Here is a 1,153,433-nt window from a genome sequence, read left to right on the forward strand (position 1 = left end):
TGTAATCAACATTTTCAATGTTGCATCTAACGATCCCCTATCACCATATGCTCTAACCCTCCTAGTCTGGTCTCTCGGTGATCAAAAGGTTTAGGGTTCCTTTTAGTTGTTTTCGATTGCATTATTCTAACCCTAACAGGAGATTGGTGTGTTTGTAAAACTGTTAAAAAAAAAAAAAACATTGTTCGGGATATTCCATATTATGATGTATGTAAGAATATTTATATCATGCAATATGTGTAACAAAATATGTAGATTATTTATGATGTAATCTTGAAGATTTTATGATACACTTAAGAGCATGTAAGAGGGAGGTTGTTTGGTGGATTATGATATTTGAACAATTTATGATTCATAAAGATGATGCATCATAGAGCATCTTTTAGGTGAGATAATGTATCTAAAGAGTAGTTTGCATGCTTGGTGGAACAATATTCCTTATTTGTGGAAACAGAGTTACTTTGTATTCTTAGCATGTTAGCTATCATAAAAAATGTTTTTCTTAGCAAATTTCAAAATTTGTTCAATAACACTTCATAGACATGAAAAATGGCCCATAAGAAAATATGGCGAATTTTCCTACTCTGTAAACTACCAAACATGTACTACAAGAATGAATTGTAAAACTATCGTCTCATATATTATTTTTTTATTAAATCTTAAAAATAAATACCCTAATCATTGTTGTTAATTTGAGTGCTCGTTTTTAACTACATTTCACTACTATAATTTATATCAACTTATAACTACATTTTGTTTATTATATTCAATTTATTAATTATCATTTAATTTAAATTATTTGTATAAGAAATATTTATTTAACTTATATAGGAAAATTAGATAAAATGAAAGTCTATTGAAAACATATCTATCCAATAAATACAAATTTGATTGTATTTGTGAAGTCTCGATATTTTGTATCTAATTCATGCACATTTTAACCATGTTTATTAATTAATTCAAATTCTACAAAACATGATGTAGACACCTAAAACTTGCACAACTAATTAAATGAATTTTATTCATTTAATCATCATTTATTCGCCTATTAAGTAGACTAAGGCTTAATTAATATCCCTATTCTTCCAATCAGCCTATTAATCAAATTAAAGATTTGATTAAAATCCTTTTCTTCTAGCCTAACCTATTAATTAAACTAGGGTTTGATTAAACACCCTTTAGCCATTTAATTGAATAAATCTTATTTAATTAAAACCCCCTTTTCCCTTTTAATTGAATTTACATTTGATTAAAATCCCTTTGCATTTAAATAAATCATTATTTTTTTGTGAATAGTCCCCCCACTTGCAAAATCCTACAAATGCAAGTTGCACCCCTTTTGGCTAAAATAAATCTTTTATTTTATCTAAAAATACTTGTATGCCAAAAATGTGGTCTTCAACTTGCAAGAAAAAAAACACTTCAAACATACCAATGAAGCATCACATTAGAGTTAGAAATCATACACAAGTTAGTAGATTTAAAACTCCTAAAATCGCTTCATTGTCCTCTATCTCTAAAGATCTTTCAAGATTCAAGGTGGCCCTCACTTGGAAGAGCACTTAATCTCCTCGATGAGAACCTAGAGAATGAGATTTTGGTGAATGCGCTAAGATCAAAATTGATGCAACTAAGATATTAGGTAAGATGAGATGATGGATGAAGACAGGATGCAAGATTCAAGACTAGATGATTAAGATGTTAAATGTATTCAAAATTGATGATTAGATGATTCTAGATGAGTTAATTAAGCTAGATGAGTATAAAATACTATGAGATGCTATGCAATTAACTAGATGATATGCTAAAATGAAGCTAAAATGTTAATGCTAATGTTAAATGGCTTGGATTCTTGAAGATGGCTTGAATGCTTGAAGATGACAAGAAGAGCTCCTTAACTTGCAAAATGACTATAATTTAGATGCACAAGATTGAGATATGAATTGAAGGAGAAATGGGCTCTATTTATAGAAGAATTGGAGAATTGGATGGCCAAGATTGAATTGTCTTAAGGAGGGTCAAGATTGAAAGTTATCAATCCATGTGAGATTTTCAAACCAATCCCATGTTGACAAGTGTCATCATGAGATTGCTTGAGAGGAGAGGGAGGAGGAATTAAATGCTTTAGAAGACTTAATGGTTAATCCCATGTGGGCAAATTCATGGAATAAAGCTTTTATCCAATGAATAAAGACATTGTCCAATGGACAAAATCTTGTGCAAAGCTCAATGTGTTGAAAATGTGAAGTTTTGTAAGAGCATTAAAAGCTCTTTGGAGACCTTGGAGGTTATCTTGTTGGAAGTTAGATAACCTTCAAGACTTTTGTGAGAGTTCTACAAATTTGGAGAACTCAACAAAGTTAGCTTGTTGAAAAGATAAAACTTTAAATGCATTTAGAAGACTTTCTTCCAAAATTAGAAGTTACTTTCCCAAAATTTAGGGATGTGACCATGATAGAAGAATTAGACTAATTAAGTGGGTTTTGAGAGGTTCTATAAGAATGCTTAAGAAGTTAATGTAAAATGTATGAGAATGCAAGTGGGACAAATAGGAATTTTTAATTAAAATTAAAAGATTTATTTCAACTAAAATGAATGCAACTTGCATTTGGATAGATATTTAAATAAATATTAATTTATTTAAATGTGAATGTGAATTTTGGATTTTATTTAAATAAATCTTATTTTATTTAAATGAGAAAAAAGGGGGATAAAGCATTAAATGCTTGAAGACTTTGAGGAAAACCATTAAAGGTTTGAGAAGACTTAAGAAGACTTTAAGGGGAACCATTCAAGTCTTAAGAAGACTTTAAGGGAAACCATTAAAGGTTTGCGAAGACTCTAGAAGGAAGCCATTAAAGGCTTGAAGACTTTAAGGGAAGCCATTAAAGGTTTCAAGTGGGTGGGGATGAATAGGATTTCAAATAAATAATTAATTTATTTAAAATTATGGTGCAACTTGCCTTTGTAGGAAAATGCAAGTGGGTGGAGAAAAATAGGATTTTTTAGATAAAATAAAAGATTTATTTTAGCCAAAAGGAGATGAAACTTGCATATGTTGTAAAATGCAAGTGGGGTGAGGGAAAAAGGGATTTTTAATAAAATGTTGAATTTAATTAAAATGGAAAGGGGATTTTAATTAAATCTTGAATTTAAGTAAAATGGAAAGGAGATTTTAATTAAATGTTGAATTTGACTAAAATGGCTAGAAGGGGATATTTAATTAACAATTGAATTTAATTAAAATGACTAGAAGGGGATATTTAATTAAATGTTGAATTTAATTAAAATGGCTTAGATAGAAGAAAGGGGGAATTAGTTAAATCTTTAATTTGATTAATGGTTGATTAAAAGAAAAGGGATATTTTTTAAACCTTAGTTTAGTCAATAGGTAGATTATGGTAATTAAACAAATATAAATTCATTTAATTAGTTGTCCATGTTTTAGGTGTCTATATTTTGCCCCTATTTGAACTAACGTGTGACCACATGCTGATTCAAAGAAAAATGGTCAATTTGTCGTTAAAATTTTGATATGACGTCGCTTGTCCAAAATGTCGATACGATTCCCTAGATATGAAAAATTGTGTCAATATGAAATTTGATGATAGAACCAATGTTGATATGAAACTGATATGATGACGCCCCCTCGAGAGATCATTTGTGCCTTAAGGGCATGGAGGATCTCTTGAAATAAGAAGAATGTTATATGAAAGATAGAATAGTGAATAGATTGATGACATGCATGGGTTTGATTGGATTGATAGAATTGATAAGATTGAGATCAAGTCTGGTTTCAGGAATGACACCTCCTATATAAGACAAAGATGATCAAAATGCTTGGTTTCATGAATGATATATCCTGTATAAGACATGATCAAAACGTTTGGTTTTACGAAAGATACATCTTGTATAAGACATGATAAATGATAATTGGATAAATGATGAAGATATGAAGCTGAAGAAAGATTCCATGATGATGCAATAGATATGCATGTGATGGATGTAACTATGAAATATGATGATGCAACTAAATGCAATGATTAAAATGATATACTACTAAATGCAATCTAATATGCACATTAACATGATAATGAAGCTAATTCTTGATATGATATACAATGATAATGCAACTAATGCAAGATTAAAATGCATTCTCATTCCCAAATGTTGCCATCTATTTAGATCAAATTGCTAGTGCTTCCTTTGTTTTCATCATCGGGCCTTGATATGTTGAAAGTTGATACAAGCATCATGGTATAATTAAACCATAATTACTTGAGTATAACTTACATGGATTTTGATATTGCAAGATAGCACAAGCGTTGAGGTATAATTGAACCAAGACAACCTGAGTGCTGCTTGCTTAAACAAACAAGATCAAATAAGAGTTGACCTTAGGCCAATGCAAATCTAAAATGTCCCCAACGATATGCCACCTGATTGCTCCGTAGGACAAATTTGCATGGTAAAAGGATTCACTCACATACAGAAGACAAAGAAAACATCACATTCCTTCCTTTCTTCTTTAGTTGTGAGACATCCTAGAGGTGCTCAGGAGATATGATAAGCAAAAGATCAAAACCACAAGTAAACATGCATGCTATTTGAAATGTATTTTTATCACATAAAACATCTTGTAAATATGATCTTTGTTTACTTGTAATCAATTTAAAGAGCCTTTATGTTTTCCCTCTTGTGTTTTTGCACTTACGTTGATATAATCCTCATTGATTTTCATGATCCTTGTTTTTTTCTTAATGCATGTTTGATCTAATGCTAAAAATCAAAGGCGAGATGCCCCTAGCAAGGTTAGGACTTTTCCCCCACTTTAGATACTATTCGATATGGATATGGACAACTGATCACCAAGCCATAGTAGGATATGATGTGAATAACTGTTTAGATAAGCAAGGACAATGACTACACTAAGTATGTCTGAGATAGGTGCTGCGTGACAACTGATCACCAAGCCATAGTAGGATATGATGTGAATAACTGTTTAGATAAGCAAGGACAATGACTACACTAAGTATGTCTGAGATAGGTGCTGCGTGACAAAGTGTTCTTTGATGGCCATTGGCCTAGATCAAATGGTGCCAAGATATGTACAAGCACTTACAGATGGAGGAGCTGCTTATCACAAGTAGCGCCTGTTTCCAGGTTTTCACCACTTGTTTTTATTGCACTTTTTGATTTGATTTTCGATTTTTTTCTATTGTTCTTTATTTTTTAATTTTTTAATTTTTTTGTGTCACAAAGAACCTATTTGCCAGGTTTTCACCATAGTGATGATTTTGATAGATTTTTTATTTTTTTTTAATTTTTTGCTTGATCTGTGCATTGGATGACTCAGGTGCAGAACTTCTTCAGATGAATGCTATTGGTAGGCTCGTTGAGTATGTCCCCTTCTAATGTTGATAGTTGATAGGTCCTTGATCCATAGGTAGCTATGATGACAAATGGTCCCAACCCGTTGGGCTCAAACTTCTCCTTCTTCTCTCGGTCTTGTTGATTGTGGGGATTCTCCTTTAGGACAAGATCACCAACTTTAAAGGCCTTGGGAATAACCTTATGGTTGTAGCCTCTACACATTATTTGCTGATATGCCTTGAGATGGTGATAGGCACGTTGTCGTCTCTCATCAAGAAGGTCTAGTTCCTGCAGCATGTTCACCCGATATTCCTCATCTAGGATGAGGCCTTTCAAATATACTCAAAGAGATAGAATTTCTACTTTAAGAGGCATAATTGCTTCTAAACCATACACCAATGAATATGTGTAGCCCCTATAGGTGTTTGGATACTATTCCTATATGCCCAAAGTGCTGGATTGAGTTACACATGTCAATCTTTGCCAGCATAATTTACTGTTTTCTTGAGGATTTTCAAGATTGTTTTGTTTGATGCTTCTGCTTGGCCATTCCCTTAAGGATAGTATGGTGTGGAAAAGCGATGTTGGATATTGAACCACTTGCATAGCTCTTATACATCCTGATTCTTGAAAGGACATCCATTATCTGTGATGATGGAACTAGGGATGCCATATCTGCAAATGAGATAGTTAAGGATGAATGATGAGATCTGCTTTCCAGTCATGGTGGTCATTGGGACTGCTTCAATCCACTTGGTGAAGTACTCGGTGGTCGTGATGATGAACATGTGTCCATTTGAAGAGGAAGGATGAATATTTCCTACTAGATCAAGTCCCCATTGATAGAAAGGCCAAGATGTGGTGAATGGTTGCAGCTCCTATGCTAGTGCATGTATGAGGTTACCATGAATATACATGAATTTCGCATTTAGGAAATTTCCTTGCAAATTGATAGGACTCTCTTTCCATTGTCAGCCAATAATATCCCATTCTCAGAAGTTTCTTGGCAAGAGTAGGACCACTTGAATGCGTACCACAAATACCTTCATGAAGCTCTTGTAAGGCGAAGTCAGATTCATTACGATCGAGGCATTGAATAAGAGTACCATCTAGACCTCGACGGTAAAGTGTATTAGTGGTTAACATATAGTGGGTGGATTGTCGGATGAAGCTTCATTTTTGGTTATGAGATAGGTCGGGTGGGAGAGTATTATTTTTGAGATAATCATAGATCTTCCCATATAGAGAGTAATTTGAACCAGTCAGGGCATAGATAACTTGGGATGCGGAATTGTCATAGGCTGGGAAAAGTAATTGCTCCACCAGGAATTCGTAATGATTGTGTTTATCTAGAATTTGTAGAAGCAAGGTGATAGTGGCCATTGCATTGACAACTCTATTTTCCAATCTTGGAATCTGCTCAAAGGTGATGTGCACAAAGTACTTTTTGAAATCATCCACCATTCTCTTGTAAGGCATTAGCTTATCATCTTTTGTTTGATAGTCATCATTGAACTGATTGATAACTAATTGAGAATCCCCATAGACTCTCAATTATGTGATTCTCCATTCTACAACTACTTTGATTCCTTTTACAAGGGCTTTGTATTCAACAATATTGTTGGTGCATGGAAACATTAGTTGGTTGGTAAGATCTTGGAATTGTGTGACCTTTTGGAGTGACTAATAGGATGCCAACACCTGATCCATGTTGTGTATAGGATCCATCAAAGTATAGGGTCCATTGCTTGGGTGTGATAGTGAGCACATCCATATTTGGAAATTCCACCTATAGTGGGTGTTGGTCTGGTAGTGGTGCTTCTGCCAGTTGATATACAATTGCTTGTCCTTTGATAGCCTATCATTCTGTGTATTGAATGTCGAACTCACTTAGGATCATGACCCATTTAGCCAATCTTCTCATGAGATTAGCTTTGCTAAGTAGATATTTGAGGGGATTTATCTTTTCTACCAGCTTGATTGTGTGAGCAAGCATATAGTGGTGAAAATTTTGAGAAGCAAACACCAAATGCTAAGCAAGCCTTTTCGATGAATGTATAATTGAGTTCATATCCATTCAAAGTCTTGCTGATGTAATAGATAGCCCTTTCTTTGCCTGCTGGATCTTCTTGTACTAGTTGTGCCCCCAATGATACTTTTGTTGCTGATATATAGAGGATGAGTGACTTGCCTACTATTGGTGGTAGAAAAACTAGTGGATTCATCAGATATCGTTTGAGTTGGTGGGATGATTCTACACATTTGTCTTCCCACCTAAAAGGTATATTTTTATGAAGCAGATGATTGAATGGGAGAAATTTGTCAGCTAATTGAGAAATGAATCATCTGATGGATTGTAGCCGACCTTGCAGAGATCTGAGTTGGCTAATGTTCTTAGGAAGTGGCATCTCCATGATAGCCTATACCTTTGTTGGATCCACCTCGATTCCTTTTTTCTGATACAATGTAGCCCAACAGTTTGTTGGATGTGACCCCGAAGACACACTTATTAGGGTTTAATCTGACATTGAACTGCTCCAATCATTGAAAGATTTCATCTAGGATGTCCAGGTGTTCATCTCTTGTGAATGATTTAGCTAGAAAATCATATACATAATCCTCCATGAAAGTATGCATCATGTCATGGAAGATGGTTGTCATGGCTCTTTGATAAGTTGCAACAACATTTTTCAAGCCAAAAGGCATGATGTTTGAGCAATATGTTCCCCATGGGCATGTGAATGCATTTTTATCTTGATCCTTTGGAGCTATCTTGATTTGGTTATAGCTTGAAAAACTGTCCATGAGAGATAGCATTTTATGCCCTGCCATTAGATCCACAATGGTGTCGATGCTTGGCAAAGGAAATTCATCCTTCAGACATGCCTTATTGATGTCTCTGAAGTCTATACAAATCCTTATGCTTTTATCTAGTTTGGAAACTGGTACAATGTTTGATATCAATTTGGCATAGTCTATAGGTTGGATGAATCCGACATCTAATAACTTCTTCAATTCTTCTTTGACTAATAATGCCACATGTGGATTCATCTTTCTTAATTTATGTTTGACAAGTTTAGCTCTAGGAGCGATGGACAAGTGATGCATGATTAGATTCAGATCTACTCTTGGCATGTCAGCATAAGACCAAGCAAAATTTATTTGCTTCTCCTTGAAGAATTTGACAAAATTTAGTTTTTCTTTTTCTGTGAGTGATTCTGCTAGATCTATGGTTTTGACTGCTGCTTCGGTACCGATATTTATTGATTAAGTTGGCTCAATCAAGATTGGTTACCTCTCTTGGTAATATTCAGGAAGAGTGTCAAGTCTCCCATCTTTAGGTGCCTCAAAAAGGTTTTCACCTTCAGATACGTCCTTTATTTTTACTTTTTTGTTTTTGTGATCTAATACTGCCATTAGATGGTTTTCACCATTAGATCCATTTTTTTATTATACTTTTGTGACTGAGAGACTTGGCACTCCCCTGATTGTAGACATCGTTATGTAGACCATTGATGGAGCATGTTTTCGGGTTGACTGAGCATAGGTATTGGACAATTGATTCATAGTTTGGGATTATTGGTATATCATGATGTTCGAGTTCTTCCCAGTCTATGAGGTAAGGATATATGAGAGGTAAGGAGTCATTTCACGGGTTAAGATCAGTTGATGTAAGTGTCATGATGGATTCATCATCATAGTTGTTTGGGATATCAGTGAGGTTTATGATATTTTTGAGCTCTTTAATGGCATTCTCTTCAATATTACCTTGTTTGTATTGTCACTACTCGTTCTCACTAGCCAAATAGATATGTTGTGGTCCAAATTCAAACGGTCGAGATATTGAGCCTTGTCCCTTGTGAGAAATGGGTGTGTATGCATGAATTGTATCTACCTCAATATCTTCAATAATATTAGGAAAAACTATACCACTCATACTCATTGGAATCGGTTTCAAAATCACTGTCCTAGCTTACCTCGTTGAATTTGACATATATGTTGTATGGTGAGAAAAGATCATTGCTAATTGACACAAGTTTAGTGGCTTGTTCTGATTTGGGATCGCTGCTTGTTTGTACTCTTTGAATTTGTTCATACACCATTTCCTTTCTTTGAGTATAAATTTCCCTAGGTTGTAGCTCAGCCTTGGTTTGATCAGGTTCTTGTACATGATGTACTTTTTTATAAGAAGCTTCCTCCCTTTGAATAGCAAGTTCTTCTTGTCGTCTCTCATTTTCTTCATATTTTTGCTCCTTCCTTATCTTTTTAGGTGCTTGATGTAATGCTTCTTGCCATGAGTCTTCGTTATGTGTTATCTTTTCTCTCCTTTGAGGTTTTTGATGATGAGCTCTCTTTTGCAAAGGGGGAATATGCTGGCCATACCCAAGTCCTATTTTATCTCTTGCTAATTGGGAATGAAGTTGTATGGGTTATATGATGCCTTCTTGGTTCTTGCCAATAGGTCCTTTTCCTTTGTATCCTATTTTTTGCATGATCCAAAATCCATTTCCATACTGTTTTGTTGGTATGGCTACTTCTATGGTAGCAACTCTAATTTCTTCTTCATCCTTAAATAGCCAGCTAAGGATGTCTTTATCTTCTGATTCTTCAGCTAGTGTGCCTTTTTGGATAAGTTTACCATCAAACTTGGTGATGGGTTGTGTTTCCTGATGTCTTGATGTGGAAGGTATTCCATAAGACCTTGGTGAAGTTGGAAATTTAGATAGACACAAGGGTTCAAAAGAGTACTCCCCCATGCCTTGGTCCTCTATTTTCATCTTTTTCTTGAAGTTCATGGATAGAGACGAGTTTTTCTTGATGGTTGGATGTTGAGGAAGCTTGTGCCTCCTTGTTGTGTGGAACCAAGCTATATTGAGCTGCCCCCATAGCATTGCAATAGTGAAAAGGATTATTATCTGTAGACATTGAAATTTCCTGTCCATTGTAGGGGAACTTGATACATTGATGGTACGTGGAAGGCACCGCTTGCATTTTGTGGATCCATGGATGACCCAATAGTATATTGTATGTCAAGTCTATGTCCAAGACTTGGCACATGGTGTCTCTTTGTATAGGACCTACCTGAATGGGTAGTATTACAATTCCTTTAGATGATCTCTCTTCATCATCGTAAGCTTTGATAGTGATTTTCTTTTTAGGATAAATAGCTTGCTCAAAGAAGTCCAATGCACAGATAATATTTAGAGTACATATATTGAGACCAACTCCTCCATCTATTAATACTCTTTTTACCTAATGTTTATAGACTAAGACCTTGATATGTAGTGAGGTGTTATGCAGATGACTCAAGGAGACGTCACCATCTTCAGAAAAAGATATGTTATGTGGCACCATCATATGTGCCACCATGGCTTGGAACTGACTGATATCCAAATTGTTTGGAACCGTTGTTTCTACAAGAGCTTTCTCCAATATATCATTGTGTCTTGGTGAAAGTTTGAGCAATTCTAGTATGGATAGCTGAGCGGGTGTCCTTTGTAGTTGGCCAACCAAGTTATAATGAATTTTGGGGATAGCGGTTTTTTTCTATGTACTCCCCTTCAAGACATATTTCTGAGCCCACATTGTCAAATTTATCGACGCATGTTCTTGTTTGTCTTTGATTTTTATGACATTCACTTGATTGCCATATGTCGATAGGTGATTTATGACATTGTCGTATATGTAATTGATGTGGGCTCCTTTGTTGTTGTTTGATGTTGATGCTCCTCCCTTGTAATTAGGAAGAGGATTTTTGAAAGCCTCATGATCATCATTGGTTTTATGTCCATCGACTGTTAGGTCTCCCTTGTCTATCATATCTTGAACTATGTTTTTCAACCTCATGCAATCATTTGTTCTATGACCCTTGTTTCGATGATAATCACAATAATGTGAGTCATTCCACCATGGTGGTTTGACTTGGGGTTCAAAGTTGCTTGTGGCTGGCAATGTAATGATCTTATTTGCCAATAGTTCTCAAAATGTTGATTCCAAGGTTTGTCCTAATGGTGTATATGTTCTTCGATGTGGGGGAGGTGGTCATACACAAATGATCAATGTTGATGTTGATTTTGGATATGGATACTTCATTTTGGAAACTCAAGTTTACTTGTCAAGTAGAAGTTTAGTTTGATTCACTTCCACGACAAAGTGTGTTGAATGATATGAGTCAAGTTTCATGATGTAGAAACTTAATTTGACAACTTGAGAACCTAACTAGGTTTTGTTTTGATAGGATTTGTTGGATGGTGGAACCTTTGATCACTATTTTGATACTCAGGTCAATTTTGTTGGATGAAATCTGATTTCAAGATAGTTGAAAATTTGGTGCCTTTTTCTAAGGGTGCTTAGTTGGATTTGGAAATTCTCTTCTCACTAAGGTTTCTCTTTGTTTTGAACTTGATTTTTGTATTGATTGATTTGCAATATATTAATTTTTATGACAAGTAGACATAACACACATGAAAACAATGGTCATCCCTATGCTAAACATTGAGTGTATGTTTTGCGACGATTTTTTCAAATCCCTGATGTTATCACTGGTTTGATTTACAACAAAAGACACATAATATAGACTCTTTATTCAAAAGGTCATTGACAATATCATAGCCCACTATACACTGTCAGCTCAAACAGCCTTGTCACCCCCTAGAGGGCACCCATTTTTTTGTCTTTTGTCAGAAATTAACCCAAAGTGAATTGATTCATAGTTGAGTAGCTATCTTGGGAGATATATGGTGAGTGATATTGGGGGCGGATTCTTCCCCACCCTTGCACTATGATATTGTCAATGTATGGCAACTGAATCGGTTCAAAGCTTCTAATGCTAAGGTTTGTAGTAAGGATTTCGTTCGGTGTGGAAAATGATAAACTCAATTAAGGGGCTTCTCAACCTTTATAACAAAGGCTTTTCACATCACAAGGATACTAGGGGAAAGCTATCAAATACACACTTCCATTGGAGGGGATTTTCATCAACCTCCACATTTGATTATAGTGGGTTGGTAAACTTGGCGATAAAGCCATTCCCCACTTGGGTCATACCCTTCACACTAGCCCTTTCAAGGCTTCGGGAAGGCAGGACCTCTAAAGGTTTTAATGCTTTGAAAGTAAATAAAGCAATGAAAAAGTGGATTTGGCTTTTTGATCACCCAATTAAGAGGAGAGCATATACCTACCACTTTAAGACAAAGTAAACAAAGTTCTTTTTAACTTTCCAAAGAAATGATTTGTTAAGTCCTATTTTAGAGATGTTGCTCCAACAAGCATGGTGTTCTTTTTATCCCTTCATAGAAAAATGTGTGTTTGAAAACTTTGGAAAATAAACCTGGTCAACAAAATAAAATCATGTATTGGTCAACAAAATGAAAATCATGTAACCAATCGTCAATGAGGTTCTTTTTATTTTGTACCAAAGAAAATGAGGCTCTTTTTAGTTTGCACCAAAATGAAAGTGGGATCCTTTTTTACTTTGCAAAAAATAAAGGTTTGTTTATAGTTCTTTTCAACCTTTTGCAAAATAGAAAGTGAGGTCTTGTTTTAAACACCAAATAAATGATGAGGTTCATTTTAGTTTATACCAAATAAAAAAATGAGATCCTTTTGAACTTTGCAAAAATAAAGGTTTGTTTGTAGTTCTTTTTAACCTTTTGTAAAATAGAAAGTGAGGTCTTGTTTTAAACACCAAAGAAATGATGAGGTTCTTTTTAGGTCCTTGCAAAATAGAAGTCGGTTCTTTTTTTTAAATCCCTTTGTAAAAGAAAATTTTGATAAAAGAAATCAAAATCTACTTTAACTCCTTAGAACCTACAACAAAATATTAGACCTGCAAAAACCTCTGAAAAAGTTAGTTGGTGGGCTTTACAAGCCTAAAATTTCCTTATGTTACAAAAAAAGCTCTCTTCTTGTTACAAAAGTGCTACTCTAGAGCAGGCATGCGCTATTCTAATGATTCCATGTGCTAAGAGAAAGTAAGACATAATAGATTAGAAAGGTCCACATATGCACTAGAATATCTGGGCATGAACCAATGGAGAATTTGTTAGAAATTTGTGGGTGGCCCCACGGTGTGAGTCAATTAATGTATGCCAAAAATGTGGTCTTCAACTTTCAAGAAGAAAAACACTTCAAACACACCAATGAAGCATTGTATTAGAGTTAGAAATCATACACAAGTTAGTAGATTTAAAACTCCTAAAATCATCTCATTGTCCTCTATCTCTAAATATCTTTCAAGATTCAAGGTGGCCCTCACTTGGAAGAGCACTTGATCTATTAGATGACAACCTAGAGAACAAGATTTTAGTGATGTGCTAAGATCAAAATGGATGCCACTAAGATCTTAGCTAAGATGAGATGATGAATGAAGATAGGATGCAAGATGCAAGACTAGATGATTAAGATGTTAAATATATTCCAAATTGAAGATTAGATGATGCTAGATGAGTTAATTAAGCTAGATGAGTATAAAATACTATGAGATGATATGCAATTAACTAGATGATATGCTAAAATGAAGCTAAGACGCTAATGCTAATGCTAAATGCCTTGGATGCTTGAAGATGACTACAAATGCTTGAAGATGACAAGATGAGCTCCTTAGCCTACAAAATGACTATAATCTAGATGCACAAGATTGAGATATGAATTGAAGGAGAAATGGGCTCTATTTATAGAAGAATTGGAGAATTGGATGGCCAAGATTGAATTGGTTTAAGGAGGGTCAAGATTGAGATTTTCAACCCACGTGAGATTTTCAACCCAATCCCATGTTGACAAGTGCCACCATGAGATTTATTGAGAGGAGAGGGAGGAGACATTAAATGCTTTAGAAGACTTAATGGTTAATCCCATGTGGGAAAATTCATGGAATAAATCTTTTATCCAATGAATAAAGATATTGTCCAATGGACAAAATCTCATGCAAAGCTCAATGTGTTGAAAATGTGAAGTTTTGTAAGAGCATTAAAAGCTCTTTGGAGACCTTAGAGGTTATCTTGTTGAAAGTTAGATAACCTTCAATACTTTTTTGAGAGTCCTACAAATTTGGGGAACTCAACAAAGTTAGCTTGTTGAAAAGATAAAACTTTAAATGCATTTAGAAGACTTTCTTCCAAAATTAGAAGTGACTTCCCCAAAATTTAGGGATGTGACCATGATAGAAGAATTAGACTAATTAAGTGGGTTTTGATAGGTTCTAGAAGAATTCTTAAGAAGTTAATGGAAAATGTAGGAGAATGCAAGTGGGAGAAATAAGAATTTTTAATTAAAATAAAAAATATTTATTTCAACTAAAATGAATGAAACTTGCATTTGGATAGATATTTAAACAAACATTAATTTATTTAAATGGAATGTGAATTTTGGATTTTATTTAAATAAATCTTAATTTATTTACATGAGAAAAAAGGGGGATAAAGCATTAAAGGTTTGTGAAGACTCTAGAAGGAAGCCATTAAAGGCTTGAAGACTTTGAGGGAAACCATTAAAGGCTTAAGAAGACTTTAAGGGAAACCATTAAAGGTTTGCAAAGACTCTAGAAGGAAGCCATTAAAGGCTTGAAGACTTTAAGGGAAGCCATTAAAGGTTTCAAGTGGGTGGGGATGAATAGGATTTCAAATAAATAATTAATTTGTTTAAAATTATGGTGCAACTTGCCTTTGTAGGAAAATGCAGGTTAGGTTATCAAGGAGCTCAATTTGTCATCTTCAAGAACTTAGGTCATCTTAGTTGCATGATGGTTTAGCTTTCATCATGTTGATGGTATCATGCTAATCCCATTTTCATGCTAGCTTAGTTCATAACCACTATACGTCAATTTCATAGCAATCTACATGTTAGTTTAATTAGCACACTTAATCTTTCAATTTGGAATCAATCTTAGTCTCATATCTTGCATTCCATCTTTCATTTCATCTTTTCATATCATTTGATCATCTAGCTAGGATCTTAGTTGTATTCATTTTGATCTTGGCATATCCTTTAATCTCATTCTTTATAAGGATGACATCTAAAAGATCAAGTGCTCTTCGAAGTGAGAGCCACCTTGAATCTTGAAGATCCTTGGAGATAGGGGGAAATGAGACGTGCTTGGAGTCCTTGATTTTGAAGCTAACTTAGTTTAGTTTCTATTTTGATTACTAACTCTATCATAATATTTCATGTGTGTATTTGATGTTATTTGGTTTTATCTTGTAGATTGCATACTTTCTAGAACACATTTTTGGAACCCACTGTGGGGTTTCACCCCTAGATTTATAAAATTTCTAACATTTTTGTGCAGGTCCGGCCAAAAAATCTTTCATAATATTTTACGCATACGTTGTAAGTTGCAGCATATTTGGTCTTTGTTATAGCACATTTGATCTTTCTTATAGCACATATGCTCCTTGTTACAACACATTTGAAGTACGACACAACACATACATTCTCTATAATAGCGCATTTGCATCTTCTATTTTTTATGGGTCTGTATAGTTTAGCACATTTGCAGTGTTTTATAGTGCATTTTAAGTATGGCAGAATGCATTCACTCTTTGTTTTAGTGCATTTGCACTCTGTAATAGCGCATTTATTAGAAAGGCAAAATTTTGTAACTTGGTTTGGTGAATTAGGCTTGTCAAGCCCACCGAGTGATTGGGATTTTCACTAACTTCTTTTTTGCAGGTTGAAGGAGTTAAAATAGGATTTTTTGATTTCTTCTAGCTTTCTTTCAAGTTGGTTAAAAAGAATTCATATTTCTTTAATGGTAAAAAGAACCTCACAATTTTGTTTTGGTGCTCTAAAATAAATCAAAGTTGTCTTTTGGGCTCTAAAAAGAATATCACTTGCAAAGGTAAAAAGAACCACAAATATTTTGTGTTCTTCCAAGTTCGGAGAAAAAACACCTCAATTTTGGCTTAAAAAGAACAACAAATCTTTATTTTCTTGCAAAGGTAAAATTCACAATCAATATTTATTTGCAAGTTAAAAAAAACAATCAACTTGTCCCTTTTTGGTAAAATTGATTTACTTTATAGCAACATGCTTTCATTCTGTTAACCTATATTTCCTTTCCTAGTTAGAATATAATTGCTATGTGGGACTAAAATAAACACCATGTTTGATTGGAGCAACATCTCCAATTATGACTTAGATAATCATTGCTTTGAAAGGTAAATATAACATTGTATTCTTTGTCTTGAGTGGTAGGTATATGCTCTCCCCTTAATTGGGTGACCAAAAAGCCAAACCCATTCTTTTCATGCTTTATTAACTTTCAAGCTTTTAAAACCTTTAGAGGGCCTACCTTCTTGAAGCCTTGAGGTGGATAGTGAGAAGGGTATAACCCAAGTGGGAAATGGATAAAGCCAAGTTTACCAACCCACTATAATCAAATGTGGAGGTTGATGAAAATCCCCTCCAACAGTAGTGTGTATTTGATAACCTTCTACAAGTATCCTTGTGATGTGAAAAGCCTTTGTTATAAAGGTTGGGAAGCCTCTTAATTGAGTTTATCATTTTTCGTGTTGAACAAAACCTTTACTATGAACCATAGAAGTATAAACCTTGAGTTGAGTTAGTTGCCATACATTGGCAATATCATAGTGCAAGAGGGGGGGGGGAGGGGGGGGGGCGGGGGAAATCCGCCCCAAGATCACTCACCATACATCTCCCAAGATAACTACTCAATTGAGGAGCAATCATCTTTGGGTTAATTTCTGGAAAAAGGTAAAAAAATGGGTGCCCCCTAGGGCCTGACATGGTTGTTTTAGCTGAAGGAGTATCGAGTTGTGGGCTATGATATTGTCAGTGACCCTTGAAGAAAGAGTCTACTTGGTGTGTTTTATTTGTATCCAAACCAGTGAAAACATTAGGGATTTGAACACATCCTCAAAGAACATACACTAAATGTTTAGCATTAGGATGACCATTGTCTTCATGTGTGTTATGTATTCTCGTCACAAATGTTAAAACATCTTGCAAAAATATCAATCAATCAACTCAAAAATCAGTTCAAACAAAGAGAAATCATAAGTGGAGGAGATTTTCAAATCCAACAAAGCACCTTTTGAGGTGGTGATCAACTTGTCAACTATCTTTAGGCAAGACTTTCATCCAACAATATTAGATGAGTATCAAACTAAGTGATCACAATTTATCATCCATACCATCTCAACAACAATACCTAGCTAGGTATTCAAGTTTGTCAAAATTGGTTTCCATATCGGGAAACATGATCCATATCATTTGACCTACTTTGTCATAGGGGCATATCGAACAAACTCTCTATTTAGACTAGTAAGCTTGAGTATCAAAATAAAGTATCCATATCAACCAACAACATCAACATTTTGATCATTTGTATGACCACTCCACATACTTTGAGAAGAAGAAGTTTTCTTTAAAAGACTAAGTTGAAGAAGAGACAACCTAGTCCTAGGGAGCTTATCAAGAGGAGAAAGTTTCTCTACATTAACCATCAAATCTTTGTATCACATTGTATCTTCTTACATCACATGTGATTATATCTTCAAGGAAAAACCAACAAGTTTGACAAAGAGCCTTTGAGAAGTAGGGATTTTACTCAAAAGTCATCATTCAACCAATGTCTCAACAAAGGGGGAAAAATCAAACCCGCCTTCTTTCCAAACATTTGCATCACTTACAACAAAGCTCGACTCGAACCAAAAAATACAATAAGGGAGGAGTAAATATCAACCCCACTAAGATAAGAAGAACTCACTTATTGAGAAGCATATTAATGATCGTTGTCACTCGATCTCAGAAAAATAGAGAGTGGGACCCACAACTAGAATCAAGCATGAGTCGTAGGGATTCCAATCATTTTTATGAATACACACATATGGGGGAAGAGGAGATCACCAAGGATCTCATCCAATAATGCCAACAAAGTTCCACCTTCTGAAAACTCATGAAAAGGCTTATAGAATTAGACAAACAAAAAACCTCCTCATGATAAATAGTAAAGGAGTCAAGATTCTTGAGGATTTTGACATAGAGAATTCAAGGAATACCAATGAAAGAATCCCAAGAACAAGGGAAAGGACCTACACATTTAATACTTAGAATCAAGAGCACTTGGGAGGAGACGACATCCATGACCAAGACAACACCCACTACTGAGACGATACCCATAATCATGACAAAATTAATGAACAAGGGGATGCCAATCATCAAAGTTTAAACGAAGAAAATGTTCCCTTAGCCAACATCACACAACAACTCCAAGCACTCCAATGACAGATGCAGGATATGCAACAAGGGTCCACGACAAGGTACTCTTTGGAGGACATTTGCCCTTATCCTTTTGATAGAAGATTGAACATGGTGCCCTTTCCACCAAACTCAGATATAGAAAAGTATGACAAATACAATGGTAAGAGTGATCCGCATGATCACATTAGGGAATTTTTCACTATGAGCTTAGAGTTTTCTTATAATGACACCTAAATGATGAGGATATTCCCAGGTTGTTTGGGAGGACAAACAATGGAGTGGCTTTCAAAACTCACACCTCCTATCAGGTCATTTGATGAGTTAGTGAACAAATTCAGTTCACAATACTCTTATAATATCCAACACGAGGTCACCATGGTGGACATATGCAATACAAAACAAAAGAACAATGAAACTTTCATGGTGTTCTTACAAATATGGAGGTGCATGGTCTCAAGGTACCCACGTGATGTACCTGAAAAGGAGAAAATGGAAATTTTTATAGACAATTTGAAAGATGAAATGAGTTATCAACTCAAAATACAATGTCTACCTAGTTTCCAAAAGTTAATCAAGAATGTCATTCAAGTAGAAGAAGCTTCAATCAAAAAGGGAACCTTGAAATTCTCTAGGGAAGGTGCTAGTTCATCAAACAACAACACCTATAACAACCAATACAACAACAAAAACTCAGACAAGTCCAAGTTTTGGACTAGGAACAAGAATGTTGTTGATGGTGTGGTTGATGGAAACAACATAAAATCCAAGAAACCAGTGCTAAATTTATCAGGTGGTACACCACCCAACAACAATCAAAGAAATATCAATCAAGGCACTAACAACTATCAATACACTACCTATCAAGGAAACAACAACAATCGAGGGAACAACAACAATCAAGGGATCAATAATCAAGGAAGTAACACCAACATTCCACCTCCCCAATGTCGAAGAACATTTACACAATTGGACAAACCCTAGAATTCACGTTTTGAGAGCTCTTGGCAAACAAACTCATCACCTTGACAAACATAGGCAATTTCAAACCCCAAGTCAAACCACCATGGTGGAATGACTCACACTATTGCAACTATCATCGAAACAAGGGGCATCACACAAATGATTGCCTAAGGTTGAAGAACCTAGTTCAAGACATGATAGACAAGGGTGATATAACGGTTGATGGCTATAAGACCAATAGTGATCATGGGGCATTCAAAGATCCCCTTCCTAATTATGACAAGGGAGGAGCAACAACATCCAACAACCAAGAAGCATGCATAACCCACATCTACGATAATGTCATTAATCACATATTGACATATGACAACCAAGTAAATGTCATAAAAATCAAGAATAAACAAGAACACGCGTCAGTGAAAGTGACAACAAGGGCACAAAAATATGTCTTGAAGGGGAGCACATATAAAGCAACAATTCTTCCTAAGACTCAATACAACTTGGTAGACCAATTGCAAAAGACACTTGTCCAAATATCAATATTAGAGTTGCTCAAAATCTCACCAACACATAAGGACATTTTGGAAAAATCTCTCATAGATACTATAGTTCCAAACAACCTCGACATCAATTGATTACAAGCCATGGTGGCACATATGATGGTGCCTCACAACCTATCCTTTTTAGAGCATGATGACATCTCTTTGAATCATCCACACAACACCCCACTCCATATCGAACACCTAGTCTATAAACATCGAGTGAAAAGAGTACTAATAGATGGAGGAGTTGGCCTAAATATATGTACCTAAAAACTTATCCATGCATTGGGCTTCTTAGAGAAAGCTATTGATCCCCAAAAAAAATCACTATCAAGTCATATGATGATGAAGAAAGGTCATCAGAAGGAATAGTGGTGCTACCCATTCAGGTAGGACCTATGCAGAAGGACACAATTTGCCAAGTCTTAGACATAGACTTGACATATAACATACTCTTGGGTCATTCTTGGATCCATTAAATGCAAGCGGTACCTTCTACATATCATTAATGTCTCAAGTTCCCTTATAATGGATAGGAGATCTCAATATCAGTGAACACCAACCCCTTTAAGTATTGCAACACTATGAGAGTAGCTCAAAATGTTCTAGTAGCACATAACATGGAGGCCCAAGCTTCCTCATCATCCAATAATCAGGAAAAACTCAAGTCTTTGTCCATAGACTTTGAAAAGAAGATGAAGATAAAAGACCAAGGCATGGGTGAATACTCTTTTGATTCCCTATGGCTATCAAAGTTGCTGACTTCGCCAAGGTCTCACAGACAACCTTCAACATCAAGGCACAAAGAAGCACAACCCATTAAAAATTTTGATGGCAAATTCATCCAAGTAGGCACACTCTCAGAAGAATTAGAAGACAAGGATATCCTCAACTGGATATACAAATATGAGGAAGAAACAAGAGAAGCTTCTCTAGAAGTTACCATCCCCATATAACATTATGGTAATAGACTCATAAGCATCCAGAGAATGGGATACAAAGGAAAAGGACCTATTGGCAAGCATTAGGAAGGCATCACAGAACCAATTCAACCCCATTCATAGCTTACCAAAGATAAATTTGGACTTGGGTATGGCCAACATATTCAACCTGTACAAAAATAAGATCATCATAATCCTCGATGGAAAAGAAGTGTAACACATAATCAGGAATCATGGCAAGAAGTGATACACCAAGCAGCTAAAAAGATACACAAAGAACAAAAGGATGAAGAATATGAGAAACAACAAGAGGAACTCACTATTCAAAGAGAGGAGGCTTCCTATAAACAGATACATCATGTGCAAGAAATAACGGGACTTGATCAACCCAAATATGAACCACAACAAGAAGAACTTTCCATACAAAGGGAGGAGACTATTTATGAACAAATCTAAAGAGTACAAACAAGCACAAAACCTGAATCAACACAAGCAACAAAACTTGTATCAATTATCAGTGAACTCTTCTCGCTACAATATTCTTGTCAGATACAGTGGTGTAGCTTTAGAAAGTGATTCTGAGATAGACTCAAATGAATATGAATAGGATACTTTCTTTGATGTCACTGAAGACATTAAGGTAGATAAAATCCACACATACACACCCATACCCTATGATGGACAAGGTTCAAGGTCTAGATCATTTGAATTTGGACCACTACATATGTATGAGGCTAGTGAGAACGAGCAATATCAGTACGAAACATGCAACATCGAAGAGAGTACTATCGAAGACCTTGATACCGTCATAGACTTCGATACATATAATGACAACTATGATAACATATCCATCATGACTCTTACAGTGGTAGACCTTGACCCACCAAACAATCCCCTACCTCTCATATATCCTGAACTTATAGATTGGGAACAACCTAAACACATTGATATACCAACCTTTCAAAATGATGACACCATTGTCCAATACCTTTTCTCAGTCAACCCAGAAACATGCTCCACCAATGAACCCCATGATAATGTCTACAATCAGGGGAGTGCCAAGTCTCTTAGTCGCAAAATGAACAAAAGACAAAATCAATCTAATGGTGAAAACCATTTAATGACACTATTAGATAATAAAAAGGTAAAAACAAAGCACGTATCTGATGGTGAAAACCTCTTTGAGGCACTTGAGGATGAGAGACTTGACACTCTTCCTGAACATTATCAAGAAATATCACTAATTTTGATTGAACCAACTCAATCAATCAATATCGACACTAAAGCAACAACAAGAACCATATATCTGGCATAATCACTAATAGAACACGAAAGACCCGACTTCATCAAATTCTTCAGGAAAAGAAAATCAAATTTGCTTGGTCTTATACAGATATGCCGGGAGTTGATCTGGATCTCATTATGCATCACTTATCAATCACTCCAGGAGCTAAGCCCATTAAACAAAAACTCAGAAAGATGAATCCACATGTGGCATTGCTAGTCAAAGATAAACTAAGGAAACAACTAGATGTCGGTTTTATCCAACCTATAGACTATGCAAAATGGATTTCCAACATTGTAACAGTCTCCAAGTCAAACAAGAGCATCTGAATCTGTACCAACTTTAGGGACCTCAACATGGCTTGTCTGAAAGATGGATTTCATCTACCAAGCATCGATACAATTGTGGATCTCACGACAGGGAACACAATGCTATCACTCATGGATGGTTTTTCAGGTTACAACCAAATAGAAATAGTTGAAGAGGATTAGGATAAACCAGCATTCACATGTCCATGGGGTACATACTATTGGAATGTCATGCCTTTTGGTTTTAAAAATGTTGGTGTGACCTATCAAAGAGAAATGACAACAATCTTCCATGACATGATGCATAATTTTATGGAGGATTATGTAGATGACTTGCTAGAAAAATCATTCACAAGAGAGGGACACCTGGACATTCTTGATAAAATCTTTCGTAGACTAGAGCAATTCAATGTCAGATTAAACCCTAAAAAGTGTGTTTTCGGAGTCACATCCAAAAAAATCTTGGGATACATTGTATTAGAAAAGGGCATCGAGGTGGATCCCACAAAGGTTCGGGCTATCATGGAAATGCCACCTCCAAAGAACATTATTCAGCTACGATCTCTTCAAGGCAGGCTACAATCTATTAGAAGGTTCATTGCTCAAATGGTGGACAAATGTCTCCCATTCAACCATCTACTTCATAAAAATGTACCTTTCATATGGGAGGACAAGTGTGTAGAATCATTCCATCAGCTGAAGCAATATCTCATGAATCCACCTATTTTGGTACCACCAATAGCAGGGAAGCCACTCATTCTCTACATATCAGTAACAAAAGTATCACTGGGGGCATTACTAGCACAGGAAGACTCAACAGGAAAGGAAAGAGCCATTTATTACATTTGCAAGACACTGAATGGCTACAAACTTGATTACACCATCATCAAAAAATCTTGTTTAGCTGTGGTGTTCGCTTCCCAAAAGTTGCGACACTATATGTTAGCTCATACTATCAAGCTAGTGGTGAAGATTGACCCATTAAAATACTTACTCAACAAAGCCACTCTCATAGGGAGATTAGCTAAATGGGTCATGATCCTAAGCAAGTTCAACATTTAGTACACAAAATGAAGGGCTATCAAAGGACAAGCAATAGAAGACCAACTGGCAAAAGCACCACTACTAGACAAACACCCACTACATGTGGAATTTCCATATATAGATGTAATCATTGTTACACCAAAGCAATGGATCTTATAATTTGATGGGTCCTATACACAACATGGATCAGCTATGGGCATCTTGTTTGTCAGTCCAGAAGGACACACAATTCTAAGATCCTACAGGTTAATGTTCCCATGCACCAATAATATCGCTGAGTACAAAGCTCTAGTGACAGGTATCAAAGTGGTCGTGGAGTGGAAAATCATCGAATTAAAATTCTATTGGGAATCTCAATTATTTATCAATCATATCAATGATGACTATCAGATGAAGGATGATAAGTTGATGCCCTACAAATGCATGGTGAATGATTTTAAGAAATACTTGTTAGAATAACTGGTGGGCAACTGAGAGGGGGGCTGAATCAGTTGTCAACAAATTATATTAATCAAACCACTTTATAACCTTTAACTGAAGCACATAAACATTAAATACCAGAATAGTAGAAACAAATACTGGTAAGCAATAAAACTTAAGAATGAAAGAGAGAATCAACACAATGCAACCATACCACATAACCACATGATTTGTACGCGGAAAACTTAGTAAAGGGAAAAACATGGTGGGAAGCCTACCCACAGTCAGATAATACTTTTGTAGAAAGTATGTGATACAATAAGGGGCCTGCACATGCAGGAAGGCACACTGCCTAGAGCATATTGCTCATTACAAATGAGTCTCACTGACTACAGAGAGGTTATAACCACCTCAATATAATTGGACAACAATCCAAAAGAATGAACTGCCAATGATAGCATCTACCATGCCTGATTATAGTCTCGGTTAAGCTTAATACTAGAGGCCTTTGACCTCTTACATAAACCCAATTCAATCACCTATGATCGACCAAATCTCCTTTGCATATGATATTTCATTCCCTGACTACGACCATCATAACCAAGATCTACAATGAGATCTTACATCAATTTATACAAACCCTAAGGCCTAAACCAATTAGGTTGGCCACCTAAAAGATATTACAATAAGATCATTACATACATCCATATTACAATGATATACCATGTCATCTTTAGACCAAAACAACATTAAACAATCCCTAAATCATCCTAGTAATGTATAGAGAACACGTTACATGATATTGGTCCATAACCTGGACCCAAATAGATTCACCACACCAAAGCGATGTCTCCAATCAATCGAGGCATGAACAAAGATCACCTTTTGCATCCTGAATTCCATCTAGAAGCCACACCAACACCACTTATCCATCCTATCAAAGATTCTCAGTAAAAGCTCTGTCGGTAAAAACTTAAACCCTTACCGATATAGGCTTACTAGAGTGTATGATAGAATTCGATCATCAAGTCAATACCAACTGACCAAAATATACTCCAAAAAAATCAAACCAAACATATTCCATTGATCCAAACATGTCGGTAGTGTCCAATTGATAGTCGCTTCTGCCAGTAACACTAGTTCTTCTACTGGTAACCAAAATCTATCTATCGGTAACCAATCATAACAGCTAGTGTTGACATAAATGACAAAACATCAATGCAACACATAATCAATTCCTTCATATTGCCAACAATCTCCCCCTTTGGCATTGATGGCAACACTAGATGTGAAAAAGAAAACATCTAAGAATACCATAAGCCATATTATGTTGTTCCTTGCAAATACTGGAATATCCTCTTTACTGCACATTCATGATTTTCTTTAGGATTACTTTGATATCTTGAAACATTACTTACTGCATTCATAATATCTGGTCTAGTCTGAGTTAGATATAACAAGCCACCAATCATAGACTTATACCTTGTTGAATTTACCAGTGCAGATGTGTCTTTGATAGATAATTTCTCACTTGTCACCATAGGAGTACTTACTGGTTTGGAATTATCCATACCAAACTTCTTCAACAATTCCCTTAGATACTTAGTTTGACATATAAAAATGTCTTTGTCAGTTTGAGTAATTTGCAAACCTAAGAAAAATCTCATCTCACTAATCATAGACATTTCAAATTCATTCTTCATATTATTAGAGAATTACATGCACAATTTATCTTCACACCTCCAGAAATGATATCATCAACAAATACTTCAATAATCAGAATATCATCATCAGTGATCTTGTAATATAAATTACTATCAGCACTTCCCTTAGTAAAACCAAGCTTCAAAAGATATTTATCCAACCTTGCATACCAAGCTCTAGGAGCTTGTTTCAATCCATATAATGCTTTCCTTAACCTACAAACCATATCTTTGTCATCTATCAGTGAAAATCCATCAGGATGCTCAATGTATACTTCTTCCTCAAGTTCACCATTCAAAAATGCACATTTAACATCCATTTGATAGACCTTATAGTTCTTGTATGTTGCATAGGCAAGAAATAGTCTAACACCTTCAATTCTAGCTACTAGTGCAAATGTCTCACCATAATCAATTCCTTCCATTTGAGAATATCCTTTACTAACCAGTCTAGCCTTGTTTCTTACAACTTGACCATCCTCATTTAGTTTATTTCTAAAAACCCATTTAGTTCCAATAACATTCTTATTTTTAGGCCGGGGAACTAAAGTCCAAGTCTTATTCTTCTCTATTTGATCTAATTCATCTTCCATAGCCTTTAACCAATGTTTATCTTTACAAGCTTCAATAATAGATGTTGATTCAATTTGAGAAATAAGACATACCTCTTCATTTGCTAGTCTTCTTCTTGTCATTACTCCCTTGTTCTTGTCTCCAATAATTTGATCTTCAGAATTATTTAATCTTACATACCTTGGTGTCTGCTGAACTTTAGGTTCTCTATTATGATCATCAGTCACAGTTGAATTTTTTGATTGTACCAGTGTAACTATCTTAGTGTCTTGTACTGGTTGAGGCATTGTCGGATTAGTTATGATCACTTCCACTGCCAGTTCTCTATCATATGATATAAGATAGATCTTTGTATTGCTCATCCACTTTCCCATTTGCGCTCTCCACAATTTTGTGTAATCTTTTGTTATAACATCTATATACTTTTCTCTGAATTAAATATCCAAGAAATATCCCTTCATCGCATCTAGGATCAAACTTCCCAATTGAAGCATCCCTTTTGATATAACATTTACTTCCAAAAATTCTGAAATATTTAACAGTAGGTGTATGTCCAAACCATAATTCATAAGAGGTCTTACCGGTTTCACCTTTGATATGAACTTTGTTGAATGTGTACATTGCTTTACTTACTACTTCTCTCAGGTAGATGTGAGACAATTTGGCTTAAATCATCATGGTTCTTGTTGCATCCAAAATGGTTCTATTCTTTCTTTCCACTACTCCATTCTACTGAGGAGTCTAGGGTGCATATAACTCTCCTAATTCCATTTATCTCACAAAATTGTCAAATTCATGAGATGTGAACTCACCGCCTTGATCTGATCTCAAACATTTGATTTACAATCCAGTTTCTATTTCCACCTTTGTTTTAAAGATCTTGAATTTCTCAAAAGCTTCAGACTTCTCCCTTAGAAAGTCACCCACTTCATTCTAGAATAATCATCAATTATTAGCATGAAGTACCTATCACCTTGAAAGCTTCTGGTCCTTGTTGGACCACATAAGTCAGTATGATTCAAATCAAACACATCATTAGATTTATCATGTATGCTCTTAAAAGAAGTTCTAACTTTCTTTCCCAATTGACATTCCTTACATACCAGATTATGAGGCTTTATAATCTTAGGTATATCTCTAATTGCCTTTGTTGAACTGATCTTAACAATACAATCAACATTAACATGACACAACCTCTTATGCCATAACCAACTCTCATCAATATGAGCAATCAAACATGTCTTATCACTAGTGTTCAAGTGAAAGATATTACCTCTAGTCTGAGTACCGATTGCAATCTCCAAACCAGTTCTGTTGATGATTTTGCATTTTCCATCTTTGAACTGAAGTTGGAATCCCTTATCCACCAATTGACCAACACTTAAAAGATTATGCTTTAAACCTTCTACATAGTAGACATTATCAGTATTATGCTTGCCATCCAGAGAAATAATACCTCTACCTTTGATCATACATGCTTTGTCATCCCCAAATCTGACTTGACAGCCATTGTATTCTTGTAGGGACAAATTTTTTCTTTTATCTCCAATCATTTGATGTGAGAATCCACTATCAATTACCCATCCATCCTTGTCTTCAACTTTTGCTGCCAGGGCCTTTTTGTCATTCTTGATAATCGATTCTGGTTCATCTTCCTTTAAAGCATAGAGCACCCATTCCTTTGCACTATCGGATCCACTAGCAGAGTCTGCTATCAGTTCATCCCCTGAGTCATCACTTACTCCTTCCTCATCCGCTATGTAGCATAGTTTGTTTTTCTTGAATCTATATTTATTCTGATTAGGCTTAAATGATTTCTTAACTCTTTCATTAAATCTTACATTCCTTTTAGGACATCTAGATGCAAAATGACCAATCTTATTACATGCAAAACATTTAAAAGGTTCTTTTCCTTCATACTTACTTCTTGATGGTCCTTTAGGTACTCTTCTAGCAAATAAGGCTTCAAGTTACTCAAATTCTTCATCCTCTTTCCTCATATCTTCTGATTCTTTTGCATATAGGGCTTTCCATCACTTTTGCTGGTAGACAATGATGCATGAAAAATAGGTTCAGACTTTGCAGCTCCAGAGGGTCCAAATTCTTCAAACTCAAAAGCAGATAATTTTTGAATAAGAATGTCTTTGTTAACTGAAGTGTTTGCCATTGTTCTCAATTCATTAACTGTAGTAGCCTTCATCTTGTAAGCTGGAGGTAGGGCTCTCAAAAATTTAGAAACTATTTCATCTTCACTCAGAGATCCTCCACAACATTGAATTCCCATGACAATCTCACTTACTCTTTCCATAAATGTAGCAATTCTTTCATTAAATTTCATCTTCAAGTTCTCATATCTTACAAGTTTAGCAATTTTGATAGTAGGGTCAAATTCATTTAGAGTTTACAATTTATCCCACATAACCTTTTCAGATGATTTATTAGTCAATCCCATGATTTGCTGACCAGTGAGTGCACACAAGAGGGCTTCTCTAGCTCTGCAATCATTTTCAATATTCTTGTCCAAGTTTGCAGGAGCAGGATTGCCAGAAGCCAGATCATAAGGTGTATATCCTTTCTCAGTGATCTCCCAAATATCCTTTCCAAGACATCTAAGATGAGTCTCCATTTGGATTTTCCATATCCGATAGTTTGTTCCATCAAGCTTAGGGATCTCTCTTCTGAAAATAGCTGTCGGTGGATTTGAAGTATTAGCTATCATAGGATCTACCTCAAGTGATTAAGCTTCTACAAAAGAGTACCAAAGCTCAGATACCAATTGTTAGAATAATCGATAGACAACAAAGAGGGGGGGTGAATCAGTTGTCAACATATTATATTAAACAAACCACTTTATAACCTTTAACCGGAGCACATAAACATTAAATACTGGAATAGAAGAAACATATACAGGTAAGCAATAAAACTTAAGAATGAAACAAAGAATCAACACAATGCAACCATACCACATAACACCATGATTTGTATGTGGAAAACCCGGTAAAGTGAAAAATGACGGTGGGAAGCCTACCCATAGTTAGATAATACTTTTGCAGAAACTATGTGATACAATAAGGGGCCTACACATGCAGGAAGGCACACTTCCTAGAGTGTACTGCTCATTACAAAGGAGTCTCACTAACTACAGAGAGGTTATAACCACCTTAATATAATTGGACAACAATCCAGAAGAATGAACTACCAATGATAACATCTACCATGCCTAATTACAGTCCCAGTTAAGCTTAATACCAGAGGCCTTTGACCTCTTACATAAACCCAATTCGATCACCTATGATTGACCAAATCTCCTTCGCATATGATATTTCATTCCTTGACCATGACCATCATAACCACGATCTACAATGAGATCTTACATCAATTTATACAAATCGTAAGGCCTAAACCAATTAGGTCAACCACCAAAAAGATGTTACAATAAGATCATTACATACATCCATATTACAATGATATACCATGTAGGCTTTAGACCAAAACAACAATAACCAATCCAAAAATCATCCCAGTAACGTGTAGAGAACATGTTACATGATATCAATCCATAACCTAGACCCAAATAGATTCACCATGCCAAAGAAATATCTCCAATCAGTCAAGGCACGAACAAAGATCACCTTCTACATCCTGAATTCCATCTAGAAGCCACACCAACACCACTTATGCATCTTGTCAAAGATTCTTAGTAAAAGCTCTGCTAGTAAAACCTTAAACCCCTACCAATATAGGCTTACTAGAGTGTATGATAGCATCCGATCATCAAGTCAATACCAACTGACCAAAACATACTCCAAAAATATCAAACCAAACATATTCCATTGATCCAAACATGTCGATAGTGTCCAACTGATAGTCCTTTCTACTGGTAACACTAGTTCTTCTATCGGTAACCAAAATATATCTATCGATAACCAATCATAACAACTAGTGTTGATATCAATGACAAAACATCAATGCAACACATAATCAATTCCTTCATATTGCCAACAATACTTTGTACATATCAGATTTGAGCAGATTCCAAGGCTAGACAATAGAGTTGCTGATGCAATGGCCACCATTGCCTCGCTTCTACAAATTCCAGGCAAATAGAATTGTTATGAATTCCTGGTGGAGCAATTGTTTTCCCCCACCTATGACAATTTAGAATCCCAAGTCATCTGTACCCTAGACGGTTCTGATTCACCCCTGTATGAAAAGATCTACATCTACCTAAAAAATAATACCCTTCCACCAGACCTATCTCGTAACCAGAAACACAACTTCATTCATCAAGTAGCCAGCTATACCTCAACTGCTAACACGCTATATCATCGAGGTCTTTATGGTACACTTCTTCAGTATCTTGATCGTAACGAATTTGACTTCTCCTTACATGAACTCCACAAAGGTATTTGTGACACACATTCAAGTGGTCCTACTCTTGCCAAGAAACTTCTAAGGATGGGATATTATTGGCCAACAATGGAAAAATAATCATATTAGTTTGCTAGGAAGTCCCAGATCCATGACAATCTTATACATGCACCGACACATGAGCTGCAACCATTTACCACATCATGGCCTTTCTGCTAATGGGGACTTGACCTCATAGGAAAGATTCATCCTTCCTCATCAAATGGACACAATTTTATCATCACAACCACTAAGTACTTCACAAAGTGGATCGAGGTTGTCCCATTGACCACTGTTACTAGCAAGAAAATATCCTCTTTTATCCTAAATTATTTCATTTGTCGGTATGAAATTCCTAGTTCTATTATCACCGATAATGGATGACCTTTCAAGAATCAAGATGTGCAAGAACTATGTGAATGATTCCATATCCAACATTGTTTCTCCACACCATATTATCCATAAGGGAATGGCCAAGCAGAGGCCTCAAACAAAACAATCATGGAGATCCTCAAGAAGACACTGAATGATGCTGGTAAAGATTGGCATGTCCAGCTTAATCCTACACTTTGGGCATACAGAACAAGTATCTGCACACCCAAAGGAGCTAAATCATACTCATTGGTGTATGGATCAGAGGTAATTCTACCTATTGAGGTAGAAATTCCATCACTCAGGGTATCACTGAAAGGCCTCATTCCAGATGAAGAGTATTGAGTCAATAGACTGCAAGAGCTAGAACTGCTAGACGAACATCGACAATGTGTCTTTGATCATCTCAAGGCATATCAACAACAAATGTGTCAAAGTTACAATCACAAGGTCATACCAAGGGCATTCAAAATTGGTGATCTAGTCCTAAAAGAAAATCACTGAAATCAACAAGATCAGGAAAAGAAGGGGAAATTTGAACCTAACTGGTTGGGACCCTTTGTCATCATATCAGCTTATGGATCGGGGGCATATCAGTTATCAACTTTAGAAGGGGACGTGCTTGATGATCCAACCAACAACATCCATCTGAAAAAACTCTACACTTGAGTCGTCCGATGCATGGATCAAGAGAAAAAGCAATGAAAAATATCATAAAATTATCAAAAAATCATCACTAGGGTGAAAACCTGGTAAATAGGTGCCTTGTGGCATAAAAAAAAATCCAGAAAATACAAAAAAATGAAAAACAAATCAAAAAGTGCAATAAAAACAAGTGGTGAAAACCTGGCAACAGGTGCTATTTGTGATAGAGTAGCTCCTCTATCTATTAATGCTTGAATCATATCTTTGGCTTCATCTAATCTAAGCCCATAACCATCACATAACATTTATACACACAACATTGTCCCAGACATACTTAGTGTAGTCACCATCCTTGATTATCTACATAAGTTATTTGAATCATATCCCACCATGACTTGGTGATTAGTATACATATCCATATCGAAGTAGTATCGGCAGCAAGGGGCAAAATCCTAACCTCGCTGGGGGCATTTTGCCTTGTGGGTGTAGACACTAGACCAAACATGTAGTAAGACAACAAGGATCAGAACAACCAACACTGAACATAGCAACATGAGAGTGCAACCATCAAGGATAGACATCAAGGACTTGAACTGATTTCAACTGAACAAAAGATCTATTTGCAAGATGTTTTATTTGACAAGAATACACTTCAGATAGAATACATGCTTACTTATGGTTGTTGATTTTTTCTTATCATATCTCCTAAGCAACTCAAGGATGTCTCAAAGACAAGAGAAGCAAGGGAGGAATGTGATGTTTTCTTTGTCTGTTGTTTGGGAGTAAAGCCTTCTACTATGCAAATTTGTCTTATGACATGATCAGGCATCATATCATTGAGGATATTTTAGATTTGTATTGGACTAAGGTTAACTCTTGTTTGTTTTACGCAAAGAAACACTCAGGTTGCCTTGGTTCAATTATACCTCGACGCTTGTATCGTCTTGCAATATTAACATATATGTAAGTTATACTCAGGTCATTATGGTTCAATTATACCATGATGCTTGTATCAACTTTCAACAAATCAAGGCTCAATGATGAAAAAAAAGGGGAAGCACTGGCAACTTGATCAAACATATGGCAACATTGAGAACGAGAATGCATATTAAGATTGCATTAGATTGCACTATCATTATCATTATCATTTTCATATCATATTAAGATTACATTAAATTGCACTATCATTATCTTTTTCATATCATGTTAAAGTTGTATTAGATCGCATTGTCATTACATTCCCATAGCTCATTTCATATCATGTTCCAATCACATTTAGTTACATGTACATTTTCATATCATTTCACAAGTGCATTAATTAAAGCATTGCATTAGTTGCATTTTCACATCATTCTCATTTTCAAGATACATCTCATATCATTATCATTATCATTTTCATTTTACATCTCATTTTCAAGATACATCTCATATCATTATCATTTTCATTCACATTTTACATCTCATTTTCAAGATACATCTCATATCATTATCATTATCATTTTCATTTTACATCTCATTTTCAAGATACATTTCACATCATTATCATATCCTAATCAAATTGCATTAGATGCATCATCATTATCATCTCATATAAAAGTGCATTCACATACATGAACATTACCATATCAAATAAAAACATACAAAAAGAAAAAACACATGTTAAACACATTCTCATATTCATCCATGTACATTCATGGATTGCATTTCATAGCACAATAAAAGGCATACATCATCACATTTAAGCATATGACCTGCAAAACACATTCATTTGCATCATCATCAAAACATCTCAAGCGTATCACCTTCAAAACATATAGATCATAGCGTCATAAAATCACATCATCACACACATCACATAAGCAATCGTCTACATTATCAAAGCAAAAGTCATATAGATCATATAGCTCATCAAATAAAGGCATCCATAACATGTAGAAGCATATCTAGTATCATATCATCATGCACATGTGTGACCTATGTTTATCGAAAGGAAAATCAAAGATACAAGTCAGAATGAATCATCAATGAAACAATAAATGTCCAAAGTTCCTAGATATCACATCAATAAAAAAGTACATGAATCAAGAGACATCAACATCTATAAATCGATCAACGTGTATCATATCAAATCAATCAAAATAAAACAATGCACATATTGAGGAAATCATCAAAGATACAATGATGTGTGTATATAGTCAATAGAATACATAAAGGGTACATCATCATCATCATGAAGGAGGCTAAGAGTGGTCGCCTCCTGAATTTGACCGCATGGCCCCAAAGCTACCTGCACCTACATGACCACTAGGAGGATCTTTGCTCGGACCCATGAAACCCTCACTATCTCCTTGTCTCTTGGAGCCCCCGCACTAAGAACTACCAACATAGCTTGGGGCATGTCGATCTGGGGGCACAAATTGAAAGTAGAAAGTCCTATAATACACAGTTCGCTCTGTCTGATCGATGAGACTCCTAATGGTCTCCCCTGTGACACCCTATGCGGTCACCTACTGTAATGTCTGCACTATCTCCTCTGTGCAACCTTGTCACTCTATCTTTGTATCCCTCTCGGTTGTCAACTGTGCCACATGTGCCTACAACCGTGTGATTTATCTCTAAGCCTAGACAAGTTGAGTCTGGACTCCCTATAGCTGAGCTATCCGACCTTGTGCCTATACTAGATGAGTCTAAAGGCTTTGCACCAAGGACTATAACCCTACTATTTGTGCCTGCTACTGGTGTGAGGGCACTGTAATCTGAACTGAGGGAGACTGTGGCTGCTACAGGTCCTGTGCTGCTAGTACTTGTGAGGAACTTGCGTGTCCTCTGACCAATGGGGGCATCTCTATCCTCCTTTGTCATACCAAATGTTGGAAATCCTCCTCCTCCTCCTTTGCATCAAAGCCCATGCCACCCAATCCTACCCTCCCACCACCCAACTCCTCTAACTCCATCTCCTCATCAGATCCATCACCCTCAGAGCTCTCCTCCTCATCCCTACCTCTAATTGTTCCTATGGCCTTTATATGTATAGGTCCTCCTCGACCTAGCATCTATCGCCAACCATAACCCCTACCCCTCACCCCCTGGCCATTGGATCCTCCTCCTCCTCCCCTCCTATTTCCACCATCATCCCCACCACCATCCCCACCTTGGCCCAACTATCCTCTCCCTCAGCCTACTCCCCAATCTCCTCCTCGTCCTCTCCTCCCTCTCTCTACACTTTAGCATTGTTGGCCCCCTCTTCGTCCTCCACCACCACCACCACCACCACCACCACCACACCACCACCACCACCACCACCACCACCACCACCACCACCACCACCACCACCACCACCACCACCATCATCATCATCATCATCATCATCATCATCATCATCAACCTCCTCTAGCAGTGGTATCGGCTCTCTTGGACCTGTCAATCGAGGGAAACGATGGCTCGTCAAATATAGGGCATAATCCTGGTGCATGCCTGCATCAGTCACTATCGGCCTAGTATCCCAAACAAAAAAAGGAAGAGAGTGGAACTCTGCACAGGCTGTGGCATAATATAATGGTATCCCCCACTCTGCTCTCTCCTTGTACACTCTCACATACAAGGTTGTCCCCTGTGGCATCGGTTGTGGCTGACCAAACTGTCAACATACTCAGGACAAGAGGAATCTCTCTACTACATAGGGCGTCCGCCCAATCAGATATCTGCTCTGTAACAAAATTGGAACATCTATGGCATCCTCTAGCCATGGCTCACAATCCAAGTACGGGCGCCAGACCACTGCATCCATGTCATCTAGAACGCACCTCCAATGCTCTAGCTTCTTGAGCATAGGCTGAGAAGTTTCCTATTTGTACATGTAAAGATATTGGTACCCAACTAGTTGAGATCTCTAAACAATTGGGAGTGTAATAGCTATATGCTCCCAAGCCCAAATCTGAAGCAATGTGCACCTTGCTAGTAGACTAGACCCCCAATTCCTACCATATACTATTTGGTGTAGCTAATGATACAGGTGGACTAAAATGCATATCTCCCACACATAACAGATCCTCTCTTACACCATCCGCCAAAGCACATGGCCCCATCGAACTGATGACCCATGAGATCTCCTATCAGGCAGGAGGAAACCACCCACCAATCTAGCTACAACTGATGGAAGTGGGGCATATCTATCCACCATATCTTGCCAAAGCACCGAATATCCAACAATATAGGGATCACCAAAAATCTTCCACATTGCATCGGTCCCTCCAATCTCCTTAGCATCATAGACTACTAGCTAATCGGTGATCGAAATCCAGAGAATCTGATAAACATCCTCAAGAGTGACTATGATCTCTCTCGTTGGCAAGTGAAAGGTGTTATGCTCACTGTGCTATCGCTCAGCCAAGGCCGTCAATAGTGCCCTGTTCTTCCGGTAGGAAGGCATGAGTAACAAGTGTATCAATCTGCATACCTCAAGCACCACTCAATCATCATCTGTTAATCAACCTCGCATGGAGAGTGTCTTCGAGTATCACTCCTGAAGCTGGATAACCCCTAAGTCTGCCTATATCAACACATGAGTACCATATCAGTTTCACCTATTCTAAGCAATCAAGCATTAACTCTCAATCAAAAAGGGGCACCTATCAAAGTGACGTCAATCATGATATCACATAAAGAGTTCCAAATCAAACACCTAAGTGGGTTCAACTTAACCTATCTATCGCATCAAGTCTCATATCAAAATCAACCATCATATCGAAATTAAAGTCTCATATCGAAATCCAAGAATCATATCGAAATCAAAGTCTCATATCAAAATCCAAGAATCATATCAAAATAAAAGTCTCATATCGAAATCTAGAAACATATCAAAATCAAAGCATCATATCAAATCAAGTATCAGATAACAATTAGTTGAATCAATTAATCCAAGACGCATATCAAGCATCATATCAACAAGTTTAACCCATATCGACCAGTTTGACTCATATCGACAAGTTTGACCCATATCGACAAGTTTGACTCATATCGACAAAGTTTGACTCATATCAACTAGTTTGACTCATATCGACAAACTTTGACTCATATCGATAAAGTTTGACCCATATCAACAAGTTTGACCTATATCAACAAGTTTGACCCATATTGATGTAATCAGTTTGACTCATATCGATGCTTGACTCATATCGACAATCAGAATCCATACCAATGTGATCCATATCGAATGTGAACCACATCAACCCGATTCATATCGAATGACTCATACCAACCCTAGACTGACTTTTCGATATCTCGCATCTCAACAGACGCAATCGACGCATATCAACACATCGAAAAGGTGCAAAACAACATAATGAACCCAAAAATATGATTTGCACATTTTAAATTTTTTTAAAAATTCAACACTATCAGAAATGCACTAAAACACTAGACAAATGCGTTGTACGACTTGGCAAATGCATTGTACAACATAACAAATGCGCTAATTAAACAAACAAATGCGCTATAGAAAAAAATCAAATGCGCTATGCAATATGGAAAATATGCTTTGAAACCAAACAAATGTGCTAAAACATTTAAAAAATAAAAAAAGGAAAAAACCCCTTCTGTATGAGCAAAAAACTTGCAAAATCTAGCCTAAAAACATGAAAATCTAGCTAAAAATTCACAAAAGAGGGTTAGAAATTCGAACTTACTGGTGGGTCATACCCTACTGGTCATTGGTAGCATTGAACTTGCTCAAATCAATGCTTGTGATAGGGGGGGCATTTCTTCTCTCCTCTCCAAGCTCTACTCTCCAAATGCCAAGTGCACAAATGAGGTGGAAATAAGCCCTTGAGGGTTTATATAGCCCATGTTGACACAGGCGACTATGGTGCATCGGTAGATGTGTGGGGTATGTATGCGCTATGCGCACCTAGTCCCTTCATAATTTTAATCAATTCTTTTCAATAATATTTATCGATAGATAAATATAAAAAAAACTTAAAAAATTTAAGTCATCCAAAAATTTCAAAAATCATCGTGCATCGCGACACTGCACTGAAAAATCACAATTTTTCTCAATTTATCTCCCAAGCGGGCATATCAAAATCAATTCCATATCAACATTAGTTCTATCATTGAATCTCATATCGAATCAATTCTTCATATCCAGGGATAAATATCGACAATTTTGACGACGACGCCATATCAAGAATTTTGGTGACATATCGAACGTTTTTCTTTGAATCAACATGTGGTTAGACCTTGCTTCAAAGAGGGGCAAAATGTAGACACCTAAAACTTGAACAACTAATTAAATGAATTTTACTCATTTAATCATCATTTGTTCACCTATTAATTAGACTAAGGTTTAATTAATATCTCTATTCTTCCAATCAGTGTATTAATCAAATTAAAGATTTAATTAAAATCCTTTTCTTCTAGCCTAACCTATTAATTAAACTAAGGTTTGATTAAATACCCTTTAGCCATTTAATTGAATAAATCTTATTTAATTAAAACCCCCTTTTCCCTTTAAATTGAATTTGCATTTGATTAAAATCCCTTTGCATTTAAATAAATCATTTTTTATTTGTGAATAGTCCCCCCACTTGCAAAATCCTACAAATGCAAGTTGCACCCCTTTTGGCTAAAATAAATCTTTTATTTTATCTAAAAATACCTATTTCCATCCACTTGCATTCTCCTACATTTTCCATTAGCATGCTAATACTCTTATAGAACCCCTCTAATCCCTCATGAAGTAGCCTAATTCCTCTAATCATGTCACATCCCTAAATTTGGGGGAGTCACTTCTCCAAATTTGGGGAAAGTCTTCAAAATGTGCTGAAGCCTTTACCTTCTTCAACAAGTTAACTTGTTGATTCTTCCAAACTTGTAAGGTTATATAACTTGAATCAACAAGTTAACCTCCAAATTCTTCAAAGGCATTTAATGCCTCTTACAAAGACATCATCCTAGCCCATGATGGTTGTCCCTTTGGCCATCCCTCAACTTTGCACAAGAGTTTACCTCTTGGACAATAGAATGCTCTCTTGGATAATGGCATTATCCAATGATGTCATCTCTTGAGGTTATCCCTAATGCTCACTTAGCATCTAATGCTTTCTTAGCATCCTCTCAAGCCATCTCAAGGTGACATTTATCAACTTGGGATTGGATTTAATCCCCCTCATGGATTGATAACTTTCAATCTTAGCCCTTGTTGAGATTGCTCAATCTCAACCATCCATTTCTCTATTTTCTCTATAAATAGAGCTCATTTATTCAATCTAAGGATCCATCATCTTGTGCATCAAACTTATAGTCAATTTGCAGGTTATCAAGGAGCTCAATTTGTCATCTTCAAGCACTTAGATCATCTTAGTTGCATGCTAGTTTAGCTTTCATCATGTTGATAGTATCATGCTCATCCCATTTTCATGCTAGCTTAATTCATAGCCATTGTACATCAATTTCATAGCAATCTCCATGTTAGTTTAATTAGCACACCTAAGCTTTCAATTTGGAATCAATCTTAGTCTCATATCTTGCATTCCATCTTGCATTTCATCTTTTCATATCATTTGATCATCTAGCTAGGATCTTAGTTGTATTCATTTTGATCTTGGCATATCCTTCAATCTCGTTCTTTATGATGACATCTAAAAGATCAAGTGCTCTTCGAAGTGAGAGCCACCTTGAATCTTGAAGATCCTTGGAGATAGAGGAACATGAGACATGGTTGGGATCCTTGATTTTGAAGCTAACTTAGTTAAGTTTCTATTTTGATTTCTAACTCTAACATAATGTTTCATGTGTGTGTTTGATGTTATTTGGTTTTCTCTTGCATATTCCACACTTTCCAGCACACACATGATAACATAGAATTATTATTCTCCATATACAAAGCACCTCGGAAAAGTGAGTTTAAAAATTCAAAAGTCCATTGCCTGATGGAAAAGGACATTCACTTGAGATAGCACTCCATGCCATGAGTTTTTTTGTATTATGATGTATGTAAGAATATTTAATGGCATGTGTGATATATGTAAGAGAAATCTACGGATTGTAATGTAAAAATATTATACGATACACTTAAGAACATGCAAGAAGGAGGTTGCATAGTGGATTATGACATTTGATCAACTTATGATTCATATGATTGATGCATCATAGAGCATCTTTTAGGTGAGATAATGAGTCTAAAGACTAGTTCCCATGTTTGATGGAATGTTATGACATATTTTATGGAAAGGGAAATACTTATATTCTTAGCATGTTGGCTATCATGTGAAAATATTTTTTCTTAGCATGTTTCAAAAGTTGTTCAACAACACTCATCTAGGCAAGAAAATAACTCATAACAAACAAAGTATGATTAATATTCCTATTCGGTCAAACTACCAAACATGCAAAACAATAATAATCATTAATTAATGTGTAATATATTATTTTACATTAAATTTTAAGAATAAATACAATCCTCATCATTATTTTTAGTGCTTGTTCATAAATAGACTTCTCTAATATAATATCTCAATTCATGAATATGAAACAATTTGTTTATTACACTTAATTAACCAATTATAATTTAATCTAAATGAAAATGACCCATAACAAATTATGATGAATATTCATATTTGATAAAACTACCAAACATGCAAAACAATAATGAATCATAAATTATTGTCTCATATATTATTTTACATTAAATTTAAAAAATAAATACCCCAATCCTTTTCGTTAGTTTCATTGTTGATTCATAAATAGACTTCTCTAATATAATCTATCTCAATTCATGAATATAAAGCAATTTGTTTATTACACTCAATCAATTAATTATAATATAGTCTAAATTATTTGTATAAGAAATATTTATTTAACTTACACAAGATAAATAGATAAAATGAAAACTTATTGATGATGTTTATCCAATAAATACACATTTGAGTGTACTTGTAAAGTCTATTGATATCGTCTATCTAATAAATACACATTTGATCATATTTGTAAATTCTCTTCACACACCTATCTATTTAAATTATTTGTAGAAAAATACTTACTCAACTTACATTAGATAAAACGAAAGTCAATTGACAACTTCTATCCAATAAATATAAAGTCTATTGATACCGTCTATCTAATAAACTTTAATCTTATATATAAAATCTATTTACACAACTATCCAATAAATACGCATTTGACCAAATTTATTAATTAATATATAATATAAAAATAATTTTACATTAAATTATAATATATTAATTCAAATTCTACAAAACATGATCATTATTCTCCAAATACAAAGCACAGTTTTTCCGGAAAGTGATTTTAAAACGCCGAAAGTCTATTACCTCGCGTTGGCACGCACTGATGCAGTGACAAAAATCCTTTTCATTTACGCGCATGTACAAAATCTGTTTGAACTTACCCACAACAATTTTTAGTCTACAGAAAATGACTGCAATTCAACTCTTCTCTCTCAATCTGAAACCATCTTGCTTTGAAATTTCTATGGGCGTCCGGAAAAAACAGTCGAAACAAAACCACTGGCTGAACATTTACACATTTCGTTACAGAAAACATCAACAAATCATAACAAATCCTTCAATTTTGCCCTAAATCCAGTCAAGATCATCAAGAACAGCTACAGGGGATAGAAAATAACAGACCTTACTGAAAACAGAGGCGAAATCGAAAACACAGGTAACCCTTTCAAACAAATTTTAATGGCGGCGGCGGCGGCGGCTACTGGAATTCTAGAACCTTCTAGAAGTTTAATCCGAGTCTGGTTCGCGTCCAGAAGCAGTATCAGCAACAGAAAGATCATGTAATTTGGCCTTTTTCCTCCGCCTGCCATAACAGATCCAGATATAAATACAAACTGCTATAAGAGCCGCCACGCTGACATATAAAACTATGGCCTTGATCTGCCTCTTTGTAAAAGATGACGGCGCATAAGCTGGACTGGCTGCCTCCAATAAGCTGCGCATCATAGATTTTAATGATTTTCAGGGGACCCAAATAGGGAATTTATGGGATTTCAAGAATAAAAACCGGAACTTTAGTCTGAATCTTGTTGGTTCTGGAAATCCAGATCTTTTTCTCTACTTCTTCACTCTTTACAGCGTTTTCTTCTTACAGCATAGTGAAAGGGAACGACAACTTTAGACGAATGTTTGTGACAGGAATATAGCTATAATAATAGTAGAGCAGGCATGTGAAATTTAGAGAGGCTGCTCCGCTTGCTTAGTGATAAAGATTGAGATTCTAAATTTACAGATATGTTTGGCAAGAGTCAAAGTGATAACAACTGTGCCAGAAAGCATTGTGGGCTTTGTTTCTAAATATGAGAATCCAACACAGGAAGGATTCCTGAATTTGAGGCTAAGAAAAGAGGGAGCCTACAAATAGAAGCAATATCAATCGATAAAGTCGTCTGGTTATATAATGGAGTGGAAATTCTAAATGGGTCTTTTCCAAGGAGTAGATTTGGAGACCAGAACCAATATTGTTTCAAAACTTTTTGGGTGTGATTTTGATCTTTGTTCCTTCTGGTCAAGACTAAGAAGAATCCTGCCTTTTTGGGATGATCCAACATGATTCAAGCATTTTCTATTAGTTCAGGTGGTCCACAAATCATCATCATCTATATGGAAAGAATCTAAAGTCTTAAGTCAATCGGACTAAGAGTCAATCTTGTTTTAATTTGATAGGTATTTGTTGATAGTGGTATTAGGTAAAAATGTTTAGTAGAATGATAAGTAATTGTCCTAACATTACCAATAATATCTTAACAAATCATCTTGACATCATCAACATGTCATTCCTTATATATCATACATAAAAAAAAATTAAAGCTTATCTTCAACAATTATAATAAACCAATTAAATTATAATCTTTAAATAATAATATTTATATTATACATTACAATTGAATAAATATAAATATAAATATAAATTTAATAATTTTAAAGTGGTCCTCATTTATTTAAATATTAAATTATGAAAAATCAAATGTACATCCATGCTTCTTGCATGATCATTCGCCACATTCCATGCAAAGGTATAATGAAGCATATCATCATATCTCACCAACCATTGTATTAGGGAATAGTTTATCTATATAGATATATGTGAATTTATTAACCATATTTCATGTTCGTAGACAAAGAAGTATTTTTCATGCACCATTAGTCAAAGAATTTGTTTGGCTGAAAGTAATGAGAGATTTTAATTTTTTAATGTGAGAAAATAATTTAATTGTGTTTTTTAAAAATGTATTTGATTAATTTAATATTATTATAATAAAATTTATGTATTTATGTGAATTTTTATTTAGTTTTATATTTTTTATTGATGAAATGTTTTATTATAATTAGATATTAGTAAGTGGTTTGTTTTGATGGTAAGTTTGTTTAATAATTTAATGTTTTTTTTTTTTTTTAATATTTATTATATAGATATTATTTTTTTTCATTTTTATATAACAATTTTTTCATGAAATATTTACATGTTATTTATTAGTCTACATTCACTTTCATATCTACGTAGTCATTCAATATCTTGTAATTAACACTTTTCTACGAACCTAAATTATTTTGAAGCATCTTTAGATTGATTCCAAATTTTCAAATTTTAAATCCAAAATTTTGAATCCCAACCCTTTTCTTACTAGCCATTGTGAGTTGAATTAATACACGTGTATATAAATTATATCTATGTATTGATATTTAATGATATTCAATATGCAATTAAATAATAAGTTTCTACAAAAAAAAAATTTGGAGCATACTTTATTTTTCTAGGAACAAAGAACATTATGCAAATAAAAAATATATAGGCCATCTACACATATGTCCATAATATCTATATCTATTATAATTTATTCAAAATTGTAAAGATAGTTTGTCTATTAAGTTAATCTTGGAGAATTTGACCCTAATGGTCCAAAAATCTCCCCTAAGATACTTGTCAATATCATGATCCTTACAAGTAGGTCGAAGATTGAAGAATAAAAATGAACTATCTTTATGAACTAGATACATCTTATTAGATCATTTTTCTGGGTCATTGAACTTCATTTTTGTACATTATATCATACTTGAAAGCTTCCATTCAATTCTAAGGGACATATTCAATCAATAGAGATACGTGGAGTTTAAGACATTCATCACTCTAACATGACAATTATAGTTCTATGTATTCCAACAATATTCTACATAAATTATTAAAATTAATTCTTCATCATTATTCCCAAAGTTAAATAGTTTCATCAATTATATTTAACTTTAAGGAAAATAATATTTTATTTTACAAATTTAACTTATAATTAATTTTAAATTAATATTATTTAATTATAATTATTTAATTAATCTAAATATTTGTGAAAGACAATTTATTTTTTCCCCACCCTCATAGATATTTTTCATATAAAATAAATGATATTAAATTTGACATGTAAGTATTTGATGATACATAAGTTAATTTTCTTCAACATTATATTAAAAAAATATTAATATATTTTTTCTAAAACTTAATTATAATTAAGTGCAAATGAATAATAACAATAAATTAGCTAGGGCTCTATAATAATGTATAACATTATGTGAGCAAACTCCCGGAATCAATTGTGTGCAAGTTTTTGGATAACGTTTCAGATCACACTCTGTGACCCATCATCAGTGATCATCACAGAGTGTGCTCTGAAACGTTATCCAAAAACTTACACACAATTGATTTCAAAAGTTTTCTCACATAATTCTATGAATTGTGAAAATCTCATATCATCAATGTATAAGATAACATGTTTTTCAAAATTATAAAACTATTTAGCAATACATGTTGTAATGGAGTTTCTAATGGTACTATTATATCATATCTAGAATGATGAGCTTATATAGAAGGCACAATCATTGTTTGAATACTTCAATCTAATTTGATTCATGTAGAATTGGTATTTACATTTGTAATCCTAATTTGCAAAATGACTATAACAAAGAATTATAGAATTCTTGTGACCTTTAAAAGAACCCTTTACCTATATTATATTTAAACATTCAATCTAGCTATTTTGCTTTACTGAATTCATTGACATTGACCTAATTTAGTAGATTTAAATGTAATACCCATAAATTATCATGGAGAAAGCTAACTAAAAGTAAAGTAAATAATATTTTCTTAAACTGAAGTATCACACAATAATAACAATAATGTAAGATCCATAAAAAGTGTCATTACCACACATGACTTAGATGAATGTGATGGGATGATTGATGAATGAATTTCTATATGAAGAGGAATGGATCCATCATTGAGAATGGGTGTGGATAAGTGAATGGATTAACTAAGAAAAAAGGATCATAAGTAATATTTCAAGACACAAATTTCTAACTACAAAGAAAGGAACATAACTCACCATATTTAGGTCACATTAATCTGAGGGTCATACATTACCATATTTAAGTCAAATTAATCTTTTGTAATAAATGTTTCTATTTTATATATGTTTATTAACTGATAGGCTTCTATATGTTAGAACTTACGCCGGATATTATTGGCATTGTCGGGAATATTTTATCATCAACAGCAATCAAAGCTCCTCTGCATTTCGTATTTGCGTATTCAACAATAATTATGACAGACAATGGACGGTGAAGATGTTTTGGAATCCACCAAGGATTACAGCCTGTTGAGAGAAGATTTACATCGTGTTGGCATGTTTGAAGGCGGTCCTAGCTTGTAATGTGCAAAACGTTCTCGCAATGGCATGAAAAAATATTATAATTTTTTATGAAAAAATATAAGACGTATAAATTTGTAAACGCCTAATCGTTAGATATATGATAGAACAAAATCTTAAATAAACAATATATTCAATTACATCTGCATTTAGAAGGCTTAGAAAAAAAAATGGCTCCCTCCATGAGATATAAAATAAAAATAAATGTATAATCGAGGACCCTAAAATGGTAATAAAAACACATTGTAGCAAGGATCCCATTACTGCAATTTATTAGTTATTAAGACTAGTGTGAGCTCTTAAGAGGATAGAGCAAATACAATATCAATGAAAATTATATTAGATGGTGAAAAGTATAATACACGTAAGAGAATATCTATTATGTAATTCCCTTCATATCATATATACTCAAAATTAACTTGATATCGTTAAATGCATCTATGAAGAAAGATAAGCAAAAATATTTACTTAATTTAGCAATATCTAAGGTTTTGTAGGAAAATTCACATTCCGGTAATAGTAAGCTATAAATGTTAAGAACAAAGCAACCAAAGTTACCTAAATGTATTTTCTCTCGATTTGGTTTACATATATGGAGCTATCAAATGAAGAGAAACAGGGTGTATATGTCAAACTACAAGAATCTTCTTGAAAGTTAACTTAGTAATCAATTCCTATTAGAAATTTCATATATGATGGAAGATGGGGAAGGAATAGACTAAAGATGAATAAAAAGATATTAAAAGGTATCTTGTAGAGCACATGAATCTTAGATTGCATAATATGAAATAATTCAAGCATAGTCTCTATTAAATCCTATGTAGGGAGATATTTTTATTTTATATTTCTATTTGCATTCTTTTTATGTTTTTAGTTGGGTTGGGGCACCATAAATAGATCACGAATGTTTTTATTAAAAGAATACTAGATCACCAATAAGAAAAAAATAAAAGAAAAAGGAACACAACATAGAATAGAAATAGATACAACTCAAGAGGACTTTGTAAAAGGAAAAGCCCAACCTCTAATGTAATAATACAATATCAAGGCCTTTATGTTTCAATGATATTGCTGCTCTAAATATGGATGAATTTTAGCATCAATCATTTACATAAAACATGACATAATCTTCATCCCAAGCCATATACATAGGTCAAGGAGATGCAATAAACCATGAATGGTTTCTTGAAATAATGAACCAGCTCTAAGTCCAAGTGGTTCACATTCAAATCATGTGCCCCACCTCCAAGTGAAATTCCTCCAACTCCTCAACAAATAGAATGCAACTCCCCATTGGCTAGTTTGACTCCCAAGGCCAAGTGGCATAAAATTAATTCCTAAGCACTCCATATAGGTGTAATAATTCTCAGCAACAAAGGTCAAAATACAATACCAAGTCCTTTGTACTTCATTGTGATCCTCGCTCTAAATCTAGATGAAATTTGACAACGTAACTCTAATTAAAACATAAAATATATAGTCTTTATCCCAATCCTTATATAGGCCAAGGAGACCCAAGGAACCATGAATTATTGCCAAAAAATATGAGCCAAAACTAATTACAAGTGGTTCATATTGAAAACATGTACTTTACCTCCAAGTGCAACACCTTCATGAATAGAATGTAACTCCCAACTAATTAATTTGACTCCTAAGACCAAGTGGGGTCAAATTAACTCCTACACACTCCATGTACATTTAATCATTATCACTTACATCCTCTTACACATGCTATAAATAGTTGGTCAAAGATGCTATCATAGTCCATTTAGTAACTCCCATCAAATGACATTAAATAATCATAAGATCAAAGACATATGATAGAAATTGCTACTCATAGAATCTCAAGATTCCATCCAAGTGGGAGCCTTTTCCATGTGGACATATATAGTATTAGAGATTAAATAATTTATATAAACCTAGGAATTGCAAGATAGAGGATCATAAGGTACCATAAAGTGTGGATGTTAAGTGATAACATCTTCCCAAAGTTATGTGCACTCTCCAAGTCAAGATTTAGGGGCATTCAATATAAGACAAAATCTCATTTGTTGGGTTCCATTCAAGTGACATGTCCTAATAAGAGTTGAATAACATTCTCTAGGCTTAATATATTTCTTAGTGTGTGCGTTTTAAGGCTAGCTAATAATACTAAAAGACTCATTGAGTTTTAGTGTATTGGGAACATTTAACTTATTATTATATGTAAAACTAACACTTTATGTAAATTTTTGTTGTAAATATTCCACCAGCATTAGTCATTCCACACTACAAAAATGCAAAGAAAAGGAGAAAAGGAGAAAAGTGAAAGTGAATCATTAATATGCATGGCCTGGGCTTACATGTTTGAAAAATTGGAAGTCATTTTGTCAAGAAAGTCCAATTCAGTTTATTTTTCATTCATGATTAGGAGTTTTCATTTATAAAGATAGATGAAAAAACTTCAATTGATAAAAACAAAATGTAAAACGGATATCATTTTTGTTACTATCCTTTTTTATTGATATATAATAATATTTTATTAAAGATTTTTTTTTGTTTTAAAAAATAGAAAAATAGAAATTTTATTATGTTTTATATAAAGACAATGTTTTTATTTTAAAAATAGAAAAAATAAGAAATCTATGATCTATGCAACAAAACTCAGTTTTACACGACTCATACTCATTAACCATTAATAATTTCAAATAATGATTTAAAATCAAAATTATTTCTCATTTAATTTGATGTGTAATGCATGAAACAAAAATTCATTTTATTCTTTTTTTTAATTTAATTTATTTTTATTGATTTTTATATTGTGACAGTCTACTAAGTTATTGTTGCACTTTAATTAATGAAGTAATTATAATTTAGTTTTTATATTATGTGATTTTTTACCCTACAATATATTATTTAAAGTATATTTTACTATCGACGTAACCCTTGCACCTTGTTTTGGTGCAAGTGCTAGTTTATAAAATTTTAAACGAACATGTCATGATAAACTAATTTAATAAAGGTGATGCTTAAATGAATCTTATATATTTTAAAATAAACACTAAAAAGGTAATGGGTCCATTCGAAATTAATTAGTGAATTAATTAGCTTGTCCTAGCCCCGGAATTTTAATTATCAGCCCATATATTCTAAATATTTCTATTTCTTTTAAGATTGTTAAAAAAACAAAACATTTTTTAAGAATAATATAAGTTAATTAAACAAATGTATGCAATTAGATATAAAAGAACATAGATTAAATAACTGTCAATTGGGAATGATAAAAGTGTCAACACTTGTTAATCATATAATGTTCTAGATTCATTTTGGTGCTCCAAAATGAATTGTTCATAAAATGATGTTCTTTGATGAATAATTGATGATAATGAGTGCACGTTGAATGCCTTTAATACCAAAATATATAGAAAGTAATCATGTGAAATATACACCGAGTTGGCTCATGGAAGAAATAAATGGGGTGAGAGTCAAAATTTAATTTAAATTTAAATTTTTAAAATTTGAGAGTGAATTATGTTTCATGTGACATCATAGAATGAGATTGAATTAGGAAAATAATTATCAATATTATCTACCAAGCTACATGAGTCTAGGAAAGTCTCTTAAGATACCTAAGGGCAACAAAATACCAAACTTTGACAAAGTAGTTCTTAGAGTTCGTGGGGCCTAGGAATGTTTTTTTCTAGAATTAAAGGTGATGTGGAGTCCATCCAAAATAAAAATTGTTTTTTTTTAAAACTCAAAATAATTTGATCATGCAAACAATAAATACATCCTTACAAATTGTCATGGTGGTATTTATTATAATGTTATCAAGATATTTTATTTTCTTTGCATTGTGGGGCTAAAATAAATGAATGGACATGTAGGGGTGGGTGGGTGAATGATAGGGGAGACCTAATTTCATTTTCCATGTATATTTATCTATCTAGACTACATCGTTCTAACAAACTATTTTAGGATACCTTAAAGAAAAAAAATGTCTAACATTGATAGAGTAGTTCTCAAAGTTCATAGGGCCACCCCTCCATAATAACCCCTCTTAGTTTTTTTCAACTCAATTTTTTTTTACCATGCAAATAATGAATGTCTTTCACAATGCTCAACATAGGATTTTTAAGTGTCATTTTTTGTGTTCTTTACATCATGTGGATCAATTAGCTACACCAACATGTTCAAAAATGGGTGGATTAATTCTAGGGAGACTCAATTTAATTCCCTTTGGGTTGCGATCCCTCTAGGATCCACAATTCTACCCAAGTCTCTTAAGAAACCTAAGAGTTAAAAAATGTCAAACTTTAATTGAGTAGTTCTTAGAGCTCACATTTGGGTCCTAAAAAGTGGATGTTGGGTCCCTCCAAAATAATCTATCTTGGTTTTATTTGACTCACAATTATTTCATGGTGCCAAAAATTAGTGTATTCTTGCAAATTAGCTCAATGGTGTTTAATGTATTATTGCCAAGAATCATATTTAACATTCTCCACGTCATGGGGGTGAATTAAATATGCCAAAGTATTAGTGTGTATGAGTGAATAATAGGGGATTCCTCATCTCATTCCCTAAGTGTCTCCATTTGTTGAAGCTACATAGTTTTGGCCAAGTATCTTAAGAGACCTAAGAGAAATAAATTGCCAAAATTAGATGGCTTGTAATTCATAGAGTTCTTTCATAATCATTTTTTAAACTCAAAATAGTTTCACCATAACAACAATGAATGCATTACTACAAATTGCCAAGGTAGTGGTGTTTATTGTATTGTTGCCAAGAGCTATATTTTACGTTCTTTACATCGTGGGATCAAATCAACTATGTCAAAGCATTAGAGTGTGCAAGTGAATACTAGGAGAGGTCTCATTGCATTCCCTAGGTTTCTTGTTCCATCTAAGCTACACAATTTTGGCAAAGTCTCTCGAGTCATAGTCTCTCAAGAGACATAAGAGAAAAAATGTTAAACTTTGATGGAGTAGATCTTAGAGTGTGTGGAGCATAGGTTTGTCCATGTGGAGAATGTGGGATTCCTCCATACAAAATCCATATGAAAAAATGATATATATTTCATTATAAGGTCTTCATATAAAATCCTTGATCATGCACAAGATTGAATATCACTAACCAAGATGTATTGATAACAAGACTATATACATAGTCACATGAGTTTGATGCATAGTAGTCATGATGAATGCTTCATAAAAAAATGCATGTCCAAAACTCATATGATATTATGCTATATGTGATATCCAACCCTTATGCACACCATATGCATATGAGATATATAGTGATAAAGAGAGGGTACTAGAGGGTACAAGAAGAGAGATTAAATATGTACAACCCATTAAAACCATTTAAGCAATGAAAGAATACAAAATATCTATATATATTTTGATAAATCCGTGAAGGCATACATAATATCAGCAAAATATCACATGTAGTTCCATGAGGTTGACATTGTCTCCCAAACTATAAAATGGACCATCAATATATAGCCATACAAATTGTTATCAATGTATCATAAAAGCTTACAAAAATTTTGCATTCATGTAACAAAGACTATTAATGAAATATTCTAAATTGGTTGGTGTCTTGTATTGTGTAGATTCCATGCGCTCCTCACTATTTTGCAACTCAATGTATGTATATAATTAATTAAATTAGATGTGAATCCAAAATTTGTAAATAAAATCATAATTTTAAAATGACATCAAAATAATAAACACACTTGTAAAATAACTCACAATCTATCTATTCTTGCCTATGATGTTCAACATCATTAAGAGAGGTATGTCCTTGGATAGGATTGCCTATATATATATAGAATAACAAGAGCCATTTATCAATCATTTCTAAGTATTTACTTATAATTTCAATTGAGATACAATAATATTAATTAAATGCATACATTCATAGTCATAATTATGCTAGGCGGAGGTCATTGCATTTTTTTTTGTGGTTGCGTGTATAAGAGGAAAGGTACTATGCAAAGCATAAATTTGAATCAAATGCTAGGGGTTCCCATGACGATATGATTAATTATTTCTAAAGTTAAATCCTTAAGTTATTGGTTTCTTAGCATGGTTTCTTGGCTATATTATATTGGCCCATGTCCATGTTGCATTGTGACTATTGAACACCTAGCCTAAAACTATCGGCCATCATGACCCCTAAAATATTTCATAAATATGGCAAGAAGTCAAATTTGGTGAAATTATATAACGTAGGGTGAATATTCATAGGTTAAATCAAGTGCGAGCTCAAAGGTATGTGGGAGGTATCCACATCATTAAAGAAAGAAAGAAAGAAAGAAAGAAAGAAAGAAAGATTTTTTTATAGTCTATGATGTAGACAGTCTATGTATATGGATCTACATATGACTTATATTTATATGAGACAGACGTAACTATTCTAGTTCCAAAAATGAACTAACGGATCATGGAAAGTCAATAACATAAAAGTTAGTCACGCATTACACCCCGTTCATCGTGCAAGCTATGACTACGATTTTTCAAGCAGACAATAACACGATATACTACTGCCCTGTTTAGGAGTCGGTTTAGCTTCTGTCATATGAGACTACCGCGGAAGGCACCTAACTGTACTACTAACAAGACATGCATACCTTACTTGAGATTGACAAGTTCTCCACCACTAGACCAACTGATGCAATAGAAACATATAAGAAAAAAAAAACAGGGACTGCAGGCTTGTAGGATCACTCCACGTGGTGGGATCCCGCGTACTCAACTATGATTTATACCTTACGGCCACCGATAAACCTGTTCAATCTGAGCAGAGCAATGGTGTAGAATGGTCGTCATGATGTTTGTTTCACGTTGCAATGCCAATATCGAGAGAGCTTCGACTTTTGGTTTAAGTCCCGAGAAAGATTAAAGTTGAGGAAAGATAATTATTATAGGCATTCGAAGGCTCTAATCTGCGCTTGACTATCCAAACTTAAATAAGCAAGTTGAAAATGTATTTGACTAATTGAATAGTGCAGAGTGATAAGCTTTGTGTTGAACGAAGGATTAAGAATCCTTAGTGATGCATCGAATCGAGGCAGAATTTGTCATAAAATTTTGAGTTCTGCAGATTGGAAGTGAACTCGATTTGTGTGATCTTCCATGCTCATGTAATAGCAAAGGATAGTTTGTTTCTATAATGTACAAACGTGTTCTGAAGGACTGCCTGACTTCATGCCAATGATGAATGTCCAGTTTGATTGTGGAAGGTTATACGAACAACCGTGGTAGATATTTTGTAGACCTGTAACTATTCTCTACATAAAATGGTATTATGTAGAAGAATTCAAATCTGTATAATATAACATTTTTTATCTGATTTTTTTTGGTTTAACAGTAATGTGGAAGGATCATGAAGAGTGAGTGACTGAAAATTTTGTAAAAATTTGTTGTATTTTGCAAATTTTTAGAAACTATGAATTATCGTTTTATGTTGAGAATAAGCGCATCCTATAAAATCTCAAAGATGATGGCATTGAGTTCTACTGTATTCTTGCTACTTTGGTAAAGATAATATTATGATAGGCCAGAGATGGGTTTCCTAGATGAAAATTGATGATGGTGTGAGGAGATTAAAATGTACAAAAGTTTATTTTTATTTGTATTATATTCATCACATTTATTTTTATGTTTTTGACTTTATTTTATCTTTATTTACATAAATTTTCTATTGAGTATTTACATGTTATTTATTAGTCTACATCTACTTCCACATCTACATATTTATTCAATGCCTTAAAACTAGCACTTTTCTACCTTAGTTAATTTGAAGCATCCTGAGATTGACTCCAAATTTCAAATTTCAAATTCAATTTTTTTAACTCCAACTCTTTTCTTACTAGCCATTGCGAGTTGAATTAATACACGTGTGTATATAAATTGTATCTATGCCTTGATATGTAATGACATTCAATATGGAATTAAACAATAAGTTTCAACAAAAATAATTTTTTAGAACGTATTTTATTTTAGATAAGGAACAAAGAATATTTATCTACACATTACAAATATATAGGTCTGTAATGTCCCATTTTGGATTTACCCTATATTTTACCCACCAATGGAGAAGAATGCTACTGCCTACAATATATATTGATCTCTGATTTTGATCGTTGTAATGCATAGGTCTTCTCTTTATGAGCTTTGATGCTCTTGATTGCTTCCCTTGATGGTTCGATCTATCTCTTTATCGTTGGGGACTTTTTGATCCTTAAGAGGACCGTTGTTTCTTGATTGGATTCATTGTTCTCATCTTGATTCCCCTCTCTATTCTACTGCCATGAGTCATGAAGGGTACCACTTAGAGCCAAAAAGAGGGCCTGACCCCACCATTATTCTCCCATGAGCTAGGAAGGGGCCCTAAACCCACCTTGCTTGTCATAAGCCACTTAGAGCCAAAAAGAGGGTCTAACCCCACCATTATTCTCCCATGAGCTAGGAAGGGGCCCTAAACCCACCTTGCTTGTCATAAGCCATTTGGAGCTAGAAAGAGGGCTTGACCCCACTTTTATACTCCCATGAAGTAGGAAGGGGGCCTAATCCCACCTTGCTACGCATAAGCCACTTAGAGCCAGAAAGAGGGCATAACCCCACCTTTCTACTCCCATGACCCAAGAAGGGGGCCTAACCCCACCTTACTACTCATAAACCACTTAGAGCTAGATAGAGGGCCTAAACCCACCTTTCTGCTCTAGGAAGGTCCTCAATTCATTGCCCATTTGTTGATTCATGGTGTTGTTGGGTGTATGGTTGTTGGTGGATGCAAGTTTATTCAAATTTTTCTTTTCAAAGCCCTTTGACATCTTTGGCTAAGTTGCATCAACTATTCTTTGTCCCTCACGCTGGTAGGAACAATACTCTAATACCATTTTAATGTCCCCTTCTAGATTTACCCTATATTTAACCCACTTATGGATAAGAATGATATTTCCTATAGTATATATTGATCTCTTATTCTAATCATTGTAAGGCTTAGTTCCAATCTTTATGAGCACTAATGCTTTTGATTTCTTCCCTTGATGGTTTGATCTATCTCTTTGTTGTTGGAGATTGTCTCCTCCTTTTAGGGATTATTGTTTCTTGGTTGGTTTCGTTGCTCTCTTCCTAAATTGCCCCCTCTTTTCTACCTCCTCTCGAATTGAATTTGACCTCCCTCTTATATCTTCAAGTGATGAGGAGTCACACCTCTTCATCATGTCTACCCTTTGGCAATGGTCACAACCTCCATAATCATCACCTTTTGAAAGAGTCACAACTCTTCATAGCATGTCTCTTGACTTTTCATTAAACTTGATTAACTTGTAACTATAGTATATTATATTTTAATTTAATTATTATCATTTATTATTAAATCCTATTTCAGAAAAGGTATATTAGAAGGCCATCTACACATATGTCCATAACATCTATTATATAATTTACTCAAAATCATAAAGCTAGTTTTTTTATGAATTTGACCTAGGATAATTTGAACCTAATGGTAAAAAGTCTCCCCTAAGATACTTGTCAACATTACGATCCTTGCAAGTAGGTCAAAGATTGAAGAATAAAAAAGGAACTAGCTTACTGAACTATGCATCTTATTGGATCATTTTTGTGGGTTATTGTTCATTTTTGTACATTAGATCACACTTGAAAGATTGCATTCAATTCTCATAGACATATATCCAATCTATAGAGATTTTAGTTTCTACATGGAATTTAAGACATTCATCACTCTACCATGAGCATTAAAGTTCTATGTATTCACAATAGCTTTGTACATAGTATATATTTCAATTCTTCATCATTACGGACAAAATTAAATAGCCTCATCGATTTTATTTAATTTTTAAAACTAGTAACACATCTCACATTAATTTATATATAAGTTGAGAGATTTCAATCACATTTTATTATAGAAGACATCTTTTAATCCAACCATAATTCTAATTAACCAGCATTCAGATATAGTATATTATCCATGATGTATTCCCTTGCACATACTATCAAGGGTTCACAATGAACATGAAAGAGGCAACAGTTAACACGAATTATGGCCAAATATATCAAACATTCAAAATAGTGACCATGAGATTTAAAAAGAAAAACCCAAGTGGGAAAATCATAAAATTCAACACTAAATTATAGAAATGCATGCAATTTCAAAAATGAATAAAGGATGACAAGGGTCACAATATAGATATATAGAAGAGTTTGGTGACTAGTTTAGGCAGAAGAAGTTTAAAAACTCAATGCTAGCCCATACAACATGTGGAATAATTCATCAATAATCAAAATAAATCATCAAACATGAAATATATTCACATAACATAGTGAGTAGGATCAACCACATTTGAGGGAGTAAACACCTACACAACATCCCAAATGTGTTAAAAAATGTACCCAAGCATGCCACACAAATGAGTCACCTACAACTCCAATTCTATGCAACATTTATTCAACAAAACATACAAGTATACTTTCTACTCGCAAATGTTTAAATTTTTTAATGCAATGCAATCACTTCTTTATGCAAGGAAGCTTGTGTAGGGGAATAATAAACATATACATGAAATAGACAATGTATGGATTAGCTCACCTAGAGCACCACATTCATGAGGTAATTTACAACCACATGGATGTAATATACATGATTGCTTTAGCACATGCTCACAACACAAGTTCTATACAAGGTGCATTTTGATCCTATCATAGTGGTACTTTATACTTTCACTCAAGAAAGGATCACCTTACATACATGTTCACCAAAACAAGGCCAGCGAAAGATACATAATGATTACAACACAAGGGTACTTTGCACATAAACAGATACTGAGGCAACTAACATAAGCCACATAGAAACTATCCACACAAGGGAAATGCTTGAGCTCACATCACATGTATCACTATCATTGGTTATGATACAACATTATCCACATATTTAACAAGGACAAATAAACAAGGAACCTTGCCACATCAACACAATGTTATCATGATGTAGGGTTTAAATTAACAACATAAATTATGCAATGTACAATATAGAGTCAAAACAAGGCTATGTCCAAGAATACTGAATGTATACATGATGCATAATACTCTTTACAAAACTTTATGGTACACCATGAAAGGTAATAACAACATGAATCCATGGACCACAATAGCAAGTTATACTTGACAGGGATGAATTGAATAAACTTCTTCACAATGACATAAGGCAATAATCCACATATTTTCTCATAGGAACATGATGAACAATGAAAATTTAGGGAAATGATTCTTTGACCCAAATGATTCATTATGATGATTCACATAGTTTTCATTTATGAAATGTTCATTTCACATATGCAACGATGCATTATTAACAAAACTAATGCACAATTAATTTCAATGCAAGTACAATCATATCAATATTTCACTATCATGAATCAATTCAATCTCTTTTATATTTTCATGCAACACTCTCGCAATATAGTATGATATGCTTAATTAAGAGACAATTAAGAGTCATATAAGTCAAATCGGATAGAGTAATAAATTACACCATCCCAATAGGGGCACAAAAGAAATAGGGCCACTCAAGGATCACTATACATCTATGATAAGCAGCAATCAAACATTGAGGAGAACATCACACTAGAGGGAGCTCCTCAACACACATAAGGGTCCATATGACCCTTAAAACATATACTAAACAACAATATCATGCTAGCTTAAAAAAGAAAACATAACAACTATCAACAAAAACATCCAACACTCCAAGTTTTATGAAAATCCAACAAGAGCTCACACAAAAGGAGAAACACACTAGCAATTAGTCCTTATCCATCTCAAGAGGCTCTCATACAAGGGTATATGTCCTTCCTTCCTAGGTGTTGAAGGGTCTAGGGGGTACCTTCCCTCCACAACATGTAACTTGGGTTGGTTCAACCTAAACTCACAAAAATTCCACACAAGGCACCCAAGAAAAAACAAAACAAACGACTCACAACATTAACACTCGCACAACTATGTGCCAACAACAAGAACAACTTCATGGGTAATAACATAATAAGAGATGCCAATGTTGAAACATGGGCTATGATACTAGATTTAATACCAAACCAAGGAACCCCTAATAATTTGAGATAAATAGATATAAGAAAGCATGGAATATATATTTTTCAAAACATGAAAATTAGCATATGCATCTCATAGAAGAACAATAGCCCAAACCTCAAACTTATGAAATCTTTTCGACATGCAACAAGGCACAAGTAGAAGAATTAACACACTAAATACTTATCAAGAATAAGGAAAGGTCCCCAACTACCTGAGGCAAGGTCAACAAGGTGATTGGACACATACAAGACCTTCCAAGAAGTCACAAGAGTCAACTCAATAAACAAGACCATCTTCTAGATCTTAGGTGCCATAAATGGGCTCCAACAAGCATTAAATCACACATAAATGCCATTGAAACCACTCAAATTTACTCTTGAATATTTTTAAGACACATCAAAGGTTCCTTACACTCTACGAGCCCCAAAAAACATCTTTGACGAGGTCAAACTGATCCTCTGGACCTCTGAAAACCCTACTAGATTTAACCATCAAACAAGAATGCCAACTAGGTATCTTGGCATCCTTCTAGGACACTAGTGCACTTTGAGGACACTAGAGAAGTATGACCTATTCCTCCACATGTGCAAGTGTCCTAAAGTTGCACCAATGTCCACTTTATGCACTAGCCTCCTCTTTATTGATTGGTAACCGCACTGTCATCCTTTGGACATGCATTTATCCAAGAAAGTGAGAGAACCACTTAATAGTACAATCCTCCAGCAACCCAAAACATGTTAATGTGGTCCAAATACATAGAAGAAATCCTAGGACAAACAAATTGATGAAAAGGTGTAAAGATGGAGTGTCAAATACACCTCTAGTCACTAAATTACACCTACAAGCATAGACAAATATTGAGTTGACCCTAATCATATCCAATCCATCCTAAAATTATCTAAACCAAATCTAACACTCTCAAACAAACCTCAAGAACACATACACCTCTTTGCAAGGCTTTACAAGGATTTCTAGGTTGTCTCAAATAGACCTATATTGAATAAAAACCACATGAATCCACTCTAATTTCATCGAGGATAAATAACAATGCCAAGAGGGGACAACCACACCCTTCAAGACACAACTTGACACCACCAGTTTCATTTTAAGCGCCAAAAAAAAGTGTTCCTAAACACTTAGCCAAGATTATAAAATTGAGCACAAGAAAGTGTAAAGGGGAAAATTAGGTGACTTTGCAATTTGCAAGAGAAATCGCCAAATCACCTATTTTTATTGGAGTTGAGGAAAAATCAACTCTACAGCTCCCAAAGATCACCTACATGCAAACCTAACACAGAAGGAGAGAAGTAAAAAAGCTATGGAGGCCAGAATTCAGAGATCCAGAAAAGAGGAGTCATATTGATTGTTCAACTAGAATACAATTCAATAATTACAGTTGTTATGAGAATACAAAGAGAGAATCCTTATAAAAGGATACTCAAAACCCTAAAGAATTTTAAGATTCATAAGTTTAGCTTAAGCGTAGAGTATAATAGACTAATAATTAAATAAATAATTATTAGCTAATAAAAGATAACTCTAACACTCCCCCTCGAAGATGAACTTAGGGAGTAGCTAAAAAAAACTAAGGACTAAAAAAAATGTAAAAAATGCAGGAAAGCAACAATGGGTCCCGACAACTAGACCTGATGAGGTACCCAAGTACAATAAAATCTCTGTAAAGTGGAGAAAAAATGAGAAAACCCTATGGGAACAAAACTCCTCTTTGAGAAGAGATGAAAGCTCAAGTGGAGAACTAAGAAGCCTCCAAACAAGAGTATTCCAGAAGATAGGAACAAAAAGAAGAGAATGAAGAACACCACTGATGCATGAAATAGCTACAAACATTATCGAAGAGTAATTGTTGATCTGAAGAACCTCCACTAAAATAAAACATGACCAAGTAGAGAAGACTGTAATCTACATGAGTGCCCTCAAATGACACTACTCGAATCAGATGGCAAACAAGGGAAAACAACTGAACTCGAAGATACAGATGGCATGAAAAAACAAATCCTGAAAAGCTGATCAATCAAACCAAGGAAGCATTAGAACCAACAGGACAAACCTCCCCATAATGTTGAAAAAGGAGAGGGACAGGTACATTGAAAAGAACGGCCAACAAGAACTGCAGGACAAAGAACCAAAAACATCGAAGGTGTAGAAAAAGTACATAGTGTCATGGAAGGACCACTCACTTGACACACATCATGAGGCTAATGTCATTTAAGGAACACTCACGTGACAAAGGTAGATGGAAAACAAAGGCAAACATCAACCCCCCATGACACTTTATAAGTAGTGCATGTACAATAAGGCACAAGATGTGCAAGATCCCAAATATACAATGTATGATGGCACTTTATCTCAATGCGTTTGCATAAATAAAATGCTACAATGATAAGAAGAGACAGAAGACTGGAAACAGAAAGCCAAAGACGAGACATCCTACTAAAAGAAAGAGATCCCAAGACCTAAAACATCCAAGATATTCACCAGAGTGCTGAAAAGAAAAAAAATGAATAAAATATACCTGGAGCAGAATTTGGAAAGAAAAATTCATATGAATGGAAAGAAAACAGAACAAGCTTTCCAATGATATAAAGTTTTCAAAAAACGGTGTTTGGATGCTCAAGTTATGTCTCCCGGAGTGCAAAAAAGAACCTCTAGATTTGACAAAGAAAAAACACCATCAAAAAAGAAAAATCAAACATTCAAACCTCCAAATTTGGATAGAGCTCGGAAAGAGCTTTCCGACGATATAAGGTTTTGCAAAAAATGACTCTATTTGACCAAGTTACGACCAACCCTCTTTTAGGGCATTAAAAGGGTTTTTTTTTTTTGATGAAAATTTTCAGATGCATTTGCAGGTACAACCGTACGGATTTTTGTGCCTCAAAAAATGTGCCAATAAAAAACCATGCTCCAGATGCCCTTGTCACCAAAATAGGTCAAATTATATATCAAAATTTGTGGAATCAGCCTTCCTAATCTAACCTATGAGGTCCTTTTGGCACCAAAATGTACCAAAAATCAGCTACCCCCAGAAATGGAAAAAAAAAAAAGCAACTACACAAACCCCCAAATACATAGATCTAAAGAACAAGGCCCAAAATATCTCATGAAGAGAACAGGGGCATGCAGATCTGGAGATCTGATACCATATTGGAGTTGAGAAAAAATCAACTCTACAGCTCCCAAAGATCACCTGCATGCAAACTTGTCACAGAAGGAGAGAAGCAAAAAAGCTATGGAGGCCAGAATTCAGAGATCTAGAAAAGAAGAGTCATATTGATTGTGCAACAAGAATGCAATTCAATAATTACAGTTGTTATGAGAATACAAAGAGAGAATCCTTATAAAAGGATACTCGAAACCCTAAAGAATTATAAGATTCATAAGTTTAGCTTAAGCGTAGAGTATAATAGACTAATAATTAAATAAATAATTATTAGCTAATAAAAGATAACTCTAACAATTTTCTCTTGGATGGGGGATGCCTTTACATTCAAAAGAGGGGGGAAATCCACTAGATTCAGTCACTAACCAGATTAGGACTGAATATTAAGTAGATTGATTGAGATGGAATGTGTTTGACCCTCTTTTGTAAGTTGACTAGTTGAATTAAGACTAAGTGCAAGAAATGAAGACAAATCTGAGAAAAAAGTGAGTAGTAAATTCAGGAATTCACTATGCACCTGGATCTGAGAAGTATGAGATGATTCGGAGCTTCTCTGTGAAAATTGCCAAAAATAGCAGGGATTGTGTGTAGGGACCAGGACGCCCCTCTTGGTCCTCCTTCGAGATTTTTGATACCCTAAAAGGGTTTTTTCATCTATGTGTCTGAAGCTTATCCCAAGAGTTACAACTGCACACTTGTTTTTTTGCACACAAAAGGAAAGGGAAATGTGTTGGGGATAGGGGCTTGCTTTTAGGTCAAACCCCGATTTTGGAATTAACCAAGTGGTTGAAATAATGTAATTGAAATGACTAAAAGTAGAAATCCTCCTCTTTGAGGGGATGTTGAATTAACTAAAAATGAAATGCTTATACCTCCTTGTGGAGTTTTGCTTGCCTCCACATGGAATTAGGACTTCATGAATTAGGATGATGATCTCCTCTTCAATGCTTGAAATCTTGACTCTATTGTGGCTCCAAAGCTTGAAGGAAGACTGAAAATTCCCAATTGCTCTTGAATGCTTGAATGCTTAATCTCTTGGATGCTTAATGCTTTCTCATGAATGTCGTCTAATGATCAAATGAGAGGGGAAATCCTCTTATATACTTGCTCGAAGGGAAAATGTTTTAAATTTTTAACATGAGACGATATGGAGGGGTGTTTTCCCACTCAAACTTGAGATAGGACAGGGGGTCCAAAATAGGTCCCCATTAGGGAGGACCAGGGCGCCATGCCCTAGTCTTGCCCTATTTTGGGGTAGGATCAAGTTGGCATGTGAAGTGCACTTTGAGCTAGATGTTGTTTTTGACATGTATGAGCATAATAAGGTTCCAATCAGGCCAAGGGGTACAAACACTAAAGCGAAGACCCAAATACGGTCAAAAATTGCAAGGGGTGCAATTTTAGGACGCTACAGAAAAGAAGCATACACCATCGTGTCCAATACCAACACCAACACATGTAATCAACTCTAATCCATTACCAATATCTTAAGTTTACATCCAACTCCATAAGGAGTGATCAATTATACAATTGCATCAATAATTACAATTCTTTGAATCAATATGTGTGGTTTACAATTTCCATGAAATGAAGAGCAAGGGGGAGAGCTCTTGATGCCAATCCTCAAAGCCAAGTCCACATGTCCCCAATGGTTGTTTGCAATGCCAATTGACCATGTGAAACCTATAGATCCACTGCACCATGCTCATGGAGATGGTCACACATCCCAAACACTCAAGAAATGAAGATAAATGGGGATAAATAGGCTTACGCAAATGCCAAACATGGAGTAGACACATCATACATGAATAACACTCGCCATGAAGAATCACACATGCTATACATGTTCATGGAAAAATATAAAATATCAAGTTGTCCAACAACAATAAGTCATCGTCAAAGAGAGCCACCATTAAGGAAGAGAGAAATACGAAGAGCAACACTAAAATGAGAAAGAGGCACCATATTAAGGAGCAACACCAAATTCTATGAATCACAATATCAAAAGCAATAACAAATATGAGAGGAAAGAAATATTTCTTAGGTGCTACTCAACTACTAGGACTAAGATACTAGACTGCCAAGTGTAGGGAGTGCAATCATGTATGATAGAAGGGATGACACCACACTAAACCGAGTATTCTCTCATATGGATGATAATTTTTGATTAAGCAAGTCCCAACATTACATGTGTGGGCATACCAGTCTAAATAATATCTAGCGCCCATGTACATGCATGCCTTCCCAAGACATCCTTAGCCTCATACTAGCACTCAAGGAATGCTTTTGACACCAAATGTCTTATCCTACCCAAGTTTTAACTAAATTTCCACTTTATTAAAAGACTCCCCAAACATGATTGCCAATGTGCCACTTACAGGTCAAGAACATGTTGGGAGCCCCTCCCTAGACCCACTCTAATACATAATCCTAAGACTCATCCCATTCTACACAAACAAGGCAAAATATAAATGAACAACAATGAATGTCACATGAACTTCCAATTCCAAACTCAAGGCACAATTGACCAATATATCATCATCACTCACATCTAAGCTCATTTGCATTATTGGCCATATCCATATGCAAACGGATCCAAATCAATCCCCAAACGAATTCTCGTACATATTATCCATTATGCCACATAATAATATCACATAAAAAATATCAAATTCATCTTTTTCATTATGTTATAAAAATCCGCATAACTAGGTTTGAAGCAAAACCTCCATTAATGGACCTTCAAGAACACTCAAAAATCAAGTTGCAAAAATAAAAAATCGAAAGATACCCTTTTGAATCTCATGCACCCAACTACACAAATCCACAACCAATCTCACATTTCACTTATCTGATTGAAAATTGGGCAGCATAATATTTTATGAGACGTGGTTCTTAGATTTTGAGGAGACCTAATCGCGGAATCCATAAAAAGGTTTGATTTAAATTAGGAATTTGTTTTTAAATCATAATACCTATCAAATGCATCCATCTTGAAGCAATAAAATTTTAAAATGAGGGAGAAATCAACACCACACCTCAAACTTGAGCAAAAACTTCAAAACAAATCCATTTTGTGCACCCAAAATTGGAGGGAAAATCCTTTAAGCAAAAAATGAAATCCCTTAAGACAAATCCAATAAGCCTCTACCCATAAAAAATATTCCTCCTAAATTTTTCCCAATCAAAAATCCAAAATTGACGTGTAGGAGGATTTGGAGAGAGCAAAATTGTGAAAATGAAACTAAGTCTAAAATGACTCACTTTTCCCCAATATAAAACTCAATTACTATAGACCCCATTAAAAAAATTTCTCCTACGCCAAGAGATCAATTCTCCAACTAGAAAAGCCTCCCACCTTGCTGCCCCAGATCAATTCTCCCTATCATTCCACCCTAAATAATTACAATTAAATAACATTTATAATTCCCAAAAGCCCCAAAAGTCAAATTATGCAATTACCTCCATTTCGAATACATGTGACACTTTTTCCATTTAAATGCATTTATATATTAAAATCAACGATAAAATGCAACTTATGTCTATATGCACATACAAACTTTATGGGTCGACCACACAAGATGATTGGGCTTTTTAGACAATACCAACTATAGTAGTTGGGGATTAGACCAATAAATACATGGAAAACACACTTATTTAGGTATGATGGGTATGGTTTGGTAATATTTTGGTCATTGTACTATCTCTGGTTAACAACCATTAGGTAAGGGTACACTTATACCTATGGATCTAGGTGGGGTTGATACCTGGTACTTGTAACTACTAAACAAATGTCATGGGTACCTGTGCATATATACTTCATAGTTGAGGCACATATAAATATTCCCCAATCAGGGTCAACATCATAAACACCGTTAATACAATATGGTCTAATCATATCATCCTAAATATAATAAATCACCAAACCTAACATGTATATCCGGTTGCAACAATAAGCATCTAATATTTTGAACAAAATGTTATCTTAAAATATGACTGGCTAGATTTAACGACTAATCAACTTAACATTACATTTCATATAATCTACAAATATGATGATTCAAAATCACATTTTTAACCTATCTCAACACCCATTTAAATGTCCTACTCATAATTAATCCACATTTAGAAAATATACCAACATCAATAGATTTAACATCCAATCCTATGAAATGTCATACCATATCATTCTCAGAAATATATATCAACAACAGAACGTAAGGTTCTCACAACCAGGCTCAAGAAGGTATGCACAAATGTCTCAAATGCAATTAACCACAAGAATTAGGGATCCAAACACACCATGGATCATGAGTGTACAACATAGAATAGGCCTTCAAAGCCAATGCATACACACACAACTCAACATCTTGAAACAAGATGATGACATCATAGAGTATCCACATCGCCAGATTGGATAAGTTGCATCCATAGGTACAGTGCCAAATCAACATCGAGATACATGCAATATAAAGTTGCAAATGAGAGAGGCATTACATAGATAAAGATAATGAAGAAGTAATATATATTATTTTATATCATTGTGTTGGGACAAAATTAAATTGACATCCCCACCATAAATGGAGAAAATATTGAATATCAAACAAGGTTTGTCATTGTTCCTAGAACACATCCTAGAAGGTTCTCAATGAAGAAGTTTGATGTGTAGTTGTTTGAAGATATTGACACATATAGAAGAATTCTTTATTAATCTATCCTTGTTCCAAATGTTTAGTTAATCAAATATGACACTATATTGCTGAGTAAGAACCAGATTAAAGTTTGGGAGATTGAGTATGAATTTATACTTGGGATCTTTAAGTGTAGAGTGAATTTTTATGACCAGTGAATCGAATTGGTAGAACGACACCTACATTATATATTTTATAAATTTATTATCAATTTTTAAGCTTTGTGATTTGATTATATTTTTATTTTACTTTATTGATTTATTCTTACTAATATTATTACAATAGGTTGGTGGTAGCAAACAAGTTCCCACCTTCTCATGGTTGGTGTCATTAGTGTTAGAGTATTCGGGTATTTACTTGATTAATTAAACAATATTTGTTTAATTATTTAAGTTCCCTTTATCTCCTTTACACTTAAGCTAACTTTAGGTGCATAATAATTAATTCTTTTATTAATTATTATGTGCAAATCTAGGTTTTCCCTTTTAGGGTTTCTTGACCTATTAAAGGTTAAGTTCATTCTTTTCATTGTAAGAATGAGGTTTTTTACATTACACATTTTGTGAATATTGAGCTCTCTCTTTTTGAGCATATTTTCTATGTATTTCTTTCTTCTTTGATTTGCTTCCTTGCTTCTCCTTGTAACAGGTTTTTCAACTTGCAGAGATCATTTGGGCTCCTGTGGTGTTGTATTTTCTCAACTCCAATATGGTATCAGAGCTTTAGATCTGTAGCTACCTGTTCTTGTTTTGAGAATTTTTGCATTAGAAGCAAATCTGGGGTTTTAGAAATTTTTTTATGTACTTAGGGATTGGCCTTTTTTTTGAGCACTTTGGGCCTAAACGGACCTCACCATTGTGCTCAGAAGGCCTAGAAACCCTTATGGTCATATAAAATTTGACTTGGTTTGGTTCTCGAGCCTCTAGGAGTATTTTTTCTCCAGATCCAGGTCGTATGACCTTGGCACACAGTTCGAGAAAAAAAATTAAATTTTTTTTTTGCCTTTTTATGGCATGCAAGCCGAATTTTGATTTTTCAAAAAAATCTTCAAAAAAAAAAAAAAAGGCGAAAGGTTTTTTTTTTTCAAAAAAAATCAAAACAAAACAAATTTTTTTTGGGGGGGCTCCCACGGTACACAAGGTATTGTGGGACCCCTGCAGGTGTCAGTACGATCCCTGTCGGCCCGGCCCCACCAGTCCTCGGTCTCCGGCCCTCGCCAGCCCTTACGCTACCACCGACTCGACCTCGACCGACACTGGCCTCCATTGCTTCCCCGACCGCCACCACACAGCTGGCCCCTACTCTACCTCGGCGTCGCTGCTTCCCCGATCGCCATCGTTGCTTCCTCGGTCGTCGTTGCACTGCTGGCCCCTGCTCTACCTCACCGCCACCGCCGCAGCTCCCCGCTGCCTCCCTGCTGGAGCTCCTCGTTGCCATAGCTCCCCAGCCCGCAGTTCCCCAAACCCCGCCGCCCCCGACCCTGGCCCCTATCGCCTTCGCCCGGCCCCGCAACCATAGCCCGCTGGAACCCTCTGCCCAACTGTTGGTGCTCTCCATGCCGCTGCCGGAAACCATCGCCCGACTCATCAACCACCCTGGCTCCGCCACCTGGCCACCGGGAAACCACTTGGCCAGCGGAGCTCCACCAGCCCGCCATCGAAGCACCACCAACTAGCCACCTCCACCTGAACAGCCACCAGACTACCCCTTCCTCTTGTTTTGAAAGGGGGTTTGGTTTTTTGGTCATATCTTGGGCATATGGAGTCATTTTTTTTGAAAATGAATAGGCGTTGGAAAGCTGGTTCCGAGTCGGACCTCGTCATGTTGGTAATTTTTTCCAATTTTTCTATTTGACTATTTTTTTTTCCTGTCAAAGTGATGTCTCTTTTTTGCACTCCAAGGGACGTAGAATGAGCATCTGAACTCTGTTTTTTGAAAAGTTTATATTTTTGGAAAGCATGTGCTGTGGACTTTCCAGCCATATGAGTTTTATTTCTATATTCTGCTCCATGCATATTTTATTCAGTTTTTTGTGGTGGATATCTTGGTTGTTTCAAGTCCTGGGATCTCTTCTCTAAGTAGGGTGTCTCTATTTTTGGTTCTCCTTTCTATTTCTATTCTTCTTATCATTGTAGTATTGTAATTATGCAAACGCATTGAGATAAAGTGCCATCATGCATTGTTTACTTCGGATCTTGCACATCTTGTGCCTTGTTGTACATGCACTACTTATAAAGTGCCATGAGGGGGTTGATGTTTGCCTTGTTTGTCATCTTCCTTTATCAAGTGAGCGTTCCTTCCATGACATTAGCCTCATGTTGTGTGTCAAGTGAGTGTTCCTTCCATGACACCATGTACTTTTCTTAGCACCTTTGTTGTTTCTGGTTCTTCATCATGCAGTTCTTGTTGGCCATTCTTTTCAGTGTACCTGTCCCTCTCCCTCTTCAGCATTATGGGGAGGTTTGTCCTGTTGGTTCTAATGCTTCTGTGGTTTGATTGATCAGCTCTTCAGGCTTTGGTGTTTTTTATGCCATCTGTATCTTCAATTTCAGTTGTTTGCCTTGTTTGCCTTCTGATTCGAGTAGTGTCATTTGAGGGCACTCATACGATTATAGTCTTCTCTACCTGGTCATGTTCTATTTCAGTGGAGGTTCTTTAGCTCAGCAGTTATTCTTCAACAGAGTTTGCAGGTTCTTCATGCTTCAGTGGTATTATTTTCCATCTCTTTTTGGAGTAGAGTTTTGTTCCCACGTGGTTTTCTCTATTTCTCTAGTTCATAGAGATTTCATTATATTTGGGTACTTGATCAGGCCTTGTTGCTGGGACCCATCTTTCCTACTTTCAGTAGTTGTTCTAGGTTTTAACTTCTCCCTAAGTCTAGCTTAAGGGGGGGTGTTAGAGTATTCGGGTATTTACTTGATTAATTAAACAATATTTGTTTAATTATTTAAGTTCCCTTTATCTCTTTTACACTTAAGCTAACTTTAGGTGCATAACAATTAATGCTTTTATTAATTATTATGTGCAAACCTAGGTATTCCCTTTTAGGGTTTCTTGACCTATTAAAGGTTAAGTTCATTCTTTTCATTGTAAGAAGGGGGATTATTACATTTTACATTTTGTGAATATTGAGCTCTCTTTTTGAGCATATTTTATGTGTATTTCTTTCTTCTATGATTTGCTTCCTTGCTTCTCCTTGTAATAGGTTTTTCAGCTTGCAGAGATCATTTGGGCTCCTGTGATGTTGTATTTTCTCAACTCCAATAATTAGTAGAGAGTTTCATACTCTTGAAGCAAAGATAAGCTTTCATAATTAGTATAAATTTTGGCCTTTAGTGTTCAACATTTGAAATGTTTAACATTGAGATTTATGGCATGTGTCTAATGCTCATTATTTAGCATCAAGTTTAGTTATTATTCTATAAGGTTAAATACCAAGGTTCATTATTAAAGGTTTATAGTTTAAGGTTCACATGTTAAAGGTTTAACTATTTTAGGCTTATGATTTAGGTCCTAGATAAGAAGAGTAAGAGAGGAAAAAGAAGAAAGAGATCAAGAAGTAAGTTTTGAATTCAAATAAAAAAAAGTTGAACATGGTTTAGCATTAAAGTTCTATGTTTAGGGTTTATAATTTAAGGTTCACATGCTAAAGATTCAACTTCCAATATTCAAAGTTTAGTGTTTATGGTTCATGACTCAAATTTAAGATTCACATTTTGAAGGTTTAACTATCAATATTCAAGGTCTAGAGCTTATAATTCATAGTTCAAATTTAACATTTAAATTTTGTAACACCCCACATAAGATTCAATATGGAAGGTTTAGGTTACATGACTAGCATTTATATATATATATATATATTGAAAGAAGTTGAATAAAAAAAGTACATAAAGAATAGAAACCCACAACAGAAGTTGCAAAAAGGAATAAAAAGCAACTAAAAACTAAAGACAACAAGATCCACTAACAACTTGGTAGCCCAAAACATGACTGATGAAGTCTTATAAAAATAGGACCCAGACCAAGAACACAAATACATAAGATGAACCATTACATTCTAAACTTAAATAACATCTGAAGTTGTCTGGCACACAAAATATATTTATCGTGTAGCTACACAAACTGATACTTGATCACCTCCAATTGCCTGCGGTAATTGTCATCATCTTTCAACTGAGAACAAAGAGACACAGACTGTAGCAAAATGTCAGAGTAAAAATTTAGTATTTCAATCTCCTGGTGCAAAATATGATTAGAAAACATAGAAAAACATCTACTCTTCCAAATACTAAGAAATATAGTGTGTCTAATAGAATCAACAATAACATTATTAAACAATCCATGACCCAATAAAGCCATTTCCAGCCCAATCTATGGCCAAATATAGCAGGAAATTGAGAATAAATAACCTTCCATTTTTTCTTGGACACATAACAGTCCCAAAAAACATGTTTAAGGCTTTTCGTGTGATGACAAAAAGGGTATTTGGCAGGCGTTATCCTTAAACATTTCAATCTATCACCAACTGGAAGTTTCAAATGAAGAAGTTTCCAAGACAAAATTTGAGCACTAGCCTCTACTTTAGAGTTCCAAATTTGAGCACTTAGTTTTTGCCACTTTCTTTCTTGGAACTTACAATTCCATTTCAAATTAAGTGTTGGGTTAAGAGCCATATTAGGAAGGAGTTTCAGATATATTTTATTAAGAGGGAAACAATAGAATTGGTATTGATCCAACCACACCCAATCTTTAAAGAAGTTACACTTCAACATAGTACAAATTTTCATGAGGAGCTCTATAGGAACAAGGGCTTTAACAAAGGTCACAAATCCCTTATATCTATTGTTCAAACAAAAAATAATTTTAGTATTTTGCCTTGATCTTTCCAATCAAGAGAATTAAAATCCCAAATATCACCAATATGCTACAATCCTTTCATGAATAAACAGTGAGCTTGTTTAGGAAAGTTAATACCAAGCGACTTCCCATGATATTGCATGAGCCTATTCCACCATATGGAGGAGGTCCCAAAATTGAAACCATGTTGTAAAGAATCCTTTTTCCAACTTAAAAAATTGCAGCATTGTTGCCAAGCTTTCCAAATAGATTGTAAAGGAAATGAAGCTTTAACACGAAAGAAAGGAGTTATCAAGATCTTATCAAGCCATCCCACACCTTGCCATTTATTCTTCATAGAAGCATTCTCAATATGATGATGAATCAATATTTTTCATCTTTCGTCCCCTGAAACCACCCTCATAATCCATTTAGTAGCTAAACAAATTCCTTGTATCTTTGGATCTAGAAGACCCAACCCACCTTTGTTCTTAGGCTGAATACAATGTAACCAAGAGGTAGTTCTAAATTTTTTTTTACCTTCCTAGTTTGTCCATAAGAATTTACGGATAATTTTGTTTAAGTCCTCATAACCTCTTTTAGAGGCTTCCAACAAGATGAGTAGTAAACATGAGAAGCCAAAAAGATTTTGTTAACCACTTGTATTTTGCTTGCAAAAGAAAGAAATTTATTCCCCCAGGTAAACAGTTTATTTTTTAACTTAGTTAAAAACCAATTCCACATGTCATACAAACTGACTCCTAGGCCAAACAAAATGCCTAAGTATCGTGTTATATGTCCATGTTTAATGTGCTTCGATTCCTTAGGAATCCATTGAGGTGTTGGATCAAAACTGATCATAAAGAATTCAGTTTTATTATGGGATAATTTAGATCCCGAGACTGTTGGCAATATGCTGGATTTTCTTATGTGTTGTCATTGATGTCAACACAGTGCTCCAGTTGGATATGGTTTTGTCCCGGTTGGTTACTGCTATCTCGGTTACACCTGTACCAGTTGGACTTGGTTATCAGTGTTTCTGATCCGGTATGATTAGATTGGTTGTTTCATTTTTGGATGGTTATATGCTTGTCACATTCAGTTGGTTCATGATTTGATGCTTCGAAAGCTAGCGCTCATGTTCTAGATTATCGGTTGATATTTCTTGGTACCGGTTGGCGATATTCGATGATTTGGTTAAGTGATTTTGGTTTGGCTTATTGAAATAGTTCCTAACCTGTTGAAGGTGTTCTTGATTGTGTCCTAATTATTTGGTGGCTTCGCATTGGCTGGCATGATGATTTGGTGGTCCTATTTGGATCCGATTGGTTATTCTATGTTATTACACTGAGGGTTTCTACCGGTTGGTGAAACATGTTGATATAGGTCTTAAATGAATTTTCGACGGATATAATTATTTGGGAATTTGAATTAGGTCCATGCTTTGTAATGCAAATCATAATATTGGTCCGGTGGTATCGTGTGATGTAATTTTTGTAATTATAGTTTATGGGTTTAGGGTTTAGTCGACCTTGTTATCAAGGTTGATGATTTGTATTTATAGGCGATATATTCATGTAATTTGGAGATCGGTATGGTATCAATATAGACCAAAGGTGAAGTTTGCATTATCTGAGAGAGGTAATTGTGCGAACAAGGTTATATCATTCAGCAAAGGGATGTGAATGTTTTGGTATTGCAAGGCATACATTTGTGCTTAACCGAAACTATATCAAGCATTAGGAGATGCTATTTTCACAATTCATTTTCTCTGGATTGTAGTCTGATGTTTATGTAAGTCAGTGAGACTTCCCTTTTTGTGTTGAGCAGTGAGCTCTAGGCGGTTGGCTTGATTGCAAGTGCAATCCCCATTGTAATCATTTCACATACTGCTACAAAAGTATTATCTGACTGTGTTTAGGGTTTCCCACCATGGTTTTTCCCTTTACCGGGTTTTCCACGTCAAAATATTGGTGTTGTGTGTTCTATTTTTTCATGCTTTATCTTTCACTGTGTTGTTTATATTATGCTCTGAAAAAATGGTTTATAATCTACATTAAGTGTTTAATTTGTGGAAAACTGATTCACAACCCCCCCCCCCCCCCCCACTTAGTTTTCCTCCGGTATCTGAGATTCTAACAATACAACACAATATAAATTAAGGACCTCCAAAACATTGTTGATTTCAAATTCAAAATTTTGAATGAAGAGCATACTATCATCAACAAAGTGACAATTCAAGATTGTTGTATTATTTGGAATGGATATTCCTTTAATCAAATTCATCTGGTTATATTTTTATAGCATATATCCCAAGGCATCAACAACTAGGACATACAAAAATGGTGATAAGGGACAACCCTATCTGATTGATCGTTGTTGATAACAAGGAGCAGTCAAAGAGTTATCAATTACTAACCGAGCATTAGCATCCTTAAATAACATTTGGACATGTTTACACAATTTGGGACCAAAACCCAAACATTGCAGCATTTTAATGATAAAACTCCATCTCATTCTGTCATATGCTTTATCAAAATCTAACTTCACAAGCAAAGCATTCTGACCGGTTTGTTGTGCCCAATCACTGGTTTCCCATGCCAACATTAAATTATCTAGAATATATCTACCATCGAGAAATCCAATTTTCTCAGGCCTAACTATCCCTTTGGCCAAAGGCTTTAGCAATTATTTTGTATGAAGTGTTAAGAAAGGTAATACGATGCCAACCGGAGATAGAATTTAGATTTCTTCTTTTAGGTAGCCACTTGATTAAGCCCTTGTTTATATCAGCCCCTAATGATCCATGTTCCAAAACTTCAAGATAAACCATTTAAAAATCTTCCTTAACATGAGGCCACATGGTTTGGTAAAACTCCATTGACAACCCATCAAATCTCGGGATCTTGTTTGGAGCCATAGAAAAAACAACATGCTCTAAGTCTTCTACAGACAACTCCCTATCAATAAATCTTCTATAATCTTGATCCACATTCCTTGGTACAAACTCCTCAAATGTGTCTTTCAAAATTAATTGTATATCCTGCCAATGATGCTTCTCTTTAAATAACTTCTCATAGAAATTATGAAACAATGATTTAATAACTTATGGATCAATATGAACTTGTCCATCCTCATCTTTGATTGCATCAATAATTCCCCTCTTATGTTTATAATTCAAGTACTTAAAAACATATTTTGAACCTCTACGACCCTCTTTGATCCAATTTAATCTAGCTTTGATTTTTGCCCCTTGACCCTTATAAATATCAAGTTTACAAATCTGAGCTTCCAAAGAAGCTATAGAAGTTTGAATTGATAAATTAGTTAGGTTTGAAAGTAAAAGTTTTTTGTTTAGTTCTAGCTTCCCTTGAAGGGATTTCTCCTTCCTCTTACACTGCCATGCCATTTTTTTACCAAAGGATCTTAAAAACTCCACACATTTACATATAGCAGCTTGCCACCACTCCCTATAAGAACCCCCTTCACAAGGTTTGGGAATGGAATTACAAATGCTAATTAGAGCAGATGTACATGAAGGTATCTTAAGAAGAGAAGTATTCAACTTGAAGGGAAGTTGGCACTCGACATCCTTAACCTTATCTCTTGCAATAACACAAATGATAGGAAAATGATTTGAAAGTAGGGTAGAATAATCCACTTTAACACAAATTCCATTGGAGTCTTGTAATAATTGTAGATTGGGAGAGATATAGAACCTATCCAATCTACTAAGTTTTCTGTTAGCTCCCAATCTACAATTAGTCCAAGTAAACCAATTCTGAGAATGATTAGCTGATTTTTTATGGATAAGATCAATCACACCCAAAGCACTCCGACAAAACAACCATTTATCAAATTCTTCATTACTAAGTTTCACTTGATTATGCTAGTTGCGATCAGTGTGATGTTGTACCATATTAAAATCCCCACCAATCACCCAATCAACTTGAGGCAAATTCTTATGCATCCATTCCCACAACTCACATCTTCCTTTTGCAATTTTAGGAGCATATACAAAACAAAAACCAATAAGTTGCTCATTGATAAATAGAAGGACCCACATACAACTATGTGAGGGGTCCTCCCCTTTATCAATGATAAACTTAGTGGCCCAAGACGCTATACCAATAACAACACCCCCTCTTCCTTCGGAATGCAAAGTAAGAAAAAAAGAAGAATCTTTCCAAACACTGGATAGAGAAGAAAGAAGACGAGCACCACTAAGTTTCACCTCTTGTAAGAAGACAATATCACACTTCCATTTGATTAAAGCATCCTTGACCTCATATTTACGATGTGGAAGCGAGATCCCCTTAACATTCCAAGAAAATACTTTAAACTTCATGATCGAACAGAGTTGTTAGAATCATCCTCTTGTGGCAGAACATCAAATTCGTTAGCCAATGCAAGCTCTTGCGCCTGTTTGTGCTCTTTACCAGAAGGAATGGGAGATCGAGGTCTTTGCCTCACAACCATAGGAGATTGGGATCTGTGTCTCACAACTGAAGGAGAAGACCCCTGTCTCATGTTTGGAGAAGAAGATCTCAATCTCCCAGGAAAAGATTGAAAAACCACTTCACTAGTATTCACTTTTTGTTGAAACAAAGTAGTAGAATGACTATAAGGAAAAGTCTTCTTGTTACGAGAATCAAAGGATCTAGATGGTTCTTTTCTCTTTCTAACCATTCTCCAACCATCTATCATAATAGCATCCTTATAAGGCGTAGAGTTAACATTTTGAGTCTGGTTTTCCCTTTCTAGATTGCATTCATTTTGTTGACCCAACTGTGGCATTGTTGTAGGCATAACTTCATCCTGGGACTGAAAATTCACATGGTTAATACTAGGCGTAGCATTCATTTGAGAGGCACTATATCTGCTTTTCCAAATAGGACAATCTCTAGTTAAATGACCTTCTTGGCGACAAAAGAAGCAAGCATTAAGTTTATTCAAATAAACTATTGGCTGGGTAAACTCAAATCCGGGACCTAGAAGATTAATATTTTCTAGAAGTTGATTCTTGCACCATAAGACTCTTCCTAGCTGAGAGGCCATATCCTTAAGAAATGGTCTAAAGGCCAGAACATGACTAGCATTTAATTTTGTTTTTTAAAGGTTTAGCATTCAAAACATAATTAATCTAGTGTAAAGATAATTCCATACATAATTACTCAACCTTTCTATGTTTATCAATTTAATTAATACGCACAGTTACTCTAATTTTTGACAAAGGTAGACTGAAAATAATATACAGGTATGGGATCGTGGGTTTGCAGTTTCGTATTTCATTTTCTCCTGTTCTTGATGGTTTATGATCCATATTCTTAACATTTTGTGTCAAAACAGAAAGAACAAGCTGGCAAGACTGTGGAGGGAATCTTTGACTGGCAAACGTTTGCATTATCGCTACAGTTTTGATTTTCTGTCCATTTTCTGGAAGAAGCTCAGCATGTTGGATTATGCTCATCGTACTAGGATTATCAAGAAAAAGCCAGAGGTTTTCTGTTATTTCTTGATTCTGATAATTTTTTCAGAGGTATTTGCCTTCATTAATTTACTTCGGTTAGGGTTTATCCGTCTGCACAGGTTAACCAGAAAATGATGGAGTATGCTAGTATAAAGGATCTATATTATGATATTTTCAGGGTTAGATAGGGTCTGCTTCTGGAACATTAATAGTTTTAGACGGAGATTTTCAATATAAAGTCCACCAATAACTGGCTGATAACCCTACTGGATTTGCACTTACAAACAACTCGAAACCCTAAATGCTTCAACAGATACTAAAGACAATAGTCCGTTTAGTTCTGGCAAGGTTGAATTTCTCCATACTTTTAGGCGAAGTATTTTCATGTATGTTTTTATTCTCATTCATTGATGTGAAGTGTCGGTATATTGGTTTTGACAGTCTTGTACTTCCAGAAATGTGGAGGGGTGGGCAATCAGATTGACCTGCTGAAATAGAGACTTATCAATGATTGTTCATGAAAAAATTAAAGAGATTCGTGGAGAAAAAATTGAAATTCCCAAAGATTGAGAGACTTCACGATCACATGGTAAGTTTCGTTGGGCTTACCTACAAAAACTCGAGCATAATTACGCAGGGGCTGAATGCAGGCAGAGGGGTCAATATACTGTTAATTTATTCATTAAGATTTTGTGTTCTTTAAATATTTTGTTTTCCCCAAACTCTAGTTCCTCCATAATGCTTGCCATGATTCAAGGTTGTTGCTGGTTGTATGAATTCAGGAAAGCTTTTTCAATTGAACAAAACAACAACAACGATACAATCTTGCATGGTTTTGGTGTATGAAGCCAAATAGAAGCTTGATTTCACATTATAGTGTTAGCTCATCTTCAGGGGTACTACCTTAAGTTTATTGATGCATAGCCATGAATCATGATAGTTCTAACCCATGTTCAGTATTGAAACAAGTCAAAAACTGCTATATTATGCTTATAAAGCAAAGAATTTATGTTGGATTAACTCTCCTCTCTGTTATAAAATCTAGATTATAGAATTTGGTTTCCAACATGGTTGGTGCAATTAATTCTTTTACAAGCAGCTCATCACAAAGGGTTTCTATTTTCCTCCCCTGTTTTTATCTGTTGTGCTTTCTTACTACCGTGGCATTGAAAACTATTAAAAGACAATTTTTTATTTTAAGTATCAAGCATTCTTTTGAAACAATGATTCTGTCCCAGAGAACTTCATGGGAAGGAGTAGAGACAAGGAGCAGTAACGCACATCCAAATCTTTCTAATAAATTTAACATGCAACTTAAAATTATTTTTCGCTCCCAGATTATCTTTCTTCCCTGGTGACACCTGTTTCATGGCTGTGCTGGATGTTTCCTCGATGCTTTATTGTGCAGTTTGTGAATGGTTTAAGAATCAACTTCAATTGCAGAGGTGGGATTGCTCCATTCATGTGGCCTTGCCATATTCTTCATTCTACCATCTGCAACTACAAAGGATTACAAAGGATACTACTCCCTTTAACTATTGTGGAATCTTCTTCACCTTTTTCTCATTTCTTCTATTTATGCAAATTGATTTTTTATTAGTTCTTGAGCATGATATGTTCGTGTTTGGCATGGATTTGCTTTATGCTTATTTTCCCTAACTTTTAGTGCAGGTTTTTTCCTGCCAGAGGCTGCTTCACCTTTTTGGTTATAGTCATAGTAGGTACGCATATTTTGTATTGTTTTCTGCAAACAGATTCCTTATATTTTCCTATAAACAGGTTGTGGTTCTTTCAACTACCCATATGACTGATTCACTATATTTGGATTTCTACAAGGTTAATTATTCATGACATTAAAATTTAGGTTTAGAAATTCATATAATGTACTGAGTTCAATATTAAAATTAAGTTAAATTGAAGATTCAAAATGTAATAGACATGGCTAAATAATAGATTATGATTTAGATTTATAGTTTATATTACTAAAATCTCAGTTTTCAAAAACAAAGCTTTTTAACTAGGGATTTAGATCACCATTTGTAGTTTAAAACATGATAAATCATGGCTGTTGTGGCTTTGCCTGTACCTCTTTGGAGGTCTGCACTACATTATAGAATATTACTAGCTTTTGTAATATAAGTTTTAGTTGTCAGGAAAAACTATCTAATTAGGGATTTAGATAATCTTATGTTCGTTTTGCAGACACATATAAATCCTCTTCAAATTAACAGAGATAAAGACCCTCCTCAGATGAATAGGTACCATCAGGTTATTCTGTCTACTACATCTGTAGGAACTTCTTGTAAAGTTGTGGTTTGAAGCGAGGGCGTTCAAAGTGGGTTAGGATGGAAGTATTAATTTATGAAGTGTTTTGGTATTGTAACAAGTTTAGATTTGATTGTGTTTTATTGAAATTTTTTATTTAAATAAATTTGTGTTTTTTAAAAATAGATGAATTTTTTGATTTTTATCAGACAATTGGACGATCTATATTTTTAGGAGCTTATGCAGTAGGTAATAGAGCTGTCCAGCTCAAATTGATTTCCTCTAAGGCTGAGGTCTCATGGGGGCTTAAGCTTCTATTTTTTTGGAACAATCATTTAAATTTAGATTCTTGTATACAAGCTTAGGAATTTTATTTGTCACTTGTCAAACACTTAAATTTAGATTCATGTATACATTCCATCTGCACAGAGTATAGAGGACCAACACCAGAATTCATGAGACCACCAGTGTCCTTAAATTTTGGAGCTTAAACTTTTACGCTAAAGTGCACTACAATACAAAATTCATGGGACCAACAACTCTAAAATATTCTTAAAAAATTTCAGCAGCCCTCAACTCTATTTTTCATGAAGCCCCCTCCATGAGACCCAACCTAAGTAGTAAAAACAGGTGTTAATCAATCGGTGCTTTGGCTACCCTATAGCTGTAGGGGAGATCTGATTTCTTTTCCAAAAGAAAGGGACTTATTCTAATTCCCCTACCAACCATGGGTTTGGGATTAGGGGAATTCAATCTTGAGAGGGAGCCCTACTATTAGCCACGATAGTGGAGGGGCATGATAGTGGAGGGACATCTCAGATGTCTGTCTCTAGGCATCCTAGGGATGGCCAACATATCCTACAAAAGTTTCGTACGGTACTTTTTCATCTCATTGTTTGTTTTCCTATCATTGTAAGACATCATTGCAGATGGAGAGATCAGTTTAAAGGCGAGAGATAGTGTAAATGACATGTTCTAAGATGTTCATAAATTTGCGCTCCAAATTTGTATTTAGTATTATTTTTTATTAGAGTTATGAATCACTTATAATGGTTTTTGAATGGGGTGCTACATGAATTCAATATGAATTTAATGGAATATCATTTTCACAAATTTAATATTAAGACTTATCTGGGAGGCTTTGAATCTTGGTCTTCATCATGAGAACCAAGTGGTCCAAGCACTTGATTACACCCCATTTGACAATTATTATTTTAACTATACTTATTTTCTATAATTAAAAATTATTTTATATTAAATATACAATTATTGAAATCTAGAAAACAAATTAAATCTTGATATGCCAAATACAATTTCAAGATATAAAACTTGATATAAAAAATACTTCAATTATTATAATACACCAATAAAAACTATCAACATAAGACCATATATTTTATTACTTATACTATTTTATAAATCATCAATACATCTTTTATAGGGACTTAAGTTGAACCACAAGCCCTACATTATATACTCATATAGCTTTCTTGTATGAACCACCACTCCTCAGTATCACTTAATAGTTACCTCTATTTCTAAGTAATCTCACATAATTGTTAGCTGCTTGTTTGTTTTGATTTTCAATTTGTCTATTTATTTTTCCAAAAAAATGTTGTAAATGATTGATTCGCTAGAATGAACAAATAGTGAACAATGCTATGCTTATTTATTTTGTTGAAATGTTTTTCTCTCACCATCAGCTACTATAATTTATGCTTGTCTCATGAGAAATATGTGCTTCTAGCTTTCAAGAGTGAGTCATATGGACATGATTGGATTGGAGTCGTCAAAGGGGCTGTAACTATTATAAATGGCATGGTTTTCAATGCAAATAATATACTTTCCTTATCGTATTGAACTTTGGTTGATAGGCACCAAGTAAGACAAATCCATGCCATCCAACTCTATTTCAGTGGCTTTTTCTTTTGGGAATCCAATTATTCATTTAAAGTACTTGAAGGATTTGGAATTAAATTGACATGGTTTTAGTGGTATTTTATCCAAAGGTAATTTTAAACTTTAAAATTTTCTTTTTCTAATTTTAACTCTTACAAATGTGTAATTGTAAAGAAAAATATGGTTTATTCTTTGATATGCAAAACTTTTTTACTTCTAAAAATCAAGAAATTTGGGTCTTAGCTTTAACCTTTTCAAAGGCGAGACTCATGTGAATGTTAGCTTCTTGCACATCTTACCTTAAATTATTTTGGGAGTGATTCACATGTAGAATTCTGTCACAACTTAAAAATCTCTTAGCTTCATTTTTGAGATGTTTCTAATATGACAAACAAATTAGACATGAATTTTATAAGGTGGACAAAGAATCTATAAGAGTAAAATGTTTGTCTCTTGGAGAAGTGTTTTTGAATGTCATTAGTAAGGAATTGGAAGAAACCCATTCTTATGTCATAATCTCTATTACCTTGACCATACATGTTGCTTTATGTCAAGGCACATTTGCAACACTAACCATAACCCCACTTCCATCTCCCATCTTATTTTAGGTAAGAATGTCTTCAGTGCATTGCCTTTTTGTTACAAAAATATGTCTCATTTACAAGAGCATTGTTTGTCTTAAAACCCATCATTGAGTGGAGATATAAGTCAAATACGATGTAATGAATAGTTACAACTAAACATATTTGATATGTCGTATTCCAATGTAATAGAGAGTGTTTCACCCTATATTGGAAATATTACTTACCTTGTCTTTCTTGGTCTTAAGATCTATACCCCATTTTTTAATTTTATTGGTTACACATTTTCTCATCAAGAATTGTATTTTGACAAAACATGGAGTGAAAATAATTCACCCTCACTTGATTAGATGTCATATTCAATTGCTCTCAACCTCTTCAAAAATCACGTGCAAGGCCTCTTTGCTCTTGATGCTTTTCAAAGTAATAGGAAGCTTGTTTCACTCCATTTCTCTTAAAATTAATTTAGAATCTAGGTTACCCAAAATTGATATCTCGTTTTTCATAGATGATTTGTTCTTAGATTCTTATAATATTAAAGGTATCATTATTCCATTCCTTAAAAAACAATACATATAATATTATTTGGATCTCCTAGAATATATTTTTTGAAACATTTTACCTTAGCTATGGGATGAACCAAATTTAAGATATGTTATTATGTCACATATTAGCTTTACTATGGTCAACTTCTGTTTACCCTACTCTTAGATTCTTTCATCCAATTAGACTTACATGATATTTTATTGAATATTTTTTTTATGATTCCTTCATCTTCTACAAATTCATAATTATTAGATTTGTCACAAAATGGATTCACAGATGTTATCTTAGTGAAAATTGGCACTCTTCTACCTAGCATTATTTTCTTATCATTTTCAACAAATAATCTATGTAGTGGCATTCCTTATTCAATTGGTCTCTAGGTGCACTACATGTTTTAGATCTTTCAAACAAATTGTATCTTTTTACAAGATTGAACCCGGGAAAGAATAATTTGAATGGAGAGATTTTGGCCCAAAATAAAATATTAAGTAGTAATGTGAAACCACACCTTAATGTCAATATACTAAATTGATACTTGCCTTCAAGTTTTTTGAGTTTATCCAACTTGCAAATTATAGATGTGGATGAAAATTTATTAATAGGAAATATACCCCTCTGACTATCATAGTTGTTTGAGTTTACAATACTTGTTTTGAGGTCAATCAAACTTCAAGGACACATTCCTCATAAATTAACCAATCTTTCTAAGATCTATGTATGATATTTCCCATAGTAATTTAATTGGTGCAATCCCACAATAGTTGGAAATTGATATCTTTGATGAATTCACAAGTGAAAATCTCAAATACCAATACTCAAACCTTTAGTGGTTATTATAGAGAAGAGATCCAAATAATCAACAAGAAATTAGATAGTGTGTTTGTCAATTCATTTTTCTATATTAGCTTGTATTGATCTTTCTAAAAATCATCTATCACATCACCATTCCTTTAGAAATTGGAAATATTAAAGGTCCACACCTTGAATTTATTAGATAACAGTCTTATAAGAAACATTCCTTTCAATTATGAGGGGAAAACCTCCCGCTCTCCTGCTCTACAAGTTCAAAATTCAAACCTCCGTTATTCATGGTGGTGTCTGCTGGTGGGGATCTCCCCCCACCGCCCATGGACCCTGTTTTGGACCCTCTGATCCTGACTTTGCCTGTCACATCCTTGCTTGGTCCCACGACGGTTCCTCCTTCCGGTCTGGTGGTGCCTTAGATGGATGGTTCTTCTTCGGAGAGCTCTCTGGCCACACCCGTGGTTTTTTATTCTAATCCTATTCCCAACGTGTCGGTTGTTCTAACCACGGAGCCTCCAGTTGTTAATACGAATCTCAAAGGTTGGAAAAACGTGTTGGTTGGAAATATTGAGATTGTGGACCCCAACTTCATCCCTGTCTACTCGCAAACTAAGGAGGGAACATCTTTAGAGCTTACTGACGTTGTTTGGATTGCATTTTACAGAACATGGCCAATACTTTGGTGGGAAAGTTCTTCTCCATGCACCGCACAGTGGAGATGGTCAAAAATGGGTCAAGGACAAATGAAAACTGAAAGGGAGCGTTTATGTTAGTGTCATGCCTGGTGCCCTCTTCCTCTTCAAATTCACTGCTGAGGAGGATGTTGCCCTTGTCCTCTCTGGATGCTGGTCATATGGTCGAAACAACCTTTCCCTTTGTCGTTGGAAGGTTGGCTTTGACCCTGCGGTTGACTTGCAGAAAATTGCTCTGGTATGGGTTCGGCTCTCGGGGCTTCCCCTTGAATACTGGGATGAGTCCATCTTTAAATGGATTGGGAATTTCTTTGGTCATTTTGTAGGTGTTGATGATATCACCAGAACTAAATTGCGCCTGGTCTATGCTCGTTTCTGTGTTTAAGATACTATGAGCATGAATCTCCCCAACTTCATAACCCTCAAATCCAAGCTTGGTAGTTGGACTCAAGCCCTAGTTTATGAAAATGCCACCCTCTTCTACCAAAAATGTCGCAAATTTGGGCATGTTATTTCCCAATGCAAGGCTTTGGCCCCCCTGTCCCTCAATCTTAAGGGCCCGACCCTAGTGGAAGATTCAATGCCAAATGCTCCTATTATTCATCAAGACCTGGTTGTGGGGCCTATTATGAATCCTACTCCTGGCCCAGACCCGCCTCCCTTAGCAGTCGAGGACCCGGTTATGGAAGAATACCCCTTTGCTGAGAGTATCAACAACCTTCTCAAATATCCTACAAAGATTGTGGAGGAAGCCTCTAATTCGTCTTGGAAGGAACAATGCATCTCCCCGACGGTCAACTCGGTTTCACTGGTTGATCAACTAGAAGATGGTGAGATTGCGAGGGACCCCTCTCTCGCCCCAGAGACAGCTCGCTCCTCGTTGGTGTCTCCCACCTTGAACCAGGGTATCCTCTCACCTGGTGCTCTTGGTGCATCATCCAGTGGTTGCATGACTCCTGTTGATGAGGGCTAGATTAATCAAAGACGCAAGACCAGGAATGCAAAGCTTGATGTGGGGATGGATCTCAAAGTGGGTCGGCCATCGCAGACACTATCAAGACAAAAGGAAGCAACAAGGGATATTGTCAATGGCAAGTAACAGACCTTGGAGACGTCCATAAAAGGTAAGAAATGAAGGTCCTCTCATGGAACATGAGGGGCCTTAACAACCCCCAAAAGCAATATGATCTTAAGCAATGTATTTTTGAAAATAAAATTATGGTCCTTCTTCTCCAAGAAGTTAAGATATCTATGTCCTCCTTTTCTCTTGTTGCTGGGAAAATTTGGCCTAGTGCTAAGTTTGTTATTAGTGATGCTACTGGAGCCTCCGGTGGCTTGGTCACCATGTGGGACCCCTCCCATTGTTTTGACAGTCTACTCTCCTCCTCGGCCAACCTTTTGGGCTCTGAACTCTCTTCCTCAATAGACTCTTGCATTCTTATTAATGTTTATGCCCCCAATGTCAAATCTGATAGATTAAAACTTTGGAACGACATAACTGCTCTAATACAAAATAATGCCAATGCCCACTGGTTGATTGCAGGTGATTTCAACTCTCCTTTGATCCCCTCTGAGAAGTTGGGAGGTCTTCTAGAGTACTCTGATAGCATGACTGATCTTGTCGACTTCGTTGGTAGGAATGGGTTGATGGATGTGGAACTAACGGGGCAAAAATTCACTTGGTCCAATATTAGGAAGGGAAAGGATCTTATTCAGGCCAGACTTGACATATTTCTCATCTCGGGCAACTGGGGAATTGGTCCCACCTTCAAGCTCACTGCCCTCCCCAGAACGGTCTCTGACCACAACCCCCTTCTCCTTTGGAATACCACAAATGTTGCAAGGAAGAATCATCCTTTTTGATATGAAATTATGTGGAACTCTCATCTAGAGTTCAAGGATTGCATTAAAAGATGGTGGAGCACCAACATACATGGTACTCCTATGTTCAAGATCGCCCAGAAGCTCGACTTGGTCAAAAGAACCGTCTGGCGCTGGAACAAATACACCTTCGGGGATATCTTCAAAAAAAAAAGGAGCTCAACAGTAAACTAACTATTATCTGAGGGCGTATTGATCAAGGTGACTCCCTTGAAGCCACCCATATGGAGGAGGCTACCCTCTGAAGAAAATTGAAGGAAAATTCCCACAAAGAGGAACTCTACTGGAAACAGAAATCCAGGGTTCAATGGCTCAAAGAGGGTGATAAAAATACAACTTTCTTCCACATAACTGCTATTATCCATAGGCATAGAAACCACATCTCTTCCCTCATGGACGACAACAATCAGGTGGTCAATGATGTTGATAGTTTGAGCAGACTGACTACCAACTATTTTTCCACTTTATTTAGGGATGATGATGACTTGGGGGGGCCTGCTAGGGAGGACCTTCTTAACTGCCTCCCACCACCCCTCTCAGTGGAAGATGATAGTTCTGATACTTAATGTAAGTACAGATGCCAAGCTAACAAGATGAGAGGGGGGGGATGAATCATACTAACTTAATCTTTCATAAAAACAATAGATTCAACCTCGGTAACATATACTTCAGTAATATAACCAAAACTGCTAAACATGCAAACTCAAAAGCATATAAACATCATAATACTCATAACACCAAATTTAACGTGGAAACCCAAATATGGAAAAACCACTGTGGGATTTTGGACCCACTAAGAAATATACTCTTCTAGAGTATGCTCGGTTAAAAGCAAATCCTGTTAAAGATTACAAACACATTGCTAGATGTGACTCAGTTAAGGGATTTCCCTCAGATCTGTTAGGATCTTCACCTTGTTAGAAGTGACCTTGTTAAATGATTTCAAACACTCAATCAGAATGTCACCTTGCTAGAGGGTTTTACAAATAAGACTGTTAAGTCTACTCGATTAAGAGATTTTCTGTCACTTCACAAAATAACAGTAATAAAAATCTATCTACAACTTCACATCTAAAATGCTAAAGCAGATTCTTATTTGCTCAATACAATATAGACATAGAACTAATCTTGTCCATCTGTTGGGCTCTATACTCTGTTATTCAAACAGGCCTTCAAGCTTCAGTGCTCGGTAATCACCAGGTAGCATCTCTGTGCATACACTTGCCCACATCCATTGTTTATCAATAGTTCCTTATTTATAAACAATTTGCCAACCACTTAATCTCCTTGATCACATTTCCCATGATCAATCATAGCCATCAGATCTTCAAAATTTGACCAGGTTCAATGTATCCTTTGATCTGAAAATGTTTTACCTCGCCTTGGAACTTGTATACATTTCTTGGAACTTGTGCTAGGGTATTGTGGTTCAATCTGCGTTGTAGATCTTCCTGTCGATTTTCCTTTGCCATAGATTCTCTAACAAACTTCATTCACGTCATACCAATCATTTAATCATAAACAACTCATCAACTTCCTTCATTAAATAATGCTTTTATTCATTCAATGCATTCTGTTATTACTTGGTTGCAACTCGGTAAATACTAAACTTCACTCGGTAGACATTCTGCCTTCATTAACCGATAGCGATAACCTTAGGGTTTACCGACTAGGTTCTTTGCTCGGTAACATAGTATAGTATTAACCTTACAATAAATAACATATGTAGGATATCAAAACAATCTAAACATCATGATCTCATCATTGTCTAGCTCGGTAATAGTTGCCCATTGAGTAACTTACTCCTCCCCTTATTCATCACATTCTTTTTGTGTCTTTTACCGACATCTTTATACTCATCAAATCATACTTCTTAAGATATGGCAACATCATACTGAATTAGGAAATCAATTACTTGACATCAATGACAAAATAATAATATCAAGATAGTAAACATCCTTGATTAGTTATATCCATAATCATCAACAACCTTCTCAATATCCTTATTGAAATGCCAACAATCTCTCCTTGTCTATTATAATGCCAACAGAAGATAACAACCTTATTTTGGCCCCTATTTTTGAGGAGGAAGTCAAGTCTGTTGTTTTTGCTATGGGCCCCTTCAAAGCCCCGGGTCCTGATGGTTTCCCCCTGACTTTTTTTCAAGATTTATGGGATGTGATGGGCCCTAATGTTATTCTGGCTACTAGAGATTTTTTCAGACTGGGAAGACTCCTTAAAAAACTCAATCACACCTTCATTGCCTTTGTCCCTAAAACTTAGGAGGCATCTACTCTCAAGGACTTCTGCCCTATCAGTCTTTGCAACACTATTTATAAAATCTTCAGCAACGTTCTTGTCAATAGGCTCAAACCTTTCTTGGATCCTTTGATTAGCCCCTCCCAGAAGGGTTTTGTTCCAGGTAGACAGATTCTTGATGCGATCATCTCTACTCATGAGATTATCCACTCCATGGATAAGTGTCATCAGTCGGGGATGGTTCTCAAGCTTGACATATCCAAGGCTTATGACAGGGTCAACTGAAACTTCCTTTTCAAAGTTCTCAAAGCTATGGGGTTTGGAGACAAACTCATCAAACTTATTGGGGAATGTATATCTACTATCACCTACGCTATGCTGCTAAACGAGATCCCCCTTGAGAAGTTCAGGGCCTCCAGAGGGTTGCGACAAGGGGATCCTATATCCCCTTACCTCTTCATCATCCTTGCTGAAGTGTTGGCCTCTAACTTGAACTCTATGGTTCTCAAGGGCGCTCTTCTAGGCATCAAACCTGCCTTTATGGCACCCCCCAATGTTCTACAACAGTTTGTTGACGATACTATTTTTTTTGGTATCTCCTCTATTTGGGAAGCTAAGGCTTGGAAATCCTTTCTCAACGCCTATGCTCTAACATCTGGCCAACACATTAACTATGAAAAGAGCAACATTTACTTCTTTCACACTAATATCCAACTCCAAGATAAAGTCTACAGAATCCTTGTTTGTCAAAGGGCCTCCCTCCCTGGCACCTACCTAGGCCTCCCCTTGACTGTTAAAGATGTCTCTAATTCCTTCTAGATCTCTATCCTTGAAAGAATGCATAAGAAGTTGGCTGGTTGGAAAGGTAGTTTTCTGAGTAGTGCTGGGAAATTGCAGCTGCTCTTCTCCTCCCTCCAGGGAATCCCTATGTACTTTCTCTCCCTATTCAAGATATTTGTGGCTATGGCTACTAAGCTGGAAAACATTCAAAAGACTTTCCTCTGGACTGGATGGAAGAAAAGAAGAGGCTCGCCTTGGTGGGCTGGGACAAAGTTTGTCTTCCCAAGGTCATGGGCGGCTTGGGAACCCATAATATTTCAAGGTTGAATAAGGCCCTTATGACTAAAATTGCCTGGAAGCTTTTGAATAAGGATATGGATTGGAGTAGGATCATTATGGCTAAGTACCTAGGTAATGGAGACTTTTCCTCTGTTCTAAAAGAGGAGGGCCTTCCCAGGGATTCCAAAATTTGGAATAACATCTTGAGCTGCAGGGACCCTTTTTCTCATGGTTTGAGGTGGCTTATTGGAAATGGAAGGAACATTCTCTTCTGGGAAGATTGTTGGTTAGGAGAGAGACCCCTTTCTTCTTCCCCCTCCCTGAGACGGCTATAGGATGCCACCAAAGGCTTCCTTGGTGAAAGGGTCAATGATTACTTCAACAATTGCACTTGGATGGCCTTGGAGGACTATTGCATTGACCATCCCTTCCTCCTCCCTACTGCTAGAGAGCTCCAGAAGCTTTTGGCTAGTATATTCCTCCCCCTGTTTCCTAGGGAAGATAGATTTATTTGGAAGTGGGACCCCTCTGGAGACTTCTCTGTTAGAACTGCCTACACTAGCTTACTTAGGGAACTTGTTTACTCCTCTATCTGGAAAGAGGTCTGGAATCCCCAACTCCTCCCCAAGGTTAATTTCTTCCGGTGGACTACTCTCCTCAACAAAATTTTGACCCAAGACAACTTGGTCAAGCGAGGATTCCAATTCCCTAACAGATGCATCCTCTGCAAAAATGATGAAGAAAGTCCTGCCCATCTCTTCCTCCACCATGCCTTCACTCGGGAGCTATGGGGGATGGTTTACAGTAAACTTAATATCTGTTGGGTTATGAATGATAATTTGTTAAATCTGTCTCAAGAGTTTCGGGGCCCCTCTTCCAACCCCCTTATCCAACAACTGTGAAAGAAGATCCCCCCACGTGAGCTAGTGTATCTGGAAGGAAAGGAATGACAGGATATTCAGAGACAAAGAGGCCTCTGTGGAAACTGTGTTTGCTCGATTCCTTAAATTTATTCTTGATAATATCTCTATTTCTAAAACCCGGATGGCATCCAATCCCCCCTCTACCTGGGACTGGGAAATCGTTAGATGCTGGAACCTTCCCCCCTCGTTCTCTCTTGTTGACTTCTCTAAGAGACTTCTAAGACAAAGCACGGTCTAGTTCCCCTTGGCTACAAATTTTAAACTCAATTTTGATGGGGCTGGCAGGGGGGCGTGGCTGCTGGTGGAGGGGTTATTAGATCCCATCTATGGGCCCTTGTTGCTGGTTATGCGGGTAACCTGAATGGGCATTCCTCTTATCAGGCTGAAGCGATGGCCTTAGCCTGGGGAATCTGCATTGCCCACTCCATGGGAATCAAGATTATGGACATTGAGGGGGACTCCAAGCTTATCATTGATGTCATCAAAGGGCGGAATAAGCTTAATTGGACAATTGAGGGAACCATCAGGGACACCTTGAGGCTCATATTTGGGCTTGACTCGTTTAGAATTATGCATATCTACAGGGAAGGAGACCGTGTGGTGGACACCATGGCAGCCATTGGCCTAAACCTCTCAGGGTTTAGATGCTGGAGGAGTCACAACTCCCTCCCAAATCATGTTAACTTCCTTCTCCAGGAAGAGAAATCTAAAATCTTCACTAATGATTGAGCAGCTGCCAAGTGCTTCCCTTACCCTCTTCTCTTCCCTTGGGGCAGTCTGGAGGTGGTGGTTTCATAATTCAAATATTGGGAATATCCCTCTGATCCCTTCTGATGTGGTGGTGACTCGTTCGACCAAGTTGGCGATGACGCACGCGTTGTTGTGCTAGAAATTCACTTGGGCTTGTAGAGTCATGATGAGGTACGATTGGATTGGAAATGTGTTGGTTTCCGCCAGTATTTGTTGGCTCTTAATTCCTCGTAACCAAGAAATCGTTTCTAAAAGTGACTTCATTTTTTCCCATGCGCCCAACTTCATTTCTCATTTATTGACATTGGGCTCACACACTTCCCATTATCTCTTCTTGGCTTGCTTCTCGAAGGGTCTCTACAACTTTCTCTGTTTCATTACTAAAGAAGCTCTGTTGGCGAAGGACATGGGGGGCGACAGAGTTAGATATGAACTGGATAATCCGGATGATTTTAAAAATGACCCCCTAGTCTAGAACTTCTGTGTTGAAGGTGGGGTTGTCAATTTTCTGGATTGCCTGAAGGGCCATGATGAGCAGCTCTCGACTACTTTTGCCTCTTCGTAGTCTGGGAGGCAGGTCTTGGTTGGTGGCATTGCCTTTGATGTCTCTGAGGAGACTATTTCCCAAGCTACGAAGCTAACCCTTGATGACCGTCATTGGAAGCATACCAGTCATGTTGCAAACATTGAAGGTTTGAAACGGTTCTTCTGTAATCGCGAAGAACCCGTCAAGCTGCAAGGTGGGTTTGCTCGGGAGGAGCTCAAGCACCCGTGGAACATCATTTTCCTCATGATCATGAAGTACTTCACTCTCGAAGGCATGTATAAGGTATTCTACTACTACCATTTGCCCCTCCTCAATCACTTCCGGAACAATGATTTGCTTTGTCTGTCATTTTATTTACTGCACTCTATAGTGAACTTTATTAAAGACACCATGGACCCCAAGCATGGGGATAAGCCTCTCTACCTCCTCCACTAGAGCCTCATTTACAGGTTGTATAAATTCCATGAGGCTCTCTGCCCCCCCAGAATCTTTCTCTCTCTCAGCCCCCCATGCCGACTCCCCAGTAGCTCACGGCCTTGTCTATGGCTTTCCCTAGATTCTTCCAATATCTCCATGAGGGATTTTCTACGGCCATTATCTTCCTGCCTGCTTATGCCTTGGTTGTTTCCTTATCAGCGGTCTCCCCTAGTTTAACTCTATCTGCCTCTCCCAGTGCTTTCCGCTCCCTGTCCAAGAGCAAAGACAAAACCCCCGCTAAACGCAAATGCATTGTCTTTGATGACAGTTATTCCTCTGAGGATGCTGAGAACGACAATCCTTCCCCAGATTCTGAGGTTAAAAGGAGATCCTCCAAACTTGCTTCCAAAAATCGCAAAAAGAAGACCTCGGTGGTCAAGAATCTAGACTCTGAGGAGGACCCCATAGGGGACAAGGAGGAGGGCCCTAATTCCACTATGGGGGTCCCTGATGGGGATGTTGTCGATGTGAATGTGACTGGGGACCCCATGGTTTTGACCACCATTGGTGTTGCTGACATGAGTATCTCTGAAATGCAAACCCACGACCCCATTGATGTTAAGGATATAACCCCTATGAACACAGGCACCAAGGGTCTTATGGGCGTGGAAATCTCTGATAGCAAAGCCCTAGAATCTAGTAATTTGGACCCAGAATTAAAAATGACTGAACAGGTGATGCATTCTATCCCTCTGATGGGTCTGGTTAATGATAGTGATAACTCCCTTGCTGGTGGTGTGCCCAAAGAGACCAAAGAAACTACAGATGACATGGCTGTTGAGAACCCCTAAGAGGTCCCTACTCTCCAACAAATGGAAAAGTTGAGCACGGATGTGCTAGACATCACATAGAGAATTGAAAACCTCGGCCCTGTGCTTGATCTGCAGAATATCAAGGAGGATGTCAACTGGCTCAAGAACAAGATGGAGGCTTGGGAAGCCCAAATGGTGGGCCTTAACAAATTCCATGTGCAGTTTTTACATAGCTCCATGCTCACCCTCTCTCTACTAAGAGAGTGCTATGCGGACACTGAGGAGGACAAGTAGGAGGCTAGAGACCTCTACAAGTTCCTATGAAATGAATGGAATAGTGCTATGGATGCCACTGGGGTGCGCAAGGCACCCCTGTAGTTTGTTTTTTGTTTTTTGTTGTTGGTTCTAATTTCTAAAAACTTGGTTCCTTTTTGCTGATAGTTATTGTTAATTGTTGTTATAGTGTTGTTCTTGCGCTATGATTTTTAATAGTTTTTCTATGTAAAGGGTCAGTGCCCTTGTTCTCACTGCTTTATTAATAAAAAACATTCCTTTCAATTTCATAATGCTAGAGCAATTAGTGTCACTACATTTTTCAAATAAGAAATTGCATTGTAGGATTCAAGATGAAATACAAAATGTTTCCTACGCGACTTTTTCATGGAAAAATCCTTGTAGGTATTCAATATAGAACATTTGATTCAAATAATTTCTTCAAGAACCCTACCCTTCAAGGAGTTACAAATCATGTAAATGTGGAGAAAAGTCTCCAGTTTTGTTATTGATCCTTTTTTGGAAAAAGAATATGAGGAAGAAGGATAAATGGTATGTAGAATGGATGAAAAGTTTTACTCCTAGATTTAGGGGATTGTTTGCAACATTAATTGTAAAATATTATTAGAGAAAAAGACCCATTCAAGCATTAGATAAAACTGTCATTATATTGAGTGGTAAATTATGATAGGAAAAATTTGTAGGTTATTATAATGGTGAAATTTTCCCATTTAGTTTAACTTGAGACAATATCTTAATGTATTTATATAGCTACAAATGGTGTTATTTTGTTCATAATTGAGCATACATACCTGTATTTGTATGCAGCTATGATGTTTAGAATCAACTCAAGCATAATGTGAAATTAGTTAAACTCTAGGCAACACACAAAATATACCTTTACTAGAAGAACTTGCCTACTCACCCCTATTGTGGAAATGACCAATCAAAAGGGGTAGGATTGAGTGGTCTTAAATTACATTGCATGAAAGTAGAACATCATAGGTAGAAGTGAAGTTGTTATGCCCTGTCATGTTTTCAAGTTCGGGATTATTGGGATGTCAATTGACAATTGAAGTCTAGTTGCCATTATTTGAGCATAAAGGATAATGATGAGATTAAATAAGAAAATAAATTCCCTTAGAAAAATTTCTATGTTCACACACCTCAAATAATTTTTCTTGTGAATTAGTCTTAGAACTTTCATCTATTATTGGAGTTTCTTGGATTGGTAGACTCTCCTAGATCTCACTAAAAATATCTTTGATTTATTCTACCCTTACTCCATGACACATTAAGGGTGACAATTGAGTTTAGGAGGCAAGAAAATTGATAGAGAAGTGAAAGTATTTAAAATTGATCACATTATAATTTGTTTTGCATTTGTTGTTAGTTTTTTTTAGCATAAATTATGGAGCTATTGAGTGCTTCTATTCTTCTCTCTTTTCAATTTATTTTAATGCATTTATGATATTGCTAAAACACATGTAGAATTGAGCTTAACTATTTCTCTTAATGCTTTTCTTGAGAGTGAATTAGTCTGCTTGCAATTTCAAGATAAATTATACAAATTGATGCATTTTAAATATTTTAATGAATATGGGTATCTCTAATTTTTAAATATTCACTTGAATAAAGAATTATGAGAATACTTAGTGTTGGAATCAAGGGATTTTGCAAGAAACTTGATAAAGCTATTATTGTTTTATCCAAGAATGAAATTTACCTAATTCGAGAAAATAAAATTTACAACATGGGGTTGGACAAAGAAGACACAACATAGGGTTACTATACCAAAAAGGATAAAAATAGCTATATCCTTGAGGATAAAATCCAATGAGGCAATATCAAAAGCTTTAGTGAAGCTTCAAAATCATCACAAACTACAAAGACCCTATTTTTCTTACTTTCAAGTGTTTAGCTTGAATTAATAATTAGCAAATCCAGTAGTTCCTAAGGTACAATTAGGAACTCTTGATGAAAATGGTGATAATGGATAAATTGAGAAACTGGAGATTTCTTAGAAGATATAGGAAGCTTTTGAAGCTTCAATGCAAAAGAGGGAAAAGTCACACTTGTTCTTAAACGAGACTTAGAATGATGTGGGCGGAGGTTGTAATGCAACCATGGCTTGGTTCTCTAGAGGTGAATGATCAAATTTGTGTTGGAACCAAGGGAATAGGGAATGGGATCTCTTAGCAAGAATTGGCATAATCATAATGGATAATCAACCTCTCAGAGACCAGTAGCAACAGGGGGTATTTACAGGCTAGAAGTTTCTTACTTTGGGGAAAGAGATTGAAGAGATAAATAGAGAGCTAATCAAGAGAGGAATGAATAGATGATTGACAATCTAAGGGGGGTGATAATTAATTAGGGGGAGTGAAGGTTCAATCAAGACTAGAAAAGAATGTTAATTAGAATTAAAAAATTGTGTAAAATTGATAGGTTTCCCTTTTCAAATGTATAGGTCATCCAAGGGACCGAACAAGTTAAACCAAGTCACCCAAGAAAACCTAGGATCTCTTAGGTGAACCTATAGATAAATATTGAAATAAGGATTTTGTAGAGAAGAATGAATACTAGACTTAAATGGAGGTTGAAGGGGATAGGTTAGAGATCAAAAAGGAGTAAATTTATCACAAATTGATTTTTTTTGAGAGAAAATACTATCAACACTACATGAGTTGTGAGCTAGATCATCATATGACATTTTAACTACCATGTTAGTTCATGTGATTTTGGGCACTTCCATATTTTACTACATAGGTGTAGTAGTGTATATAGAAGGTAGGTATAATTCTTGAGGAATGGCATTGTGGGAACCACACATATGTATAGTTACCTTGATTCTTGTCCTACATCTAGACTTAGAAGATAAATTAATTAATCATACATGATATAGAAACCTAAAAAGTGAAAATGAAATACTATGAGATAACTTACCTTTAATGCTTGTTTATGAAATATATTACGTTTATGATGTTGCCACCATCACTTACTTATAACCTACAAACTAGGTATCAACAAATCAATTTCAATGTGTATGACTGTTAGGCTCAAAAGTAAGTGTGAAAGGAGGAAGAAAGTACATGCCATTGGTTATTTATTACTTTTTTTGTATTGCCCCTTTTTCATGTTCTACAAGAATGATGAAAGAAATAAAAAATGAGAACAAAAACTAAACTAAATAAATGAAAAGGAAAGAAAGACAAATCACTTTTATTTAAGACAATGAATAAGAGAGCAAAGAAGAAAAAGAGGGAAAGTGGTCAAATAGCGATGAAATTACACAAACAAATAGTCAATGGAAAGCTAGTGATGAGGAGAACTAGACCATGGCTACTTCTTAGTATTTTATGGATCCCTAGGTATAGAAAATGAGAAAAATACCCCTTTGAAATCCTTATCTTGGATTTTGATATTTTTCTTGAAAATGCCTAGGTTTTAAGATTAGAATACCTTTTTTCTTGCAAATTACTAGGTTTTAAGATTAGAATACATTTTTTCTTTCATTTCCTATTTTTTATTCAGCTTTTGCTATTTTTGGGATATGTGGTACCAATTTGGGTGTGCTCTTGGTTTCTTTTTACTAGGTTAGGTCACCTAACCACCCCTATTGCTAATGTTAGGACGAGCCTTTTTGTTAGGAAAAGTCACTTGAGTGCCCCGAGGGTCACCGTTTTTGGAAGGAATAATGATAACTATGACATACAATGTCATTTTTTCTAAATTGGAAACTTTTTCACTATTTTCCTTCATTTCATTTTTTTCAATGTTTCTATAGAATTTTTAGGTGTTTTCAACTTTGTGGTTTTTTATGCTTTTTAAATTTTTGTTTGTTTATGTTCTTCTAAGGCCTAACTATGCATTTTTTCCTTGTAGGACACCTACATATGGTGGAATGCCACTTGAGAGTAGACCTGGTTGCCATAAGGAGGCCTTATCTATTTGTGACTATGTCATCCTCTAGCGAGATAGGCTTGATAGAGTTGCACAAATTCCTATTGTTTGATCTTGGTCAAGAATATGTTGTGATATCCTTATATATTGGGATATAGACAAAAAAATCACCCAATATTCATTTATTTATAAAGAGTGGATCATCACTCTCAATAATAATGTATATATAGCATTCTAGGTGTTCTTATTAAAGAGGCGTCTCTTTGGCTTCTTGAGAGAGAGTTAAAGGAGGAGAGACTAACCTAAACTATTGTCATGGATGAGACTTGAAATGGTAACTTACATGGAATTAAACTTACATCCATACATAGAATTCTTGTTCCAACCCTTCAAAAGGTCTTGATTAGCTAGATTACTACCTACTATTTGGGAGCCAATAAGGTATCTATGCTTAGGTGGTGTTGGGAACCCATCATTTAGTGAACACGAGTAAGGTATAGTTATGCAGAAGGATTTTGTATTCATTCTTTGATTTATCGAGTCTTCTATTATATTTATTAATGAGAATCACTTTCCTTAAATCACCCTTCCCTGGTCATGTCATATATTTTTGAGAAAATTATTCTTTATTGGCAAGGCATGATCCCTTTGAACATAATTCTTCTAAGATCCATGAAATGGGGATGACCAGGTCACTTTGATTCATCTACATGAGTAGTGGATACTTTAATAGATGATAATTTATTGAATGTCCTTACACCAGGGAAAGTGCAAGAAGTTCAATCCAATTTTCATTGAAGTGTTGTAGGTTAAAAATTTACCTCAAGGCACACATACATGTTTTATAAAAAATGTGTACCCATTTAGGAATGAAACCCTAAACCTAGATGGATATACATTTAGAATAGGTAGTTGTTTAGGTTTGGGCCACACAAGAAGAGGTACTCCATCTCCTTGGCACATTGTCTCTTCGTGTTCCATTCTTATTCACCTCTCCCATTTCTTCCTTTTGCAACATGTGAAGTCTTCTAAAACATCACACCAAAAGAGAATATGCCCACACCTCCATTTTGATGAGGAATAAATTTCCAAAGGGAGAGTAGAGACACAAGTTTGATGAACAAGGAGGTAACACCAAAAGAGACTTTCCCACACCTTTATTTTTCTAGCTTACAAAGTTGATGATGTAGGAGATGGGGTCATGTGATTCCTCATGATAGCCTAGAGATCCTTCTAAGTATCGACCCACTTCCTTTTCTTTCATAGAGTCAGATCATTTAAGCTGCAATGATTGGACTTACACTCTTCCATTTCTCTTGTGGTATAGGAAAAATATTTTCATGGTGAGATCTAATTTCTATCTTGTTAGTAGAAACCTTCAATAACCTTGTTATGGGATTAGAAAGAGATGGACTCTTAGATGATGTTCATAGACCTACCATAGTATGATATCACACTAACATCTTTTCTCTTGTATATTATGTTAGATAGCACAAGGGACCCTAGTAGAGTAGGATTAGGGTATTAGAGGGTGGGAATGCCTATGAGAGATGGCTAACCTTGGGATTAGTTAATAGACACTTTGTCACTCACATTTGAGCATTCACGCACTAATATATTTTTAGGGAAATTCATGGAGGTCTCTTAGACATATAGAGATAATAGATAATAGGAAAAGACCATGGAGAAAGATTCTTGGAGGATCTATGGGTTATACTCTACCTTGAGGACTTTGAGATAGCCACCTTTATTGCTTTGATGTTTTTACCTGGGTTAGTGCACAAAAATGGGGGACCAAAAAGGGGTCTTAAGATGCCACTTTTTTTTCTTCTGAAATCAGAAAAGTCTGAACTTCGACGAGAAATTGAAGATAGGTACACTCAAAATTTGAAGATGCAAAAAGAACAAAAGTTGGAGTTATCTGAATCTACTTTCTAAACTACTTATTTGTTTTGAAAATGGTGGAGATTAAGGGTTTCAAAAAGGGAAACCATATTTATTGGTCCTATTTTTATCAAAAAAATATAACATAGCACCAAATGTGGTGCCCCTGAAATGTTAACTTTTTTTAGAATTTTGCAAATTGGTTTGGTGAGAAACTAGCTAACACACCAAAGTTTATGCCAGATTTTTCCACTATTTTTTTATGATTATATGATTTTTTACAAACTTTCGAAGTAGACATATCCTCAAAAGAATAAATTTGAGTGTGCTTCCCTAAAAATTTGTGAAAACTAATCAAAAATCACATTTTCTTTTTTTAAAAATTGTGTAGAATGGAGTCTAGTTTCTAAAAATGTAATTTGTTTCAAAATTTGATAGTGAGCAAAAATCTATGCCCAAAATACAACATATTGGTTTTTAACAAAAAAACACACACTAACAAAATAAATTAGAGATGAAGACCTTAATATAATGAAAATTTGAAAAGAATTATATGGATGGATAGCTAAGAGAGAGCTTAATGATCCTATGATGTTTAATTTTGTTTTCATTGAAACACGTACACACTTGACAGAGAGTACGAATAAAAAAGTTAGAAAAATTTCAATGTTTCCTGAAAAACATGTCTCAAGCTTGAGAAAGACGTCCAAGCCTTTGGGTTGGATGCCTAATACAAATCTAAGCCTAAGGCTTGGAGTTCTCCAAGACAAATGGTTTGGCGCACACTAAATTTGCCATGTGCCAAATACAAAAAATGCAAATTGTGCATTTGGCATGTGCCCTATTTGGTGCACATCAAATAGGGTGCACACCAAATGCATTCCATTAAAAAAAAATCAATCTCTCTCTCTCTCTCTCTCTCTCTCTCTCTCTCTCTCTATTTGACAGTGCAATATATACATAAAATATAACATTTAAGTATAAGATGTTGGATGTTTGATGAGATTGCTACAAATATGTGCTTATGAGATATCTTTGAGTGTTTGAGAGATGCATTGTCATTGATGTCAACACATTTTCTCTATCTAGTGCAATGATACAATGAAGTTCAGTTAGTTGGTTTATATTGTGTATTGATGATCAGTGTTTGCAGATTAAAGGGTTTGTAGAGTGATATCTCAAATTGATTCAATGCAAGTGTCAGGGGTCCGCATGAAGTATTGAGTGAGTTATGAGTATCTGTGTTGTGGCTAGTTTTTCTGTTGTTCATTATTGCCAGTGTTCAATATTTTGATCTGTATTGCTCCACATTGTAATATCTTGATTTGTGGATTTGCAATTATGTTTAGGATGTTGATATATGTCTTCAATTCAAGTGGTTCATGGTTTAGAGCTCTGCAAGTGATTTTTCTAGGTTGATAGCCAGTTTAGTTAATGTTCTTAAAGTTTTGTATGATGATAACAATGATTCTAGTAATTTGAGTTGGTGCGTATGTTGTTGTGGTAATTCATGATGCTTGCGGATGTTTCTAGATTGCAAAATATTCATGTTGGTGGTCTGCATTGATCGATGAGTGCATTATTGATGATTTTCCTTGATCTGGTGGTGTTCTTCATGTTCTTGGCCGACATGACGCTTCTAGCATGTTGCGGATGTTTGATGCATAATTCTTGGAGGTGTTCATATTTGAGGTGGTGATATAGGTCCATGCTATGTCTTAGCCGACATTGTTTTGATCCGCATGTGATATTGTAGCGTGTATGGTTATATTTTTATAATTAGGAGATATGTGTTGAGACGACCTTGATGATATTGATCCAAGGTTGATGTCATGTATAATTAAAAGTAACATCTTTGTAATTGAGGATGTCGTGGATGAGTGTATGTGCAAATAATGTATTGATCTTTCCGAGGTAGAGTAGAAGTGTGAGAAGAAGAAGTTGTATGTGCTTAATCGGAACTGTAACCAGGCATTGGGAGATGTTATTCTTTTAGTTCATGATCTTCCAAATGTAATCCGAATGTGTTTGTAAGATAGTGAGTCTTCCTAGGGTTGTCCTTTGTTGTTTTTGAGCAGAAAGCTCTAAGCAGTGTGCTTGAATGCATGTGCCTTCCCCATTGTAATATTTCATATACTTCTAACAGGGTATCATCATATTGTGGGTAGGTTCCCATCATGGTTTTTACCTTGACCTGGTTTTCCACATCAAAAATCTTGGTTTTATGTGTGTTCATGTTGTGTTGTTGATTTATGTTTTCACTATTAATTATCAGATCTGAGATTAAAGTAGGTTACTGCAAGTTTTGGTGACAAATGATTCACCCCTCCTCTCAGTTGTTTGCTCTATTTTCATCATAAGTCACATTTTAATATGTATTTTTTCCTTTATTATATGTAAATGTTATATTTTATGTATATATTGCAATGTTGAATAGAGAGAGAGAGAGAGAGAGAGAGAGAGAGAGAGAGAGAGAGAGAGAGAGAGAGAGATGGAAAAAGAGTAAGAGACCGGAGAGAACCCAAGTGAGAGAGAGGGAAGGAGGAAGGGAAAGGTTGAGAGATATCAAGAGGTTGATGGAAAGAGAGAAAGAGACCAGAGATAGATAGAACCCATGTGAGAGGGAGGGAGGGAGAAAGGAAGGTGTTGAGAGAGAGCCCAAGTGAGAGAAAGGGAGGAAGGGAGGGTTTGAGGGAGGGAGGGAGAGAGAGAGCCCAAGTGAGAGAGAGGGAGGGAGGAAGGTAGGGATCTCTCTCTCTTAATTATCTCCCTCTCTTTTCATCAATTAATGTCTTCCCCCCCTCTCTCTCTCACACTCTCTCCTCTCTCACGTAGGCTCTCTCCCTAGTATATCCCTCTCTTTCCATCAACTCCTCCCTTCCTCTCTCTCTCTCTCTCTCAACCCCTCCCTTCCTCCCTCTCTATCACTTGGGATCTCTCTCAATCCCTCCCTCCCTCTCTCTTATATGGGCTCTCTCTATGGTCTCTCCCTCTCTTTGCATCAACCTCTCTCTCTCTATCTGTTCTCTCCCTATTTTTCCATCAACCTCTATCTCTCTCTTAGGTCTCTCCCTCTCTTTCCCTCATATATCTCTCTCTTTCCTTCCCTCCCTTTCTCTCACCTAGGCACTCTCTCTCTCTCAACCCCTTCATAGAGAGAGGGAGATACATGAGAGAGAGAGAGAGTGCCCAAGATAGAGAGAGGGAGGGAGGAATACAGGGGTTGAGGAAAAGAGAGTGAGAGACCTGAGAGAGAGAGAGAGATGGAAAAAGAGTAAGAGACAAAAGAGAGATCCCAAGAGAGAGGGAGGGAGGAAGGTAAGATTTGAGAGAGAGAGGTTGATAGAGAGAGAGATCGGAGATAGAGAGAGCCCATGTGAGAGAGAGGGAGGAAGGGAGGGGTTGAGAGAGAGAGAGCCCAAGTGAGAGAGAGGGAGGGAGGAAGGTAGGGATCTCTCTCTCACTCTCTCTCCCCCTCTCTCACTTAGGCTCTTTCTATTAGTCTCTCTCCTTGGTATATCCCTTCCACCCTTAACCCCTACCTTCCTCCCCCCCTTGCTCTCTCTCTCTCTCTCTCTATTAGGTCTCTCCCTCTCTTTTCCTCAACCCAAGTACCTTCATCTCTCTCACTTGGGCTCTCTCTTTTCTTCAACCCCTCTCTCCCTCTCTCACTTAAGTTATCTCTCCCTTTGGTCTCTCCCTCTCTTTCCATCCCTTACTCCCTCTCTCTGGGCTATCTCACCCTGATATATCCCTTTCCATCAATCCCTCCCTCCCTCCATCCCTCCATCTCTCTCTCACTCTCTCACTCACTCTCTCTTAGGTCTCTCACTCTCTCTCTTTACCTAAACCCCTCCCTTCTCTCCCCCCATCTCTCTCGCAATTCTCTCCCTCTCTTTCCCTTCCTCTCTCTCACTTGGGATCTCTTTTTCTAGAGGTGAGAGACCTAGAGCCCAGGGAGAGAGGGGTGAGAAACCTAGGGAGAGAGAGATAGAGGGGGATAGAGATCAATAATGAGATAGGGAGGGAGAGGTATATATGAAGGGAGGGAGAGACATAGGTATGAAGAGAGAGAGAGAGAGGGAGAGGGAGGAGAGAGGAAGGGAGGCATGAATAGAGATGGGGGTAAGGAGGGAAGGCAAGGTAGAGAAGGAGAGATTGTGGAAGAGACCTAGAGAGGGGAGATGTAGAGAGGCGAGAGAGAGATGCTCACAAAGAGAAAGAGTAAGGACATAGGGAGAGAGATGGAGAGGGAGGTAAAGAACTAGAGAGTGAAGAGACCTAGAGCCTAGGGAGAGAGAGGGATGAGAGACCTAGGGGGAAGATAGAGGTGAGAGAGGTAGATGGGGAGAGAGGTGGGTAATGAGATAGGGATGGAGAGGTAGAGAGGTAAAGATAGATTGAAGGAGAGACCTAGGGATGTGAAGAGATAAAGGGTGGGAGGAAGAAGTAATGATTGAGATAATGGAGAGATAGGGGAGAGAAATAATAAGAGAGGGAGAGAGAAGAAGATAGAGCGAGGGAGTAAGGGATAGAGATGGGGACAAGGAATGAAGGTGAGGTACAAAGGGAGAGAAGGTGGGAGAGACCTAGAGAAATAAAGGTATTGGGGGGGAGGTATGTAAAGAGAGAAAAATATAGTAGAGAGTGAAGGGTATGAAAGAGAGGTAAAGAGGTTGTGTTAGATCTTAGGGTCGAGAGGAGAGAGGGAGATAGAGAGAGGTAGAAATGGGATAGAGGAAGAGTGATAGAGAGAGATCTATAGGTTTATATTATGGGGGAGATAAAGACAATAGTATAAAGAGAGTGAGAGAATGCTAATAGAAGCATGCTGATTACTGAAATTTGACTAAGTTTGGAATTTTAAATAATCGTCTAAAACCTAAAATCTACATTATAACTCCTAGAGATTTGAAGCCGCTCTCAAACATCCTGCCAATATATACGTGAAATATAAATTAAAATCTCAATATGTCTTTTTCCTTTCTTATACTTGTAGCTAGGAATTCTGGAACAACATTAAAGCAATAAACATTAGCTAATTACAAAGTTAAATTGCAATGAAAAATTTCCTAATACAATCAATAGAGCTATGAAGACAAGATAATCAAACCAAATTCAAACCATTACAAATGTGGATATCTCCTCCATAATTGTCCATTGGCTTTCTTTCTCCTTCAAATGGGACTTGTGTGGATATCACCTACAAGGTTGCAAGTGTGATGGAAGCAAGATTGCAAAGTGAAAACAACAACATAAGGATACTCGAAAAATGTGGTCAAAATTGAATGAGAAAAGAGTCCAATTTATAGAAAAATTGGGGATTGATTAGATGGCTAAGATTGAAAAGATTTTTTGTTAGATGGATGGACCAGATCGAGTGCGCAATAGAGTTGCCATTCAAGGAAGTATGATGATAGAAGAAAGCAAATGGGAAGATATTATGAGAATAAATAATAAAATCTTTAATTATCTTCTCATAAATACCAAATTAGCAAGTTGAAAATATCAGGAAGATTTAAATAATTAAAAATTATTAAATATCTTCATTCGAAAAGATAAATCGAAGAATTAAAAATAAATAAATTATCCTCTCACAAAAAGCAGATTTTTGAAGATGCATACCTCATTTTGGAATTTAAAATTAAGATTAATGAGATATTGCCAAAAAGATTGATATTTGAAAATCAAGGAAAGATATTAGTTTCCAAATTAAAAAATTAGGAGGATTTTAAGAGAAGATTTAATAATTAAAAATTATTAAATATCTCCATATAAGAGGATAAAACGAAAGAATAAAAAATTAAGAAAATAAGGAAATAAAGATGAATTAATAAATAAAATTTATTAATTATATTTATTTTGGAGGAAGATAAATATGAAAATTAATAAAAATGATTTATTAATATATTGATCATATTTATGAATTAGTTAATTAAATAAAATGAATTTATTTAATTAAAGGACAAAGGGGACAAATAAATAAATTATTAAATTTATTTATTTAGGACTTAAAAGAATTGTTAGTAAAAGGGGGTTTAATTAAAGACTATGCACATGAAATGTTAAAAATAGGAGACACGGGTGTTGACCATTTTTTAGTGTCTACAATACTTAAATGTTATATTTCATGCATATATTCTTGTTGGAAGAGAGAGAGTGAAAGAGACAAACAATTTGCCAATGCTATACATTTGGCTAGCACCAAATTTTGTTGGTGGATCTCCTTATACCTGGAAATTTAATTTGGCACTTATTATGATGGCTTAGATTAATTTTGATCTACACATTGTTGATGGTTGATAGCTTCTACTTTTTCTTTTCCTTGCACATAATGATAGTTTAATAATTTATTTATGCTCTTATTAATAGATGCTAGTGCTTATACATATGCGGTACTAGGATCAAAATGTGTTTTTTTTTTTTGTTATAAGATATGGATGCAAATATATACTTAGCTATGTATGGATGCAAATAAACATATATGAAAATATTATAGTATGTTGTTTTCTTATGGATGTCAATTTTCTATGCCATGCTATATTGATATTTTTATATAATATTCATATGAAACCAACACTTTGGTACAATTCTTTAGTGGGAGGTTTGACATTGGGGATTGTGGGTTAACTAGTATAAGGTGACTTACTAAGCTTCCAAGATAGGAATTTTTAGGCGAATCAAGTGAGAATGGAAAGGGATGGAATTTTTTTTTTAATCATAAGGAAAATAATTGATCATTGTTTAGATTAACAACTTATATTAGCCTTTGATGTAGACAAGTAACAAATTGTATTAGTACCCTCTAGACTTAGATCAAAAGAGATAAACAATAGGTTATACCTAGGCCAAAGGAATAGACTCTTGACTATTTCAACTAGTTTACGAGTGTGTGTTCTTTACTCAAGGCCATTTTTTTACTTAAAAATCTTGCCCTTATAGATTTGATTTTGGGTCTTCACTTAAGAGTATGTATATTGTGCAACAAATTTACATTTTGGGGGTTTTATTGATTTTTGTTTGACTTTTAATTTTAGTTCTGAAATATTAGAATTAAGACCCCTTAACATAACCCCATGCTATTAGTAAGAATTGAGTCTCACCATTGCAAATTAGGAAAGGTAAGTAAGGGAATAAGCATAACCAAAGTGACAAAACTGACTCCTAATACTTCTCCCATGTAGAGGAGAGTTGAGGAGATTTGTATGTTAGCTTCTATTAGGTATCATTGGTTTGTGCATTTTCTTTTCTTAGAACTTGACTAGATGATATATAAATTTTTTATCAATATAAAGCTTTAAGTTAAATTTTATTTGCAATTGTTGGGAATGTAAGGGAACAATGGTGATAATAATTTTGGGAATCTATGGTTTAGTAAGGAAAACTTATATTAGTATTTTTTTTAAACTTATTGTTCTATGATAAATATAACAAGATCAAACCACTACTTAATATGATGGTGGAAAAAGTGAAATTCAATAACTTTGCTCTTTTTAATTATTTTGTTGTTGTTTAATCATTTTGGCATTTTTTATATTTTCATACATAATATTTTTTGCAAATGGAAGGTATTCATAATTTTGCACTCCTCTTCTATTATGCACAAGAGATAGGATTCATTTTCAATACCTTTTTTCACTATATTGGGACCCTTCTAAGCTTTGAAACTTGTTGTCCTCTATTTCAGCACGACCAAAATCGTGAGGCAACCCTACGAAACTGGTCTATTTCATACCTTATGACTTTCAGGAAAGCTTGATTGACTCCGTCAGTTAGCTCATTTTTTTCTGTTTGTTTTTCTTTTTATTGTTTTCTAAGTGTTTAAGATTTGCAGTTTTTCCTGCAGGTCAGACTTTACAGTCTGACCTGCCAGGGTCCTTTTTCAAAGGAATTGCACATGAGACTTTAAAGTCTGATGTGAAGAGGTTTGGTTTTATCCCTGCAGATCGGATTTTAAAGTCCGACCTGCAGGTAATCCATCCCCTGCAGTTCAAACTTTAAAATCCGATCTGCAGGTCTTCCGGTTAAAAGTTGCATGTCGGACTTTAAAGTCTGACTTGCAAGGGTTTATTCCTGCATGTCGGATTTTACAGTCCGACATGCAATTGCGTGATTAGTAATTAATGTCGCATTAATTGCTAATTTTGGAGTTTATTTATTGAGTTTTGGGGTTTATTTCTTCATTTTTTGATTTGGTGATTTCTCCTCTGCACATGCCCTCCTGCTCCTCTCATCATGTTTTTGATCTTGATCACCTCGCCGGTTACCTGATTTTTCTTTGGCCACATGGATTGAGGTAGGGTTTTTATTGTTGTTTCCATCTTTCCTTCTCCGTCATTTTGGGTTTTCAATCGATTATGAGCACATCGGACATTTAAAATCCGATCGCTCCTACAATCTTCTTCTCAAGGTTTGAGGGCACATCGGACTTTAATGTCCGATGACCCTCAAACCCTTTTTGTTTTTTCCCCTTCCCTTGCCTGCACGTTGGGTTTTACAACCCGCCATGCAGGCTAATTTACGGAGATAACTCTTCGCATATCGAATTTTAAAGTCTGATGTGCAGGAGGATAACCCTCGCACATCAGACTTTAAAATCTGATATGCGAGGGAAGAGATTGTTCGATTGACATGTCAGGTTTTAAAACCTGACATGTCATCCGATTGCTTTTCCCCCAAATTGCACATCGGACTTTAAAGTCCGATGTGCTGGTCTTTTTTGTAAATGTTCTACATCTGCACATTCTACACCTGCACATGGGACTTTAAAGTCCGATGAGCTAATGATTTTTTTCCCAACTTGCACATCGGACTTTAAAGTTCGATGTGTTGATGGCTTTCCCCTATTTGCACATCAGTCTTTAAAGTATGATATACAAGTAAAGATGTTTTATCCTTGCACATCAGACTTTAAAGTCCGATGTGAAAATTTTGACTCCTAAGGTGCAGATCGGACTTTTTTTCTCGACCTGCTATTTTTGACAATTTTACTCCCAAGCCTATTCTGAGTCCGATTGATAAAAGTTGATGTTATTGATGATGATAACTATCAAAGAAGCTAATCCTTAGTGTTGAATGCAGTCATTTGTAAATGTCAAATCCCACTCATGACAAGTCAGAGCCTTCCTTGAGCCAGTTGGAATCTTCTTCGAGTAAAACATCAACAAAAAAGATGAAGTACAAGTATGATAAGTACTTGAATTTGTACCCAGAAAGTTTAGTAGACTCAAACATCAAGGAGATCAAAGATACATAAATTGGACATGTTAGTATGCATGAGTTTATTGACTGAGTTGAGAAAGCTCCTGCCCGCCTAACAAACCTGACAAATCATAATTGCATAAATATGCATCATTCCCTGTTGCAGCTCATGATCCAGAATTTGTACTTGCAGTAGTGGATCACTTCAATCTGAATACAAGACAGGTTAGTGATGCTGATCAAAATGCCATCATGACTCTAGATAGTGTTTTCTTCAACAATGTTTTCAAAGGTTCTCTAGTTGAAGAAGTAGCTGACATTTCTCAAGAAAGTGCTCAAGAGTACTATGAGAAAAATGAGACCAAATGCAAGAAAGTGATCAATACTGTGTACCTCTCTACTGCCAAAAAATCCATCAACTCGCGATGGCCCAAGTTTTTTCACAGGGGTGACTTCAATGAGGAGTACATTGACATGGTCACCATGCTATCAAGAGTGAAGGGTTTAAAGGACTCTCACTACTTTCAAAGCTGGATGTGATACTACATGAATATAATCAGGAAAGGGGCTGCTAGGATTGACTGGGGTAAGCTGATCAGTGATGCACTTTGCACACAGCTGAAAGAAGTCAAAGTAACATTGAAATTTTATATGACTTCCTACCTAGTTTATGCAACTGCTTCCATGAGGCAATATCTAGGTTTGTCTACTAAAGGTGACAGGAGATTAGTTTTTGTTTGGGAATACTATGATCAACTTACGATCAAGAATCAAGGTAGCTACTTTAGAAGATTTAATGATTCCTTCTTTGCTATGTGGAAGTGCATGTTTGATAAGATCCTACAGAAGAAAAGATTATTAGAGGTTGCATATAACAGGGTGTCTCACTTTGGATGCGTTTTCCTTCAGTTCCCAATATTCACTTACATCCGGATTAGATGTTTCTTAGGTGAACACTTTATTCTCCCAAGGTATCCTTTTGACAAGATCATTCTCATGGAGTTGTGTCGGTAGCTCATCTATGTGCATGAAAAGAAATCGTAAGCACATAAGACTGGTTTGAAGTTCCTAGAATCAATTGGCAGGTACTCAGTTCTAACCAACCCAAAAGACAAAAACATGGAGGAAGAAATGCAATGGAATACCATGAGAAGATTCAATGCACGAAATAATTTTGATTTTTATGGCATGGAGAACAAACTCAAGAGGAGTTACACCCATGTCTATAGGTTTGAAGATGTATGGGCAGACTATTAAAATGAAGAAGATATAAGAAAGATGGATTTCAGTCATCTTACCCTAGAACAGATTGAAAATTTGGATTTAGCAAAGATCCCAATGACCATGGAAGACACTGATGACATAATAGACCTGGTTTATAATGAAAAGAAGATTGCCGACTCTCCTCTCCCACTGGTGCCATGGTCAAAAAAGGAAATTAAATCCATCTTTCAAAGAAGCTCTCCCATTTTGGCAAACACTAATGCATGGTTGCTTAAAAATAATCTTAGAATGAAACAACAAACCTGCTAGTTTTGGAGATGACGATAATAGTGATGGCCCGGCTGGTAAGACAATTACAACTGAAATAAGAACCAAGGCCAAAGCAAATTCACAAGCATTATCCTTGGCTCTTGTAAAGCAATCCAAGGGAAAAGGACCCAAAATCAAGTTCACAATTAAAGGGTCTAAGAAAAATGAATCATCCTCAACAGCATAGGAGACGGTTATGAAAGAGCCAAAACAACAGACTGCTAGAGATATTGGAAAAGAGAGAGATGAAAGAAGGTGAAATTCCTCAACAAGAGGAAACACGGGTTGAAGAAACATCACATCTTGGTGAAGTTAATGTTCTAGCCACTTCAAAGGCACCAACTCATTCACAAGTAATTATCCATTCCATCGATTCTAATTCTAATCAAGAGGAAGAGGAATTCGATGATGAGGACCTGGGTATGGGCATGACTTAATCAGAGACTGCTGAACAATTCTTTGCACTATCCAACTTTTCTATCCTTGATGATAGTCCTTGAACCATTATTGAATCTTCAATATTGGAGTTTCCTGAAGCTATGGAGCAAGCATTCACAGAACAACAAATGATGACCTTGCCTTCTATAGTGGTCGTAACAGAGATTCCATCTCAGGTAAGCACTGAAGTTATTTCTACTACGATAGTTATAATAGAAATTCCACCTCTGGTTACTACTCAAGTTCTTTCAAATGCACCTTCCACTTTCTCCTCCATGGTCGTAACTGAAGAAGGGTCAGCATCAGCAGCTGCTGTTGCATTAACAGGCATATCACTAGATACTTCAGCATTGATATCAGTCATCGCTGCCAGTTCAAGCCAACATGCTCTTGAAATACCAAGTGACACTCAAAAAGAAGCTACTACTCCACTTGCTAACCCTAAATTACCACCTTGGATGGAGGTAGTAGCACCTAAGAGGAAGAAACAAGTGATTTCACCTGATGAGTTTGACTTTGAGCAATTAGTTCCTCCAAAGCCCAAGGGAACAAAGAAGCCAAAGACTGTTTCCCGGGTGCTAGTAGACCCGAAATCTAAAAGGAAGTATGCTGAAGTCATGGTGCCATCATCAGATAAGAATAAGGATGATGTACGACCTGAGGATTACATCATGCAAACTGTAGAGCTTGGGCAGGAGACACATGAAAGTGTTAAGTTGGATTCTTAGACAACTTTAAACTCTTTGATACAAAGACTTGACCAAGAGAGGGATGAGAAGAATGAATTAAAATAGAAATGTGAACAACTAACTAATGTTCTTCTAAAAGTTACCCAATCCTCTCAGGAATTTGAGACCATAGGATTCTCAAAAGACGTTGAAGCTCTCAATAAAATTGAACAGGTAGGAGCCAAGGGCCGAGTGGTGGACGAGTGGATAGCATGACTGAAGTAAGAAAGGTCTCATCTCCTAAGTTTAACAGTTGGGTTGTTGACAAATTTTGAAGTGATCCAAAGTTAGATGCAAAGTGTTAAAACTTCACTATCTTAGGAGATTGAAAATATTGAAAAAAGTACAATACTTTGGAGGAAAATGGAGGACTTCAGAATAGATGTCCTCATTGAAAATAAATTGGTTCCTTCAAGAGGAAAATATATCCAAATCTTGTCACTACTATCTTACAAGAAAAAGACAATAAAGTTGATGATAGCAGAGCTGGATCGAGAATAGAAGGAAGGTGATGATGAGATTGATCTCATTTCTGCCAAGATTGCTAACCTTCCTTGTTATCTGTATGATGACAATAAGAATCTCGTTACTAGCGATTCCATCACACAAGAATTTATGTCCTTAATAGATCACTACACTGGACAAGACTTTTCACTTAATGCATTTGATAAGTTGCTGGAAATTCAAGTCAGTTTTGAGGTCCTCACATGCATGCTAAAGGATGGAAAAAAGAAATTTGTAGAGGCTGAGGATACCATCTCCCATGTTCGTGTGATCACAGATTCTACCCAGATGTCGAACCAAGAAGAAATGGAGGCCATCCTGACTAGGTTTGAGGAATTCCACAAATCAGATGAGGAGGAGAAAAATGAATAAAGTGCCCCTTTTTGGCATTTTTCTTTCCATGTAGTTGCATTTTTAGATGCTGCAAGTTTTCTCATAGTTGCATATTTTCTTTCTACTGTAGTTGTAGTCAACTGGGACTGTGCAGTTGAATTAGTCAACTGTGCCCACATTTTTCTCCAATTTTCTTATATATAAGGGGGACCCTCATTTGTATATTTTTATCTTGGATTATGCTAAGCAAAACTTTGCTAAATTTTTACCTCAACTAAGACTTTGAGCTTTGTTGTGAGAATTTGATCAAGCAAATAAAGAAAGCAATTTATTTGATCCAAAACTTTGTGTTGTGTTTAAATAGAATTGCTTATATAAGTTAATGTTCTTAATTTCATGACTTATATATGTTCTTGAATTTATTGATATAGGAAGTATTGTTAAGCGGATTAAAGAGCTCTTAAATTATGAAAGTAGACTTTGTGCTCCTTGAGTATTTGAGAAATTTTCTATTGTTAAGTAATTAGTAGTAGGCTTTGTATTACTACTATTGCTTGTAGTTTTTAGGAATAAGGAATTATACTTGAAGACTTTGAGCTGCAAGTTGAATTCATTTTCATTGTGATAATTAGTTTAGTTGGTGTTGTATTCGAGAAAGACTTTGTGCTTCTTGTTTATAAAATCTTGATATAGTTTGTTGGATAAATTAGTTAGTTTCCTTAAGTATCAAAGTGATAGGGAAATTGTAACAAAGTGAAGGGAGAATACATTAACTCAGAAAAAAGAGAGTTTTATGCCCAACAGTAACCCACAGATTTGAATTTATTATTAATTAGAGAAGATATTTCAAAGGGAACCTCCCCTTGATGAGAGGAGAGATTAATTTCTCAATATAGCTATGAGTGAATCATATATTTTGTCATTGGTACGCTAGTGACAAAATATTCACCCAACAGTTTTTTGGCGACTCTACTGGGGAGCAACGTGCAAAGGAATTTTCCCTTTGGGTTGTTGTGCTCTTTTCATTGTAATATCTATTTTGCTGATTTTATCAAAAATCACAATCTGGCTGATCGAAGTTATACTCATGGGCAATGATTAGTGGGAGTTGTTGATCCTACTTTTGAGTTTTTGTAGCAACATAATTTTCCTTTTGTGACTCCTCCATAGACACATCCTCCTTTGTAACAGACATGAAGTTTTCCTCCTTTTGCATGATGATCTCCCATACCAAGTGAGGTGTCAAGTTTGCAAGTTTTATTTGTTCCACTTGCAAGTCATTTTGTAATACCACCCTATAATCCGTTAAGGATGGCTGCTGCTGGACCTTGGGGTACTACTTTTGGTCCCTTGAACTTGACCACACCTTTGTATGAACTCCCCAAAGGCACACAAAAGAATTTACCCAAATTTTTGGGGGATGGTTCTCAGCACCTGGACGAACACATTGTTGCCTTCTACATCGCATGTGGAGTCTTAGGTGTTGAGCATAAAGATGTTTCGGTGAGATTATTCATTGAGACTTTGCATGGAGCTGCTATTGATTGGTTCTATCATCTTAGGAATGCTTGTATCACAAATTGGGCAACTCTTAGAACACTGTTTGAAGCAAGGTTCAAGTCTGCCAAGACGATCACGCACTATTCACTCAGTTAACTCAAATGAAGAAAGAACCTCAGGAAGCTATGCGTGAATTTATAGCAAAGTTCAACAGATTGCACAATTGCATTCCAGTCACTTCATGACCAACCGTTGGAAACTTTAAATACTTCTTTATCAATGCTCAATTGCCAGAGGTGAGATTTCTTTTGTGAAGGAATAATCCTACAGATTTGGACACTACACAACATTTGGCTATATCAGTCGAAGATGATCTTATCCTCGCCGGTAAGATAAGGAGAGATCCTAACAAGGTTAGGAATAGTCAAATTGCTGATTACCTATTCCTTTAATGAATTATGTTGATCTTATGATACAAAAGTTAGCAAATGAGTTGTTGGCACTTAAGAAGCAAATTTCCTCACAAGGAAATACTTCTTATCGTGATGTTCCAAGAAGGACTTATCCAAATAGTGCTTCCAATTATGCCATGCGTAATCAAAATAAATTGTCTCCTTCTCTAAAGAGGCTTGTGTTGGAAGTACCAAATTCAGATTCAGGATATTATGAAGCTAAACAGACTGATCTTCCCCCTTTTGGTGAAGAAGATGCCAATTTGCATCAAGAAGATGATACACCATACAAGCGTGATGGGGATGTCTTTGTAGTATTCACCCATTCGCAAGCACAGGTAGCCCAACCACCTATCATTGTGAAGAGTGATGATCCTATTCAAATCAAGGATTCTCAACATTTGCCAATTTCTATTGCGAAGAGTGGGACTCTTATACCAAATCCTACAAAAGACAATGCTATCTCAATGGACGCCGTGAAGGATAAAAGTGTAAGTGATTCTTCGACTGCTATCAATTTTTCTACACCTGTCAATTCTTCTACACCTGCATCGAAGACTAGTGTACCTAATATTTTAAGTTCTCAAAATGAGAACTCAAATCAATCTTTCATGAATTCATTTCAGTCATTTGATATTTTAGACCATGCTAAGAAAACCAAAATACAAATGTCTGAGGTTGAATTTTTAAGATCTAACCCAGATCAATTTGACTATTTGGTCAAGTTTGTTAAAGAAAAAGATGTTACCCCTAGTAATCTTCCTAAGTCTAACTTACTTCAAAATAACTAAGTAACTTCCCCTTCTCTTGTAGAGAAGATAGAACCATTCTATATCTCTTTGTTGATAAATGGTTATAAGCTTAGTAACTGTGTAATCAATTTTGGGGCATCTGATAATGTTATGCCATCAAAAGTTGCCAATTCCCTTGGCTTAACTTTGACCAAAACATTTGGAAGATGTTTCTCTATGGATAACAAGCAAGTCCCCTTGATAGATCAGATCAAGGACGCACAATTTACTTTTGCTTCATTACCAGAAAAGAAGATTAAGATGACAGTACTGGTAGATGATGTGTTAGCTTCCTATGGTCTATTGTTGGGAAGAAATTTATGCAGAGATGTTGGGGGTGAGTTAAACATGGATATGACTAAGGCTCGTATTCCTGTTAAAGGAGTTATCCAAAAGTTGCTTCCAGAAAAAGAATCGAAATACACCGTTGTCAAGTTTGATGATCAGCGGGCACAGATTATTTTCGAATCGTCAGGTATGGGTAATTATTTCATGCATGCTGATGATGGTTTAGAGGTGGCTCCTGAGAGTGAAGATGCCATTCCACTCAATGATGTTCCAATTGATTGCGAAAGTAGTGTTACGGAATCATAAAGACCTTCAACTTCACAACAAGAAATTCTTGATTTTGATACCGTCAGTATTGGTAGTCCAGATGATGTTTGGATGCTAGAATTTGATGGTAGTTGTTCTTCTACTGGATCAGGAGTCGGTGTTGTGTTAGTTTCTCCTAATGGAAATTTTTTTCCCTTTCTCCTTCAAATTGCAGTTTGGTAACACAAATAACACTACCAAGTATGAATCTCTTCTTTTGGGGATGAATGTTGCCCAAAGGAAGGGGATTAAAAAATTACATGCTCAAGGAGATGCCGAGTTGATAGTTTGCCAAGCCAGGAACATATATCAGACAAGGAGCGAAAGGTTACGATACTATCGCAACCTTGTATGGGATCTAATAGAGGCATTTGATGCTTTTGATATATCTGTGGTTTCTCGTGAATTTAATGATAGGGTAGACTCGTTAGCAGTATCAACAACCTCTTTGGTTCCTCACAAATATTTTTTGGGATCAACATACATTGTTGAATTGGTCTTCCAACCAAGTGTCCCTGACAACTCTAATCATTGGAAACTATTTAATGGCGATCATCATGTAATTAATTTTTTGCAGATGACTGACAATTTTGATAATCTATACTTTGAAGGTAGTCACTTCCCTTCAAAGGATGCAATTGAAATTACTGATGTAGAAATAGGAGAAAAAATTATGCAATTAAAAGGGAACAAGATCCCCAAGGGTCTAGTTTCTCTAGAAAAGTTTTTTGAAAAACATGATCATTATGTTAAAAAGCAACAAAGGTTAGTTGCAAGATCAATGGAATATGAACAAGTAAACATTGGGACTGAAGGCAATCCAAAAATGATCAACATTGGAAAGTGTTGTTCACAAGAAGAAAGGCATAAATTTGTTGCATTATTGCAGAAATATGTTGATGTCTTGGCCTACTCCTATGAAGATAAAAAGTCTTTTCATCCCGAAGAGCTCCACCATGACATTCCATTGAAACCAAGTATTACGCCTTTCCATCAAAAGCAAAGGCAATACAACCCAAAGATTTCTGATACTATCTTTGTTGAAGTTCAAAAGATGTTGAAAGCAAGGATAATCTTCCCCATTCATCATTCTTCTTGGATAGCCAATATTGTACCTGTATGTAAGAAGAATGGTGAGATCTGGATATGTGTTAATTTCTGGAATTTAAATCAGGCATACTTAAAAGATAATTACCCTTTACCTGTCATGGATCATGTCCTACAAACTGTTACTGGATCAGAGATGATGTCCATGTTAGACGGGTTTTCGGGCTACAATCAAGTGGAGGTTCTTGAAAAAGATCAACATAAAACTGCATTTACCACAACTTGGGGCACTTTTGCATATCATAGATTGCCTTTTGGGTTGATAAACATAGGAGCAAATTTCCAATGCACAATGGACTTGGCCTTCTGAAGTTTCCTTTCTAAGTTCATTGTAGTCTATTTGGATGATTTGACTGTTTATTCTAAGAAATGTCAAGATCACTTCTATCACTTGTAACAAGTTTTGAGTAAGTGTCATCAGCATGGAATTTCCCTCAACCCAAGAAATTTGTTTTTGGGGTTGTTGAAGGTAAGTTACTTGGGCATATTGTTTCAAAAGAAGGTATTAAAATTGATGCTGAAAGAGTGAAAGCTAATCGTGATCTTTCCATGCCAACAAGTAAAACTGTTGTTCATTCTTTCTTCGGCAAAGTAAATTTCTTGCGAAGATTATTCCAAACTTTGCTGAACAAACTCATCATATAGTTAACATGATGAAAGGCAATTCTCTTTTCAAGTGGACTCCTGAAGGAAAGAAAGCTTTCCATCAAGTCAAGGAGGCCATGGTGAACGCCCTAGTCTTGGTATGCCCTTATTATACAAAAGTTTTATCATGTACAACTATGCATCAGATCATACCTACTCGGCCATTCTAATGCAGAAAAATCATGAAGGCATAGAATTACCTATTGCATTCATGAGTTATTTGCTAAAGCTCATGAGTTGAAATACTCAAAAATGGAGAAGCATGCTTTTGTTGTGGTGAAAGCAGTGAAACATTTCAGGTTTTATATTCTGAATTCACATGTCATCACTCTTGTTCCTGATGTTGTTGTCAAGTCAATTCTGACACAACAAGAGTTTGGAACTAAAAGGGGCAACTGGGTTGCCAAGATTCAAGAATATGATATGGAAATCAAGCCCACTAATTTGTTTCATGGAAAGGGTCTATGTCTATGTCAATTGATAGCTGAAAATAAATCAATTGATGAAGTGGTGCTGGAAAATGAAGGTATGAATCAAGATCTTCCCAAGGTTCTATTTGTCAGCACCACTGATGAGTGGTATTCCTACTTGGCATATCTCTTAACATATGGAGACTATCTTGCACACCTATCACGTAATGAAAGGCGAACCCTGAAGCTTAAAGAGGTAAATTTTGTCCTATGGGATAATGGTTTGTATAAGAAAGGTCTAGATGACAATTTCTTGCACTGCATGAACAAACAACAACAAGTAAGATTACTTCAAGCTTTCCATGATCTTGCTTGTGGTGGACATTTTTTTGCCCCTGTTACTGCACATAAAATTTTGTGTGCTAGATACTATTGGCCGACATTGTTTAAGGACACATACAGTTGGGTTTGCAAATGCAAGCAATGTCAACAATTTGTGGGTAAGCCTAAACTAGTTGCACTTCCTCTTAAACCAGTTATAATTGAAGAGCCCTTTCAACAGTGGGGATTGGATTTCATCGAACTTGTCAATCCAACATCTAGTGCAGGTCACATATACATTCTCACAACAACAAATTACTTCACCAAGTGGGTGGAGGCAATCCCAACCAAGCAATCTACCTCGACGGTGGTTTGTCAATTTTTGAAGGAAAACATCGTTTCAAGGTTTGGTGTTCCTCATAAGATAGTAGCTGATAATGCTTCATCTTTTTCATCTTATGAGATCATTGAATTTTTCTTTGATCATGATATTACTCTTTTACACTCATCTGACTATTATCCGCAAGGAAATGGTTAGGTTGAGTCAAGCAACAAGAATCTGGTTACTATTATGAGGAAGCTTGTTGATGAGAGACAATAGACTTGGCATAAAGCTATTTATGATGCGCTATGGGTGGATCTTATAACTCCAAAAAGAGAAATCGATATGTCAGGTTTTCAACTTCTATATGGGTTGAATGCCGAGATTCCAATCACTATGGAACTTCCAGCATTAAAGCTCACCAAGGCCATTGAAAATGAAACCTATCAAGATTCACTAGATAAGCCGATTATGTTTCTTTCTTAGTTGGAAGAAACTAGAGCAAAAGTGGTAGATAGGATTACCACACACCAAAGCTAAGTGAAGGTGTTGTTTGATAAGAAAACAACTTCCCATGAGTTCTCAATTGGTGATCAAGTCTTGTTATGGGACAAGAGGAGGGAACCAAAGGGTTTGCATGGAAAGTTTGACTCCTTATGGAGAGGTCCCTTCACTATTCATGAAATATGTGGCGAGCATAGCTATTTACTTGCATATGCAGATGGTACCTCATTCTCACTACCTCATAGTGGAAAATATTTGATGCTCTTTACTCAATAAAGAGCAATGTAAAGGGAGTTGCACTTATTGTAAAATTTGTATAATTTTTTTTTTCTTTTTAAGTCTTTTCGTTGCCTGACTCTATAGCTCAATGGATACAGGCAGTCGGAATTCTAGATTCTACAAGCTTCAAGTGGTGTAGCTTTTTCCCCAGTAAGAGCCAGTTGTTGTCCTCAATTTCAGTGCGGCCAAAATCGTGAGGCAACCCTACAAAACTGGTCCGTTTCGTACCTTATGACCTCTAGGAGAGCTTGATCAACTCGGTCAGATAGCTCGTTTTTGCTTTTTGTTTTTCATTTTATTGTTTTCTAAGTGTTTAAGGTTTGCATTTTTTCCTGCAGGAGTCCTTTTCCAAAGGAATTGCACATGTCCGATATGCAGAGGTTTCCTTTTTATCCCTGCAAATCGAATTTTAAAGTCCAACCTGCAAGCAATCCTTCCATTGCAGTTCGGACTTTAAAATCCTATCTGCAAGTCTTCCGATTAAAAGTTGCATGTCGAACTTTAAAGTCTGACTTGCAAGAGTTTATTCCTGCATGTCGGATTTTACAGTCCGACATGCAACTGCATGATTAGTAATTAATGTCGCATTAATTGCTAATTTTGGAGTTTATTTATTGAGTTTTGGGGTTTATTTCTTTATTTTCGATTCGGTGATTTCTCCTTTGCACGTGCCCTCCTGCTTCTCTCATCGCATTTTTGACCTTGATCACCTCGCTGGTTACTTGATTTTTCTTTGGTTGCCTGGATTGAGGTAGGGTTTTAATTGTTTTTTGTTGTTGTTTCCATCTTTCCTTCTCCGTCATTTTGGGTTTTCAGTCGATTATGAGCACATCGGACATTTAAAATCCGATCACTCCTACAATCTTCTTCTGAAGGTTTGAGGGCACATCGGACTTTAATGTCCGATGGCCCTCAAACCCTTTTTGTTTTTTCTCCTTCCCTCGCTTGCACATCATGTTTTACAACCCGATATGAAAAATGATATATGGAGATAGCTCTCCGCATATTGGATTTTAAAGTCTGATATGCAGGAGGATAACCCTCACACATCGGACTTTAAAATTCGATATGCGAGGGAAGAGATTGTTCGGTTGACATGTCGGGTTTTAAAACCCGACATGTCAACCGGTTGCTTTTCCCCCAAATAGTACATCGGACTTTAAAGTCCGATGTGCTGGTCTTTTTTGTAAATGTTCTACACCTGCACATCAGACTTTAAAGTCTGATGTGCTAATGATTTTTTTCCCAACTTGCACATTGGACTTTAAAGTTCGATGTGTCGATGACTTTCCCTTATTTGCACATTGGATGTTAAAGTTTGATATGCATGTAAAGATGTTTTATCCTTGCACATCAAACTTTAAATTCCAATGTGCAAATTTTGACTCCTAAGGTGTAGATTGGAATTTTTTTCTCGACCTGCTATTTTTGACAGTTTTACTCCCAAGCCTATTCTGAGTCTGATTTTTTGATCCAATTGATAAAAGTTGATTTTATTGATGATGATAACTATGAAAGAAGCTAATCCTAATTGTTGAATGCAATCATTTGTAAATGTCAAAGCCCTCTCATGACAAATCAGAGCCTTCCTCGAGCCAGTTGGAATCTTCTTCGGGTAAAACATCAACAAAAAAGATGAAGTACAAGTATGATAAGTACTTGAATTTATACCTGGAAGGTTCAGTAGACTCAAACATCAAGAAGATCAAAGATACAAAAATTGGAAATGTTAGTATGTAGGAGTTTATTGACCGAGTTGAGAAAGCTCTTGCTCGCCTAACAAACTTGAACAAATTAGAATTGCATAAATATGCATCCTTCCCAGTTGCAGCTCATGATCCGGAATTTGTACTTGCAGTAGCAGATCACTTTGATCTGAATACAAGACAGGTTAGGGATGTTGATCAAAATGTCATCATGACTCTGGATAGTGTTTTCTTCAACAATGTTTTTAAAGGTTCTCCAGTTGAAGAAGTAGATGACATTTCTCAAGAAAGTGCTCAAGAGTACTATGAGAAAATTGAGACCAAATGCAAGAAAGTGATCAATAATGTGTACCTCTTTGTTGCCAGAAATTCCACCACCTCGCAATGGCCCAAGTTTTTTCACAGGAGTGAATTCAATGAGGAGTACAATGAAATGGTCACCATGGTATCAAGAGTGAAGGGTTTAAAGGACTCTCACTACTTTCAAAGCTGGATGTGTTACTACATGAATATAATCAGGAAAGGGGCTACTAGGATTGACCGGGATGAGCAGATCAATGATGCACTCTACTCATAGTTGAAAGAAGTCAAAGTAACGTTGAAATTTTATATGATTTCCTACCTGGTTAATGCAGCCGCTTCCATGAGGCAATATCCAGGTTTGTCTACTAAAGGTGACATGATATTAGTTCCTGTCTGAGAATACTATGATCAACTTACGATCAAGAATCAAGGTGGCCGCTTTAGAAGAGTTAATGATGCCTTCTTTGTTGTGTGGAAGTGCATGTTTGATAAGAGTCTGCAAAATAAAATATTATCAAAGGCTCCATATAACAAGGTGTCTCATTTTGGATTCATTTTCCTTCAGTTCCCAACATTCACTTACATCGGGATTGGATGTTTCTCAAGTGAACCCTTTATTCTACCAAGGTATCCTTCTGACAAGATCGTTCTCATGGAGTTGTGTCGACAACTAATCTATGTGCATGAAAAGAAATCACAAGCACATAAGAATAATTTGAAGTTCCCATAATCAATTGGCAGGTAGTCAGTTCTAACCAACCCCAAAGCCAAAAACATGGAGGAAGAAATGCAATGGAATACCATGAGAAGATTCAAGGCATGAAACAAATTTTTATTTTCGTGGCATGAAGAACAAACTCAAGAGGAGTTACACCCATGTCTATAGGTTTGAAGATGTATGGACAGACTATCAAAATGATGAAGATATAAGAAGGATGGATTTCAGTTGTCTTACCATGGAACAAATTGAAAATTTGGATTTAGCAAAGATCCCAATGACCAACCATGGAAGACACTGATGACATAATAGACCAGGTCTATTATGAAAAGAAGATTGCCGACTCTCCTCTCCCATTGGTGCAATGGTAAAAAAAGGATAGTAAATCTATCTCTCAAAGAATCTCTCCTATTTTGGCAAACACCAATGCATGGTTGCTTAAAAAGAATCTTAGAATGAAACAACTTCCTGCTAGTTTTGGAGATGACAATAATAGTGATGGCCCGACTAGTAAGATAGTTACAGCTAAAACAAGAACCGAGGCCAAATCAGATTAACAAGCATTATCCTTAGCTCATGTAACGCAATCCAAGGGAAAAGGACCCAAAATCAAGTTCACAATTAAAGGGTCTAAGAAAGTTGAATCATCCTCAGCAGCACAGGAGATAGTTATGAAGGAGCCATAATAGCAGACTGTTGGAGATACTGGAAAAGAGAAAGAGATGGAAGAAGGTGAAATTACTCAACAAGAGGAAACACAGGTTGAAGAAACATCGCATCTTTGTGAAGTTAATGTTCCAGCCACTTCACAGGCACCAGCTCATTCATAAGTGATTATCCATTCCATCGATTCTGATTTTGATCAAGAGGAAGAGGAGTTCAATGATGAGGACCTGGGTATGGGCATGAATCAATCAAAGACTACTCAACAATTCTTTGCACTATCCAACTTTTCTAGCCTTGATGATATTCCTTCAACCACTATTGAATCTTCAATATTGTAGTTTCTTGAAGTGATGGAGCAAGCATTTACGGAACAACAAATGATGACCTTGCCTTCTACAGTGGTTGTAACAAAGATTCCATCTCAGGTAAGCACTGAAGTTACTTTTAATATGACAATTATAACAAAAATATCACCTCTAGTTACTACTCAAGTTCTTTCGACTGCACCTTCCACTTTCTCCTCTGTGGCCGTAACTGAAGAAGGGTCAGCATCAACAGTTGTTGTTGCATCAGCAGGTATATCACTAGATACTTCAATATTGATATCAGTCACCACTACCAGTTCAAGCTAGCATGCTCCTTAAATAGAAAGTGACACTCAACAAGAAGCTACTACCCCACTAGCTTATCTTGAATTACCACCTTGGATGGAGGTAGTAGCACCTAAGAGGAAGAAACAAGTGATTTCGCCTGATGAGTTTGACTTTGAGCAATTGGTTCCTCCAAAGCCCAAGGGAACAAAGAAGTCGAAGACTGTTTCTCGGGTGTTAGTAGACCCGACCTCTAAAAGGAAGTATGTTGAAGTCATGGTTCCATCATCAGATAAGAATAAGGATGATGTACGAGCTGAGGATTACATCATGCAAGCTATAGAGCTTGGGCAGGAGACACATGAAAGTGTTAAGTTGGATTCTTAGACAACTTTAAACTCTTTGATACAAAGACTTGACCAAGAGAGGGATGAGAAGAATGAATTAAAACAAATTTGTGAACAACTAACTAACATTCTTCTAAAAGCTACCCAATCCTCTCTGGAAGTTGAGCCCATAGGATCCTCAATAGACATTGAAGCTCTTAATAAAATTGAATCGGTAGGAGCCAAGGGTTCAGTGGTGCACGAGTGAATAGCATGGCTGAAGTCAAAAGGGTCTCATCTCCTAAGTTCAATAGTTGGGTTGTTGACAAAATTTTGAAGTGATCCAAAGTCAGATGCAAAGTGTTAAAACTTCACTACCTAAGGAGATTGAAAATATTGAAAAAAGTACAATACTTTTAAGCAAAATGGAGGACTTTAGAATAGACGTCCTCATTGAAAATAAAGTGGTTCCTTCAAAAGGAAAATATATCCAAATCTTGTCGCTACTGTCTTACAGCAAAGAGACAATCAAGTTGATGATAGTAGAGCTAGATCGAGAATGAAAGGAAGGTGATGATGAGATTGATCTCATTTCTGCCAAGATTGTTGACCTTCCTTGTTATTTGTATGATGACAATCAGAATCTTGTTACTAGCGATGCTATCACATAGGAATTTATGACCTTAATGGATCACTGCACTGGACATGACTTTTCACTTGATGCATTTGATAAGTTACTAGAAATTCAAGTTAGTTTTGAGGTCCTCACATCCATGCTAAAGGACGGAAAAAAGAAATTTGTAGAGGATGAGGATACCATCTCCCATGTTCATGTGATCATAGATTCTACCTAGATGCCGAACCAAGCAAAGATGGAGGCCATCCTAACTAGGTTCGAGGTATTCCACAAATCAAATGAGGAGGAGAAAAATGAATAAAGTGCCCCTTTTTGGCATTTTTCTTTCCATGTAGTTGCATTTTTAGATGCTGTAATTTTCCTCGTAGCTGCATATTTTCTTTCTGCTATAGTTGTAGTCAAGTGGGACTATGCAGTTGAATTAGTCAACTATGCCCACAATTTTCTCCAATTTTCTTATATATAAGGGGGACCCCCATTTGTATATTTTTATCTTGGATTATGCTAAGCAAAACTCTGCTGAATTTTTGCCTCAACTAAGACTTTGAGCTTTGTTGTGAGAATTTGATCAAGCAAATAAAGAAAGCAATTTTCTTGATCCCAAACTTTGTGTTGTGTTTAAACAGAAATGCTTATATGAGTTAATGTTCTTAAGTTCATGACTTAGATATGTTCTTGAATTTCTTGATAGAGGAAGTATTGTTAAGCGGATTAAAGAGCTCTTAAATTATGAAAGTAGACATTGTGCTCCTTGAGTATTTGAGAAATTTTATATTGTTAAGTAATTAGTAGTAGGCTTTGTATTGCTACTATTGCTTGTAGTTTTTAGGAATAAGGAATTATACTTGAAGACTTTGAGATGCAAGTTGAATTCCTTTTCATTATGATTGTATTCGAGAAAGACTTTGTGCTTCTTGTTTATAAAATCTTGATATAGTTTGTTGGATAAATTAGTTAATTTCCTTAAGTATCAAACTGATAGGGAAATTGTAACAAACTGAAGGGAGAATACATTAACTCTGAAAAAAGAGAGTTATATGCCCAACAGTAACCCACATATTTAAATTTCTTATTAATTAGAGAAGAGATTTCAAACAAAACCTCCCCTTGATGAGGATATATTAATTTCTCAATATAGCTATGAGTGAATCATATATTTTGTCATTGGTATGCTAGTGACAAAATATTCACCCAACAAAAGTTTTATTTATCCTTGTACCATTTTTTCTTTATACTCCCTTTTATGACTATTATTGCTCATATTTTGTATGGGCCTATTGGGATTCCTTCTTCCATATCTTTATTCATTCTTTCTTGGGAGGAATGAGCTTTCATGAGGTGAATTAAATATTGGAAATAAATTTGGTGGGATGCCTAGAGACCAATGCAATCCTCCCCTCCCATCTAATCATTGAAATAGTGTCACATTGGTAGGATCTAGGCCTATCATCATCAATAGGAACTAGCATATCTAAGAGATAATAAATCCCAACATGTTCATAGTTCCAACACTAAATGTTGACAAAAAGCAAAGAAGGAAAACTGAGAGGGTGGAGGGGGGGGGGGGGGTCAATTAGTTTTCACCAGATTAAATTAATTAAGCAGAATCTCAGATATGATCAACTACAGCAAAAAGAAAGATGACAACAAGAACAAAAACACACATAACACCAATATTTTTGACGTGGAAAACCTGGTTAAGGGAAAAACCATGGTGGGAACCTACCCACAATGAGATAATACTTTGCAGTAGTATGTGTAAATATTACAATGGGGAATGCGCATACTTTTGGGCACACTGCTTAGATCTCACTACTCAAATTACAATGACCCAGAAGGTCCCGACCCTCAAGGAAGGCTCACTACCTTACAAAAATATTCAAACTACAATCCAAAAAGAATGAACTACAAAAATAGCATATGCTAATGCTTGATGACAGTTCTAGTTAAGCTCAAATGTATGCCCTTCACCAATCTTTGTTCAACACACCACATCAAAAGATGAATTAACTTTATTGCACATACACCACTCTCTAATAATGCAGACTCAACAACAACTATCAAATTACATGAATATTATACCCATTTATACAAATCATCAACCTTGACTACAAGGTTGACCAAACTCACAACACCTAATTACAAAATTACATCACATGATACATAAACCAACCACTAGACCAATACAATGTCATAGACATTATAACATGGACCTAAATCAACTCCTCAAACATGCACCACCACCAAAAATCTCGCCAAGATCAACTGCAACACATTACACCACCAAAATACCACATAACACGAAGAATATTATCGAACCAAGAAGATTCTCAAGAACTCGCATGATAATCAATGTGGACCATCAAAACAAATAGGAAATGATTAGGAAACACCAACAAGTACATTAAAACCATCCACAATAGCTAAACCAACACCACTTATTCAAATCTTCATTGATCAATACACTAACACTCAAGAACACTTAACAATAGCAACTCGGACAAGAAAGATAGCTTCCATAGAATCAAATCATGAACTATCTGAAATGAAGATACACACAAACATCCCAAGAACTCTCCCAAATATGCAACACAATATATGATCATACCGGAGAACAATGGATCAAACACTGCAACACTGAAAATGAGTCTTCATACTAGAATCCTCAACTCGACCAAATCATCAAATGGAATCAATAAAGAATGAACTAGAGATGCTAGAGATACTTCATACTGAGCCACAAATAGATATCAACTCTCAACAATCAATGGATCACCAAAACATTTCTCTATAACACCAAAACATAGGAAAATGTTGACATCAATGACAACAACATATCCTAGTAGCAGCAATATCCAACAATCTCCTCATTTGGCATTGATGGCAACATATGAATGTGAAAAACAATCAATTCAAAGGAATAACTCAACACCAAAAAAACTCCCCCTTAGATCATGCACACAAAGCTCCAAAGATAAGACAGTTTTTCACATGCTTCTCTCCCCCTTTAACAACAATGCCAAAGTTGTAAATTGGTCAAGCTTCTCTCCCCTGATCGACATAATCTCTCCCTCTAGGATAAATTCACATCTCTAAACAATACACTAACTACTCTGACTGAGTAGCAACATCAATTCATCAACCCGGATAAGAATATAAGACTATGAAATCCATTGGATTGATGCATCTCAATGCACCTAGTTCTCACCAGGAGGGGCAGAGACCCCAAATTTGTCTCTCAAATACACAATGTATCTGCGAGCAAAGACTTAGTGAAAATATCTGCAATTTGATCTTTTGTAGATACATACTCTAGTTTTACTTCTTCATCACTAAATTTCTCCCTCAAGAAATGATACTTAATTGATATATGCTTTGTTTTAGAGTGTAGTACCATATTCTTGGAAATATTAATAGCACTTGAATTGTCATATTAAATAACAATAGGCTCATCATACACAACTCTAATGTCTTTCAGCATCCATTTCATTGAAACTACCTGAATACAGTTGTTAGCAGAAGCAATGTATTCAACTTCAGCAGTAGATAAAGATATAGAATCTTGTTTCTTACTTGCCCATGAAACCAACTTCTTTCCCCAAAAGAAAGCTTCACCAACAGTTCTCTTCTGGTCATCTACATCACCTTCCCAATCAACACCAGTATAGGCACATATCATGAATTCATCATTCTTTGAATACCACAACCCATAATTAGAATTTCCCTTCAAATATTTGAAAATCCTTTTAACACCAGTAACATGTCTCTTTAGGATCAACTTGAAATTTGGCACAAAGACAAACAACATCCATGATGTTTGGTCTAGTCTGAATCAGGTTCAATAGTCTACCAACCATAGATTTGTACAAGGTCAGATTAACTTTTTGAGATTCGTCATTCTTAGACAACTTGCATCTAGTCACCATAGGAGTTCCAATAGGTTTATAATTAGCTAACCAAAATTTCTTCAACACTTCCTTCACATACTTAGATTGAGAAATGAAAGTACCTTTACTAGTTTGAGTAATCTGCAATCCTAAGAAGAATTTCATTTCACCTATCATAGACATCTCGAATTTGTTTTGCATATCATCAACAAGCTTCATACTCAAATCATCATCTCCTCTAAAAATAATTTAATCCACAAATACTTCAACAATCAAAATGTTATCATTATCAACCTTAAAGTATAAGTTATTTTTAGTAGCACCTTTACAAAATCCCAACTTCATCAAATAATTATCTAATCTTGCATGCCAGGCTCTAGGGACTTGCTTTAGTCCATATAGTGCTTTCTTCAATATGCATACCATGTTTCCTTCATCTGATTAAGAAAATCCTTCTGGTTGCTCAATGTAGACTTCCTCCTCAACATCACCATTCAAAAAGGCTGACTTGACATCCATCTGATAAACCTTGAAATTCTTGTAAGCAACATATGCAAGCAACAATCTAACAACTTCCATTGTAGCTATAGGAGCAGAAGTTTCTTTATAATCAATACCTTCCATCTGAGAGAATCCCTTACATACCAATCTTTCTTTGTTTCTTACCACTTCACCGACTTCATTTAGTTTATTGTGGAACACCCATTTAGTACCAATCATATTATTGTCTTTAGGTCTCAGAACAAGCTCCCAAGTGTTATTATTTTCAATCCAATTCAACTCTTCCTCCATATCTTTTATCTAATTCTCATCCTTACATGCTTCAACAACATATTTAGGTTCAATTTTAGAAATCAAGCATATCCCTTCAGCAACAAGTCTTCTCCTAGTCATCACACCCTTGTTCTTATCACCAATAACCTAATTCTCAGAATGATTCAATTTCACATACAGTCTTTAGATTATTTTGATTCTTAGGCTCTTGAACTTCTTCACTAACAATAGAAATATCCATATTAACTCTCTGTATCGAATTATTCTGCTTCAAGATCTCAGTCTGTGCAGGCTTAGCAACAATATCCTGATCATCAATCTCATATTCACATGCTCTGATCTACTTCTCAAAACATTCATCAACCTTCACATTTACACTTTCCACTATCTTCTTCAACCTCTTATTGTAACACCGATAGGCCTTGCTCTTATTAAAATATCCGAAGAAGATTCCTTCATCACATTTTGCATCAAACTTTCCTATATGCTCATATCTTTTGATATAAATTTGCTTCCAAAAACTCTAAAATATCTAATTGTAGGAACATGACCAAACCATAGCTCATAAGGATTCTTATCTAAATCACCTTTTATATGCACCTAGTTGAATGTGTAAACAACAGTGCTAACAACTTATTTCCAAAAGTTTTGTGCAACATTTCCTTCAATCAACATCATTTTAGCAACATCCAAGATTGTTCTATTCTTCCTTTCAACAACTCCATTCTATTGAGGGGTTCTAGGAGTAGATTATTGTCTTCTAATTCCATTCCTCATAGAATGTATCAAATTCACTAAATGTGAATTCTCCTCTTATGTCAGATCTCAAACACTTCAGCTTCAACCCTGTCTCAGTTTCGACCTTTGTTTTGAATACCTTGAATTTATACAATGCTTCTAATTTCTCCCTTAGAAAAGCCACCCAGATCATTCTAGAGTAGTCATCAATTAGCAACATGAAATACCTTTCACCCTGCATGCTTCTCACTCTTGTAGGACCACAAAAGTTAGTATGCACAAGATCTAATAGTCCATTAGATGTATACACCTTTGTTTTAAATGATGGTCTTGTTTTCTTTCCCAACTGACATTCTTTACATACCAGATTAGAAGGCTTAACAATATTAGGCAAATCTTTAACAGCTTGAGTAGAACTTATCCTTATCATGTAGTCAAAATTAACATGACACATCTTCCTATGCCACAACCAACTTTCATCAATATGATAAATCAAGCAACTTTTCTCACCGGCATTCAAGTGAAATATATTACCTTTAGTTTTAGTCCCTGTTGCAATCTCTATACTAGAGGCATTCGAAATTTTGCATTTACCATTTTTATACTACAAATCATAGCCTTTTTCAACCATCTATCCAACACTCAAAATATTATGTTTCAAACCTTCAACATATAAGATATCATCGGTATTATTCTTACCATCAAAAAATATAGAACCTCTACCACAAATCACACAAGCTTTATCATCTCCAAATATTACTATACCACCATCATACCTTTCCATATTCAAAAATTTACTTTTATCACCTATCATATGATGTGAACAACCACCCCATTCATCTTTCTCTTCAATCTTATTAGCCAAAGCTTTCTCCTCAACAATGTAGCTTGTAGGATTCTCTGGTACCGGATTATCTTCCTTGATAGCAATAGATACAAATTCATCTCCTGAATTCCGATTGCTTGATTCCTCATTTGTTACACCTTCATCAACAACATAATAACATCTCTTCTAATTTTTGTACTTCTGGTAGGGCTTGTAGGGCTTATCATGCTTATCATGTTTCTCATATCTATCATGTCTTTCATGCTTATCATACGTACACATTCTTTCAGGACACCTAGAAGCAAAATGTCATATCTTATTACAAGAGAAACATTTCAGAGGTAAATTTACATCATACTTATCGGCTCCCTTAGGCAATCTTCAACCAATAAGTGCATCAAGCTCATCCAAATATTTATCCCGCTCTTCCATCTCTCTCATATCTTGAAACCCTAGATGAACTCTCTCCTAGATCATACAGTTGCTTCCTAGATTGCCAAAATATCATTAAGCCATAGGACAATAGGACAACAATCTATTATTTTCACATTTTCACATTCACATGGTCAACTACATTAGACAATTTGACAATCACATCTCTACCATTATTGTAGAAAACATGAATCCAGATATCATTGTCACAACCCATCATTCCAAAGTGACCTTGCAAGGAGCCACTTCAAGACTACAACCATCCACCCAATACAATATTTTTTATCACCTAGGAAAAACACCTGCTTAGATGTCCATTCTTGAGCTCTTGCATGTATCTTCTCAACATAAGGCAATCCTAGATAAAGCCCTTCAAGAGTCTTTGGTTCTCTTTGACATAAACATAGATCAATTTAGGCCATGATAGTACATCTCATCACTAAACACCATGTTATATTTATAGATTGAGACGTACCTTCACACAAACCACATCATAATGATCCCCTTTATCTTGAGGTATTTGTTTATAAACATAAAACTACATGAGTGTTGATATATGGAGAAGCAGGACTCAACATATGTACATTGAATCTGGTCAAAACTTTGGGATTATTCAAGGAATGTATAGATTCTCTACAAAAAATAGTGATCAAAGCCTATGATGACACATAATACTCTTCCAATGGAGTCATCACACTTCTTATCAAAATTGGGCCTGTCATGCAATATAATTTATGTGATATCTTGGACCTCAATATTAGATACAACCTTCTCCTCAACCAACCATGGATCTATGCCATAAAATCCATACCATCAACATACCACCAATGCATCAAATTCCCCTACAAAGGAACTAAGATCACTATACTAGGTGACTTAAGAGGAACCCTTGAATGTCAAGTACCCATTAAGGAAGTTGCTTTATCAACCATCCTTTCTTACATTGACCCTTCATCCCTCACCAAATCAAACACTTCATCCACCTCCAGTTCCAAGGTTGAGATCAAAATCCAAGACAAAGGTTGTAGTGAGTACAATATTAGTGGGGATTTTTGTATTGGAAATTTATCATTATCACTAAAACCTTATGGCAAGATACATCCCATCCTAAAAAAAGGTCATCATCTAGTACCAACCATTGACTACATTTACCAAATGGTGCAAACTTAACAAAGAAGACATACGAGAGGATGTCTCCACTTGACTTTACAAATAAGAGGAAGAATTAGAAAAGGTCAAATTACCCGTAGAGAAATACAACAAAGGCTTTCTTATTATGCAAAATAAATGATATGATGGTTATAGTGGCCTAGAGATGCAAAACAAGGAATCAAGAAACCCATTCAACCACCAAGATTGTTGAAGACTAAAGGACTTGGCTTTTAACCATTGAAATTGGGAAATCCTGGTACTAAGTTGCCTTTGACCACAAACATTGATTCTTTTGATTGTATTTGGACATCTAATGAGTATTATGAAACAAACTCCAATGAATATAAATGGATATGCCTCAAACATCCAATACCTTTTCCATAGATTGAATCCTTAGAGACCCTAATGATCCGCCTTCCCTAAATGGCCAAGCATAGATCCAAACCTTTTTGGATGCCAATGACACCTTAATTTTACCTTGAGCACTGCTCCCATAAAATTTGCAACTATCAATGATAACATCTCCTTAGCCTACCCTAAGCTTATCAACTAGGACCAACAAGGTCCACTAAGTGTGGACATCTTTGAGAATGATGAAGCTATTGTCGAATTCCTAGATCTTCAAGAGGGTATACCATTGGGTGAACATAAGGTTGGTTTCACCATGGATCTCAATGCTACAGCCTATTTTGGAGACACTATCTATCCTTCCAATCGCAAAAAATAAAGAAATCAAAAATCAAAATATGAGATTTTTAGGTGAAAATTGTAAGGCACCTTTTGACCATGAAAAACTAAAAGTAAAGGATGAATCTGAGGGTGAAAACCTCTCTAAGTTAACCAAATATGGAAGGTTGGAAATTCTCCCTATGAATCAAGAAAAGTCCTCACTCCTAGACAAACATTCAAAGCAACAAAATATTGGGACACCTAAAGGTCCTAAGATAGTCCACTATGTTGTGACATTGACAAAGATAGAGAGAATATACTTCTCTAAGTTTTTCACACAAAGGAAAATCAATTTTACCTTATCCTATTTGGACATTTTTGGGCTAGATCATGATCTAGTCCTCCACCATCTATCCTTACAACTAGGTGCCAAGCTAGTTAAGAACAAGCTCAAGAAAATGTACTCACAGATTGTCTTGCTTGTAAAAGTGGAATTGAAGAAACTCTTACATGTGGGCTTAATTTGATCCATTGACTATGCTGAATGGATATCCAATTGGTACCTATCACTAAACCCAATATAGATATCTGAATATGTACATACTTTAAGGAATAAATCTTGTCTAAAAGATGACTTCCCATTACCAAACATTGATAAAAAGCCAACCTCACAAAAGGCTATGGAATGCTATCATTGATAAATAAATTTTTTGATTATAATCAAATATGAATAGCACCTAAAGACTAGCATAAAATTGCTTTCACCTATCCATGGGGACCATATTGTTGAAATGTCATGCCCTTTGGCCTTGAAAATGTCAGAGCCAAGTATTAGAGAGCTATGACCACAATATTCCATGACATGATGCATAAATTAATAGAGGACTAATATGTGGATAATCTTTTAGAAAAAATGTTTCCAAAAGTAGACACTTGTGTCCTAGTAGTAATCTTTGATAGACTCGAATAGTACAAAGTGAGGCTTAACCCCAAGAAATATACCTTTGGAGTCAGATTAGGAAATCTCCTTGGTTTCATCATCTCTCAATGTGGAATAGAGGTTGATCCTACCAAAGTAAAAGAAATCGTTGATATGCCTCCACCTGTAAATCTAAAACAAATTTAAAGTCTCCAAGGAAAACTACAAGCTATCCATCAATTCATAGCTCAACTTGTAGAAAAGTGCCACCCATTTTAGTATCTCCTCTGCAAAGGCATACCATTCAAATAGACAAACCAATGCCAACAGAACTTTGAACAAATGAAGGAGTATTTTATTTCACCACCAATATGATGTCACCAGTTCAAGGAAGGCCTTTGATTTTGTATGTATCACCTATGAATGCAACATTAGGATCCCTCTTGGCACAACATGATGACAAAAGACGTGAAAGGGAAATTTATTATATCAGTCACACATTAGTAGGATACAAGCTTAACTGTGCACCTATTGAGAGAGTATGTCTAGCTATTGTGTTCACCATGTAGAAACTAAGACACTATATATTTATGTAGCTCTTTCATCCTAATGATGGATCATGGAGTGTGATCTGAAACGTTGATGCCAAAAAAGCTCACATAGTTGAATCTAGAAGCACAATATCTATAATTATGGATTATGGAAATCTAATGTCTCAAATAAGACATTATATGCTAAATTTGAAGACAAAGCTCATTGTAAAAATAGATCCTTTAAAATACTTTCTAAACAAGGCATCTCTCATAATATGGTTAGCTAAATGGGTCTTGAGTCTAAGTGACTTTTGCATTGAATACATTGATCACAAGGTTGTAAAAGGGAAAGTCATTGATAGGAAACTCAGATAGGCTCCCACTACAATAGAACATCCCTTGGGATCTAATTTTTCAAATGAGACAGTCTTTGCCTTAATGACATTGAAATCAATGGAAGCTATACATTGATGGATTCTACATAAAGTATAGTTTAGGAGTTATTTTTCTAACACTTTAAGGGGATGTGATCCCTAATGCCTACAAGTTGGTATTTCCCTACACTAATAATATTACAAAATATGAGGCCCTCATCATAGGCCTCAAAATAGTTGTGGCATGGAAAATAAAAAACTTGCATGTCTATGGTGATTCTCAACTAATCATTAAACAAGTCAATACTGATTATTTGACCTAAAATGAGAAGCTCATTTAATATAAGAGGATGGTGGATTATTTTAAGAATTACTTTGATGGCATTGTATTTGAGAAAATACCAAGGGTACAAAATAAAGCAGTAGATCCTATGGAAACAATAGGATCTCGTCTTGACATACCTGACAATGAGCCACATTGCAAATTCTTGGTGGAACAACTTATGACTCCTACTTTCAATGTTCCTATGTCTGAACTTGTGTACAAAATAGTTGATCCCAATCTCCCTGGTACCATGATATATTTGAATACCTTCATTAACAAATTATCCCTCTAACCTATCAAACAACCAATGCCAAATATTCATGTGTCGAGCCTCCCATTATATTATCATTAGTGAAACCCTATACTGATGACGTTTGGATAGTACACTTCTCAAATGTGTCGATGCTAATGAGGTATAAATGCCTTAATGTGAGGTACACGATGGTATATGTGGAGCCCATTCTAGTGGTCCAACCCTAGCCAAAACTCTCTTAAGAATGGGATATTATTAGCCTACCATGGAACAAGATGCATAAAAAGTTGTCAAAAAGTACCATCAATGTCAGATCAATGGTGATTTAATTCATGTACTAGCATAGGAGATCCAACCCCTCTCATCTTCTTGGCCCTTCTCCCAGTGGGGGCTCAAACTTATAGGTAAGATCCACCCAATGTTCACCACTGGCCACAATTTTATCCTTCTCACCTCTAAGTATTTCATGAAGTGAATTTAAGCCATTCCTCTTACATATATTACTAGTAAACAAATCATAATGTTCATTCTTAACTATATCATATGTTGGTATGACACTCCCCTCACCATTATCACATATAACGATCACCCCTTCAAAAATCAAGATGTTCGACAACTCTGTGATAAGTTCTAGATGCAACACCAATTTTCCATGCCATATTATCCTTAGTCCAATGGTAAAGCTAAGGTATCTAACAAGACTATCTTGAGAATCCTAAATAAGACTATCAATGACGATGGATGGGATTGGCACATCCTGCTCAACCCTGCCCTATGGGAATACCCAACCAATATCTAAAATCCCACCAGTGCTACCCCATATTCTCTTGTCTATGGAGTTGAAGCCATCTTGCCTATAGAGGTTGAGTTACCATTTTTATGATTGTCACTGCAGTGCTTCAAAGATGATGAGTAGTATCAAGTATCTAGGCTATGGGAGCTAGAGTTGTTGTCTATAAGAGACACCAAGTGACACTAAACCATTTACAAGTCTATTAGAATTATGTTCGTTAGAGATATAATAAAGAGGTCAAAGTTCGACACTTTGAGATTGGTGACTTATTCTTAAAATAAAATTAGAAGAACCTAGTTGATAGATAGAAGTCAAGAAAGTTTGAACAAAATTGGTTGGGTTCATACATTGTTACAGTCGTATATGATCCAATGCTTATCAATTGGGTACTTCAGAAGGTCAACCACTACTAGAGCCCATTAATAGCATTCACCTTCACAAGTTCTATACATAACTCTCAGGGAATTCCTTGAGAAATTTTTCAAAAAAACACAAAAAGATGTAAAAATGTAAAGAGAAATAGTCAGTCCTATGGTGAACAACTGGCAATCAGGCACTTTGGGTAAGTACCATGGTGAAAACCTAGCAAATAGGTGTCATGTGTGAGAGGTCTCTACTCTTCTATCTATCATCATTCTATTAGAATCACCACCATCGTCATAATACATTTTTGCACATTAAAAAAATCCACTTGATCCATTTTCATGGCTTGGAATTGGCTTATGCCTTGTACCTTTTGCCTTTCACACAATCTCCAATAGGTATAGTGTGAGAAAGTGATTCTACAAATAAGTGATCTTATACCTAATTGGGGCCAATAAGCTTACCTAGGTTTTCAAATCATAAAATGTCTTGAATTTTTTTTAAAAAAATCATAAAATGTTCTAAAACATCCAAAAAAATTATTAAATGTCCTTAAAAAATCTTTAAAAAATAATAAAATATCCAAAAACAAATTAAAAAATCATTAAATGTTCTGAAAAAATCTTAAAAAATCATAAAATGTCCTTAAAAAAATCCCAAAAAGTCATAAAAAGTGCTGAAAAAAAATCCCCAAAAAACATAAAATGTCTTTTAAAAATACAAAAAAAAATCATAAAATGTCTTGAGTAAATCCAAAAAGCATTGAAAAATGTTACGACCGAAGCTCCAAAAACATCATAAAACTCTGAAAAGACAAAAAAATTTAAATAATCCTAGAAGAACTTAGAAATTAGAAAATAATGAAAAACATAAAAACAATCCATCAATCACAATCCATAATAAATTATACCCATGCAACAACATATGTTTGAGTAGACACAAACATCAAATAGGCAAAATATTGAGCTTAACAAAATCATGCAATTATAGACAAACCTATCAATCTAGTCTACAATCAAACCAATCACATGTCTAATCAAACACACATCATTCCTCAACAACTATCATTTTTCTTATACAAAAGATGGTACACTTGAAAATAGATGGGCATATGTTATACATGGTATTCCATTTTTGGAACTAGACACCATGATCACAACAAAAACAATCAATATTGACAAAAGATTAGTATGGTTGTTGACTCATTTGGTCAAGTGAATCTTATCTTTTATTTATTTATCTTAGATCATGTTCCTATGCTACTTGAGGATATCCACAAGTTATTAGAGGAGCGAGGATGGTTCATGATATTATTTCCTTTTTTGTTTATGGTATATTTTCATGAAGTTCTGGGGCAAGAGTATTTTAGGTATATGTGTTGGCACACTTATTGAAGTAGAGATCTCATGCAAACCTAAATTCTTGGATCAATATGTGTGTGACTATCACACATACCTTGACCTTTAACACACAAGCCCTAGAATGGATGGAAACATTCCTTGTCTGCAATGTTCTTGTTAACTCAATGGGATAGCATCAACAACTTGGTTCCTTATACCTTGGTGCAAACACTTCAATTTTCCATATAATAAGGCTCAATGATGAAATTGGTGTACACTAGTGAAAGCACAATACAAGCTCAAGACTAAGGCATTATCTATCTTGAATTAATCAAAATCTCGATCAATTTATCCTTCCAACTACTAACTATTCTTCTTTTCTCACTAATTTGTTCCTTTGGCTTACATTTCTTATGTCAATTCTTGTAGTCATATCAATTTAGTACTCTGATACATAAAAAATAAGTGTATCCTACATTCACAAACATGTTAGAGCATCTCATAGCATATCATTATATTGCATTGTATTTTATAGAACCATCATATATATGCATCTCAAAAAACACAAAAATATAAGTCATGGCATTATGCATATAGAAACATGTTATAATCATGATATACCACATATGCATTAAGTTCCCAAACATGAGCATCATAATATTCATTCATAAGGAAAAACAATCATCTATGCATTAAGGAATTCATAATTAGATCATCATATTGCAATCCTCACAAGTAACATGTATTGTAACATCATAAAATAAAACATCATATTGCATATATTATAAGCATGAAACCATCAAAAATCCATCACATTGTAAGCATTCATGGAAATAAAAACGTGCATTTATATAATCATCATATTATGTGCATCTCATATGGAATCATCATCATAAGACCTACATAAATATCATAAAGCATCCCATTAGCATCAAAGTATAGCTATTAAATCATAAAACATCATATAGAAATGAAACATTCATTATATAGAATCATAAGCATCATATAACACCACAAAAAATGCACATCATATATATCTCAAAAATGGTGGCAGAGTAAAAATCATAACATTTGCAAATAAGTGAGGCTCGTACACTCAGTCAAAAATAAATGTCTATGCAAATATCGACTTGTACTACTCGTATCCTTTGAACTAGTGATCATATCATGTCTAGCCCTAGTGGAAGTTTCTGCCTCATCATGCGTTGTAGAAGCTTGCATAGGTGGCCTCGTCACCCCATTGCTAGTTGTTGTCCTAGAATATGATCAGTTGTGTGATTAACTACCTCTATAACTAGGTTCCCTCTGGTCTATTGGTGCAATACTCACATAGAGGTCTTGCCAAAATATGATCTCCTTCCTAGACTCTACTAGTTGGGAAGTCATCTCTCAACCACTAGCATCATGTATAAAATCAATAAATCACTGATAGGCCTCATTTACCCCTCATGTACTGACAATAGTAGTATCTTGAGCTGCAATCAAATTATCTTGATCAATCATCAATTCATCTTGTGTTGTTGTCCATGCTACTCTCCCAAATATCCTCTTGGGGCCTATAATAAATCAATTGTTACTTGTAGCTGAGAAATTTTCTCCCTTTGTTCTCACACCAAGGTCCTTAGTGTCCCTAGTTCAACTATGTCCTTAGCATCCTCATCAATCCCAACATCCTGTAATCTTTTCTTATCAAGAGTCTCATCATCGTCGTCACCATCATTTGAAATGTTATATGATCCCTCATCAAAACTAGAGGTAGAGCTTCTCTCTGACTTGAACTCATACTCTTCCTTAGAATCAATCTCCGTAATATTAAGAGGGTCAATGTCCTTTGCATGTACCCTCCTCTGACCTAGATCCTATACTTGAACTGGCACCTATGGATCCTGAACTAGTGGTGGAGTTGTCATTGGTGCTAATCTAAACTTGCCTCTATCTCTATCTTGATCACCTCTCCCCTGCCTACCTTTTTGAATTGATGCACTTCTCTTGCATAATTTCCTATCCCTCTAGATGGGAATATAGACGTCTATATCTATGAGCTGAATAGGGTGATGTGAACCAAACCATGTGTCATAATCGGGTGTTGTACCTGTGTCCTCTATATTAGCACCCACACCCCAAAGCTTTGATTGTAGGCAATCAAACTCAGGAAATGTAACCTATGGGACAATGAGAGGCCTCTAAAGTAGAACCTTTTGAGTCAAGTAAGAAATAATAGAATCTCCATTAGGAACTCCTTGTCTCTCCCCAAATTGATAGAGAGTAAGATCTGGTAACTATTGATAACTCTACACAATCCTCCCAATAAGATATCTTCTCTGGTGATAGTAGGGGAGGTTCTCTATATCATCATCCCATCTAAGATGTTGTCTCTAAGGTCTCCAAGGGAAATTAACCAACATGTCTAGTTAATATCTCCAATATCTAAGCTGGTTAACACTCTCATTCACCACACCCTACCTATAAACATATGGGAGATCTACATTTAACTGAATGTGTGTCATTGTATGACACATGACAATGTGCTTGTAGTCTCACACCTGTAGGAGTGTCACCACATAACCAATTGAACATGCTCCTCGATATACCACATCGTGTAGCTAGAAATGTTTTCACAAAAGTTTACACCCTTGATGACCCAAGAAACCTTGATCGTCAACCTCATAAAACATTGAATCAACCTCTCAAGTGTGGGACCTTGCTAAATGTGAGGTTGAATCTCCAAAGAAGGTCGACTTCCTCTTCAATCTAAGTGTAGGTGTTGGACACACCCAACATTGGTAAAAATCACCTATGCTCTAATAGGAAAAAGGGAGAGAAAGAGGAGGGTTGCATGAAAGAAGGAAAAAAAAGGTTTGCACCTAGACTGAAAGTTGATCTATCCCCACCTATAACTGCACAGAACATCAATAAAACTACTCGAAAGATACACTAATTCCAATCTAAGTCTAGCTTTCTAAGACTGAGTCAAGGTTGGAATTCTTAATAATGGCAGAGGAATGAACAATGTTCTCAGATGCCACTTTACGAGGACTCAACACTATCACAGACGCTAAGAAAAAAAAAGATGCATTCACACAAACAGGTAAGAGAAATACACAATTGTTCATAGACCCAAACTAGGTAAGGCAAGCAAAATCTTATTAATGCAGAGGCAAGGTAATTTTTACAATCGCCTTTATAGTTCAAGCATAACTCAGATTGGATGCAAGATAGAAACCCTAACCCTAAATATGATTAGGTTACAAAAAAGGTAGAGGGGAGAAGACAATCTGATCAAATGATCTAAGTTGTAGTGTGCAAAATCTCTTATGTGGGTGTCTAATCGTCTGGAAGGAAACAAACCTACCCTGCAGATGAAGTAACCCCAACACATAAGCATTATTGAGCACACTCCAGGAAAAAAGGTCTCTGATCCGCAATAAATGAGCATGGGTTTCGTTTGAAATCAGTTGCAGAGGCGTAGGAGGGACAATCATCTCCTGAAAATCAGGAGAAATCTGCATGGGGTGACGTCTAAGAAAAAAATCTTAGACCCAAAAGTCTTCATAATGCATTGAAGTGGCATGAGTGGTGTCCATAATCGACCTACAAGGTCACTTCTGGAGTAATGGCGATAATCCCTGGTGGTTGAATGAAAATCAGATCTGAGATTGGGTGTCGACTGAGCACAAAAAACATCTCGACTACCGAGTCGACAACCACCCACTTTGCAGAGCAATTGAATTTCAATAGTTGTTGCAAAATTGAAAGTCCATCGTTGATCAAGAGATCTCATGAGAGGATGGATGCGCGAGATCTTGCCATATGAGTAGTCAAAAGCCCAAATGAATATTAAAACATGGCCGTCGGATCAGGCTTATGAAAATCCAATGATCATAGATGACGGACATGGCCCCTGGGACCACGTCTCCACCCTGTTATGTGACGGCCTAGTTGCCTGATCGATCATGTGGAATAGTGAGGAACACCCTCTCTCATTGATCTCTTACCCTGCAAGCCACTTTGCCTCCCAATAAATCCCTCGTGGGATTTCGGGGAAGCCCTATTTATTTGTTTATTTACCTGGCAAGGTCCCCTTGTCTGTCATCTTCATCTTGCGGGGTGGCGGGACACTACCCGCAACCTTATACTCTCCTACCCCACAGGATCATCGTGATTGCATGGAAAGGTTTGCAGGATGGCGGGATGACTATCTGCCCCTTCACATTGTTATCCCATGAACCCTTCTGCTCCCTTGTTTTGCTTATGCAGGGAAATGATATCATAGGCCGAGATCACCATCTCGCTATCCCGCAACATAATTTGCTAGCTTTAGAAGAATTTGTAGGGTAGTGGGGCCAACAAACTTGAGGGGAAACCGCCAATGACTGGTAAGAGGAAAAGGGGGAAATCGGCCCACTAATGATCAAGAGCCCTCCAGTTGGTGAAAAATAAGTGAGTTGACTAACTGACCTGGTCAACTCAAAAATAAAAGAAATGCAGCTTGAAAGGAAAAGAGAACCACCGTTGTGGTCAAAACAATGTGCATAACACGTAGGTCATCTAGATGTGCATAACACGCAAGTTGTGCAAAACAATTAGAATTTGCTCAGATTGGATCTACAGCTTTGTTGCTAGAAAAAGGGGTCAACAGTTAGGCATAATCATGGGCATGAAGGTCACATAGTAGAGTTCAATAACATGTAATGTTACCCTCTCCCTCTCATCTAGTTGGTGTATCATTGACATGCATAGAGGCTGACTCTCTCGTATCCAAATTGAAGATAGATTGACCTATGGCCAACAAATTAAACTATATTTAAATCTAGGTCAACTAAACAAACTGATGGGGCAAGATAGGTTTTCGAAAATTGACCTAATTAGGGTACAACATTAAACCCTAAGTTGTTGGAGTGCACTAAATTTCAAATGCACTTCAATAGAGCACATGCATAACATTATCTAAAAATTGCATACATTTAGTCAAGTTTCCTATTGACACTAGCAATGTGTAAGAAAATACTTGATTTTTTATCATTAAATGCAAATATGTTCAAATATGCAGGTAGATGTGTTGCATTGGGTAGATGTGTCTTATTAGAGTCACTTGCAACTCATTATAGGTAGTTGTGTCACACTTAAAGTGCATATGCATTAAATTCAAAGGCAAAAATGAAAACTTAACCTAAACATGACATTTGTTGGTCTAAAAAGTACTCCCCTCATAAATGCATTAAATAAAATGAAAACACAAAACAAAATATATACTTACAAAGCACCCTGAGCTAGTTGGACGCTTGTAGTTTTGGACTTTATACCCTCTAGGATATGTGACTAGAATGTTCACCATCGCTTTCGCTCAAAATTCTTAAATCACCTAGAGCTCAAAACTTCAAATTACACAAATGAGGAGAAAGTGATCTTAAATGGCATATTTATAGGTGAATTTTGACCTGATGGGAGCCCTTTACCACTCTTGTTGCATTTAATGCAATGAAAACTACCTTTTCAACATAATAATTTGAACCTACCAACATAATAATTTGAACCTACCGACATAATGTTTGAACATAAACATGTTCATGGACTTGCAAGCACATAATTGACAAATTAGCCTCAATTTGCAAATTTTTCACCCAATTTTTGAGGGGCCACCACAACATTGAACTACCACTATGACACAATTTAAATGATATTTTCTTTGAAATAATGTTCAAAATCACATTGTCTCAAAGAGGGGCAAAATTTAGACACTTAAAATTGCCCTTACGCATGCAAATGCAACTTTTGCTAATTTCCCTCTTAATTAATTAAATAATTTTAATAATTTAATTAATCTAACTTCATTCCTCTATTTTGAATTCAAAAAATCAAAATTTCTCTCTCTTCTCATAATCAAATAATTTTTAATTATTTGATTATCTTATTTTCTTCTAATATTATTAAATCATTTGATTATTTAATTAATCCTTTCAAATCCCCTTTAATTAAATATTTTTTATTATTTAACTAAATATCTCTTTCTATCCATTTCTCACAATTAAATAAATTTTTTAATTGTCCACCTCTTTTAAAAATCAATTTCCTCTAAAAATAAATAAAATGTTTATTTTATTTATTTCTCCCAATGCACATGTTTAAATGATTTTTATTATTTAAATGGCTAATTTATTTCTCCTCTTAATTGTCACTCACTTCCACTTCAACTCACAATCAACTTTTTTAATAAAGTCATCGTGTCTCTTAACATATCAGTCAAGTCAGTTAAATCCTCAATCAATTCTATCTATCTCCATCATGCAACATGTTCAACCTCGTGATTATTTCAATAAACTCCTTTCAATCAATCTCAATTATTGATTATTTTGTTGATCTTTTAGGACCATTGATCGATACCACATTCATCAACAACTATAGTATTTGAAATTTTGTGCAATCATGATGTTGATGAAGTGCTACAATTAAAAGAGCCAAAGTCCATACAACACAAAAGTGAGAATAACAATAGAGGATACTTGCAAGGATGCAATTATGGTTTGAATTTCATAGTTATTTTATCTAATTGTATTCATTTGCAATCCTTTATTGATACGATTGAGAATTTTGTAATTGATTTTGAGTTTGTGGTTGGTCATCGGATCTATTACATGATATTTAATTTTTCCATGAATACACCTATCACATGATAAATCCATGTGTACATCATTAGATGATTTATGATTGGCAATTTCAAATAATGGTACTCACATTGCTAACATTATATAGGACATATTTTACCATGTTTATGATTTAATATCCTTTGATTTTTTCAAAGATTCCTTAGTTTTGGCTTGACCAAACAGAGCTCATCCCTCCATATTTAAATTATTACATTCAATTTATCATATACCTACTAGTAGACATGCTTATTTTAGTTTCAAAAATTGCATACTCTTGCAATTTCACACTACATTGTGTTGTCACTATAGCCACTTTATGTAATGTCCTGTTTTTAGCAGTCATGAGGCGATTGGTTATTAGCCCATCTTGCCATGGTCTCGGGGGCTAACCAGGGCTTTACAGGGATCGATGAAGGATGTGGCCTAGGCAATTTCAGTTTCAAGCCAATCAGAGGTGTTTTGACGAATTTTCTAGATACTTACTATTTATAGTAAGTCAATAATGGCTCAGTGACTGGTAATTTTTGAAGCAATTTCGGTTGTCGGTATTTTGGTGCATTTAATTTTTCACCTGAATTGCAAATTTAATGGGTCATCAATTAATTGAATAGTAAATTAAAAGTTCCTAAAATTAAATTTAAATATTTAACTTTAGTGATTTATTTAATGTTGAAACTAATGTTAAAGAGGAAAAATTAAAAGTACCCTTTCTTTGTGGAGACATAAAGAGATAATAATATTTTATTATATCATTTATTTATCCCACATTTGTGGTGTCTTGAGAAGTGTGCCCAAAAGAAGTCATAAATAAGAGCATTAAATGCAGATTTGTTCATCTTGGAAATTGTGAATCTTGGAGGTTGTGATTTCTGGAGTTTATCTTTGGAATTATTTCAAGCATTTGAGGATGCATACCCTCTTATGTAACATTTATAATGCCTGTGAAAGACCAGGTCTGGGAGATTTATTAACAAATTGCAATGGAGGAATAGAAAAGAGTGAATCGACTCTATACGGGTTGAAGACCAGTCGCAGTGCAAAGAATTGATTGGTATGACTGATTTTAGAGGTTGGAAGTGAATTTCATTTGCAGTTTGCATGGTGTACCATCAGCAGTAGGAAAGACGTAGGGTTTTTTGTGATTGGCGAACTCATATTTTAGCGCTTAATACAGTTCTAGTTGTATGCATTCATGGAGATGAACATTAATATCGCTCCTACCCACACACTGGAAAAATAAATTGCTGCAGTAGATTGAATGACTAAACCGCCAATGCCTATGGTGCCACATGATTTCCTATAGTCACAACACTTCAAGGGTCTGAAGTCGTGAAAGGGGGTGTTGTTGGGAGTGACACAAAGTGCAGACCTGTGCAACATTCAGTCGATTAAAATGGAGGTCGATTAGCAGCTTGGGCCAAGATTGGAGTCGTGAAAAATTTAGAAGGCCGCCAGCACTGGGACGTAGTGCAGCCAACACTTGCAGATTTGGAGTTGCAGACATTGCATCATAGAAATTACCGGGTTTTTGGAATAGGGTGCCCTTGTAAATTGAATAATAGTATAATGTATCTGCATTAAGTTTGTGAATTGGAATGCTAAGTAGCTATATTGAAATCTGAAAATATAGTTTGGGGTGGACCTTGAAGTTATCAAATTTTGTTCTTTTCATTGTTGCTATTTTTTGTTGATAAATGATTAAATGCAAGGCATACAAAACACATTAAATTCACCAGGGTCAGCAAAACATCGAAAACTATTAAGAAAAAAATTAGACCTCCTTGAACTTTCAAACAGGGAAGTCTATTACAGTGGTATCAAAGCTTTAAGACCTGCTAACCTATGAGGGTTAATGAGTGACAGAGAGAGAAGATATTATCAACGTGAACGAATAAAAGAGTGGCAACCACTATTAATTCTAGAAGGACAAACTATGTCAGGTATTTTGGGTATTGACCGAGATTCTTCTTCACAACGGAGAGATTCTATTCCTATTGTCACTTACCCCAATGATATACCTGTATCTGAGCACAAAGCTGCAGGTAAATAACATATTGAAAATATGAGTGAGAGAAGAGACCCAAGTGAGGAAAGGTTTATACAACTATTAGACACACTGGTAAAAGGGTAGTGGTTAGTAGAACAAAGAGCACAAAAACAAAATCAACAGTTGCACTTGTTGACATAGATGATAGCATGACAAATGGGTATTAATGTGAATAACTTAGGTGGTGGACATAATGCTAGTAACTATCAACAAGGGGGTAAAAATTGGAAAAATGGTGATAACAATAGGGCAAATAATGAAGGCAACAAAGGTGGACATAACAGAAATAGGGGAAATGGAGGACAGATGGGTGATAATTTTGGTCATGTAACATAACCCACTAGGACAACAAGTTCTAGGCCCCTCTTTTCCACCTTTCCACCTTTCCACCTAGAGTTACAACTCAACCAGTTGTTGAGCTACAGATTATTGATCTACATGATCAATTTAGGAGAGATTGGGAGAGTGGAGGACATGACTTTCAGGCAACTATATCTCTACATGACTACATTGATGTGAGGATTAGACATATGCCTCGTGCAAAAGACAGGAACCAAAACTACGACTTAAGGAAAAAAGTAGGGAAGTTGTCTCTACCATATTTTGACGCTTCTAGAAAAACTTCAGCATGAGCTTGGGTTCAAAAGGTGGACACTTATATTTAGCTTAATTATATTCCTGAAGAAAAAGCGATTAAATATGTTTCTATACACCTTGATGGAGTTGCACATGAGTGGTGGCACCATGGCATGGTGACTATGGGTCATAGACAAATTACTTCTTATCTTGAGTTTACAGAATGATTGATTAAGAGGTTTGAAACCAAGGACCTTGAGTTGCGTTTCAAGGAGCTAGCACAACTTAGATAGTGGGGATCAGTATGCATATATTGCAGATTTCCAGATGATTGCAGTGTTAGTGACTAATTCTTAGAGAGGAAGTTTGTTGTTTTATTCATGGATGGTCTTTCAGATACATTATGTGGTTGGGTCAAGGGACATGATCCTTTGACATTACATGAGGCCATTAAAAAGGCTAGAGACTTGGCACCATCATCCTATAAAAGTAAATTTTAATCTAAGGACTCTCATTTCAGGAAAGACAATGATAAGAAAACATTCCAAAAGGACACACATCAGCCACGTGAGGGTACTAAGAAATTGGACAATGATCAATTGAATGGACTTAGAAGGAAAAAACCATGTTTTCACTGTAGGGAGCCATGTGACCCTTCTCATAAATCTACTCTTAAGGCTAAGGCCAATAAAATTGAGTATTTTTCAACAGAGGATACAACCTTAGAATGTTTAGAAAATTCATCAGCTTCTAAGGATAGTGATGGTAAATCAACAGCTAGAGGGGATAGAAGTGATGACAAGGTGTTAGCACGATTGATAGGTACCTAGAAATCAATTACCTTTAAGGTGTGTGGTGTGATATAGGGGAAGAGAGTGATATCATTGATTGACACTGGTGCTACTCATAATTTCATTGATGCTCAGGTAGTGGAAAAATGGGGGTTACAGACAAAGGAGCATGAGGGATTCAAAGTTATGGTGGCTAGTGGACGCAAAATCCTATGTATGCAGAAAATTACTAACTTGCATGAGGATCTGTGATTATGAGTTGGTTAGTGATTTTTATGTAGTTGACATGGGATATTATAATGTCATACTAGTCATGACTTGGATGACTTCTCTAGTGGAGTTTATATTTAATTTGGAGAAGGTAGAAATGAGGTTTGAACATCAGGGCAGGAAAGTGGTACTCTGTGGTTTATCAGATGGATGATTTAGAGTGGTATCACTTGGAAAAATGGAGAGGTTGATTCATCATAACTAGGTGCATTGGGGTGTTGAGATTTTGGTGATGCCAGAGGTGACAAGATAATAGAAGAAGGAGTATCCTTCAAAGGTTTAGTCATTATTGACCAAACACTCCAAAGTGTTTGGTGATATTCCTCCAGGTAGACCTCTTGATAAGGGATTTGGGCATGTGATATAATTAGAGGAGGGAGCTAAACATGTTATTACTACACCCTACAGGCATCCAAAAAGGTATAAGGATGAGATCGAGAAGGCTATTAGAGATCTTCTTGAGATGGGGCACATCAGGCCTAGTAAGAGTTCATTTGCTTCTTCAGTTGTGTTGGTAAAGACGGACGAAACTTTTAGGATGTGTATTGATTATAGGGAGTTGAACAAGAAAATGATTAAGAACAAATATCTGATACCTCGTATTGATAAACTCATAGATGAATTACATGGCGCTTTTTATTTCTCCAAGATAGACTTGAGATCCGACTACCATCAGATTCAGGTCAGGGAGGATGATGTAGAGAAGACAACTTTCAGGTGTCATTATGGACACTTTGAGTTCTTAGTCATGCTCTTCGGCTTGACTAATGCACTCACTACCTTCCAATCTTGTATGAATAGGACATTCAGAGATCATTTGAGGATATTTGTGTTGATATTCTTTGATGACATGTTGATTTACAGTAAGACTTGGAAGAAGCATTTGAAACACATAAACGTTTTGTTAAGTATACTTGTGTGTGAATCCATGTATGCAAAGATGTCTAAATATTCTTTTGGGATGACAAAGTTGTTGTATTTGGGGCATATCATCAGTGTTGAGGGTGTTCGTGTGGATCTAGAGAAGATTAGGGCAATTATGGATTGGTCGTCATCGAAGAATATTTCTCAGCTGAAGGGATTCCTTGGTTTGTGTGAATTCTATTGCCACTTTGTGAGGGTTTTTTCTCAGAATATTGCTCCCCTTACATATTTGACTTGGAAAGATGCTTTTGAGTGGTCAAACAGAGATCAACAATGTTTTGAGAGATTTAAGGAGTTGATGAGCACATGCCCAGGTTTTGCCATTTCTGATTTCAATAGACCTTTCGAGTTGCATTGTGATGCTTTAGGCGAAGGCCTTGGTGCAATATTAATGTAGGATAGACACCCCATTGCATTTGAGAGAAGGAATTTGAGGGGTGTTGAGAGGACCTAGTATACATGACAAAGAGATATTGGCGATAATGGATTCCTTGGATAAATTCAGATAGTACTTTGTTGGCAGTAAGTTTACAATCAAGACGGATCATAATAGTTTGAAACATTTCCTTGGGAAAAAAGATTTGAATGATAGGTAGCAGAAGTGGGTCAACAAACTTTAGGCTTATGACTTTGACATAATTTTTGTCAAGGGAAAGAAAAACATAGTTGTTGATGCTTTATCTAGGAGACCTCACTTGTGTGCTTTGGGAGTGTTGGTAGATTATTGGAGGGAGTTGATTTCTATAGAGTATGCAAAGGACAAGTGGGCTATTGGAATTATTGATGGCATTATTCAGGATGACAGGTACATCGTATTAAATCACTTGATCATTTACAAGGAGAGGATATTCATAGTACCAGGATCTGCTATGAAGCAAAAGATCTTGACAGATTTTCATGACTCACCATTAGCAGGTCACCCAAGGTATTTCAAAATTAACATGAAGGTGAGAGAAGGCTTCACTTGGAAAGGGCTTGAGTCAAAGGTATTATGGTATGTGAGGGAGTGCCTCGTGTGTCAGCAGAATAAGCATGAACACTCTTTCCTAGGTGGATTATTGCAGATCCTACTCATTCCCAAGAGGAAGTGGGACAATGTGTCAATCGATTTCATTACGGGCCTACCCAAGGTCCAAGACAAGGATTGCATATATGTTGTGGTGGATCGGTTGACAAAGTTTGCATATTTATTTTCTATTTCATCCACCTATATAGTGTTTCAGACAATAGAGTTAATTTTAGAGAGGTATTCAGGTTGCATAGGTTGCCACTGATCATTGTCAGTGATAGGAACATTAGGTTCATGAGCAATTTTTGGCATGAGCTCTTCAAGTTGTGTGGGACGGAGCTTACACTGAGCATTATCTATCACCTGTAGATAGATGGGCAGTTTGAGATTGCGAACAAGTGGGTGGAAGGACACCTCTATAACTATATTGTAGGGTATCAGAATGCATGGGTGAAGTGGTTACCTTTAGGAGAGTACTGTTATTACACCACTTATCATATGTCTATCCAGATGTCACCTTTTATGACTCTCTATGGCTATGAGGCTTCGATCTTCTTGGATTTGTTGTTTGGTGATAGTTGGGTACCTAAGTCTAGGAATCTCTTATAGGAGAGCCAGGATATTATGAGGTCCTTGAAGGAAAACATGCAAAAGGCTCAGAACTAGCAGAAACAATATGCAGACCAACTTAGAGTGGAGAGATCTTTTGAGGCGGGGGACATGATTTATCTTATGCTGCAACCTTATCGTCAATCTAATCTCAAAAGGAGTGGTGCAGAGAAGTTGAAGCCACACTATTATGGGTCTTTCAAAGTTATCAAGAAGGTTGGTGAGGTGGCTTATGAGCTTGAGTTTCTGACAAATAGTAAGGTACATAATTTGTTTCATGTATCATGCCTTAAAAAGGCATTGGGTCATAATGTGGTACCTTTAGCAGAGTTAACTCCTCTTGATGATGAGGGGAATCTTATCTTGGTTCTTGAGGCAATTCTTGATACTAGGGATTATACTTTACGGAGACAAGTCATCAGGGAGTATTTGGTGAAATGGAAGAACTTGCCGATAGATGATGCTATTTGGGAGGGCGAGCATGTTTTGCAACATCCAAAGTTGAGATTGCTTGAGGACAAGCAATTTCAAGAGGGATGAATAGTAATATCCCCTTTTTAGTAGTCATGAGGAGATTTTTCATTAGCCCATCTTGCCATGGTCCTGAGGGCTAACCAGGACTTTACAAGGACCGATGAAGGATTTGGCCTAAGAAATTTCAGTTTCAGGCTAATCGGAGGTGTTTTGAAAGGTTTTCCAGCTACTTACTATTTATAGTAAGTTAGTTATGGCTCAGTGACTGGTAATTTTTGAAGCAATTTTGGTTGTCAGTATTTTGGTACATTTAATTCTTCACCTGGATTGAAAATTTAATTGACCATTAATTAATTGGGTAATAAATTAAAAGTTCCTAAAGTTCAATTTAAATATTTAACTTTAGTGATTTACTTAATGTTGTGACTAATGTTAAAGAGGAAAAATTAAAAGTACCCTTTCTTTGTGGAGACATAAGGGGATAATAATATTTTATTATATCATTCATTTATCCCAAATTTATGGTGCCTTGAGAAGTGTGCCCAAAATAAGTCATAAATAAGAGCATTAAATGCATATTTGTTCATACTGGAAATTGTGAATCTTGGAGGTTGTGATTTCTGGAGTTTATCTCTGGAATTATTTCAAGCATTTGAGGACGCATACCCTCTTATGTAACATTTTTCACACCTATGAAAGACCAGGTTTAGGAGATTTATTAACAAATTGTAGTGGAGGAATAGCAAACTGTGAATCCACTTTCTACAGGTTGAAGACTAGTCATAGTGCAAAGAATTGATTGGTAAGATTGATTTTAGAGGTTGTAAGTAAATTTCATTTGCATGTAGTTTGCATGGTGTATCATTAGCAGTAGGAAAGACATGGGTTTTTTGTGACCGACAAACTCAAATTTTAGCTCTTAATACAATGAAACGAAATTACAACATTCATAAAATAACATGCTACAACCACATGAGCTTTCTCATTACAATAATTTGCAAGCCAAAGCCACAATCTACACTATTGGAAAGGTCCTTTTGTCTCCTTGTCCAACTTCTTTATTTATAATATATAATTATCGTAGGATGTTTTAGAAAGTCAAATCCCCTATTTTTGGGTGCTTAAACCCTAACTGACCAATTTTTAACTTAAGAAATACTTTATTAAATTTTTAGTATGTTAAGCTCTAGGGGCCATAACTTTCAAATTGGTCTTCAAAACTTCAATCATCATACATTGTTGGAAATCTTGTGAGGAGACCTACAACAATGGAGTGTGCATCCTAGTCAACTTTTGAGCCCATCCAGAGCATCTAAAGCCCTGAAAACTGCATTTGAATTTTTATTGGAGATTTTTCTTTGAAAACTCTAATATATATTGAATGTTATTATATACTTGGATAATTCCTTCACCATTGACTTCATTTCAACATTTAGGAGGTCTGTGTAAGATTTTGTACAAAACTGACAATTTACTAAAAATAGTAACTCTACCATTATTAGCCCTTATTGACAAACTAAACAATATTTTTGGGTGAAGCAAGATTTCTCTTACACCCTGGATTCTCCTACATCAGACGCCTGGGGTAATTTGAGAAGTGACTTTGTCACATCTTAGGATTTCTAAGGAAAACCATTATGGTCAACCTTAGCCTTAGATAGCCATGATGAGTCTTCAATAGGTCTTCCTTTCCATTTAACTAGGTACTCTTCATATTGCATGTTCCTCGTGCTTCTACCCGCATGACTATCCAAGCCATTGTGTTCTTCTATTTCATCTTCAATACTTCCTTCATGATACTCTTTCAAATCTAAAATATTAAACATAGGAAGTCCACTTAGCAACTCTACCTCATATGCATTTCTTGAATCATGCTTCTTCAAGGTTTTGCATGGCCTAAATTTCTTCGTCTTCAACTTATTATATGTTTCCATTGGAAACCTCTCTTTTCTCAAATTAACTATGTCTTTGTCTCCAATCTTAAATTTTGTATATCTCCTTTTTTGATCTATCTTATCCTTGTACTGAATATTCATCTTGTTAATATGCTTTCTCACTTCTTCATGCAAATTCTTTAGGTTCTCTAAAAAGTCTTCATCTTCAACACTACTGTGTTCTCCTTTGTCCATCTTCCTTAACTCCGAAGCATTTGTAGGAATACTTCCATATACAATCTAGAATGGTGATTTACCAGTGATCCTATTGATAGAATTGTTGTATGAAAACTCTTACTATTGTAAAATTAAATCCCATTCCTTGGGTTTATCTTCTACCAAGCATCTCAATAGGATACCCAAACTCTGTTGCAAATGCGATGTTGATGGTTCTGATATGTTAGTCATGGTTGTTATTAATGGTTGTCATTGATGTCAACATGTAGTTTTCTGAGTTGGTGATCCAAAATATGTTTTTTAAACCATTTTGGTGCTCTCAAAGTTGTGTTCAGGATGATGTTCAGTGTTGACTGGTAATTGATTGTGTCGGTTGTGATCTGGATTTCTTCATCTTCTTGATATAGTGTTGATTGCTTGGATTCATGTTGATCTTGGTTCCATTATTTTGTTAAGTAAAGAAGTGTTATTTTGGGTTTGGTCTTATTCAGAATTGGAGACTGTGTAACAAAATTTATGTAGCGTTGTGTAACGTGTTGATCTGATTGTTGAAGTGTCAAGTGTGTTTTGGTGTGGTCCACTTCTCATTCCTTTCAACCATGGAAATTCTTAGTGCACACCTATTTTAAATTATGTTTGGCTAGCATGGAAGGTTATGTAGTCAGGAGGATAGTATAAGTAAAGGATGATCATAATGAATGATGTGATGGAAGATATGTGAGATTGAAAAGCTAAATTTGACCAATGATTGATGTGAGAAGTTGTGTGAAGATGTGTAATGTGTTGTTGGGCATCGAAGACTATTTTAGCATTGTTGTTTGTGGAAGTTGTATCACAGTGGTGGATTTTCTTTTCTTTCTTTCTCTTTCAGTAGTGATCCCTCTTGCAATGAGCATTCTAGTAGTGAGCCACCCTTGTAAAAATCATCTTAACTAGTGTTAGCCTAATAGGTGTTATATATTGAGAACTCACATTCTTTGTAGTTTTTCCCTTCTTGGGTTTCCACGTCATATCTCATATTCTATGTCTATGATTTCGTTGAGCATACGTGTGCTTTTATGTTTACAACTACTCAGGTTAAATAGTTAATAAGTTGGTTATTTTGGATGTGTGAAAGAATTAAAAGGTTTAATTGACAACTGATTCACCCCTCCTCTTAGTTGCCCAAACATTAAACAATTAGTATTGGATTTTTGGTTCCTTCGAAAAGAGCTTAACCACTTAAGGTAGATCCGATGGCACATAAACTAACTATTCCTATCTTTGAGGGATCTGACTATGGTTTCTAGAAAGTGAAGATGAGAGGTTATTTGATATCCTTGGGCTACAACACTTGGAAAGCGGTGGAGACTAAGTATGTAATATCGGCAAATGGTCTTACTACTCCAAATGAGATTCAAGCTTATGAAGAGAATGAAAATGAAAGGTGTGCTATCTTTAGTGATTTATTGAAAATTGAATTAACAAAGGTTATTTCATTAAAAACTACTTATGAAATTTGGGAAAAGTTAAGGGAAAACTATGAAGGAAATGATGGTTAGATTATCAAAGAAGTTGAGTGCTAAGTGCAGATATGAGAAATTGATAATGAAAGAAGGAGAGGATATAATAAGTTATTTTCAAAGGGTTGATAGTGCAGTAAATGAAATTAGAGAGCTTGGTGACACCTTAAATGATGAAGACATAATGGAAAATATCTTGATGACCCTACTGGAAAGATATATTGATAAGATCTCTACTATTGAAGAAGTCTATGATCCTAAGAAGCTCACTAGGGAACAAATGTTTGGCACTCTGACCATGTTTGAGATGAAGAAATTTGGAAAAGATAAAGCTAAATCTGAGATAGCCTTTAAAGCTACTGAGGAAGATCTGGGAGATGAAAGCTTGGATGAGATGGAAGCAAATTTTGTGAGGAAGTTGAAGAAAGGCACTGGCAAATATAAAGGTATGTTATTATCATGTGTGTGAAGTAGGATACCTGTGGCTACAACACAAACACTCAATAGATCATTACAAGCATGGTTAGCAAATTAAAAGCAAATGAAAGATAAACCTTGACAAAGTGACCTATCGCCTCCTAAGAGATGTGAGTGTGGATTTGCTCTCAGATCTAAATAAGCAATCCCATTGACTTGAATACACCTAGACAGAGGATTTTAAATGATAATGATATGCAAGCTAGATGAGATGTGGAAAGATTGTTCACATAGCTACTAGATGTCTACAAAAAGGAACAAGACAAAAATTTAGAGAAGGTAAATTAAAGTTTAATAAGAAATCCTATTATGTTAAAGATAATGTTGGTATTTTAGATGATGAATCAAACTATGAAGAAGGTGACTGATTGTTGTTGGAAAAAAAGGATGTACCTAAGATTGATGTTTCTAACATATTGTCCTCTGAGACTGTTAAAATTGTTGCTACTGCTTTGCATGCTAGAAGAGATAGAAATTAATGGTTGATTGATAGTGCATGTTCAAATCACATGACTAGTGATAAGAGTAAGTTTGTAAAACTTGAGAAATATGATGGAGGTTCTGTTAGGTTTGGAGATGATCAAACAAAACAAATTGTGGGAATTGATTCTATTACCTTTGATGGAAGACATAATACTGACAATGTTTACTATGTGAAGGGTTTGCATCATAATCTCTTGAGTGTTGGGAAAATATGCAAAAAATTGCTATAATGTTGGGTTTCAGGATGGTGGTTGTGAGATCCAAAAATTTAATTGCAGCAGGATAAAGGACTAATGGAAACATGTATCTACTATGAGCTACAAGACACTGCTTGTTATCTTAGTTCAATGATAGTTGGCTTTGGCACATAAGGATGTGTCACATCAACTTAAAAAATTTGGTGAAGATTAGTTCAACTAGTGCAATAAGAGATTTACCAAGGTTGACCAAACTGGATAACAATATTTGTAAAGAATGTCAAGAGGGAAAGCAAACAAAAGGAACATTTAGAGGAAACGAACAATCTTCTACCAGATTGTTGGACTTGGTGCACACACACTTATGTAATCTTACCAGAATAAGGAGTATACAATGTGAGAGATATTTCATGCTCTTAATTGATGATCATTCTAGAATGACATGGGTTGCATTTTTAAAATAGAAATCAAAGGCATTAGAAAAATTCAAGATATTCAAAGCAATAGTTGAGAATGAAGTTGATAGAAGAATCAAGTATTTGAGATCTGACAGAGGAGGAGAATTCATTTCTAATGAGTTTAACAATTTTTGTGAGAAACATGGAATTAGAAGACAGTTATCTACCTCAAGGACACCACAACAAAATGGTGTAGTGGAAAAAATGAATATAATTATACAAGAGGCAGTTAGAGCAATGATCAAAGGAGCAAGACTACCAGAATTTTATTGGAGAGAAGCTATAGACACAACAATATACACCCTCAATAGAATTCTATTTTGAAAGAGATATGGGAAGACATCATATGAACTATGGCATGGAAGGATTCTAACAGTGAAGTATTTCAAGGTATTTGGAAGTTGATGTTATATCTGAAGAGATGAGGATAAACTTGGAAAATTCGACAATAGAGCGGGTGAAGGGATATTCCTAGGATACTCTACATGGGGCAAGACATACTAATGTTACAAAAAAAGACTAAACAAAACTATTGAGAGTGCAATTGTGAAGGTTGATGAAGACATTTCTAAAGACTCTGATAAATTAGCAAGATATGAATCTAATGAGTTCACTGATAGAAGAAAAAAAGAAGAAAATAAAGAAGAAGAAGAAAAGAAAAATGAAACTCAAGATGCTCCGACAACTACATTAAATACCCTGAGGTATGTATAGAGGAATCACTTTGAGGATTCAAGAACAGGTGAATTGTTACAAGAAGTAAGGAAACTCAAGAACAAGTTTTGTTATGTTTTCTTTCTAAGACTGAACCAAAGTTAGTAGAAGAAGCTTTCAATGATCAAAATTGGATAAAGGCAATGAGAGAAGAACTAGACCAGATTGAGAAAAATCAGACATGGGAACTTGTACACAGGCTGATAGATAAAAACGTAATTGGAACAAAGTGGCTGTTTTGAAAAGGTCGTAAGAAACAAAGTAAGGTTGGTTTGCAAGGGTTACACTTAGGTTGAAGGTATTGACTTTGAGGAAACATTTTCTTCAGTTGCTCTGATGGAAGCTATTAGGATGTTGTTGGCTTTTGCAACTTTCAAGGATTTCAAAGTTTATCAGATGGATGTAAAATCAACAATTTTGAATGGAGAACTAAAAGAAGAAATTTATATTGAACAATCAGAAGGATTTAAGTTGATAGATGATCTAGATATTGTTTGGAGGTTGAAGAAAGCTTTGTATGGATTAAGAAAAACTCCTAGAGCTTGGTATGGAAGGTGAGACAAGTATTTGATTGGTCAAGCTTTTCAAAAGGGATCTATTGACAATAATCTTTATTTTAAATTTGATTCAGGTAAAATCTTAATTGTTGTAGTATATGTTGATGACATAATATTTGGAGGAAATGATGGTATGTGTAGAAGGTTTGCTGGTGAGATGTAGAATGAATTTGAGATGTTCAAGATCAGTGAATTGAATTTCTTTCTGGGATTGCAATTAAATTAGAATAGCAAAGGAATTTTTATTTCTTAGTCTAAATATGTCAACAAATTGTTGAAGAAAATTGGGTTGGAGAATTCTAAACCAATATGTACACCTATGACAACTGGACGCAAGTTAACAAAAGATGATAAATATCCTAAAGTTGATGCTAGTAAGTATAGATCAATGATTGGAGGACTATTATATCTAATTGCAACCAGATCAGATACCATGTATGTTGTTTGTTTAGCAACTAGATTTCAGCAAGAACCAAAAGAATCAAATGTTGTTGCAGTAAAAATAATTTTCAGATATTTAAAGGGAATAGAAGAATTTAGATTATGGTATCCCAAAGATTCAGATTTTACTTTGATAGCTTATACAGATGTAGATTGGGCAGGAAGTGTTGTTGACAGAAAAAGTACAAGTGGTGGAGTATTTTCCTTAGCTATCAGTTAGTTGCTTGGTCAAATAAAATCAAGATTCTGTGTCTCTATCCACTATTGAAGCTTAATATATTGCAGCATCTTCGTGTTGCATGCAAGTACTTTGGATGAAACAGACTTTGAAGGATATTAGTGTGTTGTTTGATGAACCCATCTCAATTATGTGTGATAACACTAGTGCAATAAACATTTCTAAGAATCCAGTACAAAATTTCAAAACAAAGCATATATCTATTTGGTATCACTTCTTGAGGGAAAAAGTGTTGGATAATGAAGTAATTCTTGAGTATGTACCTACAAAAGAGCATATTGTAGATATTTTCACCAAGGCATTATGTAAAGATACTTTTGAGTATCTCTCACAGAGGTTAGGGGTATTACCCCTCCTAGTTTGAACTAGCATGCATTTAGATGTGCATTAGTCCAGTAAATTGCATGATCACTCTTGTCTGGACTAATGCTTTGGGGCTTCTTCATAGGGGGAGTACAGTAAGTTTTTTTTTTTTGTGGGGGGGGGAATGATGTGCCCACCCTTTTCCTTGATGTCAAAGGGGGAGAGATGCAAAGGAGATGATGATGAAAATGATGATGCAAAGTTGCAGAGATACAGTATGCAAGTTTTTTTGTTTCTTGTTGATGGATGTTGTCATCAATGACAAAGGGGGAGATTGTTGCAAATTTGATATTGATGGTATTGATCTGTTTGTCATGGTTGTCATTAATGGTTTTCATTGATGTCAACATGTGGTTTTCTGAATTGACGATTTAGAATATGTATCTCAAACTGTTTTGGTGCTCTGAAAATTGTGTTTCAAATGATGTTCAGTGTTGACTGATAATTGATTGTGTTGATTATGATCCAAAATTTGTCATCTTCTAGATATGGTGTTTATTGCTTGGATTCATGTTTATCTTGGTTCCATTCTTTTGCTAAGTTAAGAAGTGTTATTTTGGGTCCAATCTGATCCAAAATTGGAGACTATGTAATGACATTTATGTAGCGTTGTGTAACGTGTTGATCTAACAATTGAAGTGTGTGTGGTGTGGTCCACTTCTCATTCCTTTCCACCACAGGAATGCTTAGTGCATATCTATTTCAAATTATGTTTGGCTGACTTGGAAGATTATGTAGTCATGAGGATGGTATAAGTAAAGGATGATCAAAATGAATGATGTGATGGAAGATATGCGAGATTGAAAAGATAAATTCGATCAATGATTGATGTGAGAAGTTGTGCGAAGGTGTGTAATGTGATGTTAGGCATCGAAGACTATTCCAACATTGTTGTTGTGACCATTGTATCATAGTGGTGGATTTTATTTTTGTTATTTCTCTTTCGGTAGTGACCCTTTCTGGGCAGTGAGCATTCTAGTAGTGAGCTACCTTTGTAAAAATCACCTTAATTGGTGTCACCCTAACAAGTTTTTTATATTGAGAACTAACATTCTCCATGGTTTTTCCCTTCTTGGGTTTTCCACATCATATTTGGTGTTCTGTGTGTATGATTTTGTTGAGTATATGTGTGTTTTTATGTTTACAATTGCTCAGGTTAAATAACTAATAAGTTGTTTATTTTGGATGTGTGAAAGAATTAAAAGGTTTAGTTGACAACTGATTCACCCCTCCCCCCCTCTCAATTGTCCAGGCATTCAACAAAATCCTATTCACCACTTCAGTTTTCCCATCAATTTGTAAATAGTGCATTGAATTGAACTTCAAATTTGTCTTGATATTTTTCCACAATGCCCTCCAAAAGTAACAAACAAACTTGGTATCTCAATCTGAAACTATGCACCTTGGTAAACCATGTAGTCTCACCACCTCTCTAAAAAATAACTTTGTCACATGAACAACATCACTAGTCTTCTTACAAGGAATACAATATGCCATCTTCAATAATCTATTCACCATCACAAAAATGGAATCATGTTCTCTCTAAGTCCTCTGTAAAGCAAGAACAAAATCCATACTAATATCTTGTCATGGCCTCTCTAATACAGGTAATGGTTTGTAAATCCTTGTTTTATACCTAGTTCCTTTTTCTATTTAACATACTCTACAGATTTGCATCAAATTCTTAATATCTTGTTGCAATTGTGACCAATAATAATTCTCACTTACAAGAGTAATTGTCTAATCTCAACCAAAGTGTCTAGCAAACCCTCCACTATGCTTATCCTTAATTAGGTTCTCTCGCATGGAACTGTTTGGAATGAACGAATGCCTTCCTCTGAATAACATCATATCTTGGCTTATAAAATCCAATCGCTTGTTCCTGTTTAAAGTAACATGTTCCACACAAGCCTCTCCAAAATCAGGATGTCTCAGATACAAATTCTTGAGTTCATGGAACCCAATAACTTTGATTTGCATCTTTGTTTATAAATTTTGCCTTCTACTCATGGAATTTGCAACTATATTAAATTTTTTACTCCTGTGCTTCAAAACAAAGGTGCAACTCTACAAAAACTCAACCCATTTTAAATTCCTCTGACTCAACCTTCCTTGACTATTCATATGTTGCAAAGATTAATGATTAGTAAATAAAACACTCCTTTGTAAAAAGATAATGTTTCCACTTCTTCAGTTCCTGAACTATAGCATAAAAATCTTAATCATAAATAGAATATTTTCTCTTCGCATCATTCAACTTTTCACTGAAATAAGAAATGGGTTTACCTTCTTGACTCTAAACAACTCCAATGACATTGTCACTAGCATCATAGTCTTCTTGAAATACCTTATTAAAATTTGGAAGTGTCAAAACAGGTTGCTTTGTAACTTTGGTCTTCAACAAATCAAAACTATTTGCTACTCCTATAATCCAATTAAATTCTTTTCTATCCCCTCTCATTGTTTTAGTTATGGGTGCACAAATACTATTGAAATTTTTGATAAAATTTTCATTAAGCTACCCAAACCATGAAAATCTCACTTCAAAAGCACTCCTTGGGGTAGGTCATTCAAGGATAGTCTTTACTTCTTCTAGGTCCATTTTAATAACATCAGTTGAGACAACAAATACTACCTGTATACTAACTCCTTCACAAAACTGCACTTCTCCACGTTAATCAATAACCTTTCTTCTCTTAACTTCTCAAAGACCCTCCAAATATACATTATATGATCCTTGAATGTTTTATGGAAAATCAAAAATATCATCTAAGTAAACAATAAAAAACTTACCCAAAAACACTTCTAATGCATCATCCATGAGTAGCATGAATGTGCTCAATCAATTGGTTAGCCCAAAAGACATGAATAGCCACTCATACAAGCCCTCCTTTGTTTTGAAGGTTGTTTTTAGTTCATCTCCTTCTCTAATCTAGATTCAAATGGTGATATCCACTCTTTAGATCTATCTTCGTGAAGTACTTAGCTCCACTCAAACAATCCATAATGTCATCCATCCTTGGAAAGGGAAATATGTACTTGATAGTAATCTTATTGATAGCTCGAGAGTCTATACACATCCTCCATTCTCCATTTTTATTTAGTTCTAGTAGTGTAGGTACCACTCATTGATTGAAACTCTCTCAAATCAACACTTTCTACAACTACTCTTTCTCTTGTCTATCCAACTCTCCAATCTCCACTAGAATCATTATATGGGTTGTCTTATTTGACAAACTAGCTCTAGGGATTACGTCCATTTGATGACTAATCTTTGTCACAAGTGGTAAGTCGTCAGGTACATTATTAGATACAATATCTTGAAACTCATCCAACAAATTTGCAACTTCCATAGGTATATATTTTGCTTCTTATTTGCTAGCTTTAGGAATTAAAACAAAATGCATATGCTCATTCTTCATGCCATCTAAAAATTTTCTTCCATAAACTAAACATATTCTTTCAAAAATGGACACCTTTTACTTTGTCTCCTTCAATGGCTTTGGCTTGTGTAGAACTTCATCCTTTATCGAATAATGGGATTTTGTATGCCCATCATGTATTACATGATAATTAAATTAGCATGGTCTCCTTAAAAACATATGACAAACATCCATAGGCATAATATCACATTATACGTCATCATGATGGTTTCCAATCTTAAAATTTTCCAGACATTGTTCATTGGCCAAAGACTTATGGTCTTTCTATTAGGAATTGCAGGTAGAAAATATCAATTATATGTAGATATATATTAACAAAGGAATGAAAAACACATAAATAATAACGACGAAGAGACAATATTTAACGTGGTTCACCCAATCTCATAGAGAGTCCAATATTATTATCCAGTAAATCAAAACCAATTACAACCAACAATCCCTTGCAACTCAATATTGCTGCAAAATGCTATAAAATTCTCTACAGAAAACCCCTAACCCTTAGCCTTCCTATCAAGACTTATGTCAGTTACAAAATTAGGGTTACAACATGTCATCCAATAGAAAAATAACACCTGACGCCTTTATAAAATAATAAGTCTTTTTGGCCTTGCGAGGCGCTACCCCTCGACCTCACCCTATATCGCAACAGGAAGCGCGCAAGGGGCGTTGCCCCCAACTCCCCATCAAAAAATATGGGGGAAAACCACGCCGATAGAAGTATGGAAAATTTAACCTCCAAGCCTAATTAGGCTCCATATAATAACACTTTCTACAACCAAGCAATCCAATAGGGATTTGAGTGCCTTCTTCTTTCTAACTTCAATTTACTACCCATTTCCTCTTAAACAAGGTTATCAGTACTACCACAATCTATAATAGCATCGCAAATGTTACCATTACAATTACATCTTGTGCGAAATAAATTCTTATTTTGGGTTGGTTCTTTCTCATCATTTAGCAAGGCTCTTCTAGTAACAAGAACCTCTCCTCTCTTTACATCTTCAAAATGTGAAGACTTGACATCTTAATCTACATGGGAAACTCATGCATTACTCTTTTAGGGCCTTTTAATTCCATTTGAGATTGGAATGTTAATTCACAACTTGGTGATGATTTTATTGATTGAGTAATCCATCATGGCTTAAAATACTTCAATTATTCTATCAACCAAGGGATGTGAAACTTGAAATGGTGCAGCATTATATGTGCACTACAAGTCTACCTATAGTTATTATCCTATAAAAATTCCAAGAAATAATAGTAAAATAAAATACTAGAAAAATAACAAGTAGAGAGTACTATAACATAAATGAATTTCCAAAGAATGAACCTTTGCAAGGAAATACTAAAAATTATACTACATAATCCAAATGTGTTGATAACATGAATTCAATCAACTGATGTTAAACTAAGATGTTGCAGGAAAGTAAACAATAACAAATGAACATAACCCGACTCAAAAACTTATTCTAAGAAATGAAATAGAATTTTATCTAACTATTTCTAACAACTACAAGAGTACTATACTTACTTACTTAGTCACGGATTCATATAATTAATTTTGACTCATAAATGCATCATTATTCATTGGTTATGTTCTTCATAAAAGGAAACTTAACTAAAAACATAAGGACAACAAAATAATTAACCTTCTCAGGTTAAAGGGTTGTCTTATTTATATAATTTACCCATGACTAAGTCTCCAACTAACTACATCTTGATCCTAATATCTAGGTAGAGATTTATTAATACAAATAAAATAGCATGGAATAGCTAAGAGTCGTATTAGGACTATAACTCCTAACCAACTGCATAAATATCCATGACATGTGATCCAATAACTCCTTAATGATACATGTTCAGGTAGTTGAAATCATAATGAAAGAGTTCCACATGTAAGTGCTTCTTCTAAACAGTCCAATCTTTTTGAACTATCATTTAACCAAATTAACACTTATTTTGTAACGACTGCAAGAACTGGAATAGTGAACAGTTGCAAGAACAATCAACTCAAGTCCAAAGGAGAGGATACAAAATTAGTTAGCGCATACAACATCAAATAATTATAGCAACTAACCATTTTCATCATATCATGCTCATATTTTATAAACACATATATTATATTAGAATTATCATCACCACATGTAAAAGAGTACTCAAACAAAGTCTTAACATAACCACAAACCAAACTATGATTGGCGTTTATGGAAATTAGCAGTAAAACTTAGTAAAAGTATTTATTGAACTAACTAAAAGATTGATTAAAACAAACATTATAGAGCCCTATCATTCTCCCCAACCTAAATTATTTATTGTCCCAAAGTAGGCCCCTTTTGCATATTTTGCACAAGAGCCATTTCCCTAAAATTAGAAGCACTAGTTACACCAATATTTTTGACTGAATGATTCCAACAAAATTTATTAGATTCTACTCTCTTTCCACTTGGGATCTTCAACATCTTCATCATACTATTGTATCCCTTTGCAATCTAGTGTTGGCCATAATAGGAGTGGAGGCTATAATTGAAGAGGCAACAACTTTATACCTTGTTCTTTGACCAGGTCTATATAACATCTGGCTATGTGTATTCTTTAATGATTGTTATAGAGGGAATGAGGTTCTCTATCTTGTATCTCATATGTGAGTTCCTTCCTTATATTAACAATATAGCCCAACATAACTCTACCTTGATTATGAAGCATCTTCTCATAAGTTGACTACTATTCTTCCCTAGATGTTAGTATATTCTCTCTCACATTGGTTTTATCAATTAGAGACACCCATTTATTTAGTATATAATTCAAAGTATCTGATTTAGCTCTAAGGAGCGTTGTTCGTTCTGCCTCTCTATATGCAACCATCTATGTACCCCTACTCTCCTCATTTTTGAAATAAGAACAAAAGGCTCATATTTGTATATCTGCAACATACAAGAGGGGATTCCACCTAGTATAATAAGGAATAGTGAGCTTATGCATATAAGAATCACACAGCAAATTTTGTATCTCTAGAGTGGAGGCCTGAAAAAAATAAAATAATTTTCTAGGAGTGAATTGAATTGGGTAAATCCAAATAAAGTTTCATGAATTGAAAGTTAAGTAGGAGCTCCCTTAAGAATCTAGTGTACAAACTCTAGATGGACGCCAATATTTAACTATCTGTGGAACCATGGAGTCCATGGTATCTATCTTACTTTTCAATTCCATAATTGTCTCCTCAGATTCCTACAATTTTTCTTGTATTTGACCCTTCTCTTTATCAACTCCTCTTCTCTCAAGTGCAAGTACTTAACTTTTTTCTAGAAATTGGGTGCCAAGGAGGGCCAAGAAGTTGATGATGGTGCAAGTGAGGATTGAGGTGATACTAGATTGTTTCCATCAATGGTTTTGCTGCTAAGATGGTTTCCTATTGCAATACAACTTTTATAATATCCCCAGTCTCCCTAGTAGCCGTTTCTGCTAATCTATTTAAATTAATATTATCCTCAAATGCGGGTTTATCTATCTCGGTATGAATGTTTTCATACTTTTTAGCAGGTGTTTCAACTTTTTCCTCCTCAATTTCCACTTGATTTCCTCCACTCTATTCTTCTGCTTCCTCAACAACATTCCCTTATGAGGTTTGTGACATCTCTATTGACATTGGATTTTCTTCTTCCCTTGGGAAAGTCTGAGGACTTCCTTGTGATTCTAGATCTTGTTAAAAAAAGATTTTATTTTCCTCAGTTTGGGTTTGTCTTTCCTTTTCACCACTACTTTTAGAATCCAGATTCTGAAATGCACTTGTTTTTGCTTCTCCTCGGATAGTGCTTAATTTATTCTTTAATCTAGGAGACTGCCTTTGTTCACCTTCTTCTTTAAAGGCCTTACCCTTCTTCTTATTGTATTTTATAGTTGTCTTCAGTATTTTCCTAGTTGTATGGGGAACAATAAGGGATTCTTCTAAAATAGTAGTAGTGTGAGTACGCGACTCAGATGATGTAGCAGAGGGTCAGACTTTCTTGGGTTTCATATCAGAATGAATAGTTTTAGGCTTCCTTTTCTTTTTAACAAGGGTTTCTTCTCTCTTTTCTCTATTAGTTTCAACACTTTGCTCACCCTTACTTTCTTTCCTTTTGCATACTTGGAGCTCTCATCAACTCCCTTTCATTTCATAGGTGAAGTATCCTTTGTTTCTTTTGTAACAGGGATTTTACCCTGAGGATTTTTCTTCTTTTCTTTAATAGAAACCTTTGTTTTCTCTTTACCCTTCTTTTCCTTGATAGGTTTGTTAGGGTCTTCCATCCTGGGCTTCTTAGTAAAATTTTGGGTCATTTTTTGGCCTCTGGTTTTGGTTGTAGGAGGAGCTAACTGAGTCTCCCCTACTTCTTCCTCAGAAGCCCATGATCTAGAGCTCTATGAGATAGAAACATCTCTTTCTTGGGAAGATCTTATTTCTTTAGACTTTTTTGAACCTGGGGTTTACTACTTTCCCCTTTCTACAACCCACTAAATCTAATTTTCCTTCCAATTGGCCCAAGATTTATATGTGTAATATTTTTAACTTCTAGAAATTCCTCCCAACTCTTGTTTGGATAGTAAATATCTAGACTTCTTTTGACTAGGAGAGCAATTAAATATTGACATGATAAGGAAATGTCCTTACCTTTCTGGACTTCCACAAACATGTGATTGAGAAAATGAACAAGGTAATCAGGCACTTTTACTAATCTTCCATGGAATAAATGAATAAGAATCTTGAAATGATGTGATTATAACAAAGAAATTTGGCCTTCATGGGATAAATACCTGATTATTATCTTAGTCACCTTAGCCCATTTCTTTGGTAGGGAAATCCTTCTTGTTCATTGGTTTCATGTTTCCAAAGGCGGGTCCTTAGGTCTAGTGAACTTTGATTGACTGCTAACTACATCATCAGTATCAAAGTAATCTTCTCCATCTATGAAAATGCTAGTTGCTTTAGAAGCAACAATCATACTCGCATTGACTCTTAAACCCTTCACAATTGCCACATTATCTTTTAGGGTCCAAAAAAATTCCAATGTCACTTTTGTATTATAATCACCCAACTTGTAAAAATAGTTCATCCATCTTGAATTTACCAATTTTGCTTTGAAAAGGACTACATTATCAAGAATTGTATGAACTGAGGATTCTTTCTTGATAGGCTCTCCTCCCATTTTCTTGCTCTTAACACACCTGCAAAGCTCTATAAAAACACACTCTATCTTCTATGGATTCTTAGCTCTGCCTCTTTAATTCTATTTTTTCTATTTCTTCTTTTGAATTCTCTTTTCAATTTCTACGACTAAAAACAATAACAAAGAGATAATTTTTTTAGAAGATGAGTTCACATAGGGTAGTGTCATTAATGCATGGTGAAGAGATTCTTACATTTTTAGTAATCATATTAAAATATTAAAAATTTAGGATGCAAAGTGATGATTACAGAAATAAATTGTCATGACTACCATCCCCCCAACTTAAGACTTGCAAAGTGTCCACACGTGTGAGAGAGAGAGTATGAAGAGCTTATTCTAAAAGAGTACAAATAAAATGTGTGATGATAAATCATGATATAATAAATAAATTAATACATGAGATATGATGGGATTTAAATGGAAAGAGTACTAGATTAATTAGTGATGCATATGCGAACAAAATCACAAAATACCTGCAGTGAGTTGTGTTGGCGTGACGTGAAGTCCAAAGTTTGCATGCCTAAATGATATTGCAATAATAAGTTGGTAATAAATGTAAATTGGTATAGTTGGGGGAGTTGTGTCATTGATGTAGAATCAAATATGTTGGCTGTAGTTTTAGAACAAATAATCATGTGCTTGATGTGGCAAACTGAAATAGCTTCAACACATATAGGTCCTATGTCAGTGGTTGTAGGGAACAGGGCCCTTTTCTTATGTACCTAATGTATGATCAAAAAAATGGCATGGGTGATACTTTATTATGGCGATGGAGTGCTCTCAAATAAATGACAACTTTATTAATGTTGGTTTCACTTACTAGGAAGACACATCTACTGATCTTGAGTGTGGAACATCAAGAATAGAGCATGTTGCTGAGAAGTCGTACTTCTGGAAGAATTCTTCTTTGTTTCTTGTCTTGTGATATAACTTGAGTTAGTGACCATTTACCAACAAGGAGAATTGTATTGGGTCAATAGTTTTCAATTGTACTACTTCGTTGGGATAAACTTCTACAATATTATAAGGTCCCAACCATCTGGTCTGCGATTTATCTTGATGATATTTATAACGAGAGTCAAAAAGTAATGCTCATTTCCCTTGTTGAAATATGTTTATTTTGATGTATACATTATGCCATTTAACTCATTGAATTTGAAATATTTCCATGTAGTGCAATGCCTCTCCTAAATTCATCAAGGATGTTGAGTTGTTGAATTCTATCTCTTTGGGCCTATGTTAAATCTATGCCAATCTGGACAGTTGTTTTCAATTTCTTAAATTCAAATTCAATAGGCATAGTGGCCTTCACATTGACACGAATTCAAATGGTGAGAATCCTATAGTAGTCTTCTAGGTATTTCTATAAGCCCATACCACTTCTTGCAATCTAGAAGTCCAATCCTTTTTATGAATAGCAACTATTTTTATAAGAATCACTTCTAGCTCCCTATTTGTGACCTCCACTTTCCCATTAGTTTGAAGCTGGTATGGAGTACCTTTGTGATGTCTAAGTTTATATTCTTCCATCAATATTGCAATCAAGGTTAATGTGAATTGTGAACCTTGATTGGTGACAATCTCATGCGTCACCCCATATCTTGTAAAAAATTCCTCATATAGAAATTCGGCAACTTTGTTATCCTTTACATGCTTCATTGCTTTGACTTCTACCCATTTTGATAGATAATTTATGCACACTAAGATATACTCCTTATTATTAGGAGGATTGATGGGTCCTATAAAATCCAATCCCCATTTATCAAATGGTGCCAATACTAAATCTGGTTGTAGGGGTATTTCATCTGATTTTGTAGACCTCCCCATTCTTTGGCACCTATCATATTTCCTAGTGTATTTAATTGAATCTTTGTGGATAGAAGGCTAATGGTATCCTGTGTTGAGCACCTTAAGAGATATTGTTTTGACTATAAAATGTCCCCCACATTGTTCATCATGGCAGGCATGAAGAACATCATATATCTCATCTTCTTTGAGACACCACCTCATAACATTGTCTGGTCCAGTGTAAAAAAAGATACATCGCAATCCAAAAATAAGGAAAACTTCTTTCCACTAGCTATCATTTTTCCCTTTCAGAAAAGTAGGATGGTATGTTTCTAGAAGCCAAATGATTTGCAATGTTTGCATACAAAGGACCATAGGTTTTTACTACAAAAATATGTTCATTTGGGAATGAATCATCAATCAAATTTCTAGATTATTTAGTGGTAAGTCTAGACAAGAAGCCTGCAACTACATTTTCTCTTCCTGGATTATCAACTATTGTAATATCAAATTTATGCAGCAATAATAACCATCTTATTGGTCAGCCTATGACAACTAGTTTATTCATTAAATATATTACTATTTCATGGTCGGTATGAACAAATATTTGGTATCCTATGATATAATACTTGAACTTATTGATAGCATAAACTACTGCTAACATATATTTCTCTGTGATAGTATAGTTAAGTTTAGTAGCTTGTAGGTTCTTACTAACATAATAGATTGCATGTCCTGTTATTCTTTCTTTTTGGCCCAAAACTGCTCCTACTGCATTATCTGATGAATCAATATGTATGTGAAATGGAAGAGTCCAATTCGACCCTCTAAGAACAGGAACTTCTATCAATACATCTTTTAATTATTGAAATGCTTGTTGATATTATTGGGTCCAAATGAATTCATCATCTTTTGTCAAGAGAACAAAGAGTGGAGATGCAATTTTACTTAAATCTTTAATAAACCTTCTATAGTAGCCTACATGACCCAAGTAACTCTTACCATCCTTTTACTTTTTTGGTACTAGCAAATTTTTAATGACCTCTCTTTTCATTGGATGCATTTGTATACCCTTTTGGGAAACATGGTGACCTAGAACCACCCCTTCTTGCATTATCATACAATATTTCTTATCATTTAATGCAAGGTTATAGTCTTTGTATCTTTAGAGAACCTTGATTAGATTTTTGAATACCTCTTCAAAACTATCACCATGTGTGGTGAAGGCATCCATATACACTTCCAAATCATGTGTTAAATCTGAAAATATAATGACTGCACATTGGAATGTTACAGGTGCATTACAAATTCCAAAAGGGAGGACAAAATATGCATAAGTGCCCCATGAACAAGTAAATGTAGTTTTATCCAGATCTTCTGGTGCAATTTGTATTTGATTATAACCACTAAGCCCATCAAAAAATGAAAAATATTTCTTGCCAACTAAAGAATCTAAAATTTGATCAATAAATGGAAGGGGAAAGTGGTCTTTTCTCATTGTTGAATTGAGTTCTCTATAATCCACACAAACTCTCCACTTTCCTCCTTTACTTGGAACTATAACAAGTGGCAAGACCCATTGACTATCAAAAATAGGATAGATGAATCTTGCTTCCAATAATTTCTACAGCTCATTCTTGACTATTTCTTGAACTTCTGGATTCATTCATCTTTGAGGTTGTCTTATTGGCCTACAACCATCTTTGATATAAATCCTATGAGTGCAAAGGTTTGGGTCCAATCCTTTTATATCACTACAATCCCAAGAAAAAGCTTCTTAATTCTCTTTCAACATAGACACTAACTTCTTTAGGGTTTCTTCGAGTGCTACAAATGGGGGAAAGCGGTGTCATTTATCGGTACTTGTGGGTGGATCAGGAGCTAAGGTGTCTTCCTCATTGGATTCTCCTAGGGCTTCTTCAAGTGTGACTGATGGGGAACGATGTCGGATGTCGATTCCTATGGGTGGATCAGGAGCTAAGGTGTCTTCCCCATTGGCTTCTCCTTCCGCTTTGGTTGCTCATCTGTCGATGTTGACTCTTCCCTCTTCGGGTGTGGGTGTTGTGTCTGCTCCACCTCCAAGGGGTAATTGCTCCAAAGATAGGGCCGAGGAGAAGATTTCTCCTATGTTTGAACCTTTTTCTGTCTGCGGGTCCATTTCCATTTCTCTAGAGGAGGATACCGAGGCTGAGATTGATCATGCTACCTCTTTTTTTGCTGCTCATGGCATTATTTGTAGATTTAGGGGTTTTTGGCCCAACCTACCAAAACTTCATGTGTGGATATCCAAGCACTGGGAGCCCATCATTTTCGGTATAGTTCATATCTTCTCTTTGGCTAAAGGGTTATTCATAGCAAAATTTGAGAATGTTGAGGACAAAACTGTATTATGTGTGATCATTTCTTCAGCTGGGATGATCATTTTGTGTTAATGGTTAAGTCATGGCACAAAGATTTCAACCCCTCTTCTGAAACTTTCAACAAGATGCCTATCTGGGTTAGGCTCCCTAACCTCCAACTTCATCTTTGGGTGCATTCTCTTCTAGAGGAAGTTGGTGGGGGTCTTGGGGACTTTCTGATGATTGACGGTGATTCTTTTAATATTCACCATTCTACCTATGCTTGCATTTTGGTGGACATTGATGTGTCCAAGGGTTTTCCTGCAAAGATTAAGTGTATGTCTTCTAAGGGCCATTGGATTCAGTCTTTGGACTATGAAGGGATTCCCTTCAGGTGCAGAAAGTTTTATAAAATGGGTCATGTTGTTGCTAAATGTAATCTTGGTGTTACTAAGAAATGTTTTGTGTCTTTGTGGAATGGTGCCTCAGCCCAGCATTATGATATTGCGAAGAAATCCTCATAGAGAAGCTTCTCCCAGGTGGTTGCTTAGGATTGCTTGACTCCTACGACTCCTCTGGTGGATGGGAATGCTGCCTCTAAGGAGGGTGGCTTTGTTTCTTCATAGTTTATGGTGGCTGTTGGGGCTTGCGAGCAGTAGGCTGGTGTTTCTTCTGATATGGTTATCCTCTCTGATGCTAACAGGGAGGAAGTTGAGGTTGTTGGCTCTTTGGATGATGTTGGTCCTTTGGGCATGGCTGGTTCTTTCTCGGGTCCTTCGCACCTTTCTTGGATGGACTCCACAGTGAAGGTGGAAGAAGGGTGGATATTAGTGAAAAGGAAAAAATCTAAATCTATGAGTACTTTTGATGTGACCCTTTTCTCCCATAAAGCGAAGAAGTAATGTGTCGTTTGTACTCTTTTGGTTGAGGGAGCCAGCTAAAACCCTCATTGATCTTTGGGGATAGTTTCTCGCTATCCTGTTATCTGGTGTTGGTTTGGATTGCTAGTGTTTAATTCCTATCTATCTGGGTAGCCTTATCTATTGGGTTCTAGTCCTTGATTATCTTTTCGAAGGGGTTTTGGGTCCCCTCAAAACCTATTTTTGCCTTAATCTAAAACATAGACACTCACTGCTCTTGTTTTTCTGGCAATAGTGTACCATTCATATTTAGGATCCTTCTAGGTGTAACTTCTACTTGAGTGACAGATAGGTTCACTAAAATTATATTTAAATATGTTGTAATTGAATTTGTTGTATGTGGTAACAGTTGATGGAATAACCTTGAAGTAGAAAATATGTTTCACAAGAGGACTTGGGAAGCAAAGAGTTAATTGGATAGGATGTAAATGATAAGCATGAATGTTATTCCTCTTGTCTACCATAATCATGATGAATTATGTCATTGGGGATTCAATCCTCATCCTACCCCTGTATCATAGGGTCCGTTTCTATCATAGTTAGCATTTGTAAACTATCTTCCTCTACATCTCCTAGGTCTGACCAAATAGGATGTTCACTCTGCTAGTTGGGTTGAGTTGGAGGATAAAGAATTAATTTCTTTGTGACATTACTATTTGAAATTATCATCTCTCCTGATATACATCCTATAAAAGCATTTGATTTTTCAAGCCATGGTCTCCCTAGAATGATTGAATATCCACCAAAGTTAGCTTTGGGCTACAAGATGACAAAATTAGCTGGATATTCCCAAGAGTCTAGTGTTATGACCAAATCCTCTACCATCCCTTTTGGTTTAACTATAGAATTATCTATTGATTGTAGGACTGTAGGTATCGGCCTTAGGTATGATAATTTCAAAGTTTGCATAGTTTCTCTGGTCATTACATTAATGGAAGCTCCTAAATAAATCAGATTATTTGGTATTAATTTGCCATTAATAGTGACACTAACTACAAGTTTGTCTGGATCACTATACTTGGGAATAACAAGCCTACCCAACATAATATCTGGGAGTTTTACCACAACATGGATTGTAGCAGGGTCCTTTATTTTTTGTCATGGCTTCTTAATACACAATTCCTTAATCATCTTGTTATAGATGGGAACATCTTTTATGGCTTGAAATAGAGGAATATGAATGCTGACATTTCTTAATTGATCCATGAAATCATAGTCAGGTATAATTTCATCTTGTATTTTACTCAGCCTAATAGGAAATGGTGGAACTTGTTGTTTAGTAGATATATTTGCATTATTAGACCCTTTTAGTTTCTCCATAAGACCTTGCTCACTTGATGAGGGATGAAGAATAGTTGAATCATCTTCCTCTAGAATCTCCATTATAAGAGGGGATGTTGGAGCTGGTAAAGTTTTTCCATACCAAAGATGAACATTATTGATATCAAGGACATAGGCAGGGTATTGTTGTATATCACAAACATATTCTTACTATGGTGGTCAATTATTTAGGTTAGGTGCAGGATGGACAAGAAGCTGAGTGGATTTGGCAAGTGTAGTAGAGAGATTGATAGGATTAGGCATAATGGTTTGTTGCATGGGTGGTCCCTACAACTACCGTTGGTGTCCTAGGTTTTGATTTCCCTGGGATTGATTACCTCTCCATTATAGTGGTTGTTGCCAATTGCTCTATTGTGCTTGCCAATTTGGATATGGGTTATGTGTTTGAAAAGGCTACCATCCTCCAGTAGGAGGATCATTCCAGGCTACTGGCCTAAAGTTCATCCAGGTGGGAGGCAATTGGTTTTTCCATTGATTATAATTGCCATAATAAATATTATAAGAAAGGAGATCTTGGGGTATACTTGGCCATTGATTCTATGGCTTGCGTTGAGAAAGGTAGAACACTTGGCCATCCTCATCTTCTAGGGATTTGAAATTAGGCTTCTCTTCTATATTGGCAATACATTTGCATCTACGATATTTTTTCATATAACAACAATGTTGACAATATTCAGCCAATATAGCATTGACTTCTTCCCGCTTATTTTGGGATTACAATGCATCCATCTATGTGACCATATGATTGTTAATATCTTGTTTCATATCTGTCAATAGGTTACTAATATCCAAATTCAAAAAACTCCAGTAGTAGTGTTTGATGCTAGCCCTTTTAATTCTATTTGAGATTGGAATGTTAATTCACAACTCAAGGATGATTTTCTTGACTAAGTTATCATGGCTTAAAAGACTTCACTTATTATATCAACCAGAGAACATGAAACTTGAAATGGTGCAACATTGTATGTCTAGTACAATTATACCTATAATTATTTCCTATAGAAATTCCAAGAAATAATAGTAAAATAAAATACTGGAAAAATAACAATTAGAGGGTACTAAAACATAAATGAAATGCCAAACAATTAACCTTTGCAAGGAAATACTAAACATCATGCTACATAATGTGTTTGATAACATGAATTCAATCAACTGGTGTTCAACTAAGATGTTGCAGGAAAGTAAACAATAACAAATGAACTTAACCCAATTCAGAAAACTTATTCTAAGCAATGAAACAAAATTTAATATAACTATATTTAACAATTACAACATTGTTGTACCTCAAGTGCCCCCCCTTGGGTACGTACTCAATCATAGATTCACAGAATTAATTTTGACTCAGATTGCATCATTCTTCATTGATTATGTTTTTCATAGAAGGAAACACAACTAACAACATGAGGAAATCGAAATCATTAACCTTCTCGGGTTAAAGGGTTGTCTTATTTATATAATTGCCTAAGACTAAGTCTCCAATTAGCTACATCTTGATCCCAGTATCTAGGGAGAGATTTACTAATAGAAATAAAAGAGCATGAACTAACTAAGAGTCCTATTAGGACTATAAATCCTAACCAACTACATAAATATCCATTATATGTGATCCAACAAACTCCTTTGAATGATATATGTTCAAGTAGTTAAATTCATAATGAAAGAGTTTCGCGTGTAAGTTCTTCTTCTAAATAGTCCAATCTATTTAAACTACCATTTGACCAAATCAACACTAATTGTGTAATGGCTAAAGGAACTGGAAATATGGACAGCTACAAGAACAATCAACTCAAGTCCAAAGGAGAGACAACAAAATCAATTAGCACATACAACATCAAATAAGGATAGAAACTAACCATTTTCATCACATCATGCATGTATTTCATAAGCACATATATATCATATCAGAATTATCATGACCACACATAAAAGAGTACTCAAACAAAGTCTTAACATAACCACAAACCAAACTATGACTAACGTCTATGGAAATTAGCAACAAAACTTAGTAAAAGTTTGTACTGAACCTACTAAAAGACTGATCAAAACAAACATTCTAGATCCCTATCAACCCTCAAGTCTTCTATTGTCCTCCCTTGATGTTGGGGATAGTCATAGGCTCCATGTCCTTCTTTGCACTATAAACATGTTCCACCGATCTCCTCTTCCCACTCATTGTCCTCTTCCTCTTTCTCTTTGATCTCTATTATTTTGATTGTAGGGACAATAGGAATTATTTCCCTTTTGATTTTGACTACTACCAAATTCTTCATTCTTCTTCTGGTCTTGATGACTTCCCTCACAAACTCTACAAATCCTTTCAAGATACAATTGGGAATCACTTGCATAATGTATACTTTGAAGCCATGTAAACTGGGTCATTAATAAATTTAATCAACAAAGGTAATATCAAGTTCATACCTAAAACTGGCAACCCAAAGGATATAAAAAATTGGTGTCCTATTATTGTATTGAATGGCTCTTACAAAATCATTGCCAAAATGTTGGCTCTCAAGTTGTTCTAAATGTTGCCTCTTATTGTTAGATAGGAATAGATAGGCTTTACCAAGTACACATCTATCCTAGATAATATTGTAATAATTTGCAAAGCAATGGAATGGTCTAGCATCACTAGTAGCTATCATTTTTATCAAAAATGACTTTGTGAAGGCTTACGACTACATTGAATGACTTTTCATTTTTTCCATTCTCTAGGTGCTTATTTTGGTCCACAATACATCCAATTGTAAATTATTTTTACAAATACTTGTTCCCACTTTACCATTTTTAGTCACCAGTCTCCATACTTTGGACTCTTCCAATCCATTAGGAAAGGGTGTTCTCTCACCCTAGCTCTCTATGTTCTTTTGCATGAAAGGTTTTGGCTACCTCCTTGCTCAAGTTGTTTCCGAATCTGATGTCAAGGGCAATATTCTTCCTAATTCCAAGAAACGACATGTCAATGGTCATTTTGTTGACGATTCTTTTCTTACCATCTTTAACGTAAAAGAAAATATCAGTCAGGCCCTCAAGTGCCTTGATAGTTTTGCTCAAGCCTTTGGCTCCAACATACAATGACACAAGATCCTATGTTATAGAAATCCTTCTTGCCCAAGACTGATTGGTTGACCTCTTTTGAAATTAGAAATTAATTGATCATTGGGGAAATTTTTAGATATTTGGGCATTTCATTTGATTTCCATGTGGAAGCTTTGGCAAGTAGTGCTATCAAGAATTGAGAAGAAACTTCTATGATATACCAACAAGTCTCTCTTGTTGGTTAGGAATTTTTAAATTATTTCTAAGATATTGGCAGTCACACATATTTATTATTCCTATTGTTGGGTTCCCTCCAAGGCTTCATACCTAAAGTTTGAAAATCTCCTTAGAGAATATCCTTAGGCCTCTAGCGATGGACATCATGGACTTTATTGGGTAGCATGGGAATTTTGTTGTTTGCCACAAGAGGCTAGAGACCTTGGTTGGATCTCTATTCAATGATAAGGCACATTTTTTTGTCCTAAGTGGATAATTAGGGCATTCAATGAAAATAAAGCCTAATAAATTCTTGTTTGCAATTACATTGGCACTAGCATTCCTCATGGTTGCTAAGCCTAGAAGGGCCTAGATGATGAAACTCTTATCATGTTGATGGAACCAATTCATATTAAATGAACCTTTGCAATCAAAAGTATCTAGAAATATTGGGAAGCCCTCAAACCTTGGCTTCACTGTGTTGGAGATGATTTTCACAATGGTTTATCCATTAAATCAATACTTCATATGGTGGTCCCATCTATTCAGTTTTCGAGAGGGAGGTCATTGATCTCTTACCTTGGACTTGGGATCTAAAATGTTTGAAAAGAGGAGCCAAAACCCAACCACAAAGAATTTATTCCTTAGCTAGATTTCAAATTGAAGTATAGACTTTCAAACTAGGACCAAGAGACTTACCAAAAATTTATTGAAGCCATACCTCCATAGTATTTGCAAAAATTGTGTGTGTGATGTTTTAAACCTTGGTGGAGGGTAAAAGCACAATGTTGTGTCACACTTTTATAAAGGAACTGACCAACACAACTAAAACTGTTTAACTTCAACCACATAAAAGTGACGTTTCTAAATTGAATATTGAAATGATATAAACTGATCAAATGTAGAAATATGAATGAAATTTATGTTTGTTATTTTAAAAAAAAAATTGGAGAAAAATTGATATTTTTTTTATAAATTCAAAGATAGATTTTTCCTTCCTGAAAAATGTTGAAAATCAGGGGTTCTAGTCGGCACCACCAAAAAAAATGAAAACGGACTTTTTTTTTCTGATTTTTTTTTTCAAATAGAGAACATATATATGCAGTGTTAAAAAAAAAAACTAATTTTGATGTATATTTTTCTCGTTATAATATTTTGAAGTACAACATAGCTAAATTTGACAGTTTTCGTTTGGCGTCACCTTTTGACTGCTAAATTTATCATTAACCAAAAAAATAAATTACCCTTTTCGAGAAGATTCTCTCACCTAGTGAAAATTATTTTTTTAATATCATTTTATATTTTTGTAATTTCTAATCAGCGTCTTTTTGAACTTTAAAAAGCTACTTGCAATGTTTAATTAATAAAAAATATTAAAATTAATCAAATTACTAAAAAAATTATCTCTAGATTCGTGACTTCAAGCTCTACAAAAGGGTATTTTTTGATTTTTGTAAAAAAATATTTTGCTTGAAGAAAAATTGAGGAGAAGTGAAAAGTTTTAGAAATATAGAGTTTTTGACCCTTTTTGTGCCACATCACATGACACGTAGGTATAGACACCTAAAAATGGTCAACGCTTGCGGAGTCATGCTTTAACATTTGCGCATTGCCTCATTTTAGGTTTTTGCGTCGCATTAACATTTCTCCTATGATTTGCACTTGATCTTTATCATTTGCGAGCATCGAGTCATTCTTCTGTATTCTTCATTCATCTCGTATTCGAATTTGGTCTTGTCGACAACATTATCCAGTCATGATTTTGATCGATTTTATCCTGTTGCATCAATGAGCGTATTCATTTGTCATCATTTTGGACATCGTCAATCCTAATTAGGGTTTTGTCCTCTTTTCAATCTTATCATCAATCTTATCATTTTGGACATCGTCAATCCTAATTAGGGTTTTGTCCTCTTTTCAATCTTATCATCTGGCGGTCGATTTGTCATCGATCGTTGTCATGTTTGATTTTGTCATTTTGCGATCGATTTGTCATCGATCGTGGTTATTTTCAATCTTGTCGTCTTGCAATCTATTTTGTCATCGATCCTTGTCCTCTTGTCAATCTTGTCATTTTGCGATCATTTCGCTATCGATTGTTGTCTGTCTCAATTATGTCAATTTGGATCAATTTGTCATTGTTCCTCATCAATTGGCGCATCTATCAATCAAATAATTTATCACATTGGTCCTTTGTCAGTCAAAATCATGATCATAATCGAATCAACATCAATTATCTTCAATCAAGACCTAATTGTCATTCTCGCATTGCTAACTCATCTTCTAGGGTTTCGTGATTTAATCATTTAACCTTGTTTGTCATTTCTCCCTTTAGGATTAATAATTATTTATTTATCCTAGGTCTTCTCATTGCAATTAAATATTCATTTAATTGGCTAATTATTCCTCTTTGTGAATTAATTAATAAATGAAAGATTATTAATTAATTTACCTAATTTCTAATTCCTAATTTTCATCAATTTCAATTTTCTAATTTCTTAATTTATCCAATTTCAATTTCCTCCTATTTCTCTCCTAAATTCATGGAAATGACATGTCAATTTGTCATAAATTTGTCATAATTGACAATCAATCAATTTTGACATAGAAGTTGTCATAATTTGTCATAAATTATCAATCAACAAATTGTGCATAGAAAGTGCATAATTTGTCATAATTTGTCATAATTGACATAATTGATTTGCAATTTCCATTTGAATTGGATCATGCTAATCTTGTCATCTCTCCAATTCTTCTATAAATTGGATGATCTTCATCAATCAAAGCTAATTGGTAATCAGACTATCGAATTTCTAGTCAATCACATTTCTAGTACTCTTGATCAAAAATCTTGTCTACTTGCTTTCAATTATGTGTGTGCACTTGTAGGTGAGATCCACAACCAAACCATTTGAAGAGGAAAGAAGAACAATGGAGCCCCATGAAGGAGCATTCAAATCATATCTTTGGTTTGCTTAAATTCTAGTTTTGAATGCTTTTGTTTCATGTCTCTATTGAGTGTTGTTTAGGATAGATCATTGCAGTTGTGCTTTTGTGATTGAGCTAATGATTAATATTTTGACTTGCTTGTGATGATTTTCTATTTCCTAACCTACATTAATTGGTGAACCCGACGTGAACACTAACCTTCTAATCCCTTTACTGTGTTTTTGAGTGCTTTCAAGTTGATTTGCAGGCCAAAAAACCCAAAAATAGGGTCGTGCAGGGTTTTCTGGGGACTTCTGTGCCTGTGTGAAGCAACTTACGCCTGTGTTGAGCATTTTGCACTTGTGTAGAGGACATTCTATGCTTGTGTCATGGGTTCTGCGCCTATGTCATGAGTTTTGCGCCTGTGTAAAGTCCAGAACAGAGGTAAAAAATGCAGTGTTTACTTGAAATTTGTTGTGTTTTTGCATTCTGTTTTCTGTGCTTTGGATTTTGGTACTAATTATCTGTGCAGAATCTTGGCATACACATGGCAAAGACAATAAATCAAACTACTAACACGCTTTGTGCAGATTCAAAAGTCAAAGAATAAGCGTATCAAACTTCTAACTTGGGTTTTTGCAGGTTGCCTTGGAGAAACAATCGAACTTTGTGTTTGTATTTAATTTTTTAGGCACTGAGTGATTTCTAAATAGGTTGGAATGAACATTTGTTTGCTTTGATTGTTGAGTATGACATTGGAGTAGGAGAGTATGCTCTCATCCTTCTTAGGGTGATCAGAAATCCAGATCTTCGATACCATGCTTGTGTTGTTGATTGTGTGTCACATTTAGAGGGCCTGCCTTCCCGACCACTTTGCTTTTGCAGGCAAGTGATAATCATGAGAAGAGAACGACCCAAAGTGAGTACGGCTAGAATTCCTTGGCATTCTAACTCACTATAAAAAAATACCCGATGAGCGAAAGCTTTGAAGGAAGTGTTACGTGGGAATTGCAGTTACTTGGGAAGTGATGACCCTTGAACTCTTTCTCATATCAACATCTAAGTAGGGCCTCTTGGTCTAAATCGCGCTTGTGTGACTACATTTGTTTGGTATCTTGATGGGCTTAATGTCTCAATCACGCTTGCGTGACATCAAGGAGTAACACTTAACAGAAATCCTTACTAAACACCTTGTTTTTAGAGGCCAAAAACCCTTCTAGTTGCTTGAGAAGGACAAGTTCGGATACTTGGAAGACATACTAAGTTCACCATGGGGAGATTTCCATGGGGACTGATGCTTGGCTGCCTTGAGAAGTGAGTGTCGTGGAGGGGAGCCCATGGGGTCAAGCATCTATGTATTCTCCTTGAATCCCATAATGAGTCTACCTCTCAAGTACCTAATGTCCTTGCCTACCATAAGAAATGTGGGAATGAGCATGATTGTCTTGAGTCTATGTTGCAATATCTTGTATTCTTTGATTGTCAAAAGTTGAATTTTATCTCATTTCAAGAACAAGGCAAATTGATCCAACATAAGATTAAACACAAGAGACATTCATCCAACAAACGTTCAACAAGGTTCAAAACACACCTTCAACATGATGAGCAAACATTGTTCCAAATCTTGTCTTAACATTCATGTCACTTACATTTAGGTTCATCCTAGGTTGCATTTCGCAAAGTCATTGTCAAGTACCAAGGTTAGTTTTCACCGAAGTCATACTCCTTTGCATATCAATAAGAGTCATCCATTTGCATGTGTCCTTTTGCATTAAAGTCATACCGTTGTCATACATTTGCATTTGTATACCCTAAGTCTCTTCATTAAGCTTAAGTCATTATCATATCATAGCAATTGTTCCTTTGCATATAGTGTCAAAACTAGGTCTTGTCATACTTGAGTAATCCAAATCTTTGATAAACCTTAAGTCATTGTTAAGAAGTCTAGACCTTATCAAACCTTTTGTCCTTTTGTCATCAATATCATTTCGTCAAACCTAGCTTAGTATCCAAGCATATAGGGGAGACATTGTCATTTTGTCCTTTTGTCACTTGGTCCTTTTGTCCTTTGAGGTCTAGACATCATTTCAATTTCCTAAGGGTCTCTTTTTAGATTTGCATTCAAAAGTTTGTCAAAATCATGAAAAACAACCAAAAACATAGATTGCATTTTCATCTATTTAGTTTGCATTTAGTGGCATATCATATATTGCCCTTGAAAAATTCCAAAAAACATTGCATTTGCATAAGTGACATGCCTGTTGAGACAAGGTCAAAATCTAAGAAGATGGGAGAACCAACATATCAACCCATGGACAACATAGCAAATTTGCAGTTTCAAACTAGTCAAATAGTGCAAGTTGAAGGTTCATCAAACACATCATTACCACCATATGGAATGGTCCAACTGGGACCACCTCCATTATATGAACCAGTATTTGTACCCATGAAACCAGGACATGGGAGTGTTCCACCAACTCCAAGAGGAAGTGCACCTTTTAATTGGAATCAACCAAACATGCAACATGACATTCAAACTCAAACATTATATGAAGAACAAACTCTTTCGCAAGGATTTGGTTCAGACCAAGGCATTCAACAAGAAATGAATCCAAATGTCCAACCAGATTCTTCATCAGATTCTGATGCTTCTGATGATGTTGACATGTTCCTTCAAGATCCTAAGATAACAAAAAAGATGGATAAGTTCTTGAGCAAGGTCTTTAAAATGTTCCCACAAAAGTACCTTAACATGATGAGTAATGTGGCTTCCTCAAATGAGCAAATTAATATGCAAACACAACAAGGCAGTGAGCTGTTAAGTTTCTCTTCGCATCCAAATGAAGAAAATGTGCAACAAGAGCTACAACCTACCTTGATGAGTAAATGTGCTTCAAAGGCATTGACAGTGACTATTCCTCAAAAGTCACCATTTGAGACAATAAATAATCCATTGTTCAATACAACACCTGTAGCACAGGATCAAATGAAGACCATGCAAATATTGACAAATATCCCGCAACAAAAAGTTTCAACATCTAAGATGCAAGAAAATTTCATGACTGGAATGCCTCATATCACTAATGTCCAAAGCAATTCCACGATGCAACAAAGTTCTTATGTCCCGTTAAGTTCAATATCTTTGCCAAACACTATTGCGACAAATCCTTTGATAATGGCGACACAAAGAGCTACAGATAGTGGTTCGTACCAACAACAATTGTTGCAACGATTGAATAATATACAAAAACTGCAATCAAATGTACAAACAAGCAATGTACAACAACAAAAAGTTCGCATTCGACAACAAATTGCAGTGCCTTCAGCACCATTACAAGTTAATGCAAACTTGCAACCATCACAATGGATTGGACAAACAACACAACAAGTTAATGCAAGTGCCATACCCCATCCTAAGGAGACGCAATGAAAACCATCTAAACAAAGTTTTTTACAAATGATGGGATATACACCGTGACAACAATTGGCACAAAGTCAACAAATTCTGATTCGTCAGCACCAACAACATGTGCCTCAATATGTGCCAAGGCAAACAAGCTATCCTACTTCACAACCGCAATTGGCACCTGTGCAATATCAACCACATACTCAATTGCAATATCAACCACATACTCAATTGCAATATCAACCCAGGCTACAAGAAACACAACAAAAAGGTCGATATCAAGGCATAGTTCAACCACAACAACAAGAGATGTACCAAGAACTTTATATGCCGGAGACACCAAAAACAGCCATTTCAGAGTATCAACAACTGATCGAAAATGTGATGTATCGACAAAGAATACCTACGGGGATTAATGATGGACCTTCAAAATCGGATACAATTGCGCAACAACTTGAGAAGTTGCAACAAAAAGTTGACACATTAGAAACTAAAGGAACAAAGAAGTTGTATACAGATCAAGATCTATGTCCTAATCCGTTTGACAAGAGTGTATACATGCCTCCATTCCCTAAACATTTTGAGGCACCTAATTTTGAGAAATATAAAGGGAATGGCAATCCAAAAGATCACATTCGAGCATTTTTTGCCGCATGTACGGAAGTGAGCTATGAGGAGACATATTTAATGCGATTATTTGCACGAAGTCTCACGGGACAAGCCATGGATTGGTATTCACATCTGCTAGGAAATATAAAGACTTGGTCGGAGTTGGCTCAAAAGTTTTTATCTCATTTCGCGTTCAACATCGACAGTGACGTGACTATGTCAGATTTATGCAATACCAAGCAAAAGAAAGGTGAACCATTAGTGACCTTTTTGCAATGATGGCGAAGCTTGTATAGTCATTCTTCTCTTGATATACCTGAAGAACAACAAGTGAATCTATTTATCCAAAATTTGGTCCTAGAAATGATGTATGAGCTAAAATTGAAAAGTCCCAGTACTATAGAGAAACTCATTAAGAAAGGAATGAGCATTGAAATGGCTCTTGTAGCTAAAGGAATTATCAAGCTCAATAAAGATAGTGACAACTCAAATTATTCAGGGGACAGAAACAGATTTTGGTATAAGAACAAGAATGTCACTAATGATGGTGTTGTGGATGCAAGAGCGGTGAATGCAAATCAACCCCCATTCACAATCAAGAAATTGAGTGTTCCTAATCTGTCAACTATGGAACAAAATCAAGCACCAATGAGAAATGTCACTCAATAGCATGCTCCACAACAACATACTCAACAATATAATCAACAACAAGGCCAACAACAAAACCAACAACGCAAACCCTTCCGATCGCGAGATGGGCCTCCTCGACAATTTACGCCATTGGGAGAGCCTATTGAATCGGTAATGAGGCAATTGATACAAGCAAAATTTATTAAGCTACCAGATATCAAGGCAGAACCAGCGGTAAAACCGCATTGGTGGAATGATAATGCGTACTGTGAGTATCATCGGTCCAAAGGACATAAAACTGCATCATGTTTTCAATTAAAACATATGATCCAAGACTTGTTAGAGCAAGGAGTAATTGAGGTAGATCCACCCCATGCGACCTCTAATACTGATCATACTATTTTCAAAACTCCTTTGCTTGATCATGACAAGGGTAAAGCGTCTTCTTCCAATTCTGCTCAAACGGCCAATTATGCAAATACCGGTTATCACAATGTTATTAATTATTTTCATGCATCAAATGAGTATGTTTCCACCTTGAGAATAAAAGGACAAGATCCTTCTTGTGCGGTCACCACTCGTCGATCCAAAATAGTCTTGAAAGGAGCTCCTGCAGCTCCTCCCAAACCAACTCCTGCAAGTCAGTATAATCTTTTGGATCATCTAGGAAAAACACCTGCACAAATATCCATTCTTGAGTTGTTGAAAATGTCTCCCATGCATCATGCAGTCCTAGATAAAGCTTTGATTGAGTCCACTATCCCGACAGATATTGATGTTGACCAGTTTCAAGCCCGAATTGGACATTTAGCTGTTTCCCAAAATGTTGCATTTTCTGACAATGATATCTCACCTGATAAGCTCCCTCATAATGATCCTTTGCACCTTGAAGTCTTTGTCCATAATTGCAAAATCCGACGAGTCTTGATAGATGGCAGAGCGGGTCTTAATATCTGCACCTTGAGAGTGGTCATTGGCCTCGGATATACAGAAAATGACATTGATGCTTCCAAAAGAATAACAATCAAAGCCTATGATGACACTGAGTGCCCATCCAAAGGGATAATTACATTGCCTATCAGAGTCGGTCCAGTGACAGAACACACTTTCCTGCAGGTCCTAGACCTTGACCTCCCTTATAATATGATTCTTGGCCATCCATGGATCCATGCAATGAAAGAAGTTCCATCCACCTATCATCAATGTCTAAAATATCCCTACAATGGAACTGAGATAACAATTCCCAGAGATCCTAATCCATTTTAGTTCTGTGCTACCTTAAAGGATACTCCTCAGCAGCAAGTCCCAGTCAATAGAGAAGCCAAATCAGATAGTTATGTGGATCCTAATGCATTGTTAGATGCTGTCAAAGGAAAATTGAAGATACAGGATCAAGGATGCGGAGAATATTCAATGGATCAAACATTCCTCATCGGGAATTTACCAATATCTCCAAAATCATATGGCAAACCGCATTTATTGCAAAAGGAACCCAAGGTCATTATTCAATATCAGCCTCCCACTACATTTGCAAGATGGGGAGAACTTGACAAAGAAACCGTAGATGATGATGTCATAGATTGTCTTTAAAAAAGATCCAACTGAGACCCCACCTGTCAGGTTGCTAGTGGAACGCTACGGCAAAGGATTTACTATGCTGCAAAAGACAGGATATGATGGCTGTAGTGGCTTAGGCCTGAACAACAATGGAAGGCTAGAACCTATCATACCTAAGAGGCGACCTCCAACTTTAGGGTTAGGCTTTGTTCCATTGCGAATCGGACCCTCATCTTCCAAAGTGCCTACATGTAGAAAAGGGCATAACTCTGACGATGAAATAACACCTGAGGATACCCGACCCGAAACAAATTCCAATGAATGGGAGTGGAGTTCTTTTTCTTCTAGCTCCTATGCCCTTGATAATATTTTCCTTGACCCTGATAATTTGCCCATGGAAGACAAACATGAAATAACTCCTCTTCCTAAAACATGTCCTCATGCTTGGATAGAGTCATTCTGGGATCCAAGCTCCGAATCAGATACAAGAAGTTCGGATAGTGACACCACAGATGTTAACATTTTTACCATATCAGCCTTTTCCCTCCTTGCAACCGATGATGACATGCCCCTCATCTATCCCCAACTTATCCAATATGACCAACAAGAACCACTCACATTGGACTGTTTTCAAAATGATGAAGCAATTGCAGAATTCCTGGGACTATGGGAAGGCATACCACAAGGCGATCATAAGGCAGGCTTTGCTATCGACCTAGATTCCACAGCATATTTTGGGGAGTCAACTCCCTCTTCCAGTCATCAAAATGAAAAAGGAAAAGAAAAAGAAAAAAATCAAAAAAGAATAGATCTTTGAGTGAAAACCGTAAGGCACTCTCTGATCATACAAAAGTAAAAATAAAAGACGTACCTACGGGTAAAAACCTCTCTGAGGCACCCAAAGGTGGAAGAGTGGACGTACCCCTATCAATATAGGACAAATCAACATTGCTGGTGGAGATGACCGAGGAAATCAATTTGGGTACACCTGACAACCCTAAGGTCATTCATTTTGCTACTTCTCTATCAAAACAAGAAAAGATAGATTTTGTCAATTTCTTTCTAGAGAAGAAGATTAGCTTTGCATGGTCCTATGTAGATATGCCTGGCCTCGATCCAGAGTTAGTCCTTCATCATTTGCCATTGAAAGCAGATGCTAAGCCCATCAAACAAAAACTTCGAAAGATGCATCCCCAGGTGGCTCTTTTGGTCAAAGTGGAACTAAAAAAATTACTAGATGTGGGCTTCATCAGACCCATTGATTATGCAGACTGGATTTCAAATTTAGTACCAGTTAGCAAAGTAGCTGGGGGCATCAGAATCTGCACAGATTTTAGGGACCTCAATAAAGCATGCCCTAAAGATGATTTTCCATTGCCAAACCTAGACATCATAGTGGACATGACGGCTGGATATGAGATGCTTTCATTGATGGATGGTTTCTCTGGCTATAACCAAATTCGCATTGCTCCTGAAGATCAGCATAAGACAACATTCACCTGTGCTTTGGGTACCTACTGTTGGAATGTGATGCCCTTCGGCCTTAAAAATGTAGGCGCAACATATCAAAGAGCAATGATGACAATCTTTCATGATTTCATGCATACTTTGATGGAGGATTATGTTGATGACTTGTTATGCAAATCTGTCACCAGAGATAGTCATCTAGCCATCTTGGGCCCAATCTTTGATAGAATGGAGACCTACAAACTCAAGCTCAATCCAAAGAAGTGTGTCTTTGGTGTTACAGCTAGCAAATTACTCAGATACATTGTTTCTCACTGAGGCATTGAGGTCGACCCCGCCAAGGTCAAAGCAATAATGGATATGCCTCCACCTTCAAACCTCTGACAATTAAGAAGTCTGCAAGGAAAGCTCCAGTCAATTCGTCGCTTCATAGCTCAGTTGGCCGACAAATGTCATCCATTCCAACATCTACTGCACAAAGGTGTCGCTTTTAAATGGACTAAGCCATGTCAATCAACCTTTCAAGCTCTCAAAGACTATTTGCTGTCACCGCCTATTCTAATGCCTCCTATTGAAGGAAAGCCCTTTTTATTGTATATCTCTGCAACTGAAACAACATTAGGAGTTCTCTTGGCTCAACAAGATGAGAATGGCAAAGAAAGAGCTATTTATTATATCAGCCGAACACTGGTCGGTTATGAATTAAATTATTCAACTATTGAAAGGGCATGCTTAGTAGTGGTGTTTGCAACACAAAAGCTTCGACATTATATGTTAAGTAACCAAACATTGTTGGTTGCAAAAATTGATCCCTTAAAATACTTGCTTAGCCGAGCAGCTTTGACAGGTCGCCTAGCAAAGTGGGTCATGATTCTCATTGAATTTGACATTGAGTATATGGAGCGAAAGGCGATCAAAGGACAAGTCATAGCAGATCAACTTGCAGAGGCTCCTATTTATGATGATCATCCCATGTTGATAGATTTTCGAGATGAATCTGTCTTTGCTCTTACATCTTTTAATGAATGGAAGTTATATTTTGATGGGTCCCATACCAAGTTTGGGTCTGGAGCAGGCATTTTGTTTGTCACCCCTCAAGGTGACGCTATTCCCAAGTCTTACAGAATAACTTTCCATTATACCAATAACATTGCAGAGTATGAAGCACTGGTCACAGGACTCCGAGTAGTAGTCCACTGGAACATCACGCATTTGCAAGTCTATGGAGATTCTCAATTAGTCATCCGACAAGTGAATGATGACTATGAAACAAAAGATGAAAAGCTTATTCCCTATAAGCACATGGTAGATTTCTTCAAGACAAAATTCACAGCTATCCATTTCAATCAAGTGCCAAGAATGCAAAACAAGTCAGCAGATGCGATGGCTACGATTGCTTCCATGTTGAATATGCCCCACAATATGGACAAATGTGAATTTTTAGTTGAACAATTGCTAGTTCCCTCTTTTGACATTCCGACAGCAGATGTGATGTGTGTTCTTGTTGGTCCCAACTCCCCATGGTACAATGACGTATATCAATATTTGAAATCCCAGACCTTACCACCTAACCTTTCCGCGAACCAACACCGAGCTTTTATCCGACAGACAGCCAAATATGTCATCATCGCCGACACCCTTTACCGTCGTTCCTTTGACCATACCCTCCTCAGGTGTTTGGATTCTGACGAAGCACAAACGGCTTTACACGAGGTTCACGATGGTATATGCAGGGGCCATTTCAATGGTCTAAGCTTAGCCAAAAAGTTGATTCGTGCTAGGTATTATTGGCCCACTTTGGAAAAATATGTTCATGATTTTGTTAAAAAGTGCTACAAGTGCCAGATCCATGGAAATTATATTCATGCACCAGCCCAAGAGCTTCATTCTGTCATATCTCCATGGCCCTTTTCTCAGTGGGGATTGGATCTTATCGGCAAGATTCACCCAACATCTGCAAATGGACACAAGTTCATTATTACAGCTACAGAATATTTTACCAAATGGATCGAAGCTATCCCCATGACCTATATCACTGGTGTCCAAATTTCAAAATTCTTGCTGAATTATATCATATGCCGGTATGGGGTTCCCCTCGCCATAGTCACCGATAATGGTCGTCCCTTCAAGAATAAAGATGTCAAAGAACTTTGTGACAAGTTTCATATCCAACATCGTTTTTCCAGTCCATATTATCCACAGGGTAATGATCAAGCTGAAGCATCAAATAAAACCATTATCAAGATCCTGAAAAAGGTTTTCAATGACGCTGGTCGAGATTAGCATGTACAGTTGAATCCAGCACTATGGGCCTATCGCACTTCTATCCGCACACCTACTGGCGCAACACCTTATTCCTTGGTGTATGGTGTGGAAGCCATTTTACCTTTGGAAGTGGAGATTCCTTCTTTGCGGGTTTCCTTGCAACACCTGATTGACGATGAGACACACAGAGTCTCTCGACTGCATCAGCTTGAGATGTTAGATGAAAAGCGTTAGACAGCCCTGACACATTTGCAAGCATATCAAAACTGTCTCCGTCGCTCTTATAATAAGAAGGTCAAAGGGCGACACTTCGAAGTGGGAGACCTAGTTTTAAAGGCAAATCCCAAGAATGCACAGTCTACTGACATCATCAAGGGCAAGTTTGAACCTAATTGGGTTGGGCCTTTCATAGTAACTGCGGCCTATGGCTCGGGGGCATATCAGCTTGCTACTCCAGAAGGTGAACCTCTGTTTGATCCTATCAATAGCATGCATCTTCACAAGTACTGGGCGTAGTTTTCTCTTAGCACTTCTTCTAAAATGATCCTGAAAAAATACAAAAAAAATGAAAAAAAACAAAAAATACAAAAAAATCAAAAAAATGAAAAAAAAAAAAGCAAAAAGCAAAAGAGTAAAGAAAAAAAATGATTCGCCCTCTAGTGAAAACCTGGCAAACAGGCACTTTGGGCAAGTACCATGGTGAAAACCTGGCAATCAGGCGCCATGAGTAATGAAATCATTGCTCTGTCATCTATCATGACTTTTCGCTATACTTTCTCTCGGCCAGTTTATCATGCCTATCTTTGTCTTGACCCAATGTTCTGTTCCAGGCCTGTTATTGGTCAACATCATTGTCTTGCATACTCTGGTTTCTTGTACATATGTTTTGGTCCCGGTCTATGTGTCTTTCAGATGCGCATTGGGTGCGTTCCCCTTTGTCATGATCAATCATTCAAATAATGTCCTGAAAAAAGTCTTAAAAATCGAATAATGTCCTGAAAAAAGTCTTAAAAATCGAATAGTGTCCTGAAAAAAGTCTTAAAGATCGAATAATGTCCTGAAAAAAGTCAAAAAAATCAAATAACGTCCTGAAAAAAATGAATACAAAAAAAATTTGTAAGAACTCGAAAAACAAAACAAAAACAAAAACAAACATTTTGCAATAAAGTGATCCCTTTGTGCATAGACAGATTGCTGAGCATACATCCAACGACAATCAATTCAACACTGCGCTTTAATGGAATCATGCTTTAACAGATGAACTTTTTCGATCAAACCGAACTTTCAAACTGATCACAATTGTCACATCAATCGAACATCAACATCAAAATCATTTGTCCTTGTCACATTATCATGGGTCTTATACAGGGTGTGGTATACTCGAAACCAGACTATGTCCTGTCTTAGACGGGGTACCGCATGTCCTGAAACTAGACAGCATGATCGTCTCATCAGCACTTTCAACTTTTGACAATGAAGATCAAGATGTTTGTTTGACTTGGTTGAATTTGTGCATCTTATCTTTTTATTGATTTATCTTTGGCTTCGATCATGTTCCTATGTTGCTCGATGATGTCACTGAGTGATTTAGAGTGACCGGGATGGTTCATGGTCCTTTTCTTTTTTGTTGTGATTGCTATTTGTCTGCGATGTGTCTGTCTTTTGCAAAAAGGGTTGCATTTCAGCTCTGGCCTTCAATGCCATGATGCTACGCATCCATTTTGCTACATAAAAATAAAGGTTCTCACCTACAAAGTGCATTACTGAAAGCAAGTTTTTCGTCATCTCTAACTGTCCTCTATCTCATTTCTTACTACATTTCTTCTGTCAGTCTAGATAGTCAGTTCGGTCTAGTGCTCCGATATCCAAACACATATGCTGCATCCTACATTCATTGGTTAGTACATTTGCATTCCATCACATATTACATCAAGCATTTTATCCATTTCATTTCATAAATACATCAAAAATACATAAAAATACATCCATACATGTTCATAAACAAGTACATAAGTCATCCATACATAGAAAAATAACTACAAATCATAACACATTGCATCCCATCATATCGATGCATATCATATCACATATCATAATAATATCGGAGTACAAAATTGGACTGTCTGTCCTAAGTATGGCCCGCAGGCTGACTACAAAATGTCAAACTACATAATGTCCACTGTCTGTCATAAGGAGCACGTGCCTCTATCACTGGGTGCTCCCTCTATCCTCCTCATCCCTACCATGTCTCGCAGATGATGTCCCTCCTATCCCTGGTCCTGGCTGTGGTGGTCTCATAGGTCCACTCACCCCCATGCTGCTCAATGACCTCTGAGAGCGTGACCTGCTCTCTATCCTCGATCATGCCCGATATGAAGGTGCTCTCTGCTCTGGTGGAACTACACTCTCATATAGTGTCCTCCAATATAGTCTCTCCTCTCTGGTCTCTACCAGCATCTGTGCCATCTCCCGTGCGCTGGCATCCCTAATCCACCCAATGAACTCAGTGACTCTTTGTCCCTCTCGCTGTGCCTGAGCTATTGTTGTATCTTGTTATGTTCTCAAGATGGCATTCTGTCTCTCCAATGTCACAATATAATCCTGCTGACTCGCTATGGTAGCCCTGCACATTTCCATCTCCTCTGTCCTAGCTGTGTCTGGCTCTATGGGAATATCCTGTAATGTCTCATGATCAGCTGAGTCTGGCTCACCATCATCTCCATCCCCATCATCTTCGTCCTCTCCATCCCCCTCATCCTCATCATCCTCACAACCTCCTCGTCATCCTCATCTCCCTCCTCTCCAGCGAGTGGGAATTCCTCCTGTTGCCTCGGTACCGGAATGTCTGGATCTATCAATGGCACTGGTCATAGTTGTGCAAACCATCTCTCATACTTCTCTGTCATCCCCGCATCCACTACATCTGACCTCCAATCCCATTGTCTCTGTTGTAGCTGTGCAAAGTCGGCATATGCTATGTGTGGCTGAATCATACTCCCCCACTGACTTGTCTCTCTGTGAGATCAGGCAAAGCATGCAGTCCTCCTAGGTACATCCTGTCGCTCTCCAAACTATCGTCTGACCCTCTCTGGCGATTCACTGGTCATCCAATCAAGTACCTCTCCTGTCTGCAATATGATAGCTCCTCATGATCATCTGACCATCCAGGGCAATCACGATATGGCCTCCATGTGAACTCTCTCAGTCTGTCTAGCTCATGTCCCCAGTACAATATGTATCCAAACGGACCCTGTCTCAGTGCTCCCCCATAGCTATACACATATGGTCGGTGTGGTACAACCTGTCTCTCTGTAATCGGTCGACATACGGCTATGTGCTCAAATGCCCATACTTGAAGCAATGTGACTCCATAGCTCAGAGTCTGAACTCCCTGATACGCTATCTGATGCAGCTGAAAATAGAGCATAGCAAGTACACATGGTCCCCACGCATACACTGTCCCCTCTGTCGCCATCCTCTCTAGCACTCTTCCCCATCCAATAGGGAATCCATGTCCTCGTCTATCACCTGCTAGAAGACATGCTATCACAACTACTATCACCACATATCGTCAGTCATACTCGGAAGCCATGCTCTCCCAACCGATCTCCCTCTCGACAATGTCCAGATCATCTGCGTCGCACTCAAATAGCCTGCATAATGCATCTCTCCCTGTCACTGGGTCATACTCTATCATCTCCCCATGTATCAGAATGCGGAGGATGCGCCATACATCCTCTAATGTCACTGTCGCCTCTCCAGTCGCCAAATGGAATGAGGAGGTCTCTCAGTGCCAGCGCTCTGCCAATGCGGTAAGCAATCTTGTGTTTGCCCTAATCTCGGGCATGTATGTGATGTAGTATATCCCTAGTCCTACTAAGATATCTCTGTCCGTGCTCCTGAGTCTATGTCGTAGCATGAAGTAGTCAGGTCAGTTCTCCCGCGTGATCAACAGATACTGTCGACTCTGCATCACAATTGGGGCATATTTTTGTCAGTTTTAGGGTTTTCTCCTACGGGTTGCCTTTCCTCATTTTCATGGCCAAATTAGGGTGTACTTTATCTATTTTACCCTATCCTACCCTTATCCCCCCTTTTCAGGTCATTTGCATGCAGTTTTGAACCAAAATTAAGTCATATAGGCACACTTGCGCCTGTGTCAGAGAACTTGCACCTGTGTCAGGTAGCTTGCGCTTGTGTCTTCCTACACAAGCGCAGGATTCGCCCTGCACAAGCGCAGGAGTCCTTTTTGGCATCCCCTATGGGCCCCGCAATGTCCCGCAAGCATTAAAACTTCATGAAATTGAAAACATGGGTTTTTGAGACCATACCACTGCTCCTGCGTCGTTTGATCATCTCAATGTGCATACACGTTCTCCTAGGTGATCTGCCCTTGGAATGTTCACCATCTGTTTGCAAGTATCATTTTCTAGAGCAACAAATTCTCCTCTTTGGGTAGTACAAATGAGCAATTTTCACCCTCTTGGTCTCATTTATAGCTCTTTGTCATTGCATAGATGGACATGCGTCCTCTCCATCATATGTTGGTCGCGGTCTTGTGCACCTTAAATTGCTTATCCTTCTTGCATCCGATCTCTGATTATCAGTCCGTTCGATCCTATCATTTTTATCGATCAATTGGCCTCTTTTCCGCATGTTTCCGGCCAATTCCTCGAGGGGGCATGCATATGTCATTGTCAGTTGTCTGGGGCATTTTCGTTATTGTTCTTTGAAACAATGCTTAAAATCGCATTGTCTCAAAGAGGGGCAAAATGTAGACACCTAAAAATGGTCAACGCTTGCGGAGTCATGCTTTAACATTTGCGCATTGCCTCATTTTAGGTTTTTGCATCGCATTAACATTTCTCCTATGATTTGCACTTGATCTTTATCATTTGCGAGCATCGAGTCATTCTTCTGTATTCTTCATTCATCTCGTATTCGAATTTGGTCTTGTCGACAACATTATCCAGTCATGATTTTGATCGATTTTATCCTGTTGCATCAATGAGCGTATTCATTTGTCATCATTTTGGACATCGTCAATCCTAATTAGGGTTTTGTCCTCTTTTCAATCTTATCATCAATCTTATCATTTTGGACATCGTCAATCCTAATTAGGGTTTTTTCCTCTTTTCAATCTTATCATCAATCTTATCATTTTGGACATCGTCAATCCTAATTAGGGTTTTGTCCTCTTTTCAATCTTATCATCAATCTTATCATTTTGGACATCATCAATCCTAATTAGGGTTTTGTCCTCTTTTCAATCTTATCATCAATCTTATCATTTTGGACATCGTCAATCCTAATTAGGGTTTTGTCCTCTTTTCAATCTTATCATCTGGCGGTCGATTTGTCATCGATCGTTGTCATGTTTGATTTTGTCATTTTGCGATCGATTTGTCATCGATCGTGGTTATTTTCAATCTTGTCGTCTTGCAATCTATTTTGTCGTCGATCCTTGTCCTCTTGTCGATCTTGTCATTTTGCGATCATTTCGCTATCGATTGTTGTCTGTCTCAATTATGTCAATTTGGATCAATTTGTCATTGTTCCTCGTCAATTGGCGCATCTGTCAATCAAATAATTTATCACATTGGTCCTTTGTCAGTCAAAATCATGATCATAATCGAATCAACATCAATTATCTTCAATCAAGACCTAATTGTCATTCCCGCATTGCTAACTCATCTTCTAGGGTTTCGTGATTTAATCATTTAACCTTGTTTGTCATTTCTCCCTTTAGGATTAATAATTATTTATTTATCCTAGGTCTTCTCATTGCAATTAAATATTCATTTAATTGGCTAATTATTCCTCTTTGTGAATTAATTAATAAATGAAAGATTATTAATTAATTTACCTAATTTCTAATTCCTAATTTTCATCAATTTCAATTTTCTAATTTCTTAATTTATCCAATTTCAACTTCCTCCTATTTCTCTCCTAAATTCATGGAAATGACATGTCAATTTGTCATAAATTTGTCATAATTGACAATCAATCAATTTTGACATAGAAGTTGTCATAATTTGTCATAAATTATCAATCAACAAATTGTGCATAGAAAGTGCATAATTTGTCATAATTTGTCATAATTGACATAATTGATTTGCAATTTCCATTTGAATTGGATCATGCTAATCTTGTCATCTCTCCAATTCTTCTATAAATTGGATGATCTTCATCAATCAAAGCTAATTGGTAATCAGACTATCGAATTTCTAGTCAATCACATTTCTAGTACTCTTGATCAAAAATCTTGTCTACTTGCTTTCAATTATGTGTGTGCACTTGTAGGTGAGATCCACAACCAAACCATTTGAAGAGGAAAGAAGAACAATGGAGCCGCATGAAGGAGCATTCAAATCATATCTTTGGTTTGCTTAAATTCTAGTTTTGAATGCTTTTGTTTCATGTCTCTATTGAGTGTTGTTTAGGATAGATCATTGCAGTTGTGCTTTTGTGATTGAGCTAATGATTAATATTTTGACTTGCTTGTGATGATTTTCTATTTCCTAACCTACAGTAGGATATTTTGGTCGGACTCAATCCGACCGAACTTAGTTCAGCCAGACTACCCTTAGTTCTAACATTAAAAAAAAAATTGAATTTTTTTGGATGGCACAATTTGAACTAAGGGAGTCCGGTCAAACTGAGTTCGGTCGAACTCCCGATGCCATTTTGGTGCCATGTGGTGCCACGCGACCTAGGGGTAGTCCGATCGGACTCAATTCGGCCGGACTACCCTCCGTTGGCCCAAAGTGTGACACGGCTCCATGCTTTGGCCCTGGAAGGACTATAAATAGTTTCTAGATACTCCTTTTTCAGAGTTACAGGCCCTCCAAGGGGTATTCCTTGTTGTCTCTGCACCTACATATGGTTGATCAACTTAATTTCCACTGATAATTGCATTCTTGTTATGGGGTGTGGAAAAAGAGGTTTTAGGATGTTTGGGTTGTTGTTCTTGAGCCTAAGTTGACTCACTCCACTTGGTATTTACTATACCAAGGTATTTCTATGGGGACTTGTCTCACTTGAATATGGGCATTCAAATTCTGAATTATCCTTTATGTGGATAAATTGAGTTTCTCAAGAATCTCTTCTAGTTTTTTCCTTGGGATCAAGAAGCTTGGAATTAGATTCATGATTTTTTTAAGCCCTCTACGCCTACTCCTTTCTCATGGCACATGATTCTTCTTTGGGATTGGCCTTTCCTCCCTCACGATTTTAATCAGATATGACACACTTTTAAGGTGGACATTTTATTTAGTATTTGGAAAGATAGAAATACATTTTTTAATTGCAACACTACCGATAAATATTTTTCTTTGTATTCTAAAGATATGATTTTCTCTAATGTTCTTATGTAGATTTAGGTGCAAGATAGAAAAGTTTCCCTTGAAGTTACTCATCTCCATGAGCTTTTGGATCACTAGGGTAATGCCCTTTGCATTGTTGCCTAAGTTCCTCTCAAATCCACATCTCCTTGTAGGTGTTGACATGGATTAAGTCACTCTTATTGATAGGAGATTCATGTAGATAATGGGTCTCGCTCTCGTGGTCTTTTGCCTTAGAATCCTATAGACTCTACTAACCATGGAAGATGGCCTCAACCTTTGCAGTTTCCCTCTCCTCAATGAACTATTGGTAAGTCAGACACTAATTTTTTTTCTCATGTGTCGCTTGCCATCTCTTCAGTTTGCACTCACTCTCTTGAGGAGAATGCAAAAGACAATGCTTTCATTAATTGGGAGCCCATAAATGATTTTGCCCCCGATGATATTTAGAGGAAACCTAATGATAAAAATCCTCCTTCATCTACTATAGCCTAGTTGTTTGGCTATTTTCACGAGCTTGACCAATATGTTTTGTAATGCTTTTTCAAGACTTGACCGTTTTATTGGACTTGCGAACGTCTCTTTCTACCACCCTTTTTTTTGTATATATATATATATTCATGAGATCTAATAATTTCATTAAAAGATGATTACCATATCCGACCCAAAGGACCCATCTCAAAAATTATTGATGGCATGAACTTTCACCATAATCCATATATATATCAAAAGATGATCATCAAATCTGACCCAAAGAACCCATCTCATAAGTTATTGAGGGCACGAACCTTGACCATAATTCATTAATAGTCTAGTTGTAATTTTATATTCTTACTACTGATGTGTATATTTATATTCACGAGATCTAATAATTTCATCAAAAGATAATCATCAAATCTGACCCAAAAGAAGCATATCAAAAATCAATAAAGGCACAAACTTTCACCATAATTGATTAACAGTTTATTTGTAATTTTATTTTTTTACTACTCGTCAAGGCAAAAGTATTGATCAACTCAATTATCCTTCCTCATCAGTACAATCTGGGCTCCATTAAAATGTCTCTCTCACCTCACCCAACCCAAACAACCTGAAGCTAAAACTATCCTCCTTCAAGAAGAATTTTCAATGTACGAGGGACGTTCCCTCTTTATTTACTCATTTCCTCCTGTCAACGGCAATCACTTTCCATAGCCCTGTTGATTGTTGGTTGATATATCACTGTGTAACGTGCTCACCCATATCAAGAAACTTGGAAATTAGAGATAAATCTGGGTCACCCAGTGGAATGCATTCCAAGCTCTGTGGATAATATTTTAAAATGACGATAAACTTCTTTTTTTCTCGTAAAGTCTTTGTAGAGATCAGAGCAGTGCGTGGAAATGACTTTCCTCTTGATGTGCGTGGAATAAACCTGACAAATGTTATCTTGGATATTCATTCTTTATATTTACAGGATTCTAGAATTTACTCCTTGCTCTATGTCTTTTGAAGTCTACGCTGCTATGTGAGAGATCAAGATTTTAGGTTATGGAGTTATGAGTCATGATGGTAATATTATTGTTGAAATAAAGATTCAACAATAACATTTTTAGGTTAAGTGGAGAAGGTTTAAGTTATGGGTATGCTCTTCATGGTCTTGGGTTTGATTTCGTGTCGAGTTCATCTGGTGTACTCGTGTTGCGGGCGCGTGGGTGCATCCCTAGGGGGACTAGTTTCACCTTGCTCGTCTCAGGTACCCAAGATACACGTTGCTGGAAGCTGGGTGGGTAGCGGAGACACCCCGGTAATTTAAAAAAAAAATTTGAGTAGGTATTGAAATTTGATGGTAAGAACAACACTACAACTTAACCATCACACAATGTCAATAGCGATGATTTGTTGTCTTGTTTGTTATGATGTATGAATTTTATTTGATTGATATTTCAAAAAGTAAGACTTTTAGATATAGATTGAAGATTTATTTCTTTTTAAAAGAATGTAGACCCATAACACTCAGCGTACATTTTTGTGTTATAGAGAAGCAAATCAAATTTGTTATATTCAATCATGAACATGGTATGCATGTTTATAAAAAACCGTCTCTAGTAATGTTCACAATATGTTATGGAAGAACAAATCTTCAATCTAAGGATATGGTTTCCCTCTTAAATTCAACTTCTCTAAGACAATCATTTTTCCATAATGTTGATGATTAATGCATATTTCACTTAATGAAAGACTCTTCTCTTCTCTCAACAAAATGTTATTTCCATTGTCTTAATTTGAATGGGTTTAGTCATATAGAGTTTACCATGATGATTATACTAAAATCATTTTCCCATAGTTTTGATGATTGACGTATTTTTCACATAATGAAAGACTTTTTCCTATACAATTTTTCTTTTTTTTTCAATTTGAATTGTTTTTAAATATTTAAAGTTTATAATGTTTTCCTTCTTTCAAATTGGTCGATAATGTATTAGTGGATTGATTAATCATTTCATTTTTGTGGTGTTTTCCTAATTATTTATTATTTATAAATGTATATGATTTATATGTAGCAGTAAAATTATTATGTTTATGCCAATTTTATTTAATTTTATGTTTATTTTGACATATATCTGTACACGTGTATATATTAGCAAACAATACAATTTTGTGTGAAGATGAAATCATCCCCTTAACCTTTACCTATCACAATATATGGATATTCCCACATACTTAATACATTCATCTAAGTTTTGTGTTTGTTACATCTAACCTAATATAACAATTATCCACATAGGGTCATTTCTACAATTATAAATTTGACTCTCACTTCTTCAAAATTTAAACTCTACTTGACAATCCCCCACTATTTTTCTCCCACAAGCTGATAAAATACATGGTTTGTATATTTTAATTTTATGTGTTGATATTTAAAGGAATCCATCCTCATTCATTTTTCACATTTTCCTTAGGTACTTTCTCATTCTATATAGCATTAAGGGAGTAGTGAATTATGAAACATTTAGGTTTGATCAACAAAATAGAGTGACAAATTGGAATACATAATCCCACCCAATACTATAGTTGGCATATAATTATTATAAATAATTTATGTTTAGTGCTTGATTTAGAGAAGGGAAATTACATATATGACAGAGTCCTTATTGGTAGAGAGGAGATCACTTGTCTAATAAAATCCTTTTCTATTCCATGTCTTGGTTTTGGGTTCTATCTTCTCGATGGTTCCATTCTGGATCATTGGACTACTATCTAAATGATCTTTTACCCATACTTATAGCGGTTGACCTAGGAGAATGCATCTACATTCAACACAATGATAGCTTTTCCAATGTGTTTTAAAATAACTATTTAACTTATAAAAAAAGACATTGCAAACATAAACAAATTGGATGATAAAAAGAGTATAGGAACACATTGTGCAAGGTCAAATTTAGACTTAGAGAATGAATTTAATGACTATAGATTGGACCCAAACCTACAAACTTGATTCTAGATAGATCACATTTATAGTGAATCAAAAGGAATGTTTTTCTTGGTGTCAAAATGTTCAAGAAAAATAATTGTAAAGTAGAACTTATTCACCTTGAGTATATACTTAATTAGTGAAAAATGAAGTCTTTTGGACATCTATTCTAACACTAAGTGGTTAACACTAGCGCTAATACTAACAAAATGAAGTTAGATAAGAGACTTGGGAACAATAAATCACAAGCAAAAACAAAATACTTAAAAATGAAAGGGAAAAGAAAAATTAAAATCTTGGGAACAATAAATCACAAACATAAATAGAATACATAAACATGAAACGGAAATGAAAAAATTGAAATTTAGATGCAACTAAAGTTTGACTATAAAACTAGTAAAGATGGATTGGAGATTATTCTAAGAGATTGCAAGCCAAATTTCAAGCCAAACAAAGGTCAAGATGTTAGTGTTATACCCCAACCTTTGCTTCTAAGCATTAGTTCCAGGTTTTAAGACTTCATCATCTACTTAGAAATAAATTTATAAAATTATAGGACTTGTTACAACTCTATAGATTTTCAGGAAAAAACATAAACATTAGAGAAAAAGATAATATCCAAAGCTAGTGTACATGTGTGTGTGTGTGTGTGTGTGTGTGTGTGTGTGTGTGTGTGTGTGTGTGAGAGAGAGAGAGAGAGAGAGAGAGAGAGAGAGAGAGAGAGAGAGAGAGAGAGAGAGAGAGAGAGAGAGAGAATTATAGGACTTGTTACAACTCTATAGATTTTTAGGAAAAAACATAAACATTGGAGAAAAAGATAATATTCAAAGCTAGTGTACGAGAGAGAGAGAGAGAGAGAGAGAGAGAGAGAGAGAGAGAGAGAGAGAGAGAGAGAGAGAGTAGAGAAATTGAAAATCTTGATATGTGTGGAACCCACGAGTTACAAGCATATTGCTAGAAGCTTCAAGACCTTTCTCATGAGCTTGTGCATCCAAATTCACTAAAGGATAAAAGTTACCTACTAAAGGATGAAATAATAACTTCTAAAGCCCAAAAATGATAACTAACTTATTACACATCATTAAAGATACTTTCGTAAACCTCTTGAAATGTCATGGATTCATCTTAGACATCATAAGGAAGGTCCAAACTCTTGGTCTCGACTCCCTATGCTCATGGTCATAACTCCCACATCTTGCACTATCATAATGACATTAGATAGATTTAAAAATTCTTGCACATATCTTACAAAGACATGTACATGTAATTATGGTCAATTCATAAGTGAGATGCCCGTTTTATCAAATGAGAAGCAAATAATAAATAAAAATAATGGATAACTGCAAGAAGTCAGGTCCATTTTTTGGCCCAAAAATGGAAGTCATTTTCTCAAAACTCAAAGCTTGTCTTAGTTGGAGTAAAAATTTGAAGCACTTACACATAGAATACTATCATGGTGTAAAAATATAGATAAATGGTAAAAATTGATTTTTATAAGATGTGCAAAAGTGATGTTTTAATCATAGCTCCAACATAAAATATTGAATTCAAACACACATTTATCAAGGTCTTCCGTGATTAAACCATGGAAATTAGATAAAGTAAACAGTGGTACGTTTTTCAAGAAATTTGAAAATCTCTTGGTTGGTAATTGGAAACTCAAATGTCATTGGATCAACAAGATTTTCCACTTCTTCAACCATTAAGTAAATTGCTTATTCTATTCATGTTAATTCTCTCGAGGATGTTGATTGTTCTAAAGATGTTGGGTTTCTTGTTGTACCAATGTGTTCAAGTAGCTTCTCTTGATCTTGGGTTGATGGAAGGAATCTTTCTAAAGCATCCCTCTATTGTTACATGCAATAGGATTTTAAGATTAATAATCAACTTTTTGCACTCTATTAGTAAGTAGTTTGGGGATTATTTTGAAAATTTTACTAATCCTACTGCTAAAAATGAAATTTTGCAAATTATGAAAACAACATAAAACTCATAGGTCCTAAATCTTACCATTATACCTAACAATGACACCAAAAATGTATAACACCATCTAGGTGTAATAAATTGATGTAGAGAAGGAATGCATTCAACTCAATGGGCCAACAAATTCCCTATCAAGCAACTTATTAACCTAGATGTGTTTCATTTAATTATCACCAAGGGAATCATATCTTCTTGGATGATGTTGGAATTGTATGTGTAATTAAGGCCTCTAAGTTTTCCTATCAACTACATGTATAGGAAATTAAACTAAAGCAACAAACTTAACTGAAAACATAATTGTTTTGAAAGAAAAGCTATCGGTATAGATGTTGAATATGGGTAGTTATTTCAAATGAGTTCAACTATGTAGTAACTTAGCTACACACAACTTATTCCGAACAACGGTCAATAATAACATTAATAACAATATAAGCTATGATGAGTATTACAGTTACCTCAATTGGCCCTTGTTTGAGTAGTTGCAATCCCAAAATACCTAGAATCAACTTAACTAAAATCTATATTGATCAAATCCTTTCATATTGTAGTTCAAAGAGAGTACACAAAATTTGATAACAAACTATTCATTTAGTAATGATATTGATAACCAAATCTCCTAACTAACTTTCAAATCTGATAGGATTTAACATATATACATAGGAACTTAAGAGTCTAATTATTCTTGGACTCAAAACATCTTGTAAACAAATTTCAATTCCCCAATAAACATAGGGAGAAGACATATTCTATTATAAACAACAACGGGAACCTGATTATGTAGAGGTGTGATTAACACAATCCTCTTATAAATTTGCATCATAAAGAAATAAATTATAATAAAAAATGTGTAGGATCAGGACATAGTATTTAATGAACCATGATTTGATATTCCTTAATTATCTCCTTATTCCCATGATTGTATTTATTCCTAGTGACAATATCAGTAAAGATTGAAATATTCATAATTGAACATGTGTTGTAAATTGTAACCCTTTACAATTTCACATTCCTTTTTGGACCCTTTTTTTAGTGTGGCCCCTCATAGATCATTCTAATCCTATTTTTGGCCTTTTCACTACCAACTTGTCATCATATGCTTATTTGTTGACCAATTCCTATATCCTAGGACCTTCTACTCTACATCTACCTTTATTTCACCATTTTCTAGGTGGACTACATAGCACCTAGTGCCATAGTCGTAGTGAACTAGGGTGTCTAGTGCCAAAGTCCCTCCCAAAAGGGCCCAAAATCAAATGTGTTTGAGTGTTGGTTCCTACTATTTGTTATCCGATCCAATATTTTAATATGACTATTGGAAGCCAACCTAAAATAGGAAATACCTTGTAAATCCTATCTAAAGGCATCATTCTCTAATTCACTTTGACCCCATCCACATTCTTATCACTTCACTAGAGAAAGCATTATTGAGAAAGATTCTTCATATCTAAGCATATTGGACTAAAAAGCTACAACAACCTATTGTGAGTGTATTTTCCTAATTGATTCTTTTATACCTTGTCATGTCATGTTATTACATCAACAGTTGGAGGACTTGTGTCACCACCATTATCAATATTGAGGTATAATCTTATAAAAGCCCCTATGCAACACAAGTTACAAGTTTGACTATTGAAAGTTGCAAAGTGCAAACTGATACCCACAATTCTAAATTTTGAATAGGTAGAAACCCCTAGACTATGTCAATTCACTCACTTGTCTAACACTTTCTAACTGAATTTTGGAGACCGTGATCTGGAGAGCATTATAATCTAGGATTTGAAGTCTCAAGTTGTAGAAGATTTTCCAGGACTAAGGTGCCAAGCACACTTGTCCACCACTTTCAAGCCCAAATTTCAATGACAAGTTCTTTTTTGTGTCTTATTTCCATATGTATCCTTTTATGTTGAATTTTAGCTATGTATCTTTCTATTTGTACTAATTCTTGTCAATTTCTTAATATTTTTACCAAATTTAAACATCTAATCGCATAATCACACAACAAGAAGAGAAGAATAACTACACATATTATCAACCTTTCCTTAGGTTTGAAGTTGGATCTTGTTGATAACTCCTGCCTAGTAAAATAAGTGGAAATAGTGATGACATATGTTATTAGTTTACACTAGGACTCCTATTTCCACCATTTCCACATTCCTCAACCACCACCTCCACTAGCTAAGGAAGTCTAAATGCATTGTAAGTGATCATCCTTTGATTATGGATTAATAGTCATCATTTTTTGTAGGTTAGTTTTTTTCAAAAGCATCTCATCAAAATCAATCATCACAATTAGCATAAAACTTCATCACATTTCATAAACATTTACAAAATCCAACATTCATTTATCAATATAATATATACCATCCTTGATGCTTTAATACTTAAAATGGCTAGAAAAGTTTGGATAATATCTTAAGAGTATTAAGAATGTTACGGAAAATGTAAAGCTAAAAAAAAGGGAAATGAGGACTATTCTAGGACTCATCACATGTAACTCATATCAACTATATTTTATAGTATTTTATGTATCCCTAAAAAAGAGTACACTAGTGTAGACATGCAAAATTTGCCACTAGTTTCCTTCACACTATTTTTTTAAATTAATTAAACAATATATTGTTCACTTAATTATATATCATTCATTATTCTTAATTACCCTTCCTTCCTCAAAGGTTAATTGATTAAATCAATTAGCTCTAAAAAAATTAGTTCCCAACTAAATCAATTAATCAACACTTGTCTAATTAGCTGATTTAGACTAATTAAACCCTCTCAAATTCTAGCAACTTAACCAAATATTTAAGCTATGATTAATAATTAAGCTAATCAAGTCCTTCATTAAAAACAAATCTATTATAAAATTCCACACCATCATTAATTCTTAGCTTTTTAATCTTATCCACTAAATCCATTTACATGAATTAAAATCTTGCCATGTGTCCTCAATCATCCCATGCTTCCACGTGTCTTAAGCATGCTAATCCATCCCACTCCTCATTCACACATATGTGAGCATGCCATCTTGTAAGCATCTTTGACTCCCACCTCAGCGCGCTCCATGCTCCCACGTGCATGAACATTGCTAACTCATCCCACTCTTTGCCCACACATGCATGGGCATGCTAACTTAGAGGCATGCTAATCCTCCACCTCAAATGCTCACACATGTGTGAATATATCTCCCACTCATACCACCTTTCTCATGCATGTGTGAGAATGCTTATTCTTGTCCACCTAACTTCCTACATCTTGATCAAATCACATCATTTGATCTTTGATCTCTCTCCCTTGTGACACTTGTCATAATGCTAGGACTTCAATCCATTAGAACTTCAATGCTAGGACTTCAATCCATTAGAACTTCAATGCTAGGACTAATGTATACTCTCATTTTTTATGAGCTAAATTATCAATATGTTGGGTCATTGTAATTAAATCATGTGGGAATATTCATTCTTCTAAAGTTGTTGTGTAATATGCTTTTATCATACCCAATATAATTTGTTTGAAGGACAACCAATATAGCACTAGGGCCACCCCTCGTTACTGCTGAAGTCATTTGCAAATGTTAATTTCCCCCTCACTATTCAAGCTTTTTCATAGAAATGAATCGACAAGGTTTTATATTTTTTATTTTAATCGTTTTCTAATATATTTCTTCAATGTTTTCTCATAAATCTTAAAAATATAGCGTGGGGTTCGGATTTTGGATTTTTTTCTTTGTCTAGATAGACAAGGCTCCAATCCTACTCAGCATTTGAGGGAGCTTTCATAAAGTATTGGGAAATTGTATAGTGAAATCTTGCAATCTTTCAAGATTTTTTGTTTGCAATTTGAGTATAAACTCCCATTTAAGTTGTAGTAGATTATCTTGAGATTTTTTTTGGATTTAATTTTTGTTGTTAATATGATATAAAATGATAAACTTAAAATTGTTGAACTATTATCATGAAAATATTATACTAATATAATTTTCTTTATCTAATTATATGTTTAAAATATTCTTGTAGTTAAATGAAAATATTAGAGAAAATATAAAACATATATTTGACAACAAATGAAAAAATACGATAAGCTATGCAATATAATAATATGATAAACTATGTAGTTATAATAATTTCTATTATCAAAAAATATGGTTGTATTTTTCGAATTGAATGGAAGTGGTATAGTCAATTTGTGTTTTAGATTGAAAATATTTATCCATCCTAAATTTTCAACTTGTTTTATCTATGAAAATGATTTTTATTAGTTGAGAGTGGTTGCTTTGAAATTTGGGTGAATATTTAAATTTTATATTTGAAATATACGCTAGTATAGATATCTTAAATGCATCCATCTAAAAGATGTGTAAGAGACCCCTATTTATTCTCAATGACAATTTTAATATATTATGTAGTTGTAATATTATAATATTACTTGTTTTAAGTTTACACAAGAAGGACTCAGAGTAGTACCCAAAAATTTCGTCCAGCAGGTGATGCAACAAAGTTTATTTCAGTTGCAGCATCAAAAGAGGAATGGGAGAGTCCAACAGAGGTTGAAACTCAAGAGGAAGATGACGTTGACAGACTTTCAAGTCTGGCATATGTGGCAGAACAACTTGAGGAACCTGTTGAAGAAATTCCATGTCCTAAGGTAACAAATATTAGACCTCCATCATCTCTCAGCAGTTTATCTATTGCATTAACATTCTATAGGCAGTGGGAGATAGAGAGGGTTAGATTACAAGGAATTATTGATAAGCAACAAAGGGAAATAGAAAGAAGGGATGACAAAATTGAAGAATTAGAAGCCAAGATTGATACAATTACCAGTATGGTCCCTGAGTTAATGCAATGTAGGGCACCATCAAGAGTTTATGCTCTGCATTTAAAGGAGCGATATTTAAATTTTAAATTAAACCGCATTATTAGGGACCTTAGCCCTTCTTTAGACACCCCTAAGGAATTTTATGATGCCTATTAGACTTCTCTAGCAGCTGTGAAAATTTTATTGTGTGAACTCTACTTGCATAACTATGTTGTGACTTCTGACAGTGAGTGGAATCCCTTGCTATACATTGGTGATATCCACATAAAAGCCTTAATGTCATGGATTCAGAATGAGATCAGCATGGGAACATAGGCCAAAACACATAAGAGTATTGAATTTGATTGTCCATTACCACTTAGGAAAGAAGCAAAAGACCCAAGGGTTCTTTATTATGATTGACAAAAGCTATTGGCAAGGCCATATGTAAGGGGCCAAGTATTGCCAATGAGGGAAGAAATATTCCAAGCATATGAACACTTAATTCAGAATGAAGGTGTAACTGCAATTGATTGCTTGACTTAGCATTGGAACAATATGCCAAGGGAATTAAAATAGGGAGAACCTCATTCATTGCCAAATTTTCATGCAGCTATACAAAGAGACCCTAAATATATCCAACTGGGCAGGATGAAAAACCATAACTGGTTACCTTTGATCTTTCAACCCCCTATCCTCATGTGGCCATTGTTGGGATGTAGGATTATAGACAAACCCTATGAAGTAGATACAAAAGAGGGTAGATGGTCCAGGCTAGAAAAGATGAAGGGGTTTTATTGGAATTTAGCTTCAGGAGGAACAAGTCAAGGAATTGTTGGTGACTTAAGAGTTAGTGCTAGAATCAGGAATTTTCCTCTTGTTGGAGGATCAACAAGACCTTAAGTTGGGGGGCATGATGAGTTGAGACATCAGCATCTTTTTATTCCCAGAAATCATAAATTTTTCTCATATTTTGATTTGTATGATGTGATAGTGATGATGTATTAAAAGTTGACTATATGCATTTCAGATGTTAAGTTGAACCAATTAAATCATGTTTTGTCTTTGCCTGTTGTTCTTACAGCCATGTGATTCATTCCTATTTCCATGTGAATTGTCTTAGGCAATATCATGTGTGAAATTAATAGATGTTTTGATTAATTAAAATAGATGTGTATGTTCTTTCTTTTGAATTGCAGGAATAATTATGATGTTGTAGTGAAGATCTCATGTCACGTCAATTGCAATAAGAGATATTCAAGGTGACTGAAAGATCAAATCTGCGGAGAAGATGATATGCATAAGGAATGACAGAGGAGAAGTAGGCGCGCAATACTCATTGATGTCTGACTCAAGTGGGCATTAGTATTGTAAATATTGCCACACTATGTTATGGTTGTGGTTTGGTTTAGATCCACATTATCAGTGGCTTAACTCCGACTGTTTCCCTTCATGAATATTATCCGCCTCTTCTCATCAGTGTGATCTGTGTTGTAGGAAGTAGCCGTTTTCTTTTAAATAAGGATCTTTGTCTCTTTTCAGAGGTTAGAAAGAAAAGAGAAGAAAAAGAGAAGAAGATTTAGAAAGAAAGTGACAGAGTGTTTTGAGTTTCTTTTTATTCTGAATAATGTAATGACTTTTGAGGAACAATGAATAAAGATATGTTATTCTGAGCACTTAGATTTATTTTTGGAAGCCTGGAAGCACTCATCCAAGGGGGACCACTTGGTGAGTGTTCCTGTGCCTTTGTTAAAATTAGTTTTCTTCTTTATCTGCAATAGACGTTCTTGCATTAACTGTTCCTGCAGCCATTGGAAACAGATCCATTAATTGTTCCTGTAGCCAAAGCAAATAGAGTAATTCCTATTTGTCGGCTTTGGACTTAGTTAGTATTTCTTGAATGAAATTTATGTTAATGCAGTTTTTCCTGTAGCCATTCAGTTGTTTCAATTCTTGCTTACCTTTCTCGCATAGATGTTAGTTGTTGCAGTAATGTAGGGTAGCTATCGCAGGAACTTAGTGCATATATAGTGCAGACCCATTTCAACTATTACATCCCTGGGTTGACAATCAAATGAACACTAGCTATGGAAATAGTAACTTCATAGAGTGAATGTCCAAACTTCAGGTTGAGACTTTAACTATAGTTATTATTCTTATTGTTGGGTTGAACAATTGGATCAGCAAGGTTTTCCACTTCTTCTTCAACCATTATGTAAATTGATTATTCTATTGATGTTAATTCTCTTGAGGATGTTGATTGTTCTAAAGATGTTGGGTTTCTTGTTGTAGCAATGTGTTCAAGTAGCTCCTCTTGATCTTGGGTTGATGGAAGGAATCTTTCTAAAGCATCCCTCTATTGTTACATGCAATAGGATTTTAAGATTAATAATCAACTTTTTGCACTCTATTAGTAAGTAGTTTGGGGATTATTTTGAAAATTTTACTAATCCTACTACTAAAAATGAAATTTTGCAAATTATGAAAACAACATAAAACTCATAGGTCCTAAATCTTAGCATTATCCCTAACAATGACACCAAAAATGTATAACTTCATCTAGGTGTAATAAATTAATGTAGAGATGGAATGCATTCAACTCAATGGGCCAACAAATTCCCTATCAAGCAACTTATTAACTTAGATTTGTTCCATTTAATTATCACCAAGGGAATCATATCTTCTTGGATGATGTTGGCATTGTATGTGTAATTAAGGCCTCTAAGTTTTCCTATTGACTACATGTTGTTAGGATAACCGGTGAACAACTAAGAGGGGGGGTGAATCAGTTGTTAACAGTTATAACATTTAATCCACAATATAAACCTTAAACCGGAGCACATAAACATTCAAATACTGGTAAAGAAGAAACAGATGTCAGTAGACACAAATAACAGTAAACAATGTAACTCAACAATTAAACAGATAATCAAGCAAAGCAACCATACCACATAACACCATGATTTGTACGTGGAAAACCCATAAAGGGAAAAACCACGGTGGGAAGCCTACCCACAGTCAAATGATCTACTTCTGCAGAAAGTATATGATACAATGAGGGGCCTACACATGCAGGAAGGCACACTTCCTAGAGTGTAGTACTCATTACAAAAGAGTCTCACTGACTACAAAGGTTAAAACCACCTCAAGATAAATGGACAACAATCCAATAAAGCGAACTACCAAAGATAACATCTACCATGCCTGATTACAGTCCCAGTTAAGCTTGATACTAGAGGCCTTTTACCTCTTCCTTAATCCCAATTTGATCACCTATGATCAACTTGATCCTTTGCATATGATATTACAATTCATGACCATGATACACCTTTTTTTCACACAACACCACAATCTACAATGAGATCTTACATTCATTTATACCAACCCTAAGACCTAAACCAATTAGGTTGGCCACCTAAAAGATATTACAATAAGATCATTACATAATTCCATATTACAATGATATGCCATGTCAGCTTAAAACTAAAACAACAATAACAAATTCATAAATCTTCCTAAAACATCCCGATAACATGTAGAGTACACGTTAGTATGATATCGATCCATAACCTAGATAAGTACCAGACCTATTCTGGGTCCACCACGCCAAAGCAATGTCTCCAAGCAGTTAAAGCACGATCAAAGAACATCTTCAGCATCCTGAAATCCATCTAGAAGCCACACCAACACCACTTATGCATCTTATCATGATTCCTTAGTGAAAGCTCCGTCGGTAAGCCTTAAACCAATGTCGATAAGGGTTTACAAGAGTGTATGATAGTATACAATACCAAGCCAATACCAACTGACCAAAATATGCTCCGGAAGCACATATCACATGTAACCAATCACATTCCATAGATCCAAACATGTCAAAAGTGTCCAATAGATAATCTCTTCTGCCGATAACACTACATCTTCTATCAGTAACCAAAACCTGTCTGTCGGTAACCATTCATAATAGCTAGTGTTGACATCAATGACAAAACATCAATGCAACACATAATCAATTCATCCATAATGCCAGCAATCTCCCCCTTTGGCATTGATCACAACACTAGATGTGAAAAACATCTAAGTACCAAGAAGTGCCAAACAAGTCTCCCCCTGTGGAAGACAACCAACAATCTGTGTGAATAATATCTCTGTAAATTTCTGAATAAATCTCCCCCCCTGATGTATACAACTCCTTTTTCTTTATTTTCACATCAATATCTCTTCCCCTTTGACATCAATGCCAGAAATCTGACAAAAATATCAAAGCAATAATGTAAACCTCAAAGTTGACTACTCCCCCTGACTAGTAGCACCACTCATTAGTGTCAGAATGAATAATATTTTTGATAATGCATGTTAGACTAATGACAAAACTGCATCAATCAAGTCTCTGTCGGAGGGGCAGAAACCCCTAACCTGTCTCTCAAATACTCAAATGATTCCTTAGACAGTGATTTAGTGAATATGTCTGCAATCTGTTCTTTAGTGTTCACATAAACCAAATTGATTTCCTTTTCTTCTACCTTGTCCTTCAGAAAGTTGTACTTTATTGATATATGCTTAGTCTTAGAGTGAAATACCAAATTTTTACACATGTTAATAGTTGTAGAGTTATTACAGTAGATAACTAATGGTTCACTATAATTTACCCAGATATCCTTCAACATTTGCTTCATCCACAAGACTTGAGTGCAATTAGTTGCTGCTGCAACATACTCAGCTTCTATAGTAGATAAAGAAATACATGACTGTTTTTTGCTGATCCATGAAACTAGTTTCTTTCAAAGAAAGAAATCTCCACCAGAAGTTCTCTTCTTGTCATCAGTATCACTTGCCCAATCTGAGTCAATATATGCACATAAAGTGAAATCATCATTTTTGGAATACCATGGGCCATACTCGGTTATTCCTTGCAAATACTGGAATATTCTCTTTACTGAACATTCGTGATTTTTTTAGGATTACTTTGATATCTTGAAACATTACTTACTGCATTCATAATATTAGGTCTAGTCTAAGTTAGATATAACACACCACCAATCATAGACTTATACGTTGTCGGATTTACCGGTGTAGAAGTATCCTTGATAGATAATTTCTCACTTGTCACCATAGGAGTACTTATCGGTTTGGAATTATCCATACCAAAAATTTTCAACAATTCACTCAGATACTTAGTTTGACAAATAAAAATGCCTTTGTTAGTTTGAGCAATCTACAAACCTAAGAAAAATTTCATCTCACCAATCATGGACATTTCAAATTCATTCTTCATGTTGTTAGCAAATTCCATGCACAATTTATCTTCTCCTCCAAAAATGATATCATCAACAAATACTTCAAAATCAAAATATCATCATCAGTGATCTTATAATATAAATTACTATCAGCACTGCCTTTAGTAAAACCAAGCTTCAAGAGATATTTATCCAACCTTGCATACCAAGCTCTAGGAGCTTGTTTCAAACCATATAAAGCTTTCTTCAATCTATAAACCATATCTTTATCATCTGCCAATGAAAATACATCAAGCTATTCAATGTATACTTCTTCCTCAAGCTCACCATTCAAAAATGCACATTTAACATCCATTTGATAAACCTTATAGTTCGTATAAGCTGCATAGGCAAGAAATAGTCTAACAGCTTCAATTCTAGCTACAAGTGCAAATGTCTCACCATAATCAATTCCTTCCATTTGAGAATGTCCTTTACAAACCAATCTAGCCTTGTTTGTTATAACTTGACCATCCTCATTTAGTTTATTCCTAAAGACCCATTTAGTTCCAATAACATTCTAATTTTTAGGCCAGGGAACTAAGTCCAAATTTTATTCTTCTCTATCTGATCTAATTCATCTTCCATAGCCTTTAACCAATGTTTATCCTTACAAGATTCAATAATAGTTGCTGGTTCAATTTGAGAAATAAGACATACCTCTTCATTAGCCAATTTCCTTCTAGTCATAACTCCCTTGTTCTTATCTCCAATGATTTGATCTTCAGAATGATTCAATCTTACATACCTTGGTGTCTTTTGAAATTCAGCTTCATTGCACTGATCATCAGTCACCATTGAATTTTCTGATTGTGTCAGTGTAACTATCTTAGCTTCCTGTACCGGTTGAGGTATTGTCGGTTCAGTTATGACCATTTCTATTGTCGGTTCCCTATCGTATGATATAGAATGATTTCTGTACTGCTCATCCACTTTCACATTAGCACTCTCAAGAATTTTCTATAATATTTTATTATAACATATATATGCTTTTCTCTGAATTGAGTTTCCAAGAAATATCCCTTCATCACATCTAGGATCAAACTTTCCAATTGAATCATCTCTTTTGATATAGCATTTACTTCCAAAAATCATGAAATATTTAACAGTAGGTGTATGTCCAAACCATAGTTCATAAGGAGTCTTACCGGTTTCACCTTTTATGTGAACTTTGTTGAATGTGTAAGTTGTTGTACTCACAGCTTCTCTCCAGTAGATATGAGGCAATTTGGCTTCCATCATCATAGATCTTACTGCATCCAAAATGGTTATGTTCTTTCTTTCCACTAGTCCATTTTGCTGAGGAGTCCTAGGTGCAGATAGTTGTCTCCTAATTCCATTTGTCTCACAATAACTGTTAAATTCATGAGAAGTGAATTCACCTCCTTGATATGATCATAGACATTTGATTTTCAATCCAGTTTCAGTTTCAACCTTCACTTTAAAGATCTTGAATTTCTCAAAAGCTTCAGACTTCTCCCTTAGAAAAGTCACCCACATCATTCTAGAATAGTCATCAATAATCAACATGAAATACCTATCACCTTGAAAGCTTCTAGTCCTTACTAGACCACATAAGTCAATATGAATCAAATCAAGTACATCATTAGATTTATCATGTATGCTCTTTAAAGAACTTCTAACTTGCTTACCCAATTGCATTCCTTGCATACCAAATTATGAGGCTTCATAATCTTGGGTATATCTCTAACTGCCTTAGTTGAACTGACCTTAACAATACAATCAAAATTAACATGACACAACCTCTTATGCCATAACCAACTATCATCAATATGAGCAGTTAATCATGTCTTATTACCAATGTTCAAGTGGAAGATATTACTTCATGTCTGAATACCGATTGCAATCTCCAAACCAGTCTTGTTAATGATTTTGTATTTTCTATCTTTAAACTGAAGTTGGAAACCCTTATCAACCAATTGACCAACACTCAAAAGATTATGCTTTAAACCTTCTACATAATAGACATTATCAGTATTATGCTTGCCATCCAAAAAAATAATACCTCTACCTTTGATCATACATGCCTTGTTATCTCCAAATCTGACTTGACCACCATTGTATTCTTGCAGGGATAGAAATTTCCCTTTATCTCCAGTCATATGATTTGAGCATCCACTATCAATTACCCATTCATCCTTATCTTCAACTTTTCCTGCCAGGGCCTTTTCTTCATTCTTGATATCCATATCTGATTCATCTTCCTTCAAAGCATAGAACACCCATTCCTTTCCACTGCCGGATCCACTAGCAGAGTCTTCTGTCGATTCATCTCTAGAGTCATTAGTTACTCCTTCCTCATCTACTATGTAGCATTGTTTACTTTTCTTGAATCTATATCTGTTATGGTTAGGCTTAAATATTTTCTTAACTCTTTCTTCAAACCTTTCATTCCTTTCAAAACATCTAGATGCAAAATGACCAATCTTATTACATGCAAAACATTTAAAAGGTGATTTTCCTTCATACCTATTTCCAGTTGGTCCTTTAGGTACTCTTCTAGCAAATAAGGCTTCAAGTTGCTCAAGTTCTTCATCTTCTTTCCTCATGTCTTCCAATTCTTTTGCATAAAGGGCTTTCCAATCACTTTTGTCGGTAGATGATGATGATGATGATGCATGAAGAGCAGGTTCAGACTTTACAGCTCCACAAGATCCAAATTCTTCAATCTCAAAAGCAAATAATTTCCCAATTAGAATGTCTTTGTTAACTGAAATGTTTGCCATTATTCTTAACTCATTAATTTCAGTGGCCTTCATCTTGTAAGTCGGTGGAAGGGCTCTCAAGACTTTGAAAACTATTTCATCTTCACTTAGAAATCCTCCACAACATTGAATTCCCATAACAATCTCATTTACTCTTTCCATAAATACAACAATTCTCTCATTATCTTCCATTTTCAAGTTTTCATATCTTACCCGGTAACCATCAAGTTTAGCAATTTTGACAGTAGGGTCACCTTTATTCATAGTTTGCAAATTATCCCACATAACCTTTGCCAATGATTTATCAGTCAATCCCATGATCTGTTGATCAGTAAGTGCACACAAGAGGGCTTCTCTAGCTCTGCAATCATTTTCAATATTCTTATCCAAGTTCGCAAGAGCAGGATTGCCACATGCCAGATCATAAGGTGTGTATCCTTTCTCAGTGATCTCCCAAATATCCTTGCCAAGACATCTAAGATGAGTCTCCATTTGAATTTTCCATATCCCATAATTTGTTCCATCAAGCTTAGGGATTTCTCTTCTGAAAATAGTTGTCGGTGGATTAGAATTGTTAGTTGCCATAGGATCTACCTCAAGTGGTTAAGCTTCTACAAAATAGGACCAAAGCTCTGATACCAATTGTTAGGATAATCGGTGAACAAATGAGAGGGGGGGTGAATTAGTTGTTAACAATTATTACATTTAATCCACAATATAACCTTAAACCGGAGCACATAAAAATTCAAATGCTGGTAAAATAGAAATAGATGCCAGTAGACATAGATACCGGTAAATAATGTAACTCAAGAATTAAATAGATAATCAAGAAAAGAAACCATACGACATAACACCATGATTTGTACATGGAAAAACCGAAAAGGGAAAAACCACGGTGGGAAGCCTACCCACAATCAGATGATACTTCTGCAGAAAGTATGTGATACAATGAGGGGCCTGCACATGCAGGAAGGCACACTACCTAGAGCAACTGCTCATTACAAAAGAATCTCACTGACTACGGAGGTTAAAACAACCTAAAGATAAATGGACAACAATCCAATAAAGTGAACTTCCAGAGATAGCATATACCATGCATGATTACAGTCCCAGTTAAGCTCAATACTGAAGGCCTTTGACCTCTTCCTTAATCCCAATTTGATCACCTATGATCGACCTGATCCTTCGCATATTATATTACAATTCATGACCATGATACACCTTTTTTTCACACCACACCATGATCTACAATGAGATATTACATTCATTTATACCAGCCCTAAAACCTAAACCAATTAGGTCGGCCACCTAAAATATATTACAATAAGATCATTACATAATTTCATATTACAATGATATGCTATGTCGACTTAAGACCAAAACAACAATAACAAATTCATAAATCCTCCTGAAACATCCCGGTAGCATGTAGAGTACACGTTAGTATGATACTGGTCCATAACCTAGATACGTATCAGACCTATTCTGGGTCCACCACATCAAAGCAATATCTTCAAGCAGTTCAAGAATGATAAAAGAACATATTCAGCATCCCGAAATCCATCTAGAAGCTGCACCAACACCACTTATGCATCTTGTCACGATTCCTCAGTGAAAGCTCTGTCGGTAAAGCCTTAAACCAATGTTGGTAAGGGTTTACAAGAGTGTCTGATAGTATCCAATACCAAGACAATACCAACTGACCAAAACATGCTCTAGAAGCACATATCACAAGTAACCAATCACATTCCACAGATCCAAACATGTCAGAAGTGTCCAGCAGATAATCTCTTATGTCTATAACACTAGATCTTCTACCAGTAACCAAAACCTGTCTGTCGGTAACCATCTGTAACAGCTCTAGTGTTGACATCAATGACAAAACATCAATAAAACACATAATCAATTCATCCATAATGCCAACACATGTATAGGAAATTAAACTAAAACAACAAACTTAACTGAAAGCATAATTGTTTTGAAAGAAAATATATCAATATAGATGTTGAATATGGGTAGTTATTTCTAAAGAGTTCAAATATGTTGTAACTTAGCTACGCACAACTTATTTTGAACAACTATCAATAATAATTAAACAAATTAACCTAGAATCAACGAATATAAATTAACAATTTATTTTAATATTAATAACAATCTAATCTATGACGAGTATTACAGTTACCTCAATTGGCCATTGTTTGAGTAGTTGCAATTCCAAAATATCTGTAATCAACTTAACTAAAATCTTTATTGGTCAAATCCTTTCATATTGTAGTTCAAAGAGAGTAGACAAAAACTGATAACAAACTATTCATTTAGTAATGATATTGATAACCAAATCTCCTGACTAACTTTCAAATCTGACGGGATCTAACATATATACATAGGATCCTAAGAGTCTAATTATTCTTAGACTCAAAACATCTTGTAAACAAATGTCAATTGCCCAATAAACATAGGGAGAAGACATATTCTATTATAAACAACAATGGGAACCTGATTATGTAGAGGTGTGATTATCACAATCCTCTTATAAATTTGCATCATAAAGAAAGAAATTATGATCGAAAATGTGCAGGATCAGGACATAGTATTTAATGAACCATGATTCGATGTTCCTTAATTATCTCCTTATTCCCATGATTATATTTCTTCCTAGTGACAATATCAGTAAAGATTGAAAGATTCATAATTGAACATGTAGTGTTGTAAATTGTAACCCTTTACAATTTCACATTCCTTTTTGGGCCCTTTTTTAAGTGTGCCCCCTCGTAGATTATTCTAATCCTATTTTTGGCCTTGTCACTACCAACTTGTCATCATATTCTTATTTGTTAACCAATTCCTATATCCTAGGACCTTCTACTCTACATCTACCTTTATTTCACCATTTTCTAGGTGGACTACATGGCACCTAGTGCCATAGTCGTAGTGAACTAGGGTGTCTAGTGCCAAAGTCCCTCCCAAAAGGGCCCAAAATCAAACATGTTTGAGTGTTGGTTCCTACCATTTGTTATATGGTCCAATATTTTAATATGACTATTGGAAGTCAACCTGAAATAGGAAATACCTTGTAAACCCTATCTAAAGGCATCATTCTCTAATTCACTTTGACCCCATCCACATTCTTATCACTTCACTAGAAAAAGCATTATTGAGAAAGATTCTTCATATCTAAGCATATTGGACTAAAAAGCTACAACAACCTATTGTGAGTGTATTTTCCTAATTGATTCTTTTATACCTTGTCATGTCATGTTATTACATCAACAGTTGGAGGACTTGTGTCACCACCATTATGAATATTGAGGTATAATCTTATAAAAGCCCCTATGCAACACAAGTTACAGGTTTGACAACTGAAAGTTGCAAAGTGCAAACTGATACCTACAATTCCAAATTTTGAATAGGTAAAAACCCCTAGACTATGTCAATTCAATCACTTGTCTCACACTTTTCAACTGAATTTTGGAGACCGTGATCTAGAGAGCATTCTAATATGGGATTTGAAGTCTCAAGTTGTAGAAGATTTCAGGACTAAGGTGCCAAGCACACTTGTCCACCACTTTCAAGCCCATATTTCAATGACAAGTTCTTTTTTGTGTCTTATTTCCATATCTATCCTTCTATGTTGAGTTTTAGTTATGTATCTTTCTATTTATACTAATTCTTGTTAATTTCTTAACATTTTAACTAAATTTTAACATATAATCACATAATCACACAACAAGAAGAGAAGAATAACCAGACATAGTATCAAACTCTCCTTAGGTTTAAAGTTGGATCTTGTTGATAACTCATGCCTTGTAAAATAAGTGGAAATAGTGATGACATATGTTCTTAGTTTACACTAGGACTCCTATTGCCACCATTTCCACATTCCTAAACCACCTCCACCAACTAAGGAAGTCTAAATGCATTGTAAGTGATCATCCTTTGATTGTGGATTAATAGTCATCCTTTTCTGTAGGTTAGGTTTTCTTCAAAAGAATCTCATCTACATCAAACATCACAATTAGCCTAAAACTTCATCACATTTCATAAACATTTACAAAATCCAACATTCATTTATCAATATAATATATACCATCCTTGATGCTTTAATACTTAAAATGGCTAGAAAAGTTTGGATAATATCTTAAGAGTATTAAGAATGTTACGGAAAATGTAAAACTAAAAAAAAGGGAAATGAGGACTATTCTAGGACTCGTCACATCTAACTCACATCAACTATGTTTTATAGTATTTTATGTATCCCTAAAAAAGAGTACACTAGTGTAGACATCCAAAATTTACCACTAATTTCCTTCACACTATTTTTTTTAATTAATTAAACAATTTATTATTCACTTAATTATGTATCAATCATTATTCTTAATTACCCTTCCTTCCTCAAAGGTTAATTGATTAAATCAATTAGCTCTAAAAAATTTAGTTCCCAACTAAATCAATTAATCAACACTTGTCTAATTAGTTGGTTTAGGCTAATTAAACCCTCTCAAATTCTAGCAACTTAGCCAAATATTTAATCTATGATTAATAATTAAGCTAATTAAGTCCTTCATTAAAAAAATTCTATTATATAATTCCACACCATCATTAATTCTTAGCTTTTTAATCTTATCCACTAAATCCATTTACATGAATTAAAATCTTGATTGTTCTCCTCTTGCCATGTGTCCTCAATCATCCCCATGCTTCCACATGTCTTAATCATGCTAATCCATCCCACTCCTCATTCACACATATGTGAGCATGCCATCTTGTAAGCATCTTTGACTCCCACCTCAGCCCACTCCATGCTCCCACATGCATGAACATGCTAACTCATCCCACTCTTTGCCCACACATGTATGGGCATGCTAACTTAGAGGCATGCTAACCCTGCACCTCAAATGCTCACACATGTGTGAACATATCTCCTAGTCATACCACCTTTCTCATGCATGTGTGAGAATGCTTATTCTTTTCCACTTAACTTCCTACATCTTGATCAAATCACATCATTTGATTTTGATCTCTCTCACTTGTGACACTTGTCATAATGCTAGAACTTCAACCCTAACCTTCCATTCAAACTTTACATCTTGATCTTCAATATTCATCATAGCAAATCTATCATTAATCATACTAATATATACTATCATTTTTTATGAGCTAAACTATCAAGTATGTTGGGTCATTGTAATTAAATTAGATAGGAATATTCATTCTTCTAAAGCTATTGTGTAATATGCTTTTATCATACCCAATATAATTTGTTTGAAGGACAACCAATATAGCACTAGGGCCACCCCTCGTTAATGTTGAAGTCGTTTGCAAATGTTAAGATCCCCTTCACTATTCAAGCTTTTTCATAGCAATGAATCGACAAGGTTTTATATTTTTTATTTTAATCATTTTCTAGTATAAACTCCCATTTAAGTTGTAGTAGACCATGTTGAGATTTTTTTTGGATTTAATTTTTTGTTTGTTGTTAACATGATTTAAAATGATAAATTTAAAATTGTTGAATTATTATCATGAAAATATTATATTAATACAATTTTCTTAATCTAATTATATGTTTAAAATATTCTAGTAGTTAAATGAAAATATTAGAAAAAATGTAAAACATATATTTGACAACAAATGAAAAAATACGATAAACTAGGCAATATAATAATATGATAAACTATGTAATTATAATAATTTCTATTATCAAAGAAATATGGGTGTATTTTTCGAATTGAATGGAAGTAGTATATTCAATCTTTGTTTTAGATTATAAAAAAAAATTCATCCTAAATTTTCAACTTGTTTTATCTATGAAAATGAATTTTATTAGTTGAGAGTGGTTGCTTTGAAATTTGTGTGAATATTTAAATTTTATATTTGAAATATATACTACTATAGATATCTTAAATACATTCATCTAAAAGACGTCTAAGAGACCCCTATTTATTCTCAATGACAATTTTAATATGTTATGTATTTATAATATTATAATATTACTTAATTTAATAATCAAATAATCATTTCTAATTTTATAGTTTACTCATTCTATTTTTATAAAATTTCTATATTAAAAAAATGAATAGAAATTATTTGAGTCTAATTTCTCAACAAATTAAATAAATGCAACCCATTCTTTAAAAGAAAAATAAAAATTAAATTTTATTTATAAGTTATATTTTAGATTTTAGTTTTTTAATCTCAAAAATAATTTAAATATTATTTTAGAAATATTAAAATGATGTTCATAAATTAGATTTTACTTCTTTTTACCATGTTACATGTCTCTTAATTATTAATAGTTTTTGTGTCAATAATTTATGAATGGATTGGTGACCCTTACATCTTCTTTTTCAAGTACTTCAATATGTGGTAGCAGAGATCTCAAAAAATAACATTAATTGCATAAAACTTGGAAGGGAAGAAAACACTTATAAAAGTCAACATTTTTAAATATAATAAGTTGAGAACATATATTATTCACTAAAAAAAAATTGATTTGGTTTTGGATTATAAGTTCTATACTAATGAGTTTTTTAATTTATGCATTTAATATGAAATACCGAATATGATGTTGACAACCATGTTTTGTATATTTATAGAAAAAAGTTGCATACATACGTACAAATTCATATTTAATTCAATGTAATGACACACTAATATTTAATTTTAATAGCACAATATTTTAATATGTAATATTTATTTCAATGAGTTAGTTTCAGGCATATCCCATGTTAAGTTATAATTTGATCATTATTACTTTTACTTTTTATGAGATAATGAATAGTTGTCCCTACTTTTGTATTAATGACATATGTTAATGGTATTGACAAAAAATAGAATTAAAGAACCTAGACCCTATTTAACAAAACAAGATTAGATAGAGAGTTGAGTCTAACAAGATGTGAGACAAAGATGTATACAAAACAAGCATAAATATAAATAATTTTATAAATAAGTCATTAAAAACATATGGTTTTTGTTAGGATAAATTCTTTAAGTAAGCTATGAACCAAAATTGAGTTTTAAAAGGACCCAAAACCTTTTATGACAAGAAAATCAACAAGGATCATGGATCAATGCCCAATGCCAAACCAAAAATAAATAATTATATGGTAGTGACTATATATTTATTGACATTTTTTTTATATTTATATGGTAGTGATCATGTTAAGCCCCACTTAATCAAAAACATAGATCATAGATGAAGATCAATGTTAAATAAAAACAACTAATTATATAATAATCATCATATAGTTATCGATGTTTTTATGTTTAAACAATAATACTAATATGTTCTATTAATATATCATAATAGAACAAACACCCTTGCAATTATTGGAAGACTCAACTATTGGGTATTTTCCCTAATTGATCCCAATTCCAAAAAAAAAAAAAAACGTGAAAAATAATATATTATATATTTATTAATATTTTTATACTAAAGTTAATCCACATATTAATTGTCAAAGAGTAATCAAACTACAGATTGAGATTACTGTAGGAAATAGATCAGGTATAGGGGAAGCGTACTAGTAGTCATTATAGCTAACTTCATGCACCTAGAGATCCTGAACAGTACATCGGATTCCGCTGATTTTTTTTAGTTGTTTCCATATGCGACTTAATTGCTTATAGGTATTGTTCTGGCTTCTTATTGCTACTTTTGGTTGTCTCCATATGTGACTTGTCATCATTTTCCCTACAATGACAGATACTCTCACAACTCCTTGAATTCCTTTTGTAGCTGACCACAGTTCGAACCAAACATGTAATAAAATCAATGATATCAGATTTCCACAATCTATAAATTTAATCAGTGTTAAGTATCTGGATTAGATTGTTTGTTGATTTTTATATCAGCGTTGCAGATCACACTCCGTGATCCATCATCAGAATAATGGCAAACTAAAAGACATATTATTAATTTTATAAAACCCAAGTCAGAAAATTAAGGAAGCTGAACCTAGGGAAGGGAGAGGGGAAGTTGAAGTAAAGGTAAAAATGCGTTCCATACGGCTGAGTCCATGAGCATGCTTCACATGGCACAGTGAAGGCCAAAACCTTGTGCCCAATGCCTTCCATTAATGTCTTTACTACTTTTGTCCTCACCCAACAAACAGTTTTAAACCATATCTCCACCGCCTTTCATTTATGCGTCCTTTGTCCTCCACATTGAACTCTTCTCCTTGCTTTTGGCCCATTCATTACTTGTTGAAATGCTTTTGTTTTTATTGCTGGATTCAGCCTTGGAATTCATATTATATGGTGGAGCAAAATCCAATGAGAAAAGCAAATCATAAAGAAAGTAACAGAGTAGAGTGGAACCCACTTACTAAAAGGCTTTACTGATTTTATTTGTGACCTGCTCACAGGAAAATGAAAATGATAGAATACCATGATTTGATGTTGTCTTTTGTAGTTGTTACTTGTAAGAACCCACACGGCAAGTTATTGGACTTTCCCAAAGATAAAAACTACCTAGAGAGAATATAGATGAGTTATAACAGGGATGAAATTAATTTTATATAGGACTAAGCATAAAAACTAAGAGAATATACATCAGAAACAAGATGAATCTTAATTATTTACTGAATTAAACTAAAAGATTGCAGCAGGAACCAGCAGATCACCTGCAAAGTCAAACTATTTGAGAGTGTTAACATAGATGATAGAACATGAGCATTATAATATATTCATGCATTAATAGTATTTTCTGTTTCCAAGCTTGTATGTTCTATATTAATGGTTTTGGAGTGGATTGGGTATTCTTATTGGTTATATACTAATTTGTTTATTTAATTTATTTTAAATTATTAAGTCAATTGTTTGAAGATTTTTTCTAAGGAGGGTTGTTGTGGAGAAGGGGATGGAGACAAAAAGGAAACTTATATTAAAAAGAGTTTAAAATATATTTTAAGAGATAAATTTGTAAATAATAATAGTTATCAATAAGGTCAAAAAATGAAAAATTCAAGGGGGTTTTCTAATATTAAATCATCCCCAAGAATCAAAAGAGAGTGATTCAAACAAAATTCATATTTCTTGAAAGCAACATGCAACAATAGTTAAGCTTGATTACTGTGGAGAAGTTGCAAAGATTTATCTAAATGTAGAGACCTCTAATTAGTGACAATCCAATTGTGATCAACATTAGAGGTCCATTTAGCTAAGCAATATGAATAGCATTCCATTCTATAGGAATATAAACAAAGGAAATGGATTCTGAATTTGAGGTGAGATGGAGACTTTGCTCAACAAGAGAAGTCAACCTCCAAGAGGACTCATGTAGCTTCCCTTGGTTCAAAAGAGAAACTAGGATCATGGAATTCGTTTCATAAATAACCTTCTTCCAATCCAGTCCAGAGGATTTTTCAAGCACTAGAAAAATGACTTGGGCCTCTATTTGATTATAAGTGCACCACCCCATAAAAGAAGTGAAAAAGAAATGAATAGAACTGATGCTATTACATCCAACCCCACTAATCCCAATAGCACCGAAGTTGCCCCGTGATTTGAAAAAAAACAAAGAGGGAACGAAGACCATTTACCAATCGTGTTCACCTTCCTGGAATCCTTCAACCTAAAACCAAACCAAATCTAAGAAGAATATGAGGGGAAAAGCTCCAAGAGGCCTTATAAATGAGATTCAATAAGGGGAAGTGACTCTTAAAAAGAGCATTTCACCACAATAGTTTCGTTGATAAAATCCCTAATATTTTGCCAAACCTACATGATGAGACTCTAGTGCCCTTGGAAAAGGTGATGCTTCCATTCTAACTAAGTCTACTGAAGAATAAAAATAGAACCAAGATCCCAACCAACCACAAGGAACGGAGTTAATACAAGAGGATAACCAAAGCTTGCCCAAAAATTTGATAACGAAGTCACATGAATGATAGGTTTCCACCTCTTTCACCATTTCCTTTGAATGTCAAAGAAGAAAGAACACTAAAATAAAATGTGACCAAAATATTCTTCACTATTGCTGGAAAAAAAATTATTTCGAAGGACCTTTAAATCGTCACCCATTGATTTTTCCCAAGTGATACATTTGTTTTGACACAATAACCAAATAAAAAGAATTTAAACTTGGGGCAATTGATTTTTTTCTTAATTTTTTCCACTAGGGATTCAAGCCTCTACCATGTCTTTCTTATGCTCTAAAAATTGATAAGAAAGAGTAACAAAATAGGCTACTTTAGGATCATGACCCATTCAATAACATCCATTCCCTTGGATAGGGAACACTAAGGTTTGTTGACAAGAATGGAGGCAAGAGTGGCCTAGGATTCAAATATTCTCTCTTTAGGCCAACTATTGGGGTCTTTCCAACAATATATCTAGGAACTTCTTAGATGAAGAAAACTTATAAAATCAACAACTTTTAACCACCTTGTTGCATAAAAACTTCACTTGGGGACTAGAGAAGGGGAAGGGAGAAAGGATTAGAGAATGGTTATCCCAAGAATCCTTCCAAAAAAAGCTCTATCACCATTGTTGATAATGTATGAAAGATTTATCTTAAAAATTGAAGCCCCCATCTTAATTGTGTTCCAAACCATTAAACATTTCCTAAAAATATTCATCTAAGAAACATCCTCATTAAAAAATCATCCCAAATACTTGAAATTAATAATTCTATCCCATGGTTTCTTTGGGTGTTTGCACCATCTCTAGTATAATTTGGTAGCTAGAGCTTAGAAATTAAACCAAAACTACCTAATACCAAGGCTTCCATATATTTTAGGTCTATAGACCTAGTCCCAACTAACTAGAATCAATTTTTAAGACTCCAAATTCCTCGTCCATAAAAATTTCCTAGAGAGAATGTCAAATTCCTTGACAAATCTCTTAGGCACTAATGAAACTAAGAATCTTTAAATACAAAAAAATTATAAAATATATTTTAATCGTGTTACTAATCCAACCAACAATCATTAAAATTTATAATGACTAACCTTCATACAAAATCTATCCAAAATCCTCTTTCATATTCTCTTTTGAGGTTTCCAATAGATAAGAGAGCACACAAATAATTCAAAAGGGGATTCCTTATTTTAAAGTGAGTAATGTGCACAACTATTTATTGGATAGACACAAGTTTATCAAAATAAATGTTTGGTTTATCCTCATTAATTTTTTTATTAGATGTACACACAAATATACATCCAAAGATTTCTTAAAATTGATAGTCTCACTAATTTTTGTAACCTCCATGAAAGTTGTATTATCCAAACTAAATGTAGGACAGAAAACCTAGATATCAATCCAATGACATGTATAGATTTGTGTCACTACATTTTAAAGTAATTATATTATTGAAAAATTAAGGGAGAAGATATTGAAACTTAGCTATCTCATTCAGTTGGGTTGGTTTACACACTTTGATGTTTTCTATGTATTGGATTGAACATTGTGATGAAGTACAAATGGTAATAAAAGTAAGTGCCAAAATTAATGGGTGAATATGATAAGTCCAATCATGACGAGAATCCTAAAAAGATCTATAATGCATAAAAACATAATTTTGTGATAGAGTTCCCCAAATATTTCCTTTATTTTTTACTTATCATTTATCAACCATCCATATTTTTGTTTCAATTAAAAATTAAGTTCTATAACTTGAGTTATGAATTTGTTTATTTCAAGTGGCAAACATGTGCTCACCCTAGAGAATGTGTATTTGACCTAGTGAACTCATATACACTAGGACAAACTCATTATGCTTGTTTGGTCACATGTAATTAACTTTTTTTTTTAAAATGTTTTTATTAGTAGTACTAACAAAGAAAAAAACAGTTCACTACTTCTATTGCTTCAATAAGAAAATTAAAATTTCATGTTATATTTTATGTTAACTTAATTGTATCTAATTGTATTAAATAATAAAGAATCAATTTGATTATTTTAGTATGTGTGTTAACTATTTATTATTGAGTAATTAATTTGTTAATCTATTTTACAACAATATAAATGAAATAAAATTTTATTTAATAAATATATTGATTTGATTTAATTAATTTTAAGAAATCAAATTAAATCATGTTTAATTAGATTAATTTACTTCCTCATTTAAACATAAAAATATTTTAAAAATAAGATAAAATAAAGAAAAATCAAAGAAAAATTATTGTCGTGCTCATAATTTACTATGAACATAACACACAAACAACTAATATTAACATTTAGATTAATGTCTTAGGCTCTTTAATAATTAGTATTAGATTAATGGCTCTGGCTCTTTAACATTTAGATTAATTTCCCACTCTGCATCGTTTTGAATTTCCTATGAACATGGATCCCACTTCGGGGGGGGGGCACCTTGTCACTCCTTCTCATGTGCCTACTGTCAATCCCAATGATACTCTTGTGTCATGTATTGATGGTCCTACTGTTAGGGTTCCCACAGATACTGAGAGGGGGGGGTGAATCAGTATCTAACTGGTGATTAGAATTTCTTAACTTAAAACATGCAGAACATAATATAACAGTGTACCGGTATGTAAGAAATAATGCAATAAATAGAATCAAGAATATCCACATGAAAAACACACCATAACACAAGATTTTAACGAGGAAACCCAGTGTGGGAAAAACCTCGGTGGGATTTGTGACCCACAATATTCACTTACTGGCCAATAAAAGAATATTACTTACAATAGGGGCTTGCACATGCAGGAAGGCCAACTGCCTAGAGCTCACTGCTCAATGGGAAGTCTCACTGACTTACAATAAGGATTATACAAATCCAATATCTTGTACTGCTTTACAATAGCATCTTCAATGCCAGATTCAGTACCGGTTCCTGCTATGTTCTTTACATATACCCCTTAACCTATATTTTGCATAATAGGTCTACCTAATATTTTCCTTTATGCTTCTACCTTCATTACAAATGTCTACAATGATCTCTTTTATATATAAGAGTCATTTTACAATTTTCCAAGTCGGCTTACACATTTTTACAATAATAAACAAAATATGATATAACAAAATCTTGTCAGCCTCTGTGCCGGTATACTTCTTTTCTTCTGTGCTGGTGTAGAGTGTGATCTGCTGATGCCGGTATAATGTCTTTGTCGGTGCCATAAGATTGCAAGGTCGCCATCAATGACAAAACATTCAATCACATACAATGTCTCATTGGAGTGTGCATATGCCAACACCTACGAATGGGGCTTCGACGATACTTGTTGGGGGCTCGGTGGATTCCCCCACCATCCCCATGGTGTTTGGAAAGGAGGGACTTGCATGTGCCTCATAGTCTAACAATTAGTTCAAGAGCGAAAATGATGATTGTCCTATGAGGCAAGTGCACCAAGATGGTGAAAAGTGGTCACATACTCAAAAAAACCTAAAAATGCACATAACTTGATCAGGTTATTTGAAAAATCAAATAACCCGATCAAGTTACGGTTAGGAAAATCCAAACCATAACTCGATCAGGTTATTTTTTTTTAAAACCTGATCAAGTTCTTTTATTTTAAAAACCCGATTGGGATATTTAAGTTTCAAAAACCCGATCGGGTTATCTAATAATTTTTCTTTTTGGAAAAAGCTGATTGGACCATTTTAACCCATGGCCTCTACCAAAATCGCATAAACCCTAAGTTATAGTGCGCAAAACCCAATTGTGATTTTTCTACTATCAAGCAAATCAAGATGTCACAACATCGCAGAGGTAAGTTTATGGTTCGTTTGTGCATTTTTATTGTTTTTTATTTAAATTTTCACTGTATTTTTTTTATTTTTTGATTAATTTGATTTGATTTTTTAAATTTGATATCGGATGCTCAACAAAACAATCCCCCTCAACAAAATATGCCCCATAATCCTCCGGTAAACCCTTCCCAAACCACACAAGAGGATTTACTAGGTCGTTTGGCACAAAATAGAATTACCATTTGCAATATAGTATCTAGACTAAAGGCATTAGAACACCAACACCATGAAGACCTTTCCAAAACCCTAGAAACAATGGTGGAAAGTGTTGACAAAATTTCTAAACAAGTAACTAAATGGGATGCATATAGAGATTCATGTCACAACTTTTATGCACAAGGTCTCCCATATGATGTAGTGAAAAATAAAGAAATAAGAAAAGCACAAATATTTGCTCTTTTCACTAATCCCCGAGCCCGGGATACCCTGCCTCTTAATTCAAACAGGTTTACTATACATTGGTGCAATCATGTGGCCATCAAAACACATTTTTGGGATAGGTGGTGGATGGTCTTTGACCAACCTCCTTGCAATAATCTTGAGGTGCCTTTATATTTATTGAGAAAACCTTACTACAGGTTCATCCTTAATGAGATACCTAATTATTTTGATATGAGGGAGTTCCAAGGTAGAGGTAGAGGCTCTGCCCAAGATAGACCAGGGGCTCAGTGGGTACAAAACCCCCAAAATCAAGTTCCACTAGTTGTGAAACCCTATGTGCACATGACATTCCCTATAGCCTTGAAGGATTATATAGAGATGGAGACTCTTCAGGAAGCTACCACACTGACTGACACCATCATCCAGCATGGGACATGGTTATCCCAACCTCTTGGCCTAGACAATGGTGCAACAACACATGATGATGTTGCAGCTAGACCATCTACTTCTAGCATGCCTAGAGGTCACTAGTGCATCACCTACTATGGTGTGTGCTATGAGGTACATACTAGTGCACATGTAGATGGTTCAAGCTCCCATGAGTGCACATGTTGTGGGGCTAGCTGTCAAGTTGGCAGACCAGATGACATGGTGCTCACAAATGACCTAATGGAGGAGGTCTTTGCTACTCAAGTGTGTTGATTTGAATTTATAATACTTTTTTTATTAAATACTTTAAATTTCCAAATGTAAGTAAATTTTTAATTATAGGTCGAATTAAAATAATACAAACATTATGAATTTTAGGATATAGCGGCAAATTTTGGTACATCATCGACCATTCTTGCCACAACTCATGCACCTGTATCTTCACCAGAGATAAAAAATGTATAGTTCATGTCAAAATAGAATAATACCTTGAATCAAAATTAATGTTTTATAATGTATATTAACTTCCTAATGTATATTTGTGTGGGGTTTGATAGGTGTTGATTGCGGACCAGATTTCACAAATTCATGATGTCACCATTACAACCATTTCATTTGGCCTAGAAATCTATATGGTATTCTTCTTTGTATACGTCTTGTTTACATTTTGTATTAAATATGAATCTCATTTGAATTGTGATTAGTTAACTTATATGCTAACATTATATGCTGGTGTATATTAATTATGTTACTCTTTTAGGGTATGTCACATGTGGCTGATATTCCTCCTTTACAAAGGTCATTCTCAAGGACACCTAATCTGAAAAAGGTAATTGAGCACAATTTTAATCAAGATATAATAGTTTAAAGATCTTACACAAGTTATTGTAGCATGATTTAGATTTAATTTTTTCAAATGTATTATGATTATACACATACATCTAGATTGATCGATTCTAACATTTTTTGTCTTGTACATGTGTAATGATGACTAGGGTCATTTACAACAATGATGAATGCATTTGATGATGCATTGGAAGAAGAGATGCAAGAGGTATACATTTTTATAATTTTCTCAATTTCATGATTATATGCACATGTACATTCATTGCATTATAATCTTATCATTTTACATACAAGGAACATCGATACATGTTTCATCAATGATGATCCCTCCTAGGACAACAAGAGAACCATCAGAGCCTTTGGTACATGTTTATTCTATATTATAAATATTCGTTAAGACAAAAGTAGATATATTTATAGTTTATATTTATTTGTTAGATGTGTGTGTGTGTGTGTGTGTGTGTGTGTGTGTGTGTGTGTGTGTGTGTGTGTGTGTGTGTGTGTGTGTGTGTGTGTGTGTGTGTGTGTGTGTGTGTGTGTGTTAACTTGCATCAATTGTATTTTAATTGGTGTAGCCCCCTTTGCGATGCGAGCATAATATGAATCCTCTACCTCACCAATTTGGTAGGAATCCTGATCGTCAAAGGGGACCATCATTTTCATGTTGCATTTCAACAAAATAACCATGACATGAGGTAATGAACAATTCAATTGTAGAGAAATAATAGTACAATATAGTTATTTTAATGTTAATTTGACAACTGTAAATTATTATTGACATAAGTAATCTAATTTGTTGTTTGAATTGTTGTTTTGTAGGCATCTACAGATCCACTGAGTACTTCAAAGAAGCTCAATTTTGATGATCCACCACAGCTATAGGATTTGTTAGAGTAATATATTGTTAGTTGTGGCCACTATATATCAATCTTGAGATGGAATATGCCATAGTTTTGTAAAACTTGTATTGAGTTGGCACAGATGTCATTTTTGTACATTTTATTGAGTTGGCACATATGCCATTTTTGTAAATTTTATTGAGTTGGTACATATGCCACATTTTTGTAAAACTTTTATTCTACATTTAGATATTATAAATGGTAATATTCGATCTAATTTGTTCTTTGTGTGCATATCTTCATACTTTGAACAATTTATGAACATCTTAAGATGGTTATGTTTTGAACAACTTATGAACAATGTATATTTAATTATGAAGGGCTGAGTTATGAATAATTTGGCATGTTATGGATTAATGATGTTGAAATTCAATGAAACTTATGAATGGCAATTGGTATTATCTAAATTCCAAGTGTTAAATTTGGTTGTCTTGGTTGGGCAACTTCACCAAATTTTATGATCACTTTTATAGTGTTATTAAACATGATGAAAATTATAAATCCTTAGACATGATGGATGAAAATTATGATTACTTCATTTTTTTAAATACAGATGTTATTCTTTGTCTTTGGATTCATCATCATTTTTATTTGGAATCATTTATGATTTAGATTCATTAGGATTGACTTAGATTCGTTACAAATGACTTAAGTTCAAAAGTTGTCAAAAGTTGTCAATAGTCGTCAAAAGTTGCAAAATTTGTTAAAAGTTGTCAAAAGTTGTCAAAAGTTTGCAAAAGTTGCAAAAGTTGTCAATGGTTGTCAAAAGTTGCAAAAGTTGTCAAAAGTTGCAAAAGTTGCAAAAGTTGACAAAAGTTGACAAAAGTTGCAAAGTTGCAAGATAGGGTAAATTTAATTATGTTCATCCTAGACATGATCCATCAACACAAACATGTCCAGGTAGGCAGTTTTATGTTGCGCATGGTCCTAATTTGCTTCCCAAGTCGCCTGAACATTCAACGCCCTATCATAGTGATGTTGTCTCTTCTTTAAGTTCTCAAAAAATTGTCAAACTTTGACAAGTTGTTTCTTGAAATCCGACACACATATGACTGATCCATTTGAACTTAGGAGGGCATATGAAGCACCTCTACAATAACCTCAGTATTGATTTTCAAGACTCAAAGCCATTTTCTTAGGGTAGAAATTTTTCTGTTGATGCAAAAATCGTCAAATGCATGCAATGCAAAGTTGCAAGATACGGTAAATTTCATTATGTTCATCTAGGGTGGGATGTGTCAATGAGAACATGTCCAAATAGGTATGTTTATGCTAGACATAATCTTGGTTTGCTTCTAAAGTCGCCCGAACGTTCAACACCCTACCATAACAACACTATCTCTTAAGTTCACTAAGTTCAAAAAATTGTCAAACTTTGACAAGTTGTTTCTCGAAATTCAAGGCACATATGACCAATACATTTGAACCTATGGGGCCATGTGAGGCCCCTCTACAATAACCTCAATATTTATTTTCAAGACTCAAAGCTTTTTTTTAGGTTAACAATTTTTCTATTGATGCAAAAATTGTTAGATGCATGCAATGCAAAGTTACAAGATATGGTAAATTTTATTTTGTTCATCCTAGGCATTATCCATCAACACGAACATGTTTAGGTAGGTAGGTTTATGTTGGGAATCGTCCTAGTTTGATTCCCAGGTTTCCCAAATGTTCAATGCCCTACCATAGCAACATTATCTCTTAAGTTCCATAAGTTCAAAAAATTGTTAAACTCTGATAGGTTGTTTCTCAAAATCCGAGGCACATACAATTGATCTGTTTGAACCCATGGGACCATGTGAGGCCCCTCTACAATAACCTTAGCATTTATTTTCAAGACTTGAAGCTATTTTATTAGGGCAGCAATTTTTTTGTTGATGCAAAAATCGTCAGATGAATGCAATGCAAAGTTACAATATAGGGCAAATTTCATTATATTCATCCTAGGTAGGATCTATCACTGTGAACATGTCCAGGTAGGTAGGTTTAAGCTAGGAATGATCCTATTTTTCTTCCCAAGTCACTCGAATGTTCAGCGCCCTAACGTAGCAATGTTTTCTCTTAAGAACCATAATGTTCAATATTTTTTGTTAATGCAAATACCGTTAGAAGCATGCAAAATTTGTGGATATGTCATGAGTATTCTTTATGATAGCTAAAGGAAGGGAAGGCTTTGTGATCTATCATGAATGAGAGAAGTTGCACAGTGAGTAGCAAGGGTTAAGACTTTTCCACATTGAGTTGTCTTGTAAGGTCACATTGAGTTGCAAAGATCCTATTTTCAAAACTTCTAGATCAGATTATGTGTTTGCTCTGCATCAAGGGGGAGTATGTTAGTATTGATGCATCGCATGCACTTTGCATGACTGGAGATATTTTTGATAAACACATTAATAGAATAATAAAGCATGAATTACACATTGACAAAAGAATAATATATGAGTTACACATTGACAAAATTATAATGCATGAATTTCAAGTAGAATTATAGATACAAAATTTATCACAAAATTTCATTAATGCATTTATCATCATTTAGTCGTTACAAAATTTGGCCTCTAAATAGGTACAAATTAGCTCATGGTTGTCTATATACAAAATTGTGCATCTAAATAGGTACAAATAAACACATGGCCATCTACATACAAAATTTGGCCTCTAAATAGGTACAAATCAGCTCATGGCCATCTATATACAAAATTTGGCCTCTAAGTAGGTTCTAATCAGCTCATGGTAATCTCTATACAAAATTTAGCCTCTAATAGGTACAAATCAGCTCATGGCCATCTCTGTACAAAATTGTGCCAATGATATATACAAACTTTCCAAAATCATTCTACACTTTTGTAGAATCATTCGTGACCATAATTTTTCAACATATTGAATACTTGCAACTGGCTCATATTCAATCTAATGAACCTTGTGGATCAACTCTAACCCTTATTATGTCAAATATTGTTTTGTCATCAAATTCATTAACTTTCCAAAGAATCTTATTGAGAAATCTACCACGATATTTAATCAACTGAATATTTGTTGCAACAAGAAGGTTAGAGTAATGAAGAATATGTTTGTGCATGTTGAAGTCCTCAAACAACCAAACATCATATTTCTTGATAGCGTACCTTCAAAGCCATGTTTATGTTACAACAATAGACCCTATTGGGTACTTAATACCCTCGTCATTGATGATAGTGGTTGTCAATTTTTTTTGCCTCAATACAATGATACAAAAAGTAATCCATGTCTTCTTAATTGTTTTCATCAGCAATAACTACCTACACATGACCTAAATTTTATTAAATGATAAAATAGTACCAAAAATAATGTAAAATGAGATAAAATTTATTTCAAGTACAAGTCACAATACCTTGCTGCACTAGGTTAAATACATGGTCAAAATCCACAAAAACTTTGATCTCGTTCAATTGTAGTGCTTTAGGAATTTGATATGTATCAATGAGAACTAAAGGTCTACATGACCATTCATCAACTCACTCATGTGATTTGCACTCTTCCCACAAAAAATCCATACATTAAGAGCAAAAACATACAATCCCTCTAGTATAAATAATTGGTGAGCTTGCATTTGAACTTCTAAATGAGTGCAAATCACTCAATCATGTAACTGTACAACAATCAACATAGTCTACAACATCAAATTCATGTACCAACCAAAAATATATAGAAATAGTAGGATTAACATGATTACTTGGTCTCATTGTCAAGTTATACCATTGCACAATGGTCATTGCATCTATTAACTCAGCACCACCTTCATACTTTAGTTCTTCTCTAGAAAGGGCCCTTTTTACACATTCTCATGCACCATTGTGCTCTCCCTTTCCATGTCCAACCTCAATAAAATTTTAAAAAATTTGTACACTAGTCCTCACTTGCATCCTACTCAACCAATAGAACATCCTTGCATTCTTGAATTGTGAGGTACAATTATCCAACTATATGATGTGTTGGTTGTTTATGATATTCATTTCTCTTAAATTCTCATAGTAGAGTTGAATCATCCTTGCACAAACTATGTCAAAAGACTACGATCATCGCTTGTTTAGAAGTGATATTCTCTTACTATCTTTCTATCCTGCTTCATGCTATCATGTGCATGCCTAAATGTTATGTGTACAAAAATAGTAAATTGTTGAAAGCAGTAATATTGGGATTGCACTTCATTTTGAGGATGTAGTGCACAATTCTCTATAAAATCTACAATAGAGATGATGGTATTGAGAGGAAATTTATCCTTACATATATTGAATTTCTCATCCAACAATAAATCCCTATGTGTATGCATTATGTAGTCTTAAACTAGTTTCTGCTAAAAAATACTCATAAACTCTTCTATAGGTATATCTTGACTCACCAACTCACATCTATTCAACCCTTTTCCATCTTTAACCCCATGTGCATAAATATCATACAAATTAAGCAAACAAATTGATGCTCTACAAAAAGGATGTTAGAATGTGTTAGGAAGACAAACACAAACACACAAGAAACAATCCAAGTGTTAGTGTTAGAAATCACAAATCAAAGACTATCCTAAGCAAGCATATCAAGAGAGACATCAAACACAAAATAGAAAGCTTAACAAAACTAATAAATACAATACAACATCTCCAAATGCCCTCCACCATGTTTGTAGCTACTCCCTTGTTCCTCTCCTCTTCAAGTTTCAAATGAATGTAGCTCTCAGTAGCTTTTTGCACTATTCTGGATGTCTTATGGAGATTCAAGATTGAAATGATTAAACTATGCTAATGCAAGTGTAAAACAAACTAAATATGAGATGTTATGTAATTAACTAATGTTAATTTTAGCCAAAAGACAATATTGATTATGCTAGAATGCTCTCTATAATTCACTATAACTTAGATACACACAAGATTTCAGGATCTAGATTATGAAGAAATTGGCTCTATTTATAGGAAAAATGGAGCAATGGATGGTTGAGATTGAGTAACTCAACAAGGGTCAGGATTGAAGGGTTTGTGATCCATGTGAGGGCTTTCAATCCAATCCCAAGATGACAAATGTCAACATGATATGGGTTGAGGGGAGAGGGAAGAAGCATTTAATGCTTGACATGACCTGAAGGTTAACTTGGGAGGTCAAGTTAATGTTAAGTTGAATGAATAAATTCATTATCCAATGAATAATGCCTTTATCCAATGGATAAACTCTTGTGCAAGAGTTAGTGAGGATAACCATGGTCAAAGTAATAAATGTTTGAGGAGACATATGGGTTAAATGGGGGTTGAGTTAGAGGTAAAGTCTCTAACCATGTGGGTGAGTTGAGTTAACCATAAATGGTTTTGTAAGAGCCATTAATGGTCATGTAAGAGCCATTAGTGGTTTGGAAGACTTTAGAGGTTAGCTTGTTGAACACATAAAGCAATATTAAATGATTTTCAAAAGACTTTAGAGGATTTGAGAAGTGACTTCAAGTTGCTTAGGAATGTGACAATAATTAGGGGATGGGATTAGGTTAATTAAGAGGGGTTAGAAGAATTTAGAAAGTGGTTAGAAGAGTCTAGAAGGGGATTCAGGATTGCAAGTGGGTTTGGTGGGTGAGGGAAAATAGGATTTAAATTAAAATAAAATTAATTTATTTCAATTGTGGTTGTAACTTGCATTTATAGGAGAATGCAAGTAGCGGGGTAGTTTAGAGATTTAAATAAATATTTTATTTATTTATTTAAAGGAGGAACGGGGTTAAATCAAATAAATATGATTTATTTATTTATTTGATTTAGAGGTGTGGTTTTAATGAATTAATTTAAATAAATTGGATAATTTATTTAGTTAATAGGAGAAGAGATTGAGGATGAATTAATTAAATATTAATTTAATTAACTGATGGCTAGTGGATAAATAAATAAATAAATAGTAAATATTCATTTAATTAAATGGACATATTTATGTGACTACATTAGCCCCTCTTTGAGAAGGTGTGGTTTATCGCGTCGTTTCAAAGAAAGAAAAATAGGTGCGAAGAAATATGCCCCATAAATGTTAATTTAATGGGTGGTATGCTCCCTCGAGGGATGGGCATAAAATTTTTGAAAAATCGGGCGATCTCACGAAAAATAACGAGAATTGGCAAGGAGGTAGAAGAGAAGAAAATAGCAATAATAGTGAAAGAATGGAAAAAATTGGAGTTAAAATGGAGAAATGGGAGGCATTGGAAGTTCACAGGGACCACGGTGTTGAGCGGGGTGAATTAGGGTTAGGGCAGAGGGTATATATGGGGGTGAAGGGGTAAAAACAGGATCATTTGCATCCATCTCCGTAGCATTTCAGAATTTTGATAGTGACTTTTGGTGAAGGAGTGAGCAACGATCATCATGTCGGTATCTATAGCATATCATCGGCTAGAGTAGATCCGTTGATTCTAGCGGCCAGATGACTATGGACCAGCAGTATGCAAATTTGAATTTTTGGTTTTTATGTTTTTTTTTATGTTTTACAAGCGTCCAAGTTAAAGCAAGACAATAGCACTAAAATTGTGTTTTAGCACGCTTGTTAACTAAAATAGCTCTTTCATGCCACTATAGCGCTATTGTCTAGTGGTTTTAGCACTATCGGTTGTTGTAGCGCAGTCGTGTAGTAGTATTAGCGCTAATGTATTGTTAGCGCGATTGAGTCAATGTTCTAGCGCTTTTGTCATTGAATGGTGCTATTGTGTAGGTGAATTAGTGCTATTGTTGTTTTAGTGCTAGTGTGTAGTGGGTTTAGAACGATTGTTAGCAGAATAGCGCTATTGTCTGAAAAATAGATGCTCGGTGTTAGGGAAAAGGATCTCTGGATGTCGGTGTTGGGTGGATGGATGGATAAGTTGTTTTGAATCATAGTAGCCCCATTGAGACTAGGTCATTATGATAAATGTTTGTTGTAGTATAGGTTTGCCATGATCGCTTACCTGTTGAGACCCAAAGATACTTGATCAAAGTATCTATTGATAGTCTAGGTTTAAACTTAAGAAAGTTTGAAACAAAACAATTGACTGTATCTTGATGTGTGGATGTGTAGGAGGATCTTCTCTTCTTATAGATGTGAGAGCAGCATCTTTCCGTGCAGCAGCAGCGAGGGCAGTTGATAGAGGAAGAGATAGATTGTATTGTTGCGATAGGTTTATATGATATGTTATATCTTCCTATGATTCAAACGAATCGTGGACTGATGATAGCACTGGCCGAGCGCTGACATAGTGAGATGTGTACCTTCCATTTGGCGATAGGAGAGATGATAGTTACCCTAGAGGATGTGTGGAGGATACTGCACATCTTGATCCGAGGGGAGCTAGTGAGCTATGATCGAGCTTTGGGGACTGCAGTTGTGCGACGAATGTTTGCAGAGGATGTGTATATTCATGATGGCTCGATAGCATGGGAGGAGATAGTTGCCTTGTATAAGCCACTACATTTTGTTTCCTTAGGCATTGTCATAGTTTTATTGTGCCAAGATCGATGTTTGCATGGACTGGTCGTTGGTTGGGGCTAGGTGATAGAGCACATGGTGACGGATGGGACCCGCTATGCATGGGGACCATGCGTGCTTTCACATTTGTACTGGGAGCTACATGAGGTGGTATAGCGGGAGACGAGTTCTCTAGGAGTAGGGATTACATTGCTACATATCTGGGCTTGGGAGCACTTGCCAGTGACATGGCATGTCAGTTTGAGGTTTAGGGCAATAGATCAGCCCTATGTGTATATGTATGGAGGTGTGATGAGCCAGCCCCACTTGGGGAAGTTGGAGTGGTGGTGACAGGCATTGGATGATTTAGATATATTGATATGGACGCCATATATTGAGTGTGAGCCCTGGGAGGATGATGCAGAGGCCTTGACATATATATTTGTGACATGTTTTTTGATTGGTAGGACAACCTACAATGTAGAGAGATGGGTACCAGGTGGAGTGATGAGACAGTTTGGACAGAGGCAGGGATTGTCGAGGGGATCAGGAGAGTATGCACGGGTAGTGCGGGAGAGATTTTAGTGGGGGCCAGTGTTACCATATGATCAAGCCCTAGCAGAGTTCCACATGTTAAAGGCGAGACCATGGCATATGAGGCCTAAGATTGTAGATGTTGGGGTGACATAGGAGTATACACGGTATCGTACCGCGCATCCTATTCCACGTATTTCAGATCCAGCTGAGCCGATACCATCCTTTAAGGAGGAATGGAGACAGCGATGGAGGAAGAGAGGAGGCCAAGGAGTAGCAGTAGGAGATGGAGGTGCTAGTGGAGGAGGAGATGAAGGTGATGGAGGTGGGGGAGGTGGGGGTAGTGGATTTGGGGGTGGGGGTGGATTTGGAGGTGGAGGTGGTGGAGGAGGACGGTTGCAGAGGAGAGGGAGAGGCGGGCAGTTGTTGCGACTATCACAGGGTCTGTTGATATGGAGGGCAACCAGAGTAGGAGGCAGGGATATTGGGGAGGGAGATGCGCCTATGGAGATGGGAGAGGGAGCTACAGGTGGAGGAGAGGGGGAGACCTACGGGAGCATATTATAGCATTTTTGCAGACTCGTTTGACAGCGACCTAAGCAGAGGTGGAGGATATGGAGGCAGAGGTTGCAGCTAGGGATGTTCAGTTGTTTTCTCGTGAGTCAGAGTTGACTGTAGTGAGGCGTGAGCGGGATGATATGGTGGATAGGGTGATCCACCTACAGGATAGAGTTTGGGTTTTGGAGGGAGCATAGGCACAGGGTCCGACGGAGGCGGTATTGAGTGTGATGTAGTGGGCAGGAGGAGATATTGACTATTGGTGAGGTTTATATGAGCAGGTTGTGCAAGTTAGCCAGCAAGCTATGAGCTACTCTCAGATGTGGAGGGAAAGATCATAGCGGTCTCAGAGGATGCAGAGTAGTGGTGGTGTTATGGGTCCTCCACAGTGAGATAGTGCGGGTGGAGCAGGGGGTAGTGGTGGAGCAGGCAATGATGGGGGTGCAACATCTGGCCAGAGTGCCATTTGAGAGAGCTTATGTACTTGCTACATTGTTTATTTTGGATTGTGACTGATTCTTCCATATTACAAAGACTATTGCATGCAAATCAAAAGTAACTCTTTTTCAAAACAGTAAATAGAAATATATCTAGCTTTTTACAACACTAAAGATATTCCGTAACATTTACAGGATGTTTCTTTATTCAACTACAATAACAAATCTCATGTTTATATTTTAAATTTACAACTTGCCTCTCATTTGAACGAATGAGGGTGTATTTCTCCTATCAAAACTAATAACTGCAAATGAAAATTAGGTTTCTTCAACAATAATCTTTTGCAACTTTTCACTTGTCCTATTCTTTTCTCCCGACATTCCTGCATAATAAATCACAAATGTGACCATGGAGCGCTCACCTCCCAGCCTAGGCTAACTGGTAGCCACCCCCGAGCTCAGAGAACCAAGCCCTAGATAGGTAACAAACATGCAAACACATAGAAGGCAAGAAGCACACAAATTTCAAAGACACTCCCAACTTGGCTACACTGCACCACACTTTGGTGATGACCTTTTCAAGGGTGGTAGTGGACCAATACCCTGAGGAGAACTGCAAGTATGGAAAACAAGTAGCCACCTCATGGCACAACAAATACATCAAGAATTTCAACCCCTTATTCCTTATACCCCCCAAAGGCATTCTAGCCTTGTATCCCTCCTTATGACCCCCATTGCACAAACAGGCCATGCAACAAGGGTCACACAAAAATCCCTTGTGATCGCTCTCATAACGAGAGTCTCTCACTTGAGGGTTGTCACTGCTACCACCCACAAGATCCTCCTCTCTCCCAAGAGTAAGAGGTCTTGAAAAACTCCCAAAAACACAGACAAAACATAATGCAAAAATACCAAATGAAATTCAAAAGAAAAGACATACAAGAAGACAAAATTCTTACACCAACATACTTTCAAATACATGCAAAGAAAAGAAATCATTTTAAAGATTAATGAAACCAACCTTAATCTGCCCAAAGGTAGGATAATATTTGAGGAAGAGCTGCCCAATCCACGGATCTTCTTCTTATACCCTTAGCCAAATTTTCAATTCAAATCTATTCTATTCTTTTCAAAAATTCTCTTGTCTCCAAAAATGGAGAGTGGGTGATTACCCTCAAATTTTCAAATTCTTGCTTAAGAAGCTCATTCTCTCAGTTCTCACAAGTTTCTAAAAACTGAGGAAAGTAAGACAGAATGGGAAAGAGAACTCTCATTCGAATAGGAAAGTTTTCAACTAGGTTCAAACTTCTAATTTCAATTTTCGCACAACTTAGAAAAGCCAAATTTTAAAGTGTCTAAAAGGTCACTTAGGAGTAGAAACTTGCCTAAAATTACCCCTAACCCTTAGGTATACCTTATGGGCTTTAGGAAACACTATTAAACTGCCCCTAGGTGTTCATTTAACCCATTTTAAACCCCTCTGAAGTTTATTTTCGGATCAAACATATGTTGACCTCTCCAAAGATTCTTTTCCCAAGGTATTTATGACATCATGTTACATTAATTGAAAAGGCTATAGTTGAACACTTTCCCACCAAGAGACAAAAATAAAACATTTAAACTTAAATCCACACATGTGTCAAGTGACACAAATAAAACACTTTTACAATTTAAAACATGAAATCATCTCTTGTGGATTTTACACAATAACTTTAAATAACACTTAACACACATGTAGCATACACTGTTACGAATAAAATAAAACACAAATGGGGTGTTGTCTCTCCAAATAGACAACCCCTGGCTTACAAACATACATAAGTCTAGGTTTGGTTCTCCATAATTTTCCATGGTCACATGGTCAACTTCCTGCGCATCTCAATTTACACATTAGTACTTTCAAATATCCACATATAATATAATTTCAAAAGAATAACAACACACATCATTACTTGCATACAATTTACATCTACACAGATTAAATACATCTCTTATCAAGCAATATCACATAAGCAATTCCATCCTAATTCACATAAACTTAACCATACATCATAGTTCTATTATCATAGTAAAGTCCTGCAAATTCAATAACGACATCTATCGTCGCAATATCATCTTATCTAATAAACATGTAGTGTTCTATCTCATAAAGCATATAAGTAAATCATCAAAATATAGCAATGTTATCCAAATCCTAAAACCATATCAGTACTAAGTTTCAATATGCATCAAAATAAAGTATCCATGATAGTCAATATATAAAAATCACTGAAATGTCAGACTGAGTCGAGGTGAGGCCTCACACTATCCTAAACAGGCATATCAAGAGAGACACCAAACACAAAACAGAAAGCTTAACAAAACTAAGAAATGCAATAAAACATCTCCAAATGCCCTCCACCATGTTTGTAGCTACTCCTCCTTTGTTCCTCTCCTCTTCATGTTTCAAATGAGTGTAGCTCTTAGTAGCTTTTTGCACTATTCTGGATGTCTTATGGAGATTCAAGATTGAAATGATTAAACTATGCTAATGCAAGTGTAAAACAAACTAAATATGAGATGTTATGTGATTAAATAATGTTAATTTTAGCCAAAAGACAATATTGATTATGCTAGAATGCTCTCTAAAATTCACTATAACTTAGATACACACAAGATTTTAGGATCTGGATTATGAAGGAATGGGCTCTATTTATAGGAAAAATGGAGCAATGGATGGTTGAGATTGCGTAATCTTAACAAGGGTCAGGATTGAAGGGTTTGTGATTCATGTGAGGGCTTTCAATCCAATCCCAGGATGAAAAATGTCAACATGAGATGGGTTGAGGGGAGAGAGAAGAAGCATTTAATGCTTGACATGACCTAAAGGTTAACTTGGGAGGTCATGTTAATGTTAAGTTGAATGAATAAATTCATTATCCAATGAATAATGTCTTTATCCAATGGATAAACTCTTGTGCAAGAGTTAGTGAGGTTATCCATGGTCAAAGCAATAAATGCTTGAGGAGACATATGAGTTAAATGGGGGTTGAGTTAGACGTAAAGTCTCTAACCATATGGGTGAGTTGAGTTAACCATAAATGGTTATGTAAGAGTCATTAATGGTCATATAAGAGCCATTAGTGGTTTGGAAGACTTTAGAGGTTAGCTTGTTAAACACATAAAGCATTAAATGTTTTTCAAAAGGCTTTGGAGGCTTTGAGAAGTGACTTCAAGTTGCTTAGGAATGTGACAATAATTAGGGGATGGGATTAGGTTAATTAGGAGGAGTTAGAAGAATTTAGAAAGTGGTTAGAAGAGTCTAGAAGGGGATTTAGGATTCCAAGTGGGTTTGCTGGGTGAGGGAAAATAGGATTTAAATTAAAATAAAATTAATTTATTTCAATTGTGGTTGCAACTTGCATTTGTAGGAGAATTCAAGTGGGGGGGTAGTTTAGATATTTAAATAAATATTTAATTTATTTATTTAAAGGAGGAAAGGGGTTAAATCAAATAAATGTGATTTATTTATTTATTTGATTTAGAGGTGTGGTTTTAATGAATTAATTTAAATAAATTGGATAATTTATTTAGTTAATAGGAGAAGAGATTGAGGATGAATTAATTAAATATTAATTTAATTAACTGATGGCTAGTGGATAAATAATCAAATAAATAGTAAATACTCATTTAATTAAATGGACATATTTATGTGACTACACAAATCATTTCATAAAACTATGAAAATCATTGAATTTGATAATCAAAAGTATTAAAGAGACAAAAAAAATATTGAAAAATTAGACTAATTATGCATTTCAATCATTTGAAATCATATATTTAAAACAAAATAAATCTTACACTATCTGATAATTTCGTAGGTAAAGACAATTATAGTGGGTCCTTCGCCAACTATTATTATTTTTTGGCTATTATGAATCCACCTATAGTGACCAAAATCCAATCGAGGTTTTGACACTATAGACAAAGAGAGAGAGGGAGAGTGTTGCAACATCTATAGTGACCAAAACCCAATTAGGTTTTTATCATTAAAAAAATGATCGGGGTTTTGACACTAGAAACAAAGAGAGAGGGAGAGTGTTGCAACGTCTATAGTGACCAAAACCTAATCAAGGTTTTGAAACTATAGAGAGAGGGGGGGGCGGAGGGAGAGGAGGGAGAGAGAGGTTGAGTGAGAGATGGAGAGGGGGAAGGGAGAGAGAGGGAGAGGGGGGAGGGGGGTTGAGAGAGAAAGAATAGAGGGAGAGGGAGGGAAGGAGGGAGAGATAGAGGGAGGGAAGGAAGAGGAGAAAGTAAGGTTGAGAGCTTGAGAAAGAGAGAGGTTGAGAGAGATAGGGAGGGAGGGAGGGAGAGATGGGGAAATGGGAGTGAAAGAGATAGAGAGAAAGAGAGGGGTTCAGAGAGAAAGAGATAGAGTATAAGAGATGGAGAGACTAGGGAGTTGAGAGAGATAAAAAGATAGAGTGGGAGAGAGAGGTTGAGTGAGAGAGAGATAGGTTGAGAGAGAGGAGGGAGAGATAAATAAATAGATATACATATATGAATATATGTATGTCTACATATATGAATATAAATTAGCATACTTCAATTGGGTTTTTAACAAATAAAAAGACCAATCTTGTTTTTAAATAAATAAAAGCTTGATCTGGTTATTTTAAACAATAAAAGCCTAATCGGGTTTTTAAAATTATCACTGTGAATGCATTATGACTTGTAATTAGCCTTGGATGGTAGGGCTAAGGCTTGGGGGCTTCATTTACCTCCCTCTTATGTGTTTTATTCTTTAAATCTAATTTCTCAACTTCCTCATCATCAGGTTTACACGTTATCAACTGGGTATTTGTAAAATTGCCACCATAATTTCACACGTCTTATGAGCTTTCTAAGGATTTTTTTTTTTAAACTGGCAACATTAACATATTAATTTTTAATTTCTTTTACCAATGTCTCATGAGTTCTCAAAGACATACGTGTAGCATTTTTTTTTAAACTTTTGAACTACTTGTCCAAATTTGAAACAAATTATATAATATTGTTTTTTATTAAGATAAAAGCAGGTTTCGAAGGGGCCCCGAAACCCTTTACAAGCAGAACTTAAATAGAAAAAGCAACGAGATACAAAAAGGAACAGTCCATTAAAAAGCCAGCAGAAAACCAAAGAAAACCAGAAAAAGCCCCACAAAGCCAGCAGGCCATCCAGACTCTAGAAGAGAAACTAGTTGATTTTTTCCAAGGCATTTGCCAAGGTGTTGTTAATTTCATGCAGCTCTTTGATGTTATCCCTGAGATTAGGGAGATCCTTTGCAGAAGCAACCACATCTTTCTTGACACTAGCCCTGGTCCTTTTCGCAATGCCACCAACTGGAGTAGCTTCATCGCTACCAGTCTGGATAGTCTCTTCATCTAGGTCAATTTCCACAACTGGTTTTAGAGAGCTGGTATGATCAAAGACCTTAGCAATATCCTCCAAGTTTTTAGTGACAGCTGATAAGATACTCAAGATAATGCACATCAGATTTTTCATCGCCGCTCTCCCTTCTTCCAACAATTTAACCTTATCCTTCTTATGCTTCCATTTTATCTGCTCTTTGTTGTCATCCTCCCTCTTCTCATCCATGTTTTTCCCCTTTTTTTCATGTTCTTCAGGAGCTCATAGGTCCATCTGTCATAATCCATTCTCACCTTAGAGAGTTTCTTGAGGTTATCCAAGAGTAACCCTTTACCCGCACTTTCCTTATCCTCACTAACCCTGTCCTTAGTCAGGTCCTTCTCAGAGTCTTTGTTCATTTCTCTCTCAAAATTCACATCAGTTTCCTCATTATCCTTGAAATCCACTTCCTCCATCGGATGGTTGTTGTCCTTACCAGGGCTATCACTGAGGATAGGGCTTTCATTACTAGGCTCATTATCACCACTTTCTTCCTCATTACCCAGCTCGTCATCATTCCAACTGTCTTCACCATTGGAGTCATTCGTCTCCATTTCGTTGCTTTCCTTTTCAATTTCCTTTGTTTCCATCCCAGGGGCACTTTTTCTTTTTTTGCTAGAGGACGCCTTCTCCTTGCTGGAGTCTCCTCCTTCCATCTTTCTCTTACCCGGGAGAGGAGGAAATCCTCTTGTTTTCCAGCAGGGCAAGGGTTTTGCAATGCTCATCAAAGAGCAGCAAAAGCCCACAGTGGAGAATCGGGCTAGAAGGGTTTTTACTATGTTTATTGAGGGACCTGGAAAGGGACCTAAAAAGGTAGTAGGGCAGAGATACCTTTTTGTCGTGTCTGAAATGGTTTAAGAGAACAAAGTGGTAGGTGTGGGCCCTAGAGAATCGGCCTTCAACCGTGATGTATTCCATAATTGCATTCAGAACCCAACCCCAAAGTTTCTTGATATTAGCAACTTCGTAGTAGCCCCCAGTGGCTTTGCCGATTCTAACCCTCTCTTTCTCTTTCCGCGGGAATAGATTGACCGCATTGTTGGATACTTTAAGGTCTTGAAAAAAAATTAAGCCCGGTGTGGGGCATTCCAGTCACTATAGATATGAGCCCAGTGTCTAGCTTGAACTTAACTCCATAGATTTTAAAGGAGCCATTAGACTAGTTTTTAGAAATCTTGGAAACGGCTAGGTTTACCCTACCTTTATCATAGTCCACGAGCTTCTCCATGAAGCTTGTGAGAGAACCCTTTTCCAATTTTTCCCACACTTTTAGCATCACTTTCCAAGTTGATGTATTGTCTGGTTCCTCCCTCCTTAGGTCTTCTCCCATCTTCAGATTCAGACTATCTGCTTTGTTTCTCTGCAAACTAAGCCCTCATTTCCTGATGTTGCTTGAGATTTTGAACCGGGTTACCCACAAAGCGTGCGGCAAATTATTAAAGATTGTTGGGGGTCTGCCGCTTTGCCAAGTAATGATGACCTTTCCATCAAGGCATAAATTATTCATAATCCCTGTCATGATTGTGTTGTCCTTCTCTCCCCATATGACAGTCCTTTCTAAGGAGCTTTTTAATGTTTAAATTGAGATCTTCCTCGTGCCAAATCGATTAGGAGTCAGAATTAACCCCTATATTCACTAGACAATCCGCCACACTATTTTTCTCTTTGAAGGCATGTTGAATAATAATTTCTTTAAATCTTGCAATGATCTCCCTAGCTTTCATGATGACATTTTCAATTGACCAAGAAGGCTCTGATTCCCCCTTCAGACACTTAATAATATTAAGTGAATCTCCCTCGAGCCATAATTTATCATAATTAAGACTTTTGGCTATAATTAAGGTGTTTAGGGCAATTGAGGCTTCAGCAAAGTGGCTTATTTGATTCCCCAGAGGACCAGCCACCACCTTTAAACAACTTCTAGCAAAATTCCTGACAATGCCCCCATAACTAGCTTTACTCGGATTCCCCTTAGAGGCCCCATCAAAGTTAGCCTTAATCCACCCCTGAGGAGGAAAACACCAGACGAGACCTTCTCTTCCTTTCTCCTTGCTGGTAGTAGTGTTAGAGAGGTTCCACCTATCTTTCAAGTCATCTTTAGTAGCAAGTCCATAACCAGTGCCATAGAGGCATTCAAATATACTCCTGTAAATTTTATCTGCCACTACTTTAGGAATAGCCCTTTTATCCCTAAAAATCCTATTGTTACGCTCTTTCCAGATATTCCAGATAAAAATCGGCAAAGTAAGTCTCCAAGTCTCCACAATTTTAGGATTAGAATTAGGGCAGTGTCATTGCTGCCAGGAATCCCCTAGGGAGTTTGGGAAAACCCAGCTTAGGTTCCACCTACTTAAGATGATTTTCCAGATATCCTGACTAAAAGTGCACTGATTGAGAATATGGCAAGCCGTCTCTTCTTCCCTACAACAAAGAGAACACCTATTAGGAAAAACAAAACCTCTCTTATGAAGGTTATCCAAGGTTAAAACCTTATTTTGGATGAAAATCCAAAAGAAGATATTAACCTTTGGAACTAACTTCTTGTTCCAGACTTTAGCCCAGATGGGAATATCTTCCACCAGATCATTATGAATAGCCACAGTTGAGAAAACAAAATATTTCCCATCCAAGGTTTCCCTCCATATCAGTATGTCATCTTTGTTGTCTCTAGGGATTTTAGCAGAGAGAGCAATCTGAAGAAACTTGAGCCCCGGACACTGCTGGCTAAAATCAATTCAATTCCCATTTCTCCAGTAATCTTTGACCAGCTCACCAAACCTGCTTTTGAACTAGTCTTTCCAATCTTTAAGGATTTGAATTTCCTCCAGGGGTCTATCCAAAATCCATCTATCTTCCCAAAATCTTATTCTCCTCCCATCCCCAAGGTTCCAAGTTCTACCAGTAGAAGGCCAGCTTTTAGCATATTGAACAGCATTTCGTATAGTCGATCCTTCAACAATGAAACAATTATCAAGGAATTCTTCCTCAGAAGGTTGCTTATAGAGATATTTATTTTTCCAGATTGAGTTCCATTCTCTTTCCTCTCCTTTCAATCTCCATATTTGTTTGGCTAATAAAGCTTTGTTCATAGTACCAATATTCCTTAAGCCCAACCCACCTAAGGCCTTAGGGGAGCAAATTTTATTCTAGGCAATAAGGGGAATTCTATTTTTAACTTCCACCCCCGACCAAAGGAACTTTTTTTGGATTCTTTCAATGGATTCTACAAACTTTGTGGGGGTTTTGAACAAGCTGAGAGCATAAACAGGAAAATTTTGGAGAGTGCCTTTGAGCAGAGTAATTTTGCCCGCTTGACTAAGGATAGCCCCTTTCCAACTAGCAAGTTTCGAGTTAAGTCTGTCTATCAACTTATTCCAAAAGGAATCCTCAGGCTTGTGACATAGAGGAAGCCCCAGATAAGTAGAGGGAAGCTCAGAAATATTGTAGCCAAGAATTCTACCAATCCTTAGTTGCCTTTGGATTGGGGTATTGATGAAGAACAGAGAACTTTTATCCCAGTTGATTTTTTGACCAGAGGCAGATTCATAAGTATTTAGGATATTATTCATATTTTTAGCTTCCAAGATGGTGGCTTCCCCCATGGTGATAGAATCATCAACAAATTGTTCATGAGAATAAACTACATTGGAAGAAGAAGGTTTCAGACCCCTAAGATTGTCATCTTCTACATTTTTAAGAATAAATCTGCCTAGGCATTTGGCTAGAATACTAAACAAGATAGGGGATATGGGGTCCCCCTGTCTAAGACCTCTAGAAATTTTGAAGAAACTGGATGGGGAACCATTGACTATAACAGCAGAGGAGGAGGTTTCCATAAGTTGAGAACAGAGTTGGATAACTATATCACCAAAACCAAATGCTTTCATGATCCTAAGGAGAAACTGCCAATTCACTCTATCAAAAGCTTTATCCATGTCTAGCTTTAGGAAGAAACCCTGGTTATTCACCACTTTCAGGGAGTGGATATTTTCATGAATGGATATAATGGAATCCAGAATCTATCTACCAGGGACAAATCCATTCTGCTGGACAGAGATAATTCTTGGAAGAATTTCCAACAACCTAGAAGTCAGAACCTTGGATAAAATCTTGTACATAGAGTTACACAGGCTAATAGGTCTAAACTTGTTGAGAGAATCAACACCATGGGTCTTTGGGATAAGGACAATGAAGGTGGCATTCAGTTCCTTAAGGAGTCTTCTAGAGCCAAAGAATTCTTTAACACCATTGCAAATATCAGCCTCCATGATGTGCCAAAAGTTTTGGAAGAAAAACATTGGAAAACCGTTCGGTCTAGGGGATTTATCACCCTGAAAGGAGAACACCACCTTTTTTATTTCTAGATTAGAGGGAATACAGGATAAAAGGTTGTTATCAGCTTCAGTCAGGATAGAAGGAATAGCTTGTAAAAGGGTATTTTGATTGCTGATATCCAAGTTATCCACTTCTCCCAACAGGGTGCTAAAATGCTCAAGAGCTTCCTTGCTAATATCATTATCCTCTATTAGGATACCTTTATTGCAGGATAATATGGATATTCTATTAGCTGCCCTATGCTTAAGAGCAGTTAAGTGAAAAACCTGGGTATTTTTATCACCTTCCTTCAAGAACAAGGCTCTGGACCTTTGTCTCCAGAACGTCTCTTCATTAGAAATGATGGTGTGATATTTAGATAAAAGAGCATTTTCAGCCATCCTAAGATCTTCAAATAGCCCAGCCTCTTGGATTCTATCCTAAACATCCTTTATTTCAGTTTTGACTTCAATTTTGCTCTTGAATATGTCTCCAAAAATTTCTTTGTTCCAGATTTTAATTTTAGCCTTTAGGATATTGAGCTTTTTGGCTATTCTAAAAAGAGTCGTACCCTCCACTTCAGAACTCCACCATTCAGCAATACGAGCTTCCAAAGAAGGATGGGAAAGCCATGTTTTTTCAAATCTAAAAGGGAAGTTTCTCTTAGCCAAAAAAGAGTTGGCAATAAAGGAGATGGGGTAATGGTCTGACCCAATTTTGATAACAGAAGTAAGGGAGCAGCTATACTTGGTGAACCAATCAGGAGAAGTTAAAGTTCTATCTAACTTTACTTGAATCAGATTAGCTTTGATTCTTCTATTGGTCCAGGTGTAATTAATACCTTGGAGATCCACATCAATGAGAGCTTGATCATTTATGAAATCCATAAGGTCTTGTTTCCCATCAAGTTGTAAAGGGAGACCTCCCATCTTCTCTTCCTCTTTGAGCAATGTATTGAAATCTCCCATAATAATCCAGCTTTGATCAGCAAACTTGAGTCTGTCCTCTGCCAGGCTTCTCCAATATTTAACTCTCTCGGTTTTGGCGTTAGGTGCATAGACATTAGATAACACCCAGACAAAGTTGTCCTTAATATGCTCTAGTTGAACAAAGTTCCTATTAAAAGCAGAGATGATTTTCTTACCTTTTATAGTTTTTTGGTTCCAAAAAATCGTAGTTCCTCCAGAAGCTCCCTCCAAGCTAGATCCTATGACCCCATTTTCCTTGAAAACTCTAATCTTTTCAACTTTTTCCTTAGACATCTTTGTTTCCTGTATGAGGACCACATCCGGTTTATGATCTCTAATGATGTTTCATAACACATCTTGCTTATGAGGGGTGTTTAGCCCTCTGATATTCCAGGATATTATCTTCATTCTTTAACCGGGGATAGGGCTAACTCAACGGAACATTGTGTTCCATCAGCACGGTTCTTCCAACTTTCTTGTTCCCTTTGATGTTTTAGGGATGGCCTTCCCTACTTTTTGTTCTGACTTCCAACATTTGCATTTTTCTTATTCTTCCTTCTAGTTGAGATCCCTCCATTGAGTTCCTCCTTGTTCATTTTTCCTTCTCTCGAACCAAGAATCCAAAGATTCCCTTCTAGAATATCCATTTCCACACTTTGAGAAGGGGTTTTACAAAGATGAGGCTTTGGGCTTCCATTGGTTAAAAGCAGTAAGGACTCAATGTCAGAAGGGTCTTGAGCTTCATTAAAGTTTTCCTCTACTGATTTTGAGAATGAAGAGGCTGGAACAGTTTCTTCCTTCTCCTGACTGACAGATCCAACCTCCTGGTCCTCTGGGTTATTTTTATTGTTCAACTCAGTTCCTTGCTCTACTTCTTTAGAGCTCTCTAATTGGTTATTAAAGCAGACACAATCTTGTATTTCATTATTGCTATTCCCAATCCTCTTGACTTCATTAACTAATTTCATTACATCCTTATTTTGGTCACACTCAGTTGATGGGTCTCCTTTTTTATCAATTGTTTGCCAAATCTTTTTGTTCTTAATATTGCTATCAGTCTTGTTTTCCTTGCTCTTCTTGAGCAGACATGATTTAGCCCAATTCCCCAATTTTTTGCAATGGAAATAGGCAAACGGAAGAGATTCATATTCAATAGCTTGGGACCATTTTCCAGGTTTAGATATGATTTCTATGGATTGAGGCATATCCATCATTTGATTAACATTTATATAGATGCGAGCAAAGACTAACCTTGATTTAGCCACTGTCATCGGGTCAATCGTCATAAGTTCTCCAAAGGATTTCGTAATACCCTTGAAAACTTCCTCATCCCAGTATTCCGACGGGAGACCCGAAAGGCGAGTCCAAACTGGCACAGAAACAAAGAAGGACTCGTCAAGGGCAAGGTTCGGGGCCCATTTCTTAAGAGCCAAGGATGACTTGCCAAACATCCATGGGCCTTCCCAAAGAGCCTTATTCATGTCTTCTTCTGAGTTAAAAACGAAGGAAAACAACCCCCTAGGCAGCGCTGCCACGTCCACTTGACCTTTTACAAGCCATTTTCTCCTTATGAAATTCCTCACATCATTGATGTTAGGCCTAAAGCCAGAAAATCATCCCACTAAAGTCATGGATAAGCCTGCTACAGTCATATCAACCACTTTATCCAGAATAGAGATAGCGACCAGTCCAAAAGCTGGATCTGAGATATTTGTAACTTCTGGGAGCCCAGATTTAGCTAACGGCTTCACTCCAAAGAGCGAAGACCATTTTATACCTTTACCTCTGTTGTGTGGGTCCCGGGGTTTTGAATCTTTATCCTCCCCCGATTTTACTATTTCCTTGTCCTCTTCTAACCCTTGAGATGACTGTCCTCCTGCCTGTTTGCCAATTTCGATCCCAGAAAAACCGCAATCTCCAGGAAATCTGCCTTCCCCAAGAATTCCGCCATTCCCCAATTTGAAATTTGGAATTCCCACTCCTTTTTGCTCTGCACCCACATATTATTGTTGTTCACTTCATTATTTACGCTTTAAAATAATGATTTTTTTATTATTTTGGTGCAAGTTATGTGACGTGCACGAATAGGTATCTTATTTTTAGGATGTGTCCACTTCGAAAAATCATAAATAAAAAATACTCAACAAAAAATTACAAAAAATAAAATCCTAATCAGTTTTTTAAAATTATCACTATGAATGCATTACGACTTGTAATTAGCCTTGGATGGCAGGGCTAAGGCTTGGGGGCTTCATTTGCCTCCCTCTTACATGTTTTCTTCTTTAAATATAATTTCTCAAGTTCCTCATCATTAGGTTTACATGTTATCAAGTGGGTATTTGTAAAATTGCCACCATAATTTCACATGTCTTCTAAGCTTTCTAAGGATTTTATTTTTAAAAAATTGGAACAACATTAACATATTAATTTTTAATTTCTTTTACCAATGTCTCATGAGTTCTCAAAGACATACATGTAACATTTTTTTTAAACTTTTGAACTACTTGTCCAAATTTGAAACAAATTATATATTGTTGTTGTTCACTTCATTATTTACAATTTAAAAAACTGATTTTTTAATTATTTTGGTGCAAGTTATGTGATGTGCACGAACATGTACCTTATTTTTAGGATGCGTCCACTTCGAAAAATCATAAACAAAAAATACACAACTTTTAGTGCTCACTCTTATCTATCTTTCTACCAAAGGGGTTTTCAAAATACTAAATGCAACTATAATTTTTTGATGCGCACGTTAGATACTATGTTATGTTTTTCTGAAAAAATAAGAACACTTTTGTGTGCATCAAATATTTGACCTCCTTAATCTTATCCATTTTTTTAAGAAATAGTAGTTTGGAAACTAGATTCAAAGTACTACAATCTTTGTTCTTTGGGTATCTTCAAATTTTGAGTGGATTAGTCTCAAATTGCTCCTCCAAGTTCAATTTTAGATAATTTTGGAAAAAAAAAGTGGCCACTGATACCCCCCTTTTGTTCACTATCTTGACGCACTTACCTTGCAGTGACTAAGAATTTGGAACATGCACCTCCAAAGGGATACCCGAAACCCAATGGGTGGAAAAAATTTCTCTCAGAAGAGTCAATGTTTCATAATATTCCTAAAGTGACCCAAGGTTACTTACAAATAGAAGATGGAACAACTATTGTGTTGCTTGACTCTGTAGTGTACCGTATTGTCTCAACCATGAGCTTCACTTTGGTAAGAAAGTTTTTCTCCTTTCATCCTTCCATTGATATGGTTCGAAGCTAGGTAGTAGCTAAATGGAAGCTCATGGGGAGTGTGACTACCAGTCCCATGCTTGGGGGGCTCTTTCTATTCAAATTTACAACTAAAGAAGATCTCATTGAGGTTCTTACCAAAGGACCATGGTCTTATGAAAAACATCATTTGTTAATCTGCATATGGAAGCTAGGTTTTGACTTGATTGCATATCTAAATAAAATTGCACTTGTGTGTGTTTGCCTCTCAGGTCTCCCACTTGAGATCTGGGATGAACAAATATTTAAATGGATTGACAACACATTTGGTCACTATGTCCATCTATTGACAGGGTGACTAATTCTAAGACTAGGCTAGTATTTTCTTGCTTCTATTGGAATATGGACATTAACAAAACCCTCCCCAACTTCATTCCTTTGCAATCTAAGTTAGGAAGTTGGACTAAAGCTATTGTTTATGAAAATGTTATGATTTTTGCTAGAATTTTTCTAAGACTGGACATCTAATTTTTGAATGTAAATCCCATACCAAGAAGCCTCAAAAATTGAAGTAATGTCTCCATGATGGAGAACCTTCTCAGGATGCTTTGGTTTCTCCACAAGTGGATGAAACTTCTAAAATTCCTCCAAGGGAGGATGTTACCAATGACTATCCTTTCATTAAAGGGATTTTGAAAATTATGGAGACCCCAACTAAATCTATCAAACCCCAGGAGGGGGGTGTTATGTGCACTCCTACTAGTGAGGTTCATCTTGAAGAAGGTGAAATCCATGCACCTTCTAGCTCTAGTGTGATGGGGAATTGTATGCCCTCCCTGAAGCCTATATCTCTTAATCAAGCACTTTCCCCTAAGAGAACCTAAGTTCTATTGTTGCCAGCAAGGCTTGTTTTTCACCTAATGCCTCCTCAAGTCAAAAAATGTCACCAGCTAGCATCACAAGTACTCAACCTAAGGATGAGGATTGGACAACTCAAAAGAGGAAGACTATAAATAAGAAGATTGATGTAGGGGTGGATTCAAAATTTGGTTGACCATCTCAGAGATTAACAAGGCAAAAGGAAGTTACAAGGTAAATTGCTAATGAAAGGCAGTGAACCCTAGAATCTACATCCAAAATCCATAAATAAATTTTCTAACTTGGAATGTGAGAGACCTTAATAGCCCTAAAAAATAGTATGCCTTAATAAATTATCTTCTAGAGAAGAGAATTGACATTTTGCTGCTTTATGAAGTTAAAATGATCGTTGCTACCTTTCAAAAAGATACTGACTATATTTTGTTGGTCTCCTACTCTTTCATTGTGATACATTAGATCCTTTGACGGTCTTGTTGCTATTTGGGACCCTCATAGTATCAAGAGAAGTCTCCTATTCAACTCTACTAACAACTTGTCTATAAGGATTATTTATCCCCTTAACTCTTGGCATTTGATAAATATTTATGCTCCATACACCCATTCTAGTAGGAAAATTGTTTCAGAGGATATTTCTTCCCAAATTTTAGTTGCTCCAGATAACCACTAGTTGATTGCAGGAGACTTTAACACCCCTCTATTCCCTTTGGAGAAACTTGGAGGGCTAGTGGACTACTCTAATAATATGTTAGATCTTTTTTTATTCATCAGCTCAACGAGCCTCCTTGACATTGAGTTAAGGAGACAAATTTTTACTTGGTCCAACCACAAGAAAGGGGACAATCTCATTCAAGTGAAATTAGATATATTTTTTGCTTCCTCTAGTTGGGATTTAGGCTACAACTCCACCCTTATGTCCCTCTCTAGAACGGTTTTTTATCGCAACCCTCTTCTTCTAGAATGGGCAGATTAACCTGCAAGAAGACCCATCCCATTTTGTTATGAAATTATGTGGTCCACGCACTCAAACTTTAGAGAGTGTATTCAAAACTAGTGGAATACCCTTGTCCAAGGAACTTCTATGTACAAAGTGTCTCAAAGACTGAATATCTTAAACAACAAAGTCAAAGGATGGAACAAGTTCACATTTGGAGATATTTTTAAAAAGAAAAAGCAGATTGACACCAAACAAACAACAATGTAATTACAAATTGCTAATGGTGACCAATCTAAAATCACTTATTAACAGGAGGAAGTTATCAGAGGTGAATGGAAGGGAAATTTGAAGAGGGAAGAAATTTATAGGAAACAAAAGTCTTAGGTCCAATGGTTGATGGAGGGTGAAAGGAATTTTGCCTTCTTCCATAGACTGGCTCTTAAACATATAAAAAGGAATGTAATTTAGTTCTTGGTGGATGAGAGGAACAATACTTTCTTGGATGACATTTAGATGGGGGAGTTGGCTTCTAGTTACTTCTATAATGCATACAGAGAAGGGAAAATTGATCAAAATCCAGCCTTAGTGGATGTTATTACAATGTGTTCCTATGGATTTGATTCATGAGGACAATGGTCAAGTCATGGTACATGTTACTATGGAGGAAGTTAAGTATGATACTTTCTCTATGGTTTCTTATAAGGCACCTAGACTAGATGGTTTTCCCTCAACCTTCTTTCAGGATTATTAGGATATTGTGGGGTATGATTTAACTATAGATCGTAGGGACTTCTTTTGCACAAGTAAGATATTTAAAAAGTTGAATAACTCTTATATTTCTCTGATTCCTAAAGTCTCAAACCCCTCATATCTTTCTAACTTTAGACCTATCATTTTATGTAACATCCTTTCTAAAATCTCGGTCAATAGGATTAAACCAATGCTTGATAAAATGATTAATAGGAGTTAGAAGGGGTTTATTCTAGGTAGAAAAATCCTAGATGTTGCAATTTCAATGCATGGGATCATTCACTCAATGGATCTATGTTGCCTCCCTATAATGGTTCTTAAGTTTGACATTTTCAAGGCTTATGATAGGGTGAAGAGGGATTTTGTTTTCAAATTCACAAGGAAGATGAGGTTTTAACACAACCTTTTAGAGCTGATAAAGGAATGTATAACCATTATGAAATACTATGTTCTAGTTAATGGATTCCCAGGGGCTTCTTTGAAGTTGAAAAGGGGATAAGACTAGGAGATCCTCTTTCCCCTTACCTTTTCATAATGGTAGATGAAGTCTTGGGAAGAAACTTCCTGAATATGGTGGTAAATGACTTTTGCAAGGTGTTAAGGTAGCTTCAACTATCCCACCCTCAATCTTGTAGAAATTTGTGGATGATACCATCTTGTTTGGTACAACTTCGCTTGTGAAGACCAAAAGGGGGAAATTGTTTCTGAACTAGTATGCCAAAGCATCAGGACAACACATAAATTATGACAAGAGAAACATATATTTCTACCACATAGGAGATGGACTTTAGTGCAAGATTAGACATATTATTGGTAGTTAGAATGCGGTCCTCTTGGGGGTCTACTTGGGATTTCCCTTGACGGTCAAAGAGGTTAATAACTCATTTTGGAACTCAGTTCTAGAAAGACTTCAATGGAATCTTACAAGGTGGAAATGTAAGATGTTAAGAAGTGCAGGTAAATTGCAACTCCTGGTGGCTTCTCTTTAGGGGATTCTTGTTTGCTTACTCTCTCTCTCTTTAAATTCCCAGCATCCATTGCTGAGAAACTGGAGAGAATCCAAAAGAACTTCTTGTATATCAGGATGAAGGAAAAGAAGCGGATGACTCTGGTCAATTGGGATAGGGTTTTCTACCCCAAGAAGTTTGGAGGATTTGGATTAAGAAGAATCAACTTACTCAATAAGACTCTTTTATCCAAAGTGGGATCCAAAGTGGGGTAAAATATTTCATTGCATGAATCAAAATGGAGTATTTTTATGAGTGCTAAGTACCTCAACTTTGAAAATTTTTACAGAGCTTTTTCCACTTCAGGTCTCCCTACTAGGTCTAAAATTTCAAATAATATTATCAAACGTAAAAATTTGATCACTATGGGTACAAAGTGGAAAATAGACCTTATGGGAGGATGATTCACTTCTAGCTGGATAAATGGCTTGTGACATGCCATTGGTTACCCATCCCAATTTTAGAGACATAAAGGAGAGGGATCAAGCCCTTTTTGGTGCCTAAGTGATAGATTATATTTCACCACAAAAATCTTGGAAAGATTTAATGTAGAATTATCAGAATCAACCACATTTACTCCAATCATCTCTATACTTTAGTAGCTCTTCCAGCAACTCAGAATCCCCCTTTTCACAAGACAAGATAAGATTGTTTGGACCAAGAATCTGAAAAAGTGAATTTTTACTTAAATCAACTTACAATCAACTAATAAAGGAGGACACCTAGATGGAAGTTTGGAAGAAATTTTGGAACCCTATACTCATACTGAAGATCAACTCCTTTTGGTGGATGATTATACATAATAATATTCTTACCCTAGACAATCTTATTAAGAGGGTATTTCAACTCCCTAATAGATGCATCCTTTGCAAGAAAGAGGAAGAATCCATCCCCCATATTCTTTTACACAATCAATTTTCTCATGAGTTGTGAGGTGAAGTTTTGAAAAGATTGGATGTGAGCTAGTCCATGAATATGGCCCTCCCATCCCTCATTACAGATTGGATGTGCCCTTCTTAGCATCCTTTAGTGGGGGAACTATGGAGATAAATTTTGCCACATCTATGTAGGAGTATCTAGAAGGAAATAAATAATATGACTTTTAAAGAGGAGGAAAGATCTGTGGAAGAGGTGTTTATCATTTTGACAGACTCCTAAGAGAGAACATGTTTGTATATAGATAGAAGTGTCCTTTTTACACCCCCCCCCCCCCCCTCATAGTTTAATGATAAAATGGTCATGAATTGGAACTTGCCTAACTCCTATTCTAGATTTGACAACTCTAAAAAAATTAAGAGAATGAATACTCATTGGCACCCCCTCTAGTCACGATGGCACATGCTAAACTTTGATGGGGTAGCTAGGTAGGTCTTGGTTTTTGTGGGTGGTGTCATTCGATCTAGCATGGGTGCTTGGGTGGAAGCTTACATGGGTAGTCAAGAAGAGGATACTTGTAACTAGGTTGAGGGGATCTCTCTTCTTTGGAGGGTAAAAATTTCCCTCTCAATTGACATCTGATCTTTAAATATTGAGGGTGATTCAAATATTATTTTGAATTCTACCAAAGGTGATAACATGGCAGGTTGGAACATAGAAGAGATTATCTATGATTTTCGCAAACTACTCCTTGGGATTGATACTTTTGAGATAATGTTATGGAAGCTTTAGGTTTGGGGATTGGCAACCTTAGACATTGGAGATCAAGGGAGCGTCTTCTTGTACATGTTCAAAGACTCCTTATACGGGAGAGAAAATTCAATCAAAATGATTAAATTATGAAAAAATGGAAGGTTTGGATTCTTGGTGTCATTCTTTGTTCGCTCTCTCTAGCATAGAGGATGGGAAGTAAAAGTGAGAAATTAAAATTATTTGGGTGGGAAATTTTAAATTTCTCGAAGGTCAGATGTAATATTGGGGTTCCTAATAGGACTAGTGGTCTATTGAGGGATGTGGAGCTAAGATGGTCAAGTAACCTAGGGTGGACTAATAACAAGTGTGTGGTAGGGTCAAGCAAAAAAAAAAGGTGGCAACCTCATGGCAGTGGATAGGACTAGGGGGTGCAAACTTTTGGGCTGATGTGGATGCCCTCCAGTGGCCCACACAGAAGAAAAGGTATCATCTTGGGTGCAAGGAGTGAACTATCAAATTAATTATGTACATTGAGATGATGTGTGAACCCTATCCATGATACAACATACCAAGTTGGATTGTTGGGTGGGGAAACCCTAATAACAAAGAATTTATAATGTTGAGGTGGCCTTTCTATGCATGGGTCACTCATGTGGCCACCCCAAAGGATAGTCTTATGAATTGGAGATATCATCATTTCATGTGCCACCAAGCTGTTGAAATGGCTATTAGGAAAAACATAATGTTTCTTTAATGGTTGCTTTAAATATCACTATTTCCCATGATAGAAAATCCCACCATAATCTCCTTTTTGAATGGTTGGCATGTTTGGGGTTTACAACATGCACCATTTAAAAATTACATCATAATTGGTAGATTTTTATCCAAGGCCTTTAATGTTAAGGATATGAAATTTGTTTTATCATCTAATTTTAAACTATGGGGAAAAGAAAGGGCCAAGTGTCAAGATCTTTATGTTACAATGATGGCTTCCATGGATGGGGATAGGGGTAGGATCAATCTCATCAATCACGCTGAGTTTAAATGAAATAGCATTGTTTGGCATATTTGTAAAGAGGGTGGGGTATCTTTGTTTATTTAAAGCATAAATGGGTATATGATGTAAATCTATCGATTTAGTTTGCTAGGTCTTGGGTTGATAGAAGGTTTATTGTGGGGGAATCACATTTTAAATAAGTGAAGAGGTTATTGGGAAATAAATGTGACTCTCCATGAGGGGGAGAAAATGGAAGAAAAAAAGTAGGGTCATAGGTAGTGAAAGCCTAGCCCAATTATTCAAACAGGATGAGGAACCGATCAAGCATGATATTGTTGATGATAACACAATGCTCTTTGAAGAGGACCCATAAATTTTGATGCAATAATGCAACATGAAAAAATAATATTAATCAAGAAAAATCCCTTGTATGAAGATTGTTGCAACTTGCTACTCCAAAATGCTCAAATGTGAATAAATTTTCTCACAATATTTGCTCGTGGAGCTTATTGGAATGTATAGGTATTGTGGGGATGTCAATATAAATTAGGAAAGACACTCTTATATAGGGTTCCCAAGGTATTACATAAATTAGACCTACGTCCAATGGTCATAGAAAATTATCAGGATAGGAAATGAACTATTGGGAATCGGTACATTGACGTATTCAAATTTGGGCCCAATATGGGAGGAAAAAAGTTAGCATCAGTGTACACAGGCTCACAACAATGAATTGGATCACCATATCATCATATGACATCTATTTTACAATATAAAGCTAAAAATAGGCTTTGAAAGAGCTAGGACGAGACACACTAATGCAAGGGCCCAAAAAGGAGTGTGAAATTGTAATGGGTTACAATTTAAGACACTATAATACTTATGAATCAAGTGTCACTCCTTGTGACTATATATAGTTACACACTTAACAATGGAATTTGCATCACTAAATGTAGCACCATCTCTAATATTTACTTGGTATTTAACTAGAACTCTCTTCACACATGTACCCACTCTGTCATGCTCCCCTTTTTTATGCCTAGCTTAAAAAACCTCCAAATATTAGGTATACCCTTCTCTACATGCATTTTGCTCAGCTAATAGAACATACATGCATCCCTAAGTTGATCAAAGCAATTATCTAACCAAATGAGATGATAAACCATTATAATATATATTTCTTGCAAGAACTAAAAAAATATTAAAAATAATAGTGCACATATTGGGGCAAATGAGAGCACTCATGTAAAAATGGTACTCCTTGACTATCTTCCTAGCCTCCTTTATACTATTAGGGGTATTTCTATATGTGATGTGAATAAAATTAGAAATTTAGATAGAATTACAATACTGGTATTAGACTTCATTTTGTGGTTGAAACATGTAGTTTTCTACAAAATTGACTACAAAGACAATAGTTTAATCGAGGAAAAAAATTCACCCTGAATTGTTGATGATCTAACCATCGTGACTTATCTTTAATTTCTATTTCACTATCTTGTATCTATTTTTCTTAACCATTTTATTTCTAAAATCATCCGCATTGCTCTTAGAAATACATCATATAAAATTTGACAACCCACCATATTGTAGACACTTCCATATAAAAAATATATATAGAAAACGCAACCATCATCTCTAATACATAAAAATAAATCTAGCAAGTCCCTAGATGACTTTGATGTTGAATTGCACCACACTCTTATAAAATTTAATTAGTGTGAAAATTAGAACAAATATTACATAATAATAAATGATGCATAGAAGATTCTACATGGTATTTGCAAAAACATGTCTTGTGAATTTTAAGTGGCACACAAAAGAATGGCTCAAATTCCCTTTTGTAAGATTCTCAAACTTAAACACGTTTCACAAAATTGTTTGTATAAATTGTTTGGCTACATTTTGAGTAATTTTTATGATGTGGTGTGTTGTATTTGATCACCAATTCTTAATTTTAAAACATGTTTTATATTGGGTGATACTCTAGATTTAGAGTGTCAAAATCGTTCAATTTCATCCTTTGCACCATTAATTATAATCTTATCAACTTTTGGAAGCCTACCACTAAAATTCCAAGTATTATTTTAAAAAGGATTATCTAGTCGTGATCTTATTGCTAGTTCTTTTGACAATGTCTCATGGTTTGGCTTAAATCAACACAAGTTTGACTCATTAATTGAGTCTTTCTTAATTTTTTACATACTATTTTGGTTGGTGTTACTTCATGAGAAACTCTTTTATATTTCTCCTTACTACTATTTCTAATAGAATTATGTGTATTAAGAAGAATTTTGACAATAATTTTTTTTTATCAAACATTTTGTTCGCCTAAATCTTTAATTTGTTTAGTAAAGGTCACATTTTCTACATCTTTAGTAAATGTAAAACAAAGTTCACATTGCTTGATTAATATTTTTGATTAAGGATCAAACAAATTTTGAGGGGACCTGAAACCCCTTACAATAGGTTTTGAAGGGACCTAAAACCTTATGGACTTAGCGGGGATCTAGAACCTATAAACAGATCACTGCTAAAAGATACATCAAAAACAACCAACAACCTACCAACAACCAAACATCAACAACTAGGCACCGAAGATCTGGCTAAAACACCCACAAGGCCTAAGCCAACAAACAAGAGATGTTAGATACACAATAAAAAATGGTTTTGCAAGGCTCTATTAACCTTCATCTCCAATAACAAAAATATATTACTTAAAAAATAAACTGGAATGATGGGTTTTATAAAGGCTCTCATAATGCCTTCAGACATGTAGTGTCCCAATTAAAACACTTCATTGGTGAAGCAACCACCAAGGTTCAAACCCCTACTACCTGCCATTGTGCTTGTAGGTCGTGTGTCTTTGTTGGGCTGTTATGCTTATAGGTTTGAACAAGTGAAGTGTGGGGATAAGGTCTCCCATTTGTGGCATCACCAATTCATAGCTTTGGGTCAAAAGTGTTTCACGTGGAGTTGAAAGGCATGTCATGCCAACATCGTCAATCATGTTAAAAATTCTACTAGGTATTATTTAAAAATAAATAAAAATAAAGGCTCTCGTAACCTTCCAAGAAATAGAAAGTGCCTAAACCTCCCAAAAAGCAAGAGTCATGAAGAAGGGTAGTAAAAAGGGGTTTTTGCATGCTCCCCAAACCAACACCATTGGTTTTGGAATGGATCCCATAACCATCAAGATAAGAATAGCATTGGCCCCTTTACAATAGGTCCTCACATCTCTAGCATAGACTTGTGTATGGTTAAAATGGATAACAATAATAACAAAATTGAAAGGCTAAATGAATTCAACCACCAAACCCTAGCCTAACAACAACAAAGATCCACCATAACATATGAATATTACCTAAGACAATGCAAATCAAATTAAATCACAAAGATTATACCATCACATGTCCAATAGGGTTTTGATCTCCATTCTTCCTATCTCCATTGATCTTGCTTGATATATTTGCTCTCAGATTTTATGTGCACAAGAGCTCAACAAAGAACGAAATGTGGTTGCAAGTAGGATCGTAGTGTAGTCAAGTGATCATAAAATAGTTCATTAACTCATTAGGTCATTAGAATGATTGATTAGGTTTTGATAATGAAAGAAGCATCTCCTTAAATAGAAGACACAATATGAAATGGAGGGATAAGATTGAGAGGTGTAAAAAGGAGGTTGGCTAGGATTAGAGGGTAGGTAGAAGAAATAATAAAATAATGAAAGAGGTAGGTAGTGTAGGAATTAAGAGATGAATGACATGTGTCATGGGTAGAAAAGGCTAATGAATTAATTAAATAAATAAAGATTTATTTAATTAATAGAAGAAGTGGGATCAATTAAATAAATAAATATTTATTTAATTTAGGAAAAGGATAATTTAAATAAATAAATGTATTTATTTAAATGAGAAATAAGGCTAGAAGAGGATAAATGAATTAATTAAATAAATAAAGATTTATTTAATTAATAGAAGAATTAGGCTAAAGTAATTAAATAAATAAAATATTTATTTAATTAGACTAGACAATTTTAGGTGTCTACATTTTGCCCCTCTTTGAGACAATGCGGCTTGTCGCGTTGTTTCAAAGAAGATAAGATGAACTGATACAGAGTTGCCCCAAGATGGGAATGATATGCCCCCTCGAGAGATTGGATGAAAATATCTAAAAAGATTGCAGACAATCTCTCGATAAGAAAGACGGGATAGAATGGATTGACCGGATAAAGTGACAAAGTCACGGGATAAAGAAGACTGACTCGGGAAACGAGGGCGAGGGCTAAGGCAGGCTATAAGATAGACCACGGGAAAAAGACATCCTCATTGTCATCCACACATCCACGAGAACAGAGTGCAGAGCGAGAGAAGAGAAGGAGCAGTCAGCAGCGATGGCTTTCGTTCACAGATTCGATCGCGTTCGTCAATTCCAGAGGCCAGCAGAGGCAGGAGAGCCGGTAAGTACCACCAAACCTCCTCGTACTTTGACGCATTTAATTTTGTCATTAATGCATGCTAGGTAGGGCAATAAATGTGCATAGAAGTAGGGTTCAAAAATGTCAAAAATCATTTAAGCGCGTCTGCGTTGGTGCTAGGCGCGTTTGTGTCTGCCAGGCGCGTCTGTGTAGGTGCTAGCCGCGTCTATGTCTTAAACCGCGTTTATGTCAAATGCGGGCGCGTCTGTAGAATGTAAGGGTGTATGTGTCACCCAGGCGGGTATATGCACAGCATAGGCACGTCTGTGTCATACAGGTGCATCTGTGTTGTTTAGATGCATCTGTGCAGTCTGTAAGCGCGTTTATGTCAGAAAAAATGCAAGTTTTTGTCTTCTAAGTCAAATCGGCAGTTCTGTGATGAACATACGCTGTCGATTGGATAAGCTGTTGAGAGGATACACTCAAGCAGGTCCTCTAGGGAAGACTAGGATAGATCAAGGCACTTTGTGATGAACAGTGAGTACCAAGATAGAGTACTTTGTGATAAACAGGGAGTACCAAAAATATGAGAGCAGCACTTTGTGATGAACAGGGCGTGCAAATGTGAGGAGCACTTTGTGATGAACAGGGAGTGCCAAACACGTAGTACTTTGTGATGAACAGGGAGTACCACTAGGATAGAAGCAACACTTTGTGATGAACAGTGAGTGTCACTAGGATAGGAGCCATATGCATTTAGATAAAAAGTAGCATTTTGTGATGAACAGTGAATGCCACTATGACTGACATGATTGATTTGCTTGACTGCAGGAGTATTTTCTTATGCTGGAGTCACGGGAGAGATTCCCGTCGACTCAGAGATTGCGACCTGAGTTGACACTTGCGGACCGAGCTGCTATTGAGGAGATGGGTTTGAGACATGTACTATATGTGCCTGAGTTTCGGGCGAACATGGGTTTGCTGACTGCGCTGGCTGAGAGATGGCACTCTAAGACGTGCACATTCCATTTGCCAATGGGTGAGATGACAGTCACCCTTAAGGATGTCTACAGGATACTCAGGATACCGATTGACGGGGATCTGATTCCGTACGATCGAGACAGGGATAGGGAGGCACTAAGATGAGTGTTCCAGGACCCTGGAATGGAGATGAGGGCTGGGCATGTGGCTTGGGATACCATGACATGGATAGGATTAGCACTACCAACAGTGTTGGCAGTAGTTATCAGTGGGTTCCTCTATCCGGATAGGGCGACACGAGGGGTGGCTGCAGGGGACATAGGGGCCAGGAGAGATGATCTTGGGGCGGGTCCTTCTAGGGCTCAAACTCTGTCGAGGCCAGTCGGCTCTGAGGAAGGGAATTCATCATAGCCGTAGAGGGCTCCCTATGTATCAGTATTGTACCATTTTGTATGATGATGTAGACACCTGCAGGTGATTTTGTAGCCATATGTATTTTCACATCATTGTATCATGACACTTATGATTATATATATGAGATGATTCATATTTGCGGTAGCTATATGCATGCATACCTATGTGATGTATGTTTCTATGTGATGCTTATGATATGGATGCAAATATGTATATGATGCAATGTGATATTTTTTTGTTCTTTAATGTTTTATATGTGTATGCATGATGCAAATGTGAATGTATGTAATGCAGATGAATATGATAATGCAAATGTAAATTGTGCTAACAGGTGTTGTGTGCAGGATGTGATGTAGTTGTGATATCTATATGTATGTATGAAATGCTTAATATGTGGTAATGCAGGTGCAACTACATGAAATACAAATGTTTTTGGTGTGTCATTATACTCAGTCATGTGATAGCAAGCTATGTGGACTCAAGAAGGATGATGGAAGTCAATCAAGAAAGGGAATGCAAGATAGAAGATATGAACGTGAAAGAGCTTCTTGTGCGTTATCATCATTGAGCTTTATTATGGAAAAATAGGTTTTGACAATCGAGGCATATGTTCGACCCAGAAAGTCATTGTACCTGTTTGCATGGAGATAAGACAGTCACAAACAAGGAATGCCCCAGTTCACACTAGACTCATAGTGTCCTCATATCCTTGGACAAGTCATAGCATTACTAAGAGACAATCCACAGACAGCAAATACAAATAGGTGACGATACCCCATCCTCGCCTTTCTAGTCAAAGACATCCTGGAGATATAATCTCTAGTCAGAGACATCCTGGAAAAGCTAAAAGACATGTCACCAAAAGATAAAATCAAAAGAAAACCAAGACTCGACACCAACATCCATTGTAGTCCTCAAGTTTAGTGTCTCTTGTCACTTGTATAAGTCTTAATTGATTGTGGTCACAATGTTTACTTTCACAAAAAGGATAGATAGCACTGAACCATATGTTGTCTGAGTCTGCTGAAAGATTTGATTTGTCGAAGCCCATTGTTGCTGATGTGTCTCATCTAAAACTGACTGAATCCATGAAACTGATACTTTATTGTGGAGAAGATGAAACTTTATTGTGGATCTATGATGCAAATGTTGCTTTATTGTGAATTGTGCGTGGATAGACTAAAGGAAGCTGGAAGAAACTGTACTCCTCAAAACATGTGATGTTCTTAGTTCCACACCCATCACTAGACGTAGGATTTGCCTTAGCCACAGATAGGATTTGATTTATTATGGATGGAAAGAGAGGTTTATTATGAATGGCTAACCAATCTTGGGTAGATCAATAACAAGCCATGATGGGAATAGGTAAGTTTATTATGAACGAATAGGTTGTGAGTGTGTGCAAAGTGAAAGGATGAAAGTGAATCCCGAAGGAGGGAGGAGCAATGTCTTTACGCATGGCGTTGGTGACCGAGTTTTCACCATGGTACTTGCCCAGGGTGCCACCAAAGTGGTTTTCACCATTGGACGAAATTATTTCTCTTTACTTTTTTCAATTTTTCAATGTTTTTTTGTGTCACAAGGTGCCTGTTTGCCAGGTTTTCACCAAGTAACGATTTTTTTTGTTTTATAATTTTTTTTGTATTTTTGAATTTTTTGATTTTTTTGTATTTTTGAATTTAGGATATTCCGAAGAGCTATGTGTAGAACCTGCGAAGGTGCATGTTGTTGATAGGATCCTCCAAAGGTTCACCTTCTGTAGTTGAGAGCTGATATGCCCCGGATCCATATACTGCTGTAATGATGTAAGGACCAAGCCAATTTGGTTTGAACTTACCCTTCTTCTCTCTGTCTTGCTGATTCTTGGGGTTTTCTCTGAGAACCAAGTCACCTACCTCAAATGTACGAGACTTGACCTTGTGATTGTAGCTGTGACTCATTCGTTGTTGGTAAGCCTTGAAATGATTAAAAGCAGTTTGTCTCCGTTCATCCAGTAGTTCAAGTTCTTGTAAGCAAGAGACCCTATAATCTTCATCACTGATGATATTTTGCAAAGAGACTCGTAAAGAGGGTAACTTGACCTCAATAGGCAAGATGGCTTCGGTGCCATAGACAAGTGAATAAGGTGTAGCTCCTGTAGGCGTGCGAACACTTGTGCGATAGCCCCAAAGTGCAGGATTAAGTTGGATATGCCAGTTATGGCCAGCGTCGTCAACTGTCTTCTTGAGGATTTTAAGGATTGTTTTATTAGACGCCTCAGCTTGGCCATTACCTTGGGGGTAATATGGTGTGGAGAAATGATGGGAAATATGGAAGCGGTCACAGAGTTCACGAACATCCTGATTTTTGAATGGACGCCCGTTATTAGTGATAATGGAAACAGGAATACCGTATCGGCAAATGATATAGTTAAGGATAAATGTAGCAATTTGTTTTCCAGTAACTTGTGTGAGAGGCACAGCTTCAATCCATTTTGTGAAATACTCTGTGGCAGTGATAATGAATTTATGACCATTAGAAGAAGGAGGGTGAATCCTGCCTATGAGATCGAATCCCCACTGACAAAAGGGCCAAGGAGACACAATTGGTTGTAGTTCTTGTGCTGGCGCATGTATGAGATCTCCATGAATTTGACATTGCTTACATTTCTTGACAAACTGATATGAGTCTTTTTCCATATTGGGCCAGTAATATACAGTCCTAATGAGTTTCTTGGCCAAGGCAGGACCACTAGCATGTGGACCACATATCCCTTCATGTACTTCATGTAACGCAATCTGAGCTTCGTTGCTTTCTAAACATTTAAGAAGAGTGCCATCTAGACCTCGCCGATATAGGATATCAGCTAAAATGACATATCGAGAGGATTGGCGAATGAAGGTGCGACGTTGGTTATTTGATAGATCAGGAGGTAGGGTATTGTCGCGAAGGTATGTGAAGATGGAACCATATAACTGGGATTCAGGACCAACAACACATATCTTTTCAGTAGGAGTGATCTCATATGAAGGAACCAAAAGGTTGTCCACCAAGAACTCATAGCAGGTCTCATTTGGAGGTAGATTGATCAATGAAGCAATTGTAGCCATGGCATCTACGGCGCGATTCTGCTCTCTTGGTATTTGCTCAAAATCTATCTTTGTGAAGTGTTGTTTCAGATTATCCACCATTTGTTTGTAAGGCATTAATTTTTCATCTTTTGTTTGGTAATCATCAGTTGCTTGACGGATGACAAGTTGAGAATCCCCAAAAACATGAAGTTCCTGGATCTTCCACTGAACTGCAATTCGTAATCTCGTTGTTAATGCCTCATATTCTGCTATATTGTTAGTGCAAGGAAATGATAAGCGGTATGATTTTGGTATAGAATCTCCTTGAGGAGTTATAAAGAGGATGCCAGCTCCTGCCCCATGCTGTGTGTATGAGCCGTCAAAGTATAGTTGCCATGGTTTTGCATGTGATATTGCTAAAATAGATTCATCTGGAAATTCTGAACTTAGAGGAACATCATCAATCATGGGGGCATCTGCTAATTGATCTGCGATGGCTTGTCCTTTTATTGCTTTTCTGTCCACATACTCGATGTCAAATTCACTCAGGATCATTACCCACTTGGCTAGTCGCCCAGTAAGTGTTGCTTTATTGAGAAGGTATTTCAATGGATCTATCCTTGCAATCAACTTAATCTTATGAGTGAGCATGTAGTGTTGTAATTTTTGTGAAGCAAAGACCACAGCGAGACATGCACGCTCGATTGGTGTGTAGTTTAGTTCATATCCCACCAATGTGCGACTGATATAGTATACTGTCTTTTCCCTACCCTCAGCAATTTGTTGTGCTAAGAGTGCCCCCAGTGCTGTTGGAGTGGCTGATATGTATAGTAACAGAGGCTGATCTAGAACTAGTGGCATCAAAACTGGTGGATTCAAAAGATAATCTTTGAGCGTCTGAAAAGCATGTTGACAGTTATCATCCCATTTGAATTTGATGTTTTTATGTAGCAAGTGCTGAAAAGGATTACACTTATCTGCAAGTTGTGCTATGAATCTTCATATGGACTGGAGTCTGCCTTGTAAGGATCAAAGTTGACTGATATTTCTGGGTGGTGGCATTTCCAAGATGGCCTTGACTTTTGCTGGATCGGCTTCGATTCCTCTTTTGGACACAATGAATCCTAGGAGCTTCCCGGAGGTTACTCCAAAGACACATTTCTTGGGGTTTAATCTTACTTTGTATTTTTCCAACCGATCAAAGATGACTGAAAGTATGTCCAAATGTGTATCTCTGTCTACTGATTTACCCAAGAGATCGTCAACATAATCTTCCACCGTTACGTGCATGAGATCATGAAAGATAGTAGTCATGGCTCTTTGATATGTAGCACCTACATTTTTTAGCCCAAAGGGCATGACATTCCAGCAGAAAGTTCCCCATGGACAAGTGAATGATGTTTTGTGTTGATCCTCAGGTGCGATCCTTATTTGATTATAACCAGAAAATCCATCCATCAATGATAACATTTCATGACCTGCTGTGAGATCAACAATCAAGTCAATATTTGGTAATGGAAAGTCATCCTTTGGACAAGCTTTGTTGATGTCTCTAAAATCTGTACATATTCTGATGTTGTGATCTGGTTTACTGATAGGTACTAAATTGGAGATCCACTCAGGATAATCAATTGGGCGTATGAATCCGACATCCAATAACTTCTCTAGTTCTGCTTTGACTAGTAATGCCACTTGTGGATGCATTTTTCTTAATTTCTGTTTCACGAGCTTTGCCCCCGGTTTGACTGTCAAATGATGCATTACCAAATCCGAATCTAGTCTAGGCATATTAGTGTATGACCATGCAAAATTGATTTGTCGTTCTTTGAAGAAACTTACGAATTTGGATCTTTTGGACTCTGTCAAAGATTGAGCCAGGAATATGTTGTGTGGAACCTCTTCTGTACCAATGTTTGTCTTGATAGTCTCCTCTACCAACATGGATGACTTTTCCTCATATGATGCTAGGAAAATGTCGAGCCTTCCATCTTTGGGTGCCTCAGAGAGGTTTTCGCCCTCAGATACGTCCTTTCTTTTTACTTTTTTGGGATCAGACAGTGCCACAGTGTGGTTTTCGCCATAAGACCCTTGGTTTGTTCTTATTTTCACATTTTTGCGACTAGAAGGTCCAACACCCTCACCAAAATATGCCATGTTGTTGAGTTCTATAGTGTATCCTGCTTTATGGTCCCCAGGGGGAAGATCATCTCGTATGCCAAGATAGTCAATAATAGCTTCATCATTTTGGAATGTGTCAAATTGTGTTGGTCCTTCATGATCCCAGTCAATGAGTTGGTGGTGAACAAGGGGAAGGCCTTTAATGTCTTTGGAGTGAGCAGGGCTAAGAGTGAAGATGTGGTTATATTCGGGTATATCAAGGTAATCATCGAGGTCATCAATGGCACTCTCCTCGTCAGTTTCAATCACGAGCGAATCCAAATTGTCATCACTAGTAGCGCATTCCGAGACAGGTGTTCTCATCCTGTGTGATTTCAACCTAGAACCTTGAGACAAAGACTGTGTGAAATTCTCATGGGTTGTTTCTTGACCAACTCTAATTTTTTTATAAAATTCCTCTTCTTCTGTGGGTTCATCTGGTTCTTTGAATGTCTCGGTGAGTTCATAGTCGCTGGAGGATTTGTCTGAACCCCATTCCCATTCGTTGGAGTCAGTGGAATAGCGATCCTCTTATTGAATTTTGGCAGCTTTGATTTGTAATGCTTCTTCTGTGGTTTTAGTGTGGATCTTGGAAGTTAGAAAACCAAGTCCCTTCGAGCGTTCCCTTTTTACAGCCAATTCAGGTTGTAAAGGTTCCATGATGCCTTCCTTTCGTAACCCAAGAGGGCTTTTTCCATCATACCCAAATTTTTGTAGAATCTTGAAGCCTTTGCCATATTTCTCACAGGGTATATTGATGTGATCTTGCGTGTCATCTTCAATGTCTTTGTAAAGCATTTTGTATAAGTTTTCTTCTTCCAGCTCACCCCATCTTTGAAAGGTAGTAGGGTCCCATTCAAGTACCATGATGGTTATTTTCTTGTTAGGATGTGGTCTTCCATATTCTTTTGGAGAGCTCATGACTTGTCGTAAGTACATGGTCTGATTTAAAGCGTATTCTCCCATGCCTTTGTCTTGAAATTTGCCTTTAAGCTCACCTTGCTTTGAAGTCGAAGGTTTCAATGACTCAGGATCAATGTATGGCGAAGAAGGAACAGCTTCACGATTACTGGGAATGATGGTCTCAGTATGTGATCTTAGGTTATTACAATATATGAACGGATTAGGATCACCGTTAACTGTTACCTTGACTCCATTGTGAGGAAACTTAATGCATTGGTGATATGTTGACGGGACTGCCCTCATTTCATGAATCCAAGGACATCCTAGCAATATATTATAAGTGAGGTCTAGATCTAGGACTTGACAAACCACATCCTTTGTAACTGGCCCAATTCTTAGAGGTAGGGTGACCGTGCCTTTGGATGAGTGCTCTTCATCATCATATGCCTTGATGGTGATTTGATTTGTTGAATTCACAGCTTTATCAGAATATCCCAATTGTTTTATGGTGCTCAATGTACAAATGTTTAGACCAGCTCCTCCATCTATCAGGACTCGTTTGATTCTATGCTTGTGTGTGAAGGCTTCAATGTGTAACGGTGCATTATGTGGCTGACTTACGAAGGCGTCGTTGGCTTCTGTGAATGTAAGGGAGTGTGGAATGGAAAGGTATCCCACCATGGCTTGAAACTGTACCATGTTCAGATCAGTGGGAATGGCGGTTTCTCTCAAGATTTTTTCAAGAATAGCTTTATGTGCGGGGGATATGCGTAAGAGCTCAAGGATGGAGATGAGCGCGGGTGTCTTCCCTAACTGTTCTACAAGATCATACTCAGGTTTGGTTGATGAAGAAGCGGTATTTTTAGTGGAGGCACCTGGCAAAGTAATTTTACCTCGACGAGTTGTAACATGACATTCAGAAGTAGGTTCGGAAGAAGATCCAACACCTCTTAGGACAATCTTGGGTCGCTGGGGAGAACTCTCAGGAGTTTTGTCCTTGATGATAATAGTAGAAACATGATTTTCCATCGAGATATGATTGATAGTAGAATCATAGTTGTAAGGTGCTCTAGTATAGTTGGCTTGATCATCTGTGACTTTAGCTTTTCCCTTGTCATGCTTTGGGAATGGTTCTTTAAACATCTCATGTTCTTGATTGGATGAGTGTCCCTCAATCTCAATGTCACCTCTATCAATGAGATCTTGCACGATGTTCTTCAGTCGATGACAATTTCCTGTCTTATGACCCTTGCTCTTATGAAATTCACAATACTCATCATCATTCCACCAATTTGGTTTAACCTTTGGTTCATATGGAGGAAAATTTGGAACTGTGATTACCTTATTCGCCACTGGCTTTTTTAAGACTAACTCAAGTGGTTCTCCCAATGGAGTGTACTTCCTTCGTGATCTAGAAGTTGTTTGAGTATTCACTTGGTTGTTTGTAGAACTTGATCCCGAAAAGATGAATTTGGGTCGCACTGTATTGGCATCAACATCACCATCATTGACTGTGTTCTTGTTTTTATTCCAAAATCTTGGCTTGTCTTTTCCTTTAAAGTCATCTTTGTTCTCCTTGAATATCTTAATGACTCCTTGCTCAATTAGGACCTTTTCTGTTGCTAAGCCTTTTTCAATAACGTCCCTGAAGGTGGACAAACAAGCTTTCCTTAGATCATAGCCAATGTCTTTGTTAACATTTTGTGTGAACATCTCTACCATTTGTTTTTGTGGAATTTCACAAGAGCATCTGTTGGCTAGATTTCTCCATCTTTGTAAAAATGATGCAAAAGACTCTCCCTCTTTTTGCTTGGTGTTGCATAAAGTAGTGATTGATATGTCTGTCTCTATATTGTAGGAGAAATGTTGAATAAATGCCTCTGCTAAGTCACCCCATGACTTAATACCAGGTGGGAGTTTGGAGAACCATTCCATAGCTTGATCACCTAAGCTTTGTGGGAATAATCTCATCAAATATGTCTCTTCTGCTGCTACTTCAATGCAAGCTATGAAAAACTGTCTTATCTGTGCCTTAGGATCCCCTTTTCCTCTATACTTATCAAATTTAGGCGTCACAAAGTGTGTAGGAAATGGAGGCATTGGAATGCTCTTGTCAAATGGATAAGGACATATGTCTCTCATTGTCTATGTAGGCTTCAGTGTATTTATGTTCTCCATTTTCTTTTGTAAGTCCCTGATTTGTTGCTCCAAATTGCTCTTAGGTGGAGATCGACTTCTTGAAGCATACCCCATGTTTGAGGCACCAATTGGAGGAGGAGCTTGTTGCATATATGGATGATATTGATCATACACATGTTCATATGGAGGAGGTCTATAGTGATGCTGCGTATATGGACCACTTGGTATAGATTCATGTTGAGGAATACCATATCTATTTTGTGCATGTATACCATATTCTACAGGCATGTCATGTTCTAATGTGTTGCCCCCAAATTTGACACGGGGTTTCCTTGTGTCCAAATTTTGAGTATGCCTTTGAATGTCCAATTGCTTTGGTTGATCCGTAGCTTGAGTATGTGATTGAGCATATCTGTCTGCATAAGACTTCCATAATGGTCTGCGAAGGTGAGTATCATATGCTTGACCATGTGTGTGTGGGACCTCTGGTTTTTGAAGCAAAGATGATGGTGATTCAGGTACCATATATGGTCCTCTATGTCCTCCACTATTAGGTCTCCTTTGATCCATGTTGGAGTGAGTTTGTTGCAAAGGTCAATTTTCCATTATTTGAGACATGTCAAAATCATGAGGTATCTTGGCTCCACTTTGTGCCATCATTTGTAAGAAGTATTGTCTATCCCTCCTCATTATTTCCTCAACCAACCGATTGAAATGGGGATTCATAATGGATTCTTCCACATCTGCTGAATGTATTGAAAAGTTGTCCACATTGTCATTGTGTGTAGCATTGTTGTTTGTAGTGTCTGTGTTCTCAACATTTGGAATGTTTCTATAGACATCCATGTCAAGCAATGTCGTGTGATCAGTATTGAAAAATATATCGTTGTCATACTCATAAGAACTCATGTTTGCGGACTCTTGAGCCTCTTTAGTTTCTCTCCTAGATTTTTGAAGATGGGTTTCAACCATGAACTGGGTATTGACCAAGATGTGTAAGACTAGATGAAAATGAAAAAGAGTATGGAAGACCAAGAGTTGGATGGAGTGTAAATGAATCTGAGATGTACTTGCAATGTCCAAAGTGTAAGACCAAGTATGTATGTAGTAGAGTAGGTGTGACTTCCAAAGAGAGGATAGTTTCTCTTGATGAGGTAAGTTGACCTTGACTCTAAGTAAGACCAAATGAGACCCAAAGGTAAGAAACCTTGATGAGGGACCACTTAGCAAAGTAATGTTGTATGTAGTGTGTTGATAAAGTATAGTGAGGAGAAGCAAGTGACCTTTGACTCAAGTTTAGACAAGTGTGAATGTAAAATGAAATGTGAAGCAATGATGGACTGTGTGAGACCCAAAGACAGGTCGAATGCTACATGAAACCTAGAGAAACAACCTAGAACACTCAAGAATTCCGAAACTGACTATGTTTGTTTGCTGGACTGTAAAAATTTTTGCAATTCTGAACACAGATGCGGTTCCCCGACACAAATGTGTCTCTATTCAACACAGACGCTATTATATGCACAAATGTGATTATGCCCTTCATAGATGCACTTAGACAACACAGACGCGATTAAAACATACACAGGCGCGGTTCTATAAAATTTGTGCAATTTTTTTTTTTTCAATCTGTGAAGTCATTTTGTTGTGACCAAATCTAACAGTTTGACTGTTTTTCGTGACGAGAGGACACAATGTTGATGAGGACTCAATGTTTGCAAGTGTCTAGACTCAAAATGACTCCAAGAAAGTGTGTTGTTTGATGTAAAATTGTTTTGCATACACTTGAAGACACAAAAGACACAATGTTTTGTTGTTTGGTCTTGAATGTTTGAATGTTTAAAATAAGTCAAGCACAATTCTTATGGCTGGCCAAGACAATAGTTGTTGATCCCACATAGGGTTTTACCCCCGAGGCTACGCTATTCAGAGCAGATACTTAGATGCTTGACCTCACTGGCTCCACTCTCGGCACTCACTTCTCGGGTCAGCCAAGCATCAGTCCCCATGAAAACTCCCCGTGGCGAACTTTGTATCTCTACTAAGAACCATATGTGTGTGGGCCACTACCAGAGGTCCGACCTCCTACCCCAACAACTAGAAGGATTTGGGCTTCTAAAACAAAAAGGTGCTAGTAAGGGCATCCGCTCGTGTGGCCATACATGCGGCACTTTCAGCTCTGTAAATATAGAAGGCTCCCAGCCGATAGGGGTTATGCCCTACAACTGATCAAATAAATTTGATCAAACGGGTTTATGGGGAGACATAGTGTCGGTATGAACTAATCAGCACACGTTATTCATAGTTTTCACCATGAATACAGTTATTTATAGTGGTTTGGAAGAAGATGGCTTTTCTTTTGCTACCACTTGGGTCGTTCTCTTCTCACTAGTTATTTATCGTGGTTTGGAAGAAGATGGCTTTTCTTTTGCTACCACTTGGGTCGTTCTCTTCTCACTAGTAGTCCTAATGACCACACGGGAAGACAGGCCCTCTAAAGATTAAACAAAAAGAGCCTATTGCTCAAGACACAAAAGACAATGATTCAATTTTAGTGCACCAATAGAAGTGTTTGCTAGTCTATGAAAACAAGGCACACAATAAAAATCCAAAAAACCCTTGCCAAGGACCTGCAACAAAGGGTTGTTAGTAGTTTGGGTTGTTTCAAATAATCACCCCTTCCTGCAAGCACACAAGTTAGGTAAATTTTAAAACCCAAAAGACTTTGTGAAAATAGGGGCCTTCAACAAAACGTTTTGCTTTCAAGACAAGCTGCACCAATTTTGTTAGCTACATCTGAAATGTTAGCTCAAAATAAACCAGATCTGAAACCCTAAACGGAAAATCTGAAAATTGAATCAAATAAAAATCTCAAAATTTGAAACTGTACAACACAGACACAGTTACCCTTGATGCAGATGTGGTTCTGAGACACAAACGTGGTTTTGTGAGACACAGACGTGACTATAAGTCACAGACGCGGCTATAAAACACAGACGCGGCTCCAGCAATCACAGACGTGATTCAAGGGCATAAGCGCAAGTTCTGAAACCTGCAAAACAAAATGTTGCCTGTAACACAGACGTGATTTAAGTTGTCGCAGACGCGCCCGAAAATCAGAAACGTGATCCGAAAGCACGTAGACGCGGAAATACCAAAAAATGTTGTCGAAAACGTCCGATCTGCAACTTCAAAATACAAAATCTACAACAAGGAGGTTAAATGCAAAAGGGACAAGAGTCCCACCAGGCATGCCAAAATGTGTATGGTGAAAATGGATAACAATAATAACAAAATTGAAAGGCTAAATGAATTCAACCACCAAACCCTAGCCTAACAACAACAAAGATCCACCATAACATATGAAGATTACCTAAGACAATGCAAATCAAATGAAATCACAAAGATTATACCATCACATGTCCAATAGGGTTTTGATCTCCATTCTTCCTATCTCCATTGATCTTGCTTGATATATTTGCTCTCAGATTTTATGTGCACAAGAGCTCAACAAAGAACGGAATGTGGTTGCAAGTAGGATCGTAGTGTAGTCAAGTGATCATAAAATAGTTCATTAGCTCATTAGGTCATTAGAATGATTGATTAGGTTTTGATAATGAAAGAAGCATCTCCTTAAATAGAAGACACAATATGAAATGGGGGGATAAGATTGAGAGGTGTAAAAAGGAGGTCGGCTAGGATTAGAGGGTAGGTAGAAGAAATAATAAAATAATAAAAGAGGTAGGTAGTGTAGGAATTAAGAGATGAATGACATGTGTCATGGGTAGAAAAGGCTAATGAATTAATTAAATAAATAAAGATTTATTTAATTAATAGAAGAAGTGGGATCAATTAAATAAATAAATATTTATTTAATTTAGGAAAAAGATAATTTAAATAAATAAATGTATTTATTTAAATGAGAAATAAGGCTAGAAGAGGATAAATGAATTAATTAAATAAATAAAGATTTATTTAATTAATAGAAGAATTAGGCTAAAGTAATTAAATAAATAAAATATTTATTTAATTAGACTAGACAATTTTAGGTGTCTACAAGACTATCTCCACCTCCATAGAAAAAGCCCCCACCTTAATAGGGAAAGTAGAGGAAGAACCTAATAATAAGAAGAGCCAAAATCGATCCTCCTTAGCTCCCAAACAGCTACAGATCTAGAACTAGGTAGAAAAATCCTCCTAACAAGAGCTTTCATCCTCTCCCACATATCCAACCACCACATCAATAGGAGACTCCACTACCTCAAAAGGGTCAGGAAAAGATGAAGAAAGCAATCGAGACAACCAATCTCTGGTATTTCTCACCCGAAGACTCTCCACCTCAAAAGGAGAGTATTGCACCTCCATAGGAATAACAGAGAAAGACACGAAGGAAAGGATAGCACAACCCCATAACTAAAACCTAGAAACTAGAGACCATGGGGCTCCAATAAAGTTCACAAGGTCAAACAATGCCTCAAAAATTGAGAGAAGCCTCAACCAAAAACATAGCTTATCCACAAAAATGACTCCAAGAGATATGGAAGCCAACAAATCACAAAGAGGGTTGACAAAAATGTTGCCTCTAAAAGCAACAAAACAAGGGATAAAGAGAAAAGAACAAAGAGAGAACAAACCCCACACTAAACACCAAAAAATAACTCGAGAGGAGGTAGAAAGGGCCTCGACCCTACAAGATAGGAATAAAACCCTAGTGCCACCAAAAAGATTGATGAGCTAAGAGAAAAATCCATAGAAGCCATAGTTGGATTCACTAGAGAGACACCAACCACGTTGCCCTCCACAAAGCCATTGACCCCTCCAAGCAAAAAACTCCATCCTCTACAAACGCAACTCCAAAAAATGGCACCAACCAACCAAAAACCATAGGGAACAGAGGAATAAATCATGGCCACAACCTCCAACCAAAGAAAGGGGACTAGCCAAGCAAGAATAGTGATCCCAGAAGCCACCACAAAGTAGGTCCACTCAATGCAGAGTAGGTCAAGAATCCCCACCGCAAAGCACAAAAAAGATCTCACTTTGCCAAGGAAAAGCGACCTCAAGGAGACCAAAATAGAAACAAAGAGCCAACCACTAAAAATACATTCCATCCACCATCCCATAACTCCAACATCCCTACCACCATCATCCTCGTCATATGTATTGATTCCCTCCCTTAGGGTTTCAAATGAACTTGCTTTGCTCATTACTCGATTAATGTTTGATTTGCAAAGTATTAATTGAAAAGTTTTAAATTTCACAACCAAATGATTCGTGACAAACTCATGCCTTCAAGAATTTCCATTATGTTCACATCAGTTTCAAGTAATTTTTTGGTGTTCTTGGATGTATTACAATTTTATCAAGCTCATTAGAGAATAATGGATGTGGGATTTCATTTTATTCTTCACAAAATTCGTCTCTCTTTTTATAATTTGGAGATACATTAATTTTTATTATTTCATGTGTGCCAATTTTATCAATGTTATGAAAAATTAGATTATAGAGTGCATTTTAAATATCATGTGGTTCATATCAACAATATTTAAGAACATGCCTATATTTTCTTCTTATTTTTCTATGATGTTACTCTTATCAACATGTTTTTCATAACATTTTACAACATTTTAACTTTCATATTTAACCTTTTTCATTTTCAATATCATGGTCAGTTTTAATTTTATCAAACATTTTATTATATTAAATATTAGAAAATTCAACTTGAATGTCATTTAATGGTAAAGAAGAACCTTCACCTTCAAGAGTATCCACCATACATTTTCTTCCAATCCTCTTCCTTTCTCTATCTTTTTGTCTAATTGATTACATTTCCTCCACTTGAAGTTTCATCCTTTTTGCCTTACAATGAGTATTATTGCTCAGAATAATAATAAAAATTATTATCTAATGATTTATAGAATCAAATTTTGTATCCATGATTATCAAAAAGCATAATTTTGTTTGTAAAATACAAAAATACAGTTTTATTAAGAGTAGATACTTTGTGAGGGCTATTTTTTAGGCGCAATAAATTTTTTGATACATTATTTGTCTGAGTAAAATAAGAAAATAACCTAATTAATTTGGTCCCCTTTTACTTTATTACACTTAAGTTAAACTTGGTCAAGTTCTTTAATATTCTTAGGTCATGAGCGTTTTTATCTCAAAGCATATGATGAGGACACTTTTCATGAACTAATTTAATCTATGTCTGGGTTTTTATGTAGTGTTGCTTTTTTACTTCTATTTTTTATTTTACAAGGATTCAATATTCACCATTGTAATCATTCATCATAATCCATTCAATACAAACGATCAATTATGTTTCTTTTTTAGATCAATTCAATTCTCAAGGTTGTGTAGCATAGTATCTACTTTTTCTCTCCATGTGATAGGCATTTTGGTTGCAGGTAATTTTTAGGAGTTATGGGGTTCAACAATAAACTTCAACATAGATTTAGAGCACCAAATTTGTGACTTCCTATCCTTTTTTAGAGATTTTTGACCTTGATGAAAAAATTGATGCATCTTGAAGTAAACTTTAACAATAAACCTCAACATAGATTTAGAACACCAAATTTGTGACTTCCTATCCTTTTTTAGAGAGTTTGACTTTGATGAAAAATTGATGCATCTAGAAGTAAAATAAACCTCATCATTGCATCTAGAACATCCAAAAAGCCTAGCATATAATTTTTTGTATAGTCTACATATCTATACATTTTACTTAATCTTTATATATCGTACAATCTATACAAAGGATGTATGCAACTACCTTTACTACATTCAATGTGTAGGTGTGCAAAAATTTGCAGTGGTAGTGTTTTAAGAAAATCTAGTAGGCAAAAAAAAAGGAAGGTAGTTTTATATTTTTTGGTGGCCCATGCAGTGCTTTAAATTCATCAACACCCTTGTGAAGTTTCTTGTTGACTATTAAATTTTTTGATGAATAGTTTATGGTTTCCAATGTATACTAATTTTCTAGTTTGATTTAAAAAGACAATGTTTCTTGTTATTGATTGTACCACTAGATTAGATAACCTTATCACCACCTCAATAGGGAAACGATGCCCAAATGCCACTGAGTCACCTCATCACCAACCCTCCACCCAATAGCCTCCCATTTATAGCCCACTTAATACTTAGCTAGTGGCATCATTAGAAAACCACCTAGTCATCTTTATGACACCACCTACTCTCTTTTTGTACCATAAAGGAGATATTTCTTTTCTTTTTGACATTGTAGAATCATAAATTGTACTCACTTACAATTTTGTCCTCACCTAGGCCTCACTTTAGTGTCTTGGCTTTTGATGCTTGCTAGAAATGTTGTTTCTACTCACACACCCTATCAATCCTACATTTTCATCATTTCCTCTTCTTCCCCCTCATCTTGAGTTCTGAATTTTCATGACCAGGATACCCAATGTCCTGGTGCTCCAAATCAGGACCCCTTTTTAGGCCCTACTATAGTCCTTTTATTTGAGCAAGAAATTGGATCCTATGTCGGCCTACTCTATAAATTTAATGTTTTTTTGGGTAGTCAAGTATAAAAGGTCTACCCCTCTCATTTCAAATCTAATCAAAATCATGATCTAAATTACAATTTGGAAAAATTCAATTCAAATGAGAAAGCAATCAATCATTCATCAAGAATTGGAGTAGAAGTGAAATCAAGTTCAAGTATTGAAGATGGCACCAATGATCAATGTTTTATGAAGACATTCTACATGAAATCCTAAAACCTTTGTGTGAAGGTCAAATAGAGCTTCATCAAGGTATACATTGTTGATTCAAGCATTTTAGCATTTCCCTCAAAAGGAAAGTATTTTATTATAATCTTTCATTACATTTATCAATTTAATTTCATGGTTAATTCCAAAACCGAGGTTTGACCTAAGTAAAACCCCTATTCCCAACCCATTTGTTATCTTTTTGTGTGTAGGGAACAAGAGCAAGAGCTATACTCGAGATTTCTAGCAAAAAAAGTCAATGGTGACGAACAGGTTAAACTTTTGACGGCGGAAAATTTGGAGGACCATGGCAAATTTGTGCTACCTGGTCCTAAAAAATCTAGCCAAACTTCTAGGAATAGGTTCTAAACATCTTCTTTTTCTCAAAGCTTGGTTTGTGGCACCATGGGATATCTGTAGCAGTTTGTTTGCAACGATTTACTTTAATTATTCATTATTTTGCCCTAATTTCATAGCTACGTTCCAAATCAACTAAGAAAGAGGATAATAATTGCCAATAAAGGTGAATCCAATCATAATCTCACCCCTTTCCTTATTTGGATTGAGGCTAGTTCTATTGGGTTCAATTCTCTTTCAAAAAATTTTGGCTAATTTGGATTATTAGTGGTTTTATTATCTAAATTGACCCTAATCCCAAATTACACCATTATATTTTGGTGAGCCTAACATCTTTCATGCTTAATTCTGATTTCTTGTCTCAATTATGATTTCTTATGCTTTTTAAAATTTATATTTGCACTCATAGTTTTTATTTTCAATTGAATTACTTAAATTTAGAGGTTAAATTCACAAAAACACTAATTTATCATTCTAAATTTAACTTGTGGGTTGCATAATTTTTCAAGTGTATTTTTAGATTTGATTATTATGACATGTTATATTGTGACTTAAAAGCATTTATTGTTCAAATTCATAATTCAAATTGTTTAATTTCTCAATCAATCAATCATTTTTATAACAAATTTTATTTCTTAATCACAGTTTTCAATGTTGGCATTCAAATTTCCCTCCTTTGTGCATGATTTTTGTCACCATTAGTCCTACATACAATATTCTAGTGAGAAGTAGTTGTAGACTTAGGGTTTCCCAAAGTTTAAACACTAAGGATATGGAGTCTCTATTGGATAACTTGTTCCATGAGAATGTTGGTGTTTCCTCTAATCCAACAAATGACATCATCTATCCCCATTCTCCTCATACTTCTCATAATGTGGATGAATCACTAACTAGGGTTACTATTGACCTATTAGAGAAGATTGACAATGAATTTAAAATATTCAACAATGGATAAGTCAACAATACCTAGAAAGTGAGGCAATTCCTTTGCTTGAAGGATTAAAAAGAATGGTGCAAAGTGGCAAAATTGGTGTTGATATGTTGTTTGGCCTTTCTCATATTGTTTACACTAATATCATGCCAATCAAAATTTGTGTCGAAGTCCTCGATTACTCTCAACCCACTAATCAAGTTAGTCATTCTATTCTTATGCCTACATCCTTGCCTAGTGTGCCTATATTTACATATTCTATAATTACTACTTACACACAAAATGTTAATCCTACACATGTTAGTCATCAGAGAAATCCTATTAATCAATAATTTTACATACCTCCTTTCATGAGAGTTCAATTTCTATCACAACCATCTCCCATACCAACATACCACAATGTTCCACCTCCTTATTCTCAACCTCCCCCTACATATAATAATGTTACACTCCATCATAATCCAGCATGTCTAATTTCAATCCATCCACAAACGCAACCATCAATAACCTGGCCCAAATTGTTACATCTCTACAACATCAATTGGCTTCCATTACTCAATCCAAGTTCAATGTTTTTACATTTGATGTAGTGAACCCACTATCCAATGAAATTGTGTGTGTGGTTTCCCCTAAACATGTGGCAGTCCCTCAATTGGACTTGTATAATGGAAAAAGGTGACCCCTTGACTCATGTAAAGACATTTTAAACTTTGTGTAGTGATTTTTCTCATGACCAAAGACTTATGGATAAATTATTTACTAGAACATTTAGGGATAAGCCTTTGCAATGGTATTGTTCTTTGTCTCCTTATTCTATTACTTCTTTTCAACAATTGGCTAATTATTTCATTCAGCAATTTCAAAATAATATTGGTCCTAAAATTAATTTGAGTGATTTGATTCATTGTAAGCAAGGAGTTAAAGAAAAATTGACTGATTTTATTGATAGCTATAAATATTTTCATTCTCGAATTGGTTTTCAAGTGCCTAATCATGGTGTTCAAAGATTTTTTGTTGCTAATTTACAAAAATACATTAGAGATAAGCTTCTAATTTTTTATTTTACTTCATTTACACAATTGTGTGCAGTGCTTCATAATTATTAGCTTCAAGTGAGTCAATTTAAATCATCCTCTTCAATTGCTATAGTTGATAAGAATGAGGGTGCTCAAAAATCATTTTTGAAGTTTAAAACCAACAAAGCTTACATCAAGATAAATGACAACAAAAACACTCAAGTGGCAACCACAACATCAGGTGTGGCCCCTTTATCCAAATACTTTAGAAAATAATTAACTCCTCTTTCTAAGTCTTTACATAGTATAATGTCAAGGTTAATAAATACTAATGTGTTGAAACTTCCTCCCATCAAGCCAATTAACACTTCTAAACCATTTCCTTCCTGCCATGATTCTAAACTTTTTTGTCAATATCACTGTCAACTTGGCTTGGTACCAAGAAATGTTACATGTTGAGATTCAATACTTCATTGATAAAATTACTATATCTATAGCTAATGTTAATGACAAAGGAAACAATTATACAGCTTCTCCTAATCAAAATATCCAAATCCTCATCAATCCTTTGCTTTCTCATTCTACCAATGTTGTTGAGTCAGAGTCTCTTGCCTTTTCCCAATGACCTTGGTGTAGAACCTAATAATGTTGTGAATGTTGTTGATAAACCTACACCTCCTAAAGACCTATGCATTAATTTTGATCATAGTAAAACTATTGTTGCACCTGATGGCCCATTATATATCACTGTGAAGATCAAAGACAAACTCTCACCAGGGGTGCTCATTGATCCAGTGTGTATGGTGAATGTGATTACTGAAGAATATCTTTATATCTTAAAATTGCATCAAGTAACATATGATAAATGTAATTTTATGGTTAAGGTGTATGATGGTTTCTCTTTCCCTACTATAGGTTCTATTACTCTCCCTGTTGAGTTTGGTACTAAGTTCTTAGATGTCACTTTTGTTATTATTCCTACATCAGATCAATTCTATGAGAATTTGGTACATCCTTGGATCTCTTCCATGAAAGTTATCCCTTCTATAATTTATATATGTTTGAAATTCCCTCATAATGGCACTATCATTACAATTAACCATAGCCTTTACCAACCCATAGTGAAGTGTGGTAATTTCACTCTTGATTACATTTGGCCTAAACTACCTGAACCTCTTGAGCCTTGAAGTAACATCCTTTTCTTATCTTACCAAAAGTGGAAAAATGAGATGATCATGTCCTTAAGTAAGCCTAGAGACCCTATACCTATGGACATTCCTTTTCCTCATAATGTACTTGGTATTCTTCCTACTCCTATTCCTCCTATATATGTCTTAATTCCACCTCCCACATCTTACAAAGGAAATCACTTGGAATCTTCTATATCTCAGCCTAGTGGGGTTTCTCTCATCCCCCTCCCCTCCTTTAAGGGAGGAAAAGAAGGCTATGTCCATTGGTCCTCAACCTTCACAACCCTCGGCTAAAACTAAAAGGAATCGGTGTGTGAGAGAATTTTGATGAAGACATCCTGCCAAGGATTGTGAGATTACTTCCCAACCATTTCCTCCTCAAAGACAACAAATGTTGACTTTATCTCATTTGTCCAGGCTTCACCCAACCCTATGGAGGAAGTTCAACTCAAATAAACAAGATTAAAAATGCTTAAAAAAATGATGGTTCAATTTATTTTCATGTTAGAGATCCTATTTTTATGAATCTAGATGATGATATCGATTATAATGTTGTCCATGCCAACGATGTTGATTCTAATGATTTTGATGATATGTATGAGCTTGTTGATGTTAATCATGATTTATCTTCACACTTTTCAAAAGCATTGATCGTAGCTCCTAGTGACAAACAAAGTGACTCATCATTAGAGCATGGTCCTTGTTTAGAACTCGCAGTACTTATCTCCATCTATTGTGCTTGAAGTGGATCCTCTTGCATCTTGTCCACCATCCCTAAATGTTGTTCAACAAGATTGGGAGGTGGATGATTTTCTTGACTAGCTTCATTTGTGTCATATATTCTCTTTTGTGTTTGCTTCTTTGTAATGTACTTCCCTTGTGATGTGCTACTTGATAAATTTGTGTGTTATGTTAGGTGCTCTTTGGATGATTCTTGTTACTCTGTCGGTGCAAGGTAATAAAGAGGTTGAATCTATTATGGCATTCTTCTTGCATCTCCTTTCTTCTATATGGTGTGCCTTGTGTTGTCTACTTGGGGACAATGCAAAGCATTGTGATCTCTTTTTGGTCTCTTCCATGTTGACTCAAAAATAAACTTGTGCTCTTCTTCCATTGTGTGTGTAGTTCCACTACCTTTAAGGGATGAGGTCAATTAAATACATATTTTTTTACACATTATTTATCATAAGAACATATTGACCTCGTAGTTAGTGGATCCTTTATGTGCTTTTTCCTATATATTTTGTAATCATTATCCTTTGATTTGTCATTTTCTTGGGGGAATATCATTGTGGTAATGTGCTTGTCATTTGCATTCATGCTTCCTTAAATAAATTTCTCTTGTTAAGGCATTTGCAATCACTTTAACATGGGGGAATATACTATGCTCAATGTTACAGTTTTTGCACACACAATGGCATATTTTTTATACTCAAGTTACTTTGCAAACTGAGCCTTTTGCTTTGTAATTTGGTATTTTTCTTTTTCAAGACTCGTAGTTAGAAAATATTACTAGGCTAGTATAGCCATGCTCTATCTTTCTCTTGCATATCTTATCCCTTTTATCTCAATATTAGTGTGATAAGATCCTGAAGTCTCTGGGGGCTTTGTGCATCTTGTCTCTTTGATATCTTGGTGAAATTTTTTCAATGCAAATTTGTTCTTTACCATGAGTATTCTTAGTCTCATACTCCCAAAAAAGTGAGGGCTCAATGTAGCATCATAAATTGCACTCACTTATAATTTTGTCCTCACCTAGGCCTCACTTTGGTGTTCCGACTACCAATGTCTGCTAGTAATGTTGATTCTACTCACACCCCCTATCAATCCTACATTTTCATCATTTCCTCTTCTTCCCCCTCATGTTGTCCTAATTTATCAAGACCAAGGCACCCAACACCTTGATCCTCCTAATTAGGACCCATTTTTGGACCCTAAAATAGTCATTTCATTTCAACAAGAAATTGGATCATGTGTCAACCTACTCTATAAATTTAATTTTTTTTAGGCAATCAAATATAAAGGATCTCTACCCCTCTCATTTGAAATCTAATTGCAATCAAGATATCAATTACACTTTGATAAAATTCAATTCAAGTGAGCAAGTAATTAGTCATTCATCAAGCACTAGAGTAGAAGTGAAGTCAAGTTCAAGTATTGAAGATGGCATCCATGATCAATGTTTTAAGAAGATAATCTACATGAAACCCTAAAACCTTTGTGTGAAGGTAAAACAAATCTTCATCAAGGTATACATTGTTGTTTCAAGCATTGCAACCTTTCCCTCAAAAGGAAAGTATCTTATTGCAGTCTTCCATTACATTTATCAATTCAATTTCATGGTCAATTCCAAAACTAGGGTTTGACAAAAGACAAACCCATATTCCCAACCTATTTCCTATATTTATATGTGTAGGGAACATGAGAAAGAGTTGTACATAGGAATTCCGACAAAGTCGACAATGCTGAACAGGTTTAGCTTTTGATGACAGAAAATTTGGAGGACTAGGGCGGATCTATGCTACATGGTCTCAGAAAATTAAGCCAAACTTTTGGGAATGGATTCTAAAAATCCTCTTTTGCCTAGATCTCAATTTGTGGCTCTATGGGATATCTGTTGCAGTCTATTTGCAATGATTTACTTCAATTATTCATTATTCTACCCTAATTTCACAATTACATTCCAAATTCAACTAAGAAAGAGGATAATAATTCCCAATCAAGATGAATCCAATCAAAATCTAATCTTTCCTTATTTGGATTGAGGCTAGATATATTGGGTTCAATCCTCTTTTAATTGTTTTGGGTAATTTGTATTATTAGTGGTTTTATTATCTTAATTGACCCTAATTCCAAATTACACCATTACAGACATAAATTAGCCAATGATGTCAAAATTTGACCAACATGATATCGTTGGAAAGTTAGTTTTGTGCACTTTTTATTGGTGTAGGTATTATTATTAGAATTTTTGTTGGTTTATTTTATTGTTTTTCAAAGTTAGATCTTCATTTTCTACTTCTGAGCTCATATTTTTGCGCCTGAATCTCTAATTTTCATTATTCTTATAACACCAAAAATATGTTTTAGATATTTTTAGATCTATTCATGCATTTTTCTATAATATACCCTAGATAATTTTTAGTTAAATTTATCATTATTTTACACTATTCAATTGCCTGGACATCTTGACACCTAGAAATATTTTTTTATGTAAGATGACTTTAATTAATTTTATTTATATGCGTTGAGGTTGTTGGTATTTAATTTTATCATTTGAGGAGGTATTATGAGTTTTTCTATTCATCCTTCTATGGTAATCTTAGAAAAAGATAATTATGAGTTTTGACAAAATGACATCTTGACACATCTCAACTGGCTTAATCGCTTGCCTTATCTTTATGGGCTCATACCTGAACTAGACACACTAGGGAGTAGATCACCATGGGATAATATCATTGATCATATTGTAGGATTGATTTGTTCTAGCACTGATCATGACACTGTGTTTGTTTTATCAAACATTGATTGTCCCCACACACTTTGAACTAGACTTTGGCAGATCCATTTAGACTATCAATATCTGTCCATTCCTCAAGGATTTTAATGTAGATTATCTCATTTTTCTTGGTGATGCAAATATCTTAGTTTTTTATAATGATACTTTAGAGGAGATTGAGTATATATTTTATTGTTCCTAATTATATTAGTATCACCAAATCCATGGACCCCATTGATTCAATGTAATAGGTCATTCACCTTCTTCCAGATATAACTACTTGGAATTCATATCTATTAGACATATCATCCTTGTTTGTGGAGTCTCATATTACAAATTTGAAGGATTTTATTGAATAAATTCATTTCCCCTTCCATGATACCCACAATATTATTGTTATCCCATCATTATTATCTTTGGAACTTGTTACACATCAATCTTAAAAGGATTCTAATTTGACATCACTTGATTCTATAATGTGATAATTTAATTAGGTTTTCGAGACACAATTGGATCTTTATTCCTTATTCATCCAACTTATAGGAATGGATTCTAGAATCACCAGTAGAATTGTTTCTTCCTAAGGGGAGAAATTTTATTTACACATAGTGGATCATAATTTATCTTAGGCTTTCTTCATTAGCACAAGAGATACTTCTTTGTGGGCAGATTCATATTCTTATCTTCTCTCTCTTATTGGGGGTAAAGTTATCGTACTTGTGTGATACAATAAATCCTTGTGGAATAATATCAATCCCTCATTTCCTTATTTAATTAGCATGCATTTATTTCATTTTCTCTTTTGGAGAGGAGTATTTTTCTATGAGGTTTTTTTCTTTTCTCTAGTTATGAGAGATTTGTTTGTTTGTGCATGGTAACCTCATCAAGCGTCGTAGCTAAGATCTATCCATGTATCTATCCATACATTCATGATTAGATTTTTAGCTTCTCCCCAAGTTATACTTAAGATGGTGTTAAGAGTACAATACAAAATTAACGTAATTAATTAATTAATCATCGGTTAATTAAGTAGGTCTCGTATTACTTTATTACACTTAAATTAAACTTACGTAAGTGATTTTCTATTCTCAGTCCATGAGATTTTCTATCTCAAAGCATATAATGAGGACATTTGTAATGATCTAATTTAATCTCCACCCAAAGTTTATCTTTTCTTTTCATTTTATAAGGATTCATTATTCATCATTATAATCATCTAATTTTAATCCATTATTGATATAAAAGCTCAATCATGTTACTTTTTTGGATCAATTTGATTATCAAGGTTGCATAGCACACTACTTATTTTTATCTCCATGCGATAGATATTTTGGTTACAGGTGATTTTTGGAAGTTGTGGAGTTCAACAAACAACTCCAACATTAATTATCATGAATAAAATAAACATTATTTATGAAAAATAGATATTCATAATGTAAAATTGTGTATATATTATCCTAAAATGGATATCTATTATATAGGGGATAAAATGAACAAACGTAATTTCAAGAAATATATATTTGGAATTTGGAATTAGATATCCATTAAGAATGGATATCCATTAGTAAAGATATTTGTTGAGAATGAATATCCATTTGTAATAGATATCTATTTTTTTAACATAAACTTTTTCCTTTCATTTTTCCTTAAGAGTGCATTGGATATATGATTAGGAGTGTCAAGCCTGAGGAGTTAATTACTCCAATTTGTTTAAAGGTTCCATCCTCTTTTCATGGCTTCACCCTTCATTGTTACAACTTGATTTCAAATTTGACGAAATGGAAAGGATTTATTAAGTAAATTATCATTATTATAAAATATAAGATATGATTTATTATAAATTTAATATGTAGTTATCAATGATTTTCTACATGCACTATCTCTGAAGTCTTAATTGATAGATTGATTAAAAAACTTTCATACATTTAGAACCTTTTCACCTTTTTAAAATTCAAAAGATGTGCCATTCTTTATGATTCACTAGCTATAGGTTAAAATAATTAATTTAACATTTTTTAACAAGCCAAATTAGCTAAAACCTATGATTTTTATTTTTGTGTGATAGAGAGGCGAGCGGAGGGTTCACACTAGTCTGAGGAGTTTAGGGCTTTAGGTGATGATAGCAATGCTACAACAACTAGGCTGTAGAAAAATGGATTGAATATGGGAGACTATAAAATTCATATCCCCTCATTTTCTATTAGAGAAAACATAATCCCCACTAGGGCATTGCAAGGGGCAAATTTCATAGCAAAGCAATACAGGGTTTATCTTTGGGTAACATAAGGTAGGCAATTTAGAAAGGGCTTGTTTCCTTCTCATAAGAGTGGTATATGACAAAAGAAAATAATTAGCAAGGTCATGGTTATTACCGATAGAATCCTTCGACTGATTAAAGATCAGTTGCAAATATTGTCTTCTTTTACTAAATGGTGTGGGCTAGGGATTTCGATGGAAAGTATCATGTGTTGATGGTTGGGGAAATGGGAAGATAACATTAGGGTAATCTCTCTTCAAAAATATTACCTCTTGATTGAATGTATCTTACAAGCATTAAAATAAGTCATCATGAAAGATAGATCACTATCCTTGGAAGGGGTAGGGTTTCACGTCAAGAATTGACTCCCAAACTTTGATCCACTAGTGCATGAAATGGACAATTTACCTACGTTGGTTAATCTTTGGAATCTTCCCTTGGAGTATAGTAACATTGGTGCCCTAACTTGGATTGGGGATGAACTAGGATATTTTATTTGCCTAGATAAATCCTCGAAAAGTCCCTATGGATCCCAGGTGATGATCTACATTTAAACAAATATAAGATGTAATAGGTGAAATAAGTTGGAGATAATTACTAACAATGAAATTTGGAAGAAAATAATACAGAATTTCTACAAGGTGCTTTGTAGTTGGATGTGCACTTAGGATTTATGGATCTATATTCCATAAGGGAAGCCAAGAAGGTTGAAAGTACAAGAGAAGACAATTATTTAGATGTAAATGCAAAAAGTAAGAAGAAGGTTGATTTACCTTTGGAAGTTGCTTTAGAACTAATTATAATAACTCCAAGAGAATAGGGAGGGGAGACTAACATGTTGGAGGACCTCAATTTAGCGAATAGAGCAGTTTGTATTTCTTCATATTCAACCATAGTAGTGGCGACCCGGGGTCAATCTATGAATGAGATTGACACAATAAAGCATGTTGTTTGTGAGCTTCTGGAGTTGTCAAAGGAGTTGGACGGGGCATTAGAGAAATACTTTTATGTGTGAGGATAACAATAGCAACTTAGAAAATGAAAACAAGAAGATGGGTGAATCATGGGAAGAGGGAGAAGTAGAAGGTAAGGAAGGTTTTGTGACTCCTAAAATAGATTGGGAGGAAAGCTTCATAAGTCTCTCCTCTTAGTAGTGGAGAAATTGGGGTTCAAACAGAAAGTTCCAGAGGTTGGGTCTCTACATTGTGCAAAGGGGAACTAAGGTAGTAAAACCAACTAGGAGAGAAGAACAAAGGATGGGGAAGTTGAAGGGCTGGTGAAAAACACCATAATACTGAGATCAAGGAAGGAGTTATTCTTAAGGAGCCATGAAAGTCCTTACATGGAATGTCAGGGGCTTAAGAACCCCTATCAAATAACACCTGGTCAAGCATTTTGTGGAGGTGTCCTCAATGGAGATCTTCATGTTGCAAGAAACCAAGTTAATTCATTTAGAGGTAGAGGATTTTAGTAGAAATGTGAAGGTGTGGAAAGTAGAGTTTATTGCAGGCTTTTGGGGGTCTGGTCATTCTCTAGAGGCTGCAATATGTGTAGGTGGAGAAAATTGTAAATAGAAATCATTAGTTGAATTACAGGGTGAGGAGTCTTACTTCTAATCTATAGTTTATTCTAGTAAATATTTATGGACCAACTTCAAGTAATTTGAAAAAGAATCTTCGAAGGGGACTTGAAATATTTTGTGCTTCTTCTCTTAATGAAAATTTACTCATGGGAGAGAATTTCAATGCAATTATTAGTGGCGAGGACAAAAAGGGGGTTTGGCCAAAAAGTTGCAATCTCAAATATATTTTGAAGCATTTGTGGCTAACAACTAGCTAATGGAAATCTAAACAACAAAAGGAGTGTTCACTTAGACTAATAGAAGGATGGGTTTCAACAATATACCCGAGAAGTTAGATAGATTTCTTTTTAAGAGTGAATTGGGGACTTTCCCCTACTCTTTAGAAAGAATCAATTTTCCCCAACCAGATTTGATCATCATTAGGTGAAGCTAGATATTCTTTGTGAGAAGTGGCCAATTAGATGCCCTTTCAAGTTTGAGAAAATGTGGATTAGAGATAAAAGATTTCAAGAGAGGATCAAATTATGATGGGGGGAAGTCAAGACAAATGGATCAAAGATGTTCCATTTAGAAACTAAGCTAAAATTAATAAAGAAATGCTTAAAGGAGTGGAATATGAACCATTTCAAAGATATATTTTTCACAAAAAAAGGTTTGAAGGATATTTGAGCAAGATCAACGAGAAAGTATTCATATCAAGAATGGATCAAGAGAAATTTTTGAGAGAGAAATAGTTGAAGGATTATGAGGAGGTGTTCGCTAAAGAGGAAATAATCTGAAAACAAAAATCCAAGGAAAGATGGATCAATGATGGAGATGACACAAAATTGTCCCATAACTGTACCAAACAAGGAAGGGATTTTAACAAGATAGTGCAATCAAGAAGGTTGATGGTTCTATTTTGAACAAGCCGAAAAAAAATCAACATAGCAGTACTTGATTTTTTTAGAACCTTATAAATAATTGGGAAGGGTCTAATTTATCTTCTCGACATCTTATATTGGAAGGGATCCCACGCCTAGTTATAGAAGAAAAAAATGCAACATTGATGGAAAACTTCTTAGAAGAGGAGATTGTTGGAGCCTTGAATCAATTATACCCGAACAAAGCCCCTGGCTCAAATGGCTTTCTGGCATGTTTCTTTAAAAACTGTTGGCAAATTATAGGGAAGGACATTATTTCAGCAATTGAAGACTCTAGATACTCAGTAAATTTGTTTTAAGAAAAGAGCAATATGTTTATTATGATCATCCCCAAGATAGAGAAAACATCTTATCTAGATGAATTTCATCCTATTTCTCTATGGAATAACATATATAAGATCTTTGTTAAATATATAGCAAATAGGCTAAAGAAAATATTACTAGGTTTAATATCAAATGAATAGATTGGATTTGTGCTTAAAAGATTGATTTTGTATAGGGTCATAATAGCTCAAGAATCTATTCATTCCATTCAAAAAACCAAAAAGCAAAGTATGTTGATCATATTATACATCAAAAAAGCATATGATCAAATGGATTGGTGCTTTCTCTTCAAGGTGATGGAGGATTTTGGATTCAATGATATTTGGCTTAATGCATCTTTATTTGGATCTCTAGTATCATATTTTTAGTGCTTTTAAACAAATCCCTAGAGGGCTTCTTTGAAACCTCAAGAGTTATGAGATGAGGTGATCCACTTTTCCCTTTCCTCTTCATCATAATAAAAAAAGGCTTTGGGAAGATCTATCTTGAAGGTTGCAACATTAAGAAGAACATATGGGTGAACAACAATCTATCATTTATTTCACATAAGTAGTTCACTAATGATACAATGTTTTTTGGTGCAGCTTCCAAAAGAGAGGATTTCTATTTCAGGGAAATCTTGAACCTCTATATGACGACTTTGAGTCAAGAGGTTAGCTAAGTTAAATATTTCTTTTTCTTTTTCACTAACCCAAGATAAGAAAAAGAGATCATTTGTGCTCTCAATTTCAAAAAATGAACCCTTATATGCAAATATATTGGGTTGCCTATGGTTACTACACAATTAATATTTTAAGGAGGAGAAAAATTTGGGATCCTCATGCAGTGGTCTTGTGCCTAGCTCTCCAATTCACCCTTACTCACCCCAACTCCTCTACTCACCCTTCTACTCAAACTCCTCCAAGGTAACTTGTTAGGGTAAACTCCTTAGACCTCGAAGGCTTAAAATATACTTTCTTTCCTCCTATGTATATCCTCTTGATTTTTCTTGTTGTTTTTTACCCAAATCTCTGATTTTGAGATGGTCTCCTACTAGGTTCCCAAAGCTCCAACTAGGCTCCAAAGACCTCCACCAAGGATCTTCACTCTAAAAGCGTGTTCAAAGGTTATGGTACTGTTGTGAACATATTTTCAAGGTCATTTTATTCATTTACAAGGTATTCACCTTCCTCCCAAGCCCTAGGATTTCAACTTGCTTCTACCGGCTGCTATTAGGCATATTTGACTAGCCCTTCTTGGACTTTTTTTTTGTATTTTTCAAAAAAAATTCCTAACAACCCCCAAATATTTTTACATATTCAGATACCCATTTGGAAGTTAAACAAGATCAAAAAATTTCCCATCTGGGTTTGTTGTACAACTAGGGTAACTTAAAAAAGAGCTATTTTTAAGGGGTTTAGGGCTTCCAGGCAGTTTTTGGAAGATGTGCTCCAAACTCTTCACTAGTCAAAATCGCCAACCCAAAAAATCTTGGATTATTTTGGTACACACATAGACCTTTCCAAAAAACTATGGCTTTCTAGGGTATCACTTCTCCATGGCACTGAAAATGAGCAATCTCTACTGCCCCCACACACTAGCTACAAGCTTGTGTGTTATTCATCTCACCCATTCTCCTCTTTGTGGCCTGAAAAAACACAAAACACCTACTCTAAAAATATTTATAGAGACTACCCAATCCATCCAATGGATTTCAACTTGTTCCATTCATGGATGCTCAAGTAAAATGCATTTTTACAATCAAACCCCCAAATTTCAAGGGTTTGTGAGCAATGTTTTTACAAAAATAGTGATAACTTTTGATCCAAAGCACTTCATACCTTCATATTATACTTGTTGGAAAGGTAAAAAAAATGTATAACTTCCTATGCTACTATGAGAACTGTACCAGACCATACAAGTCATACAAAATCAAACAAAATCAAAAATTCAAAGCACAAACAGTCCAAATGTTAGAAAAAGCATAGGAAACCCTTGGCAAATGAATTGAATGCAAAAAAAAAGTTGATTAACCTATTATTGGAGATGATTAGAAGGTTTTATACACCACTTTAAGTTGGTTCCAACCAACTTTCAATGCCATTTCCTTCATGGGCAACTTTTGCCTAAAAAATGCAAAAATTGTCATGACCAATTTTTGAATACTTTTACCTATGAGTGCAAAAATACACTCCAAGGATCTCAAGGCCTGAAAAATAACTCAAATGGCATCCCAAAATGGATTTAAACCATTTCCAAACATTCTAGCAAGTTTCTAGGCATCCACCTGGTACAAACCAAAAATTGACATTTTGAAAATATTTCAGGATAATGACAATTTTGGATCCTGAGCACAAAAAAAGTGTGAACAACCAAACTATGGCTTCAAAAAGCATCCTAGGATTTATTCCACATTATTACAACATAAAATAACTTGAAATCACACAAAAATTCTAAAATGCAAGAAAAGGCAACTTTGAGCTAGGTGCTTTGCACCATACTCCCCTGGAGCAAGGAACTCAAGTCCCTTGAGTTATCGGGTCTGCTAGTTGCACTCCATGATGAATTATGTTAGCTTCTAACATCCACATAGCCTCTAAATCAGGTAGACCTGCCCACTTCACAAGATAATGTTTGTAGATGCCCTTTCTTGTCTTCTTGATCACCTTGGTATCCAAGATGCTTTCCAACTAAACCGGTTGACTAACTGGTAAATCCTTTACCCAATCCTCTTCATATTGTAATGTGGTATCCATCTAAGAGGTTTGAGATTCTCCTTTATAGGGATACAAGTCACAAATATTGAAAATAGGAGGTATGGCCAAAGAAGGAGGTAGTTCAACCTCATAGGCATTTTGGCCAAACTTATGCACAATCTTGAGTGGCCCAATCTTCTTCATCATCAACTTGGTTGGCTGTACTTTTGGAAGTCTTTCCTTTCTGAGATAAGCCAAAACTAAGTCTCCAACCTTAAATTTAAAGTTCCTCCTTGATTGATCAACTTGTTCCTTATATTCTTCTGATTTTTGTTGCAAGGACTGTCGTACTTTGTCATGAATTTCCTTAATACCTTTAGAAAAACTCTCTCCTTGAGCACTCTTATGGGTCATTGTACTAATATCACTAAGTTCTAAGACACCTCTAGGATGCATTCCATAAACAATTTCAAAAAGACTTTTGTCTGTGCTGTAGTTGACTGAATCATTGTATACATACTCTACTTGGTTGATCACCAAGTCCCAAGTTTGACCATGCTGCTTAGTGAGACACCTTAGGAGATTGCCCAAGGACCTATTGACCACCTTAGTCTGACCATCTAATTGTGGATGGTAGGCAGATGAAAATGAGAGTCTAGTACCCAACTTCTTCCATAAGGTTCTCCAAAAGTGACTCAAAAACTTAACATCCCTATCACTCACAATGCTAACTGGAAGTCCATGGATTCTTACTATTTCTTTGAAGAAAATACCTGCAATATAGGTGGCATCATTAGTACTCTTAAAAGGGATGAAGTGAGCCATTTTGTTGAACCTATCTACCACCACATAAACACTATCAAATCCTCTTGGTGTTCTTGGTAAACCCAACACAAAGTCCATGCTCAAACATTCCCAAGGCCTTTGGGGTATAACTAAGGGCTGATATAAACCTGCATTACTTGCTGATCCTTTTGGTCTCTGACATATGGCACTTTGTTCAACAAATCTCCTTACTTCTGATTGCAACTTGGGCCAATAGTAGAATCGGCTAACTTGTTCCATTGTTTTATCATTGCCAAAATGACCTCCTAGACCCCCGTGATGTTTCTTTTGAATGATGTTTTGTCTCATAGAGAATTGGGGTATACAAAGGAGATGTCCTTTAAACAACAAACCTTCCTATATCATATACTCTAAGTAGGAAACATGAGAAGTGTTAGAAAAATCAGAACATGTAGCATATATATCAGCAAAATCTATGTCTTCTTTGTAGAGGTCTCTCAACTCCTCCAACCCCACACTGTGCAATATAACCTCTTGTATGGTCATGACTCTCCTACTGAGTGCATCAAAAACCTTATTTGAGGTGCCCTTCTTATGCTTTATAGTGAAGGTATAAGATTGTAGGTATTCTACCCACTTGAGGTGCTTCTGATTCAACTTCTCTTGTCCATTGAGAAAACTAAGGGCATGGTTGTCAGTATAGACCACAAACTCTTTGGGCAGCAAGTAATGACACCACTTCTTCAAGGATTTCACCATGGCATACAACTCCAAGTCATACACAGAGTACTTGTGTTTTGCTTCATTCAACTTTTCAGAGAAAAAGGCTATGGGAAGACCCTCTTGACTCAAAACAGCCCCTATTGCTCTTTGACTAGCATCACACTCAACTGTAAATAACTGATTGAAATCAGGTAACCTAAGGGTAGGTAACTCAGCTATCTTCTTTTCAACAACTCAAATCCTGTTTGGGCCTCCTCTATCCACCTAAATTGACACTTGACTCCCTCTTTGATAGTATTGAGCACAGGAGCACACACATGACTAAAGTTTCTTACAAACTTCCTATAAAAGGATGCTAACCCATGAAATCTCCTAACATCACTGATATTCTTAGGTGTAGGCCAACTAATTATTGCCTCAACCTTACTAGGATCCATTTTTAGACAACCTTGTGAAATGACAAAACCAAGATATACAAGTTCAGTCTTGAGAAACTCACACTTTTCAAGGTTGATTTTGAGTTGTGCCTTTTCTAGCTTCTTCAAGACTATCTCCACATCCTTGAGATGTTCTTCTTTGGACCTACTAAAGATTAGAATATCATCAAGATATACAATCATAAATTTACCTATGAACTCAGCCAAAACTTCATTCATGGTCCTTTGAAAGGTGCTAGGTGCATTGGTAAGGCCAAATGGCATGACCAACCACTCAGAGGCCAACATTGGTCCTAAAGGTTGTCTTCCATTCATCCCCTGGTCTGATTCTTATTTGATGATAACCTGATTTTAAATCCACCTTTGTGAAGTAGCTTGCACCCCCAAGATTGTCCAACAGGTCTTCTATCCTTGGCATAGGGAACCGGTACCTTATAGTGATCTTATTGATTGCTCTAGAATCTATACACATTCTCCATTTTCCCCCTTTCTTGGGTGCTAAGATAGTAGGTACAACACATGGACTCAAACTCTTTTTTATGAATCCTTTGTCCAAGAGCTCTTGCACTTGTTTGGCAATTTCTTCATTTTGACTAGGTGTCATTTTGTAGGCAGCCTTGTTAGGCAAACTTGCCCCTGGAATTAGGTCCATTTGGTGATTTACATCCCTCATTGGTGGCAAATAATTAGGTAGATCTTCTCCTATTACTTTTGCATATTGTTTGAGTAGACCCTTCACCTCTTGTGGCACTTCTTCCATTGGATTTGCCTTACCTTCTTCACTAGGTTTGAGCACAATAGCATATCCTTGATCTCCTTCTTGTTTCATCACCTTAAGAAACTCTTTCCCACTCATCATCATCACACTTGATCCCACTTGTGTTTCCTCTTTTGGATCAAGTAATGGATCCATTTGATACTTCTTACCATTCTTGATAATGATATAGCTATTCTTTTCTCCATCGTGTTGAGCCTTTACATCGAATTGCCATGGACATCCCAATAGCAAATGGCAAGCATCCATAGGCAATATATCACATAAAATCTTGTCCTTATACTCACCAATCTCATAGTCTACCCATTCTTTCTCATCAACTAAGACATGTTGGCCCCAGTTGAACCATGACACCTTGTAGGGAGTGAGATGTGACAACCTCTTTAACTTGAGTTTATCTACCATTTCAGTTGAAACTATATTCTTAGTTGAACCTGAGTCTACAATCACTTTGCAAATCTTGCCTTGAGACTTACAAGCTGTTCTAAACAAACTCTTCCTTTGTGGTGGCTCTTCAGCTTGAGGAATCTTCAACAAAGACCTCCTTAGCATTAGACTTTCACCATCTATCATTGGGCCTGCCTTGCTGAGAGGGGAAGACACACTTTGATTGTCTTCTTCCTGCACTAATTGTGTTCTTCTCTCACCCATGTATGAGTGTGAAGAGCTGGTTGCTTTCTCCGAACACCTTCCCATTGTGTGGCCAACTTGATTAAAATTGTAACATCTGCCAGTGAAAACTGAATTTCCTCTTCCTGAGCTTCCAAATCTGCCCCTAGAATTGTTTCTTCCTCTGAAGGATCCACTAAATGCCCCCCTTGAAGAGTCTCCACCACCTTCTTTCCTGGAGTTTTCTTCATTCCTTGATATTTTTTGTCCTCTACTAAAAGTGCCCCTTCCTCTAAAGGATCTGCCACCTCTAAACTTTTGATTTTGTTCACTCCTCCTCTTGATTTTGTCTTCTGCCCTTAATGCTAACTGAAAACACTTATGAACAGTATCAGGAGTAAGGATATTGATTTCATCTTATATATTTTGTCTCAATCCATTCATGTATCTATCCAATTTCTCCACCTCATTTTCATGCTTCTTAGCTGTGAGGCTTAGCTTATGGAATTCCTCTATGTAAGCATTGACATCTAGTTCCCTTTGTTTCAGATTTTGCAGTCTCTTATGAATTTGAACTTCATAATCTCCTAGAAGGAATTGTGCCTTAAGTCTGATCTTCATACACTCCCATGAAGTTATCTTCTTTTTACCTTCTTGTATCCTTTCTTCTTGCATCATATTCCACCAAACCAATGTTGATCCTCTCATTCTTGATTTGGCCACATTAACTCTTTTCTCTTTTGCTACCTCTTTATAATCAAAATGATTATTGAGAGCTTCTATCCAATCTAGCAACTCTTCTCCATTGAGGTTTCTTCCATATGTGGGTAATCCATCCAGATTGTCCTTAGAAATGGATTTGACTGCATCTAGGAATAACTTTTGGTCTTGAGGCATAGCTACTACTGCTAGTTCCTCTCCATCTTCCACTTCTTCATCAGTCTCATCACCCCATTTTGTCTTAACCTTTCCCTTTTCCTTCTTTGCCTCTCTGGTTCCTCTGCTTCCTTCGGTATCCTTCTATCATCTCTGCCACCATCTGTCGGATGGCTTCTGGATTCAATGCCTTTGAAGGCATTGAACTTGCTTCTGACTCTTCACAATTTGACATACACCAAATCTTTCAAAGAATGGCTCTGATACCACTCTGATGTAGAGGTCTTGTGCCTAGCTCTCCAATTCACCCTTACTCACCCCAACTCCTCTACTCACCCTTCTACTCAAGCTCCTCCAAGGTAACTTGTTAGGGTAAAATCCTTAGACCTCCAAGGCCTAAAATCTACTGGCTTGCCTCCTAGGTATAGCCTCTTGAGGTTTCTTGTTGTTTTTGACCCAAATCTCTGATTTTGAGATGGTCTCCTACTAGGTTCCCAAAGCTCCAACTAGGTTGCAAAGACCTCCACCAAGGATCTTCACTCTAAAAGTGTGTTCAAAGGTTATGGTATTTTTGTGCAATTATTTTCAAGGTCATTTTATTCATTGACAAGGTCTGCACCTTCCTCCCAAGCCCTAGGATTTCAACTTGCTTCTATTGGCTGCTATTAGGCATATTTGACTAACCCTTCTTGGACTATTTTTTGGTATTTTTCCACAAAATTTCCTAACAACCCCTAGATATTTTTACATATTCAGATACCCATTTGGAATTTAAACAAGATCACAAATTTTCCCATTTGGGTTTGTTGTAAAACTAGGGTAACTTTAAAAAGAGCTATTTTAAGGGGTTTAGGGCTTCCAGGCAGTTTTTGGAAGATGTGCTCCAAACTCTTCACCAGTCACCAAACCAAAAAATATTGGATTATTTTGGTACACCCATAGACCTTTCCAAAACACTATGGCTTTCTGGGGTATCACTTCTCCATGGCACAGAAAATGAGCAATCTTTGTTGCCCCCACACACTAGCTACAAGCTTGTGTGTTATTCATCTCACCCATTCTCCTCCTTGTGGCCTGAAAAAACACAAAAAGCCTACTGTAAAAATATTTAAATAGCCTACCCAAGCCATCCAATTGATTTCAACTTGTACCATTGATGGATGCTCAGGTAAAATGCATTTTTACAATCAAAACCCCAAATTTCAAGGGTTTGTGAGCAATTTTTTTACAAAAACAGTGATAACTTTTGATCCAAAGCATTTAAGACCTTCATATTATACTTGTTGAAAATTTAAAACAAATTTATAACTTCCTATGCTACTATGAGCACCTTACCAAACCGTACAGGTCATACAAAATCAAAAATTCAAAGCACAAACAGTCCAAATGTGAGAAAAAACATAGGAAACCCTTGGCAAATGAATTGAATGCAAACCAAAAGTTGATTAAATTTTTATTGGAGATGATTAGAAGGTTTTATACACCACTTTAAGTTGGTTCCAACCAACTCTCAATACCATTTCCTTCATGGGCAACTTTTGCCTAAAAAAAGCAAAAATTGTCATGACCAATTTTTGAATACTTTTACCTATGAGTGCAAAAACACACTCCAAGGCTCTCAAGGCATGAAAAATAACTCAAATGGCATCCCAAAATGGATTTAAACCATTTCCAAACATTCTAGCAAGTTTCCAAGCATCGACCTGGTACAAACCAAAAATTGACATTTTGACAATATTTCAGGATAATGACAATTTTGGATCCTGAGCACAAAAAAAGAGTGGACAACCAAACTATGGCTTCAAAAAGCATCCCAAGATTTCTTCCACCTTATTACAACATAAAATAACTTGAAATCACACAAAAATTATAAAATGCAAGAAAAGACAACTTTAAGCTAGGTGCTCTACACCAGATCCCCTTGGTGAAAGAATCAATAACCATTTATCCTATTAGAAAGGTTGGTGGTTATCATGTGATGGGATAATAACGATGCTAAAAGTTGTTATCTCAAAAATTCAAATTTTTCTTTTGTCTCATCTCTCTCTTTCAACGGGAGCTGACTAGAAACTCAATTAGAGTATGAGTAGATCTTTTTGGCAAGGGGCTTCAGAAGAGAAGAAGATCCCTCTCATAGCATGGGATAAGATATGAAAATCCAAAGAGGCTAGGTGTGTGGAGTTGTGTGACATTTTGAAGCAAAAAAAGGATCTTCCCAGGGGAAAACTAATTTGGAAAATATACTCAAACCCACATTTGAAATGGGTGCATATTCTTCAAAATAAGTACTTTCATGAAGAAGAAAATATGAGTATTCTTACATCTAGATCATTGCCTTCAGGGTCAAGAATTTGGAACTTTATGGAAAGTTGTAGATCTCTCATCACAAATTATTTGTCTTGGGAAACTCATGATGGTGTATCATCTCTATTCTGGGAGGATTCTTGGGGTGGATTCCCTTGTCTTGACTCTATTACGAATATGGATCACTCAAAGCAAATTTTATTGCAAGCTTGGAGCCCATATATAAAAAAATTATCTAGGAATGTACCAATAATGAAGCAGTGACTTTGAAATGGAAATATTTGTAGTCTATGGCTATTCCCGTAGGTCAGCAGGAGTAGTTGGAAGCAATTCTAAGGGATGAGCCAATCACTATTCATGTAGGAAGAGATAGATTTGTTTGGAATGTGTCTAATACGTGTCAATATAGTGCCAAAGATGGTTATAAGGTTCTTGAGATGAATGATGAGTGCTCCTCATTGCCTCTACACCTTTTTCAGCACAGTTTTTGCCCTTCAAAGGATGGAACCTTTTCTTGGGCTACTCTACAAAAAATATTTTAATTTTAGATAGATTTGCCAAACTAGGATTACATGGTCCCTTCAGGTGTGTTATATGCAATTCCAATGATGAAGATGCACCACACTTGCTACTACAATGCCCCTTTTCACATGAGTGTTGGATATGGTTGTGTGCTATATTGGGATGGGTTGGTACCCTACCCAATGATATCATATCTTCTTTAAGCATTTCCCATTATTAATAAGAAGGCATTGTTCTCAATTTTATGCATAGTAATTTCATCCATTCTTCTACGGGAAATTTGGAAAGAAATGAATAAGAGATCATTCCAAGAAAAAGAAATATGCATGCCTTCCTCTCTAATTAAGGTGGAGGCCACCATAGTAGAAGTAGTAAACAACAAATAATTGGTAAAAAACTCTCAAATAGTGCACATTTATAACATGGGATGCTAGGATGAGGAATCTATGGCTAGGGGTATACATTCCTTCTCTCTTGTGTTTTCTTAGAAGTTCTTAGATTTTGGGTGGCTACAATCTTTAACCAAAACTTTCATGGTATAGAAATTTTTATATCAACTCTTACATAGTATCAAAGTGTGTGGGATCACCTCTTGTTATTCTTAATTGTGAGATCTACGTTGCAAATATTGATGGATCTTGAAAAGATGAGAATGTTCTTTGTTGGTAGGGAAATAGGTGAAAAAGAAAAATCCATAGAACTTGTCGCATCTCATTAGATGATGTTTGTAGAAGTTGAGATTTGGAACATAAGAAGTGGGATAGGGATACTATTTAAGGGTTACATCTCATATTTTACATATAAGTATATTGTAAGATCCATTCACCAAAAGAAAGGTAAACATAATGGTGAATATAGTGTAATAGGAAAAGGAGATATAAGGAATGTGTATATAAATACATGGATTTATAATTATATGTAATGTATACCAATTAAATATAATGAACACAGATACTTTCAAGTTTTGATCTATTATGTCATGTATAATTTTATTATGATTTAAAACTAATCTTGAATCTAGATATAATTCCCTATACCCTCAATAGGACTAAATTTGGTATATAAAGACTACAAGACTAAGAGATCAGTAGGGCTCAAAACTTTATTCTATGTCCCTTCGATTTCTTTCTAGCATTGGTTCTATTGCGTGGACCTTGGTTAGATCTTTTTGAGGTTTACCAGGAAAAATTTCAAATTCAAATTCTTATACAGAATCAAGAAGCGAAGAATATGATGAAGGAGATATGGTAAAATATGAATGTCTTTTTGACATATACCCTATGAGAGGTTGTTAGGCACCAAGGAGATGGAAAATGGAAAGGGGAAAGAGGTCTAGAAGAGACCCATGAAGAGATGTGACTATTGAGAAAAGATACCAGTTAACTAACATGAGGAATAATAAAGGACCAATGCAATCCCAAAATAAAAACACCCATTGCCAAACAAGACAAAATAAATTCAATAGAGATCAAAGAAAAAATTGACCTGGAAAGGAAAAGACAAATGTATAGCCCAAATGAAGAAGAGAGAAGACAAAGATAGGTAATGGAAATATAGGAAAGACATCGAAGAATGATGGAAATGACAATAAGATTGAAATTGGAGTGCACCAATGGGTTGTTGTTGAGTGTGTTGAAGTGGGTGCTACCAAAAAAAAAAGAGGAAAAGAAAGTAAAAAGAAGGAGAAGACCTCAAAAAATATGAGCCTTCTATAGAAAAGAACCAAAAGATTATCATATGGTCTTGAAAATACTATCAATAATGAAGACTCCAAAAAACTATCAATAGGGGAGAGTAGTAGCATAGAGGCTCCTACCCTACTACAACATCATAGAAATCCTAAACAAAATTTGGATTAAGTTGATATTATAATTAAGCTGGATGACATATTCAAAGAATTTTTGTGAAATTTGAACAAGGTCTTATCCTAAGCAAAGATTATTTAGAGAAAGTGACTAGTAAAATCATAAGTAAATTAAGAAAAGAAGAAGAAAAAGTTAATTCCAAGATGGGTGAATAAATTGGGTCATTTACAAATAAAATTTTGAAATGGTGTTTGGAAGAGTCACAATCCCCAAACCAAGACTCATCTCCATTACAGTCTGAAATTGGAAGAGTTTTGGCAAAAACATTACCACAACAAAGAAAAGAAGAGAAACAAGAAAAGAAAGAGAATAAAGAAGATAAAATAGAGTAGGATATACTATGGAATGAGATATTGGGAGAAGAATACTTTGACATCAAAATATAAAGAGACACAGGGAGAGAAACAAAACCCCATATGAGTGTGAAGAAGGATACAAAAATAAGTATACCAAAATTAGACTAGAAAACATTAAAGAAACCTAAATCAAAACAAAGTTTGAAACCATAACACAAATCAAGCAAAATGGAGGTTGTAATTAAGATCTCGATATTTGGTCAGGATACTATAAAAGCACTAGAACATGTCTTTTTATTAGAATCATTTTGGGAGAGATCGGGAAATGAATAATATAAACATATAAGTTATTGGACTTTGTAGGATATTTGAGGAAGGAGGAATAGGAATGGTACATGAAACACTATACACTACATGGAGCACTTGGGAAGAAGTCAAGAAGGAATTTTTGATAAACTTTGTAACTCCAAAAATCCCCATAGAAAGTGTGAGAATGATAAGAAATTTAGTGCAATGAGAGGATGAATTGATAAAGAACTATTATAAGATATTTAAGGAAGTTTGTCAAAAGTTAGAAGAGACACTGACAAAGAAACAAAAGATGGAAATGGTTCATTTCTAGACTACAAAAGGATATTAGAGTTGGGTTAGATGGAATAATCTCTCTCTCTCTCTCTCTCTCTCTCTCTCTCTCTCTCTCTCTCTCTCTCTCTCTCTCTCTCTCTCTCTCTCTCTCTCTCTCTCTCTCTCTCTCTCTCTCTCTCTCTCTCTCTCTCTCTCTCTCACACACACACACACACACAACATACACACATACGTACATATATACATGCATGCATGCATACATACATACATACATACATGCATGCATGCATGCATGCATACATACATACACACACACACATACATGCATACATACATATACATACATATGCATACATATACATCCATACATACATACATACATACATACATACATACATACATACATACACACATACATATGTATGTGTGTATATATTTATATGTGGCTTATCAGATAGAATCAAAATCTTGGAGGAAATTGGAGAAGGATGAAATAAAATAATCACTTAAATACCTTCAATCATCAATAAAAAAAACAAAAAACTCAATAAGAGATCTTAGAAAAAAGAGCCCACAAATATAAAAAAATCCAATTTACTTATTACAATAGAGAGAGCCACATTCAGAATAACTACCCTAAGGCTTAAGGAGAAATAATAGTTGTTGTGGCTTGGATAGCAAAGCGTAATTCATTATATTGCACCGTATGCAAATGATGGACTATACATTTAATAGACAATTATTTGGACTCAAAAAATTTAGTTCAGAATGGATGGAATCAATGTAAACAAGGTTTTCATAGTCATAATTGTAGCAATAATGAGAAGAACGATGTTGAATATTGCCAGCCACCAGGGAGAGACAATCAAAATGCATGTACAATGGACAACAATAAACAATAGGAGTACCTAAAAGATAATATACATTCCAATTATAGAGGAGGAAGAGGAAGAGAAAGGTTTCAGTTGTGGGAAAGCAGGCCACTACACTACAAAATGTTGTAGAGAGAAGAAGAATAAATGTGGAGAAGAAACACATGATGATTTTTCCAAAATGCTAACCAACCATCTCAGAGTGATGGATTTCAAAGAGGATCACATGTAATCAAGAGAGTACCTTCGAGAAGATTTGAACATTATAAACAACCAATTGGGAGAAATTAGGGAAACCAAAATTGGTAAAAATACCAATGAATATCAGTCTTGTAGACAGTTCTAGAATGAAAACTCTTGGAACTTGGAAGATTGTAGAAGTTAATTTGTGAAGAGTATAAAATAGTTTGTTGATTTTGAGATTGCATAAATGAAATAATCTTTCAATACTTTCAAAGCCTTACTTGGGTTGAGATGGCTTGTAAACTCTAATGGCATAGTGGATTCCTAGAACAAAGATATTTTATTTTTAGATGCTACCAAAGTAGTTCATATCCTTCTAGGAGAACCAGAAGATAGATCATATGTGGAAGAAGATTCACAATACAATGAAGGAGAATATATTAAAAAAATTATATTCCATCTTTAAACTTCTAGATGCAGAAGAAGAAGAAGATCCAATAGTGTCAGAGAGATTGAAATTGATAGTGATAATTGTATTATAGATAATGAATAATTTTGGATGCTTGGATGAAAGGAGAAAAAAAGTTAAAATCCCAAAGATCTTATGATTTTCAAAGAGCATTCATGATACACAATACAACCCCTAAACCTCTACAACGCAAAGTAAAGCACTCTAGAACCAAAAAAAAGGAGCTAAAAACATTGCATAAGCACAAGAAACACACCAAATGGATCTTGGAAAATTTAAATAAACCAAAGAATGGGTACAAGATGCCTAAATTCATGAAAGGAACAATATACAAACATGTTTGTATAAGGATTCCATTCTGGAGGGAAATTGAAAGCCTAAATAGAAAAACTCTAATATTGGTTGCTAACCCTAAACATATTCAACATGGCCTGTTAATCTAAGGCTAGCTCACTTTACAATAATTCTAAATGAGGCCCAATAATTTGGATATACTGTTTAGATCCCAACCAAAATCTCAAAGATAGAAAATTAGATGGTACAAATACACATTCACATCAATCAATTGTAGTTGGTGAAGCAATGGGATGAGAATTTTTCTACCCTTCAAGACATCTACAAAGACATCCTTCTGGAGAGGCAAGGTTGACTTGAGGAAAAGTCAAATTTTGAAGAGGAGATGATGTTGGTAGGAAAACAGGTGCAGAAAAAATCCAGAGAACTTGCCCCATCCCACTGCATGATGCTCGTGAAATTTGAGCTTTGGAATATAGGAATTAGACTAGGGATACTATCTAAGGGTCACATATCATCTATTAGACATAAATATATTGTAAGATCCATTCACCAAAATAATAGTGAACGTCAATGAATATAGTAGAATAGGGAAATGAAATAAAAGGAATGTGTATATGAATACAAGGATCTATAAGGATATCTAATGTATACCAATTAAATATAAAGAATACAAAAACTTTCAAGTTTTGATCTATCATATTGTATGTAGACACCTAAAAAATGTCTCATTAATCATACACTAATTTTTCATCTAATTAATTAAGTAATTCTTTAATTATTTAATTAAGCTAATTATTCTTCTAAATTGACTCAATCATCACATTCAACATTTCTAATTATCGAATTTCTATTCTTTAATTAATTAATCAACTAAGCTTATCTCAAATATTAATTAAATATTATTTATTTAATTATTCACAATTTATTCATTAATTAAATAATCTATTATTTAATTAACCTCATTTATAATATTTAAATAATTTCATTTTAATTATTTAAATTAAATAACTTACTCCTCCGATTCCCCAAATTTGAATTTCACCTCATTTCATTTAATTCCAAATCATCAAATTCACATTTTACCAAATCTAAATTTCAATAAATTTTAGTAATTTCATGTGCATTTCATCATTTAGAAATCAAAATTCAAATCCAATAAGAATGAAATTGAATTTCAAATTCAATCTCCTACAACACATGTTGAAAATCCTAACTGATTCATCAAATTGGTTAACTTAGTTAATTCTCCAATCTCCCCTTTTCACTCCAAATCACCTTTTCTGACTAATCAATCAATTCAGTCATCTCTTCAATCAACTCAATCAATTGGATAATATATTCAATCCACTATCCAATCAATCTAGTTGACTACTCAATCAATTGAGTTAACAAATCAATCTATTGAGATAACAGATCAATCAATTCACTTAACTGATCAATCTAAATCAGTTGTCTATCAATCAACACTTCAGTTCAAATTATCACCCCATCTGTCTTGAAAATCTATAAATACAAGACCTCTTCATCAAATCAATCTAGAATCACAGTCATTAAAATAATTGTCTATCTTGTGCAGGAAATCCCAGTGTAACACCTGAGAGCCAATCAACCAACAATTATGGATAAGAGCAATGGAAGTCACAATGCTTTTGAAGGGAGTTTTCAATTAGTTCGATTGTTTAATTCTCTTGTTTTGCATTTTATTTCATTGATTTGTGTTTAAGGTTGCTAAATCAGTTAAGGACTTTGTGATTCATAATTTTAGTCTAATTAGCTATGTTTAACCTAAGCATGAAAACAATGGTGAACCCGACGTGAAGGCAACAACATCTAATCTTTTTTGACTTTCTGTCTTGCAGAGTTTATATGGACACACAGGAAAGTGTCACACATTTGCACGCAGAAATTTGCATTCACCCAAAACATATGGCATTCGAGTTGACATAAATTCATAATCAATCAAGAAGAAATTCTCATTCGCTTAGAATATGATACGCATTCACAAGATTTACTTGCATAATTAACTTCTTTTGTCGCTTCTCTCTTTCACTTAATTGTGTTTCTAACCCACAATTTTTTTAAAATCTAGAACTTTCTAGTTTTCTGTGTAAAATGCATTTGATCCTATGGCAAGAAGGGTAACATTCAAAATTTCAGGTGTCAGGAACAAAAAACAACATAGAAGAAAGCAAAAAGCTTATCAACAGTTGATAAGAGAAGAGAAGAGATTCCAAGATCTCAAAGAGTTGGCTGCCATATCCTGATATTACACCATTGTGAACAAATACCTGATGACTTAAAATGTGATTGATGAGATTGAAGTGATGGGGAACATGATGAACTTAAAAGGAACCGAGAGGGGGGGTGAATCAATGCTAGTAAAAACAATACAAATCTTATTATCAATTTCACCAACATAAAACTCAATAGGCATATAAGAAATAACACCAAGTATGCAATCACCACATAAAGTATAAATTGCATGACACAAGAGTTTACACATGGAAAACCCAAATGGGAAAAACCATGGTGGGAGTTAGTACCCACAAGATCCACTATCTGTAGTATAGAGATCTAACCGATTAAGGTCTACAACACCTGGTTAGGGGCACACCCTGTTAGAAGTATCTAAGCCCGATTAAGAGCTATACAATAAGGCCTGTGAGGACCAGCTCTATTAGGAGCTACCTAGGTTACTGGGATTTGCAAACACGAGTTAATGTGTCACCTGGTTAGAGGATTTAATGATCAGAATTGTTAGGATCTGACTGCACCCTGTTAGGAGTGACCATGAAAGAGGATTTTATTGTTGCAACTGTTAGGGAGACAACAAGTACAAATGATCTTAGTATAACACCTTATGTGTCTGATAAAATCCACTTCAGAACATTACAATATCACAAAGACTTCATCTCTTAATTCCTATGATCTTCGCACTATCAAAATTACAAGATTCGCTCATGATCTATCACACTCTCAACCTCATACACATATATCTTTTCATACCTCATCACACATTTAAAATCATCATAAGGTCGGCTAGAACATTGTTACAATTCCCTAGGTTCAATGCATCTAGACAAGCTTGCATTGTACGCTTTATTTATGTTGGCCACTGACATAACAAATCCAATTCTATGTCATTTTACTGATATGAGTGATTTTCATCACTACCGGTTAAGTCTCCATCAACTAATCTTGTTCTTTCAAACAAATCTCGTTCACCTGATCGATTCAACACATGCGGTCGCGAACATATCATCATCTGATAGCCTTAAATGTTGTTGCAAAACCACATCATCTCAGTCTTCATGATTTTCATGTAGCGGTTGTCAGCATGTAACATTATTTGTCATTTACCGATTGAAGTCCTAACTACCGGTTTTGATGAAATTGTCTATGCTTTATCGGTTAAGTCTAGCTAGTTGAACTGTAGGACTTAGATGACTTAAAGAAACATACTTGGCATCTATGACAACATACAAAATAGTCATCATACATAAATCCAATCTCTATGCACAACAGACATATATCAGTTGCATCAGGCAAACACACATTACCGGTTTAGTACAAATGATCAAATGCCAACAAAATGTCATTTTGAGTTAATTCTATGTTTTTGTTTCTAGATTCATCTTCTACCTTAGAATTATGTTCATTAATTATTTGCATTCAATCAAAACCTACAACACATTCGAATTGACAAAAATTCACATTCGAATGCACAAAAATTTGCATTCGAATTGACAGGAATGTGCATTCAGTTTTACACTAATTCGCATTCACTGGCAATTGAAAAATCTTTATGTTTTGTCTTTTTCTCTATCATTTTATGGTATTTTTATTGTTCTATTCTACAAATAAATCATTAATAGACAGTAAGACAAAAGTTGTAACCAAAAGAAGAAAATTAGGCTAGAGATCCCACAATATGCTAACCTTTTTCATGGATTTCTGCAAGGATAGCTCGACTTAGCTTAGATAACATCTATTTTGGTGCTTTTAAAAAGAACAAACAACAAATTTTCTTTATCTCATCATCGCTATGCTAGTTAAAATGAATGCCATACTTTTTTGGAGCAACATCTCCAAATAGTATAGACAATTTTTCAATGAAGGTATAAAAAGAACTCTTGTTCTCCATGTTTTCAAAGGTGATAGGCATATTCTCTCCCCTTGATTGGGTGACCAAAAAGCTAGACCCATCTTTTTCATTCTTTCTTTCAATTCTGCATTAGGATAAAACCTTTAGAAGGCCTACCTTCTAAGTAGCCCATAAGGCCAAGTGAGAGGGAACGACCTAAGTGGCAATGACTAAAGCCAAGTAATCCAAGCCACTATAAATAAATGTGTTTGCAATGAAAATTGTAAGCAAGGAGTGTTACATGTTGTCATAACAACATCATGCCTCCTTCAGTGCATATATGGTATGAGAAATATATAGAGTGTAACCTCTACAAACTAGGAGACCTCCTTAATGGAGCAGAAAACGTTGTTGATTATGACTACTCAAATGAAATCTTGATTAATATATTTAGGAAATTAGAATCCAATCCGAGTCAGTAACTAGACACTTATAGTATCACAGTGCAAGGGTGGGAAAGAATCATCCCCCAAGACACTCACCATATATCTCTCAGGGTATTGAGCCAATTGAGGAGTGGTCCTCTTTGGTTTAATTTTCGAACAAAGGCAAATAAACAGGCGCACCTTAGGGTGTGATAGGGTTGTTTGAGCTGGCATAGTATCAAGATGTGGGTTGTAGTAATATGTGTGACCTTTTGACCATAGGAGATTCTTCTTGATGTGTTATCGAATGACCAAAATTTTATCAAAAACAAAATGAGGTATTGAAAAAGATATCAACATCCACAAGGGTTTGAAAAAATCCTTTGAACAATGCTCTATTTTGGTTATGTCAGGTTGTTTTCCATTGCTTTTCTACTATGTCTTTGCAACATTTTCCAAAAAAAAAATCAAACACTTGCAACAAGATCAAGTGTCAACATCAACATCAACATCAAAATCAAATCAAACATGGCAACATTCAAGAAATGGAGAAAATTGTACTTTTAGTGATCTTAGGTCCTAGGCATTTAGTCCATACATAGTCTCTTTAGTGTCCTCATATTACACAAAGTCCTTGCACAAGTCCTCACTTCACATGGAAATAGCTTCAATATTTGTCAAAAAATTCATCTGTTTAGACATTGCATTATCATCATCTAAGTTCATCTTAGGACCCACCTTGGTCATGCATATCACAATAGGTTGCATTAGATTCAACATCTACCATCTTAGTTTCAATGTTAACCCTTGCATAGTCTATACTTCAATTCATCAATAGGAATCATTAAAGCATATCATTCCCATGGGTCTAAAAGGAGATGGTGAATTCCCATTTAAACAACCCGATCTCGGGCCAAACAATGACTAATTAGAAATAATTTATGGGTTGAATACCCTTTCTTGGAAAGTGAGAGTTGACCTTCCCCAATACTATGAAGTAGAAGCCATCATAGATGATGAAATTTGAAAATTTGTTCACCTTGATATGAAATTAGAACAAGAAATCAAGGAGCAAAGAGAGCAAGATGAACTTCAACAATTTGTCGAACAACTTATGGCAGATAGTTTGATTCCTCATCAGAGACCTTAGTAGAGTGTTGTCATTTATAGATTACATAAATAGTTATTCCTTACATAAGTCCTGGATTTTAGTATACCATTTGCATTTCAGAGTCATAGTGAGTCATAGAGAGTCAAGATCACTTTAGAGATACACTAATGCCATTAACAAGATCACAGAAAGATAAGATGGATCCAAACAATGACCCCTTGGTCAATCCCACCTAGAATATGGATTTATCCGCAAATAAACAATCACAAGGTAGAAGACCTGCAATGTTATCAACAAATGCCAATAGCATGTCTTCCATAGATGAAATTCAACATAATCTAACACAAGAAGAATTGGAGGCAGCCCAACAAGACCCAACACTTCTCATGGTTTTGAATGCATTCATCCATAATGATAGAGATCGACATCTCACACTTTTAGTTCAAAATGGGTCCAAGTTGCCTCCAGGTGCTAAGGTTTCAACAATCTTGCCACTACGGGTAACATTGACCCAAAATATAACTCAAGCACCCAGTGTGGCACAAACTCAAGCAGCAACAACTCATTCTCAATCAACAGTTGCATCTTCAAGCACTAGTCTCACATCTCAAACCACACCAAGTGTTACAATGTCAAGCATGTATACAACAACCATGGCTCAAAACATTATTTTTGCAAGTACATCTCAACCTATAGTGTCAGTTTCCATGGGATCCACATACAATGGTCAAAATGTGAACCAAGGATCAGTAGGAATGAATAGCTCAAGCCAGCCAAATGTCAATACACAATTTGCATATTTCACACCACTTGGTGGAAATCAAGACACACAATTACATGGTCAGTCAACATTTCAACAAGCCCCAAGGTACACAAACACTATTCCTTTTGTGGGAAATACTTATAGGGTTAGCCTTTGACCCAAATAGATATCTTGGCTCAACAAGTAGAGAATCTCCAAAAGTAGATGACTAGCATACAAATAGTTAATGACAAGAAGAGCTATACTATGGAGGATCTTTGTCCTTATCCTTTTGATAAGACTTTGTACATGCCACCTTTTCCACCATATTTTGAGACTCCAAGATTCGACAAGTATAGAGGGAAAGGTGATCCTTGGGATCATGTCAGAAAATTCTTCACAGCATGTATAGAAGTGGCCCATGAAGACACATACTTAATGTGCATATTCCCCAAAAGTCTTGAAGGGACTGCATTAGAATGGTTTTCACATCTACCACCTAAAATTGCTTCATGGGGTGAGATTGCTAAACTATTCATCGCAAACTTTTCATTCAACATAGACAATCCAATTACCCTAATGGATTTATGTGCCACTAGACAAAAGGAAGGTGAAGTGTTCGCTACATTCTTGCAAAGATGGAGAGCTCTATACCGCAAATGTCTCAATCACATTCCTGAAGTTGAGAAAATAGACATTTTTACTGAGAACCTTGTTCCTCAAGTCAAATATCCATTGAAAATGTAATGTTTGAGCACTTTCAAAGAAATCATAGAAAAAGGAATCAAGTGTGAGAAGGGCCTATTGGAACAAGGAATATTGAAACATCACAAGGATATTGGACCAGCCATAAATACGAGCAACGAAAAGCCAAAGTTTTGGTCTAAAAACAAGAATGTTACAAATGATGGAGTTATATATGCCTGTGTTGTTAATAGAGCTCAACCAGTGGTATCACTTCAAGGACCAGTTGATTCTTTCAATAGGAATCAAACTCAAAACAACAATGCAAATGCCAATTTAGTTCAATCAAGCAATCCAAGACCCCCAAGGATCAATGCACCAAAAAAAAATTTCACACTGTTAGGGGAACCAATTGAGTCAGCTCTCAAGAAGTTAATACAAAATAATGCCATAAATTTTCCAAAGGCTCGACTCTACGAACTTGGTCCATTAAGCCTTCTTGGTGGAATGATAATGATTTATGTGAATACCACCATTCCAAAGGCAACAAAATAGCAAGCTATTACAAACTCAAGAACCTGATACAAGATCTTATTGATCAAGGGGATATCACTGTGGATACCAATAAAGGATCAAATAATACATACCACACCATATTCAAAGACCATTTTGTTAAGCATGATAAAGGAAAAGCTTCTAGTTCAAGTGCATAAAATAACAATGCAAATTATACAAATGTTACATATAATTATGCAACTAATGCAATCAGTGCAGGAGATGACATAGTGGCCACAATTACAGTGAATCCAAGGAGAAGAGATTGTGTTGCTATCACCAAAATATACAAGGTCATATTGCAAGGGGTACCATCAAACCACCCTCCACTGACAAGTAATTACAATATGGTTGACCAACTGAAAAGGACTCCAGCTCAAATTTCATTGTTTGAGCTCCTTCACATCTCACCAGCCCACAAGGCAATCCTAGATAAGGCATTACAAGATTTTGTTGTTGCCAGAGATATAGATGATAATACATTTCAATCCATGGTTGGAAACTTGGTAGCTTCTAAGGTAGTATTCATTGAGTAGGATGTACCAATGGATAGACCCATGCACAATGATCCCCTACACTTAAAAGCTCTTATTCATAGAAAGAAAGTTCAAAGAGTGCTCATAGATGGTGGAGTCGAGATCAATATATGCATTTCACACCTGATCAAAGCTCTAGGTTACTCTAAACATCATGTTGATCCCACCAAGAGAATAAATATCAAAGCTTATGATGATGAAGAATGCCCCTCCAAGGGTGTAGTAACCTTGCCAGTGCAAGTAGGACTAGGTACCATAAATATCACCTTCCAAGTCTTAGGCAGAGAACTGGGGTACAACATGCTACTAGGACACCCATGGATACATGCCATGCAAGTTGTGCCATCAAATTTTCACCAATGTGTTAAGTTCCCTTACAATGGCATTGAGATCACCATATGGGGTGATCCAAACCCTTTTTAGCATTGCAATTACTTAAGGGCAAGCACAGATAATTAAGTACCTATCAATTAGACAACTCCACTCCATATATCAATGGAATCCCTAAAGATTGCAGAAACACCAACATCATCATGTCTCACACACCTACAACACCTCCTCTTCAAATCAAAGATGAAGGGTGTGGCGAGTATTCATGTTTAGGAACACTGCCAGTAGGACATTTGTCTCCCAGATATTTTGGGAGAACATTACCAAATCTAACCAACAAAGATAAAGGGAAAGAAAGTGTCTAGTTTTATGATTCTTGTTGATTTATTAGATGGGGAGAGCTTAACAAAGAATCTCTAGATGAATATGTCAATGGATGGTTGTATAAAGAAGTAAATGGCACTCCAAACATCAAACTCCCCTTATAACAATATGGTAATGATTTCAAGATGTTACAATGACATGGTTATGATGGAACCACGGGCTTGGGGGCACATGCACAAGGCATCATAGTGTTGACAAATGCACACTCCAATGAGATATTGTAGTTGATTGAAGGTATTGTCATTGATGGCAACCTTACAATCATGTGATACCGGCAGGCAGACACAAGCACCGGCACCGACAGACTCTACACCAGCATATAGAACACCGTCACTGAAAAGGAAGATTACCGGCACCCTGGCCGACAATAATTTTGTATTAATGTATTTTGTAATTAATTGTAAAATCTTTTGTAAAGCCGACATGGTGGATTGTAATATGACTCATATATGTATTAGATCATTGTAGATAATTTTATATATGTTAGGGTATGATACGAAAGATAGAAGGTAGTAGACCTATTATGTGAATTATTGGATAAGGGTTCATGTATGTAGCAGAGCTTAAACTGGTACTAAATCTGGCATAGCAGATGCTAATATGAAGCAGTACAAGACATTGGGTTAGTATAATCCATTTTTGTAATTCAGTGTGACTTCTTTTGTAATTGAGCAGTGAGCTCTAGGCACTTGGCCTTCCTGCATGTGCAGACCCCTGTTGTAGCAGTAATATTCTCTTATTGGCCAGTAAGTGAATATTGTGGGTCACAAATCCCACCAAGGTTTTTCCCACACCGGGTTTCGTTGTTAAAATATTGTGTTATGGTGTGCTTTTCATGTTGTGGTTGTTATTCTTATTTGTTGCATTATTTCTAGTTTACCGGTACACAGTTTTAATATGCTTTTCATGTTATAAGTTAAGAAAATATTATTACCGGTCAGATATTGATTCACCCCCCCCCCCCTCTCTCAGTATCTTTGGGAATCCTAACAATTGGTAATAGAGCCTGGTCCTCTATTTTTCAGAAGCCTAACATCTTGAGGAAGATCTTGTCACTGGTGGAGATGGAAAACTTGAGAAAGCAATTAGAAACAGCTCTTTCAGACTATGATGCAAAAAAGGTGAAAAATATCAAACTTGAGGATGATCTAAAGGCTGCTCAGGATATCATTCAAGAAATTCAATAAAATTACACTAAAGCAAGGAATAAAAGAAGAGAACTTTGTGAGAAGATGCAGAAAGAGGAAGATGAAAAGGAAACTCTTAATGATTTGGTAAATAAGCTAAGACAAGAAATCAGTACAACAAAGAATGAGATGCAAGATATGACTATGACATTTTGTAAAGAAATTGAAGACAGAAAGAAGAATGAAGAAGACTTGGTTAGAAGACTAAATGATGCTAGAAATGAAAACATAAGACTCGGTCATGAAAATGATATGTTGAAGACAGATTTAATGCACACACAAAATGACAGAACTGAACTCATAAGACAAAAAGGAATCTTGGAGAATGAACTAACTGCTGCAAATCAACACAAGGAGAAATTCAAGAAAATTTCATAAGAACTTGTTGACATGCTGAAGAATCAGAAACCTAATGGTGATAAAAATGGCCTTGGCTTTGAAACTGGTGAAAGCTCTGGTACTGCAAACAATCATGATCATAGCAAATTGGTAAGACAACCTAATGCCTACAAATTCAATGGGAAATACTTTAACTGTAACAAGTATGGTCATAGAGAAAGTCAGTGTAGATCTAGAAATTATCAGAACACTATTACACCCACCGGTCAATGTTCTAAATGCAACAAAGTTGGCCATAACTCTAAAATTTATAGAATGAATGTAAGATGTTATGTTTGTGGAAGATTTGGACACTTATCTAATCAATGTAGAACACATACCGACATAGGATATGGGAAAGCTATTCAGAAAAAACAATGTGACTTGTTATGCTTGTAACAAAATTGGACATATTGCAAAATTTTGTAGAAGCAAGTCCCCACCGGCAAATAACAAAGGTCCTAGTTTGAAAGGTAAATAAAAGGTTGAAGAGGTAAAGCAAGAATTCTCAAAACAATGGATCAGAAAGTCAAATCAGAATGTTGATGGGAATACCCCTCCACCGGTAGAACAAAGTATCACTCCATTGGCAGGAGACTCTTCATCTAACTGAAGGGAAATCCTTTGGGGGTTTAGCAACAAAATGAAAAACATGTGATTATTCCCTTGGCTGATGGTGAGAAGTTGAAATTACTTCTATACCGGAAGATGAGTTAAGTTGTGACTTAACCGGTGAGAATTAAATGTGGTAGTTGGAGAAAATAACATTATAAAGCATGTGTTTTGGCTCCTTTTTCATTCACCGAGCATTCAAACCGTCGAGAGTGCGAAAATTCCCAAGTGAAGGCATCCTTAACAAAAAATTCAAGCAGTTCATCAAAGCATTCATCCTAAAGGCAGACTGAGGTATTTATAATCATGGCATCTTCATCCACTCCTGAATTTATTGCAAACCCTACTATTGTTGAAGTAATTAAGCGCCCTAGACCTGTACTCAAACTGGTTCCTGAAATAGCGAAGAAAGATGATAGCATAGGTGCATTTTCTCAAATTCCTAAGGGAGTAGTATATGTTGAAGACCCTAGGATGTATATACATTGTCATATAGAGGAATTAGGTGATGATGAGATAAAAAACATGTATAGCGCTGTGATTTATGATGAATCTGGAAATATCAAGCCGGAACATAAGATAGTGGAAACCCTAGGTTTTACTGAAATCCTTAGTGCACTGGATTTTACCAAGGATATTATAAGGATTATGCTAAGCAAAGTTCATGGTGAATTCTTCTAGTTGGATTTAATCCATAAAATCACAAAGGAAGTCGTTAAGGTAGTAACAGGGTTACCTTCCACCGTTAGCAGACCTGACAAAACAAAGAAGCTCTCAAATGACATAGTGATAAACCTAACTAGTACAACATTCGAGAAAAGATCTCTAAGGGTAAATGATGTAAAGGACATAAATGTGAGATTTATCAGTATGATCTTAGGCTACAAAGCTACACATGCAAATAGGTTGAACTTAGTTTCTAGCCTATGTATTAAAAGTGCTTATGACATCGTTAATGATAATGAAAGAATAGATGTATGTGAATGGCTCAAAGATGAATTGATAGATAATCTGGGGAAGATTAAAGGAGATAAGAAAGGAACATTCAGATTTGGAAATTTGCTTGTTTGTCTAATATTGTACATAACTAAACAAGTACTCGGTATTGGTGCAAGAGATTTTGGCTTTGACATTCTAGTAGGAAAGCAACTATTGGATCTACTAAACAACATGGGAGAAAACCGGGAGAAAAAATTAAATGAATACTTTCAAGCATTAAAGGCTCGAATGAAAACCAGAATAAGACTATCACAAGCTATTGTGGAAAAGTATCAGAAAGAAATTTGTTTTGTAATAAAAAAGGATGAAATCTGGATGGAGGTAGTTGTCCCTAGAACTATCTGGGTAACTAAAATGGGCTATGAAACAGATGACAATATTATTGAAACTTATGCAAAATCCCTCCTTGAAGCACCAAAGGAACCCACTGAGAAAGTTTTTGGAAATGCTGAAACAATTGAGAGTGGAATTCAGTCTAGAAAAAGGGTTAAGAAGGTCGAAGAAACAGTAAGAAAGGGAACCCGACAAGCCAAAGCAATTAAGGAAGATGTTTTGAAGTAAATTGGTATAAAGGAAATTGAGTTGGAAGGACTTCAACCGGAAGCTCATCTTTCACTGGTTGGAACCTCCTCTGAGAGTGATATGCCAGCGGTATTTAAAAGGGTAGAAAGGAAAAGAAAACCCTCACCGGTACCCTCACCTACACCCAGGAAAACAAGGCAAAAACAACAGGTAGTGAGGCCTCCAATGAAAAAGAAGTTGACTCCTAAGAAGAAAATAAAGGTAAAACAAGATATTGCTCCATTAGATAAACTCTTGAGCAAAATAACTAAAGATGGAAAATTGAAAAACATCAGTAAAATATACAACACACTATCTACAGATGACAAGGAAAGAATAGAGAATATTGTAATCTTACACTTGGATATATATAAGAAAATTTTTATGGAAGTTGTTGATGAAATACCAAATGATCTGTATAGGAGATTAGAAGCTAGAAGGTTAGCCATCGTTGAGCTAGACGAGAAAATTAAAATTGAAAAATTACTTGTAGTACATCCAGTCAACTCACCTGCTGAAATAGATAAACTAATCAGTGAAGCAAACCGGATGGTAAACTAATTAGTGAAGCAAACCGGACAGTATTCTCCACTACTCACTGGCATGTAGCACTAATGGTAGGTAGAGTAAATGACGTCTCTAAGGAAATAACAGATGCATGGGATATATTCTTTGTGGAAAAAGAAAAACAAGAAGAATTACTCAGACCAAAGACTATTAAAGTATACCAAAACGACAAGGATAAGGGGAAAGGTAAGGTAGGTGGACCTCCAAGCCTGAAAATAACTAATAACTTAACCCCACTTCCTTCAGATACTCCACCGGTAGATACTACAGATAGTCAACCGGCTACTGAGAGTATGGAGACTCCATTAGAGAATACAAATCCCGAGTCTGAATTTTTGTACACTGTAAATATAGATACTCAAGAAGTAAATGTTGTGGTTGACAAAGAAACCACTGGGGACAAGAAGATAGATGTGACTACTAAGTCACTGGCTGTAGATGCTGAGGTTGAGGTAATTGAAACTGAAAATATAAACACAGAAAAACCTACTCAGACAGAGCAACCAACAGAGGATACCATTGGCAAACCATTAGAGAAATCGGTAGATACAACTGATAAACAACCAGGAGAACCGGAAATGGATAGTATAGAGGTACAAATAGAGAAATCGAAAGTGCATACAAAGATAGAGATTGAGAAACTAGCTCTTGAGAGCTCAGAGAAACCTTCTGAGATACAAATGGAAAAACCGGAACAGGTACAGGTTGAGACATAAGTTTAGACAGAGACAGTGTAACTGTCCAAAACTGAAAAGCCCAAACCTTTGTTTGTAGAAATGAAAACACAGCTGACCTACCAGAGGTCGAACCAAGCAAGGTGATTACTACAATTGGTAGTATGGCTATTGTGAAGATAGTTGGACAAACATTTGGTACTTCTATGGTAGAATTCAGACCTACGAATGTAACAGAGGTCTTATTGGATTCAATAAAGAAGAACACAAAGTGCAATGCACAAGCCTATAAGGCTATTGATGACATAATTCCCATTCTTAAACTGATAGCACCAAAGTGTATTGTAGATAAAAAAGATTCTTTAAGTCAACTAGACACATTGTCTAAGTTCATCACCAGCAACATATTGACTATTGATCAAATAAATGAGGACACATTCAAGGAAAGAATGAATAAAGAAAAAGAGAAATTCTTTGAGGAAATTGCGAAGAAGAATAAGGAGAAAATGGAAACATTATTACCGGAACTTGGAGAGATAATTCTCGACTTCAAGAAACTGTATAGAGATTCTTGTAAAACAAATATTTTAATAGAAGATCTAGACAAGGAAATCAACAAAGCACAAGATAAGATTAACAATATTGCTGACAATTTGATAGGTACATCGGATTCATTTTTGGAGATAGAGAAGAAGATTGCAGAGTAAGAAGAGAAAATCAAATAGTTAGAGAAGGACAAAGAAAAAATAAAGGATAAAGCAAAGGACTTAAAATGTAGACTTAGTCCCAAACTAGACTACCTCATTTCTTTGAGAAAAGAAATTTCTGAGGCTCTGGTTCCCAGACTTAAGACACCGGAAGAGAAAATGCACATACTCACCAATACATTACAGAGAACTCAAGAGGCACTAAAAGATAGCAAATCATTCAGTAATGGTTTAAATTTGATTTCGACAGATATATTTTAGATTGTAACCCACCGGTTACAAGAATCCAGGCAGGACTCCACTGATAGCGAATGACAACCTTTGTCATTAATGTCAAAGGGGTAGTAGTAGAGATGAGAAAAATAAAAAATAGAGATCATCTACTCAGGGGGAGCACACATATGGTACAATTTTTGGTACAGTTTTTGGCAAGATTTTTGGACTTTAATTTTTGGATACATTCTTGAATTTTTCTCATGAGTGTTGCCATCAATGTCAAAGGGGGAGATTGTTGGCAAATGCACTCCAATGAGATATTGTAGTTGATTGAAGGTATTATAATTGATGGAAACCTTACAATCATGTGATACCAGCGGGCAGACACAAGCACCGGCACCGACAGACTCTACACCGACATACAGAACACCGACACCGAAAAGGAAGATTACCGGCACCCTAGCCGACAGCAATTTTGTATTAATGTATTTTGTAATTAATTATAAAATCTTTTTTAAATCCAACATGGTGGATTGTAATTTGACTCATATATGTATGAGATCATTGTAGATCATTTTATGTATGTTAGGGTATGATGCGAAAGATAGAAGGTAGCAGACGTATTTATGTGAATTATTGGATAAGGGTTCATGTATGTAGTAGAGCTTAAACCGGTATTGAATCTGGCACAGCAGATGCTAATCTGAATCAGTACAAGACAATAGATTAGTATAATCCATTTTTGTAAGTCAGTGTGACTTCTTTTGTAATTGAGCAGTGAGCTCTAGGCACTTGGCCTTCCTGCATGTGCAGGCCCCTATTGTAGCAGTAATATTCTCTTATTGGTGAGTAAGTGAATATTGTGGGTCACAAATCCCACCGAGGTTTTTCCCACGCCGGGTTTCCTCATTAAAATATTGTGTTATGGTGTGCTTTTCATGTTGTGGTTATTCTTATTTGTTGCATTATTTCTAGTTCACCGGTACACAGTTTTAATATGATTTTCATGTTATAAGCTAAGAAAATGTTATTACCAGTCAGATACTGATTCACCCCCCCCCCCCCCCTCTCAGTATCTTTGGGAATCCTAACACATAGAGCCCATATTACCTTCAAAGAATCCAAAAAGTTGGGGATTCGGGTACACTGGCTTGACAAGTAAAAGAAGAACAGGTAGACCAGATACCCCAATTATTCAAAACTTACCAGTAATAAGTGAAGATCATAACCTTGAATCACCAAGACCAAACAACACATTATAAACGATCTTTGAGTTAGCATCTCATGTCAATGCAGTGAGGGAAATAGGAACTGCACCAACATCAGATACTTCCATATCATAATCACCAACTAGTACATCAACAGAAACAAGGATAACACCAACAAGAGATGGTAATTAAATATTACCCCTATCTCTTATTCAAGCACTCAATGAAGCCTCTATCATAGAAGAAAAGCTTGTCGATCAAGATACTCTTCCAATAATTATCAATACAACTAAAAATATTCTTTCTTCAATTGAAGAAATTGAAGAATGTGAATCCGATAGAGAAACATATATAGAGAGTATAACTCACTCACATGATTATGAGTTTTTATCTCTACACAATTGCAACACATTTTCAACATGTAGAGCTATGACAACCAACCAATTATGGATGGCGGCATTGAATATGAAGACATACCAACCAACCCAACATCAGTCAAATAAGTTTTTGACAGTAGAATCTGCATGATCTCAACAACATCTCCTCTTGCTAAAGAGATCTTTGTCTCATGTATCCTCACCTAATAGAGTAGGGGAAAGATGTACAACCACAATTAGATTGGTTTCACAATGATGAAGCTATAGCTGAATTCTTTGGCACAAGGGATGGAATTTCTTATGATGATCATAAAGTTGGCTTCACCATAGTTCTAGATAAAACTACATACTTTGGAGAAGAAATTTCCTCTTCCAATCCAGACGATGAAAATAAAGTAGATGATATAGTTCACAACAGATTGGACACCCTTCCTATAGACAAAGAACAATCAACATTACTAGTTGAAGAAACTAAAGAGATCAACATCGAAGATGCTGAAACAGTGCATAAGATACACTTGACAAAATCTCTAAATCCAATTGAAAAAGAAAAGTTTATTTAGTTCTTTACACAGAAGCCAATCAACTTTGCATGGTCTTATTTTGATATGCCAGGGTTATATCTTGAGTTAGACTTGCATCATCTTCCATTACTTCCAAGAGTAAAACCATACAATCATAAACTTAGGAAGATGCATCCTCACATAGCTCTATTGGTCAAAATCAAGATATAAAAATTATTAGATGTGCATTTCATCATACCCATAGACTACGTAGAATGGATCTCAAATCTAGTCCTAGTAACCAACCATACTGGAGGTATCAAAATTTGCACCGACTTCAAGGATCTCAACAAGGCTTGCCCAAAGGATGATTTTCCACTCCCTAACATAGACATGATAGTAGACTTGACAGCTGGCAATTAAATGCTATCACTCATGGATGGTTTTTCTAGTTATAATCAAATCAAGATTGTACCAGAAGACCAACATAAAACAACTTACACTTGTCTATGGGAAACATGTTACTAGAATGTGATGTCATTTGGCCCCAAAAATATCGGTGCTACTTATTAAATGGTAATGACCACATTGTTTCATGACATGATACACAAAATCATGGAAGACTATGTAGATAATTTACTAGCTAAATTCACAACAAGAGATGATCATCTGGATGTCTTAGCTAAAATATTTGATAGACTTGAGCAATACAATGATCGACTCAATCCCAAAAAGTGTGTGTTTGGAGTAACATCTATTAAACTCTTGGGGTCCATCGTATCAAACTACGGCATAGAAATAAATCCAAAAAGGCAAAATCTATACTAGACATGTCATCACCTACCACACTCAAGCAATTAAGCAATCTACAAGGGAGAATACAATCCATAAGACACTTCATTGCACAATTGGCAGACAAGTGCCAACTATTTCAACATTTTTTGAAGAAAAGGTATCACATTCAAATGGATAGAACAATGCCAAGAGGCATTTCAAACACTAAAAGAATATCTTTTGTCCACACCAGTCTTTGTTCCACCAGTACATGGGAAACCATTACTCTTATACATATTTGCAACAAATTCCTCCCTAGGTTCTCTCTTAGCACAACATGATGAACAAGGAAAAGACAAAGCTATCTACTACATTAGTAGGACATGTTATTTAGAGGATTCGGTTAATACTGAGAGGGGGGGTGAATCAGTATTAACAACAAACTGAAATCTTAAACCAAACTAATCAATACTTCACCAAAATAGATCATAACTAGTACCAATAGCCACTGAAATCAATCTACTAATCAGATTTATCAAACTGCTCATTTAAGTGTTCCATATCATGCATGCAATAGAAAGATATCACCTTAGCACAAACATAAATCAATCACCATATGAACACCAAGATTTTTCACGTGGAAACCCAAATGGGAAAAACCATGGTGCGAATTGGTACCCACAAGATTTTTCACTCTTTCAAAATGTGCCCTGTTAGGAGCCTAGTCAGGTTAGGAGCTTATAATTATGCCTGGTTAGGAGAAGACCCTGTTAGGAGTCCCCTGGTTAAGGGATTTACCTCAGCCCTGTTAGGATCTTTACTCTGTTAGGAGTAACCTTGTGAAAGGATCTAAAACCCAAGCTAATGAGTCACCTGGTGAAGGGATTTATACAATCAGGCTTGTCATGACCATCCCGGTTAAGGGATTTTGAGTCTGCTACAACTATTAGGGAACAACAGATGTATGATCTGAAAATAACACTCTCTGCTTGCTTGTATAGATCCTTTTTTGCTCTAATTCACTTCTCTCTTGCAAACACACACACTAGTTCAGCCACACACTCTTCTTTTGATCACCGACATAGTAAATCATCACAGACTTATCCTAAATAGACTTTACAACTTAGTCGGCTACAAAACCCTGACCTCATACTAAGATTTACATCATAGTTGATCATAGATCTTGACAAATCATTACAGATCAACATATGGATCATTACAACAAATTACAAATCAATTACAGTCGTTGAATGATCATAAATCATCACCACACTTTGATCTGATAAGCAATCAAGCCCTTAAAACATTCTTCTATGTTCTTTGTTGTTTCCCAAGAGATTTCATCTTTAATCATGCCAAAACAACATTTTAACACTTCACACGGATTTAGCCATGCCATCGCCATCTTACAAACATAATGTAATACACTGTCGAACTCAAAATCATTACCAGTTATAAGATTTTAATACCGGTTCTTAAACCCTACTAAAACCCTACAAAAAATACATTTGTCAATCATAAACATGACTTCCAATAACCAAAACATGATGTAGTTCCGGTCATAACCTTATTACAATGTTACATTCCATAGCTTTCCGGTCAATCATAGACGGCTTAGATAACATGATAGAATAATGTAACCATAGTTACCATCAATGACAACACAAACTGATCATCAATTCATCAAACAACATCTCAACTATATCATCACCAATGGTACTAATATTGGTTCATCAATAGTTATGCCACTATCCATTCACATTATCAGTTATGTTAATATGCCAACATTCTCCCCCTTTGCCATTGATGGCAACACTGAAAAACCTCATCATGCTAAACTGAACTGATATGTTATGTACTTGGTCTTCTGCTCAACATCTCCTTTGTATTTCTTCTGTCGGTTATCTAGTTCTTCTTCTTCTCAACTAGTTCTTCTCCCCCTTTGACAGCAATGCCAAAGGTGCAAATACCTCTGCTGATGCCATCTCTGTTTATCTCATCGTAGCTGCTCCCCCTAAGGAGTAGCCCACTTCACATCAATGCAAAACTGGAAGATATTTAATGAATTCACCGGATTGATGCATCGGCAGCATCTTAGTTGATCTTGTATAGGGGTACAACCCCTAATCTACCTCTGAGATATTTAAAGGTTGTCTTAGGCAAAGGTTTAGTGAATATATTTGCTAACTACTCTTTGCTAGACACATACTCCATTTTTACTTTCTTCTCATGTACTTTTTCCCTTAGAGATTGATACTTCAACTCAATGTGCTTTGTTCTTGCATGTAATACAAGATTTTTTTAAATATTAATAGCACTAATATTATCACAATGAATAGTCACTAGTTCAGACATGTCTTCCTTAAAACCTTCCAAATTATGTCTCACCCATATAGATTGAGTACAATTCATTGATGTTGCCACATATTCTGCTTCAACTGTAGATTGTGAAATACAAGATTGTTTCTTTCTTATCCAGGACACCAATCTTTCTCCTAAAAAGAAAGCTCCACTGGTTGTGCATTTTTTGTCATCAACATTTCTAGCCCAATCTGCATCTGTGAAAACTTTTTAAAGAAAAATTATCATTATAAGGATACCACAAACCATAATTAACTATTCCTTTCAAATACCTGAATATCTTTTTTACCGCTGCCATGTGTATCTCCTTAGGATCTTTCTGAAATCTTGCAACCAATCCAACAACATGTGTAATGTCTGGTCTATTGTGAATAACATAATGCAAATTTCCAATCATAGACCTTTATTCTTTCTCATCCACAGATGATGAATCATCTTGTTTTGACAATTTACAACATGTCACCATCAGAATACCAATCGATTTACAATCTTCCATGCTAAAAAAATTCAAGAGTTCTTTTGCATACTTAGTCTAATAGATAAATATTCCATTCTCCAATTGTTGAATCTATAGACCAATAAATAATTTTATCTCACCGATAAGAGACATCTCAAATTATTTATTCATTTCATCTACAAAAGACATACGCATGTCATCATTTCCACCAAATATTATATCATAAAAAAAACTTCAGCAATTAACATTTTGTCTCCATTAGTCTTCAAATATATGTTACTGTCTTCACTGGTTCTCTGGAATCCTATCTCGATCAAATGTGCATGCAATCTTTCAAACCATGCTCTAGGAGATTGCTTCAATCCATATAGTGCCTTGTGTAGTTTGCAAACCATATTTTTATCTCTACTCAATGCAAAACCATTTGGTTGTTCTATATATACTTCTTCTTCCAAGATACCATTCAGAAAAGTTGATTTAACGTCCATCTGATATACCTTAAATCTTTTAAATGTACCAAAGGTAAGAAACATTCTAACACCTTCAAGTCTTGCCACCAGTGCAAAGGTTTCACTATAGTCTTCACCTTCTTCTTGTGCATACCCTTTGCAAACTAACCTTGCCTTGTTTCTAACAACTTCACCATCCTCATTAAGTTTGTTTATGAATACCCATTTTGTCCCAATAACATTTTTGTCTTTCGGTCTAGGAACAAGAGACCATGTATTGTTCTTCTCAATCTAGTCAAGTTCTTCATTCATTGCATTCAACCAGTCTTCATCTTTCAAAGCTTATCTAGCAATCTTCGGCTCAATAGTTTAAATCAGACATGAATTCTCTCTGATTTTCTTCTTGTCTACACACTAGCATTCTTGTCACCTATAATCTAGTCTTTTGAATGATTTAGCCTTACATATCTTAGGATTACCATTTCTGGTGCAATGCTTTCTGCTTCACTTTCATCATCTTCTTCATCGCTTACCGGTTGAGCTCCCATTTCTGCATTGTTCTGCTCATCTTCCTTCTGCACTTCCAGCTCAATATATACAAGTTTTTCTTTATCATCAACAGGCTCAGATCTGCTGGACTCATTAGGTTTGTCAGAAAATTCATCAATTTTAATATTCACACTCTCAATTATTTTCTTTTTCCTTTTATGATAACATTTGAATGCTTTACTCTTGGTTAAGGGATTTACCTCAACCCTGTTAGGAGCTTTACTTTGTTAGGAGTAACCTTGTGAAATGATTTAGAACCCAAGCTAATAAGTCACCCGGTGAAGTGATTTATACAATCAAGCCTGTCAGGACCTACCTAGTTAAGGGATTTTGAGTCTATTGCAACTGTTAGGGAACAACAGATCTACAATCTTAAAATAGCACTCTCTGCTTGCTTGTACAAATCCTTTTTCTTCTTCAATCTACTTCTATCTTGCAAACACACATTGGTTCGGCCACACATTCTTCTTTTGATCACCAACACGGTAAATCATCACAGGCTTACCCTAAATAGACTTTACAACTTAGTCGATTATAAAAACCTAACCTCATACTAACATTTACATCATAGATCATCACAGATCTTTACAAATCATTACAGATCATCATATGGATCATTACAACAAATTACAAATCAATTACAACCATTGAATGATCATAAATTATCACTGTACTTCAATCTGATAAGCAATCAAGCCCTTAAAACATTCTTCTATATTCTTCATTGTTTCCCAAGAGATTCCATCTTTAATCGCACCAAAACAATATTTTAATATTTCATGCGGATTCAGCCACGTCATCACCATCTTACAAACATAGTGCAATACATCGTCGAACTCAAAATCATTACCAGTTATAAGATTTGAATATCGGTTCTTAAACCCTACTAAAACCCTACAGAAAATACATCAGTCAATCATAAACATGACTTTCGGTAACCAAAACATGATGTGGTTCCAGTCATAACCTTATTACAATGTTACAAACACATATTCCAAACCGCAACAGCAAATTCCTCATCAATCTCTAGATCCAATTACTTAAGCATAACACAGTTTCACATTTACCAATTAAAGTCCTATTTTCCAGTTAACTATCAAATCCATTTCATAGCTTTCCGGTCAATCATAGATGACTTAGATAGCATGATAGAATAATGTAACCATAGTTTCCATCAATGACAACACAAATTGATCATCAAGTCATCAAACAACATCTCAACTATATCATCACCAACAGTCCTTATACCAGTTCATCAATATCATCAACAGTTATGCCAATATCCATTCACAATATCAATTATGCCAATATGCCAATAGAACGCTCATAAGATATGAATTCAAATACACACCAATAGAATGAGCATGTTTCATAGTGATCTTTGCATCTTATAAGCTAAGACACTATATGTTGAGTCATAAATTCCACCTCATTGCATATGTTGATCCACTCAAGTACTTGTTGAATAGAGTTGCATTAACCGTAAGACTTGCCAAGTGGGTCATGATAATGAGTGAATTTGACATAGAGTATGTTGATAGAAAGGTCATCAAGGGTTAGATAATAGAAAACCAAATAGAAGAGGCACCCCTACAAGACAGTCATCTAATGATGGTATATTTTCCCAGATGAATCAGTGTTCGCACTTTCAACACTGACAAACCAGAAATTGTATTTTGATGGGTCCTATACAAATCATGGAGCTAGAGAAAGCATTCTCTTCATAACTCCTCAAGGATATTCCATTCCTAAATCATTCAGAATCAACTTCTCTTGTACCAATAACATCGTTGAATATGAAGCCCTAGTAATAGGACTTTGTACTGCCATACAATGGAAAATCATGGAGTTAGAAGTCTATGGAGACTCGCAGCTTATCATCAATCAAGTCAATGATGATTACAATAAAAAAGATGACAAGCTGACACCTTACAAATACCTGGTGGAAGAATGCAAGCAACAATTCACCAATATAACATTTGAGCAAATCCCGAGAGCACAAAACAACGTAGTTGATGCCATGGAAACAATAGGCTCTCTCTTGGATCTGCCTAACAATTGAACTCACTTTGAATTCATAGTCAAGCAACTCATGGTACCAGCATATGAAATACCATTTTCTAAATATGTTTGCATGATAGCAGTACCTGAATCTCCTTGGTACAAAGATATGTATGCATACCTTCATGATCAATATATGTCTCCTGATCTCTCACACAATCAAAGAAAGACACTTATCCATCAAACTGCAAAACACACAATCATTGTTGATACTTTATACAGAAAAGGCCTAGATGGTACTTTACTCCGATGTCTCAATGTGGAAGAGACACAAACTACCCTAAAAGAAGTTCATGATGGGATATACGAAGCACACTCTTCTGGTCTAACATTAGCAAAAATATTACTGAGAACTAGGTATTATTAGCCAATGATGGAAAAGAACACCTACAAGTATGTCCAAAGATGCAGACAATGCCAAATCCATGGAGACCTAATCCATGCACCTGCTCAAGATCTTCAACTGATTACATCACCATGGTCATTCTCACAATGGGGATTGTATCTTGTTGGGAAGATAAATCCTACTTCCTCCAACGAACATAAGTTCATACTCATATCTACTAAGTACTTTACCAAATGGGTTGATGCAATCCCTATGACCTACACAACATGCAAACAGATAACTAAGTTCATCTTGAATTATACCATCTATAGATATGGACTCCCCATGTGCATTGTTACTAACAATGGGCGCCCCTTTAAAAATCAAGAAGTGAATGAACTTTGTGATCAATTCCACATTCAACAACATTTTGCAACTCCTTATTATCCCCAAAGCAATGGTCAAGTTGAGGCAACAAATAAAACCATATTTAAAATTTTAAAGAAAGTTGTCAACAACGTTGGACGGGACTGACATCTTCAATTGAATCCAGCTCTCTGGGCCTATTGAACTGGTGTCCACACAGCTACTGGTGCTACACCTTACTCTTTAGTATATGGTTCATAAGACACTTTTCCTATCGAGGTAGAATTGCCATTGTATATGGTGAAAATGGATAACAATAATAACAAAATTTGAAAGGCTAAATAAATTCAACCACAAAACCCTAGCCTAACAACAACAAAGATCCACCATAACATATGAAGACTACCTAAGACAATGCAAATCAAATGAAATCACAAAGATTATACCATTACATGTCCAATAGGGTTTTGATCTCCATTCTTCCTATCTCCATTGATCTTGCTTGATATATTTGCTCTCGGATTTTATGTGCACAAGAGCTCAACAAAGAACAGAATGTGGTTGTAAGTAGGATCGTAGTGTAGCCAAGTCTTTAAGATCATTCATTAGGGTTTGATAATGAAGGAAGCATCTCCTTATATAGAAGACACAATATGAAATGGAGGGATAAGATTGAGAGGTGTAAAAGGAGGTCGGCTATGATTAGAGGGTAGGTAAAAGAAATAATAAAATAATGAAAGAGGTAGGTAGTGTAGGAATTAAGAGATGAATGACATGTGTCATGGATAGAAAAGGCTAATGAATTAATTAAATAAATAAATATTTATTTAATTAATAGAGGAAATGAGATAATTAAATTAGATAAATATTTATTTAATTTTAGGAAAAGGATAATTTAAATAAATAAATGTATTTATTCAAATGAGAAATAAAGCTAGAAGAGAATAAATGAAATAATTAAATAAATAAAGATTTATTTAATTAATAGAAGAATTAGGCTTAGATAATTAAATAAATAAAAGACTGGACAATTTTGGGTGTCTACATTTTGCCCCTCTTTGAGACAATGCGGCTTGTCGCGTTGTTTCAAAGAAGATAAGACGAACTGATACAAAGTTGCCCCAATATGGGAATGATATGCCCCCTCGAGAGATTGGATGAAAATATCTAAAAAGATCGCAGACAATCTCTTGATAAGAAAGACGGAATAGAATGGACTGACCGGATAAAGTGACAAAATCACGGGATAAAGAAGACTGACTCAAGAAACAAGGGCGAGGGCTAGGGTAGGTTATAAGATAGACCACGAGAAAAAGACATCCTCATTGTCATCCACACATTCACGAGAGCATAGTGTAGAGCGAGAAAAGAGCAGTAACAGTCAGCAGCGATGGCTTTCATTCACAGATTCGACCGCATTCGCCGATTCCAGAGGCCAGCAGAGGCAGGAGAGTCGGTAAGTACCACAAAACCTCCTTGTACTTCGATGCATTTATGTTTGTCATTAATGCATGTTAGGTAGACCAATAAATGCGCTTAGAAATAGGGTTCAAAAATGTCAAAAAATGCTTAGGCGCGTCTGGGTTTGTGCCAGTCGTGTCTGTGTTTGTAAACGCGTTTATGTCGAATGCGGCCGCGTTTTTTTTGTGTAGGGGCGTCTATACCAAGAAGACACGTCTGTGTCACCCAGGTGCATCTATGCAGAACATAGGCACGTCTGTGTCTTTCAGGCGCATCTATGCAGTCTTTAAGCGCGTTTGTGTCAGGAAAGCGCGTTTATGTCCAAAAATGCGAATTTTCATCTTCTAGGTCAAATCGACAGTTCTGTGATGAACATACGTTGTCGATTGGATAAGTTGCTAAGAGGATACACTCAAGCAAGTCCTCTAGAGACAACTGGGATAGATCAAGGCACTTTGTGATGAACAGTGAGTACTAAGATAGAGTACTTTGTGATGAACAGGGAGTACCAAAATATGAGCAGCATTTTGTGATGAACAGGGAGTGCAAATGTGAGGAGCACTTTGTGATGAAGAGGGAGTGCAAAACACATAGTACTTTGTGATGAATAGGGAGTACCACTAGGGTAGAAGCAACACTTTGTGATGAACAGTGAGTGTCACTAGGATAGATAGCAACACTTTGTGATGAACAGGGAGTGTCACTAGGATAGAATGCTATATGCATTTAGATAAAAAAAAGTAGCATTTTGTGATAAACAGTGAATGCCACTATGACTGACACAATTGATTTGCTTGATTGTAGGAGTATTTGCTGATGCTAGAGTCACGGGAGAGATTCCCATCAACATAAATATTGCGACCTGAGTTGACACTTGAGGACCCAGCAGCGATTGAGGCTATGGGATTGAGACATGTTCTGTATGTGCCTGAGTTTCGGGCAAACATGGGACTGCTGACTGCACTGGCGGAGAGGTGGCACTCTGAGACATGTACTTTTCATTTGCAGATGGGGGAGATGACAGTCACCTTGGAGGATGTATACAGGATTATGCGGATACCGATTGATGGGGAGCTGATTTCGTATGATCGAGACGGAGACAAGGAGGCCCTAAGATGAGTGTTTTGGGACCCAGGACTGGAGATGAGGGCTGGACATGTGGCTTAGGATACTATGACTGCGACAGGATTGGCGCTTCCAGCAGTGATAGGAGGAGTGATCAGTGGGTTCCTGTGTCCTAATAGAGCGACATGGGGGTTGGCTATGGGCTGGGGAGGAGCATTGGAGACACTGGTGACACAGCACACCAGATATGCCTAGGGACCGTGTGTGCTGCCACACCTGTACTATGAGCTGCATCAGTTTGTATACCACCGATCAGTGGGATTGGGCTGCGGGGTGACATTGTTGCAGGTGTGGGCTTATGAGCATCTGCTAGTGACGAGACCTATACATTTCAGAGGTAGAGGTCACGGATGCAGTTTCATGCACTTGTATGATTTGTTCATGTCGCAGCCACGGATTGGTAGGTTAGAGCACTGGCGACGGGTGATAGATGATATTGATGTAGTCATTTGGAGGCCATACCTAGGATGCGAGGAGTGGGAGGATGATGCGGTAGAGCTTCCCTACACCTTCCGGAGCAGGTACCTAATAGGGCAGATGCCCTATGTACTAGAGAGACAGCTTGTGGATAGGGTTTGCAGGCAGTTTGGCAGGATCCAGAGGATGCCACGGGGCTCAGGCATGTATGCATGGACAGTCAGGGATCAGGCGCAGTTTGGATCCTTGCTATCATATGATCAGGTTGTGATGCAGCTAGTAGAGATGGTACCCCTACCCTGGGACATGTGGCCAGAGATCGAGGATGTCGGCATGGATGCCGAGTATACAGCCTACTGGGCCGAGCATCCATTCCCGCGCCTGACGGATCCAGGAGAGTTATTTGAAGGAGATGGTGGTGGGGATGATGATGATGATGATGGAGCTGTTGGGGGCAGAGGCCGATGGAGGAGGAGGGGGGCAGTTGGAGAGAGGAGGGTTGCACCACAGAGGGAGGGAGCAGAGGAGAGGCAGGCTCGGGTGGTGAGAGGTCGCGGTGGATTGCCGCTACAGGGGCCAACAACACAGGGTCCCAGATAGGTGCAGGGACAGGTATAGGGACAGGGACAGGTATAGGGATAGGTACCAATACAGGCACCGGTACAGGTACAGGCACAGGGGCAGGTACCCGTACAAGGGGAGCCACAGGCAGAGCCACAAGGGGTTGATGCGGAGGAGGATGAGCTGATTGAGCTGAGGGAGATCTACCAGGGACAGGCAGATGAGATCTAGGACTTGGAGAGGGAGAGGGATAGGCTCAAAGATACTGAGCGGGAGCGAGACCAGGCCATTCAACGCTACACAGAGGCTGAGACAGCACTGAGGGCTGGGAGACAGGTAGCAGAGGACACAGGGGCCGGATATGCCTATGTTCTGCGGGCCGGGGAGGAGATTGCCTATTGGCAGGATCTCTATTATGGTGCAGTTCCAGCGAATCAGCAGGCGAGGAGCTTCCATAGACCATCACGGATAGCGACAGCTACGAGAGGGAGCCGGAGGAGATAGGCATCTAGTGGTGGGGTTATGGGTCCTCCACCACCACCAGATAGAGGGGACAGGAGGGATGATCCTGGGGTGGGTCCTTCGGGGGCTCAGATTCCATCGAGGCTAGGCGGCTCTGAGGGAGGGAGTTCATCATAGCCTTAGAGGGCTCCCTATGTATCAGTATTGTACCATTTTTGTATGATGATGTAGACACCTTCGGGTGATTGTAGCCATATGATTTTTTTGACATCATTGTATCATGACACTTTATATATATATATATGAGATGATTCATCTTTGCGGCAACTATATGCATGTGTACCTATGTGATGGGATGTTTTTATGTGATGCTTATGATATGGATGCAAATATGTACATGATGCAATGTAATATTTTTGTTCTTTTATGTTTTGAATATGTGTATGCATGATGCAATTGTGAATGTATGTAATGCAGATGAATATGATAATGCAAATGTAAATTATGCTAACAGGTGATGTGTGCAGGACATGATGCAGTTGTGATATCTATATGTATGTATGAAATGCTTATATGTGGTAATGCAGGTGCAAACTACATGAAATGCGAATGTTTTTGGTGTGTCATTATACTTAGTCATGTGATAGCAGGCTACGCAGACTCGAGAAGGACGATGGAAGTCAATCAAGAAAGGGGGATGGAAGACAGAAGATATGAAAGTGAAAGAGCTTCTTGTGCGTTATCATCATTGAGCTTTATTATGGCAAGTAGGTTATGACAATCGAGGCATATGTTCAACCCAGGAAGTCATTGTACCTGTTTACATGGAGATAAGATAGTCACAAACAAAGAATGCCCCAGTTCACACTAGACTCACAGTGTCCTCATATCCTTGGACAAGTCATAGCATTACTAAGAGACAATCCATAGACAGCAAACAAAAATAGGTGATGATACCCCATCCTCGCCTTTCTAGTCAAAGACATCCTGGAGATAGAATCTCTAATCAGAGACATCCTGAAAAAGCTAAAAGACATGTCACCAAAAGATAAAATCAAAAGAAAACCAAGACTCGACACCAACATCCACTGTAGTCCTCAAGTTTAGTGTCTCTTGTCACTTGTATAAGTCTTATTTGATTGTGGTCACAATGTTTACTTTATCAAAATAGATAGATAGCACTGAACCATAATGTTGTCTGAGTCTGTTGAAAGATTTGATTTGTTGAAGCCCATTGTTGCTGCCGTCTCATCTGAAACTGACTGAATCCATGAAACTAATATTTTATTGTGAAGAAGATGAGACCTTATTGCAGACTGGCGATGCAAATGTTGCTTTATTGTGGATTGTGTGCGAATAGACTGAAGGAAGCTGGAAGAAACTGTACTCCTTGAAACATGTGATGTTCTTAGTTCCACACCCATCACTAGACATAGGATTTTTCGTAGCCACAGATAGGATTTGATTTATTATGGATGGAAAGGGAGGTTTATTATGAATGGCTAACCAATCTTGGGTAGATCAATAACAAGCCATGATGGGAATGGGTAAGTTTATTATGAACGAATAGGTCGTGAGTGTGTGCAAAGTGAAAGGATGAAAGTGGATCCTGAAGGAGGGAGGAGCAATGTCTCTACGCATGGCGCTGGTGACCCAGTTTTCACCATGGTACTTGCCCAGGGTGCCACCGAAGTGGTTTTCACCGTTGGACGAAATTATTTCTCTTTACTTTTTTCAATTTTTTAATTTTTTTGTGTCACAAGGCGCCTGTTTGCCAGGTTTTCACCAAGTAACGATTTTTTGTTTTATAATTTTTTTTGTATTTTTGAATTTTTTTTTTTTTTTTTGAATTAGGATATTCCGAAGAGCTATGTGTAGAACCTGCGAAGATGCATGTTGTTGATAGGATCCTCCAAGGGTTCACCCTCTGTAGTTGAGAGCTGATATGCCCCAGATCCATATGCCGCTATGATGATGTAGGGACCAAGCTAGTTTGATTCGAACTTGCCCTTCTTCTCTCTATCTTGCTGATTTTTAGGATTTTCTCTAAGAACCAAGGCACCCACCTCAAATGTGCGAGGCTTGACTTTATGATTGTAACTGCAACGTTCCTTGACTGAATTATGTGTAGCTCGAGTGACTGTATTCCTTGATGAAGGAACTGAGATAGAATTACTAGTGTGTGGACTACATAGGCCCGTATGCGTGTCACCTGAAGAAGTTTGGGCATCTCTGATAACAAAGTCCCTTGAGGAAGCTCCATTGAAGGTCCATGATGTATCACCAAAAGGGAATGGATGTTCAGAACAAGTGGTTGAGTGATGAAGGCTTATGATTGCAAAAAGAAGTGAAAGTATCATGACATGATGGAGACTTAGGATCAACAAGTATTCTTTTTGGCTTGAAATTATAGACCTTTTGCCCCCAGTTATTTTGATATTAGGGGAGATAAAATCTTGTTCTTTTTGCTTCATAGGATTTTTATCCTTGACTTTGATTTTTGCAGAGTCCAATAGCTTTTGATTTTGATTTGGACTAAGGGATTTTTCTTTATTTTTGACACTTAAATTTTTTTGTTCATAGCTTGATTTTTGATCCTCAATTAGGAAGGGCTTTTGTGATTCTTGTTGATCCAAGTCTGGAAGTGGAGTGGAAATGGAATGTGTGGATGAAATGGTAAAGCTATGTGAGTTCTCAAGAGAGGTTGCGATGCGCTCAATAGATTCTTTGTTGGAACCACTCTTAGGACTATTGATATCAAGAGTTGCTTGCACCACTAGAGGAGATTTACATTCAGACTTAGTAGCCACAACACTAGGTGGTTCATACCCATTTCCTTGGCATTGAAAATTGTTTGTATATTGTTCTTGTTGACTGAATACCTTAGGAGATAGTGGGAGTTGATCAACATGAAAGATATACTCACCACATCCCAGGTCCTTAATCTTGAACTTTTCTTTTAGCTCTGCTTGTTTGGATGTAGAAGCTTTTAAGGATTCAGGATCCACATATGCCGATGAAGGAACAACTTCGCGATTGACTGGGATTATTATTTCTGAACGAGGTTGCAGATTGTTGCAATATATGAATGGATTTGGGTCAGCTTTGATAGTCACTTCAACTCCATTGTGTGGAAACTTGATACATCAATGATATGTAGATGGTACTGCACTCATCTCATGAATCCATGGACGTCCTAACAATATGTTATAAGTGAGATCTAGATCCAGGACTTGACAAACCACATCCTTTGTAACTGGCCCAACTCTGAGAGGTAAGGTGATTGTACCCTTGGATGAATGCTCTTCATCATCATATGCTTTGATAGTAATTTTGTTTGTAGAATTCACAGCTTTATCAGAATATCCCAATTGTTTAATAGTGTTCAATGTACAAATGTTTAGACCAGCTCCTCCATCTATCAGGACTCATTTGATTCGATGTTTGTGTATGAAGGCTTTAATGTGTAATGGTGCATTATGTGGCTGACTTACGGAGATGTCATTGGCTTCTGTGAATGTAAGGGAATGTGGAATGGAAAGGTATCCCACCATGGCTTGAAACTGGTCCACGTTCAGATCAGTAGGAACGGCGGTGCCTCTCAAGATTTTGTCAAGAATGGCTTTATGTGTGGGGGATATGCGTAAGAGCTCAAGGATGGAGATGAGCGCGGGTGTCTTCCCTAATTGTTCTACAAGGTCATACTCAAGCTTGGTTGACGAGAAAGCAGTGTTTTTGGTTGGAGCCCCTTGCAAAGTAATTTTACCTCGGCGGGTTGTGACATTACATTTGGAAGTAGGTTCGGAAGAAGATCCAACACCTTTTAGGACAATCTTGGGTCTCCAATTAGAATTTTTCAGGTTTTTTGTCTTTGATGATAATGGTAGAGACATAATTGTCCATCGAAATGTGATTGATAGTTGAATCATAGTTATAGGATGCTCTGGTATAGTTGGTTTGGTCATCTGTGGCTTTAGCTTTTCCTTTGTCATGTTTTGGGAATGGTTCCTTAAACATCTCATGTTCTTGATTGGAGGAGTGTCCCTCAATCTCAATGTCACCTCTATCAATGAGATCTTGTATGATGTTCTTCAGTCGATGACAATTTCCTGTCTTATGACCCTTTCTCTTATGAAACTCACAATACTCATCATCATTCCACCAATTTGGTTTAACCTTTGGTTCGTATGGAGGAAAATCTGGAACAGTGATTACCTTGTTTGCCACTAACTTTCTGAAGACTGACTCAAGTGGTTCTCCCAATGGAGTGTACTTCCTTCATGATCTAGAAGTTGTTTGAGTATTCACTTGGTTGTTTGTAGAACTTGATCCTGAAAAGATGAATTTGGGTCGCACTGTATTGGCATCAACAACACCATCATTGATTGTGTTCTTGTTTTTATTCCAAAATCTTGGCTTGTCTTTTCCTTTAAAGTCATCTTTGTTCTCCTTGAATATCTTAATGACTCCTTGCTCAATTAGGACCTTTTCTGTTGCTAAGCCTTTTTCAATGACATCCCTGAAGGTGGACAAACAAGCTTTCCTTAGATCATAGCCAATGTCTTTGTTAACATTTTGTGTGAACATCTCTACCATTTGTTTTTATGGAATTTCACAAGAGCATCTGCTAGCTAGATTCCTCCATCTTTGTAAAAATGATGCAAAAGACTCTCCCTCTTTTTGCTTGGTGTTGCACAAAGTAGTGACTGATATGTCTGTCTCTATGTTGTAGGAGAAATGTTGAATAAATGCCTCTACTAAGTCACCCCATGACTTAATACCAAGTGGGAGTTGGGAGAACCATTCCATAGCTTGATCACCTAAGCTTTGTGGGAATAATCTCATCAGATATGTCTCTTATGTTGCTACCTCAATGCAAGTTGTGAAAAACTGTCTTATGTGTGCCTTAGGATCCCCTTTTTCTCTATACTTATCAAATTTAGGCGTCACAAAGTGTGTAGGAAAAGGAGGCATTGGAATGCTCTTGTCAAATGGATAAGGGCATATGTCTCTCATTGTGTATGTTGGCTTCAATGTATTTATGTCCTCCATTTTCTTTTGTAAGTCCCTGATTTGTTGCTCCAAATTGCTCTTAGGTGGAGATCGACTTCTTGGACCATACCCTATGCTTGAGGCACCAATTAGAGGAGGAGCTTGTTGCATATATGGATGATATTGATCATACACATGTTCATATTGAGGAGGTCTATACTGATGCTGCATATATGGACCACTTGGTATAGATTCATGTTGAGGAACACCATATCTATTTTGTGCATGTATACCATACTCTACAGGCATGTCATGTTCTACTGTGTTGCCCCCAAATTTGACACGGGGTTTCCTTGTGTCCAAATTTTGAGCATGCCTTTGAATATCCAATTGCTTTGGTGGTTGATCCTTAGCATTTGTATGTGATTGAGCATATCTTTCTACATAAGACTTCCATAATGGTCTGTGAAGGTGAGTATCATATGCTTGACCATGTGTATGTGGGACCTCTGGTTTTTAAAACAAAGATGATGGTGATTCAGGTACCATATGTGGTCCTCTATTGCCTCCACTATTAGGCCTTCTTTGATCCATGTTGGAGTGAGTTTGTTGCAAAGGTCGATTTTCCATTATTTGAGACATGTCAAAATCATGAGGTATCTTGGCTCCACTTTGTGCCATCATTTGTAAGAAGTATTGTCTATCTCTCCTCATTATTTCCTCAATCAGTCGATTGAAGCGGGGGTCCATAATGGATTCTTCCACATTTGCTGAATATACTGAAAAGTTGTCCATATTGTCATTGTGTGTATCATTGTTGTTTGTAGTGTCCATGTTCTCAACATTTGGAATGTTTCTATAGGCATCCATGTCAGGTAATGTAGTGTGATCAGAATTGAAAAAGACATCATTGTCATACTCATAGACACTCATGTTTGCGGACTCTTGAGCCTCTTTAGTTTCTCTCCTAGATTTTTGAAGACGGGTTTCAACCATGAACTAGGTATTGACCAAGATGTGTGAGACTAAATGAAAATGGAAAAGGTATGGAAGACCAAGAGTTGGATGGAATGTAAATGAATCTGAGGTGTACTTGCAATGTCCAAAGTGTAAGACCAAGTATGTATGTAGTAGAGTAGGTGTGACTTCCAAAGAGAGGATAGTTTCCCTTGATGAGGTAAGTTAACCTTGACTCTAAGTAAGACCAAATGAGACCCAAAGGTAAAAAACCTTGATGAGGGACCACTTAGCAAAGTGTTGTTGTATGTAGTGTGTTGACAAAGTATAGTGACGACAAGCAAGTGACCTTTTGACTCAAGTTTAGAAAATTGTAAATGTAAAATGAGATGTGAGGCAATGATGGACTATGTGAGACCCAAAGACAGGTTGAATGCTAAATGAAACCTGGAGAAACAACCTACGAAGCTCAAGAATTCCAAAACTAACTGTGTTAGTTTGCTGGATTGTAAAATTTTTGCAATTCTGAACACAGATGCGCCTGTATACTTCACAGACACGGTTTCCTGACACGGACGTGTCTCTGTTCAACACAGACACGCTTCTGAGTTTTTTTTGTTGCAAAATGTACTATTGATTCTGGAAACACAGACGCATTTCTTCCCTTCACAGACGCGGTTAGACAGCATAGACGCGATTATGACAGACAGACGCGTTTTTGTAAAATTTGTGCAATTTTTTCCAATCTGTGAAGTCGTTTTGTTGTGACCAAATCTGACTGTTTGACTATTTTTCATGACAAGAGGACACAGTGTTGATGAAGACCCAATGTTTGTAAGTGTCTAGACTCAAAAATGACTCCAATAAAAAGTGTGTTGTTTGATGTAAAAATGTTTTGCATACACTTGAAGACACAAAAGACACAATGTTTTGTTGTTTGGTCTTGAATGTTTGAATGCTTAAAATAAGTCAAGCACAATTCTTATGGCTAGCCAAGACAATAGTTGTTGATCCCACATAGGGTTTTACCCCCGAGGCTACACTATTCAGAGCGGATACTTAGATGCTTGACCTCACTGGCTCCACCCTCGGCACTCACTTCTCGGGTCAGCCAAGCATCAGTCCCCACGAAAACTCCCCGTGGCAAACTTTGTATCTCTACTAAGAACCGTATGTGTGTGGGCCGCTACCAGAGGTCCGACCTCCTACCCCAGCAACTAGAAGGATTTGGGCTTCTAAAACAAAAAGGTGCTAGTAAGGGCATCCGCTCATGTGGCCATACATGCGGCACTTTCAACTTTGTAAATACAGAAGCCTCCCAGCTGGTAGGGGTTACGCCCTACAACTAATCAAATAAATTTGATCAAACGGGTTTTTGGGGAGACATAGTGTCGGTATGAACTAATCAGCACACGTTATCCATAGTTTTCACCATGAATACATTTATTTATAGTGGTTCGAAAGAGGTGGGTTTTCCTCGCTACCACTTGGGTCGTTCTCTTCTCACTAGTAGTCCTAATGACCACATGAGAAGACAGGCCCTCTAAAGATTAAGCAAAAAGAGCCTATTGCTCAAGACACAAAAGACAATGATTCAATTTTAGTGCACCAATTGAAGTGTTTGCTAGTCTATGAAAATAAGGCACACAATAAAAATCCAAAAACCCTTGCTAAGGACCTGCAACAAAGAGCTGTTAGTAGTTTGGATAATTTCAAATAATCACCCCTTCCTGCAAGCGCACAAGTTAGGTAAATTTTAAACCCAAAAGACTTTATGAAAATAGGGGCCTTCAACCAAATGATTTTCTATCAAGACAAATTGCACCAATTTCATTAGCCAGATCTGAAAACGTTAGCTCAAAATAGACTAGATCTGAAACCCTAAAGGCAAAACTTGAAATTGAATTAATAAACTTCAAAATTTAAAATTGATGAACACAGACGTGGTTACCCTCGACACAGACACTGTTCCCTGACGCAAACACAGTTTTGTGAGGCACAGACGTAGCTTGAAAGAACGGACATGGCTAGTTAACACAGACACGGCTTAAACAACCACAGACGCGACTTTAGGACATAAACGCAATTTTCGAAACCTACAAAACAAAATATTGCTGATAACACAAACGCGATTTAAGGTGTCACAAACGTGTCAGAAAATAAAAAACGCGATCTGAAGGTACGCAGACGCGAGAATATCAAAATGCTGTCGAAAACGTCTGATCTGCAACTTCAAAAACACAAAATCTGCAACAAAGAGGTTAAATGCAAAAGGGACAAGAGTCCCACCAGGCGTGCCAAAATGTATATGGTGAAAATGGATGACAATAATAACAAAATTGAAAGGCTAAATAAATTCAACCACAAAACCCTAGCCTAACAACAACAAAGATCCACCATAACATATGAAGATAACCTAAGACAATGCAAATCAAATGAAATCACAAAGATTATACCATTACATGTCCAATAGGGTTTTGATCTCCATTCTTCCTATCTCCATTGATCTTGCTTGATATATTTGCTCTCAGATTTTATGTGCACAAGAGCTCAACAAAGAACGAAATGTGGTTGTAAGTAGGATCGTAGTGTAGCCAAGTCTTTAAGATCATTCATTAGGGTTTGATAATGAAGGAAGCATCTCCTTATATAGAAGACACAATATGAAATGGAGGGATAAGATTGAGAGGTGTAAAAGGAGGTCGGATATGATTAGAGGGTAGGTAAAAGAAATAATAAAATAATGAAAGAGGTAGGTAGTGTAGGAATTAAGAGATGAATGACATGTGTCATGGGTAGAAAAGGCTAATGAATTAATTAAATAAATAAATATTTATTTAATTAATAGAGGAAATGAGATAATTAAATAAGATAAATATTTATTTAATTTTAGGAAAAGGATAATTTAAATAAATAAATGTATTTATTCAAATGAGAAATAAGGCTAGAAGAGGATAAATGAATTAATTAAATAAATAAAGATTTATTTAATTAATAGAAGAATTAGGCTTAGATAATTAAATAAATAAAATATTTATTTAATTAGACTGGATAATTTTGGGTGTCTACAACCATCACTAAGAGTCTCTCTGAAACACATCATATCAAAGGAAGACTACAGAGTTGCCCATTTGCAACAACTTGAATTATTTGATGAGAAATGGCAAAGCACTCTTAATCATTTACAAGGCTATCAAAATCAAATGAGATGAAGCTATAACAAAAGAGTAAACCCACATTGCTTCAAAGTAGGGGATATCATCCTTAAGGAGAACCAAAGGAACCTCCTAGAATGAGAAAAACCAAAAAAGTTTGAACCTAACTAGTTAGGTCCTTTTGTCATAAAAGAGTGGTTGGAAATGACTCTTATCATCTAACAACAATGGAGGGAGATCCACTCCCAGATCCCATGAACAACATGCACCTAAAAAGATATTACATCTAAGGGTCGGGTTAATTTAGCATTTACTTTTTGCATTTGCATATCATTTTCCTTTACGCATTGCATCTCATATAGTTACTTTTCTAAATGCATCACATTCACAATCTTCATACAATATAATATTTTCTTGTGCATATAGTTACATCAATAAAACAAGGTGATTGTCTAAGTCGTTCACCTATTTGCAATGAAAGGAGAGAAGGTAGTCTCTATTGGGCAAAACCGAGGGTTCTGAATATGAGCAAATTCTACCTTGGGTTTCTCTTTAGTTTCAGTTCCTTCAGTTTCTTCCTAACTGTGTCAATCTGGGATCCGTAGACTTGTGAAGGATATTGTGGTTGTTTACCTAAGGGACGAAGATAATGAATCAAGTGGGGATGATATGCAATGATAAATACTTTCTATGATTCCCGAGAAAATAATTCCTAAAGTAATCTCAAATTATATAAATATTAAACTTAGGTTTAAATCTAGAATGACTTAATAAAATGATCTTTTCAGATTTAAAATATAGTCCTAACTTATGCAAATATATTGTGCACACTTTCAAACTTAACAAGTCAAAATCTATACTCTAAACTAATTCACACTTTTAAGATTGATCATGCAATTCCTTAAAATGATTTCATACTTCTAATTCCTCACTAAAATACATCTCATAAATCATATAAATTGCATGACATGGATCTCCTAAAGTTTTATCACTTCAAGGTGTTATGCTTCTAGCAACATGAACTATTATAATTTTTCTACATGAGTTGTTGTATCCTAGCAATAGGGTCCGCAGAACAGTTAGCGACAGGATAGAGAACTACAATTTTGACAGTTTTAATATCATTCCAGATTGTGCTTTCGAATTCCTTGAAGGATCAAATGTCAATCATAAACACATTACTAAATAATGACTATTTCAATATGCATTCATAAGAAATCAAACATACCCTATTTCGAGATAGCCTGCAGATGTTTATCCACCGGGACATACCCTTTTCTAACTTTTTCTTCCCATGTTGCATTCAAAGTATCCACCTCCTATCTTAGTTTAGCCTTCAATTCATCAATTTTACTCTTATGGTATTCTGTGGAAACCCATTCTACAATTACTCTTTCTTCCCAATAACCCTTCAACTCATCAATAATTTTCTTATGCTTGGCTATGGATATATACCCTATCGCTATTTTTTGTTCCCATAAGGCTTCCACTTGTCCAAGGATCTGCACATGTTCCTCCAAAGTGAGATGAATGTCAATATCACCACCTCCCTTCAGAGTCCTTTTTAACTTTTCCACTATGTTATGGTGCTTTTCTATGGATATATATCCTGCCATTATTTGTTCCCTTACTGATATATAAGTTGTCATATCTGGGTTTGGATTCCCTAATAATGAACTGGTTCTTACTTTCTTCAATTCCTCTTCTTGCTTCCGGGATCTCTCAGATAGTTTTTGTAATTGTTGTTGAAGAGGTGCAATTTGAGCCTCTAACCAGTTCACTTTTTCTTGCAGCATCCTAAATTCTTGAGTAGAGTATTCTTCTCCATTTTGTGAATCATCATGAAAATCCCCTATTCATCTTGAATAGTATCCTGGAGCTAATTAGGAAAGACCCTGATTGTCTAACTAGGGCTTTTATCCTTATCAGGAGTCTGCTCCATTCTAATTTCATGTGATAGAGGACCAAGTTATTGTACCAGATATAATTGTTCATTTCTCAGAGGATCTATTTGGCCTTTTGTGTTTAATTGTTCATTCCCTTTGCTTGGCATTGTGGGGTTGTTCTTTTTAGTGGAAAGGGTTTCTCCTGAGGATCTATGTAGTTTTTTATGATCTCTTCAAGGCCAAGAGAATTTTGTTGTTTCAATAGTTCTTCCATATCTCCAAGAGGGGGATCAGCTATCTGAGCATCCACTTCCCTGTTTTGATTACCCTATTTATCATTATCTGTGGTATTATTCTATTTCATTTTCTAATTAGTCATCTATAGTCTTTCTTTATTTTTCCTTATTCTGACGTCGTCCCATCCTCTTATAATATCTACTCTGTTTATCTTTCCCAATCTTGTTTACATCTTGAATCTCATGTTCGGAAATTTTTTCCTCCATAGTGCATGCAATATTAGCTAGGTTTTGCAATTTAGAAGCACCTCCATGTTTGCATTTAGATCTAGTATTATAGGGACTCTATATCGAGGAAGTATTGAGACCAATGATTACATTTCTTTTGGAAGTTTTAGTTCTTCACCTAAGTTCATAACCCCCACCAAACTCATAATACTCATCATTCTTTCTGTCATCACTTCCCATTGGTAGGGTTTTTGTACTAGAGTTTCATTGTGGGTCATGGTTTTACACCCCTTAGAACCATCTTTGAGAGCTGAGGAATTCTCTTCTTTCACAAACAATGCCCATGAAATTGGAGAAGCATTATTTTATAAATGCTTCAAGATAATTAATTTAATTACACTATGATGTGCTAATGCATTTCTATTACCATTGTGAACTTCAGAACTCATTTCCTTAATTGACTGGAAGAGATAAAATGGAACATTAACCAACTAATCATGTCGAAGATGACAAACCAATCTGAAATGGTAGGAAAAAATATATACATATCAACCCTCTCCTATAATGTATTGCATTATGGCCTTAGCAACATTTAGCCAATGGTTTGACAGAGAAGCCTGCAAAGTGCCCTGCTTTGGGATTGTCTGTATAACTTCACCCTGCTCCAAGAAATGCTGGGAAAACTTCTTGAGGTTGATTTTCTTATTTGCATACATAGGAAAATACCTTTCACTCGTCTGGGAAATCCTGGTGACTTTAGATATATTTTCTTCGCTTACTGTGAAAGACCGACTTTGAATCACAACTAAATTGTCACCACTATTATACCCCATAGCGAATTCTAATGATACTTCATCATCATACCCACAAAGACATTGGAAGAATACATTCCAGCCAACCTTTTTAAACTCTTCCCATACTTTAGCCTCAACTTTCACTTTCTTCACACTATTAGGTTCATGGCGGACACGAGGACCCCCCATGGCAGATAAAGGCAACATGACAGGTTACAAAGCAGTTTCCATTTCGAGTTTTGGGAAATTTGGGTAAGCGAGAGGGAAAAATGACAATGGTGGTTTTTGATTGGTGGTAAAGGTAAAGGATGGTAGTAAATGGCAATAATGGAAATGACATTATTCCCTCCCCCCAATTAATGGGAAATGACATCCATGGCGTCACCATAATTATTAAAAGATATAGAATAATTAAACACAAACGAAGAAAATACAAACCTACAAAAACATTACCATTACCGCCCTGATGTGTTGATGAGGTAGGACAAAGCCAATCAGAGCACGCCATAGAGGATGCAATGATCGATGAATCTATGTCGATGAGACATGAGGGTGATGGAGAAATAAGTAAGTGACATGATGGGTAATAAATGAAAGAAATGGTGGCCAAGGAAAATGAGTGAGGATGTTGGCCACTTGAAAATGGAAGAAAGCTGACAGCTAGGAAGACACCGTGAAGAGGTGTCAAAAAACCACAGGTGGCCAGGTGGAAGGACAGTGACAGAAAGATGGAGAAAAACATAAGAAGGAGGAAAGGTGGGATCATGATGAGAGATGTGGTAGTGATAAGGGACAGGGGAAAAGTGGGTGAAAAAGGTGGCCACATGTGCAAAGGAAAGTATGGAAAGACCCGCAAGCAAGAAGGACACGCAAGCCAACAGGTACACGTGGGCAGCAGAGCCCCCTCCCCCCCGGGAATGAAGAGTGGACCACGCAGAGAGGAACAAAGAAAGAAAGGAGAAGAGAAATGAAGTGTCTGGCCCGGTTGCTAGGGTGACAAGACAAACCTCCCACCTCCGAATAGAATGCTTTTATTTGTCATCATTTTTATTTTATTTTTTTATTTTTATTTTTATTTTTATTTTTTATGCACACTAAGACACTGTCGAAAGACCGATTTTCAATGACCCAATGCCTGGAAGTGTTGGAAACCCAATTTTTGCTTCCAAATTTATTCGACAAGTAGTACCCACCGAAAAGCGGTTTTCAGGCACTACCTGGCCAACAATGTCGGATACCGATTTTCACTATTAGATCTTATATATATATATATATATATATATATAGAGTGCAATAGAAAATTCTCAAACTTGAAGAAGGCCGAAGGGAACCATTGTGAGTTCTTTCGCCACCTCCAAAAAGAAAGCTTCTTTGGAAAGGGGCTTCTTATACAATTTCAATCAGTGTCTATTGATGAGGAGAATTCTTCTTTCAAGATCAACTATGCAGAGTCAAACTGCTCTATTATCATATACTCACTCGATCTCATACGGTCCCAACCAGTGTGTGTGAAACTTCCCCTTAAAGTCCTAGAAATGAGAATCATACAATAGTGCCCAATCACCAGGTTGAAAGGAGCATTGGCGGATGTGACGATCATGCCAGAGGGCACGTTGTTTCTGAACAACCTTAGTGTGGAAAAGGGCTTCCTATCATAGCTCATCCAAGAAGTGAAACTGATCAATGCGTTCTTTCTGGGAATCAGAAAGACTCATTCCTAGCTCAAGGGAAATATGAAGAGTTTTTATCTCAAATTCAATAGGGAGAACTTATCTCTTACCATAAACAAGCTCATAAGGTGTTAGACTAGTGGTGGTCTTCCATGTGGTGCAATAAGCCCACACAGCCTCAGGAAGGTGTGCAGCCCAATCTTGCTTATCAAGAGCAATTGTCTTGGTAAGAATGTTCTCAATTTCCCTATTGGTAACTTCAACTTTCCCATTGGCTTGGGGATATGACGTAGACTTGTGGTGGCAAATATTGTACTCTCGAACCAAGGCTGAGATGAGCTCAGATGTGAATTGTGGACCTTGGTTTGTGTTTATCTCCCGTGGAACTCCAAATCGGGTGAAGATCTCAGAATAGAGGAAATCAACCACTTTTGTATCTCGTGCATGCTTTAGGGTAACCACTTCAACCCACTTGGTGACATAATCTATACAAACAAGGATGTACTCCTTGTTCTTAGATGGTGGATTGATTGGTCCCATAAAGTCAAGACCCCATTTTTTGAAGGCTTCTATGGATAACTGTGGAAGCAATGGCATTTCATCAGAGCACGTGGGATGATGCATACATTGACACTTGTCTCAATGGTGAGCATAGCTCTTACAATCCTTGTGAATTGTGGGCCAATAGTATCCAGTAGTGAGAATCTTTTGTACAGTCCTATGAGCAGCAAAGTGTCCTCCACATTGTTCTATGTGACATGCATGAAGTATCTCGAAGGCATCGTCCTCAAGTACGCATCAACGCATGATATTGTCAATGCCAGTTTAGAAGAGCAAACTGTTAATCCAAGTATACTGTCCACTAAGGCCAACCAACTTTCGACGTTCCTGTAGAGAGAAGTGGGGTGCAAACTTGCATGTGACTAGGTAGTTGGCAATATCATAAAACCATGGGCTCTTTATTGAGATAGAAAAGAGGTGCTCATCTAGAAAGGTGTCATCTACTAGAGTTGGTTCATTGTCTGGTTGTTGTAACCTAGATAAAAAGTCTGCAACCATATTTTCTCGACCAGGCTTATCAAGTATAGTAACATCAAATTCTTGTAATAAAAGCAACCATCTAATAACTCGACTAGTTACTACAGGTTTATTCATTAAGAAAATGAATTGCCAAATGATTTGCATGAACAAACACCTTATAACTAGTAATGTAATGACAAAATTTATTAATTGCATATACAACAGCTAAAAACTCTTTATCAGTTACTATGTAGTTTACCTCAACGCCTGTGAAGTTCTTGTTGATGTATTAGATAGAATAGAATAGATTGTCTTCTTTTTGCCCGAGCACAACTCCCATGGAAGAGTCTGAGGCATCAATATGGATATGGAAGGGTAATGCCCAATTCAGACCTCTAAGGATAGGTGTGGACACAAGTATCTTTTTGATAGTCTCAAAGGCTTCTTGACACTCAGGTGTCCACAAGAAGGTAACATCTTTAGTGAGTAAAGAAAATAAGGGAGAGGCAAGATTGCTAAAATTTTGAATAAAACTTCAGTAATACCTAGCATGACCAAGAAAACTATGAACATTCTTTGGCTAGATGGTGTGGGAAAGTTTTGGATAATCTGGATCTTTTTAGGATCCACTTGAATACCTTGAGAAGATATATAATGTCCCAACACAATTCCTTTTGTCATAAGAATGTGACATTTTTCATGGCTTAAAGACAAGTTAGTATCTATACATCTCTTAAGCACCTTTTCCAAGTTTATTTTTGCCTCTTCATAAGTGTTACCATGCATAGTAAAATCATCCATATAAACTTCAACACAATCATTAACAAGGTCAGCAAAAATACTTATCACTACCCTTTGGAAAGTAGCGGGGGCATTGCACAACCCGAAAGGTAGAATATTATAAGCGAAGGTACCCCAAGGACACATGAAGGTAGTTTTATCCTGATCCTGAAGAGCTATGCAAATTTGGTTGTATCCACTAAATCCATCCAAGAAAGAGAAGTGTTTTCCTGCAATAGTATCCAATACTTGGTCAATAAAGGGCAATGGAATTGATCCTTTTTAGTTGCTTTATTAAGAGCTCTATAATCAACACAAATCCGCCACTTACCATTTTTCTTTGGGAACACAACTAGAGGAGAAACCCATCGACTATCTAAAATAGGGTATATAAAACCAACATTTAACAATTTTTGCAATTCCTCCTTGACTATTTCTCACAAAGCGGGGTTAAGTCTTCGTTGTGGTTGTTTGATTGGACGAATTCCTTCCTCTATGTAAATATGGTGTGTGCAAGTGTCTAGATGGATACCACGCATGTCTTGGTATTCCCAAGAAAATGCAACTTTATTATCCCTAAGCATGGCAATAAGGTCCTAGACTTGTTCAAGGTTCAAATGTGGATTGATGTTAAGTGTGCGACCTGGTAAGATTTCCATAGGTTTGGATTGTGTTGGTGAATCAAGGGCAAGAACCTATGAAGGAATAGGACTCTCTAAAGATAATAATGGTCTATATAAAAATTGGTGAGGTAACAACTGATGTAATGTTAAAAAGAGTTGAACAAACTAAGAACTACCCACCAAAGGAAAATTTCCAAAAGGACAACTAGTATTCATATCCGAAGGAAGGACCAAGTTCTCTAGAATGTCATTTAATTCATACCTGTTTTGAAGGAAATTGACAGGAATATTCCTCAATAGGTTCATCAAGGTCCTGTGCCTGATCAATTATTAAGATTGGGAGTGACTCTTCTAAGTCACTATCAACCCAAATTGGGTCCTCTATTTCTAGCAAGGGTTGTGCTGGTGGGTATAATGTTAACTTCTTTGTTTGTTCCCCATTAGAAATAACCATATTACTTGACCAACAATTGATGAAAGCATTGGCGACAACTATCTAAGGTCATCCCCAGATCAAGGGGTATCCCCCCAGCTTAACTTTAGGCTGCAAGATCATAAAGTCAATTGGATAGTCCCATGAATCAATGGAAAGAAATACATCTTCTATAACACCCTCAAGCTTGACCAAGGAATGGTCTGCCATCTGGAGGACTGTGGGAGTAGGCCTACGTTCCCCAAGTGACAATTTTGCCTTTGTCTCATTTGTCATTACATTGATTGCAGCACCTAAATCAACAAGTGTATTGGGAATAGTGACCTTACCAATACTTACCTTGATGACAGGACTCCCTGGATCTGAATATTTTGGAATGGTCAAGTTCCCAAGAATAAGGTCTACCAGTTGCACACTAACTTGGACAATATTTGGGTCTTCCTTCTTCTTTTTCTTCCTTGTGCATAACTCACAAATGATCTTGTTGTACACTGGAATGTCATTTATGGCCTGCAACAAAGGAATCTTGATGTTAACATTACGAAGTTCATTTACAAAATTAAATTCTATTTGTGGTACCTCCTTTTGTACAGGTTTTGAAAGAAATCGGTCGGGAAATGGCAGTTCTTTTTAGGGCTCCTCCTTAGGCTCATTATTTACTTCTGTTATGGTAGGGCCTTGGAGGGATTTCCTTGACCTTAATTGTACTCCTTCAATTTCCACTACATTAATTGGATAAGAAGGATATCCTGCCACCTTATTATAATACATAGGTTGTGTTGCCTTATTGTTGGGATTGGGATTTGGTTGTGTTGGCATTGACGTGGATTTTGGCAGTTGTGTAGGCTGAGGCAACTAATTATTTGGAGGAGGCAAAAGAAGTTGTTGTTGTTGCTACTGATATGGAGGAACCATAGGAGGTGGAGGATAAGGTGGAAATTGTTGGGGTTACTGAGGGTACTGTGGTTGTGATCGTCAAGGTTGTTGCCATGAATGAGATGCAGATTGATTAGGCCATGGTGGATAATAGAGCATAGGTTGTTGCCAGCCATCATACCATCCTGACTGATTTACAAGAGAAGTTTGACTTGGTCCAACTAGAGAATAATTATTAATCATTCCAATTTGTATGGGTCTAGGTGGCCAAGGACATCTAGGGGCCACAAAATAAACAAGTTCCTCAGGATATTCAACTTTTGTCATATGTATGGAAAGGGTCTGTAAGATGGAATGCCCACTGGAATCTTCCAAGGATGACATTTTGGTTTGATTATAGGAGCACTCCTCACTACCATGGTTCTTCCTGCAAGTTGGACAAAAGATTGCTAATGCTTTTGTAGTGTCTTCTTGTTTCTTTCTATTATAAAGTGTATCTATTTGTTTACCCATATGACTCAGTAAATCAGTTTTAAGGTCTTCAATTAATGTACCAAGTTCCCATTTAGTGACTCCTGATGTACCTCCTCCCACCAAATTGTTTCTTCCTGTATATCTACAAACTGATCTAGAAGACCTTGAATAATTCCTTCATGCTTCACAAATATCATCAAAATGTGCTTTATAAATATCACCCCCACCCATGAGATTCAATATTTCCATGCAATCGTCCTGAATTCCCTTTAAAAATAATATTTTAATAGTATCATTATACAAACCATTTTGTTGGGCTCTTTGAAGACTGAACATGTATCTCTCCAAATAGTCTTCCAGTATTTCTTCTTCACGTTGTGTCATCCGAAATATCTCATCTCATACTTCTTTCATCTTGCAATACTCTTGATATTTTGCAAGAAAATTTTCCTTCATGTTGTCCAAGGTACGAATTGATTGTGGCCCAATACTCATAAACCATCCGAGTGTTGCATCTTTCAGGGTAGTTTGGAATAGCTTGAGTTTGTGTGCATCATTGTGATAGTCGTAGCTATTACATAAAACTTCAAATCCAAATAAAAACACATTAGGATCTTCCACAATCAATCTCCTAAAAACCGGCAAAGCAGAGTGAGGGATATTTTTCATTCAAGCGTCTTTTGTAGGATCAACAATAGGGAACTCAAAAGTTATAAGATTATTATTTTTAAGTATTCCATTGGTGGTGTTGTTGTTGTTGTTATCACCCATATTGGCTTCAAATACCAAAGGAATGTAAACAATTGTGAATAGTTTTTATTCAGGCTTCCCACTACGTGTTTCAAAAGAATCAACAAATAGCTAGGAAAATTCCAGGGTAATTAATGGATCTTGAGAGAACTTGGGAACTATTTGTGATATGTTGGGGGGTGAAACAACAAAGGGTTCTATAACATACTTTTCTAGATCAGGTTTGACGACAAATTGTTCAATCAATGGCTTTTTTCCTAACTTTGATTTTTCTTGTTGAGAGCTACTTGTTGTGTCTTTTCTTACAAATCTACCTTTACTATCCCTATTATGATTCTTGCACCTATATGCTCTATAACAATGCAAACCAAAGTTAATCACCTAGGTAATATTGACAATTGGGTGGACTTTCGCCTTGGCGCACTAGTCCTAACTTAATTCACTATGGTTGCATGCCTCCAATACCTTCCCTGACAATAGCACCAAAAATGTTGGACAAAATTGAGGGTTTGAATATGAGCAAATTCTACCTTGGGTTTCTCTTAAGTGTCAGTTCCTTCAGTTTCTTCCTAACCATGTCAATTTGGGACCCGTAGACTTGTGAAGGAATTGTGGTTGTTTACCTAAGGGACAAAGATAATGAATCTAGTGGGGATGATATTCAATGATAAATACTTTCTATGATTCCTGAGAAAATAATTCATAAAGCAATCTCAAATTATATAAATATTAAACTTAGGTTGAAATTTAGAATGACTTAATAAAATGCTCTTTTGATATTTAAAATCTAGTCCTAACTTATGCAAATATATTGTGCACACTTTCAAACTTAACAAGTCAAACTCTATACTCTAAACTAATTCACACTTTTAAGATTGATCATGCAATTCCTTAAACCGATTTCATACTTCTAATTCCTCACTGAAATACATCTCATAAATCATATAAATTGCATGACACGGATCTCCTAAAGTTTTATCACTTCAAGGTGTTATGCTTTTGGTGACATGAACTATTATAGTTATGCTACATGATTGGTTGTAACCTAGCAACAGGGTCTGCAAAACAATTAGCGACAGGACAAAGAACTACAATTTCGATAGTTTTGATATCATTCCAGATTGTGCTTTCAAATTGCTTGAAGGATTAAATGTCAATCATAAACACATTACTAAATAATGACTATTTCAATATGCATTCATAAGAAATCAAGCATACTAAATAAAAGGACTTACAATCGGAGACCAAAAGAGGTGGCCCTCCTCCTAATTAGCCGACTATGTAAACTTCACACACGAATAACCAGCAGCACAATCACAGTGAGTACATTCAGAAATAATGTGTATATTATTATCGATATATGTCTTTGTTGAGATTACATATTTATAACCATGTATCGGTCTAACCTCATAACAATATTTAAAACATAAGCCTTGAAATAGGTGGCTGAAGTTACAACTAAAATGAAGAGGTGGCCATAAACCACTATCAAACAAAACCAAACTTTACTATATGCCAAAGTATCCCATTCAATATTTTAACCGATATGCTATTAAAGGACAACTAAGAAACTTTTACAAAAGTCTTCAGCCACGCATGAGAGAAGGTCTTCAAAATTGTGATCAGCACAGTTGTAGTCTCATAAACAATAACACCAATTTTAGTTGCAGACACTTTTATGTTTGCTTTTATCTGCTTGCTTGATTTTGAAATTAAAGCATAATTTTATGGTTGTTCAATTGGTTTAGCTCCTTCATGCTTATGAAATGCCCTGTTTCATGTGAACACACAAGTTAGTGATAAAATAATGGTTAAATGTTAGCAAGATTGCATTTCCTCCATTCATGCTAATTATCCAAATATTTCATAATAACTATGGAAACTTTAGAGGACAACATGAAAATTATAAGCCAAAATGGGCATGGAACTAAGGAAAATAGAAGACATGTAATTCACCCATTAGTCTCATTTCCTAGATACTTGTTCATGAAGTCTTTAGGAGGTCTTTAGTCATTTATCTTTGACATCACCTTGTGATTGAGCTTTATACATGGTTGTGTAGAGGTTTCACTATTAAGTCTTGTTACCCAAAGTCTATCAATTGCTATATATCTCACACATTAATCACTTTCTCTAAGTCATTATAGATACCTAGTTGGTCATGTGGCTAGTGAAAAATCCAAAATTTTACTTCAGCGCCACTATAATTATCATACCCAAGTAGGTTTCATTACTTACAAGTCAAGGCAAGAAAAAATGAAAAAAGAAAAAGTGATGCCAATATCCACCTCAAGGAAAAATGAGAAATGATATATAACTAAAATATCATGCATACAAGTGTGACAAAAAGCTTGACTATGGGAACATGTGAATAACTCCATTAGGACTATGGAAGTTTACTAGAAATGGAGCAATATTCGAGAGATTACGGTGTATAACCTCATCGGAGCCCTTAAAGCTTGTTGGCAGCGAGGCTCTATCCAGGTTGCTTTTGAAGTTAGAATAATCCATGTAGCTAGTCATATAGGATTTCAAGGGTCCGTGATGGTTATAAGGGTAGGAATAAATTCAAATGCACACACATGGGCAAAAGAAGATCAAAGTTTCAAGAATTGATGGATAAGTTTTATGTGCCTCCATTCATAAATCTTGGTTACATAGTGTGTTAAGTTGGATGGTCTAAACTCTCCTAAGAATGAATTGAATCTCTATCTCTGAAACGTTTCGCACCTTTAATTCAATTAGTGCATTTTAGAATAAAAGACACACACAATCACTCTTGTTTAAATAGGAAATGCATTTTGCATCTTCATAACATAGTTGCACTTCAAAATTTCATTGTCTCCACCACATTCTACAGATCTTCATGTCATCATAGTTCTGCATACTGGGGGCATAGCTGAAAAATCCTAAAAATCAGAAAAGGACATGAAAAAATCCTAAAAATAAAAAAAGACATGAAAAAATCCTAAAAATTCAGAAAAATTATCCACAAAATACCAAAAACATCGAAAAAGCTCTTCAAAAAGAACTAAAAATCGAAAAACAATAAAAAATTGTAATAAAATGTCTCGTGAGAAACAAATACCCTAGGAGATATCCAGCAAACACTTCGCACAAAGTTAAATAAAGGATATAACTATCTTATCAAACATCTACAACCAAACTAGCCAAGTCTTATCAATCGTCAATATCCATATCGACATGATCATTATCTTGTCTTAAACAGAAGAGGATACACTTGAAATTAGACAGCTCAGTCTTAAACGAGGTCTGCAACTTTTTCAAATCAGACATTATCAACTATCACATCAAACAAAGCAAAGCAAAGACACGGTCAGTAAAGCTGCTGAGTTTTGTCTAATTTGGTTTCAATTGGGGAAGATCATGTTTCTATGCTACTCAAGGATGTCCAAAAGTGACCGGAGGAGCTATGATGAGCATGATCATTTTCTTTGTTTGTTGTTTGTGGTGTGAACCAGTGAAGTTATGGGGAAATGACTCTACTGGGTGTCTATGATAGGAGCATTCAACTTGTGAATGCCACACATACCTCAACCCCTACCATAATTCCCAGAATGGAGGGTCCATTCCTTGTCTGCTAAGTGTTTGTTTCTTGCAATGAGATATCTTTATGTCTTGGTTCTTTATACCTTGATATACACAGCTTCATTGTTACAAAATAAGGCTCGGTGATGATAATGTGTTGTATTATGAACAAAGACAAGAAGATTATTCATCATCAATAATATCATATCATTTCATTTCTCATCATGCTGGTTGCATCAATCAAGATCACCATTCCTAATGTATTGACTTCTTCTTTTTTCTTTCTCAGTTTTTCATCATCTCTCATTATCTCTCTCATCAATTTTTTATCCTACTAACAATTCGTCTACTTTAACTGAGTCAAAAAGATAAAATAATATTTTGGCACATTTGAAACAAAAAATTAATTGCATTCAATTAGCCGCTTCATTTAGCTAGTTCATTTATTACCATTCATTTAGATCATTCATTTCATTACATTTATTTAATCTCATATTAATTGCATTATCATAAATTGCATTCATTTAGTTACATTTCATTTAAGTGTGTTATCATTAAAACCACTTTAATAGTTGCATTCAATCATTAAAGATAATCACATACGCTTAAAATGCATTACATTACATCACAAAATATAACATTCATTTAATATCATAATAGACTGCATCACATAGAATCATACATCATATAGAACTGCATCATACATCACATAGAAAGCACAAATAAAATCATATAGACTACATAATATAGACATACATCATCAATAAAACACAAGCATATAGAACGCCGCCAAAACTGCATATCATATAACTCAAAAATGATAATGTGTCAAAGTATACAACAAAAGGCCCAATGGCTCAACTAATATCATCAAATAAGTGTCAACCGACACTGCCTCTATCTCCAAGAGGGTCCTGCCTACTAGATCCTGCTCCAGGATGTCTCGATGATGCCTGGGGTGGACCCATCACTCCTCCATTATTAGTTTGTCGACTCGTGTCTCTGCTAGATCTGCTCGAAGATCTATAGGCTCGATAACTAGGCTCCCTTTGACCCTCGGGAACAAATCTCTCGAAAGCCTATCTATAGTATATAGCATCCTGGGCAGCACTAAAAAATCTATCTGTTTGCATGCATGCATCTATCCCTAGACCAAATAGTTGATCATAAGAATCCATGGTTAACTGTTCTCTACACACAACCTCACTCTCTCCTATTGGAGATGATCCCTCCTAGCCGCAATTTGATCCCTCTCTGTCTCCAAGGCTGCATAATATCTCTGAAACAACTCTTTGTCCTTCCTCTGTCTCTATCTAACCCTCGCCACCACATCCTCCAAGCTCTGTATCTATGCTCTGAGAATTTGCACAATATCACCTCCCTCTTCACCTGGCACTTTCTGGCCAATGCATCCTCCAGAATCTAAATTCGCCCTCTCAGTACCTGTGAATCATCATCATCTCCATCCCCACCTTGCGCTCCATCTCCACCACCCTCTACAATAGGAACATCCTCCTACTTGGGCATGTCAATGTCATCTATTCCCTCATCATCATCATTGTCCCCTCTGCTGCTCGATGATCCTGAACTAGAATCATCATCTCCCTCCTCATTTGAGTTGCTCGACTCAGTGTCTCCATCGATGTCTACCTCCATATGCTCCCCCTCACCCTCCTCCTCCTCCTCCACCTCCACCTCCTCCTCTCTTGTTGCTGCTATAGCCAACACAACTCCTCTCCCTCTCCATCTCCCTCTCCCTCTCTGTGGCCGTTGATGTCAAATCCATTGTGGTGATATGGGAATGGTAGGATCGATCAAAGGAATGGGTCTATCTGCCAACCACCACCCATGATACTAAGTTGTCATCCTCGGATCTGCTACACCCACTCCCTAACCCTACTGCATAAGATGTAAATAATCAAACTCACCAACAACAACACGAGGCTGAATGCGAGCCCCCCAATCATCAATCTCATTGGTAACATGAGCAAAATAAGTAGTCATATCAGGAATACCCTGTATCTCTTTGAACTATCAGAGTACCCATCCTAGAAGATGCATGACAATAATTTGATAAGTAATACCACTGTTGACGACATAATGGTAAATGTTGAGCATCATCTTCCCAACTGAGGTAATCCAAATAGGATCTCCATGTGAAGTATTATAAAATATCTATTTGATGTCTCCAGTATAAGGTGTTCCCTGAACCCCTATGTCTGATGCCTGGAGGGTACCTGTACACATAAGGCTTCTCACCCTCGAGAGAAACATGAACAATCAGATGAGAGATAGCTATATGCTCCTAAGCCCAAACCTGAAGAAATGTAGCACCGCATCCAATAGATTCCTACCTTAGATATGTTATGCCATGCATCTGATAATATAAGGTCGCAAGAAGACATGGACCCCAAGCAAACACCTGTTTGTGTACAATCATATCATGGATCACATGACCCCATCCAACTAGAAATCTATGTGACCTCCTATCTGGTATCAACAAACCTACTACTATACTACACAAGACTACAATGAGGTCATCATAGTCCATCTGCTCCCATGGTATCTCATATCGACCTCTCATACACAAATCCTGCTCACTGCACTCAAAGAGATTGCATAATCCATCTATCCCATCTCTACAATCATATACGACTCTCACACCATGGATAGGAATGTGCAAAATCTGCCAAACATCCTCTAAGGTAATGGATGCCTCTCTAGTAGGCAAATGGAAAGAACAAGTCTCAGAATGCCACTGCTCAACTAAAGCAGTGATCATGGCCCTGTTGGTTGTAACCTTTGGAAGATGCAAGATATGATATAATCCCAAATGTTTGACCAATGCTACTTCCTCAACAAGTAACTCATCTTGCCTATCGAGACCATCAAGCCTCGTCTGTCTACGTACAAGCACATGAAAGTTCACCTACAAGTGAAAAAATGACAAGTATGTTAGATAAACCATTCACATGACAAATTTCAATTTATACATATTAAAAAATCAAAATTCACAGCAAATGCAAATTAGTTATGCCTAATGCAAAGTAATAAGAGCTATTGCACAACATTATAAGTGAATACGAATTTAACAGAGCAAAAGTGTAACACAAGGATCAAATGTGCATCAAAACTCACTAATGCGAATAAGTTAGTCGAATGCAAACTAATACTATCGAATGCAAATAAATATCAACGCATGTTCATAATTTGATAGGTGAATGTACATCAATTAAAAAATTTTGCTTTGAGAAAAAATTGAAAAAAATAGCAAAAACAGGCATAAATGAACAATTTTTTTGAAATATGTACCATGCCTCCAGTCCAAGTGGTCTCTGGTATGATCAGACTCGATCAGAAAGGTGCAATCACACTCGAATGCCAGCCATGATGCTCACAAAGTCCCAGGAAGGCTCGAAATTCACAATGATCTCCAAGAACTCACAAGAATGCAAATGAGCAAATGAAAGGGACAAATCACTATTTATAGCTCAAAATTAGGGTTTTTACCACTACAATAGTCGTGGTCCCCCTAAACTTCAAAGCACTTGTAGACCAATCAAACGGACTCGAAATTGCATGAAACTACACACTATTTCTCACTAGCATGGTATTGAAAAATGGTCTCAATTTAAAAAAAAAATGACCACTTTTTTTGAGGGGGCATATTTACACTATAAGCATCACTAGGGAATACTGTGTTGTATACTTTGACACATTATCATTAATCATACACTAATTATTGTATGTAGACACCTAAAAATGTCTCATTAATCATACACTAATTATTGTATGTAGATAGCTAAAAATGTCTCATTAATCATACACTAATTATTCGTCTAATTAATTAAGCAATTATTTAATTAAGCTAATTATTCTTCTAAACTAACTCAATCATCACATTCAACATTTCTAATTATCAAATTTCTATTATTTAATTAATTAATCATCGAACCCTATCTCAAATATTATTTATTTAATTAATCACAATTTATTCCTTAATTAAATAATCTCTACTATTAAATAAACCTCATTTCTAATGTTTAAATAATTTCATTTAAATTATTTAAATTAATTAACTTACTCCTCCAATTCCCCAAATTTGAATTTCACCTCATTTCATCTAATTTCAAATCATCAAATTCACATTTCACCAAACCCGAATTTCAATAAATTTCAGTAATTTCATGCGCATTTCATTACTCAAAAATTCAAATTCAAATCCAAATAAGAATGAAATTGAATTTCAAATTCAATCTCTTATAGCACATGCTGAAAATCCTAACTGATTGATCAAATCAGTTAACTAATCAGTTGACTCAGTTAACTCTCCAATCTCCCCTTTTCACTCCAAATCACCTTTTCTGACTAATCAATCAATTCAGTCATCTCTTCAATCAACTCAGTCAATTGGCTAATATATTCAATCCACTATCCAATCAATCTAGTTGACTACTCAATCAATTGAGTTAACAAATCAATCTATTGAGTTAACAGATCAATCAATTCACTTAACTGATCAATCTAAATTAGTTGTCTATCAATCAACACTTTAGTTCAAATTCTCACCCCATCTGATTTGGAAATCTATAAATACAAGACCTCTTCATCAAATCAATCTAGAATCACAGTCTTCAAAATAATTATCTATCTTATGCAGGAAATCCCAATGTAACACTTGGGAGCCAATCAAACAACAATTATGGAGAAGAGCAATGGAAGTCACAATGCTTTTGAAGGGAATTTTCAATTAGTTTGATTGTTTAGTTCTCTTCTTTTGCATTTTATTGCATTGATTTGAGTTAGAGGTTGCTAAATTAGTTAAGGGCTTTGTGATTTGTCCTTATAGTCTAATTAGCTATGTTTAACCTAACAAATTTTAAGCATGAAAATATTGTATATTATTTTATTCTAATTTACAACTAATCTTGAGTCTAGATATAATTCCTTGTACGCTCAATATGATTGAGTCTGAGGTATAAAGACTACAACTCTAAAAAATCACTAGGGATAAAAATTTTGGCCTGTCTCCCTCACATTTCTTGCTAAAACTCTTCTTTTGAATTGAATGATGATATAGAAAAATAAAAAAAACTTGATAGAAGTACCAAATCTGGGGCATTTTCTCTTTGTCTCTCTTTATTTTAGGTCAAAAAAAAAAATTTCTAGTGTAAATATGAGCTCACCATTAAGTTTAGAGGGGTCAAGAAGTCATTTTTTCCTTTTGGCACTTTATTTTCAGTACAATTACAAGTTCTAGGTTCCAATAAAAATAAACTAGATTTGATCTTGGTATGTGTAGATACCAAATTTAGCCACAAGCATCTATAATTAATTTGGTACATGTAGATGCCAAATTTGAGGTTTGATTGTATTCTTTTTCTTTTTCTTTTTATTTGTTCATACAATAGGAAAATCTCAAATTGAACTCCTAACTCCATATAATTATATTCCATGGATAAAATCAATATGAAATTATTTCATGGGAAAAGGGTTATCTTGGATATATAAAGGAACCCATTTCTCTACCTAATAGTTCTAATGATATAAAAATGTGAGAGATCAATCATGAAAAAACACTTGGATACATATGTGCATTAGTCTCTTTTGATTTACATTTTCACATTGAGTTATGAAAAATATCTAAAGAGGCTTGGGAGATTTTTGAAAATTTGTATGGTAAAATGATAAGATTAGGGGATAACAACTTGACAATGATTTGATGAATCTTGATGCAAAATCTTTTTACCACATCCAACACTACATCTCCAAAATCAAGAAACTAAGAACACAACTAAAATATCATTAAGGAGGATATATAATTGATTCTTAATGTGTTATCCAATCTTGGTCTTGATTATTTAGTGTTATTTTTTTGCTTTCATACCCATTTAATTTTTATGGGAGCATCATATGTTGCTCCTAATTTTGATGATTTTTCAAATCTCCTAATCCATGAGGAAGCAAAGTCAATTCAGTTAGCTCCAATCAAATCTTTTAAACCACAAGTATTGGTGGATAGTGAGCCTAAGGTGTGGAAAGAATCAAGGAATCTTGAAAAGAAGAAAAATAACAAGCTCCACAAATATTTTGAATCCTCTCCCTCTCAGGGGGAATCATCTAAGAAGGATATGCCTAAATGTGAATATTGTAAGAGAACAAGGCATAATCAATATCAATATTATTCAAAATTACTTTACGAGTTGAAGCATCTTCTTAAGAAGAATTGAATCAATTTTCCTTCAACAATGTCAAGGGGTTCATATTTTTCTTCATCAGAGTTGTAACATAAGGAGAAAGCACTTGTTGCAATTGTGGATTATAATTTAGATAGGTGGATACTTGATTATGGAGCTTCACATCATATGACTTCATCACAAAGTGTGTTCTCTTTATTTGACTCTTGTTCATCACCACACATCTTGATGGATAAAAACGCATATATGTGTATTTGTGGGAAGGTATCCATTGGCATGGATGATGGAGTATTTAATTATGTTCTTTGTGTGCTTTCATTATCAAATAATATCCTTTGTATCTATTAGAACACACATTCTAGAGCATGAAAGAGTGTTGAGTACACACTAGGTTCTACAACCATTCAATATTTGCATAGCAAATATTTAGTTACATTTGGGGAGGTTGATCACCAATATCATCTATACCATCTCACACTCTTATCCTATTGTTCCTTTGATCGATGTACACACTATGACATCTATTGTGGACATCTTTGACGAAATTTAGTATGGTAATTTGAATCTTAGATTTATTTCATCTACAAAGGTTCTAAATACATGTTGATATTCCATGTCTTCTAGACATGGCTACATGATATGATCACTTGACATAAATTGTAGGTTTTTTCATAAAGTTTAGCATTTCAAATTTGGGAGACACCATTGAATATATTCATCTTCTCTCTTATGAAGATTATTCTTCTTAGTTTTTTTGAGGGAACACTCTAGCCCTCTTATTCATTGTTTACATGATCATTCTTCATAGTTTGACATTAGTATGGATGCATTTGAGAAAAAATGGAGGAGGCTTCTCTATCTTTAGAGGATGTTTCTTTATCTTTTGATTACGCTCTACAATCATATCTATCAGATTATGGATTGTCATCTTCATTAGTGTAGCCTAAAATAATTTATTTGATTGTGAAAACTTTTGGCATCAACATGGAGACACTTGAGTAGAATTCAAAGGCATCATGTACTTCATCCTTCTTTGCTCATATCCCATTCAAGAATGGGAAGACATACTACACATAATATTGGTTTTATTTTTTCCTAAGTGGAGGAATGTTGTTCAACAACATTGGATCATCTTTAACATTCATTGTCAATATTCTACCATCATTATAGGAGACTCTACATTTAGGGGGTCTTGAATGGCCTCTCTTCTTCTTCTTTCTTATGGGAGGAATTTTTCCTTGCATGAGGCTTTGTTCTTATTATTCTTCATTGAGAGAATTTTGTTTTCATCTCTCTTTTAGGGAGGATTTTTGTCTAGCTAGGTTTAATCTTTTTCTATGGTTGTGAGAGATTGGATTGCATTTGTATAGGGATACCTAACATGGCCTGGTAGTCTCTCCTCCCCAAGAGGTTGGGTAGTGGATGAAGGAGGAGAAGAAATCGGTGTTGGAGTGCATTAAAAGGGATGGAGAAGGTATTGGCCAAATGAAAAAAAGGGTTTGAAGATAGAATCTCCAATGTGGAAGCTAGCCATAAGAAAATCCAGACTACCCTTAAGACTATTGTGTCTTATAGCCATAAGATTGTTAAGAAAATTGCAGATGCCATGAATGCAATGGTGAACAACCTTGATAGTATGCAGCAGGACAAAACTATTTTTACTATTGGAGATAATGATGTGATCCAGGTTGACGAAGGACCCAGTAAGAGGACTCAAGGTAGTATGAAGAAGAAAGTGGCCACTCAGAATATGGACTACAAGGAAATGAAGGTTGTGTAGCTAACAAGATGCGTATCCTAGAGGCGGAGGTGGTTGAAACCCTCAAGTGCCTCATGCAGTTGGGTTGTTGGTTCTGTTAGTTTGTGGGTTTGGTCTCTCTGCTGGTTTTTTGTTGCCCGTCTAGGCTTTTGCTGTCTTTTTGGTTGATGTTTATAATGTTCTATACTTCACAACCTGTCTTATTTTGGATACTTTTTATAAAGATTTGATTCTAAATCTTTTAGAATCCTTTTTATAAAGGGTTTTGGGCCCCCTTCAAAACCTGGTTTTGCCTTAATCCAAAACATGGCAGGTAGTAGTCGGGAACCATCTTTTCATGTTTGTTTTTGTGTATATTCTCACTATGTTGCACTTAAGGGGGGTGTTGGTGTGAAAAGGTTATTTTACCCAGGTAATTCATCACCTAAGTCCTATTTACACTTGTTACTTAAGCATATGATAGTTATCACTTTATGTCTCAATTCATAAGATTAAGACATGTTTCATAATATTATGCAATCCCATGTTCTCCTTGGCCTATATAACATCGAGGGGTTCCCTTTGTAATCTCAAGTTATTTATTATTATATATTTTTTGAATATTTTGATAGAATAGAATTATACTCTCATAGCTGATCTCTCTTATTCTTTCACATAAGGTCTTATATCTTGGGTGGCTACAATCTTGAGCCAAATCTTGCATGGTATAGAGATTCCTATACCAAACATTAAAATATCATTTCCTAAACAAGGATCCATACCTTCCATCTACTTAGTGGGTTTTTCCATGTTACATTCCTTCTGATTTTCTTGTAGCTCTAATAGTTCCTTCCTTTGATTCATGCTTACATTTTTTTTCTTGGATTCTTCCTTAAGCTTCAATACACTTATCACTCTTTTTGGTTCCATAATCTTACTTTTTATTCTTATGGTCTTCTTTGGAGTTCATTTCCTCTTTTTCTTGGTGTCTATGGATTAATTCCTAAATTTCTTTTAATGAAAAACAAAGTCTTTGTCTCCTAAGTTATTTTTTTCTATCATTATTCACTTTTTTAATATGATATATCTCTTCATATCGTCTAGAAGGATGTGCATAATAATAAAATTTATTTCTAGAAACTAACTACTCAAGTGTTGTAGATATTTTGGTGTCTTATTAAGGTTTTGGTTCTAATTATTTTTTATTCTACAAGAATAATTTCTCTCTCCCATGCTCAATAATCTCCACCTTAGCAAATTTTAACTTTTCTTCTTCCATTCTCAACTTTCTTAGGTATTTACATAGAATTATTTCTGACACCTTTAAAAATATTTCAAAAGGAAGCATAGCTATGAACTTATCTAACTAGTTTTTATGATCTTTGACGAGTCTACCGACTCTTCTTCTTAATGTTTCTTCAATATTTCATCCTAGTTCTTCTATCTAGTTACACCTATAGCTTTCTTCATATTCATGTAATCTAAAAAATACATTTCTTATTGGATCTCTATTCAAAGTCTTCTATATTCAACACAACAAATGTTGATATCTTCTACCATTCAACTTATATCTTATTTGCTTTAGTATGAAATATGCAATTCTATATTACTGGGAAATACTAATCATTAACATACCCTACAAGTTGGGAAGGTATTTAGCTCTAGTAGCACTATAATAACCCCAAGGGATTATTTGAGCAAATAACTTCAAGATTGATAAATTTAAACCAAGATTTGCAAAATTTTAATTTCTTCACAATGTTTTGGATAATAAAGATAACCTATATAAACAAGAATGCTAATAATTATAAATTTATTTTAGAACTTCCTCCTATTTCTAATCAAGGTTGAAAAATAACAAAATGTGTTTCAATAGTGATTATAAACAATGATATGACAATAAAAACAATAAATTAAAAATAATATATTAAGCCACTACACAACTACATATTGCATAAAACTAAACATTTAGAACCTACAAAAACCACAAAGCACACTCATAATTTCTAGATGTGAGATTTATACACAATCAAAAGGGTTTTTGTCCTTTGATCCTTTGAAACTAAAGTATTTATCTCTGACAAATCCAATCGTATTCATTCTTAGAATTGGCTTTTTGAACACATGGCTTAAATATAATGTAGACACGGGTTTTGAGAGTAGATTGAATGATGCCTTGAATGTAAAAATTCCCTCCTTAAATGGCTGAGAATTATGGCTAGTAATGAAAACTACACTAATGAGTAGGTAACACATATAGATGCATCCATTATTAGTTATTTTCCCCTTTCCAACTTAAAATTTGAATGTGTCCTTTTCTAGTTAAAGTTGAATACAACTTTACTACACTGGACGATTATTTTGGTCTTTTCCTTAAATTTTTGCACTCACAAATCTTATCTCACTTTTGGAGAGTTCACAAACTAGCAAAATTTGTGAAAATTACAATGCATCACATTTTGAAAAGTTCACAAAATTTTGTTCTTTTGACATTTAGAAATTTACTTCATTTTCTCTTTTCTTTCTTTCTTTTCACTTCTCCGATCTTTCTATCTTGTCACAATTTTATCTTTCTACAAACTTAATTGGCTTTTTGCATGGTTTGTGAACTTTAGAACTTTGTGATATCATGAACTTGGTGAACTTCATCACCTTTCTCATATTTTCTGTCTTAACTAGCAAATCTAAAAAACTTTGTTAGACTTTTTTCTAGTTCACAAACCATCAAGTTTTGCAACATAATTTCCTTTTTTGCATTGTCACATTTTTTTCTAACTTGCAAACTTCATGACAAGGAGAACCTATTAGTGGAAACCTTTCCCTTATCCTTGTTAAACCTTTGGTAAGTTTACAAATTCACAAATTAGCAATGAACAAAATGTTGTCACATTTTTTACACTTTTTATCAACTCATGAACTTAGCAAAAAAATAGTTTTCTACAATTTAAACTCTTATCTTTATTTTTTTTAAGGCACATGAGACTGGATTCCAACAAACTTATCTCTCTACACATAGGAAATAGTCTTCTAGTCGACAAACACAAATTATTTGAAAGCAAGACTTATAATCACTAGCTAATTGAGAGTCTCATTTACTTGACATACACTAGGCCACATATGAGTTATGTTATGAGTTATCTTTCGAGGTTCATGTAAGAACCAAAGGCATGTTAATAGAAAACAAAAAGTGTGTGTTGAGATTTATTTGTGGGGTAGTGAGGTATGACCTAGAATAAAAGAAGAGAGATCAATTTTTCTTGATTAGATACACACTGTGGGCAATGTAGGTTCTCTACATGACAAGAAATCCACTTTAGGGTTTGCATTCTTCTTGGGATCTAGTTTGACATAATGTGAAAGCAAAAAACAAACCTTTATTGCTAAATCTTCCATCAAAGAAAAATATCACCCCATAGGCAGAGCTATTTGAAAAGAGACATGGTTACATCACATATTGATAGAAATGAATATACCTAAGAAATTACCTATAATTTAGACTTGTAACAATCAGGATAGGTTGAAACTTGTCTATAATCCAATATTCAATGAGCTTGCAAAACATATCGAGATCCATACCATATCATTCATAGACATATTCAACTCCAATTATATTCTAACCAAAAGTGATATATCACTTAAAATCGTGTAGCTAAATTTTTTTCAACACTTGTTAATTTACACTCTTAAAAAATTCATGTTATAATAGACTACGGGATAAACAATACCATAATTATTTTTAACCATGAAATTTTGTTGATTGTATTGTAATTGTTTTTTGGCAAAAGTGGCAAACCACTAATATATATTAATATAGTAATAGATTACAAAATTTGATTCGAAGAGCATACCGAGAGGAAATAACCAGAAAGAAAACCTCTAGTTATAGCTCGAGTTACAATCTAGTTGATAATTACCTAAAAAACTTCTACTACTAACCTAGTTACAAATTTAAATTTTTATTTATACAAGGCCAAAGTTACTCGATTGATCAAGGCCACATAGTGTTCCCATACAATCATGAATAGTCATAACAAAATGACCAATTCACCAAGTGACTGAGGTTGACAAAATTGATCAAGACATAATCACAGAGAAGGCTTTACATACCACCCGCAAAAAAAACATTATACACAACTATCCTCATTCCTAATTGGCTTACATGTCAACTTCATTTTCATCCTGATATTCTTGAGGAACCTCGACTTCTTGTGCAGGCAGAAATTCTGAGTTACTAGCTATCTCTAAATCATCTACATTTACCGTCCTTGGAGTATTGTTAAGATCCAAGATTGGAGGTTTATTGTTGTCGTGAATGTGAGAGCCTTGAACAATGAGAGGTTGTTGGGGAGGGGGGACATTAACCTCATCATGAGAGCTGTGAGCAACCAGAGGACGTTGAGAAGGAGGGACATTGTCTGCATTGTCATAACGTAATAGAAATAAGAGTGCATTAACCTTTTTATAAACTCTATCTATCATATCTTTCCCAAGCACCCTATTGTGTATGTCCAGTGCTTGTTGAATGAACCTAACACTCTATATCTCCAATGTGTGATTTATATTATAATAAAATGAGATATAAGCATGACCATTGAGGAAAAAGTGGCAAAGAAAAAGACCCCCAATATGTGTTTGCCATCTACAACCCTACTTACAATTAACTCAAGAGAAGCCAACGACTGTAACAAATCTAGGGCTTTTGACAAAAAGATAGAAAGCAATTGAGAAGGGAATATGATTCTTCTTGCCTGTGGGTATATAATTTCATCCCCAATTAGCATTTTAACACATTTATTGACTTGATAATTGTGGAATTTGAACACTTGCCCTAGAATTTTATCCGAAATTTATTCTATGAAAGCCATTTCCCATTGTGCAACTAAAATGTTCAACTTGTTTTTTTCTGGCATATACTCAATGTGCACCAATTGACAACCTGAACACCAATAGGCTATTTGAATTCTACCTTCGTCCGAGGAAGATGAGCTTTGCTGCATTTGAAACGAGGCTTATTTTATAGAGCACTCTGCACCCTTTTTCTTTCTTTTTGATATGAATGCGGAAGGCAGAGTAAACTTAGGGAGATTTATTATGCAATTGCTATGACATAAATTACCACCTATTTCTTGAAACTTGAGTGAACATAATTACCTACTGAGGCAAATGAATACATCACATATGGTAATCTCACACACATCATCAGCTTTGGAATCGTATGAAGCACGATTTATTTCATGTAATAACACATCACATATTAGCCCCCTTAACAATGTGAAAAGGCCTTTCGCACATGTGAACATAGGACTCTGATGAATGAAAGGTTCATGTAAGTTTTCCCCCTGCCAAGTATTAATTGCTATCATTTCATATAAAATGAATGCAAGATTTAAATCTTTCTATGTAATGATGTTCATCCTTAATGATTGCCTTTTCCGTAAAACATAGCTAGCTCATCATACTCAATGCCTTGTAAGGGGCAAAATGTTTAATAAAAACTGCTATCCTTCATGAGATTATTTCAAATACTTTGTTTCAAATGCAATGATTATACTGCATGAATACCCCCTCTCTTTGTTGAACACAACTCCTTCACAATGTCCTCTAGGTGAGGGAATAGTTTTAAATTAGTGTCATTTATTGTCAAGTCCATTTCTATTTTATTACAACCCATATTTGATTGGTTGTCCACTAGCCTGTTACCCTCTCTGTATGAGTGCGATATGCAGTATGCTTCAAAGGAATCCAAAAGGGCCCAAGATTGCATCAAAACATAGTTAATATGCCAATCGAGAGCTTTTCTATTTTTGCATGCAATACAAATTATCAAAGAGTCCCCTTCAATATGAATTCTAGAGTATCCCAAAGATTTTTCAAGTATCAAGCCACTCAAGAGTGCTTGGGCTTTAGCCATACTATTAGTCCTTGGTGGTAATGCAGAGGATTTGAAAGCTTTCAAATCACTTAAATGGTCCCTAATACATATGCCAATTCCTGATTCACCTAGATTTCCTTGAGAAGACCCATCAAAATTTACCTTTACAAAGTTTTGGTGTGGAGGCTACCAAGTAATGAGAGATTTGTTAGCCTTTGGTTTAGAGGATGATGGTAAATTGGGTCTAGGTTGTAAGCAAAGTAGTTTCCACTTATTCATAATGTTGCCATCCCATGAAGTAAGAGCGAGGCACCACTGTAATTCTTTTGTACATATGCATTAACTAGTTCTGAAATAGTTTTCTCAATTACCTCTTGTACTTTCTGAGTAGGAGATATAACTTTTCTGAAATTTCTTTTATTATGCTCCCACCAAATGGACCATAGGACTATGGCTAGGATAACCTTCCAAATGCAAGAGAATAAGGATGACTTATAGAGAGTAGGTCATGATTGAAATAAATCCCAAATTGTGTTTGGTAAAGGCAGAGAAAGGTCCAATTTCTCCATAATGAAATACCAACATTGTTGAGCAAATGAGCATTGTATAAATAACTGATCAATAGATTCATTAATGTTATCACATAAAACACAACAAAAGGGTCGTGCAATCAACAAATTAACTAGCTTTTCACTAGTTATAATTTTCTTTTGAAGAGTCAACCAAGAGAAGCAACCTGCCTTTGGTAAAACCATGTTATTCTAGCAAAAAGAATATGTTATGTGCACCTATTGCTGATCCATCATGTGTTGTAATGTTGAGTACTTGGTTTTGATAGAGAAAATACCATCCTTAGCTTGGGCCCATATGACTTTATCATCTTTGTTTGATAAGAACACTATTCTTTTTTATAGTAGTTGTTGAACTAACCTCCTTTGACTGTCTTCAATGAGTAACTCTGTAAGATCTTTCTAAATAACCTTCCCTGAGTGTAACTCAATTCCATTTACGTAGTCAATTAATCTATACCCCATGAATGAATGAATACTCGGACTACATCTTGCAATTGATGTAGATGGACTAAGGGGGGTAACCATTCCATGAATCTTTCCAGAAATGGATTGATTCACCATTGTGCACTTGCCAAGATATATATGTCGTTACCATTGCCCTATATGACATCATGAAATTACACATAGTTGACGCATCTGCAGGATTAGAAATTGTTAGAACTCTGAGGGGTTTAGGGGAGTCCAAATACTTTGCTTGCATGATTTGACACCATTTATTATTAGGATTTGAGTACATTTTCCAAACTAATTTGCCTCCAAAAGCTTTATTGTGCTTGGCCAAGTCATGGCTCTACTCCTATTTTCTTATTGTAATTGTATTGTAATCACTCATTAACTACATCACATCACTTACATGTCTTTAAAATTCAAGTAACAATACATTTACCTTTAAATTTGGCCTCCAATAAATAGATAACCATGTCTTTCTTTTTTTCTCTTTTTGATTTTTTTTTTTCCAAATTCTTTTCATGACTTTGACAAAAGTGAATCTTGTACTCATTTTTCCCATTTGAAAAAAAGTAGCAAGGTATGAAAAAATGCATAAACACGTCTACAATAGGTTTCTCAAACCAGATCTTTTGATATTTATAACGTTACATCATTTTCCCTTTTCTTTCTTTTTTCTTTTCATTTCTCTCATTTTTCCAACTTGTCACACTTTTATCTTTCTACAAACTTAATTGACTTTTTGCATGGTTTGTGAACTTTAGAACTTTGTGATATTATGAACTTGGTGAACTTCATCATCTTTCTCATATTTTGTCTTGACTAGCAATTCTAAAAAACTTTGTTAGACTTTTTTCTGGGTCACAAACCTTCAAGTTTTGCAACATAATTTGCTTTGTTGCATTGTCACACTTTTTGCTTGCAAACTTCACGACAAGGAGAACCTATTGGTCGAAACCTATCCCTTATCCTTGTTAAACCTTTGGTAAGTTCACAGATTCACAAATGAGCAATGAACAAAATGTTGTCACATTTTTTGCACTTTTTATGAACTCATGAACTTAGCAAAAAAATTGTTTGCCAGAATTTAAACTCTCTTATCTTTAATTTTTTAAGGCACATGAGACTAGATTCCAACAAACTTAGCTCTCTAGACATAGGAAATAGTCTTTTAGTCGACAAACATAAATTATTTGAAAACCAGACTTACACTCACTAGCTAATTGAGAATCTCATTTACTTGACATACACTAGGCCATATATGAGTTATGAGTTATCTTTCAAGGTCCATGTAAGAACCAAAGGCATGTCAATAGAAATCAAAAAAGTGTTGTTGAGATTTATTTGTGGTGTAGTGGGGCATGATCTAGAATACATGAAGAGAGATCAAATTTTCTTAATCAAATACACAATTGTGGGCAATGTAGGTTCTCTACATGATAATAAATCCACTTTAGGGTTTGCATTCTTCTTGAGATCTAGTTCGACATCATGGGAAAGTAAGAAGCAAACCATTGTTGCTAAATCTTCCATCGAAGTAAAGTATCATGCCATAGGTGAAGCTATTTGAAAAGAGATATGGTTACATCACATATTGATAGAAATTAATATATCTAAGAAATGGCCTATAATTTAGATTTGTAACAAGTCTGCAATCCAATATTTAATGAGCTTACAAAACACATCGAGATCCAATACCATATCATTCATAAACATATTTAACTCCAATTATATTCTAATCAAAAGTGATATATCACTTAAGATTGTGAAATAAAATTTTTTTCAACACTTGTTAATTTACACTTAAAAAATTCATATTATAATAGACTATAAGATAAACAATACCATAATTATTTTTAACCATAAAATTGTTGATTGTATTGTAATTGCTCATTAACTACATCACATCATTTATGTCTTTAAAATTCAAATAACAATACATTCACCTTTAAATTTAGCCTCTAATAAACAAATAAATAACCAGGCCTTTCTTTTTTTCTCTTTTTGAATTTTTTTTCCAAATTCTTTTCGTGACTTTGACAAAAGGGAATCTCGCACTCATTGTTCCCATTTGAAAAAAAAGCAGCAGGGTAGAAAAAATGCATACACGCGTCTTCACTTTTTAATTTTTTAATTTTTTTAATTTTTGAGTTAAAATGATGATAATTTACTTCTCTATGTGGAATCTGGATTAACAAATATTTATGACTGCTAATGAAAATTATCTTGAGATTACGAATGGAGGGAAAATATCCCACACAAGTTAAAAATCTAGAATTACAGATCTGAGTGAACATTGAGGATTCCCCTTTGTATTACCGACCTATTTGGTTTCTTAAATAAAAACCCAGACAACTGTAAGAGTCTATTTTGGAGTCAATTTTGAAACCACAAATCGCTATAGGTTAGGTTACAAATTTCACGGAACTCACCGGTACAGAAATCTAGTTTTCCCTGTGCACCTGGGCTATATATATAAGGGTGATGCGCTGAATTTCTGAGAAGAAGTTTGCACAATGGCGAATAATATCATGGGCAGATCTGGGTCACTGAACAATGGGTTTCTCAAACCAGATGCTTTTGGGCAGCATATGATTAGTCTGATTTCCAATCTGTGCTTTGCAATGTTTGTGATAGGAGTAATAGTGTTCACTATCTTGGCTGCAACATACCAGCCAGAGGACCCATTTCTCAAGAATTCCGAAGCTGCCTCCGCATTGCTCATCACCACATCCAATGCCACCTTCGCCGTTGATGAATCAGTTGTCAAAACAGGGGAAGATTTTGTGGCCACCCAAAATGGGCAAACTACTCCAGTGGAGTTAAAATCCATTTCTAAATCGGAAGTTGAAGCAGTGGTGGCCACAGTAGCAGAAGATGCTCCTGTTTCTTGTGATTCCGGTGATGCAGAGATAGATTGCTCGGAAAATGAAATCCTGGCTGCCATCATGAAGTACTGCATGGAAAACTTTCAGGATATCAAGTTTTACAGATTTGGGAAGCCTGTGAGAGGATCTAATGCTAGCTCCTGCGATGTGTCTTGGAGATTCAAGCCTAAAGAGGGCCCCAAGGCCAATGTCATGTATAAGGATTACAGGAGGTTTTACTTGGCTAGGTCTCGGCCATTTTGTAATTATACTGTTGTTGGTGCTGGGGAATGGCACTCTGGGAAGAATGTACGGCGAAAGAAGCAGAAGCAAGCTGGATATGAGCCCGATAGGCTCAAGAACTTACCGGAAGCTGTGCCTGTGGTGGGGGAGACAGTGAATGATTCGCTGCCCCAGGTAAAATCCGAGTCTAGCTTTAGTAAAGGTAAGTATTTGATGTATTCTAGGGGTGGGGATTATTGTAAACCTATGAGTCAGTATCTGTGGAGTTTTTTGTGTGCTTTGGGGGAGGCCCAGTATTTGAATAGGACTTTTGTTATGGATTTGGAAGTTTGTCTCTCTGGGAACAATAATCCCGGACATGGGGATGAGCCGGGCAAGGATTTTAGGTTCTATTTTGATTTTGAGCACTTGAAGGAGTCTGCCAGTGTGATAGATCAGGCCCAGTTCTGGCAGGACTGGAACCAGTGGCAAAAGCAAGATGGGTTGACTTTGACTATGGTGGATGATGTTAGGACCACCCCAGTCATGCTGAAGGAAACAATGGATACCTTGATCTGGAGAAGGTTTGGGGAGGTCGAGCCTGATAACTACTGGTATCGAGTCTGCGAGGGTGAGACTGAGAATGTGATACAGAGGCCTTGGCACCTGATCTGGAAGTCTAGGAGGCTAATGGAGATTGTGTCTGCTATTAGTACTAAATTGAATTGGGATTTTGATTCAGTTCATATTGTCAGGGGGGATAAGGTCCAGAATGTTGATCTGTGGCCTAATCTGGACCATGACACTTCCTCTGATGTGCTTTTGGAGAAGCTTAAGTATAGAATTGATGAGGGCAGGGATTTGTACATTGCCACAAATGAGGCAGACACTAGTTTCTTCGATCCACTTCGTAAGAGTTACAAGCTCCATTTTCTGAATGATTTTAGTGACCTATGGGCTGAGAACAGTGAGTGGTACAATGAGACTGTAGCTGCCAGCTGGGGGAAACCAGTGGAATTTGATGGATATATGAGGGTAGAGGTTGACACTGAAGTATTTTACAGAGGTAAGAGGCAGATTGAGACATTTGGTGATCTCACCAAGGATTGCAAAGATGGAGTAGGAACCTGCTCATCTTGAAAAATGCTGATGTTGTGAAGGGGTTCTAGAGCCACAGAATCTTTCTGCTCATTTCGGACTTTAGACAGCTTCTGGAGTTGCAAATCCCATCTATAAGGATTTTGCCTATTCATTTTGAATCCATTTATCCTTTAAGAGAAGAATGCCGGACATACAATTATATTTCTACTATAGGGTAGCAAGTGAAGCACTGTAACTTAATCTTTCTTTTATTTATGTTGTCATTTCTTCATAAGTGTTCGGGTTGGTCTCCGAAGTCACTTCCAAGTAGAATCTTAATTGACCTTAGTCTTTAATCAGTTTCAACGTAAGGAGTTAAATAAATTTTAGCTGTTGGTCTCCTAGATCAGCAGCTAGATTTCTTTGCTTGCTTTGGTTCAGAGCGAGGATACAAGAAGAGTAATTGGAGGGCATGCTATATGCTTTGTATTTGTCAATGATGTGATGCTTGGTGCTAATTCTAATTAATGGATTTGGAGTTCCCATGTACGATTGTGCAAGAACAATTTACTTTTGCCATCTATACACCACTTGGTTTTCATTTGGCATTTGCATTTGCATTTACACTAAATTGGATTTCACTTCTAAGCAATTAGCTTTTTCAGCATCTTGTGGTTATGTGATCATCAAGATGAATTCATCCTGCCGAGATATACCATTGGCCATAATGCAAAAACATAACAGGAACCCTATGCCAACAGGAATCTGTATCACAATGAACAAAATATATGCATTTTGTGTATGCATAAAGTTCAATTCATATTGTTTCACTTCTTTGTGCCATCTAAAGGGTTGCTTCCTACTTACTACAAGCGTTATACGTGCTTGTTAAGTTTCACTTTTCATTAGTCAGTTTTGGTTTTGATTTTGATTTTAAGCCGATTTTGGCATCACTTAGTGTGAAGTGAATAACATTCTCACCATTTTGTGGCAATCTACTGATTGAAGTGGATATATATTATAGGAACACATAATACTGACCCTAATGACAACAATTGATTATACCTCAATAGGGTAAATTTCTCCACTGGAGAGCGTGAGAATTTAGCCGACTTTCCCCCATCTTTTCTCATATATTCCTGCTTGCTAGACGTTTCTACTTGCTTGTTTATTTTCCATTCAAGTAAGTTGGTTTTCGTTTCAACTTCATGGGCATTCTGGTGTTACATTCTCACTGTCTCGTGGTGATATTTTCATTGAAATGGTTTTATCCCCCCAACACATAATTTTAACCCCAATGCAGCTAGGGATCTGCACCTCAGTAAAGGGAATTTCTGCATTGGAGCACATATCATGTTCAGTTCACTTTATTCCCCTTTTATGTGCTAGTGGAGGATGGATTCTCAATTTCTCACTGTTAGATGCATTTTATTTGATTGAATTTTTTTTATTCGAGTATGTCGGTTTTGATTTGGATTTTAGGTTGATTTGGGTGTTACAAGTGAACAGCATTCTCAGTCTCATGGAGAGCTTGTCACTGAAGTAGATTCATGCATAATAGACTAAAAAACGAAACATGGATCTGCATGTCAACAGGAAATTGCTGCATTGGTTTACATGTGAATAACCATTGGCTATGCCACTCTTCTGCGTTCTGTTCCAGGGGTGGACCCCTGTCTAGCCACTCTTCTTTGGTCTATTCAAGGGATGGACCCCTGTTTGTTAAAAATGTTATATACTTGCTTATTAATTGCCAAGTCCACTGTGGCTGCCTCTTTTGGTGTTTTTTAACTTCATTTTGCTTCTCGTAGTTTTTTAAAGGTTTCTTTGAGGTTTTTTTCGGCATTTTCAGAGCTACTGGAAAAAGATAAAGGAGTTGTCAAGAGCTACTGAACTTCTGTTTGACATTTGGATGATTTAAGTTTCGTTGGCCAAATGGGTGGTCATTTAGAGGTCAAAGTGAGGGTGAATAATTTGGGCAATAATGAGCTGGAGACCCAAGTGGTAGTTTTATGAATGAAATTTATTAAAAGACATTGGTAGCCAAATGATTACTAGCACTGGCGATTGGTATGTTGCAAATTGTGTTTTTAATCTTTATCTGCCTTAATGCCTTGAGCTTTATTTGTCTTAATGTTTTAAGCATTTGCTTGTTTAATTTAGATTGTACAATGAACGGCAGGATGTTGTATTTTTATGTCTGATTCTGTTTGGGGGTTTTCTTTCTCAAACAGATGATTCTCTAAGTCCACAATCATTAGGTGATTTCATTCATCAACTCAAAATATGCCGAGTTCCCATGGAAGAAAGTTTTGGATTCCCTTAGCAAGAGATTCAAAGTTGTAGAACCGTTGATATGCTTGTAAAAGAAATCTCATCACCACATGTTGGATCATCACCAAGATAAATTGCTTAAGTCACTGCACAAAAGAATAGTAGAAGTACACGTAAATCAATTCAAATCTCCAGTTGCCAAAGCTACCAAAAAGCTGCTAAACAATAGCTCCCTAGTTTGTAGTGCAATATTTATCTACTTCGCCCTCTTCCTTAAATTGGTTAGAGAACAAGAATGTAGACTGCTCTACGAGATCTCATCCTTAATTGTATCAACCAAATCATATTTTTCTTACTATAAAAGCATCAAACCTACCACAAAGGCATGTTTTGTTGATAGAGGATTCTTATTGCTGGACATTGCTTTGTATAAAATATATTATATTGTATCTTCTCTGTGAATATAATCCTCACTTCACTGTACTAAGGTACCATAGCATATTCTAATTACCAACAAAGTCATATCTTGTTTGGAGAGCATTGCATTTTCTTAGCCTCTACTGAAATATTTATGGAACTTCCGTGTAAGCTGCGGATCTCATGGACCGATGTTTTGTCTAGCAGGTACATGCAGCATGATAAACACTTTACTAAATACCAATAACTTAAAAAACTTTCTCCGTATGTCTCTTTTTTGATGGAGCATAGTGAAAGGAAGAACCAAAGTTATATTTCATTCCTTTAGCAGTGTAGCTTGAAAGAAATTTATTTATACAGCGGTTGATTGATTGATTAAATCAGCAATATATTCACACAGCAGAATGCCATCAATACTAATATTAATTCTATTTGGATATTCTAACAACCTCTCTGAAATCTTGATATTGGACATTTTTACAAAAGTCCAATTTGAAACTATACAAATCTGATAGAATACAGTGACTCTTAAAACTATTTGCAAGTTGATTCGCAGTGGGAAATGAACTGCATTTGTATTACATTATTCTGTACGTTTTCTCAGATGAAATGGCAATGAATCACAAAATTTGTTTGGATCACTCAAGCACAACATGATTCTTCACCATGCTTGGTACACTCTGATAATTGCAATACATTGTTGTCAGTTTGTTTTGAGGGAACACCCACATTTGAGGTTCAGAGGCAACACTAAGTGTACTCCTTGTCACAGTACATGGCAGGGTTGAGGGACAGAGCCTCCACCACTGGACCCAAATCAAGGTCTTTGAAACCACACAAAGGTTTATGGTACATGGCATTTTCATAATTTTATCACTATGTTTTCTTCAAAATCATAATTTTATCACTATGTTTTCTTCAAAACCTAATCCTTCTTGTTTCAATATTTCTAACTAAATCTTTGGTTTCGGAGAATCGATAGTCAAGCTAAAGAATTTAATGTCTAAATAACGGTGGCTATGCAATTTATAGAGCTTTTTTGAGTGTTTGGGTGGGCTCCATTAACTTACTAGGATTATGGTCAGTGGTCCAAATTTCAGAAAATTGCTGTTTTTTAAAAACTAACATTTGAAATTGCCACGTGGTGAATAGCTACACGTTTCTAGGATGTTAACGGGATGTGCCTAAGTTTCCTAAGGGTCATAGGGAGGTCCCAACCATCCCCTGAATGTCGCCATCAAGTGGAAATGCTAAAAAAATGTGCCTTCTCGAAGGGAGGGATCTTAGGGATGTCTCTTTCTGGGTGATGGAGGTGGGGGCACAACAGAGAGACATTTCCTTGGCATCTCAACATCTTGGGGATTACTTGTGTCTAGAAATGTGATTTTTAAAGGGATTCATATCGTTTGAGGTCGTGATGGAAGCTCTTCCATTCTTTGCCATTTGTGGTTTTAAAAGTTCTATTCCGCTTGTTACAATGGTCCCATTTGTTGATGGCGAGTTCCCTATTATGGGCTGCTCTCCTTGTTGCGGGTTTGGTGAAGATACCCTATTGCATTGTGTTTCAAACTATTCTCTAGTGTGGGCTGTTGGATGCCTTACTTCCAACTTGGGTTCTATGGATTTGAGGACCCCTAATCTAGCTATTGATGTTGTTGGGGTTCAAAAGGTTGTGCCCTTCCTCTTGGGCTTGTTGTGAAGTAGTTAAGGCTTTTATTAGTGGTGGTTGGAGATCTTATGCTAATGTTGCTACTGTTGAAGGTACTATGTGCCTCTTGAGGGAGAAAACGAAACCCATCACTTGAGCTAATTCTTTGTGATGATTTGTGGCCAAGTTGTGGTAAAAAATGAGGACTTCTATCAATGTAGGGGTTTGGTCCATAAATTCTACAGTCTTTGGCCTTCTCTACTTGACCTACACAAATGGGTCTTGGATTCTTGGAGGCTTGTTGTTGAGGGAAAGATTGAACTCTTCCCTTGTGCAAAGGGTTTCTTCATTGCTCCTTTCACCTCTTTGAAGGATATATATTTGGGGTTGGAAGATAAGTTGTGGTTTTGGAGAGAAGATCCTCTCCATAAACCCTTTGTCAACTTCCTTTAACCCTCTTATAGAGCCTCTAAATGTGCGTCTAATGTGGGTCAAACTGTTTATTCTCCCTTTCCAATTTTGGGAGGTTTAATGCTATGAAGCCATAGGTGATTCTATCGATTGCTTCTTGAAGGTTGATGATTCCACTTCATCCATGGGGTACTATACTTTTGCTTTCATTTTAGTAGACATTGATATCTCCAAGCCTCCTCATGGGGATGTGGTTTTGATGGTGGGGTATAGGTCTTAAGATTCAACTACTTGACTATGTGGGTCTCCCTTTTAGATGCAGACAATGCTTTGTCATTGGTGACCTATATATAGATTGCTCTCTCTCTCAACACAAGGGCACTACTTTGTGGAAGAATACTAACAAAGGCTCCCCTCAGGAAGACGAGTATTCTCAGAGGGATGAATCTTTAGCTTCTAGTGTGGCCTTGATGCGCCCTCCTCCTTTTGCTCATTTGGACCCCATTCGAGAACCACTTGCTCAAACCTTTCAATGTGCTCCCTTAGCTTCAGATCAATTTTAGATTAGTCATGTGGTGGAGGGTCACCATTTGTCTTCACCTTGTCAATCTTTTGCTATTGCTTCACATCTTGATGGGCTCTCTATGGGAGAATCCCTCTGCTTCCCCACATTTCAAGGATTTTGGGAATAACATCTCTTGGAGTACTGTTAGGAGGAAGAAAGGCCTTTCTAAACCTTTATTCCAAACTCATGCTAGAGTGATGGGTGAGAGGCCAAGTAAAGCAAGGTTTGGAGTTATCGAAGTTGGACCTTGGGGGTCCTAGCTTTGTTTGTTGTTTGTTGTTGTTTTTGGTAGATTGGTTGTAGTTGTACCTCACTCCCTTTTGAATCGTGGAGGACTTTGATTTCTCTCATTGCTCATGGCACATGTTGCATCTACCTTTTGGCTTGGTTGATGTACAATGGTTTGGACCCTTTCAATCCTACTTATGAATATAAAAAACATATGAAAATTTGTAATTTAGGTTCCATGGGTATCACAACCTTTTTGTATCCCACATTTTAATATGTGAACACAAACACAAATCAACAATTTTTTTTCTCAAAACATTAAAATTCTATATCATGTTTGACATGCACTCTTGTTGAACTTGTACATGCAATGATATTACAAGCACATTGCCCAAAGGGTAGGGAAGGGAAATAGTGTGAGTGGGAGTTGTTGAACCCATTTCATCCACTTGCAATGAAGGCTAACCTAATTAGTGTTAGGTGTCTTTGTACAAGACACCTCAAGGAAGGACCACACACAAGGGTCATTCCCTTTAGGGTTACTATATAAAGTGGAACAATCAAGTCTCTAAGATGAGACCTAACAATTGTTCTAAATTAACTAATATTAATTATATATTTAATTCAATTTTTTTTTAATACTCAAACTTTAAAGAAGACATTTTAATTTCTTTATTAATTAATCTAATATTATAGACAATAATCACATTAATGATTAAATCTAACCCTTAAACGATTTATTGATGAAATGGAAATATTTGATCATTACCTTTCTCCCTACCATTCAAACTATTTAACTAAATGAAAACAACAATAAGTTTCATCATAACCCTATTAGTTGAAATTTCTCGAGGGTAAATTTTTAAAATGAATTGATGTTGACATATCTCTGGCCCTCCCCAGGGATGTGGTTCTTATGGTTGGGGATAGGCCATGGACTCAACTGCTGGATTATGAGGGCCTCCCTTTTCGCCATCAAAGGTGCTTCTCAACGAGTCACCTTGCTTCAGACTACTCTCTCTCTCGTCGCAAAGGTGCTTCTACTTGGTGGAAGGATGCTACAGAAGACCACTTGACGATTAATGCTTCAGATTCTGTTTCGGTTGATTCCTCTCATGATGAGGAGCCCCTTATTGCCGATGAAGCCCTGGTTGATGTTACTGTTGTTGCGGACACTTCCACCCCCTTGGTTCCTTCACCCGTTGCTCTCGCTCCTCACCTTCGCTCTACTCCTGATGATTCTTCTCTTGGTGCTGCTCTGCTGCATCAACCTGTTGTCGCTCTGCAACAACAGTCTGGCAGTGACTCTACGGGGTCTTCCCCGCTTGATTCTTCATTGAAAGTTCCTAATGATAGTGTTGCTTGGACGGTTGTTTGTCGTAGACGGAAAGGAAAATCTAACCCCCTTTCCCAACCCCCCCTTTGTGAAGTTTCGGGTTTTTCTCCCCACTCTTGATTTGGGCTGGGTTGTTGATGGTTTGACAAGTTGGTTTGGCTTGTCTGACTTTATTCTTTTGGGGTTTGCACCTCTGCTTGGTCTGTTTAAATTTGATAGCCTTTGACTATGTAAAGGGTCAGTGCCCTAGTTAACGCTGCTTTTTTAATAAAAAACATTATAAATTAATTCTCAAAGTTTTTAAAAGACTAGTCACCCAACGAACAAATAAATAAATATAGTAATTAGGACGACTCAATAGATTGTTGTAAGCCCTCACAACTAAATGTAATTGATGTATTGTTTAAATTATTCAAGCTCTAAGATTCCTCCCATTTATATTTAGTAGCCTAATTTCCCAAGTTACAATATTCTATGATAAAATATATGTAATTCCCTTAGAGAAGATTAATTATTTTCTCAGTTTTTTTTTTTTTCAAAAGGGTTAAATTTTTTTTGAATACAAAGAGAATTACATAACAAGAAGGCCAACAACCCAACAAAGAAGAATTACACATTCCTGTCTTCACCAACTAATTGGTCCAAGATGTGAGAAAAATCTAGAGACAAATGTTCCCTATCCTCAATACTGCAACCCTTTATCCATTCAGATGCCCATTTGGCTAGACAATCTTCTAATCTATTCCACTCCTGAGGAATATGAGAAAAGGTAATAGATTCTAATGACCCGCTCAATCTCAAAATCTATTAAGTAACCCTAGCTAAGTGCTAATTAACATAATCCAATCGTTGTTGATTCAACATTCAACACCACCTGCGAATAAGACTCACAAATAATCCTTTGCCAACCAAGAGCACTTTGAGGTAGGAAAATGGAAAAAATGAGCATAAGATTCAAAGCACAAACAATTAGTCAACCACAAAACTAAATGCTATGAAAGTAACTCCTATCACAATCAATAGAAGAATTGAAAACAAGACATTCAAAATAAATGAAACCATCACCAATGTCTCCTTCAATTGACCTCCATTGTTCTTCTTTCTCCTCTAAATAGCTTGTTTTGTGGATCTCACCTACAAGTGCAAAAGTGAGCAAAAAGCAAGGTAATTGATAGCGAAATCGACAGCGTGAGGATATTCAAGATGTGCTTTTTTGAAAAGATTGAATAAATGCATCCAATTTATAGGCAAATTGGAGAGATGAGCAAATTAGCATGAAAAGAGTTAAACAGGCAATTTGATTCAAAAATTGGGAAAAGGATTGAAAGAAGAAGGTTATGACACCTTCTATGTCATAAATCATAACACATTTCCAATGCAAAGTGCAAGGACTAAATGCCAAGTTAAGTGCTATGACTTGTTGCCATGTCAAGCACTATGACACATGAGAAATTCATGCCTCCACCCTATGACAAGTGAAGCACGAAAATAGGGACAACAAGAGAGGGACAAATTAGTTGGAAATTAGAATCGGAAAATTAGGAAAATAGGAAAAAAAGGGAATTAGAAATTAGGAAATTAGCAAATGAGGGAAAATTAGGAAATTAGAAAAAAAGGTGAAATTAGTTAATAAATTGTCATTCACTAATTAATTCACAAAGGGAGGAATAATTAGCCAATTAAATGAATATTTAATTGTGACAAGAGGAGAGTTAGGATTAAATAAATAAATTTATTTAACCTAAAAGGGAAATGATGAATAGGATTAGATGAATAAATCATAAAACCCTAGGAGAAAATTATAGATGAAAGGATGTTGATTAGGTCATGACAAGATTGGAATGATTGATGCAATTGATATAAGGTCGATTCGATCATGGATAAATGATGAGAAATTATAATTGATAAAGTGTCGACATTGGTTGACAAGGATCAATGACAAATTGATCAATAATTTACCAAGGATAAAATTGAAAGGCACCAATTGACGAGGACCAATCACTGATCGGTACAAATTGACAAGAAATGATGATTGATTGAGATTGATGACAAATCGATCAAAGATTGATAAAATGGCCGACTTGATAAAGGTTGAATGACAAAAGACCAATGACTAATCGGTCGCAAATTGATAAGGAATTGACAAATTGATGATTGACAAGGATGCAAAATGATCCAAAATGACTGATAATAGATCAAAGATTGGTTAAAGATGACAAAGATCAAGGACAAAACCTCAATTCGACATCAAGAAGGGTTGACGATGTCCAATCGACATGATAAAATGATTGACAATGATAAAGATTGAGGAAAAAAACCCTAATTCAACATGGTGAAGGGTTGACAATGTCCAATTGATACGATAAAGATTGATAATGACCAAAGATTGAAAGTCATGACGATGTCGACAAGACCTTATTGAAAATGTGAGAAACACAATCGAAAGAAGAAGAAATGCAGAGGAATAACAAGATGGCGACAAATGATGAAGATCAAGTGCGCGACATAGAAGAAATGTCAATAAGATGCGAAAACCCTAAAATAAGGTCACACAGACATGTTAGAGTATGGCGCCGCAAGCATTGACCATTTTTAGATTCCTACAAGCACAACCTCTCTTCATTGCATACAAGATGACGAGAGCCTCCATGTAGTTATTTATACGAAACCCTTTATAAATGGACAAGAAAAATTGAACACCAAAATTATCACAACCAAGGCCATCAATGCCAACATGACCAAGATTCCCATAGAAGAGGCATCATTATTTAACTTCAAAACTCCTTGAGGAGGAAGCCAATGTCGCACACAATCAATCTTCCACATAGAATGTTTGCATCTAACCCTCTTAGCTTGCTTACAATCCACACTAATAAAAGTACCAATCCTTTGAACAAAAAAGTTGAGCCTTCTAAATATATCTACACCATTAGGATCCACTACACCAAATCGATCACACTTGGCCAAGATAGTCTCCTAAAGAGTATGAACAATTCTCCCCCACACTTGTTGAACAACCATTTTCGCATCTTAATGAATTTGTCAATTTCATTCTAAACAAATATGCCAAATAATGAAAGTAGGGCCAAGAACCTAGGCTACTTGAATAAAAGAGGTCATAGTTGGAGGCTTACCCAAATGGTCCCAAAACTCTGCCAACAATGAGGCATGCCAACAAGCTTGATTCTAGACTTCCAACCATACATGCCAAATCTCTTGAGATAAAGAAAACTGAAATAAAATATGAGAAATACATTTTGCACTATTACGACACAAAACACAAATAGAAGGCCCCTAGAAGCCACACTTGCATAAATTATCCCAAGTAAGACATCTATTGTGAACCACCAACCACATGAAAAAATTGCATTTGGGTTAAGAAAATTTGCCCCTTCTTAGCAAAGGAATACATTGTTGTACCATAAGCTGGACTACTCTATCGCCGCCATTGAATTATCAAACCATGAAGTGAGGAATCTCGAAGCCACATGAGTTGAAACTTAAATGAAGGGTTCTTAAAAACTCGAAACGAGGCTATTGAAAATTTAATGGGCCAATGGTCAGATCCTCTCCAATCGAGAATCTTAGAATTGGTAGTCCAACTATCTCCGACCTAGAAGCAGGAAACAAGAAGTCTATCCAACCACTCATAAATAGCATCATCCCCAAATTGACTATTATTCCAAGTGTAGGCAACATTATATGGTTTCACATCAATTAAATTGAGCAACTCCATATTCTCTTGAAGAAGAGAAAAAGAGGGATCTAACTTAGAAAGCCCACCCCCTTTTTCCTCCAAACTTAACACACTGTTAAAGTCCTCAGCTATAATCCAATGAAGAAAAGGAAAAAATGACCAAACATACCATACATGAGACCAATGATAAGATTTTCCAAGAAGATTAGTCAAAGAATAAGCATTAGCGATCAAAATAATTTCACCAAAATCCAAGCTTGAGACTACTATGAAAATAGAGGACTAATTAGAAATCCACCATAGTGGAATAATCTTCCTTGGATCCCAAAATTAAGCCACCCCTCTAGAAGAACCAATAGCCCCAGTGCACTAACACTAGCCAAACCACCAAATACTAGGAGCACAGTGCAACATACCATCGATTGACAACTTAGTTTCATGAATACAAACAATATATGAAGAATGAGCAACAACCAAATCACGAATAGCCTTTTGTCTAGGGATGCTATTCAACTCCCTTACATTCCAAGAGAGAATAATCTTTGGGAAGATTGGGTGAAATGAGAATCAATGGGTTTCACCAACCTAGATTCCCTAAGCATCTCCCCAGCTAATTCGACTTTCTCTTGATCGTTCTCGTAGACTCCCTTAGAAGATTTCTCAAGAGAAACTTTTTTAAGGGATCTCTATTGTAGCCCAAGGGATTGAGAAGAATCATTGCATTTACCATAATCCAAAGCTTCCTTTACCAGATCTACCAAAACTATATCCTCATCCGTATCTTTTGAGCCAACTCACACTGATATATCTAGGCCAAGCAATTGGGGATCATGTAGTCTAGTAGAAGGTAAATCAACATTATCATTCTCCATTCCTTGTAAAACATACACTCACATTGTAGTAGCCCCAAAATACAAATCAATTGGAATCCTTTCTTTTGAAGTGAATTCTTCCAACACATCAAAGTGCTTGAAACCTTAATCATTATGCCTATCCCTAAAAGATCACTTCTAACCCCTCCCCTTATTATGAGGCTTAGCAAATATAAAGTTATCCTTATCAACAACCCTTGAAGTCATAGGGGCTTTTCCTTTATTCACCTTAGGCTTGGTTGACCTTAAGACATTTCAATTGAAGGTGCCCATATCCATGACAAACATGACAACTAAAAGGAAGGGTACTCCAATTATTGAGTCCAAGAAGATGAACCTAGATAAATTTCGAGTGAATTTGACAAAAGATTATTCAATCTTCTTGCCATCTAAAAAGACTGCTTTTGATGAGGCTTTTAAACTGATGTTAGAGGAGACTAGCCACCTACTTTTGTTTTAAAGAAAAGAAACCTCTAATAGATTGACCTATCCGTTAATTTTGAATTCAAAAGCTTTGAGTAAGGCTATAATTCAAAAAAGCAAAGCCTCAATTTTGAAAAAGAAAAACTAATCCTCTATAGAGGATTACCATTGTAGACACCTAAAATTGTCCTGTCTAATTAAATAAATATTTTATTTATTTAATTATTTTATCCTAAGTCTTCTATTAATTAAATAAATCTTTATTTATTTGATTAATTCATTTATCCTCTTCTAGCCCTTTCTAATTTAAATAAATACTTTTATTTATTTAATTGATCCCACTTCTTCTATTAATTAATTAAATCTTTATTTATTTAAATAATTAATCAGCCTTTTCTACCCATGACACATGTCATTCATCTCTTAATTCTTCTCTTACCTACCCCCTTTATCATTTAATTATTTCCTCTACCTACCCTTCAATCCTAACCGATCCTTTATCTTTACCCCTCTTAATCTTATCCCTCCATTTCTTATAGTATTATCTATATAAGAAGATGCCCTCTTCCTTTTCAACCCTAATCAACACACTAATCAATGCATCTAATCAATCCAGCTAGCTAATCAATGTGTCTAATCAATCCAGCTAGCTAATTGATGCGTCTAAACACTCATATGCAATCAAGCCTTCTTGCAATCAAGCTATCAACCACAATCTGTTCTTTATTGAGCTCTCGTGCACACATAAAATCTAAGAGAAAATATATCAAACAAGATCAATGGAGATAGGAGACAATGGAGATTGAAACCCTACTTGACATTTGAATGGTAATATTGCTTTATTTTGTTGATTTGCATGATCTTAGGTATCTCTATTGGTATTGGTGAATGTTTCATTGTAGGACCTAGATTGTTTGTGGTTGGATCTTTATGGTTTTACAATAGTTTATCATCATCACTTTTCACCATATACAACCACCAAAATTTGAAGGTAATGAACCATTCCCTGCTGAAATCTACCATCTACTAAGATCCACTACTCTGGAGTTTCAAAGTTTTCTGATATATTTTTCATTAAAATCATCTGCTATCCTAGTAGCTAATAAATCAACCATACAATTAGCCTCTTTGAAGATATAATTAATTGTAAAAGCATAAAAAAAATTAACAATTTGGTGGCCCTATTTAGGAAAGAATTGAGTTGTTAGTTTGGAGTACTTCCAATTCTTAGAGAATTTATTATAATGGTAGAATCACCTTCAATTTCCACTTTCTTCAACCCAAGTTCCCTACAAATTGATAACCCTTCAATGACTGCTTTAATTTTTGTGACATTCTTGGTTTCTACTTCTAACTCTTTTGCATGCTTTGCTTCTATCACACCATTTGAAGAGTGTATTATACACCCTGCACCTAAAATTCCAGGATTTCCCTGAGAAGCTCCATTAAATTTCATCTTAACTCAACCTTCTTTTGGGGGAGTCCAGATGTTCAAAATTCTATCCTTTTTCGAAACCTCCCCTCCTTTCCCAACAAAAGAAGGATTTTTAAGTCCAAACCAATTTCCCTTCATTTTAATATCCCAACTAGAGAAATTTGACTTATTAGACCCTAGAAGGGAGAGACCATTGTTTACTACTTCAACAATAGTTGATTCAACTATATTCATAAGGGATTCCCATGGTATTTTTACCCCTTGAAAAATTCTTCTATTTCTTTCCTTCCAAAGCTCCCAAATAAGGATTGAGGGAGAAGAAATCCATAGTGAATTGATTAAGCATAAAGGGAATAGATTGGGCCAACATTTAAACAAGCACAAAATATCATTGAAAAGAGCAAAAATCCAACCTAATTTAGCAGAGAGCCATTGTTAACACATACTTGCAAAGGGACAAGACATCAAAATATGGTGAATAGTTTCTTCTTCATGCTCACATACACAAATTGAGGGGCCAACAAAACCTAACTTCTTAAACCATTATTCTATTAATATTTTGTCCTGGAGAGCAGCCCAAGGAAAGAATCCTGCTATTGGGAAACACTTTTTATCCCAATAGTGGGAGATAGGGATTTCAGTTTTCTCAAATTTTTGATTTTCAACTATAGACTTATATCCATCTTTTGAATTATAGCTATTTGAATTGGCCCCAATCCAAATTATTGAATCTTTACCAAAGTTGAATACAATTGTTCTTTGCTACAAAATCTCTTTCCAAGCCTTTAATTCTTCTCTATCAGCGAAGTGTTCTTCAATTTTTTTCCATTTCCATCCCAAAGAATAATTTCCTTCTACGAATTCGATGTAGTCTTTAACATAAATTCTCCATCTTCTTTCACTGATTTCTCTAGGGTTATTTACATCCATCAATTTGTTTAGGGCGGGGTAGCCTCCCCAAGAGTGTCCAAAAGAGGGCCTTGCCACCATCTTTTACATCCTAAGAAATTTGATTAGTTATTAGATTCCTACATTTCAGTAAGAAATTCCAAACCCTTTGACATCATTGTATTATGACATTATTTTGATGATATATGTGAGATGGGACCTACTCCTTGCAACGACTATGTGCTTTATGTTTTGATGTGATGTCCTATGATGATCTTATGCATGATGCACTCTATGTCATGTTATTGGTCTATTATGCTTACGATGATTATATGATGATACAATGATTTTATGATGTTCATGTAATGCAATTATGATGTCATATAATTTCTAGATGGGATGGATTATGTATGATGGACTATGATAATTCTATGTGATGTTGCATAACTTATTTTGTATGTAGGCTTAGATTATGATGAATGCATAATGATGTGATATAGATTATGTATCCCCCTATTATGATTTTGATTATGCACTAACTTATATGAATGCAAGGTGTATGTGATATATGATATGTTTATGCTATGCATGACTGACATGTGGTGATGCAGGATGAACATGAAATGTAATGCATGACTCTATTGTTTTTGGTGTGTCATTATACTTGATTAGATGATGTGTGACTACATGGGATCAAGGACATGAAGGGATCAGGTGGCAAAAGGTAGAAGATATGAGGGTGATGAGCTTCTTGTTCCATTATCATCATTAAGATTATTATGGCAAATGTTTGTGACCATCCATATATGGGTTTGTATTGGTTGTACATTTGGAATTAGGGTTTCAATTAAGATAAAAAAACCACTAACCAGACAAATTTACCATTACATTGAAAGAGGGCTAGCTGCAATTCAAATAAGGGATGAAATTTTGATTGGATTCACTAGTTGTTAATAGTTATCCTCTTTCTTAGTTGAATTTGGAAAGTAATTATGAAATTAGGGTAAACCCATGAATAATTGAAGAAAAATTGTCGAAAACAAACTGCTATAGATATCCCACAAAGCCACAAATTGAGATCAGGGAAAAATAATATGTTTAGAACCTATTCCTAGAAGTTTGGCCTAATTTTTTGGTACCATGCAGTATTGACTCTCCCCAGTCCTCTGAATTTTGCTTCGTCGAAAGTTGAACCTTTTCATCACTGTCGACTCTATCAGAATCCCAAAGTACAACTCTTGAACCAGATTCTTGCACACAAAAAGAAAGGGAAATATGTTGGGGATAGGGTTTTCCTTAAGTCAAAACCCAGTTTAGCAATTAACCTTAAAATTGAAATAGAAATCACTGCTAAATGCTTGCCTTTTGAGGGAAATGCAAGATCTAAAGTAAAAATGCTTGTAATTGAAATATACCTTGATGAATTTTTGTTTGATCCTCATGCAAGGGTTTTAGGGTTGTCTTGTACAATGCCTTCAAAGAAGGTTGATCATGGATGCCATTTTGAATGCATAAACTTTACTTCTCTTTTGCTCCAATGTTTGATGAATGATTGATTGCTTGCTCACTTGAATTTGCTAGTGTAATTCAGATCTTGATTAAGGTTAGATTTCAAATGAGAGGGGAATACCTCCTATTATACTTTATTCAAAAATTAATTAAACTTATGGAGTAGGTTGACACAAGATCAAATTTACTGCTCATTTAAATGATCATTGTGGGGACAAAAAATGGGCCCTAATCGAGAGGAATAGGGCATTGGGTGCACTGGTCTTTAGCTAGGAATAGAGCTCCCCGCACTCCGGTCTTGTCAATCAGAACTTAGGCTTGGAGAAAAGGCAAAGAAGGAGATGAAAATGTAGGATTGTGGATGGTGTGAGTAGGATCAAAATAGGAATCAGGCATTGAAATTTGAAGCGTGAAGGTGAGGTCTAGGCGAGGATGTATGTGGATACAACTTACAACAACACTACAAGGTTAAACCCAAATAGTCATTGTATCATTTGCATGGAGAGAAGACAATCACAAACAAAGAATGTCACTATTCACACTAGACCCACAATGTTCTTAGTGACCTTGCATCACCATATCCTTGGACAAGCCATAGAGTTACTATGAAATAATTTACAAGCAACAATCAGGTAATCATGCCCCATCCCAACCACTCTAATTCATAGACATCCATGAGAGGCATAGGAAACATGATACTGAAAATATCAAATCAAAAGAAAACCAAAGACTTAACACTTAACAGTCAGTGAAATCCTCACGTCATAGATGTTTTGTTCCATAGATGTTTGAAGTGTTTGATATGGTCAAAATGTTGTATCTTGAGGATATAAAATGGGAAGATCTCAAAATCATGCTAGAATTTGAGTCTACCAAAAGATTGATTTGGTTAAAACATAAAGCAACTCATGTCACATATGAGATTGAATCACTCCATGAAGTTGATACTTTATTGTGAAGAAGAGCAAAAACTTAATTGGAGATTGGCGATGCTAATGATCTTCTATTGCATATTGTGCATGGTAGAAGGAAGGTATGAAAAAGTGACACTCCTCACAACATGTGATGCTAAGAATCCACTTCCATCACCAGGTCAAGGATATGCCCGCAGTTATAGACAGGAACTAATTATTATGGGTGAAGCAAAAGACATGATGGGTATGGGAACGTTACTATGGAATTATAGGATGTGAGTGTGGGAAAAGTGGAAGGATGATGTAGAGTCCTAAAGGAGAGAGGAGCAAAAATCCCTACACATGGCGTCGATTACCTAATTTTCACCATGGTACTTGCCCAGGGCACCACCGAAGTGGTTTTCACCATTGGACGAATTTATTTCTTTACTTTTTTTAATTTTTTAATTTTTTTATGTTACATAAGATGCTTGTTTGCCAGGTTTTCTTCAAGGTGACAATTTTTTATTTTTATGATTTTTTTTTGTATTTTTTATGGGATCTTCTAAAGAGCTCACGTGTCGAACTTATAAAAGTTGTATGTTGTTGATAGGATCATTATGTGGTTCACCTTCAAGGGTAGATAACTGATATGATATCAAACCATAAACTACTGTGACAATGTAGGGGCCAAGCCAATTATGTTCAACTTACCCTGTTTCTATCAATCCTATTGATTCTTAGGGTTTTCTCTTAGGAATAAGTCACCAACTTCAAATGTGCACGACTTCACCTTATGATTGTAACTTTGGCTCATGCATTTTTGATATGCCTTGAGATGATTGAAGGCATCTTGTCTGTGCTAATCTAGCAATTCTAAATCTTGTAATTTGGAGACTCTGTAATCCTCATCACTGATAATATTGTGTAAGGAGACTTGGTTCTTGACTGAATCACGTGCACTCCATTTATTGTCTTCCTTGATGAAGGATCTAAGGCAAAATTACTAATGTGTGACCTACGTTGGCCCATATGTGTGTCATCTAAAGAAGTTTGGGCATCTCTAAGAACAAAACCCCTCAAGAAAGTTGCATTAAAAGTCCATTGATGTGATATATCACCAAGGGAAATGGATGTATGGAATGAATAATTGTAAGGTGAAGGCTTATGAGTGTGAAAAAAAAAGAAGGTAGGATGACTTGATGGAGAATTAGGGTCAACAAGTATGCCTTTTGACTTATAACTTTTGGAATTTATGCCCCCAATTAATTTAGTATTTTGATTTTGATTTGGACTAAAGGAATTTTCTTTATTTTTTACTTTTAGATTTTTCTTGTCAAAGCTTGATTTTTGATCCCCAATGAGTAAGGGGTTTTGTGATTCTTGTTTATCCAAGTCTAGGAGAGGAGTGGAAATGGAAGGAGTGGATGAAATGGTAAGGATATACGAGTTCTCAAAAGGGTTGGCGATGTATTCAATTGATTCTTTGTTGGAACCAGTCTTACGACTATTGATATCAAGAGCTACTTGTACCATTATAGGAGATTTGCATTTAGTCTTAGTAGCCACAACATTAAGTGGTTAATACCCAATTCCTTGACATGGGAAATTATCTCTAGGCTGTAAGAGTTCTAGCATTCCATGCTCCTATACACCAAGATCTATTATTTGATAGCCAATAATTTGTAACTCGGGATTGTGTTCATCTTCCTCATATTTGATATCTTCCTTTATGACATCATTATCCATTGTGTTGACTTGAATTTCATCTTTAGAATGCTACCTGCAACATATTAGTTTCACAAAATACAAAGGAAATGCTACAGGAAATCCAAACTCAACCAATGAAACTACATGAAATTTATATTAAAATAAAAACACTATTTTTACCTTCATGATTTAAGTCTCATTGTATCCTAACTCCACTGTTCCTGGTTGCAGATGGTGTGCTCTCAGACAAGTACTGATAGATTCCAAGATGGCATATGAAGATTGGACTAATAACCGATAGTTAACTGATACTTTGATATGTAATACTAAATGATTATGCTAAATTGCTTCAAGATTAAAACTCACGGATGCATAAGTTTTCACAAATGGTAGCTTGAAAACTCACTTGAAGACTAACTCTTTCTCAACTCAAACTCTTGATTTTATAGACTTTGAGAGGATAAGATGATGTGGCTTGGATCAACGGTCATGATCAGATCTGTAAATTTGGATGGTTGTGAGCAAAGGTGAAGGTTGAGAGAAAGGGGGAAGGAGAAGACAAGTGTCACTCATCTCACCTTGACTAGGTTGCTGACTAAGGGAATCTAGGGATGGTTGGAGAAGATTTAGGCATGAGAGGACAAGTGGACTCAAGTCCTTCCTAAGATGTAGGGATGTTGGAGGGAATATAGAAGAAAATTTAAGAAATATGTATACATACACAATATTTCATTAAATTTGGAGGTTGGAGATAAATGATGAATTAATATTTAAGAAATATTAATATCTTTAGCCACATGTTTAATGAGTTGGCAAAGGAAAGATGAAGTGGAGATGGAAGGTGAGTTGGAAAAGAGATTAAATAATTAAGAATTATTTAATATTTGAGACTATAGGATAGAAGAATAACCATTAGATATTAGATATTCAAATGATTGGAGGAAATAATTAAATATTAGATATTTAATTAACTTGATTAGAAGAATAATTAAATATTAGATATTTAATTAATTAGAGGAATAGGATAGATGAATTAATTAATAAAATATTTCAATTAAATTAATTAATAGAAAGACACAAAATGAATTAAATAAATTAATCTTTTCAAATTAACTTTTTAATAGAAGAATAAACATTAAATAAATATAAAATATTTATTTAATCGCTCATAGCCATTTTTATGTGTATACATTTTGCCCCTCTTTGAAATGATGTCAAGATAACATTGTTTCAAAGATTAAATCAAGTCTTGATAATGTGCCCGATGAAGATTGAAAATCCTGATTGTGTGCCCCCTCAGGAGATTGATCGTGAAATTGTTTAATTGTTTTTTGGATAAGCGATTGATCTCACGATAATTGAAAAGGTCCTTCGATTAAATTTATTTATGAAGAATAAATATAATTGGCCCATTGAAAAACATTAATTACCCTTCCAAATAGTAAACATAAAATTAACCAAAGTTAGTGTTAATTTCATTTGCATCGTTGGCATCTTGTGAAGAGATTATCTTGGTGAGGTGGCAAAATGGTCATCTCATTGGAGAACCATCGATTTGAGCATGTTTGACAATATCAACAACCTCCTGAGTATGGGTATTTGGTATGTACCTTATCCTGAGCCTTTTTGCAACTTGTCATACAATTTTCTATGTTTGTTTGGCGCGTTTTTGGCTATTTTCATTTTTTTCGATTTTTGGCTTCTTTGGTTAGTGTTTTTGTTTTAATTGTTAGCACTTCTGCGTTTAAAGTTAGTGCATCTGATATTTTTAGCGCATATGCTCATTTTGTTAGCGCATTTGTGATGAATGTCAGCGCTTTTGCTTTGTCAACGCTTTTGCTTTTAGTGTTTGCGCATTTGATGTTTAGGTTAGCGCTTTTGATTGTTTCACGCTTTTGTTCCAAGGTTTAGCGCTTGTGCAAAAAAGGTTCACGCATATGTTCAATTTAGCGCCTGTGTTCAATAGAATAACGCTTTTGTTAAAAAGATTAGCGCTTGCATTTCAAATGAATTTGTTTGATGTTGTTCATGTTAAAATTCACTTTGATGGTTAGATTTAGACATTTTGATGCGCAATTGTGATGAATAGCTACTTGATTGATTGATTTGATAATGTTGATTTATAAGATAAATGATTGATTAATTTGATTTGATTCGATAGATTAGCTCTAAGAAACTGATTTAGTTTCTGATGAAGAGAATAACAGAGTTTGATTGAACTCAGTGATTGATAGAAAACCATCATTGATAGGTTTAGATTGATTTGATAGCCCGATTTTCTTCATTTGAAAAGATTTACCAATTGTTGATGTGATAGATTAGCGATCTCTTTGATTTGATAGATAAATGAATGATGATTGATTTAATTCTCTTGGTAAACAAGAGAAACTTGATGTTCTCCAATGTCGGGAGAAATTCCCGGTGATGCGACACTTAGTGCCAGAGCTTACACAGGCAGAGGTGAGACATATAGATGCTTGTGGATTACACCACTTGTTATACATGCCTGATATTACCCATAATAGGGGACTGTTGACACCATTAGCCGAGAGATGGCATAGCGAGCATAACACTTTCCACCTGCCCACGGGTGAGATTAGTGTGACGCTTGAGGATGTCTACAAGATTCTCCACATCCCAGTGACCGATGAGTTAGTTCAGTATGATTTTCAGGATTGTGGAGGGACATAGGCTTGCAGAGTCATATTTGGTGATGAGAGAATTTTGAGAGGAGAGATCCGATGGGAGGATATGATTATGTATTATGAGACTCTCTCTGTGATCCTTGTAGGTTTGATTGGGGGATTCATCTATCCAAATAGGAGATCTCAAGGTTCTACTGTTGGGTGGGGTGAGATTCTTCAGAGCATGATGCAGCATCAGACTCGATATGCATGGGGTGTTTGTATGCTCGCTCATTTGTATCATGATCTTCATCAGGTTGTTTTCAATGAGAGTGCTAGTCTATCAACAAGATGCACACTTTTGCAAATCTAGTGCTGGGAGCACAATGCTATTACGTGGCCTATTCATCATAGAGTTCGTGGTGAGAGGCAGCCATATGTTTATCTGTATGCAGGTATCCTTACTCAGCATAAGTTGGGTAAGATGGAGTATTGGCGTTGGGTTCTTGATTCATTGGATAGTGTTATTTGGAGACCTTATATCGATTGTGAGCCATGGATGGATGATGCACATACATTACCATTTATTATGCAGAGTAGATATCTCATTGGTCAAACTTCATACATTGTTGAGAGATAGTTGATTAGATGCATTATGAGACAATTTGGTATCATTCAACCTATGCCTACTAGTGTCATGATATATGCACAATGGTACATAGATAGGCGAGATTGGGGACCTTCTTTGTCATTTGAGATAGCACGTACAGAGTTTCTGGCTACTCCTAGGGTGGCTTATGATATGAGATTGCACATTCTATATCCAGGGGTTACTGCAGATTATGCTCAATACATACTTGCACACCCATTTCCTCATATTACCAATCCAGCAGACCCTCCTCCCCACTCAGGAGATGAGGATGACGATTCAGATGATCCTATTATTAGGAGACAAAGACGGAGACGAGAGCTTAGAGCTGCTTAGGAGGTCGCAGGTGATGGAGATGAGGGAGGAGATGGAGGTGGTGGCGGTAGGGGACCCGAATAGAGAGGAGGTCGGTTGAGAGTCAGTGGAGGACTATTTGGACCAGTTGGTAGGATTGGGAGACCACTTCCTATGGGTGGGAGAGAGGCAGGATAGATTAGGAGGTATACTGGCAGGGTAGGGATGAGATCACTGAGAGGGTTTCCCTCTATAGGAGGAGGTAGGATGACTGGACGGGATGAGGGTTGTAGGAGGCATTGATTTTGGTTAGATTCAGCCAGACCCTAGGGTTATTGTAGCTCATGGTGGAGAGGATAAGGATCTAGAGGATGATATTCCACTTATTAGACGACGGGTTCTGAGAGCTATTCAGATTGAGATTCCAGCAGGTGGAAAGGGAGGCAGAGATGAGGGGATCGAGGGTCATGTGCCTCAGCAAGATGTGCTAGAGCAGGAGACTGTGGATAGGCTCAGAGCACAGATAGATCAGCTTAGAGCTTAGGTACAAAATTTCATGACAGAGAGAGACAAAGCTGTTAGGAGACAATGGGATACTCAGGGCCTCTTTGATCACATTCAACATGTTGGATCTGACACTCTCTCAGCTGATACTATTAGAGCACTAGTTTGGGTCGGGAAGGAGACTTCCCATTAGCGACGATTATATGAGGATTTAGTTGCAGAGAGCCAGAGAGCAGGTAGCTATCATACCATCGTGAGGATGGATACTAGCAATAGTGGAGTCATGGGACCTCCTCAGAGGAGTGGTGATCATGTGAGACAGGCATCTAGAGGATCTTCTTGCCCACAGCCACAGAGACAGACAAAGTCAGGTGGTAGTGGTATAGGACAACCTTGACTTGACTTTGTATTGATGAGGCACTTGTACTTTTAATCTGATATCATTGTATACTTAGACTTTTATTGTTTTATGATGATCTATATGGAGACACAGACTCTATATGATGATCTTTTATTATGCATGTTACTCGATTTTATGATGATGATCTATATGCATTGATTATATGGATGATGTTATGATCTTTTCTCTTCATTATGATGATGCAATGATAAATGTTTTTGATTTTTGATTTTGATGACCTTGGATGCAAATGAAAATGATTACTAACTTAAATGATATGTTGATGAAATGATGCAAATGCAATGATCTATATGGGAATGCAAATGAATGAGTGATTTTATTTGTTTTTTAATGTGTAGGATGATGTAAATGCAAATGATCTACATGATATGATTTTGATTTTTATATGTAATGCTTATAATGATTATGAATCTAAGTGCAAAGATGCAACTACATGATCTTTAATGAACTTTAATGATAATGCAAATAATAATGATGATACACTACATGATTAATGAAATGCACTTAATTGAATGCAAACTAATGCAATGATTAAAATGAAACTAAATGAAATGGATGATGATTAAAATGATTCTAAAAATTAATGCACCTATAATGATCAAATGCAAATTTTTATTTTTATTTTTTTATATTTATACTTTTAATGCTTTTTTTAGGACTTTATATGCTTTTTATTGATGATTTTCCAGGACTTTAAATCTCAAGAATAGAATTTCTTGAGATGAATAGAATAGATAGGTTCATCAAACCAATCACCTTCAGGGGTAGATAACTTGTATCCTCCTATGCCATATGTTGCTACTATGACAAGAGGACCTAACCAATTTGGTTCAAATTTATCCTTGTTTTCTCGATCTTGCTGATTTCTTGGATTCTCCCTTAGAACTATATCTCCAATATGAAAATTGTGTGGCTTGACTCTGTGATTATAAATTCTTGCTATTCTCTGTTGATATACTTTCAAATGATCTATTGCATTTTGGCGACGTTCCTAGATCAACTCAAGTTCTTGAAGTCTAGAGACTTGTTCTTCTTCCTCTGATATAAGACCTTTCAAGGAAACCCGTAGATAAGGTATCTCTACTTCTATGGGTAATATGGCTTATGATCCATAGACTAAGCAATATGGAGTTTCCCCTATTGGTGTGCGGTTGTTGGTTTGGTATGCCCAAAGAGAGGGATTAAGCTGAATGTGCCAGCTTTTCCAGCTTCATTGATTGTTTTCTTCAAGATTTTTAAGATAGTCTTGTTTGATGCCTCAGCTTGACCATTTCCTTGTGGATAATATGGAGTAGAAAACCTATGTTGGATATGAAATTGCTCACATAGCTCCTTCACATCTTGATTCTTAAATGGTCTTCCATTATCAGTGATAATGATCATAGGAACTCCATAGCGACAGATTATATAATTCAAGATGAATGATGATATTTGTTTTCCTGTAACTTTTGTCAAAGGTACTGCTTCAATCCATTTAGTGAAATATTCAGTAGCAGTCAGAATAAACTTATGTCCATTAGAGGATGTAGGATTTATCTTTCCTACCAAATCAAGGCCCCATTGAGAAAATGACCATTATCCAGCCATAGGATACAATTCTTGTGCTGGTACGTGAATGAGATTCCCATGGATTTGACATTGTTTCCATTTCTTGGCATATGTGAATGAATCTCTCTCCATAGTAGGCCAATAGTAACCCATACGAAGAAGTTTCTTAGCCAATGTTAATCCACTTGAGTGTGTGCCACAAATACCTATGTGAACTTCGTTAAGAACTTTCTCAGATTCTTCTTGTTCAAGACATCTTAATAAAGTGCTATCTAGACCCCACCTATATAAGGTATCAACAATAATAGTATAGCGAGATGACTGAAGGATAAAATTTCTTATTTGATTGTGGGATAGGTCAAGAGGAAGGATATTTCATGTAGGTATGCTGGGATTGAATGGTAGGGGTTAAGATATCTTCCACAAGGAATTCATAATGTTGTTGATTCTCCTAATTCTGCAAGAGAGATGCTATTGTAGTCATTGCATCTACTACTTTGTTCTCATTTCTTGGGATTTGAGTGAATGATACTTCTTCAAAGTGTTCTTTAAACTCTTCTACCAGATATTTGTAGGGCATGAGCTTGTCATCCTTAGTTTGATAATCATCATTTATTTGGTTGATGATAAGCTGTGAATCACCATAGACATGTAATTCCTTGATATTCCATTCAATAACCATTTTGAGCCCAATAGTCAATACTTCATATTCTGCAGTATTGTTTATGCATGGAAACCGCAATCTATATGATTTTGGAATTGTGTGTCCCCGAGGTGTGATGAACAAAATTCCTGTGCCTGATCCATATTGCATATAAGAACCATCAAAGTACAATTCCCAAAATTTTGTACTTACTATCAGAATGTCTGCATTAGGAAATTCCATGTGCAATGGTATGTCATTTTGTAAAGGTGCTTCAACTAATTGATTAGCAATGACCCGTCCTTTGATAGATTTTCAATCAACATACTCTATATCAAATTCACTCAGTATCATAACCCATTTGGCTAGTCTGCTTGTCAAAGTTGACTTGTTCAACAAATACTTTAGTGGATCTATCTTTGCTATTAGTTTCACAGAATGAGTCAACATATAATGTCGCAGCTTCTAAGTTGCAAATACAACTGCTAGACATGTCTTCTCTATTGATGTATAATTCACTTCATAGATGGCAAGTGTTCTACTGATGTAATATACTGCTCTTTCTTTTCCTTCTTCATCATGTTGTTCTAGGAGAGCGCCTAATGATACGTTTGTCGCTGAGATATGGAGTAACAATGGTTTCCCTTTGATTGATGATACTAGTACTCGAGGATTCATGAGATATTCTTTGATTTTCATAAAAGCCTCTTCACATTTCTGATCCCATTTGAATGGAACGTTCTTATGTAAAAGATGAGTGAATGGATGAAATCTATCTACTAATTGAGAGACAAATCTTCTGATTGATTGCAATCTTCCTTGTAAAGATCAAAATTAGCTTATGTTTCTAGGTGACTCCATTTCCATGATGACTTTGACCTTTTTTAGGATCTACTTCGATTCCACAAGCTGATATAATGTACCCAAGAAGTTTTCCAGAGGTTACTCCAAATTCACATTTCTTTGGATTTAATCTCAACTGATATCTTTCCAGCCTATCAAAGATCTTGCTTAAGTTGTTCAAATGTTCTTGTCTTGTATGAGATTTTGCAAGTATATCATCTACATAATCTTCCATAAATGTATGCATCATATCATGGAAAATTGTTGTCATAGCTCTTTGATAAGTTGCTCTTCCATTCTTAAGCCCAAATGGCATAACATTCCAGCAATAAGTACCCCATGCACAGGTGAATGTTGTCTTTTCTTGATCTTCAAGGGCGATTCTTATTTGATTGTATTCTGAGAATCCATCCATGAATGAAAACATCTCATGCAGAAAAGTCCACAATTATATAAATGTTGGGTAGTGGGAAATCATCTTTGGGACATGCTTTGTTCAAATATCTGAAATCGGTGTAGACTCTTATGGTTTTATCTGGCTTTGACACTGGCACAATGCTTAAAACCCATTCTGGATAGGCAACAGGTCTTATGAAACCCACATCTAATAGTTTCTTTAGCTCGACTTTTACAAGAAGAGCGATGTGTGGATGCATCTTCCTTAGCTTTTGTTTAACTGGTTTTGCTTTTAAATCTACATTGAGATGATGCATTATAAGATCTGGATTAAGTCCTGGCATGTCTGCATAGGACCAAGCAAAATTTATTTGTCTTTTTCTGAATAATTCTATGTATTCTTTCTTCTCTTTATCTGATAATGAGGAAACAGAATGAAGTATCTTGGTATCCTTTGATGTGCTAATGTTTGTTGCTTCAGTTGGTTCTATTAGAATAGGAGATCTCTCCTAAAAATATGCAGGGATGATGTCAAACTTTCCATCTTCTAGCGCCTCAAAGAGGTTTTCACCGTTAGATACGTCCTTTATTTTTCCTCTTGATTGATCTAGTGTTGCCATGAAATGGTTTTCAACAGTAGGTCTCTTTCCTTGTTTTATTTCAATTTTGGGGCTGGAAAGTTTGGCATTCTCCTGACTGCGAGAAGCGTTTCTTGATTCTGCAATGGAATATATCTTAGGTGTTATGGGTTCGACAACATTAAGATACACAACTAAGTCATGATCATTGGAAAAGACATCTAATTCAGGGTTTTCTAGATTATCCCAATCAATTAGTTCTGGATGAAGAAGGGGTAAGTCATAATAATCGTCATTGTTAGGTGCTTCAAAGTTCATGACATAATGGTCATAATTTGGCGTAGAGTAGGTAATGTCATAGATAGAATGATCTTGAGGATAGTCTCTCCCAAGTGTTCTCCAATTAGTTCTAACAAAATCACTATTAGTATTTTGTAGTTCACACTCAAATGGTTCTATAGGCATCTAAAAATGGTCAACGCTTGTGGTGTCATACTTTAACATGTCTGTGTGACCTTATTTTAGGGTTTTCACATCCTATTAACATTTCTTCTATGTCGAGCACTTGATCTTCATCATTTGTCGACATCTTGTCATTCTTTTGCATTTCTTCCCTCTTCAATTGTGTTTCTCGCATTCTCAATTTGGTCTTGTCGACATCATCATCAATTATGATATTTGATCATTATCAATCTTATCATGTCAATTGGACATTGTCAAACCTTCTCAATGTCGAATTGGGGTTTTTGTCCTTATCAATCATCAATTTATCAATCCTTTATCAATTTGCAACCAATATGTCATTGGTCTTTGGTCATTCGAACTTCATTAAGTCAACCTTTTATCAATCTTCGATCGATTCGTCATCGATCTCAATTAATCATCATTTCTTGTCAATTTGGATCGATTAGTCATTGGTCCTCATCAATTGACATCTATCAATTTCATCCTTGTCAATTTTGATCAAATAATCATTGATCTTTATCAATCAACTTCGGTACTTTATCAATTGTCCAATTTTCATCATGATCATATCAACCCTACATCAATTATCTTTTGTCAAGACCTAATTGTCGTTCTTGCATTTCTAATTCATCTCCTAGGGTTTTCTAATTTAATCATTTAATCCTTTTGTCATTATCCTTCTAGGTTAAATAAATTTATTTATTTTATCCTAGGTTCCTTTGTCACAATTAAATATTTTTATTTAATTGACTAACTATGAATTAATGAATAAGGAATATTTATTTATTGATTCTTTCTAATTTCTTTTTTTCAAATCTTTCTAATTCTTAATTTCTTCTCATTTTCCTAATTTTTAATTCATCAATATCCAACTAGCTCCTCAACTTTCCATTTTGATTTTGCCAACTAATATCCTTCCTAAAATCTATCTTATTTTATGGATATTTTGGAAGATATTACTTCTATAATTTTTGAATTCAAGGATTTGGAAATTTTATCTTGACATGATCTTATCCTCTTGCATGGGAAAGTGTGTCATGGCTTTCCTTTTTCAATTTGATTTTTCCCTTGATCGAAGTAAATTGCAAATTTTATTGATTTTATTCCAATCTTTGATCAATCTCTCCAATTTCTCTACAAAATGGATGCATTTTTCATCATTTTTAACCACGCTTCTAGTATCCTCGTGCTATCAAAATCAATCTTGCTTCATGCTTTTGCACTTGTCAGTGAGATCCACACAAATCCACTATTTGGAGGAGAAAGGAGAACAATGGAAGTCAAGGAAGGAGTTTTCTTCATATGGTTTGCATGTTTATGTTGAAATCTTGCTTTTCCTTCTTCTATTGCGTGCATTGAGATTTCTTTCATAGCTTGTTAGTTTTTTGTGGTTAGCTAATATAGTTTATGAATCTTATGCTCAAATTCCCTATTACATTTTTTGGTGAACCCGATGTGAATCACGTATTAAAAAATTTGACAAATTTTCTTGAGTTTTTGATGTGACAGGATCTTCATGAGATTTAGCAGGCATGCTTGTCCATAATGTTGCAAAGTCTGTTAATCTACAGAAATAGCTCTGAAATTTGCTCCAAATGATCAATGATTTGTTAAAAAAAAAATCATTTTGTGAATTGTTAAAAAAAATAAAAAAATTTGGAAAAGCTTTGGAGATTTTATTTTCTGCTAAAAAAAAAATGTTACAATCTGCTGAAATGTTTTATGATCTGTTAAAAATCAGTTTATAAAATCATTGTAAAATTTGTTAAAAATCTGTTAAAAACATCTTAAATCTGCCATAAACATTTTTTAAATTATTGGAAAAACATCTTAAATCTACCCACGTTTTTCTTGCTTGCATGGGGGTTGCCTTGGTAGCCTCCTACGTAAGTTTTTTAGTTTTAGATTTTTCTTTATTTTTTTAGTTTAATTAGTTTTAGATTATTTTTTAGTTAATTTAGTTTAGATTTTTTAAATTTGTTTATTTAGATTACTTTTAGATTTTTTGATTTCATTTAGATTTTTAGATTTGTTTTTTTTTAAGATTACTTTTAGATTTTTAATTAGTTAGATTTTAATTTTGTTATTTAGAATTAGTTAGATTTTTAATTTGTTATTAGATTATTTTAATTTAGATTAGATTTTTCTTTTTAGATTAAAATTATATTTTTTAGATTAGACTTTAAATTTTGTTAAGTAGATTAAACATTATTTTTGTTAATTAGATTAATGTCTTGTTTTTTGTTAGTGTGTTTTGGATTTCTTTTTGGCAACTAATTTGGGGCTTTTGATGTGTGCAGGTTCGGAGACTGGCATTTTCGTATATTGAAGACAAACATTGAAATTTCTAACATATTTGTTGTAGGACACAGCTAAAGATTTATATTCAAAACTATGTGTTTGTGATTTCTAGTGTAGTTGCACACTTCATTTTCTAAAGGGTTAATGAACACCATGTATACCATGTTTGTTTTTCATTTGCTTGCATGTTTTAAGTTAAGATAGTGGGCCTGCCTCCCAATTTGTGAGAGGGAATGACCCTAAGTGGTGACAGGGTTGAAGACGGACCCCTTCCAAACCACTCTAAATAACTATGGATGCAATGAAAGTTGTAGACAATGGGTGTTGGAATGGTATTGCGACGATTTATTCGCCGGATCAATACCCACCCGATCAGATGCCTTAACTAGAACCTTTTGTTTGTAGAGACCAAAAAACCTTCTATCTGTTCGCTCAGGCGTTGTGATACGTGCATGTCGAAGATACCTCTCATGTACTCCTCAATTAGAGATAGCAAGTTCTTGGGAAGTGATGCCCCTTGAACTCGAAGCTTGGTATGCCCAATAAGTGAGTGCACTGTAAGGGGGAGCCAGTGCTACCAAGCGTCTAGCTATCCGGCTGAGTGTTGTATTTTATGGTTAGAGGATTCAACAAATATTGCCCCGACCATCCATAGGATATGTTGTGAATGAGCATGATTGTCTTGGGTCTAAGTCCAAACATCTTATCTTTTGTGATTGTCAAAAGTTGAATCATACACATTGTCACAAAAATAAAAAAGGACATTTTCAAACAAGTCCAAACAAGTCCAAAACAAAATCATTCATCCAACAAAGTCCAAAACATTTTCATAGCATGGCTTTCAAACATTGGAAATTTTTGTCTTCAACCACATGTCACTTAGAGTTAGGTCCATCATAGTCCATACCTAGGTTTTAGGGGATAATCATTTTTAGTATCCTCATTTTTGCACTTAGTGTCTTCATTCTTAGTGTCCCATTTTAGTGTCCTCATTTTGAACTTAGGTTTAACACCATTTTCCTAAGTTTTGCATATCATTATTAGGTTCCTTCTTAGGTGTCATTTTGCATGCCATCATTAGGTCTTTCCTAGGTTTGTACTTTCCATAAATCAGTGTCAAATACCAAGGTTAGGTTCCACCTAGGTCATATTCTTTGCATATCAAAAAGTCATTCCTTTGCATATGTCCTTTTGCACATAGGGTAATTTCATTTCATAGTATAACCTTAGGTTTGGTCTTAGGTTAACATTATAATACATTTGCACCTACACCTTAGTATCATATCATTGTGTCATAATCAAATTTTGTCCATATTATCATATGAGGTCACATTTTCATAACCTAAGTCTCTCTTCATAACTTAGCTAATTATCATATCACATTGTAGGTTTGCACCTTAGATCATTGTCCTTTTGCATATAGTGTCAAAATTAGGTTTTTGTCATACTTGAGGATTCAATTCTTTAGGTAAAACCCTAAGTCATTGTTAGGAGGTCTAGACCTTGTCAAATTTTCATCCTCTTTTGTCGTCAACATCATTGTCAAACCTAGCTTAGTATTCGAGCATATAGGTGAGACATCGTCATTTGTCCTATAGTCACTTTGTCCTTTTGTCCTTTAAGGTCTAGACATCATTTCAATTTCCCAAGGGTCGAATTTTTTAGGGTTGTATTTTAAAGTTTGTCTAAAATCTCCAAAATCACCAAAAATATAGGTTGAACACTTATTTTAGTTTGCATTGTCAATCATTAGGCTGCATTTAGGTGCACATTATTGTCATCCTAAGCATTCAAAAGTCCAACTTTCATATATTGCATTGTCAATCATCTAGGTTGCATTAGTTGCATCCATCATCCAAAATTAAAATAAAATAAAAATTCATACATTGCATAGTGACATGCTGGTTGAAACAAGGTCTAAGTCCAAGAAATCACACGAATCAATGCATAAAGCCATGTCCTTTCCAATGGATAACAAACAAAACACGCAAATGCAACAATATCAGACTCAGTCACTCGATCCAAATGTGGGTTCGTCAAGCAATGAACTACCACAATATGAGACAGTACAATTGGGACCACCTCCATATTATGAACCCATATTTGTGCCAATGAAACTAGGACTTGGAAGTGTTCCACTAGCACTATCAGGGAGTGCACCATTCGATTTCAATCAATTAAACCAGCAATATGACATGCAACCTCCAATTTCATATGAGGAACACAACCTTATACAAGGATTTGGATCAAACCAAGACCTTCAACAAGAAATTGATCCAAATAACCCATCGGATTCCTCGTTAGATTCTGATGATTTAGATGATCTTGAAATGTTTATTAATAATCCAAAAATTGAAAAGAAAATGAACAAGTTCTTCAGTAAAGTGTCTAGATTGTTTCCCGACAAGTACAGAAGCATGCTTGAAGCCGCTACAACCTCTAATGATCAAACTAATGTACAAACTCAGCATGAATTTGGTAATCTTTTGAGTTTTGAATCTCATCTAGATGAAACAAATGCACAACAACAAGTACCAAGCACACCACTTGAGGAGAGTGTCTCTAGATCTTTGGGTGTGAGTGTTCCATTGAAATCAACCTTTGATACAATTAATAATCCATTGTTCAACACTACATCATTTCCACAAGATCAAATGGTGATAAAAAAATCATTTACAAACCCAACGTATCAAAAGACATCACAAGTTCTCCAAAGTGGATCGCAATCACAAATGCAAGAGAATTTTACGACTGGAATGCCAAACATTACAGATGTCCAAACCAATCCAAGGATACAACAAATTTCTTATGTTCACTCAAGTTTAGTACATGCGATAAATACACATTCACAAATGACACAAAGTTTATCGACAGGACCTTCAATTATGGCAACAAAAGGAACAAATAGTGGCACACAATCGCAACAAACATTGCAACAATTTAAAAATGAACAACAAGCACCATTGAATATGCAAACATGTAATGCACAACAACAATATTATACTTAAAAACATATGATAGTGCCTTATGTTCCATTACATGTAAATACAAACTTGCAACAACAACAATTATTTGGACAAAATTCACAGGATGTAAATGCAAGTGTCATTCCGCATGTAAAAGTGAAACAACCTAAGGCACATAAGCAAAGCTTGTTGAAATTAATGGGGTTTACATTAGGACAACAAAAAATGGCAAAAAAGAAACAAACTCCAATTCAAAGTCAACAACATCAATATCAACAACAATATGTGCCTCAATATGCACAACAAGGGCAAGCAAGCTATTATATGCCCCAACAACAACAACAACAACCAAATATGCATTACCAACCACAAATGCAATTTCAACAACCCAAAGTACAATATCAACCGCAAATGCAGATGGAAATTCCATCTAAATGGCCACAATAAATACTCAATACCAAAACATAGCAGTACCTCAACAACATGAGAAATTCCAAAATGAATACATGCCAGATACACCAAAAACAGTGATTTCTGAACATCAACAACCATTTGGAAGTACTATATATCGAAAACAAGGACATCTAGGGACGAATGCTGACCCTCAAAATCCTTCACATCCATATATGTTGTCATTGTTTGGGGCATATTTCTTGATTTTTCTTTGAAACAACGCTCATAATCGCATTGTCTCAAAGAGGGGCAAAATGTAGGCATCTAAAAATGGTCAACGCTTGTGGTGTCATAATTTAACATGTCTGTGTGACCTTATTTTAGGGTTTTCACATCCTATTAACATTTCTTCTATGTCGTGCACTTGATCTTCATCATTTGTCGACATCTTGTCATTCTTCTGCATTTCTTCCCTCTTCAATGGTGTTTCTCACATTGTCAATTTGGTCTTGTCGACATCATCATCAATTATGATATTTGATCATTATCAATCTTATCATGTCAATTGGACATTTCCAAACCTTCTCAATGTCGAATTGGGGTTTTTTAGCATAAAAAACTAACAAAAAACTATATTAGCTAATATGGAGGGGATTTGAGCATAAGATTCATAAACTATATTAGCTAACCACAAAAAACTAACAAGCTATGAAAGAAATCCCAATACATGCTGTAGACACCCAGAATTGTCCACTCTAATTAAATAAATATTTTATTTATTTAATTATCTAAGCCTAATTCTTCTATTAATTAAATAAATCCTTATTTATTTAATTAATTCATTTATCCTCTTCTAGCCTTATTTCTCATTTAAATAAATACATTTATTTATTTAAATTATCCTTTTTCTAAATTAAATAAATATTTTATTTATTTAATTATCCCACTTCTTCTATTAATTAAATAAATCTTTATTTATTTAATTAATTCATTAGCCTTTTCTACCCATGACACATGTCATTCATCTCTTAATTCATACACTACCTACCCCTCTCATTATTTTATTATTTCTTCTACCTACCCTCTAATCCTAGCCGACCTCCTTTTTACACCTCTCAATCTTAACCCTCCATTTCATATTGTGTCTTCTATTTAAGAAGATGCTTTCTTCATTGTCAGACCCTAACTACTTAATCAATTGACTACACTACGATCCTACTTGCAACCACAGTCCGTTCTTTGTTGAGCTCTTGTGCATACAAAAATCTGAGAGCAAATATATCAAGCAAGATCAATGGAGATAGGAAGAATGGAGATCAAAACCCTATTGGACATGTGATGGTATAATCTTTGTGATTTCATTTGATTTGCATTGTCTTAGGTAATCTTCATATGTTATGGTGGATCTTTGTTGATTATTAGGCTAGGGTTTTGTGGTTGAATCCATTTAGTCTTTCAATGATTGTTATCATTGTTATCCATTTTCACCATGAACATTTTGGCACGCCCGGTGGGACTCTTGTCCCTTTGCATTTAACATTTTTGTTGCAGATTTTGCATTTTTTTGAAGTTGCAGATCGGACATTTTCCGACGGCATTTTAGGTATTTCCGCATCTGCGAGCATTCGGATCACATCTTTGAGTTTCAGAAGCGTCTGCGAGATCAGGAATCGCGTCTGTGTTTTTGTCAAAATTTATTTTGCAGGTTTCCGGAAGCTGCGTCTGTGTTTTATAACCGCGTCTGAGAAGTCTCTACCCGCGTCTGCGTTTGGAAAAAGCGTCTGTGTTCTCTGAGCGCGTCTGTGCATCACAGAACCGCGTCTGTGTCATACAGACACGTCTGTGTCTGGTATAGCAGCGTCTGTGTTTACTGTTTTGAAAATTTTCAATTTTTCTTTGATTCGGGTTTTCGGATTTCGCGCTTAGGGTTTCAGATCTGGTTTATTTTTGCACTAATCCTTGCAGATCTAGCTAATCAAGTTGTGCAGCTTGCTTTGGGGAGCAAAAAACATTTTTGGTTGAAGGCCCCTTTTTCACAAAGTCTTTTTGGGTTTTTCTAAAATTTACCTAACTTGTGTGCTTGCAGGAAGGGGTGATCATTTGAAACAACCCAAACTACTAACAAATTTTGTTGCAGGGCCTTGGCTAGGGTTTTATAATTTTGTTGTGTGCCTTGTTTTCATAGACTAGCAAACACTTCCATTGGTGCACTAAAATTGAATCATTGTCTTTTGTGTCTTGAGCAATAGGCTCTTTTTGTTTAATCTTTAGAGGGCCTGTCTTCCCGTGTGGTCATTAGGACTACTAGTGAGAAGAGAACGACCCAAGTGGTAGAAAAAGAAAATCCATCTTCTTCCAAGCCACTATAATCAAATGTATTCATGGTGAAAACTATGGATAACGTGTGCTGATTAGTTCATACCGACACTATGTCTCCCCATAAACCCGTTTGATCAAATTTATTTGATCATTTGTAGGGCGTAACCCCTACCGGCTAGGAGCCTTCTGTATTTATAGAGCTGAAAGTGCCGCATGTATGGCCACACGGGCAGATGCCCTTACTAGCACCATTTTGTTTTAGAGGCCCAAATCCTTCTAGTTGTTGGGGCAGGAGGTCGGACCTCTGGTAGCGGCCCACACACATACGGTTCTTAGTAGAGATACAAAGTTCGCCATGGGGAGTTTTCATGGGGACTGATGCTTGGCTGACCCGAGAAGTGAGTGCCGAGGGTGGAGCCAGTGAGGTCAAACATCTAAGTATCCGCTCTGAATAGCGTAGCCTCGGGGGTAAAACCCCATGTGGGATCAACAACTATTGTCTTGGCCAGCCATAAGAATTGTGCTTGACTTATGTTAAACATTCAAAACATTCAAGACCAAACAACAAAACATTGTGTCTTTTGTGTCTTCAAGTGTATGCAAAACAATTTTACACCAAACAACACACTTTTCTTGGAGTCATCTTTGGAGTCTAAACACTAGCAAACATTGAGTCCTCATCAACATTGTGTCCTCTTGTCACGAAAAACAGTCAGACAGTCGGATTTGGTCACAACAAAACAATTTCACAGATTGAAAAAAAAATTGCACAAAGTTTATAGAAACGCGTCTGTGTCTGTTTTAACCGCGTCTGGGTAATCTAAGCGCGTCTGTGAAGGGCAGAATAGCGTATGTGTTTTTAGAAGCGTCTGCGTCGAACAGAGACACGTTTGTGTCTGGAAATCGCGTCTGTGAAGTATATAGAGGCGTCTGTGTCCAGAATTGCAAAAAAAAAAAAACTTTACAGTCCAGCAAACATAAACAAGAAAATCTCAGAATCGCGTCTGTGTTTAACAAAGTAGCGTCTGTGTCAGGAAACCGCGTCTGTGAAGGATACAGTCGCGTCTGTGTTCAAAATTGCAAATTTCAGAGTCCAATAAACAAGAGAAATCAGTTTTGGAATACTTGAGCTTCCTAGGTTGTTTCTTCAGGTTTCATCTAGCATTCAATCTGTCCTTGGGTCTCATACAGTCCATCATTGCTTCACATCTCATTTTACATTCATACTTGTCTAAACTTGAGTCAAAAGGTCACTTTCTTGTCCTCATCATACTTTGTCAACACACTACATACAACTACACTTTGCTAAGTGGTCCCTCATCAAGGTTTCTTACCTTTGGGTCTCATTTGGTCTTACTTAGGGTCAAGGTCAGCTTACCTCATCAAGAGAAACTATCCTCTCTTTGGAAGTCACACCTACTCTACTACTTACATACTTGGTCTTACACTTTGGACATTGCAAGTACACCTCAAGATTCATTTACACTCCATACAACTCTTGGTCTTCCATACCTTTTCCATTTTTTCATCTAGTCTCTCACATATTGGTCAAACACCTAGTTCATGGTTGAAACCCGCCTCCAAAAATCTAGGAGAATAGCTAAAGAAGCTCAAGAATCCGCAAACATGAGTTCTTATGAGTATGACAATGATTTATTTTTTAATCCTGAGCACACTACATTACCAGACATGGATGTTTAAAGAAACAATCCAAATGTGGAAAACACAAACACTACAAACAACAATGCTACACGCAATGACAATGTGGACAACTTTTCAATACAATCAGCAGATATAGAAGAATCCATAATGAATCCTCATTTCAATAGATTGGTTGAAGAGATAATGAGGAGAGATCGACAATACTTCTTAAACATGATGGCACAAAGTGGAGCTAAAATACCTCATGACTTTGACATGTCTCAACTTATGGAAAGTCGAACCTCACAACAAACTCAATCCAACATGGATCAAAGGAGACCAAATAGTGGAGGAAATAGAGCACCGAATATGATGCCAGAGTCACCATCAGTTTTACTTCAAAAACCAGAAATCCCACATACACAAGCTCAAACATATGATACTTACCTTCGAAGACCATTATGGAAGCCTTATGCAGATAGATATGCTCAATCACATGCTCCAACTATGGATCAATCAAAACAAGTGGATACTCAAAGGCATCCTCAAAATTTGGACATAAGGAAACCTCATGTCAAATTTGGGGACAACACAATAGAACATGATGTGCCTATAGAATATGGTATATATGCACAAAATAGATATGGGGTTCCTCAACATGAAGCTATGCCAAGTGCTCCCTATATGCCGCATCAATATAGACCTCCATATGGACATGTCTACGATCAGTATCATCCATACATGCAACAAGCTCCTCCTCAAATGGGTGTTTCAAATACGGGGTATGCTACAAGAAATCAATCTCCTCCCAAGAATAATTTGGAGCAACAAATCAGAGATTTACAAAAGAAAATGGAGGACATGAGTACACCAAAACCAACATACACTATGAGAGATATATGTCCTTATCCATTTGATAAGAGCATCCCAATGCCTCCATTTCCTGCACACTTTGTGACACCAAAATTTGACAAGTATAGAGGAAAGGGAGACCCCAAGGCGCACATACGACAATTTTTTACAGCTTGCATAGAGGTAGCGGCAGAAGAAACATACTTGATGAGGTTGTTCCCGCAAAGCTTAGGCGATCAAGCTATGGAATGGTTCTCTCAATTACCTCCTGGTATTAAGTCATGGGGTGACCTAGCAGAGGCATTTATTCAGCATTTCTCCTACAACATAGAGACAGACATATCAGTCACTACTTTGTGCAACACTAAGCAAAAAGAGGGAGAATCTTTTGCGTCATTTTTACAAAGATGGAGAAATCTAGCCAGCAGATGCTCTTGTGAAATTCCCCAAAAACAAATGGTAGAAATGTTCACTCAAAACGTTAACAAGGATATTGGCTATGATCTAAGGAAAGCTTGTTTGTCCACATTCAAGGATGTTATTGAAAAGGGCCTAGCAACAGAAAAGGTCTTAATTGAACAAGGAGTTATTAAGCTATTCAAGGAAAACAAAGATGACTTTAAAGGAAAAGACAAGCCAAGATTTTGGAATAAAAACAAGAACACAGTCAACGATGGCGTTGTTGATGCCAATACAGTGAGACCCAAGTTCATCTTTTCAAGATCAAGTTCTACAAACAATCAAGTGAATACTCAAACAACTTCCAAACCACGAAGGAAGTACACTCCATTGGGAGAACTACTGGAATCAGTCTTCAAAAAGCTAGTGGCAAACAAAGTGATCATAGTTCCAGATTTTCCTCCATATGAACCAAAGGTCAAACCAAATTGGTGGAATGATGATGAGTATTGTGAGTTTCATAAGAGCAAGGGTCACAAGACAGGTAATTGCCATCGACTGAAGAACATTGTGCAAGACCTCATTGATAGAGGTGACATTGAGATTGAGGGACATTCATCTAATCAAGAACATGAGATGTTTAAGGAACCATTCCCAAAGCATGACAAGGGAAAAGGTAAAGTCACAGATGATCAGGCCAACTATACTAGAGCACCTTACAACTATGACTCAACCATCAATCACATCTCAATGGATAATCATATCTCTACTATTACCATCAAGAACAAAAATCCTGAGAATCCTCCTCAGAGACCCAAGATTGTTCTAAGAGGTGTGGGATCTTTGTCCGAGTCTACCTCTGAATGTCATGTAACAACTCATCGAGGTAAAATTACTTTGCCAGGTGCCTCCACTAAAAACACCTCTTCTTCATCTACTAAACCTGAGTATGACCTTGTAGAACAGTTAGGGAAGACACCCGCGCTCATCTCCATCCTTGAGCTCTTACGCATATCCCCTGCTCATAAGGCTATTCTTGACAAAATTTTGAGAGACACTGCCGTCCCTACTGATCTGCACGTGGACCAGTTTCAAGTCATGGTGGGATACCTTTCCGATCCACATTCCCTTACATTCACAAAAGCTGATGACGCCTCCATAAGTCAGCCACATAATGCACCATTACATATTGAAGCCTTCATACACAAACATCGAATAAAGCGAGTCCTGATAGATGGAGGAACTGGTCTAAACATTTGTACATTGAGCACCATTAAACAATTGGGATATTCCGATAAAGCTGTGAATTCAAAGAACCAAATTACCATCAAGGCATATGATGATGAAGAACGCTCATCCAAGGGCACGGTCACCTTAGCTCTAAGAATTGGGCCAGTTACAAAGGATGTGGTTTGTCAGGTCCTGGATTTAGATCTCACTTATAATATATTGCTAGGATGTCCTTGTATTCATGAAATGAGGGCAGTCCCATCGACATATCACCAATGCATTAAGTTTCCTCATAATGGAGTCGAGGTAACAGTTAACGGTGATCCTAATCCGTTCATATATTGCAATAACCTGAGATCACATACGGAGACCATCATTCCCAGTAATCGTGAAGCTGTTCCTTCTTCGGCATACATTGACCCTGAGTCATTAAAACCTTCAACATCAAAACAAGGTGAACTCAAAGGCAAATTTCAAGACAAAGGCATGGGAGAATACACTTTAAATCAGACCATGTATTTACGACAAGTCATGAGCTCTCCAAAAGAATTTGGAAGGCCACATCCTAACAAGCAAACATTCATCATGACGCTCAAATGGGATCCTACTACCTTTCAAAGATGGGGCGAACTGGAAGAGGAAGATTTATACAAAATGCTCTATAAAGACATTGAAGATGACGCACATGATCAGATCAATATACCTTGTGAGAACTATGGCAAAGGCTTCAAAATTCTACAAAGATTCGGGTATGATGGAAAAAGCCCTCTTGGGTTACGCAAAGAATGCGCCATGGAGCCCTTACAACCTGAATTAACTGTAAGACGGGAACGCTCAAAGGGACTTGGTTTTTTGACTTCTAAGAGACACAATAAAAGAACAGAAAGGACCTCGCAAATCAAAGTCGCCAAATTTCAACAAGAGGATTACTATTCCACAGACTCCAATGAATGGGAATGGGGTTCAAACAAATCCTCCAATGACTATGAGCTCACCGAGACATTCAGAGAGTCAGACGAACCCACAGAAGAGGAGGAATTTTACAAAAAGTTTAGAGTTGGTCAGGAAACAACTCATAAGGATTTCCCACAGTCTTCGTTTCAAGGCCTTAGGTCGAAATCACATAGGATGAGGACACCTGTCCTGGAAGGCGCTACTAGTGATGACAATTTGGATTCGCTCGCGATCGAAACTGATGAGGAAAGTGCCATCGATGACCTTGACGATTGCCTCGATATACCCGAATATAACCACATCTTCACTCTTCGCCCTGCAAATTCTGAAAACATTAAAGGCCTTCCCCTTGTTCATCCCCAACTCATTGACTGGGATCATGAAGGACTAGCACAATTTGATACATTTCAGAATGACGAAGCTATTATTGACTATCTTGGCATACGCGATGATCTTCCCCCTGGGGACCACAAAGCAGGATACACCATAGAACTCAACAACATGGCATATTTTGGTGAGGGTGTCGGACCTTCCAGTCGCAAAAATGTGAAAATAAGAACAAAACAAGGGTCTTATGGCGAAAACCACATTGTGGCGCTATCTGACTCCAAAAAAGTAAAAAGAAAGGACGTATTTGAGGGTGAAAACCTCTCTGAGGCACCCGAAGATGGAAGGCTCGACATTCTCCCATCATCATATGAGGAAAAGTCATCCATGTTGGTAGAGGAGACTATCAAGACAAACATTGGTACAGAAGAGATTCCTCATAACATATTCCTGGCTCAATCATTAACAGAGTCCAAAAGATCAAAATTCATAAGCTTCTTCAAAGAACGACAAGTCAACTTTGCATGGTCATACGCTGATATGCCTGGACTAGACCCGGATTTGGTAATGCATCATTTGACAGTCAAACCGGGGGCAAAGCCAGTGAAACAGAAATTAAGGAAAATGCATCCACAAGTGGCATTACTAGTCAAAGCAGAGCTGGAGAAATTACTCGATGTCGGATTCATACGCCCAATTGATTATCCCAAATGGATCTCCAATTTGGTACCTATCAGTAAACCAGATTGTAGCATCAGAATATGTATAGATTTCAGAGACATCAACAAAGCTTGTCCGAAAGATGACTTCCCATTACCAAATATCGACTTGATTGTTGATCTCACAGCAGGTCATGAAATGCTATCATTAATGGATGGATTCTCTGGCTATAATCAGATAAGAATTGCACCTGAGGATCAACATAAAACATCATTTACTTGTCCATGGGGAACTTTCTGTTGGAATGTCATGCCCTTTGGGCTGAAAAATGCAGGTGCTACATATCAAAGAGCAATGACCACTATCTTTCATGATCTCATGCACATGACCGTGGAAGATTATGTTGACAATCTCTTGGTCAAATCAATAGACAGAAATACACATTTGGACATACTTTCAGTTGCCTTTGATCAGTTGGAAAAGTACAAAGTAAGATTAAACCCTAAGAAATGTGTCTTTGGAGTAACCTCCGGGAAGCTCCTAGGATTCATTGTGTCCAAAAGAGGAATCGAAGCCGATCCAGCAAAAGTCAAGGCTATCTTGGACATGCCGCCACCCAGAAATATCAGTCAACTTCGATCCTTACAAGGCAGACTCTAGTCCATACGAAGATTCATAGCACAACTGGCAGATAAGTGCAATCCTTTTCAACACTTGCTACATAAAAACATCAAATTCAAATGGGATGACAACTGTCAACAGGATTTCCAGACGCTCAAAGATTATCTTCTAAATCTGCCAGTTCTGATGCCACCAGTTCCAGATCAACCACTGTTATTATACATTTCAGCTACTCCAACAGCACTGGGGGCACTCTTAGCGCAACAAATTGCTGACGGCAAGGAAAAAGCAGTATACTATATCAGTCGCACATTGGTGGGATATGAGCTAAACTACACACCAATCGAGCGTGCATGTCTCGCTGTGGTATTTGCTTCGCAGAAATTACGACATTATATGCTTACTCATAAGACTAAGTTGATTGCAAGAATTGATCCATTAAAATACCTTCTCAACAAAGCTACACTTACTGGGTGGTTGGCCAAATGGGTAATGATATTGACTGAATTCGACATCGAGTATGTGGACAGAAAAGCAATAAAAGGACAAGCAATCGCGGATCAATTAGCAGATGCTCCCATGATAGATGATGCTCCTCTAAATTCAGAATTTCCAGATGAATCTATTCTAACAATATCACATGCAAAGCCATGGCAATTATACTTTGACGGCTTGTACACACAGCATGGGGTAGGAGCTGGTATTCTCTTTATAACTCCTCAAGGCGACTCTATACCAAAATCATACCGCTTATCATTTCCTTGCACCAACAATATAGCATAATATGAGGCATTAACAACAGGATTACGAATTGCAGTTCAATGGAAGATCCAGGAACTTCGTGTTTTTGGAGACTCCCAACTTGTTATCCGTCAAGCAACTGATGATTACCAAACAAAAGATGAAAAATTAATGCCTTATAAACAAATGGTGGATAATCTGAAACAACACTTTACAAAGATAGACTTTGAGCAGATACCAAGAGAGAAGAATCGCGCCGCAGATGCCATGGCTACAATTGCTTCACTAATTGATCTACCTCAGGATGAGACCTGCTATGAGTTCTTGATAGACAACCTGTTGGTTCCTTCATATGAGATCACTCCTACTGAAATGATATGTGTTGTTGGTCCCGAATCCCAGTTATATGGCTCCATCTTCACATATCTTCGTGACAATACCCTACCTCCTGATCTATTAAACAACCAACGCCGCACTTTCATTCGCCAATCCTCTCGATATGTCATTCTAGCTGATATCCTATACCGGCGAGGTCTAGATGGAACTCTTCTTAGATGTTTAGAAAGTGACGAAGCTCAGATTGCGTTACGTGAAGTGCATGAAGGGATATGTGGTCCGCATGCTAGTGGTCCTACCTTGGCCAAGAAACTCATCAGGACTGGATATTATTGGCTCAATATGGAGAAAGACTCATATCAGTTTGTCAAGAAATGTAAGCAATGTCAAATTCATGGAGATCTCATACATGCACCAGCACAAGAACTACAACCACTTGCGTCTCCTTGGCCCTTTTGTCAGTGGGGACTCGATCTCATAGACAAGATTCACCCTCCTTCTTCCAATGATCATAAATTCATTATCACAGCCACAAAGTATTTCACAAAATGGATTGAAGCCGTGCCTCTCACACAAGTCACTGGAAAATAAATTGCTACTTTCATCCTTAACTATATCATTTGCCGATATGGTATTCCTAAGTCCATTATTACTGATAACGGGCGTCCCTTCAAAAATCAGGATGTTCGTGAACTCTGTGACCGCTTCCATATCTCCCATCGTTTCTCCACACCATATTACCCCCAAGGTAATGGCCAAGCTGAGGCGTCTAATAAAACAATTCTTAAAATCCTCAAAAAGATAGTCGACGACGCTGACCGTAACTGGCATATCCAACTCAATCCTGCACTTTGGGCCTACCGCACAAGTGTCCGCACACCTACAGGAGCTACACCATATTCACTTGTCTACGGCACTGAAGTCATGTTGCCTATTGAGGTCGAGTTAACTTCTTTACGGGTCTCTTTGCGAAACATCATCAACGATGAAGATTACAGGGTCTCTCGCTTACAAGAACTAGAACTGCTGGATGAACGGAAACAAACTGCTTTTAATCATCTTAAGGCTTACCAATAGCGAATGAGTCGCAGCTACAATCATAAAGTCAAGCCTCGCACATTTGAGGTAGGTGACTTGGTTCTCAGAGAAAACCCCAAGAATCAGCAAGACAGAGAGAAGAAGGGCAAGTTTGAACCAAACTGGCTGGGTCCTTACATCGTTACAGCAGTATATGGATCTGGGGCATATCAGCTCTCAACTATAGAAGGTGAACCTTTGGAGGATCCTATCAACAGCATGCACCTTCGCAGGTTTTACACATAGCTCTTCGGAATATCCTAATTCAAAAATACAAAAAAATTTATAAAACAAAAAAATCGTTACTTGGTGAAAACCTGGCAAACAGGCGCCTTGTGACACAAAAAACATTGAAAAAATCTGAAAAAAGTAAAGAGAAATAATTTCATCCAACGGTGAAAACCACTTCGGTGGCGCCCTGGGCAAGTACCATGGTGAAAACTGGGTTCCCAGCGCCATGCGTAGAGACTTTGCTCCTCTCTTCTTTAGGATTCTCTTTCATCCTTTCACTTTGCACACACTCACAACCTATTCATCCATAATAAACTTACCCATTCCCATCATGGCTTGTTATTGATCTACCCAAGATTGGTTAGTCATTCATAATAAACATTCCTTTTCATCCCTTTCCATCCATAATAAATCAGGTCCTATCTGTGGCTAAGGCAAATCCTACGTCTACTAATGGGTGTGGAACTGAGAACATCACATGTTTTGAGGAGTACAGTTTCTTCCAGCTTCTTCCAGTCTATTCGCGCACAATCCGCAATAAAGCAGCATTTGCATCACAGATCCGCAATAAAGTTTCATCTTCTCCGCAATAAAGTATCAGTTTCATGGATGCAGTCAGTTTCAGATGAGACACAGCAGCAACAATGAGCTTCAACAAATCAAATCTTTCAACAGACTCAGACAACATATGGTTCAGTGCTATCTATCCTTTCTGTGAAAGTGAACATTGTGACCACAATCAAACATGACTTATACAAGTGACAAGAGACACTAAACTTGAGGACTACAGTGGATGTTGGTGTCGAGTCTTGGTTTTCTTTTGATTTCATCTTTTTGGTGACATGTCTTTTAGCTTTTCCAGGATGTCTCTGACTAGAGATTCTATCTCCAGGATGTCTTTGACTAGAAAGGCGAGGATGGGGTATCGTCACCTATCTTTCTTTGCTGTCTGTGGATTGTCTCTTAGTAATGCTATGACTTGTCCAAGGATATGAGGACACTGTGAGTCTAGTGTGAACTGGGGCATTCCTTGTTTGTGACTGTCTTATCTCCATGCAAACAGGTACAATGACTTTCTGGGTCGAACATATGCCTCGATTGTCATAACCTACTTGCCATAATAAAGCTCAATGATGATAACGCACAAGAAGCTCTTTCACTTTCATATCTTCTGTCTTCCATCCCCCTTTCTTGATTGACTCCCATCGTCCTTCTCGAGTCCGCGTAGCCTGCTATCACATGACTGAGTATAATGACACACCAAAAATATTTGCATTTCATGTAGTTGCACCTGCATTACCACATATAAGCATTTCATACATACATATAGATATCACAATTGCATCACATCCTGCACACAACACCTGTTAGCATAATTTACATTTGCATTATCATATTCATCTGCATTACATATATTCACATTCGTATCATGCATCACATATAAAACATAAAAGAACAAAAATATTGCATTGCATCATATGCATATTTGCATCCATCACATAAAACATACATTATAGAAACATACATCACATAAGGTACACATGCATATAGCTGCCGCAAAAATGAATCATCTCTCATATATAATCAAATGTGTCATGATACAATGATGTCAAAAGAATCATATGGCTACAAAATCACCCGCAGGTGTCTACAATACAAAAATGGTACAAATACTGATACAAGGGAGCCCTCTATGGCTATGATGAACTCCCTCCCTCGGAGCCGCCTGGCCTCGACGGAGTCTGAGCTTTAGAAGGACCCGCTCCAGGATCACCCTGCCTATCTGGTGGTGGTGGAGGACCCATGACCCCACCACTAGATGCCTGTCTCCTCCGGCTCCCTCCCGTAGTCGTCGCTGTCCGCGATGGTCTATGGAAGCTCCTCGCCCGCTGATCCGTTGGCACTGCACCATAGTACAGGTCCCTCCAGTAGCCTATCTCCTCTCCGACTCGCAAGACATAGGCGTAGCCTGCCCCTGCGTCCTCTACCGCCTGTCTCCCCGCCCTCAGAGCTGTCTCGGCCTCCGTATAACGTTGGATAGCCTGGTCTCTCTCCCGCTCAGTATCTCTGAGCCTGATCCTGAGACGATCCCTCTCCCTCTCCAACTCCTGGATCTCGTCTTCCTGGCCCTGGCAGATCTCCCTCAGCTCCAACAGCTCATCCTCCTCAGGATCCCCACCCTCAGCCTCTGCCTGTGGCTCTCCCTCTGCGGGTGTCTGCCCCTGTCTCTGTCCCTGTGCCTGTACTGGCACCTGTCTCTGTCTCGGTGCCTGAATAGGTACCTGTCTCTGTGCATGCCTGGGTACCTGCACTTGTCTCTATCCCTGTGCCTGTACTGGCACCTGTCCCTGTCTCGGTCCCTGTGCTCTAGGACCCTGTGCTGCTGGTACCTGCAGGGGCACTCCACCGCGACCCCTCACCACCTGGGCCTGTCCCTCCTGTCCACCCTCCCTCCGAGGTGCCACCCTCCTCTCCCCAACTACTCCCCTCCACCACCGTCGGCCTCTACCCCCATCACCCCCACCATCATCATCGTCATCTCCTCCTCCATCTCCATCCAGTAGCTCCCCTGGATCTGTTAGTCGAGGGAATGGATGCTCTACCCAGTAAGCTATGTACTCTGCATCCATACCTGCATCCTCAATCTCAGGCCACATGTCCCAGGGAAGGGGTATCATCTCTGCCAGCTATGTAACTGCCTGATCATATGACAACATCAGTCCGAACTGCGCCTGATCCCTGACTGTGCGGGCATACATACCCGAGCCTCGTGGCATCCGCTGGATCCGGCCAAATTGTCTGCCTACCCTGTCCACAAGCTGTCTCTCTAGTATGTAAGGCGTCCGCCCAATCAGATATCTGCTCCTGAATGTATATGGCAGCTCCACTGTGTCATCCTCCCACTCCTCGCACCCCAGGTATGGCCTCCAGATGACCATATCAATGTCATCTATCACACGCCTCCAATGCTCTAACCTGCCAATCCGAGGCTGTGAGGTGATCATATCATATAGGTGTACAAAGCTTCGTCCATGCCCTCTGCCCCTGAAGTGTATAGGTCGTGTGATCGGCAGATGCTCATATGCCCACACCTGTAGCAGTGTCACTCCGCAACCCAAGCCAACTGATCCATGGTAAACGAACTGGTGCATCTCATAATACAGATGTGCCAGGACGCATGGACCCCATGCATATCTGGTGTGCTCGGTCACCAATGTCTCCAGTGCTCCTCCCCAGCCCACTGCCAACCCCCGTGTAGCCCTGTCTGGACACAAGAACCCACTGATGGCTCCTCCGATCATAGCTGGCAACGCTAAACCTGTCGCGGTCATGGTATCCCATGCCACGTGCCCTGCTCTCATCTCCAGCCCGGGATCCTGAAATACCCGTCTCAATGCCTCCTTGTCTCCATCTCGATCGTATGGGATCAGCTCTCCATCGATCGATATGTGCAAAATCCTGTATACATCCTCGAGGGTCACTGTCATCTCCCCCATCGGCAAGTGAAAAGTGCAAGTCTCGGAGTGCCATCTCTCCGCCAGTGCAGTCAACAAACCCATGTTTGCCCGAAACTCAGGCACATACAGTACATGTCTCAATCCCATCTCCTCAATGGCAGCTCTATCCTGAAACGATAACTCTGGTCGCAATCTCTGTGTGGACGGGAACCTCTCCCGTGACTCTAGCATAGGCAGATACTCCTGCAGTCAAACAATCAATCATGTCAGTCATCGTGGCATTCACTGTTCATCACAAAATGCTACTCGCTATCTAAATGCATATGGTTATCTATTCTAGTGACACTCACTGTTCATCACAAAGTGTTGCTATCTATCCTAGTAGTGCTCCCTGTTCATCACAAAGTACTACGTGTGTGACATTCCCTGTTCATCACAAAGTGTTACTCACATTTAGCACTCCCTGTTCATCACAAAGTGCTTCTCATCCTTTTGGTACTCCCTGTTCATCACAAAGTACTCTATCTTGGTACTCCCTGTTCATCACAAAGTGCCTTAATCTATCCTAGTCTTCCTAGAGGACCTGTTTGAGTGTATCCTCTCAACAACTTATCCAATCGACAGCGTATGTTCCTCACAGAACTGCCGATTTGACCTAGAAGACTGAAACCATACATTTTAAGACATAAACGCGCTTTAAACTCATAAACGCACTTCTTGACTGCACAAACGCTCTTCTGCAACACAGACGCGCTTTCTGGACATAAACGTGCTTACATCATGCACAAACGCGACTTCGAAACCTAAACGCCCCTACAGGACACAAACGCGTCTGAAATGCATAGACGCGCCCGCATCAAGCACAAACGCGGTCCCAGACGTAAACGCGCCTGGAACCGACACAGACGCGCCTGGCACCGACACAGACGCGATTCTACGTTTTTGCATTTTTTTAAAGTCCTATTCCTAGCGCATTTATTGCTACCTACTGAGCATTAATGACAAAAATTGAAATGCGTGAAAGTACGAGGAGGTTTGGTGGTACTTACCGGCTCTCCTGCCTCTGCTGGCCTCTGAAATCGGTGAACACGGTCGAATCTGTGTACGAAGGCCATCGCTGCTGACTGCTGCTGCTCTTTTTCTCGCTCTGCACTGTGATCTCGTAAAGGTGTAGATGACAATGAGGATGTCTTTTGCCCGTGGTCTATCTTATAGCCTACCCTAGCCCTCGCCTTCATTTCCCGAGTCAGTCTTCATTATCCCGTGACTTTGTCACTTTATCCGACCATTCCATTCTAGCCTTTCTTTCTTATCGAGAGATTGTCTGCAATCTTTTCAGAATTTTTCATCCAATCTCTCGAGGGGGCATATCATTCCCATTCTGGGGCAACTCTGTATCAGTTCATCTTATCTTCTTTGAAACAACGCGACAAGCCGCATTGTCTCAAAGAGGGGCAAAATGTAGACACCCAGAATTGTCCATTCTAATTAAATAAATATTTTATTTATTTAATTATCTAAGCCTAATTCTTCTATTAATTAAATAAATCCTTATTTATTTAATTAATTCATTTATCCTCTTCTAGCCTTATTTCTCATTTAAATAAATACATTTATTTATTTAAATTATCCTTTTTCTAAATTAAATAAATATTTTATTTATTTAATTGTCCCACTTCTTCTATTAATTAAATAAATCTTTATTTATTTAATTAATTCATTAGCCTTTTCTACCCATGACACATGTCATTCATCTCTTAATTTATACACTACCTACCCCTCTCATTATTTTATTATTTCTTCTACCTACCCTCTAATCCTAGCCGACCTCCTTTTTACACCTCTCAATCTTAACCCTCCATTTCATATTGTGTCTTCTATTTAAGAAGATGCTTTCTTCATTGTCAGACCCTAACTACTTGATCAATTGACTACACTACGATCCTACTTGCAACCACATTCCGTTCTTTGTTGAGCTCTTGTGCATATTAAAATCTGAGAGCAAATATATCAAGCAAGATCAATGGAGATAGGAAGAATGGAGATCAAAACCCTATTGGACATGTGATGGTATAATCTTTGTGATTTCATGTGATTTGCATTGTCTTAGGTAATCTTCATATGTTATGGTGGATCTTTGTTGATTGTTAGGCTAGGGTTTTGTGGTTGGATTCATTTAGCCTTTCAATATTGCTGTTATTGTTATCCATTTTCACCATAAACACATGCAATAGAAGAAGGAAAAGCAAGATTTCAACATAAACATGCAAACCATTTGAAGAAAACTCCTTCCTTGACTTCCATTGTTCTCCTTTCTCCTCCAAATAGCGAATTTGTGTGGATCTCACCTACAAGTGCAAAAGCATGAAGCAAGATTGATTTTGATAGCGCGAGGATACTAGAAGTGTGGTTAAAAATGATGAATTATGGACGAACACTTCAAGATGGAGGGGATCATTATGATGGGTGCAGTGGTTTGGGACCTAACAAAAAAGGAAGATTAGAGCCTATCATCCCTGCGATGAGATATAAAACTTTGGGTTTAGGTTTTTTACCATTGCGAATCGGAACCTCATCTACCAAAGTGACTACATGTGAAGAAGGGCGTGATTCAGATGATGAAATGACACCTGAGGACATCCATCCTGAAACCGACTCTAATGAATGGGAGTGGGACTCTTATTCCTCAAGCTCCTATGCCCTTGATAATGTCTTCATTGAACCTGACGATTTGCCTATGGAAGACAAACATGAAATTCCTCCTCCCGTCAAAACATGTCCTAAAGCTTGGATAGAATCATTTTGGAATCCTCGCATTGAATCATACACAAGTAGCTCAAATAGTGATACCACTGACATTCATATTTTTACTATCTCAATCCAAACCTTTACTGAAATTGATGATGGCATGCCCCTTGTATACCCACAACTTATTCAATGCAACCAACAAGGACCACTTCAGTTAGATTGCTTTGAAAATGATGAGGCAATAGCAGAATTCTTTGAGCTTAGAGAAGGCATACCGCAAGGTGATCACAAGGCTATATTTGCAATTGATTTAGATTCCACAACATATTTTGGGAAGTCAACTCCATCTTCCAGTTGCAAAAGTGAAAATGAAAATAAAAATGACAAAAATCAAAAGAATAGGTCTCTGGGTGAAAACCGCAAGGCACCCTCTGACTACAAAAAAGTAAAAACAAAGGACGTACTTGCGGGTGAAAACCTCTCTGAGGCCCCCAAAGGTGGAAGATTGGACATAACCACATTAGGTCAGGAAAAATCAACATTGCTTGTAGAAATGACGGAGGAGATAAATTTGGGTACACTTGACAATCCTAAGGTCATTCATTTTGCTGCTTCATTGTCAGAACAAGAAAGAATAGATTTTGTAAACTTTTTCCTTAAGAAGAGGATCAATTTTGCATGGTCTTACATAGACATGTTCGGCCTCGATCCAGAACTAGTCCTTCATCATCTGCCATTGAAACCAGGTGCCAAGCCCATCAAACAAAAAATGAGAAAAATGCATCTGCAAGTGGCCCTACTAGTCAAAGCCGAACTCAAGAAATTGTTGGATGTGGGCTTTATTAGACCAATTGATTATGCAGAGTGGATCTCCAACTTAGTGTCGGTCAGCAAAGCAACTGGGGGCTTCAGAATTTGCACTAATTTTAGAGACTTAAACAAAGCATGCCCTAAAGATGACTTTCCTTTGCCAAATATTGACATCATAGTGGACATGACTGCTGGATATGAGATGTTATCATTGATAGATGGATTTTCTGGGTACAATTAGATCCGAATAGCTCCTGAAGACCAGCATAAGATTGCCTTTACATGTGCTTGGGGAACCTACTGTTGGAATGTGATGCCTTTTGCCTTAAAAAATGCAGGAGTAACATATCAAAGAGCCATGACAACAATTTTTCATGATTACATGCACACTTTGATGGAAGATTATGTTGATGACCTCCTATGCAAATCAATTACTAGAGATAGTCATCTGGCTATTTTAGGACCAATCTTTGACCGGATGGAAAAATACAAGCTCAGACTAAATCCAAAAAAATGCGTGTTTGGTGTTACCTCTGGCAAATTACTGGGCTACATTATTTCTCGAAGAGGTATTGAAGTTGACCCTGCAAAGGTCAAAGCAATCCTAGATATGCCTCCTCCTACCAATCTTCGTCAACTAAGAAGCCTCCAAGGCAAGTTACAATCAATTCGGTGATTCATAGCTCAATTGGCAGGCAAGTGTCACCCCTTCCAACATCTATTGCATAAAGGGGTGATTTTTAAATGGAATGATGAGTGTCAATAGACATTCCAAGCTTTAAAAGAATATCTTCTATCCCCACCTGTTTTAATGCCTCCCATAGATGGAAATCCCTTCATTTTGTATATCTCTGCAACAAATGCAGCATTAGGAGCTCTTTTTGCCCAACAAGATGAACAAGGCAAAGAGAGGGCTATTTATTATATTAGTCGAACATTAGTGGGCTATGAATTAAACTATTCTACTATTGAGTGAGCATGCTTGGCAGTCGTATTTGCAGCTCAAAAGCTTTGACATTATATGCTAAATCATAATACCTTGTTGGTAGCCAAGATTGATCCATTGAAATATTTGCTTAGCAAAGCAGCTCTGACAGGTTGATTAGCAAAATGGGTTATGATTTTAAGCGAGTTTGATATTGAATACACTGAAAGAAAAGCAATAAAAGGACAAGTCATAGCTGATCAACTCGCAGATGCACCTATCCAAGATGATCATCCAATGTTGACTAATTTTCCAGATGAATCAATCTTTGCTGTCACATCTTCTAATGAATGGAAATTATATTTTGATGGATCCCATACCAAATTCGGGTTAGGGGTAGGTATTTTATTTGTAACCCCTCAAGGTGATGCTATTCCCAAATCCTACAGAATAACTTTTGATTGCACCAATAATATTGCAGAATACGAGGCTTTGGTTACTGGACTCAGAATAGAGATTCAGTGGCATATTACACATCTGCAAGTCTATGGTGATTCTCAGTTAGTCATCTACCAAGTAAATGATGACTATGAAACAAAAGATGAAAAGATTCTCCATTATAAGAACATGGTAGAACATTTCAAGACAAAATTCACTGTTATCCAATTTAATCATGTCCCCCATCTTCAGAACAGATCAGTAGATGCTATGGTGACTATTGCCTCTATGTTGTATATGCCTCAGAATATGGACAAATGTGAATTTTTGGTAGAGCAGTTGTTGGTCCCATCTTTTGAAATTCCGACATCAGATTTGGTGTGTGTCCTTGTTGGTCCTAACTCCTCATGGTACAAAGAAATCTATGAATACCTAAACTCCCATTCCATACCTCCAAACCTTTCTACCAACCAACGCCGAGCCTTTATTAGACAAACTGCCAAATATGCCATCATCGGTGATACCCTCTACCGTTGATCCTTTGACCAAACCCTGCTTAGGTGTCTAGATTCTGACAAAGTACAAATGACTTTACATGAAGTTCATGATGGTATATGTGGGGGCCATTTCAATGGTCTTAGCCTAGCTAAAAAGTTATTCCGAGCTAGATACTATTGGCCGACAATGGAAAAAGAAGCCCATGATTTTTCTAAGAAGTGTCACAAATGCCAAATGCATGGAGATTATATTCATGCGCTAGCACAAGAACTTCAGCCTATCATATCTCTGTGGCCCTTTTCTCAATGGGGGCTTGATCTCATTGGAAAGATCCACCCGACATCAACAAACGGACATAAGTTTATCATAACAACCACATAATACTTTACAAAATGGATTGAGGCTATACCCATGACTTATATCACTGGCACACAGATTTCTAAGTTCATTATGAATTATATCATATGTCGATATGGAGTTCCTCTTTCTATAGTCACAAACAATAGTCGTCCATTTAAAAATAAAGATGTCCGTGAACTCTGTGAGAAGTTTCAAATTCAACATCGCTTCTCAACCCCATATTATCCACAGAGTAATGGCCAAGCTGAGGCATCCAATAAAACCATTATCAAGATACTCAAAAAGGTTGTAAATGATGTTGGTTGAGATTGGCATGTGCACTTAAATCCAGCTTTATGGGTCTATCGCACTTCTATCTGCACCCCTACTGGAGCAACACCTTACTCTTTGGTGTATGGTGCAGAAGCTATCTTACCTTTGGAGGCTGAGATTCCATCCCTATGAGTCTCCTTACAACACCTAATAAATGATGAAGCATACAGAGTTTCTAGGTTGCATCAACTTGAGATACTAGATGAAAGACACCAAACAACTTTGACACATTTGCAAGCATATCAAAACCGTCTTCGTCGCACCTATAATAAGAAAGTCAAAGGGCGACACTGTGAAGTGGGAGACTTGGTCCTAAAAGCCAACCCTAAGAATTCATAATCTACTGAGATCATCAAAGGAAAATTTGAACCTAATTGGGTTGGCCCTTTCATCATAACTGCAACATATGGTTCAGGTGCTTATCAGATTGCAAACCTGGAAGGAGAACCACTATCAGATCCTGTGAATACCATGCACCTCTGGAAATATCATACATAGATTTCTTTTAGTAGTTCTTCAATATGATCCTGAAAAAACAAAAAAAAACAAAAAAAAGAAGAAAAAAAAAAAAAATAGTAAAGAAAAAGCATTCACCCTCTAGTGAAAACCTGGCAAATAGGCGCTTTGGGCACGTACCGTGGTGAAAACCTGGCAAATAGGCACCGCGTGTAGCAAGGTCATCACTTCACCGTCTATCATGATTCGCTCTATACATAGCACAAAGTTTTATCATGCCCATCCATTTTGATTTGACCTAGTGTCATTCTCTAGGCTCGCGATTGGTCAGCATCAATGTCAATTTCTGTCAAATCGCTAATCCTTGTACATATGTTTTCTAGCCTGGTCATTGTACATATTTTAGACCTCACTTGGGAGCCAATCCCTTGTCATGATCAATTGACGAAGTTATCATAATGAACAGCTCGGAGGCTACAACATGTACATAACTTTTAAAGTCCTGAAAAAATCCATAAAAATCAAATAAAGTCCTGAAAAGAAAAAAGATTCATAAAAATATCAAATAAAGTCCTGAAAAAAGCACCAAAAAAAAAACAAACTTCAAAAACCCTAAAAATCAGTAAACATTAAAATCCAAAAACAATCACTTTCATTCCATCAATAAATTGTCCCTTTGTACATAGACAGATATTTTAGCGGACGTCAAACAGAAACACATAAACATTGCACTTAACAAAATCATGCATTAACAGATGAGCTGTTCAATTGAGCAAGCATTCAAACTGATCAAAGTTTTCGTATCAATCAACAACGTCAACATTATTAGAACTTTGTCCATATTATCATGGGTCTTATGCAGGGTGTGGTATACCCATAAACTAGACTGTGCCCTGTCTTAGATGGGGTATTGCGTTCCCTAAAATGAGACAACATGATCATCCTTTTAGTACAACATTATCACCTTTTAACAATGAAGATTGGAATGTTTATTTGACTTTCTTGGATTTGTGAGTCTTATCTTTAATTGATTTATCTTTGACCATGTTCCTTTGTCACTTGATGATGTCACAAAGTGAGTTAGAGTGGCCAGGATGGCTTATGAATTTTTATCTTTTGTTTTGTTTTCTGTTTGCGAAGTGTTTCATAAATTTCTGGGGCACATATGTCTTGGGTGTCTGTGATAAGTATGTTCGCTTTGTGAATGCCGCACATACCTCAACCTTTGACATACATATTGTCTTAGGCAGTTTTTGACTCATTCCTTTATTGTATGCAAAGGGATTGCATTATTGCCCTGGCCTTCAATGCCATGGTGCACTACATTCGTTTTGCCATATTAAATAAAGGTTCTCAACTACTCTTTGTGAATTTGTGAAAGCAATATTTTTCTTCACCAGTAACTCTTCTCCATCTAATTTCCTCTACCTAATATTTCTTCTGACAGTCATTGCAGTCATCTTGGTCTAGCCCTAGTATTATTTTTCGATAAATTGGCCTCTTTTCTAGATTTTTTCTGGTCAATTCCTCGAGGGGGAATCCATATATGTTGTCATTGTTTGGGGCATATTTCTTGATTTTTCTTTGAAACAACACTCATAATCGCATTGTCTCAAAGAGGGGCAAAATGTAGGCATCTAAAAATGGTCAACGCTTGTGGTGTCATACTTTAACATGTCTGCATGACCTTATTTTAGGGTTTTCACATCCTATTAACATTTCTTCTATGTCATGCACTTGATCTTCATCATTTGTCGACATCTTGTCATTCTTCTGCATTTCTTCCCTCTTCAATTGTGTTTCTCGCATTCTCAATTTGGTCTTGTCGACATCATCATCAATTATGATATTTGATCATTATATATCTTATCATGTCAATTGGACATTGTCAAACCCTCTCAATGTTGAATTGGAGTTTTTGTCCTTATCAATCATCAATTTATCAATCCTTTATCAATTTGCAACCAATATGTCATTGGTCTTTGGTCATTCGAACTTCATTAAGTCAACCTTTTATCAATCTTCGATCGATTCGTCATCGATCTCAATTAATCATCATTTCTTGTCAATTTGGATCGATTAGTCATTGGTCCTCATCAATTGATGTCTATCAATTTCATCCTTGTCAATTTTGATCAAATAATCATTGATCTTTATCAATCAACTTCGGTACTTTATCAATTGTCCAATTTTCATCATGATCATATCAACCCTACATCAATTATCATTTGTCAAGACCTAATTGTCGTTCTTGCATTTCTCATTCATCTCCTAGGGTTTTCTAATTTAATCATTTAATCCTTTTGTCATTATCCTTCTAGGTTAAATAAATTTATTTATTTTATCCTAGGTTCCTTTGTCACAATTAAATATTTTTATTTAATTGACTAACAATGAATTAATGAATAAGGAATATTTATTTATTGATTCTTTCTAATTTCTTTTTTTCAAATCTTTCTAATTCTTAATTTCTTCTCATTTTCCTAATTTTTAATTATCAATATCCAACTAGTTCCTCAACTTTCCATTTTGATTTTGCCAACTAATATCCTTCCTAAAATCTATCTTATTTTATGGATATTTTGGAAGATATTACTTCTATAATTTTCAAATTCAAGGATTTGGAAATCTTATCTTGACATGATCTTATCCTCTTGCATGGGAAAGTGTGCCATGGCTTTCCTTTTTCAATTTTGATTTTTCCCTTGATCGAAGTAAATTGCAAGTTTTATTGATTTTATTCCAATCTTTGATCAATCTCTCCAATTTCTCTATAAAATGGATGCATTTTTCACCATTTTTAACCATGCTTCTAGTATCCTCGCGCTATCAAAATCAATCTTGCTTCATGCTTTTGCACTTGTAGGTGAGATCCACACAAATCCGCTATTTGGAGGAGAAAGGAGAACAATGGAAGTCAAGGAAGGAGTTTTCTTCATATGGTTTGCATGTTTATGTTGAAATCTTTCTTTTCCTTCTTCTATTGCATGTATTGGGATTTCTTTCATAGCTTGTTAGTTTTTGTGGTTAGCTAATATAGTTTATGAATCTTATGCTCAAATTCCCTATTACAGGTTCTTCATCTGACATTTGTCCCTTAAACGAATGGATTATATCAACACACACATCATTAGTACTGCAAGTTCCTTCTTGATTACTTTCAATAAATTCATTTGCATATTGAAGTTGACATACTTGTGTACATGATATAGAGAATTATTTTGCTAGCTTTTGTCTTCTTTCAAACTCATCTTCTTTTGAACTAATAGTCAATCCTACTTGACTATCTCTTAGTTCTTCTATGGTTTTGCCATACCTTGGTACATCTAGCTCCTTATTTGATAGAAATCTAATATTTCTAGATGCTTGATCCATATCTGTTTGTGCTTCTTGTGGCATTACTTCTTTGTCTTTTTCATCCCCTTTCTTTTGTTGTCTTATATACGCCTCTTTTCTCTAGATTCTGAATTCTTCTTGTCTTCTTTCTAACTCTATCTTGTGTTTTGTGGTTCATACCCAATTCCTTGACATTGGAAATTATCTCTAGGCTGTAAGAGTTCTAGCATTCCATGCTCCTATACACAAAGATCTATTATTTCATAGCCAATAATTTGTAACTTGGGATTGTGTTCATCTTCCTCATATTTGATATCTTCCTTTATGACATCATTATCCATTGTGTCGACTTGAATTTCATCTTCAGAATACTACCTGCAACATATTAGTTTCACAAAATACAAAGGAAATGCTACAGGAAATCCAAACTCAACCAATGAAACTACATGAAATTTATATTAAAATAAAAACACTATTTTTACCTTCATGATTTAAGTCTCATTGTGTCCTAACTCCACTATTCCTGGTTGCAGATGGTGTGCTCTCAGACAAGCACTGATAGCTTCCAAGATGACATATGAAGAATGGACTGATAACTGATAGTTAATTGATACTATGATATGCAATATTAAATGATTATGCTAAATTGCTTCAAGATTAAAACTCACAGATGCATAATTTTTCACAAATGGTGAGCTTGAAAACTCACTTGAAGACTAACTCTTTCTCAACTCAAACTCCTGATTTTATAGACTTTGAGAGGCTAAGATGATGTGGCTTGGATTAACTGTCATGATCAGATCTGCAGATTTGGATGGTTGTGAGAAAAGGTGTTGGATTAACTGTCATGATCAGATCTGCAGATTTGGATGGTTGTGAGAAAAGGTGAAGGTTGAGAGAAAGGGGGAAGGAGAAGACAAGTGTCACTCATCTCACCTTGACTGGGTTGCTGACTGAGCAAATCTAGGGATGGTTGGAGAAGATTTAGGCATGTGAGGACAAGTGGACTCAAGTCCTTCCTAAGATGTAGGGATATTGGAGGGAATATAGAAGAAAATTTAAGAAATATGTATACATACACAATATTTCATTAAATTTGGAGGTTGGAGATAAATGATGAATTAATATTTAAGAAATATTAATATCTTTAGCCACATGTTTGATGAGTTGGCAAAGGAAAGATGAAGTGGAGATGGAAGGTGAGTTCGAAAAGAGATTAAATAATTAAGAATAATTTAATATTTGAGACTATAGGATAGAAGAATAACCATTATATATTAGATATTCAAATGATTGGAGGAAATAATTAAATATTAGATATTCAATTAATTCGAGGAATAAGATAGATGAATTAATTAATAAAATATTTCAATTAAATTAATTAATAGAAATACACGAAATGAATTAAATAAATTAATCTTTTCAAATTAACGTTTTAATAGAAGAATAAACATTGTCTTCAGACATGTAGTGTCGTGGTTAAAACGCTTCGTTGGTGAAGCGGCCACCAAGGTTCAAACCCCTGCTGGGCCATTGTGCTCACAAGCCTTGTGTCTTCATTGGGTCGTTGTGCTCGCAGGTTTGAACAAGTGAAGTGTAGGGATGAGGTCCCCCGGTTGTGGCCTTGCCGATTCATTGCTCCAGGTCAAAAGCATTTCACGTGGAGCAGGAGGGCGTGTCATGCCAACGTCGCCGGTCACATTAAAAAGTTTACCAGGCATTATTTAAAAAAAATAAAAAACAGAAGAATAAACATTAAATAAATATAAAATATTTATTTAATCGCTCATAGCCATTTTTATGTGTATACATCCATAGTGCCTTGATTTTGCTGGCCAAATGCCTTAGGAGATAGTGGGAGTGATCAACACGAAACATATACTCACCACATCCCATGTCTTTAACCTTTCTCTTGGCATTAAAAGTAGAAGCCTTTAGTGATTCGGGATCAACATATGATGAAGATGAACTAGCTTCACAATTGATAGGTACTATTGCTTTTGGTTTAGAATGAGCATTGTTGTAATATAGATAAAAAATTCAATCACCCTGAAATGTAACAATGTTCCATTATGTGGTAATTTGATGTATTGATGATATGTTGAAGGGACTGCTCTCATAGCATATATCCAAGGTCATCCCAAAAGTATGTTATATGTGAGATCAAACTCTAAAACTTGGCAAACCACATCTCTTACTGCTGGCCCCGCTCTAAGTGGCAAGGTGACTGTACCTTTAGAGGAACACTCTTCATCATCATATGCTTTTATTGTTATCTTCTTTCTAGAATCCGTTGCACCTTAGAGAATCCTGATTCTAAAACTATTTTCAAAGTGCAAATGTTAAGACCTACTCCATCTGTTAAGACTTGTTTTATTTGATGTTTATAGACCAAAGCCTCAATATGGAGTGGTGCATTATGCAACTTTGCCATGAGATGAATCATCTGCTTCGGTGAAGGTAAGGCTATGAGGTGCAGAAAGATATCCCACCATGGCTTGAAATTAATTCATGTTCAGATTGGTAGGTACGAAAGTCTCTTGCAAAGTCTTATCTAGGATAACCTTATGCAAAGGTGATATGCACAATAGTTAAGGGATGGATATGAGGGTTAGTGTCTTACCAAGTTGATTGACAAGGTCATACTAATTTTTTGAGGAAGTAGTTTTGGACGTAGCACCTTGTAGAGTGACTTTACCCCAACGAGTAGTAACATTGCATTCAAGGGTTTTTTCTTGAATGGTTATGGTAGACACATGATGGTCCACTTAAAAATTATGATTCACTATGTATTCATAAGATGTATTGGTATAATTAGCATTATTGTTTGTTTTAGGAGCTTTTCCCTAATTGTGTTTTGGGAATGGATCCTTAAACATTGCATGCTCTTCATTAGATGAGTGACCTTCAACTTCAGTTGTCCCATTGTCAATAAGATCTTGAATAATATTTTTCAACTTGTGACAATTACAAGTCTTATGCCCTTTGCTCCTATGATATTTATAATACTCATTATCATTCCACCATGAAGGTTTCACTCTTGGTTCAAATGGTCGATTATCAAGTAATGTAATGAGATTGTTAGCAACAAGTTTCTTTAATGATGATTCAATTGGTTCTCCCAAAGGCATGCATTTCCTCTATGTTATAGGTCTTGGTGCCCTTTGGTATTGACTTTATTGTTAGATGAGCTATCTCTAGGAAAACTTACCATAGGTTTGACCACATACGCATCCACAAACTTGTCATTCACTATGTTTTTATTTTTGTTCTAAAAATGAGGCTTTTCCTTTGAACTAAAATTGTCCTTGTTTTCCTCAAAGATTTTGATAGTGCCTTGTTCAAGAAGGACTTTCTTAATGGATAAACCCTTTTCAACCAATCCTTGAATTGTAGACAAACATAACTTGTGAAGGTCATACCCAATTTATCGATTTAAATTTTGTGTAAATATTTCAACCATTTTTTTTTATGGAATGTGACAAGGGAATTGACTAGCCAAACTTCTCCATCATTGTAAAAATGATGTTAAGGATTCCCTATTTTGTTGTTTAGTATTGCACAAAGTTGTTCTCACGTTGTTATTGAAACCTCACACACAATATTGTAAGAGAAGTATTGGATAAATTATGCTTCAACCAACTCATCCCATGAACTTATCCTAGGTGGTAATTGTGAAAACCAATCCATGGCTTGTCCACCCAAACTTTGTGGAAAATGACACATTAAGTAGGAATCTTCTTGAGCTACCTCTATACAAATCATGAAAATTTCTCTAATCTGTGCTTTAGGATCACCTTTTCCTTTGTATTTGTCAAATTTAGGCACAATGAAATGCAAAGGAAAAGGTGGCATGGGTATGCTCCTATCAAAAGGATAAGGAAAAATATCCTAAATTGTGCTGTTCTTGATGGGAGTTCACATACTGGTCATTTGTTGTTGCAATTATTTTATCTGTTGTTGCAAATCAACACTAGGTGGTATTCTATTCATTTAAGGTATCCCTATGCTTGATCCGCTAAGAGGAGGATGAATGTAGTTGTTGTAATGTCCAACGAGAGGTATATAAGTGTGATATTGGTCATGTGTCTTTCGGTGGTGGAGGAGGTATGTAGTTGCTATATGAACCCCCTGGGATATGATTTTGATGTTGTTTATTAGGACTTAGATTAGTCTAAGCATCATGACCATGAGAATAGTTGGTATTGTAGGCGTGTTCTTGAACATGTTCATCAAATCTAACATGAGGTCATCTAGTATGTGCATTATCATGATTATAACCTTGGTTAGAAATATTGTTGTTGAGTATATGCATGGGTGTTTCTTCGGCCCAGAAGAGAATTAGCATGAGGTTGTTCATGATTTTGTCAAATATAAGTCAAATGAGTATGAGTGTTAGGCATATCTAGTTTTTACAAAAGGGATGAAGGTGACTCAGGCACATAGATATGCTCATAGCCATCTCCATCATTGTTGCCATTAAATTGGTTTGGGTCTTCTTAAATTTGTGATAAATCAAAATCACAAGGTAATCTAGCACCATCTTAAATCAACATATATAAATGGTGTTGGGGATCTTTTCTCAAAACTACATCAAGCAACTTATAGAATCTAGTGTCGGACATGTGATCTCGTTCTATGGATGTTAAAGATTCATTGTCAAACTTTGGTATATTGTTGCGATTATCAAAAGCTCAAAAGATCTAGTGTTATAAAACACTTCTTCATCAATACTCATATGTGTCCATGTTTTGAGATCTTGGAGCTTCCTTGACTTGTTTTCTAAATCTTTGGGCTCCAATTTCAACCATGAAAGTGAAAGGACTTGACTTGGATGAAATGAAAAGGAATGACAAGGTTAATGATGGAAGCTAAGGTAATGATAATGATGGGGAAAGAGTCTAAAGTTTTTTTGCAATATCATAAGATGTTGTTCCAAATGGTAGGATAACTTAAGAAAGCTATGGATTCCTAGCCGACGAAAAATTCCAATAGGTAACTTGACCTAACTCAAGAAACTAAGATAGCACCCAAGATGATAAATCTAGTGTGGGAACAACCTAGTGATGTCAAGATGTATTGCAAGATATTTGACAACAACAAAATAACCCTTTGACTCTTTTAAGAAAAAATATTGATATTTTGAATGAATGAAAGTCTAAAGGTTTCTGAAAATGGAAGGGAAGCAATTGCAAATTGATGGTTGACTAGCTGGAAAACCTAAGGAATCATCCTAGAAGATCCTTTAATCTTTGTAACCATATGCATTGTAAGAAATCACAAACACGTCAAAATATGTCACAACCGAAGCAACTTAGTCTAAATATGCATTTTCATAGTTTTACAATTTTCATTGGAGTTGTCCAAATACGCATCAGGGTGAGCCAAATATGTGATTGAATGTTGAATATACACAACAAGACTATTCATGAACCAAATTCGCGATAAGATTAGCCATAGACACGACATAAAATGTCAAAAACATGCTTTTGGTGAAATTGTTTGTCCAAGTCTGATTTCTAATTTGCAAAGTTTTTAAATGTGACAAGATTTGATTGTTTAATTATTGTTGTCGCAAGAAAATACTGCAAACAAGAAGACACAATGGTTGTGTGTTTTGTCCAAAATTTGAGTATAAAGTGTATGTTCATGGGTCAAATTTAACCTAATTTTTATGGGTCTAAACAAAATTGAAGATATTTCAAATACTTCTTATCCCTAAGGTCAAGGCTTCATTGTGATAACTTCAGCCCACAACTTGGAATCTTTGTTGACAGAAATGTAGGGACACCTAAAATAGGTTTATACACTCTTGCCATTGTGAGAGAGGACAGGTAGGGGCCTCTAGGAATAGAAGGATGATCCAGTCGCCCTCTCCCTGGATGCTAAGCTAGGGATTTTTGTCTCATCTCAAGGGAGCCATATGGTGAGTATCTTGGGGGAAAACCCATCTATGCCCTTGCACTGAAATTATCACAATGTTCAGTCAAAATAAGGTTAGGCCACTAAGAAGGTTTATAATCACAATTCTAGGGACCAATGCCTTGTGAGCATCCAACAAGTCACTTAAGAATTTGATCAACCCTACTTGGAGTGTAGAATACCTCACAAAAATGTGGGTATAGGGTCTCCTTTTTTATTGACACTATACAAAAAAGGTTAATGTCTCAATCGATTTATATAGTAGCCCAAAGGAGAGATCCACTTAGGGTTGTCCCTATTGGTGTAAATTATGTCTCATAATTACACTTTACTTGAGTCGACTTAGGATAATGCATTCATCGTAGTTGGCATAGAAGACACTTAGGGAAGTGTGCATCTAGGGAAGTGTGCATCTAAGGAAGATGGTTGTAGGATAAATTCCACCTTTTGTGGTGTTATCTTGTATCGCATTCTAGAAGGAACACAAACATACCACTGAGAGGGGGGTGAATCAATGGATATTAAACTTTCTTTTTTTTTAAGCTTTTAAAACACTAAAGATATAGTGCAAGAATATCAATGACAAAATGTTGAACACACATGCATAAGACAAGCACACACATAACACTAGATGTATGAGGAAAACCCAATGTGGGAAAAACCTCAGTGAGAAATGTTGCTAGTCTACTACTCTAATCCAACCTAACAATGAAAATGTCTGATTTACAAGTTTATGGGCACCAACCTAAAGGAGCACCAACCCCTGATCTAAGAACCCACTCAGATGATATACAAAGTAAATAGATTTTAGATACAGTTAAACTACATTGTTACAAATGATGTTTTGTAACTCTCTGCACTTCGGATCTCTACCTCAGCTACTTCATCCATGATTCCTTCTCTTTGTCTTCAATTACTCACTATCTGCAAGTATTCTCTGTCCTCTTCAAAGTATCTTTGTCTTCAGCAGTCCCCACAATCAATCACTCGCTTTTTATCTCTTCCTGAGTTCTTCTCTGTATTTTTCTACATTCCACACATTTTTCACTAGTGCACTCTCTATTCTGTCATCATGATAGACTCTACCCATCTCAAGAATTTTCCACCACACTTGAACTATTTTTCTTCTCAAGCCACACAAAGAATTAATCTTCCACCTGCCTTGCAAACCGCTGGTCGCCCACATTAAATGCATCCTTTTCATCCATAGATTTCTAATCTTCTTGACCAACTAACAAATCTGATATTTTCTCTATTCTATAGTTTGATAGTCGTCAATAATAAATACATATCTGCCCATCTTTGGTTTCAATTCTCTACAATCAGATTTGATCAACTACCACATTTAGTTGTTTCACCTATAACTGTGCCTTATCAGTGCTCGCTTGCTTGCAAAAAGGATAACTCTAGATTAGGGTTTAGTCTTTGTGCCGTGTGTAGAGATATCCCTTCTGTCAGATTCAAAAGGTTAGTTTTTTCTCTAGTTTGAACATGAATCGTTGATTGCAAATCTGGCGCCATGAATGATCGATGGATCTTCTCTAATAACATCACCATGTGGGGTCCACCTCTTTATATCTCTCAAATAGGCTTCATATTTAACATGTCCGTGGATTAGCTTGGTCAACAGTCTTATCGGACCTATGGTGGAAACTCATGTGTCCATTACTACCATGTGATCAAATAGTCACCATCATTTCTTGCTAACCAGACTAGACACATGTAAGGATCTCATGGGATTGCAGGGATCAGATAAGCTCGATCTTTATTCTTGTGATGATGTGCCTAAGTGATACCTCTCTTTCTTCCTTTTTTTACCTTCACTTGGCCTTGAAATCCGTTGTTGAGTCGTAACATCGCAACCTAACATTTTCTTACATCATCAAACTTTGTGAAGTTGCGTTTTGTTCATTTCTTCTAGCTTCGTGGGCCCCGATAGAACATGTGGCAGTTGGTCGCTTCATCGAAAGCCTTTCCTAATGTCATCACCTCTCCATGTGATGGTGAGATTTGAGTGACCCATGACAGTCTCTCACTACTTTGCAGGCTAACTTTCCATTGTCATCTCTAAGCCGTGAGGTTGCGACGTAGCAACTTCTGTGTCTGTTCATTGTTAGATCACAACATCATAGCCTTCCTTGGTGATTTAACTTGACCATTGTGATCTTGTGCCTAACATCTCATGTCACCTTGATGCTTGCTCCAAGTCAGGTAGCAAAAACATGTGAGCCATTTCCAACTTACAAACAATGCACCGGGCTATATAAATAGCTGATAGTTCCGCTACACAACTAATGTGGGACACACGGTTTAAAAACATTACATGTCATGTTGTCTATAGAAACTATCCAACCTCTGAGTAATTACTTAGAGGTTTAAACTTGGAGATTGGCCCGAGTGCATGCATACCTTTGAGTAATTCATCCCTTTGGCATCTTAAGGGCTTTTCAGCTTGGAGGTAATATGTTCATCCAGAAGCCTGCTTGCTCTATTCTCTTTGTTCTGTGCTCATTGCCTTGCAACACTAAAGTAATTTGCAACCATAAATAATTTTTTATACCATTTGATGAACACCAACCTTGATGTCACAAGCATAGAAGTCTTGACCGAATGATTACATGAACTCATAGCTTGAAGACATCAACACTTCTTGTAGACATCAAGACCATCTCTCCTCTCATACTGTGAACTTGTTATCATGTTGCTTGCATCATCCCATCATCAACAAGAGCATCATCTTTGTCCATCTGCACTTCATCTCTATGACACTCATATTTTTTGTCAACAAGACAATGTGTTGACATCAATGACAATCCAATGCCAACAATTCCACCTTCAGTGGGTGATCCACCTTTAGTGGAATATTTTATTTTTTATCCTACCTACCATTGTATCTTATTGAGCCACATGTTATGATTGTGTGCTCTCATAGACTTGCCTTTATAAGCAGGCTTATTTACATTGTATGTAATCCAATTGACAGTCTAGTTGGGTATTTTGCATCTTGATAGGAATACAATTTATTCTTGTCACATTTATTCTCTCTTATGTGCTATTCATTTGGCCTATAGATCTTGGGTTACTATGGGCAAATTCTTACATGGTATCAAAGCCTTTGGGGTGCCATGGATAATCATTTGAAATATTTTTGATGCAATTTGGGGTTTGTATTTTTTGATCTTTCTATTGTAGGTTGTTATTGGAGCATGTTGGGTTAGATCTAAGGTTACCATTGGATTGAGGAGATTCAAGAAAGTCAAGATAGTCTTTTGTTTCATCCAAATCCGACACTGGAGACCAAATCTAGAGTTATTTGAAGATGGAGGGTGGTTGCTGAATCTGAGAGTGATCTATAATTTTGGAACACTTTGGGTCAATTTGACATCACCATCATGCTCAGAAGACCCAAGAACCCCAAAATCGATTGTTCATTCATCGAATCAGAGCTTCTTACCCCAATTTAGAAAATTGTCCTCCTTATCTGGTCATACGGATGCAATAGTATGTAGGTACAAATCAGATTTTTTAATTTTCTATTTTTTAATTAAAATTTTAAAAAATTTAAAATTAAAAAATCTGAATCATTTTTTCGTGGGCTACAATTTATATTTTTTTGTTCTTTTTTCGAAAAAAATCAAAATAATTGTTTTTGGGGAATTATAATTTTTGTTTTTGTAACGTTTGTACCCTGCAAGTACCATAGGGTAGCCTATATGGGACCTGTGTACGCAAGCCCTACAGGGTTTGTGGTCCCTGAGGTGGTAGAGGTATCGTATGGTACCGATGCAAGGTACTACGTGTCATATTTTAATTTTTTTTTACTAGAACCTTTTAATTTAAAAAAAATAAAAATAAATTAAAAAAAACTTTAATTTAAATCATTTGTTTTTAAACTATTTTTTTAATTTGTTTTTTAATAAATTTTTAATAATGTTATTAAAAATTTAAATTATAAAACTTTAGTTTATTAAAGTTTTTTCAAAATTCAAAAAATTGTTTTTTTTCTTTATTTTGTTAGAAATTTTTTTTTTGAAAAATAAAATAAACTAAATTTTTCTTTCTTTATAATTTAAAAAAAAAAAATTTTAATCATATTTTTTTAAACAAATATTTTTAATGAGATTTTTAAAAATCTTGTAATTTTTTTTTCTAAAATAAGCAAACTTGGGAACACATTTTTTTTGTCCACCTATCATACTTGTATTGTAGTGTTTGCCAACCGGTAGCTAGGGGGTTAGTTTGCTCCTACATTTTTCTTGGCAACATACCAATCAGAGGCATCTTTATCTGCAATCTTCTACATGACATCTTTTTGGTGGCATCATCTTCATGTTTCCATATTTGTATCATCATGTTGTATTCTCTTGCATGAGCTATGTTGCAACTCACTATTATAAAGTGCCACACCTCTTTGTACTTTGTGATTAATGACATATTTAATGTAATCCTCTTGTATTCTGTAGATTAGGAAATATCTTGTGATACTTGGTGCATGGGTCCAGTTGAGACTTAGATTGTACAAATTGTGCATGGCTCTAGTGAGACTTGGATTGTACCAATTTGTCATTGATGAGTATCCAGTTGATGCTTAAGAAGGTGTCTCCATGCCTAATCTTCATTTTGTTGCAGTGAATGATTCATCAATCATTTTTCATCGACATTGGTACTTGACTTTGTCACACTTTGACATTCTTGGTGCAACATTGTCTCTATTTCTTCCTAATGAGGAGGAATTTTGGTCAACATCATTGGACCATCTTTGCAGGATATTCTACATTGAGGGGGGACTTCATGGTCTCTCTTCTTCTCTCTTATGGGGGGGACTAATTCCTCACATGAGGTTTTGTTCTTCTCATACATATTGAGAGCATTGTGTGCTTTCATCTCTCTTTTGGGGGGGAGTTTTTTCCCATTAGGTTTGTCTCTCTTTCTCCATTTGTGAGAGATTGCATTGTTTTTGTACATTGGTACCTAACATGGCCTCGTAGCTGGGACCCATCTTGCATGTTAGATTGAGTCTACATTCCCCTAAGTTGCACTTAAGGGGGGGTGTTGGTGTAAATTATGTCTTATAATTACATTTTACTTAAGTTGACTTAGGATATTGCATTCATTGTATTTTGTATATGAGACACTTAAGGAAGTGTCCATCTAGGAAAAATGGTTGTAAGAGAAATTCCACCTTTTGTGGTGTTATCTTGTTATCACATTCCACCTTCGGTGGGTGATCCACCTTTAATGGAATATTCTATTATTTCCCCTACCTATCTCTACCTACCTCTACCTACCCTTGTATCTCATTGAACCACATGTCATAATTGTGTGCTCTCATAGCCTTGCCTTTATAAGTAGGCTTGTTTACATTGTATGTAATCTAATTGACAGTCTAGTTGGGTATTTTGCATCTTGATATGAATACAGTTTATTCTTGTCACATTTATTCTCTCTTATGTGCTATTCATTTGGCCTCTAGATCTTGGGTTGCTATAGGCAAATTCTTACAATCCCCTTGTTTCCAAGGCAGGCCCTTCTACAAAACAAAAATAAGATGTTTGATGATTTCTCTTGCACCCAAGATCTGTGAAGGTGAGGGGAGAGGGAAATTTCATTAACCACCTTAGTGTTCTACAACAAAGAGTGTGCAAGCACACCAAACACTTCAAGCAAGGTTCTTTTTAGGTGCACTAAATCCAAATTATATCTAATCTATGAAAAATTATTTACACGCTCCTATGTTACCCCTGCAAAACCATGAATTAGTAGTCTCAAAGTTGACCCCAACCTACAAACAGAAAGATTAGACCAACAAATAATCAAAAGGGGCCTTCTACAAAGGGATTAAACAACCTCAAGATTTGGGATACCTACATAAAACACAAACATGTTAGAAAAGAACAAAAATGTGTAAGAAGTTAGCATATACTCGTCAAAACATAAACCCTATATGTGTTAGAACTTAACATATACGCACTAGAAATTAACAAAATATCTCAAAAACCAAAAATCTGCTAATGAATAAAAAACCCTAATGAAACAAAACACATTAAAAGTAATAAAAAATATGTTAAAACAAATTGTATATGCCCCAGAACTAAACAAAAATGCATTAGAATAGAGCAGACGTAAAATAAGACCAAAAACATAGAAACCCTATATGCGGAAAAATAACTGTATATGCACTGTAAACCAACACAAACATGTTAGGAAGGTTAAAAAACATGGCAGAATTTTGGGTTTGATAGAAGCAACAAAAATTGCCAGAAATGTGGAATTGCCAAAAAATCATTGCAAAACTAGACCTTTCACATTTTAAAATGCAAAAAATCAAAGAAAATGTTAGAAATAAGGGACAAGAGTCCCATCTGGCGTGCCAAAATGTTTATGTTGAATTTGGATACTCTAATATTGTAAATCTAAATAAAATTCAACCACAAGACCCTAGACCTATTTGAATACTCTAATATTGTAAATCTAAGTAAGATTCAACCACAAAACCCTAGACCTACAAAGAAATCCAGCATAACATCAATGAAGAACAAAAGAACATGCAAAATAATAACTAAATCAAATTATGTCATTCACATTTGGATAAGTTTGATCTCCATTGTCCTCCTATCTCCATTGATCTTGCTTAATATGGTTGCTTTCAGATTTTGTAGCTTGCACAAGAGATCAATGGGGAATGGATAATGGTTGTAGTAGATAATTTGATAGATTTTAGGTATACTTACACTTGATTGATATGGAGAGAGAGAGAGAAAGGAGCCTCTTTTATAGAGCACCCTAAAAATGGAGGGTTAGGATTGAGAGGTGGAATGATAAATGGTCAGCTATTTTTAGAGAGTAGGTAGAAGAAATAACTTAAAATATTGGAGAAGGTGGTTAGAGGTGAATTAAGAGATGAATGCCACTTGTTATGGGAAGAAAATGCTAATGAATTAATTAAATAAATATTTACTTAATTAATATAAGAAAGGACCCACATTAAATAAATAAAATATTCATTTAATTTAGGGGAAGGATAATTTAAATAAATAAAAATATTTATTTAAATGGGAAAAGGCTTATAAGAGGAGTAGTGAATTAATTAAATAAATAAAGATCTATTTAATTAATAGAAGGTAGTATAAAATAATTAAATAAATAAAATATTTATTTAATTAAGTTAGGATGATTTTAAGTGTACTCGACACCATGTTAGCAAGAATATCCAAGAAGTAAAGGTGAATTACATTTTGACAAAAAAGAAATGCTTGTTGTCATCTATGCAATCAATAAGATTAAACATTATATTACAAGGTATCCAATTTTTGTCCATGCTAACCATGTGACAATCATATATCTTATGAATAAGACAAGTGCTAAAAGCAAGTTAGTTAGATGACTACGACTCTTGCAAGTATTTGACATCATAATAGTGGATAAACCTAGGAAAGACAATGTTGTAGTAAAATTTATCTCTAGGATTACTACCCCAACATTTGAACCTATCATAGATGACTCTTTCATGATGAACGTTTGATCTCGTTAACAATGTAAACACCTTGGTATGTAGATATTGCTAATTAGTTGGTTTTAGGAAAGATACCATCTCACTTCTCACCAAGGGAGAAGTGTCATTTAGGTGAAAGTTTTTTTAATTTTTTATGGATATCTGGTTACCTTTCCTATACAAGCCCAACAATGGTATGAGAATATGTATAAGGGAAGATGAATTTTATAAAATTTTGCATGCATCTTATAATGAAATTTGTGGATAAAATGTTGTTGACAAAAGAACTACTATGAAGATATTAAATACAAGTTATTACTAGCCTACTTTACATAAGGATGCAGTCAAATATACTAGGTAGTGTGATAGATTCCAAAGGACTGGTCTCCCAACTCATAGTCATGAGATACCTCTATAACCATACTTGGTCCTCTCACATTTTGATAAATGGGGCCTTGATTTTATAGGTTCTATAGATGCTCCTTCCAAAAACGAGTATATACTAGTTTACACTCACTACTTGACCTCATGGATGGAAGTCCGTTCCATGAAGCATGCCAAAGATAATAAAGTTGTTGAATTCATATATGGAGATTTTTTTTATCAAATATGGAGTGCCTCAAGAAATTGTTAATGATCAAGGACATCACTTCACATCAACATTGATCTAGGCACTAGTCAATGAATATAAGATTAGGCATAAAAATTCTACCCCTTACCATACCCAATCTAATGGAAAAGTTAAGGTTACCAACAAATACATTGAGGCAACCTTAACAAAAGGCAAATTTCATACATAAGAAGGACTGGGTAGCTATACTTCTTGAAGTTGTATGGGCCTACATAACAACTTGGAAAACCACAATAATATTCACTCCATATGAAATGGTGTGTGGAATGAAGGTTGTCCTACTTATTGATTTTGAACATAAACTCTACAAACAACATTAGAACTGAGGATGAACTTATTATTAGCACAAAAGTAAATAATCATGCAATTGAATGCTCTTGATAAAATTTGGAGAGAAGTGCTCCATTGACAGTAGAAATAGTTTAGAATCAATGAATCAAGTGGCAAGATTTCTTCATTAAAACAAAATAGTTTTAGAAAGGTGTATATCTCTCTAGGTATAAGGACCACAAAGGGAAATTGCAGATAAGATGAAATTAAACCCATGTACAATTGATGAAGCATACCCAAATGGTGTAGTATAATTGACTACCATTGACCCAATATGATTCTCTTAATTGGTCAATGGTAATTGATTACAATTGTAACAAAGGCCATTAAATAGAGACACTTTTCTAGCATAGTTTTCTTTAACATTGTTGCTTAACAAGACTATAACATTTGGGTCTCAACATGATTGCTTGGACATTGATGCCTCATAGGGATGATTTGTAACATAATCATTTTTCATAATAAAATTCCTTAGTGCTAATTTTCTCACTAGGGATCTTCATTCTCACTAAAATAAAAAGAAGCATCAACCTTCATCATTGTTGTACACACAACAATTGCCACAGTGAATAGGGACCTAAGCATGCAACCACTAGCTAAAGGACCTATCAAATAGTACGTTGGTGCATGCAATTTCATGTTGTTCACATCAATTCACTATTATGTTATTGTAGTGTCATAAATTGTATCTGCATACAATTTTTTCCTTTCTTAGACCTCAACTTGGTGCTTTGGCTTTTAATGCCTGATGCCTATTTTGATTCTTCTCACACCATCCACAATCTTGCAATAATATTTCCTCAAATCCCGAGTCCTCATTGACAAGACCAAGGTGCCTAATGCCCTAGTCCTCTCAATTAGGGCCTATTTTTGGTCCCCACAACAATCATCTCAAATGAGCGGGAAATCAGATCTTGTGTTAGCATACTCTAAAAATTTAATTAATTTTGAAGAAGTCAAGTATAAAAGGAGGTCTACCCCTCTCATTTTTTAGCTAACCAAAATCAATTTCTCAATTACACTCTAGAAAATTCTGTTGGCAAATGCACACTCCAATGAGAAATTGTAGGTGATTAAAGGTTTTGTCATTGATGACAACCTTGCAATCATATGATACCGGCAAGACAAGATACCGACACCAGCAACGACAAACTCTACACTGGCACACAAAACACCGACAGTGAAAGGAAGGATACTGACACCCTGGTCGACAAGAATTTTGTTTCTAATGTATTTTGTAAATTAATTGTAAAATCATTGTAAGCCGACATGACGAGTTTTAATATGACTCATATATGTATGAGATCATTTTGTAATAGGAAATGTGTGTGTTAGGATGCGAGATAAGCATACCTACTATGCGAATTATAGGTTAAGGGTTTATGTGTGTAGAAGAGCTTAAACCGGTACTGGATCTGGCATAACAGATGCTAATTTGAAGTAGTACAAGACATTGGATTAATATAATCCATTTCTGTAAGTCAGTGTGACTTCTTTTGTAATTGAGTAGTGAGCTTTAGGAACTTGGCCTTCCTGCATGTGCAGGCCCCTATTGTAAGAGTAATATTCCCTTATTGGCCAGTAAGTGAATATTGTGGGTCACAAATCCCACCGAGGTTTTTCCCACACCGGGTTTCCTCGTTAAAATACTGTGTTATGGTGTGCTTCTCATGTGGTTGTTACTATTTCTTGTTTACTGGTACACAGTTTTAATATGCTTTTCATGTTTTAAGTCAAGTAAATTTATATACAGGTCAGATACTGATTCACCCCCCATCTCAGTATCTTTGGGAATCCTAATCCTAACAATTGGTATTGGAGCCCAGTCCTCTATTTTTAGAAGCCTAACAACTTGAGGAAAATCTTGTCACCGATAGAGATGGAAAACTTGAGAGAACAATTGAAAATAACTCTTTCAGACTATGATGCAGAAAAGGTGAAGAATATCAAACTTGAAGATGATCTAAAGGCTACTCAGGATATCATTCAAGCACTTCAAGAAAATCTTACCATTGCAAGAAATAAGAGAAGAGAACTTTGTGAAAAGATGCAGAATGAGAATGATGAAAAAGAAACTCTTAATGATCTGGTAAACAAGCTAAGACAAGAGATCAGTACAACACAGAATGAGATGCAAGATATGACTATGAGATTTTTTAAAGAAATTGGAGATAGAAAGAAGAATGAAGAAGACTTGACTAGAAGACTAAATGATGCTGGAAATGAAAACACAAGACTTAGTCATGAAAATGATATGTTGAAGACAGATCTAATGCACACACAAAATGACAGAACTGAACTCATAAGACAAAAAGGAATCTTGGAAAGTGAACTAACTGCTGCAAATAATCACAAGGAAAAATTCAAGAAAAGTTTAGAAGAACTTGGTGACATGCTGAAGAATCAGAAACCTAATGGTGATATAAATGGCCTTGGCTTTGAAGTTGGTGAAAGCTCTGGTACTGCAAACAATCATGATCATAGCAAATCGGTAAAACAACCTACTGCTTACAAGTTTAATGGCAAATATTTTAACTGTAACAAGTATGGTCATAGAGCAAATCAGTGTAGATCTAGAAATTATCAGAACACTAATACACCCACCAGTCAATGTTCTAAATGCAACAAAGTTGGTCATAATTCATAAAATTGCAAAATGAATGTGAGAAGTTATGTTTGTGGAAGATTTGGGCACTTATCTAATCAATGCAGAACACATACCAGCATAGGATATGGGAAAGCTATTTAGAAGAACAATGTGACTTGTTATGCCTGTAACAAGATTAGACATATTGCTAAATTTTGTAAATTTAAGGCATCACCTGCAAATAACAAAGGTCCTAGTTTGAAAGGTAAAGAAAAAGTTGAAGAGGTAAAATAAGAATTTTCAAAACAATGGATCAGAAAGTCAGATCAGAATGTTGATGTGATTACTCCTCCACCGGCAGAACAGAGTAACACTCCACCAACAAGAGACTCTTCATCTAACTGAAGAAAATTCTTTTGGGGGTTTAGCAACAAAATGAAAAACATGCTATTATTCCCTTGGTTGATGGTGAGAAGTTGAAATTACTTCTATACCAGCAAATGACCTAAGTTGTGACTTAACCGACAAGCATTAAATGTGGTAGTTGGCGAAAATAACATTATAAAGCAAGTGTTTTGGCTCCTTTTTAATTCACCGAGCATTCAAATCTTCGAAGAGTGCAAAAATTACCGAGTGAAGGTACTCCAAGCAAAGAAGTGAAGCAACCCATCAAAGCATTCATCCTTAAGGCAAATTGAGGTATTTATAGCTATGGCATCTTCATCCACTCCTAAATTTATTGTAAACCCTATTATTGTTGAAGTTGTTAAGCGACCTAGACCCATTTTTCAGCTTGTTCCCAAAATTGCTAAGAAAGATGACAGTATAGGTGCATTCTCTCAAATCTTTAAAGGAGTAGTATATGCTGAAGGCCCTAGAATGTATATACATTGTCATATTGATGAACTAGGTGATGATGAACTTAAAAATATGCATGAAACTATAATCTGTGATGAATCCGGAAATGTCAAAATTGAACATAAGATAGTAGAAACCCTAGGTTTCATTGAAATACTTAGTATCCCGGATTTCCCCAAATATATCATAAGGATTGTGTTAAGAAGAGTACATGGTGAATTCTTCTGGTTAGACTCTATTCATAAAATCACAAAAGAAGCAGTAAAAGCTGTAACAGGGTTACCATCCACCAACAATAGACCTGACAAAACTAAGAAGGTCTCAAATGACTTAGTGACAAACCTAATCAGTGCAACATTTGATAAGAGATCTCTAAGGGTAAATGATGTGAAGGATACAAATATAAAATTTATCAGTATGATCTTAGGTTATAAGGCTACACATGCAAATAGGTTAAATTTAGTTTCTAGCCTATGTATTAAGAGTGCCTATGATATGGTAAATGATAATGCAAGAATAGACATATGTGAATGGCTCAAAGATGAGTTGATAGACAATTTGGGTAAGATCAAAAGAGACAAGAAAGGGACATTTAGATTTGGAAACTTAGTTGTTGTCTGATTCTATACATAACCAAACAAGTACCTGGTATTGGTGCTAAAGATTTTGGATTTGATATACCGGTAGGAAAGCAACTATCAGAACTATTAAACAATATGGGAGAGAACAGGGAGAAAAACATAAATGAGCATTTTCAAGCATTTAAGGCTCGAATGAAGAACAAAGTAAGACTATCACAAGCTATTGTGGATAAGTATCAAAAGGAAATCTGTTTTGTGATCAAGAAAGATGAAATTTGGGTGGAGGCAGTTATCCCTAGAACCATTTGGGTAACTGAAATGGGCTATGAGACAGATGATAACATCATAGAAACTTATGCAAAATCCCTCCTTGAAGCTCCTAATGAACCGGAAGAGAAAGTATTTGGTAGTGTAGAAACAATTGAGAGCACTATACAATCAAGGAAAAGAGTTAAGAAGGTAGAAGCAACTGTTAGAAAAGGAACCCGACAGGCAAAGGAAATCAAGGAAGATGTGCTAAAACAAACTGATATAACTGAAAGTGAGCTAGAAGCACTTCAACCGGAAACTCACCTTTCCCCAATTGGATCTTCTTCAGAAAGTGACATACCTGTTGTATTCAAGAGAGTTGAGAGGAAAAGAAAATCGTCACCAACACCTTCTCCTACACCAAAAAGGACAAGATAGAAGCAACAGGTAGTAAGGCCTCCGACAAAGAAGATGACTCCTAAGAAGAAGGTGAAACAAACTATTGCCCCCATTGACAAACTTCTTAGTGAAATTACAGAGGATGGTAAGCTAAAGAATATCAATAAAATGTACAATACACTATCAGTTGATGATAAGGAAAGTATAGAGAACAGTGTAATTCTACACTTAGATATATACAAGAAATTTTTGATGCAAATTGTTGATGAAATTCCAAATGAATTGTATAGGAGATTAGAAGCTAGAAGAATATCTATTGTTGAACTAGATAAAAACATTAAAATTGAAAAGTTACTAGCAGTGCATCCAGTTAACTCACCTGATGAAATAGACAAATTAATTAGTGAGACTAACTGGACAGTATTCTCTATTGCTTACCGATATGTAGCATTAATGGCTAGCAGAGTAATTGAAGTATCTGAGGAAACAACTGATGGATCGGAGAAAGAAAAAGAGGAAGAATTACTCAGACCTAAAACTATCAGAGTATATCAAAAGGATAGAGACAAGGGTAAAGGCAAGGTAGGTGGACCACCAAGTTTAAAAATAACCGACAATATGCCCCCACCTCCTTTAGATACTCCACTGATAAACAGTACTGCAAATCAATCGGCCATTGAGAGTATGGAGACTCCGGTAGAAGATACAAATCCTACATCAGAAATTCTATATACTGTAAATGTAGATACTCAGGAAGTTAATGTCGTGGTTGACAGAGAGACCACTAAGGATAAGGAGAAATATGTGACCACAGAGTCACCGACTGCAAAGGTTGAGTTAAACACAGAGAAACCTACACAGACAAAGAAACCGACAAGGGATACCACTGAGAAACCGGTAAATATAATAGACAAACCATCTGAAGAATCGGCTAAGCAAAGTTCAAAGGCACAAACTGAGGAACCAACAACTGAAAGCTCAGAGAAACTGTCTGAGACACATTTGGAGAAACTCAAACCAGTACAGGTTGAAGCACAGGTACAAACAAAGACAATGCCACCTGACCAATCTGAAAAGCCTAAACTTTTGTTTGTGGAAATGCAAACTCAGACAGACCTACTAGAGGTTGAACAAAGAAAGGAAATAACTACAACCAGTAGCATGGCTATTGTAAAAATTGTTGGACAAACATCTAGTACAGCTATGACAGAATTCAGACCTACTAATGTAACAGAGGTCTTATTAGATTCAATAAAGAAGATCATGGAATGCAATGCACAAGCCTATAAGGCTATTGATGATACTATACCAATTCTTAAATTGATAGCACCAAAGTGCAATGTTGAGAATAAAGATTCTTTAGGTCAACTAGACACATTGTCTAAGTTTATCACTGGCAACCTAGTAATTGTTGATCAAATAAATGAGGATACATTTAAGGAAAGAATGATAAATGAAAAAGAGAAATTCTTTGAGGATATTGTAAATAAGAACAAGGAGAAAATGGATACTCTATTATTGGAACTTGGAGAAATAATTCTTGACTTCAAGAAACTGTACAGGGATACTTGCAAAACAAATGTCTTAACAGAGGATATTGACAAGGTGATCAACAAAGCTCAAGAGAAGTTAAATAATATTGTTGACAATTTGATTGGAACATTAGATTCATTTTTGGAACTAGAAAAGAAAATAGCAGAGCAGGAAGAGAAAATCAAGAAATTGGAGAAAGACAAACAAGGAATAAAGGATAAGGCAAAGGACTTAAAATGCAGACTTAGTCCAAGACTAGAGTATCTTATTTCTTTGAGAAAAGAAATCTCTAAGGCTCTGGTTCCCGGACTGAAGACACTAGAAGAGAAAATTCACATACTCAGCAGTACAGTGCAGAGAACACAAGAGACGATAAAAGACTACAAAACATTCAGCAATGGCATAAATTTAGTTTTAACAGATATCTTTCAAATTGTAACCCGTCGATTACAAGAATCCAAGCAAGACTCCACTAACACCGAATGACAACCTTTGTCATTGATGTCAAAGGGGGAGTAGTGGGATGAGAAAAATGGTCAGAAGGAAGGGACTTCATCTGCTCAGGGGGAGCATACAGTTTTGGTAAGACAATTTTGGCAGACTATTTTTGGATATCATTTTGGACACTTTTTTTCTCATGAGTGTTGCCATCAATGCCAAAAGGGGAGATTGTTGGCAAATGCACACTCCAATGAGAAATTGTAGGTGATTGAAGGTTTTATCATTGATGGCAACCTTGCAATCATATGATACCGACAAGACAGGATACTGACACCGGAAACGACAAACTCTACACTGGCATACAAAACACCAGCAGTGAAAGGAAGGATACCGGCACCATGGCCGACAAGAATTTTGTTTATAATATATTTTGTAAATTAATTGTAAAATCATTGTAAGCTGACATGGCGAGTTGTAATATGACTCATATATGTATGAGATCATTTTGTAATAGGAAATGCGTGTGTTAGGATGCGAGATAAGCAAACCTACTATGCAAGTTATAGGTTAAGGGTTTATGTATGTAGTAGAGCTTAAACCGGTATTGGATTTGGCATAGCAGATGCTAATCTGAAGCAGTACAAGACATTGGATTAATATAATCCATTTCTGTAAGTCAGTGTGACTTCTTTTGTAATTGAGCAGTGAGCTCTAGGCACTTGGCCTTCCTGCATGTGCAGGCCCCTATTGTAAGAGTAATATTCCCTTATTGGCTAATAAGTGAATATTGTGGGTCACAAATCCCATCGAGGTTTTTCCCACACCAGGTTTCCTCGTTAAAATACTGTGTTATGGTGTGCTTCTCATGTGGTTGTTACTATTTCTTATTTACCGGTACACAGTTTTAATATGCTTTTCATGTTTTAAGTCAAGTAAATTTATATACCGGTCAGATACTGATTCACCCCCCCTCTCAGTATCTTTGGGAATCCTAATCCTAACAAATTCAAGTGAGAAAGCAATCAACCATTCATTAAACATTAGAGCAGAAGTGAAGTCAAGTTTATGCATTCAAGATGGTATTTATGATCAATGTTCTTTGAAGACATTCTACAAGACATCCTAAAACCCTTGCATGAGGATAAACAAAATTTCATCATGGTATACATTTCAATTACAAGCATTTTTTTCAAATCTAGCCTTTCCCTCAAAACGGAAGCATTTAGCAGTAATATCCATTTCAATTCCTATTTCACTTTCAAGGTTAATTCCTAAGTTGAGATTTGACTTAAGGAAAATTCATATCCCCAACATCTTTCCCTTTCTTTCTGTGTGCAAGAAATAGGTTTAGGAGTTGTACTCCGAGATTGCTATATAGTTGACAACAATGAACAAGTTCAACTTTCAATGGAGTAAAATTTGGAGGACTAGGGCGAATCTGTACTACCCGATCCTAGAAAATCAGGTCGAACTTCTAGGAACATGTTCTAAACATATTCTTTTGTGCGGATATCAATTTGTGACTCTATGAGATGTTTGTAGTTGTTTGTTTTTTACAATTTGCTTCAATTATTTATGGTTTTACCCTAATTTCACAATTACCTTCCAAATTCAACTAAGAAAGAGGATAACTATTATCAACCAGTGAATCTAATTATAATTTCATCCCTCTCCTTATTTGGATTATGGATAGATCTATTAGGTTCACTCCTCTTTCAATGTGTTGCCTTTTTGGCTTGTTAGTGGTTTTACTATCTTAATTGAAACCCTAATTCCCGAATTTCATCCACTACATTTTGGTGAACCCAACTTCTTTTGTGCTTGTTCTGAATTATTATCTCAAACCTGATTTGTATACACTTCAACATTAATTTTTGTAGTCATAAATCTGATTTGCAATTGAATTACATAAATTTAGCAGTTAAATTTACAAAAACCCTAATTTATTATCTTAAAATTGACTTGTGGGTTACATAATTTGTCAATTGTGTTTTTAGATTTGATTATTATGACATGTTATGTTCATATTCAGAGGCATATAATATTCAAAATCACAATTCAAATTGCTTAATTAACTAGTTAATCAATCATATTTACAAAGAATTGCATTTCTTAATCATAGTTTTCACTTTTGTCATCCATTTTTTCCTCCTGTGTATGAGTTTTGTTACCATTAGTCCTACATACAATATTCCCATGAGAAGAAGTTGGATAACTTGTTCAATGAGAATGTTGGTGTTTCCTCTAATCCAACAAATGACATCACTTATCCCCATTCTCCTCATACTTCTCATGATGTGGATGAATCACTAACTAGGATTACTATTGATAAACTAGAGAAGATTGACAATGAATTTGAAAATATTCAACAATGGATGAGTCAACAATATGTAGAAAGTAAGACAATTCCCTTGATTGAAGGATTAAAAAGAATGGTGCAAAGTGATAAGATAGGTGTGGATTTGTTGCATGACATTTCTCATATTGTTGACACTAATATTATACCAATAAAAAGTTGTGTTGAAGTCTTTGGTTTAGTCTCAACCCACTAGCCAAGTTAACCATTTCATTCATTTGCCTACATCCTTGCCTAGTGTGCCTACATTTACATCTTCTATCATGAATGCTTCAACACAAAATGTTGATCCTAGACATGTTAGTCATGAGGGAATCCTATTAATCAATATTCTTACACACCTCTTGTGAGTCTTCCATTCTATGAGATTTTGCCAAGATCAAGGGCACAATGAAAAGTATAAAAATAGAGACAAAAGAATGACAAGAACAAACTGTATTCTCATCAATATAAAAATGATCAATTGGATTCACCAATACAATGAATATAAGCCTTCTTATATAGGCAAGGCCATATGGATGTACGAGCACACAATCATGACATGTGGCTCAATGAGAAACAAGGGTAGGTAAGAAATACTAGGGGTAGGTAGGAGAAATAATATAATATTCCACAATAGGTGGATGACCCACCGAATGTGGAGTGTAACAGCAAAATAAGACCACAAAAGGTGGAATTTCTTCTACAAGCTCTATCCCTATGTGCACACTTCCCTAAGTGTCTCAAATCCAAACTATGAAGAGATGCATTATCCTAAGTTAACTTAAGTAAAGTGTAATAATATCCATAATGAATATTTATTTACACCAACACCCCCCTTAAACTTAGGGGAATGAAGACTCAAGTCAATAATGCAAGATGGCTCCCGGCTACTAGGCCATGATAGGTACCCATGTACAATATGAAAATGCAAGAAAAACTATGCAATGCAATCTCTCACAAACGGAGAAAGGGAGAAAACCCAATGGGAAAAAACTCCCCCCCAAAAGAGAGATGAAAGTGCAAAAGACTCTCAAAGAAGAAGGACAAAACCTAAAAGAGGAAAAAGTCCCCCCCATAAGAGAGGAAGGAGAAGTCAACCGACCCCCCCTAATGACACATCTCGCACCCCCAAGAGAGCTTGCAACTGCTAGAACTTACTCTCCATGAAAGGTTTGGTGAATATGTCTGCAACCTGCTCCGTTGTAGGACAATATTGCAAATCAATGACCTGCTCCTGAATGAGATCTCAGATATAGTGCATATGAATCTCGATGTGTTTGGTCCCCTGGTGCTGGACTGGGTTCTTCAAGATTGCAATAGCACTCTGATTGTCGCAATGTAGAACTGTCGGCCGTGGAGTGGTGAACCCAAACTCTATGAGAATCTGCTGGAGCCAAATGGTCTCAGTTGCTGCGTTAACTACACCTCGATACTCAGCCTCAGTCGAAGAGAGAGCAATAGCATGTTGCTTCTTACTCTGCCAACAAATGGGGCCTGAGCCAAGGTGAAAACTGTAACTGGAAGTAGACTTACGATCATCAAGATCGCCAGCCCAATCAGAGTCTGTGTAACCAACCAAGCAAAGTCCTGTGCCTACTGCATAGTGAATCCCATAGTGATGTGTACCCTGGATGTAATGAAGGATGCATTTGGCGGCTTTCCAATGAAGCTCATGTGGTTCCTGCATGAAGCGGGAAACCATGCCAACTGCAAATGAAATGTTAGGGCGTGTATGGGTCAAGAAGATGAGACTACCCACAAGCTGACGATACAAAGTGGCATCAACTAGTGGAGAAGAACACTGAGCCTCAAGCTTGACTCCTGAAGGAAAGGGAGTCAGTGCAGGCTTACAATCAACCATATGAAAGCGTGCAAGTAGATCAAGAGCATACTTGGGCTGTGATAGTGTAATCCTGGAAGGTGACTATGAAATCTCTATCCCGAGAAAGTAGTGCAAAAGGCCCAAGTCAGTCATAGCAAATCTGTCATGCAAAGCAGATATGACCCTACTAATGATGGATGCGGTACTCCCTGTAATGATCAAATCATCAACATAGAGCACAAGTATCAAGTGAGAGTCATCCTGTCGCAAAATGTAGACATTCGAATCAGAATGACACTTGGTGAACCCTGCAGAGAGAAGAAAGGAATCCATCTTGGCGTACCAAGCCCTAGGGGCCTGCATAAGGCCATAGAGAGATTTCCTTAGTCTGCAAACCAAGGAAGTATCCTGGATGAAACCCTGTGGCTGCTCCATATAAATCTCCTCATCAAGATCACCATGAAGAAAAACACTCTTCACATCCATCTGATGTACAACCCAACCATGAGTTGCAGCAATAGCAAGTGTCAAGACAATGGAGTTCATCTTGGCTACGGGTGCAAAGGTCTCAGTATAGTCAACACCTGCAACCTGAGAGAAACTCTAAAATGTCTCACAATCAGTTTCCTACTAGCCCAAGCTTCAAAAGGAGTAATACCTTGCAAAGCTTTGTGAGGAACCCAATTCTGGATGTGTGTGGCACAACTGATAGCCTCGGCCCAAAAAGCAGGATCAAGAGAACGTGCATGAATCATACAGCTAGCCATTTCTTTGAGAGTTCTATTCTTGCATTCTGCAACTCCGTTATGTTGTGGAGTGTATGCTACATAATGCTGAAGATCAATCCCCTCAAATGTACAAAAATTCTCAAGTCTCTTGTTCACATATTCCCTTCCATTATCTGTACGAAGAATCTTCACCACTTTCCCGGATTGCTTCTCCATACGAGTCTTGAAGTCCTAAAATCTATCAAATACTTCATTCTTATGAATAAGAAAGTAGACCCAAGTGAAGCAGGAGTAGTCATCAATGAAGGTGAGGACATAGTGGGCCTTACTAAATGAAGGTGCTACAAATGGACCTGCTATATCATTGTGAACAAGTTGAAGAACTTCCAAAGCTCTCCAAGCTTTCCCTTTATCAAACTTCTCCTCGAGATGCTTGCCCATGGAACAACCTGAACATACACCCTCTGAAAAACTGATTCGAGGTAGACCTGTGACCATGTCTTTAGTGCTTAGCTGCTAAAGGTAGCGGTAGTTGAGGTGACCAAACTGCTCATGCCATAGCTTACTTTCAGAATTTGAATGAGTAAGCAAGGCCCTAGAAGGTGAACTTGGCACAAAGTGGGAGAATGAATAAAGCCTTGAGTTGTCATTGACTTGTCCCACTGCTACCAAGGCATCATCATCAAGTTCCTTTACCACAACTGAATCTGGTGTAAACTCAACCTTTTTCCCATTCCCATAGTGAGTGATTTGGTAGATAGAGAGAAGGTTGGTAGACAAGCTAGGAACATAGAGAACATTCTCAAATGTTCCATCATCCATGTCAACTAAACCTTTGTCTTCAACCTCTACTCGTGTATTATCACCTATGTAAATGTGAGGTACCTTAGATGGCTCCAATGAAGAAAACTGCTCCTTTGTAGAACCCATGTGATATGAGGCACCTGAGTCAAGTATCCACTACTGTGAAGAACTTGTTGTAGCCACAAATGCTTGCCCTTTTCCCTTAGACTGTGAGGAAGAGGAAGGAGATGAATCCTTCTTTGTGTAGGCGGATGGCAAGTTGATGTTGTTTTTCTTAAGAAGATTAGTTAGCTCATCAACTTGCTTTGTGTGGCATCGATGCTCATCATGACCATACTTCTTGCAATATGCACAAGTTGGCTTATCCTTCTTAGGTGGTGTCCCCTTCTTGGAAGAGGATGAAAAATCTCCTTGTGATGGAGAAGATGATTGTCCTTTTTCCTATTGTGGCTATGACTTAGATTGCTTCTTCTTCTTGTTGGAATCTTTGCCTTGACTTCCTTGATTCCCTTGATTAGCCACCAAAGCGTTGGACTTTGAAGACTTGAGAAACCTCATGTTCAACAACTTAGATTGTTCCAATATCAACATTTCTATGAAAGCATCAAACGAAGGCATAACATAGGAACTCCCTACTATCAAACGATGAGTTTGGAAGCTAGACACAAATGGTGCATATTTTGGTGCAAGCTTGTCCAACAAGTTGAATATCAACTGAGCATCCTTTTTGTCAATTCCATAATCCTTAAGCTTTGCTCTTAGCTCATTTGCTTTGGTGACATAATCTTGGATTGTATCAAAACTCTTGGGATCCAAGTTAGTGAGCTCATTGTCAATCTTATAACCTTTGATTTCATCAACTTGACCATACAATTTTTGAAACATATCCCAAGCATCTTTGATTGTAGTACACTTTTCAATATGAAAGATGAGGTCATCTGATACATACTTGCGCAAAGTTCCAAGAGCCATGAAATTCTTAGTGAGCCATTCTAATTGAGGATTAGGACCAGCCTTAGGATCAGGTGCTACTGCTATTGTTCCATCTATGTAATGCGTGAAACCTTTTTCCATTAATTTGCTCCATACTTTAATTTTCCATGATACATAATTATGTTGAGTTAAAGATGGAAATTTATGAGGACTCATTGCAACAAAAATGAAAGAGCACAAGGAAAGAGAGGCACAATCACACAAGACACCCCCCCAAATTCACTCAATCAAAGAACCCCCCCAAAAGTGATGATTTATCACTTTATACTTAGTGCATGTACAATGGGCCACTTGCAAAAAATGGCAAAGTGGACTTCTGATTTCAATTTTACAACTGTCTCAATAAGGCCAAAAGAGACTCAAACTAATAATGCAAGAGATCTAAACTAAGATCCAAGCAATTTACAAGTACCAAATAAGCCAAATAAGACCAATATCTGAAAGTACAATTTCTACTTAAAATATCTGAAATCTGATCATAGATTATGAAAGTATATGAAAAAATATGCACTTAAAAAAAAAAGGCACCTGAAAAGGAGGTCGTATGAGCTCAAACGAGGCCTTTGAAGTTGCAGAATTGAGGATTGGACAGGTACAACTGAGAGAATCTGAAAATTTTGAAAACCCCGTGCACCAAAACTAGAAAATAACCACACCACTACGAAGAGCGCAAAAAGTTAGCCCAAATAAAAAAAAATTGCACCAAAAAATGAGCAAAATTGAGCAAGTTATGGGTCTCCAAAGTTGACCCAAAATTCCAAACTGCTCAACGGAGAGGGGTCTAAAAATTTCCAAAGAAAATGTTGACTGGGCGCTGACTGGTGCTGCTAACTGGGCGTTGACTGTGCGTTACTAACTGGGCAAAAGGTACGGATCTCAAAAATAATTTTCAATTTATTTTTTAAAATTTTCAAACTGGAAAATTATTTTCAGAAAAAAATAATTTTTTTTTTTTTTTTTGAAAAAAATCTGAAAATTCCATACCGTACCGCTCGAATTGGGCAGAAAATTTCCTCCACACCCATAAATCGATTTTCTCCAAAATAGGTCGAATTTAAACTCGATTTTTATGGAAATGGCCTCTAGGATGCAATGGAGAGGTTGAAAATGCTCTAAGATGCCTCCAAAAAACACAGATCCTCAGATCCGAAAATAGAAGCTTTCCATGATGTCTCCAAAAACCAATCAATGAAGCCCCAATGGCTCTGATACCATGTGAAATTTTGCCAAGATCAAGGGCACAATGAAAAGTATAAAAATAGAGACAAAAGAATGACAAGAACAAACTGTATTCTCATCAATATGAAAATGATCAACTGGATTCACCAATACAATGAATATAGGCCTTCTTATATAGGCAAGGCCATATGGATATACGAGCACACAATCATGACATGTGGTTCAATGAGAAACAAGGGTAGGTAAGAAATACTAGGGGTAGGTAGGAGAAATAATATAATATTCCACAAGAGGTGGATGACCCATCGAATGTGGAGTGTAACAGCAAAATAAGACCACAAAAGGTGGAATTTCTCCTACAAGCTCTATCCCTATGTGCACACTTCCCTAAGTGTCTCAAATCCAAACTACGAAGAGATGCATTATCCTAAGTTAACTTAAGTAAAGTGTAATAATATCCATAATGAATATTTATTTACACCAACACATTCATATAACAACCATCTCCCATACCAATATACCATAATGTTTCCCCTACATATTCTCAACCTCCACCTACATACAAAAATGTTACTCCATCACAATCCAACATGTACAATTTCAATCCATCCATTGAAGAAACCATTAATAACCTTGCCCAAATTGTTACATCCTTACAACATCAATTGGCTTCCATAACTCAATCCCAGTTCAATGTTCCCATGTCTGATGTAGTGAGCCCACTATTCGATGACATTGTCTGTGCAGTTCCTCCTCAACATATAAAAGTCCCTCAATCAGAGTTGTACAATGGAAAATGTGACCCCTTGACTCATGTGAAGGCATTTCAAACTTTGTGTAGTGATTTTTTTCATGACCAAAGACTTATGGCTAAATTGTTTATTAGAACCTTTAGAGATAAAACCTTGCAATGGTATTGTTTTTTGTCTCCTTATTCTATTATTTCATTTCAACTATTGGAAAACGCTTTCATTCAAAAATTTCAAAGTAACATTGGTCCTAAGATTACTTTGACTGATTTGATTCTTGTAAGCAAGAAATTAAAGAAAAAGTTACTAATTCTATTGGTAGATATAAACATTTGCATTCTCAAATTGTTTATCAAGTGCCTGATCATGATGTTCAAAGAATTTTATTTTCTAATTTACAAAAAAGACATTAGAGATAAGGTTCTATTTTTTGAGTTTACTTCTTTTACACAATTGTGTGCAATGCTTCATAATTACCAACTTCAAGTGAGTCACTTTGAATCATCATCTTCAATGGCTCCAGTTGATAAGAATGAGAGTGCTCAAAAATCATTTATGAAGCTCAAACCCAACAAAGGATTCATCAAGATAAATGGAAACATCAACACTAAAGTGGCAGCCATGACATTAGGTGTGTCCCCTTTATCCAAATACTTTAGAAAAGAATTAACTCTCGATTCCGAGTCTTTGTATAGTATAATGTAGAAGTTAATGAATGCTAGCGTGTTACAACTTCCTCCCATCAAATCAATTGACACTTCTAAACCATTGCTACCTTAGTATGATCCTAAAGGTTTTTTTTTAATATTGCAAAGAAAGGCTTAGTTCTCCTCAAAAAATACAAACCAACACTAACAAGTGAATTTGGGCAAAGATCATTGATAGGTCCTTCACAATTAGGACTATAACCTAGTAGCCCTTTAAAAGGGACTGACAAAGAATAAATTTTTGGAAGACATCTTCCTTTAGATATGAGAGTATTTTGAGATACCCATTTCGCCATTTTATAAGATATGTTAAAATGGATAGGGATTTCTTTGTACAAATTTCCTTAAAAATGTGACTGACCCCTTTAACCATTAGGCCTAAAAGTGCAACAAATCGACCTTTTGGCCATAAATTTTGATACAGAATTGATATTCAAAAGGTAAATCCAGTTTTGGGTACCCTTTTTTCCCTTATATCTCAAAATGGGACAAGGTTGTTTTGGAACATAACCCTCAATAATTGACTGATAACTCTACAATTATGTCTAAATAGGCCACTTTTACAAAGCAAGTGTGCATAATTATTTCTCCTAAATACCAATATCTATTCTAGGGATCTAGGCACATAACATGGGGTCTAAAATAACTGATTCCAACCACTGGAGCATGCACCAATTCACCTTTTTACAAAACCCTCCTTCAACCTATCACTTCTAAGCCTAATACATGAGGATATTAGGCTAGATATTCAACAAAACCTCCCAAACTCAATCCCTTGCCTCTGAAAACTCACACAACATTGAAAACACATGAAAAACATCCATTCCACTAAGTTTCAGAACTTTCAACAATGGAATGGGTCAAGTTTCATGATTTTTGTGAACAAACCCTAAAAATCATAAGTTAATTGGCAGTTTTCAGTAAAAATACAATAACTCGGTCCTCACCCAATTAAAAATGCTCAAAACACCACCAAATAAAATAATACTTATAGATCTATCAAATAAACTTTGTCTCGCATCAATATCAGACCATACGTGACCATACTGGCCTCTAGAGTAGCAAAACAATGTGAAAATTGTAGAGAATAGAATGTTTTATTGATTTTGTTCAAAAACAAGGTCTCCAACTCCTATTTTGGGATTCTCGGGAATATATATACCTTTTCAAACAACTAACAATGGTTCCAACTTCTATTTGAACCACATGACCATTGGCCTTCCAAATATGACAACAATTTCAAAAGTTGCAAAGCAACTTTTGCAACTATTAACAAAACGTGACAAAATTTATCCAAACCAACCCCATGAGACTTATTACATTGAAAATGGTTTAAATAGACCTTATTACATAAAAAAAAACTCAAAACACCCAAGAACCCAACTTAAGATCATATTTATAAAAAATAACTAGGTGCTCCTACACCATACACCTGAAGAGAAAAGAATCTCAAGAGAAAAGTCTCCAACTCCTATTTTGGGGTTCTCAAGAATATATATACCTTTTCAAACAACTAACAATGGTTCCAACTTCCATTTGAGCCACATGACCATTGGTCTTCCAGATATGACAACAATTTCAAAAGTTGCAAAGCAACTTTTGCAACTATTAACAAAACATTACAAAATTTGTCCAAACCAACCCCATGAGACTTATTACATTGAAAATGGTTTAAATAGACCTTATTACATATTAAAAAAAACTCAAAACACCCAAGAAACCAACTTAAGATCATATTTACAAAAATTGACTAGGTGCTCCTACACCATACACTCAGAGAGAAAAGAATCTCAGGCCCCACCTAAGATTAGGTTTTGGACTATGTCTCCATTTTTCTTGATGTACTCCTCTTTCATCCATGCAGCATCTTCATGAGGAAGTACTTTCCACTTCACAAGGTACTTGTAGTGTCCACCCTTGACTTGACTTGAAATGATTAGACTTGACTTTTATTTCGTGATTGATAGACTTGTCTAGACTATTTATGATGTTTTGGATTATGATTATACATGTGTTTCAGTACTCATTATGATGCTAGACATCTTGGACATATGCTATTTTGATGATTTATATGGATGATGACACTATCATTATTGATCATGTGATTTGATGGATCATATATTTGTTGATGGATTCTATATGCTTACTATATGATGGATTATCGATAGATTAAATGGATCATGGATTTGATGTTATTATGATTTCACTAACCCTAGTTCATTATTACATATGATGAGTTGATTATACAATGTGTTTGATTATTTTATGACTGTCTTCATGAGATGAACAATGTCACATCACTCATTGTGAGCAGAATGTACCATTGTGATTCCCTATCACTTGCCTGTTATGATATATATGTTGTATCGTTGCTTTGTGATTGCGGGATTTGTAGGTACTAGACATCGACTCCACCTAGCTTCACAGGTTTGAGCATGTCTTTAAATCCCAATGGCATGTGGTCTAGAGATGACATGAGTTCCCTACATATACTCTAGGTCTAAGTTGTTCACTTTGAGTCATCAACGTCTTGGTGTAATTCACCATGTCAGATAGTGAGTTGTGGCTTTGTGAGTATGCTAGCCTATTGTTGATTTATTTGATGTATTTATATATGATTTTGTAGATATTAATGTTTAATTTAATTGGTTGTATTATTGGCTTTTGAGTATTTAATTATTTGATAATTAATGTTTATTTATGTTGTTTACAATTTATTTACAATTTATTGTTTAATCCTTATTGAAGGTTGATCATTTATTTGATATTTATTTATTTATTTGATTATGTTTATTTATTGCTTATAGTTTTATTTATTTATTTAATGTTTAATATTTGTATATGGTTCTTTAATTATTTTATGGGCTTTGAGTTATTTATTTATTAATTTCTCATTTGGATTATTTATTTGTGGCTTATGATTTATTTATATAGTTTAGCTTTTAATTATATTTGGGTTGTATAAACACATTAGAATAAAATAATATCATTCCCCACTTGATTTTATATAAATATGTTTTATATTTATTCTACCCACGCTTTACTCTCATTGGATGAATTTAAAATGGGAGATTAAAATTATATTATATGGTAGGTTGGTAAAATATATTCCAAAAAGGAATATTTTGATTGGTTCTCGTGGAGGCTAGGGTTTTGGATTTTGTATGGCTTTTTATTTGGTTTTCGAGTTTATTCTGGGGTTCTTCTCTTGGAATTTTTCTATTGTAGTGTCGTAAATTGTACACCCTTGCTAGGGTGATACAATTTCACACTTAAGTTAGCACCCGCCTTAGTGTGTTTTGCATCTTGCATTTCTTATTTCCCTTTAAGCATTTAATTAATTAATTAAATTAAATCTAAGGTCATGTTTTATCACTTTACACATTACAAAGTTGGGCCCTTTACCCTAAGCTTGCCCCTTTTCATCTTATTCTTCCAATGAATCATTTAATCATAAACCCTAATTATGTCTTATTTTGACGGTTTAGGCCCGATTTCGCATATCAAAACATCTCGAAATCAGCTGTAACTTTGGGATGCATTCTAATATCATAATATCTAACGGCCCCAAAAATTTGGTGAAAAGTTGGTCAGACCGTGGTGGGAATGCACATGGTCTACGACTTTTTTCCTGAAATTTCGGGAGCACAATCCTATGATATAATAATGCTTAACCCCAAAATATCAACGGGAAATTAAAATCCTAGGTCGGCCTAAACATGAAATTAAGATTTGGGGTTTCATACTTAAGAGTTTTCTTTCTTCATTTGAAGGGGTCTTCTTCTAAGAATCTAAGAGCAGGTTTTTGGAGTATTAGAGCCTTCTTTGCAGCAAAAGAGTAGATATTTGAAGTCTTCAACAACATTCAACATTCATCCATCAAACATTCATCAAGCATCATTTTATCAATTGGGGGCTTTTGAAGATGTAGAAGAATAATAGGAGATCATCGACTAACGATTGGCTTGTACCTCTCCCTTGGGGTTGGGTATGGTTTCAAGTTGTTTTCATTTCTTTGCATAAGCTTCACCTTGATTCATATTCATGCTTTAGATCACTTTTCATTGTGGATTTAGAGCATTTACTTTGTCAATTATAAGCAATTAGGGTTTACTCTTTAGGGTTGCTCTAGGTTGTTTATGTTCATTCCTAGGATCTTGCATATACACAAGGTTCTTGCACACACATTTTTAGTACATTATCGGCTATTTGTGGAGGTGGAAATCACCAACATGGGGGTTTGACTAAAGAAAAACCCTATATAGCCACCCCAAACCTTCCCTTTTTAGTTGCTAGTGCAGAAACATGAATCTAGAAGCAGTTACAAATCTGGAACATGCATCAACACCACCCAGAAGTCTCATAAGTGTAGAAATTTGTCAAGGACAAGGGCATGGCACCTTGGTCCTGCCCTGGACAGTGGCCTGGTGCCATGGTCCTGCCCTCTGTCAGCAGGACTTGGCAAAAGAACACCTTGCAGATCTCAGAATCCCTCATGTTAGTTGCAGCTCGAGAATTGCAAAATCAGGACAATGGCATTGGCACCCTAGTCCCGGACATTTCTATTCAGATTTCAGACACAGGTGCACCTCTGATTTTGCCATCTGATCTGTACTTTTCAACAACTTATCAGTAGTTCTTTGATCTGCATTCTCAAATTAGGATTTGCTTGCTTACTTGCTTTCTAGGTTAGATCGCATTTTTGCATCATTCTTCTTTCTCATTTACAACAAAGGAATAGAAAACCTAAGAGGGGATCCATGACTCTCTCTTTCTTATAAGAAGTATCCAACGTGCATTACCTCCCTAGGCTCTTTCGTATTCCATGAGTGTGTATGAGAGTGGGATTAGGGTTTTCATACTTAGTCTCACTTTTTCCCTTACACATGTGCAACTTTTGATTTTGGGAGCTCTATTTGGATTTCGGGAGCTTTTGCTAATTTGGTTTTTGGTTTTGGGATCTCTACTTCAACCTTCTTCCATCACATAGGGTGCAGGTTGGAGCCCTTTTTGCCTTTGCATTTTAGTTTCTGGTTTATTCTGTATGCTCCGTGCCTGCAAATGTTTTCCGGGAGCTGGGTACAAAATATTTTGTTTTGTAAAGTTTAATATAGTTTTCAGAAAAATATTTGGTGATAGAACTATATATTATATGGCTATTCACATAGTTTTTTTAAATGGAAAATATAATGCCTTCTATGTGTTGTGTCATTCACAACATTCTCTTTTTTTTTTACTAGGAGATTGATTGTGTTTCTTTCTTGCACTGTGATTTACCTTGCTGGATGTATGTATCATTTTCACTACCTTGATTTATGTTGCTGGGTGTTGGAGGAGCTCTATGTGAAAATCTCCATCTGGTCATGTTGTACGAGAGATTTCACAGAGATCCTTCTTCAATACTTATGCATTATTTTTTATTGTTTTATGAGTCCTTTGGAGTTGTCATATGTTCTGTCCCATTTGCATTTATTATTTGTCCATTCTAGACTCATGAAGAGTCTCTGCAAGTCTATTCTGGGTCTCATAGCCATGAGGAAATTTTTCTAAAAACTTTGCCTATAGTCTATCAATCTTTATTTTGATCTTATCTACTCGTTCCTAAGGTCTAGGCGGCCCTTTTTATATACTTATCAAAGTTTATTGCTTAGTCTTTGATTTTATATTCTATTGTTGTAAGTTTCTAATCGTCAAAGTCATTTTTGAACAAATGTGCGAAAACAATGAATGCATGACCAAATTGTGTATATGCGTGACCAAATTGTGTGTATGCGCGACCAAACTGTGTGTATGCACGACCAAATCGGGTGAATGTGTGACCCTGTCTAATTTATGTGTTTCACAATTTTGCTTAATTTGACATAATTTTCCGATTGAATCTTATACCAAAGGCTTGTTCTTAGTCTACAAATGATTTCTAGATTTGAATTGACTGTTTCTGAACCTTGTTATGGATTTCTTGAGCTTTTGATATCTCTTATGCTTTATGTTGTTGAATGAATTCTCCTCCATGTTGATGTGCCATGTGAGGGAGATGCTTATGTTGTTGTTCTTAATCCAACAAGTGAGTAGGCCTTGATGTATCTTAATTACATGTTTTATGATATATTTTTGATGGCCTTGTTGTGGCCCTTGTTACATATTTGTAAGCCAAGAGGCTCATTTTATAATACTTGTTGTTGTTATGGCCATTTGCATGATCAAGAGTATGTATGGTTGTAATTGGTTGCATATGGATGTTTATGTTTTCAACTTTCCATGTTGGATTAGAGCCTCTTGTGATTTATTATTTCTTGGGTCCATGTTAAGGGGAGTGGGTTTCCTTGTGATGACTGGGGTCACGACAAATAGATCTGCATGAGGTTCCTTGTAAGGATGCATGAAGTCTAGGCCGCTAGTGCACATTGGAAGTTTACCATGATGTAAACAAGTGATAACATAATAATAAATTAATGGGATGGATTAATAATTCACTAATCAAGATAATGAATAGTTGTGAGCCTCATGACTTGATCCTAGGGAGGATGTTTTTAGAATAGGCATGTGAAGACCATTGCAATGGCAAGTCAATCTCCCTTGATCTCTCATAGGTTGAGATGGCTCCACATGTCCATCAGGCTTATGCCTCATGTTATAGTATTTGTTGTGTAGAGGATAGCATGTGATGACACTCCACTCCTACATGTGTCCCCTTGTTGATTGTTCATATGCCTTGTTGATTTGTATTTATGACTTGTTGATTTGTAAGCCTCTAGAGTTCCTTCTTGTGATTGTCTATGGATGGTCTGTGCTTGAGAGTCCTTGATATGTTGGTCTCTTTGGTTGTTGAGTGTCAGCCTAGATGTAGAATATGTGTTGGGACCTTGTATTATCTCCTAGCACATGGGGTGGTTCCTTTGGTTCCACATGGTTGGGTGGTTGGTGCTTTTCAACCATTGGGATGTTCTCTTGGATTCTTCACGTGTGGATATGGATTCTTCTCATTGTATCAGCCTATGGACATTCATGTAGCATATTTATGTAATGGATATCTTGGATTCATGTTATGTATTGTTATGTGGAAGAAGTAGATGAGTCATGTATTAAGAAGGAGCACTTCTCATGATGTATCATCTATGTAATTGTATTTTTATTGTAGTTGGTAGCTTAGGGATATGACATGATTTGTGATAATGAGACTATGAGATGTATGATGATGATCTTGTATAATGAATGTAAATGATTTTCATGTACTTAGATGTTTGTAATGAAATTATACTTGTTATGGGATGTATTCAAGTTATTGTAGTATTAGTTTAGATTTCCATGGTTATTATCTAGAAGTAGACTTATATGTGAAAGTACCTTAAGTAAAGGAATGAATAAGATGTAGGAATTGTGGTTGATTAATACTATCATGTTAGGCTAAAATGTCATTCATGTGATTGCATTGGAAGTTAGGAAGTATGTATAGGATATAAGATGATTAGATTAAAGAAAGGCATTAGGATTCTTGCATTGTGCATTTGAAACTCATGTTAAAGAATTGATCATGCTAGGAATATGGATGCATGTGTAGTGTGGATAAGATAGACATGTTAATTAGTTTATACTCATGAATTAGATATTGCATTATCATTATAAATGAATGAGACCATGCAGATAGAAAATGGATAAGGGATTAAGCACATTTGGATTTGGTGTATAAAATGAACGTATGTTGAAGGGATTAGTCTTGCATGGAAAGAGTAAGCATATCATGTTAGAGTAGAGTGCATCTCGTAAAGGTTAAATGATCAAGTAGTTTGCATATCATCATGGATGAAATAAATAAGTTGCATTTGAATATGGTAAAGGATTAATTAATAAAAAGTGTAAAAATCAAGTGAGTAGAAAGTTATTGCTTAGGTTAGTTAATTAAGTAATGGCATTAAGGTACCCTAGATAGATAGTTGAAAAGATTGTAATGTTTATTCTGCTTGCGTATTTGGTTAATGAACTTATGTGAATGGTTTATGTTCTTTATGCTTAAATGATAATGAATGTTAATTCATTGTATAGATGATATGATGTGTAGCATTAGATGTTTTAATTTTTTTTTTAATCTTCATTTAGTATGTTAGATGCTTAGTTTCTCTAGGGTATTTTGGCGGGCATTACAGTACTCATTGTACACCTTATGCCTTGTTCGCTTGACCTCATTAGTGTCCAAGATGGCTTCAAGTTTCAATGGTTCACTTGGGGGTAGATCCTTGACCCAATCCTCATCTGGATCTTCTGATAAACCTACATCTTCACCTGCAATCATAGATCCTTTAAAAGCATAAAGGTCAACAACATTAAAATTGGGTGAGATAACCACTCCAGGAGGGAGTTCTATCTCATAGGCATTTGCACCAAACTTATGGACCACCCTACAAGGCCCAATTTTCTTCATCTGAATCTTTGTATACTTTCCTTTTGGGAGTCTTTCCTTCCTTAGATGAGCCAATACCAAATCCCCCACTTTGAATTGGACATCTCCTCTTTAAATCAAAATGCCTCTTGTATTTCTCCACTCTTTTTGAGATTCTCTCCAACCCGAACATGTATGTCCTTCATGGCTATGGCAAACTCTTCCCCTTCTATACTTCTTCTCTCCATGTCATTCAAATCTCTGAGTTCAAACACACCTCTAGGTTTCATGCCATAAACCACCTCAAATGGACTTTTACCAATGCTTCTATTGATGGAGTCATTGTATGCATACTTAGCTTGTGGAAGAACCAAATCTCATTGTTGTGCATGTTCTTTTATGAGACATCTAAGCAAATTTCCAAGGGACCTATTGACTACTTCAGTTTGCCCATCCATTTGTGGATGATAGGCAAAACTAAAGGTCAAGTTGGTGCCCAACTTCTTCCAAAGAGTTCTCCAAAAGTGACCTACAAACTTTGCATCTCTATCTGAGACAATAGCCAATGGAAAACCATGAATTCTGACCACCTCTTTGAAAAACAAGCCTACAATATTGGATGCATTATTTGTACTTTTGCATGGTATAAAATGAGCCATTTTGTTAAATCTATCAACAACAACAAACACACTATCATGCCCTCTTTGAGTTTTGGGCAATCCCAACACAAAATCCATGCTTATGTGTTCCCATGGCTGATTAGGAATGGGAAAAGGCTAATAAAGACCTACATTAGTGCTAGAATATTTGGCTCTTTGACAAACCACACAACCTTCAACAAACTTTCTGATATCACTTTGCATTTTGGGCCAATAGTAGAACCTTCTTACATGTTCCAATGTCTTATCTACACCAAAATAACCACTCAAGCTACCACAATGCTTTTCCTTAATCAAATTTACCCTCATTGAGCACTTGGGAATGCATAACTGAGCTCCTTTGAACAAACATCCATCTTGTAATAAAAAATAAGAATACTCCTCATGGAAAGAACCATAAATATGATTACAAACAACATATATATCCTTAAAGTCCTCATCTTCTGTATACATACCTTTGAAGGAATCAACACCTACACTTTGGAATTGTATTTCTTGAACCATCATCATTCTCCTACTTAGTGCATATGCCACCTTATTGGCTTGCCCTTTTTTATTCTTGATTGTGAATGTGAAGCTTTGTAGGTACTCCACTCGTTTCATATGTCTATGATTGAGCTTATCTTGGCTGTTAAGAAATTGCAAGGCATGATTGTCAATGAAACCAATGAATTATCTAGGAAGGAGATAGTGTCTCCATTTCATACATGCTTGGACCATAGCATACATCTCCCAAGTCATAAGAAGAATACTTCTTCTTTGACTCATTAAGTTTCTCACTGAAGAAGGCCACCGGTCTACCCTCTTGACTCAAAATAGCCCCAATGGCATACCCACTTGCATCACACTCAATTGTGAACACCTTATTGAAATCAAGTAGAGCCAAAATGGGTTGTTGTGCCACTATTTCCTTCAAGTATTGAAAGATTTTATCTGCTTCATTAGTCCACATAAACCTTTTCCTCTTATCCCCTTTTATGGCATCAATAATTGGATAGCAGATATGACCAAAATTATTAATATTTTTTCTATAAAAACTAGCCAATTCATGAAAGCTGCTTACCTCCCCTATTGACTTTGGAGTAGGCCAACTGAGAATGGCTTCTACTTTGTTGGGATCCATCTTCATTCATTTAAAATTAAATAAATAGAGAGAAAAGAATGAGAAATTACACAGAGAGATAAATCAACATCATTGAATCTTAGGCTAGAATCAAGCAGTCTAGACCAAATTTTCAACATAATTAACAATTATTGGATGACCTAATACTCAAGGAACAAATCATGACAACCAAATGGCCTAGTCATATCATGTTTGGGAAATTGGCATAAAAGTCAATAAGAGGAGTTTTGGAATTCTTTGCAACATGGTGGAATGAGTTGACAAATGAGATGAAGAAAAAAGAGACAGATTGACTATATAATTATAATGCACAATCATCTAGAGGGCACAAAGTTATTTCAATTAGCTAGAGAACACAATGCATTGTGCTTGCCTCTTATGTTCCAGCCACCAATATTGTGGTGGCCTATTCCACACTAGAAGGGAGGTGTTTCATATGATGATGAAACAAAAGAATATAGAGAGGAACAAAATAGCACATTTGAATGGATTCTAGGATCTTACAATCACAACATAATGACAACACTACCCCGAGAGACTTCTAAGAAATAACATTGATGCAATATCAAATGCCTCCTATTGCTTGAGGACAAGAAGGACATTAAGATGAGGGGAATGATGGGCCCTTTTAATGACTTTTTAATTAGCTTGTTTATCTTTTAATCCTCTAAAGATTGCTAAACTATTTAATACTTTTCCAAGTGTATAACTACTATTAAGCACTATAGCATGATTATTAATAAAATGATAAATACTTATATGTGCATGTGATTATTGGTAAAAATGTGTTAAATGTTATGAATTATCTTGATGATTGATCGAGTGAATGGGCTAACACATTTTGCAACAAAAAAATTGAGAACACCTAATGCACCTTTTATCGACCAACGAAATATAGAGACATCAATGTTCATGTAGCCAGGTAGAACACAAGTCTAGCTGATAAGGAGGGTAACAGCTGGGTGGATGAAATCATCAATATCTAGTTTTGTTTCTTGTCTATTTTTATATCTACTATGCAAGTTTCTTAAAAGTTGCATCTTGATTGAGCTGGGCTCCCTCGTTTTGCTTATAAATCTCCCTAGTTTGGATCTTGGTGAGCAAGTCTCCCAGTATTTCATAGTATGGTTTTAGTTGGTTTGTAGAAGTCTGAGGTAGAGCATTGTTCCCTCTATTATTGGCAAGGCACCAAAACTTTCATATTTTTTCATCGCAGGTGCATATTTTGTGTCATTAGTTGATCCAAACACCATTTATTGTTGGGTGTATGAATACTTGAGGTTGAGTCATACTCCCTCTTTAGGTTTGTCCCTTAAATTTCCAATATATTTTGGTAATTATTTTGTTTTCATCTTTAATTTAATATTTTGCCTGTAATTACGTAGATTGCATAAAATTTTCTTTATAATTACAAAACCTTCTTTAAGAAGAATAATAAAGGACATGAAAAAGAAGGTCAAATCATACTCTTCAAAAAAATTGCTCTAGGATCAAGAATTGGTGAATGTTTTTAGATCAACAAGATAGTTACAATCATTACAAAAAATTGAAGATTACCATCCAAAGATAGTTGAGCAGTTTCTTTATAATTTCTCAAAAGGGTCTACCACAATTTGAAAACAAAAATTCAAGGAAAGCATTGAACTTATCTCTCAATTTATTGGAATGCATGTTGAGCGAGTTTATATGTTTGTAGTGTCGTAAATTGTACACCCTTGCTAGGGTGGTACAATTTCACACTTAGGTTAGCACCCGCCTTAGTGTGTCTTGCATCTTGCATTTCTAATTCCCCTTTAAGCATTTAATTAATTAATTAAATTAAATCTAAGGTCACATTTCATCACTTTACAAAGTTGGGCCTTTTACCCTAAGTGTGCCCCTTTTCATTTTATTCCTCCAATGAATCATTTAATCATAAACCCTAATTATGTCTTATTTTGACCATTTAGGCCCAATTTTGCATATCAAAACGTCTCGAAATCAGCTATAACTTTGGGACGCACTCTAATATCATCATATCTAACGGCCCCAAAAATTTGGTGAAAAGTTGGTTGGACTATGGCAGGAATGCACATGGTCCTCGACTTTTTCCCTGAAATTTCGGGAGCACAATCCTATGATATAATAATGCGTAACCCCAAAATATTAGTGGGAAATTCAAATCCTAGGCCGGCCTAAACATGAAATTAAGATCTAGGGTTTCATATTTAAGAGCTCTCTTTCTTCATTTGAAGGGGTCTTCTTCTAAGAATCTAAGAGTAGGTTTTTGGAGCATTAGAGCCTTCTTTGCAGTGAAAGTGTAGATCTTTGAAGTCTTCAACAACATTCAACATTCATCCATCAAACATTCATCAAGCATCATTTTATCAATTGGGGGCTTTTGAAGATGTAGAAGAACAATAGGAGATCACCGACTGACGATTGGCTTGTACCTCTCCCTTGGGGTTAGGTATTGTTTCATGTTGTTTTCATGTCTTTGCATAAGCTTCATTTTGATTCATATTCACACTTTAGATAACTTTGCATAATGGATTTAGAGCATTTACTTTGTCAATTATAAGCAATTAGGGTTTACTCTTTAGGGTTTCTCTAGATTGTTTGCTTTCATTTTAGGATCTTGCACACACACAAGGTTCTTACACACATATTTTCAGTACATTATCGGCTATTTGTGGAGGTGGAAATCACCAACTGTAAAGCGGAAAATCGCGATCGAACCCTAGTTGCTCTCCCCTCTTCCAACTCCAAGGAGAGAGAAGGGAGATCACTAGGGTTGATGGTTTTCACTTAAGGGAGAGACTTTACATTCAAAAGAGGGGTTGAAACCCACAAGATCCAATCCCACACAATGCAAGATTGGATGCTAAATGCGTTTCAAGGGTTAAGACAGCAAGGCTACCCTCTTTTGTAAAGAATGTTGATAGAAGAATTAAGCTAGGAATGCATAGAAAGTGACAAAGATTCGCTTATAAACTGAGATAGGGATATAGGATGAAGCTGCGGACCTCGAATTAGCAGTAAAATGTCGATACGGCGCTGTCCTGCAAATTTGAGCAAAAGTTGTCGAGACGATGGCGCCCGGCGCCACGGTCCTCCGAAAAATCTGCGAAACGAAGGGGGATCTGTTCGTCTCTGCACAAGGATTCCAGATCTTCAATTTCAGCCGCGTACCTGCAACCTTGTTGTAAGGATGTTTGTATCCTTATGTGCGAAGGTATAGATGTTGTTGTTTGTTGTATGTTGTATGTTGTATGTAGCATGTAGTATGTGATCTCCTCTTCAATGGTTGAATCCTTGTCTTGAATGCAACACTTAGCTTTGAATGGAGACTTGATATGATCAATTACTTGAAGGAATGCTTGAATGCTTGAATGCTTGAGTACTTGAGTATAGTTTCCACGCTTGTCCACATATGTCCTTCTTACCCAAATGGGAGAGGCAAATGTAGTTTATATACTTGTCAATTAGGGCTAATAGACTGATTTTCCCGACCTTAGGCCGACCAGGAAAGATAATTTTCCAATTTGCAAACATAAAGACCCGAAGTCCAAAAGAGACCGGGCCCAAAATAGGACCCAGGGACCAGGGCGCTGGGCGCCATGGTCCTGGGGGACCAGGGCGCTGGGCGCCATGGTCCTGGGGGACCAGGGCGCTGGGCGCCCTAGTCCTGAAGGACCAGGGCGCTGGGCGCTCTGGTCCCACCTCCCGGGACAGCAGGGTGCAAAGGAGGTTCAGGCCAGGGTGCAAGAAAATGCAGTTTTCAGTGTCATAATCAGGTTTCGGGGTCTCCATTCAGGTTGCGTGTTGTGTCGCCATCGTGAAGACCGAAATGCGGTCGAAATTGCAAGTGTCGCAATTTTAGGACACTACATTTAGCCCCCACTTTAGCGGGTGTATAAGCGTATGCTCATACTTCCGGTAAAGTACAAGGAAACAACATTGAAAGACTTTCACCACGTCAAGGAGGCAAGATACACCAAGCCCCCAGTGGACTAAGGATCTTACGACTTCGATTGACAAAGTAAAAGGGAAGATCATGAGGGAGAACCATGACTGTCAGTAGTAAGGTTCCCTCACTATGAGTCATGCAAGAAAGATATCAAAAATTTTCAAGGCAAGGTTAAATTTGCCAAGAAATTTTCAAGTATCTTGAAAAGATATTAACGGGATGTATGCCCCCCTACGTTAAAGCGATCGCACACGCCTCACCGGGGGTGATTGCTTTAAGGTAGTGATACATATAAGAATGAGAAGGGAAAGGAGCACGTTATCGCAAGGATTTAGCCCCCAAGTGTGAGATAAGCCCAAGGATAATAGACACAAAACACAAAGTACAAGGTGACTTCGCTTTCCTCGGGGTCAGTATGCTGTATGATAATTCATGTATATCATATGTATGTATGCATAATTGTTCTTCATTCCCCAATCAAGGAAGGTCACCTAGAAGAAGGGAACACATGTGTCTTTTGAGTCAACATGAGAGAGATCGAGAGATCTCAATGCTTTGCATCGTCCTCAAGTAGACAACACTAAGGACAACAAATAGAAGAATGAGAGTAACATATAGAGGAAGTAACAAAAGAGAGAGGGAGAGAATCTGCTATGCTAATGAAACTAGTCTAGCATGTCATCTACCCCCCGATCTTGCTGATCAATGTTTTGGGAAGGTAGGGAACACGCAAGAGGAGGAACATCCAACACAGCAGATGGAGCTATCACCAGATCCAAACAAGGGCTATGTTCATATCCCAAGCCACGGTGTTCTTGTCTAGGAGCTAGGATAAGTGCTTTAGAAAATTCATTAGATAAATGGTTTTCAACATCAACAAGTTCATTTTCACTATCAGAATGAACAGGAGAAGTAGCATTTTCATCTATATCATCATCAAGATTTATAAAAATAGGATCTTTAACTTGCACAGGATCAAGACCATCATGCATCTTATGTTTAGGAGATTTCGGCTCAATCGTCGGCTGAAGAGAAAATGGAATAATGCTTGTTGAAGGTGTTTTTAGGGATTGCAAAGTTTGAGAAGCAGCTTCCTGAGCTCTAAGACGACGCCTTCGCCGGCGTTCACGTGCAGAACGATTCCGTCTAGTCTTAGTAGGAAGATTAGGAGATTGAGGAGGAGGAATGTTCTCATCCTTAGCACTTGGGTGTTTAGGTTGTGGTCTCTTAGGCTGGATAATAGGAGAAGAAGAAGGTCTCTTCTCTCTACAAAAGGAAGGAGGAGGAACTGCTCCATATAAGGGAGGAATTTTTGGTTTAGGAAGGAGACCAAGTCCATCATGACGAGGAGGGATAGGTCTACCTTTAGGAAGTTTATTAGATATAGGCATAGTCACATCCATAGGAATGGGTTGGGAATCTTCTTGAGGAAAGACATTGGTTTTATCTTTCAAAGGAAGAACTTCCTTCTCAAGAATGATAGGAATGTCAAGTTTGGGTGTTCTAGGTTCACTTAGAGATAGGATCATATCTGTTTTCCACTTTTGATAAGATTTGAAAAGATGATCACTTCGCGGAGGAAGAGATTGGAATTGTTTGGGCCAAAAATAATCAATAGGAACGCTAGAAGCTCTTTCAACTGGTTTAAAGAGACTATGATTGACAGTAACAACTTCACCATTATGGGGAAATTTCAAACATTTGTGAATAGGAGAAGCAATAGCTTTCATGGAAGATAGCCAAGGATAGCCAAGCTTCACACGAAATTGTTCGGAAGATGGAATAATAGCAAAGTTCACATCAAGGGATTTGTTACAGACCTCAATAGGTAATGTAATAGAACCAATTGCAGGAGAAGAAAATGCATCAAATAGTTTCACAACCACATTTGTTTCATCATAGATCACTTGATTCAATCGCAAAGTAAAAAGAAATTCTTCAGTAATGACATTAACCATACAAGAAGGATCAATAAGCACTCCACGGCAAGGTGTGTTCTTGACTTTTGCAACTATATATAAAGGACCATCAGGTGCCCTGATAGTTTCACTGGAATCAAATGTAATGGAAGGTTCTTTAGGGATTTTCTGTTGCTCCACAAAATTAATCACATTCGGAGTCATAGACACGAGATCATCAGGTGAGACAGAGGAATCAGTAGTATCAATCGCATTAGAGGTATGAGAAGGCAATGGATCAGTGAAAATCTGAAGATTTTGGTTAGGAGGAGCTACAGATGTGTTGCCTCTATCATTCACTCCAGAAACAAAGATAATATTATTATCAATCAAATCTTGAATTTTCCCCTTTAAAGAAAAACATTTTTCAGTATCATGCTCAGGTTGACGATGAAATTGACAAAAAGATTTGTTATCAAAATAGGGTGAATTAATCTTTGCAAGATCAATTTGCCTTATAGGAGGAAGAGTAAGTACATTTTGTTCCAATAACTTATTCATAATACTATGCAATGATTCATTCAAAGGAGTAAACTTTCTTTCTCTCTTGAAAAACTTAGAAATAGGAGACACACCTGATGCTGCATTCACATTGTTGTTGATGATGTTTTCATTGAATTTAATGGACTCTCTGTTCGGTTTAAACTTCCCAAATGGTTGTTGACTACTATCACCCTTATCACTCGGAGCCATAGGATGTGATTGTTCCATTTGACTCACAGTCAGTTGATAATTGTGAAGAGTTGCGCACAACTGTTGGAAAGAAGTAAACTCAGAAAACAGGAGTTTTTCTCTAATGTCTTTTTGTAAATTAGAAATAAAGATTCTTTGAATATCATTGTCAGGCACTGGAAAAGAAATTTGAGCATACAAATGCTTATATCTACCAATGAAATCAGTCACTTTTTCTTTAACACCTTGTTTACAATGCATTAAATCAATCAAAGTAACTTTAGGACTTATATTGTTTTGAAATTGTTGAATGAAAGCATTTGCAAGTTGTTCGAAAGAAGTAATAGAATAGGAAGGCAACGAGCAATACCATTGTAGGGCTTTGTCTCTTAATGTTCTAGTAAACAGTTTTGCAAGCAACCTTTGGTCATAAGCAAAATCAGTACATATTGTTTGAAAGGTCTTAACATGTGTTAGAGGATCACCCTTACCATTATAAAGCTCCAAATGTGGGATTTCAACATGTTTAGGGGGGATAGCTCGAACAATGTCAAGAGAAAGTGGGCTCGCAACATCAATTGTGGGCACACTAAACTTAGATTGATTCATAGAGGCAATTTGTTGCTATAAAGAGGAGACAGTTTGTGCAAGATTGTTAATAGTCGCTTTAGTCGAAGAGTTCATATTAGACGTGTTAGATTGTGATGGAGGTGTTATGTTATTGAAAGAAGGTAAAGAGTAAGGTGGCGGGACACTATGATAGTTAGTCATAGGAGATGACTGGACAGGAGGAACACTACAAGGAGGAATGGAATGGTTAAATGAATTGCCCCCTTGCGTCATGTTCATTTGTGAAGATATAATAGGAACACTCATTGAAGGAATGAATGAAGAAGTCGGATTGAATGAAGGAAGAGGGTTAATTGAAGAAGAGGGATTTCCCCCATGACTGGTGATCATAGGAGGAATATCTTGTGTTGAAGTAGTCATTATATTTGATGTAAAAGTAGATATACTAGCAATAGAAGTCATCAAAGGAATAGAATGATTGTCTTGAGTAGGAGGTTGTGTATAACCTAAGGTTTCGGCACAACTTTTCATAGGCATCACATTTGAATCCACAATGTGTGCAATACCACGCAAAATATCAATTCCATTCTTATCACTTTGAAGCATACGTTTTAGACCCTCAATTAAAGGAAGAGCTTGACTATCAGGGTATTCTTGAGACATCCATTGTCGAAAATCGTCAAATTGGTTATCCAATTTTGAAATTTGTTCTACAGAAACCTCATGGAGAGCTTCTTCATCATTAAGAGGATTAGAGGAATTACCCATGTCCTCGTTAAAAAGACCATTCAAATTAGGTTCCATCTCCTCAGTAATCAAACCTTGGAAAGACTTAATTCTAAGGCTTCGTCTAACGGGAATAGTGTAAGTAGGGCTTATTGTTGTAAAACTCATGCACTAGAGAAAGAGAGAAGATTTTGAATTTTAGAGGTAGCAAATTTCAGTAAAACCAACCAATCTTCTAGATTTAAGCTGTTAAATACAATCAGGACAATCTCCCGAAATTTCGGAAAAAATGTCCGGGACCGTGGCACTCTCACAACTTTTTTCGAAAATTTGCAGGGATGAAAGTTATGATGATTTTACAGTTAACCTGAAAAAATTGAGTGATTTTACAATCTGCAGATAGGCCAAATTAAAGTTGCAATCTCAAAATTGAACCCTACCAAGATTGTCAAAAAATGCAAAATTTGAATTTTGAAAAAGAGAGGGAAACTGAAATTTTGAATTTTATGATTTTAGAGGGAATACCAAAAGCAATGCAAGTTTTGAAATTTGAAAGTTGACTCAATTTCACGCCAAATTCAATTTTGAAAGCGGAAATCAAAGTTGTTGTAATTAAGCACTTAATTTCAAAAGTCACAAATTGCAAAAATTTGAATAAATCACTGAAATTTCGAATGAATGATAACACACTTTTCAGATTTAGGACTGTAAGAAACACAATTTTGACACAAATTTCAATTTCAACAATTTTTGAATGATTAGAAGCCTTAATCCAAGCAATCGCTAGACCAACTTTGACTGTAATTTTGAAGGTGTTAAAATTGATAAAATCAGCCAAAATTCTGGATTTTAGCAGAAAAATACAGTAAGATCTCGCTCCCGAAATTTCGGAAAAAATGTCGGGGACGATGGCGCTTGGAGTGCACACGGTCCTCACAACTTTTTTCCAAATTTTCAGGGATGAAAGATATTATGATTTTATTGCGGAATCCAAAGTTACAGCTGATTTGGAGATGTTTTGATCAGTGAAATTGTCGGACAAAGGTTGAATCAAGAGGGTTTCAAAAATTAGGGTTTTGACACTTAACCACTTAATTTTCAGAATTAAAGCACAAATATGAATTGATAATTTGTAATAGAAGGGGAGATCTAAAACAAGCATCAACAATTAAACATTTCACAAGTTTAATTACTTAAAAAGAAAATTTAGGGTTTTTATGCAATTAACCTCTAAAATTTTGCAAAAGATCAAACATGGAAATGTAATCAAGGAATCCAATTTTCAGATCTAATTATGAATAATCAGAAAGGATGTTCACGTCGGGTTCACCAAAATGTAAAGCGGAAAATCGCGATCGAACCCTAGTTGCTCTCCCCTCTTCCAACTCCAAGGAGAGAGAAGGGAGATCACTAGGGTTGATGGTTTTCACTTAAGGGAGAGACTTTACATTCAAAAGAGGGGTTGAAACCCACAAGATCCAATCCCACACAATGCAAGATTGGATGCTAAATGCGTTTCAAGGGTTAAGACAGCAAGGCTGCCCTCTTTTGTAAAGAATGTTGATAGAAGAATTAAGCTAGGAATGCATAGAAAGTGACAAAGATTCGCTTATAAACTGAGATAGGGATATAGGATGAAGCTGCGGACCTAGAATTAGCAGTAAAATGTCGATACGGCGTTGTCCTGCAAATTTGAGCAAAAGTTGTCGGGACGATGGCGCCCGGCGCCACGGTCCTCCGAAAAATCTGTGAAACGAAGGGGGATCTGTTCGTCTCTGCACAAGGATTCCAGATCTTCAATTTCAGCCGCGTACCTGCAACCTTGTTGTAAGGATGTTTGTATCCTTATGTGCGAAGGTATAGATGTTGTTGTTTGTTGTATGTTGTATGTTGTATGTAGCATGTAGTATGTGATCTCCTCTTCAATGGTTGAATCCTTGTCTTGAATGCAACACTTAGCCTTGAATGGAGACTTGATATGATCAATTACTTGAAGGAATGCTTGAATGCTTGAATGCTTGAGTACTTGAGTATAGTTTCCACGCTTGTCCACATATGTCCTTCTTACCCAAATGGGAGAGGCAAATGTAGTTTATATACTTGTCAATTAGGGCTAATAGACTGATTTTCCCGACCTTAGGCCGACCAGGAAAGATAATTTTCCAATTTGCAAACATAAAGACCCGAAGTCCAAAAGAGACCAGGCCCAAAATAGGACCCAGGGACCAGGGCGCTAGGCGCTCTGGTCCCACCTCCCGGGACAATAGGGTGCAAATGAGGTTCAGGCCAGGGTGCAAGAAAATGCAGTTTTCAGTGTCATAGTCAGGTTTCGGGGTCTCCATTCAGGTTGCGTGTTGCGTCGCCATCGTGAAGACCGAAATGCGGTCAAAATTGCAAGTGTCGCAATTTTAGGACGCTACACCAACATAGGGGTTTGACTAAGGCAAAACCCTATATAGCCACCCCAAACCCTGTTTTCAGCTTCAGGTACAGGTTCGGATCCGAGCATTGCTGGAAGTTTCAGGACCAGAAGAGCACACAAGGACAGTTCTGGGTTGGAGATCTCAGCAAAAACCCTAAGGGAAGTGGCGTGGCGCCCTGGTCCTGCCCAAGACAGTGGTGTGGCACCATGGTCCTTCCCTGTGTCAATAGGATTTGGCAGAATAGTACCTTGCAAGCTCCAGAAGTGCAGGATCAAGACAGTGGTGTGGCACCCTGGTCCCAGACATTTCTGCTTAGATTTCAGATACAGGTGCACCTCTGATTTTGCCTTATGATCTATACTTTTCAGCAGTATATCAGTTATCCTTTGATCTGCATTCTCATATTAGGGTTTGCTTGCTTACTTGCATTCTAGGTTAGATTGCATTTTTGCATCATTTCTCTCTCTCATTTACATCAAAGGAATAGAAAACCTAAGAGGTAATCCACGAGTCTCTTTCTCATAAGAAATAGCCGAAGTGCATTACCTCCCTAGGCTCTTTCGTATTCCATGAGTGTGTATGAGAGTGGGATTAGGGTTTCCATACTTAGTCTCACTTTTTCCCCTACACAAAATGCATGTCGAGCAAGTTTATATGTATGGAGAGAAACAACTTACATACAAACACATATTATCTAATTTCATTAAAGGAGAAGACCTATAATTAATAACTAATAAGAAGGGTGACAATAAAACAATTGACAAAAATACCATTTCCAAACTATGAAGATCAGTGGTGGTTTGGATGATAAAATATTTCATTTGTGAAGGTCAATTTGGTGTGGCAACAGTCCTAACATTCAAAAAGATAACCCACCTATGCTTGCAAAAAATCTAATATTGAAAGTCAACCTCCAACTAAATTTGTATGTCCTTATAAATCATGATGGGTAGGTTTAACATCACGACCTAATTATGTTGCTCTATAAACACCAAATTTTGAGAAACCATAAAACAAAAGGAAAAAATGAATTGTTTTACAAATCCGAGAGAACAATGTCCAAAACTTACGAATTGGGGAATCTTCTAGAGCTACTCTTGAAGAGGCTCTTCAAAATGTAAGCCAACAAACTACAAAAACTCAACATTCCCTAGTATAACATGGAATTTCTAGAACTTTTGAGTAGCCACCCATAGAAAATGAAATTCAAAGAAAAACAACCCAAGAGAGCCCTAGCTTTCAAAAGAAAATGGAGACTAATTCCTCAAGAGATGAAGGAGAAAAGATTCAGCCTAGTAATAAAAGAACCCAAAGAAAAAAATAAGTGAATTGTGTACCTTCTCCTCTATGGAGGAATAAGCGCCAAAATTCTAAGCCAATCCCTAGTACTAAACATGCAAACAAGAGAATCCCAAGAAAGAAACCTTGGCAAAAACTCTAGCTAAATTTTTTTCAAGGAGAATGACTTCCTTATTGATAAAACTTCAACATGGGAAGATAACTACATTTTTTAGGAAGCCGCAATGACTAAAGAAGAAATGCAAAAGGAATCCCCCTATACCACAATCCAACTAAAGGAAAAAGTCCAATAACAACCTCCTTGGAAGATAAGGAAAGAACTTTAAAAGAGAATTGGTTTGCATTGCAATTGTCTATGGTGGAGCAAATAATTGTAGAGAAAAAAGAAGAAACTGAGGAATTGAAGAGGTTGTTGGAGGAAAAAAGTAAATAACATAAATTGGAAAATGAAAAAAATGGAAACGTGTTAACGAAAATGATCAAGAAGTTTTGTATTTAAAAGAGTAGCTTGACTTGCCCTAGAAGATATCTAAAGTCAACCCCAAAAGAGAACAATTTAAAGAAATACTCTAAAGAAAATGCCAAATTATAAGAAGAAATTTCAAGCCTAAAAGATAGTTGCAAACAATTGGAGGATGGGCTTGATATTATAACTCACATTTAGACAACCCTCCAAAGTTTATAGTAAACTTTTGAATGAATAGATATTAAGGTGGAAGCTATTGAGAATTTCATGTAATTTATCCCATGATATAGACGATCAACAATTTTTGGAAGATTTTAATAATTCTACACCGAAGTGACAAAATCTATTGGGTGAGTTTTTCACACAATCTCTTCTAGTTGAACAATATACAAAATTCATCAACCTCTTTGTAGGTGATGTACAATTAAGAGTTTTTATTTCTACAATGAGTAACTAGGTGGCATAGTAGCAAAGAACAAGGGAATATCAAAAAGTCGTGCAAAAAGTGGAGGAAACCAACATATTCTTAATGAGACATCAACTAAAAAATTGCATGCCTTTAGACATAAGTTTCAATGGATGTTAAAATATCCAATTATGACTAAAAAGTATACCCAAAGTTTACAAATATATTATGAAGTTTTGACTAGTGTTATTCCTAACTTGCTAATGATAGCCTATGTAGCCTATGAGGAAAAATACAAAACCCTAATTGTGCAACTCTAAAAGCAAGAACCAATACCACAAAAATATCTTATGTGGTCTTTTCAGAGAATTAAAGAAATTGTAGAAATGTTAAACAAATATAGAGAACATTGAATTGGGATTAAATATAGACCACCCCTCATTCTCCAACCAATCACTCCATATGAAGTTTTTGATGCACAATATAATGAGAATTCGACAAATGGAAGGAAAAGATAGAAAGTTCAAGGGGTTAAATTATTAATTCTCGAGAGATGGACATGGAAGCACACTTGATTTATGACATTAATCAATTGTTTGAAAAATAATGCATCAAAAGGGAGGCAAATAAGACACAACAACAAGCCAAGAAAGAAGTAAGTAGACCTTCTTAACCATAGGTTTGAGGGAGAGAAAAGCTATGAATAATTATCCTTGAATTAGAACCAAAATTATCATCTTTAAACCACTTACCACCCTTCATACACTATTATTGTACTTAATTTAACAAGATTATATAATAAATGTGTTGCAATATTAGTTAAATATTATGCATGCATACTTTTTGCTCTTTTTGTGTTAATGATGATCTTAATGCCCAAAAGATTTATTTTTGCAAAGACATGACATATGCAAAGACAGGAATTTTGGAGTGCCAGATCCATGGAGCTTTGGAATCCCCAACGCATCTTCAAAACTATTGTAGATTGGGTCTTTATGAAAGGAATTCTAGAGACTAATGTCTGCTATTTTTCTTTAAGCTACAAATGCCACCAAACTACCAACCTTCCAAAAATTAAGAATCTTGAACATTTATGATAGTTCTCATAGGAAATTAAATTGTTTTTCAATTAATTTTATGAAAATCATGTAATTGAGTTTTAATGGAATTAAGGGAACATCACTATGATGCCATAATTTAAGAATTAGGTTATAATTAATATATATCTTTTTATGAATTAGCAAACAAAAACATTCTTTAGCATTTAATATCTAATATTTTCAAGACATGAAGTAATAAAAAATCTCTTTCATTAAAAAAATATTATAGTGAGAAGTATGATTGCATGTTGATAGTGAATTTGTGAGTAGAGTTGTTCAAAGCTCTATTGAGTTGTCCACTTAACTTGGGATTTAGAAGTGCATGGTAGAGATAAGTATTCTACTTTTCATTGAATTTATGTCTAAATAGTTTATGTTCATTCCTTTCATAACCTATAGGTTTAATGTGTTGGATGTTTTTAACGTGTTCAATGTTATCTATGGTTTCATTTACCATTCTTCTTCTATCATACTCGAGTTCCTAACTACAAGGGTGTGATGACGAAGAACATAAGTATTTATTTGCCACTATATAAATGGGAGCCACCGAATTTGGGGCCTCTCAACTTCACCCTTATGGAACTTGTTTTCTATATGGAATGTCCCCGTGTCAAGCGGGGTCTCAAATCAATCTTGGGAGAAGACATCCTTAAGGGCAACACTACGATTACACGTGTTTCTCTTAAATTATCTCAACTTTCCTCTCAAGTTATATGGACCTAGTGTTAAATAATGATTTTCTTGATATGTTGACCAATGGGTACATACAAGAATATATGCTCTCTTATTCAATCTATTGTGAAGTAGTGGCTACCTATGATGACACTACAAGGAAGGCTTCTCTAGGAGGTCCTTTATCCCATGAAATGTTATTCGATTGCTACATTGTGTCTTTTATTTCCAATGCCTTTCCATCTAGAGTGATCAACAACTATGTTGCAATTTTCTTACATTATTTGCATGTACATAGCAAGCAACTTGGAAAGTCTTTGGTAGCAAAGGATTCAAAAGTTATTAAAGGGCTACATTTCATGTACTGGCATCGCCTCCTTGGCCTCCTATTGTGTCTTCATCCTCCTTGTCCACTCTTGAACTAGTATTGCCTCATTTTCATGATAATGCTTCATCTACCTCCTCATATGGTTCTCTATGATGGTCTTTTTCAAATATTATCTTTTGGATGGTTGTCTTGGCTCTACTTTCTACATTTTTTTCCACTCTATATTCTAAGGACTCAACCTTTGGCCTTATCATTAGCTATGTATTTTTGTCCTCATTGATTTAATATAATTACAAGTGATTCTCTTTTCTATAGAAAAACAATGCCCTTACCTACTCAATAGCTACATGCAAGTGAGAGTGGTATAGGGCAATTAAATGAGACACAAGAAGTTTTACAACATTAAATACAAGTTGTCTTTGTAGAAAATACATCAAATTCAATAGATACACTAAGTTCCATTAGTTGTACAAGTTTCAAGCTCTATTGTACCCATCATTATAACAACTTAATAACAAAAAGACAAAAAAGCTAGAAAAAGGCACACAACCAAAATTCTGAATTATTAATTATTTTGTAGACCCCTATATCTCAACAAAAATCTCATATATAACAAAAAGATCAATAATAAGCTACATGTTGATCACTTAGTTTATCATTCTACTAATAATCCTCCTCTCTTTTCTTTGTCAAGGTTGGAATAGATAAGGATATGAACTTTTACTTTTGTTGATTGTCTTACAATAATACCATCCTTGTGCTTGATGAACTTTTAAAATCAATAGCATTATATCATTGCAACTTGTTTCTAGGTTTGTGTTCTTTTTGTCTATGTTTTGTTTCTTAGTCTTCTTGTACTTTGGTTTCTAGATTTGCTCTTTTTGTTGTTGGTTTGTTGCACTTTGGTTGACATTTTATTGAATTGAGTTTTAGGATCCTTGTAAAACTTATTTATCTTTAATTAAAAACATTCCAACATTTTAAAATCGACTCAACAAAAATTGTTAGACATGCACCTCAAAAGTCTTTGAACCTTATGAATTAAATTCACTATTATTAAATTTTGTCATAAAACAAATTAAAAAATCATGATTTTTTTGTTGTTTATAATTAGGGCCTGGCGGATTCCAATTGCCTTGGGCAACATTGGAATCCGCCTAAGGGGGCCAGCCCCTTCTCCAATATATGGGGCCAGGTCCTATACCCTTCGGCCACTCCAAAAGGTCCCCACGCTACACCTAAAGGTCCCCACGCTGCACCTTGATAGGGCCGACCTATCCTCTACAAACAAAAGAAATTATATAAATCAATTTACAAATTAAAAGGGTAAAGCCGACTTGGTTAGGGGTGTTTGATCTCCTATAAATAAAGCATACATTCTTCACAATATCATCAATGTAGCTCAAATAAAATGCAAAATAAACAAATGTAAGATAAGGGAACTCCTTTTGTGAGTAGCAGAACATAGCGAACTTCTTTGTGAACAGCAGCGAACTTCATTCATGCACAGCAGATCACAGCGAACTCCATCTGTACACAACAGATTACCAGTTAGGTGGCAGCGAACTCCATTTATGTGCAGCAGATCACCAATTAGATCACAACAGACAACAAAGCTATCATTGAACCAGTGATCTCCATTGAAGGCTCAAGCAAAGGATAGTAAACTAGTGGGAAGGTGAAGTTAACTCTTGTTATACACAGCAAGACAAGGTAGAAGGGCTGCAAATCATGATCACTGCCAACAAGCTAGTTGTGTAGTCCTTTGTAGCATCTTCTCTATGACTGCAACTTCTATACTTCAAATAAGTGTGTAACTATCAATTGAATCAAAACCATAATCAGCTCTGAGGATCTTTTCTGGCTGGATTTTTCCTCTTAGGAGGTTTTCCCAGGGTATCTTTGTCTTGTCTTTATGCATTCATTTCTTACTATGCTTAAATCTGAAAATCAATAAGTCTAATTAAACCTAGTTAGAAACAAATTCTGATTTTCTGAGTGTTATCTAATTTGAAAGTACTAAAATTAACATTTTAAATATAGTTGTGAATAAGGATTGTAAACAAATCTTAAACGTGACAAATGGAGTTTAGTTGCAAAACATTTCAATTCTTATCTTGTCAAAAGAAATTTAACAGGTATTATCATTAGTTAGGTTTGGAACAAGTGATTGGATTAGTCAATTTGACTAAATTATGAATATAATTGCATTTTTTTTAATCCCATGAATATCTCTCATTGTGTTTTTTTTTAATTCTTATAACCCTTATCCTTTTGATCAGTTCTTGTTTTAAATCTCATACCACTCCATGGAATGCTCTATTTAGTTCTTTTCCAACCACCTTCAAACCCCTATCTCATTAATGCCAGTTTATATATCTCATCATGTATAATTTTGTAATACCATGAATATGCAATTACAATGCAATATAAACTATGGTTTTGGCTTTACATATAAAATATTCACTTCTCTAGCATCAATCTATAAATCTCATTATGCATTGTTTTTCAAATGATATGCATATTTATTAATTACAACACAACACAATTGCATTTTTTTTCCATTTCTTCACATATATAGTAGCTTATCTCTTGTTAAAACCAAAGAGATTGAAATAAAATAAAATTAAAAAATAGTTGTGAATTAACAAAGGGATTCTCTCTTAGTTTTAGTCTACCTGTGTTATAAGTGGCCTGGTTTGGCTGGTGTAGTGTAAGTGGCCTGCTATGGTTTTTTGCTATAAGTGACCTGTTTGCAAATAGTCTCTTATGGCCTTGTTTCTCAGTCCTTGGGGCCTGCATTGTTTAGGGTCAACACCCTGTTTTGGCTGATCTTTAGTTGTTTCTCTTGGTTGTCCCTTTTTGTTCGATAGTACTTACTGCTTAATATTTTGTATGTACAAATATCTAGGTCCTTTCAAAATCCCTGCTTTTATTATGAAAAACAAACAAAAGGATGTGAAGAATCATAATATAATATCTAATCATAAATAAGACAAACTCTACATGCACTTTATAAAACCGCATACCTGATCTAAAATGTAAAATTTAAACTCAAATAATTGAACTAATATAAACAAATGAATTACACAAAATTGCAAGGATTGATTGTGAACTCTCTTATTCCATCTTTCACTAGTCAAACACCTTTCAATTTACTTAAATATCGCTTACCTTTTTGCTTTTCCTCACTCTCCATCCCCTCCAGCTTTTCATTTCATATTTAGACCGATTTCCTGAAAACATTTCAAGGAAACACCCATGTTATCATAAAATATATCATTGACAAATACTCCAATAATATATATAAACTATGTTCGACATTGCACTCAAGTATCCAATTTTGTGAAACTAACAACATGACCTAGATTTCCGAAAACTTAAAAAAGGCTAAAAATTCTTTAGAATCGGAGAATAAAACCTGGTCCTTTCATTATCACTGCAGGTCTGACATGATTAACATCATTGTAGTGCAATACCATTTTTCGGATTGCTTCAGTTAGCATTACCAATAATCTCCACGAGAACATTGTCCCAGTTTAAAATGACGGAAACTTGGAGATAAATTTCCTTGCAGCATAGCAATCAGCATATACTCGAAGGTTTTTAACAACTCTAATAGTTTGTTCCACAGAGCATGTTTGCAAAGCAAAATTACTAGCTTTTCAGTATGGTAATAAAGAAAGAGTTATTCCTCCTCTACACATCATTGAGTAAATGTCTTGAATTTGAAAAATACTCTGTTGCCTTCATCTGCCAAGCCAATTTAACCAATTTTGCATAGATATTCTGTGTCTGTGGGGTGTGGGGTGTCTGTTACACAAAAAGAATGTAGCATTTTCTGGCTTTCAATCCAACTACACCCAGGGATCTTTTTAATTCCTCTATCTGTCATCAATCCCCTTACCATGTGAACCTCATCCCACCTGCCCATTTCTGCATAGATGTTTGAGAGAACAACATAAGTCGCAGAATCCAACTACACCCAGGGATCTTTTTAATTCCTCTATCTGTCATCAATCTCCTTACCATGTGAACCTCATCCCACCTGCCCATTTCTGCATAGATGTTTGAGAGAACAACATAAGTCGCAGAATTTTTAGGATCTAAATCAAAAAGCATTGTCGCTGTAAATACTCCTAAGCCTATATTCATATGTGATCTACAGGCACCAAGAAAACATGACCACACAACCACCACAGGTTGAATTGGCATCTTGATGATAAAGTTTAGGGTGTCCTCAAGATAGCCAGCACGGCCAAGAAGGTCAACCATGCACACATAATGATCAACTGTGGGTGTAATGCAATAAGGGTTACTCATGTGATTGAAGTGTGTACAGCCCTCATCCACTAAACCTGCATGGCTGCATGCACATAGAACACAAGCAAAGCTTGCAACGTCGGGATATGTTCCAGAGAGCTTCATTAATTCAAAGATTTTGAGAGCATCCTTGCAAAATCCATTTTGTGCATATCCTGCAATCATGGAATTCCATGAGACCACATTTCTTTGAGGCATTTTATCAAACAGTCCACGTGCCTTGTCAATGCTTCCACATTTTGCATACATGTCTACCAGAGCATTTCCAACTATAATATCAGACAAAAATCCCCCTTCCATGATGCTTTGGTGGATGTCCATGCCCTGTTCCAAAGCTCCCATTTTGGCACAGGCTGGGAGGATGCTCACAAAGGTTGTGGAGTCTGGCTTTACACCCGCCAATCGCATTTGCTTGAAGGTTTCTAAAGCCTTTTCAACAAATCCATGCTGTGCATATCCAGCAACCATGGCAGTCCATGAAATTACATCTCTTTGAGGCATTTTGTCAAACAGTAGACGGGCCTTTTCTATACTTCCACATTTTGCATACATGTCTACCAAAGCATTTCCAACTATGACATCTGACAAAAAACCCCCTTCTATTATGCTTTGATGGATGTCCATACCCTGTTCCAAAGCTCCCATTTGAGCACAGGCTGAGAGGATGCTGGCAAAGGTTGTGGAGTCTGGTTTTGCACCTGCCAATTGCATTTCCTTGAAAGTTTCTAAAGCCTTTTCAACAAATCCATTTTGATAATATCCTGCAATCATCGCAGTCCACGAGATCACATTTTTTTTAGGTATTTTGTCAAACAGTTCAGATGCCTTGTGTATGTTCCCACATTTTGCATACATGTCTACAAGGGCTGTTGCAAGTACAATATCTGACAAAATTCCTGTGTCCTTTATGCTTTGATGAATGTCCATACCCTGTTCCAAATCTCCCATTTTGGCACAGACAAGGAGGACGCTGGCAAAGGTTGTGGAGTTTGGCTTCGCACCTGCCATTTGCATTTGCTTTAAAGTTTCCAAAGCCTTTTCAACAAACCCATTTTGTGCATATCCTGCAATCATGGCATTCCAAGAAACTACATCTCTTTGAGGCATTCTGTCAAACAATTCACGTGCCTTGTCTATGTTTCCACATTTTGAATACATGTCTACCAGGGCAGTTGCAAGTACAAAATCTAACAAAATTCCTCTTTCCTTTATAATTTGATGAACGTACATACCCTGTTCCAAAGCTCCCATTTTGGCGCAAGCAGTGAGGATGCAGGAAAAGGTTGTGGAATTCGCCTTTAAACCTGCCAATCGCATTTGCTCGAAAGTTTCTAAAGCCTCTTCAATATATCCAGTTTGTGCATATCCAGCAATCATGGCATTCCATGTGACCAGATTTCTTTGAGGTATTTTGTCAAACAGTTCACGTGCCTTATCTATACTTCCACATTTTGCATACATATCTACCAGGGCAGTTTCAACTACAACATCCGAAGAAATCCCTCTATCCTTTATACTTTGATGGATATCCATACCCTGTTTCAAAGCTCCCATTTTCGCACAGGCTGAAAGTATACTGGCAAATGTGAACTGATCGGGTTGGAGACTTGTTCGTTGCATTTGGTGAAACAGTGTGACTGCCTCGTGAGGATACCCATGTCTTCGGTATGCTGCAATAACCGTATTCCATGAGATGCTGTCTCGTTCTTTCATATTGTCAAACACTTTACGAGCACCAACCAAACGTCCGCACTTAGCATACATGTTAATAAGCTTATTATGAAAAGTTGTGCGCGCAGCAAAAGCAAATCGTCTGTGAGCAACGAAAGAGTGTACCCTTACCCCTTGTGAAAGCGCATTCTTGAGAATACAGGTCTGCAATAACTGAAGATATGTGAAGGAGTCTTCAGGGGGGTTGTGTGTAGTAAGAAGAATGTGCAGTGCCTCCTTCAATTGGCCCTCTCTACATAATGCTGTGATACTGAGGTGAGTTGTGGATGGCACTAGCATTTTATTATTGTAATTGGTGTGGAAAATGTGCAGTGTTCTGTTTTTATCACAATGGCATTGCCTCTGGTAAGACTGGGAGGATTTTCACAAGAACTGGCTTCATCTCTGCTCCCAGGCCTCTTGATCAGACTAAACAGAGGTGGTGGAAATTGGTAAACATTCTATCAATTTCAACGGATATTCAATCCCTCCACTTGTGTTTCCTTTCCTCTTCTTTTCTATTTTAATTTTGATTATTTATTTTTTAATTATGTTTTTGTTTTTTTGTTTTTTTTGTGTGTTTTATTCTTTCTTTCTATTTATTTTTTAATTATGTTTTTTTTTGTGTGTTTTATTCTTTCTTTCTATTTATTTTTGGGTTGTCTGTATTTAATTTATTTTTTTTAAACATCAAAAATATTTTTTTTAGTCAATAATAAAAATATGATAAATATTTATTTTGATGTGAATGAGGTATGATTATTAAATCAAATGATATTTATGTAAAATATTTATTTTTAATTTTCTTATTTAACACTCTATTTTAATTTTTTCTTATCATTCTTTTTTTTTTTTTTAATGACTTCTTACTCTCTTTTTCATTTCATATTCTTACTTCCCTCAAATTGTTGTCTTCTTTATATTTTCTTTGATTAATTCTTGATAGATAGCTTGGTCATCTAATTCCTTTTGTAACTTTTTGGTTGTAGGTTGAACATTACTTTATAGTTGCTTTCAATTATGAATTGTTATTTTGCTTATTTGTTTGTTTTTCTCAATTTAATGTTTCAAGAATTTCTATTTTCTATTTTCATAACTTCATAATTTATTATTATTTATTATAAGTGATTCTTATTTTTGAATTGTATTATTTTAATTATGTTTTTTTCTCAATTATTATTGTTTATAATTTTGTTTTGATAATATCAAGTCATTATTATTAAGATTTATATTACTTTGATGTTATGTTTAGTTTGATTGGTATTATTATTAAAATTACTATTACTATGTTAACATCAAAAGGAGAAAATCAAGTGGAGGGTGCATCATTTCAATTCAATATGTGAGATGAGAAGGAGAAAGCAACGTAATATTACTAATTTCATTTACATTATCTATTTATGTCTTTTCATCTTCAGCTTTCACCAGATTTGTGTCATTGAGGTCATATTTCCAAATGGAATTATAGAATCATTAATGCTACTAAATTATTGGTAATTCACTCTAGGTTAACAAATGCTCTTCTACTTTAAGAGTTTAATGGTAAGGTGTTTTGAAGTTTCCTCTATGAAGTCACCTTGGTCTTTTTTGATGATATTCTAGTTTATAATCATAGTTTGTTGATTTCTTATGATATGTTGAAATAGCTCTTGAAATTCAAAAGAATAATTCCATTTTCCCTACTTTGGATGTGTCTTCAAGGACTAGCAATTAGAGAATATTTTTCATATTGTTTCACAAAAGGGAGTACAAGTTGATACCTAGTAGATTGTAGCAATGTAAATGTGATCTAAAACATAAATCCATCAAAATTTTATGGGGTTTCTTTGGCTTGAGAGGGCAATAACACAATTTGTTTTGCAATTATTGTAAATGAAGTGAGCCCTTAACAACACCACTAAGAAAGAATTCCTTTCTCTAGATAGAAGAATTTGATTTTGCAATCCTTACACTCAAGGCCTCTACTTGTTCAACTCTATTTTTTGTGATTTTGGATTCACATAAACCATTTGTTTTCAAATATTATGTATTGGGCATAGGTTTGAGTTATTTTCATATAAGAAGATCATCCATTGGCCTTCACTACAACATAACTAACAAGGCCTAATCCAGTTAAATGAACATTTAAAAATGAAATGATGGCTATCATCTATACTATTCAACAATGGTATTCTTACCTCTTGGACTAAAAATTATAGATCAAAGCTGATCATCATGACATGAAATATTTATCACAATAAGGGGAAACCTCCCTTGAACAATAAAAGTAAGTGACTTAAATTCAAAGTTATGATTATAAGATCTTTATTAAAATGGAGAATAAAATGTGGTTGTATATGCATTCTTATGCAAATATGGAGAGGAAAGAACATCATTTTATTTTTAGTTCTGGTAGTTAATTGGAATGAAGAGATAGTAAAGAATCAACAACTTATCCAATAACAGGCAATTCTTCATTAGATACAACATGATCCTTAGTATATATCAAGGCATCACTAGAAGATATTATCTTGAAACATCATGGTGACATTTATTTATGTCCCCACTCATTATTTAAGCTTTAGTTGCACAAATAAATTCATTAGTTTTTTGAAGACATATAAGCATGCCAAAAAAGATTTATTTTGGGATGGGTTTAAGTAAAATGTAAAAAAGATCTGTGATAAAAATGGAATTTGTGTCGACACAACAAAGGGGGAATTATCAAATTTTTAGGGTCTACAACCCCTTCCTATCCTTGACATTGCATGGGCATATAATCTATGAATTTCATTATTTGTCTTTCAAAGTTAGGTGGTAAGCAAGTTTCTTTGGTCATTGTTGATTGTTTGATTAAGTATGCTCATTTTTGTGTCTTACCTCACCCTTACACAACCACTAGATTGTAGCTCAAACTTCTTGGACTCTATCTCCAAGCTTCATGGTATGCCACGCTACATCATTAGTGATTATGTATCAACAATAATTCTTTCTTGAATATTTATAATTAGTGTATGGTATATTGGAAGGTTGCTTCCTCAAAGTGAAAATGCAACTTGAAAATATAAAGCATTATGGTGTTCTCTTTTTTATGTATATCTAAGTGGTTTCTTTATTTCTCTTGTAAGTTCCCTATGGATGGAAAATTTGATGTAATATGATCTAAACCTTGACCAAGGGGATGAATTTATTGAGATCATTTGTTATCCTTTCTAGTAGAGTCATATTTAATCTCCTACAGTTGGATCTCTTGTTCTTCCTATGGGAGAAACCTTTTTGATATCATTCATTAAGGGTATAACTAAACCTTTGAGGGTGACATGTGGGGGATCTTATATAATATTTTGATGGTGAAAAATTAATCTCATGTTCAAATAGTATGTATGTATGTATATGTGTATGTGTATGTGTATGTGTATGTGTATGTGTATGTGTATGTGTATGTGTATGTGTATGTGTATGTGTATGTGTATGTGTATGTGTATGTGTATGTGTAGAATGCATATATATATATATATATATATATATATATATATATATACACACACACACACACACATGCATATGTATGTATATGTATACATATATCTCAAACACATCTACATATATATGTAATGGATTATCTTTGCACTTGCTAACAACCATTACTTATTAAAGCTTTTTATACAAATCCAATTTGTGCAAGTCCATTATAAAGATAATTACAAACTAATTTAACTTTTACATGAACAAGAGCACAGAGCATTATGATGAGATGTTTGCATCCTTGATTAAGGACTGATGAAGTCTGGTCTCTAGTTGCCTTTGTGTTTTTGTGGTGTGTTATGTTTTCTAAGTTGTTTTAGGTTAGTTGCTAATGTGTTGTTAGTTTGTTATTTCTAAGGTGGATTCTACATTTTTTGCCTTCCCTTAGGGTAGTTTTTTAAAGGGTTGAGACCCTCATTTCCTGCTTATCTAATAAAAAGTAAATTCCCTCATATTGTAAACATTGAATACACTCATGTTATAAAGGATTATAATGACTTAGATATATGTGTGATTCCTTATGACCACAAGATTTTCAAATACATTTGTACAAAGTGAATAATTAAAATTTGAATCATTTTCAATTCTTTCAAGCAAAAAAATTCCTACCTTCATTGTATACAAACATTAATGATTATGATAAAATTCCAACATTTTAAAATTTAATAGAGAAATATTGTTAGCCATGTGACTTGCAAGTCTTTGAGTATTTGAATCAAATCCCTATTATAAAATTTTAATATAAAATAAGTACAAAAATCAAGATAGATTATGTTATTGTGAAAAAGGATCGTAAAAAAATCTTAGATGCGACATATGAAATTTAGTCTTCAAATTTCAATTGGTATCTTATCAAGTAGAATTTAACCTTTATTTTGTTCTTTGTGTTTGTTACCCATGAATAAAGTAGTTAATTTGACCATATAATGACCATAATTGTAACATTATATTTAATCCTATGATGTCTCCCATTGTATTATGAATATAATTGTAATATTATTTTTACTCTTATGGATGTTTCCCATTATATTGCTCTAAGATTCTTAAAGTCCCAATCTCTTTGAGTTCCTCTTGTTTTAAACCTATTTTGTCACTACAAACACTTATGAAAGGCCCTATTTAGCTCCTTCACAATCACCTTGGATGTGGCTTAAGGAATTTAGTTTTTACTAACATTTGTTAAGTATACAACTAATGCAACCAATATGATTCCTATCTTATTAAATGAAATTTGACCTTAATTGCTATTTGTTAGGTTTCCTTGATTTGACCATATAATTATAATATTATTTTTAATCCTATGTCCATCTCCTATTGTGTTTCTCTAAAGGATTTTGTGTGCACAAAAGTGTGATCAGTCAATTGAACATGAAGTAAGTGCCACATCAATGAAATATTATATTAAAGGATATTTAAGAAAAACAAATTAAACAAACAATCCTTCAAAAGCATTTTGTTGTTCTCTATCTATAAGTATTCTCAAAGTTATGGTTTTTCTCTTAGATCATTGAGCACTTAACTTTCAGAATGACAACCTAAAGAACGAGTGCTATGATGAAATGATATACATGCCATGCAATTAAGGTCTTACATGATGATAACCATGCCGCTAAAATTGATATATGATAATGAAAATATTATGCTTATTGTTGGTTAACAGATTTAGCCTTTCATAATTTTATGATAAATGACTCATGTACGCCCTTAGTTTTGTGAAAGACAAAAAGAACCAACAGTTGGGTAATTCAATGTATAGTTTACCCTCTGCATAAGGGAGAAGCTTCCCATATGATGTTCAATGAATTTTTAAACACACAAATATTAACTTCACTTTTAACCAGAAAGCAAAAGAAAAAGGGCTTTTCACATTCATCAGTCAACACCACATGAATGACAGGAAGATAAACACTCTATATGTAAACCCACATATTTACCATAAAAAATAACTTTTCTTCATAAACTAAAATTAAAGAAACGATAAAATCATGGACTCTAATTGAGTCTCTCTCATGTCTCTTGGGACAAGGGGAATCGGATCCACACAATAGTAACAACAAAATTACTTATTACATTCATTTACAGACATATGAAAGTGGATAAGCAAAGAAGCAATAGATTCAACACAAACAAATTTATCCCAATAGAGATTTTCTTTTCTGCATTCAAATACACAGATTTGAAAGTTGCTGAAAATGTCTAATTTTATTCACTGATAAAAATGCCTTCCTTGACAATCCACAAGTATCTAAACAAAGTTTGTTAATCTTTTCAAAATTTCTCGGACCTTTTTTAAGACTTTTTCCAGTAATATATATCTAAATTTTCTACCCTAACCACTCGATAACCACAGAGTTACACTGCTCTACCCGAGGGTAAGTTTAAACAGTTTTGTTTTTTATACTAACTTATAAAACCTTTTTTTGGCTAAAAACAACAAAAAGAAAAGAAAACACGGGAACAACTATTCGATTCATGGCAACGTGCGACCAGTTTGATCCTTCTTCCACTCCGTGAATGCCTCCATGAATTGTTGGATGACAGGTTCATTTGGAATGCCTACGTGTAAAATCCATTGTTGCCAAACTTCTTTATCATGGCGCACCTATTTTACCTTATCAACATGGTTGTTCAAATGATCTATGCATAAAAACAATAAGGATTCGATTTTAGCAATAGTGGAGAAATCTTTCTTTGTGACCACTGTTGCATTCCTAACCATATCAATATGTACTTCATAAGATTTGTTTATGGCTTCAATGGTGTCAACGGTTTACCCATCCTCCTTCATACATTTCACTCCAATGAATTTCAAATCATTAAGCATGTTTTGTATTAACTCAGACGATTCCCGCCCAAGTCTAACGAATTCTTCATAGCCCTGTTTGATTACCGAATTTCTCCATTCTATGTTCTTCTTGCAAATGTACAGAACATTGTCATCCAGTCCCTGTATAGGCTTTTCTGCAAGGAACTTCATTACGCCATGCTTTTGAACTTCTTCCATGTGAGCTATTATTTGGGCCCATTTGGCCTCTTTGTTCTTCTAGGTTGTGTTTTCCTTTCCCAATTCTCGGATAACTTTAGAAGCGTCATCATACACCTTGCTCAAATTCCCAATATATTATTTTCCCTCTTTCCAGACCGTATCCAACCATTCAAGGAACACCCCATGTACCATTTTGTTCCTTTGAATTTCTGCGAGCAACTTATGATTGCTAGGGGATTTAGGATCAAAGAGTGCTGGTTGCATGGACAATGGTTGGGGATCTGGCCCATGAATTGCATCAATATATTATGTCATTTGTCTCAAGGTTTCTTTCAGTTCCTTTTTATCTTTTTCATCCTTTGAGGTTCTCGTTATAATGTTTTTCATGGAGGCTTCAAGATGAAGGACATTCGTGGCTTGGGAAGCTGCACCAATATTCACCTTTTCAACAAAAAAATCCTGGACTATAAGGTCCCCTGTTTTCTCATCTATCAACGGACGTGCTATCTCTACAGTCCAATTCCCAGTATCGACATCAAAGTCAATTTTTGAAATGGTTTTCAATTTCTTCACTTTGGGGGTCTTCCCCAAGCATTTGATCAGCATATCTTCTAAAGGGACCGAAACCAGAACTATGTTCCTTTTCTTGCTGTTCAAGGTATTTTATAACCAAAGAGGCCTAGTGCACACAGAGGTTTCATTTGAGCCGACTAAAGTTTCTTTTTCATTTCTTACTACCAATGTGGTAGTAGTGTTTGCCAAAACATCCACTTGTTGAGTGTCATTGGTATCATCAACATTTAGCACCTCCAAATCTGGATGAGTTGAAGGATCTTCCATGTCAGGAGAGGGTTCTAAATCAACTACCACCAAATACACGGGAGATTTATTTGCTCTGCTTCTAGTTTTGGCCTTGGTAACCCTGGTAGGAACTGGTTCTCTTTTAATTTCCGCCTGACTGACACTCTAACTAACTTTAGTATGTGTTCTGGACGATCCTGCAACACAAGAGGTAACATGGGAGTTAGCCAATGGGACTTCAGAGGATGAGGTTGAACCTTTCTTTGAGCCTTTTCCCATTCTTCGCTCTCTTAGCCACTTTTCAGTTCTTCTGATAACTGGGAATGTCCTTATTTGGATATGGTCCTCCTCATCTTTTTCCCAATCCACTTCTGGAATAGTTCCCTTCTTCCCATCATCCACAAACTGAGGATCCATCAGTTCACTTTCATCATCCCTGACATTAGCAATGTTCATTTTCAACTCAAAGGCCATGACCTTCTATAGGGTAAACCTTTGGTGTGTCATTTTCCTAACTTCAAACTCATCGCTACAATCAACCCAAAAATCTTCAATATTTGGCACATGAACAAAATCTTTCTTCAATGTTAGATGGGCGACGACAAACCTTTTAGCATCAAAATCTGCTCGCGGACCATATAATGAAAAATTCAATTTCTTAAATTCAAGTTCCAAGTTCAAGGCATCAGAAACACTATTACAAATAAAATAAGTTAATTCAATTGGAAATGAGACACCTGATTGATTTCTAGCTTTGTATTTTCTGTCAATATAGGCCAATTGCCTGCATATCTCCATTAAAATATGTTTGTCAAATACATATCTGGGCAGCCTGTACGGTTCTCCTTCAAAACCCCCTACCCTTAGGTAAGTAAACTTGGGAAACTGTATGAAGAAGCTACCATAAGTACCAATCAATTGCATTGCTTCATCTGACAATCTTTTATAAATGTTTCCCTTCAATTCATACACCATCCTGCCTAGGAAAATGTCATGCAGTTTTCGATAATTTTCGTAGGACCTTTGTTGTTGAAAATGTAGATGATATTCAAATATTCTCATATTATCCACCCATGCTTCATGGTACAAACTAGACCATGGTCTAACGCATGCCAGGCAATACAGAAGATATGATGACATGTAGAATTTTTTGTTACCGAAGCAACTCATACCTTCATGCAACCTATCTGCAATTAATTCCGCCCAGTCAATATCTCTTCTCACAAAAAATAATTTGTATGAAGAAATATATCCAATCTTCCCAATAAAAGGCAATTTGATTCCCTCTCACTCTATGTAACAAAATGACTATGTCCTTGATTTCTTTGATCAAATTTTCCCAGGTCAATGGACTTGGGAGTCGGGAGCCTCCTCTTTGAAACTTTAACAACCAATTCCTTGCAATAACATTTCTATAGAATGATTTCTTTTCTGAGAAAAGCCCTTGTGACTTACACATTGTCCAGTCCTCGTATTGCTCCTTCTCAGGTATTTTCATAACAGCAACAACAACCTCCCGACTAACCCTAAGCAAAACCCCACCATTTGCGCTTCTTATACATCTCTCAACAGGGTCATATCTGTTCATGCATTTGAGAACCAACTCAAGACATGAAACCGCTGAAGGGAAAGTTGCTGCTTCCACTAACCCACTATCCAGAATCCTCTGCATTAAGGGAGAGCCAGTGGGATTCCTTGCCCTTTCATGGAATTCATCTAGGTCTACTGATGGCAGAAAAGTGTCTCCTAATTCCGGCAAGGTACAAACTAACCAAGACTTCTGGTCTATCTTAGGCAATTTAGGTCTCATTTTGAATTTACCAACAGAAAGAAAAGCACAGCAAGGAAGACGAACTGAACCAACTGAACAACCAAGCAAAGCTTCGAACTGAACCAACTGAACAACCAAGCAAAGCTTCCAATGTAAGAAACCACAGGCATGAGAAGAAGATTTTGAACTCACCTTTCATGCAAAGCTCGAAATCTGAAGAGACAAGAACAAAAAATACTACCCGTGCAAATCCCGTACTTACCAAACTAGGCAAATGAAGAGGGCAAGTACTTCATTTTTATTTTTATTTTAAATAAAGCAAATCTTGAGAACAGACTTAAAAATCGATCACACAATTTGATGTAATCATAACTACATGCTTATCCATGCCAAATTATTCCGAAAAGACTTAATTCTAACAAATCATTTATTACAAGTCTTTTCCCACCAATCCTTCCCTGAAATAATTATTCTCAAGTATGACTCTTCATCACGACACATTCCCTCGAAGTTCAGTTTTTAAACCCAGAATATTCCCTCCATGCTGATGCTTCATCATTTTCATGTCCGCCACTTTATGTCTAAAGTAAATCAATCCTTGAACTTTGAACTCTCTGAAAAGTAGTTCAAAAGAACAACATAAGGACAAACCAAGACAAAGACAACACAAAGGTCGCGGCTTATGTGTTGCGAAGACAGGACTTAGATAAGACTCAACTTTCTCAACTTTGAACTTGAACTTTGAACTTTAAAAAAAGTTCAAGAGTTCAAGTTCAATGACACTTGACACCAAGACCGTTAACTTTTAAACTAGAACAAAGCCGCGATACAACATGCTTCGCTTGAACTTGAACCTTGAACTTTGAAAAGGTTCAATGGAGAGGTTCAGATCAAGATAAAATATAATAAGACCAAACCCGAGAATTACACAAACCCGAACTAAATAAATACTCCTTATTTTAAATAATGTGAACACAAAATGCCTCAAGAAAATAAGGACGGTAACACTTATGATAATGAAAATGCTAAGCTAACATGGATAATTGCTATTCTCATGAAACTACTATGCTTCTAAAATGCTTATGTGAGATAGACTGGTATGGCTTGATAATAAAAGAACCTTGATAATGAGAGCACAATGTGTGTAGCTTGATAATGAGAAAATGAGTCCTATTTATAGAAGAAATGAGCAATTGGATGGCTAAGATTGATTTGGCTTACCGAGGGCTTGGATTGCACAAGGAGTGCTTGATCCTCAATCCATGTTTGCAACTTTCACCAATGCCATGGTGACAAGTGGCATCATGAGGAGGCTTGAGAGGAGAGGGAAGAGGCATTAAATGTCTGAAGAGACATGATGGTTACCCTGGGTGGTTTGGTTAGGGTTAAGTTAACGTGCAAGGGTTAAAGGGTTACCTTAGTCAAAGCATTAAATGCTTGAAGAGACCTCGAGGTAGATGGATGGTTGAGTTAGAGAAAAAGGTTCTAACCAAGTGTCAAAGGGGGGGTTAGTTTGGTCAAGGATCCATGTGGGTTAACTTGTTGAAGGGAGAAGGCCTTTAATGCTTTGTAAGAGCCTCATATATTTTTGAGAAGTGACTATTCACTAATCCCTTAGTTAGGAATGTGCTGACACTTAGAAGAGGATTAGGCTAATTTAGAAGGGACTAAAATAAATTAGAAGAAATGTTAGTGTGCAAGTGGGTGAGGATTTAGGATTTTAATAAAATTCATTTATTTCAATTAAATGTGCTACTTGCATTGGATGGGTATTTTAAATAAATATTTATTTAATTAAATGTGTGGGGGGGATTTAATTAAATGTTAATTTAATTAACCGTGAAAGGGGGATTTAATTAAACAAATATGATTTATTTAATTAATGGTCTGAATTTGGCTAGGTGAATTAAATCAAATAAATTGAATAATTTATTTAATTAATAGTAGAAGAGTTTTGGGATGAATTAATTAAATATTGATTTAATTAATAGTTGAAAAAGGGGAAAGAATTAATTAAGTGTGAATTTAATTAATACTTGGATGAATGATAATTAAACAAATATAAAATTCATTTAATTGGGTGGACAGAAATAGGTGTCTACAGATTTAAATCCCCAATCCTTTTGAGGTCCTCTTGTTTTAAACATATTGACAAAACAAACACTTGTGAACTCTCTATATAACTTTCTCAATCAAACCCTTGTCTCATTAGGATCAATCTATAAACTTCATTATACATTTTTTTCGAATGTAATACATGTCTATAAATTACAATATAAACACAATTGTAAATTTTTACTTCTTTGCATATAAGTTATTGCTACTTATTCATAATTAAAACTAAAAAATATTGAAACCAAATTAAATTGAAAAATACATGTGAAATTGCAAATCTTTTAGCTATCTCACAAAGCAAAATGATGTAAAGCAACATTAGAAATATCTAACAATCATTGAGACAAAATCCACATGCACTTATATAAAATTGCACACCTAATCTTGATTGTGTAATATTATCTCAAATGGCCTACTTGACATTAACAAAGGATAAAACAATCAATACCAAACAAAAGAACTATAAAGAATAAAAAGGCTCGATTGTGAGATCTCCTCTCCCATTTTCTTGGTCGAGCATCTTTCTGTTTACTTAAGCAATCCTTACCTTTTTCTTCCCCATTCTTCACTTTCTCAAGATTTTTTCATTTCATACATTTGAAGGTTTCGTGGAAACAATTCAGCAAAATGCCCATGTTATCATAAAATAGATCTTTGACAAATGCCCCCAACAGTGCATACAAGTAATTATATGCATTGCACTCTATGCATCTAGTTTGAAAAGCCAACATAATTGTCTATTGACAAACACTCCAAACCCTCCTCTCTCATTTCATCTTGTCAAGCATCTTTCCATTCACTTGAAACGATCCTCACCTTTTCTTATTCGATTCTCCACCTCCTCCTTGAACTTTTCATTTCAAACATGTGCAGGTTTCCTGTAAACATTTCAATCAAACATCCATGTTATCATAAAGCAGGTCTTTGGCAGATACCTTGCATTGGACTCATGTATCTAATTTAAAAATCTAACAACATTGTCTAGACTGCCATATACTCAAAACAAAAATAAGCAGTGGTTCTAACTGCAGTCCAAATTGCTAAATCCTCAAAACCCAAAAAGGAAAAACAATTTTTTTAGAAAATGAAAATAAAACCTCGTCCCTTCATTATTACTGCAGGTCTGTCTCTATACACATAATTATAATATTTTATAAATTGCTTCATTTAGCATCACCAATAATCTCCACAAGAACATTGTCCTTGTTTAAAATGATGGAAACGGGTCACATCTCTCACAATAATTTCGCTTCCAACAATATTGGAGATAAATTTCGTTGCAGTGTGGCAATCAGCACATACTCGAAGGTTCTTGACAACTCTAATAGTTGTTCCATGGGAAGTGTTTAACAAACCAAATGCAATTGCCAACTTTTCACTATGGTGGCAGAGAAATAATTCTTTTTCCTCCTCTTCCACATCATTAAGCAAATGTTTTGAATCTGGAAGATACCCTGCTGCCTTCATCTCCCAAGCCAATTTTTCCAACTTTGCATATATCTCCTGTGTCTGTGGGTGTGATCTATCTCCTGCACAAAAAGCATGTACCATCTTACAACTTTCAATCCAACTACATCCAGGGATCTTTTGAATTCCTCTATCTTTCATCAATCTCCTTACCTTTTGAACCTCATCAAACCTGCCCACTTCTGCATAGATGTTTGAGAGAAGAAGATAAGTTGCAGTATTTTTAGGATCCAAATGAAAAAGCAACATTGCTGTAAATACTCCTAAGCCTATATTCGTATGTAATCTACAGGCACCAAGGAAACACATCCAAACAACCGCCACAGGTTTAACTGGCATCTTAATAATATAGTTTAGGGTTTCGTCTAGATAGCCAGCGCGGGCAATAAGGTCAACCATGCACACATAATGATCAACTGTAGGTGCAATGCAATAAAGGTTACTCATGCGATTGAAGTAAGTACACCCCTCATCCACTAAACCTGCGTGGCTGCATGCACATAGAACACAAGCAAAGCTTACAATGTCAGGATATGTTCTAGAGTCCTCCATTAATTTAAAGATTTTGAAAGCAGCCTCACAAAATCCATTCTGTGCATATCCCGCAATCATGGCATTCCATGAGACTACATCTCTTTCAGGCATTTTGTCAAACAGTTCACGTGCCTTGTCTATACTTCCACACTTTGCATACATATCTATCAGCACATTTCCAACTATAATATCCGACAAAAATCCACCTTCCATTATGCTTTGATGGATGTCCATGCCCTGTTCCAAAGCTCCCATTCTGGCACAGGCTGGGAGGACGCTCACAAAGCTTGTGGAGTCTGGCTTTACACCTGCCAATTGCATTTGCTTGAAAGTTTCTAGAGCCTTCTCAACAAGTCCAATTTGTGCATATCCTGCAATCATAGCATTCCATGACACCACATTTCTTTGAGGCATTTTGTCAAACAGTGCGTAAGCCTTGTTTATGCTTCCACATTTTGCGTACATGTCTACCAGAGCAGTTGTAAGTATAACATCTGACGAAATTCCTCTATCCTTTATCCTTTGATGGATGTCCATACCCTGTTCCAAAGCTCCCAGTTTGGCACAGGCGGGGAGGATACTGGCAAAGGTTGTGGAGTCTGGCTTTATACCTGCTATTTGCATTTGCTTGAAAGTTTCTAAAGCCTTTTCTACAAATCCATTTTGTGCATATCCTGCAATCATTGCAGTCCATGAGATGACATCTTTTTGAGGCATTTTATCAAACAGTCTATGTGCCTTGTCTATGCTTCCACATTTTGCATACATGTCTACCAGAGCATTTCCAACTATAATATCTGAAAAAAATCCCCCTTCCATTATCCTTTGATGGATATCCATGCCCTGTTCTAAAACCCCCATTTTAGCACAGGCTGGGAGGATGCTGACGAAGGTTGCGGAGTCTGGTTTCACACTTGCCAATTTCATTTGCCTGAGAGTTTCTAAAGCTGTTTCAACAAATCCAATTTGTACATAACCTGCAATCATGGCGTTCCATGAAACCACATTTCTATCAGGCATTTTGTCAAATACTTCACGTGCCCTGTCTATGCTTCCACATTTTGCATACATGTCTACCAAGGCAGTTGCAAGTACAACATCTGACGAAATTCCGCTATCCTTTATGCTTTGATGGATGTCCACACCCATTTCCAAAGCTCCCATTTTGGCACAGGCTGGGAGTACGCTGGCAAATGTGAATTGATCGGGTGGGAGACCATTTCGTTGCATTTGGTGAAACAGTTGGACCGCATCGTGAGGATGCTCGTGTCTTTGGTATGCTGCAATAATCGTATTCCATGAGACGGTGTTTCGTATTTTCATGTGATCAAACACTTTACGAGCATCTACCAAAGCTCCGCACTTGGTGTACATGTTAATAAGGTTATTATGAAAAGTTGTGCATATAGCAAATGCAAATCGCCTCCGAGAGATAAAAGAATGATTTTTTCTCCCTTGTGAAAGCGAGTTCTTGAGAACACAGGTTCGCAGTAAGCGAAAATATGTAGATGAGATTACCTGTAATTCTGTTGAACCTGTGCAGTCTACAAATACCGGCGAATCCTCCCCTGCAACTCCTGGTGAGTTCATGAATCTAGCCGTTTCTATGCACAATCTCCGGATAATCACTTTATTCTTCCAACAAAAAGTGGACAAGTGAACTTAAAATTCTCTGAAAAGATTCTTGTTTCGGGTTTTCTCTTGGAGGAGCAGGCAACTACCAGTATAGATAAGTGAAATTAAATGTCTTCAGCATGCCAAAGGCAATATCAGAGCTGGTCTCTTTGAGAACACTATGATCAATTTTGTTGTATAAATCCATTAAAGTGGATAAATTCATGAGGTCAGAGGATTATGCTAATATGATTCAGTTTCAGGAATTCATCTTGAAAGTTAGGGATCAACGGGAGTTGAAAAGGATGAAAGAAGGAATCCTTGCGCAGCGGGTGAAGATGCCTCGTCCGGGCATCTCGAATAAGACTAATGGTGAAATGAACCAGCCCCAGCTGCCTAAGAAGATGAGAGCGATGAAACATTTGGGAAATATTAGATTAGGCAGGTTTGAAGTGCCAAGTTCGATATGTTGTTTAGCAAATCTCAGGGAACTCATTTAATTGACTGTGATCGCTGTGATATCCGGAGTTACACAGATTTCAGGGAACTTTGCTTTAAAAAGTTCCAGGATTTGCCATAGTTCCGTCTCCAATGAATTGGGCAGACTTCATGATTTGAGATTGAAAATGTCGTTAGATTTCTTCCAGACAATCAGGTAGAAATGTATGGACAATATGGCAGAAGAGATGAGGGAAGACACTCTGTCTATGCAATCATCAAACTGCACAAATATTTATTAATTAAGTGAAAATTAAAACAAATTATTTTTTAATTAATTAATACGGTCGAATGTACAGTCTAATGACTACATAGATGTTGCGAGGGAAGACTATGTCTTCATTGAAATTTGTTTCTATCTTTATGAGAAAATCTATTTCGTTTATCTAGGATTCCACCTATTTTATTTTCTTCATTGATGGAGGGGCATCAATGGTATGCATATGGTTACTTTTGATTTTTCGGTTGTTTTGAGTGTGTTTTGGTTCAATAAAATCTAATAAGGTCATTTGAAACCATTTGAAGTCATTTTGATCTATCGTGGAATGTTTCATGACAAGTTGTCAAAAAATGTAAAAGTTGCATAAGTTGTCATGTCAAAAAGTTGCATTTTTGGTTATGGGCAGTTGGTGGTCGCTTAGATAGTAGGAAATGGTTGTCAATGCATAAATATGTAATCCAAACTCGAATAGAGAGGTTGCAGAAGGATTGAAAGAGAAGAAACATCATTTTGACACATTTTTACCTTGTTGTTAGCAGTTTTTGATGGTCAAAAAATTTCTCACATAATCAAATCCAGAAACTGCTAACAACAATTGAATGGATTGTGGAAATCTGATAGCTTTGACATTTTTACCTTGTTTTTCTATATAAACAGTCTGTATTTTGTTTGGTATGACCTAATACGGAATGGTGCAGGTTTGAGATTTATATGGATGGAAAGATAATTGTATGGCAGATGTTTTTCGTTCTTACCAATCCCGAAGAAAAGATTGTTTGATTGGTCTAATATGTCAATCTTTCTAACAACCCTATTCAAAAACTAGGGTTTCCAGCAAGTGCAAATAATTCAAAACTTGACTTTCCATAGGTGGAAATCCATGAAAATTGGTGGAAACTTTTGTTTTCATGTCATCTTCAATCCTTCCAAAGGGGAGTTCCCAAGCCTTTGATTTGTGCAAGTTATTTAGGACTATTGGTCCCATTTTGTAGTGTAACTGTTACAAAGCCCTAGCTAAAGGAGGGTTTAACAAAATAATGCATTGTTTGATGTAATGATGATTTTTATGCCATCATAATGCATTGTGAGAGGCCATAATCAGGCCAAGAATGTATGTTTTGGATTGGGTTTGAATCATGTGTATTCATGAAGGCCTAACAACAATATGCGTAGGATGAACTAGGATACACCTAACTATTGAATGTAACAAGTCATTGTATGAAGTATGTCAAGTAAGGTAGAATAAGCCCTCTATTTGCATCATTCGTCAAAGAGACAAAGGTGAAAGAAGAGGGCATCCCAATCAATTTTAATGATGTCCCCCTTTATACAAAAGTTTCCATTTATGCCTCTATTGAAATTGTTAGGCATAAGATCAATGATGAGACAACTTCATTTGTCTAGTTGTGCCTTAGGTTCACATTTTTCACATTCAAAGATGTGCTCTATGAGCAATTTAATGGGGTAGCCAAGGGATCACCTTTATTTTCAGTTGTAGCCAACTTTTTCATGGAATAGTTCAAACAAATAGTCCTCAGTTCTCCCCCCCTAAAAATGTAAATACTATGTTGACAATACTAAGATATGCTAGTAGCATGATCATGATAAATTGGAAGAATTTCACTTTACATAGCATTTATAAGTGCATCGAGTTTACCAAAGAACTTGAAAACAACATTCAATTCCCCTTCTTTGTTAAATATAAACTATTTTTCATCACAGTCATTATGTATAGGCATGTCCCTTATGAGTGACTCATTTCTCCATCAATGCACCTATTTAAGGATCTTCAAATCCACCTATTTCAACAGATAGAAAATATTATTCCATTCTCTCCAATTTTCTACATGGTATCAGAGCTAGGTGAGAGAAGAAGATCATCACCAGGTAAGTGGAAGGTTGATATCGAGAAGAGTTAGTAGTTTTTTGAAGAGTAGGCCTCATTAGCTTGTGTCTAAGAATAGAAGTATGTTGTAGAAAGATGGAAATTGAAGAGTTATGTGACAGAGTTGAAAAGAAACAACATACAAATGAAGATAGTAAAAAGCATTACGATGAAAAAACAAATGGTCATGTAAATCCAGATGTTCCATCTACTGATGATAGAGGGGAGATTAATTTCAATAAAGAGATTCCTTGTCGTCAAGTTTATTTCCATAAAACATCCTTCTTTTTAGGAAACACATTGGTTACTTGTTGTCAAGTTTATAAAAAAGTTACCCATATATAACTTTGCCTTCACACATCTCATCACCACTCTTGTCAAAATGTTATTATGTTAAAGACTTTGGCCACTAAATATTTATACACTTGCCAATTAAATATTTGAATGTAATGTCCATAGCATGTTATAAAATGGCTTAAGCATTAAACGATTCAAAAGGCATCCTTTTATACACAAGCATTGCCCATTTGGTGGTAAAAGAAGTGTTGACCATATCTTTATGTTTCACTAGTACATAGTTATATCTTAAACATCTATCCAAAAAGGACATATTTGTGATCCATCCACTATTTGTAACACTTCATCCAAATTACGTAGAGGATTATTATTCTTTTCTAAAGCCTTGTTAAAATTATTGAAGTCAACACACAATTTAATTTCACCATTTTTCTTATGAACACAGACAAGTTTATCCATCCATGTGAAATGTCTTATGGGAAAGATAATTTGTTGTCAAGTGAGCTATTGCACTTCTATAATAACTAATGGTTCAAGTAACAAATTGATAGGTCTTTGTTTCTTTCTAAAGGGATCAACATTGAGCTAAAATTGTGTCAATTGTAATCAATGTGTCAAAAAAAATTAGACATGCATAACTCCATATGCAATAACCTCCAAATGATCTCTAAGAGCCTTTACCATACCTTATTTTTCTTTAGATGTGTGTGCATTCCATAAAAGAATATTCTTAACTTCACTCTTAGTCCCTAAATAAAAGGATTTATATTCCCCACCTTTAAAATCTAGAGCATAATATTCTTTATAACAAACCCTAAGAGGTATAGAATTTCTAGAAGTACCCAAATCAATAAGGCGATTTTGAATACTCTTATAAAAAAAAATTATTGTCAAGAGAAAGGGTAGAGACTATACTCTTTGTTTGTAGATAACAAAATGTGTCTCAACAATTTGAGCTCATTCCTTTTCTCTATTTTCCCCTTCAAGATTGACCTAAAATTTCCTCTTATATAGGCAAATTCTTCAAATCCTTACACGATTGCCATAAATTTTCTTTTCGGTCTTACATTTGTTATAGGTCCCATTTTATACAAATATTAGCCTTTTGTTTCCTGAGATATTCTACTACATGTCATTATTACTCTTGGGAAGCTTCATCATATTTTCAATAGATGATGCACTTTGTTTAGGTCCTTTGGCTAGATATGGATTATTTCTTGAATTTGGATTTGGAGATGTTAGTGGATTATTGACAAGAGTTGAAGTAATGAATGGAGTATTGATCTTGTTCCTTGGCAAATAATTATTATTTCTCTAGTACTTATGTTAAACTTACACTTCCTCAATATCATCCTCTTCCCCATTCTCTTATTGGAACATAGAACCATATTTCTCCAAAATTATTCCAATCTTTGTAATATTTTGTAAGAACTATCTCTAAAATATTTATATCTTCCAAAAAATGTTGGTCGTTGGTCTAAACTCAAGGTAATTCACTTTTGTGTGAGTTGTTGTCTTATGTAACCTACACCAAGAATTCAAAGCAAGATCTATCTTGGCCTAATAAAATTATGATTTTATTAATCCAATGGAGTTGAGATACTACCATTATTGGATCGTGTGGTCTACTATCGATTTGGCCTTTACAAATTGTACCCTTTATTTTGAGTAGATACTTGATTATGGTTTTGATAAACATATGTCTACAATTGTATGAAATTATTAGATAATTTATTGACTATGATCTTATAATGGTCCAATTATTAATTGATAGTACTCATTTTTTATGAGCTCTCTATCCCTTAGCCCTTAGTATATTGAAAAAAAGAAGAATATTAATTTCCTAGTGGTGTGGTAACGTAAGCATTAACACCTTCTTGATTTTTCCAAGTGACCATGGGGGTTGGGTAGAATTAAGTAATAGGTGGTAGATTACAAACTTGATTTTGTATCAATTATGGCGAGTTTTGGGACCCCATTTAGAAGTGAGATATTGTGATTTAATGCATACTCCATTTGGTCCATTTGATTGGGCATCCTTAGATTTCCTAGAGATGATAAGGATCCACTACCTTCTAACCCTATAGGAAACAACTCTTCCTATGTGTTGACAAATTTCACATAGATTTTTTATTAAGAAGCCACAATTGTATCTTCCCTCCTTACAAATGTTATAATTATTGGATTGATAGTCTTTAGGTAAGTTTGCACTACAAAAATTCCATCTTATCAATAGGAAGTTTTAAGGTCGATGAAGAGTTTACAGAACTTGATATTGAAGACTATCATAGGCTCTGTGTGTCCTTTTATTGTGGTTGAAAATTGATGGTATAAGACAACTAAATCGATTGGGATTCAAAAAATACTAAGAAAAACAACCTTGATTTGTGCCCAATTCATAATGGAATTGGTTGGTAAACTTATATGCAAATTTTATGCTTCAAATCCAAGTGTGAAGGTAAAGGGAAACCACATCTTCATGATAAATTTTTGTTTTGTTAGTTCAATCTTTACAAAATTGAATGTGTTACTCAACTATCCCTTATCCCAAACATGAGTTGATGAAAATATTGCTTGGGTTTCTTAGGTAGATCAAAAAAGTGGCTTGCAAAGACAAAGGGGAACTACCTTATTCAAAGAAATTCATTGAAAAACTTAATGAACCAAAAGCCTATAAAGTAACTCATTTTATTTGAGATGTGTGACTAAAGGTTTGATCAACCTCATATTTGATATTTCTAAGTTGTCTCTTTTCACTCTTTAGTAAACTGTGGAAGTAATGGCGATAATAACATTTTCAAGTAATTTAGATCTAGCAATAATATTGCTTCCTTCTAGTTTGGACAATTTTATATCTATAATTTTTTATAAATTTGTTTTGAAGATCTAACTAACGTCCCTCTTCATTCCGTCCTTCTAGCACAAGTTTCATTAGTTAGAAATCAATCAACACTCGATAATAGGGAAGATGAAGTCTCATAGATTACTTCTACTTTTCTTGAAAGTATTTGACTTTAGAAAGAAATAAATACTACTCCAATGTCTATGTTACAAAGTCATAGAAATCCAAGATCATAGGCAATGATCTATGTATAAATCCCCTTTTCATTTGGCTTTTGATGAAATTTCATTTTTTCATCAAATAAATTATAAACTCTATGAATATTAATCCAAAATTAGAAACTTAATTTATTCATAAATAATTTTAATACATTAGGATCCTACAATTTTTAAAATTAAACATTAAAACCCTACATTTGAAATAAACTAATCTTCATTTGCTAGTGTATGAAATGTGTATGTGTAACATAATAATTTTTTATGTTTTCTTTCATTTTCAAGAAGAATCATTAGATGATTGCACTACTTAAAGTTAATGATTGTGTGGAATTCTTATCAAACAAAGTTAGCCAATTTATCTATCAATAAATTACAAAGGTTGATCTTAATATTGGGTGCTCCACATCTATCCAATTCTTATTATGTCCTATTTATGAGCTAATAATTGATAAACTTGATATTTCATTTCACATATATTCCATTATTATTATAAATCTCAAATGAGAAGCACTATATCCTTCACTTGACTTGAACTATTATACTTTGTATTGAGATTTCACCAAAAGAGAATGTTGACCATTTAACCTTTGCCACAATATTATTTATTTGGTGATAGCCACTAAACCTAGAAACATATTTTGAGATTTTTAATAGAAATGATGATGATCATATAATCTCTAAGATCCTTTATACATGGTCATTCATTTAAAAAAAGAAACTATCATTTTTGCATTAGAGTTTGCAACCTAGCTTATCCATTGATCTTACCAAATCACCCTAATCTAATTGCTCAATATTATTTAGAATTGCAACCATAAGAAAATAAGTATCCCCACCAAGTTTCAAATTAAGCTTCACTAACATATCTTGAACATCCATTTCAAAAGAAGAAGAAATACATTATAATTTAAGAAGACCTTGGTCATATTAGTTTGACATATGACAACACTAAATAGGTTTATATGTAGTGACTTGATATCTTTGCCAAAAGGCCATGAATAGCTTCTCCATTAGCATTTATAAACAATCAAAGATGAACAATTTGAATTTGAGGAATTGACATTATCCAACTATCTTCAATCTCAAGATGGCTAGGGATTAAAATTCAAAATTATTATGTTGTCAATCATCAAACCTCATACTTTAATAAAGTATTATGTTGTCAATCTAGTTTATATGTTGTAGGCACCCAAAAAAAATGACTAATGCATTTTTCGTCATTTCACATCATTTATTCTTCTTAAATTGATTAAATAATTTGTATTATTATTTAATTGAGCTGACATCAATTTCTAATTCATAATTCAAATTCAAATTTTCCCTCCATTTCTTATTTTAATTAAATAATTTTTAATTATTTAATTATTTTTTTCTCTAGTATTAATTAAATAATTATAATTATTTAATTAATTTATCAATTTTTCATTTTTGCACATTAATTAAATAATAACTAAATAATTTTTAACTATTTAATTAATTCACTTTTTTTCTAGATCACTATAATACAATAATTATTTTTAATTATTTAATTAGCTCTAACTCTTCTTCTATAATTAAATATATTGTTTTAATTTATTTGATTATTCATTTCCTAAATATAGTTCTTCTAAACATAAATAAAATTATTATTTTTATTAATTTTTTCATCATGCCCATGGAATTAAATATTTTATTTATTTATTTATTTGTATTTTTTATCCCTCGTGCACATCCATTTCTTCAATTCAACTAACACTTTCTCTCACTTCTTTCACAAATTATTCTCCCATGTATTTAATTCACTAAAATAAGTAATCAATTAACTCTTATTTTTAGCCTTGGAATCCTCTCATCAATTCTTGACCATTGATCTTCAAATTTGTCTCAATCGATCTACACCATTGATCAATACCAGAATAATCTATAAATTTGATCTTCATCCATCATCATTCTCAAACCATTATCTTTGAGCTTTAATATGGTCATAACTATGACTTGTGTTTGTGCTAAAATTTGAGAGCAACATTACATCCATTCAAAGAGATTCAAAGGACAATGGAGATAAGAAACGTGCTTGTAAGTATGTAACTTTATTGTTTGATTTCTTCACACATGCATTTAATTTGCATGCTCTATTGGTAGATTAGAATTGTGTGTGAATTTGAGGTTTTTGCGGTTGATTCCTTTGATAATTCACATTTGGTTGATTTTTTATCCATGCATGTAATAGACAATCCAATATTTATAATTACTTGTAAGCTACAATATAAGGGTGTGTGAGAGAGATTTGAAATATAAACTATGAAAAATATTCAAAATCTATAATATATAAATGTTTGAAAGTTATCGCAAGATTGAAATAAAGTATTTAAGTGCATGATTGTTTTGAGAAATAAAATCTACATTACTCAAAGTTTATCCCAATAGGTAGTAATTCCCCTTAAATAACCCATAATGTTGCTTCTATAAATGGAAGCATTTTTTCATTCTTTATTTCTAATCTCCATCCATGTCTACTCAAACATTTTAGTTTCTTGGATTGATGAAAAAATAGGTTACCAATTTTCCCTCCAATATCTAATAATTAGATCCATTTATTAGGTGATTAAAGCTCCTAATATTCTAAGAAGTGATTTTTGTTTATAAGTTTAGGTGGGAATTTATACCCTCTCATCTCTAAGACCCTATAATTAACATTTATCACTTCTTTAGTTATTTTCATGATTTTACCTTCTTAGGATTTGATCTACCCCTCTCAATGTCATTTCTTAGGTTAGCCATTTTCTTTCCCTATCTAGTTAGTCTAACATAAGACCAATGAAATGTACCAAATTAAATTAAGTAATTAATCAATTTGTAAAAAAGGAAATCTAATTAATTTAACTTATCAACCCAAAACCTTTCATATTTGAAAACCTTCAAGAACTTCTTAATTGAATTCAACAAAATGCTAATTAGGTATTCAAAGATTTTAACCAAACTTCATAGAAATGGATATGTAACTTCATAGAAACTACAATTTATTGCTTAAAAAATGATTTCCAACATGAAATTAATTAAATTTCTATTAAATATGTAGCTAACAACAACAAACATCTACAACAACTTTCTCTAAGAAAGAGGTCCAAACTAAGTCTAGAAATCACTCTGCAACACTACAAACTTGAGGAAAACTCGGCAAACTTCAAAGAAAACTTCTAACTGATAAAATATCTTTGATTACATAGAAAAGGTAGCAAATACAAATCCCGAAGGCTTCTAGTATACTTCTACAAACTTAGAATACAAAATCAAACTTGAAACAATTGCATATTGAAGAAATCCTAAATTAATCAACACAATGATAACCTCTAAAATGAGATTATTCAAGGGTAATTATTGAATATCATATTTGATAATACTTTGACTCTTGTCCTTATATCACCTATAGAAATGCAAACTCATGTTCTATAGTCTCCTTCTTCATTACTTTATCAACCAATGAAGAAACAAGCAAAAACTTAGCAAAACCTAAAACATGAATGATTGAGGCCAAAACCATGCATAAATAAAATCACATTCAAACCCATAATTTGGGTGCCCAAATCCCACTTCCAAGGAAAGGAAACTTTCATTTTTCCAAGTGACTCCTAACCCCACAAACTCCCTATGAGTTGGCAACTTTACCAAAACTACCAATTACCACTAAATGACAACAAACAATACATGTGAAATTTCCCAAATCCCCATACAAAATATTAAAATTTAAATGTATTTGGTATTTAAATAATATTCTAATATCAACAAAATCATCAAATTTATTTTTATTTCCCAAACCATCAATTGATTCTAATTTTCTATTTTGGGATGGTTAACTTCTATTTTTAGTAAGCTACTATTTTTAGAAAATTTGGAAAAAGGGACATGACAAGTCCTCTCTTCCCTAAGTTTCTTGTCCTTAAGCAATTTTAATAATGATGCTCAAAATAACTAAAAATTTCATACTACATAGCAATTGTGATCTTGTACATCATTTGAAATGTTTTGTTCCTCTCCATGCAACGACTCTCTCACTTATGCTTGTGCATCCGCTCCTTCCCATGGAGGACTCCCCTCTCCTGTGGATGTCATGTTTGATGTTGTAGGTGTTGGGGGTTTTGTTGCTGGCATTGGTACTATTTCTGCAAATGTTGGGGCTTTGAACCAGCCTTTGCTTACCCCTACGACTTTGCTTGACTTTAGCGTGGGTGCTAGTGATGGGGGTACCATTTCTACTGAGGGTAAGGAGGTTGGTTCTGCTATTGTGGGTGCAGATGCTGCAACTTTTGTTACCTCTTCTATTGTGGGTGATCTTGTTGCTAATGTTCCTCCCAAACCTCTTTCCTTTGATGGTGGACAAATCTTTGCTCACATGGCCAGATTTGTTGCTCATCCTTCTAAGGGAATTTGTCCTCTTTCTTGTCCTAAGACCTCCCCTGTGTGGTTTGTGGCTAGGAGGTTGTGGAAAATGTCAATTTCTACCAACGTTGTGCTTTGGTTTGCAAATTTACTGGGTTTTGGCCTTCTCTTCCGGACCTTAATCGTTGGGCAAGTGATTCTTAGAATCCTTTAGTTGCTCATAGCATTGAGCTTTTTCCTTGTGCTAAAGGTTTTTTTATTTCTTCCTTTAAGTCTATTCATGATCATGATTTGGTTCTAGGTAAGTTGCAGGCTTCGAGAGATCACTCTCTCTATCAAGCCCTCAACAACTTCTTTCAACCCCCTTATCGAACCTCTTGATGTTCATCTAGTTTGGGTCTACCTTCCTAATATTCCCAACCATTTCTAGGAGCTTTCTTGTTACGAGGCCATCAGTAACTTCATTGGCAGCTTCTCAAAGATTGATGATGCCACAACTTCCATGGATCATTCTACCCTTGCCCACCTGTTAATTGATATCAACATATCCCTGCCCCTTCCTAGGGATGTGGTTCTAATGGTTGGGGATAGGCCATGGACTCAATCATTGGATTATGAGGGCCTCCCCTTTCACTATTAGAGATTCTTCTCAATGGGTCACTTAACTTTGGACTATTCTCTCTCATGTCGTAGAGGTACTTCTACTTGGTGGAAGGATGCTACACTTGGTCACTTGATGATCAATGCTTCTGAGTCTGATTATGCCAACTCCTCTCAGGAGGAGGATGTCTCCTCCCGAGATGAGGTGCCACTTATTATTGATGAAGCCTTTGTTTAACCTCTTGTTACTACTATTGTGGCCTCCTCCACCCCCAAGGCTCCTACATCTATTTCTCCTTCTCTGGTGCTCATAATGTTGTTCTACAACATCAGTCTGTTGTTGTTCTGTAACAGTAACCAGACAATAACTTTGTAGTGTCATCCCTACCTGATTTTTCTTTGGATGCTCCTAATGACAGTATTTCCTGGATGGTTGTTTGTCGCAGGTAGAAGGGGAAGTCTTCCCCACTTTTCCATACCCCTCTTTGTCAAATTTTAGGTGTCTCTCCCCATTCTTGAGTTAGGTTTTGGGTTATTGCAGGTTTGATATATTTTCATTATGGCCTTTGGCCTTCCATTGTTTGGCCTATCTGACCTTGTTTGTTTGGGGTTTGTACCCCCATTTTGTTTGTCTCTCCTTTATCACCTATGGGTTGTTGTATGCTTTTTGATATCCTTTTGGCTATGTTAGGGGTCAACGCCCTTGTTAACACTTCTACTATAATAAAAAACAAATTGTGATCTTGTACTTGTGTGAAGTTGTTTTTTCCTCCCAAGCATCCTAAAAATTGGAATGAAAGTGTATGTTTACTCTGTGATACTTTGAAGATTATATTTAATATTAAAAATCCTACTCATTATTACCTAAGGCTTATTATCATTCCTTGCACCTTTTCCAATTAATAACCTCCTCCCTTCAACCCCTTTCCAAAGTTATATATTCACATTGTCACCAAGAAAAATGTAGCAAAAGCTCTTGCAACCATTCTCAAAGATATAAACTTTTTTCATATGACCTAAAGAATGAATATGACAAAAAATACATCCTTCATAATTGTGGATACCAATCTTGAAAAAATATTCCACCATTACCTTGGAATTGTCGAGACACTTCCTGTAGGATATATTACAAACTACTACCAATATTACCTTTATTTGAAAGATGCTTGATACAACTTTAGGATTTGATTTGGAATAGTAAAGGAACATGTGAAGAATATAAAACTCTTCACATAACAACATGATAAAATCCACCAAACTCTAAATATTAATGTTGCAAACCCAAAGCCATTCTAATGGTAATCTATGTACTTGATGAGTCCTCCAACTAGAACATATTGATCACTCAATAATATCTTCAAAATTTTAGTAGGAAATAGTTTTATTGCATCTTCTACTAAATCAAATGACTTACTAATATTATTGAAAGTTTCCACCTTGAAACACTTCCAAAACAAACTCTCTCTGCATGACAAATAATGTCTAGGTTCTCTAGCTAGAAATGTATTGTCATGTTAGGCAACTTTGGTAATGTTAATGAATCTAATTTTTTATGTTATTATGACGGTTGTAACAGACTTTATAATCAATACCTTATCATTACTAAGATACATAAAATGAAAATGCATGATCAAAATCCCAATCATTACCTCAAGCCGAGAGAAGTCTTTTTCAACCTCTTGGATTGTTCTATAGGATAAACAATAAAGTACTATAGTGATCATACAACAAAACAATAATTTCATAGCACCCAAAAGAAATAACCACTTCTTTTGTAGAAAGATGATGAACTCCCTGGAATCATTAATTGGCATATACTTGGCTTTCTTCACATTTACATTTAAATTGTCAGTGATAAACACATCATCAATATAATATTTCATGATGGAATTACTTTAGCCTCTATTGATGGTATGAAGATACCAAGAAAAAAACTTTCTGAAAAAAATCATCTACCACCATCATTTGTAATTCTCTTCTTTATGGTTATGGCTCTTCACTCCCATAAAACCAAGCCTAATAGATTCTTAATTCAATGTAATCTACCTTCTTCACATGTCTAACATGAACCAAAGAAAATATAAATTCTTTCAAAGAAAATGTGATATTAAGGCTCTCATCGTACTTTGTGAATCCCTCATTTGAAACTTTGAACTTCATTTTATCATATTCCTTGAAATCCAATCTTTACAGTGGAAACCAATTTTTTTCTATTTCTTGAAGCTCCATACTCAAAATAAAAAGCACATTCAAAAGATATGGAGTGTTTAGTGCATGATAAAAATATTATTACCTTCGCAATATCCTTCTATACTTATTGTGATGCCACCATGTGTACATTTGAGATGCTCATGAGTTTATCTAAGTAGGTGAAGCCTATTCTTTAAAGTTCATGTTGTTGATATACTTTTGTAACAATTTAAAAATTCTCCAAAATATCAGCCAAAGTTTTGAAATAAAGAATTTTTTCAACAAAGCCCCACTCAAATTGTATTACTTGATACACCTTTAATTGGTAAGTCAAGCTATGAGGCATAGACTTGAGCTCTTTGTGCTCCTTGCAAATTAATATCAATAGGTAGCTTGATACCAACTAAAAAGATGAATAAATATGAATGGTATGATGAAATATCTTCTTCAAAAATGATTCTAGTAGCACATTTATGATAACTCTCCTTTGTTGATTTGATAATAGAGAAATGATATATTGAAGCTCAGTTGAGAATAGCATAGCTTGCATACTCTTCAACACCATACAACTTGATCCCTAATTATCATCCCTTGAAACGCCATCCTCTTCTAAAAAGGGAGTGATAAATAAAAATTGTTAAACTCAAAGCATGAATTCATTACCTCTATATTTCAATCAAAAACCTCAAGGGTTTCATTTCTACAAATTACAAGTCATCACTACTCTTAAGCTCATGATATAGATATCTTTACAAATATTTTGTTTACTCCAAAGGATAAAAAAATATTCCTCCCTTTAAGATGCTATAATTATGCAACATCTTCTTCATTAAACCTCCATTTTATGGAAAAAAATGGCATTTGAAACATCAAAGGACAATTAATCACAAAATCTTGAATATCAAAATGATTCCAACTTTTCTTATCAAGACCTTGCTCTAAGAAACTCAAGTCAGTCACCTCCTTCTATCTATCATCAAATTTTTTATCTTCAATATTAATTCCTAGATCCCATGAATGATCTATAAGTTGTGGACATTGTCCCTTCACCATGTGGCTAGTAAGAGCTCACATGAAACCAATTGCAATAAGAAGAGTAGTTAAAAATGAAGCCTTTTTGAAACTTAATCTTCAAAACTTTATCTAGATCTTGTTAAATCTTGCTACACAAGCACTTGCAAGATCAAATGGCAAAAAAGAACACCTTTGAAAAATGAGAATTGTACAAATGAATGCTATATTTTTCTTGTGAGATTAATAGCTTTTTATGGGGCAACATCCTTTAAATAATATGACAAAGAACAAAAAAATTTAGCCTTGCTTGCACTATGTGAGGCCACAGAGGGGGAACCTCATCCCCAAAGCAAGACACCCTCAACAACCAAATCTAGATCCTCATTAACAAGGAAGAGAAAATAGACAAAGTTTGGGGGTAACAAAAAAAGACAATTAGCTCCAAGATTTTGCTCCATTCTTGGAATGTGAATGAAGAAGCATGTTGAAGTTGATTTCATTTTCTTCTTTTCCTTTGAACTACTATCCAATTTTCCTCAAAATCCTTGAGACTTTTGTTCTCCCTTGGCTTTTTAGCCGATTCTCTCAATACCCACATCTAAAATAATTATGGAGTTATCTGATTGGATAATGTTTCTTAATTCCATCTTTAACACTATGTTTCCCATCAAGAGGGGAATTAATCAAATCCCTCTCATCATTCCCATCCAACCTTTTACCAAGAGATGATATTGTCTTGACCTGATCCGTTTTTGGCAAAGAAGGAGCATCAGGAACCTGTGGAGTGGACTGGAGTCTATCTGGTGAAAAATTATAGGGAACTTTCTAGATATCTTCTTAGAGGCCTCCATGCTAGCATGACCTTCATGACCAAGCTCATCTTTTTCTACTGATTAGTGGTGAGGGGATACATCCTTCCACCAAGTAGCCTTGTTGTCACACCTCTTCTTAGAACACTAAGCAACTGTATGCCTAGTGTTGTAATATATGCGACAATGGAAAGGTATACCTTCATAATCTAAAGTTTGATTCCAACAACCAGATTTGGTGAAGAGGGAAATCTTAGCGGGGATATTTTTAGATATGCCAATATAAACCAAAATGTAGGCATAGGTGATGTGAAGATCTTTCATAGAACGTTTGTCAATCCCCCCAAAAATTCCCAAATATTTTTCAATGGCTTCAAAATAAGAATCCGGCCAAAATTGAAGAGGAAGATTTGACAATCTTACCTATTTCAAAGTAGCGGAGAAAACTTTAGTAGTTGGGTCAAAGGAGGCATGTCATGGTTTTAGCATTAGCAAGTGCTTGTTGCCATTCCATTGATAATCACACAAGATCTTGTGTCAATCCTTGAATTTACCAAAAACCACAACAAAGAAATCCCACACACATGGGTGGATTTGAACATCACTAGAAAGAATGGGACACCATGTGTCTAAGATCCATTGATGCAAATTAGCCAAACTGTGTTAGTAACCTCTGAATCTCCCAATTAGTCCACAAATGAATGTTGTATTACTCAAAAGAAAAGAATACAAAATTATAAGATGGATTCTAATTGTACAATGAGGTTCTTATAAAGAAAGAACATAACTAAATTTAGGAGAACTAAAATGCAAGCATGGGGAGCTAAATAAAGCTCAACTCTAGCTAAACTAGATGCATAAAAGAAAAACTAGGTGCACAACTCAAATAAGCATGCCTAAGTGAACTAATGGCTAAATATGCTCTAACAAATCCCATAATTCAGAACATTGAAAATTGAAACAAGGAATGACCTTTGCTTGGCGTGTCACTTATTTGTCAACCTTTCTTGCATGCTCTCTTTGATAACATTTTTTTTGCAAAGGAATGGGAAGAGGCAATAAATTTGGAATTTGTGAATCTTGAACATACCTTGAGCTACCAGTTGAGAAATCACCCACTTTAACTTCACCATGCTTTTGTTGTGCTAATTTGGTTCTATAATCAATATGTCAATCCCTCTTTCCCATGAGATATATTGCTAAGATAATCTCAGCCTTTTCATCTTTGTGACTCCAAGCTTCAATCTTAGGGTTGTCCCAAACAATCTTCCTACCTTCCTTCCTATAATCAACATGTTCTCCTTATAAAACTTATGAGAAGATAATCTATTCATCTCTTTGTTCCATATTTTCTTGAAATTTGGTTTCCTTGTATTTATCTTAATAACTGATAGAGTAAAATAATTGATTTTTAAAAATTGGATTGAAATTTTCAACCAAGATATTTTTGCCTTCAACTTGATGGATACAAGCTTTCTGTTCTTCCTCTTTGTTTGGCTCAAAGATGTCTTGAATCTCAACTTTCATTTATTCTTCTTGATTTATGATATTTGCAGCCTTTTCCATCTTAACTCATTCCTTTCTTCTTCTCATGAATTACTCATCAAATACTTCAAATTATCCATCCTCAAAAGTTTTGAAAACATCTCCTTCTTTAAGTAAATCTTTACAGGTAAGCTTTTCATATTCATAAAATGTGAGGGTTGCCTTAGAAATTATAAATTTCAAAAAATATTCATCAAACTATCTCGATATTTTGGAGATTAACATATCATTGCCCAAAATTTGGAACATAGATTGGAGGAAACCTCCCATGATTAGCTTCTTAGAACCCTGCAAGGTAGCATATTCTTAACTCTAAGACCACTAAAATGTCCCAAATTAAATAAATTAAGTAATTTAATCAATTTTCAGAAAAGGAAATATAATGAATTTAACTTATCAATAAAAAAAAAACATATTTGAAAACCTTCAAGAACTTCTTAATTGAATTCAAAAAAGTGTCAATTGGGTAAACAAAGATTTCAACCAAACTTTATAGAAATGGATCAAAAACTTCATGCAACTAAAATTTACTATTTAATAATTATTTCCAACATTAAATACATCAATTTTTTCATTAAATATTTCATCCAATATTAGAAAACATTTGTAGTTCAACTTTCTCTTAAAATGAGATCCAAATTGAGCCCATAAATCACTCTACAATACTACAAACTTAATGAAAACCCACCACAATTTAAAAAAAAACTTCTAATTGACAAATTATATGAGGTTACATAAAGAATTAACACATACATAACCTAAAATATGTCAATAGACTTCTATAAACTCATAATACAAAAATCAAACTCAAAACAACTACAATCTAAAGAAATCCTAAACTAATCAACATAGCGTTAACCTCTGAAATGAGATTATTCAATGGCAATCCTTGACTCTCATCTTAGATCACCTAGTAATCCCCTAAATCTCATCCTTAGATCACATAGAAACCTTTAAAATACTATTTTACAATCAACAATCAAAAGCTTAACAAAATTGCAACATGAATGATGAATTTTGGAGTCAAAACCATGCATAAATAAAACCACATTCAAACCCATACTTTGGGCACACAAATACCACTCCCAAGGAAATAATTTTTTTCTTTTTACAAGTTTCTCCTAACCTCCACAAACTCCACATGAGTTGTCAACTATACCAAAATTGTTAATTACCAACAAAAGCCAATAACTAATCCATGTGGTTTCCCAAATCCTCATGCCAAAAGGATGGAAATATTTAAATGTAAATATATTTTATATTTAAATATTATTATAATCTCAACCAAATCACCGAATTTATTATCATTTCCCAAATTGTCAACTAATCTTGGTTTGCTATTTTGGGACTATCAACTTCTATTTTTAGTAAGTTGCTATTTTAAAAAAAATTGAAAAGGAGAAATGACAAACAACCCTTAACATTTTTTTATCCTAAATTTAAGGTATAACAATGGTTTCTAAATCTTCATCCAAAGACTATGGATTAGGAACAATGGCTTCTTGTGACAAATCATGAGCTAAAGTTGCCCATTTCAAGGGTAAGTTCTTATATAAACCCTTAACATTTTCATCTAATTTAGTGAAGGAGATGACATAAGTAATCGTAAACTTTTAATTTGGATATCCCCTTCTTATATAACTTCTAATCCTATGAAATTTTTAAAATACTCTTGATTAGACAAGTCTTCTATTTGAGATCCCAATCTTATCACATCCATTTGATCTACTTGAGCTTGATTGGGAAGAGTTACATCATTCCTCTAATCACCTTGGAGTTTCTTCTCCTAATTGTCCTTACGATCCCTTTCTCATTACTTTCTATAATCTCTTTCTCTTAAATCTTCTTATTTATATACTAATTGACAACTTCATATTTTATAGAAAAGTTGTTCCTTTCTAATGAAACACAATATTTTGATTGAGTAGAAAAAAAAATTGACATTTCATAACACTAATTTTTATACTCAATATATTGGAACCAATCCCCCTATTTCAAATAAAGCTTGATGGAACATGATAATAAACCTCGTCTACCCAAGAATTAACACAAAATAAAGAAACTTTAATCTATATTTGGTTATCATACACCAAAGCTATAAACCAACCAATAGCCTTTTTTTATCCTTAGTATAATTTCTTCACCCTAAATTTTTAGAGGGAACCCAAGTAAATATATTTAGATGGGAACAAGGATAATATTTTCTTTATTTGAATCAAAACTAATTTTCACTTTTGTGGAGAAAAACATGATTATCCTAGAAACTATGGTTCTTCCACCAATATTCTTTTGCAATCACCATGGTTGGGAAAAAAAGAACATAAAAAATCCATTGATCATGGCTAAAATATTGAGTGTCCTTTTGGACTCCACTCCTTACTAGTCCAAATTTTAACATTATCTACATTCAATATGTTCTCCAAGAGGATTCTCTATCTACCACCTACCATCTAGTCTAGGATATTCAACTAGAGACACTCTTCCATAAAAACTAACTCCAAAGAAGAATCCTTGAATGGAAGTTTACTCATCCTTTCTTGTACTCTTTCTACTCATGATTTCTAAGCCTAGAAATCTTGGCCTTAACCTTCTAAAATCTTAGGATAAAATCCAACACTTTATTTAAGATCCATAGTAGGGTTCTATCAAAGCCCATGCACCCCCTCATTTTCTTCATTGGTATGAACTTCTTTTGAATCTCTAAAACCATTATCTAAAGACCCACCATTTACCACTCAAGGCAATTGATTTCCATTTCAAAAAAAATTACATATTATGTCGTATAAATTATGCATGCTAAACTAATGAGGAAGGTTGTTTTTGGTGTGGGTCTAGTTTTGAATAATAATAAGTTCACTATTATTTTATCTACCTCTTCTATGTTTTATGTACATGTGCACTAAAATAAAGAGATTAAAAAGGAAAAAACTAAATATAGAGCCAATTCACATCTTTATAGGCCACAATTGAAATAATATTATTCCAAATGTAAAGGGATATGACAAACAATTACTTCTATGAAACTTCAATAAATCTAGTGTGGTGTGAGAAAAAGGAATAAAAAATGTGGAACAATGAAATTTGTAATGCACACCTCAATAAATTAATACTAATCACTTTTTTTAAATCTTCAATTAATATAGTATGGCGTAAGCCAAAGAATTCATAAATATAGAGGAATCATATGCCCCATACAAGTAGTTAATACTAATAAATATCTTTTTGTTGTTTGTGTAGACACCCAAAATTGTCATGTCTAATTAAATAAATATTTTATTTATTTAATTATCTAAGCCTACTTCTTCTATTAATTAAATAAATCCTTATTTATTTAATTAATTCATTTATCCTCTTCTAGCCTTAATTCTCATTTAAATAAATACATTTATTTATTTAAATTATCCCTTTCCTAAATTAAATAAATATTTTATTTATTTAATTGTCCCACTTCTTCTATTAATTAAATAAATTTTTATTTATTTAATTAATTCATTAGCTTTTTCTACCCATGACACATGTCATTCATCTCTTATTTCCTACACTACCTACCCCTTTCATTATTTTGGTATTTCTTATACCTACCCTCTAATCCTAGCCGATCTCTCTTTTTACACCTCTCAATCTTAACCCTCCATTTCTTATTGTGTCTTCTATTTAAGGAGATGCTTTCTTCATTGTCAAACGCTAATCACTCATGCTAATGATCTTTCATGCAGCTTGGCTACACTACGATCCTACTTGCAACCACATTCCGTTCTTTGTTGAGCTCTTGTGCATACAAAAATCTGAGAGCAAGCATATCAAACAAGATCAATGGAGATAGGAAGAATGGAGATCAAAACCCTAGTGGACATGTGATGGTATAATCTTTGTGATTTTGAGTTATTGGCATTGTCTTAGGTTATCTTCATATGTTATGGTGGATCTTTGTTCATTGTTAGGCTAGGGTTTAGTGGTTGAATCCATTTTAGTCTTTCAATATTGTTGTTATTTGCTATCCATTTTCACCATATACATTTTGGCACGCCCGGTGGGACTCTTGTCCCTTTGCATTTAACATTTTTGTTGCAGATTTTGCATTTTTGAAGTTGCAGATCGGACGATTTCGACGACATTTTAGGGTTTTTCCGCGTCTGCGAGTATTCGGATCGCGTTTCTGTATTTCAGAGGCGTCTGTGATATCTTTGATCGCGTCTGTGTTTCTGTAATTTCTATCTTTGCAGGTTTCCGAAAGTCGCGTCTGTGATCCCTAATCGCGTCTGTGCACCATCTGATCGCGTCTGCAGAATAAAGAGGCGTCTGTGTTCTGAAATCGCGTCTGTGAATAACAGAACCGCGTCTGTGTCAGACAGACGCGTCTGTGTCTGGTATAACAGCGTCTGTGCATTCTGTTTTGCAAATTTTTTTTTAAGTTTTTCGATTCGGGTTTTCGGATTTTGTACTTAGGGTTTCAGATCTAGTTTATTTTTGGCTAACCTTTGCAGATCTAGCTAACCTGGTTTGTGCAGCTTGCTTTGGAGGCAAATACGTTTTTGTTGAAGACCCCTTTTCACAAAGTCTTTTTGGGTTTTCTTAAAATTTACCTAACTTGTGTGCTTGCAGGAAGGGGTTATCATTTGAAACAACCCAAACTACTAACAATTTTGTTGCAGGGCCTTGGCTAGGGTTTTGTAATTTTTATTGTGTGCCTTGTTTCATAGCTTAGCAAACACTTCAATTGGTGCACTAAAATTGAATCATTGTCTTTTGTGTCTTGAGCAATAGGCTCTTTTTGTTTACTCTTTAGAGGGCCTGTCTTCCCGTGTGGTCATTAGGACTACTAGTGAGAAGAGAACGACCCAAGTGGTAGCGAGGAAAACCCACCTCATCCAAACCACTATAATCAAATGTATTCATGGTGAAAACTATGAATAACGTGTGCTGATTAGTTCATACCGACACTATGTCTCCCCATAAACCCGTTTGATCAAATTTATTTGATCATTTGTAGGGCGTAACCCCTACCGGCTGGGAGCCTTCTGTATTTACAGAGCTGAAAGTGCCGCATGTATGGCCACACGAGCGGATGCCCTTACTAGCACCTCTTTGTTTTAGATGCCCAAATCCTTCTAGTTGTTGAGGCAGGAGGTCGGACCTCTGGTAGCGGCCCACACACATACGGTTCTTAGTAGAGATACAAAGTTTGCCATGGGGAGTTTTCATGGGGACTGATGCTTGGCTGACCCGAGAAGTGAGTGCCGAGGGTGGAGCCAATGAGGTCAAGCATCTAAGTATCCGCTCTGAATAGCGTAGCCTCAGGGGTAAAACCCCATGTGGGATCAACAATTATTGTCCTGGCCAGCCATAAGAATTGTGCTTGACTTATGATAAACATTCAAACAATCAAGACAAAACAACAAAACATTGTGTCTTTTGTGTCTTCAAGTGTATGCAAAAAACTTTTTACATCAAACAAACACACTTTTTGGAGTCTAAACAGTCTGCAAACATTGGGTCATCAACACTGTGTCCTCTTGTCACGAAAAAACAGTCGAAAAATCAGATTTGGTCACAGCAAAACAAATTCACAGATAGGAAAGATTGCACTAAGGTTACAGAAACGCGTCTGTGTCTGTTAAAACCGCGTCTGTGTCTGATAAACGCGTCTGTGAAGTACAGAATAGCGTCTATGTTTTTATCTTCGTCTGTGTCGAACAGAGACACGTCTGTGTCTGGGAATCGCGTCTGTGAAGTATACAGGCGCGTCTGTGTCCACAATTGCAAAAAACTGTTACAGTCCTAGCAAACATCAACAGGAAAATCTCAGACTCGCGTCTGCGTCCAACAGAATAGCGTCTGTGTCTTAAAACCGCGTCTGTGAAGTATACAGAGGCGTCTGTGTCAGGATTTGAAAAGTTTAACAGTCAAGCAAACAAAGAAAATCAGTTTCGGCATACTTGAGCTTCCTAGGTTGTCTCTTCAGGTTTCATCTAGCATTCAGCCTGTTCTAAGGTCTTACACAGTTCATCATTGCTTCATATCTCATTTTACATTCACATTTGTCTAAACTTGAGTCAAAAGGTCACTTGCTTGTCCTCATCATACTTTGTCAACACACTACTACACTTTGCTAAGTGGTCCCTCATCAAGGTTTCTTACCTTTGGGTCTCATTTGGTCTTACTTAGAGTCAAGGTCAGCTTACCTCATCAAGAGAAACTATCCTCTCTTTGGAAGTCACACCTACTCTACTACATACATACTTGGTCTTACACTTTGGACATTGCAAGTAAACTTCAGATTCATTTACACTCCATACAACTCTTGATCTTACATACTCTTGTCATTTTCGTCTAAGTCTCTCACATATTGGTCTAACACCTAGTTCATGGTTGAAACCCGTCTTCAAAAATCTAGGAGAAAAGCTAAAGAAGCTCAAGGGCCCGTAAACATGAGTTCTTATGAGTATGACAATGATGTCTTCTACAATCCTGAGCACACTACATTACCAGACATGAATGTTTATAGACACAATCCAAATATGGAAAGCGCAAACGCTATACACAACGCTACACACAATGATAATGTGGACAATTCTTCAATACTATCAGCAGACATACAAGAATCTATAATGGACCCTCAATTCAATAGATTGGTTGAAGAGATAATGAGGAGAGATCGTCAATATTTCCTAAACACGATGGCACAAAGTGGAGCTAAAATACCACATGATTTTGACTTATCTCAACTTATGGAAAGTAGACCTTCACAACAAACTCAACCAAATAGTGGAGGACCCAATAATATGATGCCGGAGTCACCATCAGTTTTGCTTCAGAAACCAGCAATCCCACATACACAAGCTCAAATGCATGATACTTACACTCAAAGACCATCATGGAGGCCTTATGCTCAAACACATGCTCAAGATATGGGTCAACCAAGACAAATGGATACTCAAGGACATCCTCAAAATTTTGACACAAGGAGACCTCATGTCAAAATTGGGGGCAACACAATGGAAAATGAAAGGCCTATTGAATATGGTTTATACACACAAAACAGATATGGGGTCCCTCAACAAGAAATTATGCCAAGTGCTCCATACATATCGCAACAATATAGACCTCCATATGGACATGTCTATGATCAATATCATCCATACATGCAACAAGCTCCTCCTCAAATGGGTGTTTCAAACATGGGGTATGCTACAAGAAATCAATCTCCTCCCAAAAATAATTTGGAGCAACAAATTAGAGATCTACAAAAGAAAGTGGAAGACATGGGCACATCAAAACCCACATATACTATGAGAGATATATGTCCTTATCCCTTCGATAAGAGCATTCCAATGCCTCCATTTCCTCCACACTTTGCAACGCCGAAATTTGACAAATATAGAGGGAGAGGAGACCCCAAGGCACACATAAGACAATTCTTCACAGCCTGCATTGAGGTAGCAGCAGAAGAAACATACTTAATGAGGTTGTTCCCACAGAGCTTAGGAGATCAAGCGATGGAATGGTTTTCTCAATTACCTCCCGGTATTAAGTCATGGGGCGACTTGGCAGAGGCATTCATTCAACATTTCTCTTACAACATTGAAACAGATGTCTCAGTTACTACCTTGTGCAATACGAAACAAAAAGAAGGAGAATCTTTTGCGTCATTTTTACAAAGATGGAGAAACTTAGCTAGCAGATGCTCTTGTGAGATCCCGCAAAAACAAATGGTAGAGATGTTCACACAAAATGTTAACAAGGCTATTGGCTATGATCTCAGAAAAGCTTGTTTGTCTACATTTAAGGATGTCATTGAAAAGGGCCTAGCAACAGAAAAGGTCTTAATTGAACAAGGAGTTATCAAACTATTCAAAGAAAACAAAGAGGACTTTAAGGGAAAGGACAAACCAAAATTTTGGAACAAGAACAAGAACACAGTTAATGATGGTGTTGTTGATGCCAACACAGTGAGACCAAAGTTCGTCTTTTCTGGATCAAGTTCTACCAACAATCAAGTGAACAATCAAACGGCTGCTAAACCACGAAGGAAGTACACTCCATTGGGAGAACCACTTGAATCAGTATTCAAAAAGCTTGTAGCAAACAAAGTGATCACGGTCCCAGATTTTCCTCCATATGAACCAAAGGTAAAACCGAATTGGTGGAATGATGATAAATTTTGCGAATTTCATAAGAGCAAGGGTCACAAGACAAGTAATTGCCATCGATTGAAAAACATTGTACAAGATCTCATTGACAGAGGAGATATTGAGATTGAGGGACATTCCTCTAACCAAGAGCATGAGGTGTTTAAGGAACCATTCCCAAAACATAACAAGGGAAAAGGCAAAGTCACAGATGATCAAGCTAATTACACCAGAACATCTTACAATTATGATTCCACTATTAATCACATCTCAATGGACAATCATATTTCTACCATTACTATCAAAAATAAAAATCCTGAGAATCCTCCTCAGCGACCTAAAATTGTCCTAAAAGGTGTGGGATCTTCGTCCGCATCTACCTCCGAATGTCATGTTACAACCCGTCGAGGTAAGATCACATTGCCAGGTACCTCTACTAAGAATACCAATCTTCCGTCAACTAAGCCTGAGTACGATCTTGTAGAGCAATTAGGGAAAACACCCGCACTCATCTCTATTCTTGAGCTCTTACGTATATCTCCTGCACATAAAGCTGTCCTTGATAAAACCTTGAGAGATACTGCTGTCCCTACTGATCTAAACGTGGACCAGTTTCAAGCCATGGTGGGATACCTTTCCGTTCCACACTCCCTCACATTCACAGAAGCCGATGACGCCTCCATAAGTCAGCCTCATAATGCACCTCTACATATTGAAGCCTTCATACATAAACACCGGATAAAACGAGTCCTGATAGATGGAGGAGCAGGTCTTAATATTTGTACATTGAGCACCATCAGACAATTGGGATATTCTGACAAGGCTGTGAATGCTACAAACCAAATCACCATTAAAGCTTATGATGATGAAGAGCGTTCGTCCAAGGGCACGGTCATCTTCCCACTAAGAATAGGGCCAGTCACAAAGGACGTGATTTGTCAAGTCCTGGATCTAGACCTCACGTATAACATATTGCTAGGATGTCCGTGGATTCATGAAATGAGAGCGGTCCCATCAACATATCATCAGTGCATAAAATTTCCTCATAATGGAGTCGAGGTAACGGTCAATGGTGATCCAAATCCCTTCATATATTGCAATAACTTGAGATCACATACTGAGACTATCATTCCTAGCAATCGTGAGGCTACTCCTTCTTCAGCATATATTGATCCTGAGTCATTAAAGCCCTCGACATCCAAACAAGGTGAACTTAGAGCCAAATTTCAAGACAAAGGCATGGGAGAATACACTCTGAATCAAACAATGTTCTTACGACAAGTCATGAACTCCCCCAAGGAATATGGGAGGCCACATCCTAATAAGCAAATCTCCATCATGCTACTCAAATGGGATCCTACTGTCTTTCAAAAATGGGGCGAACTAGAGGAAGAAAATTTATATAATATGCTATACAAGGACGCTGAAGATGATACACATGATCAAATTATAATACCCTGTGAGAACTATGGCAAAGGTTTCAAAATTCTACAAAGATTCGGGTATGATGGAAAGAGCCCTCTCGGACTACGCAAAGAAGGTGTCGTGGAGCCTTTACAACCTGAGCTAACTACAAGAAGGGAACGCTCCAAGGGGCTTGGTTTTCTAAATCCCAAGATTCACAACAAGAGAACAAAACAGATATGGCGAGTCAAAGTGGCTGAAGTTCAACAAGAAGATGACTATTCTACAGACTCCAATGAGTGGGAATGGGGTTCAGACAAATCCTCCAGCGACTATGAGCTCAATGAGACATTTAGAGAGCCAGATGAACCTACAGAGGAGGAGGAATTTTACAAGAAATTCAGAGTCGGTCAAGAACCGACCCATAAGGATCCCACACAGTTGTCGTTTCAAGGCCCTAGGTCAGGATCACATAGGATGAGGACACCTGTCCCTGAGGGTGCTACTAGTGATGATAATTTGGACTCACTCACGATCGAAACTGATGAGGAGAGTGCCATTGACGACCTCGATGACTATCTTGACATACCTGAATATAACCACATCTTCACTATTAGCCTTGCGGACTCTAAAAACACTAAAGACCTTCCCCTCGTTCACCCCCAACTCATTGACTGGGATCAGGATGGACCACCACAGTTTGATACATTTCAAAATGACGAAGCTATTGTTGATTATCTGGGCATTCGCGAAGATCTTCCTCTTGGAGACCATAAAGCAGGATACACCATAGAGCTAAATGACATGGCATACTTTGGTGAGGGTGTCGGGCCTTCTAGTCGCAAAAATGTGAAAATAAAAACAAAACAAGGGTCTTATGGCGAAAACCACACTGTGGCACTATCTGACTCTAAAAAAGTAAAAAGAAAGGACGTATCTAAGGGTGAAAACCTCTCTGAGGCGCCTGAAGATGGAAGGCTTGACATTCTCCCAGCATCATACGAGGAAAAATCATCCATGTTGGTAGAGGAGACTATAAAGACAAACATTGGTACAGCAGAGGTTCCACACAACATATTTTTGGCTCAATCATTGACAGAGACCGAGAGAGCAAAATTCATAAGCTTCTTTAAGGAACGACAAGTCAACTTCGCATGGTCTTATGCTGATATGCCTGGACTAGACCCCGACTTAGTAATGCATCATTTAACAGTTAAACCGGGGGCAAAACCAGTAAAACAGAAATTAAGGAAAATGCATCCACAGGTGGCATTATTAGTCAAGGCAGAGCTGGAGAAATTACTAGATGTCGGATTCATACGCCCAATTGATTATCCTGAATGGATTTCCAATTTAGTACCTGTCAGCAAACCAGATCGCAGCATCCGAATATGTACAGACTTCAGGGATATCAACAAGGCTTGTCCGAAGGACGATTTCCCATTACCAAACATTGATTTAATTGTTGATCTCACAGCAGGCCATGAGATGTTATCTTTAATGGACGGATTCTCTGGATATAATCAGATCAGGATTGCACCTGAAGATCAACATAAAACATCATTCACTTGTCCATGGGGAACCTTCTGCTGGAATGTCCTGCCCTTTGGGCTGAAAAATGCAGGAGCCACGTATCAACGAGCCATGACTACTATCTTCCATGATCTCATGCATGTAACGGTGGAAGATTATGTTGACGACCTTTTGGTTAAATCAATAGACAGAAATACACACTTGGACATACTTTCAGTTACTTTTGATAGGCTGGAAAAATACAAGGTAAGATTAAACCCAAAGAAATGTGTCTTTGGAGTAACCTCCGGGAAGCTCCTAGGATTCATTGTGTCTAAAAGAGGAATAGAAGCTGATCTAGCAAAGGTCAAGGCTATCTTGGACATGCCACCACCCAAGAATATCAGTCAACTTCGGTCTTTACAAGGGAGACTCCAGTCCATACGAAGATTCATAGCACAACTTGCAGATAAGTGCAATCCTTTCCAGCACCTGCTACACAAAAACATCAAGTTCAAATGGGATGAGAACTGTCAACAGGCTTTTCAGGCACTTAAAGACTATCTTTTGAACCCACCAGTTTTGATGCCACCAATTCAAGATCAACCATTGTTACTTTACATATCAGCTACTCCAACAGCACTGGGGGCACTTCTAGCACAGCAAATACCTGACGGCAAGGAAAAAGCAGTCTACTATATCAGTCGCACATTGGTGGGATATGAGCTGAACTACACACCAATTGAGCGTGCATGTCTCGCTGTGGTCTTCGCTTCACAAAAATTATGACATTATATGCTTACTCACAAGACCAAGTTGATTGCCAGAATTGATCCACTAAAATATCTTCTCAACAAAGCTACACTTACCGGGCGACTGGCCAAGTGGGTAATGATTTTGAGTGAATTCGACATTGAATACGTGGACAGAAAAGCCATAAAAGGACAAGCCATCGTAGATCAATTGGCAGATGCTCCCATGATAGATGATGTTCCTCTACAGTCAGAATTTCTAGATGAGTCCATTCTAACAATATCACCTGCAAAACCATGGCAACTATACTTTGATGGCTCATACACACAGCATGGGGCAGGAGCGGGTATACTCTTTATAACTCCCCAAGGCGATTCTATACCAAAGTCATACCGCTTATCATTTCCTTGCACCAACAATATAGCGGAATACGAGGCATTAACAACAAGGCTAAGAATTGCAGTTCAGTGGAAGATCCAGGAACTTCGTGTTTTTGGCGATTCTCAACTTGTCATCCGTCAAGCAACTGATGATTATCAAACAAAAGATGAAAAGCTAATGCCTTACAAACAACTGGTAGATGATCTGAAACCGCACTTTGCAAAGATAGAGTTTGAGCAGATACCAAGAGAACAGAATCGTGCTGCTGACGCCATGGCTACAATTGCTTCGCTCATTGATTTACCGCAAAATGAGACTCGTTATGAGTTCCTGGTTGACAACCTGCTGATTCCATCATATGAGATCACTCCTACGGAAATGATATGTGTTGTTGGTCCTGGATCCCAGTTATATGGTTCCATATTCACATACCTTCGCGACAATATCTTACCTCCCGATCTATCGAACAACCAACGCCGCACTTTCATCCGCCAATCCTCCCGATACGTTATCCTAGCTGATATCCTATACTGACGAGGTCTAGATGGCACCCTCCTTAGATGTTTAGAGAGTGACGAAGCTCAGATTGCGTTACGAGAAGTACACGAAGGGATATGTGGTCCGCATACTAGTGGTCCTACCTTGGCCAAGAAACTCATCAGGACTGGATACTACTGGCCTACTATGGAAAAAGATGCATATCAGTTTTTCAAGAGGTGTAAGCAGTGTCAAATTCATGGAGACCTCATACATGCACCAGCGCAGGAACTACAGCCACTTGCATCTCCTTGGCCCTTTTGTCAGTGGGGACTCGATCTCATAGGCAAGATTCACCCTCCTTCTTCCAATGGACATAAATTCATTATCACAGCCACAGAGTATTTCACAAAGTGGATTGAAGCCGTGCCTCTCACGCAAGTTACTGGGAAACAAATCGCTACTTTCATCCTGAACTACATCATTTGCCGATACGGGATCCCTACTTCCATTATCACTGATAACGGGCGTCCTTTCAAGAACCAGGATGTTCGTGAACTCTGTGAGCGCTTCCATATCTTTCATCGTTTCTCCACACCATACTACCCCCAAGGTAATGGCCAAGCTGAGGCGTCTAACAAAACAATTCTCAAAATACTTAAAAAGACAGTCGACGACGCTGGCCGTAACTGGCATGTCCAACTCAATCCCGCACTTTGGGCCTATCGTACCAGTGTCCGCACACCTACAGGAGCTACACCCTACTCACTTGTCTATGGCGTTGAAGCCATCTTGCCTATTGAGGTCGAGTTACCTTCTTTACGGGTCTCCCTGAGAAACATAATCGACGACGAAGACTACAGGGTCTCTCGCTTACAAGAACTAGAACTGCTGGAGGAATGACGACACACTGCTTTTAATCATCTCAAGGCTTACCAACAAAGAATGAGTCGCAGTTACAATCACAAGGTCAAGCCTCGCACATTTGAGGTAGGTGACTTAGTCCTCAGAGAGAACCCCAAGAATCAGCAAGATAGAGAAAAGAAGGGCAAATTTGAACCCAACTGGCTTGGTCCTTACATCATCACAGCAGCATATGGATCTGGGGCATATCAGCTCTCAACTACAGAAGGTGAACCCTTGGAGGATCCTATCAACAGCATGCACCTTCGCAGGTTCTACACATAAGCTCTTTTTGAGTATCCTAATTTCAAAAATACAAAAAAATCAAAAACATTGCAAAAATACAAAAAAATTATAAAAACAAAAAAATCGTTACTTGGTGAAAACCTGGCAAACAGGCGCCTTGTGACAACAAAAAAAATTGAAAAATTGAAAAAAGTAAAGAGAAATAATTTCGTCCAACGGCGAAAACCACTTCGGTGGCGCCCTGGGCAAGTACCATAGTGAAAACTGGGTCACCAGCGCCATGCATAGAGACTTTGCTCCTCCCTCCTTCAGGATTCACTTTCATCCTTTCACTTCACACACACTCACAACCTATTCATTCACAATAAAATTACCCAGTCCCATCATGGCTTGTTATTGATCTACCTAAGATTGGTTAGCCATTCATAATAAATCTCCCTTTTCACATCCCTTTCCATCCATAATAAATCAGATCCTATCTGTGGCTAAGGCAAAATCCTACGTCTAGTGATGGGTGTGGAACTGAGAACATCACATGTTTCGAGGAGTACAGTTTCTTCCAACTTCCTTCAGTCTATTCGCGCATAATCCGCAATAAAGCAACATTTGCATCGCCAGATCCGCAATAAAGTTTCGTCTTCTCCACAATAAAGTATTAGTTTCATGGATTCAGTCAGTTTCAGATGAGACACAGCAGCAACAATGGGCTTCAACAAAATCAAATCTTTTAACAGACTCAGACAACATATGGTTCAGTACTATCTATCCTTTTTGTGAAAGTGAACATTGTGACCACAATCGAATTTGACTTAAACAAGTGACAAGAGACACAAACTTGAGGACTACAGTGGATGTTGGTGTCGAGTCTTGGTTTTCTTTTGATTTTATCTTTTTGGTGACATGTCTTTTAGCTTTTCCAGGATGTCTTTGACTAGAGATTCTATCTCCAGGATGTCTTTGACTAGAAAGGCGAGGATGGGGTATCGTCACCTATTTGCATTTGCTGTCTGTGGATTGTCTTTTAGTAATGCTATGACTTGTCCAAGGATATGAGGACACTGTGAGTCTAGTATGAACTGGGGCATTCCTTGTTTGTGACTGTCTTATCTCCATGCAAACAGGTACAATGACTTTTTGGGCCGAACATATGCCTTGATTGTCATAACCTATTCTGCCATAATAAAGCTCAATGATGATAACGCACAAGAAGCTCTTTCACCTTCATATCTTCTGTCTTCCATCCCCCTTTCTTGATTGACTTCCATTGTCCTTCTCGAGTCCGTGTAGCCCGCTATCACATGACTGAGTATAATGACACACCAAAAACATTTGCATTTCATATAGTTGCACCTGCATCACCACATATAAGCATTTCATACATACATATAGATATCACAATTGCATCACATCCTGCATACAACACCTGTTAGCACAATTTACATTTGCATTATCATATTCATTTGCATTACATACATTCGCATTTACATCATGCATCACATATACAACATAAAAGAACAAAAATATATTGCATTGCATAATATAAGCATCCATATCATAAAACATGTATCACATAAGAACATTTCATCACATAAGGTACACATGCATATAGCTGCCGCAAAGATGAATCATCTCATATATATAATCAAATGTGTCATAATACAATGATGTCAAAAGAATCATATGGCTACAAAAGAATCACCCGCAGGTGTCTACAATACAACAATGATACATCTACTGATACAATGGGAGTCCACTATAGCTATGAGGAACTCCCTCCCTCGGAGCCGCCGCGCCTCGACGGAGTCTGAGCTATAGATGGACCCGCCCCTGGATCCCCCTGTCCCTCTGGTGGTGGTGGAGGCCCCATGACTCCACCGCTGGATGTCTGTCTCCTGCGGCTCCCTCCCGTAGCCGTCGCTGTGCACGACGATCTCTGGAAGCTCCTAGCCCGCTGCTCTGCTGGCACGGCTGCATAATATAGATCCCTCCAGTAGGCGATCTCCTCTCCGGCTCGCAAAACATAGGCGTAGCCTGCCCCTGCATCCTCTGCTGCCCGCCTACCTGCCCTCAGAGCTGTCTCGGCCTCTGTATATCTCTGGATGGCCTGATCCCTCTCCCGCTCTGTATCTCGGACCCTGATCCTGAGGTGGTTCCTCTCTCGAACCAAATCCTCAATCTCATCTGCCTGGCCCTGGCAGATCTCCCGCAGCCTAAGCACCTCATCCTCCTCAGAGTCTCCGCTCTCCGTCCCTGCCTGTGGCTCCTCCTCTACAGGTGCCTGTCCCTGTGCCTCTGCCTGCACCTGTCCCTATGCCTATATAGGTACCTGTGGCTGTACCTATCTCTGTCCCTCTGGCTGCACCTGTCTCTGTCCCTCTCTGGGACCCTGTGCTGCTGGCACCTGTAGGGGCAGTCCACCCCGTCCTCTCACCACTGGAGCTGCTCTCTCCTGACCTCCCTCCCTCCGAGGTGCTACCCGTCTCTCTCCCACCACTCCCCTCCGCCTCCGCCGGCCCCTACCTCCATCCCCTCCTCCATCATCATCCTCTCCTCCACCCTCTCCATCCAGTGGCTCCGCTGGATCTGTCAATCTAGGAAATGGATGCTCTGCCCAGTACGCAGAGTACTCTGCGTCCATCCCTGCATCATCTACCTCTGGCCACATGTCCCATGGCATCGGCATCATCTCCGCTAGCTGTATAACTGCGTGATCATATGATAGCAGTGGGTCGAACTGCACCTGATCTCTGACCGTACGGGCATACATGCCCGAGCCTCGGGGCATCCTCTGAATCCTGCCATACTGCCTGCATACCCTGTCCACCAGCTGTCTCTCTAATATATAGGGCGTCCGCCCAATCAGGTACCTGCTCCGGAAGGTGTAGTGCAGCTCCAATGCATCGTCCTCCCACTCCTCGCACCCCAGGTACGGCCTCCAGATCACCATGTCAATGTCATCAATGACTCTCCTCCAGTGCTCCAATCTCCCAATCCGAGGCTGGGATGTAATCATGGCATACAAATGAACAAAACTCTGTCCCTGTCCTCTGCCTCTGAAATGAATCGGCCTCGTCACTGGCAGATGCTCGTAGGCCCAAACCTGCAATAGAGTCACACCGCAGCCCAACCCCACTGATCCATGGTATACAAACTGATGCAGCTCATAATACAAATGTGCTAGGACACATGGCCCCCATGCATACCTAGTGTGCTCTGCCATCAGCGTCTCCAAGGCCCCTCCCCAGCCCACTGCCAATCCTCGTGTGGCCCTGTCTGGACACAAGTATCCACTGATGACTCCCCCAACAACTGCCGGCAATGCTAATCCTGTGGCAGTCATGGTGTCCCAGGCTACATGCCCTGCTCGCATCTCCAACTCAGGATCCTGAAAAACCCGTCTCAAGGCCTCTCTGTCACCGTCACGGTCGTAGGGGATCAACTCTCCGTCAATGGGAACATGTAGTATCCTGTATACATCCTCTAAGGTCACTGTCATCTCACCCATCGGTAGGTGAAACATGCATGTCTCTGAGTGCCATCTCTCGGCCAACGCAGTCAGCAACCCCATGTTTGCCCGAAACTCGGGCACATAGAGCATATGTGTAAGACCCATCTCCTCAACGGAAATCATGTCCTGGATAGACAACTCTGGGCGCAGTCTCTGAGTCGATGGGAATCTCTCCCGTGACTCCAACATCGGCAAATACTCCTGCAGTCACACAATCAATCTTGTCAGTTATTGTGGCATTCACTGTTTATCACAAAATGCTACTTGCTACCTAAATGCATATGGCTATCTACCCTAGTGACACTCACTGTTCATCACAAAGTGTTGCTATTTATCCTAGTAGTGCTCCCTGTTCATCACAAAGTACTACGTGTGTGACATTCCCTGTTCATCACAAAGTGTCACTCACATTCGCACTCCCTGTTCATCACAAAGTGCTACCTATCCTGGTGCTCCCTGTTCATCACAAAGTGCCTTGATCTATCCTAATCGTCCTAGAGGACTTGCTTGAGTGTATCCTCTCAGCAGTTTATCCAATCGACAGCGTATGTTCATCACAGAACTGCCGATTTGACCTAACAGACTAAAACCATGCATTTAAACACACAAACGCACTTTTACAACACAAACACGCTTTTAACTCCTAAACGCGCCTATAGACTGCATAAACGCGCCTCTGCAACACAGACGCGCTTTCTGAACACAAACGTGCCTATGCCAGACACAAACGCGACCAGGGAACACAGACGTCCCTGCATGACATAAACGCTACTAAAAATCACAGACGCTTCTGCATTTCACAAACGCGTCCGCATTCAACACAAACGTGGTTCAGGCACAGACGCACCTGGACCCGACACAGACGCGCCTGGCGCTGACACAGACGCGGTTGCGCGTTTTTGCACTTTTTAACTATCCTATTCCTAGCGCATTTATTGCTCCTAAACATGCATTAATGACAAAACTCGAAATGCGTGAAAGTACGAGGAGGTTTTCGGGTACTTACCGGCTCTCCTGCATCGGCTGGTCGCTGGAATCGACGGACACGGTCGAATCTATGAACGAATGCCATCGCTGCTGCTCTTTTCTCGCTCTGCACTGTGATCTTCTAAGGGTGTGGATGACAATGAGGATGTCTTTTGCCCGTGGTCTATCTTATAGCCTACCCTAGCCCTCGCCCTCATTTCCCGAGTCAGTCTTCCTCCTCCCGTGACTTTGTCACTTTATCCAATCAGTCCATTCTATCCCGTCTTTCTTATCGAGAGATTGTCTGCAATCTTTTCAGACATTTTCATCCAATCTCTCGAGGGGGCATATAATTCCTTATTCTGGGGCAACTCTGTATCAGTTTATCTTATCTTCTTTGAAACAACGCGACAAGCCGCATTGTCTCAAAGAGGGGCAAAATGTAGACACCCAAAATTGTCATGTCTAATTAAATAAATATTTTATTTATTTAATTATCTAAGCCTACTTCTTCTATTAATTAAATAAATCCTTATTTATTTAATTAATTCATTTATCCTCTTCTAGCCTTAATTCTCATTTAAATAAATACATTTATTTATTTAAATTATCCCTTTCCTAAATTAAATAAATATTTTATTTATTTAATTGTCCCACTTCTTCTATTAATTAAATAAATTTTTATTTATTTAATTAATTCATTAGCTTTTTCTACCCATGACACATGTCATTCATCTCTTATTTCCTACACTACCTACCCCTTTCATTATTTTGGTATTTCTTATACCTACCCTCTAATCCTAGCCGATCTCTCTTTTTACACCTCTCAATCTTAACCCTCCATTTCTTATTGTGTCTTCTATTTAAGGAGATGCTTTCTTCATTGTCAAACGCTAATCACTCATGCTAATGATCTTTCATGCAGCTTGGCTACACTACGATCCTACTTGCAACCACATTCCGTTCTTTGTTGAGCTCTTGTGCATACAAAAATCTGAGAGCAAGCATATCAAACAAGATCAATGGAGATAGGAAGAATGGAGATCAAAACCCTAGTGGACATGTGATGGTATAATCTTTGTGATTTTGAGTTATTGGCATTGTCTTAGGTTATCTTCATATGTTATGGTGGATCTTTGTTCATTGTTAGGCTAGGGTTTAGTGGTTGAATCCATTTTAGTCTTTCAATATTGTTGTTATTTGCTATCCATTTTCACCATATACAGTTTGCATTAAAATGTTTCTACTAAAATTACTCCCTTGGATTATGTTAATCTTAGATGATCCAGTTAATACTGAGAGAGGGGGGGGGGGTGGTGAATCAGTATTAACAATAATTTGAAATCAGAAACTTAGACTCATAAAAATTTCACCAAATCAAATATAGACCAACATTAGAGTCATTTACTAGTACCGGTATCTTCTGGTAAACATCTACTAAACTAATATATCAATGTTGCACATTATATTTTCATTAACCATGCATAAACTGAAAGTAAAGCATAACATCATATCAAAAAAATTCACAATATGAACACCATGATTTTCACGTGGAAACCCAAATAGGGAAAAACCACAGTGGGAATTGGTACCCACAAATATTTTGCACTCTTTTGGAATATGCCTTGTTAGGAGAAAAGCTCGGTTAGAAGCTTACAATGATACCCTGTAAGGAGTCACTAGGTTAAGTGATTTACCTTAGCCCTATTAGAAGCTTTGATATGTTAGGATCAACTTGGCAAGAGGATTTAGAACTCAAATATTGAGTCACCCTGTTAGGGGATTTTACAATGTGAGGCCTGTTAGGACCTACCCAGTTAAGGGAATTTAGCTATTGTAATTGTTAGAGAACAACAATGAATGATCTGTGTATAGAATTCAACTGCTTGCTTGATCAGATCCAATTAAGTTCTAAGTCTGCATCACTTTGGCATATCTTCTCACACACCCTAGTTTGGCTTCATACACTTCTCAAAATTACCGACACTTGAAAACATCAACCTTATCGATATAAATAACCTTTACAACTAGGTCGACATCAAAACCCTAAGACGTACTACATAGATCATCACAGATCTTTACAACTCATTAGAGATCATCATATGGATCATTACAATCAATTACAAATCAATATCATTCATTGAATGACTATAAATCGTCACAACAAGTCAATCTAGTACAAAGTCAAACCCTTAGCTCATTATGCTAAGCACTTTGCACATTCCCAAGAAATTCACTCTCCAAACGCGTCAAAACATCTTTCAAACACATCATGCAATTTGTGCCACATTATCATCAACATGTGAACTTGATGTAGATCACCGCCAAACCAAAAATCATTACCGGTCAAGAGAATTCTTACCGGTCCTTAAATCCTTCTTAAACCTTGGCAAAAACTCAACATAAATTATAAACATAACTTTTGTTTGTCACAACATGATGCGGTTCCAGTCAGATACATGTCACAAGGATATAAACTTGCATCCAAAACCACAAATCCTCAATCATCACCAATCATTAGATACAATCAAAATATTTCCTCGTTTATCGATTAAGGTCCTAATTCTTAGTTTCTTGATTCTTTACCGGTAAGCCCTCCCCAGTAGACCAAAATATTTAGATGACACAATACAACATAAGTAAACATTAGTAGACATGAATAAACATTAGTTGCCATCAATGACAACACAAATAACTCATCAAAGTCATCCATCATGCAATCTCAATCTCTTCATCACAATGTCATCTCAAATAGTCTTGTACCGGTTTAGTCATCATTCTCTATTTGTATTAGTTATGCCAAACATGCCAACAATATCCCCCTTTGTCATTGATGGCAACAATAAACATCAACATACTCATCTCATATCGTTCTGCTCTATTTTGGACCTTCTCTACAACTCTTCTCTTCTATATTGCACCTCATCTGTCAGTTGCACTATATCTTCATTTCTTCTCTCATGACTAATCATATTTCTTCTCCCCCTTTGACAACAATTCCAAAGGTGCATAAGCATCATCGTTCATTAAATCTATTGTTGCTATCTTCAACATGTCTGCAAACTCATCTAAGCTGCCCCACCTATGGAGTAGCTTGCATCTCATCAATCCAAAGTGAAAAATAGCCATTAAAATCATTCGATTGATGCATCTCCTACATCCTAGTTCTTCTTGTGTAGGGATCTGACGCCTAATTTAGTTATGAGATACTCAAAGGTAGTCTTTGGTAATGATTTAGTGAAAATGTCTACTAGCTCCTCTTTGCTTGTCACATACTCCATTCTGACTTGTTTTTCCTGTACTCTTTCCCTTATAAAGTGATATTTCAACTCTATATGTTTTGTTCTTGCATGTAGCACATGATTTTTTGAAATATTAATTGCACTAGTATTATCATAGTAAATAGTTACCGATTCAGACATATCAAATCTGAATCCTTTAAGAACATGTCTCATCCAGATTACTTGTGTGCAATTCATTGATGCTGCAACATACTCTGCCTCTATTGTTGACTGAGAAACACAAGTTTTCTTCTTACTTTTCCAAGCAACCAATCTGCCTCTAAGAATAAAAGCTCCACTAGTAGTGTTTTTTAGGTCATCAACATCACTTGCCCAATCTACATCAGTAAACACATTCAAAGAAAAATTTCCTTTATAAGGATACCATAAACCACAATCTACTGTGCCTTTTAGGTACCAAAATATCCTTTTCATTGCTACCAATTGAGTCTCCTTGGGATCCTTTTGAAATCTAGAAATGAATCCAACAACATGTGCAATATCTAATTTGCTATGAATGACATAATGCAATTTACCATTCATAGACCTGTATTCTTTCTCATCAACAGATGGTGAATCATCTTGTTTAGACAACTTGTAGCTTGTCACCATCAGAGTACCAACTGGTTTGCAATCCTCCATGCCAAATGTTTTCAACACCTCTTTGACATACTTACTTTGACAGATAAAAATTCCACCATCCAATTGTTGGACCTACAACCCAATGAAAAATTTAATTTCACCAATAAGAGACATCTCAAATTCCTTCTTCATCTCCTCAACAAAATCCATACATAAATCATCATTACCACCAAAATTATATCATCCACAAATACTTTAGCTATCAATACTTTGTCTCCATCAATCTTTAGATATATGTTATTGTCCTCACTGTTACACTGGAATCCTATCTTGATCAGGTGTGCATGCAATCTTTCAAACCATGCTCTCGATGCCTGCTTCAATCCATACAATTCCTTATGTAGTTTGCAAACCATATCTTTGTTTTCAGGGAAAGAAAATCCATCTGGTTGTTCTATGTACACTTGTTCTTCAAGGATGCCATTAAGAAAAGTTGATTTAACATCCATCCGATATACTAAATCCTTTAAATGTAGCATAAGCAAGTAGCATTCTTACTCCTTCCAATCTCACCACAGGTGCAAAGGTATCACCATAGTCTTCTCCTTCTTCTTGTGCACATCCTTTGCAAACCAATCTTGCTTTATTTCTCACAACCTTTCCTTCTTCATTTAACTTGTTTCTAAAGACCCATTTAGTTCCAATTACATTCTTGTCTCCCGATATGGGAACAAGCGTTCATGTCTTGTTATTCTCTATCTGATCCAACTCCTCATTCATTGCATTAATCCAGTCATCATCCTTTAATGCCTCTCTTACTGTTTTCGGCTCAATAGTAGAAATCAGACATGAATTTTCTCTGATTTTCCTCCTTGTTTGTACTCTAGCATTTTTATCTTCAATTATTTGCTCTTCTGAGTGATTTAGCCTGACATACCTTGGAATAACCAGTTCTGGTGCTATGCTTCCTGCTTCATGTTCTTCATCTTCTTCATCACTCTTTGCATTTACCAACTAAGCACCTATTTCTGCAACATTTTACTCATCAGTCTTCTACACTTCTGGTTCTACAAACAGAAGTCTTTCTTTATTTTTCTCAAGCTTAGATATGCTGGTCTCTCCATATTTCTCAAAGAGTTCATCTATCTCCACATTAGCACTCTCAATGATCTTCTTAGTTCTCTTGTTATAATATTTAAATGCCTTACTCTTTGTAGAGTAACCAAGAAAAATACCTTCATCACACTTAGCATCAAATTTTTTTGTGTAACCATCTCTTCTAATAAAACATTTACTCCCAAATTTTTTGAAATAACTTACACTAGGAGTCTTTCCATGCCATAATTCATACAATGTTTTGTTATTACTTTTTTTGACAAGTATCCGGTTCAAAGTATAAATAGCAGTGTTGACTGATTCTCTCCAAAACATCTTCGGTACTTCACCTTGAATCATCATGGTTCTAGCAACTTCAACAATTGTTCTATTCATTCTCTCTGCTATCCCATTTTGTTGTGGAGGTCTAGGAGCTAACATCTACCTCTTAATTCCCTGTTCATCACATAACTTCACAATTCATCAGAAGTAAATTCACCACCCCGGTTAGATCTTAAACATTTTAGAATCTTCCCGATATCTTTCTCAACAAGAGCTTTAAATGCTTTAAACTTACTGAATGCATCAGACTTTTCTCTCATAAAGTTACTCACATCATTTTGGAATAATCATCCGTAAAGATCATAAAATACTTATCACCAAAATAGCTCTTAGTCCTCATAGGACCACAAAGATCAGTATGAACCAAATCAAGAATATTCTCTGAAGAGAAAGAATTACTCTTATAAGATACAAATGTCATCTTACCCATATGACAGCCCTTGCATAACACATTGTCCTGTTTCACAAGCTGGGGAAAACCTCTCACAATACTTGACGTACTAACTTTAATCAAATTGTCAAAATTGACATGACAAAATCTCTTGTGCCACAACCAGTTGTCTTCAATATTTGCCACCAAACAATCATTTACATTAGTATTCAGATGAAATAGATTATCTCTAGTCTGTTTCCCAATAGCAATCAATTCTCCATTATTTCCAAGAATCTTGCACACTCCACTTTTGAATTCAAGTAGATACCCCTTATCATTAAGTTATCCAACACTCAAGAGGTTATGTTTTAGTCCTTCAACCCAAAAGACATCATTTGCATTACTCTTCCCATTTAATAAAATTGATCCTTTATCTTTAACCATGCAAGGAGAGTTATTACCAAATCTTACTACACCTCCATCAAACTCTTCAAGGGATAAGAACTTACTTTTGTCACCGGTCATGTGGTGTGAGCAACCATTATCTATTATCCATTCATCAATGTTATCCATGTGAGACACCAATGCCTTCTCATCAATCAGATCCTCCGTCATAGCAACAAATATTATCTCCTCATTGTCATCTTCTTCTAATTCATCATCGGTCACACCTTCATCCACTGCAACATAACAATGTTTCTTGCTTTTTCCTTTGAATTTCCTAAACTTCTCTTTCTTATCACCATTAGGGCAGTTAGCAGCAATGTGTCCAATTTTACTACAAGAGAAACACTTCAAGGGTAATTTACCTTTATATTTACCTGTTCCTCTAGGGAATCTTTTAGTCAGTAATGCCTCAAGTTCCATCGGATGATCTTCATCATCACCATATCCTCTGCTACCACCATGACTAGACCTGCAATCATGATTATGACAAACATATTTTTCTTTCCTTCTTGATGTATCGATTACAAAAGCCTTAAAAAGTAGATTCAGAAGGTTTGGAAACACTATTATTAAAATTGTTTAGTTCAAATGCAACTAACTTTCCAATTAGAGAATAAACATTGACTTTATCTTTTGAAATGGATCTCAGTTCTTGAATAGCAGAAACTCTGATAGAATATTGTGGTAAAAGAGTTCTAAGAATTTTAATAACAACAATATAATCTTCAATCTTACCTCTGGCACTCTTTATACCACCTACAACTTCCTTAATCCTTTGACCATATTGAGCTATGTTCTCACCATCAACCATTTTTATATCATCAAATTTTCCTCTCAAACTCTCTTCCTTTGCCCTTTGTACATGTTCATCTCGTCCATAAATTAAATTAAATTTCTCCCATACCTCATTTGCAGTCTCTAATCCATGAACATCTATATAATTAGAGTTAGACAAAGTACTTACAATTGCTTCAAGAGCTTGAATGTTTTCCTATTATTCTTTGAGTTCATCTGATGTCAAGGGACTGGTAGTAGGAGAAACATACTTGGTTACCACATGATTCCAATACTGTGAACCCATTCCTTTAATGCAAATCTTCATCTGATCACTCCATATTCGATAGTTATCCTTGGTAAACTTGGGATCCTCATCATCTTTCACATAATCTTTCCCTCAAGTTGTTAGGCTTTCTGCACACAGAGGACCAATGCTATGATACCAGTTATTAATATTAGAGTATCTGATTAATACTGAGAGGGGGGGTGATCAATATTAACAATAATTTTAAATTAGAAACTTAGTGTAGTACCCCTGCCCTAATCAATTTCTAATCTGGGTTTTCTTTGGAATTGTAAATGGACTATAAAATAAAAATTTAATTATTTTAGTCTCTGCTGAGACTGGCTGGAAACTGTTGTTTACCTCTTTGTAATGCTTAAATTTGGTGTAATGAAAGAGAGAAATTCTTGTTTCTCTGCTATGATTGTGGATAATTCCTAGAATATTTTAAGGAATGTATGGTTTTAGATGTATCTTGCCAATGGATAATGGCGTTTGTAAAGGATTTTGCAATAATATTTCATTTGATTATGGAAAGATTTCTATGTACAATTTGATCTTTGTTGAATGAGTTTCAGGGCTGATGCGTACGACATGTTCTCCATCTAGCCTTACGACTTCTAGGAGTAAGTTGGAAACTAGGGGGGGAGAATGTAGTACCCCTGCCCTAATCAATTTCTAATCTGGGTTTTCTTTGAAATTGTAAATGGAGTATAAAATAAAAATTTAATTATTTTAGTCTCTGCTGAGACTGGCTGGAAATTGTTGTTTTTTTTTAGACTGTGTAATTTGGAGGATCCTTTGCCTTGTGCATAGTGATGGTGTAATTTGGAGGATCCTTTGCCTTGTCTTCATGAAAGGTAGGTTTATTCACATGTGCTGCCAGTTAGTACGTGTTGGTGGGCATGTGGGTGGACCCTAGTCATGTATACCTCTGACTTACGGTGAGTATCCTTCTAGATACGTCACTATGCGGGATGTGACCTGCGCGTTCTTTTTTCGTGAGGTACACTACCATGCGGGATACGCCCATTTCATGTTTTCTCCGCTTGGGGTATTGCCATGCCGCGTGATGACGTGATGCAGGGTGATGTCGAGGTGCACACCGCCATGCCATGTGGGTAGTGTGACTATGTCACACCACATGATGAGCTACTGCAATAGCTAGTCAGTTGCTCCTTCCTTCCTCGTTGGTGGCTAGATGCTAGTCACATAGTGATGTTATGTGCAGTTGTGATATTCTTTATATTTCTTTGGGGATCAACAATTTATTTTACTTTGACTTTGAAGGTTTAGCCACGATCTTGTGATCTTTTGCACTTTTGATTTGGTGTTACAATTCCGGATTATTTTCTTGCCTTACTATTGGAATTGATGATTTATTACCTTTATTCATCTGTACTTTGGTGGCTAAACTGGTTTATCTGTATTGTTTTCGTATGATGGTCTTGTGTTGGAATGTGAAATTCCTCTCCAAGGACGTATGATACGGATTTGGTAGAGTGTGTACGAGGAAGTGGTTGTAAGGAACCTTGAGGATGGGGGTATGTGAGGTTGTGATACAGCTAGGATCCACTACCTACCTATGTGTGGTGACTATCTCTTGGAGGCTAACCACCTTACTCAACAAGGGATACTCACAAAGGCCTTGTATGGAAGGTAGCACCGCTATGGTGTGCCTAGCACCATCGAGCCTTTGAGTGAGATAGTGGATATTTATGATCATATTGTTGTTCTATGATCAGGCATAGAGATGCTGATTGTGCATGTTATCTTTGACCGAGCATTAGACATGCTCACATGTGGCCTTTTGTGTTATGCATTCCAGTTATGTAGATGGTTATTATTTGTATCATGGAGTAAATTGTGTTAACTTGTCACTATGTTATGGGACATAGTCATTGGAAAGGTTTTCTTATGCCTGGCAAGTGTAAACAATTGAGTTATTTACGTTGCTCTTATTTCATGAAAGTTAATTTGGTTGTAGAAATTAATATTTAAAGCTAGTTCTACGCAATAAAATTTTATGATAAAGATGTATTGGTAAAAGAATTGATCATGATGACATGTTTTCTTGTCATTTTTGGTAGATGATTATGGTAATTGTTGTTTACCTCTTTGTAATGCTTAAATTTGGTGTAATGAAAGGGAGAAAATTCTTGTTTCTCTGCTATGATTGTGGATAATTCCTAGAATATTTTAAGGAATGTATGGTTTTAGATGTATCTTGCCAATGGATAATGGCGTTTGTAAAGGATTTTGCAATAATATTTCATTTGATTATGGAAATATTTCTATGTACAATTTGATCTTTGTTGAATGAGTTTCAGGGCTGATGCGTACAACATGTTCTCCATCTAGCCTTACGACTTCCAGGAGTAAGTCGGAACCTAGGGGGGAGAATGTAGTACCCCTGCCCTAATCAATTTCTAATCTGGGTTTTCTTTGAAATTGTAAATGGAGTATAAAATAAAAATTTAATTATTTTAGTCTCTGCTGAGACTGGCTGGAAACTGTTGTTTTTTTTTAACAGTGAATTTTTTTTAAATTTAAAAAAAATAAAAAAAATAAAAAATGTGTTGATATCTTATTGGGGAGCTGCGTATCCCATTGGGATAGCAGCGCACCCCAAGGGGTGTTGCGTGCTTCCCTTTGGGAACAGCAGCGCTCCCTTTGGGGAATGCTGCGTGCTCCCTTGGGAAGCAGCGCTTCCCCTTTGGGGCTGCATGAGCTCCCATGGGGGACCACGTGGGGTCCACGTGGAAACCCCCCCCTCTCCCCTTTTAATTCGTATTTTTTTTTTTATGTTAGAGAAAAAAAAAATTTAATAAATAAATTTATTAGTTTAAAAGTTTTCTTTTATAAAGTGTTTAATTAATTATTAATTAATATTAATATATATTTATCAATGGGAATAAATGTATATATGTTGATTAATATTTAATTGGATTATTATGCAATATTAAATATTAATTGTGTAAATTTTATTAACCGTAGGGTTATAAATATATATGAATTAATATTTAATCCTTTTGGACCTATAATATTAGGGGAGCATCTTTTGGAAAAGATGAAATATTGTTTATATTGGAAAAATTTTCGAGATAAAACATACTTGATTCAAGAATATATACTGTTTGAAGATTTTAATGATATAGGCCATCTGGAAATGTTAGAAATGAGTATTTAACCCTTGGACATTATGAATTTAAACGATGTGCTTTTGGAAAGTTAATTAAGTATCATTTGGGAAAAATTGTTAAGTTACTGATATTCTCATTTAGTAAAAATGAATGGTTAATTTATATTTTTCCTCTGTTTGAGAAATAGACAATGGTACTCTTGCAAATTGTGATATTGTATTCACCTTGCAATGATGATTTCCTGTTAGTGTATTTTTGGAAACTTAGATCATGTAGAAAACTTGACCGACCTTTACTGATTTAATCAATGGGAAAGAAAGTTGTCCTTCCTGAATGTTGACTATGCGAGTTTAATTTTTGTATTTGTTTTTTTGCTTATGTAATGGCAAGCTTTGACTTGTTTGATTGGACCTTGTCGTATGGTTGATTTGGGTACCTGTTCCAGTCCTCGGTCTCGAGTATGACTATTGCTTTGTAGGTGTGTCATAATTGGTCATAACCTTTATGTGGGTTTCGAATGATGATTCGTGGTTGACCATAGTTGGTCAGGTCTCTGGTTAGAGTACCGTCAGTAAGTGTACCACTTTTGAGTCGTGTTTGACCAGATGGATGTTCCCTCCTTTTTAAACTTCACTCGTCTGACCATGTCTATTCCTTGGTTTTTGAGTTCGTCTGAGTATAGTCTAGTGTCGTATGGGAAAGTGGCTTTCGATTGGGGGCCGCGCCCAAAGTGGCTGTTAGGTAACCCATCGAAAGTGAGTCTAATAAGTGATAACCTAACAGTAGATTAGAATGTAATCTCTAAGTAAGATAATTGTGCCTCACACATGGGACGAGTGCTAACACAGACTCGACATGCTATGAGAAGGCCTGAAATGGCAGACCATCATCCTTGTCTTCATGAAAGGATGTGTGGGTCCACATGAGGCTTGGATGGGCCGGAGGTTCGGATTAGGTTGCCAGGGTAACCAGTGTATGGGGCCGGAACCTATGAAGACCTGCCATGGTAACCGTACCAGGTTGTGTGATGACACTTGTCCCTACATTCGCTAGTGTGTTGTCGTTTTGTCCTGTTAGGAGCATGTTTGTGGGTCATCCTATTGTCGATACCCTTGTGAGTACTTGGTTTCATGTTAGACCTTGGGTGATGATGAATCAGTTTTGTGGATGCTCCAATGGACCTTTGTATTAGCTTTGATTATGTTCAGCTGGATCCTTTCCTTTTCAAGGATCGTTTATTTATTAATTGACTAATGTGGTCGTTTGTATATTGATTATGTTTCGCCTTGATGGCCGGATTGTAAATGGTGTAACCTCTTGTATTCTTAACTTTATTAATTATCAGAGGGGTCTTGCAGTTGAGTAGACCCGGAGATGTAGCCCTTTAGGGGTGAACTCTGAGATCATTATGGTGTTATGTGATGTTAGTCTCTTATGTTTCCCTTATTCAACCTTATCATGTATGAATAGCTTATGTTAGAATGTAAAGTGGATAGAATGGAATTAACTTTAAATGCTTATATGTAGTCCTTTCTTGAATGCCATTTTGATCGAATGCATAAGTGATTTAGATGAGATTTATCGTAGATGCATGTATGCAATCATCTTTTAAAATGCAATAAATTGGAATATGAAAGAACGTAACTTAGAGTAATGGAATCTATTCAGTTGTTGTTAAGGAAATTAAATATGCATGGAAAGATATCATATGTTTACAATAAAATTCTAGTGTGTTAGAATAGCAGATGCATGGCTTATATTTTAATGAAAAGCTTGAATGTAGAGTATGAATGAATCATAATGGATAAACATTAGCATGTGATTTATATTTCCATCTTTTGTAAGAGATTAACCTTGTGTAAGAATTATCTCGTTATTAAGATATTGGATTAATTGTGTGAGTTAAGTGAATTGTGAAATTTAAGTAATCTCGTTGGGAAACTCTTTAGGTGTTAGTTGATGTCTTCCACTATGTAATCTGAATCTTTGATATCTTGTTGTATCTTAATGTGGTGTAACTTTTAAAAAAAAATTATTGCACTCTATTCTTGTCTTTTGGCTTAATCCCTTTGGGGTTTCCTGGCGGGGCATTACACTTAGATTCATAAAAAATTCACCAAATCAAATATAGACCAACATTAGAGTCATTTACCAGTACCAATATCTGCTGGTAAACATCTGCTAAACTGATATATCAATGTTGCACATTATGTGTTCATTAACCATGCATAAACCAAAAGTAAAGCATAACATCATATCAAAAACATTCACAATATGAACACCATGATTTTCACGTGGAAACCAAAATAGGGAAAAACCACGATGGGAATTGGTACCCACAAATATTTTGCACTCTTTTTGAAATGCACCCTATTAGGAGCCAAGCCCGGTTAGAAGCTTACAATTATGCCCTGTTAGGAGCAGACCTTGTTAGGAGTCACCTGGTTAAGGGATTTATCTCAGCCCTATTAGAAGCTTTGATCTATTAGGGTCAACCTCGCAAGAGGATTTAGAACTCAGATATTGAGTCACCTTGTTAGGGAATTTTACAATGTGAGGCCTGTTAGGACCTACCCAGTTAAAGGATTTTAGTTGTTGTAATTGTTAGATAACACCAGTGAATGATCTATGTATAACACTCAACTACTTACTTGATTGGATCCAATTAAGTTCTAAGTCTATATCACTCTGGAAGATCTTCTCACACACCCTGGTTCGGCTTCACACACTTCTCAAAATTACTGACATTTCAAAACATCAACCTTACCGATATAAATAACCTTTACAACTAGGTCAACATTAAAACCCTAAGACTTACTACATAGATCATCACAAATCTTTGCAACTCATCATAGATCATCATATGGATCATTACAATCAATTACAAATCAATTTCAGTCATTGAATGATTATAAATCGTCACAACAAGTCGATCTGGTACAAAGTCAAACCCTTAGCTCATTTCACTAAGCACTTTGCACATTCCCAAGAAATTCATGCGGTTTGTGCCATACTATTATCAACACGTGAACTTGATGTAGATCATTGCCACACCAAAAATCATTACCAGTCAAGAGAATTATTTACCGATCCTTAAACCCTTCTTAAACCCTGGCAAAAACTCAACATAAATTATAAACATAACTTTCGGTTGTCAAACATGATGCGGGTCCAGTTAGATACATGTCACAATGATAGAAACTTACATTCAAAACCAAAAAGCCTCAATCATCACCAATATCCAGATACAATCAGAATATTTCCTCGTTTACCGGTTAAGGTCCTAATTCTCAGTTTCTTGATTCTTTACCGGTAAGCCCTCTCTGATAGACCAAAATATTTAGATGACACAATACAATATAAGTAAACATCAGTAGATATGAATAAACATTAGCTGCAATCAATGACAACACAAATAACTTATCAAAGTCATCCATCATGCAATCTCAATCTCTTCATCACAATGTCATCTCAAACAGTCTTGTACCGGTTCAGTCATCATTCTCTATCTATATCAGTTATGCCAAACATGCCAACAAATTATGCCTTGAATATTTTTCTCTAGTGGAGACCTTTATTTTAAATGAATAACGTGCATTTGCAAGTAGCCTATAAAATGAGGAAATTGGTTAATGAAAGTGTAAATGCTTAATTAAAGACATGCCAATTTCATGATTCATAAAAGATAATGGAAGAAGTTTTGGTAATAATTGTGTGACACTCTATGATTTATCACCATGATGAATTTTTTTAAAAAAAATTGGAGACTTAATTCTTTAAATAGAAATAGACAATGATAAGACAAAGGATCAAAAAGTGATAAAAGATAAGAGAAAGGGACTTGAAGATTGATAGTTGAAAGTAATGAATGAATGAATGGAGTAATATATCTCCAACAAGAGGTTGATGGAAAACAAGCCTATAAATATAGTGAGGAACTATATTGCAACAAGTAACATAAAGATCTAGACATTAATTAAAAAATATCGTCATAATAATTATATTTTAATTAAAATATAATAAATAGATATTAATCAAAATAATAGATTAAATTAAAACACATTAACATATAATTAAACTAAAACACAATATAAAAGTAATAACAATATTAATAATGATATTGACCTAATGCTATAAAACAAACTTATTAATAATAGTGACAAAGAACATAATATAATACATAATAAAAATAGAACAACTAAAAAATAAGTATTAGTATTAATAAATTGACATGAAGAATTTATTAAAATAGAAAATTCTTTGGACATCAAATTGAGGAAAATAGATAGAGAGAGAGTGAGGGGGAGGGGTGTGTGTTCATTTTAAGCCATAGAAAATGGTAAAGAAAGATTACTATTATTAAAATGAAAGAAAATATAAAGTAATACTTAGTGTAGGACCAAAAATCTAAACAGACAATCAAACCACAAATTAAAAAATTAATCAAGGGAAACATTTAATGAATAAAATAAACTAGAGAAAATCATATTCAAATTAGAAGAGTAGGCATAGAAAATAAAAAATAGAACAAGATGTGAGAATAAATGAAAAGGTAAATGATAACTTTAGGTATGAGAGGGGTTAAAGAAAGGAAATATAAAAAAGGGGAAGGACACATATACAAGGGATGAAGAGAAGACAAAAGAAAAGATAATGGGAAAGAGTTGGAGAAAAGGGAATAGGATTAAAAAAAGGGGAAAGAGGGAAAAAAGATAGGAGAGATGGGTTAAGGGAAAGAAATCAAGGAGTGGTAGAGAGATTGGATATAAGGGACCTAATATGGGTTCTTAAAAAGAAACTTAAGTTTAATCTATTATATGGACTGAGGTTTATAGGCTTTTTTCTAACTTCCACTACCTCTATAGCTTTCTCTTGTAATATTTTCCTTTCAAAATGACATGAGTAGTCTTGAAGCTAATTTTATTTTTTATTTTGGATGAGTGTTAAACAAGCACAAATTTCACAATGCAATCATGCCTAATTCCAAGATTGCTCTCCTTTATTTGAGTGATAATGAGGCAATCAATCTCACCAATATAGGGAGTATTTAAGAGAATCTAATATTATAGCCACTAGAACTAAGAATAATGATTTTAACATCTAAAGTAAAAAGTAGAAGTCTTCTCATAGTGTTGTAATGTTTGAAGGTACATTTGATGCCTTGTATTGTAAATATTATTTATAAATTTTGTTTGACATGGCTTCAATGTGCAAGAGGTTGGAAACCAAATTACTTAGAGTATTCTTCCTTAGAAAGAAGATTACAAGGAATTATGGCCTATCTAAGTGCTCACATAGTTTCTTTGTTCTTGTTCCCATTCAAATTAAAGAATTTGGTGAGGATGGAAATTTCTTTATTGAATGTGTTGATTGGTGTTTTAACACAATTATCAACTCGGATGAAAATATAAGATTAAATTCCACATATCTTGAAAAGAATAAACTCCCAAGTGGGAATGACCATCCCCAAGTTCTTTATAGTCAAGTCTTGAAAATGTAAAATAATAAAGAAAAGAGAATTATGACCAAAAAAAACTAAAAAATGATATTTTTCCCACATTTAAGTTTGTTCAATAAGTAGAGAGGTTTATAAAATTATCCCATTCATCATTTTACTATGAAAATTAGCAATCAATCTTCAAGAAGATGCAATCTTTTGATAGTACCATCCATGTAAGTTGTTGCAAGAAACGCCTTAACCTTAGCATAGAATAAAGAGTTTGAAAAAATATTTGTAACTGTTTAGGTTGATCACACACAGTTGTTTACAATATAACAAAAACTAGTGACATGAAACACGTGGCAAACTCATTGATTCCATCAATTGAGTGTCGATATTTGGTGATTAACCATGCTATTGGGTTTAAATTTTGGTGACTTTGTTAATCATGTTTTTCCCCCAAATCAATTAATGGGGGATTACAAGGGGAAGAGCCCTCCTATAGAACCCTAAGAGGCCACCCCCTGGTGATATATTACCCGCCAAGAAACCCTAGAGAACAAGACAACTACAACCTAACTAGATATCTTAGAGATAATTTTTATTTAAAGATACAACATCACATAAAACTTAGAGGAAATTCATACATGTAAACTTACATAATTTACATAACACTAAAGCACAAGCAAAAATAAACTCATAACATCTAACCTATGCCATCTGAGGCTTCCCAACATCATTATTGACAAAGAAACACCTATATAGATACATGAAACATTCCCTATTTAAACCAAGGAATTATCATTAAAATATAGCCAGTACCAATACCACATTCATTAAACATATTATAACATCATTACATTACATCTTACATCTTATGCATAATTACCTTACAAATTTACACCAATCTCCCTAATGAGAGTATCATGATACATTACTCATATAAATGATATCCTACAAAGCACATAGATGAATCTTATATATATCAGAGAACACAATTTCATCTTGAACCATGACACTAGAACCTAAGAGAAGAAGAACCATTCACCATGCTCACAAAAAAACCACTAGATTTCACAATGGAAGAGGGAATCAACCACTTGATCATGTGGAACCCTTGTGCATTGGAGAATGACATAATTAGGCCCCACACACATCACTTGACCTATGCCGACAACTATACATCTAAGAGAACACAAATATTAACTAGGAATAGACATACATAAGAACTGCAACACCACATGACACAAGATCTCTAGAGGCTTCCACAAGACCACATAGGATAGGGAACCAAACTACAACCAAGGAAGAGTGTCATAATATGGCATCAACATGAGTTTCCCTAGTGGTTTGACCCTCTCCAAACTCCAGGCCGATGCCCATTTGACTACACATGTGGAACCAAATAATCCTTCCATGGAAGCAAGGAAGTTTTATCTGTCATATAGGCCTTCCTAATCTCATCCCGAGTCTAAACGAGCACTCCATACCTTGAGTGGGGCACCAAAAATTATCTTATTAATGTGTGTTTTACCCATCCATTAATTCATTTAATCTAATTTTATCACTTGAATTAATCCAACTCTTAATGAGATTCTTTGGTAGCCACTTTAGGGCCTCGATGCCCACTTGAGAGCCACTCCCCCTAAATTGCACCTAGAAACCACTAACCTATGGGTACAAAAAATAGGATCACAAAACCTCAAAACATCCATGGTATACACAATGATTCTTCACAACCCCATCTCATAAGTAAAGATCTCATAATTTGAAATAGGACTTCCATAAGACCCCAATCAACAAAGAGGTTAAGTCCTAAATCGGCAACATATGCACAACCATTGATTCATAATCATAAAGGAATTGGATTGGGCCTATGATCACCAATCCAAATCCAAATATTCATACATAAATCAAATCAAAATTGAATCGAAAACAAACTTAAAGCATTCTTATTCTTTCCAATTGGGTACAACAATGGAGACACTTCCAAGACAATGCAGTTGAACAACTAAACAACAAAGCATAATAAATAATTATAAATCATGAAAATAATTATAAATAAAACCTTAAAAACCACCAAAAAACTGAAGCAAGCGAAAAGCCCTTGACAAGCCTTTGAAAGTCAATTGGAGTCAAATAGGATTAAAAAACCCAACCTAAAAACCAAAAATTGTAAAACTGCAAATATGTCACCTAAAGTTACACATATGAAACATATTTCTATGCATATTCACCTTAAATTTGTTCATATGCAGCAAGAAATTGTGCATTTGCAATCTATTCTAGTGATTTTGAGCCAAAACTAGGAAAACATTCCTGGGTTGACTTTGGGCTCTAATCCCGACAAACAGACAACTAAAAATGTAAAATATAACTCAAATCCATTTAATGTGGGTGATTTTACTATTCAAAAATGTAAATTTTTCACACCCAAGATGAAAAATAAAACTCCAAGAAGTAAAAATCTAAAAATAGTCCAGAATAAAGCAATACAAGGAACACCCATTTCAATAAACAATCAATTTAATAACAAAAATACAATATCTTTCCAGATGAAATCATGGCATCAAAGACACAGAGAATGCAATCTTTCCAAATCCAAACTCATTTAATTTCATAAAATCAAATGGGCATAATATTCCAACCTAGAAATTGAAGTAAAATGGACAATGAAGACAAAGAACAAGCAAACCCCATACGAACAACAACTCCACTCGAACAATAACTCAAAGCAAATAAGAAAGCTTCCAAAATGCAATTCAAAACACAATCCAATCCTTGAAAGAAATTTCTCAGAAGCCCCTTACAAATCTTCATGAATTCTCCTTTCAAAATCCTCTTCAAATTAACTCCAAAAAACCTTCTCCCAATTTTACATTTTTGAAATAAACCACACATAAAAGTAACCTATAGAATTACACAAAACCACTCTCAATTCACTCCAAATCACACTTGAATGATAAACAAGACTCTCCTCTTGCACTGAGTGTTGGCAAAATGGAGGAATTGATTATGTGTTGCATTGATGTCAACACTAGCTTATTTGGTTGTCAATCGGATTTCGGTAGAGTGGTTGGACTTTGATGATGATCAAGAGATTTGTCTCTAGTATATTTTGATTGGTGGAATTGGTTTGGTTCGATCATTCATGTGGTTCAAATGCTTGTCACATTCAGTTGATTCAAGACTTGGTGATCTGGAAGCTATCATATGTTCTAGTAAGCCTTTTGGTTATTGATAAGGGTTCTACCGGTAGAACTTCGTTGAATATCTTTTGATGAATTAGATAAGTGGTGTTGGTGTGGCTTATAATAGGTTTTTAGTATGTTGATGGTTATCATGTTCATTTTCCAATTGATCGGTGCTATTTCATTTGGCTTATGGCGACCTATTTTAGGTCTGGTCTTATTTTGCTATGTTATGGACCGGTTTATGTAACGTGTTGGTGGATGCTCCCGATGCGTTACCTGTTGGATTTATTATTTGGTTAATGTTGTTTGTCTTAGGTTGACTTGGCTTATCATTGGTTTGTGGGTTTATGTAATGGATTTATTGTATTATCTTTTAGGTGGTCGACCTAATTGTTTAGGTCTTGGGTTGGTGTAAATATCATGTAAGATCTCTTTGTAGATTGCGGCATGTGATCATGGTTATGGGATTATCTGTGTGCGAATAAAGTTGCTATCATATGCAAAAGGTTTGGTTGATCATAGGTGATAGAATTGGGTTTGTGTAAGAGGTTTTAGACCTCCGGTATTGAGTTAAACTAAAATTGTACTCAGACATAGGAGATGTTATTCTTGCAATTCATTCTTATTTTTGGATTGTAGTCTGGATTTCTTTTTTAGTCAGTGAGGCTCCTTTGTGATGAAAAGTGTGCTCTAGGCTGTTGGCCTTCCTCCATGTGCAGGCCCCTTTTTGTAATCACATACTTACTGCACAAGTATTATCTGATTGTGGGTAGGCTTCCCACCGTGGGTTTTCCCTTTACTGGGTTTTCCACGTACAAATCTTGGTGTTATGTGTTGTGGATGCATGGTATTTGGTTTATGATTTATGTTTGTGCTTAATTGATATATCTACTATTCCGGTATTTGGTTTATGCATTATGGTAAAAGGTTTTGTATGCTTAAAGTTTCATAATTTGTTAACAACTGATTCACCCCCCTCTCTCAGTTGTTCACCAGTTATTCTAACAATTGGTTTTAGAGCTTAGTCCTCTTTGAAGAAGCTTAACCACTTGAGGAAGATCCTATGGTAAGTAATCATTCAACTTCAATTGCTTACTGGAAGGACAACCCTAGGCTTGAAGGAACAAATTTGATGAATACTAAGAGGGGGGAGGGGGTGAATTAGTATACCAAAAAATACTGTAATCAATCATTTAAACAGTTTAGAAAATAACCAGTGCAACATATTCACTAATAAACCGGTTAAGATAAATGCAAACCAAATAGAAAATAAAGAATTCACCCACAAAAGCACAATCACCATAACACAAGATATTTGACATGGAAACCCAAATGGGAAAAACTGCGGTGACCAGAAACTCACAAGTAACTATCTGCAAAATAGTAACCAGACCGGTTAAGGTCATACAATGTCCTTCACCAGAACAAATCCTGTTAGGAATCTAGATCTCTGTTAGGAGATAAGTCCTATTAAAGACTACCTTGTTAAAGGATTTCAGATCCACAGTTGTGAACCACCTTGTTAGGGGATTTACAAAGGCTTTGCTGGGCCTACCCGGTTAAGGGTTTCAAACTTGTCGAAGATATTAGTAATCAACAAGTGAGTGATCTATATGCTAGCACAATATGCTTAATTAGATCCTTGATAGCTCATTGTTAATGCATTTCAACATTACTTCAGTCTTCAATATCTCCACACTCTGTCTCTTCACACAGACCTAATATTCTCTTCAATGATCTCTCATAACCTTTTCTATTCTATATCTCAGACATGCAAACCCTAGACATGATGTCCTTATAAAGGAATCTAATTTCATGTCGGTCCAATAGAATTAGACTATAAGTTCCTAGGTACATTGCATCTAGAGACAATTGGTAACATGACACAAACACACCACCAAAGTGTCAGTGGATGATAACTCATCACACATTATAGTAATATCGGTAGGTAACTCATCACAGATATATACCAGTTAATACAATATACCGACTACCGGTTGTCAAAAAGAAGTCTGGAAGATTGTAGTGTTCCGATCAAAAGTTAACTACCGCTTGGGTCCTTCATACTGATTGAGATCCTCGAGTCGCTTGGGGTCTTCATACCGCTTGGGATCTTCAATTAATCTGTGACTGGTAAGCCATCTTCTGTAAAATACCAATAGTCTAAAAACTATACATTCAATAATACACAATATTGGTTGGAACAATTACCAGTTGAGCATAACTCATACATCAAGAAAGTGTGTGTCCATCAATGACAATCAAAACATCATCAAAATGCCAACAAAATTACAGAATATGGAAGCTTCAGATGGAGACTTGTCTGATATGTCTTAGCAATGAGATTTGGGAGATCACTGAGAAAGGATATACACCTTATGATCCAGCGTCTGGAAATGACTGTAGAGCTAGAGAAGCCCTTTTGAGCACCCTTTTAGATCAATAGGTAATGGGATTAATGGACAAATCATTTACAAAGACTATATGGGATATGTTGGAGACTCTAAATGAAGGTGACCCTACTATTAAAATTTCTAGACTTGATGGTTACCGGGTAAAAGATGAGAACCTAAGAATGGAGGAAGATAAAAGGATTACAACTTTTATGGAAAGAGTTAATGAAATTGTTTTGGGAATTCAATGTTGTGGTGGATCTCTAAGCGAAGATGAGATTGTTTCTAAAGTATTGAGAGCTTTACAATCTACTTACAAGATGAAGGCTACTGCAATTAATGAGCTGAGAACAATGTCTAACACTTCTATTAATAGTGATACTTTGGTTGGAAAGTTATTTGCTTTTGAGCTTGAAGAATTTGGTCATCAAGGAGCTGCAAAGACATATTTTGTACTCAAGGCATCTACATCATCAACCGGGAAGAGTGATTGGAAAGCATTATATGCAAAGGAATGAGAGGATATGAAGAAAGAGGATGAAGAGCTTGAAGAAATTGAAGCCCTATTTGCTAGAAGAGTACCTAAAGGTCCGACATGAATTAAGTATGAAGGAAAATCACCTTTCAAATGTTTTGCATGTAATAAGATAGGTCATTTTACATCTAGATGTCCTAAGAGGAATTCAATATTTGAGGAGAAAGCTAGAAGATCTTTTAGGCCTAACCATCAATATTAAAACAAGCATAAGTACAAGAGGAACAAAGATAAATAATGGTACTATGCGGATGAGGAAGGTGTAACTGATGATTCTGATGATGAATCGACGGAAGATTCAACTAGTGGCTCCGACAATGGAAATGAATGGGTATTCTTGGCTATCAAGGAAGATAATTCAAAACCTGTCATTCATAATGAAGAGAAGGCCCTTGTTGCTAAGGTTGAAGACAAGGATGAATGGGTAATAGAAAGTGGATGTTCACATCATATGATTGGAGATAAAAGGAAGTTCCTATCTTTGCAAGAATTCGATGGTGGTCTTGTCGGATTTGGAGATGACAAAGCATGAATGATCAAAGGAAGAGGAACTATATAATTGGATGGTAAGCATAACACTGATAATGTTTATTATGTTGAAGGTTTAAGGCATAATCTTTTGAGTGTAGGTTAGTTGGTGGATAAGGGATTTTAATTATAATTCAAAGATGGAAAGTGCAAAATCATTAACGAATCTGGTTTGGAGATTGCAAACGGTACTCAGACTAAAGGTAACATCTTTCATTTGAACTCCGGTGAGAAGACATGTTTGATTGCACATATTAATGAGATTTGACTATGGCGTAAGAGGTTATGTCATGTGAATTTTGATTGCATTGTAAATATCAGTTCAACTAAGGTAGTTAGAGATATACCTAAGATTGTGAAGCCTCATAATCTGGTATGTAAGGACTGTCAAATGGGAAAGCAAGTCAAAACTTCTTTTAAGAGTATTCAAGACAAATATAATGATGTTCTTGATCTTATTCATACTGATTTATGTGGTCCTGCTAGAATAAGAAGTTTTCAAGGTGATAGATATTTCATGCTAATCATTGATGACTATTATAGAATGATGTGGGTTACTTTTCTAAGGGAGAAATCTGAAGCCTTTGAAAATTTCAAGATATTTAAAGCTATGGTTGAGGCAGAGACATGATTGAAAATTAAATGCTTAAGATCCAATCAGGGTGGTGAATTCACATCCGATGAATTTAATAGTTATTGTGAGAAACATGGGATAAGGAGACAATTATCCGCACCCCGGACACCTCAGCAGGATGGTGTTGTGGAAAGAAAGAACAAAATTATCCTAGATACGGCTAGATCTATGATGATGGAAGCTAATTTTCCTCATATCTATTGGAGAGAAGATGTGAGCACAGTGATATACACATTCAACAAAGTTCATATCAAAGGAGACATCGGTAAGACACCTTATGAGTTATGGTTTGGTCATACACCTACAGTTAAGTATTTCAGAATCTTTAGTAGTAAATGCTATATCAAAAGAGATGATTCCATTGGAAAGTTTGATCCTAGATGTGATGAAGGAATATTTCTTAGTTAGTCTAATCAAAACAAAGCATATAGATGTTATAACAAAAGATTGCAGATAATTGTGGAGAGTGCTAATGTCAAGGTGGATGAGGAGAACAAAGATCAAATCAAAACTTCTGAGAGAGAACCAGAAGCGGAAATGTTTATAACTAAACCAGTAGCACTTGTACCGAAACAAAATGTTGAACCAGTTACTCCAGTAGTATCAAAAAATTCAACAATAACTGAAGATCAGAGCATGGAATCAAAAAATCAGAAGACTCCTCGGTATTAAAGGTTGAATCATTCAAAAGATTAGATCATTGGAGACAAGAGCAAATGAGTAATGACAAGAAGAAGGTTGGTAGCTGAAGAGGTATGTTTAATTTCTCAAATTGAACGAGCATCAGTAGATGAAGCATGTAAAGATGAATGTTGGATAAAAGCTATGGAGGGTGAACTCATAGTGCTGGTTCCCACTTTTTTCGTACATCTTGATTTTTGTTGAAATCATACATTTTTTAGTAAATATAATGATTTAAGCTTTAAGATGTCCCATTTGAAGTAATTAATTGAAGAGAGTTAGATCAAAGGCTCTTAGATCAAAATTTCTTGGATATAACCTCTCTACTTCTAGATCATACTTGCAATGGAGTCTCCTTTGCATCTATCAAATGTTGATAAAAAGCCAATTTTACATTAGCTTTTGGGGGGTCAAACAAATTCATTTAGAAGTTTTATTTTTTAAAGTATTTAGCCCTTATTATAATATTTCCAAATAGTATAATTTTTAATATATTTAATTTCATTGATATATTTTTGTTTAATTTCTTATGAATGTAGGGTTTTCACCGAACATGAACTTCTTTGTTCAATGCTTATGAAAAAATAGTAAACGTCACCCAAAAAATTCTGAAAAATATTTACGCACTAGGTATTTAAGTCTTATTTCCAATAAAAAAACAAAAACTTAATTTTGTTACATAAACAACAAGTTATGTAATATCAAATGGACATATATCAAAATTAGAGTTAACAGATTGATGATTAGAGATAATAGGTTGGATTGTTTTTGTTAGGGAACCGTCCTTGGAAGCAGGTTGGCTCTCTGGCCAAGGGATCCCAGACATATTGGGAGGCCCTCGCATTCAAGTCGCTTTGTACCTCCATTAATGGAGAACCATAAAGTCGGAGTAGACAATATACCTAACACAGTCGCCAAAGAAGGGTTAAAAAACGCACAAAATACCATTGAAGGGAAGAGATATTTTTGGTAGGCATTCGAGGGACACTCCACCGTCTTTCTGGAAGATGCAAGGTTTGAAGCAGAGCCTTCCCATGATGCATCCGCAAACCAGACCCATGACGAAGGTGAGGCTGCCTCGACACCTAAGGTTGTCATTAAACCTAATGCTTCCATGGTTAATTGTATTTCTAAGGAAATAACTAGACTTAGGGATTCTGCAATTTTTTTAACAACCCTTGATGTAGATAGAATACCGTCTAGGCAATATCTAAATAGGTGGTTTAACGATGTCTGGTTTTCAAATCTTGGCATCCATTTTTCATTTTGTAGAATGTTGCAAAAAGGATTGTTTCTTATTTTTTTTAATGATAAAGAAACCTAGAAGAAAGTCCTAGGAAAACAATTCTGGAATGTTGGGAACTTGTGTTTTAGGGCCGTCCCTTGGAATCCAGTTTCTTGTAACGAAGAAATCTTGGCACTCTCTAACCCTAAATGGGTTACTATTAAAAATATTCCTCCCTTTTTATGGAACTGTATATCTAAATTTATTGAACCTCTAGGTAAGGTAATCAAGATTTATTCCTCTACTGCTCTGCTTCCACATATGGATGTGAGAGTGCTTATTTCTCTCAACCCAGGCTCAACCCTTCCCTTTGTAATTGACATATGCATTGAAAATAAACTATTCTCTTGTCCCTTAGAGTATTTGGGTGGTATTAATGCCTATTATACGTGCAGAAGAAGTGGTCACATACTGAAAAATTACCCTCTGATAGTAGGGAAAAATAACACTCAATCCAGGAACACCTCTGTTCGACACTCTACTCACTCTGCCCCTGAAGCCCTCTCGAACCCTAAACCAAAAGACCCTGCTACCCCCGCCATTGCACACTGATCCCACGACCTTCGCCCCTTCCTTACACCCTCAAATTAACCCCTCCACTCTGCCACCCCCTCAGGCCACCGATCCCCCATCCACTAGTCATCAACTTCATGGATGCCCTAGCCCACCCATTGCTCCTCCCTCGATAGCTGAGTCTTTGGCCAAATATCATAAGGCCATAAAAGAGGCCAGCTTGGCCAACACTACTCCTAGCTCTTTGGAACCTAAAATGGTTGGCTTTCCCACTAAAATTGGAGGACCCAGGACTCAAAATGCACAACAAATTATTCTTGAAAATTTGAAAATTGCTGGAAAACTTACAAAAAAACTTGAAGAATCTTTAAGTATCCAGAAAAAGGAAATTGAGGCCAATACCATGCCCTTCCTTCATGACTTGATTGGAGGAAAGGATGGTGGTTTCCAAGACACCACCAATGCCATTCGCCCTAAAATTCTGGGGGTTGAATGTAGAGACAATTCCCTTGGGGAAACACACATTCCTCCCACTGTTGCCAATCCAAATACTCCTTTGGAGGCTACGGTTGAGGGGAAGGAAACTCAAAAATCTACTACACCTGTTGATTTAGCTTAAGGTGACATTAGTGAGGTAGTGGAACTGACCACCCCTCCCTCCGGCCAAGCCATCGAGGTTGGACATGGTCATGGACCCTGTGGGAACCTGGTGAAGGTGAGATTAACAACATTAATGGAAATACACCAATCTCCCCAGACCTTAGAATCTTTGATTTTGGGTCCTATAATGGGGAATGAGACTTATCATGGAGTAAGTCCAAGAAAAAAAGGAGGAAAAGATCCCCTAAAGTATCTAAAGAGCTAACAATTAGGAAGGAATCAATGGGGCCTGAACAACTCTCTGAACTAAGGAAAAAAAGAGGTAGACCTCTCTCAACAGTGGCCTTTGAAGCCAGTCACCTCTCTAACCTTGAGGAATGGCCCAAATGCTTTGAGGGGTTCAAGTCCCCGATATAAATTACCAAACAATCATCCTAATGATAAAAGCCATCTCATGGAACATTAGAGGACTTGAGGCCCCTGATAGGAAATATGTGGTCAAAAGATTTCTAAACATGCACAAAGATGTTGACTGTCTTATGCTCCAGTTGTTGAAATCAGTAGGGTTCACCCTAGAAGTTGGATTAAAATCTATCTTGAGGGAGGCCACCCCCTTGTATACCAACCATCCTAAAGGAAGAGGATGGGCTGCAATATTACTAAACCCTAACTGGGCTAGCAAGGTAGAAAAATGGGGACAATCCCCCTGTGCTAGGGAAGTATGGGCCATCATACAGAATGGTAACTCCACTTTTGGCATATGCTCAAATTATGCCTCCAATGATTACCAGGAAAGGGAAAATATGTGGGAATGGATTTCAAATTTAGAGGATATCCCCTGGGTCCTGGGTGGAGATTTCAATATGGTAATAAATCCCCAAGATAAATAGGGAGGCAATAAGGTAGAATGGAAAGGCACTGTGAGAATACAGTGGGAAAGGATGACTAACAAGCTGAATCTACTTGACCCTCTGGCAGGAAAGAAAGGTGAATATAAGTCTATATGGTACACTTGGTGTAGCCATCAGCAGTATAATAAAAGAGTTTGTTGTAGATTGGACAGATTTTACTTCAACAAAGACTTCTTTGAAATCAATAAAAATGATGGGGGAATCCAGTATGCTATCATACCCTATACACTCTCAGACCATCATCCTATTATGATAGGACTAAAGGTAACAGGGAATAATATATCCATAGCCAACCCTACATCAAATTTCAAGATGAATGTCAGTCTGCTACAGGATGAAGACCTGAAATGTGCCCTGTGTCTAGTCAGAATGTTCAACAAATATAGTAACCCCCAATTGTCCAGCATAGACAGGTGGAATCAGAATATCAAAACATGGACCTCACTCTGCCAAGCCGTGGGTAAAAAGAAGGCAAAAGATGCTAGAGCATCTGAACTACAGTTACAAAATGACCTTCAACTAGCTGAACTAGAACTTCAAGGGGACCCTGAGAACATATCACTCACTAACCAGCTAGTTAGGGTCAAGGCTGATCTTAGAAAACTGCAAAATGAGAAAATCAAAGGATGGAGAGCTAGGGCAAAATTGAACTGGCTAGATATTGGAGATCGAGGGTCTAAATTCTTCTTCCATATTCTCAAAATGAAACAAGCCAGAGAAAAGATTGACACTATATGGGATCAGAATAAGAACATATCTGAACCTTCTGAAATCCTTGAATGTTTTGCCCAGTTCTACAAGAATCTATTCTCCTCTGAACCCGTTAGGGAGGAATAAGAGAATGCCAGAAGTATTATTATGTCCCTATTCCTCAGGCTTATAGATAAAGAGGATAGTAAGTTACTGGAAATGGATATTACAAAAGAAGAAATCAGGGGAGCTATCTTAGCTCTCAGCAATGGCAAGTCCCCCGGCCCTGATGGGTTCCTAGTAGAATTTTATAAAGAAAACATTGGGTGGATCATTGATGATCTGCACTCCCTTTACACTGAGGTGATAATCAGTGGCTCCTTAGGCAAGAAAGTTAATCAAGGGCTAATAAAGCTCATTCCCAAGGAAGAAGACAAAAACCTAATAAAAAATTGGAGACCCATCACACGGTTGAATGTGTCCTATAAAATCTTGGCGAAGCTGGTTGCAAGCAAATTGGAAAAGATCTTACCTAAGATTATCAGTAGTACTCAAACAGGGTTTGTTAAAGGAAGATATATACTGGAAAACTTAGTCACATGTTGGGAGTCCTTGCACTGGGCAAAAGAATCAGGACAGAGTGGAGCCATGTTGCTTATAGACTTTGAGAAGGCATATGATAGGATAGAATGGGACTACATCATTCAGATGCTTCATTCATTAGGCTTCCCCCCTGGTTTTTGTAACATGGTCAAAACCTTACTTTGTGATGCCAATGCTGTAGTTGAAGTCAATGGATTACGATCCTCTAATTTTGAACTTACCAGATCTATTAGATAGGGATGTCCTTTAGCTCCTGCCCTATTTTTGCTAGTTGCTGATGCAATGTTCTACCTACTTAAGGACTCCACTATTACTCCCACTATTAAGGGCATTACACTACCTAACAAAGAGGAAGTTTGTAATATTCAGTTTGCTAATGACACTGCACTATTAATTAAGTTGGAGGAAGAAAACCTTACAACCCTGATGAAAAATATTGTGATCTTTTGTTTGGCATCCGGTAGCAAAATTGCTCTTCACAAATCCAGTCTTCTTGGCTGGGATGACAACCCTCCGGGATGGCTTATGAAGTTCTCTCTCAACTGGTTGGGTCCAACACAGATTGTCAAATATCTAGGTATACCTTTCTTTGTCCTCCCAAACCTAAAAGAAATGTGGGAATGGGTAAGGAACAAGATAGATAAGAAACTCTCAAAGTGGAATAAGAATTTTCTCTCCTTAGCCGGAAGGTTCTAGGTCTATCAAAATTTTTTAGCCTCATATAATATTTACTTTTCTTCAGCCTGGCTTTTTAAGAACTACCAATTTAATCATGTCCAAAAATAGATTAGGGAATTCCTTTGGTCAGATGGCAAGGGGACTAAGAAACAACATGCAGTCAAGTGGGAATGGTGTACTATGAATAAACTACTTGGTGGAATGGGGTTGAAAGACCTAAAACTACAAGGTATTGCTCTTGCTTCCAGATCCTTAAGGCTATGGAAGGCAATGAACCATGAAAAGTACTTATAAGGAATAATATCAAATACTTTGTTCCTAAGAAAGCCAAGAAATGGAAGGACCTCCCACTACTGGATAATCTTATGGGGCAGTTTGAGGTAGCTTCGGTGGGGTCTGATATCTTCAAGTCTCTATGGAAGGCCTAGGAACATGTGAGACACTTGGTGAATGGCACTAAATAGGGGAATATTGCTGAAAGTAGATCAATATGGTGGAACTTGTTTCATAATGGAAAATCATTGGCAACACTTCAAGGTTGCTCTGCATTGAAATGGCATAATAGAGGTATTAAAAACTTTGAACAACTATTTGCTAACAACCAACTCAGATCATGGGAGGAGCTGCAAGCCACCTTCTCTATCCCAAAATATCAGATTAGGACATATAACATCCTTAGATTGGCCTTAACCTCTACTCTCCCCCCCCCCCCACCTCACCTCCCTCTCCCTCACCCCCCCATGACTGCGCTCTGCTGGACTGATAACACACCTCTCCCTTCCCTAAAAGCTAAATGTATTTACTCCACACTCACCGAATCTGATACCATCCTTCTGCACCTTAACAAATTCTGGAACCTAGACCGGGAACCGAAGATCTGGAAAGACTGTCTTAGTAGGTTTTGGATGACCCATAATGAACCTAAAAAATAATTATTTGGTTGGCGTCTTCTATTAAATGAACTCCCCATAAAAAATAAGGAAGGTGCCCTAATAAACTGTATCATTTGCAGAGTACCTGAGTCTGTGAAACACATATTCTTTGAATGCCATTTTGCTAAGGAAATATGGAGAATGTTTGGGTTTAACCTAGAGTCTGGTTCTCTTGAGTTTATAGATGTTATTCTAGGGTATGTCAAGGGCTGTAAGAGGATTGTAAATGTCTTTTGGTCTTGTTTTTCTTTGGAAGTTTTGTGGCTCATATGGGAGTATCATAATGATGACATCTTTAATAGCAATACTAGGCACCTCACTGAGTCTCTTAGGAGACTCAATGCTCATTCTATTTCTATGCAGGCCACTGTTGTGCTGAAACTTGACTCGGACAAGTTTGACAGATGGATCAAGGATGGGGCCACTACTATGTACATCTGTGAACTATCACATGGGTTCACTTGGGAAAGAGATGAACCAGGCAAAGCAGCCTTTGAACAAGCCTTGGTAGCCTTCATGCGGTAACTGGATCGTAGACAAATGGATATGGAGATCATCCAGGAGGAGGCCGATCTGATCACTGAGCGTACTTCCCATCCTCATAAGAAAGAACTACTAGATGGTAGAGTGGAAGTATGGCAAGAAGGAGCTATGGGCTGGGTAGCATGGCTTCCACCTATGGGAAATAATGATTCACCAGATGCTGAAATCCTATTTCCTTAGCAGTTGATTAATATGCTATGATGTCATTTTGTTTATAATTATGTCTAACTGTTGTAATCCTCTTGTACTTGGAGGTGCACGTTAATTGTATATTTTGTATATGCACCTTCTATTGGTGCCCTGACTATTGTTGAACTCAGTCTTTTTTGCTGAAGCTATGTAATGCTTTCTTGATATCTAATCCAAAAAAATTAGAGTTAACTTGACTTCAAATCTTAATAAAATATGAAATATTGAAGATAATGTTACAAAACCAATTGCAAACACTAGATATGGATGTTACAAAACCAAATTCAAAATAATCATGTTCATATCTATTATAAAAAAAAAGTAATGCTATACGGAGTGAGTATCACTCTTTAAAAATGTTGTTTTTAAAAAAAAAAACTAGTTTTCAAGGGAGATAGAAAAATGGAAGCAAATTGATTCCAAAAATAATCAATTTTTTTAATAAGAATCTACATGAAAATTACACAAATCACTAGTTCACATCATCTACAAATTCCTTATGGTTTAGAAGTAATAGGTGTTTGAATCTAAAGTTTTTTCTAAAAATGAATATTGCAGTGTCAAAGTTGGCAAAAAAGTTTAACCCACTATTGTGGGTTCACCCAAGAGGAATTGGATCAGATAGAAAGGAATAACACATGGACTTTAGTTCCCCGCCCTAAAAATAAGAATGTTATTGGAACCAAATGAGTTTTTACGAATAAATTAAATGAAGATGGACAAGTTGTGAGGAATAAGGCTAGATTGGTTTGTAATGGATATTCTCAGAAGGAAGGAATTGATTACAATGAAACTTTTGCTCTAGTAGCTAGGATTGAAGCTATGAGATTATTTCTTGCTTATGCTACCCATACAAACTACAAGGTTTATCAGATGGATGTTAAGTGTGCATTTTTTAATGGAGATCTTGAAGAGGAAGTTTATATTGAGCAAGCTAATGGTTTTTCATTTTCAGATGACAAAAACATGGTTTGTAGGTTAAGGAAAGCTTTATATGGTTTGAAGCAAGCCCCTAGAGCTGGGTATGCTAGATTGGACAAATATCTTTTGAAGCTTGGTTTCACTAAAGGTAATGCTTACAATAACTTGTATTATAAGATCACTGATGATGACATATTGATTGTTGAGGTCTTTGTTGATGATATCATTTTTGGAGGCAAGGATAAGTTATGTATGGAACTCTCTTATAATATGAAGAATGAATTTGAGATGTCTATGTTTGGAGAAATGAGATTTTTCTTAGGTTTGCAGATTACTCAGACTGATAAAGGTATTTTCATCTATCGAACTAAGTATGCTAGAGATTTGTTAAAGAAATTTGGTATGGAAAATTCTAAACCGGTTGGTACCCCTATGGTTACTAGTGAGAAATTGATAAAGAAAGATGAATCAAATCCGGTAAATCCTAAAAGGTATAAGTATATGATTGGAGGTTTGTTATATTTGACTCAAACTAGACCGGATATAATTAATGTTGTTTATATTATATCAAGATATCAGAGTGATCATAGAGAGAATCATGAGAGTGCAGTGAAAAGGATTTTCAACTATTTATAGGGAACAACTGAATATGGTTTATGGTATCCTAAAAATGATGACTTTACACTATGTGCATATACAGATGCAAATTGAGTTGGAGATGTTGATGACTGGAAAAGCAAATTTGGTGGAGCTTCTTTCTTGGGAAAAAAACTTGTTTCATGGATCAGCAAGAAACAATCATGTACTAACTATACACAAGTTCTATGGATGAAGCAAATGTTGAAGAATATAAGGGTAGATTGCAATGAACCGGTAGTTATTCACTAGGATAACTCTGCTGCTATTGACATATCAAAGAAACCAATATTTCATTCTAAGACAAATCACGTATCAATCAAGTATAACTTTTTGAAGGAGAAGGTGGAAGAAAATGAAGTCAAAATTGTTTATGTGAACACTAAAGAGTAGATTGCAGATATCTTCACTAAACCTTTAAATACCTAAGGAATCATTTGAGTATTTTAGAGACATACTGGGGGTCTCTACCCCTCCGGTAAAGACTTGAGTGATGTTGATTGGCATCAATCCGGTATGCATTTATCAAAATTATTATTCATTTCGGATTGATGAGATGGTGCTACTACTCAAGGGGAGTAGTCAGTTGTGTGGTTCAGAGGTTTTATGATTTTTCTTTGATGTTTATGTCAGATTTCTAGCATTGATGTCAAAGAGGGATAGATATCCATGTAAAAAATAGAAAACAAAGCTTAAAAGAGATATCAATCACAAGGGGGAGTTTGGTCTTTGGTTCAGAACTTCATTGACATATCATTTGATTGGATGTCTTCCATTGGGGGAGACTTGCTTGGCACTTCTTGGAAATTGGATGCTTTTCACATCTAGTGTTGCCATCAATGCCAAAGGGGGATATTGTTCGCAATTTGGAGGAGTTGATTATGTGTTGCATTAATGTCAACACTAGCTTATTTGGTTGTCTATTGGATTTTGGTAGAGTGGTTGGACTTTGATGATGATTAGGAGATTTTTCTTCGGTATATTCCGATTGGTGGAATTGGTTTGGTTTGGTCATTCATGTGGTTCAGATGCTTGTCACATTCAGTTGGTTTGGGACTTGGTGATCCAGAAGCTATCATATGTTCTAGTAAGCCTTTTGGTTACCAGTAAGGGTTCTACCAGCAGAGCTTCGTTGAAGATCTTTTGATGAATTCGATAAGTGGTGTTGGTGCGACTTCTAGAAGGTTTTCAGGATGCTAATGGTTATCGTATTCGTGTTCCAGTTGATCAGTGGTATTTCATTTGGCTTATGGTGACCTATTTTAGGTTTGGTCTTATTCTGCTAGGTTATGGACCGGTTTATGTAACATGTTGGTGGATGCTCTTGATGCGTTACCTGTTGGATTTATTATTTGGTTAATGTTGTTTCAGTCTTAGGTCGACTTGGTTTATCATTGGTTTGCGGGTTTATGTAATGGATTTATTATATTATCTTTTAGGTGGCCGACCTAATTGTTTAGGTCTCAGGTTGGTATAAATATGATGTTAGATCTCTTTGTAGATCATGGCATGTAATCATGGTTATGGGATTATCTATGTGTGAATAAAGTTGTTATCATATGCAAAAGGTTTAGTCGATCATAAGTGATCGAATTGGGTTTGTGTAAGAGGTTTTAGACCTTTGGTATTGAGCTTAACTGAAACTGTACTCAGGCATATGAGATGCTATTCTTGCAGTTCATTCTTATTTTCAGATTGTAGCATGGATTTATTTTGTAGTCAGTGAGGCTCCTTTGTGATGAGCAGTACGCTCTAGGTTGTTAGCCTTCCTACATGTGCAAGCCCCTTTTTGTAATCACATACTTACTACAGAAGTATTATCTAATTATGGGTAGGCTTCCCACCGTGGTTTTTCCCTTTACGAGGTTTTCCATGTACAAATGTTGGTGCTATGTGTTTTGGATGGATGGTATTTGGTTTATGATTTATGTTTGTGCTTAATTGATATATCTACTATTTCGGTATTTTGTTTATGCATTCTGGTAAAAGGTTTTGTGTGCTTATATTTTCATAATTTGTTAACAACTAATTCACGCCCCCCTCTCAGTTGTTCACCGGTTATCCTAACACAGAGGACTAAAATAGCAACACATAATTTGAACAAGAGATCACTCCAATCAAATAAATGAAATAGAAATTTAAATTCAATTACTAATTAATATCTCCCACAAATAAATTAGTATATAATTCCCACATATATATAAATGTAAATTATTATAAATAATATAATATGAGACCTACTTTTTATATCTCACATAATTAATCATTCATGCCTAAGGTTACATAATATTATTTATTTATTATTTACCACAACCATATATAACACTAAAACCATCAATGAGACTAAATAAAATATAACATAAATGAAACCACTCAAATCTAAACAAGATGAATCTAGACCCAGAACATTGGAACTCACATAGGACACTGACTAGGGTTAAGACGTGGTAGGGCCTTAGTGTCACCTTCGATCAACTGCCATTGGGATTAAAGGCACACTCAGACCTATGAGACCATGTGGAGTCGATGCCTAGTACTCACATCCTGTATAACACCAAACATCAACACACAATATATATACACAAGCAGGTGAAAGAGAATCACAACATTAGACCATGTTTATATATAAGTGATGTGACATCGTCCCTTTCACATCCAAAATAGTAAGACATTGTATCAAAGATATAACATCAACATCATCCACACCTAATATAATCATGAAATAAGGGTTAGGACATGGCAAGTCGTCATAATTAGTAAATATAAACCCCATCTACTAGATATTGAATAAACAACAGTTAACCACACATAAAACCTAACATCATAATTAATCTAGAGTACAAAATCAACATCATCATAGTAATCATAATGAATCTACTAACATCAAAGAGTATATCAATATAAAGAGTTGAATAAGAAGCAAAGAGTATTGGGGCATATAAAGAGATCTACCAATAACTGAAATAACCCAAAATAAAGGATGAGTCATGTAAGGGCACTACAGGTGGGGGCCTAGGGGCGGAGGCCATGAGGCAACACTTCTAGCTAGGGGATGAGAGTTAGTACTCTAAAGCAAAACTTGCCTATTATTAAATAAAGGAGTCAATTATTATTTTGGCATGTAAAACAACCTTTGTAAACCACCAAAAGAATTGATAAACAAGTGGTTGTGTAATGTGAAATAATCATATTATAATTTTCTCTTTGGTAGATAATAAAGAGAAAGTGGACGATTATTTCTTTTTGGATATAGCCCACATTGGGTGAACCTCTTTACATCTATGTGTTATTATGGATTTTTATTTTTTCCTCTTTTATTTTGCACTATATTTAATACTGTTTCTTTCTCCAATCTCCCTAAACCCTAACATTAAGCTCTACAAATACAAGGAAATCACTTGATGTTTGGGAAAACTCAAGAGGAAATAAAAGAAATTCTAAAAATGTGCTTTATTAATTTCAAGTTCAAGTACATAGCATTTTTCAAACTATTTTTCCCAATCATTGCAATGAGTTCAATTGTGTATTTATAAAAATTCTCTCAAAGATACCAAACTTTCACTTTTATATCTAGTAGCCAAGGTAAATTTGGTCTAAGGGTTCAAAATCAAGTCTCCAACTTGGAATTAAATTTAATGGAAGCACAATTTCCAACACATGTCCTAAGCTCTTTGCAGCCTCTTCAACAAGCTTCACTTAGTACCAAAAACAATTTCTTTCATCTCCACATTTTAATTTGGTACTAATTTTTTCTCTTTTTGACAAATAATAGCTTTCTACAAATTTCAATTATACCAAATATTGATAGGAATTTTTGGACTCAACAAAATTTCATTTTTCAAGTGAGTCTTCAAGTAATTTCTCCACCTGCAATGCCTATGATAAGATAAACTAGGTTTGTGAATGATAAATTTGACTCCTCAAACCCCAAATGCAATGCTTAGTCTTCATATTTCAAGTATAAATATAATTTTATAGTTATAATTGACTAGTTTCATCATCAAATCCTTAATATCTAGCATTCTACTTCTTATCTTAGTCATCTATTTCCTTCTACCATGTATTTTTTTATGAAATTTTTAATTTACATTAATAAATCATAAGTTTAAAAATATTGTCACAATATCAAGTCTTCAAAAATAGATATATGAACATTTTATTTCTATTTTTAAACTCCTAGAGTTTTTCTAGAAATATTATCCTGCAAGAAGATACATAAATAATTAAATTCCTTAAATCATATCAATTTGAACATTTTCAATCATTGAAATAATCAATTCTCAATCATTTTCATACATTCAAATCAATTTTTCAAGTTGACCATTTTTCTTTCAAATTTTGTTGTCACTAGCAACTAAAATAGATTTTAGATCTCTTCATCTTTGTTAACCCCTATCATTTTTATCATCTCTATTGTAATTATTATTTTCTCCTCTAATGTCCAAGTCATCCATACTACCAATGTCTCATTAAAATGAATGCTTCATGCACCATGATAATCGTCTTGCAACTCATATTTCCTTTGACATCTTTCTTCATAATGTGCTAACAAATAGGAGTTTCTCTCTTGTAATTATTGGATTTAGACATGACCCCATTTTTTTCCAAGTGTTTATATCCTTTACCATCATACAATAAATTTCTATGGTAGTTATAAAGAAGGAATCTATTATCATGACTTAGGACTATTACCTTGGTTGTTGTTATGGTTTGGTCATTTTTATGGTTGTACAATTATCTTCAACTTAATTTTCCTTTTGTTTCTTGGAATATATGATAAAATTTCTTAGTTAGGATTTGATGAATTTCACTAGGCAATCAAAGCATTGCCTCTATCATGGATGGTCCATTTTAATTAGGATCTTTGTGACAATCCTATATAGCTATTATGAATGCTCTTCAACTTAGTGATAATCTTAATGATCTAATTTCAAAGGGGTTTCACCTTGTCATGTTGATCTCTCAATACATTCTTAGGTTTAGTTTATAATTTTAAAGGTGCAAAATATGATTTATGCATACTAAATGGTTGCCAAGATATATAGCAATTCATAGCCACTTTAAGGAATTACTATAGTCTTGACAATGCCCCTTTTAACAATAATATACATGACTATTAGGAGAGTCATGTTCCACCTTTTTCAACTCCTTTACCTATATATTCTCCTCAAAATGATGCCTTACACAACTTTTGTAGAAACCATATGGAGTTATATGATCATTCCTAAGATAATATGCATACATATAAGATAACCATAAGGTGTGACAATCCATAACCTTCAATTATTCACCATTCTTTAACCTTTTTTCCTATATCTTGATAACTTGATCCAAAATATTGATTGCCTTTACCTACAGACACTCTTGGTAGTCCTAATTCATTGTTTGTCCTTGTAAAATTCTAAATTAATGACACTCATGTTTCTAACTTAATGAGTATTATAATTGTTGGGAAAATAGGTGTTGTACACTTTGCATAATAATGTGTATAATTGTAATATTTTATTTATTATGTGAGTTGCACATAGACGTGTACCATGTAGAGATTCCTTTGAAATATTCTTAGGGCCACTTGATGAGTTGTATTGTAACATTGATAAATATTATATTTTATTTATTGAATATTGGTGAAAGGAAATTAATAAAGTACCCAATATTAGATGTAGGGTCAATGGGTAGGTAGCCCATGGTTTAAGCATATGGTTTTGATGTAATACCACTTGGTGGTTTTGTGAGATATTGAATCTATAAAGGTAACCACAAGGTAGTTGTTTAAAATTAGCAGGTAAGCCATTATAATTTGTGGAGGTTGGAAGCATGACATGGGATGTGTGGTTATGTGCTTGTTCACATGGATTGCTTGACTTGTGGTTCAAAAGTGTTCATAGATGTATTGTAATGTAGTATTTTTTAATAATACATGGATGATAAATGCTTTTAGATGTTGGGTTTTTCCCTCATGAGGGTTTTCCTAGGGTATATCTTGTGTTATCTTTGATGGGTATGTGTTGCCTATTCTTTTGCATATGGATTCCAAGTGTTTATTTGCATGACTTTTCAATTGGGTTATGTGGAAATTGTCATTTGTATGGCTGCAAGTTTCCTTTCAATAATATCCCCCTAATGGTTGCAATAATTATTTTCAAATGTGTGACAATTTATGTTAGCACCTCTATGGAGTTTACAAGAGTGACCTCCCAATGTCTTGTTAAGGTTATATAGGCGGTTTTAAAGAATTTAGTAAGACTTATGCCTACTAGAAGACTTTCAATAGTCAATAGTGTGACTATTATGATAACATTTCCTTATGACTTTATTAGTTCACATACTCTCAAGGAGCCCAATGGTGATATTCAAGGCACAATTCTATCCTTTCAAACATGATTACCCCTCATGAAATCCATCTTAGTGCATGGCAAAGGCTTAACATTCAAGAGAAAATCCTAGCGTCTTAACAACCTTAAGGATTAGCATGTTGATATTATTATTTTCAAAGCCCCATGACAACATTTATGACTTTGACTCTCATTTCTATGACTACTAGTGATGCAAATTAGTTCCTTAGTTACCTCATAATAAAATATTTTAACCTCCCAACTTTGATTCTTTATACTAAATCATCTTCTTAAGGTTTGGTGAGTTATCATAGGTAGCTAAATTTGAGGTCAAGTCATATCATAGCCTTAGTTGGCATCAAAAGGAAAAACAATTTATTAGATCCAATACATTCACAAATGAATTACATCCAATATAACATAAATTCAAAGGTATTTTCCAAAGACACAAATTTCAAACTCTCAAATACTAGAAAACCCTCATTTTGAAGGAATAACTTTGACATGAAACCATATATCTTATTGATATTTGGTTCAAAATGATACAAAGTTAATAAAAAAAATGATATTATCATGTCCCCAAGAGGTGAAAAAATAGATGTATGTATGTCCAAAGGCTAAAAAAGCTATACAAATAAAATCCATTGTCATGTATTAGAAATGCGTTAAAAATTAAATATAAAATGGTAAAACCAACATCATAAAAGCTTTGTCCATACAACTACATGTGTAATAGGCCCTAGGTGAGGTGTTAAGCACCTAAAATATGGCATTCCAACAATGGAAAAGGTGGAAAAGCTAATAACTATTTGGTAGTGCTTAGGACAACCAAACAAGCGTATGGTTTCAATGTAAGGCCATCAACTTTAGGCCCAAAAATAAATAGGTTGAAGTTTACTTTTCCCTCCATTATGACTTCAATTTGGCACCATAGTTCTTTTTGAAGGTTTTTGGACAAGTGTTTGGGCTATTTTAATATTTTTAGGGTTGCTTAAAGAGTTTTAAGGTTCTCATAGATGAATTAATCCAATTTAAACTCTTAGAATCCTCAATGTTTTAGATTTTAACTTTGAATACGCATTCCTTAAATAATACACACCTTTATAGTGCCTCTCAAGATACTCAATAACATTAATGCACATTAAAGTCTCACTACTATAATGCGATACAAACACTTTCTCTCATGATGTAAAGCAATGCATGTTCCTAATGTTGAATCTTACCTCATCATAAATATATAATATAAAAAACTACATGCATATATTCATGTTGCCATGGATTATAACTTTGATGATATAGAGCATAAGCATAGAGAGATGCAATGGAGTATCAATTCTAGATTATCACATCCTAGGAAATGAGAAAAGTGACAATACAAGCAAACCATGAGTCTAAGATGATGATGGAGGAGGTCAATGCTCTTGATAAGGTGATCACACAAACACACCATCAAGATATAGCTAGAATCAACCCAATTTTCATTTAGTCAAAGCCATCTCAAAATAGAGATAAATCAGTCAATAAATCAAACTCACTCTATCAAACATATTGAGACAAACAAATGCATTTAAACCATGCTATTCAATCAAGACTCCTTATGACCAAGCTAAGGTGACCAACCAAGGCCCAAATTAGGATTCTAATTCACTAAACACGTTAAAAGACTAGAAAGACTTGACATATATATTCAATTATTTAAATAAAAAGAGACAATTCACATCTTGCTTGTGTAAAAATGAGATGTGTAAAAGGCACAACAATATACTCCATATCACAAATTTAAAAGACCCTTATAACTAGAATATTTAATAATGACTTTAAGAAGGGTGATGATGAGATGATATATGAAGATATAGGTCTCTTTGAGTTGCTTTTCTACAACACTGTCAAGCAAGAAACCATTTGACTTCTAGGTAAATAAGAGGGATGTTAGGAGGTAACATTGGTGGATGTTAGAGCAATTTTGAGATGCAAACCTAGGACTCTGTTGATGTTATGGATAGGGCCCCTATGAACATGGGCACTGTGGGTGTCATGGGTGAGGAAAATTCTGATACCAAAGCCTTGGACTCTGGTAACTTGGACTCGGATTTAAAGATGGCGGAACAGGTGATGAACTCTCTTCCCCTGATGGGCCTGGGCAATGATATTGATTGCTCCCCTGCTGAAGATTTGGCCAAGGTGATGGATAAAACTATGGATGCCATGGCTACTGTGAACCCCTAGGGTGTCCCTACTTTAGAGCAAATGGCAAAGTTGTGCATAGACACGTTGGACATAACATGGAGGATTGAGAACTTGGGCCCTGTGCTTGAATTGCAGGCTATCATGGACTACATGTGTAATAGGGCCCAAGTTCTCAATAGGGCCCAAGTTCTCAATAGGGCCCATGTGTAACAGGGATTGTGTGTAATTGCGAGCCTTAACAAATTTCATCTGCAGGTTTTACATAGCTCGACGCTCACCCTCTCTCTGCTGAGGGAACATACTGCGGACATAGAGGAGGCTAAACAGGAGGCTAAGGACCTGTATAAGTTTCTATCTAATGAATGGAACAATGCCATTGATGCCACTGGGATGCGAAAGGTGCCCTTGTAGTTTGTTTTTGTGTTTTCTGCTGCTGTTTTTGATCTTCTGAGACTTGGTCTCTTTTGCTGTTAGTTGTTGTTAGTTGCTGTTAGTTGGTATTAATGCTGTTATAATGCTGTTTTTGCACCTCGTTAATAGTTCTGCTATGTAATAAAAAACATTAATGATTGTTTTCAAATTCTTTCTTAAACTTAATGAACTCAACCATGTTATTTACGTGAAAATGAAATTCTTCCAATTTATGAAGGTCATGCTGATTTGTTGATATCCATTTTCAGCATATGGATTTGAGGGGAAAGAATTGAAGACAGTAGATTTTCCTTTGTCTCGTCTCGAAATCCTATTTGAAACCCTCTGTCCCGGCCTGTGAGGAATTGCCTGTTTAATCCTCCACTCATGTCAACCTCACAGCATTATGTTGAAGGAGAAGCTGCGCATTCTGCTTATTACACACAATCCCCGTGGATTTCCCTGTACATATCTTCAATTATGGCAGAAACGCATTCTCAAAAACGCGCTTTCACAGGGGAAAATACTCCACTCTTTCATCGCGTACAGGCGATTTTCGTTTGCTTCATGCACAACATTTCATAATAACCTTATCAACCTGTATGTCAAATGCGGAAGATTGGTTGATGCTACTAAAGTATTTGACCAAATGAAAGAACGAAACACCGTCTCATGGAATACGATTATTGCAGCATACCAAAGAAGTGGGTATCCTCACGAGGCAGTCACACTGTTTCACCAAATGCAACGAACAGGTTTCCGTCCCGATCAGTTCACATTTTCTAGTGTACTCCCAGCCTGTGCCAGAATGGGAGCTTTGGATCAGGGTATGGACATCCATCAAAATATAAAAGATAGAGGAATTTTGTTAAATGTTGTGGTTGCAACTGCCCTGGTAGACATGTATGCAAAATGTGGAAGCATGCACAAGGCACGTGAAGTGTTTGACAAAATGCCTCGAAGAGATGTCTTTTCATGGAATGCAATGATTGTAGGATATGTACAAAATGGCCTTACTGATAAGGCTTTAGAAACTTTCAAGCAAATGCATTTGGAAAGTGTGAAGCCAGACTCAATAACCTTTGCCAGCGTCCTCCCAGCTTGTGCCAAAACGGGAGCTTTGGAACTGGGGATGGACATTCATCAAAGCATAGAGGATAGAGGCATTCTGTCGGATGTTATACTTGCAACTGCCCTGGTAGACATGTATGCAAAATGTGGAAGCATAGAGAAGGCACGTGAACTGTTTGACAAAATGCCTCAAAGAAATGTGGTCTCATGGAATGCCATGATTGCAGGATATGTACTAATTGGATTTGTTGAAAAGGCTTTAGAAACTTTCAAGCAGATGCAATTGGCCGGTATAAAACCAAACTCCACAACTTTTGCCAGCATCCTTCCTGCCTGTGCCAAAATGGGAGCTTTGGAAGAGGGTATGGAAATCCATCAAAGCATAAAGGCTAGAGGAATTTCGTCAGATCTTGCAGTTAAAACTGCCCTGGTAGATATGTATGCAAAATGTGGAAGCACAGACAAGGCATATGAAGTGTTTGATAAAATGCCTCAAAGAGATGTAGTCTCATGGAATGCCATGATTGCTGGATATGTACAAAATGGATTTGTTGAAAAGGCTTTAGGAACTTTCAAGCAGATGCAATTGGCAGCTGTAAAGCCAAACTCCACAACCTTTGCCAGCATCCTCCCAGCCTGTGCCAAAATGGGAGCTTTGGAACAGGGTATGGACATCCATCAAAGCATTATGGAAGGAGGATTATTGTCTGATAGTATAGTTGGAAATGCTCTGTTAGACATGTATGCAAAGTGTGGAAGCATAGACAAGGCACGTGAACTGTTTGACAAAATGGCTCAAAAAGATGTGGTCTCGTGGAATGCCATGATTGCAGGATATGCGCAAAATGGATTTTGCAAGGAAGCTCTCAAAATCTTTGAATTAATGAAGCACTCTGGAACATATCCTGACTTTGTAAGCTTTGCTTGTGTTTTATGTGCGTGCAGCAATGCAGGTTTAGTTGATGAGGGCTGTACACATTTCAATCGCATGAGTAATCCTTATTGCATTACACCTACAGTTGATCATTATGTGTGCATGGCTGATCTTCTTGGCCGTGCTGGCTATATTGAGGACACCCTAAACTTTATCTTTAAGATGCCAGTTAAACCTGTAGTGGTTGTGTGGATGTGTTTTCTTGGTGCCTGTAGAGAACATATGAATATAGGCTTAGGAGTATTTACAGCAATGCTTCTTTTTGATTTGGATCCTAAAAATGCTACAACCTATGTTCTTCTCTCAAACATCTATGCAGAAGCGGGCAGGTGGGATGAGGCCCAAGTGGTAAGGAGATTGATGAAAGATAGAGGAATTAAAAAGATTCCTGGATGTAGTTGGATTGAAGGCCATAAAATGGTACATGCATTTTGTGTAGGAGACAGATCACACCCACAAACAGAGGAGATCTATGCAAACTTACAGAAATTGGCTTGGGAGATGAAGGCAGCAGGGTATTTTCCAGATTCAAGACATTTGCTTAATGATGTGGAAGAAGAGGAAAAAGAATTATTTCTCTGCTACCACAGTGAAAAATTGGCAATTTCTTTTGGTTTGTTAAACACGCCTCCGGGAACAACTATTAGAGTTGTTAAGAACCTTCGAGTATGTGCTGATTGCCACACTGCGACCAAATTTATCTCCAAGATTGTTGCAAGAGAAATTGTTGTGAGAGATGCCTACCGTTTCCATCATTTTAAACAGGGACAGTGCTCTTGTGGAGATTATTGGTGATGCTAAATGAAGGAATCTGAAAAAAAGTCTTGCACTAGAATAATATGGATAGAATGAAATGCACATCACTGCTTATATACACGGTTGAGGTATCTGTCAGTGACCTGTTGTACGGTTATGCAGCAGTGGGCAGGTGCGGTTAGGTTCAAGTGGTAAGGATATTGATGAAAGATAGAGGAATTGAAAAGATCCCTGGATTTAGTTGAATTGAAGGCCATAAAATGGTACATGCATTTTGTGTAGGAGACGGATCGTACCCACAGACAGAGGAGATCTATGTGAAGTCACAGAAATTGGCTCGGGAGATGAAGGCAGCAAAGTAGTTTCCAGATTCAAGTCATTTGCTTAATGATGTGGAAGAAGAGAAAAAATAATTATTACTCTGTCACCATAGTGAAAATTTGGCAATCTCTTTTGGTTTGTCAAACACGTCCTGGAAGGCTGGAACAACTATTAGAGTTGTTAAGAACCTATGAGTATGTGCTGATTGCCACACTACAACCAAATTTATCTCCAAGTTGATGCAAGAGAAATTGTTGTGAGAGATGCCTACCTGTTTTCATCATCTTAGGGACAATACTCTTGTGGAGATTATTGGTGATCCTAAATGAAGGAATCTTAAAAAAGTCTTGCACTAGAATAATATGGATAGAATGAAATGCACCTCTCCGTATATCACTGTTGAAGTATCTGTCAGTGACCTGTTTTATGATATATGCAGAAGTGGGCAGGTAGGGTGAGATTCAAGTGGTAAGGAGATTGATGAAAGATAGAGGGATTAAAAGGACCTCTGGATGTAGTTGGATTCAAGACCATAAAATGGTACATGCATTTTGTGTGGGAAACAAATCACACCGACAGACAAAGGAGATCTATGCAAAGTAGCAAAAATTGGCTTGAGAGATGAAGGCAGCAGGGTATTTTCCAGATTCAAGTCATTTCCTTAATGATGTGGAAGAAGAGGAAAAATAATTATTTCTGTCACTATAGTGAAAAATTTGCAATTGCTTTTTGTTTGTTAAACTCACCCCCTGGAACAACTATTAGAATTGTTAAGAACCTTCGACTATGTGCTGATTGCCACACTGCAATCAAATTTATCTCCAAGATTGTTGGAAGAGAAAATGCTGTAAGAGATGCCTACCGTTTCCATCATTTTAAACAGGGACAACGCTCTCGTGGAGATTATAAGTGATTCTAAATGAAGCAACTGAAAAAAGTCTTGCACTAGAATAATAAGGATAGAATGAAATGCAGACCACTACTTATACACACTGATGAGGTATCTGTCAGTGACATGTCTTATGATAGTATTGAAGTTTCGGGTGAATTGTTTTCAGGAAATCTGAATGTCTCTGAAGTAAAAAGCCGGAGAAGTTGGAGAAAAGTTGAAAAGAAATAGGTGAGGAACACTGAATAAATTTGAAAGATGCTTGATCAGTAAAAAATGGGAGAGGAGCGTTGACAATCAACTCTTGATTTTTTATCTAATCATTTTATTTGGATTAGTTGTATTATTTTTTGTTATGCAGGTTTATTATTTGAGATTATATTTTACATTCTACATAGATTTGTAATTTTGTTTCATTTATGGTTAGATATATCTAATGTTGCTTCACATCCTTTTTCTTGGTGAGATAGCAAAAAGGTTTGTGATTTTACTTAAAAAATAAATAATATAATTTGATTTTAAATCTATTTGACTTTTATTAGAAATAAACTATTATAATTTATATATTATAAACTTAAAAAATTACAATTGTGTTTGTGTTGTAATTAGTAGAGATGCATGATACTTGAAAAAATCACATAATGAGGCTTATAGATTTCTAGGGAGAAGAGAATAAGATTTGTATATGTAAAAAATGAAGTCAATTTATATTTCACTGTAATCACATGTTCATGGTATTACAAAATTGTGTATGATGAGATTTATAAATTGATACTTATAAGACATGGGTTTGAAGGTGATTGGGAAAGATTTAAATAGGACATCTTATAATTGTTTGGAGTGGAGTAGGTTTAAAACAAGAATGGATGAATGACTGAATTTTAACGATGTCCACGAGACCATCAGTCTATGGTGTTAGGAATTGCATGCATAAAATATCAATTATATGCAGATGAATATTAAACACATGAATGAAAAACACATAAATAATAACAGTGAAGAGACAATATTTAACGTGGTTCACCCAATCTCAGGCTACATCCACCAAACAGAGAGTCCAATATTATTATTCAATAAATCGAAACCGATTACAACCAACAATCTCCTTGCAACTCAATATCACTGCAAAATGCTACAAAATTCTCTACAGAAAACCTTAACCCTTAGCCTTTTTATCAAGACTTATGTCGATTACAAATTTAGGGTTACAACATGTTAGCCAATAGAAAAGTAACACCTGACGCCTCTATAAAATAATAAAAGTCTTTTTGGTCCCGCGAGGCGTTGCCCCTCGACGTCGCCTTCTGCTCTTGGACCTCGCAAGGGGCGTTGACCCCAAACCCCCATCGAAAAATTTGGGGGGAAACCGCATTGATAGAAGTAAGGAAAATTTAACCTTTGAGTTTGATTAGGATCCATGTAACAACATATGGGACCAAGAGGAACATCGTTAACAATTTTTAGGTTCTTTTCCTTGTGATCTATTGTGTTGTGGATCTCAAAAGGGAAACCTAAAGAGGAACTCAAAAGTATTAGGATTATAAGAACATAAGAGATACACAATGGGAGACATTCATAGGATTTAAAAAGAATATTACAATTATATTAATAATATGCCAACTAGATTCACATGATATAAACCTAACAAATCATAACAAGGGGTTTAAATTCTATTTGATAAGGTAGAATCTGAATAATTTTAGATTTGTTTCATACCTAGCAAATGTTAGTGAAAACAAAATTTCATATGCTACATATGTTTACAATCCTTAATCACAACTATATTAAGAATATTGAATGTTTGTAATTGTTTCATGTCAATTTTTAATAGAGGATTCAATTCACAATGTTTAAAGACTCGTGAGTCATATAGCTAGCAATTTTTGTTTGGTCAGTTTAAAAATATTGGAATATTATCTTAAGAATACATGTTTGTATATGACAAAAGGTAAGAAAAAATAGTTTTTGGAATGAATCTAAAATGATGAACTTTAATTCATCTTATGCAAATGCTTTCAATAATTTTACGTTTATAAGGAAACATAAATTTTCAATGTTTGCAATAGGAGGGAGTTTGTTATGAAGTACCTTCTATTCTTATAAAAGCTTAATCACTTTGGAATTATAATTTGTAATAGCATGTATGTAAGGTCCCAAAGTACATCAAGAATTATAAATGACTATTTTTATGTATTCATTATAAGAGCTTGAAACATTTTAAGGGAAGCAACTCTATTGTCATTAATAATAAAATTAATTATAAAATAATCCAATAGATTATATTACAATGTGAGAAATATGATAGTGGTTCTTTATATCATAGGATATATGTACTACCACAAAAAAAATTCTAGGCTACACTATAGGTTAATATTTTGATTATAAAAATGCTAATGTTGTAAATGTGTTGATATGCCTACCAAACACTCACATTGTAAACCACACAAATTATAAGCTGCTTAAATATCAGGAGACTTTTATTAGAGTCATCTTAAAATTTCATAATAGGAGATTGCGGTTTGCATCTTTTCCTTGGCACCTAATAGGAAGAGCATTTCAAGATTAATCACATCTAATGTCATGCATGCTTACTCCCTGATCTCTTAATGTTAAGTGTCTTGACATGAAGCTCTACCAATCAGTATGGATATTTGGTATTGATGATTATATCTATGCACCACACCACTTTTCTTATTGGAACAAGGGAAAACTATTTGCAAGTAAACCATCATACATGATGATAGTGGCTTCTAGACCTATTATGATTGCCTCTGTTACCATATCTCTTGCATGAGGAAGTAAGGCCATAAGGATGTGTTGGAGTCAATGAACACTGAGAGGGGGGGGGGGGATTTTAAACTTGTTATGCTTATTCTTCAACCACCGGATGCATAAGAAAGAAAGTAAAATGCAACAACACAAAACAAGTAACCATGCAACCATAACACCAATATTTTTATGTGGAAACCCAAATGGGAAAAACCACAGTGGGATTTGAACCCACAATATTATTCTACTATGGCCAGTAGCAAAACAATATTACAAAAATAGGGCAACAACCCCAGAGGAAGGCTCACTGCCTTATAAGAGATTACAAACCGATTACAATAAGTAATGAACTGGAAAATAGCATCTGATTATACCAAAAATCAGTTCCGGATAAGTACAAAATGATCCACTGTAACTAATCTGCTTAACTGCTATGTTCTTCTCTACAACTGCTTACCGGATCAACCAAGATCAAGATGCGCACGTGAAATTGCACTCAATTGCTTAAAAAATAGTCTACCACATCATATGTCACACCAAATGCATCATCCAAATCGGTCTTATGTATCCACACATACAAAAATTAATCTTCCACAAGTCGGCTTCACCAATGATCAAAATGTGAAACATGTAGCTGCATGTCGGCTTAGATCTATTACCAAACCATATTCCGAACCCAAAATACAAGATCACACGCTTCCTATAGGGCTCACATATCGCTCCAAACACATTTCCAATCACCGAAATCAACTTAAAGAATCTGGACACATGGTACACCACCAAACATGAAGAATGCTTTGCTGCTCTATCAGATACCGAATCTTCAAATAGGCATAGGAGTTAACACCAAAGGGTGGATTATTGTGATAATCTGCTTCATATGCCCAACCAACTAATCATTGATCACCGAAACCAAAATCCGCTTCATCGGAAATGAGAATTGTATACTAAACTACACCAACAGTCTTAATTCAGACCAGATCAGATTAGGAGGTTGAGTTGCCATCAATGAAAACTCCTAAGAATCTGCAAGCATTAGGAACCACCAATCTTCACGGGAACATCAAATGTCAACAATCTTCCCTTTTGGCATTGATGGCAACACAGGGGAAAAATGATGAATATCCCAAAATCTGCAAAACACCAAAAATCTGAATTCTGTACACTTAATCTGACTGACCCCCCCTCGACTGCTTTCTCCATTTTTCACTACTCTCTCCCCCCCCTTTGACATCAATGGAAAAGGGTGGGAATCCACCAAAACTTATGTACAAAAGAATGAACGAATGCAATTGTTTACATGGACTTAAAGATGTTAGAGTAAGTCACCTTTAATGATTTCAGATACTCGTTCCATCCTCTTAGAAAACACTCCAAAACACTTATTAGGGCACTGCACATGAATGCATGAATCTCAAGACTTTGAAGATCGTATGGAATCGGTTTACCTAAGGCACTTATTGCATCATGTTGTGCTCCCAACAAGGTATCCATCTAGGGAGTTATCAAACTCCTCAGATCTCCTACTCTTCTCAACATTTTCTCCTTGTCTTGGTTCAAGCCCTTTATTTTATCAATGTAATCCAAAATTTGTGCTTCAAGTGAACTCGGAAAGACCAATTGAGGTGCAAAAGAATGACTGATACCGACTAACTTACCCTCAAGATCTTTTATCTGTCAATCAATGTCTGTAGTAAATTTAGGCAAAAACATACATGATTTGAAAATTTTCCCGCCTTCATCCAATGCCTCTTCTATACTCTTCATTGTAGTTTTTCGGCTCACTCTATCTCTCTCAACTTCTTTCAATTTATTTTGCAATCTCATGTCATTAAATCTCTTCTGCATAGACTCATATGCAACTTTCTCTAAAGATACAAAATGAGTGTTAACAACACTTAACATGTTCTTAAGCTTTCTGGAGGGAGAAGCATCAGAATCCTGACTAAAACTAGGTAAAATATTTTCCAAAATCTCAGTTGCAAGAGAGATGACCTCTTTGTCTTTGGACTGAGATTTCAACAGGTCTTCACTTGCCTTGATCTGAGCTTGAGTACCAAGTTTCAATGCTTAAAGAGGGGAAAGAGTGCTTAAATCAACTAGACCATGAGAAAAATCATCATCTACATCAATCTCCTTACCTTTTTCAGTGATATTGACTGCAGTTATGGTTACCAGAGGTTTCTCTGTTGACTCATCACCCTTCTCCTCTGCACTCACACTCTTTTCAACTTTTGCAGTCTCCTTTGCTATCATCTCTACAATTAATTTTATCTCAGGAGGGTCCTAAGTAGCTTCACTGGAGATATCTTTTGTTAAATTCTCAGAAGGTGCATCTTGTGCTGCTACTTGCTCAACTAGATCAAAAGATGGCTAATCCTTCTAACCATCAAAGACTTCTGCATGTACTTCTAGAATGGAAGTGTCTTCAAGATTCTTTCCTTCTGAATGGGTGGCATCTTGAGGTTGATTTACCTCATATCTCAGATCTAACAATATTTGCTATGTCTCTTTTGCAACTTCATCAATTTTACCAAGCATTATTTTGCTGACCCTTCTCTTGCTCTTGAACTTTTCTTTTGCCAATAATCTTTCAACTTCATCATTGGATATAATTGAACAAGAATTAACCAATACATATTACTGCATTTCTTCATATTTCCAACAGGAAACATTTCTCCGGATATCAAAAATATCATACAACTATTTGGGTAAGTCGGATGATAATTCAATCAGATCTCTACTGAAGTTATTCATGTATTGAACAACTGCTTCCTCAATTTCTCTCTGTTCCTTGTCATCCACATTCTTATAATATATAGAAATATTATTCAAATTTCTATCCTTAATGATTTTATTCTTTATATCTTCTCAGGACTTAGGAGGAATAATCTCAACATTACTGGACTCTAAGGCTTCATCTATCTCATATTTCTGTCTCTTGGTTCCTCTAGATCTTCTGGATGTCTCAGCTTGAGTCTTTGTATTTCTAACTACTCGAGCATAGGTAGTAGTCTTCTTAACTTCCTAGACTTCCTCATCTAACTTTGTATCCTCCTCAGTTGCAACATACTACCTTGAAGGCTTCTCCTTTTACCTTTTCTCAACTCCACCAGTTGATACTGTTGGCTTGGGCTTAGGTGGAGGTATTAGTTTCTTCATTCCAGAGACAGGTGCAGATTTACTAGGCTTAGCTTTGGATTGCTTAGAAGAGGAGGACACCGATTTAGGCTGTGGTTTGATCACATCCTCTTCCCTAAAAATATTATGATCTCTAGCCCTCTCCACAACTTCCTTAGTCAATCCTATCTTCTCTGCAACCACCTTCGCTTCCATTCTGATCTTCCTCTTTGTACCAACATCAGTGAACTTTTTGTGCAAGGTGAGGTCCTTTTCCTTGAATGTACCAAATCTTTTTTCCTTTTCATCCATTGGTTGGATCAACATGTGTTGAGCATAGGCATCAAGGGCAACTGCATCAACTTCATAGCCCATTGGAAGGATCCGCACAATCCTTGGCTCAAAAACTTCCATTAAACATTGATCTTTGTTAACCATGAAACAAATTGTTTTCTCATACTTCTCTACAATGGCTTTAGGGATTCTTTCTCGTGCTTTCATAGAGGCATGAGAGATATTGAAATAGCCCCATAATATGGCTATTCTCATTGTAGCGTCACCAATTCCCATTATCCCTTCCTTGATTTGCATGGCCATCGGTTTGTCATAAGCCCATTGGACTTTGCCAACATCGAGAATCTCATTCATGAAGTACAAGGCCAAACAAACAATAAGATTACCAAACTTGAAGGTGTACTTTTTATCTTGTTTAATCTTCTTCAAGTTACTCAGTAATTCATTCAATAGAACTTCACATATATCACACCTCTTATGTTCCTTCAGAATTTGATATGCTCAAAATATCGTCATCCCAAAGACCGAATTCTGTCTACTTGATTGGTAGACTTTATAACCAACCACCATTGATGCAAATCTGACATCATGCTCCAAGATGTCATTGATAGTCATCGCTCTGTTGTCAGTCTTAGAACCAGTAGTGGCTATCACACTGTTATTAGATACCTTTCTCAAACCTGGTACTTCATTGGTTGCACTCAGGCATGTCACAACTTGAATCGCTTGCTTAGTGATATTATAGGGCCTATCAAGCCACATGAACTCATCATGGACTTGACTGAGGACATACTGGATCCATTCTGCTTCATCAAGTAACGAGAAATGGATGAACTACACAAAACCCTTATCTTGAATATTCTGATATTCCGGTTTAAGGTTCCCCAAGCTGTCTGCCAAATGTTTGTTGTACAGGGACAACATATTAGCACTATCAAGCTCCTCGAGATCACAATGGATGTATGCTCTGATATCCTAGTTGTGAAAAATGTCGTAGGGTACCAAAGAAAATGCTCCTTCTAGATCATCTTTGATAGACTTGAAAGGGTGTTTCTTGAAAGCATGTCTAGCCCTATCCTTAATCTCAACAACCAACAAGGTAGCAATTTCAAATGTTGATGCCATTTTGAATCTAGGGTTTGAAAATGGATAGCTTCGCGAAATAGGTAAATACTTTTGATTCAACCAGGTGCAAGAAATCACTTCCGAATTGCTGCAATCTTGATTTAGATTGCCAAATCACCTCTCTTCATTGCACTACTCTTTTCTCTTGTTGGCATTGTGAAAAATAAACTTTTGAAATGCCTTTTTAACCTTTGAAAACCTAATTTTGCGTTGTAATAAATGTTTCAACCAGTTACCTTGATTTTCATGAAATCGCTTATCGGAGCCTCAAATATCCATTAGATCTTCCAAATAACATCTAAATACATGATTTAAACCTTATGCAACCTCCCAAAATCAGTTACAAATCACCGAAGGGGGGGGTTGTTCTGTGAATCAACATGTAAAACTCCCCCTAAGGCCAAAAAGCCCTAGTTACTTGATGAGGTTCCATCACCAGATTCAAGTGTGGAGCCATTCTGCACATTGGAATCTTCTTTCTTAACCCACATTTTCTTATGTTGATCTTTGATTTCATCTACTTTCGCTTTGCCTTTCTCATTTGATTTGCCTTTATTAACTAGACCATTATTCATGTTTCTGCAATACCTTGCAATGTGACCTGGTTTGTTGCATGCATGGCAAATAATATTTCTCTGCATAGGCTTGAAATTCATCTAATTTGGTCTCATCTTGCATTGGTTAGAGATATGTCCAAACATCCCACAAGGATAACATCTCTTGTTCTAAAAATTATTCATTACTGCTTTGCATGTGCTTGACTTGTGACCAAAATTGTTGCATATAAAACATTGATCGATAAAGGTAGGGCCGTTGTTCACATTATTAATTCCATTATTCATCCTACTTCTGCGTTGATTTTTTATATGACCAAATTTATTGCAAGTAAAACATCTACCATTGAATTTATAAGTATTACGTTGTCTTAGCGGAGGATTCTTGCTCTTCTAATGATTAGGATTTGCATTGCTTTGTCCAGAACCGGAGGATTCTCTTTTCTCATATCCAAGTCCTCACATGTCTTTTCCATGTCTCTGACTATCCACAATCTCATCTAGCCTTGCTGAGATAGCATTAAATTTTTATTTGTTTTCATTTGCAATAGAAAGTTCATCTCTTAAGGCAACAATTTGTCTTTCAAGTTCTTGTCCATCATTCCTTGATTTCATCAACTCAAGCTTCAACTGATCATTCTCATAGGTAAGTTTGTAGCATTCATCTAATCTATCTTTCAATGATTGAGTCAAAATTTCTTCATTGTTCTTTCAGTCTTCAATTTCCTTAGTTAGCTTCATCAGTTTTTCTTTGATCTTCAATGCTTTGCTCCTGTTTCTCCTTCAGCTTGTCCATCAGCTCTTTCCTCTTGTCTCTTGGAGTGTTAACTTGCTCTTTCAAATCCTTAATGAAGTCTTCAACTACATTAAAGTTTCTCTTTAAGGAACTTATTTCATTTCTTGCTACATAAAGATCCTCAAGTGCCACACAAAATTGTCTCTGCAAATCGGAATCCATTGAGTCAATCTCCCAGACCTTCATCAAGCAATTAGGCTTCCTCGGAGGAACTAGGCTCTGATACCAATTGTTGGAGTCAATGAACACTGAGAGAGGGGGGTGAATCATTGCTTTGCAAATTTTAAACTTTTTATGCTTATTCTTCAACCACCAGATGCATAAGAAAGAAAGTAAAATGCAGCAACACAAAACAAGTAACCATGCAACCATAACACAAAGATTTCTATGTGGAAACCCAAATGGGAAAAACCATGGCAGGATTTGAACCCACAATATTATTCTACTATGGCTAGTAGAAAAACAATATTACATAAGGAGAATGCACTTGCATTCAGACACACTTCTTAGAGCTCACTGCTCAAGTTACAAAAATAGGGCAACGACCCCAGAGGAAGGCTCACTGTCTTACAAGAGATTACAAACTGACTACAATAAGTAGTGAACTAGAAAATAGAATTTGATTATGCCAAAAATCAATTCCGGTTAAGTGCAAAATGATCTGTTGTAACTGATCTGCTTAATTGCTTTATTTTGCTATGCAACTGCTTACCAGATCAACCAAGATCAAGATGCACATGTGAAAATGCGCTCAATCACTTCAAAAATAGTCTACCACATCATATGTCACACCAAATGCATCATCCAAATCGGTCTTATATATCCACACATACAAAAATTAATCTTCCACAAGTCAGCTTCACCAATTATCAAAATGTGAAACATGTAGTTGCAAGTCAGCTTAGATTTATTACCGAACCATATTCTGGACCCAAAATACAAGATCACATGCTTCCTATAGGTCTCACATATTGCTCCAAACACATTTCCAATCACCAGAATCAACTTATAGAATCTGGACACACGATACACAACCAAACATGAAGAATACTTTGCTTTGCTGCTCTATCGAAATACCAGATCTTCAAATAGGCATATGAGTTAACACCTGAGGGTGGATTGTTGTGATAATCTACTTCATATTCCCAACCAACTAATCATTGATCATCGAACCAAAATTTGCTTCACCGGAAATGAGAATTGTATATTGAACTGCATTGATAGTCTTAATCTAGAAATACTTTGTCCAAGACATCCGGTTAGCCAAAACTTCATACCGGATCAGATTAGGAGGTTGAGTTGCCATCAATGAAAACTCCTAAGAATTTGCAAGCATCAGGAAACACCAATCTTCACTGGAGCATCACCAGAACATCAAATGGCAACAAGATGCACCTTGATCATAGCTCATGTTCTTAGCCCTAGTACATGAGTAGGTTTAGAGATTTTGCAAGTGTTAAGACTCGAAGGCCATGTTGAATGTTTGGTGTTGAAATTGTTAATGCACATATAAAATCACATAATAGGATTTTAATTGAAAAAAATAATTTATTACTAGAAAAATTAGTAAAATGATAATATTTATACTTTCCATTAATAGAAAATTTAATAGGTCAAAACATGGACAAATGGTAATCAGTTTCCTCAGAGAAGTCCAACTTTTAGTTGAAATAATATTTAATATTATAAATTTTAGTTTATGTAACCAAGGCCTAGCATCTCTTTCTCATGATAATCTATTAGAAGGCTTCAAAACTACCTATGACATGGAACTTTATATTTACTATGCTTAATGCATTTATTATACTATTAACTGAGCATATGATAATCTTTTATCTAGCTTTGGCTATGTCTTTGATCTAAACTAAAGACACGCAAGTGCCTTAATCTAAGATTGTGAATTTTGATTTATAAGGTTGTTTATGAATTTTGAGTTTTGAACATTAGGAAAATGAATATAAGTGAGAGTTCAAAGGTTACTTGTTGAGTCAAAATATCTAAATAATTCGATCTTAAATAATGTATAGAATTATAGATGTAAATTCATTTTAAATTTATCATATTTGATGCGATGACTTTTTGATTTAAATGTGTAGTTCATGGTACTAGGTGTAGCGTAGAAAATTGCATTCCCTTAAATTATACTTATTGTAGTATCATTTATCTTTCCATGTTTAAGTCTTATATATCACATTCCTTAGCCTTTTTATCTCCACCAAACTATCATATTCTAAATTTTTTTTATTTATGATCAAATTATGTATTTATTTATATTTGTGTTATTTGGGTCCATGACCACATTAGCATTTAAGCACTAATATGACTATCAACATATTGGTTTCAAAAAGTATGCTACATGTATAAAGATGTCATCTTTATATTTTATAACCTAAAACCCTAAATGAATATACCGCTTTTGCATGTTTTTATGTCAAAAAATCCCTTTCTTCTAGAACAAATTCTTTTAGGGAAGCATTTTTATAAGGCCAACCTTTTTTTTTTATAGTTCTCGTTCCTTTTTGTGGATCATGAATATTATAGATAATTCAATCATCCATTAAACTATGTGACCATGGTTCTAGTAAAGTTTCACTATTATTAACCTCCTAAATGAACCTTATGGATTACTATCTATCTCTCTATAAAAACATCATATTAAAGTTTGTGTGTTGTTATTATGAACTAAACATTGTCTCTTGATTTTCTATTAGGAAGACCACTTGCTATAACTAGTAATATGATAACTAGTAATATGATTCTAATGATTATGAATAATGTATCATATCTTTCAACTCCCTAGTTGTAACTTGTAGACTTCTTTTTGATTGTCCTATATTATTATATATTTAATAGTGATTAGTTAATTTAGTTGGGATTAGATTTGTGGATTATAAGTGATTGAATCAATTTGGAAAGAGGCACATCTATGATAGTATGAGTCAATTCAAATGGAGTAGGGAATAAAAAATATATTAATTAATTATTCAAATAAATTATTAATAGATAAATGAATTACCTATGAGTGTGATTATGACCAACAAGCTATTTTAGGTGGCCCATAAAGGTTGCAAATCGAATAGATTTGAATGACTCAAAGTGGTGGCAGCAACAACCTTATTGAAGGTAGGATTTTGCTAAGTTACAAATGTATGATATTCATTGTAATCAATTCTTTTTGAAATTATACTAGGGTGAAATAGAATAATGTGAAGTGATGTGAATTATAACTCTAATAATATACTATCAAGAATTTGACAATGGTTGTTGTCAAGTTAATAGAACATAATCGAGAATAAGTAACCTTGGTTGAAATATGATGTTGACTAATACATATAGGATATATTTCAATTATCATAATTGAATTGTAATATAATTTTCATTAAATTTTTTTTGCTAGATAGATTATGGATATATTGGTGTTCTTAAGTAGTTTGCAACTGTAATTGTAATGCAAGATTGACAAAATATTCAGAGCCCTAAATATAACCTTAGCCCGCTTTAATTTATGAGGTCATAAATTTTAATTGTGTATCTTGGTAAACTAATTGTTGTGAGTCTAATATACACTAATCAGTTATGTATGAATATATGATAGTCTGATTGTTTTAATAGAAATTTTATAACCTTAGATAATATGTTGGTGGATAGGTATAATCCCTCACATTTAAATGTTTGTGCTTATGTTCAAACTTGTATCAAAATTTCAGGGCTATTTTTCATTTCATATAAAGTGATATTAGGGTGTGAAATTATATTTTTGGGAGCACAACCCAAGTACCTATGAGAAGGGTAGTGAGGGGAAGGGCCTTAGCTGTGTTTTGGAGGTTTGAAAGGTATTTCCTAAAACCCTTTGAAAGAGGTCCTATTTATAGATCCATAGGTGTTAGCACCAAGTCAACCTATGCCTTTTCAAATGAGAATGATTAGGAAGTGAAAACCATGGGTTAGAGGGAACATGAGTGGTCACATCCATCTGAATCCAAGTGTGCAATCAATTCACCGTTGATGTGATGTTAGGAAGGTGGGGTGAGGATAGAGAAGTGCGACATGTCTCCATCCTAGTGGAAAGAGAGGAGTGACATGGAAATATCATATGAACTCTCAATTTGGAGGATTTGGGAGGATTCTTTCAGTAAAAAAAAATATTGGAGAGACTCTTTTGTTTTGGGAGATTGATGTAAAGGGAAGTTTAAGAAATGAATAATATATAAATGGAGGTTTCATGAAATTAGATACAAGATCTTGGAGGGAGAAGTGGAATCTTCATGTCAACAAGCTCTAGGGGTGGAGATAAATCATTCTTCTCATTGCTTTTTAAATTTTCCCGCAAATATTCTATTGTGAATATTTTTTTATTTAATGGTGTGTCATGTGTGAGGATGTTGTGAGAAGTGTGTATTTTGAGTCTTTTGTGAACTATATGTGTTCACTCTTATATTAGTATATGTGTGAGAATTTGAAAACTCACTCTTTGAAAGTGAGATGAGATGGAGTCTCATATTTTTCATATTGTGTTTACATGAGTTTAGAACCTTATTATCATGTTGTTTGTTGTGCTTGTTGTTCCATTTTGTATTTTAGGCACTCATAAGTTCTCTTGACCTAGAGAATGATTAGAGTGTTTAATTCCTTTATGATGTCATATTGGATGGGTGGAGAGATTTTTTCTACCCATTGAACTACTCATCTTAATTAATTTTTTTGGAGAATAGCATTTGGAAGAGTCCTATTGGTGTGGAGAGACAAAATCTTGTAATATTCAAAACAAGTATTAGTTTAATTTTATACCTTTTCAAAAAACATTGTATCACATAGGGGGAGAGAAAAGTCTCAAAGGAATAATACATGTGTCCCTTTTCCATTGATTTCAAATGGGGAGAGTTATGTCCAAGGCAGATATTGCACAAGTGAGAGCAAATTGTTCCTCAAAGAGGGAGAACTCTTTCATTTTTTTGACTGGGGGAACATTTTTGTTGTTGTCATTAATGGAAAAAGAAGATATAGTTGATCATAGTGTTTTCATTGATGTCAAGAAAGATTGAGTAAGATGTAGATACATAACAATCATTGATGTGAAGCTAGACTGTCAGTTGCAAAATGCTAATGTTATCATTATTAACCTACAACAAAATAGGGAGTTCATGTCAGAATTAGTAGCTCTTGAATGTCTATCACATTTACGGAAGTCTGGAAGTGTCTACATAAAGTTTTTGAGGTTCATTGCTCATATGCAACAATTGTACCAAGTTATACTATAATTATTTTTGGTATTTCATTATACCACTATTTCTTCTTTAAACTTGTAGTTTGGATATTATTTCTACACATGAAGTACATCACATTAAAGTTTCAAAGGTTTTCTCTAGAGGATAGAGTGTTAGAAGCGACAAAGTGCAGTTTGTTAGCTCAATGATTGTGTAATAGTTTATGTTATTTGCAGTAGAGAAAGGAAATGTGTGGTAGCAAGAGGAAGCATGTGAAGGTAATGTAGGACTAAGAGAGACCTCTGTATGAAACACATAATATGAATCCATTCTTAAGTTACCACATTTGATTCAAAGCTGAGTTGACTACATGTTTCATATTTTTTTGTATTAAGAATCAATCCTAGGTCAACATGGTTAGTTATAGATAATGTAAATTCATTCTAAGGCAACATGAAGATGATAATAATATAATGGAATGTGTATATATTTTCAATCATATTATGCAAACTATGTTCTGTACGAAAAATGATGTTGTGAAGAAGGTGGTAAGTGAATATATGTGATAAAGTGTGTGAGCAAAAATACAATATCAATCCACATTATCAATGCATTGTGAAGTAGATCAGATCTATTAGATAATACAAATTGGGTTTGGAAGGACTGCATACCAATTTATTTTATTATTCTTAAATTTTTGTTGTAATTGAGGTTAGAGCCTCTTGATCTGATTTGGTGATCAATAGCAAGGTTGTATCTCAATTAAAGGTGATTGGTGTCTCTTGTAGGTTGGTTCTTGCCAATCATATTTGAAGAGAATTTTTTCTCCTTCTTGGGTTGTAATTTATGTGGGTTGTAATTACAAAACTATTGTAAGCTCTATATTATTTTTGCAAGGCTAGATTTTGGGCAATAGATCAAAGAAGTTATTCTCATTGTGTTTTTTCCCTTCTAGATTTCCATGTAAATCTGGCATTTTAGTGTGTTGATGTGTTCCCTATTTGCATAGTTTTTGATAATTTTTTGCCATTTTTTTTTATAATGTTTTGTGTTACTTGTTAAGTACATAGATATACAAAGAGGGGTTTGAATAAGAGTATGCCAAATTCAATTTATTCAACTTCAAATCTAATGCAACATTTTGAAAACCATTACCATATCTCACATTACTAAAGCATCTATGAAAATAATGAGAAAAACCACACATTCACACATGAGAACACCAAATATAATTGGAAACCCAGAAGCGAAAAACCACAATGATAATAGGTGCTTGTGTCTACTACCAAAATCTAGTCTCATAGGATAATAAAGAACATATAGCAACTTTTTTTTGTAGGCAACGACCCTTCACTAATCATCACTCTTCCTCACATTCTAACTTTTTCTTAGCCACTAGATATGCCTGACAAAAATGTTATATTTGGGTCCCTGCAAGAAGTTGAGTCCACTTTTTTACCAAAAAGTGGAAGTGTTTTCCCTGTTTTTTAGATTTCATCTTGTTTGACCTAAAAATTTGAAGCACTTAAAGAATGAATCTTGAAAATTGTCAAGAAAAGAAAATGTAGTGCTCTAAGTCTACTTTCCAAATATGTAATTTATTTTAATACCCAGATCTTAAAAATTAATTTTGAATAGGCATTACTAAAATCTATAGTTTAAAAGTCACTTTTCAGGACCATACCATGCTTGTGTACGACAAACATAATTTGACCTAAATAAAATTATTTTTCCAAATCCTTTTGGGAAAAGATATGTAACTCACTCACTTTTGACAAGGATATTTTTTTGTATTTTTTTTTCTGCATATTTGTTTTTTTGTTAATTTTTTATTGGGCATAATCATTGTTTTGAAAAATCCTCGTGCACGACAAGCATAATTTGACCTAAACTTAAAATTTTTTATTTTTTATTTTTTAAACTATATATAATTGTCTTCAATTTGATGCCATATATTTTTTTTTCAAAAAACTTAAAGACAAAAAAGTTATTAAAAAACTAAAAAACCCTGTTATTTCAAGTTTATGGACCTCTTTCATTAGAAATTATTTTAAAAATAAAAAATATTGATCCATTTTAAATATATATATTTTTGAAGTCATTATTGTGTATGAAGATTGATTTGGCCTTCAAGTTGCAAGTCAAACCATGTCCAAGTCAAAGGGTCAGCACTCCAATCCATTTCCCAAGCCAAAATCTGAAGGAACAATTGGGCCAAAATTCAAAAATTTTAGAAACGGGATCCTGTTTACAAAATTAGATCCTGTTTTAAAATAGAACAGGATCCCATTTTTTCTATATATAATTTATTAAAAATAAGCTATATAAACATGAAATAAGTCACATTTCCCTTTGTATTTTTCCTTTCTTATACTTTAAGTTATTTTTCACGTACATATATTGGTAGGATGTTTGAGAGTTGTTTCAAATATCTAGGAGTTATAATGTGAATTCTAAATTTTAGAAGATCTTATAAATTTTCAGACTTAGTCAAATTCCAGCAATCAGCAAGCTCCTATTAGCATTTTCTCGTTCTCTCTATATCCCTCTCTTTATCTCCCTCAAGCTCTAGATTTATCTGTCTCCATATTACTCTTCCTCTATCCCTCTCTACCTCTCTCTCCCAAAATCTAGATCTATCTCTCCACCTCTCCCTCACATCCTTAACTCTCTACTCTTTGTCTCCTCTCTTTCTAAACACCTCCCCTCACTCCCTCCCTACCTCTATTTCTCTATATATACCTCTCTATCTCTCTCTCTCTCCCTACCTACTTAGTTAGATGTTTAAATGTTTAAATTTCTTTCTAATATGTTTAAATGTTATGTATACGTTCTAGATGTTTTCAATGTTATGTATACATGTTATACATGTATAGTTAGATGTTAAAATGTTATCCTAGGACGGTCCCTTAGTACATCCTAGGACCTCTTAAGACACCTATGGCCCCTTAAGACACTTAGGACCCCTTAGTATATCCTAGGACCTATAAAGACATTATAGCACCCCTTACTACATGCTAGGACATCTTTTGACCCCTTAAGACACCTAGGACCCCTTAGTACATCATAAGACCTCGTAAGACATCATACAAACTCCGAGTACATTCTAGGAGCTATTAAGACTCATCTGACCCCTTAGTACATCCTAGGATATCTATTGACCCCTTAAGACACCTGGAACCCAAAGTAGTACATCTTAAGACATCATACCACCCTTAGGACATCTTAGTACATCTTAGGACCCCTTAAGACACCTAGGACCCCTTAGTACATCCTGGGCCCCTCAAGACATCCTAGTACATCTCTCTCTCTCTCTCTCTCCCCTTAAGTCCTTTTAAGACTTCTCTCCCTTTGTCCCCTTTTAGCCTTTTTAATACTCTCTCTCTCTCTCTCTCTTATGGTATCCTAAGGGGTCATATGGTGTTCTAACATATGTGTGGCCCCTTAGGAACCCATATGACCCCTAGAACGACACCATATGACCCCTTAGGAAACCATATGACCCCTCAAGACACCATATGACCCCTCAAGACACCATATGACTCATTTTAACATCCTAGTACATGACATGACCCCTTAGGACAATATGATGTCCTAAGGGGTCATATGGTGTTCTAACACATGTGTCACCCCTTAGGATCCCATATGACCCCTAACAACACCATAAAACCCCTCAGGACACCATATGACCCCTCAATACATCATATGACCCCTTTTAACATCCTAGTACATGACATGACCCCTTAGGACACCATATAACCCCTTAGTACAATATGATGGATCGTAATGGGTCATATGGTGTCCTAATGGGTCATATGGTGTTCTAACAAGTGTAGCACCTTAGAACCCCATATGAACCCTAACGAAACCATATGACCACTTAGGACACTATATGACCCCTTAGAACACCATATGACCCCTTAGGACACTATATGACCCTTTAGGACACCATATGACCCCTTAGAAGACTATATGACCCCTTAGGACACCATATGACCTCCTTTTACCATCCTAATGTATGAAATGACCCCTTAGGACACCATATGACCCTTTAGGATACCATATGACCCCTTAGGACAATATGATGTCATAAGGGGTCATATGATGTCATAAGGGGGCATATGGTGTCCTAAGGGATCATATGGTGAACACATGTGTGTCCCCTTAGGACCCCATATGACCCTTAATGCCACCATATGATCCCTTAGGACCCCATATGACCCCTAACAACACCATATGACCCTTTTGGACACCATATGACCCCTTTTAACATCCTAGTACATGACATGATCCCTTAGGACACCATATGACCCCTTGGGACAATATGATGTCTTAAGGGATCATATGGTGTTCTAACACATGTGTGGCCCCTTAGTTACCCTTGTGTAGGGGAAAAAGCGAGACTAGGTTAACATGCCCTAATCCTACCTTTTGACACACATTACGGAATACGATAGATCCTAGAGGTATCACACAATTGGCTACTTCTTTTTGTGAAAGAGAGAGCCACGGGCTACCTATTAGGATTTCTATTCCTTTGTTGTAATTGAAAGATAAAATGATGCAAGTTCAAGTCCTAACCCCAAAATGCAAGTATAAACTAATAACAAGATTGCAGAATTGAGATTAAACAATGAAAAAGCTGTAAACACAAGGACAAAACAAGAATACAGATGTGTACCTGGAGTCAAAATCTGAGTGAAAATGTTTGGGATGGGGGCGCGGTCGCCACTGTCCTAATTCTGTCCCGGAAACTGCTCCTGAAACTGTTGTCTTGCACTTCGGAAAGCTGTCAGAAATGTTAAAAATTGCTGTCTGTCAGGAGGACCAGGGCGCCTAGCGCCTCTGTCCTAGGGACCAGGGTGCCCAGCGCCCCTTTCCTGTAGGACCAGGGTGCCCCACGCCCCTGTCTTGGTCTTTTGCTCTGCAACTTGGTGGGAAGGTCTGTCTCGGTCTGCTTCCGTCGGATCTGCAACTTGCGGCATCGTCCGAATCCTGAAATCTGCACTAATATCTAAAAAGGTGTGGTGGGTGGCTATATAGGGTTTTGCCTTAGTCAAACCCCCGCTTCGGTGATTTCCACCTCCACGAATAGCCAAGTTGTATTGTAAAAGTATTGTGTGTGCAGACCTTGTGTGTGTGCAAGATCCTAAAATGCAAGTAAGCAAACTAGAGCAACCTATAAAGTAAACCCTAATTGCTTGTAAATGATAATGTAAATGCTCTAAATCAAGACGCAAAGTGATCTAAATCATGAATAAATGATATATTGAAGCTTATGCAAAGACATGAAAACAACATGAAATCATACCCAACCCCAAGGGAGGGGTACAAGCCAATCTTCAGTCGGTGATCCCTTATTGCTCTTCAATGCCTTCAAAAGCCCTAAATGAATGAATGAAATTGATGAATGCTTGATGGATGGATGTTGAGTGTTGGTTGAAGTCTTCAAAGATCTTCTCTTTCGCTGCATATGAGGTCCTGAAATCAAAAATCCAGATCCTTTCAAATGAAGAAAGAGAGCTCTTATATATGAAACCCTAGGTTGTAATTTCGTCTTTTGGCCGACCTAGAAATTGAATCTCCTGCCAATTTCTTGGGGTTAAGCTTTATTTTATGATTGGATTGTGCTCCTAAGATTTCAGGAAAAATGTCTGGGACCGTGTGCACTCCGGGCACCACGGTCCCGACAACTTTTCACCAAATTTTCAGGGCCGTCGGATATGATGATTTTAGAGAGAATCCCGAAGTTACAGGTGATTTCGAGATGTTTTGACCCCCGAAATCAAGCCCCCAAGTTCAAAATAGGACTTAATTAGGGTTTTTGATTGAATGATGTATTGGAGGAATAAAATGAAAAGGGCACGCTTTAATGATAGGGCCCAACTTTATGATGTGGAAAATGATGAAATAGAACCTTAGACCTAATTAGTTTCATTAATTAAGTGCTAAAGGGGAAATGCAATGCAAAATGCAAAATGCGCCAAGGCGGGTGCTAAACTAGGTGTGAAATTGTACCACCCTAGCAAGTACTGAAAATTGCTTGCTCTTGCATTACATTTGTTAGATCTAGATCCAGATTTAGTGTGTTTCATTTAAGTTTCATTTTCATTAAAGAAAAAAAAAAGAGAAAAAAAAAAGAAGGGAAAAGAAAGAGTGTGTTTTTGTTTCTTTGCATTGTGTGTTTAAGTTTTATGCAATCTTTATTTCAAAATGTTAGATTTTTATTTGCATAGCCAAGATGAATTAGATGAGGCTTTATATGAGTTTTTGAACCCTAAAGATACCAAACCTTCATTTTACCAAAAACTCATAAACATTGTTATTATGCCATTTCGTTGTGATGAGAAAGATAAGTCGAATGATTCCTCTCAAGGGTACATTCCTATCAGCTCTTCCACTAAATCTAGTAACATGGTTGTTTTCAATGATCCTCTCTATGAAGATATGTCTCCTTTTGAATCAAAAGATAAATCTTTTAATATATATGATCATGCCCTTGATGACTTTGTGTCTCATAAAAAACACTCCCTTCATGAGGATCCTTTTGTGCAAGAAGATGACATTATCCCTACATTTCCTAGTGATGGCATTTCCTTTTCCAACAAAATTCCCACTAGAGATGATGAATTAATGATAAACGCTTACCCTTCTCCTAAAGTTGGTCTTACCCATAAGCATCCCTTAGAGAAAGAAGATGAAATAATAAGCAATTTCCTTAATTCTCTCTCCCCTAAATATCATATTGAACATATTTTGAGGAAAGAGGATGAGTTTAACACATCTATTGATGCTCTCCCTCCTAAGGATGAGGAATTAATAAACAATGTTATCTCCTCTCCCGAAATTAACAATACTTCAAACATTCCTTTCAACAAATTCACTATTTGGGATGAAACATTAGAAGAAGGTGTAGATTATTCTCTATCCCATGAGAGAACCCTAGCCAAAGGGCATGAAATCAAGATTGAAAAATCCCTTGATAGTTTCTCACTTTCCTTGAATCTCAATTATTCTCCCTCTAAAAATAAAGCATCTCCCTCTCCTCAACTTGGTTCTACTCATAAGGATACCCTAGTTCAAAGCAAGATTTTTAACATCTCTTTCAAAGATCTCCCTCTCAAAAGTGAGACTTTAGAGAGTAATGTTGATCCTTCTCCTAGAGAGTTTATTCCCCATGTAGATCCTTTGATGATAAAGGATGATATGACCATTCCTAGTATTACTCTTCCTACTAGAACATCAATGCCTACCCCGTGTCTCTCTCCTAAAATTGATTTAATCCGTGATAAGATTTTAGTGCAAGAGAAGACTATCAATAATTCTTCCAACACTTTTGTTTATTCCTCTAAACCATCCTCAATCAATTTGATACATGTGAATGAAACACCTAACAAACCTCTCTTCACTATCCAAGGTGCTTGTCCTTCTCAAAATTCTCAACCTTTAAATAAGCCTATCTTAGTGGTTCAAGGTGGTTATGCTAATGATTCTTTTTGCACTCCTAAGAAACCTATTATTACTGTACAAGGAGGTTATTCTTCTAAGAGCCCTTATGAGTATGCTAAGCAACTGACTAGAGAGAGTTATAATGCGGTTGCTCACACCTATAACACAAGAAACAATAGGCAACCTAATCCTCCTCCAATTATCCCAACGTCGTTTCCTCCTTCCCAATCTATTCTTCCTCAAGCTCCTCGTATTTCACAAATGCTTAGTAAGGACTATGATCTTATTGAACAACTTAAAACTACTCCGGCAAAGATATCCCTTTGGGATTTGATCCAAACTTCTTCCGCTCATCATGGAATGTTACAAGATGCTTTGAAAGATTTGAATGTTCCTCCACCTAATATATCTAGTAATATAGTGTCTTTGGTTAACTCTGTGATGAATCCTAAAGCTCAAATTGTGTTTACTCAAGATGAATTGCCTACTAGTGAAATTCAACATCAATATGATCCCTTGATGATTGTGGTTATCATAAATGACACTACTATAAGACAAACACTGGTAGATAATGGCTCTAGCCTTAATGTATGTAGCATTAATCTATTGCATAAGATGAATGTGGATACATCCCTTATTGAGCCTGACTCTCGTCCCATTCGAGGCTTTGATAATGTGGCTAAGTCTTCATTAGGTATTATCACCTTACCCATCACAGTGGGACCTGTTACTTTGCCTACTCCTATCCATGTTATGTCGGGAAATCTAACATACAACTTGTTATTAGGGAGACCTTGGATTCACAGTATGCAAGTTGTCCCCTCTACATTGCATAGACAAGTTAAATTTATTTATAACAATAAGACATATACCTTGATAGGTGATACTAATTTTCAAGCTTGTTTGCAAACATCTACTTCCAAAGGGAGTTCTTCTAAACCTTCCTCTTCTAGTGATGACTCTTTAAACAAGATACCTATGGATGAATCATCACCCTCTGATAATCAAAATTCTTTGGATGAATCTGAAGTTCCTGAAGAAGATTCTTCTCAACTTGAATCTACACACGAAAAGGATTTTGATCCTGAGAAGATTCTCGCAGAAGATGATTGGGGATCTTTAGACTTTAACCCTACTTTTGTAGGAGAATATACAGTGCCTAAGATTGAGAAGCGGAAATCTAAGGAAGAAACTAAAGAAAATCCCACTTTGTCTAAGCAATTCAGTAACAACTTTGTGGCTACCTCCGATTCAAAAAACTCTTCAACATCTTCCTCTAATACAAATAGCACTGAGACCTATGGGGAATCTTCATCCTTCTCTAATTTAGCATCCCTTTATGGTCGTGGTTTTCACATTTTGGCTAAGAGTGGCTATAGTGGAAATGGTTGTGGCACAAATGGACAAGGAATTAAAGTTCCTTTAGAACATAACATGCATGAATATTCATTTGGACTTGGATATAATCTTTCTAAGCCCACCAAAGCATCTAAAAGACCATCTCTCAATGTGAATGCTATATTTAGTAGTGATGATGATCTCACTTCAACTAAATCATCTTCTACTTCTATCAACTCTCATTCCCCTCATAAGGAAATCTTGGCAATGAACAAATCTCTTTATGAATCCCCTCAAATTTCTAAATCCACTTATGAATCTTTATCTCCTATTCATCATAAAGTCCTTTCCTCCAGGGATAAGGCTCTAATAAGTTACACTCATCCCTCTTCTAAGATTTCTTGTGCCTTTTCTTCTTCAATTTTTATCATTTTATACATGTTTTTGATCTCGCTTATAGTTGAGCATTTAGCATGTCATATTCAAATACCTCATTCAATCTATCATGTCTTTAAATAACATTAATGGCTATTATGTTGCTACACCCATCGTGCACAGATTATTTGAGCGTGGGGAGCCTAGTAGTTCCCAGTCACAGAAGCTACCATATCATGATCCCTACTGGCACGAGGGAGATCCAGGTATAGTAAGTTTATATTGATTGATTAAAGTTTTGATGATATAGAATGGTACTAATACAAAAATCTGTTCTACTGCTACAGCTAATGTGCAAGAGTGGTGTTCCTTGATTCAGCAAGCAGTGACAGATATTTCCATGATGGCATAGATCCCTAGTTCCTCACAGATTGCTTATAGGCCTCAAGGGAACGCGGGTCGGCATGAGGACTTGTTTTCCCCATTTCGAGTACAGGTGGACATATGGAGGGAGAGAGAGAGAGTTCTATCAGAGAACCATCAGCGGGCACAACGAGATCTAGCAGCAGCTCAGGCCGAGGCTACCTCATATCGCGCGATTCTTATGGATAGGGATCGTAGGAGTTCCTCTCAGAGTCATTCACGGTCTATATCATGCTATATACCTATGGGTCCACCTTCACGGCTAGCTCAAGCGGGAGCATCTAGTCGTCACTCTCCAGCCACTAGCCCTAGGGATAGGAGATGATCTCATGATGTAGGATCAGTCACATTTTGGATGTATAGTGACCTACTTTTGTATATGAAAACCTGATCCATATATATATATATATATATATATATATATATATATATATATATATATATATATATATATATATATATATATATATATATATATATATATATATATATATATATATATATATATATATATATATATATATATACATGCTTCTCCTTGTCTCAAATGTGTTATCTTTAATGCCTAAAACCATGTATATTTTGATTAAAGTTAATACATTTGGTAGATGTACATGTATGTTCTGAATTTAATTTCCATGTGATTGATTTCTCAATGCTCCATGATTAAATTGATACATGTGTGACTTAATTAAAATATTTAATCAAGTACTACATTGATGATAGGGAAGAAATATGCATTAAGTCTAAGAATCATATAACTAATGTGATTTAATTTTAATCTTAAACACAACATGATACGATTCCACTTAACACATAAAGACATTGTATAATATGCTAGCATAATGGAAATGTAAATCTTTTACAATTTACATAAATGAATTCAAGACAAACTATAAAGTGAAGAAACACGCTTGTCAAGAACGAAGCAATATAGATTAAACACAATATCATTTAATTCTATTTGCTCTAATCAGGATATACTAACATATTACCCAATGTTGAAGAACTGAAAAGAAGATAGATGAAATGAAAGGTAGGGAATGATGAATTAAGCATAGTATCTATGCAAGTGCATAGCATTTATAGGTTCTTTAAGAGGCATACCGTATACATCTGCTATTTTGTAAGCACCCGATCCATAATCTTCAATAACGATATATGGTCCAAGCCAATTAGGACTAAATTTTCCCTTCTCTGCAGGTAAGGCATTCACATTGTGCTGATTCTCATAGAGAACTAAGTCACCTACTGAGAAGGAACGTTGAATAACCTTATCATTATAGCTTCGTTGTAGAGTTTTGTGATACGCTTGAATATGCTCAAGAGCATTTATATGCTGTTCATCAAGCATCTCAAGCTGTTGAAGTCTTTGTTCTCTATAAGAGTCATCATCTACTATACCTTTGAGAGAAACTCTAAGTGATGGAATCTCTAACTCTAAAGGCATAATAGCATCAGCACCATAAACAAGGTTATAAGGAGTAGTTCCTGTAGCAATTCATACACTCGTTCGGTAGGCCCAAAGAGCATAGATTAGCTGAGTATTCCAACCCTTACCATGCTTATTCACAGTTTTATGAAGAATTTGTTCAATTATCTTATTGGATGATTCGGCTTGACCATTTGATTGAGGATAGTATGGTGTAGAAAATCGATGTTTGATATGATATTTCTCGAGGAATTTCTTCACGTCCTTGTTCTTAAATGATGTCCCATTATCTGAGATTATAGTGGAAGGTATCCCGAATCGAGAAATGATGTTTTCTAGAAGAAATTGACAGATCACTTCAGCAGTAGTAGAACGAAGGGGAACAGCTTCTACCCACTTTGTAAAGTAATCTGTTGCAGTTATAATGAAGGTATGTCCTTGAGATGAAGGAGGAGAGATTTTACTGATGAGATCCAACCCCCATGCGGAGAAAGGCCAAGAAGCTACTTGAGAACGAAGTTCTTGGGCAAGAACATGAATCAGATTATTGTGTTGTTGACATTGATGACATTTCTTAATAAATGAAAAAGAGTCCTTCTGCATAGTTTGCCAATAGTATCCCATACGAAGAAATCTTTGAACTAAGGATTTGCCTCCAAAATGCCCCCCACAAGCACCTGAATGTGCCTCTTCAAGAGCAACGAGGATTTCCGATTTGTTAAGACAGCGAAGGAGAAGACCGTTATAACCCCTTCGGTAAAGAACATTAGAAAGTATGATATATCTAGCAAACAACTTGCGGATTCTAGCCCTAGTGTTCCTATTGGCAGAATCAGGAAAGGTACCATCGGTCAGATATCTTACGATATGCAAATACCATTCATCTGAGTCTATAAAGTCACAACATGTTACCAAGCTAGAATCGTCTACAATAGCTAGAGAAATAAGGTTGTGAATAACAAATTTAAGATCAACCACAGGGTCCTCTAAAGATACAAGAGAAGCCACACATGCCATTGCATCAGCATGTCGATTATCTTTTCGAGGAACAGGTTCCATGGTATAAGAATCAAATTTTTGTAACAAAGAGATAGCAAGGTCTTTATATTGTGATAATTTGTCTTGTTTTGCTTGATACAGTCCTGTTACTTGTCTTATAATCAATTGTGAATCTCCATTAATATGTATGTGCTTTATATTTAGAGCTAAGGCTGCTTTTATTCCCGCTATAAGAGCCTCATACTCAGCAATGTTATTGTTACATAGGAAATTTAGACGGTAAGATAAGGGAATGGATTTCTTTGTAGGAGAAATTAGAACAACACCTGCCCCCGATCCCGTACGACACTTAGAGCCATCAAAATATAACTCCCAAGTTTCATCTTGCTCTGTACAAAGAATGAAGTCATCGGGAAAAGACTCAGGGTTAGGGAAGGAGAAAGGTGAAGGGGCCTCAACTAAGTGATCGGTCAACGCTTGCCCTTTAATTGCTCTTTGTGAAACAAATTTAAGGTCAAATTCAGTTAACATCATAACCCACTTAGCTAGGCGTCCTGATAAATCAGTTTTAGAGAAAAGATGCTTCAAAGGATCAAACTTTACCATGACATGGACTTCTGAATTTAAAAGATAATGTCTTAATTTCTGAGTCGCAAACACCAAGGCCAAGCATTGTCTTTCTATCGTAGAATATCGGGTCTCATAATCAAGTAAGGTACGACTTATATAATAAACCGGACATTCCTTACCATCTTTATCACGTTGTGCCAATAATGCTGCGAGAGCATGAGAGGAAGCAGCTATATAAAGAAGAAAGGGTTTAGAAGGTTCGGCAGGTTGAAGGACAGGAGGATTAGCCAAATATACTTTTAAATCCTCAAATGCTTGCTGACAATCTTCGTTCCATTGAAAAGTGATACGCTTTTTGAGAAATTGAGTAAAAGGAAAGGTACGATCCGCAAGTTGAGATACAAACCTACGAATAGTTTGAATCTTTCCTTGTAAGCTTTTGAGTTGAGACACATTTCTAGGAGGTGGCATGTTGACAATAGCATCTATTTTCTTAGTGTCCACCTCAATCCCACGATGCGAAACTATGAATCCTAATAGTTTTCCACTATCCACACCAAAAACACATTTTCGGGGATTCAAGCGCATGTGATATTTACGAATTCTTTCAAAGATTTGACGAAGGATCTTAATATGATCTATACGAAGAGTGGATTTGGCCAAAATATCATCAACATAATCTTCTAAAATCTTATGCATATAATCATGAAAGATAAGGGTCATCGCTCGTTGATAAGTTGCGCCGGCGTTTTTAAGTCCAAAAGGCATCATTATCCAACAAAACGTACCCCAAGGAGTAGTGAAAGCAGTTTTGAATTGATCTTGAGGATTAATGAAAATTTGATTGTATCCTGAAAAACCGTCCATGAAGGATAGCAAAGCATGTCCTGCTGTAGAATCAACTATCATGTCAATGTTTGGGAGAGGGAAATCATCTTTTAAAGAAGCCTTATTTAAGTCTCGAAAGTCGATACACATTCTTATTTTATTATCCAGTTTAGCCATAGCGACAATGTTTGAAATCCACGAGGAATAATCAATAGGGCGGATAAATCCAGCCTCCAATAATTTTTCAATCTCAGCCTTAACAAGCAGAGCTACCTTAGGATTCATTTTTTGAATCTTTTGTTTCACAGGCTTAGCATCGAGAACTAAGACAATGTTATGAGTAACAATCTTAGGATCTGTACCAGGCATGTCAGAATATGTCCAAGCAAAGATCTCAGGGAATTCATGCAATAAATCTACATATTGTTTTTGTTCCTCTTCATCCAAACACTTCCCAATTTTAATAACTTTTTCCTCCTTGCAAGGATCCATCTTAACATCAATGGTGTCACTTATAAGAAGATTACTTTGTTGAGGAGTATCCTCTATCTGAGGGAATTCTTCCACTATCTTATCATTATTAATCTCTTTTCCAAAATAGGCTTCAGTGTTCAAACAATAAGGAAACCCCCTATTGTGATGATAACAAGGAAGAGTGTCATATGCTCCCAAAAACTCAGCTAAAGCATCATCGGTAGGGAAGACATCCAAAGCATAGGCACATGAAGGATCCCCATCAATATACTCAGGGTTTCTCATTGGTAGAGATGTAGAAATAACATTCACACTAATACAGGGCCTCTTGGAGGCTTTAGTGCGCTTGTAAGGATTAAAACCAAGTCCAAAGGTCTCATCACAAAGATTATTCCCTAGAGGAACCTTTATCCCTTGTTCGTGAGTGCCACAACCATTTCCATTATACCCATACTTAGCTAAAATATGAAAACCACGACCATAACGATCAACCATTTCAGAAAGAGGAGGCGGTTTTTCATAAGACAAAGAATCAAATTCTTCAGAATTAGATATGTGAGGAGAAGTTTGAGAAGCGGCCACAAAATTGTTGTTCATAGGTTCAGGCAAGGTTGATTGATCTTCACCTACAAAGGTGGGATTAAAGTCAAGAGATCCCCAATCGTCTTCTGTGAGAACCTTCTCAGGATCAAAAGCCTTTTCATGTGTAGATTCAAGTTGAGGAGAATCTTCTTCAGACTCATCCAAAGAATTTTGATCATCAGAGGGTGATGACTCATCCATAGGTAGAGAGTCATCACTAGAAGAGGAAGGTTCAGAGGGATTCCCTTTAGAAGTAGATGTTTGCAAACAAGCTTGAAAATTAGTATCGCCTATCAAGGTATATGTCTTATTGTTATAGATAAATTTAACTTGTCTATGCAATTTAGAGGGGACAACTTACATACTGTGAATCCAAGGTCTCCCTAATAACAAGTTGTATGTTAGATTTCCCGACATAACATGGATAGGAGTAGGCAAAGTAACAGGTCCCACTGTGATGGGTAAGGTGATAGTACCTAATGAAGACTTAGCCACATTATCAAAGCCTTGAATGGGACGAGAGTCAGGCTCAATAAGGGATGTATCCACATTCATCTTATGCAATAGATTAATGCTACACACATTAAGGCCAGAGCCATTATCTACTAGTGTTCATCTTATAGCAGTGTCATTTATGATAACCACAATCATCAAGGGATCATATTGATGTTGAATTTCACTAGTAGGCGATTCATCTTGAGTAAACACAATTTGAGCTTTAGGATTCATCACAGAGTTAACTAAAGACACTATATTACTAGCTGTATTAGGTGGAGGAACATTCAAATCTTTCAAGGCATCTTGTAACATTCCGTGATGAGTAGAAGAAGTTTGGATCAAATCCCAAAGGGATATCTTAGTAGGGGTAACTTTAAGTTGTTCTATGAGATCATATTCCTTACCCATAACTTGTGAAATACGTGGAGCTTGCAGAAGAATTGGTTGAGGATTAGGAAGAGAAACCAGAATAACAGGAGGAGGATTGGGCTGCCTATTATTCCTAGTATGATAAGTATGGGAAATTACATGATAACTCTCTCTAGTTAATTGCTTGGCATAACTATAAGGACTTATAGGTTTTCTTCCTTGTACAGTGATGATAGGTTTATTCAGAGTAAGAAAGGAATCATGACCATACCATCCTTGGACAGTAAGGAGAGGTGATTTAGGAACTTGAAAGGTGGGAGAAGGATAAGCACCTTGGACTTCAAAGATAGGCTTATTATGCTCATTCAAGTTTATCATGTTAACTAATTTAGAAGTCTTGTTCTTGTTTAAAGATTTCGATAAAGCCACAAAGTCATCAAGAGCATCATCCAACAAAGCATGATCATAGCTATTAAAAGGTTTATCTTTTGATTCAAAAGGAGACATCTCTTCGTAAAGGGGGTTATTGAAAACAACCATGTCACCAGATTTAGTGGAAGAGTTGATAGGAATGTACCCTTGAGAGGAATCATTTGACTTATCTTTCTCATCACACCTAAATGGCATAGTAACAAGGTTTATGAGTTTTTGGTAAAATGAAGGTTTGGTATCTCTAGGATTCAAAAAATCATCCAAAGCTTCATCTAATTCATCTTGGCTATACTCATAATCATAATTCCATACATCATCATAAACATGAACATCTTGCAAATAAAAATCTGACATTTTGCATGAAACTTAAACACACAATGCAAAGGAAAACACTCTTTCTTTTCCCTATTTTTTTTTCTTTTTCTCTTTTTTATTTTTTATTTTTTTCCCTTAATGAAAAATGAAACTTAAATGAAACACACTAAATCTAGATCTAGATCTAACAAATGAAATGCAAGAGGAAGCAATGATAGTTTCACGTCGGGTTCACCAAAATGTGTAGGGGAAAAAGCGAGACTAAGTTAACATGCCCTAATCCTACCTTTTGACACACATTACGGAATACGAAAGAGCCTAGAGGTATCACACAATTGGCTACTTCTTTTTGTGAAAGAGAGAGCCACAGGCTACCTATTAGGATTTCAATTCCTTTGTTGTAATTGAAAGATAAAATGATGCAAGTTCAAGTCCTAACCCCAAAATGCAAGTATAAACTAATAACAAGATTACAGAATTGAGATTAAACAATGAAAAAGCTGTAAACACAAGGACAAAACAAGAATGCAGATGCGTACCCAGAGTCAAAATCTGAGTGAAAATGTTTGGGACGGGGGCGCAGGTGCCACTGTCCTGATTCTGTCCCGGAAACTGCTCCTGAAACTGCTGTCTTGCACTTCAGAAAGCTGTCGAAAATGTTAAAAATTGCTGTCTGTCAGGAGGACTAGGGCGCCCAGTGCCTCTGTCCCAAGGACCAGGGCGCCCAGCGCCCCTGTCCTGGCAGGACCAGGGTGCCCCACGCCCCTATCCTGGTCTTTTGCTCTGCAACTTGGTGGGAAGGTCTGTCTCGGTCTACTTCCGTCGGATCTGCAACTTGCGGCGTCGTCCGAATCCTGAAATCTGCACTAATATTTGAAAAGGTGTGGTGGGAGGCTATATAGGGTTTTGCCTTAGTCAAACCCCCGCTTCGGTGATTTCCACCTCCACGAATAGCCAAGTTGTATTGTAAAAGTATTGTGTGTGCAGACCTTGTGTGTGTGCAAGATCCTAAAATGCAAGTAAGCAAACTAGAGCAACCTAGAAAGTAAACCCTAATTGCTTGTAAATGATAATGTAAATGCTCTAAATCAAGATGCAAAGTGATCTAAATCATGAATAAATGATATATTGAAGCTTATGCAAAGACATGAAAACAACATGAAATCATACCCAACCCCAAGGGAGGGGTACAAGCCAATCTTCAGTTGGTGATCCCTTATTGCTCTTCAATGCCTTCAAAAGCCCTAAATGAATGTTACAGGTGATTTCGAGATGTTTTGACCCCCGAAATCAAGCCCCCAAGTTCAAAATAGGACTTAATTAGGGTTTTTGATTGAATGATGTATTGGAGGAATAAAATGAAAAGGGCACACTTTAATGATAGGGCCCAACTTTATGATGTGGAAGATGATGAAATAGAACCTTAGACCTAATTAGTTTCATTAATTAAGTGCTAAAGGGGAAATGCAATGCAAAATGCAAAATGCGCCAAGGCGGGTGCTAAACTAGGTGTGAAATTGTACCACCCTAGCAAGTGCGTACAATTTACGACGCTACAACCCTTATGACCCCTAACAACACCATATGACTCCTAAGGACACCACATGGCCGCTCTAAACACCATATGGCCCCATTTAACATCCTAGTACATGACATGAGCCCTTAGGGCACCATAAGACCCCTTAATACAATATGATGTCCTAATGGGTCATATGGTGTTCTAACACATGTGTGGCACCTTAGGACCCCATATGACCCCTAAAGATCCCATATGACCCCTTAGGCCACCAAATGATGTCCTTATGGGTCATATGGTGTCCCAAGGGGTCATATGGTGTTCTAACACGTGTGGCCCCTTATGACCCCATATGACCCCATATGACCCCTTAGGACAATATGATGTCCTAACGGGTCATATGGTGTTCTAACATGTGTGTTGTCTCTTAGGACCTCATATGACCCCTAATGACATGATATGCCCCCTTATGACACCATATGACCCCTTAGGACAATATGATGTCCTAAGGGGTCATATGGTATGTCTAAAAGGGTCATATAGTGTTCTACACACATGTGTGGCCCCTTAGGACCCCATATGACCCCTAACAACACCATATGACCCCTCAAGACACCATATGACCCATAACGACATCGTATTACCCCTTTGGACACTATATGACCACTTAGGACACCATATCACCCATTAGGACATCATATGGTGTCTTAAGGGCTCATATAGTGTCTTAAGGGGCCATATGGTGTTGTTAGGGGTCATATGGGGTCTTAAGGGGCCACACATGTGTTAGAACACCATATGACCCCTTAGGACACCATATGACCCCTTAAGATGCAATATGGTGTCCTTAGGGCTCATATGGTGTCCTAAGGGGTCATGTCATGTACTAGAATGTTAAAAGGGGTCATATGGTGTCATTAGGTGCCATATGGTGTCGTAAGGGGTATTATGGTGTCATTAGGGGTCATATGGGGTCTTAAGGGGTCATATGGTGTCGTTAGGGGTCATATGGGGTCCTAAGGGGCCACAAATGTGTCAGAACATCATATGAGCCCTTTGACACCATATGACCCCTTAGAACATCATAGTGTCCTAAGGAGTCATATGGTGTCCTAAGGGGTCATATTGTGTCGTTAGGGGTCATATGGGGTACTAAGGGGCCACAAATGTCATATGGTGTCCTAAGGGGTCATGTCATACATAATAGGATGTTAAAAAGGGTCATATGGTGTCTTCGGGTCATATGGGGTTGTAAGGGTCCACACATGTGTTAGAACATCATATGACCCCTTAAGACACCATATGATCTCTTAGGACATCATATTGTCCTAAGGGGTCATATGGTGTCCTAAGAGGTCATGTCATACATACCAAGATGTTAAAAAGGGTCATATGGTGTCCTAAGGGGTCATATGAGGTCCTAAGGGGCCACACATGTGTTAGAACACTATATGACCCCTTAGGACAACATATCACCCTTTAGGAGATCATATCATCCTAAGCAGTCATATGATGTTGTTAGGGGTCATATGGTGTCCTAAGGGGTCATGTTGTGTACTAGGATGTCATATGGTCTCCAAAGGGGTAAGTAGAGAGGTAGAGGGAATGAGGGAGGCATGTATGAATAGATAGAGAGGAAGAGAGAGAGGAAGAGGGGAGATCGTGATAAGTTTAGAGGGGGGAAATAGATAAAGAGAGGTGGAGAGGGAAGGGGATAGAGATAGGTGAGATATACAAAAGTGGAGGGGAGAGTTGGAGTGAGGGAGAGAAGGAGAGGTATTCAAAGAGAGGGAGGGAAGAAGAGGTATTCTTTACTCCACCTCTCTATCAAGTACCCATCTATCTATACTTTCTATCTCCCCTCTCCCTTTATGTATTTATCTCTTCTCTCTAGATATGGGTATCTATCTTCCCTCCTACTATCTTTATCTCCCCTCTCCCTCTCTCTACCTACCTGTCTTTCCATCCCTATCTACTTTTATCTCCTCTAATTCTCTACCTCCTTCCCTCCATTCTACTATTTATCTCTCTCTCTCTCTCCATACTCTCTCTCTAGATAAGTTTATCTCTATCTACCTGACCTCTCTTTAAATACCTCTCCTCTCCCTCACTCCAAGTCTCCCCTCCACTTTTGTATATATCACCTATCTCTATCTCTCTCCTTCCCTCTCCACATATCTCTATCTATTTTCCCCCTCTCAACTTATCACTATCTCCCCTCTTCCTCTCTCTCTTTCTCTATATATATCTCCCTCCCTACAAGACCTCTATTTCTACCTTTTCTTTTATCTCCCAAACCTTCCCTTACCACTTCTATCAATCTCACTCTCTCCCCACTCTCTATCTCTCTCTCTATTACCTTTTTCTCAACCTACATCTCTCTCCCTCCCTACCCATATCTCTACATCTCTCTAGAGTGAGGTAAAGAGATAGAGAAGGGATAGAAGGGAGATGAGAGAGAGAGAGAGAGAGAGAGAGAGAGAGAGAGAGAGAGAGAGAGAGAGAGAGAGAGAGAGAGAGAGAGAGAGAGAGAGAGAGAGAAGTTGGTAGGGAGGGAGAGAGATAGATAGGTATATGTAGATAAATAGAGGTAGGTAGGGAGCTAGGGGATGTGTAGAGATAGATGAGATAGAGAGTAAAGAGTTAAGGATGTGCGAGAGAGGTAGTAATAGGTCTATATTTTGGAAGAGAAAAGAGAGAGTGAGATAGAAAGGTAGAGATGAGATAGAGGGGAGATAAAAGTAGAGGGAAGGAGGGAGGGGTGGAGAGAGAGAGAGAGAGAGAGAGAGAGAGAGAGAGAGAGAGAGAGAGAGATCTCAAGTGGGAGAGAGATGTATGTAGATAAAGATAAGATGGTAGGGAGGGTGAGAAAGATACGTAGAGAGAGAGAGCGAGCTATATATGTATAGAAATAGAGGTAGGTAGGGAGTGAGGGGAGGTGTGTAGAGAGAGAGGAGACAAAGAGTAGAGAGTTAGAGATGTGAGAGAGAGATAGGTCTAGATTTCAGGATAGAGAGAGAAAAGAGTGAGATATAGAGGTAGAGAGGGGATATAGGAAGATTTCTATGGATAGAGATGATTCTAGAGCTCAAGGATGATAAGGAGAGCTAGAAAATGTTGATAGGAACCTACTGATTACTAAAATTTGACTAAGTCTAAATCTTTTATAAGATCTTCTAAAATCTAGAATTTGCATTATAACTCCTAGAGATTTGAAATCACTTTCAAACATCTTGCCAATATATATATAGAGAGAGATGGGTCTAGAGATCAAGGAAGATATAGAGATTGAGATAAAGAGAGCTAGAAAATGTTGAACTGGTGATTACTAAAATTTGACTATCTGAAAATTTATAAGATTTTCTAAAATCTAGAATTTGCATTATAACTCCTAGAGATCTGAAACCACTCTCAAACATCCTACCAATATATACATGAAACATAACTTAAAGTATATATAACTTATTTTTAATAAATTAAAAAAGAAAAAAGAAAAACAGGATCTCGTTTTATTTTCAAAATGAGATCCCGTTTCTTAGATTTAGGCTCAGAATCCCGACGTGAAACGAGATCCCATTTGAAATTTTGGCTCTGGATCCTGAACCATAACAAGATCCCATTTCATTTCTCATGCACTCCACGTGATTTGCCATTTTTTTCTAAGTGTATTACTTCCATAGTGCTAAGTGGACTGAACTTCTTGCACTTACCCATTTAGTTCTTGTCTTGTTGCGCATCCTACTCCACAACACACCCAACATCAGAGCTTCCTTGAAATTATCAAACTTGCCATGGTTTTTGTGAACATAAATCATCAACTATATAAGTGCAAGTGTGAAAAAGACAATTCTAATACATGAAAAAAAGAATCTTGATCCATCTCTATATTCTATTTAGCATATGTTCTCCTTGTGAAGGAATCTTTATCTTCTTTTGTTGCTAGAACTACTCCTGCTACAACATCTCCTATAGTGCATTCAACACACTCTTATTTGGAAGAATGCATGTTTGAATCAGTAGAGGAAATTTTGACATTATCATCTATCTTTATAAGATTGTTGACAATCACCTCATAGGATTTTGAGTATGGAATTTGTTTTGTAGCTAACTCTTTGACTCTTGTTGGAAGTGAGACACCTAGTACCATACTTGTGGTTGTGCATTTATAAGATTTACCTTCCTCACCATATTCAATCAAATAGTGGGAGGAAGATGATTTTTCATCAACTAGAGTAGTAATTTTCTTATTTTTAGAAGTATATTTTCTTGTTTGTTTGTGTTTCCCCTATGCTTCTTTGTTTTATTTGTGCTTATTTCCTCAAGGATCCATGCTACTCTTGTAGGTTTATGGATACAAGTAAGATAATCTATTTTCAAGTTTTCTATCTATATCATCATTCTTATAAGTGTTATACATCAACTTTCATTTTCCTTTAGGTATGTGTAAAGTGGAAAATTGGGAACCTTGGCCAAATTCACCACTTGGGATAAAGGTGGGAACTTTACTAAGGTTCAATTTTTACTTGGGGAAAACTTTACATTCAAAAGAGGGGTTGAATCTAATAGATCCAATCCCAAAGGATGCAAGGATTGAATACTAAGTAGATTGATTGTGATTGGAATGCAATTGACTCTCTTTTGTAAGTTGACTAGTTGAATTAAGACTAAGTACTAGAAATGAAGACAAAGTATGAGAAAACAATGAGCTACAAATTCAGGATTCAGTCGTGCACCTGGATCTGATAAGTTTGAGATGATTCAGAGCTGCTCTGCAACATCCGACAAAATTTGCAGGGACCATGTGTTCAGACAGGGGCACCCTCCTATCGGTCCTTCGAACTTTCCGCACGTCAAAAAGGGTTTTTCCATCTCTGCGAATAAAGCTTAATTCCAGAAGTACAACTACACACTTGTTTCCTGCACACAAGAAGAAAGGGAAATGTGTTGGGAATAGGGGTTTGTCTTCAGATCAAACCCCAGTTTTGGAATTAACCAAGTGGTTGAAGTAATGTAAATGAAATGACTGAAAGTAGAAATCCTCCTCTTTGAGGGGATGTTGAATTGACTGAAAATGAAATGCTTATACCTCCTTGTGAAGTTTTGCTTTCCTCCACATGGAATTAGGGTTTCATGAAGTAGAATGTTGATCTCCTCTTCAATGCTTGAAATCTTGTCTCTATTGCTTCTCCAAATCTTGAAGGAAGACTGAAAATGCTCAATTTCTCTTGAATGCTTGAACGCTTGATCTCTTGAATTCTCAAATGCTTGATTGAATTTAATGATCTTTCAAATGAGAGGGGAAATCCCTCTTATATACTTGCTAGTAGAATTAATTGACCGATTTTTTGAATTGGGTCAACATAGGGGGATTTTCCCGCTCTAATTTGAGATGAGCCAAAGAGAGGAACCCCAAGATAGGTCCCAAATAGGGGATCCTAGGCACCACGCCCTGGTCCTACCCTATTTTGGGACAGGATCAAGGTGCAGGCAGAGTGCTATGTTGAATTGCAATTTGTTTCTGATGTGCATGAGCATATTCATTTCTCCAATCAGGCTGAGGGGCACAAACACTAAGGCGAAGACCCAAATGTAGTTGAAAGTTGCAAGGGGTGCAATTTTAGGATGTTACCATATAATGCAAATTGTTGAGTTATTCAAGTCTCTTCCATGTTGACCCAAATTTTTATTTGACTTCATGTAAAACTTCTTCCTTTGTGCTTGTTATTTCATTGCATTTGAGGAGTGATGTCAGTTCACTAATACTATTTACATATCTATTTATTATTATTGGATCATACTGACCCCAAATCTTTGGATTCCTTCAAGTTATTTTTTAGTAAGTGATTTTGTGTATTTTATGGGATGTCCTTCTAGTTAAGCAATGACATTTTATGAATACATTTCACTATGTATCTCATGGCACAACATCATGCTTCTCTCTCTTCTCCTAAAAATAACTTGCACTCATATGAGTCATAGACATTGTTTTAAAGGGGGCTATCACATTGCACAATTACATTTATTTGGAAAAAAATTATCATTTTTTCAATCTAGTATCATTTGAAACCTCCTAGCATGGGGTAGTCTGCTAGATTGTGGGTCTTTGCATCATCTTACATGATCTTCTTGCAACACAACTTGCAACAATAATGGGAAAATCAAAATATTTGTATGGTCTCTATCATAACACAACTTGCTAGCCATACCTATTAAACCTTTTATCAAAAATTACTTTTAGTCACATTTTCATATTTGCTTGCTCTATGATGCTTTTTGCTTAACATAATTTTTTGCAGCTAACATGTTTATGGTGAAATTTGCAACATCATTTTATGTAGGATATCTCATCTGTCTTGTGGAACTTCTCCTAAGGGAATTTTACATGTAGATTGAAGACCTTGCATCCTCTACTATATCCTTGATAAATTTTAAAATTTTACGTTATTCTACTTTAACTCACATATCCTCCAAGATACAGATGCTCACTTTAGTGGGGTAAAATGTAATATGAAAAATTTCACACCCTTGTAATTTCACATTACATGAACCCTCCCCTTTCACTATGAGAAGAGACAATTTTGAATATAAGCTATACTAACATTGAAATATCATTTTTGTGATAACTTTTGCTTTATACATGATTTTTGGAGTCCCATTTCCTTGGATGGTAGTGCCACACATGGACATCTACACAACACACTAGTATCCCACAAAAATGCATGATCCAAAGAACTATTGGAGTGTTACACTTCTAGGAATCTCATAGTGAAACACTCATGCTAGTTAGGTTGGGTATGATAGATGTGTCTAGACCTTCTAAGTTTGTAAATCCTTCCCCTTTTGAAAAGAGAAAGAAGAATCTCATTCAATCTCTCTCACACAGAGACTCTCTACAATACTACTCAGTTTGAAGATTTTAATATGATACAACTCTCCTTGAAGCTCTTGTGTGTGCCTCATTTTATCCATAGTGGTTGAGTACAATCCATCAACATTGAGAAAACTATCCTTGGCAATAACTTCGAGGAAATATTTTCTTGTTGGGTTGGTTGCATCTCTTCCACTATGGTTTATTATTAACTTGTAGATTTTGTATTTCAATAATTTCATAGCATATATCTTATTCTACCTTTAATAAAAATCATTATATCTTGTTCTATTTATCCATAATCTTTTTGGCTATCCATGGAGGTGGAAACACCAAAATGAGGATTTGATAGAGGTAAGTCCCTAAACAAACACCCCATTAGTTTCCTCTATTTTTCCTATGTTGAAGTTCTTTAGTGCTCTTTGTAACCTCAATGTTATTTGACAATTTATTTCCTTCGCCTCAAATAGTTTATTTTGTTATTTTATCATCCAGTCTTTCATTTTATCTACATCCACCTTGGACTATTGTTTCCTTAGAACCTATATAGGTACACATTTTTGTGACATTCTTTGGAACCCTATCGATTGTCCTTATGGGATGAGGATGCACCATGTCGTAGTTTGCACCAAGCACTGCATCTAGGAAAAAGAGAAAACATGAGTCACAAAACATCTTTCAACAATAGTATTTTAGGTACTTTTGTTGTTATTGAGTTGTAATATTATTCACATAAAAAAATTACCTTTTTTTAATTTTTTTATTTTATAATTGAAAATTCACTTTAATAGAGCTTTGTAAGATTTCATATTTCCACCGTAATGAGCCCACCAGCTATGATAGCTGGAAGGGTGAAAGGAAAATTTGGAGAAGGTTGCATAGATATGGCTTCACCGATTATATGGAGAAATTGCATGGGAGCAAGAAGTCTGTTTCCCATGGTTTTGCCAAGGGTTGGAAAAGGATGGCATCAAGTTTTACAGAGACCGTAAGTTCTCAGTGGAAGCCATCAAGAATTTCCCCAAAAAGGAAGAAGAAAGGGCTCAGCTCGCCAAAAAGGATAATGCTTCCTATTATCTCCATAACCAGGTAAAATCATTTTGGCAGAAAATGTTGAAAGTGTTAATGGAGTATCTTACGGTTGATGGTAGGTTTTTGAAAGTCTACAATTACCACTTTGTTATCCTTAACCACTTTCGCCATGGCTCTAAGATATCTTTTCCCTTCTACTTGGCCTCCTCCCTTAATGATAGTCTAGATGACCATGCTAAGAAACCCAATTCCTACCCCATTGCTCACCAAGGTCTTATTTTGTTAATATATGAGCATCTTAAGGGTAAATTTAAGGCTAATAAGGATGATCCCTTTGTGGAGAATGCCCATATTTCTGAGGATTATGACGGTTTTGACTCTGATGAGGATTCTTCTAATCTTCCTCCTACAAAGAAATTGAGGGTTAGTGAAAAAGCTAAAGAAGACATTGAAGAGAAGGCTATTTTTGAGCAAGAGCAGGAGAAGAAGGTGGAAGAAGAGGTAGAGAATGAACAAGAGAAGGAGGTTGAGGGTGAGAAAGGGGACAAGGTTAATGAGCAGAGAGAAGAAGATGTTGAAGAGTCATAGGAGAAGGAGAATCCCTATGATTCAGACAACAGGGATGATACTCAACATAATATGGAGGAGGGCAACCCTAGGTTTGAGGATTCTTCCCTGGATATGGAGAATGCGAATTCCATTCTGAATACTGCTAGAAACAACACTCTGAAAATGTTCAATTTCCAGAAATGGGTGGTTGATAACATCACTAGCATTCAGGAAAAACAGAGAGAGATGGATTTCAAAATTAATAATTTGGTTAAGGATATCAACATTAAAGGTAAAGAGGATAATGCAGAGGATACTAGTGCAGCAGAGGATGAAAAAGAAATACCGGACTGGCCAGAAAGTGAGATTATAAAGGGAGATTTGAAGCACTTAGAGGATGTGGTGAGGACTCTCAAGGAAAAGGGTGAGTCTGATAATGATCTGATAAAAAAATCAGATCCAAAAAACTGAGAGTGCTCTGAGGAAATTCATGGAGCATGGTTTGGCTATGTTGAAGGTGTCCTCTCAAAACATGAATGCATTGGTTGCTTGCCTAGAGAAGGATAAGCAGAATAAAGACACTATGATTATTGATGACGAGCTAGCTTCTCGTTCTGTTCAACACTCCTTCAGACGTACAACTAGGCAAAATGCAAGTGAGCTGGAGCTAAAGACCAAAGGCAATCAACAGGTGCACGAAAATAAAGACCTGAAAGAGGCAGCAAATGCGATGATGATGTTGGTCAAGGATGCAGAAGAGACTATAAAGATTTTCACTTGAAATGTAATTTTGTTTTAGGTGTGCCAGTCTCTCGCTAGCCTTTTGCTGCTCTTTTCTTTGGCTATTGTCTTTTGTGCTATTCTTTTGCAGCCTTTCTCTCTTTGTTTTGTCTTCTCTAGTTTCTCTATTGCTTTTATTTTCGATATGTAAGTGGGTTTCGGGTCCCTTAAAACTTGATTTTCCTTAATAAAAAAACATTTCATATTTCCATTAATTAAGATAAACTAGATTGGTGACCAGTATCCAATTTATATAAGTATAGTAGGTGATTAGACTCTCAAAGGATTCATTTCCTTTAGTAATGTTTAATTTCCTTCACTACAATAGGTCTCTTTTAAAAAATAATACCAATGGATATCATGTTTTCATTGTGGTGCAATGTGTTTGTGTGCTAAAAAATCTTTCTTAGATTATATGCTGGATTTTTTTGCTTATAAAACGAGGAAATATGTTAGTGAAATTGAAAATACTTAAGTAAAGACGTGATATTTTTACAATCCATAAAAGTGAAAAAGAGAGTTTCTAGTAATAATTGTGTGAATATTTTTTTAATCAACACTTCAAATCACTATACATCATTAGGTTGAGGAAAGTGATGAAATACATTATAAAATTATTTCTTTAAATAAAAGTGTAAGACAAGGATAGGAATGAAAAACAAAAAATGAGAAAGGATAAGGGAAAGGGACTTAAAGATTGACTATTGAAAACAATAAATGAGTGAGAATCTAATATATATTTAGTAAAAGATTGGAACACAACACATCTAAAGATCTGTAATATGAAGAACTATATTACATTAAGTAATATAATGATCTAGATATTAACTGAAACAATATTTAAACTTAAACACATTAACAAGTAATAACGATATTAGTAATGATGTTAATTAAATTAAAACATAATTGTGAAATAATAATGATACCAATCAAACAAAAAATATAATATCAAACTAATATTAATTTTAATAAGGACAGTGACCTATTTATATAAAAATTATATTAGTAACAATAACAAACAAGAAAATAATTCAATATAATACATGATAGAAATAACATAACTTGAAGATAAACAACAATTGCAATAAATGGTAATATGTCTTGTAAACAAAACATTTATGAATATAAAAAATTCTTAGATAATTGAGAAAACTAAAGAGAGAGAAAGGATACAAATTAAGCTACAATGAAAAACCAAAACATGACAACAATTTATAAAATGAAGGTGGCTATAAAGTAATACTTAGCCTAGGACCAAAAAGCTAAAGGAAGAAATAGACAATCAAACTACCAACTAAGAAGTTACTAAGTAAAACATAAATAAGAGAACAAGCTAAGGAAATATAGTTGGAAAGGGGAGGAGTTCAAGAAATGCTACGAGAAGGGGAAGAATACACTAAGAAGAGATGGGTGGAAGTAGAGGAGACTAAAGGAAAGATAACATACAAGAGTTAGAGAAAGGGGTGATAATATACAATTGGGGAATGGGGGATTGAGGACAAAAAGATAGAAGATAGAAGAGGAAGCAATTAAGAAAGGGTAGAGGGATTGAATTTAAAGATAAATTCCATTATGTAAACCTATCGAATTATCTTAATGTGAATGTAGTGACCAATCTCATCGATATATGGAGTATCATAAGAGCCTTCAATCTATTCTAAATTTTTTAATAACACTTCTCACACTAATGCAAACTTGAAATATGGAATATCACAAGGGCCTCCTTCAATCTTAAATTTTCTACGATTTTTAGTAAAAAGGTTATATAACACTTCTCACGATAGTACAAACTTGAAGTATGGAGTACCAGAAGGGCCTCCTTCAATCTTAAATTTTCTACGATTTTTAGTAGAAGGGTTATATAACACTTCTCATAATAACATAAACATCAAATGAGACTTGGAAACTTTTTTATGATTTTTTTTTAATAGGAGATTTGGCTTGTCTAGAAACCCTCACAATCTCCTTGTTCTTCTATCTATCCAGCTAAGATAGTTTAAGCCAAAGCTCTGCATCAGGCGCAGAGACGAAGTAGCGATGAATCCAATTCCAGTGCAAGTGCTCCCAGGCTTACCACTGTACACTTTTCCCGCTCCCAATTACAATCATAAAATGCCAATTACATCCACTAGCAATCTTAATCTTACAGCATTATGTTGAAGGGGGTGCTGCGCATTCTGCTTCCTATACACAATGCTACTGGAGACTTCTCTACAAATCTTCAATTACTGCATACCTGCATTTTTCTCAAGAACGCGCTTTCACAAGAGAAAGAAATACAGTCTTTTCTCTCTCTCAGGCGATCTGCATTTGCCTCACGCACATCTTTTCATAATAATCTTATTAACATGTATGTCAAGTGCGGAAGTTTGGTAGATGCTCGTAAAGTGTTTGATCACATGAAAGAACAAGACATCATCTCATGGAATACAATTATTGCAGCATGCCGAAGACATGGGCATCCTCACGAGGCAGTCACTCTGTTTCAACAAATGCAACGAACAGGTTTCCAACCCGATCAGTTCACATTTGCCAGTGTACTCCCAGCTTGTGCCAAATTGGGAGCTTTCGATCAGGGTATGGACATCCATCAAAGCATCAAGGATAGAGGGATTCCTTTAAATGTTGTAGTTTCAACTGCCTTGATAGACATGTATGCGAAATGTGGAAGCATGAACAAGGCACGTGAAGTGTTTGACGAAATGCCTGAAAGGGATGTCTTCTCATGGAATGCAATGGTTGTGGGATATGCACAAAATGGGTTTGTTGATAAGGCTTTAGAAACTTTCAAGCAAATGCAATTGGCAGGTGTAAAGCCAGACTCCACGACTTTTGCTAGCATCCTTCCTGCCTGTGCTAGAATGGGAGCTTTGGAACAGGGTATGGACATCCATCAAAGCCTAACGGATAGAGAAGTTTTGTCAGATGTTGTACTTGCAACGGCCCTGGTAGACATGTATGCAAAATGTAGAAGCATAGAGAAGGCACGTGAACTGTTTGATAAAATGCCTAAAAGAAATGTGGTCTCATGGAATGCCATGATTGTAGGATATGCGCAAATTGGACTTGCTGAAAAGGCTTTAGAAACTTTCAAGCAAATGCAATTGGCTGGTGTAATGCCAGACTCCACAACCTTTGCCAGCATCCTTCCAGCCTGTGCCAAAATGGGCGCTGTGGAACAGGGTATGGGTATTCATCAAAACATAAAGGATAGAGGAATATCGTCAGATATACTTGCAACTGCCTTGGTAGACATGTATGCAAAATGTGGAAGCATAGACAAGGCACAGGAAGTGTTTGACAAAATGCCTCGCAGAAATGTGGTCTCATGGAATGCAATGATTGCAGGATATGCACAAAATGGATTTGTTGAAAGGGCTTTAGAAACTTTCAGGCAAATGCAATTGACAGGTGTTAAGCCAGACTCCACAACCTTTGCCAGCATCCTCCCTGCCTGTGCCAAAATGGGAGCTTTGGAACAGGGTATGGACATCCATCAAAGCATTAATGATAGAGGAATTTCGTCGGATCTTATACTTGCAACTGCCCTGGTAGACATGTATGCAAAATGTGGAAGCATATACAAGGCACGTGAACTATTTGACAAAATGCCTCAAAGAAATTTGGTCTCATGGAATGCCATGATTGCAGGATATGCACAAAATGGATTTTGCAAGGATGCTCTCGAAACCTTTGAATTAATGAAGCACTCTGGAACATATCCTGACATTGTAAGCTTTGCTTGTGTTCTACGGGCATGCAGCCTTGCAGGTTTAGTGGACAAGGGCTGTACATACTTCAATCACATGAATGACCCTTATTGCATTACGCCTACCATTGATCATTATGGGTGCATGGTTGACCTTCTTGCCCGTGCTGGCTATCTTGAGGAAACCCTAAACTTTATCATTAAGATGCCGGTTAAACCTGTGGTGGATGTGTGGATGTGTGTTCTTGGTGCCTGTAGATTACATATGAATATAGGATTAGGAGCATTTACAGCGATGCTGCTTTTTGATTTGGATCCTGAAAATTCTGCGGCTTATGTTCTTCTCTCAAACATCTATGCAGAAGTGGGCAGGTGGGGTGAGGTTCAAATGGTAAGGAGATTGATGAAAGATAGAGGAATTAAGAAGATCCCAGGATGTAGTTGGATTGAAGGCCATAAAATGGTTCATGCTTTCTGTGTAGGAGAAGGATCACAGACACAGGGGATCTAGGCAGAGCTGGGTAAATTGGCTTGGGAGATGATGTCAGCAGGGTATTTTCCAGATTCAAGGCATTTACTTAATGGTGTTGAAGAGGACGAAAAAGAATTGCTTGTCTGCCACCATAGTGAAGAGTTGGAAATTGCATTTGATTTGTTAAACATAGTCCCCTGCCATGGAATATTTTTTTGAGAGAGATGCAAACAGTTTCCATCATTTCAAACAGGGACAATGGTCTTGTAGAGGTAATTGGAGATGCCAAATAAAGCAATCTGAAAAAAAAGGCTTTCACTATAATAATGTATGTAAAATTAGATAATGTATCTAATTTTCTGGTCTAGAGTTCTAGAAAGTGGGAATTTGGCAATCTAGACCATGCTGTTATCTTTGTAAAATTAGATGTTTAAAGAGTATTACAGTAGATCATTGCTTTAATTTGCTTATATACACTGCTGATTCTTTGTCAAAGATCTATTGCTTTTTGATAATACGAATGTTTTATTTTTATTTTTTCAGGAAACCTGCACATGTATGAAAAAACTGGAGGAAGAAGTTGAGAACCGCAAAAAGATAAAAGGTGAGGAATATATCAAGTAAATGGAAAGATAATTTGATCAGCAGAAAATGAGAGAGGAGGGTTCACAATAAATTCTTCTCATTTTGTGTATTTGTTTGGATTTAATTCTATTGTCTTATAAATTACACATTTCAGATTAGGTCCCTAATTTCATTCAAGTGCATGTAAATTTTGTCTCATTTCTGAGTAGATATTTCTAATGTTGTTTGCATCCCTATGCTTGATCAAATAGCTAACACATTGGTGCATTTATGTATTTTTAATTTAATTTGATTTCAATATTTTGATTTTAATTATAAATAGTTATTATAATTTATTTGTGAATAATTGAAAAATTATACTAATATTATAGTGTAATAAACAAATAAGCATGTTGCTCTAAATATGTGCATAATGAAGTTGCTAAATTGATGTTAGAGAGAAGATAACTAGCATATTTATATTTTAAAGAATATATGTAAAATATGTGGAATGATATCAAATTTTAAAATATTTGACATTCATAAATAAGAAAAAAATCATTAAATTTAGTATAAAAAACTACTAAGAATATAAATAAATAAAAAATATAAATATAAAAATTAAACCAATGCAAGAATCTCTATCTGACAACATAGAATTTGAAATTCAGACGTTGATCATTTAATTAGTTTCTATTATTTTACAATTTTTGAAAATCCTGTAAACAAGTAGTTAATCTAAGTAATTAACAATCTGGCAAAAAAATCTGGCTTTGAGCCATTGTACTCTAATGTATCCTTGCCTTTGTTCAAAGGGTGTTTAAGCTTTTGCATCAGTCTTAAATATGATCTTTTGATTAAAAAACATTCATCATTTATGTTGTATTGCTCAGAGGAGGGCTTGACTGATCATACGCATGACCTATTTTGACTAAAAAAAGATCGGTTTAATGGACAATAGTAGGCAGCAGCATGGAGGGAACATCGCTGTGGTTGACTAGCCGTGAAGCTGAAAATTCTGACTCCCCAAATTTCAACTGTTTGGGAAATCCCAGTATGATATGATCACTGAATTACTGAAGAGACTGGGTAATCATCTAAACTTAGTTTTTCCTTCTGTGATGTCAAAGTTAATAGAATATCTTCTCCATAAACACATCGAACACAGGGCTTTACAGCAAAGGGCTTGGCGGAATAGCCATTGGCAAGGCTTGTTATCAACATGGCAATCTAAAGCTATTTAGGAAATAGAAACGGTTGAGGAATCTTCGACTAAGATCCATTACAACACAGCAATAACGCTTCAGGTAGAGAGGAGTAATTGTTGGATAAGTGAAGTCCAATGGACTTATCCATTTTCCTTCCATTTGCCAGCCTATTGGTATTCCATTCAAAGGCTGCTGTTGTATGTGTAAATAATAAAATAGAGATATTAATAACTGTTCCTTGTGGATGTAGTCAATTTAGTGAACCATGCAAATCTGATGTTCTGTGTTTTCATTTGTGTTGTCTTACATTCTTTAATTCTGTATTGTTTAATTATTTATCTGCACTTCTATTGAACAATTGGTATTAGAACTTGGTGAAGAAGCTGATTGGAAATTTGTGAAGAATTTTCAGGAAGATTGAAGAAGCGACTAAATGGAGAATTGAAAAACTCTTAGGACAGAAGTTTGGAATGTGGAAGATGCAGATGGAATCGTTGCTGATTCGAAAAGACCTCTCAATTGTGCTAGAAGGCAAAGCCTAGAAGCCAAATATGATGACTCATGAAGAGTGGGAGAAATTGGATAAGAAAGCGAGAGCAACTACCATTCTCTCTTTATCCGGAGATGGTTAATTTAATTTTGCAACGAAGAAGAGTATGAAAGGATTGTGGGAAAAATTGTCTGATATGTATGAAATGGTTTCCGCTTCAAACAAGGTTTCCTTCATGAAGAAATTGTATACTTTTAAGATGAAGGAAGGAGGTAACATGTCCTATCACCTCAACAAATTCAATACATTAATCGGCTAATTGATTTTCATGAACATAAATCTAGATGACGAAATCAAAGTCATCTTATTTTTGTGCTCTCTACCAGATAGCTGGAAAGGAGTAGTGATGACAATCAACAATTCAGATTCTATTGTTACTCTTGCTTGTTTTTGGGTTGTTATTTTGTTAAAACCTCAAATCACTAGTAGAGCCCAACATGTATGTAAATCCTCTTGAAAAGAAAATAAGATGATTTTTTTTGTTTGTTTGTTTGTTTGTTTGTGAAGGTACAAAAATATTCTTCTTTTGTTCTATTATTTAATAGGCATAATATTTTTAAGTAGTAGCCAATGATGAGTACATGATAAGAAGAAATAGAGAAGTTGGAGGAGGGAGAGATAGTAGCCAATGATGAGTACATGATAAGAAGAAATAGAGAAGTTGGAGGAGGGAGAGAGCAATTTAAATTGGCTAGGAATTCTTGCACAATCTATCAATGGTGTCTATATAAGTAGATTTTCCACTCTAGAATTTGTCATTGATTTTAATCATTTTTGCAAAGTTTAATTTTGGAGAATTGTTTCTAGTTGTTGGATTTGTGGTTGAGGCTTGTCTAGATTGATGGGAAATATTTTTGGCTTTGTAAATGTTGGCGAGTTTATGAATTGCCTTAAACCATGTGTCATAGATTGTGCTTGCAGTCTTTTCATTTAGATTTTTGTTGATAGTCCCCAAATATTAACATACACTTGCTCTAATTTGGCCTAGTTTTCAATAGTTCTAGGTGTGATCTTTGAACTCGTTTATAGTACATTTTAAGGATTTGCATTTGAGATGGTACTTGAAATAAGACAATTACAAATTACATTATATCTATAATAGTAGTAATTTTCTATAATTTAGAACAATTTAATCATATTCAATTGAAAATAGATATTATTTGTAAGCAAGAGAGACATGATTAAAAAAAATATAAATTTTGTTGGTAAACAAATTTGTCACTAGAAATTTTACTATGACTCATCCAATGGGCAATGGCAATTTTTTCAATAGTTGGATAAGTTGTTATTGGACTAACAACTTTTTTTTGCATTTAAGAAGGGTAGCTCCCTTGTATGATAGGAGTTTTTAGTTATGTTTTTTCGTATACTTTTAACCTAAAAGTACAAAAAAAGAAAAGAGAACAACTAAATAAAATTGAGTAACAAAAACCCTAGCGGTAGACACAAGAATAGCAATTAGGACTTCACAACTTACTACAACCTACAAGATGGCTTCACCATAAAGCATTTTTGATATGCACATTTGGCAATGCAATAAGGGTGAAAAATCTTGACATACAAAGAGATGGGTAGATTTGACACATTCAAATCAAGATACCAAGAGGCCATTGTGTTTTATTAAATTTATTTGCTGGATTATAAATATTTTAATGGATAGCCAACAATTTACATGATGAAACAAAAATATTATCGATTGTAATGTACAATAAATTAGTAATGACAACATAGCAAGTGAAAATGAAAAGATAGGGACCATCTTTGACTCCACAAAGAAGATAAATAATGTTAATACAAAATGTAGCATGGCGAATGTTGTAGTAGGTTCCTCTGCAACAAATGATGCCTTAGAAACCTTGAGTTGTCAAATTGTTGAATTCCCACTCAAGTGAAATGTATGAAGGAATCAAGATGAATGGTTCTAGAAAACACTCACATTTCTCCAACCTAATGTTGAACTGCAACTCTGCCATACAAGACTCAAGAACAGTGACCGTTGAAGTGAGATTTGTTCAAATGTGAATCAAGGTGTGTCAAGATAGTAGCATGGAGTGGTTGAGAGAGAACAAGAGAATCCAAACCAAAAGAAGACGCATCTTGATGTGAGGTGACATCAAAGAGAAGACGTGTGTCCTCAATGTTGCTGTCATGATCAGGGAGAGATTCAACAAACAAATGATAAGTCTAATAGGATTATATCTCACTCATCAAGAGGACAATAAAATTTTCTACACAATAGAATACAGATCCAACTAGAAGGCAAAAGAGAAAATGTTTTTGATTAAGGACAAACAGGTTTTAAGGGACCCAAAACCCACTTACATATCATAAAGAAAAGCATTAGAGAAGCAAGAAATGACAGAACGAAGAAAAAAAGGCAACAAAAGATCAACACAAAAGACAACAGCCAGAGAAAAGTATAGCAAAAGACCAGCAAGATACTTTCACACCTAAAACAAAACTAGAACATCTAGGTGAAAATCTTTATGGTCTCCTCAGCATCCTTGACAAACATCATCATTGCATTTGCTTCCTCTTTAAGGTCTTTGCTTTCCTGCACCTATTGATTACCTTTAGTCTTCAACTCCAACTCTTTAGCATTTTGCCTCGTTCTACGTCTAGAAGAATGCTGGACAGAGCTAGAACCTGGCTCATCATCAACAATCACAGTATCTTTGTTCTGCTTATCCTTCTCCAGGTAGGCAACCAATGCATTCATATTTTGGGAAGTCACCTTCATCACAACCAAGCTATGCTCCATGATATTCCTTAGAGCACTCTTAGTTTTTTGAACCCTGTTGTTTATCAGTTCATAATCGGAGTCACCCTTTTCTTTGAGAGTCCTCACCACTAGAATAAAGAAAAAGAGAAAATGTTGTAGATGAAAACAAACTAGAATAAAACAAAACAAAATAGAGAATAAAACAACTGAGAATATCATTAAAACTCTATCAAACTGACAAGTGGAGGTGACTGAATAGCTGCTGTAAAGCGGAAAATCGTGAGCGAACCCTAAATGTTCCCCCCACCACTCTGAGGAGAGGGGAAGGAGGTCACTAGGGTTGACGGTTTTCACTTAGGGGAGACTTTACATTCAAAAGAGGGGTTGAAACCCATAAGATCCAATCCCACACAATGCAAGATTGGATTCTAAATGAGTTTCAAGGGTTATGACAACAAGGCTACCCTCTTTTGTAAAGAATGTAGATAGAAGGATTAAGCTAGGAACGCATGTAAAGTGAGAAAGATTCACTTATAAACAGAGATAGGAATATAGGATGAAGCTGCGGACCTGGAATTAGCAGTAAAATGTCGAGACGACACTGTCCTGCAAATTTGAGCAAAAGTTGATGGGACGATGGCGCCTGGCGTGCACACGGTCCTCCGAAAAATCCGTGAAACGAAGGGGGATCTGTTCGTCTCTGCACAAGGATTCCAGATCTTCAATTACAGCCGCGTACCTGCAACCTACACACAGAAAAGCGAAGACGATTGGGGGGTTAGGGATTAGGGGTTTGCCCTTAGGTCAAACCCCGGTTTTGGAATTAACCAAGAAATGAGAATGTTGTAAATGTAAATGATTGTAATGTAAAACAAGTACTAGTACCTTGTTGTAAGAATGTTTGTATTCTTACATGCGAAGGTGTAAATGTTGTTGTATGTTGTATGTTGTATGTGGTATGTGATCTCCTCTTCAATGGTTGAATCCTTGTCTTGAATGCAACACTTAGCCTTGAATGGAGACTTAGAATGATCAATTGCTTGAAGGAATGCTTGAATGCTTGAGTATCGCTTCCACCTTTTTTTTCCATCTTCCAAAATGGGAGAGGAAATGTAGTTTATATACTTGTCAATTAGGGTTGATAGATTGATTTTTCCGACCTTAGGCCGACCTGGGAAGATTATTTTCCAATTTGCAAACATAAAGACCCGAGACCCCAAAAGAGACCGGGCCCAGAAATAGGGCCAGGGACCAGGGCGCTGGGCACCATGGTCCTGGGGGACCAGGGCGCTGGGCGCCCTAGTCCTGAAGGACCAGGGCGCTGGGCACCATGGTCCCACCTCCAGGGACAACAGGGTGCAAGGAGGATCAGGCCAGGGTGCTGGAAAATGCAGTTTTTGATGTCATGGACAAGTTTCGGGGTCTCCATTCAGGTTCAGTGTTACGTCGTCATCGTGAAGACCCAAATGCAGTCGAAATTGCGAGTGTCGCAATTTTAGGACGCTACAACTGCCAATACTGGAGGTGTAGAAAGAGGAGAAGTAGGAGGAGATGTCTATGTGTAATCAGGATAATCAAGACTCTTCCAATAAGCAATTTCCTCTTTAGTGTCATTGTCATAAATAGGATCATCATCATTATCAAGGGTGAGAAGTATGTCTAGAGTTGGATCATTTGGGAATGGAGGTTTAGTGGGATCTCCATACATTTCCCATAAAGTGGCCCAAATAGTGCGAGGGCACTCAATGTGTGATAGAGCCCATGATGTGTGATCGCCAACACTTAATCCAATTGATCCTAAGACACGATCATTTCTACTCTTCCATGCAGATTTCTGCCAACATGTACTTGGTTAAGGAATAATCCCATATAAATGTGGCAAGAGATGAATCCATCGATAGTGCTTTAGGATTGCATCATGTCAAGACTTGTAGTTCTCTTTTTCCAAAATGATGACAGATGGATGATATTTTATTCCCATTTTAGCCTTAGATTACCTCGTTTTTGATTAGGGAAAAAACAGGTTTTGAAGGGACCCAAAACCCTTTACAAATAGAAAATGATAGGATCTGAAATCTTCAACCAGAAAGTTGTCCAAAAAAAAGGAACAAGAAAGCACCAGACAACCATGAGTAAAAAGGACACCCAAAACCAAAAACAACAAATTTGCAAAAATAACAACCCGTAGCCAACCAAAAAACCTCCCCAACCCTTGAACCAAAACGATTTACATTTATAATTTCTTTTATGGGATTAGAGAGTCATATCGAAAGGTGTAAAGGACTTAGATTTTTTGCCTTTAACATAAATCCATCCCTCTTCCACTTGCACTGCCTTAACATGCCAATCCAGCGCACCAAAATCTTGAGAGTGAGAATCAGCAGCCGTTGTCTTAGCCTCACTAGAACCAACAGACAACAAAGGCAAAACCCCAGCATCACCAATCCGCCTCAACCCGACAAACATAGCCTCACCAGAACCAGCAGACGACAAAACCCCAACATCAGCAGGCAAGTCAACAAACTTGGTAACAACAAGAGTGCAAGCCAAATCAATATCACTAGAAGAAGCCTCACGAGTCTCCATCACACAAGAAACATCAGGAGACACATGCACAGTTTCAACAGTCCCACCAAGAGAGACAACTGAAGGGGATGCCTCCAAATCCTATGGATCCAAAGCAACCACCTCAGAAAAACTCCTAGATTGATCATGATTCATCGACACCGTATAATGTTGTACCAATGCACCTTTCCACTATGTAGTCTTAGTTACCTTTTTCTCAAACCCACAATGCTCAACAACATGCCCAGTTTTAAAACATCTTCTACAACGAAAGAAAATCCCTTCATAGTCCAACGATTGGACCCAAGAACCCTTTGAAGAATTAAGTAAAATTTCAGTAGGTAGCCCATTTGAGATATCCAGATCAACAAGTATGCGGACAAATGTAGAGTGGAAGATATCAGAGGATTAAACATCCACCATCAGAAAGTCACCAAGGGCATCTCCCACTTCCTCTAAAAGATAATCACTCCATAAATAAAGTCGGAGATTTGGAAGCCGAACCTAGGCTGGAATCTTATTAAACATTTTAGTAGAAGGGTTAAAATCAGAGTGCCAAGGCTTAATCATCAGCAAAAAATTATCCTCCCAACTAAAAAAATGATCACATAAAATTTTGTTTCCGTCCTGGGCATTATCAAACTTTGCAATGAACAACCCCTTAGCCATGTGGAAAATATGAACTTTACCTCGTTTTAGAACTTTATTTTAGTTCATTTATTACAAAATGCCTATGCATGATCCCCTCAAGAAAGATACATAAAAGTGACACTTTAAAATTTACATGCAAATATAAAAATCAACTTTTCATGCAAAAAGTTAGAATCTTGCCATAGAAGAAGAATCTTGTGCAAAATGAGATTTTGTCAATCTACCAAATTAGTAATTCTTCAAACCTTCATGCAAGTTGTCTGATTCCTATGAGGTCTGAAAACAACTCCAACTGCATTGCAAAAAGAGATATTCTTGTAAGGATGCCTATGCATAGGTATGAGTGCCTCTATGTAACCTTGAACAATAAGGATTTGCAAAAGATTGTTTGCGCTCCTTCCTAGCAACCTGGGTCCAATACCATGTAAATTTCTCTGCACAACAAAATATAGATCTAGCTAGAAAGCAAAAGAGAAAAAATTGTAGATGAAATCAAACTAGAATAAAACAAAATAGAGCAGAGAACAAAGTAACTAAGAATGTCGTTGAAACTTTGTAAGTATCTCAATGCAAAGTGCATGATTTATACACAAAGATCCACCACTGCAAGAGTTGAAATTACAGTTAGGAGAAGAGTTGGTATAAACAATGCACTCCTTGGTTAGGCTTAGTTTTGAGCATGCATACTAAGGGCATGTTCCCATGTGTTTGCTTAGCTTATTTTGGCTAGCAGCTTCAGTACTCAATAAATTTAGGAATTATTTGTGGAGTAGCTGGCCCCATGAATATTTATTTTTTTGCAGCTTATTTTTAAACAAAACATCTTAATTTTGTATTAATAGTATTAATACTAATTTGAGAACTTAAAATTTGAAAAAAAATTAGAAAAAAAATCTTAAGAAAAGAGGGAAAGCAAATTGTGGAGCCACATGATATTTTTGTTAATAAGCAGTCGCTTCTTATTAACAACCCCCCCTTTTCTTCCATGGCTTATTTCTAATTCCTAAACAATAGTTGTTCCACCAAAATAGGGAAAGATTCTAAATTATCTTTTTTTTTTCACAATTTTAAAGTTGCATGGGAACACTTAGCTGCTTAAATTTAAGCAAAAAATTTAGTTAAGCAACTGCATGGGAACATGGGGTAAGTTCGCTGTAAATGATAGGGAAGACTGGAGTCCACCGTAAATCATGATTGGAATTTTTTTTATGCTAATAAAAATAGTTATGAACTTGCATGATACCACCAATGAATTGCTTTAAGAGGTGAAGTTGGCCATGATTGTTTTTCCATCAACATTTTGAGAGGGATTGCCAACTTGTTTGAATCATCGATGACTATTTGTTTGCTGTTTTGGTGTTTGGAGAGGACTTGCTAATCTCAACAAGATTGTTGACAAGACTTAATTTTCCTTTGTCATTGGTGCTTTGGAGTTGTTCATAACTTTTTTTTAAGGATTCAAAAGAGGTTACCAGTCCATGTAATATTGTCGATAGTTTGATTTTTCCTTCATTTGATGTTGAAAGCGTAGTTGTGGACAAGATAAAAGTATCCATACGATGTTCATTTTTATTTTCCTATTGACCTTTAGAAAGAGGTTAAAAAGTTGTATGATAACATTGATAATAAATAATTTAATTCCATCATAAGAGTGAAAGCGTAGTTGGGAACAAAGATAAAAGTACCCATAATATTTACATTTTTATCTCCTTATTGGCCTTTAAAAAGAGGTTAAAAAGTTGTATGATAAAACTGATAAGAAATAACTTAATTTCATCAATGGATTGAAAGGGTAATTGGGAACAAAAATAAAAGTACTGATAAGGTTTACATTTTTTATCTCCCTATTGGCCTTTAGAAAGGTTAAAAACTTGTATGATAAACACCAATAAGAAATAACTTAATTTCATCATAAGATTGAAAGCATAGTTGAGAACATGGTCGTATGTTGACATGCTAGGGTTGGGTCCTTTCATGGTAACAAGAGTTGTTGGCAACAATGCTTATAACTTAACAACAATGGACGTGGATCCACTCCCCGATCCTATGAATACCATGCACCTTAAAAGATATTACATCTAAGGGTCAGGTTACTTTAGTTCTTACTTTCTGCACTTGCATATATTATTTTCTTTAAATCATTGCATCTCATATAGTTTCTTTCTCAACCACATCCCAATCGCAATCTTCATAGCATATAGTCTTTGCATTGTGCATATAGTCGCATCAATAAAACAAGGTGATTGTTTGAGCCATTTACCTATCTGCACTGAAAGGAGAGAAGGTTGTTTCATTTCTTAGATATTGGTACATGAAGTTTTTAGGAGGTCCTAGGTTGGCATTCATCTTCAACGCTACTTTGTGATTGAGCTTTATTCATGGTTGGGTAGAAGTTTCACTATTGAGTCTTGTTACCCAAAATCTATCAATTGCTATATCTCACACATTAATCGTTTTCTCTAAGTCATTATAGATACCTAGTTGGTCATGTGGCTAATGAAAAATCCAAAGTTCTACTTCAACACTATTGTACTCGTCATACCCAAGTAGGTTTCATTACTTACAAGTCAAGGCAAGAAAATAAAAGAAAAAAATGCTATGCCAAAATCCATATCAAAATATCAAGGCAAAAGAGAGAAGATATATAACTGAAATATCATGCATACAAGTGCAATAAAATCTTAAATATGGGAACATGCGAGTAACTCCATTAGGGCTATGGACGCCTACTGGCAATGAAACAATATTTGAGAGATTATAGTGTATAACCTCGTCAGGGCTATAGATGTCTAACTAGCAATGAGGCTCTATCTAGGATGCTTTTGAAGTTAGAATGACTTGCGTAGCTAGTCACATAGGATTCCAAGGGTCTTTAATGGTTATAAGAGTCAAAATGAATTCAATGGCACACACATAAGCAAAAGAAGATCAAAGTCTCAAGAATCGGTGGGGAAGTTTTCCACATCTCTTTTTATAAACCTTGGTTATATAGTGTGTTAAGTTGGATGGTCCTAGGTCTTCTGAGAATGGATTTGTAAAGCAGAAAATCGAACCCTAGGTGTTCCCCCCACTCCAAGGAGAAAGGAGGTCACTAGGATTGACGGTTTTCACTTAGGAGAGACTTTACATTCAAAAGAGGGGTTGAAACCCACAAGATCCAATCCCACACAATGCAAGATTGAATGCTGAATGAGTTTCAAGGGTTAAGACAGCAAGGCTACCCTCTTTTGTAAAGAATGTAGATAGAAGGATTGAACTAGGAGTGTATGTAAAGTAAGAAAGATTCTCTTATAAACGGAGATAGGAATACGGGATGAAGCTACGGACCTGGAATTAGCAGTAAAATGTCGAGACGATGATGTCCTGCAAATTTGAGCGAAAGTTGACGGGACGATGGCGCCCGGAGTGCACACGGTCCTTCGAAAAATCCGTGAAACGAAGGGGGATCCGTTCGTCTCTGCACAAGGATTCCAGATCTTCAATTACAGCCGTTTACTTGCAACCTACACACAGAAAAGAGAGGACGATTGGGGGGTTAGGGATTAGGGGTTTGCCTTTAGGTCAAACCCCGGTTTTGGAATTAACCAAGAAATGAGAATGCTGTAAATGTAAATGTTTGTAATGTAATAAAGTACTGATACCTTATTGTAAGAATGTTTGTATTCTTTCATGCGAAGGTGTAATGATGTTGTATGTTGTATGTTGTATGTGATCTCCTCTTCAATGGTTGAATCCTTGTTTTGAATGCAACACTTGGCCTTGAATGGAGACTTAGAATGCTCAATTGCTTGAAGGAATGCTTGAATGCTTGAATGTTTGAATGTTTGCCTAGCATTTCCACCTCTTGTACACACATGTCCTTCCTCCTCAAAATGGGAGAGGAAATGTAGTTTATATACTTGTCAATTAGGGTTAAAAGACTGATTTTTTCGACCTTAGGCCGACCTAGAAACATTATTTTCCAATTTGCAAACTTAAAGACCCGATGCCCCATAAGAGAGCGGACCGGCCAGGGACCAGGGCGCTGGGCGCCATGGTCCCACCTCCCGGGACAACAGGGTGCAAGGAAGGATCGGGCCATGGTGCATAAATATGCAGTTTTTGATGTCACAAACAGGTTTCGGGGTCTCCATTCAGGTTCAGTGTTGCGTTGCCATCGTGAAGACCCAAATGCAGTCGAAATTGCAAGTGTCACAATTTTAGGACGCTACAGGATTGAACTCCTATCTCTAAAAAGTTTCATACCTTTAATTTAGTTAGGGCATTTCAGAATGAAAGACACATACAATCATCCTTGTTCAAATAGGAAATATATCTTCATATCGCATCTTGCATTAGTATTAGCTTCATGTCAAAATTTCATTGTCTCCACATGCATTCCATAGATCATCATATCATAATAGAGTTGCATAGTGGGGGCATGGCTGAAAAAATCCTAAAAAGCATAAAAAGAATAAAAAGTCTTGAAAAAATCATAAAAATCAAAAAATATCTTGAATAAATACCAAAAATATCGAAAAACACAAAAATCAATTAAAAACATGGAAATATGATGCACAAAATCCAAAAACATAAAAAAATCAGAAAACATCGAAAAACTTGCAATAAAATGTCTCGCAAGAATCAAACACCCTAGCAGATATCCGACAAACACTTCACACAAAGTTTGCAAAGGATAAAACTATCTTGTCAACATCTGCAACTAGACTGACCAAGCTGTCTTATCAATCGAATCAATATCCATATCAAGTGATCATTATCATATCTTAAATAGAGATGGATATACTTGAAACTAGACATGCCAGTCCTAAATGGGGCCCACACTTTCTGAGATCAGACATTATCAACCATCACATCAAACAATCAAAGAAAAGGCACAAATCAATATAACTACTAGATTTTGTCCTAGTTGGTCTTTATCTTTTATCAATTGGTGATAGGTCATGTTTTTATGCTACTCAAGGATGTCCAGAAGTGACTAGAGGAGTTGTGATGGGCATGGTCCTTTTCTTTGTTTGCTGTTTGTGGTGCCAACCAATGAAGTTCTGGGGCAATGGTGTTATGGGTGTCTATGATAAGTGCACTCAATTTCTAAATACCCCACATACCTCGACTCCTAACATCATTCCCAAAATGGAGCGTTCACTCCTTGTCTGCTACGTGTTTGTTTCTTGTAATGAGATATCTTTACATCTTGGTTCCTTATACCTTGGTGTATAAAGCTACATTGTTACATAAAAAGGCTCAATGATGAATATATATTGTTAGGATTCCCAGAGATACTGAGAGGGGGGGGGTGAATCAGTATCTTACCACTTTAAGTAATTTACTTCAACTTAAATGTGAAAAGCATATTAACACTGTCTACCGATAAACAAAAATAGTGCAGTAAACAGAAATAACAACAACCACATAAGAAGCACACCATAACACAGTATTTTAACAAGGAAAGTCAGTGTGGGAAAAACCTTGGCGGGATTTGTGACCCACAATATTTGCTTACTGGCCAATAAGTGAATATTACTCTTACAATAGGGGCCTGCACATGCAGGAAGACCAAGTGCCTAGAGCTCACTACTCAAATACAAAATGGGAAGTCTCACTGACTTACAAAATTGGATTATGCAAATCCAATGTCTTGTACTACTTCAAAATAGCATCTACTATGCCAGATCTACTACCGGTTTTAGCTCTGCTTCTTACATAAACCCTTAACCTATAATTCACATAATAGGTCTGCCTTATTTCACCTATATTCTTCCTTACAAATGTTCTATAATGATCTCATACATATATGAGTCATTTTACAACTTGCCAAGTCGGCTTACAATGATTTTACAATAAATCACAAAATATAATATAAACAAAATTCATGTCAGTCTGGGTGCCAGTATGCTTCCTTTCACTGCCGGTGGACTGTGTGCCGGTGAATAGTTCGTCTTTGCTTTTTCCGATAAATTGCCTTGCCGGTGTCATAGGATTGCAAGGTTGCCATCAATGACAAAACCTTCAATCACCTACAATATCTCATTGGAGTGTGCATTTGCCAACATATATCGCACTATGAATAAAGATACAAAAGATCATCATTTTTCATCAATCATATCTTTTCATTTGTTTCATCTCATCAAGCTAATTCTATCTCAAAAATGAATTTCTCATCTAACATATTCTTTCATCAATTCTCTCTCTCTTTAATTATTAATTCCTACTAACATTTCTTCCTAATTGAGTCAAGAAGCAAATATTCTAGCATATTCCAACAAAAATATTCATTGCATTTTCATATAGAGGCATTATAAAGTACTTGCATTACCATAGAGTTCATAATTAAGGTAGTTCATAGAGTTCATGTTAATTGCATATTTTCATTAAAGTTGCATTATCATATAAATTCATTAAAGTTGCATTATCATGTAAATTCATTATAGTTGCACCCTCATGTAATATCATTAAACCATTGCATTCATTCATTTAGATTCATTAATTATAAAGATGTCATCTAAATACTTCATACACACATCAAATCATCATTATTACATCAACATAAAACACAAGCAAACTCATATAGAATGCATCACATAATTATATAGACAACATCATATAGAATCATGCATCATAGATATAACACAAAATATATAAGCCACCGCCAAAAATGCATATTATATATATCTCAAAGTTCCCAATGGATCATGTAAATATCATCAAAATAAGTGTCTCAAACGAAACTGCCTCTGTCTACTGGAGGATCTTGTCGGCTAGATCTTTCTCCAGGATGTCCTGATGATGCCATAGGTGGACCCATGACACTTGCATTGCTAGTATATTGAGTAGTCGATCTGCCCGATCTCCTCACTGAAATGTACATCTTATAACTTAAACATTATTGTCCCTCAGGTACAACTCGCTCATACTCACGCCGCTAATATGTGCACTCCTGAGCTAAATGAATAAGTTGGTCATCTCGTGACCCCATAACCAAATCAAGATACTGCTCCTGAGCATCCTGAATCAATCTATCCCTCTACATGGCATCATCACACTCTCTTCGGAGATGATCTCTCTCTGCTATCTAAGCCTGCTGCTCCTATAGAACTGCAACCTTGTCATTTTGCCTCCGCTGTCTCTCTCTGGCTAGCGCATCGTCTAGGCTCCAGATTTGTGCTCTCAGGACCTGTAGATCACCATCATCATCACCACCTTCCTCCCCTTCGACCTGTGCGATAGACACATCCTCGAGCTCTGACATATCAGTATCCTGAGAGATCTCATCACCCTCCCCATCATCGTTGGAAGATCCCAAAGATGAGTCATCCTCACCCTCACTGCTTGACTCAGTGTCTCCACCGATGTCTACCTCCTCCTCCTCCTCCATCTCCTCATCCTCCCCCTCCCCCTCTCCTATTGCTACAATGGTTGGCACAACTTTCTCAACTCTATCTCCTCCTCTCTCTGTCCCCCTCCCTCCCCATGATCTTTGGTGCCAGATCTACTGAGGTGAGATCGAGATAGTCATATTTGTCAATGGTATAGACCTATGCCTAACCCACCAAGCATCGTACTATGGGGTAGTCCCTCGATTTTCTACCCCTGTTGCCCAACCCCACTAAATAGGATGAAGTGCATTGAACTTCATGACAAGAACACGAGGCTGAATGCAAGCCCCCCAATCACCAACCTCTCGGGTAACTCGAGTAAAATATGTTGTAGCATCAGAAATACCCTAGACCTCCCCAAACTATTGGAGTACTCATCCTGGGAGATGCATGCCAATAATCCACTGCATATATAATTCTTGACCAATCAGATACCTCTATTGTTGATAGAATGGTAAGTTTTGAGCATCGACTACCCAACTGAGGCAATCTAAATAAGGTCTCCAAGTCAAGTGCTATGATATATCTAGTTGATGCCTCCAATACAAGGTGTTCCTTGAACCCCTATGCCTAATCCCCAGAGTGTACTTGTAAGCATAAAGATACTCATCCTAGAGATCTATGTGAACAACTGGCTAAGAGATAGCAATATGCTCCCAAGCCCAGACTTGGAGCAAAGTGACACCACAACCAATGGATCTCTATCTTAGATAGACAATGCCATGCGTCTGGTAGTACAATGTAGCAAGTAAACATGGACCCTATGCAAATACACATCTATGCACAATCATATCATGAATCACTCTGCCCCAACCAACTGGGAATCCATGAGTCCTCCTATCAGGAATCAGAGGACCTGCTACTATGTTGCATAGCACCATCGTAAGAATAACGTAATCCATGTGATCCCATGGGATCTCATAATGACCCCTCATTTGAAGGTCCTTCTCTATGCACTCTCATAGCTCACTTATCCCAGTGATACCTAATATGTGCATGTATACGACTCTGGCACCATGGATCAAACTATGCAAAATGCACTAGACATCCTCTAAAGTGATGGATGCCTCACCAGTAGGTAAATGGAAAGAGCAAGTCTCAAAATGCCACCACTCAAACAAAGTAGTGATCATAGCCTTATTGGCCATAACCTCAGGCAAGTGTAACACATGGTATAATCCAACATGCCCAATCAAGGCAACATCCTCGACTATCAACTCGCCTCAACAATTGAGACCATTAGGCCTCATTTGTCTACAAACCAACACACTGAGGTTCTCCTGCAATAAAAAAAAAGAAAAAAGTCAGATAACATATTTGCATGACAAATTTCAAATCATACATATTCAAAAATTGACATATTCAATGAATGCGAATTATTAATAGCAATTGCGCATCATCTATAGAAAATGCGAATTAATAAACATGAATGTGAATCAGTAAGATCAATTGCGCATTAGTAATAGCTAATGAGTATCAATAAATTGAATGCGTAACATTTAAATCAAATGTGAATAGTTTACAATGAATGTGTAAAAATCGAAAGGCGAATGCGCATGAGTTAAATAAGTTTGCTCTAGGAAAATTTTTGACATTGGGTAAACAACAGGAAAAATAAGGAAATTTTTGGAAAAGTGTACCATGCCTACAATGCTAGGTGGTCTCTGGTATGAATGCACTCGACTTGACAGGTGCAATTGTGCTCTATGACCGGTCATGATGCTCAAAAGACGCAAGAATGCTTGAATATCATGCAAAATGCAATGAACTCAAAAGAAAGCAAATGAGCAAAAGAAAATAGAAAATTCCTATTTATAGCTCAAAATTAGGGTTTTTACCACTCCGACGGTTGTAGTCCCCTTGAACTTCAACACACTTGTAGGGCAGACAAACAGACTCGAAATCACATGAAACTTGACATGGTTGCTCACTAGCATGGTATTGTTAAATTGGTCTCAATTCCATAATTTTTTCGACCAATTTTCTGAGGGGGCATATTTACGCCCTAAGCATCATCGAGGCATATTGGGGAAAGAAATTTTTCATTTTCTTTGAAACAACATTGTTTCAACATTGTATCAAAGGGGCAAATGTAGACACCTAGAAATGTCTCGTCAATCATGTACTAATTAGTCGTCCTGTTAGTTAAATAATTATTTAATTATTTAATTAAGCTAATTAATTCTTCTAACTAATTCAAATCATCACCTTCAAACATTGTTAATTATTCAATTTCTATCTCCTTCATCAATTAATCATTAAATAAGCTTTCTTAGATATTAATTAAATATTAATTATTTAATTAATTAAGATTTATTCCTTAATTAAATAATCTTTATTATTTAATTAATTCCATTTCTAATGATTAAATAATTTTAATAAAGTATTAAATTAATTAATTTACTCTTCTATTCCCCAAATTCGAATTTCAACTAATTTCATCAAATTCCAAATTCCCAAATTTGAATTTCATTAAATCTCAACTAAGTGTGCATTTCAATTTCATCATTTGAAAATCAAAATTCAAATTCAAATTAGATTGAAAATTAATTTCAATTTCATAATCCTACAACTAATATTGAAAATCATGACTGATTGATCAAATTAGTTAACTTTAGTTAACTCTCCAATCTCCCATTTCACTCTCAATCACCTTTTTCTGAGTAATCAATCAATTCAATCTACTCAATCAATTTAGTTAACTAGCCAATCTATCTAATTGACTAATCAACTAATTGAGTTATTTTCCCAATCTATCCTTTTAATAGAACAATCGAAATGAGTTAACAAATCAATCAAAATCAGTCAACTATCAATGAACACTTGAGTTCTATTTCTCACCCCATCTTACCCAAAAATCTATAAAAATAAGGTCAATTCTTCATTTTCAACAATCACGGTCTTTGAAATTATTGTGTCCAATCTATGTAGGAATCCTAGTGTGATATCTGCGAGCCACCGACACACACAAAATTTTGGAGAAGGACAATGGAAGCTATAATGCAGAATGAGGGAGTTTTAATTGTTTAAATCATTCTATTTTGCATCCATTCTATTGATTTATGTTTAGAATTAGCTTGATTAGTTAATGAATTCCGTGATTATTCCTTTTAGTCTAATTAGCTATAATTTCTATGATGGTTTTAGGGCATGAAACAAATGGTGAACCCGACATGAAGAAATAGCTTTTAACCTTATTGGTGTGATATTTTTTTCGTTTTTTGCAGATTTTGTACGGACACACAATAAATGCTACGCATTCGAGAAAACATTAATACACATTTGAGTACACAGTGATTCACTTTTGGGATGACAAAAATTCACATTCGAGCACATCCTACTTCACATTCATCTAAATTTTGATTTGCATTAATAGGAATTCGTCACACTTCCAATTTCTTTTGTTGTTTCTGTTTCTCATCTCTTTGTGCTTCTAACCCACAAATATTTTTTAAATTTGGAAGTTTTTATTTTTCTGTGAAAAATGCATTAGATCTCATGGCAAGGAAGGCGAGATTCAAGATCTCGGGTGCAAGAAGGAAAGAAGAAGACATAATACAACAAATGGCTCATCATCGAATACTCAGGACAGAAAGGAAACTCCAAAACCTAGAAGAATTAGTTGATATATAAAAATAGTATAGCCTTGTGCATAAATACCTAGAGAAATTTGACATGTACGACATCGAGGTCATGGGCAATATCATTTTGAATTGATCCTCTATTTTGCAGATTTCTCTTTTGTCTTTTAATTCTATCTATTAGTAATCCGCATTTGCACAGACACTGAGCCACACTCACTCAAATAGAAAGTCACAATCGATGTGACATAAATTTGCAATTGGTGTGACAAAAATTCGCATCTGATCATACAAAAATTTGCATTCGGTTAGCGGATGATTCACATTCGTTGGATATGTTGAAGAACTTTCTATTCTATACTTTCTGAGATATTTTTGATATTCTATCTTTTTAATGTTATGATTTTCTAGCATATTAGTCATAGACAATAAGCAATTTTTTGTAACCCAAATGAAATTCTAGGTTTGTCTGCCCACAATATCGACTAATGTTTCAAGGGGTTTTGTAGGTGCTAATGTTTGCTGTAGGTCCGATGGAGTTAGTTTAGCTCACATTTGTCTTTTTGGTGGAGATTAAAAAGAACAAGACAAATTTTGCATTTTTAATACAACGGGATAAAAAGAGAAAGACACACTTCAATTTATAAGGGAAACGAACATGCCACATTTCCTTTTGTTACAAGGCTTATTTTCTTGCAACACTTTTCAAACTACTCTCAAGATTTATTATTGCAATGTTTGGGCTTAAAAAGAACATTCACTATTGCTATTTGGGTTAAAAAGAACACCATGATTGTTGGAGCAATATCTCCAAATAGCATTTAGATCACATTGCGATGATGGGAAAAAAAGAACTTTGTCTATCATATTTCAAAAGTGATAGACATATGCTCTCCCCTTAATTGGGTGATAAAAAATCCAGATTCACTCTTTAAGCTTTCTTTCCTTTATTGCAATTAGCACAAAACCTTTAGCAGGCCTACCCTCTCGAGAAGCCCATAAGGTCGGTGAGAGGGGAACAACCTAAGTGGGGAACAACTAAAGCCAAGTAATCCAACCCACTATAATCAAATGTGGATGTGATGAAAATCATGTTCAACATTAGTCTTGCATTGAAAGCCTTCTCCCAGTATCCTTGAGATACGTAAAGCCTCTATTCTAAAGGTTGGGAAGCCTCCTAAGGGAGTTTATCTTTGATGCACCAAACGTAACCCTTTCTAAGAACCTTAAGAATAGTGGCCAAGCTGAGTCAGTATCCAAACATTTATAATATCACAGTGCAAGGGTGGGGAAGAATCCGCCCCCAAGACACTCACCATACATCTCCCAAGAAAATGATCCAATTGAGAAGCAATTCTCTTTGGTTCAACTTATGACATAAGGCATAAAAATGGGTGCACCTTAGGGTGTGACAGGGCTATTTGAACTGAAGGAGTATCAAGATGCAGGCTGTGGTATTATGAATGACCTTTGATATTAGAAGAGTTTGACTAATTTATGTTTTTATGGCCAAAAAATCTATCAAAAATAATTGGGGTTTGAAAAGATCCTAGAAACAATGGGGATTTGAAAATATCCTATAAATAACATACATTTTTGTTTGGATTATATCAAATTGTTTGCTGTGTTTTATTCATATTTTTCAAAGATCAGTTGTCAAATAACCAAACATCAGTCAAAACACAACCAGAAAATGAGTCAAACACGATCAAGTTTTGTCAACAATAACCCAACAAGTTGAACAAGTTTATCACTTTCAAAAAAATGGAGGAAACATGATTAGCTCTTGTGATCTTAGGTCTCATACATTTGCATAGTCCATGCATAGTCATAAATCATGTCCTCATGCTACACAAGTCTTTGCACAAGTCCTCACTTTTCACTTAGAAATAAGGTCAATCTTGGTCAAGTAGTGGTATTCAAATCAGTCTTTGCATTTCCATCATTTATGTCCCTCTTAGGATAGAGTTATTCTTACATACTCCAATAGATTACATCAAAGTCCACATAGATCATTTTAGTCTTAAGTTAATCCTAGCATAGTCTTCACTCACGTCTATCATGGTCCATAATCTATAGGAAGTCTTAAGCATATCATTTCCATGGGTTTACTAGGTGATTGTGAATTCCCTTTTGAACAACCCAACCTTAGGCTAGACGATGATCAATTAAAAATAATTGATGGTTTGGATAACCTTGCTTGGGAGTTGAGAATTGATCTTCCTTAATACAAAGAAGTCTAATTTGTTATAGACAGTGAAATTCGAAAGTCAATTTGGATTGAGAGGCAAGCTGCACAAGAAATTGTTTGATAAAGAGAACAAGAAATTGTTTGACAACAAATTGAAAGGCTTACCATACAAGAACAAATTCCTCACCAATAGAGTGGTAGAGTCTAGCATCATTCCTTTAGTTTGCATCATAACTCACCCAAGGTATTGCATTTCCTAGGTGTCATAGAAGTCATTCATGCCAGTTACTAGATCACAAAGACGTAAAATGAATCCGAATAATGACCCATTATTCAACCCCATGTGGAACATGGATTTATCAACTTACCAACAACCACAGGCTAGACGACCTGTAAAATTGCCAATAAATACAAACAAATTGCCTTCAATAGATGAAATAGAACAAAATTTGACACAAGAATAATTGGAGGCAACTCAACAAGATCCACAACTCCTCATGGTCTTAAACGTGCTTATCAACAATGACAAAGATCGATATCTTTCAATTCAAAAATATTTCTTTTCATAATCAATTCAAAAACTAATGTAACTTAAAAATTATTATGATAGATTGAAAACTATATAGTAAAAATAAAACTTGAAAAAAAATAGAGTAGGTGGCCTACCTAGAGGGCTCGGTGGAGGCTAGAATCGAGATCCCAGTTAGAAAATATGAACCAGGTCTCGTTTCTAAAAAAAATATACTTTTTATGAAACAGGATCCTGTTTCATTTTGGAACGAGATCCCATTTCATCCCATTTCTAAGTTTAGGCTCGGGATCCCAAAGCGTACATGATCCCAAATCATTTTTTGGCTCGAGATCCCATGCCTAATCAGGATCCTGTTTCATCGCCTATTCGTTCTGCCTGATTTGCACTTTTTTTCTAAGTGCAAAAATTCCACTTTAAGTGGACACAAATTCTTGCACTTACCCCATATAGATATTTTTTCAATATGCAGCGTCATTAAATTGCATCCCTTGCAATTTTGACTATGTTTTAGGCTCTCACCTTGGTGACTACATTTTCCTACTCAATTGGGACCCCTCTCTGCATCATCATTCCAAGTTTCCTTCTGTTTCAGCCCTTGTATCACCTTGTGACCCTATCCAGGCCTCCAAAATAGGGCAAGACAGGGGCATGACGCCCCTGTTCTCCCTCTTTGGGTGGCCCTAAGATGGGTCCATCTAACCCTTGGACCCAATTTTCTCTTCAGGATTTAATTCCTCCTATGTCAGCCTTCGGTGAGATGAAAATTAAATCCTCTAAGGCAAGTATAAAAGGGGATCTAATCCTCTCATTTGCACAAGCTAAGATAAGCGAAAATTGGGAAAACAAGCAGAATGTCTTCATTATCGTCATCAAGCATTCAAGTCTTCAAGCATCCATCAAGTCTTCTTCTTCATGTGTCTTCTTCATTCATCTATTGGAGCAACATTACAACATTCATTTTCAAGCATGTGTGTGTGCTAAGGTTTTTTCATGTTACATGCCATTTCATGCAAAACTTGTGGTTACATTCAAGAAGCAAAGGAACCATCATCAACAAATTGCAGATCTACAAGGTATACATTTCCATTATTTACATTTAAGCATTTGCAATTAATTTCTTTCAAGGTTGATTCCTCAACCAGGGTTTGACTAAGGAAAACCCCTATTCATAACCCTTCTTCCCTTATTTTCTATGTGCAGGTTGCAGGTGTGTAGCTGTAATTGCAGATTTAGGATTCATTTGCAGAGACAAAAAAACCCTTTTTGACTCACGAATTTTTCGGAGGACTGTGTGCAACTTGCACATGATCCCGATGACTTTTCTCTAAATTTGCAGGGTAGGCCCGTATCAGTCTAAATACCTCAGATCTGAAGTTACAGCGTGATCCTGAATCGGTAGATCCTTATTTTACCCATTTTGTCTTCATTTTCTGCATAGTCAACAAGTCAACTCTTCTACTTACAAAAGAGGGTAAATAGCATTGCACCCTTGCAATTCACTTAGTATTCAGATCCTTATTAACTCTAGGGTTTGGATCTAGTGAATTCAACCCCTCTTTTGAATGTAAAGTATCTCCCAAGTGAAAATCATCCTAGTGATTTCCTTTCTCTCTCCTAGGTAGGGAATCACTAGGGTTCAATTTTCCACTTTACATTTTGGTGAACCCAACGTGGACTACATCTTAATTCTATTTTCTTATTGTTAGATCTGAATAATTGCAATTTGAATTTCAAAATTTCATTTCCAAGTTTGATCTTTTTGCAAATTTTAGAGGTTAATTGCATAAAAACCCTAATTTTTCATTTTGAGGAAATTAAGCTTGTGAAGTATAGCATTTTAGTTACTTGTTTCAGATCTGATTTCTATTTCAAAATTTCAATTCAAATCTATCTTTTCATGTTGATAATTAAGTGGTTAAACAACACAACCCTGATTTTTAAGGGATCTCCTATTTCAACCTTTGATTGCTAATTTGATCTATCTATACATCTCCAAATCAACTGTTTTGTTGGATTTTGCAATAAAATCATAATTTCTATCATGCTTGAAAATTTTGAAAAAAGTTGGTTGGACCATGCATAACTTGCACATGGTCCCTAGCTTTTTTCCTAAAATTTCGGGAGTCAGAATTGACTGTATTTTTCTACTTAAATCTAGGAAATTGGTCAATTTTATCAATTTTTAAACCTCCTAAGGTTGAAAACAATTTCAAAATTGCATGTTTGATTTTCTTGAAATTTACAAAAAATCTAGATTTGAAATTAAATTTGTGCAATTCTCAAATTTATCATTGTTTTCGAACCTATCTTCTTACTACAAAAATTCAAAATTTCAATTTCCCTCCTTTTCCCAAAATTCAAAATTTCAAAATTCAATGGTTACATCCTAAAACCCTAATTTTTCAAATTTAATTGGATTTTGTGCAAATTTCAATCAATTTCAACCAATTTTAGTTTTCTAAATATTATGTAAGGTGGCCCTATCCATTAGGTTTGACCTTTCTCAAACTTGTAATTCAATTTCTTATCTTTTTTCAAAACCCTAATAGGGTCCGATTCCGACATTCAAACCTTAATTTCACCTATCTAGTGATCATAAAATCAATCAATTTTTTGGGTTTAGCTCTCAAATCATCGTAGCTTTCATCCCTGAAAATTTCCAAAAAGGTTGGGAGGACCGTGTAGAACTTCAACACGGTCTCTGACTTTTTTCCCGAAATTTTGGGAAACTTTTATGACTGTATTTAATTTCTTAAATCCAAAAAAAAGGCTGATTTTGTCGAATTTTGATCTCTCTAAAATAAAAAACAATCTCCACTTTCAATATTTCAATTTTCAAGATATAGTTTAAAATTAAGTGGTTAATTAAGAACAACCCTAATTTTAAATTTCAAAATTTTAGTTCAACTACTTTCAATTTTTTAAATTAATAAGTTTTTCAATAGGCCCTAATTTTAATTTTCAATCTCCTTTTATCATCATTCCTAGAAATTGCACTATTCCTTCTTTAAATTAATTGGTTTATATTTGATAATCATTGTTCTTAGAATTTTGTATTATTCAATTTTGCAACTTAGATTTCAAAATTTAAAATTGAAATTTTCCCTCCTAGCTCTCATTTGAATAACATTGTGGATTGCATAATTTTTCAATTGTGTTTTTAAAATTTAGTTCATTGCATTCACTTCTTTCCTTGCAATTTGAAAAAATGTGAAATTTCTTTCTACAAGATGAAGTTATTAAGTTGAAAGGATTTAAGATATATGAAAATCCCCTTTTTGAGCCCTTAAATGATCCCCCTCCCAAGAAATCTCCCCTAAAAGAGGATATATTGATGCAAGTTGGTACTTTGAACACTCTTCCTAATGATCTCCCTATTTGGGATGAACGATTAGAGGATGGTGTAGATTATTCTCTTCATATGATCCTCCCTCATGAGGGTACCTTGGTGAAAGAGGATGATTTTAGTAAAACTTCACCGTCTATTCCTTCCAATAACCTCCCCCCAAAGATGAAGCATTAATTACATATGATAGTCCTTTTCCTAGTGAGTGTCTTGAACATAAAGATACCTTAGAACGAGAGGATGATATTATTTCTCATCATAATACTCCCTCTTCCAAAAATCAAGAGCCTAACAAAAATCAAATCAATTCCATTCATGTTCCTAGGAAACCAAAAATTCTTCCTGATTATCATGCTGTGCCTTACACATATACTAATGAGGTAGTTGATGAGAACATAAGTGAAGAATCATATGCTTTCTTAGTTCCTACAATCACCTCTTCAATTCAATCAAATACACCATCTCCTACCAAAGAAGTTCCTAAAGATGAACTCTTAAAGGATGATTGGGGGTCCTTAGATTTCACTCCTACCTTTTCTAGAAAGTCTAAGATGCCTGAATTTCATATTCCAAATTTTTCTGTTAACACAAATCTTGAAATTGATTGGGCCTCTTTAAACTTCAATCCAATTCCCCCTAAGAGTGAACCCTTTTGAACATACACATGGATGCAATGGTTACATGCTTGAATGTGAGCGACAAAGTCATGAGAAATCACACTTTCCTTTGTCAACATCTTCTTCTCCATTATCTTGTAAATCCACACCTTCTCATTCTAATTTTGAGTTACAAAATGAAAATATGTTGACCAATCTTCTAAATTCCAACTTAATATCTCCTCTTTGTCCTAAACGAAGAAGAAAACATAAACAACATTCTCAAAATTCTTCTTTTTGTAAATATCATCAAACCCATGGCCATTCTAGTAATTAGTGTCAAGCTTTCAAAACACAAATACAACATTACATTGATTCAGGCATGTTAAAAATAACACCTAACAATGAATGGCATATTCATCATGATCATTTAAAATAACATTCAAGTTCCTATTATGTTGCTCCTCACTATGTGACATAGTTAGCCTACCTATTGGGGGCTCCTTGTCATTCATGGTGGTACAATTTTAGGTGCAATCATACTTAGTGAGCAATGTAACAGTCTATTTCTTCTTTCTTCTATGCTTTGGGAGCAAGAATATTCCTTTTCCTATTTCTAAGGTTTCACTATTTTCTTTGTGGAGTACATTATTCATAAACTTGATGTCCTTTCTTGCATGGATTTCTCCTTCATGCGAGCGCATGTCAGTTGTTGGCATTTTTGATGTTGTTATGATTGTCATTGATGGAAACAAACTTGCTTTGTGTACACTTTCTTGATGTATGAGTTATGCTTAACTGGTAATTGTTCCAACCAACATTATGTATTATAGTCTTTAGACTATCGATGTTTTGTAGAAGATGATTACTGGTCCCAAATTGACTAAAGGCCAAAGCATTATGAAAACCCAAGCAGTAGGGTGACCCCAAGTGGTTTGAGAATCTCAAGAAGTTCAAGGATCTCAAGTGGTAAGAAGGAACAAAGTGGTAGTTAACACTTTGATTTACCAGTCTTCATTTTGACAACCGGTAATCGGTAAACTATGTGAACCGGTATTACTCTGTGATGAGTTACCAATCGGTATTTCTGTGATGAGTTATCTTCCACCGACACTTTGGCAGTGACTTTGTGCCATGTTACCAAAAGTGTCTAGATGCACTGAACCTAGGAACTTATAATCCAATCCTATTGGACTGACATGAAAATAGACTCCTTTATAAGGATATCATGTCTAGGGTTTTTGTATGGGTTGATTGAGGGTTTTTGTTTTTGCGATCATAGAAGAGAAAGGTCTATATGAGAGTTAGAGTGTGGAGATATTGAAGACTGAAGTAATGCTGAAATGCATTAATAGTGAACTGTCAAGGATCTAACCAAGCATTTTGTGCTATTAGCTAGATCACTCACTTGTTGATTACTCACATCTTCGACAAGTCTGAAACCCTTAACCGGGTAGGCTCAAAAAAGCCTTTGTAAATCCTCTAACAAGGTGGTTCACAACTGTGAATCTAAAATCCTCTCACAAGGTAGTCTTTAACAGGACTTATCTCCTAACAAAGATCTAGATTCCTAATAGGATCTGTTTTGGTGAAGAACATTGTATGACCTTAATCGGTCTGGTTTCTATTTTGTAGATAGTTACTTGTGAGTTTCTGCTCATTGTCATTTTTCCCATTTGGGTTTCCATGTCAAACATCTTGTGTTATGGTGATTGTGCTCTTGTGGGTGAATGCTTTATTTGCTGTTTGGTTTGCATTTATCTTAACTGATTTGTTAGTAAATATGTTATATCGGTTAATTGCTAAACTATTTAAGAGTTTGAGTTCAATATTTTTTGGTATGCTAATTCACCCCCCCTCTTAGTATTCATCAATTGGTATTAGAGCCACCCTTTATATAAGTCTAACCACTTGGAAGGAGATATGGGAGAATACACTGTGAGGGAGCTTACTCATCATCTCACTCAGATTGAGAGAGCCTATGATGAACTCAAAGTCAAGTATAAAGCTTCTCTATCCAAAAGAAGAGAGCATGCTAAGAAACTGATGGAACTTACTGAAAACAACTCTACTGATGAAGTGGACATGGATGCCCTAGTTGAAGAAGTTGAAAAATTGAATAAATCTAATGCCAGCCTAAGAAAGGAATTGGAAGGACTGATTATCATAATGTGTCAAGAGCTTGAGAATAGAAGGAAAGTTGAATATTTGGTACAAGACAAAGATCATGAGATCTCCAAGCTGAAACAAGAAATCAGTACCCTTACCACTCATCTCCAAGAGAGCAAAGTGGAAACAGAAGAAATGCAAGGTGAACTAAACATGGCTATTTCTAAGAATGCAACCTTGAAGGAATCCAATGCTTCTATTTCCAAAGAACTTACTGATACAAAGGAGATACTTGCCAAATTTAATCAGAGTGCTGCTAAGCTAGAACAAAAGCTTGAATCGACAAAATTGGTCAAGAATACCATTGGACTTGGTTTCTCCGGTTATGAGGAAGGTGAGACCTCTGGAACAAAATATGTAGCATCAAAGAAGAAACCAACATTAAAGGATAAAGGTAAGCAAAATTTCAAACCTATTTGCTTTAATTGTCTCAAAGAAGGACATACTGCTTATGTGTGTAGAAGCAAGGCCTACACCAATTTTCCTTATTTCCTAAACAATAAGCCTAGATCCAATGGATTCAATGGAAACTATTATGCATGCAACAAGTTTGGTTGTAGAGTATTTGAATGTAGGTCAGTAGTGCACAACACTGGGAGATATCCTCAAAGGACTCAAGAAGTCTTTCTGGAACCCTCTGTGAACCAGAATGCCAACCGGTACAATACCTACAACCATCGGTCAGGTGGTTATCAAGTGACAAGCAGTTGGAGAACAACCTATATGATCTATCATGGTAGCAGTCACACTGCTGCAACATGCAGAACGAAGAATGGTAGTATGAACAATGGACCATGGAGAACACCTAGAATGGTATGCTACCACTGCAACAAATCGGGACACATTGCTAGAACTTGCAGAATGAGAAAGAACCTAACGGATGATATACCAGTCACTCCAAAAGGAAAGATTGATGTTGAAACCGTTCAAGCGGGAATGCATAAAACTTGGAAAAAGAAATTTGAAGAAGTGTCACAAGATGAACCGGTTTCTGCACTTAGTGTGGAAGTCTCTGAACCGACAAACTGAGCTTCAGAAAATCTTAGGGGGAACAAATCGGTGAAATGTTTTGAACCCCCAATTTATATCGGTAAAAGACCTTAACTGGTATATGTTACTTGTCAATTGGCAGAAGACTAGAAGCGATAAAAGGAAAAATTAGGGTTTATGCCCTAACGGTGATGCATTTATTATGGTAGGTGAGAATTTGTTTAAAAGGGATTTTTCAACGTCATTTTCACTTATCAGTTTTTGAGTGAAGAATTTTTCAAGTGCAGAGGGACAAAAGGCGATTCGACTTGCGATTTAGAGAGATCTTCAAATCTTGCAGAAGAATCCAGAGATATTGTCAATCAATCAAGTGAATAACACCAAGAAGTAATCAAGCAACTGAAGTGGTGTGGTGTGTTGCAAAGCTGCATTTGCAAACCCTAAAATTTTGAAATTTTGAAGGTATTTCTCAAAATTCTTGTTAATCATGGTTTCTGCATCACACTCTAGTTCTAGTGTACCTATGGACTTAGCTGAATTTATTCAAAGAAAAATGAAATACAATGCCTTGTCTCAAATACCTACCGGAGTCATTGTCGAAGGAGATATTTCAGGGTACATTGACTGCAAACTGGAAGACCTAGGATCTCTAGCGATTCACTCCCAGCTAGGTCTATTCTATGGGGATGATAAGAAAATCAAACTAGAATACAGCATCCTAGAGAGGAAGAAACTACATAATGCTATTTATTTCCTTGAGGAATTCACTGAAGAGCACATCTGCATCATTCTAAGCAGAGTGCATGGCGACAAGATGTATCTTGTGAGGACGCATGACTTACTTCTGAAGCAATTCATGCCATCACCAGTTTCTGCAACATTGGTGAGGTGCCAGCCCTAAGGAAGGTCATCAAGAATGAAATGACTAAGCTCATTGGTTCTCTCAGCGATCAATGAGGAATGACCGTCAACACCATCAAAGATGATTTGGTCAAGTATGTTTGCATGGTGATTGGATACCGGATGTTTTATGCCAGCAGAATAAACTGTCTCTACTGTTGCGATGAATGCCACCCACATAATGATCAAGGAAGATGCTTCATTTGATCTATGCACCTGTATGCAGAAGCAACTACTATTTAACTTGAAGTCCATCAAACAGGACAATGCCCTAAGGTTCAAATTTGGACAACTTTTGGTCGGCCTATTTTTCTACTTTCAAGGCTATTTCCCGAGAGTCAGTGATATTCAATGGTCTGCTAACCAACTGGTCACTAAAAAAATTAGGGAAAGTCTCCAAGCGGTGGGAACCGGATATCTTGAGGTCTTGAATAAATATTTTGATGAATTCAAGTGAAAGATGAGCCAAAGAATGAGGATATCTGGAGACATTGTTAAGAAATATGAAGAGAACATCTTCTTTACCATTAAAGTAGATGAGTACATAATGGAGGTAGTAGAGCCAAGATAGGAAGAAGTAGAACCTATGGGGTATGAGGTCATGTATGACATGTTAGACGGGTATGCCTCTACCCTGCTTGCCTCACCTCTTGATGCTAAGGCAAAGCTCACCGGTACCTACTTAGAGAGGATAACACCTCTGGTTGAAAATCCTAAAGAGAAAAAGGGCAAGGCAGCACTGGCAGTATCGACACTAGTTACCTCAGCAAGTCCTAAAGTGACCAAGCGGTCACCAGCCAAAAAGAAACTGGAAGTTGCTCCCGCTAAAGTTTTTGAAAGGAAGCGGAGACCAAAAGCAACTCACCAGAGTCTGAGGATACGGAATTGGAAGTGCAGCCTAAGAAGACTAGGTAGACAAGCAAAAAAGCAAAAACTACTGGTAATGCACCTACATCGTCAGCACCGGTAAATATTGACATCTCTTCTTATAAGCCGATGACATATTGTTAGAGGACTATCAAGAATATTAAAAGAAAATTGCTTGGTGATTTGAAGGAGTATTTTGATGACTTTTCTGATAATGAGAAAGAGGAAGTAGAATGAGAAATTATTAATTATTTATGTGTTTATGGCCGGTCGCCATCAGAAATTAGATCTAAGACACCCGATTCTTTATACAATTCTTTAGATAATAAATGGTGCATTGCCATCGAGAGAGAACAGGAGATCAGAGAGAAGATTTTTGTAGAATACTTCCCTGATGCTTCAAACTCTGAATTGTTTGAAATCATGGACCGGTACAAAGGCCTTTTCTTCATGAGAAGAAGAAGACTCTTGCTACTGGAAGGCAAATCCTCTAAAGTGGTGAAAGACACACACTTCCATACTAAATCCGCTCTAAAAATGCACCAAGTAGTTGAAGCAAATAGAAAGGCTGAATAGGAACCAGAAACCAGAAAACCTGATGAGGAATTTGATGGTGAGGGAGAACAAGCTGCAGAATAGGTGGGCACTATTGATGTGGACACACTAGATGGTGAACATACTAGTCCAGACACAGAAAAGGAGAAATAGGACAAGGAAAAGGTTGACAAAGAGAAAGCGGAGAAAGAGGAAGAGAAGAGGAAACAAGAGGAAGAGAAGAGGAAACAAGAAGAAGAGAAGAGAAAAGAAGAGGAAAAGAGGAAAGAAGAAGACAAGAAGAAAGAGGAGGAGAAGAAGAAATAGGAAGAGAAAAAGAAAGAAGAAGAGAAGAGGAAAGAAGAGGAGAAGAAGAAAGAGGTAGCGAAAAAGGAAGAAGAAGAGAAGATGAAAGAGGAAGAGAAGCAGGAAGAAGAGGAGAAGATGAAAGAAGAAGAGGAGAAGTGGAAGGAAGAAGAAAGGAAGAAGGAGGAAGAGAAGAGAAAGCAATAAGAGGAGCAAAAGAAGAAAGAAGAGGAAAAGAAAAGAGCCGAAGAGAAGAAGGAAGCAGAAAAGAGCACACAAGTGGAGACTCCAAAGGCAATCGGTGGTCAAGCCAAACCGGCTGACATCACTAGTCCTCTTGACCTCCAATCTGTAGATGAATCGAAGCTGCTGCAAAGCATAAAGCTAGCTCAAGAAAGAATGGAAACATTAAGGAGGAAAAAGGAACAGGATGTCATTCAAACTGTGATTGACACCCTTACCAATTTGATTCTAGGTACCAACCTCCCCGGTACCGATTCCTCTCTGGCCAAACTAAAACTTCTATGTATAGTTGTAGAAGACTAGGTACAATGCCTAGAAGAAGTTGCTGAAGCTAATGCACAGAAGAAGCATCAAAAGGCACTAAACACTGCCATAGTGAAGAAACTAAATGAGCTCTGGTCTCAACTTCAGAAACAACAGAAGGACATAAGAGATGCTATGGATGAGGGAAAACTACTGCTGAGCAAAATAAGCCAACCCCATCTATTTTGTGATGATGTGCTTGCACAAAAGGATAAAATGCAATCTGATTTGTAGGCATACATAAGCACCTTTAAGACACCGTATGATTCTTTCACTACATATGGGCAAATTGTTCACCGGTATTAGCTTCAATCTGCCAGGATAGAATTGGAGATTAGCAACCAGACAAGAGATTTGCAGGAGCTACAACTGGTTTTATTACCCAGACTACAGATTCTTCAGACGTGCTTTCTCAATCTGGAAGCATTAACAGTCACTCAAGAGATGAGCACAATTGATGCCATGGAAGAACATATCTCTCAAATGCAGACGGAAAGTGAGGTTGCTACCTCATTACTTGAGACATGTTCATTAGCAATGAAAACATTTATGAAGGATTTTAAATTTGTTTTTGATAAGTTTCATTCCTTACTGTGATAAACATTTGCTCATTTCTTTTTAATGATAATGAGAAACAAGAGTTATTCTGCATTGCTTTGTCATTGTTGGCAAAGGGGGAGTAGTACTTCAAATTTTGGTGAATGTTATGTATACTCTCATGTTACCTTTTTCAAGGGAGTAGTATACATTTTCATTTCTGCAAAAAGGGATAGTGTATATGCTTAGGGGAGTAATTTTGATTATGACAATTTTTGTTGTAAAACACTTAGATGTCAAAATTTTCCTAAGTGTTGCCATCAATGCCAAAGGGGGAGATTGTTGGCATTTTTGATGTTGTTATGATTGTCATTGATGGACACACACTTGATTTGTGTACACTTTCTTGATGTATGATTACCAGTCCCAGATTGACTAAAGCCCAAAGCAGTATGAAGACCCAAGCAGTAGGGAAATCCCAAGTGGTTTGAGGATCTTAAGTGGTACGAAGGAACAAAGCGATAGTTAACACTTTGATTTACCAGTCTTCATTTTGACAATCGGTAATCAGTAAACTATGTGAACCGATATTACTCTGTGATGAGTTACCAACCGGTATTTCTGTGATGAGTTATCTTCCACCACCACTTTGGCGGTGACTTTGTGCCATGTTACCAAAAGTGTCTAGATGCACTAAACCTAGGAACTTGTAATCCAATCCTATTGGACCAACATGAAAATAGACTCCTTTATAAGGACATCATGTCTAGGGTTTTTGTATGGGTTGATTGAGGGTTTTTGTTTTTGTGATCATAGAAGAGAAAGGTCTATATGAAGAGTTAGAGTGTGGAGTTATTGAAGACTGAAGTAGTGCTAAAATGCATTAACAGTGAGCTATCAAGGATCTAACCAAGAATTCTGTGCTATTAGCTAGATCACTCACTTGTTGATTACTCACATCTTCGACAAGTCTGAAACCCTTAACCGGGTAGGCTCAGAAATGCCTTTGTAAATCCTCTAACAAGGTGGTTCACAACTGTGAATCTGAAATCCTCTCACAAGGTAGTCTTTAACAAGACTTATCTCCTAACAGAGATCTAGATTCCTAATAGGATCTGTTCTGGTGAAGAACATTGTATGACCTTAACTAGTCTGGTTTCTGTTCTACAGATAGTTACTTGAGAGTTTCTGCTCACCGTGGTTTTTCCCATTTGGGTTTCCACGTCAAACATCTTGTGTTATGGTGATTGTGCTCTTGTGGGTGAATGCTTTATTTGTTGTTTGGTTTGCATTTATCTTAACCAATTTGTTAGTAAATCTGTTATACTGGTTAACTGCTAAATTGTTTAAGAGTTTGAGTTTAGTATTTTTTGGTATACTAATTCACCCCCCCTCTTAGTATTCATCATCTGTATCATGAGTGGGATCTTTTCCTTGCTTGAAATAGTATGTCTATTATTAACAATCTCTCCTTAGAGAATTTTTGTGAACCTTCTTCTTTCTCTCTCTTTGCAAATTACCTCTTTTATTGTGTTATTCATAACTTGATGTCCTTTCTTGAATGGAGTTATCCTTCATGTGAGTGCATGTCTATTCCTTGGTTAGGATGTATTCCCTGCTTGAACCTGTACATCTCTTATGAGTAATCTCTCTCTAGAAGTTGTGTAATTCTTCTCATTGATAAACTTATAAGGCACTAAGAGGGGGGGGGGTGTGAATCAGTGCAAGAAAAAACAATATGAATCTGATCACCAACTTAAACACCTTAAAACTTAACAAGCATAAGAGGAATATCACCACATAAGATAATGCCCAATAAAATAAATTCCACATAACATAAGAGATTGTAGGTGGAAACCCAAAAGGGAAAAGACATGGTGAGAGTTAATACCCACAAGATTCACTATCTGTAGAATAGAAATCTTGATCGGTTAAGGTCTTACAAATATGCCCTGTTAGGAGTAGACCCAGTTAGGAGTCACCCAGTTAAGGGATTTAAATAATAAAACCTATTAGGAGCTATGACCTATTAGGATCCACCTCACAAGAGGATTTAACACTCTGATATAGAGCTACCCTGTTAGAGGATTTACAAGTTAAGGCCTGTTAGGACCTACCCTGTTAGGGGATTTTACTGCTGCAAACTGTTAGGGAGACACAAATTAAATTATCTTCACGTAACACCTTAGTGTTTGATAAGATCCACTTTAGATCCTCAAAAATTTAACAACACATCCATACAGAGCTTTGCAAAACACCACACAATCAAATTTGCCTAATTCGCTTTTGATCTCACACACATACACATTCATACACACACCAACTTGATGCCTCATCACACTTTTTATAAACATCAATTTTAGTCGGCTAAAACCTTGGAACAATTTCCTACGTTCAATGAATCTAGATAATCATGCAATATATACTTTATTTATGTCATCCACCGACATAAGAAATCAAAAACCTATGCCATTTTATCGATTAAAGTGACTATATCACTATCGGTTGAGTGTTCATCAGAATTTCTGCTATGTACATCAAATCTGCTTGACCAGTTGAATCTTTCAATGCGGTTATGAACATAGCTCCAAATACTTGTCTCCATCACTACTGTAAAACTGCATCATCCAACTCTTCATGAATTGCTTGTACCGGTTTCCCAAATGCAACTTTGTTCATAGTTTACCGATTGAGATCCTAATTACTGGTTCTTTGCTAAATTGTCTTCTGTACCAATTAAACCTTACTGGTTGGCTTCCGAGACTTAGATGACCACAAAAAAATTGTTTCCATCAATGACAACACAAGACTTAGTCATCAAACATGAATATCAATCTCTTCATCACATTCACCAATCAATCATTTATCGGTTGTATATCAGCAACAGTCTTTACTAGTTCAATCAAATGCCAACATTCTCCCCCTTTAGCAGTGCTGGAAACACTTAGGAAAATTTTTGTCAACTAAGTGTGCAAAACAAAAATTGACTCCATGAAATATACTCCTCCTTAGCAATTACATGCTATTACAAAAATTTAAAAGACTTATACTACTACTCCAAAATATAATTACATCAAAATTTTGACTCTTCAACTACTCCCCCTTTGACAACAATGACAAAGGAAAGTAAATACATATAGTTACATAAAAAATATATCAAAATGGCATAGCGCATATATATAGATGTAAGAGTTCAAAATATTTTTACAATGCAATCTTAGAAAAAGCATCACTAAAATGTGATTTCAACTGCTTTAGATCAATATGCCAGGTTTCCAAAATAGTGCCGGTAATCTCCACAAGTGTATTGATTTGTCCAACAAACTCCTCCATGGCATCTAAGGTACTCATCTCCGAGGTTGCAAGAATAGATTCAGATTCTTTAAAGGCTCTGTGCAAGATTTCCACCTTCGATATCAACTGTGTCTGTAATTCTTGCAATGATCTGATCCTCTTAACTTGTTCATCCTCATAAGCTTTCAGCTTATGTTGAAGTTCAACAACCGATTTTCCAAAATTGATAGCAGAGTCATTAAGGGGGTTGAATGACTCACTAAGAACTTCAAGTTCTTGCTCCTTCTTCTTCAAATCAACACAAAATAATGAAAATTTAGCTACAGTGGAGAGTATTTTACCTCCAGTCTTAAGTGCTTCTTTCAAATAGTCCTTATTGATAGTAAGAGCAACTTTTCCTTTATGATCAATATTAGTCAATGTTCTCTTCTTCTTGTAATCATTCTCAATACTAACATAAGCTACATCCTCAAAGGATTTCATCAGTTCTCTGACATCATTAACAAGTTGTCCAAGCTTGTCAATCGGAGTAACAAATTTATCAATATCAGTCTCTGGTAGGAGACTTGACAAAATCTCAACAACACTTCTTATTGTTTCTGCCTCCTTCTACTGTTCTTTCATCATCTTCTTCTTGGCCTGAGATTGCATGGTAGTTGCAATCTCTATCAACTTGGTTGAGCTCAACATATCCATATTAATGGGTCCTTGAATACTTATTGCATCATCACCATCTTCATCCACAATTTTCTTTTTAGAATTAAGTGACAAAGGTGTCACTTTAGGTTTTGTCTTCACTGTCTTCTTCTCCCCTTTCTTTTTACTTTCCTTATCCTTTGCAGTTTCCTGTACTGATGGGGGTTGTGTGTCAACAGTTTGAGTTACTACTGGTGGTTCCTCATCCTTCTTTTCTTCTTCATTCTTCTTTTCTCCTTGTCCTTGTTCTTGTTCATGATGCTCTATATCCTATACATAGTAGCATCAACATCATCATTATTATTATTGGTATCATCATCATTAGAGATAATCTTAGGTTTAGTTTGTGTGTTCACCGATTGATTATCCAACACAATTTCACCAGGCTCAAAATTAGTTATCTTAAATCCACCAGGAAGATCTTTAGCCTCAAACCTCTCCGGTTCAACTTCCTTAACTTCTTCCTCTTCATTCGGAATCAGACCCAGTACTTTTTTCAAAATTTGTTTGGTCTCCTCATGGACTGATTAGGTCTCTCTGATTAACATTCTTGTCAATCTTTTCTTCGACCTGAAAGATGACTTTGCCTTAGCAATAATTTCATCTAGCTCTTCCTTAGTAGCTTCAGGTTGCAAGTTTTTTAGAACATATTCAATGAATTCCCTTTCTTGTTTTATGGCTACTTGCCATCTAGCATCAATTATACTATACAACGAATTTGGAATTTGCCCTTGCAACTCAATTAGGGCCTTGCTGTACTTATTCATCATATAGACAATTGCATCTTCTATCTGTCTTTGTTCATCTTCATTAAACTTATCATATAGTTTCTTCACACCAGTCAACAAACCATACTCTTTAATGTTTATCATTTAATTTTCAAGAGGTGTGAGCTTTGTTACTGGTTTCCTTGAAGATTTCACAGTAGAAGTACCAACACCCTTTGACCTTTTGCTACTGGCCCTTAGGGCTTTCTATTCTCCTTCGGACTCAGTCTTCTTCACCAGTATCTACCAGTTTCTGTGCTTGTTTCTTTTTCATTTTACCAGTCTTAACTGGTGCTGCTGGAGGTTCAACAATCTTACCTTTCTTCCGAAACTGAATGTTAGAAGGTTTTTCCTTCTTAACAATTGCTGGTTTTTCGTTCTCTACAACTTTCTTCTTTCCAACTATTGTCTTTACACTGGTGGGGGTACCGGTTGTAGCACTTGATGTTCCGGTTTGTTGAGCAACATTCTTTTCTCTTTCTCCAATAATGGCTTCCTTTGTGAATCCTAATTGCTCTGCAAATGAGCTTCAACTTCCTTCCTAACCTTCTTTGCTATTACCGGTCTTTGAAGTTCAAAGTGCACTTGAAGGGATTTCTCCTTGTAAGTGCCAAAGTGTTCTGCTATTGTATCTACCGGTTGGGCAATCAAATGATCAACATATGCAACCAAAATATCTTTGTCTACTTCATATCCCATGGGAATAACCCATGTAGTTCGGGTCTCAACTGCCTCCATCATGCAAGTATCTGTATCAACCATAAAATAAATTGTGTTTTCATACCAGTTGACAACCTCTGTTGGTATCCTTTCCCTTGCATACATTTTCTTCTGAAAAATATTTAAAGTATCCCCATGCAATCTTTTCAAAATCATTACCAAGCATTCTAATGCTGTACTTCATTTGTATCTATGTAGGAGTGCCATCTAACCATCGGATATCACCAATATCGGGGAAACATTTCTGAAAATAAATGAATAGACCAAGGATTAATTGACCAAGTTTAAACCTTAACCTCTTATCCTTCTTGATGGCTTCTAGGTTTAGCACAAGTTGACTCCTCAGTGCCTCTGACAAGTCATAGTCAAGATATTCTTTGATCATCCAGTGGGTAGTATGAATAGTTGCAATAGGGATGCTATTCATCCTACTAGAATCATAGATCCGGTAACCGATTATCATAGAAGCATATTTTAGTACCGGATCATTGATATTATTCATCGTCATTGCTCTTCCATCCCATTTATATCCTGTTAAATTTTCTACATCATTCTTAGGAATGGATCTCAAAACTAGAATCTCATTGGTGGCACAAAATCTGGTGACTGTGTGAATAACTTCCTTATAAATTTTATGTGGTCGGTCGAGCCACATAAACTGGTCATGAATCCTACTAAGCACAAATCTAACAAGTTCATCATCAAATCACTAATTAAATTTAGGGCATGGTGAAACTGTTTCTCGGTAACCCTTTTGAACTATTCCTTTATTACACCATTCTTGTCACACAATGCTTTGTATTGATAAAAAATAGTAGCAACACCAAGATCCTCTAGTTTGTAATGATAGAAAGATATAATATCTTCAACATGTAAGACACGATAAGGAACTCTAGATAGGGCTCCGATGAGATCAATTTCCTTAGATTTAAATGGGTGCCTCTTAAATTTAGGATGGGGTCTATTAGTAACATCAACTAAATGCGGGGTGTCCATCTTCAATGATTGAAAAAGATAAGCAGATAATAAGATATCTGGATAAATACCTTTTACTGCTTCTGCACTAGGGTTCCAAACACCAACAAAACTTCTTCATCGATTCCCGATCGTTGATCACACCAAATCACTTCAATCTTTGTTAAACAAGTTAAATGCTGTAAACACAAACTAAATGCGGGGTGTCCATCTTCAATGATTGAAAAAGATAAGCAGATAATAAGATATCTGGATAAATACCTTTTACCGCTTTAGGATGGGGTCTATTAGTAACATCAACTAAATGCGGGGTGTCCATCTTCAATGATTGAAAAAGATAAGCAGATAATAAGATATCTGGATAAATACCTTTTACCGCTTCTGCACTAGGGTTCCAAACACCAACAAAACTTCTTCATCGATTCCCGATCGTTGATCACACCAAATCACTTCAATCTTTGTTAAACAAGTTAAATGCTGTAAACACAAACTCTGCTCTACTCACTCTTTGTGTGCTCTCAAGTATACAATGTGACAAATAACATTCAAAAAGTTCCTTTTATTTTCCCATTATCTACCGCATTAAATGTCATTACTGGTAAAACCCTAAAATGTCTTCTAACACAACACTGGTTCACATAACACATCAAACCTATCGGTTTGATCGCATAATCACTTCTTAACATCATAATAAATCAAAGTATGTAGATTAAACATACCTCATGGTCCTTCAGGGGGTTCTAAAATGGAGCTAACATTAAGTTCCCCCTAAGCTTTTAAACAACTTAGTTTGCCAGTGAAGGGTTCTCCACTCTAGGTGAAGAAATAGGATCTTTAGATGGTTTGACTTCATTTATGTCATCATCCTTCTTTTTCCAGATTCTATTCATTTCAGCTCTGGTCTCCTCCACATCAAATTTCATCTTCCCTTTCCAGTCAACAGATTGATTCACCAGTTGGTTCACTTTAGCTTTGCAAAACTTTACCATATGTCCCGGTTTATGACAATGATAACAGGCCATACCAAAATCTCTCCAAGGTCCAACATTGCCTCTACCAGTCCTTCTTTTGCATCTCATAGCTACATGACTATAGTAATGACAGACTGTGCACACCACATTCATTCTTTTCTCCATTTCATAAGGACTAGACTGGTTAGCATAGAGTCTCTACCAGTTAGGACTTCTCCAGTCATTGAAGGTTCTTTTCCAACCACCACCAGACCTTTGACTCATGTGAGATGTAGGATTATTTGCTCCATACCTTTACTCAACAACTCTATGTCCATGCATATTGCAAGTGTAACAATAACCATTAAAGGTTCTAGGCTTATATCCTTGACATGTATTAGGTCTATAACCATTAGCAACATCAAATCTATTTCTACAAACATTAGCAGTGTGTCCTGGCTTATGGCAATTGAAACAAACATGCTTATAATATTTCTTACCCGTGGGTTTCTAAATCTTAGGAGTAGGTTTACCTTCATGCATGTTGTCCTTAGTACCAGATACTCACCTTTCTCAGAAGTGTTGTAACCCAGTCTAGTTGTATCACCTTTCATCCTTTGAGATTGGATCTGTTCATCCAGCATGGTAGAACTCTTGTTAAATTTTGCAAGCTTCTCATTAGCTTTAGCAAGCTCTAGAGTAAGTTCTTCATTCCTTTTCATAAGATTCTCTCTAAGAGACATTACTTTATCCAATTCTTCCTTTATCTCTTCTTTTTCTTCTTTTTCCTCATGCCAGTGTGCATATAGAGTTCTATTTTCTTGATTTATCTTGAAGATCTCATGTTCTTTCTCTTTAATTTTGTCTTCTACTGCCCTCCTTGCTTCAAGTTCCTGACTCATCTAGATAGTAGGGGCTTCAATCTCTCTCCTCAGGTTAGACTTTTCATCATTTAGTTTTTCAACCTCATCAAATAATGCACCTATATTTTCTTCATCAAAAGAACTAATTTCAGAGACTTGCCACAGTTGTTCAGTCATCTCTCTTCTCTTAGCAAGTGAAGTTTTATACTTGCCTCTCAATGTTTCTAGGGCTTCCTCAATTTTTGCAAGTTTATGAGACATCTCTCTATAAATCATATCCCCCATGTCTGCCTTAGGAGTCCTTCTCAAGTGGTTAAGCCTCAAAGAAGGTTGTCTCTGATACCAATTGATAAACTTATAAGACACTAAGAGGGGGGGTGAATCAGTGCACGCAAAAACAATATGAATCCGATCACCAACTTAAACACCTTAAAAATTAACAAGCATAAGAGGAATATCACCACATAAGCTAATTCCCAATTAAAAAAATTCCACATAACACGAGATTATACGTGGAAATTGAAAAGGGAAAAACCACGATGGGAGTTAATACCCACAATATTCACTATATGCAGAATAGAAATCTTGACCGGTTAAGGTCTTACAAATATGCCGTGCTAGGAGCAGACTCAATTAGGAGTCACCCGGTTAAAGGATTTAAATGATAAGCCTTGTTAGGAGCTATGACCTATTAGGATCAACCTCACAAGAGGATTTTACACTTTGATAAAGAGCTACCCTATTAGGGGATTTATAAGTTAAGGCCTGTTAGGACCTACCCGATTAGGGGATTTTACTGCTGCAAATTGATAGGGAAACAATAGTCAAATGATCTTCAAGTAACACCTTAGTATCTGATAAGATCCACTTCAGATCCTCAAAACTTCAACAACACATCCATATAGAGCTTTGCAAAACACCGCACAATCAAATTTGCCTAATTCGCCTTCGATCTCACACACATACACATTCATACACACACCGACTTGATACCTCATCACACTTTTTATAATTTTTTTTTGTCGGATACAACCTCGGAACATTCTCCTAGGTTCAATGAATCTAGAAAATCATGAAATATATGCTTTGTTATGTTGGCCACTGACATAAGAAATCAAAAACCTATGCCGTTTTACCGATTAAAGTGACTATATCACTACCGATTGAGTGTTCATCAGAATGTATTCTCTGTACATCAAATATTGCTTGACCAGTTGAATATTCCAATGCGGTTATGAACATAGCTCCAAATACCTATCTCCATCACTGCTATAAAATCGTAGCATCCAACTCTTCATGAATCATTTTTACCAGTTGTCCAAATGCAACTCTATTCATAGTTTACCGGTTGAGATCTTAATTACTAGTTCTTTGCTAAACTGACTTCTGTACCGGTTAAACCTTACCACTTGGCTTCCAAGACTTAGATGACCACAAAAACATTGTTGCCATCAATGACAACACAATACTTAGCCATCAAACATGAATCTCAATCTCTTCATCACAATCACCAATAGTCTTTACTAGTTCAGTCAAATGTCAATGCTCATTGTCCTACACTTAGGGGGCAATGATCTCTCCCCCTCTCTCTTTCTCTAAGGATCCACTCTTTCCTATTTTGCGGATGATGTAAGTTTTATTACTTGATGCTATTCCTTTGTGAAGTTGTTGTTGTTTGACCAAGGGTTCCCTCTTATACAAGAGTTGTAAGTCCTTGACTACAATCTCTTTCACACTTGGTAATGTACATCTATAAGAAATTCACCCATCCCCATTGGGATAAAAGTGAGTCATCCTTCATCAAGAATCCCTTTCACCTAGCAATAGGCAAAAGGATTTAATTCTTGTTCTCTTCTGCGCTTCGTTTTAGAAGATGCTATATTTGTCTAAGACAACTCCTCTGGGAGGTAGATGTCATTTGAGCAAAGATCTCTTCTCGTCCAAGGATCTCCTTTACACTTATAGAAAGATATCTCTTTTCAACTATCTTATCCTTGCTTGAAGAGTATTCCCTCTCTTGCTTGGATTTATGACATTGTTGCATGATGGATATCCTTTTGTACTATATTTCTCTTGTGCATTGTTTCTCTTATATAGTGGGTCATTCTCAAAACTAGAGGGTAGCCTCTTAGAGCAAGATGTCACCACTTTTCTCTTATAAAATGGTTCATTCACAACCATAGGGAAACCTCTTAAAGTGAGATGTTGTCACTTTTCTCTTATATAGTGGGTCATTATTGGAACTGAAGGGCGACCCCTTAGAGAAAGATGTTGCCAATTTTCTCTTATGCAGGGTGATTATTCTTGGAACCTGAGCATAGTTTCTTAGAGCGAGACGTCATGCCTTTCTTGACATTTGTACTATACATCTTATACAGGTTGTAGCATACTCAGACATAGACTCCTATGAGGTGATTCGAACCTCACTTACACACACGCGCACGAGGTTGAGTGGAACTAACGGTGTTCTCACTTTCCTCCCTTACATGGATCACCTAGACAGAATCTAGGGGCTAGTTTTTCATGTCCTTTTTTCTCCATGGATCACCTAGTTAAAGGGGTGAGATGTCCATGGTTCCTTTTGTTTTCCTTTCTTCTCATGGATCACCAAAGTGTGTATTTATGTTCTCTCTCTTCTTCCTTTCATGAACTCATAGTTTTACTATTGATGGTTCATGGATGATGTCAGATTTTCTCTTTTATGTGATTATATGTGTTCATGAGATGCCATTTTATGTTTCAAGAATGATATTAGTTTATTGAGACATTTTTCATATCGAGGTCTCTTTGGCTAGTTGACATGAGGTCTTAAGATATTATCTTTTGTTGCGTGCCTTTTTATGTGCACTTGCATGTGTTTGAGTGAGTTAAAATCCTAATATTGGGGGCTTGGTTCCTCGAGATTAGTGACGTCTTATACTCCTTGTGATCTTGCTCCGCATCTCTCATCTTCATCTCTCTTTCTTCTACTTTACTAGTAGTATTGGCGTAAGCCATACTCCCACTAAAGTGGGGCTAAATGCAACGTCATAAAATTGTGATCCTTACAATTTTGACCACATTTTAGGCCCTCGCCTTGGCGACTACATTTCCCTACTCAATTGGGACCCCTCTCTGCATCATCATTCCAAATTTCTTTCTGTTTCAGCCCCTGTATCACCTTGTGACTCTGTCCAGGCCCCAAAATAGGGCAGTACAGGGGCATGGTGCCCCTGTCCCCCTTGGACAGGGATGTGGTGCCCCTGTCCCCCCTCTTTGGGTGGCCCTAAGATGGGTCCATCTGACCCTTGGATCCAATTTTCTCTTCGGGATTTAATTCCTCCTATGTTAGCCTTTGGTGAGATGAAAATTAAATCCTCTAAGGAAAGTATAAAAAGGGGATCTAATCCTCTCATTTGCATAAGCGAAGATATGAGAAAATTGGGAAAACAAGCGGAAGGTCTTCATTATCATCATCAAGTATTCAAGTCTTCAAGCATCCATCAAGTCTTCTTCTTCATGTGTCTTCTTCATTCATCCATTGGAGCAACATTACAACATTCGTTTGTAAGCATGTGTGTGTGTTAGGGTTTTGTCATGTTACATGATATTTCATGTAGTACTTGTGATTACATTCAAGAAGAAAAGCAACCATCATCAACAAATTGGAGATCTACAAAGTGTACATTTCCATTATTTATATTTAAGCATTTTCAATTACTTTCTTTCAAGGTTGATTCTTCAACTGGGGTTTGACTAAGGAAAACTCCTATCCACAACCCTTCTTCCATTCTTTTTTGTGTGCAAGTTGTAGGTGCGCGACTGTAATTGCAGATTTAGGATTCATTTGCAGAGATGGAAAAACCCTTTTCAGCAGGTGGATTTTTTGGAGGACCGTGTACAACTTGCACACGGTCCTGACGAATTTTCTCTGAATTTGCAGGGCAGGTCCATATCAGTCTAAATACCTCAGATCCAAAGTTACAATGTGATCCCTAATTGGTAGCTCCTTATTTTACCCATTTTGTCTTCATTTTCTGCATAGTCAACAAGTCAACTCTTCTACTTACAAAAGAGGGTAAATAGCATTGCACCCTTTCAACTCACTTAGTATTTATATCCTTATTCACTCTAGGGTTCGGATATAGTGAATTCAACCCCTCTTTTGAATGTAAAGTATCTCCTAAGTGAAAATCATCCTAGTGATTTCCTTTCTCTCTCTTAGGTGGGGAATCATTAAGGTTCAATTTTCCACTTTACACAATCTACACATTAGATGTTCTTCACCAATTTTAACAAATCTTAGGGGTTGTTGCATGTAAATTTCTTATTTTTAATCACCATGTAGAAGTGCACTTTTTACATCCATTTGAAAAATTTTCCAACCAAATTTTGCAGCTAAAGCAACTATTGTATGAATTGAAGTCATTTTAGCAACTGGAGTAAAGGTTTCAGTATAGTCAATACCTTCTATTTGTCAAAAACTTCTAGGCACTAGCCATGCCTTGTGTTTTTCAATAGCTCCATCTAAATTGAACTTTTTTTGTAGGTCCATTTGCAATTGATCATATTTTTTTCCTTTTGGAAGAGTTGTTATACCCAAGTTCCATTTTTCATCAAAGAGTTGTACTCATCTTGCATAGCTGCTTCCCATTCATTTTTTCCTTTTGCTTCCTCATATGTACTTGGAGTGTCAACCCACATCACCTTAGTCATAAGAGAATAGTTAGCAAAAAAAACTTTGGGGCCTTCTTAGTAAATTTCTTGAATGCTTCGGATCTTCCTTGTGACTTCATTATGACTTTCACTTGATTCTTCAACTTGCATTTCTTTTCCTCCTATAGAAGATGGTACACTTTGATTTGAATTATTAGTGTAAGTGGATTCATCTTCTTCTATCAAAATTGGAAAGTAGGATAATGTAGGAGGATTGTTACTTTCGATATCTTCATCAAACCATACATTTCTTTTGATATGAATTTCCTTTGTTTTAGGATTATACAACCTATATCCTTTTGACTCTTCACTATGCCCCACCATTATGTACTTTTCACTCTTTCTTTCTAACTTGCTCCTTTTATCATCAGGAATACGAGCATAGGCTTACATCCAAATATTCTAAAATGAGACACTGTAGACTTTATTCCACTCCACTCCTCTTCTGGTGTTATGTTCCTAATGACCTTCATAGATTTTATATTCAAAATATAATATTGCCGTGTGAACGACTTCAACCCAAAAATTTGTCTCTATGTTTCTAGAGTGAAGCATACATCTAGCCATTTCTATTATAGTTCTATTTTTTATCTTACCAACCCCATTTTGTTGGGGTGAATTAGAAACAATTGATTCTTTCTTGATGCCATGCTCTTTACAAAATTCTAAGAAAGCTTTATTCATATACTCAATCCCTCTATCTATTCTTATTATCTTTAGACATTTTCCACTTTGTTTCTCTGTCAAAGCTGTAAACTCTTTAAACTTATGAAACACTTCATCCTTTTTCTGTAGAAAATATAGCCAAATTTTTCTAGTATAGTCATCTATAAAGGTGAGAATATACCTTGATCCTCCAAGTGAAGGTGTTTTGAAAGGACCCATTACATCACTGTGAACCAAATGTAAAGGAGTTTTTTCTCTCCATGATTTCCCTTGTGGGAAAATTTTCATGTGTTGCTTTCTCATTGCATAACCTTCACATACATTTTGTCTTGGTAAGATTTTGGGAAGCCCATGCACCATATGTAGTTTCTCCATAAGCTTAAGACCTTGATAGTTTATATGTCCCATACACTCAAGCCATAACCTGCTCATATCATCATATTTGGCAATAGCACACATATTCTCATCTCCACTTTCAGAAATAAATTCTTGAAATTTATAATCCATTCTCTATTTTACCAATTGCAGTCATTTTATAATTATTACCCACATCCTTGATTAAGCAATTGTAATTGCAGAACTCTATTTTATACCCTTGATTTGCAATTTGAGATACATTGAGAAGATTTGTTTTCAATTTAGAAACTAACTTTACATTTTTAAATACACCATTTTCAACCTGAACATTCCTAGTCCCTTTAACATCTAAAGCACTATTGTTTCCTAAATACATCTTTTTTGTACTATTTTCACTTATTAATTCAAATTGTTTTCTATTGTGAGACATCTATTGTGTAGCACTAGAATCAATAACCCAATCATCCTTAAAAGAATTATTTTCTTTAAGTGCAACACAAAAAACATTTCTTTTAGATTCAACAAATTTGGTATACTTATTTGTCTTATTCTCTATATCTTTATTCCTTTTGAAACATTCATTTGTTTTGTGACCCATCTTGCCACAATAATTAAATTTCCATTTATTTCTAGTATAATCTTTAGATTGGACATTTTTATTTTCATACTTCCAATTCCTTTCTTTAAACTCCTTATCTTGTGACTTTTTGTAATATTGCTTTTCCTTCGTTATAAATGCTTGTCTGATAGGATCCTAGAAGATTTTGTAATACTATTTGCACAAAATCGTTATCATCTATATTCTTTCCAAGAGAAGCAAGCTCATTTTTCTTTTCCTTTAATTTACTTAGATGAGGGACTAACTCTTGTGAATTTGATAATTTCATATTAAATAACTCTGTGGTGAGAGTTAGGATCCATACATCACCTGAATTTTGATATTTTTTTTTCAAAATATCCCACTTTGACTCCACTTCTCTCATTGCGAATTTATGGAAAAAATTCCTTGAAAGTGTGAGTTTGATTAATGTTGCTGCCTTTTTGTCTCTTTTATCCCAACCATCTTGATCATTTTCAGGAGTTGCTGGTCTTTTTTCACTACTAGTAACAATCTCATAAGTGTTAGAGCAATCTCTATATGAGATACCCAATCATAATAATTTTTTCCATTCAATTTAACTGTAGGAAAAGAAATACCAATATAATCCATTCCTTCTTTTTCAGAAAGAATTGAAATAAATTTCAATCAAAAATTCAATACATAAATGAAAATCTCTCACCAAGTTTTTCAAAATTGATTTTCTTTTCTGCTTCAACTAAATTTCAGCCTGAAGAAAATCCAGAGATTGCTGCCCAAGATTTAGATGGCTATGATACCATATTAAAAAAAACAAAAAATATTAATACAAATTATAAAACTGTATATTGATTTTTTGCCTGAATTTATAAACTTAAATGAATAAGAAAAAAACATATTTGAAAACTTGTGCTAGAAAATTTTTATCTAAAATTTTCTAATTATAATATTTTTGAACACTTTCCAAGATTTACATTATCACTTCAATAGATAAACATTATCACTTTTAAGATAAATATTACAAACTTGTTGAAAGACACACATGCCCACACAAACAACCGCGCACACACACAGTTGCAACAATATAAGTATAATCTCTAGCCTCACGAGTTGAACTGATATCATATTTTCTAGTCTGCATCATTGTCGATTCATTTCATCCTCGACACATATGGATGAGCGATATTTTTTTCAAACAAGAAATTATTACTAGTGGCTGCAATCATTATCTAAGGTTGAGGAATCTAATACGTTTTTATTGTTACATGTTTCCCAGCTGCAATATCTATTATTTTTTCAGCCACATCATTGGTTTGAGACAACTGGAGCCAACTGAACTATTTGGAGGAGTGCTTATTTAGCGACCATCTATCCATCAAAACTGGCGACTTCCAACGCTGGTCTTCGGATATATATTTTAATATATAGGCTCTAATTTGGAATCCAATAAAGTTTAACATATATGCACTTATTCCTTGTCTTGAGATCCCTTGTGCATGTAGATTTTAGGGTTCCTATATGTGTTTCTTGGAATGGTCTTGAAAATGTTTTATTAGTTGAAGCTATGAACACGTGAATCAGACTTGGCATTACAACGTTTTGTCCATTCTAACAATCTACACTTCTCTTGATCTGCAATACCAGTTCTAAAACTTTCTGTTATCTCTTTCAGAGCAAAACATTGGAATACTAAAGAGCAATGAGAACAACAGAGAAAGGGAATGATCATAAAACAAAGTGTAACTTACCGAAAAGGAAGGTGTCAAGACTCTTGTTGGGCAAATACTCATAATCAATCAACTTTTCAGCTCCCCCACCGCAACATCCCAACAGAGAACCCTTTTTTTGATCTTCTAAATCCTATTTGAGTCAATATTTATCGACCTATCTTCGATCAATGACTGCTCACAAAGGTGAAATATTATAAGATTTCATGCACTGCAAAAAGAGCGCTGAAATGTAAAGGAAACTTCCAAGAAAAGGGGAAATGTTGGGAAAGGAATGTTTCCATCTAACCTTCCACGATAAGGGGACATTTTGGGAAAGGGATACTTCGTGACCGTTCAAGATAATAGTTTTAACAGGGTCCACCCATTGTTGCCTTTACATAATTGGGAAAAAATTTCACAGGCAATACACCTTTCCGTGTCATTCGGCGTCCCCTTTATGAAGTGGACTGACCGACAGCTCAGCCTCATCGAAAAAGGATGCAAGACAATTCAAACGATTTTGACCATTCTTTTTTGTTGCTGTTTTACATACATCACTCAACTAAACACACTCTCTCATTTCACATGTGACGATAGTATATGTATGCACTCCGGTTGATTCCGCAACTTTCACTTACTTTGAGTTTCATTAACTTTTAAGATTGCATCTTGGTGTCAATATCTTGGTGTCAATAGGTATGTTGAAGAGGTTTGGAAGATCAAATAAAAAAATTGGCTTATTTTTCTATACAATTGTGTAGTATATGAGGTCATTTAGTAGGCAATTTAGCAAATGATGTTGTCTGTGCAACAAAGATCTAGAACTAGGATCCAAACATGATTGAAACAAAACCTTTGAATCAGAAAGATAATCGAGTTCTATTAGCAACAAGATCACATTATGTTTGCAATAAGGAGAGAAAGAGGGAGAAGGAGAGATAAGCATATAAAGAGGGATATATAGAGCGGGGAAGAGTGAGTGCAACAAAGAGAGGGGGAGAAGTGAGAGAGAGACAAAGGAGAGAGATAGGGATAGATAGAGATAGGAAGTGATAAATAAAGAGGTAGACAGAGGGGATATATAGTAATAGAAAGAGATGGAGAGATAATAAGATAGAGATAGAGGGAAAGATGGGAGGATTATATAGACATAAAGATAGAGAAACAAAGATATATATAGGAGGTCTAGGAAGAGAGAGAGAGGGAGAGGGAGAGGGAGAGATAGAGGGGGGAGAGAAAAAGATATAGATAGAGATGAAGATTGAGGGTGAGAGGATAAAAGAAAAATAAATAAAGAGATAGACAAAGGTAGGAGAGATATAGATAGAGAGAGATAAGGAGATAGAGAGTAAGAGAGAGAGGGATGAATAGAGGTTTATATATATATATATATAGAGAGAGAGAGAGAGAGAGAGAGAGAGAGAGAGAGAGAGAGAGAGAGAGAGAGAGAGAGAGAGAGAGGTAACATGGATAATTAATAGAGAGAGGGAGAAAGATAGAGAGATATTGATAGAGATATAGATGGGGAGGGAGAAATAGGGAGTGTGTGTTTATGAGTGATATAGAGATGGAGAGGGATATATAGAAAGAGAGGGGGGAGTAGGAGCAATAAAGAGAGGAGAGAGAAGTAGAGAAATATTAAAAGGAATGATAGGGAGAGAGGAAAAAATGGAGATAGAAACAAGAGATAGATAGAACTTTGGAAAGATAGAGGGGGCGAGAGATAGAGATGGAGATATAGTTAGGGAGGGAGAAAGAGGATGTGTGTTTGTGTATGTGTCAGTGAGAGATATGAAGAGATATATAGGAGAAAGACATAGAGAGGAATAGAGATAGAGATATAGATGGAGACAGAGATGGAGAAGGAGAGGGAGAGGGAGAGATAAATAGAGAGGAGAAAAGGATAGAGGTATTTAAGTAATTAACTCATGTTTCTGATATCAATGTCTCTTCATAAGGAGCAATTATCTTCCTACCATGATTATGATGGAGGAGAAATGTATCTAGGTGACAATAGTTTGCATCAAATTTTTGGTTGTAGGAAGGTGGTGTTATTTTTTAATCTCAATGGATGAGAATGTCTCGTGGAACATTATTATTACAATCACACTAACACATTGACCAATCACAACTAAATGCACTTTGTAGATATAAATGACTAAGCTAGCTTCAATTATTTTTCATGACTAAAAATGTCTATCAATTGTAAATCCTCAATACCTTAATTATAATAAATTAATTTAAAATAATCATATAAATTTATTTGTTAACTCATATTCATCATTAATAATACAAAAGAATACACTTAATTACACGATTGAACCTTCTTTCCTACACACTACTATGTTAAAGTCAAGGTCAAAATATGATAACATTTGTTCATTTCAATATGCCTTTGATTGTTTTTGATTAGTATAAAATAGGTTTTGAAAGGGCCTCGAAACCCTTACAATCAGAGAGCTTCCATAAAAAAATAGATAGGACTACCTAGCAGCAAACAATAGGTTTTAAGAAAGGACCTGAAACCTTATGGACTAATGGGCATCCAGAGCCCAAAACCAAATGATTGCACAAATAATAAATAGAGCATTAGGGCATTCATAGCCAACCAAACACCAGCCAAACATCAGAAGGATAACATTACAAAACAGTCTCGCACAAGCAGATGGTCTAAGTCAGAAACCAATTGACCATAAAAACAAAAAAAAAGGGTTTATCAGGACCCTCAGGCTACATAAATGGTTTTCCCAGGCTCCAATAACTTGTAACAGAGTTTCCAGGCCACACAAAACAATAAAGACCAAGCCTAACCAAAAACAACCATTGGCCAAATTGGGATCTTGAAAATTGCTAGTATCCAGCATGTCCCAAACTGAAATACAAAAAATAGGGTTTTTCTAGGCTCCCTCAACCTTAAGGGTGAGTTTTACAAGGTTCTGACAACTTGCAAGAATGGGTTTTTGAAAGGCTCCCATAACCTTGATCATGAGAGAACAAAGGAGAGCACATAATGCCCTCGAAGATCACCTCCTCAATAGATGATAAAGGAGAAGAACCAAGTAAAATATCACCCTCTATTTTCAAACAGTCCAGAAACAGGACACCATCAGTCACTCGCTAGCACCTCTCAGCCTCCCCCGCAACACCCAACTCCACCTTAATAAGAGAAAGATTATCTCTAACACCATCCATCTCCACCTCAAAAGAAGATAGGGCCAGCTCTATAAGGAAAACCAGAGAAAACCAAGGCTACAGGGATAGGGCCATCCAAAAGATAGTACTTTTAATAACATAGCTAGACCAGAGATGGCAACCCTTCATCAAATTTTCAAGAAATTCCAAAGGGCATAGAAGGCTTAGCTTGAAACCCCAAATAGCATTCAAAAACAAAAATCTGATCATTCCATCAATAGAGCCTCCATAAAAAGAAACCCCCCCCCCCTACAAAATCCCATGACGTATACAATAAAGCTCAGACCAAGGGGGAGGAGAGAAGCATTTGTACCGATCAAAACAGAGACTGTCAGATCAAGAAAAAGGATGAAGGTGAAGGGTACTGGACTCAGCTAGTCCACATGTACCATCAGGGCCTTAAGAAAGGACCCCAGAAAAACCACCAATGTGCCAAAGGAGATTTGAAAAATAGGAAACAAGTCTCCATCCCCATTTTTGGCAAAATCGGTCTAATCATCCCAAATCCAAATGACCAGACCCAGACCGACATTTGCACAAAAACCCACACAACCGCTCCCACCAAACATAAAAGCATGAGTAGAAAGGGAACACACAGAGGATGGCCATAGCCATATCCCAAAGATAGGACCAAAATGAGGAACCACAAAGCCTCCAGAAGAGCCCTTGTCTACAATAGCCCAAGAAATGCAACAACCACCGCTCCCTCCATGCTCCATTCTATCCACAAAGGATTGTGACAAAGAAGACCCCGAGCCAATTCTTCCCCCAACCAGACACACCATATACCTATATGTTGATAGAGGAAAGAAAGCTCACATGACTATGAGAAAAGAAGATAGATAGATAGACACACACACACACACACACACACACAGAGAGAGAGAGAGAGAGAGAGAGAGAGAGAGAGAGAGAGAGAGAGAGAGAGAGAGAGAGAGAGAGAGAGAGAGAGAGAGAGAGAGATATGATAAGAGAAAGGGAGAGATAGATAGAGATAGAGAGATAGATAGGGGGATAAGATGAGAGCAAGGGAGGGAGACACAAAGAGATAGAGAGGGTAAAGATAGAGACAAGGAGAGAAACAAGTAGGCAGAGAGAGAGGGGGGATACGAGGAGGAGAGAGGGAGAGAGAGATAGAAAGATAAAGATAAAGGGAGAGATAAATCAATATGTAGAGAGGGGGAGATAATTCAATATATAGATAGTGAGAGGGAGAGACAAATAGATATCTAGGTAGAGGTAGAGAAATATATAAATAGAAAGAGATACAGAAGAATGAGAGGGACAAACACACATATATGTATAAATATATATGTACATATATACATGTGTACATATATATATACATATATACATGTGTGTATACATATATGTATATGTGTATGCATATATATGCATATGTGTGTACACACACACACACATATACATACATGTACATGTGCACATATATATACATATATATTTAGATAGACACACACACACACACATATATATATACATATATATATATATATATGTATATATATATATATATATACATATATATATATATATATGTATATATATACATATATACATATATATGTATATACATATATATATATGTATATATATGTATATACATATATATGTATATATATGTATGTATATATATACATATATATACGTGTGTGCATACACACACACACACAAACATGTATATATATATATGTATATGTACATGTGTACACACACATATGTATGTATATATGTTTGTACACACACACACACATATACATGTATACATATATATAGATATTATATATACATATATTTATGTATGTTGTATATACATACATATATGTATATGTGTATGTATATATATACATATACATTTATATATATGTATGTATATATGTATATATATGCATATTTGTATGTATGCATGTGTATATGTATATGTATGTGTATATACATACATACCTACATACATACATACATATATACATATATGTATATATAAATATATGTTACATTTATATATATGTATATATATGAATGTATGTATATATAATATACACATACATATACATAAATATACATATAAATACATACATACATACATACGTACATACATACATACATACATGTATGTATGCATATATGTATGTTTGTATTGAAAGGAAACCAGGTAGCAAAATACAATTTCCTACATTGATCTATACAAGAGAGTGAATGCAAAAGACTTCTAAACCCTTTAATGATTACAAATTCAGATGCACATCTAATCAAAACATAAGCAAATATTTGAAAGTGAATAAACTCACAACACAACATACACGTGGGAAAACCCTTTTGAGAAAAAAACCACAACACCAAAGCACAAATCAAGTGTATTGCAGTAAAAATATTTTACAAACAATGTGCAGAGTCTATGCTCATGCAGGTGTTTTCAATTGTGATATAGATATCCAGAAAATTTTTGATACCATAAATTTGTAATAACCCACTCTACATAACCCAAGACTTTTCGACTATTTTTTATTTATTTAATTTATTTAATTGTGTTTGATTCAATCATATACTCTGGGCATCTATCCAATTAGATTAGGCATTCATCCATCCGGGTTGAGAATCTAACCATATGGGTTAGGCATCTGCCCATATAGGACAGGGGGTTTCTTCTATCCAATACGAGATATGCATCTACCCAAACGGGGTAGGCATCTATCCAACTTGGGATAGGAGGTGCTCTGGCTAGTGACTTAGACTCATCGGGACCATTCGGGTCCTGAGTCACTCACTATGTACTACACTCCTCTAATAGGAGTGCACCGAGGTCGCCGTCCTTAGGAGAAAATAAAATAGCATAATGCAAGCTTGAATTTGGCCTCAGAATTTGGCCTAAAGCCTTGGGAAGTCAAGCAAATCCATACGGGATTCCTTCCGAGTATGCGTTGAATTACTTTTTCTTTTATTTCCCTTGTCTTTCAATTAGGAGACTTTGCAATCCATCTACTTGCCTTAACCAAAATCCTAGACCCCATCCTCGAATGCCTGAGTACTAGGGACAACTCCGTCCCTAGACTGCCTACATACTCATTTCAGCACTGGATCAAGGCCTAAAGTATGTAGTTCTGTTTTCTAATCTATGGTTTATTGTAAACTATTTTGGTGGGTATGCAACCCTTTCTAGGGTCAATGTCCCAGATAGTTTCTCTACAGTTGTTGCCCACGATGGTAGCTCTAAGAAAAGGCTCAAGGTGGCCTATTGCTCGTGGCCTAAAACAACTAGATCCTATTTCCTATCATAAGCGTCACCCTTACCCTTTATCATCCATTGGAAAACATTAAGATAAATAAAATCCGAATCATACGCAACCAACCCCTAATGGGGTTTCCTAAGGTTAAACTAAGCGGATGTAAAATTCATTTAAAAATTCTCTTTAGATTATCGATCCAAAGGGGATTACCCGCCCCTTGGATTTTAACTTCCATATGACCCTTATTACTCCTTGGCGATTTATAGGGACGATGCCACAGACGCTGTTGTTGTAGCTTTATTAGGCGTTAAGTGCAGTAGTTCAACATGATGACATTACCCGTAAGCGTGACCTAGAGGCACCATAGATACTTGATGCTACTAAGTTTTTTGTTTCCAACTCCTCTTGCTTAGTTTTCTATCAAGAAATTCAATTATTATACTCTTGAAAAGATTAAAATAGCATTACTCTAATGTAGTTGAAGTCGAGACTATTATTGCAAGAATTAAATAATTGAAAATTAACCCATGAAATTAATTCTATATATCAAGAAAGAGAATCACTTGAAGGTATCAACCTACTACTGCTAAGTGATCAAAGTTCAAAGGAGAGAACTATCATCTAGTTTCTTAACATGCAACATCATTTACGCAACTAGTGAGATAATGAATATGTAAAAGGTGTAACTTGCATGATAATAGTAATGAGTAACTTGCATAATAATAATAAAGTAACTTGCATGGTAATATTAAATGTAACTTGTACGAAAAATAAAGAATAGAAAATTAAAGTTCATTTCTAAACATGATTACTTGGAAGAGAAAAGTTCCTTGGACAACTTGAGAAATGATTTAACTCAATTTGCCGATTATGTCCATTTGAATTAAAAATTTAAATAAAATGAACCAACTAATTAACTAAATGAAATTATTTAGGTGAGTCTAAACCATGGCTTTATTTGCAAGTCCATTCTACAATTTAGATCCTCTCGATTTGGCTTGGCAAGGTTGGGATATCCTTAGCACAATTAATTATTCCATCTAAAGTTTGCCCCAATCACTTGGCAAAGTAAATTCCCAACTTTGTTCCCTTTAATTACAAATTAAAAAATTTTGTTCATAAACTAATCAACTCCATTTGTAAAATAGACTTTAATTATAAACCACCCCATTCCAATAAATTTTTTAAATTAATACAAATAAAAAATTTCATATTAGTATTAAAATAAAAAGATTTCATCTTAATAAATCTAATATTCCACTAATAAATAAAAAGCAAAATTTACATTAAAGATTTTTTTTTTTTAAACCAACAAATAATAAATAAATAAATAAAAGAAATAAACTAAAACATATTTATTATTTCTTTCTTTGATAAGGATTAAGGGAGGTGGGGATTGGTGTCCCGCAGGCCCCCCCCCACTACCTACATGCATGTAGTTAAATGCCAAAAAATGATTAATTCCCTTTTCGAATAAAGTTGAATGATATAAATATATTGATTTTTATATGTATATATTCATATATTCACACACACAAGGATATATATATATATATATTTTAATAGTGTTGGCATTATATGAACCGGTATGAAGATGTGATGACACTGTATGTTGTCATTGATGTCAATATGCTGAAGAAGAGAGAACCGGTATGTTACCAAGAACCGGTATATGTGAGAACCGGTGTATGTGCCAAAGTGAAGTGGTATGTTCATTCAAGGTGAACCGACATGTTGGTATGAGAACCGGTACATGGAAGCTTTGTATGACTACCGGTTGGTAGTCTCAACTTCAGGGTTTCTGGTTGAAGTGTTTCAAGCCTGTGTGACTCAACCGGTGCCTTTGTGTAATGAGTTAGCACTATAACAATGAACAGATCATGTTGCCACGTCAACCTTGTGTGCATGAAGGATCTTGCATAAAGGAGATTGTTCCTATCTACATCAGGAATGCACGAAGTCTGTAAATGGTGATAACGCGTGATGGGTTATCAACTGCCATGAAAGTGGTGGAAAATGATTGATGGAGAATGTCTTGAGATCAGTTCAGGATTGTTGCATTAATTGCAATATGCTCAACAGTCAGGATTGAACCATTTGAATTTCTTAACCTAACAGGTTTAGGGTTTTTGCTTCCGACCTACTTGTTTCCTATAAGGTCGAGGTTGTGTTTCTGTCTGAGGTTGTGTTTCTGTCTGAGGTTGTGTGTGTGTATCCAAGTGAAGAGATACGTGATTCTTGCCAGACCAAAGGAGAGAAGTGATACTTGCAGAGTGTAAGTGCAAAAGGTGAAGAGGAGCTAAAGTGGATCTGCATTCGCATTGAGTGCTGTTATCAGATCATTGTAAATACCTGTTGATCTCTAACCACTTCAATAGTTGAGAAATCCCTTAACAAGGTAGCTTTAACCGGCTTATTGTAAATCATTTAACAGGGTGACTCAAAACCATTGAGTTCTTGAAATCCTCTAACAAGGTAACCTTTGATAGGGTTTAACCCTTAACCGGGTATTCTAGCCATCCCTTAACTGGGTGATCCCTAACAGGATTGGTTCCTAATAGAACCTATTGTATCAGTCTTTAATTGGACAAAGCTCCTAACATAGCGGACTTCTAAAGAGTTCAAATACAACTTGTGGGTATTCATCCCCATCGTGGTTTTTCCTAGTTGGGTTTCCACGTGAAAAAAATCTGTGTTATGTGTGGTGTTATTCATATGATGGTTTAAGTGATTTGTGTTTGAAGGTAAATCATGTGGAGTTAGCTATTTATATTTTTGATGATAGATTACCTATTCATGCACTAGGGTGAAATGGAAATGGAGTATTAGATTGTATGAAAAGATAAGTATCAACCAGTTTATGCTTGTCTCAATTATTTTGGGTTTTGCCGATTGTACTCTGTTTAAGACCGGTGTTATTGTTTGTTTGCTAAGGTGTAGTGTCTACTGACAAACTAGTTTAGGAATGTGTTTTTGTCTGTACTGATTCACCCCCCCTCTTACTACCGGTTTGGTACTGTCCATTCATCATTTGAGTTATCAATTGGTATCAGAGCAACCTCTAGGTCCTCTGTGTTATAAGCTTAACCGATTGAGGAAAAGATCCCAGTCCAATGATGAAGAGGGAAGGTCCAAAGTTCAATAAAGATAATTTCAATATATGGAAAGACAGAATGAAGATATACATCAGAAGCATGGGTGCTCAACACTGGAGCTATGTTGAGAATTCTTTTGTTGCCCCTACCAGTACTCTTACCGATGACCAAACGAGAGAAATGCAGGAGAATGAGCAATTCATGGAAGCCCTAATTAGTAGTTTATCTGACATTGAGTTTATTGATGTCCAAGATAAAGTAAATCCCAAAGAAGTATGGGATACTCTTGAAAATATCTATGGCGGTGATGAGCATGTAAAACAAACTAAGGAAGAAAGCCTTAGAGGAAAGTTTGAAGACATGCGGATGGTTGAAGGTGAGACCATTCAACAATATGGAATAAGAATCAAAACCATTTTCAGAGATATCAAGAGTGCAGGTGGTAACATGGAAGATTCCACTGTGGTAAGCAAAGTTCTGAGATCCTTATTACTAGTCTATGCAATAAGGGTTGTAGCTATTCAGGAGTTGAGGTCAATAGACAAGACTAAGGTATCCCTAGACTCCATCATTGAAAAGTTGACTTCTTATGAGTTAAACAATTTTGATGGTAGTGTGCAGAAGACTGAATCAGCTTTTAGAGCATCAACAACACCATCTAGAAAAGGCAAAGAAGCATGCACCAGCGGTGAACCAAGATAGAGCAGAGAAATGGATGATGAGGAGATTCTAATGGAGTTTGAAGCTCTTCTTGCCAAGAAACTTCCTAAAGGAACCAATAAATACAGAGGTAAGCTCCCCTTGAAATTCTTTTCTTGTAACGAGATTGGACATATTGCTGTAAATTGTCCTAATCGTGACAACAAGGACAAAATGGAAAGGTTCAGGAAATTCAAAGGAGGAAACCAGAGAAACTACTTTGTGGCAGTTGATGAAGGTGTTACAGATGAGGAATCGGAAGATGAAGAAAATGAAGATATTGTGTTTGTTGCCATCAAGGAAGATGTGACAGACAAGAAGGCTCTTATGTCCCGCTTTGATAATTCCAAAGAGTGGATTATAGATAGTGGGTGTTCTCACCATATGACTGGTGACCGGAGCAAGTTTAAATCCTTGGAAGAGTATGATGGTGGTGTGGTTCACTTTGGTAATGATGCACCATGTATGGTCAAGGGCAGAGGGTTCATCTCTCTGAATGGTAAGAGTAGTGCTGACAATGTGTATTGGATTGATGGTCTCAGACACAACCTTCTGAGTGTTGCCCAGCTGAATGATAGTGGTCTCACTCTAGAATTCAAGAATGGAGTGTGTAGAATCAAAGGAAAGAATGGTGAATTGGTGGCCACTAGCATGCAGACCAAAGGTAACCTATTTCAGATGACAACTAGATATGGCCAAGTTCGATGACAACTAGATATGGCATAGGAGACTTTGCCATGTAAACTTTGATAACATTATGAAGGCTAGTAAGATCAAGGCAGTTAGAGGGTTGCTAGTGCTGAGTAAACTGGAAAATATCTTGTGCAGAGAGTGTCAACTAGGAAAATTGTCTTCCTCAACCTTTAAAGGTAAACCTTTCACTGCTGAAAATTTACTTGATCTTGTGCATATTGATTTGTGTGGTCCTATGAAAACTAGGAGTGTGTAGGGTGATAGGTACTTCATGATTCTCACTGATGACTGCTCAAGAATGTTGTGGGTCACATTCTTGAAAGATAAGTCTGAAGCTTTTGGAAAGTTCAAAGATTTCAGAGCATTAGTGGAGAAGGAAAGCGGTAAAAGGATCAAGTGCCTTAGAATTGATCAAGAAGGGGAATTCACTTCCGGTGAATTTAACAAATACTATGAAGAACATGGCATCAAGAGGCAACTGTCTGCCCCCCCTAGACTCCATAGTAGAATGGCCTAGCAGAGAGGAATAATCGGACTATGGTTGAAGTAGCAAGAACAATGCTGATCCAAGGAAAGGTTGCTCATACCTTTTGGAGAGAAGCGGTGAGCACTGCAGTCTACACAATGAATCGGGTACTCATCAAGAAAGGTAAGGATAAAACTCCTTATGAGTATTGGACTGGTAAGACACCTGTGGTGAGCTACTTTAGAGTATTTGGTAGCAAATGTTACATCAAGAGGAGCGAACACTATAGCAAATTTGATGTAGAATGTGATAAGGGAATATTCCTAGGATATTCTGCCAAGAGCAAAGCTCTCAAGTGTTTCAATAATAGGACTCAGCGAATTATGGAAAGCATCAATGTGAGAGTTGATGAATCCCCTAAGAAAACTGAGGAAACCGGTAGCGAGCAAGTGGTAAATGAACCGGTTGTAACCTTTTGGGAACCGGTTGTCAATCAACCAAGTACTAGTAACAGTGTTCCTACACCGGTAGATGTAGATGCTGATACTGATAAAGAAGAGGATGAAGGAGAAAAGCAAGAGGAATCTGTTAAGACCATTCCTCAGTATGTCAAGTTGAATCATGACCCTAAGCAGATCATAGGAGATAAGGATGCAGGAATCCTTACAAGAAGAAAGGTCAGAGAAAACTCATGTATGAACTCTGAATTTGAGCCTAAATCATTCAAAGAGGTGCATAAAGATGAAGACTAGATCAAGGCAATGGAAGAGGAACTTGACCAGATAGAGAATAATGGTACATGGTCCTTGGTACCTAGACTAGAGCATAAAAATGTCATTGGAACCAAATGGGTTTTCAGAAATAAGTTGAATGAAGATGGCACAGTGATAAGGAACAAAGCCAAACTGGTGTGTAAAGGATATGCCCAAGAAGAAGGAGAAGACTATGGAGAAACCTTTGCTCCTATAGCTAGATTGGAAGGAGTTTGTATGCTTCTTGCATATGCAGCTTTTAAAGGATTCAAAGTATACCAAATGGATGTAAAATCTGCATTCCTAAATGGTGTACTTGAAGAGGAGGTATATATAGAGAAACCAGATGGGTTTTCCCTATCTGAAGATAGTGACATGGTGTGTAGGATACATAAAGTCTTATATGGTTTAAAGTAGGCACCTAGAGCATGGTATGAACGCCTGCACTCCCATCTTGTGAAGATTGGATTTGAGAGAACAAGTGAAGATAGCAATATCTACTTGAAATTAGAAGAAGATCAGATTCTGATATGTGAGGTATTTGTTGATGACATAATCTTTGGTGGAGATGACAAGATGAGTCATGACTTTGCAGATGAGATGAAGAAAGAATTTGAAATGTCACTCATAGGGGAGATTAAGTTCTTCATTGGACTGTAGATTCAACAGATGAAAGATGAAATCTTTATCACTCAGTCCAAGTATGTCAAAAAAGTGTTGAAGACTTTTGGCATGGAAGATAGTAAACTGGTTGGTACACCGATGGTGACCAGTTGTAAACTGTAGTACCCCTACCCTAGACAACTTTGTAAAACTGGTTTGACCTTAGTTGACTTTTTATGTGGCAATCTTGAATGGTTGAATTACCATGAGGTAATGTTGTAGTCAGATATTATGATTATTGTGCATACCTGTTAATGTGCTTTCACATCAATTCTTATGTAAGTTTAATTGTCCTCTTGATTCTTGTTATTAATCTCGAGATAACATCTTCATTAAATATAAATATGTATGCTTGTGTGACTCTTGGTTGCAGGAGATTGCAGGTATAGTACCACCTAGGTGCGAGGTTCGTCTTCACTTGGATTCGTAGGGTTGAGTATACCTCTTTCGTCCTTAGAATTTGGGTTAGATGGTCGTAAAACCCTCAGTTTACCCTAGTCATGCTCAAGTAAGCGTCGTTTGTGATCTGTCAGTTTTTCTTTTTATTTGGGTTTGCAGGTCGGGTAATTGGTTGGCTTATTTGGTTTGTGTGCTTGGCGTGTGGTAAATAGAGTATTTAACCCTAAGTATTTATTTTGATTTAATGTGTTCATTTACGCATTAGTAATTGAGGAATTAAAATAAATAGGTTTCTTTTATGTGATTAATCATTAATTAAAAAGATCGCTCTATTTATGTTTGTAGTGAGTTTAATTTAATGGTTAATTTTAAATAGCGAATTTATTCAGTTTATGCATTTTAAAAAGGAAAGATTTAAATTTATTTGAAATAGAAATAATTTAATCTCTTTTTCTTTTTGGAATAGAAAGATTAATTTTAATTATTTAAGAAAATCAATTTTGATTAGAAAAGTGAGTTTTATTCATATTTATTTTATATAGTGTGTAAGATTGATTTTGAGAATTTAATTTAATTAAAAATATTTTACCCTCATTAATATTGTGAAATGCAACTATTAGATTTGTTAATTAAAAATTAAATGAGGGAGAAAATCATTTCTTTTAATTAACTAAATTTATAATCTCAATGCATAAAAAATTCAACTATGAGATGATTCCATAAACTTAATTAATTAATTAATTAAATTAAGTTGCACGCTGTATGATATTAGAAATATATTTTTATTTAAAATTTAGTGGAAATAAATTGGATTAATTCTATTTATTGTTCCTAGAATTATAAATAAATAAATAAATAAATAAATAAATAAATAAATGAATAAAAGAATTAATTGGAATTAAAGTATTGTTTTAATTCTTTATTTAGAAAATTAATTAATTTACATGAGAAAAGAAAAGAAAGAATAATGATTTTTAATTATTGCATGTTAGCTTGTCTTTTGTTATAAAATTAGAAAATAAAATAAAATTACTTTTATTCTAAATTTAGGTTTTTGAGAAAAGCTATTGAGCCTAGAATTTTAGTTTAAATAGGGAATAGGTCTTTATTTTAAAGACACAGGAAACAGGTCAAGGATTTAGGTGAAGAAATTTATTGGAAGCTTGTGGAAAGGATTAGGGCTCTTCTACAGAATTCTTCTAGGAAAGCAATACTAGGTTAGGTGGCTTCTTTGATTGTTGATTTTAGAAAAATAATTCTATTTCTCTCTAAATGATGTGTGTGAAAATTATTGTCGAATACAAACCCTCTTTTGGTGAATTCGAGTTTTGTTTTAAAATCCATGCCTGATGTGTATTTATAGTTTATGGGAAGAATGTAATTTTGAGAACATTGAGAAAATTATTATGGAAAAATTATTCTCTTTGGTTTGATTTGTTCTGATAGTCCTTTAAATAAATCTTTGTAGTTTCTTAGAAATAAATTTAATTGTGAATTAAATTTATTGGATTGAAAAACAAGGGGGAATGTGTTTGAAATAAAATTCTGTGAATGAGTTTTATTGTATAGGAAAAATTTTAAATTCTATGGAAATTCTGTTAAATGACTTTTATGTATTTGGATATTAATTTTTAAAAATATATATAAAAAAGGGGCCAGATCTCCAATGGATGGCTCAATAACTGTCTCTCGAACCACCCCTTCTATAATTGTTGATGCCGGGCGGGGTAATGTATAAAACTCGAGTAGGGATGCTACAAGTTTAGATGCTGCTGGTTCTCAAAATGGAATTGCAACTGTAACTGTGAGCTACGACTCTCCAATGGGTTCTAGGAAGGAACAAAACCAAGGGCCGCAATCTCTATGTCTGTCTATGTGTGAGGAGAATGTATGAAGTGGATTAGATGAGATTAATTGTAAATGCATGTCTTTTAAATGCAGTAAATTGGAACATGAAAGAATGTAGTTTGGAATAATGGAATATATTTAGGAAATTAAGTATGCATGGAAAGATCTCGTTAGTTATGATGAAATTCAAGTATGTTATTAATTAGATGCATGACTTAAATTTTAATATAAAAAATATGAATGAAAGGTATGATTAAATTGTAATTCCAATGGATGAACTTCATTTGGGTTATTTACATTTTCAATCTTAATATTAGCTATATTTTAACCTTAATGGATGTATTCATATGTTACCTATGATTTAGTCTTAATGAAAGAAATTATTCTTTGTATAAGTATTATCTTGTCATTAAGTTAATCAACTTAATTGTTTTAGTTGGCATGAGTTAAGTTAAATTTGGAATAAAGTAACCGTGTTGGGAAAACTCTTTAGGTGTTAGTTGATGTCTTCCGCTGTGTAATTTGAACTTGGATATCTTGTTGTATCTTAATGTTGTGTTTAACTGTAAAAAAAAAATAAAAATTATTGCACTCCATTCATGTGTTTTAGCTTAATCCCTTCAGGGTTTCCTGGCAGGGCATTACATAAACTATTTAAAGAGGATGACTTAGCCTTGGTTGATGAGAAAGAATACCGATCAATGATTGGTAAGTTGCATTATGTAGTGCACAACAAACTAGATATTGCACATGCAGTTGGCATTACTGCAAGGTTCTAGAAAAGCCCAAGAGAATCCCACTTGGTTGCAGTCAAGTGGATCTCAGATATCTAAAAGGAACTATTGACTATGGATTGTGGTATCCATATAGCAATGAATTCAACTTAAAAGTATTCACTAATGCTGATTGGGCGGGTAATGTGGACGACTGGAAGAGCACAACTGATGGTGCATTCTTTCTTGGTGGTAGACTAGTCTCATGGATGAGTAAGAAGCAGAGCTGTATCTCTCAGTCTATAACAGAAGCAGAGTATGTTGTAGCTTTCATGAACTATACATAGACAATCTGGATGAAGCATGTACTAAATGGCTTCAAAGTTCCTGTCTCTGGATCGGTAAGCATATTTTGTGACAACACTAGTGCTATCAATATTTCCAAGAATCCGGTTTTGCATTCTAGAACCAAACACTTTGAGCTTAAATATTATTTCTTGAGGGAAAAGGTTCAAAACAAAGAGATTCACTGGAACATGTTTCCAGCAAGGAACAGTTGGCAGACATATTCACCAAGCCTCTCCCAAAGGTCACATTTACCCACTTAAGAGGTGAATTAGGGGTGCTCCCCTTCAGGAGGTGAATTAAAGGTATGTGCTCCACATCAGTCAAGTATTTCATTGTCAAATCTCTTCAGGATTGCTATGTTGAAGAATGCTACTCCTCAGGGGGAGTAGCATAATGGATCAGGGAAGCTTGTGCCTCCACTTTGGCATTATTGTTAAAGGGGGAGAAGCTGTGAAGTGGAGAGATATCTGTGTATATTGCCATCAATGCCAAAGGGGGAGATTGTTGGCATTATATGAACCAATATGAGGACGTGATGACACTGTATGTTGTCATTGATGTCAATATGCTGAAGAAGAGAGAACCGGTATGTTACCAAGAATCGGTATATGTGAGAACCGATGTATGTGTCAAAGTGAAGTGGTATGTTCATTCAAGGTGAACTGGCATGTTGGTATGAGAATCGGTACATGGAAGCTTTGTATGACTACCAGTTGATAGTCTCAACTTCAGGGTTTCTAGTTAAAGTGTTTCAAGCCTGTGTGACTCAACCGATGCCTTTGTGTGATGAGTTAGCACTGTAACAATGAACAGATCATGTTGCCACATCAGCCTTGTGCGCATGAAGGATCTTGCATAAAGGAGATTGTTCCTATCTACCTCAAGAATGTGTGAAGTCTGTAAACAGTGATAATGCGTGATGGGTTATCAGTCGCCATGAAAGCGGTAGAAAATGATCGATGGAGAACATCTTGAGATCAGTTCAAGACTGTTGCATTAATTGTAATGTGCTCAACGGTTAGGATTGAACCGTTTGAATTTCTTAACCTAACAGGTTTAGGGTTTAGGGTTTTTACTTCCAACCTACTTGTTTCCTATAAGGTCGAGGTTGTGTTTCTGTCTAAGGTTGTTGGCAAAAGTTGTGTGTGTGTATCCAAGTGAAGAGATACGTGATTTTTACCAGACTAGAGGAGAGAAGTGATAACTGCAGAGTGTAAGTGCAGAAGGTGAAGAGGAGCTAAAGTGGATCTGCTTTGGCATTGAGTGTTGTTATCAGATCATTGTAAATACTTGTTGATCTCTAACCACTTCAATAGTTGAGAAATCCCTTAACAGGGTAGCTTTAACTAGCTTATTGTAAATCCTTTAATAGGGTGACTCAAAACCATTGAGTTCTTGAAATCCTCTAACAAGGTAACATTTGATAGGGTTTAACCCTTAACCGAGTGATCCCTAACAGGATTGGTTCCTAATAGAACCTATTGTAGTAGTCTTTAACCAGACAAGGTTCCTAACAAAGCAAACTTCTAAAGAGTTCAAAAATAGCTTGTGGGTATTCATCCCCACCATGGTTTTTCCCAGTTGGGTTTCCACGTAAAAAAAATCTGTGTGTTATGTGTGGTGTTATTCATATGATGGTTTAAGTGATTTGTGTCTGAAGGTAAATCATGTGGAGTTAGCTATTTATATTTTTGATGATAGATTACCTGTTCATGCACTAGGGTGAAATGGAAATGGAGTATTAGATTGTATGAAAAGATAAGTATCAACCGGTTTATGCTTGTCTCAGTTATTTTGGGTTTTGCAGGTTGTACTCTGTTTAAGACCAGTGTTATTGTTTGTTTGCCAAGGTGCAGTGTCTACTGACAAACTTGTTTAGGAATGTGTTTTTGTCTATATTGATTCACCCCCCCCTCTCAGTACTGGTTTGGTACTATCCATTCATCATTTGAGTTATCAAATAGAACTTCATAGAGGGGTTTAATAAATCTGAAAAGATAATTATAAATTTTCACAGAGATAGAAATTTACTAAAGGTGTAAAGTAGATGAATAAGAGTTAAGAATTTGCAATAAAAAAAATAAAAAAATAGATGATTAGAGAATAAAATTTATCACATATGCATAGATAAATGAACAAGTTTATGCTCAGAGAGAGATAGAATATTAAGAGAAATAATAAATAAGTAAAATAAGATTTATACACAGATGAACAAATATATGTTCAGAGAGAGATAAATTGTTCAAGAAAAATAATAAATAAGTATAAAAAGATTTATACACAAATGAACAAATATATGTTCACACAGAGAGATAAATTTATTCACAGAGAAATAATAAATAAGTATAAAAGATTCATTTACAGAAAAATAATTAAATTCTATCCACAGAGAAAGTAAAATTTATTCGGAGGGAAAGAAATTTTTTTTCACAAATGAACAAATATATGTTTGCAGAGAGATGCGTTTATTTAACAGAGAAACAATAAATAAGTATAAAAAGATTTATACATAGATGCACAAATATATGTTCACAGAGAAAGATAAATTTATTCACAAAATAATAAAATTTTATCCACAGGGAAAGTAAAATTTATTTGCAGGGAAAAAAAAATTTATGTTCACAGAGAGATAAATTTATTCACAAGAAATAATAAATAAGTATGAATATACAAATATATGTTCACAGAGAGATAAATTTATTTATAGAGAAATAATAAATAAGTATAAAATATTCATTCATAGAGAAATAAGTATACATAAGAATTAAATTTTTAATCCCAGGAGATTATCATAAAAAGTACAAGAGGATTCATTCACAAAGAAATGATAAATAAGCATAAAAGATTCATGCCCAAATAAACAATACAAGCTTTTTGCAGTGAGCATCAAAGGGAGAAATTTAATTGGAAAGAAAAGATTTTTATTCACAGATTATTTAAGATGAAAATCCAATAAAGCAAAAAGTAAAAATCAGATTTTCTTTCTTTCCTTCTAAACAGATTTAGTAAATAAAAGGAAATTTGCATATTCATATTTGAACGAATTATATATATATATATATATATTTAAAACACTAGAATTTCCTTTGATTAACCTTTCTAATTAACTAAGATGATGGTTTCTCAAGCCTAGATCATTTATATGAAAGAAAATCTGAGAGAGGAATAAAACTATTTCCTTTTGCAAAATGCAAAGTTTCACATATGTAAATAAAAGAATGTGAAGAGAGGAGAACCTAGATTGTCAAAGAATGATGTAGAATCTTTCCAAATTTTCTAGCTATCCTTCTTAGATCCTTCCTTGCAACTTGATGAGAATATTTCAAGGGTAACTTAACAAATGTACAAAAGAAATGTGACTACTAGAAAGATCCTATTACTATTAGCAAGAAACTTGAGAAAATTTTCTTCCCATCCAAAAATAATCAACCTCCCATTTTTGAAAACTTGCATACATTATATATAAAAGTGTCTCAATTCCACTATAGAGAGTAAATTGAAAACAAGATTCTTTTTCCTAAATTATCCTCATGCAAAATTGATTGATCACTTAATGGAGGAGTTACATGCAAGAAAATGGAAATTGAAGATTCCCTCTAGAAGCTTCCAATTTCTCCTACGACATGTGCTCAATTGAATTTGAGTAATTAAATAATTTTTCATTTAAATTATATTTTCAAGTGTGTATGTGTGTGCCCACTATTTAATCCTCTTTTATTATAATAGTTTTTTCAACCATATTCAATAAATCATTTCTAACAAAACCACAAAATGATATAATAATAATAATAATAATAACAATAGTAGTAGCAAGTTTTTATCAAAAATGGAGAAAGAGGGTTATGACAATAAAAAATTCTCTCAAAATGCATCAACTTCTCTTCTACAACACATTATTTTTATAAAATTTACAATGCAAAAGGAAGAAGGTTCTCAAAAGTGTTTACCTTTAATGAATTTGTGAATGCGTCCAATTTCAATGTATCTGCAACATATAAATATAAACTTCCTTTGTGCATAACCCTTGCATAAATAATATTTAAATAAAAATATTATTTATTCCTCAAATGAAAGGTGTCCAAGATGACATAATTATTCCTTCTACCAAAATAGAATTTTCTAATTTACTCCAAGTCTATCTAGGTGGAAGACATGGTCTCACTCAAAATATTTTGAAAACCGTGCACATGGATTAGACAAAGTTGATACTACATGTCATGTGGAAACTCATAATATATCATTAAATTATTAAAATCAACAAAAAAGTGCCAATAAAATAATTAATTAAATATCCACTTGGGACTCCTAAAGTTGATGTACCTTAATCCCAACAATCTCCCACTTGATGAAAACCTTATGATTCAACATATCATAGTTTGGGTCCCAAGGCCCATCTAACTAGCACATCATCTGAACTTATTTGTGCAAATTGGATTTGTCAATGCATCAACAACATTCACCAAAGTGTCTAGCTTTTCCAACTTCAACTTTCCATCTTCCACCATATCACAAACAAAATGGAATTGCACATCAATGTGCTAAGTCTTAGCATGAAAGTGGGATTCTTTGCCAAGTAAATGAAACTTTGGATGTCATAATAGATAGTTATATGTCCCACATAAAAATCAATGTTTGAAAACAATCTCTTAGGCCAAATGGATTCTTTTCAAGCATGACTAACTGCCATGTACCCTACTTTAGTTGTGGATAAAGCGACCACAACTTGCTGCTTGCTCATCCAACTCACCACACCACCAAGCATCACGAACACTGTTACACCCCATTGTAATATTACCTATATACTATGACATTGTTTAGTTAAAATAATTTAATGCATGCTTACATTCATCTTGATTAGAAAATCTAATGAATGAATGTGTAAAATCCCTGATGCATATGTGTGTATCGATAACAACTAACTATTGTTTTAATGTGATAAGCTAGATGCAGGAAATGATCAAACCTCTGGAAGGGAGGAAGAGTATCACTTAGGAGAAGAACTTGGTTTGGTAATCTTTAATATGTTCCTAATTGAGCTATCATACACTCACATTCTAGTTGGTCAAGTTAGTCAAGAAATGGTAACTTTCTATTAGAGTTGGTGATATTTTGTAATGTTTTGGTTGTTCTTGTTTTGGAATGTGTGATTGAATATTTATGATAGGTTTAAATATTTGTGTGATCATACCTATATATTGATCGATGAATAGATATACGTTTAATGTATATATATACGAGTCGATGAATATGTAAATAAAAGTATGTATGAATATTTAAATTTTATATATTTGATTAATTATTCCCAATATTGTACTATATATATATAAATAAATACATATTAAATTATTTAATGTTTTATACAATACTTATATAATTAAAAGGAAGAATATCACTTAGGAGAACTTGGTTTGGTAATCTTTAACATGTTCCTAATTGAGCCTATCACACACTCACATCCTAGGTGGTTAAGTTGAGTCAAGTTAGTCAAGAAATGGTAACTTTCTGTTAGAGTTGGTGATGTTTTTCAATGTTTTGGTTGTTCTTGATTTGGAATGTGTGATTGAATCTTTATGATAGGTTTAAATCTTTCTGTGATCATATCTATATATTGATCGATGAATATATAAATAAAAGTATGTATGGATATTAAAATTATATATATATATATATAAATAAATACATATTAAATTATTTAATGTTTTATACAATACTTATATAATTAAAAGGAAGAATATCACTTAGGAGAACTTGGTTTGGTAATCTTTAACATGTTCCTAATTGAGCCTATCACACACTCACATCCTAGGTGGTCAAGTTGAGTCAAGTTAGTCAAGAAATGGTAACTTTCTGTTAGAGTTGGTGATGTTTTTCAATGTTTTGGTTGTTCTTGATTTGGAATGTGTGATTGAATCTTTATGATAGGTTTAAATCTTTCTGTGATCATATCTATATATTGATCGATGAATATATAAATAAAAGTATGTATGGATATTAAAATTATATATATATATATATATATATATATATGATTAATTATTCCCAATATGGTACTATATATATAAATATATAGATGTATATTTACAATTAAATTATTTAATGATTTATACAATAATTATATGTGTGTGTGTGTGTGTGTGTGTGTGTGTGTGTGTGTGTGTGTGTGAACTGGGTTTATTGAATGACATGACAACAATTCCACATGGTCGATTTGCAGGACTGACCACCACGAAGGGTGGTGTATCCCCTTCTTCTAAGGGAGTGTGGGGGGGAGGGGGAGGGGTGGGTTGGGGTGTTAATGCTTTAAACTGTTAGTGTAAGTTTTTAATTTTTTCTTATGTTAGGGGGTATTTATTTTCCTACACATTATATTTAAGATTTCTTAGGTTATTAGGAGTGGTTAATATGAAGAAAAGTGGCAAAATACTTCAACTACATGTGTAACTCCCACCTACTCATGGGTAGTTGAGTTACCCTCTTTTGGCTTATTGTGCCACCTCACATAACCTCTATTTTGTCATTTCTTAAGTGGATTATGGGTTAGTTGGGTTTCTCACCCTCTTTTAAATCTTTATGTGCCAACTTTATAACTCCTTTTTTGTTTTCATTTAAAGAGTTTATGCCACATATTTTGGTATTTACCAAGTAGGTAAAACCTTCCACCTTTTATGGGGAGTGATAGTTAATGCACCTCTTGGATGTATATGCTGTTAATTTTCTATATAATAATCAATATAGTCTCACCTTCATTAGTTCAATAATAGCTCAGTGAGGGTCTTCTCAAAATTCTCATCTTTGTCTCTATTTTTCTCTCATTTCAGATTTCTCTTCATTCAACTATTTTGATCTTCAATCATCTATTGTTTGGAGGTCCATGTGATCTATGAAAAACATCAGATCCTGGCTTGGTTCTTGCTTCTCACAGAATCCAACATGGTATTAGAGCCAGGTTGTCTCGTGTAGCTCATTATTTTTAAAATTTTTTTTTAGAGAGATTTGAGATAGTCAGTTTGCTAATATTTTCCTTAAAAACCAAGTATGATCTTCTCTCGCATTCTCATGTGACCTAGAGAATCATAATAGTTTAAAATAAAATAAGCTTCTAGTTAATCTAGTTTATATATACATGTGTTCTTGTGAGATCTAGATGATTGTATCCTTTTGGTAATATTGGAAGCTTCTTCAATATTTCTAGAGTGTCTAGAAGGCTTCCAAAAGTTAGAAGTGACTTTTATTTTATCAAAATTAGAGTCAATTTTTTTACTAGAGCTATTTTCATTTTGGCTTCAGAATTTTTAGCTTCTATTCATTTTTAGGGAAAATAATTTTTGGGTTTGTTTCCTAGCATTGAAAAACTTCTGTGTTTTTGTTCTTATTTCTAGAAAGTTAGTATGTTTTGCATAAATTGAGTTTCAATGAGGCATGAACCATTTTTTAACTAGCAAGTTGAATTTGTTGCATTTTTTCTCTTTAACAGGCCATATTTTTCACCTCAGATTTTTGTTTTTAAAAAACAAATAGGCATTGGAAAGGTATTGAAGAGTACTACACATCTATAAGGATATTTTTTCATATTTTACATCATATTTGTTTATGTCAAATCTTTGTATTTTTGGAAAATAGTGTAATCTTTACAATCTTCTTTTTTGTTATAATGGATGCATCTACAATTCCTCTTTTAACACCATATAATTATTTTGAATGGAAATCTAAGATGACAATATATTTTAAAAGACATAGATATCATTGTGTTACAATGGGACTCAAAATTGAACCTCAAAATGTTGCAGAAAAGATAAAATGGTTTAACAAATGTGATGAAGCCTTTGGTACTTTGTGTATGTTAGTCTCTCTTGACCTTATTTCTCATATTGAATCTACCACTACAACAAATGGAGTGTAGAACATTTTGGAAAACCTCTTTGGTAAGAAGGATGAGCTAAGAGGTCATCAGTAAGAGAATGAACTCGTAGGGTTGATTGCAACCAATTTTGACACTATACACGACTTCTTCACAAAACTCAAATCTATTAGATTGCTGTTAGAACAACGTGGAACTATGAAGGATGATAAGAAATTGATTTTGAGAATTCTTTCTAAGATTGGTCATAACTATTCAATTTTTGTTTCTACATTTTATGATACCAAATGTGCCATAGGTACCACATTCAAAATGCCTTCTCTAGATGAATTTTCTGTAGAGCTCACTAGGGAGTAAACAAAATTGGTTCAAATTGGTACAATCAAACCATCTTTAAGTCACATGCCTTAGCTATAAATAAAGGCACAAAAGAACAAAAAGGGTTTGGTAACCAAGATAAGAAACACAATAACCAAGGAGAGAAGAAGAAAGATAAAAAATTTGCTACTTCAAAACCAAATAATTAGACCTCTTCATCAAAAGGTGAACAACCTAAGGAGAAGTTCAAGTGTTCTTACCATAAGAGGCCTAGCCATGATGAAAATAAGTGTTTAAAGAAAAAAATTGATCACCTTTCACATCTTCTAGAAAAAAATAATATCAAGGTGCCTGATTTAGTCAAACAGAGTTCATTAGAAGGATCTTCTAAGGACACAAATAAGAGTAAGGTGAAAGGAAAGGGTAAGGCCCTAGTTGTTTTTCTTCACAACCAAATTCTTGGATCATTTACTTGAGTTATTTACACCACATGGCTTCTTCAAAATATGATTTCACCTCTTTAGAGACACATTCTATGCCTTCCATAATAATGGGTGATGAGACTCCCGTTGAAGTGCATCGGAGAGGGTTTGTTTATGTTAGTGAAGGAATATTTGATGATGTATTTTTTGTTACATATTTATCAACTCATATCCTACCTATTTATCAGATCACACACACTGGTATTGGAAAGTGAGTTGAGTTCATACTAGATACATTCTACTAATCAGTGAAATGCATAATGGGTCTACTATTGCCATGGGAAAAGTAGACCATCAATCTAGATTGTATCAGTTTTCTCATTTCGTTCCTAACTCTCCTTCAATAGTATTACTTATGCAAATGAGGTGAGTTATTTGTAGAATCAATAGTTTAGCCACTTGAACTATCATTACTTGCAACAACTCAGTTAACAATACATGGTTTCAGGGTTACCTTCTATTCATTTTACTAATGTATTTTTCTAAGGATGCATTATTGGTAAGCGTCTTGAGGAGAAGTATGATAAAGGTAAAGCATGGATAGATACACAGTTATTAGAGTTGGTACACAGTGACCTTGTAGTACCATTTCCACAACCATCCTTCAACATGGCTAGATATATCTTGACATTTATTGATGACTTTTTCAGATATAAATGGGTTTACTTTTTAAAACAAAAGTCTGAGGTCTTTGAGATTTTTCTAAATTTTAAATATTTTGTAGAGAAACAATCTAGGAAGTTCATCAAGATTCTGCATATAGATAATGGGGGTGAATATGTTAATAGTCAGTTTGAACAATTTTGTGTTTCAGAAGGTACTGATATGCAATGAATGGCTCCATATAGTCCTCAACAAAATGGTTTTTGTAGAATGCAAGAATAGGTCCTTGAAGGGGATGACTAATTGTATGATTCACTCCAAGTCTTTAGCACATCAATACTAGGTAGAGGCTATCAATTGTGCATGTTACATCCAGATTTGAGTTCCTCACAAACATATGAAGGAGGTAACTTCTTTTTAATCTTGGATTAGTCGAAAACTCATAGTTAAGCAATTTAGAGTGTTTGGTTCTCTTTCATGGGTCCAAACTCTAATAGAGAAATGCAAGGCTATGGATTTGCAAAGCAAGCCTTGCATATTTGTTGGGTATCTAGATGATGTGAAAGGGTATATGCTGATTTGTTCATTGAGAGGAGTGTTCATTTTGAGAAGAGTTCTTTGAGTTCTTCTCTACCACTTCTCCATCTACTATAACATTGGAGACATTGCATCATGGTGACAGTTCTTCAAAGGATCTTAATCCTCCTAATATTGATGAGGATTCCTCTTCCTCCACTTTAGATGGCGACAGTGATGATGTGGATTCACATTCCTCTCATAGTCATTATTTAGAGGTTGATGATTCTCCCCTTGAATCTCCAACATTAGTGCCTCTTTGGGCTCGAAAAACATTTGAGAACAAGGTCAAAATTTTTATAGGCTCCACATCCCTTCATTGCTTTATCTTTTTATCCATAGCCATTTTGAGAAGCTTCAAGTTTCCCAAGTGGGATGCTGCAATGCAAGAAGAGTTCAATTCCTTGGAAATGAATCACCCATAAGATTTAGACCCTCTTCCTAAGGGAAGGAAACTTGCTTGATGCAAGTGGATCTATCAAACAAAATTTGTAGTATATGGGTTAGTTGATAAGTATAAGGCTCGCTTGGTAGCAAAAGGATTCTCCTAGGTTCCTAAGTTGACTACTTTGAGAATTTTGCACTAGTTTCAAAGATGAATTCTATTTGACTTGTCCTTACTATAGCTATAGCCCATAATTGGGAAGTTCATCATATGGATGTAAAGAGTTCTTTTCTTCATGGTGGTCTTCAAGAAGAAATCTACATGGTACGACCACATGGGTTTGTTCAGGATCCTTCACTTGTCTGTCAATTTCAAAAGTCTCTCTATGGCCTTAATAAGGCTCCTCGAGCTTGGTATACCAAGATGGACTCATTCCTTCTAATAGTTGGTTTCACTTGATGCCATTCGGATCCAAATGTATACATTCTATAGTAGGATGAAATTCTCACATTTCTAGTTCTCTATGTTGATGACTTGTTAATCACAAGGAGTCACTCATCCACCATCAAGGAAGTGAAGACTACTTTGCATGATAGATTTTTGATGTCAGATTTGGGTCTTTTGCATTACTTCTTAGGTATTTAGTTCACTCAATCACCTTTAGATATCTTCCTTGAATAACCCAAGTATGCACTTGATATGCTCTCCAGATTTCACATGGCTGAATGTAATGCTACACCAACTCCATTTTTGTTAGCAGTCAAACTTGAGGCTAATTACTTTTCACCCTTGGTAGATGAAACTTTATATTGACAACTTATTAGGAGTCTTATCTACTTGAATAATACAAGACCTAACATTTCATATGTTGCGGGCATGGTCTCTTGATTCATGGAGGAGCCACATGAGTTGCATTGGAAGGAAACTATGAAGATCCTCCACTAGATTCACTTAGATACTCACAATTATGGAATTCAGCATACAACATGCATGTATATTGAATTGGTGGGATATATAGATTCAAACTGGGTAGGTGATTGTTAGGACTACAAGTCTACTTTAGGGTATTGTTTCTCACTTAGTTCCAGTCTAGTTTGTTAGTCAAGCAAGAAGTAGTCTACAATTTCTCTTTCATCAACAAAAGTTGAGTATTGAGGGGTAGTGAATATCGCCGCTAAGGTTATTTGGCTTTAGAATATTCTCATTGAGTTTGGTATTCTAGTAAAAAATACTACAATCATCTTTTGTGATAATCAAAGTTCCATATAGATTTGAAGAAATCCAGTTCATCACTAAAGGACAAAACACATTGAGATACATATGCACTACATTAGGGAGCTCATTTAGGAAGGAATCATTGATCTTAATTATTGTCCTACATCAAAGTAGATTGCAAACATCTTCACCAAACCCTTTTGTGAAAGCAATTTCCTTTCATTTGTGAGCTTTTCTTGGGATGTGACAAGTGTCTACTTCAGGAGGGGCTTCTTAATCCTTCATTTGCTCTCTCAATTTAGTGGGGATATTCCTCTTATGGGGGTTCTTCTTCTTTTTGGGGTATCTCTATGTGAATGGGTACCTAAAATGGCCTCATTTGTTGGGAGCCAACTTTTCACCCACCTAAGATACACTTAAGGGGGGGTGTTAGTGCAGATTTTTATTTTTCCTTATGTTAGGGGGTATTTTTTTTCCTACACATTATATTTAATATTTCTTAAGTTATTAGGAGTGATTAATATGAGGAGAAGTGGTGAAATACTTCAGCTACATGTGTAACTTTTACCTACTCATCAGTAGTTCAGGTACACACCCTCTTTTGGCTTGTTGTACCACCTCACATAACCACTATTTTGTCATTTCTAAGTGGGTTATGGGGTAGCTGGGTTTCTCACCCTCTTTTGGATTTGTGTGCAAACTTTATATCTCCTTTTTTGTTTTCATGTAAGGAGGTTATGACACATGCTGGCATTTACCAAGTAGGTAAAACCTCCCACCTTTTATGGGGAGTGGGAGTTAATGCACCTCTTGGATGTATATGCTATTATTTTCTATATAATAAGAAATATACTCTCACCATCACTAGTTCAGTGATAGCTCAATGAGAGTCTTCTCAAAATTCTCTTCTTTGTGTCTATTTTTCCCTCATTTTAGATTTCTCTTCATTCAACTATTGTGATCTTCGATCATTTGTTGCTTGGAGGTACATGTGATCTATGACTGACATCAAATACTGGCTCAGTTCTTGCTTCTTGTAGAATCCAACATAAACCACCCCTCCTATTACATAGCACCTGTGGTCAAAGCATTCAACCCAGTTTGCAAGAATGACAAGTGGTAATTATATTAAAATCTATCATTTGATAAGAGTTAGAAACCTATTTTATTAGGTAAAAAGTATATTATGGAAAAGTATATTTTGACTTGGTAAAATTAGGAGTGATTCATTAGTAGAATAAAATGGGATTTATATGTGTGACTTTCATATTTATTGTGGAAGCCACATACTGTTGTGATTAGGTTTAGTCAATATTATAAATCAAGTGGCAACATTAGAAGGGAGAAAGGTGGCAGATTTGAGAGCATAATTGTAGCATTAAGTCTCTCAAATCCTTATATAGATAGAGTAGATTATCTACCTTGAGAGCACTCACTCATTCACCACCATTTTCTCATTCTCCATTTTTCATATTTAGAAGAGAGATTTTGTTCAAGTCTTTAGAAAGGGAATTATGTTCAATTGTTTTGTTGAGATCTTGTGAGAGGTTAAGTTGATTCTAAGATTCTAAGAGGGTGAAGCAAGCATGCATTAAGCTTAGGAAAGCAGTATCTGCATTCGAGCTATAATTCCAGACATGTGATTCTATTTATTCTTTTTATGTTGAAATCATATTTGAATGCAAGTGATTGAAGAAAGATGTTATAATGATTTTGTTGATTGGTACTTTGGTTTTATTGTTTGAATGAGCATGCATGATTTTTAGTAGATTCTTGTAACTATAGAGCTCTTTTGTTTTGGAAAATCATATATTATTTCATGTCAAAAATTGTGTAAGTATGTGAATAGAAATAGGTGTGGTATGGTTAAATTGGTTGATCATGGGATTAGGATAACCCATGGATGGGAGTAACCTATTTAGGAATTCTATTATCACCTTTCAAAGATTGAATTATATTAAAATTTGAAAAGAGTATGAATGGTCAATATACCAAATTGAGCGGAGTGGGTGAACATACAACTTTCAGTCAGAGTACCAAGTGATGAATTCTATGGCCAAAGTAGTGTAGGTTGCCACTATATACATTATCAATTTACTATGATCTAGGTTTACATAGTAGGCTAGGAATGCCATGTATGTAAGTTGTAGCCAATGTATGATAGCTATAGATATGTAAGACACAACACTATGCTCACAAGGCTATTATTATGAGGTCACCAAACCAATCTCTTTGTCGAAGGGTTAGGTCTCAATACAATGAGACATGGGTGACTGTTAAGTCTGGGTTGGGTTGAAATACAGTTGAGTGATGCTCTTCCTCATGATGTTGGTGGCAAAAAAATTAAGGATGTATGCCTAGAAGGACATCTAGACCATTCACATTTCTTATGTAAGCTCAAGAGAGCTATGAAGTATCTCTATTCTATTTAGAAATTTGAAAATGGAATTGTAAATGTTACCATTCATATAATTATGAATATAAAATTGTAAATGAATTATGATGTAGTGAAAAAAGTTGAAATAGAATTTATTTCAAATATGTATCTTTGTAAAGAAAAAAATGATTACCTAAATGTTGGTATTATAAACTATTTTCATGTGGGTTAAAACTTAGTAAATTGAATGGGTAGAACAATTGGGCTTGTTACATGTGGTATCAGATCGACTAGGTTCAACTCTAGAACCTATGTGCTTGGTATAATTTTTGCTCCAACATTATGATAGTTTAATGTTAATAATTCTTGTGCTAGGATGGTTCCTCTAAAGATGACTGCAAGGAACTCAGTGATCGGAAATGGGTTCTACCTCAAGGCCAAGAAGGAAATGGAAGCCATTGTTAAAATCATAGAGGGAACCAATTATGAAAAATCAATTTGGCTTAGTGACATAGAGACTATTAGTCATGGCCTATCCCATATCCATCAAGAGAAAAAGAAGATGAGTGAGGTAGCTAATTTTGTACCTCATGTCTCTCTGACCAAGTTATATTCTTGACCACTTTCTAGTGATATGCCTTCAGAATGGAGTATTTGTCTTGAAATAATTTTAGGGACCCTTGTATACCTGCATTGTTTGAGGTAGTTTTAATTTTATCTAGTGATGAATTTGTGGGATATGTTCTCTATGGTGATGAATTGGTGGGATATGTGACCATGTGTGTGAACAAAAATCCGAGGGATATGCTCCACTTAGTTATGTATCAAAAAGTTAATCTGAGGGATATTCTCCCCTTGACTATCTGAATAGTCATTCTATGTAAATGCAAGGATATTTGAATCCTTATAAGGATAAATAAAATCATGTTTTGGAGAAACTTGTGCAAAAGTTTATTTAAAACTTATATGTTTGAATGTTTGTTGTTAGAAATATGTACATTTTGGAAGTTTAGATGACTTTCCAAGGATATAATTTAAATGAAACCTCCAGGTGGCTAGTAAAAAATGGTTAGGACAAGAACCAATCTCAAGGGTAGCCAAGAGGAAGGCCAAGGTATGGAAAATACTGAGGCTAAATTGGATTGCATTTTGACCATGATGAATAAAAGTAGAGAAAGAATTTGAAATCTTGAGTAAAAGGTTATGGGAATTGAAAGGCATGAAGAAAAATTTTATAATGGAGAGGAAGGGGAAAATTCCCATGACCAATTACAGTCAAGTGATCATAATAATGAAGAATTTTAGTCTAGATTGGAAAGAAGAACAAGGAAAAGGCTTGCAAGTGATCTATCACATGATATGAGAAAATCACCCCTACAAAGTTTGAAGGAACCAGTAATGGGGATACAACTAAAGCATGAATCACAGAAATGGAAAAGTATTTTGAGATTAGAAATTACTTTGAGGGTACTAAGGATATTTGGGGAGCTTATCAATTGGCTAGTGAAGCATCCAATTGGTGGGTGAAGAAAAAAATGTAGCTTGGGTTAAGTTATTTAAGCCTTACTTAGAGTGAATGTGTGAAAATATTTCAAAAGTAGTGGCTACCTCAAATTTTCTATGATCAAAAGTTGATTAGCTTCCAAAACTTGAGTCAAGGAGATTCATTGGTAAATGAGTATTGGGAGAAATTCACCCAACTTCTAAAGTATGTACCCATGTACCAAAAGGACCAGTGGTTTCACATAAAAAACTTCACCATGGCTCTCAATGCTCAAATCGAAGGAGAGGTAGATGTACACAGTCCTACTACCATGGAATTAGTGCATGATAAAGCCATTAAACAACACCAAAGGCTTCATTTTATCTCGAAGTACCAGAAGAGGAATAAAAAAAAGTTTAAATGGTCACAAGATAATTAGTCTTTTAAGAAGTCAAGTGATGGACAAGATTTTTAAAGGAAAGGGGACAAGGGATACCGTAATAATTGGAATGAATCAAGAAGGGAATGAAGGGGAAACAAAAACAACAATTTTGGAAGGAATGAAGACTGAGTTGGAAAGTTTGCAGCAAGTAATGGACCATTGAGAGGATGTTTTACATGTCGAGGAGATCACTACAGTAATCAAAATCCCCAAAAAACACCAAGAACACAACCACATGGTAATCCTTTACCTTCTCAATGAGAAGCATTCCAATAGACGATCCATGCTACCTTAGAAAACTAGTAGGAAAAATACAAGATCATTCCCATTTTAATTTTAATTGATATTGGAGCCACAATTTTTTTTCACGTAATATAGCTAGAAAAATTTCTAGGAAAGCTGGCTCTATGGAAAAATCTTGGAATGTTGAGTATAATTACCAACCAAGAGCTAAGGTAGAGCAATGCTTATTTGAAGCCATTATTTTAGGGATGAATTGGTTGTGGAAACATAGAGCCAAAGTAGATTGTCATGCAAAATCTATAGAATTCTTGGATGATCTTGGGAAATGGATATTCTTTCAAGGAATACCTAGATAAATTAAATTGTAGCGAATCTCCACCATACACATGCATAGAGTAAAGAAGAAAGGTTGTCAAATTTTTTCTATAAAAATGGAAAAACTTGAGGAATAAAATGAGATTCATTTCTCAAGATGGTGAAGTGAACTATGGACTCCAAGACCCCCAAGAAGCCGAAGATGGTAAGAAAATGGAATCAAGAAAATTTGAAATGGAGAAATATCCTATACTTTAGGATTTTGTGGATGTATTTCCAAATCAATTACCTAGATTTCCTCCCAAAAGAGAGTTTTATTTCTCCATTGATATCATTCCAGGATTGGAACCTATATCAAAAGTACCATACACAATTACCACAATAGAGTTAATGGAGCTGAAAACTCAATTGGAGGAATTATTGTCCAAGGGATTAATTAGACCCAGAGTATCACCCCGAGAAGTTCCAATGATCTTCATGAAAAAGAAATATGGTACACTACACTTATGCACTAATTATCATTTCTTAATAAGGCAATGATAAAGAACAGGTATCCGTTACCATGTATCAATGATCTATCTGATCATATATGAGGAGTGACAATATTTTCAAAAAATGATCTACGATCAAGATATCACCAACTAAGGATCAAAGATGAAGACATTTTCAAAATAACCTTCAAGGCTAGGTATGGTCATTACAAGTTCACAGTCCTACCTTTTGAACTAATGAATACACCTGCAACTTTCATGAACTTGATTAATAATGTATTTAGGGACTTCTTAGATAATTTTGTGTTGGTCTTCTTGGATTATATTCTTATTTATTTCAAGAATGATGAGGTTCATTTCCAACATATAGAGATTCTTCTCCAATGCTTAAGAGAGCATAAATTATATGGAAATCTCTTGAAATTAAACTTCTTTCAAAAGAAAGTACAATGTTTAGGTCATGTGATTTTAGTTGTTGGGATTGTAGTTGATCCTGCAAAAATAAAAACAATGCTTGAGTGGCTAGTACCAAAGAATGCATTAGAAGTTCAAAGCTATATGGGTTAGAATAGTTATCATCAAAAGTTTGTAGAATTTTTTTCTAGGATAGCTTTTCCCATTACTTCATTACAAAGAAAAGGGAAGAAATTTGAGTGGTCAGAGAAATTTCAAGCAATATTTGACCAACTCAAGGAGAATTTGACTATAACCTTGATATTGAAAGTACCCAATCTAGATGAAAATTTTATTATCATCATAGATGCTTTAGGAGAAGGTTTGGGGGGATTTTTGGTGCAAGATGAAGAAAGTTGAAGCCATATGAGTAAAATTATGCTTCACATGATTTGGAACTAGCTATAGTTGTCCATGCATTACAGATGTGGAGAAACTATCTATTGGGAAAACCTTTTGAATTGAAAATTAATCATCATGGTCTAAAGTATTTATTTACCTTGGAACCAAATTTGAATTCTCAACAAAGGAGATGGCTAGAATTGATATCAAATTATTAACTTCAATGTCAATAATATCAAATTGAGTTGTAGACATCCTAAGCTATAGGAGGCATATCTCTTTGATGGTATCAATTCAAACTAATTTCAAGAGGCAAGTGTTGCAAAAATCCAAGGGTGATGAGTATTATGAGAAAGTCAAGAAAGAACTCTCAGATAATCCACATGACCCAAGGTATGAAGAATTTCATTTTGAATATGATGGATTGTTAAGTGTAGAGTCAAAAATTGCATACCCCTTTGCAATTCCACCTACACTTTTTGTAACCACTTTAGTGTCTATTCCCCTAGAATTTGGGTAGGCTCATTTCAGCCCTTGCATCAGCCTTTTCCCTCTCAAGATGCTCAGGACACCTTTTTAGCAGCTATCTTTCAACTTCTATTTTTTGTTAGCTATGTGTTTCTATTGCTACTTGTTGTTTTTAGGCATAATTCATCCAGGCACTAGTGCACTGCGTGTACGTCCACAGGCCACACATTCATCCCATGGAATCTTAATGTTCAAATGTCTGTTATGCGCATTTTGACACTTTTCACCTACCTTGGTTGGTGAAAACAAATCAAAATCTTCTCAATGGCTTGCCGACCTCTTCTTTCCCTCCTATTTTCTCATTTTAAATCCATTTTTTCTCTTCTTTCAGGCTCTCTAGCTTCTACAAGTTCTCTTTGTTGCTCCTTCAAGCTCTCTATTTCCTCCATACAATCACTCTGGTTCTCTTGGCTCTCACAACTTTCTCTTTCTCTCTTTCACTAGCTACAACAGTCTCTAGTTTGCTACAACACTTAAGATTTCATGATAATCTTTTGCGACTCTCTTGGCTTTCGCAAGCCTCTTTGGTAATATATTTCTATCATTCTATCTATCTCATGTTTGAGAATCTTGGGATTTATCACATCCCCTATCTATTTGATCATTTGATCATTCTAGTATTTATCTTTTGATCTATCTATCTATCTGGGTTGTTCGTGGAGGTGGAAACACCAAAACGGGGGTTTGATTGAGGCAGGCCTGTAAACACAACTCCCAAAAATTTTCCTCTTCTTCATGTGTGCAAGTTTATTAAACAATTTTGAACGCATGAGGGTTTTCTTGCATTTTATTTATTTCATCCATATTCATTTTTATTTATATTTATTATCTTTTATTCCCTATCACATTTCTAACTTCTAGGTTTTGTAGGCTATCTAAAGAACACAGAGTCGAGTTTTCACATTTCTAAGTCTTTTCTATTTGTAGTCTGTACAAGACTATAACACACTACATATACATCTTCACATCATGCAGGCGTCCTTGATCGAGACACTGAAACTTAGACCAAATACTCTCTGTGTCTATTCTTTCAATTTATCTAATTAAATATCTTCACTAGTTTCACTAGATGGAGATACTTGAATGTATGTTGTGAAATTGGCTCTCAAGGGAACATAGTTCTTCCATTTGCATGGTCACTTTTGCATGATTACATTTTGGTGAACCCGACATGAACACTTCTTCTGTATTATTTTCAAAAGAATTCTTTATCATTCCTTCAATCATTTAATATCCTCTCCTAAAAAAAAAGGACAATTCTAATCTTTCCCCTTCTTCCAATTTTTTTTTTTTTGGGTGCTGCCCTAAACCCCATTCCATGCCATCAATTTTAAAATGATATGTCCACTTTCAACTAACTCATTTATGCATTGCTTCTTTAATTTAGTTTACTATTTTCAAAATGCATTTGTTGTTTTCTTTTATTATTTCTATTTCTAATTTTAATCAGAGTACTAATGATGTTTTTTTCATGCATGTGATGGTGACTTGGTTTTGCCTATGTCACTCTATCCCTCTTGTAAAATTTCTTCAGTCTCAGAAGATATTTTATTGTAGGAGGATGAAATCATTGATACCTTTCTTAATTTTACCCTACCTTCTCCTCATTCTAATGCACTCTCTTCAAGAGTCGATGCATTAGTGGATGATGAATCTTGTCTTACATCTAATCTCCCACAAGTTGATGTTAAGAAAGTTTCTTCAACTAATTCTTCTAAAGCTATAATGATTCTGTAAATGTAATTGTTGTCTCTGCTACCCCTAGCGGACCTAAGAGACCAAACATTTGTGTGACTAAAACTAGTCCTTTTCCAAAGAAGATAATTTCTATTCATGGCGTTCCTTTTAAAAGTGACTAATCAGATATTTTTAAGACATATGCACAGTTTAAGGCTCATTCTCATAGAATGGTAGCCCACACTTATAACACTCATAGAAATAAGAAAATGTTGATCACTCTAATACTTCTTTACCACCTTCTCAATCGGATCTTCCTCAAGAACCTAAGCCTTTAGTTAAGCAATCTAGTGATTATGATCTTATTGAGAAACTTCGTGTTACTCCCGCTAAGATATCACTTTTGAATTTGTTTTAGAATACTCTAGTTTATCAAGGTATGCTTCAAGAATCTCTTTAGAAGATCTTATTACCTTATTCTATGGGGCCCCCAGATGTAAATGTGTTTATGGATCATATATGAGCAAATTCATCGAATATTACATTCTGTCCACATAAAATCCTACCTCTTGAAGTTAGAAATCAAGTAGATCCATGGGTAAGTGCACAAAGATGGTGGTCAGAAAAGTGGACACACCCAAAAAAAACATGAAAAACAACAAAACGCGCATGGGGTATTTCAATTTTAAAGAACCCCATATGCATTTAGGCTCATTTTGCCGAGCCTAACTAAAGCTAAACCACGTACGCAGTTTAAAATCTGAAACCTCGTATGCGGTTTACAAACTAAAAACCCCATACACAGTTTTAGTTTGTAAACCACATACGCATTTGTCTATCAATAAAATGCAATTCATTTAGCATTCCATTAGGTTTTTTGGTAGGATATATATATTTCTCTTTGTCTTTTATCTTTCTTATACTTTAAGTTATATTTTATATATATATTGTCAGGATGTTTGAGAGTGGTTCTAGATCTCTAAGAGTTATAATGCCGATTCTAGTTTTTTGAGTATTCTTATAAATTTCAGACTTAGTCAAATTTTAGTAATCAACATGCTCATATAAGCATTATCTCTCTCATCTCCTCCCTACATTCTCCCTCTCTCTTCCTTAACCCCTACCTTTTTGTCTCTTAGGAATCTCCCTCTCTACTTTCTTCCCTCACTCGGGTATCTCTCCCTCTCTACTTTCTTCCCTCTTTCGGGTATCTCTCCCTCTCTTTCTCATCTCCCTCACCCTCTTTCTCTCTTTCATCTATCCCTCTTTCTCTCCCTCTCTCAAATATCTCTTTCTCTCACTCTCTCCACATCTCTTTAGTGTCTCTCTCTCATTCTCTCCCTCTCCCTCCCCCTCCCTTTCTCTTCCTTTGTCAAGTATTTTTCCCTTCTCACTCTCTCTCTCTCTCTCTCTCTCTCACACACACACACACACACACACACACACAGAGTCCCCTTCTCTGTGCCGCTCTCTATCTCTATCTCTCCCTCTATTTCCCTCTCCCCCCCTCCCTTTCCATTTCTCTATCTCTGTCTCCCCCCCCTCTCTCTCTCACCCTCTTAGTATCTATCTCTCTATCTCACTCTCCTCCTCTCTTAGGTGTATATCTCTCCCATTCCCTCCCTCTCTTCCCCCTCTCTCCCTCTCTAGGGTCATATGGTATCCTAGGGATCCATGCATGTGTCCTAAAGGATCATAGAACACCATATGACTCCTTAGGACACCATATGACCCATAACAACACATAAGAGGTCATATAGAGTCCTAAGGGGTCATAAGACACCATATGACCCCTTAGCACACCATACGACCCATAATGACACCAAATGGTGTCCTAAGGGGTTATAGAACACTATATGACCTCTTAAGACACCATACAAACCATAATGACACCGTATGGAGTCCTAAGGAGTCAAATGGTGTCCTAAGGGGTCGTAGGAGAACTTGGAGGATACCATTTTGTGTTTTTCATGTCATATGGTATTCTTAGGGATCATATGGTATCCTTTTTGTGTTTTTTCATGTCATATGGTATTATTAAGGGTCATATGGTATCCTAGGGATCCATGCATGTGTCCTAAGGGGTCATAGGACACCATATGACCCATAACAACACATAAGAGATCATATGGAGTCCTAAGGGTCATAAGACACCATATGACCCCTTAACACACCATATGACTCATAATGACACCAAATAGTGTCCTAAGGGGTCATAGAACACTATATGACCTCTTAGGACACCATTCGACCCATAAAGACACCATATGGAGTCCTAAGGGGTCAAATAGTGTCCTAAGGGGTCGTAGGAGACCATATGACCCCTTAGGACACCATATGACCCCTAACGACACCATATGGTGTTCTAAGGGGTCATAAGGTGTCCTAGGGGTCATAGGAAACCATAAGACACATAACGACACCATATGGTGTCCTAAGGGGTCATATGATACCATATGGCCCTTAGAACACAATATGACCCCTAACAACATCTAAGGGGTCATAGGGTGTCATAAGGGGTAATAGGACACTATATGATCCCTTAGCACACCATAGGACCTATAATGACACCAAATAGTGTCCTAAGGGGTCATAGAACACCATATGGTGTTGTTATGGGTGGTATGGTGTCTTGAGGGGTCATATAGCATCCTATGACCCCTTAGGACACCATATGGTGTTGTTATGGGTCATATGGTGTCTTAAGGGGTCATATGGTGTCCTAAGGAGCCATAGGACACCATATGACCTCTTAGGAAACAATATGACCTCTAATGACACCTAAGGGGTCATAGAACACCATATGACCCATTAGGACACCATACGACCCATAACGACACCATATGGAGTCCTAAGGGGTCATATGGTGTCCTAAGGGATTATAGAACACCATATGACCCCTTAGGACACTATATGACCCATAAAGACACCTAAGGGGTCATATGGAGTCCTAAGGGGTCATAAGACACCATATGACACCTTAATACACCATATAACCCATAAATATTATCCAACCAATACATCCACATGATCCAAAGAAACCGATATGTTCATCTTCTTCAAACATTCTACTTTATCCTATCTTCTTTTAAAAAAAAAAGAAAACCGACCACATTGTCAATCTTCTTATCACCTCATCTATATGAAAACAAAAAGAAGATATATTGGAGGAAGAGGAAGAGAGAGGGGAGGGAGGGAGGGAGGGAGAGGAAGAGAGAGAGAGAGAGAGAGAGAGAGAGAGAGAGAGAGAGAGAGAGAGAGAGAGAGAGAGAGAGAGAGGCACCTTGTATGCACTTGAGAGGGGAGAGAGGGAGACAATACACATACATACACACATATGTGTGTATATATACTTAATATATTATATATTATTATATACATATATATATATATAAAATATATAATATTTATATATATGTATGTATCATATATTATATATACAATATCATATTATACACACTCCCAAAATTTAAACAAACTTAGTGCGTACACACTTTTTATAGTAAAAATAGCGCGTATAATCTTTTTATAGTTAAGATAGAGTGTATGCACTTCTTACACTATAAGTACCCTATACATGCTTTTTATACCATACGTACCCCGTACGCGCTTTTTATACAGTACATACCCCATATGCGCTTTTGACTGTTTAGGCTTGGAAATAGGCCTGTATGACAAAGCTATGGTTTGAAAGTTTGATTTCCCTTCATTTCCCTCCTTTTTGACGTGTTTTATTTTATCAACTTGGTTTCTTGACTTTGTCATCATCAGGTTTACACTTCATCAAGTGGGTATTTCTAAAATTGCCACCATATTTTCACCCATCTTCTGAGCTTTCTAACCATATAATTTATTTTAAATTTGAACAACAATAACATATTATTATTGAATTTCTTTTACGAGTGTCTCCATATTTCTCACAGACATACGTGCACCATTTTTTAATATTTTTTGATATATTTATCCAAATTTTAAAAAACTTTATATATTATTGTAGTGCACTTGATTCTTTACAATTTAAAAATAAATAAATTATATTTTCAATTTTTTTAGTGCAACTTATGCTTCGCGCACGAACAAGTACCTAATTTTCAGGATGTGCTTGATTGGAAAAATCATAAAATAAAAAAAACTCAAAAAAATTTACAAAAAAATACATATCTTCTAGTGCTCACTCTTAACTATCTTTCTACCAAAGGATTTGTCAAAATACTAAATATAGCTATGAATTTTTTGATGCACACGTCAAACACTATGTTATGTTTTTATGAAAAAACCAGGGTTTGTTTTTTGTGTGAGAATGATCTGACCCCCTTAGTATTATCCAATTTTAAAAAAGTTTAGTAGTTTGGAAACTAGATTCAGAGTACTACAATATTTTTTCTTTGATTATATTCATATCTTGAGTGGATGACTTTCAAATTTTGCCTCCAAGTTCAGGTTCACTTGATTTGAGAAAAAAAATGTCCACTTATACCCCCTTTTTGACCACCATCTTTGTGCACTTACCTCCATTAATGATAATTGTTTATGTTAATAGTGTCGACATTAGAAGGATTCTCATTGATACTAGTTTAGCACTCAATGTTTGTAGTCTAGACCTATTGCCCAAAATCAACGTGGATTCAATTTCTCTTTCAACATCTTCTATTTTCATCTGTGGTTTTGATAATACTAGTAAAACCACTTTGGACACTGTTACTTTGACTATAAAGAATGGACTAGTTACTATTCCAACCCTGGTGAATGTTATGCTAGGATCTTTATCATATAATATTCTCTTGGGTAGACCTTGGATTCATGCTTTAGGAGCGGATAGTTCTACCCTTCATGGTTCTATTAATTTTGTTGCTAACAAACAAGTAGTTATAATCAAGTCTAATCCTAATGCTATGCTTTTATGTCAAATCCCAGAAACTGGTCATGCCTTGGTTACACCTACCTTTCAAAACTATATTCCATCTTCATCTTTTAATATACCGACAACTATTCCCATGGACCCTCCTAAAGAGGAGATCAATGAGAAGGTTGTCTCTAAAGAAGATCCTCCAAAAGTAGAAAGTCTTACATCTACTCCTACTCAATATCCTTCCTCTCAATCAAGTGCATTTATTAGTGATGATTGGGGTTCCTTAGACTTTACAAGCTCCTTGATTGGAGAATATAAAGTCAACCCTATCCACCTTAACTTTCCAAAAGTATCATTCACACCAGCTATCAAAGATGATTATTCTTCTGTATCATGGGATCATGTGAACACCATAGGCTACACCATTAAAGGTGATCCTCTCCCTTTGCAGGAGTTGCAATCATGTTATGGTCCACGGTTCAATATTGCTTCCAAGTATGGATACAAAGGAGATGGTCTTGGGTGCATGGGTCAAGGAGTTAAGGTCCCTTTGGAATCAAAATTACACTCATTTATAGTGGGTTTATGTTACATATATTCTCCTTTGTCTTCATCCTCCTAATTATCTAATGTTCCTATGTCTTCTTCTTGTGAGCAGTCAAACTCTTCTCCCCAAGAGAAAGGGTTGCTTCTTTCTCTTCATCCTTTATCTGATCAAGAGCTTATTTTGTTGTAGATTCTTAGAGCCTACTTTATTGCTCTTCCTCCTCCTATACATAAGTATTTTCATAAGGATAATAAAGAAAAACATTCTTTGTGCATACCATAAGGTGATTGGCCATTCCACAAGTGAATGTAAGGCCTTGACAAACAAGATACAACAACTTCATCAATTAGGTGTCATTAATTATTCATCTATTGATGCACCTTCTTCTTCTTTGCACAACAAATGATATTGAGGTTTACCTCTATCTTGTTCTTTTACAGATTCCATTTAGTTATGAATTTTTATCGTATCTTTTTCCCATCCACAAAGGTGCATGTCTATCTCTCGCCCATTGTGGTGGCTATCTTTTTGTCACCTAATGTGGCAAGTATCTATCTTTTCCCTTTGTGTCTCTTATAAAAATTTATCTTATCTATAGAGGCCTCCCTCTATAGCGAGGTTGGTCCTATATAGAATCTATTTATCTTTATCAGTTGTGGCTTTCCTTCGTAGCAAGGTTGGTTCTACTTATCTCAATTAGTAGTTTCTTTCCTTCGTAGAAAGGTTGGTTCTACTCATATTTTGGTAGTGGCTTTCCTTCATAGCAAGGTTGGTGCTACTAATATTTGATCACCTTGTATAACACAGCTTGCTAGATTGTTATCTATCTTTTTAATCATTACCATCTACATGATTGCTAGCTATAGAGCAAGCTAGTGTTTGGGTCATGTACTATCTCTTTGACATTGATTGCTTCTATGAATTTTGGGTCCATTCTTACTTGAGGCAATTTATCCTTGTATTCTTCTCTCCTTTTTTATAATTCCTCTATGTGTGGTTTCTTGCATTTTGAGGATGACACATAGTATTGAGACAATCTTTTATATCGAGGTCTCTTTCACTTTGTTGACTCAAAATCTTTAGTTTGCTTGTTAAGTACTTTCATGTGTATGCTATCCGTGTTCTTATTTATATATCTATATGTTTATCATGATCTAACCCCATCATCTTAGTAATTTTCACTTTCTAACCTTGTCTTGTGCAGATTTTTGTATCTAATGCTTTTGTTTTGTAGGTCTTCCAGATGGGGGCATGCTTCCTTAGCTTAAAGATTTGTCTGCTTCCTCTATAGTATAATTTTAGCATCATGATGTTATTTTATGTTGAGAAAATTTCCTTTAGCTTGCATATTCATGTTGATTCATAAGCCCACTAAAGTGGTGGCAAAATGTAGAGTCAAAAATTGTATACCCCTTTGTAATTCCACCTACACTTTTTGCAACCACTTTAGTGTCCATTCCCCTAGCATTTGGGTAGGCTCATTTTAGCCCTTGCATCAGCCTTTTCCCTCTCAAGATGCTTAGGAAACCTTTTTAGCAGCTATCATTCAACTTTTGTTTTTTGTTAATTGCGTGTTTCTCTTGCTACTTGTCATTTTTGGGTGTGATTCGTCTAGACACTAGTGCACTGCATGGACATCCATGCACTGTGCATTCATCCCATGGAATCTTAATGTTAAAATGTTGCTTCTATACATTTTGAAACTTGTCACCTATCTTGGTATGTGGAAATGGCTCAGAATCTTCTAAATGACTCACTAACCTCTTCTTTCCCTCCTATTCTCTCATTTTTAAATCCATATTTTCTCTTCTTCCAAGCTCTCTATCTTCTCAAAGTGCTCTCTCTTCCTCCTTCAAGCTCTCTAGTTTCTCCATACAATCTCTCTAGTTCTCTTGGCTCTCACAAATTTCTCTTTCTCTCTCTCGCTTGCTATAATAGTCTCTAGTTTTCTACAACACTCACAAGCTCTCACAATAAACTTCTAAAACTATATTGGCTTTCTCAAGCCTATTTGGTAATATATTTCTATCATTCTATCTATCTCATCTTTGAGCATCTTGGTATTTATCACATCCTCTATTTATTTGATCATTTCATTATTCTATCTATTTATCTTTTGATCTATCTATCTATCTGGGTTGTTCATGGAGGTGGAAACACCAAAATGGGGGTTTGACTGAGACAGGCCTCTAAACACAACCCCCAACATTTTTCCTCTTTTTCATGTGTGTAGGTTTATTAAAAATATTAGAATGCATGAGGGTTTGCTTGTGTTTTATTTATTTCATCTATATTCATTTTTATTTATATTTATTATCTTCTATTCGCTATCATGTTTCTAACTTCTGGGTTTTGCAGGTTATGTAAAGAACATAGAGTTGAGTTTTTACATTTCTAAGTCTTTTCTATTTGTGTTCCGTACAAGACTATAGTGCACCATGTAGACATCTGTGCATTGTGCTGGCATCCTTGACTAAGATGCTTAGACTTAGACCAAATACTCTCTATGTCTACTCTTTCAATTTCTCTAATTAAATATCTTCACTAGTTTCACTAGTTGGAGATATTTGAATGTATTTGTGAAAGTGGCTTTCAAGAGAACATAGTTCTTCCCTTTTCAGGGTCACTTTTGCACCATTACATTAAGGTTAAGGGAATAATCTATGTACCTAACTTTGAGGAATTAAGAAATTTGGTATGGAAAAAAGTTCATACAACACCATATTTTGGACATCCTGGTGTAATTATTGATGGCTGATGTCAAACCATTGTATTTTTGGAAAGGGTTGAAAAGGGACATTGCAAGATTTGTTGCAAGATGCTTATAAATTCAAAGGGTAAAGACAAAGAATCATCACCCTATAGGACTATTGTATCCTCATGAAGTTCTAGAAAGGAAATAGAAAGTGACCAGTAAGGATTTTGTACATGGTATTCCAATGTTAAGGAAAAAACATAATTCCATTTGGGTAGTAGTGGATAAGCTTACAAAGGCAACTCATTTTATTCTAGGGAATTTAATCAATGGAGCTATTGTTATAGCATGAAACTTTATTCAAGAGGTATTTAGGTTACATGGAGATCTTGAAAAGATTATTTTTGATAGGGATACTCATGTGACATCTAGGTTTTGGCAAACCTTGGGACACAATTGAACAAAGGTTCATCATATCATCTGAAAATTGATGGTCAAACCGAAAGAGTGAACTAAGTGCTAGAATATCTGTTGATGATGTATTGCATGGATCAACAATACAAGTGGGAAGATTACTTACCCTTAGTAGAGTTTGCAAATAACAACTCTTATCATTCTACAATTAAAATGGCTCTATTTGAAGCATTGTATGGTAGGAAGTGTTGATCTTGCATAAGCTGGGATGGGCTTGAGGATATGATAAGTCTTGAACCTAGCATGCTTTCAAAAATGGAGGAGAAATTTGGTATAATTAAGTAGATGCCAACATAATCTAATGACACACATAAGAGTTATACAGATTCCAAGTGGGTACCTAGATAGTTCTCAGTGGGGGAAAATGTTTTGTTAAGGGTTAAACCTCATAAGATTTCCATAAAGGTTGGAAAGTCATCTCAACTAGTTCTATGTTTCATAGGTCCTTTTGAGGTTGTTAAAAAAGTCAACCTTGTTGCTTATCAAATAGTCTTGTTGCCAGCTCTTGTAAAGATGCATTATGTTTTTCATGTGTCATACCTTAAGAGGTACATGATAAGAGATAACCATGTTATTGATTGGAATTCTTTGAAGGTATAGGACCCAGGAGTGGTGAAAATCAAACCTCTTAGAGTACTTGGAACACACAAGCTCCACTTGCATAATAGAGAGGTTCTGAAATGCAAGGTCCAGTGGGATCAGTATGAAGAAGATTCTGCCACTTAGGAGGACTATGTGGAGATGAAGGAAAAGTTTCCTCATTTTTTGTTTGAATTTGAAAGTTCTTAAAAACAATGCTACTATGTTTATGATTTTTGGGTTATGTTAATGTTGATACTTAAAATCATTGGGGACAATGATTCACAAGGGGAGGATATGATTTTGACTAAGGAAAATCAGGTTTTAGGGGACCCGAAACCTGCATACATTACGAAAGATGAGTAGGAAAGAAACTAGAGAAGAAAAGACCTAGACAAGAAAAAACCAACATAAGACCCAGCAGCTAGGAAAACACAGAGCCAGTGAGAAACTGGCAACTAAAACCAACATTACATATCAAATAAGACCTTTTATGGACTCCTCTACATTCTTCACCAATAACATCATGGCCTTAGCGACTTCTCTCAGATCATTATTCTCCTACTTCAGCTGAATGTCTTTTGTCTTTGTCTCCAAATCACTTATCGTCTATCTGGTCCTTCGCCTGGAGATTTGAGGAGTAGAGCTGGAGGTCGGTAAGTCATCAATGATGACCATATCCTTATTCTAATTTTTCTTCTCTAAGTGATCCAACAAAGCATTCATATTTTGAGAGGAGATTTTCAAGACATCAAGGCTGTGGTTCATGAAGGTCTTCAAAGCCTTCTCCATTTTGTCAACCCAGTTGATGATAATCTCATTATCAGCCCCAGTCTTCTCTTTGACAACTCTAATCACATCCTCCAAATTTTCAAATGCCCTTTTATAATATCTTTCTCTGACCAGTCTTGCATTTTAATTTCATCCTCTGCTTTGTTGGAATCCACCTCCACACTCTTTTTCCTTGAATTAGAATCCTCCATCAGGTTGTGAATCTTATTCTCCAAGTCTCTTTGTTTGCTTTGTATACTGGTAATACTTTCCATGACCCACTTCTGAAAATTGAAGGACTCTAACGTGCAATTTTGAGCGGCATTCAAAATGGTGCTCACCATATCCCTTCCATGCTCAAAGCTCACAGATTTTGGTCAACATTCCAACTATCCGAAACCATAGGGTTAGATTCAGAGTTTGTAGTTCTAGCATCTTTTTTCCTTTCCTCTTCTTCTCCAGCAGTCTTCTCACTTTCCACATCAATCTCAGTCTCCTTCCCCTGTTACTCCCTCATACCATCATTCACTCCTGTGTCCACTTTATCCATGATAGTCCTCCCTTTTTTGTGAATTGGAGCGTTAGATAACTCTTCCTCAGACTTAGAATCATTACAACTCTTAGTGTAGCGTCCTAAAATTGTGACACTTGCAATTTCAACTGCATTTCGGTCTTCACGATGGCGACGCAACACGGAACCTGAATGGAGACCCTGAAACTTGTCCACGACACCAAAAACTACATTTTTCAAGCACCCTGGCCTGAACCTCCTTTGCACCCTGCTATCCCGGGAGGTGGGACCAGAGCGCCCAGCGCCTTGGTCCCCCAGGACCATGGCGCCCAGCGCCCTGGTCCCTGGCCCTATTTTGGGCCCGGTCTCCTATGGGGCTTCGGGTCTTTTGTTTGCAAATTGGAAATTATCATTTCCTGGTCGGCCTAAGGTCAGGAAAATCAATCTATTAACCCTAATTGGCAAGTATATAAATGACATTTTCCTCTCTCATTTGGATGGATGATGGAAAAAGGTGGAAATTATATTCAAACATTCAAACATTCAAGCATTCAAGCATTCAAGCATTCCTTCAAGCAATTGATCATTTTAAGTCTCCATTCAAGGCTAAGTGTTGCATTCAAGACAAGGATTCAACCATTGAATAGGAGATCACTTACTACATACTACTACAACATACAACATACAACAACATCTATACCTTCGCACATAAGGATACAAACATCCTTACAACAAGGTATTAGTACTTGTTTTACATTACAGATATTTTACATTTACAACATTTCTCATTTCTTGGTTAATTCCAAAACTGGGGTTTGACCTAAAGGCAAACCCCTAATCCCTAACCCCCCAATCATCTTTGCTTTTCTGTGTGTAGGTTGCAGGTACGCGGCTGAAATTGAAGATCTAGAATCCTTGTGCAGAGACAAACAGATCCCCCTTCGTTTCGTGGATTTTTCGGAGGACCGTGTGCACGCCGAGCGCCATCATCCCGTCAACTTTTGCTCAAATTTGCAGGACAATGCCGTATCAACATTTTACTACTAATTCCAGGTCCGCAGCTTCATCCTATATCCCTATCTCAGTCTATAAGCGAATCTTTCTCACTTTCTATGCATTCCTAGCTTAATTCTTCTATCAACATTCTTTACAAAAGAGGGTAGCCTTGCTGTCTTAACCCTTGAAATGCATTTAGCATCCAATCTTGCCTTGTGTGGGATTGGATCTTGTGGGTTTCAACCCCTCTTTTGAATGTAAAGTCTCCCAAGTGAAAACCATCAACCCTAGCAACCTCCCTTCTCTCTCCTTGGAGTTGGAAGAGGGGAGAGCAACTAGGGTTCGATCGATTTTTTGCTTTACATTTTGGTGAACCCGATGTGAACATCCTTTCTGATTATTCATGGTTAGATCTGAAAATTGGATTCCTTGATTACATTTCCATGTTTGATCTTTTGCAAATTTTAGAGGTTGATTGCATAAAAACCCTAAAATTTCTTTTTAGTAATTGAACTTGTGAAATATTTAATTGTTAATGCTTATTTCAGATCTGCCCTTCTATTGCAAATTATCAATTCATATTTGTGCTTTAATTTTTGAAAATTAAGTGGTTAAGTGTCAAAACCCTAATTTTTGAAACCCTCTTGATTCAACCTTTGTTTGACAATTTCACTGATCAAAACATTTCCAAATCGGCTGTAACTTTGGATTCCACAATAAAATCACAATATCTTTCATCCCTGAAAATTTGGAAAAAAGTTGCGAGGACCGTGTGCACTCCGAGCGCCATCGTCCCCGACATTTTTTCCAAAATTTCGGGAGCTAGATCTTACTGTATTTTTCTGCTAAAATCCAGAATTTTGGCTGATTTTATCAATTATAACACTTTCAAAATTACAGTCAAAGTTGGTCTTGTGATTGCTTGGTTTAAGGCTCCTAATCATTCAAAAATCATTGAAATTGAAATTTTGTGTCAAAATTGTGTTCTTACTGCCCTAACTCTGAAAAGTGTGTTTGCATTCATTCGAAATTTCAGTACTTTATTCAAATTCTTGCAATTTGTGACTTTTGAAATTAAGTGCTTAATTACAACAACTTTGATTTCCGCTTTCAAAATTGAATTTTGCGTGAAATTGAGTCAATTTTTAAATTTCAAAACTGGCATTGCTTTTGGTATTCCCTCTAAAATTATAAAATTCAAAATTTCAGTTTCCCTCTCTTTTTTCAAAATTCAAATTTTTGCATTTTTCGACAATCTTGGTAGGGTTCAATTTTGAGATTGCAACTTTAATTTGGCCTATCTACAGATCGTAAAATCACTCAATTTTTTCAGATTAGCTCTAAAATCATCATAACTTTCATCCCTGCAAATTTCGAAAAAAGTTGCCGGGACCGTGTGCACTCTGAGTGCCATGGTCCTTGACATTTTTTCTGAAATTTCGGGAGACTGTTGTGATTGCATTTAACAGCCTAAATCTAAGAGATTGGCTGATTTTATTGAAAATTGCTACCTCTAAAATTCAAAATTTTCTCTCCCTCTCTAGTGCATGAGTTTTACAACAATAAGCCCTACTTACACTATTCCCGTTAGACGAAGCCGTAGAATTAAGTCTTTCCGAGGTTTAATTACCGAGGAGATGGAACCTAATTTGAATAGCCTTTTTAACGAGGACATGGGTAATTCCTCTAATCCTCCTAATGATGAAGAAGCTCTCCATGAGGTTTATGTAGAACAACTTTCGAAATTGGATAATCAATTTGACGATTTTCGACAATGGATGTCTCAAGAATACCCCGATAGTCAAGCTCTTCCTTTAATTGAGGGTCGAAAACATATGCTTCAAAGTGATAAGAATGGAATTGATATTTTGTGTGGTATTGCACATATCGTGGATTTGAATGTGATGCCTATGAAGAGTTGTGCCGAAAATTTAGGTTATACACAACCTCCCACACAAGTTAATCATTCTATTCCTTTAACAACTTCTATTGCTAGCATACCTACCTTTACATCAAACATAATGACTACTTCTATACAAGACATTCCGCCTATGATTACCAGTCATGCGGGCAATCCTCCTTCTTCAATTAACCCTCTTCCTTCACTCAATCCGACTTCTTCATTCATTCCTTCAATGAGTGTCCCTATTACATCTCCACAAATGAACATGACGCAAGGGGGCAATTCATTCAATCATTCCAATCCTCCTTGTAGTGTTCCTCCTATCCAATCATCTCCTATGACTAATTATCATAGAGTCCCACCACCTTACTCTTTACCTTCTTTCAATAACATAACACCTCCATCTCAATCTAACACATCTAATATGAATTCTTCGACTGAAGTGACCATTAACAATCTTGCACAAACTGTCTCTTCTTTACAGCAACAAATTGCCTCTATGAATCAATCTAAGTTTAGTGTGCCCACATTTGATGTTGCGAGCCCACTTTCTCTTGACATTGTTCGAGCTATCCCTCCTAAACATGTTGAAATCCCGCATTTGGAGCTTTATAATGGTAAAGGAGATCCTCTAACACATGTTAAGACTTTTCAAACAATATGTACCGATTTTGCTTATGACCAAAGGTTGCTTGCAAAACTGTTTACTAGAACATTAAGAGATAAAGCCCTACAATGGTATTGCTCGTTGCCTTCTTATTCTATTACTTCTTTCGAACAACTTGCAAATGCTTTCATTCAACAATTTCAAAACAATATAAGTCCTAAAGTTACTTTGATTGATTTAATGCATTGTAAACAAGGTGTTAAAGAAAAAGTGACTGATTTCATTGGTAGATATAAGCATTTGTATGCTCAAATTTCTTTTCCAGTGCCTGACAATGATATTCAAAGAATCTTTATTTCTAATTTACAAAAAGATATTCGAGACAAACTTCTGTTTTCTGAGTTTACTTCTTTCCAACAGTTGTGTGCAACTCTTCACAATTATCAACTGACTGTGAGTCAAATGGAACAATCACATCCTATGGCTCCGAGTGATAAGGGTGATAGCAGTCAACAACCATTTGGGAAGTTTAAACCGAACAGAGATTCCATCAAATTCAATGAAAACATCATCAACAACAATGTGAATGCAGCATCAGGTGTGCCTCCTATTTCTAAGTTTTTCAAGAAAGAAAGAAAGTATACTCCTTTGAATGAATCATTGCATAGTATTATGAATAAGTTATTGGAACAAAATGTGCTTACTCTTCCTCCTATAAGGCAAATAGATCCTGCAAAGATTACTTCACCTTATTTTGATAACAAATCTTTTTGTCAATTTCATCGTCAGCCTGGGCATGATACTGAAAAATGTTTTTCTTTAAAGGGTAAAATTCAAGATTTGATTGATAATAATACTATCTCTATTTCTGGAGTGAATGATAAAGGCGACACATCTGTAGCTCCTCCTAACCAAAATCTTTAGATTTTTACTGATCCATTACCTTCTCATACCTCTAATGCGATTGAGGCTAATGATTCCTCTCTCTCATCTGATGGTCTTGTGTCTATGACTCCAAATGTGATTAACTTTGTAGAGCAGCAAGAAAACCCTAAAGAACCTTCCATCACATTTTATTCTAATGAAACTATCAGGGCACCTGATGGTCCTTTATACATAGTTGCAAAAGTCCAGAATACACCTTACCGTGGAGTGCTTATTGATCCTTCATGCATGGTTAATGTTATTACTGAAGAATTTCTTTTTACTTTGCAATTGAATCAAGTGATCTATGACAAAACAGATGTGATTGTGAAATTATTTGATGCATTTTTTTCTCCTACAATTGGTTCTATTACATTGCCTATTGAGGTCCATAACAAATCCCTTGATGTGAACTTTGCTATTATTCCTTCATCCGAACAATTTCGTGTGAAGCTTGGCTATCCTTGGCTATCTTCCATGAAAGCTATTGCTTCTCCTATTCATAAGTGTTTGAAATTTCCCCATAATGGTGAAGTTGTTACTGTCAATCATAGTCTCTTTAAACCAGCTGAAAGAACTTCTAGCGTTCCTATTGATTATTTTTGGCCTAAACAATTCCAATCTCTTCCTCTGCGAAGTGATCAACTTTTCAAATCTTATCAAAAGTGGAAAACAGATATGATCCTATCTTCAAGTGAACCTAGAACACCTAAACTTGATATTCCTATTGTTCTTGAGAAGGAAGTTCTTCCTTTGAAAGATAAAACTAATGTCTTTCCTCAAGAAGATTCTCAACCCGTTCCTATGGATGTGACTATGTCTATGCTTAATAAACCTTCTAACAGTAGACCTATACCTCCTCGTCATGATGGACTTGGTCTTCTTCCTAAACCAAAAATTCCTCCTTTATATGGAGTAGTTCCCCCTCCTTCCTTTTATAGAGAGAAGAGACCTTCTTCCTCTCCTATTTTCCAGCCTAAGAGACCACAACCTAAACACCCAAGTAATAAGGATAAGAACATTCCTCCTCCTCAATCTTCTCCACTTCCTACTAAGACTAGATGAAATCGTTCTGCACATGAACGCCGACGAAAGCGTCGTCTTAGAGCTCAGGCAGCTGCTTCTCAAACTTTGCAATCTCCAAAAACACCTTCAACAAGCATTATTCCATTTTCTCCAAAATCTCCTAAACATAAGATGCATGATGGTCTTGATCCTGTGCGAGTTAAAGATCCTATTTTTATAAATCTTGATGATGATATAGATGAAAATGTTATTCATGATGAAAATGTTACTCCTCTCGCTTCTGACAGTGAATATGAACTTGTTGATATTGATAACCATCTATCTAATGAATTTTCTAAAGCACTTATCCTAGCTCCTAGACAAGAACAACGTGGCTTGGAACATGAACATAGCCCTTGTTTGGATCTTGTGATAGCTCCATCTGCTGTGTTGGATGTTCCTCCTCTAGCGTGTTCCCTGCCTTCCCGAAACATTGATCAGCAAGATCGGGGGGTAGATGACGTGCTAGACTAGTTACATTAGCATAGCAGATTCTCTCCTCCTCTCTTTTGTTACTTCTTCTATGTGTTATTCTCATTCTTCTATTTGTTGTCCTTAGTGTTGTCTACTTGAGGATGATGCAAAGCATTGAGATCTCTTTTGGTCTCTCTCATGTTGACTCAAAAGACACATGTGTTCCCTTCTTCTAGGTGACCTTCCTTGATTGGGGAATGAAGAACAATTATGCATACATACATGTGATATATATACATGAATTATCATACAGCATACTGACCCCGAGGAAAGCGAAGTCACCTTGTGCTTTGTGTTTTGTATCTATTATCCTTGGGTTTATCTCACACTTGGGGGCTAAATCTTTGTGATAACGTGCTCCTTTCCCTTCTCATTTCTTATGTGTATCACTACGTTAAAACAATCACCCCCGTTGAGGCGTGTGCGATCGCTTTAACGTAGGGGGGCATACACCCTGTCTATCCCTTCAAGATACTTGAAAATTTCTTGGCGAACTTAGCTTTGCCTTGAAAATTTTTGGTATTTCTTTTGCATGACTCATAGTGAGGGAACCTTACTACTGACAGTCATGGTTCTCCCTCGTGATCTTCCCTTTTACTTTGTCAATTGAAGTCATAAGATCCTTAGTCCACTGGGGGCTTGGTGTGTCTTGCCTCCTTGATGTGGTGAAAGTCTTTCAATGTTGTTTCCTTGTACTTTACCGGAAGTATGAGCATACATACTCCCGCTAAAGTGGGGGCTAAATGTAGCATCCTAAAATTGCGACACTTGCAATTTCGACTGCATTTCGGTCTTCACGATGGCGACGCAACACGGAACCTGAATGGAGACCCCGAAACTTGTCCACGACACCAAAAACTGCATTTTTCAAGCACCCTGGCCTGAACCTTCTTTGCACCCTGCTGTCCCGGGAGGTGGGACCAGAGCGCCCAGCGCCCTGGTCCTTCAGGACCAGGACGCCCTGGTCCCCCAGGACCATGGCGCCCACCGCCCTGGTCCCTGGCCCTATTTTGGGCCTGGTCTCCTATGGGGCTTCGGGTCTTTTGTTTGCAAATTGGAAATTAACATTTCCTGGTCGGCCTAAGGTCGGGAAAATCAATCTATTAACCCTAATTGGCAAGTATATAAATGACATTTTCCTCTCTCATTTGGATGGATGATGGAAAAAGGTGGAAACTATATTCAAACATTCAAACATTCAAGCATTCAAGCATTCCTTCAAGCAATTGATCATTTAAAGTCTCCATTCAAGGCTAAGTGTTGCATTCAAGACAAGGATTCAACCATTGAAGAGGAGATCACTTACTACATACTACTACAACATACAACATACAACAACATCTATACCTTCACACATAAGGATACAAACATCCTTACAACAAGGTATTAGTACTTGTTTTACATTACAGATATTTTACATTTATAGCATTTCTCATTTCTTGGTTAATTCCAAAACCGGGGTTTGACCTAAAGGCAAACCCCTAATCCCTAACCCCCCAATCATCTTCACTTTTCTGTGTGTAGGTTGCAGGTACGCGGCTGAAATTGAAGATCTGGAATCCTTGTGCAGAGACGAACAGATCCCCCTTCGTTTCGCGGATTTTTCGGAGGACCGTGTGCACGCCGAGCGCCATCGTCCTATCAACTTTTGCTCAAATTTGCAGGACAGTGCCGTATCGACATTTTACTGCTAATTCCAGGTCCGCAGCTTCATCCTATATCCCTATCTCAGTCTATAAGTGAATCTTTCTCACTTTCTATGCATTCCTAGCTTAATTCTTCTATCAACATTCTTTACAAAAGAGGGTAGCCTTGCTGTCTTAACCCTTGAAACGCATTTAGCATCCAATCTTGCCTTGTGTGGGATTGGATCTTGTGGGTTTCAACCCCTCTTTTGAATGTAAAGTCTCCCAAGTGAAAACCATCAACCCTAGCAACCTCCCTTGTCTCTCCTTGGAGTTGGAAGAGGGGAGAGCAACTAGGGTTCGATCGATTTTCCGCTTTACACTTAGAAATATGAGCATTTGTCACCAGGTTATCATCCTTGCTAACGCTATCTTTTTCCTTTAGGTGTTCATATATGAGCAAAATAATCCCCTGATGGGCTATGGGGTAAGATTTTGGCTTTTTGGCATGGTCAGCCAAGCTTTCATTTAGGGAGGAAGCCAAATAATAGGGCAAAGGAATATTAACCCCATGTCAGAAATGATTAAGAATAGAAAAATGGTAATTATAGACTTTAGAGAATCTACCATCAACAATCAGGAATTCCATCAAAACCCTTAGCATTTTCTGCCAAAAAGACTTTACCTGATTGGGGAGGTAATAGGAAACATTGTCTTTCTTGGGAAGTCAAGCCTTCTCATCCTCCATTTTTGAGAAATTTTTAATTGCTTCAGCAGAAAACTTTCAGTCTCTGTAGAATTTTGTACCCTCCTTTTGTAGTCTCATGATCTTCGCTACCAAATCCTCATCAATCTTCAAGGTTTCTCCAAACAAAGTGACTTTGTTTCTATTCTAACCCTTAGCAAATCCTTGAGAAATTGATTTTCTGCTTCCATGCAGATTTTCCATATAGTCGGTGAATCCATGTCTATGGAGCCTCCTCCAAACTTTCCACTCATTTTTCTAGTTCTCACAGGTAGAAGGCTTATTCCAGTTTAGGTTACTTCCCATGGTGGAAAGTGGGCTGAAGTCTTTAATAGTATATCTCACAAACTGTAGACCATGACTTAAACGTAGGCTCTTGAACAAAATATCAAGATCACAAAATAGAGTACCTTCTGTGCTTTTATGGAAGTAAATGATAATGGCCGTAGAGATCCAACACTTATTATTATAATCTCCATCATACAATTGATCGTAAAAATGATGCCTTAAGACAATCATTAGCTGACAATTTGCATGCCCCCAATCTTTGTTTTTGATATCCGCACCCCAAAAGGTGATCATGATTTTAACTTGAACCATTGATGCAATCATATGATAATTGCTCCCTAACATCCCTTTTACACTGGGCTTCTCTGATATATTTAGCCTCCACATCTAAGTTGACACCCTCATTAGCTAGTAGGTTCGCTACCTTATTGCCTTCCCTAAGAGTATGGGTTATGAGAACTCTATCATAGGGTTTTAATAACTTTTTAGCACTTTTAATAGTATTAGTAATATTCCAAGAGGACGGACCATTACCTTTAAGAGCTTGAATAAGGTTTAGGGAATCCCTTTCCAACCATTTTTTTAAAAATTTTGTAGGATTTTGCCAAGATCAAGGGCACAATGAAAAGCATAAAAGAGAGACAATAAAATGACAAGAACAAATTGTATTCTCATCAATATGCAAATGATCAACTAGATTAACCAATACAATGAATATAGGCCTACTTATATAGGCAAGGCCATATGGATGTATGAGCACACAAATATGACATGTGGCTCAATGAGAAACAAGGGTAGGTAAGAAATACTAGGGGTAGGTAGGAGAAATAATATAATATTCCACAAGAGGTGGATGACCCACTGAATGTGGAGTGTAACAGCAAAATAAGACCACAAAAGGTGGAATTTCTCCTGCAAGCTCTATCCCTATGTGCACACTTCCCTAAGTGTCTGAAATCCAAACTATGAAGAGATGCATTATCTTAAGTTAACTTAAGTAAAGTGTAATAATATCCAAAATGAATATTTATTTACACCAACACCCCCCCTTAAGTGCAACTTAGGGGAATGAAGACTTAAGTCAACAATGCAAGATGGGTCCTGGCTACTAGGCCATGATAGGTACCCATGTACAATATGCAAATGCAAGAAAAACCATGCAATGCAATCTCTCACAAACGGAGAAAGGGAGAAAACCCAATGAGAAAAAACTCCCCCACAAAACAGAGATGAATGTACAAAAGACTCTCAAAGAAGAAGGACAAAACCTCAAAGAGGAAAAAGTCCCCCCAATAAGAGAGGAAGGAGAAGTCAGCTGACCCCCTCTAATGACACATCCCACACCCTCAAGAGAGCTTGCAATTGCTGGAACTTACTCTCGGTGAAAGGTTTGGTGAATACATCAGCAACCTGCTCTGTTGTAGGACAATACTAAAAATCAATGACCTACTCCTGTATGAGCTCTCGGATATAGTGCATATGAATCTCGATGTGTTTGGTCCGCTGGTGCTGGATCGGGTTCTTCAAGATCGCAATAGCTCTCTGATTGTCACAATGTAGAACTATCGGCCATGGAGTGGTGAATCCAAACTCTGTGAGAATCTGCTGGAGCCAAATGGTCTTAGTCATTGCGTTAACAACACCTCGATACTTAGCCTCAGTCGAAGAGAGAGAAATAGCATGTTGCTTCTTACTCTGCCAACAAATGGGGCTCGAACCAAGGTGAAAACTATAACCAGAAGTAGACTTATGATCATCAAGATTGCCATCCCAATCAGAGTCTGTGTAACCAACCAAGCGAAGTCTTGTGCCTGCTGCATAGTGAATCCCATAGTGATGTGTACCTTGGATGTAATGAAGGATGCATTTGGCGGATGAAGCAGGAAACCATGCCAACTGCAAATGAAATATCAGGGCGTGTATGAGTCAAGTAGATGAGACTACCCACAAGCTGACGATACAAAGTGGCATCAACTGGTGGAGAAGAACACTGAGCCTCAAGCTTGACTCCTAAAAGAAAGGGAGTCGGGGCAGGCTTACAATCAGCCATATGAAAGCATGCAAGTAGATCAAGAGTAGACTTGGGCTACGATAGTGTAAGCCTGGAAGGTGACTGTGAAATCTCTATCCTGAGAAAGTAGTGCAAAAGACCCAAGTCAGTCATAGCAAATCTATCATGCAAAGCAAATTTGACCCTGCTAATGATGGATGAAGTACTCCCTATAATGATCAAGTCATCAACATAGAGCACAAATATCAAGTGAGAGTCGTCCTGTCGCAAAATGTAGACATTCGGATCAGAATGACACTTGGTGAACCCTACAGACAGAAGAAAGGAATCCATCTTGGTGTACCAAGCCCTGGGGGCCTGCTTAAGGCCATAGAGAGATTTCCTTAGTTTGCAAACCAAGGAAGTATCTTGGATGAAACCCTATGGCTGCTCTATATAAATCTCCTCATCAAGATCACCATGAAGAAAAGCACTCTTCACATCCATCTGATGTACAACCCAACCATGAGCTTCAGCAATAGCAAGTGTCAAACAAATGGAGTTCATCTTGGCTACGGGTGCAAAGGTCTCAGTATAGTCAACACCTGCAACCTAGGAGAAACCTTTCGCAACAAGCCGAGCCTTATACTTATCCACAGTACCATCCACTGCAAACTTGGTCTGATAGATCCACTTAAATCGAACCATCTTTCTCCCCTTAGGGAGATGGACTAAATACCATGTGTTGTTCCTCATCAAGGAACTATACTCTTCCTCCATAGCTTGGTCCCACTTAGGAACCCCTGATGCTTCCCTAAATGTCTATGGATCAGAAGTGGTAGCAATGAATGCATGTGGAAGATCTTGATGTTGTGATTGAGTTCTCCATGTATCTGAAGGATCCCCAACAAGAGAACCCGCGGACTCAAGTGTCTATCGAGCCCAATGAGGTCTAGGTGGAGGTGGAGAACGAGGCTCCTCAACTGCAAGTGGACCCTGCGGAGGTGTTACCCTGTGAGTCAGAGTTGAAGGAGTCTCATCATCTGAATCACTAACATCACTATCCACAATGGAGGAAGGTGGAGGAGGTAGAGAGGCTAAGCTAGGAGAGCTTTCCTCAAAGTGAACACTCCTCTCAATGAACACCTCATGTGTCTCTAGATCCATCAATCTGTATGCCTTAACACCCTCAGGATATCCAATAAATATGCAAGGCCGACTTTGAGGTTCCAATGCCTTGCGTTTCTGTGGAGGTATGCGAGCCCATGTTGGACACCCAAAGACTCTAAAATGTCTCACAATCGGTTTCCTACCAGCCCAAGTCTCAAAAGGAGTAATACCTTGCAAAGCTTTGTGAGGAACCCGATTCTAGATGTGTGTGGCACAATTGATAGCCTCTGTCCAAAAGGTGGGATCAAGAGAACATGCATGTATCATACAACTAGCCATTTCTTTGAGAGTTCTATTCTTGCGTTCTACAACTCCATTTTGCTATGGAGTGTATGCTACATAATGCTGAAGATCAATCCCCTCAAATGTACAAAAATCCTCAAGTCTTTTGTTCACATATTCCCTTCCATTATCTGTGTGAAGAATCTTGACCACTTTCTCTGATTTCTTCTCCACACGAGTCTTGAAGTCCTGAAATCTGTCAAATACTTCACTCTTATGAATGAGAAAGTAGACCCAAGTGAAGCGGGAGTAGTCATCAATGAAGGTGAGAACATAGCATGCCTTACTAAATGAAGGTGTTGGAAATGGACCTGCTACATCGCTGTGAACAAGTTGAAGAACTTCTAAAGCTCTCCAAGCTTTCCCCTTATCAAACTTCTCTTCGAGATGCTTGCCCATGGAACAAATTAAACATACACCCTCTGAAAAACTGATTTGAGGTAGAACTGTGACCATGTCTTTAGTGCTGAGCTACTGAAGATAGCGGTAGTTGAGGTGACTAAACTGCTCATGCCATAGCTTACTTTCTGAATTTGAATGAGTAAGCAATGCCCTAGAAGGTGAACTTGGCACAAAGTGGGAGAATGAATAAAGCCTTGAGTTGTCATTGACTTGTCCCACTACTACCAAGGCATCATCATCAAGTTCCTTTACCACAATTGAATCTGGTGTAAACTCAACCTTTTTCCCATTCCCATAGTGAGTGATTTGGTAGATAGAGAGAAGGTTGGTAGACAAGTTAGGAACATAGAGAACATTCTCAATGTTCCATCATCCATGTCAACTGAACCTTTCCCTTCAAGCTCTACTTGTGTATCATCACCTATGTAAATGTGAGGTACCTTAGATGGCTCCAATGAAGAAAATTGCTCCTTTGTAGAACCCATGTGATATGAGGCACCCAAGTCAAGTATCCATTGCTGTGAAGAACCTGTTGTAGCCAGAAATGCTTGCCCTTTTCCCTTAGACTGTGAGGAAGAGGAAGGAGATGAATCCTTCTTTGTGTAGGCGGATGGCAAGTTGATGTTGTTTTTCTTAAGTAGATTAGTTAACTTATCAACTTGCTTTGCGTGGCATCGATGCTCATCATGACCATACTTCTTGCAATATGAACAAGTTGGTTTATCCTTCTTAGGTGGTGTCCCCTTCTTGGAAGAGGATGAAAAATAGCCTTGTGATGGAGAGGATTATTGTCCTTTTTCCTGGTGTGGCTTAGACTTGGATTGCTTCTTCTTCTTGTTGGAATCTTTGCCTTGACTTCCTTGATTTCCTTGATTAGCCACCAAAGCCTTGGACTTTGAAGACTTGAGAAACCCCATGTTCAACAACTTAGATTGTTCCAATATTAACATTTGTGTGAAAGCATCAAATGAAGGCATAACATAGGAACTCCCCATTGTCAAACGATGAGTTTGGAAGCTAGACACAAATGCTGCATATTCTGGTGCAAGCTTGTCCAACAAGTTGAATATTAATTGAGCATCCTTTTTGTCAATTCCACAATCCTTAAGCTTTGCTCTTAGCTCATTTTCTTTGGTGACATAATCTTGGATTGTATTAAAACTCTTGGGATCCAAGTTGGTGAGCTCATTGTCAATCTGATAGCCTCTGATTTCATCAACTTGACCATATAATTTCTGAAACATATCCCAAGCCTCTTTGATTGTTTTACACTTCTCAATGTAAAAATGAGGTCATCTGATACATACTTGTGCAAAGTTCCAAGAGCCATGCAATTCTTTGTGAGCCATTTTAATTGAGCATTTGGATCAGTCTTAGGATCAGGTGGTGCTGTTATTGTTCCATCTATGTAATGTGTGAGACCCTTTTTCCATTAATTTACTCCATACTTTAATTTTCCATGATGCATAATTATGTGGAGTTAAAGGTGGAAATTTATGAGGACTCATTGTAACAAAAATGGAAAGAGCACAAAGAGAGGCACAATCACACAAGACACCCCCCCAAATTCACTCAATCAAAGAACCCCCCCCCCCCAAAAGTGATGATTTGGCACTTTATAATTAGTGCGTATACAATGGGCCACTTGCAAAAAATGGCAAAGTGGACTTCTAATTACAATTTTACAATTGCCTCAATAAGGCCAAAAGAGACTCAAACTGATAATGCAAGAGATCTAACTAAGATCCAAGCAATTTACAAGTGCCTAATAGGCCAAATAAGACCAATATCTGAAAGTACAATTTCCACTAAAAATATTTGAAATCTAATCATAGATTATGAAAGTAGACGAAAAAACATGCACTTTCAAAAAAAAATGGCACCTAAAAAGGAGGTCATATGAGCTCAAACGAGGCCTTTGAAGTTGCAGAATTGAGGATTAGACAGGTACAACTAAGAGAATTCACAAATTATAAAAAACCTATGCATCAAAATTAGAAAATAACCACACCACTGCAAAGATCATGAAATTTTAGCCCATTTCAAAAAAAATTGCACCAAAAAAGGAGCAAAAATGAGCAAGATATGGCCTTTCAAAGTTGGACTGCAAAACTGAAAAGCTCAATGGAGAGGGGTTCAAAAATTTCAAAAATCTGCTGATGTGGTGCTGACATTAGAAATTCACTATCTTTAATTTGACGGTCGTATGACCATCATGAAAACTTTGCCTCCTTGCTGACTGGGCGTCCGTACTATACAGATTGTTGACTGTGCGCGGTGACTGTGCAGTTGACTGGGCTATCATACGGATGCTGACGTGGCAGACAGACATGGCCATGGGCCAGTGGCCTCCTACCATGTGGTGGATGTAGGTTGCCAGTTTAAAAAACTGCTAGTGGAAGTGTCGCTGGCGGGAGGTCTGGGCTGCCAGCGGGTGGTTTGGGCGGCCGGTGGCGGCGGAAGGTAAAGCGGCCAGCGAGAGGTGCTAAGCAGCCGGTGGGAGGTGCAGGGCAGCCGATGGCATGCGGAGTGGCTGACAGGAGTTTTGTGGTGGCGGCGGGAGTTTCTCGACATGCAGAGCGGCCGGCAGGAGTACGCGTCAGTGGTAGGTATGCGGCCTACAACACCTACAACACGCAGGTACAAAGGGCATGGGGGGGTCAAAATAGGTCAACTTTATAGTCAAAATTTATGGAAACGACCTCCCGGATTCAACGGTGATTTCCAAATCGCTGTATGACGCCCCCAAAAAATGAAGATCCCCAAATCCGAAAATAGAAGCCTTCCACGATGTCTCCAAAAACCAATCAATGAATCCCCAATGGCTCTGATACCATGTAGGATTTTGCCAAGATCAAGGGCACAATTAAAAGCATAAAAGAGAGACAATAGAATGACAAGAATAAACTATATTCTCATCAATATGCAAATGATCAACTAGATTAACCAATACAATGAATATAGGCTTGCTTATATAGGCAAGGCCATATGGATGTATGAGCACACAAATATGACATGTGGCTCAATGAGAAATAAGGGTAGGTAAGAAATACTAGGGGTAGGTAGGAGAAATAATATTCCACAAGAGGTGGATGACCCACTGAATGTGGAGTGTAATAGCAAAATAAGACCACAAAAGGTGGAATTTCTCCTACAAGCTCTATCCCTATGTGCACACTTTCCTAAGTGTCTCAAATCCAAACTACGAAGAGATGCATTATCCTAAGTTAACTTAAGTAAAGTGTAATAATATCCAAAATAAATATTTATTTACACCAACAAATTTGAAATCCTGAGCAATCTGGAGGCTTATCAGCGTAGCTTGAGCTTCAGCCACATGATTATTTTGAACTCCAAAAGGAGAAGCAATAGCAGCAATGTAGATACCATGAGCATTTCTGATGACTCCTCCCTAACTGGGCTTCCTTGGATTGCCTTTAGCCACCCAATCAAAATTCACCTTGACCCAATCATGATCAGGAAATCTCCAGACAACATTTTCTCTCCTAATCTTATTGTCATTTTTGCAAACTATGTGGATTAAATTCCATTCAATAAGGATGCCTTTCTTAGTATCATTCATGTCAGCAAAGGACCATTGCTTATTGTTTCTATGAGGAATGTTTATGTTTTCTTTTATAGCCCTGCAATCTTTTTCAAAAACCACCTCAGAGTTGCACCTAGCTTCCCTAAATATTCTGTTATTTCTCTCTTTCCATATGTACCAACAAATCAAGGGAAGAGTTAGGGACCAAAGGTTCTTGATAAGAGGAAGTTTGGTTGGAAAGGTCCATTGCCAAATAGTTTCCTTGAGACTAATATGCATAACCCAATCAACCTCCCATTTCGCCCAAAACTTGCTCCAGACTTCCCAAGTGAAGGAGAAACAAATGAACAGATGATCGACTGATTCTTCCTCTTTCTAACATAGCTCACACCTGTTAGGAAACATAAAACCTCTTCAAACCAAGTTGTCAATAGTAAGGATCCTATTGTGAGTAGCAAGCCAAAAGAACATATTAACTTTAGGAATAATAATTCTATTCCATACTTAATCCCATATTGGATTATGAATCTGGGAGAATGTATTTCTATAGACTGAGGCAATAGTGAAGTCACCCCTAGGGGTACTCTTCCAAAGGAAAACATCATCAAAATATTTATTAATAGAAAAGGACAACAGATCCTGCTTGAGAATTGAAAACCCAACATAAATGACATCAAGTGTAACGCATCTATTCTCCCTCCAATAGTTACACACCATAGTCCCAAACCTTCTTTTGCACTCATCTATGAATTGACTACAGTCTTGATTAAAGAGAGGTCCATCTTTAATCCAAGGATCCTCCCAGAACCCATCCAGCTCCAGCTTTGGCCACTTTTGTTGATTTGATAATACTATTCCAAATGAAAGACCCAACAGGGATGTCTTTAGAGTAGAGGAGAGACTAGAGAGGTTTATCATGAATATATTTGTTAAACCAAACCTGGTTCCAATCTTTCTTAGTGGCAAAAGCCCTCCAAATCTGTTTAGCAAGAAGAGATTTATTAAAAACTTTTAGAACTTTAATACCAAGACCTCCCATGCTCTTTGGTTTGCACACTTTATCCTAGGCAACCAAAGCTATCCTTTTTTTTTCTTCAACCCCTGACCAAAGAAATCTTTTCTGAATCCTCTCTAAGGCTTTAGAAAATTTAGCCGGAATGCCAAATAGACTGAGAGCATAGACCGGGAGATTCTGAAGAGTAGCATGCAGGAGCTGCAACTTTCTAGCTTGAGATAACATGGATCCTTTCCATCCAGCTAATTTTTTATTGATTTTTATCAATTAGCGAATGCCAAAATGAGTCTTGGGGAACTAGTCCCAATGGGAGACCCAGATAAGTGGAGGGGAGCACTTCCACTTTGCACCCAATGATGTTAGCAATTCTCTTCTATCTTATGATAGGAGTATTCATGAAGTATATAGAAGACTTGTCCCAATTGAATTGCTGGCCTGTTGCCATGGAATAGAGACTAAGAGCACCTTTAAAAGCAGCAACCTCCCCTATAGAAGAGTATCCCATTAATATTGTATCATCAACAAACTGTTGTTGAGAACAACTCACATTAGCAGAGGAAGGTTGAAGACCTTTGATAGATTTATTCACTTTCATTTTTTGGATCAGTCTGCCCATGCTCTCCGCCAAGATGGTAAATAGGATTGGAGATATGGGATCTCCTTCTCTTAGCCCCCTGGAGGATTTAAAGAATCTAGAAGGAGACCCATTTATGAGAATAAAAAAAATAGGGGTAGATATCATCTCTCTGATAATTCTAATTATCTTCTCATCAAATCCAAAGGCCTCCATAATTCTGAAAAGAGCTTGCCATTCCACTCTGTCATAAGCTTTTGCCAGATCCAATTTTATTACAAATCCTTGTTTATTGGCAGCATTGAGAGAATGAATGTTCTCATGCACAAGGATGATTGAGTCCAAAATCTGCCTACCAGGGACAAATCCTTTTTTCTCCTCAGAGATGATAAAGGGTAGGACAGCCAAAAGTCTAGAAGTCAAGACTTTAGAAATAATCTTATAAAAGGAGTTACATAGACTTATTGGCCTGAATTTTCCCATTGAATCCACCCCCACCACCGTAGGGATTAAGGCAATAAAAGTAGAGTTGATTTCCTTGAGGATTCTTCCAGATCCAAACAATTCTTTAACAGCATTGACCGTATCTTTTCCAACAATGTGCCAAAATTCCTGGAAAAAGAACATGGGGAAGCCATTAGGTCCCAGAGCCTTATCCCCCTGAAATGACAAGACCGCTTTTTTAATTTCCTTAGCAGAGGGGATAGCAGAAAGAGCCTTATTCTGATTAGGACCTATAATCTTGGGGATGTTGTCAATCAGGTCCTGTTTCTTAGCAAAATCAATTTCCTTACTAGTGGAAAGGAGCTAAGAGAAGAAACTGATAGCTTCAGCCCTAATGTCATCCTCCTTAAGAAGAATTTTCTTCTCCACAACTAGCCTAGTTATTCTATTCACTGCTTTATGTTTCTTAGACATCATATGAAAAAATTTGGTATTTCTATCCCCTACTTCCAGCTAAATAGCCCTGGATCTCTGTCTCCAAAAGATTTCCTCCCGAGAAATAATATTATGAAGTTTAACTAATATATCATCTTCCTTAGCCTTGGGATACTTTTTTAGCCATCTATTTGTATAGAGTTTTGGGTCTGTTTGAGTTCCTCCTTCAGCTATTTTTTTGATTCAAAAATATCACCAAAAACCATCGTATTCCATATCTAAATGTTATCTTTGATGTTTCTAAGTTTTTTGGCAACTTTGTACATGGCTATTCCATCCACATGAATACTCCACCAACTGGGAATGGACTTTTCCAAAGAGGGATGAGAGATCCACATTTTCTCAAACCAGAAAGGGAAGCACTGTTTACTCTTAATAGACTTAGCAAAAAAGGAAATAGGATAATGATCCGAGCCCATTCTATTGACAACTGACAAGGAACATCTATGAGAAAGAATCCAATCATAAGTAATGAGGGATCTGTCAAGCCTTACCTGAATGAGGTCTTCTCCATCCCTGTGATTAGACTAGGTGTAAGAAGCTCCAGTGAGATCAATATCAATAAGAGCATTGACATTGATGAAGTCCATCAAATTTGTTCTGCTATCCAGTTGGGCTTAAGTTCCTCCAAATTTCTCAGATCCTTGTAGAGGAGTATTGAAATCTCCCATCAGCAGCCAACTGTCTCTAGAGAATGAACTTCTTTTCTGCCGGATTTTATTCCAAAATTTACTCCTAGCAGCTTTGGAATTAGGGGCATAGATGTTTGTGACCAACCATTCCTTTCCTTCAGAGATGCTTTTTACTTTCATAGATATAATATGACCATCCTCATCAATTATATCTCCTAAAATAGTCTTCTTGTTCCAAAAAATAGCCACCCCACCTGAGGCACCATTAGAGCTACTACCACATACTCCTCCATTTTTAAAGAAATTTAAATTCTCAACTTTCTCCTTACTCATCTTGGTTTCCTGTACAAGGATAATATTCAGCTTATGATCTCAAATGAGATTCTGTAATATATCCTGTTTATTGAGACCATTTAGGCCTCGAATGTTCCAAGATATTACCTTCATTTGGAAACCTGGGGGCAGGATTCCTGTATAGTTCGCTGCCTTCCATCAGCTATGTTTTGCTTACTCTCCTGGTCCCTATGCCATTTCATGGTTTCGCCTCCTTGCAGAGATTTGGATAGACCAATGTCTGCCTTGGATCTGGTCCTAGTTTTCACCCCATTAGAACATCTTGCCTTCTTATTTTTCTTTTTTCCATTCCCTGTTATTTCTTCCTCATGTTCATTTCTAAGATCAACTTGCATGTTATTCCACAGTTCTCCTCTTTTCTAGGATGATTTGGGCATGTCAACTCCACCATTCTGGAATAAAGATTTTAGGTTGATCTTAGGCGATCCAAACTTATTCATCCTTTCAAAATCAATTTCAAGTACTTTGAGATCCTTTGAGAAATCTTTATCACTTTGGATTGTTGAAACTTGAAGGGCCTCATGTTGAGCTTCAGTTATGTTATCGATCTCTCCTTCTTCAAGGATCTCTTCAATGATTACATTCTCTTCCTCCTGAGTGTGTAATATTTCAAAGATATTACCTATTTTTATCTCGAATCCACTAATTTCATCCTTTTTATCTTTCTTCAATATGGGAGACTTAATGGGGTTAACATTTCTATCATCTTCTGATAAGTCTTTAATACTACTAGCAGTTCTACTTCCTCCTTCCACTCTTCTATCTTCCTTATTATTGTTCTTTTCTTTCCATACCTGTTTGAGGGTGTTGTTTACCTTCATCAGTTTCTTGGGGTTGCTAGGGCAAGCCTTAGCCCAGTGCCTAGCTTTCTTACAAGAAAAGAACACAAAGAGGAGGGATTCAAACTCTATTGTCTGTTCCCATAACCCCAGTTTGGAGTTTATACCAATAGAATTGGGAAGATCCATGTTCTGCAAGATATTGACACAAATTCTCACAAAAACCAATCTCTTTCGAGCTGCAGTCATTGGATCTATCACAACAAGCTCTCCAAAGGAGTTCGCTATATGTGCGAAAACATCCTCAACCCAGAATTCAAGTGGCAAGCCTGGCAGCCTTACCTAGACCAGAGTTGACTCAAAAAAGGAGTCATTGAGTTCCATGTTTGGAGATCATTTTCTCAGGGAAAGGGAAGATTTACCAAACATCCAGGGTCCCCCGCCTAATGTTGCTTCCATATCTTCCCCACAAGAAAAGGAAACGACAAAAAAACCCCTTGATAAGGCTGAAACCTCCACTTGACCTTTCAACCTCCATTTTCTCTTCACAAATGATCTAACATCCTCAATATTGGGTCATGGTCAACAAACTTTCCCACCAAGGAGAAGGCCCTTAAAGATATGCTATGATCAATAACCAAATCTGGAACAACAATCACTAATTTACCTGATTTTCTATCAGAGATGTCTTCCACTGAAGGGAAGGATGACTTTCCAGTAGGTTTGTTCACAAAAAGACCGCTCCAGGGTTTGAGAACCTTCACTGCTGTGGTCTTTTCTAGGTCAGCTTTCACACCCTCGAGACTTGATTCTGGAGCATCTTTCATCTTTTCATGGTCAGGAGGAGGGTCCCGATGCCATGGGTCTGCATCCAGTCTCCCATCCTCATCATCCATCGCTTGTCCTTGAGCTGCAGAGGCAGCAAAACCAGAGGATCTGACCTCATTGTTCCCTCCATTTCCAGAATTCAAATTTCCCTCTGCATGAGCTGTTCCCTCCAAATATGTTACACCCCATTGTGATATTACCTATTTGTTGTTGTTTGTTTAGTTAAAATTCTTTAATGCATGTTTACATTTATCTTGATTAGAAAATATAATCAATGAATGTGCAAAATCCATGATGCATACATGTGTATTGATAAAGGCTAACAACCTTTGTAATGTGCTAAGTTGGATGCATGAAATGATTACACCTCTAGAAGGGAGGAAGAGTATCACTCAGGACAAGAACTTGGTTTGCAATCTTGAATATGTGCCTAATTGAGCTATCACACACTCAAAACCTAGTTGGTCAAGTTGAATCAAGTTAGTTGGGAAATGGTAAGTAACTTTCTATCGGAGTTGGTGATGTTTTGCAGTGTTTGGGTTGTTCTTGATTTGGAATGTGTGATTGAATCATTATGATAGGTTTAAATCTTCATGTGATCATATCTATATATTAATTGATGAATATATATACATTTGACATATATACGAGTTGATGAATATATAAATAAAAGTATGTATGGATATTAAAATATTAATAATATATGTGCACACACACACATACATACATACATACATACATACATACATACATACATACATACATACATAGATACACACACACACACATGTGTGTGTGTATACATATATGTGTATATATACATATACATATGCATATATATGTATATATGTGTATGTATATATATGTAGATGGATACATATACATATATATGTATATAGTATATACATGTATATACTATATACATATATATGTATATGTATCCATCTACATATATATACATACACATATATACATATACATATGCATATATATGTATATATGTGTATGTATATATATGTAGATGGATACATATACATATATATGTATATAGTATATACATGTATATACTATATACATATATATAATATACATATATATGTATATAGTATATACATGTATATACTATATACATATATATGTATATGTATCCATCTACATATATATACATACATATATATGTATATGTACACACACACACACACACACACACACACACACACACACACACACACACACATATATATGGACCAGTGTAAGAAGCTGAGTCCACTTTTTGGCCGAAAAGTGGAAGTGTTTTCCCTGATTTTTTAGGTTTTGTCTCATTTGAGCTTAAATTTTGAAACACTTGGAGATTGAATCTTGGAAAAAGTCAATAATATAAAAGATAGCCCTCTGAGTCTACTTTCCAAATATGTAATTTAATTTAATACCCACATAATAAAAAATAACTTTTTGAATGGAGTTCTAAAACCTATGTTTTAAAAATGTTTGTTTCAGGACCATACCATGCATGTGTACGACCCACACTTTTTGACACAATTAAAACTATTTTCTCAAACCATTTTGGGAAATGGTTTGGAAGACACTGAAGATTGATGAGCATATTTTTCTGTATTTTTTTTAATTAATTTTTTAATGACCATAATTATCTTTTTAAAAATTTGACGTGTACGACCCACATAATTTGACGTAAACTTAACTATTTTTTTTTTTTAAATAGAAAATAATTGTATAGATTGATGACATATATTTTTTTTTTCAAAATTCATTAAAATAAAAAATTTATTAAATTAGGTCCAAGGGGTTGAGTTTAACATCAAATGACTATGTTAGCTTGACATATTTTAGAGTTGTTTAATGTATGTTTCAGGTAATTTAATAGACTAATAATAATAATAATAATTTAAAATATTGTGGCTTTGGCCTATTACCTACCAAAAAAAAAAAAAATTTATTAAATTAACAAAATTAGTTAATATTTCAAGTTTATGGACCCAATTTAGTATAGATTAATTAAAAAATAGTTAAAATAATCAATTTTTAAATAAATTTACATATTTAGTATCTAAACAGTATAATTTGAAATGGGTTTTAATTTCATATAAAATTTCTCTAATTAGAGGCACGTAAACTATTTCAGAAGTTCATATTTGTGCTTTCATTCATGGAGATTTGAATTTGCAGGTCCATGTCTCAGATGTGGCCATCCCAGGCCTATCCCGAACCTAATCTCGAGGCAAGTGGCGGGTTGTGGAATTAACTTCCACAGAATGGGCCCCCATTTTGAAAACGGGGCCCATTCCTTTTTTAACCGTTGGTTTTCGGAACGGGCCCCCATTTTGAAAACGGGGGCCCGTTCCTAAAATTACCGTTTCTGTCCAAAAAAAGGATAGATTGTATCAATTTACCAGATTATCATTGGAATCCGTACTGACAAACATTTTTTACAGCATTTGGCACTACTTTTTTTAATCTTTTTTACACAAATTTTAGAAGAATTCGATAAAAAGAAATTTTATTTTTTGAAGAAGAGTTTGTAAAGATGGGTTCAAAGCAATGTCAAAAGAAACAAAGGAAGACAATGACAGTGGATGAAATTCAAGCACAAAGAGAGGAGGCAAAACACCAAAGAGATCGAAGATCACAACAACGATAATTGAAGAACACTGAAGCATCTAGTTTAGTGCCCGTTGTAGACGCGACCATTGAAGAGATCATGATGGACGCAAGCAATGTAGAACCAAACATGGGTATGACTGTTGATGCAAATGTTCATGTGGATGCGAATCCTAGTATGTTTTTTTATCCCCAAGACTATGATGCCAATCAAATTGCTGATTTAAATGAAGCTGGATATAAATTTAATACACCAAAATGAAAAGAAATAAAAATTGAAAATATTACACCACCCTCTTTGAAAGAAAATGAATGTAATTTGTTTACTATTGATAGCAATGTGTAGGATAATCTTAAGGGGTTAGTTTCTTGGAGACAAAACAGAACACATACGAATAGATTATATAAACAATTTTTCTATAATAAAAAGTTAGGATTCCAATGTCAATTAATGCTACAATTAATAAAAATGTTAAAAATGCGTAAAGTGATGAAAAAAATAGGTATTTATGCAAAACCAAAAAGAAAAGATGAATCATATAAGCAAGTTGTATCTACTGTTGCCAGTGTCATCGATTCTTTCAAAAAAATAAGTCGATCTAAAGATAAGAATGTGTCACGTAGAGTTATAACAACTCCTATAGTTGACAAAACAAATTGTTAGTAAAAGAATGTTAAGTGATATAAGTGGCTATATAAAGTTACATCGTAGAACCTTGTCAAGAGTGGCCAAAAGAAGAGACACAATTGAAATTGATCCACTAGACCATTGTTGGAGTTTTAGTGGTAGACTTCAAAGGTTGGACATGAAATTAAATGATGAAACTAAACTATTAATCGCAAAATTTTGGCATGATAACACTAGAGTTTCATCAAACACTAGAGATGTTTAAAAGTTAAGGGTGGGATAAAAAATTCATGATCCTCATCCAAAACATCTTCTTGACTGGACTCAAACTGAATTCTTTAAAAAATTTAGTGATGAATATGTGTTAATGAATTTACGAATTAGTCAAAGATCATTTGAAAAATGCAAACCCTGGTATGTTAAAATCAATAAACAAAGAATATCTTGTTGTAGTAAAACTCATGTTCAGTTTCGTTACTATTATGATGTTTTTCGATATATACGTTGTATGTTGCATGGTAATGACCTTGTGCAGGATTGTGGTGTTTATGTTCCACTTGAAACTATAAAAGATTTTATTGCAAGTTTATTTTGTAAACCATGTAATGAACAATTATTTCTTTCCAGTTCATGCATTTATGGCCTTGGCAATTTATGTGGGAACTATTCTTTGATAGGTGAATGTTTGCATGAACATGTTTTGTCTGAGTTTGGACAAAAAATGGTTGATGTTAGGAGATTTAAAAATATAGAATACCCTCTAAAGGATGGAAAGATGGGGAAACATTTATAATTGATTAGAGAACATAATAGTGTGAATATATTTATCAGTGAGTTTAAAAGTCATATTGTTCTAAAATATGTGAAATATTCCCAACATGCCCGATGGCTTGATGGACAGTTTTGCATATGCAAGAACACATTTCTAGTTGGAACAATAGTATCAGTTGTGGATTTTGTAGAAAATTATACTTTAAAACCACAAGAGGAAACTCAATCACAATACTACAACTCAATGCAATTGGCCATATTGTTGCACATTATATATAGACATGACCATGATAGTATAGAAGATAACAAATTTTTTTTGAGGGAGTATCATTTCTATGTTAGTGATAGTCGATTACACTCATCAGAGTTTGTTCAGCATTGCTTCGAGGTATTTCATGATAATCTTAAGGAAAGAGAAATTGACATGAAACAACATATGATATGGTCAGATAACTGCACTGGACAATTCAAAAATGCAAGAATATTTTATTAGCTATGCAGAGTTCACAAGAAAACCAATGTCCAACATTTATGGAGTTTTTTTGAAGTGGGACATGGTAAGGGGGAACACGATGGAGCTGGTGCCTATGTAAAAAGAGCTCTTACTAGAGAACAATTGAAATTCGAGGATGCAGTGAAATTCATAGATGCTCGTACAATTGTAGATTGACAATTCAAAGTTGTCAAAAGGATCAACTGAGAACTCTGCAATTCGACATTTCTTCTGGTTGGTAGAGGAAGATAGTATTCCTATTTGACATGATTGTAAGACCATCATTGGATCAGATAAATGACATTCGCTTAAGAGTTATAATTCAAACACATCGACTATATTCACAAGGGAGCTTGCTTGCTTTTGTCAGTTTTGTGTTTATGGAGATTGGGAATTTTGTGAGAATAAAGAATGGGTTGAAGAATGGAAACAAAGATCATTGACACCCATAGATGCAAATGATCCACATGAAAGAATTGATGAAGATATGGATAAGATGTTTGTGTCAAATGACTATGACCACATTTCGGATCTTATACAAGGTAAAATTATTTTTGAAATTTATTTTGATTCATAAAATAATACATATATGAAATCTTACAGTGTATATTTTTATTTTTATATCTTATTAAATATTAAAATAAAATTATTTTGTGCACATGACATGTCTATGCTATTGTTGTACTAGAGGACAATGAAGAGGTGATAGAATATTGGTTGGCTCAATGTGTAGAGACAAAACATAAGCTACCCACTCCTCGAGTAGATGCTGATGGTTATGACTATCCAACATGATCTACGGTTGTTGTTGGCACCTAGCTACACAAATATCTAACAAGAAAGAATGGATTTCCTGCGTTTGAAGATTATGAATTAGAGAAAAAGATTATACATTACTCACATTTGGTAGTGGCAAGTAATATAAAATTGGATAGATATCATGGCAGACCTGCTAATAAACAATTATGGACTCTCTATGGAAGAGCACGAGACAATTATAGATTCTTTGCAAAAGAGAGGGGATGCAGATGGTATAACATAATGAATATATACAAGTTATAATTTGAACCCTTAATCCACCTCCCTTTTAAAAGTCATGATGTATATTTTATATAGCATTTTAAATCATGCATCCTAATTATAAAATCCAATCTAGTAATTTTGTTTCAGGTCTACCACAAGTAGAAGGCTTCAATGAAAACCAAGTTATTTGTGCATACTTTATGTTTCATTTTGAATAATTACAAGTTAAAGTATTGTACCCTTTAGGCAACTCCCTTTTAAGAGTCGTGATGTATGCTTTATGTTAATTTTAAATTGAATGCATCCTCATTACAAAAACTAATCATATGTATATTTTTTTTTCGAGGTCTCTCAGAGTAGATTTGGCCTCAATGACTACTACTGTTTGTGCATACTTTATGTTGTATTTTGAGAGATATATCCTTATTATTATAATTTAAATAGACTATTTTTTATTTTATTTCAGGTCTTCCACATGTACATGGCATCAATGTGTACTATTATTTGTGCATTTACAAATATGTTTAAGGTTAAAATTTTAAAATTTACTTGAGTAAAGTAATATTCTTGCACTTGAATGTTGAATTATGATTGTTTATTTTATATGATATGTTTTTTTTTGCAGGTCCCTTAGGAGATGAAGTTAAAGATTTTAGATAGGTCTGCTTGATTACACTTTGTGTAATATACATAAATGAGAGACTATTGGTCAAATTTATGAATGAGATAATTATGTTTTAATCAAGTTCTATTCAATATATTATATATTCTATGGGGTAAATTTAATTTCATACACAACACACTGGTTCTACTTGTTGGACCCCACCATACCACCTATTTTGTTCCTTACACTTTTCTCTTATCATCATTGCTATTGAAATGGTAATTATATATTTAAACCTATGTTTTGATACTTTTCTCTTATCATCATTATTATTGTAATGGTAATTATATATTTTGCATATCTATGATGATTAATACTTTTTAATTTAGTTTAAAAAATGTTATAATTATAAGATATGTTTTGATACTTTGGTCTTATCATCATTGTTAGTTCATGATGTACACCTTTATTTTATCTAATCACAAGTTATTTAAATTAAATTCCATAAATAAAATTTCAAGTCCACATAATCCATATAATTGTTGGCATTTGCATGAAGATTGCATTAATGATATGTTATGTTGTCATTGATGTCAATTAAACCGGTAATGATATTGTTGATATTGTTGTAATATTGTTACTGTAACTGGTAGGAAGAATTTGTGGAGTGAACCGGTAACTAGTGTAAACCTTATCTATTGATGTAATTGGTAAACCCTACCTATTTTTTTTGATAAACCCTAACCGATCGAGTTTGGTAAATTGGTTATATTGTTTTATGATCTGATGATGAGCGGTAATGATTATGACACACATGATTATTGTATGAAGACAATTCCAAGAGATTTTAGTGAGTTGTTGTAATAGTTTTTGCCTAGGGAATGAGAAAATGTATTGCATCTAATGCAAAGCACGTGATGAGTTACTAAGTTTGATGAAGCGGTGATCAAGGAGCAATCAAGGTTTTCTTGATTGATGTGCAGAGATTGCTATGTAATCCAACGGTCATACTTGAACCAATTTGTTTGTAATCTCTATGAGAATTAGGTTTTTGTTGTGTTACCGACTTGATTGATTTGTATTTAAGGTCAATAAAGTTGTTTAGTTTAATGAGTTGGCAAATAGATAGACATAGTTCAGTTGAGTGTGTGGTTTCCCAATAGGATGATGTATCTATAGTTTGAGTAAAGGAAAATAGGAGTATGAAATGGATCTGATCAAGCAAGTGTAGTGCTATTCAGACAGATCAAAAAACTCTTGTTGTTTTCTAACAATTACAACATAATTGAAATCCCCTAATCGGGTAAGATCTAACAAGGTGGTCCATTAGATTGGATTTTCAAATTATCTACCAAGGTTACTCCTCATAGGGTGTTTCTTCTAACAAGGAATTTGTATTCAATCCCTTAATCAGGTGATTCCTAACAGGACCAGTTCTTAACAGGACTTTTGTAAAGCTTTAATAGGCTAGGCTCCTAATAGGGCGAACTTTAGAAGAGTTCAGATAGTTATCTTGTGAATCTCATCTTACCGTGGTTTTTACCTATTTTGGTTTCCATGTCAAAAATATTTGTGTCAAGTGGTGAATGTTTTTGTGGTTATGTTTTCATGGTTAATTTACTTAACTACTTAACTATTTTGATAAGTCCTGATAACCAGAAGTATTGAGATATGAAGAAGCTGTTTACTATTAATTTGTTGTAACAGTCAACCAGTTTATCCTATGAGTTTTAATCTTGACAGAGTTATTATTCTAAGTTTACTTTGAGAGATTGATTTTTGAGATTGGTGAAGTTTGTATCAGTTTTTCTATTTACTAATTCACCACCCCTCTCAGTAGTTGACCGGATACTTATTCTTTCATGATACCATCAATTGGTATCAAAGTATTTCAGGTCCTCTAAGGTCTAAGCCTAACAACTTGAGGTAAAGATCTGCAGATCATGATGAAGAAGGAAGGTCCAAAGTTTAATAGAGAGAACTACATGATATGGAGTGACATAATGAAAATTTATATCAAGAGTTTGGGAAGTCAGTATTGGGAACACGTTGATACTAAGTATGTTTCACCTATTGGGATGTTGACTGATGATGAGAAGAAAGAGCAAAAAGAAAATCATCAAGCATTGGAGGCTATTATCAGTTCTTTGTCTGATGCAGAGTATGTAGATGTTCATGGTATTGAAACTGCATATGAGGTATGGAAAAAACTTGAAGAGATTTATAGCGGTGGTGAACATGTTAAGATTTCTAAAGAAGAGAGTCTAAGAGGAAAATTTGATGACATGCAGATGGCTGAAGGTGAGAATATCTAGTAGTATGGTCAAAGGATTAAAGAGATGGTGAAATTAAGAGTGTAGGAGGTAAAGTAGAAGATTCCACAATGATTAGTAAGGTACTAAGAACCCTGCTACCAATCTACACTATCTGAGTTGCATCTATTCAGGAGCTGAAATCCGTTGACAAAACTAAGGTAACTCTTGACTCCATCATTGGAAAGCTTACTGCTTTTGAATTAAATGGTTATGATGGTAGTGTATTGAAATTTGAGTCTGTATTTAGAGCTTCTATTTCTAACCCATCTATGAGGAAAAGTAGAGATGCAAGTCACAATTATGAATCTAGATCCAACATAGAAGCTGATGATGAAGACAGTTTAGTTGAACTTGAAGCATTGTTGGCCAAGTGGTTGCCTAGAGGTACAAGTAAATATAGAGGCAAATTACCTTTGAAATGTTTTGCATGCAACAAGATTGGACACATTACTGCTAATTTTCCTAATGGTGATAATGAGGACAAACGAGAGAAATTCAAGAAGTAAAAGGGTAAAGGCAAAAGAGATTATCTTATTGTTGTTGATAGTGGTATCACTGAAGAAGAATCTGATAGTGATGCTAATGAAGAAATTATGTTTGTAGCCATTAAAGAAGATATGTCATACTAGAAGGCATTAGTATCCAGGATGGATAACTCTGATGATTGGATCATTGATAGTGGTTGTTCACATCACATGAGCGGTGATCGAAACAAATTTATTTCTCTGAAGGAATTTGATGGTGGAGTTGTAAGATTTGGTAATAACTCACCCTGCATGGTTAAAGGTAAGGGAACCATTTCTCTTAATGGAAAGAGTAGTGCAGATGATGTCTATTGGGTTGAAGGTTTAAAGCATAATCTTTTGAGTGTGGAACAACTCAATGACAGAGGATACCCATTGGAGTTTAAAAATGGTATGTGTAAAATCTATGACAACAAAGGTGAACTGATCACAACCGGGAAGCAAACTAAAGGTAACTTGTTTCACCTTAATCCTAAAGTCAATAACTGTTTAATTGCAAAGATAGATGATAGTTGGCTTTGGCATAGGATATTTTTTTATATAAACTTTGATAACATTGTTAAAGTGAGTAAGTCCAAGACAGTGAGAGGTTTGCCTCAGTTGGACAATCAATTACTGCTCTATGCAAAGAATGTCAGTTGGGAAAGATAACATCTATTGGTATTTTGGATGCGTTGAACTGGTTTTGTCATTGATGTCAGCACTTGTCAACACTTATCAACACTTGAAGATTCTTGGTTATGTTCACCGACATGTTCAGTGACTCATGCACAGTCACCGGTATCTGGTTCACCGACAGGTTATATTATTCACCAGCACTAAGTATGACTTGAAGATTACTTGGTTATGTCGAAGACATTGTTTGGACACTCTGTTTTGGTGATTCGGTCATTGATCTAATAAGGCTTGCATATTTGTTGTTACCGACAAATAGGTCTAGGTTATGGACCGACAAGTGTTATCTATTCTGGATCAGCATGACACGTTATGAAGATGATTTTTTATTATTGTAAATGCATTGAGCCGACATGATGCATCACATATTGATTCATTTGTAATTGATTTTATTGTAATATTTTAGTGAGCCAACCTACACATTTGGTCTTAGGTTTTGGTATATATGTAAGATCTCATTTGTGAGATTGATATGGACATGGGAATGTAATAAGTGGTAGAGCTTAAGGTATATGCGAATATAAGAAGAGCTATACATGCAGACATCATTCAAGATTCAAGGAGGTTTTGAAGAAGGCAAATTAGAGCTTAACTGATACTAAATCCAACATATGAAGATGCTATTTTGAGTAGTACATTATCATTAGATTTAACCATCCAATTGTAGTTAGTGTGACTGCCATTTTGTGATTGAGTAGTGAGCTCTAGGCAGTTGGCCTTTCTGCATGTGCAAAATCCATATTGTACACACATACTATCTGTAGTAGTATCATCTTATTGTGGGTAAGGTTTCCCACCATGGTTTTTCCCCTTACAGGGTTTCCATGTACAAATATCTGTGTTATGTGTTGTGGATGTTATTTGTCTTTTTGTTTCATGCATTAAACTTTACCGACATTGTAATTAACTGTCAAAACTGTTTACCAACATAAAGTTTGGTTTACTGGTATTATGCATTAAGTTTGGTTAAGTTATAATTATTTTAAAATTAATAGACAACTGATTCACCCCCCCCACCCCTCTTAGTTGTCTCCAGGACCTAACAATTGGTATCAGAGCATAGTCCTCTTTTTGTAGAAGTTTAATAGCTTGAGGAGATCCGATGTCAACTAACTATTTTAGGAAGGACAGTCCGAAACTTGATGGAACTAACTATGGTATATGGAAGATCAGAATAGAGACACATCTGAATTGCATTGGAAAAGTCATATGGGATGTTACAAAGAATGGCTATGTTGGTCCTACTCAAGGTCAACCAAATCCACCAACCTTGGCTAAAGATGAGGAGAATGATTGCAAAGCAAGAGAAGCACTTTTGAGTGCATTGTAAGATCAACAAATCATGGGATTATCAGATCGATCTACTGCTAAATCTATTTGGGACAAACTAGAAACATTGAATGAAGGTGAGACCATAGCCAAAATTGCAAAATTGGAATGCTTCCAGGTTAAGTATGAAAATCTGAAAATGGAAGAAGATGAAAGGATTTTTGATTTTATGGAAAGAGTAAATGAAATTGTTTTGGGTATACAATGCTATGGAGGATCCTTAAGCGAAGATGAAATTGTTTCTAAAGTTTTAAGAGATTTGCCACCAGCATATAAAATGAAAGTAACTGCTATAAATGATCTAATAACAATGCCTAATGCATCAGTATCTAAAGACACTTTGGTTGGAAAACTTTCAACTTTTGAACTTGAGGAATTTGGTCCTATTGCTATAATTAAGACAGATTTAGCTTTCAAGGCATCATCATCATCTACAACATCATCATCATTTGAAAAATTTGATTGGAAAACATTTTATGCAAGAGAACTTGAAGAAACTAGAAAAGAGAGTGAAGAACTGGAAGAACTTGAAGCACTATTTGCAAGGAAAATGCCTAAAGGTCCAGTTGGAAGTAAGTATGAAGGTAAAGCACCATTTAAATGCTTTAACTACAATAAAATTGGTCATATGGCATCTAGGTGTCCTGATAGACATGCAAGATTGAAAGAGGAAGCTAAAAGAACATATAAGCCTAACCTTGAATATCAGAGATACAAATTTAAGAAGAATAGAGACAAATCATGTTACTATGCTGATGAAGGAGTTACTGATGATTCTGATGAAGAACCAACAGACAATGGATGGTTTTTGTTGCTATAACAGAAGATCAACCGACACCTACTGTTCAACTGGTAGAGCAGGCCCTAGCAGCTAAAATTGAAGATAAGGATGAATGGATCATTGATTCTGGATGTTCACATCATATGACTGGTGATAAAAGCAAATTCTTAACCTTTTAGGAATACAATGGAGGTCTAGTAAGATTTGGGGATAATAAAGCTTGTTTGATCAAAGGAAAAGGCACTATATCTTTTGATGGTAATCACAATACTGATAATGTTTACTATGTTGAAGGTTTGAAGCATAATCTTTTGAGTGTTGGTCAATTAGTTGAAAAAGGATTTCAGTTACAATTCAAGAATGGAAAATGCACAATCATGAACAGAACTAGCTTGGAAATTGCAACCGGTAATCAGACTAGAGGTAATATCTTTCATTTGAATAATAATGAGAAAGAATTCTTGATTGCACATATTGATGAAAGTTGGCTATGGAATAAGAGAATTTGTCATGTAAATTTTGATTGCATTGTGAAAATTAATACAACTAAGGCAGTAAGGGATTTACCTAAGATTGTTAAACCTCACAATCCGGTATGTAAGGAATGTCAATTTGGAAAGCAAGTTAGAACAAATTTTAAGAGTATTCCAGAAAAATCTAATAATGTTCTTGACTTAATTCACACTGATTTATGTGGTCTAGCAAGAGCTAGAAGTTTACAAGGGGATAAATATTTTATACTAATCATTGATGACTATTCTAGAATGTGTTGGGTTACTTTTCTCAGGGAGAAATCAGAAGCTTTTGGGAAATTCAAACTATTCAAAGTAATGGTAGAGAATGAAACCAATAAGAAAATCAAATGTTTGAGATCGGATCAAGGAGGTGAATTCACATCTAAGGAATTTAATACATTCTGTGAAGTGAATGGAATCAGAAGACAACTATCAGCACCTCGAACACCCCAGCAAAATGGAGTTGTGGAAAGAAAGAACATAACTATTCTAGATGCAGCTAGAAGTATGTTATCAGAAGAAAATCTACCTCATGCATATTGGAGAGAAGCAATGAGTATAGTGGTTTACACATTCAACAAAGTTCACATCAAAGGTGAAACCGGTAAGACCCCTCATGAACTATGGTTTGGTAATACTCCTACTCTTAAATATTTCAGAATATTTGGAAGTAAATGCTATATTAGGAGAGATGAGTATATTGGAAAATTTGATCCTAGAAATGATGAAGGAATATTTCTTGGTTATTCATCTAAGAGCAAGGCATATAGATGTTTTAATAAGAGATTACAAAAAATCGTTGAGAGTGCAAATGTGAAGATTGATGAACAGTTTAGAGATAATTCAAGGTACATGGACTCTAAACTGACAATAGAGATAATATCAAATGAACCTACAATGAGTACATCGGTACAAAATGTTGATCCAGTCACATCGACATCATCTGAGAATTCCACCGTGACCGAAGAACAACATCAAGTAAAAACACCTGGTATGTAAGATTGAATCAGTCTGAAAGTTAGATAATTGGGAACAAGTATCAAGGTGTTATGACTAGAGGAAGACTGGCAAATGAAGAGGTATGTTTAATTTCTCAAATTGAACCAGCATCAGTTAATGAGGCATGTGAAGATAAACATTGGATTAAAGCTATGGAAGATGAATTGGAACAAATTGAAAAAAATAACACATGGACATTGGTTCCCCATCCTAAAAACAAAAATGTAATTGGAACTAAATGGGTATTCAGAAATAAAATCAATGAAGATGGTAAGGTAATTAGAAAAAAGCAAGATTAGTGTGTAAGGGATATTCACAGAAAGAAGGAATTGATTATAATGAAACCTTTGCATCGGTAGCTAGAATTGAGGCAGTCAGATTATTCTTAGCTTTTGCAGCACACAAGAACTATAAAGTATATCAAATAGATTTTAAATGTGCATTTATGAATGGTGATCTTGAAGAAGAAGTTTACATTGAACAACCTGATGGATTTTCATTGACAAATGACAAAGATATGGTTTGCAGGTTAAGGAAAGCTTTATATGGATTAAAGCAAGCTCCTAGAGCTTGGTATGCTAGATTGGACAAATATATTTTGAAGCTTGGTTACACCAAAGGTAATGCTGACAACAATCTATATTTCAAAGTGACTAATGATGACATCTTGGTTATAGAAGTTTTTGTTGATAATATGTTTTTTGGAGGAGAAGATGGATTATGTAAAGACTTTTCTAATAAGATATAGGAAGAATTTGAAATGTCTATGATTGGGGAGACAAAATTCTTTTTAGGATTGTAGATTTCACAAACTGATAAAGGTATATTCATATGTCAATCAAAGTACTTGAAGGAATTACTAAAGAAATTTGGCATGGAAAACTCTAAACCGGTAAGTACACCTATGACTACAACTGATAAACTATCATTGAAGGATGAATTAACACCTGTTAATCTGACAAGATACAAGTCTAAGATAGGAGGTTTACTATATTTGACACAAACAAGACCTGATATTATAAATGAAGTATGTATTGTTTCAAGATTTCAGAGTAATCCTAAAGAAAATCATGAATCAACAGTGAAAAGGATTTTCCGGTATCTACAAGGCACAACAAATCTTGGTTTATGGTATCCTAAAGATGAAATTTTTGATTTATGTGCATACACAGATGTAAATTGGGTAGGAGATGTAAGATGCACATCTTTATCAACAACATAATCAAAATATGTTACAGTAGCAACTAATTGTACCTAGGTATTATGGATTAAGAAAATGTTGAAGGATATAAAGGTAAAATGCAAAGAACCTATAACCATTTACTATGATAATATGGCAGCAATTGATATATCTAAGAATCCGATGATTAACTCAAAAACTAAACATGTTTCTATCAAATTCAATTTTCTGAAAGAGAATGTTGAAGAAAAAGAAGTGAAATTGGTTTATGTGAATACTAAAGAGCAGACTGCAGATATTTTTACTAAGCCTTTGCCTAAGGAAACTTTTGAGTATCTCAGAGAGCAGATTGGGGTTATACCCCCACCAATAGAGACTTAGACAATTGATGCTTGACATCAAATTGATAGAATAAATAGAGAAATATTTTTCTCGGCTTTGATGAGGAGAGCTATTTCTCAGGGGGAGTAGTTGGATAAATTGATAAGTTGGTATTTTGTAATAAGTTGTATGAAATGTTTGATTATGGTTTTTGTATTGCTTTGTCATTTGATGTCAAAGAGGGAGAGATATCTATGGGAAAACACATTATCTTTTGGGGAGACATTATTCATTGGGGGAGAGATTGTTACTCTCTGTATTTTGATCTCTGGTGAATGATCTCTTTTGGAGATTGTTGGTTTTTGGTTTTTGGCATTTCTGTTTTGGCACTTAGATGGTTTTTGCATCTTGTGTTGCCATCAATGCCAAAGGGGGAGATTATTGGTATTTTGGATGTGTTGCACTGGTTTTGTCATTGATGTCAACACTTGTCAACACTTATCAACACTTGGAGATTCTTGGTTATGTTCACCGGCATGTTCAGTGACTCATGCACAGTCACCGATATCTGGTTCACCGGCAGGTTATATTGTTCACTAACACTAAGGATGACTTGAAGATTACTTGGTTATGTTGAAGACATTGTTTGGACACTTTGTTTTGGTGATATGGTCATTGATCTTGTTGTTCACCAAAAGTGATAACCCAAGTATACCTACAAATCTATCTATGAGATAGCCAATCTCAATCAATGAAACACCTTAGGGCTTGGACAACATGACAAGGATATGAATCCTTCTACTTTTCAGGCTCTGCAAAACCTAGGCAGGTATACCTTTGATGCATTTAATCAGACCTATTACACACAAGACTGCACCAATCAAAAGCAGATGGATCTCAAAAGGTTCAAAAACTAAGAGGTGATTGCAGATGGGCTAGATCCACACTTGCAATTCAACATTTTTGAATCATGAGATGGAGGGACACTTCCACATAACATAAAATATAAAAAGATATTCTGATTTTTTATTTTTAAATGGTGTTCTGACAACCTTTCAATATTATAAGAGACCAGTGTCTTATCCAGGCCACAAAGTCATGCATAAAACTCGATGAGAAATCTCAGATGCAAGTTCTTTTCAACATTAAATTTTCATGTATCAATGCCTTACATTAAAACAATCCTCTGCTCTATCACAAAACCATACTTATATGTATATATCCAATATGTATCCAAAATCATTAATGCTGGGTTTTAGGATTTAAATCCTTCCTTGAAGAATACCCAAAAGACAACATTACACTCTTAGAGGAATCTAAAAGAGACAACTCAAATTATCCTTGATAATATGAAATTATATAAATCTAAGTACATTTTGGAGACAATTTCATGGAATCTCACACATGCCTTGCATATGTGTGAACCTGCAAACTGAAACTAAACCTACAGTAAAGACAACACTGAAAACATAGACGAACACACTGTCATTTACATTGATAAAAGGATGCCATCACTAGAACCTGCAATTTCGGATTTCTCCCTTGGAGAAAATCTCTCCAAAACTGGAACCCTTACAACTAAGAAGAATGGGGAATAAAAAGGGAGAGGGAACCAAATCAAATCTTCAACTGAATTGCCAAGTGTCTCCTCTCTAATTGAATTTTGTTCCCATGGAAACTACTTCCAAAATATCCCACATTTGTCAAAATTAACCCCATAAATAGATTCCTCACTTTGAGAGCTTTCCGAAAACATATAGCACTTTATATTTTGGCCAAAATTTAAACCCTAGGCGAATTAATTCCCCAATGTGCTCAATCATTTAAATTTTTTGAAATTTAATATAGTTTAGACTATATCATTTACTCATTTTAAATTTGGTTTTTGCCTCCATTTGGTCTTGACGCTTGGCCATGTGGCAGGATCTGATTGGCTGATGGGGTCCATTGGGTGCCACCTGGGACGACACCTCATCATCACCACATCATCTGCTTTGTCACTACCACTTGGCCACCACGTGTGCACCACCTCAGTGCCACATCATCGCCACCTAGGTGCCACCTCATCGCCACCTCATCGAGACCCACTTGCTGGACATCTAACTATACCTGCCACCTGGCTTTCGCATTTTCGTAGGGTGTAACTCGCATGCATCTTACTTTTGCGAAATAGTGCGCAGTGTTGATCCATCTCGAACCTGCTCACTCGTTAACCGGACCTTTCTCTACAAAATTTTGTCTATCTGCCTTGGGAAGCGTGCCTATGTGGGGTCCACCTGGTCGCCATCTAGTCAACTCCTATGTTGCCTTGGGATCCGTGCTCACGCGTGGGCCCACCTTGGGCGCCCATAGGAACCATCTGTCAAAAAGCCTTGAGGCTTTGACATATTAGATGAGTGCAACTTTGCTTATAAACATTTAAAAATTCCACTTCCCAGCCAATGTGGGATAAAGCTATTTGCCTGTAGCTGCACTTTGGAGCTTCTCTCTGAGCTTTAATGGTTGCCAATGCTGAAGATTTCTTTGCCATTCCACCATAACACAAGAAATGATGCTTTGGTTGTGGATTAATCAATACACTTGCTGATTGCAATTGCTAAAGATTTAATTGAAAACCCCTCTTTTAACACCCACGCAGGAGCTAAATTGGTTTTTGCTGAGTTTATACGATGCCAATAGAATTTGAATTGACTTTTAAAATTTACCTTTGGCCATACCGCGCATAGCAGGGAAGGAAATCTTTGGCAACGCCTGTTACTGCATTTGCCCAAACTTCAAATTCACTACTCAGCCACAGCCACATGAAGGAGGAAATTGGCTTTTTGATTTTGTATAATTTGCTAGATTGCATTTGAAGTGGAATTTTGCTGCCATCATTGCAATTGTATGAAAAAAATCATACTGCTGCTCCTCCAAATTCCAATCTGTTCCACGCAGGGAGAGGAACACTGATTCATTTGCTTGAAAGTTTCTATCTTTCCTGTCCTCCACCATCCACGCAGAGGGGAAGGGAGACACTACATTTGCCTTAGTGGTTTTTGGTTGCTGTTGGTGTTCTCCATGCCATGCACCACAACAAGGGGGGATTTTTTTTGAAAAAGTTTATGGTCTCTAGAGACTTCCAGAATAGCTCTCCAAAATACCACACACAGGGGCTGCTACTTCATTGTTTGGAGGTTTCATTGCATTCTGCTCAACCACGTGAGAGGGGGGAGGACCAAACACCATTAAATTGCTTTGGTTAAGGTTTTAAAATATAACTTCAATGTATTTCCCCACTCACCATGCTTTTTGCTGCACATTGCCTCTTGTCTGGCATGTGGGAAGGGGTTTGGCTTTGCACATGCCACATATGTTTGAAGTTTAACTGCAGCTTCCAACCACATTATAGATCTGCAATTTCATATGGGGAGGAGGTTTGCTGATTTCATTTTGTTTTAACTGTCCCTTCAATTACCATGTACAACAAACAAGGAAAAGGATTTGGCTTTGAACCAGCCATTTACGTTTGCTAGAAATTATTAAACTATAGATTGGCATTCAAACCTACCAATGCATTTGCTGCTAACAATTTATAAATTGCCCCTTTCTCAATTGTGCAAGGAGACTTTGGCTTCATGCCAATTGAAATTTACTTTTGGAGTTGGATTTACGCTTGGCAAACATGCCTTTGTCATTTGCATCATCAAAGGGGAAATGCTGGAGATACACCTGCTGATTTCATTTGATTTGAAGACTCTTTTAATTACCTCTCAAACACCACGCTCCACCTTCCAGCTGCATTTTTTAAAATCCTTTCTCTGTCGCTGAAGGAGGATTTGGGCATTAGAATCACCAATCTGAAATTACTTGGAGGTCTACAGTCTTTTGAACTCTTATGATAAATCTCGTGACTACAATCCATATTTATAAAATTCTAAAATTCTCCTAGTAAACAAGGTCACCAATAAAATAATACAACACAGGCATGAGCCAGGTCGGGCCCCAAAGTGGGTCCGACTAAATTTTTTTTCGTTTTAATGCAACTGACCCTTGGAATGCTTCACGGACCTCAAACATACCTCTGGAAATGATTGGCACCATTTTCGGATCATCAGATTGAGTTTCATGACTTTTAGGCAATTGCGCCACAATTTTTGCATTTAATCGCGAAGACGTAATTTTCAAACCTGTCAAAACACCTTTCTGGAGCTCGCCATCTGATAGGCGTGTACTCTGATATACAAGGATGACTTCTACTAAACGGTTTCTCAAGACGAGTCTTGAGCGAAGAGATATTAATTTCCGAAAATGGCCAACTTGCTTTGTCGACACTGCGGACCTGATGAAGTCAATTCCTGGCAACACATGACGCCTTTCTCAAAAATATCAAACGACCTCCCTAGGCCCTCAAATTTGGAACACAGGTACCTTTAAGTACATATTAAAATTTCAAATCCTCAGTTCGATCACCAGATTGGCAGGATACAAATGGTGCACTCACCAAAACAGCTACATTAACTGATATAACACTGGAGTGCGGATAATTGAATTTGATGGCAAAATGAGCTCTTTTGAAAACCGATCAAACGGATTGGTAGAGGCTTGAAATTTGAAAAAAAGCTCATAATTTATACCAAAATCATTCTGGAACAAACATTTTGACATGACGCTTACTGAGGCAAATTTTACACTTGTGCGAAATAGGGCTCCGACTAGCTGTCGAAACAGGGACTTGCCAAAACATAGAAACTGCAAATGGATTTGGCTTCAAAAACTGAGCAAATGGATTCATTAAGACTTGAAAATTTGTGAGCTCACTCAAATTTATGCATAGAATTGAATCCACTTTGAATTTATCCATGACGATCAACAGGGCAAAAGATGTAATCGCTCAAAGTAGGCTACTCAATAAAATCTGCATTTGTGCCTAAAATGCACTTCCAGCTCACCCCTCAAACTGGGTACCTCATAAACTTATCCAAATTGAATTCTAAAAGTTTCACATCACTGAATAGGCCAAATGAAAGGTGTGGGACATGAATCCCGAGCCTTACCCTCTAAAAATCAACTGGCTCCATTTTACCCCCTTGCAAACCAAGCCATTCAAACTGACTCATTTGGGTACTTTTCTGACATGCAGGGCAAAATTTTGAAATGGGCCTCTAAACTTGATTCAATTTTAATCAGTCCCAATAGATCTAATTAGGTTTGAATATTTTCTATTACAGACAAATAGGTCTACGTTATGGACCGACAAGCATTATCTATTCCAGATTAGCACGACCCGTTATGAAGATGATTTGTTATTATTGCAAATGCATTGAGCCGACATGATGTATCAAATATTGATTCATTTGTAATTGATTTTATTTTAATATCTTAGTGAGCTAACCTACACATTTGGTCTTAGGTTTTGGTATATATGTAAGATCTCATTTGTGAGATTGATATGGACATGGGAATGTAATAAGTGGTAGAGCTTAAGGTATATGCAAATATAAATAGAGCTATACACGTAGACATCATTCAATATTCAAGGAGGTTTTGAACAAGGCAAATCAGAGCTTAATCAGTACTGAATCTAGCATATGAAGATGCTATTTTGAGTAGTATATTATCATTGGATTTAACCATCCAATTGTAGTTAGTGTGACTCCCATTTTGTGATTGAGCAGTGAGCTCTAGGCAGTTGGCCTTTCTGCATGTGCAGACTCCATATTTTACACACATACTATCTACAGTAGTATCATCTTATCATGGGTAAGGTTTCCCACCATGGTTTTTCCCCTTACAGGGTTTCCACATACAAATATCTGTGTTATGTGTTGTGGATGTTATTTGTCTTTCTGTTTCATGCATTAAACTTTACTAGCATTGCAATTAACTATCAAAACTATTTACTGGCATAAAGTTTGGTTAAGTTATATTTGTTTTGAAATTAATAGACAACTGATTCACCCCCCTCTCTCAGTTGTCTTTAGGACCTAACAACATCCTCAACTTTCAAGAGAAAATCTTTTTTAGTGGAACATTTGTTAGATTTGGTTCATACAGATCTTTGTGGACCAATAAGAACAAAAAGTATTGAAGGTGACAAATATTTAATGATATTCACTGATGATTTCTCAAGGATGATGTGGGTCACATTCTTGAAGGATAAGACTGAAGCTTTTTGTAAGTTCAAGGCATTCAGGGCCTTAGCTGAGAAAGAGAGCGATAAGAAGATAAAATGTCTGAGGACAGATCAAGGTGGTGAATTTATTTTTGAGGAATTCACTAGGTATTGTGAAAAAAATGGTATCAAATGACAACTTTCTGTACCAAGGACACCAAAATAGAATGGCATGGCAGAGAGAAACAACCGGTTAGTTGTTGAAGCTACTAGGACGATGTTGATACAAGGAGGTGTAGTGAAAACTTTCAAGAGAGAATCTGTCAGCCCAGCTGTCTACACTATTAACCAGATTCAGGTAAAGAGAGGTAAGGACAAGACTCCTTATGAATATTGGTATGGCAGATCACTTGATGTTAGTTATTTCAGAATATTTGGAAGCAAATGTTTTATAAAGATAGGTGATTATATTAGCAAATTTGAGGCTAAAAGTGATGAAGATATATTCCTTGGCTATTCCACCAAGAGTAAGGCCTACAAGTGTTTTAACAATCAGACATAGAGAATTATTGAGAGTGCTGATTGAGAGTGCTAATGGTCAAGTGGATTAAAATCCTAAAGTCTCAAAGGAAACTAGTTGAGAGAAAAAGAATGAAGAATTTTGCATTTTGTTTTTGGAACCAGAAACTGTGAAATCTGAAACTGACAAAGTAAATATTGATGTACTAGTTCAACCAGAACAGGTAAATTTAGAAGAAGATGATGATAATGAAGAAGCTAAACCTGAAGATAATGATCATGTTATTCCAACATATGTGAGATTGAATCACAATCCTGAACAAATTATTGAGGATAAGGATGCTGGAGTACTAACCAGAAGAAGAATCAAAGAGAATTATTGCATGATCTCCACTATTGAACCAAGAACTGCTAAGGAAGCATTTGGTGATTATCATTGGGTTAAGGTTATGGAGGAGGAATTAGATCAAATTGAGAAGAACAACACATGGATCCTAGTACCCTGATCGGTAAATAAAAATGTGATAGGTACTAAGTGGGTTTTCAGGAACAAGTTGAATGAAGATGGTGTTATAGTTCACAACAAAGCTAGGTTGGTTTCCAAAGGGTATGCACAAGAGGAAGGAGAAGACTATGGTGAGACTTTTGCACTAGTGGCAAGACTGGAAGGTGTTAGAACTTTACTTGCATTTGCAGCACACAAGAAATTCAAGGTATATCAGATGGATGTTAAGTTTGCATTTTTGAATGGGATAATTGAAGAAGAAGAATACATTGAGCATCCAGACGGTTATGCTCTGACTGATAAGAAAGACATGGTATGAAGATTGTATAAAGCTTTATATGGATTAAAGTAGGCACCAAGAGTATGGTATGAAAGGCTTCATACACATCTGATGAAGATAGGATTTCTGAGAACTAGTGATGATAGTAACATATCTCTCAAATTTGAAGGAGATAAAATACTAGTCAACGAAGTATTTGTTGATGATATCATATTTGGAGGTAATGATGACATGAGCAGCAATTTTGTAGATGAAATGAAAAATGATTTTGAAATGTCTTTAGTGGGAGAAATACATTTTTTCATAGTCTTGCAAATACAACAAATGAAGAATGGTATTTTTGTCACACAGTCAAGTATGTGAAAGAGATCTTGAAGACATTTGGCATGAGTGACTGTAAACTAGTTGGGACACCTATGGTTACAGGTTGTAAGTTGTCTAAGGAAGATGAGTCCAAATCTGTTGATAAGAAGGAATATAGTCAATGATTGGAAAATTGCACTATGTTGTTCACAACAGACCAGACATAGCTCATGTAGTTGGCATAGTTGCTAGATTCTAGAAGAATCCTAAGGAAACACATTTGATAGCAACCAAAATAATTTTTAGATACTTGAAAGGTACTGTTGATTATGGGTTATGGTATCCATATGGAGAAAATTTTGACTTGAAGGTGTACACAGATGTAGATTGGGCAGGAAATGTTGATGATCGGAAAAGCACAAGCGGTGGAGCATTTTTTCTTTGAGGAAGACTTGTTTCATGGAGTAGTAAGAAGCAGAGTTGTACTTCACAATCTACTATTGAAGCTGAGTATGTTGCAGGTTACATGAATTGTATACAGGCTATATGGATGAGGCACATTTTGGAAGGTTTTAAGATGAAGATTTTAGAACCTATAAAGATTTTATGTGATAATACAAGTGCCATAAATATTTTCAAGAACCCTATTTTGCATGCATGAACCAAGCATATTGAATTGAAGTATCATTTCTTGAGGGAAAAAGTATAGTGTAAAGATGTGATCTTAGAGCATGTTTCTACCAAGGAACAACTTGCAGATATTTTTACTAAACCTCTGCCTAAGACTACTTTTGAGTATCTTAGAAGTCTGTTAAGTATGATGTAGATTACATTAGTCCCAGAGCTACTTGTAGAATTTTACAGAAGGATTGGTGTAGATATGGATTTATTCCATAGCGGGAGCATCAAGTTGTAGAATGTTGATGATGCATAGTGAAATTTGACATTACATGTTTTAATTTCAATTTGGCATTGCTGTCAAAGGGGGAGAAGAATTATGTGATTATGGGAATGAGAACCAGCGACAAGCTAAAGACATGAAGAGCATGGTGAATACTTGGTAATGTAAACCAGGATTCCTATTCACAATCACACAAAAATAAATGGTATTGATATTTGTATTTCCATCAATGCCAAAGGGGGAGATTGTTGGCATTTGCATGAAGATTGCATTAATGATATGTTATGCCATCATTGATGTTAATTAAATCGGTAATGATATTGTTGTAATATTGTTACTGTAACTGGTAGGAAGAATTTGTGGAGTGAATTGATAACCGGTATAAACCTTATCTACTGATGTAACCAGTAAACCCTACCTGTTGTTTTAGATAAACCCTTGTGTGGGGGAAAAAGTGACACTAAGCAAACATGCCCTAATCTCACTTTCAATCACACATTTGTGGAATACGAAAGAGCCTAGAGGTATCACACAATTGGCTACTTCTTCTTGTGGAAGAGAGAGCCATGGGCTACCTATTAGGATTTCTATTCCTTTGTTGCAATTGAAAGATGAAATGATGCAAGTTCAATCCCTAACCCCAAAGTGCAAGTACGAACTAATAACAAGATTGCAGAATTGAACTTAAACAAAGGAAAGTTGTAAACACAAGGATGAGAAAAGAATGAAAATGCGTACCCAGAGTTAAAATCTGACTAAAAATGTTCGGGACAGGGGTGCGGGCGCCAGTGTCCTGATTCTGCCCCTGAAACTGCTCCGGAAACTGCTGTTTTTGCACTCTGGAAAAGCTGTCAAAAATGCTGAAAATGCTGTCTGTCAGGAGGACCAGGGCGCCTTGCGCCCCTGTCCTTGGGACCAGGGCACCCAGCGCCCCTGTCCTGGCAGGACCAGGGCACCCCACGCCCCTGTCCTAGTCTTTTGCTCTGAGATTTGGCGGGAAGGTCGGTCTCAGTCTGCTTCTCCCGGATCTGCAACCTACAGCATCGTCCGAGTCCCGAAACCTGCACTTATATCTGAAAAGGTGTTTGGGTAGCTATATAGGGTTTTTCCTTAGTCAAACCCCCGCTTCGGTGATTTCCACCTCCACGAATAGCCAAGTTGTATTGTAAAATGTATTGTGTGTGCAGACCTAGTGTGTGTGCAAGGTCCTAAAATGCAAGAAAGCAAACTAAAGCAACCTAGAAAGTAAACCCTAATTGCTTGTAAATGATAATGTAGAGGCTCTAAATCAAGATGCAAAGTGATCTAAAGCATGAATAAAGGATATATTGAAGCTTATGCAAAGACATGAAAACAACATGAAATCATACCCAACCCTCAAGGGAGGAGTACAAGCCAATCTTCAGTCGGTAATCTCCTATTGTTCTTCAATGTCTCCCAAGCCCTAAATGGATGAATGAAATTGATAAATTCTTGATAGAAATATGTTGGATGTTGTTGAAGTCTTCAAAGATCTGCTCTTTCGCTGCATATGAAGTTCCTGAAAACAAAAATCGGATCCTTTCAAATGAAGAAAGAGAGCTCTTATGTAGGAAACCCTAGGTCGTAAATTCGTCTTTTGGCCGACCTAGAGATTGAATAGCCTGCCAATTTCTTGGGGTTAAGCTTTATTTTATGATTGGATCGTGCTCCTAAAATTTCGGGAAAAATGTCCGGGACCATGTGCACTTCGGGCGCCATGGTCCGGACAAATTTTCACCAAATTTTCAGGGCCATCGGATATGATGATTTTAGAGAGAATCCCGAAGTTACAGGTGATTTCGAGATGTTTTGACCCCCGAAATCAAGCCCCCAAGTTCAAAATAGGACCTAATTAGGGTTTTAGATTAAATGATGTATAGGAGGAATAAAATAAAAAGGGCACACTTTAATGAAAGGGGCCCAACTTTATGATGTGGGAGATGATAAAATAGAACCTTAGACCTAATTAATTTGATTAATTAAGTGCTAAAGGGGAAATGTAATGCAAAATGCAAAATGCGCCAAGGCGGGTGCTAAACTAGGTGTGAAATTGTACCACCCTAGAAAGTGCGTACAGTTTATGACGCTACATTTAGCCCCCACTTTAGTGGTCATATGAACACTACGTGCATATGCAAGCTAAAGTACAGAAAAGTAAACATTATTTGAAAAAGGATATATCCATAAGTCTGTCGAACGAAGCCCCCAGCGGTATCTGCAGTACACAGTTAGGAACCGCACCCTACAAAACACACGTTAGATCACAAAATCACCTAATGCTTACTAAGGAAGATGATGAAAATTCGAGGGTAGCTATATGCCCCCCCCTGTTTCGGCTTGCTAATTTTAGTGAGTTGAAACAGGGTATCATGTTTACCACTTCAAATTGTTAAAGAATATTGATGACAAATGCTCACAAGAAGATTTGATATGAGATCAAAAACTAATGGAGAATCATTTGGTAAGAAAGAGGACTAAATCTCAATTCCAACACAACAAAGAGTGTGAGGATTTGAGAGTTCTCTAACACAAGATGAAGGATGTAAATGGAAACAAAATGCAAAGAGAAGAAAAGAAAGGAAAAAAGCATGAATACACACATTGGTGATCCATGAGAAGAATAGTGAGAGAGGAAACCATGGACTTCTCGCCCCTAAATCTTGTCTAGGTGATCCATGGGAAAAGGACATGGAAAACTAGCCCCTAGAGTCTGTCTAGGTGATCCATGTAAGGGAGGAGAGTGAGAAAGTCTAGCCTTATGCCGCTAGTTCCACTCAACCTCGTGCATGTGTGTGTAAGGGAGGTTAGAAGCACCTTATAGGAGTCTATGTCCGAGTATGCTACAACCTGTATATGTATAGTACAAAAGCGTGGCATCTCGCTCTAAGAGTCTGTGCTCTGGTTCCGAGAATAATTACCTTGCATAAAAGAAAAATGGGGACATCTCGCTCTAAGAGTCTATGCTCTGGTTCCGAGAATGACCCATTGCTCAAAAAGTGTAATGTTTATGTCATAAGTAAAGTAGAACAAGGATACCTACCTTCATCACAAAAGAAGATACCCCAAAAATGCAACAATGTCATAGATCCAAGCAAAAGAGTTGTGCACTCTTTAAGCAAGGATAAGATAGTTGAAAAGGGATATCCTGTAGTATGTGTAAAGGAGATCCTTAGAGGAGAAGAGATCTTTGTACAAAAGACACCTATCCCCGAGAGGAATTGTCCTAGACAAATATAACATCTTCTAGACAAAGAAGAGAATAAGAATGCAATACTTCCTTCTTTCGCGAGGTGAAAGTGATTCTTAATGAAGGATGACGCTCTTTTTAACCCAATTGGGAGAGTGAATTCATTATGGATGTATTTTACCGAGTGCAAAAGAGGTTGTAGTCAAGGACTTACACCTCTTGTAAGAGAGAATCCTTTAACAAACAACAACAAATGCATACAAGGAATAACATCAAGTAATAAAGTTCACACCATCCACGAAATAGGAAAAAGTGGATCCTTAGATAAAAATAAGGAAAGATCATTGCCTCAATGAGAAGGACTTACAAAATCTTATAGGGAGAGCAAAAGAAGAGATGCATGAAATCACTCTTGTCCTTATAGGAACAAGAGATAACATAGAAAATTAGGCTATTATGTTGCTTCAAAAATATGATTGCACTTGAAATTGTACCATCATGAATGACAATGAGCCCCCAGTAAATGAGCTACCAATGTCACATAATGATGAGCAACATAACAGCCATTAATGTTATTTAAAGACATGATAGATTGAATGAGGTATTTGAATATGACATGCTAAATGCTCAACTATAAGTGAGATCAAAAACATGTATAAAGTGATAAAAATTGAAGAAGAAAGGTCACAAGAAATCTTAGAAGAGGGGTGAGTGTAATTTATTAGAGCCTTATCCCTAGAGGAAAGGACTTTATGATGAATAGGAGATAAAGATTCATAAGTGGATTTAGAAATTTGAGGGGAGTCATAAAGAGATTTGTTCATCGCCAAGATTTCCTTATGAGGGGACTGAGAGTTGATAGAAGTAGAAGATGATTTAGTTGAAGTGAGATCATCATCACTACCAAATATAACATTCACATTGAGAGATGGTCTTTTAGATGCTTTGGTACGTTTGCAGGGATTATAGCCGAGTCCAAAGGCATAATTGTGAAAATTAGTCTCTTAGAGGAACTTTTATCCCTTGTTCATGAGTGCCACAACCATTTCCATGATATCCATGCTTAGAAAAAATGCGAAAACCACGACCATAACGATCAGCCATTTCAGGAAGAGAAGGTGGTTTTTCATAAGACAAAGAATCAAACTCTTCATAATTAGAGGTGTGAGGAGAAGAAGTTTGAGAAGCAACCACAAAATTATTGCTCATAGGTTCATGTAAGACAGATTGATCTCTAGTTTCTTCCTTCTTTTTAAGTTTAAGCTCTCTAGGAGGAACCCTATACTCACCTACAAAGGTGGGATTAAAATCAAGAGATCCCCAATCATCTTCCGCGAGAACCTTCTCAGGATCAAAAGCCTTTTCATGTGTAGACTCAAGTCGAGAAGGATCTTCTTCAGGAGCTTGAGACTCATCCAAAGAATTTTGATTATTAGAGGGTGATGATTCATCCATAGGTATCTTGTTTAAAGAGTCATCATTAGAAGAGGAAGATTTAGAAAAACTCCCTTTGGAAGTAGATGTTTGCAAACAAGCTTGAAGATTAGTATCACCTATCAAGGTATATGTCTTATTGTTATAAATAAATTTAACTTGTCTATGCAATGTAGAGGGGACAACTTGCATACTGTGAATCCAAGGTCTCCCTAATAACAAGTTGTATGTTAGATTTCCCGACATAACATGGATAGGAGTAGGCAAAGTAACAGGTCCCACTGTGATGGGTAGGGTGATAATACCTAATGAAGACTTAGCCACATTATCAAAGCCTCGAATGGGACGAGAGTCAGGCTCAATAAGGGATGTATCCACATTCATCTTATGCAATAGATTAATGCTACACACATTAAGGCCAGAGCCATTATCTACCAGTGTTCATCTTATAGCAGTGTCATTTATGATAACCACAATCATCAAGGGATCATATTGTTGTTGAATTTCACTAGTAGGCAACTCATCTTGGGTAAACACAATTTGAGCTTTAGGATTCATCACAGAGTTAACTAAAGATGCTATATTACTAGATGTATTCGGTGGAGGAACATTCAAATCTTTCAAGGCATCTTGTAACATTCCATGATGAGCGGAAGAAGTTTGAATCAAATCCCAGAGGGATATCTTAGCAGGAGTAGCTTTAAGTTGTTCTATGAGATCATATTCCTTACCAAGAACTTGTGAAATACGAGGAGCTTGAGGAAGAATAGGTTGGGAAGGAGGAAGTGAAGTTGGAATAACTAGAGGAGGATTAGGTTGCCTATTGTTTCTTGTGTTATAGGTATGAGCAACCGCATGATAACTCTCTCTAGTCAGTTGCTTAGCATACTCATAAGGGCTCTTAGTAGAATAACCTCCTTGCACAGTAATAATAGGTTTGTTAGGAGTGCAAAAAGAATCATTAGCATAACCACCTTGAACCACTAAAATAGGCTTATTTAAAGGTTGAGAATTTTGAGAAGGACAAGCACCTTGGATAGTGAAGAGAGGTTTGTTAGGTGTTTCATTTACATGTATCAAATTGATTGAGGATGGTTTAGAGAAATGAACAAAAGTGTTGGAAGAATTATTGATAGTCTTCTCTTGCACTAAAATCTTATCACGGATCAAATCAATTTCAAGAGAGAGACAAGGGATAGGCATTGATGTTCTAGTAGGAAGAGTAATACTAGGAAAGGTCATATCATCCTTTATCATCACAGGATCTACATGGGGAATAAACTCTCTAGGAGAAGGATCAACACTACTCTCTAAAGTCTCACTTTTGAGAGGGAGATCTTTGAAAGAAATGTTAACCATCTTGCTTTGAACTAGGGTTTCCTTATGAGTAGAACCAAGTTGAGGAGAGGGAGATGCTTTATTTTTAGAGGGAGAATAATTGAGATTCGAGGAAGGTGAGAAACTATCAAGGGAGAGAGAATAATCTACACCTTCTTCTAATGGTTCATCCCAAATAGTGAAGTGGTTGAAAGGAATGTTTGAAGTATTGTCAATTTCGGGAGAGGAGATAACATTGTTTATTAATTCCTCATCCTTAGGAGGGAGAGGATCAATAGATGTGTTAAACTCATCTTCTTTCCTCAAAATATGTTCAATATGATCTTTAGGGGAGAGAGAATTAAGGAAATTGCTTATTATTTCATCTTCTTTCTCTAAGGGATGCTTATGGGTAAGAAAAACTTTAGGAGAAGGGTAAGCATTTATCATTAATTCATCATCTCTAGTGGGAATTTTGTTGGAAAAGGAAATGCCATCACTAGGAAATGTAGGGATAATGTCATCTTCTTGCACAAAAGGATCCTCATGAAGGGAGTGTTTTTTAGGAGGAACATGAAAATATTTCTCCAAAGATTCATGCTTAGGAAGGAGATCTTTGAAAGAAGTGTTCATAACCTCTTGTTGCACTAACATGCCCCCATTGGAAGGACCAAATTTAGGAGAAAATAAATCAATGTCCATCAATACCTTTTCACTTAGAGAGGGATCATGTAGGGAAGGTGAAGTAACATTAAGAAATTTGTTTATGATATCATTCTCTTCCTCTAGGATAGCTAAATAGGAAGGGCACATTTTAGGAGAGTTGTCAAGATCACTCTTAAAGTCTTCATCCTTAGAGCATGGGAGAGTCTCAAAGGGATTGGTAGCAAATCTTTTAGACACTAAAATGTTGTTATAGATGGGGGGAGGTTCTTTAGGAGAAGGAAAAATTGAAACAAGGGAAGCCAACCCATTATCACATCTATGAAATGAATGCATCATGACAACAATTTTCCTCTTCCAAATGATAACACATGCAAAATAGAAGGAAATGTTTAATTTTAACCAATGCAAGCACTTAGAATGTAGATTTAGAAAATGAAATTTATGATTCAAATGAGTTCCTAAATCAGATTTGAAATTATTGATCCCAATTAAGCTATCCACAAGTTCAACTTTGAATTGAAAAATTAGGGTTTTAGCAAAAATTTCCTCTAAATTTTTTGAATCTTGCAAGAAATTAAAACTTGTAAATAGCATAAACACTCAAATTTGAAAACATAAATCAGAATTAGAGAAGATTGGAGTTCACGTCGGGTTCACCAAAATGTGTGGGGGAAAAAGTGACACTAAGCAAACATGCCCTAATCTCACTTTCAATCACACATTTGTGGAATACGAAAGAGCCTAGAGGTATCACACAATTGGCTACTTCTTCTTGTGGAAGAGAGAGCCACGGGCTACCTATTAGGATTTCTATTCCTTTGTTGCAATTGAAAGATGAAATGATGCAAGTTCAATCCCTAACCCCAAAGTGCAAGTACGAACTAATAACAAGATTACAGAATTGAACTTAAACAATGGAAAGTTGTAAACACAAGGATGAGACAAGGATGAAAATTCATACCCGGAGTTAAAATCTGATTGAAAATGTTCGGGACAGGGGCGCGGGCGCCACTGTCCTGATTCTGCCCATGAAACTGCTCCGGAAACTGCTGTTTTTGCACTCTGGAAAGGCTATCAAAAATGCTGAAAATGCTGTCTGTCAAGAGGACCAGGGCGCCCAGCGTCCCTGTCCCTGGGACTAGGGCACCCAGCACCCCTGTCCTGGCAGGACCAGGGCACCCCACGCCCCTATCCTAGTCTTTTGCTCTGAGATTTGGCGAGAAGGTCGGTCTCAGTCTGCTTCTCCCGGATCTGCAACCTGCGGCGTCGTCCGAGTCCCGAAACCTGCACTTATATCTGAAAAGGTGTTTGGGCGGCTATATAGAGTTTTGCCTTAGTCAAACCCCTGCTTCGGTGATTTCCACCTCCATGAATAGCCAAGTTGTATTGTAAAATGTATTGTGTGTGCAGACCTAGTGTGTGTGCAAGGTCCTAAAATGCAAGAAAGCAAACTAGAGCAACCTAGAAAGTAAACCCTAATTGCTTGTAAATGATAATGTAAAGGCTCTAAATCAAGATGCAAAGTGATCTAAAGCATGAATAAAGGATATATTGAAGCTTATGCAAAGACATGAAAACAACATGAAATCATACCCAACCCTCAAGGGAGGAGTACAAGCCAATCTTCAGTCGGTAATCTCCTATTGTTCTTCAATGTCTCCCAAGCCCTAAATGGATGAATGAAATTGATAAATTCTTGATAGAAAGATGTTGGATGTTGTTGAAGTCTTCAAAGATCTGCTCTTTCACTGCATATGAAGTTCCTGAAAACAAAAATCGGATCCTTTCAAATGAAGAAAGAGAGCTCTTATGTAGGAAAGCCTAGGTCGTAAATTCATCTTTTGGCCGACCTAGAGATTGAATAGCCTGCCAATTTCTTGGGGTTAAGCTTTATTTTATGATTGGATCGTGCTCCTAAAATTTTGGGAAAAATGTCCGGGACCATGTGCACTCCGCGCACCATGGTCCCGACAACTTTTCACCAAATTTTTAGGGTCGTCGGATATGATGATTTTAGAGAGAATCCCGAAGTTACAGGTGATTTCGAGATGTTTTGACCCTCGAAATCAAGCCCCCAAGTTCAAAATAGTACCTAATTAGGGTTTTAGATTAAATGATGTATAGGAGGAATAAAATGAAAAGGGCACACTTTAATGAAAGGGGCCCAACTTTATGATGTGGGAGATGATAAAATAGAACCTTAGACCTAATTAATTTGATTAATTAAGTGCTAAAGGGGAAATGTAATGCAAAATGCAAAATGCGCCAAGGCGGGTGCTAAACTAGGTGTGAAATTGTACCACCCTAGCAAGTGCGTACAATTTACGACGCTACAACCCTAACTGATTAAGTTTGGTGAATTGGTTATATTGGTTTATGATCTGATGATGAGCAGTAATGATTATGACACGCATGATTATTGTATGAAGACAATTCCAATAGATTTTGGCAAGTTGTAATGGTTTTTCTCTAGGGAATGAGAAAATGTATTGCATCTAATGTAAAGTGCGTGATGAGTTACTAAGTTTGATGAAGTGGTGATCATAGAGCGATGAAGGTTTTCTTGATTGATATGCAGAGATTGCTATGTAATCCAATGATCATACTTGAACCAATTTGTTTGTAATCTCTATGAGAATTAGGTTTTTGTTGTGTTACTGACCTGATTGATTTGTATTTAAGGTCGCTGAATTTTTTTAGTTTAATAAGTTGTCAAAGAGATAGACATAGTTCAATTGAGTGTGTGGTTGCCAAACTAGATGATGTATCTACAATTTGAGTAAAGGCAGATAGGAGCATGAAATGGATCTGATCAAGCAAGTGTAGTGCTATTTAGACAAATCAACAAACTCTTGTTCTTCTCTAACAATTACAACAAAATTGAAATCCCCTAACCGGGTAATCTCTAAAAAGCTTGGTGCTATTCAAATCCTCTAACAAGGTGGTCCATTAGATTGGATTTTCAAATCCTCTGCCGAGGTTACTCCTCACAAGGTATTGCTTCTAACAAGGCATTTGTAGTCAATCCCTTAACTGGTTGATTCCTAGCAGGATGAGTTCTTAACAAGACTTTTTGTAAAGCTTTAACAGGTTAGGCTCCTAACAGGGTGAACTTCAAAAGAGTTCAGATAGTTATCTTGTGAGTCTCATCTCACCATATTTTTTACCTATTTTGGTTTCCACTTCAAAAATATTTGTGTCAAGTGGTGAATGATTTTGTGGTTATGTTTTCATGGTTTATTTACTTAACTACTTAACTATTTTGATGAGTCATGATAACCGGAAGTATTGAGATATGAAGAAGTTGTTTACTATTAATTTGTTGTAATAGTCAACCAGTTTATCCTATGAGTTTTTATCTTTACAAAGTTATTATTCTAAGTTTACTTTCAGAGATTGATTTTTGAGATTGGTGAAGTTTGTATCAGTTTTTCTATCTACTGATTCACCCCCCCTCCCCTCTTAGTAGTCAACCGAATACTGATTATTTCATCATACCATCAATAATATCTAATCCATATATATCTGGATGGTAACATGATGAACTCCACATAATATCTAATGTGCATATATATATATATATATGTAGTCCAAAAAATATATATGATCTAATCCTATTATGCAACTATCCATATATATAAAGTATGTGCACATCCAAGACAATATATACAGTGTTAAAAAATAAGTACATGTGTAAACAAACGTGTAAAGTCCATAAAAAAATAAATATCATATAAAATAGTACATGTACATCATATCAGAGCCAAATACATAGTAAAATATAAGTGCTATCATCATCAATAACATTTTGTGGTCTCTTCTCCCCAGGATGTGGACTAGATTGACTCGTCTCATGTTGTACAAGGAAAAAATAATATTAAAATACTTGATTATCTATTAAAAGATAATCATTTATCAAATACAGTTGGAATTCATAAATTAAGTTACAAACTTACCATATGCATGTGCACATCAACTCTAGTAACTTGTTTTGCATGTACTATATGCTTAGGGGTTGTACCGTCCTGTATACAAGATAAGAAACATGATATAACGAACATGAGCACATATACATGTGTTTATTTCTTTATTAAATAAAAATGAACATTTATAATTTGATTAAATAATCATATAATAAATATCATACATAAGGTTGCTCATCTCCTCTAGCAATATCTTGTGCACCTTGACATGTATGTACATTGAAATCAATGCCAAATGTAGTGCTAGCTAAGTCATGTGTAAGACCAAATTCAAAGTGTCCAATTAAATGCCAAATTAAGAGTCAAAATAAGGTCAAATTAAGTATTACATATTAAGACCTCAATGGATGTTGATGGACGTTCAAATTGGCTTTTATAAAAATGATGAGGATCACCTATCCTGATAGTAGTGTCCACTTGCAAACATGCATTTAATGAAATCATATTTATTGAACATATATATGTGTATTAAATAATTTCAAGTTAAGTTACAATGTTGTAAGAACACATTTAATTTATGAATTCTAAGATACATACAATAGATGGTGTCACAGTTGTCACACCCTCTTCTCGATGTGATGTATAGGGTCCCTCATGACCTAAAGCCTAGAGAAAGAAGCATTCAATGTATCAACATAAAAATTTATATGGTATATGATGATAACATATTAACTTAAAAAGCTAGTAGAATGTCTAGATATAAATTGATAATATACCCCAAAAGGTGTGCCAAGCTGTGTAGGAGTAGATGCAATATCGACTCAAACATTTGGTGTAGTTCTTATCTACATAAACAAAATTTATTTAATGAAGTATTAGATTGTATAAAAGATAAGACATGCACTTAATTTATACATTGACATGTATATGTATATATATCTATACCTACTCAAGATGATCACCAAAGCAAAGAAAATCCATATATGATGTCATCATAGTATCATCTACTACATCATGCTTAGCTACAACTGAAGTGGATCCTGGATCAGCAATAGGACCTACACACATCTAATGACAACTTGTGCACATATGTGGCCTCGATTGATGAGTGGATGCCATGTGTGCAACTTGCTCACTCAGGTTATCTATGAGGGAAGTCAAAGCATCTAATGTTGAAATGAATGATGTATTCTGCACATCTACAAGAATTGATGGAGAAACAAGTGGAACCATGGGTAGATTTGGTAGGGGTTTATTAGTGTGTGCCCCTAATATATGATGTGGCATTCCACCACCAACATCCTGGAATGACTTAATATCAAAATAATTTGTTTTTTTGTGCAATACAAACTCACAGTATAATTTATTCAAAAAATATAAAGGGACCTCATAATTACGATGTGGTGGATAATTAAAAACCATCCACCATCTATTCAAAAGTGTCTTGCCATTTCTGGATGATCACACCACTTAATTGAAATTCTTTTCTAAGTAGGTTGCATTGGTTCTTTTGTTTTTGGGTTAGTAAAATATGGACATAAATGAGCTTTGGTTATTCTAAGATTAGTGATCTGCCTATAAGTTAGTTCATCAACATAAAAATCATGTAACTCTTGTCTGTCGGAGTTGAGAAAATACAACACTACAGGAGCCCAAATGATCTCTGCAAGCTGAAAAACCTGTTACAAGGAGAAGCAAGGAAGCAAATCACAGAAGGAACAAATACACAGAAAAAATATGCTCCAAAAGATGAGAGCTCAATAATCTCCAAAAATTTATTGTCAATAATAATCCTTCTTCATACAATGAAAAGAAAGAACTCAATCTTTAATAGGTCAAGAAACCCTATAAGGGAAAACCTAGGTTTGCACATAATAATTAATTAAAATAATTAATTATATGCACCTAAAGTTAGCTTAAGTGTAAAAGAGATAAAGGAAACTTAAATAATTAAACAAATAATGTTTAATTAATCAAGTAAATACCCGAATACTTTAACAGCCCCCCTTAAGCTAGACTGAGGAAGAAGCTAAAACCTAGAACAGCTACTAAAAACATGAAAGATGGGTCCCGACAACAAGGCCTGATCAGGTACCCAAATACAATGAAATCTCTATGAACTGGAGAAATAGAGAAAACCATGTGGGAACAAAACTCTACTCCAAAAAGAGATGGAAAAGAACACCACTGAAGCAAGAAATAGATGCAAACACTGTTAAAGAGAAACTGCTGATCTGAAGAACCTCCACTGAAATAGAACATGACCAAGTAGAGAAGACTATAATCTATATGAGTGCCCTCAAATGACACTACTCGAATCAGGTGGCAAACAAGGAAAACACTGATCTCGAAGATACAGATGGCATGAGACACCAAAGCCTGAAGAGCTGATCAATCGAACCACGAAAGCATTAGAACCAATAGGATAAACCTCCCCATAATGCTGAAGAGGGAGAGGGATAGGAACACTAAAAAGAACAACCAAGAAGAACTGCATGACAAAGAACCAGGAACATCAAAGGTATTGAGAAAAGTACATGGTGTCATGGAAGGAACACTCAGTTGACACACATCATGAGGTGAATGTCATGGAAGGAACACTCACTGGACAATGGTAGATGAAAAACAAGGCAAACATCAACCCCCTCATGGCACTTTATCAATAGTGCATGTACAACAAGACACACGATGTGCGAGATCCCAAGTAAACAATGCATGATGGCACTTTATCTCAGTGCATTTACATAAATACAAGCTACAATGATAAGAAGACTGGAAATAGAAACGAGAACCAAAATAGAGACATCCTACCTAGAGAAGAGATCCTAGGACCTGAAACAACCAAGATATCCACAAGCAAAAAAATGAATAAAATATTCCTAGACCAGAATCTGGAAATAAAACTCATATGGATGGAAATTACACAACACACGCTTTCCAAAAATTTAAACTTTTCGAAAAACGGAGGTTGGATACTCATTCTACGTCTCCTAGAGTGCAAAATAAGAGACCTCACTTTGATTGGAAAAAAAACATAGTCAAACAGAAAAATTGGAAAAAATTACCAACATGATGAGGTCCAGCTCGAAACCAGCTTTTTGACACCTATTTGTTTCCGAAAAAATGACTCCGTATGCCCAAGATATGGCCAAAAAACCAAACTCCCCCTGAAAGAGGCAAAAAGGAGAGTCTGGTGGCTGGGCAGTGCTCTGGTGGCCAGTGGGTGGCACTCCGGTGGTGGCCAGGTGGTGGTCCAGTGGTGGGCTGCTATTTTTGGTGGCCGGGCGAAGCTCTAGTGGTTTCTGGCAGCGGCGCTGGGCTGTAAGGAGGCTGGCAGCGACGGTGGGCCGGGCAGCGGGGGTCGCAGGGAGGTCGGCGGCGGGCACAGGGCCAGGTGGAGGCCAGGGGCGGGTAGGGGGCCAGCAAATGGTGGGGAGGCTGAGGCCAGTGAGGGCTAGGAGGCATTGCAAGTAGTGGCGGTGACACGGAGGAGGCCGTAGGGGCGACGATGGCTGCAGGGATGGCGGTGGCCGCAAGGTGGTGCCGATGGGGGCCGGGGGCCGAGCCGGTGGGAGCTGCAGGGTCGGCAGAGGGTTGAAGGCTGAGGCAACAAGGGGCAAGACTGATAGGTTCGGTCACCATACGGTGGCCGGACTGTTAGGTCAGTACCCTACGTAAAAAACAAAACCCCCCCAATTTTTTTTTTTGTTTGTTTTTTTTGACAAAAAAACAACCTTCGCCTTTTTGGTTTTTTTTTTTTGATTTTTTTTAACAAAAAACTCAAATTTCGGCCTGCATGCCATAAAAAGGCATTTTTTGTCGTTTGAATTTTTTTCTTGAACTGCGTGTCAGAGCCGTATGACCTGGATCTGAGAAAAAAAATACTCCCAGAGGCTCAGAAACCAAAATAGGTCAAATTTTATATGACCATAGGGGTTTTAGGGCCTTTTGAGCATGATGGTGAGGTCTGTTTAGGCTCAAAGTGCTTAGAAAAAAGGCCAAACCCTAGGTACATAAAAAAATCTTGAAACCCTAGATCTGCTTCCAAAGAAAAAATTCTCAAAACAAGAACAAGTAGCTGCAAATCTGAAGCTCTGATACCATGTTGGAGTTGAGAAAATACAACACCATAGGAGCCCAAATGATCTCTACAAGCTGAAAAACTTGTTACAAGGAGAAGCAAGGAAGCAAATCACAGAAGGAACAAATACACAGAAAAAATATGCTCCAAAAGATGAGAGCTCAATAATCTCCAAAAATGTATTGTCAATAATAATCCTTCTTCATACAATGAAAAGAAAGAACTCAACCTTTAATAGGTCAAGAAAACCTAAAAGGGAAAACCTAGGTTTGCACATAATAATTAATTATATGCACCTAAAGTTAGCTTAAGTGTAAAAGAGATAAAGGAAACTTAAATAATTAAACAAATAATGTTTAATTAATCAAGTAAATACCCGAATACTCTAACATTGTCGCCATCTATGAAATTGATGTAATTGAGAATCAACTAATCTAACTGACTCAACGAGAGTTTGCATTGATTTTGCAAACTCTAGAAGATGGTTGGGGGGGGGGGGTGATTAGTTCATTTTGGATTGAATTAATATTTTGTTCAATAACTTGTAGGTTTTCATTAATTCTTTCTCTTAAATGAATTTCATCTAATATAGGGGGTGGAGGTGGAGGTGGAGGTGGAGGAGAAGGGGGTTGCGGTAGGGGATTTTCACCTAATGATTCATCTATGTTAAACACATCCATCGTAACAAAGAGCTCATGCATATATAAAGATATACATGAATTATATAAAACTCTATGTCAAAGAAGAATCTATTTTAGTTTTTTAAAAAAAGAATTTATAAATAGTAACATTTCTATGTTATTGAATGAGATACACATGAAATATAATATAATATTGAGCTTAAAAAAATATACATGTACATACCATTGAATCTTTAAATATAAAATTTGTGCATAAAACTTAATAAAAACTTTCATTGAAACTTCATAAATCTATTATATATTCAATTTAATGCATTCATTTCTTGTAAAATGCATCAACTATTAAAATCAATATAAAATATTCCATACATGAACTTGTAAAAAAAGTAAAATAAGATCAACATATATAAAGTAATTTATATAATAAATAATTATTCACAATTCTGGTAAACATGTTGAATTAGTACTTTGTGTTGGAATAGTACTAATATATTAGATGGTAACCTCTCTAAGTGGTCATTGACTAAGTAAACATATTGAATTAGTACTTCAGTGTTGGAGATGAATTAGATGATGGCAATTCGAGAAAATCATGTCATGTCATGGCTTAATAAGTCCTATTATGGGCCTATTATGCCATGATGGCATAATAGGTGGACTATTATGTAATGTCATGGCATAATAGGACTTATTATGCCATCATGGCATAATAGGTCCTATTATGCCATGACATGGCATAATAGGTCCATAATTGGTCCTATCATACCATGACATGGGTCCTATTGTACCATTTCATGGCATAATAGGACTTGTTATGGCATGTCATGGCGTAATAGGACCTATTATGCCATGACATGATATAATAGGACCAACTATGGACCTATTATTCAATGTCATGGCATAATAGGATATATTATACCATCATGACATAATGTGTCCTATTATGACATGGCATAATAGGTCCACAATTAGTCCTATAATACCATATTGTGCTATTTCATGGCATTATAGGACCTATTATGGCATGTCATGGCATAATAGGACCTATTATGCCATAATCATCCCTTAACCTAGTTGCTTGTTCCTTATCATCCTTGTCATCCTTGTCATTTCAATAACCCACCTTATAAAAATTGTCATCCTTGCTTCTTTTTTGAGTTGTCAAACTTCTCTTCATCTAGCACTTATTCAAGTTATGCTTAATTCTCTAGCTCTATTGATTCTTTCATTATTTTTTAAGTCAAAATTTCATCCATCCTCCCACCTTATTTCTCTTTCCTTGATTCCTTCTAAATATTTTCACCTGATAACTTGCTAAATATTTCCAATCAAAGTTGGAGAAATAGAATTTCCTTCGAAATGGTACTAGGTATGAATCCAGCCTAAAGTTTGATATCTAAAATTTGAAGAGTAATGTTAATTACTTAAGGTTATACATTTGGATTTCCCTCTTCTAAAATGAATTTTTAGTTACCCTAATGTCCAGTAGATCAAATTGTGGTTTTAATTATGGATTTTGTCTAATACATGAAATTTAAAACATCTCGCCTGTTTTTTTGACTTCCCATACCCACTAGAATAGCCCAAAAGGCCACATGGTCACCTAAAAATGATCGGCACTAGAAAGGCACCAATAACTAATTGTGGTAACTTTTGTATTGCCTAATGATGATTAAGAACAATTTTGGTAGATATGTGGTTTAAATAATTGGAATGGTGGCTTGCTAGAAGTGGTTAAATTTTTTAATTTATTGGTTGAAAGGCCCAATACCTAAAAAAATAATTCCTAGAAACATTTAACCCAAGTCTCACAAATTCAATATTGAAAGATTCAAAATCCATTTGAAATTTACTATAGTGGATCAAATCTTACTACAAGTAAAGTCTCTTGATGTCTCAGTAGTTTTCACTATGGATTTCATGAATTCATTGACTATCTTGCATGTAGATGGTGATGTGATTGGTGAGAAAACTAACATATATTAATGGAAAGATCTTGATAGTTATAGTATGGTTTTTGATGTCAGGATTACATTTTTGAGACAACATGGTGCAACAAACAACATTTTTGATAATGGCATAATAGGTCCTATTTTGCCATGACATGGTATAATAGGTCCATAATTGGTTCTATCATACCATGACATGGCATAATAGGACCATAATAGGACCTTTATGTCATGACATAGCATAAACGGTTCTATTGTGCCATTTCATGGCATAATAGGATGTATTATGCCATGTCATGACATAATAGGATGTATTATGCCATGCATAATAGGTCCTATTATGCCATGTCATGGTATGACATGACCAACTATGGACCTATTATGCAATGTCATGGCATAATAGGACATATTATGCCATCAGGACATAATGATAATAGGTCCATAGTTGGTCCTATCATACCATGACATGGCATAATAGGAACATAATTTACCATCATGGCATAATGTGTCCTATTATGCCATGTCATGGCATAATAGGACCTACTATATTCCTATTATGCCATAACATACCTTAATATGACATGATGGCATAATATGTCCTATTATGCCATGACATGCCATAATAGGTCCATAATTGGTCCTATTATGTCATGTCATGGAATAACAGGAAAATAACTATCAAATCTATAATAATTTGACTATGTCAATGGCTAATTCTTAATGAATATTCATGTTTTGAAGGTCTCATTAAGAAATTAGAGATATTATACAAGAGGAGAGAATTAAATCCCTCTAATATTGGTGTATAAACTACAAAGCCTTTGATTTACCAAATGGAATATCTAAGTAGGGTCATCATGAATGAGGACCCTTGAGGTTTACATTTAGAGCTATGGATGACCTTGACCTTGGTATCCCACCACTTCCATGTGTAATAATATATGTGTTAATGTTGAGTTCACACCATTAGGGTGAATGAAGTTACAATGTTAGGACTTTTAACATAGAGGAAGAGCACTTGGTCAAACAAGTTGATAATCATTATAAAGTGAAAGAAAAAAGGGAAAAAAACTATTGAGATTGAGACAAAAAATTTATGATAACTCATACACCAGCATCTCTTTCATAATCTATAATAAACATGATTACACATATGTTAGTTAACATTATCTATGCTCAATAGCATATAGTTCATTTTCTTTATTCGACACATTTGAGAGGTCATAGTTTGACTTTATTATGCCATATCATGGTGTAATAGGACATATTATGCCATGATGACATGATATGTCCTATTATGTCACGAGATGTCATAATAGGTCCATAATTGGTCCTATTATGTGAGGACCTATTATGCCATGACACATGCCATGATATTTCATTTCGGTTTGGTTTCGATTTGGTTTTGGTTTTTATTTCCATTTAGTTTCGGTTTTGTTTCGATTTGGTTTTGGTTTTGATGTTTGTGAGATATCTTGTATCTCATAAATTTGATATTTGTTTTGTTAACTATCTAGATTTGGTTTTGATTTGTAAATTTGTTGATTTTGGTTTAGGGTTTAGGGTTAACTATTGAAGAATATTTCAGATCAAAATAAAAAATTTACAAATGTAAATTTTTTTTACTTATAGGCTACTTAAAAAAAAAACTTAAATAATACTCAAAAAACATGAAAAATATACAAGAAAATTAAAAAATGTGAAAATGGATGATCGAATGTGTACTTGGGATAGTGGTGGAGGCTTGAAATGGAATCCACAACATGGGGCCTCATTTTTGATCTCCTTTTCTCACTACAGTTGTAGGTAAAAATGACAAAATGTGCCTGGAAAAAATGGGTAAAATAGGATTTAGAAACAGGGGCCCATTTTTTAAAAACGGGACCCCGTTTCGTTTTCAAGCAGACCCCCGTTTGAGAACAGAATGGGGGCTTGTTTAGTTTCACCTCGAGCCCCCGTTTCTAAGAGAACGTTTTCCAATGCGTAAACTTCTACCAATTTGTGACCCATTATCTTCCACTTACCCATATACATACATATACAAATATATATAATATATATAAATATATACATATATACATGTATATATGTATATATGTATAGATGTATAAATGTACATATGTACATATATACATATGTATGTATGTATGTATGTATACATATATGTACATATACATATACATATACATATACATATACATAATTACACACACATGCACACACACACACATGTATATATATACACATATATATACATATATGTATATATATATATATGTATATATATATACATGTACATATACATATATACATATAGATATACATATACATATACATACACATATACATACATAAATATACATATATATGTACATATACATATATATATATATGTATATGTATATGCGTGTGTGTGTGTATATATATATATATACATATATGTACATATATATACATATATGTACATATATATATATGTATATATTTATTTATATATGTATATGTACATATATATGTGTGTGTCTATATATGTATATATATGTACATATATATACACATATGTATATATATGTATGTATATGTATGTATATGTATATGTACATGTATATACATATACATATACATATACATGTACATACATATACATACATATACATACATATATATACATATGTGTATATATATGTACATATATACATATACATATATATGTACATATACATATACATATATATGTACATATATATGTATATATATATATATACATATATGTACATATATATATATATGTATATGTACATATATATGTATATGTATATATATGTACACATACACACACACACACACTTATATAAATCGAGTTTATTGAATGACATGATAAAGGTCAATAAGAATTTTACATTGGTGGTTAGTGTTGGAATCCAAGAACACTGAGGAGGGGGGCAGGGGTGGGGGCGGGGGCGAGGGGGGGGGGGGGGGTGAATTAGTGTTCTACCGGTAAGTGAATTTATGAACTTATTGCTGATCAACTGGTTAACATAATATAAAATTAAAGTGCATAAATAAATCAACACATAAATCAACAATACCATAACACCAATATTTATACATGGAAAACCTTGTAGAGGGAAAAACCATGTTGGGGCTGATACCCACAATATCCATATACTTGATCAAGGTATACAAATATTACATAAAGGGGATTTCACATGCAATCAGGCTCATCACCTAGAGCTCACTGCTCAAAGAGAAGTCTCATTGACTTACACAAAATTACACAATGATTTCATATAGATATGAACTTATATAATGTATTTGGCCATGCTAGATAAGTTCCGGTTTAATCTTTGACAACCTCCTTTGAATTGGTTTTCTAATACTATGTTCCGCTCTATTTTGCACTACTGCTTAGGATTGTGTGCAAGTAACTACACAAAAAAGCTTCCACTCGTTGACCAAATTGTTTACCATCAATCATTGATTGATTCACATTACAAATTGCATAACCACTCACATGGAATCCATTGCTAAATGATCTCCCTTAAATACCCTTATAACTTGTTCAACATGCCGGCCTCAAGATGAAAAATAAACTTGTCAACTTCCTGATCACAAAGTATGTTATGCATTATCCCGATGATCATATCTAGTATCGGCCTACATGTTACCATAAATTCCACAAGTGATTTTACCGAGGTCCTAAAATACCTTAATCGGGTCCCAAATATACGTTACCCGTACCAAGACTAACTAGTTAACAAGAATAAAGCAAAGTGTTTAAACCGGTTGGCCCAATCTATGCAAAATGATAAGATAATGAATCTAGATGAGAAATACTAACACCTGAAGATGAGTTGCCATCAATGACAACCCTAAATGTAATTCACCTTACCGGATGAGTGTTAATTGCCAACAATTAGTAGGGCCGACCACCACTAAGGGTGGTGTATCCCTTTCTTGTAAGAGTGTTGGGTGGGGGATTTTAATGTTTTAAATCATCCCCTGCTATTTGATAGCACCCGTGGTCAAAGCATTCGACCCACTTTTAAAAAATAAAAATGAAAGGGGTAAAAATTTATTAATCAGGAGAGATCATTACAAAGAAAAAGAGAAAATATAGCCCAACAAAGGCAGAAAGCATAGGAATCAAGAATCATCTCTCACCCACCATACCCACATGCTTACACATATCCTCCATAACTATTTCTTCAAGCACCCTAGCTTTATCTAATGAAAGTTGTCCCCAATTCTCCACATGCCACTTACGAGCCTACTTGAAAGTCCAATGAGCCAAACAATCTACCACCAAATTCCATTCCTAAGGGATATTGCAAAAAATAATAGAGTCTAGAGAATCACAAAGTCTAAATATTTTCCTTGCCACCCCTTAGCCAATTGCCAACTCACACCCTCCAACTATTGTCTAGACAATATGTCCACAATGATTTGCATATCTAGCTCAATGATGACATTTCTTCAAATACTGAAGAAATGCTAGGGCCTCCATCAAGTTATTTGCTTGATATCCCTTATAAGAGGAAATAAAGAACTAAACCACTCCATCATTGTCCTTGCCAACTCCTCCAATTCCATCATGCCTAGGATTACCACAAGATGAGCCATCAGAATTAACCATCAAAACCCTAGGGGGAGGAGGACCCCAACAATCATCTCATCTAACCTTTCTCCTAGTCTAAGTACCATCCCTAGAAGGGGGTGGCCTACCCTGGCACCCATCCAAAACCAACCTTTGAATAACAGCCTAATCTTTAGCATCTACCGAAATATAGAAATCATAGTTTTTAAAATATAGTTTCTTGCAAGTTACTCATAATACATATCTGGAGTTGGTGGCTTCACATTCCTTTCCATTGAAAGATCCTTTTTTTCCTCTCCAACTAGATATGCCATAAAATAAATGAAGGTCCTATGTCCCAGGTAATGTGGAGAAAAAGGGCCTTGGTCGGAAATTCCCCCACATAATCCTAAAATTTAGGTGGAGAGGAAACATGAAAGCAAGCCTTCTACCACAACCCCCACCAATAGTTCCAAATTTCCTTCACAAAAGGGAAAGAGAAGAAAATATGTGAGGATATTTATTCGATTTTCCTACAAAGGAAACACGCAGAGGGACCAAGAAACCCCCTCTTTCTCAAATTATTCCAAGTGAGACAATGGTTCCAAGAAACCAACCACAAAAAGAAGTTACATTTTGGCCAAGAGAAATGATTCCAAACCTACTTCCACCAAGTGAACCCTTCTCTCCCATACATTGTTTTGTCCAACTCTTGATAGCCCAAAGAGACTGAGAATTTGCCTTTAGAATCTCACCCCCAAGCTAGGGAATCCTTCTCTAAAAAACTACAGGCCCATCCAAATAAAATATTATGCAACTTTTGCCTATCCTTGATTGAACCTCCTAGAGACTAGTCTTTAGGAACTTTCCATTAAGTCCTTTTTACCTGACCATTGCATTCAGAAATTTTATACTCTTGCACCTTGCTCCATCCCACCTCCATGAAACTATCACATAATGATCTCAAGTGAGGATGAGAAGAGATAATGTGCATAAACTCATCCTAAGAATCCAACCAAAAGAGAGCTTCAAACCCATTGTTGTAGACCCATTATAAACCCTCTTTAATATGTTTTGCTCAACATTTGAGAGTGTTCCAAATTATAGAACCATTGCCATGAATACTATACCTAAGAAAATCATTACTTGCAACACCATTCATGTACTTCATATTAAGGATCTCTGCCCAATCATGATCCTGACAACAACACCATCTCCAGTAAAGTTTGGCTACCAGAACAAGGTTGTTGAGGGAAGTCAGATGAAGGCCTAGATCCATAGCCTACTTTGGTCTACAAACCAAAGTCCACTTGACTAGACTCCATTTCCTCGTTGCTAAATTTTCAGTCTGTAGAAACTGATGGGAGAAGGCATCAAAGTCTTGGATGAAGCTAGAAGGGGTAGTTTTCACAAAACATCTATAAAGAGGGAGAGCCTAGATCATGGACTTGAGGAGAGTAACATGTCCAATAGTGGAAAGCCATCAGATAGTCTAGTTGGAGACTCTCCTGCGAAATTTATCCAATATATCTTCCCAAAACATTTTCGAGATCAACCTAGCAACAATAGGGATACTAAGATAAGTGAAAAGGAGAGAGCCTATCTAGAATCTAAGAATTCTCACAATCCTATTCTGGATCAGCCTAGGAGTGTTAAAGAAAAAAATTGATGACTTGTCTCATTAATCCTTTGCCCCAAAGAAACCAAGTAAATGTCTAAAGCCCTTCAAAAATTAACAACCTCCTCAAATTTGGCTTGGCCCATCAAGGAAGTGTCATCTATAAATTGTAGATATGAGTGAGAGGGGATTATGTTGCCCCAATTCCAGCCCACAATATGACTAGCTTGCACCTAAGATTTTATAAATCTCCCCAACCCTTAAGCCATCAAAATAAAGAGGTAAGGAGAAAGAGGATCACCTTGACTAAGGCTTCAAGAAGCCCCAAATAGCTCAGATAGTTCCCCATTAGTGAGGACCAAGAAAGAAGATGAAGTGGCACAACTCATCACTCACTTAATCCATTCCTAGCAAAAACCAAAAGCTTCAAGGATTTTTGACAAAAAAGTCCACTTGACCCAAGCATACACCTTAGCCATATCAAGCTTGATAAACATAGATTTATCTTTAGAAATTGCCATGGCATGAAATGCCTCAATTGCAACTACCACTCCATCAAGAATTTGTCTTCCTATCATAAAACTCCCTTGTTCCTCCGAAATGAGCTGGCTAAGATATGGCTTGAGTCTCTTAGATATCAAATTAGTAATAATTTTATAAACAACATTGCATAAAGAACTAGGCCTAAAGAGATCCAAAGAGTCAACATCCCCTCTTTTTGGAATGAGGGAAATAAATGTAGAATTCATGGCCTTCAACAATTTGTTTGTTTCTTTGGGATTCCAAAACAACCTCCAAGAGATCCATCCTAATTGTATCACAATATTTTTGAAATTTTTTGACTAGGAAGCATCAAGGTGAGAAGCCTTACACTTTTTCATCTGAAACACTATCTTTTCCAATTCTTCCATGGTGATGGGTTTGATTAAAGTTTCATTCATCTCATTCAAGACCAAAGAAGGAATGTAATCCAAAATTAGCCTCACCTCGTCCTCAGCACCAGGAGTGTCCTCGATAAAAAGAGCCAACAATTGACAGATAGTCTCTCTTGAGATTAATCTAGTAGAAGTGATTTAACTCTTGTCTAAAGCCTTGAAACAAGATACAAGATTTCCTTTCTTGTTGTCCTAAACAAATTTACAGAAGAAGGCAGTGTTATGATGATCCTCCTAGAGCCAATCCACATGAGACTTTTGCTTCTAGAATATTTCCTCTCATAGTTCTCATTCCTCTTAATCTTGCACATCTTTAGCTTCACAATGTAAGAGATCTTCAATAAGGCCATGCTCCTAAATTTGTCGATTAATCTCATCCAACCACGATTGGGTAGCAACCTTAGTCAAGAATACATTGCCAAAACAATATCTATTCCAACACTTCAACATATACTTCACAAACTGTAGGCACTTTGTGAAAGAAAAAATAGATATCCCATAAGCTGGGTTTCCCTTACTCCACCACTCAACAATCAACTCTTGTAAAGATGAATCCAGGAGCCATATTAATTGAAACATAAAAGGGATATTTTTGGAGGACCCATAAAGCATAGTAGAGAGCTTGATTGGCCAATGGTCTGAGCCCCTCCAATCTAGAATCTCTGATCTAATACTCTAGCTATCACTAGCCCAATAGCTAGAGGTGAAAAAATTGTCAAGCCTTTCAAAAATCACCTCCACACCTATCCATCTATTGTTCCAAGTGAACAAACCATTAGAGGGTCTAATATCCACTAGATTCAAAGCCTCAATGTTATCTCTCAAGTACTTTGAGGATTGTTCAAGTCTACCAACTCCACCTTTCTTTTCATCCAAACTTAGGATAGCATGAAAATTCCCAACCAAGATCCAAGGGAGATAAGTAGTAAGAGTTATAACCATTCTAATATGAGATCAAAGCACTAGTTTACCTAATATATAAGAATGAGTATACACATTAGTGAAGATATTAATCTCATCAATATCTAAACTAGAAGCATGTAGAGTCAACAAGGATCTATCTGAAATCCACCACATCGACACAATCTTTTGTGAATCCCATAAGCCACCTAATTTGCCAGTTGCTCCAACACACTAACAATGTCCTCTAGCCCGAATCCTAGAGGCCAGACTTAGCATACCATCCATAGACATTTTAGTCTCTTGAATGAAAACCACATCAGGAGAGTGAATTTGAATCAATTCTCGAATAGCCTTTTGTCTAGGGATGCTATTCATACCCCTAACATTCCATGAGAGAAGAATCATTTTTAAGATGGGTTGAAATGAGAATCAGTAGTCTTCACGGAACTAGATTCAACCAAGGTCTCTCCAATTAACTTCACTTTTTCTTGGTCTTTCTTCCTTCCTCTCTTAGAGGTTTTCTCTAGGACACTCATTTTTAGAAATTTCTGCTGAACCCCAAGTGTAATCTGAGTACCCACCTTTTCTGAACTCACCTTCTAAAAATCCTGTACAGGCTTGTTCACTGCATTAATTTCCTTTGGAATAGGAATGATCTACATGTCACCACTAGAATACACCTCACTTAAAGCCAAGAGAGGGATATATGTATCCATCCAACTGTTTATGCTCCCATCCTAGGCAACACTAGGTGCATTATTGAACCAATTTTCATTAGGGAGCCCCAAGTCCATAAGTTCTTGTCCAGTAGGCATCCCAACTAGGGATTCATGAAACTAATCCATCTCTTCTAGAACATCAAACCTATTAAGCATTTCATCATTTTTCCTCTCCTTCCATGTTCTCTTTTGACCTCTCCCTTTATTTTTGGCCTTAACTAAAACAAAATCCTCTTTATCCTTTGTTAAAGGAGCTTTTCCTTTGTCATGTTTGGGAGATTGATTAGATGGTGCATTACCTGAAGGCACTACCAGTCTAGATTTTGGACACATTCTTTTCTTTGCAAGTACCCATATTCATGACATATATGACATCTAAAAGGAAAAGTTTCATAATCCAATTGTTGGATCCAGTAGGAGGACTCGACTAAATTTCCATAGAATCTGATAAGGCCTTACTCAAATCAACCTCAACACATATGCAAGCATAGGTGATTACCCTTTGGTCCATTGTCTACATTGAAGGTCCCTTCGGTTTGGCCAACAAAAAAGCATTTGAGTGGAAGATATCATATCTCTAAACTTCTAATGAAAACCATGGGAGACATCCATACTGGAACTCAAGATGGTAGTTCTTCTGTGGGATTGAAACCTACATTCCACAACTTTATGAAGATTCCAACTTGATTGTAGTAATAGCCCCCCTTCAAATATGGGCCCAAGGCTCCAAAAAAGGGAGAGCGACTTGGATACCCATAAACTTGCATATCAGAACATGGTTGGTCATATCATTAACATCCTCGACAATTGTCTCAGGTTGGATAACAAGAACTGATCTATGCTCACTTCTAGCAAGGCATCCATTTACCTTAGAAGGACAAAACTCACCATTAAATGAATGATTCTCCTTAAGAATGTCATTAAAAGAACCAACACCCTCGATATCTACCATTTTCAAAGAGGAATAAATCCCCACTACTGCATCCTTGATAGATGATTTCAGATTTGAAGAAGGCTTGCCATGCAAGCCTAAGAGCACTATCACCAAACCCTACACTCAAAGAAGGGATCAACCCAAAAATCTATAACCCAAGATCTTGCAGAGACACAACGCATGAAGAAGGAGGGCTGATGAAAGCTCCTTGCCTACACAAGACACTCGACCAGGCACCAACATAAAAGAAGAGAGAAGGTACGCCAAACCATCATGCCCCCCAAAACAAATAATATCCAAACATGCTTACACCTAAAAAAAAAGAAAAAAAACCCCTACAAACCAACAAAGTACTAGACGAACATAAAAGATTTGGCAGACAGGACCTCACGGTCCTAACCTATGAGCAAACACCAAACTGCCACCATCGTTCCCCTTTACCATCACTCAAGTCCAAATTAGAGTCAATTCAAGTATTCAACCCACTTTTCAAGCATGGAAAGTGGTAAATATATTAAAGTATATCATTTGATACGAGTCAGAAACCTATTTGCTTTGGTAAGAAGTAAATTATGGAAACACATATTTTGACTTAGTAAAATTATGAGTGATTCATTAGTAGAATAAAATGGGACATTATATGTGTAACTTTTATAGTTATTTTGGAAGCCACATATTCTTGTGATAAGGCTTAGTCAATATTATAAACTAAGCGGTGGCATTAGAAGGGAGAAAGGTGGCAAATTTGAGAGCATAATTGTAGCATTAAGTCTCAAATTCTTGTATAAATAGAGTAGCTTCTCTACCTTGAGAGCATTCACTTTTTCACTCATCATTTTCTCATTATTTTCTCATTATCCATTTTTCATATTCGCAAGAGAGAGATTATTCAAGTCTTTAGAAAGGGAATTAGGTTAGACTATTTTGTTGAGCGAGAGGTTAAGGTTGAGGACAAGTTGATTCTAAGAGGGTGAAGCAAGTGTGGATTAAGCTTAGGAATCAGTGTCTTCATTTGAGCTATAATTCTAGGCATGATGATTCTATCTATTCTTTTTATATTAAAATCATATTTTAATGCAAGTTCTTGAAGAAAGATGTTATAATGATTTTGTTGATTGGTACTTTGGTTTTCTTTTTTGAATGAGCATGCATGATTTTTGGTAGAGTCTTGTTACTATGAAGCTTTTTTGTTTTGGGAAAACATACATTATTCCATGTTATAAATTTTGTAATTATGTGAATAGAAATAGGTGAGGTATGGTTACTTGGTTGATCCTAGGATTAGGATAATTTGTGTATGGGAGTAACCTAGTTAGTCAATTTTTTTATCACCTTTAGGAGATTGAATTATGTTAAAATTTGGAAGGAGTATGAATGGTAATATACCAAATTGAGCTAAGAAATGGGTGAACATATGACTCTCACTTGAAGTATTGGGTAATGAATTTTTTGTCCAAAGTAGTGTAGGTTGCCACTGTCTACACTGTCGGTTCACCGTGATCTAGGTTTACATACTATTCTGGGAATATTGTACATGTAGGTTGTAGCCAATGTATGATGCCTTTAGATATGTAGGACACAACACTATGTTCACAAGGCTATTATTATGAAATAACCAAACCAACATCATCTTCAAAGGGTTGGGTCTCTCTCAATAGGAATAGACACGAAGGACTTCTAAGTCTTGGTTGGGTGGAAAAGTGGTTGAGTGATTCTCTTCCTCATGCAATTTTGCGGCCAAAAGTTTGAGGATGTATGCTAGCAAGGACATCTAGACCATTCACATTTCTTGTGTAAGCTCATGGAAGCTATGAAAGGATGCAACTTATCTAGATCCAAAACGGATGACTAACATTTGTCTTATACACAACCAAAAAATGAAAGACACATCTAGTTCTATTGAGCATGATCGAGATTTGTAATTTCTGACTTACCCTCGTGTTATGCAAAAATCGTGGTGTTTTTGGAGCCAAATTAGCTACCACCGCTATGAAGTATATGATATTTGGAAATTTGAAAATGGAATTGTAAATATTATCATTCATATGATTATGAATATGAAATTGTAAATGAATTATTCAATGCAATGAAAATGTTTAAAATGGGATTTATTTCAAACATGTATCTTGTTTATGAAATAGAAAAGAAAAATTTTACTACCTAAATGTTGGTATTATAAACTATTCTCATGTGGACCAAAACTTAGTAAATTGAATTGGTAGAAAAATTGGGCTTGTTACATACAAATAATCACTGGTGGTCTCCTGCTATCAATGTCACCTGCCCAATACGAGTCCACATATCCATGGATACTCAAGGAATGTTGAGGTCCATTAGAATAACCATGAAAACATAAGGAATAATTAGAAGTACCCCATAAATATCTGAACACTCTTCATTGCATCCCAATGTACTCATCCAGGATTAGCTATAAACAAACTCAGGACTCCCACTACTTGTGCAATGTCTAGCCAAGTACAAACCATGACATACATCCAACTACCTACAACATACACATACTATACTCTTGTCATGTCCTTTATCTAAATAGGATATTCCAGACAATCCTTAACTAATAACTTCATTCCTTGCAAAATAGGAATAACCAAGGATTTGCAAGCCAACATGTTGAATCTCTCCAATAATGAGTTTACATACTTGTTCTGGCTTAACCAAAGCTTTATGCTAGCTCTATCTCTTTTGGTTTCCATTCATAAGATGTATGTTGATGCACCTAAATATTTCATATCAAATTATATTGACATTTGAAACTTCAAATCTAAAAACATATTACCATTCCCCAAAATTAGAATATCATCTACATATAATGCAATAATGAGAATACATCCATTTTTAGTTTTGAAATACACAGAATAATCAGATTTATATCTCTAAAATCCAAAACTCAACACATAGGTATCAAATTTCTAGTACCACATCCTAGGAGATTATTTCAAACCATACGTAGATCTCTTCAACTTACATATTCGATGTTCTTTACCTTAAACCTTAAAATGATCAGGTTGTGAAATATAAATATCTTTCTCCAAATCATGAACACTATCTTCACATCCATTTGCTCAATTTCCAAATCATATATTGCTGCAAGTGATAAAAAAATGAATGGATGTCAACTTTTCTACAAGAGAGAAAATATCACCGAAGTCAATTCATCATCAATTAGGAGCCTTGAAGACATTGAAGAATAATAGGAGATTACCACCTGACGATTGGCTTGCACCCCTCCCTTGGGGTTGGGTATGGTTTCATGTTATTTTCATGTCTTTGTATGAGCTTCTTTACATCAATTTTCATATTTACATTCACACTTTAGATCACTTTACATCATTGATTTAGAGCATTTACTTTGTCAATTACAAGCATTTAGGGTTTACTCTTTAGGGTTGCTCTAGATTGTTTGCATTCATTTTAGGATCTTGCATACACACAAGGTTCTAGCACACACATTTTCAGTACATTATATAGCTATTTTTGAAGGTGGAAATCACCAACACAAGGGGTTGACTAAGGCAAAACCCTATATAGCCACCCAAACCATCTCTTTTCAGTTTCAGGTGTAGGTATAGGTACCTGGAGGACTTATAGATCTGCAAAAGACACAAGGACAACCCATCAGCTTCATATATGCCCTAATCCATCAAGGACGGGGGCATGGTAACCTGGTCCTTCCCAGGATAGGGGTGTAGCACCCTAGTCCCCCTCAAATTTAGTGAATTTTGGCAGGGTGCAGGTTTAGGATCTCAGGATTTCAACCCTTCAGGTGCAGCTTTCTATCAGATTCTCAAGGACAGGGGTGTGGCGCCCTGGTCCTGGTTAGTTTGGTCCATTTTCCAGCATCAGCTACACATCCAAATTCCCTCCCCTTCTTTTCTTTTAGTATCTCAATTTCAATTTCTGTATGCTTTATTATTCATCTCCTAGTCTAGTTGATCAATCTTTCACATCTTACCTTCATTTAAAACAAGAGGAATAGAAACCCTAAGAGATAATCAGTGGCTCTCTCTTTCTCACAAGAAGTAGCCAAAGTGATTTATCTCCCTAGGCTCTTTTGTATTCCCAATGTGTTAGCTAAAGTGGGATTAGGTCCTAGTTGCACGGTCTCACTTTTTCCCCTCTGCAATTTGTTAACCAAAGATACAATGTTCACAAAAGTTGAACTCAAGATTGAAATATTCAAGGCCTTCTACGAGGCTCTTATATTTTAAGATTAGAAGACCATTCTCATTAATATGGCCGAGTCTCTGGTGTCATAACATCATCTTCTCAACTGGAAGCTTCATTTCTACAGAATGAGCACACTTAAGTACCCAAAAAGCATGACTATTGAAAATAGATGCAACAAATTTATTCATTGTCATATTTGATGGTGAGGATGAAGGATCTAAAGATTTATATTTCTTCATCGTCTTATTAGAAGAACTATTGCACCAAACAATGCATGCATCCATCTCATGTAGGATTCTTGTCCGAACTTCTCTAGCCAAAACCATAGCTGCTATAGTTATCTTACATCCTCCACTCAAGAAGACAACTTGTACACCTGAATTATCTAATTTACTCATTGAAAGGATATTTCGTACCAAACTTGGGATATGTAACACATCATCAATTCCATTGACTCTACCATTGGGAAATTTAATTCAGATGCTTCCATGACTAATTATTTTCAAATGAGAATCATCACCAAGATACACATTTCCACCATCAAATTCTTTATATTTTGAGAACCAATCTCTATGAGATGTCAAGTGAAAAGATGCCTCAGAGTCTATTCACTAGACTTCTTGAAATGTCTACATTTTCAAAGCTACAACCAATGCTTCATTGAAATAATCATTATCCATCTCAATCCTTCCAAATGTGCTTGCCATCTTTTTTTGCAATAGGATATTAAGAAAATCACTTCTGCAAAACTCCAATTGAAACTTAGATTAGTACAAAAATCCCAACAAACCTCACAACTGAGATTGAAGGTGATAAGGCTTTGATACCAACCGAATGGAAACCAAGTAACAAAATAAATTCCTACACTTATCTATATAGGAGAGTGAATGCAAAAAAATTTTGAACGCTTTAACAAGTACAAATTCAAATGCACATCTAATTAAAACATAAGTAGATATTATAAAATAGAATAAAATCACTAAACAACATATACGTGGGAGAACCTTTTGAGAAAAACCACAGTACACCAAAACATAGATCAATTGTATTATAGTAAAAATCTTTTACAAACAATGTGCAGAGTCTATGCTCTTGCACGTGTCTTCAACTATGATGTAGATATCTAGAATAATTTTGGTAGCATAACTACTTCTCTTAAAATGCATAAAGTCACTTATCTTTACAACACATTTTATTTATAGAGTTTGCAATGCAAAAGAAATCATGTTCTCAAAAGCAACAACATTCAATGAATCTGCGAATGTGTCCAAGTTCAATGTATCTGCAACATATAAATAGAAATTTCCTTTGTGCATAACTCTTACATAAATAATACAAATGAAACTATTATTTATTCCTTAAATGAAAGGTGTCCAAGATAAGATAATTATGCCTTCTGCCAAATTAGAAGTTTCTGATTTAGTCCAAGTCTATCTGGTTGGAAGATTTGGTCCCGTTAGAATCTTTCCAAAACTGTGCACAAGGATAATACAAGCTACTACCACATGTCACTTGGAAACTCATAATATATCATTGAATGATTAAAACTAGGAACACACGGCCAATTAATATTAATTAAATATCGACTTGGGACTCCTAAAGTTGAGGCACCTTAATCCCAACATGTATGTATGTATGGAGTGAAGAAAAAGGGGGGAGGGAGATATGTCTCAATAGATAGAGAGGGATAGAGGGAGATATAGAGATATTTAGAGAGAGAGAGAGAGAGAGAGAGAGAGAGAGAGAGAGAGAGAGAGAGAGAGAGAGAGAGAGAGAGAGAGAGAGAGAGAGAGAGAGAGAGAGAGAGAGAGAGAGAGAGAGAGAGAGAGAGAGAGAAGGTGACATAGACAAGTAACATGGAGAGATATATAGAGAGAAAGAGGAAGAGATAAAGGGAGAGATAGAGAGATGGAGAGAGAAATAGAGAGGAAGAAACAACAAGTATGTGTTTATATGAGCGAGGGATAAATATGTAGAAGGGAGATAGATATATATTAATAGATAGAGGAGGGAGAGTAATAGAGTTGAAAGACATAGCAAGTGGGAGTAGTAGGCAAGGTTATTTCTATTATATGTAATCAATGAGTCAAAGCCCCATATTTGAATGGTTATTATGCCAAAGGCATTCCCTTTATGAAGTATGCAACCTATTTTTTGAAATCAATGGTTCAAAATTGAGGAGAAGGATGAAATCCTCAAAGTATGCTTATGTTTATATCAATTATTAAATATTCTATCATAAAAAATTAAAAAAATATATTTTAGTATTATTAATTAGAAAAAAAATATTAATTAAAGAAAAAATCTATCTTTACTATTTTCTTATTTTGATAAGAATAAAATTTTAATATTATTTTCTTTTATTAAGATATACATTTTTTTTAAAGTTCCAAAAATGCAAATGAAAGAATGAATTTTCTTCTCATGCTTTATCTTTTGGATTGGATATGGCAATCAATTTGGGAATTAAGGACTTAATAATTGAAGGTGATTCTATGGTGATTATTCAATGTGTTATGAAAAAGAAATCAAATTGTTCGAATTTGCAGTATATACTTGATCCCATTTTACAAAAATTAAAATTGTTTGAATCTTTCTTGATATCCCATTGTTACAGAGAAGTTAATAAGATTGCGGATTTTTTGGCAAATTTAGCCATTGATAGAAATGCTAATCAACGAGAGGTGGGTTTTGAGGAAATTCCTTCTAGAATATGGGAAGGTTTGCAACAATAGTTATATGATTTTCTTGAGTAATGTTGATGTAAAATTTTATGATGATAATTATTCCCGCTTTCCCCTTTCATTTCAAGTATTCATGTTCGTTGTCTAGAGGAGAGTTCGAGCTCATGGTATTTGATACAATAGTGTTTTTACAAAGGTTTTTTGATACTTTCTTTTTTGGCAGGAAGGTTTTTGGCTCATGGGATTTGGCACAGGTTTTTGGAAAATTTTGTCTTCTTCCATTGATAGTAGCTGTGGAGTCTACATTTGAAAATTATTCAATGGGTTTTTTTGGCAAATTGTCATATGGGCTCTATGCAAAACTGATATTATATGTGTTGTGACCGCATTTTGTATGTGGTTTTAGGCGGAGTGTATAAACTGATCCATTAGATACTATAGGTTTATTTTATGAGCTATGACCAGAGGTTTTCTTCCCAGGGTTCTTTCCTCTGGTATGCTCTTTGATTCCTGTGTAAAAAATAAAAAAAATTAATAAAAAAAGTTTAGTGGAATAATCCACTTTTATTGAAAAAAAAAATAATAATTAAAATTTATTATAATTAATTTAATTTATAATTTTTTTATCTTATTTAAATTTAATTAGACTAATTATATTTTGAATTAAAAATCTATCTTTTATTACGATCTTCTTTTAATAAGAATATATTTTAATGTTATCTTGTTTTGTTAGGATATTCTATCTTATTTTTTGATCTATTCTACTCATTTTCCTTCTTTTAAGGATTAAGTTATATTAAGTTAAAATTTAATTTTAATTATTAATGTCTTCTTATGGAGTTAAAATTAATAATTAAAAATTAGAGCTAATTTAATATATAATTTTTATCTTATTAAATTTTAATTTATTGTAGAATAATTTTGTTTTGTTAGGATATTCTATCTTGTTTTTTGATTTATTCTACTCATTTTCCTTCTTTTAAGGATTAAGTTATCTTATGTTAAAATTTAATTTTAATTATTAATGTCTTCTTATGGATTTAAAATTAATAATTAAAAATTAGAGTTAATTTAATATATAATTTTTGTCTTATTAAATTTTAATTTATTGTAGAATAATAGTTTTTAAGATTTTATTTTAAAATTATAATAAAATAAATTTCAACTTAAAATCTACATTAAAATCTTAGAGTGAGAGAGCAAAAGACACCAAAACTAAATTTTGATTACTTGTTTCATGCCAACAATTTAAGGATATGATATGTCCTTGGGGAGTTATACTTAGGGTAGCATGTCATTTGATTATTATCTCCATCTCTATCTCTCTCCCCCATCTATATCTCCTTACCTGTCTTTGTATCTTCTCACTTCCCCATCTATCATTCCCATTCTCTCTCTCTCTCTCTCTCTCTCTCTCTCACACACACACACACACACACACACACACACACACACACACACACACACACACACACACACACACACACACACACACACACACATACCACTTACTCTTTTTATATCTCTATACTTGTCTTGACTCTCTTTATTTATGCCCCTCTCCCCCCCTCTTTATCATTTTTATATATCTATCTCCATATCTCTCTCACTCACACGTCTCTCTCTCTCTCTCTCTCTCTCTATATATATATATATATATATATATATATATATAGAGAGAGAGAGAGAGAGAGAGAGAGAGAGAGAGAGAGAGAGAGAGAGAGAGAGACCCTATTTCTCCCTCCCTATGATCTCTATCTCCCTATCTCTCTCTTATACACTCCTCTCCCTTCATCTCTCCTACTTTCTATATATCACTTCCTATAGATTTATCTTTCTATCTCTCTATTTTGGTGTCTTTTTTATTATCTCCCTCTTTTTATCTCTATTTCTCCCTCTCTCTCACCCCTCTATATTTCACAAGCTATATCTAATCCATCTCTCCTCCCTATCCCCATCTCTACATCTTTATATCACTATCTCTCCCTATCTCTCCCTCTTTATATCCCTATTGCTCCCTCTCTCCCCATCACTCTCTTGTTTTGTATCTCTCTACTTCTTCTCCTCTCTCTCTCTCTAAAAATTTCTCTATTACTTGTCTTTGTCACCTTTTTTTCTCTCTCTTTCCCCCCTTCATATCTATCTCCATATATCTCTCCCCCTCTATGCCTATATATTATTCCCTCTCTCTCTCTCACACACACACACACACACACACACACATTCACTCTATCTCCCTTCTAGGATGTTTCTATCTCTCTATTTCTCTATATCTCCCTCTTTCTCATGTCTCTATCTCTTCTATATATATTTGTCTATATATATTTTCCTTTATCAATATCACTCCCTCTTCCTCTCTCTATCTATTGATCTCTCTCTCCTCTCTTTATGTCTTTCTATCCGTACTTTTCTCTACTTCTATTTCCTTCTCTCTCTCTCTCTCTCTCTCTCTCTCTCACACACACACACACACACACACACACACACACACACACACACACACAATCTATCTCTTTATCGCTACTTGTCTCTCCCTTTCTCTTATTGCATGCCTTTATCTCTCTCTTTCTCTTCTAGTATATGTTTATCTCTTCCTCTATCTTCCCCTATTTATCTCACCCTCTCTCTATCTCTAGTTCTCTCTATTTGCCTATTTCTAGTTCTATCAATTTGTCTATCTCTTTATCTCTTTCTCTCTCTCCTCTCTCAATATCTCATTTTATCACTCTATCTCACCATCTATATATCTCTCTATACCTCCCTCTTTATCTGTCCCTTTGTATCCCCTTATTTTTCTATCTTTATCTCTCGATCTATGTCTCTCTATCTCTCAATCTATTTTCTCTCTTCCTCTCTCACCCTATCTTCCTATCTCCTCCTTTATCTCTAGACATGTCTCCCTATATCCATCCATCTCGCTCCCTCTCTCTCTTCCTCTTCCTCTTTTTAGAACTCTATATTCATATCTCTTTTCTTCTCTATAACTATCTCTCCATATTTCTTCTTCATCTCCCTCTCTATCTCTATATGTTTATCTCTTTGTCTCTCTCTACCACTATTTCTCTCCCTCTCTATATATATCACTTCCTATCTCTATCTTTATCTTTCTATGTCTCTTTCTCTCTCTTTCTATTTATTACTCTCTTCCACATATATGTAATCCTCTCCCCTCTCTCTTTTTATCTCTACATATCTCTACTTTTCTCCTCTTTCTCCATCTCATCTCCATCTCTACCTCTATCTTCTTCTCTATTTGTTTTTAATCTATTTACCCCTCTCTCTCTCACTCCCCCCCCTCTATCTATCCCTCTTTCCATCCCTACATCTACCTCTCACCCTATTGCAAACATAACATGAGCCTATCTGTAATGGAACTTAATTATCTTCCTACTTCAAAAGTTTTGTTTTAGCTATGATTGTATCCTTGTAAGTGAATGCGAAGTGGATTTGAAGCTATCACTTCTCCATTGAAACATTTGTTGCACAAACATCACCATTTTCTAAATGGCCTACCAATTAATCTCATGTAATACACAAATTTATGCAAAAAACAGATCCAATTTTTTCCTAACTGACCTTCCACACTTCTTCGGCATACCTATTGCACAGCAAGGTGCAATTGCTAGTTAATAGTCTAATCTCCAACAATTAAAATATATTAGTGAGAGGGATTGGTGCTGTCAATCAAAGTATTTGAGTTTGGATCTTGCATATGCAGGGAGTTTCAAATACCTACAGTCAAACCTTTAGTCTATCCATTAATGAAGCTGTAAAAATTATGTTAAAGTCATTAAAATTTTACAACCCAGAGTATTAGATCTTTAGTAAATAACATAAAACATTTTGAATTACACTCCATAACTCCTGATCAGAATGTAAGACATAAATAAAAATAAAATACATCATTTTCATTCTTCAACCGGTACATTCACAAATAACAGAGAATTGCATTACAGATAACGCAGAGAAACTGGTCGTTACGAATGTACGGTATGTTGTAAATGAGCTAGGCCGTAGTAAACTTGATGAATGTCTAGATTCCCTGGTCACATTTTTTCTATGCTCACCTTGGATTCGTTTTAATGCTTCAGTTGTCTGCAGAATCCCTGGTCCCAGTTTTTCTAAAGTCACTTTGGACAGCTGATGTCTGCGATACCGTGCTCTTTTCATACCTACCACTCCGTGAGCTTGACTTTGATCTTGATTTTGAAGCAACGCTATTGTTGCTTGTTAAGAAAGCGGGCTCCTTTGGAATGGGCGACGACATTGAACTGGTTGAGATCATCAGAATAACATTAGACATGGGTGGACTGAGTGCTGCATCAGCTTGAACACATAAAAGCTCAACATTCACAACATCGATCATGCAAAACTATACCAAGAACTTCTTAAGTTCTAAGGCTTATTTTCAATCCTATCATTACAATAATTTTTAGGATTGGTATATTTTCTACGATCTCCATTTTTGAACAAGATCAACACAAAATACATCAATTTAAGTATCATTACTTGCAACTATGCACTCCTTGCTGATGTTTTTACATTTCATTATACAAGAAAATATATGTGAGGGAAATTCTACCACATCTACATGACATGTGAATTTTGCATTGGTTAGACCCTCTTAGAATATTGCATGCACAAAGATTATTGTGATCACAAGGTATGATACACATGATTTGTTCTACTAAATGCTCACCATACAAGTCCAAACAAGTAGGCCATGATACAAGGGCATTAAATACTTTGACTTATAGGGAATGATTACCTTTTAGCTAAGATGTCAACACAAAGGACCCATATATCTTATATCATAAATGACAAGCTATATTAGTGGTATTCACATTCTTACAAGAACAATATAATGAAGATACTAGGCCACATCACATAATACCCTATGATAAGGATCTATAATATGAACTTTATTGTACCTACTATTTATAGAAGGAACAACACAACCACAATTCACAATGTATGTTAGACATACTTCCATAATTTCACAAGGTAATAAATCTCACATGTCTCCTGATTACAAGGAACAAAGCAAGTTAGGGGCACAAGTTATCAACCCTATTTATCAAATATGGTAACCTCATGTATCATTTACATATGAATACTTTCATTCATGCATACTATATTTCATTTTTATAGGAATGATGTACCTCACAAACCAACCAAGTAGTGCAACATCATTAATTCAAACTTCTAAAGCACAAGACTCATATTAGATTTATTTTTCATTCTAGTCCAACAATCATGCAATAAAATTTATAATACTCCATAGAAGATATCATTAAATATTACAATCATCCAATCAAGAAGCATACGAGGGCATACAAGTCCACTCAAGGTTTACTATCATATATTCTAACCAAAGTTCAAACATCGAGCAGACCATCTTCCAAGAGCCACTCCTTAACACACAATAATATAACTACTCCCTTATAAATAATAATAAATCAAGCATTACTAGTCAGATCCACAAGACAAGACACATCCTATCTCATTTGTGGAACCTCTCCTACCACATGTTACATTTTTATTAGCATAAAGGTTTCAACCAACGGCACACCTCACCTTATTTAAATGAAGGGTCCTTCCTATTTCTTTGAGATGTTTATTGGGGACAAGTTTTAGCATTGTGGTCCTTACCATAAACATAACACCCATCACAAGGTCACTTTGATTTTTTTAGACTTATTCCATTTCGATTCATTCTTGTTGAAGTTATTGTCATAATGGGTCCTCTTATTTCTTCCATACTGTTTCCTTTCAACTCTATCTCTAATATGGTTTTCTCTATTCATATTCCTGCTATTTTGATTATTGTTTCCTTGTTGCTGAATCATCCTCTTGAAAATTTCTCCCATTGCCAAAATTTTAGTCAATGGGACATAGATCATGCTTGCTTCTTGGTTTTGGTTCCTATCATGGTCTTTCTTTCTCCAGATCTCTTTCTCTAGGAGTTGTAACCTATCCCTTAGTTAAATTAGGGAGCTAAGAATCTGGTCCAACCTCTCATTCTGAGTGTGGTTTATGCCATCCATGCTCCCGCCACAACAATCATTTTTAGTGACCATATTAGTTGATTAAGGTTTGTCTTGCACCAAAATTCACATCTTTTAGCAAGGTAGATAGCAAGGCCCTAATGTTAAACCTAAAGCTCAATTTGCAAACCCTTTAGTGTATTATGGTAGTATCACTTATGTAAGAAGCCATCATCATTGATCATGCAACATAAACCTTAATATGCCTATCAATATCCATTACAAACTTTTACAATTTCAAGCAATATGCAAAATGAAACATGCAACTAGTTTACAATTATCTTGATGAGTTTTCATTCCCTATATATGATATGCTAACTTCTTTCTACATAAACTAATGCAAATTGAAATCAAGGTCTTTTCCTAAATGATCCATCACCAAAATGGTTCATATTCTCTCTTGCATCACACATGCAAAATGTATTCGCATTAATTTTAATACAAGTATAAATCAAACATCTTATTTTGTGTATCGTGCAAAGTGCAAGGAGTGTTCATTACTTCAAGTGCATCACTCACTCAACACAATTAGTATTTTCTAATCATCATCTATGGATATGCTATGGATATGTTATCTAAGTAAGTGTTACGCAATCACAACAACCATTCAAGTGCACAAGCATAGCAGGACATTTCAAGTTTGTCTAACCTTTGTGAATCAAAATAAAACAAGGGCGATAAAATAATCACAAATAATACATATACACATAAAGTCTCAACTATAACTTATATGCAAAAGGGGCATTGCACCCAGAAAGCATTTATTTTTTAATTTATATAAGGTTTCAAGCAAGGGACACCTTCCTTCCAGTCAAGTATAACAACACATAGGGGGCTATCTCCCTCACTACTCAAATTGATCCATATTAATAAAACTATTGACTCAATCTCTAAGTACTTATGCACACATGCACTAAGCACTACTAAATTGGAGGTTCATGCGATCAAGTGCCATAAGTTAACATAGTGAACTCAAGGCCCTAGTGCGGAACCTAGAGCTCTGATACCAAATCTAAAGACTCAAATTTCCATTCATCCATTACCAAAAATCAAAATACTTGAATATACCAAGTCCTTCTAGATAAATCAAAAGTCTGATCAAATAATTTTATTCTAAATATTAAACCATGTCTAATTATTTAATAATAATAAAGTTTATAAAAAGTCAAGTTGAGACAAAAAGATAGGTCTATTTAATTAACATAAATCATTTAAGACATGTATAATCAACATAAACCAAAGTATAATAAAGACAATAAAACATAAAATATCATCATGTCCGTGGAACTCAAATAATTTCTTTTTCTATTGCTCCCTATATTTTTAGTGTTATTTTTAATAATTATTATAGATAATTGGGAGGTGCTCAATTAGAGAACAATGATAAATTTATTTTGATAAATACAAAGATGAGTTTAGAAAAATTATTATGACTAACACTAATTCTAAGCTCAACTCTAAGTCTAACACTAAATATAAGTCTGATTTTAACTCAAACCTCAACACTAATTCTAATCCAAAGTCTTAGACTAATTATAACCAAACCCTAAAATGGTCGAAAAAGAGATCCCTAAATCAATGCAACCTAGAAGATCTCAATTCCTTCATTACATTAGAACATGAATAAGCCTAGATATTATATTTAAAGAATATTTAGGTACATTGGGACTCTATTCCCTTTATTTTAAGAGATTGAGGTTGGGAAGTGTGCGTATGAACCATGCTAACAAAGGAAAAATAATTAAGTTTTATAGAATGTAGTAGATATAGAATGAAAAAAAAATAGTAACACAATTATTAAGTGTGAACATTGAGAAGAAATTGGAAATTAGTTTGATAAGCCCTTTGATAAAGGGATTTTATTAAATTTGGAATTCTCAAAAGCTTTAATCAATTTTGAATACATAGAAGGTAATCCTATCATATAATGAATTATTCATTGATGTGTCCCTTGGACAAGTATAACCATAAGGCCCATATTTATTTTTTATTTCTTTTTTTTTTTTCCAAATTGCCGAATGAATGAATAAATTCAAGAGGAAATGCATACATTATTCAATAGTATATCATTTAACTATTCTAGAAAACTTTGTGGCTAGCATTTTAGGAACATATGTAAAATTTATACATATAGATATACATGGCTTACTATGTGTATTAGGATCTCCTTTCCATCATAAATAGAGAATTTTGTTGCTACAAGTCCTGTAGAAAATAGTTATATCACAATGTCAAAATGAAGTGGTGTTTGTCTAGGATCAAATATTCAGTATCTTGTCTAGTAGTCTTGTGATATATTTTCTTATTCGCTTTATCAATCTTTTGGATTACTGTAAAGGAGACCAAAATAAGGGATGATAACTTTGAATGCATTAGAATTGTGAGGGGTATAGACATAAAATATGATGGTGATATAGGATTTGTTGAATAGGGTGAAAGAAATAGTACAATGGAGGTTTCTAAGAGAATCATGGTATGGGAATACATATTTTGACATATATGTTCTAAGTTGGGCTCCAATAGAGCTCAATATGTATCTAGTTATTCCTTATCTTAAGATCTCTTGTGCATGTAGAATTTAGAGTTCTTACATGTCTCTTGGAATGGTCTTGAATATCTTTAATTGATTGAACCTAAACACACATGAATTAGACTTGGCATTATAATATTTATGGAGATCTAATTGAATTACAACATATAGATAGAATAGGTTTGAATGTGAACATGGTGTTGTGTCTTATGATAATGAGTAAATAAAAAATAAATATGTAATCATCCTTAACTATGATAGACATTTAAGTTAATAATGGACTTTGGATATTGACTAGGGGGACACATGTCACCACTAGGTGGAAACAACTTTAGTAGCCTTTATGCAACTATTTTCATGTGGCCTAGCTTTCTCTGTTTGACCAAGATAGACTTTTCTATACTAGAAAATGTAGAAACCACTTCCATTTTATTAAATTGAAATATTAGGAATTATAATATCTAATGAAGGAGAACAAGAAATTATGTTAGGCATTAAAATTTTACAATTCATAATATTGAATCTTTAGTAAATAACATATTTTTTTTCACCAACATATTGAGTCACACTCAATGAGTCATAATCAAAATGTAAGAAGTCAGTAAAACTAAAATAGATCATTTTCATTCTCCAAATGATACATTCACAATTATGATAGGCACAAGATTAGTACTATTATACAAATCTTAAGATTAAATGTAAAAATAATAATAAAAAATTGCATTCAAATAACACACATAAAATGTTATAAATAATAGAGAATTGCATTACTAATAATGCAAAGAAACCAGTAGTTACGAATGTACGGTATGTAGTAAATAAACTAGGCCGTGGTAAACTGTTTAAATCACACACACTAAGCTTATACTTCTAGGCTAAAAAGTGTTAAATACTCAGAGTTGACTGACATTTTCTATACTTAATATGTTGTTTAATGTATGTTGTCACACTAAGAATACACTTCTAGGCTTAAAAATGTTAAACTGTCAGAATTGACTAACATCCTCTATACTTAATTTATTGCTTAGTGTGTGGGGTTTAAGACTGGCTAATAAACTTGAGGAATGTATAGATTCCCTGGTCCCTTTTTTCTATGCTCACCTTGGACTCTTTTTTATGCTTCAGTTGTCTACAGAATCCCTGGTCCCGGTTTTACTAAAGTCACTTTGGACTCGCTTTAGTGAACAGCTGATGTAGATGACGTGGTTGTTTCAGATGTCTGCGATGCCATGCTCTTTTCATACCCACCACTCCCTGAGCTTGACTTTGATCTCGATTTTGAAGCAAAACTTTTGCTGCTGGTTAGGAACCCGGGCTTTGTTGGAATGGGCAACGGCACTGAACTGCTTGAGATCATCAGAATAACATTTGACATGGCTGGACGGAGTGCTGCATCATCTTGAACACATAAAAGTCCAACATGAATGCATCTCAAAGCTTGCTCCGCTGGGTATGCTTCTAAATCTCTCGAATCCATCATGTCCAAAATATTTCCCCCTTTATACAGTGTCCATGCCTACATCACACATCATCGGTTCAGTAAATTTAGGGCAAAAATACCACCAAAGCTACAGATGAATGATATCAAATTCAGGTCCTCACCCATTCTGATAAGTTTTGAATATATGTATTTTTCTTTCCACTGACAATCTCAAGCAGTAGTACTCCAAAGCTATAAACGTCGGCTTTAACAGAGAGATGTTTTTGTATTGCATACTCTGGTGCCATGTAACCGCTGCGTGTGCACCACATCAACATTCACTCGTTTAAATACATCTCCCTTTGTATATACAAAAGGTTATCCATCATCTACTTAATTAAAAATATCACTTAAGCAAATCAGTGTAAACGTCTATATACAAAAATTTATTTATCATCTACATAAATAAAAAAAATACTACACCGAACATCTTGTGATCCTTACCATGTGCCTGCAGCTCTTGTTTGGATATGCGTCTCATCCTCAGGAAAAAGTCTAGCAAGGCCAAAATCGGCTATCTTTGGATCGAGTTTGTCATCAAGCAAAATATTGTTTGGTTTAATATCTCTGTGAATAATTTTCATCCGCGAATCTTCATGAAGATAGAGAAGCCCACGGGCAATTCCAATGATAATGTTATAATGTTTCTGCCAATCTAACAGTCTACACTTTTTTGGATCTGCAATCCGAATTCCATAACTTTCTGTTATCTATTTCAAACAAAAACATTGGGCTACTAAAGAGCAATGAGAACAGAGAAAGGGAATGATCATGAAACAAAGTGCAACTTACCGAAAAGGAAGTTGTCAAGACTCTTGTTGGGCAAATACTCATAAACAATCAACTTTTCAGCTCCCTCCGCGCAACATCCCAACAGCTTCACAAGGTTTCGGTGTTGAACACTGGCCACAAGCTTCACCTCGTTCATAAATTCTCTATTAACTTGTGTGGACTTCGCAGACAGTTTTTTCACTGCTATTTCCTTTCCGTCTCTAGTGCTTCCCTGAAAGATGAAAACAAAGTTGGAGCTCTCTATGTCTCTTTCAACAGATTTCCTAGTCCATGGAAACACTACGATTATTTCTTCAGGGCAAAGATACAGATTAGGCCTTCACCTTGTATACGACACCAAAACCACCTTCTCCAAGCTTTTTCTTTTCATGAAAATTTTCAGTGGCTTCTCGCAGTTCCTCCAAGCTGAAGAAAAAATGTTGCTCCGGTTGAAGTAATCCGATTTCCGAAGAAAATCCATGCCCCTCTGTAAAGTCAAAAACATGGGTAAGCTACTAAGCTTAGAGGATCAAATATTACCGTAAACCCAGACAAAACCAAAAATAAGAACCAGAGATTAGCATCGGAAGGAACACCTTCATTATGGGTAAGTAGAATTACTGGTTCCCCGAAAATGGCCGATTTGAGTCTTTTTCTCATCGCAATCAAACAAATGAGTAACACTACAATCATTCCTCCCACAAGCCCCAGTAACAGGGGCAGTGTTTTTGATGATTTCTCTGCATGGAAAATATTTATTGTTATTTAATGAAATTGAAGGGATCTGGATTCCTTCTAAATCTAACCAAGGAAAACGTAACAAAGGAAATCAAGAGAATAATTGCAGAAATCATAAAACTAAGTGGACAGATTTACCCCTTGATTTCGCCCGGTATGTCGCCTTAGCAGGAGCGTGGGCTACCGGCAGAGAAGTGGGTGTGACTGTGGATGTTGTGCGATGTGGTGATGAATGTGAAGGTGAGGGTGAGGGTGATGGTGATGACGAGGGTTTCCCCAAGTCAAAAAATTGGTATATCTCATATCTCACTGCGCAGCTTCCTGATATAGCCTCAGCTCCTTGACTTGATGAACAGCATTGCTGCAACTCTTTCCTTGCTCGATACACACAGGACCTACAGTCCTCGATGGATGAATCTCTCCAGCACTGAACTAGGCCGTACACCTTGTAGGATGGAAAGTAGTAGGTGGCGTAGGATGTAAAGTAGTAAGTGGCCGAACCAGCGGCAAATAGTTTATTTGCAGGGATATAAGCTTCTTGAGACAAATTGTACAGAAGACTAGAGGTCGTGGATTTGAAACGCAGCACATTGTTTGTGACATTCGTCGCATTCGGATGGACATACGTGTAAGTATCTAATGTTGAAGTGAAATTGAAGTTATCATAGCGCAAGAAACAGTCGTCCATCAACACCCGTACACCTTTGGCGTTGGTGCAGTCTCTTAGAGAAACATTGTATGCTTGTCTTGAACAATCTGAGCATTTCGCTGCTGAAGCATCACCAAAACACTGGAGCAGGCCATAGACTCTATTGGAGTATAGGCCGCTGGAAGACCTGTTAAAGCCTGAACTTTGAGGTGCGTTACGAGAAAGATCATTTATAACTGTGTCCAAGTTTATGGAGTATGTACTCCCCTCTGTGTAAATTGATGAGCTCTTGCAAACAGAGAATGAATGCTCACATAGGGCTGAAGGAAAAATCATTAGAAAGAGCAAAACAAGAAACATTGTTTTTTCCTTCCAAATTCTCTCTGTATAATTTTGAGTCAATCTTTATCGGCTTATATTAGATTTCACACTGCAGAAACAGCGCTGAAATGTAAAAGAAACTTCCAAGAAAAGGGGAAAATTTGGGAAAGGAATACTTCCGATCACTGCGACCGAGTCAGTTTTACACTGCAGCCATTATTGCGTTTAGACAACTATGAAAAAAATTCCACACGTAAAGGACTGGCAATAGACCTTTCTGTGTCATTGGAGGGCCCACAGATCCCCCATATTATTTTGGACAGCAAATGCGCGCTAATTTTGCGTGTTTTATTATCGTACCCATTGGAAAAGTGTGGAATCTTTACCATTATATGCTCAAGCTTCGACTGGATTGTAGACATCTTTCCGAAGCTGTAGTCAGTTCATATTATTTGGGTATCTACAAATTCTAAATTCTAAATATTATCACGGATTTTGATAATTTTTTTGATAATTTTTTTATGTTTTTAAACTGTTTATAGCTATTGTTCTGGGTAGTAATGACGCAGATGTGGGATCTATTATGCACAGAGATAAAATAGTACACATATCAAAGTGTCACCCGGTATTTGCTTAAAGATGTTCAAATAACCGTGCACTTAAAATTACCAATATTTATGCACAAATACCTTAGTAGTCGTGCGTTATGGTTACCAATAATGGTGAACAAATAAGCCAATTATGGTCCAAAACATACTAAAAATAGGCGGCTATTGGTACATGTGAAATTTATTAATGAGCTTTTAGTTATTTTATTTTTTTGGTTTCTTTGAAGTTAGTAAATGGGGGGTTGAGTGTGCAAGAAGTGAACGATTATTGGAACATGGGCGGTAGTTGGTGCTCTTCCCCTATACTATAATACATAAAAAAAATTAAATATATTTTATTATTCTTAAATATAAAAATAATTATAATTATAAACAACTATCACATAACGACAAGTATCTATCTTTATAATGTTGTAATAATAGTATATGTCTTTGTGATTGTTCCACATTGAAATATATTAATATCTAAATTTAAAATAAAATTATTTTATTCATATTAAAATTAATATAATATAGAACTAATAAAAATCAATTACATCGAGAGACATTCTATAATAGTATAATGGATTTGAAGAACCCATGTTAATAAAAGCTAAATGTGATTTAAGATGATGCCTGACTAACTATTTCTATGGGGAATGAATAGTGTTGGCTATAAGGCATGTGAAACAGACAATAAGTTATGAGAATATGAAGCTTATTTGGTGAACATTTTCATTACCCAATGTTTCACAAGTGTTATCATTGCCTAAGTTACAACTCTACAAATTATTTATTAGGTTTTGTCTTATGGATTGTTTGGAGGTGAATATTAAGAATGTATGGACTATGATTCACCTCCATTCAAAGTGCAAAGTGTATAACCTTTGCAACACTTATGAAAGATGCAATGGAAAGGAATTTTCTTGCAACTACTTGGAAGGATTCAAGTTGAGGGACAAGCATTCACGGGATTCACAACATTGATGGATATGAGTTTAAGTAGTGATTTCTCACAAAGATATATAAACAATGAAGGCTCTAAAATCTAATTAATTTATTCTTTAATTACTCTAATTTGATTGAAGTTTTTTCATAGATCAATATGCACTAGTCTTCTAGGTTGGAAATTATTGGTTGTTTAAGTCCTTACCAAAGATCTATCCTTATGTTGGTACAAATGGTGTTTGCATTAAATGTGAATTTAAAGCTCTCGTACGAACCGATTTGTACAATGAAATATCAATAATGCTGAAATAATATGCGGAATCTCATTATAATTTGCTAAATGAATCTTGTTATGTATTAGTTTGCAATTCAAGATTGGTTAGTTGCAGTCCAATTCAAATTCCACCATGATAGTTATAGCCATAGGTTATGGTTTTAGCAATAGGTAATAGATGCAACTTCATACAACTTCATACAAGGAGTAATAAATATTTCTATTTTTTTGGTTAAGATAGGACTAGCATAGGGAATGTAGGTGATTTAGACAGAAGGATCAATGATACATATAGTAAATTAATTTTAATTCCTCTTAGGATATTGTACAATATGTGATTCATATAGCCTCTCTAAGGGTAGTTTTGTTGTGAAGTTAATATGATTTTTTTTTGGAAATGTGAAAAACTATAATAGAAATATTAGTTTGTATAAGATGATATAAACTAGTTGAATTATCTATAATTTTTTTCTTCCTATTAATTGTACTTCAACAACACTCTAGCTTTTTTTCTTATTTCATTTTCTTTTTGGCTAAAACAAAATGAGAGAAGATATCATGCATTAACATGGGATATTGAATATTACTAAATGAGGAACTCTTGGCCCGGACTTCAAAATTTTGATTTGTCAGTTTGGGAAGCATCCATTCCATCAAAATACATCCAAGATGTTTGAGCTAACCTATATTTTAACTCTACGAAACTAAGCTCATTAAGGTAGGTAGAGCAAGTTTTGTTTAATCTCTTCCAACTATTTAACATAATTAATTTTTTTAGTCATCTTAGCTGTACAAAATGGTGCTAAACTTGAATTATCTGCATTTGCAAAGAATTCTATTGTACATTTTCTAAGATCTAACTTCCTATGCTTTTAAATTTTCTAGTAGGTATTAGCCAAAGAAATGTGTCTTGTATCTTGGTTCATAAAGAATAATGTAAAATCATGTGCATGTTTTTTTTTTTGAAGCCATAGGATTGCAACTCACATAGCATTAAAGAACAACTATTTCATGTGATTCTAATATCACTCATGTACTTTACAACAAAATATCCTCATCATCAAGAAGTGTTATGATCTTGGTTAGCTAAGAGGTTCTCTTAAATGAGTTTGCATAATTTTGGTAAACGTAAAGCTTTATGAAAGTGTTAACATGATCCTATACCTCCAGAATTAATTGTACATGTAAACATGTTCAAGGTGGATAACAAGAAAGAGCATGGCATCTTGAATATAATGTTGAATCTTGATTTCGGAATAACCATGGCAATTAGAAATTTTCTTTTTGGTTAATGTTATAATATATTTTTACAAATTATAATAACAATTGAATAATGTATGTTTGGTTAAGTGTTTATTAACTTGTTCTATGTAAGTAAAATTAAAAGCCACAGCCTTAGACTAAGCACATATGAACAAATTTGTATATATCACAAGTGCAAAAGTATATTTCACCACTCAAAAATGGGTAGGACAATTTTTTTTTTAATGGTTAAACAACTAAAAAGGCTCCAAAATGAGTGAGTGATGAAATGTGGTCCCAATATTATCCCAACAAAAACTATATTTAATTCTCTAACGCATTAATCAAAATTGTAAAATTCAAAAGTATGATTATTAGTCAAGGTTAATTATTTCATTAAAAATATGATTTCTATTGAATTTAGAATTTATTTAGTTTTATGGGAAAGGGTTCCTTTTAAATACAATATATAACTCTTATGTTATGTATTTATCTTGCGTTATGTTGCCAATATTCTAATACATCCTTCATATAATATCTGACTTCCTCAAATAGAAAACTTAATAACCTTTGTAATTAATCCAAACAAAATTTAGAATTTTATGATCGTCAAAGCCCCATTTATCAATTGGGTTTTAGATTTGAAGATATTATGCTAGGTTTTTTAGGTTAAAGAAGGTAACTCACATAAATATATCATTAATAAATGTACATCATATAGTATTTATCATAAAAATAAAATAAACTATAAGAAAGATGCTAAAACAAAAAACATCATCATGACTATTGAACTAAAATGATATTTTTAAATATTTTTTCCTATATTTTTATATTATTTTTTTAACCTTTAATGATAATTGGAAGGTCATCAAGGAGGGAATACTGATTAATTTACTTCAATAAAGGGTAACTACGCAAAGATGGGGAATCGAAAAAGGGTCTTAAGATACCACTTTTTTCTTCTTCTAAAATCAAGAAAGTCTAATAGTGGATGAGAAATTGAAGATAGTTACACTCAAAATTTGAAGATGAAACAAGAACAATAGTTGTAGGGATCCAAATCTAATTTATAAACTAATATTTTATTTAAAAATTGTGGAGATTAAGGGGTTCAAAAAGGGAGACCACACAAAATGGTCTTATTTTATCAAAAAAACATAGCGTAGCATCTATTGTTACCACGCTAAAATGTTAAATTATCTTTAGTATTTAAAAATTTAAACTTTGGTGAGAAATTAGTTAACACCATGTAATTTATTTCGGATTTGTTTTCTAATTTTTTAATGAATATATGATTTTTTACTAATTTTTTAAGTAGAGATATCCTGAAAACCCAAAAATTATGCATCATCCCCCTTAGTTTTTTTGAAAACTAATCAAAAGTATATATTTTTAATACATGTAGAATGGATCTTGATTTTTGAAATTGTAATTTATTTCAAAATTCAATGAACAAGTGAAAAAATATACCAAAAATGCCACACATTGGGTTTTGACAAAAAATGAATACATAAGAAAAAAGAAATTACCAAAAATACCACACATTGGTTTTTGACAAAAAGTGAATACATGCACAAAAATAAATTAAAGATGAAAAACTTAACATACTCAAAATGTGAAAACAATTACATGTTGGACAAATAAGAGATCATAATATCATTAGGGTATTTTTAAAAATTTGCATTGGAATACATGCAAATGTGATGGAGATTGTACTAAAAAAATGTGAGATTTTTTAACTTTTTGAAAAAACATAAAAATGGTCATCCAACATTGGGTTGGATGCCCCAAGAAAATACAACCCAAAGGGTTGGAAATCATACAAATAGATAGTAATGTTAGTGTTTCATAATATTCTCACATTATTTGAATGCATTTGCATAATGCAAGTACATTATAGTCCGTGCTTGCATTAATGTGCTATAACATCAATTATTTTTCACTTTTTCTCTCTATCTCTCTCCCATTTTGAAAACCTCTCTCTCCCCTCTCTATGTCTCTCCCTCTCTCCATCCTTATGCTTGTCTCTCTATTGTTATTTTTGTCCCATCTCTAAGATGTCTCCTCTCTCTCTAGATTTTTTGGTCTCTCTTTTGCCCTCCTTACCTATATACCTCTACCTCCCTCTCTCCTTACCTCACTTCTATTTACATCCCTCCCTCCATCTTCTTATCTCACTCTCTAAGTTATCTATGGTTTAGGATTTAAGTCTAAGAGTTTAGGGTTTACACTTGATGGGTAAATGCATAAAGTTGGGTCCCAATCCCATGAAAGTCCATGGGTTGGGAAAAGAGCCTGCTAGAAATGGGTGCCCAATTTTTACAAATCAGGGACCCATTTTTCTTCGGGTGCCTGAGCCATTCAGAAACAGGCGTCCGATTTGAAAAAAATGGGTGCCCATTTCTTGAATATATTTGTATGCAGGAAAAGCGGGTCGATAGAACTCGAAATGTGAAAAACAGAGCTCTAGGGAGCCTTGCTCACACACCCATAGGACTTCTTGGTGCAAGCTATGGAGTCATGAAGTATGGCTTAGCTTCCCAAGGTTGGTTCCATGGTTCTCTATCTTGCACGATCTCTCAAACCAATGTTTTTGCTCTCAGATCACTGAGCAAAATGGTTTAGGGATGACAAATTCAAGAATGAGGGATGCTTTTGTTGATTTTAAGATGAGATGTGTCCTAAGGTATGAATGATTCTATAAATGAAATAAACTAGTTTATAAGATGACAAGATTAGCAAACAAGACTATCCTAGCATGCTATATTAGTCTATGATTAAGCTAAATGATAAGGAACATACTCTAAACATGCATATTTAGATTAATTCCTATTTAAAAGAGAGGCTAAATGATGAACATAAATGAGATATTAAAACTTGTATGGATTTGAGTATAAGTGTGATGCTAAAGACTTGGATCTATGAAAAATGGAGGAATGAGAGCTCTATTTATAGCAAAAATAGGGCAATGGATGGCTAGGATTGAAGATTTAATGAAGGGTTAAGTTTGAAATTTGGGAATCCATGTTTGCAATTGGCACCAATGAAATGGTGACAATTGTCAATATCAGGTTGGTTGAGAAGAGATGTAAGAAGCATTAAATGCTTGAAAAGACCTCATGGTTACCCTAGGGGTTAAGGGTTAAGGTTAAGTTAAGATTACCCATTGGATAAAGCTTTTACCCATTGGATAAAGCTTTTACCCAAAGGATAAACTCTTGTGCAAAAGTTTAAGGATAACCATGCTAAAAGCAATAAATGCTTGATGAGACCCTTAGGTTACATGGAGGTTGAATTTATGGAAATTCTTTAACCATGTAAGAGGGTTGAGTTAACCATTAATGGTTATGAAGATTTTGGGGACAAATTTGTAAGAGTCCTTCCAAATTTGGGGGTATTCAACAAGTTAGCTTGTTGAATGGATAAAGGCTTTAATGCCTTTTGAAGACTTCACTCCAAATTTGAGAAGTGAACTCTTCAAATTAAGGGAAAAGGGATAATGGATGGGTTTGGGTTAATTAATCAGGATTAGAAGAATCTAGAAGAGGTTAGAAAGAATGTTAGGATGCAAGTGGGAGGTGTAGAATTTTGCAAGTGGGTAAGGGGAAATAGAATTAATTTAAAATAATTCTATTAAATTCTCTCTGTATAATTTTGAGTCAATCTTTATCGACTTATATTAGATTTCACACTGTGCAGAAACAGCGCTGAAATGTAAAAGAAACTTCCAAGAAAAGGGGAAAATTTGGGAAAGGAATACTTCCGATCACTGCGACCGAGTCAGTTTTACACTGCAGCCATTATTGCGTTTAGACAACTATGAAAAAAATTCCACACGTAAAGGACTGGCAATAGACCTTTCTGTGTCATTGGAGGGCCCACAGATCCCCTATATTATTTTGGACAGCAAATGCGCGCTAATTTTGCGTGTTTTATTATCGTACCCATTGGAAAAGTGTGGAATCTTTACCATTATATGCTCAAGCTTCGACTGGATTGTAGACATCTTTCCGAAGCTGTAGTCAGTTCATATTTTTTTGCGTATCTACAAATTCTAAATATTATTTCGGATTTTGATAATTTTTTTGATAATTTTCTTATGTTTTTTAACTGTTTATAGCTATTGTTTTGGGTAGTAACGATGCATATGTGGGATCCATTATGCACACAAAGATAAAAAAGTACACATATCAAAGTTTCACCCGATATCTGCTTAAAGATGTTCAAATAACCATGCACTTAAAATTACCAATATTTATGCACAAATACCTTAGTAGTCGTGCGTTATGGTTACCAATAATGGTGAACAAATAAACCAATTATGGTCCAAAACATACTAAAAATAGGCAGCTATTGGTACATGTGAAATTTATTAATGAGCTTTTAGTTATTTTATTTTTTTGGTTTCTTTGAAGTTATTAAATGGGGGGTTGAGTGTGCAAGGAGTGAACGATTATTGGAACATGGGTGGTAGTTGGTGCTCTTCCCCTATACTATAATACATAAAAAAAGTTAAATATATTTTATTATTCTTAAATATAAAAATAATTATAATTATAAACAACTATCACATAATGACAAGTATCTATCTTTATAATGTTGTAATAATAGTATATGTCTTTGTGATTGTTCCACATTGAAATATATTAATATCTAAATTTAAAATAAAATTATTTTATTCATATTAAAATTAATATAATATAGAATTAATAAAAATCAATTACATCGAGACACATTCTATAATAGTATAATGGATTTGAAGAACCCATGTTGATAAAAGCTAAATGTGATTTAAGATGATGCCTGACTAACTATTTCTATGGGGAATGAATAGTGTTGGCTATAAGGCACTAATACATTTGGACTAGATTTCCGACTGAGGTTTCTGACGGAGAAGGTATATTGTGGCCAAATTTGATTTTTTTTTGAAAAAATGCATACATTCATTGTAATTCCAACGAAAATTTTCCATTTGGTTTCGACAAAGAAGGCATTAGCAATGAGAATTTTCTTTTTTCCAAAAAAGTGCTTGAGTTTGTCGTAATTTCGATGACAACAACCATTATAAGTTAAAAAAAAAGAAGAGGGGAATTCATTTGTATTGCAAATTTCCCGCGTAGGCGTCCGTGGCGACTTCAACCCCCAAGAACATCAAACCCGCGTCGAAGGCATTTGTGGCATTGCTTGCAATCCTGCACAGGAGGTAGATTCAAATTGCCCAATTTTTTAATTTCATGTTGCAAAAAATATACATGTGGTGGTTAATTGTCCTAGTTTAATCTTGTAAAACCATAGAACTATGATTGAGGAGTGAGCGTTCAATTTTGTAGCAGCAATCCTTTCCTCCCGTATACGCGTGTGTTGATTGTTCACCTGAGATAACATCTCTTTGCGGTATCGTATCAAACAATTCACGAGCCTTGTCCATGTTTCCACATTTTGCATTCATGTCAAGCAAGGCATTTGCAAGTACAACACCTAACAAAATTCCTCTATCTGTTATGCTTTGATGGATGTCCATACCTTGTTCCAAAGCTCCCATTTTTGCACAGGTAGGGAGGATGCTGGCAAAGGTTGTGGAATTTGGCTTTATGCCTTCCAATTTCATTTGCTTGAAAGTGTCTAAAGCCTTTTCGACAAATCCATTTTGTGCATATCCAGCAATCATTGCAGTCCACGAGACAACATTTCTTTTAGGCATTTTATCAAATAGTTCACGTGCCTTGTCTATGCTTCCACATTTTGCATACATGTCTACCAAGGTAGTTACAACTACAACATCTGACAACATTTCTCTATCCTTTATGCTTCGATGAATGTCCATACCCTGTTCCAAATCTCCCATTTTGGCACAAGCAGGGAGGATAGTAGCAATGGTCATGGAATTTGGCTTTACACCTACCGATTGCATTTGCTTGAAAGTTTCTAAAGCCTTCTCAACAAATCCATTTTTTGCAGTTGCAACTACATCTGACAAAATTCCTCTATCTTTTATGCTTTGATGGATGTCCATTCCCTATTCCAAAGCTCCCATTTTGGCATAGGTTGGGAGTAGGCTGGCAAACGTAACTAAAGAAATGCAATGATCAGCTCCAAAGACATCAAACCACTACTAACACAACCGAGAGTCTAAAATATGATAGGAAATAGTGATGAGCTGTCCTAAAATAAAATATTTTATTTTCAATTTCAACTAAAACATAATTACTCAGCCATTTAATGTTATTAATATGTGTTTAATTTATGAAAGAGATAAATGGTTGGCCACAAGTACATGAGTTACTACATGCACACAAATAAGTGAATTTGATATTCAAAACTATCTACAATGAATTCAATTCTTGTCCATTAGTCATTTATGTTTGCAATAAGCATCTTTCTTTGTTTTTCTTAATCTTTATTCATAGTTATGTGCATATTTCACATTCTATAATTAGGATATCAATTGCTATGGTTGAACACTAGCATGATGTTTGTGTTGTGGTATAGATGCGTGGAAACATAATTATGGGATTGTTATATTATAGAGATCACAAATCTAGATATCACATATTATTTATAGCTCTTCTTGGATTGAGTCTAAAGTTGACATACAGTCATAAAGGCATTATTAGCAGATCTATCCATTTCTAGTAAAGACAATTGAGAAAGTCATTTTGATATTGAGAGTTTCTTATCTGTTTACCTATTGATCATTATTAAGCCATAATATTTAGGTGTATTTATCTCTCTTGCAAAACCTTTGTAAGTGTCCTAGATTGTCCCTACTACTCACTCTTCAATTCAGAAAAATGGAGTTCTAAACATTTGTTGTACAAGATGGTGTTGAACATATCAACAAGGCTAGCATGGAAGGCATGTTCAAGCTTCCACTTGTACAACTTACAACAAATGATTTGTTGATACAAGAAATTCTTGAAATAGGGATACAATCAAAAGACAAGTAAGTACATACAAACCTCCTCAGTTGAAAGTAAAATTTGTGTCTAAAAAGAGTACATTGAATCCCAATCTATAAACATAATAGAGATGCCGACGGAGACTTAGTTGGATGTAGCATGTCACACCAAAGTTGTTAGAGTATGCTAAGCTAGTACATAATGTTTCGTAAAGCCACATTAGTATTTTACCCAGATCATTATCTACCAAAACTAACTATAGTAATCCTTTTGAGGATTAATTTCATGGTGCTAGATCTTCATTTAGTTCCACTTCTTGTTGGAGAAAAGAACAGTTATTTCTTGAGGTAGATGAATATCCCATCAATAAAAGACAAGACCCTTTCTAGAATATAACAAATTCTACTCCAAAAAAAGATCATGGGGGTTTCACTAGAGATATTGAATAAGAGATAGACTTCTGCTACTGCATTAAAAGCATTGGCATGTTCTTCATTTATTGATGTAAACTCTCAGTGATGCCACCACAACCAACAAAGGTGTAAAAAGTTGTTTGCAATGCATGGATTTTTAGGATTGTCCTTTGAGAAAACAAAATTGAAGTATGGAAGTAGAATCTGCTAGCTCCTAAGGGAAAGACCATGTCAGACAATAATTTCTATTTTCTTGTCTGTGAAGAAAGACCATGTCAGACAATATCAACGAACAACAAAATAAGGAGACAATTGCTAGATTGTGGTCTAACTTGAAAATAAAAGGTGATGGAAAATGTTATTGTCCATGCAAAATTTGTAAGGGGTTAAAGACTAGAAGACTTCTAATAAAAAAAATAAAGAAACATTGTAGGCTGCATGGTCACATTGAAGGTGGACATGGTTATCATCCATTGGTAAGTTTTTCATTATATCATTTTGACAATTTATATACATAATAAATCACATGATGATGAGATCATGATCACGGTTTATTTATGTATATCAATTTTATATAGGTCGAGCACCCCAGAGCACATGGTATGGATCAACACAACCCTGAGAATATGGTTTTCAAAGTGGACGAACATGGAGGTGTGAATATCGAAGCTGAAGATAATGATCCCATGGAAGATCATGATCATGAGCCAAAAAACACAATTGAAGATGATGGTACAAATACATTGATCCATGACTCATTTAGTACTTGCGTAGCTGATCATGATGATGAAGATGACCTTGATGTTGTTCATGATGTCCCTCTACTTGAGAAGGCATCTGAGGCCCTTTATGAAGGCTCGCAGGCAACTCTTCTCTCCGTTGTATTGTTGTTGGTGAACTTGAAGGTTATGAATGGTTTATCCAACATAACAATGTCACGTATGTTAAGGCATGTCATATATGTCATAATAAACTGTGAATCATGTTGTACCATTAATATTCTTTATTATAAGAAATTATATTTTATTGCTGTAGATTGATAGGTGAGTTTTTGTTACCACCATCAAATATTCTACCTCGCTCATACCGAGAATTATCTATCGTTATGAAAGATATTGGAATGGAGTATCAAGCAATAGATGCTTGTCCCAATGATCATATTATATATCAAAAACAACATGAATTTTGAATTGAATTCTGTGAATGTCATATCAGTAGATATCGAACAGATCAAATAACAAAAAGGGTTCCTCGCAAGGTTCTTCGCTATATTCCCAATATTCCACGTATGCAATGATTATTCAAGTGCACTAGCTTGGCACAATTTATGGATTACCATGCATGCAATAGAAGTCAAGATGACATTATTCGAATGCCTGTGGATTGTTCAGCATTTAAGGACATAGAGGAAAAGTGGCCACACTTTAAAGAAGAACCTCATAATCTCAGGCTTTCATTGGCAAAGGACTGTGTCAATCCATTTGGAGAGATGAGATCTATTTACTCAGTGTGGCCTGTTTTTGTTATCAACAATAACATTCCTCCATGGATGTCAATAAAGAGGGAGCACATAATGTTGGCAATGATTGTTCTAGGTATTTTATCATTTAAATATAGTCGTCTAAATTTAATTATAAATATTGCAGTAAAATGATCATAATAATTATGTAATGTTTTTGTTCATTCGATTAGGTAAGTACCAAGTTAAAGATATGAATGTATATATCGAGCCTCTTATCGACGAGTTGCTGGAGTTATGGAATGGTATCACTATGTATGCTGTCTCTAGACCAATAGGACAAAGACAATTTCAATTCCATGCGATGCTTCTGTGGACAATACACGATGCCCTGGGGCTAACATTTTTGTGGTATGTTATAGTGTTTAAGTTGTGCATGAACATTATAATTCAAAAAATTATCATATTTAATCCAATTATACATTATCTTGTAGGTCTTCAAACAAAGGAAAAATTTGCATGTCCTGTTTGTGGTCCAAAGATGAAATCTTGTCATTCAAAAAGTTTAGGAAAGTAGGTGTTTGATGAATATAGGCACTTTCTCCACAAAAATCATAAGTATCGAAATACTGAAAAACATCTTTTCAATGGGAAAGAAGAGAATACATCAAAGCCACGAAGAATGACACCTCACCTATGGATGTTGGACTATAATAGAATTAATCATCAAGGTAATGCCATTCCATCTATTGGTTTGTCATAAAACATCTTTTCTATTTTGTTTTGTTTATTGATGATGTGATTGATGATCATGAAGGTCGTGAAGGCATAAATGACCACCTTCCTAAGGGAATAAAAAGTTATCCCTGACAATTTAGTAGGTTTCCCTACTACGAGCAGTTACAAATTGTTCATTTGTTTGATAGTATGCATATTGGAAAGAATATAACAGAGACATTATGGAAAATATTGGATTGAAGGCGTGACAAAGAAAAAATTGTCAAAATATGTAGTGACATTCAGGATTCCAATCATGCAATGATAAATGTCATTCAATCAAATAGACATGGAAACTAGATTAATATAAGTGAGCTTCCTTGGTTATGAACGGACTAGCAAAGCAATGCTATAAAAGAAGTCATACGAAAAATTCAATTTTCCACAGGATTTGCTGCGAACATAAACAATCTCATATCAAAGAAAAGTGAATTTGGGTCAGGGATGAAAACTCATGATTGGCATACCTTCATTAAGGTAATTCATGTTCTTGTGTTTTTAGTATGTATTTAAGTACTGTGCGTACGTGTACTTTTCATTATGTTACAAAAAAATGAAAAGATAATTATATAATTGTTGCAGTACGTTCTACCTCTATCTTTCCCAGACGACTTCAACAATAATGTCAAGCAAGTCATATATGATCTTGTAAAATACATGAGGTAAGTAGTGATATTTGTTTACTTTGTTGTATAGATATTATATTTACGATTTGTTTTACTTCTTATGTAATATATTTTTTTGCATCTTGAATACCTTGTAGGTGGTTTTCACATAAAGAAATCCATAAAGACGATATAAAATATTGGAAGAGAAAAATTCCTCATTTAATGTGTGAAATGCAAAAGTGTCTACGTCCAGCTTTTTTCAATGCACAAGAACACTACCTCATACACCAAGTTGAGGAGATTGAATTGTGTGGACCTATACACACTAGGTGAATGTGGATGGCTGAGAGGCACTTGAAATTTTTGAAGGCTTTGGTTTGACAAAGAGCACATCCTGAGGGTTCTATGGTGGAGGGATATATGGTATACCAGACTATGATGTATATTTCTGAATATCTTCCTAAGTTTGTAGCAAAGATCCACGTGGATCGCATTTGGGATCCCAACACCATTAACAAATTCAAAGGGGAGTACTTGACGGGGAAAGGTAGATTGAGGAAAGTGAGAGGTAATTATAAGATGTTATTGTAGTTAATTAATTCTTAATCTTCAAAATAAATTGATTGTAAGACATCTATTTATTTTTTGTACAGTTGGTCGAGTGTGGGAAGCACTACATTTGTATATTGCAAACAATCTTGATTGGATGACGGCATAGATTGAATGTTGTCAACATTCTGGATGCAACATTAACATGGGAAGGTGTGGCTTCATTGGTTAAAGAAGCACATCGTAATGGAGATTCCAATGTTACGCAAAGGGAAATTGATTTAGCATATGGTTTAAGAGATAAACATGTATGTATAAATTTATTAATCACCCATATGTTTATCAACTCACAATACAATAAATTTTATATGTTTGACATATTGCAGGTCAAACACCACAACGCTATGTGCTGCAATGGTCATAAATTTTGCATAAAAAAGCTGGATGACATGAAGAAAACTTGTGATTGTGGCATCACTGCAGTCTTTAAGGTGACAAATATTTCATCAAGAAATGACATTCATCCTCAACAGTCTCAAAATCTATACTATGGCATTTTGGATGATATACTTGAGTGTGACTTTAATTCCTTCAAATTAGTTTTGTTCGTCGTCAAATGGTATAGGCTACGATTGAATAAAAATGATCCTAATAAAACTATTATTGAATATGATAATGGTTTTATAATGCTAAATACAAGGTCATTTGAACCAATTGGGGATGAGCCCTATGTTCTTCCAAGCCAATGTGAGCAAGTATTTTACTCAGAGGTTCTACATAAACCGGGTTGGTCATTTGTTGTTAGACATGATCCAAGAGGAAGGTCAATAAAGTATAATGTGATGGAAGAAGAAGATACCAAAGAAGTAGAAGATGAAGTGGATGATGATCATGATCGACAGTTTCACAATGATGATGGAGAAGAACAAGAAGAAGAAGAAGAAGAAGAAGATGATGATGATGATGATGATGGCGATGGTGATGATGGTGATGATGATGGTGAAGACATTGATGATGATGATGATGACGACGATGATGATGATGATGATAATGATGATGATGATGATGATGATGATGATGAGGATGATGATGATGATGATGGCGATGATGACCTTGATGTTCATGATGATGAGGAATGAAATGTATGAGGAATGCGATTAGTATATTATCTATTGAATATTGACTTCTTGATAGAATTTTTTTTACATAATTAATTCATTCTGTTTTGAATTCTAATGCCATTACATAATTAATTCATGATGCACCTTTTAATATGGAGATGGAGATAGGGGGAGTGACTATTTATGTGACAATTTTTAAACTGTGTTTATTTATGGAAATTGGATTGTTTATTATCTATGTGACTATTTATGTGACCATTTAGTTGAGGATCCTGCATAGTCTACATTAAGTAAAGGTAAGGAATTACAAAATTTACAATGATTTTGATGGCAACATCTTTTTATTATTTAATACTCTTTTTTTCTAAAAAGTTCATGTTGTGTATGATGTCAAATTGCGCTAACATTTTTTATATTTTTTCTTTGTCACAGGCCAACATAGATCCACCACATATCATAGACAGAGATGTACCTTGCGACACTTCTACCGAGTAGGTAAACCTCATTGTAATTATACAAATTAGGTAGAAGCAATCTGATACATTATTATGTTTTTTTTAGTGATTTATACTAATTTTGTAATTGTTAATGATATTCTTGACATAGACAGATGTTTGGGGAAAGGGAAAGGGAGTTGCAGTACCTGAGCACCTTTCTATGGATGTGGAATCATTAGGGTTAAGAAATGATGACCTTGAAGATCCCACAGACCTTGTGAAATTCATTAAAATGCATCTTATAAAAATTAGAAAAGAGATTGTTGCTTTGGCAGCCATGCATCCTACCACTGATGAGATATGACAGAGGGTGGAATTATTGTATAAGACAGCAGAAAACTTGCAAGTAAGCAGTAATGAAAGCTTTAATTATAACAAAAGTTCAATAATGGTTTATATTTTATTCTCTTTTTATGTCATTAACTAAAATATGTACGTATTGTTTTTACAGCAATTTATCCACCCTCATGAAAGTCATTCCTACGATCAGGGTGTTGCAGGATTAGGTGATGATGATTTTCTTGTATTATCACTTGCTTGGCTTATCACTCTGAGTACCCAAAACACATCATACTTGATACTGTCAATTTTCAAAATAAAGGTTCATCCTTGTTTACAATTCTTGCACTTTTCATATATTTAATGTTTGATATATTTAATGTATTATTCTTTAGGTGCTATCAATGTTATTGTACAATTGCCGATGCTACCTCATCAGAGGTCACCCTCACCTATATTTCCAACTGCAATGTCGGCAACACATAGCATGCAGACATCCTCTAGTGCACGTCATATTGGCCCGCCCACTGTTGGTAGATCCCTCTTTTGCTCTATCTTCCGTCATGTGTTTATTTCCCTTCAAGTGTTCTTTCTTGAATTCTAATGTCATTTCATAGTGGATTCTTTTTTTGCAGGAGGAGATGCACATGAGGATGTGCCACAGGCGACTACTGTTGATAACATAGCATCATTTCCTAGATCTTCTCGTATTGCTAGTATGGGAACATTGCAGGCCACATTCGTGGCAAGCGATGAAGAAATGCTTCCCTTAAAGATACAAAGGTTCCAGGTACTTTAAAATTATTATTATATATACTCTAATTGTAATTTACTTTATGATCACTCATTTTGGACTAATATTGATCCCATGATTTTTTTGCAGGCAATGATATTTTCTATAAACATCTTAGTGACATTGCATTGCAGATATTTGGGCCCACCATACGTAAAAGGTGGTACATCATATGTGAACTAAGCCTTATCCACTTTTGATTTCATATCATTGCTAGAATACTTTTCCTTTGATCCATTTCTTGAAGTGTAATAAATGTAGCTTCAGTTCATTTCTTAATCTAACAGGTTTGTTTTTGCTTTAAAAGGTGGAATGACCAAGAAAAAATGTTAAAAGATGAATTGACAAACCAAATGGTTGAGTGGTTTGGAAATGACACCTTTGACAAAACCAAGATCCTTGAAAAAGATGGCACATATATAAAGTATGTGAGGGACCAATACAGGACCCATTTGGAGAGGAACCTAAAGTACGAGCATCCCCTAATGATTCCAGAGAGGGAGTGGAAGGACCTGATTTTGGATGCCAAGGAGAGAATTGAAAGGAAAAAATGAAATACACCAGTAGATGCTAGAAGAAGGTACAAGATACTATTAAGAATGTAATTATGTACTAATTAATTACTCTTTATATTTATATAATCTAACATATTTCAAACTTTTTATAGATTGAGTGACACGTCAAAGGTAACCAAGGCAAGGCAAGAAAAGCACGGGCAACAAAAAATTGGCTCTGGTGGTTACATGAAACTTGCTGCACGAATTGTAAGTATCTCATGTAAACTCCCATATTGTCTCAAAATATTAATAAATTGCAAACATTTTTTTTTATCAAACAATGCAAGCAAAATTCACGGTACCAAGCAAAAATGTAGGGCTCTGAATTCAATAGAGCACCCACAGAAGATGACAAGAGAATTGCCTACTAGCAAGGCTATTCAGCCATGGCTGATCGGCTACAAGAATTGAGTGGGCATACACAACATTCGAGTGCATCCATCACACAGGTAAATATGCTAAATGGAAGTTGTTTCAAATTGAATTTTACCAATAATCTAATTGATGTTGAGTTCCAACATAAAGTGACTATATTTGTTTTAAATAAGCAAGCAATGATAACAATGTGCATGTCATTGGAATGCAACCTGCTAATTGTGAAACACCACTTGCACATGAAGGTCCAGATGTGCATCCCAGTAGTGGAGGTATTCATTTGCTATTCAAACTTATTTATTTATCTATTAATACAATTAAACATCTTAATTTGTAATTAGAGTAGTAATTAATGTAACCTTTCTTGTTAATATTTTAGAGCATGTAGTCAGTGGTGAGCAAGTGGAGCATGATTTGGGTACACAACCTCAAGAACGTGATGTTCCCCACTCAAGTAAAGAGGACCATGGTGTTCAACATGTTGAGGTTGAGGCTACCCAAAATGATGTGGCCCCATCAGGTAAAGAGCACAACAATTATGCTCTCTAAATTAATGAAATACTTGTAACAATAATTTTTTTTTTTGAATTTAACCCATTTCTTTGTTATTGCAGAGGACCTCCCTTCGCTTCAGTGTCCTCGTCCTCAGTATAGGACTAGGCATACATTGAGATCATGAGCCATTGGCAGAACATCTGTAGAGGGGGGAAATGATGGAGACACCAATGTTCCACTTAGTCTTTTCATAGCTTCAAAGAAAAAACAAAGAAAGAAATGATTGCAGTCTAACTTATTTGATAATGACTGATTTTTATGTGTTAGTGAATGTAATTATGTGCTAATTAATGGTTATGGATGATATGTGTTAATTAATATTGATGAATGTTGCGTGTTAATTAATGTTAATCAATGTTATGTGTTAATGAACATTATGTGATATTAATGAATGAATGCTATATTTTATTAATGGTAGAAAGAATTAATGAATGAATGTTATAAGATGTTAACAAGGAATTTAGAGTGATGTTAGGGGGGGGAGGGGCCAAATGAGCTTCCATCTTCACGTGGTTGGGCCTATTAAGTAGAGAATATTAAACTATTCTCGAAACCAAGCGAAGCTCAACAAGGTAACACACTTTTCAATAATTCATTATGTTGCATAGTTAATCTTATTGAATAATGTATATTGAATCTTAATTGTAGGGTCCAATAGAGCCAACCCAAACAACAACACCATGAGTTGCTCGGTATAATGAACTCCCATATTGTCTTGTCTGTACACGACCAATATGCGTTGCTTCTAGTGTTGATATCCAAGGTGGGATTGCAAAAGTTATGACTATGCCTCATCCTTGTAAGTTTTTTTATTACAACTCCTAATTCTTGAGACTAAACTTTTTGTTCTTGATGTTTTTCACTAGTTGTCATAACCTCTAACTTTGATGCTTGTGCCTTAATAGAACTAGATGTTTCTTGTATGCATACTTGGTCAAGGACTGCATTATGATGCTATAGGGCTACAAACTAAGATTATTTATTGTATTGAGTTGCACATTTGACATGAGTTGCCCTATGACTGCTATGCACATTTATGTATATACACTATTTCTAGTCTATATATTGATATTAATTTTGAGAAAATATTATAAAACTCAGAGTATTCTCCATAAGACTAGAAAAAAACTCAGATAAATTTCTGTAGCATTTTCTTACAATTACTTGCGATCATTTTTTTAGGAGTCCTAGTATCCATTTATAATAGTATGAATGCATACAAGATTTGGACCCTTCAAAAGAAAGTTTGTTACAAACAACTGGTTGTTTTCAAGAAGTGGTTATAAGTCCTTTTCATCATCTGCGACTTCCTCTACTTGTTGTTTTGTTGCAACCTCCTGTAACTGCTCCCGAGCATCTTCTTTCTATCCCATATACTTATCTTTCCACTCCTAATACACATCATCACTAGGCCAAGTAAAACTAGCAATCTTTTATTCATATCTTCTAGTTGCTTCCAAGTGACTCGTACATGCCCAATCTCTGTTTCTATGAAACCATAATGAGATTTTACTTTTTCAATTTCCTCAATTGTTTGGACAAATAAGGATGTGTCATCAGTACTAATAATTTGATTGATCCTTAGGGACAAATTGTGGTCCACGTCCTTTAACCAACTCTTCTCTTCCTTTAGCTGGATAGGACCAATGAAACCTCCTGGAAACATTTTAAATTTATGATTTGAATATTCTTTCCTATAAAGTTGGGCTTTTCTTTTTATACCTGCTCCTTCCACTGAAAGAATATTCATCTCTTTTATAAACTCACATGTGGACCTTAGATTGTCATTCTCTTTTGCATCTACATGGGAAGAACACATGAGCTCTAACTCTTTACCTCTAGGCACCCACTTATTCAGGATTGGTTCCAAAGTGGCTTTTTCTTCTCTCAATTTGATCAAAATCTCAAGAATCCTCTTCATATTTATGTATACATTGGAGGTTTTGATTGAGTCAGCAAACTTCAAGATGGTGGCTTTCACCTTCTCCTCATATTTGTTTGCATACAATGTCTGAGCTTGTTTCAATTTTTCCAACTCATGTTGGACATTTTTAGGTAATTGGGAACTAGAAGGCATAAGAAAAGGGGGATATTCAATGATGGGACTAGTAGGAGGGGTCCTTGCTAGAGAGGAGGCTATCATGAGTGTAGAAGATTCATTGGGATGATATTGACTTGCCAGTTGACTCTGGAGTCTAGCAATTATGCTATCTCTATTGGCTATTCCTTCTTTAGCATCATTGTAAGCTTTTAAAATAGTCTCCAACTTCAATTGGAGATTAGCCTTTTCTTGTGCCTCTTTCTCTGCCACTGCAACACTGAATTTTGTAGTCTCTAGGACTGTGCTTGTAGCTTCCACTACCCCTATGTCTTGGACTCTTTTAACTATCATGCCTCCTAAGAGGCTAGAATCTGATGCATCCTTCCTTCTTTTGTTTTCATCCTTCTTTAAAGACCACATGACAAGAGCAACATTATCTTTGTTGAATGTCACTCCTTCCATAGGCTTTGTTTCTTTCCTCACTACATCAAGCACTATAGCATCAACTATATCCCTTTCAGGGAGAATCAACACACCAGCCTTTGCTACCATTTCTCTTCCTTTCTCGGGGGTGATTGCTTTGAACTCCTCCATCATTTCTTGCTTAACCTCTTCTTCTACCCGAGTTGTATTTTTAAGAGGATGTTCACTTTTCCTCATTTCACATCTAGTGTTGAATTGATCAATATTTTGCTTCCATAGAAACTATATAAAAGCTCTTGATGTGACAAAATTACTGTCAGCTAGGAATTCTTCACTAGCTTGCTTAACAGTAAGGTCCATTTCTTTGCCCTTTAACTCACCATCAGTCTAATCCATTTCAGCATTAGGTGGCTCTTCGGGCATCCCCTCTTGGGTCTCTTCATAGGTATAGGCAATCTCACCGAGACTCCCTAACTGCAATAATTGTTCAGCCACAACTTGTTCATCTCCAATGTGGATAGGAGACTGAGATGGAGAATATTGAGGCTCATGAGTTTCAATTTCCTTTCCCACTCTCTGCTTCTTAGGGGAATCCTGGATGTCAATGACATCTTCAATTTTCCTCTTCCCTTTTGAAGTGGAAGGCTCACCTGTCACTGGCATTATCACAGTGTACTTTGACCTTTTGTGCATTACATAGTCACCACGTGGGATATCTCTAGCAAAGGCAGGCTTAGCCAATACCATCTTAGCCTTATTAGGCTCATTTTACATTATGGCCTCCCTCTTTTCTTTTAAGGTCTACATGAGATCTTCAAAATAAAGAATCAGGAATTTTATTTTCTCCTCAAATGGATTGAAGCTAGAAAGGGGGTCATAGCCAGTGTCAAATTGATGGATAAAATCAAGGGCTTTCTTATATGCCACCCACTTCTCCTTCCTCAGTTCTTGCTCATCTAAGCTAAATTCATTTCTAATCAGATCTTCTAGGAACTAAAATTGTTGTGGCCTACCTCTGCACACTACTCTTTTTCTGAACATGCCATTGAAAAAATCCTCGGGGTCTGCACATCTTGACACTGTAGTAGACAGCCTATATGGCTTAAAGAATTCTTCAAAAAATATCCATCCACCCTTAGTGATAAAAAAATGGTGAGCCATGGTAATAGTTGGGAAAATAGTCCCTTTACCTCTATTGGTTAGCTCTGCTTCTTGTACTCCCCTAGTTTGTCTCAGGACTTCTGCAATCCCTATCTTCAATGGGACTTGATAGGGTAGTAAAAAGGGGGTGCCTCTAAATCTAAACACTCTAAAAATAGTAGACATAGGGTACAAATATATGTCTCCCCAATTGTGAACAATCTTGATATCCTCTGCAAACTCCTTTGGTCTGAGAAACTCCAAAAGAGCCTTAGGAATTCTAGGGTTTTCTCTACATAGAAGAATCCTAATTTTAGATGCAAAGCATCCATCAAACTTTAAATAACTTGCATCTTCTCTATCCCAAGATAGAACAATACTCCATAATTTCACTGGCATCTCCTCTTTATCCTTGACCTTAATCAAGTCCATCTCCTTTCCAAAATAATCAGCCCCTTTGAACAGAAACATATGCATTAACATGGAGTACCATCCAAATGGCCTATCCACCTTACCATTTTTTATTCCTACTAGCCCTTTATGAATTGCATCAGCAAGGTATGAGGCATAATCAAATGTTATTTCTAGGGAGGGGTTTAGAATTTGTGCAATCATTAACATATAATGGGTTGGCATATTCTTTTCAACATCCTCTCCAAAAATCTAGCATAATGGCCAATACATACCCTTAGCTCTCAGAGTGAATAGGTTGAGAAAGAATGGTTCCATTTTGTTGGGGCCTACAACTGTTAACCCCCCTATCTTTACAAAGAATTCTTTCAATGGGCCACTTCTAAGATGATCCCTTTGTGTGTTGTAAACCTGGGCTAACGACTCAAAGTCAATAGGTTCTAACAAATTGGAGGACTCACTGAGCTTAAACACTTTCTTGAATTCATCTTCATTTATCTCAATCAAGACTGATCCCTTTATGTTCCTAATGCATCTTGCTACAGAGTCATAATTCTATCCAATCAGGGCTAACAGATCTACATCCATAAAAACACTTGGGACCACAAGCTTTCCTACATCCTGCTCCCATATGCCATTCAAAGGAGTTGGGGAATTCCTTTGCCCAAAACCAACTTTGAAGAGTCCTAAGCCTGACAATCCTATTTCAGGGTCCCTCAACCAATTACCCTTATCATAAAGGCCATCTCCAATTTTTAGACAAGGGTTCTTAGGTACTAGCTCTTTGGCCTTAGCCCCAACATTGGTGGACATGGTTAATTGCTCTAAAAAATCATCACAGATATTTTGGTCCTGGTAATTCACTTTCCCTGTAAATTCTCTTCTAGGTGCCATTCTGGTCAAACTATTATACCACTAGAAGCTAGCACAGACCTTTAATGAAGTAATTCACACAACAGTATTTGAGAACAAACCAAGAGTTATCAAGAAAAGCACAAGAAACCTGATTATTCACCTAAAGAAAATCGCTCTACAACAATTCGCTCTGCAACAAACTTCAATGAAACAATACTTAGAAATCAAGTTGATGTAGACTCAAAAGGGAAAGTTGGCATTTAAGTTTTTAGAAATTAACTCCACATGCTTCGGCTTTCTTTTCTAAATTAAATTCGCCAAATCAAATTCAAAACTGGCTCCAACGAGTCATAATTTCTCTAAGTCTTTCCTCTATTTCGCTACTTCGCAGAACATAAAACTTGTGCTCTTTTCTTTCGCGAAACAACGTTGGCCGTTGGATCTTGAGAACTTACATCACCTTTATCTCCGTTTAATCTCTTTGCTTTAGTTTCGGGCCCTACCTCCTTTTCGCCACTTCACGGAGTTTAACAGTCGTGCACTTTTCCTTTGCGAGGCCACACCAAGTGTTAGATCAAACTCAAATCACTCGGCCTTTAACTCCAATCGGGACCATCAATCCTTTTAACTAACCGTGCCTCATCTTGATGGCTAACAATTTTCACCATTTAACTGAGGTTAAGCTGAGGGCTTCTTCGGGTCATGAAACAAGGAGAAGGGTTGGATCAATCTTGAGATGAATGCCTTTTAAGTGGGCCCTTTATCTGGGAATTACTTACCCCACTTGTTCTCCAGTTAATAAATGCCACATGGTAGTCGACCATTAGCCCTGGAAACTCCTTTTAGTTCCACCCTTAATCCGCCACGTGTTCCCTTTTACTATTACCACATAACTGCCGATTACACCTAGGCGGGCCCTCAACCACTTTTTTAAACCACGTGTCACTCGAAACATTACTATCAAGCTCTACAAAAAGTGGCAGCTGTTATGCCATGTCACTCCTCCATGTGATTTCCACCTGTCTTTCGCGACTTCGTGAACATTATTCTTCATTTGGCTTGCAACCACGAAACCACAAGAACTGTTAGATCAAAACAAACCTGATCTGCTTTTAACTTCATGCCATGCTTGTCCCTTGGGCCCATTGGCCTTTTCGCTACTTCGCAATGACTAACTTGCTAGCATCTTATCTTCACAAATTCACGCAAGCCGTTAGATCTCAAGAACTTGCTCGTTGTTTACTCTTTTTATGACAACCTTGCTCGGACCCACTGCATACTGCCAACTGAGTGCCTTGTCACTGCCATGTCATTGCCAATTGGGGTTACCACTCTTAATGGGACCCTCCACCTTTTCGCTATTTCACTGAAGGTATAGCTCGTGCATCTCCCGGCCACAAAACAATGAGAAGACATTGATCTTTTTCCAACCTGATCATTCTTTAATCAAAGAAGACTGCTTATCTCTGGGACCTGCCAAACCCTTTTGCCACTTCGCAAAGGTTAAAACACGTTCAGCTTGATCTCATGAAACCACATTGTCCGTCCGATCAGATGAAACAAAGAGAGATGGCTTCTATTGATGAAACCATGTGTATTAGAGACATGCCTTTTAGTCTCCTCAAAACTCATTCTCATCGAAATCTTTTTGCTATCCGCTGGGTTTCATGTTGAAGAGACTTTGGACTTCGGTGACTTCTTTTGTCCTCCCATCAAAACTCATATCCTTATCAATATCATTCATCAATGTAGTTTTCTTCTGTATTATCGATATCACTTTTTCGATGAGAATGCTTCTTTTGGTGAATTTTCTTCATCTTGCATCAATGATATTGTTTCTTCGAAAGCCTTTTCTCATCGGTGGGGGCCACCTCTGCTTTCTTCGATACCTTTTGTTGGTGGGACCATCCCTTTTGGTGAGTCTTTTTGCACTAATAGTGTTATATCCTTGAAGACCTTTTCTTGTCGATGAGAACCATCTCCACTTTCCTTTATATCTTTTATCGATGGAGTTACTATCTTCAATGAGTCCTTTCTGAAGTTCATCAGCGTTTGCTTTCTTCGATGCCCCTTTTATATCGATGAGACATCGCTGAGTCTCATCGATATTGTTTGAATATTAGATACTTTGATAGAATGCTTTTAGCCAAGAAAGAAGTCCTTATTGTTGGGTCCCGCCAAACCTTGTCGCTACTACGCGATAGGTAACTTTCGGGCATGTTGAGTTCGTGAATCCATGCGGGCCATCCGATTGACTGAGAGTTGCACAACAATTACAAGGCCTGACAATCATTAGAAAAGGCAATTTAAAGGTGAATAAAAATTAAAACATTTAAAAGGACCACCTAGGTAAAAAACAATGGGGGGAACACTTTGCATGACAAAATGATCCATTACTTAAGTGAATAAAGTAATACGGAAATAGAATTATAAGGGTTTTTTCTCAAAATTTTTGAAAGTGATTAAACCTAAACCCTAAACCCTCTTTAGGACCCAAAGCAATAGAAGTCACAAGGCCATACCAGACCCAAGAATTTCATAGACTTATCCAATTATGGAAAAGAATACCCATTTTTTAAACAATGATAACAGTAACCTCTGAACCTTTATCTCTTCCCTCAAAAATGAAACTTTCCATTTGAGTTCCTTTCTCATATTGATTAGCTTAATAATATTTGTTCAATGTTTTTTATCATTAAAAGATTACCTTCCTTTTAGATAAATTAGTTAGATTCTTATTATGTTGAAGAACATTTAGTTAGTTTTCTTCTTCAACTGAAGTAGTTATGTTTTATTTTGAAATTCTCAATTTTTTATCTTAATATAGATCACAATTTATTTTCTTGAAGTATAGAATTAATGGAATATTACATATGGTATTAGAGAAACCAAGTTTGACATTGAACCTCGGGCTTTCCACCTATAAACAAAACTATATACATATGCAGGCACACCATGGTTGAGATAATATGCATGCGCACTATATACAAAACTATATTCACAAGTAAATATTTTATTCAAATCCACAATATGAAATACATAGTTTTACTGGAAGAACACAAGTAACCTTATCTCCTTTAGATAATATCACAAGCAACTGCCTATAGAAAGATGCAGTAATCCACAACATATACACAAAGGAAAGACGACTGATTATATTATGTATGTTCGCAAAATGGTACAATAGTAAGCCTGAGGCTATATTCTACTTCTTCTCTAATGATCCTTATTGTTACAAAAATTCCCTCATTTATATGAGGGTATACATTGTCACCAAGCATCATGGCTTTTCAGCACATAACTATTAATTAGCACTTTTGTTAACAAACTGGAAGATAAACAAGTTCAACATTCCTATGTGTTCAATGTACTTATCATCTTTATACATTAGAACGCCATTGTTTAGTGTCCTCATGTCGCTTTCTGTCTGGAAATGATTGGAAAGAATATTGTTAACACAAAGTGACAAATCTTTGTCCCGATCCAACTTTGCTATTGCTTGATTCTTCTCATCACTGAACTCTTGTTTCCATTGTTCCAACGATACTAACTCACCATTACTATAAAAAGAGGGCACCCTAGGGGTATTCCCATCATCCAGCCTCTGATGCTCTTTCCTTAATTGATTTTCCAATTCATCACTAGACTTCAAGTGAGCCTCGACTTCAATTTTCTCACCTGGATTCATCAGACTATTGTCATTCATCAAGCCTTCCCACTGAGACCTGAGCCTTTCATGCTCTTTCATAGCTTTGACTGTTCCAGTGTATGTCTTCCAATATATTTCTACAACCTGCATCATACTTTTGAATCTATGGTCAATGACCTCGAGAACTAACTTATCCATCTTTTGTTGTTCCTTTTTTAGTTGCCGAGATGTCTTTTTGGCTCTGTTCCTCCAAAACATAGCGTGTATCAAGGAATCCATGGAATCTCTGTCAACACCGTATGTCATCACTGTTTGACTGGTACTTGTATCAATCTGAAGCAATCTTGCTTGCAGCCTCTATTTTTCTTCATCAGTTTTCTCATATAGGCTTTTGTATGTACAATTTTCTCGGGCCAAAAACTCTATCTGATCTTGGTTTAGTTTAGCGACATCCAAATTTAGTTTGGTAGTTGTTCTAGGGTCAGTCTTTCCAACCTGCTGCACCATCAAATGCCCAAACGCTACTTCTGTATCAACCAATATAGGTCTTTTATCTTTGGCATAGATAGCCCACTATAGAAGAGCCTTCTGATCTAGATCATATCCTGATCCTCTAAAGAGTTTATCAATATCTTTTGGCATCATTTGCCTACTTGGGTCCTGTTTCTTGAGGAATCCATCAAACAACAAGGTAGAGTTCATGTCCCATCCAGAGTATAATAGCACACCATCTTCCTTAAGCAACTGTCTTCCCTTCTCAGGTGTCATTTCTCTCATCACAAGATCCATCTCCTCTTGTAACTTTTGAAGCTGCTGCTCTTCTTCACTATTTCTCATGTTATTCCTAATTTGAGATCCTTTATGTTGATAGAAGAATGCAGTGAACTCCTTGGAAGCAATGAAGTCACTATTAGTAATGAAATCCTCATGCTCCAGGAATCTGATGTCAGCCACTTCTCAGACATTCAGTTGTCCTATTGCCAAGTCTATCAGTGTATCCTTTGCATAACTAGGGGGGTAATCATCTCGAGGAGTGAATGGAATCATGCCAGATGTGGAAGAAGGAGATATATGAGCCAAAGGCTCTGTATTCCTAATAGTATCAATGTAATCCCTAAAAACATGAGGCGAGACTCCCTCAAGTATTTCCAATTCAAGCTCCACAAGTTTGTTGGCCAACTCCAAGGGGCCTTCAATCTTTTGTAGCATGTTCTCATCCATTTTCCTTCTATAAAGCTTCCATTTATAAGCCTGCATTGTTTTCTCAAACTTTATTCGCTTCACTCTGGCCTCTTCTCTGCCAATATTCTTAATGAGGTCATCCAGTAGGTAAGATTTATGCTCTCTAGCCTTGAGCTTTTGTGATGATCGGGCTATCCTTATGTATCCTTCAGGATCAAAATTGGGCCTTGGATCCCCCATAGCCATGCCATTATAATCCAATTTTGTCTGCAAGAGGCCATAACTCTTTGAACTTTTCACAATAAAATCTGAAAATACTAACAACCCAGGTACAATTGATTGTTTTCCATGGCTTGTCAGATGTTCTGTACTCACTATTGACAATTGCCTCACAATTTCCAGACAAGCCACTCTATTAGGGATTGTAAGTGGTAGTAAGTATGGTCTCCCTTCAAACCTATATACCCTGACTTGTGTGCAGTCTAAAAAAGAATACCAATCTCCCCAATTATGTTCAATTGAGGGATCTTCAGCGAAATCTTTTGGTCTTAGGAATATTTGAACCTCTGGTGCAAGGACATGATCGCACGGGCATCCCAATAGTCTATATAATGGCTTGACAAAGAACTCCTCAAAATGCCAATATTGATTATTCACATACCTCTGGTCCCATGAAGAAACCCATAGTTGCACTAGTTTTCTCATTCCAACATTATCATATGTCCTGACACATAACTCTTTTGGCCATAACCCTTCATCTTGGCCCACATACAATAGCATATGCATAAGTAAGGAATAATGCTTGAAATGAACATTGATGACATCCCCCTTTAACTTTTCTAACCCATGATTCAAAACCTCAACCAAATAAGAAGAAAAATCAAAGAAGCGGGGGTCCTTAGACTGCAAATCGGCACAAATGACCATGGCTGCAATATCCATCAAAGGATGGGCTTTTATCCCTAGCACTTGGGCAACACAGTAATAGGTATACTTGAAATATGGATGGAAAGAGTTGACATCATAGGGAGCTTTGTCATCCTGACCTAGTGGCACGAAGGAGTCTCCACATTTTGTAAATGTGCTCTAGGTTAAAATATTCACTTGTTAACTTCTTGAGGTCAATCAATTCTTCAAATCCCCAATCCAACTCGAACATGGTGTCAATAACCTCCTTTGTGATTGCAAGAATTGGCTCACCCATGTAGTTATATATGGTCCTAGTTTTAGGGTCATAATTGTTTGCCAATGCCTTCATGAGCTCCACATTCACGAATACATTAGCCACAACTAACCTTCCTAAGTTCAATCACCATAAATTGTTGGTAGGTTGAGGGGCAACTCTTCTGTTGTATCGATATATGAATAATTCATACCCTCTCAACTCTGTCCATATGTCTCCAAGATCCTCAAACCGGTCCTCCAAGCCTTCCTCATCAACTCTAATCTTCTTGGACCTCAAACTGGATGATGGGCATTGGTCAATCAGGTCTTGGGCCAAAGAACACCCTTCCCTTTTCTGTCTTTTAGGTTTTTCTTCTACAGCGATAGGTTCTTTTCCCTTTCTAGTCTTATTAGTTTTAGATGATGATTCCATTTGAATTTTGAGAAAGAGGTCTATGTGCAAACAACTTGGAATTACTAAGCTTCATCTATGAAATTGCCCAATTCCTACTTTCAGTTCATCGCCTATGAATTCCTTAATGCTATGCCCTTTGATGGTTGATCCACTACTTATGGCGTATTTAATCAGTTAGTAATGGTGCTTTGGACAACGGTCACTCGGGTACATGCTTTGGACCTTCCTTGGGATTTGTTTATTATTTTCACAGCAATCAATAATCATTTTGATGAGGATATGTCTTTCGATCATTTGTTTCTTTAGTCCATCAATCTCTTTGTTTCTATCGACAATACTTTTGTTTCGAATATGACTTCGATCAAGTATTTTTCCCTTCATCAAAATACTGTATTTGGTCAGTATGGCTATCTCCTCATTGAAACATATCTGATATCCATCAGGTCTTATGTCAAAGAAACCTTGGGCTTCGGTGTCCTCCTTTATTTTTCCATCGAAATACTTCTTTCATCGATATCACTATGCCCCGTCGATGAATGGGTCTATTATCTCATCGAAGCTTTTCTTTATTTTCCCTTATCATTCTTCACCGATAAAGTTACATCGACAAAACCACGCATATCAAGAACATGCCTTTTAACCTCCTTGAAACCTATATCCTCATCCATATCTTTTATCGATGTAGCTTCCTTTTGTCTGATCGATATTATTCTTTCGATGAAAATGCTCCTTTCGGTGGGTCGTTTTTATGTTGCACCAATAGTATTATTTCCTCCAGAACTTTTCCCGTCGATGAAGACCCTCTCTACTTTCTTCGATATCTTTTGTTGATGATGTTTAACCTCCTCGAAACCTATATCCTCATTGATATCTTTTATTGATGTAGCTTCTTTTTATTTGATCAATATTATTCTTTCGATGAAAACGCTCCTTTTGGTGGGTCCTTTTTATGTTGCATCGATAGTATTATTTCCTCGACAACTTTTCCCATTGATGAAGACCCTCTTTGTTTTCTTCGATATCTTTTGTCGATGAAGTTATTATCTTTGGTGAGTCCTTTCAGTATTTCCTTCCTTCAATGGCTCTTTTATATCGATGATAATTATTATTTCTTTTTTATAAAAATGATCATTGTCGAAACTACAACGAATACCAAGCTTTCGACCGACAACTTCTTTGACCATTGATAGAGTCCATTGGATTGTCAAATTTTTGACAGGCATGGCATTTTCGACCAATCCGATGCTGAGTTTTCGACGGTGGATTTTGTCGACACTTTGATGAAAAATTCATCAAAAATCCAACAAACGGTTGTCGAAAATCAGCTCCGAATGTAGTAGTGAGGCATGTGAAACAAACAATAAGTCATGAGAATATGAAGCTTTTTTGGTTAACATTTTCATTACCCAATGTTTCACAAGTGTTATCATTGCCTAAGTTACTACTCTACAAATTATTTATTAGGTTTTGTCTTATGGATTATTTGGAGGTGAATATTAAGAATGTATGGACTATGATTCAACTCCATTCACAGTGCAAAGTGTATAACCTTTGCAACACTTATGAAAGATGCAATGGCAAGGAATGCTCTTGCAGCTACTTGGAAGGATTCAAGTTGAGGGATAAGCATTCATGGAATTCACAACACTGATGGATATGAGTTTAAGTAGTGATTTCTTACAAAGATATATAAACAATGAAGGCTCTAAAATCTAATTAATTTATTCTTTAATTACTCTAATTTGATTGAAGTTTTTTCATAGATCAATGTGAACTAGTCTTCTAGGTTGGAATATTTTGGTTGTTTAAGTCCTTACCAAAGATCTATCCTTATGTTGGTACAAATGGTGTTTGCATTAAATGTGAATTTATAGCTCTCACACAAATGGATTTGTACAATGAATTATCAATAATGGTGAAATAATATGTGGAATCTCATTAGCAAGCTAAATGAATCTTGTTATGTATTAGTTTGCAATTCAAGATTGGTTAGTTGCAGTCCAATTCAAATTCCACCATGATAGTTATAGCCATAGGTTATGGTTTTAGCAATAGGTAATAGATGCAACTTCATACAAGGAGTAATAAATATTTTTAATTTTTTGGTTAAGATAGGACTATCATAGGGAATGTAGGTGATTTAGATAGAAGGATCAATGATACACATAGTAAATTAATTTTAATTCCTCTTAGGATATTGTACAATATGTGATTCATATAGCCTCTCTAAGGACAGTTTTGTTGCAAATTTAATATGATTTTTTTTTAGAAATGTGAAAAACTATAATAGGAATATTAGTTTGTATAAGATGATATAAACTAGCTGAATTATCTATAATTTTTTTTCTTCTTATTAATTGTACTTCAACAACACTCTAGCTCTTTTTCTTATTTCATGTTCTTTTTGGCTTTAAAAAAATGAGAGAAGATACCCTGTATTAACATGAGATATTGAATATTACTAAATGAGGAACTCTTGGCCTGAACTTAAAAATTTTGATTTGTCAGTTTGGGAAGCATCCATTACATCAAAATACATCCAAGATGTTTGAGCTAACCTATATTTTAGTTCTATGAAACTAAGCTCATTAAGGTTGGTAGGGCAAGTTTTGTTTAATCTCTTCCAGCTATTTAACATAATTAATTTTTTTTAGTCATCTTAGCTGTACAAAATGGTGCTAAACTTGAATTATCTACATTTGCAAAGAATTCTATTGTACTTTAAAACAAAATATCACTCATGTACTTTAAAACAAAATATCCTCATCTTCAAGAAGTGTTATGAGCTTGGTCGGTTAAGAGGTTCTCTTAAATGAGTTTGCATAATTTTGGTAAACGTAAAGTTTATGAAAGTGTTAACATGATCTTATACCTCCAGAATTAATTGTACATGTAAACATGTTCAAGGTGGATAACAAGAAAGAGCATGGCATCTTGAATATAATGTTGAATCTTGATTTCAGAATAACCATGGCAATTGGAAATTGTAATTTTGGTTAATGTTATAATATATTTTTACAAATTATAATAACAATTGAATAATGTATGTTTGGTTAAGTGTTTATTAACTTGTTCTATGTAAGTAAAATTAAAAGCCATGGCCTTAGACTAAGCACATATGAACAAATTAGTATATATCACAAGTGCAAAAGTATATTTCACCACTGAAAAGTATATTTTAATGGTTAAACAACTAAAATGGCTCCAACATGAGTGAGTGATGAAATGTGGTCCCGATATTATCCCAACAAAAAACTATATTTCATTCTCTAACACATTAATCAAAATTATAAAATTCAAAAGTATAATTATTATTCAAGGTTAATTATTTCATAAAAAATATGTTTTCTATTGATTTAAGAATTTATTTAGTTTTATGGGAAAGGATTCCTTTTAAATACAATATATAACTCTTATGTTATGTATTTAGCTTGCCTTATGTTGCCAATATTCTAATACATCCTTCATATAATATCCGACTTCCTCAAATAGAAAACTTAATAACCTTTGTAATTAATCCAAACAAAATTTAGAATTTTATGATCGTCAAAGCCCCATTTATCAATTGGGTTTTAGATTTGAAGATATTATGCTAGATTTTTTAGGTTAAAGAAGGTAATTCACATAAATATATCATTAATAAATGTACATCATATAGTATTTATCATAAAAATAAAATAAACTATAAGAAAGATGCTAGAATAAAAAACATCATCATGACCATTGAACTAAAATGATATTTTTAAATATTTTTTCCTATATTTTTTCCTATATTTTTTTAATCTTTAATGATAATTGGAATGTCATCAAGAAGGGAATATTGATTAATTTACTTCAATAAAGGGTAACTATGCAAAGATGGGGAATCGGAAAAGGGTCTTAAGATACCACTTTTTTCTTCTTCTAAAATCAAGAAAGTCTAATATTGGATGAGAAATTGAAGATGGTTACACTCAAAATTTAAAGATGAAACAAGATCAATAGTTGTAGGGATCCAAATCTAATTTATAAACTAATATTTAATTTAAAAATGGTGGAGATTAAGGGGTTCAAAAAGGGAGACCACACAAAATGGTCTTATTTTATCAAAAAAGCATAGCGTAGCATCTATTGTTACCACGCTAAAATGTTAAGTTATCTTTAGTATTTAAAAATTTAACTTTGGTGAGAAATTAGTTAACACCATGAAATTTATTCCGGATTTTTTTCTAATTTTTTAATGAATATATGATTTTTTACTAATTTTTTAAGTAGACATATCCTGAAAACCCAAAAATTATGCATCATTCCCCTTAATTTTTCTGAAAACTAATCAAAAGTATATATTTTTAATACATGTAGAATGGATCTTGATTTTTGAAATTGTAATTTATTTCAAAATTCAATGAACAAGTAAAAAAATATACCAAAAATACCACACATTGGTTTTTGACAAAAAATGAATACATGAGAAAAAAGAAATTAAAGATGAAAAACTTAACATACTCAAAATGTGAAAACAATTACATGTTGGACAACTAAGAGATCATAATATCATTAGGGTATTTTTTAAAATTTGCATTGGAATACATGCAAACGTGATGGAGATTGTACTAAAAAAATGTGAGATTTTTTAACTTTTTGAAAAAACATAAAAATGGTCATCCAACATTGGGTTGGATGCCCCAAGAAAATACAACCCAAAGGGTTGGAGATTATACAAATAGATAGTAATGTTAGTGTTTCATAATATTCTCACATTATTTGAATGCATTTGCATAATGTAAGTACATTATAGTCTGTGCTTGCATTAATGTGCTATAACATCAATTCTTTTTCACTTTTTTCTCTCTATCTCTCTCCCACTTTGAACACCTCTCTCTCCCCTCTCTATGTCTCTCCCTCTCTCCATCCTTACGCTTGTCTCTCTATTTTTATTTTTGTCCCATCTCTAAGTTGTCTCCTCTCTCTCCTAGACCCTCTCTCTCTAGATTTTTTGGTCTCTCTCTTCTGCCCTCCTTACCTATATACCTCTACCTCCCTATCTCCTTACCTCACTTATATTTACATCCCTCCCTCCATCTTCTTATCTCACTCTCTAAATTATTTATGGTTTAGGATTTAAGTCTAACAATTTAGGGTTTATGCTTGATGGGTAAATGCATAAAGTTGGGTCCCAAACCCATGAAAGTCCATGGGTTGGGAAAAGAGCCCACTAGAAATGGGTGCCCCATTTTTACAAATCGGGCACTCATTTTTCTTCAGGTGCCCGAACCATTCAGAAACGGGTGCTCGATTTGAAAAAAACGGGCACCCATTTCTTGAATGTATTTATTTATTTTTTTAAAACCATTTTCCATCATTTTCACTTTTTCAAAAATGGGTAAACGTTTCATAGGAGCATGGGTACCCATTTTTTTCATCCCAGCTAACCCCCCAGACCATTTTTTACCTCGTTCTAGGTACGTAGTTCTATTTTTTATATTCTATTTTATTATTTTTCATAAAAAAATGTTAATTTATTGTTATTATTTTTCATAAAAAAAATGTTAATTTATTGTTATTTTTTAATTTTAGTGTTTTAAAGTTTGAAAAAGATTTTTTATTTTATTTTATTTCATGTTTAAAATAGTTTTTAGTTTTTAAATATTGCAAAAAATATGAATAGTAAAAATCATAGGAAAAAAAATAAAAAAAATGTAAACAAACAATAAACATTAGACACAAAAATAGACAATAAACCCAAAACAGAAAAATGAACACTAAACCCTAGATAGAAAAAAAGGAACAATAAACCCTAGAAAATAAACAAACAACAAACCCTAAAAAATTAACAAATAATAAACCCTATATGAAAATCAACAATAAACCCCCCTTCTCTCTCACACACATGTACACGTTACCATCTATGTCATTACGCTCTCTCTCTCTCTCAATCTCTCATTATCCCCTCTCTCTCACACACACATTACCCCCCCTCTCTCTCTCTCTCACACACACACACTACCCCCTCTCTCTCTTTCACACATTACCCTCTCTCTATCATTACCTACTCTCTATCTCTCAAATTATCTATTCTCTCTCTCTTTCTCTCTCTCTCTCTCTCTCTCTCTCTCTCTCTCTCTCTCTATTTTAATCATGCATAAAACTTTGAATGTTTAAATTTATATTTCTAAATGTTATATTTAATTATAGGATTCTTTTGTAAAAGTTAGATGTTTAATTTATTTTTAAATTGAACTTTAAAATGATAATGAATATGAATGGGTATTTTTGTGTGTGTGAAAAATAGGGTTCTTAAATTTGATAATACTCTAACTATCACTATTAATCCTCACTACTTCCTAACTTATCCCAATATATAAAGACATACTATATATTTACAAACATGATAACATGTCCTTTTCTTATTTTTTCTCTTTGCTTTATCCTTTTATCTTCCTCTAATAACCAATGCCTCCTTTTTATAGTAAATACCCCCCTAATAAGAGAGATAAAATAAGAATACAAAACTCCCCATAAAGAAGTAGGTCATGTGCTAATGATGAAAGATTGAAGAAAAAACATGATCCATTACTTGCAAACAACATTTATTTTGCTTTAGGAAGAAATAAATACATTGGTGACTGGAAATGTCATTATAATAAGTTGGGTAAATACAAAATTCAAATCTAAATAGACTTGTGTCTATAAAAACTTTGCAAATATTCACATGTTGGAACAAAATGATGTTAAAGAATCTTGTGAGGATCGAAGTAGAATGAGCGCCAAAGATAATATGATGGGTTGCCAATGATGGCATAGCTATCATGAAAGAGGATATCAATATCCTCAAAATAATATTTAACATATGTAATTCTAAACTCCTCAAACAAGGATAATATATTCAAAAGACATGAATCCCAAATGGTCATGTTTAGAAGGTGATTAATTCCATCCTAGCCTAAATAAATTGGGTTTATGGAATTGGTGATAATAATCTAAAATAATAAAAAACATAAGATGGATATTAGGTCTTGATAGGATGAGTACTTGAAGAATGAGACAAGCCTCTAAATTGTCAAAACATGCAAGATCTATGATATAATAAATTTCCTCTTAAGTATCACCATTGAAGGGTATGTGATCTTCATCTACAAAGGGAATGAAATAATCTACAATAGGATCCTCTAGGAATGGAGAGATATGAGGGTCTCCATGGATCTCCATGGGTCTCCATGGATTTCCATGGGTCTCCATGGAAAATGATTACACCACCTAAAACTTATCAAGATATCATTTTACAAAAGAATCAAAGTTATCCCTTTCTAATTTTACCACAAAAGGATGAATAGAGAAACCTATGATACCTCCTCAAATAAAAACTTAAAAGATCAATAAAATCAATACATATAAAACATATCAAACAAATTCATCTCCCGTAAGATGGTCATTTTCAAGTGCCAAGATGTCCAAGTAAATGACTAGAATGTGAAATCACAAAAAAAACTTAAAAAAAAATGATGGAATATTCTAGAAAATAATTGTGTGATCTATGAAGATTTATGAACCACCTTTTCAATGCCACATGAAGCATGAAAAAATATGCTCTCTATCAAAAGTTACGAGGCTTTAAATTTACATAGCTTGATTTAAGTTAAGAGGACAATAAATCACACTATTGGTTGATTTAATAAAAATAAGAATCAAATATAGATCAATATTGGAATCACATTTTGTGGGTTGCGACTTTGAACAAGAAAATACCAATATAAAATTGAATATAAAAAAAATAGTTTTTTTTTGTTTTAACTCCTCCAAGAGTAGAGAACCTACTATTTATTCAAGCTTCAACTTAGTGTAGTACTACTAGTTGTGATCACTAAATATCCCATGATTCTAGCAAAGAACACAACAAAGCAGTACATGTATTGACAAGTTCATAGATATAACTTATGAATTTAATGAATTTAGTTAAAACCAAAAGAGAGTAGTCGAATTGATTCCTATCAAGTTGAAAATATAAAGTGGTAGCCTAATTGACGATAATGGTTAAATATTGCAAGGGTACTAAATTGTAATTCCATGTAAGTTACCTTCTTTGAAAAGATGAACTACACAACACTACCATTATACTATGATTAAAAGCCTCTCATGACAAGATGGTCAACTATTATGGGTCCCAAAGTACAACTATCATAGGTATTGTAATCATCCATCTCTCTATAACAAACATACAAATGCACCATGATGGCCCAAAATGCCAACTAAAAAAAAATCTAAATCGAGAATGAGCCCTCAGTGGAGTCATTTTATTCATTATCTATTCTCTCTCTCTCTCTCTCACAATTATTTTTATGATTTTGATGGAACTTATACTAATGCATCTTTAGATGTTAAAAAGTATTGTTTGAGTTGCATGGGCATTATGATGTTTTATTTTGTAGAATATTTCTTATACTTTGATTTAAGTGGATAATATTTCTTAAATGATGCTTATTATTAAAATAGACCCACATATTAATAATATTGTAGATCTATGTGAGTTTCATTTTTTTATATTTAAGTTGGTAAATTGTATTTAATTATAAGTTTTTTTGGAAGGTGAAATGTAAATTAAATAGTAATTATAAATTTTCTTGTTTGTATATATATGTAGATTATTTTCATAGAATGGATGAGTTTGAGATAGATGAGCTATTAGGTCTAGCGTCACCTCCACCTCCACCTCCACCTGATCAATTGAGGTAGACCATTAGGAGGAATATTAATTCTTTGATTAGAGATATCCATACCATTAGACATGAGCCTCATCCACCTTTGCAGCTATTACGCCTTGCAGATATTATGCAAGGGATTGTACAATCTATATAGGCTTTAGATAGCGAGTTGGATAGCTATCGTAGTTGGCGGGAGGGATTGCATGCATTTTACCCTGATGGCCTAACATACAAACAAGTCAATGAATTAAAAATAACAAAAATGGATTTGAAACAATATTTTGTGAACCCTAAGATGGGTGAAGAGATAGATCCGAAGAAGCCACATATCTCAATTCGATGGTGTAGGAACCAAGACATAGATAGACACTTTTGGGAGTGGTGGTGGATGGTTTTTGACTATCCACCACACTCCAATCATGAGGTCCCGATGTATTTTTTGAAAAAAATATGGGCCAAATTTGAATTGGGTAAAAAACCCAATTACTTTGATATTAGATCATTTCAGGGGGTCGGGAGAGGCATGTCCCAGGATAGGTCGAGAGCCAAATTGAGCGACAGGGTTAGAAACCATGTGTGTGATGATCCCTTGGTTCCTCTTCTAGCACTAGTTATTCTAGCACCTACCCATCATCCAGCAGTGGATTCTGCTCTTGGTTCATTGAGTGCCCTGTCAAGAAATTTGGTACAGTAGTTGCGTGAGGTGAGGGCTACCCCCATCTTAGCACATGTTTGCAAGAGCTATGGGGATGTATGTACAGGTCCACAGAGTGATGCTGCCCTTGGAGGAGATGGTGATTTTGATGATGTTGATGCTGCCCATGGTGGTTATGATGATGTCAAGGAGGCTTCACATGTTGATGCCATCTCTTCATATGTTGATCTCCTGTGGGCAGACGATGATCAGCCTACAGAGGTACAAATTTATTTATATAATTTGCAGTGCAATATTAAATTCCTTATATATACACATATGAACCATAACATGAGTCAATTTTTTCTGAATAGAGGATGGATCATACCACATCATTGAGGAACCAACATCATGTAACCTCGATACCTAGAGATGTTGGTGCCCCATTTACGGTATGCACTTTCATTTAGATACATTGTATTGATATGTACATTTAAAATAAATAATAAATTTTTTAACGTAATGATGTGTATGATATGTTTTTCCAATTTTGTAGGGTGCTTCGTGTATCATCGAGGTGGGTAGTTCTTCACATGACCCGTGGACTGCTAAGGCTCGACCTCATATACCACTAGTATGTTTTTCATCCATTAATTTGAGTTGTTTATATTCTTACTAATTTATGTACAACTTTGATTCATGTTCATTATTTTTTGCAATTGTAAGCTTCTGGATTGTTTGATGGTGCAACACATGTACACCTTCACCCATTAGTAACTTTTCCTACATCACATGTATGCTTTTCTGTGATAAACTTATAGTCTATATATATACTTTATAATTTATGTATATATATAAATTTGATTCATGCTTTCTATATGTTGTTCAGGTCGATACCACTACTAGTATTGGTATGGCTATGGGATTGAGCCAGATGCAACCGTCGACATTGTCATTTGCGGTGATGATTAGAAAAATAATTTCTAATTTGTTTATACTATGTACTTGGATTTTATAGGGATTATCAAAATTGATGTATAATATTGTTTTTGCAAGACTTGACTACAACCACTTTTCTTGTTCATGATAGTAGACCTCCACGTACCAATGAGGGCATTGTAGAGCACGATCGTATGGTAATTTATTTTAATTTTTTAGTATTTAATTATTTTATAAGTGAATTATGCAAGTAACTTCTTCTCATGTTAAATCTTCTTCTCATGTAAAATCTTTTAATAATGTACAGGAGGGTGGAGACACTGATACTGCACACACATAGGATGGTGCATCTCAGGACCATGTGCAATAGGATGATTCATCTCAACCACCTTCACATGGAGTGAAGAGGACTGCAGATGAGATGCACGTGAGTTCTTAGATTATATATTTTAGATCATGTCATGTTATTGTATTATGGACTTTTTATGATAAAACTTGTTATGTTATCCTGGGACTTGTTATTATGTGATTATATATAGGACTTGTTGTTATGTGATTATATATAGGACTTTTTATTATGTCATTTCATTGCTATTATGATATCAGGTCATGTTATGTGATTTGGCGCATTCTAGTGATTATACATGTGATGTTGTTTTGTTATTATGTTATTTGGATTTGTTTTAATGTCATTTCCTTCAAGACTTCTTATTATTGTTATGTGATTATATATAGGACTTTTTATTATGTCATTTCATTGCTATTATGATATCAGGTCCTTTTATGTGATTTGGCGTCCTCTAGTGATTATATATATGTGATGTTGTTTTGTGATTTGGTGCCCTCTAGTGATTATATATGATCTATTTATGACTTTATATTTTAACATTATGATTGATCATTTTATAGTGCAATCATTTATAATTCAATAAAATAATTATCCCAATTTAGAATAACATCCTATTCTTAAAATAATAATAAAATCAAGAACTTAAAATTAATCTATGAAGAGATTACGATAAAATAAATATATCATAAAAAATTATAATGATTGTAACACAATTACAATGTGCACAAAATAACATTAAGAAGAAGATAACTAGTACAATGTTGTTTATGAAACCAAAATTGTATCAAATGTAGACAAATAAAATGTTAAAGGGACAAAGAAAAACAATTATCATGATTAAATATAAAATAGTTCACACAAGTAACACAAACTTACATGCATATAAATTTGATTCAACCTAATGTACCATCTGCATCCTCTCTCTTCTACAATGCGTCTATGATTGCCTCATGCTCTTCTACTAAAAGTGTCCACAATACCTTATTAGCAGGTCTACCTTTATATCTTTCTAATTTGATGTTTGTTGCCACCACCAAATGAGAATAGTGTATAATCTTCTTTTCTGATTGGTAGTCTTCATAAGCTGGTAAGCCATTCCTTCTTGTTAAGTATTTGTGTAGCCATGTGCCAACAACCACAACAGACCCAACTGGATATTGAAAACCATCATCATCTACTTGATCACATATCAACTTTTTCTTAGGTTCTACACATCTAGCTAGCCAATACTCAACCTGCTCATCATTAACCCCAGGTGCAACAACAACATAAACATGTCCTAGAAAAAAAAAAAAGTACATATAGAAATAAAACTTGTTAGAATTTATAATTCAAATACAATCGTAAATTATATGACAATACATAAAAATATATAATTCAAAGCTATAAACAAGAAATTGAATTAAATTACCAGGTTGTATGAGGTCTGAAACACCATCATAATCTTCTGATGCAAATGCATGATCTGGGTCTTCATTTCTTCTAACATCTTGATATTGTGTCTCACTAGGTGTTAAGGATTTGTGTTGCCATTCTTCGACCCATTCCATATTCTCACATTCTTCCCATTCACCTGCAACACAAAATTGACAAAAACATGCAATCTCTCTAGTCCATATAGTCCAAGTGTTAGAATTAGAACTCTTATATGAATGCCATCTAGCTGAACCATTGATTGTATCACAATCATATCTTGGAAGGATATTCTCCTCTTTAACTAGCCATAAGAAATGTCTAATTGTAGAGTTCTAACTTGGTCCCATGGATACAATTGCACTACACCAATCCACAATTGCACTTGCATTTTTAAATTTAGCCTTTTCCTCAAATTTGAGTTGCTCTCTGCAAAGGGCTCTCTTAACACATGCACCGGTACCATCATGTTCTCCTTTCACGTGTCCAGCCTCAAAAAAATTCCACGTGTTTGATACTAGTTTTCTTATGAATCCTACTCAACCAATAAAACATTCTAGCATTCTTGAATTGCCCTATGCAATTACCAGACCATATTAGATGTTGTGTCATTTGAATTTCTCTCTCCCTCAAATTCTGAAAAAATATCTTGAAGCAATACTGGACAAACTCAGATGTGTGTAATTTATTATCACTCATATAGAAATGGTACTCTCTCAAAATTTTGCGATCCTCTTATGTACTATCTGGTGCATGCCTATAGACAATATGGACAAAAATCTATACTTGCACTGAATTGTAGTATTGTGATTTGACCTCATCTTGTGGTGCAAGCGTGTAGTTCTCTAAAAAGTTAACATCCGAAAGTATACTACCAACAGGAAATGTATCCTTACATATTCGAAACTGACCATCGAGTCATTTAGCATTTTGAGTGTGTTTAACTTATTTAGGTACGATGTTACTCTTAAATTCATTCATAAATGCATGAACACTAACCTTTTCAGTGATTAGATCACATCGTTTTTCAAACTTTCCATCCTTCAGTGGATACTCAATAGTTTTAAATCTTTTAACATCAACTAATTGTTGTCCAAAATCATTTGAAATATTTTCATGCAAACATCAATCCAACAATGGAAGATTGCCACATATATCACATACACCAGAAACACATGCATTTAAAAGAAAATTCTGCTTATTTGGTGGGTTGCAAAACAAACTTGATATAAACTCCTTTATAGATTCAGGTGGTATATTTATACCACATTCTTGGAACATTCCATTACTATGCATGGTAACATGTATATATCGAAATACATCATAATGGTAGCGAAATTGAACATGAGTTTTGCAACAACATGTTAATCTTTCCTTGTTAATTTGAACATACCAAAGTTTACACTTTTCAAAAGACCTTTGACGAATGCTAATAGTCAACACCTTATCATCCAAATTTTTTTTGTACAATTCAGTTTGAGTCATGTCCAATAGGTGTTTTGGATGTGGATCACGAATTTTTGACCCAACTCTTAATTTAAGAACATCTCTAACATTAGGTGATTCTCTCGTATTATCGTGCCAGAATTTTTCAATCAAATTTTTGACTTCACCAGTAAGTTTCATATCAGACCTTGGTAGTCTACCAGTAAAAGTCCACAATTTGTTTGTCGGATCACTTTCAAAATTAACTCTTCTTTTTATAGCTCTTGACAAAGTTTTACGATGAATATTAAGATATCCACTTATGTTACTCATCATTATTTTATTAGAAGTTGTTTGGCTTACTAAAGCTATTGTTATTGCCCGTCATGCCATATTTTTATCTTTAGAATGACTTTTCTTTGCGATTGTATCAAAGGTGCTAGCAACAGTCGATACAACTTGTTTTAAAGACTCATCCTTCTTCTTGGGTTTGACATAAAAGCCTAACTTCTTCATCACTTTTCGCATTTTAGTCATTTTAATTAATTGTACCATTAATTGACATTGAAACCCAAATTTATTATTATAAAAAAATGCCTAAATAATCTATTTGCATGTGTCCTAATCTATCTCCATGAAACCAAGCTAGGAAGGTTGTCTAGTACATCACTTTTAATTTCAAAAATTTTATTCGTTTGATTATCATTCAAACATGTTTCATTTTCAATTGGTGTTTCCATGTCTACATACACATTACTGGTTTTAGTTGCAAGTGGATTTTCAATTTCATTTGGAGTTTCAAATTCGGTTTCAATTTCAGTTTCAAATTGAGATCTAGTTTCATTTGGGGTTTCAATTTGTATATCAATTTCAGTTTCAACTTGAGTTCTAATTTCATTTGGGGTTTGATTTTCAATTGGAGTTTGATTTAATGAGTAACCCGCTTCTACAAAATCACCAATTTCTTCATGAGAAAAAATATAGGGCTGCGAAGACATACATGTATCCAATAATGGATTATAAGATGCACCTGAATTAAATGGTTCTATTGTGTTTCCTTCCTCAGCATTTATCATCTCATTGATGTTCTCCTCTTCTGAAACAATTGTGGAACTTGAAGCTCCTTGTCTCATTCTTGATCTTCTCTCTCATTGACATATTGCCTCCTCCCTATTTTTTGCAATCTCCTCAGTTGTCAGAACCCTCCTTTGCCTCTTTTTGCATTGATTTGATCCCATGGCTGCACCAAATTTTGAATTTGAATCGATCTCCTTACCAAATCGACAATTAGATAAAAAAAGAGAATGCTTAATCAAAGCATTCTCTTTGCAGATCGTACCTATCAGGAAATGATTGAAAAATCATTCAATCATTGGGATTTGTGCTTATGGGCCAGATTCTGGCCCAACAGATCTTTTCAGAAATGGGCACCCGTTATTTCATGAAATGGGTGCCCATTTTATAATTGGGTGTTCGTTTCACTTTCAACGATACAGAGCAAAACAAGTGCTTGTTTGTTAAAATTAGGAGTGGAAGACAACCCTTAGCATTGTTTTTTGCTTCGAGATAGGCTTGGTCCCAACCAAGCCTATGCTTGTACCTCCAAAAAAATGACTAAGGTAAAACGACATCAGATTTCTACCTTGGCCTAATTTTTTGAGGGCCTTTTGGATTGAATTTTTTGACGAAACGAAAACCCATTAGAGTTTTCAATGTCTTGATTTCAGAAATATAAATTTTATAGTGATAAGATTATTTTTACTATTTTTGTATTATTTATTAATCAAAAGTGGAACCTAAACTTAAAATACCAAGGTTCACTAAAACTTTAATAACTTTTTTGTTTTTAGGATTTTAGAAAAATAAATTATATGACATCGATTTACATACAATTCTTTTGAATATTACAAATAAAAATATGAAATATGAAATTTTCATGAAATTATGGTGGTCCTACACCTGGTGTTTTGAAAATATACTTTATTGTCACTTAAAAATTAATTAAAAAAATATATTCAATAAAATTAAAATAAAAAAATTCTCATCAATAGTTGGTGTTGTAGGTATCATTTCCCAGAAGGATTTGCAAAAATTCATTTATTTGCATCAAAAAAGGGCGGTCGTACGCATGTGGTATGGTCTTGAAAAAAGCATTTTGTAAAACTTGTTTTTAAACATGCCTACTAAAAAGGGATTTCTAGCATGTGGGTATTAAAATAAATTACATATTTGAAAAGTAGACTCTGAGCACTACATTTTCTATTAATGAATTTTTTCGAGAGTCAATCTCTAAGTGCATCAAATTTTGACATCAATCGATAGAAAATTTGAAAAACAGAGAAAACACTTCCACTTTTTGCCCAAAAGTAGGACTCAACTTGCAGCCACCCTAATGATGGATAGTGATGTAGCCATAACCGGTAAAACCCTCAAGAGAATCAACTGGCTTATGCAGCAAGAGTAACACAATGAAAGCAGCAAGAAAACATAACAAGATTGCATAAATAGATCATATTAATGCCTTACAACTTCCGGAAATTATTTGGCAATCATCATATAATCATCAAAGAATATTCAACAATTAATCAGATACATGTAGGCTATCAGCTAGATACAATCCAATCTGGGACTCTAAGAATCCACTAGATCACAAAATGCGAGTCTCAATCCTTATTCTCAATTCTACTTCCTCTTCCCCTACAAATGATTTCATAACATCATATTTATACCCATCGGAACATATCCGGGTCGGCCTCATAAGATTACATTTACCAATGCAAGAAAATGAAATGTGTAACTAGGTCGACCCTAAGAATTAAAGAAATATTTCCAAAAATAATAACCAAGAGATGTAGTTCAGTAGGAAGGTTGGCCACATGCCAATGAACATCGAACAAGAACCAAGATAGATCCACATGCCAAAAATCACACCCGTAATAAAGGAAAACCAACCGGTAAGCACAAGAACTATCCTGGAACCCAGGAATAGTCAATCGAAAGTGATAAGTGACTGGAAAAGAACCCAAATGAACTAAAAATATGGAATTAAGCACATGAACCATCCTAGAAACTGAAAATAATATCTACCATGAAGAACAAGTAACTACCGGTGCCAACTAGTAAGAACACTAAAAACTACATAAAGAACTAGACGAACAAAACTGAAAGGGAATATTTTTGGTTGATGCAAGATTGCTCATTGCCTGGGGATGCTCCTGCATTAGACAACCTAGGTAGAAAAATATGTTCCATGAGAGGCAACTCATGAACATCTAAAAGGATTCAGAATAAAGACCCCATGCTCATTTTTTATCCAAACATCTTCCTTATCAACCAACCTCTGCTTTAGCTCCTCTGGTGCCTTAACCAACTTCTCTAACCTCTGACCCTCTTTGTTTCTCTTCCTTTGCTTCAGATTTGCACATTGTCTCTTTTTACTACTCTCTTTCTTCTGCAACTCTGATTTGGTTATACCACAAGACTTCATCCGGTTTGTCACCATAAGCTCTTTATCATCCGGTTCTATCTGTCCATCAGGTTCAACTGTTAGATCCTTTTGCAAAATCATGTCATCCTTTGGTATAGCCTCTGTAGTTGGTTCCATCAGATCTTTCTTCAACTCACCTTTCAGTATAACCTTTGTAACCGATTTCTCAGGACTCAAATTCTTCATCTCCTTCTCTTTCTCCTTCAAAGAAATCAATGTGAACTTTTGCCCATCCTTCTCAATAGTGACTAGGTTTCTTCTACAGTCATAAATAGCTCCCCTATCAAACTGCCAAGGTTTTCCCAACAAGACATGACAAGCACTAATAGATACAACATTACACAAAACTTCATCTCTAAAAGGCCCAATGTTGAAATTCACCAAACACTGCTCCTTTATCTCTATCTTTTGATCATATTGTAACCAACTCACCTCATAAGGATAAGGATGCTCAAGCCTTTTCAATCCAAGCTTCACAACTATCTCCTCAGATACCAAAATATTAGTACTTCCACTATCTACAATAACCTTGCAAAACTTACCACCTGATTTACACACAATCTGGAAAAGACTCTTCCTCTGAGTAGATCCGGTATCATTTCTTCTGAACATAAGGGATTCTCCTTGCTCCAGTGCACAATCAAATCTGGTACCATCACCTTCCAGTTCCTCATTTGCCACACAACTTCTAGCTATTCCTTGCTTACATTCATAGAATCTATGTCTGGTTTCTCCACACTAGAAAACTTTGCTAGGAAATTCTCTACTGGTACTACTATTACCTTTCCTCTGAGATTTCTACTATAGTTCTTTACTTCACTTAGGTTTTGATTCATCTTCCTCAACCGATTTATTCATACTGTCACTCATCTAGAACCTTTGAATTTTCCCTTTATTTGTTTGTCTTCTTCTCATCTTCTCCTCAACCTTCAAATCATACTGGTAAGCTTCTTCAATTGTGGAAACCCTCAACATACTCATTTCACCCTGAATGTTAAATGCAACTCCATTTATGTACCTCACCACCTTTTCTTTGTCCATCTCTCTATGTCCAGATCTAACCACCACTTTGTAGAATTCCTTTGTATATTCCTTCACAGTCATGTTTCTCTATTTCAGGTTCTACAACTTCTTGAACCACTCTAGTTCATATTCTCTTGGTATGAACTTGGCCTTCAATCTTGCAACCATTTGTCTCCATCAGGTGATCTTCAATTCACCATTCTCCATTCCATCTTCCTATAATTCTTTCCACCATAAGGCAACATGCCCTTTCAACTTAGTCTATGCCAACTAGACTCTCTATGGTCCTTGACATCCTTAAACTCGAATTAATCCTCCAACTCTCTGATCCAATCGATCAGATCCTCTGGGTTCAGCATTCCAGAAAAATTGGAAACTTCAACTTTATGAACTTTACTCACTTGCACCACTGCTCTCAGGAATATTTCCTCTCTTTCATCTTTAGGTCCTTTAGCTTCCTCAAGCTCTTCACTGACGTCTTCATATTCATCCTCAACATCAAGATTTATCCACAAACTAGCCAAATCTCTTTAGATTTTGTTCCTCACTTCATTCTTGAAGTCTCCCATCATCTTCTCTACCCTCTGAGGTTTGTCCTTCTCAACGGCATCTCCTCTTCCACTCTTGTGAACTACCTCAACTTGGCAATCCAACTATCGATTTAAATTGCCTCCCCTTAGTGATTTATTAAACACACGTGCAACCTGCCTCCAATCGACGATTCCTCCACTTAAAGGAATGCCTCAATGTTCGCAAACAATTCTTCCACCAACCAGTGCATAGCCACCTCTGATACCACTTGATGCAACCATAACTAGTAAAACCCTCAAGAGAATCAATTGAATTATGCAACAAGAGTAACACAGTGAAAGAAATAAGAAAATATATCAAGATTGCATAAACAGATCATAATAATGCCTTAGAACTTCTAGCAATCATCATATAATCATCAAAGAACATCTGACAATTAACCAGTTACATGCAGGCTATCAGCCAAATCCAATCCAATCCAGGACTCTAAGAATCCACCAGATCACAAAATGTGAATCTCAATCCTTATTCTCAATTCTACTTCCTCATCCCCTACAAATGATTACATAACATCATATTTATACCCACCGAAACATATCTGGGTCATCCTCATAAGATTACATTTATGAATGCAGGAAAAAGAAATGTGTAACTAGGTCGCCCCTATGATTTAAAGAAATATTTTTGAAAAATAACAACCAAGAGATGCGGTTCAGTAGGAAGGTTGACCACATGACAAGGAACATCAAACAAGACCCAAGATAGATCCACACGCCAAGAATCATGCCAATAATGAAGGAAAACAACCGGTAAGCACAAGAACTATCCCAGAACCTAAAAATAGTCAACCAGAAGCAATAATTGAATGGAAAAGAACCCAAATGAACTAAAAATATGGAATTAAGCACATGAACCAACCTAGAAACCAAAAATAAGATCTGCCACAAAGAACAAGAAACTATTGGCGCCAACTGGTAAGAACACATAAAATTGCATAAAGAACTAGACAAGAACAAAACTGAAAGTAAATATGTTTGCTTGATGCAAGATTTCTCATCGACCAGGGATTATTTTGCATTAGATAGTTAATGTTTCACCTCTCAATCATTCACTCTCTCCTTTCCTCTCTAGGAACACTTCCCTTTCTCTCTCCCTTTCTTCTCTCTCTCACCTTTAACTTCCATATCTAGATCTCTACTTCTCACTTCTCTCTCCCCTCTCTATGTCTCCACCACCCTCCCTCTCTCCCTCTCTGCCTCTCTTCCTCTCCCTCTCTCTCCCTCCCCATCCCTTTTTACCTCTAACTCTCTCCTTGCATTCCTCCCTATGTCTTCTTCTCACTATCTCTTATTCCTTCCCTATCCCTCTCTCTCCATTATTGTAGTTGTTTCTTCTCCTTCCCACCCTCCCTCCCTCTTTTCCTCTTTAGCTCTCCCTTCCTATCTCATTACCCACCCATCCCCCCACCTCTCTCTCTCTCTAACTCCCCCTCCCTCCTTACCCCTATCTCTTTCCCTCACTCCCTTTCTCCCTCTTCTATCTCCCTCTCTTAGTCTCTCCCCTCTCTCCATTCTCTATTTATCCCCTCTATAGGTATCTCCCTCCCTCCCTCTCTAACTCTCTACCTCTACATCCCTATATCATCACTCACCTCTCTACCTCCCTCACTCTATCAATCCTCCCTTTCTCACACCTCTCTTCTCTCTCACCTCTATGTATCTCCCCTCTCCCATTCTCTCTCTATTTTAATTTGTCTCCTTCTCAAGTTCAAACCCTCTTTATGGTTGAGAGTGTAGGGTTTAAGTTTGAGGGTATTGGGTTTACAATTGAGGGTATAAGGTATAGGGTCTATGGTTGAGGATATATAATGTATAGTTTTGAGGATATTTTTATAGGCTTCATGGTTTAGGGTATATAGTGTATTGCTAAGAAATGAGGGTATTGGTTATAGGGTGAAGGATATTCATATAGGATTTAGGGTTTAGGGTATTGGTTCTGTGGTTGAGGGTTTTTAACATTAGGGTTATAGGGTCAAGGGTATAGGTATAGGGTTTAGGGTTTAAGTTTAAGGGTATAGGGTTTAGGGTATAGGGATTGGGGTTGAGGGTATTGGTTAGAGGTCAAGGGTAAAGGGTTTATGTTTGACATGATAAGGTGTATGGTCTAAGATTGAGGGGATAACATATAAGATTTAGGATATAGGGTATTGGATTTATGTTGTAGGGTATAAGGTATAAGGTTGAGGGTTCAACATATAGGTTTATAGGGTTAAGGCTATTAGTATAAGGTTTAGGTTTTATGGTTGAAGTTCTATAATATATGGTTTAGGTTGTAATATATAGGATTGAGGGTATTATTTATAAGGTTGTGGTTATTGGTTATAACTTTTGAGAGTATGTGGCTTGCATTTGACGACATTAGGTATAGTGGTTATGGTTACTTAGATATTGGGTTTATGGTTAGGGGTATAAGGTATATCATATAGGGTTTGCAATATTAGTTTTATGGTTGAGGGTTAGGTATGTAAGGTATAGGGTTGAGGGTATAGCATATGGGGTCTAGGGTTGAAGTTATAGTGTATAGAAATTAGAGTATAGGATTGAGGGTGTAGGGTTGAGGTTGTAGGTGTTGGTGTAATTATTTATTCATCTTGGATATAATTACACTTTACTTAGGTACATAAACCACATAGTCATTTGCATATGTGACACTTAGGGAGATGTGCATACAATGGGAGTGTTTATGTAGGAGAATTTCCACCTTTTATGGTGTGATATTGTTGTTACTTTATCATATCCACTTATTGTGGAGTGATAATTCCACCTTCAGTGGGTGATCCACCTCATGTGGAATATTTTACTATTTCTCTTACCTACTTCTACCTACCCTTGCATCTCATTGAGCCACATGTCATGTTTGTGTGCTCTGTTGTCTCTTAGCATTGCCTTTATAAGCAGGCTCATCTACATTGTATGTAATTCTTGATGATCCAGTTGATCAACATTTTCATCTTGATTAGAATACAATTTATTCTTATCAAATCTATTTGTCTCTCTTATTTTTCTATTCAATGTGGTCTTGATCTTGGCCATTTTCAACAAAATCTCACATGGTATCAGAACCATTGGGGATTCATTGATTGGTCTTTTGGAGAGCTTTTGGAGGTTTCTATTTTTGGATTTGGGGAACTTCTAATTTTAGGTGCATCCTATGGCTATTTAGACCTCACCATTGAGTCTTGGAGGCCATTTCCATGAATTTTGAGTATAAGTTTAGCCTATTTTAGAGAGAGTTGATTTTGGGGCTTGGAGGAAAATTTTTGCCCAATTTCAGCATATGGTATGGATTATTAAAAAAAAAAAAATTCTGCAAATATTTTTAATTTTTTAATTATTTGTTAAAATCACAATTTTTTGAATATTTATAAAAGTTTTTTTTCAATCAAAATATATATTCAAGGGGATATTCAACCCCACTCTAAAATCGTACCACAATTTTTTTTTTTGCAATACCTGTACGTCCACTACCATCGGTTCTCCTTGACGACATCCACTTCCATGCACAACACCTGCCGCTAGTGACATTGTCATCCTCCCACTGACAATCCTTCCCTAGTCACTGTCAGTCGATCTTCCTTCCCCTGTGGCTGTCTCCACCTTCTGGTGGCCCGCTCACTACCCATCGGGCCCACACTTGTCAATGCCATGCGACACCTAGAGATTGGTCCTTGCCAGCACATCAGTGCCACCAAGGTGCTACATCTGCTTACATGACATCGACCTACACAGTTAGCAATTAGATTGAGCTCTGCCACATGGTAGACACTCAACATTTTGTACTGCCACCTAGGTGACATGACATCTACCATGACAGATTTGTATACTTGCCACATCACTATCCATATGAACACGTCAACACCACATAGACTTATGGAACCAATTATTGCATGCCACATCATCATTTTGTGTATGGTCAACAAGGGGGGAATGACAATCTGATGATGGTTAAACGACCATTAATTTTAATGTCATGTCATGCTGATGTCAGCTTGTGTTAGCACACTTTTGAAAATTTGGAGCCCCCACTCCGTTGGAATTTTGATTTTGTAGTCTGACTTTAAGAGGACATATCTCTATCATTTTAGCTTCTTTTTTGGTGCAATTATTTTTTATTTGGGCTAATTTTTTGTGCTCTTTGCAATGGTAGAGAAATTTTTTTATTTTGATGGATAGATGTTTCATAATTTATAGTTTTTGATGACTGGACCTATCTAATCCTCAATTTTGCAACTTCGGAGGCTTCGTTTAGGGTCATACGACCTCCTTTTTAGGTGCCATTGTTTTTAAAAGTGCATAATTTTTCATCTAATTCTATAATCTGCCATCATTTTGCAGTGATTTTGAGTAGAAATTGTACTTTTAGTATTTGGTCATTTTTGGCCTATTTGGTACTTGTGTTTTGCTTGGATATTAGTTTAGATCACTTGCAGTATTTTTTGGGGTCTCTTATAGCCTATTTGAGGCAGTTGTAAATTTGAAATCAGAAGTCCACCTTCCCTTGTTTTTCAAGTGCCCATTGTACACGCACTGTGCATAAAGTGCCAAATCATCATTTTGGGGGTGGTTTCTTGATTGAGTAATTTAGGGGGGGGGATGTCTTGTGTGATTGTGCCTCTCTCTATCTTGTGTTTTTTAATTTTAGTGCTTGGGGTTCTCCTAAATTTCAACTTTTAACTCCACATAATTATGCATCATGGAAGATTAAGGCATGGAGTAAATTAATGAAAAAAAGACTCATTCATTATGTAAATGGAACAATAACCGCACCACCTGATCCTAATGCTGATCCTAATGCTCAAGTTGAATGGCTCACTAAAAATTGTATGGAACTTGGAATTCTTAGAAAATATGTATCAGATGACCTCATTTTTCACATTTAGAAGTGTACAACAATTAAAGAGGCTTGGGATATTTATGAGAAGTGGTATGGCCAAGTTGATGAGATTAAGGGCTATAAGCTTGATAGTGAACTCACAACATTGGACCCCAAGGATTTTGATACAATCCAAGATTTTGTTAGGAAAGCAAATGAGCTAAGAGAAAAGCTAAAGTATTATGTCTTGAAAAAAATGATGCTCAATTGGTTTACAACTTTTTGGACAAGCTTCCATCGGAGTATGTAGCCTTTGTTTCTAGTTTTCACAACCATCGGTTGGCTAAAGGTGCCTCCTACATGTTGGCATTACAGTAAGAAAGATTGTTGGCATTTCAATATCAGGAGATTGTTGATATTCAATAAGGATAATGAGAAGGTTGTTGAAGATTATTGATATAACTGAAGAAGGATGATAACTATATTTATAACATTATTTTGTCATTGATGTCAAGAAATTGATTATTTGATTCAGTATGATGTTGCCATATCTTGAGAAGATTGATTTGAAGAAAATTAAGATGTCGATAAAAGACATAGAAAGAATGTGATGAATAAGAGGAGAAATAAGTTATTCAATGGGCTGATAACTCAATGATGAACAAATAGTACCAAACCGGTACTGAGAGGGGGGGGTGAATCAGTACAGACAAAATATAGTCCTAAACTGGTTCAACTACAATTACTCCAAATGACTGGCAAACAGTGACACCGGTTTGAAACAGAGTGCAACCGGTAAAACCCAGAACAACTAAAACAATCATAAACTAGTTACTCACTTATCTTTCCACTCAACTCAAAACTACACTACCATTTCATCCTTTTGTATGAATAGGTAATCTATCATCATATCTTCACAATAGCTAGTTCAACATGTTTTATTGACAGGCATAAAACACAGAACCATCATACGCTTAACAGGCAATAACAAAGCATCACAAGATAAAAGCATCACACATGACACACATATTTTTCATGTGGAAACCCAACTGGGAAAAACCACGTTGGGGATGAATACCCACAAGCTTATTTCTGAACTCTTTAGAAGTCTACTCTGTTAGGAGCCTTATCCAGTTAAAGACAGATACAATAGGTTCTGTTAGGAACCGATCCTATTAGGGATCACCCGGTTAAGGGTTAAACCTTGTTATAGGTTACCTTGTTAGAGGATTTCAAGAACTCAATAGCTAAAGGATTTCTAGAGCTCTCTAGCTTTCCAGATCTCAATAACTTTGAGTTACCCTGTTAAGGGATTTACAACAAGCCGGTTAAGGCTACCCTATTAGGGGATTTTCCAACTATTGAGGTGGTTAGAGATCAATAGATATTACAATGATATGGTAACAACACTCAATGCCAATGTAGATCCGCTTAAGCTCCTCTTCACCTTCTGCACTTACACTCTGCATGTATCACTTCTCTCCTTTGGTCTAGCAAGAATGACGTATCCCTTCTCTTGGATACTCACACACAACTTTTGCCAACAACTTCTGAAAGAATCACAACATCGACCTTATAGGACAACAGACAGGTCAGTAGCATAAACCCTAAACCCTAGACCTGTTAGGTTAAGGAATTCAAACGGTTCAATCTTGACCATTGATCATACTGTATTGAATGCAACAGTCTTGATCCAATCTCAAGACATTCTCCATCATTTGTTTTCTACCGATTTCATGGCAGCTGATAACCCATCACACGTTATCGCCATTTATAGACTTTGTACATTCCCAAGGTAGATAGGAACACTCTTCTTTATGCAAGATCCTTCACATGCACAAGGTTTACATGGAAACACTATATATTCTTCATTATCATGCTAACTTCATCACATAAAGATCACCAATTGAGTCATAGGCTTGAGATACTCCAACCAGAAATCCTAAAGTGGAAACTACCTACCAATCGGTAGTCATACAATGCTTCCATGTGCCGGTTCCCATGACTACATGTCAGTTCTTCTTGACATGCCGGTTCACCTAGAACAAATATACCACTTTACTTTGCCATATATACCGGTTCTCACATATACCAGTTCTCTCTTCATATCACATATTAACATCAATGACAACATACAATATCATAATGTCCTCATACCAGTTCACATAATGCCATTAATCTCCCCCTTTGGCATTGATGGAAATATACAAAGATATCTCTCCACTTCACATCTTTTCCCTCAAATTCTGTAGATATCTTCTCTGCTTCACATCTTCTCCCCCTTTGACAACAATGCCAAAGTGAAGGCACAAGCTTCCCAGTTCCATTATGCTACTCCCCTTGAGGAGTAGCATCCTTCAACACATCAATCCAAAATAAATTTGATTATGCAATACTGGACTGATGTGGAGCATATTCTTTTAGTTCATCTCCTGAAGGGGTAGTACCCCTAATTCACCTCTTAAGTGTGTAAATGTAGTCTTTGGGAGAGGCTTGGTGAATATGTCTGCTAACTGCTCCTTACTGGACACATGCTCCAGTGCAATCTCTTTGTTTTGAACCTTTTCCCTCAAGAAATGATACTTAAGCTCAATGTGCTTGGCTCTAGAATGCAAAACCGGATTCTTGGAAATATTAATTGCACTAGTATTGTCACAAAATATACTTACTGGTTTTGATACAGGAACTTTGAAGCCTTTCAATACATGCTTCATCCGAATTGTCTGAGTGCAATTCATGAAAGCTGCAACATACTCCGCTTCTGCTGTAGACTGAGAGATACAACTCTACTTCTTACTCATCCATGAGACCAGTCTACCAACAAGGAAGAATGCACCACTGGTTGTGCTCTTCCAGTCATCTACATTACCAGCCCAATCAGCATCTGTGAACACTTTCAAGTTGAAGTCCTTGCTATATGGATACCACAATCCATAGTCAGCAGTTCCCTTCAGATACCTAAGAATCCGCTTGACTACAACCAAGTGGGATTCTCTTGGACTTTTCTGGAACCTTGTAGTAATGCCAACTGCATGTGCAATATCCAGTCTACTATGCACTACATAATGCAATTTACCAATCATTGATTGGTATTCCTTCTCATCCACCAATGCTGAGTCATCTTCTTTGGATAGTTTACAACTGGTCACCATCAGGGTACCAACCGGTTTGCTATCTTCCATGCCAAATGTTTTCAACACCTCTTTGAAATACTTGGACTGAGTGATAAAGATTCCATCCTTCATCTACTAGATCTGTAGTCCAATGAAGAACTTAATCTCCCCTATGAGTGACATCTCAAACTCTTTCTTCATCTCATCTGCAAACTCATGACTCATCTTATCATCTCCACCAAAGATAATGTCATCAACAAATACCTCACAGATCAGGATCTGATCTCCTTCAGAATTCAAGTAGATATTGCTATCTTCACTTGTTTTCTCAAATCCAATCTTCACAAGATGGGAATGTAGGCACTCATACCATGCCCTAGGTGCTTGCTTTAGACCATATAAGGCTTTATGTAGCCTAAATACCATGTCACTGTCTTTAGATAGGGAAAACCCATCTGGTTGCTCTATATACACCTCCTCTTCAAGTACACCATTTAGGAATGCAGATTTTACATCCATTTGATATACCTTGAATCCTTTAAAAGTTGCATATGCAGGAAGCATACGAACTCCATCCAATCTGGCTATAGGAGCAAAGGTTTCTCCAGAGTCTTCTCCTTCTTCTTGAGCATATCCTTTGCACACCAATCTGGCTTTGTTCCTAATCACTGTGCCATCCTCATTCAGCTTGTTTTTGAACACCCATTTGGTGCCAATGACATTTTTATGTTCTGGTCTGGGTCCCAAGGTCCATGTACCATTTTTCTCTATCTGGTCAAGTTCCTCTTCCATTGCCTTGATCCAGTCTTCATTTTTATGAGCCTCTTTGAATGACTTAGGCTCAAATTCAGAGATCAAACATGAGTTTTCTCTGATCTTTCTTCTTGTAAGGATTCCTACATCCTTATCTCCTATGATCTACTTAGGATCATGATTTAGCTTGACATACCGAGGAATAGTCTTGACTGGTTCTTCTTACTTTTCCTCTTCATCCTCATCTTCATCAGTATCAACATTCACCAGTTCAAGAACACTATTACTGGTACTTGGTTGACTAACAACTGGTTCCCAGAAGGTTGTAACCGGTTCATTTATAGCTTGCTCACTATTAGTTTCCTCCAATTTCTCAGAGGCTTCATCAACTCTCACATTGATAATTTCCATAATTCTTTGAGTCCTATTGTTGTAACACTTGAGAGCTTTACTCTTGGTGGAATATCCTAGGAATATTACCTCATCACATTTAGCTTCAAATTTGCCTTGATATTCACTCCTCTTGATGTAGCATTTGCTACCAAATACCCTAAAGTAGCTAACCACATGTGTCTTACCGGTCCAATACTCAAGGATTTTTGTCCTTACCTTTCTTGATGAGTACCTGGTTCATTGTGTAGACCACAGTGCTTACCACTTCTCTCCAAAAGGTGTGAGCTACCTTTCCTTGAATCAACATGGTTCGAGCTGCTTCAACCATAGTTTGGTTGTTCCTCTCTACTAGGCCATTCTGTTGTGGAGTCTGGGAGGCAGACAATTGCCTCTTGATGCCAAATTCTTCACAATACTTGTTGAATTCACCAAAAGTAATTCCCCTCCTTGATCAGTTCTGAGACACTTGATCCTTTTACCGCTTTCCTTCTCCACTAATGCTCTAAAAGCTTTGAACTTCACAAAGGCTTCAGACTTGTCTTTCGAGAATTTGACCCACATCATTCTTGAGTAGTCATCAGTGAGAATCATGAAGTACCTATCACCCTACACACTCCTAGTTTTCATAGGACCACACAAATCAGTATGCACAAGATCAAACAAGTTGTCAGTAGTGAAAGATTTACCTTTAAAGGTTGAGGAAGACATTTTCCCCAATTGACACTCTCTGCATAAGGTATTATCCAGTTTTCTTAGCACCGACAACCCTCTAACTACCTTGATCTTACTAGCCTTCATAATGTTATCAAAGTTTACATGGTAGAGTCTCCTATGCCATATCCAGATATCATAAATTTTAGCCATAAGGCATGTACTTATATTTGCATTCAGCTGAAATAGGTCACCTTTAGTCTGCATACCGGTGGCCAAAATTTCACCATTCTTTCCTTTGATTCTGCACACTCCATTCTTGAATTCCAGAGTGAGACCACTATCATTTAGCTGGGCAACACTCAAAAGGTTGTGTCTAAGACCATCAACCCAGTACACATTGTTAGCACTACTCTTTCCATTCAGAGAGATGGACCCTCATTGGAGTGGTTGTTCTCACCATATGACTAGTGCGAACCACACCACCATCATACTCCTCCAAGGATAGAAACTTGCTCTGGTCACTAGTCATATGGTGAGAACAACCACTATCGATGATCCAATCATTGGAATTATCAAACCAAGAGACAAGAGCCTTCTTGTCTGACACATCTTCTTTGATAGCAACAAACACAATATCTTCATTTTCTTCATCCTCTGATTCTTCATCTATGACACCTTCATCAATTGCCACAAAATAGTTTCTCCAGTTTCCTCCTTTGAATTTCCTAAACCTTTCCAATTTGTCCTTGTTATCACCATTAGGATAGTTTATAGCAATATGTCCTATCTAGTTACAAGAAAAGCATTTCAAAGGTAGCTTACCTTTGTATTTACCGATTCCTTTAGGAAGCTTCTTGCAAGGAGAGCTTCAAATGCCATTAGAATCTCCTCATCATCCATTTCTCTACTCTATCTAGGATCACCGCTAGTGCTAGCTTCTTTTCCTTTCCTATATGGTATAGCAGAGGCTTTAAATGTTGATTCAGTCTTTTGAATACTACCATCAAAACTATTTAGCTCATAAGCTGTCAACTTGGCTATGATGGAGTCCAAGGATACCTTAGTCTTTTCTATTGATCTTAGCTCCTAAATAGCAGCAACCCTTATTACATAGACTGACAATAGAGATCTCAGGACTTTGCTTACCATAGTGGAATCTTTTATTTTACCACCTGCACTCTTGATATCTCCAACAACTGTTTTGATTCTCATTCCATATTGCTGAATGGTCTCACCTTCAACCATCCGCATATCTTCAAACTTCCCTCTTAGGCTTTCTTCCTTAGCCTTTTTTACATGTTCATCACCACCATAGATATTTTCAAGAGCATCCCATACCTCTTTGGGATTTACCTTGTCCTGAACATCAATAAACTCAATGTCAGATAGACTACTAATAAGTGCTTCCATGACTTGCCCATTTTCTTGTATCTCTCTCTTTTGGTCATCGGTGAGAGTATTGGTAGGGGCAACATAGACATTCTCAATATAGCTCCAGCATTGAGCACCCATGCTTCTGATGAATATCTTCATCCTATCTTTCCATATACTGAAATTTTCCCTGTTAAACTTTGGACCTTCCCTCTTCATCATTTGACTGGGATCTTTACCTCAAGTGGTTAAGCTTATAACATAGAGGACCTAGAGGATGCTCTGATACCAATTGATAACTCAATGATGAATGAATAGTACCAAACTGGTACTGAGAGGGGGGGGTGAATTAGTATAGACAAAATACAGTCCTAAACTAGTTCAACTACAATTACTCCAAATGATTGGCAAACAGTGACACCAGTTTGAAACAGAGTGCAACCGATAAAACCCAGAACAACTAAAACAATCATAAACCAGTTACTCACTTAGCTTTCCACTCAACTCAAAACTACACTACCATTTCACCCTTATGTATGAATAGGTAATCTACCATCATATCTTCACAACAACTAGTTCAACATGTTTTATTGACAGGCATAAAACACAAAACCATCATATGCTTAACAGGCAATAACGAAGCATCACAGGATAAAAGCATCACACATGACACACATATTTTTTACGTGGAAACCCAACTGGAAAAAATCATGGTGGGGATGAATACCCACAAGCTTATTTTTGAACTCTTTAGAAGTCCGCTCTATTATGAGCCTTGTCCAGTTAAAGACAGATACAATAGGTTCTATTAGAAACCGATCCTGTTAGGGATTACCCGGTTAAGGGATGGCTACAATACCGGGTTAAGGGTTAAACCTTGTTATAGGTTACCTTGTTAGAGGATTTCCAGAGCTCAATAGCTAAAGGATTTCTAGAGCTCTCTAGCTTTCTAGATCTCAATAACTTTGAGTTACCCTGTTAAGGGATTTACAGCAAGCCAGTTAAGGCTACCCTGTTAGGGGATTTTCCAACTGCTGAGGTGGTTAGAGATCAAAAGATATTACAATGATCTGGTAATATCACTCAATGCCAATGCAGATCTGCTTAAGCTCCTCTTCACCTTCTACACTTACACTCTACAGGTATTACTTCTCTCCTTTGGTTTGACAAGAATCACGTATCCCTTCTCTTGGATACTCACACACAACTTTTGCCAACAACTTCTGAAAGAATCACAACATCAACCTTATAAGACAACAGATAGGTTGGTAGCATAAACCCTAAACCCTAGACCTATTAGGTTAAGGAATTCAAATGGTTCAATCCTGACCATTGATCATACTGTATTGAATGCAACAGTCTTGATCCAATCTCAAGACATTCTCCATCGTTCATTTTCCACCGATTTCATGGCAGCTGATAGCCCATCACATGTTATCACTGTTTATAGACTTCGCACATTCCCGAGGTAGATAGGAACACTCTTCTTTATGCAAGATCCTTCACGCACACAAGGCTTACGTGGCAACACTATCTGTTCTTCGTTATCATGCTAACTTCATCACATAAAGATCACCGATTGAGTCACATAGGCTTGAGAGACTCCAACCGAAAATCCTGAAGTGGAAACTACCTACCAACCGATAGTCATACAATGCTTCCATGTGCCAGTTCCCATGACTACATGCCAGTTCGCCTTGACATGCTGGTTCACCTAGAACAAATATACTGCTTTACTTTGGCATATATACCGGTTCTCACATATTCCAGTTCTCTCTTCATATCACATATTGACATCAATGACAACATACAATATCATTATGTCTTGATACCGGTTCACATAATGCCAACATGGGCAACTATTACTGAGTTAGACAATGATGAGATCATGATGTTTAGATTGTTTTGATGTCCTACATATGTTGTTGATTGTAAGGTTAGTACTATACTATGTCACCAAGCAAAGAACCTAGTCGGTAAACCCTAAGGTTATCGATATTGGTTAATGAAGGCGAAATGTCTACCAAGTAAAGTTTAGTATTTACCAGGTTGCAACCGAGTTATGACAGTGCGCATTGGATGGATAAAAGAATTATTTAATGAAGGAAAATGATTAGCTGGAAATGTATAAATGATTGGTATGATGTGCATGAAGTTTGTTAAGGATCTATGGAAAAGGAAAATCGATAGGAAGATCAACAGCGCAGATTGAACCACAATAACCTTATGCAAGTTCCAAGAAAGGACTGTAAGTCCCGAGGCAAGGTAAAACATTTTTATATTGAAAGGATACATTGAACCTAGTCAAGTTTGAAGATCTGATGGCTAAGATTGATCATGGGAAATATGATCAAGGAGATTCAACGGTTAGCAATTATTTATAAATAAGGAATTGTTGATAAACAATGCATGCAGGGAAGTGTATGCACAAGGATGCTACATAGTGATTACCAAGCATAGAAGCTTGAAGACCTGTTTGAATAACAGAGTAGAGAGCCCAGTAGAGGGACAAGATAAGTCCTATGACTAGATTGTTTTGAGCAAATAAGAATCTGCTTTAGCATTTTAGATGTGAAGTTGCAGATAGATTTTTATTACTGTTATTTTGTAAGTGACAGAAAATCTCTTAACCGAGTGGACTTAACAGTCTTATATGTAAACCCTCTAGCAAGGTAACATTCTAAACGAGTGTTTGAAATCCTTTGACAAGGTCACTTCTAACAAAGTGAAGATCCTAACAGATTTGAGGAAAATCCCTTAACCAGCTCACATTTAGCAATGTGTTTGTAATCTTTAATAGGATTTACTTTTAACCAAGCATACTCTAGAAGAGTATATTTCTTAGTGGGTCTGAAATCCCGCAGTGGTTTTTCCCTATTTGGGTTTCCACATTAAATCTAGTGTTATGAGTGTTATGATGATTATATGCTTATGAGTTTGCATGTTTAGCAGTTTTGGTTATATTGTTGAAGTATAAGTTACCGAGGTTGTATCTATTGTTTTTATGGAAGATTAAGTTTGTATGATTCACCCTCTCCCTCTCATTTTGTTAGCTATTGGCATCTGTACTTTACATTACATATCTAAACTATCAATTGGTATTAGAGCTTTGGACTCTACAAGAAAAAATTTAAAAGTACTTGAGGCAAAGATCCGCAGATGTATAAAAGGGATGCACCGAAGTTGAACAAGTCAAGTTTCTCCACATGGCAAAAAAGGATGAAGCTACATTTGTCAAGAATTGGAGAATATACAACATATTATCTAGAGAATGATTATATTGCACCGAGCACCAACCCTATGATCTTGGAAGAGATAAAGGCAAAGCAAGAGCATATTCAAGCTATGATTGAAATAACATCAGCATTGACCGACTTAGAGTTTAATGCTCTAGAAGGCTGTAATGATGCAAAAGAAATGTGGGCTAAGCTCATATCTATGTATGGAGGTGATGAACATGTTCAAAGAGAAAAAGTAGATAGTCTAAGAGGACAACTTGAATCCATGAGAATGAATGAAGGTGAGAATATAAACCAATATAGTACAAGACTAAAGGAGATTGTCAATCAAATTAAAGGAGCAGGTGGAACTATTGAAGAAAAGGATATAACAAGTAAGTTGTTGAGAACCCTTCTACCAGCTTATGCTATTCAAGTCTCTACAATCAATGAATTGAGGTTTGTACCTAACATGTCAGTTTCTTTGGATGCTACTATTGGTAAGCTACATGCATTTGAGTTAAGTAATTTTGATAACAGTGGGTCTTCGGTAAATAAAGTTGAATCTGCATTCAGTTCTCTTCATATTAGTGAATCTGATGATTGCAATGATAGAATGAGTAAGTACTCTGAAGGGAATCATAGTGGGGCAAGTGAAAGATTTCATAAGAATATGGAAGAAGTGCACAAACTGTATGAGGAAATGAAGAAGAAAGAAGAGTTTGAAGCATTATTAGCTAGAAGGTTACCAAGAGGAAAAGGTAAGTATAAAGGGAAGCTACCTTTAAAATGTTTCAATTGTGATAAGATAGGACATATGGCTTCTAACTGCCCTAACAAAGAATCTAGTGAAAAGAGAGAATACCAAGATAATAGGTAGAAAGACAACCAATACAGAGGACACCGAGACTTCAGAAGAAGAGATAGAAAGACATGTCTAGTAGTAGATGAGGAATCCAATGATGACAAATTTGATGAAACTGATGCTGAGGAAGTTGTTTATGTGGCTATTAAAGATGTATCTGATGAAGAAAGGTATGAAGAAAAAGCCCTAATATCTCACATTAATAATAATGATTCTTGGATCATAGATAGTGGATGCTCACATCATATGACAGGTGATAAACACAAGTTTGTTAAATTAGAAGACTATGATGGAGGCTATGTAAGATTTAGTAATGATGCATCATGTCCAGTGAAAGGTAAAGGATCTATAACACTTCTTGACAATGCTAAATGTGATGATGTATACTGGGTTGAAGGATTGAAATACAATTTGTTGAGTGTAGCACAACTAAACAATATAGGATACCAAATAGAATTTCAAAAAGGAATTGTCAAAGTTTATGACAAGCATGGAAAGTTAGCTGCTACCAAGACACAAACAAAAGGTAATACATTTCATCTTGACTCAACTCGGAACAAGTGTCTTTATGCAAAGATAGATGATACCTGGTTATGGAATAAAAGGTTTTGTCATGTAAATTTTGATAATCTGATCAAAATAAGTAAGAAGCACTGAGTAAGAGGTCTATCGAGTCTGGAAAAACTTGAGAATGCTATGTGCCGAGGATGCCAGATGGGTAAGATGAAAAGATGAAGCTTTAGAAGTAAGTCCTATACTTCAAAAGGAATTTTAGATCTAGTACATATTGACCTTTGTGGTCCTATGAAAGTTCAAAGTTATTATGGTGATAAATATTTCATATTATTTGTGGATGATTACTCAAGGACGATGTCAGTCATGTTTTTAAAAGAAAAATTAGAATCTTTTCAAATATTCAAATGATACAAGGTAAGAGTTGAAAATGAAACAGGAAGACAGCTGAAATGTCTTAGATCTGATAGAGGAGGAGAATTCACTTCTGACGAATTTAACTTATACTGCAATGATCATGGTATAAAGAGGCAAGTATCTGCACTGAGAACACCTCAAAAAAATGGGATAGCCGAGAGAAGAAATAGATCAATTGTGGATTGTGCTAGAACCCTGATGATAGAAAAGAGGATACCTCAAACATTTTGGAGAGAAGCAATCAGCACTACAGTTTACACCCTGAACCAAGTTAAATTGAAGAGAGAAACTATGAAGACACCATATGAGATCTAGTATGACAAGAAACCTAATGTAAGTTATTTTAAAATCTTTGGAAGTCGATGCTATGTTCACAAAGATGACAGAAATGGAAAGTTTGATCAAAAAAGTGAAGAAGGAACATTTCTTGGTTATTCTTCTAGAAGCAAAGCATTTAAATGTCTGATCAAATCATCTAACAAAATAGTGGAAAGTGCAAATGTGAAAATTGATGAATTTTCAGAAAGAAATGATGAAGGAAATTCCAAAGAACCAAAAGATTATGAAGAATTTGTTTATGTTCAACTAAGAAGTCCTATCGAGAAAGCTGTTGAAGAAAATGAAGATAATGTCTAGTTACCGAGTGATGAAGAAGATCATACAAAACCTACTGAGCCTATATTAGCCAAATATGTCAGAAGACATCATGCATCAAGTCAAATTATAGGAGATAAGGATGATCCAGTGATGACAAGGAACAAACTGAGACAAAACACATGTTTGATATCTGAATTTGAACTGAGAATAGTGAAAGAGGCATTTAATAGTGAAGATTGGGTAAATGCTATGACATAAGAGATTGATCAAATCAAGAAGAATGACACATGGACATTGATCCCAAGACTGAAGGACAAAAATGTAATTGGTACTAAGTGGATTTTCAGAAACAAGCTAAGTGAGAAAGGTGAAGTCATTCGCAACAAAGCAAGACTAGTTTGCAAAGGTTATGCTCAAGAAGAAGGAATAGATTATGGTGAGACTTTTGCACCTGTGGGTAGACTTGAGGGAGTAAGAACATTGTTGGCATATGCTTCTTTCAAAAATTTCAAGATATATCAAATGGATGTTAAATCTGCATTTTTGAATGGTATACTAGAAGAAGTTTACATTGAACAACCTGAAGGATTTGTTGAAGACAAGAGTAAAGATCAGGTATGCAAATTGAACAAAGATTTATATGGTCTAAAACAAGCACCTAGAGCATGGTATGAAAGATTGCACTCTTATTTAATCAAGATTGGTTTTATAAGGACAAGTGAAAACAACAACATGTACATGAAGAAAGATGATGACAATGAAATACTAATCTTAGCCATATTTGTTGATGACAATATATTTTGTGGAAATGATTCTCTATGCAAGAATTTTGGTAATGAAATGTGCAAAGAATTTGAGATGTCACTAAACAGTGAGATAAAGTATTTTATAGGTTTATAGATACTGCAAATGAAAGATGAGATTTCCATTACTCAATCCAAGTACATAAAGGAAATCTTGAAGAAATATGGAATGGAGGATTCTAAACTAGTAAGTACTCTTATGACTACTAACTATAAATTATCAAAGAATAATGAATCTCCATCTGTTGATGAGACACTTTACCGATCTATGATTGGAAAATTGCAATATGTTGTGCGTAGTAGACTGGATATAGCACATGCAGTAGGTATTGTAGCAAGATTCTTTGCAGATCTCAAGGAAACACATATGATAGCAATCAAGAGAATTTTCAGATACATGAGAGGCACTGAAGATTATGGCTTAGTATATGAAAAGAGAAATGGTTTTGATTTAAAACTTTATACTGATGCTGATTGGGTGGGCAACATTGATGACAGGAAAAGCACAAGTGGTGGAGCTTTCTTTTTGGGAGAAAGACTAGTAAGTTGGCTTAGCAAGAAACAAGGATGTATTTCATAGTCAACAACAGAAGCTGAATATGTTGTTGCAGCATTGAATTGTACCAATATAGCATGGATCAAACAACTGTTGGAAGGTATAAATGAGAAAATTACCGAGCTAGTAACTATATTCTGTGATAACACTAGTGCCATTAACATTTCAAAGAATCTAGTAATGCACTCTAAGACAAAGCATATATCTATAAAGTATCATTATCTTAGAGAAGAAGTTCAAGAGAAGAAAGTTGTGCTGGAATATATTAGTTCAAAGGAGCAATTAGCAGATATCTTCAAAAAGCCATTGCCAAGGGACACTTTTGAGTATCTCAGAAGCAAGTTAGGGGTCCTACCCCTATCTTCTACTCATTGATCGAGTTTAGTGAAAGCATCAATTCAATGAATCTACAAAATATTATGTGTGGATTGATGCTAATTTACGCACTTTAGAAGGTTTTTCTAAAGGTGTGTAGGAAAAAGTGAATAGAGTTAAGTTACTCTGACCGAGACCGAGATGATACACAACAAGGCAAATAACTTCACAAAGGAAGAAATCATGATTTAGTTCTTTTACTTTTTGGCATTGTTGTCAAAGGGGGAGAAGACTAAATGGTTGGAAGGATAAATGGTTGACTGAATGAAAGCCCTAAATGATGAATAACAGTAGACTAATGAGAGGGGGAGAAGATTGCAAAATCAGAGAAGACTAAATGCAAGTCAACAGCTCAAAAGCCTAATGGAAAAGGGAGAAGACTTCAGAAGATTTTTAACAACTCAAGGATAACAGGAGAAGTCTAACAACAATCTGAATCCGAATCAATTTGAATATCTTGTTGGTTTTGCCATCAATGCCAAAGGGGGAGATTGTTGGCATTTCAATATCAGGAGATTGTTGATATTCAATAAGGATAATGAGAAGGTTGTTGAAGATTATTGATTTAACTGAAGAAGGATGATAACTATCTTTATAACATTATTTTGTCATTGATGTCAAGAAATTGATTATCTGATTCAGTATGATGTTCTCATATCTTGAGAAGATTGATTTGAAGAGAATTAAGATGTCGGTAAAAGACATAGAATGAATGTGATGAATAAGAGGAGAAATAAGTTATTTAATGGGCAACTATTACCGAGGTAGACAATGATGAGATCATGATGTTTAGATTGTTTTCATGTCCTACATATGTTGTTGATTGTAAGGTTAATACTATACTATGTCACCAAGCAAAGAACCTAGTCAGTAAACCCTAAGGAACATAGTCGGTAAACCCTAAGGTTATCGATATCGGTTAATGAAGGTGAAATGTCTACTGAGTAAAGTTTAGTATTTATTGGGTTGCAACTGAGTTATGATAGTGCGCATTGGATGGATAAAAGCACTATTTAATGAAGGACAATGATTAGCTAGAAATGTATAAATGATTGGTATGTCGTGCATGAAGTTTGTTAAGGATCTATGGCAAAGGAAAATTGGTAGGAAGATCTACAACGCAGATTGAACTGCAATAACCTTATGCAAGTTCCAAGAAAGGACTGCAAGTCCTGAGGCAAGGTAAAACATTTTCAGATCGAAAAGATACATTGAACCTAGTCAAGTTTGAGGATATGATGGCTAAGATTGATCATGGGAAATGTGATCAAGGAGATTCAGTGGTTAGCAATTGTTTATAAATAAGGAATTGTTGATAAACAATGCATGTGGGCAAGTGTATGCACATGGATGCTACATAGTGATTACCGAGCATAGAAGCTTGAAGACCTATTTGAATAATAGAGTAGAGAGCCCAACAGAGGGACAGATAATTCCTATGACTAGATTGTTTTGAGCAAATAAGAATCTACTTTAGCATTTTAGATGTGAAGTTGTAGATAGATTTTTATTACTGTTATTTTGTAAGTGACAAAAAATCTCTCAACCGAGTGAACTTAACAATCTTATATGTAAACCCTCTAGCAAGGTAACATTCTAAATGTTGAAATCCTTTGACAAGGTCACTTCTAACAAAGTGAAGATCCTAACAGATCTGAGGGAAATCCCTTAACTGGCTCACATCTAGCAATGTGTTTGTAATCTTTAATAGGATTTTCTTTTAACCGAGCATACTCTAGAAGAGTATATATCTTAGTGGGTCTAAAATCCCACAGTGGTTTTTCCCTATTTGGGCTTCCACGTTATATTTGGTGTTATGAGTGTTATGATGATTATATGCTTATGAGTTTGCATGTTTAGTAGTTTTGGTTATATTGCTGAAGTATAAGTTACCGAGGTTGAATCTGTTGTTTTTATGGAAGATTAAGTTTGTATGATTCACCCCCCCCTCTCATCTTGTTAGCTATTGGCATCTATACTTAACATTAAGTATCAGAACTATCACTACACTCCACCATCCTTTGATGCATTCTTAGAGATGTTTATGCTTGAGAAATCTAAGTTGACCAAGATGGGAATTCTCAAATATTAGAAGTCACAAGATTTGGTGGCTAATCAAGGGAATCAAAACAATCAAGGAAAAGGGAAGAACCAAAAAATCCTAAGTTTAAGCCACAACAAGATGGAGCACAATCCTCCTCTCCACAACAAGGTGATTCTACATCCTCACCTAAGAGGAAATCATAGAAGGACAATCTTTTTTGTGAATATTGCAAGAAGTTGGGAAATGATGAACAACATTGTTTCAAGAAGGATATTGATGAATTGAAACATCTTCTTTAGAATAACAAAATCAATTTGCCTTCTAGAATGTCTACTTCGGCTTCTTCTTCCAATGAAAAGGATAAAGGGAAGGATCACACTTTTGAGTCAAAAGGAAAGGGACAATCTCTTTGTGCTACTACATGTTATGATTAAGGGAGATGGCTTCTAATCATATGGCATCTTCATAGTCTATGTTATTTTCATTTGAGCCTTACACCATGCCGTAGATTTTGATGGGCAATCATACATAGATGGATGTGATTGGGAAATGATCTATTTCCATTGGGGTTAACTCCTTCAATGATGTGTTGTGTGTACCCCATTTGACAAACAATCTTCTTTCCATCTATCAAATCACACATGGGGCAATGAGGAAAACTCTAGACTTCACACCTAATTCGGTTATCATTAGAGACTTGGAGACTAGAACTATCATTGTGAGTGGGGTGGTTAATCATGCATCTCGGTTGTACTCCTTTTCACATTTTGGTCCTATTGATGAGGTTGATTCTTCACATGATGATTCATATTTTGAGGAGAACTTTGGGTATTTGAACTTGGGTGTTCTCACACGTGTCCCTGTTCTTGAGCCTTTCATTTCATCTCCTACTATTGATATTGCACCACCTCTTGCACTTGATGATGTAGATGATGCGATAATTTTTCCTTCTTGTGATTTAGTGCAATAGGATATTCCTTGCCTTCTAGATTCAATTCATTGGGATGACTACTTGATAGATATTACAGGTTTGTTTGTGGAGTCCTAGATTGTAGATTTGGGAGACATCATTGATGACATTCATCTTATGTTTGACGAAGATGATCCTTCTTGGATTGTTGGGAGGGAACACACTGACCCTTCTATTCATTCTCTATATGGTCATTCTTTCAAGGTTGACATGATTGTGGATACTTATTTACATAAGTTGGAGGAGGTCTCTTTATCTTTAGAGGAGACATGTGAGTCTTTGGATCTTGTTCTAGATTCATCTCCACTAGATCTTGGAGTGCCTTTTTCAATAGTGTGGATCAGTACACCACCTTTGGAGGGGGTAACTTTTAGTATCGACATGGGGACACTTGAAATTTTTTCAAAGACTTTATTCATCATGAGTTTTTTCCCTTCATCTTACCTTCATTATTTGGGGGACTTCATGGATACACCTTTGGCTTTGTTTTTACCTAAGGGGAGGAACTTTGTTTGATGTTCATGGAGTAGTTTCTTCATTCAGCTTTGAAATTATACCATTGGTGCAGATTCTACATTGAGGGGGGGCTACTTGGTCTCTCTTCTTCTCTCATATTGTGGGACTTTTTCCACATATGGGGTTTTGTCCTTCTCATACTTCTTTGAGAGTTGTTTGTATATAGTTTTCATCTCTCTTTTGGGGGATGGTTTTTTCCCATTAGGTTTTTCTCTTTTTCCCCGCTTTATGGGAGAGTGCATTTGCATTTGTACATGGGTACCTAACATGGCCTTGTAGTCGGGACCCATCTTGCATTGCTTAGTTGCATTGTAGACTTAACTACATTCCCCTAAGTTACACTTAAGGGGTGGTGTTGGTGTAACTATCTATTCATATTGGATATAATTACACTTTACTTAAGTTTACTTAGGTACATGCACCACATAGTAATTTGCATATGAGACACTTAATGAGATGTGCATACATTAGGAGTGTGTATGTAGGAGAATCTCCACCTTTTATGGTGTGATGTTGTTGTTGCTTTATCATATCCACTTATTGTGGAGTGATAATTCCACCTTTGGTGTGTGATCCACCTGATATGGAATATTTTACTATTTCTCCTACCTACCCTTGCATCTCATTGAGCCACATGTTATATTTGTGTTCTCTCTTGTCTCTTATCCTTTCCTTTATAAGAAGGCTCATCTACATTGTATGTAATTCTTGATGATCTATTTGATCAATATTTTCATCTTGACTAGAACACAGTTTATTCTTATGAAATCTATTTCTCTCTTATTGTGCTATTCAATGTGGTCTTGATCTTGGCTATTTTTAACAAAATCTCACATGATATCAAAGCCATTGGGGCTTCATTGATTGGTCTTTTTGGAGAGCTTTTGGAGGTTTCTATTTTCGGATTTGGGGGGCTACTCATTTTAGGTGAGTCCTATGGCAATTTTGACATCACCATTGAGTTTGGGAGGTTGTTTCCATGAATTTTGAGTATAAATTTGGCCTATTTGGGAGAAAGTTGATTTTGGGGCTTGGAGGAAAGTTTTTTCCCAATTTTGGTGTACGGTACGAATTATAAATCTTTTTTTTTTTTTTTTTTTTTGCGAATATTTTTAATTATTTATTAAAATTAAAGTTTTTTGAATATTTATAGAAGTTTTTTTGAATCAAAATATATATTAGGGGGGTATTCAAACCCACTTCAAAATCGTACCACACATTTTTTTTTTCAGTACCCATACATCCATTGCCACTACTGCTCCTTGACGGCATCCACTACCATGCACAACACTTGTCACCGACAACATTGTCATCCCCCCGCCGATAGTTTGTACCCAACTGCTATCGACTAATCTTCTTTCCTTGGCGACTATCTCCTCCTTCCAGTGGTCTTGTCACTACCCATCGGGCCCACACCCTATCAATGCCACGTGACAGCCATAGACTGTTTCCCACTAGAACATCAATGCCACCAAGGTTCACATTTGCTGACATAATATCAACTTGCATAGTCAACAATTAGACTCAACACTGCCACATGGCAGACACTTAACATTTTGTACTACCACCTAGGTGACACATCATCTGCCATTGTGGATTTGTATACCTGCCACGTCACTATTATTATGGACACATCAGCACCACATAGACTATACGTAGCCAATTATTGCATGCCATGTCATCATTTTCCATATGGTCAACCAGGGGGGAGCAACGGCTTGATGATGCTCAAATGACCATCAATTTTAACATCATGACATGTTGATGTCAACATGCCTCAACACACTTTTGAAAATTTGGAGCCCCCTCTCCTTTGGCTTTTTGATTTTGCGCTCCGACTTCAAGAGGCCATATCTAGCTCATTTTAGCTCATTTTTGTTGCAATTTTTTTAAATTTGGGCTAATTTTTCGTGCTCTTCGCAGCAGTGGTGGAATTTTCCTGATTTTGATGGACAAATGTTTCACAATTTGCAATTTTTGATGGCTGTACCTATCTAATCCTTAATTTTGAAACTTCAGAGTCTTCATTTGGGGTCATATGACCTCCTTTTTAGGTGTCATTTTTTGAAAGTGCATAGTTTTTTGTCTACTTTTATAATCTACCATCAGTTTGCAGTGATTTTTCAATAGAAATTATACTTTTAGTATTTGGTCATTTTTGGCTTATTTGGTACTTGTATTTTTCTTGGATATCAGTTTAGATCACTTGCAATATTTTTTGGGCTCTCTTATATCCTATTTGAGGAAGTTGTAAAATTGAAATCAGAAGTCCACCTTGCCTTTTTTTTCAAGTGGCCATTGTACATGCACTAAGTATAAAGGGACAAATCATCATTTTTGGGGAGGTGTCTTATGTGATTGTGCCTCTCTCTATCTTGTGTTTTTCATTTTGGTGCTATGGGTTCTCCTAAATTTCCTATTTTAACTCCACATAATTATGCGTGATGGAAGATTACTTGGCATGGAGTAAATTAATGGAAAATGACTCATTCATTATGTAAATGGAACAATAACTACACCACCTGATCCTAAGGCTAATCCTAATGCTCAAGTTGAATGGCTCACTCAAAATTGTATGGTACTTGGACCTCCTAGAAAATATGTATCAGATAACCTCATTTTTCACATTGAGAAGTGTACAACATTTAAAGAGGCTTGGGATATTTACGAGAAGTTGTATAAACAAGTTGATGAGATTAAGGGCTACAAGCTTGATAGTGAACTCACAACATTGGATCTCAAGGATTTTGATACAATCCAAGATTTTGTTAGGAAAGAAAATGAGCTAAGAGAAAAGCTAAAGGATTGTGGCATTAACAAAAAGGATTCTCAATTGGTTTACAAATTGTTGGACAAGCTTCCATCAGAGTATGCAACCTTTGTTTCTAGTTTTCACACCCATTGATTGGCTCAAGGTGCCTCCTACACTCCACCATTATTTGATGCATTCACAAGAATGTTGATACTTGAGAAATATAAGTTGACCAAGATGGGGGTTCTCAAATCTTCAAAGTCACAAGCTTTGGTGGCTAATAAAGGGAAAACAAATAAATCAAGTATAAGGCAAGAACCAAAAGAAACCTAAGTGTAAGCCACAACAAGATGGAGTACAATCCTCCTCTCCACAACAAGGTGATTCTATATCCTCACCTAAGAGGAAATCATATAAGGACAATATTTTTTGCACATATTGCAAGAAGTTAGGACATGATGAACAATGTTTTTACAAGAAGGATATTGATGACTTGAAACGTCTTCTTGAGAAGAACAAAATTAGTTTTCCTTTTAGAATGTCTACTTCAGCTTCTTCTTCCAAAGAAAAGGATAAAGGGAAGGATCACACTTTTGAGTCAAAAAGAAAGGGACAATCTCTTTGTGCTACTACATGTCATGATTCAGGGAGATGAGTTCTAGATTCAAGGGCTTCTCATCATATGACATCTTCACAGTCTATGTTCTCTTCATTTGAGCATTGCACCATGCCGTAGATTTTGGTCGTCAATTATACATACATGGATGTGATTGGGAAAGGATATATTGCCATTGCGGTTGACTCCTTCAATGATGTGTTGTGTGTACCCCATTTGACAAAAAATCTTCTTTCCATCTATCAAATCACACATGAGGTAAGGAGAAAAACTATTGAGTTCACTCTTGATTTAGTTATCATTAGAGACTTGGAGACTAGAGCTATCATTGCAACTAGGGTGGTTGATCATGCATCTTGATTGTACTCCTTTTCCCATTTTGGTCCTATTGATGAGGTTGATTCTTCACATAATGATTCAGATTTTGATGAGAACTTTGGGTATTTGAACTTGGGTGTTCTCACATGGACTATTCTTTAGCCTTGCATTTCATCTCCTATTGATATTACACCACCTCTTACACCTGATGATGTAGATGATGCAATAGTTTTGCCTTCTTGTGATTCGGTGTAGTAGGATATTCCTTGTCTTCCAGCTTCAGTTCATTGGGATGACTACTTGACAGACATTGTAGCTTTGTTTGTGGAGTCCTACATTGGAGATTTGTGAGACATCATTGATGACATTTTTCTTCTCTTTAATGAAGATGATCCTTCTTTGATTGTTGCGAGGGAACACTCTTATCCTCTTGTTCATTCTCTACATGATCATTCTTTTGAGGTTGACATGATTGTGGATACTTATGTACAACATTTGGAGGAGGTCTCTTTATCTTTAGAGGAGACATACGAGTCATTGGATCTTGTTCTACATTCATCTCCACTAGATCTTGGAGTACCTTTTTCAGCAGTGTAGATTAGTAAACCACCTTTAGAGAGGGTAACTTTCAATATCGATGTGGGGAGACTTGACTAGTTTTTAGAGGCTTCATTCATCATGATTTTTTCCCCTTCATCTTCCCTTCATGATTGGGCATACTTCATGGATACACCTTTGGTTTTGTTTCTTCTTAAGGGGAGGAACATTGTTTGACATTTGTGGAGTAGTTTCTTCATTCAGCTTCGAGCTTCTACCATTGGTGCAGATTCTACATTGAGGGGGGGGGTACTTGGTCTCTCTTCTTCTCTCATATGGGGGGGAATTTTGTTAGAGTATTTTGATACCAGAGGGAAATTGAGAGGGGGGGTGTGAATCAGTTTTCCACAAGTTTAATGGTTAAAGAAAATTATAGACCTTTTACTAGAGCAAGATAAGAACAACATGATAAAAGATTAAACATGAGAGAACAATACACACAATGCTAATATTTTTAATGTGGAAAACCCGGTAAAGGGAAAAACCACTGTGGAAAACCCTACCCATAGTTAGATAATAATTCTCTAGTAGTATGTGAAATAATTACAATGAGGATTTCACTTGCAATCAGGCCAACTACCTAGAGCTCACTTCTCATCACAAAAAGAAGTCTCACTGACTTACATAGACATCAGACTACAATCCAAAGAAAATGAACTGTGAAAATAACATCTCCTAATGCTTGATATAGTTTCTGTTAAGCACAAATATCTATCCTATAAATCTAGATCATTCACAATCCTTTCCTGATTAATATATATCTGTTCACACAAAACCTTTCTTTGATAATGCAGACATAACCATACCAATACCAAATTACATGAATAAGTTACCTATAAATACAAATCATCAACCTTGATAACAAAGTTGGCTAAACCCTAAACCCATTAACCCATAATTACAAAAATTACATCACATGATACCAGCGAACCAATATTATGATTTACATTACATAGCATGGACCTAATTCAAATTCCCAATCAATCATATCTTCTGAAAATCATGCTAAGACCAATATCTACACGTTTCACCAACCAGTAGAAACCCTCAATGTAATAACACAAAATAACCAACCGAATCCAAATAGGACCACCAAATCATCACACTAGCCAATGCAAAGCCACCAAGAAATTAGGATATTATCAAGAAGCACCTTCAACACATTAGAAATCATTTTCATAAGCCAGACCAAAATCACTTAACAAAATCATCAAATATCCCCAACCGGTAAAGCTAACCGGTATCGAGAAATATCAACTGGATACATAAATGATAGCTTCCGGAGCACCAAATCATGAACCAACTAAATATGACAAGCATGTAACCATCCTGAATAACTATCCAAAACTGAATCCAAGGATCTGATCATACTAGATCAGACTCACCCAAAACCAAGTTCAACCGAGAACATGAACCAACCGAGAAAGAACCACATCCAACCGAGATACAATGTTGACATCAATGACAACACATAGTCACTATTGCCAACAATATCCCCCTTTGTCATTGATGGTAACATTGAATGCGAAAAACATCCAAGTGCCAAGGAATGCCAACAATCTCCCCAAAGAATCAAGAACCAACAAAATATCTCTCCCCTTAAGATTACTAATTTTTCACATGAATACTATCTCCCCCTTTGACATCAATGAAAAAGGGTTGATGCCAAACCAAAATACTGAACTAGACAACTGACTACTCCCCTTGAGTAGCAACATTATTTCTTCAACTCGGATCAGAATATGCTGATAAGCTCACCAAATTGATGCATCCTTGCATCTTTAAGTGTCTGTCAGAGGGGTGGTGACCCCAAACTGATCTATGAGATATTCAAAGGTAGCTTTAGGGAATGGTTTTGTTAAAATATCTACAATTAGTTCCTTAGTAGGCACACAAACCAATCTGACTTCCTTTGCTTCAACCTTTTCCTTCAAGAAATTATACCTTATAGAAATGTGTTTTGACTTTTTTGACTTGCAATGAAATACGAGATTCTTTGACATATCAATAGCAACAGTGTTATCACTATGAATAACAATAGGCTCATCATAACTTAAACCCTTATATCCTTCAACATCTTCTCCATCCATGACATCTGAGAACAATTTGTTGCAGCAAATAAATATTCAACTTCAATAGTAGATAATGAAATGCATGATTGTTTCTTGCTAAGCCATGAGATCAATTTCTTCCCAAGAAAGAATACACCAATTGTAGTGCTCTTCCTGTCATCAAAATCACCTACCCAATCTGAGTTTGTATAGGCACATAATCTAAAATCATCATCCTTTGGATACCATAATCCATACTCTGTTGTTCTTGCCAAATATTTGAATGTTCTTTTAACAATAATATCACAACTTCCTCTCAGATTAGACTAAAATCTAGAAGCAATGCAGACAACATTCATTATATTAGGTCTGGTCTGAGTTAAGTACAACAATCCACCAATCATTGATTTGTATCTAGATGGGTTCCCTCTAGGGGATTCATCTTCCTTAGTCAATTTGCAATTAGTTATCATAGGAGTACCAGTAGGTTTTGAATTTTCAAGACCACATTTCTTTAACAATTCCTTCACATACTTAGTTTGACAAATGAAAATACCTTTATCAGTTTGTGTAATCTGTAAACCTAAGAAAAATTTCATCTCTCCAATCATAGACATTTGAAATTCATTCTTCATATTGTCAACAAATTTTATGCATAAATTTTCTTCTCCTCCAAAAATGATATCATCAACAAAGACTTCAATGATCATTGTGTTATCATGCTCAATCTTATAATATAAGTTACTATCAGTATTGCCTTTGCTAAAACTGAGCTTTGAAAGATATTTATCTAATCTAGCATACCATGCTCTAGGGGCTTGTTTCAATCCATATAAATCTTTCTTCAATCTGCAAACAATATCCTTGTCCTATGATAATTAAAATCCATCATGTTGCTCAATGTAGACTTCCTCCTCAAGATCTCCATTCAAAAATGCACATTTAACATTCATTTGATATACCTTGTAGTGTTTGTGTGCGACATAGGCAAGAAATAGTCTTACTGCTTCAATTCTTGCAACCAAAGCATAATCAACACCTTCTTCTTGTGAATATCCTTTACAAACTAATCTAGCTTTGTTCCTTACAACCCAACCTTCCTCATTCAAATTATTCCTGAAAAACCATTTAGTTCCAATAATATTTTTAACTTTAGGCCTCAGAACCAATTCCAATGTTTTATTCTTTTCTATGTAATTCAATTCCTCTTCCATAGCTCTCATCCAATTCTCATCTTTACTTGCTTCAATAAAAGATTCTAGTTCAATTTGAGAAATTAAACATACCTCTTCAATAGCTAACCTTCTTAAGATTCAACTTTACATACCTGGGAGTCTTAAGATTGTCTTGACTTTTTGACTCTTTCTGCTCATCAATAGTCACTATGGAATTTTATGATGTTACAAGAGAAACTGGATCAATGCTCTGAACTGATTCTTGCACTACCTATTCTGATCTGACAAATTCATCTTCTGGTCCATAGTCATATATTTGATCTGAATATACCTTGCTCATCCACCTTGACATTTACGATTTCCATTATCTTATTCAATCTTTTGTTATAACATTTATATGCTTTACTCTTAGTAGAATAACCCAAAATTCTTCCTTCATCACTTCTAGGATCAAATTTCCCTAATGCATCATCTCTTCTAATATAGCATTTACCTCCAAAAACTCTGAAATGTCTAACAGTAGGAGTATGACCAAACCATAATTTATAAGGAGTCTTACAGGCATGACCTTTTATGTATACTTTATTGAAAGTGTATACCATAGTATTGACAACTTCTCTCCAATAGATATCAGGAAATTTGGCTTTTGTCATCATTGACCTTGCAACATCTAAGATAGTTTTGTTCTTCCTTTCCACTATTCCATTATGATGTGGAGTTCTAGGTGCAGAAAATTGTCTTCTGATTCAATGCTTCTCACAAAAGTTGTTAAACTCATTGGAAGTGAATTCACTGCCTTGATCTAACCTTAAAAATTTTATCTTCAATCCTATTTCTCTCTCAACCATAGCTTTGAAAAATTTGAATTTCTCAAGAGCTTCTAATTTTTCTTTCAAAAATGCAACCCACATCATTCTTGAATAATCACCAATAAGAAACATAAAGTATCTATCACCTTGAAAATTTTTAGTCCTTGTAGGTCCACATAGATCAATATGAATAAGATCAATAATTCCATTAGATCTATCATGTATGCTTCTGAAAGAAGTTCTAAATTTCTTACCCATTTGACATTCTCTACATATCGGATTATGGGGCTTAATAATCTTGGGAAAATCTCTGACAACTTGAGTTGAACTGATTTTCACTATGAAATCAAAATTCATGTGACACATCCTCTTATTCCATAGCCAACTTTCATCAATCTCAGCAATCAAGAAAGCCTTCTCACCAAAGTTCAAATGAAAGATATTTCCTTTGGTCTGAGTTCTAGATGTAATTTCCAATCCAAATCTATTGATAATCTTCATAAGCTTCTAGAATACAATTATAGTGTAGAGTTTCCCTCGTGAATGATTGGTGATTTGTAGTTTGGAATGTGAACTTATATCATGGAAAGGAGTATTTGACCAGAACTAGAACTTGTGAATATTACTAGAAGGCGTGTTTCAAATTTCTAATAAAGTTTTGCTAAGGTTTTAGTAGGGTTTAAGACTGGTGAAGATATCATCAAACCAGTAATGATTTTTGTTAAGGCGGTGATCAATATTGAATCTACATGAAGGTGGTAACATGACACAATTCTTGAGAATGATTTAATTATTATTTTGGCACAATTCAAGGAAGAATATCTTGGGAAACAATGAAATGCTTAGTGGAGTGTTTTGAGGTTTAGACTTTGGTACAAATTGGATTTTCGTGATGAGTTACAATCAACCAATGGTTGATATTGAATTGTAATTTGATGTAATGATCTATATATTGATCTGATATGATCTCTTATGATTTGTATTATAAATTCATGATGTAATTAGGGTTTAGTGGGCAACCTAGTTGAGATGGCTATTTAGATGGCACAATTGATGTTTATTATGTCGGTGGTCTTAAGAGAATGTGCCTGAGCTATCCAAGTGAAGTGTGAGATCTTACTGAGAGTTGCAAAGTGTTGAGCATAACTAGATCTGATTTAGCAAGCTAAGAAGTGCAAGAAACATATCAATTTTTCCTTATTGTTCCCTAACAGTTGCAACAGATTAAATCCCTGAATTGGGTAGGTCCTAATAGGCCTTAAAAATTTAAGTCCCCTAACAAGGAAACTCTCAAAAGAGTGGTAAATCCTCTCATGAGGTTGATCCTAATAGATCATCAAGCTCCTAACCGAGATACTAAGCAAATCCCTTAATCAGGTGACTCCTAATAGGGTCTGCTCCTAACAAGGCATACTTCAAAGGAGTACAAATATTTGTGGGTGCTAACTCCCACCATGGTTTTTCCCTATTTGGATTTCCACATCAAAAATTATGGTGTTCATATGTGGAATTCTTTCCATGTGATGTTCTTGTTTATGTTACATTTCATGCACTATTTATGAGTGCACTGATTATGATGTTTTATCAAAGGTTTATCAAAGGTTACCGGTACTGATAAGAGTTGGTATAGAAAGTGTTTGACCAAATTGATGAGGATAATGAGTTGGTAAATGATCAAATTTATATGACTACTTATGTGGTAAATGATTTGATTAATGAGTTAGCAAATCTGATAAAGAGGTTATTAGATCTGATAAAAGAAGTTGAGATATGTGGTAAATGATTTCAGATCTGATAGAAGTTTGTTTTTTGTATAAATTTTCAATTGGTATTAATATTGATTCACCCTCTATCTCAGTATTAACTAGATCCTCATAGGATTAACAATGACCCATTAGGACATCATATTGTCCTAAGGGGTCATATGGTGTCATAAAGGGTCATGTTGTGTACTAGGATCTTAAAAGGTCTCATATGGTGTTATTAGGGGTCATGTGGTATCCTAAGGTCCCACACATGTGTTAGAACACCATGTGATCCCTTAGGACACCATATGACCCATTAGGATATCAGATTGTCCTAAGGGGTCATATGGCATCATAAGTGGTCATGTCATGTACTAGGATGTTAAAAGAGGTCATATGGTGTCCTAAAGGGCCCACACATGTGTTAGAACACCATATGACCCCCTAGGACACCATATAACCCCTTAGGACACCATATTACTACTTAGGGCACCATATGACCCATTAGGACATCATATTGTCCTAAGGGGTCGTATGGTGTTATAAGTGGTCATGTCATGTACTACAATGTTAAAAGAGGTTATATGTTGTTGTTAGAGGTTATAGGGTATCCTAAGGGCCCACAGATGTCTTAGAACACCATATGTCCCCTTAGGACACTATATGACCCATTAGGACATCATATTGTCCTAAGGGGTCATATGGTGTCATAAGGGGTCATCTCATGTACTAGGATGTTAAAAGGGGTAATATGGTTTCATAAGGGGTCATATGGTGTTGTTAGGGGTCATATGGTTTCCTGAGGGCCCACACATGTGTTAGGACACCATATGACCCCTTAGGACACCATATGGTCCATTAGGACATCATATGTCCTAAGGGGTCATATGGTGTCATAAGGGGTCATGTCATGTATTAGGATGTTAAAAGGGGTCATATGGTTTCATCAGGGGTCATATTGTGTCCTAAGGGCCCACATGTGTTAGAACACCATATGACCCCTTAGTTAACCATATGACCCATTATGATATCATATTGTCTCAAGTAGTCATATGGTGTCATCAGGGGTCATGTCATGTAATAGGATGTTAAAAGGGGTCATATGGTGTCCTAAGGGCCCACACATGTGTTAGAACACCATATGACCCCTTAGGACACCATATGACCTATTAAGACATCATGTTGCCCTACGAGGTCATATGGTGTTGTAAGGGGTCATAGTGTGTACTAGGATGTTAAGAGGGTTCATATGGTGTCCTAAGGGGTCATATGGTGTCATTAGGGGTCATATGTTGTCCTAAGGGCTCACACATGTTAGAACACCATATGACCCCTTAGGACACCATATGATCCCTTAGGTCATGTCATGTACTAGGATGTTAAAAGCGGTCATATGACCCATTAGGACACCCTCTCCCTCTCCCTCTCCCTTTCTCCTTCCTTCCCTTCTCTCTCTCCCTCTCCCCTTCTCTCACTCTCTCTCCTTTTCCCCCTATCTCTCTCTCACCCTCACCCTCTCACTTTCCCCTTCTCTCTCTCTATCTCTCTCCACCTCTCTCTCTCACCCTCTCCCTCTCCCTTACCTGTTCTCTCTTTGTCTCTCTATCTTTGTCTGTGTCTTTGTCTCTCTCTCTCTCACCCTATCCCCCTCTCTCTTTCTATCCCTCCCCCCCTCTCTCTCTCTTGCTCTCTCTCTCTCTCTCTCTCCTCCCCCCTCTCTCTCTCTATCTCCCTTTCTCCTTGCCCCCTATATCTCCCTTTCGCCTCCCCCCTCTCTCTCTCTCACTATCCCTCTCCCTATCTCCCTCTTATCTCTCTCACTTTTCCTATATGTAAAGAAATCATATATCAAATATTTATCCAATATCTAATTTGTTCCCATTAGGGCACCAACTAGAATTTCTGGGAGCATCGAAAAAATATGTATAAATATCAGAAATCCAATTTAGTCAGATATCCGATTTAATCGGATATCGAATATGTGGACCACAAAAAATAGGTTCGTGGGTCGTTTTGTGCATTCCAACATCCCATACATTCATGTTGCAAGTGATAATCATGTGTTTTCAAATAGACAGTGACAAAATTCTTCATTTGAGACATTCTTGTAGACAAATTTGTGATTGCCAATCACTTTAGAGCATCTTTGTGGAGGTATAATGGATTTAAACAGTTATCGAAAGCATAAACATAAAAGATAGCTTTCAAAAGAGAAAATTGAATTATATAGACAAAGAGATAGAAAAGGTCATAGGAGGAGAAGACAAGGTATGTCAAATATTGGTGAAGCCTTTGCAAATGTTACTTCAAGTGAAGTGGAAATTGAAGTTAAAAATGTTGAGCAAGTTATTGACAATGAAAAGAAAAGTGTATATTTTAATATTCGAAATGTTGAACATGATATTTAAATTGGCAATGACAATGTTGAAATAGATATTGAAAATTTTCAACATGATATTGAATTTAGGAATGAAAATGTGGGAATTGACAATGAAGGTGAAAATTTCGGTGTTGATATTGAAGGTGAAACTTGGGAATTGACATTAGAGTTGAAATTTTGGGAAATTTTGACATTCAAGATGGAATTGTTTAGCCAAGTGAACATTATGTAACACCAAATTACATGAGAATTGAAGACCCTCTCATGGATGAAAGACAAATTCCAAATTCAAGACCTTCAAGAACACCAAAATGGTTACTTGAAATTTATGAGAATATTATTGCCAATCTTGAAGGAAAGAGGTCAACATGAACCATTCGATTGTGGGCTAGAAAAATTTTCAACCAATATTTTAGAAATAAGACATTGAATGAGCAATGCCAACTTTTTGTTCAATTGCTAAAGATGCAAAAAATGAGACCATTGCTAGCCAAATTGAAGATTCATATGAACAAGAAGATGGAGAAAAAATTTATTATTGTCAAAAAAAAAATTAGTGTTTTGAATTCCATTGAATAGAATAGCAAGGAAAAAGATAAGAGAGTCACTCGAAGAGTGATTACAACCTCTGTAGTAAGCAATCATTTGAGGAAGGCTCGCTTTATGAGATAAAATTATGTTGATTTGAACATAAATTGTAAAACTTTGGATAGAGAAAGCTTTCAAGAAGAGAAAGACTTGATAATCCTCTTCAACATGATACATGGGATTTTGGTTAGAGGCTTCCACGTGTTGATAAGAAGTTGACCAACAATGTGAAGGAGGAAATTCAACAATTTTGGCACTCTAATTCTAGAGTATCACCCAATGTAAAGGATGTTTTAAAGTTAATCATAGGCAACCATGACCACACACCACATCCCAAACATTTCTTGGAATCAAGTGGTGCAGGAGCACCCTTCTAAGGGCTCCCACCATTTGATTTTGTTGGGATTTTCCTTCTTTAAGAAGCCATGTAAATGTAATAAGAGCCAAGAGCTCATTGGTTTTGTTTAGGTCCTAGTTTAGGTCCTAGGTTTACAAGTCTAGGTTGAGTTTTCTCTTGGAGTTGAGGGTATGTGTGCCTATTGGTGATTTTGGGGTCCTTTTATCATGGTTGTGTCCCTAGGATAGGTTGATGTAGGCCTCATAGTCAAGAAAAGCAACATTGCAAAAGTTGCTCAAAAGTTGCAAAAAGTTGCATGACAACTTTTCAAAGTTGTCATGCAACTATTCCACCAAATTGGTCATAACCTTAGCTTGGCATTGGGAAACCTAACCTTGGCACACAAATAGAGGCAAAGACATTATAATTGGTGCAAACCCTAAAATGATGGGTTGGATGTCAGATTGTATGGCACAGTCGGCACAAATGGAGCATTAAAAGATTGACAATGGATGGTTCTACAAACTAAACTATGTTGAGAGTCTTGTATAGTGTTTATAATTTCATTTTGAGCATTTAGGTGAGGTTTATTGTGCAGGTTTTGTGTGCTTTGTACATATTTTGTGAGTTACTCTTTCATTGTCCAGTTTTGGACTGTTTTGTGAACATGGGCTGATAACTCCTATCCCCATTGTGGAAACACCATTAAACCATGGAATATAGGAGTAAAGACCCTATAAAGTGTCTTAGAGGAAGTAGGGCCCTAGAAAATGCAGGCAACCCCTTCAAAGACCCACTCCTAGGTGAGACTGGTCTGTACTCGACTAGGAAGGGTCAAGGTTGCAGAGGTCCGTGAGAGCAAGGAAGGACAAGGAAGGAGGAACCCTTTGGAGGAGTTGAAGAGGGGTGTGTGGAGCATCATTGGTGAGAAGGAGGAGCCTACACCAATCCAGACAAGGTGGTGAAGACAACAAACCATCACTATGACCCTGGTAGGCCTAAAAAACCCTTAAAAACCCTCAAAAATCCTTAAATTCACCTAGGGCAGTGTACGGACACTTGGGGCCCCAAAACTAGGAAAATCCTTGAGTCTTTGCTAAATTAATAGCAGTCCCTTTGGGGAGTTTCATAATTTTTTGCATTGTTTGCAAGAGGAAGCCCTAAAAGTCCGAAATGGAGGCCTAATAGGGGCTCATTCCTTCTAACCCTATTTTGTAGGAAAAAGCAAAATTGTGAAATCAGTAACAAGAAGGATTGTCAAAACCTCTTGGGGGCACATGAGTTGTTGGAAAAACATGTCAAAGACTTGTCCTTTCCTTGCTAGGACCTGAGAAGGTGTGGGAAGAGTTAAACCCTTGATAGCTTAAGTAAGGGTTTTTGAAGCTTGTGAGTAGGTGAGAGTTTAGGAGAAGAATCACATGTTGTTGGTGGGTGGATTGGGAAAGATTAGGGGATTCCACAAGAAAGGGAAGTCCTAGTGATCCAAGGAGAGGATAAAATATCATAGACTAGGCTAGTCTATCCCAAGCCATTCCCATCAGAATGGTATCAGAGCAAGTTAAAGATTTGGTGGACCGTGCATGTCTCGATATGTTGGTGAATCAGTAGGGGAGAACGAAATGGTCACTAATGTAGAGTTGGCTAGGGAGGCAGAAGAAGAAAAGGAGAAAAATAGACTCCTTGAAGATGCTATGAGTGAGATAAGGAACAAGTTGCTAGAAGTGGGTGATCAGAGAGCACAAGAACTCTGGGGTGGGGACACCAATGAGAGAGGCAAGAAAGCTATTGATATAGATGACACCATACCTGAACCAGACCACTTAATCAATGAAGAACCTTTTGTAAAGGCCATTAAGGATTTGAATACAAAATCTCTTGAAGGATTGCCACTTTTTAGTGGAAGGATGGATATTGACACCGTCATGGAATGGATTGAGGGTATAGAGAACCATTTTGAGTGTGAAGGTGTTATAGAAGCCCAAAAGGTTAAGGTTGACAAATCAAGACTAAGGGGAGAAGCCTTGACATGGGGGAAATACTTGCAAGAGGAGGGAATTAGCATGGGAAAGCTACCTATAGTAAACTGGAAGGCCATGGTGAGTAAGATCAAGGAGAACTACTTGCCAGAGGATTATGAAGTCCAACTTCATAACAAGAGACAAGGATTGAAGCAAAAAGATCTTGATGTGGCCTCTTACATAGAGGAGTTTTAGAAGCTTTGTCTTAGATCCAAAGTCCAAGAAGAGGAATCTATCAAGGTGGATAGGTATCTAAGTGGCCTAAAGTGGAACATCCAAGAGGAGATAAGCCTATCGACTCCTACCATTGTCCAAAAATGTCATCAGCTTGCAGCTAAGGTGGAAGAGAGGAACAAAAGGAAGGGAGACTCCAACAATGAGGGTAGAGGCAGAGGTAGAGATCAAATGAGTTACTGAGGTAGTTGCCAAAGCAAGGCAAGTGAGCAAAGGAATCAAGGAGAGTCCAAGTTGATTGAGCATAATAGTGAAACCACACTCAGAGGAGGCCATTCTAGATGAAGAGGTGCACAAGGGGGTCTGAATAGAGGTAGAGGTACCAGTAGGGGTAGTTCCTACTTTGCAACCATGAAATGCTACAATTGTGGTCAATTGGGACACCCGGCCTATAGATGCCCTGACAAGCCTACCTCATCAAATAGTGGAAAGAGGGTTGCTTATGCCCATGAAGACACATCAAGCAACAAAACAACTGAGGTGGACCATATTGAATCAAAAATTTGTAGAAAATCTGATGTTCCATAGGGTCTTGATAAGATAGTTGGTTAAGGATGAACCTAAGCATAGGAGAGAATTATTTAGGGTGAGATGCAAAATCCTTGGTAAAGTTTGCAAGGTGATAGTTGATTCAGGTTCAATTGATAACATCATATCAGAAGAGGCAGCCAAGAAGTTGAAACTCACAAAGATACCCCACACTAGTCCTTACAAGATGACATGGTTGAATCAAGAGCAGAGTGTGCTTGTCAATGAATAGACTTGGGTGGAGTTTTCTATTGGAGGGTATAAGGACAAGATCCTTTGTGATGTGTTACCCATGGATGCTTGTCATCTGTTTCTAGGTAGACCTTGGCAATTTGATAGGATGGTGATCTATGATAGAGAGGAGAACTCCATTTCCTTCAAGAAGGACAACAAAACCTTTAAGATTCAGTCTCTGACAGAGAATGATGAGGGAACCTCAAGAACACCTAGTGTCTTACTTAACACTGGTAAAGAGTTCTTACACTTGCTATATGAAGAGGAGATAGTGGGATGTGTCATCTTTGTGATGCCAAAGGAGGGGGATGGTAAGTTGCAGACAGAGGTACCTAAGGAGGTAAAGCAAATGTTGCAAGAATATAAAGACATAGTGAGTGATGGAGCACCTACAACACTTCCACCAAGAAGGTCTATAAGCCATCAAATAGACTTTGTACCCAGTGCATCCCTGCCTAATAAAGTAGCATATAAGCTCACACTTGATCAAAACAAGGAGGTGGCAAGGCAAGTGCAAGAGTTGTTGGATTAAGGACTAATCAAGAAGAGTATTAGCCCATGTCCAGTCCCAGTAGTGCTAGCAACAAAGAAGGGAGGCAAGTGGAGACTTTGCACTGATTCAAGGTCAATAAATAGGATCACCATAAGGTAAAAATTCCCTATTCCTAGAATAGAGGATTTGATGGACTGTTTAGGGGGTGCCATGTATTTTACTAAGTTGGACCTTAAAAGTGGTTATCATCAAATTAGGATCAAGCAGGGTGATGACTGGAAGATTGCTTTTAAGACCATAGAAGGGTTGTATGAATGGCTTGTGATGATATTTGGACTTACCAATGCCCCAAGCACCTTCATGAGGTTGATGAATAAGGTGTTGAAGGACTTCATAGGCAGATTTGTGGTGATGTACTTAGATGACATACTCATCTATAGTAGAACCAAAGAGGAGCACCTTGAACATTTGAGGTTAGTCCTAGAGAGGTTGCATGAAGAGAAGTTGGCAATCAACTTAGAGAAGTGTGACTTATTGAAGAAAGAGTTAGTCTACTTGGGGTTTGTGGTGTCTAAGGGAACCTTGAAGATGGATCCAAGCAAAGTGGACACAATCTTGAATTGGCATGCCCCCTAAAACAGGGACTGAAGTTAGGAGTTTGCATGGTTTATCCCAATTCTATAGAAAGTTTGTGAGGAACTTAAGTGGCATATGTGCACTAGTACTTGACACTATAAAAGGAGGCCTTAAAACTAAGTTCAAATGGATTAAACAAGCTGATGAAGCATTCCAATTATTGAAGTAAGAAGTAGCCACAAAACCCATCCTACTCTTACCTACTTTTGACAAGCTATTCACATTGGAGTGTGATGCAAGTGGAATTGCAGTAGGGGGTGTATTGAGTCAAGAAGGAAGGCCTATGGCATTTTTCAGTGAGAAGCTTAATGAGGCAAAGAAGAGGTATTTAGCATATGATCTAGAGTTGTATGCACTAGTTCAGTCTCTCAAGAAGTGGAGGCATTACCTACTCCCAAAAGAATTTGTGGTGTTCACAGATAACCAGGCTTTAAGTTACATTAACACTCAAGAGAAGCATAGCAATAGACATTTGAAGTGGATGGAGTACCTCCAATCCTTTACCTTTACCATCAAGCATAAAAAGGGGCAGCTCAACAAGGTGGCAGATGCTTTAAGCCAGAAGTTATTGACTATCTAAGAATTACAATTGCAGAGCATAGGGATAGAAGGTTTCAAGGATCTCTATGAAGAAGATGAAGACTTCTCATCAGCCTACAAGGTCTGCAAGGAGTTTGAGAATCATTTTCATGGTGAGTATGCAGATAACACTCTTCAAAATGGTCTCTTATTCAAAGGCAATTAGTTATGTGTTCCTAGAGGATCCATGAGAGAAAATCTCATACAAGAGAAACACAATGGAAGCCTAAGTGGACACTTTGGAATCAATAAAACTTTGGATCTAGTACAAAGATACTACTATTGGCCTAGGTTCCTAAGGGATGTGAGAAGGTATGTGGAGCAATGTGGTGTGTGCCAAAGGGAGAAAGGAGGATCAAGCAATGCAGGCCTTTATCAGCCATTACCAGTCCCAAATAGGCCTTGGGAGTGTTTCGGCATGGACTTTGTGGTAGGACTCCCCAAGACAAAGACATGTATGGATAGCATCTATGTGGTGGTAGACATTTTTTCTAAGATGAGCCACTTCATCCCATGTAGAACTACTCATGATGCTATTTATATTGCACATCTCTTCTTTAAGGAGATTGTGAGGATTCATGGACTCCCATTAAGTATTGTTTCAGATAGGGATAGCAAGTTCATGGGCCATTTTTAGCAAACCTTATGGAGAAGAATAGGAACTAATATATCATTTAGCTTAGCTTACCATCCACAAACTGATGGTCAAACTGAAGTCATTAATAGGGTGTTAGGCAACTTGCTAAGGTGTCTAACCAAGGAGTATGGGTAGACTTGGGATCTAGTTATTCCACAAGTTGAGTATGCCTACAATGATAGTGTAAATAGGACCACTGGAAGGAGTCCTTTTGAGGTTGTCTATGGCAGACATCTTAGAGGAGTGTGTGAACTAAGGGAACTTGGTGCAATGGAGATGAAGAGTGGGCAAGTAGAGGACTTCACTCAAACCATCAAGGAAGTACAAGAATAGGTCAAGAGAGCCATCCTAGAGTCTACTCAAAAACTGAAAGCTAAAGTGGATGAGAAAATGAGAGAGGTTCAGTTCAAAGTGGGTGACTATGTGATGGTCCATTTAAGTAAAGATAGAATGCAAAGCGACAAGCCTACTAAGCTACAAATGAAGAGGGTAGGACCTTCTAAAATTCTATCTAAATAAGGTGAGAATGCCTACAAGGTGGATCTTCCTTCAGATTTGTCTATATCACTAGTCTTCAATGTTGCTAATCTGATATTATCCAAAGGTGAAATAGCAGGGCAAACTGAGAATCAAGCCAAGGTGCTGCAGGACTTGGATGTGAATGCCTTGCCTCAAGTGAAGTAGCCCATAGCAGAGGAGATATTGGAGTCAAGGGTGAAGAAGTCTACTAGACACCAAGTCTACATGGAACACTTGGTGAAGTGGGTAGGTCAACCTATGTCTGAAGCTACTTGGGTTGAAGAGGGCAGGTTCAAGAAACTTGGTATTAACCCAGCCCTCATCTCTTCCCTAGTTCCTTAATTTTGTGCAGAGGGGGAGTATGGTGCAGGAGCACCCTTCTAAGGCTTCCCACCATTTTATTTTGTTGGTATGTTGCTTCTTTAAGAAGCCATGTAAATGTAATAAGAGCCAAGAGCTCATTGGTTTTGTTTAGGTCCTAGTTTAGGTCCTAAGTTCACAAGTCTAGGTTGAGTTTTCTCTTGGAGTTGATGGTATGTGTGCCTATTGGTGAGTTTGGGGTCCTTTTAGCATGTTTGTGTCCCTAGGATAGGCTAATGTAGGCCTCATAGTCAAGAAAAGCAACATTTCAAAAGTTCCTCAAAAGTTGCAAAAAGTTGCATGACAACTTTTCAAAGTTGTCATGCAACTATTCCACCAAATTGGTCATAACCTTAGCTTGGCATTGGGAACCCTAACCCTAACACATAAACTAAGGCAAAGACATTATAAATTGGTGCAAACACTAAAATGATGGGTTGGATGTCAGATTGTACGGCCAAAGGAAAAAGACCTTGACTATGACTATGTTTATGAAGCATTAAAAGATTGACAATGGATGGTTCTACAAACTAAACTATGTTGAGAGTCTTGTATAGTGTTGATAATTTCATTTTGAGCATTTAGGTGAGGTTTATTATGCAGGTTTTGTGTGCTTTGTAAATATTTTGTGAGTTACTCTTTCACTATCTAGTTTTGGACTCTTTTGTGAAAATGGGCTAATAACTCCTATCCCCATTGTGGAAACATGGTGAAACCATGGGGTATAGGAGTATAGACCCTATACAATGTCTTAGAGGAAGTAGGGCCCTTGAAAATGTAGGAAACCCCTTCAAAGACCCACTCCTAAGTGAGACTAGTATGTGCTCGGCTAGGAAGGGTCAAGGTTGCAGAGGTCTGTGAGAGAAAGGAAGGACAAGGAAGGAGGCACCCTTTGGAGGAGTTAAAGAGGGGTGTGTGGAGCATCATTGGTGAGAAGGAGGAGTTTCCACCAATCCAAACAAGGTGGTGAAGACAACAAACCATCACTGTGACCCTGGCAGGCCTAAAATCCCTTAAAAACCCTCAAAAACCCTTAAATTCATCTAGGGCAGTGTACGGACACTTGGGGTCCCAAAAATAGGAAAATCATTGAGCCTTTTCTAAATTAATAGCAATCCCTTTGGGGAGTTTCACAAGTTTTGGCATTTTTTGGAAGAGGAAGCCCTAAAAGTCTGGAATGGAGGCCTAATAGGGGCTCATTCCTTCTAGCCCTATTTTGTAGGAAAAAGAAAAATTGTGAAATTGGTAACAAGAAGGATTGTCAAAACCTCTTGGGGGCACATGAGTGGTTGGAGAAACATGTCAAATACCTATACTTTCCCTTGTAGGACCTGAGAAGGTGTGGTAAGAGTTAAACCCTTGATAGCTTAAGTAAGGGTTTTTGAAGCTTGTGAGTAGGTGAGAGTTTAGGAGAAGAATCACATGTTGTTAGTGGGTGGATTGGGAAAGCTCAGGGGATTCCACAAGAAAGGGAAGTCCTAGAGACCCTAGGGTGTGGTTGGAACACCTGGTGATCCAAGGAGAGGATCAAAGAGCATAGACTAGGCTAGTCTATCCCAAGCCCATTCCCTTCATCAAGCCAAACAATGTTGTACATTTTTTTTGTGAAACACATCCAACTTTGCAAATATTGCAAAGGGCCTTTGAATCTTTGAATCCATTTTATTGTGTAACTCTTAAGATTCGTAATACTTGTTGTTTCAAATACCATGTGGAGTTTTCAATGTATCATGAACTTTTTATGATATATTTGTTCTATGATGCATACTATTGATATGTTGTAGGAGTGCAGTGCGATGCGATTTTTGAGATCATCAAGAAAATTTCTAGATCTATTTATATGTCCTAGAGATGATGGATGCTTTTTCTATAGAAGTGATTGTTTGAATGAGAAGTTCTCACAATGTGGTGGGTTGTCAAAGTTTGTTTCATGCTTTCATGAGGGCAGCGAACACAAGTTTGGAAAGAATGTTGTTGAGAAAAAAGATATGAGATAATGAAATATACTTTTAAGAGTGGAGGTGAAGGTTCTAGATGTGAGTTGGTCTCTAGAGAAGTTAGTGTAGCTGATTTTATTTTGGATTTTAAGGAAAATCATTTCTAAGGAACACCCATAGGTCTCAATGGTTGGATCAATAGTTCAAAATGTGTAAGAACTCTTTAACGATTGGCATTATTATATTAGTGGTTGAATTTGCAGAAACCTATACATTGCAACCACAAAATGAGGTATAGGCTTAGTATTACAATTCAATTCAGATTTTTACTTTTTTTCACATAACATATAGATATGTCCCTAATAGTACAAAAGAGGATAGGAAGATAATCAGGGAGTATCATTTTTATATGAGTGATGTTAGATCTCACTCCTCTGAGTATGTGAAACATTGTTTCGAGAATTTTTTTGATTTCTTGTAGGTGAAAGGTATTGCAATAGACCAACATCTCATATGGTTAGATAACTGTATAGGTCAATTCAAGAATTCTTCTATATTTTATTGGTTGAGTAGAATGAATGTAGAGAGAAATGTACCTCATTTTGAAGTTTTTTGAAGTAGGTCATGGGAAGGGGGAGAGCTCTAGTTAAGGAGAAATTGTGGGTTTCAGCTACAAAATTCTTTGTTTCACATTCGATTGTTGATTGGTGTAGCTCGACAATGTCACGGGGAGGGACTCTTGATTCAACAGTGTGTAGATTCTTTTGGTTGGTTCAGGAGGGCACAGTGGGAGAGAGATTGGATTGTCGAATAATTAAATATTTTTCAAAGATGCATTCATTTCACAACTCATATGCAAGTAGATTGGCCATTTGGACATGAGAATTGGCCTATTTTTGTCAAAGTTATGTTCAATGTAATTGGGATTAGTGCGAGTCAAGTGAATGGGTTGATATGTGGGTTCCATAGTATCTAACTCCTTTATCTCAAATAATATTCATGTCAAATGATGACATGAAAATTTCAGTTGAGTATGATTTTCTTTTAGATCTTCTATAGCTAGGACATGTTTTTACAATGGCTTCATCATAGGGGAATGGAAAGAGATCAGACTATTGGTTGGCATGGTGTGCATAGGGAAAGAAAAATCTAACATAATTAATGAAAGATGATGATGGGTTCATGCATCCTTCAAGTTTAGTTGTTGTTGTGCAAACTTGGTTGTGAATATACATGATTAGAAAGAATGGTATACCTACATTTGAATACTATGAGGGACACAAAACCATTCTCATGTATTTGCACCTTATTATAGCTAAAAATGTCAAGTTGTTGAAGCATCAAGCAAGACTGAAGACAAAATAACTATGGATAGTGACTAGTGTTGATCATGAAGCAATACTGGATACACTTAAGAAAAGAGATGACCCTTTGGGCACACTTGAGTAGCAGGTCTTTATTATCTCTTAATTTTTTTTATCATGCATTTCATTTAAAATAATGATCATAAAACCTTTATGTTCAATTTTTTTATTTGTAGATTAACAATTCTTAAAAATGTAGGTCTTTTTGATGTTATTCACTTTGCTTATATTGGTCTTCATTTATATGAAAACATTTCTCTACATAAGCTTGGCTCTTAGGACATGAGGATATCTCATGCACATGAAGTGGGATGTTATATTTGAATATGAGTACATTGTTGTAACTTTGTTATGATCATATATGATATATTTGTACACCAGTACAAATATATACAATGTATTTGCACATGAGCACATTGGTGTAGCTGTATTGATGATATATAATGTATTTGTACATTAGTAAATTGGTTTAGTTGTATTGATGATATACAATGTATTTGTACATGAGTACATTGATGTAGTTGTATTAATAATGATGAAAAAAGATGCGTAGACTAACAAATCTTGTGTATGACCCACTTATGTATGTTTACGGATATCACATGTAAGTCTAATGATAATTATGTGACTAGAATATATGCAAATATTGATGAGATCATGATCATTTCTACTTCCCTAAATTCATTACAACTTAACATAGGCTTGGTAGTCTATATTTCTGAGCTTAAGATTGCAGGTGTTGCCTTTTCTACTAGTGATGACTTTGGTGCTTCAGTAATTATAAATCATTAAAATTTTGATTGTTCTCCTAAACCCCAAGCTCCATTGATTTATTCATCTCCTAAATAAATCCCAATGGATTCTCTCCACTTCTTCTAAATAGGAGAATAATTGGATATAATTGAAGAAGAAAAACATAGACAATCAAAATCCAGACACCAAATGACAATTTTTTGCAGTTAGGGTGCTCAAGGGATGACACCAGTAAGGTATGACCTTGAGCGTTCGACTAAGTTGGGAAGAAAAATAAGAGCATGCCTAGGGTAATAATTCCTAACAAGATGTATTGGAACCAACAGTTCATGCCCATGATGAGCAGAACGAGAATTGGGCTCCATGGCATCTTTTCATTTAATGCATCTAATGATTTTTTTGTCAACTGAAAAAATTGTTGCATACGAAAACCACTCCAAATCTTGAAAATATGAGATAGGCTATTGTAGGAAACCCACATGTGAACTTGTAGGTTCAAACAAATCATTCACAGGTGCCACAGATTTCAAGATACAACCTGTCAAATTTTGACAATTTTTCGCACTTAGGGCACTCAATGAACGACAATGGTAGGGTATGGCTTTGAGCATTTGACTGAGTGGGGGGCAGGCATAAAAAGAGCATGTGTAGGGTAAGAAAGAGTAACTAAATGTGTTAGAACCAAAGGTTCGCGCCCATGATGAGTAGAATGAGAAAATGGCTCCATGGTAACTTTTCATTGAATGCATCTAACGATTTTTTTGTCAATTGGAAAATTGTTGCCCTACAAAAATTGCCTTGAATCTTGAAAATATGAGATAGGCTATTTTAGGTAGCCCTCATGTGACCCTATATGTTCAAATAGATCATTTTTAAGTTCCACATATTCTGAGATACAACCTGTCAAATTTTGACAATTTTTCGCTGTTAGGACACTCAAGGGACGATGTTGGTAGCATATGACCCTGAGCATTCAACTAAGTGGGGGGGGAATAGGAGCATGGATAGGGTAATAATTATTAACCGATTTTTTTGGAACCAATGGTTCGCACCCACGATGAGCAAAATGAGAAATTAGGTCCGTGACAACTTTTTATTGAATGCATCTAACATTTCTTTTGTCAACTGAAAAATCGTTGCCCTATAAAATCTCTTTGAATTTTGAAAATTTGAGATAGGCTATTGTAGGAAGCCCTCATATGACCCTGTAGGTTCAAATGGATCATTCACAGGTGCCACATATTCTCATATACAACCTGTCAATTTTTGATAATTTTTCGCACTTAGGATGCTCAAGGGATGACTTCAGTAGGGTATGGTCTTGAGCATTCGACCAAGTGGGGTTGAAAAAAAGGAGCATGCCTAGGGTAAGAATGCCTACCAGACATGTTGGAACCAATGGCTCACACCCACAATGAGAAAAATTAGAAATTGGCTACATGGCAACTTTTCATTGAATGCATCTAACGATTTTTTCGTCAATTGAAAAATCACTGCCTTACGAAAACCGCTCCAAATATTGAAAATATGAGATAGGATATTGTAGGAAGCCCTCACATGACCCTATAGGTTCAAATGGATCATTCACATGTGCCACAAATTCTAGGATACAACCTATCAAATTTTGATAATTTTTTCTCACTTAGGGTGCTCAAGGGACGATGTTGGTAGGGTATGGCCCTGAGCATTCAACCAAGTGGGGGTGAAAAATAGTAGCATGCCTAGGATAATAATTCCTAACTAGACATTTTAGAAATGACAACTCGTTCCCACGATGAGAAAAATGAGAAATTGGCTTTGTGGCAATTTTTCATTGAATGCATTTGATGACTTTTTCATCAACTAAAAAATCACTACCCTACGAAAACCATCTGAATTTTGAGAATCTAAGATAGGATATTGTAGATATCCCTCACATGACCATGTATGTTCAAATAGATCATTCATAGGTGTAACAAATTTTCAGATACAGCCTATCAAATTTTGACAATTTTTTTGCACTTAAGGTGCTCAAGGGATGATGCCTGTAGGGTATGGCCTCAAGAGTTCAACATAGTGGGGAGGGGAATAGGAGCATTCCTAGGGTAATAATAATTAACTGGATGTGTTGGAATTGAAAATTTACACCCACGATGAGCATAACAAGAAATTGGCTTTGTGATAACTTTTCATGGAATGCATCATATGAATTTTTCGTCAACTAAAAAATTGTTGCCCTACAAAAATTGCTCTGAATCTTGAAAATATGAGACAAGCTACTGTAGGAAGCCCTCACATGACCCTGTAGGTTGAAATAGATCATTCGGAGGTGACATAGATTTTGAGATACAACTTGTCAATTTTTGACAATTTATCACACTTAGGGCACTCAAGGGACGATGTTGGTAGGGTATGGCCCTGAGCATTTGACTGAGTGGGGGGGGCGGGGGGGAATAGGATCATGCTATAGTAAGGATTCTTAATCAGACATGTTGGAACTGATAGTTCGTGCCCACGACAAACAGAATGAGAAATTGGCTTCGTGACAACTTTTCATTGAATGCATATGATGATTTTTTTGTCAACTAAAAAATCGCTGCCCTATGAAAACTGCTCTAAATATTGAAAATTCGAGATAGGATATTGTAGGCAGCCCTCAAGTGACCCTGTAGGCTCAAACAAAACATTCATAGGTGCTACGGATTTTGAGATACAACCTGTCAAATTTTTATAATTTTTCGCACTTAGGGCACTCAAGGGAAGATGCTAGTAGGGTATGGCCCTAAGTGTTTGATTGAGTGGGGGCCCAAAATAAGAGCATGCCTAGGGTAGGAGTTCCTAACCAAATATTTTGGAACTAATGTTACAATGCATTATGAAGTGCAATATTCTTATGATCAGTGTGGGGTGGAGATATTTTTCAAGTGATAGTAAAAGAAAGGAAGGTAAAATTTGTATCTTTCAGTAGTTGAATGAAAATCAAAATAAGTTTTCATTTAGAGTTCATATACTCAGGTCTTAAATTTAATGGGAAATGTGTGGAAATGGACCTCTTCACAGTATCTCCCTACTAAGATGGACTTAATGATGGGGGATTGTTACTAAATGTAACCAATGAATTATGAAAAAATTGCATTCTGCTATAAAAGATGCTTTACTACTTTTCATTTTTCATTATTAAGTATCCATGTTATGATTAATAACAATACCAATATGGTCATTAAATTTGGTGAAGTTGCCAAAGGCAACCAAATTTAACACTTAAGATTTAGATGGAACAAATTATATAGAATCTCAATATTATACAAACAATATTCTATTGTTCATTATTTAACCATTGTTAATTACTAGATTGAAGACTAAAGTCTAAAGAATGATGTTATGCACATGAGGAACAAGCTATATCAAATGTCAACTTCTATATATCAAAATGTCGAATAATTACAAGTGTATGTCCATATACAAAAATAGCATAAACGCCAACTCAAACAAAATATATGTCCATATATGTAAATGTATGTTCATACACAAAATATACATGCTAACTAAACAAGTAAACATCCTAAAATGTTCTATCACATCCTAAACTACTGATGGATCATCAAAATTGATCCTCTTCACAACACTGCTCAACTATGAAGGATCTTGCATAAGAAAAATAAAACCACAATTGAGATTAGTTATATTAAATAATTTACATTCGAGAAGTTAACATAAAAATTAATATACATTGAACTATAATTGAACTCTAAAATTGAATTCTTGATGACCTCATCTCCACATTTTCTCTTCATCTTGGGAGGAGTCATATAATATGTTATAGGGAAAGTAGGGATGCCATCAAGATTTTCGTACATAGGTATGTTTAGGATCATGAGGGGCCAAAAAGTGGCAATATTATGACTAAAGTTCTAATTGATAGACTGTTTGAAAAATATCTAAAACCTGTGTCACATTATATGCTTCATATACTATAGGATTAGAAAAAAGAAAAAAGTAATTTCATAAAGTTTTGACCAAGTTATGGTGGTCAAACATACAAGTTTTTTTATATTTGTAAAAAAGTTGTAGTTAAATATTCATAATTAATTATTTATTTGAAAAACAAAAACAAAAAAATATGTGTCACATCTGGACAAGAGTCTCCTACTTATTTCTAAAATCTTATAAAAAAATATTATGATTTGATTGTGATTAGGGTGGTCAGATAGACACCTGCTTCTTATCTTTTTCATGAAAGTTTAATACTACTGCATTGAAATTTCAAATTTTAGTCAAATATATATATATATTTTTTAAGAAAAAAACTAGTAACTTAGAAAAATTCATTTTGCTATAGATTCTATTCTTACATATTTTTTAAATAATGTTGGTAGCTTTTCAAATTTTTATGTTAAGTTGCCTAACTCTGTATTCTGATTTTCATTGCCACTTAAGGGTGTGTTTTGCCCACCATGATCCTACACATACCTAGACAACCTACATATGTTCATAAACATAACATTGATACAAGTTAGCATATAATTGTGGATGACCGGAACAAATTATATCCTCTAAGCACAAAATAAAATAAACACATGTACCTAAGGCATCTCTTCCGCTTCTTCAAGTACAGTGGTAGTAGGCATTAAGGGTGTGAAGCCAACAATACTCTATACATAAAGACAACAAGCATGTGAAACTATCAATCTATGCAGACATGTATAATCGTTATAAGTTATTTAAACTCTTAATTCAATCATGTTTGCATTCAATTACCTTTCCTTTGTCTTTGAATGCACTACTAGAGCCTGAATTGTGCGACACTACACTCGCCCTACGTGTGTCCTACAAGAGTAAAATAAGATAAGCATGGAAGTTACTATATAATTTCATTAGTGACAATTTAAACTATGAACATGTATGCACAATAAAAAGTGTAAACAACTAGGTGCAATAATATATGTACCATATAGATGTCAAGACCAAATGAAATGGTTGTCAAGGTGCCATCATGGACTTGTGATAACTCCTCCTTAGTAATCAACTGTTAAATAGACCATGTATATAAACATTAGTATTTAATACTATCTCTTATAAATATTCATTTAAAATAAAATGAACTATGAAATTACAAGTCTTACCACTACATTGTCAGTGTATGATGAAGGTACCTCCTCGTCTCTAACATGCGAGGACTCCCTAGGGTATGCTCTAGTCCTTGTCATCACATCTGGTGCATCGAGAATATCACGCACTTCATAATCGATATTGTCCACGTGAGGATAAAAAGGCTCTCCAATAGGACCTAAGCATAGATACCCATGCATAGCATATCTATGTAGCACATAAATATGTGGAGCCGAAGAGGATGTGTCAACACCACTAGATCCACCACTAGCATCACCAAAAGGATCAGCTAGTGCCACAGTCTAAGAAACCAAAAGGCTACTCAAAGATTGAATAACATATATAATTCATCACATTGCCTTGATAATAATATCACGATGTTGTAGTTGAGGTGGGGGATCAATGGGAGGAGGGGGAACATATGGGCCATGTAATACTTTAACTACCCTAGTTCTATCTTGAGGCATACCTAAACCCACACCCTAGAAAGGCTTGATGTCAAAGTAGTTGACATGATTGCCCAAAAAAACTTAGTATATAATTTTTTGATGAAATTTTCAGGACATCATGATTGTCGTTGGGTGGTCTATCAAAAACCATCCACCAACGATTGCAAAATTTATTTATAATATCTTCATTTTGACACCATTTGATGGAAAGTTTTGTTTTTTTCGGCTTCTTTCATCGTAATTTATTCCTTGAAAGCGATGGATATTATTTGTATAAATAATGCTTTGGCATATTGTAAATGACAAGATGGTTAATATAATTTATTTTCTTTAGTTGCTCTATTTTATCTTTTGTGCATTGGATCTATAAGTTTTTCTTTTATTTTCCTAGCTAGATCTATCTTGTGTTGTGCAGCTATAGCTGCAAATTTTACAAGGGTGAGGATAAATCCAGCAAAGGCATAAAAAAAGGGTTTATCTCATATCTCACTATGTAGCTTCCTAACATAGCCTGAACTCCTTGTTGCAATGAACAACATTCCTTCAATTCTTATCTTGCTTGAGACAAATAGGTAGTACAATCCTTGATGGATTGTTAGCGCATGCAAAACAATCATGCAACATAGTCATCTATGTGATCTATGGATTTCATGCTTGCATGTAAGTTAACTAAAGAGAACTACCACTTGGTATCTCCACCCCTTTCACTGCCAATTTTGATACAATTGTTATGCCTTTGTTTCTACCATAAATTTTATGATCATGCGGTGGTTACTATTGTATAAAAGCATGCATTTGCATAATGTAATTGGTACAGTGAATTAATACAATTTCATTTTTCTTAGCTGCTCTTTCTTTTTCTTCCTATGCATTAAATCTGCAATTTTTGTTTTTTCCTAGCTAGATCTATCCTGTGATGTGCAGCTACAGCTACAAAATTTTACATGATACCAGAGCTTGCAAGTTAGGAAGAAGAAGCTAAACATAAATTATTTGCAGGCATATTTCTGAAAATTGGAAGTTGAAGTATACCTTTTTTTATAGATGCATGCTCCTTCCTTTCTTTTGATGTTGATTCTTTAGAAATTGTGAATGTTTTGAGAGCATCGCATGATAAAGATCTGAAAATTTGGAGCTTTGTAAAATTGAACTTTAATAAAGTTAACATGGGGTTTTTTGCTTAAAGCATCTAGTATAGGTTTCTTTCAATAAGTTTCTTGAATAAAATAGAAAATTAAAGTTGTTATGCACTCTTCTTCCAATTGATAGCTAAAAATGATCTTTTGTTCTAAATTCCTATCTACATAAAATTGCAATGTTGCAACATTGTTTGCTCCTAGAGATTCTTTCTAGCAGGATTCCCGACTACATGAGATTCGAGAGTTGCATCCTCGAGTGCTTCCAGAGTTTCTTTCTAGTGGGACATTATTGAGCATTGGATAAACAGTGGCATCATCCTAATTGGAGGACATTTTGCAGTTCTTCAGCTTAGAGCACATTTATACAGATTCATATCTTCTTGTCTTCAGATGATCAATTTCTATATTCATAGATTGTGTACTTGTCTATTCGTCCATTTGAGCAATACAGAATATGTACAACTACATTTTCAAAGTATCACAAAGGTACTCATGCAATGTTTGCTATGATTGATACAATCTTGTTGTAGTGTGGATTCATTTGCAGTTCTTCTTCATTGACAATTGCAACTTTCTTCTTTTGTTTGAATAAATGGTTAGGAGTTTCTCTTAATTGGGTTACTAATCAAGCTTTCTTGCTAGGAACCAAATCTCTCCTTAGTTAAGCTTAAAGGGGGGTGTTAGTGTTTAGAAGAAGACGAATCAACTCCATAAGAGCTATCAAAAAAGAGGATATGAAGATCCTCAATGATGTCCTCCAAATCGGCAATGTGGGATTCTACAAACAAGAAAGCAATGTCTGATAGAATTACATCTCGCTCATCAAGTGGACAAGAATTAACCTGCTGAAGAGAATCTAAATGGGCATTCGAAGAAGCCAAGATCTCTATCAAATTTGCAGGTGAAGGTGAAGGTACATCAACTATCTCTATAGGTGGAGAAGGAGCAGCTTGAGATTTCTTCCTACATATTCCTTTCAGGATCTGGGAGACTCCATTCATACATCTTTGGTTTTGTTTCTTCCTAAGAGGAGGAATGTTGTTCGATGACCGCGGATGATCTTTTGCATCCAATTTCGAGCATTCGAGCATCTACCATTATCTGCATATTGTAGAGGGATGCTTGGTCTTTCATGCCACCTATCTTTTCAATTTTACTCTCTTGGAGACCTTCTTGAGGTGAAGGAAACTAAAACACATTAGATGTCATGCAAAGTTAGTGTTTATTCTGGGGAGGTTTTGTTCCCACTTGGTTTTCCCTCTTTCCTCCTTCCTTTCATTAGATTTATCTCTCCTTAGTTAAACTTAAGGAGGGGTGTTAGCGCATGCAAAACAGTCATGCAACATAGTTATCTCTGTGATGTACGGATTGCATGCATGCATGTAAGTTACATAAAGAGAACTACCACTTGGTATCTCCACCCACCCCTTTCACCGCCAGTTTTGATACGGTCGTTATGCCTTTGTTTCTACCGTAAATTATGTGGTCATGCGGTGGTTATTATTTGTAAAGCGGAAAAATCGCGGTCGAACCCTAGTTGGTCTCCCCTCTTCCAACTCCGAGGAGAGAGAAGGGAGGTTCGCTAGGATTCGATGGGTTTTTCACTTAGGAGATAGACTTTACATTCAAAAGAGGGGTTGAAACTCATAAGATCCAATCCCACACAATGTAGGATTGGATGCTAAATGAATTTCAAGGGTTTGGAAAGCAAAGCTACCCTCTTTTGTAAAGAATGTTGATTAAGCTAGGAATGCATAGAAAGTCATAAAGATTCGCTTATAAACTGAGTTTAGGTTATAGGATGAAGCTGCGGACCTGGAATTAGCAGTAGAATGTCGATACGGCGCTGTCCTGCAAATTTGAGAAAAAGTTGTCGGGATGATGGCGCCCGGCGCCATGGTCCTCCGAAAAATCCGCGAAACGAAGTGGGATCGGTTCGTCTTTGTACAAGGATTCCAAATCTTCAATCTCACCCGCGTACCTGCAACCTACACATAGAAAAGCGAAGACGATGGGGGGTTAGGGATTAGGGGTTTGCCTTTAGGTCAAACCCCAGTTTTGGAATTAACCAAGAAATGAGCAAGTGCTGTAAATGTAAATGACTGTAATGTAAAACAAGTACTAATACCTTGTTCTAAGGATGTTGGTATCCTTATGTGCGAAGGTTTAGATGTTGTATGTTGTAGTATGTTGTAGCATGTAATAAGTGATCTCCTCTTCAATGGTTGAATCCTTGACTTGAATGCAACACTTAGCCTTGAATGGAGACTTGAAATGATCAATTGCTTGAATGCTTGAATGCTTGAATGATTGAGTATAGTTTCCACGCTTGTGCACATATCCTCATCATATCTCTTTCATCTACCCAAATGGGAGAGAAAAATGGAGTTTATATACTTGTCAATTAGGGCTGATAGACTGATTTTCCCGACCTTAGGCCGACCAGGGAATGTAATTTCCAAATTGCAAACAAAAAGACCCGATACCATTTAGGAAACCGGGCCCAAAATAGGACCCAGGGACCAGGGCGCTGGGCGCCATGGTCCTGGAGGACCAGGGCGTTGGGCGCCCTAGTCCTGAGGGACCAGGGCGCTGGGCACTCTGGTCCTGAGGGACCAGGGCGCTGGGCGCTCTAGTCCCACCTCCCAGGGCAGCAGGGTGCAAGGAGGTTCAGGCCAGGGTGCATGAAAAATGCAGTTTTTGGTGTCGTGAGCGAGTTTTGGGGTCTCCATTCAGGTTGCGTGTTGCGTCGCCGTCGTGAAGACCGAAATGCAGTCGAAATTGCAAGTGTCGCAATTTTAGGACGCTACATTTAGCCCCCACATTAGCGGGAGTATGTGAGCTCATACTTCCGGTAAAGTACAAGGAAACAACATTGAAAGACTTTCACCACGTCAAGGAGGCAAGATACACCAAGCCCCCAGTGGACTAAGGATCTTACGACTTCGATTGACAAAGTAAAAGGGAAGATCACGAGGGAGAACCATGACTGTCAGTAGTAAGGTTCCCTCACTATGAGTCATGCAAAAGAAATACCAAGAATTTTCAAGGCAAAGCTAAGTTCGCCAAGAAATTTTCAAGTATCGTGAAAGGATAGATAGGGTGTATGCCCCCCTACGTTAAAGCGATCGCACACGCCTCAACGGGGGTGATTGTTTTAACGTAGTGATACACATAAGAAATGAGAAAGGAAAGGAGCACGTTATCGCAAGGATTTAGCCCCCAAGTGTGAGATAAACCCAAGGATAATAGACACAAAACACAAAGCACGAGGTGACTTCGCTTTCCTCGGGGTCAGTATGCTGTATGATAAGTCATGTATATATCATATGTATGTATGCATAATTGTTCTTCATTCCCCAATCAAGGAAGGTCACCTAGAAGAAGGGAACACATGTGTCTTTTGAGTCAACATGAGAGAGACCAAAGAGATCTCAATGCTTTGCATCGTCCTCAAGTAGACAACACTAAGGACGACAAATAGAAGAATGAGAATAACATATAGAAGAAGTAACAAAAGAGAGGGGGAGAGAATCTGCTATGCTAATGTAACTAGTCTACCATGTCATCTACCCCCCGATCTTGCTGATCAATGTTTCGGGAAGGCAGGGAACACGCTAGAGGAGGAACATCCAACACAGCAGATGGAGCTATCACAAGATCCAAACAAGGGCTATGTTCATGTTCCGAGCCACATTGTTCTTGTCTAGGAGCTAGGATAAGTGCTTTAGAAAATTCATTAGATAAATGGTTATCAACATCAACAAGTTCATATTCACTATCAGAAGCAAGAGGAGTAGCATTTTCATCATGAATAACATTTTCATCTATATCATCATCAAGATTTATAAAAATAGGATCTTTAACTCACACAGGATCAAGATCATCATGCATCTTATGTTTAGGAGATTTAGGCTCAATATCCGGCTGAGGAGAAAATGGAATAATGCTTGTTGAAGGTGTTTTTGGAGATTGTAAATTTTGAGAAGCGGCTGCTTGAGCTCTAAGACGACACTTTCATCGGCGTTCACGTGCAGAACGATTACGTCTAGTCTTAGTAGGAAGTGAAGAAGATAGAGGAGGAGGAATGTTCTCATCCTTAGCACTTGGGTGTTTAGGTTGTGGTCTCTTAGGCTGGATAATAGGAGAAGAAGAAGGTCTCTTCTCTCTATAAAAGGCAGGAGGAGGAACTGCTCCATATAAAGGAGGAATTTTTGGTTTAGGGAGAAGACCAAGTCCATCGTGGCGAGGAGGTATAGGTCTACTCTTAGAAGATTTATCAGGCATAGACATAGTCACATCCATGGGGACGGGTTGGGAATCTTCTTGAGGAAAGACATTAGTTTTATCTTTCAAAGGAAGAACTTCCTTCTCAAGAATGATAGGAATGTCAAGTTTAGGTGTTCTAGGTGCACTTAGAGATAGGATCATATCTGTTTTCCACTTTTGATAAGATTTGAAAAGATGATCACTTCGCAGAGGAAGAGATTGGAATTGTTTAGGCCAAAAGTAATCAATAGGAACACTAGAGGTTTTTTCAGCTGGTTTAAAGAGACTATGATTGACAGTAACAATTTCACCATTATGGGGAAATTTTAGACACTTGTGAATAGGAGAAGCAATAGCTTTCATGGAAGATAGCCAAGGATAGCCAAGCTTCACACAAAATTGTTCGGAAGATGGAATAATAGCAAAGTTCACATCAAGAGATTTATTATGGACCTCAATAGGCAATGTAATAGAACCAATTGCAGGAGAAGAAAATGCATCAAATAATTTCACAACCACATCTGTTTTGTCATAGATTACTTGATTCAATTGCAAAGTAAAAAGAAATTCTTCAGTAATAACATTAACCATGCACGAAGGATCAATAAGCACTCCACGGCAAGGCATATTCTTGACTTTTGCAACTATGTATAAAGGACCATTAGGTGCTCTAATGGTTTCACTGGAATCAAATGTGATGGAAGGTTCTTTAGGGATTTCTTGCTGCTCTACAAAGTTAATCACATTCGGAGTCATAGACACAAGACTATCAGATGAGAAAGAGGAATCATTAGCCTCAATCGCATTAGAGGTATGAGAAGTATGAGAAGGTAACGGATCAGTAAAAATCTAAAGATTTTGGTTAGGAGGAGCTACAGATGTGTTGCCTTTATCATTCACTCTAGAAACAGAAATAGTATTATTATCAATCAAATCTTGAATTTTACCCTTTAAAGAAAAACATTTTTCAGTATCATGACCAGGCTGACGATGAAAATGACAAAAAGCTTTGTGATCAAAATAAGGTGAAGTAATCTTTGCAGGATCAATTTGTCATACAGGAGGAAGAGTAAGCACATTTTGTCCCAATAACTTATTCATAATATCATGCAATGATTCTTTCAAAGGAGTATACTTTCTTTCTTTCCTGAAAAATTTAGAAATAGGAGGCACACCTGATGCTGCATTCACATTGTTGTTGATGATGTTTTCATTGAATTTGATGGAATCTCTGTTCGGTTTCATCTTCCCAAATGGTTGTTGACTGCTATCACCCTTATCACTCGGAGCCATAGGATGTGATTGTTCCATTTGACTCACAGTCAGTTGATAATTGTGAAGAGTCGCACACAACTGTTGGAAAGAAGTAAACTCAGAAAACAGAAGTTTGTCTCGAATATCTTTTTGCAAATTAGAAATAAAGATTCTTTGAATATCATTATCAGGCACTGGAAAAGAAATTTGAGCATACAAATGCTTATATCTACCAATGAAATCAGTCACTTTTTCTTTAACACCTTGTTTACAATGCATTAAATCAATCAAAGTAACTTTAGGACTTATATTATTTTGAAATTGTTGAATGAAAGCATTTGCAAGTTGTTCAAAAGAAGTAATAGAATAAGAAGGCAACGAGCAATACCATTGTAGGGTTTTGTCTCTTAATGTTCTAGTGAATAGTTTTGCAAGCAACCTTGGGTCATAAGCAAAATCAGTACAAATTGTTTGAAAAGTCTTAACATGTGTTAGAGGATCTCCTTTTCCATTATAAAGTTCCAAATGCGGGATTTCAACATGTTTAGGAGGGATGGCTCGAACAATGTCAAGAGAAAGTGGGCTCGCAACATCAAATGTAAGCACACTAAACTTAGATTGATTCATAGAGGCAATTTGTTGTTGTAAAGAAGAGACAATTTGTGCAAGATTATTAATGGTAGCTTCAGTCAAAGAATTCATGTTAGGTGTATGAGATTGAGATGGAGGTGTTATGTTATTGAAAGAAGGTAAAGAGTAAGGTGGTGGGACCCTATGATAATCAACCATAGGGGATGATTGAATAGGAGGAACACTACAAGGAGGAATGGAATGGTTAAATGAATTGCCCCCTTGCGTCATGTTCATTTGTGAAGATGTAATAGGCACACTCATTGAAGGAATGAATGAAGAAGTCGGATTAAATGAAGGAATAGGATTAATTGAAGAAGAGGGAGGATTGCCCCCATGACTAGTAATCACAGGAGGGATGTCTTGTATAGAAGTAGCCATGATGTTTGATGTAAAGGTAGGTATACTAGCAATAGGAGTTGTCAAAGGAATAGAATGATTAACTTGTGTAGGAGGTTGTGTATAACCTAAAGATTCAGCACAACTTTTCATAGGCATCACGTTCGAATTCACAATATGTGAAATACCACGCAAAACATCAATTCCATTCTTATCACTTTGAAGCATGCGTTTTAAACCCTCAATTAAAGGAAGAGCTTGACTATCGGGATACTCATGAGACATCCATTGGTGAAAATCGTCAAATTGGTTATCCAATTTTGAAAGTTGTTCAACGGAAACCTCATGGGGAGCTTCTTCATCATTCGGAGGATTAGAGGAATTACCCATATCCTCGTTAAAAAGGCTACTCAAATTAGGTTCCATCTCCTCGGCAGTTAAACCTCGGAAAGACTTAATTCTACGACTTCGTCTAACGGGAATAGTGTAAGTAGGGCTTGTTGTTGTAAAACTCATGCACTAGAGAGAGATGAAAGATTTTGATTTTAGAGGTAGCAATTTTCAGTAAAAACAGCCAATCTTCCAGATTTAAGCTGTTAAATGCAATCACAATAGTCTCCCGAAATTTCAAAAAAAATGTCCGGGACCGTGGCGCTCGGAGTGCAACACGGTCCTTGCAATTTTTTTCGAAATTTGCAGGGATGAAAGGTATGATGATTTTAAAGCTAATCTAAACAAATTGAGTGATTTTACGATCTGTAGATAGGCCAAATTAAAGTTGCAATCTCAAAATTGAACCCTATCAAGATTGTCGAAAAATGCAAAATTTTGAATTTTGAAAAAGAGAGGGAAATTGAAATTTTGAATTTTATGATTTTAGAGGGAATGTCAAAAGCAGTGCAAGTTTTGAAATTCAAAAATTGACTCAATTTCACGCAAAATTCAATTTTGAAAGCGGAAATCAAAGTTGTTGTAATTAAGCACTTAATTTCAAAAGTCATAAAATGCAAATATTTGAATAAAGCACTGAAATTTCGAATGAACGCAAATACACTTTTCAGATCTAAGACAGTAAGAACACAATTTTGACATAAAATTTCAGTTTCGATAATTTTTGAATGTTTAGGAGCCCTAGACCAAGCAATCACAAGACCCACTTTGACTGCAATTTTGAAGGTGTTATAATTGATAAAATCAGCCAAAATTCTAGATTTTAGCAGGAAAATACAGCAAGATCTCGCTCCCGAAATTTTGGAAAAAATGTCGGGGACGATGGCGCTCGGAGTGCAACACGGTCCTCGCAACTTTTTTCCAAATTTTCAGGGATGAAAGATATTGTGATTTTATTGCAGAATCCAAAGTTACAGCTGATTTGGAAATGTTTTGATCGGTCAAATTATCAGACAAAGGTTGAACTAAGAGGGTTTCAAAAATTAGGGTTTTGACTTTTAACCACTTAATTTTCAAAATTAAAGCACAAATATGAATTGATAATTTGTAATAGAAAAGCAGATCTGAAGCAAGCATTAACAATTAAACATTTCGCAAGTTCAATGTTCAAAAGGGAAATTTAGGGTTTTTATGCAATCACCTCTAAAATAATGTTAATCTTTGCATTTCGGTCTTCACGATGGCGACTCAACACGCAACCTGAATGGAGACCCCAAAACTCGCTCACGACACCAAAAACTGCATTTTTCATGCACCCTGGCATGAACCTCCTTGCACCCTGCTGCCCCGGGAGGTGGGACCAGAGCGCCCAGCGCCCTGGTCCCTCAGGACCAGGGCGCCCAGCGCCCTGGTCCTCCAGGACCATGGCGCCTAGGGCCCTGGTCCCTGGGTCCTATTTTGGGCCCGGTTTCCTAAGTGGTATCGGGTCTTTTCGTTTGCAATTTGGAAAATTACATTCCCTGGTCGGCCTAAGGTCGGGAAAATCAGTCTATCAGCCCTAATTGACAAGTATATAAACTCCATTTTTCTCTCCCATTTGGGGAGATGAAAAAAACAGGGATGAATGATGGAAAAGGCGTGGAAACTATACTCAATCATTCAAGCATTCAAGCATTCAAGCAATTGACCATTTCAAGTCTCCATTCAAGGCTAAGTGTTGCATTCAAGTCAAGGATTCAACCATTGAAGAGGAGATCACATATTACATGCTACAACACACTACAACATACAACATCTAAACCTTCGCACATAAGGATACCAACATCCTTAGAACAAGGTATTAGTACTTGTTTGTCATTACAGTCATTTACATTTACAGCACTTGCTCATTTCTTGGTTAATTCCAAAACCGGGGTTTGACCTAAAGGCAAACCCCTAATCCCTAACCCCCCATCGTCTCCGCTTTTCTGTGTGTAGGTTGCAGGTACGCGGCTGAGATTGAAGATTTGGAATCCTTGTGCAGAGACGAACCGATCCCACTTCGTTTCGCGGATTTTTTGGAGGACCGTGGCGCCGGGCGCCATCGTCCTGACAGCTTTTTCTCAAATTTGCAGGACAGCACCGTATCAACATTCTACTGCTAATTCCAGGTCCGCAGCTTCATCCTATAACCTAAACTCAGTTTATAAGCGAATCTTTATGACTTTCTATGCATTCCTAGCTTAATCAACATTCTTTACAAAAGAGGGTAGATTTGTTTTCCAATCCCTTGAAATTCATTTAGCATCCAATCCTACATTGTGTGGGATTGGATCTTATGAGTTTCAACCCCTCTTTTGAATGTAAAGTCTATCTCCTAAGTGAAAAACCCATCGAATCCTAGCGAACCTCCCTTCTCTCTCCTCGGAGTTGGAAGAGGGGAGACCAACTAAACTAATGACAAGATTGCAGAATTGAACTTAAATGATGGAAAGCTGTAAACACAAGGATAAGACAAGAATGAAAATGCGTACCCGGAGTTAAAATCTGACTGAAAATGTTCAGGACGGGGGCGCGGGCGCCACTGTCCTGATTCTGACCCTGAAACTGCTCCGGAAACTGTTGTTTTTGCACTTTGGAAAAAGCTGTCAAAGTTGCTGAAAATGCTGTCGGACCAGGGCGCCCAGAAGGGACCAGGGCACCCAACGCCCCTGTCCTGGCAGGACCAGGGCGCCCCACGCCCCTGTCGTGGTCTTTTGCACTGAAATTTGGTGGAAAGGTCCGTCTCAGTCTGCTTCTCCCGGATCTGCAACCTGCGGCGTCGTCCGAGTCCCGAAACCTGCAATAATATCTGAAAAGGGGAAGGGGCGGCTATATAGGGTTTTGCCTTAGTCAAACCCCCGCTTCGGTGATTTCCACCTCCACGAATAGCCAAGTTGTATTGTAAAATGTATTGTGTGTGCAGACCTAGTGTGTGTGCAAGGTCTAAAATGCAAGAAAGCAAACTAGAGCAACCTAGAAAGTAAACCCTAATTGCTTGTAAATGATAATGCAAATGCTCTAAATCAAGATGCAAAGTGATCTAAAGCATGAATAAAGGATATATTGAAGCTTATGCAAAGACATGAAAACAACATGAAATCATACCCAACCCTCAAGGGAGGAGTACAAGCCAATCTTCAGTCGGTAATCTCCTATTGTTCTTCAATGTCTTCCAAGCCCTAAATGAATGAATGAAATTGATGAATACTTGATAGATGGATGTTGAATGTTGTTGAAGTCTTCAAAGATCTGCTCTTTCGCTGCATATGAGGTCCTCAAAATAAAAAATCGGATCCTTTCCAATGAAGAAAGAGAGCTCTTATGTATGAAACCCTAGGTCTTAATTTCAACTTTTGGCCGACCTAGAGATTGAATATCCCGCCAATTTCTTGGGGTTGAGCTTTATTTTGTGTCTATTATCCTTGGGTTTATCTCACACTTGGGGGCTAAATCCTTGCGATAACGTGCTCCTTTCCTTTCTCATTTCTTATGTGTATCACTACGTTAAAACAATCACCCCGTTGAGGCGTGTGCGATCGCTTTAACGTAGGGGGGCATACACCCTATCTATCCTTTCAAGATACTTGAAAATTTCTTGGCGAACTTAGCTTTGCCTTGAAAATTCTTGGTATTTCTTTTGCATGACTCATAGTGAGGGAACCTTACTACTGACAGTCATGGTTCTCCCTCGTGATCTTCCCTTTTACTTTGTCAATCGAAGTCGTAAGATCCTTAGTCCACTGGGGGCTTGGTGTATCTTGCCTCCTTGACGTGGTGAAAGTCTTTCAATGTTGTTTCCTTGTACTTTACCGGAAGTATGAGCTCACATACTCCCGCTAAAGTGGGGGCTAAATGTAGCATCCTAAAATTGCGACACTTGCATTTCGGTCTTCACGATGGCGACGCAACACGCAACCTGAATGGAGACCCCAAAACTCGCTCACGACACCAAAAACTGCATTTTTCATGCACCCTGGCCTGAACCTCCTTGCACCCTGCTGCCCCGGGAGGTGGGACCAGAGCGCCCAGCGCCCTGGTCCCTGGGTCCTATTTTGGGCCCGGTTTCCTAAGTGGTATCGGGTCTTTTCGTTTGCAATTTGGAAAATTACATTCCCTGGTCGGCCTAAGGTCGGGAAAATTAGTCTATCAGCCCTAATTGACAAGTATATAAACTCCATTTTTCTCTCCCATTTGGGTAGATGAAAAAAACACGGATGAATGACGGAAAAGGCGTGGAAACTATACTCAATCATTCAAGCATTCAAGCAATTGATCATTTCAAGTCTCCATTCAAGGCTAAGTGTTGCATTCAAGTCAAGGATTCAACCATTGAAGAGGAGATCACTTACTTCATGCTACAACATACTACAACATACAACATCTAAACCTTCGCACATAAGGATACCAACATCCTTAGAACAAGGTATTAGTAGTTGTTTGTCATTACAGTCATTTACATTTACAGCACTTGCTCATTTCTTGGTTAATTCCAAAACCGGGGTTTGACCTAAAGGCAAACCCCTAATCCCTAACCCCCCATCGTCTCCGCTTTTCTGTGTGTAGGTTGCAGGTACGCGGCTGAGATTGAAGATTTGGAATCCTTGTGCAGAGACGAACTGATCCCACTTCGTTTCGCAGATTTTTCGGAGGACCGTGGCGCCGGGGGCCATCGTCCCGGCAGCTTTTTCTCAAATTTGCAGGACAGCGCCGTATCGACATTCTACTGCTAATTCTAGGTCCCCAGCTTCATCCTATAACCTAAACTCAGTTTATAAGCGAATCTTTATGACTTTCTATGCATTCCTAGCTTAATTTCCTAATCAACATTCTTTACAAAAGAGGGTAGCTTTGCTTTCCAAACCCTTGAAATTCATTTAGCATCCAATCCTACATTGTGTGGGATTGGATCTTATGAGTTTCAACCCCTCTTTTGAATGTAAAGTCTATCTCCTAAGTGAAAAACCCATCGAATCCTAGCGAACCTCCCTTCTCTCTCCTCGGAGTTGGAAGAGGGGAGACCAACTAGGGTTCGACCGCGATTTTTCCGCTTTACATTTTTCGCAATTTTAGGACGCTACACTATTGTATACAAGCATGCATTTGCATAATGTAATTGGTACAATGAATTAATACAATTTCATTTTTCTTAGCTGCTCTTTTTTTTCTTCCTGTACATTAAATCTGCGATCTGTCTAGCTTCTCGAGACAAATTGAGGAGAAGACCAGAGGTCGCAGATATGAAACCCTGCACATTGCTTGAGATATTATGTCCGTTCTTCAGCGGCTCAAAGGTGGTATCTAATGCTGAGCTGAAATTGGTATTATCATAGCGCAAGAAACAGTTATCCATCCACACACGTCTGTCGTTGGAGCAGTCTGTTAGAGCAACACTGTATGCTTGTCTTGAACAATTTGAGTATTTCTCCGCTGAAGCATTACCAAAACACTGGAGCAGACCATAGACTGTATCGGGAGATTTGCAAACTGGAAGACTTGTTAAACCCTTGGACTGCATTCTGGGAAAGATCATTGATAACTGTATTCAAGTTTTGGGAGTATGTACTCAAATTTGTGTACGTTGAAGCATTATTGCACACAGGCCATGGGAAGTCACATAAGACTGAAGGGAAAATCATTAGCAATAGCAAAACAAGGAGCAATTTTTTATTCCCATCTGTATAATTCCGAAACAGCATCCAGAAATAGCTAACAGACCTGCACAATCAATCCAGAAACAGCATATAAAGAAATATAATTTGAATTGTGGAAAGCTGATATCACTAATGTATAATTTTGAGTCAATGAAAATGGATTTTTTTATAATTAATTGAACCATCTATTAAGTCAAGAGCCCCCAAGACACAGACACACATAACCTACCTCTATAAAATTTAAACTTGTAACTTCTTTTCAAAAATACAAATTCTTCATCACTAAACCAAAAAAAAAAAACTACTGTAAATCTAGCCTTACTCTTTATTCAAGATTGTGTATAGTGTCCTACCCTTCACAGTACCTAAATCACAGACTTAAAACGAGCGAATTGGGCAGGTGTGAGAACTGGCAAGATTACCTTTCCATGTCACGGAAGGGCCAATGGATCTTTTATAATATTTTTGATAGCAAACTTGGTCTCCTTTGGTGTGCTTTAGAACATACGACACAAAATGTGCGCTACTTGCGTGTTTTATAATGCAAAAGTATTGCAAGTAGTAGGTAATGTGTCCACCGTCCATCTGGCGGCTGCCATTAAAGATAGTTTACAGTGCGTGAAATGAGTACCCATTGAATTAGTTTGGGTGGTATGTGAATAGTGAGGAATCTTTCATATAATTGCTTGATCAAACTTTGACTGGATTGCGGATAAGTACATCTTCCTCAAGTGGGAGTCAGTTGCACGAGTGACGATGTCAATGAATTTCCTAATATGGAAAATAATTTATATAGCAGTAAAAAATAAATTTATCTGTTCGTAATAATGTTTGTAGGTGTTCTTACAACCACAGTATTATGGAAAGAGCCTCTGTATAACAATCTGTGGTTGTAATTGACGTGCAAGCTATGAGGAAGAAATTGATGATAAAAGCAAGAGTAATTGACATGATTGAAAGGAGTGGTGGAAGATCAAAATGTGTGCAAGAGCATGAGAGCACACAAGTTGATTGCGATGAATCAGAATATAGATAGCTAACAAACTTGAAAACTAGCGAGGAAGAAGGGTGGGAGCTTTGAAAGCTAGCGTGGATCAGAATATAGATAGCTAACAAACTTGAAAACTTCGAATTTCTTTTCTGGCCGCTTGCAATAATTCACTGACAATGCTAATTATTTGGCTGGTTGATGGATTCGATGCTAGTTCCATACATTGAGGCAAATATTTTATTAATTTTTTCATGTCTATTTATTTATTAATATATTGTGAAAATAATTTATAACTTAGTGGAATCTGACAGTGTTGTGTAATGCTCTTTTTTCTGTTGGGTGTGTGGCCCTTCGATTTTGTATTTCTTTTTCTAATTGAATAAATTTTTACACCTCTTTTAGTTACACTATTAGTCTATGAACCAAATTTGTTAGCGATGTAATATATTTTTCTTGTATTTTAACATATCAAATAATGATAGTATTATTATGTTGTAAAATATATTTTATGCTTACTTGTATACCATGCAAAGAGGACAATTTTAAGTTAATACGGTTCATTGTGATTGAGGCTTTTCTTCCCATTAGTTTTGTTTTACAGGCAACTATGCAATTCATCTTTGGGGGCACTCAACATCAACTATTGTTTAAAAGTACTTAGTTGTATAATTTAAAAAATAAACACAAGGGAACTTCAAATAACTTTCTTAATGGTCACGAATAATATATTAATTAGATATTCATGTATACAATTTTATATTTGTTGATCATAAAACTTTGGAATAAGAAAAAATGAAATAATGGTTTTTTAATTAGTACAATCAAACACCTACATGGTAATTGTATGTTTTTTATATTTTTGTAGGTAAAGATCCTTAATGGAATGGTTCATTGAGCTTAATATTTCTAATATAATATGACAATATTCAAGGTCAATATTAGCATTGAGATTGCATATATAGATAAATTTCTATCTTATAAAATGTTAAACATTTAATGCTATAATTTTCATGGTTAAAACTAAAGAAAAGATCTTAACAAGAATTTGTTTATGCACCTATAGAAGTTGATTATGGAGCATAATGTTTACTCGTTTTGTTTAGATCTCTCAAATTTAAAAAAAACTAATTGATATGATTTTTTCTTGTTACTATTGCATGAAACTCTACACGACAATTTTAGTAATCTTACTTTCTTTTTTTCTATTTATACTCTTCCTAGTTATTTTTAATAGTAATTCTAGTTATTTTTGATATATCTTAGTGTATTTTACATAGATTTTTTAGAATATAGGTATGCTAGTTCAATATAAAATGATAAACATTTCTTTTATGTTTGATTGCATATGGCATTCATAGAGATATCTTTTGTTTTTTTGTTATATTTAATATTTTTTTATTCAATCAACAAAAAGGATTCAGTATAATATTTGACATTTTGTTGTTGTTGCAATTAACTATCGAGTAAAGTATATTTTAGTTTTTCTTAGCTATAAATAATATAGGGAAGAGTACTACTTGAGCATGTATCAATAGTTGTGAGAGTACTTGCCATAGTTTGATCAATCAATAGAACATATTCTCATTTTTATTGGAATATAAATAATATTCATAAATAATTTTTAAAAGTACCAATCATAATGTATCCTACTACATATCTCTTATACAACAAATATGTATAGCTACTCATCATCTCATTAAAATGATCTGAATAATAGTAATCAAAATATATCTCCACTTAGGATAAAAGTTAATTTAATTTATTGTCAAGAAATATCACATATTAAAATATTGTGTAGTTGTCATCACATAAATAATAGTTTTACCTAATGAAATCATGCAACTCCTTTGTTCAAAGATATACAATAATATTTTTATATGTCTTGCATACTTGATAATTTAAAATACACATAAGCATACAACTTCTCATCTTTAACCAAATAGAAAATAGATGTAATGTACAACTTCTATTCTAAGTACACAATTTTTTAAATTCTCTATCTTTCTAGTAATGTGCAATCAAGGCCCATTTTGGAGATCTACACCACCAAATATTAAAGTAGAGGAAAGGACCCAATACCTTCCAATAACCACTTACCACTTGCACACTTAACCACTCAAATGGCGTGTTCATTACAACCAATAAATTACTTTTAAAAGTCTAGTGAAAATATCCAAATGAACTAATAAATGTTCTCCTATTGATGTGTAGATGAGCAATGAATATGTTCAAAATAAATGCAAGTGCATTTCTAATATATGACAAGTTTCTCCCAAGTACCCACTTTTATAATTAATTTAAATCTCGTGTTTAGAATAACCACCCACTTGCATAGGGTGTAAAACTAAAAAGAAATTATGTATACCCTTCTTCATGAATAGTTGTTAATTCCTAAGCTTCCATACAATTAGTTCTTCTCACATTGACGCGGGTTGACTCTATTCAATCTAGTTAGTTTTACAAACAATAAATGGTGTAAGGCTCCCTTACCAGACATCATACAAAATATAATTCATAACCCAGTAATGTCATTTTATATTCATACAAAAATTGTAACTAAAAATTTAGATTATAATACAAATTTTAAAACAATTCAATTTTGAACTCAACAAACAAATTGAATGCATCCATTTTTTAAATTAGGATGCATCATAAGAGGGGAAACGTGCAACATCATATTCACAATGTAGTAAATTATCAATTTCATCTAAATTTTGTTTAATTATCCTTTGCAATATATAGAGCATCACCAAGAATCCTATGCATGCTCCTCAGATATATAAGAATCTTAGATCAATGTACTACATATCTATCTCTCTTGTAATATGATAATTGTAAACCATGCTCATCATAAAAATATAGCATAAAAAACATAATTCCATTTCTTTATATGCATATCTTATTTTCTAAATGGCTAAATACATATATAGTGACATTTATTGCTATTAGATTCAAATTTTCATAATATGGGTTTAATCCATATTGTATATCAATAATATAACAAACATAAACATATATAATCTTGTATTGATATATGTAGTGGAAACTCTTAATATAGTTGTCTATATAAACTCATGTGTTTACTTTGTATGGTTTCAATTTTAACTAGGCAAATATAAATAGGGTTGTCTTTTTTTTCATGGGTTTAACTCAAAAAACATCTATTTATATTCATGAAACTGTGTATGTATATATTGTTTATTTTTCTTGTTAGTTAAACTCAACAACATACATAGATGCATATAATAGGGATTTTTTTAATTATATTTATGGCATTTGTCTTACCAAAGAATTCAGTAGCATGCATATTTGTTATCATATGTACATTTATGTATGTATTCATGGTTTGATTTAAAACTTGTATATAATTATATTTTCTTTGTGGTTCACATCCTCCATAAAAAAACTAGCAAGGTCAAGTCAACTACCTTTCAATTGAGTTTGTCATTAAGAAACATATTATTTTCTTTAATATCTTAATGACTAATTTTTATGTGTGAATATGTAATACCCCAACCTATCACTAAGAATACAATTTTATATATATATATATATATATATATATATATATATATATATATATATATATTCGTCATGAAGTCATTGTATTTTACACAGTACTTAAACAACTAAGACCCAAAACATTCCTAAAGTTCCTAGTATTAGAACCCTGCTCTGATACTAGATGTAATAACCCAACCTATCAGTATGAGAAAACAAATAATAATTTTTTTTAAGAAAACAACAATAATACTCAGTTGGGTAGATTACTTTGGATAAATCTAATGCACATTAAAGGGTCAATTTTAAGAATGTGTATTCCGCTTAAGTGAATCATAAGCACTTAAGTCAAAAGTCTAGAAGAAACATTTGCAAGACCACTACAAAAATCATTATAAATTTAGTTAGATTAGTCAATCTAAAGTTATAATAATTTCACTAGTAGTCTTGCAAATGTTTATTCTAGAATTTTGACTTAGGTGCTTATGATTCACTTAAGCATACCCAACTGAGTATTGTGGTTGTTTTCTTAAAAAGCCTTTTTTTATTTATTTTTTATTGTGATAGGTTGGGGTGTTACAAATTTCTCAAGAATATAGTGAAGGCCACGATAAATTCCAATGATAATGTTATAAAATTTTGTCAATATGTTAGTCTACACTTATTTGAACCCACCACAATTTGAAATTTTTCTTTCAACCCTTTCAAATGGTGTTGCAATACTCGAGATCAAATAAAGGTCCAAATGTGAATGAGAAAGAAAACAATCATGAAACCAAGTCTAACTTACCAAATATAAAGATGTCAAGGATCTTGTTGGGAAAATACTCATAAATAGTCAACCTTTCTTCTCCTTCAATGCAACATTCCAATAGATTCAAATGGTTTTGGTGCTGAACATTGACTAGGACCTTTATTGGATTCATAAATCCTTTCTTACCCTATGTGGACTTCACAAATATATTTTTCACTACTATTTCCTTTTTGTTTCTATTTCATCCTTGAAAGATGAAAATAAAGTTGGAGCTCTCTATTTCTCTTTAGAAAGTTTTATTAGTACATGGAAAGTGGAAAAATCATTTCATCAAGGAAGAGATATATAATATGTTGGATAATGACAACAATAAAAACAACAAAACTAATTTAATGTTATCTTTTATAAAAATATTTTTTCCTTGAGAGAAAAATTCTAATTTCTTTAAAGAAATAAAACTTGTTTTTTTGAATTTTTTATGGTTGTTATCGTAAATATATTTTGTATATCTTTTTTATATTGAAGGAAAACTTATTGTAAAACTATAATGGTAAGGGTAGAAGTTGTGAAGATTGTAATTATAGAAGTTTAAATCAGGTAGTCAAACAAGTAAAGGTGTTGTAGACTACATTAATTTAGATGTTTGGAGGTCATCCCTTATAGTTTATTTTGGAGGAGTATCATATTTTGTGACATTTATAGATCATTCCTCTATAAAGGTGTGGGACTATTTTCTTAAAAGTAACTATGCTAATACGCTAGGTGTATTTAAGAATTTATAGTTTTGGTTTAAAATAATGTTACCCGTCTTAATTTAGAATAGTTTTTGGGAGACATTAAACCCCATTTTACTTTGGTCACACTCCATATTCCTTAATTCTTAAATTGCTCGATCGGCCGATCAATCATTTTTCTAAGTGTCAAGTCTTGGTCATGTCCAAAAGGGGCCCAATCTTTTCTTTGTCGGCTTATCCCTGCTTGGTGGAGGTATAACTCATTAGGTTTCTATTGTTATTGAGCCTTGTTCCACTCAATCTCCAATCCTCGATAGTATTACATCAATAGGTCCCTCACAAGTCTCGCATCAGTTGATCGCACCGTAAGGAATTTTCAGCACACACATTCTATTGTTTTGTAGTTTTTAAATGGAGTGATAGCCCAACGCTCTAACGATAGTAGCCTCATGACCAACAACTTGTGTGGTGACATCAACATGGTACCAATTGGTAATGTGTGTTAGATGAAACTTTAATTAAATTACATTTCAAATATCAAGACAGTACAACAACTGTCAAAATATATGAATTAATTTCTCCAGGTGCACATATGTATGTCACCTTTTTTCTGATCATTTTCATTTGAAACATTTGGTGAATTCGATGGAACATTCAAGAGTAGGCACAAAAACCAGGTTTGAGTAGAAAGTATTGTCTTTGCTCCAATTTGTTGAAATTTTTAGTTTCCCTTATTTTTGCTGATAAGATAAAAGGAGTTTGTTAATTTAGCATTCATGAACATATATAATTCCTATGATTTCCTTCTATTTTATCCCAATTCAAGTTTTCATTCCTTATTAGAAGCCCTAGCTTTTCCCCCTTCAATTTATATGTCACCTAAAACCTCTCAACCAATTGAAAACAAGCTCAAACATATTTAAGATATAGAGTTAGGGTCATTTGTAGTGCATGATATTCATAGGAGGCTGCATAGCTCAGATAGATCCCCCATTACACATAAAGTTGTAGAGTCTTCCTTCTCTCAACCTAGTTGTTACCCATTCGATGTTGCATGTCCAATGTTTCTCTTTGCTTGCATGTAACACTGTCATCCCAAATCCTATGAATCTGAAGCACTAAACAATATTTGATAGCCAAAATCGACATAGATAATCTTTCCCTTGAACTACATATTCTTGAGAGAAAGGGTGAAGTTAATTTATCCTTATGATCGGGATGGGAGTTCTTTCACAACCAAATAAATTGGTGTCTGGATACTATTTCTTAGGGTTGGTTGTGTTACCCACCTTAGAAATTAACTCATTAATACTGCCTTATGTCGCGAACTCCTATGTCATTGCCAAAGTATTTTGTCTTTTGTAGTTCTTAAAGCCCCTGATCGACCAATAAAAGCCTTTAGGTGTCAATTCTCATCTATGTCCAAAAGGGACCCCACCCTACCTTATCAGTTTATCACCTCTTATTGAAAGTCATTTCTTTTGTTTTTCACACTATTGCAAACCTCTTCTCTTCTGGTACCCTGACTCCGGATAGTATATTGTCAGTGGGTCCCTCACAAGTTATATATCAACCGAGTACAATAGGATTCTTTCACACACACTTTCTTTTCTATTATGTTTTTCTTGAAGGATGTCATCACCCGATGCTCCAATATCAATGACTCTAAGGTCGGTGATCTGCATGATGACATCAACCAAATGTTTTTCCATAATGGGTAGTTAATGGGACAATTAATGAAAAAGTCATTTCAAATCCCAAGATGGTACAACACCTACCAAAGTTGAGTGATTAATTACTTGAGGTCCTCTTGTGCCTATCAACCTTGCTTGCGTATTTGGCATTCAAAATTCCTCAAAGAATTGAAGGCCATTCTAGCGAAAGTGCAAAATCACATTTGAAACTAAAAGCTCTTTGTTGAATTATTCAGATTCTAGTTTCTCTTGTTGATACTATAAGTGAAGTGCATCAACTCGACATTCACGAGCACCTATTTTGATCATAGTTCGTTCTTATTTTATTTTAATTCAAGTTTTCATTCACTTTTAGAAGCCCTATCACTTTTTCACTGAATTGCTATGGTGCCCAAAACCCCTCAGCCTATAGAAAACAAGCTCAATTCTATCAAAGACATAGAGCTTGGCCCATTGACAATCCATGATATCAATAGGAGGCTAGAAAGTTAAAAAAAAGTCCCCATTACGTGAAATGTCATTGAGTTTGCACTATCTCAAGATGGTGGTTACCCCTCAGCTATTGCATGTCTCGAATTGGTCTTTTCATCTATGCAACATTATCATCCTGACTCCCAAGAAATATGGGGTGGAAATCAAAAAGTAATATCTAAAATAGAAACAGACAATATTTCCCTCACTATACGGATTTCAAAGAGAGAAGAACAAATGGATTTTTCATTTCAATTAGGCTGGGAATATTTCCATTAGATGATAGATTGGTGTCTAGATACAATTGCTAGAGGGTGGTTGAAATTTATTACACCTGGAAAGTCTAAGTTGCCATCTCGAATCAAAACAAAAAATTTCAGAGATGATATTATTAATATTATCATGTTGTTGTACTGAGTGGTCGATCGACCCAGAGTGGAATTTTTTGAAGAATGGATGTACCATTTTATCCTTACTATCTGTGATGATAAAAATCAAATTAACTGGGCAAATTTAATATGTGATGCTCTCCATTAATAGCTTGTTAAATTCAATCATAACAAGTGGTTTCATCTATGCTTTGTGCTTCTATATGTAATAGTTGTTGGAAGGGTTTCTCAGTCAGGTTTGAGGCAGGTTAGAAATATTTCAGTAGGTGCCCTCGTTTATAATTGTTTTCCTTAGCTACAAAAAGGAGAGGGCATGAGGAATTTCTCTCATATTCATGATGATTTTCTCATGAATGTCATCGGAGAAATTGAAGGGAACCCTAGAAAGAGGATATCTAATGAAGCTATGACAACAATCTAAACGTATGGAAATTTCTACATACAATTTAGGAGTTTTTCATATTTAAGGGTTGGAGGTTATGAAAAATCTCCATTGAAACTCTCCAGGTATGTCTCTAACTACCTTGTACTTTAAGAATTGTACAGCCAGATGGCTATCGTCAACCTTAAGTATGTTCAAATGAAGAAGAAATGGTATTCTTCCCCCCTAAGTTTGTCTCACTTTTCATAAAAAAATAATGAATCCGCAAAGTTTTCTGATAAACTTCTAGCTGGCCTGAACCTCTATTCTTTACCCATGAGGACTAATTTTGATAGTAAAGGTTATGTTAGAAAGAATTTTTATGGAGTTGTTCCTTCTGTTCATATCCCTAAGTTAGAGGAATTTTGGGAAGATTGTGTCAATGAGGGTGAAGTTTTTAGAAGAGGTTTCATGCGACTTACTCTATATTAGAGGTTGAATTTTAGCATCATTTTTGCAATTCCTAAGAATGTAAAAGATGATAATTCATATCAAAATACTACCCTACCCCCTTTTCATTGGCCTAAGGATGAAGAAGAAATGAACATTAAAGATAGAACTTCCCAAGTTCTAGATAGGTCATGGGTCTGGCTGAATTGTTCAATTACAAGTCGTTCTGGCTCTCTTCTTCATATAAAGGAACACCCAAAGAAAACAACCTTGCCTCTCAATCTTCTCCTAAGGTAGAAGGAAATATTGCGATAGAGACAAGTGCATCTCAAGAAGATTCACAGTCTAGTGGAAATAATGATCCACTAGAGGCTGAAGTCTGTTTGTGAGGAGGGTACTGTTACTCCACCCAAAAAGTAGAAGATAGTCTCTCTGCAGCCAATGCAAGCCCCAAGTCATTAGAATGCCTAAAGGATGTGATGATAGTATTGAATTTTATTCATGATGAAGTTCATGATGTCATTAGTAAAATCGCAGAAGAAAATTAGAAAGTTGTCAAGTGGAAAGTCAGGGTCGAAGCCACAATAGAACCTACAGTAGAAAGTATATCTCCTGTTCTATCCAACTATAGAATTTACAAGAAGGAGGTGAATTCATAAGTGGTACATCAATTATAGGATAGTGCAATGGATGTGGTAGTACTAGGTCAGGAAGCAAATGATGATGATGAGGATTTAGAAGATGAGAAGGTAGATGGAGGTGTTGTTGTTTGATTTCTTTTTAGTTAATTATCTTTTCTTAATCTATCTCTTGAACTATTAATGGTTCTGGTGGATAGTTTATTTGTTGGTTAATTTCTTTGAACAATTGTCTCCAAGAAACAATTATTTTTTATTAGTTAAGTAAAACTATATATAGATGGCTAAAACCATAATTAAGGGTTCAAAATTTTGATAAAAAAGAAGAATACATTGAATTAACAGTAATTTTGTGTGCTTGAGATGGAAAGGAATCTCTGTTTGAAAAGGACTTGGTTCTATTTTCAATAAAAATTCTATTCCATGAGATGTTATTATCTTGCTTACCTATCTAATTGATTCATTAGATGTCTTGAATGGATTTCCCATTTCAGACTTTGTGCTGTGATGGAAGCCCATTCTATATGTTATGATGAATTTAAATGAGATATGAGTTGTTGTTAATGATCTTTATATATGGTGATCATTCTTTAGTTAAAGTCCTTGTATGGATGTTGATGAATGATTTAGATTTTGAGATATATGGTGATTGATCTTTATACTTTTTTATGGAGTTCATGAATGCTTAGTTCTTCACTATTTTACTTCATTTTGTGAGTTTTTTCCTTTTATGCTTTATGGTTAAAAGAACACCCCATAAAACTCTAAAATTATATCATAATAAGGAGTTGTACCTCTAAAATTCAGAGGAAAGTTGCAGAAATAATTGTAACTTATCCAACTACTGATTGATAGTTTGTTCTCTTGTGTGGGCATGGAGTCATATTGTTATATCTTTGAAGGGAACAAAATCTATTAACCAATAGGTTGAAAACCCCTTGACAAGGTAAGTCTAAATTACCCTCCTAGATGAAAACATAACTATTTAGGGATGATATTGCAAACATTATTATTCTTTTGTGTCGTATGGTTGGTAGACCTAGGACTGAATACTTCAAAGAATGGATGTATCAATTTATTCTCACTATTCATGATGATAAAAATCAAATTGATTGGACAAAATTGATAAGTGGCTCGCTCCATGAGAAGCTTACAAAATTTAATGATAGAAAACAATTTTGTTTATGCTTTGTACTCCTCTATGCGTTAGCTGTTGGAAGAATGTTTTGGTTAGGATTGACATAGGTGGGTAACCTTGCAGATGGTGCTCCTGTTTATAATTGTTTTCCCCGAGTATGTGCAGGATCATGAAGGACCAAAAAGTGACAATATGAAAAAAATTGCCTTCTCCACTCACCTAAAAATGCAAAAAATCTATGTTGACTTTTTGCTTGGCTTTGATGTCAATACATCTAGCCATGGCAAAAACCCAAGCAAATCGGTATCCGATATTAATAAAATATTAAATTTAAAAATATATATTATATTATATATAATATAATATATAATATGATATATTATATATTATATCATATATAATATAATATAATATATTATATTATATAAAATATATATATAATATGTAATATATTATATATAATATAAAATATTATATTATATTATATTATATATTATATATTGTTTAATTAATCTATAATATTCAATATAATATATTATATATTATTCATAAATATATTATTCATAAATATATTATTCATAAATATATTATTTATATAATATATTATGTAAAATATGCATCCCAAAAAAAGGTTTATGAATTGGATATCTGATCAAAATTGGATATCCAATTTCTATGGGTATTATTTTAACCCATTATGATAGCCCATGGGTCATTTTTCACCCATGGGCAGTGCGAAGTGCTCAAATCCAATATTGGATTTAAGTGGATATCTTATTTGAAGACCTTGTTTTGTCAATTTTTTATCCAAGGTATGATTTTATTGTGGGTTTGTTGTCTTTTAATCAATTTTTTTCATTTTATTTCAATTTTTTTATAGAAACAAGGTTTTTTCATTTGAAATACATTTTTGTTTGAAATTTGTTGATTAAATTCAAATTTTCAACTTGAATCATGTAAAATGGGGGATAACAATGACAATCTTGAATTGCCACAACCACCAAACCCTCCTCAATTCAAGATTTAATTTGTCAAAATTTGAACCAATTGAGGGGCACTATAAATATTTACACTAGAATAACTCATCTAATCCCAATGTTAGATTCTCTTAATGTCATAATAAACAATGTAGAAATTGTTGTTGGGAACAATGTAAAAAACTAAGGGGGGTGAATCAATTTTCTCAAAAACTTATTGCAACTTCAAACACAAATTAGATATGATAATTAACAGTGAAAGAATAAATCAACACCATATCAATAACACACATAACACTAGTATTTTTGGCATGGAAAGCTTGATTAAGAGAAAAACCATGACGGGAACCTACCCACAATGGGATAATACTCTATTAGGAGTAATGAAATAATACAATGGAGAATGCACATACATTCAAGCACATTGCCTAGAGCTCATTGCTCAAATCACAAAACAAGTACAGATACAACCCTTGGGAAGGCTTACTACCTTACATGAAGACTCACTGTCTTAAAAAAACATTTAGATTACATCAAGGGAATCATGAACAGAAAGGGTAGCATCTCCTCATGCTTGGTTATAGTTTTGGTTAAGCACATAGTCTGATCTGCTCTGCCACACTCCTTCACACTTTTGAAAGATCAAAACACTTGTTCACACACTTATCCAATCACACACACATTTGGATACACTCATATATACATCTCTCACATGATTATTACATATATTTATATATATCATCAACCTATCTTTCAAGGTCATCTCAACACACATCACACATTATAGAGATATAATTACACACACTGCAGTATTACATGCACACCAAAACAATGTTGGCTAAGACATAGTCTAGACCTAAAAAAGAACCATAAACATGAAACACCTCTAAGAATTATGCCTCGATCATCCACAACATACCACAATCATCATGTCGGCCAAGAACATGAAGAGCACCACTACATTGAGGAAAATAATCAATAAAGTTCTCACTAATGAATGTGGACCACCAATACATATGCCACATGATCTAGAAACATCTACAAGCAATGTGAATGACATAACAACAACCACATCAACTCAGATTACTAGAATCGTCATCATCTCTCTATCAGTTCTCAAGAACACTCACAAAATTGATTGTCAAACTAAAAGATTCACTTGCAGACCTCCAAATCATGAACCACCTGAATGAATGATACAAATAAATGTCCAAAATACATTACACACATATCTAGATAAATATAATACAATTTTGGAACAATACACATCAGTTTACCGAACATTGTCAACACTGAACAACAAAATAACTAGCCACAATATCGGATCTCTTTACTTGATCAAATCTTCATGCAGACCACTGAAAATTTAGCAAAATCAACTAGAGATACTTATCTCAAAACCCTTCAATCTGAAACAACTCATTTGTAACACATTGACAAAACCAAATGACATAGTCTGACTGCAATACTGAAACACACAAAGGAATATGTTGACATCAATGACAACACATCCAATCTCTCAACTCATCAAACAATCTCCCCCTTTCGCATTGATGGCAACATATGAATGTGAAAAATAGTCACTACAAAGAAATAATTCAACTCTCAACAGTCTCCCCAAATTCAAAGAAAGAAACAGATCCCCCTTTGACCAATAACTCATACCCAAATTCTTGATTCTCTCCACGAAATTGCTTCAAGGTTTTTCACATGACTCCTCTCCCCATTTGACATAAATGACAAAGGCTCCAGTCTAAATACCTAAACCACAACACTGACTACTCCCCCTAAGTATCAACCTCACTCATCAATCTAGATCACAAGATATCTCTATGAAGTTTACCAGACTAATACAAATCCATGCATCTTAGTTCTTTCTAGGAGGGGAAATCACCCCTAACTTCTCTCTAAGATACTCAAAAGTATCCTTAGGAAAAGGCTTAGTGTTGATATCTACAATTTGTTCCTTTGTAGATACATACTCCAATCTGACTTCTTTCTCATTCACCTTCTCTCTCAAGAAATGATACTTGATTGATATATGCTAAGTCTTAAAATGTAGTGTTGGATTCTTTGAAATATTGATAGCACTTGAATTCTCATGATATATGGAAATAGGCTTATCATATATAACTCTTATATCATTCAACATATGCTTCATCCATATTACCTGATTACAATTGCTAGCAACAACAATATATCCTGCCTCTATAGTAGACAAGGAAATAGCTTTTTGCTTCTTACTCACCCATGAAACCAACTTTTTACCCAAGAAAAATGTACCACCACTAGTACTCTTCCAATCATTAATATCACCTACCCAATCAAAATCATTAAAAACACTCAAAGTAAAGTCATCATCTTTAGGATACCACAAACCAAAATCAATTATTCCTTTCAAGTATCTAAATATTCTTTTCACAAGAGTAACATGAGATTCCTTAGGATAAACTTGAAATCTAGCAAAAAGACACAAAATTCATAATATTGGGTCTAGTCTAAGTCAAATACAACAATCCACCAGTCATAGATATGTATCTAGTATGATTTTCTTTGGGAGCATCATCATCCTTTGTCAATTTGCATCTGGTCACCATAGGTGTACCAACTTGCTTTGAGTCATCCAAACCAAACTTCTTCAAAGATTATTTCACATACTTGGACTGAGATATGAAAATACCTTTTTCCATTAGAGTAATTTGCAATACCAAGAAGAATTTCATTTCACCAATCATAGACATCTCAAATTCATTTTGAATCTCTTTAACAAACTTCTTACACAAAATATCATTACCTCCAAAAATAATGTTATCAACAAAAACTTCAACAATCCAAATGTTATCCTAATCAATCTTGAAATGCAAATTACTATCAACAATACCTTTATTGAATCCAAGCATCATCAAATACTCATCCAAACTGACATAGCATGCTCTATGGGCTTGCTTCAAACCATGTACAATGCTTTCTTCAATTGGCAAACCATGTAATTTTCATCTATCAACTAAAATCCATCTGGTTGCTCAGTATAAACTTCTTCTTCTAACTCACCATTAAGAAAGGATGACTTGATATTCATCTGATAAACTTTGAAATCTTTGTAAGAAACATAAGCAAGAAATAATCTAACAACTTCAATTCTTGCAACTGGAGCAAAAGTCTCTTCAAAGTCAATTCCTTCCATCTAAGAATATCTCTTACAAAAAAGTCCATCTTTGTACCTAACAACTTCACCCTATTCATTCAACCTATTTTGGAAGACCCATTTAGTCTCAATTACATTTTTATCCTTAGGTTTGGGAACAAGAATCCATGTATTATTCTTCTCAATTTGACTCAATTTCTCTTCCATTTCTTTAAACCAACTTTCATCTTTGCATGCTCCATTAACATCTTTAGGTTCAATATTAAAAATCAAGAAAATTTATTCAGCAAGTCTTCTTCTAGTTATCACACCTTTATTGTTATCACCTATGATCTGATTTTTTGAAAGATTCAATCTCACATACTTGGGAGTCTTAGGATTTTCTTCAGTTTTAGGTTCTTGAGCTCTTCATTCTGCACTAGCACTTGTACCTTCTATTGAAATCAACAAACATTACGAGGGGGGGTGAATTAGTGTCTACATTTTCTAACCTTAGCAATCTAATCTTTGAACCACTTAAAACAAATGTCTAGATATAGTTTTGGTTAAGTACAAAACATGTTCTCTTACTCAATTATACAACTCTGCAATGTCTTGATACTCTAATATATATCGGAGCACAAATCTTCACCATGTGCACATAAAACTGTGCATATTCACTCATACATAGATTCCACACTATTGCTTATATCCAAAATAATCAAATTTAACTTGATTTATGTATCCGCATTACCAAATCATTATCCATTGCATGTCAGCTTCAAGAACACACCATAAAATATAAAACATGTAAATAGGTCGACTCAAATCCAACTCCAATGCACATGCAAACCAAAAACAAATTTCCACATGCTTCCCATATGACATCTTATCAACCTTGAATATGCAAATAACCACCAAAATTAATATATAAGATTTGCGGAGCGAATCATCACATAATATCACAGATATGCACTATCTGACAAAAACATGATTATAGGATCATCAAAATGACATTAAAATTAACACCGGAGACCATAAGATTGGAATAAGACAAATTACATGACCAAAAACCCTCCCTAAAATCTGCATAGCAAAATACACAACCAAGATAATCCATCAAGAAAAACTGTACACCACTAGATATACTACACTGCTTACCAGATCTCACCGGACTCAACCAATCTCAACCCAGTCTACTAAAATGGTGAAATATGAGGTGTAGATACAGAAATTGATGTGAGTTGCCATCAATGAAAATATCTAAATATGCCTATAGTGTCTCCTTCCAACAATCCCCCCCTTTGGCATTGATGGCAACACTTAGTGAAAAACTACTAATTGTCGGGCCAATAACTAGAATATGTACATTGCTACCAAAATTTGGTCAAAAGAATCTAAAGATTCAAGGAAATCATCCTTAGATAAAAAAAAATTCACTCACTTACTCTCTCCCTTTGACATGAATGGCAAAGGTAGAGTTTCAAAAACCAAAAATACTAAGTACAAACTGATTTATCTCAAAAAAATTGAACAATATCTACATAGGTGTTCTTTAATGTATATAGATGAGTTACCCAAGATTTCTACAGATTCTCAAAAATAGTTATAAAACCACTAAAAGAATAAGATTTATTTTCAGTAGTCTTCAGGTTTTCTAGTTGATCTTCCTTAAGATCTTTCTGTGCATCATGAATAACAGTCACCACTATATCCAGCTTAGGAGTTATGAGACTCCTAAACTCTCTGGCTCTACTAATCATCCTTTTCTTATCATAGCTCAAACTTGTGATCTTATCAAGTAAAGATATAACCTAGTTTTCATGAATCCTAAATGAATTTTGCAAAGGATCAACTAGCTGAGTGATGTTTTCAAATTGATCCTTGAATTCCTAAGGCTTCTTTTTAATATCATCTATAAATTTATTAAGAGATAAACAAGATTTATATAGATTACCACCTTCATTTATTGTATCCTTCATGCTTCTTATATAGTCTTCTAATGTGACTCTATTCGTCAAAATCATCTTCTTTAGCCTTCTGAAAAGATTCAAAATGGGAATCAATAAAATTAATTAAACTCTTCAAATTTACAGATAGGGAAATAGATGGATCTATCTCAAATGATTGCATAAGATTTTCCAAAATACCTGATGCCATAATGAATAACAAACCATCCTCGGTGTGAGACTTCAATAGATCTTCACTAGCCTTTTCCTATGCAAAAGATGCAATTTGAAGCTCTTGAATGTGAGATAAGGAGGTAAGATTGATTGGTCCTTGAATAAATTTAGGATCATCTGTTGTGTTTCCCTTTGTTTCCTCAACTGTGTCTCTTGCTTCGGGCTTACCTTCAACTTCACCTCTGGCTTGCACCTTATCTGATTCAACATTATCCACAACAGCTTTCAGATCATCTACTAGATGAATCTTAGATGCATCTGCTACATCATCTCTTGTACTCTCTGATTTATTTGTAGCTTCCTCAACCTTATCCTCTCCTGGTTCAACTAACTACACATCTGGAACTTCAATTTGTACTTCTAGAATGGAAGTATCATCCTATGTTTTCATTTCTAGAATGGTGTCATCTTTCACCAACTTCACTCCATACTGGTTCTCAATCAAAATTTTCTCCAAAATTGTCTCAGTTTCCTGAGCTACCTCATCAACCTTCCCAAACATAATCTTATTAACTCAATTTTTTCTTTTAAATTCATTCTTTTCTATCTTGAGAATTCTATCAACTTTCACCTTAGAAATTACTGAGCATAGGTTAACTAAGATATACTCTCTCATTCTCTCATCTTCTTTATTAGCCATAAGCCTTATAGCATAGAGACCCTTCAGAATCATTGATGATAACTCTATTTGGGATTGACTATACACATTCATATATAATACTGTAGCTTCTTCCAATATCCTCTTCCCATTGTCATCATATTTCTCATAGCATTTAGATAGATGTTTCAAATTTCCCTCCTTAACAACTGAATTGACAATCTAATCTAATCTAATGGGAGGCACATTAGTGTAATTAGCTTGAAGTTTCCAAGTCTTCAATGCCTCATCAAGTTTAGATTTGGGCTTCTTTGTTGGTCTAGATATGTCAGATTGTTTCTCAGAAACCTTAGGACCTTTTTCCTTAACTATCTCATCAGATTATTTCTCTTCATCATTAGTAACTACAAACCTGAATAATTTATTCTCACCGTCGAATGACTTAGCTAATTATTTTAGTGTTGGCTTAGGATGGCAAGAAATAGGAGCAGTGCTTTTGGTTCTAGCTTTAGGCTTAGCAACTTCTATCGGTCTCTTCCTAGATTTCTTCTGCATAACTAGTTTTTGCATCAGAGGTTTTAGGCTCTTCTCCTTATAGTTTTTGAACCTTTCTTCATTGGGATCCATTGACTGACTCAATAAATGATGAGTGCATAAAGTTAAAAAAAATTGACAATCAACCTCATAATCCATCGGTAACATCCATGATGTTCAAGGTTCTACAACTTCCATTTTGCACCAGTAAGTTCCAATCATGAAGCAAACTGTATCAGCATACTTCTCAATAATAGCTTTAGGAATTCTTTCCCTGTCATGCATCTCCTTCTAAAAATTTCTGAAATATCCCCATAAGTTTTCATTTCAGGCTTTGGAATCCATGAAGCTATAAAGATACTCTCAAATCAGAATTCCAACAAGTCTACCAAATCCCCACTTAATAGAACCAACTCCTAGAATCTCATTCTTAAAGTAGAAGAACATAGAAAAGAGTAGATATGCATACTTGAATGAATTCTTTTTATTTTCTTTGATTTTCTTAAGATTCTTAATGAGCTCACTCCACAAAAACTCGCAAAGATCATACTTCTTATCTTCTCTCAACATTTCATATGCAACATAAATGGTAGTACCAGAGATAGAGTTCATTCAACTTGAGTAGTAATTTTTGTTTTTGATTACCATTGATGCAAAGCGGATTTCATCCTCCAAGATATCATCAATTGTCATTGCTCTTTTGTCAAGCTGTGATCTAGTTATGTTTGTTACAATATCATTCTTTGCAACCTTCAAGGATGGTAGCTGATCGAATGCACATAACCCTGTGACAGCCTAAATTGCTTCCTTCATGATCTTATGTGGCTTATCCAACCACATGAATTCACCATGAATACGATTCAAGATGTACTGGATCCATTCTTTCTCATACGCCATCGAGAATTTTGCAAACTAGGAAAAACCCTTTCTTTCCAAATCAAGAAATTCAATTTTCAACTTTGATCTTCCATCAGATAACTTGTTATTGTATAGATTTAGCATCTAGGAATTCCCCAATTCTTCAATCGGACACGGAATATAAGCTCTGACATCCTCCTTGTATAACACTCCAAGGGGGTATGGATGAAAAATCACTCTTTAGATCATTATCCATAGATAAATGTATAATATTTGAGATTCAAATGGGTGTGCTCGGTGTTACTTATAGCAAGAGGGATTGCAGTACTATACATAGCCATTTTGCAAATATCAACTGAAAAAGGGGTTTGCACTAATAAATACCTTTGATGCTAGATTAGGTTTGCTTCAGAAATTGGTTGCACTTGGGATCTGTTGACCGCCTTCCTTACAAAACACTCTAAGCTTCTTCCCTTCAATTCATAATGTGAGAAATGAAGTGAAAACATCACCTTTTGTCCATCGCAAACCTAACTCTATTGGCAATCGACACTCATCTAGTTTAGTTTTGTTGTCATTGATGGCAACACATATCATTTTGGGTTGGACACTTAACCGATACTCATTTGTATTCATGATTTGACAACCAACATTCAAGTCATCTGACATTCAAGAGAAACCAGAAAACTAGGAACCAGTATATGAGGCTGGCATAGGAGATTGATCCGGTAGGTCTACACGGTAGCAATCAGTGGCATCGGTCATGAAGTTTAATGTATTTATTTTTGTCTACGATGACATGTAAATAAATTGTAATATCTTTGTAAGCTAACATAAGGCATTCATATTTATGATTCGTAAGGGTATTTAAGTCAGTCTGGTTAAGTTATTTTGGATATACATACAGACATAAGGAGTATATAGTGGTGTTATATTGTGCGAGCAATGTTGATCGACTAAATGCAAATATAATATTCTATAGTCAATCTTGGTTATTGGTTTAGAATTTTGGGATGCGAAGTAAGTTACCGGTAAAGGAGGACACAGTAAAAACTGGTACAAATAGTGCTTGAACCAGAACTCATCCAGCATAGCAGATGCATTCTCTGAGTTCAGAATTTTGTTTGTAAATCTAGTATTTGGATTTGTAGTCGGTGAGGTTCCTTTTTTGATGAGCAGTGTGCTCTAGGTTGTTGGCCTTCCTGCATGTGCATACCCCTATTGTAATATTTATTCATTTGGCCAGTGGATAGTGTTAGTTAAGATGAGAGGGGTGGTGAATTAAAAAAACTCACAATGCAATATATTCATGATATTCAACCTCGGTAGCCTTTACTAATATGCAACTATGACTATAAATCATTCAAACTCATAAACATATATACTTAACACATCATAAAACATTTAACACTAGATTTAACATGGAAACCCAAATAGGGAAAAACCACTGTGGGATTTCGAACCCATTAAGAAATATACCCTTCTAGAGTATGCTTGGTTAAAAGCCAATCCAGTTACAAATTACATAAATACATTGCTAGATGTGACCTGGTTAAGGGATTTCCCTTAGACTTGTTAGAGTCTTACACTTTGTTAGAAGTGACCTTGTCAAAGGATTTCAAACACTCATTCAGAATGTTACCTTGCTAAAGGATTTACAAATAAGACTGTTAGGTCCACTCGGTTAAGAGATTTCCTATCACTTAAAAAATAAATAACAGTAATAAAATATATCTGAAACTTCACATCTGAAATGCTAAAGCAGATTCTATGTGCTTAAAATAATGTTGTCATAAGACTTATCTTGCTTCTTGCTAGGCTTCTCAATGTATTCTTCAATCAGATCTTCATTCTTCTGAGCTCGGTGATCACTACTATAGTATCACTGTTCTTCTTTTTGCTCGCATCCATCTCAACCGCTTAATCTTCTTGATCACATTTCCCATGATCAATCTTAGCCATCAGATCTTTAGACATGACTAGGTTCATTGTATCCTTCGATCTGAAAAACATTTTACCTTGCCTTGGAACTTATATTCCTCCCTTGGAGCTTATGCTAGGTTGTGACCATTCAATCTGCACTGTAGATCTATCTCCTATATTTTTGTTGTCATAGATCCTCAACAAACTTCTTGCATGACATACCAATCATCTAGTCAATTCCAGCTCATTGGCATCCTTAATTTAATAATGCTTTTATCCATCCAATGCATTATGCTATTACTCAATTATTACTTGGTAAATACTGAACTTTTACCTCATAGACATTGTGTCTTCTTTAACCAATATCGATAACCTTAGGGTTTACTAACTAGCTTCATGCTCGGTAACATAGAACAATGTCAAACCTTTACTCATTCTATTGCTTGAAATCTTTTCTCCTTCTTGTTTAGTCTTCTTTTACTCATATATAGAATATCAAAACAATCAAAACAACAAGATTTCATCACCGTCTAACTCGGTAATAGTTGCTCATTGAATAACTTATTATTCCCCTTTATTTTCACATTCATTTTGTGTCACTTACCGACATATTTATACTTATCAAAACATACTCATTAAGATATGGCAACATCATATTGAATCCGAAAATCAATTGCTTGACATCAATGACAAAATAATATTATTAAGATAGTAATCATCCTTTCACAGTTATATCAACAATCTCCAATAACCTTCTCAATATCCTCATACCAACAATCTTACTGAAATGCCAACAATCTCCCTTTGTGAAAATGCTAACAATCTCCCCCTTTGGCATTGATGGAAAAACCAACTTTAATGGCAATACCGACTTGATTTATTTCAATTGATTTGGATTCGGATTGTTGTTTTAAACTTCTCTAGAGATTTTTTGGAGTTCTCCCCTAGTAATTAGTCTTCTCCCAATTTTTCTATTAGACTCTTACAAATTAGTCTTCTCCCCCTTTGACAACAATGCCAAAAAGTAAAACTAATTCATGATTTCTTCCTCTGTGAAGTAATTTCCTTGTAGTCTCATTTTTGGTCAGAGTAGCATTGTCAACAATCACTATTTCCTGCACAACTTTAGGCAACCTCCTAAAGTGTGTAAAGTAGCATCAACTCATAAATAGTTATCCTATAGATTCATAGAATTGATGCTTTCACCGAACTCTATCAGTGAGTACTAGATAGGGGTAGGACCCCTAACTTACTTCTGAGATACTCAAAAGTGTCCCTTGGTAGTGGCTTTGTGAAAATATCTATTGTTTGTTCCTTTGAACTGATATATTCTAGCACAAATTTCTTCTCTTGAACTTCTTCTCTGAGATAATGATACTTTATAGAGATATGCTTTGTCTTAGAGTGCATTATCAGATTCTTTGAAATGTTAATGGCACTATTATTATCACAGAATATAGTTTTTGGCTCAGTAACTTTCTCATTCATACCTTCCAACAATTGTTTGATCCATGCTATATTGGTACAATTCAATGCTACAGTGACATATTTAGCTTCAACTGTTGATTGTGAAATGCATCCTTGTTTCTTGCTAAGCCAACTTACTAGTCTGACTCCCAAAAAGAAAGCTCCACCGCTTGTGCTTTTCCTGTCATCAATGTTTCCTGCCCAATCAGCATCAGTATAGACTTTTAAGTCAAAAACATTCCTCCTTTAATATACTAAGCCATAATCTTCAGTGCCTCTTAGGTATCTGAAAATTGTCTTGATTGTTGTCATATGGGTTTCTTTGGGATTTGTAGAAAATCTTGCATACCTACTGCATGTGCTATATTTAGCCTATTGTGAACCACATATTGCAACTTTTCAATCATAGATCGGTAAAGTGTCTCATCAACAAATGTAGATTCATCATTCTTTGATAGTTTACAATTGGTAGTCATAGGAGTACTTATAGGTTTAGAATCCTCCATTCCAAATTTCTTCAAGATTTCCTTTATATACTTGGATTGAGTAATGAAAATCTCATTTTTCATTTGTAGTATCTGCAAACCTATAAAATACTTTATTTCACTGATTAATGACATCTCAAATTCTTTGCACATTTCATTTTGAAATTTCTTGCATAAAGGGTCATTTCCACAGAAAATAATATCATCAACAAATATGGCTGACAACAATATTCCATTGTTGTCATCATTCTTCATATACATGTTGTTGTTTTCACTTGTCCTTATAAATCCAATCTTGATTAAGTAAGAGTGTAGTCTTTCATACCATGCTTTGGGTGCTTGCTTTAGACCATATAATGCTTTGTTTAGCTTACATACCTGATCTTTATTCTTGAATTCAATAAATCCTTTAGGTTGTTCAATATAAACTTCTTCTTCTAGTATACCATTCAAAAATGCAGATTTAACATCCATTTGATATACCTTGAAATTTTTGTAAGCAGCATATGCCAACAATGTTCTTACTCCTTCAAGTCTTGCCACAGGTGCAAAAGTCTCACCATAATCTATTCCTTCTTCTTGAGCATAACCTTTGCAAACTAGTCTTTCTTTATTTTGAATGACCTCTCCTTTTTCATTTAGCTTGTTTCTAAAAATCCGCTTTGTACTGATTACATTTTTTTCTTTTGGTCTTGGAACTAGTGTCCATGTTTCATTCTTCTTTATTTGTTCAATCTCTTCTATCATAGCATTTATCCAATCTTCATTACTAAATGCCTCTTTTACTATCCTCGGTTCAAATTTAGATATTAGACATGTGTTTTGTCTCAGTTTGTTCCTTGTCATCACTGGATCATCCTTATCTCCTATAATCTGACTTGAAGCATGATTTCTTCTGACATACTTGGCTAATATAGGCTCGGTAGTCTCTATTTGATCTTCTTCATCACTTGGTAACTAAATATTTTCTTCATTTTCTTCATCAACTTTCTCGGTAGGACTTCTTGGTTGAACATAAACAAACTCTTCATAATGTTTTGGTTCTTTGGAATTTCCTTCATCATTTCTTTCTGCAAATTCATCAATTTTCACATTTGCACTTTCCACTATTTTGTTAGATGATTTGATCTAACATTTAAAAGGTTTACTTCTAGAAGAATAACCAAGAAATGTTCCTTCCTCGCTTTTCTAATCAAACTTTCCATTTCTATTATCTTTGTGAACTTAACATCTACTTCCAAATATTTTAAAATAACTTACATTTGGTTTCTTGTCATACCAAATTTCATACAGTGTCTTCAAAGTTCCTTTCTTCAGTTGTACTCGGTTTAGGGTGTAAATTGCAGTGTTGATTGCTTCTCTCCAAAATGTTTGAGGTACCCTCTTTTCTATCATTGGGGTTCTGGTACAATCTACAATTGATCTGTTCTTCTTTCAGCTATTCCATTTTGTTGAGGTGTTCTCGATGCAGACACTTATCTCTTTATACCATGATCATTACAAAATAGATTAAATTCATCATAAATGAATTCTCCTCCTCTATCAGATCTTAGACATTTCAACTATTTTCCTATTTCTTTTTCAACTCTAACCTTATACCATTTGAACATTTGAAAGGCTTCTGATTTCTCTTTTAAAAACATATCTGACATCATCCTTGAGTAATCATCCATAAATAATATGAAGTATTTATCTCCATAATAACTTTGAATTTTCATAGGACCGCAAAGATCAGTGTGCACAAGATCTAAGATTCCTTTAGAAGTGTAGGACTTACTTGTAAAATTTGACTTTGTCATCTTACCCATCCGACATTCTCAGCATATTGCATTCTCAGGTTTTTCCAAGCTCGATAGACCTCTTACTCGGTGCTTATTACTTATTTTGATTAGGTTATAAAAATTTGCATGACAAAACCTTTTATGCCATAACCAAGTATCTTCTATTTTAGCATACAGACAATTGTTCTGAGTTGAGTCAAAGTGAAATGTATTACCTTTTGTTTGTGTCCTAGTAGTAGCTATCTTTCCATGTTTGTCATGAACTTTGACACTTCCCTTCTGAAATTCTATTCGGTATCATGTATTGTTTAGCTATGCTACACTCAACAAATTGTATTTCAAACCTTCAACCCAGTATACATCATCACATTTAGCATTGTCAAGAAGTGTTATGGAACCTTTACCTTTCATCGGACATGGTGCATCATTACCGAATCTTACATAACCTCCATCATAATCTTCTAATATAACAAACTTGTATTTATCACCTGTCATGTGATCTGAGCATCCACTATCTATGATCCAAGAATCATTTTTATTTATGTGAGATATTAAGGCTTTTTCCTCATACCTTTCTTCATCTAATCCATCTTGGATAGCCACATAAACAACTTCCTTTGTCTCAGTCCCATCAGATTTATCATCATTGGATTCCTCACCAGCTACTAGACATGTCTATCTGTCTCTCCTTCTGAAGTCTCGATGTCCTCTATATTGGTTGTCTTTCTGTCTGTCATCTTGGTATCTCTCTTTTCACTAGATTCCTTGTCAGGTCAGTTAGAAGCCATATGTCCTATTCTATCACAGTTAAAAAATTTTAAAGGTAACTTTCCTTTATACTTACCTTTGCCTCTTAGTAACCTTCTGGCTAATAGTGCTTCAAACTCTTCTTGCTTTCTGATTTCCTCATATAGTTTATGTACCTCTTCCATGTTTTTGCAAAATCTTTCACTTACTCCACTATGATTTCCTTCAGTATACTTATACATTCTATCATTGTAATCATCAGCTTCACCAATATGAAAATAACTGAATGCAGATTCAACTTTATTTCTCAAAGACCCACTGTTATCAAAATTACTTAACTCAAATGCATGTAGCTTACTGATAGTAGCATCCAAAGAGACTGGCATGTTTGGTACAAACCTTAATTCATTGATTGCAGAGACTCAAATGGCATAAGCAAGTAGAAGTGTTCTAAGCAACTTACTTGGTACATCCTTTTCTTCAATAGTTCCTCCTGCTCCTTTGATTTGATTAATAGTTTCCTTTAACCTTGTACTGTATTGGGTTATGTTCTCACCTTCATTCATTCTCATGGATTCAAGTTGACCTCTTAGCCTATCTACTTTTTCTCTTTGAACATGTTCATCACCACCATACATAGATATAAGCTTGTTCCACATCGCTTTGGCATCATTGCAACCTTCTAGATCATTACACTCTAAGTCAGTTAATGTTGATGTTATTTCAATCACAGCTTGAATATGTTCTTGCTTTGCCTTTATCTCTACCATTGTCATCGGGTAGGTGCTGGGTGCAATGTAATCATTCTCCAGATAATATGTTGCATATTCTCCAATTCCTAATAAATGCAACTTCATCCTTTTCTGCCATGTAGAGAAACTTGACTTGTTCAGCTTTGGTGCATCCCTTTTATACATCTTCAGATCTTTCCTCAAGTACCTTTAAACTTTTCTTCTGGATTCCAAATCTCTGATACCAATTGTTAGTTAAGATGAGAGGGGGAGTGAAAAAAAAAAACTCACAATGCAATATATTCATCAGATTCAACCTCAGTAGCCTTTACTGATATGCAACTAGGACTATAAATCATTCAAACTCATAAATAGATATACTTAACACATAATAAAACATTTAACACCAGATTTAACATGGAAACCCAAATAGGGAAAAACCATTGTAGAATTTCGGACCCACTAAGAAATATACCCTTCTAGAGTATGCTCGGTTAAAAGCCAATTGAGTTACAAATTACATAAACACATTGCTAGATGTTACCCAGTTAAGGGATTTCCCTCAGACTTGTTAGAGTCTTACACTTTGTTAGAAGTGACCTTGTCAAAGTATTTCAAACACTCATTCAGAATGTTACCTTGCTAGAGGATTTACAAATAAGACTGTTAGGTCCACTCGGTTAAGAGATTTACTGTCACTTACAAAATAAATAATAGTAATAAAATATATCTGCAACTTCACAGCTGAAATGCTAAAGAAGATTCTATGTGCTCAAAATAATCTTGTCATAAGACTTATCTTGCTTCTTGTTGGGCTTCTCAATCTATTCTTCAATTAGATCTTCATTCTTTTGAGCTCGGTGATCACTACTGTAGTATCACTTGTTAGGTCTCAGAGACAACTGAGGGGGGAGGGGGTGAATCAGTTGTCAAATAAATTCAAACCAAAAACACTTGACCAACTTAATGCTTAGTACTGGTAAACTAGTTAAGTATGCTGGTAGATAGTGTTAATAGTAAATTGCTATACCGGTAAAGATTAATGCATGAAACATAAACATAAAGTCATCCACAACACATAACACCAATATTTGTACGTGGAAACCCTAAAAGGGGAAAAACCACGGTGGGAAACCTTACCCCCAATCAGATGATACTACTACAGATAATAAGTGTACATAAATGGGGTTTGCACATGCAGAAAGGCTAACAACCTAGAGCTCACTGCTCAATCATAAAATGGGAGTCACACTGACTACAGTTGGATGGTTAAATCCAATAAGAATGTACTGCACAAAATAACATCTTCATATGTTGGATTCAGTACCGGTGTAATGTTGATATGCTTCTACAAAAACCTAACTTCACCTTCAAATGATGTCTTCATGTATACCTCTTCTTAATCTCGCACATACCTTCTCATAATCCTTTTTCTTGCATTCCACATTCGATCTTACAAATAAGATCTTACATTTATACCATAACCTAAGACCAATTTTAATAGCTCGACTCTACAAGATATTACAATAAAAACATTTTACAAACAATCTAATATCCAATGCAATAACCGATTGAGCATGTCGGCTTAATGTATTTACAACAACAATAAATCATCTCCATAGCGTGCCATGCTGATCTGGAAAAGATAAACCTACCGGTGTAACCCTAGGTAACCCTAGACCTATTTGTCGGTAAAAGCAAATATGTAAATATGAATATACTAATGATTAATCCTTCAAAACAATGTTTCCACATGATGTCTTTGACATTACCAAGTGTCTTCCATATCATTCCAGGTGTCAGTGAACATTATATCCTATTGGTGAACCATATACCAGTAATTGTGCAATAGTTACTTGCTTGCCGGTGAATGCTGCTGGATCTCCAAAGTGCTAGTGTTTTAGTAGGTGTTGACATCAATGACAAAACCATACCAAAATACCAACAATCTCCCCCTTTGGCATTGACGGCAACACAAGATGGAAAAACCATCAAAGTGCCAAAATAGAAATGCCAAATACCAAAAACCATCTCTCCCCCTAGGAGAAACATGTGTTATCAAAAGGTTTTCAATACCAATCTCTCTTTAAAAGATAATGTGTTTTTCCATAGATATCTCTCCCCCTTTGACATCAAATGCCAAAGTTACAAAAATCAAGTTCATATACAAAATACCAATCAATTCAATATACAAACTACTCCCCCTGAGAAGTACCTTCCTCATCAAAGACCAGAGTAAAAGATTTGTCTTTTAATTTTGTTGGTTGATGACAATCATCAACTGTCTAAGTCTCTACTGGTGGTGGTATGACTCCAAGCTGATCTCTGAGATATTCAAAAGTCTCCTTAGGCAAAGGTTTTGTGAAAATATCTGCAAGTTGTTCTTTAGTATTCACATAAACCAGTTTTATCTCTTTTTCTTCAACTTTTTCTCTTAGAAAAATCAGTTTGATAGAAACATGTTTTGTTTTAGAATGTAATACCGGATTCTTAGATATATCAATTGCTGCAGTGTTATCACAATAGGTTCCTTGCATTTTACCTTTATGTCTTTCAACATTTGCTTAAGCCATAGTACCTGTGTACAGTTAGTTGTTGCTGCAACATATTCTAATTCTGCTGTTGATAAAGATGTACAACTCTATTTCGTACTCAACCAAGAAAATAATCTCTTTCCAAGAAAGAATGCTCCACCGGTGATGCTTTTCCTATCATCCACATCTCCTACCCAATTTTCATCTGTGTATGCACATAGATCAAAATTTTCATCTCTAGGATACCATAATCCAAGATTTGCAGTGTCTTGTAAGTACCGGAAAATCCTTTTTACTATTGATTCATGATTTTCCTTAGTATTACTTTGAAATCTTGAAACAATACATACTGCATTCATAATATCAGGCCTGGTTTGTGTCAAATACAGTAAACCTCTTATCATAGATTTGTATCTAGTTGGATTAACAGGTGTAGATTCATCCCTTTGAGATAATTTGTCATTTGTAGTCATAGGTGTGCTTACCAGTTTAGAGTTCTCAATCCCAAATTTCTTTAGTAACTCTTTCAAGTACTTGGATTGACTAAAAAATATACCTTTGTCAGTTTGTGAAATCTGCAATCCTAAAAAGAATTTTATTTCTCCAATCATAGACATTTCAAATTCTTGTTGCATTTTAATAGAAAATTCTTTACATAATCCATCTTCTCCTCCAAAGATTATATCATCAATGAATACTTCTATAATCAAGATATCATCATTAGTTATTTTGTAATATAAATTGTTGTCTGCATTTCCTTTAGTAAAACTAATCTTTAAAAGACACTTATCCAACCTTGCATACCAAGCTCTTGGGACTTGTTTCAATCCATACAGAGCTTTTCTTAACCTACAAACCATATCATTGTCATCTGTCAAAGAAAATCCATCAAGTTGTTCAATATAGACTTCCACTTCAAGATCTTCATTCAAGAATGCACATTTAATATCCATTTGATAAACTTTGTAGTCCTTGTGAGCTGTAAAGGCCAAGAATAATTTGACTACCTCAATTCTAGCTACCAGTGCAAAGGTTTCATTGTAATCAACTCCTTCTTTCTGAGAATATCCCTTACACACTAATCTTGCTTTATTTATGACAACCTTACCATCTTCATTAAGTTTGTTTCTAAATACCCATTTGGTTCCAATTACATTTTCATCTTTAGGCTAGGGAACTAATGTCCAAGTATTATTTTTCTCAATTTGTCCTAATTCTTCTTCCATAGCTTTGATCCAAAATTTATCTTCACATGCCTCATTAATAGATGATGGTTCAATTTGAGAAATAAGACATACCTCTTCATTTTCCAATCTTCCTCTTGTCATAATTCCTTTAAATTTGTTTCCAATTATCTAATCTTAAGAATGATTCAATCTTACATACCAAGGTGTCTTAGTTTGTTTTTCTTCTTCAATTACTATGGAATCCTCTGATGGTACCGGGGCAACTAGATCTTCATTTTGTACCAGTGGATTTAGTGTACCTGCTCATTTGTCACAACTTCTGTTGCCGGTTCAGAGTCTATATATCTTGAATTTCCTTTGAATTGTTCATCAATCTTTACATTTGTACTCTCAACAATTTTCTGTAATCTCTTGTTAAAACATATATATGCCTTGCTCTTAGATGAATAACCAAGAAATATTCCTTCATCACTTCTAGGATCAAATTTGCCATCATCTCTTCTAATATAACATTTACCTCCAAAAATTCTAAAATACTTAAGAGTAGGAGTATTACCAAACCATAGTTCATGAGGGGTCTTACCGGTTTCACCTTTGATGTGAACTTTGTTGAATGTATAGACAGCTGTGCTAACTGCTTCTCTCCAATACAAATGTGGTAAATTTGCTTCAGATAACATACTTCTTGTTGGATCCAAGATAGTTCTATTTTTCCTTTCAACAACTCCATTATGATGTGGTGTCTGAGGTGCTAATAGTTGTCTTTTGATTCCATTCACTTCACAGAATGTATTAAAGTCCTTAGATGTGAATTCTCCTCCTTGATCTGATCTTAAACATTTGATTTTCTTACTGGTTTCATTTTCAACCATTTCTTTGAACACTTTGAACTTTCCAAGTGCTTCTGATTTTTCTCTGAGAAAAGTAACCCAACACATTCTAGAATAATCATCAATAATTAGCATGAAATATCTATCACCTTGTAAGCTTTTAGTTCTAGCTAGAGCACATAAATAAGTGAATCAAATCAAGAGCATTATTGGATTTTTTTGGAATACTTTTGAAACTAGCTCTAACTTGTTTTCCAAATTGACATTCCTTACAAATTGTATTATGAGGTTTCACAATTTTGGGTAGATCTCTAACTTCCTTAGAAGTACCGATCTTCACCATGCAATCAAAGTTTACATGACATAGTCTCTTATGCCATAACCATCTTTCATCTATATGTGCAATCAAGCATGCCTTTTCACTATTATTCAAATGAAAGATATTACCTCTAGTTTGATTACCAGTTGCAATTTCTAAACCAGGTCTATTCATGATTTTGCATTTTCCATTCTTAAATTGTAACTGAAATCCTTTCTCAACCAATTGACCAACACTTAAAAGATTATGCTTTAATCCTTCAACATAGTAGACATTGTCAGTGTTATGCTTACCATTAAGAGATATTGAACCTTTACCTTTGATTGAACAGGCTTTGTCATCTCCAAATCTTACTAAACCTCCATTGTATTCTTGAAAGTTCAAGAATTTACCTTTTTCTCCTGTCATATGATGTGAGCATCCTGAGTCAATGATCCATTCATCCTTTACTTCAACTTTAGCTTCTAGGGTTTGTTCTACCGGTTGAGCAGTAGGTGTCAATTGATCTTCTATTATAGCAACAAAAACCCATCCATTGTCTGCTAGATCCTCATCAAAATTATCAGTCACACCTTCATCAGCAATGTAACAAGATTTGTCTTTGTTCTTCTTAAATCTGTATCTCTGATATTCAAGATTAGGCTTGTATGTTCTTCTAGCTTCTTCTCTTAGTCTAGCATGTCTATCAGGGCATCTCGAAGCCATATGACCAATCTTATTGCAGTTAAAACATTTAAAGTGTGCTTTACCTTCATACTTACTTCCAACTAGACCTTTTGGCATTTTCCTTGCAAATAGTGCTTCAAGTTCTTCAAGCTCTTCATTCTACTTCCCAGTTTCTTCAAGTTCTCTTGCATAAAAGGCTTTCCAATCTGATTTGTCAAATGATGGAGCAGATGATGTTGATGCTTTAAAGGCCAAATCTGTCTTTATAGTAGCAACAGGACCAAGTTCCTCAATTTCAAAAGCTGAAAGTTTTCCAATCAATGTATCCCTAGTTATTGATGTATTAGGCATTATTCTCAACTCATTTATAGCAGTAACCTTCATTTTATATGCTGGTGGAAATCCTCTTAAGATTTTTGAAACAATTTCATCCTCACTCAAGGTTCCTCCACAACATTTAATACCCAAAAAAATTTCATTTACTGTTTCCATAAAAGCAGAAATTCTTTCAGCTGCTTCCATTTTTAGATGTTCATACCTGACTCGAAAGCTTTCAAGTTTTGCAATCTTGACTATGGAATCTCCTTCATTTAGTGTTTCCAAATGATCCCAAATAGCTTTAGCAGTAGACCTATCTGATAATCCCATGATTTGTTGATCTGATAAAGCGCTCAAAAGTGCTTCTCTTGCTTTGCAATCATTCTCCTCATCTTTAGCTAAGGTAGTTGGAGCAGTCTGACCAGCTATAGTAGTTGTATAACCATTCTTTGTAACTTCCCAGATGTCTTTACCAATGCAATTTAGATGTGTCTCCATCCTGATCTTCCATATCCCATAGTTGGTTCCATCAAGTTTAGGACTGTCCTTCCTACAATAATTAGTAGTCATTGGATCTCCTCAAGTTGTTAAACTTCTGCAAAAAGAGGACTAGGCTCTGATACCAATTGTTAGGTCCCGAAGACAACTGAGAGGGGGGGGGGTGGATCAGTCATCAAATAAATTCAAACCAAAAACACTTAACCAACTTAATGCTTAGTACTAGTAAACTAGTTAAGTATGTCGGTAGACAGTGTTAATAGTAAATTGCTATACTAGTAAAGATTAATGCATGAAACACAAACATAAAGTCATCCACAACACATAACACCAATAATTGTATGTGGAAACCCTGTAAGGGGAAAAACCATGGTGGGAAACCTTACCCACAATCAGATGATACTACTGTAGATAGTAAGTGTACATAAATGGGGTCTGCACATGTAGAAAGGCCAACAACCTAGAGCTCACTGCTCAATCACAAAATGGGAGTCAAACTGACTACAGTTGGATGGTTAAATCCAATAAGAATGTACTGCACAAAATAACATCTTCATATGCTGGATTCAATACCGGTGTAATGTTGATATGCTTCTACAAAAACCTAGTTTCACCTTCAAATGATGTCTTCATGTATACCTCTTCTTAATCTCACACATACCTTCTCACAATCCTTTTTCTTGCATTCCAAATTCGATCTTACAAATAAGATATTACATTTATACCATAACCTAAGACCAATTTTAATAGTTTGGCTCTACAAGATATTACAATAAAAACATTTTACAAAAAATATAATATCCGATGCAATAACCGATTGAACATGTCAGCTTAATGCATTTACAACAATAATAAATCATCTCCATAGCGTGCCATGCTGATCTGGAAAAGGTAAACCTACCGGTGTAACCTTATGTAACCCTGGACCTATTTGTCGGTAAAAGGAAATATGTAAATATGAATATACCAATGATTAATCCTTCAAAGCAAAGTGTCCACACGATGTCTTCAACATTACCAAGTGTCTTCCATATCATTCCAGGTGCCAATGAACATTATATCCTGCCAGTGAACCATATACCAGTAACTGTGCAATAGTTACCTGCTTGCCGGTGAATGTTGTTGGATCTCCAAAGTGCTAGTGTTTTAGTAGGTGTTGACATCAATGACAAAACCATACCAAAATACCAACATCATTGTTCTTCTTTTTTCCCGCATCCATTGTTCATTAATAATTTCTTATTTATAAACAGTTCTCAACTGCTTAATCTCCTTGATCACATTTCCCATTTTCAATCTTAGCCATCAGATCTTTAGATGTGACTAGGTTAATTATATCCTTTGATCTGAATGTTTTACCTCACCTTGGAACTTGTGCTAGGTTGTGACCATTCAATCTACATTGTAGATCTATCTCTTGTATTTTCATTGTCGTAGATCCTCAACAAACTTCTTGCATGTCATACCAATCATCTAGTCAACTCTAGCTCATTGGCATCCTTCTTTTAATAATGCTTTTATCCATCCAATGCATTATGTTATTACTCAATTTTTACTTGGTAAATACTAAACTTTTACTCGGTAGACATTCTGTCTTCTTTAACTGATATGGATAACCTTAGGGTTTACTGACTAGCTTCATGCTCGATAACATAGAACAATGTTAAACCTTTACTCATTCTATAGCTTGAAATATTTTCTCCTTCTTGTTCAATCTTATTTTACTCATATATAGGATATCAAAAAAATCAAAACAACAAGATCTCATCACTGTCTAACTCGGTAATAGTTTCCCATTGAATAACTTATTATTCCCCTTTATTTTCACATTCATTCTATGTCACTTACCGACATCTTTATACTTAACAAAACATACTCATTAAGATATGTCAACATCATACTGAATTAGAAAATCAATTGCTTGACATCAATGACAAAATAATATTATTAAGACAGTAATCATCCTTTCATAGTTATATCAACAATCTCCAATAACCTTCTCAATATCCTCATACCAACAATCTTTCTAAAATGCCAACAATCTCCCTTTGTGAAAATGCTAATAGATAGATATCGTGGGTCATCAATCACACCATGGTTTTTCCTCTTTGAGTTTTTCCATGTATAAATCTCTATGTTATGGTGTATGTTCTCGTGGTTGTGTCATTTCTACTTACTGTTATAGTCTTTTATGGTTACGAGTTACTGAATTACTTTGTTAATAAGTTTAAAATTGATCTTACTGGTAGAACACTGATTCAACCCCCTCTCATTGTTCTTGGATTCCAATAATTGGTATCAGAGCTTGGTTCCTTGAAGTAAGTCTAAGAGCTTAAGGAAGATCCTAAATCCAGAAACCATGGAGATGAGTATAGAGAAACAACTTGAAGTAGTACTTGAAGTTGCAAGATGAGTTGAACTCTGCAAAGGAGTTCATTCTTATCCTATAGGAGAGGTTATCATCTACTCAAGCTAGAGGGAAGAAACTTTTACAAAATCAGGATTATGAAGAAAAGAATTCCCTTAAAGAACCATGTCAGAAGTTGATTCAGGAGAATAGTGTCATGAAGAATGAAATGCAAGCCCTAACTATGAGGATGTCAAAGGAGATTGAAGACTAGAAGAAAAATGAAGAAAATCTTGGCAAATCTCTGAAAGGTGGATCTGAAGAATGCATTAGGCTGGCACATGAGAATGATATGTTGAGAACTGAATTGGTGCAATCCCAAAATAATGAGTAGGACTTGAAAAGATTGATAACAATCCTAAGAGGAGATCTACATACTACAAATGAATAAAACAAAAAAATTAAGGAGCTTTCTGCAAAGCTTAATGATCTATTAAAGGATCAAAGGTGCAAGGGAGACACTAGAGGTCTTGGATTTGAACATGGAGAAAGCTCTGGTACTGCAAACAAATTTGAAGCAATGGGTTAGAAGGAAAATCCACTTGTCAACTAGAAACCACTGGTAAGAGAACCCAATGCACATATACTAAATGGTAGATGTTTTGTTTGCAATAAATTTGGTCATATGGCAAGACATTGTAGAAATAGGGCAAATCAGGATAATAATACAGTTCTCGGTCAATGTTCAAATAGTAAGTATGGTCATAAGACAAAATATTGTAGAGTGAATGTGAGATGTCATGCATGTGGAAAGTTTGGTCATATGGATAATCATTGTAGGTCAAGGAATTATCAAGGATATAGTAAGCCAATTCAGGAAAATAATGTCACTTTCTATGCATGCAACAAAATAGGACATATTGCTAAATTTTACAGAAGCAAGAATAATCAGGTAGGAAATGATGAGAAAGGAAAACAAAAGGTTGATGATATTCAGAAGGAGCATGAGAGTAAATGGGTTAGGAAATCTAAAGATGAACTGGCAGAGACAATCAACTCGGTTACTCAACTGACATAGTAGAATCTTCTTGCACCGACAGGAAACTCATCCGGTAACTAAGGCAGTAGCCTTAGGGGGGGAAAATTAATGATAGATCTTGCATTACCCCTGGTAGTGGTTTGAAAGCTTATTTTAGATCTTAGAGAAGTCTTTCTGAAGGTTTTCATAGATGTTTTGGAGATGCCAGAATTTGAAGATGAAATGATTTGGTATGTGCTAAGTCGTGTCCATGGGAATTCATGTGCCTAGACCGACCTTATAAAATCACCAAGGAGGCTATTCGTGTAATCACCAGTTTTCCCTAGACTAGTTAGACTCCTAGAAAGAGGAAAATATCTAACAATGAGGTGGAGAAGTTAACTAGTGCAACCTTTGACAATCATTCAATGAGGATAAGCACTATCAGAGACAAAGTTGTTCAGTTCGCAAGCATGATCATCATTTATAAGGTAACCCAATCAAATTGATTAAACTCTATTTCTAGTTCATGCATTTATTGTGCTCATCAGATGGTCAAAGAAAATGATAGGTATGATCTCTATTAATGGATGTGTGAAGAACTTATTTTAAACCTAGGGAAGATTAGGGGTAAGAAGAAAGGTGTTTTCCAGTATGGCAATCTTGTTGTTTGCTTGATGCTTTTCTTTCTGAATGAGTTATCAGGATCCTATAAAACATAGTGGGTATTTGATATGTCGATAGGGAAGCAAATAAAAGATTCTATTAGAGGTTTGGGATAGGACAAGGAGAGAGACTCCATTTTGTGGGGTTATTTGAAATCATTTCAAAAGACAATGAAGAAAAGAGAGACAATGCCTAAACATATTGTTGATAAGTACTCTATAGAAATCTATTTATATGGTGAAGAAGGATGAAACATTGATGGAGGTAGTGCAACCACGAAAGGTCTGGATCACTGAGATGGTCTATGAGGTTGATGTTGAGATCTTGGACTTATATGATAAGACTCTTATTGATGCCCCGGTTGATGAAGCTGAGAAAATTTTTTTGTGTGTGTGAAAAGTGGAATAAGGATTTGTATCTGCAAGACACAACACTTCAATTAAGTCATTACATGTATGGCTAGAAAGATATAAGAATCAATATTAAAACCATAACAAATCGACCAATTTCCTTCTAAAAGATGAGAGTATAAGATCGCTCTCAAATTTTTATAAGTAATACCAGTGACTAGACTACACCAAGGTGAAGGATTTAATCTATATGAGCATGATATTAAGCTAAATGGATGCAAGATGGATGAAAGTTTCAAGAAATAACGAATTCAAGCAATATAGATTCAAGCAATATGAGATAAACTAAAATATGGATGCAAATAATCTAAAAAGGCACAATATATTCAATGACTACGGAGAAAAATCAGCATAATAATAATAAATCTCCAAGCGTATTCTCAAAAATCTCTGTGGTGTTTCGAATGAGAGCTGAAGGCTGAATTTATAGAGAATTCACAAGAGAGATGATGAAAAAGCTCAATTTAGGATTAATTGAAAATAATTGAGAAATCAGGTTTAGTTAACCTTGAAATAGATTCCAATTATAGTTTAATTGAAATGCATTCAAATAAGAAGTTTAAGTTGCATTGGAAAATAAGATTTAATTAATTCCATGCACTTGTGATAAAAATAGAAAATTCTTTGATTTATTCAAGAAAGGAGTCTTTTCAATGCAACTGAACTTCCTTTTGTGAAAAGCTTTAAGTTCAAATTTTAGAGAATAATCAATAATTCAATTAATTGCTTTTCTAATTTCAAGTTCTAATTTTAGAAGAAGAAATAATATCTGAAGTTTGATTTCTCTCTCAATTCAATTCTTTTATTTAATTTTCAATTCAACTCTTGCTTTGTAATTAATTCCTCTTTTGTAATAAACTAATTCCTTTTTTGCATGATTAAATGGCAAATTTATTAATTAATTAAATATGCTAGGATATTTAATAAATAAAAATAGGATAATTGATCAAAAATGATATTCTTGGAATGATTGAATTAATTAATTAAATATTTAATTAGTATTGAGTAATTGACTTTGCCATGTGACTTTGATGATTAAAGAATTAATTATGTGCTCAAGATTGATTTAATTGCCTTTGGTTAGGACCTTGGTGATGTTGTCGATATTAGGGGCCCATGGTTTAGATGACCATTTTTAGGGTATTACATTTTCCCCTCTTTGAATTAATGTGTGACCAATGTGTTGGTTCAAAGAATAGTTGATGTCTAGGAGATACTAGTTCTGAACTTGATTGATCATGAACTAGATAAAGAGCAAGGTGTTTAGCCTGATTTGAAGCAATGAAGCTGAATAAAGTCTGATTAAAGTGATACCGATCCTGAACTTGATTGAACTTAGGAATGATAGAAAATAAAGATACCGAACTTGAACTTGATTGATCAAGAAGCAGATCTTATGGATCTAGAACTTGATTGAACTAGACACAGTGAGAAAAGATAAAATCGATCTTGAACTTGATGGATCAAGATACGATGAGCAAAGATAAACCATCCAGCTTGATTCGATGCGATGAAATTGAATACTTGCTCTAGATTGAGCATGTGATCAAGTTTAAATGAATAATCAGCTTGATGAAAAGCAATGAAAATGATTAACGTTAAGAGATTGATTTAGATGAAAACAAATATCAGCTTGATATGAAGTGATGAAACTAATATGCCCCTAGCAATTGATTTGATTTAGATGATCGAGAGATCTCAACTTGATATGAAGCGATAAATATGAAATGCCCCTTAGTAATAAGGTCTTGTTTTTCTTTATTTGAAAAGAGTTTTGCTCAACTTTTGAAGATGATTTGAAAATTTTCTCGACTTTGGAGATATGAGGTCATAAGGTCATGAGTATGCCCCCTCAAGAGTGAAATCGAAAGATAGTGAGGGTTCTTGATTATAGGCAATTTTTAAGTGATGATAAGTTATTTGAGCACAAATTGATTTAGAGGAATACTTAAAGATTTGGCATTGATGTTGACTTGATGGCAAAGTTGATTTGTAAAATGAAATTGAGATTCAGGGTTGAAATTGAGCGTAATTTGAAGAAAGAATGAGCTTTTGATCAAAAGTGCTAAGTGGTTCAAATTTTGTGAAATTGACTATTAAAATGATCTCAAATTTTGATTTCGATCCTGAAAATGGAATCAGAATGGACGAATTAGCTAAGGGTACAATTTCCATGTCTGTCCAAGCAAGTTGAAAAATTAGGTTTTTGGCTATATAAGGGGTAAGAGTGTCATTTTCAAATTATTTTAACCCTCCAAGTTTGAAAATTCAAAAATCCTTTTGCAAAGAAAATGGTGGTCCCTACTCATGAGCATCGACTTGAGTGCCAGAGATGACATAATAGACCTCGACACTATGAGCCACCAGTAAGTGATCAATCTTAAGCCTGTTATTGATTTCAATTTTGAATTTTTTTGTTGATATTTCATGTTTTTCGCACGTTGGAAGTTGGCTTTCTCATTTTGTCATGCGAGACAGGATCGTGTCTCATATGAAAAAACCTATTAAAGTTTGTTTTTTCATTTGAGGCCATTAGTTTTATCATTCTAACCCCACCCTTATGTCGAACGACAACATTCTTGAAAGACCATTTTGTCGTCTGGGGTCTAATCTTTTATCATTTGGGAATCTTTTTCATACGAGACCTAATCTCAACTTGTACAAGTTTCTTCTCTTCTGTGTTTTGCCGTTTGGAAAATAGTGAGCATTTTTGAAGGTCTAAACTTGAAATTTTTACTTGGCAATTGACATAGTTGGATTTGCGTGATGTTTTACTTCTCTTGTAGGATTATTTGGAATGTTGTCTGATACTCCATTGTTTGAATTTTGTAGGCTCGATTACCTCATGTTCTCTTTAGGTGTGTTTATCCACCTACCATGACATTAGTTCGATAGCTTTCAGAGGTTGAGTAGGCTCATATTGATTTGTGTGGTTTGACGCACCTTCTTAGATTACCAGATATCTATGTGAATCACAGTATGCTCACAACATTAGAGCGATTTCATTCAGAGCATAATACCTTTCACTTACCAGTTGGGGAGATGACTATCACTCCCGAGGATGTATATAGGATTATCCATATCCCTTTTGCTGGGGATAAGGTGGATTATGATGCTACACACCTTCCTGGATTATAGGTAGTTAGACATGTATTCAGGGATCCTGATATATTGAAACGTTCCATCAGTTGGGAAATCATGATGAGCAGTGAGGAGTTTCCTCTGGCTTGTGTCCTAGCAGGGTTTATCGGCTATTTTCTAATGTTGGATAGAGGGCAGCAAGGATTCTAGTGTAGATGGTGCAGGATGCTAGAGAGGCTGATTGAGACACCTCAGAGGCTTGGCTGGGGTTCATGCATATTAGCCCACATGTATCGCGAGATGCATGAGATAGTGTATAAAGAGGGGAAGAGAATGGATGCGGGTGTCTTGATTTTATAGGTGTGGGCTTAGGAGCACCTCCTAGTTTGTCAGCCGATTGTAGATGACAGTAGAGAGCCTAGTCAGTCGATTGTATATAGGTATGCAGGTTATGTTACGTAGCCCCATCTAGGAAAGACCAATTTTTGACAATGGAAACTAGATTACCTGATAGTCATGGTATGGAGACCGTATAGGGGCTTAGAGCCATGGGATGACTAGCAACTGGTCCACAAGGACCTTTTTGTTACACACCCACTCATTGGTAGATCACAGAGTATGGTGGAGTGATTTGTAATATCACAGGTGATAAGGCAATATGGTAGGCCTCAGGGGATCTCATAGGAGTTCACAACATATGCGTGTTATGCTGATGAAGAGAGGTAGGGATGGTCATTGAGGTTATCATATGCCTTGAGTATGCAGGAGCTGACTGGTTTACAACAACCGAGATGGGATTACATGGATGATGTTGCAGATGTGGGGGTATTACCCTAGTATAGGGATTAGTTCTAGCAGCATCCATTCCCTAGATTCACAGATCTAGTTGAGTAGGCTCCTCGCATTAAGGAAATTGAGGATGATGCCCCCACATAGGGACAAGGATAGGGCCAGGGATAGAGATAGGGATGGGGACAAAGAGTCGAGGCTTTGAGGTGGACAGGTGGTGATCCTAGTGCTAGTAGCAGGAGGGTTCTAGTTGGGGTTGGATAGTAGAGGGGTGAGGGCAGATCCCTTAGGAGAATTGGTGTGAGGTTGGGTGGAGCTGAGGAGGAGAGAGTAGCTTTGAGATAGGTCTAGTAGAGGGGGGAGGAGGAGAGTGGAGCTGGAGGTAGAGATGGGGGTGGAGAGCCTATGAGAGAGCAAGGGGCTGACGCGGGACGGTTGATGAGAGCACGTCTAGTGGAGCTGTAGTCATAGTTGATAGTGGCTCAAACTCAGCTGCCAGAGCAAGACTGACAGCTTGTAGAGGTGAGGGAAAGATCATCAACTTGTGGAGCTCAGAGCAGAGCATGATCAAAAGGGTCATGGCGATGAGAGGAGAGTGAGATGCTCTTCAGCAGGAGGTTTTGCACCAAACCAGTCAAGCGACATACTATGTTGCAGCTTATAGCGTAACAGTTCCAGTTATGCAGTAGGTTGTTCCATACTCCAAGTGCATGGCATAGTCGGAGGGAGCTCAGGCACCTCATCAGGATCTCAGTCATCAAGCTCCTCCTCATCCACCTGGCGATGAGGGAGAGGCTAGGTGGAGGAGGAGGAGCTTTCTCCTACACAACCATTTTTTGTAGCCTATATGATTCTTGCTCCGATGGGAGTTTGTATATGTCAGTTGACATCATTTTGTACTCAGAGACTTTATACGATATATATATATATGAGATCTGATTTGACTTCATCATACTTGTGTTGATTCGATTTTTAGATGCTTTCTATATGCTTTATTCTATATGTATTCTTTTCTTTTCAGTATGGATGAATGTAATGCAAATTGATATGGATGTCTATTTTTGTTTCTTTTCATATGCAAATAAATGAATGTAAATGAGTAATAAGTAATGCAATTTTTTTTATTTTTCTATGCAATAAGATGAATGCAAATGGGTAATAATGAAATGTATGAATCTATATAAGATGTTTATGTATGCATCTAAGATCTCAAAACACAAGTACTCAATCAGAGAAATGATGAAAAAGAGACCACTTACCTAAGAAATGATGATGCTTCCAGCTCTCATTTAGAAGATAAAGAGATCATTATTATCACACCAAAATCACTCTAAATTCAGAAAATACAGAATCAAATGCAAAATTAGATGCAAAATGAAATGCAACCTAAACCTAGTCACTGGATTTGAAATGCTTAAGATTCATCACCGAGCATAACGAACATAACAGGCAGGTTAGAGTTCCTTTCTTTTCAATGTGCAATATTTAATTATCTTGTCTGCAATGACTCTTCTTTCAGTCATATCCTTGGACACATTTCACAGGGACCCAAATTGTATCATAAAGAAATTCCCTCAATATAGACAAAGAAATGACGTTGAACTTCCCTGTAGCATACAAATAAGTGGAGTCGAGGTATGTGAGGCGATTTCACCTTGATGTGAAGGCTCTTATCATAGACACCCAACTAATTTAGATGTTTCCAGATCATTGGGATCATTCCTACAAGCAGAAAACAAAGAAAATATTATGCCCCCAATCCTTTCTCCTCTTAGTCAAGATAGACTTCCTCGAGTTACTCAGAGGGATAATAATCAAAAACCAATATAAAAGACAACACATAATTTTTTTTCATGCATAGCTCAAACTGTTTTAGTGAATGTTTTCCATTATGTTGTTTTGCTTGATAACTCAGTGATAAAACTCTTCAGTAGTCAGGAGACAGGTGACTGACTCAGAGTGGATGACCAGGTTTCACTGACGGAAAGATGACTTGGTTGACACTGCTTAGGACATGAAATATGCTCTGTCGATTGACCTAAGACTAGGACATTGATCAGGTGCAAGCCATGAAGGTTCCAATGAACCAGGATGTCACAAAAGTGACTATAATATATGTACAAGCGAAAATGCCAACATTGTGTTGATAGATGGAGCACTTGAGTACAAGAGGTGCCTGTTTACCATGTTTTCACCTGCTTGGCAAAGATTCATTTTTTTATTACCAAGGTGCCTGTTTACTAGGTTTTCACTAGGGCATTTTCTATCTTTTTCCTTTTTTTCTTTTCTTTTCTAATTTTTATGATTTTTTTTGATTTTTTACAAGACTTTTTTAGCTGTATAGTTTGTTGGAGCAGAGAATGCTAAGTAAAGAATTTCTTCAAGTGGATGGTGTTAATCGGATCATGAAGTTTTTCTCCTTCCGATGTTGAGAGTTGATAGGCTCTAGAGCTGAAGATTGCAGTAATGATGTAGGGACCTAGCCAGTTGGATTCAAACTTCCCTTTGTTGTCTCGAAACTGTTGATTTTTTATATTTTTTCTCAAGACTAGGTCACCAACCTGAAATTGTCTTTGTCTAACCTTCTTGTTATATCCTCTAGAAATTCTCTTTTGATACACTCTGAGATGTTCAAATGCCACTTATCGATGTTCATCTAGTAATTCAAATTCTTGCAATCTAGATATTCTACAGTCTTCATCAGTAACAAGACCTTGCAAAGAAACTCTTAGAGATGGTATTTCCACTTCAATAGGTAGTACTTCTTTAGACCCATACACCAAAGAAAAATCTGTAGCCCCGGTAGGTGTTCTGATACTTGTTCTATAAGCCCACAATGTAGGATTGAGTTGTAGATGCCAATCCTTCCTAGATTTGTTCACTGTTTTGTGCAAGATAGTCAATAGGTTTTTGTTAGATGCCTCGGCTTGTCCATTACCTTGAGGATAGTATACTAATGACTAGTGTTGCTTAATTTTAAATTTCTTACAAAGCTCATTCAGGTCTTTATTCTTGAAATGTCCTCCATTATCAGTCATGATGGATGAAGGTATCCCATACCTGCAGATGATATAGTTTAAGATGAACAAGGCAACTTGTTTACTAGGTGCTTTGATGAGCAGAACTTCTTCTACCCACTTGGTGAAATACTCAGTTATAGTTATGATGAATTTATGTTCGTTAGATGATGCAAGATATATCTGACCAATGAGATCAAAGGCCCATTGCTGAAAAGGCTAATGTGTAATGAATGGTAGGAGATCCCTTGCTGGACCATGTATGAGGTTCCCATGTAGCTAACATTTCTCACAATTCTTAGAAAATTTAACAGCATCTTTTTCTGTGTCTAGCTAGTAGTAGCCAACCCATAGTAGTTTCTGAGCTAAATTGAGACCATTCGAATGAGATCCATAAATACCTTCATGGACTTCTGATAATGCATGTTTAGATTCTTCATTTTCTAGACATCTAAGCAATGTACCATCCAAACTTCATCTAAATAAATCGTTAGCAATGATAACATACGACGAAGCATTTCGGGTGAGGTTCCTTTGTAAGATTTTTAGGTATAACTTGGTCTCGTAGATAAGAGTAGATGTGGCTATATCAGAATGAGTCATGTCCAATAATAAAACAAACTATTTGGGTCTCAGGAGAATGATAGGTAGGGTAATATAACTCTTCCACCAGGAATTCAAAGCGAACATTGGATTCTTGTAACTTAGGTATAGATGCCAAGGTGGCCATAGCATTTGCTGCTCTATTTGTGGACCTAGGAATTTGTTGGAAGGATACAAAAGAAAAGTATTTCTTGAGATTGTCCACCATCCTTTTATAAGGCATCAATTTCTCATCTCAAATCTGATACGTATCATTGACTTGGTTGATGACCAGCTGAGAATCTCCATAGATTTATAATTCTACAACCTTCCATTCTATAGCTAGCTTTATCATGTTTACCAAAGCTTCATATTCTGTAATGTTGTTTGTGCAAGGAAACAAAATCTTATAAGACTTTAGGATTGAGTACTTCTGAGGAGTAATAAATAATATTCCAGCATCTGAACCATTTTGAGTAAAAGACTCATTGAAGAACAAATTCCAGGGTTGTTGAGTAAGGTTCATTATTTATTCGTCTGGAAACTCTATATGTATCCATTGAGAGTCTTCAAGTGGAGCTTCAACAAGTTGACCTACAATTACCTATCCTTTTATGGCTTTGCATTCCACATATTCAATGCCAAAATCTGTAAGAATCATGACCCATTTTGCAAATCTTCCTATAAGTGTTTCTTTGCTAAGAAGATATTTGAGTGGATCAATTTTTGCTACTAGCTTGACTAAATATGCTAACATATAGTGAATCAATTTTTGTGATGCAAAGACTAATGCTAAGCATGCTTTTTCTATTATAGTGTAGTTCATTTCATAAGACACCAATGTTTTGTTGATGTAATAGATAGCTTGTTCCTTTTTATTGTCATCCTATTGTGCCAGAAGTGCCCCCAGTGATGATTCAGTTGCTGATATATATAAGATTAATAGTTTACCTTGAATAGGTGGCATCAGTATTTGTGGATTTTATGGGTACTCTTTGATTTGTTAAAGATGTTGCTCACACTCCTGATCCCAATTGTATATTACTCCTTTCCTCAATACTTTTGTGAAAGGTTGAGCTTTGTCTGCTAGCTGAGAAATGAAGCATTTGATAGATTGGAGGCATCCCTATAGACTTCTCATCTGACTGATGTTCTTCGGAGGTAGCATTTCCATTATATCTTGAGCCTTCTTAGGATCAACCTTGATTCCCTTCTTTGAAATGATGTAGCCAAGTAGTTTACCAGATGTCACTCCAAGTGCACACTTTTTTGGATTTAACCAGAGTTTGAACTTTTCCATTCTGTCTAGTATAGGACCTAACTCTTGAATATGTGTTGATCTCTTCATAGTATTCACTAGAGTGTCATCAACATAATCTTCCATATTCTTGTGCATCATGTCATGAAAAATATTAGTGACTGCTCTTGGATAGGTAGCTCCTATGTTCTTTAGCCCAAATGGCATGACATTCTAGCAAAAGGTTCCCCATGCACAGGTGAAAGCTGTATTTTCTTGATCTCTAGGAGCTATTTTAATCTGATTATAGTTGGAGAATCCATCCATTAGTGAGTACATCTCATACCTAGCAGTCATATCAACTATCAAATCAATATTTGGTAATGGAAATTCATCCTTCGGACAAGCTTTGTTGAGATCTCTGAAGTCTATGCAAACTCTGATAGATTTGTCTGCCTTTGACACTAGTACTATGTTTGAAATCCATTCAGCATACTCTATTGCTCTGATAAATCCATCTTTGAGCAGTTTCTCTAGTTCTAACAATGCCACATGCGGGTGCATCTTATAGAGTTTTTGCTTTACCGGTTTAACCCTTGGTGTGATAGAAAGATGGTGCATGATGAGATCAGGATCCAGGCCTGGCATATCAGAATATGTCCATGCAATGTTAATTTTCTTTTCTAAAAATAGTTGAGTGCAATCCTTCAATTCCTCTACTAATAATGATTGAGCTACATGAATGATATGTGGTGTCTCTTGACTCCCAATGTTCACTGGCTGATTTGGCTTGATCAATATGGATGACCTTTCCTAGAAATGACTTGGTAGTATATCAAGTATCTCACCTTCAAGCACCTTAGAGAGGTTTTCATCTTTAGGTACGTCCTTTATTTTCTCTTTTTTAGATTCTGACACCGCCACAATGTGGTTTTTGCCATTAGATATTTTATTTTTACTTTTCTTATTTTTGCGACTAAGATACTTGATATCCACTTCAGTCATGTTTTCACTCTGTTCATTGGTGGAAGAGTCCATAGGTTCAACTGCATTGAGATAATAGGCTAACGTATAGTCATTGGCAAAAGTAGGCATATTCATTGGCTGGTTTTGTAATGTGTAGTCAATCAGTTCTGGATGTACTAAGGATAAATTTTGGATCCGTTCGAGGGCATTCACGATATTGTCATCACAACTGCAGAACAAAAAGTCAAGTTATAGAAGGATACCTTGTGTAAGTGTCTTGAGACCAAGAAGAGTCAGATCATGATTATTAAAGTTCATAGTAATACTTAGTAGACCTGATCTAATAGACATACTTGTAGTGTCATTCTCTACATCAGACAATACTTCATATTGTGGTTTGACAACAACAAGAGTGGTAGATAGATTTTCATAATTGGCATTAGATGATTCAAAATTTGATGTTGAGTAGATATTGTCCTAAATAGGACTATTGTCATATTCATCAGAGTCATCGAATGAAGTTTCCAAGCCTTCTTCAAGTGATTTAGCGAGTATATGGATGGTATCAACACCAACATCTTTATTACTGCAAGTCCCTTCAAGATTTGGTTCATTTATCATTTGTCTGACATACCTATTGACATGATCTTACTGTTTCTGTGATTTTCTATTGTCTACTCCATTCAACTTTTTCTGGACTGATGACTGGTTCTTGTTCTATTGCTTCCAACTATTCTTGTGTAGTGCTATACTTGATTTGTTTTGTCTTAGTATAGGGGTACATAGATGAAAAAATTTCTGGTATTCTTCCTTCTATCAATGCTTGTTCATAGTTGGCTTGTCTCTTTTGTCTGATTTCTTGTATTTCTTTTTCTAGATTTATGCACATCAACTCTTGAGTATCATCTATAGTTGTAATAGGGAATTTGAGCATAAGATTCATAACCTATATTAGCTAACCACAAAAAACTAACAAGCTATGAAAGAAATCCCAATACATTCAATAGAGCTATGAAGACAAAGCACTTAAAACAAATATGCAAACCATAACAAAGTACTTCCTCCATGATTCTCCATTGTTTCTCTTTTTCCTCCAAATATGTGGGCTTCACCTACAAAATGCAAGTGTGAGAAAGAGAGAAATATTGCAAATGAGTTCCACGGTGTGAGGATACTCAAGAAGTGGTTGAAAAATGAATGAGAAATGAATCCAATTTATAGAGAAATTGGAGAGATTGATCAAAAATTGCAATAAAATTGATAAAATTTGCAATTTACTTCAATCAAGGGAAAAATCAAATTGAAAAAGAAATGCCATGACACACTTTCTCATGCAAGAGGATAAGATCATGTCAAGATAATATTTCCAAATCCTTGAGTTTGAAAATTATGGAAGTAATATCTTCCGAAAAATCCGTAAAATAGGATAGATTTTAGCAAGGATATTAGTTGGCAAAACCAAACTAGAAAGTTGAGGAACTAATTGGATATTGATGAATTAAAAATTATAAAAATGAGAAGAAATTAAGAGTTAGAAAGTTTTGAAAAAAGGAAATTAGAAAGAATCAATAAATAAATATTCCTTATTCATTAATTCATAGTTATCCAATTAAATAAAAATATTTAATTGTGACAAAGGGACCTAGGATAAAATAAATAAATTTATTTAACCTAGAAGGATAATGACAAAAGGATTAAATGATTAAATTAGAAAAGCTTAGGAGATGAATTAGAAATGCAAGAATGAAAATTAGGTCTTGACAAAAGATAATTGATGTAGATTTGATATGATCATGATGAAAATTGGACAATTGATAAAGGACTGAAGTTGATTGAACAAGATCAATGACTATTTGACCAAAATTGACAAGGATTGCAATTGATAGGCGCCAATTGACAAGGACCAATGACTAATCGATCCAAATTGACAAGAAATGATAAAATTGATGATTGATCAAGGGAAAAGCTTAATTTGTCATTGAGAAGGGTTGATGATTTTCTATTGACATGATAATATTGATAAAGATCAAAGATCACAATTGATAATGATAATGTTGACAAGACCTAATTAAGGATGCGACAAATGAAAGAAACACATAAGAATGACAAAATGTCGACAAATAATAAAGATCAAGTGTGCAACATAGAAGAAATGTTAATAGGATGTGAAAACCCTAAAATAAGGTCACACAAACATGTTACAATATGACACCACAAGCGTTGGCCATTTTTAGATGCCTACATTTTGCCCCTCTTTGAGACAATGTGATTATGAGTGTTGTTTCAAAGAACAATCAAGAAATATGCCCCAAACAATGACAACATATATGAATGCCCCCTTGAGGAATTGGCCGACAAAGTCCATAAAAGAGGCCAATTTATCAAAAATAAGACCAGGACTAGACCAAGATGATTGCAATGACTGACAGAAGAAATATTAGGTAGAGGAAATTAGATGGAGAAGAGTTACTGGTGAAGAAAAATCTTGCTTTCACAAATGCACAAAGAGTAGGTGAGAATCTTTATTTAATATTGCAAAATAGATGCAGCACATTATGGCACTGAAGGCCAAAGTGATAATGCAATCCCTTTGCATAAAACAAAGACATTACAGACAAGGAATGAGTCAAAAACTGCCTAAGATAATACGTATGTCAAAGGTTGAGGTATGTGCGGTGTTCACAAAGAAAACACACTTATCACAGACACCCAAGACATATGTTCCCCAGAAATTTATGAAACACTCTGCAAACTGCAAACAAAACAAAAATTAAAAATTCATAAGCCATCCTGGCCACTCTAACTCACTTTGTGACATCATCGAGTGACATAGGAACATGATCAAAGATAAATCAATTAAAGATAAGACTTACAAATCCAAGCAAGTCAAATAAACATTATGATCTTCATTGTTAAAAGGTGATAATGTTGTACTAAAAGGATGATCATGATGTCTCATTTTTTAGGGAACATAGTACCCCATCTAAGACAAGACACAGTCTAGTTTATGGGTATACCACACCATGTATAAGACCGATGATAATATGGACAAAGAACTGATAATGTCAATATTGTTGATTGAGAGGACAACTTTGATCAGTTTGAATGCTTGATTGGTTGAATAGTTCATCTGTTAATGTGTGATCTGTTAAGTGCAATGTTTAATTGTGTTTCTATTTGATGTTTGTTCAAAATATTTGCCAATATACAAACGAGACAGTTTATTGGCGATATGAAATGAAAGATTGTTTTTGGATTGTTTATGTTTTCAAGTTTTTAGGGTTTTGAACCTTTTGATTTTATTTTTAGTTTTTTGTGCTTTTTTTAGGACATTTTATGGTGATATTGGATTATTTCAGAGCATTTAAGAATATTTTTTTTTTGTAATTATTTCAGGACATTTTATGGTTTTTTTTTTTAATTTATTTTTTGGTGATTTTTTAGGACTTTATTTGATTTTTATGGTTTTTTTGAGGACTTTAAAAGTTATGTACATGTTGTAGCCTCCGAGCTATTCATTATGATAACTTCATCAATTGATCATGACAAGGGATTGGCCCCCAAGTGAGGTCTAAAATATGTACAATGACTAGGCTAGAAAACATATGTACAAGGATTAGCAATTTGACAAAAATTGACATTGATGCTGACCAATCATGAGCCTAGAGAATGACATTGGGTCAAATCAAAATGGATGGGCATGATAAAAATTTGTTCTATGTACAAAGGGAATCATGATAGATAGTGAAGCGATGACCTTGCTACACGCGGTGCCTGTTTGCCAGGTTTTCACCATGGTACTTGCCCAAAGTGCCTGTTTGCCAGGTTTTCACTAGAGGATGAATGCTTTTTCTTTACTATTTTTGATATGTTTTCTTCTTTCTCACTTTGTTTTTTGTTTCTTTTTTCTTTTTTCTTTTTTTTTCACACAAGGCGCTTGTTTACCAGGTTTTCACCAAGCTGATATTTTTGTCTTTACACTTTTTTTTTTCATTTTTTTCAAGATCATATTGAAGAAATGCTAAAAGAAATCTATGTATAATATTTCCGGAGGTGCGTGCTATTCATAGGATCTGATAGTGGTTCTCCTTCTAGGGTTGCAATCTGATAAGCACCTGAACCATATGTTGCAGTTATGATGAAAGGGCTAACCAAATTAGGTTCAAATTTTCCTTTGATGATCTCAGTAGATTGTGAATTCTTAGGGTTGCCTTTCAGGACCAAGTCTCCCACTTCAAAGTGTCACCCTTTGAATTTCTTATTATAGGTGTGACGAAGATGGTTTTGATATGCTTGCAAATGTGTCAAGGTTGTTTGATGCCTTTCATCTAGCATCTCAAGTTGATGCAACCTAGAAACTCTGTATGCTTCATCATTTATCAGGTGTTGCAAGGAGACTCGCAAGGATGGAATCTCAACCTCCAAAGGTAAGATAGCTTCCACACCATACACCAGAGAGTAAGGTGTTGCTTTGGTAGGGGTGTAGATAGAAGTGCGATAGGCCCATAAAGCTAGATTTAACTGTACATGTCAATCTTGACCAATGTTATTGACAACCTTTTTGAGTATCTTGATAATGGTTTTATTGGATGCCTTAGCTTGGCCATTACTTTGTGGATAATATGGGGTTGAGAAGCGATGTTGAATTTGAAACTTCTCATAGAGTTTAAAAACATCTTTATTTTTAAATGGATGACCATTGTTTGTGACTATACCAAGAGTAACTCTATATCGACATATGATATAATTCAGAATGAACTTAGAAATATGTGTGCCAGTGATATAGGTCATGGGTATAGCCTCAATCCATTTTGTAAAGTATTATGTGGCCGTTATGATAAACTTATGTCCATTTGCTGATGTCGGGTAGATCTTTCCAATGAGATCAAGCCCCCATTGAGAAAAGGGCCATGGAGATATGATAGACTGAAGTTCTTGTGCTGGCATGTGAATATAATCTCCATGCATTTGGCATTTGTGACACTTCTTTGCAAAATCATGGGCTTCTTTTTCCATTGTCAGCCAATAGTATCCAACTCGGAATAACTTTTTCACTAGGCTAAAACCATTAAAATGGCCCCCAAATATACCATCATGAACTTCAAGTAAAGCCATTTGTGCTTCATCAGAATCCAGACACATAAGGAGGGTTTGGTCAAAGGATCAATCATAGAGAGTATCACCGATGATGACATATTTGGCATTTTGTCTAATAAAGGCTCAACGTTGGTTGGTAGAAAGGTTTGGAGGTATGGAATGTGATTTTAGGTATTCATAGATTTCTTTATACCACAAAGAGTTAGGACCAACAAGGACACACACCAAATTTGATGTTGGAATTTCAAAAGATGGGACCAACAACTGCTCTACCAAAAATTCACATTTGTTCATATTCTAAGGCATATCCAACATAGAGGTAATAGTTGCCATAGCATCTCCTAGTCTATTCTGAAGATGGGGGACTTGATTAAATTGGATAACAGTGAATTTTGGCTTGAAATGTTCTACCATGTGCTTATAAGGGAAAATCTTTTCATCTTTTATTTCATAGTCATCATTTACTTCACAGATGACTAACTAAGAATCGCCATAGACTTGCAGATGTGTAATATGCCATTGAATCGCTATTTTGAGTCCAGTAACCAAAGCCTTATATTCTGCAATATTATTGGTGCAATCAAAAGTTATTCTGTAGGATTTGGGAATAGCATCACCTTGAGAGGTTACAAATAAAATGCCTACCCGTAACCTGAATTTGGTATGGGATCCATCAAAATATAATTTCCATTCATTAGAAGATGTGACAACAAAGACAGATTCATCTGGAAAATTAGTCAACATTAGATGATCATCTTGGATAGGTGCATCTACGAGTTGATCAGCTATGACTTGTCCTTTTATTTCTTTTCTTTCAATGTATTCAATATCAAACTCGCTTTAAATCATAACTCATTTTACTAATCAACCTGTCAGAGCTGCTTTGCTAAGCAAATATTTCAATGGATCAATCTTGGCTACCAACAAGGTCTTATGATTTAGCATATAATGTCGGAGCTTTCTAGCTACAAATATGACTGCCAAGCATGCTCACTCAATAGTAGAGTAGTTTAATTCATATCCCACTAATGTCTGACTAATATAATAAATAGCCCTCTCTTTGCCTTGTTCATCTTGTTGGACCAAAAGAGCTCCTAATGTTGTATTTGTTGCAGAGATATACAAAATGAAGGGCTTTCCATCTATGGGAGGCATTAAAGTAGGTGGGGATAGAAGATAATCTTTTAAAGCTTGGAATGTCTATTGACACTCATCATTCCATTTAAAAATCACCCTTTATGCAACAGATGTTGGAAGGGGTGACACTTGTCTGCTAATTGAGCTATGAATTGCCAAATTGATTGTAACTTGCCCTATAGGCTTCTTAGTTGACAAAGATTGGTAGGAGGAGGCATATCTAGGATTGCTTTGACCTTTGCAGGGTCAACTTCAATACCTCTTCGAGAAATAATTTAGCCCAATAATTTGGAAGAGGTAACACAAAAGACACATTTTTTTGGATTTATTTTGAGCTTGTATTTTTCCATCTAGTCAAATATTGGTCCTAAAATAGCTCGATGACTATCTCTAGTAACTGATTTGCATTAGAGGTCATCAACATAATCATCCATCAAAGTGTGCATGTAATCATGAAAAATTGTTGTCATGGCTCTTTGATATGTTGCTCCTGCTGTAAAGCGGAAAATCGCGATCGAACCCTAGTTGTTCTCCCCTCTTCCAACTCCAAGGAGAGAGAAGGGAGATTCACTCTAGGGTTGATGGTTTTCACTTAGGAGGGACTTTACATTCAAAAGAGGGGTTGAAACCCACAAGATCCAATCCCACACAATGCAAGATTGGATGCTGAATGCGTTTCAAGGGTTAAGAAAGCAAGGCTACCCTCTTTTGTAAAGAATGTTGATAGAAGAATTAAGCTAGGAATGCATAGAAAGTGAGAAAGATTCACTTATAAACTAAGTTAGGGATATAGGATGAAGCTGCGGACCTGGAATTAGTAGTAAAATGTCGATACGGCGCTGTCCTACAAATTTGAGCAAAAGTTGACGGGACGATGGTGCCCGGCGTGCACACGGTCCTCCAAAAAATCCGCAAAACGAAGGGGGATCTGTTCGTCTCTGCACAAGGATTCCAAATCTTCAATTTCAGCCGCATACCTGCAACCTACACACAGAAAAGCGAAGACGATTGGGGGGTTAGGGATTAGGGGTTTGCCCTTAGGTCAAACCCCAGTTTTGGAATTAACCAAGAAATGAGAAATGCTGTAAATGTAATGTAAAACAAGTACTAATACCTTGTTGTAAGGATGTTTGTATCCTTATGTGCGAAGGTATAGATGTTGTTGTTTTTTGTATTGTTGTATGTTGTATGTAGCATGTAGTAAGTGATCTCCTCTTCAATGGTTGAATCCTTGTCTTGAATGCAACACTTAGCCTTGAATGGAGACTTAGAATGATCAATTTCTTGAAAGAATGCTTGAATGCTTGAATGCTTGAGTATAGTTTCCATGCTTTTTTTCCTCATATCGAATGAAAGAGGAAAATGTAGTTTATATACTTGTCATTTAGGGCTGATAGACTGATTTTCCCGACCTTAGGCCGACCAGGAAATGTTAATTTTCCAATTTGCAAACAAAAAGGCCCGAAGTCCCATAGGAGACCGGGCCCAAAATAGGGCCAGGGACCAGGGCACTGGGCGCCATGGTCCTGGGGGACCGGGGCACTGGGCGCCCTAGTCCTGAAGGACCAGGGTGCTGGGCGCTCTGGTCCCACCTCCCGGGATAGTAGGGTGCAAGGAGGATCAGGCCAGGGTGTTGGAAAAATGCAGTTTTTGGTGTCATGAGCAAGTTTCGAGGTCTCCATTCAGGTTTAGTGTTGCGTCGCCATTGTGAAGACCCAAATGCGGTCGAAATTGCAAGTGTCGCAATTTTAGGACGCTACACCTGCATTTTTTAGGCCAAATGGCATCACATTCCAATAGTAGGTTCCCTTAGAACATGTAAAGGCAGTCTTATGCTGGTCTTCAAGAGCTATTCGGATATGATTGTACCCAAAAAAGCCATCCGTCAATGATAACATCTCATATCCAGTAGTCATGTCCACTATGATATCAATATTTGGCAAAGGAAAGTCGTCTTTAGGGCATGCTTTGTTTAAGTCTCTAAAATAAGTGCAAATTCTGATGCCCCCAGTTGCTTTGCTGACCGACACTAAGTTAGAGATCCACTCTACATAATCAATTGGTCTAATAAAGCCCACATCCAACAATTTCTTGAGTTTAGCTTTTACTAGTAGGGCCAGTTGCAGATGCATTTTTCTCAGTTTTTGTTTGACGGGCTTGGCACTTGGTTTCAACGGTAGATGATGAAGGACTAGTTCTGGATCGAGGTCGGGCATGTCTGTGTAAGACCATGCAAAATTGATCCTCTTCTTAAGGAAAAAGTTGACAAAATCTATGCTTTCTTGTTCTGACAATGAAGCAGCAAAATGAATGACCTTAGGATTGTCAAGTGCACCCAAATTTATCTCCTCCGACATCTCTACAAGCAATGTTGATTTGTCCTGACCTGATGGGGTTATGTCCAATCTTCCACCTTTGTGTGCCTCAGAGAGGTTCTCACCCACAAGTACCTCCTTTGTTTTTAATTTTTTGTGGTCAGAGGGGTGCCTTACAGTTTTCACCCAGAGACCTATTCTTTTGATTTTTGTCTTTTTTATTTTCATTTGCACTTTTGCGACTGGAAGATGGAGTTGACTCCCCAAAATATGTCATGGAATCTAAATCAATTGCAAATCCATCCTTGTGATCACCCTGTGGTATGCCTTCTCTAAGCTCAAAGAATTATGCTATTGCCTCATCATTTTCAAAGCAATCTAATTAAAGTGGTCCTTGTTGGTTGCATTCGATAAGTTGTGGGTATACAAGGGGCATGTCATCATGGATTTTAGTAAAGGTTTGGATTAAGATAGTAACGATATGAATGTCAGTGGTATCACTATCTAAGATACTTGTGTTAGATTCAGTGTGAGGATTCCAAAATGATTATATCCAAGCTTTAGGACATGTTTTGATAGGAGGAGGGATTGTTACTACTTATCAAGTTGCCATTAGTTTTTATATTCAAAGTCATACTATATACTCTAGTTGGTTAACACTACCAAATCATGCAGTTGTTATATACAGAGAAGTCAGTATGCACAGTTTAGTCAGTTACAAAAGAAAGCAGTCATAGAACGCAGTATAAACTGAGTATCTTTTTATAGCTACCGAGCAATAAAGATGACACAGTGGGTTGATATACACTGAGTGAAGTGTTTTACCAAATACATTGAACCTGGACATGCATATGAAAACATGTTACAAGATCGAGGCACATCTAACCATTATCACATTGGAAATTGCACTAGAAGATTGTGTATGATTTTGAGATCAATCTAACCAATGAAATATTTTGTATAGTTATTCATTCAAGGAATCTTGTTTGTAAGATTGAAGCAATGAAGTAGATCACCGTCTTAAGAGATCTATTTATACAACATGAGTTAAGGGTGTATATATGAGTGTAAGAAGACTGTTACAAAGACACAAAGGTCACCGAGAAGGTTTTCAGAGAACAGTCGAAGAATAGAGTAAACAGAAGGGTTTACTAAGTTACTATATGGGTTACCGAGGTATGATATAAGCAAGGTAATCTATTCTGAGCACATAGAATCTGCTATAACATTTCAGATGTAAAGTTGCAGATATTTGTAATGATTTTATTATAATATTGTGAAGTTGTAAGAGAAACCTTTAACAAGGTAAAAGACTCTAATCAAGTCTATAAATTGTAAAGCCTCTAACCAGGTGCAAAATTTAGAATAAATGTTGTAAAATCCTTTAGCAAGGTAGATCTAACAAATTTTGTTACTCCTAACAAGGTAAGCTATCAGAAATAACTAATAGGTAGCTCTAACCAAGCACTCTTTATTATTGCAGTAGTGAAGTTGTGGGTGAGATCCCCATCGCAGTTTTTCTCTCTAACCAAGAGTTTCTGTGTAACCAAAATATATGTGTTATGGAGTGAATCATGTATGATTGTTATCTATTTATTTTGACTTTATTTTATGTTACTGCACTATTCTATTTATGCATAATAGTAAATTTATTATTCAAGAAAAGTTTTGAAGTAGTAATTCACCCCTCCCCTCTCAGTACATTAGCTTTCCATATTGGGCCTAACAATTGGTATTAGAGCTTGAATCTTGGAAAAGGGTTTAACTACCTAAAGAGAAAGATCTTATCAATGGAAGGCTACAAACAATATCAGAGGATTGTGTATCTGCAAGAAGAGCTGGATCATGCTAATCAACTGATTGCAGACATGCAAAGGCAAATGCAAAGATCTCTGAAAGTAAGAAGAAGATTATCTGATGACTTGCAGGATTCTCAAGAGTTAGTGGAACAAATTGAGACATCATCTGAGAATAGTATATCTGAAGAGACTGAAGAAATGATTGGGGTATTGAAATAAAAGAACAAAGCATTGGTTGATCAACTAAAAGCAATGAAAAGAGAACATGAACATTTTAGCACACAGATGACTAAAAATCTAGATGCATTAAGGATAGCTAAGGATAAAGGAAGAGATCTAGAAAGAGAGAAACAACAACTTGAAGTCTTAGTATCTGATAAAAATGATGAAATCATAAGGTTGACTAGGATTCAACAAAATATGATAGATCAACTAGGTTATGCACATCATGAAGCAATTATGAAGAATGATGAAAATCAAGCATTGAAACTCAAAGTATCAAGGTTGACCAATGAACTTGAAATAGAGAAGAAATCCAAAGAAACACTGAAGAAGAGTTATGATGCATCAAAGATGTTGGATGAGCAATTGAATACAAGAAGACCCAACAGAGATGTAGGACTTGGTTACAAAGGAAAAGACTCTACCGGGAAAGGAATTCATACCACCGAGAGAGGAGAATCATCAAAGCAAGCTGGAAATAGGAATAACATCAAAAGAAAGAAGCCTATTTGCTACTACTGTGGAAATCAAGGTCACAATACCAACATGTGCCAAATCAAAAAAGGTAAGCAACTGAATATCACTAAGTCCAATGGTTATTGTTACAATTGCAATAAATATGGTCACACATTTAACCAATGTAGGACAAAGTCTGTTAACAACTATCAGAAGGCAAAATACAAAGGGTTTTGTAGAAACTGCAATAGATATGGACATAGTACTAAGAAGTGCTAGCTTAAGAAAAAGAACTACATGTGGTCTGCACACCGAGCAAACACTAGAGGTTACCGAACTCACACAGATCCTTACCGACAAATATGCAGCAGTACCATGGGATTACAATACAAGGATATGGTGCAAATGTTGTGGAAGATATGGACATATTAGTGCCAACTATTTTATAAGGTTTGGAATGAACAACCGAAGATCATCGAGAAATCCTGGTATGGCATGTTTTCATTGTCACAAAGTTAGACATTTAGCTGGATATTGCAGAGATCAACCTAGAGGAGACACTAAAGAAATAAAAGAGAAATTAAAGATGATTTGGAAAAAGAAGGAAATCATGTCAAATGAAGAAAGCACCTTACCTACCGAGTTAGGTGCACCTATTCCAAATTAATCAGAAAAGGTATTAAGGGACTGCATTCTCTAAAGGTTAAAATCATAACAGTTCCTATTCTATTATGTACTAAATTCAAAATCTACATAGTCAAGATGCATTAGTAAGTTTGAAATTCTATCAAAAGTACTTTACAGGAAACCTGTCAAGTCGGTGAATACAGGAAGCCTGTCAAGTCGGTAAATGAAGGAAATTTGGTTACTCGATTAAAACGAAAAAAAAGGAGTAAATCGGTTAAAGGTGAACCGAGTGCATTTAATGTTTTTGACCTAACCCGCATGAAGCCCGATAAGGTATTTTGTGTTAGGGGTCCCACAGATATTGAGAGGGGGGGGGTGAATCAGTATCTAACCAGTAATAAGAATTTCTTAAGTTAAAACATGCAAAACATAATATAACAGTGTACCGGTATGCAAGAAATAATGCAATAAACAGAATCAAGAATATCCACATGAAAAGTACACCATAACACAAGATGTTTAATGAGGAAACCTGGTGTGGGAAAACCTCAGTGGGATTTGTGACCCACAATATTCACTCACTGGCCAATAAGAGAATATTACTTACAATAGGGGCCTGCACATGTAGGAAGGCCAACTTCCTAGAGCTCACTGCTCAATGGGAAGTCACACTGACTTACAATAAGGATTATACTAATCCAATGACTTGTACTACTTTACAATAGCATCTTCAATGCCAGATTCAGTACCAGTTCCTACTCTATTCTTTACATATACCCTTTGACCTATATTTCACACATTAGGTCTGCCTAATATTTTCCTTAATGCTCCTACATCACTTCTACAAATGTCTACAATGATCTCCTACATCATTTTACAATTTGCCAAGTCGGCTTACAATAATAAACAAAATATTGCATAACAAAATCTTGTCGGCCTTTGTGCCGATATACTTGTTTTCTTCTATGCTGGTGCCGGTGTCCTGAGTGATCTATTGATGCCAGTGCACTATCTTGTTGGTGTAATGCTTTGCCGGTATAATGTCTTGCTGGTGCCATAGGATTGCAAGGTTTCCATCAATGACAAAACCTTAAATCACATACAATGTCTCATTGGAGTGTGCATATGCCAACAATCTCCCCCTTTGGCATTGATGGCAACACTCATGAGAAATTTCAAAAAGTATCCAAAAATGTGTAGTCCAAAAATGTTACCAAAAATGTTTACCAAAAATGTGAGAGCTCCCCCTGAGCATATGATTCCTGTGTTTTGAATTTTCTCATCCCACTACTCCCCCTTTGGCATCAATGACAAAGGTTGTCAAGGTGTTAGTAGAGTTTGTAGTTTCATCTATCCATATCCTCAACCTTTTAGCTGGGTAGTTATTATCTAAAAAAGATCTCCCAAAATTAAGTTTATACTATCCATAAACTTCTTACTATCCTTTATTGTTGTCTCTATTCTCTTTACTGTACCGGTGAGATGCTGCAAATGCTCTGCCAGTGTTTTGCTTCCTTGTGTTAATGCCTCAGAAATTTCCTTCTGCAGAGATGCTAAATAGTCCAATCTTGGACTTAGTTTAGATCTCAAATGTTTTGCCTTATTTATTATTCTTTCTTTCTCTCTTTCTAAATTGAGTAGTTCTTCCTCAAAATTTGCTATCTTCTCTTCAAAAACTGATAGTGAATCAGGTGAGTTGACAAAGTTGTCTGCAAGTTTATTTATCTCATACTGTGCCTTGCTTATTTTCTTGTCAATGTCTATAGTCAAAAAGTTTATTTTACATGTATCTTTATACAGATTTTTGTATTCTTTCAACAAACTAAATAGTTCTAGTAGAAGTGTGTCAAAAACTCTGTTACACTTCTTTATTTCCTCATCAAAGAATTTTTGTTTCTCAATTTCTACCTTATCCTTTACTGACTCTTCCTTTATTTTCTCAATGTTTTCTAAGATATATTTACACAATGTATCCAATTGTCCTAAAGAATCTTTATTATCTATATTATAGTTGGGAGCTATTACCTTCAAAATTGGTATAGAATCATCAATTGCCTTATAAGCTTGAGAGATGCAGTCAGTTATTTTCTTGATAGAATCAAGTAATACCTCAGTCACATTTGTTGACTTGAATGTTGACGATGATCCAACAAACTGAGTACCGGTGGAAGTAACCATGCTTGTATTGACCTCTGGTAGGTTAGTTTGTGTCTGCATTTCTTTTAGCACTGGTTTTCCTACTTCACTAGTTACCGGTGGCACTGTTTCCTTATGTACCTATTCCGGTTGATGTTGTTTCGAAGCCTTTAGCTCTATTGGTTTCTCTATATGTTGTGTTGTCTCTATCTATGACTCAGTCTCTACCTTTTTCTCTATATCTTCTGTCGGTTTCTCTATTTCCCTTGCTATCGGAGGCTCATTAGCCATATCTGACTTATCAGTTGTATCTTTATCTACTATTATGTTGATCTTCTGAGTATCAACATTTACAGTATATAGGACTTCAAAATTAGGATTGTTATCCTCTACATCCATACTTTCTACTGCCGGTTGATCTTCAGTAGTTGTTATTTTCACCGGTGGGGGTAGGTTGTCTTTAATGTTGATGCTTGGTGGTCCACCAACTTTGCCTTTCCCTTTGTCTCTATCTTTCTGATATACCTTTATAGGTTTAGGATTCCTGTACTCTTCTTGTTTTTCTTTGTCAACCAGGAATATATCCCATCCATCTTCTGTTTCCTCTATTACTTCAGTAACTCTTCCTGCCATTAGTGAAATATGCCAGTGTGCAGTAGAGAATACTGACCGGTTTGCTTGAGCAATCAAATCATCAATTTCCTTTGGAGAGTTTACTAGATATACAACAAGTAGCTTCTCTATTTTTATTTTCTTATCTAATTCTATTACTGCTTGCCTTCTAGCTTCAAGTCTTTTGAATAAATCATCAAGAATTTCATTTGATACTTCCATCAAAAATTTCTTGTACATTTCTTGTACATGTCCATATGTAATATAACACTGTTCTCAACTTGCTCTTTCTCATCAACAATTAGAGTGTCATAAATTTTCTCTATGTTCTTCAATTTTCCTTCCTCTGTGATTTCATTTAGTAGTACATCAAGAGGTGCCAAGTCTCTGTTTGTCCTTTTCTTCTTCATAGGTGTTAGGTTCTTCTTTGGTGTGGCCTTTCTAACCAGAGATCTCATTGCTTGTTGATTTTTCCTTGTTCTTCTAGGTGAAGGAGTGGTTGCTGGTGAGGGATCTCTTTTTCTTACAACTCTTTTAAAATTTGTTGGCATGTCACCTTCCGAAGAAGTACCTATCGGTGATAGGTGAGTTTCAGGTTGTGGAGCTGCCAACTCATCCTTTGTTATGCCAGTTTTCTTCAATACATCTTCCTTAATGGCTTTTACTTGTCTGGATCCTTTCCTTATAAATGCCTCAACCTTCTTTACTCTTTTCTTTGATTGTATTTGGCTTTCTATAGTCTCAACACTACCAAATACTTCTTCCTTAGGTTCATTGGGGGCTTCCAAAAGTGCTTTGGCATATGTTTCAACTATGTGGTCATCTGTTTCATAGCCCATCTTGATTACCCAAATTGTTCTTGGGATGACTGCTTCCATCCAGATTTTATCTTTCTTAATAACAAAGCATATATCATCTTTATATTTGTCTACTATTTTCTGAGATAACCTTATTCTTTTCTTCATTTTGGTCTTTAATGCTTGGAAAAAGTCATGAATATTGTTCTCCTTGTTCTCACCCATGTTATTGAACAGTTCAATCAATTTTTTTCCTACCAGTATGTCATATCCAAGTTCTTTATAACCTATATCAGGAACCTATTTTGTTATGTGTAGCATTAGGCATACTAATAGATTTCCAAATCTGAAAGTTCCTTTCTTGTCCTTTTTGATCTTTCCAAGATTGTCAATTAGTTCATCCTTTAACTATTCACATATGTCAATTTTTGCATTGTCTGTTACCATATCATAAGCACGCTCTTAATGCACAAACCTAAAACTGAATTAAGTCTATTATCATGAGTGACTTTATAACCTAATATCATATTGATGAATCTCACATTGATATCTTTTACATCATTAACCCTTAGAGATCTCTTGTCGAATGTTGCAACAATTAGTTTTGTAACTAGGTCATTAGGAACCTTCTTGGTTTTATCTAGTCTCTTACCAGTGGTCGGTAACCCTATGATAGCTTTCACAGCTTCCTTGGTGAGCTTATGGATTGCATCTAACCAGAAAAATTCTCCATGTACTTTCCTTAAAACTATCCTAATCACATCCTTAGGAAATTCAGGAATGCTAAGGATTTTTGTAAATCCTAGGGTTTCAATAATCTTGTGTTCATCTTTAATATTGTCGGTATCATCACATATTATGGTTTTATACATGGTTTTGATTTCTTCATCTCCTAACTCTTCAATGTTGTAGTGGATGTACATTCTAGGGTCTTTAGCATATACAACTCCCTTAGGGATTTGAGAAAAAGCACCTAAGGTATCATCCTTCTTTGCTATCTCAGGAACTAACTAAAATATGGGCCTAGGTCTTTTTATTACTTCAACAATAGTAGGGTTTTCTATGTATTCAATTGCAGACGTAGATACCATGATTAAATACCTTTTACTGCCTTTGATGGATGATTGTTTGGAGTGTGCTTGCTTCTTGCTCGAAATGCCTTAGCTCAGAATCTTCGCGCTCTCTAAAAATTTGAAATCACAGTGAAATGAAATGGAGCCAAAACCTTATTTTATAATGTCTTTTCACCATCTATCACATTAATTGCATGCCCGATTAAGTATTCACTTAACATTGTATGCCAGTAATAAGTAATTTTCAACTTCTTATCTCTAATCAAGGGAATAATTAGCACATGTGTCATTTGATTGCCAAACCCTCAAGGAAATTTTTCTTCAATTAGATGAAGAACTTCCTACCGGTGGAGCACTACTCTATCCTACCAGTGAAGAATCACTCCATCCTATCGGTGAAGCATTGGTTGGTTCTACCGGTGGAGAAGTATTCCCAATATTTAGATCAGCTTTTCTAATCCATTGCTTTGAGAATTCTTGCTTAACCTCTTCAACTTTTTCTTTACCTTTCAAGCTAGCACTTTTGTTGTCTACTGGTGTTCCTCTACTTCTACAAAATTTAGCAATATGCCCAATCTTGTTACATGCATAACAAATTACATTATTCTTCTGAATAGTTTTCCCATAACCTATGCCGGTTTGTGTTTTGTATTGATTTGATAATTGTTCAAGTCTTCCACAAACATAACATCTCACATTCATTCTGCAGTTTTTAGAGTTATGACCAGCTTTGTTGCATTTTGAACATTGACCGGTGGGTGAATTGATATTCTGATAATTCCTAGATCTACATTCATTTTCTCTATGACCATACTTATTATAGTTAAAGCATTTTCCATTGAATTTATAAGCATTAGGTTGTCTTACCGGTTTGCTGTGATCTTGAGTATTTGCAGTACCAGAGCTTTCACCAACTTCAAAGCCAATTCTAGAAGTGTCACCTTTAGGTTTTTGATTCTTCAGCAATGTACCAAGTTCCTCTGAGCTTTTCTTGAATTTTTCTTTGTGTTGATTTGCAGTTTCCAGTTCTCTTTCCAAGATTTCTTTTTGTCTCATCAGTTCCTTTGAGTCATTCTGAGTATGCATCAGATTTGTCTTCAACATGTCATTTTCAAAGCTAAGTCTTGTGTTCTCATTTGCTGCATCACTTAGTCTTCTGGTCAATTCTTCTTCATTATTCTTCCTATCCTCAATCTCTTTGCAAAATCTCATAGTCATATCCTGCATTTCATTTTTTGTTGTCATGATCTCTTGTTTTAACTTTCTTATCATATCATTAAGTGATTCCTTTTCATCATTCTCATTTTGCAATTTTTCACAAATTTCTGTTCTCTTATTTCTTGCAACAATAAAATTTTCTTGAAGTGCCTGAATGATATCTTGAGAAGCCCGTAGATCATCTTCTAATTTGATATTTTTTAATTTCTTTACATCATAGTCTGTGAGAGCTCCTTCAAGTTTCTTCATTAGATTTTCCATCTTTACTTGTGTCAAGATCTTCCTCAAGCTATTAGGCTTCTGAAAATAGAAGACCAAGCTCTGATACCAATTGTTAGGGGTCCCATAGATACTGAGAGGGGGGGGGGTGAATTAGTATCTAACCAGTAATAATAATTTCTTAAGTTAAAACGTGCAGAACATAATATAATAGTGTACCGGTATGCAAGAAATAATGCAATAAACAGAATCAAGAATATCCACATGAAAAGTACACTATAACACAAGATGTTTAATGAGGAAACCTGGTGTGGGAAAAACCTCGGTGAGAATTGTGACCCACAATATTCACTCACTGGCCAATAAGAGAATATTACTTACAATAGGGGCTTGCACATGCAGGAAGGTCAACTGCCTAGAGCTCACTTCTCAATGGGAAGTCACACTGACTTACAATAAGGATTATACTAATCCAATGACTTGTACTGCTTTACAATATCATCTTCAATGCTAGATTCAACATCGGTTCCTACTCTCTTCTTTACATATACCCTTTGACCTATATTTCACACATTAGGTCTGCCTAATATTTTCCTTAATGCTCCTACATCACTTCTACAAATGTCTACAATGATCTCATTTATATATAAGAGTCATTTTATAATTTGCCAAGTCAGCTTACAATAATAAACAAAATATTGCATAACAAAAGTTTTGTTGGCCTTTGTGCCGGTATACTTGTTTTCTTTTGTGTCGGTGCCGGTGTCCTGAGTGATCTGCTAATGCCGGTGCACTATCTTGTCAGTGTAATGCTTTGCTGGTATAATTTCTTGCCAGTGCCATAGGATTGCAAGGTTGCCATCAATGACAAAACCTTCAATCACATACAATGTCTCATTGGAGTGTGCATATGCCAACATTTTGTGTACTTAAAAGTATTTTCAGGGTCATTTACACTTACCATGTTTTTGAAAGAGAAAAGCAGAGTGAATCAAGGTGATCAAACCTCATTCAAATTGAATTCAAGGTATTTACATCAAATCTCATCACATTGTTAAGCTAGCTTACCGATCTTATCAAATTGTTATTATCTGTTGAGTGTGAAGCGTCTGCCATTTGTAAATCGTCAAACCCTAAGGATAGTTTGCTAAGTTTTTACCTGAAATATTCAATGGCACCCAAGATCCAAGATCCCATAGTTGTCAAGAATGTAGAGAAGCCCTCACTGAAATACTCTGACTCCTAAAGTTGCCTCCGAATCGGATGACAAAACCGCCTTTTCACTCATCCTGGATCAAGTCTTGTTAGTCAAAGATGTGAGATTCTTCACCAAATGTCGTGTTGAAGAACTCGGTCATGTTGAAATAAGAGACACCTATGATGAATTATGTACTGATGGTGTATTAAACAACAAGTATGAACACATCAAAATCAAAGGATTGACTGAAGCCCTAACCTATCCTCGTGTGTTCAAGCCCCAATGGGTCAAGTTTGTTTTGAGTAGAGTTCATGATGATTTCATGTGGCTAGAAAAGCAACCATTTAAAATCACCAAGGAAATCATTCATGTGATCACCGGTTATCCTATCTATCATCATGCATGAGGTCAAAAGATGATATCATAGAAGAAATTAATCAGTTTAACCATAGTAGAATCTGATTACAGAGGACTAAAAATGAACAATGTCACTGATGCAAAACTTAAGTTTGCCATTAGAGTAATCGATTACTATTTCTTCTAATCAGCAAGGGAAAATGGTGTACCCTATGCAACAGTTGAGATAGCTTATAAAATTGTGAAAAAGGGAATGAAAATTGACTTATGTGAAGTGTTACTGAAGAACCTGTTTGAGAATCTGAACACAATAAGGAAGCCGAAGAAGAACAACTCGACAAATACACTAAAGTTTTGTTCACTTCTTGTATGCATGTTTTTCTACTTTGAAAAATTCTTTCCATTAGTCGGTAAAGTAGTTTGGGAGCTACACCAACCAATCACCCATCAGATTAATGACTTTATCAAGAAGCTAGGTGATAATTTCAATGATGTAATGGATGATTATTTCAATAAATTTCTGGAGAAAATGCACAACAGGTACCGAATTCCACCCCAACTAGTGGAGAAATATAAAGATGATATATGCTTTGAGGTAGACACTAATTACTATTATGTGAATGTTGTGGAACCAAGAACTCAATCTTTGCCACCTATGGGTTATGAGATTGACTTTGATATCACACAACAACAAATTGATGTATATCTTACATTACCAAGGCATGCTACCGAGCTGAGGTATGGAACCTATGAAGAGGTGAAGGGAAAAGTAAAAATGAGCATCGTAGTACCCAAGACTACAAGAAAAGCAACGAAGATGATAAAGGTTTTAATAGAGAAATTAGGAGAAGATTCTTCATCCACACCCTTCAAAGGCACTCTTGCCATCACCAAAGAGGAGTTAGAAGCTCAAGAGGCAGCTATAACACTGAGCACCGAATTGCCTAAGGGTAAAGTGTTGAAAAGAAAGAAACTAGACACTTCAAAGGCCCTACCGACTCCTCCAACAAAGAGACCTAATACAAGAGCATCAACAACATCACCGAGTAAGAAACAAAAGAGTGTTATTGTTCCCAAGGTAACCAAGACCTACAAGAAATCTACTTAGAGACTCATTTTGGCAAAAGAGTCTAGTGATACAGAATCTGAGGATGCCAACAAATTCCAGATTGTCAAGAGCAAGAAGGTAAATATACATAGTGTTGAAAACTTATGTACCAATCTAAAAGAATATGGCGGGGTTTGGTTCATTTAGATTTGTCAAGTATAAAACTAGAAATAATGATGAGAAGAGACAGATTGAAGAAGCTATCATCTGCACACTTCTAAAGTTCCGGTTAGCTCCATTAGAACTAGTAGAGTCACTTCCAAATGAACTTTACTTACATATTGATAATAGGTGGAAGTATGCAATGGACTCAGAGAAACAAATTAGAGAAATAAGTCTAGTCCATCTATTTCCTGATATGCCTGTAGCAGAAATAAAGGAACACTTGACAACCTACAATTCAAAATTTCTTGTCAAATAGAGAGCCTTAAAACTGATGAATAGATGAGCCTTAAAACAAGACCCGGCTGACACTATTCAAATAGATGAAGATGTCATGGATACAGAGGAACCAGAGCAGGAAATGATAGAAGGGACAACATATGCAAAACTTGTATCTAGTGAAGCTATTTCAGAACAAGTTCAGCCCTATCCACCGATCAATTCACCTGTCTCTACCGAAGATCCTCAGGATAGAGCACAAGGCACTGAAGGTCACAAGTCTACAATAGGAGAAGATACTACTCTAGAATAGACCTCTCAAGCACCTTTGAGCACTGAAAATGTAGTAGCTAAGACACCCAGTACCGAGGCACCAAAAGAGACCACAATAGCTACAGGAACTGACCAAAGTGTTGCCTCTAATGAGCAACCTATCGAGGGTCAGTAAGCCTCTCAAGCTATTGTCTTGGTCCAACCGACTAAAGGTAAAGAGAAGAAAGTGAAAAAGAATAGTTTCAAAGTTGATTTATCTAAACCAATAGTGTTGCCCAATGTGGATATATCAAAATTGAAGGGGCAAGCACTCATTGATTTTAGTGAACTATGCAAAGAAAAGGTCGAACAAGAAAACCAGATGGCCATACAAAAGAAGAATAAAGTACTTCAGAAGGTGAAGACAATGCTATCAGATATGCTACATATAGCTATAGTGTCAACTGATGCAGCCATCCACATTCAACTAGATGAACTCCTTAATCAAATTGAAACATCTGGAGTTGATGCATCTGAGTATTTGAGCAAGCTAAAAGACAAGGAGCTTACTACAAAAATGATAGAAGACGTACAGAAAGCTCTTGCTATTGGCAAAGTCAAACTTGTCAAATTCATTGTTGAGTTGTCCCCTCAACTCAAGCATATTCTTTATTTATTTCAGAAACTTTGTACATTTTCTATTTTCATTAAAGATATCAAGAATAAAACTGATGCAATTGAGAAAGAGATCACCAATCTCTCAAATAAGTTGACTCTAGAGCCTAATTTAGTTCAGAATTTTTATACCAAGCTTCAACAACTCATGGCTCAACAATTAGAACTAAGAAATGAAGAACATAAGATCAGTATGGATATAATGACACTTCGGACATTATTCCTTCCTCATCTTTCATTAGTTCAAGAACAGATTAACCAAGCCACATGCCTATCTACTACATAAGAGGGAACCACTCTTGATGGCTTAATATTACTATTGGCTGATATTTAAGCACAAAATTCTTTAATGGAAAGTGTAAAAGATGCCCTCTCTGTTGCTCTCACCGATGCAAAGACAAAGTACAAATCTATTTTTGACCAATTACCACCCTCGGATGGAAATTAAGTTTTTGATGTTTGTCAAAAAGGGGGAGTAATATGATAATCTTGAGAGTAATACAGTTTTAGTGATACAGTTTTGATAAGCAGAGCATACAAGCAGAGTATGCAGAGTAAGCGAAGCATACAAGCACAAAACCAAGCATGCAAAATTAGAGTTATGTATAGTATAATGATAAGGGGCATATATTTGAATATACTATTTCATTGACTATTGTATATACTGTCAAGTATAGTCATTTTGCAAAGTATATAGATTTTTGAGTTATGACTTTGAAAGTAGTTTTTGTCAAACATCTCAACTAATGTCAAAAGGGGAGATTGTTACTACTTATCAAGTTGGCATTAATTTTTATATTCAAATTCATACTATATACTCTAGTTGGTTAACACTACCGAATCATGCAGTCGATATACACAGAGAAGTCAATATGCACAGTCTAGTCAGTTATAGAAGAAAGTAGTCATAGAACGCAGTATACACCAAGCTATCTACTGAGTATCTTTTTATAGCTACCAAGTAGCAAAGATGACACACCAAGTTGATATACACTAAGTGAAGTGTGTTACTAGATACATTGAACCTGGACATGCATATGAAAACATGTTACAAGATCGAGGCACATCTAACTGTTATCACATTGGAAATTGCACTAGAAGATTGTGTATGATTTTGAGATCAATCTAACCAATGAAATATTTTGTATAGTTATTCATTCAAGGAATCTTGTTTGTAAGATCGAAGCAATGAAGTAGATCACCGTCTTAAGAGATCTATTTATACAACATGAGTTAAGGGTGTATGTATGAGTGTAAGAAGACTGTTACAGAGACACAGAGGTCACCAATAAGGTTTTCAGAGAACAGTCAAAGAATAGAGTAAATAGAAGGGTTTACCGAGTTACTATATGGGTTACCAAGGTATGATATAAGAAAGGTAATCTATTCTAAGCACATAGAATCTACTATAACATTTCAGATGTAAAGTTGTAGATATTTGTAATGATTTTATTGTAATATTGTGAAGTTGTAAGAGAAACCTTTAACAGGGTAAAAGACTCTAATCAAGTCTATAAATTGTAAAGCCTCTAACCAGATGCAACATTCAGAATAAATGTTGTAAAATCCTTAAGCAAAGTAGATCTAATAGACCTTGTTACTCCTAACAGGGTAAGCTATCAGAAATAGCTAATATGTAGCTCTAACCGAGCACTCTTTATTATTGCAGTAGTGAAGTTGTGGGTGCCATCCCCACCATAGTTTTTCTCTCTAACCAAGAGTTTCTGCATAACCAAAATATATGTGTTATGGAGTGAATCATGTATGATTGTTATCTATTTGTTTTAACTTTATTTTATGTTACTACACTATTCTATTTATGCATAACAGTAAAGTTATTATTCAAGAAAAGTTTTGGAGTACTGATTCACCCCTCCCCTCTCAGTACATTAGCTTTCCATATTGGGCCTAACAGGAATTTCATGTTTGTCTTCCATAGACAAATCGTCAGGTTCAATGAAGACATTATCAAGGGCATAGGAGCTTGAGGAATAAGACTCTCACTCCCATTCATTAGAGTCGGTTTCAGGATGGGTGTCCTCAGGTGTTGTTTCATCATCTAAATCATTCCCTTCTTTACATGTAGTCACTTTGGTAGATGAGGTTCCAATTGGAAATGGTACAAAACCTAAACCCAAAGTTTTATGTCTCATCGTAGGGATGATAGGCTCTAATCTTCCTTTTTTGTTAGGTCCCAAACCATTGCATCCATCATATCCCTTCTTTTGCATTATAGTAAATCCTTTTCCATATTGTTCTACTAGCAATTTGATAGGTGGAGTGTTTGTTGCATCTACTTCATCTTTATAGAGCCATCCTGATACATCATCATCCAAAGTTTCTTTGTTCAGTTCACCCCACTTTGTAAATACAGTGGGAGGTTGATATTGGATGATTGTTTTAGATTCCTTTTGCAAAAATTGTGGTTTTCCATGTGATTTTGGTGACAGAGGTAGCTTGCCAATAAGGAATGTTTGGGACATGGAATACTCTCTGCATCCTTGATCTTGTATTTTCATCTTACCCTTGATAGATTCTAACAAGGTATTGGGATCCACATAATTAGGCAAGGATGCTGCTCTATTTACTGGCACTTGTTGTTGCAAAGCATCCTTCAGGTTAGCACAAAATTGAAATGGATTAGGATCTCTAGGAATTGTTATCTTAGTTCCATTGTATGAATATTTCAAACACTGGTGATAGGTTGAAGGAACCGCTTTCATTGCATGAATCCATGGATGACCTAGGATCATATTGTAAGGGAGATCTAGATCTAGCACTTGTAGCAAAGTGTTCTCTATCATTGGACCTACTCTGATAGGTAAAACAATCACTCCTTTAGATGGGCATTCAACATCATCATAGGATTTTATTGTTATCTTCCTTGAAGGATCTATGTCATTTTCAGAGTAACCAAGGCCAATTATGACTCTCATAGTGCATATATTCAGGCTTGCTCCACCATCTATCAAAACTCATCTGATTTTGCAATTATGGACGAACATTTCAAGATGGAGGGGATCACTATGATGGGTGTTATCGCAAGTTATATCTTTGTCTCAAAAGGCAACATGTTGGGAAGTTGCAAGGTGTCCTATCCTAGCTTGAAATTGGTCAACACCAATATTAGTAGGTAGTGTTGACTCAGTCAGGGCTTTGTCTAAAACAATGCGATGCATGGGAGATATTTTTAATAACTCAAGGATTGAAATTTGCATAGGGGTTTTTCCCAAATGGTCAAGGAGATTGTACTAGCTTTTTGAGGTTAGCTTATAAGGATTGGAAGGTTCTCCTTTTAAAACTATTTTGGATCAGAGGGTGGTCACTGCACATGAAGAATATTGTTCTTTTACTCTTATGGTTGACACACACTCATTTGAGGCATAGAAGTAATTAATGACATTGTTATGACTTATGTTGGTATAATTCAAATTGCCTTGTTGATTTGAGTTTGAAGAGGAAGATTTTTCCTTGTCATGATCAAGTAAGGGAGTCTTGAAAATTGTATGATCAACATAAGAATTTCCAATGGATGAATCTACCTCAATCACACCCTGATCGAGCAAATCTTGAATAAGGTGTTTTAAATGAAAACATGATGCAATTTTATGTCCCTTAGACCGATGATATTCACAATATGAATTATCATTCCACCAATGGGGTTTTACTAGTGGCTCCTCCTTTATATCTAGCAACTTAATAAAATTAGCTTGAATCAACTATTTCATTACCGATTCAATAGGCTCTCCCAATGGTGTAAATTGACAAGGATGTCCATCTCTTGATCTGAAATGTCTACGTTGCTGATCTTGTTGTTGTTGATTACATTGTTGATTTTCTAGTTGTTGGATAGCATTACTTGTTTGATTTTGCATTTGTTGATGGAACATTCAATGCACTTGGTCCTCTTATACCAAACTTTGGTTGACTAGTGTTTATAGCTCTTGCGTCAACTACACCATCATTAGTGACATTCTTGTTTTTGGACCAAAACTTATTCCTATCACTCAAGTTGGTCAGATTGTTGTTGTCCTTGTTTTCTTTAATAACCCCCTTAGTAATAAGAGCATCCTCAATGTCCATTCCTTTTTTAATGAGCTTTGCAATAGTACTAAGACCTTTCAATTTAAGCTCATACATCATCTTTGTTATCCAGTTTTGAATAAATAAGTTGACTTGTTGTTCCTCTGGGATATCGAGGGAACATCGACTAACCAGGCCTCACCATCTTTGTAAGAAAGTCATTAATGGTTCTCCTAGATTTTTCTTTGTGTTGCATAAATCTGACATGGTTATCTCATTGTCAATGTTGAATACAAAATGACAAATGAATTTCTCAGCCAATTCATTCCAAGATTTTGTATTCCTAGGCAAATGTGCATACCAATCCATAGCTTGTCCCGTGAGACTACACAGGAAAAGACACATCAAATATGTCTCATCATAAGTTACCTCAGTACGTGCTACGTAAAAAGCTCGAATGACATCTTTTGGATTATCATTTCCCTTGTATTTCTCAAAATTTGGTGCTTCAAAGTGCTTAGGTAAGGAAGGCATGTACAAGATTTTATCAAATGGATTAGGAAATAAGTCTTGCTCCATGTATAAATTCTTTGTACTTTTGGTTTGTAATGCCTCTATTTGTCATTGCATCTTTTCAATTTATTGCACCAACACATATGATTGTGAAGGATTTTGAGGGTCAGCATTCATCCCTAGATGTCCTTGTTTTCGATATATAGTACTTCCAAATGGTTGTTGACGTTCAGAAATCATCATTTTTGGTGTATCTGGCATATATTCATTTTGGAATTTCTCATGTTGTTGAGGTACTGCTATGTTTTGGTATTGAGTATTTTGTTGTGCCCATTTAGATGGAATTTCCATCTACATTTGTGGTTGATATTATACTTTGGGTTGTTGAAATTGCATTTGTGGTTGGTAATGCATACTTGGTTGTTGTTGTTGGAGCATATAATAGCTTGCCTACTCTTATTGTGCATATTGAGGCACATATTATTGTTGATATTGATGTTTGCATATTTGATGGTGCTTGTTGTTCATTTTTAAATTGTTGCAATGTTTGTTGTGGTTGTGTGCCACTATTTGTTCCTTTTGTTTCCATAATTGAAGGTCCTATCGATAAACTTTGTGTCATTTGTGAATGTGTATTTGTCGCATGTACTAAATTTTTTGTATCCTTGGATTGGTTTGGACATCTGTAATGTTTGGCATTTTAGTTGTAAAATTCTCTTGCATTTGTGATTGCGATCCACTTTGGAGAACTTGTGATGTCTTTGGATACGTTGTTTTTGTAAATGATTTTTCCATCACCATTTGATCTTGTGGAAATGATGTAGTGTTGAACAATGGATTATTAATTGTATCAAAGGTTGATTTCAGTGGAACACTCACACCCAAGGATTTAGAGACACTATCCTCAAGTGGTGTGCTTGGTACTTCCTATTGTGCATTTGTTTCATCCAGATGAGATTCAAAACTTAAAAGATTACCAAATTCATGTTGTGTTTGTAAATTAGTTTGATCATTCGAGGTTGTAGAGGCTTCAAGAATGCTTCTATACTTGTTAGGAAATAATCTAGACACTTTACTGAAGAACTTGTTCATTTTCTTTTCAATTTTTGGATTGCTAATAAACATTTCCAGATCATCTAAATCATTATAATCTAATGAGGAATCTGATGGGTTATTTGGATCAATTTCTTGTTGAACTTCTTGGTTTGATCCAAATCCTTGTATAAGGTTTTGTTCCTCATATGAAATTGGAGGTTGCATGTCATATTATTGGTTTAATTGATTGAAATCTAATGGTGCACTCCCTGGTGGTGTTGGTGGAACACTTCCAAATCCTAGTTTCACTGGCACAAATATGGGTTCATAATATGGAGGTGGTCCCAATTGTAGTCTCTCATATTGTGGAGGTTCATTGCTTGACGAACCCACATTTGGATCGAGTGACTAAGTCTGATATTGCATTTGTATGTTTTGTTTGTTATCCATTGGAAAGGATATGGCTTGATGCATTGATTTGTGTGATTTCTTAGACTTGGACCTTGTTTCAACTGGCATGTCACTATGCAATGTATGATTTTTTTATTTTTTTGAATTTTGGATGATGGATGCAACTAATGCAACCTAGATGATTGATTTTGGATGCTGGATGCAACTAATGCAATATATGAAGGTTGGACTTTTGAATTCTTAGGATGATAATAATGTGCACCTAAATGCAACCTAATGATTGACAATACAAACTAAAATAAGTGTGCAACCTATATTTTTGGTGATTTTGGAGATTTTTAGACAAACTTTAAAATGCAACCCTAAAAGATTCGACCCTTGGGAAATTGAAATGATGTCTAGACCTTAAAGGACAAAAGGACCAAGTGACTATAGGATAAATGATGATGTCTCACCTATATGCTCAAATACTAGGCTAGGTTTGACAATGATGTTGATGACAAAAGAGGATGAAAATTTGACAAGGTCTAGACCTCCTAACAATGACTTAGGGTTTTACCTAAAGAATTGAATCCTCAAGTATGACAAAAACCTAATTTTGACACTATATGCAAAAGGACAATGATCTAAGGTGCAAACCTACAATGTTATATGATAATTAGCTAAGTTATGAAGAGAGACTTAGGGTATGAAAATGTGACCTTATATGATAATATGGACAAAATTTGATTATGACACAATGATATGACACTAAGGTGTAGGTGCAGATGTATTATAATGTTAACCTAAGACCAAACATAAGGTTATGCTATGAAATGATATTACCCTATGTGCAAAAGGACATATGCAAAGAATATGACCTAGGTGAAACCTATCCTTGGTATTTGACACTGATTTATGGAAAGTGCAAACCTAGGAAAGACCTAATGATGGCATGCAAAATGACACCTAAGAAGGAACCTAATAATGATATGCAAAACTTAGGAAAATGGTGTTAAACCTAAGTTAAAAATGAGGACACTAAAATGTGACACTAAGAATGAAGACACTAAGTGCAAAAATGAGGATACGAAAAATGGTTATCCCCTAAAACCTAGGTATGGACTATGATGGACCTATCTCTAAGTGACATGTAGTTGAAGACAAATTTTTCCAATGTTTGAAAGCCATGTTATGAAAATGTTTTGAACTTTGTTGGATGAATGATTTTGTTTTGGTCTTGTTTGGACTTGTTTGAAAATGTCCTTTATTTTTGTGACAATGTGTATGATTCAACTTTTGACAATCACAAAAGACAAGATGTTCGGACTTAGACCCAAGACAATCATGCTCATTCACAACATATCCTATGGATGGCTGGGGCAATATCTGTTGAATCCTCTAACCATAAAATACAACACTCAATCAGATAGCTAGATGCTTGGTAGCACTGGCTCCCCCTTACAATGTACTCACTTCTTGGGCATACCAAGCTTCGAGTTCAAGAGGCATCACTTCCCAAGAACTTGTTATCTCTAACTAAGGAGTACATGAGAGGTATCTTCAACATGCGTGTATCACAATGCCTGAGCCAACAGATAGAAGTTTTTTGGTCTCTACAAACAAAGGGTTCTAGTTAAGGCATCAGCTCGGGTGGTTTTGATCTGGTGAATAAATCATCGCAATACCATTCCAGCACCCATTGTCTACAACTTTCGTTGCATCCATAGTTATTTAGAGTAGTTTGGAAGGGGTTCATCTTCAACCCTGTCACCACTTAGGGTCATTCCCTCTCACAAATTGGGAGGCAGGCCCACTATCTAAAGGTTAAAACATGCAAGCAAATGAAAAAAAAACATGGTATACATGGTGTTCATTAACCCTTTAGAAAATGAAGTGTGCGACTATGCTAGAAATCACAAACACACAATGTTGAATATGAATCTTTGGTTGCGTCCTGCAAAAAATATGTCAATAGTTTCAATGTTTGTCTTCAATACATGAAAATACCAACCTCCAAACCTACACACATCAAAAGCCCCAAATTAGTTGTCAAAAGGAAATACAAAACACACTAACAAAAAACACAACATTAGTCTAATTAACAAAAATAAAAATTTGATCTACTTAATAAAATTTAAAATCTAATCTACAAATTAAAAATATAATTAAAAACTAATTAAACAAAATCTAAATTAATAAAAATATAAAATCTAATCTAAAACTAAATCTAAAATCTAATAAAAAACTAAAATCTAAAATCTAAAATCTAAAATCTAAATTAAAAATCTAAATCTATATTAAATTGATAACATCTAATCTAAACTATTTGGATAAAATCTAAATTCAATTTAAAATAACAAGATTTTATCTAACAAAAACTATTTTAAATTAAAATTAGCTCTAATCTAAATAAAAAAAACTAAAAAAGCAAAATCGTATTTAAAAACAAAAAAATTTAAAAAAAAGTAAAATCTAATTTTAAGAAACTAAAACCATATTCTAATTTAACTATCTCAACCCAATTAAAAATTGCAACTAACAAAAAAAGTCAAAATGTTAAACTATCTAATTAACAATTCACAAATTTACAATGATTTTTAATGATTTTTGGGCAGATTTTCTTTTAAAACAAATTTACAATGTTTTTTGAAGATTACAAATTGATTTTTAACAAATCATAAAAAATTTCAGCAAATTCCAACAATTTTTTAGTAGAAAATAAAATCTCCAAAGCTTTTCCAAATTTTTTATTTTTTAACAATTCACAAAATGATTTTTTAACAAATCATTGATCATTTGGAGCAGATTTTAGAGCTATTTCTGTAGATTAACAGACTTTGCAACATTCTGGACAAGCATGCCTACTAAATGTCATGAAGATCCTATCACATAAAAAACTCAAGAAAATTTTGTCAAATTTTTAATACGTGATTCATGTCGGGTTCACTAGAAAATGTATTAGGGAATTTGAGCATAAGATTCATAACCTATATTAGCTAACCACAAAAAACTAACAAGCTATGAAAGAAATCCCGATACACTCAATAGAGCTATGAAGACAAAGGACTTAAAACAAATATGCAAACCATAACGAAGTACTTCCTCCATGATTCTCCATTGTTTCTCTTTTTCCTCCAAATATGTGGGCTTCACCTACAAAATGCAAGTGTGAGAAAGAGAGCAAGATTGCAAAGGAGTTTGATAGTGTGAGGATATTCAAGAAGTGGTTGAAAAATGAATCCAATTTATAGAGAAATTGGAGAGATTGATCAAAGATTGGAATAAAATCAATAAAATTTGCAATTTACTTCAATCAAGGGAAAAATAAAATTGAAAAAGAAATGCCATGACACACTTTCTCACGCAAGAGGATAAGATCATGTCAAGGTAAGATTTCCAAATCCTTGAATTCGAAAATTATAGAAGTAATATCTTCCAAAAAATCCATAAAATAGGATAGATTTTAGGAAGGATATTAGTTGGCAAAACCAAAATAGAAAGTTGAGGAACTAGTTGGATATTGATGAATTAAAAATTAGGAAAATGAGAAGAAAGAATTAGAAAGTTTTGAAAAAAGGAAATTAGAAAGAATCAATAAATAAATATTCCTTATTCATTAATTCATAGTTTTTGATTAAGGAAAAAGTAGGTTTTGAAGGGGCCTCGAAACCCTTTACAAGTAGAAATTAAACATCAAAGCTACGAGAAACAGAAAAGAACAGATCCACAAAAAACCAGCGGATAACCAAGGAAAACCCAAAAAAGATAGAAAAAGCCAGCAGGCCTTCCAGCAATCAGATTTTTTCTAGGGCTTTAGTCAAGATGTTGCTGATTTCATACAGCTCTTTGATGTTGTCTTTGAAGTTACAGGGATCCTTTGCTAAAGCCGCCACAACTTTCTTGATACTGGCCCTGGTTCTCTTCGTAGTGCCACCCATCGGAGTAGCATCCCCGCTTCCAATCTGAATGGTCTCTTCCTCTAGGTCAAGATCCATGACCGGTTTAGGAGTGCAGGAGTGAGCAAAGACCTTGGTGATGTCCTCTAGGTTTTTGGTGACAGCAGAGAGGATACTTGGGATAACTCCCATCAGATTTTTCATCGCTTCTTTTCCTTCTTCCAATGATTTTACCTTATTCTCCATTTCCTGCTTCCAATTAATCTGCTCTTTGTTTTCATCCTCCCTCTTATCATTCGTATTTATCCCTTTCTTTTCCATGTTTTTCAGGGTCTCACATGTCCATCTATTGAAATCCATTCTAGCCTTAGAGTGCTTCTTGAGGATATCCAGGAGAAGCCCTTTTCCAACACTTTTCTGATCCTCGCTATCCCTATCCTCAGTCAAGTCTTTCTCGAAGTCTTTGTTCATTTCCTTCTCAGAATTCACTCTGGTTTCCTCATTATCCTTGGGATCTACTTCTTCCATCAGATGGTTGTTGTTCTTACCAGGGCATTCCCTGAGGATAGGGCTTTCTTGGCCAGGCTCATTATTGCCACTTTCTTCCTCATTACCCAGCTCCTCATCTTTCTAGCTATCTTCCCCATTAGAGTCGTTCGTCTCCATTCCACTACTTTCCTTAACAATGTCCTCTATTTCCAACCTAGGGGCACTTTTCCCTTTTTTCCTAGAGGATGCCTTCTCCTTGCTAGTTTCTCCCTCTTCCATCTTTCTCTTGCCCAAAGAGGCAGAAATCCTCTTATTTTCCAATAGGGCAAGGGTTTTGCAATGCTCCTAGATGAGCAACAAAAGCCTGTAGTGGAGAATTAGGCTAGAGGGGTTAATCTTGTGTTTGTTGAGGGACCTGGAGAGTGACTGAAAAAGGTAGTAGGGCAGGGATACCTTTTTGTTGTGTCTAAAATGGTTTAAGAGCATGAAGTGGTAGGTGTGGGCCCTGGAGAAATGACCTTCAACCATGATGTACTCGATAATAGCATTCAAAACCTAGCCCCACAACTTCTTGATGTTTGCAGCTTCATAGTAGCCCCCAATAGCCTTGCCAATTTTAGCCCTCTCTTTCTCTTTCCGAGGGAATAGGTTAACCGCATTGTTAGAGACTTTAAGGTCTTGAAAGAAATTAAGCCCAGTGTGGGGCATTTCGGTCATAGTGGAAATGAGCCCAGCATCCAGTTTAAATTTAACTCCATAAAGATTTAAAAGAGCCATTAGACCAGTTTTCAGAAATCTTGGAAACGACTAAGTTAACCCTACCTTTGTCATAGTCCTCAAGCTTCTCCATGAAGCTGGTAAGAGAGCCCTTCTCCACTTTTGCCTAGACTTTTGGCATCGCTTTCCAAGTCACCATGTTGTCTGGTTCTTCCCGCCTTAGGTCTCCTCCCATCTTTGGATGCAGGCTATCTGCACTGTTTCTCTGCAAATTATGACCTTCTTTCCCTACGTTGCTCAAGTTTTTGAACTAAGTAACCCACAAAGCATGCGGCAATTTATTAGAAATAATAGAAGATCTACTGGAATGCCAAGTAATGATGGCCTTTCCAACTAGGCATGAATGATGCTTTTTACTTGTCATGATTAAATTGCCCTTCTCTCCCTATATAACGGTCCTTTCTAAGAAACTCTTTGACATTTAAATTGAGATCCTCCTCATGCGAAATCATTTGAGAGTTAGAGTTAACTCTAGTATTCGCTAAACAAGCCGCAACACTATTTTTCTCTCTGAAGGCATGTTGGATAATAATTTCTTTGAAACTGGCAATGATCTCCCTAGCTTTCATGATGATATTTTCAATAGACCAGGAAGGCTCTGATTCCCCCTTTAAGGAATTAATAATATTAAGTGAATCTCCCTCAAGCCATATTTTATCATAATTTATATTTTTGGCTATAATTAAGGTATTCAAGGTGGCAGAGGCTTCAGCAAAATGGCTAGCTTGATTCCCCAGAGGACCCACCACCGCCTTAAGACAACTTCCAGCAAAATTCTTGATAATGCCCCCATATCTAACTTTACCCAGGTTCCCTTTAGAAGCCCCATCAAAGTTAGCCTTAATCCATCCCTACGGGGGAAAACACCAGACTAGACCTTCTCATCCAGTCTCCTTGCTAGTAGTAGTGGTAGAAAGGTTCCACCTATCTTTAAAATCTTCTTTAGCAGCAAGTCCCTGATCAGTGTAGTAGAGGCTTTAAAAAATACTCCTAAATATTTTATCTGCAACCACTTCAGAAATAGCCCTTTTAGCCCTAAAAATCTTGTTGTTGCACTCTTTTCGGATATGCCAAATAACAATCGGCAGAGTAAGTTTCCAAGTCTCCACAATTTTGGGATTAGAATTAGGGCAATGCCATTGGAGTTAGGTGTCACCAAGAGAGTTCGGGAAGACCCAGCTCAGGTCCCACCTGGTGAGGATGATTTTCTAGATATCCTAGCTAAAAGTGCATTGATTAAGAATATGGCAAGTTGTCTCTTCTTCTCTGCAGCAAAGAGAACATCTATTAGGAAAAATAATACCTCTTTTATGAATATTGTCCAGGGTTAAAACCTTATTTTGGATGAAATTACAAAAGAAGATATTGACCTTAGGAACTAACTTCTTGTTCCAGACTTTAGCCCAGATGAGAATTTCTTCCACTAGGACATTGTGGATAGCCACAACAAAGGAAACCGAGTATTTTGCATCCAGAGTTTCCCTCCATATCAACCTTTCATCTTTGTTGTCTCTAGGGATTTTAGCAAAGAGAGCAATTTGAAGGAACTTAAGTCCCAGGCACTACTGGCTAAAATCAATCCAGTTCCCATTTCTCTAGTAATCTCTTACCATTTCACCATACCTGCTTTTGAATCAGTCTTTCCAATCAATTTCCTCTAGAGGTTTATCTAGGATCCATCTATCTTCCCAAAATCTTATTCTCCTCCCATCCCCAAGGTTCCCAGTTCTGCTAGTAGCAGCCCAACTTTTAGCTGATTGCACCGCATTCCATATGGCAGATCCTTCAACATTAAAAGAGTTGTCAAAGAATTCTTCCTCACAAGGTTGCATATAGAGATATTTGTTTTTCCAGATAGAATTCCATTCTCTTTCCTCTCCTTTGAATCTCCATATTTGTTTGGCTAATAAAGCTTTATTCATAGAACCAATGTTCCTTAAGCCCAGCCCACCTGAGGCTTTAGGGGAACAAATTTTATTCTAGGCAATAAGGGGAATTCTATTTTTAACTTCCACTCCTGACCAAAGGAACTTTTTTTGGATTCTTTCAATGGCTTCCACAAATTTTGAGGGGATTTTGAACAAGCTAAGAGCATGCACAAGAAGATTTTGGAGAGTGGCTTTGAGCAGAGTGATTTTACCTACTTGACTTAAGACAACCCCTTTCCAGCCAGCAAGTTTCAAGTTAATTCTATCAATTAGCTTGTTCCAGAAGGAATCCTTAGGCTTGAGGCATAGAGGAAGCCCCAAATAGGTAGAGGGAAACTTAGAGATGTTGCAGCCAAGAATCCTGCCAATCCTTAGTTGCCTTTGGATCGGGGTATTGATGAAAAACAAAGAGCTTTTATTCCAATTGATTTTTTGGCTAGAGGTAGATTCATAAGTATTCAGAATAATCTTCATATATTTAGCTTCCAAGATGGTGGCTTCCCCCATGGTAATAGAGTCATCAACAAATTGTTCATGAGAGCAGACAACATTGGATGAAGAAGGTTTCAGACCCTTAAGATTGCCATCTTCCATATTTTTAAGGATGAATCTACCCAGGCATTTAGCAAGAATGGTGAATAGGATAGGGGATATGGGGTCCCCCTGTCTGAGACCTCTAGAGATTTTGCAGAAACTGGACGGGGAGCCATTGACAATAACAGCAAAGGAGGAAGTTTCCATGAGTTGAGAGCAAAGCTGGATAACTTTGTCACCAAAACCAAACTCTTTCATGATCCTAAGGAGAAACTACCAGTTCACTCTATCAAAAGCTTTAGCCATGTCTAACTTTAGGAAGAATCCTTGGTTATTTGCCACTTTTAGGGAGTGGATATTTTCATGAATGGAAATAATGGAGTCCAAAATATGTCTTCCGGGGACAAAGCCATTCTGTTGGATAGATATAATCCTTGGAAGAATTTCCAATAACTTGGAAGTCAGAACCTTGGATAAAATCTTGTAGATAGAGTTACACAAGCTGATTGGTCTAAACTTGTTAAGAGAGTCCGCTCCGGGGATCTTTGGGATAAGGACAATGAAGGTGGCATTCAGTTCCTTAAGAAGTCTTCAAGAGCCAAAGAATTCCTTAACACCATTGCATATGTTAGCCTTCGCTATGTGCTAGAAATTTTGGAAGAAAAACACGGGGAAGCCATCCAGACGAGGGGATTTATCACCCTGAAAGGAGAAAACTGCCTTTCTAATTTCCATATTAGAGGGAATAGGGGATAAAAGGTGGTTGTCAACTTCCGACAAGATAGGAGGGATAGCTTGTAAAAGGGTGTTTTGCTTGTTGAAATCCAGGTTATCCACATCACCCAACAGGGTGCTGAAATGCTCGAGAGCTTCCTTCCTAATGTCACAGTCGTTAGTTAGGATGCCTTTATTGCAATTTAGTTTGGATATTCTGTTGGTTGCCCTATGCTTAAGAGTAGTTAGGTGAAAGAAGCGGGTATTTTTATCACCTTCCTTTAGGAACAAGGCTCTTGATCTTTGTCTTCAGAAAGTCTCTTCATTACAAATGATGGAGTGGTATTTAGATAAAAGATCATTTTCAGCCATCCTAAGATCTTTGGTTAGCCCCACCTCTTGGATTCTATCCTGAACATACTTGATTTCAGCTTTGACTTGAATTTTGTTCTTGAATATGTCCCCAAAAATCTCTTTGTTCTAGGTTTTAATTTTGGCTTCTATGATGTTGAGCTTTTTGGCAATTCTAAAAAGAGCCTTACCTTCCACTTTAGAGTTCCACCATTCAGCAATGCAAGCTTCCAGAGAAGGATGGGAGAGCCAAGCTTTTTCAAATCTAAAAGGGAAGTTTCTCTTTGTCGAAAAAGAAATAGTAGTAAAGGAGATGGGGTAATGGTTAGAACCTATTTTCATAATAGAAGCAAGGGAGAAACTATACTTAGAAAGCCAAACAAGAGAAATTAAAGATCTATCAAGCTTGACTTGAATCAGATCAACTCCGGTTCTTCTATTGGTCTAGGTGAAATTGATGCCCTGGAGATCCACATCAATGAGAGCTTGGTCGTTAATGAAGTCCATAAGGTCTTGTTTCCCATCAAGTTGTAAAGGGATACCTCCCATCTTCTCATCATCTTTGAGTGGGGAATTGAAGTCTCCCATAATAATCCAGCTTTGATCAACAAACTGGAGTCTGTCAACTGCAAGGCTTTTCCAATATTTAGCTCTCCTAGATTTGGTATTGGGTGCATAAACATTAGATACCACCCAAACAAAGTTGTCCTTAATATGCTCAAGCTGAATAGAGATCCTATTAGAAGTAGAGATGATTTCCTTTCTAGTAATGGTTTTTTGGTTCCAAAAAATCATAGTTCCTCCAAAAGCTCCCTCTGAGTTAGATCCTATGACTCCATTTTCTTTGAAAATTCCAATCTTTTCAACTTTTTCTTTAGACATCTTGGTTTCCTGAACAAGGACCACATCCGGTTTATGATCTCTAATGATGTTTCATAACACATCCTACTTATGAGGGGCATTCAGCCCTCTGATAATCCAGGATATTATCTTCATACTTTAACTAGAGATAGGGCTTACTCAATGGAACACTATGTTCCATCAGCACGATTCTTCTAGCTTTCCTGTTCCCTTTGATGTTTTATGGATGGCCTTCCCTGCTTTTTGTTCTGACTTCCAACATCTGCCTTTTTCTTGATCTTGCTTCTAGTTGAGATTCCTCCATTGGGTTCCTCCTTGTTTGATTTTCCTTCTCTCGATCCAAAACTCCAGAGATTCCCATCTAGCAAATCGACACTTTGAGAAGGGGTTTTATAGAGGAAAGACTTTGGGCTACCATTGGTTAAAAGTAGTAAAGGATCAGTATCAGAAGGGTCTTGAGCTTCATTAAAATTTTCCTTGATCGATTTTGAGGGTAAAGAGGCTGGAATGGTCTCTTCCTTCTCCTGACTCATAGATCCAGCATCCTGGTCTGGTATGGATTCTTCCTTCTCCTAACTAACAGATCCAATCTCCTAGTCTTCTAGGTTTTTTTTTTTGTTCAACTCAATTCCTTTCTCTACTTCTTTAGCGCTCTCTGGTTGGTCATTGGAGCAAACACAATCTTGTTGGTCATTACTGCTATTGCCATTCCTCTTGGCTTCATTCACAAGATCCGTTATACCCTTATTTTGGTTACACTCAGATGTTGATGAGTCTCCTTTTTTATTTATCATTTGCCAGGTCTTTTTGTTCTTGTTGTTGCTATTAGTCTTGTTTTTCTTATTTTTCTTGAGCAGACATGATTTGGCCCAATGCCCTGATTTTTTGCAGTGGAAATAGGCAAATGATAGAGATTCATATTCAATAGCTTGGGTCCATTTTCCAAGTTTAAAAATAATGTCTATGGATTGAGGCATATCTGTCATTTGATTAACATTTACGTAGATGTGAGAAAAGACTAACCTTGATTTAGCCACCATCATCAGGTCGATCGACAAGAGTTCTCCAAAGGATTTCGCAATGCCCTTGAAAACTTCATCATTCTAGTGTTCCAATGGAAGACCTGAGAGGCGAGTCCAGACTAGTGCAGAAACAAAGAAGGATTCGTCAAGGATAAGATTCAGGGCCCATTTCTAAAGAGCCAAGGATGACTTGCCAAACATCCAAGGGCCTTCACAAAGAGCTTTATTCATGTCTTCTTCAGAGTTGAAAGCGAAGGTAAAAAACCCTCTAGGCAGCGCTGCCACTTCCACTTGTCCTTTAACAAGCCATTTTCTCCTTATGAAATTCCTAACATAGTCAATGTTAGGCCTAAAGCTAGAGAATCATCCTACTAATGTCATAGATAGGCTAGCAATAGTCATATCAACCACTTTGTCTAGAACAGAAATAGAAAACTATCCAGAGGTGGGGTTTGAAATGTTTGATACTTCCAGGAGCCCAGATTTAACCAGCGGCTTCACTCCAAATAGCAAAGACCATTTTTTTCCTTTACCTCTATCGTGTGGGTCCTTGGGGTTCAAATCTTTGTCCTCTCCCAGTTTTGCTTTTTCCTTGTCCTCTTCTGATCCTTAAGGTGCCTGACCCCCTACCTGATCGCCAGTTCTAATCCCAGAAAAATTGCAATCTCCAATAAATCCGCAGTTCCCAATTAAATAAAAATATTTAATTGTGACAAAGGGACCTAGGATAAAATAAATAAATTTATTTAGCCTAGAAGGATAATGACAAAAGGATTAAATGATTAAATTAGAAAAGCCTAGGAGATGAATTATAAATGCAAGAATGACAATTAGGTCTTGACAAAATATAATTGATGTAGAGTTGATATGATCATGATGAAAATTGGACAATTGATAAAGAACCGAAGTTGATTGAACAAGATCAATGACTATTTGACCAAAATTGACAAGGATTGCAATTGATAGGTGCCAATTGATGAGGACCAATGACTAATCGATCCAAATTGACAAGAAATGATAAAATTGATGATTGATCAAGGCAAAATCCTAATTCAACATTGAGAAGGGTTGACGACGTTCTATTGACATGATAATATTGATAAAGATCAAATATCACAATTGATAATGATAATGTTGACAAGACCTAATTAAGGATGCAACAAATGAAAGAAACACAGAAGAATGACAAAATGTTGACAAATAATAAAGATCAAGTGTGTGAGATAGAAGAAATGTTAATAGGATGTGAAAACCCTAAAATAAGGACACACAAACATGTTAAAGTATGACACCATAAGCATTGGCCATTTTTAGATGCCTACATTTTGCCCCTCTTTGAGACAATGTGATTATGAGTGTTGTTTCAAAGAACAATCAAGAAATATGCCCCAAACAATGACAACATATATGAATGCCCGCTCGAGGAATGATACCACAAGTGTTGGCCATTTTTAGATGCCTACAACAGTATTAGTAGACTCTTCTAGATTTTCTATAGTGGATGTATCTGAGAGGTGATCTGAACCCCATTCATACTCATTTGAGTTAGTCTCAAAATCTTCTACTTGTTGTCTACCAGTGTATGTGACTAGAATTTTTAGCGGTGTGAACATTTCCCTGAAGCTTTCTACTTCCTCTTTCATATCATCTGGGACCTCTACTTCTTGTAATCTTGTAGCTGATACCATCAGAGCTTGAGCAATGATTGTTTCTTCTCTATTGATTGTTGGTTCCTCTTCTTCTGTTTTGTAGGTATCTTGAATTTTTTGTTGAGTGTTTACCTCCTATAATGTTAAAGGTAGTTTATTTTTCTTCCATTTAGTCTTAGAAGCATGTTTTTGATCTGATGTTTTTCCTGAAGTGTATCCTAGACCAACTTTATCATTTGTGGATTTTGTTTGTATCTAAATTGGTTTGATAATACCTCCCTTTTATTTGCCCAGAGGACTAGTACCTGAATATACCATGCATTGTGTCTACCCCAACAATAAGAATAATAACTCTAATTGAAGTCTCAACCCGAAGTTTGGACATTCATTTGGTAAAGTCACTATTTTCATGGCTAGTGCTCATTTGATTGTCAGCCCAGGGACGTAATACTTGAAATGGGTCTGCACTATATATGCACTAAGTTCCTGCAACAACTATTCTGCATTAATACAACAACTAACATTATGCGAAAAGGAAAACAAGGATGGAAACTATGGAAAGGCTACATGAATCACTTCTGCATAAATTCATAAAAGAAATGCTGGAAAAATTCAATACAGATAAACAAAAATTACTCTGTTCTGGCTTGGCTATAGGAACAGTCAGTGCATCTATTTCTAGTGGCTACAAGAATAGTCTAAGCAAGAACTTTTACTGTGACTAAAGAAAGAAAACTAATTTTAACAAACACACAGGATCACTCACCAAGTGGGCTCCCTTGGATGAGTGATACCAAGCTTCTAGAAAACCACTCTTAAGAGATCAGAACAACATAATTTTTATTCCTTGCTTTCTGAAAGTGATTGAATATTTTGAAAAGAAACTCAAGAATGATTATCAAAAATCCTCTGCTCTATTCTTCTCTCATCCATCTAACTTTAGAGAAAAAGAAGAGCTTATTATTAAAGAGAAATCAACTACAATAGATAACACAAATCATGCCCAGAAGAAGAGGTAGATGATTGACCGATAAAGAAGATAACTAGAGCTTTGTTGCAAGAAACATGGATCTAACTGAACCACAGTCTTTGCATGTCATGGCGGTGTTTGAAAATTCAATGCCCACTGAAGTTAGACATTGGTAGTGTCACTTGATTGATCCGCCTATGTCGTACCTTGCGCTTGCTCAATTCCTCTTTAGTTTGGTCTTCAATTATCTCTTACGTAATCTTTCCTTCATCAGGCGCGATAGGAGAATATCCACCGTGGCATCATTTATTACCTACACTACAACAAAAACAACATACAAGGACATACATACACATTTTATTTAATTAACACATCTATTAATTCACATATGATATTACCCTAAATAATCTGCATGGCAACATGAGCAAATCACATGGCTACAAGAATAGACCAACAAAGTTCAAACATGATTTCATAAGTTCAGGCTTAACACATGGAATACATATAGTCAATTTACAATACCTAATTACTACTATGCAAACCAAAAGATGTAAAAAACTTAAGAGTTATGATGATAAAAACATGACAAATTCTCAACTTATCATGCCCCCCAACTTTAAGAGCTTGTTGATCCTACAACAAAACAAAATTTTTTGACTCTTGCAGTAACTCTCAAATCACCAATGGTGCCCTGACCTGTCCCCCCTGAAGCCAAGTTCCAATAAAATCGCTTTATTTTTTCCAGCCTGGACCATCTGGCCAACTCTTTTGTGACTGCGTCATAGTTCTAATCCATAGGCTGACATCCCAATAGTGTCCACATGAGGATTGGGGGCTGAAAGATCAGTGGTAGCCAGTTGTTGGCTTTTTCTCTGCCTAACTGTATATATCTGGGGGCTCTTTGCATAGCTGCCTGAAAATTTTGTAGTGAATAAGGTTCTCCCTGCTTTAACTATTCTGGTAAATTGTTCCAGCACTGAGTTAACCTTTCTATTGCAGCTATGTAAGGCCTCGCCAGGAACCCTAAAGGAAAATAACACAACAAGGCAACTAAAGGGTGAAATAATTTTTTTTTAAAAGACTAAGTGCATTAACTATAACCATTGCACATTTAATAACATAGCGGAAGTCTAACATATGAATTCCTAAGGGTTACCAATGAAGATTAATTTGTAGATTATATTAACACCACAATTAATCCATTTAATTAGATAACTTGAATGCTTAAGTTTAAAACTACACATACATCCAAATTTCATAATGAAGAAATAAAAGTATTCCAATGGCATCCAATTTCCATAAAACATTTAAACATAAGATCAAAGCAATAACATTCATTTCACTGACATAATATTACAATATCCATAAATACATGGCTTCTAATAATGCCACTGATTACAAAGTTACAATATCAAGGTTACATAAAAGTCTGATACAATGACCACACGGATCTCAACTGAACAATGATCTGGAACAAGAGTCAATACATGAACCACGAGCCAAGAAAAACTAGCGAAGCCTTTCCTCGCCTGAAGATACAATCCAGAACATCCGATGGGAAGTGGCACTACCACCCCACCGTGCTAGGAGATAGTAGGAAACCCTCAAGCAAGCAAAGTAAGACAAGTACGAAAGGACTACAAGACTCCGCAAACATCCATGTAACTCAACTCACAAAACACAAGTGACTCAAAGGAGAGAGTGTCATCGCATGTCTTATGGTGGATACCATGGTACAACCTCCATAGGTCCCGGCCCCCATCCTGGGTTTCTCCTGGTAACCTCTCCCAAGCCTTCGGTTCCAACTAAGTCTCATGCGGACTCTACCAGTCCTTTCGTGAAGACAAGGTGGTAAGTTTTCCATTCCAGGCCTTCTCATAACATTATGAGCCATGTATAAGCGTTCACCTATGCACAAGGTACATTATCTTAATTAATATTTATTCTACCCACCCCCTAATCAATTATTAGATTATCACTTTTTAACTGACTTCTGATAGGTTATCCTGTCATCCACTTCGGGCATGGCCCCCACTCGAAAGCCACTCTCTTTCACTGGACACTAACAGGAAATGTCTCTCTACGAGAACTTTATGGTGAAACAGACAACCATAACCAATCCTGACAAAGCACAGGTGAAGGATAGACAATCACTAACCCAAGATTGACCATTTGGACAAAACACATAATGGCTCACATCAATAAGGTTATACAACAACACCTGACCAAGGATATATAATAACATAGGACACAATGACAACTCAACCAGAATTGCTACGAAATTAAGCTTGACTACAAACACCACTTATACAAGATCCTAATACAGGCAATCTTTTCTTACAATAGCCAAAAGCATAAATAACTTGCAAATAAAGAATTTCTAGATAATAAGAAAATACAACTATATTACACAAGGAAAACCAATGTTGTCATTTGTCCAATAAAGTTAAATAAAATCACATAACAATTAGCCCCCTAAATATATGTTCATGATTAATTTACAAATAAACCCGATTATATTATATCACTAATTTAAATTAAATTCCAAATTAAAAATTATATATAATAATATAATATAATTACATAAATATATATGTTCTACGAATATAATATTATATAATTATATCACATAATATATAATAAAAATAAGATTTAATTTTGAAATATCTTTCATTTCCAAAATAACATAATTAAAACCACAGAATATACTATATACATATATATAATATTATTATTATTTTTTTAATTAAATTATTATTATATATTTTTTTTAATTAATTATTTTTTTTATTAAATTTTTTTTAATTAATGTTTTTTTTTTTAATTAATTTTTTTTTAATACAATAATCTAAAACAAGTAAATTCTCTTTTCACCCAAAATTTATTTCCAATCAAATTTATTTACAAGGAAATTAATTAATACATAATATCTCCAAAATAATATAATAAAATAATTTCCCCTAGCTTTTAATAATACAATAAATTTAATTAATAATTAAATTTATTTCTATAATAACTAATAATATCGCAGAGATACACAAATATTAAAAAATACTGTCATAGCCAAATATCGAAACAAAAATCAAACAAGAGGGAATGATTTCTCTAGTAAATCTCATTCCTCTCAAATCTTGCAATTTCCATGCACAATAAAAATCTTGGCAAAATTTGTCAAAATAACTTTTCTCAATTTTCTCCTGATTATTTTAGATTTTACAAACATTGTAACACACACATCATTTAGAAAGAAGAAAGAAATAAAATATTTTCTTAAAACAACAATCAAAAGAAGCCACCCAACCTGGTATAGCTTTCCTAGAAGAAATATGTAGAAGAGCCCTAATCTTTTCAACAAGCTTCCAATAAATTTCTTCACCTAAGTTTCTGACTTGTTTCTCATGTATCTAAAATAAAGACCTATTTTCCTATTTAAACTAAAATTCTAGGTTCAATAGCTTTTTCTAAAAACCTAAATTTAGAATAAAAGTAATTTTATTTTTATTTCTAATTTTATAACAAAAGATAAGCTAACATGCAATAATTAAAAATCATTATTCTTCCTTTTCTTTTCTCATGCAAATTAATTAATTTTCTAAATAAAGAATTAAAACAATACTTTAATTCTAATTAATTCCTTTATTCATTTATTTATTTATTTCTTTATTTATTCTTTTATTTATTTATCCTTTTATTTATTTATTTATTTAAAATTCTAAGAAACAATAAATATAATAAATCTAATTTATTTTTCCACTAAAATTTAAATAAAATATATTTCTAATATCATCCAACTTGCAACTTAATTTAATAATTTCTTTTAATTAACTAAATTTATAATCTCAATGCATATACAATTCAACTATGAGATAATTTCATAAACTTAATTAATTAATTAATTAATTAAATCCACTAAAACACTCAAATTAAATAAATCTTAAGAAATTACCCACAAAAAGATCAAACGACAAAATACGAAGGCTGAACAAACTGACAGGATGACCAACTGACGACACTCACATGAGTGTAACTGAGTAAAATACGGTCAACTACTATCTCCTCCACTTCCATCAAAAAATATAAGGCACACTCCTGTGAAGCCAGGTGGAGATGATACCCGGTACTTGTACCTATAATATCCTGCATCACCGAACCACACATGCATATATACAATATAGAAAACACAACATACACACCGATGAAGGATAATCGTGACGTTCCCTATCTCACCGAAATGATTGAAGGAAAATCATCCCCTTGCATCCAATACACTCGCAGACACACAACATATAATTTCACATTGCATAAATAAAGTAAAATATTAGTACATAGCAATAATCCATAAAATGCCATAAATCACAAGTACTGAAATACTGCAAATAAATTATGCATCTCATATCTAGATAAAACATGAAATAATGTCATATAAGTCTGATTAACACATCATGGTAATGTATCCACTGAAAGTAAACAATAATAAACTATGAGTCTAATAAGTTCAAACGAGGAAGGGTACTACATTCTCCCCCCCAAAACTAGGCTTACTCTTGGAAGCCTAAAACAAATAAGAATACAACTCTCTCATCTTCCCTGCATCCTCCCCTAGCCTTCCTAGCCATGACCTAGCACTGTATAGAGTAAACTGTACAGACCTACGGCAAGGATAAAACAAGGGAAACACAAACATTAAGACCTAAGAAAAAAGGTCAATCTGGATAGGCTCACTACAAACCCAGAGTACCCAGTGTTGAAACTTGGCTCTGATACCAAATTTAATGCCCCACCAGGAACCCTAAAGGAAAACAACACAACAAGGCAACTAAAGCGTGAAATAAATTATGCATCTCATATCTAGAGAAAGCATGAAATAATGTCATATAAGTCTAATTAACACATCATGGTAATGCATCCATTGAAAGTAAACAATAATAAACTATGAGTCTAATAAGTTCAAAAGAGGAAGGGTACTACAAGTTGTCCAAGCACTCTGAACCAAATGCTCATATGCTTGATAAATTTCTTCTCTCATTGGAAGCATTAGTTTTCTAACATCATCCCTTACTAGTAATTTTTGCCACTCATAATAAAAAACTCTTGGTTCTTTTGATTCTTTCCTTAATGGCAATGGATAGTCAAACTCTAATTTTTCATATGCCCTAGCTTGTGCCCCCATCCTAATCTCATTTTGGATCCATGACATTAAAGATTTGATATGGATATCCCTAATATACAATAAAGGGTTCCACTCACTATCTCAGGATACAACATAGTTATGTAAATAAAATTCACATAGAAAATTCTTCACAACTGGTGGAGAGGTTTGGTAAGCATAAAAGAATTTTTCTTGTGTTTCTAAGGAGGGGCTAAGGTCCCTAATAATGTGGTTCACTTTGAAGTTAAAATGCTGCTCCTTTAAATGCACAACATAAACCCTTGGAGGTGACCTACATTGCATTAACTCGAGAACCATACCAGTAATTGTTTCCACCTTAGCCTCTAATTCCTTAATTTTGTTATCCCTCTTTTCAATTTCTTTTTCTTGTTTATCAATAATCCCTTGCAACCTAGCCCTTTCTATTTCCCATTATCTATGAAATGTTAAAGCAATAGATAAACTGCTTAGGGATAAAGGAGGTCTAATAGGTGCTACCTTAGGCCATGGGATTTCCTCAATAAATTCCTCAATCTGTGTTGGCGTCTCTCCAACCTTTTCTTCAAACTACTATAAAGTGTCTCCAATGGTTTCTTCAAGATGCTATGAAATATCTCCAATGGTCTCTTCAAACTACTCAAGAATCTCCCCAACAATTTCTTCAGACTACTGTAAAGTTTTTCCAACTATTTCTTCAAATTGTTATGCCACAAAAGCAAGATTTGATAGTCTATCCTCATTAAATTCTACTTGGATTTCATCATCCATGGGGCTTCCTTTTTCTTGGATTTCAATATCTACAGGGCTTCCTTCTTCCGAAGTTTCCACTGCAATAACCTCTACTGGATCACCTATAGGATGAGCCTTATGTATCCTACTCCGTGTTCTTCTCACATAAACCTTTGGAATGGTTGCAGGAGTTGCTTCAGTTGCTGCAAGATTTTTTCTTTTTGACCTATGCTTCTTGGCTGGAGGAGAAATTTGAGTTGCCTGTGGCTGGGCCATGGGTTCTTCATCTATTTCATCCCTTTCCAAATCCTTCCCTTTTCTCCTAGGAATTGGTGACTCTCTTTGAAGAGAAGTAGAGGGTTGTTCCACATTTGCTTCAGCCATCTATTCCTCCACAATAACCGTGGCTCCTTCAGCAACAACCAAATCATCATCTACAACAACTACGGGGAAGAGGGTTCTACAACATTTTCTTCTTCAACTGGTGGATTCTCTGTAACAGGGGCATCTTCAACCCTAAACTGCAGTATATCCTCAAATACTCCCCATTCTATTTGTGAAACATCTCTTAGGGACCATTGTACAAGCAGTTTAACCAATCCATGATGGCTAATGGAGCAATTTCCATTTTTCTATGTCTCCCTAGTGCTTGTAGAAATGAGGTGGTATAGGAAATTAGGGACATTCACCCTCTGGCCATGTCGTAAATGACTAAGTAATTTAAAATGCGGTGAATGCAGATTTGAATATCTCCCTTCACATGTAATGTATTTCATAACATACAAAGCTACCTAAGGCCACTCTGCTAGTAGGGAAACCCTTCTAGTTCCTTGTTTGTCTACCATTAGAGGTCCATCTGTGGGAATTGTGAACTTTTCCCTAGTGCTCCTTGCATCTTTTGATTTTGGAAATACTTCCCCTTCCTGCGGCAACCCTGTTACTTCTTCTATTCGCTTCTTCGTAGCAATAACCCTCAGGCCCTTAACCATAGCTTCTCCTTCATTGAAGGAATGCATAAATTCTACAACAATTTTATCGTTATAATCTCTAATTTTCAAGAGGTAATCCAGCCAGCCATGGTGTCTAAAATAATGCTCACAAAGAGCATCCTACAACAACACTTCATGAATTATCAGCTCATGGTGAATTAGATCACGACCCATCTCTTACTCTTCTAGTATTGAACATTCTGTAGCTGAGAAACATAAGACCAAAATATGTGACAGACTTGCCAAATTGAAATTTCCATACATATTTCAATTATGGTGGCAGAATTTATTATTCCCTTTGTGTGAAATAATAGCTTGTTAAACAATGATGGCAAGAAATCAATTCGAAGTACTAAAAAAGATGGATAATCAATAACTTTGGAAACCAAACCATAAAGCACCCCCCCAACTTAACCTAGCATGTTTCCACACAAGCTGACGAGATTTCAGGGAGTGGAGTGGATTTAAAAAGGCATAATCATAATGAAATAATAAATGCATAATTAAAACAAAACACAATATGTACATACCTGCAGTCATACGAAAAATGACGGTGAAATAAAGTGAAATGATAGATAAGAAAGTGGGATGGAGTGACGTGGATGAAATTTTATTTACGGTGAAGAATATTCCTATAAGATATGGAAATATTTATTGTGAAGCGGCAAGCATGTTCACTACAGTGGTTGCATAAACCTTACCTTTATTACTTTGCTTAATTGCAACAAGAAGCTGATGAGTTGCTGCAAGATCATCGTCAGTTGTTGTAGGAACCTTGTCAGTTGTTGTAGGAACCTTGTCAGTTGTTGCAAGAATATTTTTTTCATCTTGTTGGGAAAATTGCTCTAGGAACTCCTCTTTAGTGGTTAGCTTATGATATAGACACAGTCGGTGACCATTCACCAAGAGTTTAAATCAAACAAGATCAATTGTGGTCTAACGAATAGCTCCATTATTGAAAACTTCTTCTATCTAATATGGACCTAACCACTTGGTTTGTAGCTTCCCCATAGCATCTTTATATCTGGAATCATACAGTAGTGCCTAGTCACTAGCTTTGAACTTTTTTTTTTCGATATATTTATCATGCCACTTTTCTCTCTGATTTTGAATCAGTTCTGTGTATTGAATAGCTATTTTCCTCCATTAATCTAGAGCATTCAATTGTTGAATACGTTCTTAATTGCAAAGTTGTCCTTAGAGTTTTATGCTCAAATTCAATAGGCATCATTGTTATTTTGCCATAAACCATCTCAAAAGGTGTAAAACCAATTGGTGTTTTTCAAGTTGTTCTGTATGCCCAAATTGCTTCTGAAAGCCTACAAGACTAATCTTTTTTATGAGCAGATACTGTTTTTGTAAGAATATCCTCAAGCTCCATATTTGTAACTTCCACTTGTCCATTAGCTTGTGGATGATATGGAGTAGATTTTCTATACCTTATATTGTATTCATTGACTAAGGTTGTTATCAATGTTAAAGTAAATTGAGGTCCCTGGTCTGAGACAATCTCCCTTGGTACTCCATATCTTGTAAATATCTCTTCATAAAGAAACTCAGCCACCTTATTATCTCTTGCATGTGTCATGGCACAAGCTTCCACCCATTTTGTTACATAGTCTGTACATACCAAAATATAGGATTTTCCATTAGAAGGTGGATCAATTAGGCCAACAAAATCTAATCCCCACTTATCAAATGGTGCAACTGATATTTGTGGATATAGTGGCATCTCATCAGATTTTGTAGGTCTTCCCATTCACTGGCATCTATCATATTTCCATGTGTAATGTGTTGCATCCTTGTGTAATGTGGGCCAATAGTATCATGTATTGAGTATTTTCAGTGATGTTCTTTTGGAATAAAAATGGCCTCTACATGGCTCATCATGACATGCATGTAGGATGTCATACGTTTCATCTTCTCTGACACATCTTCTCATGACTTGGTCAGGCCCAATATAAAATAGACAATCAACAATCCATGAGAAGTTAAATTTTTTTCAACTAGAAACCTTCTTTCCTTAGGAGAGAAATAAATTGGCATCTTAGCAGCAGCTAAATAGTTGGCAATATTAGCATACCAGGGAGTGTGATCTTGGATAAGAAATAAATGTTCATCTAGAAAAGCATCATCTATCATTGTAGAATCTTCTTATAACTAAAGTCTTGAAAGATAGTCAACAACTACATTTTACTTCCTTGGTTTATCAACAACTGTGATATCAAATTCCTGCATCAACAATAACCAGCGAGCGAATCTACCAGTAATTGAGAGCTTATTAATGAGATATCTAATTATAGTATGATCTATATGCACAAATATGGTATATCCCATGATATAGTGCTTAAATTTGTTAAGTGCATATATAACAGTTAAAATTTCTTTTTCAGTGACTATGTAATTCAACTCAAGTCCCTGTAAATTCTTGCTAATATAATATATTGCATTTTCTAATTTGTCAATTTTCTATCCTAACACTTCTCCTATTGCATAATCAGATGCATATGTATGGATTTGGAATGGTAAAGACCAATTTGGGCCTTTAAGAACTGGTGCTTGAGTCAAGGCATGCTTAAGCTTCAAGAAAGCTTCATTACATGTTGGGGTCCATTTAAATTCCATATCTTTGGTAAGCAATGAATATAAGGGACTTGCAATTTTACTGTAATCTTTGATAAACCGTCTGTAGTATCCAACATGACCAAGAAAACTTCTTATATCCTTTTTCTTCACAGGAGCATTTATATGTTGAATGACCTCAATTTTTGTTGGATCCACCTAGATGCCTTCTACAAAGATATGATGACCAAGGACTATTCCTTCTTGCATCATGATGAAACATTTCTCACTATTTAATAACAAACTATAGTCTTCACATCGCTGCAAAACTTTTTTCAGATTACCCAATGCTTGTTCTAATTCAGAACCATAAGTTGTAAAGCCATCCATATAATTTCTATAATGTCTTGAGAAATATCAAAAAAGAGACTGATCACTGCTCTTTGAAATGTGGCTAGAGCATTACACAACCCAAAAGGAAGAACAAAATATGCATATGTGCCCCATGGACAAGTAAATGTTGTCTTCTTCTGATCCTTCGGGACTATCTGAATCCATCAAGGAATGAAAAGTATCTTTTACTAGCCAAGGAATCCAATACCCGATCCACAAATGGTAATGGAAAATGATATTTTCTTGTTGCTAAGTTTAGGGCTCTATAATCAACACATACCCTTCATTTTCCTCCTTTCTTAGGTGTTATGACCAGAGGTGATACCCATTGGCTGTCAGAGATAGGATAGATAAACCCAGCCTTTAACAACTTCTGCAACTCTTCTTTAACTATCTCTTTTAAGGTAGGATTGATTCTTCTTTGAGGTTGTTTGAGTGGGCAACACTCTTCCTTTATATAAATACGGTGGGTGCAAAATGTTGGATCTATCCCATGCATATCCTTGTAATCCCATGCAAAATCATTTTTATGAAATTTCAGCAAGTCCACAAGGGCCTCTTTTTGAGTATCTAATAGATCTCTATTGATATTCAAACATTTATTAAACTCCACTTCTATCTTAATAGTAAGATCAATTTGGTTCATAGCAGAAAAATGAGAAGAAGATACTTCTTAAGACAACATAGTATGCAATATATCAGTGGTTGTAGGAAAGTCCAAACCTGCAATATTCGAAATCAACTCCTGCAATTTTTCCTCTTCTATTAATTCATTTATCAGGATTTTATAAGGAATTAATTCCTCATCATGTAATTGCATGAATGGCCCTTGATTAATCATCATGAGGTGATTAATAGAGTCAACTCCCTCAGATTCTTCTCCCAAAATAGGCCAAACGGCTTGTTGTTGTTCAAGCTGGGGTTGTGCTGGAGAATACAAGGCTAATATTTTTGTAGAACTCCCATCTAAAATAGTCATATCCCCTAATCTACATCCAATATATGCATCAGCTATGGCAAGCCAAGGTCTTCCCAAAATTACCAAATATCCTTCCAATGTTTCTTTTGGAGATAAAATCATAAAGTCTGCAGGGTATTCCCAGGAATCCAAAATAACCACTACATCCTCAATGATATCATCAAGTTTCACTATAGAGCTATCAGCAAGTTGTAGAACTATGGGTGTAGGCCTTAAACTATTGATTCCATGTTGTTTCATTACTTCCCTTGTCATCACATTAATGGCTGCCCCTAAATCAATATAAACATTTCTTATATGACTACCATTAATGACTATACTCACAACAAGACTACCTGGATCAGAATATTTTGGAATGACAATCTTGCCTAACATAATATCTGCTAGTTGACCCATAACATTCACTATTTGTGGATCCTTTTTCTTCCTGCCAGGTTTTTTTAGACATGCTTCTCTCAGTGACTTACCATATATGGGAACATCTTTTATTGCTTGCAACAATGGAATTTTAACACAAATATGCTTCAGTTGATCTATAATATCAAAGACTTGATGTTGTTATGTGGGAACTTCCTTTTCTTGCAATCTCTAGGGAAATGGTGGCAATATTTGGTTATGAGGTATTGTATCTGTTGGATTAGAGATTTCTTGCTCCTCTTGTACCTTAGTGATAACTGGATGAGAGGGATTAGGCAGAGTTGTCCCAGATCGGAGGTGAATGTCACATAGAGATAGAGAATAGGCTGGGTATTGATTAAGATCAGCTGAATAAGCTTGTTGTTGTTGCTAAGACTTAATATTAGGATTTGGCAGTGGTTGAGTAGGCAATAGTGTTGGTTTAGGTGGTACATCAGGGGCTGTAGGAGGAGGTATTAGTGTAGGAGAATGTGGCTACTGATTACTAGAAGATTGGGCATTCCATGGCTAACTCCCCTTCCATTGAGAAGTAGGTTGCCAATTCCCTTGAAACTGGCTTCCTTGGCTCTGAGGTGGGTACTAGTTCCCTTGTGGTTGTTGTCACTATGGTATTTGATTACCAAAATGTTTCCCTTGGCCTTGAGAACCATACTAGTTTTGATAATTACCAAAATTTTGAGCATATGGTAATTGCCATTGGTTATTTGGTGCATAAGAATTTCCACTATAACTAGAAAAAGCAAGTGGATCCGGAGGCATACCTTGTCTTTGGAAATTTTTCCTTCTTTGAGCAACATAGAAGACTTGCTCATCCTCACCTTGAATTGTCTTGAATTTAGGTACCTCCACATTTGCAACCATTTTACATCTGCAATCCTTCTTTTTCTATCTAGAATGAGAGAAAATTTTTGCAAGAAATGCATTAGCTTCTTCATGTTTCTTCTTAGTTGCAAGTGTATCCAACTAGGTAGCCATATTATTTATAATTTTTTCCTTAAAGTCCTTTAATAAATGGCTAAGTTCCAATCTAGAAACTCCAGTTCCAGATGCTGATGATGGTGCTCCTAGTTTAAAATGCCTGTTCTTCTTAGAACCAGGTCAAGAATACTTCTTGTAAATTTGTCCTATTTCAGCCCAAGTGGACTATGTAATGTCACCTCCTCCCATAAGATCCAAAGAATCGGTGCATTCATCACTGATTCCCTTCAAAAATGTCAACTTGAGGGAATCTTCATTGAGAGTACTATGCTTGGAATTTTTGACACTAAATAGGAACCTTTCTAGATAATCTTCAAGACTCTCATCTTCTTTCTGTGTCAATCTAAAGATATCATCCCCATGATGATTAGTGCATCTACAATAATCTTTGTATTTTGCAAGAAACAACTGTTTCATCTCATCCCATGTATTGATTGTGCTACTACCCAAGATTATAAACCATCTCAAGGATGACTCCTTCAAGGTGGCTGGAAAATTTTTGAGTCTATGGGAATCTGTAGTATAGTCAAAACTCCTATAGAGAACATCAAACTCAAATAGAAATGTGTCTGAATCCTTTGTCACCAATCCATAAAATTTAGGGAGTGAAGATGCTAGAATGTTCTTGAGATTAGCATTATCATGCTGATCAGATATGGGGAACTCAAACATTGGGCCTGTTGGTGGTGGTGGGTTATTTCCACCAGGAGGTGGGTTCCCTTGCATTGGACTTGTGGGGGTTGTTACTATAAGAAATTCTTCTTCTTGAAGACCAAAGAGTAACTGAAGACTACCTTCTAGAAATTTGGATTCAGGGTGGTTCAAATTTTGTGGGGTTTGGTAAAGTTCAGTAATAGGATTTATATCTGGGAAATTATCTTCTGCTTGATTAGAATGAGTGGGCAAAAATTTACCTCTGGCATCTCTTCTTTGTCTATGCATGCAGATTCATAATTTTTTTTGAACAATCAGGTATACCAAAAAAAATAATTAACTGAAAACTGAAAAGAATAAGAACCATAGCAAGTTCTTAGTTTGATACCATCCCTGACAACAATGCCAAAAATGTCTACCCCAACAATAAGAATAATAACTCTAATTGAAGTCTCAACCTGAAGTTTGGACATTCATTTGGTAAAGTCACTATTTTCATGGCTAGTGCTCATTTGATTGTCAACCCAGGGACACAATACATGAAATGGGTTTGCACTATATATGTACTAAGTTCCTGTAACAACTATTCAGCATTACTACAGCAACTAACATTATGCAAAAAAGGCAAACAAGGATGGAAACTATGGAAAGGCTACAAGAATCACTTCTACATAAATTCATAAAAGAAATGCTGGAAAAATTCAGTACAGATAAATAGAAATTACTCTGTTCTAGCTTGGCTACAGGAACAGTCAGTGGATCTATTTCCAGTGGCTACAGGAACAATCTAAGAAAGAACTTCTACTATGACTAAAGAAAAAAAAGTAATTTTAACAAACATACAGGATCACTCACCAAGTGGGCCCCCTTGGATGAGTGATACCAAGATTCTAGAAAACTACTCTTAACAAATCACAACAACATAATTTTTATTCATTTCTTTTTGAAAATGATTACAAATTTTGAAAAGAAAATCAAGAATGATTATCAAAAATCATTTGCTCTATTCGTCTCTCATCTATCTAAATTTAGAGAAAAAGATGAGCTTATTATTAAAGAGAAATAAACTACAATAGAGAACACAAATCATGCCTAGAAGAAGAGGTGGATGATTGACAGATAAAAAAGATAACTAGAGCTTTGCTGCAAGAAATATGGATCTAAACTGAACCACAGTCTTTGCATGTCATGGTGATGTTTGCAAATTCAATGCCCACTAAAGTTAGACATTGGTAGTGTCGCTTGACTACTCTACCTATGTCATACCTTGCGCTTCCTCAGTTCCTCTTCAGTTTGGTCTTCAGTTATCTCTTACGTAATCTTTCCTTCATCAAGCACAATAGGAGAATATCCACCATGACATCATTTATTACCTGCACTACAACAAAAACAACATACAAGGACATACATACTCATTTTATTTAATTAACATATCTATTAATTCACATATGATATTACCCTAAATAATCTGCATGGCAATAGGAACAAATCACATGGTTGTAGGAATAAATGGCATGGTTGTAGGAATAGACCAACAAAGTTCAAACATGATTTCATAAGTTTAGGCTTAACACATGGAATATATATAGTCAATTTATAATACATCACTACTACTATGCAAACCAAAAGATGTCAAAAACTTAAGAGTTCTGATGATAAAAAACATGACAAAGTCTCAACTTATCATGCTGAATCATTTTGTAACCAGGACCATACTGGGTTGGAGAAATCTCACAGTGTCGTACTTCCTCATTTTGACTATCTTCCTTAAAAATCTAGTTAAGAACTGCATCCTCTTCTATTTCATCTACCAGGGAAGTAGAAGATTGTACAAAAAGACCATCATATATAATATTCGGAGTTGAAGTATGTGTTCTCATAGCCTCTGATGGTTTTCCCAACTATTTTGGTGATGGAGGGAGAGAGACTAATGAAAGTACCAGTTCTATCTTGTAGCCATCCATGCTGGTATTTGTGATCTTCAATCTCTTTTCTAAGTCTTTCATCAAGGCTTCTGGATTTCATTTGTAGAGGCTTCCCAGTTATGAGGCACAAAAGTATCTACACCTTTTGTCAATGCATTACAAGTAACATTTGTATCGGCAGGAATACTGACTTCAACTCCATTATAGGTAAATTTTAAACATTGATTGTATGTTGATGGAACTACCTTTATCTTATGAATCCATGGCCTGCCTAATAAGATATTGTATGACAAAGGAAGATCAAGTACCAGAAAAAGGACATCTCTTTCTACAGGGCCCACTCTGATTGGAAATGATACCAAACCTTTAGAGGTCCTTTCTTCTTCATCATAGGCATTAATTGTTATTTTGTTTGAGGGATCAATGACATTTTCAGAGAATCCTAGTTGTGTAAGAAAATTGTAAGTACAAATATTCAACCCCATGCCTCCATCTATCAAAACACGTTTAACTCTATGTTTATGGATCAAGGCTTCAATATTTAATGGTTGGTTATGTGGATGATTCAATGAGTTGTCATATTCTTCAGAGAAGGTCAGATAGTGAGGTGAAGTTAGATGACCCACAATAGATTGAAACCGATCAATATCTAAATCCTTCAGAATATTAGTGGTGAGCAATGCTTTGTCCAGGATCTCTTTGTGAGCAGAAGAGATTCTTAGCAATTCAAAGATTGAAATTTGGGCATTTGTCCTTTTCAATTGTTCAACAATGCTATATGTAGAGGATGATGTTGAAGTTAGCCTTTTAAATTTATCCAAGGTTGATTCTTTTTGTTTGTTTGACGAGGCTATTGGGTTTGATGTTTCTTGAGCCAGGTTTGAAGAACTAGCTCCTTGGAGAGTGACTTTCTTTTGAGATCAGGTTAGAGCTCTTGCATATCATGATTCATTTGGTTTATCTTGGACTATAATCACATTGCATTATTCTGATTAGGAAGCCTCAATCATGTTAATGACATTATCATTGCTGGTATAAGTGTAATTTACATTGGCACCTCCTTTAGTCTTTAAGGAATTACCTTGTTCATAAATAGGTAAGGGGTCCTTAAATGCTTTGTGATTGGCATTGGTTGGATGATTCTCAACAATAATTTTACTAGCATCTATGAGATCTTGAATCTCATGTTTGAGTTTCATACAATTGTTTATGTTATGACCTTTATTCCGATGGAAGTTATAGGTGTCATTTTCTCTCCACCATTTTGGTTTGATTTCTGGATCATATGGCATGGAGTTATCTGGTAACATTATCAGGTTGTTTGCCAATAGAGTTTTGAAAGTGAATTCATATGATTCTTCTAGAGGAGTGAAATCACGCTTAGGTTTGGAAAGCCAAGGTTTATCTTTGAATCACTCTTTTTGTTTTCTTTGGAGGATTTTCTGTTGCAGCTTCTGTATACACCTAAAAATGGTCTGAAGATAGTTAATTAAATATGTAGTTATTTGATTAATTCCCCTTCCCATTTAATTGAATTAACAAGAAATTTAATTAATTTCTCTATTCATCTACTAGTAAATAAATCTAAATGATTTATTTATATAGTTCATCTCACATCCCCCTTTGATTAATTAATTCTAAATTAATTAATTTCTCCCCATATTAATCAATTCTTCTAATCCCTAATTAAGATTAACAAACTCAAGTTTGTTGAGATTAATTACCATTTTCCAATTATTTGAATTTCTAAATTCAAATGAACACATGGCTCCTAACTTTAACCATCTAACCTAACCATCCCCTAACTTAACCCATTCAATCTAATCTTGGGTCTAACTAACCCTATCCTATCTTGCACATCCTAACCTCCCATGGTGTGGATATTCTCTCCTAGAGACACATGGAACTTTTTCCACATGTCTCCTCCCTTGGACACTTGCCCTCTCATGAGCAAGGCTCCTTGACACTTGTCACCATAGAGAGGACAAGTGTCCCTTTCTCCAACTTCATCAATCTTGGCCTTTAATATCTTTAGATCAAATCTGGACCATTGATTCCTGCCACCTCAGCTTTGGCCTTGGAATTCCTATAAATATCCCCCATTTTGGAGCAATATGGATCCCATCTCATATCAATTTAGGCATCATTACTATAGGCAATTTGCATTTTCAATTATCTAGCATTTAGCTTTTGGATTTATCATAGCATGTTAATCTAGTTTCTTAAATCATGCATTTCATATCATCTCCATAGTCAATCATGATCAAATAGCTAATCAACTCTTGAGTTGTCACTTTGGAGGTCATTGCTCCACTGAGAGCCCATCAATTCAACACCTTCAAGGTCCTCAAGAATAGAGGAAAATGGGACATTTCAAGGAAGGCTTCTGGTTTGCATCTTTGATTTAGTTTTCAATTAAGCTTTTCAATTACACTTTATATTGTCTCATTATATGTGTATGCCTCTTATATACCACATTTTTAGCATCACATTAAAATGTATACACCTAAAAATGGTCTGAAGATAGTTAATTAAATACGTAGTTATTTGATTAATTCCCCTTCCCAATTAATTGAATTCACAAGCAATCTAATTAATTTCTCTATTCATCTACTAGTAAATAAATCTAAATGATTTATTTATATAGTTCATCTCACATCCCCCTTTGATTAATTAATTCTAAATTAATTAATGTCTCCCCATATTAATCAATTCTTCTAATCCCTAATTAAGATTAACAAACTCAAGTTTGTTGAGATTAATTACCATTTTCCAATTATTTGAATTTCTAAATTCAAATGAGCACATGGCTCCTAACTTTAACCATCTAACCTAACCATCCCCTAACTTAACCCATTCAATCTAATCTTGGGTTTAACTAACCCTATCCTATCTTGCACATCCTAACCTCCTTATCCTAACCTCAGATGGTGTGGATATTCTCTTCTTGAGACACATGACACTTTTGCCACATGTCTCCTCTCTTGGACACTTTCCCTCTCATGAGCAAGGCTCCTTGACACTTGTCACCACAGAGAGGACAAGTGTCCCTTCCTCCAACCTCTTCTCCAACTTCCTCAATCTTGGCCTTTGATATCTTCAGATCAAATCTGGACCGTCGATTCATGCCACCTCAGCTTTGGCTTGGAATTCCTATAAATATCCTCCATTTTGGAGCAATATGGATCCCATCTCATATCAATTTAGGCATCATTACTATAGGCAATTTGCATTTCAATTATCTAGCATTTATCTTTTAGATTTATCATAGCATGTTAATCTAGTTTCTTAAATCATGCATTTCATATCATCTCCATAGTCAATCATGATGAAATAGCTACTCAACTCTTGAGTTTTCACTTTGGAGGTCATTGCTCTGCTGAGAGCACATCGATTTAACACCTTCAAGATCCTCAAGAATAGAGGAAAATGGGACATTTCAAGGAAGGCTTATGGTTTGCATCTTTGATTTAGTTTTCAATTAAGCTTTTCAATTACATCTTATTGTCTCATTATATGTGTATGCCTCTTATATACCCTTTCCCTCTCCCACCGAAATTTTTTTGAAAATTTTCAAAAACAAAAAAAAAAAAATGCGTGAGATAATTGAATTTTTTTTTGGGGTTAAAATGAATTTTTAAAAAAAAATCCAAAAAACCCATTTCGGAAATCAAAAAACCCATCTCAATAATGCAATTTTCTCCCCAACCCATCTAGCAAAAAAGCTAAAAAATGATTTTTTTATGCAAGTAGCTAAATTTTTCAAAATTTAACAAAGCTAAGTTTTCTCGAAGTACATACCGATGGACCATATGCCGGAGGACGCTCGTATCACTAAACTCACTTGAACCTATGCTGGTGGTATGGGATCGCCATTCCTTCCTCCAAAGCAATTTTTCTCAAACAACTGCAGTGCACAAATGAGGAGTGGCAAAAGGAATTCACCTTTTTAAACTCATAATGGGGCATTTAAGTGCGATTTTTATTCCACTTGTTTTTTTTAATCATCTAATCAACTAATCAGTCTGGCAGGGCAACATTTTCAAATTTCTTATCGAGAAATGAATCGGATTAACTCTACAAATCTCTAAACATCGGAAAATCATTTAAAAATCTAAAAATTTCAAAAATTTCAAAAATTTCAAAAAAATCAAAAAATTGTGAAAAATTCAAAAACATTCAAAAATTATCTAATTCATCTCCCAAGGGGGCATCCTCGCATCAATTTTTATCAATCAGAGTCTGGGGCATCATAACGAGATTTATCATCTCCAAGATCAAAACCACATCATATCGAGATTTATCATCTCCAAATCAAATCAGTATCACATTGAAACCAAATCTGCATCAAATCAAGATCAAATCTACATTCTATTGAATCAACAACATCATCAATCAAGTTTTATTTGAACTAACGTGTCTGTAAAGTGGAAAATCGAACCGTAGGTGTTCCCCCCACTCCAAGGAGAGAGAAAGGAGGTCACTAGGATTGACGATTTTCACTTAGGAGAGACTTTACATTCAAAAGAGGGGTTGAAACTCACAAGATCCAATCCCACACAATACAAGATTGAATTCTAAATGAGTTTCAAGGGTTGAGACAGCAAGGATACCCTCTTTTGTAAAGAATGTAGATAGAAGGATTGAACTAGGAGTGTATGTGAAAGTAAGAAAGATTTGCTTGTAGATGGAGATAGAGACACGGGATGAAGCTACGGACCTAAAATTAGCAGTAAAATGTTGAGATGATGTTGTCCTACAAATTTGAGTGAAAGTTGATGGGACAATGGTGCCCAGAGTGCACACGGTCCTCCGAAAAATCCGCAAAACGAAGGGGGATCTGTTCATCTCTACACAAGGATTCCAGATCTTCAATTACAATCACGTACCTACAACCTACACATAGAAAAGAGAGGATGATTGGGGGGTTAGGGATTAGGGGTTTGCCTTCAGGTCAAAACCTGATTTTGGAATTAACCAAGAAATGAGAATGCTGTAAATGTAAATGTCTGTAATGTAATAAAGTACTGATACCTTGTTGTAAGAATGTTTGTATTCTTACATGCGAAGGTGTAATGATGTTGTATGTTGTATGTGATCTCCTCTTCAATGGTTGAATCCTTGTCTTGAATACAACACTTAGCCTTGAATGGAGACTTAGAATGCTCAATTGCTTGAAGGAATGCTTGAATGCTTGAATGTTTGCTTATCGCTTCCGCCTCTTGTATGCATATGTTTTTCCTTCCTTAAAATGGGAGAGGAAATATAGTTTATATACTTGTCAATTAGGGTTAAGAGACTGATTTTTCTGACCTTAGGCCGACCTAGGAGCATTATTTTCCAAATTGCAAACTTGAAGACCTGGTGCCCAACAAGAGACCGGGCCCAAAATAGGGCCAGGGACCAGGGCGCTGGGCGCCATGGTCTTGAGCACCCTGGTCCTGAGGGACTAGTGTGCTAGGTGCCATGGTCCTGAAGGACTAGGGTGCTGGGCGCCATGGTCCCACCTCCCAGCATAGCACGGTGCAAGGAGGATCAGGCCAAGGTGCAGAAAGATGCAGTTTTTGATGTCACAAACAGGTTTCGGGGTCTCCATTTAGGTTCAACATTGCGCCGCCATCGTGAAGACCCAAATGCAATCGAAATTGCAAGTGTCACAATTTTACGATGCTACATTTAGCCCCCACTTTAGTGGGAGTATAAGCGTATGCCCATACATCCGGTAAAGTACAAGGAAACAACATTGAAAGACTTTCACCACGTCAAGGAGGCAAGATACACCAAGCCCCTAGTGGACTAAGGATCCTACGACTTCGATTAACAAAGTAAAAGGGAAGATCACAAGGGAGAACCATGACTGTTAGTAGTATGGTTCCCTCACTATGAGTCATGCAAGAAAAATACCAAAAATTTTCAAGCCAAAGCTAAGTTCGCCAAGAAATTTTCAAGAATCTTGAAGAGATATGAACGGAGTGTATGCCCCCTACGTTAAAGTGATCGCACATGCCTCATTGGGGGTGATTTCTTTAAGGTAGTGATACACATAAGAAATGAGAAGGGAAAGGAGCATGTTATCACAAAGATTTAGCCCCCAAGTGTGAGATAAACCCAAGGATAATAGACAAAAAACACAAAGCATGAGGTGACTTCGCTTTCCTTGGGGTCAGTATGCTGTATGAAAATTCATGTATATCATATGTATGTATGCATAATTGTTCTTCATTCCCCAATCAAGGAAGGTCACCTAGAAGAAGGGAACACATGTGTCTTTTGAGTCAACATGAGAGAGACCAAAAGAGATCTCAATGCTTTGCGTCATCCTCAAGTAGACAACACTAAGGACAACAAGTAGAAGAATGAAAATAACACATAGAAGAAGTAACAAAAGAGATCAAGAGAGGAGGAGAGAGTTTGCTATGCTAATGAACTAGTCTAGCACGTCATCCACCTCCCGATCTTGCTGATCAATATTTTGGGAAGGCAAGAAACACGCTAGAGGAGGAACATCCAACACAGCAAATGGAGCTATCACAAGATCCAAACAAGGGCTATGTTCATGTTCCAAGCCACGTTGTTCTTGTCTAGGAGCTAGAATAAGTGCTTTAGAAAATTCGTTAGATAAATGGTTATCAATATCAACATATTCATATTCACTATCATAAGCAAGAGAAGTAACATTTTCATCATGAATAACATTTTCATCTATGTCATCATCAAGATTTATAAAAATAGGATCTTTAACTCGCACAGGATCAAAACCATCATGCATCTTATGCTTAGGAGATTTTGGCTCAATTTTTGGCTGAGGAGAAAATGGAATAATACTAGCTAAAGGTGTTTTTGGGGATTGCAAAGTTTGAGAAGTAGCTGCATGAGCTCTAAGATGACACTTTTTTCAACGTTCACACGCAGAATGATTTCGTCTAGTCTTAGTAGGAAGTTGAGAAGATTGAGGAGGAGGAATGTTCTCATCCTTATCACTTGGGTGTTTAGGTTGTGGTCTCTTAGGTTGGATGATAGGAGAAGAGGAAGGTCTCTTCTCTTTATAAGAGGAAGGAGGAGGAACTGCTCCATATAAAGGAGGAATATTTGGTTTAGGAAGGAGACCAAGTCCATCATGATGAGGAGGTATAGGTCTACTTTTAGAAAGTTTATTAGACATAGACATAGTCACATCCATAGGAATGGGTTGGGAATCTTCTTGAGGAAAGACATTAGTTTTATCTTTCAAAGGAAGAACTTCCTTCTCAAGAACGATAGGAATATCAAGTTTGGGTGTTTAAGGTTCACTTAGAGATAGGATCATATCTTTTTTCCACTTTTGATAAGATTTGAAAAGATGATCACTTCGCGGTGGAAGAGATTGGAATTGTTTAGACCAAAAATAATCAATAGGAACGCTAGTAGTTCTTTCAGCTGGTTTAAAGAGACTATGATTGATAGTAACAACTTCACCATTATGGGGAAATTTCAAACACTTGTGAATAGGAGAAGCAATAGCTTTCATGGAAGATAGCCAAGGATAGACTAGCTTCACACGAAATTGTTCGGATGATGGAATAATACCAAAGCTCACATCAAGGGATTTGTTATGGACCTCAATAGGTAATGTAATAGAACCAATTGTAGGAGAAGAAAATGCATCAAATAATTTCACAACCACATTTGTTTTGTCATAGATCACTTGATTCAATTGCAAAGTAAAAAGAAATTCTTCAGTAATAACATTAACCATGCAAGAAGAATCAATAAGCACTCCATGGCAAGGTGTATTCTTGACTTTTGCAACTATATATAAAGGACCATCAGGTGCCCTGATAGTTTCACTAGAATCAAATGTGATGGAAGGTTCTTTAGGGATTTTCTGCTGCTCTACAAAGTTAATCACATTCGGAGTCATAGACACAAGACCATCAGGTGAGAAAGAGGAATAATTAGTCTTAATCACATTAGAGGTATGAGAAGGTAATGGATCAGTAAAAATCTTAAGATTTTGGTTAGGAAGAGCTACAGATGTTGTGCCTTTATCATTCACACTTGAAACAGAAATAGTATTATTATCAATCAAATCTTGAATTTTACCCTTTAAAGCAAAACATTTTTCAGTATCATGCCCAGGTTGATGATGAAATTGACAAAAAGATTTGTTATCAAAATAGGGTGAATTAATCTTTGCAGGATCTATTTGCTTTATAGGAGGGAGAGTAAGCACATTTCGTTCCAATAACTTATTCATAATACTGTGCAATGATTCATTCAAAGGAGTAAACTCTCTTTCTTTCTTGAAAAACTTAGAAATAGGAGGCACACCTGATGCTGCATTCACATTGTTGTTGATGATGTTTTCATTGAACTTAACGAACCCTCTATTCAGTTTAAACTTCCCAAATGGTTGTTGACTACTATCACCCTTATCACTCGGAGCCATAGGATTTGCTTGTTCCATTTGACTCATAGTCAGTTGATAATTGTGAAGAGTTGCACACAACTGTTGGAAATAAGTAAACTCAGAAAACAGAAGTTTTTCCCTAATATCTTTTTGTAAATTAGAAATAAAGATTCTTTGAATATCATTGTCAGGTACTGGAAAAGAAATTTGAGCACACAAATGCTTATATCTACCAATGAAATCAGTCACTTTTTCTTTAACACCTTGTTTACAATGCATTAAATCAATCAAAGTAACTTTAGGACTTATATTGTTTTGAAATTGTTGAATAAAAGCATTTGCAAGTTGTTGGAAAGAAGTAATAGAATAGGAAGGCAATGAGCAATACCATTGTAGAGCCTTATCTCTTAATGTTCTAGTAAACAGTTTTGCAAGCAACCTTTGGTCATGAGAAAAATTGGTACATATTGTTTGAAAGGTCTTAACATGTGTTAGAGGATCACCTTTACCATTATAAAGCTCCAATTGCGGGATTTCAACATGCTTAGGGGGGATAGCTTGAACAATGTCAAGAGAAAGTGGGCTCGCAACATCAAATGTGGGCACACTAAACTTAGATTGATTCATAGAGGCAATTTGTTGCTATAAAGAAGAGACAGTTTGTGCAAGATTGTTAATGGTCACTTGAGTCGAAGAGTTCATATTAGACATGTTAGATTGTGATGGAGATATTATGTTATTGAAAGAAGGTATTGATTGAGAGTAAGGTGGCGAGACACTATGTTGGTTAGTCATAGGAGCTGATTGGAAAAAAGGAACACTAAAAGGAGGAATGGAATGGTTGAATGAATTGCCCCCTTGCGTCATATTCATTTGTGGAGATGTAATAGAGACACTCATTGAAGGAATGAATGAAGAAGTCAGATTGAATGAAGGAAGAGGGTTGATTGAAGGGGAAGGATTGCCCCCATGACTGGTGATCATAGGTGGAATGTTTTGTATTGAAGTAGTCATTATGTTTGATGTAAAAGTAGGCATACTAACAATAGAAGTTATCAATGGGATAGAAAGATTGACTTGAGTAGGAGGTTGTGTATAACCTAAAGTTTTGGCACAACTCTTCATAGGCATCACATTTGAATCCATGATGTGTGCAATACTACACAAAATATCAATTCCATTCTTATCACGTTGAACCATACATTTTAGACCCTCAATTAATGAAAGAGTTTGGCTATCGAGGTATTCTTGAGACATCCATTGCTGAAAATCATCAAATTGGTTATCCAATTTTGAAAGTTGTTCTATAGAAACCTCATGGAGAGATTCTTCATCATTAAGAGGATTAGAGGAATTCCCGTGTCCTTGTTAAAAAGGCCATTCAAATTAGGTTCCATCTCCTCAGTAATTAAACCTTGGAAAGACTTAATTCTAAGGCTTCATCTAATGGGAATAGTGTAAGTAGGGCTTATTGTTGTGAAACTCATGCACTAGATAGGGAGAGAAGATTTTGAATTTAGAGGTAGCAAATTTCAATAAAATCAGCCAATCTCCTAGATTTAAGCTATTAAATGCAATCACGACAATCTCCCGAAATTTTGGAAAAAATGTTAGGGACCGTGGTGAACGGAGTGCACACGGTCCTCGCAACTTTTTTCAAAATTTTCAGGGATGAAAGTTATGATGATTTTAAAGCTAATCTTAAAAATTGAGTGATTTTACGATCTGTAGATAGGCCAAATTAATGTTGCAATCTCAAAATTGAATCCTACCAAGATTGTTGAAAAATGCAAAATTTGAACTTTGAAAAAGAGAGGGAAACTGAAATTTTGAATTTTCTGATTTTAGAGGGAATACTAAAAGCAATGCAAGCTTTGAAATTTAAAAGTTGACTCAATTTTATGCAAAATTCAATTTTGAAAGCGGAAATCAAAGTTGTTACAATTAAACACTTAATTTCAAAAGTCACAAATTGCAAAAATTTGAATAAAGCACTGAAACTTTGAATGAATGCCAACGCACTTTTCAGATTTAGGATAGTAAGAAACACAATTTTAACACAAATTTCAATTTCAGCAATTTTTGAATGATTAGAAGCCTTAATCCAAGCAATCACTAGAGTAACTTTGACTTTAATTTTGAAAGTGTTAGAATTGATGAAATCAGCCAAGATTTTGGATTCTAGCAGAAAAATACAGTAAGATCTAGCTCCCGAAATTTCAGAAAAAATGTTGGGGACAATGGTGCTCAGGGTGCACACGGTCCTCGCAACTTTTTTCAAAATTTTCAAGGATGAAAGATATTATGATTTTGTTGTGGAATCCAAAGTTACAGCTAATTTGGAGGTGTTTTGATCAGTGAAATCATCGGTCAAAGGTTGAATCAAAAGGATTTTAAAAATTAGGGTTTTGACACTTAACCACTTAATTTTCAGAATTAAGGCACAAATATGAATTGATAATTTGCAATAGAAGGGTAGATCTGAAACAAGCATTAACAATTAAACATTTCACAAGCTCAATTACTAAAAAGAAAATTTAGGGTTTTTATGCAATTAACCTCTAAAATTTGCAAAAGATCAAACATGGAAATGTAATTAAGGAAGCAAAAAATTTCAAATCTAACCATGAATAATCAGAATTAGGATGTTCACATCAGGTTCACCAAAATGTAAAGCGGAAAATCGAAACCTAGGTGTTCCCCCCACTCCAAGGAGAGAGAAAGGAGGTCACTAGGATTGACGGTTTTCACTTAGGAGAGACTTTACATTCAAAAGAGTGGTTGCAACTCACAAGATCCAATCCCACACAATACAAGATTGAATTATAAATGTGTTTCAAGGGTTGAGACAGCATGGATACCCTCTTTTGTAAAGAATGTAGATAGAAGGATTGAACTAGGAGTGTATGTGAAAGTAAGAAAGATTCACTTGTAGACAGAGATAGAGACACGGGATGAAGCTACCGACATAAAATTAGTAGTAAAATGTCAAGAGGATGGTGTCCTACAAGTTTGAGTGAAAGTTGATGGGATGATGGCACCCGGAGTGCACACGGTCCTCCGAAAAATCTGCAAAAGGAAGGGGGATCTGTTCGTCTCTGCACAAGGATTCCAGATCTTCAATTACAGTCGCGTACCTGCAACCTACACACAGAAAAGAGAGGATGATTGGGGGGTTAGGGATTAGGGGTTTACCTTCAGGTCAAACCCCGATTTTGGAATTAACCAAGAAACGAGAATGTTGTAAATGTAAATGTTTGTAATGTAATAAAGCACTGATACCTTGTTGTAAGAATGTTTGTATTCTTACATGCGAAGGTGTAATGATGTTGTATGTTGTATGTGATCTCCTCTTCAATGGTTGAATCCTTGTCTTGAATACAACACTTAGCCTTGAATGGAGACTTAGAATGCTCAATTGCTTGAAGGAATGCTTGAATGCTTGAATGTTTTCTTATCACTTCCGCCTCTTGTATGCATATGTTTTTCCTTCCTTAAAATGGGAGAGGAAATGTAGTTTATATACTTGTCAATTAGGGTTAAGAGACTGATTTTTCTGACCTTAGGCCGACCTAGGAGCATTATTTTCCAAATTGCAAACTTGAAGACCTGATGCCCAACAAGAGACCGGGCCCAAAATAGGGCCAGGGACTAGGGCACTGGGCACCATGGTCCTAAGGGACCAGGGCACTAGGCGCCATGGTCCTGAAGGACCAGGGTGCTAGGAACCATGGTCCCACCTCCTGGGATAGCAGGGTGCAAGGAGGATCAGGCCAAGGTGCAGAAAGATGCAGTTTTTGATGTCACAAATAGGTTTCAGGGTCTCAATTCAGGTTCAACATTGCACCGCCATCGTGAAGACCCAAATGCAGTCGAAATTGCAAGTGTCACAATTTTACGATGCCACAGCGTCATCACACATCGCTTCAAAGAGGGGCAAAATGTAAACAGCTAAAAATGGTCTGAAGATAGTTAATTAAATTCACAGTTATTTGCTTAATTCCCCTTCCCAATTAATTGAATTCACAAGCAATTTAATTAATTTCTCTATTCATCTACTAGTAAATAAATCTAAATGATTTATTTATATAGTTCATCTCACATCCCCCTTTGATTAATTAATTCTAAATTAATTAATGTCTCCCCATATTAATCGATTCTTTTAATCCCTAATTAAGATTAACAAACTCAAGTTTGTTGAGATTAATTACCATTTTCCAATTATTTTAATTTCTAAATTCAAATAAGCACATGGCTCCTAAATTTTACCATCTAACCTAACCATCCCCTAACTTAACCCATTCAATCTAATCTTGGGTCTAACTAACCCTATCCTATCTTGCACATCCTAACCTTCTTATCCTAACCTCCCATGGTGTGGATATTCTCTCCTTGAGACACATGGCACTTTTGCCACATGTCTCCTCCCTTGGACACTTGCCCTCTCATGAGAAAGGCTCCTTGACACTTGTCACCACAGAGAGGACAAGTGTCCCTTCCTCCAATCTATTCTCCAACTTCCTCAATTTTGTCCTTTGATATCTTCAGATCAAATATGGACTGTCGATTCCGGCCACCTCAGCTTTGGCCTTGGAATTCCTATAAATATCCCCCATTTTGGAGCAATATGGATCCCATCTCATATCAATTTAGGCATCATTACCATAGGCAATTTGCATTTCAATTATCTAGCATTTAGCTTTTGGATTTATCATAGCATGTTAATCTAGTTTCTTAAATCATGCATTTCATATCATCTCCATAGTCAATCATGATCAAATAGCTACTCAACTCTTGAGTTGTCACTTTGGAGGTCATTGCTCTGCTGAGAGCCCATCAATTTAACACCTTCAAGGTCCTCAAGAATAGAGGAAAATGGGAACATATTTCTCCAACATTGGAGGAAAGTTAGAAAAGGTTCCCCTATTTTCTATTTAGTATTGAAAATCTCAATCATAGTCATAGGGTGTCAAATATTGTATGAGTATTGTTGTAAGAATAGTTGGATTAGTCCTTCAAACATTTTTATTCCTTTATGTAGACTTGAGAACCATTCCATGGCTTGTCCTCCCAAATTCCTCGGGAAAAGGTGCATGAGATATGTTTGATCGTGCATGAACTCCATATAGGCAGCACAAAAATCTCTGACATGATCTTGAGGATATGAGGTACCATCATATTTGTCAAATTTTGGGATCTCAACTCATGAAGGGAATAGAGGCATGTATAGATTTTTGTCAAATGGAAAGGGGCATATTGTCTGCAGAGAATATTATTTTGGGGACTTATCCTTATTTTTCAATTTTGTGATCTCAATCTATAAGGCTTGTAATCATTTGTTAACTGCAAGTATAGGTGAGTCTTCCTTTTTAGTAATGAGTGTCTAGACATCATATCCAGTAGGAAGTTTGGCACCTTGTTTTGCTAGTTCTAAGAAATAGTCTTCCTTCTCTCTAGCTAGGATAGTTTTCATCATTTTTCTAAAGTCTTTATTCTTTTGACAGTCACGAATGTCTTTTTCTAGAGGTTAAGTGTCTTCTTCAGCTTCACTTAATGTGGAATCATTATCAGTTTTGTGTATGCTAAGGTTGTCCTTGTTCTTGTCATTGTGTTCCATCTCATATATAGTGGGAGATTCAGGTTCATCAAAAATTGGTCTTCTTGATGATGAAGGTTTGTCAGTGAGAGTGTCCTCCATGTAGTATGGGTTATTTTGATATATGAAGGGTTGTCCTTTGCCTTTGGCTTCTTTCTTATGAGAACTCCTGGTTTGAATAGGCATTTTTATGGATTAGTGTGACCTGAATCTATTTTGTGATGCAGAGGTCAAGATCAATTTTAGAGCTAGTTGTTCGGTTAACGCATTGTTTAAGAGAAACAACCGAGATTTAGTCTGGTTTCAGGAAAGATCTATCCTATATAAGATGTTTATCTAAGTTGATTTGAGAGAAGTGACTAAGATTCAGTCTAGTTTTAGGAATGATCTATCTTGTATAAGATGTTATCTAAGTAATTTAAGTTTGATATGTAGTTGATTGAACTAGCTGAAAGATGATCGACCAAATCATGCAACGCAAATGGCAGAGGTACACTATCTTGATCTGTTTATGCTTAGGATGATGATAACCAATATTATGCTCATTGTAGACTATTTTAGGCAAGTTTGAATTCTTTGTACTGACCAAATCAAAGATTCGTATGACAGGATTTACTGAGCCAGACGATAATTTAATAGCTTCAGGAAGACAATAGTTCTATTTCATACGAGTTGCTATCTAGTATCGTACAAGAAATGGGTATGTCCTAGATGGCAAAAGATTCAGTACAATTTTGTATCGTATGACACAGGATTTAACTCGGGACGATAAATTATCAGACTCATATGACATAAGATATAGAGCAGGACAATAAATGATCAGATTCGTATGACTGTTCATAGGACAGAGACTAAAATTTTGAGTTTTTCAATAACTGAGTATGACAGCTGAGTATGACCAATTCTAAGATGGACTAATTTTTTTTTACTAGGATAGACTAGTTTTGGACAAAATTTTGACTTTAGGATAGACTAGTTTTGACACAGACAAAGTTTTTGATCATTGAATTGTTTCTGTTTTCTCCAATTTTGGTATTCCAGTTTTAGTTTGAGGGATGAAAACATAGAAAACACGTAGTATGAATAGTAGCTCCAATCAAAGCATGCAAACCCTACGAAATTTGGTGAGGAAATAAAACCTTTGCTTGTAGACTTAGTTAAACACCCAATAGCTAATCAAAATATGGCCGCTGAGTCTCACACAATGGATTCTCAACACCATATTATCCAACTCCAAATGCTAATGGGGGCATGAAATGACAAGTATCTTGGGAGAGTTACTCTCTCTATTACACAAAGATTATCCCCCTTTTGGAGATGAATCGGGTAGCTTCTAATTTTAATTGGATCTAGTAAGGGTTTCGTTCAGCACGTTGAGGTATAAACTCAGTTAAATGGTCTCCCAGCCTTGAAAACCAAGGTTTAATATACCCGACGGTACTAAGGAGAGCTATTCCTGAGCACTGTCGTTGACTTGATTTTCATCAAATCACATTTATTTTATAGTGGGTTGGAGTACTTAGTGTTTAGTCGTTCCCACTTAGGTCGTTCCCCTCACACCGGTCATAAAGGCTTCAAGAGTTTTTAAGCTCCTCGGGAGGGTAGGCCTACTAAAGATGTACAAATCTCAAACAAGGAAAATGCCTCAAGGGTCTGGATTTATGATTGTGTAGAAAAAGACAAGAGCATACTCTCCTACCTCTCAGAATTTTTTAAAAACACAAAAGACTGATTTGTTCATTAACCAGATAGCAAGTTTGGTGCCTAAAAAATGAATTTAAAGAATACACGATGTTTAGTTGATTCTTCTTAGGCAACCTGCAAAGACAATGAATCAGTAGTCATATTGTCTTTATGTGACAAGCATATTCTTTGACAAGCGTTCTGCAAAAACTGATTAGGCTATGAAAAATTCTAAAATAGACAAATAAATAGCCAGGGTCAGTTCTCAGAACAATCAATTTGAATTAGAAAATCAAAATCATGAAATTTTCCTTTTTGCCTTTTTAACCAGAAAAATACAGACTCGTACGACAGAGTATACCAAATCGCACGATACAAGATTCCTTCTCGTAGGATACAAAATTCTAGTTCATATGACACCTACAGTTTTTCATTTTAGCCTATGGGAAATATCGTATGAGATGACACAGAGGCTATACGGACAAAAATCTGAAAAGTAAAAAACCTGGAAAATAACAAAAATAAAAAAGTCAGTCTTGGAGGCCGAAAAATGTAGTCTTCGGCCCCATGGTGGGCACCACAAATGTGTGTGTGAAAAGTGGAATAAGGATCTATATCTATAAGACACAAGACTTTAATTAAGTCATTACATGTATGGTTAGACAGATATAAGCATGAATAATAAAACCATAACAAATCAACCAATTGCCTTCTAAAAGATGCGAGTATAAGATTGCTCTCAGATTTTTATAAGTAATACCAATGACTAGACTACACCAAGGCAAAGGATTTAATCTATATGAGCATGATATTAAGATAAATGGATGCAAGATGGATGAAAGTTTCAAGCAATAACGAATTCAAGCAATATGGATTCAAGCAATATGAGATAAACTAAAATATGGATGCAAATAATCTAAAAAAGCACAATATATTCAATGACTCCATAGCAAAATCAGCATAATAATAATAAATCTCTAAGCGTATTCTCAAAAATCTCTGGGGTGTTTGGAATGAGAGTTGAAGGCTGAATTTATAGAGAATTCACAAGAGAGATGATGAAAAAGCTCAATTTAGGATTAATTGAAAATAATTGAGAAATCAAGTTCAGTTAACCTTGAGATAGATTCCAACTATAGTTTAATTGAAATGCATTCAAATAAGAAGTTCAAGTTGCATTGGAAAATAAGATTTAATTAATCCCATGCACTTGTGATAAAAATAGATAATTCTTTGATTTATTCAAGAAAAACGTCTTTTCAATGCAACTGAACTTCTTTTTCTGAAAAGCTTTAAGTTCCAATTTTAGAGAATAATCAATAATTCAATTAATTGCTTTTCTAATTTCAAGTTCTAATTTTAGAAGAAGAAATAATATCTCAAGTTTGATTTCTCTCTCAATTCAATTCTTTTATTTAAGTTTCAATTCAACTCTTGCTTTGTAATTAATTCTTGTTTTGTAATAAATTAATTCCTTTTTTACATGACTAAATGGCAAATTTATTAATTAATTAAATATGCTAGGATATTTAATAAATTAAAATAGGATAATTGATCAAAAATGATATTCTTGGAATGATTGAATTAATTAAATAAATATTTAATTAATATTGAGTAATTGACTTTTCCATGTGACGTTGATGATTAAAAAATTAATTATGTGCTCAAGATTTATTTAATTGCCTTTGGTTAGGACCTTGGTGATGTTGTCAAGATTAGGGGCCCATGGTTTAGATGACCATTTTTAGGGTATTACACTTTTGGGATAGCAAAGCAAAAGGAATCCGAAGTTCAGATAGGTTTTAGCAAGAAGAAGAGGGAAGGAAAAATCAAGAAGTTTGGGGAAGGTGTGGAGAAGATGTCCTCTAAAATCAAGCAGATTATTGGACTAGCAAAAGGGTCATCTCTAGCAACAGTTTAGACTCCATCGACAACAATAACCAACAAGGGTGTATTGAAGAGGAAGAAACCAAAAACTTATATTGCCCCTATTGAATTTGATTCTAATAATGATGTTGTGCCCTCAAATATTCCCAAGACATACATCAGGATATAGAGGAAGAAGCTTGAGGAAGGAAAGAAAAAGAAAGTGAAGGTCGCTCCTTCGGCAACCCCAAAGAAAATTTTGAAGGAGAGGAAACCCACAGAGAAGAGGAAACTAGTTAAAGAGTCTACTTCTAGTCCCGACAAGAAGAAGAAATCAGATATAGATATAGCTCTCAAATCTGGTAAGAGTATTGAGGTCATTTCTCCTCTCTCAGTTGGTGAATTGATATATCAAATAAATAAAGATGAAATTTTGAGTAATATCCAACATTACTATGTACATATGAATGATAAGGAACAAATGGTGATTGAGGAAGGAGTTTTGTTATACTTAGATATATATGGGAAGGCATTACTTGAGATTGAAAATCAAATACCAAGAGATTTGTACAATAAGCTATATGCTAGGAGATTGTTTGTAGTTGAAGAGGATAAATATATAAAGATGCAGGAGTTATTAACTGTTTGTGGTGCTATAACTGATGAGGAGATGCAACAGTGTTTGGAATATGCTAATAAAACATTTTTTAGAGCAAACACCAACATGTGAGTCTCATGGTAGGTATAGTAAATGAAATAGTTAAGGAGACCCATGAGGCATGGGTAAAATTATTTGTAGATGAATTTTCCTACTCATAATTTTTTTCCCTAGCTCATCTTCAGTTCGGTAGAAAAAGAGAAAAATAAGATTGATTTGGATGGTTGATCAAATGAAATGATCAATTATCCTCTTTATAGGCATAACCTCTTAGGGAAGACCCTAATTAGGGTCTTAGATGACCTAAACCTACATGATCAAATAGGGAAGAACACAAATTGTGCCACTCTTGTATCCGACATCTATTGGAAGTGGCTTTAACGTAGGCTCTAGTTGAGGAGCTTACCTTGGGTATGGATGTTGGTATATATGGTTGTGATAGAAACTCCCTACTGCAGGACTGTCATACCACTATGTAGTGATCGAGTGCCATTTTTTGTTGGTGTTTTGGAAGGGAGGATAAGTGTACTATGATAGGAAGGTTGTATAAAATGGAAGCTGAGAGATATAAGGTTATGAGGCATGGGTTAGGATAAGATAGGAAAGTAAGTGATGAAGGATGTAATGGTGAAAGAGTAAGTTAGGATATGTTAGGGGAGATAATGAACTCTTTTGTGAGCTAATTTAACAGGTGAATCCCTCACAAATCTAGATTAACTTATTTGTAAAAACACTCACAAATATTTCCCACTCTGCACTTCATGCCTGAAATTCCACTTAATTCAACACCAAACATTTAGTTTTCCCAGATCCTTACTAAAACTACTATTAACAATAAAATTAGGAACAAATGGACAATTTGAATACTTTCAACTTAAAATTAATGAATCTTGACTTAGCTTAGCCATGTCAAAACTAGGGGCAGCAAAAAGTTTCAAAGTTCTTTACCTCAAAATTGAGTCTTGACCTCATTTAACCACATTTATTAACACTTGAAATGATCACTTATCCCAATTACATCAAGGCACATGGAGTAAGGAGACACTTTAAAAAGTGCACAACATATTCAAATAATAAGTTTGACCATGATACCAATCATCCAAGATTGACCTTTGTTGACAGATCTTAAGAATGTGTTTCACGCAACCCTTAATTCACATCAAATTAAAGGAGGCCCATAAATTTGCCCACAATTTTCTATAAAAACAACAACAAAAGCTTTCAAATCTACATAAACTCTCCAGAAAACCATTTGCTACAAACTACTGAGCGGCTATCTAATGCAACCCCAACAATGACAAGGAAAATTCCAGATAAAGGTTCAATTCTCTCACCAAAAAAATATTATATTTTGATCTCATCATATAAAAATCCAAAAAGATTTCTTGCCCCAAAATTACTAAGTATCAACCATATTTAACAAGATACATGAATTATCTAAAAGATCACTTGATCTATTTTACTTTATTTTGATATAGCATAGCCAACCATGAGTAGTAGCTCAAAATTTTATCAAAGCTAGGTTAGGTTAGGAGCCCCAAGAACCTATAATGTGTCTTATAATAGGTGTTGAAAATAATCTACACTCAAGACATCAATGGAATGGTAAGAAAGGGGGAAGTAGCTCAATGGTAGAGAAATTTATCAACATATAGAATGCCTTAAGTTGGATTCCTATCTAGTTTATGAGTATCAGCTTAACATTTTCATGCATAAATAACATCTACTCCCACTACCATAGATCCAACTTCCACCATTTCTCCTTCCACAATCTATAATCACCTTCATGTACCAAAGCCACTTGTGTGTGTGAAAAAGTGGTCTATAGCTGCAAGCACAACACTTCAATTAAGTCATTATATGCATGGTTAATAATCAATAATCAATAAGTAAAAAATCATAACAAAGTGACTAATTGCCTTCTAAAAGATGCGAGTATAAGATTTCTCTCAGATTGTTATAAGCAATACTAGTGACTAGACTACACCAAGATGAAAGATTTAATCTATATGATATTAACTATATGGATGCAAGATGGATGAATAATTCAAGCAATAATGGATTAAAAATGGAGGCAAATAATCTAAAAAAGTACAATAATCTTCAATGACTCCAGAGCAAAATTAGTGTGATAATAATCTCTGAGCGTGTTCCCAAAAATCTCTGGGGTAAATTGGAATGAGAGATGAAGACTAAATTTATAGAGAATTGCAAGAGAAAAGCTCAATTTAGGATTAATTGAAAATAATTGAGAAATCATGTTTAGTTAACCTTGAGATAGATTCCAATTATAGTTTAATTGAAATGCATTTAGATTAGAAGTTCAAGTTGCATTGGATATAATAATAAATTAATTCCATGCATATATGGTAAAAATAGATAATTCTTTTATTTATTCAAGAAAAGAGTCTTTTTAATGCAATTGAACTTCTTTTTCTAAAAAGATTTGAGGTCCAATTTTTAGAGAATAATTCAATTTAATTGCTTTTCTGATTTCAAGTTCTAAATTTAGAAAAAGAAATAATATCTCAAGTTTGATTTCTCTCTCAATTCAATTCTTTTGTTTAATTTTTAATTAAACTCTTTGTTTGTGATTAATTCCTCTTTTGTAATAAATTAATTCCTTTTTTGCATGATTAAATGGCAAATTTATTAATTAATTAAATATGCAAGGATATTTAATAAATTAAATAAGATAATTGATCAAAATGATATTCTTGGAAATGATTCAATTAATTAAATAAATATTTAATTAATATTGAGTAATTGATTTGCCATGTGATATTTGAAGCAATTAAAGAATTAATAATGTGCTCAAGGTTGATTTAATTTCCTTTGGTTAGGTCCTTGGTGATGTTGTCGAGATTAGGGGCCCATGGTTTAGATGACCATTTTTAGGGTATTACACCACTAGTGTCACACCTTTAGTATGAAAAATACATCACTTATCATCCACCATATGGCCTATTTATCAAATTTATTTCTTCTACATGTAAAAGCCATATGCACAAGATGGAATGACAATTGGTAGATTTAAAAGCCATTTACTATGTAGTGATGGAGTGCCATTTTTTGTCGGTGTTTTGGAAGGGAGGATAAGTGTATCGTGATAGGAAGGTGGTATAAAATGGAACCTGAGAGGTATAAGGTTATGAGGTGTGGGTTAGGATAAGATAGGGTGGTAAGTAATGAAGGATGTAATGGTGAAAGAGTAAGTTAGGATATGTTAGGGGTTTGGAAGGTAAGAAAGTGAATGGGGGGAGATAAAAGGATGTGAATGATGGAATGGAGTTAGGTAGGTGAAGTAAAAGTAAATGTGTATGAGGTTAAGGTTTAGGATAGGATGTAGGAAAGTGAAGGAGGTTAAGAGAGGGGATATGAAAGGTAGATGGAAGGTAATAATGATAGGAAATGAGGTATGAGGTGTGGGTTAGAAAATAGGGTGTAGGAAATGGAAGGAAGGGTCATCCATGTCGTAGTGCTTCAAGAGGAGCATATTTGCATGAGGGATAAGAAGAGTCATTTCATGTCATAGTGTACCTCCTTAAACTTTCCACCAACACCAAACTCAATGCCAAACTCTTTCCCAATCTAGCTAATGGACTAACTCAACTCACTATCAAATTGTGATAGTCAATGCAAGGTTTAGGACAGTAGTAATTAGGATCTTCTAATTATGGTGGGGCCTAGCCAACATAGGGTTATATGAGATAGGGGTAAGTTCAATAGTGATGTGTATTAGATTGTCATCAAAGTTTCCTGTTAGTGTTACTTTGTATCAGCATTAACCACTTATTGTCATTTAATTATAATCAGTTTGTTATTCCTTATAAGAATTTGTAGTATTACCATAATTTGCATAACCTGAATCTAATTGTATTATGTATTCTTGAGATTATGTGCGGATATATATATTTATATGTTATGTCTAGCAGTAACGTTATGTTATTTTAATGTTGTTTGATAAAATAGATAAAATTTACCTTCTTAACTTAGTATGATATTAGTTGTCATTGACTTGATTCAGAACATCTTAATTTATATTCAATGATGCACAAATCTGAATTTAAATATGTATATCATACTGGCTGATATATACTCTAATGCTAACACAAGAAATTCATGCTTATACATACTTGATACTGAACTTACCCCTGTCTTTATCCCTACTGGTAGACTATCATTATTCATCTTGTATATGCTCTCTAAACTTGGGCATTTAGGTTGTCCTATGCATTATCACATGACTATTTTTTCTTGTTCTTAGGGTTGCCTATTGCTCTAAACATGATTAGGATTTTTCACTATGTTGACTACCACCTTTAATGGACTTCCATCATGAAGACTTATTACTATTTCCCTCTTTGACTATCACAAGATGACTAAAATGTTTGCATAGATCTAAGACTAGTAAGATCCTTATATAGTTACTAGGAGTCATGTTAGAGACACATAAAAGCATGATACCCAAGTTAGTAATATCCTCTAATACTTAGTCATAGATCGCATTCTAACAACAAATAGAAGGTCATATTGGTAACATAACTAGTCCATGAGTAGTAGCTCAAAATGTTATCAAAGCTAGGTTAGGCTAGGAGCCCTAAGAACCTATAATGTGTCTTATAATGGGTGTTGAAAATAATCTACACTCAAGCCAACAATGGAATGGTAAGAAAGGGGGCAGTAGCTCAATGGTAGAGAAATTTATTAACAAATAGAATGCCTTAAGTTGGATTCCTAGCTATTTTATGAGTATTAGCTTAACATTTTCATGCGTAAATAACATCTACTCCCTCTACAATAGATCCAACTTCCACCATTTCTCCTTCCACAACCTCTAGTCACCTTCATGTACCAAAGCAATTAGTGCCACACCTTTAGTATGAAAAATCCTTCACTTATCATCCACCATATGGCCTAATTATCAAATTTATTTCTTCTACATGTAAAAGCCATATGCACAAGATGGAATGACAATTGGTAGATTTAAAATCCATATTCCACAACCTTTGTTAAAATCCTTTCTGCTAGTGCCAAAATGTGAGGTTTGTAATAGGATGTGACATCCATCAAAGCATAATAGAGATGAGATTTTATAGTGTTTTAAAGAAGATATCATAGTTTTTCCAAAAAATGTCAAAACCTTGACTAGTGTTTACCAAGAGGAGTAAATAATGTATAGCTTGGTCTCCCATGCATATAAATTCACCCAAATTTCTGGGAAGGCCTTTGTTCATTCTATGTATCATATTATATTGTGTGTAGGGCTCCAAATTAGATTTAGTACATGTTTGTGCATGAGGATAGTCTGATATCTCTATGTATCAGACAATAAAAGGAAGTAAGAGTGAATAATTTGGTGGGAAGACCAAGCGATTGGTATTTTGAAGTGGTTGATAATAGAGAGAGGGGTGAGGAAACCCTATGCAACCTTCAGAAGGTTTTGTGGATCAAAACCAAATGAAATAGATTAAATTTCTATTACTGTCCTAAGGGTATTGATTGTAACAGTCATAGTTTTACTAGTGATATTATTTTTGTTTTGACAAAGTTGTGTTTGTAAACCCAAGTGTGGACATGTAATGGAGTCATGAGATGTCTTAAGATTACATCAATACTTAACAACAACATAGTGTGTAGGCACCTAAAATATGAAAGGACTACATATTGGAAGGTGCATGTGATGATGCCATGAAAGGTCTAATATCCCTATGTATTAGACTGAGAAAACCAGTGAAAGACAAAAAAAAATACATTGAGAAGGCAAAATGTTGAATTGACTAATGTTTGTTGTTGAAGTGATGTGTGGGGACCCTGCCAAGTCAAAAACCTTGTTGTAGTTTCAAAGGGTGGAAAAATAATAAGCATTTTATTTACCGTCCTAATAGACCATCCATCATAACAATTATTACCAATGATGTGTGCATTGCAAACAAAGTTCTAGAGGAAGGCTCTTTCTATTGTAATACCAAGTGAGTGTTCATAGACCTTGTGTAGGGTCCTCCAAGCCTAGAGTAAGGAGTTCGAAGCCTACATACATTGATTTGGCCTTGTGGCCATCAATGAGTGTTAACCCAATAGGAGAAGTCTTGAGACTAGCAATTTTGGAAGTGTGGCATTGTTGAGAGCCAACACTTATATGTGAACCCCGTCTTCATGTATTATGATTACTTGCCATGATACTCGACCCTATCCTCATGGTGTTGGCTCAATTTATATTAGTGTGTTTTGCTGAAGAAACATGATGTGAGAAGTTTGATGCAGAGGAAAGGGCAGAACTCAGTATTTCATATTAGAACAACAACCGTATTGATTAGGCAAGTCAGATAAGGTCTCTCCAATGTTTAGGATACTGAATTCACATTAGACACTCATGGATTACCCCAATTAGACATTAGTCAACTTAAGATATGATACAAGGATTGCATACCACAAAGCCATTAGATATATTTTGAGATAAAAAAGAAGAGTTAAATGGTTTTGGTTCAATGATGATAATTTCTATTTTCAAGTAATTTAATATGGTATATTATACTGAAACATGATTTCATAACTAACATTTCAACTTCTATATAACTAGTTCTAGAGCTCAATTTTCTTGCCTATGAAGAAAGACCATGTCAGACAATATCAACAAACAACAAAATAAGGAGACAATTGCTAGATTGTGGTCTAACCTGAAAAGAAAAGGTGATGGAAAATTTTATTGTCCCTGCAAAATTTGTAAGGGGTTAAAGACTAGAAGACTTCTAATTAAAACAACTAAGAAACACTATAGGCTGCATGGTCACATTGAAGGTGGACATGATTATCATCAATTGGTAAGTTTTTCATTATATCGTTTTAACAATTTATATACATAATAAATCACTTGATGATGAGATCATGATCATGGTTTATTTATGTTTATCAATTTTATATAGATCGAGCACCCCAAAGCACATGATATGTATCAACATAACCCAAAGAATATGGTTTTTGAAGTGGATGAACATGGAGGTGTGAATATCAAAGTTGAAGATAATGATCCCATGGAAGATGACGATCATGAGCCACAAAACACAATTGAAGATGATGGTAAAAATACATTGATCCATGACACATTTAGTACTCACACAACTAATCATGATGATGAAGATTACCTTGATGTTGTTGATGATGTCCCTCTACTTGAGAAGGCATCTGAGGCCCTTTACGAAGGCTCACAGACAACTCTTCTCTCCATTGTATTGTTGTTGGTGAACTTGAAGGTTATGAATGTTTTATCCAACATAACAATATCACATATGTTAAGGTATGTCATATATGTCATAATAAATGGTGAATGATGATGTACCATTAATATTATTTATATTAACAAATTATATTTTTTTGTTGTAGATTGATAGGTGAGTTTTTGTTACCACCATCAAATATTCTACCTCACTCATACCAAGAATTATCTGCCATTATGAAAGATATTGGAATGGAGTATTAAGCAATAGATTCTTGTCCCAATGATCATATTATATATCACAAAAAACATGAATTTTGAACTAAATGCCTTGAATGTCATATCAGTAGATATCAAACAGATCAAATAACAAAAAGGGTTCCTCGCAAGGTTCTTCGCTATATTCCCATTATTCCACATATGCAATGATTATTCAAGTGCATTAGCCTAGCACAATTTATGGATTACCATGCACACAATAGAAGTTGAGATGACATTATTTGAATTCCTACAGATGGTTCAACATTTATGGACATAGAGGAAAAGTGGCCACACTTTAAAGAAGAACCTTGTAATCTCAGGCTTTCATTGGTAGCGAACAGTGTCAATCAATTTGGAGAGATGAAATCTATTTACTCAATGTGGCCTATTTTTGTTATCAACACTAACATTCCTCCATGGATATCAATAAAGAGGGAGCACATAATATTGGCAATGATTGTTCTAGGTATTTTATCATTTAAATATAGTTGTCTATATTTAATTATAAATATTACAGTAAAATGGTCATAATAATTATGAATGTTTTTTTTCATTTGATTAGGTATGTACCAAGTTAAAGATATGAATGTATATATCGAGCCTCTTATCTATGAGTTGTTGGAGTTATGGAATGGTGTCACTATGTATGATGTCTCTAGACCAATAGGACAAAGACAATTTCAATTCCATGTGATGCTTCTATGGACAATACACGATGCCCCAGGGCTAACACATTTTTGTGATATGTTATAGTGTTCAAGTTGGGCATGAACATTATAATTCAAAAAATTATCATATTTAATCCAATTATACATTATCTTGTAGGTCTTCAAACAAAGGGAAAATTTGCATGTCCTGTTTGTGGTCCAAAGATGAAATCTCATCATTCCAAAAGTTTAGGAAAGCAGATGTTTGATGAGTATAGGCACTTTGTCCATAAAAATCATAAGTATCAAAATATTGAAAAACATCTTTTCAATGGGAAAGAAGAGAATATATCAAAGCCACAAAGAATGACACCTCACCTATGGAAGTTGGAATATAATAGAATTAATTGTCAAGGTAATGCCATTCCATCTAATGATTTGTCATAAAACATCTTTTCTATTTTGTTTTTTTTACTGATGATGTGATTGATGATCATGAAGGTCATGAAGGCATAAATGTCCACCTCCCTAAGGGACTAAAAAGTTATCCCTGACATATTAGTAGGTTGCCCTACTACGAGCAGTTACAAATTGTGCATTTGTTTGATACTATGCATATTGGAAAGAATATAAAAGAGACATTATGGAAAATATTGGATGGAAGGCGTGACAAAGAAAAAATTGTTAAAATATGTAGTGACATTCAGGATTCCAATCATGCAATGATAAATGTCATTCAATCAAATATCCATGGAGACCAGATTAATATAAGTGATCTTCCTTGGTTATTAACGGACCAGCAAAGCAATGCTATAAAAGAAGTCATACGAAAAATTTGATTTCCCATAGGATTTTCTGAAAACATAAACAATCTCATATCAAAGAAAAATGAATTTGGGCCAGGGCTCAAAATGCTTGATTGGCATACCTTCATTAAGGTAATTCATGTTCTTGTGTTTTTACTATTTATTTAAGTACTACGCGTACATGTAATTTTCATTGTATTATGTTACAAAAAATGAAAATATAATTTAATAATTGTTGCAGTATGTTCTACCTCTATCTCTCCCAGATGACTTCGACAATAATGTCAAGCAATTCATATATGATCTTGGAAAATACATGAGGTAAGTAGTGATATTTGTTTAGTTCGTTGTATAGATATTATATTTGCAATTTGTTTTACTTGTTATGTAATATATTTTTTTGTGTCTTGAATATCTTGTAGGTGGTTATCATGTAAAGGAATCCATAAAGAAGATATAAAATATTGGAAGAGAAAAATTCCTCATTTAATGTGTGAAATACAAAAGTGTCTCCCTCCAGCTTTTTTCAATGCACAAGAACACTACTTCATACACCAAGTTGAGGAGATTGAATTGTGTGGACCTGTACACACTAGGTCAATGTGGACGGTTGAGGGGCACTTGAAATTTTTGAAGGCTTTGGTTCGACAAAGAGCACATCCTAAGGGTTCTATGGTGGAGGGATATATGGTAAACCAAACTATGGTGTACATTTCTGAATATCTTCCTAAGTTTGCAGCAAAGATCCACGTGGATTGCATTTGGGATCCCAACCCCATTAACAAATTTGAAGGGGAGTACTTGATGGGGAAAGGTAGATTGAGGAAAGTGAGAGGTAATTATAAGATGTTATTGTAGTTAATTAATTCTTAATCTTCAAAATAATTTGGTTGTAAGACATCTATTTATTTTCTGTACAGTTGGTCGAGAGTGGGATGCACTACATTTGTATATTGCAAACAATCTTGATTGGATGATGGCATGGAATTAACATTGTCAACATTCTGGATGCACGTTAACATGGGAAGGTGTGGCTTCATTGGTTAAAGAAGCTCACTATAATAGAGATTTCAATGTTACGCAAAGGGAAATTGATTTAGCATATGGTTTAAGAGATAAACAGATACATATAAATTTATTAATCACCCATATGTTTATCAATTCACAATGCAATAAATTTTACATGTTTGAGATATCGCAGGTCAAACACCACAATGCTATGTGTTGCAATGGTCATAAATTTTGCATAAAAAGTTTGGATGACACGAAGAAAACTTGTGATTCTGGCATCACTACAGTCTTTGAGGTGACAAATATTTCATCGAGAAATGACATACATCCTTAATAGTCTCAAAATTGATACTATGGCATTTTGGATGATATATTTGAGTGTGACTTTAATTCCTTCAAATTAGTTTTGTTCATCATCAAATGGTACAGGCTATGATTGAATAAAAATGATCCTGATAGAACTGTTATTGAACATGATAATGGTTTTACAATGGTTAATACAAGGTCATTTGAACCAGTTGGGGATGAGCCCTATGTTCTTCCAAGCCAATGTGAGCAAGTATTTTACTCAAAGGTTCCACATAAACAGGGTTGGTCATTTGTTGTTAGACATGATCCAAGAGGAAGGTTGATAAAGTATAATGTGATGGAAGAAGAAGATACCAAAGAAGTAGAAGATGAAGTAGATGATGATCATGATCGATAGTTTCTCAATGATGATGAAGAAGAAGAAGAAGAAGAAGAAGAAGAAGAAGAAGATGAAGATGATGATGATGATGATGATGATGATGATGGTGGTGGTGGTGGTGGTGGTGGTGGTGGTGGTGGTGGTGGTGATGATGATGGTGAAGATGATGATGGTGATGATGATGATGATGATGATGATGATGATGATGATGATGACGATGACGATGATGATGATGATGATGATGATGATGACCTTGATGTTCATGATGATGAATGAAATGTATGAGGTATGTGATTAGTATATTATCTATTTAATATTGATTTCTTGATGGATTTTTTTCACATAATTAATTCATAACGCACCTTTTAATATGGAGATGGAGATCAGGAGAGTGACTATTTATGTGACATTTTTCAAACTTTGTTTTTATTTATGGAATTTGGATTGTTTATTAGCTATGTGATGGATGTTGATTTAAAATACATATGTGATAGATTACATGTTTATGATGATGCATGTGACATTTTTTGAACTTTGTGTTTATTTATAGAACGTGGATTGTTTATTACCTATGTGATGGATGGTGATTTATGATACATATGTGATGGATTACATGTTTATGATGACACATATGTGATTCTAATTGTGATGCTCAATTACATATATGATGGTATATCATGTGGTGCTTCTGATGCTTATGACATGTATGTATTTATTGTTTATCAACTAACAAATGTAGTAATGATTATGATGCTCAATTGATGGTGTTGATTTCATGTATAGTCTCTGTGTGATGTTGTCACCCTTGGTGGGAACAGGTTGTTGACTGCCAACCATTTAGTTGAGGATCTTTAGTAGTCTACATAAAGTAGAGGTAAGGAATTAAAAAATTTACAATGATTTTGATGACAACATCTTTTTATTATTTAATACTCTTTTTGTCTACAAAGTTCATGTTGTTCATGTTGTGTACTATGTAATTTTTAGCTAACATAAGATAATTGAATTACATGTGTAGGAACCTGAACCCCTTTGATGAGGATCCTACATAATCTCATGGATAGACAAGTATAACTAGTCAATACACCCTATAGAAACAATTTATTTTTTTTAAATTACTTGGAAAACAAACTTCCTCAATTTTTCAAACCTCGACATTAGCAGCAAATCTAATATAGTTATCAACACTTGAGGCCCTAGTTGGACTTATTCCAATTTTAATCCCAAAATGAACTTTAGGGCCAACTTCTTCATCAAAATTACCCTCATTTACAAAATTTCTCTCTCATTACCAATTAACTCTCTCACTTCATGGAGTGCAGGTACCCCCAAATAGGTATTTGTCAGATCTGTTTTCATCAAGTGAGGGAAATGTAGGAATAGAAAATGAAAGTGAGACATGAAGTAGGTCTACAATAAGGAGATCAACAAGAGGTCAAAAGATTAGAAGAAAATTCAATAAACACATGAATTTTTTCCTTTCTCAAGGGGGGTCATGTTCTTATGATGATGAGACCAAAGGTGACATTGAGGTGCCACTAAGGTACTAACATCTACAAAAATAATGGGTGCCCAATGAACTTCCTCCAATAAACACCGCTTTTTGTGTTAACGATAGGATATATCGCATAGCACCTTTGTCATTACATGGTTTTGTCTTATTTTATATGGACAACATAAAGATCTATTACAACAAAGTTGCTGAATTGATGGAGTTTGTCAGACCTTGTTACAATTACAATAATTGGATGTAGATTGTTAAATATAAAAAATTTATGCGTACGTATGCACTGTCAACAAATTGTATACAACAAAAAGATAATGATCAAAGTAAATGAGTGGCTATATACATTGATGGTCAGCCAAAAGCAACAAGGAATATTGCAAGTTTTATAAATAGTATGGGACCTGGGTCAACTAATAAACAACCCAATTGTATATTTGAGGCACACGGGGAAAATCATGTATTTGTATGTGCAATAAAATCAATAAATGTAGGCAAAGAGCTTCTAATCAATTATAGTTTGAATTATATAGATACAAACAAAGTTAATATCATGGGGGTGGTACATACTATATTCCATTTAAATTTACTAGCCTCCAATTAAAGAATCCAATATACCATTTTATTATGAAGTTTTTTTGCTAAGTCTATTGGTTTAATTTCGCTAACGTTTTTTATATTTTTTCTTTGTCATAGGGTGACATGGATCCATGACATATCGAAGACAAGGATGTAGGTTGTGACACTTCTATCGAGTAGGTAAACTTCATTGTAATTGTACAAATTAGATAGAAGCAAACTGTTACATTATTATATTCTTTTTTTTAGTGATTTAGACTTAGTTTGTAATTGTTAATTATATTCTTTTTTTAGTGATTTAGACTAATTTTGTAATTGTTAATGATATTCTTGACACAGATGGATGTTCGGGGAAAGGGAAAGGGAGTTGTAGTACCTAAGCACCTCTCTAGGGATGTGGAATCAATAGGATTAAGCGATGATGACCTTAAAAATTCCAGATGCCCTATGGAATTCACAAAAATGCCTCTTAGAAAAATTACTAAAGAGATTGTTGCTTTGGCATTCGTGCATCCTATGACTGATGAAATATGAGAGAGGGTGAAAGTATTGATTCGGACAATAGAATACTTGCAAGTAAGCAGTAATGAAAGCTTTAATTATAACAAAAGTTCAATAATGGTTTATATTTTATTCTCTTTTATGTCATTAACTAAAATATGTGTGTGTTGCTTTTACAACAATTTATCCACCCTCATGAAAGTCATTGCCATGATCAGGGTGTTGTAGGTTCTTCAAGTGATGACGATTTTCTTGTATTATCACTTGCTTGGCTTATCACTTTGAGTACCCAAAAAACATCATACTTGATACTGTCAATCTTCAAAATAAATTTTCATCCTTGTTTATAATTATTACACTTTTCATATATTTAATGTTTGATGTATTTAATGTATTATTCTTCAGGTGTTGTCAATGTTCCTGTGCAAATGTCGCTGCCACCTCATCAGAGGTTAGCCTCACCTGTATTACTGACTGCAATGTCGGAAACACATAGCATGCATACATCCTCTATTCCATGTCATATTGGCCCACCCACTATTGGTAGATCTCTCTTTTTCTCTATCTTATGTTTTGTGTTTATTTCCCTTCACTTCAAGCGTTCTTTCTTGGGGGCATTTCATAGTGGATTCATTTTCTGCAGGAGGAGATGCACATGAGGATGTGCCAGAGGTGACTACTGCTGATAACATACCATCATTTCCTAGATCTTCTCATATTGCTAGTACAGGAATGTTGCAGGCCACATTGGTGGTGAGCAATGAAGAAATGATTCCCTTGAAGATACAAAAGGTTCTAGGTACTTTAAAATTATTATTATTATATATAGTCTAACTATAATTTACTTTATGATCACTCATTTTGGACTAATGATCCCATGAATTTTTTGTAGGAAATGATATTATCTATAAACATCTTAGGGAAATTTCATTGTAGATATTTGGGCCCACCATACATAAAAGGTGGTACATCATATGTGAACTAACCCTAATCCACTATTTTGATTTCATATCATTGCTAGAATAGTTTATTTTGATCCATTTCTTGAACTGTAATAAATGTAGCTTCAGTTCATTTCTAAATCTAAAAGGCTTATTTTTTCTTTAAAAGGTGGAATGACCAAGAAAAAAGGTTAAAAAATGAATTGACAAACCAAATGGTTGAGTGGTTTGGAAATGACACCTTTGACAAAACCAAGCTCCTTGAAAAAGATGGTACATATCTAAAGTATGTGAAGGACCAATATAGGACCCATTTAGAGAGGAATGCAAAGTATGAGTGTCCCCCCATGATTCTAAAGAGGAAGTGGAAGGACATGATTTTGGATGCCAAGGAGAGAATTGAAAGGAAAAAAGGAAATACACCACCACATGCCAAAAGAAGGTATGAGATACTATTAAGAATGTAATTATGTACTAATTAATTACTCTTTATATTTATATAATCTAACATATTTCAAAATTTTTATAGACTAAGTGACACATCAAAGGCAACCAAGGCAAGATAAGAAAAACATGGGCAACACAAACTCAGCTCTAGTGGTTATATGGAACTTGCTGCATGAATTGTAAGTATCTCATGTAAACCAAATATTGCATCAAAATTTAATAAATTGTAAACGATTTTTTTTTAATCAAACAATGCAAACAAAATTTATGATACCAAGAAAAAATGTAGGGCTTTGAATTCAATATATCACCCATATAAGATGACAAGAGAATTGCCTACCAGCAAGGCTATTGAGCCATGGCTGATTGACTATGAGAATTGAGTGGGCATACACAATATTCAAGTGCATCCATCACACAAGTAAATATTCTAAATGGAAATTGTTTCAAATTGAATACTTTACCAATAATCTAATTGATGTTGAGTTCCAACATAAAGTGACTATATTTGTTTTAAATAAGAAAGCAATGATAACAATGTGCATGACATTGGAATGCGGCCTGCTAATCGTGAAACACCACCTGCACATGAAGGCCCGAATGTGCATCCTAGTAGTGGAGCTATCCATTTGCTATTCAAATTTATTTATGTAGTTATTAATACAATTAAAAATCTTAATTTTTAATTAGAGTAGTAATTAATGTAACCTTTTTTGTCAATATTTTAGAGCATGATCTAGGTACACAACATCGGGAACGTGATGTTCCCCACTTAGGTAAAGAGGACCAATGTTATTCCTTTAAACAAATATAATTGCAATTGGTGTTTTAGCATTAATGTAACCTTTAGTATTTCAACTCCAGATGATCTAGAGGGTGTTCAACATGTTGAGGTTGAGGCTAGACAAAATTATGTGGCCCCATTAGGTAAAGAGCGCAACAATTATGTTCTCTAAATTAATGAAATACTTGTAACAATAATAAAAAATGTTTTTAATTTAACCCATTTATTTGTTATTATAGAGGACCCCCCTTCGCTTCAGTGTCCTTGTCCTTAGTATAGGACTAGGCATACATCGAGATCATGAGCAGAGGGTGGAACAATTGTAGAGGGGGGAAATGATGAAGAAACTGATGTTCCACTTAGTCTTTTCATAGCTTCAAAGAAAAAAAAAATTGATTGTAATCTACCTTATTTGATAATGACTGATTTTTATGTGTTAGTGAATGTAATTATGTGCTAATTAATGGTTATGGATGATATGTGTGAATTAATATTGATAAGTGTTGCATGTTAATTAATGTTAATCAATGTTATGTGTTAATGAATGTTATGCGATATTAATGAATGAATGTTATATTTTATTAATGGTAGAAAGAAAGAATGAATGAATGTTATAAGATGTTAACGAGGAATTTAGAGTGATGTTAAGGGGGCGGGGGGAGGGGACAAATGAGCTTCCACCTTCATGTGGTTGGCCCTATTAAGTAGAGAATATTAAACTATTCTCAAAACCAAGCTTAGCTCAACAAGATAACACACTTTTGAATATTTCATTATGTTCCATAGTTAATATTATTGAATAATGTATATTGAACCTTAATTGTAGGGTCCAATAGAGCTAACATGAACAACAACACCACAAGTTGCTGGTTATAATGAACTCTCATATTGTCTTGTATGTACACTAACAATATGAGTTTCTTCTAGTATTGATATCCATGGCGGGACTGCAAAAGTTATGAATATGCCTCATCCTTGTAAGTTTATTTATTACTTGTCATTTTCTTTAGCATTTTGTTACTTCATGATGAGATGTTTCCAGATGTCTATTCCATGAATACTTCTCTATTGTATGCTTCACGATCTTGCTTCTGATTCAACTATTTATATGTCATAAAATTGTATGAGCCTAATAGCTTCTACTCTTGTTGATAGTTTGGTGGCTCTAAACAATGGCTCCTTTAAAGAAGCATGATCCTTGTAATTTTGGCCCTCCATGATGTGAAAAAGAGGTTATGTTATGAATAATGGTCGAGATGATTTAGTTATTTCTTATTATGTTGAGTATGAGTAAATTTGGGCTTCCTTGGCTATGGTCACTATTTTGTACTAACTATTGTCATTTAGTGTGATTTGAGCATGGACTTCAAGTAATCATGAGGGTGGAAACAATATTCAAGTGTAAGGGGGCACGCGACCTTGACTAAGGGATGAAAGTATTGGGAAAGTACAAGTGATTCATGTGTAGATCAATGTATCATTCACCTATTAATTCCTAGCAACATTCTCAAATAAACAAGCAAAGATGTATGTTGAGTGCATATATACATTTAATGTTGCCATGATATAAGTAAGATATCAAACATGTAACTTAGATTGATTTGTAATTTCATTCATAAATATTAGATCTTCCTTGTGGATTTTTGAATGCATAATGTCTCATTGATTTCAATATCCTTATTGCAAGTACACTTTTCAGTATGAAACTCCACTCATTGAGATCTCTTACTAAATGCAAGTCAATAATCCTATCAATGATGATACCTTTTGCATGAATTTTATGGGGAAATATTATTAATAGCTATGGCTGGGTTGTTAATTGTTTTGTGAAAATATATACAAGTAGATTGGGACATTAGAGTTGTAATCACTGTAAATTGTGTTTGAGATCATTGTCCTAATTGTAACAGTCAACCACCACCAGCCCAAGGCCACACCAACACCATTGTGACACCAAGGTTTGTGCATACTGGTGTAAGGGATCCTCTTAGAACATTTCATTACCATTACATATACACACCTATTAGGTTTTCCAAACACAAGTTGTTTGAGTAGGCAGTATCACTAGTAAACTTGTGATTGTCACAATTCGTACCCTTAGGACAGTCATTAATATTTGGTCTATGGCACTTTTTTATGGCTTCTAAATGCTTCTATGGGGTGTGCAAGGGTCCCACACATATCTTCCAACATTCCATCCAATATTAATGTAATAAAGTTAACTAGAAAGTGTCAATATGCAAAAAGTTTTAAAACTTCTCAATTGACAACTAAAAGTGTCAATTTGACAATAAATTAAAGTTGTAAACACCCAAAGGTGGTTGTATGGGTGGTTAAGAGTTGGTTTTTGGTTTCCATGAAGGGAAGAGGCTTAAATATGTTTGTAATGATCCAAAATGAAGAGGTTAAGGGTCAGATTTTCTTTGCATTGTAAGAATTTGGGGTTTGGTAATAAAAATATAAGGTTTTCCTTGCAATTTTTCCCTAAAATCTGCACTTTATTGGTCTAAAACTCTTCTTATTTGATTTATTTTTTATTGGAAATGGATTTAGAAATGTACAGGAGTGTTTGTAATACTATTTTATACTATTACTAAGGGTTTTACATTCAAATCTGATATACTTTTATTGGTTGTTCTAAAATCTGTTGTAGGTGATTGTTTTAGGGAGTTTTGAGAGTCACAATGCAAATGTGACCCGTTCCAGTTTATGTTGTTGTTGTTTCTTGTGAAATGGGTAATTAATATTGTATCATATGTGTCTCTAACCTTACATGTGCAGGAAATAACATGGAGATGAAGTGTTTATACCCTAGGGTAAGAGATTGAGTGAAGAAAAGCATGAAAATGGAGGCATGAGTATAGTAGCAGAAGATCTACCTTAAGGAGATAGTCTTTCTATGTTAAAAAGTGTTAGGGGATGGTAAATCCATGGTGAATACCAAGTTTCAAGATCTAGAAGTGAGTTTTGGGGTTTGAACAAGGAGGTCATAGTTTTTTAGGCCTAAAAAGGGGGGTTTAGTATCTAACCTATCAAATGAGTGTGTATTGTCTTGAAACCTAGAAAATATATGGTTTTGGAAAAAATTTCAAGACTTTTTTTGATTTGGAGTTTTGGTTGTACCATTTGTTGGTACTTGCTTTCAAAAAGAGGGCTAATTTAGCCTAGTTAGTGTGTAGTAGGGTGTTGGTCTGAGTATTTCATCCAAAAGACCCATAGTTTATTTTCACATATGTAATGTAAATTCCAAAAGGGTATCCATATATATATTTTTTTTTCAATTTTTTTGGGATTATTTTGATTAAATGTTATATTACCCATTGAATAGGGCTACTAGGGATTGGCCTATTTGGGGACTCGGGCAAGGGTTTGTGAGTGAACCAGTTGATAGGGTTAGTGAAGCCTATTGGGTAAAGTGTAATAGGGTATGTAGAGACCATAGGAAGTGTTGGAACAAGTTGGTGAGGTTGATAGTTCTATTTGGGCATCTTGGTGAAGCCTAGTGAAGGAAGGTGAAACAAGAAGAGTTGAGTTTTCAAGAAGAAAGAATGATGAGTTGCATCCATTCTCTTGGTGTTGTGCCCAATTGAGTATGTCTTTCTTATTTATTAAAATGGTATTTTTAAGCTTTCCGCCAATGATGTATTTGAGATATCTTGCATTTAGATATGGCATGAGCTTAGTCCTAGAGTAAGACTAGGGAGTGGCTCCCACTCCTATCCCTCATCCATCAGCGTACCTCGTATGATTTGAATTCATGTTTGGGGAGTTTTTTAATCAGGTGATAACCTAACAATAGACTTGGGTTAAAACAAATAACAATAAAATTGGTTCCTTGAGCATGCCTTGAGGGCTATCACAACACCAAGGGTGTTTTTGGAAGGCATGCTCGCACATGGAGTGTTGGGACTTGCGCAAAGAGGCATGCCCACTCACACAAGGATTATGTGATCATTTTTCTTGTTCACATGAGATAATTATTGGTTCCATATGTTTTATCCCCATGTAGCACATATGATGAAAGGCATGCCTGCACATGGAGCATTGGGACTTGTGCAAAGAGACATACCCACTCATGTAGCATAGGGATTGTATGATTGTTGTTCTTGACCATATGAGAGAATGCTTGGTTCCATATGGTGTGTCCCCATGAACACATACAATGAAAGGAAAGCCCACACATGGAGCATTGGGACTTGTGTGAAGAGACATACGATGACACTTCCTCCACTGCACTCTAGAATCTCATGACTTGTGTAGTTTTAAAGTAGTGACCCTATGTGGATTCATGACTTGGTATCATCCTTCTCTATTCATGTTGCACTGTATTTTTCAATTACTTGTGTCATGTATGCATTGTGTATGGCATGTGTGAGCCTATCATCCCCCTTGTCTACTTTGATTGACTATTTGGAACTATCTCTACAAGAACGATGGGGTGGACCTAAGGGTTCCATTTGGGCAGGTGGACTTAAACAAAAGAAAGGTTGGAACTATTTTATATCAAGTGTTTTGTGGGTGGTCATAATGCATTTATGTTCTCTTTTAAGATGCTAGTAACATTATTTTTAGTACTATCTTTACCTATTGTACTTTGCTATTGGACTCGATCAACCCAATAACCTTGTACATGTGATTTATTTTATTAAAGAGGATATTCATGTAGCTCAGAATGCATGAATATCATCTTTGAATATATGTTGAATATATAATAATGAGTGACTACTTAGTATGAGATATATATACACTATCTTTACCTGTTGTACTTTTCTATTGGACTTGACCAACCCAATAACCTTGTACATGTGATTTATTTTATTAAAGAGGATATTCATGTAGTCTAGAATGCATGATTATTGTCTTTGAACATATGTTGAATATATAATAATGAGTGACTACTTAGTATGAGATATATACATGTCATTCAATAGGTATATGTCATGTATTGACATAGGATAACACTTTATATGATATTATTAATTTAGGATATACTTATAAGAAATATGTGTATATATAGTAGATAAATTCATTTCATGTATATATATATAGTAGATAAGTTTTGGTATCTCCCAAGAACAACTAACTTAGATATGGTAGATAAAGTCATTTCATCTCCCTAATCGGATTTAAAGGCTCTTATATTTGGGTTAGCTAATTCCCTACCAACACCATTTTTAATAGGTTTACCAGTACTCAGTGGTTCATATAGTCCTCTTAGGAGTTAGACCATCTCAACCATGGTGCACCTGATCATATTAGCTTGAAACCAGTGTGCCTCATGTTAGCTTCAAACCTATGCCCCCTATTGGTAGTTGATGGGGATAGAATATCATTCTTTGTACATATCAATGAGGTTTGCCTTACTTCTAGATCATAATAATATATATTTTTTTAAATAAATGTTTGTCGGAATTACAATGGAGACTAAACTTTCCACCGATGATGGAATTGTCAGATCAACAATATTCTCATCAGTGCAAAGTTTCTGGAGTCGTCGGAATTCTGACTCAAACTACATAAACATCTGATGAGGTTGTTGTATGTCCAATGACACTTCCTTGTTGGACAATCGTTGATGCATATTAATGGATCGACAACAAAACCATTGGACAAACAACATCCTTGTCAGTGCAAAGTTTCAGACTTCTGTTGACATTCCGACGCAGTCTAAACAAACATCCGATGAAGATGTTGTATGTCTGATGACTTTTTTGACTGGAAGAGCGATCATGCCCACCATCGACAGAGTCCATGGGGTTGTCGTATTTCCAAAGGTCAGAGGCATTGTCGATAATTCTGACGATGATTTTTTGACAGCTACATTTGTTGATAGTCCAACGAAAAGTAGTTGCAATTCTGACAATCGGCCATCGAAAATTAGCCCCGAATGTACTAGTGTGATTTTGGGAAGAAGAATATTGAGCAATTGAGTAGTTTTGAATTGATGTTTGTTGCTCCTCAAAAGTTAAGGAAGGAAAGATCAGAAGACAAGTTGGTCTTTGAGCAAGCCATTCCAATTATGCAACAACTAGTTCCAAGATACACTAGTCCAGTAGCTAGCCCCTCTAGTAAGCTTAAGATTTTGACTGAACATATTACAAAAGAGTTTCAAACTCTTTAATAGATATCAAACTCATAGTTAATAGAGAGATACAATACAACTAGGAAGGTCACCTGTGACAATATGATCATATCAGACAAGGTCAAGATGACAAAGCAACTTACAAAGATTGATAAGGCTCTTAATCACTACAATTGCCTATATAGGTCTTGTACTAACACCAACAAACTTATAGATGACCTGGAGGTAAAAATAAAAGTGCCAAAGGTCTGGTTGGAACATCTGGCTAACAATTTTGATGGTACTTAGTCATTGACCAGCGCTATTGATGGTCAAATTTTAGTTACAGAATCTGAGATATTAGCCTTGGAGAAAGATATGGACAGATTAATCTAGCGAGCTAGGGAATTGAGAGGATTGGTAAGTCCCCAGTTGAACACTTTGTTACTTCATAAGCGAGAAAGTATAGAATTGATAAATAAACCCACACCGACAAACCTAAGTGAAGAAGAAATACATGCATACATTCTTAATGGGTTTGTATGTATTTTAGGAACATTGAAAACTGGTTGGGATACTTACTAGGATTTTTGAAGGGTGTTTACCCAGATATATTAAAGTACATCTAGATCCAGTAAACACATTTTGATTTCATTCTTTCATTCTTTTGGCCTGACCTTTGTCATTGATGTCAAAGGGGGAGAGGTTATTGTGAAAAATGTTAAGGGACATAAGAAGTAATGTATAGCTCAGGGGGAGTAGGGTTAGTTTTGGTCATCATTTTTGGGAGGAAACAACACTTCAACGATCCATATTTCACATGAGTTTTGCCATCAATGCCAAAGGGGGAGATTGTTGGCAATTGACACTCATCTGGTTTAGTTGGGTTGTCATTGATGGAAACACATATCATTTTGGGTTGGACACTTAACCATTACTCCCAATTATTCATGGTTCGGCAACCGACATTCAAGTTATCTAACATTCAATGGAAACTAGCAAACTAGGAACCGATAAATGAGGCTGACATAGGAGATTGATCCAGCTAGTCTGCATAGTAGCAATCAGCGGCATCAACCAAAAAGTTTAATGTATTTATTTTTGTCTAGGCTGATATGTAAATAAATTGTAATATCTTTGTAAGCCAACATTAGGGATTCATATTTATGATTGGGAAGGGTATTTAAGTCAGTCTAGCTAGGTTATTTTGGATATACATACAAAGAGAAGGAATATATAGTGGTGTGATATTGTGTGAGCAATGTTGATCGACTAAATGCGAATATAATATTCTATAGTCAGTCTTGGTTATTTATTTAGAGGTTTGGGATGCAAAGTAAGTTACCGATAAAGGAGGAAATAGTGAAAACCAGTATAGATAGTACTAAATCAACTAGAGATACTTATCCAAAAACCCTTCAATTTGAAACAACTCATTTGTAACACATTGGCAAAACCAACTCACGTAATCTGACTGCAACACTAAAACACACAAAGGAATATGTTGACATCAATGACAACACATCCAATCACTCAAATCATCTAAGAATCTCTCCCTTTGGCATTGATGGCAACATATAAATGTGAAAAATAGTCACTACAAAGAAATAATTCAACTCTCAACAATCTCCCCAAAATCAAAGAAATAAATAGATCCCCCTTTGACCAATAACTCATACTCAAATTCTTGATTCTCTCCACCAAATTGCTTCAAGGTTTTTCACATGACTCTTCTTCCCATTTGACATAAATGACAAAGGCTCTAGTCTAAATACCTAAACCACAACACTGACTACTCCCCCTAAGTATCAGCCTCACTCATCAATCCAGATCATAAGATATCTCTGTGAAGTCTACAAGACTAATATAATTCATTGCATCTTAGTTCTTGTCAAGAGGGGAAATCATCCTTAACTTCTCTTTGAGATACTAAAAAGTATCCTTAGGCAAAGGGTTAGTGAAGATATCTACAATTTGTTCCTTTGTAGATACATACTCTAATTTGACTTCTTTCTCATTCACCTTCTCTCTCAAGAAATGAAACTTGATTGATATATGCTTAGTCTTAAAATGTAGTGCTGGATTCTTTCAAATGTTGATAGCACTTGAATTATTATAGTATATGGCAATATGCTTATCATATATAACTCCTATATCATTCATCAACTACTTCATCCATATTACCTGATTACAATTGCTAGCAACAACAATATATTCTGCCTCTACAATAGATAAGGAAATCATATTTTTCTTCTTACTCACCCATGAAACCAACTTTTTGCCCAAAAAAATGCACCACCACTAGTACTCTTCCAATCATCAATATCACCTACCCAATCAACATCAGTAAAAGCACTCAAAGTAAAGTCATCATCTTTAGGATACCACAAACCAAACTCAATTATTCTTTTCAAGTATCTAAATATTCTTTTCATATCAGTAACATGGGATTCCTTAGGATCAGCTTGAAATCTAGCAACAAGACATAACATTCATAATATGAGGTCTATTCTAAGTCAAATACAACAATCCACCGATCATAGATATGTATCAAGTATGATTTTCTTTCTGAGAGTCGTCATCCTTTGTCAACTTGCATCTAGTCACCATAGGTGTACCAACTTGCTTTGAGTCATCCAAACCAAACTTCTTCAAATATTATTTCACATACTTGGATTGAGATATGAAAATACCTTTTTCCATTTGGGTAATTTGCAATACCAAAAAAAAATTCATTTCACCAATCATAGACATCTCAAATTTATTTTGCATCTCTTTAACAAACTTCTTACACAAAATATCATTACCTCCAAAAATAATGTCATCAACAAAAACTTCAACAATCAAAATGTTATCCTGATCAATCTTGTAATACAAATTACTATCAACAATACCTTTATTGAATCCAAGCTTCATCAAATACTCATCCAAACTGACATAGCATGCTCTAGGGGCTTGCTTCAACCCATGTACAATGCTTTCTTCAATCAACAAACCATGTACTTTTCATCTATCAACTGAAATCCATCTGGTTGCTCAGTATAAACTTCTTCTTCTAACTCACCATTAAGAAAGGTTGACTTGATATTCATCTGATAAACTTTGAAATCTTTGTAAGAAACATAAGCAAGAAATAATCTAACAACTTCAATTCTTGCAACTGGAGAAAAAGTCTCTTCAAAGTCAATTCCTTCCATCTGAGAATATCCCTTACAAAAAATTATATCTTTGTTCCTAACAAATTCACCCTATTCATTCAAATTATTCTGAAAGACCCATTTAGTCTCAATTACATCTTTATCCTTAGGTCTAGGAACAAGAATCCATGTATTATTCTTCTCATTTTGGTTCAATTTCTCTTCCATTGCTTTAACCCAATTTTCATCTTTGCATGCTTCATTAACATCTTTAGGTTCAATATTAGAAATCAAGCAAATTTCTTCAGCAAGTCTTCTTCTAGTCATCACACCTTTATTCTTATCACCTATGATTTGATTTTTTGAAAGATTCAATCTCAAATGCTTGGGAGTCTTAGGATTTTCTTCATTTTTTCAGGTTCTTGAGCTCTTCATTCTGCACTAGCACTTGTACCTTCTATTGGAATCATTGGACGCTGAGAGGGGGGGTGAAACAATGTTTACATTTTCTAACCTTAGCAATCTAATCTTTGAACCACTTAAAAAAAATGTCTGGATATAGTTTTGGTTAAGTACAAAACATGTTCTCTTACTCAATTCTACAACTCTGCTTTGTTTTGATACTCTATTGTATACCTAAGCACAAATCTTCGCCATGTGCACATAAAACTATGCATATTCACTCATACATAAATTTGACACCATTTCTTATATCCAAAATAATCAAATTAACTTGCTTTATATATCCACATTACCAAATCATGATCCATTGCATGTCAGCTTCAAGAACACACCATAAAAGATAAAATGTGTAAACAAGTCGACTCAAATCCAACTCCAATGCACATACAGACCAAAACAAAATGTCCACATGCTTCCCATATGACATCTTATCAACCTTGAATACAAAAACAACCACCAAAATTAATCTATAAGATCTACAAAGTGAATCATCACACAATACCACAGATATGCACTATCTGTCAAAAACATGATTATCGAATCATCCAATTGACATTAAACTTAGCACCGAAGGCCATAAGAATGGAATAAGACAAATTAAATGACCAAAAACCCTCTCTGAAATACGCATAGAAAAATATTGTACACTACCAGATACACTGCATTGCTTACCGAATCTCACAGGACTCAACCAATCTCAACTCAGTCTACTCAAATGATAAAAATATGAGGTGCATATACCAAAATTGATGTCAGTTCACATCAATGACAATATTTGAACATGCTTATAGTGTCTCCTACCAACAATCCCCCCCTTTGGCATTGATGGCAACACTTAGTGAAAAACTACTAAGTGTCAGACCAATAACCAAAATATGTACATTGCTACCAAAATCTGATCAAAATAATCAAAAGATTCAAGGAAATCCTACTTAGATAATTTTTTTCACTCATTTACTCTCCCCCTTTGACATCAATGGCAAAGGTAGAGTTTCAAAAACCAAAAATGCTAAGAACAAACTGATTTATCTCACAAAAAATGAACAATATCTGCATAGGTGTTCTTTAATGTATCTAGATGAGTTACCCAACCTTTCTATAGATTCTCAAAAATAGTTATAAACCCACTTAAAGAATAAGATTGATTTTTAGTAGTCTTCAGGTTTTCTCATTGATCTTCCATAAGAGCTTTCTATGCATCTTGAATAACAATCACCATTATATCCATCTTAGGAGTTATGAGACTCCTAGACTCTCTGACTTTGCTAATCATCCTTTCCTTATCATAGCTCAAACTTGTGATCTTCTCGAGTAAAAATATAACCTAATTTTCATGAATGATAAATGAATTTAGCATAGGATCAGCTAGCTGAGTGATGTTTTCCAACTGATCCTTGAATTCCCGAGGCTTCTTTTCAATATCATCTATAAATTTATTAAGAGGTAAACATGATTTATATAGATTACCACCTTCAGTTATTATATCCTTCATGCTTCTTATATAGTCTCTAATGTGACTGTATCCGTCAAAATCATATTTTTCAAAGTGCAAAGCCTTTTGGCACTAAAATCATTTCCAACTCTCTCCTTTGCAAGCTTCTCAAAAGATTCAAAATGGGAATCAATAAAATTAATTAAACTCTTCAAATTTATAGATAGGGAAATAGATGGATCTTTCTCAAATGATGGCATAATCTTTTCCAAAGTCCTTCATGCCATACCCAATAACAAACCATCCTCTGTGTGAGACTTCAATAGATCCTCATCGACCTTTTCCTATGCAAAAGATGCAAGTTGAAGATTTTGAATGGGAGACAAGGAGACAAGTTTGATTGGTCCTTGAATGAATTCGGGATCATCTCTTGTGCTTCCCTTTGTTGCCTCAACAATGTCTCTTGCTTTGGGCTTAACTTCAACCTCACTTGTGGCCTGTACCTTATCTGAGTCAATATTATCTGCAAGTGCTTTCAGATCATCTACTAGAGGAATCTTTGACATATCTCATACATCGACTCTTTTACTCTTTGATTTAGTTGCAACTTCCTCAACCTTATCCTCTCCTAGTTAAACTGACCGCACATCGGGAACTTCAATATGTACTTCTAGAATGGAAGTATCATCCTATGTTTGCATTTCTAGAATGGTGTCATCTTTCACCAACTTCACTCCATACTGGTTCTCAATCAAAATTTTCTTCAAAATTATCTCAGTTTCCTGAGCTACCTCATCAACCTTGCCAAACATAATCTTATTAACTGGGTTTTTTCTTTTAAATTCATTCTTTTCTATCTTGAGAATTCTATCAACTTCCACCTTAGAAATTATTGAGCATAGGTTAACTAATATCTACTATCTCAATCTCTCATCTTCTTTATTGGACGTAAGCCTTCTAGCATTCATAGAGACCCTTCAGAATCATTGATGATAACTCTATTAGGGATTTACTATAGACATTTGTATATTCTACTACAGATCCTTCCAATATCTTCTTCCCATTGTCATCATAGTTCTCATAGCATTTAGATAGATGTTTCAAATTTCCTTCCTTAACAACTGAATTGACAATCTAATCGAATATAATGGGAGGCACAGTAGTGTAATTACCTTGAAGTTTCCAAGTCTTCAATGCCTCATCGAGTTTAGGTTTGGGCTTCTTTCTTGGTCTAGATCTGTCGGATTGTTTCGCAGAAACCTTAGGACCTTTATCCTTAACTATCTCATCAGATTTTACCTCTTCATCATCAATAAATATAAACCTAACTAGTTTATTCTCATCATCGGAACAGTTAGCTGATGATTTTAGTGTTGGCTTAGGATGGCGATAAAACGGGAGCAGTGCATTTGGTTCTAGCTCTAGGTTTAGCAACTTCTATTAGTCCCTTCCTATCTGTCTTTTGCATAATTGGTTTTTTCATAGGTGGTTTTAGGCTCTTCTCCTTATAGGTTTTGAAACTTTCTCCATTGGGATCCACTGGCTAAGTCAATAAGTGATGAGCGCATAAAGTTCAAAAAACTGACAATCCATCTCATAATCCATCAGTAACATCCATGATGTTCGAGGTTCTACAACTTCCATTTGGCACCAATTAGTTCTAGTCATGAAGGAAATTGTATCAGCATACTTCTCAATAATAGCTTTAGGAATTCTTTCCCTATCATGCACCTCCTTCTCAAAATTTTTGAAATATCCCCATAAGTTTTCATTTCGGGCTTTGGAATCTGTGAAGCTATAGAGATACTCTCAGGTCTGAATTCCAACAAGTCTACCAAATCCCCACTTAACAGAACCAACTCCTGAAATCTCATTCTTAAAGTAGAAGAACATAGAAAAGAGTAGATATCCATACTTGAATGAATTCTTCTTATTTTCTTTGATTTTCTTGAGATTCTTAATAAGCTCACTCAGCAACAACTCGCAAAGATCATACTTCTTATCTTCTCTCAACATCTCATATGCAGAATAAATGGTAGTACCAGAGGTAGAGTTCATTCAACTTGAGTAGTAAATTTTGTTTTTGATTATCGTTGATGCAAAGCGGATTTCATCCTCCAAGATATCATCAATTGTCATCACACTTATGCCAAGCTGCGATCTAGTTGTTCTTGTTACAATATCATTCTTTGCAACCTTCTAGGATGGTAGCTGACCAAATGCACATAACCTTGTGACAGCCTGAATTACTCCCTTCATGATCTTATGCGACTTATCCCACCACATGAATTCACCATGAATATGACTCAAGATGTACTGGATCCATTCCTTCTCATACACCATTGAGAATTTTGTAAATTACAAAAAACCCTTTCTTTCCAAATCAAGAAATTTAGTTTTCAGCTTTGATCTTCCATCAGATAACTTTTTATTGTATAGATTTAGAATCTAGGAACTCCAAAATTCTTCAATCAGACAATAAACATAAGCTCTGACATCCTCCTTGTATAACAGTCCATGGGTTATGGATGAAAAATCACTCTTTTGATCATTATCCATAGATAAATGTATAATCTTTAATATTTCGATGGGAGCGCTCAGTGATACTTATAGAAAGAGCGATTGTAGTACTAGACAGCCATTTCGCAAATATCAACTGAAAAAAGGGGTTTGCCCTGATAAATACCTTTGATGCCAAATTAGGTTTGTTTCAAAAATTGGTTGGACTTGGGATCCATTGATTTCCTTCCTTACAAAACACTCTAAGCTTCTTCTCTTCAATTCACAATGTGAGAAATGAACTAAAAAAGTCACCTTTTGTCCATCACAGACCTAACTCTGTTGGCAATTGACACTCATCCGGTTTAGTTGTGTTGTCATTGATGGCAACACATATCATTTTGGGTTGGACACTTAACTGATACTCATTGATATTCATGATTTGGAAAATGAAATTCAAGTAATCCAACATGCAAGGGAAACCGGCAAACTAGGAACCAGTATATGAGGCTAACATAGGAGATTGATCCGATAGGTCTACAAGGTAGTAATCAGTGGCATCGGTCATGAAGTTTAATGTATTTATTTTTGTCTAGATCAACAAGTAAATAAATTGAAATATATTTGTAAGTTGACATAAATATTTCATATTTATGATTTAGAAGGGTATTTAAGTCAGTTCGGTTAAGTTATTTTGGATATAAATACAGACAGAAGGAATATACAGTAAAAATTGGTACTGCTTGAACCGGAACTCATCTAGCATAGAATATTCATTCTCTGAGTTAAGAATTTTGTTTGTGAATCCAGTATTTGGATCTATAGTCGGTGAGGCTCCTTTTGTGATGAGCAGTGTGCTCTAGGTTGTTGGCCTTCCTACATGTGCATACCCCTATTGTAATATTTATTCATTTGGCCAGTGGATAGATATTGTGGGTCAATCAGAGCCTGGTGCCTTAGGGTAAGTCTAAGAGCTTAAGGAAGATCCTAAATCTAGAATCCATGGAGATGAGTATGGAGAAACAAATTGAAGTAGCACTTGAAGATTCTGATGTTAAAAGGATGAAAAAATTGAAGTTGCAAGATGAGTTGAACTATGCAAAGGAATTCAATCTTATCCTATAGGAGAGGCTATCATCTGCTCAAGCTAGAGGGAAGGAACTTTTACAAATTTAGGATGATGAAAAAAAGAATGCCCTTTAAGAACAATGTCAGAAGTTGAGTGGGGAGAATAGTGTCACGAAGCATGAAATGCAAGCCCTAACTATCAAGATGTCGAAGGAGATTGAAGACCGGAAGAAGAATGAAGAAAATCTTGGCAAATCTTTGAAAGATAGATCTGAAGAATGCATTAGGATGGCACATGAGAATGATATGTTGAGAACTGAACTGGTGCAATCCCAGAATAATGAGCTAGAGTTGGAAAGATTGATAACAATCCTAAGAGGAGATCTGCATACTACAAATGAATAAAAAGACAAGTTTAACGACATTACTGCAAAGCTTGATGAGCTATTAAAGGATGAAAGGTGCAAGGGAGACACTAGAGGTCTTGGATTTGAACATGGAGAAAGCTCTAGTACTACAAATAAAGTTGAAGCAATCAGTCAGAAGGAAAATCCATCTGTCAACTAGAAACCACCGGTAAGGCAACCCAATGCACATAAATTAAAAGGTAGATGTTTTGTTTGCAATAAATTTGGTCATATGGCAAGAAATCATAGAAATAGAGAAAATTAGGATAATAATACAGTTCTCAGTCACTATTCAAATTGAAAGAAGTATGGTCATAGGACAAAAGATTGTAGAGTGAATGTGAGATGTCATGCATGTGGAAAGTTTGGCAATATGGCTAATCATTGTAGGTCAAGGAATGATCAAGGACACAGTAAGCTAATTCAGAAAAATAATGTCACTTGCTATGCATGCAACAAAATAGGACATATTGCTAAATTTTGTAGAAGCAAGAATAATCCAGTAGGAAATGATGAGAAAGGAAAACAAAAGGTTGATGATATTCAGGAGGAGAATGAGAGTAAATGGGTTAGGAAATCTAAAGATCAACTGGTAGAGATAATCAACCCGGTCACTCAACTAGCAGAGAAGAATGTTCCTACACCGATAGGAAACTCATCCGGTCACAAAGGCTTTAGCCTTAGGGGATGCAAATTAATGATAGATCTTGCATTACCCTTGGTAGCGGTCTAAAAGCTTGTTTTAGATCTTGGATTAATTAGTCTGAAGGGTTTCACAAACATTTTTAAGATGTCAGAATTTGAAGATGAAATGATTTGGTATGTGCTGAGCCATGTCCATGGGGAATTCATGTGGCTAGAAGAAATTTACAAAATCACCAAGGCTATTTGTGCAAATACTGGTTTTCCCCAGACTAGTTAGACTCCTAGAAAGAAGAAAATATCTAACAATGAGGTGGAAAAGTTAACTAGTGCAACTTTTGACAAACATTCAATGAGGATAAGCACTATCAGAGACAAAGTTGTTCAATTTGCAAACATGATCATCAGGTACAAGATAACTGTAATGCCTCACTAGAAACCCTAAAGGAAAACCACACTACATGACAACTAAAGGGTACAACAATTTTTTTTTAAAAGATTAAGTGCATTCATTATAATAAAACATGTTTAATAACACAAGTGGAAGTCTTACAATGACATCCTAAAGGGTTACCAACAAAAATTACTTCAAATTAAGACTACATCACAATGCTAATCCAATTATCCATCTAATTTAGGGAAAATCAAATACGATTAATTAACTCAACTCAAAAAATAAGATCCAACTAGATAGGTTTAAAGAGTTACAATGTATTCACTTCCAATGATTTATTTACACAATAGAGAGGATAACTAAAATATCGTACATTCCATTGATTCTTAAATTACAACATTCCATAAATTACATAACTTCAATAGGATAAATAAAGTACATAGGTTACAATGCCAAGGTTACAAGTTTAATAATACAATGACCACTTGGTCACAACTGTACAATAATCTCGAACATGAGCTGGATCAAGAGTCATGAACCAAGATCCACTAGTGAAGCTGATACTCGCAAGAAGGTAAGAACCAAGATATCTCATGGGAAGTGGCACTACCACCTGACCATGTGATCCCATAATGGAACCACCCCACCATGCTAGGAGATAGCAGAGACCCTCAAGCAAGCAATAAAACAAGTACAACAGTACACATGACTCCGCAGAACTCAAGTGACTCAACTCACAAAACACTAGTAACCCTAAAGAGAGAGTGTCATCACATGGCTTGAGACGGTTACCCTAGGTAGGTCTCCATAGGCCCCAACCCTCATCTTGGGTTATCCTAGTAACCTCTCTCGAACCCTCGGCTCCATCTAAGCATCATGCGGACCCTCTCAACCTTTTGTGAAGACAAGGTGGTAGGTTTGCCATTCCAGGCCTTCCCACACACCTTGAGCCTTTACAAGCACTCAACCGTGTGCGGGGTACAATATCTTAATGAAATTATTAACTACCCACCCCCTAATCAATTGTTAGATTATCACTTATTATCTAACTTTCGAGGGGTTATCCTGCCATCCTCTTTGGGTGTGGCCCTCACCTGAAAGCCACTCTCTCACCTAGGACACTAACAGGAAGGATCTCTCTAAGAGACTCTATGGTGAATTGACAACCATACCTACTCCTGACATAACACAAGTGAAAGATTTACAACCACTACTCAGGATTGACCATTTGGAAACATAATACACAATGGTTCATAGCCATAGGGTTTAACAATGACACCTGACTAAGGGAATATACCACATACGACAAAATGATAACTCACCAAAATTCCAACAATATCTAACTTAACTGCAATAATTAACAAAAACACAAGATCCAACAGACAATCTTTTCTTAAAGTAGTAAAAAGCATAGATACTTGCAATAGAGATTTTTCAAAAATAAAGAATTTAATTCTATATTAATATAAGGAAACTATTAAATCACATGTCAAATAAGGTTGATTTAATCCACATGAAAATTAATTCCCTAGTCATATGATCATGATTAATTTACAAATGAATCCGATTAGACTATAACTATAATCTAATTTTAATTCTAAATTAAACCTATATATACTACAATATAATATAATTTCAATATAAATATATATTCCTTGAATATAATTTTATATAATTATATTATATTAAAATATATATATATATATAAAAGAAGACCTATTTTTTTAGAAATAACATTTATTTCCTAAAATTATGCAATGTCTTCTTTTCTCCAAAATACTAACTTTATTTTTTTAGATATAACATCTTTCTCCTAAGTTTAAGCAATACTTCTATTTCAAAAAACTACTAAATTTATTTTTAGAAATAACATTTTTCTTCCAAAATTTATGCAATACTTCTATTTTCCAAAATATATATAACTAGATAGCAGAATAACAAAATAATAATAATAAATATATATATATTACTAATATTATTATTATAAAAGCTATTTAATATATTTATTTATTTATTTTTAACTTGAAGAAAGAATACAAAAATAATGCCAAAATCATAATTTTCAGAAAATTGGAGGAGGCGTTGTGGAAGTTTAACGACGCCCTGCTGCTACCAAAGGTAGCAAATGCTACCTTACGGTAGTAGGTGCTACCGTAGGGTAGCACTACTACCTCATGGTAGTAGGTACTACCATACGATAGTACTGCTGCCATGGGGTAGCAGCTGCTACCTTACGGTAGCATTACTACTATGGGGTAGAGGCGCTACCTTCCCCAAATTTCTTTTTTTCCATTTAAATTTTTTTTGTTTATTATTTTTTATTTTTTTAAATTAACAATTCATTTCAAAAACAATGAATTCACAGAGAATATCATTTTTCTCAACTATGTTTTTTTCAAAAAAAAATTTCAACTCGTTTAAAATGAAATTCTCAAGATTATTTTCTCTGACTAAAATGTATATATTTTTGTTTGAAAAATTTCAGTTCATTTAAAAATGAATTTATCAGAGATGAGTCTCTGTGTACAACCATACATTTTCTTCCCATTATTTTTAAAATAAATCTGAATATAGCCCGAGATGAAAACAAAGGTAAAATTTCCCCAAATAAATTTTAATTTTGCCTGAGGTGAAAACACAGATTAAAATTTTACTAGGCCCTTTAATCTATAATTTTTTTTTGAGAATACTTTCAATAGAAATACAATATGCATAACACAAAATAAACCTTCATGCATAGAGAAGATGAATCTGACATAATTTCACCAGCATAACTCTCTACGATTTTCACAAAACTACAAAAATGTAAAGGAGAGAACAACAAAGACAAGAGAATCTCCTCAACAGAGATAGGAGATTCAACAATAAACTAATAAGATTTAAGGAATGCAAGAAAACCAAACAAGATCCCAACCTGAGAAGCCTTCCTGGAAGATTCTCTGGGATGAGCTCAATCTTGCAACCGGTTTCCAAGCTATTTGCTCCTACCAGTAATCCTCTAGTAAAATTTCTTTACCTCCAAATCTTGCCTCCAAAATAATTTTTGTCTTCCCAAATTTTCAGCCTCTTCCCGTGAACTCCCCAGGAAAATCCAAAAATAAAATAATCTTTTACCTCTACTTCTAGTTTGAAAAAAAAAACTTCCTCTAAAACATAGTCTTAAATTTTATTAATAAAGAAATATTCTTTTTTCTTTCCTAGTTTCCAAAAACACATAAATAGAAAGAATTAGCAAACAATTTGTTTTTCTTTTCTTTTTCTCATGCCCAACTAATTAACTTTTCCCAAAAAGAATATAAGGCAATAATTTAGTTCTTTTTATTTATTATTATTATTATTATTTTTTAAAACTAGAGATCATTAAATACAATTGATTTAATTCATATTCTGCTAATATGTAAATACAATTATATTTTTATAATAATGCAATCGCAACCCAGTTTAATTACTTCCTTTATTTAATTAAACTCATAATTACAAATGCATAATAACACATAATTTAATTCTTCTAAATATGAAATAACATTATGAACTTAAATAAATAAATTAATCCATAATTGCAAGCAAATAGAGCAACCCCAAAGAAAGACTCTGAAAAAGGTCAACAAAGCAAAACTTGAAGATCAAACCATAGAAGGACAACTGACTGGCGACACTCACAAGAGTGTAACAAGGTCAAACTAGGGTCAACCACTATCTCCTCCACTCCCATTGGACAAATAAGGCACACTCAGACCTATGAAACCAGGTGGAGACAATACCCCATACCTAACCGGTACTTGTACCTACAATATCCTGCATCATCGAACCACACATGCACATATATACATATATAATACAAGGCATACACACCAATGAAGGAGAATCGCGACATTTCCTATCTCACCGGAGTGAGTGAAGGAAAATCATCCACTTGCATCCAATACATTTGCAAACACGCAACAAATATATGACACATCACATAGATAAAGTAAAGTGTTAGTGAAATGTAATAGTCCATAAACTCTACAATCACAAATATTGAAATACTGTAAATAAAGTATGCATCCCATATTTAGATAAAGCATGTAATAAAGTCCATATGTCTAAATAACAAATAGAAGCAATGTATCCACTGAAAGTATACCATAGAGAAAAATGAATCTAACAAGCTCAGTCGAGGAGGGGTACTATAGTAACCCAATCAAATCAATCAAACTCTATTTCTAGTTCATGCATTTATTGTGCTCATCAGATGGTCAGAGAATATGATATGTATGATCTCTATCAATGGCTGTGTGAAGAGCCTATTTTAAACCTAGGGAAGATTAAGGGTAAGAAGAAAGGTGTTTTTCGGTATGGCAATCTTGTTGTTTGCTTGATGCTTTTCTTTCTAAATGAGTTATCGAGATCCAATAAAACACAATGGGCATTTGATATGCTGGTAGGGAAGCAAATAAAATATGCTATTAGAGGTTTGGGATAGGACAACAAGAGAGACTCCATTTTATGGGGCTATTTCAAATCATTTCAAAAGACAATGAGAAAAGAGAGAGAGTGCCTAAACATATTGCTGATAAGTACTCTATAGAAATCTGCTTATATGGTGAAGAAAGATGAAACATTGATGGAGGAAGTGCAACCATAAAAGGTCTGGATCACAAAGATGGTGTATGAGGTTGATGTTGAGATCTTGGACTTATATGATAAGACTCTTATTGATGCCCTTATTGATGAAGCTGAAAAAACCTTTGGGATAGCAAAGCAAAAGGAATCCGAAGTTTAGATAGGTTTTAGCAAGATGAAGAGGGAAGGAAAAACCAAGAATTTTGGCGAAGCTGTGGAGAAGATGTCCTTTGAAATCAAGAAGATCATTGGACTAGTAGAAGGGTCATCTCTGGCAATAGTTCAGACTCCACCAACAACAACAACCGGCAAGGGTGTATTGAAGAGGAAGAAACCAGAAATTTATCTTGCCCCTATTAAATCCGGTTCTAATATTGATGTTGTGCCCCCAAATATTCCCAAGACATACATTAGGATATAGAGGAAGAAGCCTGAGGAAGGAAAGAAATAGAAAGTGAAGGTCACTCCTCCAATAACCCCAAAGAAAATTTTGAAGGAGAGGAAACCCACAGAGAAGAGGAAACCAGTTAAAGAGTCTACTTCTACTCTCAAAAAGAAGAAGAAATCAGATATAGTTATAGCTCTCAAATCCAGTAAGAGTATTGAGGTCATTCCTCCTCTCTTGGTTGGTGAATTGATAGTTCAAATAAATAAAGATGAAATTTTGAGTAATATCCAACATTGTTATGTACATATGGATGATAAGGAACAAATGGAGATTAAGGAAGTAGTTTTTTAATACTTAGATATATATAGGAAGGCATTACTTGTGATTGAAAATCAAATACCTGGAGATTTGTACAATAATCTAGATTCTAGGAGATTGTCTGTAGTTGGAGAGGATAAATATATAAAGATGCAAGAATTATTAACTGTTTGTGGTGCTATAACTGATGAGGACATGCACCAGTGTCTAGAATACGCTAATAGAATATTTTTTTGGAGCAGACACTGACATGTGTGTCTCATGGTAGGTATAGTAAATGAAATAGTTAAGGAGACCCATGAGGCATGGGTAAAATTCTTTGTAGATAAACTAGATTTCTTTACTACATCGGTATTCCTACCTAAGTATGGTATTCAAGACATAGCTATTGATTGTAAGAGAAAAGCTATATTGGGTATGGATTCACTTGTTTTGGAACATAAACTAATATAGGATATTCCTTCATTAGTATCACATGTACATAATATAGAGAAACCGGTGGATAACATCGAAGTTGCGCATGATAAGAAGGATACACTGGAACAAAACATTCTAGATGTAGAAGTTATTGATGTGGATACACACACTAAATAGGTTGAGGATATTGAGCCTCCCACAAAAAATGTACATACAAAAGAGGTTAAGGTTGAGCAGATTACTACACCAAGTGGTGAAGCCACTGGTGCTTGTCATCAGGTTGGAGAATCTAGTCATTCATTATTGGCACTTGGCTCATCCGGTCAAGTTGATTTTGGGCAAAAGAATATTGAGAAATTGAGCAGTTTTGAATTAATGTTTGTTGCAGCTCAGAAGTTAAGGAAGGAAAGATCAGGAGAGAAGCAGGTCATTCAGTAGGCCATTCTGATTATGCAACAACTAGTTCCAGGATACACTAGTCTAGTAGCTAGCCCCTCTGGTAAGCTTAAAATTTTGATTGAACATATTACAAAATAGTTTCAAACTACTCAATAGATATCAAACCGATAGTTAATATAGAGATACAATGCAACTAGGAAGGTACCCTGTGACAATATGATCATATTAGACAAGGTCAAGATGACAAAGCAACTTACAAAAACTGATGAGGCTCTTAGTCAGTGCAGTTGCATATATAGGTCGTGTATTAACACTAACAAACTTACAACTGACCTGGAGGTAAAAAATAAAAGCGCCAAAGGCCTGGTTGGAACATTTGGCTAACAATTTTGATGGTACTCAATCATTGACCAACACTATTAATGGTCAAATTTTAGTTATAGAATTTGAGATATCAGCCTTGGAGAAAGATATGGATAGATTAATTTGATGATTTAGGGAATTGAGAGGATTGGTAAGTCCCCGGTTGAACACATTGTTACTTCATACGTGGGAAAGTATAGAATTAATGAATAAACCCACACCGACAGACCTAACTGAAGAAGAAATACATGCATACATTCTTAATGGGTTTGTATATATTTTAGGAGCATTGAAAACTGGTTGGATTACTTACTTAGGATTTTTGAAGGGCTCTTACCCAGATATATTCAAGTACATATAGATCCAGTAAACACATTTTAATATCATTCTTTCATTCTTTTGGCCCAACCTTTGTCTTTGATGTCCAAGGGGGAGAGGTTGTTGTGAAAAATGTTAAGGGACATAAGAAGTAATGTATAGCTCAGGGGGAGTAGGGTCAGTTTTGTTCATCATTTTTGGGAGGAACTAGGATAGCACTTTAGCGATCCATTTTTCACATGAGTGTTGCCATCAATGCCAAAGGGGGAGATTGTTGGCAATTGACACTCATCCAGTTTAGTTGTGTTGTCATTGATGGTAACACATATCATTTTGCATTGGACACAACTAGTTCTCATCGATATTCATGATTCGGCAACTGACATTCAAGTTATCTAAAATTCAAGGGAAATCGACAAACTAGGAATCGATATATGAGACCGATATAGGAAATTGATCCGACAGGCGTACATAGTAGCAATCAACGACATCGGCCACAAAGTTTAATGCATTTATTTTTGTCTAGGCTGACATGTAAATAAATTGTAATATCTTTGTAAGCAGACATAAGGCATTCATATTTATGATTGGGAAGGGTATTTAAGTCAGTCTGGTTAGGTTTTTTTGGATATACATACAGAGAGAAGGAATATATAGTGGTGTGATGTTGTGTGAGCAATGTTGATCAACTAAATGCAAATATAATATTCTATAGTCGTTCTTGGTTATTTGTTTAGAGGTTTTGGATGCGAAGTAAGTTACCGGTAAATGATGACATAGTGAGAACCGATACAGATAGTGCTTGAATCAGAACTCATCCAGCATAGCAGATGAATTATCTAAATTCAAAATTTGTTTATAAATTTAGTATTTGGATCTATAGTCAGTGAGGTTCCTTTTGTGATGAGAAGTGTGCTCTAGGCTATTGGCCTTCCTACATGTGCATACCTCTATTGTAATATTTATTCATTTGGCGAGTGGATAGATCCCACCATGGTTTTTCCTCTTTGAGGTTCTCCACGTATAAATCTTTGTGTTATGGTGTATGTTCTTGTGGTTGCATATTGTTATATTATTTTATGGTTACCAGTTACTGAATTACTTTGTTAATAAGGTTAAAATTGATCTCACTAGTAGAACACTGATCCACCCCCACTCTCAGTGTTCTTGGATTCCAACAAACTCTTCACTATAATAAATACACTTTTTCCTAACTCTTCTAAATATCCTCTTTCTAATAGAAATTCATTTCTGGATCCTCAAATCTACTTGAATATTCTAAAGATTCATCAAAGCCATCTGAAATCACCATACATACCTCTGCAACCTTATAGAAACATGCATAGATCCTCAATTAGGGAGTTTGAAATATTTTCTTTATACTCCCCCAAGGCCGAAAGCCAAGATTCAGTTACTGGATGAGCTTCCAGCATCGAAATCAGGTGTGGATCCACTTCTTGCCTCTAAATTGGTCTTTCTAACCAATGTCTTCTTCATCTGATATGTGATTTCTTCAACTTTGGCTTTGTCTTTCTCATCTAACTCATTCTTATCTTCTGAGCCTCTCCTATTCTTGTTTCTACTTTTGCAATACTTAGCAATATGACTAGTTTTTTGCATGCATAGAAAACAACAATTCCTTGCATAGGCCTGATATTCATCTAATTTTCTCTCATTCTGTATTGGTTATAAATGTGCCCAAACATACCACATGCATAACATCTGACATTTCTTCTATTATGGAAATTATTCATCACAATTTTGGACACATTTTGACTTATGACCATACTTGTTGCATTTTTAACATTGACTGATAAAAGTAGAACCATTATTGATCATCCTATTTCTACACTAACTGGCCATACAACCAAATTTATTGCAAACAAAGTAATTACCATTGAATCTGTGAGCATTAGGTTGCCTTACCAATGATTTTCTTGAATTGTTCTTTTGTTGTGCTAACTTGGAGCTTTCACCTTTCTCAAATCCAAGACCTTGAGTGTCATTTGGATTCTTCTAACTCACAAACATCTCATCAAGTCTGGTTGAACTATTTTGGAATTTCTCAGTGTATTCATTTCAACATCAATATTAGCTTTGAGAAGTTGAACTTGCTTTCCAAGGTCTTCCTTATGTTCTCTAGCATCTTGAAGTTCATCTTTCAATTGTCCAATCTCATTTTCAAGTTTGCAACATTCATCTAATTTGTCTTTCAATTATTGAGCAAGCTTTTCTTTATTTTTCTTCCTTTCTTCAATCTCCTTAGTCAATCGCATCACAATAGCTTCCATCTCAGTCTTCTAGACTATGTTAGCTCTAGCAATTCTTTCACATTCTTCAATCTTCTACTTGAGGGCTTCTTCATAAATGATTTGACTTTCTTTCTCCTTTCTCTTATCCCTTGAATTCTTCAACTGATCTTTCAATGTCTCAATGTATTCTTCAACATCTTTAATATTTTCCTTCACTTGCCAATTCTCATCTTGTGCATGATCAAGATCTTCAAGAGAAATAACTAATTGTTGTTTTAGACTACTAGAATCAATTGATTCACCTTCCCAGATCAACCTCAAGTTGTTAGTTTTCTTCCAAGGAACTAAGCTCTGAAGCCAATTATTGGAATCAATGAACACTGAGAGGGGGGGGTGAATTAGTGTTCTGCATTTCTTAACCTTAGCAATTTGATCTTTGAACCACTTAAAACATATGAAAGAAAGTAAAGTGCAGAAGCACAAAGCAAAGAACAACACCATAACACCAATATTTTTAAAGGGAAACCCAATTAAGAAAAAAACCATGGTAGGATTCAAACCCACAATATTAGTATACTCTGTTAGAAGTATAAAAATATTACATAAGGGAAATGAACATGCATTTAGGCACACTACCTAGAGATCACTGCTCAAATTACAAAATAGGGAAACAACCTCATAAGGCTCACTCTCTTACAAATGATTGTAAGAGATTACAATGAGATATGAACTATCAAATGACATCTACAAATCACTAGATATAGTTTTGGTTAAGTATAGAACATGTTCTCTTACTAAATTCTAAAACTCTGCTCTGTTCTGATATGCTATTGTATGCCGAAGCACAAATATTCATAGTGCGTAGATGAAACTACACATATTTTCTCATACATAGATTCCACACCACTTCTTATATCCAGAATAATCAAATTAACTTTCTTTATATATTTGCACTACCAAATCTTGAGCCATTACACGTTGGTTTCAAGAACACACCATAAAAGATAAAACATGTAAATAGGTTGACTCAAATCCAACTCCAATGCACATGCATACCAAAAAAAAATGTCTATATGCTTCCCATATGATAGCTTATCAACCTTGAATACACAAACAACCACCAAAATTAATCTATAATATCCGCAAAGTGAATCATCGCACGATACCACAAATATGCACTGTTTGCCAAAAACATGATTATCGAATCATCTAACTGACATTAAAATTAACAACGGAGGCCATAATCTTGTAATAAGATATATTACATGACCACAAACCATCTCTAAAATCTACATAGAAAAATACAAAACCAAGATAATCCACTGAGCATAATTGTACACTACTGGATATACTACACTTCTTACCAGACCTCACTCGACTCAACCAATCTCAACTCAGTCTACTAGAATGATGAAAATATGAAGTGAGAATATGAAAATTGATGATTTTCCATCAATGACAACATTTTAACATGCCTATAGTATTTCTTGCCAACACATTCTTCTTCATTCTCTGACTTTTTTCAGAACAATCTAAATTTTATTCTAGGTTTACACATGCTTTCCTTTATCTGAACTGACATCCTAATCATCAGAGTCATATATGCAAGATTTGATCTATCTCTCATTGTCATCATGAACCTTCACATTAGCACTCTCAACTATCTTACCCAATCTTTTTTTATAGCACCGGTAGGCCTTTCTCTTAGTATAGTAACCAAGAAAAATTCCTTCATCACATCTAGCATCGAACTTCCCTAGATCTTCATCTCTTTTAATATAACACTTCCAATTTTTTCAAAATATCTAATTATAGGAGTATGACCAAACTATAACCAATAAGGAGTCTTACCGATATCACCTTTGATATGCATCCGTTTAAGAGTCTATACAGAAATACTCATAGCTTTTCTCCAATACACATGTGAAACATTTCCTTCCAACATCATTGTTTTAGCAACTTCCTGAGCTATTTTTTTCTTCCTTTCCACAACACCATTCTGTGGAGGAGTTCTATGTGTAGATAATTATCTCTTCACTCCATGTTCTTCACAATATGATTAAAATCACTAGAAGTGAATTCACAACCTCTATCAGATCTTAGACACTTCAGCTTCAATCTAGTATCAGTCTCAACCATAGCTTTTAAAATATTCAACTTCTCCAAGGCTTTAGACTTCTCCCTCAAGAATGCAACCCACATCATCCTTGAATAGTCATCAACTAGAAATATAAAAGACCTGTCACCATGCAAGCTTTTCACTCTAGAAGGTGCACATAAATCAGTATGCACAAGATCTAATAATCCATTAGAATTATACTATTTTCTTTTAAAAGTAACTCTTGTCTGCTTCCCTAATTGACATTCCTTGCATACTAGATTCATAGACTTTATCAACTTAGGTAGATATCTCATTGCTTGAGTAGAACTTATCTTAACCATGCAATCAAAATTTACATGACAAATCATTCTATATCATGACCAACTTTCATCAATCTGAGAAATCAAACAAATTTTACCACAAACATTAAAGTGAAAGATATTACCTTTAGTTTTTGTACCTAATGCAATCTCAGTTCCAAAGCTACTCAATATCTTAGACTTGTCATTCTTGAATTGCAAATCATATTCCTTATCAACAATTTGACCAATGCTCAAAAGATTATTCTTTAGATCTTCATCATATAAGACATCATTAGTTTTATGCTTATCATCAAGAGATATGGAACCACTACCATAGATTATAGAATCTTTGTTATCACCAAATATTACTACACCACCATCATAATTTTCCATATTCATAGACTTACTCTTATCACCTGTCATATGATGACAACAACCACTGCCAATAACCCATTCATATTTTTGTTCAACTTTAGTCGCTAAAGTTTTCTCCTCATTAATATAGCTAGTAGAATTAGTAGTCACCAGATCATCTTCCTTGACAGTAATGAACACCTACTCATCTCCCAAATTTCCCTTACTAGATTCATCATTTGTCACACCTTCATCAACAACATGATAACATTTCTTTTGATACTTAGGCTTATATGGCTTCAATGGATTCTTAGGAACTCTTTCTCTTTTTAGACATCTTGAAGTAAAATGTCATATCTTACTACATGAAAAAAATTTATGAGACAAATTTCCTTCATACTCACCGAGACCTTTAGGAAATGTTTTGGCAATACGTGCTTCAAGCTCCTCAAACTCTTTTTCTTCATCTTAAATATATTTTATCTCTTTCTCATATCTAGACAGCCTTGTAGAACTTTCTCTTGAATCATATTTATACTTCCTAGAAATAGTAGCTTTGAATGCAGATTTAGTCTTAGGAAGAGAGTCACCAAACTCACTCAACTCAAAAGTAGCAAGTTCGCCAATTAGCATGTCTCTAGTCATATTTGTCACAATCTGGATCTCCTCAATGACAACATCTTTGTGTTTGTAACCAAGAGGAAATGATCTCAATAGTTTCACTACAATCTCTAATTCATTTAGTAATCCACCGACACATCTAATGTTCAACACAAACTCATTCATTTTCTACATAAAAATAGGTAATATCTCATATTCATCCATTCTTAGCATCTCATACTTTCCTTTCAAGCTCTACAACTTAGCAACTTTCACATAGCTATCACCTTCATACAGAGTCTCTAGCTTCTTCCATATCAAATGAGTAGTTTGCAAATCCATAACATTAGTCATCTCAAAATTAGTTAGGGCACTCATCAATGCTTCCTTGGCTCTAATATTGTATTCATATTCCTTTATCTCATCTAGAGATTTAGGATCATTCAGAAGAACAATATACTAGTTCTTAGTAATCTTCCAATAGTCTTCACTGATGCATCTTAAGTGACACTCCATTCAGTTCTTCCAAAGAGTGTAGTTCGATCCATAAAACTTTATATAATATTTCTTGAAAGTAAAGGTTTCCATCTTGGATCACCTCAAGTGGTCAGGCTTCCTTTGGAGGATCTAGCTCTAATACCAATTGTTGGAAACAATGTGGAAAACTGAGAGGGCGAGTGAATCAATTTTCTCAAAAACCTACTACAACTTCAAACATAAATCAAATCTAATAATTAATAGTGAAAGAATAAATCAACACCACATCATTAAAACATATCTCTAAGATTTTTGACCTAGAAAACCCAGTTAAGGGAAAAACCCTGGTGGGAACCTACCCATAATGAGATAATACCTTGTTAGGAGTAAATGAAATATTACAATGGAGAATGCACATGCATTCGGGCACACTGCCTAGAGATCACTACTCAAATCACAAAGCAAGAAGGGCTACAACCCTTGGGAAGGCTCATTTCCTAACATGAAGACTTGATGTCAAATAAAATTTGGATTACATCCAGAGAATCATGAATTGAAAAGGTAGCATCTCCTCATTCTTGGTTATAGTTCTGGTTAACCACATAATCTGATCTACTCTTCCACACTCCTTCACACTTTTGAAATATCAAAACACTTGTTCAAAGACTTATTCGATCACACACATTCGGATACACTCACAGCTACTTTGCAAATACATCTCTCACATGATTATTACATATATTTATGCATTCAACCTATCTTTCAAGGTCACCTCAACACACATCACACATTACAAAGATATAATCACACATGCCAAAATATTACATGTGGACCAAAACAATGTTAGCTAAGACATATTATGGACCTAAACAACCACCACAAACACAAAACACCTCCAAGAATTATGTGTCGATCATTTGCAACATGCCACAATCATCATGTCAGCCAAGAACATGAAAAAAATCACTACACTGAGGAAAATCATCACTAAAATGCTCACCAATGAATGTGGACCACCAACATGCATAGAAAATAATATACAAACATTCAAAAGTAACATGTACAAAGTATTGTTGGCTTCACACCCTTAATGCCTATTGCCACTATACCCGAAGAAGTGGAAGAGATGCCTTAGTTAAATGTGTTTATTTTATTTTGTTCTTAGTAGATATAATTTGTTCCTATCGTCCATAATTGTATGCTAAATTTTATCAATGTTATGTTTGTGAACATAAATAGGTTGTCTTGGTATGTGTAGGATCATGGTGGGCCAAACAAGCCCTTAACTGGCAATGAAAATAAGAAAACAGAGTTAGGCAACTTAACATACAAATTTGAAAAGCTACCAACATTATTTAAAAAATATTTAAGAATAAAATCTATAGAAAATTGAATTTTTCTAAGCTAATAGTTTTTTTCTTAAAAAAAATAAATTCTATTTGACTAAAATTTGAAATTTCAATACAGTAATATTAAACTTTCAGGAAAAAGATAAGAAGTAGGTGTCTGTTTGACCACTCTAATAACAATCAAATCATAATATTTTTTAATAACATTTTAGATATAAGTAGGAGACTCATGTCCAGATGTGACACATATTTTTTTGTATTTTCTTAAATAAATAATTAATTATGAATTTTTTACTACAACTTTTAAAAAATATAAAAAACTTGTATGTCTGACCACCATAACTTGATCAAAACTTTATGATTTTTTTTTTTTAATCCTATAGTATATGAAGCATATAATGTGATGCATGTTTTAAATTAAAAAAAAGTGACACCTTTGAAAATTATAGATATTTTTCAATCAGCCTATCAATTAGAACTTTAGTCAGAAAATCACCACTTTTTGGCCCCTCATGATCCTACACATACCTGTCTATAAAAATCTTGATGACATCCCTGCTCTCCCTATAGCATATTATAGGAATCCTCCCAAGATGAAGAGAAAACGTGGAGATGAGGTAATCAAGAATTCAATTTTAGAGTTCAATTATAGTTCAATGTATATTAATTTTTATGTTATTTTCTCAAATGTAAATTTTTTTATATAACTAATCTCAATTGTGGTTTTATTTTTCTTATGCAAGACCCTTCAGAGATGAGAAGTGCTATGAAGAAGATCAATTTTGATGATCCATCAGTAGTTTAGGATGTGATAGAACATTTTAGGATATTTACTTGTCTAGTTGGCATGCATATTTTGTTTAAGTTGGCATTTATGCTATTTTTGTATATGGACATTCACTTGTAATTATTCGACATTTTGATATATAGAAGTTGAGATTCGATATAACTTGTTCCTCATGTGCATGGTGTCATTATTTTAAAATTTAGTCTTCAATCCAATAATTAACAATGTTTAAATAATGAATAACAGAATGTTGTTTGAATAATATTGAGATTCTATATAATTTGTTCCATCTAAATCTTAAGTGTTAAATTTGGTTGTCTTTGGCAACTTCACTAGATTTAATGACCATATTGGTATTGTTTTTGATTAATAAAGTAGTGAGAATGAGATCATTGACACTTTACATAGCATAACTATTAATGAGACCACAATGCTGAAACATCACTATAACAACATTAACAACAACTAACAACAAAAAGAGACTAAGTCTTTAGAAATCAGTAAAAATAGCAAAAAACACAAAAACAAACTATAGGGGTGCCTTTCTCACCCTAGCGGCATCCATGGAACTATTCCACTCATTGGATAGGAACATGTAAAGGTCCCTAGCCTCCTTCTTATCCTCCTTCATGTTTGAAGTACGTTCCCTCAGTAGAGAGAGGGTAAGCATTGAGTTGTGTAGTACTTGCAAATGAAATTTGTTAAGGCCCGCCATTTGGGCATTCCAAGCCTCCATCTTTCTCTTGAGCTGATTGACATCATCCATGATAGCCTACAATTCAAGTACAAGGCCCAAGTTCTCAATATTCTGTGTGATGTCCAACACATTCGTGCACAACTTTTCCATTTGTTGCAAAGTAGGGATACCCTACGGGTTCACAACAACCATGCCATCTGTAGTCTTTTCCATCTCCTTGGGCACATATTTAGTAGGGAGGTTGTCAATATCCTTAGTCAGGTCCATCAGGGGGAGATATTACATCACCTACTCTGCCATCTTTAAATCTGGGTCCAAGTTACCAGAGTCCAGGGCTTTGTTATCATAAATTTCCTCACCCATGACACCCTTAGTGCCCATGTTCGTAGGGGTCGTATCCTTAACATCAATAGGGTCTAGGGTTTGTATCTTAGAATTTCCTATGTCAACGACACCAATAGTGATTGGAACCATGGGGTCCCTAGTTATATCCACATCCATAACATCCCCATCAGGGACCGGCATAGTGGTATTAGGGTCCTCTCCCTCCTTTTCCCCAATGGGGTCCTCATCTGAGTCAATATTTTTGATCACTGGGGTGTTCTTATTACAGTTTTTGGAAGCCAATCTGGAGGATCTCCTTTTAACCTTAGAATTAGGGGAAGGATTGTCATTCTCAGCATCCTTAGAGGATGAATTGTCATCAAAGATAATACATTTGCATTTAACAGGGGTTTTGCCTTTGCCCTTGGATAGGGAGTGGGAAGCACTAGGAGAGGCTGATAGAGTCAAACTGGGGGAGACTATAGATAAGGAAACAATAGAGGCATAAGCAGGCAGAGACATGCTGGCCATAGCAAAGCCTTCATGAGGATATTGGAAAAATCTAGGGAAGGCCATAGATAGGGCAGCAAGATGCTAAGGAGTAGGCATGGGGAGCTGAGAGAGAAAGAGCTTCCCGTGGGGGCAAAGAGCCTCATGGAATTTTATACAACTTGTAAATGAGGTCATGGTGAAGGAGGTAGGGAGGCTTATCCCCATGCTTGGGATCCATGGTGTCTTTAATAGAGCTTTCAATAGAATGTAGTAAATAAAAGGGCAAACATAGAAAATCGTTATTGCATAAATCATTGAGAAGGGGCAAATGATAATAGTATAATACCTTGTGCCTACCCTCGAGAATGAAGTACTTCATGATCATAATGAATATCATGTTCCACTAGTGTTTGAGATCTTCCCAAGAAAACCCAAACTAGAGTTTGACAGGTTCTTCACGGTTGTGGAAGAACTGTTTCAAACCTTCGCTATTGGCAACATGACTGGTATGCTTCCAGTGACGGCTGTCAAGGGTTATATTTGTAGCTTGAGAAATAGTCTCCTTAGAGATATTAAAGGAAATGCCACCTACTAAGACATGCCTCCTAGATTAGGAGGAGGCAAAAGAACCTGAGAGCTGCTCATCATGGCCGTGCAAACATTCCAAAAAATTGGAAACCACTCCTTCAACATGAAAATTCCAAACTAGGGGTCATTTTTGAAATCATCTAGATTATCCAGTTCCTATCTAACTCTATCACCCCCATATCCTCTACCAATAGAGAATCTTTAATCATGAAAAAAAATTTGCAGAGAAAGTTGCAGAGACCCTTCGAGAAGCAAGCCCAGAAAAGATAATGCGAAGTGTGCGAGGCAGATGTCAATAAATGAGACATGAAGTTGGGCGCATGGGAAAAATTGAAATCACTTTTAGAAATGATTTTTGGTGCAAGAGAACCCTTCCAAACTCTTTCTCTTTCTTTTTTTTGTGGGTGTTATGCTTCTTTAGAAGCCATTGTACATGAATAAGAGCCATGAGCTCATGTGTGCTAGACTAGGTCCTAGTTTCAAGTCCTTAGTGTTTGTGTGATTTATTATGTAGGAGAGGTTGAGTGTGCCAGGAGTGTGTGTTAGGCCTTATTTGCATGTTGATGTCCTTAGGATAGCCCAAAATAGGCTTAGGAGTCATGAAAAGAAACAATGGCAAAGTTGCTCAAAAGATACAAAAGTTGCATGACAACTTTTAAAAGCTATCAAGCAACTTTTTAACCCAAAATGGTCTTAGACCCTTGTTGTGCATGCAGAGCCCTCATTTTGACACACAGACTAAGGAAAAGGTAGTATAAGTACTTCAAAACACTAAGTTCATGGGTTGGAGGTCAGACTTTGTATGACTCTAGCAAAAAGATCAGACTGAGACTGTAAAACTATTACCAGTCAGTTTGAATGAAGAAAACAAGCAAGTTAATGGATTGAGAGAAGTCCAAAACTAAGTGGAATGTTTTCCATGGTGTAAATACTTTCATTTCAAGCAATTAGTTTAGGTTTTTATTTGCAAATTGAGTATTTTTGTAAATAGTCTGTAAATTGTCTTCTTATTGTCTAGTTTTGGACAGGATTGTGTAAATGGCTGCATAACTCCATTCCCCATTGTGGAACCACCATGAAACCATGAGGAATGAGAGTGAAGACCTTGTACCATACTTCAAAACAAGTAGGGCCCTTAAAAATGCAGGAATACCAAGCAAAGACCCACTCCTAGGCGAGACTGGACAAGTGCTTGGTTAGGAGAGGTTAGATTGCAGAGGTCTTGGAGAGCAAGGTTGGATAGAGGAGGTGTAGAGGAGTGTTAGAAGAATCATTGGTGTGAAGAAGGAGCCTCCACAAATCCAAACAAGGTGGCTAACACACAAAACCTTCACTGTGACCTAGGCAGACCACAAAACCCTCACAAAACCCTTAAAAACCCCAAAATTTGCCCTAGGCACTGTACGACCACTTGGAGGCCCAAAACCTAGAAAATCCTTGAGCCCTTGCCAATTGAATGGTAGTCCATTTTGGGAGTTAGGGTTGTTTGTGCATCATTTGTGAGAGGGATCCCTAGAAGACTGGTTAGGAGGCCTAATTGGTCCTAATCCTTGTAGCCCTGGTTTGTAAGCAAAAACACAAAACAGTGAAATCGGTAGAAGGGATGAAGGTAGCAACTTCTTGGGGGAACATGGAGGGATGTAAAACATGGTTTAAGACCTGATTTACCCTTGATAAGACCTTGGAAACTATGGAACAAGCCTTATCCCTTATTAGCCATAGTAAGGGGTTTTGAGTCTCATGAGTAGGTGAGACCTTAGCAGCAGCATAGCAACTCATTGGTGGATGGATTGGGCAAAGTGAGGGGATTCGTTAAGAAAAGGGAGTCCTAGAGGCCCTAAGGTGTGAGGAGAACACCAGGTGATCCAAGGAAAGGATCTAGAAGCATAGACTAGGCTAGTCTATCCCAAACACCATCCCATCAGATTGGTATCAGAGCAAGTGAAAGACTTGTTGGACTATGTATGTCTCTATATACTGGTGAATCAGTAGGGGAGAGTAGAATGGTTACTAATGCAGAGCTGGCTAGAGAGGTGGAAGAACAGAAGGAGAAGAATAGACTCCTTGAAGCAACAATGAGTGAGATAAGGGATAAGCTACAGGGAGTGTTGGATCAGAGGACACATGAACCTTGGGATGAAGACACCAAGGGTAAAGGAAAGAAGACTATAGATATAGATGACATTATCCCTAAACATGATCCCTTGTTCAATGAAGAACCTTTTGTGAAGGCTATTAAAGCTTTGAACACCAAAGCTTTTGAAGGATTGCCACATTTTAGTGGAAGAATGGACATAGACACTATTATGGAATGGATTGAGGGCATGGAAAACCACTTTGAGTGTGAAGGAGTGATAGAGGCTCAAAAGGTTAAAGTTGCCAAATCAAGATTAAGGGGAGCAGATTTGACATGGTGGAAGTACCTGCAAGAAGAAAGGGTTAGCATGGGGAAGCTACCTATTGCAAATTGGAAAGCTATGGTGAGTAAGATTAAGGAGAACTACTTACCAGAGGATTATGAAATCTAGCTTCATAAGAAGAGACAAGGATTGAAGAAAAAAAATCTTGATGTAACCTCCTACACCAAAGAATTCCAAAAACTTTGTCTTAGATCAAAGGTCCAAGAAGATGAATCTATTAAGGTGGCTAGGTATCTAAGTGGCCTAAAGTGGAACATTCAAGAGGAGATAAGCCTATGGACTCCTACTACTATTTAGAAATGCCATCATTTTGCTATCAAGGTAGAAGAGAGGAACAAAAGGAAAGGAGACTCCAATAACAAGGGTAGAGGCAGAGGTAGAGAACAAGTGAATCACCAAGGTGGTTACAAAATCAAAGCAAATGAGCAGAGAAACCAAGGAGAAGCCAAGTTGACTAAGCATGGTAGTGAAACCAATCTCAAAGGAGGACACTCTAGAGGAAGAGGTGCACAAGGTGGTCCAAATAGGGGTAGAAGTACCAGTAGAGGTAACTCCTATTTTGCAACTATGAAGTGTTACAATTGTGGACAATTGGGACACCTAGCATATAGATGCCCTAACAAACCTACATCATCAAATAGTAGAAAGAGGGTTGCTTATGCACATGAAGACTCTTCAAGTAGCAAGACACCAGATGTGGACCATATTGATTAATAACTTGGGGAAAATATGATGTTCAATAGGATTTTGATCAGAAAGTCGGTTAAGGAGGAACCCAAACATAGGAGAGCATTGTTTAGGGTGAGATGTAAAGTTCTTGGTAAAGTGTGCAAGGTGATAGTTGATACAGGCTCAACTGACAACATCATCTCAGAAGAGGCAGTTAGGAAGTTGAAACTCACAAGAATACCCCACACCAATCCTTACAAGGTGACTTGGTTGAACAAAGGACAGAGTGTGCTAGTCAATGAGCAGACTTGGGTAGAGTTTTCTATTGGAGGATATAAGGACAAGATCCTTTGTGATGTGTTGCCTATGGATGCATGTCACTTGGTTCCAGGAAGAGCCTGGAAATTTGATAGGAAGGTGATCTATGATGGAGAGGAGAACTCCATATCATTCAAGAAGGATAGCAATACTTTCAAGATTTAGTCTTTGATAGAGGATGAAGAGGGCACTTCAAAAACACCTAGTGTTTTAATGGCTACTAGTAAAGAGTTCCTAAATTTGCTACATGAGGAGGAGTTAGTGAAGTGTTCCATCTTTGTGAAGCCAAGGGAGAAAGAAGACAAGTTGCAGGTAGAAGTACCCAAGGAGGTAAAGCAAATGTTGCAAGACTATAAGGATATAGTGAGTGATGGAACACCTGCAACACTCCCACCAAGAAGGTCTATAAGCCATCAAATAGACTTTGTTCTTGGTGCATCCTTACCTAAAAAGGCTACATATAAGCTCACACCTGACCAAAATAAGGAGGTAGCAAGGCAAGTGTAGGAGTTATTGGAACAAGGACTGATTAAGAAGAGCATCAGCCCATGTGTAGTCCTAGTAGTGCTAGCATAAAAAAAAGGAGGTAAGTGGAGACTTTGCACTGACTCAAGAGAAATCAATAGGATTACCATAAGGTATAGGTTTCCTATTCCTAGAATAGAGGATCTAATGGACTATTTAGGAGGGGCTATGTATTTTACCAAGCTAGACCTTAAAAGTGGTTATCACCAGATAAGAATTAAAGAGGGTGATGAGTGGAAGACTGCTTTTAAAACCACAGAAGGATTGTATGAGTGGCTTGTGATGTCATTTGGGCTTACTAATGTTCCAAGCACCCTCATGAGGCTGATGAATGAGGTGTTGAAGGATTTCATAGGTAGATTTGTGGTAGTGTACCTAGATGACATTCTCATCTATAGCAGAACCAAGGGAGAGCATCTTGAGCATTTGAGGTTAGTTTTAGAGAGGTTGCATGAGGAGAAGCTATCCATCAACCTACAGAAGTGTGACTTATTGAAGCAAGAGTTGGTTTACTTAGGATTTGTGGTGTCTAAAGGAACCTTGAAGATGGATCCAAGCAAAGTGGAGGCAATCTTGAATTGGCCTGCACCTAAAACAAGGACTGAAGTTAGAAGTTTCCATGGATTAGCTCAATTCTATAGGAAATTTGTGAGGAATTCTAGTGGCATATGTGCACCAGTCCTTGACACCATAAAAAGAGGCCTTAAAACTAAGTTTGAATGGACTAAGTAGGCAGACAAAGCATTTCAATTGTTGAAACAGGAAGTAGCCACAAAACCTATCCTTATCCTACCTACGTTTGATAAGCTATTCACTTTGGAGTGTGATGCAAGTGGAATTGCAATAGGTGGTGTATTGAGTCAAGAGGGAAGACCTATGGAATTTTTCAGTGAGAAGCTTAATGAAGCAAGGAAGAAGTACTCAGCCTATGACCTAGAGTTGTATGCATTAGTGCAATCTCTAAAGAAATGGAGGCATTACCTACTTCCTAAGGAATTTGTAGTGTTCACAGACAACCAAGCATTGAGTTACATCAACACTCAAGAGAAGATAAGAAATTGGCATCTAAAATGGATGGAATACCTCCAATCCTTCACCTTCACCATCAAGCATAAGAAGGGGCAACTTAACAGGGTGGCAGATGCATTGAGCAAGAAGTTGTTGACTATTCAAGAGTTACAGTTGTAGAGCATAGGAATAGAAGGTTTCAAAGACCTCTATGAAGGAGATGAAGACTTCTCAATAGCTTACAAGGTTTGCAAAGAGTTTGAGAACCATTTCCATGGTGAGTATGCAAATTACACTCTCCAAAATGGTCTCTTGTTCAAGGGTAACTAGTTGTGTGTACCTAGAGGATCTATGAGGGAAAACCTCATCCAAGAGAAACATAATGGTAGTTTGAGTGGACACTTTGGGATTAATAAGACCCTAGATTTAGTGCAAAGATACTACTATTGGCCAAAGTTGCCAAGAGATGTGAAAAGATATGTAGAACAGTGTGGTGTATGCCAAAGAGCCAAAGGTGGATCAAGCAATGCCAGTTTATATCAACCATTACCAGTCCCTAGTAGACCTTGGGAATGTCTAAGCATGGACTTTGTAGTAGCACTTCCCAAGAACAAAATAGGTATGGACAACATCTATGTGGTAGTAGATAGATTTTCCAAGATGAGTCATTTTATCCCATGTAAGACTACACATGATGCAAGCTATGTTGCACATCTCTTCTTCAAAGAGATTGTTAGGATTCATGGACTCCCTTTAAGCATTGTTTTAGATAGGGACATCAAGTTCATGGGTCATTGTTGGAAAACATTATGGAGGAGACTAGGAACTAACTTGTCATTTAGCTCAGCTTACCATCCACAAACAGATGGGCAAACTGAAGTCATCAATAGGGTGTTAGGTAACTTGTTGAGGTGTTTAACTAAGGAGTATGGCCAAACATGGGACCTAATCATTTCTCAAGCAGAGTATGCATATAATGACAGTGTGAATAGAACCACTGGTAGAAGTCCTTTTGAGGTTGTCTATGGCAGACATCCAAGAGGAGTATGTGATTTGAGAGACCTTGGTAGTTTGGAAATGAAGAGTGGGCAAGTAGAAGACTTCACTCAAACCATCAAGGAAATTCAAGAGCAGGTTAAGAAGGCCATCCTTCGTTCCACTCAAAAACTGAAAGCCAAAGTGGATGAAAAAAAGAGAGAAGTTCAGTTCAAGGTGGGTGACTATGTGATGGTCCATTTGAGCAAAGCTAGGATGCAAGTGTAGGTCTTGGAGACAACTGAGAGGTGGGGGGTGAATAAGTTGTCTAATAAATTCAGACCAAAAACTTATTAACCAACTTAATGCTTAATACCAGAAAATTAGTTAAGTATGTCGGTAGACAATGTTAACAGAAATTTGTTGTACTGGTAAGAATTAATGCATGAAACATAAGCACAAAGTCATCCACAACACATGACACCAATATTTTTATTTGGAAACCCTGCAAGGGGAAAAACCACAGTGGGAAACCTTACCCACAATCAGAGGATACTACTACAGATAGTAAGTGTACAAAGAGGGGTTTGCACATGCAGAAAGGCCAACAACCTAGAGCTCACTACTCAATCACAAATGGGAGTCACACTGACTACAGTTGGATGGTTAAATCCAATGAGAATGTACTACACAAAATAGCATATTCATATGCTAGATTCAGTACTAGTGTAATGCTGATATGCTTCTGCAAAAACCTAACTTCACCTTCAAATGATGTCTTTGTGTATTTCCTTGCTTGATCTCATATATACCCTTCCTTAAATATTTTTCACATTCCACACTTGATCTTACAAATAAGATCTTACATTTATACCATACCCTAAGACCAATTTTAGTAGGTCCGCTCTATAAGATATTACAATAAAAACATTTTACAAATAATACAATATCCGATGCAATAACCGATTGAACATGTCGGCTTAATGCATTTACAACAATAATAAATCATCTCCATAGCATGCCATGATGATCTGGAAAAAATAAACCTGTCGGTGTAACCCTAGATAACCTGGACCTATTTGCCAGTAAAAGAAAATATGCAAATGAGAATATACCAATGATTATTACTTCAAAATAAAGTGTCCACATGATGTCTTCAACATTACCAAGTGTCTTCCATGTCAATGTAGGTATCGGTGAACATTATATCCTATCGGTTAACCATATACTGGTAACTGTTTGTCAGTGAATGTTGCTGGATCTCCAAAGTAGGTGTAGTTAGCAAGTGTTGACATCAATGACAAAACCATACCAAAATACCAACAATCTCCCCCTTTGGCATTGATGGCAACACAAGATGGAAAAACCATCAAAGTGCCAAAATAGAAATGCCAAGTACAAAAGTCAACAATCTCCATTTCTCCCCCTGAGAGTAACATGTGTTTATTCAAAGATTTATTTTCAATACCAATCTCTCATACCAATCTCTCCTCAAAAAGATAATGCATTTTTCCATATATCTTTCCCTAATGTTTTTCCATATATCTCTCCCCCTTTGACATCAAATGCCAAAGTCACAAAAAGTCAAGTTCATACAAAATACCAACCAAGTCAATATACCAACTACTCCCCCTGGGAGGTAGCTTCCTCATCAAATACTAGAATAAAAGATTTGTCCATTTAATTCTATTGGTTGATGACAATCATCAACTATCTAAGTCTCTACCGGTGGAGGTAAGACTCTGAGCTAATCTCTGAGATACTCAAAAGTTTCCTTAGGCAAAGGTTTTGTGAAAATATCTGCAAGTTGTTCTTTAGTATTCACATAAACCAGTTTTATCTCCTTTTCTTCAACTTTTTCCCTTAGAAAATTCACTTTGATAGAAACATGTTTTGTTTTAGAATGTAATACTGGATTCTTAGATATATCAATTGCTGTAGTGTTATCACAATATATAGTAATAGGTTCCTTGCATTTTACCTTTATGTCTTTCAACATTTGCTTAAGCCAAAGTACCTATGCAACATATTCTGATTCTACTGTTGATAAAGATGTACAACTATGTTTCTTACTTAACCAAGAAACTAATCTCTTTCCAAGAAAGAATGCTCCTCCAGTGGTGCTTTTTCTATCATCCACATCTCCTACTCAATTTGCATCTGTGTAAGCATATAGATCAAAATTTTCATCTTTAGGATACCATAATCCAAGATTTGTTGTGCCTTGTAGGTACCGAAAAATCCTTTTTACTGCTGATTCATGTTTTTCCCTGGGATTACTCTGAAATCAAGAAACTATACATACTGCATTCATAATATCAGGTCTGGTTTGTTTCAAATATAGTAAACCTCCTATCATAGATTTGTATCTAGTTGGATTAATAGGTGTAGATTCATCCCTTTGAGATAATTTATCATTTGTAGTCATAGGTGTGCTTACCGGTTTAGAGTTCTCCATCCCAAATTTCTTAAGTAGTTCTTTCAAGTACTTAGATTGACTCAAAAATATGCCTTTATTAGTCTATAAAATCTGCAATCCTAAAAAGAATTTTATTTCTCCGATCATAGACATTTCAAACGCATGCTGCATTTCAAGAGAAAATTCTTTGCATAATCCATCTTCTCCTCCAAAGATTATATCATCAAAAAATACTTCCATAATCAAGATGTCATCATTAGTTACTTTGTAATATAAATTGCCATCTGCATTTCCTTTAGTAAAACCAATCTTTAAAAGATACTTATCCAATCTTGCATACCAAGCTCTTGGAGCTTGTTTTAATCCATACAGAGTTTTTCTTAATCTGCAAACCATATCATTGTCATTTGTCAAAGAAAATCCATCAGGTTGTTCAATATAGACTCCCTCATCAAGATCTCCATTCAAAAATGCACATTTAATATCCATTTGATAAACTTTGTAATCCTTGTGAGCTGCAAAGGCCAAGAATAATCTAACTGCCTCAATTCTGGCTACCGATGCAAAGGTTTCATTGTAATCAACTCCTTCTTTCTGAGAATATCCCTTACACACTAGTCTTGCTTTATTTCTGACAACCTTACCATCTTCATTGAGTTTGTTTCTAAATACCCATTTGGTTCCAATTACATTTTTATTTTCAGGTCGGGGAACTAATGTCCAAGTATTATTTTTCTCAATTTGTCCTAATTCTTCTTCCATAGATTTAATCCAAAATTTATCTTCACATGCCTCATTGATAGATAATGGTTCAATTTGAGAAATAAGACATACCTCTTCATTTGCCAATCTTCCTCTTGTCATGACTCCTTTAAATTTGCTTCCAATTATCTGATCTTCAAAATGATTCAGTCTTACATATTGGGGTGTCTTAGTCTGTTGTTGTTCTTCAATTACTATGGAATCCTCTGATGATACCAGAGTAATTGGATCATCATTATGTACTGATGGATTTACTGTTGGTTCATTTGTCATAATTTATGTTACCGGTTTAGAGTCTATATACCTTGAAGTTCCTCTGAATTGTTCATCAATCTTTACATTTGTACTCTCAACAATTTTCTATAATCTTTTATTAAAACATCTATAAGCTTTACTCTTAGATGAATAACCAAGAAATATTCCTTCATCACTTCTAGGATCAAACTTGCCAATATACTCATCTCTTCTAATATAACATTTACTTCCAAAAATTTTGAAATACTTAAGAGTAGGAGTATTACCAAACCATAGTTCATGAGGGGTCTTACCGATTTCACCTTTGATGTGAACTTTGTTGAATGTATAGACAACAGTGCTTACTACCTCTCTCCAGTACACATGTAGTAGATTTTCTTCTGATAACATACTTCTTGCTACATCCAAAATAGTTTTGTTTTTCCTTTCAACAACTCCATTCTATTGTGGTGTCCGAGGTGCTGATAATTGTCTTTTGATTCCGTTTACTTCACAGAATGTATTAAAATCTCTAGATGTGAATTCTCCTCCTTGATCTGCTCTTAAACATTTAATTTTCTTACCGGTTTCATTTTCAACCATTTCTTTGAATAGCTTGAACTTCCCACGTGCTTCTAATTTTTCTTTAAGAAAAGTAACCCAACACATTCTAGAATAATCATCAATAATTAGCATGAAATATCTATCACCTTGTAAGCTTTTAGTTCTTGCTAGACCACATAAATCAGTGTGAATTAAATCAAGAGCATTATTGGATTTTTCTGGAATGCTTTTGAAACTAGCTCTAACCTATTTTCCAAATTGACATTCCTTGCAAATTGTATTATGAGGTTTCACAATTTTAGGTCGATCTCTAACTGCCTTAGAAGTATTGATTTTTACCATGCAATCAAAATTTACATGACATAGTCTTTTATGCCATAGCCAACTTTCATCTATATGTGCAATTAAGAATGCCTTTTCACTGTTATTCAAATGAAAGATATTACCTCTAGTCTGATTACCGGTTGCAATTTCCAAACCAGTTCTATTCATGATTTTGCATTTTCCATTTTTAAATTGTAACTGAAAACCTTTCTCAACTAATTGACCAACACTTAAAAGATTATGTTTTAATCCTTCAACATAGTAGACATTGTCAGTGTTATGTTTACCATCAAGAGATATTGAACCCTTACCTTTGATTGAATGGGCTTTGTCATCTCCAAATCTTACTAAACCTCCATTGTATTCTTGAAAGTTCAAGAATTTACCTTTGTCTCCAGTCATGTGATGTGAGCATCCTAAGTCAATAATCCATTCATCCTTTGATTCAACTTTAGCTTCTAGGGCTTGTTCTACCGGTTGAGCAATAGGTACTAGTTGATCTTTTGTTATAGCAACAAAGACCCATCCATTGTCTATTGGATCCTCATCAGAATCATCAGTCACACCTTCATCAACAATGTAACAAGATTTATCTTTGTTTTTCTTAAATCTGTATCTCTGATATTTAGGATTAGGTTTGTATGTCCTTCTAGCTTCTTCTCTTAGTCTAGCATGTCTATCAGGGCATCTTGAAGCCATATGACCAATCTTATTGTAGTTGAAACATTTAAAGGGTGCTTTACCTTCATACTTGCTTCCAATTGGACCTTTTGGCATTTTTCTTGCAAATAGTGCTTCGAGTTCTTCAAGATTTTCATTCTCCTTCCTAGTTTCTTCAAGTTCTCTTGCATAAAAGGCTCTCTAATCTGATTTGTCAAAGGATGGAGCAAATGATGTTGATGCTTTGAAGGCCAAATCAGTTTTTATAGTAGCAACAGGACCAAATTCCTCAATTTTAAAAGCTGAAAGTTTTCCAATCAATGTATCCCTAGTTACTGATGTATTAGGCATTGTTCTCAACTCATTTATAGTAGTAACCTTCATTTTAGATGCCGGTGGCAAAACCCCTTAATATTTTTGAAACAATCTCATCTTCACTCAAGGTTCCTCCACAACTATTGATACCCAAAACAATTTCATTTACTCTTTCCATAAAAGCAAAAATCCTTTCATCTTCTTCCATTTTCAAATGTTCATACCTGACTCAGAAGCTTTCAAGTTTTGCAATTTTGACTATGGAATCCCCTTCATTCAGTGTTTCCAAATGATCCCAGATAGCTTTTGCAGTGGATCTATCTGATAATCCCATGATTTGTTGATCTAATAATGTGCTCAAAAGTGCTTCTCTTGCTTTGCAATCATTCTCTTCATCTTTAGTTAAAGTAATGGGAGTAGTCTAACCAGCTACAACAGCAATATAACCATTCTTAATAACTTCCCAGATGTATTTACCAATGCAATTCAAATGTGTCTCCATTCTAATTTTCCATATCCCATAGTTGGTTCCATCAAGTTTAGGACTATCCTTTTTGAAATAATTAGTAGACATTGGATCTCCTCAAGTTATTAAACTTCTGCAAAAAGAGGACTAGGCTCTGATACCAATTGTAGGTCCTAGAGACAACTGAGAGGGGGGGGGGTGAATCAGTTGTCTAATAAATTCAAACCAAAAACTTATTAACCAACATAATGCTTAATACCGGTAAATTAGTTAAGTATGTTAGTAGACAATGTTTACAAAAATTTGCTGTACCGGTAAGAATTAATGCATGAAACATAAGCACAAAGTCATCCACAACACATGACACCAATATTTGTACATGGAAACCCTGTAAGGGGAAAAACCACAGTGGGAAACCTTACCCACAATTAGATGATACTACTGTAGATAGTAAGTGTACAAAGAGGGGTCTGCACATGCAGAAAGGCCAACAGCCTAGAGCTCACTACTCAATCATAAATGGGAGTCACACTAACTATAGTTGGATGGTTAAATCCAATGACAATGTACTACACAAAATAGCATCTTCATATACTAGATTCAGTACCAGTGTAATGCTGATATGCTTCTACAAAAACCTAACTTCACCTTCAAATGATGTCTTCGTGTATATCCCTGCTTGATCTCGCATATACCCTTCCTTAAATATTTTTCGCATTCCACACGTGATCTTACAAATAAGATCTTACATTTATACCATACCCTAAGACCAATTTTAGTAGGTCAGCTCTACAAGATATTACAATAAAAACATTTTACAAACAATACAATATCCGATGCAATAACTGATTGAACATGTCGGCTTAATGCATTTACAACAATAATAAATCATCTCCATAGCATGCCATGTTGATCTGGAAAAGATAAACCTGCCAGTGTAACCCTAGATAACCTGGACCTATTTGCCGATAAAAGCAAATATGCAAATGAGAATATACCAATGATTATTACTTCAAAATAAAGTGTCCACATGATGTCTTCGACATTACTAAGTGTCTTCCATGTCAATGCAGGTACCGGTGAACATTATATCTTGTCGATTAACCATATACCGATAACTAGTTGAACAGTTTATTGTTTGCCGGTGAATGTTGCTGGATCTCCAAAGTAGGTGTATTTAGCAGGTGTTGACATCAATGACAAAACCATACCAAAATACCAATAGCAAGGAGGTAAGCCTACCAAACTGCAGATGAGAAGGGTAGGACCTTTTAGAATCCTACCACAATATGGTAAGAATGCCTACAAAGTTGACCTGCCTCCAGATTTAGCTATATCACCGGTCTTTAATGTAGCTGACCTGATCATGTACAATGGTGAGATAGCAGGGCAGACTAAGAACTAAGCCAAGGTACTGCAGGACCTTGATGTTAATGTCTTATCACAAGTGAAGAAGCCTAAAGTAGAGGAGATCTTGGAATCAAGGGTGAAGAAGTCTACTAGACACTAGGTCTACATGGAGCACTTAGTGAAATGGGTAGATCAACCAGTATCTGAAGCTACATGGGTCAAGGAGAGCAAGTTCAATACACTTGGAATAGACCTGGCTCTCAGCTCTTCTTCTTTTTCTTAATTATGTGCAGAGGGGGAGTATGGTGCAAGAGAACCCTTCCAAACTCTTTCTCTTTCTTTGTTTTTTGGGTGTTATGCTTCTTTAGAAGCCATTGTACATGAATAAGAGCCATGAGCTCATGTGTGCTAGACTAGGTCCTAGTTTCAGGTCCTTAGTGTTTGTGTGATTTCTTGTGCAGGAGAGGTTGAGTGTACTAGGAGTGTATGTTAGGCCTTATTGGCATGTTGATGTCCTTAGGATAGCCCAAAATAGTCTTAGGAATCATGAAAAGCAACAATGGCAAAGTTGCTCAAAAGATGTGAAAGTTGCATGACAACTTTTAAAAGTTATCAAGCAACTTTTCCACCCAAAATGGTCTTAGACCCTTGTTGTGTGTTGAGAGCCCTAATTTTGGCACATAGACAAAGGAAAAGGTATTATAAGTACTTGCAAACCCTAAGTTCATGGGTTGGATGCCAGACTTTGTATGACTCTAGCAAAAAGATCAGACCGAGACTATAAAACTGTTACCAGCTAGTTTGAATGAAGAAAACAAGCAAGTTAATGGATTGAGAGATGTCCAAAACTGAGTGGAATGTTTTCCATGGTGTAAATACTTTCATTTCAAGCAATTATTTTAGGTTTTTATTTGTAGATTGAGTTTTTTTGTAAATAGTCTGTAAATTATCTTCTTACTGTCTAGTTTTGGACAGGATTCTGTAAATGGCTGCATAACTCCATTCCCCATTATGGAACCACCATGAAACCATGGGGAATGGGAGTGCAGACCTTGCAACATACTACAAAACAAGTAGGTCTCTTTAAAATGTATGAAGACCAAGCAAAGACCCACTCTTAGGAAAGACTGGACAAGTGCCCAATTAGGAGAGGTTAGATTGCAGAGGTCTTGGAGAGCAAGGTTGGATAGAGGAGAGTACATCCTTTGGAGAAGGTGTAGAGGAGTGTTAGAAGAATCATTTATGTGAAGGAGGAGCCTCCACCAATCCAAACAAGGTGTCTAAAACACAAAACCTTCACTGTGACCCAAGCAAACCACAAAACCCTTAAAAACCCCAAAATTTGCCCTAGGCACTGTACGGCCACTTGGAGGCCCAAAACCTAGAAAATCCTTGAGTCCTTTCCAATTGAATGTTAGTCCATTTTGGGAGTTATGGTTTTTTGTGCATCATTTGTGAGAGGGAGCCCTAGAAGACCGGTTAGGAGGCCTAATTGGTCCTAATCCTTGTAGCCCTATTTTGTAAGCAAAAACACAAAACAGTGAAATCGATAGAAGGGATGAAGGTAGAAACTTCTTGGGGGCACATGGAGGGATGTAAAACATGGTTTAAGACCTGATTTAACCTTGCTAAGACCTTGGAAAGTGTTGAACAAGCCTTATCCCTTATTAGCCATAGTAAGGGGTTTTGAGTCTCATGAGTAAGTGAGACCTTAGCAGCAGCATAGCAACTCATAGGTGGGTGGAATAGCCAGGGTCAGGGGATTCCTCAAGAAAAGGGAGTCCTAGAGACCCTAGGGTGTGAGGAGAACATCAAGTGATCCAAGGAAAGGATCCAGGAGCATAGACTAGGCTAGTCTATCCCAAACCCCATCCCATCAATTTCCTAGTTATGAGGCATGAAAAGCCAGCAAATACCAGCGGCAACCAAAATGTTACCAATCCAATCATACCTCATCATGATGCTATAAGCCCAAAGGAATTTCCAAAAAGGCATCACATCCATCACCGCCAGCCTATCCAAATGAGTCACCACCACATCAGAAAAGATCGAAGGGATATTCTCAAATTTTGAATTATGAAACCAACACCTCCAGACTACCCCAAGGGAAGAGAGGAGAGTAAGGAAAACACTTGGTGGGAACAAAATCATTAGTAAGAATTTTGGATTTCTCTTCCTGAAGAAGGAAGTTAACATGGTCCGAGAGGGAATTGTGACTCCTCCAACATCTCAGCCTGAGAGATTTAGTCCAATGGCCACTAGGGCATCTGCCACTCTGTTGCCTTCCCTGAAGACATGCATGATTTTAAATGAGTCAAGCTTGGAGATGAGCCTTGGGGTGTCCCTAATGGTTCCCTCAATGGTCCAATTAAGCTTATTCCACCCTTTGATAACATCAATGATGAGATTGGAGTCACCCTCAATGTCCATAATCCTGATTCCCATGGTGAAGTTGATATGAATTCCTTAGGATAAGGCCATAGCTTCAAGTTGATTCAAGGAATACCCATTCAGGTTACCCACATAAGCAAAAACAAAGGCCCCCAAATGGGATCTAATAACCCCTCCACCAGTAGCCATACCCCCTAGCAGCCCCATCAAAATTGAGTTTGAAATGTATAGCCAGAGGGGACCAGACCGTGTTTTGCCTTAGGAGTCTCTTAGAGCAGTCAATAAGAGAGAATGAGGGGGGGATGTTCCAACATCTAGCAATTTCCTTGTCCCAGGTAGAGGGGGGATTGGATGCCATTTGGGTTTTAGAGATAGAGATATTCTCAAGAATCAACTCAAGGAATCAAGCAAACATAGTTTCTATAGAGTCCTCTTTGTCTCTGAATATCTTGTCATTCCTTTCTTTCCAAATACTCCAACTCACATGAGGGGGATCTACGTCCACAGTTGTTGGATAAGGGGGTTGGAAGAGGGCCCCCAAAACTCTTGGGATAAATTTAACAAATTATCATTCATAATATAACATATATTGAGCTTGTTGTAGACCATCCCCCAGAGCTCCCGAGTAAAGGAACAATGGAGAAAGAGATGAGCAGGACTTTCCTCATATTTTTGCAGAGGATGCATCTATTAGGTTATTGGAATCCCCTCTTGACCAAATTGTCTTGGGTCAAAGTTTTGTTGAGGAGAGCAGTCTAATAGTTCTGATACTAAATGTTTAGTACATATGCCAAGCTAATAAGATGAGAGGGGGAGGTGAATCATACAAACTTAATCTTCCATAAAAACAATAGATTCAACCTTGGTAACCTTATTAGAAAAACTGTAAAGCATGCAAACTCATAAATAGATAAGATCACAAAACATATAACACTAGATTTAACATGGAAACCCAAATAGGGAAAAACCACTATGGGATTTCGAACCCACTAAGAAATATACTCTTCTAGAGTATGTTCGATTAAAAGCAAATCCTGTTAAAGACACAAAACACATTTCTAGATGTGACCTATTTAAGGGATTTCCCTCAGATCTATTAGGATCTTCAACTTGTTAGAAGTGACCTTGTTAAAGGATTTCAAACACTCACTCAGAATGTCACCTTGCTAGAGGGTTTTACAAATAACACTATTAAGTCCACTCGGTCAAGAGATTTTCTGTTACTTCACAAAATAACAGTAATAAAATTATATCTGCAACTTCACATCTATAAATGCTAAAGTAGATTCTTATTTTCTCAATACAATCTAGTCATAGGACTTTTCTTGTCCCTCTGTTTGGCTCTATACTTTGTTATCAAAATAGGTCTTCAAGCTTCTATGCTTGGTAATCACTATGTAGCATCCCTGTGCTTACATTTGCCTGCATACATTGTTTATCAACAGTTCCTTATTTATAAACAATTTGCTAACCGCTTAATCTCCTTGATCACATTTCCCATGATTAATCATAGCCATCAGATCTTCAAACTTGAGTAGGTTCAATGTATCCTTCAATCTGAAAAACATTTTACCCCACCTTGGAACTTGCATACATTTATTGGAACCTGTGCTAGGGTATATTGCAGTTCAATCTGAGCTGTAGATCTTCTTGTCAATTTTCCTTTGCCATAGATTCTTTAACAAACTTCATGCACGACATACCAATCATTTAATCATAACCACTTCATCAACTTCCATCATTAAATAATGCTTTTATTCATTCAATGCATCCTGTTATTACTCGGTTGCAACTTGGTGAATACTAAACTTCCCTCGGTAGACATTTTGCCTTCATTAACCGATAGCGATAACCTTAGGGTTTACCGACTAGGTTCTTTGCTCAGTAACATAGTATAGTATTAACCTTATAAACAACAACATATGTAATCTATCAAAACAATCTAAACATCATGATCTCATCATTGTCTAACCCGGTAATAGTTTCCCATTGAATAACTTATTTCTCCCCTTATTCATCACATTCTTTATGTGTCTTTTACTGACTTCTTTATACTCATCAAATCATTCTTCTTAAGATACGGCAACATCAGAGTGAATTAAGAAATCAATTTCTTAACATCAATGACAAAATAATAATATTAAGATAGTAAACATCCTTAATTAGTTATATCCATAACCATCATCAATCTTCTCAATATCCTTATTGAAATGCCAACAATCTCTTATTGTAATTGGAGTGCCAACAATCTCCCTTTGTCTATTATAATGCCAAAAATCTCTTATTGTAATTGGAATGCTAACAATCTCCCCCTTTGGCATTGATGGCAAAACCAATTGATTTGACCTAATTGATTTGGATTCAGATTGCTGAAATGTTGAAATGCTCTCCTCCTGTCAGCAGTCTTCTCCCCCATAAATTAGTTTTTTCCTCATTTTCTCCAGTCTTCTCCCACTTTGATAACAATGCCAAAAAGTAAAGAACTAAAACATGATTTCTTCTGCTGAGAAGTGAATTCCTTGCTGTTATGCTTCTACTCAGTCTCGGTCAAAGCATTTTGTCTTCAATTCTTGGTCCCTATTATTGTTTCCTGCACACCTTTAGAAAACCTCCTAAAGTGTGTAAATCAGCATCAACTCCTGAAAGATATTATGTAGAGTCATCGAATTGATGCTTTCACTGAACTTGGTCAGTGAATGGAAGATAGGGGTAGGACCCCTAACTTGCTTCTGAGATACTCAAAAGTGTCCCTTGGCAGTGGCTTGGTGAAGATATCTGCTATTTGTTCCTTTGTGCTAACATACTCCAACACCACTTTCTTCTCTTGAACTTCTTCTCTAACATAATGATATTTGATAGAGATGTGCTTTGTCTTAGAGTGCATAACAGGATTCTTTGAAATGTTAATGGCACTAGTATTGTCACAGAATATAGGTACTAGCTCGGTAACTTGCTCATTTATGCCTTCCAACAGTTGTTTGATCCATGCTATATTGGTACAATTCAATGCTACAGCAAGATATTCAGCTTCTGTTGTTGACTGTGAAACACATCCTTGTTTCTTGCTAAGCCAACTCACTAGTCTTTCTCCTAAAAAGAAAGCTCCTTCACTTGTGCTTTTCCTATCATCAATGTTGCCTGCCCAAGCAGCATTAGTATAAACTTTTAAATCAAAATCATTTCCTTTCTAATATACTAAGCCATAATCTTCAGTGCCTTCTAGGTATCTAAAAATTCTCTTGATTATTGTCATGTGTGTTTCCTTGGGATCTGCAAAAAATCTTGCAACTATACCTACTACATGTGCTATATCTGGTCTGTTGTGAACAACATATTGCAGCTTTCCAATCATAGATCGATAAAGTGTCTCATCAACAGATGCAGATTCATCATTCTTTGATAATTTACAGTTGGTAGTCATAGGAGTACTTACAGGTTTTGAATCCTCCATTCCAAATTTCTTCAAGATTTCCTTTATGTACTTGGATTGGGTAATGAAAATTTCATCTTTCATTTGCAATATTTGTAGACCTATAAAATAATTTATCTCACTAATTAATGACATCTCAAATTCTTTGCTCATTTCATTTCCAAAGTTCTTGCATAGAGAATCATTTCCACAAAATATAATGTCATCAACAAATATGGCTGAGATCAGTATTCCTTTTTCATCATTCTTCATGTACATATTATTGTTTTCACTTGTTCTTATAAAACCAATTTTGATCAAATAAGAGTGCAATCTCTCATACCATGCTCTAGGTGCTTGTTTCAAACCATATAAAGCTTTGTTCAATTTACATACCTGATATTTATTCTTGTCTTCAAGAAATCCTTTAGGTTGTTCAATAAAAACTTCTTCTTCTAATATACCATTCAGAAATGCAGATTTGACATCCATTTGATATACCTTGAAATTATTGTAAGCAGCATATGCCAACAATGTTCTTACTCCTTCAAGTCTTGCCATAGGTGCAAAAGTCTCACCATAATCAATTCCTTCTTTTTGAGCATAACCTTTGCAAACTAGTCTTTCTTTATTTAGAATGACCTCACCTTTTTCATTCAGCTTGTTTTTGAAAATCCACTTTGTATCGATTACATTTTTGTCCTTCGATCTTGGGATTAGTGTCCATGTGTCATTCTTTTTGATTTGATCAATCTCTTCAGCCATAGAATTTATCCAATCTTCACTGTTAAATGCCTCTTTCACTATCCTTGGTTCAAATTCAGATATCAAACATGTGTTCTGTCTCAGTTTATTCCTTGTCGTCATTGGATCATTCTTATCTCCTATAATTTGACTTGATGCATGATTTCTTCTGACATACTTGGCTAATATAGGCTCGGTAGGCTCTGTATGATCTTCTTCATCACTCGGTAACTGGATATTCTCTTCATTTCCTTCAACAATCTTCTTAGTAAGACTTCTCGGTTGAACATAGACAAATTCATCATAATCTTCTGGTTCCTTGGAATTTCCTTCATCATTTCTTTCTGCAAATTCATCAATTTTCACATTTTCACTTTCTACTATTTTGTTAGATGATTTGATCAGACATTTAAATGCTTTGCTTCTAGAAGAATAATCTAGAAATGTTCCTTCTTCACTTTTCTAATCAAATTTGCCATTTCTATCATCTTTGTGAACATAGCATCTACTTCCTAAGATTTTGAAATAACTTACATTAGGTTTCTTATCATACCAAATTTCATATGGTGTCTTCAAATTTCCTTTCTTCAGTTGTACTCGGTTCAGGGTGTAAACTGTTGTGCTTATTGCTTCTCTCCAAAATGTTTGTGACACTTTCTTTTCAATCATCAAGGTTTTGGCACAATCCACAATAGATCTGTTTCTTCTCTTAGCAATTCCATTTTGTTGTGGAGTTCTCAGTGTAGAGACTTGTCTTTTAATACCATGATCATTGTAGTATAAGTTAAACTCATCAGATGTGAACTCTCCTCCTCTATCAGATCTAAGACATTGCAGTTGTCTTCCTATTTCATTTTCAACTCTTGCCTTGTACCATTTAAACATTTGAAAAGCTTCTAATTTTTCTTTTAAAAACATAACTGACATCATCCTTGAGTAATCATCCACAAATAACATGAAATACTTATCACCATAATAACTTTGAACTTTCATAGGACCACAAAGATCAATATGCACAAGATCTAAAATTCCCTTAGAAGTGTAGGACTTACTTGCAAAGCTTGATCTTGTCATTTTTCCCATCTGGCATCCTCGGCATATAGCATTCTCAAGTTTCTCAAGACTCGGTAGACCTCTTACTCAGAGCTTCTTACTTATTTTGATTAGATTATCAAAATTTACATGACAAAACCTTCTATGCCATAACCAGATATCATCTATCTTTGCATATAGACACTTATTCCGAGTTGAGTCAAGGTTAAATGTGTTACCTTTTGTTTGTGTCCCGATAGTAGCTAACTTTCCATTCTTGTCATGAACTTTGAAAATTCCTTTCTGAAATTTTATTCGGTAACCTCTGTTGTTTAGCTGTGCTACACTCAACAAATTGTATTTCAAACCTTCAACCCAATAAACATCATTGCATTTTGCATTGTCAAGAATTGTTATAGATCCTTTACCTCTTACCGGACATGGTGCATCATTACCAAATCTTACGTAGCCTCCATCATAATCTTCTAACATAACAAACTTGTGTTTATCACTTGTTGTGATGTGAGCATCCACTATCTATGATCCAAGAATCATTTTTACTTATGTGAGATATTAGGGCTTTTTCTTCATACCTTTCTTCATCTGATCCATCTTTAATAGCCACATAAACAACTTCCTCTATATCAGTTTCATCTAATTTATCATCATTAGATTCCTCATCAGCTATTAGGCATGTCTTCTTATCTCTTCTTCTAAAATCTCGGTGTCCTCTGTAATGATTATCTTTCTGTATGTCATCTCGGTAATCTCTCTTTTCACTAGATTCTTTGTCGGGACAGTTAGAAGCCATATGTCCAATCTTATCACAATTGAAGCATTTCAAAGGTAGTTTTCCTTTGTACTTACCTTTTCCTCTCGGTAACCTTCTGGCTAATAGTGCTTCAAACTCTTCTTGTTTCTTGATTTCCTCATACAGCTTGTGTACTTTTTCCATGTTCTTGCGAAATCTCTCACTTGCTTCACTATGATCCCCTTCAATGTACTTACTCATTCTATCATTGTAATCATCAGATTTACCAATATGAAAAGAACTGAAAGTAGATTCAACTTTATTTACCGAAGACCCACTATTATAATAATCACTTAACTCAAATGCATGTAGCTTACCAATAGTAGCATCTAAAGAAACTGGCATATTGGGTACACAACTCAATTCATTGATTGCAGAGACTCGGATTGAATAAGTTGGTAGAAGGGTTCTTAACAACTTACTTGTTATATCCTTTTCTTCAATAGTTCCACCTGCTCCTTTGATTTGATTGATAATCTCCTTTAGTCTTGTACGGTACTGGGTTATGTTTTCACCTTCATTCATCCTCATAGATTCAAGTTGTCCTCTTAGACTATCCACTTTTTCTCTTTGAACATGTTCATCACCACTATACACAAATATGAGCTTATCCCACATTGCCTTTGCATCATTGCAACTTTCTAGGTCATTAAACTCTGAGTTGGTCAATGTAGATGTTATTTCAATCATTGCTTGGATATGTTCTTGCTTTGCCTTTATCTCTTCCATTGCCAATGGATAGGTGCTCGGTGTAATGAAATCATTCTATAGATAATATACAACATATTCTCCAACTCCTGATAAGTGCAGCTTCATCCTTTTCTGCCATATAGAGAAACTTGACTTGTTCAACTTCAGTGCATCCCTCTTATACATCTTTGGATCTTTGCCTCAAGTGCCTTTAAACTTTTTCTTTTGGAGTCCAAAGCTCTGATACCAATTGATAGTTCTTATACTAAATGTTTAGTACAGATGCCAAGCTAATAAGATGAGAGGGGGGGGGGTGAATCATACAAACTTAATCTTCCATAAAAACAACAGATTCAACCTCGGTAGCCTTATCAGAAAAACTATAAAGCATGCAAACTCATAAATAGATAAGATCACAAAACATATAAGACTAGATTTAACGTGGAAACCCAAATAGGGAAAAACCATTGTGGGATTTCGGACCCACTAAGAAATATACTCTTCTAGAGTATGCTCGATTAAAAACAAATCTTGTTAAAGATTACAAAACACATTGCTAGATGTGACCCGGTTAAGGGATTTCCCTCAAATTTGTTAGGATCTTCACCTTGTTAGCAGTGACCTTGTTAGAGGATTTCAAAAACTCACTTAGAATGTCACCTTGCTAGAGGGTTTTACAAATAAGACTGTTAAGTCCACTCAGTTAAGAGATTTTTTGTTACTTCACAAAATAACAATAATAAAAATATATCTGCAACTTCACATCTATAAATACTAAAGTAGATTCTTATTTGCTCAATACAATATAGTCATAGGACTTTTCTGGTCCCTTTGCTGGGCTCTATACTTTGTTATCAAAACAAGTCTTCATGCTTCTATGCTCGGTAATCACTATGCAACATCCTTGTGCTTACATTTTCCCGCATACATTGTTTATCAACAGTTCCTTATTTATAAACAATTTGCTAACCACTTAATCTCCTTGATCACATTTCCCATGATCAATCATAGTCATCAGATCTTCAAACTTGACTAGGTTCAATGTATCCTTCAATCTGAAAAACATTTTACCCCACCTTGGAACTTGCATAAATTTCTTAGAACTTGTGCAAGGGTATTGTGGTTCAATTTGAGCTGTAGATCTTCCTGCCAATTTTCCTTTGCCATAGATTCTTTAACAAACTTCATGCATTGCATACCAATCATTTAATCATAACTAGCTCATCAGCTTCCATCATTAAATAACGCTTTTATTCATTCAATGCATTCTGTTATTACTCGGTTGCAACTCGGTGAATACTAAACTTCACTCGGTAGACATTTTGCCTTCATTAACCGATAGCGATAACCTTAGGGTTTACCGACTAGGTTCCTTAGGGTTTACCGACTAGGTTCTTTGCTCGGTAACATAGTATAGTATTAACCTTACAAAGAACAACATCTGTAATATATCAAAACAATCTAAACATCATGATCTCATCATTGTCTAACTCGGTAATAGTTGCCCATTGAATAACTTATTTCTCCCCTTTTTCATCACATTCTTTCTATGTCTTTTACCGACTTCTTTATACTCATCAAATCATTCTTCTTAAGATATGGCAACATCATACTGAATTAGAAAATAAATTTCTTGACATCAATGACAAAATAATAATATTAAGACATTAAACATCCTTAATCAGTTATATCCATAATCATCATCAATCTTCTCAATATCCTTATTGAAATGCCAACAATCTTTTATTGTAATTAGAATGCCAATAATCTCTCTTTGTTTGTTATAATGCCAACAATCTCTTATTGTAATTGGAATGCCAACATAGTCCACCAAAAGAAATTAACCTTGGGGATGAGTTGGGGATTCGATACCTCTTTCTAGATAGAGGTGTAAACAAGTTCTCTTAGCAAGCTAGTGTAGGAAGTTCTAATAGAGAAGTCACTAGAAGGGTCCCACTTCAAAATGAATCTATCTTCCATAGGAAAAAGGGGGAGGAACATACCAGCCAAAAGCTTCTGAAGCTCTCTAGCAGCAGGGAGGAAGAAGGGATGATCAATGCAGCAGTCCTCCAAGGCCCTCCAAGTGTAGTTACTGAAATAATCACTAACCCTTTCTCTAAAGAATCTTTTGGTAGCATCCTGCAACCTTCTAAGGGAGGGGGAAGAAGCAAGGGGTTTCTCTCCCAACCAATAGTCCTCCTAAAGATAATATTCCTTCCATTTTCAATAAGCCACCTCAAGCCATGAGATAAAGGGTTCCTACAACTCAAGATATTATTCCAAATTTTGGAACCCCTAGGAAGGCCCTCCTCTTTCAGAACAAAGGAAAAGTCCCCATTACCTAGGTATTTAGCCCTAATGATCCTTCTCCAATCTGTATCCTTATTCAAAAGCTTCCAGGAAATTTTTGTCATAAGGGACTTATTAAACCTTGAGATCTTGTGGGTTCCCAAACCACCCATGGTCTTCAGAAGACAAACTCTGTCCCTACCCACCAAGGTGAGCCTCTTCTTTTCTTCCATTCCCATCCAAAGGAAAGTCTTTTGGATATTCTTTAGCTTAGCCCCTATAGCCATAGAAATATTAAAAAGGGAGAGGAAGTACAAAGGGATCCCCTAGAGGGAGGAGGAGAGAAACTAAAGTTTCCTAGCACTATTGAGGAATCTACCTTTCAACCAACTAGTTTCTTCTGCATTCGTTCAAGGATAGAGATCTAGAAGGAATTAGAGACATCTTTGAAAGTCAAGGGGAGGCCAAGGTAGGTGCTAGGGAGGGAGGGCCTTTGACAACCAAGGTTTCTGTAGACTTTATCTTGGAGTTGGACATGAGTGTGAAAGAAGCAAATGCTTCTCTTCTCATAGTTAATGTGTTGGCCAGAGGCTAGAGAATAGGAGTTGAGAAAGGATTTCAGAGCCTTAGCTTCCCACATAGAGGAGATACCAAAAAGAATAGTGTCATCAACAAACTACTGTAGAACATTAGGAGGCATCGTAGAGGCAAATTTGATGCCCAGGAGAGCTCCCCTGTGAACCATGGAGTTCAAGTTAGAAGCCAACACTTCAGCAAGGATGATGAAAAGGTAAGGGGAGAGAGGATCCCCTTGTCATAGAGCTCTGGAGGCCCTGAACTTCTCTAGGTGGCTCCCGTTGAGAAGAATAGAGTAGGAGACCGTAGATATGTATTCCCTAATAAGTTTGATGAGTTTATCTCAAAAACCCGTAGCTTTGAGAAATTTGAAAAGGAAGTTCCAGTTGACTCTATCATAAGCCTTGGAGATGTCAAGCTTGAGTACCATCCCTGACTGATTACACTTATCCATGGAGTGAATAATCTCATGAGTACAGATGACCACATCAAGAATCTATCTACTCAAGACAAAACCCTTCACCGCATCAAGAATCTATCTACTCGAGACAAAACCCTTTTGAGAAGGGATAACAAGAGGATCCAAGAAAGGTTTGAGCCTCTTAACAAGAAATTTGCTAAAGATTTTTTAAATAGTGTTGCAGAGACTGATAGGACGGAAGTCCTTGAGACTAGATGCCTCCTAATTTTTAGGGACAAGGGAAATGAAGGTGTAATTGAGCTTGTTGAGAAGCCTTCCAGATCTTAAAAAATTCCTAGTGGCCAAAACAACATCAGGGCCCAGCACATCCCATAAATATTAGAAAAAAGATGACGGGAAACCATCAGGACTCAAGGATTTGAAGGAACCCATAGAAAAAACAACGGACTTGACTTCCTCCTCAGAAAAAGGGGCCAAAATGAGGTTGTTATCTTCCATCGAGAGGGGTGCTAGGAGGTAATTGAGAAGATCCTCCCCAACAGGGGCCCTCGAGTCACCATCTTCCTTAAAAAAAGTGGCAAAATAGTTGGTAGTCAGTCTGCTCAAACTATCCTCATCATTGACCTCTTGATTATTATCACCCAAGAGGGAGGAGATGTGGTTTCTATGCCCATGGATAATAGCAGATCTATGAAAGAAAGTTGTATTCTTGTCACCCTCTTTGAGCCATTGAACGTTGGATTTCTCTTTCCAGTAGAGTTATTCTTTGTGAGAGTTTTCCTTCCATTTTCTGCTGAGAGTAGCCTCCTCCATATGGGTAGCTTCAAGGGAGTCATCTTGATCCGTGCACTCTTGGATATCAGTCAATTTATTATTGAGTTCCTTTTTTTTCCTGAAGATATCCCCAAAGGTATATTTATTCCAACCCGAGACGTTCCTTTTGACCAAATCAAGCTTTTGGGAAATCCAAAACATAGGCATGTCAGGGATGCAGGTGCTCCACCATCTTTTAATGCAATCCTTGAACTCTAGATGAGAGTTACACAAAATTTCATATCGAAAAGGATGATTTTTCCTAGCATCATTTGTGGTATTCCAGAGGAGCAGGGGGTTGTGGTCAGAGACTATTTTGGGGAGGGCAGTCAGCTTCAAGGAGGGACCAATTCCCCAATTGTGCGAGATGAGAAATCTGTCAAGTCTGGCCTGGATAAGATCCTTTCCCTTCCTAAGCCTAGACCAAGTAAATTTTTGCCCCATTAGTTCCACATCCATCAACCCATTCCTACCAATGAATTCAACAAGATCATTCATGCTATCAAAGTACTCTAGGAGGCCCCCCAACTTCTTTAAGGGGATCAAATGAGAGTTGAAATTACCCACAATCAACTAGTGGGCATTGTCATTATTTTGTATTAGAATAGTTATGTCATTCCAGAGATTTAGTCTACCCAATATAACATTGGGGGCATAAACATTAATGAGAAGGTAGGAGTCCATCGGGGAAGAGAGTTCAGAGACCAAAAGGTTGGCTGAGGAGGAGAGAAGACTGCCAAAAAAATGGGAGGGGTCCCACATGGTAACCAAGCCACCAGAGGTTCCAGTAGCATCACTAATAATAAACATAGCACCAAGCCAAATTTTCCCAACAACAAGGGAAAATGAATACATAGACATCTTAACTTCTTGGAGAAGAAGGACCATAATCTTACTTTCAAAAATACACTTCTTAAGAGCATATTGCTTTTGGGGGTTGTTGAGGCCCCTCATGTTCCATGAGAGGACCTTAATTTCTTACCTTTTATGAACATCTCCAAGGTCTGCTTCTTGCCATTGATAGTATCCCTTGATGATTCCTTTTGTCTTGATAGTCTTTGTGATGGTTAGTCCTCTTTAAGGTCCATCCCCACATCAGGCTTTACATTCCTAGTCTTGAATCTTTAAGTAATCCATCCCTCATCAACAAGAGTCATACAACCACTGGATGATGCACTAAAAGAACTAGGGGAGAGGATACTCTGGTTCAGAGTGGGAAACAACATTAGGGAGCAAGCCATCTCTAGGATGAGAGTAGGGTCGATGAGAGTAGGGTCCCTCGCAATCTCGCCATCTTCCAGTTGATAAAGCAGTGAAACTAAGCTGGCCATCAGGGAGATGCACTATTCCTTCAAGGCCAATATAGAGGCTTCATCCACATGCTTTGCAAGAGATTTTAGAAGGTTGATAATACTCTCAGCAAAGGGGTATTCTTCCACAATCGGGTCCTCGAGTGCAAGGGGAGGCAGGTGTTATCACTGTTTTAAAAATGGGTATTCTTGTCCCATGATTGGCTGAAAGTCTAAAATTTTGAGTCTGGCATTGCCTTGTTGCCTTTTTTTTGTTTTAGGTCAGAAGAGGGTTTAAGGTTTGAGTTCTAACCCTTTCTATTTTTTTTGAGAAAACCCATATGATTCTATTTCTGTGTTACTTTATTCACTTAAAGAAGGGTTGGTCTATCGTAAGAAGTGTCCTCCCATTAGGTATTTCCCTGAGGCGATCTCTTAATATTTCAAATTTTATGCACCTTTCCTTTATCTTGTTCTAATGTTTGTCGGCCCTCATAAGTGTTGTGCAACTCTTGGTTGATCATACGATTGTCATTGCTTCATTAAGCAAAGTTGCTAGTAATTTAATCTTCATGAAATAGCAAAAGGCATAGGCAGGCCCAACCAGATGGATTGATCATCAGATAAAAGAATTGTATCTTGATTGTCATCCAACGACTCACATTGATTCGCTAGCCTGAGATGCACATGGTATATGTTCTACGAAATAGAAAAAACACATGATGGGTCCTAGAGACAAGCGGTCTTCCTTGGTTAAAGGGTGATTGGGTTGGAAAAGGATGAACAGCTCGCATTGATTCGCAGTCAGGAGATGCACATGTTCTACCTCTTGCGAAGCAGCGAAAAGGTGGCGGGTCTCACTGAAGGTGGCAGTAAAGGTGGTAGGTCTAGCTGGCAATGACAAAGCAGTGATGGGGTGCTTAGTTGGCGGTCCGTAGTGGGCCCGAGCAAGGTCGTCATAGAAAGAATAAACAATGAGAAAGTTCTTAAGATCTGATGGCCCATGTGCATTCACAAAGATAAGATGCTAATAACTTAGTCTTCGTGAAGTGGCAAAAAAGGCTCATGGGCCCAAAGCATAGGTGGGGCACAAAGTTAAAAGCCAATCAAGTCTGTTTTGATCCAACAATCCTCGTGGTTTCGTAGCTGCAAGCTAAACAAAGATTAGTTTTTGCAAAGTAGCGAAATGAGGTGGAAATCACATGAAAGCATGATGTGGCATGATAGTTGGTGCATTTCGTAGAGTTTAATAGTGATGTGTTGAATGCCACGTGGCTCTAAAGGGTAGTTGAGGGATCGCCTAGGTGTAACCAGCAGTTATGTGGAGAATAGTGAAGCAAAACACGTGGTGAATTCAAAATAGAACCCAGAGGAACTCCTGAGCTAATGGATGATTGCAACATGGCATTTGTTAACCAGTGACAAGGTAAAGCAAGTGATCTCCAAAAATAAATGGCCCACTTGAAAGGTTTAATGTTTGTTAAAAGGTATTCACCTTGTGATTGATCCAATAGTTCTCGTTGCTTCATGGCCCGAAGATGCCTACAGCTTAGTCTTTGCGAAATAGTGAAAACCGTTAGCCGTCAAGATGAGGTATGATTAGTTAGTGAGATTAATGGTCCTGGTTAGAGTTAAAGACTAGGTGATTAGAGCTTGATATAATGGTTGGTATGGATTCATGAAGGAAAAGTACTCGAGTGTTAAAGCCTACAAAATAGCGAAAAGAAGGTGGGGCCCGACATTAACAAAGAGAGATTAGACAAAGGTGAAGGCGATGTATGTTCTTGTAATCCAACTACTAGCATTGTTTCACGAAAGAAAGCTGCAAAGGTTTATACACTGCGAAATAGCGAAAGACCAAAACAAAGGAAAGACTCAGAGAAGTTATGACACATTGGAGCCAGTTTTGAATTCGATTTGGTGAATTCAATTCTGAAAAGATAGCCTAAGCATGTAGAGTTAATTTCTAAAAATTCAATGCCAACTTGTCCTTTAGAGTCTGCATCAACTTGATTGTTAGTATTATTTCATCAAAGTTTATTGCAGAGCAATTGGTGTAGAGCAACTCTTTTTAGGTGAATAATCAGGTTTTTTGTGCTTTTCTTGATAATTCTAGTATATTTCCAATCGTTGTTGTGTGAATTATTTAATTAGAGGTCTGTGCTAGTTTCAAGCAGTATAGTTGCTTATTTAGAATGGCACCAAGAAGAGAGTTGATAGGAAAAGTGAATTATCAGGATAGGAACATCTATGATGATTTTTTAGAATAGTTAACCATGTCCACCAATGTCAGTGCTAAGGCCAAAGAGTTAGGACCAAAGAACTTGCATCTGAAAATTGGGGATGGCCTATATGATAAAGGCAATTGGTTAAGGGACCCTGAGATAGGGATATCAGGTTTAGTATTGTTCAAAGTCATTTTTGGGCAGAGACATTCCCCAGCTCCTTTAAATAGTATATGGGAACTGGATGTAGGAAAACTTGTGGTCCCTGGTGTATTCATGGATGTAGATCTGTTGACCCAAATTGCACAGAACTATGACCTTGTAGCAAGATGCATCAGGAATGTAAAGGGATCGGTCCTAATTGAAATACAAGATGATGAATTTAGGAACATGTTTAAACTCAGTGAGGCCTCCAATTTGTTAGAGCCTATTGACTTTGAGTCATTAGCCCAAATTTACAATGCACAAAGGGATCATCTTAGGAGTGGCCCATTGAAAGAGTTCTTTGTTAAGATAGGGGGGTTAACAATTGTAGGCCCCAGCACAATGGAACCATTCTCCCTCGATTTATTTACTCTGAGAGCTAAGGATATCTATTGGGCACTATGTCAGATCTTTAGAGAGGATGCTGAAAAGAACATGCCAACCCATTACATGTTAATGATTGGACAAAGTCTAAACCCCTCCCTAGAAATAACATTTGATTATGTCCCATACCTTACTGATGCAATTCATAAAGGGCTAGTAGGGATCAAAAATGCTAAGGTGGATAGGCCATTTGGATGGTATTCCATGTTAATGCACATGTTCTTATTCAAAGGTGCTGATTACTTTGCAAAGGAAATGGACTTGATCAAGGTAAAGGATAAGGAAGAGATGTGTGTTCAACTTTGGAGCACTCTCTTATCTTAGGATAGAGAAGATGCTAGTTTTCTAAAGTTTGATAGATGCTTTGCATCTAAGATTAGAATTATTTTATGCAGAGAAAACCCTAGAATTCCTAAGGCTCTTTTGGAATTCCTCAGACCTAAGGAGTTTGCGGAAGATATTAAGATTGTTCACAATTGGGGAGACATGTATTTGTACCCTGTTTCTACTATTTTCAGAGTGTATGGTTTTAGAGGTACCCCCTATTTACTACCCTATTAGGTCCCATTAAAGATAGGGATTGCAGAAGTACTGAGACAAATTGGAGGAGTGCAAGAGGTAGAGCTAACCAATAGGGGTAAAGGGACCATCTTCCAGACTATCACCATGTCCCACCATTGTGTAATCACTAAAGATGGATGGAAATATTTTGAAGAATTCTTTAAGCCATATAGGTTGTCAACTGCAGTTTCAAGATGTGCAAACCCTAAGGACTTTTTCAATGGCATGTTCAGAAAGAGAGCAGTGTGTAGAGGTAGGCTTCACCAATTTTAGTTCCCCGAAGATTTAATTAGGAATGAATTCAGCTTAGATGAGCAAGAACTAAGGAAGGAGAAGTGGGTTTCATATAAGAAGGCAGTTGATTTTATCCATCAATTTGATAGTAGCTATGACCCTCTTTCTAGCTTCAACCCTTTTAAGGAGAAAATCAAATTCTTGATTGTCTATTTTGAAGACCTCATGTAGACCTTAAAAGAAAAAAGGGAGGCTATAATGCAAAATGTTCCTAATAGGGTTAAGTTGGTCTTGGCTAAGCCTGCCTTTGCTAAGGCTATCCCACCTAGTGACTATGTAATACATAAGAAGTCAAAGTACACTGTGATGATGCCAGTGATAGGTGAGCCTTCCACTTCAAAAGGGAAAATGAAAATTGAAGATGTCATTGACATTTAGGATTCCCCTAAAAGGAAAAGAGTGGGAAAGGAAGTTGAAACTAATGAACCTCAATATTCTCCATCTCAGTCCCCTATCCACATTGGAGATGAGCAAACGGTGGCTGAAAAATTATTAAAGTTAGGGAGTCTCGGTGAGATTGCCTATACCTATGAGGAGACCCAAGAGGGGATGCATGAAGAGCCACCTAGTGCTGAAATGGATTTGACTAATGGTGAGCTAAAGGGCCAAGAATTGGACCTTACTGTTAAACAAGCTAGTGAAGAATTCTTGGCTGATAGTAACTTTGTTACAACAGGGGCTTTCATGCAATTTGTATGGAAGCAGAACATGGAACAATTCAAGGTTAGATGTGAGCGGAGGAAGAGTGAATAGCCTTTCAGTGATGCAACTCAGGTGGAAGAAGAAATAAAGAAAGAAATGATGGAAGAGTTTAAGACAATCACTCCTGAGAAAGGAAGAGAAATGGTAGCAAAGGCTAGTGTGTTAATTCTCCCTTAATGGGATATAGCTAATGCTTTAGTTCTTGATGCAGTAAGGAAGGAAACAAAGCCAATGGAAGGAGTGACCTTTAGCAAGGATAATGCTTCTCTTGTCATGTGGTCATTAAAAAAGGATGAGAACAAAAGGAAGAAAAGTGCATCAGATTCTAGCCTCTTAGGAGGCATGATTGTTAAGAGAGTCCAAGATATAGGGGTAGTGGAAGCTGCAAGCACAGTTTTGGAAACTGTAAAGTTTAATGTGGCAGTAGCAGAGAAAGAGGCACAAGAAAGAGCTAATCTCCAATTGAAGTTGGAGACTATCTTAAAGGCTTACAATGAGGCTAAAGAAGGAATAGCCAATAGGGACAACATCATTACTAGACTCCAAAGTCAGTTGGTAGGTCAGCACCATCCAAGTTAATCTTCTACACTCATGATAGCCTCCTCTCTAGCAAGACCCCCTCCTACTAGTCCCATTTTAGAATACCCCCCATCTCCTATGCCTTCCAGTTCCCAATCACCTAAAAATGTCCAACATGAGTTGGAAAGGTTGAAAAAAGCCCAAGCCTTGTTTGCAAACAAATATGAGGAGAATGTGAACGCCACAATCTTGAAGTTTCCTGACTCAGTCAAAACCTCCATTGTATACTTAAATATGAAAAGGATTCTGGTGGTTATGACCAAATTTAGAGAAGATGAAGCCACTTTGGAACTAATCCTTAATAAGGGGATGCCTAGAGGTAAGGAGTTGGAGCTCATGTGTTCATCTCATCCAAATGTAGAGGAGAATGACATTCTAAGGTCCACCAGTGAGTTTATAAAAGAGATGAATATTCTCTCAGAGGAAAGGGTAGGTGTGAAAAGAAAAGCCCAACTTTATAGAAAAGAATATTCAGATCATAAATTTGAATTGTTTCCAGGAGGTTTTATCGGTCCAATTCAGTTAAAAGAAGAGAAGACCTGGTTAGAAGAGGTGGACCACAATTTGTCCCTAAGGACTAATCAAATTATTAAAACTGATGACACACCCTTATTTGTCCAAATAATTGAAGAAATTGAAAAGGTGAAATCTCATTACAGTTTCATAGAAACAGAAATTGGGCATTTAAGAGTCACTTGGAAAAGGCTAGAAGAGATGAAACAGAAGGTTGTTAGCTTTGCTTGGTCAAGTGATGATGTTTTTCAGAAATGGAAGGATAGTTATGTGGGATAGAAAGAAGATGCTCTAGAGCAGTTACAAGAGGTTGCAACAAAACAAAAGGTACAAGAGGTCGTAGATGTTGAAAAGAACTTGTAACCGTTTCTTGGAGAGTATTTCGGTTTGTAATTTTTTTTTTGAAAAGGTCTGAAGATTGTATGCATCCATACTATTATAAATGGATACCATGACTAATGAGAAATGATCACAATAATTTGTAAAGAAACTCTACAAAAATTTATCTGCATTTTTTCTAGTGTTTCACAGAAAACTATCTAAGTTTTGTAAGATTTTCCAAATTGAATATAAACATATAGACCATTAACTTTGGGCCTAAAATCTGTGTTATCTTTTGGTATTATTTCAAATATTTAACTGGTTTCATTTGGGTAATTTAGGGTTATTTCAATTGAATAGGGATTGTAATGCAATCTTTATAGATATGTGTCTTAGCTTTCTTCTTTAGGAGGGGAATTAAATACGTGAGAAATATCTGTATCAGTAGATTATTTGTCGGGAACTTTGAATTTGAAGAACACTGTTTAGTATAACAAGGGAGGATTCTTATACATGTTAGGCATGTATGGAGTTGGTAGAAGCCAAAGTGATTGAGATGCATGGATATGTTTAATTCAGAAGTTCTTGTTTAAAATAGATGACTCTGTAGCCTGGATAAGGCACTGGTATCTGCTAATGTTTTCTTTTCTAAATCTCTTGAGGATCAACAATGAAAATGAGCCTAATTTTTCCTATATTTTTTTCAGTTTTTTGTTTAAGGTGATAAGATCCACTAGTTTTTGGACAATGGTTACTGTGGATTTTGTTTAAAAGTGTGAAAGTATTCACATAAGGTATACCCACCTGAACTTTGGATAAGTTCAAAGTGTAGAAGGTTATTAAAACCTTGTCATATGTTTATCTAAGGTTCTTGTTCCTTGATTTCTCTGTTCACATATAGAGTTATTCTTTCTCATCAAAGGGGATAAGAAGGGGATCAGAATTTGAGAACAACAAAAAGTGGTGACTTTGCTGGGGAAAGCCATGGTGTGTCTATGTTGCAGATTGGTGCTTCAATGAACTATGAACATTGTTTGGATATCTGTATTTAGAAATTTTCATGATCTTTGATTAGTGTTCCCTCTTTCTCTGAAAAATCATAGTGATTTTGGTTTTAAGATTGGCAAATATTTTTTTTGAAGCTTGTTTTCATATTTCCCATAGTCTTTGTGGGTGGCGACTCTATTTGTCTTAACTAGTCCTTTTGGAAATAAGTAAAATTCTGAAAAAGAAAACAAGCACAATGCAAGGAGGAAAGAAAACCTGATCTTTCACAAAAAAGCATCATCATGAGACGTTGTAGGAGGGATTACCTAAACAGTCACGAACAGGTTTGAAAAGGCAGTACTACATGAGCCATCAAATGCTGCTTGGGTGCAGAAAAACAACAATACTGGTAAGATATCTGAAAGACCTATTTATGCAAAGTCAAATTCTTCTTCCTGAGAATTTGAACATGATGTTTTGGGTTTTCATTCTAGTTTATTTGGAAATATAGAAGATGTTCATGTTTTAAATCAAGATATATCTCATACTAGTTTTTTCTGGGAGAGGCGGAAGTAGTTCAAATATAGTCAGAAATTTTGTACCTAGAATAGTTAATGGAAATACCAGCTTAATTGATATTGACCAAGTTAACATATCAGGCTCTAAAGAAATCTTCCCTGATGAAGATAAAGTATCCCAGGAAATAGAGGACCTAAATAGAAGGGTTCATCATTTGATCTCCTTAAGAGCCCAAAAGGAAGCAAATAGGGAGAAAGAAGTTAAGGCAAAATTGATGGAGAGAGATAGGCTCCTGAGACAGATTGTTGATCTTGAGTTTCTTGCCCAAGAAAAGGCAAAGAGTGATGATGAAGGTCCTATCATTAGAGAAGTTTTAGTCCCTAAGACCAAATCAGCATACAAGTTAGTAGTGCAACAAAATAGAGAAGTTCTTAGTGACCCGCAACCTTTTAGAAATGATGTAGATAAAGGAAAGCAGAAATGCATGGAAGGTGGGTCAAGATCTAAGACTACAGTGGAAACCTCTCATAGATTATCAGCACCTGAAAGGGAGATGGAAAGGATGAGGAAAGAGAAATAAGATCTACAAATGGAGTTAGAGAAAGCTGAGTTAGAGGTAGCTAACCAAGAAGTTAAAAGAAAAATTGGTTATCTAAAAGCTCCCCCCATCATCTTTCCATCAGAATATCTAAATAAACCTGTTCCTCAGCAATTTTCCCTCCCTCCTATTAAAATTCAGCCAACTTTGCCTGTTAATATAGCAACACCCAGTCAAGCCCCTATTATTAACCAAAATAACCAGATCTCTCAAACTCAAATCTCTAATGTGAGAATGAACATGGGTAATAAACATGTTGTTAACCCATTCCAGAGAAGACCTATCAACTTAGAACTATATAGGCAGCTATGTTTTGATGGAATCCCTGGATATCCTAACCATGTTCCAACCGAGTTAAGAGATAGACTTCATAAATTTGCTGGGAACAACACAATCAGTGCAGAAGAGCATTTGAAGTCTTTTGGTGATTTGATTAATGATTATGAGATCATAAATGAAGACATCATAATGAAATTATTTGTTTAGTCCCTAATAGATGATGCAAGAGAATGGTATAGGGGTCTTCCTGTTAATAGCATTGGGTCTTGGGAGGATTTTAAAAATTGCTTTCAAGAAGAGTATGGTGACAAAATAAATGTGAGCTTCATGCTCAATGAGTTCAACAATATTAGAAAATCTGATAATGAAATGGTCACATATTTTAATGCTAGATTTCAGAAAGCAATGCATAGATTATTTCAGGTAATGAGATTAGATGATAACATGTGCCTGAATACTTACTACAGTGCCTTTGATTCTTAAATGACATATATTTTGATGGATAAAAATCCACATAGCCTGAGAGATGCATTCATAATTGCTATCAATGTAGAGAGCAATAGAAAGGCATGTGGAAAATTAGGAAGAAGAACTGATGGTAGGCTATGGCAGGAAACAAAACAACAACCAAACAAAGTTGCTAAGGAAGAAGATAAAATAAAAAATTTGGTGACCGCCATGAAGGATCTCACTGCCAAGGTGATCAAAAATGACAAACCTCATTATAATTGGCAAGATAGACCTCCTAGATTGCACGATATGCCTTACAACACCAATTGGAAAGATGGTAAGCCTTAGAATGAGAAGCCTAAGAATATTCAGAGCCAAGATACCCCTGATCCCTTAAAAGGAAAAAATGTTCATAACATAGAAAATACTCCTTGGTGCATAGCTTGTGATGGACCACACTCTCCTCATCAATGTGCAGTAGCTCAAGCCCTTGAAGAATCCATGAGACAGGAGGATGAGCCTGATATAAACATGTTTGAAACTATTATAGAAAGTGATGAGGAGTCTTTACAGAGTGAATTTAGTGAGTGTGATGTGTTAGATAGTAAAAGGTATTTTCAAGGACATCTAACACTTGATTGGCATCCACTCTAAATGTGGTAACCATTGAGGATGAAGAAGTTCATCTTAGAAGGCCTAGTGAGGAAGAAGTGAAAAATCTCACTAAGGCTGCTATAGCTAAAGCCAAGCACAATTATAATCTGAGGAGTACCAAAAGGGATAGTGATTAGGGTGAACCTGGTTCCATGTTTATAAAAGAAATGTCCTAGAAGAAACCATCAAGTAATACTCCTTTACCTCAAGATGGTCAAGAAATGAAAGATCAAGCCAAAGAAACGACTAAGGAAATAGATGATAAACCCAGTAGTGATATACAAAGAGCTGCCACAATAAAAAAGGTAAGTCAACCAAAGGCAGAAAAGGTTAAGGCCAGTACTAAGTTGATTACTAATTCCACATTTGATATGACCCAAGCTCTTACTCAGATAAAGGTCACTATCCCATTAATAGAGTTGTTAAAAATAAAAGAACATAGAGAAGTTGCTTTATCTTTATTTTCTCAATTGTCTGATAGTGATACAGCTTCACCTTCTGGTTCTAATAAGAATGAAAAGGATTAGGAACTGCAAACTCTAGAGGTGTATGTAGGAACAACCATTACACAAGAACCCTCATAGGTTGACCTTTTTATGTTACTCTATTGGTAAATAACCAGTTGATAAAAAATTGCATGATAGATTCTGGTGCAGCTGCAAATATAATGCCTTATGGTGTTATGAAAGAACTAGGATTATCAGTGAATACGGTGTATGGGAAATGCTATGCTATGGATAACAGAGAAGTGCCTATGATAGGTACAATGAAAGATGTTGAAGTTAAAATAGCAGCCTTCCCTGAGGCAACATATAAAATGGATGTCATTGTAACTAACAAAAAACCCCATTATGGCATGATGTTATCTAGGTAGTGGGTTGCAGCAATGGGTGGAAATGTTCAATTGGATTTATCATATGCTACCATCCCCATTAATGGAAACCAAGTAAATTTGTATAGAGAGCCACATGCCCCTAGGGTAATTGAAAAAGTAGATGCTAGTATACTAAATTATATGATTGAAGTGGATCTTGATAACTTTAGACTACAACCAATTCTGCCTCCATTGAAAAATACTGACAGTATTATGGCTGAATTGGAGACTCAGCAGCATGCTTTGTGCCACATGTACTTTGATGGAGCTTTCTCTAAAGAAGGATATAGGGTAGGAGTTCTCTTTGTGTCCCCTTTAGGTATTACTTTCACATATTCATTTTTGTTAGCTTTTCAATGTACCAACAATACTGCGGAGTATGAAGCCTTGTTATTGGGGCTTGAAGTTGCAAAAGGGCATGGAATACAAATGTTAAGAGTGTTGGGAGATTTAGAGTTGATCGTTTCTCAAGTTAGGGCTAAATATGCATCTAAGAATGAGAGACTGAAACAATATAATCATGCAGTGTGGGATGTAATTGAATATTTTAGTGCATTCTCTATCAATTGGATAGAGAGGTCAAAGAATATCATGGCTGATTTTTTAGAAAATGTAACACTAACATGTGTATCCACAATAGAGACAAAAGCTAGGCCTGCTATCCCTAACAATGTTTATAACTGGCAAGTGTTCGAGGATGGTGAAGATATCCTTAGGTTTATACAATGCATAGATGATAATGACAGACATAAAATTGATTGCAATGCATTGGTAGAAGTGGTTGATAACATAGAAACAGTATTTGGAAATGACTTGGTCCAGCTAGAAACCAATGAGATACTTAAGAGGTTAGTAGAACTTGAAGGTATGTTTAGCTACAATGACAGTCATCTGCAAAGGTAGTCAACCACTAAGTTAGATGAACTAGAGGAGGTAAACTTAGGGACTGAATCATCCCCTAAGTTGGTTTATATTGGAAAGAACTTGCCTCCTCATGTCAAGATTAATCTTATTAACTTATTAAATAAGTACAAGCATGTTTTTTCTTGGTCTTATGAAGACCTAAAGGCGTATAGACAAGATTTGTTTCAGCATGAAGTTCCTTTGCTTCTAGATGCTAATCCTTTCAGACAAAAGCAGAGACCTATTAATCCCCTACTGGAAACTAAGATGTAGCAAGAATTGACCAAGCTAAGAGAAGGGGGGATCATTAAGCCTATAAGGCATTCTTCATGGGTCTCCAATTTGGTCCCAGTTAGAAACAAAAATGGAGACATAAGACTCTGTGTCGACTTCAGAAACTTAAATGTTGCTTCCCTGAAAGATAATTATTCATCTCCAAATATGGAAGCTATGTTGCAAAGGGTGACTGGTTGTGATTTACTATCTATGATGGATGGATTCTCAGGATACAACCAAGTGCTAGTGAAAGAATTAAAACAATTCAAAACTGCTTTCACCACCCCTTGGGGAACTTATGTTTATGTCAGAATGCCTTTTGCTTTAAAAAATGCTGGAGCTACCTTCCAGAGGGAAAGGAATGTAGTGTTCAAAGAATTTATAAATATCATCATGGTAGTATACCAAGATGATCTGACATGTTTCTCTAAGAGGGTAGATGACCATTGTGGGCATTTGGAAAAGGTGTTCAATAAGGCTTTGGAATATGGTCTCTCTAAATCCAAAGAAGTGTCATTTTGCTATCACTGAAGGAAAGCTATTGGGGAATATTGTCTCCAAGGATGGGGTTAGGATAGATCCTAAAAGGATTGAAGCCATAGAAAATGTAACTGAACCCACAAGTGTTAAAGGTATTTAGTCCTTCTTGGGTAAGGTGAATTTTGTAAGAAGGTTTATTGCAAGTTTTGCAGAAATTGTCAAGCCCATTGTTAGACTACTCAAGAAGGATACCAAGTTCTACTAGGATCAAGAAGCTTCAAAGGATTTTGATGAGATGAAAAAGGACATTGAGGAAGCACCAGTGTTGAAATCCCCTTATTATAGTAGGCCTTTCTCTCTGTTCTCTTTCGCTTCATATCACACAGTGGCTGTTGTGGTTTTAGAAAAGGATAATGAAGGGTATGAGCATCCCATAGCTTTCTATAGTAAATCTTTGCAGGCTGTAGAGTTAAAGTATGAAATTATGGAAAAGAAAGCGTATGCTTTGGTCAAGGCTATAAAAGCTTTTAGGCCATATCTGGTAAGTGCACAAATAGTTTCTTATGTTCCACATGCTAGAGTCAAAGACATTTTATCCTAATCTGAGGTCACAGGTAAAATGTGCATATGGATAAACAGAATTCAAGAGTTTGATTTAGACATAAAGATTAATAAATTGGTAAGAGGTTTAGGCCTTCCAAAGCTCATGAATGAATCAAATCTCCTTAACGTGGAAGTAAATAATGTTGAAGTTGATAACACCCTGGTCACTAGTATTGAAAGGCAACCCTGGTATTCAGAGATAGTCCATTTCTTAAGAGATGCAACATTTTCAAAGGGATGACCCACAATCAGAAAAGAACATTAAAACTCAAGTCACAAAAATATGTTCTCATTCAAGGTGATCTATTTTGGAGAAATAGAGATGGGGAACTGCTAATGTGTTTGGATGAATCCCAGGCTAAGAAAGTGCTGATTGAAATGCATGATGGAGTGTGTGGAGGTCATTACTCTCCTAAAACAACTGATGGCAAGATAATCCGGGTTGGGTATTATTGGCCTACTTTATTTAAAGATGCCCATGAACATGTCAGGAAATGTGATCCATGTCAAAAATTTTCATCCAAATTGAAGTATGAAGGAGCTTTACCCCTAAATCCAGTCACAGTGGAAGCCCCTTTTGTCCAATGGGGCATTGATTTTATTGGAGAAATTGTTGAGAGATCGGGAAGAGGTCACAGGTGGATCATAGTAGTGACTGATTATTTTTCCAAGTGGATTGAAGCTATTCCCACCAGAAGAGCTACAAGTAAAGTTGTCATTGACTTCCTGATGGATAATGTTATAACTATATTTGGAGTCCCTACAAAATTAGTGATGGATAATGCCATGTGTTTCAGGTCAGAAGAGTTTGTTGAATTTTGCATCAGTCATGGAATAATTATGTCTTACTCTTCACCTTATCATCCTTAGGGAAATGGACAAGCTGAATCTAGTAATAAAAGCCTCTTGAACATTATCAAGAAAATCCTGGAAGAAAACAAGAGGTCCTGGGATCAAAAGTTGAAATTGGCTTTGTGGGCTGACAGGGTTACTGTCAAGAAGGCTATTAGAGTTTCACCTTTTGAACTAGTTTATAGCACATAATCCAGGGTGCCAGTAAATAATCTTCTTCCAGTGTATAAGTTCCTGCAAGCTGAAGACATGGAATTATCTGAGCCTATGGAAGACCGGATGATTCAGATGGTGGAGATAGAAGAAATTAGAACTTTGGCTCACAATAGGAATCTAAAGATTCAATTGCAGTCCAAATATCTTTTTGATAAAAGGACCCTATTGAGAAAGTTCCAAATTCATGATATTGTTCTTCAATTGAATGCGAAGGGACAAGATAATGGGAAACACACAAAAATTGAGTCACTATGGATAGGCCACTCTGTGGTTTGTGATCTCAATGGAAAGGATTCATATTTTTTGCATAATATGAATGGTGAGGTACAAGAATTTCCAGTGCATGGACAATTCCTGAAGCATTACTTCTCTTGATGTCCATGCACAGTAGGTCCCTATTTGTATATATTTGGATTTGCTTTTGTTATTATTTTTAGGATTTTTTTTGGTTTGTTCCAACAGAGAGTTTCTGAATTCTTTTGTTGATCTTGTGATCAACTATCCCCAGTCAGAGCCATTGTTATCACTATTTTAAAAATGGGTATTCTTGTCCCATGATTGGCTGAAATTCTAAAATTTTGAGTCTGGCATTGCCTTGTTGCCTCTATTTTGTTTTAGGTCAGAAGAGGGTTTAAGGTTCAAGTTCTAACCCTTTCTATTTTTTTTTTGAGAAAACCCTTATGATTCTATTTCTATGTTACTTTATTCACTTAAAGAAGGGTCAGTCTGTTGTAAGAAGTGTCCCCCCATTAGGTATTTCCCTAGGGCGATCTCTTAATATTTCAAATTTTATGCCCCTTTCCTTTATCTTGTTCTAATGTTTGTCGGCCCCTGTAAGTGTTGTGCAACTCTTGGTTGATCGTGCGATTGTCGTTGCTTCATTAAGTGAAGTTTCTAGTAATTTAATCATCATAAAATAGTGAAAGGCATAGGCAGGCCCAACCAGATGGATTGACCGTCGGATAAAAGAATTGCATCTTGATTGTGATCCAATGGCTCGCGTTGATTCACTAGCCCAAGATGCACATGGTATATGTTCTACAAAATAGTGAAAACACGTGGCAGGTCCCAGAGACAACTGATCTTCCTTGGTTAAAGGGTGATTAGGTTGGAAAAGGATCAACGGCTCATGTTGATTTACGACCGGGAGATGCACACGTTCTACCTTTCGTGAAGTAGCGAAAAGGTGGCAGGTCCCTTTAAAGGTGATAGTAAAGGTTGTAGGTTTAGCTAGTGATGACAGAGTAGTGATGGGGAGCTCAGTTGGCAGTCTCCAGTGGGCCCGAGCGAGGTGGTCATAGAAAGAATAAATAACGAGCAAGTTCTTGAGATCTAATGGCCCATGTGGATTTGCAAAGATAAGATGCTAGTAAGTTAGTTATCGCGATGTGGCAAAAAAAGCTGGTGGGCCCAAAGGATAGGTGGGGCACGAAGTTAAAATCCGATCAATGCCATTACTAGATTCTAAAGTCAGTTGTCAGTCAGCACCATCCAGGTGAATCTTCTATGCTGATGATGTTGTCCCTATTGGCTATTCCTTCTTTAGCCTCATTGTACACCTTTAAGATAGTCTCCAACTTCAATTGGAGATTATCTCTTTCTTGTGCCTCTTTATCTACTACTACCACATTAAACTTTGTAGTTTCAAAAACTATGCTTCCAGCTTCCACTACCCTTGTATCTTGGGCTCTCTTAACAATCATGCCTCCTAAGAGGCTAGAATCTTATGCATTTTTCTTCCTTTTGTTCTCATCCTTTTTTAATGACCACATGACAAGAGCAGCATTATCCTTACTAAAGGTCACTCCTTCCATTGTCTTTGTTTCCTTCCTTACTGCATCAAGAACTAAAGCATCAACTATATCCCATTCAGGGAGAATTAACACACCAACCTTTGCTACCATTTCTCTTCCTTTCTCAGGGGTGATTCTCTTAAACTCTTCCATCATTTCTTTCTTTCTTTTCTTCTTCCACCTGAGTTGCATCTCTGAGAGGTTGTTCACTCTTCCTCCACTCACATCTAACCTTGAATTGTTCTATGTTCTGCTTCCATACAAATTGCATGAAAGCCCTTGTTGTAACAAAGTTACTGTCAGCCAAGAATTCTTCATTGGCTTGTTTAACAATAAGGTCCAATTCTTGGCCCTTTAGCTCACCATCAATCAAATCCATTTCAGCACTAGGTGGCTCTTCAGGCATCCCCTCTTGGGTCTCCTCATAGGTATAGGCAATCTCACCAAGACTCCCTAACTGTAATAATTGTTCAACCACCACTTTCTCATCTTCAATGTGGATAGGGGATTGAGATGGAGAATACTAAGGTTCATCAGTTTCAACTTCCTTTCCCACTCTTTGCCTTTTAGGGGAATCCTGAATGTCAATGACATCTTCAATTTTCCTTTTCCCTTTTGAAGTGGAAGGCCCACCTGTCACTGGCATCATCATAGTGTACTTTGACTTCTTATGCATTACATAGTCACCTGGTGGGATAGCCTTAACAAAGGCAGGCTTAGCCAAGACTAGCTTAACCCTATCAGGATCATTTTGCATTATAGCCTCCTTTTTTCTTTTAAGGTCTGCATGACGTCTTCAAAATAGAGAATCAAGAATTTGATTTTCTCCTCAAAAGGGTTGAAGCTAGAAAGAGGGTCATAGCTACTATCAAATTGATGGATAAAATCAAGTGCCTTATTATATGCAACCCATTTCTCCTTCCTTAGTTCCTGCTCATCTAAGCTGAATTCATTCCTAACTAAATCTTTGGGGAACTGAAATTGGTGAGGCCTACCTCTACACACTGCTCTCTTTCTGAACATGCCATTGAAAAAGTCCTCAGGGTCTGCACATCTCGAAACTGTAGTTGACAGCCTATATGGCTTAAAGAATTCTTGAAAATATTTCCATCCACCTTTAGTGATTACAAAATGGTGGGCCATGGTGATAGTCAGGAAGATGGTCCCTTTACCCCTATTGATTAGCTCTACCTCTTGCACTCCTCCAATTTGTCTCATTACTTCTGCAATCCCTATCTTTAATGGGACCTGATAGGGCAGTAAATAGGGGGTACCTCTAAAACCATACACTCTGAAAATAGTAGAAACAGGGTACAAATACATGTCTCCCCAATTGTGAAAAATCTTAATATCTTCTGCAAACTCCTTAGGTCTGGGGAATTCCAAAAGAGCCTTAGGAATTCGAGGGTTTTCTCTACATAAAATAATTCTAATCTTAGATACAAAGAATCTATCAAACTTCAAAAAACTAGCATCTTCTCTATCCCAGGATAAGAGAGTGCTCCAAAGTTGAACAAGCATCTCTTCCTTATCCTTTACCTTGATCAAGTCCATTTCCTTTGCAAAGAAATCAACACCTTTGAACAAGAACATGTGCATTAATATGTAATACCATCCAAATGACCTATCCACCTTACCATTTTTTATCCCTACTAGCCCTTTATGAATTGTATCACTAAGGTATGGGGCATAATCAAATGTTATTGCCAGGGAGGGGTTTAGAATTTGTGCAATCATTAACATGTAATGGGTTGGCATGTTTTTTTCAGCATCCTCTCTAAAGATCTGACATAGTTCCCAATACATACCCTTAGCTCTCAGAGTAAATAAACTAAGGGAGAATGGTTCCATTGTGTTGGGGCCTACAACTATTAATCCCCCTATCTTAACAAAGAACTCTTTTAATGGGCCACTCTTAAGATGATCCCTCTGTGCATTGTAAATCTGGGCTAATGACTCAAAGTCAATAGGTTCTAACAAATTGGAGGCCTCACTGAGTTTAAACATGTTCCTAAATTCATCATCTTGTATTTCAATCAGGACTGATTCCTTTACATTCCTGATGCATCTTGCTATAGGGTTATAATTTTGTGCAATTAGGGTCAATAGATCTACATCCATGAATACACCAGGGACCACAATTTTTCCTACATCTAGTTCCCATATGCTATTTAAAGGAGCTAGGGAATGTCTCTACCCAAAACAAACTTTGAATAGTCCTAAACATAATATCCCTATCTCAGGGTCCCTTAACCAATTGCCTTTATCATATAGGCCATCCCCAATTTTCAGACACGGGTTCTTTGGTACTAACTCTTTGGCCTTATCCCCAGCATTGGTGGACATGGTTGACTGCTCTAAAATACCATCACAGATGTTCCTGTCCTGATAATTCACTTTTCCTGTCAACTCTCTTCTTGGTGGCATTCTAAATAAGAAACTATACCACTTGAAACTAGCACAGACCTCTAATGAAATAGTTCACATAGCAATGATTGGAAACAGACAAAAATTATCAAGAAAAGCACAAAAAACCTAATTATTTGCCTGAAAAGAATTGCTCTGCACCAATTGCTCCGCAACAAACTTTGATGAAACTATACTAACAATCAAGTTGATGCGGACTCTAAAGGACAAGTTGGCATTGAATTTTTAGAAGGTAACTTTGCATGCTTAGGCTATCTTTTCATAATTGAATTCACCAAATCGAATTCAAAACTGGCTCGAATAGGTCATAACTTCTCTGAGTTTTTCCTCTATTTTGGTCTTTCGCTATTTTGCAGTGCATAAACCTTTGTAGCTTTCTTTTATGAAATAATGTTGGTCATTGGATTACAAGAACTTACACCACCTTTACCTATGTCTGATCTCTCTTTGTTAATGTCGGGCCCACCTTCTTTTCGCTATTTCATGGGCTTTAACACTCGTGTACTTTTCCTTCACGAATCCATGCCAACCATTATATCAAGCTCTAATCACCCAGTCTTAAACTCTAACTAGGACCATCAATCTCACTAACTAACCATGCCTCATCTTGATGGCTAACGGTTTTTGCCATTTCGCAGAGACTAAGTTGTAGGCATCTTTGGGCCATGAAACAATGAGAACCATTGGATCGAGCACAAGGTGAATACCTTTTAACAAACATTAAACCTTTCAAGTGGGCCATTTATTTTTGGAGATCAGTTACTTTACCTAGTCACTGGTTAACAAATGCCACATGGCAATCATCCATTAGCTCAGGAAGTTCCTCTGGGTTCTATTCTGAATTTGCCACATGTTTTGCTTCACTATTCTCCATATAACTGTCGATTATACCTAGGTGGGCCCTCAACTACCCTTTAGAGCCATGTGGCATTCAACACATCACTATTAAACTCTATGAAATGCACCAAGTGTTAGGCCACATCATGATTTCATGTGATTTCCACCTCATTTCACTACTTCACAAAAACTAACCTTTGTTTAGCTTGCGGCTATGAAACCATGAGGATCGTTGGATCAAAACAGACTTGATCAACTTTTAACTTACATGCCTCGCATGTCCTTTGTGCCCACCAGCCTTTTTCACCACTTCGCGATGACTAACTTACTAGCATCTTATCTTTGCGAATCCACACGGGCTGTCAAATCTCAAGAACTTGCTTGTTGTTTATTTTTTCTATGACCACCTTGCTCGGGCCCACTATGGACCGCCAACTGAGTGCCCCGTCACTGCTTTGTCATCACCAGTTGGACCTACCACCTTTACTGTCACTTGTAGCGGGACCCGCAACCTTTTCGATGCTTCGCAAAAGGTAGAACACATGCATCTCTCGGCCACGAATCAATGTGATCCATTGATCCTTTTCCAACCCAATCACCCTTTAACCAAGGAAGACTGCTTATCTTTGGGACCTACCATGTGTTTTCATTGTTCCACAGAACATATAAGATGTGCATCTCGGGCTAGAGAATCAATGTGAGCTGGTGGATCACAATCAAAATGCAATTCTTTTATCCGACGGTCAATCCATCTGGTTGGGCCCGCCTATGCCTTTCGCTATTTCACGATGATTAAATTGCTAGAAAATTCACTTGACGAAGCAATGACAATCACACGATCAACCAAGAGTTGCACAATACTTACGGGGACCGACAAACATTAGAACAAGATAAAGGAAAGGCACATAAAATTTGAAATATTAAGAGATCGCCTTAGGGAAACACCTAATGGGGGGACACTTCTTACGATAGACCAACCCTTCTTTAACTGAATAAAGTAACATAAAAATAGAATCATAAGGGTTTTCTCAAAAAAAAAAGAAAGGGTTAGAACTCAAACCTTAAACCCTCTTCTGACCTAAAACAAAACAGAGGCAACAAGGCAATGCCAGACTCAAAATTTTAGACTTTCAGCCAATCATGGGACAAGAATACCCATTTTTAAAATAGTGATAATAGCAGCTCTAACTGGGGATAGTTGATCGCAAGATCAACAAAATAATTCAGAAACTCTCTAGAGGAACAGACCAAAAACAAGCCTAAAAAAAACAACAAAAGCAAATCCAAATATATACAAATAGGGACCTACTGTGCATGGACATCAAGAGAAGTAATGCTTTAGGAATTGTCCATGCACTAGAAATTCCTATACCTCACCATTCATATTATGCAAAAAATATGAATCCTTTCCATTGAGATCACAAACCATAGAGGGGCCTATCCATAATGACTCAAATTTTTTGTCCCTTCGCATTCAATTGAAGAACAATATCACTAGTTTGGAACTTTCTCAATAGAGTCCTTTTGTCAAATAGATATTTGGACTGCAATTGAATCTTTAGATTCTTGTTGTGAGCCAAAGTTCCAATTTCTTCTATCTCCACCATCTGAATCATCCGGTCTTCAATAGGCTCAAATAATCCATGTCTTTAGCTTGGAGGAACTTATACACTAGAAGAAGATTATTTACTGAAACCCTGTATTGTGTGCTATAAACTAGTTCAAAAGGTGAAACTCCAATAGCCTTTTTGACAGTAACCCTGACAGCCCACAAAGCCAATTTCAACTTTTGATCCCAGGACCTCTTGTTTTCTTCAAGGATTTTCTTGATAATGTTCAAGAGGCTTTTATTACTAGATTCAGCTTGTCCATTTCCCTGAGGATGATAAGGTGAAGAGTAAGACATAATTATTCCATGACAAGTGCAAAATTCAACTAACTCTTCTGACCTGAAACACATGGCATTATCCATCACTAATTTTGCAGGGACTCCAAATCTAGTTATAATATTATCCATCAGGAAGTCAATGACAACTTTACTTGTAGCTCTTCTAGTGGGAATAGCTTCAATCCACTTGGTAAAATAATCAGTCACTACTATAATCCACTTGTGACCTCTTCCTGATTTCTCAACAATTTCTCCAATAAAATCAATGCCCCATTAGACAAAAGGGGCTTCCACTGTGATTGGATTTAGGGGTAAAACTCCTTCATACTTCAATTTGGATGAAATTTTTTGACATGGGTCACATTTCTTGACATGTTTATGGGCATCTTTAAATAAAGTAGGCCAATAATACCTAGCTCAGACTATCTTGCCAGTAGTTGTTTTAGCAGAGTAATGACCTCCACATACTCCATCATGCATTTCAATCAGCACTTTCTTAGCCTAGGATTCATCCAAACACATTAGCAGTTCCCCATCTCTATTTCTCCAAAATAGATCACCTTGAATAAGAACATATTTTTGTGACTTGAGATTTAATGTTCTTTTTTGATTGTGGGTCATCCCTTCTGAAAATGTTGCATCTCTTAAGAAATGGACTATCTCTGAATACCAGGGTTTCCTTTCAATAATGCTGACTAGGGTGTTATCAACTTCAACATTATTTACTTCCATATTAAGAAGATTTGATTCAATCATGAGCTTTGCAAGGCTTAAAACTCTTACCAATTTAGTAATCTTTATCTCTAAATCAAACTCTTGAATTCTGTTTATCCATCTACACCTTTTACCTGTGACCTCAGATTGGGATAAAATGTCTTTGACTGCAGCATGTGGAATACAAGCAACTATTTGTGCACTTACCAGATATGGCCTACAAGCTTTGACAGCCTTGACCAAAGCATATCCTTTCATTTCCATGATTTCATATTTTAACTCTGTAGCCTACAAAGATTTACTATAGAAAGCTATGGGATTCTCATACCCTTCATTATCATTTTGTAAAAGCACAGCAACCACTGTGTGATATGAAGTGAAAGAGAACAGAGAGAAAGGCCTAGTGTAATCAAGGGATTTCAACACTGGTGATTCCTCAATGGCCTTTTTTATCTCATCAAAATCCTTTGAAGCTTCTTGATCCCAATAGAACTTGGTATCCTTCTTGAGCAGTCTAACAGTGGGCTTGGCAATTTCTGCAATATTTGCAATAAACCTTCTTACAAAATTCACTTTACCCAAGAAGGACTGAATACCTTTAACACTTGTGGGTTCAGATACATTTTCTATGGCTTCAATCCTTTCAGGATCTATCCTAACCCCATCCTTGGAGACAATATGCCCTAGCAGCTTTCCTTCAGTGATAGCAAAATGACACTTCTTTGGATTTAGAGAGACACCATATTCTAGAGCCTTATTGAAAACCTTTTCCAAATGCCCACAGTGGTCATCTGCCCTCTTGGAGAAACATGTCAGATCATCTTGTTATACTACCATGATGATATTTATAAATTCTTTGAATGCTACATCCATTGCCCTTTGGAAGGTAGCTCCAACATTTTTTAAACCAAAAGGTATTCTAACATAAACATAAGTTCCCCAAGGGGTGGTGAAAACAGTTTTGAATTGTTCTGATTCTTTCACTAGCACCTGGTTGTATCCTGAGAATCCATCCATCATAGATAATAAATCACAACCAGTCACCCTTTGCAACATAGCTTCCATATTTGGAGATGAATAATTATCTTTCAGAGAAGCTACATTTAATTTTTTGAAGTTGACAGAGAACCTTATGTCTCCATTTTTCTTTCTAACCAGGACCAAATTGGAGACCTATGAAGAATGCCTTATAGGATTAATGATCCCCTTCTCTCAGCTTGGTCAATTCTTGCTGCATCTTAGTTTCCAGCAGGGGATTAGTAGGTCTCTGCTTGTGTCTGAAAGGCTTAGCATCTAGAAGCAAGGGAACTTCATGCTGAAACAAATCTTGTCTATACGCCTTTAGGTCTTCATAAGACCAAGAAAAAACATGCTTGTACTTCTTTAATAAGTTAATAAGATTTATCCTGACATGAGGAGGCAAGTTCTTTCCAATATAAACCAATTTAGGGGATGATTCAGTCCCTAAGTTTACCTCCTCTAGTCATCTAGCTTAGTGGTTGACTGCTGGTGTAGATGACTGCCATTGTAGCTAAACATACCTTCAAGTTCTACTAACCCCTTAGGTATCCCATTGGTTTCTAGCTGGACCAAGTCATTTCCAAATATTGTTTCTCTATTATCAACCACTTCTACCAATGCATTGCAATCAATATTTTGTCTGTCATAATCATCTATGTATTGTATAAACCTAAGGATATCTTCATCATCCTCAAACACTTGCCAGTTATAAACATTGTCAGGGATAGCGGGCCTAGCTTTTATCTCTATTGTGGATACACCTATTAGTGCTACATCATCATTCTTCAATGCAACATTTGCTAAAAAATCAGCCATGATATTCTTTGACCTTTCTATCCAATTGATAGAGAATGCACTAAAATATTCAATTACATCCCACACTGCATGCTTATATCATTTCAGTCTCTCATTCTTAGATGCATATTGAGCCCTAACTTAAGAAATGGCCAGCTCTGAATCTCCCAACACTCTTAATAGTTGTATCCCATGCACTTTTGCCACTTCAAGCCCCAATAACAATTCTTCATACTCCGCAGTATTGTTGGTACATTGAAAAGCTAACAAAAATGAATATTTGAAAGTAATACTTGAAGGGACACAAAGAGATCTCCTGTCCCAGATCCTTCTTTAGAGAATGCTCCATCAATGTACATGTGCCACAAAGCATGCTACTGAGACTCCAATTCAGCCACAATACTATCAGTATTTTTCAATGGAGGCAGAATTGGTCGTAGTCTAAAGTTATCAAGATCCACTTCAATCATACAATTTAGCATACTAGGATCTACTTTTTCAATTACCCTAGGGGCACGTGGCT

General features: G+C 35.8%; 6 protein-coding genes and 1 long non-coding RNA gene across 15 annotated transcripts; 3 read left to right on the forward strand and 4 right to left on the reverse strand.

Moving 5' to 3' along the window:
* The first annotated feature begins 374,076 nt into the window (after positions 1-374,076).
* On the forward strand, positions 374,077-376,556 carry LOC131041663 (uncharacterized). Its single transcript, XM_057974815.2, has one exon. The coding sequence runs from the start codon at positions 374,355-374,357 to the stop codon at positions 376,065-376,067; it is 1,713 nt and encodes a 570-aa protein (XP_057830798.2). The 5' UTR covers positions 374,077-374,354; the 3' UTR covers positions 376,068-376,556.
* A 113,247-nt stretch (positions 376,557-489,803) lies between these two features.
* LOC131041671 (uncharacterized) lies at positions 489,804-492,704 on the reverse strand. Of its 2 annotated transcripts, XR_009372319.1 has the most exons (4): positions 492,157-492,704; positions 491,910-491,971; positions 491,414-491,661; positions 489,804-490,265 (listed from the first exon to the last, which is right to left on the reverse strand). It is a non-coding gene; the product is annotated as an uncharacterized LOC131041671 (long non-coding RNA). The 2 variants fall into 2 exon arrangements; XR_009372318.1 differs by lacking the exon at positions 489,804-490,265 and having other exon boundaries at positions 491,191-491,661.
* Positions 492,705-493,087: 383 nt separating this feature from the next.
* On the reverse strand, positions 493,088-495,068 carry LOC131875113 (pentatricopeptide repeat-containing protein At2g20540-like). The gene is made up of 4 exons (XM_059219136.1): positions 494,713-495,068; positions 494,291-494,457; positions 493,382-493,612; positions 493,088-493,101 (listed from the first exon to the last, which is right to left on the reverse strand). The coding sequence occupies exons 1-4, from the start codon at positions 495,066-495,068 to the stop codon at positions 493,088-493,090; spliced, it is 768 nt and encodes a 255-aa protein (XP_059075119.1).
* An 11,261-nt stretch (positions 495,069-506,329) lies between these two features.
* Positions 506,330-510,263, reverse strand: LOC131855832 (pentatricopeptide repeat-containing protein At3g12770-like). Its single transcript, XM_059219809.1, has one exon. It carries the CDS (start codon positions 509,534-509,536, stop codon positions 507,119-507,121), a length of 2,418 nt encoding a protein of 805 aa, XP_059075792.1. The 5' UTR covers positions 509,537-510,263; the 3' UTR covers positions 506,330-507,118.
* A 75,415-nt stretch (positions 510,264-585,678) lies between these two features.
* LOC131041681 (pentatricopeptide repeat-containing protein At2g03880, mitochondrial-like) lies at positions 585,679-589,893 on the forward strand. The gene has a single exon (XM_057974844.2). The coding sequence runs from the start codon at positions 585,882-585,884 to the stop codon at positions 588,273-588,275; it is 2,394 nt and encodes a 797-aa protein (XP_057830827.2). The 5' UTR covers positions 585,679-585,881; the 3' UTR covers positions 588,276-589,893.
* Positions 589,894-631,999: 42,106 nt separating this feature from the next.
* Positions 632,000-637,095, forward strand: LOC131041680 (pentatricopeptide repeat-containing protein DOT4, chloroplastic). Of its 8 annotated transcripts, XM_057974838.2 has the most exons (5): positions 632,000-634,590; positions 634,862-634,922; positions 635,776-635,971; positions 636,051-636,189; positions 636,503-637,094. In XM_057974838.2, exon 1 carries the CDS (start codon positions 632,291-632,293, stop codon positions 634,355-634,357), a length of 2,067 nt encoding a protein of 688 aa, XP_057830821.2. In that variant the 5' UTR covers positions 632,000-632,290; the 3' UTR covers positions 634,358-634,590; positions 634,862-634,922; positions 635,776-635,971; positions 636,051-636,189; positions 636,503-637,094. The 8 variants fall into 8 exon arrangements, with proteins under 8 accessions (XP_057830821.2, XP_057830819.2, XP_057830817.2 ...); XM_057974836.2 differs by having other exon boundaries at positions 632,000-634,646; positions 635,776-636,189; positions 636,503-637,095; XM_057974834.2 differs by having other exon boundaries at positions 635,776-636,189.
* A 180,111-nt stretch (positions 637,096-817,206) lies between these two features.
* On the reverse strand, positions 817,207-820,582 carry LOC131041662 (cysteine-rich receptor-like protein kinase 43). Its single transcript, XM_057974814.2, has 7 exons — positions 819,635-820,582; positions 819,355-819,498; positions 819,103-819,245; positions 818,780-818,990; positions 818,432-818,666; positions 818,110-818,242; positions 817,207-818,023 (listed from the first exon to the last, which is right to left on the reverse strand). The coding sequence occupies exons 1-7, from the start codon at positions 820,503-820,505 to the stop codon at positions 817,685-817,687; spliced, it is 2,076 nt and encodes a 691-aa protein (XP_057830797.2). The 5' UTR covers positions 820,506-820,582; the 3' UTR covers positions 817,207-817,684.
* Positions 820,583-1,153,433: the final 332,851 nt, after the last annotated feature.

Source organism: Cryptomeria japonica, chromosome 4 (genome assembly GCF_030272615.1).
Source record: "Cryptomeria japonica chromosome 4, Sugi_1.0, whole genome shotgun sequence".
Taxonomy (NCBI): domain Eukaryota; kingdom Viridiplantae; phylum Streptophyta; class Pinopsida; order Cupressales; family Cupressaceae; genus Cryptomeria; species Cryptomeria japonica.

What these genes read in the sequence shown, in the direction of transcription:
- LOC131041663 (XM_057974815.2), top strand. Translation starts at nt 374,355, where the DNA reads ATGGCGAATAATATCATGGGCAGATCTGGGTCACTGAACAATGGGTTT.
- LOC131875113 (XM_059219136.1), bottom strand. Translation starts at nt 495,068, where the DNA reads ATGCTAGTGCCATCCACAACTCACCTCAGTATCACAGCATTATGTAGA. An exon ending in GCAGCATACCGAAGACATGG is followed by an intron (nt 494,458 to 494,712) that starts GTATCCTCACGA and finishes AATACCTCAAAG; the next exon opens with AAATCTGGTCACATGGAATG. An exon ending in AATGGGAGCTTTGGAACAGG is followed by an intron (nt 493,613 to 494,290) that starts GTATGTACGTTC and finishes ATGCTTTGGTAG; the next exon opens with ACATGTATGCAAAATGTGGA.
- LOC131855832 (XM_059219809.1), bottom strand. Translation starts at nt 509,536, where the DNA reads ATGAACTCACCAGGAGTTGCAGGGGAGGATTCGCCGGTATTTGTAGAC.
- LOC131041681 (XM_057974844.2), top strand. Translation starts at nt 585,882, where the DNA reads ATGTTGAAGGAGAAGCTGCGCATTCTGCTTATTACACACAATCCCCGT.
- LOC131041680 (XM_057974836.2), top strand. Translation starts at nt 632,291, where the DNA reads ATGTTGAAGGGGGTGCTGCGCATTCTGCTTCCTATACACAATGCTACT.
- LOC131041662 (XM_057974814.2), bottom strand. Translation starts at nt 820,505, where the DNA reads ATGTTTCTTGTTTTGCTCTTTCTAATGATTTTTCCTTCAGCCCTATGT. An exon ending in ATACCGGGCGAAATCAAGGG is followed by an intron (nt 819,499 to 819,634) that starts GTAAATCTGTCC and finishes TTTTCCATGCAG; the next exon opens with AGAAATCATCAAAAACACTG. An exon ending in ACAAGAGCTGCAGGCACATG is followed by an intron (nt 818,243 to 818,431) that starts GTAAGGATCACA and finishes GTGCACACGCAG; the next exon opens with CGGTTACATGGCACCAGAGT.